Source organism: Micromys minutus (genome assembly GCF_963924665.1).
Source record: "Micromys minutus genome assembly, chromosome: 12".
NCBI lineage: Eukaryota > Metazoa > Chordata > Mammalia > Rodentia > Muridae > Micromys > Micromys minutus.
Window position 1 is genome coordinate 30447932 of NC_137981.1, and position 1066024 is coordinate 31513955.

Below are 1066024 nucleotides of genomic sequence, written 5' to 3' on the forward strand. Positions count from 1 at the left end.
TGGTGGCATTTATATTGATTTCTCTCTCTTTGTGTATGTGGTATGTGTGTGTGTGTGTAGGTGTATGTACATGTATGTGTGTATGTGTGTATAGTATGTGTGCATATGTGTATGTATGTGTGTGATATATGTATATAAGTATGTGTGTATGTATGTATATGTATATGCATGTATGCATGTATATATGTGTACGTGTATATGTGTGTATAAGTGTGTATATGTGTGTATGAGTGTGTGTGTGGTGTGTATATATAGTGTATATGTGTGTATATGTGTGGGGTATGTGTGTATATACGTATGTATGCATTCGTATGTATGTTATATATGTGTGTTGTATATTGCGTGCAGGTGTTATACATATGCATTTATATGTGTATATTTATGTATGAATATGTTAGTATGTGTGTATGAGTATGTGTGTGGTGTGTATATATAGTGAATATGTGTGTATATGTGTGGGGTATGTGTGTATATACGTATGTATGCATTCGTATGTATGTTATATATGTGTGTTGTATATTGCATGCAGGTGTTATACGTATGCATTTATATGTGTATATTTATGTACGAATATGTTAGTATGTGTATATGTATGTATATGGTGTGTTTGTACTGTGTATGTGTGGTGTGTATGCTGTGTGTATGTGTATATGTATGTATATGGTGTGTTTGTACTGTGTATGTGTGGTCTGTATGCTCTGTGTGTGTGTATGTGTATATGTATGTATATGGTGTGTTTGTGCTGTGTATGTGTGGTGTATATGCTGTGTGTGTATGTGTATATGTATGTATATGGTGTGTTTGTACTGTGTATGTGTGGTGTGTATGCTGTGTGTGTGTATACTTATGTGTTCACATAGAGGTAGAAGAGGACACCTGGAGTCTTTTTCCATCACCCTTCATCTTGTCATTTGAGCCGAGTTCCCTCACTAAGCCTGAATCTCACCACTTCTGCTGGGTGAGTTGGTCAATGACCCCCCAAAAATACTCTGTTCTCTGCCATCCCCCAATGCTGGAGTGACAGGCAAACAGGGGCAGGTTTTTAATGTAGATCTTTGGGGATTTGAACTCAGTTTCTCTTGCTTTCACTGAGCTACCTTCCTGGTATCCTCTTCTTAAGGGGTCGGCTCAGGTTGTTTATTGTTGTTGCTTTGTTGTGTTGTTTGTTTATCTTATTTAGCCAAATGGTCGATAAAGGTCTTTGATTCTGCTTTAGCCCATGTATTTCAGGGCTGTGCTGTTGAAAGTGAGCCAAACTCAAATGGAGTGATCGGTGTATAATGTGACAAACAGGAGGATAAAAAACCTGGGGGAGGTCATTGAGAACAGTGGAGGAGCGTACAGGCCAAACTGAAAGAAACGGTTGGAGGTTGTCCTGGAAACCTGTGTGGCAGGAAAAGCATGAAAGGAAGTAATTTCAATGCCAGGCTAAAAAAACAACAATAACAACAATAAAAAAAAGTCCTCTGAACGCTACATATAAGCTACTATACCCACATGGACTGGGTGGCCCGAGTTCATTCTAACCTTTCAGCAAGTCCTTCCCCATCTCATGCCAAAGAGCCAGCCCTGCCCTGCTGTCACCTGTCCTTCCCAAGGTGCCTGCCTCCTTACCTCTTAAACACCTGTAGAGCTCTGGGTTTTCCAGTTCTCGGGGACATGACTTGCTCCACCCCCACAGCAAGTACTTCCTGAGAGCGTGTGGGTCTCACACCTGATCTCTGGCTCTAACTCTTCCCACCGGACTAGTCATTCTGTAGAGGAGAAGGCTGGAATGAGCATGATGGAGATCTGGCTGTTTCCCTGCTGGCTTGGAGGCATCCTTTTTGCTGCCTCTTTGTACATAAGAAGGAACTAGGGACAGTTTGAAGTGGATGGCTATGTTGTCATCTCCACATGAAAGCATGAATAAACCATCACACTCTGTATCTGTTATAGCCTAAGACAGAATGAAATAATAAGGGGGGGGGACAGAATAAGGAGGCACAGGACTCTAAAAACAAACTTACAAATTTGGGGAGGCTCTCAGAGGCCCTACAGGAAACATCTTTGAGTAGCCTGGAATTTCCTTACAGCTGGTTTACCCCAAGCAGCAGCTCTTGGGAACGATGGTTGTTTCCTTGGTGACTAGCAGCAGGCTAGCCTCTCCTTCCATAATGCCTTCTTGGGTTATTTCAGGGATGTAGGAAAGCACACAGACACCCCATTTCCTGGGAAGGTAGTTGTAATGTGCAGACTAATGACATGTAAACAGCCAAGAAGGAGTGGGAGTTGGGAAAGCCTGGCCTTACTACTTGTAAAATGAATTCCATGAGATAAAAACAGCTGTGTTGATAGGAGTGACTTGGAATGCAGCCCTGAGTAAGGAGGTAGTGCCTGGAGACACGGGGTTATTAGAGGTGATGGCACCAGGGGGAATATTTTACCTTATCACACAAAAATAATGTCTTTTAAAATACCAAATTAACAACTTGCTTCACAGCTGTTTCGATTGCTTCGTAAACAAAGGTCCAAAAGCCTGTCATGTACCAAACAAGTACTATGTGGCCAGCAGGCTGTCCAGGACCACAGGCAGATGAGAAGCAATGTGGCAAAAGGACCCAGAGGTAAGCTTCTGATTGGTGGCAGAGACTTCAGTGAGTCCAAAGGATTCCAGATATGGGAGGGAGCCTTGACCTGCAATTCTAGCACTTAGAGAACAGGGCACAAAGACCAAGAGGTCAAGGTGAACCTACACTATCAGAATCTGTCTGAAAACTTCCCTGCTAAATCTGTCTTTCCTTTTAAAATATAAATATATTTTTATAAATATTCTCTTTAAATAACATTTCTTAACTGATGACATGAAAAACATATGAATTGAAGAAGTAAACACTAAGGAATATCTAACCAGACTAGTCAAGTATAGCTACTACTAACTTTTTGGTATTTACCACAGCTGTTAAGTCTTTTTCAATTTAATTTTCTCCTTTCCTTCCTTTGGTAAATACTTGCAACCCACTAGGTGGTACATGATTTTAATACCAGCACTGGGGAGGCAGAGGCAGTTGGATCTATGTGAGTTCAAGACCAATCCAGTATACAGAGAAAGTTCCAGAATAACCAGGGCTACAAAGAGAAATCTTGTCTCAAAAGAACCAATAAGCTTCCAGTTTCCATCTCTGCCCCAGAGCTAGCCCTGTGCCACAGCTCTTTGTATCCAAATCTGAGAGGATCAGAGCTGGTCTCCCAGAGGTGCTGACATATCTAAGACCACAGGCTCGCAGGAAGGACAAACTACAGTCTGAGACAGAAAGACCAGCTAACGCCTAACACCATAGATAATCAGATGGCTAGAGGCAAGCACAAGAACATAAGCAACAGAAACCAAGGCTACTTGGCATCATCATAACCCAGTTCTCTCATCACAGCAACCTCTGGATAACCCAATATACCCCAAAAGTAACATATTGATTTAAAATCAAATCTCATGATGATGATAGAGGACTTTAAGAAGGACATAAATAACTCCCTTAAAGAAATACTAAAGAAGGAGCTGAAGGGGTTTGTAACTCCATACAGAGAACAACAATGTCAACTAACCAACCCCCCATACCTCCCAGGGAATAAAACACCAACCAGTGAGACACATGTAGGAACCCATGGCTTCATGTACCAAAGGATGTCATTGTCTGGCATCAATAGAGGAGAAGCTTTTGGTCCTGTGAACACTTGTTTCCCCAGTGTAGGGGAATGCCAGAGCAATGAAGTGGGAGTAGATGGGTAGGAGTGGGAGCATCTTCATGGACACAGGGGATGGGGAAGGGGAATGGAAGAGTGTGGAGAAGGGGATTACATTTGGAATGTAAATACATGAAATATCCAATAAAAATGAAAAAAATAAAAAAATAAATAAATATAGAAGAACATGGATAAATAGGTAGAAGCACTTAAAGAGGAAGCATATAAATTCCTTTGAGAAATACTAAAAACCCAACCAAACAGGTGAAGGAATTGAACAAAATCATTTGAAATCTAAAAATGAAAATAGAAATAATAAGGAAATCACAAAAATAGACAACTCTGGAGACAGAAAACCTAAGAGAGAGATGAGAAGTCATAGAGGCAAGCATCACCAACAGAATACAAGAGATAAAAGAGAGAATCTCAGGCATAGAAGATACCATAGAAAACATTGACACAATAGTCAAAGAAAATACAAAGAGCAAAAAGCTCCTAACTCAAAACATTCAATAAATCCTGGAAACAGTGAAAATACCAATAGGTATAGAAGACAGTGAAAATTTCCAACTTAAAGAGCCATCATCAATAAAATTATAGAAGAAAGTTTCCCTAATCTCAAAACAGATATGCCCATAAAGGTACAAGAAGCCTACAGAACACCAAACAAATGGGACCATAAAAGAAATTTCTTCTGTCAAATAATAATTAAAACACCAAATGCACAAAACAAAGAATATTAGAAGTGGTAAGGGCAAAAGGTCAAGTAACATGTAAAGTGAGGCCCATCAGAATTACACCAGACTTCTCAACAGTGACTCTAAAGGCCAGAAAATCTTAGGCTGATGTCATACAGGCCCTAAGAAAACAAAAATGCTTCAATACCCAGAAAAACTCTCAATTACCATAGTGGGTAAAACCAAGAGATTCCTTGACAAAACCAAATTTAAACAGTGTCTTTGTACCAATCAAGCCCTACAGAGAATAATAGAAGGAAAAGTCCAACAAAAGTAAGAAAGCTACACCCAAGAAAAAGCAAGAAATTAATCACACAAGAAACCCAAAAGAAGAGAACCACACAAGCATAATTCCACCTCTAACAACAAAAATAACAAGAAACAACAATCACCATTTCTTAATATCTTTTAACATCAATGGACTCAACTGTTCAATAAAAAGACATAGACTAACAGGTTATACATGTAAACAGGACCCAGCATTTTCTGCATACAGTAAACATACCTCAGTGATAAAGACAGACACTATGTCAAAGTAAAAGAGTGGAAAATAATGTTCCAAATAAATGGTCCTGTGAAACAAGCTGGAGTAACAATTCTACTATCCAATAAAATAGTCTTTAAACCAAAAGTTATGGGGAAGGATACTACATACTCATCAAAGGAAAAAAATCCACCAAGAGGAATTCTCAATTCTGAACACATTTGCCACAGATGCAAGAGCACCCACATTTATAATACAAACTCAAGCTCAAGGCATGCATTGAACCCCACAAAATAATGGTAGGAGACTTTAACACTCCACTCTCACCAATGGACAGATTATAGAAATATAAAGTAATCAGAGACACAATAAAACTAACAGAAGTTATGAACCAAATGGACTTAACAAATATCTACAGAACATTTTACCCTAAAACAAAAGAATATACTGTCTTCTCAGCACCTCAAGGCACCTTCTCCAAAATTGACCATATAATCTGTCACAAAACAAGCCTCAACAGATACAAGAAGATTGACATAACCCCATGCATTCTATCAGATCACCACAGATTAAGGCTGTCTTCAATAACAACAAACACAACAGAAAGCCCACATTCACATGGAAGATGAACAAGTATCTACTCAATGACAATTTGGTCGGGGGAAAAAAAATAAAGAAATTAAAGACTTTTTAGAATTTAATGAAAATGAAGGGACAACATACTCAAACTTATGGAACATAATAAAAGCAGTGCTAAGAGAAAAACTCATAGCTCTGAGTGCTTTCATAAAGAAACTGGAAAGAACAAACGCTAGCTGCTTAATAGCACATCTGAAAGCTCTAGAATAAAAAGAAACAAATATAGCCAAGAGGAGTAGATGGGAGTTAATAACCAAACTTGGGTTGAAATCAAACACATAGAAGCAAAGAGAACTATACAAAGAATCAACAAAACCAAGAGTTGATTTTTTTTTTGAGAAAATCTACAAGATAAATAAACTCTTCACCAGACTAACAGAGGAAATAGAGAGAGTATCCAAATTAACAAAATTAGAAATGAAATGGGAGACATAACAATGAAAACTGAAAAAAAAATTTAAATTATCAGATCCTAAAATAAAAGCCTATACTCAACAAACTGGAAAATCTGGATGAAATGGATGATTTTCTAGACAGATACCAAGTACCAAATTTAAATCAGGATGAGATAAACCATCTAAAAAGTCCAATAACTCCTAAAGAAATAGAAACAGTAATTAGAAGTCTCCCAACCAAAAAAATTCCCAAGACCAAATGGTTTTAGTGCAGAATTCTATCCAAGCTTCAAAGAAGACCTAATACCAATACTTCTCAAATTATTTTTTCAAACAGAAACAGAAGGAAAACTACCCAATACATTCTATGTAACCACAGTTATTAACACCTAAACCACACAAAGACCCAGCTAAGAAAGAGAACTTCAGACCAATTTCCCTCATGAATATTGATGCAAAAATACTGAGTAAAATTCTTGCAAACTGAATCTAAGAACACATCAAAATGATTATTCACCATGATCAAGTAAGCTTCTCCCAAGGAATGCAGGAATGGTTCAATGGAAATACAACAATGTAATCCACTATGTAAACACACTCAAAGGAAAAAAAAACACATAATTGTGTCACTAGTTGATGAAAAAGACTTTGACAAAATACACTACCCCTTACTGCTAAAAGTATTAGAGATATCAAGAATTCAAGGTCTATATCTAAATATAATTAAAGCAATATACAACAAGCCAATATCCAACATCAAACTAAATGGAAAAAAACTTCAAGCAATCTCACTAAAATCAGAGACAAGACAAGGCTGTCCACTCTCCCCCAATCTATTCAATATACTATTTGAATTCTTAGCAGGAGCAATTAGACAACAAAAGGAGATCAAAGGGACACAAATTGGAAAGGAGAAAGTCAATATAGCCCTATTTGCAGATGATATGATCATATACAATAAGTGACAAAAAAATCTACCAGAGAACTCCTACAGCTGATAAACAACTTCAGCAAAGTGGCTGGGTATAAAATTAACTCAAACAAATCAGTAGCCTTCCTCTACTATCTACTCAAAGGATGAATAAGCTGGGAAAAGAATTAGGAAAACGATACCCTTTACAATAGTCACAAATAATATGAAATATCTTGGTGTGATTCTAACCATGCAAGTGAAAGATCCGACAAGTACTTTAAGTCTCTGAAGAAAGAAGTTGAAGACCTCAAAAGATGGAAAGATCTCCCAAGCTCATGGAGTAGCAAGATAACATAGTAAAAATAGTCATTTTACCAAAAGCAATATACAGATTCAATGCAATCTCCTTCAAAATTCCAACTCAATTCTTCAAAGATAGAGCAATTCTTAAATTTATCTGGAATAACAAAAAAAAAAAAAAAAAAAAAAAAAACCCAGGACAGCAAAAACTATTCTCAATAATTAAAGAACTTCTGGGGGAATCATCATCCCTGACCTCAAGCAAGCCACACTGCAGAGCAATGATGATAAAAACTATAAGGTATTGGTACAGAGACAGGCAGGTAGATCAATGGAATAGAATTGAAGACCCATAAATGAACCCACATACCTGTAGTCACTTGATCTTTGGCAAAGGAGCCAGAACTATCCAGTGGAAAAAAAAACTATTTTTAACAAATTGTGCTGGTTCAACTGGAAGTCAGCATGTAGAAGAATGCAAATCGACCCATTCTTTATCTCCTACACAAAGCTCAAGTCAAAATGAATCAAGAACCTCCACATAAAACCAGATACATAGAAACTAATAGGAAAGTGGGGACTAGCTTCGAACACATGGGCACAGAGGAAAATTTCCTGAACAGAATACCAATGGCTTATGCTCTAAGATCAACAATCTATAAATGGGACCTCATAAAATGGAAAGGCTTCTGTAAGGCAAAGGACACTGTCAATAGGACAAAATGGCAACCAACAGATTGGGAAAAGATCTTTATCAACCCTATATCCCATAGATGGCTAACATCCAACATAAACAAGAACTCAAGAAGTTAGATTCCAGAGAACCAAATAACCCTATTTTAAAAATGGAATTCATTGCTAAACAGAATTCTCAATTGAGGAATCTCGAATGGCTGAGAAGCACTTAAAGAACTGTTCAAAGTCCTTAGTTATCAGAGAAATGCAAATCAAAACAACCCTGAGATTTAACCTCATACCAGTCAAAATGCCTAAGATCAAAAACTCAGTTGATGACAGAGGCTGGCAAGGATGTGGAGAAAAATGAACACTCCTATATTGCTGGTGGGATTGCAAGCGAGTACAACCACTCTGAAAACCAGTTTGGTAGTTCCTTGGAAAAATAGAAATAGTTTCATGTGAGGACCCAGCTATACACCTCCTGGGCACTACCCAAAAGATGCCCCAACATATAACAATGATACATGTTCTACTATGTTCATAGCAGCTTTGTTTATAACAACCAAAAGCTGAAAATAACACAGATAGTCCTCAACAGAGGAAGTGATACAGAAAATGTGGTACACTTACACAATGGAGTACTGCTCAGCTATTAAAAAATGACTTTATTGAAATTTGCAGGCAAATGGATGAAAGTAGAAAATATCTTGAGTGAGGTAACCCAGTCACAAAAAAAGCCACACATGGTAAGTACTCACTGATAAGTGGATATTACTCAACATGAAGCTTGGAATATCCATGATACAACTCACAGACCATATGAAACCCAAGAAGAAAGAAGGGAACACCACAGTATGAATGCTACAGTCCTACTCAGAAGGGAAAAATTAGATTAGAAAAATGATTTCAGGAAGTAGAGGGAGAAAGGAATCTGGAAGGGAGAGAGGATGGGGGAAAAATGGGTCAGAATCAGATAAGGGAGGAGATGGGGGAGAAGTCCAGAGGGTCAGGAATTTGAAAGGAGGAGTGTAGCAGTGGGGGATGGGGAACTGGGGTAGCCACTAAAGTCTCAGATGCCTGGGACCCAAGAGGTTCCCAGGACCCAACAGGGAGGACATTAGCTAAAATACCCAACAAAGGGGAGAGAGATGCTCTAGAGACCACATCCAGTGGATAGGCACAGCCCCTGGTTGAGGGATGGGACCACCCACCCACCTCAAAAATATTAATCTAGAATTCCTCTTGTTAAAAGGAAGTGCAGGGATAAAATGTGGCACAGAAACTGAAGGAAAGGCCATCCAGAGACTGCCCTACTTAGGGATCCATTCTATTGCTGAGTCAGGGGAGAAGGTAGAGGAGATGGCAGTTTGTGGAGGGGAAACTGGGAAGGGAGATAACATTTGAAATGCCAATTAATTAACTAACCAATAAGAAATGAAAAAAAGAAAAAAAAAACAATAATACTGACAAATAACAATACCTGAAGCCCTGTAGTAAACATAATTTTAAATAGTCCTTTCTTCTGATCATAAAAATATTCAAATTTATTTTTTGTCTACTTTAGAAAAGATTTGAAATGCACTCAGGTATAAAATAAAAGTCACCTGCAACTTTCCACCCCCAGGTCAATACCACCTATATTTTGAAATAAATTCTACCAGAACACTGAAAACTATAAATGCACTGCTTTAGGATTGGGGGTTATAGTAATTATGATTGGAAGAATCAAGAAAATAGCATTCACTTTTTACAGGTTTACTATTATTTATTAGTGTGTGTTGGGGTCTGGGGTCTGGGTTGGATGTATACATGTGACCTTGGAAGCCAGAAGAAGGCCTTGGGGTCCCTGGAACTGGAGTTGCAGTTAGAAGCTGCCTAATATGAGGGTCGGGGACTCAGCTTCCTCCTTCCAAAAAGCAAGTGCCCTTGACCCCTGAGCCATCTTTCCATCCCCACGTTGTTATGGTTGTGAACATGTCACATTCAATTACGAAGTTCTAAACGCTCTTCTTGTTGGTAATTCTTCTACAGGTATGCTTATAGAGCATACCCCGGAGGACATTATTAAATGGTTTTATCCTCTAAATGAATGCTAAAGGTTTATGAATGAGAGGTGTTATTTGTAATTTATAATCTGTTTGTTTAATAATTTTTCACTGGGGGCTCCACCCTATGTTAGGAACTATTGAGGTCCCTGAGTACAGAAGAGAAAGACCTCTAGTTACAGTTTTTCTCTACAGAACTTAAATTAGTTCCTGGAAGTACAAACGCTGGTGCTGGGGCGGGGGAGGGGGCGGCTATTTAAATCATTAAATTCACTATTTATCAGTTTGCTGCACAAGCCAGAAGTCTGAAGTTTAGATCCTTAGCACCCATGCAAATGTCAGGGGCTCCAAAGGCAGAGAGGGGATCCACAGAGCAAGCTAGTTACCCAGACTATTCATATTGAAGATCTCTGGATACCATTAAGAGATCCACCGCCCAAGAAAAATGTTTACAAACATGAGCCTCTTAGCACTACTGCCCAGAGGGTTCTGCAGCAGGTCGGTGAACTATCTCTAAGTTACTTCCAGTAACTTATTTCCTGTAAGATACATGGGATTCCATCTTGCCTAATCTCTGAGTCCCTCGACCCATGATGCTTTGCTTCAGAAATAAACCACCGCATTACTGGTACTATTTAAGCCAACAAGAAATGGAGATTGATCCAGAGACAGTTTCCTGTGCAGAAGTATATGCTGGGTGGGCGGCTATACAGCTGTGTACCTAACTCTATCAAACAAAGAAATGTCATTGTAGCTTTATATAGAGGGGGGGGGGCAGAATAGGTAGGAAGGGGGGGAGAGGAAGCAAGGCTACAATATGAATGATGCTTGCCTTAATGACTAAAGCAGGAAACAATCATGGATGAGTCCTGAGAGCAGCCTCTGCCTTCCATACCGTGCACACTACACATAACCCCTTACAAATTCACATAAACCACACAAACATAAAACCTATGTATAATGTTGCAATTAAGGAGCAGACGGGGTTCATTTTTATTAGGGAAAAATATAGTATAAAGATGACCTTATCCATCACAAATAGTGAGTTTCTAGCAACTTATAAGTTTGAGAGATGAATAAACATTTGTGGGAAAGATAAGTAAAAATGAAGACCTAAGAGATATGCCCTATCAAAACTATCAGAAGTACAGAAAAACCCTCAGAAAAATCAGTTATAGAAGGGAAACCCAGCTGTGTACCCAAGCCCAGAACTACGATGTTTTAATCCTGGGTGTGATTCCCATTAAGGAGAAACTCTGTAAGTTCTACAGCCTTTCCATGTCTCCGTTGCTTTATCTACAAAATGGACATAGTCATCAAACCCACCTCAAAGAGCTGAGGAAGAAAACACACAGCACAGTTAGAATGCCCACTAGAGATTTGACCATACTCCAATGAGTATATGGACAAGATAAAATGAAGTTGGTTTGGTATTGGCTTGTTTGTTTGTTTTCATGGTTTGTGGAGTGATCAAGGAGGAGGGGGACAGACATGGGAAGAACGGGAAATGAGCATGATGTAAGGTTCCCAACTAATAAATAACAAAGAGTAATGTCATCCGTATTTCCTAAGTAGTTGGTAGGTCATTTTTGAGGATAAAGTCTAATTCCTTGTCTCTGTTGACAATTCATAAAGAGAGCAAATCTAAATATCTAAAGTTCAAATAATTTCAATGTGTTGATCTAGAAAAACATCAGGATGGATGGCTGCACACTAGATCCGCAAGCTATGAAGCTTGAGTTGCTTTCTGTTGCTTAGGAGCTTTAGTGTTAGGACAGAACTCAGGGTCTTGCAAATGCTAAACAGCAAGTGCTCTGCCCCTGCGCTCCACCCCACTCCTTCACCTTTGAGTTCTCTCTCTCTCTCTTTCAGGGCTGACTCTACTTAGACCAGTCTTCATGTAGGTTTTAATAGTTCAAGTCCTTCATGGCCTGGGGACCATGGAATGTTCTCTACCCCTCAGTGTGTGACCCACAATGCACAGGACACAGTAGGAGAACTTCTCTGTGTGGGGTGCTTTTCTGAAGAAAGTATCAAAATTCAATTATCTGAAACTCTGGGTGCCATTCACTTGAAGGAAAATGCCGAAATCCAGACAGAATTGGCCTTCTGAGTCTCATGACACACAACACACAGAAGTCGGATTTCAGCTGTGACTGCTGACATCCCTTCATTGGTGATTAATGGCACGGGGAACACAAGCCAGCAGGTCCTGACATTAAGAGAGAAAGCTATTTTAAATACCACCATCCTAATTAAATATTTCTTTTCAGAGCACTTGAAACCTAAAAATAGTTTTGATCTGTCCACTGGGGGCCACATCAAGTCAACATGGAGTTTAATTAGATTGCTTCAAGCAAGAATGTTATTCTCCAAGCTTTTGACAAGAGTGCTAACTCCAGACCTCAGGTTCGGCTTATCTGTGCACAGTGTCTGCTCAAGTAGAGGACTCTGTTTGTTCACTTGGGTTTTTTAATTAATTAATTTAATTCTGACTGCAGAGAAGACAGAGAGAAGCATTTGCAATTGGTTTCATACTTAGGTTTCCATAATTGGTGATGAAGAAGTCTTTAATTATCTAAAATAAAAAGGGTTGGCGTGCTTCCACCCAAACACCACATGGAAGCCATTGGTATGTTCCAAGGGCCTCTGGCCCCATGGAAAACAAACACTAAACACATCGTACAAGGTCCTTCATCAGGGCTTCACTTTGACTATTAGTGTCAATTTTGCCCATCAACTAATGGACGTTCATTAAACGGGTGGTGTGACATCCTGGACTCTTGGTATTTAAGCAGCTTGCTACAGGCGAATGTAGAAAGTGTCCCCAGTGAACCTGCCACTAGGAGCATCCTGACAGTACTTTCTCTATCACAGCTAGTCTTTCAGTCACTCATCTCTTCATTCAGCCATGCAGGTGAGGCACAGCTCGGTGAGTTAGGGTTCTCATGCTAATGGGTTGACCAGAAACTCTTAAACATAGTTCTCAAAGAGAACTAGAGACCCTGGAGCAGTGGTTCTCAACCTTCCTAATGCTGTGATCCTTGAATACAGCTCCTCATGGTATGATGACCTGCAACCATTAAAATTATTTTTGTTGCTACATCACAACTGTAATTTTGCTGCTGTTCTGGATCGTAATATAAATACCTGATAGGCAGGATCTCTGCTAAGTGACTCCCAATGTTGGGATCCACAGGTTGAGTACTACTGTTCTAGATCTACACAGCTTTGTTGGCCTCTTCACATTTAAGCACACTATTCACTATTATTTGTGGGGGTTTTTGTTGTTGTTGGGTTTTTTTGTTTGTTTGTTTTTATCTTTGCCCGTTTGATAGAACATACTTTTCTCGGGATGTTTCATTTGTGGGTTATTGTATTACAAATAAGATTGGACATTCTTTCCAAATATTTGTTAACTAAATGCATTTATTTCTTGAAGAATCTGCCTAGATCTACTAGTATCCATCTGCCCTTTTATATATATATATATATATATATATATATATATATATATATATGTATATGTATATGTATATGTATGTATATATATGTATATGTGTGTGTGTGTGTGTGTGTGTGTGTACAAACATATATAGGCATACATACCACAGATCTTTTACACTTCTTAAGAAGGTTCTCAACCTTCTTAATGCTGAGACCCTTTAAGTTCTTCATGTTTTTGTGACCCCCCCATAACCATAAAATTACTTTCGTTGCTACTTTATAACTGTGATCTTGCTGCTATTATGAATTGTAATGTAAATATTTTTGGAGATAAAGGTTTGCCAAAGTAGTCACAACCCACGGGTTGTGAACCACTATTCCACACAGTTTTTAGCTGGAATTCTCTGCCCTTGGTGATTAGAACATTCTATGTGTTCTCTGATTTGCCAGGAAATAATTCTGCAAAGTTATGGTTCTTGGTAATTTTCCTATTGTGGTGGGAGGTCTGAACTGAAATTTTATTTTAATTATTCCAGATCAGCTCTGTCTTTGTAGTGCTGTCTCAGTTGTGTCTCTGGAGATACTATGGCTTCTAAATTATGTCTTTTAAATGTTCATCAATCTTTTTTTTTCTTCAAGCCTGACTCAGGATAGATTCTGAAATAAGATGAAACATGGGTTCTATTTATATTTTTCCTCGAATTCAATAAGTCGCTAGAGTTTTTCTTAAATCCAAATGATTCCCCTGATGTCCAGAGAGACAACCAACCCAAAAGGAGCCTCACTCAGCAGTCCGCAGAATCAAGTGACGGCCAATGGAATGACCACAAGGCAATAAACAGGCTCCATCATAAATTATGAAGCAGAGAGCCAAATAGTTTCCCTCTGAGAATATTTTTAAGAAAAGCATTTTGTCCCAAATCTCTTGTGGAGGGACAATTGCCATCAGAGAAGAAGAGAGATATTTTCTGAGGGCCACAGTAAGAAGTGGTCTGGGTTAAACCAGATGTAATAAAGGATGAAAATCCAGGGTAGGAATAAAAGGTTGATCTTCACTGTTGAAAGATCAGGAAGAATTTTCCTTGGGAAAGCATTTAAGTGCCAGCAAATTCAGCTTGCAGCTCCCTGAATTTGCACAAGACATCTATGACTTTATCCGGATTGAAGAAGACTCTTTGCTTAGAAGTCTCTGGGCCAAGAAAACAAGGCCCATGGCCAAATAAGGTTGCTGGAGGTCTAGGGACTCTGCTTGGCCTGTCTTTGGATGTCCTATCCCTATTCATGTCTTCCCTTTGTTTCTTGTGCTTGTACTTATTTCTGCTTCTCCAAAACAAGATGGCCTCATATATTCTAGATGTTCAACCATTTGTACAGCTGTTATCCTTTCCTTACCCCTTCAGGTTTGTAAAGGGCTTTTTCCTCTCCAGCAAGAACTCTCATACAAGTGGGATATATTGAAGGACTGTGGATCCCATGGGACTTAGATTCTAAACAGAAGTAGCAAGCCACAGCTTGTAGTCCAAATTGCTCCCACTATAGCAACAAGTGATTCCTACAAGTTAAAGACTTTTGAAGCCAGATGATATTTGTAAGATGTGAAATTTTATATCTCAGGGTTTACAAATAAAGTTTTACTTAAACACAGTCCTGTCCACTCATGTACATAGTGTCTGCTTCCACATTGAGGTAGCAGAGGTAAGCTGAGTGACAGAGCCTGGATTTGTCCTGAAAACACTGAAAAGTTGTACCATTCTAATAGGCACCAGAGTGCATAGGTGAACAAGCCCATGAGGTGGTAGCTAACAATGTGGACCACATGACTGGGATGGAAATATGAGAGAATGTGAATGATGGAGTCAAGGGAGGCATCTCCTGAAATATGAAGGTTGAACTGAGAACCACAAAAGAGCCTCTTGGGAAAATGTTGTCAATGGTGATTGCTAAGACTAGCACTCTAAAGAAACAGCCAGAAAACCACCGAATGCTTGGAAATGATGGGGAGATGTGTGTCTGGCAAGACCTAGTCTGGCACCTGAGATGTTGGTAACAGGTCCTATTGGAGTAAGGTGGAGTCTGGGACAGCTGCCTCATCCAGTGGTCCTGTAACAAAATGAAGGGGGACCAGAATCCTCACAGGCTGGATCTGACTGGGAACATGGAGAATGGTCCTACAAGAGTGGTAATATAAAACATAGACAGGAAATAGAGGCACACTGGGTTCTGGGAGTTAGTTCAGTAAGACGTAGTGCTTGATTGGATACAATGATAAGAAAGTGTCAAAGGGTAAGGCCAGCTTTCCAGTTTAAATGGAGCCACTAATACCTTTGTAGAGCTGAAAGCATTGGGAGTTAGTTTGCTTGGGAGAGGAGAGAACAATTTGTCTTTCAGATGTCTAAGGAAAGATGAACAAAAAAAAAAAAAAAAAAAAAAAAAAAGCATTAGATCTAAGGGCCACGAGCTCTACAGAAAGTCAGTGGAAAACCTGACCATCCTACCTTCTGAGGCCAAGTACTTAAGAGGATGTGTGATGGGCCTAATGGCCTTCTCATGAAGGCTTCTGGATAGCAGCGGCTGCACATACCATTGTTCCCTGACCAGCATCCTCCCATCCCCTAGCCTGGCACACAATCATCTGGCCCTTTGACAAACATTTATTAGCCTCCTTTTAGTCCCATTATTTCAAGTCACACGAGTCAATCAGTGCCTATGGTCTCCAGGCATGGTGCCACGGTATAGACAGGGTTCCTGCGGGTAAGATGAGTTTTCATGACAAGAGGTCACCACACCTCATTATGAAGTGCTTAAGAAAAATGTTTTTCTGCCCAACTTGAAGCAACCTTATGTCTGTGGAAGCTAGTCTATGCTTTCAGGATTACTCAGCTTGTCATTGGCCAGAGAGTAGGGAGATGTGAGTGCTCTAACAATTCCTGTGAGTGGTTTGACTTTTTTGGAGTCACCAGAAGCCTAATACAAAGGTCACTTCTGAAGCAACACTGTCACTGAATCCCTAGCTTTCTACAAGCTCCATCTTGCAATACAAGAGCACAAATGACCCAATTTGTACATCTCTCTACTCTTTCAAGTTTCAAGTACACTGGCCAAGCTCCCACCAAAATCAGTTGTCAGCCATTTCATGACCTGTGTAGAAGCAAAGACACGAAACCTTCACTTCAGTGAGGAACAGTCATAGTAGAGCCTTCATCAGGCCATTGTGAGGAGCAGATTTCACATGCCAGAGAATAACAAACACTGCACAAACATTGCACCTCAGTGTACAATCAACAAGCACCTCTGTATGGCAGACCCAACTCACCTAACTCTGGGGCAGTCAACATTTTTATAATCTCCTGGGGTTGGGGAATCTTAGTAGACTGCTTTTTGAAGGGTAAATTGCAGCTGTTACTGGAAATTACCTGAAAAAACTATAGCAAGACATGGATAGTTCTGGCTCTGGATATCTGAACCTCTCCTTCCCCAGTTCTCCTCTCTGAGAATATAGAGGGAGTGAAACAAAGGCTTTGGGAGAACAAACCTGGAAACGAGGTTCTCTGTTTGCTTATTTGTTTGTTTTGTTTTGTTTTGTTTTTTCTGGGTAGAAAGGATCCTCTCTCAATGGAATAAGATGTATACACACACACACAACACACACACACACACACACACACTTCTTTATGTCAACCCACTGCTGTAGTAGTATTATTGCTATTTTATTTATTTATTATAAATAAAGACATAGAGGTATAGAGGGGCAGAGTAACTTATCCAATGTTGTACAATCAACTGGTAGATGGTGTGGGATCTGAGACAAGACAAAAATCTCTGTTCTTACACAAAACAGTCCAGCTTCTCCATGGTGGTCCAAAATGATGACATAGTTTGCCCACTGCATCCAAAGTGCTGGCTGAGGTTCTGACTATGTCCTTAGTAGTTAACTACACAGTATTTAGCACTTGGGCTTGTTGATCTGGCCTGTGCACCTCATATTTGATGGTACCAAAGATCATCAGGGCTTCTCTTCAGGCCTCTGAAACCTACTGCCCACCAGCCTGGCACAAACACAACACTGCTAAGTTCTAGATGGAGCTCCTGTACTAACCCTTGAGACTAAGCTCAAAAGGCCAGGACATACCTGCTTAGCATGTGCTAGGCCTTGAGTTCAGTTCTGAACACCATAAGAAACAAACATCAACAACAACAAATTCAGCTTAAACAGCCTGTTGACTTGACTTTCCAAATCTGGCTTCTAGAGTTTTCTCTTGACTACTCCAGGGTACTAGGTGCCCCTCACCACTGAGCCTTTGCCCCTGCTTTCATCTAAAGGGTTTTTTGATCCTCTTTTGTTTTCAGCCGTCTGTCCTCAAACCTAGTCTAACTTTCATGCTTCAGGCTTGCATATACCTAAGTGAGGCAGGTAAACACGGGAAATATTTTATCTTGGATCTTTCATATCTGATCCATACACAGGTGTGTGTGAGTGCGTGCGCGCACACACACACACGCACACACACACACACACACACACACACACACACACACACACACACCTTTGTAATAATCCACACTTGGCAGCATAGCTTTTTTGCCTGCACCTGCAATACATGTGCATGCCCTCCCCCCAACTCTGTCTGGAAACTGTGCTAGCAAACCTCAAAATCCCTGCAATTTCCCAACTGCACCAGGATACACGTACTCCCATCTTTGAACAGTGACTTGAGTTTCTCTGCCCCTGAAAACAATCATATCTAGACAGTTTCTATTTAGGTATATTCCAATGCATCTGGGTTTAAAGACAGAAGGGCCAATGCGGCCTGAATTAGTTTTGAGTGCACATGCAGTAAGTCAAAACAGCGTCCTCTAGTAACCTTTTAGGGAGTCCCCTATTTACCATCTTATGCCTATGCATAACTAAGCAAGCATACGATAAAAATCAGATCCCTCGTGGGAAGGGACATGTGCAGTATAGAAATGATTATATAGTCTAAACTGATCCAAATCACAGTAGAGAACCACACAAACAACAGCTCCTTAGAAACTAGCCCTTCCTTTCCTTAGATGCCATAATAGGAGACTCTGAGCTATAGCCTGGGGCTCCTTAGAACCCTCATTCTGGTGGCCCACTGTTTAGCTCCACAGCTGTGCCTCTTTTTAAATATGCCTTATCTGTTTGCTTCACATAAATTTATCTTGTTTCTTCTGCAAATCTTTCTGAACCCTTGTTTTCAATTCTTAGCCTAAGAGGCTAATAACCTGGAAACACACCACCCAGACCCCAACCACCAGTAACAAAGGAAAGGCAAAATGTGCATTTCCTTTGAAATAGCGCTTCCCAAAGTACAATCCCTGAACCTCAGAGAGCCCTACTACCAAGATTTACAGAATCTTAAGAGACCAAAAGCACCATTACATTGCTAAACATTAAGAAAATGCAAGTCAGGTCATGGTGGGTGCTCAGTGGGTGTTCAGAGGCACTGAGGAGATGGCTTAGCAGGAACAATAGTTACTGTAAAATTATTAGGACCTGAGTTCTAGCATCCACATGAAAGTCAATGGAAGTAGTCAGCCTTTAAAACCTCAACACTGTGGGGTGCAGAAGGTGTGGGGGGGCAAGGATGAACCTCAGGGTTACCCCTGGTAAGTCAAGGTTTATTGGAAACACACACTGGTCTTTGGAGTCATCCTTGGGGCTTTGACTCACTCGTTCATAAATATTTACTCTTTCCTTTAATTTTTTTATTTGTGTATAGGATGTGTGTATGTTTGCACCTCTGTATGTGGGTTCCTGCACCTCCACGCACACATATGGATGTCCTATTGTGTTTCTGATTGAGTTGTTATAGAGTGTGAGTTATTATTGATTATGTTTTACTGTGGCTCCTCGTTATTTTTAGAGACAAAAACATCTCACTTAACTATAGATTGGAAGTCTGGCTCCAGGGACCAATGTATACTAAAACATGTGACTTCCCCCAGAGCCCATCATTTCTCCTTTGCACAGGTGCATCCTGGACACATCAGAAGGTGACTTGGAAGGTGTCTCTGGACATGGGCAGTGAAACTCAATTCCTGTGGGAAGATGGCACTTGGGAGAGTCCTTGGTAGCCTGGGAGCTGAAACGGCAGCTTCAGACAAGTGCCAGGCTGCTCCTCCTTGCCCTGTCTCTCAGAGAACTTTGAGTCAACCCTTCGAGACTTGGGTAGGAAGGCCTCCTCCCCACCTCCCTTCCCATGCCAGCCTCTTCCCAGTGCCTGTTCTGACCCAAACCACACACTCGGCCCAGGCTTGCTCTGGAACACCAATGATAAAGGTTACATCAGCAACCACACCCCATGCTATTCCTAATGACTGAGTCCTCAGTTGCAAGACAGGAGCTTTACACATTCTCTCTTCGATGTACCCTAAGCAAACCCTCAAACTGTAATGTTCATGTTCCCACAGCAAAGACAAGGAAATCAAAGGTTAATAGATACCAGACTTCTCCATGGTCATAGAGAAGAAACTCAAACTCAAAATAATACAGTTTGGCTTCCGAAGCCCCCTAGCCTACCAGTACCTGAAAACACCAACCAACCATCTCTAGGCACGAACATCTTTTCTCCCAAACCAACTGCATCTAGAAGCTTGAATTTGGGATGGAGAGGTGAACTCCAGACACAATACCTACTTACGTATGACAACCAGGGGGCTGTGTTTTAAATTCAGTCTCCTCAGCCTGTAGCCATAGCTTCAAATCTAGCTTTCAAATGAAATACCCAACACCACCCTCACAAGTTAACACTATGTAAGCAACCACCATGAGCTTGTCCATGGGCTCATCCACAGCCACCCCTGGAGAACCGGGGTCCTTCCGAGCAGAGGGAACTGCATGGATCTGGGGATTGGTTGCATTTTTTTAAAATCTCCCTCCACTAGGGATATCTCCTCTGAGAAGTCCAGGGTTTCTATTCAGCTTGATCCAAGCTGCAGAAACCAGTCCATGACCTCAGCAAAGTAATGAGCAGAAAGATTAATAGAGTCCCCAACCCATCTCAGTCCAAGGAAGACACAGTTCTCCATGGAACTAGAAATCGGCAAAGGTGTCACAGAGGTCAGTTTGATACAGTGCCTGTAGACATAGGCCACATCATCCAACTCTGTAAGCATCACTCTCATCAGGACTGAGATGAGTTTTGTGACATCCAATCAATCTGGGGGGGGGGAGTGGCAAAATGTGAAATACATTAATAATTCTTTTCATACTAAAGAATGGAAACTTTTTATCTACAGTAGGCTAAATGAAGTTTTTAGGTTAATTTCCTCTGCTCGTTTATTGGAAGGTACAAGGAAAAACTTGAAGTGCATAGATCACTGGCAGAGTACTTGTGAGCAAGAGCACCATCCTGGAAGAAGGGCAGAGTCAGCATTAGAGTTCCACAGACTTTGGATACAGTCACACCTGGATGTTCCTTCCTCCACTCGGAACCCAGCTGCACAGTCACTAGACTGCCCCTCCCTCCACCTAGAGCTTACCAAGGCTCCCTGGTTCAGGTCCCATCAAGCCCAAGACCAGGCAGGCCTCTTTCCCTTCCTGGCCACCCTGGTTGATTCACAGCACTGTCCTGACCTTAACAAGTGACCCCTGGGAGCTGTTTCCGTCTCCTTTCATGCCTTCCGCCTTCCTGGCATGCCAAGGCCCCAGGGAGAGAACTCCGGCTTCTGCCCCCACTCCTCATGGTCTTTCCCTTCAGAAGTCTGTGTGTAATTGTTCTTTGCCCTCCTCTTTAATGAGCTACTGGCTCCTGGGTGCAGGGTACATGGCCCAGACTTGCTCTTGTCTGAAGCTGGTTACTGCCCAGCCACACCCATCTTGCCCTGGCACTAATGCTCAACAGATGTGAGGCCAGAGTCTAGCCTCACACCCAGAGCTGCACACCTGCCAGTCTCTGACCATGGCAGCAAATGCTCCTGGGAGCTCATTTCCGGTGGTATCCTCTCCTGTTTGGTGGTGCATGCTCCGCCTCCTTGTCCTTTCCATCCATCCTCTGTGGCCAATCTCTATCAGATACATTAATAGAGATACAGGAAACCACTGCTCTGAGGGCACTTGATGCTCATAGGAGTGTTAAAGTCACACAACAATCTTAGGGAGCCTTATTGGCTAGAGAAAGGGACTAGAGGCAGTACAGGCTAAGAAGCTTGCTTTGGCTCTGAACCTACAGGGCTTGTTCATCTGGATGCATCTGGACCATAGCATGTCCCAAGAGCACACACAGATGGATGACATTTTGTGTTGCTTCTAGTCTGTGACTTTATACTAAAAAAAATAATAATAATTAGTATTAACTATTAATATTTATTTATATAGCTCAATACATTGCTTATTAGCCTTTGGCTAAGATAAAGTGCTAATTCACATACATGTAGTGTAATGATCAACTCAGAGTAATTAACTTATGTTAAATGCTATCATTTCATTATAGTGACTACATCAAATTCCAGGTTCTACTTTGAGAAATGTAAGACTGTTAGCATACTCACGACACTGTGCCTGAAACACTAAAACATATTCCTCCGATCCAGCTGAAACACAACATCTGTTGCCTGGCCAACAGCCCCTTCCCCATCCTCGACACTGCTCAGACTCTGGCAACCTCCATTCTCCTAATTTCTAAAATAAATGAATAATAGCAAACACACATTTGCTCCTGACTTATTAGACTCGGGTTTGTGCTTTATCACACTAAGCCCAGAGCATATTCTATTGTACGTATCTGTCTCCCACGTTTCTCTTATCCAGCTGCTGTGGGTACATACTTAGGCTGACGCCATGTCCTGACACTTGCAGACACTGCTGCACTCTGCATGGATGCTCAAGTCTTTCTTCAACACTCTGACTTCATTTTAAGCTTCTAGATGTCTCTATGCCTCTCAGTTAACTCACCTGCAAAAACAAATTGTTCTTCGAACTGGGAGAGTTTGGGGGACTGAGGGAGTGCCAGCAGGTACCATGGCATGATCATGCAATCAAAGGTAGCTGGTAAATCCCCTGCTTCACTGTGGACTCTGCAGAGTGTGGGAAGAGGGTCTGGGCCATTCTCTGTCTCCCTGTCTAACTCTCTAGTGATGGTCCATACGGCCACTAAGTGTGTAACAGTGGGACAGGTTTAGGTAGATGGAGGTTTCATGAGTCAGAGGCCAGTGTCCCTCCAAACTGATATGTTAACACACTAACTAACCCTTGGAAATAGAAACATTGGAAATTTTTGTATTCCACAACTTCATCTACAAGTTAGGAAGCCCTCAGCAGAAACAAACTCTGATGGCAGGCTGTCTCAAGCTTCCTGCTTCTTGAACGGGGAAAAAAATACTTCCTCAGTTCCAGGCACTCATTCATGATCTTTTGTTAAGGGAGCCCGAGCTCAGAAAGTGTAGAGGGATGGCAAACCTCAGACTCCTCACAGGGGTCCCCTGCTGCCTCAAGCAGGCCAGCAGCCTTCTGCCACAAGCTTGGGGCCCAATGGTGCTGGACACTGACCATGTGTGATTCTCTACATGATGTTATCATACCACATGGAGCCAGACCATGTCTCACCAAACCACCCCTTTGCTGTCAGAATATTCTGGACTACAAGGGATGGCAGCATTAACAGAACACAGATACTAAGTGCTAAGACGTCGAAGTCGGTGGCAGAGCACATCACATGCCCAGTGGGTACAAGGCTCTTCATCTGTTCCATGCACTGCCAAAAATAACAAAAATAAGGACAATCTGTGCAAATACAGACAACTGAGACCAAAGGAAAGCGATGTTCTGTTGCTGATCCGCCATTATCGAGGGCCAGTCTAAAGAAAGAAACCATCTTAGAGAGGCTGACACAGCTCAGTTCCTGCTGCATTTTCGAGGCTGTGGCCAGTCTCTCCCCTCCAATGTCACATCAGAGCTGTTTTTCCTTGTCATTAAAATTCTTTGTGAACCACAGTTTAAGGGCAGAATAATATTTTACCATTGGGTTGTGCCGTGATTTATTTAACCGTTTCCCTATTGTTAGACATGTAGGCAGTTTCTGGTATCACATGGCCATAAATAATGTTGCCAAAAACACGCTGCTACATAAATTTTTATGTACCCACCTATCCCTGATTGTTTTCTTATGAGGGATTCGGAGCAGTGGGAAGGCTGAGGTAACTGCATGAGTGCTTTTATGGCTCATGCCCCACACTGAGTGGCAGCTGAATGAAAAGAATACCCACCTGCTTGAGCACCTACCAGCATTGGGTCTTATCTCGTTTTAATCTGGGGAAGCGTCATGGTGTGTCTTTGTGCATTACCTTGGCAATAGATACACATGGATGAGTCACAGACGCTTAGGTTTTGGGGGTTATGTGCATTGGTGCTTTGCCTGCGTGTATGTCTATGTGAGGCTGTCAGATCTCAGAGTTACAGACAGTTTATGAGCTGCCATATGGGCACTGGGATTCTAACCTGGGTCCTCTGGAAGAGCAGTCAATACTCTTAACCGCTGAGATAGTTCCAGTTCTGGCAGTTGGGTTTTGATAAAGTGGATTTAGTGGTGGAAAACACACACACTGGGCGGGGGGGATGGGAATAGAGTGGCCAGGATTAGATACTTCATTTTCAAGGACTGTTGTGCTTGATTGTTTAGCTGTGGTTTGTGACAGTGACTCGTAGCTGGCAAAACAGCTGAAGCAGAGATCTGAACAGCATAGCTTCATAGAACAGATCCTTCTACACAGACAAAAGCCACCCCTCTAGGGGCAAGTCCATCTAAGGGCTGGGTCCAAGCATCGCGTTCTTCCCAGAAGGCTTCATAGCCTTCTTTAATACTGTGACACAGCATTGCTCCTACATCTGCAGGCAAACAAACTGAGGCTAGGAGAGGGTTTGGAGCTGACCCCAACCCTGATCCATTCTATTTGGGGTTTCAGCCAGGTAAAACACTATGGCCCCAGTGCAGGACACGTGATGGCAAACAGTAGGTAATGCCGGCTTTTTTTCAAGTGCTTACCACAATAGGGATGGAGCCCAGGCTAGCCAGGTGCTCTATCACAGAGTTATAGCACATTTCAATGTGAACTGTCACACAGGACAGAGAAACCCCATACAATCTGTTTATTTTATTAGGTCCTTAACAAGGTCCTCTATAGCATAGAAAGGGACCTTGTGTGGCTCTTATCTAATAGGGTCTCATGAATAAGCCTGTACATTTGTGTGCAGCAAATTTCTTAAAATACACATAAAAATTAAATATTAAAAAATGCCCAGTAAAGGATACATAAGGGGAGCATCACCTACACAGCTCTAACTTAATGACTCCATATTTTAGGACATAAGTAATGTATGAGCTTCCCAGTTATACTGTCACACAAATAAAATCACTCTCAATATACCAAGACATATTAAACCCTGGCACAGAGAAAAATAAGATTATTTGGTATTGCCACATAGCACTAGACTGGAGGGATTTAAAGTAACATACAATACACTGATTTCTATTCAGACAATATAAATCTTTAATCTTTTTGGATTCCCTTCAGAGGATACAGAAGACGTACCCAGGATAGACTGGACAGAAAGGACTGTTGGCAACAACTTCAGATCGGCTAGAATGGAGGATGAGTAGGACATGGCTGCCATCGGCTTTAGTTGGCTTTTTGTTATGTTTTATTTACCTTCCAGGCAGCTGGATGAAGAGAAAACTCAAGTCAAAGCAATAACATCATCCTCACACTGATACTATCCTCATTATCAGTCAAAAGAGCAAAGACAAACTCCAATACTGAAAACCAAATGCTGAAAACCTGAAGGCACAAAGCAGTTGAATAACAGGACTGGAGGGGATGAATCTCTAGTGGAAGCACTAAGACATATACAGGAGACAGGAAGACAGACTGTGGTAAGTTGCCCTTCAGGAGAAAGATCTCAAGTGAACACGTGTGTAGCAGCTACCTTTACCTTTGTGTCATTTAGAAAACTCATCATAGAAAGGGAACACGTCTTTCCACACCAAGGGGGAAGCATAAACTTGGCTTAAGACACATCAAGCAATCATTCAGTTAGGAGCCCTGGCTGCCCCTTTGCCACCATTGTGGAATACTGTCTACTGTGCACGAAATTATTATCTTGAAATCAGACCATCTGTGCTTGCTGAAAGCCAAATGCCACAAGGCTGAGGCTCATAACTATTCCCTCGAAGGAGGGGAGGGTCATCGGATCCTCACCTGAGATTATAACAACTCACCCATTTCAGCAGCATGTAAGTAATTCTGCCCAATTGTATATAGACTCACGACACTAGCAGGTGTGCCCAATCTATAGCTCAGGGAAACATGTATCCCAGGGCATCTATGAATATGGTCTAACTTCATGTCACCATGGCCAAAGGTGAGAGAACCCTGTCACTGTTTAGCAGGTGGTAGAAGGTTAGATGATAGGGGTCAGTACCTATGCAATTATGGGGATACCATCATCCATGGTCTCTAGGGTAACAGTCTTCAGTGATGTAACTGTCTGGAGAAGGTCACCCATATTCTTCTAAATAATCTTCCATGGTCCTATATGCAAGTCCAATAAAATCACTGGCTCACCGATTTGGAACTGTATGGTTTCATATCTTTGGTCTGTCACTATTGCCTAGTCTTGGGAGAGTGGACATTCACCTGTGTCTCTGCAGGGGGGGCGGGGGGACCACTTAACACTTGGTACCTAAACAGAGACAGGACTTAACCAAGGATGAGTTTTGGAAAAGCAGTCACATTGCCCCTGATGTGGGTAGAAAGGCATGTGACAGAAGCTAAGCCATGAGGATGAAGTGGGCATAGGTACAATCCCAATATAGCCATCCCTTCCTGGGTACGCTGGACCACTGTCCTGATCTGGAAGCTGCCGCATTGCCTCTGCTATGGGTAAAGAAGACATTCACTTGAAGCTGCTTCATATGAGGCTGAAGTGTTTGTGGTAGGAATCCCACGGAAGCCATCTTCTTCCATGGTGTAGAGAATGGCACATCTTGATGAATGTGGACTGCTAGGACAATGTGGCAACATTTTGAGATCCCAAGTCTGAGGACCTGAAAATGTATTGCAATCCCTGGAAGGAGCACAAGAGGAATGGGCTCGTTAGGAGCTGAGGTCCTGCCCCTGCACGGGTGAGAAGAATGCTGATGAAGCTTAGCTGTCTGCCCAGAAGAAGATTGCCCACATCAGGAAGCAATTATGAAAGAAAAAGCCCTGCTGATGCCATCCTCCATATTAGCCGATGATTTGCTAAGTCAATCGGATAAAAGAGAGGGTCAGGTGGAGGTTCTTGTTTGCTGTTTCTCACAGCTTGGGTGTGACAAAGAAAAGGGGCTCCAAATAAAGCTCTGCTAAATAGGCCTCTCGAGGATCCAAAACCTTTGAGTCTATAGAAATCAGTGGGGAAATGGGTAAGAGCAATAATGAGTGAGCTAAGCAGGAGAGAGCCTCTGTACAGTGCCCAGTTAGTTACCCAGGCCAGGAGAGTTAAGAAGGAAGAGAGTCCAACAGAGACTGGTATGGGCTTCTGTGACTTTGCCAAGACCCCTAGTGGGTCATGATCTTCATGAGGTGGGAAAGGCTCTGGTGGATCTGAGTGACTTAGACCAGCATGTAAATCAGGTTTGTAAAATACTAAAGCAATCAAGAGTGGATGAGAAAAAGAAAAAGCAGATGAAGGGGGCTGTCCAGGTCACTTGAAAGCAAATGTGGCAAGATTGGTGTGGAGCCAGGCTTCCTAGGGAAAACCTGACAGAGAGCCAAGCGCTGTATTTGTGAGGTTCTGGAAGGCTTTAAAGGCTGAATAGTTCACCAAAGAAGTGCAGGTGATCCCTGCTGCCAGCTGCTGTGAAGGCAGCAGATCTCATAGGTAGGCACTGGGCCAACTGCTTCCCTAAGAGGGAGGCCAAGGCCGCCTGCAGGCATAACCATTCAGGGTGACCAGAGGCTCCACATTCAGCTGTAGACTTACTGGTTCCTTTCTAATATGTTTGGGTGGATTCAGGGTCCAGGCCCTACTTGGGTCCCAGTGGCCTGGAGAGGCATAAGAAGGCGTGAGCATTAGTAGTGGATGGGTAGACAAGGGATGCAGGTGAAAGGGGAGAGACTGGCCTTGTCCCAGAGGATGTGGAGTTCACATCTCCCCCAAGACAAGTCACATGACGCATGCCAATCATTACTTCATGCATCCTGTCCATTTTTATAGTTTACAAAAACTTTAATTGTACATAAGCAATTCGCAGTCATCAGAAAGATCAATGAGATTAAATAGTTTTGGTTTTTGTTTTTTGTTTTGTTTTGTTTTGTTTTTGCCACTTAGAGATGGGAACTAGAAATACTGTGTACTGATTTTTCTTCATAAATATAGGAGGCAGAATTTGCCTGCTTATTACCATTATAAAGCATGAGATCAATGCAAAAAGAAGATGATACCAGCAAGTCAGATGCCTGACATTACCCTAATTAGCTCATAGTCACAGGATTAACTATAAAGGCTTCATTAAGACACCACACAACCAACCGCACCACAAATGCATAAAGAAAAAGCCTTCAAATGACTCCCTGGAAAAGAAATGAACTAGGAAGCAAAAGACCTTCCTGGTCCCTAGACATCACCAGATAAAGCAAGTAACAGACATTTCCAGTGGAGATAGATTTGCAAATCAATTAAAATTCAGCCAGTTGCCTCACCCCCACTCCCATTTCCTCAGAACTATCAGCAAGTTTTTAAGCACATTATCTAATCATATTGTTCCCTACTGGCAGGTACACAGTGGTTCACCTCCTCCTCTTCATCAGCCCGGGAACTCCTGATGATTCCCCACTAACTACCATTGCTACAAATGTGGCAATTTTAGATACTCTAAGTGAAATTGTATCCAGTATTTGTCTTTCTGCACCTGGCTTTTTTCACTTAGCTCAATTTCCTCTAGACTCATTTACATCCTCTCCCACAGCCAAATGGCCTTCTGCCTCAAGTTTGTCTAATATGAAGTTAGTCTGTACCTACCCCTCCAACATGGTCTGTCCGTCTGCTGCACACTGAGATTGCTTCCATGTCTTCAGTTTTCAGTAGTCTTGACAGCAATATAAATATAAATTGCAGATGAAAGAGTAAGTATTTCTTCAGGGACATGCTCTTAATTCAGTATAAGGATGGATATGTGATAGGATAAGTAAAGGAATTTAGTCCTCAGGAACCACGCTGGAGCCTCCATGTTCCACCCCACCACTGCAACCAACCTCTGCTGATGCGACAACAGGTGCACATGTCAGCCAATCAGGTCCTCTCACTGGGAACTTGTATGTATTCATCTTGAGATCAGAGCACCTGAGCCTATTTACATTCTCTAGTGGAAGGAAGGGAAGGCCCCTCTCCACCTTGACCTAAGAAAATACGGACTCCCTGGGAACCACTATCTGCTCAGTGACTCTGAATAACCAAAGGAGGGTCCTAGAACTGCATTCAATTTCGCTAATGTCTTGTGTTATCCCATGGCGAATTCATGGATGCTTTGCTCTAGGCTCCTCCCTGGAGCCTCGCAGGTTCTTCCTCAGGTTCAGGCATACCTTCTTGTCATCACTTTGTAACTGTGGCCCCACCCCCACCCCACAGCCGGCAGCCTGTAACAACAGCTAACAGGTCCATGATTGAGGCAACCCAAGCTTCAGGTCCCGCTGCTGCAGAATAGTCCAGCCTGTGTAGTCTCTGCAGCCTGTGCCTTAGAACTTAAGCTGCCTCTCAGCCCCTCGAAGAGTCTTCTCTTGTTTCAGTGTTACTAAGGGCTCTCCATGTAGTGGAATTTGAAACCAGCCTGCCTTCCATAAAAAAAAAGCCCGTCTCAAAAAAGAAAGAAAGGAAAAAGAGGAAGGAAGAGGAAAAAACGGAATGCCCAATGCTAAGACTGAGTCATGGTCTAAATTCTGAGCAAAGGGCTCTCGTGTGTGTGTGTGTGTGTGTGTGTGTGTGTGTGAACTCCGCACTGGTCAGAAATGCTTCCTGTGCTCGCGGAAGATGATGGAAGCATCTTCTGGATGCTTATGGAGAATCTCATGCGCAGGCGCACATCGAGACCTGTACTCAGGAACATTCTACACTGACGGGAAATCCTATTGCTAGTCAGCCATTTCGTTTCCGGGCTATGCTGAGCCCCTGCTATACGGCTTGGTGCACTGAAGAATGAAACGCTTTAAACCATCCCAACTGAGCTAGTTCTTCACAGCAGCCGATGGCTCTTGTTGACGCGACTGTTTTAGATACTTTGCCTAATTAATTGTGCAGAGTAGGAAACACCGGCTTAGTTTTAGTAAACCAGGAAATTGATACTCAGAGATGGAAAATGGCATGCCTGAGGTCACAGGATGAGGCAGGGCAGGAATCCAAACGCAAACTGATTCTGTGACACACCATAACTACTCCACACTTACACACATGGGCGTGAAACTTTGATAGGGGATAAAAATAAAATGGGACCGTCCCATCTCTCAGGCATCAGCTCTGTTTTAGTTACAAAGCCAAAACAGAAAGCAAAGCCAGAGGCAGGACCCACACTATCAATTCCGCCTACCCATGTATACTGCTGGCCAGCGGGCTTGGCGAGCAACTCAGGCAGCCCTGGCTCAACACAAGCCTGTGGTCAAGTATGTTTTATTGCATGCTGAAACTCAAAGATCACTCAGCCTCCAAGACCAGAAGTGATTGCAGGGCAACTAGGGAAGGGAGGCTAGAGACTGCCCCTCCTGACTCTGAGGGTGGTGGACACTCTGTCTGGCAAGTTGCCTTCTGCCTTCACAGAACCACGCCGCACCCCACTTCAGGGAGGCCCCATTGCCTGGGAAACATCTCCAGTGCCTAGGCTCCCACGCCCAGGGGAGCCTCCACCTCTAACAGTTAGGGCCAGCCATTCAAATCATATTACACTGTAAGTGGTTCTACAAATTGTCAGCCCTAATGAAATTTGGCAAGAATCGGCAGCAGAGGTGCAAAGAGTTTAGAACTGGTTTCTTGGGTTTTGAGCCCCAAATTCAAGTGGTTGAAGCTTTTTCTAGGAAAAAAAAAGGAAGCAGGGAGCACACATTTCCTGTTATCACTGGGGCACCCTCTTAGTGTTCTTTCTTTCCTCATCCTAAATGTTACCAAGCCAGAATCCTTCCCCAAAAGAGAAATTCTGAGTGATCTGTTTACCCAGCACAAGTTTTGGTTGGTCGAGGCCCTGGGGAAATGTGGAGGGGAAGAAGAAAAGTGGAGAGCTTGGGCCCCCGCCTGGATTGTGGACCTCAGGAAAGGCCCTGGGTGGGAAACCGTATCTGCCTGCCAGGAATCCCTTCAGGAAACCAGGCTGCTAGACTAGACCTGTGTTCTCTGCACTGCGATCAGTCCAGAGATGGCGAGCTGCATCTAGGCTGCGTCGTCCTGCACACAGCACTCAGTCACATCCCCAGATATGTTCTCCATGGCCAACAACTCAGGTGCAGTCCCTGCTTGCAGATTAAGATAGAAGACTTACCACTTATAGTTTATTGAGTGAGTACTACATCCAGGCCAGTCGCCTGCACAAACCACTTCCTAGGGGAATCCCCGGGAGCCTATGCACGATAGATGGGAATTGCCCCTTGCCCAGATCAGACCCAGGAAGACCAAGAAAAGGGCTAATACTCTGTGGACGTTGAATTTCATGATTGATGCAGGAGGTGGGGGAAGCACCTAGAAGGGCAAGGTGAGGGCAAGACACATGGACATATGGACAGAAGGACAGAGAACAAAGGACAAGGACCAACCAATGTAGACCAGGTTCCATTAGCTTCATTTGCCCATGTTCTGTTTCCCACCTCAGAATATGATCAGCTTACTGGGGCACGCCTTGCTGAAGGAGGAGCCCAACACTTTTGACTCTTTCCAAACCACTATGCACATGTTGAAGGAGGTTTCAGAGAAGGCACAGATTTTGCCCAAAGCCACACAGCAAAATAGCAGACCCTGGTGAGCCAGAAAGCAGACCAAATGGTTTGGGTCCAGGGTAGTGATGCACCTTGGTTTGTGCACAGAAGAAAATTCCCAGCTTCCTGCTCATGGCACACTCCAATGGAGGAGGAAGGAGGGACAGCCAGATGACCTCTACTGGACCAGAGTCCTTGTAAAATGTCAGGTGGTGAGAGTGTCTGGACCTCCAGTGTTCTACTAGGACCCTGACACCCTGAGCATAGTGAATGGGAACCTGTGCTTTGGTCCCTGGGCTTACAGATGAGGCGGCTGAAGCCAGGAGAGAGCCAAGAGTCTGTCCAAGGAATACAACAGCTCCCTGCAGCATCTACCTGGGATGCCAGGGTCCTGCCCCTGTTAGTGTTCAGTCCCTGCTACCCTGGTCTCCTATTTCTCAGCCTCCACCCAGCCCTCTGGAGCTGCTGGATTTGGGCCCTGCCCAGTAGCCGTGGTCTCTTCAACGGTGGTGGGGGTTGAGGGGTGGGGGATGGAACCTGGAGGCATTGCTGTGAAGCCCTACTGAGTCATTTGAACGGAGCACCCTGAGCCTGTGGAACCTTGAGGTTCTAGAGTAGCTGAACCCTGGTGCTGAGAAGGGGCTGATTTCATAGATGCCTGTGAGGGCCACAGCAAGAGTACTCAATGGTGTCAGACAGACAGGATCCAAGGGCTCATCTCATCCATAACACTGTCACAGCCTCATAGGTCACCAATGAAAATGTTGAACCTCAGGGAGGTTCCGTAGGTGGCCAAAGGATGCACAGCTAATGAGAAAAGTTACGAGTCAGGGTTGTTTTGGTTTGGTGGGGGGAAAGGGGGGAGACGGTGATTGTTCTTTTCTTTTTTAGTTGAAAGCTTTGTCCTTCCCTCTGAACCACGCTTGTGGTGAGTGTGTGGGAGTAAGCCCTTGAATCTGTGCTGTCCTCAGATCTGCTAATGTAATGAGAATGATAGAGTCTAGGTCTTAGGAGGTCTTGAAGAGCCCAGAGTGCTTTACTGGAGATGGAAGATCCCAGAGAGAAAAACACATTAGGTTCATTACCCCCTTCGGAGTCACAGGGTGCAGGGGGGGGGGGGAAGAGCACTTCTGGGACAGTCATAGCTGTTCTTCAGGACATACAACAGCGCAGGAAAAGCTTCCCTCTCCACCCAAATGCGCATGGATGGAATCGTCCTCAGGTCTGTCCATGCCTCTCCTATCTGGAGTAAGCAGACATTCTTTATGTCTCTCCAGGAAAAGTCACTAAGGGCCCATGTCCCCTGAAGATGGGCTAACAAAGATGTTCCAGGGACTCATCTGGTCTGATTTTCCTTCTGACTAAGAGACCCACATCAAGTCTGGGGACACTGTGATGGCCTTGGGAAGTATCAGAAGAGCCAATGAAGGAGGTGGAGAGAATTACTCATCCCAAACCTCATTTATAAGGAAACAACCCAGAGTATGCCTGGTGGATGTGTGACCCTCTTCCACTGGGTTAGTCAGGGACCCAGGTCTCTCTCCCTGGGGTTCCATCAACTGTTGATGTTCAGAGTCAGTGACAGGAAGACACAGAAAATTCACAGTGGCTTTTCAAAACCTCAGACTCCAACCTCCCAATCTCTCACCCTGAAGTATACGACACTCCCAATCTCCTCAGTGGATAGAACAAGTTCTCAGGTTATATATATGGAGATATATGGAGACTCTGACAATACAGTGTCCCATTAGGTGGCCATCTTCCCATAACAACCCCATACTGATGCAGAAGAGAGACTGGAGTCGATGGATGAATACTTGGGCCAGACTTAAGTTCTTCAAATTGTCCATTCCTTCATCTACAAAGCAGAGTCACACTGCTAACTCAGGTGGTCCTTGAGGGTCTTAAACAAATGAAAGAATGAACCTTTAGTATCCGACAAGAATAAATGTTATCAGGCACAGGCGCACATAACTATAATCCTAGAATTCTACCTTGAGAGGTGGAATTGCAAGTTTGGGGCTAGCCCAGGCTACATACAAATGATAGACTAGTGAGTCAGAGAAAAGAAAGAAAAGGCCAGAGAGAGAGAATGAGGGAGAGAGAGCCAAAACTTACCTTCCAATAGCACTTTAACATTTTCAATTTCCATCTTGAAGAAATGGGTCTGTGCAGGTGCCTCCCTCCTTGCTCAAGCAACCCAGGTTTCCTGGGAGCAGAAGAAACCCATCCCACCAAAGGGATCTCAGCCTTGGCCTCTTTCCTGCCTACACTGAGGCTACTGTGCTACCCTGTCCTACATTAATGCCATTGTGAGTCCTCCAAAGGGCAAGGGTCTTCCCAGGCCAGGAGTGCTTCCTGCTTGGGGTCTGCAGGGTGCCTCACCTCACACACCCAGTTTAGCCAGGTGGGGGAGGGGCAGGCTGGCTAGAACAATACCACTGATGGTTCAAGGTCTTGGTTTTTCAACTAATCCCACCTTTTTTGGTAGGTGGTAGGGCAGCCTTGGGGGTTAGATCACATCATTTAAATATTAGCTCTAAGTGGGTGGCTGCTTTTGTTCCTTGTTCTATGTGAGGGCTGAAATCAAGACTTCAGAGGACATGGCCTTGACTGGCAGAGCCAAACCTGGGGAGGGAAGGCCTCTTTGAACAGCCATGGAGCAGTTAATGAGATCCCATGATACGTGTTTGCACAGGAAGTCTTGCCTTTCATTAATTCTTACTTACACTGCAAGTATCTAAACACACAATAACAACTTCAAGGCTTTCACTGTCCGGTGCCCCCACCCCGCTGGGACATCTAACAGTATCCGGGGACAAAAGTGTGATTGACATACATTGTCATACATGGGAGATTGCTGCTGTCTTCTAGCAGAAACCTGTCTGGAGTGGCACCAAATGTCCTATGATGGGCAAGAGAACCCCTTATAAGAGAAACATCTGAAACAAAAATGTCACCATGCTGAGGCAAAGAGCCCCTGAGGAAGGAGCAGTGGGGGTTGGGGGAAGGGAGAGTACTCTGTTTAAAATGAAACAAACTAAAAGCAAAAGGCAATGGATGGGCCAGACCAGCTACAGTAATGACAGCTGCTTGAACCTGCTATACAAGTGCCCAGCCCCCATTCTTCCTGGCTTTCAAGCCAGAAACCTAAATTTTAATGTGAAACTGTCTCTTTTTAAAGCCCACATCTAATATGCCTTCTTTAGAAATCTCATGCAGGTTAAACAAAACAAATCAGGAGGCACTGAAATCAAGGCATAGTTAGGAGCCAGGGCCACTAGCAAGGAGAAAGGCCACTCCCACAAGGGGCAAGTATTAACAGTACATCTTAGAGGAACCCTCAGGCCTAGGCAGTCCCTTGCCCTACCTACTCCCCTCCCAGGCAACATTTGTTGTGCTAGGAGTCTGTAACAGAATCCTGCTTCTGTGGGTTTTCCTACCCAACAACTCTAGGAGCTAAGCTTCTATTCTCCCGCACCACACCCCTTTTTTTCCAGGTGGCAAAGCAAATGTCACTGTGAGAATCTGAGCCCCACCTGTCAGCTCCGTATCTGCTCTTGGCGAGGAAGCCAGCTTGCTGGATCTCTGGTGTCTGCACTGAAATACAAACAACAAGCTTAGCCTACTCTAGTCCACATACAGTGAGCGGTAAATGTCTGTGGTCTGATCAAGCCACGTTCTCCCAACTGCTCAGAACCTCAGCCCCACATTTAAAGCTGCATTTTCCCATTGGGAGTGAGGTCCTTCTCCGGGTCACCATCAGATCTTTCAACCGCTGGGAGGTGGCCTCGAGTAGGTGGAGGCTGGGAGTATTGGTAGAGCTGCACAGGGCAGATTTCCTCCAGAGAGCCACCCAGCCTGAAATTCCAGTGGTGCTGGGGTGGAAGAACCCCAAGTTAAGAAGCTCATGACAGTCTCTGTGTCATTAAGCAACCGGCAGAACATTCCAGTTGATTCTGTCTGCTCTTCCTCTCAAACATGTTACTTCTCTCTCCAGCTCATTCTTTTGTTCCCTGACCCTGGAATTTTATGGTAATCCCTTCTCTCCACTCCAAATGTCTACAGAGGAGAATTATCTAGCAAGAATCTTTACATCTCAGCTGTAGCAAAGCTAAGAAGGAAAAAGGAACAATTAACTGGAGGGTAATGAAAGACCAGCATTAATCTACAAAAGACATCCTTGAGGTTCAAACATAATGATCTCTCATGCCAGAAATCTTAGTGCCTTTTTAAAATTCTGAGGTCCTCTGCTATTTCCAAGCACATCACAGACTCAGATGAATTCAGCCTCTCTCTGCTAAATACACACAAAGGAGCATGCTAGATTTCATAAAATGATTTTAATAGAAAAGTACAAGATATGAACAAAAATAAATAATCTTTATCTTCTTTCTAGCTCAGCAAAGTGAAAACTGTATAAAAATTGGTCTAAGATGTTTCTCCTTTCTTTGAAAATGCTATCCAAACGTCTAGATTGGCTCACATCGACCTTTATTTGCATCTACTTTATGAAGTTCACTAACAAAGGTATTCCCATAACATAAAACATTATCCAATCATCAGATTTAAGTGTAAATTCTATGTTAACAGGCAAATTGGAAGATCCCTTTTATAAGTTTAAATTCTCGGGTCTCTAAATAGTTCCGCAATAAGAAAAAAAAATCATCTTAAACCTTCACAACATGGCATCTTGTTTACCGCTCCACAAGGAGAGGGAAGACTAGAGAATGCTTTTTAAAACAATAAATATTTTTAAAGTATGCTTTACAATAACAGTGCAGTGCTTTGGCGCTATACCTCCAGGCCTATGTGCATTAAATGTGGACCAGAAGTTACTAGCAACTTTGCCATCCTCACCCTCTACCTATATTTCAGACCGAACAGTTATTTCAGGTTCCTTACACTGGTGACTATTAACTAGTATTAACACTAGTATTAATACTAGTTAATACTAGTTAATACTAGTGATCAAGTCAATACAGCTCTTGTCCACAGGTTGTGCCATCTGGCTCTGGGGCTCTATCTGAAAGGTTCCAGTGGCTTGAGTAAGGTTGCAGAAAAAGACACATTGGAACTGGGTACTGGGGAAATCCTCTGGGGGTGGGGGAGAGTGTGGGCAGGCAGCTGTTGACCTAGGCAGCCCTGGAAGGTCAAGAGCACAAAGAAACAGGACTGGAGCAAGATATAGCCTTACCCTGGAGCCCAATGCTGACCATTTTGGACATGGTTCTGCTTGCCACTGCCTGTATTTAAATGTTTCATTGATGTTCCTCTACTGGGAAGGTCTTGAATGCTCTCCAGGATGGGAAGGGAAAAGATGCTGACATTGCTACATCGAGTATATGTTTTAGCAATAAAGAACACTGGTCAATATACAACTGAAGAAAAACGGAAACAGATGTGTGTCCTAGAGCCACAAGCATTTGAATTTGCCCAGAAATGCTATTTTAAACACTCTATATGTTGGTCTACTCTATTTTTGTGTGTGTGGAATAATACATTCTTGGTTTCCTTTAAAGGTTTCAATATGTTACAAGGTTATCCGGAAAGAAAAGGATTTTTTAAAAAAAAAAAAAGGCAAAGAGGGCTAGCTAATGTATCAGTCTGCAGTCCTGGCCAGATGCTAGTCTACATTTCCAGAAAGCAGAAGGCCTTCTATTAACTGCATGGCACACGAGGAATCTTATGTTCCTGTTCTCTGCAGATCCTTGCTTTCTTTCCATAAAGACTGCTTTCAAATGAGACATAGAGATGCCTGGTCAACCCAAACAGAGAGGCACAAGAGTTGTGGTGGCAAACACAAGGATACACACAGACATGCATGCACACATGTGTATCATACACATGTACAAGCATGTGTGTGTCTAAGCTGAAAAGCTGCTCGTGGATGAAAGCCATGAGCCTTTTTGGTTCATCTCTGAGATGTTACAATAGCAACACACTCTAAAACAATTAAGTCACATGCATAATGCCAAAAGAATGTGAGCAATCCTGTGACCAGCTTTAAGCCATCTGCTTGACTTCTTTCTCTCTTTTTGAAGGAACATATATAGGAGAGGAGAATTCCAATTTTGTTCTAATATATATACAGAGACAGCTCTATTGAGATTTCCTAACAGTTCACTTTTGGTTAAAAAAATTGCTCTTCTGTTATTTGAACACATAGCTGCCCTAGCTGTCTCTTGTGGCTTCAACTAAAAATATTTCTCTACATGAATTAGCTGAAGGACAACTGAAACCTCTTACCCACATACAAGTAACATTTTATTTTATAGTCTATCTTCCATTGGCATAAGCCTTTCGATGTTTTTTTTTTAACCAGTGAAATATACAAATCACACAAGACAGAAATATGTACATTAAAAGTACAGAATAAAGGCCATAGGGGATGTACAAAATATCTGAATGTCGCGTAGAATATCTTACATTAAATAGTTTCTTTTAAAGCTAGGATTGTTAAATTCCACTCTGCTCATAAAAATGAATCACTAAAAAAAAAAAATCTGATTTAACAAATAAGAAAGAGAGAGTACTTCATGGTTTTTGTAGAATAAAAACCAAAAAGTGACATTTTAAACTAAATTAGTGCTTTTCTTTCCATTTCAAGATCTTTTGCTTGCAGTTCACTGTAGCTGAGGGGAAGTGAATATTTTTGGGCAATAAGTTAAAGGCCACAGGACTGAGGTGACCAGAAGGCTACCAAGCCCATGAATGGATACATATATCTTTTCAAACCTTGAAAAAAAGATCAGGCCACAAAAACAACAGAACAGATGTTACTTTTGAAGCAGAGGTGCCCTTCTTTTAAAACATTGTTTAAACTAGCTATCTATGTGGTGAGCTGGTTTGTTTCGGGAACTCAGATCAGTCCTGTCTGACAGGACAGTCACAAGTCCTCCCTGGGAAAGGAGGTAAGCAAACAGAGAAGAGGCTGGTGCTCCTGGGTTCTGGGAGCCTCACAAAGTCCAGGACTGTGACGAACCACAGTGCCCTCCCCACAAAGAACACCAGAGAGAGGGTGGAGAACGGGTGGTAGACAGGAAACAGAAAGGCTACTTTCTAACCAACATACATTCAGGACAGGAGCCCCGAGAGCTTCTTCCCAGTCTTAGCTTGCTTCCTGGTGTTTGTGGTAGGATCGTGTGGAGTCACAGGCCAATGTCAAAACTCAAAAATTTTGGACAAAAAAAAAAATTCCCAATTAGAATGCAATGAAGAACAATGCTCCAGACAGAAAGTCTAGAGCAAACTGTAAATCTAGATCCCAGACTGTACCGAGATATAATAATATCTATATTTATATATGTATATTTATATATATGTTATATACAAAAAAAAACTGAGATATCAGGCACCATTAAACCACATCCCTCCCCCTTATAAATGCAACTGTTCAAGTACACTAGGAACAGTTTTAGGGTACACCTGCAAGATAATAGGAAAAGCACAAAAAGAAAGTCAAAACACAGAAATATAACAACCAAACAGACGCAACCCCTTTGTGGACTCCTTGGGCCAAGTGACATCAGCAAAACATGTCACGTTACCGTATCTCCAAAGAAAAGCCGTAGAGAATAATCCCTAAGTAGCTGGTTTTGAGCATTGCTCCTCGGGTACAGTTTCTGCCCTATCAGCCATAAGCTTTCACCAGAGCTGCCATTTGGAAGCATGGCCAGCAAAGTCCAGAGAGGGCTTGGGGTCATGTAGGAAGATGACTGCCAATATCTCCCCAGAGAGGCGTTCTGCCCTTCTGCGGTGCCCAACTACATGGGATTTTCTTGTTGTCTGTGTAAGGGATTCGTGGGTAACGTTTCATTTTTAAGAAAATAAGATGGCTTTCAAAATAAGATTTTTTTTTTGTCAAAATCCCTTTGTGGACAAAAAGTATGGTATTAAGAATCAGCTGGGCTAACGCCATAAGATTATGGCCTCAGTGTAGAAAATTTCAAGTTTTCTAATTTCTGGGGACTGCCCTCCCCCGACCCACCAGCTCCCCAGGTTGTAAGAACTGTTAGAAAAAGGCACATCAATGAACGGAGTATCTGTAGATGAGATATAGTAACATACATGATATGCCTGATTATGAAAATATGAGATGCTTGCTCGTACCTTCTTAAAGATCATTCTAGAAATACAAAAAAGAAACCCAGAGTGTCTCATATTCTATATTTTTGGCATATATGTATATTTAATATATCTATATTTAAGATCTTTTGTCTTGTACCAGGGCACCTGCAATTCATTTAGGTCACAGGGACTGAGTCATTCATGGGTCTGTACCGCCTCTTTCCCCTGGATACCACCCATCTCATAGGACTCTCTGTTTCAGAAGAAAATAGTTCCTACACCTTCTAGATGTGAACCCCAACTGCACAGATAAGTTCAAATACGTGTTATTTCACCTTTATCCTGTAGCATCAGAAGAAAGAAGTTTCGTACTAACTTTGCAAAGATCCTCAAAATAAATATTTGTCTTAGTTTCCCCCACTATTGCCAAATATTAATTATAATATTAATAATAAACCACAGAGTTCTTAGATGGTAACAGAAGGAAAAAGAGAAAACCAACGCATGGTTCCAGTTGCAATTCTTGGGGGAGAAATAAAAAGAACCAGAAGCACTGTACTTTCTATAAATAAGTGAGTCCTGGGAGTGGGACTGGGTGATAGGCAGGCACACCACTATTTGCACACGAACTGATCCACAATCTCCGTGCACTTTTTGCACTTGACGTAGCAGCACCAGTGAAACTTGCAGTGACAGCGTTCGGTCTGCACCGTCTTAAACTGGTCATAGCCACGCCCACAGCACATGAGCTCGCAGCCGTCCATCCCCTCTGAGGTCTTGTTGCACAGGCGTCCCTGCGTGCCCAGCGAGCCAGTGCTCTCGTTGCGCACACAGTAGTCCGGACTTGGGTCGATGTAGACCAGGTCCTGCGTGGTCGGGGAGTTGAAGCGGCTGTTGACCTGTACCAGCTTGCCCCGGCTGTTCAACCTCATGGCCGCTGCGCTGTCATACTTCTCCTTGAGGGCATCGCCCACCTTTCGGAAGTCTGCCAGCTGCAGCCAGCACGTCTTGAGGCTACACGAGCCAGACACTCCATGGCACTTACAGGCTACATCTGCCAGGTTGTATACTGTCTGTAGGAGGAGGAAAAGGGGAATGTTACTGTACTATTCCCTAGAGGAGCTAAGATGCTGGCAGGAGCCTTTGTAGAGGCAGCCCTAGCCCTTGGCTGAATTAAGGGCTGTGTTACTCCTCCATTCCCCACCGCTATTGCATTGCCTTCTTTGAAATCCTGCAACGCCTTAGTGTCTATAATTTCATCCACAACTATCACATTCAGAGAGCAACAGAGGAAAAAAAAATCCCATTGGCCTCCAGTTTTGTGGGAGGGAAATTTTACCAGTACAATGAAATCTCCATTTCTTGCCTATTCTATCTGAATGCATACCCACATCCAAGCCTCTGAGGGACATGCTACATTATCTGAGGAATGGAGGCCTAGAGAGATGAGTTTCTGCCCAACTACTGGCCAGGATTTGAACCAGACGGTAGGACACAAAGCCCATGTTCAGTGACTTGGTAAGTGCTGAGCTAGAAAGGGGTCCATCCCCAGTGGGGTCAGGGTTTCAATGTTCACCCATTCTACTATTGACTATCTAACTATCTTACCATCTAACATATTACTGTGTTATCTCCACTGTCGGGACACCTGCTGTGACACCTGTGACCTCATCCAGTCATGCTAGCAGCTTCTGGCATGTGCAGAAACAGATAAAATAACACCCACCATAGCGAGAAGGCTCACGTAGGTCACACAGCCAGATTGTAGGAGAACTTGGTCTGGGTTTCATGTCTACCGCTATAGGACCTATAGTTCCTACTCTGTCTTATCCTACCCTAGGTCTCACCCATGGACATAGGATGTCTGACTCTGCCCTTGAACTTAGGCAACTAGCTGCCTCTTTCCAAACCTGTTTGGCAGCTTTGGATGGTACCAACTTCCTACACAGGAGGATAAAATTGAAGGAGTCAAAAAAGCACTTGGCACTCCAAATTCACTCAGTAGACCTGTCTTTCTCTAGGGTGATAGGACCGTGGCCCTGGGTTTTTGCCCAGTCACCTCAGGCCTCCCAGGAGCAGCGCTCATAGGTCTGGCCCCACAGCCGTGTGCCCAGCAGTCTGGGAGGTGGTGGTTGTCTATTTATAGTCCTGACTGCCCACAGTTCCTCATGCCAGTGACCTTCTAGAGTCATCATGGTATGGCAGTGCTGGCCAGGGCCTGTCCAGAACCCAGCGATGCGTCCGCCCAAACCTCCTTCCTCCAAGGAATTATAAGGACTTTCTTTTAACAGGGGCCCACAGCGCTTGCCATAAAGAGTTCCAGACTGTGGAAGGTTTTGCAAATATATTTAACCTTTGCTCCCTTTTTAAGGAAAACCAAAAGCTAATGCCCTAACAAGTGTTAATATCATTTCCTGGCATAGTGTACTGTATAAGGAACCCAATGTCCACTTTAGAGAAGAGCTGGTTTCTGTGCCTCTTACTAACTAAGATCCTTCGGTTCATCATTCCCATGATGGAACAAAGCCAAAGACTCGGCACATCAGAAGATGCAAGTAACAGTATCAAGGGCAACAAAACCAGCAAAGTCACTTTTCAACTTCTCTGGGGGTCCCTCTTGCCACTTGGAAAGACTTGACCCTCTCCTGACAATGGACAAGCCCCTCGGGTTTTTCTCTCTAGGAAAGAAGAGATAAGGAAGTTCCAAAGATGGCTAGGGATAGTTCTGGTTGGATGTGCCAGTTGGATCCTACACAGAGGGGAAGATGCCAAGAGGGTGGGATCTTGGAAATGTGCCCTTAGGGGTTTCCAGAGAATGGAGCTAGAGCCCTCCCCTGCAATCACACATGGGCTTATGACAATGACAATCTAGAGAGAGGAGCAGTCCCTAAGGTGGGAAGCCTGAGCCAATACATGCTGTGCTTTCTCTGTGGCAACTACCTATCCCCTCAGGGAAGCATAAACAAAATCTCATTGACACCCTCAGATATGTAGCTTTCACTTCGACAGGAAGTTAGCCAGAATTATCTCCATGATCTGTGGCTTTCCTAGGGCCTAGTACTCTGCAGTGTTTAATAATTAATGTATCATGTATCAAACACTGACTAAGCTAAAAATCTGAGATCGAACCGAAGGAAGCACTGGTCTAAGTCAGATTTCTAACAGTGTGGCCTTAATGCCTGACCCCACGTCGTCTTCACAATGACTGCAAGTGGGAGTCATCACCACAGCCACTGGAAGGTGTGCAAATGTGGACACCGAGGATCTGATTTTTAAGCATCTCCAGCGGCCACTCCCCGGGTGTTTCGGCCCTAAGCTCTGATGCATCTGTTTAAAGTGTGTCAGCTGAGGCTTCCAGCACTGCTTTCCTTACAAAGCCGGTAAGTAGTTGGCCTCAGTTTCCCAATCTGAGAGACGAGGGCGTGGAGCCAGAGGTTCCTTCCAATCCTCCGTGTTCTACTCTGTGATTATCTTCCTTTTTCCTCACCCCAAAATACAGAAGAGTGAAACCTCTGACCAGAAAGTCCCTGGCACCTACCCTGGGTTCTGTGAAAAACTAATGACCCTGGTTTTCAATGCTGCCAAAGTTAAGAAACATTTTCACCCCCTCATTTTAAAGCGGCCATAAAGCGCCATGTGTTTAACCGCAGGGGGAGAAAGGGGTCTTTTAAAATATCTTGGAGTAGCTTTTCATATCCCTACCAGGGAAAGGAAAGAGGGGGAACCAGAAGGCTCAAGAAGCTGGGGACAGACTGTCAGTTTCTCTTCCTGTAGAGCCATCCTGGATTGGCCTGCTGGTCAGACTTAAGAAATGCCAAACTGCTAGAATGTCTGTCCTTTCCCTAAAAAAAGCCCTTTGGAAAAACTTTCAGCCCATCCGAACTGCCACATAATGCCACAGACAGACAGGAAAAGGAGAGTCCAAGCTAGAATGAGGCCCTGCTCCTGTGCTTTCCTCAAACTGAAACCCAGCCACAATTGGTGACCTCTACTACCCATCAGTGGGACCAGCTAAAAAGATACACAACACACTTCTCAGAAAACAGCTGGATCTCCGGAGTACATTATAGATCATTCTATCCTGAGGCCCATAAATGAGGAAGTGACTTGAGAGAGAAAGAGAGAGAGAGAGAGAGAGAGAGAGAGAGAGAGAGAGAGAGAGAGAGAGAGAGAGAGAGAGAAACCTTTAATCACAGCACTCATCAAAGAGGCAGAGGCAGGTAAATCTCTCAGTCAGAGGCCAACCTAGTCCACAGAGTACCCTGACTTAGGAAGTGGGGGGCAGGAGGAGGAGGAGGAGGAGATGGAGGGAGGGAAAGAAGAAAGGGAGGAAGAGAGAAAAGAAGAGGGAGAAAGAGAGAAAAATAGAAAAGGAAAAAGAAAAAAGCCTGGGAGAAGCAGAGCCGAGGAAGATAGAGGATGCCAAGCATACACAGAAACCCCAGACATGAGTATCCCAAGAGACCTAACCTGAGCTTTAGCGACAGGAAGCCCTGGCCCAGCTCCTTAGTGTGTGGAGAAAGGGTGGGGATAGGGGTGGAGATAAAAGGTAGTGGGGGTTGGTGTGTCTTGGAGAGTATGGCACTCACCCTGCGGCCTGCTTCATTGTTGTGCAAATTCATGAGGTTGCGTGCGCTCTCATAGGAGCCCTTGGCGTGGATTCGCTCCCTTTCTCGTGCGTCCACGAACTCCTTGGCGAAGCGGTAGCCATAATCGATGTTGTCCCCGCAGCCACCCCACAGCCAGTCCCGAGGCAAGTCCTTGGGGCGCGCAGCACGGCTGCAGCCACAGGTCGACAGCTCGCCCTCCCGGCATGCTCGGCTCATGGCATTCACCACCCCAGCAGCGCTCACCGCGTACGTGAAGGCTGTCTCTCGGCTGCCTGCGGATAAGGATGAGGGGTCATTAGATTGCCTGCCCCACACAGAAGTATAGATCCTGCTGGGAAGAGGGGAGAGAAGACGGAGTGCCACTAAAGCCCCTAACACACTGGCCTGTGCAGGCTGGAGAACGCTGAGAGAGCCCCAACATACACCAATCCTTAGAGAGGTAAGGGTCCCAAGCACATCAGGTCTTGGACACAATTGTGCTGGGGAAACCACTGGTCAAAATACCGAGGGCAGGCAAAAACTAGACAGCAACCCCTGGGGAAGCCCCAAGACATAGAAAACCTGGATTATTTGATAAAGGAGAGAGAGCGCCCCAAACATACCTCAGCTGCTATTTAAATAACTGAACAGGCAGAGAAAAACCTCAAGCTGGTGTCCCATACCCGAGCCCCACCCAAATGTACACCCAGACCCTGGGCCCACCTTGAGGCCAGCTCAGAAGGATGGATACAGTCACACACAGCATCAACAAATAACAAAAGAGATAGGGATACCCGTATCTGTTGGGATGTTTTAGAACCTAGGCAGGACCCCCAGCATTGCTGCCTTGGTTTTTCATTAACCCCATTTGAAGATATTCAACATGTCCTATTTCCAAACACATGAAAGAAGTCATTGAAGGAAAGCTCAGAACTGGGCTAGGCTTTTTTGCCCTTGTTCTGATGTTGATATTATTTTTTTGTCTTGAACAGAACACAATTCGCTAGGCTTAGAAACCTCTGTGACTCTCAGGTCCCCATCCTCAGCCAGAAAATTCCCTGGGGAGCCACAGATAGTTTTCTCCTGGCACCCTCTTTGTGTAGCTATAATCTCTTCCCCCGCTGCTGTGGGACCCCCTGAGCTCTCCTCTCATTTCCACTCCATATAACAGTTCTAACCCTGCCCTAAAATTTTCTCATTTGAGAATGAGCAGGTAAGTTTTTTGCTGTTTGCTGTTGTCTGGTTGTTTGGGTTTGTTTTTTTTTTTTTTTTTTTTTTTTTTTTTTGGCTTGGTTTGGTTTGATTTGGTTTCTCAAGACAGGGTTTCTCTGTGTGGCCCTGGCTGTAGGGAACTCACTCTGTAGACCAGGCTGGCCAGACTAAAAGATCTGTCTGCCTCGGCTTTCTGGGTGCCGGGATTAACTTATGTACCACCACCCCCTATACAAGAAGGAGCAGTTAAGTGTAAAACAGCCTCCTCCTTCATCTTGGTTCCATATCTACTACTGCCGTGCACCACTGGACTGTCCTAACCTATGCTGGACCCATGGCCTTTGCCTTAAGTGGTGAGAAAGCAACAGAAAGAAAAAGGGAACAGACTCCAGTTGAGTGGGGGAGCGGAACATGTAAAGGTCATCTTCCCGTAGAACACTCATGGGAGCCTTATCCACAGACACCAGCCTGAGCTCTACTTGCATAGAGAAGTTTCGAATGTAACAAGAAGCAACTTGACAGACAGCTGCACAGTGAGAGAGGGTTAACATTCTGCCACTTGAATGAAACTGGGCCTGCATTTAGGGGAAAGACTGGTATGCCTCATGTTCAAAAACCAACTGTAAAATAAGGGTATTGATATGGATACCCACAAAATAAAGGTCCCTTCTGATGCTAAAACCACCTGTACCAAACTGGGTTCCTCATACAGTTAGAAAGCTTGCAGGCCATCTTTATGAAACAGGGACAGAACAAAGACAGCTGATCTCAGCCAGATTCAGCCAGACCCAAAGAGAAGGTCTAACCAAAATGGTCCTGCTGATTCTCCTGCCTGCCCTCTCCAGGAATAGTTCTGTCACAGAGCTCACTGGGGCCATTTGTGATCCCCAGGAAGTACTGTGGTTTCAAGTCTCACACACACACACACACACACACACACACACACACACACACACTCCCCTGCTGCATTTAACAAATGAATAATTTGAGGAGTATGCTGGCGTTTGGCAGGAAGATCCAACCAGAGAGTTCCAGTGGGGCTTTACATCTGTCTAGTTCAAATTAGACAGCAGAGTGCATACATTGGGGGAGTTGAAAATAAGGAGGAGGGCAGACAGATGGGCGGAGTTATTTGAAGATTAGCACTGATAATACGGAAAGTGTGGCTGGAGCTGCAGAGGGTTACAGAATAAAACTCTTGTGGGTGGAGAAAGAGGAGATAAAAATGATGCTCTGAGGACAGAGGAGGATGAGACAGTGCCCTTTGGATGCACAGAGCCTACTGGAATACAAAACACAAATCACACACAGCTTTTCTCCTCCCAATAGGTCTAGCTCAATCATTTCGATTTTCATCCAGAATACAAAGCCTGGGAGGAGTCTCTAAGCTAATTGTTGACTGTGGAAAAACAGCAGTTTGAAGAGCAGAGCGCTGCTTGGCTGAGGGCAGCCTCTGTGTCTTTATGGTTGCTCTTTTGGTTAAGTCTCCCTCTGCATGAAATCTAGGCTGACTTGGATCCTCACATCCCTTAAAAATGGTGCCTTCCTGACATCTTTTCACAGTTTAGAAACAAAGACAGGAGAGAGACAAAGGCTGGTAGGAAAGGCGGACGTGGTGAAAAATGAGAATGTTTCTAAAATGAAGCTAGGGGCCCTTTAGGAGGCGGCTGTGAGCAGTGCCTCCCGGGCAACTGGCACCTTAGAACAATGAGCCTGCAAAGGGGTCAGAGGTGGCAGCAGGAGCTTCTCAGACACTGGCCCCTCACAGGGTCAGGATCTCACAGGCCAGTCTCACTCTTCACATCCCTGAGACCCTGAGGGTTTTGGAGTGACCTGGGCACACCTTGGGCACCAAAGGTGTTTTCAACTTGTCCCAAAATTCACTGACTTCAAGCAAAGCCTGAGCCAGGAAAAAGAAGGCCAAGACTTCTTTGCATTCTTGGAGTTCAGTCTCTGTTCCTTCTCATACCGAAAATGTATTATAGTTTTCCTACTCTCCTTCCCTCCTTTCCAATATTAAGAAAAAAAAAAAGAAAGCTGCCAGGTGGTTTTCTGCTTTAAGACAACCAGGTACTTGGGAACCTCTGGCCAGTGAAGATGCATCCTGTGCTTCCTGGAGCATCAGATGACCCACCCACACTGGTCACTCACCTCACCAGACTGTGAGAGGGCGCCACACAGGCAAGCCCCACCAGCCAATCCCTACCAGAAAGTATCACACAGCCAAAGGCCAAAGAGGGGACTTACAAGGGACAATTAAATGCAGGCATTTGGCCTTGAGGATGCAAGCACTTTGAATCTTGAACCACGTTTAAAATGAATCTTTCAGCAGAACTTAGATTCACTCAGCAAACGAGAGCTTATTTGGTACACTCTTGCCTGGAGCAGGCCTCTTGTCAAGGATGAGGAGGGGGAGGAGGATGTCAAATCAAAGCTATGTTCAACTGAGTTAGTTCAGTTAGAGCCCTTGCAACTGCCACCTTCCTCTGGCCTTTTTTGACTTCTGTCCCTGTGAGAACACAGTGGTTTTAAAGGCAGCAGAGGTGCTTATAAAGGAAATACCCAACAACACTTGACATTTAGATAGAATTTACAAGGAAGTTTTAACTTTTCTCTTGAACTTTCAGAAGGCAGAAGTCCCTACCATATCCCCTATTTGGCTACCTTACAACAATCTATATCCAGGGACCATTCCTGGTTCCCTAGGCTTTGCTACTCCAATCCGACCCCAGTATATACATTAGCACATTTTAATCATTGACAGAAAGGACAAAGCCCCGTGAACCTTGCAGGCTGGGGCTGCAGGCTGTTCCCCCTCTGGATTAGAGGAGTGGTTTCCAAACCTGTGTTATTTTAGTTTATGAAGTCCCTTGGCTCAAGCATCCACTGACAACTCTTTTTTGTTCTCAATGAATGCACTTTTTAGGGTTTTCTTTCGAAAGTATTTTATCCATCTGTGATGGATATTAAGCCAACTCTTTATCTCCAGTCAGTATAAACAGTTAATTGCCTTGATAAATTGCTTCTTACTTTTGGAGTCACTGCAGTGATATTAATTATAAGGGCTTGTTTGCATAAAACTAAAGAGACCTAAAATATTCACACTAGAAAACACACAGGGCCCATCTGTCAAGAAGGATCTCAGAACCACTGCTCAAAACCACAAGCAAACTGAGTTTTCAATTTCTTTTTTCTTTTGGTCCAATTTAAATGCTATCTCCTCCCCCTGAATGGAACAACAAACTCAACAACATATTTAAAAATTAAAACTCAAGCTGTACGCAAAAACACTTAAAATTGTTACTTCAAAGTTTCTAGGTTAAAAGCCGAAGTGTGTATTTTTCTGCCAGTTGTCAAAGATCACACACACACACACACACACACACACACACAAATTGTATCATTTCTTATTAAAATTCTTTCTTGGAACTAAAAATAAAGCTTTTAACTTTATATATCTCTGTAGCCCCAGGAAATGTCTATATTAGGAAAATTAAAACCTTACTGACTGCATTGCCAGTGTTCTGAAAGATGACAACTTGGGCCATTTGGGTTGTGGCTTGAGACACTTATAACCATCACAAGTGTTTTTAGATTTAAAGGGGTTTAAATGGCTCAGCTTTGCCCTATCTACTTTTGATCAATTGAAGCATGCATCCCGCTTCTACTTTAAACAAGCTGCATTTTACAAAAATGACGTGTCCCAGGGAATGATGGGACCTGAGGTGTCCCCCTCCTGGTCTTGTTCAAGGAGTTAGAAACTACAATCAGAAGTGGGGATCAGAACTAATACCATTCTGGAAAATGACACAGTTCCCCCAAGCCATCACCCAGGCTGTAAAGCAGACAACTCATCAAGCATTCAGGCAACTGTGCCAACAAAATGGATGAGCGTCACAAACGCTGTCCTACCTATTTGCATCACCCTGCCAAAGACAGAAGTGTTGTCCACGGTGCTGCAGTTCCATCTCCGGTGCCTGAACTGGTACTGGCATTCCTTGATGCCCGTCTTCGCGCCTTCTCCAATGTACTGCATGTGGTCCTGATACAAGTGGCAGAGTTTCTTCTGTCCTTGAGAAAGTCCTGCCAGCTGGCTGCAAAGAGGCTGTGCACCTATGATATACACTTCTGACATCTGAACAGGGTTATTCATACCTAGGGACCTGCAAAGGGGAGGGGGAGATGTTCATTCAAGATTTACGTGAACTCTAGAGCTCCCTCCTCCCTGAAAACATGTCAGCCATACAGGGCTTGGAGCAAACAGATGCCTTTTCTCTCCTGTTTGTCCGAATGACAAAGTATGAGAAGGGCTTCATAGAACTCCTCTGTTTAAACTCTGCAGAAAACAGAGGGACTGTGCACTCCCTTCAGTCCGTGTTTTCATTGCCTTTTTCTCCAGTCACCGCATACCTGAACCAGTATTTCTGAGACTCACTAAGAGAAGGGGAGGAAGGGGAGGTTTTCAGAAACCAGCCACGGCTTTAGAGAAAATGACTCCATGCCTACAAACTAGATGAATCCTCCTCAGAAAATTCAGGAATCAAAAGTAGAGATAATTAGGTGGAAGACAGCAGTACCTTCCGAGAAATGGAAGTTCGGATGGAGATGTGTACACAGACTGAAGAAAAGCCCCAGTGTTTTTCAGACGCATTTAAGGGGATTCTTGAGTGAATATAAAGGCTCCAACCTAGGAAATCCAGTGACCAGATGGCACATTTGACAGAAAAAAAAAATTCTACTCTATTACCAGGGAGAAAATATCTAGAATGCCTACACACACAATCCCCACAATATACTGCAGTCCAGAGAGAAACCATCATTTAGGGACATTTGACGATTTCAAGTTCACCCCCCTTTGATCAAATTTCAAGTGCAAATACTCTCTACTTGGGGGTCAGATGTCTCCTAGGGCTCCATCGATTCAGATACTGTGGGTTAATAACCTCAAACGACAGAAAAAAAAATAAAAAGGGAAACTCATTTTTATTTGACCTGGGAGGAGCAGCAAAAGTAAACTTTATAGAGAGGCTTTCGATTATTAAAGACGTGCTTTTCCCTCTCGGTACACGACGTTACTGCAAGCCCACGTCTCAGCAAGGGCCTCTTAGAAAAGGGCTGAGATTTAGATATTCGGGTTCTCCCGTGGAACTGAGTGTATGGTTTTCAAAATGAGGGGGTTACAAGAAAATTCACATTTAAAAGCTCATAGAACATATACCCATCTATAGTAAACGAGTGTACCCATGTACACTCTCCGGCTTTCAATTCTAAAGCATAGTGCAAAGGAAGAATTAACTTACCACCAAGAATTAGCTTCTATTACAACCTGGGCGAAGGAGAAAAATGTGGCCAAAGCCATTAGGATGAACTTGGAAGACATGGCACCTCCAGCGGTCCCCAAAGCCATTCCCGGGCTTAATATTCCAATGGGCTTCTGGAGAGGGAAGAAAGGAGCAGATGTTTATTGCCTTCAGATAATTTTCAAGCATACAAGTTTAAACAACGGAAACATCCGAGGTCTCTTAAGTTTACTGTTGATTGACTGCGCTTCTCCTCAGTGAGGTTTTGATGGCAAGATATAAGCAGTTTCTTTTTCCAAATTAATCCACCCACGCAACCTCACCAGGAAATCTTATTTCGCTAGGATCCTGCGCGCGGGACAAGCCAGCGATTACAAACATGTCTCAATGCTGTTGAGTCAAAGCCGGGGTACCAGGTTTCCTGCGACTTCCAGTCCCGCACCCCCTGGCTTCCCTCTAGTTTCCCCGCTGTGCTCGGTCCCTCCTAGAAAATTCACTCGGGAACTCGCCACCCTCGTCCTCTCCCGGACCTGGGCCGGAGCAACAAGTGGAGCCAGAATTAATTCCATGGGCGAGAGGAGCGCAAAGGCGAGTGGAGCGCACTGCCGGAGGCTGCCGAGGAGGCGGGGTGGCCGGCGCGGGGGTGGGGGTGGGGGCAGGACGCGGGAGGGAAGGGCAGGGGGTGGGGGCGAGGCCCCAGGGACCAGCGCGGCGCGCGAGTGCCCAGCTGGGAAATGCAGCTCCGAATTAACATCGTATGTTTTATAATCAGTTTACGGGGCCGATTTTGGGAAAGCCACTTCCAGATGGGGAAGAGCAGCCTGGATTTCCTTTAGGATCTGCTTCAGCCAGTTTGGGGCGGGGAGTAGATGGAGTTGGGGGTAAGGGATAATGAATGGGAAAACGGTCGGCTCTCCCACCCCAGGGAACCCGGAAAGCCTGCCCCCTCCTGCCAGCGGCCTCCTATCTGTCTGAGAGGTAGAAAGAAGTATCTGGCTTCAGTGCTTTCAGGAGAGGATCTTTCCTCTACCCTTCCCTTCCCTTGGACCCCATTATTCTGACTTTTTACTCTCCCTCTGGCCCCCACGTCCAGCAGCGGCTGGGGGCGGAGCGAAAACCACCGAGAGCCTGTTGTTTCTCTTGGAGCGGTCCCCATGATTTCATCGCACCACCGCGGGCCTGTGTCTTGAAGCACACCGCTACCCTGCCTCCAGTCTAGCCTCCCTGGCCCAAGTTGGGTTCAGTTCATTCAGTTCCAAAAGGTTGGCAAACGGGCCGAGGCGACAGATCCCCAAGCGGAGCCAGCTCCCAAGCATCAGCAGTGCCCCTGGCATCCAGGGCGCGGGGAGCCCGGCGAAGTTTCCTTCCTGAAGATATTCGGGAGCAGAGAGTTCTCAGGCTGCTCCCACTGGTGATTTTTCCACCTGCAGGCGGCGGCGGAGAGAGAAGAGTGTGGGAGTGTGGGTAGGAGGAGCAGCTTTCCAACGTTCCCCTTTACCGTCTCTGATAAGTGTAACTCTGTGATGCCCGAAGCCCCCGAGGGAGCCCCTTCTTTTGGAAAGGCAAAAAAAAAAAAAAAAAAAAAAAAAAGTGAACCTCTTCCAGGCGAAGGCCTTGCCGAGACCAGCTCCGTAAAAGGAATGGAGGGGACCCTGTAGGCAGTAGAAACGCTAAGGGGCCCTGGAGCAGGAGGTAACTTTCCTTTTCGAGCCACCCCTTTGGCTTGGACACCTCCGGGCTTCTGGTAGAGGAGCTTTTGTGCTTCCCGGTGCCAGCTAACCAGTGCTCTGAGCCTAGGCTCGGCGGTCCCCAAAGCAACGCAAAGCTGGGAACGCAACCTGGAGAGAATGGAAATCTGGAGTTTCCCCAGTCTAAGAGAAAGAAGGTTCAGTCTCCTTCCCTACCCCCGCCTGAAGTGTCAAGTTTCCTCCAGGGGAGGGGTGGGCTTCAGGGTCTTTCTTTGCACGCGGCCCAGGCTGCAAAGGCTAGAGTCCCCAGTGGAGGCTAAAACCATGCACTAATGTGTGTGTGTGCGCGCACACACACACGCACCCCACATTCATACACACCCTCGTGCACACTTTTACACACATATGCACAGACACACAGGTTGCAAAGGGCTCCAGCTCTCAAATCGCGGCGGGTCTCTCTAACTTTTGGAGCTTCGCAGCGGGTGGGGCGCGCGGGGCGGGGCGCGGGTGGTGGAGAAATTGATAACAGATTCGGCGGATTACAGGGAATCTCTTTGTTAGAGCCGAAACCACACAAACCGAACCTATCTCGGCCCGACACCCCCGGGGCAAATCCACCAGTTCCCAGAACCCCGGCTAACAGCGAGTGAGCCACCCATTTCACTCAACTCCCGTCTCCTCGGTTACAGAATAGGGGTATCCCAAGGAGATTGAGCGGAGAACCCCGTGAGCTGCATCTGCCTTGGACCCCCTGCACTTGCCTGGAAACTACTCGGTTTTCTTTCCTCTCCAGTCTGTCGCAGCCCCACAAATCTGAGCGATTCAAGGAACTCACAGCGAACTCACTAAGGAACACCTCCACTCTTGAGTGTAAAACATCCGACCGGGTGAGTTTAGGAGAGATCCGAAGCGAAGACGACGATGTGGAAGGAGAACCCCGCAACAGGGTTAAAACAAAAGTTCTGGTCAAAATTATCCAGAAAACGAGCCAAATGTTTTCCAATAGGGGCTCGGGAAAGCCGACCGAGAAGCTGGGGCATCTGTCCTTGCCCTGGCGTACAGTGGAGGGTGCGGGCTTTTAAGAGGTGCAGCGCAGGGGTGAGTGAAGTGAAGGAAAAGCATTTGCGGGTCTTGAAGCCAAGGCAGCTGAGTCTGGATGCTGCTGCTTTCCCACAAAGAAACCCCCAGAGCCTTCAGACTGGATGAAAGGTGCAGGCAGTAGTGCTGAGCTAAGGTACCAACACGAGGGAGAGGGAAGTTGGTGGGAAAAGGCGACTTCCTCAGTCTAGATAGTTACAGGATACACGCAAAAGTGTTCAGCTACCAAGTGCAGAAACAGGCGGTTCCTTAAGGCGAACACCAGAAAGGCTAGGCACAGAGTCTCTTTTGAGGGTCGGGGCGCGGGGCGGGAGGTGGTTCGGGAGGTAGGGGACAGTTGCCCTACTTTACAGTCCGGCCATTTTCTTCTGCTAGACTCTACATTTAGGGGCCACGTCTGGGAGTGAAAATGAGAGATGCCAACTAGGCGGAAGACGAGTGACCCAGGCTCTGGGTGGCGAAAAGGAAGATGGGAAACTCCCAGATCTCCGTTCTTGAAGGGATGGAAATTGAACAGTATTCTCCAGTCTGCTCTTTCTCTGAACCAAGAAGACGAATGGAGAAACGAGGGAGGGAAACTACTCGGTCGCTGGCACAAACTTGGTTCTCCTGCTAGAGAACAGCAGAGAGAAAGAAGACCTTGAAGAAATGACCAGTAGGGTGTCTACTTAAGGGGGAGTAGACAAAGGAAGCATTGCTCCCCATCTTTCTGGCCTGGACCCAGCTGAGCTGTAACTGTCCCACTCCATGAGTACGTGTGGCCAGGGTACAAGCAGCAGGCAGAAATAGCCAGTGAGATAAGCCGGAGGTTGTCTGGAGCTGCAGTCAGGGTAAGAAACCTGAAAAGTTCCCGAGTGACCCAGAATTGCCAGGAGGTCACAGAACAGTAATAGTCCAGAAGATAAACTTCGCCTCCCTTTCCTAAGCCTTGCTGATGTACCCCAGGGCTCTCCAGGGCCCACACACAACTACCTCGCCCAACTCATCACAGAGTCAGCTGTCTAAAACTGAGTTGTGAGAAATTAAAGATCAGTTCAGTCCCCAATCTCTACGGAGAAATTTTTTTTTAACAGACGAAGTTCATAAACGAAGACAAATCAGTTTTTGGTTTTTATGTTTAATAGATGAAGAAGCAGAGGCTGAGAGGGGGGAACAACAAGCTTCCAGGACCAGAGAGCCAGCCAGGGCCACACCCGAGGCCTTCTGCGGTGACACCCCCTCACCACTGACTTAGGGTCCAAATCCTTTGTCTAAATTGCCCAAGGCCTCTTTGGTGGTTTATTCCAATTGTCCTTTTCTATTCGAAGTTCAGGGCAACACAGATTGTCCCCTGGCGGAGATCTTAGAAGGGTCTTGGGAGACTGGGGCTGAGTAGTCGCCGGGGTGCCAGTAGAAGTATTGAATCTCATAGGGACCTTACTTCTAGATGGCCAACAGGGGGCAGCCGGCACCGCGCGGTCGGTCAGAAAGGCCGTGTTAAAGCTCAGTTTTACAGGCACGTAGCGCGCCCCTTGTGCACAGGAGCGCTCTGGAAGGGAAGACTAGGGTGTTGGACTGGGCCTCCTTCGGAGGATCTAGGATCGAACCGCCAACAGGGCTAAGCCGGCTTGTCAAAGACTCATCTCCAGCTCCCCAACCTCCCCCTCAAGCAGAGCAAGGGGTCTCAACATGTCACCCATAACTTACTGTCGCTGGGTACTCACGACATCACGACATTACGACATTGTCTCCCCCACACACATACACACCTCAAAAAAGCCTCGCCTGATGGAAAATGTCTTGAAACCAATTCTGGCTAGGTGTGCTAATATCGTCAAGACAGCGGAGAATAAGGAGGTGCGACCTTGTTGCCGGGCCCAAGTTACTTCCCAAGAGCAAATTGTCCATTTAAAGTACGACCACGAAGCCGTGACTCGGACAGGACATGGAGGGTAAATCAGGGCCTTAGAGGCACCAGAGTTTAAAAAACCCTTTCTTTGAAGAAAGAAGGTTGTTTGCTTTTAGGAAACAGTTTCGTTCCGATTTTCATCTTACTCCCTACTAGAAAGCTGGAAACGCGAGATATGAAGTAGAAATGGAAATTGTTATCGAGACGTGGAGGGCAACCAGAAGAAAAGTTGTTTGGAAAATTGCTAGTTATATCCCAAGACGAAACGTTAACTCTTTTGTAAAAGTGAACTCTCGGTGACCCTCAGAGTGTGTGACTCGGCTTTAACATACAACTGACAATTAAAACAAACACGAGTTCACAAACTAACCCCCGCCCGCTCTCGCAACGCAGAGGCCCTAGACTCTCTAAAGCACTAGGCTGACTCCGCTCAGGGGGTAGGATTAAAGCCACTAGGACCACTACTCCCCGCCCCCAATGCTGCAGTAAAGGACCTGAGCTCACCCAGAGGCCGCTAATAAAGCTAATAGCGCGACCCCGCTCCCCGCGCGGGGTGCGCTCTGGCCCCCCGCCAGGCACTCTTAAAGGCACAGGGGCCGGGAACGCTCCGGTTACTCGACCTGGAGAGCCGGGAACTGGGCCCTGATCGGAGGTTGGGGGTGGGGAGTGCGTTGCTCTAGGATAGGTGGCCCCTAGTTTCCCTCGTCTCTCAGCCTTTCTCCTAACCCAGTCCTCATCCGGCCTCAGATCTCCAGCCACACAATCTCCGCGTGCCGGTGAAATGAGAGTTTAATATATACTCGATGAATCGAATCATTATCCTGTTGCTGAAATACACATAGTAAAACTACACTCCCGGTTCTCGAGGTAAAAAGGAATGCCATCTGGGACCAGAACTATCTTTTCTGCCCTCGCTCTTCTCCATAGTTAAAAGGTTTGAAGAATAGCCTATAGGAAAAGTCTCCAAGGACGCAGAGGCAGTGTCCCCAGAGTAAGGGAGGAAAAGATAGGAGTTCCTGCCAACGATACTGGAGTGTAGCTTTCTCTAGGTAGTTGGAGAAATGGAGGGGATAGAGAGAGAGATTTAAAGAGTTCGGTTAACTTTGAAAAGAAAAAAAAAGAAAATAAGGAGCGTCGGTGCGCACAGAACACTTACCTTCATGGCGAGGGGGAGGGGGCGCGGAGAGGAAGTCGCCACCCGAGCGAAGGAGGCCGAGGAATCCAAGCGAAGCGTCGGGGTTAAGCCTGGGGGGACGATCCAAAGCAGGACTGTGGAGTCCTCCTGGGCGCGTCGGGTGGGCGCAGCGACCCGGAGCGGAAGCTAGCACTGGCACCCGGGCTCGGGCTGCGGAGCTGGTATAGCGTGGAGATGTGCCCAGGAACCGAGAGGGCGCCGGCGCGCGCGGGCGAGCAGCAAACGCAGGGCCGAGCGGGGACACTGTGCAGGAGCCGCGGGTCCGACGAGGGCGCGCAGGCGACTGTTCCGCGGCGAGGCGCTCCCTCTCTAACGTCCATCAGCGACGGCAGTAATTAGGGCTTTCCAACCCCAAATGTGGGCGTGATTGTGCAAAAGACTTTACAACAAATAATAAAAAAAAAAATTCTTCACAAGAAGGTGAAAAAAAATGCCCCACTACTCAACTGTGGCCCGAGGCGGGGAAGGAGGGGGGCAATCCCTGTGCCCAAGATGCCCCCAGTTCATTCACACCACGAATTCTGCAGACTCCTGGCGGCTCACGCCTCCTGATTGTCAGCTCCTCCTCTCCGGGTCTGTGGCCGAAACGTCTGCTTCCAGGGGCTGCTCCTGCAGCGGAGTTAGTTAGTGGACGTCTGTGTACACACAGATACACACCCAAACACACCACACACACACACACGCACACACAGAGAGAGACACAGAGACACACGCGCGCACACAGACACACACATACACAACGGCAACAGCAGCAACAGCAACAGCAGCAACGGGGCCACAGAACAATCAGGCACGCATGTTTTTTTCTCCGGGAGATGCCGCTGAAATCGCACAAGTCGCCATCAGAGCTGCAAGAGTCAGCGCCAAATTTTGTCCTTTCATTTTAGAGTCTGGCAAAAACCAGGCGCGAAGAAAATGGGTTCAAGGCAGCCCTGAACTTTCTGCCACTTGGTGGCTTAAGCCGATGATGGACAGCTAGCCCGTGAGGGAACGTTGGCTTCCCCCGTCTGGTCCCCTTCTTTCTTCTTTCTTTCTTCTGGTTAACCTTCTTCTTTCCACCCCCTCCTTTCCAGGGCGAAGAGAGCGAGAGGACGGAGGGCGCGGAGCTCCGCGGCGGCGACTCAACTCCAGAGGTCCATGGCGGCCAAGGCTGCCCACCTCCTCGGTGGTGGCGGCCAGGGTCGGGGGGTGGGGGGCGGTCCTGGGGCCCGGCTGGAGGCCGCGGAAGGAGCTCGCGATGCAGCGGCCGCACAATCTGGACTCCGGGCGGCGGAGGCGGTTCCTCGGAGCCTGCAGCAACTTTCCACGCGATGCGGTGCCCCACAGACTGACTGCCCCAGCGTAGGGACCGCGTGCCCCCCCACCCCCCGGCCCTTCTGACCAGCTCCCTCACTTTCGCCCTCCCTCTCTCCAGACTCCTCTTTCCCTTGGTGTTCTCAGCGGAAAAAAAATATTTTTAAAGTTGCAGAACCAAACGCGGCTGGAGAGGCAAAGGGGGGTGGGGGGGGGGGAGAAAAAAAGTCAACTTTGCCTATGCGCATGCGTGATGAGGCTGTCCTATGACAAACTTCGCAGGGTTTTAAAGCTGTACTACGGGCCGGGGTGCCGGGAGGCGGGGTACGCTCCCCCTTGGGCCCCCTCCTCAAGGCTCCCCATCCCCCAGGCATCTGTTGAACGAGGTCCATTCTGCTGTTGTTGCCTGCCCGCCTCCTGACTGGCTCAGCTTCTTCCAAAGCCGTCGACCCGTTTGGGAGGCTGAACCCCAACTTTCTGAACTAGTCCCCTTGGCTTAACTATCTCAAACTGCATTTACTGAGGCCTCTACAGAAACGACCTAACTGACATGGATCCTGGTCGGGATGTCTCCTTCTTACGCCATGGGGAAAGTACTTAAAGCCTGGGCTTGGAGTGTGGGGTGGGCTCCTGCATCTTGCAAAGTCCCTGGTGTCCTAGAGGTTTGCTAGACAGGATTGCTCCTCACTCCAACGCGGCCAGGCAAGAGTAGAGGCCGTGCTGCTGATAGGGTTCTAGGTGGCAGCTCTCAGGTGAGAAGACTTCCTTAGGTGAACGGGGCGGAGGGAGGGGGGAGAATCCAGACTCCAGAACTTCTAGACACTTTTGCTAGCTGAAATTGTTAAAACATCGATTGGACAGAGTTGCTGGATATGCACCACCCCATCCTCCAGCATACCATGGGTATCCATGGGTATCCTGCTCAAACAGTGTCTCACAGAATAGTGTGATTCTTTTCTTCATCTTTCCCATCTTCCAATGTTCAAGGGTAAAAGATACACATACATACACACACACACACACACACACACACAAACTCCCCACCCCCACACATACCACATACACACTACAAGTACACACCACATGTACACGCAAAACACACAACACATACATACCACACACACAGGACATATACACACATGTCACACATCACACTCACAAGAGTCAGTTGTCTTCATCTACTGGCTTGCCTTTGACTTAAGCACTTGGTGCTGACAGCTTGGGTTTGCTACCCTGCACCTCACCCTATCCCCAGCAGCCCACCCTAGAACATGCATAAGCCACAAGTTCAGCTCTAGAAATGTGAGCACTCCTCCATTGTCCCAGCCTTATATGTACCCACTGCTTCCCATCACTGCACTCCCTGGTTATTTTGATGACAAAGTGCAAACTGGGAAAGATGGGTAGATTGGGGGCCATTCCCCCACTGGGTTTCTTTTGCTAAGGATGCGTGTAGCCCCAAGGAAGACCAGAGTTCTCCAAACCTTGGGCCTCTTTCCCTCCAGCCCTCTCTAGGCTTACATCCTTTATCGATCTCCAGCATTTCATAATTTTCCATGTAGCTTTAGATCTGCACACTTGAGGGGGGAAAAGTGAGGTGGGTTTTTTTTTTTTTTTTTTTTTTTTTTTCCAATCAGGAGAATTGCTTCCAGGCTCTCTCTCTCCTCTCTTTGCTTCCCTTCCAGCTATTCAGTTCTGTAGCTGCAGCTGCAAAGAAATTCCCATACTCCTCCACCCCCAGCCCAGGTGTCCCCAGGCAGACACCCCAGCTCTGCCCTGGGCAAGCACATCTCCAGGATATAACTCACCAGTGGCTGTTGAAAACAAGCAGGGAGTAGCTGTGAACAGAGGCCCACAAAGAGCAGAGAAGCCACCTGGCTCCCAAGTGCCCTGGATTCCAGAGGCAGGCTACATAATGAACAGGACAGAAGACCAAATCCCTTCCACTTAACGGTCAAAGCAAAAAAACACAGAGCATTTCCGTTATTTTTTTTTTTTTTTTTTTAGCTGTTGCCTACGAGACCTGAATAATTGCTTGCTTCTGTACAGTTGCCTTTTGGGGTTAGATCCAGCCTTGATGGTTCATCCTTGATCTTCCCTCTAGTGGAAGATGGAGCCTGGAGTCCCGGTTTCTCCCCTGCTACTTTGTACATGTGTTCACAAGACCTTTCAGCACTTCCATACTTTCAGAAACACACACACACATACACACACACACACAACCAGACAGAAAGTAGATGGGGTACCCAGGACAGCACTTAGAGTGGAATAGAATGGCTTTTACAACTAGAGACAGGTAAAAGGACACCGAGGTGACCACAGGAACACTGAGTCTGGACTATACACTCTATGTTGCTAGACACCGACTTCTCGGGGGGGGGGGGGGAATCAACTCTGAAAAATTGAGGATTTTTTTTTCAAACCCCCTCCATGGCATGCAAATTTTGACTAGACCAGTCCTTTATTTCACTGCCAGAGAATGTTCATCTTTCCAACTGAAGAAATACAACAGATTTCATTATTAGCTATTTCCCCAGACATCACAATTGCTATTTGAATCATATACTATATTTTATCATTCAGGAAGAAAGTTGGCAAGATTTCCAGCAAGTCTATCTGGTCCCAATGACTTTAGATAAAGGGATGAGAGGTTCAGAGCTGGTGGTTTTAATAATGGTTGCACAGAACTATGCCATTGGAACCCTGAGCTCCAAGAACTAAAGACCTCAGTCTTGTACTTGAGACCTGAACAAATGGGAAATCCCCTTTGAGTCTTTAGTGAGGGGCCAAGCAAGGGTGAGTGCACTGGAAAACTAGACTGGGTTCTAAGAAGCAGTCCCATTTTGGGTGCTGGCTGGTTTAGCTCGGAAACTAAGAGATGGAAATGGAGAAATCAATATCTCTCTACCTGGAAAGGTCCCCAAAGGAGAGCCTCCAGTTTGTGGAAGTCCCTTACCTCCTGGCAAACTATGGCTGCACTGGGGTGTGTGTTCTCTGATTAAGTCATCTGAAGACACACGGGCAGGGCATTGCCATACTTCTCTCATTAAAAATGCTTTGGACTCCGAGGAACAAATAAATCAATATTTTTTTGGCTGCTTTCCCAACAGTGTTTTTTCCCCCAAAGCACAGTGCAAGATAAGGAATTTATGAACGACGGCATCCGTGTGCCGCCTTTCCCAGCGGGAGAAAGCAGGGCCCGGGTTGTCATTCTGGGAAAATCTACCCTCTTTTTATGCCTGGCAAATAATGTTTTATGGCCCTGGGTTTATGGTGGGTGTTTTAATGATCTGCTGTAGAAAGCGGGGGTTTCTCTCCAGTCACTAGAAAAAGGGCCTGGAGGCCATAAAAGAGGGCTGGGCCCTAGGGACAAACAGGCTCCATCTTCTGAAATAAACTAATAAAGCGCCCCCAAGATGTTTACCTCTTTGCTTCAGAGTCAAGAGCAGCAGGACTGTGTGAGGGCCCTGCAGATGGGACACTAGAAAAGGGACAAAGAGGCCGGAAGGGGCTGGAGGGGCTTCCCAGGGCACCACATGGCCACAGTCAAAGTAATCCCATCACATAATACTGACTGCCACTGGCCACTAGCCTGCAGGGGACAAAGGCTCCCTTAAGGTTAGGGGGCATTTGTGATCTTCTGGGTAGAGTCATGGAAACGCCTTAAGAATCTCAGGCAATCTCAAACTCAACTGGGAATGGTGGCCATGGTACACATTCAATCTCAGCATTCCCGAGGCAGAGGCAGAGGCAGGCAGATCTCTGAGCTCCAGGACAGCCAGAGATTCGCAGAGAGACCCTGTCTTGAACAAGAAAACAACCAAACAAAGAACCTCAAACTCTCTTCTTACTCTCCGTGGTACTTTCTGATGATCTCCAGTGGCTATTTTGTTCCTGTATCAACTTTTTTTGTTTGTTAGTCTTTAAAGGCTAGCAGGGTCAGAATGGGGGAGGGGGTGATTTGGGGGTGGGCTGGTTCTGGCTCTTATTGGGTGAGTGAGTACCACAGTAGCCTCATGTTCCTCCCTGGGAGTCTCAGTGTCCTCCCAAGTAAAGGGGAAGTAAGCATAAACAAAGGACTAGAGTAAAACCCTTGTATTCACTAACCATGTACAGAAGAAGGCTTTGGTCCAACAGCTGCCAGTGGTGACTGCTTCAAAACAGCACATGCTGCCATTTCACACGTGGCAGGCAATTTCAGCATCATGTGGCCTGCTACGTGGTGGGGGGATTCTCTAAGGACGGGACAGGTAAGTAAATGCTGGGATAATGGCAAAGAGTGAATGAGAGTTCTCTCAGGGGACATTCCCCAGCTCTTACTACATACTCATTGTCTTACTTCAGTCCCCACCCCCACAGAGCAGATCATATTAGCTGTGGGAGGAGGAGAAAGAAGAAAGCTAAAGGAGGTCACAGAGCCCCAAGGCCTAAGTGTTAGTGTCAGGACTTGGAATCTTAGCAGCTTTGGATTCATGCTACACTGAACAGGGAATATCAAATCAGCTGCCTCAGAAACACCCTGATGCCTGTTGAGTTTTAGCGTGACTTAGAAGCCAGAACTCTCCTTTCTCTCCACTACCAAGAGTAAGTAACACATCCTGATCCAGATCCAGCACCCCAGCACCCTAGTTCTTAACCTTCTTCCTTGCTCTCAGGACACAGCTTGGAATGGGGGGTTTCCCCCCACACAGTCCTGAGTGCTTGCTTTCACCTTGTGGCTTCGGCCATGTCTCTACCTTGCTTAAAGGTCCTTTAGGGTCTCCTCAGACCTTATGGGTCAACTCTAAGCAAGTTTACAAGGCTCATTGGGGTGTGCTCGTTGTGTTTGCTCTTCCGCAGGTGTGAGATACTGCTCCCTTCCTATCTGGATGACCTCCCTGTCTTGCAGTTACCTCCTCCCCGGACACAATGATCTGAAGCAGTCTCTGTCTCTGTCTCCGAGACTCCCCACACCTGGCCCTGCTATGGGGATGATATTCTCCCTCCCTTCAGGCCAACAATGACTTTATTGAGTTCACATGTGTATTTGAACCACTTTTTAGTTGCCTGCACTAGAATGTAAATGCAGGAAGTGGACCCTTCTCCTTAGTTTTCAGACAAAGTGGACCCTTCTTAGTTTTCAGACAGTTAGTTCATCCTAACACAGAAAAGTTGACTCACATACTAGGGTTGAGGAGAGAGGAACCTGGAGGGATGTCCATCAAAGCATACAAAATTTCAATTGTACAGATGTACTGTATAATATGTTGATTACAGTTAATAGTGTATTTTATTCTCGAGAACTGACGATGACAGATTGTGTTAGAGTTCTTTGCCTTGCTCAGAGCTGTGCTTTCCCATGACTGATATGGTAAACATGCTCTGAAATCTGAATGAAGGGCTGTTCTCACCATGGTGTTGGCCTAAGTGTCAAGGAAGTAAACATCACAGTTCATCTACTTGTAGTGCCATAGACAAAGCTATCCTCTAGAAGGTGTCTCCCCAAGTTCCACGTGTTTTCCCAACTTTACTCTCAGCCCCTTTCCCTGAAGTGGAGAGAGTCCAATAAGAAGTAATTTTCTTCTACAGATAGGTGACATTCTACTTTATTGGCTCATCACCATGGCTTATGAATTTGTCCTCTGGGTTGGCATTTGCTTCTGAAAGTCAGACATCATAGCTGGTTCTGGAAGGCCACTCAAAGCTATTAGCTCTGTATTTAACAGGAGCCACCAAGAAGTTACTGACTGGGTTGAGAAAAGCAGAGACTGACCATTTTCAGGGGGAAGGTGACCCTTTTCTTCACTCTAGAGAAAGGCTGGGTTTTTCTTTTGTTCTATTTTATTATTAAGCCGTTTTGCAGTTGTTAGTATTGTGGGTCTAAGTCTGCACAGTAAGACTTTGGAAGTCAGGGTTAGCTTCCTCATCAAGTCCACTGGTTTTCCCACAAACCCAACACACAGATACTCTCAGGGATGTAGTAAGAGGCTGCTCTACCCTTCAGCTAAGATCCTCTCTCTAGAAGGGATATCCAGACACACAGAGTTTATTTCCCATTTATTGGACTTGAACATGCTCTGGTACCTGCTGCAAGAAGCATCAAAATCCTTCAGGGAAGAGCTGGCACAGGGTAGACTTGGTTCTAACTAGAGTTCTGTATGGATCAAATCTGTTCTTTCTAGACTCTGCCTTCTCAGGAGTCTACCTGTCAAGCTGACAGCTGACCTGAAGACAGCCTGCAGTAAATGCCAAAACAGGCTCTGCAATTCTGGGTGCCGATAAAGGTAAGCTATACTTCCCACCCATTCCATTTCTGAGACATTATCTTTAAGTATTAGGCATACATTTCATTCATTTCTAATCTCCTTACCAGTCCCATCCCTGAGACATTATCTTTAAGTATTAGGCACATGTTTCATTCATTTCTAATTGGCCAGATTTTAAGTTGGTATTTCTTTACGGTAAGAGAAAAGAAACTGCATACAAGTTGTGGTGTGCAAATGCATTATGGCTAATTCAAGCTCCTTAGCAGTTGCACAGCTATCCTTCTTGTCTATGCAGAGGATGTCTTTGTTTCCTTTTGTGTCTGCTAGAGATCTAATCCAGGGCTTTGGTCATGCTAGGCAGGTGTTCTCCACTGTGCTATAATCTCAGCCAAAGAACTCTAACACATTCTGTCGTCATCAATTCTCAGGGATAAAATACGCTATTAACTGTAATCAACATATTATAGAGTGCATCTCTTGAATTTTTCTCTTGTACAATTGAAATTTTGTATCCTTTGATAGACACCACCCCCAGGTTCCTCTCTCCTCAACCTGAGTATGTGAATCAATTTTTCTTTGTTAGGGTCAACTGTCTGAAAACTAAGAAGGGTCCACTTTGTTTATTTGGATGGGCGAGTTGCTTTAGGCATGGGGTGAACTAGAACATCCTCGCAGGGAGAGTGTGGCAATGTAAAGCTTCTCCCATGACAGCAGCTGCTGGGGGTTGGGGGGCAGAAGGCTGGTCAAGATACAATAGTCAAAGGCAGACCACCAATGGTCTACTTCCTCTCATAAGGCCCCACTTCTTACAGTTTCTACAACTTCCCTATAGTCCACTCAGCTGTGAACATGAGAGATTAATACACAGCTCCCACAAGCCTACTCACCTCAGAACTCCTCTGCACAGGAGATCATGTCTTCAACTCACAAACCTTTGAAGACATTTCCAGACCCAAATTATAGGACCTTATTACCATTATTCCTACAGCACTTCTAGAAATTTGGTTTAAAAAAAAAAAAAAAAAAAACACAATACAGATGTAATTAAGATCATTGACTGGTTGTCTTTTTGTGACTGGCTTATTTGAGTCCACACAATGTCCTTTAGGCTCATCTTGTACTAAATGACAATATGTCGTAAAGCAGAAAGGTATATCATTGTGTATATGTGTCATATTTTCTTTCTTCTGTATTTATTGCACAATGATGGGAATTAGACCCAGAGCCTCACATATACTAAGCAAGTGCTTTATCACTGAGGTACTTCCCCAGTCTATATGACATTTTCTTTTACAGTTTATTTGTTGGTGACTCATAGATTTATTCTTATATCTTGGTTACTTTGGCTGCTCTGAACATTGAGTTTAGATATATCTTCTAGTCATTGATTTCAATGGACATACAAGTGTGTGTATGTGTGCACGTGCAAATGTGTATGTGATCACTAAATCACACATGTGATGGTTTGAATGAGAATAACTCCCATAGGTTCATAAATTTGGATAGTTCTATGTCAATTGGTGGAACTATTTGGGAAGGACTAGGATGTGTGGCTTTGTTGGAAGAAGTGTGTCACCAGGGGATGGTGTTGAGGTCTTAAAACCCCCACACCATCCCCAGTTAACTCTTTCCTCTTCCTACTTGAAAATGAGAATGTAAGCTTAGTAGAACTACTGCAACTCAATGCCTGACTGCCTGTTGACATGTTCCCACCATGACATTGTCTAATACTCTGAAACCGTAAGCCCCAATAAACCCTGTCTTCTGTAAGTTGTTTCAGTCATAGTCTGCACAGTAATAGAAAAATATTTGTTTCTTCAGGAACATGTTGTCTATCCTGGCCATACCAATTTACATTCCTATCAAGAGATATGAAATTCAATGTTTTTTTAAAAAAGATTATTTTAATTGATGAGTATTTATGTGTACCTGCATGAGTTTATGATCACCATGCATGTAGAGGTGCCTGAGAGACCCAAGGGCATCAGATCCCCTGAAACTAAAGTTATAGGGAGTTAGGAGCTGCCCGATGTGCTGGGAACAGAACCCAGGTCCTCTTCAAGGGTAGTAAGTATTCCTACCACTGAGCTGCCTGGTTTAAGTTGTACAATTCTAAAATGTGTGTGTGGTGTAGTATATGCAGGTCTATTTGTGTATGTGTTGATTTGAGTGCAATCACTCACAGGGGCCAGAGATGATAGGTGTCTTTCTCAATCAATTTTCATCTCAGTGTTTGAGAAAGGGTTTCCCATTGAACCTAGAGCTTGCCTATTAGGCTAGGCTGACTGGCCAGTGAGCCCAGGGCTTGCCTATCTCTATTTCCTCCATGCTAGGATTTCAAGTGTCTGGTGCCTGACTTTAAAATGGGCTTTGGAGACTGAACTCCAGTCCTTATGTTCCCATGAGCATCTCTCCAGACATAATCTTTAATTTTGGTTACCAAATCAACAGTAGGAAAAAAAATGTTAAAAGAGGGCCACATACTAGCAACACTTGGGTCAGATATCTGGTCTTTGTGACCTCACCATTATGCCAAGTACCCAGGAAGTACCCGTATTTTAAAATTTGTCCAGGATGTTATGATTTACCATCTCAGTTGCATATTTAATTGAATTTTAACTTGAATTATTCTATCTTAGTCTATGTGAACTCTTAGTCTATGTAAATATTTCCAGTCACCTTTTGGGGGGAACTTCCTGTAGTTCTAAGTAGCAGACTGTAATTTTGCATAGTTTGCCATTGTGCTACTCAAAAACATGACTGTTATGACTTCCCAAACATATATCGGTAAACAATTGGATTTTGAGTAAAAGCTGCTTTTCTTCACTTAGTTTAACTCCCAATTGCAGTGATCTATACACGTCACTTAAGGTCAAGTGACGATCCATTGATTTGGAGAAGCATGAATAACATTCTCTCCTGCAAAAGATCCCACGTATTTAATGTAAGTGGTTTTGAATTAAGCAAAGATTTCCACTTCACCCAGAAGAAAACCAGTTGCTCCTTGGTAATACCACAGAACTCAAAGAAGTGAAATGAAAAATTGCAAAGGATTAGATTTACCTATCCCAGTGGGTACATATATCTACCAAGTATATACAGGAACTCGATGGCTCCAGTCATGTGTCATCTGTGGACAACCCTCTTCTCCTCAGCCGAGGGGCATGGTCCTACCCCCATGGCCCTTACTCCTTAGTCATATGGATTTGTCATAACAGAGATTAGCTGGTACATAAGCGCCATCCCTCTCTTGTCTTGCCTATTCCATTCAGGGAGGTTTGAAAATATTCCTTAACTATTTGAAAATGGGATTCAAGGCATAGCTTGTCAGCCTCTATTTCAAAAGTGACCAGTAGAACATAAAAGCAAATCATAAATTTAGAGTCAGTTTGTTGGGACTGCATTATGGCTACAGAAAATAAATCAATGGGCAGCTTAAAGCACATGGAAAGAAATGGCCATAGGCGCCACTGATAGTCATTTGCTATTCATTCATGTATTTGGTGTAGGCTAATTCAACACATATTTCATACCTTCACCCACTCACTTACCAAGCACTTATGGGACACCACTCATCCCCTTGTTGGGTTAGGACTAACTTGGCCAAATCCTGATAGTTTGTCCATTTTAGTCTATCAATGAGAGATAGCTCAGCAGTTGAGAGCACTAGCTGCTCTTCCATAGGACCTAGGTTCAATTCCCAGCATCTACACAGGAGTACACAACTGTCTAACTCCTATAACAGGGAATCTGACACCTTCACGCAGATACACATGCAAGCAAAACACCAATGCACATAAAAACACAACTGTGAAGTGATTAGACACAGAAGGTGGAACGAATTGCAGGAGGACATTTCAGATGTATGGGACTAAAGCTCAGCAAAGTTGGCACATGCATACATTCTGAATGTTACTGTGTGTTAGTAAGTCCACCGGCTTGAGGTCCTACCTAAGTAGCAGTGCTGGAAGATACATGGCTAAAAAGGCTTAGAGTGCAAGTCCAACATTGGATGGCTGGGAAATCCTAGAAAATTTCCAAGGAGTCTATCTAGACAGCAGGTCTGACACCCTTAGAAATTCTTTACAGTGGACCTTTTATTGTTGTGGAGGCTTAGAGAAAGAGGCACTTTGGACATTGTGCAAGTAGTCTACATTGAGAGAATAACTTACAGCTAAGCTCTCTCTCTCTCTCTCTCTCTCTCTCTCTCTCTCTCTCTCTCTTTCTCTCTCTCTCTCTCTCTCTCTTCTCTCTCTCTCTCTCTCTCTCTCTCTCTCTCTCTCTCTCTCTCTCTCACACACACACACACACACATATTAAGATTTAGACCCATGTAATAAAAAAAGGTTTGTATCCCACTTTTATCCAGAAACACTTTAACCTGAGAGGAACATTTTACCTACAGAATGTCTTTGACCCCAAACCATTGAAGTTAGCAAGAGGCTTTGTCATTCTGACATTTCAGGGGAGCAAAGCGAAGAAATGAAAGAAATGAGGAAAACAACTTACTTAAGGAGCTGCAAGAGCTGTAACTCAAGAGTCCTGATTCCTTGGGGCTGAAGTAGTGGTCAAAACCGGAAGGAGATGAAGGGGGTGGGTTGGAGAACAGTGAAGGAGGGGGGATGGTTACACCAAGAGGGTCAGAAAAGATAGATGAAAGGGATGAAGGAGGGAGATGGGTATCAAGACATTTATCTGAGAAGAGTAATGGAAAGTCTACCTGATGTCTTCTTTGTGACTATAGATGACAAACACGGATGTCTGGCAAACCAGGGTTGTGTGTGTCTTGCTTACACATGACAATGTATTCCCTGCAATGCATTAGACCATCTTCTTCTGGCAGCAGGTGTGTGGTAGCATCATGGGACACTATTTTTCAGTTTGCTTCTGCTTGCCACATTTCCATGAAATGGGTCACTGCCCATGGTATAGAATCTTCATCTGTATCTATGGTGATGACCAGTGTCACCCAAAATAGGATCTTGATGAGCAGGTTGTTCATCCTTAATCTGCTATGCATGCAGATAACAGTAAACACTGTTGATGCAGAGAAATGGACCAGTGTTCTCCCCTCAAAGGAGAGGGCGCAAAGTAAAGTGACTAGCCAGGCACACATATAATGACAAGGAGAAGAAGATTCTCTAGTGCCACACGATGAGGTATGTGGGTGACAATGGGAAGCTGATTTGCTTCTAACAGGGAATGAGAAGTAACTTCGTGTGGTAGTGGGGAAGACAGATCATCTAGCCTGGACACCTTCACATATCATTTCTCCCTTTCCTGAACGGAAGTCCCTTCTTCTCAGCCAGGTGATTGGGGAAAAGGGTTCCATCAAGCTAAAGGCATTAGCATGTGACTTAAACCTGGCCCATAATTCAAGCCTCAACTTGTGGCTGGTCAGGTCAGCAGAGAGAGAAGGGGGTGTCTCAGGAGTTTGGTGGCCTGCCAATAGTGGGAGGGGAACCACCTCTACTTTGAGGCTTGTAGCCTGGCTAACTGTGGACAAGGAGACCCCGAGTGAGGCACTGAGGAACACTACTAGATGAACGGTAGCTTCAGAGGTGAACACAGTGTGTCTATTCAGATGTGTAGAGAAAATGAGACTCTGCCTTTGACCTGTTACAGCCTATGGATCCAGCTGTGCTAAGACCCCAACACTGGCTTTAACATCTGTAACTGGAAATGTTCTTGCTGTGTTAGTCTGTTTTAGGGACATTACCATAGGCAGAATCAAGTTTATGATTAAATGAAAGCTACCTGTTTCCTCTGAGGGTTCAGACTAGCCTCACAGATAGACACTAAGGGGAATTTTCCTAACATGAGGCTGTCAACACATTATCTTGAGGCAGAACACGGCGTGGGAGAAACTACATCCGGTGAATACTAATGCATACACCAGCAGAGCTAAATGGGAGGAGATGGTACATGTGCCAGGAAGGTCCACAAACTCAAGTAAAAATTAGATACGCTACATGCCCTTCTGGAATTTACACATCTTCTTTGCCTAAGAGGCCTTCTTCCCCTCTGAAAGAGAACATATTCACACATTCATTTATTTGCTCCAAGCATATGTAAATATACATATCATATATTAATAAAGTGAACGCTTGGACCACAGAATGTTTCAGAAATATGCTCTTGTGGGGAAAGCTCTTTGGCAAATCAAAAATCTAAATGTTAAACTTCCAGCACAGACCCGAATGTGCCTTTGGAATTCATTACATTTGCCAAAGTTGCGTTTGGTCCTTACTTTCCTCATGGCTGTGACATGATGCCTTAACTTAAGGGAGACAGGGTCTGCTTTAGTTCCTGGTTTTTGAGGGTTTGGTCCATGTCCCTGGGATCATCACAACAGGAAGAACATGGTGAGAGGAGGGAAATGGAGAGCAGAGAAATACAAGAAGGAGCAGAGTGTGATATAGTCCCCAAAGACACTGTTCAAAGTGACCTCTTTCTTCCAACTAAGCCCCACCTACCACTTTTCCCCATTTCTCCACAATGTCCACCCAGGGTTAATCCATTCATTAAGTCAAAGCCTTCATGAGCCAACTGTCCCTGAACTAAAAGACATAAAACATGATATAAAATACACAGATGATGTGTACTTATTTTTTTTTTTCCTATCAGACAGCAGTATGTATAACAGAACTCTCTAGGGTCAGGTAAGAACTGGAATCCAGGCTCTCCTTGAAATCACTGGGTGACTTCTTTAATCTCACCAAACCTTGGCTCTATAAATGGGATTATTCAAGGTACCTGGCTGGGTTTTTACAATGATGGAACAAGAAAGCACACTCTCAGTGTTTAGCATAACACTTTGCATGCATCTTGTTCATAGTCATTGTGGTAGGGCACCTGGAAAGTCAAGAGACTGGGCTAAATCAGTAATGACAGAAAGATAGACTGTGGAAATTTGCACAAATTCAACACAAAATTTTTGTTTTGCTTTTGATTTGTCTTTTTTTTTTTTTTTTTTTTTTCATAGATTTGAAGGGCTCGAAAAGAAAAGGAGGCTGCTGTTAGTGGATGGCTGCAGGGTAGCCAGGCTCCTGATAAGCACACGTATTGATGGTGGTGGGGATGGGGGTGGGATTGGGGGGGTAAGAATTGGGTGATCATCACACCTGGTAGTGCTAAGAGAAAGATGCAGAGACTGTTACACAGTCCATGACTGCTAACATCTCCTGACAGATTGTCACATGCTCTTGCTGGGTGTCAAGGAGGTAAAGGGAGAACAAGTGATATGCTTGGGATCACCCACCCAGGAAGTAGCAGAGAGAGAGATCTCAGTTCTGGTCTGTGTGATACTCCCTCCTCCACCAGTCAGCCTATGCATTACTAGGGCAGAAAGGCTCTGAGGAATTGTGTGTATTGTTGAAAGAGCGGCGCAAGTGTGGCTTACCACAGCAGTTCCCTCTTGTTGCACCAACAAACACACCAGAATTTTCAGGGTGATGAAAACCCTGCTTTTAGGTATGGAGATGAATATACTACATCCCTCCATGTTAATAGTTCACTGAGCTCAGCTCTACCCAGCCTAGAATATTACCAACTAGAGTTGCCAAGACACATGGACATTTTCTTTCTTGAGAGTTTCCCAGGGCTTTGCAAACATGACCCTATTAATCCACTCAGTACCCGGATGAGATAGGTAGTTGGAAGTTATTCTCACTTTCAAAGTAGAAGATCTGAAGCCAAGAGAGATTAAGCAATTAGTCTGAGGTCAAATGGTGAGCCAGGGACAGACCTGGGAATGAAACAATTATCTTCTGAAATTCCAATCGAATGCACAGACTGACTGGCTTTTCATCAGGACGGCTAAGGTTGCAGCTGCCTGCATTTGTGTGGGTTGCATTAATGCCAACACCCACACGGACATAAGGTTTTCCTAGAGGATCGGCTGAAAACAAAGCAGAGAAGCCGGCAAGTTTCCTACATAATGTCTTTCCCCTAATGGGTACTTTACTTAGATCCGAAGTTTTTTATTTCACCTGCTAATAGTTTTGGAGGGCTAGGGGCCAGGAGGCACAGAGACTTCCTTCCTGTCTGTGGCTTCCACTTTCTAGCCCTCATATCCACCCTTTTGTTTGGAAACAGGGTCTCTTTCCGTTTACCTCACCCCCTTTCTCCCCTCCCTCTCCATTTTAAAATGTTTTTTTTTTGGGGGGGATTTCATAGCATATATTTTGATCAGATGCTTCCCTCTCCCCAACTCCCTTTCAGATTGTCTCCTACACACTAAACTTCATCTTCTTTCCTGCTCTTAAAAATAAAACTAAATCAACTTCCCCCCTCCCCCGACACACATTCACAGAACATGCACACATAAGTTAAAACAAAACACGGGACCTGGTTTGTGTAGACTATCTAACCTTGAGCTTAACTGCCTGCCTCGAGAGACGCTTGAAACACCCAATGAAATCCCACTGAAGAAAACTGAATTTCTATCTCCCAGTGGCTATCGATTGCAAACAGCTTCTTGGTGAGGAGTGGGATTTTATATCTGCTTCCTTTTTTAGTCCTGGGATTGTGTCTGGGTTGATGCATGCTGCATGATGCATGTAAGTTCATTTGTGTTGTCCGTCCTGTTGTGTCTGGGAGATATTGTTTCCTTGGAATCAATCACCAACTCTGGCTCCAAAGTCCTTTCTGCTTCCGTGTAGATGCCTGAGCCTTTGGGGAAGGGGTTTGATATGGGCAGAGTGCTCCAAAGATGCTCATTCTCTGCACATTGTCCAGGGTGACCCTCTATGTTAATGACCATGTCCTACAGAAAGAAGCTCTTTGATGAATATTGGTCAGTTGGATGACATGCCATTCTGGTTGACACTCCAGGCTCAGAGACCAAGCAGTCTCAAGATAGGCTATTTCGAAGGAACCCATACTGGCTTCAACTTGTGATCATCTTGCTTCAGCCTCCTGAGTGGCAGGATTATAGGAATAAACTAGCGCTCCATTTTCTTTTCTTTGGTGTGTGTGCATTTACATGTGAGCATGCATGTGCATGCTCACAAATGCATGAGTGGTATGTATGTACTTGTGTCTGAAGGCCAGAGGTCAACTTAGGGTGTTATTTGTTCTTCATGACCACTTTGATTGTGTGTGTATGTGTGTGTGTGTGTGTGTGTGTGTGTGTGTGTGTTCTAATAGTTGGTTGGTTAGTTAGTTTGTTTGTTTGCTGTTACTGTTACTTTGTTTTGAGAAGCGTCTCTCACTGGGACCTGACGCTAGTTGATTCTTCTCAGCTAGGCAGCAGTGAGTCCCAGGGTTCTTATCTTTATTTCCTAAGGTTATTATGAACCCATTTACTGCCCCTGGCTGTTGGGTGAGATGGGAGGAAAGGACTCAAGTCCTTAGGCTTCTGTGGCAAGCATTTTACTAGCTGAGTTGTCTCTCCAGCCTCATTTGTTCTTTTCTTTAGAGATAATCTGTACCACAGAAAGAGTCAGGAAACATCTTGTGATTTCTCAGATGTTGAGACAGAAAAGATGAATAGAAACTGTTTCAAGCTGTGTGAAATCTAGACTCCATCTACTCAGCTTTGAGCTCCATTTCAGTCTTTAAGTGCTTCTAGTCTTGGGGCTGTACAGTTGTGACAGTAGATGACATTAAATGGCCTAGGTGAGGAGAAGTGAAGACTTCCTGGTACCAGGAGGGAGCCCTGCTTCAAGCAAGCACTTCTAATGGTATATGAACAGCACATCCATCCCTAGCTCTTCAGTTCTGCACAGATCCTGGCACTCCAAATACCTGAAACAATTTTTCCCCCTTTTCTGATTACTTCAATTTTTGTGACTCAATTTCCAATCAACCATTCTGTTTTGATTTTGTCTCATTTGAGTTTATTGAGTTTGTCAATGAGCTCGTATCTATTGGCAGGAAAATATGATCCTATTTGATTCACTCCGTGGGACACTCTCTCTGTATAAGCTGCTATGTGCAATGCTCAAGGATTTGTTTTCAGAATTTCATGGCAGCTGCTCCTGGATCTGTTGAATTTCAGTCTCTGGAAATCCTCATCAGACTTTTGGAGAAGTTCTCCTATGACTTCCACAACTTCTTAAAGTGCTTCTTCAACTTGTCACCCCCTCAAAAAAAATTCTATTTCTATTCATATTACTTTCATACCCTCCTTGGGTCTCTCTCTCTCCCTCTCTCTCTCTCTCTCTCTCTCTCTCTCTCTCTCTCTCTCTCTCTCTCTTTTACACACACACATTACCACCACCACACAAATAAGGCCTGAGCCTGCACAGGAATGCTAGGAAGAAAACAACTTCTAATTTATACGGCATAACCATTGTTCTTCTGTCCAGGAAATGAAACACCGGGGAAGTCCTGAGGCAGGAGGATTCCTTTCCTGTATGCCTAGAATTCCTTTTCTTCTAAACTAACAATACAGTGGTCAGAAGCCAGATCATCCGTCACCAGGCAGGGTTTGGGGCTCAAGTTCAGAATCTTGCCAGGGATGCCCTTGAGCATTTCCACATGGAGCTGAGGTCAAAGTATCACACATGTCTGAACCACTCTCTTGGGCTATTTTCATGGAATACTTGAAAGTAGCTTATGTAAAGGGTATCTCACAGTATAGCAGCATGTGCAAGCAGTTCTGCTTGGGACTTCCTCAGCTTCTAGGCTTAGGTCAACTGTACTATAAAATCAACCAATCACATCTTAAACTGTGGGTACTGGTTGCCAAGCAACCCAGAGCTACTCTTGAAGATGTGTGAACATCTGTGCAGGGAGAAAGGAAGTGTGCAGCACCCAACAATGTGTATAACACCCCAGTGTCAAGTCTGCTACCATTTTTTCCCTAAGCAAGCTGACATTTCTTATCACGTAAGTTGAGCAGATTTCCCTTCCTACTTGTTTCAACCCAGTGTTTTAGCGTCCCAAACCCTTGCTCTTGACTTGAGTTCATGTGCTCTGTGGCAGTACAAGTGGCAATTACACAAGTCTTTCCTTCCCTGTCATTGGCAACAGTCACCAGGGAAATTTACAGCCCCCAATATCCAGATCTGGAAACTGGTTATTAAGCACAGTTGAGGAAAACCCTGACGTGGCAAATGGCATGTGAACAAGGGCCAGTTCCAGCGGCTCTTGGTAGAGAACGGCTGGGAGTGAGCCAGTGACCAGCAGCGTAATTTCACTGCATGCTTATTATTTATGATCTATTACTGCTAATAATAGCTATTATCTCCATCTTTGTTCATAACCTAGCATCGTAGCTGGCATTGCGTGAACTGTTCATTTCACTCTTTTTTTTTTTTATTATTATTATTATTATTATTATTATTATTATTATTATTATTATTAATTTTTTGGTAATAAAACAACTGATAGGTCTGGGTGATAATTTTAGGACAAGAAAAGATCAAATAAATTAAAACCAAAGAAGGAAGGAAGGAAGGAAGGAAGGAAGGAAGGAAGGAAGGAAGGAAGGAAGCGAACCAGCAGCTACTCCTCAGGCCAGTGCTGAATTGTTTGGCATGGAGTACAACGGGAATTCTAAAGAGGGTTGTAAACTCAGGCCAACTCACATGCAAGCAGGCAACACAATGGGTGGGCTTGGCCAGGTGTCAAATTTGAGAGACAGGGAGGACAATGGAGAAATGGACATGGCTTCCCACCCTCCTAGACTAAGAGCCCTCCATAATTACTCTTCCCAAGATTCTTTTTAAAACAGTTTATTTTGAGGCAATGTCAAACTTACTGAAAAGGTGGAAGAGTATAAAAGCAGCATCTATATGTCCCCCTTGAATGTCACTGCTTCAGATCCATACATAGGCTTTCTCTCTTTCATGTGAGTATATAAATCCATTATTATCAATTCCTCTGAGCCATGAAACCACAAGCTACCAAACACTCTAAACTCCCCAGTACACACGTCTCTTAAACAAAACCATCTCTGTATCATAATAATTTTCAAATAAGAAAGCCATCTTGATCCAACACTGTCATCTAACCTCAAGTCCTCTTCAAATTCCAATGCCTGTCTCAATAGGTGGTCCACAATCTCATTGAGAATCATGATGTTGTGGTCATGCCTCTTTAGAGCTGCTTAATATGGGTAATTTCTCAGGTTTTCCAGTACTGGGCACTGAACCTAGAGCCCCATGCTCACCCGTCCAACACTCTACCAAAATATGCAGCCTTAATTCCCAATTCTTCAAGTGTTAAGTTGAGACTCTTAAGGTCAAACAAAAAAATGCTTGATGCAAGATTTACTACCTGCATTTCTGAAGTCTGTGGCATGAAAACTGGTGCACTAGCATTTCTTAGGGCAAACCTTTGAAATGAAGAACATACACAAAAGGTAGATAAGTATGTTGCTTGATGAATTTTTCACAAAATACACCTAACCTTGTAAGTGATTTCCAGGATAAGGATTCAAATCCTTATGCCCACAGGTGGATCTTGTCTTTTTCTGAGTTTTACCTAAGTAGAATTAGGTGGAAGGTTCTTTTCTGTCCAGGATTATATGAGATATTGTCATGTTAGGGCACATGGCAACAGTTTCCTTTGTAGAACATTTATTTGGTCTCAAGTCAACTATTTAGTACAGTCTCTCTGCTGGTGGGTAAACACCTCAGCAGCTCCTTAACAATTAATCAGGGAGATATACCCTACTACTCCAAGCACACCCCTAACACTGTTTAGGATACTCCCTTCATACTTCATGACTGGCAGCTAGGAGTTACATTGTTCCTGTTGGCTCTAACCAGAACTGAGGCCACATTCAGTCATAACGTGACATACTTTCTCCCAAAGCAAAACAAACAAACAAACAATAGCTTCATAGTAGACTCTGAAGCAGCCATCCAGTTTGCCAATCTCATGTTGTTTAATTGAGCTGTGGTTTTCTTTGGAGGTCTCAGTCTAATGCAATGTAGCTTTGCTGGGAACTTTCCTTTTTACTATTTGCATTTGATGTCTGCCTCCCAGCACTCAGTTCTTATTCTTTTGGGGGGTTTATTAGAGCCTTTTCAATACCTTGGGCAGGGGACTCCAACCTTAGCAAGGAGATAATGAAGAATAACGAATAATAAATAATAACACAGTAATAATGATAATGAATCTTCTCCCCTTCACAGAGGTATAAAATGTCTGAGCTCTCACCTGTAGAGTTGAGAGTACCCAGGAAAAAAATTGTGTTATGTGTATGAGTGTGCATATGTGTGTTTGTTTAATTTTGTAGCCCATGCTTGCCTTAGCATCTCGAGCACTTTGGATATAGGTGTGCACCACAATGTTCGATTGTGCATTTACTGTTATTCATGATACTTTTTCTTTCTTTATAGGAGTAGTATAAGAAGAGGAGGAGGAGGAAGAAAGCCCTAGCCGTGATGTTTCTCAACTAGAAATTCTGGCTCTCCTCTGTACTCAGAAAGGGGTCTAGTCCTCTTACACTGGCTGTTTCTGTCATATATACTCACATGATCTAAGTGGAGAGAGGACCGGACGTAGGAGGTGTGCCTTCTCCCCAGAGCAAAAACCTAGCCAAGCAATCAAGCTGTTGGTTGAAAGACTTTGCTCCTAAAACACTGGGATTTAAAACATAATCCACGAGTTACTGTATCTTCCACATTGCCAGCAGAACAATCTAAGGCAGAGAGTTAACCGTTTATCTCTCTGTACCTTGTGCATGTAGTACACGTGTGGATGTTCATAAACCTGTACGGAGGCCATAGGTTGCCCTCAGGCATCTGCCTCTCTACCACTTTTTATTTTATTCTTTTGAGGCAGGGTCTCTCAATGAATGCAGAGATCATAGATGGCTAGAACTTAGTAGCAGCAAGACCCGAGATCCTCTTGTTTCTGCTTCCCAATGCTGGACTACCATAACACCCAGCTTTTTACCTGGTTGTTGGGGATCCAAACTCAGGTCTCCATGATTACCTTGCTGTTTCCCAGGCCCCTAAAGCAATGCTTTAAAAGTCCAATGGAGTGGGAGGACAAAAATGACCTTGGTGGCAAAAAAAAAAAAAAAAATACTGAAAACACTGACCTAGCCAAAAGGGCAAGGCCAGTATCAACTGTGCTAATTCATGTTGCAAGTATGAGCCCTTCTTGATAAGCTGTTCTAAGGATGGCTGTTATCAACTCAGTGGCCTTCCTCCCAGTAGCCCTCAAGTTCTCCAGGCTAACCCTAAACAAGAGAGAGCAACTAAACCCCAACAGAAAGAGCCCTACAATATACCCAACTAGTGACCTCCAAAACAGTCAAGGTCATAAAGAAAGGACAGAGTCAGTGATGGGAACTTAGGTGGCATGACAGTTAAGTTAGCGTGGTGCCCTAGATAGAAAGAGAAAACAGACATGAGGATAACATCAAGGGAATCTGAATAAAGGCTGTACTTCATCTCTAATGTGTAATATGATTGTAAGGAGTGACATGCATCACTAACCTATCATCTTAACAATCACGGAAACCACATATCTGTGGGCATGGGGCCATGTGTAAGCTCTGTGTAATGGGTCCTTTTACAAACTGGTCTCCTACAAATACAGTTTATGCTACACTCGAATACTGTGAGGGCTTCCTAAAGGCCAGAGACCAAAGCAGGTTCTAGAAATGGTTTGTGGGTTGAACTTGTTAAATATTTCATTGGGGGATAATTTAGAAGCCTTCCCAATCAGAACAAGAGAGACCCTAGGTTTAGGTTTAGGACTTCCTGTTGAACACTGTCAGGTTCCCTTTCTGATAGAGATTTGACTTGGGGCTCAATGTGTCCTCTCCTAAGCAGGAACTCTTGCTTGCACTGTGTTCAAGCCTGGGGAACCCCAAGCAATGCACATTAGCTCTGTGGCTTTTTACTGGTCTCTAAAATGAAATCACAGAAGCACCTGCCTTATAGAATTGTGATGAGGGTAAGTTCACACAGGCATAGCATTTAGCATGATGTGGCAGTAAGTAATAAGCAGTCTAAAAGTACTGCACCTGGTCATGTCTGCAGCTCCTCTTCTGTTAGTAATGTGGATCAGGGAAGTACTTACCTCCCAGAGCTATGGCCAGGGTCACGTTCACAGCTCTGATCCAAGCAAATCCTCAGTCTGGTTCAATTATTTCCTACCTATGATTACCATCATCACGAGGACTGCAGTTCCGGATCCAGAGGCTGTCCTCTCTGGTCTTCTGTAAGAGCAGTTCACGGGTGGTAGAGGCAGTCATGGGAAACTCAAAGACCCAACCACAAGTATTCCCAAGTCTAGAGGCCTCCAGGAGCTGGAGATTCAGAGTCCCCTCCAACAACTTGTGGGCTACTGTCATTCTCACCCAGGGCCTGGGTTCATTGGTTAAGATGGAGAAGTTTCTGCTGGCCAACTGGACTGTAAGCAGTCCTGAACAACAGCTGGTTGCTTCAGCAAGTCTATGATGTAAAAATTCCTTTCCAAAAGAAGTTCTCTTTCTACAAAGACAATAAAATGAGAAGAACAAACAGATTCCCAATGAACCTGACTGTAAAAACTCATCAACCCAAAGTGTAGAGGCCAAAAGTATCTCCTATGTTGTAAAGGATCAACTGGAGGAAGACCTTGGTCTCCTTTTCTCTTTCCAAACAGCCTCCCAGGGACACACATTCCTGTCTTGGATGGCTAAAAGGCTACCACATTTGCTTAGATAAATTATTTATGACTCAGCCTCAGTTTCTCCATCTGGTAAAATACAGCTTCTTCTAGCAACCGCCCAAATGATTTCGTTCTTGGGTAAGAACTGGAATTTTCATTGTGAAATTGCAATTCAAAGCTTGAAATGAAGCAGGATCTGGTTCTGCAGGCTTAAAATGGAGATACAGCAAGAACCCACCATTGTGAAGGGGCATGGTCTGTCTATGGTCCAAATCCAGCTGCAAAGGGAACTAACTGTGTTTGCATATGGGTGACTGCATACATCCAAGTGGTAGCAGTGCTGGTCATCATTTTTCCTTTCTGCTTTTTCCATCTCTCTTTCCTATAGTGGAATTCATGTTTTCCCATTAGAAACTTTCTTCCTACCAGCAGTGAGGCTACCACCTGACGTCACCCTCTCAATTCCCACAAAAAGGGAGGATTCAAGATCCAAATAGGGCTAAAGTATCTTTTCCTCTTGGAGACACCTGTACTGAAAAGGTGAAGGTCTCTTCCTTTGAAACCCCAAATACACAGAGACATCTCTGCTACCCAGGGGAGAGTTCAGCAGACATGGAAGCCATCACAATAAGGGATAGAAAGGAGCAGAGGGAATAAAAAGGAGGAAGAGGAAGGAAAGGAAGAGGAGGAGGAAAAAGAGGATAGACAGGGAAAATGGAGGGTGTAGGTAAAAATAAAGGAACCAGATAAGGAAAGAGATGGCTCTTGGTCTAACTTCCCAAACTGAACCTGTATATGACTACCTGTCAATCTTGGCTTTTCCAGTAAAGAAAACAATGAATTTTCTTCTTCCCTCACCCCTCTATCTTCTTCTTTTGGACTGTATGTTCTTCAAATTATAACCAATGCCTCCTCCCCCAACACGAGTTAGAAACAGCTACACTGCGCATTTATGAATGACAAGATGAACTCACTTCAGAAAGAAACAAGGTTTATTTGATGAATATAAATAAGACAATCGGCACAAAGTACTCCTCATACACACAATAACAAAGTTATGAGCTGTACATACCTTGCACATGGTTATTTCTACTAGACACGAGGTTACAATGACTGGCTGATACATGCCCGTTGGTAGTTTCGAGGGTTCCTTAATTGTATTTTTTATTTTATTTTTATTTTTTTTCATACCGATGTCCATAATCACATGGATCAATATCACAACCCACATGCCACTCACTTGAAGAAATATTACAAGAAGCACTATCAAACAAGGGTCTCGGGGAATTAGATACACGGACCCTTGGCAGCATTCAAACAGCGCTCTACACAAAGACAGTGCAGCTAGAGTTTAATGTCAATACGCTTGAGGGCTCATCATAAACACTGTTTAAAAAATAAAATCCACTTCTAAATGAAAGTTGACACGCTGTTAACGTGCATACTCATCACACAAAAAATCATTAAATACAAAATTGAGACTGTATATAGAAATCAAATAGGGTATAAATACAAGCCAGCTTTTGCACAAGGTAAGACTTAGACCAACTTCTCCTAAATGTTAGCCCAAACTGTTTTTGTTTAATCCCAACTACACCATGATTAGAAGGGGACCTGCTAAAGTTTTTTCCCAAAGGAAATATCTTCTGAACAACACAGTGTTTGCTGTAAACCCAGACACTCTTTTCAATGCGTGGAAAGGGATGTTTTTGTTGTAACTCCCAAATATCAGAGAATGTTACACAAAACAAGAAAAGAAGTTTTCTTAGATCTTGATTTTGCAGGGACTGAATGATATGCTTGCATGAAAGTAAAATCGATAAGACTTTCAATCAACAAAAGTGGGGTAAAGAAATGATCCCCAAACATTAGCTATGTCGAAATTGGCACAAATGCAGAGATAGCTAACTACTCAAAATTGACCACCTTGCTGCCACTTTGTTAAGGACCCTGCTTACCATCCTGGTTCCCCTTCTTCCAATTTCAAGTATTTAATTGCAGAGTTCAGGTCAGGACCTGGTGGTAAGAGGGTGTGAGAATTTCTTTGACAACACCCAAAACCATACCTAGGGGACTGGTCTGTGGCTTTCACTGCAACCCTCTGCCAAATGTACCAAATAAACTTGCAAAGAACTCTGCTCCCATCTGTAACAAAAACCTACATCCTTTTGATAGTTAAAGGACAAACTTTCTAAACATGAATGTATTTGGATCATTTATGTAACACATAAGCTTTACACAAGTCACTATTTACTGACAAGAAAGAAGCCCAAAGCAAGAAACCAGCTTGAATAGATTACCCCCAGTGCACCAGGAACAAAGGGTGCAGCCTAGGGACAGTTCCCTTTCCCCAGCAAATCAGGGGTTTGTCTTTTAAATATCTCTATGGCTCATGAGAGAGGTCCAGAGTTAATTGCACCAACATTTTGGAAAGTTAAATGATTAGATTCGATGCAAGATTTCAGCAACTTCTGCTTAGAACCCTTTCCACAGCAGCAAAGAAAGACAATGGTGTTTATTAAGGCCACCCATGCTTAAATTCATTGTCTGTCCTTTAGGAATGCAGGTGGGAGGGCTTCTCCCATTGACAAGAAAATGGGTCAGTACAAGAGCTGCACATTCACCAGGCTCAGTTGTGTGTTTTTACAAAGTTGTAAGGACTAATACTTTTTCATCTTCAGAGGAAGCAGCAGGAGTTGAATTAGTACCTTGTCCCTGTATGCAAAAGACCTTGGAGTTCGGCCTCTTTCCCTGGCATGTGCTTTAGGATAAGGACTGTGTAATCCACACGGGTTGTGTAATGCTATTTACAGACACAAAACTTTTGTGACTGCTCTCATTCATCAGGTGTTTTCATGTTTGATGCTGAAAATGCTTTGGAATCCGTGTTGGAGACATTTTCTTAAAACCAAAACAAAAACGAAACGAGAAATGACCCCTCATTTACAGAAGACCCGAGCTTACGTTGCCTGCACAGCGTTTGGATCATGAGACATGGATGAACCTCAGCTTCATCATGGAGACCTGCATGTATGAGAACGAGAAGAGCCCGAGGGGTTCAAGGAGCATGTGGAGTGGATATGCAGGTGCCTCGGGCTTTTGTCATTCTCTGGTACGTGAGCAGGACAATAAAATTATGAATGACCAATTTAGATGTGCCATGCACTGTCAGAGACACACACCATGTTCTCATAAGGCGATTTCTTGGCAAGTTATTAGTGGTTTAAAAAAACTTGATTTCATTTCCAACCTGGCCCAGAGGTAACTGCTGATAATACCGTTCGATGTGGTTCCTTGACCGACAGACTAAAGAAATGGAGGAGGGTAAAGGCTCTCGATTTTTGGTCTTTTGGTTTCTTTGTCAAACACTCCATGCACTGTGGCGTACAAACACCAGCAGCGGCGCTCGTCCACCCGCAGCGAGCTTAGATTGTCTGATAATCTAGTGTGTTAGGACCACTTAGACTAGCCAGCAGGACACTGAGGGATGGAGCTGGCTGTCCAACAGAAGCTGATCCCACCTTGAGTCCTGTGCAGTGTCCAAGTGGCCAAGCAGCGGGAACAACACACTCGGTATGCAGCTTTCTGCAGAGAAGCTCGCTTTGGAAAGGTCCAAATCCTTGATAGAAGGGGTCGTTGTTTTTCTCCTTCTTCATACTCTTTCTTTCCCTTACACCGAAATCTGGACAATGGGCAATCATCGAGGAGAACAGAATCGAGCAGGAAAGCCAAATCGAATATTCCCCTTCCTTTCGGACCTGCTGCTGCGGCTGCTGGTGGACAGTGAAGAGAGCCAGGCTGCAGTATGTTATCAGGATATTGCTGCAGTGCTGAGCTATCCTTTTAGCCAACCCTTCTGACAGCTGCAACAAGAAAGCACATGATTTAACAGGGAAAGACACTAGTGGTGATATCAGCCATCACAGGGCAGAGGCTCCCCTACCCTCTCCCTACCCCTCCCCCCAGCCCCACACGCACTCCCTGCCAGCCACCATCACTCTGGTTGGGGGTCACGTTTTTTCTACAATGATTATGGTTTTACTTTTTTAAAGACTCAGCTCAGGGAGATTAGAATCCGAAAGGCAGTCAATATGCCAAAAGCTTTAACAGTCACTTATAAACATGTGGCAGCAACAATTTCAAAGACCTGTGAAGCGTGCTGTGACTGTTGGAGCTGGCAGTTCTGTTCACATGTGTACAAGCAAAGGAACCCAAAAATCTGGGCTCAGACCGACTCCCTCGCACAAGCACTCCAAGTGTCACTATTCACAGCAGCCCAACTCGTCTGTCAACAAATGAGTGGATAAGCAAAATGTGGTGGTATATGTCATACGGCCACTAGGACTGCAGCGGTGACATGCTCAACTGTGTCATTACCATTCACACGCCCTTAGGGTCCTGGGTGTTTCCAATATACAGGCATAGGGTGGCCATCTAGAGACTATGGCGGTGGAGAGTGCAAGTGTGTATCAGGCACATGCATGGGCGGCGACACACACACACACACACACACACACACACACTTTTGTCTCATTTTTACTTTTTGAGACAGGTTCTTGCATTATGGCCTGGGCTGACTTGGAATTGCCTCAGCTTCCCAAGCACTGGGACTGTGAGTGTGTCCCATCATGGCTTGCACCACACACCACTTTTTATATCTACCCTGGTATTTCTGACTTGGCAGTTGATGCGCAGGTCCCACCGGCTGATGAGAAAGTCAAAGATCTCTTAGTCGGCTCAGAGAAGCAGACATAAGCAATGTCAATGGAAAATTAGAGCTTGGATGAACTTAGCCAATTCATACTTTGAGGAGTCTGGTGTAATTCTGGTTAAGAAACTTGAATCAGGGCACAGACACACACACACTCACACACACACACACACACACACACACACACAAATGACTTTTGCAGAGCCAAAAATTTAGGGAGTTTCTAGGGCAGATCATATTACTTACTCTGGCACATAAAATCTCTGCAAACTTTGTATGAAAATTGTAAGTCTGAGCACGCTTTCTGTTTCATGAGCTCTGCATAGCTCTCATTCTTTTGTGTGCTAAGCATTCCTTAATCATCCCTTTAAAGGGCTGACCAATATACTAAAAGGGCACACAATGAAAAGAGAAAAGGAAACCTGAGGTAGTATTAAAATGCACAGGTTGCTTTCTTTGCAGATGGGGGGCTAAGTGAATAATGATTATGGGTGATGTCCAATGTCCGTGATACTTTTCCAAGATAAAGTAGCAGAGAACAATTGTTTATTCTGTTGTGCGGTGGGCTTCCAGCTGGGCACCAGGTCACAGAGCAGAACTCAGGCCTTGAAACTACAGAGTTCTGCTTGGGGAAAGGTAATCATTGTTTACAGATAATCACATTGCATTTCAAATGTTGGATTAATATTGATTAGTTATGTGTCGATTCTGTAAACACAGAATATGTCAATTATGTATTAATTATAATAATTAATAATGAAACCATCCCTGGTGGTTTAAATGCTGACTTTAATATGCCAAAAAAAAAAAAAAAAAAAAAAAGATGTAAGCAAGAGAAAGAACAAGCTGCACACCTGCTCACACATTTAGTGAGGGGCACCTCAGAACCCTTATGCCAACTACATCTTTGGCCACATATTTGAGGCTCTGCAATGCTTCTTTTTTTTTTTTCTATTGGAAAGACAACAGAAATAACCAGTCCCATGGTTATAGTCAGAGGACTGTCTTGAACAGTCTACCATGTGAGTCTAGCTTGCAAATGAAATTATTTGTTTTTAAAGTGTTGCCACGCTCTGGCAAAATAACCCCTTCGCCAAGAGGTCTTGACGAGCCTGCAGGAAATAAATCAAACCAAACCCAACCAGACAGGGCATTGCCGGTAGTGACAAGTAAGGATCACCATTCCATGAGACACAAGCGAGAACGTACTTTTAAAACATTCCAGACTGGGAGCCAGCCTTCCAACAATGGCAACCAGGGCCACTATCCACCCACTGTAAGAATATTCTCAACTTGGGTGATCCTCTCTCATATGGATGCACCACGTGGCTGGCCCTAACTTCTTTAGTCATCTCTTGCAAGTCCCAGGTTCATGCTCTGTGGCAGCTGACAGCTCTACTGTCATGGTGATTGCCACTCCAATACGCGGCTGTTTCTGTTGTACCGTCCTTGTCAGTAGCTCTTCACGATCCTGCTTCACTTGGCAAGATGGAGGACCTGTGGACTCTTGCTGCCAAAGTCTCCTCTAGGTTCCGTCTGCCCTGATGCTCTGTCATTTGGTCTGTCCATGCTGTACCCTTTGTCATCACTACGATGCTCTCTTCTCCTGATTGCCCACATACACTTAGATCATTTCTCCAGTGGATTGATCCCTCATTCTCAGCAGAGATGGTGTGCAAGCCAGGAGGTCTCCTGTATGGTCCCTATTGTGAGTTGTCTAGACTTGCCCTTCCCAAGATGGTAGCGGCTGGCCTCATGTGGCCACTGAACACTCAAAACATGTCTAAGTCAAATTGAGACGTGCTTATAAGTGTGAAATGCATACCAGATTTTGAAGATTTAATATGGAATGAAGGAATGTACACTATCTCGGGAACAATTTTAGGTACTGACTTCATCTCAAAATACTTCTGATGTGCTGATGCCAATAAAATCCACTGCCTTAAGCCCTACCTGCTTCTTATCACTTTAAACATGTGACTACTAGGAAACTCAGCGTCACTGTCGCGTGTGGACTGCTGTCTGCCTGGGCTGTCATTTATTTCTATTGGACACCTCCAGCCCAGATGGTGAGTTTGGTGAGGACAAGGACAGGCTGCTCTTGTTCACTTTGCATCCCCTGAGCCCTGTGCAGTGCCTGGATCCGGGTGATCTCCTCTTTTCGTCCACAGATAGAAGATTAGAGTAAGTCCTAAAATGTCCTCCCTATCCAGCCTCCCTGGAAACAAGCCATTCCATCCTAACCCTTAGGTTTTTGAGTGAACTACAGTAGACCATGGTTACATTAACCCAGAAAGCAGAAGAGATCTTCTAGATGGGGAGCTCATTAGCATAGTAAAGCACACTCTGATATCCAGGGTCTCTCAACATCACAAATACCAGTTACAGAGTCCCTGCCCACATCCTGGCTCCTCACCAAGCCCCTTACCCAGAGTTCTCCAACTTGGAGCTTCCCTCCCCCAGCTTCTCAGTCCTATATAAGCCTGCTATTTTGACCATAAGCTGTTCTTTGCTCTGTCTTTGCCTCTCTCTTTCCTCAACTTTGCCTTCTCTCTCCTTACCTGGCCTGCCCCCTACCCACCATGGTCCAGCCCTGATATGCTGGTCATATTCAGCCTACTTCTTTCTCTCTGCTCCAGACTCTCCCACACGCCTCTGTCTGTACTGTGACCTCATCTCTACAATACAAATCTTCCCCTCAACCATACCTTGGATGGTCCTGTCCTCTCTTCCTCTACGGACCTCTCACAGAGGCACGTGGGCAGTGTGCCTGGTGCTGGTGACAGTGATATTAAAGAACACAAAATGTGCTCACTGAACCTGTACTCTCATGGGGAGACAGACATATGCAGACATACAAACTGACACATGAGGGAGATTTTCAATCTTTGTGCCCTGAGGGAACATGCGTCTAAGGTCAGGAAGTATATATACTTTATTCATTGATTATGGACAACCAGGAAACAGATATCTCTGATTTTGGATGGGGGAAGGTACCTAAAATTTCTGATGGAACTGAAGGAAAAAAAAGGCAGACTGACATCTTATTTATATAATTTGACCTCATTTTTTGCACCCAAGCAGAAATAAATACAAATATTTGCAAGTGTATGCACAGCATAATTATTAAGCATCAGTATTATTGATGTTTATCATAGGATGCATTTAAATTTTTCTCTATTAGAATTTTTGCAGTTTTTCGGACATTTTTAACGAAAGAATATGGAACTGGCATCATATTAGACCATAAAGCTAGTTCCTTCTTGGGAAGAAAAATCCCTGTTTGGTGCCACAGCAGCCTTTGGCTTGACTCCAGATAGGGTGCACTAGAGAATGGGACAGTTGGGCACAGCAGGGAGATTGTGGCAAAGGACAGATACCCCCAGGACAGCCAGCTATAAATGTGCCTTCAGACTGTTTTTCTTTGGAATAAAGACACCTGCCTGGTTATAGCTTTCTTCTCCTGCCCTCTCGGTAGTGATTTGCAGAAACAGGCTGGGAGAAGGGGGTCTTTGGTAAACACAGAGGGGTTAAAGGGGAAACTGTTTAATAACAGTAGTAAAATGCAGGCTATTTTTGACATCTGGGTTAATGTCCACTCCGTTCCATGTGTGTCCCAAATGTGTTCAGTGTGCCCCAGGTAAAAAAACAGACACCCATTCACAACAGCCACAGATGCCCTAACGTGTTACACATGGTACCCACATAAAAGGCCAGCTCATGATAGACTAATTAGCCATGGTGAGGAGAGGGTTCCTTCTGGGCCTTGAGCATCCTACAGAATAGCTCCTCTGAGTAACGGTGCACAGGAACGCCCAACACAGTTATTTCTACACACACACACACACACACACACACACACACACATCCCCATAACTACATCTGTGTTATGACTTAACATCTTTTAAAATGGGACGGAATGGGTTTCTCGTTTTCTTCACGAAGATTTATTTATTATTGTTGTGATCAAAGTGGCAACAAATTATGCTAAATCATTTAATTTTCTTGATAGGAGCAAACCACCTTGAAGCCATAACTCAAAAGTATGAGTGGAAAGCAACATTTTACCTTGAGAGTGGCCTCCTCCAGCTCCACAGGGCAATAAAATGTAACACTTCGGAGCCCAGAGGGCTGTCTGGGTGGGGGTAGGGATAGCCTGCCAGCCCCATTTTGAATCTGTTAGGATGAGAGAGCTGCAGGAGGCAACAGCAGAGGGAATCTGCATTTCATCTCTGCCATCTTCCCTGCTGGGTGTGACTCGCCCATATTTTAAATGAAGGGATTCGGATTTGCTATGCGACCTATACCTGGAAATGGCCACATACAGGGCTGCGTCTCCTTAGGATTTATTTTTGTAATTATTATTTTGGTCAGGAGTATGAATGGTTCGAGTTTGGGGCAGGCTGCCTGCTCCAGTATCTCTGAATTAATTATCTCAAACAAGTCCCAGGGTACCACACACTGACTTGCTTGGGTAGCAGCCCCTCCCTGGGAGGAAACAGCAGAGGGGAACTGAGAGTTTGGGTCAGATTCCTTCCTTTGAACCTACATCTATTTTTTTTTTCATTCTTAGGTCAAAATTTCTTAAAAAAAAAAAAAAAAAAAAAAAAAAAACCTTGGTCTTTGTCTCGGATTGATCCGGTTTGTGTAATCTCTCTCTCTCCAACGTTGGTAGCATTTCACTAACATCTTTCTGTTTAAACAATCTCTAAAGACATCTCTATCTATGAATATGTGCACATAAATTACTTCAGAAAGCTGTATTTTAATACTTTAATGGAACCAACTCTTCTCTATTCCACATGTTGATAAATGCCTGGCCCTTGTAACATGAGGCCTTATCCCCAAAATCAGCTTGGCAACGCCATGTGGCAGAGTAGCCTTGCCTTGGGTCTGAGATTCTGAGATCCAGCCTTCTCTCAGGGGCAGCACCTGATACGGCCATGCTGGGTGCTATACTTCACTGGCCACCGGTAAGTTCTGATTCCACTCATTTGGGGTCAGAGTATTGTGGACTGAGTTACCTCCTTCTCAAAAGCACATTGGAGGAGAAAGAAAACACCAAAGTCCCTAGTTCAGTACCAGCAGGAGGTACTCCATCTAATCTTTAACATGCTGGTTGAATAGTAATGAGCTCTGTTGTCATCTTCCCCCCCCCCCTTGAAAAAACAGGGTGAGTCTGCCCACATTTGTGTCTCCAGTCTCAAACCTATGGATATTTGTGGCTGATAAGTTCTTTGATATGGGGCACTGACCTCAATGGAGGACGGCTTGCAGTCTCCCTGGCCTCTCTCAGTTAGAGGGAGACAGCACATCTGCTCGCCCAGTCACAGTGATGAAAAGTCTGAAGATACCACTAACATATCTCAAGGAAAAGCAGTGAGTCCCAGGTGAGAATCCTTGATATTGGCTGACTGTAGATCTTAAGCCTAGAAATACTTTGCTAGAGATATATGTGCATACATGCATTTACCAACCCACCATAGAAGATTATGAAAAATTTTTCAAAAAAAAAAAACAAAAAGATTTATTTCTGAGCGGCTACGTGTTATTTAACATACAGCTGCCTGGGCTTAAAAGTTCCTAGAAGATGCTAAAACCCGAGTACCAAACATAATGAAAACATACAGTGATCTGACATGAAATAGACAGGCTGCTGTGCAGAGATAGAAAGGCACCTAAGACACTTGCTGAGCTAAGTGGAAAGGTAAAATCTAGTTTAAATTTATAGCATTCCTCCAGTGTCCCTCTAGGAGTTTGGCATTTTGCCAGGGTTCCTTGTTAAAAATTTGTTAAACGTGTTTGGCATTAACGCAAACACAAAGTGGTCATTTGTTACAAATTCTATTGGAATGCATTCATTTAAGGCAACGGAGTAGTTACTAGAAAAGAAAAAAAAAAAGTTCATTAAGTACATTTCAAAAATACAATGATGTATGCAGTGTGTAACTGTGGCGCCCCTGTGGCTATATAAATCGCTGACAGAATAACCACACATTGTGTTCAGTTTGAAACTGGAATCTTTTAAACATAACAGATAGAACAAAACCTTGTTTTGTTTGTTGTCAAAACTGATGTGAGCCTTTCTTTTCTGAGCTAGTTTAAATAACCCAGAGTTTGGCATGTATTTATGTATTTTCTAACATCGCCAATCAGGAAAGCACACGGGTCCAAACAATGCTCTGGGAGTCTTTGAGGGGTGCTGCAAATGACACTATAGATGAGGGGCTGATTCAGCAAACAGAACTGTGCCCTGGAGAGAAGGGAACTGTCCCTGGGAATCCTGGAGAAGTCTATTTCTGTGGGGCCATACTTCCACACCCTCCTAGTTGCAGGAAGCTATTATGTTACCCATAGAGGGGAAACCAAATGCTTTCATCAATGAGTATGGAATCCTATGTGCAAATATCCTAAGCCTGTGTACAGAACTGCCATCTTCCCGCCCCACCCGGCCTATTCACAACCAAGGCATTACTGCTGAGCAATAGTTCTTGGCTGGCCAGGAACAGTCTTGAACTTGAGCTTCAGGAGAACATGGTTACAGGTCCTGCTACTACCCATGGGCCTGTGACAAAGCTTGCTGAAGACATTAACATGAAACATGTCTTTTCAGGACTCACTGGAGCTTACTTGTGGGGTCTTAAAATTGAGTTAAAAAGTTAGACTTGGTAGTCTTAAGAAAGTCTGACCCAACTGTTCTTGTTTCTGAATAACAGAACCAGAACTGGAGAGTGCCCCAGGATCCTAAATCCAATAAGACACTGACACATCCTCCCCAGTTCGGTTCTTTTTTTTTTTTTTTTTTTTTTTTTTTGGTTCTCTGACCTTGGTGTAACCTGGGCTGCCCTCAAAGAAGATAAAGCCAGGATCTCCTGGTCCCAAGCCCCTTAAAGCACTCTCCCAGTTCAAGTGTGAATTGAGAAGAAAGCTAGACTTCTGTGTGTGGTCTGGATGAGTCTGTTTTTCCACTTACAAGTGCCAAGTAGGACCAAGAGACAAGACTGAGCAGAGGGCATGTATCTCCAAAAGAGGCAAGAACATGAGATTCAAAATGGACCAAAAGAAACACAAAGCCCACTTTCATTTTTCAAATGAAAATGTGTGTTTCAAAGTTCATGCCATTTGGGAAGACCCCTTTAAAGAACACACACACACACACACACACACACACACACACACACACACACACACGAGGGTTTCAAACTTGACAAATATACACAGCCACAGGAAGTGACATAAGGGCCCCTCTTAAGAGTCTCAGAAGCATCTGTAGACTTAGCAGGTTCTGAAATGGAAGGTTCGCTCTAAATTCTCCATAAAGACTCCATGATAAATCCCCACTTTCTCCAGTACAGGCTTGTTCTTGAGATACAGTTTTTCAAACTAAGATGAGAATAAAGTAAGACATGTTTTTACTCCCTTATAAGGATTCTATGTTAGGATGATCTTGTCATAGGTACAAAAGGGAGACCTTTCCCTAAACTAGACAGAAAGATGGTTGCCATGTTCAGCAAGGAAGTAGGAGGGCTGGATAAGCATTTAAGAGAAATTAAAATATGAAGGAACAGTGTGATGACTTAGGTCTACAGACCAGAATTGGTTCAAATGACAAGTGTTTCCAGCAGGATCTTCATGGAGCCACTCAGGGTAATTAGGTTCTGGGATTTGAAAGCACCCTTCCTACCTTGCTGAGGTGGAATGCCATTTACTCTTGGGCTAGTGACTAATTAGGGGTCTTGTTTGAAGATCAAGGTTTTGCTATTCCTGCTTCTTAATAACATGGTTTGCCTGTCGGCCACCTGGGTCCAAGCAAGACCTCCTTATCCCCCTCCCCAAACTACCAAGCACTGCCTTAGGCCAGAACAAGTGTGGGCAGGAAACTACAGATCCAGCCTTTTGAACAATTTAACCTCTTCATCACCAACATCCTGCAATCCTATACTTACTTGATTGAGCTGTCCTGAGATGAAGAAGTCTGAGCTTGCTTCTAAGACAAGTGAAAGACTTTGCTTCAGTGCAAAGGAACCCCTTGAAGGTGCAAACCCTGTGTAGCATGTTTCCTTGATGGAGGAAAGGGGAGGAGACTCTACTTTTCCAGATGAGCAGGGAATCAAGAGGTTCTTTGCGTTTGCTTGGAGTTAGGTCATTTCCGGAATGCACATTAGAAGTTTCTATCTAAAGCAGGAGATACAGAGGACTGTAGCTACATGGCATACATCTCACCTGGGTCCAGTGGCCATACAAACTGAGCCTGGGAGGGCTGCTACCATCTTTAAGATAGGGGAGGGGAGAGGCCAAAACAGCAGGACAAGTTAGCTGCAAAGCATGAAGCTCTAACAACTCCGGCAAAGCACAAACATCACTGAGGTTGGTTCTTTGACTGTTGACATACTCTGGACTGGGTAGGTTGTGGTCAGTAAGCCCATTAGCGTTCCAATGTGGCAACAGCTAATGCAGCAAGTTCAATCTGGTTCTGTTTAATTTCTAAATGCTCGTGCGCCATCAGTGACGGCCAGCGGAAGGCAGGCAACCCCACCACTATGAACACAGCCGTCATTGTCACCGGTGTGAAATTCATCTTAAAAAAAAAAAAGATTCACTTTTGGCAGCTAGAAGTTTCACATTTGATTAATTGGACTTTGATTTCAATTTACTGCAAATTGCTTTGTGTTTTTAAAGCAACCACCAAGAGCTTCCTCCAACAAAAGGAAGTAGCCTTCCCTGGGGGAGGAGAAACTCTTTGGTAGGTGGGAAGGAAAAGAGAAATAAATACAGGCCAGTAACAAGCGAGGGGCCTGGCTTTAAAGGTATTCTCTAAGCGCTAATAATCTTCACCTTCAACAATTACGGGGACAGGACAAATGCTATCTCCATCTGGTGTGGGGTTGAAAGTGAGGCAGATTCTGGAATGAGCTACAAAAGCAAACTCAAGCTGGATTTTATATTGTCTATTAGCTGTGTTTATGAAAAACACAAAACTTGACCCATGACCTTTTCCCTTCCTTTCCTTCTCTCCCCCTCTCTTCCCTCTTTTTTGTCTGTGGGAGTCCTCCCTTTCCCATATGTGGGGGTCCTCCCATTTTTCTATCCATTTACAGAGCCATGCTAAAACAGTTCCAACATCATGCAATCTGTGTTGAGAGGCATGCCAGCCACTACTTTATGCAAACCATTCTAGGGAGCATGTGATTATGGAGTTAAAGTCATGTGAAGAATCAAGGTTGAGAATGAGCCACTTATTCGCTCTGATTTTTAGCAGCCCTTATACTCTGAAGAGATGGATGTCATTAACCTATTACTTGTCTGGTACTCACTCTCAGCGCAGAAAAAGCAATGCTAACAGGTGGTAGGATGGTGCAGTGAGCTTTGTTTCTAGACATGGCAACCCCATCCCCTGGCATAAAATAATACCCTCAGCTCTGAACTGATCTGCAAATCAGAGGGAAGAGTTTTCAAGGAGAAAGAAAGTCTTTGGTTCTTCCATGCATGAAAGGGAAGCACATGAGTCCTGTCTTCTTATTCCTGAGTTGACCGACAAGTGCTGTGAATTTCTCTGTTTCCAGGGGATGCTGCTTTCAGGCAGATTTCAGTCAGTAAGTAGTCTTAGTGTCATAGGTCACCTAGAGCACCCTTTAAAAGCCTCTGCTGGAGGGGATCGAGATATGTCTCTGCCTTTCCCGTCAGGACTCTGCATTATGGTCTTCTGACCACATGGTATCCTGGATGATTAATCACTTTTAAATATGAAAAAAATGAACATGTCTGAAGTGTTCTTCCAAACTGTCAAATGTTTTACCTTAGCATAGATCCCATCTCTCCCTTTCCCAGAGAGTCCAAAGCAATACATTTTCTGTTGGAAAGTCAACCCTTGAAATCCCATGCAAAAGCCCAGAGCAATATATCTTCACATCTTAATTTCATTTAGGAGGAATGCAACGATTGATCATTTATCATCCCAGGATTGAATGAACTATCTGGAGCATTCCAATCTATTGCCTCTATACAATTGATGGGGTAGCCACATGTCTTCTGGCTGCATGGGGGCTTTGGGGTCCAAGTTCTCTTTGAAGGGGTAGAATGCTAAAAGGATCACTGAGGGAGGGTCTGCCTTTAAAGATGAAGCAGAGCTCCAAGCCTTGACTTGTTCCATTCTCGAACCTTCCTCAGCTATTGCCAGGATGTCTGCTGCTGGGTTACTCCCTCTCTTCTATCTTTTATGCAGAATCCTGTCTTCCTCACTTTATCCCCTCATAGACAACCTAGAAATGCTTAGGGAAAACAAGAAACCCACTGGTATTTGTGGGATTTTTTTTCATCCATTCTTTGTCTGTTTAATGTATAGGTACTTTGTCCAAAAGAATTTTACTACATTAGAAATGGAATGGTGCCTTCCTGGGACACCACGTTGAGGCTACAGTCATTGCAGCTACTATCCAGTTCCTGCACAATGTATCATCACAATGTCTTTATGTTCATAGGCAGAACTCGCCAACACGCTATAGAATGATGCTTTGCAGGCAGGCATGTGCAGTGTCCTGGATCTTGTGCTACGGGCATGAATAGGAGCAAGAATTAATATCCTCAAGTCTCTGAGCTCCACAGTAGTGTTTCTAGCATACCCACTATGTGATTTCCATAGGCATTGTATGAAATGCACAAAGAAACTGGTAGTTTCACACATCTCTGAAAATCCATATATGCACAGACTTTCTTCATAGGGGGACACACTGCCCAGTGGGCCACTGAGAAGGAAAACAATGGTGCCCCACCACACACAGAATAATGAGGAATATGAGGACAAAGTCTGACCTTTGAGGTCTGAACAAGAAGTGCAGGGACCTAGGGCTGTAGCCTTACATCTCCCATCTCTTCTCCAGGTCAGGAATCTAAGTGAACTCTAGAATTGTCCTGGGGTTTCAAGGCTCCAACCATAACGAGGGCATATTAACAATGGGCAATGGGCCTCTTGGATGGGCCTTTTTTCTCATCATTATGGGGCTTCCTGTTATTACAAATGTTTGACACATAGATTTGCAGATTCTCTGAGAGGGAATTTCTACACAGCTTTTGTTGTTGGTCACTTTGAAGAGCAAAGAGAAGGAAGTTGTGCCTTCATAGTGCACAAACTAGCTAGAAGGTTCCTTATTAAGTTCTAATACAGGGCAGGGGCTTGATGCTATTTTTCTATGACAGGCTCAGCATCCAGGATAGGAATTATCCAGAGACTAAGGAGATGAAGCCTTGCAGAGTAATTGCCCGATACCAGCAATTGTTAAGAGCAACCTTACAGCCCTTGCTGTCCAGGGCAGCTGAATGCTGAAGTCCTTCAGCAGCCCCTTCCTTAGAATCCATCCCTGAGAGTGGGAAGTACTTCTATCCCCAACAGATGAATTAATCCTCTGCTTGGGCACCAGTCAATGAACAGGAGGCTCATTGGGTCTTTGCACATAGTTCCTTTGTCTTGAGCACTGTGGCCCTGGTCCTTTACCTGGATACTCTCTGCCTATCCATAGAGGTCAGCTTTAGTGCCATTGTTTCAAAGCCCTTCCTTCACTGTGGCTCCTGGTCTCTGCCAAACCCTTTCCTAGTTCTAAGTAGGGAAAGGCACCACACATCTGCTCTTTTTTGGCGGATGCCTACCTGCCCAAGGTGTTCTTCCTGGAGAAAGTCTGGGTGTGTGTCAATTACTGCAGTGCTTCTAATGTACCTACAAAGAATGGACTAAGGAGAGTTGAGTCCATTGGTGATAACAATTGTTTGCTGACTGCTTGTCCAGGTATTCATAATGCTGAGTGCCATAGCGTTCAATATTCTGGCCTGGAGAGTTTGCTGTTTCTCTGGTCCTGAAATGTAACACAGGGTCCCACTATGTCTGTGTACCTCCTGTTATCTCTTCCCCCTTCTAGTTTGGGTGAGAATATAAATAAATCCTCTAGCATGGCTAATATTGTCCGTCTGACAGAGTCACCATAAACACAAGCTTCTGAGCATGCCTTTGAGGGACTGACTGCCATGGGAAGACATGCTCTTAATGTGGTGAGTCTGTTTTGTGTGGGCTGCAGTCCAGGATTCCATAAAAATGAAGAAGGGGCTGAGCACCAGAGTTCAATGCTCACTGCTTCCAGACTCCAATGCAGTGTGGCCAGTTGCCTCTCACACCTGTCCTACCCTCCATGATGGACTTGTGTTCTTCAAACTGTAAGCCAACACAGCCTTTCTTCCCTTTATGTGCTTACAGTCAGGCGTTTTGTCATAGCAGTGATACAAGCAGTGATAGACCTGCTTAGATATAGCCTCCTGCTGGCATTAGAAGTCCAATTATCAGCAATTCTTATATGTACTAATTTTATGGACCCAGCTTGATCAGAATATAGAAGGAATCAGCCTTGGGTGTTCATACTTAGAATATCTATGGCCTGGTCACTAACCTTGTCACTTTTCTGAAAGTATGTGCAGGATAAAGGGGTCAGGAAGGACAGCAACAGAGAAAGCACAAGCTCTCTCCCAACGGTAAATTATGTGTCTCCCACCTGGAGCCTGCAAGCTGACAGCTCTGTTGGTAGCCTTCTGGTTTTTCTTGGGTTCTTTCTGTTAGCATGGGCCACTTGGCTTCACAAAATTTCAGTGAAGGGTGGGGTCATGGCTCCAGCTATTAGGTAAACTTTCAAAGATATGTTTGTGCCAGGTACATAAAGGATGCCTCAGGAAGAAATCTTAAGTTAATTAATTATACCTAGATAGTTAAGCCACAAGAAGGAGCAGTTGTCCCAAGTTTTTGGAAGGCTGGCCTCCAGTTTTGGCTGTAAACTGGAACACGCTCACTGACTCACTTGGGAAAGGTGTCAACAAAATGATATATTTTATATGATTTCACAGCTTGTTTTGGCTAAACACAGTGAAAAAGGAGATAGGGGATTACAGCTTTTAATTCTTTAGTGGGTAAGGCATTCCATCTCGAGAATCATGCCACACATGCATCAAAGCACAAGGTCTTAGGTGAGGTGGCCCACTTTCTCAGTCTTTAAGAAAGAAAGGGAGCTGAAAACTCAGAAGGAGGCCATGAGCTATGCCTCACAATTCACAGTGTGGCCTGTACTAGACATGTCTGATGACTTAGACAGCAACTGCCTTACTGCTCCTCCCACCTCAATCTCAGCCAAACCCTATTGCCTGGACCATCTAGGAACAGTGTTTCCAGAGTGTGTCACTGGTTGAGCTGGGTGGTAGGGAACTTTAGCAGAGAAGCAGAAAAGCTCCAAGTTTCTACAAGATTTGGACGACAGTTGGGATACTGTTGTTTTTGCTTTCTACTTTCCAAAATGCCCTCTTCCTACCTCCCTTCCCTTTCCATTTAAATACAAGTGATTATTCAGTACAGCAGATATATTTTCCCCTGGCATGAAGCAGGTCTAGGGAGTCAGTAATACTTAGCCTCTACTATTCAATGTTTACAGAAATTGGGTTGAAAAAGCAGTATACAAGAAACTGCCATACTGCATAAACTATGAGCTAACTGGGTGGGTGGGCACAGAGATGATGCCACAGGAAGTGGGTGCTATAGTCAGAGAGTGAAAAAAGACTCTGGCTGAACACCTAGGCCGAGATGGAAGAGTTAAGGAGTTGGAGCCCCAAGGAAGGGAAAGAGAGGCCAGAAGCAACACAGAGTAATGGCAGGACCAGAGACAGCTGGGCTGGGGAGTCTTATCACTGATGTGGTAGACAAGACAAAGAGGCAACCGAAGCAAGTTGGACCTTTTGGCTGCATTATAGAGATGGGATGCTTCTTTTAGGGCAGAGGGATATCACTGAAATGTGGAAAGATGAATGCTTTGGGAAGGTCTACTCAAACCATATGAAGATTGAATCAAAGAGCTAGGAGGCTAGCTAGCTTCTCCCTAGGAGACAAACAACACAGGTCGTCTTTTCAGTATGTTCTAGTGTCCCAGCTTGCCCTCCATTGAGTGATGGCGGTAGACAATCAATCTCTTCTTGTTTTCTGCTGACTTTATCATTCACTGGCTACTGCATCCAGATGATTATCTAATTCAATAGAATCTATGCAGATGACACTGTTTAGAAATAGGGATATATAGACAGAGGTCATTCCCTACTGTCATGATGGATTAGGACAAATCTTAAATAACTAGGGCAGGTAAGAAGGGAACGGGGATATGAACAGAGACACGGGATTCCTGCCGCACCAAGTGGTGAGCCAACTGGAATGAGGCACCGGCAAGGCAGGGAGCACTAAAGAGTTCCAGGAAGGCTCTTCCTCTGGAGCCTTCAAAGAAACCATAACCATGCTTGCACCTCAACATTGGACTCTGGTCCTGGCACAGGCATTTTGTGTGCTAATTAGATTTTGTTAATTGACACAAACCTAGACATACCTAGGAAGAGAGAATCAGACTGGTCTGTGAGCATGTCTAAGGAACATTCTCTTGATTGGTAATTTGTAGGCAGGCCTAGCCCACTGCAAGCTGTGCAGGTAGACCAGAGCTATGTAAAAATGGCAGCCGAGTAAACCAGGAGATCAAGCTAGTAAGCCTCTTCTTGCCTTAGATTCTCTAGATGATGAACTTGTAAACCGCATAACCCTTTTCTCCCCCAAGTTGCTTTTGGTCATGGGATTCATCTTAGCAACAGGAAGGCAACATAGGAAGAGCATGTGGAAGCATGTAGCCTGCGGTATGCTGTTATGGCAGCTCTAGGGAACCTCCACAGAAATCCATGGGATCTTGTTACTCTGGCCCCAACAACACTGAAACTTCAAGGTACTTAGAGGCTGATATTGTTGGAGCTCCTGTGGCTAAAGGTCATCTGGGAATCAAGAGGCCTCTCCTCTTGTTCCACACTCCAGTTACCCAGTTATGCAGCATGTGCTCAGAGGCCTGGGTCAGAGCTCTCTCAAGAGTAGCCATCTGTGAGAGAATTTGTACCCAAAGTCAATATTTGTTACAGGCAGCTGTTGTGTTTGCAATATGGAAGATCCAACAGGTTTTTCTTAAGATATCAGCCCGTGTGGTCTCTAAACCATAAAGTACCCTTGTCCCTAGGAAACCCCTGAAGATAAGCCAACAAGACAGTATCCCACACAGTGGATTCTGGCAAGCAGCAATTCATGAAGCTTGAGGGGACAGCCCAGGACGCGGTCTTCAGGGAAGCTGGGCACACAATTGAGGTACTTGTACTGCTGTGGGGTGCAGTTAGAGCCTCCCTGGCCCCCCTTGGTGTTCATCAGCTGTTCCCAGTTGGAAGCAGTAAGGTCATCCTCTTCCCAGGGACATTAGCTGACACAGCTGAAGTACTTGGGGTCAGCAAGAGCACACATGTCACCATACCTCCCACGAGAAAGAGATTTTGGTCACCATGGTTCAGTCCTGAATGCGGTATCTCTGGGCAGTACTGTTCTGGCTTATTGTGTGAACACTAACTGTCTTTGGGTAGTTTACCACAATAGAGGATGAGCTTTGTCTGGGTCTTGCTGATGGTTAGATTCATAACCTTGAACCAGAATCTGGTCTTTACTGAGCTTCAAGAGCCTTACATGTAAGACAAACAGAAAAATCTAGTTAACACATAAAGCACTTGAAAGCAGCAACAGACGCTGAACATGTTAGTGACTTTCATGGATAGTTTGAGAGTAAGAAAGCCTTAAAAAATATAAGCCTATAATATGTTTGTTTCTACCATGAAGTCATGTGTTACTATCTTGGAATAAAACTTGGGAGTTGGGAAAGAAAAGGGAAGGGGAGGTAAATAAATTCTCATAGGAGTCCTGCTCAAAGACCCCGTTATTTTCCTTGATCTTTATTGGTTATTGTGACAATACTATGCCATCTCCAATTCTGACAAGGGAATCTGGTATTGAAAGCCAGGGAGGGATGCAATGATTAGAAAAAAAAAAAAAAAAAACTTCAGCCAGGAATCTCTCCTTGGCCTCACCACAGAATATAAACCCTTCCCTAAGTGGCTTTAGAACAGATTTAATTGCAAATGTTTGTCAGGCACTGGAGAGAATCTAGAGGGCATTGCTTCCTGGTGGGTTTTGGAAAGCCTTTCTTTGACCCCCATCCCTAAACGGTCCAAAATCTAGGAGGCACATGAGGCACAGCCAGAAGCTTCTGACTCACTCTCTGGAAATTATTTTGCTGAGCCTCAGTTTCCTTATCTGTCAAATGGAGATGATTGCTCACCCACAGACTTCCTGAGGCTTGAGGGTAATATGTACATGAAAGGGTCCCATCAGCACTAGGGATGTTAGAAAGTATGCTGCACAAAATTATGGCAGATTGGGGTGGGGGGAATAACCGGAAGGAAGTTGCCCAGATAAAAATGCATTAATATTAACCAACAGGTTTCTTCAGAACAACAAAGAAATGAAACAATAATTTTTAGAGAAACAAAACCCTGCGGAGAAGTCTGCCAGGGGAAAGGAAATGAAGGCACAAGCAAGTGGCCCTTGGCTTACCTATTTGAAAAACACAAGATGAAACAGATTCTTTGTAAACCAATATTTGTAAAAGCCCCACTGGGCTTTTTGCCTGCACAGACTGCCTATTATCTTGGCAAAGGATGAAAACAAGTGAATTCTTATTTAAAATGAGCATGAAGCAAAGTCAGGTGAATTTCCTGGCATGGCTCTGTTCTCTGAGTCCTACTGTGTGCTTAGCACAGTGCTAGGCACTGGAGATGCATAGTTCATGTGACAAAAGAAATCTTAGTATTTTGTAAAGGAGGGTGTGTAAAATTTAGTTATTCACCTAATCATCATTTATGTGTTATTTGCCCCACAGATGTGTGTTGGGTGCATAACATGTACAGACGTGGTATTCTATATCGCACATATGATGTATGATAATGAACCACAGTCTGGTTCTTGTAGCTAGGTTGGGTTCTCAGCCTCAGCACTTCTGATTTTGAAGAAAGATGAGAGTTCTTTATTTGATAATTCTTTTTAAGTTTTTACATTTAGTGTGTGTGTGTTTATGTGTGTGTGTGTATGTGTGTGTGTGTGTGTGTGTGTGTGTATGTATGTGTGTGTGTAGGGAGAGTGTATAGGCCACCACCAGCTAATGTGAAAGTTAGAGTGAAGGTTAGTGTGAAGGTTGAACCTCTCCTTTCATGGGGTCCCAGGAATTGAACTCTGATCCTCTGGCTTGTCAGTAAACCACCTTATCTGCTGAGCCAACTCACTGGTTCTGCTTTATAATTCTTTGTATAGGAAGAGACCATTCTGTGAATGGTGGGGTATTTAACAATGTCCCCAGCCTCTAACCACATAGATATCACCCTGCTCTAATTACCAAAAATGCCTCCAGATCTTATTACATGTCCCTGGTGGTTGGAGTGGGGATGAGACAGAGCCTGCTGCTTTTGGTTAAGAGATGAGAGAAGTGAATCTTGGAGAGACCGCACTTGCAGTAAGGGAGTTACATGCACGGAGCAGAAGCCAGAGCTCATCTTTGAAGTCTATAAGCCTGGTGTCTGCATGATGAGGTTCAACCAGAAGGTGGGAGTTCCTGGGCCTGAGCCAGCAGGACCCTATCTCCTTTACAATCAAGGCATGTCTACCCTTCAATTATGCATTTGGATTCTCTGGCTTTTTTCCTCTCTTTCTGTCTCTGCCAGATCACATCAGCCACAAACATTTCATTCTTGAAAACAGGAGGAAACTCTAGCTTGCCTGTGTTCTGGACCCCAGATATCCTTGCATCTTGCTACGACATGTGAGTGGACCTCCACTGAGCTGCTAGCTTGCCTTTGTAGCATAATTCATGTTTTGACTCCTGAAACAGTAAGTCAGTTGGGGCTTATGGAAAGTCCTCAAGGAAAAAGAATTGGGCTTATTATATTTTCTCTGCGTAGCCCTGGCTCAAATATCTTAGAACTCTTAAGCCTCAAGGTTGGGTTCCAATTCTAGGAGTGGCCTACCTAACTTCTGCAAAGGTTGCTCAGCAAATACACTGGAGATAAAAGATTCCTCCGTAAAATGTCTGCCAGGCTCTAAGCCTGCATTCATAGCTAATTTATAATCACCCTTTGAAAAACAAAACAGGTTCCTCTTTCAAGGAGATCTTGTTACCCAGGTCTGGTATTGTGCAGGGGAGCGACAGGTGTAATTTTATGTGAATAATCACCCACAATCAGCTGCACTTAAAAACCAACCAGAAACATGCTCTTTAGAGGGCAAAACTGCTGAGTCACATGCTTCCTTGCCTCCCCAACGGGTGCCAAGGCCACCGGCTGCCTATTATGATTCAAGTGCGGTGACCCTGAAGGCCTGAGTTCATGCCAATATGGCTATGAGCTCATTGTGTGGTCTGGGAGGAGAACTTTCTCTTCATTGGGTCTCAGTTTCCTTTTTTCTTTATCTGTATAAAGTCAGGTCTAGGCTATCTTAGATCTTAGACGGGAGGAGTTCTTCTGCTTGACAGGTCAGTGATGATTTGGCAGCAGTAGCATCTTCTCTTCAGGAGTTGCCTGAGCCTATGTGTTCTAGGTGAAGAGACCATCATGGAAAAGACAAAAACACTAACAGTACCATCTTCCTGCAGGTACTTCACTCCAGGAATTCCTGCATTAACAGGAGTGTGTGTTACCTGCAAGGAACACCCTGTTCTGCCTCTGCCATCTAAGTAGATCCAAAGCCAGCTAGTCTGGGATGTAAGAGACTTACAGGTTTAGGCTACAAACCAGAACTCAGCAAGCTGGTGAAGGGCCCGAGAGCCAAGACTCTCGTTTCTGCAGATGTCAGAATCTCTACCACAGCTCTGTTCTGCCATGGCAGCACAAGAGAAGCCATAGCTCTTCTGTGAACAAGCACAGTGTAAGCTTGTAAAGTAGAAGAGGTTGACAACCCAGATTGGGTTGTGGCCTACTGTGTGGTTCTAAACACCCAACCTGGGTCATCTAGGTTTCTGCAAGCTCCAGTACTCTGGACCTGGAGAAAGACCCAGGTGCTTCCTAAGAGTCATGCACATGTTGTAACAGCACCATTTCTCCCTGTGTTTAATCTTCCTTCAGTCAGAGCCTAGGGAAGAAAACCTTCAAGAAATTTGTCTTTATCTGAGGAGGAAAGACCTTCAGGATAATTGGCATAAAAGTCACACCATCCATCTCCCTTTACCAGATGGGGACCCCAACTCCAGGAGAACAAGGAGGAAAAGATCCTGGAAACAGCCCTTCTCACAGGGACTTGGCTCATCCTCTCTGGAAAATCAAATTCAAGTGGGAGGAGAGTTGCTTCCGGTAGCACCTGGAGGTGGCGTGGCCTTTCCTCCCACCAGAACACCTTTCTGGCACACACGTGTGCACGTTTTGGATTAGAAGGGAACACTGAAGGAATAGTTTGATTGTGAGGTCATCACTTGAAGCTCCAGAGCCCGACTGACTGACCTTTTGAAGTCTGAGCGGGGAGCTTCATTATGCTGCGTTTCTATCTGGGATCCTGTCTCTGATTTTTCCCATGTTCCTGACCAGCGTTCCTTTGATGATGAGATTTTTGCCTTGATAGAGAGGCATAAGCAGAGGGAAAAGGGGGAGGGAGGAAGGGAGGGAAAGAGAGAAAGAGAAAGAACATGCAATATGCAGGGAAGCAGGGGGAAAGAGCTGCTTATTTAGTGGATAATGCACACCAGGGCTGCTGGCAACGACGGCTTTAAAGAGGTGCGATTGTCCAGAGAATGGGATTCTCATAGGAATCTAGCACTGCTTCCAGAGAATGGAAGGGAGCATCAGGTCACGTGGGAACCTGGGCCACCTCAAGTGTGCAGTCCTCAAGAGTTTCCAATCTTGTAAAGTTGTAATTGGGAGTCACTTCTAGAGAAGTGAAAGTTGGTCCCTTGTCACCTGCACATTAATATTTGTTCAGCCCACTCTCTTTGCCTGATGTACATTTGAGTACTTTCTGCCATTTTTAATGCCAATTTCCTGCTAACAGAATATCACTGCACAGAGAGCTCTCCATGATGAAAAAGGGCGCTAACACACACACACACACACACACACACACACACACACACACACACACGTCGCCTTTGCTCACCATTGCGTCATGGAAGGAGGAAACTGACTTTGATTATAACTTGTTAATGAAAGGCTCAGCAGGGCTCAAGGTCCCCTTGTATGGCTGCCCTCCCCTGTGCAGTGGCAAACCTGTTCCCAAGCCACCAAGGTAAGGATGAGAGGCACTTCTTCTCTCATTCCATCTTCAACCAACTTGAAGAGTTTCAGGATGTATAACATGGCAGTGAAAGGAGTGTTTCTTGTCGGTTTGAAAGGTTTGGGAACTTCAGTGATCAATCATGATAGTAAAGGGGCTGGGCAGATGTCCGAGGCTTTGCATACCGATAGTCTGCATCCAGGGTAGATTCATGCCCAGATCCCAGGGCCACAGGAGACCTTTGGTTTGTCTTCTATTATCCTATGTATCTCTGGCTTTCCGGAGCTCCTTTGTGATTGAGAGATGATGAGGGTCATTTCAAAGTAACTGACTAGGAGTGTCCTCACATGAAAGGGAAGAACCAGGGGTGATTTCCAGTCCTGCCTGGACCTGTATCCTGTCCTACCTTTCACAGTGACACATACAGTGATTGGAGTGACTTGCTTCACGTTTCAATGCCTTTAGCAGGGCTCTTCCTACTCTACCTCTAAGCTTTGTGACCAGACAATTTGATAGGGAGCTTTCATCCTTCCTCACATTGTCTAAAATAAAGGATCTTAGTGTATGTTAGGCATGGGCCAGTCCTGGCTTACAAAGCCCAGAGCACCCCTCCTGGCCCTGAAACAAGCAAAGAAACCTCTCTATCTAAGGCTATCTCAAGGATGTCATGCTAATGACAATATTAATTGAGCTTAAACTAGGTGTCAAGTGTGGTGGCTGAGGCTTTTTGTATACATGGATTAATTTAGTTCTTCCCAATGCTAAGAACAGACTGCACTCTCTCTATCCTCACTGGAGACATTAGAGCATGTATGGCCTAAAAGATGGTGGTTCAATCACGTGGGAAGCCACTGGTATCCAACTCACATGCAGGGCCCTTGAAAGCTGAGTTCTGCCTCAAGATAAGAAAAGTAGCATCAGGCCCACGTTCATTAACAGATTAATTTCCCCATTTGTTCTAAAACACTTCACTGAACTTCTTGTAGGATCCCTACCCAAAATGAAGTCCTGGGATCCCAAGAGCAGCAGAGGAAGACAGCAACCCTGTTATCTCAGGGCTCCCTACATCACCTTCCTAAATCCTCTCTACCCAGAGCAAAGCCCTGGGAGTCCTTCGGTTAGAATCAGAGCATCCTGCCAGCCATTAAGGTTGGCCGGCCTTCAAAGCCAGGAAGAACTAAGGGTAACCAAAGTGGCCTCCTCTTATTAGAGGAGGGTGTTTTTGAAAAGCCAGTCATCTCTCACAGGGAAAACAGTAGGCTGTGCAAATGCTTTACTGACAGGAGCAGCCAGATTAAAGCTCCTGGCAGTAGAGGATAAGTCTAAGAGGGGCATGTGGTACTGGGTAGTTCTGAAACCTGGGGTCAAGAACTCATCTCTCCAAAGGCTTCAGTGTCCAGCACCAGGCACAGAGAGGAGCTGCCCTCCTGATGTATTCGATGACATCAAATCATCAGCACTGTCCTCTAAGACGGGGTCACTTTGTCCCCATCCCAACCCATGCACCTGCTGTCCTGGCAAGAAGAAGCAAAGGAGCCAGAAAGTAGATGGTTGCAAAAAAAATAATAAAATAAAGAGGGAAAGAGGAGGTGAGCAGAAAAACTAGAGTGGTGAGAAAGTGTGTGGGTACAGTAGAGCCCAGGGGTGGGAGCAGTGTGAGATGCCCACACGTCTTCCACAGAGCCTTTCCCTATTGCCTACCTAAGTTCATAGACCCATGTCCTTCCCCACTAGCCCTCAAACCTACCACCTTGGCACTTCCCTGATGTCGTTATATATGGATTCCCAGCTAGAATGGCTGTGCACTTTGCCAGAACAGGGACCCTTCTTCTCAGGCCACCACTGTGCCCCTGCGCTGTGCCTTAAGCGGTGTGTGTGCACGTAAGAAGTATATGCTAATCTCTTGAACTGAATTGATGTGGGGTCTAGAATCAGACCGAGGTCAGGGTGTGCTGAAGGCGGTTAAGTCATAGGCTGAGAAAGGACACAATATAAAAGCTGCAATTTGCTGCAAGAGCTTGTCAGTACTGAATATGGAGTTCTTGCCAATGAGGAGCCATGCTATACAGAGGGTTATGGGAAATGGCTATGTGGGAGTCCGCTGTCCTCTTGCTCAGATATTAACAGACCCTGTTAGAAGTGGGGGTAGCCCTAAATGTTGAAGGTATGCTGATGGCCCGCCCAGCCCTTCTGCACAACGGGAAGGGGCTATGAAAACTCAAGCTCTTGCCTTGAAACTAGAAGCATCTTAATCCATTGCTTAAGAACTTTTGCCACATATAATTATTGACCTGAAATATTAGTCACTCTCAAGAATTCTATGCTGACAGAGGGCAAAAGAGAAGCGTCTAGAATATCAAAAGGCAAGGATCCAGATTAAAAAGAGAGATGCGAGACGGGCTGTTCCCAAGTCAAACCTTTAATTGAGTCCAGTCTCTACACTGTACCTTGGCCCCTCTGTCCTCATGCTGGGAGGCAGCTGAGCCCTGCTGACGCCATAACTCACTGCAGACCCTGTGGCCAGCCGGTCACATTTCCTGGAGAAATCACTCCTTATTGCCATTTGGAGTGCCATTAACAATCAGTGTCTGGAAGTGACAAGGCCGTTGAAAGAACAGGGGTGGAGGTAGACGGGTGCCCCCTGAAGGGACAGACTCCAGAAAGCATCTAGAATATCAAAAAGCAACACTAGCCTGAGATGAGACCATGTCTGGGTTGGAGATGCTTTCTTTTAGCCAATGGCAATGGATTGAGTAAGTCTCAAAGGAAAGCTAGCTCCTATCTGGGCCCTAGTTTGCCAATCTGAAGGCTTTTAGAAGGTGATGGATATCTCTGTCCCTTGCACCCATTCTAGGGCTGGGTCATGCTTTAAATACAGAGTGGAGTCCTTTTCTTACAAAGTAGAATTTGGGGTAATACGAACAGTCTTGGAGAGCAATCACTAACTCTGGATCATGGTAACGTTGTTCCCTCTCAGATATAAAGAAATCACAGGGTGGCTTGTAAGGAAATTAAACAGAAAGAACAATTTCCACAGAAAGCCTTGGAAACCAAAGTCTGAAGAGAACACAGGCCTTGGGGGCAAATGTCTCAACCCCCTCCCCCCACTCTGCCCACTCTTAGCCTCATTAGCATTTTACTTTTCTGCAAAGAACTCCAAATGCCCAGACCAAAGGGCTTTGAACCACAAATGTAGGTGGGACTGCTGGTCCTTCAGAACATGGCCTCCTCCCACAGTGTACGGAGCCTCCAGGAACCTGCTGGTCCCTTTGGAAGGTTGGGGAAGACAGTGGGAGGACCTGCTCTGTATGGTCAGTATGCCAAGTCCTTTAAGGTTATTTAGGATGTAAAAGGAGCGTCACTCAGGGAATCTAAGCAAGTGGACTGTTGAGCGGCTGTGAGCCATGGCCTCTTCTTCTTTGGGTTTTTGTCTTTAGTCTTTTCTTCCTTTCTGAATTCCCCACCAGCCCAGGAGACTGCTGAGCAAACCTCAGCTCTCGCCCTGTCACCAGGCTGTGCTTATTAAATGTGGGTGAATGTCAATGTCACCCAGCTCATTAATAATTGATTTCCAGCCCTGTCTCTATTTGCAGAGCAGAAGCCACTTACAGAGTCTATTATTCCAACTCTGTGTGGGGGTCATGAGGCCAAAGAGGTTCCACCAGGGGTAACCTTTGTTGACAGCGGTCACCATGACAACACCACACATCTCCAGTCTCAACCCTGCCTGCCTGGAAGGTGCCAGGCCAGCCCCCTCCCCCCCCACACACACTGTGGGCTGGGTTAGTTTGCTGAGCTAACGAGCTGTATATATGAACGATGCAGCTGGCAAAATGGGATTTTTCCGTTTTAATTTTGGTCTTTGTTGAACAGCATTGCATTCTTTAATGAACATTTTTGGAAGCAATCATGGAAAAGAACATTTCCTAATTCAGAAAAATGAGACCCTGTTTTTCTTCCTGCCTTGGGCCAAAAATAAAGGGAAGGTAGTGAGCCCACCCCTGGCTACTTGTGGGTCATTTTAAGTCCATGAAACCTATATAATCCCAGAATATATGTTTGTGTCTCTTCGACCTCAGCAAGGGAGGAAGCTTCGATAAGAACTACTGTTTTGCATTTACCTACTAATGTTTTGTCCTACCAGCCAAGTTTCTTCTATCCCTTCTTTGAAGATCTCCTCAACACTACATTAATGTTTAACAATTAAATGAAGCCAACAGAGTTTTAAAAGATTCACACAGTTACGGACAGACGGAGAGCTGTGAGCAGTCTTTAAGTAGGAAATGTCTCTCAAATTATGGCCCGAGACCTTGGAGCGAACTATGTGATTTTCTGCATCTGGAAAAAAAATCCCAGCATAATCGGAGGTGAAAATACATATGAAGAATCCCACTGATAACAAGAGTGAGAAATCTAGAGGTGGGTCTATCTGCTCTCCTAGGAAATGGACCTACTGAGGTGACACAATCCTTAATGGGAGTCAGCATCTGCCCCATGCTTGATCAGCTGGAAGAGAGCTTCATCAAACAAGGTCCTTGTGGCTAAATGCACTCAGAAAACGGTCTATTTCAACCCCACGCTTGTAGATTTTCCCATGTGTGGTTTTTTTACTTAGGGCTTTCCTAAGCCCTGCAACAAACCAGTATGCTTAATTTTGTTTTGTATAGATTGGACCAGATGTATGTTATTATAGTTTTATTTAGTTGTTGTTGTTTGTTTGTTGGAGTTTTTTTTTTTTTTTTTTTTTTTTTTTTTTTTTTTTTTTTAAGAACAACAAATTCTTGAAGTTTGGGTGTATTTCTGCTTCAGAGCTTGTCTAGCGTGTGCAAAGTCTGAGTTCTATCTCCAGGACTTGAAAATATGTCTTTAAAAAGAGATTAAAAAATAATTTGTAGTTAAGGAATGTTTATTTGGATAATAAAGGTTACTTACTACAAATAACACTGATTTAGCATATCCTGTGCAAATATTTGCTTGTGGGTAAGCTCTTCCTGGTACTGTGGAACCTGTTTTTCCCGGAATATTCTTCTGGAAAGATTGGTTGAATTCTGTTACTTATAAACAAAGGTACAGAAAGAGAAGAAGGTTTGGATCCCTGGATAGTATTGGGGCATCTTAGATAGTTTCCAAGTCTGTGCTCCGTGGGGTACACCCTATTGCGGCCTACCTGAAGTCATGTTCTATCCTAATCAGGGTGTTCTTGGAGCCCAGAGTTGAGTTCTCATGTCTGTGATGATGCTTTTAAAGTACACCACAGAGGGGAAAACACATTTGAGGACTTGGGGTGTGTGGTTCATCGCAGCTGGTACCCACTGAATGAGGCCCCGGGTCAATCAATCATTTTATACTTGGCTGTTGGCTGAGAACTTGATGTGGGGAGAAGGATTCGGATGGGAAGCTAGGGAACTGGACTGATGGAGCCCAAGACAGACAGTGAGATGGGGAAAGAGCCTTTCTGCTTTCAGAAAGTAGCTCAGAGAAAAGCTTGGTCACTGACTCTGTGCATGAGCCCTGAACGTGTTTTCTTAGACTCAACTCCCATCTAGAAAAGCAGGGAGTCTGCTGGAGAGTCCTGAAGGCACCAGCCAGCTTGGCCATTCTTTATCCTTTTCTCCTGGGAGTTACACTCCAAGCTGAACTCACACAATGAATAGATAGCTGATTTAAAATCAAAATCCTCTTCTCTGGGAAAGACATGTCTCTGTTCCTTTAAGAACTGCACCGCCTGGGACTGGCACCCCACAGTCTACTTGCTTATGCAAAGTTCATGCCATTCCTGGGAGATACCCAGGGCAGTACTGGAAGAGTTGACTGCCTCTTTTCCTCCAAGACTGCCAGACCCTCAGCCACCCTAGGCATTGTCTTTGCTATAGGTTTCTACTCCCTATGGAGCAAGCTAGAGCTGCAAGTATGTGCAGAATTTTTCTTTTTCTCTAATCGGAATTTCAGAAACCCTGAAAAATTAATTAGGTTCAGAGTTTGGGTTAAGCTCAGATCTTCCTACTTAATAAAGCGCTCTGCTCCTGAAACAGCACATGCACATGCGTGTGTCCGTACGTGTGTGTGTGTGTGTGTGTGTGTGTGTGTGTGTGTGTGTGAGGGGAGCGGGAGGAAAGGAGAGAGAGAAAATGTATTCAGGACATCAGCTGTGAAATCATCTAGTTTTCAAATATCAACTTCCCAGACCTACCACCCATTATGCAAGCTATGTGCAACTGGCTTTTTTTTTTTTTTTTTTTTTTTGGACAAAGCTTTAAATTCCATGTTTTTAAAAGCAAGATGGCAAATACTTTGCCTTTTCCAGAGGCTTGGAACCAGCCATCAAACAGTCTGGTCATTCTTAGGACCCAGCAACATCACAGCCTTGCACAGTGGAAGTCGTAGTACTGCGGATGCGCGCTCCCACCATGCAGGCTCTCACCAGGAGAGTCTGGTAGGACCTCAGAGGAGAAGCCACTGGCTTCCCATCACGAGTCAAGGCTAGGAATGACCACTCTAATTCTTCGTGCTTATCTCACTGTATATCTGATTATCTTAGGCGGAGAGAGTTCCCGGGACAGTCTAACATTTCATCAAGAGCGGCTTGCACAACTTTTACATTGTTTTCCCCAGCATGAACCTCTCCACTTCTCAGCGCACACCATCCACACGGTCCAAAAACTGGGAGTCTGAGTGTGGACAGAAGACGAGTTGTCTAGAGAGCCAGACGGGGACTGTCGTTAGATTCCATATAACAATCCAAGCAGGAATCCTTTTCTTGCCCTGGTTAGTTTCACAAATGTTGAAAATAGATAAGCCTTTGTGGTCATGTGCCAAGTCAATGTGCTTGTGTTGCTTCAGCCCAAGACATTCGAGGTCGAGTGACCAGACTTGAAAGAATCTTAAGGACGTTTGCAAATTCTGCCAAAATACTCTTTATCAAGCATCTCCTGTGCTCCTGTGAAAATGGATGGAACACACCATCTTTAACCCCTCTGAGCAAACTCTGCCTAGTCAATATTGTAAGAAAAAAAAAAAAACCATTTTAGAATCTGGGAAATTGAGGCTTACAAAAAAAATCTGAGAATTTAATCCAGGATCAAGTTTTAAATAGAGACTTGGATTAAGACCAGGGCTTGTCTGCAGTGGAGCCAAGATGTGAAACCAAATGTGCAAAGCCTGGCTCCTTCCCTGGACCCTGGAGATGTGAGTTTGTTATTCTTTTCTTTAAGGCTGTAGCAAAGGTCACTACTCCTTGAGCTCCAATTCTGAGATCATCCAACAGAAGCTCATTGGAGGCTCTGTGGAGAGAGCTGGGAGGTCAGGGTGCTGGAGTGCAAGAGATCTGCAGCTAGAGTTTCTCAGTCTACCTATAGGACTGCCGAGTCCATCTTGACTTTCAACTTCGTTGTGTCGGTAAATACTTAGACAATTAAAAAAACACTCACTTTTGGAGGTGCATTCGAGGCAGACATCTCTGGATATGTCTGTGAAGGTGGTTTCAGATCGGATTAATGAAAGAGTGGGGGAACTGTTCTTCTTCTCATAGAATGGGTGGGGTCGTGGAATAAAAAACGGAAGGAACAAGTGAGCATTTGCATCCTCTCTCTCCTCCTCTCCCCCTCCCCCCTGTTTCCTGGTTTCCATTAGGTGAGCAGCTCTATTATACCCTCCCCCCCATGCTGGACAAAATCCTCTGAAGCTGTGGGTCAAGACCAACTCTGCCTCCTTTAAAACCGCTTCTATGGTCAAGTTACTGCAATAGAGTGTTTAGTTAGAGATACCAATACTGTAGGGTCCCCAGCTCCCTCTGTTCCTCACATTTGAACGTGCAGCTCTGTAACACCCAGCCCTGAATTCCCTCCAAGGACCTTCACCTGCCCAGAAGGTGGTGCAAATATCCTCCCAAGGGAAAAAAGAAGAACCTAGAAGATTCATTCCTTCCCTGCCCCCTCCGCCCTGATTTCCCCTTTTGATCTTTCTCATTGCCAGACATTTTTGGGTCATCTTTTCCATTAAAGTTTGTGTGTACTTCAAGGAGATCCCCATAGCTGCCCTAGAGTAGACCAGATGTCTCTGTTTGATATGCAAAGAGATGCTATAAGATTCCTCAGCCAAGCTTCTCATAGATCCCACTGTAGCCAGTATCTCCTCTCTCTTCTTTATGACTTGCACCTAGAGAATCATCTAGTCCCCCCACACATACTCAGATTCTGGTCCTCGGAGAAGGAGATTCCTCATAGAGATCCCTCCTGGGTTGGACCATAGAACTGGTTTTCTAGAACATACGTTTGCTCAAAGCTTCTGTTGTTTTTCTACCAACCCAAGAGTCCTGCCTTCTGGCTCTCCTCCCCCTTCCTGTACCCACTGTGTCTAATGAATTCTTGCATATGAGGTCCTTGAGGTCCCCTCTCTGAAGGGAGTGGAAGAGCAAGGCTGAAACAACAGGCCTTGGGGAAGTGGCCTGGAAGGGAGGCAGCAGCAAAAGGCTGGCTGAAATGTCTGAACTGGGAGGGAGCGCTGCAGGCAGACAGGGTTTATATCAGCCAGTGATAGAGAGGGCCAGAGCAGGGATTCATAGGGAGAAATAAAAAATGGGAATGTTCGGCAGGACATCAAGAAAAACATCCTGATGAAGAGAAAAGGCTCCCAAGAGGGGGAATGTTCTCATAAAGATGAGCAGGTGTCCAGGTCACCCCAGCACATCTCCAACGGTACAAACCAGGCCTGGCTGCCCTGGTGGCTATGGGCTGACCTCCCTCCAGGTCTCTTTTCGTGGGGAAGATGATAGAGGTGGGTCGTGTAGTTGATGGAGCAGAGAGGGTGGTTAACTGTCCCCTGTAGGACTCCTTGGTTGTGAAACTGAGACAGTGCCTCCCTCGGCTTTATCACTACAGTGGTGGTCTTGGAGAGCATTTGGCCAGTCCCTTAGGGGTTGGACAAGTGTTAGGAGGTTGGCCAGCAAGAGAGTCCTTGTCCTTGATTGTGATTGTTGGCTCTGTATGCTGTTGGCTTCCCCCTGTGGAGCCTCTTCTGGTTCATGCTTGCTGCTTACTCATGACTTCAGCCTTTGAGTTGTGGCTGCTTGGTTACCCTTCTCAACTCTGAAAGCCCCCCTTTCACAGCCAATCTGCTCTACTCTTGCTCCTCCATTCTAATCTCAAGGACAAGGGCATAGTTTCTCCGGTTCATCTGCTCATGGAGGGGAGGTCACAGGCCCCATCCAGGAGACTGGTTGCCAATTCAGGTACCACCTAATGTAATGGTAGCAGGACCAGACAGGATGAATGACTGCCTGAGCAGCAAGAGTCATAGATGGGAAATTTCATTAGGATGATATGGGCCCTTAAGTCTCACCTTCCTGTCTGAGGCTTTCCCTTTCCCATGTTCTGAGCGCTGAAGGCAGTCTTCCAAATTTCAAGTCTCAGTTTCCCCTTCATCAGTTTTTCTCCCCTCTGAGCTCCAAGGTGGTCCTGCTTGGGTAGGTAACTGCTCACCAGACGGAAGAAAGGCCACCCTCACACTCACGCATGAATGTCCACTGGGTTTATTAGGCCTCAACGACAGTCTTTTATTGGTGACTGATGTGCCGTTTGTCCTTCCCCTCCTGACCCCATGCCAGATTCTACACATTTCCAGCCTTTGCTCTGGTTGTAAAAAGGACAATCCTTCCCCACCTATCATGCCACTTGCTCCCCCACCCCACCCCAGAACCAATGGTGGGGGAGGGACATCCTTCTGTGACTTGTCCCCTGAGATATTATTTATTTCCCTCGTATTTGTCAGAGTCATTTAAGATAAATCTGAATTCTGGTCTACAGATGAATGCTAGCTCCCTGCATTTCTTAAAGAATTCAGTGTAATGTGGAATAGCTTAAATAAAGAAGTCATTTCTGAGGATCATATCAAGGAAGGAAGGAAGGAGGAGGAAGGGAGGGAGAGAGGAAGGAAGGGAGAGAGGGAAAATGGAGAACAAAATGGAGGGAGGAAGGGAGGAAAGAAGAGTATTGGAGGGAAGGATGGAGAGAGGAATGAAGGATGGAAGAAAGGAAGGAGCAAAGAAAGGAAAAGGCAAGAAAGCAAGGAAGGGAAAAAAGGGGAGGAAGGGATATTACCATAGTCATAACATTAGACAAATTAGCATGGTAGTGGACACTGTCTATCATATGTCAGACAACATGCTGAAGGAGGTAATTCACTTTGTTCTCTAGTAACCCTGGGAGCTAGGACTCATTGCCTTCTTCAGTAAAAAAGATGAAGAAACATCACATAAAGTTTTGCTTTCTTATCCAGGGATTTATGGCAGCAAATATCAGATATATCCATCTAAGTCCTAAATCCGTATACTGGTGTTGCTACAGTCTTGTTACTGATATGAGCTCCTGCTCCTCTCGGGTGTAAAATGACACCTTCACCTGTATGGTGGATTGTTTTGTCTTGGCCATCTGAGTGCTTCTGCTTCTTCCAAAGAATCAATAATACTAGGTCCCCTCCTCTACTGTGTGTACTCGTGTGTGTGTGTGTGTGTGTGTGTGTATACATTTGATGTAAATACACGTGTATTAGCAGATGGATACTCATGCCTGTGCTAAGACCAGAAGAGACTGCTGGGTGTCTGCTCTGTCATTCTCTACCTTCTTACTTTAAGACACAGTCTCTCACTGAACCTGAGACTGGGCTGGAAGCCAGTAAACCTTCATAATCCTCGTGTCTCCATTCCTAACGGTGCTGGGGTTACAGACACAGGTACAGTCATGCCCAGCTTTCTAGATAGGTGCCAAGGATTGATTCCATGCTGCACAGCAAGCACTGGTGGCCGCTGAATCATCTCCCCAGTCTGTACGTCTATCTTTAGAGTATCTTTGCAAACCTATGTGGCGCCTGCAGCCTAGCTTCACAGGCACAATGGCAATATCTCTCCTGGGCTCCTTCCAGGGTTCCTAAGCAAGATCCCTTGCATCACAGTTTTCCCTATCCATACTGCACCCAGCCAGAGGGCTTCTTCTAAGAGGCAGACCCAGTTATTCTGTAATAGAAGAATTGGGATGATGAGCAGTGAGACACAGTCCTGCAGTACTAGGGTGCAGTCACAGACGACACTTGGACTGATCAGATGTGGGGCAGAGCAGTATGCCAGACATCCAACCCAAGAAATCTGGTCCCCGAGCATCTCAGAAGTGCTCATCCTCCAGGTGGACTCTGAGAGAACAGTTCTCTGAACGGGCTGCTCAAGAAGCTACTGTTACCTTCCAGGAAGGTGTCACATGGAGCAGAAACAGAGCACAATGCTACAGGGTCCAGGGGAGGGTGAAGCTGTCAAGAGCAGCAGCAAGCAGCACTCAGGTATGCCCCTGGGATGGGCTTCCTGCCAGGATTATAAGAAGTACAGCCTACAGTTCCTCCTGTGATTTGGCCATGGCTTGGTTGGGTACCTGAGAAACCCCTATTGTTGCCAGAAAAGCCCAAAGGACAGAGGAATTAGAGAATCCTTTGAGGGGCCCTAAGACACACCACCCCATTTTTTTGGTACCTTCCTTCGTGTCCTTGAGCATGCACAGGGGCACTCAGTAGGTATCTGAGAAATGAACAGGTAGACAGTCCTGAGGCAGAGGTTTCCTCCTGGCTCAGGTTTACACCTCACTGTGGTTCGTTCTGTTCTTAGACCAGGCTTATTCACAAGCTTCTCTGCTCTCCCTACTCTTCTCCAGGAGTACCCTGCCCTTGATCCTTCTAAGTCCAGCCTTCCAGTCTCCTCCTGGGTCCCCCTGTGGATCCTATTCCTCAGTTTACCCTGCCCTATCCTCTTATTCTGGGCTTAACTTTTCCCACAGCGGGTCACATTTTCCGGAACACCGCGTCATTTCTCTCTCACTTTTGTTTATTATCTGCTTCTTCCAAGGGAATCCAGGGCCTATAAGGGGCAGATTTTGATGTCTGGTTTTCTACCACACTTCTAAGGTTCACTTCAGTACCTGGTGCGTAGAAATTATTCAGAGTGCGTGTCACTTAACCATCACAGTGCGGAGAATCAGCATGGTGTGCAGTGACTCTTTATGTTGCCGAGCTGGGGAAACTGAGGCTCAGCAAAGAACAACTGGGGATAGCGAGTGAAGACTGGGTGGGGAGGCTATGCAGGGATGTAGAACACAGGGAACTAGGTTCTAATCCTGATTAACTTCCAAAGCTCTCTCTCCTGAAGTCTGGGACTCAGTTCAAGTTCATAACAATTTTCTCACAGGAGGTAGAGCTGCAGGTGGTTTGGGGCACTTCCTTCCAAAGGACTTTGGGTAGTTCTTAAGGGTTGGTAACAGCGCCCAGCTTATAAGGAGCTTAGCTGTGAAGGCCATGTGTGTCTGTTGATTGTCCAGGAGAGCTCCCTGATCCTCAGGACTGAGCCTCTGTGGTTGTTCCTCCTGGCCGTGGAGACTCCTGGTCCCTTTATTCCCTTAGCCCAGCTTGTTTCGGACTGTGCAGCCTCTGAGAGGCAGGGCAGGACCTGGTGGGCCATGTTTGCAGCCCAGCAAATGTTCCCGGAGCCTTGTTTTTTGTTCTGTTGCTGGGCCATTTGTTTTTATAGCTTATCATTCCTGCAGGGGGGCTTTGAAAAGCTGCCATTGCTCAATGGATGTTTCCGGTTCGCTTCCATCAAGCCGCATTTAATGAAAACCAGTTTAAGGTCGTCTTTCTCATAAAATGTCTCAGAGCTGCTCCAGCAGCTCCTCTTCAAGAATAATGAAGATGAACGCTCCCTTCCTCCTCTGGCTTCTTCTCCCTGGGGCAGCATACAAAATCCCAGCCATGGGAGGAAAGAAAGCAAACCCACCCTCTAGGAGCAAAGGAGCTAGGCTCCAGAATCTCTAATGCTCCACACCAAGGAGCAATTTGGCTTCTTCAGACGACTTGAGGAGTTAGCAAATCACAAATAAATGTTTTTAAACTCCTCAAAAACCTTTGAGAGTCAGAATATTGAACCCAAGACCTAGGGTCACAGAGCAGGCCTGGCTTCTCTGGAATGAGTTGAAACGGAAGGTAGTTGGCTCACCTAGGCCTCATCCAGAGGTCCCTCTGCTCTGGAGACCCCACAAAGCATCCAGGGACTCCTCCTCAGTGTCTCAGCCAAATAGAGGAGATTCCCGAGGAGAAGTAAGTATGACCTGGAGGAGGGGATGAGGAGGCTCCTAGTGACTGGTTTCATCAGCAGAAAGAGGTCCTTCTGAATCTCCAGGCAATGCCTGGGTGCCAGCAACCCCAGAAAAAACACCTGCACAATAACCCAAGGTTTCCCTTTGCCCTCTGGGTTTGCCAAGCCAATGTGTCTGACTGTACTCACCGGGGTTCTCTCTTCCTGCCTATATCACATACTTTGAATAAGGGCCACTGCTTTTGTCCTAGACACAGTCACTTTTTGATTTTGCTTTGCTATATTAAGATAATTTCTGTGCACTCCTGGAATCTTAGCAGGGAGCAGTTGAGGCAGGAAGATCAAAAGTTTAAGGTCATCCTGTGCTACACAGCTAGTGTGAGGCCTGCCTGGTTACACAAGACCCTGTCTCAGAAAACCAAAGTCAAACCAAATTCCAGATGGTCTCTGAGATACTAAGGCCCTTCTGCATTATACTCCTGGTTGACTGGTTTGGAGTGGCGGTAGGTGGTTAAGTGTGCTGACTGCAGTGGGCCAGTCTGGGTTCTTTGCCTTGGAGCCATGGGTTCTCTTCTTCAACACGTGTCTCCAGAGTCACCCCTAGCTTGCCTGTCACTCTACCCACCCCACATGCTCCTTGCTATACCTTTGGGCCAGGAAATGGAGCCCAAGGAGAGATGGGCACTCTGATGATGCCTTGCTTGTAAACATGATGTTTGGTTGTTCATGGGGAGGAGTGGAGACCTGCTGAGAGTGAGCAAGAGCTGAGCCAGGAAAGAGGCGATCTCAAATCACTGTACCCTACTTCTGGCATTGAAAAGCTATGCATCTTCTGGAAGGCACTGGCATTTTCTGGAACTCATTTCTCCCCCCACTTTAAAACAAGGTAGCTAACCCACATGGGAGGATCTCCATTTTGCCCTGCCTTCTTGGATGGCATACAGAGAGGCAGGCAAGAATCAAGCATGGAGAGGAAGCATAATTGTCATTCTAGAGGGACGATCACCTCTCCCTCCTGCCAACATCGCTTCAAAAAAAAAAAAGTGGCCAAACTCCACATTTTATAGAGAAATGGAAAGTTAATGTGTATATAGACAGGCAAACTCTTAGTGTTTGGCAACAAACTCGGATGTGGAAGATACCCAGCCTGCTGCAGGTCCATCAAAACATGGGTTGATCTCAAAAGTGACAGTAGTTTCAAAACTCTTTAGTAGGAATAACAAGTTGGCCCTGTGACTGAAGGTCCCTTCACACCAAACCTGATGACCTGAGGCTGATCACTAAGATACTTCCCAAGTCGTCTTCCAACCTCTACCGATGTACTATGGTTTGCATGCAGCCAAAATGAAAAATTTAAATGTAGTTAAAAACAAAATAAATATAATTTTAGAGTGTAAATTAAACACATAATTGACATTGCTTATTCAAAGAGTGGGCAAGGTCTAGTTCCAAAGCTAATGGAAGGGAGCTCCATGCTTCTCCCATGGTGCCCTCAGTGTGGATGGGGATCAGATGAGGTCCCTTTGTGAGAGGACTCAATAGAGGACAGAGAACTGTGCCCTGGTTATTCTCATTATCTAAAGATGCTTGTCTGTTCTACTGAGACCCTGAGCCCCAACCTGGAACTCTGCAGCTCTCTGAGGCTGTGCTCCTGAAGCAAGATGCCTGAGACAATATGGAAACCAGATGCGTGCACCGCCTTACCTCCTTTTTTTTTTTTTTCGTCTTCTCTGTGCTTTTGTAACTTTCAAAGCTGTTCCACATTCATAAGCTCTGATATCACTAAGCTCCCAGCTGCCCTGCCAAGCTGCTGGGCCAGTTATTACCTTCCAGATGGGGAAACTGAGGCTCAGCAATTGTAAGAGGTCAAAGAGGGTCAGAGAAAGCAAGTGGCCTGAAACGCAAGGCCTATGACCTCGATGCAGTCCTCTCCAGAACGCTATGACAGACCTACCGTCCTCATGAACTTACACTGTGTATGTGCAGAACGGTCCTCCCAAGACTAAAGGAAACCAAAGCATCCTAGTAAATATTACCATGACAGCAGTAACGAGAATGGAAAAGTAGCAGCTGCTTCTGAGCACTGTCTTCTCCCTCCCACTTTCCCTCCCTTCCCTCCATCCATAGCCCCTTCCCTCCTACTCCCCCCTCTTCTTCTCAAGTGCGATAGAAAACCCGTGCCCATTATTGCTTATGATTTAGACCAGACTTCAACTTGACCTCTAGCCTAGCCCAACCTGGTCTCTGCACCTCTGCCCTCTGCTGTCCTCCCTGGCCTTAGGCATGCTCCTTCCCTCCTTCTTGCTTCTATGGTACCCATTCCCTTGCATCTCTGTGTTCCGGCATCCAGGAGGCCTCTCTGAAATCTCCAATCTTGGTCACAGTCATCATTCGTAGAACCGTGGTCCTTTCTCTCTAGGTCATTATCTGAATGATTTCATTTAGCTTCATCTCTTCCACTGGAATTAAAACTGCTAGAAAGCAGAGGTCTCAGAAGGTCATAGTTCAATAGCAAGGTTAGCATATAACAAATATTCCACAAATCAATTCACAAAGGAATATGGTAGTTAGGGGCCACCTAGGCTATCCCTTTAACTCTCAAGCCTGATGAGACACCCTGTGCTACAGAGAGATCGTCTGTAACAGACTCCTAGAAGGCTATTCATTGCCCAAGATCCCACAGCAAGGTGGAGAGGCTGTCTCAGTCACAAGTCTGCCTGATTTCCAAATGTTCAAACTAATACAATTCAAAAAAAGACTTGAAGATCTTTGTGTCAGAGATCTCCAGAGAAGCAAACTTTGGACATGTTAATGTAGAGAGAAGAACTATTTCAGGAACGTTTGTCCTAAAGAGGACAAGCTAGATGGCTGGAGCCCCAGAAGAGTCTGAATCCTAAGCTGGGGCACCGTGGAAGATGAGTTCAGTCTTGGTTCTGTCAGGGCCTCTGTTAATTGTAAGAGACCCAGTCACATCACAGAAGGCAGGTTTGCTTTGACCAAAGTCCACCAGTTTAAATTTCTAACTCATTCCAAACAGACCCTCAGAGAAACATCTACAAGAATGCTTCAGTAAAAATCCAGGCATAGTGGCCCAGGCAACATAACACAAAATTTAGCAGCACAACCTCTGGATAGTCATTGTTCTAAATCAACCACCGGTAATAAGCCATGACGTTTGCCTCATCTTGCTCTTCTTCTCTTTTTCCTGTTGGTGAGCTATTTGGATATTCCCAAGGCTCACACTTCTATCTGCTTCCTAACTCTAGCTGCCAAGATTCCTACAGCAGCCAGAGATCTGCCTGCAGACAGGGCCTCTCTATGCAGAGTAGGCTTCCTGGCACTTAGGCCTGGCAGTACCATCCGAACTGGGGTAGCAATGCACCTTGGCCACCACAAGTAGGAAGTCAGTTCTCCGGTTTTCCATGGATATCTATTATCTTCATTCCCATGTTGGGGCTGCCTGCGCCCATCTATTTCTTTTCTTCTCCCACCCCTAACCCCATACCCCAGCCATTTCCTGCTCCTCATTCTTCTCTGCCTTTGAGGTGTCTGGACTCATGCACACCAAAGAAAGGGACCTATTTAATCTACCACATTTACAAGCTCTGTAAACAAGATCTAGTGGCTGAATCATGGAAAATGTTCCTTATATGAAAACGGTCATTTATGACTTTGTTCTATTAAAACTGTCTTGTATAACTAACCCCACCCAGCAAATTAGGGAAAAAAAGAAAAAGAAACCTTAGTGTGCCCCACGGTATTCATACGTCTCTTTCAGACAGCCATAGTCATGTCATTTCTAATGATTTAAGTTCCCCTGAATGGAGTTCCCCTCCAGGGGGCAGATAAAGGGTCCGTTTCATGTTGCTTTCGAACAACCTCTTCCTTTAAAAACAAAACTACATTAAAAATTTCTCCAAATGGCCTTAAAATAAGAGGTTGAAAATCTGACCAGCTTAATTCTTTTCTGGAGTAGCTGAATAATTTATTAACATTATTCTCACTGAGACTCATTCTGTTTGGCCTTTGCGAGTTAATAATTGCTTCGGCATTATTACTGTGGGGGCCTCCAGCTTCGACTATTTTCCTTATGCTCACAACAATAAATTATTAAAATGTGCTCAATGTCTTGTATTAATATTGTCTGAACCCTCTAGGAAGCCCCATGAAAAGCCAGAGCTTTGGAGGGTTAAGTTACTGGCCCTAGGTCACAGCTAGGAATTGGTGGCTTGAAACTCAAACCTCATTGTCAGATCTCCACCCTGAATTCCAATTGTCACAGAAAGAGGATGGGATCCTGTGATAATCATAGTCATAAAACTGAGCAGGAGGGGACAGGAATAAAGATGCCCACAGGTTGCTCTTTTAACATGTACTACAATGTCTACATGGTCCATGGGGAAGTGTGGAGCTGTGCTCTTTCGAGAAGTTTCTTGGGAATACCAAGTAGCCTTTCCTAAGTTTATCTAGGGAGGACTGAGTGTCCTCACAAGTATCTGGAGACACAGGAGAGACCCCACTGTGTGTCCTTTCATATTTACTCATTTATACATTCATTTATTGGTTTTGCTGGAGTACAGTGTACTGTGCTGGGGTACAGGACACCAGGAGAGTTTGTCACCCATGAAGCCCAGGGGCCCTTTTCTGTTCCATCTTCTAGATGAGAGTGACAGATTGAAGTAGTTTCAGAGACACACCCCCGCCCCCACCCCGGGCTGGAAACATCAACCTGGTTGAGTTTGCCTGTTAGCAACACAGGCCCGTTTTCAGAGTACACCTAATAGATAACTCTCTCCTGGGATGTTGAGGGTCCCAGGGTGCAGCCATTGGCCCTTTCCTATTATGTGGGGATGGTCTCCAAATCTCCAAACTGTCTGTCCTCACTGATAAGACAAAGCCATCTGGAAGCACCCTGCTGGGACCCTTGCCTACTGCTTGCTAGGTACTGCTTTTCAGGCAAGCCCCTAATGCACATGGGACCTGGTTTCAGGGGCAGTGCCAGCCTTAGTTCTGGGTCAGCAGAGAACCCTCTGCTCAGACTACAGAGACTGTGAGGCTGGATACACAACCTTTGATGCCTTCAGCACACAGGGACTCTGAAAAGGAAGAAAGGAAGCAAGAAGGAGAGAGGTGGATGAGTGGGGCAAGGAAGGAATGAATGGAAGGAGGGGAGGGAGAGTTCTTGGGCTTTAGCTGGTTGAAGCCAGTCCAGAGCACAGGCTCCTAAACAAAAGGATCCCCAGGGATCTAGTGATTCTGTTTGCCATAACCACATCCAGCCACCCTGGGGGAAGTCAACACTAGGTACCATGGTCAAAAAAAAAAAAAAAAAAAATATATATATATATATATATATATATATATATATATATATATATATATATATATATATATATATATATATATATATATATATATATATATATATCAAAACACATTCACTAATAATAGGAGTACTTCTACTAGCAGAGACCTGACACTCCTGCTAACGGGACCGACCATAAAGGGCATTTGTTTCTAATTAAACACCAAACCCCTAAACCTTTCAACTCTGCATCCACAACTACTGTAAATGTTTATGAAAAACGGGAAATTCTCATTTAATTCAAACCATGCCAGAAATGCATTTTCGTTGTCTTAGCCGAGAAGCCCTCTGAGCCCAGCTTGAGGCCAGCTGAGCTTGAAATTGAGAGAGGCACAGACCTGCAGTGAGCTGAATCCCTGCAAGCCTGGGGAGGAAGCGGCAGCCCCCTCTTGCTGCTCTGAAGGAGCAAAATCCAGCTGTCTTCCAGAGAGAGATATGACCAACTGAGAGTTAAAGCTTCGGGGAGGGTCCCAGACATCTAGGAAATGGATTAGGTAGCCCACAAAAATAATTAAGATGAGAAAGTCTAGAATCAGATAAGCCATAGCAACAGTTCACTCCTGGAGGACTGTGACAAAGTAGTTTAACTCTCTGAGTCTTGAATGCCTTAGAGACCGGCGGTGGCCATGGAGGAAATGACGCTCCAGAAAGGGAGTGGTCAGATGAAAGGGGGAGTTAACCAGGTGCCTCATCTCTGCTCTGATAGGCTGCTCATGCCTCGGAGGTGCTGAGCATCTCCTCCCTCAGGAGGCTGGAACTGAGAAGTCTCAGTAAGAGAAGGCAGCTCTTCCAGTATTCCTAACATAGCTATTCAAAAGCCTGTCCCCAGAATCCCAATCACAGGGCTATGACACCTGGGAGCATCACACCTGTAACCAGTGGGCTGTAGAGTTTCCCAGAACCCTGATTCTTACTCAGAGACTGGCCATGCTTCCCGGAGGACAAACATTTCGTTTGGCTGAGACACATGGTGTGGAGAAGAAGCCTTGGGGGGAGGGCAATTGGACATATTTCCTAAGTCTTCATTAAGTCTTCCACAGTGGGGATTTCCTGAGCAGGTCTTTGGAGAAGATTTGAATCTTTGTCACTCTCTCCCCAAGTGAGCATTCCCTAACACTGCTAACAGTGATCCTTCAAAAATAGACAGGCTGGCCTCCCTGTGCCTCAAATTACAGCAGCCAGGAAGGATAGAAGGCATAGCTGTAGCCTGACAGCACCTATTCATCGTACCTACAAGGAGGGTAGCCGGGCTCCTACCTCCTCCAAATCACAGGGAGATCTACAACTCACCAATCACAGTGTCATAGTCCTTGGACCTCTGGGACTCAGTATAATCTTAGGCTCAGAGCTCAGCATTCTGTCAAATTATAGAAAAGAGGTTCCTTCTCAGTACAAGTTGGGCCAAAGCTGAGAGCCATCTTGTGTGGCCTTTCGGTGCCTCAAAGTTTTCATCCTCAATGTTGACATAGCAATAGAGGAGAAGGGCAGTGGTGACAAGAATTTTCCCAGGTAATAAACTGCAGTGAGGATGAGTTATCACCCCATACTTCAGAGAAACTCTTCCTCTCAGAACCTCCTCACAGCTCCAGTTTAATATAGCTGCGTGCCCCTTGGATTGTCATGTACCTTTGCCAACTGCTCTTTGAGGCAGAACAATGTCTGGCTCTGCTTGTCATTTAACTTTTAGCACTGCCTGGCACATAGTAGGTGCTCAGTAAATTACTTGGGCATGAATAAGAAAAACCAGAGGAGTCAAAACAGGGGTCCAGATATTCTCACATTTTGTACAAATCCCTAATCTCCAACTGTTCCTCCAATGAGCTCACGAGTGTGATTGCCAGGTTGCAAATATATGTACTTTCACAGAAAAAGAAATTTCCAGAGATGCTCTGGCCATTGATTTTTTTAGCTACTCATTTTCTCCTTAGAAGTGGAACAAGGCTCAGAGTAAACATGTCGGGCCAAGCAGATGTAACGGTCCTGAATGTGAAGAAGTCAGTCTGACATCCACCACTCCATTCACTCTTCTAGAGCTCTTGACAGTTCCAGAGAAGTGTCTGTGTATGTGACCTTTGGCTCAGATTTTACATAATATTTTGCTTTGCTTGGCAATGCTATTGTCTGAGAGCTAACATGTTTGGGGTATGTTTTTAATATGTGCCTCGTACCATATAATGGGCTAAGGTCTCCTCTGAGATCCACGCTGGCTCTTGGAAGTATGGAATATGTTATAGATCTGGGATAAACAATATTTTCCATGCCAAACTTCCCATCTATCCTAACTCCATGACCCTCCAGAGATCAGGGCTCTGCTTGCAAGTGACCAAAAGGGAAGATGGTTTGTGAAAGACACTACTCATATTTTCTTTCTTTGGAACATTCTGGATGCATTCTTTGAGTCTGCAGAGCAGAGTCCATAGAGGCAGGACAGGCAGATCCTAAAACCCTCATCCCTTACTCACAAAAGCGCATAGCTCTGAGCAGTTCTTAACCACTCAGTGAGCTCAGCCTCTCTCTGTAGGTGTGAACCAGACATTCCTAATTTTTCAGCCCTCTTTAACTTGTTTGTCCTTTGCCTCCTCTAATCCTTCTCACAAAGACAGGCCTCCACTCTGGTTCTGGCTGCATGAGGCACCAGTGGTAGGTAACTCTGCACCACAACTCTTGGTTCCCTATACCTCTGAATGAAGCAGAAAGTGCCAAAGGCTGAAGAGAGTTGCATGTATGGACTCACGAAAGGTCCACATGCTACACGGGGACTGAAGCCAATGACCCCAGGCTCCAGAAAGTCCATCCCACCACCAGCCTGCCACCACTGCCAACCTACCTGGCCAAGTCTCTAGGCCCTATCTCATCACCTCTGTTCAAACCTGTTTGACAGCTAAGTTGTCAGTTTCTTGCATTCTAGAACTCAAATTATCTACATTAGACAACACATGTGTCCTCTGGAGGCCCAGTCTTGGAAATGAAGCTGGAAGGAGTCCCTAGTAAGTAGACCTAAGCCCTAAGGGTTGGCTAAGTTTGAGGTATGGTCTAGATCATTGTCATATTGCTCCTAAAGAGGCCTTGTGGGACAATGCCCTCAGCCTATCCATTATTGTCTTCCTACCTTTGTCTTCTCCCCTTTGGCAATGGTATGAAAAGCATAAGAAGGCTAGTTTCTTTTCGATCCTTCTCTTTAAGCAAGAGCATGACCCTGAGCTTGGACCTGTTTCTGCTTTTTCCTGGGCAAGGCCATAGGCCATAGGCCATATTTCATGTTGAGTCATCTGTTCTGGGGGAACGTAGTACTACTGAGGCATTCAGGAGACCAAGGGTGTCCAGGCATAATCTCATCATCCTATCCCATGACCACAAGAAGGTGGACTGTTATCTCTGAGAAGCCAAAGAAGGAACTTAGTTCAGGGCTCCAAACTTCTTTAGGCCAGGGAAGTACCAGGAGCCACTGCCCTGGTGCCAGGCAAATTTTTGGCAGCTTTCCCTCCTGGGTAGGAAAACCATAGGGTGATGAGGTTCTTTTTGAGCATTGAGTAGCCAGGGACCCGAAAGGCAGCTATGGGTACACAAATGGGCATGGCTATTTGCTATAAATAACTTTGTTTGTTTGTTTATTAAAGAAAGCAGGTAGTTGGTGGCATTTGGCATCCTAACCACCTTTATCTCCTATACACTCAGATGGAAAAAAGACTTCTCACTCTAGAAATCATCTGAAAATGCAAAGTAAGAGCAGAGGTCACCAGCCTCCACTCTCTTGACAGCTAGCCACCGCTAGCCAGGGAAAGGAGGGCTGCCCCATCTGCTGCTCAGCAACATCTGTGGTCTTAATTTTTAGATGGCGGCATATCCTTGATTCAAAAACACTAAGAATGTCTCCAAACCTTGTACGACAGCTCCCAATTAAGCTAAATGGGCTGCAGCAGAGAAATTCTGACATGAGGCCTTCAGTGGTATCCCTGTCTGGTGTTATGCCTGTTTGTACATCTGCTCGCAGAGATGAGTCTCCCTAAGACACTCCTTCCACGTGACAATTCACTGCTCCTCCAAGATGCTTCACGGCAGCTACTTTCTCATTCTTTCCTACAACACGCTTCACCTGTATCACTTCAACAGCCCTCCTAGGAGAGCCACTCATAAACACCATGGCAAAGCTGTGTGGGCCTCAGATCATACAGCCAAGGAGATGGATGGAGGATTTCTTTTCTTTCTTTTTAAAAGAGGTATCGCCATGGGGTGCTGTCTCTTAGGTGTTCACCTTTGTAAAAGACAGGGTCTCTCATTCTGACCGGAGACTCACCGATTAGATGTGGCTGGTTGGCCAAGAAGCCTCAGGGATACCTCTAGGTCTGCTCTTCTACTCTGGGACCTACAAGCACATGCTACCATGTTCTTTTTTGTTGTAGCATTTGTTTTCTGGGGACTGGGCTCAGATCACCCTGCTTGGGGGGTAAGCACTTTACCCACAAACTATCTCCATCACTGGAGATGTGGTGATAGGTGATATTGAAGCTTCTGCTTAGGCACCATCTTCTCACACAGACTCCCCCTCCTACTGCCAGGACTTTGCATTGGAGGACTACCTGTCTTCCCTGTATGCCCCACTTTTTTGCCCATTAACAACAGAATGCAGAGACAAAAGCCAGACCATTCCAGGTCTACTCAGGTCTCTGCCCTGCAGCAAGCAACCCATCCAGGTCTAGTCCTAGATTCTTTGTCAACAAGGCACAGACAGTGTTAGTATTAACCTTCACATGCTGCTGGAAAAAGGAGGGACAATGCAGGTTCAAGGTTTTTGCACCCCTTACAATGCTACTAAAACACTAGTACTCTTTCTGATATTGGAGTCTAAGCTGTCTCTCCAAAGCACCAGTTCTCAACCTTCCTAAAGCTGTGACCCTTTAATGCAACTCTTTATATGGTGTTGACCCCCCACCTATAAAATTATCTTTGTTGCTACTTTATAACTGTACTCTTACTACTGTTATTAAACGTAAATATCTGATATGCAGCATATGAGAACTACCACTCTAAAGGTTCCTATCCTAGACTCCCTGGACCCTTCTCTGGTATCCTCTGGTATATCATTGCTCCCAACAGGAACATCTCAGAATGACTTCTTACTGCTCAGTTTGGGAATTACTTTGTAGACTGGGATGAGTTATGAGAAAAGTCAGAAACTATCGCTCTTGGGCAGTGTTCCCTAAGAGTTCAGCTTGAACCACAAACAGTACCTGGGAAGTTATCGGTTAAGATCTCATGCCATACCAATTGGGCAATGTCCAAAGATCACCCAGAGAAGCATCTCTCTGCCAAGTATGACAGCTCTGCTCTTGGCGTTCCCTGCTACAGGAAAGCACTTTTCAAGGACCTAGGAGGCTGTAGCCTAAAAGCACACAAATGGGACTGACTGTCAGAAGTCTATTCAAAGCTGCCACTAGGAAGCCCTTCAGCTATGGTGACATCATCGCAAACCAAAACAGCACATGTTGTAATGGAGTAGGTTGATTCTCCTCTGTTTCATTGCATGGTTTGAAATGGCTACAAGAAGGGGGTTTGTTGTTCAGCCCCTTGACATTGCTCGGGCTACCATGATTGATGTGTCTAGTAGAAATTGTCTATCTCTGAGAAGAGCAGCTTTTGTCTTAGTCTTCAGAAGCTCAAAGCCAGCATGCAAGGGTCCAGACTACCCAGGGTGGGGAGACCAAAGGAACATCTAGGGGAATGATGTGAAAGAAAAGTCTGGCCTTCAGCATCCCTTCTCCCCTAGGACACTAGATAGCACGGCAATATCTCAGATGCTCCAAAATAGCAACTTATTGTCACCAAGTAAGATCCCTGCATACCTCAGAAACAAACAGCCAGCATAGCTTTGATGGAATTCTTGAACCTAATAAGCCTAAAGACAAGTTTGGGCTTGTTCCTTTTGCAATAAGAGGTAACTAGAAACATTTCAGAGATGACATGTCACAACCCAGCTTAGAGATATGACCAAGGAAGCTGATGAAGGAATATTATATTGTGTGACTCAGTCACTAAGGCCAACTGCTAGCCCATAGAGTCTCTAATATTCTTTTCTAACATCATTAAGCCCCTTTTCCTAGCATGCCTCAGAGTGGCAGGAGAAAACATGACTCTGTGTCTCAAGGCAATCAAGAGGTTGGCTCAGCAATCTTCTCTGCAGCTAAGTGCAATCCTGGTTGCATCTAAATCATTCTGGCATATGCTCAGTAGAAACTGTACCAAGCTATCACCTTGTCTTTTGAAGAGGAGACCAAAGAATTGAGGTCTTCCATGAACTTGGGTGTAGAAGTAGGTAAGACAAAACATGGAGCAAACTAGACTCTGGACTCTTCAGTTCTGTTTCAACCAAACGCATGTATAAACCCTTGGAATAATGTTAAGATTAAAGTGAAAGCTGAAGCCATGTTTGTATGTATCAATCTTCATGTTTTATAAAGAACCTTCTAAAACCTTCATCTCTAAATTCCTTACTTGGAAGGTATTAAAAAGAATCAAGTAGCATTGTATGTATATATGGCACACATTGTTCCTTTTAGGCAAGCAGGCATGATGGGCCACCCTTTCTACATTTTATTCATCCCCCCTCATAATAAGTAACACAGCCAATGTCCTTGGAGGAGATTATCCTTCATCTGGTCTCATTTCATGCCCCACACGAATGTAAACACTTGACTAGATTTGGCCAGCTGTATCAGTCTCTTCATTAAAAAATGCACAGGTATGGGGGTGAGGGGTGGGGCAACAGAACTCAAACCAAACCAGTGCAGGTCTCTCCTGAGTGGTTATTAGAACATCTAAAAGATAGTCAGTCACTTGTTCATGGAGCGAAAAATGCCAGCTTCCAGATGATACCAGCCCATAGCTACTTCAGTGTTAAAACTGGACCAAAATAAACTCAAACCAAATCCAGCCAAGAGATGAAGAGAGCCCAGGGATAGAGAACATGGGCGTTTTGATAGTGTCATATGGATTCCTGGGCTTTCTAGTTATGTAAACTATAAAACTCTAGCTCCTCTCCTTTTGAAATCAAGCCAATTTGACTTGAGTAGTTGTCACTTGAAGCCAAGAGTCTCAGCTAACAGAACAAGTTACATCTTAATTGAGTTTCAGGATATTATCTGGGAGAAGTCTGTGTGTGTGTTCTGCACTGTGTACTCTGCCCACAGAGAGATGAACTTCCCAGGCTAGGGGTGAGCACCATTCTTGCTAGCCAAGTTGCCTCTTCTTTCCAGCTGTACCTTGTTTTTGTTAGTTAGTTTGTTTGTTTTTTAATGGAGCTCATCTTTCTCCAGCTTAGACATCCCAAATGACAAGCCATTGGAAGGCATCTCTCTCTATGCTAATACCTGGGTTTGAGTGGGTTTTTTTTTTTCATTGTTGGTTTTCTTAAAAAATGTTCATGATGTGATAGCAAATGAATGTTGGCGAATTACCAAGTGACAGGCGTAAAATTTTATGAACATGCACATTCCAGAGGAATGTGGAAATAAGCCATCCACTGTCGTCCACTTTGGCAGAACTATTACAAAAATATAAGTTTGGCATATATTGCAATTCATTTAAAGATGCTTAAAAACTCATCCATCAACCATGTACAGAAGGTCAAAGAAACACATGAATCCCAAATTAACAGTATACAAAACAAAGGCCCGAGAATCAACTCTGGCTAACACAGAAGATGCACACTCAAAGAGAACAGTGGTCAGCTTGTTTGAACAAAACAAAGTATCTATAACCTTAAAAAGAAACAATAACCATCCATTAGCAGTAAAAAAAAAAAAAAAAAAAGAAAGAAAGAAAAGAAAAGAAAAGAAAAGAAAAGAAACAACAACAACAAAACATTATCCTGGAATGACCCTCTCAATTTTGTTCCTTGAAGAGGGACTCAGGCTGGTGAGAATATTTCCTAAGAGTCTGCATTATATATTTTTTTACTTCAAGGACCACAGCAATAAAAGGAGCAAAGAGTATAATTGCTTGCTAGTGCCTGTCTAGTACCAAGTCCCACTCTACCCTGCCCTAAGCTTTGAGGAGTCCACTTTTACTTCTTCCCAGCCCCAAGACTTAAACTTTGCTGATCAGATTACTCAATCCTTGGGTTACGGTGATTGGTCCAAAGATGGGCGAATGTCCTGACCAACTCATTCATATGATGTATGATATGTGAACGTTGATCCGGGAATGGAATCATTGCCAGAGGTGGATTCTTCTCTAGGATCCCTGAGCAGGCATTAAGGATGAATGTAGAGAAATGGCTGCTTTCCTTGAGGCCACTGTGTGGAGAGAAGCGAAGAGAGCAATAGAGTGGGGGTGGGAGAGATGAAGAGAGAGAGAGATGGAGGCAAAGGTCTGAGATCCGTCCAGCTGTGCTTGTAAGCAGACCCAAGCCTGCCTGGACTCAGGAGGAACATTAGCTAATAAATATTCTTTTCAGCTTTAGCCAGATGAAGCTGGGCTTTTGCCACTTGGAATGGAACAAAATTTCACTGACATAGTTACCCACCATATTTAAAGCATGACCAGGAACATAAAAGAAGTTGGATAGAGGGGGAGAGGGACACAGTTCTTACTTCCAAGGAGTTTACAGTGTGAGTTCAGAGCAGTATGGTTTACTGGGTACCTACTCAGGTCTAGACAATTCCACGGTGGAGGTGAGACAGCCTTCCCTCTCCAGGCTTTCCCTAATTTCAGCAGAAAGGATGGTGCTCTCCAATAGTTTGAAGAGGGGAGATTTGAGGTTATCAGGAAGTAAAAAGGCACCATTTTGCCCTTAAAGAAGATCAAAGACCAAGGAAAGAGAAAAGGCTTGGGCCTTATGGATGTGGTGATCATTTACTTTAATACGGGAGAAGCAGCAAGAAGAGATCACAAAATGTCCAGTCTTTCTTAATGCCTTTTAGCCCCAGGCTCTACGAAACCCTGTATTTTAACCCTTTAGGACACAGAAGTATTTTTTAATAAGAACTTACACAGGGGCTGGAGAGATAGATCAGTGGTTAAGAATACTGACTGCTCTTCCAGTGGTCCTGGAGTTCAAATCCCGGCAACCACATGGTGGCTCACAACCATCTGTAATGAGCTCTGATGCCCTCTTCTGGTGTGTCTGAAGACAGCTACAGTGTACTTATATAATAAATAAATAAATCTTAAAAAAAAAAAAGAAGTTCCACAGATGCAGAAGATCCAGCTTCAGAGACTGAAAAGGCAGAATGACCATTCCCATCTTAAAGGTTCCTTTTGATAAAAAAAAAAAGAAAGCATAGCTAGTAATATAACCTACTTGTCCTTCCCTGCTTTTAACGATGAGACTTTTAACTCGACTTCTGACTACTAGAGAACTGTCTACATTTCCCAGCTTCCTTTGAAGCCATGTGTGACCATCTAGTTAAATTCTGATGAATTAAACACAAGCAGAAGGATTCTATGGCTCTCCCTTTTACTTGCCTGCATTCTCATGTCCAAGAGTAAGGTCCCAAAGGCCATGCTGAGCAGCCATTGGCATCAGAAGATCATGCGTACATGCAGCGCTCACTCAGTGAGAGCTCAGTATATTGGAGTTTGCTTGCCACTGGCTTTTCATGGTAGTTGCTTAACTCTGCTGTAGAGCAAAAGCCACACACTGCACATGTCTAAGGACGGTTAGTTGCACAGGCAGGTGCTGTGATGTGGCTGTCACTTGTTGGTCCCTTTCCTAGAACCAAAGAACAGCTTGTAGAGGGAGCACATGGTGTCCCACTACCCATCACCCTGATGAGGACTTCATTCACCAGATTTATCTTATATAAGAGGAAAGAAGTGTCCTGGTCAGGCGAGAATTTCTGCCATTCTAGGCAAAACTTAATACTAACTAAAATTCACTAAGAAATAACACAGCTTTAGGAAATGATTCTGTAATGTAACATTATCTTATAACAGACTGTATTTCATGAAATATTTGTTTAGCATAAGCATCGGAAATAAATATTAAAGGAACAAGGAATTTCTTCATGATTAGATCATTATATTAATTCCCCCTCAAACATTTTATCACCTCCAAGATGGGAACTCTGTGGCCAAGGAGCACACCAAGCCAGCTGGGAAGAGAGGGAAGATACGGGCTTCAGGCTGAAGGGGCAATTAACCCTCTCTGCACTGTTGGGTTCCCCTCACTCTAGATAAGGTCTGCATGTCAATCCTTTCTCAGCACACTCTGCCCTCTGTTAGATGGAGCTGGTATGCTTTTCCCATCCACAGGAAAGAGGAGCACTAAGCTTCCCTAAACACCATAAAGAAGATGTGGCTGGTGAGAACCTCACAGGCTGACGTGGCTTTGAGCTCCCAGGCTCAGCCGTAAGTCACACTCTGGCAACCAAAACCACATGAAACACAGTGTTGAAAACTTGCTAAATCATGTGTCACTCAGAGGCTGTTAAAATAAAATACCCTCAGAAATTGTCATTTGATTTCAGACCCTGCACCCCAGGCTGTGATGTGCAGGGTATAAATACTTGCTGTTTGGCAGGCTCGGCACAGGAGTAGCCATGGGGGCTGGGCCGGGGGAAGGGGTCTGCTGCTGTGAAGCCTCCTGTTCCGGGTATTTCTGTTAAATTCCACATCTCTTCATAAGGCTCAAATAAAATCCCTGTATCCAGCGAGGAGCAGAAATCTCTGAGAGCAATGTCCTAGGCCTAAACTTTCTAGCTTTGGAATCAGGTAGGCACTCTTGACTTTGATACTATGATATCCATTCCTAAAGCCTCCACTGTGTGTTAACAGCAAGCACTCTTTTGTGACTGCACGGGCTGAAATCCCAGCCTCACTACATACTAAGTGCATGGCTATGGGGAAACCCAGACGCTCCCAGGGGAAAAGTAGGCTCCAGGAAGGATCAAACTCATTTATTCACTATGAAGAAAAGTTGAAGCACCTACTCAGGGTCAGATTCCATTTGATTTAAGAACAAAATAAGCAGGTATCCTGTATACATTAGAGAGGTGGTAATTAGCTAACTAACATTTCTTGTTACATCAACAATTTCAGGCACGTGTAAATGCACTGTGTGTGTGTGTGTGTGTGTGTGTGTGTGTGTGTGTGTGTGTGGTGAAACATATTCTACATACTGGAAGTCCAAAGAAAAACCAAGTCTCCATTTATATGGTGCTTGTATATTGTGGGAAGAGAGACAATATATAGGTATATAATCAAGACCAGTTTCTACAGTCACCACTGCCACAAAACAAAGGTTCAGGATAATATGATGTGGAGTGCTTACTTGGAGATGGAATTAGCCAACTAGTCGGGCAGGAGAAGGTGACTGGAACTACCAAGTTTGTATCTTGGGAACACAGTCCAAGCTGTGGACTTGTCCCTGCAAAGGCTCAGAGGTGAGAAGAGTGTGGGTGAAGGCTAACCAGTAGTAAGGTGGATCAGCATGGGGCATGGTTGGAGAGGTGGGTCTGCCCCAGTCTGTAGGACTTGAATGCTCTGGCAAATCACTTGGATTTTATCTAAATAAAATGAAGTTCTGTTGGAGAGTTCTCATGGAGAGCTTGATGTGACATTTGTTTCACAGCTTGATCCTTTACCAAGGATCCAGACAGGACAGAGGTAAACTTCGAAGGACCCTGCTGGGGGATGGGTGTAGCAGGAGCTGGTGGGAGGCAGGAGGATAGTAGGAAAGAGACAGTGGTAGGCTGATGGGAGGAGACTGAAGATGTGATGGGGGTCAGAGGTGTTTCAGGGGCGCAGTACATCTGAAAAGAGGATGTGAAGGCAAGCAATGGATGTGGGTCTGGTGCCCTGACTGGGAACCCTAGAGACATCAGTCCTGGATAGGACATGAAGCCATAGGCAGGATGAGGTCACTCGGTGATTAGTGGAATAACAGACAGCAGCCTGGAAAATTTCCTTCCGGCCCTTCCCTCCCTCCTGTTTTATCACTATCTGGTGGGTTTCTCGAATGGTGATGGCTTCCCTTCTCGGGCCTTCTAGTCTGTTTCTTTTTAAAGGTGGCTGGGTTTGGTGCTCTTTTCATTTTTCTCTGGACTAATTTTATTGCTCCTAGCCTGCTCTTCAGCTGCCTTGGCAGGAAGATACCGTATATTAAAATAGTTATTATTTTATTTTATAGCTCAGTCGAATCCATATTCGGCTCACTACACGTACGGAGGCCCCACTGGCCAGGTACATTTTTGCCACGATGAACTCTTACCGGCGGAGAATTGTTCTTTCTCTCCAGATGAAGAACCGCACGTGAGCACAGCTGCCCTGCAGGGTGAGTCAGTGCAGCTGTGCTGCTGTTCTAGACCAGCGAGGTCACATAGCAGGGACCCACGGAGTGGGAAGATACCAAGGTGTGCACAGCAACCAGATGTCAGCCAGCTTCCCGGAATGCAAATGTCTCACTTTGACTCCCTGACTATCCCCAGCCCAGAGTTTCTTGTAAGGGTGTCCTATGGAGATCACTGCAACACCCCTCATGAAACCAGACTGGTCTTGAACTCATAGAACTCCATCAGCATCTTCCTCCTGAGAGATGGGTTAAAAGTGTGCACCACCATCCTGGGTTTTGACTTAGCTTTCTCTCACACAACCTCTCCTTTCAAATTACGAGTTCTCTGCTACAGCTACAGGTCTGTCTACTTCCCCTCTCTGTTACTGCTGTTTGCTGGGCCCCCTCTGGGGTCTGTTTTCTAGATTATTTCAAAAACCTTCCTGTGTGTGTGTGTGTGTGTGTGTGTGTGTGTGTGTGTAGTTCTCCTAACTAGTCTCAAATAAGCCAGAGAAATCTCATCAAAATGATGTTAGTTTGTGGCAAAAATCTGCTTTCTTTCTTAAATGACTTGTACTATGCCACTTGCTTTATCGAGGCCACAGGTGTCTCGTGCTATCTGGCCCTGGCTCCCCCTTAACTCACACAGTATGACCACTCTGCCTGCACTCACTATTATATGGCGAAAATACACAGCAGATACACTTTCTCAGGGCCTTCCGTGGACCGCATCTGGCCGCCAAGAATGTTCTTTCCCAGATACCAGCAAGGCTTGCCTCTACCTCTTGCCTTAGCAACTGGTGGCCAAGAGTCCCTGGTGATAGCTCAGCTGGTGAAAGCTGATGACAGGGTGGGTGAGGCTACAGGCCATTTAGTTGTGTCAGGCAGAATGGCACAGGGTATCCAGCCACAGGGCCAGGACATAGCATCCATTTCTTTAAATGCAAAAGCCTCATAATGGCTAACTAGTCCGTGGCTAACAGATATTCCCTTTTTCCTGATGGCTGCTCTTAACAGGGATGTTGCTGTGTGGGTAATTTTATGAATCTTCGAATCTCCACGTGTCATCTTGACAAACTGTTACCAAGTATCTGCTGTGGGCCAGGTACCTAGAAAATGAGATCTGTGCCCATGAGGGTTGACAGACATGGAAACGAGATAAATGTGTATTCTCTCTGGTGTGTGTGTGTGTGCAAGTGTACAAGTGTGTGCCTGTGTGTGCATATGCCCATGTGTGCCTGTACATGTGTGAAGTGATATGAGAAAGGCAGAGGGACGTTGAGGAGGGGGCTTTGGAGCGTCGGTAGATCTGTCGATACCCAAAGCTGCAGATGATGGGGTAAGCTGTCCATCGCCTGTGGTCCAGGAGGCAGACAGAGATACTGTACTGATCACTGTGAATGCTGCTCATGAAGATGCTGCTCAATGCTTCTCATCCTTTTAGAGTGGTAAACAGAATGTGGGGGTTCCATTTCCCTCACTGTTTGTCCTTTCTCCGGGGAATATGTCTGAGGAGAGGAGCTAACCCTAGCCTCTGGACTTGCTTCCAGGAACTAGCACCTGAACCTCAAATTCATTCTCCTTTTGTGAGAACAGGTGCTCTTGTCTCTGAGTGAAGTGAGCAAGGATGTCCCAACTTACCGGGTCCAGCAGACACTAGCAAAGACCATATTTGGTAGCGACAGAGGATTAAGAATTCTTCCATGAATATCTTGGACTACATCTAAAGAAGGAATTAGAGTTAATGTCCATAGGATGATCAGGTTTGGTGGCTGAAAAAACAGCAGAACGAGCTAGTGGCTGAGTGGAGGGATGGACGGAGCACATGGGGCTCTGCCAACAGGGCGGGGGAGGGGGAGGAAGCCAGGGAGGGGGAGATATGAGCCAGACGTGTGGAAATAGTTCTCTTTGAGGATATTCTTTGTACTAATTACTCTTCAAAGATATCATGTTAGCATTTTTGGCACAACCTGACAATTAAATTAGTTGAATGGTTTTCGATGTTTTTGCATCTGCTATGCCTGAACCTCTCCTTAAGCTAACATTTTCAGCCTGTCACACACACATTAAAAAAAAAAAAACTTTGGCAAATCATATAAACACTGATTTCAATTAGGCAAAGAATTTAAAAACACTTCACTATTCATCTTTTTCAAAAGAAATGACACGACAAGTAATTAATTGGGCTTGATTATCATTCTCTTGTGGTCTCAGTCTGGGGACAGAAAGACACATACAATCAGCAAGCCTCCTGGGAGATGCTTTTTAAATGGTGGCTTCATTTCTCCTACGCAGAGAGCCATCTTTTTCCTCCCGAGGACTAATGCCTTGATGCCAATCTCCCTCCACCAGCCCCACCCCCACTTAATTTACTCCTGACAGAGATGCTTGCTGCTCTGTACCCTGTTCCTATGTGACAACAGGGAAGGCTGGGACAGATCCCACAAGGAACCCAGGGAGAGAGTGGTCAGAAGCAAAGTCCCAGTCTTTTCTCCCAGTTACAGATTCCCCCACTTGCTGATGCTGCAACCAAGCTTGATTTTCATAATGACTTCCAGATGGTTCCCAAATGGTCTGGGACCAGAAGGTGAGCACAGAAGGTGGCACAGGGATGCTGATACTGACAGGGGCAGGGGCAGCCATTATGAAGCCCTGCGTTCAAAGGTTTCAAAGGGTCCTGCCAATACCACACTCTAACTCCAGGGCAGAACAGATGGCCTATGGTCAGATAAGCCACCAGGCCTTGAAGGTGATTAGGAAGTTCAAGGAAAATTCCAGACCTTGGTGCTTCCCTTTTGTCTCTGCCCTTTCTCCATGCTGGCCTTTTCCCCTTGCAACCATTCATTGCTTTGGGTTTCCCTTGTTTTTGACATGTTCCAGCTCTGAATTCAGTCGACTTTAACCAGCATCAGTAAAAGGGTGTTCTGAGCTCCATCCTCACTTAGAGCTGAAGGCTTTTCTCATATCACCAGGAATAACTGTTTCCAGTGTGATCCTTCAGCACAGTTGAAAATGCTCAGCAGTTTGCTGTTTCCTTCCTTGCTGAGAGGAAAGCTTTTTGAGATAGGGAACTGGTGCGTTTTGTGTCCTAGGGACCCAGGACCTAGCTTTACTATATACCTTTCTATTTGGATGATATAGTATCTGAAGCTTTAGTGGCTAGAGAAACTAACTGCCTTAAGGAGTAACCAATTCCTAGAGTCGACTTGATTCAGGTAGCCTATCCACCCACAGCCCATACCTAAGACATTTCTTTTGGGGGAGAAGGAGCTCTGCAGGGCTCTTACACCCAGAGCACAATTTTTCCCTCTCCTAGTGACCTTGGGCCAGGTACTAGATGCCTGAAGAGGCCATGAAACTATTCAAATGAGTTAATCCTTGGCTTAGCTTGCCAGCCCTACAGAAACCACTACAAAGGTTCTTGCCATGTTTTTCCTGGCTCCCTCTGCCTTCTGATCATTGGCCCTTCCCAGGTGGCCCCTGCACCCCATGCTGAGGCTCCTCCTCTTGAGACTTTGAAGAACAAAGTATCTTTTCAGCGGTCCTGGTTGTCTTCGAGTGTGTTGGGCCTCCGCACATCTGAATAATAATAAAATCCACAAACTCAAACACTACCACCACCGCTACACACATAGTAGGGCCTCAGTTAATGACCTCTAAGGCTTGAGAGTTGATAGGCTGATCCCTCAAAACACACAAGTCCACAGTGGCGTCCTGGCTATTGTTTCCCCAGGTCTCTTCCTTTCCCAAGAGATAATGTCAGCAGCTGGCCACCCAGTAGGTGGAAATTCAGGTGGTCCCTCCCTCTAAGCCTGGAGAACTGATCTCCGGGCCATTGGCCAGCGGGGTGTGCAACCCAGGAAGGCGAGACTGACAGAGCTGCTGAAGGGAGGTGGCACAGGGACACTGAAGGGGCTTTTCCTCGCTGCCTGTCACTGTGAGACATTCCAGCTCAGAAGAACAAAGGCTGCAGCCAGGGAGCCTAGCCTTTTATGGCTCCCTCCTGGCAGTGCTTCAGAACTGACTTGGAGGGTGGGGAGGCCAGGCAGGTTTTGTCACCGGTTCACATGGACCTGGGCCTCTGGTCAGCAGTGGGTGAGGTGTTCATCCAGAGCCAGGAAGAGGCTGGGAACCTAAAGTGTAGATTCTATTGCCGAGGGAGCATCGTTCCTGCTAATGGGCTTGCCTCATGTCCGTCCTTCCAACTGCTATGCTGGCATTTAAGCCCATGCTTCAATTACTCCATTGGCTATTTTCTTTTCTTTTCTTTTCTTTTCTTTTTTTTTTTTTTTTTTTTTTTTTTGACACTTGAGTTGGGGTATTTGAAGTTGTCTGGAAAACAATAAGTTGAGCAGTCACTCCACACCAGCTGCCACAGGAAACACCGTGAATGTGACAACCAGTACCAACAGCCCTGTAGAGGGAGGAGTCACTATTCTCATTACTAAGATAGTAACATGGAGTCTGATTGGGGTGAAATGACTGGCCTAAAGTCACTCAGGGGAGGGTGGGTTAGGTTTAAACTTCTGCTTTCTAATGTCAAAGCCCACCCATTATGCCACAAAGTGCCCTGTTTGTGTGGGCCTATGAAAATTCCTTTTATATATAGCAGGCGTGACTTTGATCACGTTGATTAACTTCTCTGAGGCTCAAGAAAGGGAACAAACAGTACCCAAAGCAGGCTGTACTGGCAAACACCAGCTGACTACCCAGCTTCTTGCCACACCGACTTCTCCACCGACTCCCTTGTCTCAAAGTAAAGACCTCTGGGACATTATAGAATCACAGGATATGATTCATGGTGAGGAACAGGTTTGGACATTGGACAGACCTACACTTATCACTATTGCTTGTTACCTATAAGTACTTCCTTTTCTCTGGGCCTCAGTTGGCTCATCTGTCCAATGGGCACGGGTGTTAGTATGGCTGCACAGACAGGACTACCCGAGAGCTGCCTGGGAGGAGGCTTTCTGCACAGAGCTGGGCAGCAGCAGGCACTCAATAAATGTCAGCCATTAAGATGCTCGTCGAACTTTACGATTCACTCAATTCCTCACATGCCTCTGCATCTGGAAGGGCGCAGTGAAGAGCAACAGATGCTGGAGAGTCAGGACACTGGGGGCTGCCGGATGGGCTCAGCGGCAATGTTAGGCCTGCTGGAGGCACGCCATGAATGGGGAGGAAGGGTAGCTGGAAGACTCTGGACCTTCCTAAGCCCTCTGTTTCTGTCTTCCTGTCTACCTAAGTGTCACAGTGGAAGAGGGGAGAGGATGTCTGGTGCACACCACAGTCTAAGTCATGAGTCTGTCAACCAGCTTTTGGCAGTGAGGAAGAAGGCCCATGGTTTCCTTACTCGTGGGTGGTCTGACTTGACTTCCCCGCTCTCTGAAAAGAGAAGGCAGCTAACTTTTGACCTGTGTGTTCAATGTACCATGCGTTGTTGTCACCAGCAGAGGCTGGTTAATTAATACAAGGGGCATATTAGAAATGGGAGGACAGACTCATTTATGTTCTTTCCAGCATTCCGTCCTAGCTCAACACTGCCTCCTTAACAGTTAACAGTTACTGCTGTGATGGGCAGCTCCTTACAATTCTTCGACAGGCCGAGAGCTGTGCATAGATTTCTCCCATCAGTTCAGATATCCCCATCTAACTGATATAGTTTTGTCTGTCAAGCAAAAGCTGGGGCCTCCATAGCTCTATGGTAAGAACACTGGATCTAAACATCCCAATACCTCAAGCTTTATCCACATCCTGTGGCGGCGGCCATTTCTCTCAAGTTCCTGATGTAATCTATCAGAATGTTCCTTTGCCAGAATCATCATGAATACTCCCCTGAATCAGAATTTCATCTGTGAAGAAGTCTCATGGCCTTTGGAAGGGCTGGACCTTTTCCAAGGAGAAGAAATTCCAGTCATAAAACACAGGAGAGGAGGGGGATGACTCCAAACCAGAATGCCAAGGAAGATGCCTGCAGCCTTAGGAGGAACCAGAGCTGTGGTTCGAATCTCCTGTCCTCTTAGTCCTGGGCATAGGAGCAAATCATAGACAGAAGACTTTGCTGGTTCTGGATTCTGTGTATATGCCTTGAGGGTTAGATAAAAGTTGGGGATAGGGGACTGCACGTTCTGTGGGCTCACAGTTTAGAGAAAGGACCTAGAGGAAGCTGCATCACCCCCGAAGTGTAGCAACCTGTGTGGTAGTAGAGATGCTTAGCAAACAGAGTCCAATCTGCCTCGAGTTTCCAGGGGACCTGAACTGTTATACCTAGAACTTTGGACGCTGAAACAACAGTCTGAGTGGTCAATATACAACCATCCTGAGTGGCTTTGCTAGAAGACACTATACGATGCACCTGTACATACCTGGGCTCCTCAGACATGTTACTTCTGTTTCTGTATGTAGGGCATGAGCCCTGGCCCAAGGGTATCCCCACTAGCTCCATCCATCCTCCAGACAGCTTTGACCCAAGGGCCCCTCAGTCTCTACCCAGGGCTCAGCACAAGGGAAGAAAAAGGAGCTTCACGAAAAGCTCGCCTACCCCCAGGAGAATCCAGCTGCAAAGGAAGGTCAGAAGAATAGGAAATGACTGCCTATGGCTGGAGCTGCAAGCCAAGCCTGGGCTGCCTGTCACGTACCAAACTGCTTCATTTCTGACCCCAAGCAGAGGTCTTTTGACAGAGGAATGAACCTGAGGTCTAAAAAACTCTAGGGGTGATTTGAAGACCACACAGCTGTAACTGAACCAGACTCAAACTAAGCTCTTGGAGACGCAAAGGCTTCTTTCACTTACTTTTATATGATCCCCCCTCAAACCCTACCCCTGAAGCCGACAAGTTCATGCCACTCCAACCCTATCCTATAGCATCCTGCATCATCGTTCTATATCGGCATGGTTGAAACCTAGACTCCCCCATGGCAGGGAACTGTGATGCTATGGTACGTATTGAGAGAAGTGAAAGCCAGGCCCCAGGGCAGTGTTCTTTTGGTGATAGAACCTAGACAGCTTGTGAGCTGAACATTGGTATGCCTCTAGTCCCTGGCTTCTTAGTATGATATGGAGACTGAAGTACAAAATCCCCACCTTTCTTTTGGGTTCTGAGCCAAAATGGGAGATGAAGGAGTTGTTAGCAAGCCTCCCACCTACCTGACTATCCAGTTGCCAGTCTAGCTTATGTGCCCACCCCACCCTTCAAGCTCTCTCTGGCCATGGCTTCTGTCTTCCTCCAACTTCTCATCTCTCACTTTCCTGTCTTTGGCACCTTGAACTGGTGACAATGGTTAGTCATACAGCATCTTGCAAGGCTGAGGGAAAGACTCCCAGGAGGGAAAGGTCCCTTTCTGGGTCCCTGGGCCTTTTCCTCAGCTTACTGAGAGCTCTAGGACCATTGTGTCCGTGTGCAGAGGGGAGACATGCCACGCTTCCATCCTAGATAACTCAGGCTGATAGGAGATCAAAAGACAAATCAGGTTCTGGCTGCCAAATAGACTATTTACCGACAGCCACTTCCCAGGCCCCAGAGGCCTCTGAGGTCTCGTAGAGCCACTCTCTGAAGACCACCTTCTCTTTCACAATTGCTCAAAGAAAAAAAAAATCCCCTCCTGCTCTTAATTGCATGCTGTGTGTTCAGATTTCCTGAAGTTCATGAACTGCTGTGAAATTCAAGACAAGCTTGCTTTCCCAATGGTTGCTACTTTTTAATCCTAAAATTCACCCACCCTCACTAAGACACACACACACACACACACACACACACACACACAGAGAGAGAGAGAGGGGGGGGGGTCAGAGAGGGGGAGAGAGAGAGAGAGGGGGGGAGAAAACAATCCAAGTAGAGTCAAAGAAAATTTATGTCAGTTGAAAGGAGAAGGCCAGCACTGAATAATACCTACTAATAAAAGGGCAGGGGGAGGGGCAGCTATAACAGGGCCACATCCTCATAAAGTGCCTGCAGTTTTTGGTTCCCCGGGCACAGGAGGAACTGTTAGCTCATCAGGGCAGAGTCTCAAATGCAGCATGTGCTCCCTGGCCACCTCATCCCTCTGGGTGCTCCATCAACACTGGCACACAGCAGGCTGGCCGCAGCACTGGCCCTTGAAGGTGGGTTGGTGGGAAGCCCAAACCAGAGGAATTTCTCAACAGTGAGAAGGGGAGCCAAGAAGCCCAAAGACTTCCTCTGGGTCACAGGATGAGTCAGAGGATCCTTAAACAGAGCCCAGGCAGGAATTCATCCTGCAGCCTGGGAGAGGAACCCACTGGGCGGTGGCCATGGGCCATTAAGAGAGGATCAGTAACAAAAGCTTCGACCTGCTCCCAGGCCTAGGAAAGAAAGAATGGAGGCAAGCCTTCGAAGTTAGAGCTTTATCAAGGCCAGCTTCTGTTAGTGCTTACTATATGTCGGGCCTTGAAATTGGGAAGATAAGGGAGGTGTCCTCCAGCGTCCCCCTCCAATGGCCTGAAGGTCACCACTAGGTTGATAAGCAGCAGGTGTTAACAGGGATGAATAGGGTTCCCCAGCGGCAGCAGACCGGGAGCTTTGCTCACTCCTGGTCAGATGTATTTGAGTCCCCAGCACCTGTCCTGTGACCTCTGCCAGGGTCCTTCAGATGGGCTTCCCGTATCCACCCTTGCTAGTGCCACTCCCAAGAATTCAAGTCCTAAGTAAAGTAGGCACAGCCCTGGCTTCTTTCCCTTATGGCTTTACTTTCATATAGACAGCCCTCCTGTATTAGTTAGCCAGGATGTGTAACAAGCCTTTCCCACAACTTACTGGATTAAAGGTTTATGCAGTTGTTGTTGATAACGAGTCTTGGTCAGTAGGCTGCTTGGTCTAGTCTTGGCTGGGCTAACTCAGGTTCCCGTGCATGTTGATGAGGTGGCTAATTTTGCCTTGACTATCTCACATGTTTTGGGAGTTGGCTAGCTGGGACAAATTCTCTTATTTGTGCCTAGCCTGGGTTTGCTTTCACACAACAAGACAGGGTTCTGAGAAACGAAGACAGGAGGAGAGATCATGGGGCTCTTGGGGCCCCATGCTTTCATTTCCAGTGCCTTCTCTAGGTCACTGTCTCAAGGAAGTATAGACTCAAGCAGAGGGAAAACTGAGTCCAACCTCTTAATAGAAACAGCTATCAAGTCACGGTGTAAAGAATAGAAGGAGCTAGGAGTGGGGGATAATTTTACAAAAAACAAAAGACAAAACAAAAAAAAAAAGCAAAAATAAAAACAAAACTACATTGTCTCCTCCACAGCAAGTTCTATTACAGAAGGGTCGTCATTGAACACAAAATACATCACATACCACAGAAGTTTTCATCTGCCTCTGTACATAGTATGACTTACAAGCATATGTGCCTGCTTTGTGTGTGTGTGTGTGAGTGCATGTGTATGAGTGTGTGTGTGTCAGGATGTGTACTCGGTGTGGTTTTTAATCTGAAAAAAAAAAAACCCTCAAAAATGCAAATGACAAACCTTTTATCATACTGGTTTCAAGGACAAGGTTGTATTCTGGGTTAGACAAGTTACAGCAGGCATCTGCAGCATGGAGTTCTTCTATGCTGGGAGACATATTTGCCCCGTGGGATATCAAAATCCACGTAATAACAGGTCACGTTATAATGAGGTTTCCCTGCACATGCTTGCTCTCAATTTAGACAGCAGGCCCTGCCGGGTCTTTCTCCAGCTGCTGGCTTCAGACCTCTCTTTCCAGAAGGATAAGAACTACCTGTCAAAACGCAAAGCTCTAACAATGAAATATACAGCGCATGCTGTGGGAAAGCCGATGGTTTACTTCCACAGGCTGCAGCTGGTGTGCGTGGCTGAAATGATTCACTCTTCCAGCTAGCAAAACAAGTACGCGTATAGGGGCTCCTCAACAGAACACGTCCTCCCCCTGTGACATGCTCCGTCGCTGAGCATGACTTAACCTCATTTGCACTGAGGAGCAGCCGGCTGGGGGCTAGCACAGGATGCCTTCTCCTCGGCTGCTCCCTGCTCTCAGGCAATATACTGTTACAGTTCTACGGAGTCGGAATGTCCTTTAAATCCCGCTTCAAGTATCTACACATTCCATGCTAAGCTGCAACTCTTCATTTAGAATCTCCATGGCAGTGGTAAAGGTTCTGAATGAGAGAGTCTCTAGCCTCTCGGGCATAGGAAGAGGACCCAAAACTAATGCTCCAGAGAAAAAGAAGGGCTTTGACACCGAGGTTGGGTATATTCACACCTGCTTCCGAGCAGTGGCCAGGGCAGGTTGTTTTCTAGAGGGATACCTCAGGGCTGTATCCGAGGAACCACAGCACTGCCAGAGGCCCTAAGAATGAAAACTATCATTTTGCTTAAAAAAAAAAAAAAAAAAAAAAAAAAAAAAAAAAAAAATCTGAGAGCAAGAAACCCGTTTTAAGCCACAAACAACAATAATGGCTTTTCAGGGTCAGTGAACCCTCGACCCCCGAGTTCTGGTGACTAGAAGATGTTGAATTCATTTCTTTTGGGAATGACTGGATGAAGGAGCCTCGGATTGCTACCGGGTCCCAGGAGAGCGCTGGAATCATTTCTCTGAATCAAAGGTGCTAATTGCTTTCATAAGGGTGCGGGCCGAAGTGGAATCCAAGAACTTGGCAAATGTGGCGTTCTCATTTCTCTGGGTCTGCGATTTGCTTGTGCTTTGGAAGACAATCTGTTGACTGACTCCATGCATGCAGATGACCCTAGAGGTGCTCTTCTTCGTTAAACTGGAGCACTGCCAGCCCACGATTCATAACATACTGCGTAAGGGCTGGTGAGATGGCTTAGTGTGTAAAGGTCCCCACTGCCAAGCCAGCTGCCCTGTGGTAGATCCCCAAGTCCCACAGGGTGAAAAGGTGTAAGAAGAAACCAACGTCTGCTTGTTGTCCATTGTCCTCTGACCTTCACAAGGTCACCATGGGTCATATGTCTCACCCCTATTTCTCTCTCTCTCTCTCTCTCTCTCTCTCTCACACACACACACACACACACACACACACACACACATATAATAAAATAAATATAATTAAAATTTCTTTAAAAATACTGACTGAATGCCCCAAGTACAGGAATGGAGTACTCTTGTAGGCACAAAGCAGCTCACGTGCTGGACTGTGTAGGGTTTATAAACAAAACCAGGAGTCAAGCACACAGCTTCTGGCTCTTGATAAAGGCAGGTAGCACTTAATCCAAGGGGAGGGGCTAAATAGGGCAGGTAAAAGAGGCCTCACTGAGCAGGTGGTGCTGGAAGGAGGGTTCCGATGAGGTAATGAATAAATACTGGCATTTGTCTGGCAGAAGGGAATTTCTGGCAGAAAGCGGAGCTGTCACAGACAGCCCAGGCAGCAGGCATCTGGGCAGATGAGGAGGATTCTAGGAAGCCACTGACTGTGGGAAGAGGGAGGTGAGGAGGAAAGGGGCACACTGTTCGGATGTTGGGTGATGCCAGGGTTAAGGAGGCAGCTCTGGGGGACTTGTGTGAGTCCCACATTTCCTTTCCAAGTGTGAGTCATACTGTTAGCCCTCAAAGGAATTGGTTTTAGGCTGAATCAGTCAGTGGAGAAATGAGGCATCTCTTTACTGCCTGTCTTTCCCTTTCCTCACAGCCGAGCCCCACTCTTCCCACCGAGACTTCCTCAACAGAGTGAAGTACCTGAGAAAGAGAATCACACATCTAAAAATATACCCAGCCTGTGGAGGAAAGGGGCGGGGCGTATGTCTGTCATCCATCCAGGTGAGTTATGGACTTAACTTCTTTGAGGCAGCGACGCCTCTGGTGGCTGATTAACTTAGGGGAGTCCGAATGCCCAGGAAGAATGCTGGGGTCCCTACAAAGTGAATTTCGTATCTGTGGTCAGCACGATCTCCAAGTGGGAGTCAAGGTGAGGGCGAAACAACCAGAGGTTTTGGACCGTCGGTCCACAAGTTCCGGGACAGGCTCTTGAAGAAATGATTTGTAATACTTCATGCACTAAGTATGCTTTCTTGGAAAAGGGTCCAAAGCCTCTGAGAAGTTTTTGTGAGCTTGAATTCACAAGGAATAGCCTTTGTCCTAACTTTCTGCCAATGACAGGAGAAGAGTCAGCAGATAATGCTTCCTTCCTGCCCCAAGGAGAACTCTGTCATCAGGAAGAAGGCACCCATGCATGAGTCTTCACTAGAGTGAAGAGGCAGGAAACCCATGGAATTCATCTGTCCCCTCGGACACTCCAATTGGCCTGAACACTGTCCAGTCCTGAAACTGCACCAAGGTTCTCTCTAAGCTTCTCTTTTGCCTCTGTCTCTGTCTCTGTCTCTGTCTCTGTCTCTGTCTCTCTCTCTCTCTCTTTCTCTCTCTCTCATTCTCTCTCTCTCTCTCAGCTTGGCCTCCATCATCCAGCTACTTAACCTATGGGTTGCAACCCCACATGGGGCCATACAACTGAACACAGGGAGCTTGAAATATTTTACAGTGGTAGAAGGTTTTTCACTTCTGCAACAACAACAACAACAACAATCAAGTGTATACCTACTCTTCTGGCAGTGTTTATCCCTGCTGTCTCCCGTGACTGCCCTGCCTTTGTTCTGGGTCTTTCCTGATGATGACGACACCCCCAGTTTCTGGAAACACCTTGGCTCAGACCTGAGATTCCTGTATGCTCTGACTACAGTGCTTCTACCGACTGCACAGAGTCTTCTGTTCTTATAGAAAGCTGGCAGCTTAAGAAGGAAAAATCATGGTTTTCCCCACATCCTTCTTTAGACTGTATGACAGTATATCTTTGAACTGTATTGTGGTAGAATGTTTGGTTTTTAAAAAATTGATGTTGGAGTTGCTGATGTAAGTTTAGATTAGAAAAAAAAAAGTCACTAACTGAATTTCCGTTTGAGATTAGGACAGAATTTCCAGCAATTTCTGAAATGGTCCTAAACACCTCTCTGCTATTTTGTGCTGCATATTTATGCAAGGTGGTTGTCTTGAAACTCATGATTATAAAGTCAAATTATAGATTGACTCTGAAAAATGTTGAAGATACTCTGTTTCCTGCAGAATCCGGTGTTCAGCCACAATTTAAGTCTCTTTGTAAAAATACGTCTCATTGGTATGCAAATCTGCTTTCATCTCTAATGAGTAGTGATGTTATTTGTGTATCGCTCTTTTAAAATACATTTTATTGTGATTTATTATCAGCATATATCTGATTTATATACCTATTCCATATATCTATATTCCTGAGATCATATAAACATTTCTCAGGCAAAAAGGTGTGCTGCATGTGGAAGTGTTTTAGAAACCACACTCAGTTACTCCCTATTTGGAGTTAACAGTAAGCTATAGGTTCACAGAAACTTTCCCTGGTACACTGTCTCTGCCCTATGAGGGCAGAAGGCAGATTCTCCCCTGTAAAACAGTGCCCTGAACCTCTAGGCAGTCAAGATGCATCTATAGATGGATATGCCGGTTGATTCTCTTCTTAGAGAAGCAACTCTATCTATCTGAGCACCAACCCACGGCCAGAACAGGAGTGAAAGCTGGTCTATAGCAACTTAGGTTGCGGGTTCTCAAGGACCCAAGGGGTAGGGGGAGAGACGCTATATCCACAAGCGATCCCATGAGGTAGATTCTTTAGGAATGATTGATCTATCTCAATGACTTGATTCTGCAGAGTGGATTGATTCCCAATTCAAAAGTTTTTAAAGTTGGTCCAAACTGCCGACTGCCTTTTTATCATGTGCCTCTTTAGGACTCCGTTCAACAGTTCTGCTGTGCTCCACGCAGGCCTGTCCTTGTCTACAGGAGAACTTGTTGAGCTGGACTTGAAAGAGCTAGTTAAAGCGGGGGACAGGTGTATCCTGAGCACACAGTTTAACTTTGTAACATGTAACAGAGGGGCATGGAAGTCCATTCATCATCTCTGTCTCAATTTCCTAGCATATTGCAACCTAGCATGGGGCTTTGGAGAGGAAGCCCTGATTAGAAAAAAGTGACTAAACACTTGCCAGCCAAGTAGCTCTCTGCAGGTTGTTTCGTCTATGCTTGCCCTACCTGACAAGATAGGAATAATAAAGTTTTATTGATCAAAAATATGGGACTGTTTAGCACAGAGTATGAACATAGTAAGTAACATCAAGTTATTGACTTGGTATCATTATTGTATTGAGTTTACGATTGTTATTATGCTATGGTGACCAAGACCATGAGAGACATCCTTACAGCTAAATCAAAAAGATAGTGGCCAAGGATATACCAGGAAGTATCTGTTTCTCTAATAATCTTCTAGGTACAATTGAATGCTGGTACTGTGCTTGGTACCAGGGTGGTGTTAAAAGCTGGGAAATGTGCTCAGCTCAGGTGAGGTGACGGGAGAGTCCCTGCTCTTCCTAAGCATCCAGGGATAGCCTGTTTCCCTTGTGGCTTTCAAAGGGCAGTAGTATGTTTTAATAGGAGCCCTCACTAGCAAATCCAATCACACCCCACTCCTGCCCCTCCCTAAAGACATAGGGGTCCCTTCTAGGCTCTCAAGACCTCCTGGGCTAGACTCTTGGCTCCTCTACTTTTTAGTAACGCAACTCTCGGAGTGTCACCTAAGCCCTTGCTTTTGTCATTGTAAACCTGTAAGGGGCTCTATACCAACTCCAGAGAGGGGCTCCTGTAACAGCACACTGCTTCAGCACTGGCAGCCTCAGAGAACCCAATGCAGCCTACAGGATAAGAGCTGATGCGCTGGAGACCAGTGACTGCTGCTTCAAGCTGGGCCTGCTACTTAGCTCTGTGGCTCTGCAGACTCATTCCCCATCTGTAAAGTGGAAGTGAAACCAGTACCCACTCCCTGAACTCTGTCTAGAGACACAGTGAATTACCAAGCATGAGTCCCTCAGAGCCATGCCTGGTTTATCCAGGCCATAAAAGCATATCTGATCTTTGTGCTGAAGAACCAGGTATCCTGGGCTTACCTCCCGGCTCCACCCTTGCCTTGCTGGGACTGAGAAAAAAGGCAGACACCTCCTTGCAGAATCCTCATTTAAGGGAGCTTCTATTACCACATTTCTTCCACCTTCCTATTGAATGAGGGGGCTCTAGGGCCTTCAGTTCATTTGCTTCTGCTGTGGTTTTTTTTTTTTTTTTTTTTTTTTTTTTTTTTTTTTGGCATGAGACACTTAGAGCTTGGTAGAGATGGAGTTTAACAAAAGACAGACAGCCACAACTCTTGGGAAGATTGACAAGATATCTCCCCCAAGCAAATTGGAATCACCCGCATAGCACTTGGGCAGTCCAGTCCAGTCCTGAGAGGGAGGGTATTCAGATGAATGGCTTGTCTTAAGCTAAGCAGAGGCCCAGATTTTATCTCAGAGTCAATGGACAACGAGAACCAGACCTTCCTGTAGCACACCCCGGGAGTTACAAATCCAAATATGGCCTTGTCTCGGCTGTTCAGGGAGCCTGATGGATGTCAGTCTGTTTGGTGGGAAGTGAGAGACACTTGGGTGGACGCTGGCTTCTTTCTGGCTGGCTGCTCCTTCAACCCCTGTGGTGCCGGAGAGCCTGCCACCTGCTCTGCCCAGGTTCTCAGCTTTGCTCTAGAAAAAGACCCAGAATGTTCTCTAGTCTGTTTTGTCCCGTCTACTGGGAAGCATTTTGGAAAGATGACTGACCCACTTTAGAAATGACAATTCTAAAAGGAACCTCCATGAGGGTCTCAGCTCCTCCTGCTTTAGGGCTGGTGATTTCAAATTGCCCCCCACCCCTACCCACCATACCCAGTGTCCCAACAGGTTAAAGGGCCGCTTACTACTGCTGAACTGTGACTTCATTCACTTAGATGAGCTCCAAGAAGCTACTTGACAATGTGGCCAAATGCTTAGTAGGTCTTAAGTGTCCAACTAAGGGGTCCAGTTATAAGTTACAAAGAAAAACTCCAATACCTACACTCTTAGTTGTTTGGTTTTTCTGGGGTTCTAGCCTTTAAAGTAAGCTCTTAGGCATGCGGTCTGTTGTGTTTACTCAAAAATCATAGGCAAGACCTAAGAGAAAGCAACAGGGAATGGATGCAACATATTATAACCATGCATGAAAATGTCATAATGAGATCCATTATTACACACAATTAATATTGGCTAATAAGAAATTAGTCATGAAGTTTTTAAAAAAAAAAAATAAAAGATTTCTGTATGAATTCCTTGTGAGGCACAGCAACTTGGAAGGCAATAGACTAGTTGGATGCTGTTATTAGCTGTTAGGGCCAAGGATAAGGCTAGTGAACATGCTACGGCTCTGAGGTCTTTTGGACTCCCAGTCCTTCCTCTGTAGCCCTGGGAGTGACTACCTTCTTGATTATTAAGAACACAGCCTGACCTAGAAAAATCTGCAGGTTTCATGGAAATAAAGGCTCTACAAACAAACCCAGCTGGGTTCAGCTTTGATGCCGATAAACAAAGTGAAGCGGGGCAGAACCACAGAACAAAAATCACAAGGCACACTGGGAGAAAGAAAAGAAAGGCTTTCCCTTCAGCCTGCAGCCCTGGGAGCTGGGCTTCCTGACAGAAGTGTGGGAGCTCAAAGGCACTGCCATGGTTCACTCAGAGGTCTCCACTGTAGGCCTAACCTGGAAACATGCTGGTGTACCCCAAAAAGCCTGGTGGGAGAAGGAGCAGAGGTCAGAGACAGTCAAAGAACAAGTAATCAAGGGGAGGTGGATTAATGCCCCAAAGAGAGAGGACAAAGTGGGAGGGACCAAGGGAAGAGAACAACTTGTTCATACAAGGGGGAAACAGAGGCCTCAACGTTCTTCTAAGATGTAGAAGGAATCCTGGCCTTGGTGTGCTTCCGAGAAGTTCTGGGCAGCCATATGCAGGGCAGCCTATGGACCCATTTCTATGTTTTCTATGTTAGTTTCTTTTTTGTCAAATTTTATGTGTATGTAGGTATGTATATCTGTGTACCATGTGCATGCCTGGTGCCTGCTGAGGCCAGAGAGTGGGGGGGGGGATGTCTTATCTCCTAGAACTGGAGTCATATAGATATATGTTTACTATCATCTGTGTGCTGGGAATTGAATTCAGGTCCTCTGGAAGAGCAGACAGTGCGCTTAACTGCTGCACCATGTCTCCAATACCCAATAATTTCTTTTAAGATTAACATTCATTTATATATTTTGTGTGCAATAATACATACATGTACATGCATATGTTATAATCACATGCATATGAATCATAGTTTTGATGTCAAGTTGTCTCCTTCAACCATATGGAGTCTGAAGATTGAAGTTGGATCATTAGGCTTGGGGCAGGTACCTTTACCCATTGAGCCCAATCTTAAATAATAAATCACCTCTGTCTAAGACCAAAGCAGATTCTAGCCACAGTGTATACAGAAATATTCTTCATAAAACCATAGTGCTAAATGAGTGTATATATGTGCATATGTGTTATATGTGAATATGTATTGTTATATGTGCATGTATGTGTTATATATATTTGTATTATATGTGCAAGTATGTGTATTATATGTGCATGTGTGTTATGTGTGCATTTGTATGTATGTTCTATGTGTATGTATATGTATGTTCCATGTGCATGTGTATTATATATACATGCATGTGTTATATGTCCATGTATATGTGTGACATATGTGCATGTGTATATGTGCATGTACACACATGTGATTGTGTATATGTCTTCTATGTGCCTGTGTGTCTGTGTTATATGTGTATATGTGTATGTATGGTGATGTGTGCATGTAGAGACCAGACAAGGGCATCAGTCAGGTGTCCTGGTTTATCATGCACAATCTTATTCTCTTGATACAGGGTTTCTCCCCTGAATCTGGATCTAAGCAAGCAGTCCCAAAGACTCAGCCATTCTCCTGTCTCTGCCACTTACTCCAATTTTAAAGTAAGTTTTGGGGATTAGAAACCAGGCACTCTGAACCATCTCCCCAGGCCCCAGGAGCTTAGATTATAGTATAAATGTGCATTAATGTCCCAGACTGTCCCAGTACAAATGCCGTTTTTGAGCATACCCCATGGGAAACCTTCACAAGCACAGAAACAAAGCTGAACAGGTGACAAAGCTGGGATCTAGTCTGTCACTGTGAATTTCTTTAGCACACTTGACACAACTCTAAGTTCTATAGCTGTTCTCTTCCACTAAACAGCTTTGCGACTCTGGCAGAGTCCTTATGATCTAAACTTTCTAACTGAGCTCCCTAGCCCTTTCCCTTCTGGAAGAGAAGTGATGTGAGTTTGTTACTTTACCATTTCTTCTCTGTACTAAGCAGCCCAGTTGTATTTATTTAAAGTTTTAATGAAAAATGTTTCAAATATGTTGAATAAAGTGAAAAATAATATCCCAAACACCTATGTTCCCATCATCCAGTAGAATAAAGCTTAACATTTTGTCATAATCCCTTCACATCTGCTCTACTAAAAATAAGAAACAGACTGCACTTTAAGTCTTCCTCCACCATCTTTATTTTCATGCCCTTCCCCTATCCTAAGGGTTACATACACATTACACCAAGGAACATCATGTTTGTGCATGTCTCTAACACAGTCAATATTCTACTAACTCATTCGTGGATGGTTATATTTTGAATCTTTAAATTTAAGCAAGCGTTTTCATAAGGCATGCATCTCTGTATAGCCTGCTTCATTTTCAGAGGAAAGACAGTCTCTTCACCAGATGGAGCTGACAAAACTGGGTCTCTTCCATATAGGTGAGTGAAATTTGATCTGTATCTCTGAGTCTGGACAAAATCAATTAGAACTGGATCAAAGGCCTTAATGCTAAGACCCGAAAATCTGAGAGTGCTGGAGGGAAAGATAGGGAGAGAACTTCAGCAGACAGGTACAGCCAAGGGGAATCCAAAAAACTGACAAACAGGATTACAAGAAATTAAAAGGCTATGCACAGCAAAACAGAGAAGCAACAGCCTCCAGAGATTTTTGTCAACTCTTCATGTGACAGGAGGGTAATTCCTAGATTATAGAAACTCTCAAAATCAAAGACTAAAAAATAAAATACAACAGATCACCCAATCAATCCACAAAGAAATTGAAAATGTGTTGTGTGTGAATATGTATTGTTATATGTGCATGTATGTGTTATATATATTTGTATTATATGTGCAAGTATGTGTATTATATGTGCATGTGTGTTATGTGTGCATTTGTATGTATGTTCTATGTGTATGTATATGTATGTTCCATGTACATGTGTATTATATATACATGCATGTGTTATATGTCCATGTATATGTGTGACATATGTGCATGTGTATATGTGCATGTACACACATGTGATTGTGTATATGTCTTCTATGTGCATGTGTGTCTGTAATGGAAAAATGTAATGGTCAATAAACATTGGAATTTTTTTTTCTTCCAGTGCCTTTAGTGAATAGGATAAGTGAAAATTAAAACTTCATTGAGGTTCAATCCCATTGGATTGGAGAATAGGTTCAGTAGTTAAGGGAAGTTGCTGCTCTTCTAGAGGACTAGAATTTGGTTCCCAGCACCCATGTAGGGCAGCTCAGTACCACCTGAAACTCCATGGGATCTTATGGCCTCTTCCAGCCTCCAGGGGCACCTAAATACACCTTGCATATAACTACACACAACAACAACATACACAACACAAAATAAATCTTAGGAAAAAACATTGAATCTCACTGTAGTCAGGATGTTATCACTAGGGGGATTAATGCAAAGAGATGCTAGCACAGGTACTGGGCAAGAGAACCATTTATGTACTAGTGGGAATTATAAGCCTGTGGAACAACCATGGAAATAAGATTAAGGTTCATAAAGAAAGGCATAAACAAAACTCCTAAAAATAGAACCACCATATAGACCAGCTATGTAACTTCCGAGTATACTACCAAAAGAACCCATTTTAAAAATATCTCTATTCACAATGACTAGGATACGGGGCCTCCCTAGATGTGCATCAATAAATGTAATAAGGGAACATGGCCTATATAACACTGTGACGTTTTGCTCAGCCATACAAAAGAAATCACATCATTTGCAGAAAAAAGAATGAAACCGCAGGTCACATTATGTTAAGTGAAATAAGCCAGGCTCAGGAGATTAAATATTGCACACTTTCTCTCATTTTATAACCTAGACTTATATATATTCATACATGAACATATGCACCTGCATGTTACATAAAAGCAGAAGGTAGGATAAGGAAATAGATCAGTGAAAGGAGAAGGAGAGCATGTGAGCAAATACAATAAATGTAAGGATAAGTCAAAACGAACCCCATAATTTTGTATGCTAACTAAAAATACTAATTAAAAATAGTGGGCTAAAAACATAACTCAGACACTAAAGTGCTTGTCTTCCAAGCAAAGAACCCAAATTCAAACTCCAAAGACCACATAAAAAATTCTAGCTATGTAGGAACACCACCCATAGTTGTTCTCTGCCCTCTGTGCACATGTGCACACATGTGTAGACTGATATGCACACACATGCGCATACATGTGTATGTGGTTGTTTGAATAGGTTTGGTCCTCATAGACTCATATGTTTGAATGCTTGGCCCTTGAGAAGTGGCACTATTAAGAGGTGTGGCCTTGTTAGAGGAAGTATGTCACTGTGGAAATGGGCTTTGAGGTCTCCTCCTATGCACAAGCTTCTAAATCATCAGAAGGCAGACTGTCTCCAGGAAATGGGTGCCAACATTTTCTTCCTTTTCCATATTTGGATAATGTCTAAGGGAAAATTTTCCTAGATAGGTTTTCCTTTTTTTTTTTGTTGTTGTTGTTGTTGATATTGGTGTTTACTTGTTCGTTAAGCAAATATTCTTGGACAGAGCAAATGGAAATTGCTGGAAATCTTTTATTCTTCTCCTCTTCTTTTATGTGGAACTGATTGTCTTGTGTGACCTCCTGTCTACCACTTTCTGAGACCTAGACTTGTGAAAGTGAGGTCTTAAGTGCAGAGAGCTCTGTGCCAGGGCAGAGCCCCAAAGCTGGATCAGATAAATGAAAGTCTGCTGGCATGTTCTGCTTGCCAGATGTGGACAGACACTGAGAGCAGGGCACAGGCAGGGTGTGGAAGATGCCATTACTCATGGAGGCTGGAGTGACTGACAAGCAGCGTGGCCACAGACAAAGCAAGGTCTGCATGGCTCTGGTCAGAGCAGCAGCTGCCAAGGCTGAACCAGACATCTGTAACAAAGATGAACAGTGGTCCCTGGGGGCTCTCCAGAGAGGGTCACCCATCCTTCTTTGCCAGACCCCTTGCCGGCAAATTTATCTTCTTTATTTTCATTCTTATTACACCCCAGGAGACTCAGAACAGCTAATTTGGTTATGGAAATCGCAATGCCTGTGCTTCATAGAAAGAGACTAGAAACTTAGGTATACTTGCCCAGTGCTATGACACATGCTGTTTAAAGACACACACTGATGTCTGTCCCTAAGGCCTTTTCAGAAGAATGTTTATGGAAAAGATGGGTACCTGTAAAGATGTTGTTCTAAAGCTGGTCTGGTGAAGGATAATGTGTCTACTATGCGATGCTGTCTGCCAAGGACCGCTAGGTGAGGCTCCTTAGGTGTGCTCTTTGTGCAGGGAAGGGATGGAACTGGGGTTCAAACAGACACAGGTGATAGGAAGGGTACCAGGCAAGCCTTCCTCGAGGTTCCTGAAGCTCCTGGGTTAAGTCCTGCTGATGTCTCTCCGGGAAAGAGAAGCAAAGCTGTGCCTGTGGAGACAGTGTTCTGAGCACCGTCTCATGTCATCATTCCTGGATATATGACCACCTATTCCATTTTTCTCGGCTGCTGATAAGCATCTTATTAGTAAGCTTTTTGTTTTGAAATAAGTACCTTGTGGGATCTCATAGTCTATGGGCATGCCGGAAAGCTTTTATATGTGCCCCAACTCCCCTGGCTGTACCTTGGGGCAGATGTTTCCTTATTGCTGTCTGGGGATGGTACTGTCAAGAAGGAAGTTAGGGAAGGGTGGGACAGCCAGGAGAGGGACAGTGTGCAGGACACTTTGGACTGCCGACATTCTCCCTTGCCAGCACCTCAATTTCTTGTCTGGAATAATGATGTGCACTTGTTTTCAACAGCTGGAGTGAGAGACAATGAAATGACCTTAGATCAGATCGCTGAAGGCATAAGCACATTGAACTGAAAGGCGAACTCCAGCCGTAGACATTAAGGGGCTTAAAATCGTTAACGTTCTGACCTGTTCCTACTCAGCTCTGCTGAAAGCAGCCCCCTTCACCTGTCTGCCACTGGCAGTTGACACTGGGCCATTAGAGAGTCATTACTTCTTGCTCTGATACTGCGTATGCTAAAATGTATGTGGGAATGATAGTCCCTCCCATTTGAAAGGCTGACAAGCCTCTTGATGGTTTCTCTTTCTCTCTTCCCCATTCACTTTTCAAATAAGATCTACAAGCATCTCATGAATGTCTGGTTTTGGATTAACATGCTGGTTATATAGTGGCAAGTGAGCAAGATATAATGTCATCCTACACTACAGGAAAGCACAGGGATAGGTTGGCCGATTAGGCTTCAGACTACATTCCATGCCCCTGACTCCTGATCCTCTTGCTTCTTCCAAGGACAGAATAAGGTCCTAGTGCCTGGCCACTAGCCACATCTCAGCATATCATCTCTGTGGGTGACTTCTGTTCACTCTCTAAACAAAGGTGGAGATATGAGACAGAGAGACAGAGAGAGAGAGAGACAGACAGAGAGAGAGAGAGAGAGAGAGAGAGAGAGAGAGAGAGAGAGAGAGAGAAGTTGGAATGTAGGAGCACTGAGAGCCAGATGTGGGATGTATCCCAGAACAACAGTAGGAGGAGAATTGGAGGTGGGGATGCAGAAATACAGTTCCCACACAAGGCTCCTGGCAATTTAATTCATGACTGGTTATCTTCCTGTTGTTAAAGGGCTGTTCTTCATGTCTGAGACAGGCTCTGCTGTCTTCTGAACACTTCTTTTTGTAACAAGTGTCAACTGATTTTTAAGAGGGTCAAGACCATCCAAGAAAGACCTCACTTGGTAATAGCCCCGTGTCCTTAGTTTTACCAGACAGGAATGTGGGAACATCGTATGTGCTTTAGACCCAATGACCTCCTTTTCGAGGCCTCTTCTCACATTTGAACATTCGTTCTCAGCTTCCTCTGGTTTTTCCTCTTGGCCCACAGAGAGACACCATTCCCCCTTAGCAAAACAAGTGTTGCTTCTTCACAGTTCCTCGGCTTCTCTCCTCAGTGCCTGTAGCTCCACTACTTAACAGGGTTGGTCTTAGAGTAAGAGCTCAGAGTAAGAGCTTCCCCAGACCTTTTCATCTTCCTCTCTGTACTCAAAGCTTCTTCTCTATGAACTGTCTCCCTGTTTTGTCTCAGTGGCGCTATGTTCTACTCTACCCTTCCTACCTTGATGCTGGCCTTGGCTTCTCAAGTCTCATCTTACCATATATATCCAGATGGCTCTAGAAAAAAAGGATAGGCAAAGACATTACAGGGGTGCGTCTTGAGACACAGAATTCCAAAATGCCCAATAAACAGTCAGGGTTAGGGAGACAAATGTGATAAGGAGAAAATGACACAGACCAACAGATGACTGAGCAGTGTTCCTGTGGCTTGTGCTCTGTGGTAGAATTTTATTTAAGAAGATCTCGTAGGGACCAGAATTGCCCAAGTAGAAGCTTGAAGACTATGGACAAGGTTAGATGGACTCTTTTTCAAACTCTTTTACTGCATGATAATGTCCCAGCATTTCTTCTACATCTTCATCAGGATTACTTCCAACACCATCAACATTCTCATCCCTAGCACCTCCGTCATTGCCATTATTATCCCCTTCATCACCAGTATCCCTACAATGCCAAATTCTTTATCTGACATCCTCCTCCTCCTCCTCCTCTTCCTCCTTCTCCTAATCACCATCATCATCATTATCATCATCACCATCACCACCATCATTATTATCATTATCAGATGATGGCAATGGAAAGACATGTTCTATGAACCAATTTCTGTGTTGTGCACTTTACAGAAATGACCTTACTTAATGACCATGTCAAGTCTAAAATAGTGGTTTCTTATCTTGGTATTAGAGATGAGAAAAACAAAGCATATATTAGTTCATTTGCACATGCACAGGTCCTATACTTCAGAACACACATACTGACCCTGCTGGATAAAGCTGCGCCTCCCTGTCACACAGACTGCCTCAAGTGGATAAAGCAAACACATATTCAACAAACCATCCCAGAGATACTTTGAAAATGAGCAAGCCACCAGTCTTGCCATAAATTGCAGATACGTTGATACCAGGGAAGTTCATATCCAATCCCAATCATATTGAGGCAAGTCTGTCTTTCAGCACATGCACATTCCAGCTTGTTAAACTGAGATGTCTCCACATTTTTTTCATGGAAATTGTTATGTTTTATAGATCTAATGCAATGATTGGAAGATAAAAGGGCTCTCTTTTCTCATTTGCTTAGAAAGACCTGGCAGTTTAAATGCTTTGTCTGGTAACATATACAAGGGGGTTTATTAATGACAATCAAGCTATCTGTTTAAATGTCAGCTGAGCGATTGAGGGAAAAGACAGATATGACTGCTTATCTTCAGCAGGATACACTGAAACCAAATAGAGGTTTAAGAGCATCATTGTCTTCTGCAGATGACTCTGTAGCTTTACTTTAGGCTGAAATGGTTTTTAACTAAAGCTCTTCAAAGACTCAATCCCACTCGCTTTGGAGACAAGGAGAGAAGAGGAGATGAAAAGCTCCCTTATAAATAGTTTCCCCTCAAAAAATCTTTGGCTGAGCAAAGACATGTCCATTTAAGAGCAGGTGACAGAAAGAGTCCCCCCATAGGCAGCACATTAAGACTTTGCTTAGAACTAAACAAATCAGTTCTGATGAAAGCTGGACATTCCTTGTGGCCAGGCTCTAATGAAAATGTCAGTGTTTTATGCTGTTTAAAAACTGACAATTCAACAGCTTCACGGGAGCTATTCAATGTTTATCATCACTTATAAGAGCTCAAATGCAGACAAAGGAAAGGGCAGCAAAAGAAATCAAGTCACTTTTCTTAGAACTGCAAAGGGACCATGATCCAAGACTGTCATTTTCAATGACAAGTGAGTCCCAGGCAACAGAAGGCCTAGGCAAAGGCAGATAAGGATCTATCCTATTTGATACAATCATTGTGATGAGCATGTTTACACTTTCATTTATACTTCACCCTATTGAGGACACAGGCTTAGGGAACCAGAATGCTAGAAAAGATCCTTAAAGATAATTTATGTGAGTGTGTTAAGAGCATCTATGTGGGGTTGCCAAATTCTGCTTTAGATCTTATCTAAGCTACTAAAAAGGACAGTCTATGTAACTTCAAAGTCAATAGAGGGGAAATTAGGAAGCCTCAAAGCCAAGAAAGCACCATCAACTCAAACAGGACAGTAAAGGAGAGAAAAGAAAAGAAAAGTAAAACATGCAAAATTGTGTACAATAAACATGAATAGCTTAAATTCAGCCATTAAAAAACAGACATAGGTAATTTTCCTTTAAAACTATTTATACAAAAGAGACCATTGAAAGACAAAGGCTAGAAAAGCAAAGATGAAAATACATAGACAAACCAAAATGATGTTGCATCAGCAATGTTGTTTGTTAAAGTTCAATGCTAAAGGTATCAATAGGGAGGAAGGGTGATTTAAGGACTAGTCATAAAGTGTGGCAAAAGTAGACAAGAAGATTCCTACTCCTAATGAAGTATATTCTAGAATAGAGAAATTGAAATAGACAGGACTACTAAAAAAAATTGACAACATTCTCAGCCATTTTGAACATTTTCACTTTATGTCTCCCTGAAACTGAGTAGTTAATAATGAAAGCACTAATAGGGATTTGGAAGATTTCAATTACATAATTTAGTAATTTTAATAGAAAAACATGCATTATCTTCACATGCATGTGGAGTGACACTGAACTGTGTCAACACATCCTAAGACACAGAACAACATACTTGATACCTGCACTGTGTTAAATCTGTATTCTGGCTGTTCTAGAACTTGCCTATAATCCCAGTACTCAGGAGAGTGAGGTGGAAGAATTAAGAGTTAAAAGTCAGCCAATGATGAATTCCAGGTCATCCTGGGATACATAGATAGACTTAGTCAAAACAAACAAACAAACAAAAAGAATACTAAACTTCAGAGCTTTACACATTAAGATCAACACACACAGTTATTAGTCTAGAAAGCAAATTTCACTTCCCAAGTCATATTTTTGCATTCTAGCTCTTCATAAAAAACATTTCTGACCAGCTTAGGACCATTTGCTTCTCAGGAACTGCACTATGCTTTCTTCATGTAACTTATCCAAGACAGCACTATGTCATTGACTTCCTCGTTTACTCCACTCAGTCTCATTGAAATGGAAGTGATTTGCAGTACCTATTCCCTGCCTTGAAGTCTTACACATAGATTTACAGTGAACATTTGCAAATGCCCGTCTGCCTCTCTGTGGCCTGTAGTGGATGCGGCTCTTCAAAGACTTGAAAACCTAGATGGTGCAGTAGGATTATCTCTGATGGGTTTTCAAGAAGAAATGGTGAGTGAATCTGTCATCATGCCTGAAGTATGTCGTAGGTGCCAAATAAATGTCTGTTGAGTAAATGATTAAACTATGATTTCCATGTGGCAGTGGCTACCTGATACTGTAAGAAGCCATTTTGCCTGTCTAAAGCTTTAGCATAGTGAAGTAAGTGAGGAGTCTGATTCCTGCCTGTTTCTCCCATGTGGCCTCTATCCCTTCATTGTATCACATCCTGCCTTGCTGGGGGCTTCAAATGTAGACAAAGAAGACAACTTGTAATTTCGTTTTCACTAACCTGTTCTGTTAATACTATCTAGATAGCAGCCTTTGCCAAATCAATTAAAGTTGATGCATTCGTTTCTTAAAACAGCCACACACCAGCATTACTGCACTGCCCAATTAAAAAATGTAAAACCACAGCTTGATAACTCAAAATCAGAAGTGTATTATGATGCCAGACCAATAGGTAAAGGACGAAGAGGAAGAATCACTATGTGGCTTTAGACAAATGCTTGCTGGCCTCTAACTCTACAAAATGGTCATAATGTTGGTACTTACTTCAGAAGCTGCAATAGGGATTAATGAGATTACTCCATTAGTCTACTAAATACAGTATACTCTAACAACCTTCATAAGACTTCTGGATCCGACATAATGAACTCATAGCCACTTTATATTAGTTTCAAAGTTTTCCGAAAGAAATGATTTTTCATCTGGGCATGGTATAATCCACCAGTGACCCCATTACACAGGAGGCTGAGGTGGGAGGATTTCAGTTCTGAGGCCTTATCAGACTGGGTCACATAAGAAAAACCTTGTCTTAAAAGACCTAAGGGTTGTAAGCACTCTTAAGAGTGGAACTCTTGCCTAGCTCAGGCAAGGCCTGCGTACCCATTCATGGCATTGAAAACCAACCATAAAGCCCCAGTCACTCTGTTAAGCTGTTTTCTGAAACTCTTCTGGAGATTCACTACTAAGATGGAATGTATCTAGATGCTCCTTTGAATCTGACTTAATCTGTTCTTTACTAAAGCACAGCTAGATCAATTTCAGACAATGTCACATGTATTTGTTAAGTGGCCTTTTGACTGAAGACTCTAAGAAGACAGAAATGGATGCTGGAAGGGTGGCCAAGATAACAGCATGGATAACAAAGGGACAGATTGTCTGAGACAGTTTTTCTCTAGCTTACCCTCCTTCCTCAGAATCAGGGTAAAATTGTTTTAAAATGCAAACTTTCTATCATAAATGTCTGCTTGTCAGATGTGTTCCAATACCATGACCATAGGTGGGAACCACTGGTCACCAAGGAGTCACCTAGATTGTTGACAATCCAAAGAGTCTGAATAAGCCTTACATTGGTTTCTGAACCCAGAAGCAGAGCACAAACTTTGTGTGTGTGTGTGTGTGTGTGTGTGTGTGTGTGTGTTGTGTCTTTCAAAGGGCTTCAGATTTCAGGTAAGGAAATACTGATATAAAAGGCAGACTATATTCTCTTCAAGCCAGAGTCTTCAAATGCCAGCGCTGGTGACACTTTGGGCTAGATAAATTTGTAAGAAGGTTATTCCCAGTCATGCAATGATGAGCCATGTCTTTCCTTCTTTGGATAATGAGAACGCATGCCTACTCCCCAAACTTTGAATTATGACAAACAAAAATGACTTGTAACATTGCTAATTATAATTATGCCAGAGGTAGGCAAAAGAGTTCCCAGTTTCAAGTTTTCTCTTTGTTATGACACTTCTGATACCATGGTTTATTGAGAAGATCTTCACAACATACAAAGAAAGCAGAAATCAGTCTGAGCTAGGTAAGTCTCAATTACTACATTCATCTTTCCATGTGTGAAGATTTGGTTAGTTTGGCAGTACGGGTGGTTTTTATGTCCTTTGCTCCTCAGGTCTGCTCTTTTTTGCGAGCTATGGGGAGGAAGCCTGGTGCTGTTCCACCCCTACCAAGAGCCAGCAGCATGATACTGATACACCACATCCATCTCTGGGACTCAGTTTCCCTGTTGCTGACAATGCTTTTATGGGGTACTGATTTTGTTGTAGGTCCAAGATGGGAAACAGAAGAGAATTTCTACCATTTACCACCATTAGAAAGCCAGTGATGGGACCACAGCCAGTGTTAAAAGCAATAACCAGTGGAATCAGTAGAAAATATTGAAAAAGAGGTCATCAGTGACAGGAGTTGTAAATTTGTAAATTTATTCTAGAAGATGGAGATGTAATCTAGCTCTCCTAGATGATGGATGAATATAGGAATTAGATACCAAGAACCCGAAGATAAGAGATGTTCCAGCAGACAAGGCCCAAACTGAGCAAAGCAGAGATAAGCGCATATAGATGGAAAACACATGGGTCTAGGGAATAGCAGGCATATGGAAAAGAGACAAGCACTAGAAATAACTTGGCATAAAGAAATAAAGAAAAAGAAAACATCCATAAGGATCTACTCAGCAAATAGCAGGTGGCTTTGAGGAGTACAAACCCATGGTCTTTCAAGGAACAGCAGGTCTGGAAGTGCTACCCATCACATAGAAAGCTATGTGGGCATCTGTTCCCACTACCATTATGGTCCAGCTTTCACCTGCTATGATTTGGGTTCATTTCACTTGGTTACTGGATTATGAAGGTTTGACTGAGAATGTCCTTCCATAGGCTCGCCTATTCGAACATTCAGTTTCTAGTTTAGGTGGTGCTGTTTAGGGGAAGTACAGCCTCGTTGGAGGAAGCATGTCACTGGGGCTGAGCTTTGAGATCAAAAGCCTCATACTACTCCAGGTTCTCTCTGCTTTGGGCTTGCATTATAAGATGTCAGTTCTCAGTTCCTTGCTCCTGTTGCTGTGCCTGCCATGTGCTGATACGCCTTCCTGCTTTGACTGACTCCTATTCTTCTGGACCTGTCAGTTAAAGGAAACCCTTTTTTCTATAAGTTGTCCTGGACACTGTGTCTTATCACAGCAATGGAAAAGCAACCATTACATAGAGGAAGCTGCTCAGCCTCAGCTGGAGTTCTCAGACAGTAGAGTCATGGCATGTCTGCTTTGCCTGTATGGTATTACCACTCAGAGGAGTGGGCTGGCCTTATGTGAGCAATAGTGAGTTTCTCCCTGCCCCCACATAGGATGGTAAGTCTTGGGGTATTGAGGAGATGCTCTTCTCCTTTCCAGGGAGGAAATTCTGAAGGTACTGGAAACCATACTTTCCCTAAGGCCATGGCTCATTCTCCCTCTTTCCAGCTTAAACTGACTCTGGTCTTTTGTAGAAGATCACAAATAAGAAACATCCTGATGAACACATGCTGTGCGAAACCAGGGATGCTGCACTCATAAAGCAATAGCCTGTTACTATGGATACATAGCTGGAGAGACTCAAAACCGAAACAACACCCAAATCCATTGTCCTTATTCTCAGAGCCCAAAGGTCTAGATCTTCAAGAACCCCAGTTCAATTTGAAGCCTGGAATCTAATCTGCCTTCTAAAAGACAAGTCAAATGTTAAGTTTTTCTCCTTCAGAAAGAAAGAATCCTGAGATATGATATTTTTACATCCTATAAAAATCCAACTGGATCCTTTACTCCCAAAATGCATGCTTCCTTAATGCTGTGAAGATCCACATTCATAGTTTTTTAAAAAAGCAAATTCTAAGCAGACGTGGTGGTCATCATTTTTACTAAAGTTAAGTTAAAATGGCAAGAATCCATCATTAGCTCCACCCAGGTGACAGTGTGACACAATGTCCAAGTGGAATCTCCTGCCCATTGATCCAGTTTCTAGTGCTCCTGACTCAATCATGAGATACTCATGAGGCCAAAAAAACTTATACGACTAAGAAGAACTCCACTATGCTTCCTATGTTCTTAATGACTTGACAATTAGCCTCAATGAGGCTAATAAAGCAAACCTTTATACAGTTATATAAATGCATCTCAATATTTGTATATGAATGTATCAGCCAATGGGGACAAGGGGATTGGGCATATTCTACTTCCTGAAAAGAGGTAAAGTCCATTACTGGTGCTTTACTGTTTTCTAATTCCTCCTTCACTTCTATGCTGCTGCTGCTGTACCACACAAAGACACATGCCTGAGGGTCTCATGAAGAAGGCGGGGAGGGTGCTGAGAGCATTGGAAGAGCAAGAAAATGGTGTGAAAACAGATGGGAGAGGCGGAGGAGCATGGCAGGCCCTGAAAGACAAAAGCCTTTATATCCACAAGAACAAAACAAAACCACCCAGATGAGTTTAGAGAGTGAGTCCATAATATAATTTACATTATTTGAAGATCACTCTGACTGATGAATGTATGCTTTATGCACTTGAGGGATCTCAAGCTCCTGGAGAAGAATAATTGGTTATGTTTCTTCAATGTCCTCATAACACACACTGGTAACACACTGGCTTTGATAGTGTTGTGTACACCTGAGCACCAAAGATGCCTCCAAACTCAGGTTGCTGGGCCTCAGCAAGTTTCAGAATCACTAGATCCAGGTGAGTCTAAAGGTTTATATATCTGAAACATTCCTATGTGATACAAGGTCTAGGCATTGCACTTGTGTTAAATCTAGTGAATAAATTGGGCACGGATACTGTGTAAGACAGAGGGTGGAACTAAGCAGTGGTTTGAGTGTGACAGAGACCGGTAACAACTAATTTTAACTACTCCTCTTCTTTCCCAAATTATTCTCTTTGTCAAATCCTATGATGGTAACAGCAAAGGAGTTAATGTGCTCCACACAGAAGTCTTCTGACAGGAAACATCATCGTGATGAAAAAAGACAAAGCACTTCAGACACTGCACTGCCTAGTTTCATTATATATTAAGTGCCATTTATATATATTTTCAAAAGACTATGATTTACATGTGTAGGCATTATTAACTGACTCAATCTAGAGGGGGTATGAGGCGGTGATCCATCCCTTGGGACTATTCAAAAACTAGCAGTCAAATTGGACTTTCCTGAGAACTCGGGAATAAAGGTCATCGTGGCCCATGATATTTGACTCAAAGTGCATGGTGTTTGTGAGTACACAAATTAGACAACAAAGTAGACTGCAAATGCTTTCCTAGAAGGACCATTTAGAATGTCAAACTCGGGAGCTTATTTCGCTGAGAAGTACAATCTCAAGACTGCAAAGTAAATGAGACTTGGAGCATGAGTACATCATAGAGACATAACAAAGGAATGCAGGGGGAAGCCCAGTGCAGCCTGCCACCCAAGAAACCACAGCCAAGGACCTGCGGCCTCTGTGGGTTTACTCTGTTCTGGTGGAGCTGTGATTCCCACATGAAGTGTGGTAGATCTCCCCAGAAATTGGTATTGTAGGCTAATCAAAAATGTACAGTTAACACTCAGGGACAGTTTGGAGTTTAAGAATTCAGTTGGCTGAGGCTTGAAATGTCATGGGTTCATTTTTTTTGTTTGTTTGTTTGTTTTGTTTTCTTCAAGGAAGACGCTGGTTAGACATGTTTCAGGCTTGGGCAAGGCTGCACTTAAACACAGAGGGGTGTTCTTGAGTGAAATGACATCAACTCAGTAGGAACTCAGGATGTCTCTATTATGATGTCATTTTGGCTGGGGGTGGAAGGTTGAAACACAAAAGGCCTTGGCAAGAAAATAGTCAATGTAGCACTGACAAGTGGTTCTCCTTTCTATCAGCATAGCAAGATGCAGAAATGGCGCAGCTACCAAGGGGGCACTACAGTAATTTATAGTGTGTGTTTGCTGGGCTTGGATCCACATTCCAGAATGATGGAAATCATGGAACAGTCTGGCTATACATTAAATATAAAAATAGAGCATAATCCATATACTCCAAGCCAAAAAAAAAAAAAAAAAAAAAAAAAAAAGTACAAATGAGTCCTCAAATCCAAAGTCATTATTTGCTCTCTCTTAATCCTAGCACTCTACATTAGCCACAGTTACCCACCTCCAAAAGGGTAAAAGTGAACACTGGACCCGCTCCAATGTCACAATGCCACCGGATCCTCCCCGCTGTCTCCCTCCTCCTCCTCTTCTTCTTTACAGACAGGTAAAGTTGGATCTCTTGAAGGAACTGGGGGCTCCCACTCTAGGCAAAGGTTGGACAGGTGATCAATGTACAGCATGAGATTTGGCTGTGCCTACACGTGCCTCCGACAGAGCTGGATCATCTAGGGCAATGAAAATTGTAAGCGACAAGAAAGTAGTATTAACAGCACGGGTTGGGAACCAGCAGGCAGCACACGCCACTCCCCAGGATCCCCAGCAAGCATCCTTCCTTTCATTTTTTCACGCCACACACTCAAGCAATGTGCCAGGCTCTGGGAGGAAAGAGAGGTGGGGAATACACACAGAGGCCCTGCCCTTGTGGGGCTTATGGAGTACCGGGGAGACCATGAGACAGGCGATCACAGGACAGCAGAGTTGAGAACCTAGAGTACAAAGGCAGCCAGTCCAGAAACAGAGAGGTATCTAAACAGTCTGGGGAGGTTTCCCAAAAGTGACATTTAGTATCAAACCTGAGACTTAAAAGAATTGGGGTGGGCCAGCATGTGCAGACTTCCTGAGATGAAGATCAGGGAAGCATGGCCAGAGGCCAGAAAGTCTATACCTCATAATTCACAAATCTGGAGCTCCCGGATTTGGCATCTGCTGACCTCACCCTGAGTTGTTCCCCATAAGCCAGTTGCATTTCTACCTGTGGTGGATCTCACCAAAGGAAATGTCTTAGGAAGTCACTGTTCCTATAAGAAGGGAGATGAAACCCATAGTATGGAGTCTGTTAGAAAGGTCACTTAAAGGTGTACGCTTCTTCTGAGGTTGTTAAGTTTAGAGGTCCAACTCAAAGGCACCAAGGGTCCCTCTTCCTGGCTCTCCTACTGGGCACTCTTCTTCCTAAGTCACTGGGAAATGGCAAAAAGAGCATTTCATGCCTCCTAACCTTGGTGTTTCTCATCTCTAAAAGCTCATCACAGGCATAATACCTCCCACTTCCCTGTAGGCAATTAAGAGAAACCAGACAGCTGATGAAGCCAGTGCTCTGAGGAGCCTCCACATGGGGATCAAACCAAACCAAACCAAACCAAACCAAACCAAACCAAACCAATCCAAACCAAACCAAACCAATCCAAACCAAACCAAAGCAAAGCAAACCAAACCAAACCAAACCAAACCAAACCAAACCAAACCAAACCAAACCAAACCAAACCAAACCAAAAGCTTGTTGGCATCCCAGCAGCTTGAATGTTGCCCTATGGTTCTAGTTGCTATGGTTGCTCTAGGGTTTGAGCTGTTTGTACTTCATGAAAGAAACCATTGTAAGGTGTAGTTTAGGAAAAGGCAACCAGCACATGGTCATCATCACAGAAGCAAACAGCCCACAGCGGCTGTCCTTTATGTTCTAATATTATAATAAAACACAGGGCTTGAAAACATCTTTGACTGAACCCGGAAAGAAACAAAACCCTCACTTCTAAGAAGGGGAGCAGGCAGTTACTTTGGAGACAAAGAAAGGATGTCTTTTTAACCCATGACAACACAAATTTGTTTAGGTTTGCCTTCCACTAAGTAAGTAAGCAATTAGTTTTTTTCCAATAAAAATATCCCTGTGCATGTGCAAACACCAGGGGCAATCATATAATTACCCTGCCCAATCAGATTCAATTGCTGACAGTTGAGTTCCCACTGCTCATTAACTTCAGATCGCAAGGTCTTATGGAAGCTCTTGCCGTCTCCTTACAAAGGCTTCTATACACAGGCGCAGAGTTGGCACTACCTCATGCATGATAATCACCCCTGAGCCACCAGTGCCAAGGCAAGCCCACTCTGGCTTTCCTCTGGATAAAGAAAAATCAAAGAACTTTGAAGACCCACAGGTTTAAATGCCCTGGCTTCATTTGGGGGAGCTCGCTGCTAAATATAAGAGTAACCTTTCACCCCCACACTTTAAGTGGCATAATTACATAATTAAAACCAATTATGTCATTTAACAGAGACGTTTTCAAGCCAATTACTGCAATCACTGACCTCAGAAGATTTCCCACACTGACCTGTGACAATGAAGATTGGGATAAATTTAGACACGGGCTTCCGAAAGAAGGCTGGCACAGCTGTTTGGGTGGGTTGGAGTCAGTGGGAATACTTCTCAACTGCAGAAGTTGAATGGAATTGATTTGTCCTCTTGTCACAACCACTGTGTGTATTTGCACAGTCCTTCCAATAGTCTTAGATAGTGAGGTAGTTGATTTTTCATCCCTCCATGACAGGAGCTTCTACATGTCGCTGAGAAGGGAGGTGTAGAGGTTCATAGCAATGTATGAGTTAGGCAGCCAGCTGAGTCCCGTGTTGGGGAGAGACCTACGGTATGTCTGTGGGCTGTAAACTCCATATTTTCTAGCAGTATGGCATATGCGTGTGCATGAGTGTATTCATGTGTGCATATATACATGCGTGCATGCTTGTATCCATGTGCATTAAGCTGTATTTATTATTCTGAACACCCTTTTCTTTCTTTTGAACTGTCTCACCCCAACTACCTTTTGCAGACTCACATCTGCCAGATGTCCAGCTCCAGCTTATAGATATGGCATCCCTAGGTCATAGTGACAGCCCATCCCATTGTCTCCTAGGATTCTTCTACCATCAGCACTGGTTCAAGCCAAGGAAACACATGGAGCCTCTGCTGAGGGTCTCAGGAAGGAGTCTCACTCTTGTTTGCTGTACTTGCAAGTGGAAAGAAGAAAGCATTGGTGCTCAGTAGCCATCTTTGCCCCAATAAGAGAATAAGAAAATGGAGACTGAAGAACTTGGCTTTGTGAAACAGACCCATGAATCCAGACATGCAGACAGCACATTGAGAAAACTGGCCAGTTCTAAAGCACAGGAGAGGAAGGATGAGAGCTATCAAGACCCGCAGTTGAACACACTTGCAAATAAGGATAAGGACAGAATTAACTCAGCATGGCTGTGGGCAACAATCTTGCCCCCGCTCCTCACACCGCGGTTAAATGCAGCCAGTTTCTTAGTTATTTAAAGAACATACCATTTTATGGGCAGGAAGAAAGACTTTAATCTGCAAATTGATTTTTATCACAAACTAAACATCCTTGTAACTTTTTGGTCCTCTGCTTTTGTCAAAGTTGTCTCTCCTTAGAGTTAAGGCAGCTGCTGGAGCCGAGAAGACCTCCCTTGACGTGCACTTTTCTCAACTCAATGGCGCTCCTGTTCTCTCTAATGCCTGGATCCACATGGGATGTAAGAGCTCAGGACACTGAATTCATTAAATGTGCAGCATTTTCTCCCTCTTTTATCTCAGACCTTGAAGACAAGCAAGATGAACAAAAATTCCTTAACTGTCAGCGTATTACCTTAGAATTCTGTAAGTTTGGGACAAGACCATTTTGTGCTATGAGGATTAACTGTGTGCACTGTATCCCTAGCTACACACCAGATGCCAGTCATCTCCCATTTTTCAGCTTGTGGCAACTGGAAATCTTAGGAAACACAGGACCAAATGCTCAAGGATGGGGCCAGCACTGGTTGAGAGCCACTGCTTTAACGCGACATTTGGGGAATGACCAGGACTCACTTGGTGGATCTTGGAAAACCTTGGTGTCTTGTAGTGCTGGGGTCTCAGTGAGAGGGAAAAGCCACTTTCTTTAGTACTTTAGAGAAACCACATCCACTAGCCCTGGGGTGAAGTAACTAAGAAATAACCCAAAACCTAAACGAATGAATGAATGAATGAATACAACAACCAAACAAGAAATAAAACAAAACAAAAACCAAGGTAGTGCTAGTGTTATCTATTACAGGTATGGAGCCCTGAAGACTCAGAACCAGAGCAGAGGGAAAGCATTTCTGGCAGAAATTGTATTGGCTAAACCCAGAGAGGCACACACAAGAAGGGCATCTGAAACCAAGGCCAGGCCTCTGTATGGCGAGCCCCACATAAGCATTTGGCTTCTTCTCCCGGAAAGAAAACAGAACTTTAAGATTACTGCTGTGATCTTTACACTTTTGGTTGGGCTGAAAACATGAAATTGAGGTGGGCGCTACAAACATGGTCACTTCAACAAAGACCTAAAAGTCACCCACTTTATAGGAAAAAAAAAAAACCAAATGTGGGTAGCACTTGCTTATTTGGACACATGTGGAAGAAGACATTTAAAAGCATCAAGTATCAAAATTGATGGTTACGTGGGATTTTTTTTTTTCCCTAAGAAAAGCACCTGGTTGTGTTGTAAGAATAGACTGGACAAGGCGCCTCACAAATGGTCTGAATGGGAAAAGAAGGCAGGACTCACTGAGCCACACAGGGAAGAAGACCTTTGAGTCAGCTTGCCCTCCCTTCAGAGAGGACAACTGATTAGTTTTCTGTTCAGCAGGAAGGTAGCCAAGGGGGCTCCCCAGAGAGATCTTGCTTCTAGGCACAGATTTCTGTGCATCTCAGGGGCCTGAGCTCTGAGCAAGTGAGGAGAAAGACCCATGTTAGGTTATGTGTACAGACTGGGCCTTGCTGGGGCTTCTGGGATTGGAAACAGTTGGGTCTTAACACTATCTAGCTAGGCATTGCCCAACTTGAAGTGCTCCAAGAGTTTGGTCACAGCAGGGATGCCTCAGGGCCCTCAATTCTCAGGCAGCCTTAGCTCCAGCTATCTAGTTGCTCAGTTTTCTCATTCTTCTGGTTCCTCATTGACCAGTTCCCTTCATGTCTCACTGACTGCTAGAAAAAATCTGATTATACAAAGACACATGGCTCAAGTGGACAAAGAACATGAATAAATGGGTCTCTGAAGGCCTTGCTGCCTTTCTTATTGACCACCCTCCACACCCCCTCCACACACACATTGTGTGAAATAACATTTAGACTAGTCAGAGAAAAGTGAAGAGCTTGGCTTTCGGTTTTTGCCACAACAGTTCTCAACCTGTGGGTTGCAAGCCCCGACAGGGGTAGCATATCGGATGTCCTGCACATCAGCTGTCTGTCCTGCACATCAAATGTCCTACACATCGGATATTTACATGCAGCAGCAAAATTACAGTTATTAAGTAGCAATGCAATGATTTTAGGGTTGGCGTGTCCACACAACATGAAGGACCATATTAAGGTGTCACAGCGTGAGAAAGGCTGAGAACCATTGTTCTAGCTAAAGCCATAGCAATCTTCTTGTAAGTCAGATAAGCAACAGTGGCTTTCAGAGGCTGGAGATTAACTCCTCCAAAGGAGTTAGGCTGCTCAAGCTGAGAGTTTAGTAGGCACTGTGGTGTTCTTACAGACTAGTGGTCCACGGGTACTCTGTTCTTGTGAACATGTTTCTATTTTTACTTTTATTTTTTTCTGTATGAGTGTTTGGCCCACAGGCATGTATTTATACCATGTGCATAACTGGTGCCTGGGCAGAACAGGAGGTGTTCAGATCCCTTCAAGCTGGAGTTACAGCTTGCTATTCGTCCCCATGTGGATCTTGAGAAAGAAACCACAATATTTTTGCACATAGAACATGCTCTCCAGCCCCCAAGAAAAATATGCATATACTGGCAGCCAACCCATATCTTCCCAAGGACTCTGACAAAAATTATTTGTTGTTCCTCTGAAATTCAGCGATAACCAGATATCCCATACCTTGGAGTTTTTATTTATTTATTTATTTTGTCATATTTTATGGTGGTGGACATTTTCAGTGTAACTTAGGACCTAGTGTATGCTAGATAATTGCTCTAACACTCCAAAGCCCTACCTATAATTTGTTAAAATTGGGTAAATCCTAATCCAGTACCAAAGCAAAGTTAAGTCAAGAAACGATTGTTCATGGTTCAGAATGAAAGGAAAGAAACCGGAGTTACTTCAATAGATTTGAAGCATCTCAGCTCAAAGATGGTCAGAACCTGGCTCTGGTTAGAATCCAGCTTCAGAGATAACTTAAGGAATTCACAACCCAATTGCTGTTTTACAAGCCAGCCTGGGACCCCAGGCACTCAGAGGATTATATGCCACATTTGCCTCGAAAGGTTAAAGTGGATGTAATTGTTAACCTTGCAGCTCACAATCTGAACTGGAAAAGTGGCTTTTAGGGGCACAAATTATAGGGAAATCATTCTTGACCCTTTTGGGGAGGGGGGTCACACATCTTTGAGAGCATTTGGTAAAAGCTGTGGAACTCATTCCTAGAAAAGTTTGTATATACAAATTTCCAGTCTTTCAGAGTATCCTTTTGGAGGTAGGAAGGTCTTTAATAGATCCAATGATTCATGAGTCATTTAACAGTCTAGGAGACTTAGAATCCTTAGGTTTTCTCTTGGTATTCCCTTGTGTTTGAGAGGGAAGGGAAGAGGCTAGGGTCACAGTAAGAAACTGTAGAGCAGAAAGCCATGGTGTCAGCTATCAGCAGAGCAATGGAACAACTCTCTGGGCTCCTTGGACTCTGGTTTCATTGTTGGGGAATGAATAGTCCAGCCTGACTGTTCGAATAGGTCATGTCCTTCCGACCCAGCAACCAGGTTTCTGGGAAGGGCTCTCAGGTTCTGGAGCACTGCCCAAGATTCTGTATTTGAAAAAAAAAAAAATGTTTTCAAGCACTGGCTATGTGGTGCCCGAAGTCAACAAAGCGCCCTTAGTTCTAAATCATCTGATTATCTGATCCTGGATTCTGTAGCACAGAGGTCAGGAAGAAGTTGGAGAGGTTCTGGGACATTTTTCTTTGAGTCTAAGAGAAGACATTTGGCAGGGGCAGAAGAGAATGGCATCCCAGCCTGACCACTTGCCCATTTCCCTCTTGCCCATGCCTACTGTCCCCTTTCCTACTTAGGGCAAGCCGGCTACTGCTCCAAAGTGCCCGCTGCTCCTCGAAAAACCCACAGAACATTTTCTTTTCGTTTTATGAAGTTTCCTTTTTTTCTGGGTAACCAAGGGATCCAACACAGACTGCTGTGTTAGTTAATAGCCTCAATGGGAAAGAGCAAGTGTGCCCAGCTATGAGCCTCCTAGAGCTCCAAAGCTATCAACAGATTAAACCCTGGTACTTTTTAATCAGAAAAAAAAAAAAAAAAGCTGGGGGCTTGTTGGCAGTTAAATGTCTTATACAACTTTATCCACATAGACAATATATTGAAGAGATGAATCATACAGCCTATAGCTGAAGTTAAACAAGAACTAATGCTTTTGCCCTACTCATTATATTTCTCAAAAACAATCTACCACTTTAAGAAAGTTTTTAATGTCCCCTAACATAAACCATAAACCTAATTTGAATGTTTATTGATACTCACTGACATCTAAGAAGATGTAGTATGTTCATGGTTATCACCTCAAAGGCAAACAAAGAACTCGGTTTTTTGGGTTTTATCTTTATCTTTCCTTGGTTCCTGAAACAGCATGAGAACTGCACACCCTCTGTTCTTACTTGTCAAAGGATACCAGCGGCCTGCTGGGAAGAGCATGCTGGGAAGTAATGTTCTACACTTTGTGTTAAGATTTGAGGGGAAAAAAATAGAGAGCTCGTGTAAATTACAGACAAAGTTGACAAATTTCACGGCTTAGTCATGGTTAACATATCGGATTTCATGGTTTGACAGAGATTAACAAGAAAATCATATTAGAGTTACAACTATTAGTCGATTCTTAGGTATTTGGTAGAGAAACTCCATGTACTTTGAGTTGTCTCTGCCCATTCAGTACCCCCTTTGTCTTTCATGAACGTCCACCCCCTGCCATTCCAGAGGGAGCAAATGGGGTCTCTCCCAAGTTCCTGAGTTACCCACAGTCAAGGCAGGAGTCAGCAGAGCCCAAGGGGGAGCTCTCAGCCTCCAAAGAATACAGCAAAGTTTAACATTTGCAACCCAGTTCATAGAACAGTAGGGATTAAAAAGCAGCCTACTTCCACGCACTGCAAGTGTATGTACTAGGGAGAAAAATGATGAATCACTGTTTTGAACTACGATATTTGAGTTGAAAAGTAAGTTTTCCTATCTTTATGAGGCCATTCAGTTGAAGCCTTGCTGTTAGAAGTCACATGCAGGCCGGGACTTCAAAAAGCCTGCTGCCTGCCTGCCATTTGGCCTCAGGGCTCTGCATATCCTCTTTCTGCTAAAAGGCCTGCTTGCCTGTCAGCTTTGCATAAAAGATGCCAATTTGTCAGCCATTTGCTTTCCTTCTCTCTCGGAGCCTTCCTAAGGAGAAATTCTCTACACCTCCAGTCTTCAACATGCCATGTCCCACTAGCAGCCAGAAATCGACTCTCTCTGTCTCAGACCCATTTCCTTCCCAGGCTGTCCTCCTGGGTCTTATAGGATGTCCTTAATCAGAACCACATTACTCAGCCAGAGGAAGTCCCCCAGCAGAGGCTGGCAAGACTCAATGGCAAATTAGTTTCAGAACGTGGAAGGTCACTTTGGGAATAAAAGGCGCAGTTATCTATTGTGTTTTCTTTAGTTGAGAGAATGGAGGCAGAGTGCCAACTCTGAAGAAACCCTGGGTTTGAATAAGGAGTGGCTGCTCAAGACATGAGTACCATTAACTATGAGCACAGCCCTCCGCCTCGGAAAACCTGCAGACCTTACATTCTAGGTATCTTGGGCGGCAGTAAAGATTTTCTCTCTAAACAGGCAGAATTTCTACACTGCAGTAGTACCTCATGTGGGTAAGATTAAAAAATAAACTGTTTTTCTTTTCTCTTTTTTCCCATTGTAATTATCACATGATTGTATGTTACACACACACTACATGTGTATGTCAGATGAACACATTTATATAATAATAGCAGCTACCACTGATGGTCTCCTGGACCATGATAAGTACTTTGCACATTCAGTTTCTCAAGTCAGTCCTTGTTTTCAAAGACTAAAATTGACTGAACCCACAAAGTTACACAGAGAGCCCAAGATGAAACACAGAAATACCTGACCCCTCAAACAGGGAGGAGGGTAGGGTGTTTGGGGGGGGGGCTTGTGTTGGTTTGTCTTTCTTGGTCTCTTTGTTTTTTTTTTTTTTTTTTAGGTGTATGTGTGTGTGAGAAAGAGAGAGAGAAAGAAAGAGGATGAGAAAGGGAGGGGGAGGAAGAGAGAGGGAAGGAGGGAGAAGGGGGTTCTGTGCATGCACATGTTTGTCAGGCTGTGTATGCACACACGTGTGTAAGTGTACATGGAGACCAGAGGTCCTCATAGGATGCCTTTTTGTTCACCACCGTAATTCTTTAAATTTTGTGTTTATATATGTCAGACCACGGTCATGTGTCTGCCGTCCTGAAAGTGTGGAAGTCTGAGGACAAATCTGCCCTCCTGCCATGCGGGTTCCTAAAATTGAACCCAGGTCGTAATGCTTGGTGGCAAGTGTTAAACAGATGTGTAAGCTTTAGTTGACTGCAAGTCCTTCCTCACAGGAATGTAGGCTACAGCTTATGGGCATGCGGGGAAGAGGGAGAATGGAGTTGTGTAGAATGCCGAGATTCCTTTCATGAATTTTTGCAAGTCCAGCTTGGCTAGAGAGACAATGGGGAGAACCAGAGGGCAGGGGGCTGAGTGGAAATCTACCCCCACCCCAAACTGCTGGCAATCCTCTATCTTCAATGTGTGTTTACTCCAGGGTTGGGGGGGGACATTCCAGGGTGCCCCCACCTTCACTAACACCTTGGGGCATCCAACAATTAGAATGAACCGTTTTCATCAAATGCCCCTCCATAAAACCATTTCCCAGGAAATGGAACACAGCATGGAGCCCGCAGACTGCATTTTCCACCAACAATGAGCATTGTGGGGAACAGGTACTACATTTAAATGATTTTCCTCCCGCTTTCTGCCAAGTCTGTCTTTCAAGGAGACCTTGCTGTACTGAGGCCTCCTTCCCCTCTGGCCATCAAGATTAGAACAGGGAATAGGCCCCTGTCTCTTCAACACCCATGTGTAAAATGCCAATAAACAAACCAGCAAAGACCTACAGGCCTAATTGCCTTTTAACTCCTCTGGAGATGATAAACTCCCAGAGCAAGAAGGAAAGACTCCCAGGGATTTAACAAGTTTATCTGCAGGCCACTTGAACATTTTCTGTCTGCCTACACTTCAGTGAGCTCACTAATAAATGGAAAAGGAGCCTGAGCCTCAAACCCTTCAATGACTAAGAAATGGCAGATTTAAAATGTATGGCCAGAAAAAACAAACAAACAAACAAACAAACAAAAAACAACCCCAAAAACAACAACAACAACAAACAAAAAACCCATTAGCCCAGCTTTACTTTAGGTGTTTGTAAAGGCTGAAGCAAGGATGGAGGGCCAGCTCATTCCTAGCGCTGGTCATTTCCCTTCAGAGAATTACTTGCAAAACAACCAGTCTTCTCACATGGAAACTGCAAATCCTTTACGTTTAAACCAAGGGACTGTAGTGACAGGTGGGAGCAGAGGTCCACAGTGGTGATAGGGGAGGGTCCCCAGGATCTTCTTAACTTCCAAGAGGACATTCTCCTTGAAGGAAGGGATATCTTAGTTTCACTTAGTGGCTGTTTCTGTTCATTTACAACACGCCATGCAGAAAACTAAGTAACTAACTAACTAACTAACTAACTAACTAACTAACTAACTAACTAACTAACTATTCCCAAGCGTTCTGCACTTACAAAAGTTAAACTGAAACAAAGCAAACAGAACTAAAACACTTTCAAGTAAGTAGGAAGACCTGAGACTGAAAGCAGGGGCATGGGAATCTGTTTCGAAATGATTACCTTTTATAAATGTAAAATTTCACTGTATGGGTTTCTAAAGAAATGATAGGATAAATAGAGCTTAATCATAATGAGCTAGAAGAAACTAACAAGCCCTCCGCCCTTCAGGGCTGGAGAGACAATGCCGATGCATTGGAGGCACACATTAGATACAGGCAGGCATACAACATTCTGTGTGAAGTTCTAAGAAAAGTTATAAAAACTTCCATAATATGATCTCATTCCTTTTCGTCAAGCTAGATACAGAAAAACTAAAATCAAACATACACACAAACAAACACTAAACAACAACAACAACAAAAACCAACTAGTTCCCTGAGATCTTAGTATTCCTGTAGGTGGATTTGAAGGGATTTGACTTTCTTACACAGAGACTTGAATTAATTGATAACTGATTAACTTTTGCAGTGCTGGGCTAAACAAGCACTCTGCCACTGAACTTTAAAATTATTTAATATTTCTTATTTTATATGTATTTATTTATGTGTGTGGCATGTAGGGATGGCACATGTACCTGGAGGTTAGAGGACTTTTGGGAGTTGGGTCTTTCTGGCTAACATGTGGGTTGCAATGATCACACAGGTACATCTTTACTTGCTAATCCATCTTTCCAACTCCAATTATTTAAAAACTTTGATGCTAACTATATATACCATGTGCTGGCTAGTTTCATGTTAACTTGAAATATGCTATAGTCATTGGGAGGAGGGAACCTCATTGAGAAAATGCTTCTGTAAGAATAAGCTGTAGGCAAGCCTGTAGGACATTTTCTTAGTGATTGATGTGTAAGGGCTTAGTCCCCAGTAAGTGCTGCCACCCCTAGGCTAGTGGTCCTGCATTCTATAAAAGGCCGAATAAAGCATAGAGAGCAAGTCAGTAAGCAGTACCCCTCCATGGCCTTTGCATCAGCTCCTCCCTCCAGGATCCGGCCCTGTTTGAATACCTATCCAACTTCCCTCAATGATAGACTATGATGTAGACGTGTGGATGGGTAAAATAAACTCTTTCATTCCTAAGTTGCTTTTGGTCACAGTGTTTCATTAGAGCAATAATAACCCTAAGACTTATTGTCTTTAGAATTTAGTTAATATACTGAAACTGATGAGCAAATAAATAAATACATAAATCAATCAATCAATCAATCAAAATACCCCATACCCCCCCAAAAAATCTTACCCCTTATATACCAACACCATTCTCCTGAGCAACAGGAAGAAAACCATATCTGAGATGTCAGGGAAGACCTTGCTTCCTTTCTTCTGAGAGACACGGACACAGGACACATGTGATGACAAAAGACTTCAGTTGGAACATAATCAGTGAACTGAAAACTCAATGGAGACACTAGTCACAGGCTCAACAAACAGCAGTGACCACCATGGGTAGCCCCTGTTTCTCCTTTCCCTTCCATCAAGGGACAAATACCCTGAGCTCTTCTACCACACAGGCTTGCTCCACTTCCTCAAGCCTGAGCAGCCCTGGAGTAGGGAGATTGCCAAGTGAAAAACCTGGGCTGCTATTTTTCTATTAAAATCTTTTCCATGTTTTTCCTATTGGAACCTGGAAACAGGACAAATTCTGAAGAGATCCAAAGGAATTTCTTTAGAAAAGAATTCTGTTAACACCAAAAGCTCTCTGAGCGCCACACAGAGCAAATGCTAGACTTCATTAGGCTGAAATGTGTAAGCAGAGTTCAAACCCACAATGAGCCGTCCTTCGCAGCAGGCTGGGCTGCATCAGGGCTCATTCGTTTGCACACTGATCCTCGCACAGGCCTGTGACTCCCTGCTTCATCGGTTCATAATCAGCTCCAGATTTTCTATTGCTCCCACAGTGTGGGCCGCAGAGCTTCGGATTTGGGAGAGGTACTGTTGAAGAGTATGGAAGTATACAGGAAATCTGAACAAAAATACACTCCCGACTGAAGTGACAGTTCCTACCCTTGAGAAGAAATACATGGAGCACATAACTTGGAAACTAACTGGTCCCAAGAAACTGTTAGAACAGGGACGTGTACAAGGACTGTATGAATAAATAAATGGTTGGGAGGTATTCTGACCAATGAATGGAGGAAGAGGAAGATGAACAGATTCTTCTGAGCAATGATGCTTCTGTGTTTTAGGTGTATCTGCCAGAGACCTAGAAGGCTTAACCAAAGGATCAGATTTATCTGGGGTTAGTTTCATCCCTGAAGTTCAAACACAAATGACCTGTATGGGGATTTGAAGGGCTGCTCTTAAACTCAATAAAGTTTCATTTTATAGATAACAGTATTACATAGCTCTCCATAGCCAAGCAAGTGACAGTCACATTGGAAACCTGCAAATTGGGATTAGACTGTTTCTCATTCACCTTGAAGCCAGCTCTACTCCATGGGTCACTGTATGACTGTTATCAAATGTCTTTAAAATAGTCATTCTTCTCTAGACTGGGTTGGTTTTAATTTCTGTTTTCAAAGTGATAACTCTGCCTGATATCAATGCGTATCTCTTCTAGTAAAATGACTAGGAAGCGAATCAAAATTTAAAATCTAAATGTCATGCTCAACCAATTTGAAGGCTATGCAAACTGTTGGGATGCACACACTCATTTTACAATTCTGCCGTCAATTTCATGGACTCCAGATCCAGAGACAGTGAGGCATTTTCTCACAGCCCACATGAATCTTGGGACTAGCATCTACTTGCTTTTCACAGTGACTCTGCACATTCCAAGGAAGCTGGGGCATAAACACACAGGCTTTCACCCTCTAACCCCACTAGTCTGCTTCCTCCAAAGCCCATCATCTAAAACATCTCTTCTTCACAGGTATATGGTCTTGGATTTGTCACGCTGAATGTGAGACTTTACAAGGCCAATAAAATGACAGCTGGACAGAGGGGACTGGGTGGCTTTTACCAACTATGAAACACCACAGCCTTTAACTCCTGAGGATCAGGAACTTGAAAGCACTGAGATCCACTTAGCTTGGTGTCTGTCATAAAGTTAAGGCTAATCCGATCCCCCCACCTCCCGACTTGCAGCTCTATCTTAAACCCTCAAGCTTCTCCTAGGCACACTTAACTGATGGAAGACTTGATTATGCCTTCTCAGGCCATAAATTCTAGATATTTATAACATAACTGTTGTCATTTGGGTCAATTAAGATGCTTTTACTGGCTTGGAACAACTACCTATGGGGCTTGTCAAATACCCTGACAGTGGTTTATGACCCTTTATGGTGATTTTATCTTGCAGGGATATGAAAGATGGGTGCATAGAAAAATCACCAGGAAGCTTCTACAGCAGGTTTCCCCTACTTTGTGATAACCCACCCCTAGTCTCTACTCTGTCTCCTTTTCTATTCACACAGAAACATAGTTTGGCTTTCAATCTTTTCCTAGAGTTGGGCATCTGTGATCACCTTTTCTCCTCCACAGACCTAAGAGGAAAAGATAAACATCTTGTGAGACACTCTATCATTAAACACAAAACAAAACAAACACCTAAGAGGTGGGCTGGCTGAACACCCAGCTAGGACATGCTGGGCTTCCCAATGTCCAACCTTTCTCTGACAAGTGCTTGCTTTTACTTGAGGGACAAACACCCCCTCATGAAAAGCAGAATAGAAGACAACAAAGAATGGAATTTATTAGGGGATTTCACCCAGACAGGTTGTAGCTTCTGCCTTTGTGGGATATTGCATCCTGCTGTGTCTTCCTTTAATGGAGCCCCTAGGCACCTACTGTTTCCCAGGCACTGGAATAGGCAGGGAGCAGTAAGCTCAAGGAAATCCCAGGTGGGGGTGGCGGAGGTAGGGTGGAGAAGCAGACATATTCATAATTACTATGCTGAGTGTTAAAAGACTCCAGGAGAGTTATGTGCAGGAAGGCTAAAGGCCTTGAGAAGCGATATATATTTCTTTTTAATGGGAGGATTGTTCGAGAAGAAGCATTTCTAGTTTGAACCTTCACAAATGCAAGGAGACAGGTAGGCCCACTGAGTGGGAGAGTACTTCCTGCAGGAAATGCAAAATGCAGAGGACGGATTTGAGGAGACAGGACAGATCCATGGGGATTTCCCACAGGTCTTTAGTTAGCAGTGGAATGAGCTGGGACTGACAGGATCCTACAGGACATTGCATTCATTCCTCTGCCATGAACTTTCTCCATCCTTAGTCAAAGGGCATGAAGCACAATGGCATGCTCTCCCCACAGCCAACTGGATGGATAGGTTGGAACCACTGTTCCATGTCGATGACCTCCATACCCCCAAGCATACCCAGTTACACCCTCCAGGCTAACTTGGCAAGCATCATTCTGACCTGTCACACTTCCTGGGTTAGAGAACAGTTCAATTTTGATTATCAAAATAGAATGCTTTGTAGAAGCCCTGAGGTACATCTACAGCTTCACCTGGTAGACATACCGCACGCCGCCGACACCAGGCGAGACACTGGTGAAGATGAATCAGAAAGGCCCAGGGTCGGGGAGGCATGGCTTCAGAGGGGAACATGATTCTTAGGTACTCAGAGACATATGCTGGATGATCTTTAATGGTCATTAATCTTTCTGATTTCTTCATCCCATAATATTTATGACAATACAGCTTCATTTGAAATGAAACACCAGGAACAAACATCTACCATAAAAGGAAGACAGCATGCAGAAACTACATACATCACAGCGTGCTAATAGTCTACATCCCAGATAATGCTAGCTACTGGCTACCATTAATTTCCCCAGACTTGCTGCTTTAAATGTGTTATGTAAACCCAGGCCCAGAAAGTGACAACATGTCTCACAAGCCACCAGACGACAAAAAAAATTAATTTTCAAAACTATTATGAAGGTCTTTGCTGCTATTACAAATGTAAAATATTCAGCTTTGTCTGTTTATACTCTACTTTGTTCCAAAAAGGATTAAAAAATCTAAAACCAAATAGAAGAGGCTCATGTTTCTAAGGAGGGAGGAGGAAGGGCTGGAGTTACAGCCATTGTGCCTATGCTGGGCTGGTTCTGAATGGGATTCAGACAGCGCTCACATCAACAGAGAAAGCTTTGAAAACCCAACATCAACAGCTCTCTAGCTCTTCAGCATCAAGGGAGGTGCAAGACCCATTCCTGCAGAAACCTGGGAACAAAAGGTTTTAACCTTCTCTCCTTTGTACCCAAGGCTCAGATGCAAGTGTCCTTGGAAGTAGCAGAGGATGGCAAAAAGCCACAGAGCACAGGGGTCACAGTTCTTCTACCTGCTTCATGTTGCAAGGGAGAAGACCCTTCAGCCTCTGCCTCCTGAAGATGAAGCTAACACCAGTCTTTGGGCTCAAAAGTGCTGCAAAGATTCTAGGAAGACATGTAACAGTGCCCATTTCTAGTACCTTTGCACTGTTCAATGAATAGTAGATGTGTTATCATGTAGTCCTCTCCAAAGAAGAGGCAGAAGAATAAGGTACAGAGCATGACCCCATCATAAAATCCCACAAGAGACCGAAGGAGAGATATTTGAATTATAAGAAAGCTCAGATGAATACTGGCTTCTAAACTTTCAGAAAATTGAGCTAGCACTTTGAGAGTTTCAACAGGTCAGGAGAGGGAGATAAGGCCAGCTTGAAAAACTTAGATTAAACTTCTGAGGAAGCACTTCTAAGCTGACTTTGAAGGAAGGATTCATGAATATAATAGGGCATTTTTGGGTAATGGCAAGCCATAATCACAAGGACCTGGAAAAAGCAATGAATACTATTTTTAAGAAGAGGAAAAAAAACATTCTATTATCTGGGAGTGGTGGAGAATTCATAAAAGACTGCAGGGAACCCATCTCAGAGAGAATCTGAGAACCAGGCACTGAAGACTGAAGCTGAGCAACTGGAATCAGAGAATGGACTGGTGGGGTGTTAAACTGGCTGAAGCCTGTGGATTAGACGTGCTCCCAGGGTTGAAGCTGCAGCTATCTGGCTCACGCTAGAACTATGCTAGGACAGACAGGAAGTAGTGGCTGAAAGAGGCACTCTGTGGGAAAAACTGAGTGACTTCCATCAGTGATGACACTTGAAGTCTAGCTACACAGGATCTGGATAGAGACTGCTGGCTCTGAGAGGTCTGTCACCCATCAGCCATGGCTCAGGGCATCTACTCATTGTAAATACAGCTTCCTCCATAGAGAATAGACTAAAGACTTCTGACTTCACATGAACTTTTGCTGGACTCATCCTAAATTGGACCAAACAACAAAAACAGTGACAATTTCGGTGATTTTAATATGACAAGTGGCCAATCCTCAGGTTTATCTTTCAGGCTTATTTTTTGATGACTTTAAAAACTATATAATTATTTATATATCTTATGTATGTGAGTATACTGCCCCTATCTTCAGACACACCAGAAGAGGGCATCAGACCTCATTACAGATGGTTGTGAGCCACCATGTGGTTGCTGAGAATTGAACTCAGGACCTCTGGAAGAGTAGTCAGTACTCTTAACAGCTGAGCCACCTCTCCAGCACTCTTTAAGGCTGACTAACATATAACATCAGACATTCAATGTTCATTCGAGAAGTCACGATGTCAGCACGAATGGAGAGTCAGTTACCGTGTCCCTGTCACCCATCTGGCTTGCTTCCATCTCTTCCTGGCTGTGTCTTTCAGAAAACATAAGGCTCAAGGACAATGGTAATGTTTTGTCTTGGTTTTTTTTCTCATTTAAAAGAAATAATACATTGCTTTAAAAAATTGAAGGCTAGTACTTTTGTCTTATTTCATAAGAGGAAGGAGAGATGATACACTGTACTAGTGATCACCTGCCTCTTTTAAGCCCTGTCAGCAACACAAAGGCTTAAACTGAAGCTTAATCCAGGGCACATTATCCCTCTAAGCCCATGCCTTAACACAGGGGGACCAAAAGGAATGTCTGTGTTTCTGCAAGAGTTTGTTGTCCTTAACTTTTTAAGGAGCACCCTCTTCTCCCAAGGAATCCAAATCTAAACCTAAATTGTTTTCTTCTTTGGCTACCAAAAAGCATTTCTCATCTCTTAGGTTTCCCAAAGTTCATCTTGCACAATACGAGCTGTATAGATGAGTTTGGTCTGACCTGGTAAGTCTGGAATGTACAGCTAAGGATGTGGGTTGCTGGGGAAATTCTTGCTTAGCACACCTTTTTGATCCTGAAAAGCCATCATTGAGGGCCTTGAACGTACATGCCTTTGCTTCTCCTGTAAGCTCATGGTATTTTGAAACAAAGTTTTGAGAAAACCCACATAATCAAAGGAGATCAGGTAAATGACCAACTGCTGACTTCAGTAGCCAACCCTGGGAGCCAATGGACCTAAGGACTTCAGATGGTCCAAGAACACTGCTGGGAGAAGTGGTGAGGCACCTTCTCTAGGTATCTTCTCTGAGGGCCCTGTAACCCACCAGGACCCTGTATGGCTCTTTTTACTAAACCTCTTACTGTGCAACAAATGAACATTACAGTTGAACATTAGCTTTGACTGGCCAGCTTTGCTTCCTTGATGAATCAAACCCAAGGTCAGTGGTTGCTTGGATTATAGAAACAAGTGGTTTACTGAGCTTTTTTTTTTTTTTCTTCTGAGTTTACAGTGCCACTGTGTAACACAGGGAAGGTAACCGCTCAAAGTTGGATATCATCAAAGAACTACTACTGTTCTGGGGGTAGATGGGGAACCCCATCCCTTCCCCCAACACAGAGAAGCTCCATGGTTCTCATGAGTTTCAGTGTATTCAGGATAGCACAGGCTGCAGGGTTTTCTGCAGGAATTCTGTATAACCCATGTGTCCTCAGGGAAGTAGCAACATCTCTGAGTCCCTGTTTTAGTCGTTATAATGAAACCTCCAGATAGGCACTGGGTTTCTGCCTCGGGCACTGGGTTCCTGTCTCTGTGGGAATCAGCCTACAAATATTCTCTACTGTTATTGATAAAAAGTTTCTAAAAATCACATCTTCTATCTTTCTCAAGTGTGGTTACTCAAAACTATGGATAAGTTCTTTGGACTGGAGAAATTTTTTCTTAGCAACACAGAGACAAATAGAGACTTGAGTTCGATTCTATTGTATTACTGGGTCAAATGTTTAAACCAGTGTTCCTCTCCTCCGTATATATGGAACACAGCAGACTGGCCATTTGGGTGAGTGAGCCAGTGCTGTTTCTTTATGAGACGAAAGTTGTAAATCATCTAAATGAGTGAAGAGATACCATCTTAACGTGACAAAGCTACAGGGTCACCAAGCTCCCAGGCTAGTCAAGATTCTAAGTTCAGATATCCCTTCACATTTCAGTAACACCCACCTCAGCATCACCTGGACCTGCTGCCATATTTTGGTGCAAAGAAGAGACGCCAAAGTCATATTATAGCTACTGATCCCATTCTTCTAGTGACTGATAAATTCTTTCTTATTTCTTTCTTAATTTTGTAATTTTCAAGTAAATTTCTCACTGAACCCAAGTTAAAAAACAAAAAACAAAAAAACCGGCCAAACAAAACACAAAACCCCAAGCACTAGCACAACATCTGTATCTTCTTTACTTCCATTTTCTTATAGAAACAAAACAAAGGGCAGACTTATAATTCCAGCAGACCCTTCTTGACAATGAAATTTTCCCTGTTGAGAACAGATAGGACTCACTAGCACTGCCTAATGCTGAAGCACTACCTCCCCGCTTGATGTGGCCACTAAGTCTCCTGGAAAATGACCAATGTGACAGAGAAACTAAACTTTGCTTCCTGTTCAACTGTAGTAGATTCAGATCTAAATAGTCTCTAGTCTTGTGTGGCTTATAAAAGCCTTGAAGATTCACCTTTTAGGCTTGTCAATGACCTCTTCCTGTTTTGTTGTTGATGATTTCTATTTTGTATAAATTTATATCTTTGATTTACATCTTCTTGTCTGTACTTACTCTTACTGTTTTTATGAACACCAGACATTGACCAAGAGACAAGTTACAACAGGATCTGTCCAGCTGAAATCCCTTCTTCCTCACATCTCAGTTCTCAGGTTCAGAATACACACACACACACACACACACACACACACACACACACACACACACACACACACACCATACCACGTATATGTATGACTATGTGTCCATGCATATGTATCTGTATATGTATGTGTATATTTACCTGTGGAAATGTGATTGGAAAGAGAAAATGAGAAGCTTAGGAATCCCACTGGCAAATAGGCCAGACTCTGTCTACTATGATGGTTTCTCTTCCCCAGAATGAACCATCTGAATCCAGTGTGACCATGAGAGGGAGGCAGAAGTGCTGGGTGTGCAGACTGTGAACTTGAACTCCCATGTAACTGGTAACCTCCTGGGAATGGTAGGCTCAGACAGAAGACTTTGCAGAGTATCCCGCTGGCCCTGATGAACTGGGGATACTATGGAGCATTTAGGTGGGAGAATTGTTAATATGGATGGAGCTGAGAATTAAGAGGACAGCTTGTGGGGATTTCTGCCATTTGAGATGGAAACAGCAGAAAAGAATGGGTAGTTGACTGTAAAGAGTCTTTAGTAAGGAAATGCTATTCAGGTTTTCAGATAACATCTCCCCATAAAACAAGCACCCACTACAATCCCAGGCCTTTCTACCTGCTTCATGCCAATGCACAGTCTATACAATGAAGTTGGATATCCATGGGGTAAGGGACAGCAGGGGTGGATGAGACTATCTCCCTGAGTAATGAACTCTAGAGGGCTCAGATTGTTTCATCTTTGATGACTGCACTTGGGTAGTGTTAAAAGACTTTCTCCAAAGGACCTCCAAATCCTTAGAACTGAGAGAGACAACTTAAAGCACAGGACTTAGTGATGTGGGGAATACTTTAGATGATGTAACCTGGGATTTTCCTGGAGTTTTTCATAGTTCCTTATACTATTCTTCACTTCTTACTACTTCTGGATTGATTCTAAATGGACAAAGAATCCTAAGCACACGCATTATGTAACTTTTACACATAGAGCCATTTCTGCCATAAAGCAACTTAGCTGCTCAGCCAGGTACCAGGCTCACAATGGTAAACTCTACAGAGCTACTAAATACTGCTGCCTATGGTGAAAAGTAATAATTCCTATAGAGAGTTTAAAATAGGGGACAGCCACAGATAGGACCTGGGATATCTGGATGGCCCTGGGTTGCTGTTGTCTATGTAGGTCCCTTTAGGAAGCAAGAGCTAGGCTGAACCTACATGATGGGGAAACAGCCAATCATTGAGATAGAGGCTGTGGTGAGCTCAGATGTAGCAGACTGTGAGGTTTTAGGGTGGCAACAAGCTAAGTTCGTTGGCAAGAGGACAGAGAATAAGCTATAAATCTAGGAGTGGATGAATGTAATATATGGTTATGTGACAAGAGGGTTGCATCTTACATGGGTCCAGCTGGAAAGTCCCTAGCAAGCCAGAGTAAGGACTGTGGATTACCAAAATGATAAAGCTCCTGAGATATATGTAGATCACCTTCCTTTAAGTATACTGTGAGCAGAAACGCATTTTCTATTGTCTTTCTCTCTCTCTAAAGAGAATAGACACCAATTCATCAGGAAGAATTTCCTCAAAGAAAGGAAAGATTACGCTAGTACCTTATGTTCACTGAGCTTGGGGAAGGAATTGAGTTCTTCCAAATCCTCACCAAGCATCTGTAACCACTAAAGTCACCACCACAGGGGCTTCACGGAGACCAGGCCCCTCCATGGTAGGCACTTAAAGTCAACTCAGGTAGACCCAACCACCTCAGAGGTCATACCAGCCTCTGGGTTTAATACAAAGAGTTTTCCTGCCACTGAGCAAATCAAAAAAAAAAAAAAAATTACATGTGCCCCTTGAAAACTAGACAGAGAGCAGATATGGAGAGCATCCGTCTGGGATCTAGATAAGGCTGGAGAAGCTAAGGGTGGGAAAATCACGTAAGACAGAATAGAAAGAAGGAACTGCGGCAGTAATGATTGGTTTGGGGGGAACAGCTACATGGAAAGAATTTGGAAGGTAAGAACTTCCAGATGGTCTTGCTGGTGAAGATAGCTATATATAGAGACAGAGGGGCTAATTAGTTCCTGGGCCGAGGCCCTGGTTTCTGTTGAGTGAGTGATTGTCTTGTGGTGGTTTAGTTCAATACATGCCACATCGTGAGTAAATTAAGTATTTGAGGGTTTTTTTTTCCCCAAGCAATGGGAATTGCCCAACCTTAATACAATTAATTAAGAGTCAATGAATGTTTAATTTAGTTCTGGTGCTTGTACCAGCAACACAATGAACTCTTTGTCGTGGCCAAGGCTCCTAAATATTGGGAAAGAAAGAAAGGCTGGAAAAGAGCAAGGGTTAGTCAATAGTTTTCTCCCAAGTCCTCTGATCCACGCATTGCCTCCCCAGTGGAACCCAAGAGTTTACCCCTGAGGGAGGCTGTGGATCCAGGAGGAATGATGTTGCCTCCAAGACTTACAAGTTATGCTTTCCAAGTCCAGTTCAGTCAACTGACCGAACCATCTTACCTGGCACATGCTCAACTCCACTTTCACTTGATGTGCTCTTAGTTTTGAGTCATCAGCAGTTAAAAGATGGTTGAGAAAAGCTAAGATCCTGAGCTAGAAAGAGTCACTGGGACATTCTTTCCCGGGTGCTACAACCAAATGAACAGATTTGGCTAGCCTCTGGCCATTACCCGGCAGATGACGAGACAGGGATGTGTGGATTTTTATCACTGCAGAATTCCCTTTATTGGCTTCAGAGAAAATTCTAATAAAGAAACACCAGGACAAGGTGCTTCTGCTTACTGTGTCCCTCGCATGTCAGCCATGTGGATTGTATTTTATTGACATCACTGCAGTTAGTGCTTGCAGCAATGTGAAGCAGCCAGTGCTCTTCCCAATCCCCATCGAGCACACAGTAGATGAAGCTTGAGGTGCTCTCCTGGTTGGTAAATAGAGAAACTGGAATCACAACACAAGACGCTTGGTCTGGCAGTCTGCATTCACTTGTACTCACACCTGATCCTGTGCCAAGTTATTCTCTAAGTAGACTCTTACTGGGTGCATGAGTTGGAGAGATGACCAAAGAGCTGGGAGGTTCTGTGTACACCAGCAGAGGAAGGCTCAGATTATTTTTATATCCAGGGAAGAAGCACAGGCTTGATGCTATTTCCACACCAACCTGCTTAGCTGGAAAGGAATACAAATGATACCAGGATCTTGGAGCCACTGGCTTCTCATCCATTCAATCTCAAGTCTGATTGAGAACTAACATGGTGGAGAAAAGAAGGAAGGAGACCCAGAGTACAGAGGGATACAAGGTTAGAGTCATTTCCTTTTTGGGACCTTGTTTTAATACACTTCTGGGGAGTGGCGACACTGATGAAATCATGTGAGAGGAGACAGGGAGGTGGGGCCCATTGGTCCACACTCTCACGTCTCTATTTGCCTAGTTTGGTTTAAGTAGAAGCACAAGGACATCAAGCTGGACCCACAGCTAATTAGCCCTCATTCCTACCACATCCTGTAGGACTGCGACCCTTTAATACAGTTCCTTGTGTTGTGGTGACCCCCTAACCATAAAATTATTTTAGTTGTTGCTTCATAACTGTAATTCTGCTACTGTTATGAATTATAATGTAAATCTTTCTGGAGATAGAGCTTTGCCAAAGAGAGTCACAACCCACAGATTGAGAACCATTGCTGTAGGCTATAAACATCTCAAGATGACATCTAATGTGGAACTTTATAGCAATACAATAGAAAATGAAATGCATCTAAATAAACATTGTATCCCAGACTCTAGGGATGGTAAAATTCTTGGAAAATTTGATAAATATAATTCTTACTCACTAATACCAACTTGTAGCTATGATGCCCAATGCAATTATGTACTGGGGGGTTAGTTTCAATTACCCACCAGTTAAAGGATTTCAGAGGGCTCCTGACTTAGTGACCAGGAGAGCCCTCAGCATCCAAGTTCTTGAGGCATCTTCTTCCCATTTTGTATCTCATCAAGAGTTTTTGTGCATAACATTACTGTCTGTCCATATGCTCATCTCTTCATCCAATTCAGATAGAATCCTTATGGCCCCCACCTGCTAGGCACGGAAGAGTTCAATGGAATTCTCCTTTTTAATAGGCTTTAGGATAAATAACCAACAAGGGGTACTTCGCCTGGCTAACAGAAGCACTCAGTAAGTGCTTGCTTAAGATCTTCACAGAGGAATCAAGATAACACAGTCCTGGGAAGGACCTTGGGGACCTGGTAACCCTTTGCCAGTCGTAACCCATAGCACTGATTAAATGAACGCATGGTGAAGTTGTAGACAGCTGTAAATCCAACAAACTCTGTATGGGTGGAGAGGGGGCTTTCTAGGAACACCATGCAATAGTGTCTGACTCCTGGGTAGGGGGTCTTGTCTCAGTTCAGGAGCTGTGATCTCAGGACTCTGGAATGAGAAGAACCCCGATAGGAATCTTGCTCAGCCATCCAATTACCATACATCCTGGAGCAAGAGGGCTATTTGTCTTTCTAAGACAAAAGAAGAATCTTCCTCTCTAAGTTGCTGGGAAGATTAGAAATGGAAAAGCACAATGTCAGGGAGATACAAGCAAATCCTAGGAAGAATTCCTGTTAGGCCTAGAAGCTTCTTTCTACCCAGCACCTATGTACACTCCCCATTCGATAGGCATTAGCTAAGCACTCTAGAAATGTCAACATACTCCTTGCTCACAATAACCCTGTGAGTCAGGTACTGTTATCTCCCATTCTGCAGATAAGGAAAATGGGAGCAAAGAGGATAAGCATGTCAGAGTCACATAGCCAGGAAATGGTCTAGCAGGGATTCCCACACTAGCAACCTGGGCAGTATCTGCGCACTTAACCCCTGTGATGTGCTGTCTGCTGACAGAGGGTGCAGACTCGTTTCTTTCTCCAAAGCAGGGGGAGGGAGGGTATGGGGAGAAAGAAAGAAAAAAAAATACAAAGAGGTTAACCAGTGATAACCAAACGTGCTACAACCCTCAAGGACATTATGTGAGATAATATATTAATTAAAAATAAATAAATGTGATTCTCAAAATGGTCATATTAATATATCTGTCATTCTGACTAGGTATGGCTTGTCAGGGACACTAGTTTCTAGACAACCTTTCCCAAGCTTGAAACTGTTTCTGTGCCATATTGGTGTGACCATTTTTGATGATTACAGTTTTGTTATTGAGCTGGTATGATTAAAAATATATCTATTGGAGGTTTTATATGATAGAAATTAATTTTGTGACCACTTAATAAATTAGGTGTTGCTGTCTATAATTTGAAAACAACATGCAGAGAATTTCCTTCACTTCTCTGCCTAGGCCTCTTCCCAATCCTAACACACTGTGAAGCTCAGTAGAGCCAACACAGAGCCTACCATCTTGGAGATGCATAAACAAATTCTACAAGCAATGGAAGCATGTCATAGGAAGTGTTAGGTTGGACAGAGGAGCCATGGTCTGTGAGAACATGAAGTAAGGAAATCTAATTGTGCCATAAGGGAATTTTTCCCTGAGGAAACAGAGGTAGGCATGATTTGGAGTTAAAGATCCAGACAATGGGAAGAATGCTCCAGAGACCTACTGGGCTCACCCCTATCTTTTCTGTGATCATGTATTCTAGGTACTACTTAGAAGCCCAGTGTGCAGGAAGGCTTTTGGGGACTTCATAAAATAATTCCATGTACCTTACTCCCGAGAACATAAACCACTGGCTAACAAATCTAACTCCCTTTGCTGGTCGGGCACCTTAGGACAGCCCCTACTCTAGTCCTGGCAAAGAACAGGTATTTAATATAATGTGCACTGATGGCCCGGGTGCATACAGGACTCCTCAGGTCTCTGCCATGCAGTCATCAAGTATTAATCAGTGTCTACCATATGCCAGGCACTGTACTAGTCCCTGACGCTAAGGCAGTGGTGGAAACAGGTAGACAGCCTGTCCTGATAGAGCTTACATTTTACTGATTCAGACAAAATTAACACATCTCTTCTCTCACACTTCATTCACGGGCATAACTACCTTTTAAATGGACATCTCCCTGGAGTTTCTTTTAAACATATAGATCCAACATCAATGCCTGATCCTCATGCATGTTTTTTCTTTCTCATCAGGAGTCAAACTATGCTTAGCAGTTAGAGGTTCTGGGTGACAAGGGCCACGTGCTATGCTCACTTCCCACATGGCCTTCCAGTGGCTCCATTTGACTTCTAAGAAATGGGGACTCAATTATGGAGCACGTCAGATGTTGTGAGCATGTCAGCTGAAACCCCCGCAAACCATAGCTTAGCACAAAGCTTCCCTCCTCATTGGTAGTATGTGGCTTTGAAGTGGACTTGAAGATGTGGTTAGGAATTCAGGTGGTGAACTGGGAAAGCCAGTTTATAAGGATCTGTCCATATTATAACAGGCAGAAGCCAGAATAACAAACTGACATTGGTATTACTTACTAATAACAAGTTGCTATCAGTATTACTCATCAGTATTACTCTACATATTAGTATGTTCTTTATCCTTGCATTCTCCTGAGATGTCCAATCCATAGACAACCTTGAGATGACCCAAGTAGCATGTAAATGCCCACACTTCTACTATTCACTGGGACCAGCTGGCTCTACTTCCATGATCTTGCTTGAATTCTACCTACTAAACCCTCTTGGTCCCGGATGTAGCTTGATCCTGACAGAGCTTCCCATATGAGGTATAATCTTGACAAGCCATTTGGGATTCCTTCTGGAAAGAAAAAGAAAAAGTATGAGCTAGCCTTCTTCCAAGGAAATGAATGAGTCTGATAAAAATGTCTATAGGTGAAGTGTGAGAGGCCCATCCTCGAGCCTGCCTGGAGAACCTCTGCTTAGGCCCTAGGATTAGATTATCTTCATAAATGGTCTAGGGAGGAAGCGTGCTTCATTCTGCTAAGGCTCCATCTCCTGTTTCCAGTTAGAAGCACTACCTTGCATTTATTGTGCGGAAATGCTGGCAAAGCTATGTCTAGAAGGAGCATTAAAGGGATCATGAGATTTGACTCTGCAGTAGGCTCTTGCAACCCAGTGAAGCAGTTCTTCTCCCCAGTGCTATAGCAACAAGAGCTCCCTGAGAGACGACCTGCCTGGATTTATTAATTCTTTTTTTTTTCTAAATATCCCTCTTTTGACCCCTTATCCAGATAATCAACCACTGCTTATTTTTAAAGTATGCTAATATTTCAACAAATCCTTCTAGATCTCTCTCAGGTTGGAACAGGAAATGCTTTGTGTCATTTTCATGTTGATCAACATTAGTGGTGAAATCCTATCATACCGAGAGAAAGCATTTTCAGATGGGTTTTAATATGACTTTATCAATTAGGATGTAAGGCCAGGACCAGTCACAGAGAAAAACCACCTAGCTGTTGATTGAGGGTAACTTGGCTCACCCTCTCTTCAGAGCAACTGTTTCTACCATAGATTTTTTTCTTTAAAATCCTTTTTTTAAAAATCCTTTCCCCCATTCTCACACTTACCCATACTAATTGGGGGTGGGAAGAATAACAAAATACAAATGAACACATTATTAGAGGTGAGGTTAGCAGCCCACTATTTGGGGACGAACAAGTCTGGTTGTATTCTTTATTTTGGCCTTTGTTGGCTGATGACCATGGGCAAATCACTTTACCTCCATTTTGCCATTCACAAAATGGATAGTAACATCACCACCCCACATGGCTGGCACAAGGTTGAATGGGCCTCTCCCAGTGTATAGGGCGTTGTAGATGATCCACAGTCATCTAAATGAATGAATGGTTCCACAGATTCATCTGTTCTCACCAAACCAGTAATGTTCTAAATCAGGGTTTGGCAAGCTACTCTTGTGAGAAGCCAGCAAGTAAATACTTTAAGCTTGGCTGGCCATATGGTTTCCATCACAATGACTTAATTCTACGATGCTGCCTGAACCCAACCACGGAAAACAAATTAATGGGAGTGGCTGGTCTCTAATAAAACTTTATTTACAAAAACAGGCAGGCAGTAGACTAGACTTGCCCTGTGGGTCATAGTTCTACAGCCTTTGCTTGGCAAAGTCAAACCCTGGTCTGAACCTACATAACTCAATGATGGCTTATTGGTTCAGTGATGGGCCAAATCCATCAAAGAGAGATGAGGAGGTGAGTCTGTTATACCAGGTTCACTTGCAACACTTGCTGCTTTCTATTATACTTCACAGTGTAGCAATTATGACAGTCACCTGCCTCCCAATCCATCTCCTGGCTATTCACCCACATAGCAAGCTAACCTGTTGTGTACCCAGTTCCTTCCAGAGACCAGGCCTGTTGCTGATGTCTTGGCAGGCCAGAAGCTCTCTCGGAAGGTTCTCTTTCTCTTCTTGTTCAAGTTAGTGATACCCATTCTCTGTCTACATATGCAGAGACGAGTCAGTAACTTTCTTGCCCATGTGCTGGTGTAAAGAAATGCTACTACTTCTTTTCATCTGAGAACGAGGGCTACACTGTGGGGGATGATGGGCATGAACAAAAGCTGCTGGGAGCATTATTGAACTTATAACTCATCTCCATGCTGAACAGCTACCAGGCCCAGGCTCTGCATGGAGCTAGCTCAGTAGAGGGTCAGAGCTCAGAAAGCATGGAGGGCTTTTCCTTGCACAAACACTAGGGACAGAGACGGGTACCCAAGTTGTCCTGACCAACCCCAAAGGCCAACTTATTAAGATCTATATTATGCTCATAGGTGAAACTGCTAGTGCTAATCCACTCCATAGCTCCTGTTCCTGGTAGTCTAACTTAGTACAATCTGCAAGCATTTTACAGATTCATGTGTTTGCTTTTTGGTTGTGTGTATGTGGAGGGAAAACTCTTCTACTAGACCATGAACACAAAAGAAACTGATCTCTATATCCATTATGGGCCCTGCTACACTGGAGGCTTTTCTTGTGTGTCCATAGAAGGAGACTGTTGATAGCAGTAAAGGCACTGGGGGAATGATGTGGCACAACCATCTCTCTGACTTCACAACTTAGCGGTTGTTACTTTCCCCATTTTATGGATGATAAAACTAAGGATCACAAAGGTTAAGCCTTTTAGTCCAAGGTCAGAAAGTTAACCAATGGCAAAAGCAAAAACTGAACTTAGTTCTATGAGGCAGTAACTTGGACTCTTCTTACTCCATTCAGTTTCCCCCACACAGTGATTCGCCTTGTCCCAACCCAGACAGTGACCCCATTGGCCCTGTTTATATGACTAAAAAAAGAAGTCACCATTTTCTTTTCCCCTGACTGTGTTTGTTCCTAGTGCCTAGAAATTACCCTCACCTATAAAGCTAGGATAATTTTCCACTGTCAATAACATCCCAACTTCCTCCAAGAGATTGCTATATGAACTACCTCTGTTTCTAGCATTCATTATGTTGTTAATAGTACAAGTAGCATTTTCTCCTTCTTTCCATGGCTTCCCAAATGGTGAATGCTGAGTTCTTTCTTGGTTCAAACACAAGGAGCTCATAACCTTTCAATGGATTACGAAAGTTATTCCCCCAGGGTTTCAGCAAGGCAGTTGTTGCTAGGCATAGACTTCAAGTTACGTCAGTGATTCAGTTCTTGCTAAGCTAATGATGGTTCTTAATAATATTATTGGAATTATTATTAGCTTCAATTAAAAAGTTGGCCATGAATGACTTACTACTTCAGAGAGACTCCCTAAAGAGTCACGTTAGAATTTGGAATCTTTTCACCAAAGGGTACTGTGAGAGCAGGAACCAGAGTCCCCCCCCCCCCATCTCCCTAGTAAATACATTATTTAATAAATACCCTACTTTTATGTTGCTGGCTGGTTACCAGATTTTTAAATTAGCTTCCTTAAAGGGTAGGTAGAGCTGTTTAATCACTACCACTTTGTTCTACAGCATGCAAGGAAATCAGGAAAAGTTTAAGCATTTGTTCAGTAAGGCCTATGAGGATCATATCAATCATATCACTGTAACCTTCACAGCAGCATCCCCCTGGAGATGGCGGGCAGCACAGCGATGAGTGGTCTGTGATATAATTACTACCCACTTCCTCCCGTTGACCACACCTTGGAAGCCAGGAGAGCACTGCTCGATGGATACAAGTCCTGTGTCTTCTTATTCTGCATGTATGTTTACAACTAGAGGGAGTTTCTAAAGTGAAATTAGGAACACATAGGCAAGCCAAAAGCAGTCTTTGTTGTCCTCAGAATATGATGCTCAGGTGCCATATGAATAGGTTCCCAACCCAGGAAGACAAAGTTCATGGGCTATGAGGAGAATAGTACCTTCAGACCTAATGCAGAGAGAAGAGACTAATCACCTGATGTGAGGATGAATCTTGGGGACCCAGGTCTAGAACTCTAGGAGGAGGGATCTCTGAGGTCAGGAAAGACCAGAGATAGAGAAGTCAAGGGGAAATACAGTCAGGAGAAATGGTGCAGGCTCAGGGCTAGAGATAAAGATGCAAAGACACATTGTTTGACTCATGATGTATATATATATATATATATATCTCAAAAATATGTAAGGAAATATTTATTTAATAAGTGAATGACTATGTGTGCCAGATTTAGCATCCTGCCTGGCCCCAAAGCTCTACCAACTCTACATCAGCAACTACATTCACTTTTATTTTTACTAAAAGACTTTCTCTTCCCACCCCAACCAAGGCCAAGGCACTGGTATGAGCAGATCGTACTCTTATGCCCACGGAGCTTGCGACTGGTTGCATATTTATGCATAAGCATGCACACAGGTTCCATTTGTGTTTTAGTAAGATGACTTGCTTCAAGATACATGTTCTCTTGAGTTCACAGGATGGGAAAAAGAGGGAAGATGGCTGGTACTGCCTAGCAGGCATCACTCTTCCTCGACCTAGAGTGCTGAAGCCCAAGAAAGTATGTCTTATTGGAGGATATAGCTTATGAGAGAGTCTCTGATCAGCCCTGTCTTGCCTAATATAAAGGTTGCTTTAATAGTACAGATCCTGTGGTTACATTTAGCATGCCCAAAAGGAAATTAAGACTGGATGGGAGCAACTTTGTCTTCTTATCCACACTCCAGGTGATTTCCTTGGCTGTACTGGTCTTCAACAGCTTATTCCTGAACTCACTTTTGTCAAGGAATAAGGTACCACAATTATAACAAGGCTTCGACTCTAGAAACAGCCTGGCAGCCTTCTCTGTCAAACTCTTTGTTGTAGACACACACACACACACACACACACACACACACACACACACTCATTGCTCCTGCTATATGCCTTTTGAAGGTCCTGCCTCAAACTCAGCCTTGGAAACAGAACCCACAAGCAGCTTGATCTGCCTTAACTTGTAGACTTGAATGTACAAGTGAGGACTCCGGCTTCAGGCTGGCTGGTGATGTGCCCTTGTGACCCAGTGCTGAGACAACCAAAGAACAGCTTCCGGTCTAAAGACCAAGGGGAAAGAAAAGATCCTAAGACATGAAACCAGTCACTGATCACTGAGGGAGATGTTGGCTTTGGCAAGGGCAGGACAGAGGTACAGAAAGTTAGCTGGGACAGTCTCTGTGTCTATGTCTAGTACAGCTGTGCCATCCAGTTCCTGACCACACACACAGAGCTTTCCACAAGCTCTCTGCAGGGATGTTTTCTCCTTGCTTGCAATTAGCACGGAAGCCTTCTGTGGCCTTGATGGTCTTTTGGAGACTCACTCTGCATTCTCACACTTTACAGATGGAAGGTAGACTCAGACTCTAGGGAAAGGAGGTTATGAAATAAAACAGGCCAAGTAGATGAAAATAGTGCACTTCATACCTCAGTTCACGGAGAGGGAGTGTGACAACGATTCATACAGTGAGGCTCCATGGGCTGGGAGGATGTTGGCTCCATCCATCTGGGTACCTATGCTGATGCCTGGGGTTAGTAGGCGTGGGGAAGGCAACTCTCAGTAACTGTTTACTATCTTATGTAATTTGGTGTGAGTCCCCCAGAGACCAAAGTCCCCTAGGGAGTATAAAGTGGAGTTATCAAAAAGCAGAATGCTAATGAGCTAATGATCTTAAAGCCCTGGATCCAGATATTCATAACATTTTTTAAAAGTTTTTTAAAAAAAATTTTAAATGTTATTTACTTATTTATTATATACGAATACACTGTAGTTGTCTTCAGACACACCAGAAAAAGGCATCAGATCACATTACAGATGATTGTGAGCCACCATGTGGTTGCTGGGACTTGAACTCAGGACCTCTAGAAGAATAGTCAGTGTTCTTAACCACTGGGCCATCATCTCTCCAGCTCCCAAACATCCTTAAAATTATCAGACACTGCTTTTTCAAACTTAAAGCTGATCCGGTTTTCTTTCCCCCTTTTATTCACAATTTAAACAGGTACAAGGGCTCTTCCACATTCAGATGGGTGGGAGAGGCTCCTGTGCTCCGCTTCTCTGCCTCCTCCAGGTTCTTCTGATTAAAAAAACAAAAACAAAAACAAAAACAAAAACAAAAAAGAGGCTATACTAGAAGTTTCTTTTTAACTCACACCCAGTGCAAACAGCGTATTCATCACCGGCCATATTTTCCACCAGCCAGCTAATCTCCAGTCTCAGTTTGACTCAAGTGCCTCTTAAAAGCTGAAATAACAGGTGTTACACACCGGGCCTTGCTGAGAAATAGTGTTGACCAACAGGATGTGGTGCTCAGCACTGATTTTACTCAAATCCTAAGGGCCAGTATATAGCAGAGAAGTAGAAAGTCTCTCTTTCCCAGGCTGGAACACCAGTTCAGGCACATGGACACATTCTGGGGGACTCACACACTTCCTGCCTTGCCGCCCCCAAAGGAGTCACTCAATATCTACTGGATGAGTGAGGAGGAATTTGTAGAGTTGGAGGCCATGTACAATTTGTGCCATTCACTAATAAGTTTCTCTTCTAAATATCTTATTTACATGTGTGTGTGTGTGTGTGTGTGTGTGTGTTTGCGCGTGCGCGCACGTGTTCCTGCATGCATGCATGCATGCACGTGCATGTAGAAGCCACAGAGGGTATCAGATCCCCTGGAACTACAGTCACAGCAGGTTATAAGAAGCCCAGTGTGGCGCTGGGAACTGAACTTCAGTCTTCTGAGAGAGTAAAGGATTTTTAGCTCTGGAGCCATTTCTCCAGCAGATTTCTTTTTGGCTCTCATGCTTTTGGCCCACATGTTGACTTTTCAGAACACACAGTGCAGCTCTTGGCCAACTCCACCCATGCTGAGCATTCCCTTTGGTGGGATGAAAAGAAGAGAGGAGAGAATTGCTTTTATGCACAGATTTATCCATGATTTGCTTTTAAGTAGCTCAAAAAAACCAGACGAAGTACAACCTTTCTTGACAGGAAAACGGAGCTTTGCAACCCCGAAGCCTGGGGGTGCCTTTATGTGCCTGGAGGGAATAATTACACAATCTTGTTACCACTTCAATTACCCAGTCTTACATTTTCATGAACAAATGTGGCTCAGGAAAATAATTCTTATGAGTTTTAGGCTGAGAAGGAGTGGCCTGTTGGCTTAGAAAACCTCCTCCGAGGGACTGGGCTACTTGAACTGACAGATGGGGCTCTGAGACAGGTCTTTCTGACATCCACTTCAGGTTAAGCAAGAAATTGCATCTGTCTCAGAATACACGCCAGGCCTCCATGTAAAAGCTTCCTGCTTTTCCTCTCATTCGTGGGTGTCCCTTTCAGTCTGACATTAAGCCTGGAAGCCTCTTCTTTTGATTTAACACCAATGATTTATGGCTTTTAACAAATTGTCAAGGTGAACCTTGTCCTGTGAATATGAATTTTCAATCCCTCCTTAAGGCTTTATTAGGTCAACATAGGAAATAAAATCAGATGCAAATTTCTACCATAAACTAACTTTTCATCAAGGCCATGGTAATTTGTTTTTTTCTTTCTTTCTTTCTTTCTTTCTTTCTTTCTTTCTTTCTTTCTTCCTTCCTTCTTTCCTTCCTTCCTTCCTTCCTTCCTTCCTTTCTTCCTTCCTTCCTTCCTTTCTTTCTTTCTTTCTTTCTTTCTTTCTTTCTTTCTTTCTTTCTTTCTTTCTTTCTTTTGAAAGGTTAAATTGTAAGTTAAAAATCTGGATTAGCAATCACCAATTTAGAAGGCATATATATAAAAATCAAACAAACAGACAAACAGAAAACTGCCCCTTTGGGTTCTACTTAACATTAATAGCTGTCAAGACTTTTCAAAATCTTCATCTGATGCCTGGAATTCAGGAGTCTCTACACACTGGCTACAAAGAATTTGAAGCTCCTTCTATAACAGACGAGGCTCTTGTTGGAGGAGAACTGGGCTGTGGGTGAGAGCACCTGCTACTTTAACAGAAGCAATTTCATAGTAATGACCATTTTTATAGTAATAAGTGGGAAAGAGATTAGGGATTACATCATTAAAATAAGACATTTGGGGGAACAAACATACATAGATTTTTTTAAAAAATAAAATTTCCCCTATTGGTTAGTTTTATAAAGGGGGAAGAGTGACACAGTTGTTGGCTTATTTGGTCCATCTTTCTTTCCTCAGTCAGATTGTCTGAGGGTGTGAATGGCCATCCTTGTCTTCTGTCAGTCCCGTCATTAAGAAAGTAAAGAACAGTACAGACCATGGTGCCATAGTCTCCCTCCCTCCCTCCTTTCCTCCCTCTGAAGTCCCAGGGTTATCATCAAGCTTATTAAATTTTCCATTTTTAATTGATACCATTTGATATTCCAGTGACATAAAGCAGCCTTCCCACCTCCCCTTTCATCAGCTCCACGAGGCCTCACATCCTCTGAAAACTTCACAGCCTCACTTTGAAAGTATTGTGCAGTCGACTTTCACTGTGCATTTGGGTGTTGAAAATACCCAGATAATCTAGAAAAAGTTGGGCACTGAGAATTCAACATCAGCATGGTGGAAGGCCTAGCATCAAATGGGGAAAAAAGGACTGGGGGGGGGGGTCCTCAATAGATATGTGGTCAATTAGCTCACAGATGTTTTAACATAATGTTGAGTTTGGCTCACTTGCAATCTTTTTAAGCCCCAGCCCTGAGCCCCGAGTTTCTGATATGGAGAACCCAAGGAAATCCTGGTGCAGTTTGTGCTGCAGTGAAATGAGTGTAGGGAGAGGAGGCCGTTCCAGTCAGTCTCCTACAAAAGTGCTGTGGCAGACTGTGGCCCATGAGGGGGAAATAATACATTTCAGGCAAGTGTAGGTTAAATAAGCCCTTGAGGACCAGTCCATGAACTCCACTCTAGTGGAAAATGAGGCCCACATTCCAAAGCAATTTCACAACACACCCATCCCCCCTTTTAATAACAGCCCGTTCTTACGTAGGGGGTTGCCTGTTCTGCAATTCTGCAATAGTGAATTTCTGCTCATTGTGTTTCTGGATCACAAGGTGTGCCTGTTTCTTTCCTGCATATCAGTTTGCAAGAAGTAATTGCCCTGCAATTCTTAATCCCACCGTTCATGCATTCCTTTCTGCATTGTCCCAGTTTGTCATGTCTGACCTGTCATGCAAGTGCTGATCTTCCTCAGCTAAAATCCATTTGAGAGCCATCTTTTCTCTTCAAGATGTCTGGCATGAAGGTGCTCTGTTTTGACTAAAATAGCAAAACATTTACAGAGTGTCTTTCCCAATCCCAGGGGGGGGGGGGGGGGAGACTTGTCTACAAATAAAATGGTAGCACTTGGATTTGGGACTAGAGAGATGATAATGTTGTAAGTATGACCTAATGAAGAACAATCTTGATATTTTCCCCTTTCTGTGCCATACACTATGCTAGGCATTTTACATGCTCCATCTTTTTTTAATCCCCCTGATGATCTTCCCTGTAGGGTTTGCCCCTCCACTGTGCCTGTGGCCCTTGAGTGTCATTAGGACCAAGAACTGTTTCATCCCTTTATCAAGAACAGCATCTGGAACACAGCAGGTACCCCACAAACATCTTCTGAATAGTAAAATACATACACACCACTTTACAGATGCAAAATCTTCATCTGATGCCTGGAATTCAGGAGTCTCTACACATTAGCTACAAAGAATTTGAAGCTCCCTCTTTAACAGACGAGGCTCTTGTTGGAGGAGAACTGGGCCCTGGGTGAAAGCACCTGCTACTTTAACAGGAGCAATTTCACACCACACACACACACACACACACACACACACACACACACACACACACAGAGAGAGAGAGAGAGAGAGAGAGAGAGAGAGAGAGAGAAGCACTCTATTGATTTCTCAGAAGCTGGCCTTGTCTGTTTTCACCTTGGATTACTGGTCAACCACTGAAGGACATATTCATACCCATCTCACCCAACTTGTTCTTACTCTGTTGGTATATTTAACTGTTTTTTTTTGGGGGGGGACATCCCTGCCCCTCCCCTGTGGCATGCCATGCCACTGTGCTCCTGGCCTATGGACTATTAATTACAACCACCACAAGGTCTATAACCAACTAGCTTTGGAGAATAGCTTTTTGGCTGCAGTTTCGAAAGCTGAACAAAGATATTTGGAAATTAATCTGAGGTTGAATGTTGCCTCACCGGTCTGGTTTTGGGGGGAGGGGAAGATGAAAAGAGCCTTTGCTGGGGTATATGTGTAAGCTTATATATATCATCCAGGCACACCCACCAGTCTGCCGACTGAAAGTTAAAGCAAGATTATCAAAGGATAAGAGGGACTTACAACTGTGATGTAAAACATCAAGAAATATGTCCTGGATTTCTGTGTTCTGCAGGGTTACCAAGTATGCTCTGAGCTAAGGAGAGTTAAAAGGGAGAGCTGGGGTGAGCAAATTGAAATATCTTTAGGTAGACTTAAGTATAGCTTCTGAGATTACAATGCAGATCAGGGCTCAAGATCCATTTCAGCATTCCTCATTTGCTAGTCATCTGACAAAGGCCTGCAAATAGGGAGGAGGCAGGCTGCCACTGCCTGGGAAGGGATGCTTATCTGATCTCAGCCCATCTTTCTTCAGGTTCCAATCCCAGCGCAGCTGGCCTCTACTCATGGAGAACTTTGGCAGTACAGTACACACCCCAGCAAGCTGAAGGCTGCTGCCTGTGGTCCTGCAGGATCCCTTCTTTGTGGGATGTGCCTGGCTGTGGAGGTGCTTTGAGATGCAGCAGGGGCTGTTGACTGGCAGGCAAGATAGTCCCAACTTGGACCCTGGTGGTAGGAGACAAAGCCATGGGGGAAGAGTCCACAGGGCCACAAGAATACAATAAATGATGACTCAAAGGTGGCAAGCCCCTCCCTTTCTCTCCAAAGCTAGAAGTGGGAGGGGTTAATGCTTTCATTTAGTGCTCCAGCATTTGCTCATCTACTCATTCAGTGATTAATCCACTCACCATCCTTCAAAGGGTAATGGAGAGTTAGGATTTAAATGGGAAGTGCCCATAGCATGCTCATGCTTTAAGCATTTGGTTCTAAGCTGGTGATACTAGTTTTAGAAGGTCATGAAACTTTTGGGACATGGTCCTAGATGGTCAATGTTGCCCTCTGGGAATGGGTTTAGGACATATTTGGTAGCCATACTTCTTCCTTCTCCACCCCTCAACTCATGACAGTCACCACCATGAAGCTATTGCACCATGGCTTAGTCTTCTTGGTAGTCAGAACTAGAACTAGAAGCCCAGATACATTTTTTTCTTAGAACTATTTCTGTTAGGGGTATCACCATAGTGACGAGAGAAGATAACACATGGGAAAAACCAGAGCTATCATCAAGCACATGCTTGGATATGTCTTTTGTGAAACTTCCAGAGCACCCCTAAAGCTGACCAAACTTCAGCATTTTCATCTATACAGAGGAAACACCAACACAACTCACCACTCCAGGGGATATTGCTCAGAGGCCCCGAGTAATCCCAGAGCCCCTGATGTATTGCCTGATGATGAAGTACTACAAAGAGATGTGGTTAGTAGTTCTGTGGAAGCTGCTGTAATGCAGGTGACTGGTGCTTGTCTCTGAGTGCCAACTGAGAAAGACCTCTGCTTTGTGTAACTGTCATTGGCCCATAAGCAAGATGGTATGTATAAAGTGAAAACAACTATAAAGAAAGGGCCAGAGAAAAGTCTCTCATGAGAAGTGAGGAACCTAGGGTCTTTGTCAGGAGAACATGTCATGCCTGCCTGAAAAACCATGCCTACATGACTTCTGCAGGGGACAGAACATTTTTCCCTTATGGAAGAGAGCTTACCTAGAGCTTCAATTGACTCAAGGAACAGAGAAGTCTAGCTCCTTCTGAGACAGCCTTATGGGTCACTATGAGTAGGAAAGGGAAATGTATTATTAAGAGATGGGGTGTTTGCTATTCTGTCCTTTTGTAGAGTGAGGCTAAAAAAGGACACAGAAGACATTAGTACCTCAGGATTATTCACATGCTCTCTCTTGAGACTGTCCTGAGGAGCACACATTCTGTAAGGTTCCACCCTACCTTCTGTTCAGGGCCATCTGCAGATGCACATCTGTGACCATCTACAGGGACATACAGTATAGGCTGATGTCTATATGCAGTGAGGGCTGACACTAGTTAGGTCAAGGCTATACATAATTAGACGGTAGAAAGTGGGGTGGGGACAAAGTTTTGGTAAGGGGGAAAGAAGGAGAAGGAGGGAGAATCAAGATAGAGCCAAAGGAGGAGGTTCTAGACCCAGGTGGTCTTAATTGGCAATAGGTAGATATGATTATTTCTAAGAGTTTCTATAGGTCAATTTGTTTTATCTAGGTGGGCGGTTTACATCTTTGTCAAATGGTTGTAAGCTTATTGTGTGGATGTATTGTGGCTTGAGAATTTAACATATAAATCTGATTGCTAAATTATTGATTGTTGAGTCATGATTTTACCAGGCTATGGGGAATGTGACCTAAGTTCCCTGCTAGCAGGGAGACAGCTGTGACAGGGCGGCTCGAGGTCCATGTGGGTCTGAGAGTACATGGGGGTGGCATGTAGTCCCCCGAAATAAAGATACCCTGCATTGCCATGTGGCCCTAGCTCGGGATAAAAAGTTACCACATTTTATATTTACTACAACAGAGTATACTTCTGTCCCAGGAGTCTAGCATTGCTCATTTGCATATTTAAAACCCTGAGAAGTTCTACAGAATAAACAACTTTTTTAACTGGTTTAGTTAAAAATTATCTCATTTTAATATACTTGTTATAGTCCTGTATTCTCATGATATACACCAAGAAGTATAGGTCCAGATGTCAGGGCTTAGTCAGGGTCATAGTCAGGGACCAAGCCAACCTGGATTCTTGTACTGGGAAATAGCTCTCAATTGTCTTTCTCATTTTCCCATGGAGCAAAGGTACCCCTCTCATGTGATACTGCTCTGTGGGATCAACGGTGACACTGTTGACATGTCTTTTAAGCAAAAGTCACTCAAAGTGACTGCCCTTTAACAAGCGACTGAAAACAAACTGCAAAGGCACGCTCTTAGATGTCTGATGGGTAACAGAGTTTCAAATCTGAGCTGCCTGCTGAAGGATGGACTGGTGGGTATAGAAGTAGAGGCAAGGGAGAGGATTCAGCACTCCTCATTTGGGCCAACCCTTGCTGGCCTGTGCCTCAGTTTCCTCATGTTAAAATTAGGGAATGTGCCACCTTTCAGCTCTGCCCAGTTGTCACCCTAAGGTGAAAGGCTTTGTGGAATTCACCATGGCCATGTTTCTAGGGAACCCCAAACCAGGACCAAAATGCCCTCCTCCGGCAAAGTGATTGTTATGATCTGCCTTGTCTCTCGGTCATCACTGCATGGCTCCTAGTCTTCATACATTAGTAGTCTTGATTCTAACCCAGAAGCTGGCCCACCTCTCCTCCATCACGGCCACACCTTTCCCTTGACTTTTGGGATTGTACCTCCTTTGTGCCAGCTCTGTCCCAGTCAGGGAGTCTCCTCACAGAATTTTACCCGAGAGAGTATCCTTGTTCTTCTGTTTCTCATCTCTTTCCATTATCCCTTTGGACTCACCACTATCTAAAATAAACTCTGTGTTCATTTATGTGTTAGTGAGTGATTCTGATTTCTCTCAAGAATGGAAGCTTCTCAACTGCTCTATTTACTGCTTATTTGCCTGGCACAAAGACCTGGCCAAAAACAGGTGCTTAGTCAACTTCAATTAGAATAAAGGGGTGATTGATCTCTGTGATGATACAGTTTGCTTGTCCCTTCCAGATCCATGGCAGACAGAGCAGGCTAGAAGTTACCCAGGTAGAATGAAGAACCATACCCCAGCACCCCTTCTTCCAAACTTGTTCCAGATGCTTTTATGGCCCCTCACAGCACAGTGTATGCACCCTCCTTACTAATGGAAAGAGGGGATCTGTCCTTGTATTCTGTGAGTCAAGGGTCTCTACTGGATTCCCCAGGTCCTTCATGGGGGTTAGAATCCAGATTGCTCTTTTGTAACACAAGACTTGCTTCACCATGCCATCAAGGATTTCTTCCCATCTAGCAGGGACTAGCCATTAGGAATTTTAAAGTACACTGAAATGACGGGTGTCTTCTTCTCCATATGCATCACCTGAGAGAAAGACTGTACAGATATGATAAGGCCTAGCAGAAAACATACCCATGGAAGCCTTGAACTCTGGGTTGTAGTTTGAGACAGGGAGACCCTGACCCTAAGTAGGCTTTTTCACCTTTAAAAATGGTGATCTCTCCAGTATATAGAATGAACCTGAAATGCACCATTCCCGTTTCCACTCTGAAGCTCAGGCCTCTGTATGCTCCCTGTAAAGGTCCTTAGGCGTGGGTCTGTTAGGGGTGAATCTAAAAATTATAGCCAAACAAGTGTTTTGCCAAGGAAACCTCGCACTCAGGGAAAAAGGAGAACAGGCAGTACTCTCTAATTGGCATTCCAATTCAGACTCAATCTGCCATGCACAAGCTTGTACCAAATGAGGGGATTTTCATACCTGTTAAAGATTCAAGACTTTCCACAGACTGCAAAAATGTCAAAATTATAGCAGTGCCAACCCTTTTCTGTCTCATCATACCTGCTCCTGTACATTATTAGCTCAAAGCGTGCACAGTCAGCAGACTCTGCTGCTGGCCAACGCGTGCAAAGATCTTCTTCACACAATGCCACAGTCCTGTGGAGGAGACTGGCCATTCCCTCTCCTGCGAACACTCCAGAGCTAGAGGCCCCGCTTTCTTTCAGATCCTGCGGGCCTTCACTAAATTGTGTGACAGCTTCAATGTAAATAGGACACATCTGCATGGGTTAAAAAAAATAGCCACATGCCACAAAGGGCAGTGGACTGTGTTTATTTATCATCCACAACTGGAAATTGGGTTCTGGTCTGGGTCCAGGACAGCCGATGGTTTGTGACAACCTCTAAGACATTTTGAAACAATTTCAGCTGACTATTGACTGCCAAAATTATTCTCCATTTATTTTTTCTTTAAGTATTTTCTCCTACTACCTGTCTGAAAGAAGACAGCCAGCATCTGCAAAGGCGTTTGGTCATCTTGGACCAGGACCTGTCAATATACGTCTGATAAGACCTTTGCTTCACGCTGACGATAATGTATCCTTGCCTGCTTTGGCTTTCTACTCTGTGCCTGGAGACACATAGTGTCAGCTAAGAGGGCTTCTGAGGCATACCTTCCTCCAGTCCTCTTTACCATTCAAGCAACTGGTTGTCATTGCTTTGTATCTAGAAACGAGGAGAGCAGATGTGAAGCTCAGTCTTCATGTGGGTCCTGAACAACTGGAGCAGGGGTAGGAGAGCTCTCCCTAAAGCTGTTGCTCGTCTGTGGGATATGTTCTTCTAGCTGGACCGCCTTGTCTGGCCTCAGTGGGAGAGGATGTAACTATCCCAGCAGAGACTTGATGTGCCAGGGTTGGGGGATACCCAGGAGGGGCATCTACCCTCTCAATGAAGAAGGGGATGGGGGATGAGGAGAGGGACTGTGGGAGGGGTATTGGGAAAGGGGCAGTGAGTGGAATGTAAAGTGAATTCAAGACAGAGAAATAAAGAAATAGAGAGAAGTGGAGAGAGAGAGAGAGAGAGAGAGAGAGAGAGAGAGAGAGAGAGAGAGAGAGAGAGGGAGAGGAGTAAAAGTCATAAAGACATTTAAGCATACTAAAAAAGATCATATCCTGGAAAGTATTAGAATTAGAACCTGATACCACCATGGCCTATTCTTCAGCATTGAGAGTCAAGAAAAACAGACAGACAGAAACATGCGCACATATGCATCCAAACACATACATGTCTACAAAGAAGTCTTGGCGATGGATAAAGAAATTTTTTAGGAAAATTAATCGGTATGAAAGTGGCAACTTATGCTTTCCTTAGACATACCACTTTACTTCCAAATCTCATTATCTTACACACACACACACACACACACACACACACACACACACACACAGAGAGAGAGAGAGAGAGAGAGAGAGAGAGAGAGAGAGATACTGGACATCAAACATGGTCATTTTATACTCTGTTTTTCTCACATTCCTACAGAATTTTTAATTGTATTGAATTAAACAGGTGGATGGTGAAAAAAAAATCTAGCAATAACCCTGACGGTATGAGGCATGGACCTTCTGCCTTGTGGACAGTATATTGGTATTTGGGGGAGTGGCCTTAGAAAACACTTGAAAGATGTCAAGAGATTATGGGTAACCTATCAAACCAGCATTTCAAGCAAAGGACAAGATTGTATTGATGTGAAAAAATACCCATTAATACAGGACCATACAAGAGACACTACAAAAATTTTTATAGCTCAGCTTAAATCTGATAAAAATCAAGTGTTTGTGTGCATGGATGTACATACACTCATTTGTGTGTTTTGAAAATCTGCAGAGTAACATGGTGGGGGAGGGGCTTGGGGCTGTTAGGGGAACTTCCTCGTATATACTCTTTCATCCTGAGCCAATCTAACTGTTAATAGGCTCATCATTTAAAACTCAATAAAGAGAGACATTTGAAGTATTGATGGACAGTTGACACAGGAAAATCCAGTCACCTATGATGAGTGTTGTATGGTGATTTTGTCACCCAGGCTACATCTTCTCTCTTGGATCCCCTGCCTGCTGATTCCCTATGTCCCCCAGTGTCCATATGATTTTAAGGCTGCCTACCTTACTTCCTGGCTTTGAGCCATTCTCATTCCTGATTACATATCCCAATGGTCTTGCCTTCTGTAACCATGAAAATCAAGTCAGTTGAGAACAGCTTATACCCCAGAGAAAGCTACTGAACTAAGTTCTGTTGCTAAAGTAGGCTTACTCCACTCTGGTTGTTCAGAAAGTGGTCAAGGAACTCACAGGTTTTAGGTCCCCAGCAAAGCAATGCCCAAAGCTTCACTTGGCTTTTGAGCCAGGCCGGGCCACCCACACTCAGCATGCACAAGCTCAGTCTTTCAGAAGACAGATGTCCTGACTCATCAGTGGGACACAGAGCAGGTCCTGGGTAGTAGCACCTGCCAATCAAACTGCTTTTCTGGTTGATCCTACTTTCCTGAAACTTTTAGAGTGTAGTTTCCAATCTGACTTTCCTGTTTTAGGCTGAAGTTTCAAGGACGCATCTGGACAAAATATGCTCTCCATATAGGCCAACAATTTATTTATTTATTGCTTATGACATTGTACTTGGCAGCTAAGAAGACATAAAACAATCTGAACCACTATGAAGAAAACGGGTGCAGGGTTGTCCCCAGAGACCCCGATGGAAGATACTGAAGGCCAATGGAACGGTACGGAGCTTTCTGTGATGGACAGACAAAGCTTTGAGAGGCTAGCTCAGCAGTGCCATTCCTGCCGGGAGCTCCCATATCTTTCTGCCCCAGCTCCTGCTTTGGCACAGAAAGAAGACAAGAGACATATGTTGAAAGCCTCATCTGTTGGTTCAAATGGAAACTAGAAAGAGGACCTTTGTCATCTACCTCTGCTGCCACGGTGCAAGGACAGTTTGAAAACACAAATCCAGAGCTACATTTGCTTCCTTCAGACTTTCTCCTGACACCAAAAGGATCAGCCTCCTGGCCTCTCCTCTCCTTGGCAAACAGAGCACATCCAGGGGACAGTTAGGAGTAGGAGAAAATGCGTATCCCATCTCCTCACTCTTCTGATGGAAGATGCTCAGGCCAACATACCACAAGTCCCCTAGAACTTCCTAGCAGGCCTGAGATTTGTCAACTCCCCCTCATTGCTTGCCTTTGCCTTCCTGCCCTGTCCCACGCCATCCTCTTTGTGCTTCTTGGGTCACACTTTGTCATTGCCAACTGCTCGTGTCACATCCCTGTCACCTCTGTTTATGCGAGGCCCCATTCAGATACTTCCTACCACAGTCCTTGTTAGCTTTTAGGGCAGAGGCCCCATGATTATTCCTGGCACAAAGGCACATGGGCCTACACAGTGTTTAAAAGAATCCAAATCAGTGTCCTTTTGTTAAAAAAAATAAAAAAGAAAGTAAGATTTAACAGATAAATTTAAATTCTTGACTTTTATTGAAAAGGCAGTTACAGCTCTCCTGGACCTGCATTTCTTTATGGCACATGGGGTAGGAGCTGGCTTCCAAGCTTCTTTATCTACTTCCTAGAGATGAACCTACAAAACTATGCTTTGCTGAGAGCCCAAGGCACTGCATATGACAATAATGTCTAGATCGTACATAGGAGAATGTGGGCAGAGTGATGCCTTGGTCAGGATGTCAATCATAGGAAACCAGCTCACAGCTATGAAGTATCTGACAGGTGACTGGCCACGCCCTTCCCTTTGGGGTTTGTTCCTAACATACAAAGTAGCTTTTGCTGTTTTGCTTATGTTTTGCATAAAAATAAAGATTAAAAAAAAAAACAACCCCCAAAAGCTGGAAAGCATGTTCGAAGGACTAGTAAAGATGAGTCTGGGACTCTAGTTCAAGGTCTTACAGCTCCACGGTGCTGGTTGTTCTTTCTGCCTGTAAAGTGGCTCTGTTCTTTGATACAGGCCATCTGCGAGTGCAGGGGGGACAACAATGTAAACAGAAGCCATGACATCATCATCCATGCCTGACCCTGAGTCTGAGAGGTTCTAAAGCTAGACTGGCCAAAGCCAAGGGGAAATCCATGGAAAAAGGAACAGCCTTCGAAGTGGTTAGTCTCATCAGTCAACATTGCAAACCAGGGCTCCCTGGGATTGTTTTACTGCAACAGATATATGGACCCAAGTACTTGCCAGCTTCAGACCAACCCAGCCTCTCCTTGTGAGAACAGGCCGGGGAAACTCCGTTACACTGTGAAAGCTAGTTTCATTTACAATGGCTTTGGGCCATGCAGAAGCTGGAATGAGTATGCAGGGCAAGTGCGGTCCTCTCGCTGCTCAAGCACTGGCTTAAATATATGAGCAAAGGCTTAAAACTGGCTTACAAGCACAAGTGGGACAGATGGTGATGAAAAGGAGGGTAGCATGGTCCAAAAATCTGGGGTGTTGGACAAATAAGTCCTTTGACAGTGTCAGAAGAAGGGATTCGTTGCACTGATTCATGGTGGGATGACAGCTTTCCTGGAAGGTGACTACTGCATTCTATGGCCCCATCCCCCACCCACCACCCTGCAGGGAGGGTCTGGCTGTTGGGAAATGCCATTCGATAGTGGTAACACACATGGTGTGCAAAGGGCTAAGGGATATCAAAGTAGGGGAAACGTCTCTCCAATGGATTCATATTTATTGTCATTATCAGTATGGCTATCCCATGCCTTACATTTTCTCTATAGTTCTGAGGTGTAACTCTCCCCATGAACAACAGCAAATAAGCTTACCATGGGGTTATGGTAGAGGGTATCTGATTGGCTTCAGTGAGTAAATCATGGAGAGGTAGGTTGAGTTAGGCTATGAAACTATTCAGGGTCTCAGATGATATCCCTCAAAATCCATGTCTGCCTCTAATTACCCTTGTCTACGTCCCTCTTTTTTTTATGATCAACCTCAGTCAGAGTTCTATTCCTGCTATGGACACTCCATGCTTTTCCATCTTGTCTTCCAATCCCAAAGGCTACTTCAGAATTGAGACTTGGTGGCCAAGCTTTATCATGAGCTCATCATTGATGTAATCACGAAAGACCTAATATCATTCTGGTAGGGAGCAAACCTAGAGAAAGTAGACTACGACTGGCTGATTTGAACCACAGCAGAATAGAATTGGATAAACTCTACAACTGCTGAGGCCACACAGAATCTCTTAACGAAAACCCAGAAGCTGATATCAGAAGAGGGAAGGAAAACTGTCCAGCAGGGGACAGCTGTATAGCGCTCTGGCACATCAAATGGATTTTGTGCACAGACTTGTGAACTGCTCCACCTCCACAATGGGTCACAAGAAGATGGAAACCATCTGAGTACCTGGGAAACCTTAGTTATGGAGTTATAGCAGCCACAGGCATGTAACCAAGCAAGGGTCACCCAAAGCTAGGTGACCTGCTGACTCCAGCTGACTGGTCGCCCTGCTGTGACACATCCAGTAAGAACCAGAACACCTGTCAAGACCTCACCGTGCCTCTGGTCACATAAGACTGCAGCTGGTCTGACCCTACTAGGGGCTCCCAGAGCACCTTGCACCTGCCACCATCTGTGGGCCAGCAACCTTCTCCAAAGAAAACAAGCCCATGGAAAGCCTCCAACATTTGAAACTGTATCTTTCACTGCTTCTGTGAGGATTTCCGCTTTGTTTTCTTGAAAGCTTTTGTTCTTCTGTCATCATATTGAAACCACCTCAGAGGAGTAACCTGCTCTGATCCAGAAGAAGTCAATTATAGGGCTTCCCCTTGCCCTAGAAGGAAGACCTGCTTGCTCTGCTTCCTTATGCCATGGACTTTCTTTTCTCCTTCACCTCATAGCTTCTGAAGCTCACTGGTCCTTTTTGGCAGGTATCTCCGCAGTCTTGCTGTCTTCCTCAGACTAATACAACACACCCTCTATACATCACTCTCAGTGGTCTCTGCGTCTCCGAGTTCTCCAACATCAGCTCTGATTCTCCCCACCAGAGGGCTTGTTCTGAAGCACCGGCTCTAGATTCAGGTGACGCTCAGTGTTCCCCTATTCATTGCCTTACACGGAAACTCATTTCTCTTCTAAACAGGAGGACCCTTTTCTACTATTTATCCTCTGAGGAACTGGGACTATAACATCTTTAGAATTCTTCCTCTTACCCTCTATTGAATGCGTTTAAAAACTGAATCAAAATTCATGTCAACACAACACACACATTATAAGTCTGGCTTCTGTTATTTCTGGAATTGACAGGAGTTTAGCTTGGAGCTTTTTCTAAGTTGTTTGTTTTCTTTGGCCTTGGCCATTCTGTCTCTTTTGCCTTTTTCTACAGTCTAGATACGTTCCTAGACATTTATATGCTTCCATTTTACACACACACACACACACACACACACACACACACACACACACCATGATGACATTCCTTTCTACCTTCTATGTGCCCGGCTAACACTTATGTTCCTTTGACCTTCAGCTTGGGCGTCTACTTCTGGTATTCAGACGCCCTCCAGCACTGATCTGTAACTGTTAGCTTTTCTAACTGTCCTTCACTTGCCCGGACGATCCGTGGATAAGGAGTGCACTTTATTTATCACTGTATATACTCAGCTTCCGGGGCAAACCATGGTATAGTGCAAAAGCCCAGTTCCTACATTTACCCATCTAAATGCATGAATGAATGAACAAGGAGGAGCATGGTGCATGCTCGCACCTTCCCTGGCTCACTGTAAGATCATATTCTAATAAGGACAACTGAGGTTACAATGGCACAGCAACATCCTCCCCATGAGATAAAATGACAGCAGTGCTGGGTATTTGTTACATTGGACATTCCTTTTGGTTCCTGATGCTATGTCCAAGGTATAAACATGTCTTTGTTTCAGCTTTTACCCCTGGACTTGAGTGGTTGGTGTGAGGAAGGCACGATCTTTGAAACTGTCTAGAGTCGAAGGGACCCCCAAGGAATTGAGAAGAAACCTGAGTGTGTACTATCTTCAACTCGAAGACCTGTTGTAGTGGCTATTTCTGGTTGTCAACTTGACTATATCTGGAATGAATCACAATCCAGAATTGGAAGGCTCACCTGTGATCCTGACCTTGTGGCTGGGAGATACAAGTTTCTGACTTGGATCTTGGCATGGAGATCTTGAGGCATAGTGGCTATGAATCCCAGGACTCTAAAGCAAGGAGATCTCTGAGTTCAAGGTCATCTGAGACAAAGCAAGTCCCAGTTCCAGGCATGGTGGTACATACTTTTAATCTGGGACACACCTTCTGTTGGTGACCTATATAAGGGCATTGGAAGAAGGAAGGCTCTCTCTCTTCAACTTCTTGCCTTGTGGGACTGAGCAACTGGGAGATCCTTGGACTTCCATTCACAGCTGCTGTTGACCATTGTTGGGGATTTGGACTACAGACTGTGAGTCACCAACAAACTCCCTTACTATACCCTTACTATACTGAGACTACCCATAAGTTCTGTGACTCTAGAGAACCCTGACTAACACCAGGGGAGGGAAGTGGAAAGTATCGGTTTCTTTGACCATTTCACTTAGAAATGTCTTCCTTCCTTGCTCACAATCTGATGGTATAATATTCCAAGGGCATTAGAACAGGTTCAAAGGCTTTACGTGAAGAAGAAAGGCTTTCTTGATAGTGAATGTTTGCAATACTTCAATATATTTACTGGGGTGGTTCACTGTATTCACATCTGAAGTCTGAGTGTGATGTCTTATAGTTGCAAGCCTGAGACAGTTTTGCTACTTGTTTCATGGACCTAACTCTATACCTCACAGCTCTTACTAGTTAAAATAACAACAACAACAACAACATCAACAGCAAAATAATAGAAAAGCTTCAGCTCTTCTGGGGCTACTGTTAATAAGAAAGTACAGAAAACATGTACTTTAGCCCCTACCATGCTGACCATCCTTAAACATAGTGTTTGTCTTCAAAGCATATCACTAAAGATCCCTGCTTCCGGGACTGGAGAGAAAGAAAAGGTGCCAGCTCATCTCCACACCTGTTTCCGCTCCTCGGAACACGACACGGCGATGCTAGCCCAGTCTTGTGCATTACTTTGCTGTTGCTGTTGTAGAAATGACCACATATTTAAGAGCTTAACACCGCCAGCCCACCATCGATCATTCCCTCCCGAGTTCAGTGGGACAGGAATGTGGCAGAGTATGGCTCAGCTATTTGTTCTGGGTCTCACAAGGCCAAAGGCAGGGTGTCAGCCAGACTGTCATGTTTTCTGGAACTCGGAGAAGGTTTCTACTTCCCAGCTCCTTCAGATCATTGGCAGCAGTCTGCCCCACGTGGTTGCAGAGCTTTTGGGGATTGGTGGTTGGCCGGGAGTCCCTCTCAGCTTCTAGAGGCTACCCAGAGCCTCTGCTTAGGGTCCCTTTCTGGAGGAGCTTTCTATTCCTCGCTTGGAATTCTTTGACCTCTTTTGTCTTCTGTAACTCTCTTCTTTGCTCTTCCATAGTACCTCTTTCTGCTCTCCTGATCCATTTTATTTTCCCCTTTGGTGCTGTGGTTCAAATCCAGGCAGTAGTAATTGTAGAACACGTGCTCCCCCGCTGGGTGTACGCCTCAGTTTCAACTGCCTCCTCCACTTTATAGTGTTAATATCTACTTAAGTGATTCAGAACACTCTGTTTTAAAACAGCCTAGTTTCTTAATTCCTTAATGGTATTCAAATGAATTTTTCATTCTCTCTGTAAAGTCCTTGCACAGCATTAATGGCTGAGGTCATGTTGAGCCAATAACCAGAGGATAGAGGTTATAGGGCAGAATCTTTACATCATGCTGATCACCCTTTACACACTGCATTTCAGAACCGAGTGAAAAGCCAGGCCAGCATAGAACACAGTATCTGCTCTTTTTATTTATTTATTTATTTTTAATTTCTGGATCTGGTTTAGCTTGAAACTTCATTTGAGCCTACCTCCTTTCTTTGTGAGACTGAAACTCAGTTCAATTTGGAGTATTGTTTTGTTTTTAAAAGACATTTATCAGAGAAATCCTCTTTATTCTTCTCTTTTCTACTTTTCTTCAATGAAGTCTATGGCATTTCAATGTTATAAATTTTAAGGTTTTATGTATGGATTTTGACTAGTGTCACAGAGTCTAAATCTAGGGGGTGGGGGTGGATTCTGGCTTGATCCCAGCAGGACAGCACAGGCTAAGAACCTTGAGAATCAGAATGCCTCTTCCCACTGGCAAACAGCCATGTTTTCATCGGTTCACCAGATCCATCTCACAAGCAACATTAGAATCCCAAGTATCCGTTCTGAAGAAATGATTGCAAATACACCTACAATGAGCATACTAAAGTGCTTAGGACAGCCTCAACTGTCACACCAAGAACAACAAAGTAAATATCTAGTAACTGTGGACAGTGAAGCTACCTTTGGTAGGGGATGTCCCTATAATACTGAAAGCACTTACTGTGGCCACTAGAAGACAACAAAGTGGATCCAAGCCCTCTGAAGTAGAAGGGTTACCCAGAGGAGCTGTGAGGAGAAAAAAAATAAAAAATACCAGGGACCTGCATCATATGATGTGGTGAATGCTTTGTGCAGTGCAGAAATGAACCCATGTTGTAGATGCACACTAGGGGCACATGTACTAGTCACCAGGGTCTAGTCCCTGGTAGACAGCCTTGGGGTTGAGTTCTGAACAGAGAGGCAGTGAGAGAAGCCCTTTAGATTCAGCACACAGTAGGTGGTCAACACATACTAAAAGAGTAAAGCAGTCTTTTCAAGACAGGGAAAGCATGTCTCTCCCTACCTGCCCTGCTGCCAATTAAATCAAGTCTACTAAACTTATATATACTCAACCCAGAATATACAAGATTCAGCCCAATCTTTGCCGTGGATGAGCAGGAAGGAAATGCTTTTCATTATAGAGTACAGGCAAGGAAGATTTGGAATGTAGGCAACCTTGTTGTATTTTAAAATAGAGCAAAACAAGAGGGCTCTGAGAAGCCAGATCCTACAAACCAGATCTGAACCACGTGTAGCCCCCTGGGATCTGCCTCTTGTGCTGCACAAGGCAGAAGAGCTGGGGGGGGGGGCTCATTCTCTGTAATGGCTGCCCCCTTTGGCAGAGAAATTCAAGAGCCGGGATAAGTTCAGGCTATGTTCCCTTCCTGCATCGGCCTTCAGGACATCTACAAGTTGCTGTTCTGGTGGCCTGGTATCCTCAAAGGAGCTGGAATATTTCTTCATCTTCAAAAGCAAAGGGTCTTGGCTTTGCCTGTCAAACATCAGTGTAAATGAAGCCCCCTCCAGTCCCCGCAGATCACATGTCAGGAGGCCAGGCTATAAGGAGGCTGTCTGCAGTGGCCTCTTCATCTTAAGAGGAAGGACCAGACCAACTGGCAGATTATGACAGAATGTTGTTAGTATTTAAGTAGTATTTTTGAGTTCTTTAATGATTTTTTACTTTTGGATTTGACAATCCAACATGTGGCTAAGTAAAAGAAAACAGACAGAACCCTCCCCCACCCCCAGTGACTCCCAGGATCAAGAAAGCAAAGAACCTGTTCTGGAAGGATAGATGCTTGTCTGCCCCAGCTGCTGCTGTTTTGTTTCTGTCTGTAGCCAGTTATGGTTTGCAGTGTAACTACCTTGTAACCCATAGCCTGGGTTCTAAATTGTACCAGATGCTCATCTTGGCCTCACTGTTTCATCAGACTTTCATACTTTTCTGATATACGCCCTGGCCATTAAAAGTGTGGTCCTCACGTCAGCATGAACATCACCTGGGAACAGAGATGCCCGAAAAGCAAAGGATGCATGGATCTATCTGGGTATGTTGTCTTTTGACTTTCCTACCTCTTTCATTTTCTCTCTAACTCTGGCGAATCTGCCTGGACAAATGGCAGAAATGCAGACCATCAGGCTCTACCTGAGCCCCAGAGGAATCTGAATCTACATTTCACAAGATTACACATCGTTGTAAAAATCTACTTGGGTCTACTTGATTTCTACAGTGTTAACCTTTTAGGTTCTGCTGCTAAATTCTGACCTCACTTGGCACCAAAGGCCAATGAAAAGACTCATTTGTCAACCACTTGAACTTTATAATATGTTCTATATATAAACCTGTATTTTTTTTTCAACCTGCACACACAGAGTTCCCCCACGTTCAACTCCCATGAGTCAGAACTGGTCCTGCGCTGAGAATCACCATCACTACCAAGGAGCCGCCAGGCTGTGTTAATTGCTTTCTGGGTGGTGAGGAAGGGGGTGGGGACAGCATCTTGCCTTTGATCAGGAGGGAGAAGTAATGGTTTTACTTACATCCTGCTTTGTCTCTGCACAGACCTAGAGCCGGGGATACATTTCAAGCTCCCTCTTTCTTCCTGGTATTCCGTTACTGCGTACATACCTCCACCCAGGGCTTGGTGGTGTAGAAAGCAAATGTGCTTTGTGGTACACCCACATGACAAGCTTCAAAATGGAAACAATATTTAAGTTAAACCTGGAAGATCAAGTTTGCTCAGAGCTCACAACACAGGGATCTTTTGAAAACTTTAGCAGTAGGTCCCTGCTGGATGGAGAGAGGCAATTCTTGATGATGAAACAAGGCCCCCGTGAGCAGATGCCAAGTTCCCACTCAGCCAGCTCCACCCCACTTTATTCTGTATAAATACTGGAGATAATAACAACACACCTAGGCAGATTCTTGATAGTTTTACGGTGATTTTTCTTTTTAGGTATATAAGGAGTCTTTCTGGAGAAGGGTGAAGATCTAGAACATGGGTCCAGGAAGGATTCCATGAGAAGATAAAGGTGGAGAAGAGGAGGGTAGAGTACAAGCTAAAGAACAACAGAGGAGTTTTCCCACAAACTACCAGAAATCTAGGGTGTACAGAACAGAGAGACATCCTCTCAGCACTAGGAGGACACCACTCTGTCTGCATCTTGGTCAAAGTGTTTGGTACTTGACTGTGGTAGCTACGGGAAGGAAAGATGCTAAGGGGAAGCATCATCCTGGTTCAGATGCTAACAAGGTTTCCTGCTGCTCAGCAGTGGGCAGGACGCTCCTAATTATGGCATGGCTCAAAAAGATTAACTCTGGGAGATAGGGCCTAGGAATGAGGACCCAGAGGCTGGAGTCTCTTACAGGCTGAGGTGCTATGTCAGGATCCCACAGAGAGCACATGGCCACACTGGGTTTATACTTGGGCAGTCTAAGTCCAGACTCTATGTTCACAGCCACTTAGTATCAGAGCTTCAGGTCCAGTGGGCAGGGCACATGATGAAAGCCTATGGGATATGTCAGATAATGATGTTAGGAACCCCCACCACTGTACTGTAAAGTAGAAACTAACATTATATTGTTTATGTTGTGTAGGAGAAGAAACAGAGGCCACTTAAGTTAAATACATGGCTAAGGCTCTGAGAACAGCTAGTGGTAGAGTGGGGTTTAAACCAGTGACGTCTAGGGATGCCCCCCAGTCACTGTCTAGAGCAGGAGCTGTGTTCTACTATTTTCTTGTGTAGATTGCTCCCTCTTCAGAATCTCACCCCACTCTCTGCGCCTCTATCAATAACGATACCCTGATTAGTATTCCGTCTACCATGCCCCTGTGTGCACACTGTATCTCAGTGAATTCAGGAAGCTTCCTCACCTTCCTCTGCTCTACACAGGACTATGTTTCCTCTGAACAGTGAAGCAGCTGGCTGTCTGGCTGTAAAGTGTATGAGGTGGCTTCAGCTAGTGGGCCAACGTTCAAGAATGGTCTAAGTGAATTCCTAGAATTCTTCTGGGCCATGCATGTATGTGCTTCTATATACATATATAATGAAAGCCTATAATATGGTATTTTCACTTGGGGGTGACTTTGCTCATAAGGGAACATTCAGCAATCCTTGGAATCGGTTTTTATTGTTACATGGGGTTGGGGGGTCAGGGATGCTACTAGAGTTCCGTATTCAGAAGCTCAATGATGCTCCAATACACCTTATGCAAGACCAAGAAGTATCTAGTCCTGACTGTTAATAGCTCATAGGTCATAACCCTAGAATACTGCATTCCAGGGGCCAACTGCCCATTCAAAGGAGAAACCAGCTCCACTGTTCACTGTAGCTCCTTGGGGACAACTTTCAGGAACTCCATAGGGTTCTAGTTATCTTGAAATTAGAACTGCTAAGAGGGACTGCTTCACGAGTTTGTTTGGGGCTAATAAGTTGGTACATAACAAATGCTAAGCTACGCAGCAGTGTAATGGCTCAGGGAAGTTGCCCCTATTATTTCTGAAGCTGGAAGTTAAGCATCAGACAATGAAGCTTCAAAAGCTATTGTGTGATATGATTTGATCATTTTAGCTAGGGCAAGAAATCTTAGAATTAAGAATGGCTGACCTATGCACTTATGGTGTTTGTACACACAGAGCAGGGTTTAGCATAGAGGAAACTCTTGTTTTAACTGAAAGCAAGCATAACAATTAATTTAGTTGACCCTCTCTAAAATTTTTCAAAGGCTTCAGCAGTTTTCTTTGGAATATTCTCAAAGGTTCCCATTTATCAATGCAGCTAGCATGTTGCTTCATTCACAAAACGACCTCATTAAATGTATATTAGCTTCCCTACCTGTTTTGTTTTCATATTCTTTAATTAAGCTAAATCAGTTCTAAAATATCCGGGCCAGAGAAAAAGAAATCTTTATCCAGTGCTACTGTTGGCCCTACTATACTGCTGGCTCTCATCTTACTTTATATCCTCTATTTGAGCCCTTCCACAAGTAGAGTTTTAATAACATGACATAGGCTTTTATTGGTTTGATGAAGTAATTAGCACAATGCTTAACATATAACATACTATGTGTATTATGTAAGACATATGGTGTATAATTACACACACACACACACACACACACACACATCACTATTTGATTTTCCAGCTGACTCATTATAAGTCAGGTGATGTATAAACTCTTAGACATTAACCTGTGTGGGGACAGACTTTGCATGAGGCTTAGGAGTCAGGTCTTCAGAACACAGTTCCTCTATGATGGCTCCTAGCAGTCACACAAGTTTGAAGATGAGGCAGAAAGTAGGGTGGCAGATGGCATAACTAAGTTCCAAACAGGCTTCCGCACCTCCTTAGAAACCCTAGGTAACCTCTCTTCTTCAACTCAGGGCAAGAAAAGACTTACATGCTAAGACAGAAGACAAGTACAGGCTTCTGTGGACAAAGAGAGCCTTTGACGTAGGCGTCCTTCCACCCAGGACAAGTAACAACATCATTGTTACTCAGGATCCACGACTATGCAGCTCACTGGACTTCAGTGGGGTCTGCCGGTTCCTACTGTCCCACACTCTAACAGGACTGTCATATTCCTGCCTTCCTTTTACTTCCTCTGTACCTTAACCTTTTTTTTCATCCAGTCCTGGTGTCCAGGCCACACCATGCATCTCTCTGTCAACTGCTGGAACTCTTCAAACTGATGTCTAAAAACCCATTGGTGCTAGTTTATTCATTATGAAGTCGCCTGACACTAAGCAGGATGGTTTTGAATTCTTATGGTCACATCCTTACCCAGACATGATTAAGAACATTGATTGTACTCAGCAAGTTAGTACATGCCGATAATTTCAGCACCTGAGAAGTAGGGACAAAAGCTCAAGTTTAGCCTTGGGGCTACATAGACACAAGGGTATCCTAGGCTACCCTTAAGACTTTGTCTCAAAGGAATAAAAGAGAAAGAACAAAAGAAAGAAGGAAGAAACAAACAAAAGAAGAAAAACAAGAAAATTTATTATTTGAGTAACATAGTCAAAAGAAGGGACTTTGTCTAGTTTCTGTTGAATTGCACATAGTAGGTACTTAGCAAATATTGGTTGAACTAGTGATTAAACACATGGGCATTAGTTAAGCCTCATCTACTGTGGTATGTGACTCTTTCCCCTCCCAGTATCCTCTTTCATTTCTTTTCAGATAATCTGAATAATTTGTAGGCAGGCGAACAGGGGCTTAGCCTTTAATCTCATCAACAAAGGACCTTCCAAAGAGGAGACATTCTTTTGGCTGTGGTTGTGGGCATTTCAGATATAATTACATTTTTCACCCTAAAATTTCCCAATGAGATTAAGACTTAAGTACGAAGTCTCCTTAACCCTCTCTCAGAAGTCTGCACTAGGAGCTCTACCCACTTTCACACAGCTCCTGTGGGATGCCAGCTGCTAGCAGCCATGCAGCATGAAGCACAAAGGCCTGTCATCTACCAGACTATACCATGCTTGCACAATTGCTTGAAGCCTCTTGCGAATGCGTCGCCACCAACAAGTGTGCACACGCTTTTCTTCGGGCAAAGAAAATAAGATCCAGCCCTTCACAGTGAGCTGTTTCCAATATTTCCTTTATCTCTTCAGGGTCAGGAGAGATGACAACAGCAGTGTCTAGGAAAATTCTTTAGTATTCATTTTTGTAATCTTGCTGGGTTGCTGGTATGTGGTAGAACCTCTCCTAATTTTAAAACATGGTGGTCTTTCTCAAATACCTGGAAGTTCTAAGCTTCTTCACTAACCTAATTTTAACAGGCCACTGGTGGTGCTAGTTTATTGTGAATGCTTACAGGGTCTGGAACCTGTGAGTATACAATTTTTATTATTTAGACTGCCCCTCCCCCGAATTTGATATGACCCATTCTTAACATGAAAATTGACAGGAAGATGGGTTCCATTTGTCCCTTTGGCAAGATGTGCCATTGTGGAGCAGAGACAACAGGTAGATCAGTGCTCAGTCTCATCACAGCACAGGAGATGGGCAGTAAGATCCTCAGTGCCCAGTATTGCTTAACTAGTGCTCACAGTATCCTGACCCTGCCCTGCCATGCAAGAGAGTATCAGAGGAGGGGATGCTCGAAGCTAAAAACACAGTTATTTTATTGGAGCCTCATAAGAACTTCAGAGAAGAGGAGAGGGAAAGACCAGATCCCCATTTCTAGATCAGAATGTTGAGATTCAAGGTATTAAATAATGTGCCCCAAAGAGCAAGCTCCAGGATGCACAGATTCCATTTTCAATCCCCCTAACTGTCTGTAGGCAGAATGACTATTCTATGCATGAAAAAGGATGAACACAAAGAGGAAAAGGTGTTGGAAGAAGTCATGAGATTAGGGAAATGAAGTGGTTAGTGGCAAACAGTCTGTCTGTGAAGAGGAAGTAGACAGAAACCTTGGTTTACTTCATAGTCTCAGCACAAAAGGCCTGTCTTTCGTTGCTCATGGGAAAGGGGTAGATGGGAAGCCTGAAGTAGAGATCTGGAAAGGTCATGGGAGGGATACAACTCAAGCCAATGCAGCAAGTAAGATACCCACTGAGCAGCTTTGAAGATACATGTGCCTTGTTGCAACCCCGGATCTCAGATTCTGGACTCATGTGCTGAGCAAGGAGCTTCCCTTCTCTGTTTCCACATGGCAGCTACCAGGTGAGGAGGTGAAAGCCTCTGGGATGGTTACAGATAGCAGCATGCTGGGCTAAAGCCAATCATGCTTGGCAACTGATAAGGGGTGGAGCCTTTTAAACAATGGGGGAAGAAGATCAAAAGAACATTTTGTGACTCATAAAATTTATACGACATTCTCTCGAGACACTGTCCACCAATTCAGTTTACATTAGAATCTCACCTTCCTGTCTCTCAGAGTTCTGCTTTGAGAGCACTGGCCCACTCAAGCCCCCCAAAACTGCAATGTAGAAATCTATAGGGTTCTATATAGTTTCATCTTGTCTCAGCTCATTTGGACAGAGTGGACCTTTACTATTATTTTAAGCAACAGCAACTCTTCTTATTCAGAGTATCCTGAGGAAATGACAAGCCACGTGGGAGGAGGATCTGAGCAAGGGTCTCATGTTTAAGGTTCAAAGCTGAACCGTCGACAGCTACGGGGATGGAAACCTGTCTCGTAAGCCCTAGACCAACATTAACTGTCTCGATATCATTTTATTTGCCCACGGAGTAAGTATGGTATGTATACCCTTCTTCCCTCTATCACAGAGAGACTCAGCTAGTGTAGACAAAAATCAGAACATTGGAAATTTTCTCCACAAGAGTGGAGCATATTGCTTTCTCAAAAGATGAGGGTCAAGATGAAGAACTTTGGGGGCCGGCTTGCCTGCCCTCATTCCTCCTAGAGCCTGACCCTGACTCGTACAGGACACTCAACATGGAACAGCAAACATATGTGACCCTGCAGGCTACTGGTGTATGGTGGTGTACCAGAGCCCGTCCCAAGCACATGCACGCCCAAGAAGCAGACCTATAGCTGGCTTAGCAGCCTAGCCACCATTAACCTGTGAACGCATTTATAATTTTTAAGAATAAGAACATGAAAAAGTTGTCTGGGTTGTCTCACACTGCCAACTCCTTATCTGCCTTATAAAATCTCCCCAGCCTAAAGACTTGCATTTGCAGGGGCAAATGCTGCTTCTGGCCTCTGCTGCCCCTTTTCGACTCTCCACTCCAAGGAGGTAAATTCTCTACTGTGCCAGTTGTACCAAGGGCCTGGGAGTCCGAAGAACACTGGAGATTAGCAGTGGAAAGGCTAAAGCCACGCCCTTCCCTTCTCAGAAGAAAGCAGGCTGCTCTCTAGTTTCCCAGCACGTTGCCCATCCTCAGACATACAAGACTGAGAAGGATTTCTTATGACATGTTTTCATCATGCTCCCAAGCTAGGGCCCGGTGCCAAGGAACGAGAACACAGAGAATAAATAAAACCGTAAAACCAACCAGAATCAACAGCCGCCAGAGCCGGGACTAGAAGAATCAGTTTACAGACTGGTTCTAGGAGGCAAAGGAGACCTGCTTTATAGTGGCAGCTGTCCTCAGAAACCACAGTGTATAGACAAGGGAGGAGCTAGGTGCTCGTCGGGTCTACTACGTATACTACAAGCCAATTCAAAGCCACCATAGCCTATCTCTCACCCAGCAGGGACAAGGACCCTTTAGAACATTGCCAGGGATAGATCAGCTGGGCAGTAGTAATCCTCTCTGCTCCTTATATGCCTAGAGGGACCCAAAGTGCCGATATCAGCCTGCATACCAGAGTGTGCCTTGGTTCCCCAGTCTACCTGATAGCTAAGCAGGTGTCAGTGTTAGAAAGAGATGTCAGTTCATCCACAGGGAAAGGGAGGTATGTGGTAGGAGTCTGTGACATAGGCACTAGTATTACTGCCTTCCAAGGCCAAAGAGTGGAAACACAACTTGAACTAAGTCTGCGCTGCATCAGAGCCTCTGCACTTCCCAGTCTCGCTGCTCCTGGGACCATGGAGAGTTGGCCTCCTGGCCCTACCTACCTCAGTATGTTACAAGGCCTTATACAAGGCCTTAGCCCTACCTCAAAAAATTACAAGATTAGAATTTGGAGTTTCTCCACATGACAATTTTTAAAATTTGTTTCTGATTCCTTATTAAACTTTCTGATTTTTCCACTATTTATAAAAAGGTAATGAACGGTAATCGTGAAGGGTGGCCGGAGGGAGCCCACGCTGTCCAGTGTAGGTGGCAACTGGAACTGGTATTCTGGAACTCTGTCCTGGGGTTTCCTCCCGTCACAGTTCACTGAGATGTCTTTATTCACAAGTGACATTCCCTTTTTATTCTGGGCTGAATAAGAGGGAAAATGACATTTCCTTTTTGTTCTGGTTTTACCAGGTTCATTGAGAGACATGACCTTCTCTTCCAACAAGTATAACACTTTTTCTTCTAGATGTTTCTGAGAGAGCAGTCCCTACCACTCTGACAGAGGTCCTAAGATTTTTCTTGGGGACAGGCAGAATCTGAAGTTGCCTATACCCTGTGACCACCAACCAACACACTCACGAGGAGGACCTGATTTATGAGCATGCTCCGTATTGTGCTGATCAAGCCAGAGTGGGGAGGGGTGCCTCCTTCAGGCTCTTTCTAGTGATTTTTTTTTTTTTAAAACCTTGGAATGGTTCTGAGAGCATCAGTAAAGCAACTGTGGTCCAATGGTTGCTGAACAGGATATGCCCAGAGATTGGGCCCTGACTCACCCTGTAAGGATGAACCACTTTGCTTAAGGCCTGGCTCAGTAGAAGCTCTTGGTTGTGATATACTGTTCTTCCTATGAACACTAGCTTCTGGAAAACAAAGGGAAAGGAACAAATATTCCGACTTCAGTGTCTTGTCAGGGCAGAATAAAGTCACAGGAAAGGGGTTGGGAGTACCTCATGTGGGAACCACCAGCAAGGGAGGCTGGGAAGCAGAAGGGAAAATACTGTTCTGGTTGGTGTAGACGGTGGGGCATGGAGCCATTCCTTATTGTGGGTGTTGTCTGGATTCCCCATTTGTTGGAGAACTCATGACCATCTAGAACCCCTGTTCTGTAAACTCTTCATCTTTCTGGGAAATGGGGATCCTCTGAGAAACAATACATACAATGCATAAGGTCCTAATTATAAGGCAAGAGTTATGAGGCAGGGTTGTTACAAGTGACCAAACCTGCTCTTCCAGTATCTACCAGTACAGTAAGGGCTCACTGACCCTGACATTTCTCAGCACTGACTCTGGGACCTCCTCCTGCTCTAGCCTATGGCACACTTACAGGGTGGACTTTCCAATGTGTGCAGTTTTCTCCCCTCTTTTTGGAATTCGGGATTTCAAATTCCACCTACTCATCTCCACTTCATTTGGCCAGATGTGAGCATTTGGATTTCTCCAAGATTTGTACCCTCCTCCACATGCTTACCCTTCTCTGGGCCATTGAAATGATTTTTCTAACCTCACACCAACACCTCCCAAATTAGTGTCATCTGTGGCTTCTCTCACTTGCTCTTCAGGCCCCTTTACAGATCATTAATAAAGGGGTTAAGTAAGACCAGACCACCACACAATGAAGCAAATGACAAGGGAGCCGGGTGGCAGAGTTTCTTATGCACTACCTCTGGCAGAGGAAGGATATAGCATAATGCCACAATACTCTGGTAGCTCTCTCTCAAGTCTAGCCCATGGTCATTTGTCAATACTACTTGTTTATGTGTTATTAGCTAGGCTCCAGGGTCTGAGAGTGTGATCACATCTAAGCCAATATGCATAACCGTGCAGGTACCAGGTCATACTGATGAGTTTCAGAAAATCCACAGCATGAGTGTCTTGTTTCCTCTATCCTACTGGAGATCTACCCCATCCCTAAGCAGCCCAGCACACTGGAGTCCAGGGACAGCTGGCCTGAGACATAATGACCCTTTGCTCCCTTTTAATTCACTGCATCAGAAATGACCATTAAACATTCACTGGCTTTTCATATTACTAGTTAGATTTCTCTCTTATTTGAAAGAAACCTCTGGCTAAAACCATGAACAAGACAAAAATTCTGTAAAATTCAAGTATCAATGACAGAAAATGAAAGGTAATTGGAACCATTTTGTTTTGTTGGGTAAACATACCTGCTAGAAAACATGGAGGTAGCTCAGGTTTATCTGTGTTCACAAGCATTGGTTTTACATTTTGAGTCTCCTTTCTTCTGTCTTTTTTTTCTCACCTCCCCTGTTTACTAGCCCCAAGGTACCAATGACTTTTCCTAGCTGCCAGATAGAGTTACACTTACCTGTAACCAGGAGCAAAAAATACACGTATACTCAACCCAGAGCTGAGCCCCAGGCATAGTGAGGTACCATATCTAGCTCAGCTATTTTGGTCCCTAGCACAGCCTTGTGAGCTGTGTACAACATCCACCAAAAGAGGAAATAGAGATCCAAACCATTAAGGCACCTGCACAGGTCCCCCAGCCTAGCCCAGCAGAGCTGAGTCAAAGCCAAGGCCTGCCCACATTCAGAAATCATAATGGAACCTAGAGGTGAGTGGCTCTTCCCTAGACCTCTGAAAGTCTACAGAGGATCACAGATGCTATTTTGAAGAAACAGGCCCGCATCCACATGGGTTTCTGTGAGTCACAGAATCAGGTCTATAGACTCTGGCAGGATTTAATGACACAAATGTAAAGGCAGAGAATAATCCTAAATCCTTCCAGGACAGCAACTGTACTTTTTCCCCTCTACCTGTTTCCATTACTGAAATGAGGACAAGTTTCCTCCCAATAAAACATGGAATTCAAAGACCATGAATAGGTTCAACCTCTGAATAGCTTTACTATCTACTCATATAGGTGATAAAAATATATAGATGCATTCCAGAGGAATAATTTAAAAAGAGAGAGTAGCCATGGGGAGAGAAATTAAGCTTAAAGCCACTTCACTCTGTTCAGAAACTGATTTCGCAACTGGAAGCAGAGACATCACCATGGCTATTCTATAGCATCTCAAAATTGCTTCTGCGTATTTCCCAGTCTGGGTCTCAAAAAGAAAGTTGAAATCTTCTTCTGCAGAACAATACTGATAGCACTTAAGTTATCATACTTACATGGGAAGCCAAGCACCAGAGACAGTCCCCAAGAGTCATGCTTGAGGACAGACAGCTGGAAGTCTGGTGGCTTTGTTCTTTGCTCTTCAGGGACCTGCTGGTCTCCTACAACCTTGGGACTTTGTTTTTCTGCAGAATACCCTCTCCAAATGCATCTCCCAGTCCCATTATTTATTATTGCTACTATTATTAATGTTTTGTATGGCGCTGAAGAGTACAGGCCTTGTACATAGCAGCGCACACGTTATCACTGAGCTATAACCCTAGTTCTTATTTGTATTTTTAAATTTTGAATAGAGTTGTCACTGAGTCACCCAGGATGACTTTGAACTAGTGATCCTCCTGCCTCAGCATCCCAAGTAGCTGAGATTGGCAGCCTGTGCCACAAGGAGGCACTATTTCTTTGCGATCATTGGTTCTCTCCTTTTCTTCAGAGTCAGAAAAGCTGTAGTCTCAAAATTGGACTCCAGCCATGCTTTAAACTCAGCTTGCATATCACTGCAACAAGAGGCCAAAGATTCCCATGCTGCGACACAGACAAATGGGAAAGCACAGGTCAGAAGCCTCCATGTGCCTTGGCTAGGATGACGGGACATCTGGAGAAAAGAGAGCACTGGATCCCTGTTCAGCATCCCTCCTCCCCCCAAGGCCTCTTTGACACCCATGGAGGCCTCAGTCTCATCCTTTCTCTGACCTCCTCATCCAGTCCTCCTGGCTTCATTCCCTTGTCTTTTCTCCAGCGTGCACACTTGTCTGCATCTGCACTGCTGCTGCCCTGGCTCAGCATCATCAATTCCCTGAGATGCTAGAACGGCCTCTCCTTCTGTGTTCCTGCCATGAGAATGTTGCCTTTACATAGCAGCCAAGGCTGTTCTCCATCCACAGCAAAACTTGAATTATGACATAGCCCTGCTTTAGATCTTCCAGTGTCTACTCATTTTTCTGAGGCTAGAGTCTGAGCTTTTTCTTTGACCTCAAAGGCCTTATGTGGTCTCACCCTTTCCCATCTCCCCACTCTCATCTGGTTTGTCCTCTACTCAAGAGCTATGGTTTGCATACTAGTTTTCTTGCTCCCAGATCTCTGTGAACCTTCCTGTAACTACTTCCTAAGCACATAGTATACCTTGACTCTCCCTTTACAAGACTTGGCTTAAAACCCACTTTCTTATAGGAAACGCACAGAATATCCTTATCCACTTAGTTCCTTCTGCAATCTGTATCATCCTGGTATCTACCCAAGCAACGATCAAAACTTATAAGATGACTACTGGTGTGTTTAATCAAGTATGTTCTATTTTCTTTAATTGCATGGTAAGATTCACGGGGGATCATCACAGCTAGTTTATTCATCATCATTATTCTTGCAGGTAGCCAAGAACTTAACTATTTGATGAGTAAGTAAAAGTGAACTTATGAATGAATGAATAAAGTTCTTAACATCCAGTAGTACAGGGTACAGCAACATCATCCCAATGTCCATAGGAGAGCTAAGTCACACAGAAGCACAAGCAGGCATTTCACAGAAGAGGCCAGAGAAAGAAACACAAAGGAAGAGGAGGGGCAAGAGGCTGCTTGTGAGGCTTGTTTCCAGCCACTCCGTTCTTCCAACTCCAGGTCAGGCACAGGTCTGCTGTATACAAAGAGAAGCAGAAACTGTACAGACTCCACAACTCCAGTGGCCATCTCCCCCTGGGGGTTGATGTGCTGGGAGTTCCACTGGCCTTTCCAGCACTGCTTCCACGTGTAAAAGCCTCTGCCTGTATTTGAGTGTTTGATCTGTGGATCCTGTCACACAACTCCAATTCTTCATTTGCATCAAGATATAGCTGCTAGCTTCAGGGACCCCCCCCCCCCCACAGACCAGAACTTGCCAATGTCACATCTGCATTTGAATCAGTCAGGCCCTAAATTTACATATGCTTTCAATAGAGAAAGGCATTCCTTTCTAAAGATTTGACAAATGAAAATGGTGCTCAGTGCCTGCTCAACTTATAAGAGATCAAGAGCTCAAACGACTCAGAGCAAATGGGGCACTAGATGTCAAGGTATTCTAACTGGTCTCCTACTGTCCCATCTCCCTGAGTGTTCACTGGTAAGGAGTTCTACTTAAGACCCTAAAAAAAAGCACCCTTATCAATGAAGATGAAGAGTTATTTGTTATTTGTTGATCCCCAAAAGGAGGGAGAAGAGGGGTGGTCCCCTATGGAAAGCAATATAGAATGGAACAGCTGCTTTTCCTGTTTTTGTGAAATAAAGAGATGATAGAGTTCAGGCTCCTCACACACATTTGCATATTCAAAAGTGCATTTGTAGAAGGGAATAGTCCAAAGACAATGATGGCAAACACCACAGGAATGGCTGTGAAGACAACTTGCTTGAAAGGCATTTCTGAGGTAGATCCTAGGCATAAGGAAACAGGGATGTTCAACCAACTGATGTGGGGTGGGGAGAGCAAGGGAGAACAGAGCAGCAACCAGTCAGAGGGTGAAGAAATGCATGCTGGGTACAAGCTGCCCTGACTGGAGTTTGTGGAACCCATTGCAAAATGAAAATATAGAGTTCCCTCATTGGGAAATCTTAAGCTTTCACAGTGCTAACATCAGACCTTTAAACTAAGAGTGGAACCAGCCCTTCAAAGTACAAGGCCCTTGGACTGTATGGGCCACAGCCTGATAAAGCCAAGCCTGACCATGAGGATTAAAGGTGGAGCAAGGTTAATTCTAGGGACCATGGAAACTCCTTAGCAAAGCAAACTTCTCCAGTACACTTTGCTCTCATAAAACACCACCCTTGGATGATAGGAACACAAATAAATCAGGCCTGGCCCGGGCCTCCCATTTAGAAGTGGCGATAGAGGGAGGAGCTGGTGGGCTGTTATGCTAATTCCAATTTGTTATAAATTTTAGAGCAATTTGGCCCAAATTATGATTCATTTCAGCACCAGGACTCTAGTTTCAAGCAAAGCCCTCCAACGCTGTTATAAGCATATAACCGATGCATACACAAAGATCATAATATATTTTTATAAGGGTTATAAATCAATACATTCAAAACAGTTCATTTTTAAATGCACCATTATTATCCCTCTTTAGTTATAAATTTAATGCCTCTTTAGACCCGAGAGACAGTACTACAACTAGAAACATGTGATAGTTGTTCAAAAATAGAAGATTCCCCCAGCATCTCATTATTTCAACTCTTAAAGACACAGCTTTCGAAGCCTGAGGATATCGGAGAACACTTGTTTAAAGGAATCTTAAAGAAAGAGAAAAGTTTCCCCCAGAAGTCTATAAAACGCATTACACCATATTGAAGTGGAACAATATATCCACTAATTTTCTGGGATGCCTAGTGTTTAGGGGAACTAAACGAGCAATAAGGGACAGGGACAAAATGCTATTCTCTGCATTTGCTTTGAGTAAAACAAGATGTTCTGTAGATCTTAGAGCTGGTTTTATTCTGAGAGCGACACAGGAAACAGCAGGACAAATGTCCTGAATCCCGTGTAGACCAATTATCCTTCCAGAAGAGATACAAGTACAGCCTGGCACCCTAACATTTGCTTATTGCAAAAAGAGCACTTCACAGAAGAGCCACAAACACCAGGCCCCTTATAATTGTCCCCCAATCTGTGGAGCTGTCCTTTGTCTACACATCCTTAGCACATGTGATAATAAATGTCCCATATTTGATTTTCAATGTTAGAAACCTTTTTCACTTAACACTGCCCCAGGTAAGTGCACCTGTTACTGGATTTCCTATGTCACATTTTTCCAGTGCTATGTTTCTCTTCATGTCTTCCCTGGACAGGCTTTTAAGGTTTTGACTCTCGCTGTTGGTGACATCTTGGTGTCACTACCTCCTCATACTGACAAGCTTTCATCCCGATCTCATCAGCATCTAGAGTGTTCATGCCAGTACTGCCTTACCATTCACTCAGGAAGAAGATAGTGAATTCTGAACCACTTTAACTGGTATGGTGTGGCTGTATGGTGACATCTTTACCATGCCTATAGATGTCCTACCCCCAAACTAGTTCCTGTTATTTCCTGCCACCAGAACCACCAAAGCCAACAGGCACATCCATGAGACTTACTGCAGGTTAAACAAAGAACTGAAACTGGCAGCCAAGGAGGTTAAATTTTCACGAACTGTGCTGCTATGATGTAGGAAGGCAGGCTTTGAGAAAACACGCACATCTCGTTATTCAAAGAGTTGTCTCAATGTCGGTTAGCCGGCACTGTGATATTTCCTGTTTATCCCAGAACAAAGAACTGCATTGGAAATATTTTCTGACCAGAAAAAATCACCCTAGCACAAAGTCTACCACATCCCTTGTTCTGAACAAAATGACATATGCAGTGTCACCAAGTTCAATGGCATACCCATGTCACCAAATCCAGGGAGCTCTGACTCAGTGATAAACATTCATGGTGTATTGGAGAACAGCAATTCCCAGCAGCCCGAGTTCCGTGTTCCATTTCTAACTGTGTGGTATTCATACACACCCCTACTCGATTACAGTACAGAAAACAAAACTTCACTGCTAACTGCGGCTTTTCAAAAAGCAAAAGCCCCCTATAAAATGTGATGCACATCAATAATGCAAATCCTCTTAGAGCACAAGTTTTAATAAAAGCCACAGATTAAATACCACTAAGACCTCCTAGAGCAACATATCCATCCTAATGCCCTGGAAGAGTTACAGTTACCCATTCACCATGATTATGCCTTGATCTTCATGTCTTCTTCAGAACTGCCACAGACAGGACAATACAATCCATCCAACAGGCTTCTTAGAGATGACAGTTTCAGCTCCATGGAGATATATACTTTTATTGTCCTTACTCCTTGCCAGACATTTGACCCGACTGGAAGGACACGAGCATCACACCATACTGGTTTATCTGGTAAAGCAAGCAGTCATCTGCAAGCCGCGACTGGAGAATTATGTCAACTTTTGAGTCTCCAATCATGCCTTAGAAGTGTGTATACAAATCCTAAGGGCATAGTTTCCATTTGAAATGATATAGAAACATTTGGATCGTGCTAAACCCAGCCCCAACAAGGCAGAGCAACAATGTGGTGGTATGGAGGGGTAGGGAGGCAAGGTGGGATGAACTGGGTTCTTGGGAATGGTCAGAGCACGCGGCCATTCTGCGCTCATGGAACACAGTAGCAAACACAGGTCACAATCACAAACATCAGCGAGCACAATTGAGCACGCACACAATGCAACACTAGAATGCAATTTTTTTGCTTTTTTTTTTTAAAGAGAAATGATAGAAAAGATGGTTTCTCACCCCTCAAAACAAAACTGGAACTTTGGTTTACAGGCCCGGCTATGCCCATATGCCCTCCTCGTCATCCTGCGGCCGGCCCGAGGTGGGGAGGAGCCCAGAGAGGAGGAGCACCAGAATGAAAGAAGAGAAGGTTAGTCACACCGACATGCACTGAAAGGCACATGAATCTGCACTTTCTGTTTCATCTTAAAGAGCAAGGGGGAAAAATGTAGTAACGTAAGTTTCACATCGTTGGCTTGTCAAATGCATAACCAAGTTTGTGTCTATGGCAACCCCACACAAAAACATTCCACCCACTCAAGCTGTGACTCTGTCAAGATTGGATTAGGAGATTAAAATTAGTCTACATTAGCAGATGATTATTTTTTTGGAAAGCATGCCATCTGAATGGCATATGCCTAAGAAGTGGATTAAGTCCTTAAAGTAAGCAGAGAAGTAATTATAGTAATCAAATACCCCTAATTTCTCTTAAGCTTAAAGTATCAATAAAAGTTGAAGAAGAATTTTTTAAAAAACCCAAAAAACTATGTGCTTAGGTGAAATATACTCTTTAGCAGGTAATAACTAACATTGGTTATTTTACAATGTTTCCAGTACTCTGCAGTCTTAATTGTCGGGTTCTATTTGGTAATTGGCATATAGAAAGGTAATCAAAAAATTTATTTTTGTAAACGAGTATAAGCTTTCATTTCTGAGGAATGCCTGCAGAAAAGATATTTAATCTAACATTGCGTTCAGCTATTGATAGAGAAAAAATAGTTTGGCTTGTATTCTGATTGAAAATAGTTTTGAAATAGCTCTGGCCAATTTCTTCTCGTAGAGAAGTAACCAGTAAAGCAGGGAAAGCAAATTCTTGAAGATAATAGTGTTCTCTGTGGCAAAGTCTCCACTGTGAACAAGTCTCCTTGTTACAGGGTATATCTGAACAAGCAGGTAAGGCAGAGTGGTCCCCACGCTCTCCCCACACATCATCTGAAAGCAGAGTGCTTTTAACAATACCCCAAAGACAATTGGGATTTGTTGTTCTTATTCTTTGTTTTGTTTTGTGTTGAGAACAGTGACTTGGAATGCTCTTTCACACTTGGGTCTGTACCATTGCAGGTGTTCTGGGGAGTAGTAGGTTGAGTCATATGGAAATGACACTCACTACCTTAGACCTCCAAGACCAGGAACTTCACACAATTCAACTTGTGGTTTCATAATGCATCAGTAAGCAAAGACAATTTTTTAAAATCTACTTGATCTTTGAACTGATTCCCAATACAGCTTTCTTTCTCTTTCTTTTCTCTTATGCTTTTAAAATATTATTTTGAGGAAAGGTCCAGAGACTTCAGACTGCCTAAATAATCAATCAATCAATCAATAAATCAATCAATAAATAAATAAATAAATATCAGTGTTTCACAAATCTTGAGAATCCCCCATGAGACTTGAGTCAATCAAGAGAGTTTGAATTGGATAAGTCAGTCTGACTCTTCACTTGAGAGTTTCCATAGAAATATCCTGACAGAAAACAAGTGTAGTGATCAATCTGGGGGGGGGGGGGGATGGATTGTATGCATTTACTAGCCAGTGTTCTGGCAATAACTTCTTTATTCCTCTTGGACTGAGGGGAGTGTATTGTCACATTCACTGAATTTCCTCTCTATCTCTGGAGAAAAGCAAACTTGATGTTCCTTTTCATGTTAATAATGAGGAAACCTTTCCTGCAGGATACCCCAGGGCAGTATTAAGTAAGCTTTGAGGACCTAGCAACCTGTACAACTTAAGGCATAGGTTTTAAGCACGTGTGTGTGTGTGTGTGTGTGTGTGTGTGTGTGTGTGTTTGTATGTGTAAACATAATGTTTACATATTCTCTGACTTTCATCATAAGGTTCTTGATCCCCAAAGTCACTTCTGTAGAAAAACTGCCAGGCATGGAAAGATGCTACAATCTGCCAGTTACAAAACAAAATTGGTGGTTTTCTGTAAAATGCAGCCCGCAGCCCCTGCTGACCGCTTCCTAAATGACTGTCAAATAACTTGCTTGCAGGGCAATGGATTTCATTTTGCATTTAAAACCCAACAGTACATTTACATGGAGTTTGCTCCAAGTCCATTCGAATAGGATTTCAACTTCAAAAGAAAAAAAAGAAAGAAAGAAAGAAAGAAAAAGAAAGCCAGTGCCACCCAAATCTGCCCCTGCTTTCCTAACAGTGAAGTGTGGTCCAATGCAAATCACTTTTAGCAAATTAAATACATTAAAGAGCAGTAATTAATTATGATTGAAACAGACAGGCGCTGTAGCTTGAAAATATACACTGCCAATATCACTACTGTTCCTCGTCCACCATAGGAATAAGAAGGAGCTCCCAGATGTCGAGAGTTATTAAAAACCAGATGTTGAGATCCACGTCTTGTATGCTAGTGGATAAAGTAAAGAAATATGACAGCCCAATATAAACTCAGCGAACATTTAACATGGTAGAAACGTGGACAAATTCCTCTCATGAACTGAAAATATTATGTATTTTAAAATAGTTCATTTTCAACGTGGAACAAGGTTTTAGAAGAAAGTAGAAAGGTTTATATGGTGGCCATTTCTTGTCTTTCTTGTCTTCAAACATAAACATGAACTGACCCTCATCGCCAAGTGCTTTAGGTCAGAGTGAGTGTCCACTTGAAGAATACAAAACAAAGATGCAGGCGCTAATCCGAGAGGCAGCTCCATGTCTTCCAAACATTTGCAGCTGGCTGACTGCTCCCTGCCTGCCTCTCTCTTTATGCAAATATTAAGCTCTTCAGAAACCTTACCTGACAGGAATGTAAATCCAAAGATCAGAAAAAAAACAAGAACAAACACCAGCAAAACCTATATGGATGCTTGATCGCTAACTTGCTACCACATCATTTAGAGATGCCTGGAGTTTTAAAATGCATTTGTTGAGCCTGTTTCCTCTTCTGGTGATTCTGTTTCCAAAGCGACTCTGCTTTTCTAGATACTGACTGCTGCTCGATCCCTGGTTTGTCCTCTGTGAGCAATCTCTCTGCCGGAAGTTGCCAAGCTATCTGGATGGGAAGAGACTGCTCTGGTCTATCAGGCATCTGTTTGCTTTTGTCTACAGCATCTGAGCCTGGGAACATGCTCTGTGGATTGAAGCCCAGAGAAGAGAGACCACAAAACAGCCAGTTCTGAGGTTTAGGGGAGGTTTAAATGTCAAACAACCCCAGGATGCTTCTAAGGCTTCAAGGACAATCTGAGGGACAAAAGGCCTGGATGGAAACCCTGCAGTCCAGACGCCTGGCTCTAATGGGATTCTCTAAATACTGAGATAAAACAAATTCCTGCCTAGATGGGCTGTTCACTGTGGGTTTGTTGATGACAAGATCTAGAAGCAGAGGAACTAAGCCATTGTTGACAAGTCAAAAAGCTTGCTGTTGTGTATGTGTGTTTTGGGGGTGGCATTTATTAGCTTATCAAGAAAACTCTGAACAGGAACCCAATAGCTTAGCACAGTAAACAACCCAGGCTAAGCCTTTAATTGATCTCTATCTTTAAATGTTAGGTACAGCAGCAGGTAGGCAAAACCAAGCCTATCCGTGGGGATGTTTTCTAAGACATCCATAGTCCTTGAGTTATTAGATTGATTTTTTTTCTCTTAAAACTAGAGGATTAAGTTCCTAATGAAGACTTTATTGTCATACATATCTTAAGTAGAAAGGAGGGTGAAATCAAGGGAAGACACTTTTAATGCATAGCTCATGGCATTTGTGGGAACTCAACTACTACCTGTAAGGAAGTTAGCCTTGCCTCCTGTTCAGATCTTACTGCTTGATATAAGGTCAGTGTGAACCATTTCAAGACTTTCCCTGACCCATTTTTTTTTTATCATAGGTTCTCTGACAGTTCAAGTCACAAAAGCAGGGCTATGGTGTGAGGTTCATAACATGTACTGAGCCTAGGTTCCTAAAAATTGGATCCTCTTGACATTTCTACCTGCAGAATGTATGGGGGCAAAAAGGCTTGCAGAAAGTTTGTTCAAGTCCAAATCTTCCCTCTGAAGACTGCTTAGTCTTTTATCTGTCCTGTTCAGGGACACCATGGATCAGATCTTTACCCAGCTGATGGAATCAAGGATGGCTGTGACCTCATATCTGACTGGCATTTGCAGGACCCACTGGCAGACAAGTTTCCCAAAGGCTAAGAAAGACTCAGCCAGGCTCACATACATGTTCTTGCTGTTGCAGAAATGCTTGCTCATTCATGAGCTGTTTTAAAGCCATCAGTGCCTCCTCTAGGCCAGAGAGAATGCTGACAGCCTTCTACTTTTCTCCACCAAGTTTCAAGGTGGGCCCCAGACACAGGTGTCAGGTAGCTTTTTGTACAGGCATAGGGAGTTGAGCTAAAAGGAAGTCGAGGCCAACCACCAAAGAACACCAGGCACGGTGCTGGGGAGCCAAGGTGAAATCCCAGACTGCTCAAGTGCAAAAGGGTCCTGTTTTGACTCTGCCAGGGCGGAGCCCTCAAGAGCCCATTTGGATGGTGTGGGTTGACTCTGCCTAGCTCAGCTCTAAAGAACCTTGGAATGTGCCCTGCCCTCCTCCCCGGAGGGTGATGATTCTGGCTGCTGTATGATGCTACAACCTTAGTCCTCTGACTCTTGGAAGAAAAAGGTCCTCACGGGCCATGGAACTTGTTCACATGGCCATTAACAGCAGTGCCTCAGCAAAAAATTCAAGGTCCCTGTTGGGAAGGACAGTGTCCCTTTGGCAGGTTCTCAGCCATAGGAGCCAAACAGATATTTTATAAATGAGTAAGGATTGAGGCTGCTGAGAGGGAATGCTGCCTGGCTTCCAGAGTTGCCCAGGTGAGGATTACTACCCATGTCTCCACAGAATGTTCAGGCCTTTCCATCCTTCTCTGATTTACCCTTCTCATCCTTCCTAGCCAGGGAGGACAGTTCCTGGCTGATTGGGAGATGAATGCTGTGGCCCATGTTTGAGAAGGACACTGGGGCACCTCTCAGGGGAGAGAAGTCCATGGAGCCAAGTACACTGGATCTCGAAAAGCCCGGGGCAAGGCCACTAAAGTGTCATTCTTACCAAGCCACCAAGAATATTATAGATGCTTTGGTGGCAGTCCTTCCCCCTCATTTTGAACTTGGCCTCTTTGGGCACTCACTCAAAATCTTCAGTACCATAAAACTTTTTCATATTTCTTTCAAGAGAAAGAAATTCGGAGAAGGCAGTCCCTAGTGAACAGATGCAGTTCTCTGGGCCGAAGAGGAAACTGCTGGAAACCTCTCTATTGGCTGATAATATTGTTTGGGAATGCAAAGTCAACATCTGCTGAGAGCCTAGCCACTGCCAGATAGCCATAAAAAGGGACAGGAGTGAAGACAGCCTTTATTTTTGCTCCTCCATCTAATAGTCATTAACACTTGGCTTTGTTAAACACAGTAAAAATTGTGTTTTGAACATGGCTCTGGTTGGCTTATTTCTTGGCTGGTGGGCTACCAAATCTAGATTTTTTTTTTTTCACTTTTCTTAGTTGCTTACAGAGAAAAAAGTGGGATTCATGCAGTTCCCATAATTCATGGGGTGCTGAGAGATTTACATTGCAGAATGAAAATTTAACCACTTCCAACTTAGCACATTGTTTGTGTTGGGAGTCTTCTGGAGTGTCTCGCTATGAATTAACAAATTGCTTGATGTAACCCTAATAGCATTCTGTATAATGCATGTATAGAAACAAGCTAATACTACAGAGAGCCATGCTTAAGCATTTTAATATCATCTCCAGGCTGCACAAAGCTAGAGTTTTCTCCTCAGATCATTAGTGGATAGATCCAGAATCAGAATGTGTCCGGTGCCAGTATTTTGTGATATATATATATATATATATATATTGGCTTTCAGGCTTTGTGAGTGAGTGCAGTGTACATTAAAAGATGCCTCTAGCTCCTTTTCCTTAGCCGTTCCCTTATCTCTGAAGAGCTACAAGTGCCTGGAGTGTGTAAGTCAAACATGATCCTTATTACATCAGTTAAAGGGGGTTGGGGGAGAGGCAATGGTATTCAGCAATATAAAATGGATTTCCTGGCTTCCCAGCACTTCAAGGTTGGCCACCCCCTTTCAATAGAGAGTTGACATGCTGCCTGTTAGACAAATGTGACTGGATTAAGGCACATTGAAAGAGAACCCAGCCTCTGATGTTGCCAAGCCTGAGTTCCACCTACAGACAAGCTGGGGAGTGTGGGCTGGGCCTGGAAGCCCCACTGACTGGAAAGACAGGGCAACAAATCTCTTAATGAAGCCCTAATACTTCGAACACAATGTAAAACTAAAACAAACCAGTAAAGAGGAAAAAGCCCTGCTTTACCCTAAGCAGAGCAAGAGCAGAATCCTGAATAGGCGCTAGTCTCCTTTGACTGAAACTCTTTTCTGTCCAGAGTCTCAGCACATCAAGCAGCAATGTTCTTTTTCCCACACATTAAGACCATCTCTGCTGGGTTTATCAGGGCTTGCCTCATGTGCTTACACAGGAGGAATTAACATCACACCCAGATTAAAAGAGCTCTGGCAATAATCTACAAAGCCAGTTTCCCAGTGCCTGCTAACCTGCCTATTTTTCTGGGCTTGTAAAGATTGTGTGAGCTTGCATGTGAATACCAGCAGAGGAAAGAGGCCCTTAACTAGTTCTTGCAACAGCAGCATTTGTCCCATGTTCCTCTTTACCTTCGGGCCCCAGAGTGTCACTCCAGAGTGTCTGCTTTTGAAAATAAGCAAAAAATAGACTTCTACCTTTCCTTCCCAATGGCAAGAAGATGGCACAGGCCATTTGACACACATTTTGGGGGCTTCGAGAACTTCTGATCAGCATTGCGAAGATCATGGAAAGGTGATGTTTGTGCTGTCTTTTTAGTTAACATACGCATTTTGTAGTCTGCTGAGTTTCAAATGTATCTTCCCTTCTACCTGTGACCAAAGAAGTGTTGGGAAAGAAGCAAGGGGCTCATAGACCTCAGGTCTATGGACATATGAGGTTATCACTGGCTCCAGCTCAGGGAGGTCTGGCCTGAAAATGGCAGTGGAAGAAATCTCTGAGCCTCTTTCCCATTCAATAACCAGCAGCATCCAGAAGAGAGCTCTTCATGGGCCAATGGCTTTGAGGCCAAAGGTCAAGGCTTCTTTCAGAAAGTAACCATCAAATCATCAAATCAAATTTGCAATCCACGCAACAAACAAACAAAAAGAAAGCTGTCTCTCAGGCAAACATTAGACATACTAGCTAAAGTGTATGGAGAATCAGAAATGATCAGAGTGAGACTAGAGTTTCATCTCTCTTCTCCTCCACTTCCCTCCCTTTTCTCCTCCCCCTCCCACTCTTTCACTCCCCCTCACCCCTGCTGTTCTATAACTACATTTTTTGTAAGTCTGATACACAGTGGTTCAATTTTTCTTCCAGGTAGTAAACATGAAAATATATTTATGCACACACATCTACAGGAGCGAAATTTCTAGTTAGACATGATTGTGTGAGATTCTTCCATATGTGGAGACGTACTCAGTTCATCCTGACACATAGCGATACATACATATATATACACACACAGGACTCTGTGTATACATTTGCCCCACACCCATTTAACCTCAAAACATAAATTCTTTTTTCCTTTCCTAAGCAAAAGCTAAGAATAACAACTTTATGGGTAGAATTCATCTTCTGGGGGCCACAGAGCACACTGAACTCTGTCAGAACTCCAAGGGCTTTGTTCTGGCTACTCTACTATTGAGAGCACGTGGATTCCAACCACAGGCTCCAATCTCACATTTCACAAAGGGCAGAGGGATCTCTGGGGTTCTCCAATGGCTTTGTCAGAAGTCGTAGGGACCAGAAGGCAGACTGGCACTGCTGACTGCATTTGGGGGATGTGGCTCTATCAAATTCACATTGACTGCACAGAAATGTCAAAAGGACACTTGTGGGGTTTGCCAGTCAGAAAGCCTATGGGGTCTGGATATGTCCTCAGAGTGTGGCCAGGACCTTGAAAAGGGACTACTTGTCTAGTTGGCTTTAAATTCCTCTTTTGTGGGAATGCTTTGAGGAGACTGAGAACTCTACCTAAAGCAGGTACTCAAGGCTCAGATGTGAGCTGTATTCGAGGCAGGAGGACAAGAAGGTAATACTTCTCTGATTTCCAAAGTTAAGCGAATTTAGAGATCTTTGGTGTGGGGAAAGAAAGAAATGAGGACACATTTGGGATCTCAAAGTCTGAAAACGAAGGCAGTAAGTGCTGCAGGCCTTGAAGTAGGTCATAGGTCCAGTCCCCTAGGCATCAGGCTCTGAGTTAAAGCACCACAGATCAGAGGCAGGGCATGCTGGGAGCATTCAAAGTAACCAATGGCAGCAGAGAGAGGACTGATGGTCACTGTAGCTGAAGACAGAGTCTGGAGACTTGCCAAATGAAGTGGGCCAAATATTTATGCAATCAATTTTCTGGGGATAGATTTGCAGAGCAAGCCCTCTAAAATCAGAATTTAAAATGAAAAGGGTCATCTGCCGGGACTAGCCACTACCTGAACGTAGCCCAACATCCTAGTTGAATAAAAGATAGGCCTGGACTGATGGAAAAGACCTGTACTTTGCCTTGAAAACCTTGCTTTCTATCGGCTCACATGTGTGCTAAGGTTCAAAGGGGAATCTGCAATGGATTGAGTCCTGGTAGTCATCGACTAAGAGCACTCATGGTCCACGGAATACGCCCTTTCTGGGTCAGTTTTGCTTCTATTTGGGAATCACTATCTGGTGATCCTGTGGCAACAAAGTGACAGCTAGAATAGAGAAGCATAAAGGGGGGTACGGTCCAGGGAAAATGCTGTGGGAGTGGAGCAAGGGGACTAAGAGCACACCACAGAAGATTAGACATGAGGCAGCAAAAATCAGAGCAAGTAGGAAAGAAACTAGCAAAAGTTGGGGCAAAAGGAAAAGAAACTGATGAGATATTTTAATTCATTGTGGGGTGGGGGAAGATCACATTAATAGATAAATATACTGTCTAGTTCATCTGGGAAGGAAACAAAGACATTTGCATTCTAGAAACAGTGGGGCTTATTTGGCCATACAAGCACAGATCTGCAAAGCAAAATCTATAAGGATAGCCAAAGAGTTTGCCACCAATGCACTTAGAGGCATGGACAGTTGCCTTGGGCTGGAAGCTTTTGTGTTTCACGTGTTTGTTAATGATTTTATACATTTATTTATTTATTTATTTATTTATTTATTTATTTATTTATTTATTTAAATCTATGTGTGTCTGTGTATGCACGTCTGTAGGGGGCAGGGTATGTGCATTGAGTGCAGGTACCCATGGAGGCCAAAAGGGGGCATAGGATCCCTACAGCTGGAGTTACAGGTTGTTCTAAGCCACTCGACCCAATGCTGGGCATTGAACTCAGGTCCTCTAGAGGAGCAGCAAGAGCTCTTAATCACTGAGATGTTTCTCTGGTCCAGTTATGTGTCTTTAGAGCATGAATAATCTCTCCAGGTACCACTTTTTAACCTGTTTCACAAGGACACTTTCATCTGACCTTTTTCATAGACATTATGTGAACAGATCACTCAGGAAACATTTATTGAAGGTGTACTCCAGGATCAGACAGATATATACGTGTTTTGCAAGAGGCAAATAGAGCATTAATGAAGAATGCAATCACCCGTTTTTCTATAATTCTAATAAGTACTGTGTCTCCGTTCTTGTGAAATCTATGTCTCTCCTAGAGAAATAGGAATTCTGTATATAAACTTAAAATTTCAAGATTTGGAAATCATTTAGGTAGCATGAAGCACTTAGCCTTCATTTCCTGTGCCTGGGTATTTTCATCCGGTGAACAGGGGCAGGAGACGACAGAGGATTTTTCTCCTGGGCTTCAAAAAGTGGTGCCTAGTCCAGCTCTAAACTGCTCAGGTTCTGCATCCTACCTCCTCACTATAATCAGGCTGTCAGGTCCCTTCCACGTACAGGCATCAGCATTAGGAAGCAGTGACATCTGGGCCTGCAAAGATTCCACTCAGTACCGAGCACAGCGATGTGGGGATGCCTAGGCACACAGGGGCAGGCTGACCTGACATGACTATCCTGCATGTTAAGGTGCTATGCAACTTTCTCAGTGGTGGGGTTAGAATAAACTTTAGGCAATGAAAAAAGTTTACAAAAATATGGCTTTTTTTTTTTTTTTTTTTTTTTGTGCAACAGTAAAAGTTATAAGATGCCCTGCCCCCAAGGCAGAAAGACTTGATATTGCTGATAAGCTTTAAGGCAGAGAAGGACACTATCTAAATTTAATAACAGACAATACTGACGACTGTACATGTAGGGGACATTTAGGGGAAATTGTGCTGCCACTTGGTTTTGCAAAATCAATCTTGGTAATGTCAATAAAAGTTGAATCACTAGTGTTGCCTCTAGCATGTTCATTTACTTTGGTCTTTATTATGGCATGGGAAATATTTGTTCTGTACTTCGTGGCTATTTCTTGGCTTAAGGGGGTTTCTTACATGATCATTGCTACATTATTGGCATGCTCTTTTCTGCTTGGAAATATCTGATGCCTGGAGTCATCCTGAGGTTACTGGTCTCTAGATCTTGACTATTCCATTGTCAGGTAGAAGTTAGATGGCTTGACCCAAACTCGGTCCTAGCTTCTCTGATGTTGTCTTCAAGTCCTCCCATCCCCCTTTACCTGCTTTGTGAGTCACTGAAGGATGGCATGTTTATGACTGTCCTTGATTTCTGTGGCCTCACCATAAATGACCCCACAATTCAGATCTTCACTGCTCTGATTGAGACCACTCACTCCTCAGTAAATGACCAGCAGAGACCCGCTGATGTTAATTTCCATGATGTTAATGTCTAAGGAGAGTGCCGAAAATCTCCTTCCCGAGAAAGAAGACTTCCCATGACTGCTCCAAATTGGATCAGTCTTATTTTAAACTAGGTAGTCTCTTCTTATCACCTCAGAGCCCGAGAATACCATTTCTCAAAGCACAGATGTTGTAAAAACTTCTTTAAAACCATGATCAAATAAGTCTGGGAAATGCAGGATTAAATAAAATTATAGAGCTTTCTCTCTTATATGCCATTTTAGATCTCTTGATCTGCTAATGGCACCAGGATGCTAGGAGACAGAGTTAATATGTGCAGTACTTTTCCGAAATTTTTGGCCTACCTTGTCCAAGACTTTTCTCATGAGACTAATGTCCTAGAAGTTACTTGGGGGAAATGTGAGTTTGGACTTATAGTGCTTAGATTCAGTTTCTTTCAAAGAGAAATTTAAAAAACCACAGTAAAGGGCAAAGGGACAGGAGGGAAATGGAAAAAGAATATAATTTTGCTAGTGCCTGGCAATACTTGTGTTTCCTGAGGGAGGGGGCGAAAATGAGTTTCTTTGGAACTGTAGCAAAATGACTGATTTTTCACAGTTCCTCACGTTCATGTGTTCAGAGATTGTCCTACACTCCAAGAAACAAGGGCAAGGGTTTGTGGCTGCTTGTCTAGAAGACACAGCTGGTTGGCCCTGATGGCTATTGGAAGGCCAGAGCTGGAAGACTTTCAGGAAGACATGCTTTCCCTTTAAGTCAGCTCAGCTGGCTTAGCACAGTGGACATTAAATGGAATCTCACCCAAATTAGCTCCTCGAATAGACTGTCAGGATGGCACATTCAGATATATGTCTCTCACTTTCTGTTAAGAAGTAGCTCTAGCCTCTGGGGCATCGCTGTATATGGCCTACAGAGTCATGCATGGGGGCTGCAATCAGTTGGGAGAGACTTTGTAGGTTTTCATAAGTGCTACACTCCATGGCTGAATTCCTTAATGATGCCCCTGTTGATTTTAGGTTGTTGATACACGTGCAGAGGAGGACACCATTTTCTAAATCTGAGGCCATGATCTAACAGGGAATCAATTCTATTTCTGGTGCCAACCAAATTTCACACCATAGGTCCGTGTTTAAGTCTCCTTTGCCCACTGAAAGAGTGAAACATTCTGTTTCTACCATAAACTGTAAGCTCAGGAACCATGGTCCTAATTAGCTTCAACCTTTAATCTACCTTGTTCTGATTGACATGGACAAGAACAAAAGAATAAGTAGATGGGTTGTTATGCTAGGATTGAAGAGCAAGTAAGTGTGAGGACAGGGTTTTATCTTGCCTTCATGGTACTCTTTATGGTACATGTATAGGTCTGGCAGTGACATTTGCCCCAGGGATTAGCTAGCAGAGCAAACTACTAGTAACAAGCATCTAGCCAAGTAGCCTTTGTTCTGGAGCATGGGATTTTTTCCTAAGGGAGGATGCAGGTTCTACCCCTATGCCCAAGTGTTCAGAGCATTCAGTGACTGTAGTAGTGACAAAGATGTATCCAAGGGCCCTAGGAAATGTCTCAGGTAGACACTGTTCTTGGAATGTTAACTAATTTTGGAGCCCCAAAATTGCAGGACCATTCCTGCCCTGTGGAAACCTTTAATGATGTAGACATGGGAGGGATCATCTGAGCAGGTAAGACACTCCATTGTCAGTCCACGGACACATGTCAGAAGGTCAGATTTTGTGAGACATGTGCTATTCACAAAGCAAACAGATTTGATCTGGTCACCTTTTCCAGTAGGGCATATTAGGGCACATGTCTCTGTTATATCAATAGGTCCATGGGTGACTCACTCCAGTTCTTCATGCTGTCCCTTCCATGATTTCTATTACTATGTCTGGGGGAGGGGGGTGTCCAGGGTGGCCTTCTGGCATTCATGGTTCAGGAGGACAGCCAAAGTGAGGTCTTCAGGCCTCACACCAATGAAGCCTCACACTGACTATTCATGGGAGAGTACCAAGAAACAAAAGGCAGTATGCCAAAGGGTAGTAACCCAGGGCAGTGACCTCAGATATTCAGGGATGTGGTGGTAGAGGCAAAAACTGATACATAAAACCAAACAAAGCCAAGGACATGTAAGGTAATGACATACAGTTAATCCTTCTACTTTCAAGGTTACCAAACAGAGCTGTTTCAGAGGGCTATAGTCCATGCAGGGGAGCCTTTTTGCATGTGGCTTTGGAGATCTGCCAATCCTGTAAGGAAACCTACTGCAGTGCTGGGGTCTCTGAGGGTAAGTTCTTCAGGGTACAAAGGTCACGATTTTCATGATTTGTGCTCTGTATAACTGGCTCCCCCTGGAGTCTTATTTCTGACAAAACGTTCTAAGAACTAGACCTTAACTAACTTCTTTGGGATGCCCATGATGTGAAGGGAGAGAAGGGAGGCCTCTGAAAACAAGCAAAACCCTCCCTAGCCAATTCTGACGTGCTCACTACACACAGTTAATACCACACAGCTTCTTGATGATGTCTGAGATACTCTGTCTTCCACAAACGATTCTGTGCCTTTACCAAATCCCACTCATCTTGTGGAATAACTTATTGTACAAACCATTTTATGATCCTACATTACAAAGGTGCAGTAAAAGGAGAAAAGAAAAAACCTACTAATATTGACCATATTGTTTTGATTAATTTGCACCTAAGTTCATAATTTGCATATGAATCACCTTTGGAGTTTTATTACTAGACAGTATAGTTTTTGATTAATGCATGAGTGTGAACCCAGTTGAAACCTGCAGGTATTTCTCTCTTTTCCTTTTTCTTTTCTTTTTTTCTTTTGGTTTAGTCATTTCGTCTTTTAATTTACTTTACTTAGTCAAGGAAGAAGGTAGGCTCCAAACCAAATAAACCGGACTCCTTGACTTCATGGACACAAAGGGCAGCAAAAGAGAGGCTCCTTTTGGCATTTTACCTCACTACTAACGCACATCACTGAGAGCTTCTGCAGGAGAGAGCTCAGCAGACTCAAGGTTTCTCTGGTTGTCAGGCTCTTGAGAATCGCGTGCTTTCTTTTAAAACTTGGAAAGACGCATTCCAGAGTAACTAGCCATTAGATATGAGCCAGCAATAAGCTGCATATCTAGGAAAGAAGAAAGAAGGGGAGGAAAGAAAATGCATAATATAAACAAGAAAAGACAAAACCTTAAAGAGGAAGGAGAAAGGAAAACATTTAGATTCCCTGAGTGATGGAAATAAATACCGAAGCTATTAGTTTCAGTTCAAAGAACGTATCACTTTATGCTGTTTATTATTTCTTGAGGATTATTTATTTTATCTTAAAATATCCAAAGTGTAAGAGGGGTCCTAGAGGTAAGCAGCAATGAAACTGACCTGGTCCGGAGAGGGCCTGTGGTTGGAATGCTGTGACCTCCCAGGAGACCGGTGGTGGTGGTGATGGTGGTGGTGGTGGTAATGGTGGTGGTCCTCATCATAGTTGTCTGCCATCAGCTTCATTCTATTCTGGGTCTGTGCAGAAGGAAAACCAGGGAAGACTCCATCAGGAGCTAGACGACAAGCTCAGTAGACACAGGGCACAAGGACAGCACCTACAAGGAGTGCTCCATTTACATCACTCCAGAAGTTCTCCTTTTTAGGCACATTTAATGTAATAAAGGAGCTATGCCATTAGCTTTGGTATAGGAAGCTTTGATCATTCCCTTGGAGCTAGCTAGGTAACGCCTGTACATGTCAATGCACTTTTTGAGAGGGAGACGAACACGTCGTAAGGTATAGTCAAAGAGATCCAGAATGGACTTAAAATCACAAGATGCCCACAGTCACTTTGCACTTTACAGAAGGCCCCCAGGAGGCCCTGGAAGGAATGCTGGGAAAGGGATATGTGGAGACACAGAGTGACAATGATCTCACAGAACAAGGCGGGGAAGTGCATGTCCAAACTGCCAAATGCAGGGGCACTGATAGAGCCCGTGCTCGGCTACGATGGAGACTTCTCAGGAAAGGTGTCTACAGGTTTTTTAGCTGCATTGTTCTTTGAGAGAATTGGTATAATGGCGGCAGAAAACCAACTGACCGCTCTAATCCTGTGGTGCTCATCATAGGGGAGTCTCGGAGTCATAGTTTAATACTGAGAGCCATGGGGCAAGAAACAGAGTAAGGATGAACTGGCTGCACAAAGCCATAACATCAACAATGCCCACAGCCCGCGGGAAAGAGCAGAAGAAGGCAGCTGCCCTGGAGAGTCGGAAAGTGTGAGTTTAAGGAAAGGACGTCCTACGTACAAGTGTTGCTCCACCTGACTTTATAGGATGTATTATTGTCCTAAGATGATTAAATGTCCAACCTTCCATACCCTTCCCTCTAAAATGGGCATGATTCCTCTCAGGATTGCTGAGGAGCAAGTGTCAGTCAAATGCCTTTACCACCATTATTGTTGCCATTTTTTTCCTGTAAGAATGTTCTTTTTTGTGTTTGCTGGGTCCTTTGCCTGAGATTCCTGTCCTTGCCCCCCTTTCCATCCTAATTCCTGAGCCTCACTAATTCATAGCACTTTCTCTAGGAGCCTACTTTTGTCCATCTGTGTGTCTATCTCCCTGATCCATCCATCTGTCCATCCATCCATCCATCCATCCATCCATCCATCCATCCATCCATCCATCCATCTATCCATCCATCCATCCGTCCGTCCATCCATCCATCCATCCATCATCTATCTCTATCTATCTATCTATCTATCTATCTATCTATCTATCTATCTATCTATCTATCTATCTATCTATCATCTATCTATCTATCTATCATCTATCTATCATCTATCTATCTATCTATTTATCTATCATCTATCATCTATCTATCATATATCTATCTATCATCTATCTATCCATCTATCATCTATCTATCTATCTATCTATCTATCTATCTATCTATCTATCTATCTATCTAACTATCTATCTATCTATCTATCTATCTATCTATCTATCTATCTATCTATCATCTTTCCATTGAGCAGTGCTGGGGATTGAACCCAGGGCACTGTAATTACCAAGCATATTTTCTATCATGGAGCTACACCTTTTCCAGCAACTTTCTTTATGTCCACCCTTGAATCTCGGGACACAGAAGCAAACAGCAAGCCGATACTGCTGCAGTGACTGGAAGGGCAATGGGTGCTGCGTGTCTTTCTTCAGTAGAAAAGGTCACCAAGAGTTGAGGACATAATGTAGGTTGCCATAGTGGTCCCCTGGTGGTTCAGGATGACACTGACCCATTAGTACTCCCAGAGCCTGAAGTTGGAGGCCATCAGACTTTCCAAGCAGTCAGATTTTTTTTTGTGCAAAATAATAATTATTTAATAATAAAGAGTTTTATGGACCCAAAATAGTGCATGCTCAGTATTTCTCATGTACAACTGTGCTCTCCAAGATTTCCTAAGAGGAATAATCACTATTGCAATTTGGCAGCAGTAAAGGAAGACATAGATTTTAGCCCCAAGAGCCATTGACAAACGGCACGGACATTTCTGCATCTTCTTGTTTTCAATCTCTGAGCCCCCTTTCTTGTTTGGCTGCTAGTAAAGACGGCAAACAGCCGAACAGGTAGGCATAGCTATCCCATAAGTACTCAGGGTCTGTTAAGTTTTGGAAACACCTAATGTTCCAGCTCTACCTGCCAAAGGGATGCCTTGTGATTTATTCATTCCATCTTTTCAAATGTGTACAATATTTGAAAGGTCCCAAAGTGAGCATAAAAATGCATGTATATGATAAAATAATAAAAATATTAAAAAGACCCACTTTAAAAACTAAATTAAAAAAAAAAAGCTCAGGCAAACTTTGGCAGCTGCTAGCATTTCCATTCTTCATGTCCACGTAATGCATCAGAAGACCCAGTGGACAAGTCAGGCCTTCGAGAAAGAACAGGACAGTAGAGCCCTGTGGATAAGAGCCTCCTAAGTGCCCCTGCCATCTCAGACATGAGATGCTGAAGTTCAATGTTCACACCTAAAATCCCAGTCTTGCCGCAGGGGACTGTACTCTTGAACTCATGGATTAATAAATCTGGAACACTCTTCCACATAGAATTGTGGGGAGGGGGCTGAAGTGAGCTATGAGACCCAGGGCAGTGGCAGAGAAGCAGGCTAGCCCGAGAATGAGTGATAGGGGCTAAATGAACACACGAGAACACGATAACACTGCTATTGTAAACACCACAATGCCCTTATCCTTCAGGGGAGCCCCTGTGACTTTATGAGGTCATTTTCTGACCAGCAACAATGCTCAAGCCCCTACCTTTGAACTGTGTCCCATAAAAGAATGCACAAGCTAAACAAGATGCTCTATGCAGCCCTAAATGTGTCTGCCAAAATGAGGTGTTGGAGAGTAGGCATGTCATGAGATGGGGACTGTAAATGAATGATGTCATCTTTCCAATTTGGTGCTGAAATATAAATAAACCACATTGTTCATATGAATACCAGATCTGGGAGAAATGTACACAGAGCAGTTGTGAGCGGAAGGGGCTTCTTTTGATTAGTCTGGGAGGAGAGAAGGGTGTGAAACAGAGGTGAACTCGAGTTTGGTCCCATACTTCAGACTGTTTTTATTTATCTTGCTGGTAACATATCTCTGAAACTGTGGCCGATTTCTTGCAGCCTGGGTGATCATGTTATGTCCCATAAAACAACTGAGCAATCTGGCTCCTTTAATGTAAATGTAATGTAAAGACCTCTTCTCATCGCCCACCCCTGTGATCCACACTGTTTTCTCTCATCCCTGCCCAGTTACATTGTTTCTCTACCACACAAAGAAAACCCTGGGAGCTACAGTAACCAGCATGCCTTAGTGGACAGCAAAAGCAACCCTGGGAAAGTTTTAAGATCTGAACAAGGATGCTATCTGTTCAAACTCCACACAAGTTCAACGATGGCTTTCTTAGGATGGCTCATGTCCCTAACCAAAAGAATACATAAAGGCCCACCACAAGCATGTCTTCTGAATGGACCTAACTGGAAATCCAGAAAAGCTCACAGGGAGTTGGAGAGGCACAGCCTTTCCAGAGCACAGAGCTTAAAACACGGGGACTTGTTTAGTGATTCCCCGGGGCCCATTTTCACTTCACCCATGACATCTCTATCACCCTGAAGCACCCTTTTCTGGCCACCGTGTCAGACTCTCTTTGCTATACACTGAAGCATCCCTGCTGAGACATCATGACTGCATGCTCCCCGCCTTCTTGCTTCTAGAAACTGTCTGTTTCTTTAGGGCCAACACCTCATAACAGTTTTCCTTTTGCATGATTGCCTACCATAGGATGTTTCCTTTAGCCAGTGTGACATAGAATTCCGAGTACTCTCTGAATTTAATGTCCCTAGAGGCTCCCACAGCCCCCAGGACATTTGATTCTTTGATTCTCAACATGCTTGCAGGTTTCTTGTTAGGTGGCTTTTTAAACCTCTGTTCTCTTCTCCTTCTCTTCCACCTTTGGAAGTACCGCTTTCTGTTTCAGCCCTGCCCTTTGTCCTCTATCCCTTTAAGTGAGCTACATCCTTGAATTCTTATGCTCTTAGCTCCAATGCCACCACTTCTAGATATATCTTTCAGAAGGCCACATCATAAGGAACCATGTGTTTTACCATCTCTCCCAGAACCCTTCAGTGGCCCTTTCCCAACCTCCTGCCCAACACAGGGCTTACCCCAAAGAATGGCAAATAAAACTGCATGCTGGCTTGGCTTCCTGAGGTAATTTCTGTGGTAAGAATCTCTTGAAGTATGTACTGTGTCTAGATATTCCTTGTATTCATCACCTACTGAAGAGTCTAGAAATGTGTGCCATCCATGTAAATGAATACGTGCGTGAATGAGGACAACATGGGTTACTTTGGGACACATGAGAGACTTCGAGGACCCAGTTGAACACTTACACTCTCCCTGATGGGCATGTTGTTGTGTTGTTGTTGTTGTATGGTCTTTCTTGAGAGTGGATACAGAAGGATAAATAAACAGCTCCTGATCTACTAGACACATAAACTTGCTCTTCTTTAAGGAATATTCTATTTCTCAGTAAAGTGGGCCTAGAGCCTACCTGCCCAATTATTTAATCATTAATAAGAAGTAACTACATCTTGTGATGTGCATTTTCTAACTGTCCCCTGGCCCTTGAAAGAGCAGGGGACTTTGGAAGGCTTTTTTTTTCTTTCTTTTTCTTCTTCTTCTTCTTCTTCTTTTTTTTTTTTTTTTTTTTTTTTTACCAGTACCAAAAGTCAACCTGGAAAACAAAAACTAAATCACTGAACAACCTGTGCGCAAAGGTGCTAGATGCTCTCTGTATCCCCTCTGACATTTCTGAACACTTTATTTCAAAAATTTCTGAACCAGGAGCTTTCAAACACGATAAAAAAAAAAAATCCTTGATTGACTAGTAGAAGATGTCATAGCTTAATGGCAATATGTAGCTATAAACATGTGAGAGGAGAAACGGGAGGGAAGGGGGAGGTTTGGATAGATAACCAGAGGCAGGAGAGAGTCCCCCACAGCTGAAGGCAGACTTACCATGTTAAGCTTCTTTGCAGCTAGAACTTGAAAGTTGTCTTGGCTACAAGTATAGAAGGAGACAAACACGGCCAGGTGCCACAGCAAACTGGCCTTCTCCTAGCCTTGAACAAGAAATGCCACTTAAGACATGAGGTGTGGATGCTCCTTTCTTTTTCCCGTTATTAAGTAGGGAAATAGCAGGGAAACACCTATCTGAACAAACCACTCACCCTCTCTCTTGGAAGAACTGAAGTTCGGAGTGTAATGGGAAAAGTTTAGGATAGAACCCAAACTGTGTGTTATGTACTGAGACATCTTTGAGGAAACGGGCCAGGGTCTTGGCGTCTGTTTACAATATTGGCTGACCCTCTCTCCCTCCCGTTCTCACTTCCGCATTCTGCTGTCATGCTTCTGTTATCAATTCCCAAAACATGCAACACATCCTATCAGAATTTTGTTTTCAGAAATTCCAGATAAACTCTCTCTAGATCCTCCCAAGCTCATACCTGCCTTCTGTGTAGGATTAATATACCCTAGAGCTTGACTCCTTCCTCCAGATACCACAGACTTCTCACTGAACTATAGAGCTGCTGTATTCTCTGCACACAGGCAGCTTCTTTCTGTCAGATAGTCGTTATAGTGATCGTGAGCCCTACGGGGTCCCTGCCCCTCTAGATTGGGGTGAGCATGAAAATGAGGTCATGAGCGCAGACCAACTATCACAGATCAGTGCTGACACCTCTGTTGGTTTCTCTAGAGAGCAGTCTTGGTAGTTTGCAGTTTTTCTTTCTTTCTTTCTTTTCCCTTCTTTTGCTAGAGCTGTGAAAGGGAGATTATCCTCTCACACAGCATCCCACAGCCGTCTTAGTAGGCTGGGGAATTCTCTGAAAGGTCACTTGACAAGGACGTTATCTCTGTCCCCCTACCAGCTTCGGAGCTTCCAGGAGATGAGGAGGGGATTGATAGAGAGACCCCTATACTCTGTCCACGGTATGTAGGTATGCGCCTTAGAAAGAGCATGGGCATTTTAAGAGGGAGCTATATATTAAAGTTGGTACACGTCACTTTGCTTACGTGGCCCTTGCCGTGTTAGACAACGATGCTGTCCTGTGTCATCTTAGTCACATGGCACAGCAGCCCTGTGACCCAGGCTGGAGTGGAGGGGCTATTTTAACAAGGACAGGATCCTATGAAAATGTGAATTACTAAGTACTAGCCCATAAAGGTGTTTCTTACCCCGGCTTACCTGAGGAGGAAACAGAGACAGAGAGACGCAGTCTAAACCAACTGGGACTGGGGCAGTCTGATGGGATCCCTGGGTACTACCTCTTGAATCTTTGTGGATTGGCTCCCATCATAAAAATGGGGGGAAACAAATCAAGTTTGGTCTGGAAGTGAGTTGGGGCCTCTGGAGAGACTCCAGTCAGAGCATAAAAAGTAAAGCAGTTCACAGGCATTTAAAGTTCCTGGTGAGAAGGATGAAATCCACAAAGCCTCCGCTGAGGTTCAAAGGAGTGGTATGCTGCTGACTAACCCTACTGTAAACTCACAAGTCATCCTCTGCAATCCTCAAGGTTCAAAGGAGTGTGTGCTGTTCACTAGCTCTGGTAGAAATGTACAAGTCACCCTCTACAGTCCTTACTGCCTCTTGATGCTTCCACCCAGCACAGAGGTTTGGATCTGGCTAACTTAAAGTGCTAACAACTACCAAGGAATTCCTAACATCCTGAGCACTGGTCCCTGCAGTGGAGTTTGGGGGAGGGGGAGGCCCTAGACCTTTCCCCCATTAAGCTACCAGGCTGAGCGCAGGTCTGTCGAATTAAGTAGTGGGCAGCAAATGCTATACTTAGCTTTTAAACACTTGTAAAGTCCTCTTCATTCATTTATCTTACTTGTCACTGACAAGCTCCTCAAGGACTGTAACAGTATGCAGAGCCTGGAGAGCCTGGGTAAACAACACATATTTTATGTGGAATCTAAACCGTTTCAACCCAGAGAGTCAATAGAGGGTCTCAGAAAAACCCAGGACTCTTCTACTGAGCTGCGAGGGGTTCTGGGCATGGTCTGTTCTGAGCTTCTCTACAAAGCAGACTGGGAGATCAAATATCCTTAAAAAACAAAACTGCAAAGATTAAAAAAAATAGTTAGAAAAGAAAGGAGGACAGGAAGAGGGAGAGAATGAAAGAGAGACAAAGATGGATGGAGGGAAGATGAGAGAGGAAGAGGAGGAGGAAGAAAGAGGGTACAAAAGCCACCAAGGAAAGAAGGGGAAAACAAGAAAGGAAAGGGATGGGAAAAGGGGAGGTGGTAAGAGGAAGGAGGAAGGAAGAAGGAAGAAAATGATCCTGCTATATGTACATTTTATGATTTAGATTACATTTGTGCTGATGAGGTGGGCTGAGATCTTCACTTAGTGCATAAGCGAACAAATGTTTGCCCACACTGGCTGAGATCTGCCCCACCAGATCATCTCTACCCAGAGATGAGAGCCAAAGGATGCCCAGCCTTAGGGCCCAGCACAACGGAAGGGGTCAAGTCACCAGACAGGCACTGACCACAGGAGCTCTGAGGCTGAGTGATCAGCCACAGGTTAGGAAGGGACCCCAATATTCTTAGATAAATGAGGGAGATCCAGAGAAAGAACAGGAGCCCACAGAGACTTCACAGAAGAGTCACAGAGAGGAAAGGGCCCTCTAAGTTACGTGTTCATTTTAAAGTGCACTATGCTAAGTTATAGCACACACCTCTGAGAAAACATCTAAAGAAAGTACAGTCTTGTGCACTGAAGAAACAGAGAAGGCCATCCTCAGGATGATGGATGCTTGGGAAACTATCATCGGAATGAAAGAGAAAAGCAACAGCATTGGTCTGGGTGACTGAGGGTAGAGACTAGACACTCTTGGCAGCCCAGGGAAAATGAACCACTCTGTGGTAGAGGACATTCTTCCACAGAGGCTCAGACACTTGTGCTGAACAGGGAGATGGTGCCATTTGGACCTGCTCCCAGTTCTGAAATCGGTGGGCAGAAAGGCAAAACCTAAGACCACTTCTGCGCTCCACCCTTCAGAACCAAGTAGTGACAACACAAGGGGAAGGGAGGAGGACATTGTGAGCGAGGCAGGGTACACGTGTAGTAGGGCTACTGGCCATGCCAAGCATAGCCTGAGCCAGGGAGAGGGGCTGACGACTGGGGGGGGGGCAGTTTGGCAGGGCCAAGAGAACCAGGTAGCCAGGAGAGAGAGAGGGAGAGGGGGAGGAAAGGGGGTTACTGACTTGGAGGGAGGCATACATAGCTAGTGCCTTGGACAAGGAACAAATCACTCTCCCAGCTGGTCTCCAACACGGGCAAGAGTAAGAAATGTAAACATGCTCATCCATTTTCCAATCAGTCAGAAAGCAAATGGGAAGAGAGAATTCACAGCAAGTGTCCCAAATCGCAAATCTTCGAAGCCTCCCCTGAGGCATTTATCTTCCCATGGTGGCTAGGAGTCCCTTCTTTCCATTTGAACTGGGATCTTCTGGCTGGCTTTCTACAGCATACTATGAACCCATGCTGACCAGGACCGCTTTAGTCCTAGGTGGAAGGAGAGGCTGAGTCCCCTATTCTATTCAGGATGGGTCTTCACAGGCCCCATACAAATGATCAATCATGACAGCTCATCACTTGCAGGTCTCACAGGCTTCTAGCTGACACATTCCTCTAGGACACAAAAATAATGTCTCATTTGTAAGCTCACATCTCCTCCTCTGTTTTTTTTTTTTTTTTTTTTTTTTTTACCAGCCTACACTAGAGGCCAAGCCGGGGCCGGTGAATTTGATAGCAATCCAATGAAAGGGGCAAAAATGGAAGGGGAATTCTCTCCCTTCCAGCTCACATTCCTCATTAGCATATCAGATTACATCCATCAAATGGGTACCTTAAAAGTATTCTCTTAGTTACCTTTAAACACACACACACACACACACACACACACACACACACACACACACACACAATTCTGGCTTTCTATAGCCCAGCAAATGAAACAGCACTAGCTCAAAGCTTGGACCTGCACACAGAGATTCAAGTACATATGGGATACATGTCTGCTCACAGTCTAGGGAAAGCTGACTGGAGAATGGGAGTGGTCTTCCTGAAGATCCTAGAGCATTTGAAGCTCTCAAATCCTTTCCCTGCCACCAAGGGCTTCCCAGAATACAGGGCTATTAACTGTTAGTGCTTGGTTACATTTCTAAGGAAGAAATTCTAACTTCACTTAGAGGAGGGGCCAGGGCTTCCAGATGGTGGCGAAATTCATCACTGACAGAATCAGGACTGAGCCAAGGACTCTTTTCTGTTGGCAGCACACAGTTTCTGTTTGCCTTGTTACTGCTGCTCACCAAGTAAGGACAAGCCCACCCTGCCTAAAGCCTGTATTACCATCAGCCCACCTGAAGACACAGCAGTGTGTTCTGAGCACAGTGGTATGGATTCTGATTCCAGCCCCACAGTCTGGACAGTATTAAAATATCCAATCACTGTATTTTGGGTGGCTACAGACATGTTAAAGAATTTTTCTTTTTCATTGAAATAGGAGGCTTAGTTCTCTAAGTGCATTATTGATTTGGTTTTATAATTATCTTCTTTTTTGATACCCATAAGTTTTTATACTATGCAAGTCACATAGACAAGTAATAACATGAAGCAGGACTAGAAGCTGATTAAAAGAGAGAAAAGCCCAATATCCTGATACTTCTGAGGCTGAGGTTTCTTAGTAATGTTTCTAGAAATGTTTCGATAACGCAAGCAAACAGATGATGTATCCACGCTATTTAAAATAAAGTATTAAGAAAAAAAGTATTTTGGAGATGGCTCACTTGCTAGATAAGCGGGAGACTCCAAGTTCAGAGTCCAGCATCCATTTACACTGGGCACAGCCTTGTGGGCATCTGCAACACCAGTGTAGGGAGGCAGAAACATGAGGATCCTGGGGGTTTCCCGACCAGCCAGCCTAACTGAGAACAGAGAGCTTTGGTTCAGTAAGAGGGATTGTGTCAAGAGTATAAGGCACAGAGCTATACAGCAGAGCACCTGACATGTTTTCCTGGCCTCTGTATGCATGTATGCCCCCACACACATATGCACAAACATTTCTCCCATACACATTATAAATAGATCAAACAATTGATTGAAGCAAACGTCCACTACATCTTGCTAGTCCTACATCGATCCATTAGTATGGAGACTTGGGAGGCCAGGGATCTTCATTTTATTTAAAGAGATAATTCAAAAAAACCCTACGTTTTTGACTGCTTTATAGTAGACATACAGTAAACACTGACAGAATCAGTCACTTATGGACATTGGGGCCATTTTCAGCTTTTCTTTTGCCAGTAATGCTTTAAGGAATACTTTGGCAAGGGAACAGCTTGCCTTCTGACATGAGTTTGTTCTCAACAAGGATGGATGCTTCAACACACCACAGCTGTTTCCAGACTACGTTAGGAAAAGAGAGATTCAAGTGATAGCCCTGGAATAAAGTATAAACATTTTAAACTTGGAAAGATACCACCAAATTCAACATCCAGGCTGTACCTCTTCCCCTGGACTGTGCTTCCACGGGCTTTCTTCAAACCCTTTCATCTTCAAATGTCCTGTAGGTGAGAAAGTGCCCCACAGCTCTGTTTCCCTAATATCCCCTCAGGTGAGAACCTCCTGATTCATGTGGCATCCCTTACTAGTTTGTTAGCTAGAAGATTCCTTCTCAAGTTCTTTTCCACTTTTGGGTCACTTGGAAGAGACTCTCCTTACTTTCTAATGAGAGGAACTGTACATGCTAAAAACATCTGCAGGGGCAAAGTTCAGGAAGAACAGAGCAGAAGCAAGATGGGAAAGGGCTGGAAGAAGAGCCATTCAGGGGCACGCAAGGGACAGGGGCTCTGAGATGGCAGAGCTCTCCTTACTGGGCTACATTAGTGTCTGACGGGCTCACTTAAGAGGGGCAAGATTAGGAAGGCATCAACTTAGCTGGTGAGCATGATGCAGCCAACCCCCTTTTCTTTCATCAACCACCAGGATGGGTGTTGGTTATCCATAGACTATTAGGAGTTATGGGTACACACACACACACACACACACACACACACACACACACACACACATAAGGAAATGGATTTAATCTACACTGGCAGAACTGTAAACTGGTACAAATGCTCTCAATGCTATTTGGGACTGTTAATCTATAGATTCAAACTATGGACTCCATTCATGACTGTGTGTGTGTCTTTTCATGAAAGGAAACCTGGGCAGGTACTCAAGGTAGGGACAAAAGACAAAGGGGATGTTGGTGAGATGTTAATCACAGTGTCAAAGACTGGTTTTAACATTACTTGATCAGAATTTGTTTTAACAAATTATTGAATATTTATTATTGCTATAATAGAATACTTACCAGCCCTCCAAGAGAGTGGCAAATATTTATATTTATTAAAAGGAAAACATAGCATATTATAGAGTTGAATAGGAAGAAAATAAAACTGGGTTTTAAAATAAGCTGTTCATATCACACAATATATAAGTGTCCGTGTGAGTTTTTTAGTCACATAGGAAGAGGATCCACAATATGAGCAGAAACTACTGATGATCATTGCTAGATACTTAGATTTCAAGATTATGTTTTGTCTTTTAATCTTTTATAAGAAGTAAATATTTATTACACGTCAGGACATGATACATAAAATCACAATGATTTGCTCATACTGTACACCAAAAAAAGAAGAGACGGGAATTGCCCCTTGAATTATGAAATGCCATGTTAAGCATTTTAGTTTTGGAGAAGACAGATTTGGGGGAGAGATGGAGGAGCTTAACTTTTGGGGACTCAGGCTTCTGGTATATTCTGTTTTAGTGATCCCAGACAATCCAGAATCAAATGGAGCCCCCTAACTAGCCCCTGACTAAATGATCACAGTCCCACCCTTTTCTCCTCTCCCAACCCACCTCCAAATGCTGATGTTTCTTAGCAACCAGCATCAACAGTGTTTTTCTAGTTTAGTAAAACAGCAACTTCCTCTAGGAGGTCTCAGAAATACTCAAGAATTCATACTTCAAAACTGTAAGGAGAGGCATGGCTGGAGATATGAACACACAGCTGGCTAGAAAAGAAAATGTCCCCAAGTCCATGTCAGGCTCTGAACCAAGGTTCCAGTGCCAAATTCAAATCCTCCCCCAGGAGCTCGGGGGACCTCAGCTGGATCGACTCACTGCCCATCTGAATTCTGTGGGCCAGAGATTAGGACTCTCTCTTTGCTTCGTCTTTTCAAGTTGAGAATAAAGCTTGGAGCTCAAGAAGTTTTTGAGTACAGAGCTATAGCAATGTATAGGGTAAAGTCATACAAGAAATATTTGTCTCATTCCCACACAGTCAACATGGTAATTATATAGGAGCTTGGACATTAAGGACCCAGACATAAAGGGCTGGGTTAAAAGTGTAATTACAGCTCAGATGCAGCATGTGCCTGGGGACATTATACTACAAAACAACAACAAAGAGAGAACACACAAAGTCAAGTGGTACATTGGGGTCTCCCCTTTACTATTGTTGGAAAAAAAGTCCCATTAAAGAATAATGTACCATAATAACTATTTGGGAGCAGACAGGAGTTGGAAACTGTTAATAAACTAGGTCTTTAGTTCTCCAGCATTTTAAGGTTAATGGACCAAGGTTCTCTCTGACCCTCAAACTTTATGGAACACTTTATTTGACATTTGTGCTACAGAGAAAAATCTTTCTGATACCCACATCTTATAACCGCACAAAAAAAGGAAGCTATTATTTTATTCTTGGGGTCACTGGGTGGAAACGCCTTAAAGCAAGAGCCAAGCCATACCCAACTGACTTTTATAAAGTTTATACACAATGAGGACATGCCCTGGGTGGTGTCTAAGACTCAGCAAGCTCTCATGAGCTGAAATGACCCTCATATCTCAGGAGACATTTTATCATTAGTTGAAAATCCTGGTTCCAAGTTTGCTCTTCGCTGACAGTTTTCACATCACACTTGCTTGAGAGAGCAGAGTGATTCCCTATTGTCTTGTGCATCAGATAGAACTGGCTCAGTTGCTGGGCAGGGCTGACCCCTTTCTCTCTAAACCACTTAGTTCTTTTCAGCGTCCTCCATAGCAATTCTCCTGAAGATGACCTGTCTCTAATTGCAAGTATATACAGAATCTGCTTCACTCTGAGGCTCCTCTGGTCACGAATAGCTCTCTCCACAAAACCAGGCTCCCTGGCTTCACCATCGCTGGACTCAAGATGTGCTCTTTTGAAGGAAATTATTGTGACTTGGAGTATCCTGGTGATTAAGAGATCCAGAAGTGGGATCAGGAGTCCTGAGTTTGTCTGGTAGGTGTGTGGCCAAGCAGAAGTTCCTGAACCTTTGATTCGGTTCTAATTATAGCTAGTCTTTATCTGCCTGTGTATGAGGGACCATATGGTAGTCCCGAGAATCTAAGCTCAAAACCACTGTGCTTAGTATGCCTCTCTCCTCCCCATCAAATTCTCATACTTCCTCCTTAGCAATGTCTCTCAGAGGGCGGGAAGCTTTCTTAATCATAAAGACCTTAGGTCCGAAGACTGGCATGATTTTGTACCGTCTTTGCTCCAAGTCAATCCATGATGCTTTCTGTTTGAATGATCAGTTCAATTCTTTTGCCTTTCACCTGTGTCAAGGAGATGACATCCTCGCATCCCACCAACATCCCAAAAGAATGTTATGTTCTAGCAAAAGGAAGCCTCTGTTGCCCTTTGCTTTCCTTGAGCTTGGGTTTAAATAAAGCACAATAACTGAATATAAAAAGCAAGTGCTAACCAGGTCTCTACTACAATGTATCTAAGTGAGGAGAAAGTTCCACAAACCAATCAGCAGGCCAAGAGATGTTGAGTGGTTTGTTTGCTCTTTTGTTTTGCTTTGTTTTTTTTTAATCTTACCTTGATTCCAGGGAACCTTCAAAAATAATTTGAGTCTGTACATAGTACACAGAAACTGTTTTTGTCTTTGCTAAGTCCCATTTTCATATGGAGACAGAAGATACATTGGGGTTCTTGGGAGAAGCAGGTATAGACAAGGCCTTATATGACTACTCTCCTGACAATCAGGATTGAAGAGTTAGTTATCTGCTTTCTCCTCGTAGATTTGCCTAAAAGGATCCTAACTCATAAAACCTACCAAGCAGCTCTGCTGAAACAAAGAGTAAATTTTAATCATGAATACAACAATCCCACTCAACTGAATGTGCACCTATATAACTCTAAGTGATTCAGTAACCTCAAGTTCAGGCAGAGCCATCCAGTTCAATAGATTCCAATGCATCAAGGGTGACTGACCACCAAACTATGTGAGATGCTGATCAAAGAAAAGGAGAGGAATAATTGCTTCCAACCCAAGCAATTTAAAATATTCAACAGCGGTTTTCAGGATGCAACTGTCTGGAGCTGAAAGAGGAAACCCTATTTCCAAGCTTTTTTTATTTTTTTGATTCAACACCAGAAGTAGTAACAGAATGATAGGATGTGCCTGAGGTGATGCTTAAATGGATGACCAGGTTCAGGAGTGTGGAATGCTGGGCTTCCAGCCAGCATTGGGCCCTTTCATTGGAAGAAGCAAATACCAAGGTCAGTAGGCCACTCCTGCTCCCGGCTGACTTCCTCTGGGTTCATGGAGTTGCCATTAAGTGGAATCATCACACAATCTTCAAACACGTTCCTCAGAGAAGCCGTAGCTTTCTGCTTCCTCCGCTCTTGGTCTTTGGTCAGAACATTAGTTTTCTCAATAGCATGGTCTCATTTTCTTTTCTTTTCTTTTTTTAAAGTGGAAAGAAATTTCAAAACTCAAGATATTCTGTTTCGTTTCAAAGACTATGTTCTCAGCCATAGCCTGATATTTTCCTCCTGTGGGGGTGAGCCATAGTTGGCCGTGATTCATCAGTTTCCACCAGCTAACAATAAAAAATTATGTCCCATTCTAAAGAAACAAAAGAAAAATTATAGTGGAGTTGTGTATTTCCTTTCCTGTCCCTGAGGAGAATCTGAAGAATGGATTCAATATGCCAAATTAAGCCATGAGAACTTATCCATATCTAATAGGAGTTAGCACATGGTCTAGCACTGAACGTGGCTTCAACATAATTTATATTCCAACTTCTAAGGCCCTGGGTTTAGCATGGTCTCATTCCTGTCCTGAGTCAGGAGCTGTTGTCTTTGTGTCCTCTGAGAATCCTTATCATGTATATGACAAGCTGAAGGCTCCTCTTGTGACAAAGAAAGTTTCTTTATACAGCAATAACACCCACAATTCAGAACTGGTAACTGACTTTAAGGAAACAACTATCATAGTGTAAAGAATGGCCAATTCCTTGTAAGTCCCAGCAAATGTCCTAGAAACAGACCGCTTAATGACAGAGCCCTCTTTGTCTCTTGCCAGAGCAATGTGTCCACCTGCATCTTTAATGGCTCTAGAAGAAAGAACCTTCTAAAGCATATATTTAAAGCAGGGAAGATCAAGACTTCTAAACGTTGGGCTTTGGTTGGGTCTGTTCCACTTGATTTCGTATCTACCCTTGCCAGAAGCACAAAGAGACAACTGGGACATTTGCTCATAGTATCTGCTATTAAGATAAATCAGCAACACTTGAGTGTCTCAACTTCATAAAAAACAAACCCTTAGCAAGAGCACTTCACTCTCCAAAACAAGTCTTTGCTCCCTGGCCTCACCAAGGGTTGCATCACTAGAAAGCTTAGGAACTCAAGGCTCTTCCTGCAAGCCAAAACCCAGCTCAAAAAGCCTCAGAAGGCCTTAGCCCAATAGGTCTTTTATTGCCTGGACATGTAAGATCAGTGGTGGGAGAGATGAGCATTCCTTTTCCAGAAGGAAAAGGGCCATACTTATCTAGGTTCACTTTGGCTTCTGTTGAGAGGCTCAGTAGACACCGGGAACGTCATCCTGCAAGCTCATTACATTCTGTAGAAGCCCATGGCAGCTCCACACCTTCACATTTTAGAACTAAATCCAATGCCCCACACAGCTGTAGAGCCCTTACAGCTGCTAAGAATCAAGTCCCTTAGTAAATGTTTCAAATAATGCCTCTCTGTGAGTCAGCAAACAATGGACCCATTCTATAGGAAAGCAAGTCCATCCGCTCACTCCAATTAGCAGGTGGAGATGAGTCCAGATTACATTTGCCAGAGGAGTAAGCTTTGGATCCTTCCCTACTCCCCACTAATCTTTAAAATCTAGACACCTCAAAGGTTGGCAACCGAAAGATGCAATTGAATTCTGGAGGGGAAGAAACAAAGTGAGGAGTGAAGTTCTTTCCAGAGCAGCTGAACCAGCACACCAGCTCCGCAGCGTCATGACTCACTTTACCCATCTGCAAACGGAGCACGGTGAGGATGTCACATCTTCCAATTTCCACGAGGACCCCAGTTTGTTACACAAGAAGATGCCTCTGTGCCTGGCATAGTGTTTGTTTAGGAAATGCTAGCTGGGCTAGTCGTCTGTGGAATGATGTATCCTTCCCACTCAAACGGAAGCGTCATAAAAGCAAACACTGCCCCTTGCTTGGGTACCCTCAAAGTCACAGTCATCCCTCAGGTGCCCCCTGTGTCCTAAGTGTGCCTGTGCTGAATCAATCTCAGACCACCAAAGCTCTGAGGATCTGGGAGCTTGGTGAGCTCTGCGTCTCTGCCTGGAAACAGGCACAGAGCCTCCCAAGAGACAAGTAAAGTGCACTGTCTACGTTTCACAGGAGTCTGGGATCAGAAATGAACCCTGCCTTCTAGGTCCATTTCTAGATCCTGAACTTTCCATGTCTTCCAGGACCTTCCTGGTGAAGTGAACCATCCTGTTTTCTTGAAACAGATTTACTTCTATTATTTTAATGATGTGTATATCTGTGTGGTGGTAGGTAAGTGCCTACAGAGCCCAGAGGTGTGAGGTTTTCCCCTGAAGCTGGGGTTTACAGACAATTGTCAGCCACCTGATAGAGATGCTGAGAAGTGAACTCAGGTTCCTAGGAAGAGCAATATTGGCTCTTAACCACTGAGCCATCCTTCTAGCCCCTCACTGAAACTTTTAGAAAGGTCAGCCACAGGGCCAAAGAGCCCAGGAGGCCTGACCACAGACACTGCCTGGCTTTATGACCTCTGCATCTGCCTCTTACTCCGGCATGCAGAAGGCTGAGTTGATAGCCAGCCAGCAAGCTGTGTTTGTAATTCTAAGAGTGGTTGCCCAAGAGGAAGAGGAAGTAACACAGCCACAAGATGAGCAGTTAATCGGAGGTTTCTGGACACATACACACAGCCCTGCATTTTGGCCTTCTGAGGTGTCATTCTTGTGAGGTCTCATTGTTTTCTGGGATGATAGCTTTTCTTCTTATCTGAACTTGTAACCTTTTCACACAGTTCCATTCCCAGACTGTGCCAAAGATCACTAGGATGCAGACTTGGCTGGTTGTGTACAACAGGCATTTCCTAATGACCATATTAGGACAGAGATAAAGATAGCAGAGTTTAGGTTGTTGTGTGCACTAATCGCCACCCCTCCCCATCTCATTTAAACAGTGGTGTTGTAGGATTCTGGCTCCCCCACCTTGTCAATTTGGTAACTGCATTCTGGGAGAAGACTGAAGAACAGACTTAAGCTTCCTGGCTAAATGTATTCGCTAAGTGCTCCCTTGCTGCACTGTGCTCCCCTGAGTGCTCCCATTCCACACAATGCTCCACATAAAGCACCCTTTACTTAATACAAAATTTCTTTCAATGTATCTCTCTCAGGGTGCCTCCACCCTGAAGTTTTTCAGATAACAGCACTATTATGTTTTTTCTCATACCACACCAATCATTACTCTGCATCTCATGTCTCACATTTATATTTTCTCTCTTTTTCTATCCATCACTAGGAGACAAACTCCCTTGGGTTAGTAGTTTGTTTGTTTTGCTTACTGTAGCATCCTCAGAGTTCAGAGCAGTACTGGGAACATAGTACATGCTCGATTAGTACTTGCTTTCCTACACCCTGCCTGAAAACCTTCCTTCTCTATTGGCTCACTCAATTCTCTGAGCATTGGAGGAACCTGTGGTCCTGTCCTGACCACAGTGGTTAATGGCATGTGTTTAGAATAGAGTCAGTCAGCATTTAGCTGTTGCTGCTCGATTAAGCATTAGCAAATGATGGGAGTATTTGTAGGAGAGAGCTATTTCTCAGTTCTCCAAAATCTTCAATAAACAACCCTGGCCAGTAATTCAATTTTAGGGCAGTAATCTTAAGGAACATAATTTTAAAAGGCTTCATATTCAAGTGTTCATTATAGTATGATTATAAAAGTGAAAACTAGGAACAAAGTAAAATCCCAAGTATAGGGGAATGATGAAAATGCATCTGCTTCTGATGGCCTTCAGGGACTCAGGAAACACACACAATACAAGTGCATAGAGATAAGAGAGCTACATTCTTCAGTGGGTCGTGTACTCACTAAGATGTGCACAGACCGTGGAATGTAGGAAACTATAAATCTTAATGACAGTTACTTCTGAGTGCTGAGGTTATGAGTAATTTGAGATGTTTTTCAATTATATTTTTTGAGGTTTTTCTAATGAGAACATTTTATTTCTATGTCAAAATATTTATTTATATGTTCCATACCGTGGAAAAGTTCATATAGGAACGGCTGCACAAAGAAATAATGATTAAATTTTAACCCAGCCTCTGAGCAATAAAAAAAAAAATCATCAAATATGAGACTGAAAATTTTACACTTGCTTTTCAGCTCATTGTATAAAAGCAAATCAAAACAAGACAATCAATCAATCAATCAATCAAACAAACCAAAACAACCAACAGCACAATCTGTATCTTCTTGAGATGGAATCAAGTTAATAGGAAGGGTATTCAGTTCAGCTCCACCTACAGCTCTCTGTTTTGGTGTCTGTCTGTCTGTCTGAAGCCCAGGAAAGCACAGACTGATTTGCAGGACAAGGCAGGTCCATGGCAGTATGGCAGGGACAGTTATGAGGGGACGAGAAGCACAAACCCAGTGAAAAGAGCTTTTCATCCAGTTTGAAGTTCAGAACCAGGGGACACAAGGGCAGGTAGCTTTTTTTCTCCCCATTCATTTGAAATGATAAGGTGAAGACAGCTTGAAAGGACTTTTAATTATGAGGAGCAGGGAGGGGTGCAGGCAGGGAACAAGGGAGGAAGAGAGAGTGGGGGAAGGGGATGGACAGGGACAGGGAGAGAGATATTGGTCAAGATCAAGAGATGCCTGATATTTAGTTAATTACGCCAAATGATGGAAAAGAAGGGAAACCAACTAGAAAGAAGTTTTCCAAGCAGTCTGAGGATTAAAACCCTGCTGGCCATGGGCAGACAGGCAGGTACCAGCATCTCAGGAAACCCTAAGTCCTCATGGAATGCTTTGGGAAGCGGTCTGGTCATCCAGAAGAAGGGGTGCACCACCCTGGATGGACATCACAGGGGAGCCTCAGATCAATAGGGGCCAGTTGGAGCCAGACAGAGGGACTGGGAGTGAGTGGAAAGATTCTGAACAAAACCTTTCTGTGTTTCTCTTCCTCACTCATCCTCCCCCTTCCTCTTTACCCTCTTCTAAGTCTCTGTGCACCAGCTCCTCTGAAGAGAAGAGCATGCAAGCAGTCGGGTTTGAGACCTGCTTCTTCCCAACCCTATAACTGGCCCTACACATTTCCAGTACTTTGTTTCTGCATCACTAGGGATATTACTTGCACCTGGTTATCAGGGGTTCCATGAGGATTAAATGGGAAAATGTATTCCAAATTCCCGACTCCAGTACTAAGTTGAATATATTCCTTCTCCTCAAAGCACCAGTGCCTCAAGAAACCCAGCACCCTGATGGGGTCTCTTGACTCCTGAGAATTGATCTGGTTATTGGGATCATCTTGGGAAATTTCTCTTAGCTCCGCTCTGCTCTGGTGGCTGATGTGCATTTCATTGGAGGTGGTCATGAAGAGGTTAAAGTTGAGGGGATTTCAAACATGTCTAATCCAATAAGAGGCTTGGTAAAACATGCGTTATCACTTAAAGAATAAATGTTTAAAAATAGAGCACAGATGTGCAATTTGAATAAGAGAGAGAGAGAGAGAGAGAGAGAGAGAGAGAGAGAGAGAGAGAGAGAGAGAGAGAGAGAGAAGGAGAGGGAGGGGGAGAGAGAGAATGAGGAGGAGGAGGAGGAGGAAGAAAAGGAGAGAGTAGGGGAAAGGGAGAAAGGGAGGGAAGGAGAGATAGTGTGCAAGAGATCTTGGTGTTTGCAGGAGGTTCTGGGTTTGGTCCCCTAAGTCAAGTATCCTGTTGTGTGCCAATATGTAGGTATTACTGTCTGGGGCTTCAGATTTCTGAAGTGAAGTTGGCAAATGGCTTGGAGCCAATCCCTATGCACTTATTATTTTTCTTCCTCTGATTCTCCTCTTTCATATTTCATTTGTTATTTTGCTTGTGAAACATATGGCTAGGGCTGTCCTGGAACTCAGGATCCTTCCGGTTCATCCTTCCACAAGTGTCCAGATTAAACAAGTATGCCACCCCCCTCCCCAGATGCTTGCTTTTTCTAAAAGCAGGATAGAGTACTGCTGATGCTGCTTTCTTCGAGTTGGTCTACTGAAAACAACCAAAAGTAAACGCTAAAAGCATATATGTTATTCTATACCTACTATGCTAAACCTTTTGTTGTGACCAATACCAGAAAGAAATGGTCTGGAAGAGGAAATATTAACTTGGCTCACAGTCTCCGTGTGTCTCTTGACTGCACCATTTCTGGCAAAGGGACAAGCAGAACAGAGTCGCTCCCTACGATGCAAACAGGACAGAAAAAGTTTGTATTTTAAGGGCAATCCCCAACTGACATACTTTCTTCAAAGAGGTTCTAGCCCTGCTTCCCTGCACATTGTATTACAAGAAGGCAGAGCTCTTGTATTAAAGTCGACTCTTCACCAAGCTTTCAACACAGGAGCCTTTTAAAAGTGGGGCACCCCAAAGCCAAACATGGGCAACTAGAAATACTTATTCTAGGAAGTCTGAAACATAACAGAGAGCATCCAAGTTAGACAGGCCTTTGTCACAAAACACATGAACTGCCAACAGACAACTCTGAAATTTCTGCTTCTGCAAATATTCTTTGACCCTGTGTCTTCCTGTGTCTTTCAAGAGCCAACATCATCTTTATTGGTGGTAGAAACCATAAACTCGTGATCCGTGCAAAAGGATGAAGTCAACATATCCGGACCTAGAATGCCAGCACTCTCCAGAGGTGTGCTACCCATACTTAGAGGCAGGGTAGCTCAGGTAACTGTTTACAATGTGTCTACCTCAGTCCCTTTCATCATCTGGGAAGATGCCCTCCTACGGAGTAGAGAAAAGCATGGTTTAGCAGAGAAAATGGTTGGCCTCCAGAGACTTGGAACATACTTAGGTTCCTTCTGGTGGGCCAAATGGATGCCTTGAGTATTGGGGTTGAGGCATTGGCCTAGGGGAAGGAAAATATCCAGATTGAGGCAGCACACTGGAATCCTGTCCAAGTACTGTCCAAGTACTGGATATTACAAAACAAGCTTTTTTTTTTTTTTTTTTTTTTTTTTTTTTTTTTGGTAACACCAGGTTTTGCCTCCTTAGAAGAGAGCCTGCCTTTGACCTGAGGAGGAGTACTCTGTTTAATGTTTTAATGGAGTACTCTGAAACATACTTCAGACACACAGGAGGCATCAGAGTCAAAGATAGAGATGTGGCTACGTCCTACCAGGGGACCAGGAACAACTTAACCCAGTAAGAGTCTGCTGAAACAACCCAAGCTTTTTCATGGTGGCAATTCGATCTGGTGTGGGTCTGTGATACATTACAATGCTGGGATCAAATCAAGCTTTTCTGGACCTCGTCCAAGCACAACAAAAGGCTATGGGAACCTTGCTGCATGGAGCTGCTCTGCTGCTGTTTAATTATGCTTACCTCAGGAACCATAATGGTCATCTACATGCAATGCAAGAAAAATGTAAGTGGACAACAGAGTTCCTTGGTCTCAATGGGAGGGGACAGACTGGGGCTGAGCAATGAGTTGATTCTGGCCCTTCCTTCAACATGCTCTACTCCTGCACATATCCAGTTGCGAATAGGGTCGCAGGCTCAAGAGGATCCATCTCTCCTGCACACTTTGCCACTTTGCAGGGTGGCCTCTGCCATTCATGGCCATATCTATTAAGCTAATTCTTGAAGACAGTCCTTCCTTTCAACCCGGGGGAGGCAGGGAGACTGAGTACTCTGGTGATGGACTGGTATAGCCATTCGAATGTTTTCAGAGACACAGGCACTCAGTGCCAACTTTTGGGGAGCCGCAGCGAATGAGTGGACCTGTCTTCTCCTCTAATGCCTTCCTGCTCCCAACTGACCTGTGCATTTCCTGATGGCTCAGAGCGATGCCCAGATCTGGGAGGGAAGGAAAACAAAACCCAAGCTCAATCTATCTCTGATCTCAGAAGGATTCTAACTGGTTCTGAGAAATAAGCTGGTTCTAATTTTCACTAAACAATGGTGTCTGGCCCTCATTTACAAAGGCATTTTCATCAAGGATGTGCCTATTGGTGCTTCAGCAACAAGGAAACATTTGGGAATAAGGCTTAGGGGGTAAGATTTAGATTTAAGCTTTCTTCAAAAACCTTTTAGCAGCAGGCAGATCCAATGGTTTCAGAATTAATCATTTTGAAGTCAGGCCTTTTTTCAAGGGCAAAGGAAAGGAGTTGGGGGTTGGGGCTGGATTCAAGACACCAAAAACCAAAAGATAGTAATTTTCGATAAATTTTAGAACTCCCTAAAGGAATTAAAAAACAAAACAAAACAAAACAAATCCCCCAAAGCAAGAAACAAAACTCATGCCCAATGGAGAGCCACTCCTAAAACTGCACAAATTTGGAAAACAGATTTTTTTTTGAAGGTGGAACATAATATAATATTAGAGGTATATGCTTGGAAAGAAGGTGAAATGGGAAGAAAACTAAAGTTAGGTTGACTCAAATGTCTCCTCTACTACACTATGTCTAATATTTTATCTGCTTTTTAAAAATGCAACAAGAAAGAGAAGGTTAATCTGCATGACTCCCTTACTTCTAGAAATAACCCAATGTTAACACTTGAGAAGCATCATAAAGATGCTTACATTGTCAGGCATAGTTGGAATTTCTGAACTTACTTCATATCACCTCTGGTTTTCCTGACAGCTGTTCAGGAGGAGTTAAGGTATTTCTCAGCAAGTTGATTTATGAGATAGTCAGAGTTGCCACAGATAGAATGGAGGGGTCCCTGAGTAATGAGAATTCTCTGCTACATCTGGAATCTGAATAACATTTTACTCAAGAAGGATCCAAAACACAGGAAGGAGTTAAAGGCAGAATAGGGTAAAGAGATTTTGGATAAAGGCTCAGATTAGCCACTCTTTAGGCATGAAACAAGGTCCCACCAAGGGTCTTATGATGCAGCAGGAAGGAGGATATACCATTGTAAAGCTCTCTACTTTCTCTTGTAGAGCCCAGGATACTAGAGTAAGACTTAGAAGGTAATATATTCTTTGATAAAGATGTGATACCACTAATGTTGTGTTCCTTCTAAAGGTACCTTAGTGGTCCTTTAATTCATTTACCCTATCATCAAGAGTTTGATAAAAGACTATTATAAGCCTGCAACTGTACTGAGTCTGGAGGTAAACAGCCAGCAATAGAAGATCACAAGGTCATCGTTTTTGGTGATTACGAACACAGGGCGAAGGTTCATCCGTTATAAGGGCAAAGAAACAAACATATGCATAGGATAAAGGTACAAACTGGAGGATTGATGCAGTTGAGAAGGTTCTAGAAGTCTTACATGGAGTGATATTGCATTGATGTTGAACAAAAGAGCAGGTAACAACAAGAGGGAAAGTGTTACAGGGAGAAGGAATGGCATACCCAAGGCAGAGAGAACAATGGTCCCAGTTTATCCTGATGTCAGGGAGAGGCAAGCAAAGGTTTCAGAAGTGAAGGCTGGGGGTGGTGAGAACAAAATGAGACATCTTTAGGGGAGATTCTGTTCTTCTCACTGATGCAAAGAATGGCTGGACCACCTACCTACCTGCTATACTTTTACACTTAGACAACACCACCATAGAAGGAGAATACAGCAGTCAGACTGTAGGCATAGTGTATAGAGGAGCCTTTAGCCAGAAGATCTTGTTGTAGCATCAGCTGAAAATCCTTGGAGCTGAGATAGGCTGTCACGAGTCTTTACTGTAGCTTTAATGAAAGTGCCAATGCTTTTACATTCACAAGCTGACCCCTGGGAATCCTTGGAAGCTGCAACACTGGATGCTGAACTATACGTGTGGAGAGATTTAGCTCTGCTCTATGGCTGTTAGTATATTCCACTTCGTGATTACTGAGACTTTCTAGCCCAGAGCAGGTGTCTCTTAGTAGATCCCACACAAGAGTCCTGCATAGCTCACGTCACCGCTCGTGCCTTTCTCCATCCTGCTGTGGCCCACTGTGGCTGACCACTGTCTGATCTGCCACACTTCCGCTCTGGCAGGTCACCCCATTTTTACTCCCAGAAGCCTAGTGGCTTGCCCTCTGCTCCTGAAATCAAATCCTGTCTAAGAGTTGTACAGAGGTTGTTCCTTCCATGTAATGTTCCTGCCTCAGGGTCTGCAAGGATCCCTTTTCTTTTCTTGCTTCACCTAATCTCAAGATTCCCTTTCCTTAGGAAATTCTTCTTGCTTACCGTAATTTCAATTCTCTGACCTCAGTCTTCCTCAACCCACTGTTCTCCTGTTCTTCCTTACACTGGTCTGTATGCCATTTCATTTCCACCCTATAGTTACTAATTTTGCTGTTTACTGCCTTTATCCCATGATTAAAATTAAGTTCTATAAAGAAGGTGTCTTCACTCATTTTAGTTCCTAATTAATATTCCAAAATTGTCTAACACTCTAGACACAGCAGATACTCAGCAAATACTTGCCAAGTCAAATGGGGTATTTCTCAGCATGGAAAACAGGCCCTCTCTCCTTCATAAGCTGTAACTGGCTTCCTTGGATGACATCTGTGAACTGTGGGACCAATGGCCTGTGCAAAGTGAGGAGTAAACTGGTTTGGGATGTCTTCACTTTAATTCCTAGGAGAGTTAAAAAAATAAAAAGCCAAGCATAGTGCAGTGTTCAGCCTAGAAAGAGCTAAGTCATAACATCCACCAGCCTTGGAAGCCAGCAGAGCTGGGTGCTATGACAGTGGTTAAGTCAACTGGCTTCTGGAATATAGGCTTGGTCAATTCGACCCTAAAAACGATGCGGCTGCCTTTCTCATTATGGTAGGAAAACAGATGAATCACCAGTACCTAGCCGAGAGCCTATGTGTGTATGTGTGTTTGTGTGTGTGTGTGTGTGTGTGTGTGTGTGTGTGTATTTGTGCACATGTATACATGTGCATGTATGTCATTTAGGATTGGACAGTGGAGAGACTTTCTGTAAAGATACATTAAGTGTGTATAATGTGGTTTGTACAATATGGTATATAAGTTTGTATAATATGGTTATCTCATGAATCAGAGAGCCTCACTACCTGTTCAGACATAGGCAGCTGGCCCCATATTTTTTCTTTCTTTTCCATCATCCATGCCTCTGAGAGAGCTAGGCTCTCCCCAGCCAGGAAAGAGCTAGAAAACAAGAGAAATCTCAGGCTTATCTTCCCTGGCTGCTCTCTGTCTCCACAGGCTGCACCCACACACCAAGCACATTTAATGAGCATTATGGACTATGACTGGGGTCTAGGGCACTTGACATGTTTGCTTGATGTTGTCCAAATGCTTGAGAGTTAGGAAAAGGGAGCAGGGAAGGCTAGATGCCAGTATCTGTCTTCTCTCTCCACCTCACTTCAAAAGTATGTTCTCAGTGAGCTGTGATTCCCATCTGTGTGCAGGGCAACGGCAGTGTAATAAAGATTAAAGTGTCCCCGAGGACTGGCAGTGATGATAATCAGTTGTCGTGGCAATAGTAAAGGGGATAGATCGGGTGTATGCACAGGACGCTTGTTATGTGACAGGCACGAGCAAGGCACTCTGTATACCCTGCACATCAAGTTTTTGAGTTCGTTTATTAGACTCATTGACAAAGGAGAAGTCTACAACCACCCAAATGCCTGGCCTAGAAAACGGATGCAAAGGAAGCAGTTCAAGCCAGGATATCCTTGGTACAATCTGCTTAAGACTGTGTGGCCTGAGCAATGTGCTTATCCTCTCTGGACATTGTCTTGTCTCTAAGGGAATCTTGTTATGCCCCAGTTATTGGGTTTTAGTGAGTGAATATATGCAAAGACCTTAGATTCATTCCTAGCTCAGGGTGCAAGCTCAAAGCTACTAGACATTACTTATGATGTAATAGAACTAGGTAAGCCTAGGAAATCCAGGCTGGCAGTGTTTTGACATGGGTATCTAAGCGACTACTTCAGGTGTGGAAGGCATAGGGACTTCACCATTTCTAGAAATATCACTTTATTTGTCACCCAGGACTTCTTCCTGCGTGTGGCAGAGTATATGTGTATGGGAGGAGGCAGGTAGACATAAGCCTGAGACATACTACAAGCATTGGGGCTTTGGGCCATATAGTTAAACATTCCTGGGCCCCTACTTTAAAAGGGAAAGAATTCTGGCTCCTCTGTATGGAGCTGCGGTGATGATTAGGGGGAAACATTCTTTGAGGGATCTTGAACACAAAGCCTATACCACAGCAAACACTCAATAAACAGGAGATGGGAGGAACTTTACAAGGAAATTAGCATTTTTCAGACTCATAATCACTTGTAATGAAGATATCTTAATGTGAGATTTTTATCACTGTCTAGTAGGTAGGGCAGGAGGAACGATTTTAAGGCTGACTATATCAGCAGGAGTCTGGTCTTCTCCTTTGCTTTCTCTTTATAAGAACCCTTCTAACTTTGCCCCAGTCTAGGTGGGAGACGAAGTCACACAGCTAGGGTATACAAGTCCCCTCTATCTCCAATCTGAGCCTGTCTCAGAATGAAGCTCTGTACAGTTGCCCTCTTTTTTTGCTGGCATCTGAGAATGCATTTTTATGAGGCTGAGAAAGAAGAACAGCTTAAAAGTTTTGTACTTGACAAAGTAGAGGGTGATATAAAGAAAAAAAAAATGTACCTAAGAGATAGAAAAAAAAAATAAGGCCCATGTGATTGGTAGTAACATTTTGGCCCCTCACTGGCTTCTCAGCATGACCAAGCTATTTGACCCTGAATGGTGACCACCACATTTGAAACCACTGGGAAAAATAAAACATACGAAATGATGCTGAACATCATAAAATGATGCTGTCTTCTCCGGTCCCAGACTTCATGGCCACCAAATCCTAGAAATCTACACAAGAGGTGATGATCAAGATAAGAGGTACATCTTCTGTACACCCACCCCACAATGAGGTGTGTTTCCTTAGCAACTGACTGACCTGAGGCCTTTGGGCCATGTATGCATCGTAGCTGGACCCGTGGTACTTGGCCGTGAAATCTGGGCTGTAGCCAGCATCACAAGTGCACGGAATATTTGAGCACGGGGGCTGTTTCCTAGGTCTATAGACCTGTGGGAGAAAGCTACAATGGTTAGGTGCAGGAGGGGAGGGTGCTAGGTACCTAGGGAAGGACGTGGGGGAAAGCAAAGGATGCTTATCTTGACTTTCTAAGCCCAAGTGATTGGGAAAACCAGTGTAAAAGATGCACAGCCCCAAACAAAGAGGTCAGATGTAAGCGGTTCCTGAGCCTGGGGGCCAGTGATAGCAAGGCATGCCATTCTGTGGAATGACCCCGATGTCTGGTAGCAACCGAGACCCCCCCTCTGCAAGGAGAAGGTGCCCAGGCATGGCAGTGGTCTCTCTCTGTCTTTCAGCAAGGCCATCCTATAGGAAATGGACTCAGGCTCACAACTAAAGAATGTCTTCTCCCTCTTGAGGAAGGGGAGAGTTGGCATTATGTAGGGTGGAGAGGTTTATTCCCAGTACTCTTTCAGCACGGTTCATTTCAGCGGGCAAAGTGCCAGTCCCAGGACCCAAATAAATGTAGACACTACATGGTAACCATGTGCCGTGGAGCCTTTCAGGGCCACAGGTTTTAGTTGAGATGTAGCGACCACCATATCACCTAATGGGGCTGCACACCACTGTGTTGAATAGGCGTTATGAAGTAAGGTTTTGAATAAATATTATTGGCACGGTTTTACCAAAGTCCTCATCATATATGAAAGTGATTTCCCCACCCTCCACGCGTGGTGGGGAGAGAACATAGAAATAGGCAAGTTCTCTCTATCACTGGGCTACACCTTGGTCCTTTCCCAAGTTACATACAGAGAAGAAACAACATCTGTAGATTTTAGGAATGGTTTTCCAGTACTCCTCAGATAAGATTATTTCTACCTAAGCTGCTTCCAGAAACCCCTCCACAAAGTAAAGAGCTTTCTGTAAAAGTTAAAACCCCTTCCATTTCTCTAAGACAAGCAACATGGCCTAGAGAGAAGGAAGTAAAGAATAATGGGGTCAAATGGGTGATTATAAATTAGAATGAATAATGGCAGTCAGGTCTCTAAGCCTAGTCTAGTGGGACTAGAGTTGGGAGATGCTCCTTCCCTGAAAGATCCTAGAGGAAACAGCTGAAGAGCGAATGCTAGAGAAGGAGAGAGCGAGAAAGGAACTTTTGGAAGTAGATTAAGGGAGTTCTTCGCAGAGCCCAGAAAATGAGCGAGATTGAAGGGAAAGATAGTCCCCAGAGTTCAATTAGGCGTTTCTAGGATTTAATTAGAAATGCAAGACAACTGAAAGGAAGAGAGCCGAGAGCTACTTCTGCGGAAGATGATGCTAATACAAAAGAAAGGAAAGCAGTGCCAGTTGCAGGCCACACAAGCCCAGCCACATGCGCATCAACATGGAGAAGCGGGAACATGGTATCTTAGCAACAGCTCAGGCTGTTTGGCTCCTACCTGGTTGTAGCTGCGTGAGCCTGCAGGATGGACATGAGACAATGAAGAATGGCAAACCCCAGGGAAAGCACCGAGGCCCCCAGACCCAGCAAGACACACCTGGCGTGCAGGACGCCCCACCTGCTGCTTTAACTGATGCACCAGTCGGTCTTTCTCCCTCTTCAGAGCCATGACTTCTTCCTGGGTCTTTTTCTTTTTGGAGGCAGATAACTCCAGCAAGGCAATGTTTGCATCTTTTTCACTGATGGCCGCAAGTAGCGCTTCCTGTCTGATAAGACAAAGATGATTGTGATATGTCTTTTGTAGAATGAAAAACAAAACCAAAAACACATCCTTAAATAGTTGGCACTTAGAGTTCAGCTGAGCCACGATGTACCATCTTTACGGAAAGGACCTAGGAAAAGTAATGAAGATGCATTATACTTTGCTCTCAGATGGACAGGATAGCTGGGTCAGAATCACTAAGGCTGGCCCATCGTATCATCCTAGAGAGGGTTTCTTCAAAGGCTTCATGAATACAGCTACAAATTAGAAATGGAAAGGGATCAAGATAAACACCTACTCCTAACACATTTCTATCCATCCATCAGCCCGTCTATCATCTGCCAATTGGCTCCATGTCTCCAAGGCAATGAAATTAGGCTGCAAATTCAGTATCAGGTGAGATTTTACATATGACATTATTCTTCTGATGTCGAGTAGGGATTGTTACAAGATTCTCTCCATTTTCAATTTATTTAGGGAATGTGACCCTCCTTCTCATTTCATAGGCAATGCCTATGACACACACTCCAGGTCTCAGCCCAATGTGTCTTCTGCAGAGAAGTTTCTCCACTGGCCATCATTCGAAATTATGTCCCCACCTACCACCTTGTATCCCCATTTGGATTCTGTCACATCCTACTGTCTAATTTTCCCATGGTACCCTGTGCCACTTGACAGGAGAGTGTATATTTATTACTTGTGATCATACCTCTCAAATTTAAGGCCTCATTTATTTTTCTCAGTTCCAGCTTCAAGGAGCTGTGGGTCATCAAGAGCATCAGTTCTATAGTAGATGTGTTCACTTTTTAATTTTCATAAACTTTGAAAATATAATTCACTATCATCTTCTTCAAAACAAGAAATCTAGAGCCAGCAAGGTAGCTCAGCAGCAGATAAAGGTACTTGAACCACAAACCTGAGGTCCTGAGTCCAGTTTTCTGGAACCCAGATCCACAAAGGTGTCTCCTAGCTTCCATATGTACACTTTGCTACACATGCTGCCTCTATGCCATCATGCATTTAAGGGTATGCATTACATACATGTGTACATGTGTACATACACAGAGACATTAATAATAACATTAAATATTAAACATTTCCCTCTGGGTTTATTTATCACCTCTGATGATTTGGAAGTCTCAAGTTGTTTCTTCCCATCTTTAGATCCTATTTTCAGGAATGAACTTCTTACAAATTGCAGCCTGGGACAATTTTTTTTTTTTTTTTGACAAGCAAATGGCTTTCTTGGCCGTGTTTTATGAATTCCTTCTCTGTCCCTACCACCTGGGGCACTTAGGTTTATTCTAGATGCCTCAGAAGACCTCACAGCTTCAGGGGAGCCTCAATATTAGGAATTTTTCATGCCTTTAAGTCTCAAAACGAAAACTTGGTCATGCACTTGGGCTGCAGTTTCTTATCCCTATCATCAGAATTGGCTTCTTCTAGATGTTTGAATAACGTGGTCACTATTCTCCCAAGCAGCTTTCTTAACGTGAATATGTAGGATCTTTCCGGCCTCTACTGATGCCGGCAGGGTGAGCTTCTGCCAGAGGCTCAGGCTGGAGTCTGTAAGAGTAGAACGTATCAGGAAGTGTCTCCCCTTTTCAAATAAAAGTTGGTAGAGCTCACACTAGAAGCTTCAGGAGGTAATATCTTGAGATGGCAGATCAGCTCATCACTCTGCTACTGCATGTCCCTCTAAGATACTGGCTGGGGAGGTGACGTGGACTCCAACAAGGGAGAGTCCCTGGGCTCAGCTCTATATCCAAGTCTCATCACTCCTGGACTCTTCACAAATACATTTTTTTAAATGGTAACTAAGAACTGTGAATGTTTTCATTTAACTCTTTGAATGGCTGGAGCAAATTTCTGCACATGTGGAGGAAAGCAGAAAGACATTATTTAAACCTCCCATAATCTGCCAACGTTAGTCATTTTCTCTGATGTGCCTAGACACACCACCCAGGTCACCACAGCATTTTCCATAGGTAGGACTTAAGTGAGCAGTTTTAGGAAAGCTTGTGGTAAATTGTGTTCTCTCCTTCTGGGTATCTCTTTACAGCTATGTGAACCATTTAAAATGCTGATAAAAGTTTCAGAGATATGTGAAAACATTTAAGTTTGCTGGGAAGCTGTTCATCGGGAATCTTGTGTTTGGAAGCAACCGTGTTACCTTCTTTTCTGATAAATCTTCCCAGTACAGTTCTCCAGCAATGAGCCTTGAAGGACAAAGGTGGTCTCTCTCTAGGTCAAAGGGTAAAATGTACGTGCTATGCCATAATCTAGTGATTGGTAATGGGCCAGCATACCGTTACCTATTACAAAGTTCAATTATCCTAAGACTGGAGTTGCTCTCCAGTAATACAGACAACTGCATGGATGTGGTCATATGGTCTCTGTGGGAGCAAGGGGAATAGATGCAAACATGCTAACACTGATCCCTGTGTTCTCAGCAATAAAAGCATTTATCTCTGACACAGAAGTCTCTTCTCATCTCTTGCACACATGACTGCTGTGGGGCTGCCTGCCACTAGAGGCAGCTTCAAACGCTCCATAGTTGGAAGTGAATATCCAACAGGATCCCAAACAGAGAAGGGGAGAGTCATGGACTTACCTTTACTCATTTTCTGTTTATTCCCTGCTATGTGGTTCCCTCCTTCCACAAAGCACCATCAGAATAAATGTACTGTAAGTAAATCCTTGAACTCACCAAGAAGCAGCAGGTACCAGCTCCCAAACCTTTGTTGATTTAAACGTTTTCAGCGAAGTTATTTATGTTCTGTCTATCACTCTCAGCCTTGATGTTTGGATAGAGGCACACAGTTTTCACATGTGCAAGCCTGGGACAATCTAGGTTGACTCTCACTTGAAAAATGTCAAGAATCTCCTAACAAGGCTTTCTGAGTCTACGTTTGCCCCCTTTGCCGATTTTCCTCTTCCAAAGTTTGATGTTACACAGCTTTACTAACATTGCTTAAATGTTACCATAACCCAGAGACTGAGCACTCAAAACTTCCCTTCCCCATGAGTCTATAATGCAGGCTGTTCAAGGATTTAATACTTTTTCTTTTTATAATACTATTAAAGGCTCCAAATAATAATGATGATGATGATAATAATAATATGAATTTGTTATTAGTATTATTGCCAGGTATTGAACCAAAGTGTTATGTCTGCCCAGTAAGCATTCTGCCACTGAGCTACAAACCTAGTCCCAATAAATTAATTTTTAACTCTTACTTTAGCATTAAAGAAAAATACAAATTAGTTTCTAATTCTTTATAGATGTTATTATGAAATATAGCTTATAAAATGTTTATAAGATATTTTTCAAAGTCGCTGACCAACATGAATATTCATGAAAATAATCCATTTGGTTCTCCATTCTTGTTTATTTTGGTTGACCAATATGTCTTATATATGTTTGTACTATACAACTATAAAGCTCTCAGTAAAATTCATTTAATGAAGATCATATACATTTTGAAACCCTTGCTTAAATACTGGCCAGAAACTAATATGATTTTCCTGAAATTATAGTGAGATTTACAGTAAATATCTGTAATCATTCCATTAAAGGAGCAGTTATCAGAAGATAAGGAAAATATATGAAGATACAAGAGTGGAACTCATCACCCATCAGGGAACTGGAAGGGTTAAGACTGTCTCTGGCTGCATTTGTTCAGGCGAAGGCTCCAGGGAGGCAGAATCATCTCATTGCAGTTTATTCTACTAGCTTTACAAAATGACCAGCAAGGGGAATTCAAACACTTGCTCTACTATCCACAGGGTTTTCAATCACTATGAGCTAAGCTGCACTCTGTGCACTTACGGGTTTTCACTATCTTTGCTTTACAAGGATCTCTTTCTACAGTGATACAGAGTACTTCAGGGAAGGAGGTGGAAGCTCTGCTTGAGAGAGGAGGTTGGGCAGCTTCAGTTAACAATCTCTGTTCTTCTCACCACGTGGAGAAGTTGGGTTCAGTCACTTGAAAATTAAAAAAAAAAAAAAAAATCTGCAAGTTCCAAACAACCATCTTAAGAAGCCCAGTTTAGAAGACTACCAGGAACAAGACACTTGGCAATAAACAGAAAGGAAATTTCCTATTTTTCTAACAAATACATTGCCTCCGGAATCCAAGGTCTGATTTCCTCTGCTTTAGAAACTGATTCTGTCCCATTAACCAGAAATGTTGCTAGATCTTTAAATCCCTCCCAGCACTCAATCCAACCATTTTCTTACTCAGAGACAACACATCCTTAGCCATTTAGTAGGGTTAAGTATAAGCTGGAAGTTTGCATTATTATCTGTATGACACTGTTATACTTTAGTATACAGTTACTGGGGTGATCTGTCTGTGCACCGAAATATAGCTTAAAATATGAAAAGGAAGCCCAAATATGCTAGCAAAGGAGATAAGATAATGCAAAGAGAAATAAATCTACGAGGTCTGCTGTGTGCCAAGCTAAGATCGTGGAGCATAGACCGCATTTTATCAAAGTGCAGCCTAAACAAATGTCAAAGAGAATAACTTCTTTAACAAATATGGGCAACAATGGAAGGGAGATAGGAGGAGTCCTGTGCCCCTCGTGCATTTAGGAGGGGTTAACAATGGATAAAAATATGCACAGGAACACACTTAATAACCCTAAACTGCCATTCACTTTGTAGGAGGTAGTCAAGACACAGCTAATAAAACACTGAGAAAAAAAATGATTTTAGCCACCCTGCAAAACATCCTCCAGAGACCAGCCTAGAGGAGGGCTAGAGGCTACCTTCCGCTGGGGTAAATGCCTCCTTTTGTGTGTTTGTCCACACAAACCCTCACCAGGAGAGCTTCAGGGCAGCCGAGGGAACCACAGCTAGGATGCGTCAGTTTAAAAGGGCACATTGTAAACATTTCTATTTCACTCTCTGCCACTCTCATTCTGCTAATGATGATTTGAGCTTGAAGATGGGGTCTAAAATTAATTTTAAGAGTTGCAAGTGCAGTAAGCCAATTAAAGACTGTTACAAATCGGATCGGAGCAGAAACATGAACACTTCTTCCCCCCTGTGGGTTCTTGTTTTAGTTAGCTGACCCATCTTTAGGAACACATTCAATTACAAAAGCAGATGCTTGAAAAAAAATGCATTCCATTAAGGAACCTTTAGATAATGACATATGAAGGCAGACCTACATTATGTATGGTGCTCAGCCCCAGGCAGTCATGTTCCAATCAGACTGTGGGAAAAAAAATTCCGCTCAATCAACTTTTCCCAGTTAATTGTTGTTTTCTTTCCCTCATGACCCTGAATCTTCAACCATAAGTTCAGTAGGAGGTGACTTAAGACAGCTGGTGACGAAAGATCTTGTTCCAAACAGCTTCTCTCTCACCCCTTGGTGAGTGCTGTGGGCTCACTTGCCTCAGTTTTAGAGAGAGCTTTTCAGGCTGCAACTGAAGGTAGAGATGGTTAATTAATTCTTGCCCTGACTACAGACACAATGATATGTAAAAGCATAAGAACTTTTTACCAAAAACAAACAAACAAACAAACAAACAAACAAATAAATGAAAGTGAAGTGGCTTACTGGAAGTATGATGTACAAGGTAAGACATATTTGAGTTTCATCAAGAACAAAGAATAGAGCAGATTCATAAAGGCTAGGCTCTGGCAGGCCAGATTCTATAATGTGCTTTGCTCTGTCATTCCCCTAAACCTAACCTCAGGAAACAGCATAGTCCAGTTACCAAGGATTCATTCTTTGAAACTTCATAGCATCTGATGGGAATTTCTTTTAACAGAGGCCAAGGGTTCTTTTGAACGTTCTTTACTCTCTATCGTGGCTTCCGCCTGGATTCTAGTTTAACGTGTGACCCATGGAAGCAGCTGGTCTACCTTGTTGCTGCTTCAAGTGCAAGTGCACTGGCTCTCAGACAGGCACACCCGTGGAACTACGATGGCAAGTGCCAGGATGCTTAGCATTATGTGCCAAAGGGATGTTGTGAATATGAAGCCTAAATATTTCCCTACCTGAACAAGGTTCGAGGCTGGAGAAAGTGCTAGCCCCACTCCGAATCATCCAGATAATTTCTATCCCTTTGATAAGTTGAAAAGGAGGCAATGAAGAAGTGTGGGAGGAGCTGTTGTCTACTTGTCTAAGTCTTGGCAGTGCAGTATGATAGATTACTGTATGCTAGATCCAAAAGTAACTGGGGTAGGGGAGAGCAGGGGAGGGCAGGGAAAGGTAGGGAAGGGCAGGGGAGGGCATGGGAGGGCAGGGAAGGACTGGGTAGGGTTTCTTTTGAGTACCTGATGTTCTTAAGAAAAATGTTATCCTTGGGATGAAATATCACTGGGGTCATTTAGAAAAGCTATACATTCTTAGTGCTTGAGGTTTGATATCAAACCTTCCTGGATCTGCATGCAAGCAATGCTTACTCTTTTTATAACTGGGCAATCATTGAATGTCTCTGAAACTTAAACTTAGTTGTAAATGAACCAAGAAGAATAACTATAAAAATTAATGTGAAATATATGACATAAAATAAAAACTAAACGTGATAATGCACACCGAGGCTTCTGTTTAGTTTCTGATGTTACCACGTGATAAATGCTAGCTACTGCTCTTATAGAACTCAGACACCACCAAGTGTAAAGACTTGAAAGTTTTGTACTATCATATACCAGGCCCCTATTTGTATTAAATATATCTAAACTTGTAATGAGTCTTTTCTTTCAAGACAGAGTTTCAAAGAAACTTCTAAAATTGGTTTCTGTTAAGCAGACATTGACTTTCATGAACTGACATCTGTTTTGAAAACAAACTTAAAGGAGAAAACAGATTCAGAGTGTGGAAAGGGCTCTGTGGACCACAGAGGAGTTGCATCCCAGAAAGCCAAGCCTGAATTGTTTAATAACTGTTCAGTATCACTCTAGCCAAAAGGCCACACAGAAGTAGGAAGGGTGGAATTTTACTCAGCATGAGGAGAAGGATGCTCTGTTGGATCAACATCCACCAAGACCACTCTATGTGAAAAATAACACCAAAGACACTGGGTGGTTACTGATGATCTATAGTGATAAATTTTATATATCTACACTTCCCAGTGAGCAAAGCTTTGCTTAATGTCTACCCCAAAGAAATATATTATCTATCATGATCAGTTACTACCAAGTGATTTATGCAGTAGGTTGACTTTTTGTTTGATACTTGGCAATTGTCAGAGAATAAGTCACTTGACTTCAAGGCTTACCTATTGGGCACTTGCTAATTTGTTTGTTTTATGGTAAGCGGGGATGTGTATGTATACATTTGTGCATGTATAAAATTATCTGAATATGATGGACTTTAATTTCTTTATGTTATACATTTAGAACTATTCATTTATTAGTTTTTACAGGAAGCAACAAAATGCACTCCTGTATCAAACTAGGTATCTCCATTTTAAAAATTCAAAGCTACTTTTTAAATATGTATGTATAGACTGCAAGTGTGTGTGTGTGCTGGTGGAGCACAGGGAAGGGTGTGGAATTTCCTAGAGTTTGAGTTACAGGCAGTTGTAAGCTACCAGATGTGGGTGCTGGGAGCTGAGCGATAGTCCTCTGAGAGAGCAGTTAGTACTCTTAATCACTGAGCATGTCTCCAGTCCTGATAATTCTCTCCTTAATGTATTTTTTGTATTAAATAAAACCTCCTTTGTTTATGGTACATGGATTCCACTATTATCATAAGTAACTTATAATGAAAGAAACAAAATCAATTGTCATTTTATGGTTGTGAGAAGGCACGGTGGAGGGAAAGGGAGTGTAATATAGAATTCTGTTAAAACGTCAGAGGAAAATGGGATTAAGATCCCATGGGGAGGATCTTTGCAGATAAAATAATGTAAAATTTAGTTTCCTGTAAGCATTTTATTTAACGTTTTATTTCTCTCATCTATGAGAGGGAAAAAAAAGACAAATGTAAAGAGAGAGGGGAAGGGAACAGTGTGTCACATCTGTGTGCTATGGGTGAAGATGGTGGCCAGGCAAAGTTCAGGGTGCAAGGAGGGCTAAGAAGATAAATAACTACTAGAAAAGAGGTGGGAAGGGTTGCCTAGAGCTGAAGTCTGTGCTCTTTTGCTGTGCATGCTATGGGTTGGCTCATAATTTAGAATGATCTAGGAAATCTTTTTCTTTGGGAAGTTGATGCTTTGAAGACTTCCTTGTCAAAGATGCAATTGCTCATAAGGTGTCTAGGTTGCTTTGAGAAGTCTAGATTTTACATCTCCCATCTCGTGGCCAGTACAATAAATATTGACATTTATTGCCATCCTGGCTCTACCCAAGTGGCTTCGAGTTTAAAACTTATATTATTCAAAATTATCAAAAGGCTTCATTTTTAAAAAGAAAAGGACATTGTCACAGAAGGGATTCATTTTGAATTCTGATTCAAATGTTTCTGCCAAAATTTTTTCTTTTGATGAAAATATAGATTCAAACGTTTGTCTATCAATTACCAATGTATTCATATCAGATTAGGCCAGATGCTGTATCGGTCACAGGTAATAGACTTCAGTTGACTGTTTTTTGTTTGTTTTTATTGACTTTATTTTAGAAGGAGGTCACTTGGTGGATACAATGTTGGTTCAGCATTTATGTACTTGCCATGACGTTGTTGAAACAACATTCATAATAGAACAGATTATAAGTCTTATAAAGGACTGCCAAAAGAAAGGGCTTTCCTGAAAATTTTATGGGCCAAATGACTGAGATCACACACACACAGACACACACACACACACACACACACACACACACACACACACATTTGAACACTGAGAGTAAAAGAAACAAGACTCTATGTATAATGATCCTTACCAAAGTGAAGAAAAACCACTAAGATGCTACCATGAAGACACAAGGAGCCCATCAGATGCATGATCACTACCATTTGTTGTGTGTGTCAATAGAAGTGAAAAAAAAAACACTCAATAGTTTCTGGTGACATTTTGCCAATACTTTTGTAGCCTTAATCTATACAGTGGAGGAAGAACTTTTCAGGGGCCAAGAATGAATCTCAGAGCCCAAGCTCCAGAGGCAGGAATTGTGCTTCTGCCTCCATCTATTTGCGCTTCTGCCTACATCCACCTTAACATTTAAGATGCTAAGCAACTGATTAAGAGACATCAGTTACGAGGAACTGCAAAAATCAGCCAACAAACCCAGGAAAAAAAAAAGGAGGAAAGTTTACCTGAAGCCTCTAGATTTATGACCATGCTCTATAAGATCCTATTAGAGAGCTCCATGTCAATGGGAAAGGGAATCCAAAACCAGAAAACCATCCCAGAATGAGGGTCTGCTAAACTACCTGAATGTTCCACATCTGGAAAGAATCGTGAGGGAACCAGCCCAAAGCACAATGGTATAGAAACCCTTCTCAGGTTTACAGTATGGGTGGCCCTGTGGCTCATGGAAGTGAAATCTCCATCCTGGAACAAGCAGTCACTACAGGGGGCAGCATCTGTGACACAAAATTATAACGCCCAATCTGACTGAACGTGCTCTGCTGGGGTGGCTGTTTTCTGACTATATATATATGAGCAACACTAACCAGATGGATGACCAGAATGTCTGGGTCTTTGATTCTTTCAATTCATTCAGCATATTTTCATATGGGCTTCTGTGAACCAGGTACTAGGGATAAATGGACAAACAGGATAGGTACTATTCCTACTTCAGTGGAATGTCTGATGTTGCTGACCTCAGAGACCCTCTACACAGACCTGAGGCAGATAGGATGATGCAAACTGCCAAGGAATGGCCCACTATTATGAAGAACAAAAGCAAGACCTTATGGAAGACTAGAAACTTGTACATTCTACTGACTAATCCACTGACTGGGCATAAGAACCCACATGGCATCCCGCTTGCAGGTGCCATATGTTTGAATGAACCACAGCAAAATTCCCTTAAGCCCTATCATCTGTATCCCAAGTATCTAGCATAAAGCCCTGCCTTCCTGGAATTCACTGTGTACAAGTTTGGCCTCAAACTTATAAAGATCTGCCTGCCTCTGCTTCCCAAGTACTGGGATATGTGCCCCCATGCCCAGCCAGGAAGTTCACTTTTTTAAGGGTCAGATTTAGATGAATATTGACTTTTTTTTTTGTTTCAATCTGAAACTTTCTAGAATAAAAGTTTTATCGGCCTCTTTGTTTTTCTATCTGTCTATCTATCTATCCATCCATCCATCCATCCATCCATCCATCCATCCATCCATCCATCCATCCATCCATCTATCTATCTATCTATCTATCTATCTATCTATCTATCTATCTATCTTTGGTTTTTGGGAGACCAGAGTTTCTTCATGTAGCTCTGGCTATCTTAGAACTCACTCTATAGACCAGGCTGGCCTTGAACTCAGAGATCCACCTGCCTTTGCCTCCCTAGTGCTGGAATTAAAGTCACTACCTTTTAAATAGTGTCGATTTAGCTATTTATAACACCTGCCAACAGATTAGGGTTTTTTTTTTAATCCTTGAAGATTTCAAAGATTGAGGCAATTTACTCTCCATCATTTTAGGCAGTTAACCCAGTGTTCAGCAGAGCCTGTACACAAATTGGAGGAGGGGACTAGAAACCCACAGAAGTGATAGAACTCAGCCCAATACAGAAGGGTCCAGATCTGGGAAAACACTTGGTAAGATAACATCCCGGTGACCAGACTCCAACCTGACACTGATTCCCATTCGTTGTGATACTGATCTATTGAGTGTTTGCTTTGAGGCCAAATAATCCATCTCTCTGGACAGCCTTGAGGCTGGCCCGCTCACAAGCAGTACTTCTCTGTAGATCTGAACCTCAAGTCACAAGACATAAGGCAGGTGGCAAAGAAGAATCAGACTGCACAGTTTTTAAGTGGTCTTTCCAGAGTCCCACTGAAGAAAGGTTCAATAAGAATGTGTTTCTTAAAGACAGCTGCATCCTACAGGTGATGTCACCAAAATGCAAGCTAATATTGCCAACAATATCCTAGTGCATTCTATAGTCATAGCAAAATCTGCTAATAAGCACAGAATCCATATTGCATGCTATGAGTGATAAGTAATGCACGAGACTTATAGATTATTCTACTTAACAAAATAAAGGAATGTGAAAACCTAATTAGTAAAAAAGAAACAAAGAACGGTTGACTTTTGACTCTATTAAAATAAAAAGCAATTACTGATAATCTTCATTGTGGTTACTATACTAAAAGGCAAGGCACAAGGGAGCACATTGTTTGATATAGCCCTTTCAAGACAGCCTTTAACAGAGTTAATACTATGGTTAGTTGAATGGTGAGCCTGTGAGGCTCAAATAGAATTCTCTTAAGATATTACTGCCTTTAAAAGAACTAGGATTTGAATCCAGATCTGCTTGTTTCCAGAGCCTGGACTTTTGTACCTATCGCAATATGTTTGGTTATAGAAAGAAAGACGTGCCACTCTGGTTCAGGAGGATGGGGCAGGCTTTGCAGAGGATGCCCATGATGTCTTAGTACAAAGGCAGGAAGGACTGAAAGGATTGGGGAGGAAAATGGAGGTAAGGTGGCGTCCAGATGGTTTGTCCAAGGAAAAGCTAAGAGGAGTCTGACGTTTAAATTGTATCTCTCCTACTGATATGCATGTTTTAAAGATGCATATGAGAGATGCATCACTCTCGGGGTGTTGGGAGATCAGCAAAGGAAAAACGTGGTCAAACTAAGTAATGTATAAGTACTCACGTACACAAGTAATAGGCATTGTAAGACTGCTCTCATCTTTTCTAGAGAGGAAAAGCCTTCTTTCTCTTTTGAAAGTTGGTAATTGCTTTCCTCATTTTTTGTTGCTCCTTTCGTAAATGATGTTGACGGTAGGTAGTTACTATTTGGACAGTCACATTTAACAGCATAATTATATTGTCAAGCATATGTTGTTTTAAAAACTGCTACCCTGTGTTTTGCTCCATGATATCCGAAGTCTAAAAAGCACTCATTCCATTCTTGAATATTTCTATAATTAGGCTGTATCTAGGAAAGCATGTTTGGTCCTCCTCTATCCCACACAGATGAAGGCCAATCTTTCTCTTTAAAAACTGGTATTTTTCTTTTTTAGATGTTAATCTTTTTTTTAACAATTTTATTTTTAAAACAAAGATAAATGTACAAATTTTAAGCATTTTTCCATAAAAGTATATGAATACATTTTTGGCAGTGCTTGGCATCTCACCCCCCCCCCATGGTTGATAGTGTGCATTAAGGTCTTACTAGTTACAATGAGCATAAAGTACATGTAAAACAGGATGTAATCCAGAATTAGTCAAAGTTTTCTTGGTGTGTAAGGATTGAGCATAATGGTCTTTTCTTTTCTTTTCTTTTTCTTTTCTTGAACTTCACACAGTCTGTGAGTTGTTTCTGGGGTGCTCAGAGTTTTCTGGGGTTAGTATCCTATTATCAGTGACTGCATATTATGTCTGTTCTTTTGTGACTGGGTTATCTCACTCAGGATGATATTCTCTAGATGCATCCATTTTCTTAAGAATTTCGTTAAGTCATTGTTTCTGATAGCTGAGTAGTATTTCATTGTGTAAATGTACCACGATTTTTGTATCCATTCATCTACTGAAGGACATCTGGGTTCTTTCCAGCTTCTGGCTATTATAAATAGAGCTGCTATGAACATTGTGGTGCATATTGGAGTGTCTCTGGGGTATATGCCCAAAAGTAGAATAACTAGATCTTCAGGTAGTACTATGTCCAATTTTCTGAGGAATCGCCAGACTGATTTCCAGAATGATTGTACCAGTTTATAACCCCATCAACAGTGGAGAAGTGTTCCTCTTTCTCCACATTCTCGCCAGCATCTGCTGTCATCCGAGTTTTGGATCTTGGCCAATCTGACTGGTGTGAGGTGGAATCTCAGGGTTGTTTTGATTTGCATTTCTCTGATGGCTAAAGATGTCGAGCACTTCCTTAGATGCTTCTAAGCCATTCGATATTTCTCAATTGAGAACTTTTGTTTAGCTCTGTACCCCATTTTTAATAGGGTTGTTTGATTCTCTGGTGTCTAGCTTTTTGAGTTCTTTGTATACCTTGGATATTAGGCCTCTATCTGATGTGGGGTTGGTAAAGATCTTTTCCTACTCTGTTGGCTGCCATTTTGTTTTCTTGACAGCGTCCTTAGCCTTACAGAAACTTTGCAATCTCATTAAGTCCCATTTATCAATCTTTGACCTTTGAGCATGAGCCATTGGTGTTCTGTTCAGGAAATTTTCTCCTGTGCCTATGTGTTCTAAGGTTTTCCTTACTTTCTCATCTAATAGTTTCAGTGTACCTGGTTTAATGTGGAGATCTTTGATCCACTTGCACTTGAGCTTTGTACAAGAAGATAAGAAAGGGTCTATTTTCATTCTTCTGCATACTAAGTGCCAGTTGGACCAACACCATTTGTTGAATAGGCTTTCCTTTTTCCACTGAATGTTTACAGCTCCTTTGTCAAAAATCAGGTGACCATATATGTAAGGGCTCATTTCTGGATCTTCTATTCTATTCCATTGATCCACATGCCTATTTCTGTACCAGTACCATGCAGTAAAAAAACTGGTATTTTTTAAAAAAATAATGATGATGTCAAGTTGGTTCATTTAAAAAAAAACTGTTGAAGGTAAATAGGTTACTTAATGACTATTCCTATGATAATGTCTGCTTCATATATAATATTTTTAGGATATAGATAGACTATCTTTTGGTTTCACAAATAGCCCACATTAGGCATGAGCTTGAGGAACCCTCTGGTTCCCCCAGTAATCACAGAAGAAAGTAAAAGCTGAGTTGGACAGTGTTAACTCTTGGAAAAACCAAACTTGAAGGCAGATGGCAGGTCCAGTGTGAAATGTAATTCTTCCTTTTGGTACAATTGGGCTTTTAGCTCAATGCCACGTATAAATTGCTGGAACTTTTCAACTAGGGGATGGACAGCAACTCTGAAATATAGCAGTCACCTCCTTACCTCTCTGCTGGAGAGGATTTTTGAGACACCTTTCCAAGAATACCCTAGGATTTCAGCTATGTCTCAAGGATAGCAACCAGAGGTAGGGAAGAAGGAAGTGAGCCAAGTTAGTTGCTGAGCTATACTCAACACTAGTGAGTGGTTGTCCCTGAAAGCTTTTCTGTATCAACAAAAGGTCAACTTGGGTGATCCCTAGAGAGAAAGTTCTAGCAAAGAATACACTGTGTAACTCAACATATGTTTTCATGAATTTCTTGGGACTGAAGCTGGTAGTGATTCTGACTAGCTGAGCCACCATGGTAAGGATAAGAAGGGTACATGGAGAGATAAGGGAGAGAGCCAGTGAGGAGCATTTAGAAGGTGGAAGATAATGTTACTCCAGTAGCAGAAAATCCCAAAGCTTTCTAGGAAAGACTGACATTTATATATCATAAGATTGTTATGATCACCAAGCTTAATGAGAAAAAAAGTGATATTTGAAATTTCTAAAAAAAAAAAAAAAGAAAGAAAGAAAGAAAGAAAGAAAGAAAGGAAAAATCCAGTTGATCAGGTACAGGTCATGTGACCTCCATTTCCACCATTGGGAACATACTAGGAATAATAGGGTCACACCAAAAGGAAAGGGGATGTCTATGAGCTAGAGGCCATACAAGTTGGCACATACTGTAGTGATCCTATTACCCACAGGATCTATTTCCCTGTTGTGCTGAAACTGGTTGTTATTAGCTAGTGAGAACTACCCTTGCCATTCTAGAGAAAGAACTGTCATTGACCATGGTAGAAGCATTTCTGCTATAGAATTAATAATCATAACCAAGTAGAGCTTGTTTCTCCATGTATTTGGTTTACAGAAGTCTAGTGGTCAATTTCAAATTAGCTGGACAGTGTTGCCCAGAATTGGTAGCTCTTGTAGATCCTGCAATTGGAATCCAACAGCTAATATACATCAGCCCTGGGTGCTGAGTGCTCTGAGTGTATTAACCCACTCAGTCTGTGCAACAACCTACTAAGGCAGGTGTTATTTTTGCCCCACTTGACAAATTAGAAAGAAAGAAAGAAAGAAAGGATAGAAAGGTGTGAGTCAATTTGACCAAGCTAAAATGTCTAAATTGCAAAGTGAATATTTGAACCAACCCAGGCAGTCTAGAGTTAATATATTTTTAAGAGTTTTAAATGGTTTTCAAGTATGTGTCTTTGTATGCAGGTGCCCTCAGAGGCTAGAAAATGGAGTGGGATATTTTGCAGCCGGAGTTCCTGGCCACCATAAGTTGCCCAGTATTGATTCTAGGAACTAAACTTGTCAGTACAAGCTCTTTAATGCTGAGCTAAATCTCCAACCCAGTTTGACGTCATTTGTTATTGGTTTGACTTGTGATTCCCCTTCCTCAACATAGAAAAAAAAATGCAACATGCTCATTTTAAATCCAGAACAGATCTCAACAGGAGTCTTGTCCTACAGTCACAATGCTACTGTCAGTGGAAAGAGACCAGCACAGCTCTATACTGGAACATGGATTATTACTGCTTGGGTTGCACAAGGAATGAAGCCAAATCTACAAGCTTCTAAATAAATTTCTTGAAAATAGTCTCAGCTTGTGACAAGACTCAGCAGGCACAACTTACCAAAAAATATTCCCAAATAGACCCTGAGGTTTCAAGGCCAATAAGAAGGTAGTGAGAAATCTGAACCTCCAATATACTTCTTTTGTTACTATAAATGTGTGGGTACCTAAAAATTAAGACAAAGGGGTTGTATAGAAAGCCATATGAATTATATGTATAGTTTGGATCAGTCACTTGATTTTAGACATCCTAGATGTCAGGTCTATATAATAAAAATGCTACCTAATACCAAGTCTACTAATAAGGTCACATAAGGTGGCCCACAGAAAGGCATTTGTCAGTCTTGAAGAACCTGTAATGACTGATGGGTATTACTCCAGTATCTCTGCCTACAAAGCTATGTCTTCTAAATTCTAAGTAGGAATGATGATATAGGATCAATCTCAGATAGTATCTGTATTGACATGCTTTGTGGCAGACACTGTTCCATCATTTAAACCAAATTTATCAAGCCACTGGTAAATCAATAAAGAAATGGGATTATAGAAATCTCAACTAGAAATTTATGGAAGGAAAAACAATGGCTGCTTCTAGACAGACATATTATTAACCCTCCATGTCTCATTATACATATGCAAATTTCCAAAACACTGGAAAAAGAACAAAATCCAAACTATTTCAGGTCTCACACTTTTTGGATTTTGGATAGATTCCCAATTTGTACTAATCCTTTCATGGGGTATATATGAGAGAAAACAGATAAACCAGTTAGCATAGTTAGTTTCATTTATAGTAAGGACTTGTTTCTGTTGTAAATATAAACTTAATTATTATAACCATTGTTAATGCACTTCATAAATTTACTACTATCAGCTAAAAGACAGATTTATTAAAATCATCACCCAGGAGAAAAAAATTATCCTAAAGATAGATCAGGAAGATTTTTAAATAATAATATTCTTAACTTATAATATTTCCCTTGACACATTTATTTGTTCCTAATGTTTACCACAATTTCCAAACTTCAGCTCCATATACTGAAGACAGTGTGAGAAAGAGCGGGCAAATTTGTTTGATGAAAAAAAAAATCCTGCTTTATAAAACTAGTGGTATGTCCAAGACAGTGTTTTCATTTTGAACTTTGATTTCATCTTATAATTTCTGAGCAGGACTCTCTTGAATACTTAAGCCCCATTATTTTAGTGAGTGATCATAGCCAAAATACATTCTGGAAAGGGTTTAAAGGGTTGGCAAAATGATATTAGAAATATTTATTTAATTTGCTTTAAAAAGAATAGATGTGGATAAAGAAGTTACTCATTTTTACCTAAGGATCTTTAAAGATCTCTCCACATAAGAGAAGAACTATCAACAGTCTGATATAGTTAAATAAACAAAAGATGTATCTATTTATTTATAGTTTCTCTTAGAACTGCAAGAGGTGCCCACTGACTCTCTGTTGTGATTTAAAAAAAAATCTGAAAATTTTTTACCTTTCAATCCTAAACAACACTTTGTGAGCCATGATCATTCTCAGCTCAAACTGAATGAAGCTGGCCTATACGTTCTCAGATGCTGATGCAGGAGCTACAACAGCAAAATAACTGCATTGCAAAGTCCCAGTGATGCTCTTCTGGTCATTCCCTCATTAGATGAAAGGAGGAAGGCAGCAGGTGGCACTGCAACTTTCCTAGGATGCAGACAAAATTTAACCTCACATGTGTGCTTTATAAAATGTCTTACGAATACGATGCTCATGGTTAATTGGCTGGTATTCATCACTCTCATCTCAGCATTTTGCTCCAGGATCCATCTACACCTCGTTCATTTATCTCCCCGTGAAGACTGCTTACAATTCCCTTATTCCAAACTTGAAATACTGCCCTGTCTGTAAATATAGGAGCCTACAAGAAGTCCTGGTAATTGGTGCTTTTAGCTGCCCACTTAATCTTGCTTAAATTGCCAGCACACATGAAAGGGACTGATGGAGAGGCCCAGGTTAAGTAACCACCCGATGGCTAACACAGGGGATAAAGTTCATAAAGAACATCAGTGATGTTCCAAATCATGGAAAGGAGCAAGTCACAGGTGAAGGGCACTCGCTGGCTGGAAAGAAGGTGACAGCCAGCTGTGGTAGCTAGGACATTATTGCTTCTGTAAAGGCTCAACCCAAGCACAAAGTGGACATGTAATCTCCAACTCCCCAAACACCCCAATTTGGCCACTAAAGATGCTGTTTTACATTTCTAAACATTTTCCCTGTCACTACCTTTTATACTTCAGCTCTCAGGTTGTAAGTATTTGTTACTTGCAAAGCAGCCCCCTTTGAACACTGAATCAGGGAGGCATTTGTAACTAACTGCCAATGGGGCCTGCCAAACAAAAACTCCCTGCTGGTGACATGACCACCTAGTGACCTCTAAAAATGTTGTAACAATGTGAAAAATAGCTCCCTCTTGTAGGAAACAGCAATTTTTTAAATTAAACGTACATCGAATGTTCACTTATATACAGATAAATGGTGTTCAGAGTCACCTTCTCTGTTTCCAATTTCAATCTTTTGAAACCCAGCCCAAACCTAAATAAATAAACGTTGATACTAAGAAGAAACTAAGAACTCAAGAGCCTTGCGATTTCGCAAACAGCTTTTTTCCATTTTCAAAAATCTAAACTCCCGGGCCAGACAGAGAACAGGTAATGAGACAGAACAGGCTTGGCAGTCCCTGTGCGGGTCTAAGCTGGAAAACATGTCAGGCAGCAGTAAGTGGCTATAATTTGGCAGGCTTAATGTCTTTAAAAGTTTGCAGCTTGCATGAGAAAAAAATTTAAAAACACTTATAACATTTACAAATTGAAACACAAACACCAAGCTAAAAAGCCATCCTGGTGAGATCTCTTCTTCCTATGGCTTTTAAAGACCATCTCTAACTACACCTTCCCCTGTGCCTCTGTGACAGGTAGCAGTCAGGATTAATAAAGCTGGGTCGTGGGAAGCTACCGGATGCTGCTGTGTTCTCTGGGACTAACATTAGTGCTTTCTGTTTATGCCCCTGACTTCGGGACACTCAAGACCAGTCTTTAAAAGGTAAGATGTGTGCCCAGTGAGACAGAAGGAAAGGCAAACCCAGTATGACCACTAGTAATTTACAAGGCATTGGAGTGCAGTCTTCCAGCATAGTTTCTCCTTCTAGAGTTCCCAAGTCAGGAGTCCTGGAGCAACAGGGGTTATGGCATGTCAGGGGTGTTTGATTCTCATTTGTCTCTAGTTCATTCTGATGGGTTTGGATGCATTATTTGCAAACACTTGCCCAGGCCATAAAAGTTCAAATCACTTCTGAAAGAATGTGACACCAGCCACTGTTTCCTTTCAAGCACCTGATGGGCCCTGGTCACTCCATCAAAGTTACTTACAGTTCCAACCCTCAAAGAGAAAGAAAGGGAATTGATGTTCTTCTGATTTAATAAATAAGACACAAAAAGAAAAATAAGACATATGCTTATATTAAAACACGCTCATCCTTTTTAAATCTTAGCTTTAAAACTTTATTAATCAGTTGACACGCCAAGTTCAATGGGCTTTAGCTGAACATGACATACACCGAATTAAAAACCAATTCCTCTTGGCACAAGTGTGTGAGGTATACTCAGAAAAGAAGAGCAAACCAGAGCCACATGTAGACACTGGGAGTTACTACCAGTTCAGTGACTTCTTATTTTACAACATAGTTTTCCAGCCTGATTTCGCAAATATTAACATGTAGTTTGTTCCAGGGTGAGAGGCTGACCACTGCAAGAGAATATTGCCACACTACTAGGAACATTGCAAAGATGGAATTTTAAGGGTATTTGAGAAGTAAGGCCGGCCCTACCCTACAGACGGATCTATTTCAGTATTTGAAATGAGGACGTTCTCCTTGATAGTCTAATTAGATCAGTAGTAAATACGAGTCTACCTAATCCCCAATGTCTTATGCTCAAGCCTCAGCAAAGACACTGTCATAAGACTCACCCAATTCGTGTCACAGTGAATTGTTTCTGAGTTGAGCCTCATACTAATTATCTCCCAAGATTGACAGGGAGTCAATGAGAAATTGCATCTGACACGTTTCACACGGTGCTTGGCACGTGCTCCCTGATGAAAGGATGAGAGACAGAAGGAACTGGAGATCTATAAATGTTGTTTCTCTTAGAATTCCGATATTTTACACTTACATAAACTATTTGTCAAATAAGCTGACGATTTAGGAAATGCAATCACCACTCTTAGTGAGGTTTGACTGTGTGTCTACTCTTTTAGATCTTTAAAACTATCTAATGTGAGGGTTAGGTAATAGTTATTTTTTATAAGCAGCAAGTTAAATGAAGATATACATACATACATACATACATACATACATACATACATACATACATGTGTGTGTATAAACAAATGGCTGCACCTTTAAGTTATCTCATTTTCTATTATCAAAAGAGCTGCTTCCCTTGTCTACCTAGAACTGTGTTTCACTTGTTAGATGGAAGAAGATGCTAGTAGTGTTTTAAGTCTCTTAGAAATCTAATATTTCCCAGCAAGTCTCTGAATTAGGCCAAGTGACAGTGATCCTTTGGTGTTCTCCAAAAGGTAACCTGACTTGTTCTAAAAACCAAGAAGGAGAGAATGAATTCATATTTTACTAAAATTTCTTCTGGGCAGAAACTATATCATATTAAGCATTCAGATGGGAAGGATCAATTAAAGGACTAGAGTCTGGACATGAGGTGGTCAGGGACTCTGAACACGGGATGAGTGGAGATCCATGGAATGGATTCCATAACCAGAACACTCAGCATCTACCTTCCATCCCCCAGAAGATCACACTCTGCTTCAGGAAGCTCAACATCCTATAGGATCAATTCTTGGGTATTGTGCAAGGTGAGGAGGAAGAAGTCCCCCTGACCTTCTCAGACCTCTGGTAGCCTGGTGTGACCTTCAGAGATTGTTGGCCTTTTCAAATTCAAAAATCTTGGTTTCCTAGGGCTTGCTTAGCTTGCATTAAGACAAGGTATGCCAGCTCTGTAACCAAAACAAACCAGCCATTTAAGCTGAAGAATTATATACTGGGAACTTTCTACTCTGATTATTATATGCTAAAAGCTGAAGCAACGCCTTTGCAAAAAGGCACATACCATATAGTGTTTTCTAAGAAGATTGCAGTGAGTTTTTAAGATCAGTGAAACTGAATGGGTCAAGTGCCATCTCCAGTAAGTTCTCTACCAAATGAGGCATAAGCATATGATAATAGTTGAAGAATTCAAACTACTAAGATTGCTAAGGTGAGCACTAACCATCAGTTTCCACCAATAAGATGCCTCTTTCCAGTTCTTTTTAGTTAGGCTTTGACTAATGTTTTGATCATTTTAGTCCTTTGTAGTGGAATTTCAACTTGGACCATCTTATACTCCCTAACAATTAAGCCACACAGCAAAAACAGCTGTTTTATAACACTGATGAGTGCCCAGTTTACCTATCTGTGCAATACCTCACTCCACATTCCCAACCGAGTGTAAGTCAAAGCACATTGTGCCCAGTACTTTAAAAGAGACATAAGCCCTAAGTTGAAGCCCTGCTGTGTCATTGATGCCTGTCCCCATGGCAGGACAATCTTACTCCACTTTGACAGAGGCACAAGGATTCCAGAGTTCACTGAAATCTTTCATGCCCGAGCCTTGCAGAGGAAGAAGGGTTACCACTATCCCTGCACTTGCCCCAGGGGCAGACTAGCTAGGGCATTTTAAATCTCTTTTATGTAAAAGCAAAGACTATGGTAAAATACAGTAAACATGGCAGCTTCAATTCTCCATACAAAAGACTAAACAACAGCAACAAAAGTAACATTAAAGTTTGCTAAAGTATGGAGAAGACCATTTTTTTCTTAGCTTATAACATAATCAAGACAGAAAAGAAGGGTTTGGAAAAAATCTAGTCTTCAGTGAATCTAGTAGTTAATTTCACAGCTGCACATTCCTGAAGTTTATGTTTCTAATTATCTGAATGACTGACACTTTTAAGTTTTACAGTTGATTCTGAGGAGCAGTGCACTTAAATTTACACAAAGTCTATTTTTGCTCTTAACGAAAAATAGTAATTAAGACATGCTTGGCTTTAATGAGGTCTTCTTTGTACTTCTGAAGTTTCAGCATGCTGGTTGAAAGTTCTCTAAAAGTAAATTTAAGCATGTTGCCTTTTTATAACGCAATCTGGGCCATCAAGGCTTAACCTTTTTCCTACGGTGTCAGCATCCCTCGCTGACACAAACCCCATACCAAACAGTAGTCCGGGGTCAACGTTATCTGCAAGAACAACACAGGTTCAAACCCATCTTCTAATAGAAGAACAAGGTAAATCACAATCGCAATGCTGACACAGGAGAGCCACAGCATCATAGGTAAATTAATGTGCTTCTCACTGCATAGGGTCAAGGGGCAGGCCGGACTTTCCAGAAAGTTTGTTTTATCTTCCAACCACCATCCTCTTATTGTCTACAAGGAAGCAAGTATTTTGATGAGGCATTGGACATTTGATTAGGGGCTTTAGAGTCCTGTCTCAGTTTTTTTAAATAAGAGTTAAATTTATCAACTTGATATCTTTTGGACAGATGAGTTGAAATAATCTTTAATTCAAACCATAAACAGGGTAAGCAAGTCTTAACTTATGTAGTCCATTGGCAACACAATGAGACACATACCTACACATGCTAAACAGTTTTTTCATACATATCTCAGAGAGACAGACAGATAAAATATAATGGTTGCCCATGACTGGACCATAAGGGTAGACAGTTGGAAAAATGCCCTGAGAACAACACCACTAAATGTGCATTTATGATTGAATTCATCTGTGTCCAGGCTGTCGTATATTATTTATAGGGAAGTAGTATGGTTTGCACAAATAAATACTAAAAGAATGACTCTCAGATAAATAATGCTACAATTACTTGACACATCTAATAAGCATAGACATGTGAGTTAAGCAAAGAGTGACATATAGACCAATGCCCAGATTTGGTTCTGAAATAAAGAGTGCCTAAAGGGTGTGATATAAGCCTGTGAAACAAAGAATCATGATGAGAGACACATTTTAATCCAAAATGAGAATACAAGCCCAAAGCAGGAGGAAGCATGCTGACTGAGAAGGCAGGATTCAGGCTAGAGCATTACCATGGGCCACTGAGTAGAGCAGAGCCTGTGCCAACTTTCAGAGACATGCTGATAGCACCAACATTAATGGCTGCTACTGTCCCTGCTGCTCTTATTTGCTGTCCCATTTACCATGTCTGTTAGTGATACTGCATCAATGTCAGCTAAAATTCTCCATAAGGAACCAAGTAATTGAATGCTAGCTAGGCTTTGTAGGGACCTCTGCCAGATTCAGGCATCTAGTAAAACAGGAACTTCAGATAGACAATAAATACTTATTTTTTAGTGGAATTATGTTCACTTAATCATGGAGATACTTAAATGGGAAATCTATTCATTGTTAATGTGAGTTTGCTTTATCCTCAGCTTCTTACATTTATTTGACAGCTACTTTGATGGCCCTTGGGTCTCTGTTACAATTGCTTGCAGTTGCAGTGTGAAAACAGTCAGAGCAAATGGGAACAAATGATTTTATGCCCTAATAAAACTTTACTTATATAAGAGGACAGCATGGAAGAGTTGCCCATGGGCCATACATAAATCCAAAGCTGAATCCATCCTGAACAAAACACTAGGATTTATCAACAGGATGAACAACTTCAAGCATGGTGGATGTCACATATTTTTGTCAGCAAAATAAACAAAATTAACCTTTGCTACTGCATGCTCACTATTTCTGAGTTTTCATAGTTGCTTCTTTGTCTTAAAAAGATGCTTCTTATTCACCGATAAGTGGATACGAGCCGCAGAAAGCTTTGAATGCCCAAGAAACAATTCACAGACATTATGAAGCTCAAAAAGAAGGAAGGCCAAAATGGGGATGCCTCAGTCCTTATTAGAAGAGAGAACAAAATACTCATGGGAGGAAATGCAAGGTCAAATAGAGGAACAGGGATTGAAGAAATGATCATTCAGAAGCTGCCTTACTTTGGGATCTACCACATATGCAGCCACCAAATCCAAGCACTATAGTTGATCCCAAGAAGTAATTACTGGCAGGAACCAGGTAGAGATGCCTCCTCAGGACTATGTTAGAGTCATATAGATACAGCTGAGTTTGCTTGCAGCTAACCATCAGACTGAACTTGGAGACCCCAATGAGGGTGCTAAAGAAAGGACCTAAGGAGCTGAAAGGGGTTGCAAACTCATGGGAAGAACAACATTATCAACCAAACTAACCCTCCAAAACCCCCACGGACTAAAACACCAACCTTTGTGCGTGCTTTGAAAGACCTATTGATCCAGTTGCATATGTAGCTGAAGATAACAGTGTCTGGCATCAATCTGAGAAGATGCTTTTGGTCCAGCAAAGCATGTTTTCCCAGTGTAGGGGAATGCCAAGGCAATGGGGTGGAGAGGGTGATTAGGAGTGCACCTTTGTGAAGACAAATGGAAGGGGAGCAGGGATGGGGGCGGTGCAGGGGAAAGGGATAACATCTCAAATACAGAGTGTCTAGCAAAAGAAAGAAAGGAAGAGGCTTCTTAACATCACAATGTGCTGATACCATTGCCATACTCTATACTATTGTAGAAAAAAAATCAACATTTTACAGGCATGTACGTTCCTACAACATTGTACCTACAGCAGACAAATAAGTAAATGAGGACCTATCCACGAGGACATATTCATGCCGTCAAGGTCTCAGGGTGTGTGGAGGGGTGGAGAGATGGCTCAATCAGTTAAGTGCTTGTCAGTAGCACCTGACTTCAAGCCCTTCATCCACCTTAAAAGCCAGGCATGATGGAATGTATCTGTAATCCCAGTACTAGGGGCCAGCCTAGCCGAATTGCCAAGTCCAGGTTCCAGGGAGAGACTATGTCTCAACAAGTAAGACTGATGACATGAAAAAGAACAACAGCTCCCAAGGTTGTATCCTGGCCTCCACATGCATGGGCACACACTTGCACATATAAATACGTGCACACCCATATTTGCTCAATCACATGTGTGCATGTCTGAACATAACACACACACACACACACACACATATATATATATATGTATGTATATTATATATATATATATACATATATATATATATATATATATATCGGTATATATAATCCAATGGTAGCTAATATTGTAAACTAGCTTAGCTAAGTAAATTCATGGTCAAGACTGATAAAATGATCTAAAAGATTTTAGTCTCATTTAGCTTATTAAGGCCTGTGGGTGAATCCTGATGACAGGTGATATGAATTGGGAATGAGCCAATAACAGAAAGAAGCAGGAAGGAATGCGTAAATATCTAAAGGGCTGAGAGAGAAGAGACAGTTAATTCATATAGCTTCCAGGGGATGTGAATTAGCTAAAAGATGGATGAAGAACAGTCCATCTCCACTCAACTGAACAATTCTCTACTGAGGACAAAGAGAGTAGGTGCATAAGAGCCTGGCCTGATGGTTGAAATCTCACTAGGAAGGCAAAGGTAAGTGTGTCATCATGCAGACAATCAAGGGAGGGTTTCTAAGAGAATGGCATTATCTGAGACTTGAGCAATGTCCCCGATTTCACCAGACAAAAGGAAGGGAGGCAGATGGGAAAGCCTGGGCAAACGCCGGAGCATAGAAAGGAATAATGAGAAGATTGTTGTGGCTACAAAGTGAGGATAGTGGAGAAAAATAAGGTGTCTCTGGGACCCTGAAGAGAGAACAAATGGAAACCAGTGTCCCAATGAATGGGTGCATAGTGGTTGTAGAGAGGTGGGACACAGCTTTACTCAGGAAGAGGTGTCCAGCATCTCCACAATGAAGCTTTCATCTAATCCTCCAAGGCCTTCAAGGGCCTTTGAGGGAGGCCACAGAGAGAGTTCTGCCATGGAGGAGATTGCGTTTGCAAGAAGACACAAGTACTGTGGTTCAGAGGAGTTCAGCCGCCTGCCAACTGTGTGGCTGTGGGCTTTGGGCCTGCAGGCTTTAAAGGTGACCATTTTACTGTCTCCGGGGAACTCCTGTGAAGGAAGTGAAGGAAAGAGAGTAAAGTAATACAGGGTAAGTTTGGAGAAGTGGGGTGTATTTTTCTGAACAGTACACACAAAGACTTTGTGACTTCCTCAACATTTTCAAACACCCAGAGAGACTGCCTCCCAGAAAGACTGACATCATGAAGCCTAGGAGGCCATCCCCAGACTTCACAATGTACCATGCTTTCTCATCTTGCATATCTGAAATATCTTAAACTTGGATATCAGGATATTATCCTATGGAATACAGCACTTGGAGTTTCTAAAAATTAAGAACTTTCCCCTACATAATAAAATCTAATCAAATAAAAGCACTTTTTAACTTTAGACTTTTTTTTAAAAGAGACACTTGATGCAGTTTCCTGAGGTCAACTTTAGTTCACTCACTAAAGCGCATTTCAGACAAGATTCAAGTCTTAGGAAGTTCCCCAAACAAATTCTCAAGGATTAACATCCTTGGAGCCACGTTTTCCTGTTCGTCTTCGCCCTGCTGTGTCCAGAGCATGCTCTTGGCAATACTTTCCTTTGCCTTTAAAACAGGGGACACGTCTTCTGCAGGCTTCCATTACCAAGGGCCCTGCAATGCTCTCCAAATTTAGAAAAACCATGTACCTCTCCGAAGACAGATCATTTTAACTTAAATCATGTTACCACGATAGCCATAACAGATGAGAAGCACATTTGTAATTATGGTGCCAACTTATAAGCCACTCATTTTCCTTTTTAGACAAGCTTTACTTCCAGGTAAGCACCAGGCACACCGTCCTTTTTAGAATGGACTTCAGCCATATCTGCTATAATGTTCTCCCCGCTGCAAGGGCTTAGGTTCTCTTCTCCCGGAACTATGTAAGCCAGGTTTGTGTTCATCCCAGGCTTTCATCTCTAGCTGGCTGGGGAGAATGCTAAGCCCTTGCTTGGTAAGTGGTTACTAACCAAGGAGAAACCTCACCATTCTGAATAAGCTATTATTTTTTTCTTATATGTAAAAGCGGTGTTCTCTTTATATGTATGCTATGACTATAAATTAACAAATTCTAAACTAGTAAGATTTCTTGATTTTTTTTTCCTTAAATTAGATTGTGTATGCAGATTTTGGCAATGATTTGACTGAATCTTTATAGGTACCTGATCAAATACCTGCTCAAGGATTTACCCACCCACCAACTGGCACCTAGAAGGATTGAATGGCTAAGAACAGAGCAGGAGGTATTCTGTCTCGGCACTTAAATGAGAAGCCTGCATCCACACTGTGTAGAGCTGAATGTGACTTCAAGCAGTGGAACATGTGCCAGTGAGGCCCAATTTTGGTGGGGCTACCCCCCCCCTTTGGCACATGCAGTGTTAGAGGCAGCTGCCAGATTCTACAGCCCTTCAACTCTGTGCCAAACTTTGTCAATTTTGAGAATGACCGATTAAAGTAATTTCTAAAAAATCAGTTTCCGTCCAACCGAAGATAGTCTTAGCAGTTGTCAGTGCGGTACTGTGTTCCCAAGCTCCCTCTGGCTCGGAAAAGTGAGTCATGATCTATTCATCCCAGCCCCCTCTCTCTGAGCTCAATCATCTTTCTTTCTTTCTTTCTTTTCTTTCTTTCTTTCTTTTTTTTTTTTTTTCTGAATGAAGCTAGAATTCCTACACTAGAGATTTCAGATCAGGTACATATTCATTGACTACAGTTTCCCCATAAATCAAATTATGCAAAACACTCCAAATCACACACATTACCAACTTGAAAAAAAGACTTTTTTCCCTTCTTAAGACCCTAAGAATGATCTGAAACACACTTTTCTTGCCAGATTAAGTTGCCCATCCATCTCCAGCTATTGGGACTTGTTCAAGCTGGTGTAATGGTTCTATAAGGGCTGAACCTAAAGGGTCCTGAAATTCTTATTTAATCTAGAGATAAATGCAGCAATCAATCTTTCCCAGGGTCTGAGAGAGCCATTGTATTCTCCCCGCTGACATAGAACATGCAGCCATTGTGATAGTTTTCTGTGTATGACTCACTCCGACTGAACATTTTCAGACAAAGCCAAACAAGCAGAGGCATTCTGGATAGAGGGAAGTCGGCATCAGGGAGTGGGCTGTTACTTAAGGGTCTTCCTCAAGGTTGAGGGAACTGCAGTCACTGGAGAGGTTACCTCCTGCAGACACACTAAATGACTACCCAACACTGCCAGACTGTCTAAAGGCAGAGACTGTGGACTTGACTGAAAGCAAGAGGACCTCTTGCCTTTATGTCTAGCACCTCTAATTAGTGTCTGCTCTTGTGAGCTCAGCTTAAGTGCATTTTGATAAAGAGACCCCAAGTCTGCCTTTCCCTTATCAATCTCAGAAAGAAGATAACGAACAACAGTATCCAACCTTCCAACGGAATGAGAGGCAGAGGTTCAGGATTTTGAAAGGGTTGGCCTACTGCCATGGTAGGGGAAATGAATATGCTCAGGAGCTCCAAGCTCTGGACATAGCTGGGACCCAAGTCCCAGAACACTATACTAGCAGACTATGTGGATCTATGGCCCAGACAGCCAGAAGAGCAGAAGACCCAGATCTCCACAGACCTACTCAGTGCTAGCCTCAGGATGGCTTATTATTTCAGGGCCACCAGCTACTGTGAAAAGGGACATCTGGCCCACTGAAAGGCTAGAACATGCAGGCTGAACACACAGAAAGGGAACAACACCTAGACTCAATGACAGGGAAGCTGTGATGATCAGTCCAAGGCTACGGTTCCAAACTACTACCCCGCTGCTTCGTTGCTGACATGTCTGCAGTGTGGGTTGAAAGGCTGTCAGAGACCCCAGAGTTGACAGTAAGGTAGCTGGCTTAACTTGCCCTTGCTGTCCTAGCTGCAGGAGCCTTGCACCAGTGAGGAAAGAGAGATATGACCTCACATGACAGACACCCATCATTGCTCATGCTCAGTCACCCATCCTTCTGCCTGGCTTCTCTTGGATGCTTCAGCTGCCAAGAAAAAAAGAAGTCTAGAGTCTTTAGCTCTCTAATCAGATTTGCTAATGACACCCACAGTGTCATGAGCCAGCAACAGCAGGGGGACTCACAGGTCTATTCTGATCGTGGATGACCCACTTCAGGAGGCCTGGGGTGAAAGGCATTTTGAGGATGAACAGAGATGTTGCAAGATGTGTGGTGGAGCCATAAAAAAATGGAGCATTCCCTGGGTTTTAGTCAACAACTATTAAGAATCTACACTGTGTTCCAAATGTCCACAGATGGGAAAAAGGCTCATAAGCAAAAGTAGCACACCCCTAAACAGAGACCAACACACACCTGTGTATCTAGAATTTGGTCCTTTGTATAATTTCTCCCATCTCCTGATCACCAGCTCTGCAACCAGTGCTGTGCTCTACCCTGGGAAGACCATTCAAATCCTTTATCTATCTGCTCAGCCCTGGGAGGACTGCTCAGATCTCACCCATGAAGTGTTTTTGTAGCAGTGATGTCAACATTTCAAGACCCCCCTTTGTTATGTTTGGGGTTCCTACTTATCACCATCAAAATGTCATATTGCCAGGTCTAACTACACAAAATTTTTCATTTTTTCCCTTTCTTCTTCTTCTTCTTCTTCTTCTTCTTCTTCTTCTTCTTCTTCTTCTTCTTCTTCTTCTTCTTCTTCTTCTTCTTCTTCTTCTTCTTCTTCTTCTTCTTCTTCTTCTTCCTCCTCCTCCTCCTCCTCCTCCTCCTCCTCCTCCTCCTCCTCCTCCTCCTCCTCCTCCTCCTCCTCCTCCTCCTCCTTCTTCTTCTTCTCTCCTCCTCCTCCTCCTCCTCCTCCTCCTCCTCCTCCTCCTCCTCCTCCTCATCTTTTTTCTTCTTCTTGAGACAGGGTCTCTCTCTGTATAGCCCTGGCTGTCCTGGAACTCACACTGTAGATAAGACTGGCCTCAAACTCACAGGGATATGCCTGCTACTGGGATTAAACACATGCATCACTACCACCCAACTTCATTCTATGCAAGTGGCAATTTCATATATGCCAGCCTAATATTTCCCTTCCTTGCCATGTTCATCTCCCACCCCATCTAGACATCAGCCAACACTGTTAGTTTTGTTTAATATATTCTAACATCTAAAACAGTAGTAGGCATGGACTCCAAACTAACACCTATGCCATGGACAAAGAAGGTGCCTAGGAATTTCTGGTTCGATAATAATAATGGTGGTGATAAAATAAACCAGACTGTTGGCAGGTACTCCCAGGAATGGCGATTTGGGTGAAAAATATTCTGGGATCATTGCACGCACACAAGGGGAAACTTTGAGTTTGTGTTTTGGTTCACTGACCACCAGGGATAGACTCTAAGGAACGAAGATTACAGAGGAAAGAAAGTGCCCTTTGTGTATATTCTTATCCAATTGAGATTCTTGTCATTTCAGTCTCCTCCCTCCAACTCTGTGCTGCTACCCCTGCCTGATGCCCAAATTATTCTAACTAGAAGTCCATAATCATAATCTTTAAAACACACACAAACATCCTTTTGGTTGTAATGCTGAAGCTCGGCACAGTAATTAACCTCCACTGCCTTTTGAGACCCTTATTTAACCCATACTTTCAATATGCTATGTTCGGACTCCAGAAGGGAGGATGAGGTAGGGTCCTTACTTTGAGGAAAGAGGAGGCAAGAGGGCACAACCTCAGAGTAGTTCAAGAATCACTCAGCCTGGTTGAAAGAGTTGTGCATAGGATTTCATGGAGAGGTACTGTCAACCTCAGTTCTTCTAGTAACAGTCCCCCAGTCCACACATTCAGGCAACTAGAGAGAAAATCTTCCTAGAGTGTGGCCTGGAATCGAGCAAAACTGTCCAGAGACTCCTAGACCCCATGGTCTTTCAATGGTTTCATAAGAGTGCTGGTCTCTTGGCTTTCCTGTAACCCTACACTGTCCTTGGGCTCTGTTCTCTGTTACAGTGCTATGCTACTGCCTTGGTTTATGAGCAGGGGGAGGCTGTGTGTGTGTGTGTGTGTGTGTGTGTGTGTGTGTGTGTGTGTGTAAGATTTGTGCTCACTCCACAGGTGTGACTCAAAGATCCTTCTGAGGTGGTGGGGGTTCCCTTTAGACCTTTGGCCCTCAGCATGGGTGGCTGTTACCAGGTAACGGGTACAGTCTGGCCCAGTAGCTGACAGGCAACTTTTGACTTCTCTGGTGAGCCAGGGGAACATAATCTGTTTTTTCAGCTAGCTTCCTTTACTTCCCATTTAAAAAGCAAGCCCTTCGTTAATACTGACTAATTACTAGTATTTGTTTGGAAAGAGTTAGGAGAATGACACATGTTCTCGGTTTTAGGGACATAAAACATAGGTCCATTTCAATTCTTGCCTCATTAAATTTGTTTTAGGTCAATGCTTACCCCAACAGTGATTTTATTCTCAAGTACAGCTAGAGAACACATTGTTTTCTTCACTGTTTTAGGACAGCCAGGAGCCTGGTAAAGCAAACTTCTGCTTTCTCTGAAAGGTCCCCACATGTTCTCCAGCTGCCAGTCTCCCGCTCAGCTTCTAAATTGTCCACTGTCAGGGGATCTCTGTCTTTAATTTACAATTTCCTTCTTCTCCCACTGACTAATGGTAAAAGGAATGGGTGGAGAGGGAAGGAAGGGATGGGGGATCCAGGGAACAAGGAGATAGAATAAAGGAGAGACCAGGGCAGAGAGAACACACTAAGTCTGCCCTAACCAGGCCTGACCAAAATATGTCCAATGGGGAGACCCCTTCCCTTCCTGGCCTCTGCATGAGCTGGGGCAGACCAGAGTCCAGGAGCAACCATAGCCATGGTAACCTGGATGATGCACCTCTGGTTAGAGAAGAGCAGGTAGGTGAGCCTGGGCAGCAGGGATAAGGGGGCAGCAGAGGCAGTCTGGTAGTAGCCTTTGCACTGGTCCATGGAGCTAGGACAGAAACTAGTTCTCCCCTGAAGCTGGGCCAGAGGCGACCTGCCTCTGAGGGTCTGCATATGGCAGAATCTTTTATGTGTCATCTCTTCAGGAAGTATATTGTAAGGCTAATGGTTGTCCAGATAAATTCCAATTACCACAGGCACACAAGCTCGCTAAGCTGGGTTTCCATTCGTGTTGTCCTTTCAGGCCCAGAAACATCAGAGGCAGGTACCCGCATCCAAGATGGAGGAAACATAAATGAGTACAAGTTATCGACAAAAGGGTTAGACAGATGGAGCTGTCACTGCCTCCAAAATCCTCCCCGGGCTAGGAGCTGGACCTAGACCTAGGAACCTGGGTTTTTCATTCAGACTTAACTGTGTCATGTCCTTTTGTATAGGTGGTAGCCATCCCATTAACAAGGAGAAATTGAGAAAGAACACATACACAAAAATAGTATAGTGCCAGACCCACCCAACACACATTCAAAAAAAAAAAACACTGGGTATTAGCACAAAGTTAGAGCCTGCATTGTACCAATTGCAGTCTTTCTGTGACTATGACTCCATTTGGTCAGAGAAGCCTGAGAAAACAGTGGCAACACCGGAACATCCTTATCGCTATCTTTTCATGAACCTTTTGCTTACAAGACAAATGCCTCTCTTTTCTTCTTCCTCGCCTTTTCCCAAGAACCGTTAAGAAAGAAACAGCAGCAGCAGCAACAACTATTAAAGCAACAATACAGCATCTCAGAGAGAAATGTGATTTCCCCTCATGGACAAGGACACTTGGCACCCAGTTTGTACATGATACCAACATGACAAGACATTAGAAAAGAATCTCTGATTAGCAAGGAAAGCTTGGGACTTGAGTGTAGCATCTAAAAGCCACACAAACCAGGTTCTCAGGCCACGCCCTGTTGGACACTGCTATTTCCAGCCAGAACAGGAAACAGATGCAACTCTGTTGTGAAAAATCTAACCTCACAGGGTGCTCATCAAGCAGGACTCAGGAGGCCCCAGCCACACCCAAGGCACACCTGGCGGGCCATCTCTAGAAGGTCAGTCTAGCCACAGAACTGGACACACAGGCACCCACCCAGACCAGGGAGAGAAAGCACAGTACAGCTTTGAGGCTACACTGGCCTTATTTACCGCAGCCTTCCCAGCCTCTGGAAATGTTGTTCATTACCCAGAAAGGTGGATTTACGTGAGTTAATTTACAACTTGAAGATGTGGTGTTATGGAGCAGACTAGACTTTGATTTACAGTGCATTTCCTACTGGCATGAGTTTTTATACACCAGGCTTTAGCTGATCCTCCAAGCGACAAATAATTCTCAGCAGTCATACACCGCTAGGCAACCAGGCTGCAGTGCACACTTTTACCCTTAATCCTGTATATACATTTGACTTGTTACCTTGTGTGGCTCCCCTCCGAACAAGTCTAGGAACACAGTGCTCCTTTGGCATGCTGTTTATCATGATAAAATGTGGCACAATTGACTATTTCTTTGGTGAACCACTTTTTAAAGTTAGTTTTATGAGGTTTCTTAATTTTTATTTTTAAAAGGGAATCAAAGCTTTTAGGGTCTAGAAACATCTTGATAGTTCTTTGAGTAAGAATGTTGGCATTCTTTGCAGTGCAAGGCATGCAAGTGCCTATGGAAAATATAGTTTGAAAAATTACCCAGAAGAGGTTTCTGTAAATTAGTGCCGTATCTGTAAATGCACAGATTACATATAAGTAAAGGTATCTGTGGGCATACACTCACACACAGAGGAACCCAAGATCACATTGTTTCTTAACTCCTGATAATATAAGTGTAGAGATGTCTGCTCTACCAGCTTGATTCCATAATTCTGGATCTTTCCAAGACTCTACTTTTGACATAATTTGAAATGGTGTGATAAAGAAGAAGTGAAGAAAAGAGGAGGAAGGATGAGGCTGAGAAGGAGTATTTTTGTAGACCCCTAGTATAAGCACATCATGGAATTAATGCATAACGCCAAGTTATTTTATTCATCAACATTACTTCCAAAATCGTGGTGTTGGGAAGAAACAACATTCAGACGCTATGAAAGCAATGATTGAGAATAATATAATCTTAAAATTAGAGTAAGTTTTTTTTTAAAGGAAGATTTATTTATTTGTTATATGAGTACACTGTAGCTATCTTCAGACACACCAGAAGAGGGCATCAGATCCCATTACAGATGGTTGTGAGCCACCATGTAGTTCCTGAGAATTGAACTTGGGAACTCTGGAAGAGCAGCCTGTGCTCTTAACCCCTGAGCCATCTCTCCAGTCCCCCATAAGAGAGTAAACTTTATGAGGAGATCTTTTTGTGAGACAAAAGCAACAACGTACAACAGCAACCTGAAACTAACAGTTGGCAAGACGGCACATAAATTGGAGTTCGAGAGAAAAGACACACAGATCAGCAGATTTTAGGTAAAATTTATGTTCAAAATGCAATCTCGTCAATTTAAGAAGAGGGTCTGTAACAGCTAAAATAGGGACGAAAGATATGAACCACTGAGAAGACTTGCAGGTAGTGGATTAATGACAAGACATCCCACAGCAACAACTGGAGAGTGAAAGTCAAACAGGGATCTTGCGTTGAAGGCTAAACTTTGCTACATAACAAGGTGGAGACCAGCCTGGGAAACACAGTAGGACTATCTCAACCACCCACCAACCAGACAGACAAAGAAGTCAGTTGACAAAAGCCCTGCTTCTCATAAAGCTTAGTCAAGTAATAGGAAAAGGAGTAGAGACAGAATTCAAACAATTCTAAAATGTCCAAAGGAAAAGGGACCATGACAGATAAGGTTCTGGAATAATGGCTCTATATGAGTGAAATGGGAAATACATCAGAAACAATGGAATTTTGCTGCAAAAGTTAGAAAACAAAATGGGCATAGAGTGTCATGACCATGAACTTTATGAAATAAATGTAAAAGTATCGTCAAATAATTACCTTAAAAATAACCTTGGTATTGGGTTATTGAACAAGAGAATACCTTTACATTTTCAGGAAGAGAAATACTGTTTTTGTCTGCTTAAAGATTTTCAGAAATATAGGCTGCTCGACAATTTTATTTTTAAAGTTGCAATAGCTTTGATACGTAAAAGAAGAAAGCTCTGGTGAATTCAATTTCAGATACAACATAAATGCTATAAGCCATAATGCCTGCACAGGAAGTCTAGCAACACATTAGAGAAAGAGGGACAGCCAAGTAGAGTGTACTTGAGGAATGGAGGGATGGTTTTATCATCCAAGTTCTACATCCCAACACTCTAATAAGTCAACAGAAGCAAATACTTAGGTGTCCATACAAGCCAATACTTCTCGTGATATATATCAGAAGCATGGGTCCGATTCCTACCATAGAAATTAGCCTCTAGTGTTATCTGCAGTGACTCTTTGTCTGTTTTGTAAGTACCCCTTTAGGAGCCCTTTGATTTTTATTTATTTATTTATTTTGTGTGCATTCATGGTTTACCTGCATGGATGGATGTGTCCCACTTGCATAACTGGTTCCCACAGAAGTCATAGGAATTTGCCTAGAACTGGTGGTACAGACAGCTGTATGCTCTCATGTGGGTGCTGGGATCTTAGTGCTGGTCCTTTGCAAGACACATATCTATGCAGCTCCAAGAACTCAACATACAATTTATTTGAAACTGTGGATTGAGAAGAATATTCAAGAGACTTCTCATAAAAATCTAAAAAGTTGAGACATAAAATCATGGGAAACTGAAAAAAAGCATGCACAGTTCTTTAATAAGTGCTATTTCATCTGAACGATAAACATCGTTGTGGTGAACCACAGGCAGAATCCTTGTCTCCAGAAAGAAGACATAACACAAGAGGTGCACTGTAGCCACTAAAGTTCCAGGGATCTTAACTGAAGCAATATGAAAAATGCCCTGTGATTGTTTACAGATATTATAATTATCTATTTGGAAGTCATATAAGTTTCGTAAAAAGCAATTTGAAAAAAATATATCAGATTAAAAAATATCTTCTAAATTCTTCTTTCATCTGCATCGCTAATTCAAAGAGAGTGGGCAAACTTTCTACTCACAATAACAAGTGTAGGGACATAATAAATATACGTAATAATTAATCACAATGTCTAAGTTTATAAATTCAAAACAAAAAAATGTATCTCAGACTTTAAATCATGCAATAGAGAACATAAAACGTAAAAGAAGGTCTTGACCACAAAATGTATTATTTTGGGGGACTGGAGAGATGATTCAGTGGCCAAGAGCACTTGCTGCTCCACCAGCGGACCTGAGTTCAGTTCCCAGAACTCACATCCAGTGGCTCACAACTGCCTGCAACTAGAGTTCTGGGGATCCACCTCCCTCCTTGTTCTACAGCAGATGAACGCTGTGCACAGGCCCACATAAAATTATGTACAAATTAAAATAAATTTTTATAAAGTGGTAGATTTCCCTTAAATGTATGATTCCTTATTTGTGTTGTGTACAGATAAATATTTTATGTATGTATTTCTTCTCCTACTCTGAAAGCTCTCCTATTTGGTACACACCAGCACTATACCCATTTCTTGATGTCTTTTTTGCCCAATGTCACAAAACTGCTGGGGTTGGGGCTCCTGGAACTGGGTACAAATGGGTCTGCCATGGTCCTCACAATAGCTGTGGTATATTTCTTCTGTGTTGGCATGGTCCTGTTTTATGTCAGAGGTGATATGTCCCCAAAAGGAGCACTGCATGGTGGATAAGACCTTCCTAACTCATATTGGCCCTAACTGGAGAATAGCAACAGGGCCTGTTGTTAGGGGAGTCAGAAGTGACATCCGAGGCCTCTGGTTGTGGTATGTCACCCAAACACATTTCGACATTCTGTCCTGGATGTTGATTTGGGCTTTTGCCCAAAACTTTGTGTGAAACCTTGGACAAGGAGGTCTGTCTCTGCTGTAGCAGAGACTCTGTCAACATTCAAAATAATGCTGAGGCAGCAACAGCATTCTAGAGAGAGATGCTCAGGGCTGTGACATTTTTCAGAGGACACCGCACATCCATCACTGTACTTCAGCTTCAAGCCTGACCTGGGGACCTTTTCCAGGGTTCTGCATATGAGACTGTATGTAGCACTTAGATGCTGGCAGGAGAGGCACTAGGAAAGGAGCTCTGCTCCTGAGCTCCAAACCACAGGTACTTCCTTACAGACCTGCTCTCCAAACTGGGTGTCAGCAAACATTCCAAGACTTATCCCTTTGACCCTAGGGAAGCTTTGAGGGTGGAGCCTCTCGCCTTTGTTCCTTGCTTGATTTTCATCTTTCAGAACGTCTAAAGTCATAAAACTGTCCTTAATTCAAAAAGAAAAAATTTTACTCAAAGGAGAAAGAGATTTAAACACCAAAGCAGTTCAGGGCTTACAAGTCAGTCACTGAAGCAACCTAACAACCAAGGATCTAACAATGGACCAGGGGTTTGTTGGCAACATACAACCACCAATCTCCGAAGCCTGCCTTTCAAACTAGCCTTCAAGCTGTCTTTCTGAGTTCTAATCTCCCCACAGTCATTCCGAAGGCCATTTTCTAAGCATGGGTTCCTAGTAGACGTAATGAGTGGTCTAATTATGAACATTGGCCTGATAGGAAGATGTTGCCATGGCAAAGTCACTATGGCAGTGTGGCAAGAGAGCTGCAGTTAAAATTAGAGCTTCTGAACTTTAGATAAAAGTTCAGTCTCCATGACTCTCACGAAGTCAGGACTCTGCCCCTAATTAGAAGTGCTCCTAGCCCCATTTTATAAAAGAGTAAAGTCACAGAATAGTAAGTGGACACAGCTGCCAGGCACCAAAGCCAGGTTCCAAAAATGTGGCACTTGGCTTGGAGTTGCAACCAGATGTGGTCTGCATCAGAGGGCTTAATCTCCATCCACAGCTGCAAACGTTCCTCCACAAAGAGGCACCTAGAGGGATACTGAGATGACTCACCGCATCCTACCGTGATGGAGTGACAGCCCCCTCCCCAATGCTCTGTTTCACACAGAGAAAGTATACTTAGTAAGATGGGCTCAGAAGGCAGTCTGTATTAGATCCAGTGCTGGCGTGGCCACTTTAGCACAGAACCAGTTTGCACCTCAGTTTTCCCATGATTAAAACAGAGGCAATATTCATAGTACCGAGATGAGAGGCAAAAAGAAGTCAAGAGCGTGGCCCTTGATAAGCATTCTTAGAGTGCCTGGGTAAGCTGGTACTTTCTGAACTATCATGTACTGACAATTTTGATTTCTTCAAAAACCCAGTTAATGCTTTTGTTTTAGAAAGCTGCTTCAGATTGTCCACAGCTGCCATGATTTGTCTCGTGCTCTAGGACGGGTGTGAATTTCACCAGCTGCAGATACTTTATGGTGGGAATTCTGGGAACTCTTAAGAGGGTATAAATGTGAGAACCCCTAGAGGGCCTGGGGTGGCTACTGCTCCCCTGCTGCTGCCCCCATGGCTCCCTCAGCTGCTGGAGGTTCTGCTGCTGCCGCTGCCGATACTGCTGCTGCATTTGCTATTGCTGGGTTGATGTTTGCTGATTTGCTGGACTGCTGTTTGCTGATTTACTGTTGAATTGTTGGTAGGAGAATCCTAACTAAATATTTGACTTTCCTTTAGGAACTTGGTGCCTTTAATCAGCAGGAAGTAGTCTGAAGTGATCTACACCCTCTTTCCCCCTCTAACCTTCTTTCTCTGCTGCCTAGTGTTAGGTGGTTAGAAGGGATTAGGGTAGAATAAGGGTTGGAAGGGAATGAGATATAAGAACCAAGTAAGGTATCCCCAAAGTACAGCTACACCATCACATTAATAAGCATATTTATTCTTATCCTGATGGCTTATCATTGTTAAAAACTCCAGTGTATTTATTTGATCCAGTCTCAAGAAATGACAGATATGGAATTTCCTGTTTGAAATAATGTTCTTTCTCATGGAATGATAGCCCTAGAGAAGATCTCATGTTGATCCTATTCTAAAATATCATTATCTGCAAATTAAAGACAGCCTGGGAGTGTCTTCTCAGTGTGTCCACCATTTGGACCTAAGGGTAGGGAATGCCATCTATGACAGTCTGGGACATCATTTGTCCCTTAGATGACCACACCAGATAGACATTCTTAAGGTCCCTAGGGTGGGGCCCAGACTAAAAGTCAGATGTAGCGATTGTAGAGACTTTAAGGTCTGATGACACATGCCTGCAATCCCAGCACTAGGAGTCTGAGGCAGGAAGGGGATGAGGTGAGGTAGCCTGGGCCTCATCTCAGAATTTTTAAACAAATACTATTTTTTAAAAAGGGAAGGGGAAAAAACCCACAAGTTATAACTGTCACATTCCTGAGGTGCTGGGGGGTTCCACATCTTTCCAACCTTCCTTGAAACCATTGAAGGCACTGCATGTCAGCATTTCACTGTGAACATATCAAAAATAAGTTCACATGATGACAATACTCTGCTAAATGGGGTCATTTTCATTGTAGAGAAGAAAAGAGTAACTTTATAGTAGACACAACTTATCTGAAACTAGGAACTATTTCTTACACATTGTATAAAGGGAAGCAAAATTGTCTGTATTTGAGTTTTTATGTGTGCTTTCTTTTAAATAAATAAAGAAATCTCTCATTTTGTCTTCCCTGCTTTTGTGACCCCACAACCTAGATTTCCTCAGAGCCTGAGAGTGGGGCTGATAGGAAAAATAAATTTCTTTCACAAGAGACTTAAAACTTACAGAAAATGTCACAGAAGTTCATCATTCCTGTGTTCTCCCCAAAGCACGGAGTTCCTATAGAGCTTGTCAAATGTCTTCATTTGGGTTACCAATTTGTGTAACAAAGGCTGCCTGGTGAGGATACAGGAACTCATGTCCACAATAGAACTTGTGAGGCTTAGAAATACTTCCTAGAAACTCTCGTAAATTACTGTAGCAGGAAAAAATTCAAGGCTGTCTGTTAGTTTTCCTACCCTTTCCCCCCTCTTTCATGTTGCTGGAGATCAAATCCAGGGCTTTGCTTATAGGAGGCAAGGGCTTCACCCCTGTGCTATAGCTCAGCCCTGGAGGTGGTCTGTTCACTGTTTCAAGTTCCCTTCATCCTGGGCTATCACAGGAAGCTTTCCTTGTTCTTTATGGTTTAGCATTGGCGATTTCCCTGTTCCTCTCACGTTCTCTAGGTTTTCTGGATGTTATTAGCATAGCATCTCCATGAAGTCCTTTTTTGTCTCTAGGTATATGTAAGGGATTGGCTCTTACAATGGTATAGAATGGTGTGTGCGAATGTGTGTGCGTATGTGCAAACTTGTGTGTGCAAACTTGTGTGTGCACATACCCATGGACATGTATATGGAGCTCAGATATCCTGTGTGTTCCTCAGTTATTCTCTGCCTTATTTTGGACAGTGTTTCACTGACTCTGGGCCTCGGTGACTTGGCCAGGCTGACTGGCAGAAGAACAACAGGGATTATTTTATTTCTTCCTTCCAAGTGCTGGGGTCATAGAAACACAACACCGTGGATGTTGAGGATCAGACCTCAGGTCCTTGGGCTTGCATTACAAGCAATTTACCTAACAGGACATGCCTCCCACTCTACATGCTAGTTCCCTTAACTCAGGTAGTCCCTTCCAAGTACCAAGGAAGGACAGAGCAGCTCTCAGCCCACTGGGCTTCACCATGTGTTGCTTGGCAATGACTATATTTTAACCCCCTGAGAAGAAGGAAGATAAAGACAGGGTGGGAAGCCTGGTACAATGCAGTTGTAGCAAGAACAATTTTAGCTTACAAATAAATAAAACTCAGACTTATGGTTATTTTATTTGGCTTTGACCATTACTGGGGGTCACCCCTAATCTACTTTTCTAACTACAGGCCTGGCTAGCTCCCCAGTGGTGTACCCAGATACTTGCTATTTCTCCTGGCCACATGCTTATGATTCCTCTCCCCTCATGGCAACTTCCTTCTCCTCCTCCTCCTCCTTCTCCTCCTCCTCCTCCCCCTCCCCTTCTCTTACTCCTTCTGGTCTCTCCTCCTGCAACCAGTTCACTCCTCGCCCACCAACCTCTTATCCCTCCAGGAATTGGCTGTAGCCAATTTTATTTAACCAATGGGTTTAAGTTAAGGAACAGGTTTGCACAGCCAAAGCTGGTAAACATGAGAAGTCACTGGTAGGCCTAGACCTTCTGGTCTAGAATTTTGCATTACAATACATAGCCATAGACCAATCCTGAACATGCAGTGAGAGTGAAGTCTTCAGAAAAGACTTCTTGGAAAGGTTGTCACAGATGTAAATGTTGAAAGGAGAGTGAGAAAAGTGGTTCTCAATGGGAGTAATGAAGGAACACATAGAGAGTGATGCTCAGTGTATTAATGAAAACCTCGAATAGTTCCTGATTAGAAAATTTGTTTCCTGCATCTCTGAACTCAGGCATTGAATGTTTAGGTGATACATGAAGCTTTACAAGTTAGCAACCTTCTTTGATTTCTCTCCAAATCTCTCTTCATCTTATTGGAACAAAGGAACTGCCTAACTTGTAGTGTTCCAGGTTATCTGCACTGGCTTTCCTCAACTCTTTCCTTCAGCTGATCTCCACCTTGATCTTGTAAATGTGAACCTCAAATTTCTTACTGTCTTCATGGTTGGACAACAGATAGTCACTATGGCCTGGTATAAATATACTTTCATGTTAGCTACTAGTCACAACTTGTCAAAGTTCTGCACTCATTAACAGCAAATTGCTCCCAACACTGGGGCTTCCTGATGACTCCAGTGGCAAAGAAGGGTAGTCTATAGTGTGCTAATGAAAAGTCAGTTAGTATAACTCCACACTGTCCTATCAGGCCACCTGGGAATGCCTCACACTTTGAAATCTTGTCTCACCTAGGTCAGCAATCTGGACAGAGGCAGCTCTACCTAAAGAGGGACTCTACCTCAGCAGCTCTGTTTTCCCCTGCTTCACTGAGGTCCTTCTGATTGTTTCTGATGACTTCTTTAACCATAGGAAGGTCACAAGGAATTCTAGCTTTCTTACAAGGTGTTACTTCTTTTCCATCGCAGAGATATGAGGACTTAGAAATCAGCCACGTGGTTAAAATATTGAGCAAAGACTTAGATCTTGAAGTGTGCATTTATCCTTTTATTTTCTTCATTTATGAAGTGACTACAGCTGTAGATCTTGCCTGTACATCTGTTTTTAAATGTGGAAAATCTTCAAGTTCATTCATCCCTTGAGCTAAACTCACCATAGTGTCTCACACATGGCCTACGAAGTGCCAACTTACAGTAGGACCATTATCTCATCCGTTGCAGATCTGATGAAAGCCTAAGCTGAGGCTCATCCTGCTGTGGGGTGTGTGTGCATTGCACTGTGATCGCAGGGAGTAGTAAAGGAAGAATAGATTATTCATTTATTTCAGGAGTGATTTCAGAGCCCTCTACACATTGAGCCATGAAAATGATTCAGTTACCCATTTGGTGCCAATGTCCCTGACTACTGAATATAGTCTAAACATACAAAGAGTTTGGCCTCTATTTTAAAATAAGGACGCACAGTTAATTCCATGTGTCTGTGTATAGGAATCAGTGAAAGATGTTCCCTCATTGCCACCACTGAGGGCATATAATCATATCTGTAATTTTCTGATGAACTGGGCACTGTGCTATGCAAATTACATAAATATCTCTTTTAGCCCTGTCAGATCAGGATTTCCCATTTTAAATATGACTAAACAGGGAGCTTGGAAAGGTAAAAACTCATATGGCCTAAATAATAGCTCTTTATTACTTTTATCTAGAACAACGTAAGAGAGAAAAGGTTTATTTTGCCTCATAATTTAAAGAGATATAGCCTGTCACCGGAAGGCCAAGGGAAGGTAGGCAACTAGGGTTCTGACTATGTATCAGGAGCTTGTGGCACAGCTTGTTAGCCCTCAGAGGGTTAGGACCTGGAAGGACAGAAGGGAAGAAAGGCAGCCTATAGTCCTCCAGGCTCACCCCAAAGGACCTATGCCTATTAGCTTGGTTGCATGTCCAAAGGCTTCCACTATTTCCTACACAACATCACTATAAGGATTAAGTAGTCAAATACACGGGCCTGTGATGAAAGAGACATTTCACATTCAAACCTCGGCCACTGACACTGCCATTCTGAGTACATGCGGCCAAGTTTGGGAGTATTGGCAATGGGTTTTCGCTATGGCTAGAATAGAGGATGAGTTGAATAAGCTCCATCCAAATCAGTGGCAATAGTTCCCTCAAGATGAAGAATAATACAAGATGCTACTGGCCTCTATCTAGAAAGAAACATCTCTTCAGTTCATGCTCAACCCTTAGGAAGGTGTGGATTGCTGTCTATATGTAGGTGAGGAGGGCAGGCGAAAGATAAGGCTAGAGCCTGTGATTGGGCAGTGGAAAAGGAAGGTGGGCTCAGAGTTTTAGAGACGGGACAGAGAGAGACAGAGGGAGAAAGAAGAGACAGTGACGAGAAGCTGTATCAGTATCAGTTGAGTTTTGAGTTTGTGGTGTGGGCATTTTAGGGATTGAGAATTTACTGCTATAAATCTGACTGATAAATTACAAGCCTCTAGAGTTTTGATTTTACTGGGGTATAGGGATTTGTGACAGCCCTCTCAGGGGGGTGGGGAGCAGATGGCTGGGAAGATCAGAGGCAGGTGAACCGGATCAGGAAGACTGCTGCTTGTAGCTCCCAATGGGGAGGGGAAACCGCATTACTGGAGTATATCTGGCAATACTGTGTATTGTGTTTTAATTAATACACGAAACAGGAAGGCCACACCTAGCCTCCCCAGTACTTCCAGTACATCACAGGGAAATATGTTATTTCTTCTGCAGCAGGATATTTCCCGATTAACTTTTCACTCATTTTGCCTTGGCTTCTAGTTTTCAACATTTAATCACGTTTTATTTTAAATGCTAAACCCCAACAAGAAAGATAAAGAAATCCCTCTCAATAAATGACCAAGATTTGAACTGAATCTCTGAGCCATCAACATTCTCTGGAATTACTCCTTCCTACCTCAGCACATCAAATCTATAGCAAAAGAGTTGCAAGGTTAAGTCTTGCAAAAACAGATCAGAGCTTAATGCCAAAGAAGTTTCATGGCAGCCTCCAGAAGGCAGGGGCTTTCCATGGTCTAAGATATTTTGGTTCTTTCGGGGGAAGAATATGCATGTTCTAGAAACTGCCCCTCCATCTTCTGGAAGCTGCCTCTCCACCCTGAGACACTTCTGACATGGACCCACCACATAGTCCTTAAGATCAACTGTGTTCTGTTCAGATGACCTATAGTTTCTGTTTTTGAATTGGTTTTAAGTAAACAGTTATTGAATTCTAAGAATTTTCTCACATCATAAGTATATAAAAATCCATGAATTTTCACAGAATAATCATATATGTGGACCAAGTGTATTTGAAGACAAAATACAATTTGACCCTAGAGACTTCTTGTGCCCCTTCTTGTCCCTCCTCAGTTCGGGAAACCACTATCCAGTTCTTTCATAAATTACTTTTTGTGAATTAGTGCTATGAACGGTCCTACACACTTCTCTCTTTCTCCTTAAGGCCTTTTTGACTCAACATACTGGTTGAACGCATCCCTGCAGCAGTACCTTATAACAGTTTGTTCTCATCCAGAATGCTGCACTGCAAGAACATGCCACTAGCTCAAGGCTTACTACTTGTGGTTTTTACCAGATGTCTTCAATTGTATTCTACTTGTGTGGGTGGATCCAGAAGGGGATAGAGAGGGAAGGAGGGGTGAACAGGATTGAAATGCATCCTTTGCATGTAGGAAATTCTCAAAGAATCAATAAAGCATTATATGTGTGTGTGTGTATGTGTGTGTGTGTGTGTGTGTGTGTGTGTGTGTGTGTGTGTGTGTATGTATATATATATTTACCTTGAAGCCAGCATGGTAGCATATGCCCTTGCACAAAGATTTCAGGTTCAAGGGCCAGCTTGGGCTATAGAAGAACTTGTCTAAACAAATGAAGCCTCTAAAGCAAAATACTTGTCTTCATAGCTTAATCAAGACTTGGCCTACTGCCTCTTGAGACCATGGGCATAATGTTTTTATTCTAAATCCTCAGGGCAGCAGAGCATCTTCTAAGCATCTAGAGAAGCTAACAGTAAAAGATCAGCACCATCAGCAAGTTAGTAGGTCTTTTATACCTGATAGCGTTCCACTGGAGCAGTGGTTCTCAACCATCCTAATATATTCCTTATGCCGAGACCCCCAACCATAAAATTATTTTCATTGCTACTTCACAACTGTAGCTTTTCTACTGTTATGAATTGTAATGTAAATATCCCATATGTAAGATATCTGATATGTGACCCATGTGAAATGGTTGTTTGACCCCCAAAGGGGTCATGACCCACAGGTTGAAAGCCATTGAACTACCAGCATACTCTTCAACAGAAAAGGCCAAAAAATGGCCCAGATGCACAAAAACACTACAGACTCAGCCAAGAAACAGCACAAAGTCTAAGATGAAGAAGATACACTGAAGATGATTGAAAGAAAATGTTTTGTTGAGGGTGTGGGGTTATGTGCGAAACACCATCATTACTTCCCCAAACAATACACCTGAGAAGAATTTCTAGGAACACTAGAAAAGAGAAAAGTATTGTTTTATCTTGTGGTAATAACTTGGATAAAATTTCAAAAAAAATTTAGCCTCCTTTTCCCCAAAAATGAACAAAACCATCCCTATATAAGAAACATGGAGGATAAAAGGGGCTTCCGTGTTTGCAGAAAGACAGAAGTCATCATACACATCTCTTGATGAGGCCAGGATGCATGCTGGCATCAACATGATGTGAATTGGCAGCCAGTGTAGACAGCAGTGGGGTGTGCTAGACCAGAGACATTCTCTGGTCATCGGAAAGCAATGCGTGAGCCTAGCTGCTCTGGCTGACTGTAGTACATTCTCAGCTGGGCTTCCTGCCCACAGCTAAGGTTCTCGCTCCATTTCCTCATATGAAGCCACAAGGTTTTTCCCCAAAAGCAAACCTAATCACTATAATGTCCGCACCTAAAATTCATCCCATGATTTCGTATTGCTCATGGGATAATGTCTGGAGTCTTTTGTGGATTTCAGCACTTAGTAGATCTGACTTCTGAGTATGTGGACCTGATCACCCCTCCCACACTCCAGCCCAATGGAAGTTTTTAATGCTTCTCTCTGAGATGCTCCTTCTATTGCAGGCTGCTCTAGCTACTTCTGCTTGCCCCCAGGTCTCAGGCAACTGCCATGTTTCTAGGATAGGCTTCTTGTGGTCTCTCTGTGGTCTGTAGTCTAACACTCAAATCACCAATCAGACTGGATCTCTATCCCAGCTCCCTCGGTCAGCATCTTTGCTTCATACCCTTGGAGATCACTAGTACAACACTGATCAGCACAATCCTCTAGGAGACACCTGTGACTCCACCTAACAATATCCTCTTCACACGCCCTGTCTTGTAAGATTGGCACATTGCTATTAATGGCCCACAGCTCATGGTGGGAGAAAGACAGCATGTGAGTACCTCTGCTTTCTGTCCTTCTCGGTAAGCAACTTGCACTCAGATCCTTAGAGACTGGCTTCTGAGGAAATCCAAGCCAGTCACCAAACCACATCCCAGCTGCACTGTAAGCTTACTAGAGCTAGAAGCTGAGATGGCCCATCTGTCAGCAGACATCACAGCCTGGTGCTGAGCAGAGCCATGCTTACTGGGGAAATGCATATGACCTTCTCTGTGAACATTTGTCTCCCTGCTGCTGCCTATTTAAAAGCAAGGAAGTCCAGGAAGGAGCTCAGGCTGGGTTCCATTCAGAAATGGGGGTCCCCTCCTGCTGACTAGGTAGCCTGGAACAAGAGGACCTGAGGAGCAGGTTAGCCTTAGATGCTCTTAGTGAGGGTTTCATGAGGGGTGAGGAGAAGAATCCTGAATGGTGGCTCACACACCTAAGAATATGCTTGCCTGGGACATGATTCTTTGTGAACAAAGCCAGGAAAAGGGGAGTTGTTTTATTGTTGTTTGTTTTGTTATTTGTTTGTTTTTTTCCCAGAACTCAAAGGCACTGGCGGTGAAAAGGGATTGATGGTAAAAGCAGGAATGTGTAACAGTCTTTACAGGGTCTAAGTTCTGCTTTTATAAAGATAATTTATAAATTCCAGAATGGAAATCAGGAAGACAAATAAGATTAAAAGTTTTCCAGACATAATTACTACATATAAATAGATATAAAAAAATCAGTTGTGAAGTTTCATACTTTTTATCCAAAAGCTAAGGGAGAGATCCTGAGATTGAGGCTAGCCTAGGCTACAGGATTAAGACCCAGTCTCTAAAAATAAATATACAAGCAAATAAATGTACATAAAGGATGTGTATATATCTATATCTCTTACAATATGACAATAAACATTTAATAAGTCATATTATGCATGAATATTTAAAGCTTTTTTAAATTTAAAAATTTTTAACAGCTCCAAACACAAACCTGTGAAGGTTAAAAAAAAATGCTTAAAACATTTTAAGATCACACTAAAATCCACTGCCACCACACTGGCTCAATATTGCCCTTATTTGGAAGACACGTAAAAGCTCCATTAACCCACCAGGTTAAAAGCGTTGACTATGGGACCAATGAAATAAACAGAATAAAAAATTACAATATGGACTGAAACGGTGAGATTTGTATTGGTGGCTGATGATGAATTAACTGAAAGTCTTTTGATACCTTAAGTTTAAGGAGCACACTTAATAGGCAACATGCAGAAACAGGAGGAACCACAATTCATTTCTTTCCCTTTATCTAGCTATTTCATGTGGTAGGGAGGGAAAACTCGGAACTCTGCAAGAATGAAGAGTATGTGAAAGTTTTCACCCCTGGGTTCTCAAAGTTAATGCCGTCAGGGCTGGGCTTTCTCTCTCGACCCTCGCCCACGACTGTGTATCTTACGTATCCATGCACATGGAGGACATAAAATACATGTCAAACAAAATAAAGCAAGTTATTAAGTACCACAAAACCTTAAATCTTAGTGGAAGTCAACAGATAAACAGACTATAACAGCAGAATAGTCTAAATACACAATGCATAATTCATGGCTAAACCAAGGCTAGGCTTGGGCAATATTTCACAGGCTCCCCCTTTCAGTGTTAGAGGTTAAGACTTGGTAAATTGCACTGCTGTTGCTAACTCAGCAAAATATGGACAATTAGAAAGGAAATCTCTAGTCTTTCCAATAATGAAAGTAGGCAGAGAGGCAGAGGCCTGAGATGGAGTTCTTTTGCTCTAAGATTTTATATATATTAAAGCCTCTTCAAATATGAGGCCAACAATTGCTATACTGATAAATCATCTTCCTGTTGACTCATGTACGTGTCCTGCTTAGAGAACTGTGCTTCTAAAATTAAGAGAGCTGAGCAGCCTCCATCCTAGCACATTATACCCACTGGGTTCAGTTCAAGTAGGGCTCTAGTAAGCACTGTGGAATAAATATCCTTTTGATTCCAAGTTCTTGACTACCAGATGCAACAGTGAAATGTGCAGGTGAGTGTATGGCCTCTTTGATGGTTGCTATGGTCACCTCACCAGGACCGAGGATCATACTGAGATTGATCTCTGAGCATGTCTTTGGGAGAGTTTATAGATTTGATTAATTAAGGTAGCAAGGCCTACCCTAAAAATACTTCGCATCCTTCCATGAATTGTGATCCCTGACCACATCAAAAGACAAGGAGAGCCGAGCACAGCTTTGGCTGTGTTTTGCTTCCTAACTCCAGGATACAGTGTGACCAACAATTTCTCAAAGTCATATAGCCATGTCTCCACCACCATGATGGACTTTCCTTTGAACTGAAAGCCAAACAAACACAAACAAACAAAACGTTCCTTACTAAAGCTGCTTTATTTAGTTGTTTTGTCTCAGCAATAAGGAAAATAGCTAAGGCAACATCCAAGAAACAGTGGTAACATGAAGTTGAATAGAAATGAGGATATTTATGCAAACCTAGATCCTGATAAGCTCTCCCACTTATTTCCTAAAACATAGACAAAGCTAACAAAGGCGAAGAAGGCAAAGCAAATCCTTGGCAGATAGCCAATGGCCTCAATGAACCCCAGTGCTGCTAAGAACCAGAGTCTTATAGAGACCAGAAAGCCACATGGGCAACAAGATTCAGAGTAGAAGATTGGCAACTAAGAAATGAGAGCAGGAATGCCAAATCGGTACCCAGAAGCTCATGTATCTCCTGACAAAGGGGAGGAACTATATGTGGTGATGCTCTGGGTCCATGCTTTGGGTCCAGTGAGATGGATTAGTCTGAGTTGAGGTTACTGGGTGCATTTTCATGTCTTCTGGGCACTTTACAAATATTAAAAACAATAAAGTTTACAAGAAGGGCAGAGGCAGAAAAACTCCATTCAGATGGTCAGCATCTTTTGGAAGTGCTAAGGTGGAACCCGAGGGTCAAAACAATCATATGAATACGCTAACTGAACAGTGTTTTTGGTAAGCAGTCACCACTGACTAATGTGGCCTCAGAGTCAGCAGAATATCCTAAGATTTTACCAAATTCCAATGGAGGGCTTCATCCACTAATTCCTAAAGCAGCTGTGAGACACTCGCCAACCTCTAGACACTTGTCCTTTGACATTCTGATGACATAAACCAACAACAGATCATTACTGTTAATATGAATATCAAAACTCAAAACTAATAAGAAAATTAAAATACAGAACCTTCTACTGAGACCTATTAGTTAACAGGGATAGTGCTTCCCTTCCAATGAATGGCCAAGCTTGTAAAAGACTCTGTCTATAGTTAGCCAACTTACCACAGTACATTATTCATGAATCAAAAGAGCAAAGGTGGCAGAAAAACTGTCACTAGCTCTAGAGGATGGTTTAAATGTGGTGGGCACATTTAAAATAGCGGGCTGGGCACACTCTGTGGGGAATTTGCCTACATACATAAATAGTGCTGGGTTTCAGTAGCATAGACACACAAATTAGAATTTCTTTCTAGACCTGTAAAAGACATATTGAAATCAAAACCATAGACTTTTCACGACATGGAAATAACCCCACACATGCTCTCTGTGGGCTTTCTCTGGGTTGCACCTTAATGACATGAGTTCAGCTTGTATTTGGAAGCTATTGCAAAAGACGGCTCTATGAAAACCACATCTGCACTAGCTGGAAAAGGCTGGGGAGAACATTATCCATTATGTGGTTCAATACTCCTATAGAAAACGAGGCATAGGAACCTCCTGACTCTCCAGTGCCAGGAAAATCTCTATCTCCACAAACCAGTCCACTTCCTCCTTTCCAGTAACAAGAATGGTACGGTTTATTCTGTTGCCCTTTTTTGCCCCGGCTGCCAGGGATTCGGGGGCCCAACTGGATGATCAATTGCAATAATTATAATGGACCGAAAGAGCGACTTCCTCCAGGCTTTCAGGGAGTTTGTTTTAGACTGGTAGTTCTGTTGATCATGTTTTGTGTATCAGAGTCCATGGCGTGTACACATAGGAGCACACACGTGATTTAACTGCAATTTTTTAAGTTGTCTTTTCAGAAAATGAGGAATCGAATAGAAATGATAAAGGTTAAAAGCTTAGGGGCCATGTCAAAATAAATATCCATTTTGTGGTACAAATGATGTTGGTAGATCCAAGTACAGGGACAGGTTGCATCTCTTTCTCTAAGTGTAGTTAGTAATGGTTGCACCAGTTATCTGCTGGCTGCCATTATACCTAGACACATTTTATTCTGCCCATGGATTATTACTCTGACAACATAATACTTATTTGGGGTTGGTGCCCTCCAGAGAATTAATGCCATCATTCTGTAGAACTTGGTTAAGCTCATGGTTGTTGTGAGGCCCTGAGAGTTGGCTCCGAAGGTTTGGCCAAGCTTATGAAAATCAAAGCAGACAATTCTTTTCTGTTACATCCTCGGGGTGTTTGAGATGAACCTTCATGTCACTTTGACTTTACTTCCACGTTTCCTCTTCTCTTAAGTAATACATTCAAAATTAATGGCTGATTTGCTTCAAATGGTCTGTTTTCCTGCCGCAAGCCTGTTCTATTAGCTAGCTTACACTTAGATATATTTCAGTCGTATCGATTTTTCCACTGACTAATAAGCAAAACACGGCTTCCCACAATCCTAGGGAAAGTAAGTTAATGTTCTTTCAAATTGTTGTTTGAAAAATTGGAAAAAAAAAAAAAAGTTCCACATTACATTTCCAGGCTTGGGACAAAGCGTAGAGACCCCAGGAGTTTTGAAAGCATATCCATTTCCTTGCACATGGGGGCTCTACATCCTGGATGGCACAATGCACTCAGTCCCCCTGTCAGTTAGAATTTAGGAAGTCATTTCTCTTTAATGGTTGCCAGACCTCCTGGATAAGCTGGGGCACTTTGCTCCGCCCTAGATCTCCACTGAGAATGGAACCTTCCTACTTACTTTCCCTGCACCACACCAGGAACACTGGGACCCTGCTGGCATGAAACTGTTTTGACCCTGGATCACACTGCTGTACCTTAACAGTGGGGTTGTTGCAATTTGGTAACTGATCCTTTCCTGGTGAACTTGAGTCAGCTCATTTGCCTCATTTGATACTAATGCCAGGCTTCTGTAACTCCACCTCGCCATCCCCCCTACCTCTTACTTACATGACCCAGCTCCAAGACTAGCCAGAGAGCCTTGTTCTTCATCTTTGCAGAGGACCAAGAAACCAAGGGGTGCACACAGGAACTGTGCATCTGCAGAGAGATCCACCTCAGACTGAACTTGAAGCTGGCAACTTCTTAGCAGCAAGACTTTGGGGAAGCTATTCAATTTCAGAAGACCTATGTTAGCTGCTCGGGCAGCTGTGCCTTCTCATTCCTGAAGCTGCCTTGGCTATCAGGTATTGTGCTAAGTGCTGGCCTGAGGTGAGACTACGCATCTTTCCTACACTCACGAGCTTTCTTTCCTGTTGGAAGCTGAACAATTAGATACTAAGTGCACATGTGAGAATTACAGTCAAAACCGTTGGGAGCTGATGTAAGCCAAGTGGGCTACGTGAGAAGCAGAAACCCCTAACGTGAGGATGAGTAGACATTTGGTACGCAGAATGACTTTCCCCAGAGTTTAGAAGAGACAGGTCAACAAAGTAGAGTGCATGGACCTACCACCCTGCTCTGTAATAAAAGTTTAATTGGAAGCCGGCCACATCCGTCTGTTTACATCCTGTCTCGCTGCTTTTATACTAACCCAGCAGAGTCCAGTGGCTGTAGCAGATGCACGCATCCCAATGGTCTGGCCCTTTAACAAAATGGTTGTCCTTTCTAAAACAGAGTACTCCCCAATGAATGCTTAAAATAAAAAAAAAAATGTCATTTAGATAGATATTCTACTTAAAACCGATTAAGAGAATAAATGTATATTACATACCAGAACTCATTGAGAATACAGGTTTTAGGTACCATTTTCATACATTCAAAGGAATATTTAGCAAGTAAGGAGCTTTAATTTAAGGAGATTGACCTATGGATTAAATGGAAAATCCCAGAAAAATTGAGAAAACATGACTATTATAAAGATGGCCTTATCTGGCATCAGTGGGAGAAGAGTCCCTTGTTCCAAGGGAAGCTTGACGTCACAGCATAGGGGGATGCTAGAGCTGTGAGGGGGGAGTGGGGGAGTGGATGAAGGAGCACCCTCATAGAGACAAAGGGGAGGGGAGATGGGATGGGGGGATTTCGGCAGGGAAAACAACCTGGAGGGGAATATCATTTGAAATTCAAATGAGTAATAAATGATTAATAAAAAGAGAAAAAGATAGATGGGGGTCAAAATATTTAAAAATTTTTCTGAAGTTATGGTATTACTAGTGGGTATACATTCCATATTTAAAGTCAGCTGCCCATACCTAAGACTGGGTAGCTGCTACAAATGGCCTTCTTTAAACATCTGAGCATGACTGCATTGGCGCGTTCACAGGAAGCCAGAAGACTTTACATAAGACTCCAATAGACAGGAAAACGCCAAAACAAGACTCCAAGTCTGTGCTCAAACCGGAAGTGAAAAGTTACAGGTCAAGGAATACACAGGGTCACACTAGAGCAAGCTCTACCATCATTTGAACAACTGGGGTGCCAGTCCTAGCAAGTTGCAAGAGATTAACCCTGAAATCCCGACAAACAGTATTTCTTGGGAGCAAATGTGAATTGGCTTTGGAGGAAAGCATTTTTATTTTAGTCCCTCGGGGAACCCACCATGATGTGCCAAGTATAAAATGATCCTCATTGATCATCATGGAGCAGATACAGATGGAATGTGAGCAAGTGGACCAGGCAAGTGCTTGTCCTGGGAGAAGACATTAAGATTATTGATTGCAGAATATAGGTACTTTTAAAGTGCTTCAAAGAACTTATGTGTGTAGCATATCAGAAGCCTCTCAAAGAAGTTCATTTTAGGCTCACTTTATGTCCAGATGAAGGAATAAGGAGTGCAAAGAATTAAACAAAAATAAACATGAAACAAATATGACCAAAAAGGGCTAAGCCATTTTAGAATCCCAAAAATGGAGAAAATATCCTTGTTAATATAAAAAGCTCAAGGGAGGTGCTCAGCCGTATTTTAGAGGCAGTTGGGGAGAGAATAAAGGAATTGGAAAACCAACAAGCCATCCAGAATGAAGCTCACAGAGGAGAAAAGAGGGAGAATGAAAGTGGAATGTTAACATGGTACGGAGAATAGAAAGGAACGCTCACACAAGCCATCGGCATCCCTCAAGGAGATGCAGAAATATGGAGGAAGTGCCAGATATTTGAAGGGATGACAGCTAAGAATTGAAACTGGTGAAGGATAGAACATTATGCACATAAGAAGCAGAATAAATAAAACAAAAGTAATACCAATGCAACGTAGCAATGTACAGAGCTTCAAGGAAAGGTATCTTTGAGGCAATCATAGAGGAAACGTCAGCACCATTCAGCTGACAGCAAAGCTGTCTACAGAAACAGCGGAACCAGAAGGCCGTGAGAGGAGAATCAAGACAGCTTTCAAGACACAAAAATTGAACTGTTTATCACTAAACAGGCTATGTAAACGTTCTTCTAAGAGAGTAATGGATTGCATATCTAAAGAGAAGCTTGGCATATAAGTGGAGATGATAAACAAAGAGTGCTTTTTAAGAATATTATTTTTACAAAAGCTAAATATGGTGGCATGGGTCTGTAATTCTAATATTCAGATGGCAGAGACAGGACGATTCCAAGTTCTAGAGCAGTCTTGAATGCATACCAAGACTCAAGACTCTGACTCAAAATGTGCATGCATGCATGAGCGCGCACACACACAAACACACACACACACACACACACACACACACACACACACACACACACACACACACACACAGTCCCTAGAGGAAATAAATGGACAACAATTAGATCAGCTAAGAACATCAGCTGGATTTTGGAGAGGGGAAAGGATTTGCTTTAAGTAGGATAGAAGCAAAAGCCTATGGATTTCCTATCTCTTTCCTCAGCACTTCAGCAGAACCATAATTCTTACATTTCCCAACAGCTTTTCACAGCATGTGGAATCCTGCACAGACAGCATCACTGCCAGTTACAGGAAAAGATATACTGCAATTGGTATTATATAAATGACTCTCTCAGCTGGAAGTGATAGTCTAGTATCAGCTGGGTAACAACACAGGGAGAGGTTAGGCTGCTGCCCCATGGAAATGCAGAGTATGTCCCAAGCCAGAGCATAGTATATGGTATCATCTCCCTATAGTATGAGCTCATAGATAGTTCCCAGGGTAAGGAAAGAGTCCTTCCTTACCAAAACCCCCATAACTCACTGGAAGAATATTGCTTCTTACAGAGAGTAATACTGTGGTTACAACAGATTAGAAGCTGACACTACCCTGTGGTCATTCTGGGCTACTCATTCATTCATTCTACTAACCCAGCAATAGTAAAAGAGATCAACATCATTGCCACCTAATAGGGATGAGGAAGGAGACACGCACAATAGAAGATTCACAATGATGCCTATAAAAAAGTTCATGGTCACTGAAAACAGTAGTTGCAACAACTCCAGCCTATCAATGATTGAGATGCCCTTCACCATCAAGGGGAGACAGAACATGGAAACCAAGTTGACCCAGGAGGACTTACAAACAGCTACAGAAATGGGAGTTGTAGATGTTATGTTTTAAGCAGCGTGTGACAATTACCTTCATTTGTCAACTTGAAGAAAGCTTCAGTAATGCATTGTCAACACTGGGTTTGCTCTTTTGAAAATCTCTGTAGTAGTATCATTTTAATTAAGGTAAATGATGTGGGAAGGCATTGCCTACTGCAGGGAGAACCATCCCCTGAGCAGGGAACTGTGTAAGAGTGGAGGAATAAAACTGAGCACACGCCTTTATTTCTCTCTGCTCTTGAAAGTAGAACTGTTTTGAGTTTCTGGCCCAATGGCTGCTCCACTAGGATGACTATAACCTGAAATTGTTAAATTAAAATAAATCCTTTCTCCTTTCAGTTGGTTTTGTCAGGATATTTAACCACACCAACAGAAATAAAGATAACACACTATTTACCAATTATGTCTTTTCTTCACTTTCTTGTTTATCTAACATCAAAAAGGACAAAATTTTGACCTATTTATGTTGATTTATGGTTAAAATGTCACTGTTTCATGATCACATAGCATTCAAGGTGACTTTACAACTTCCCTGACGCAGGGACACAAAGGATAACAATACATGCTATTTTAGCTTCTTTCTAAGCTTTTGTGATAAAATACTCTGGCCAAAGCAAAAGAGAGTAGATTTCACCTATTTCACAGTTCAAGTATAAAGTCCATTAGAGCATAGATTTGTATGATTTCTATAGAAATCTAGAAAGGGGTCAAAGACTTATCTAGAAACCAAGTAGTTATGGTGAAGAGAAATATTAACATAATCTACTGATACCTTCTCTTGGGACTAATTTTATCTGAATAATATGAGTAGGCTTTACTTTATGATCAAATGAGCAACTAGGTATCTGGGAACAATCTGTAGGTTTCTGGTAGACACAAGTTTTCAAACTGGTTCTCATTTGGCAGGTCCAGGACAAATTAAAAATACAAAAACCATAAGCTCATTGTTATGGGATCTTTACAAGTTCCAAGATGGTCTGTATCTCATATGCATTTCAGGATAGCCATGGATGTGGCCCAGTACACTTGTAGATGTTATTACATTGCAACAGGAAGGTTGGACACCAATTGCACAAAGGCTTGGACATGGATATGTGTACTAGTCACCCACTTATAAGGACTAGTCTACAGAAAGACTTGCTACAGCTCTGTCTGGTGCATCCTCCTCCCAGAGCCTCAGGTTCCACATAGATGGAGTCGGTCTGAGTTCTGTACCCCTAACAGGTTTCTAGGAGATTCTGAGGCTGCAGGTCAGGAACTACAACCAGAGAACCATTGTCCAAGGAAACATAATCACCAGCAGGAAATCTCAAAATAAAATGAATACTTAGCCAAATAATCAATTTAGAGCCCAAATTCTCCATCTGAATAGATTTTTAAAAAACGGAATACCTAGCATATCTACAATTTGAAAACTTTGTAAAAACACCCTTTATAAATTTGTAGGTATAAAGTAATGCGAATTTCAGTATTATTTATGCAATAGTATTATGAAATATTAATGTAATATTTCAGTTTTCCCTTCTTGAGTAAATACTCTCTTGTACACTGTCAGCACACTGAACACACACACATTATATGCAAACAGGTCATAACCAAATAGGATGTGAAGTAGAAACTTCTAGTTTCTTTGGAAAGCTAGTTATGTCAAATGATATTTTGCTGGGGCACACAGGTGAAAGGATGTCTTGCTAAAGCAAACATGTGAAAAATGTTTTTCTGAACCAGACACAGGTGAAAGGATGTTTGGATGTAGTAAACATGTGAAAGGACAATTGATGAAGGAGTAGAAATATGACCGCACAGACAGTGGGAGACAAGCACTGAGTTTTAGGTTGGTATGCTCTGCCTCGCTGTTCTTCACTAAAGACACACATGTATTGGTTCATCTTACATAGTGTTGTTGAGCTCAACATATGGTAACGTAGCCATTGAAAGAGACTCACCAAAGGACTGCTCACAAAGTTCTAGCGGCAGCTTGCTGCTTCCACGGCCTTGCCTCCTGTGGTTTCTTCAAGACTGAACTACAGCTGCTGGTTCGTGCCTGGTGTCCGCCTGCCTAGAGAATTGTCTGCAGCTGCTGAAGACTGAGCTTGCTCCCAAAGAACTATTGCTAAACAGGTCCACTTCCTCCATATCCTAATATCTTTTCTCTTCCACTACCTCTGGGTGATGGGCTAGAGGAGAGGTTGAACTCTTATTAAAAGTAGACTGCAAAAATTGTGTGCCTATAAGGATGCTATTTAGAACAGAGATCTGAAGTTGGAGGAAAAAGGCACAATCTGGGATTTTGAGTGGCCATGCCCAGGTAGAAAAATTAAAACATTAAAAGACCATATCATTTTAAGTCATCTATTAGTGGTCCAGTAGGAAAATACAGATCAACAAAACATTTTTGTTTTAATATAATTTACATGTAAAAATTTAAAAAGCACTGTAAGTGGGTGATTTCTTAAGTATTATAAAATCCTTCTCTTCAAGAATGATGACAAATTAGGTTTTCCTGGTAGCTTGTTTAAAATGTATTGAGAATTATAGAATTTTGTCCTGTTCATACCTAGTCTATGAACACCAAACAAAATATTCAGAAGGTTCATATTATTAACAAGAAATAAACAAACTACTGGCTGGGAAAAATTAGTAAGTTCAAGGTCCGCGGGCTTTTTGTTACTGTTTCTCTATAGGAGTAACACAAAGTTAGAAATCCTTCTATGGAGAGTAAACCATTGCACTGTTGCTGAGGAAGTGTCTCAACACCTCTCAAACTTTATTTGCACAAACATCCTCTGCCTGCAAGAACCATTGCCAACTTCAATGTTGTGGTTTCTTATCCTGAATCTCCAGCGTGATGGACTCGGTGGCACCTACCACTATGATTCTAAAGGTTGAAAAGTGTTCCCATATGGAATGTAGGGACTCTGCACCACTGTTCTGCAAGAAACAGCAAACATAGGCACCGTGGTGGTATTGAACAAATTGGGAATGGTCATATTCAACTTCAAAGAGGAACGGAGACCAGTACAAAAGCAGCTGCCATTTGTACTATACTCTGCCCTTTGAGACCTAACTCCTGGTAATTAACTTCATGCTATTCTGAACTAAGTCCTTTACCTTCCAATTAGTTTGCATTTGGATATGAATGTAATAAATATATGCCCCACATTTTAAAGCTGACTGTGAATAACAGTAATGAAAGAATGCTAAGAAAGTATCCTACTACACTTTGTGTTAAAAGGGGGCACTACACTGAAAATCTTTATGTCAAAGATATTTTAGAAATATAAATATTTTCTGGGATGCCTTGGTAATTTTTATTTTTTCTTTCTGCAAAGCATTATTTTAAAGCAAAAATCAAATAATATTTTATATCTGGTCCCTGTTGATTTATATCAGTTTAAATGCTGATATTTCTTAATTCATGATGAAATTGCACAGAGCTCAATTTATAAATATTTATGCATAAAGCTAACAACTGTGAACTGTAGTAGTGTGTCAAGCCGTAAACACAGTCATGGAATATTGGTTCTTTCTAAGAACAGATGTTGGGCCATCTCCAAGATGGGTCTGATTTTCATAGGAAGCAAAATAATAAAGTATCTTTCTTTTTAGCAACAAGTCAGACATACAAGTTAGTCTGCAGAGAACAAACCTGGCCCCCAAGTCCCTGTTCTCTCTGTTCTTGGTATAGTGGTAGACATAACCAATCAATACAAAGGTAGACATAACCAATCAATGCTAGAAATTTTCTTTTTGGATCTTAGACTGAACTATGTACACTTCTCCACAATAGCCCTGGATTTTACTTCCTACTGATTTTGAGCGATAATAACAATGAACTTATTTTCTATTTAGCACATAACCTATGTTGGCTCTCAAAAATATTCCTGTGGAGCATATTTTCAAATGTCACAAAGGTATAATATAATATAATATAATATAATATAATATAATATAATATAATAAGTAATGAAAGAACTGAAGTGATTAAATAAGTTTCACATGCTGGGGTTATAGTTCCGTGGTAGAGCATGTGCTTAGTATGTGTGAGACTCTAGATTGATCCCTTGCCCTTGGAAATTGGTAGTGGTGACGATAATCATGACTAACCTCTCTCTCCACCTCTCTTTCTTTCTCTTTTTTCTTCTCATTAAACTTGTTTTAATGGGTCTCAAAATTCTGTGACAGATTTTTGGTCAAGTTTTTTTTCCATTAAAAAGTACTAATTTTGAAAACTAATAACTTAAAACTGCCACACACACACACACACACACACACAATAATCCACAAAACATTCTTTCCTTCTGAAGGTTTTACGATGCATTGTTATCAGTAACCAGTCTTTTACTATTAAACATAAATGGCCAATTGAGACAACAGTTCTGAGAACTTTCTTCCACCACTGATTAAGACTATGGTGGCAGGTGTTAGGAATAATATTCATCTAGCTTTCTGAGCTTTCTGGGCAGACTTGGTGACTTTGCTAGCTCCAGCAGCCTTTTTGTCCACAGCTTTGATGACACCCACAGCAACTGTCTGCCTCAAGTCACGAACAGCAAAACGGCCAAGTGGAGGATAGTCAGAGAAGCTCTCAACATGCATGTACTTGCCAGGGACCATATCAACAATGGCAGCATCACCAGACTTCAAGGATTGGGGGGCCACCTTCCAACTTTTTACCAGAACGATGATCAATCTTTTCTTTAAGCTCAGCAAACTTGCAAGCTATGTGGGTTGTGTGACAATCCAGGACAGGAGCATAGCCTGCACTAATTTGTCCTGGATGGTTCAGGACAATCACCTGAACAGTGAAGCCAGCTGCTTCCATTGGTGGGTCATTTTTTGCTGTCACCAGCAACATTGCCACGCCTAACATCTTTGACAGACACGTTCTTTACATTGAGGCCCACATTGTCCCCAGGAAGAGCTTCACTCAAAGCTTCATGGTGCAGTTCAAAAGACTTGACTTCAGTTATTACATTGACTGGAGCAAAGGTAACCACCTTGCCAGGTTTGAGAACACCAGTTTCCACTCCGCCATGGGGACAGTCCCAATACCCCCAATTTTGTAGACATTCCGGGGGGGGGGGGGCAGTCACAGAAGTTTGTCAGTTGGACGAGTTGGTGGAAGGATACAGTCCAAAGTTTCCAGCAGCGTGGTGCCGCTGGCACTGCCATCTTTGCAGGTGACTTTCCATCCCTTGAATCATGGCATATTAGCACTTGGCTCCAGCATGTTGTCACCATCCTAACCGGAAATTGGCACTAATGCTACTGTGTCAGGGTTGCAGCCAATTTTCTTAATGTAGGTGCTGACTTCCTTAACAATTTCCTCCTATCTCTTCTGATTGTATGGTGGCTTGGTGGAATCCATTTTGTTGACACCAACAATTAGCTGTTTCACACCCAGGGTGTAAGCCAGAAGATCATGCTCACGGGTCTGCCAGTTCTTGGAGATACCAGCTTCAAATTCACCAACACCAGCAGCAACAATCAGGACAGCACAGTCAGCCTAAGATGTACCGGTTATCATGTTTTTGATGAAGTCCCTGTGTCCTGGGGCATCAATGGTAGTCACGTAGTGTTTGCTGGTGTCAAATTTCCACAGGGAGATGACAATAGTGATACCACTCTCACGCTCAGCTTTCAGTTTGTCCAAGGTCCAGGCGTACTTGAAGGAGCCTTTTCCCATCTCAGCAGCTTCCTTTACAAACTTTTCAAGCTTTGTTTGTCGACTCCACCACATTTGTAGATCAGGTGGCCAGTTGTGGTGGACTTGCCAAAATCTATGTGTCCAATTGCGACGATGTTGATGTGAGTCTTTTCCTTTCCCATTTTTGCTTTGAATTAGCAGTGGCTTTCACAAAAACTGCGTTCTGATGGCAAACCCGTTGCAGAAAAAGCTCTCCATCTCTTCTTGACTATGATTACATAGTTTATTTCACACCTAGTTTACCCTTTAGGCAGTATACAACTCTTGCACCTTTATGTCTTCATTGTGGTCTAGTGGCAGCCATTCTTTAGATGGAACACTTGTGACCTGAATCTGTGGTCACTCCACCCCAGAGATGGGCCTGTTAGAGTTTACCTGGTTAAACTCTATTGGGAACTTACCAGGTAAACACAACTGATCACCAGCTTAATCTGACTTATTTCCTTCCATGCCTCAAGTTCCATAAGAGAAGGAAGGTTCAGAGTCAGTTCATTTCTACCTCATGACTTCTACAAAGAAGCTATGTCAGACCCAGGACTATAGACAAATTCCTTCAGAATCAGCAATCTTAGGCTCTCAGTGAATGACAGGTCCAGTCACCTCTGCTGCATGCATGGACATTGAAAGCCACAGCCATAATCCCGGGAAAGCATCAGTCTTTCCACATTGCTTCAGGCAGAGGTGGTTTTATTGAGGAAGGGCGAAGAAGGCCTGTTTGGACTGGGTCTCTGTGGGCTTACCCCCTTATGCATCCTTCAGGAAACCCCTCAGAAACCATTGTTCTACTTGGCAAATGATAATTCACAGGAGATAAAGTAAATACCAGAGCTGTGTAAATATTAAGAACCACAGTGATAACAAATGTGAAATTAGCAATATGACTAAAATGTAGCGCTCCCCTCCTCCACTTTCTAATGGGATCAACATTGTTTTTTCTCACTTTTACAGGCAAAGAAGCCAAGAAAAAAGAGGTTCCCTCTTAACCTTTATAAACTCTTACATGCCAGCTCTGCACAGACATGTGACACTCATGATCACATTGAATCTTCACTACCGCCAGTATGAATGTATTGTTATTTTCTCTGGCTAAGTTTGACTGCCATATCATCAACCATATAATTTGCCTACTTCAATTGTTGATTATTGTGCAATTCACCTCCCACTAAACTCACTGTTCATAAACCAGTCGGGATCTTGGTCTGATTTATTTAAATAGTGCATCCCTAACAGTGCACAGGATATAGTAAATGCTTCATAAACACTGGTTGTGTATCTAAACAAAGGGTAATGTAGTAAGCTCTCCAACATCAAATAGCTCAGCACTTAGCTTCATGTTCTACATCCAGTGGCCATAAGGCAGTTCTGGGCTTGGGGCTAGTGGGCTGTGGGCAGTGCGGAGGCTTCTGACATATCTCTTGACAGATAATTTCCAAGGGAAATAGTTGGTAGTTTGACCAGATGCACAATAAAATTATCATCTACTTATAACTTTATTTTTAAAAATGAAAGTTTAATGTTCCTAGATTGGGAAGACCTGAACAAAATACAAATGATCACCATAAGATGGTGCCAGCAAGGGACCTAAGCAAGTCCCAATTCCTTCTTCATACCTCCTTCCCTGTGCTTGGTCCTCACTTGGTTCAGATGGCTTAGTGACTAGTGATGGCCAAACTCTGTCACACACAGGGGGTGCTAGGTAGAGACACCCTCTTTCTCAGGCAGCTCATAAGTAGTAGGAAACTAAAGGAATAGTAAATTAACACAAAGCTCCAGATCACACAACAAGAGCAGCAGCAGCAACTACAACAAGAAGAACAACTAAATGTTTCGAGTTGTTGAGCGGGCCGTAGGCAGATGTGGAGCCCCTTTCACCCCATTTCCTGCTCCTGTTTTCTCCTTCTCCCACTGGCAGGATGGCTTACAATCAGATCTACTACTTGGACAAGTACTTGGACAAGTACTACAAGCACCAGCATGTCATGTTACTCAGAGGTTTCTCTGAACAAGTTCCTCAGACTCATCTGATGTCCGAAGAGGAGTGGAGGAGACTTGGTGAACAACAGAGTCTAGGATGAGTTTATGACATGATTCCTGAGCCAGAACACACACACACACACACACACACACCCTTTGTAACTAAGCCCTGCTTTAATTACCACATGGATTTTCCAAGAATCTTTGGATTTTAGACTCTCCTGGGAACCTAGGAATGGTACCCACATCACAGAGTCTTTTTTAGATGTGACATCAGGGCACCAGGTTATCTGTTTGTACCCAGGAACTGTTGTTTCAGCATGTTGGGTAACAGTTCAATGCTTGACACTTTCTCTCCACAAAACTGAGGGATGCAATCTGAGAAACACAAGCCTTACAGAAAAGGCAAAAGAAGCATTTCTTCTGGATGTCTGGACCAGTCTTCTAAGAATTCATTATCTCAAGCTTGCTCTGTAGCTGTTTTTGCTGAAAAAGTGAAAAGGCAATATTACCCCAGGCAGACTTCTTCTAAGAGTATTGAAACACAGTACCCATAATTTTCTTTACATCCAAAATTTACTGCTACATTTTAGGCAACTTGATCTAATAAGAAATTAATCTAAATTAATCTAAATGCCAAATCTAAATAATTCTGCGACCATGACAAAGCAGAGCTAAGCCAACCTGAGTTAGGGCCAATACACTTGAGCTGAAAGGAATTTAGAAAGTATCTGATTCTCCCATTTCCTAGGTGGGAAAACTAAGAACACAAGAGGTTAAGCAACCCAGAGAAAAAAATTTAGTTAGGCAATAGTTTTAAGAGACAAAGCTATGAATGCTTGTATTTGTAGCCTTTTTCTTAAGTAGGAGAAAATGTCTCTTTTGATTTATTTTCCCCTTTGTCTGAAAAAAACCCACAGTAAAAAAACATCAATCAGAATGTATTTTATTGTGTACATGTCTATGTATGTGTGTGTGTGAGTGCATGTATGCATGTGTCTCTCTGTGTGTATATCTGTATATGTAGTATATGTGTGTAGATTGTGTGCATGTGCGGAGACCAAAAGAGGATGTTGGTATACAGTTCTATCACTCTCCATATTATTCTTTTCAGATGGGTCTCTCCCTGAACTTAGCACCAGGCTGGTACCCTGCAAGCCCCTGGGCTCTTCTCATCTCTGACCCCTAGCTATGGGGATGGGTGGATGGTAAAGGTGCTTTTTGCCACTCCAGACTTTTTTACATGGATATTAAAGATTTAAATTCTGTTCTTAATACTGTGCAGCTGTCTCTCCAGTCCTGCATCTCAACTTTTTAAAATAAATGATCAAATCACAAACTGTAAAGTTGAAGTTAATAACATTTCCAGAAATTTGACCAATTTCTTACATTTACTCAGTTTTTAAAATAAATTATTATGAAAGAGAGTTATATTGGTGCTTGTCAAATAATAGCAGCTGTGTCTTCCCAGGAAATCTTTCCTCACATCTCTAGAAAATCTTACAGCTCTTACAAATATGGAAATGGGGAAGCACTGGTCATATCAACTCAGATATAAAGAGATTTTTATGGGTGAAAAAAATTCTCATCCCTCAAATTTGTACCTGGCTTCCGAATTCTATTATGGCATATTCTGAGTGCAGGGAAAGAGGCAGCATTGCAAGGCAGCTGTCCCCTGCAGCCACTGCACGCAGCCAGCCATCACTGAGGACCTCCTCTGAGCAGTAGACGGCACATAGGGAATTGGGAAGGCCACCTTCCCAAGCTATCATGTCTGAAAAGTAAAAGGCAGGACATGAAACAATTAGGTAATGGGTCCAGAACTTTGGTTGCTCTTAAGCCAAATAGTTTATATAACAAGAAAGAGTATAGATGATCCTCAACTTACCACAAGGACATAAACCTCTCTTAGGTGAAAATATCACCTCAAAAACACATGTAATATTCACAACTTACCTGACGTCATGGCTCAGAGCCACCTACCTTCCCTATACTCACAAACTTACATTAGCTTATAGTTGAGCAAAGCCATGCACCTCTTATCCAAAGCCTACTTATGCTCAAGGGCAGAATGTCATGGGTAACTTATAGGTTGCTGCACAGAAAATGAAACTCAGAGTGGCTGGGTATGCATGCTTTTGGCACCATGTTAAAGAAGAAAATGTGTGAGCTAAATTATCACAAGTTGGATACCACTTTATGTGCCTAATTGCCACAATCTCACAAAGATGAGGTTAGCTAGGAAGTTCTAGAGCCTCAAGGCAACCTCTGGGAGAGCACACCAGGAGCATTTGTCTATTGACACAACAGAAGCAGTGAAAAACCCACTGAGATTTCCTACAAGTTAGTTGATGGCCATGCCTCAAATCATCAGGCTTTGTGGTAAGGAAGCAGCTGGACAACCTAACCACTAGGCACATTTGATCTCCCAAACTGCCAGAAAAGCATCCAACCTTTTCACCACATATTTAGCTCTACCAAAAACCTTGTAGTAAGGGGCATCTCAGGTATAGTAAAAGTGCTTCTGCTCCCCTGAGCCTGGTGTCAAGGGGCTGGAAGGTTTCCTCGGTGAGGACTAAGGCATACCGCACACTGAATAATCCATGATGACAGTATTTTATGGAGATGATAAATCCCTTTCTTCACAAAATAAGCATAACTCCCATGTCTGCAAATCACCAGGCACCTACTGTATGCTCCTAAAAAATGTATCTCAGCTGCTGCTCAGGCAAGCGTTTTCATATCCAGTCATGTGCAAACACTTCTCTCTTGCTCTTTTTTTTTTTTTTTTTTTTTTGGTTACACGAACAATTTGAGTCAGAAGATTCAGAATACAATATAAAGAAGAAAATGTAAAGAACACACTATTTAATCAACTTAAAGTAACTTCCAGGTGCTAGCAAATGTATCACCGCAATGGGTCTGCATCTCTCTTACCCAGTCTTCCTTCCCTCTTCTCTTCCATGTATACAACATGTAGAGATACATTACTAATATCAATCCATTCCTTTACTATGTGGAGAAGATGCTACAATGAAAGTAAACATATTCACATATAGCCACTCTTTAATTTCTGCACTGGATTTCACTATGTGCCCATGTAAATATATGGTATATAAACACAATACTATTAGATCACAAAGGCCCCATTACTGGACAAATAAGTCTTCTTACCCCAATATATTTTTATAAACAATGCCTTAAAAGATATGAATGTCTGTGTACCTGAATTTTTATGTAAGTATTTAATTGTTTCCTTTAGATACACTCCATAAAGTAATGGTCACATCAAAAAATGTGACTGCATAGGTGCTTCAGGCCTACAATCTCTGTATTAGGATAAGTCCCCTTCAGAGCTCTCTGATAAGACACGGTGACAATGTAGACATCAAATATTTGTACAAATACAGTAGCCGGGAACAACCTGTGACTAGTTTTGCATTTGAAATATGAGTAGGACCAGTTAAGCAGGCTGGTTTCTAGTTTTAATTTTAATCTAAATAACTAGACTTGAACACAGGCTATCATATTCTAGATCAACTTCTTTCTTAAGCTTTTAAGAGTACATATCCATTACATCTCTTAATGAGTCCCGTATACAACCTTTCAACCTTGAAATTCAAGGACACTGTCTTTCCTATCAAAGAACGTTATGTCCTGTCCTTGACCAGGTCTTTACAGCTTCTGAAGGGAAAAAGAGGCAAACACCATTGTGCTTTGTTTTCCCCCATTCCATATATGGTAGAAACTAATGTGGGGAAGGAGAAGAGTCTGCCCACAATTAGTCTGAATATGCAAATTAAACATAATCCATGTTTCCTGCTCTTTATCCACTGTTCTTTGTTAATAAAGTTAGTTCATCTTACTGGAGCCTTGGGCAAATGGAGTTCTGTTGAAAATGCATGTCGGATATCCCACACCTCAGCCTTGCCTCTCCTGGGCACACTGGCTGAGTCTTCTATCAGTTTACACATTCTTGTATTCTTCATCTTCTCACGACATCTATGTTGTCTAATTTGCTGGAAACCTTCCCTGCCTGGGGACTAGCTTAAGCGTCTCCCTCACAGGCTCCTTGAGCTCTCACCCTACTCCATGCCTTGTAGCTGCCTTTTTCTTGATCTGACACTCTGCAAGAGCAAGTGCTTTGACCTGCCACTGAAGTTCACTTCCTCAGCAATTAACAAAGCAATTGCTCACACATTCTGGCCCTGGGGAGCACTTGCTGTATCAGTATGGGGAAACAAGATATGTTCTCCTCAGAGCATGTTCATCACTAAAGGCATAAGCATTCTGAGTTTTAAAAAATAGTCCCATATAATTTACCAGTGTAAATATACATATTAGAATAAAATTAAAATACATATAGTCAACTACTCAGATAAATGAATCTTTCTGGAATATTTAATGATATATCCATGTATTATGTGCTATGCATTCTAAACCCTGGGACTTCCGACGGGAATGAAAAAGACAGACTCATTAATATATGATATAACAATCAATAAATAAGGCAGTTGCCAATTTCAAATGGTGGAAAGTGTGAAGAATGAAGCCAATGGGTCTGTCAAGAAGATCTAGAGATGCGTAGAGAGTGCCTCATTAAAGGGCATAAATAGATAATACCTTGCACATGGAATATCAACATTTTATAATACTAGGGAGATAAAAACACAAAATCCAAGTTGTGTTAGGAAAGGGGTAAAATCCAAGCAGACATTAAGCTATAGTTAATGTTCTGGTTCCTGGAGTAAGGGGAAAGTGGCAAGGAAGTGGGTCGTGCATGCTCAATGATGTTTCTGTTTATGGGACTCACGGGCCTGCGCTAATGATGTGTCCTGTATCCAGCAGTCTATCTAAAAACAATTCTATAGTCTAAGGTTCATTAAAATAATGAAAGAATAGCATGTGTGATATTTATATCAATCCTCACAATGGTCCAGTGAAGTGGATGTAATCTTTTTCTTTATTAGGTATATTAAGAAAACTAAGGTATAGAGAAAACACATACCTTATCCTACAGCAAGTGAGGGTCAGGAACTGCACCAAAGCAAGTTGACTCTAGGAACACGAACCTGCTGCCTTCTATTCCACAATCTTCTCAGACTACAGAAGCTACCTATACTTTCCATAACCACCCTGGATGGTCTAAAGTAACTCAGTTATGTACAATTTGAAATTTAGTGCCAGACTCCCAATGACCACATCCTAAGCTCTCAAGATCCATACAGATCAAGTTTCCACTATCCAGGTGAGCTCAGTACGAAAATTTTTCACCACGGAAAGTTCTATCAGGCAGATAAGAACAAGATAACTAAGTCCATTCACGGCTCCAGGATCTTTTAAGTATTCTGCACTGCCTTACAAACTTAGATTCCCCTTATAAACAGCCTTCCAGAAGCTTTGCCTAGGTAGGCCCTTTGAATATTGACCGTACTCTGACAGAATACAGGTGACCCGGTGGTCAGCCATCAGTGCCAACCTTGTGCTTTGTACTGCCACTGCTCCTTACAAGACCCCAGACTGTGGAACACAGAAATGCTCTGCATGTGTAAATAGTTACATGAAAGAAAATAAAAGGCTTGCCACAACATCTTCAAAGAGCCGACCTTAATAGAAACACCAAATTTTTATCATTCCTTCAAAATTATTTCTCCTATTAATGTGAGCCCCTCGATCAAAGCCACACATGCTGGGTTAGTCAAGTGCTCTCCTCGCCTTGGGCAGCACACGCTTCCCCGAGTCTTCTCATGTAACCCTGTTGGCTACTATGAATGCTACAAAACCCACTTCAAAGCTCTGGGAGACAGGAACAGGATCTACAAGGCCAAGGGGGGGAAAAAGACTCCAGGGATGGGCTAAGATACAAAATTTGGAAAAGAAGATGAAAGCATTTATGGACATCTTCACAAGGCTATCTGCATCAGTAAACTGCAGATGAAACAAAATTATCCACAAGGAAAGTGCACATTGGGCATCCTCATCTAACCCCTTGTGTAGGAACTCAAATGTCTTAAGACGCAAGGAGATGCTTTGGGATTGTTAAATGTACGTCAATGGAAGCTTCAGGTCGGGGGTGTGTACATTTTCTCCTTTGGAGTCTCATGATAATCCAGTTAGTATAAACCAAGCTAGTATCATAAGAATATGCTCATTTTGTAAGTGTGAAAACCAAGACAATTTAAGCTCAACGTTGCCAGAGAACCTACACATGATCTGGGATCAAAGCAAGATGTCCTATTGTCTACACTGAAGGGCTCATGACACGCCATGTACCAACTCATGTTACTCTTGAATCTTTAAGCCATTGTCATATTTCATATTCTTTCCTCTCAATTCAGACCTACACCAGTAGGGCTTGGATAAAAATAATACCTTTGAAATTCATAGCTTAAGAATAAAAAAAAAAAACTAAGACAAAAAGAGAAAATCTGGCTGATAGTTATTCTTTTTGTTCAATGAGTTACAAGGCAGATGCCATGCTCTGTGTAACCGTGGGATGGAGAGTGTAGGGTCCTCATTTAGGAACCTGTATATAAGCTGGATAATGGCTCTGACTAATCTTCTTCATGTCCTACATAGTATTTTCAGGACGCCAACCTTCCCACTCAGACTCCCAAGTATAAGAACACATGCTAGAACTCAACTTGGCCCCAAGAGTGACAGTAAAGCCACTTAACATGGTTGATATTTGTTGAAATAACACCAAAGTTTTTATCATTTTTTTCAAAATTATTTCTCCTATTAATGTGAGACCTTCCATCAAAGTCACAAAAGCTGGATTAGTCAAGTGCTAACCCTGCCCCTAGTTTCTTAGACCAGCTAAATGTTTCTCACCGATTAGCTCTGTCTGTCTGAGACATGCTGGGCAGAATTCTCCTTTGACTCCATAGTACTCCAGCAACTTCTAAGTCCACCTCCCCAGGCAGTCCTTGTTAAGGCTGCTTCTATCACTGTTGTATGAACAGTTCAAAGGCAGATGGCTTTGACTCCTGGTAACAGGCATAACAAAGATTAATTACCTATGATATCTGTTGAACCAATGGGCACATGAACAAACAAGAATCTAACCAGTAGTTTCATCTCCATGTAGGGTTAAACTATGGCAAAATACCCCCTTAAGAGAAATCTGTATGGGCATGTGTTCTCTTGGAGGGAAGTAGCCTCCTTCATGTATGGCTTTGTTGCCTGGTATTACATCAGAGAATGTCTAGCAAAAGAGACCTTGCCTATGTAATTAATATCGTGGATGGAATGACTTTAGAATGAACAGAACACTTGGGTTTATTCTGGCGAACCGATGTGATCATCTAACCACTTCAAAGCAGAAGAGGAAGCCACAGATACCCTGCAGGGAAGAGGGCTAAAGAGAGTTGAAAGATAACAACTCTACCTGTCTTCTTGTCTTAAAGATGGAGAGCCCATGTGAAAAATCAGAGGGAAAAAAATCAATTCTTCCAAAACCAGGAGCTTGGAAGAAGTGGCCACACCCAAGGTAAGAAGCATAGACCCCACTTACAGTGAACCCCTGCGTGGACCACGTTGCTCAGCTTGAATTCATTCTGACATGCAGATAGCAAATCAAGGTGCTAAGCTTCTATATTTGTGATAATGTGTCATGTCAGCACTAGAGCACCAGTACAAAGCTCTCCAAGGTGGAGCCGGCCCCAACAGAGGAAACAGTCCAGCCCAAACTGTTAAGACTGAAGTGTGATCTGAAGAACTGGAGATGACACACATAAAGCATGTTAAGGGACAGGCTCCATAGTTCTTCACAGCCCACCGCAGGTGTCTCTGGGAAACACACAGACTCTGCCTTAGCAGTCTCTCCTGAAAGTAGATTCTGCTCCATCAGTTCTTCCGTGGCCAGGCACAGAAAGCCTCAGTACTCCCAGGCTTTCTATATCCCCCTCTGCCTTGCAGCCACTTCTGGGAGAGGAATACACCTGATAAAACAAATGCTCAAAAGACTAGAAACTAAAATTTGACCCCTTGGACTGCTATGCATGTAGACAGTGGCTTATAGAAAGTGGGTAATGTTTAGCTTTCCCAACAGTATATCCCCAGTGAGGGAATTCTTCACATGTATCTGATGGAAGGAGCTTTCCTTGTAAATAGTGGACGTAATAGATGTCATTTCCCACTGCATCTCCCCTCGCCACAGTCTGCTTCTACACATGGCTATGTCTACTGGAGAAGTTCATCTTTTCCTGCAGCTGCTGGCCATTGGAATTTAGTAGTGACATGCCTCTATAAATACAAGCAAGCTCTCTAAACGATGTGCCTGTGTGTAGCCCTTCCCCACAGCGCTGTGCATGACTTTATCCATTCTATGCTTCTCAAGTTAAAGTCATATTACAGACACAAAGCATCTTACTTACAGATGATGTTGGTGGGAACTTCAAGAATAAGAGTGAGACTTGGTACACAGTACCTGGGGAACGTTTCAAGGATACAGGTGACCCTTAGATGGAACCAGTTGGGTTGCAGAGGCATAGCTTTTTGTTCCTACATCATTCGTATTGTTTTGGGAGAATCCAAGCCCTACATGTACTCAGATAAATAATTGTGACTGTAAAACAAGTCGGTTTCCATGGAGAGAATGGATCATTCTATGCAATGACAGAATCTGAAAACAGTACTCCAGGTAAACCCACACAGGAGACATATGATGTCACCATGGGCAGGCAAAGATGGCCACAAGGAATGCTCTACATAAGCTAGAAATGGATTGGAGACATTTTCTGGGATCTAGCGCATGGAACAGTTCATATGCATCATACACCAGACACTTCCATTATGTGTATGACAAGGTTCCTCAGAACATTTCTACACTTCTCAGAGGGGAGGTACGTAAGACAAAAGGGTTTCCACTGCCACCTGATGGCCTCTCTGTACTATTTCTTAGCTCCGGGCAAAGCATTCTTCACAAAGTCCCTCCACTCTCACTAACATTACTTCCCAGTTCGCCTATAGTGAAGCTCCTGAGAGCTCAGGTGAACTGCCCAAGGTCAGGAAGAGCTGAGGTAGGACCTACCAGTCTAGTCTCAGCTGGGAGCATTTCCTGTCTTTTACAGGGTTTGCATTCAGTGTGTGCAATGCTCAGGATCCCATGCCTTGATCTTTGCAGGATCCCATGCCTTGATCTTTGCAGGATCCCATGCCTTGATCTTTGCAAACAGCCTTCTGCATTCTCTCAGCTCTAACCTGTGCCAGGGTACTTGGATACCCTTCTGTGCTCACAGGAGGGATGGGCAGTCCTCAGCTTACCAAATCCTTCCTCAACTGCTTCATTCTAGAAAGCATTTCAGTTGACAAACGTGAGATTTATATTATAATAGTTTTGAATCAAATTTTATATACCTAGAGGGAAAAATAAAACAAAACAAAACCAAACCAAACCTCTGCTGAGGCATTTCTGGGCCCTGGTCATATCCCTGAATGCTGAAACAAAACAAACATATGTGTCCTCCTATTTTATTAGTTTACCTACTTTATTTACTAGTGGTTCTGTGGTTCAGAGGTGTCCTGCCAAAAGTGTGCTGCAAAGTTAATCCCCAAATGCACAAATACTGGTGGATCTGTACCAAGAGTTCTGGATTCTTACTAGACTATGGTAGCTCTCAAAAAGTCTCCTCAGCAGCACTACCTTTGTACCTTTTCCCAGTCCTATATTATTAGTGGCAGACATCCAGCCAATGGAGACACACCAGGCCCAGCTAAGTCAGGATAGCTGCCTTCCAGTTCTCTAACTGGATAACATCTTAGACTTGGCCTCATATATTGACCCTTTGAGCCAGCCATCTGATTGCTTGTCACCGCCTCTTTCAGAGGGCACCAAACTTCTGGGGGATCGCTCCTAAGATTTAAGGTCTGCATGATTAGACTGTCGAGTAGAATTCCTCTTTTCTTTGGCAGAACTGCCAAGACCGTCTACAGCTGCCCTGGAAGAAGACTAAAACCTGAATGTTTCAATTCATTACAATGACTTTGGTGAAATGTACAGTCTGTGTAACAAGCTTCACACTCAGAGCTTGGAACTCAAGAGTCAAGTCGGCCTGATCCCAACTACATAGGAACAAGAAATATGATGTGGAACCTTTCCCCTCACCAGAATAAAGCAGGACATGGGGCGACTAAATAAACCCAACAACCAGAATCCAGAGCAGTTCCTTTCATTTTGAAGATGAACAGTACCAACGTTAAATGATCTCGGGATCAAATATTGCCCAGTTGTTTTTACTGACCAAATGTTATTATATGAACAAGATGTCTATAAAAGCACATAACAAAAGGCTTCAATCGCCTTTCTTCTTCCTGAGGAAAAGGAGGATCATAGAAGCTGACCTCTGGCTTGGATGGATGGACCATGGCTGGCAGATAGCCTAGGTACTTAGTTCTATCCATCTGTAGCTATGGAGACCACCAAAGGCAGAGGGCTGTGTGATCATCACAACAAACCAGCCAATGCACTTAGGACAGCCCCTGGTGTGTAAAACTTGCCAGATATCCCATTGTCTTATTTAAATGCCTCAAAACACACTATATAAATTTGTTCATAATTCAACATAATTCTCCGAGGAATATAGGATTAATGTTCTCTAATGGAAAGTGCTTCAGAGTTGATGCATCCTCAGTTCTGTGAATGTCTGTGTACCTGCTTGGGCCTCTGGGAAGGGCCAGCTTTTGGAAGGATGACAGTACGTGTGCTTAAAGTTGTCACTGTTGTCATCTGAAACTTCCCTATCTCTTTGTCTTTCTCTTCCCTCCCCCTCCTCTCCTCACATTGTTTTTAATGGTCCTTCTCTACTGGGCAATAAGGGCTATGGTTTGAAGTAAATGCCTTCAAATAAACATCTCTTGGTGCCAGAACTGCCTTGGGCACATATTTTTTCTTTCAATGGTCCTGGGAAGTGGTTTGTTAAACTATTATTCTCGATTAAAAACTCATGTGTTTGTTCTGTCCAAAGTGGGTCAGCACTTCGAGTGAAAGGTCCCCTTAACATGGCAAAACCTCTACTTGTGACAAGCCCATGCCAAGTATGCCTTAACCAGATGCAGGCCCCGGGTTTCATTAGCAGCCACTGGATTCCATGTAAAATCAGATAATGATGGTTTTTCTCCTCTCTGCTGAGCAAATATCCTCAGCGTTTAATCAAGTCTCTATATGAGAAACCTCTATGTAAATATCTCCACGCAGCACAATGGTTTTAAAACTATGGTTCATCTCAACTTTCCTGACCTCTGACTGTTTAATCTGAGAGGGACCCGTGCAATGTCAACTAAAAATAAAGGGACTACAATATTTATTTTGGCAGATTCCATACAAATATCATCGGGGGGACATGTGGTGTGTAGAAATTCTCTACCACACACAGAGAGAAGAGAAAGGATAGGCTCTGGAGCCCATTTCTCATTTCCCACTAGTGGGCTAGTATCTATTGGATAATGATGGTCTTAGGCTGCAAGGACACATGCTGCTTTGGAACACTCTGCCATACTCTGTGGCTGGTTACAGGAAACCTCCCGTTCCACCCCTTTGGATGTTCAAAGGGTGCAAAAGAAAAACCTGGGGAATGCAAACCTCTTTGGAGGGGCTGAATCTCAGCCTGGGCTTCCTTTCCTTTCTTGTGGGCACAATTTTGGGCGTCTGAAGTTAATTATTTGCAGGTGCATTTCAGTTGCGTGTAACGGAGTGGGTTCCCAATTAGGTTCTCACAGGTGTAATTAGCAATTTCCACCTCACTTTGAGGGGGCAAGTGGATAATTATGCCCACAAGGTGGTAACCATTCCTTGTGGGGTCTATCAGAATGCCCATTCGAAACTGTTATCTGGCTATCCGGCCTCACAAAATTGGACCCTGGGCATCAGAGGAAAATGTCAGGTGTGCATTAAGGATACAAATGTGGAAATCTACAGGGAGGGGAAGTTGGGCATTTTCTTTCACTTGTTACATCCTTAAAAGAGTGAAGCCAGGAAATTTCATAAAGAAACAAGGACTATGGGATGCACAGAAAAAAGGAAATAAAAGCCTATGCAGATGTCAAGAAGAACTATCTGTGAGGTGGGAGTTAATCAAAACCATGGAGTTAACTTTTGGAGGCACAAGAAAAGTGACCCAGTAAGAAAAAAAAAAAAGAAGCATCTATTGACTCTGCAATGCTTTACAATTAAATCATTTTCACATAAATCATCCCATGTAAGCTCAGATGTTAAAGGCTATAATACTCAAAATTTTAATAACACCAAAGTGTTTACTCTTTTTGTTGGATATCATTCTAAAGTTGTATGTGTACTCAAGTAATGTTCTTAAAACTATAAACAATTACTATAGTATTTTTAAAGATGGGACAGTTGAAGCATATGGTGGTAAAGTGATATGACCACGGTCACATGATTCAAGAAGCCAGATCTCAAAAGGGCTGGCATTCGGGAGCTAGCTAGTTTGCCATACAAGATAAGGCCGTTTTCAAATGAGAAGAGAGAATCAGAAAAAGAAGGGTCTACTCTCCAGGATATGTCTACACGAGGTGATTCACTTGTTTAAACATTCATCCATCCATTTAGTAAACTAAGGGGCAGCCAGCAAGGTTGCTTTAGCCAAGGTACTGGGTACCAATGTAAAGAGAGGTGAAGACATTCTTGCCACAACTGTTAGGTAAATGCTTTATGATCTAGAAGCTTCCAGGGATATGGGGAGGAAGAGAAAAGGGAGTAAGAGAAGAAGGAAGGAAGTGATGTGCAAAAAGGGGAATATAAACAAGAGAAGTCCAGTGAGGTTGTGGGTGAGTAGAGGTGCCTGTTGTCCAGCCCCTTGAGTTGAGTTCAATCCCTGTAAAGCACACGATGGAAAGAGGGGGGCAACTCCTAAAAATTAACTTCTGATCTCTGCAAGCACATCATCATTCACGGGCATAAACATACAGACACACACAGTAAATTAATAAAAATTTAAAAATATTGATGAAGTAAGTGACAGGGAATGACGGGGACCTCAAGAGCAGAAAAGTAATCATTGTGAACTAGTTTGTCTTCTGAAGATGAATCCCTTATTAGTAAGACAGAAAAGGTCACTTTTTGAAGTCTTTAGCCATTGGAAATGGACTGATCGAACTGAGCTGCAGAGTCATTTGGCAATTGTCAACACATATATTCTTGCTTTAATGACAGGAACAGACAACCCTGGCCATTGCAGCCTATGCAGGAGACAGTTGGGAGTGAGTTCTGGACAGTCCATCTGATGCATAGAAATGGGCTTGCTGAGAAAGCCTTGCATAGCACAAGACCAAAGGTTACTGGGACAAGCAAGTTTTATCAGCATAGTTCTACATTTACCTGTTGGTAAGATGAGGGTCTCAGACTGAAGGGTGGCTGTAGAACCATTGTTCTCTTGGGGATGGAGAAAGATTAAGAGAGCCCCAAGACCAAAAGAAATGTAACCATTGTCACCTGATGAGCTGAGAGAGTCAGTAAAGGAAGATATGACCTGGTGTGCAAGTCAAATATTTCAGCTGTTCTGTCACTCAGTTTTTATAGTGGACTTAGGGGTATCCTAAATCTACAACCTTATTAGGAGTACCCTGAATCTACAACCTTATTAAAAGCATGTACACACATGGATACACACACACACAAACAGACACACCACACACACACATACACACACACATACACACACACACACACACACACACACACACACACACACACAGAGCACACTAAGAAGAGTTCTTTATAGGACTTTCTGGGAACAGATGGTCTTATATCTTAGAACTCACAGGAGTTCAATAGATGCTATTGGCTAGGGCTCAGAGAATTCACACATCATGCCCAAGGTGCCCCAGCTGGCAAGTATCTCCACAAAGAGGCATCTGAGCACTCAGCTCTGTTCACTCTTAGCTGCTGGAGTACACATGGAATTGTTTTGAGAGCGATCTTTCCTTTGATGTTTCCTAGGACCGCACTTAAAACTTCAAACATATTTTCTTTCTTTCTTTTTTTTTTTTTTTTTTTCCCGGTGAGGGCGTGAAGGATACGTCCACTGTAGGAGTCCCTTTCCAGGTTTCACGGACTCGCCGGACACATGTTCAGCTGGCTTATGAAAGCCTTGCAGCAAAGTACACCGGAGACTTCCGGAATTTTCAGCCTGGCATGGGCTGCGCACAGAGGACAATTTGAATTCTGCAGACCCAATCTTGGCAGGTTGATAGTTATCTAGAATACGGAGCTTTTAGGATCCTCAGTTATTCCTCAAAGAATTTAAGATCAATCAGCACTTGAGGCTCATTCCTGAAGTGTGTGCTTTTCCAGTGAAATCCTTAAGCCATCCTGAGAGCCAAGACTGTTACATACCTTAGGGCCATGGGAAGTCCAGGACCCTCTCGGGGAGCATGCTCAGTTAGGGCCATGGGAAGTCCAGGACCCTCTCGGGGAGCATGCTCAGTTAGGGCCATGGGAAGTCCAGGACCCTCTCGGGGAGCATGCTCAATTGTGCTTTCTCTGTTTCCTTGTATATTCAGATGTACTATTTGTGACTTAAGGAATTTTGAATGTTTATCATTATGACTTTACATAGCCTCTCCCCCTATTTCACTCTGTCCCTTTGCCTCTTCCTCCCTCCCTCTTCCCTCCCTCCCTCTTTCCTTCATTCTCCAATCAAAATGTTTTTGCCAGGATCATTTTTTTTTTGGCTCAACTTGGAGGTCAGGTACTGTGCAATGTCATTCATTTCCACTTTAAAAGACATGGAGGAATAATCTGGCTTCTTTGTGCTGAGTTAGTGGACCAAGACTGGGTCCATTTTAATGAGACACTTTATGTCCATTGTAGTCATGCTGGCTTTATGAGAAAGCCGGTCATGGGCAGTCACCCATCTGAGTGATTTGAAGTGACCTCAGCAACTTCACCTGCCCCAGAGCCTTAAGTTCCCATCATTCAAGATGAGCCACACGCAATGCTCTTGAAAATTTCCCACATTCTCCCAAAGGGAATTATATTCTTCAGCTTTGTAGAGGGCACTCCTTGTATTTGTTGGCTGAGACCCTTCACACTTTGGCACAAGCCTTCCTCTCATGCCTTGCTGTCTCTGTGAAGATCTTAAGTGCAGGCCCTCAATTCCTCCCTCCTTCGGGTGGGCATTTATCCAGCCCGGGTCATTCACAAATGACTAGTTCAGAGATGCATCTCTAAAGCATGTGAGACTCACACCGAGATGAGAGAAGTTTAGAGTTATAACACAGCTGGACAGAGAAATGCATTCCCAGTGGAAGGGAAGGAAGATGCTATGTAGAAGGAGATGCCCTGAAGGTGGCCTAGAGAGACAAAACAGTGACCACTGAATCCTGAATCTCCTCGGGTCCTCTAAGTGATGGGCATGAATTCCCTTGAGCTATCGTGTATGCAGAGTTTCTCTCCAGCAATATACTGACTAGAATGTTTCATAACTACTTTGGAATCTATTTAACTTAAAACTTAAAATGGGACTAGAGAGATTCCTCAATGGTTGAGACTACTGGCTTCTCTGCCAGGAGACCTGGCCTTGATTTCCAGCACCCTTGTGGCAGCTGCCAACCATCTACAGCTCTGGTTCTAGAGGATCCAATATCATCTTCTGGCCTCGAGAAGTGCTGCATTCGTATGGCACACAGCCTCCTCTGTAGGTAAGACACCCATAGATGGAACATAAAAGAAGTAGTGAAATTTTAAAAAAGACCCAAGTGAACAAGACAGGCAACAAGCAAGTGTTAATGGGAGGTATCCAGTGGGTGTTAAGGGGGCAGCTGGCGCAGGAGTGGTGACAGCTTCCGATCCTGGGGATCAGGGGCCAGGGACAAGTGGTAGGAAGAAGAAAATGGTGCAGCAAAAGAAAAAAAATGGAATTTAAAATAAATATTTAGCATAACCACTTAGGAAAACAGTTTCATGGTATCTACCAAGGCTGTATATACTCTTCTGGCTTATCGAATAAAGAGCAGTGGGATTGTAATGGCTCAAAGTATAATAACAGTCAACTATCTCTCAAGAGGACAATGGATATTTGAACTATGATATAACTGAGCTGATATAAGTGGTCATATAAAATAATAGGAAAAGTTTAAGTACGTGGTGAATTTTATAAATATGCTGAGATAGGGAAAACAAACATACAAGAGTACATAACATATAATCCCAATCTTTTTGAGTTCAACAGGCAAGCTTAATCTATGGAGTCCTAAGTCTGGCAGAGATTAGTGCTGGTGAGTAGCGGCAGTGCGTGAGACAGTCCTACAGTGGGGCTAGTCTTCGGGTTTATAATCTAGATGCTTGATCTGTGGGCCACAGGAATTTTTCCAAAGATCCTCAAGCTCTACACTTGGTTTTGTGTTATATATTTTGTTATATATATTTTCTTTGTTAAATGAAATTAATAAAAAGAGGCTCTGGAAATTACTCAGTGGGTAAGAGACATTTCCCAGAAAGCCTAGAACCTAATTTCAAATCCTCAGCACTGATGTTATAAAACAAAACCGGAATGACTGGGTGCCCCTGCAATCCCAGCATTAGGTGGGAACAGGATGCTCCTAAGAACTCTCTGACTGGCCAGCCACTCCAGCTGAAAGAGCATCTTCTAGTTGAAAGAGAGACCTTGTCTTATGGAAATGAAGCTCCTGCATTCATGCATAAAGGCACATACATTTGCATATTGAAGTACATATAAAACACACACACATACAAAGAAAATAATCTCCACACAACACAACTCCTCAGTGGCTATGTTTTGTTCTTGCCTCCAATTCTGCCTGTGGGACTTTCTTCTTTCTATCTCTCCTTCCTTTCAGCAACCAGGGACTGGGCCACATGGTGTCCCCATTCTGCTGTTCTATCTTCCTTATGTCCTTGATAGTACTCACCCCACTCTCTCCATATACACCTAAGGAAAAGCTCTTATAGAGCTGCAAATGCAATGCCAGGAACTAGTCTACTAGAAGTGAGGCATTTCTATGGCCTGGTAGATGAGTGGCTCAAATACCAAATGATGGGGCAAAGGGTATGCACACACTATTCTACATTAGTCACACAAGCTTATCTTATCTTCCTGGTATCCAGGTCTGTTTTTATTCCAACACAATAGTGCCCTTAGGAAATCATGGGTGGAACTGGGACTTTAGCATCTAGTAGGGAGGGTGCACTGTCTAGCCTATTTGTGATTGTTAAGACTCTTCCACAATCTGAATGTCAACACACACATGTTAGAAGCCATGGATTAAACATGGACATTCCTCACCAGCCTGCACCCAATCATTCTGAGCCTTTGAGTGAACATGGGAGAGTGGGGGCCCCCTCAGAGTCCATCTTTAATGTGAGAAAAACACAAGCTTCTGTGTGGGCAGGAAGAAAACTTCAGAATATCTCACTATTTGTACATTTTGGGTTCCAAGTGTTAAAGCAGTTAGCTGACTTCAGCTGATATAAAGGATAGTACTTTCTTGTTTCTATTTTCCAACATGATCCTGGTAGAGTAATTACTGATGTTGAAGACTGCAAGAGTCTCCACAACATTCTAGCATTTCTACTATCATTGGATGGCTTATATCAATGTTGCGATTATATGTTGTAAAAGTAGATTATTAGGCCTCAACACACACCTGCTAATCAAAACCTCAGTGTATTCGGGAACCTGAATATTTAAAAATCATATATATGTCATTCAGATTCATATTTAACATTTAAGAAGCACTGATCGATTTAGTTTATTCTAATTTGAAGTGAACATCATGTGGGTCCAGCTTGGCTGCTCTCGCCTGATCGTGGTTAGCATTGAAGTCACTGTATCCATTGTTCTCCATGGAATTACACAATATGCCCTCTCACCCGTGTTTCCCCCATTCCACACATACACACACACACACACACACACACACACACACACACACACACACACATATATATATACATATACATATAATTACTAGTGTGTGTGTGTGTGTGTGTGTGTGTGTGTGTGTGCGCGCACGCGCACCTACATTCTAGGGATTAAACCTAAGTTAAGGACCCCACCACTGAGTTGTACCAACAGCCCTGTCTAATAATTCTTATTTTAAGAGTTGTGTCATATTGCTTCTATAAATTGGCAGATTTATTACTGCAAAAATAGTAAATTAGTACCATTTTCCATGTATAACCATTTGCTAATGTCAGTCATATCTCAAGACATTTTTCTCTGTAAAGCTACCAAATGAACTACAGTAGCATCACATCGTCAAACCCATTGGCTGGTGTCAGGACCATTATTGTGTTTGCTGCTTAGTTTAGATTACTGTTATAAAGAGCAGCACTATTTCTACTTCTACCCCTCTGCCACAGTGTTGAGTTCTGAGCATTTCCCTTTCTGGGGACAACTGCTAATGAAACGAAACAAAAATGAGTAGGAGAGAAAGGAGGAAAAAGCAGCTGCAGAAAGCACAGTGCTTCAAAGAGCCTTGGGCACCTCAGAAAAACATGTGTCTCTCCTCAGCCATGAAAGCTACTTAACTGTAGCAATGCTGGCTGCTTGCATGGTGGGAGTGTCCTCGGAACTGTCTGGTACCACCCGGTGCCTTCACTCTGCCACTCTGTCCAGGATTGCCAAGACCAGTCAATCCTGGGCTACTCTGGAGCACACAGCAACCATTGCTTCACAACAACCCAACACAGTTCTCCTGGATGCCACGACCACATGATCAGAGAGATGGCTCCTCCAGTTGACCCAAATGTTACCGAATAATAACAAGATATAGGGTCTGAGGTCAGAATTCACTCACGTCGAGCAAAACTATTGACATCAGCAAATCAGGAAACTTCCTAACTCGGCGTTCTCACTCAGGAACGGCAGCTTGTGACGATGATCCCATCACTGGGGAACTTGAGGCAGGAGAACTGTTACTAGTTTAAGGTCAGCCCAGGCTACCAAGTGAGTTAAGGCAAGCCTGGGCTACATAAAGAGGTGCTGCCTCACGAGGTGGTATGGATTGACACTGCAGTTTGTCGTGAGGTTCAGTAAACTCATCCATTGCAGTGAGTACATCACACAACCACACAACTACTTAATGATTCCCACTCACTGCTGGCTCTGTCAAACACAGTGCCTTCCCCCCAAAGTATGAAACTAGATCCAGAGACCTTCGGGAAGCATGTCAAATTAGCAAGTCTGACGACATTACTCTCTGCATTCATTTTTATCCTTCTGTATTCATTCTGTAGAAAGTTTTTGCTGAACCTGAAAAAAATTCAATAATATATGTTTCTTTATTGATAACTACTTAAATAGCTACCAGAGGGCTTAATATAGCTTGCAGCTAGAAGGGCTGGTGAGACATATTCTGGTCTGGGTTCCAAACTTGTGCCTGTCTCTCCTTGGGGCCAAAGAGCTGGATGGAGTGGGAAGACGCAGAGCAGAACCCAGTCTGCTTCATTTCACCAACAGCCTTCACTTGTTACTGATGATACCCTCCCTTACATTAGCTGTGACACTGCACGCTTGCCTTAAAAATAGGAAGTCACATGCCCTAATTGTTCAGATGCCTCCAAACAAGTCCCTTTTGAGTAAGGAATATCTTTCCCTGGGTTCTTTGTGCAGACCCCTACCCCTGGCCTCTTCCGGTCTGTTCACTCTTTCTTGAAGTGTAAAAACTGGGTGGCTGTGATATTAAGAGACAGAAATGGGGGTCATGCTCTCCCTGGCTTCTGCTCTACTACGTCTAAGTGGTCATAAATACCATGATGCCGTGAGGGTAAAGGCAGTGATGATGGTCACTAAGGTAGTGTTTCTATAACGGGCATCAGGCTGTTGCTTTCATATGCCCGTCTCCCATGAAACGAGCACAGGGCTTCTCTGGAAACATGACATCACCTCTCCCATGGTTGCTGCTCTTTACCACTCTTATTCTCATCGACAAAAACTCCTGTGTTTGAAGCTGTGAAAATGTCAGGAACTAGAACTATACGACTTATGCTTTCACAAAGAAGGACTCTCACATGGAGAAATTTCTAGAATCCACAATAAATGCAGAGCTTTTCAGAAGAGACTGTTGTTGAAGGAGGGGGGGTGGGCAGCACTTACAAACCTATTCTGCTCAGAAGCAATGTAAAGAGTCATAGGACATTGGCTGTATCCAGGACAAGCCATTGCTCTGGCTAAAGTGATTGAAACCAGCTGGGCAGGTGTCAGCCATCTTAAACGCTCTCTAGGGTCACTGCTGAGCTGCCAACTATGGCTGGAAAAATCACTTATGCTCTGAGGGGCACGAACGAGGAAATTCTGGACTGAACTTGTAAGAGGGAGGGTGGGGACAGCTCCAGGATGGCAAACAAAGTTAACCCTTAGGACAGCTGATGTCTTTTAGCCATTACAGCTTAAAACTCGGGAAAATGAAAAAGCGGCTTCCTAAAGACAATGCTGTGCCACCAGCAAGTGATGACGCTGACATTTGTAGAGAAACTTCTTTTTCTTGCCTCCTAAGACAACGAGAAAAAAAACACACAGTCTCTAAAAAACTGTGGCAAAAGTTTTATACGGTATTCAAATGCAAGTAAAGATATAATACGAAAATCTTAATGAAAAAGTTTGTTCTTTGAAAAGATTAATAAATTGTTCTACCTCCAGATATATTGATTGATGGACCGTGTGGCACAGTCTACATATGGGTCCAGTGCTGGGGAGGCTAAGGTAGGAGGATTGCAAGTCTGAAGTTACACAGTGACCCTGTCACATATCTTTTTAATCCACACAAAGTCAACAAAGGAGGGATTAAACAAAACAGGATAAAAGTAACAAAAATAGAAAGATGATACCCTCAAACTAAACTATAACAAAATATCGCATTGAATCAATTGTTCTAACCACCCACAATTAAAAGGTAGGGGTTTTCTTATTGGATAACAAGATTCAAATATATGCTGCATATAAATAAACACACAGGAAAAGGAGAGACATTGTCGAGGGGCACACATGCTAATACTAGTCAGAGGAGAATTAGCACCAATAAACAGAATAAACAGTGTTTGTCAGGACAGAGAGGACCATTTTATAGTTGCTTAAGAAATCCTCTACTATTGAAAGGACATGTTGTGAGAAAGTACTTGCCAGCCAGCTATTTAATAAAGACACAAAATCCAGACTATCCAAAACATTCACAAAATACAAAAACAAGAAAGTAACCTAATGCAAAGTAGACAACGTGTCAGAAAAATTACAGGTGGTAACTACACACACAAGGAGTCAAGCTCACCAGCCATTAGGACAGGCAGATTAAAACTGCTCTACACGTTGCACACCTATTAGAAGGACTATGGTAAAAAGACAGCCACCACTGGCAAGCACTGGAGCTGGAATTCTCATGCGCTGTGGCTGGGGAAAGGTAAAGACATGACTTAAGGAGCCAAGCATACCTTATGTTATCACTCACCCGCTCTACTCTCAGGTATTTATCCACGAGAAAAGGATACACACACATACAGGAAGATATCACACACAGGTAATGGTAACTTTATTAATAATAGTCTCAAACTAGAAACAATTCAGATGTCTAACAAGAGATGAACGGATCGACACTATGCCAATATGGATGGCATATTAGTACTCAGTGAAAGGAATTACCCACTGACTCACATAATGTTCTTGAGTGGAAAAAATAAAGTAAAAAGGGGTTATTATATTCTATCTGATTCTATCCCAGGCTATTAAACATTTTAGAAATGACAAAGTAATCAGTAGCATGGTGATTGAGAATATGGTTCTGTGCTTGGGGTGGAGAGAAGCTTGGCAAGGCCGGGGCGATGGGTTCCAGTGGCATTTCAAAATCCGAAGTAAGGGATGGAGGTATATACATATGCATATGAACATACATACGTACGTATACACATACACACGTATATATGTATGTGATTACAGTGGCATTTCAAAATCCAGAGTAGTAAGGGATGAAGGTATATACATATGCATTTGTACATATGTACATATACACATACACACACACATATATATGTATGTGATTACAGTGGCATTTCAAAATCCAGAGTAGTAAGGGATGGAGATACAGAGAGAGAGAGAGAGAGAGAGAGAGGGAGGGAGGGAGGGAGGGAGGGAGGGAGGGTGGGAGGGAGGGAGGGAGGGAAGGAGGGAGGGGGGGAGAGAGAGAGAGATTGGATTACAGTGGCATTTTGAAATCTGGAGGAGCTAGCGATTTGTTCACCTTGACTATTTTACACATCATCCATGTGTCAAAATGCATCAAGGTGCACAGAATATGTACATGTTGCTTGTTGTAAGCTGTTAAATTCTGTTAATGTGTAAAATCTAGTGGTCATTAACACAATACAGCAGTGGTCTTTTTTTTTTCTACCTCTGCTCCATCGCAAGTGCCATGCTAAGTGCTTCCCGTGTATTCCTCAACGTAGTTGTTTTTGTGAGCAGGTGCCAAGTGATGCCAAAGCCCCTCTGGGAGGGAGAGACCACAAAGTCACATGGCTTGATAAACTCACGGTGGGGGTGAGAGGTGGGAAGTCAGGTGGGAGGGGTATGTCCATCCTAGCTGGAAACTCCTCGTAGATCTAACTTCTGATTACTTCACTGTACTGCATTCCTTGCAGGAAACAAGAATTAACATACAATGCGTATATATGTGTGGATTAAATGCTGTTCTCTTTCATCGGCAGGGCTGAGACTCAGCTTTATCTTTTCTCGGTTTTCGTGCAAACAACCAGATGCAGTGAATTAACTCAAGGCAATATACAGAATTACACTTTCTTTTTTTAAGTGGAGGCAAAGAGCAACTTTCACCATAACTCAGTTACAGAATTGCAACTGGGTTTATCTTCAGTCCCCAAAGGTTGAGGTGACAGAAAATCAGAAAGAGATTAAAAAGTATGTCTAATGCCAGAAAAAATAAAATGAGTATTGTTAAGAGCAGAAGTTAAATTCAGGTTGGCTTTTTTCAAAGCCCAATGACAATTGACTCTTCAAAAAAAAAAAAAAATGTTCAAAATTCTCTTGACCTTAAGACAACCCTGAATGGTTCAGAAGTGTTAAAGGTTTCAGATGAGCAGAGGCATACTCAAAGGAATGTGGCTGTCCAGTCTCAGTAACAGCAATGAATGCCCAGCTCTCCCTGTCCCTGAAGACAATGCATTCCAAGCTTTCAGACCTATTGAACACTAGAAGGGCTCTGCTATTCAGCTGTCCGGCACCCTTGCTATCTCAAGGTTAACTAATCGTTTTCCTTTATAATTCACTGGAGACTGATAACTATTATTTCCCTGTCCAACACATACTGACAAGTACTCTGGTTAAATATAGGTTGCTAGGAATTGGAGTGCAGAATTTTTGTAGCTCAAGTTTATCAAGGATATATAATCTCATGATTCCAGGCCATCTCAGTTATCTTGGTAGGGGACCAGAGAGAGCAGAGGAAGGGAGTGATGAATGAATATAAACACGAATATTCTGTTTTCCCGATTAAGACCCAAGGAAATAAGGAACGGTGTGGGCCTACATGGCTTGCCATCCCCCTGCTTCTTGATTGGCAGAAAACTCCCAGTGATCAAAAAATGTGTGTGTGTGTGTGTGTGTGTGTGCGTGTGTGTGTGTGTAACATAAGGAGGAGACCAAAGAAATGGCTCACTGCAAAAGTGCCTGTCACAAAAGCACAGGGCTTACATTCAGATCCCTAGTGCCCATGTAAATGTGGACTATGAGGCTTACATCTGTAAGCCCTAGTATTGTAGGGCAGAGGCAGAAAGATGCCAGAAACCCACTTGTGAATCATTCTAGCCAGTCTATAAGCTCTGGATGCTCTAAGAGACGCTGTGTGAGAAATCAAGACAGAGTGGTTGAGGATGATACCTGATGCTGACCTTTGTTTTCCATATGTACATGTACCATTCTCCCCCACACACACTCATACATGTATTATACAAACACACAGATACGTGCATGCATGTGCAGGCACACACACACACACACACACACACACACACACACGCGCGCAATGAGGAGACTTAAGAGATGAGTTTTATATATAAGTAAGAAAAATAAGAAAAAAAGAGTAAGAGATGAAGAAAAATTTATAAATAAATATGAATGATAAAAGTGCATAAAATTTAAGGACACATACATGCAGAAGTGCTGGTAGTTCTCCAAGTTTCCCTTTTGAGTTCTCAAAGTTTCACTTGTCTGTGACACTCAACTAAAGACAGCATTTTTCAGCTTCCCTGGAACTAGATGTGGCCCTGTGTCAGAGATAGCATTCAGACTATACTAAAAAAAAAAAAAAAAAAAAAAAAAAAAAATCTGTTTGCCCTCACCCCTTGTTCCAGGGGCAAATACATAGACTACAAAGAGGTGTGACCAGGAACTACATCATGCTGCCGAGGCTGGAGCAGTAATAACATAGGTCTTGGTCCTTTGTGTCTCTCCAAGTCTAAGTCAGTTTTCCCGGCCTATACAGGAGAGAACAAGTTTCCATTTTATGTAAGCTAAGCCTCGAGACTTCAGGGTCTCTTTGTTATAGTGGACTGTTTAACTTCCAAAAGGGCAGAGCAGATTCTATGAAATTGTTCATTTGTATAACATATTGAAAAGACAGAAAATAGACATTCATTGCATTGTGTCAAACTCCTTTAGGACAGCCTACCCCAAGCGATGGTTGACGAGCTAAGTCCAAGAAGACATGAAAGTGCAATGTGTTGTTGCAGATTTAGAACCCACAGAAATATAGGCCAGTGACTGAGATGGTTTGACTTTCCACTGCAGTTTCTTTCTGGGGGGTTGAAATATTTCACCTCTACTGTGGGCTGCATGCAGGGAGGACTTCCTGATGAAAAGCACAAATTCTTCTATTCCCATAATCCCCCTGCAAAGCTGTGTGGCCCCCAGCACTAGCAGTCAGACCTGTTGGCTCCTTCCCTTGTAAGGCTCATTATTACATCAAAATCACACTAGATCATATTAGTTCTCCCTTTCAATTTCCTTTTCTAAAAGCCCGAAGCCTCATCACATCACAATGAACTATTGTAAAAATATACGGTAACAAGTGTTTTCTGCCAGCCTCTACAAATTGGAGTGAGGCAAGTACCATACATTTGCACCAAATTTACTCCAGACCGTATTACCTGTGGAATCACTGGTGAGTTCTCAGATAAAAGCAAATACTGGAAACCGTGCCAAAACAAATGAATAGTTTTCAATTCTTTCAAATATGAAATAATGATATTTTCCTTCATGAAAAAAAAGAAGAATAAGACATAGCAGTGAGTTCCATTTTCATGAAAAATTAGGTATAGACTCTTTCTGTGTCAACACCTTGAACTGACATATTCTACACATGTCTTTTATTCCTGGGTATATGTGCTATAGAAAAAGTGTGTGTATTTTCATCCAAATACAATCAGTGAAAAAGCAGAGAGGCACTCTTTAATAATAGCTCCTGGTTTGATCTGAGAGAGAAATGCCCTCCCTTCTCTTGTGCATTAGAACACTTTGTCCCTGGCTGCTGGCACTGTTTGGGGAGGTTTAGCAGGTGTAGCCTTGCTAAAGAAGCTCATTTCCTGGGGAGGCTTTGGAGCACATAGTCTCGATCTACATTTAGTTTATTCTCTGCTTTGTACCTGTGCTGAGACATAATCTCCCAGCTTCCTGCTGTGGCTGCCATTGGTGCATACCATGGATCAGTTATGTTTGAGGCAAACAATGCCTGGGGTGGGGCAGACTTCTGGAATGCTCAACATACTCTGGTACTTGACTTGTGTGTTAATGTTTTTTACGTAAGTGCACATATGTGTTCATTCCAAGCAAACTTACCAAGCTGAAGTATAACAAGTTGCATATATATTTATTCGATGAAATACATGATTTTAAAAAATTAAAGAATATAGTAATTCCAAAATACAATCATTATAGGCTAAAATCAGAGAAAAATATGAAGTGACTGCTTCTATTTTTCATCTAAAACAGAAGCACAAGTTTGGCAGTGGTGGTTCCTGCCTTTAATTCCAGCAGAGGCAGGTGAATCTCTGAGTTCAAAGCCAGCCTGGTCTACAGAGTAGGTTCCAGGATAGCCAGGGCTACACAGAGAAACCCTGTCTTAAAAAAAAACCCCAACCAAACCAAACAAAAACAACAAAACCATAAGCACTAAGAAATGTTATGAATGTGACTGTAAAATCAGAAACATTACATTGCAGGACTAAAGGAGACACCAGAGAGAAGAGGAGAAACTGAAACTGAAGGGTACTTAGGAAAAGATGCTAAAATGCTAGGATTGGACACTAACAATACAGAATTCCAACACTAACTGCTGTACTGACGAGTTGCAGTTTTTACTCTTAAACTTCTCCCACCGGATGACTTAGAATTCATGTCTGTGCCACATCTCAAAAGAACATCACATCACTTCTCCTCTAGACCATTGGTGGTGAAGCAGAAGCCTTTGGGCTTATATTGCCTAGACCCTTAAAGACAAGAATCTTGTAGTACTGTGATGAGTTGAAATAACTTGGCCACAGAAGCCCAACTTATTTTTTTCCATGTAGTAGCCACTTACACAAAACATTATACAAGCCAGCCAGGCAGGGGCATGCTGTTCAAGGTCAAATGAACTTGACTTTTCAGGGTCAAATGCAAAACACCAACCAACACCAGCTCCATGGATGGAATGGTGTGCCAAATGTCAGGGGGAAGAGCAGCTTCAGAATCTAAGGACTGGAGTTAGAGCATCAGATTCTCTCTGCCTCCTCTTTCCCTGGCCCTGTCTCCTCTGTATTGGTTGTAATGTCAGGTTATGTGTGTATGGTGTGTTTAGTGAGCAGAAAGATGTCAGGGAAATGGGCAGCTTCTGTTCTAAGACAAGGAGTGTTCTTAGTGACATCTCGCAACCAGAAAATTTAACAGAAAACTTAAACCACAGGGTGAATGGCAAGAAGACAACCGAGTAAGTTTCAGATCTTGTGCTCGAGACATTTTTTTTAATCTGTAGTTTTAAAGGAATGTGGTTATCTTTTAAAGTGACAGAAAAATGAGTAGGTTTAAAAATGAATGACTAAATGGGAAACACACACACTGCAAACTCGCACCGTCGATGAGTGAGCATGATGAAGGGAACACACTTCAGTGTTCCACCCATCAAACAAAAGCAGGAAGGGGAAGATAGAGGTGACTCATGAAGAAAGAGAGACACAAATATACAAACTTGAAAAGCATCCCCGTTTACTATAAATTACTCAACCAAACCAGGAGACAGATAGAACCCCCCCCCATTTCTATTAGGAAGGGGGGTTCCAATTAAAAATACATCTTAAAACTTACCAAAAGTTCTGGTTGGCAAGTGTTTAGAAATGGACTGTTTCATATATAATCAGGGCAACACAATCTGGAGACAAACCCAGCATTTATTCACAAGGAATAATTAGGTATGTCATGATGTCATGCATAAAGAAGAATACTCCCCAGCTATTAAAAATAATAGGAAAATCCCTTTTCATCTACAGCACCAAGTTCATATGATGTTGTTAAGAAACCCAGGTCCTGCAGCAGAAGCAAGGAGGGAGGAATGTTGGGAGGGAGGGAGAAGGGCATGGAGAAAACCATTTCAATGGCTGAAACATTAACAGTGACCATCCCCACAGGCTGATGGAGGGGATCCAGCAGAGCTTAGATGCCACCAAATGATTGATGCTGTAATAATAGTGACCCTTTGTTTTTATACCTAGTAAAGAGGATATATTCACTTAGAAAAAAACAAGGATAAACCAAAAATAGCAAAAGGAAAATATCTGAAACACACTTGGAACTCATGTTCGTGACATATTCAGCTGTCTTTCATGTCTTCCTCTTCCCACCCCCAAGGCAATCTATTTCCATATGTTATTCGTTTGACTCTCACTCAGCACGCAGTGTGCTTTTTCTGAGGCCTCTTCTGCTTAGTGCTCCCCTGTCTACCTTTCACTATCACTTTCTCCATGAGGTTCAGCTGAGATCCTTGGCCAAGCCTCTTGACCCGAGCCTGGGTTCCTAACATACTTTCCCTCCCTGGTGTCTTTCACTTTGCAGAGCCACCCTCCTGTCACCTTTCATGGGAACCCCAAAGCTCCCTCGGCTCCAAACTCCTTACTGTGACATTCCATTTGCTGGTCCTATTCTGCACCGCCAACCCAGGCACTTCTCCCTCGGTTCTCAACACCCTGTGACTACTTGCCCCTGACTCCCTCTGTTCACGTTTACAGTCCCATACCATTGGCCATAGTGTCTCCTAAGATCTAATGTCTGGTCCACCTGCCACAGACACTCTAATTATTTTTCAAGATTCCTACTTAATTGAGTCATCCCAATGAAGTCTTCGCTTAATCTCCAATTTAGAAAAAATAGTAAACACAAAGCAATCGTTTTTCTTGGTCGATATCCTATTCTTTTAAAGAGCCCTCCTCTCTTTATTGCAATGCAGACCTTTTGCGGATTTCTTGAAACTTGTTTTTGTATCCCTTGAGGTGCCTTTGGCAGGCATTTCATGTGTGTGTGTGTGTGTGTGTGTGTGTGTGTGTGTGTATGTGTGTGTGTTTGAAATGTATGTATATATATATGTATATACACATGTGTGTGATATGTATTATGTGATGTGGTATATACATATGTGTGTATATATGTGTATATATACATATATATATATATATATATATATATATATATATATATATATATCTTAGACACTTCAAAAGACATGTATATATATATATGGTTAAGGAACTCTGTAGCCTGCTAGGCAAGACTGTATCTGGCTGTTCTCAAAGCACACCCTACTTGTGGGCACTGTCACTCCCATTTTCCATGTGGCTAGAAACAAAGCCGAGAAAGGAAGTGACTTGTCAGAAAGCACTGGCATTTAGTAGATCTAAGATTCTATTCCCAGGCTGCCTTCTGACTCCAGTCAGTCCTCTGATCATGTGATCCATACGAAAATATACAGAACTGGACGGATCTCAACGCACAGAACATGGTAGTCCCGGTTCCAAATATTGTCATTGCATAAAGACTTCAGTTTGCTGTAAGCTGAAAATCCTGTACCCCAAGGTCTGTTATTCCTCTCAGCCTTGTGTCCCTCCAGGAATACCACTACTTCCTAATCAATGTCCACAACTGGGTGTGGTATGTTTCAAACTTCTCTGTGTGAGCTTGATATATATATATATATATATATATATATATATATATATATATATATATATATATATATATATATATATATTACAGAATTCAAATTCCTGCTTTCTCTCACATTTCAGTGCCATCAGTGGTGTCTGCACCAGCTCTGCCTTCATTCTACTGCCAGCCAATGCCTTTCCATCTCACGAGCTGCCTGTTCTTCTCCTTCTCGGTCTGTAATTTAGACTTAGGACCCGGAAAGGCTGTTGAGCTGGAAGACAGAGCAGACGCCCAAACCTGCTTCTCACTACATTGTAGATACAAGCATTCCTGTCCACTGAACCTGTCCTAGAATCTGGGATTCTAGGTGACTTCTAGGATTGCCCAAATTGTGAGATGCCTGGAACTTGGTCCATACAGATAGCAAATTCTACCCATTCCCAGAGCTACCATAGAACTGTCATGGTAGTAACTTCAAGCATCGTAGCTCTGTAGTACAGAGTCAAGGCTTTAACTAGGGTGGCTCCTTTCACAGGCTGCAAAGGTGCAACAAATCCACAGACCTTCAGTTTCCATTGACTCCTGGGAATTCCTGACAGCCTATGATTTATAGGTGCAGCATTCCAGCCTCTGACATCTTCCTATGAACTTCAAGCTCGGTCTCCATGTGTTGCCTCTTAGTCTGATTCGTAAGAACATCCATTGGTGAGTTTTGGAGTCTATCTCAAGCCAGGGTAATCTCATCTTGAGATACTATTCTACTTACCATCCTCAGGTCATATGCTGAGCTTTGTAATGAATGGCAATTCACTAAGGAGCTAGTAGTGATTTCATGACAACATTGGCATAAGGTTTATTGTATAGCAGAGCTCTTGTAAATTATTTGCATCAGCTAATTTTACTCTGACAGTGGGAAAGTAATAACTTCATTTTATAAATGAGGAAGATAAATGCATTGATAGCCCAGCAGTTTTCTCAGGTAACATTACCAGAAACCCATCCTCTTTTACCAGAGTTACCGGTCTGAGAGTTCATCAGGATCTTACCGTCCTATTTAACAGCTGGGACCACTCTTACAAAATCACATTGTTAATCTCAGGGCCCCAAACTAAACCATCATTGGCAAAGCATACCATATATAAGATCACAGCTTCTACCTGACCATGCCCAATATCACTAGTAGATCCTAAAGTCTGTTTCAGTTTTCCTTTCCTGTGTCTGCAATAAAATACCCTGACAAGAGCAACTTGAGGGAGAAAGGGTTTATTTACTTTGGTTTATAGTTCAAGAGTGCAGAAAATCATGGTTGAAAATTCAAAACAAGAGCCTGAGCCACATCCATAGACCAGAAGAGAGAGTAGGGAATGCATGCATGTTTGCACTCAGACCCCAGCTCAAAGATTGATTGGTGCCACTCACAGGTGGCAGGATGCCAATTAAGGTGATCAAGATAATTTTCCACAGTGATGCCAAGCCCCTTCTTCCAGGTGGGTGTAGATTTCATCAAGTGTCAATCTCAGAGTTCTTTCCTACAGAACTCTGTGTTCCATATGTTCACCAACCACCAGCTCCAGGCAGTACTCAGAATAAAGCCTCTTTGTCCTCTTAGTTCTAGAACTTTCTGCACACCTTATTCCTTTAGCAGGGTATTTTTAAGAAGCAAATATGAAGAAAGAAAAGGATTGTGAAGAAAGCAGAAGGGAGGAGTGAGGGAACGATAGGAAGAGTACTGAGGTTTCTTCTTCTGTGTCTTTGGTGGCCAGCTGCCATCTTCTCAGCTTCTAGCTGTCCTCCCCTATGATGTGTATCTGCTGACAGACATGAGCAAGACTGGATCACATCAACACAATGGACAGCCAGACAGAAGCCCGGGCTCAGAATCCAGACCCTACCAGACTTTGTTTGAAATTCAGAGACAGTCTGGGATTCAGGCACATTCTTGGAAAAGCTCTGGTGTTAGGGAGAAGCCCAGTTTCAATTGCTGAGGAAAAAAAAAAAAAAAAAAAAAAAAACCCAAAACCAGATAATGAGTTTATTTCTAAGGCAATGATGGCGGCTGGCAGTGGATTGGGACATGCATGACAAGAAGATGGCAGGTCCTCCTACTGCTGTGGCATCCCCAAGTCCAGGCTTTGCTTTTTGTTAAACGTTTGCTGGTTTGTTTGCTGTCTTTGTTTCACTGTAGCTGGTTTGTTTGCTGCCTTTGTTTGACTGTAGCTATCCTCAGACACACCAGAAGAGGGCATCAGATCTTATTACAAATGGTTGTGAGCCACCATGTGGTTGCTGGGAATTGAACTCAGGACCCCTGGAAGAGCAGTCAGTGCTCTTAACCACTGAGCCATCTCTCCAGCCTCCCCCTTTTCCCCAGACTTTGTTCTTTATAATCCAACTTTTCTCCCATGAAATTTTCCACAGAGAATGGCACTTCTCTACGACTTTTTACAACCAGTCACATAGTCGTAGTTCTTACTTAAACAAGTATACCAACTAGAGAGAAAACACTAGAAAAAGAGATGGTGAATTCCAAGAAGACAACTAAATTGCTATGGGCTGTATGCAAAACCCGAAAACCTGGGGTCACAAGGGACTTGTTCAGTTTGTGTCACACTTTTATTATGTGACAAACATCAGCATCTAGACTTGGGCAGTGTGGCTTAAACAATAGTTTCCCATCTCTTCTTGCAGGTCTAAAAGTAATGGTTTAACCGAATGCATTTTGATTCCTTTTCCCTCCCACCAAACTTTTGAAAGATCTATATATGCCACTGACTTCCATAGTAGAAGTAGACCACAACAAAACTGCATTTTTAAAAAGACCTCACTTAGTCATGCAGTGTTGGCTTTAAGCTCCATTCTTATGAGATATTTCAATTTAGAAAGCCCATAGGTCCAGTTGCCCCATTGTAGAGGGTATTGTGTCTTAGTTGTGAGTCACTCAGCACTGAAACAATACTTATTTTATTATACACTATATATGTACATATCCAATATGATTATATATATACTTATTTAATCAAAATATAAACTATTAAATGTAACATACAATATATTATATGATATAATATAGATATCCTATATTTCACATTATGTGTTATATGATAATATAAATGTATTTATAGTACACTTATTTATTTATATAAATAAAATATAAATTGTGTATATATAATTCACAGAAACAATTGACTATTGACCTGACAGACGTGCTTTATATCACAACTGAAAGCCACTTTTACACAAATACCTTTTCTATTTTATTCACACTGAAGACAGATTCTTACACAGAGTCAGTTCTCTCACGGGTGAGACAAGCTTCCCCTAGAAAGATAACCTGAACCACTGAACACCCCCTGCCTATCAGGGACAGACCAGGAGGGTCAGGAGCATGTTCCCAAGCCCCATCTCTCCCCATTACCGCCTCAGAGACAAACACCACTGCAATAATGAATAACATCGCCCTCGCCGCCGAGTTACTGGGCATAGCTGTATCTGTTCTTTTGACTCTTCCCGGTTCTTCAGCTGGAGTCATTACCTGACTTTATCAAACTCCTCCTGCATATGCTCAGTTCTGTGTCTCCTACACTCACTTTGCTTCACGCAGTAATAACCTGGTGGGAATTCGGTCATTGCTTCAAAACTACTCACTGCAAACATGGTCTGAAATTTCTTCCATAGCCTCTGGCTACAAATGACTGACATGCTCACTAACCTTTGTGAAAAGTCCTTGTATCTGGAATGCTGACATTTGAGCACCATGATCCTTGTTAGGTGGGGTTATCCTAAGCAATGTCCTTGGTTTCTACACCACTGATGCCAACAGTCCCTCTCGATCCTTTCTACTCCCCCTCCCCAGTTATAACAGACTAAAAGAACATCTCCAGTGGTCAAATGTTCCCTTAGGGGACACAATCGCCCCAGGCTGAGAATAACTGATAACCGGAGAGACTATTTCAAAAAGGTTTTGACTTCTTACTGGCTCCCACATCTTAAAAGTTCTACCCCCAGCTGACAGCGCCAGCCAGAGAGATACTCAGCATACAGAATACAGCAACTTAATGCCACTGATCCGATCACTTTAAAATGCTTGAAATGCTAAATTTCATGTCTAGTATATTCAACCCCAGTTTTAAAGCTGATCCCATGCCCCAACTCCTCAAAGTACTCACTCAGTTGTGTTATGAAACATTCCTGCCCTTGTACTTTATTTATTCTGTTGTTGCTTTATTTTACATTATTTTATTTTATGTTGTAAAACACTCTTGCTCTTACACTTTATTTCTTGTGTTGTTGCTTTACTTGTTTGTTGGTTTGTTGGCTTGCTTGCCTTTTTCGACACTGAACCCTGAGCTAAGGATTCCAATGACTACAATCTTCTTTAACATCAAGACTCTACAGCTGCTAGAGAGCATCGTACAGACACACCAGACTTCTGGGGGCTTCTGATTTAAGAGCCTTCTTGTGAAACACATCAAACCCAGATCCCCTAAGGAACTGGCCTGTGGGCCACAGAAGCCCAGAGACCTTCCAAATGCCGTGATGCTCTTGACAAAAGATGGTCTGGCATTGAGCTGTGAGGCCATTATTTTCATTTAAACCATACATGTCATGTCCTGTTTGTGAGAAACACGTTAAACAACTCAGAAACACATTCACAGTGGGCTCTGAAGTGGGATTCACATTCCTATGGGCTGCTGTACTGTAAACTGTGGAAGGCTGCTAGGGAGGGTGGGATGGCTCATCCTCAAAGCTCTATTGACAATTAGGCCTTCCTGTTCTTGTCTGATGTGTGCCTTACAATTTTCTTCTGCTCCAAAATATGGTGACCCCACAGAATCTACAGGAGCTAGAGTTCCTTAGAGATTCTGCCTTGGGGTACATTTTCTCTTCATTACAATGTCAAGACTTGGGCTAAGGAAATACCCAGAAGGAAGAAAACTGTACCATTTCCACATACACTGCAGGAGTTAGTCTGTCCATGGCTGAAAGGCAACTTAAGGAGTGAGCACCATCCAAGTAAAAGCAGACTCTGGACAGTGATCCATCCCATAACAAAAGCACCTCAGATGGCATTGTTCCCTGGACAGTGAGACAAAGCATCATAAAAACACCCCAGACAGCAATGTCCCACTGAAGAGGGTGACATTTGACATGGAAGATAGTGTTATTTGAACTTTGTGATACACTTACCAAAAATGTAGTATGTATATGCAAACCTCTTAGAGTAGTACAGTCGAATATATTAAAATTAGAACCTAAATCTCGGACTGCAGCCAAGTCAAATAATAAACAGTGTGATAACTCTGTCTGCTTGTGTGTCATGACATTTCTTCAGAGGTATCTTCAGATTTATCTTTTTAACCACACATACGACATCCTGTGGATGTTTTTTAAAAATTAAACCATTTCCTTCAAATGCATAACAGCAGATTAACTTATAAAGGAAAACATAATCAACCAGGATAAATGTACTGCAGAACTCATAAAAATATTTTCTAAAGATTCATATAACCCGCTAGGTCAAGGATGGAGCAAGGAGACATCTTGACAGCCAACACTATACCTGTTAGGATTTGTTAGGTATGTGAAGGCAATGTTTGCTTAAGAATACGGCCTCCTTTTCTCCGGGCTGATAGTTCCCTTGTCATCGGGGCTTTAGATTTTGCTTTGGCTTTGCATAGCAGTGTCCTGGTTCTCTTCTGTGGATCCTGCGAGTGACAATATCCATCACTCTGTGTTCTATGCTGCTCTGAATTCCCCTCCAGCCAGTCTGCCAATGAAGGTCACATCCTTCTTGGCACTCTTAGAAGCAGCCCCATCTCTGCCTTTATTTTAGATGCAGGAGAGTGTCCAGCATATCTATTAGTGACAGTAAAGTCAGTTAAGGATTTTGGCTGCATCAAGACACCCCAATTTTGTATCTTTGGACATCATGGCAGGGTGTCTAGTGGAGTCAGTTCAAGTTTTATTGCGATTTTATGTGGTAGTAGTTTCTTTGTAGGGTAAACCTCAGTGAATAGCATATATCACTCAAAGGGTGTTTTAAGTCAGAGAAAGGCTGATAACACACATAGTTCTGGAAGAGCTCTGTGGGATATCCAGTACTAAATCCCATTCCTTCTTCATTGAAGAATTCTTCTAGGAAGTTCTTACTCAGCCTGGTGCTATGGAGAAAGATATGAGAAAGTCTAGGTCCCCCCAGAGCAACCAGTCTCAACAGGGGACAGTGAAAAAGTGAAGCACATAATGGAGACACATAGATATATATGCAGAGATACATGTATATGTATGTGTGTATCATATATACACACATATATGTGCATACTGTGAAAACATTATATACATAAAAATTTTCACATGGATGTTCAGAGAAATATTATTTAAAATCACCGAAGAAGGGAGATGACTCAAATGTTCACTAACTAGTGAACAGACAAGAAACCTTAGTGTGTCTACAATAGATGTGATTTGGCAGTGAAGATAAACAGAATGCTGATACATGCCACAGACTACAGTGACCTTGGGTAACTATGCACATTGCCAACTACAAAGGCTGCCCAGTATATAGTGCTTCCAAGGAGCGTACCAGAAAGACCAGTGCAGAGGCACGGCGAGGGAGGTGCTGCAGAGACTAGCAGTGGGGCGAGGCAGAGGGATGATTAGTCAGCATGAAGTTTGGGTGCAGTAGTGAAGTTTTAGGGGGCTTGTCAGTGAAGACGGTATTACAGAATTGAGAAAATACTGGATATCACTGCATGTGCATTTTAAAGCCGATTAAAATGGTGAACTTGTGGTACACCTTTTATTTCAGGTGCTAATTTATGTTCTGTCCTCTGCCTGCTGACTCATCCCTCAGCACCTTGCTCTCCTTTCCCCTTCCTGCATTTTTGTCTCCTCAAAATGACATTTTATTTTCTATTTGAAACACAAGACTGTTCCTTTACTCATTTTGGCCCTGCAGCTAATTCACTGGCATTCATTGTATTTGTAATATTACTTGCTCAGCCCCATTATCCATTTCTAAAAGTTCTTACCAGCCACAGTAGAAATCTTTTCCTCTTTTAATGCTACAACCATACTGTGTTTGTTGTTTTGTTTTGATTGAGAGAGTGTCTCACTGTACATCCCTGGCCGGCCTTGAATTTGCCGAGTAGGCCAGGCTGGCCTAGATTCATAGATGATGTGCCTGACTCTGCCTCCTGAGTGCTGGAATTACACACTTGCACCACCACATTCATACCGAAAATGAAACGAACAGAAACTGACAAAGTCTTAAAGGGGAGCAGGGGTGTTTGCTTTCATTAGATGTGGGGGTCTATGGTAAGAAAATGATGTGCTGCTATTGGGCAGCAAAGAGGGAAAGCCCACGAGTGGAGAAGGCATGTCTGGCCAGATTAAGCTTCAGGTGTAAAGGTGAGGACACTGCATTGGAATGGAATGGACCGAGGAGTCAGCAAGTACAGATTCACCTCAGGAATGGTTCGTTGACACTCTCCACTACACACTCTATGCAAAGTCAGCCACCAAGCCACTTTGGCTCCAAACTGCCAGGCCTGGCCTCTCCTTTCCATGGGACATTAACTTAAAAAACACTATGCAACTGTTGCTCCATATCTTGGCATCATCCATGAATAGTACACAGGAAGAGCAGCCTATTTTCACTGATACTAACCTAAGAGCATGCATACATACATGCATGTACACACATCCACACAAACACACATACACATACACAGCACAGGACAATTTGAATACTTCTAACAGGGAACGTGCACCACTTAAAGAAAAAAGGAATCCAAAGATAGCAACAGTCTTATTAGTAGAATTAAGTATTGGTTCCCATTGAGCACCATGTCCTCGCTTTATCTTCTCATGTCATTTCTTCTCTAAGCTAAAACATGGTTTATACATTACATGTCTTTGGTCCATGTAAGAAGGAATTTAAATTTACTGTGCTGGCAGGAGAAATGAATTTATAAACTCTACATACTTAAGTGTGCTTAAAACACTAGTGATAATAAGCTGCTCCTGGGCAAATGTGTGATCTAAATGACTCTGAGCAAAAATATTTGTCTCTGCTGCCGATCACAGAAGTGCAAGGCTGCTCACGGTGAACAGAATTGGAGCTGCAGCCCTGCCAAGAAGCCTTCAGGATCAGGCAGAAGGTGCACCGCAGCTCGTAGTCACAACTCACAAGCAAGCAGGAACTGAAAAGCACTCTGTAATACAGCCACATCCAAAATGCAATTCTTGGATGAGTGGCTTTTGCCCCATCATGTGGTTGAGAGGACAAGCAGGGAGAAACCATTCTAAGCATCACATTGCCTTTCGGCCAACTTGGATCCATCCTGTTTCCCTAGCCTGTTGGACCGAAACTTGAACTAAGTCTCTTGAAGAGGTCCGCGGCATCAGCAAATCTTCAGAGAGTGAAACTTCCTGCTCTCTGCCTAGTCCCTGTGCCCTCCTGGTTCTAACCCTGCCTCTTTGATCTTGTACAGACCTAGCCTGCCATAGCCTTCTAAAAGCCATGCTATGTTGTAGGTAGCCCAGAGACTCCGAGTGTACTCTCCTAGCAGGTCCCGACTCACTGATCATTTTAGCCTCCAGCTTTCAAACTTCTCTAGATGGCTATTGTGACTTGTGATTATGAATCCTGGGCATATTGTGTCCCGCAGAGACTGTGAGACTTCTGGAGCCGTGTCCCGTGCTTACTCTCAGGGCTCCCAAGCCATGAAATCATTTCTCGGGAGTTTTCTCTTCCTCTTCTTCCCGCTACCCCATCCCTTTCTAATAGCCTGGAGTAACTCCAGGGTACATGGCCCCGCTTCATTCCCCCGGAGCTTCAAACACTGAAGTCTGGAAGGCTCGCCCTGCCCAGGCTCTCTCAATCACTGTCCATGCCACTGGGCCAGAGGGACGGAATGGCCTGCATCTCTAGCTTACTCTCTCACTGACCTGGCAGAGCTGTACCCAGTGAACACCAAATGGACCTCCTTGATGCTTTGCTGGGCAAGGGCAGCCATTATCATCCCACTTGTTTTCTCAGTGTTGTGGTAACGTATCTTCTGGCTTGGCTGGAGGGTGTCACAGAGGTGACCAAATTCATGTACATGCTGTCCACCCACATCCAGCCCGTCTTCTGGAGGAAGAGAAGCAAGTGTGGGCAAACTACTTAACACTCCTGTTTGGGCCTCCTGAGCCAGCCATACCTGGACCCTGCTGCAGGTCCCCCTCATCTGCTTTAACCTCTCCCTGTGTTGAAGAAGATAAAAGCACAGATAGAAGAAAAGGCACCAGAGCTGCAGAGGATGGTGCTGTGCTTATACAACTCACTGCAGGATGGTACTGGGGTAGAAATGCCCCTTCATCCTAACCTAAAAGAAGTAAATAAAAAAAAAATAACAAAAAATCATACCTCGAATCACAGAGAAAAACTCTTTCCCCAAACCTCTACATTTCACAGATATTTAAAACATGTATTGTGTTGCTATGGACAATTAGCCTTTTATCCAATTTGACTTGAGAGTTTAACTCTCCAACCCGAAGGTTTTAATTATGCCCTCAGCCCAGTACTTAGGCCCTGGTTCCTGCAGCTGGAAATCTGCCCCAGTGATGTTGTAACCTTGTTAATGTAACAAAAGAGGAGTTTACTTAAAACTGGACTCACTATGGACTTAAGCCAAATTTACTTGAAAGAGGAAAGAGTCTGTCAAAAATCCTACAGTAAACACGGCAAAGCAGCTCTTTCAGAGCCTCCCCTTAATTCACAGCGACAAGCAATTTACATGTAAGTGGATTCATATGCTCTACCAAGAGGCCGAGGCTCGATGACGCAGGCGCAATGCACTCACCCTATACACACCTCCCGTTTTCCTTTTCTTTCCTCCCTTTCAGATATTTTTTTTCCCATTTTAGATATATACAGTAAGCTGTTCTCCTGAGCAAAACAGCATAAACCCACAATGTTTTAATCGCTCAAAGCATAATTAGGAGCCTCTAAACATTTACCAAGCAAGTCGCTCTGAATAAAGGCCACCAGAATTTTTGAAAGCTGCTCACAGACCTGAAATGTCGTCCTGTCAAAGACGTACTTTGCATTCTGTCTAAGCTGCCTGTCAAGTTCAAAAGCCTCTCCAGCTCTCGAGGTATAAGTGGGAGGTGCTGGTGAAATACCCGAGCCCGAGTTTGTCATGGTTGCCAAGATCTGGCAGGCTTCTTACCTTCTCTCTTAATTAGATTTACCTTTCTGGTCCACACACTAACAGAAAGCACACATTACACTGAATGTGCTGTGACCACAAGGATGGGATTGAGGGAGACCCTTCTGAAAAAGTGCTAAGGAAAATGACCACTCCTAACACCTCTGGGCACGTGGGAAGGAGGCAATTCCATGGGTGATGTCCTGCTGTAAGGAGCCGGGAATCCCTGGCATCTGAAGCACAACCCAAAAGACATTAACTCCCCCTACCCCAAGTAGGAAGCCAGGCAGGGCCTTGCTTTTACATTCATTATTTTTAACTGTGCTCCTTGACAAAATCCACCCAGAGCAAACACTGGCTGGCGCTCAACTTTCTTTCATGCTCTCTGAAAGCTTAATTGGTTCTAACGAGATCAAAAGTTGTTTTCCCCCTTTGGCATGTATCTGTATTGTTTCTGAGATATTTGGAAGCTGCTAGACACCAAAGGCAGATCCATCATTCTTGGGGCAGCTCCATTCTAGGCCACATTTCCTGCATGCTTCTCAGGGATGTCAGAGAATCTGAGTGTACCCCAAGAACAGCACCAAATTTCTTCTTAGTGCCCCAACAATCCATTCCCCATGGAAATGGTAAGGCCAAACCAGAATGCCCAGGCATAACATTCTAAGCTTGAGATGGTCCAGAACTCAGCCCTGTTTGAGCTTCTCAGCACACCTACCACAATGGAAATCAGTTTAGGTGCCTCCAAATTAGTCTAACAATCCCCCTGTCTCCTTCCACATCTCTTTGGGGGGGGTGGTGGGACGGTGGGGGTGAGTGGGTGGGTGTTTGTTTGTTTTGTTTTTAATTTGTTCATGTATAGAATTTGGTTCCACATTTTGAAAGAGGTGAGGATGTTGCCAAGTCAACCAATCATCTTGGGCCTTTGTAGCTCTAGGAGAAGCTGGAGGGGACAGAACATAAATAACAAAAGGCAAGGTCTAGGAAGCCAGTTCCCATCTCTAGCTGTATCCCTTGGGTAACTGCACTTAGCATCTCTGAACCCTGGCTTCCTGCTCTGTAGCTGTGAAGAGTACAACCTTCTCTGTTGGGCTATTACAAGGAAGCAGTGTGAAGGGGTGCAGTGGGCTACACTGGGTCATATGGGCAGAGCTCCTCTGTGGAAGGAGAGGCAATGGAGCCATGTCTACCTTTCATGGCTAGAGTGTAGCATTTTCAGATCAGCTCTTATCAAAACTGCACTGTATTATTATACACTGCCAAGAATTAACTTAGAAACTGTTGAGTCTAAAAGCATCATATTTCTCTTTGTCACACTGCTAAGCATGGAGGGCTCCAGATTCTGGTTGGCTTTTCACCTGCTGTTTTTTGGGAGTAAGGATATGGCCACTTTCCAACCAATGCTAACACCATATAGAAGTAAATATCCCTTGTCCTGGGTGGACAGGCACTTAACTCTCAATTCTACTGGAACACAGACATAATACCTGAGCTCCAGAAGCCAATTTGAAAAAAATAAAGACAAAACCTGGCTATGACTGAGGATAAAACAAAGATGGCAGCCATAAGATATCCTCCTACATTTTCTCTAGAAATCCACCTTTTCCAGCAGTAGAAGTCACACTTATTGCTTTCTTTATTCTTGGCTATTACAAACCGTGTCTATTACACAGAATTTTTCTTTGGCTCAGAGACTGTGGCTACACAGAAACAGGGACCCTAGGATAAACCGTAGACATAACTGGACTTAAGAAAGGATTAGATCACAACCTGACATCCAGACTGCCTGCTACTCAAAGTGGCTACTCCTCTCCCGGTCCCAGCATACCACAGGGCCACATGGCACAGCGTGGCTTTACATCTGCCTGTGATACTCTGGTTTCCCTTGGGTTCCAAATTACTATGTTTGGAAATCTCCATGCTTGCTCTTGGTCACATTCCAATAACACAAGACTTCACTGGAGAATGTGTGCCTGTCCCAGAGTATGATGAAGGCGACTTGAAGTGGGTATGGTATTGTGTCCTCAAAATTCTCCATTTGCCACTTTCCAATTAGATCCGCCTTTATGTGGCACCCCAGGATTCTCCATAAATTGCCCTCTTTGTAGAGATTAGAGACATGAGAAGAGCCCATGGTACCCCATCCCCAATAATTCAAGCTGTCAGCACCAGTGGTAGACAGTCATACTTTACTACACACTGGTCCTGAAATGCGAGGCTGGTCTCACTTTTTCAGCTGGTCCTTGGACACTTAAGACTCCAAGCTGGAGCTGCATCATCCTTTGACTTGAGTGTCTCCTTGTCTGAGCCTCCTTGTAAGATCCTTACTAGTTGAATACAGTGTTGACAGATGAGCAGGGCAACTCAGAAGCAATAGCAAAGGTGAAGGTTTAGGTGTGGAAAATGGAGAGCAGCAAGAGTGTGTCTTGTATGTGACAGGGAAATAGGATTCCATAGTACATTTCCCCAAATGGGGGGTCAGGGGGCAATTCAGAGGCCAGATCTGATGTCTTCACCTCTTCAAGGAAACTGTAAGAGACTCCAGTTTAGAATATGCAAAGATCACTTGGTAAAGGCTGCTGCAGGTTTTCTCCATCCTGAATCTCCCAGAAACATAAGACTGTGTGTCAGGATCGTCAAGTGATCCAAGAAGCAAGAGCTGGGAAGGCAACTGGAAAGGATGCCAAGTCTCCTTCTCTAACAACACTTTCACATGAGATGCAGCCTAAGTCAGAGCTTCCTGTTGCTATGTCAAAAATGTAAGAAGTAACAGAAAATATTAACAGTCTTGTAAGTAAATGAATACATTCAAAGTATTTGAGCATGTAATCAATATAAATGTATTGCTGAGATAATGAATATTCCTTTTGTTCATGTAAACTGTTGGTACCCTGGTATTCATTTCACAATCACGGCTAGTTCAGCTCAGATGTGCTATGTCCTCAATGTTCAGCAGTGATATGTGGCTCAGCCTAGAGTACTAGGTAGCAGCCCGGCACACCAGTTAGCCTCCCTTCGAACACACATGCATATATACATGGATATATTCATAAATATATGAAATCCACTGGCACAGAGGGCAGGGAACAATATATATCCTTTTCATCCTGTATTACTAAGCTACTATATACATGACACTGCATTAGGTATATCTCAGCATAATCCAGGAACAACTGCTAAAAAATTACCCATGAAAGTGGCACTTTTGTATGGCTAAAATGCAACCTGGGGGTTTCACAAGGGTGGTCACTGTGAGATACAGCATCATTGCTCTACCCTATCACCACTAAAACTATCATCACTACCACACCTCCTGGAATAAGCCCCCTGAACACTTATTTATTTTGTGTAGGTAGAACGGTGCACATGTGGAAGCCAGAGGAAAACCTTGGAGAGTTGGTTTTCTTCTTCCATCATGTGGGTTCCAGGGATCAGACTTAGCGTCACTAAGCTCAGGAGCAAGTATCTTTACCTGCTGAGCTGTCTTATTAAGTAGTTCTGGTAGCTGCTCCCCTGAGAAATTTTACTTCTTTAGCTGTTCTGCTTTTCACTCTTTAGGACCCACTCAAATCCCTCTCCAGACAAATTTCTCTCTCATTTTTATGGATCTGCTAGAAAATACCCTCTGCTGAAACACACTCTTTGTATCTATCTAGCTTAAAATATAATGATGTAATTATGCAAACTTATCTATTTTCAGCTAGTAGAACCACGCTTCATACCTACATGGGACTCAAAATAAATATACGTTGATGGCCGTGAAATGAATGGGTTGAATGTCACTGTTTGCTGACTGCTGGTGCCTTCAAATGCTAGCACCTTCCTCTTGCTTGTGCATTCCTTGGATGCTGACCTAAAACCGACTTTTCAGGTGTTAATTTCATATTTCCAATCATTAATGTATATTTCATCTTCCAGCAGATTATAAGCAAATATAAACAATTAACAGATGTCTTAGCTCAGGCTTTATTGCTGTGAAGAGACACCATGACCAAGGCAAGCATTTAATTGGGGCTGGTTTACAGTTTCTGAAGTTCGGTCCATTTTCATTGTGACAAGAAGCATGGCAACTTTCAGGCAAGTATGGTGTTGAAGAAGCCCAAAGTTCTACATTTTGATCTGAATGTAGGCAAGAGAAGACTTTCTTCTGCACTGGGAAAAGCTTGAGTACTAGAAGCCCCCAAAGCCCACCTATACCATGATGCACTTCCTCCAACAAGGCCACACCTATTCTAACAAGTCTGAATCTCCTAACAATACCACTTCCTGTTGGCCAAGCATAGTCAAACCACCACAACATACTTATCCTTTCGGATTTCACGCTACTGTATAGAAAGCTCTCTGTAAGTTTTACAAATATATGCATATGTCATATGACTCTTCCATTTAAAGTTTACACTCAATGGGGTTTTGTGTGCCACAAAACTATACAGTTTTTAGAAAACTTCATTTACACGCAAAACCAAGTCCTATGCCTGTTGCCCAGTCAGCACTCTGCCTTATCCTCTACTGGCCTTAGCTCCTCAATCTTCCATTTTCTGACTATATCTGCCATATAAATATCTACAATATGAAATTTGGTCCTTTATGACTGACTTTGTCCAGTCAGGATTTAAGGGTTGTCCACGATATAGCCTTGGTAAGTAGCTTGTTCTTTCTTGTCATCATATAACAGGTCATATGGGCATACCATGCCTGATCATCCATAAAACATACATTGCTTTTTTGCATCCTTTCTACTTTTTGGCCATTATACTCAATGTTCTTTGGAACATTAATGTACAATTTACATTGCTGGGGCCACATACTCAAGAGTAGAAATAACACATTGTATGAGAACTCTGTCTTTTGCATCCCAATAAAATACTAAACTGTTTTCCAACAAGGACACAATTTTATTAAAATGCTGGCAAGTGTGTTAGGGCTGTAGGCCCTCACATTCATATTGATGCTTGTAGCTAGCAGTCCTTTACTGCCATTGTAGTGAGTATAAAAATGGGATCACCATGGCTTTGATTTGTATTTCATAAAGTAACAGTTTTGAACCATCTTTTAATATATGCATTGGTTATTTGGATTTGCTCTTTAGTAAAATGGTCTACTTACATCCTTTGCTTGGGCGAGACTGAAGATAGAGGCTGTCTTTATCTGACACGGTAAATGATAAGAGGATGGATGGATACTAAAGAATAGACTTCATTCCAAAGAGAGTAGACATGTGTCAGAAATCACACATGTATGGATGACAGGGTAACTGAAAAGGCAGAGGAACAGAAAGACAGTGCAGTTCAAATGACAAATTTCTCATAGCTCTAGCAGGGTCTGGTACTTCTTGTTGGGAGAAGAAACAGAAGCCTAAATCTAAAATTAGGACAGATCGCACTGGTCAAAAGAGTTCTATCCAGAGGACAAAGTCACAATTCTCAAGAGACTTGAGTCTACTGAAGCATCTATTGAGGTAGGGAATACCTACTAGTCAGTGGTGAATCAGGAGTTTATTTTGCCATACACAGTATCTTGGAGGGCTACAGTCAACTTCCATATAGAGCAGAAACCTACTAAGATTAAACTACTGTGGGCCTGGCAACAAGGACAATAGCAAGTGAGTCTCACAGCATGTTCAGTGACCTGGTCATGTCTTAAGAGTCACAGATGACTACTAAAGACCTGTCACCCAATTGCCTGCTGAGTTTAAATAACCGGTAGCCTGTGACTGATCAGTTTTGTTCTAGATGTCACTGAAGCTAAAGTGAATAGGCCTAAGAGAACTTCTAGGGACAAGGACATCAGTCATGATGTGTCTGGAAACCATTACCTCCTTGCAGTTGCCCAAGCTCTCTGGCTCTTACAGTCTTTCTCCTCTTCAGCATAGTTCCCTAAGCTCTGTGGGGAGGGGGCTTCCTAGCCTTAATATCCCCCTCAAAACCTCTAGGTAAGTTCCTAGCTTTTTAAAAGACCACCCTACCCCCATGTCTGTCTGTGTCTCTCTGCCTCTGTTTTTCTCTGTCTATGCCTGCATCTGTGTCTCTGTCTGTCTGTCTGTCTGTCTCTCTCTGTCTCTCTGTCTCTCTCTCTCTCACACACACACATATCAGGGTTTTTTTTTTTTTTTTTTTTTTTTTTTTTTTGTATATCTCTACCTGTCCTACAACAAGTTCTGTAGACCAAAGCTGTACTCAGATCATGGAGATCCACCTGCCCCTGCCTCCCAAGTACTGGCATTAAAGGTGAGTACCATTGCTATCTGGTATCTTTTCTTATTATAAACATATAAATTTCTAATGCAAAATGCTAAGAATTCTATACCCAGGTACCAAGAAGTAACATGAATGTAAAAAGTCTGCTTGGAATCATGGTGATTAAACCTGTAGTGGCAGCTTGAGAAAGTGACTTGGTTAATAAAGGCAACCTTCCATGTCTATCTGTGAAGAAAACACATCCAGGCAAGGGGGTTCCAACTCTACTTGGAGGGGGCTATTTTTCTTAAGGCATAGACAAGATTAAGAGTCAAGTCAAAAGTGTAGCAGATGATCCCTGTTGCATATTTATGGGGTTGGCATTTTTCTACCTTCTGCCAAAATTCCAGGTGCTGTTTTTCCCCACCAGCACAATGGCAACCATTCAACCACTGAACTGATTGTTTTCATTAACCACTTGAATAGGATATTTGATTGCTGGTCACACCTGAAATACGCCTACTTCCCTTCTTTACCCCAAACATTTCTTTTATCTTTCCAACTCACATGTTGCTCCTTTCTGCAGTTCTAAAAGGGAATTTCCCATAATCCCCATGGAAGCTTCGTACAACCCCCAATGGGAGCCTTCTATAACCTTCATGGAAGAATCCTATAACCCCATGCTTCCTCTCCATCTGGAACATATACTCCAAACTTTCCTGATCAGAGTACTTGGCACACTGCATAGCAATTAGCAGCTTATATTGCCAACTTCTTCATTACATCATGAGCTTCACAAGGCAAGGGTCATGGCACCATGCCCAGCCAGACACTGTGTCCTTCCATAGAAAATACACAGTAGGTAGCTACTTGTGGAACATGCAGAGGAATAATGAAGACCATCATCCAAAGGGGATGGATCCTCAAAACCTGTCTCAGAAAGAGAAGGGGAGCTGAGCACACACATGAAATGGGGTTTATGCTGCAACCTGGAGAGCAGTAGGGAGAACAGGGAGACATAAGAGTAGCTTTGGACACTCAGGGGTGTGAAGGAAATTGCTTCAGTGCCAAATGGAGAAGACACAAAAAATCCGGGTGTAAAACTATGAACGTAGAGTACACCCCCCGAAGGCAAACTTTTAAAAAGGCAGAGTTGGTTTAGTGACTAGAGGATCCATCTCTCTGACTGTTGATACAGACTTCCTAAGACTTATGAAGCAGCAAATTTGGCCTGATACATAGGTGTGTGTCCGTGAATGTCTGCCTGTATGTATGTATATATGTATTTGTATGTATGTCTGTATGTATTTATTGACTTGATCTTAGAACCCTACAGGGGACATGATGTCATCATATGCTCAGCCAAGTTTATACAGTAAGAAGACTAAACACAGGGCCACGACTGAAATCCAGGTTAGCCTTCCCTGTTCCCAAACTCCAGTTACATTATCCTTATCTATGAAACTTTATTACCCCAGGAGCCAGGCAGAAACTAAGTACTCCTTCCAAGAATGGTTAATGAGAATTAAAGAAGGCCACTAGATGAAATAAGCTGGATACCAGGAAGCCCTGTTTCTATGGTGACATCTCATTCTTACTTTGTATGGCCTGGCTCAATCCATCTGGGAACTGGAACTTCCTAGATACCCTGTTTTGAGAAAGACTTCAGCCTTTGCATGCTCCACTCTTCCTGTGATATCTTCTCTTTTCATCGTTTTAAAAAAATAATTTTATCTACCTTTTTGTGCTTAAGTGTTTTGCCTCTATGTATGGCTGTATACCACATGGGAGCCCAGTATCCTCAGAGAACAGAAGAGAACATCAGAGCCCCTGGAACTGAAATTACAGACAGTTGTGAGCTTCCATGTGGATGCTGGATCTTCTGAAAGAGTAGCCAGTGTTCTTAACCACTGAGGCATCTCTCCAGTTACTTTTAACTTCTGCTGAAGCCTCTGGTACAATGCTTCTAAATTCTTGACCCATCTGTAATGTTCTCTGGAGCCATTCTCCTTTACTCCAAACAGTTTTGAAAACCATATATTCCAACCCCCAAGTCTGGATCACCTAAAAGAAACCACATGGTTACCTATATGTGGATTATTTGGATATCAAAGTCACTCCATGACCTCTCTTCAGTCACTGAAGTGCTGCCAAGGTTGTGGACATAAAGTAATCAAGACTAGAGTATAATTTTGACAATCAGAGATGATATTTATCTGGATCAGCATCTAGCATAGTAGGAGGTCTGAGTCATTGCTCCAAAATTGATGAATGACTTACTAGATAGTATGATGTCACTGTTATCATTAATAAGAAACAAGATAAAAAGCTGAGTAGACATATTTGCGTGTTACTTGATTCAGAAGCTTAATATCAGTATGCATGGATGTGATCTTGATCTTGCTCTCCAAAGTAATGGTTCTCTTCAACACTTGGGTGCAAAGCCTATTATTAATCACCAATTAATATTTACAAACTTTCCAAATCCTGTCATCATTTGGTCAAGAGGCAAAAAGTAAAATAAAGTAAGAAATAAACCAGGCATAAATAGAAGACCTTCTCTTCTTCAGGCATGTAGAAAATATCAGTAGCCACTAGGAATAAAGAAGAGGTGAAAATATGTCAATCCCAAGAATAGTATTTAGGTATAAGTCCAGGAGAACAAGGCCATGAATTAAGGAATGAATCCTGTGATATAATTCTTTCCAGTTCCTTCATATGAGATTACCAAATGCTTCATATTCTTAAAAAGTAGAAGCCTTTTACATTAGGCCCCAGGGCTTCCAACATTATGGAGAAAGTCCTTCATTAGACGTCTCCTCCACATTAAGTGTTTGTAATTTGTTGTACAAATGTTTATCGGAAAAATAATGTTTATACTCAAGTATTTATGGATAAAATGATATAATGTCTGGTATTTGCTTCAAAATAATCCACGTAAGGGGTGGAACTTGGCAAGGAGGCAATTTCTGAAGTTGGACAGACGGCATATGGGACTTCTTTTTGCTTTTAGGAATAATTAATATCAGAGGAAAGATTTTGCAGTAATTTATTCAAGCCCAATTGATTTACCAATTGGGAAATAGATGCTTCTCATAGGAACACTCCACTCCATTGCACAGAGGTGTTTTCTACCTTTGACAGAAGAAAAATCCAAGCTCATCAATATGAGATGGATGGCTATGCCTTACCCAGGGGCTTTAGACATACTGTGAAAGGCAAGGTCTTGTGATGCTTTAAAATGTCTGACTTTGTAGAAATTGTTATAACTATATTCTAAATATAAGCATTTTGATAAATTCTACTTTCTAAATAGTCCGTTGATTTAACAGTAACAGAAAGGCCTTCTCAGTAAAGGTCAGTATGCAAGGGTGGGTTATGGGCTGTGCAGGAGATAGTCGCTGCAGAAACAGACTGTGCAAGTAACACTCAAGACCCAGGAGATGGCAGAAGTCTGTTGTGATCAGGCAAGACCTCACCAGGCTGTGAGGGATACTAGAACAAGGGAGCCCATTCTACCATGGATCTCTGCCAAGGTGAGGACTCTCAACTTGAAAGGCAGCCTCCCCCCTCTATCAGCTCTGCCCCTTCATCTGCTTTTCCACTTGACACAGCTCACTGCTAAGTCTCCATGATATTCTTACAGCAGCACCAGCTTCTCCTTTACTATGTGCTGATCCAAGCTATAATCTGGATCGTTCTTTGATTAGACAATCGTTAACCAGATATTTATACATCTCTAGGATGCTCTCTTGCATTACACCTCAAGAACTTCTCCCTTTCATACAATCGACTTAGAGAGGGAGACCCAACCAACCTTCACCTGGGACACTGCAGAGGTGGCTGCTGCTTTCACTGATTGTGACAGATGATGGCTCTCAGACCCTCAGATAGACATCTTTCTAAGGTAGGGGCTGCAGGAATCATTCGTGCCAAAGGGTAATCTGAAAGCTATTCATTTTAAGAAATAGCAGTGTTGTTTTAAAGTTCTGTCTTTAACGTTAAGCAATCTGTTTCTCTTCCCCGATTTATTTAACATATGAAATGTAAGCCTTTTTAAACAATACTTTCTTAAACCGTTGAAACAAATTTCATGTACTTGGCCATGATACCACAGCTTTTCTCACTGTGTCCCTCTGGGTTCTGGAGGAAACAAAACTCATCATACATTTCCAATGAGGAGACATCGATGAAGGAGAGGTGCATAGTGGTAATGAAACAGAGAGAGGTGCTGAAGCACTGAGAGATTAGCGACAGCCGGCAGCCACTGCCAGGCCAGGCTGATGCACAATGTGCTTGCTCTGATGACTAGAAGCATGCAGCCAGAGAGGAAAGCCCTAGGCCAGGCATATGCCACAGGGCAAATTAAGAGTGGCCTTTTCTTTTCTCATCCTTCCATGACCAGCAGAGCCTCTTGGTCTTCCCAGATCCAACAACAAGGAAGCTAAGGGATATTTCCCCACAGGGCTGGCTTCAAGGAGAGCAACAGAGAGAGGGTAAGCAGAGAGCAAGTGGCATCTCCATGTGACCTACAAACACAGCATTAGCTCACGGAAGCCTTGTACAGGAGTCTAAGGGAAAGTTTTGTTGTTGTTGTTGTTGTTGTTGTTTGTTTGTTTTGTTTTGTTTTCTATGAAAACTTCTCAGAGGCAGAGCCAGGAGAAGAACACAACTTCAGACTCAGGAATGAGTAAAAGGAACACAAAACACCAGTTTCATAGCAGCCTTATTTATAATAGCCAGAAGCTGGAAAGAACCCAGATGGCCTTCAATAGAGGAATAGATACTGAAAGTGTGGTACATTTACACAATGGAGTACTACTCAGCTATTAGAAACAATGACTTTACGAAATTCCTAGGCAAATGGATGGGACTAGAAGCAATCATCCTGAGTGAGGTAACCCAGTCACAATAGAACCACATGGTATGTACTCACTGATAAGCGGATACTAGCCCCCCCCCCAAAAAAAAAAACTCTAAATAACCAAGAAACAATTTACAGACCTTATAAGTTTAAAAAGAAAGAAGGCCAGAATGTGGATGCCTCAGAGGGTAGAACAAAGATCTCATGGGAGGAGATAGAGGGACAAATAGAGGAGCAGGAATCGAAGAAAAGATCATTCAGAGACTGCCTCACCTGGGGATCCACACCCCATATGTAGCCACCAAACCCAAGCACTATTGCTGATGCCAAGAAATGCTTACTGGCTGGATCCAGATATGGATACCTCCTTGGAGGCTCTGCCAGAGTCATACAGATACAGTTGAGGATGCTTGCAGCTAACCATCGGACTGAACACGGGGTCCCCAATGAAGGAACTAGAGAAAGGACTGAAGGAGCAGAAAGAGTCTGCAATCCCATGGAAAGAACAACATTATCAACCAACCAAACCCTCCAGAGCTCCCAGGGACTAAAACACCAACCAATGAGCACACGTGGAGAGACCCATGGCTGCAGTTGCATATGTAGCAGAGGACAGCACTGACATCAATAGAAGAGGCCTTTGGTCCAGTGAAGGTGTATTTTCCCACTGTAGGGTAATGCCAAGGTGCCGAGTTGGAGAGGACGGTTGGGAGAGGGAGCACCTTCATGGAAACAAGTGGAGGGCAGGGGAGATGCATGTAGGGGGAAAAGGGATAACATTTGAAATGGAAATGCAGAGAATATCCAATAAAAACAAACAAGAAAAATTAAAATTAAAAAATAAGTAAATGAATAAATATAGATCCTACATTAATTAAAGAGTGAGATGGTTTGTTTATGGAAGGATTTCTCTGGGCTCATGGTTTCAGAATTTCTGTCCATATGGTCAAGAGGGCATGCAGGAAAAAGAGAGAAAAGAGACCCATTGCTCCAGTTGCATATGTAGCAGAGGATAGCACTGTGTGGCATTAGTGGAAGGAGAGGCCTTTGGTCCAGTGACAGCTCATTTTCCCAGTGTAGGGAAACACCAAGACACTGAGGTAGAGAGGGTGATTGGGAGAGGGAGCACCTTCATGAAAGCAAGTGGAGGGGGAGGGCCATGGGAGTGGGTGGAGGAATGAAATAACATTTGAGATGTAATGTAAATAGAGAACATCCAATAACATATTTTTTAAAAATTAAAATTAAAAAATAAGTTAAAAAAGAGGAAAAAAAAAAAAGAAAAGTGAGCAGAAAGAAAATACTTTAAGTGTTATCACAACTTTGTGCTGGCTTCACTGGGCATCCTCTCCAAGTTGCTCAAGAAGGGGAGGCATGTGACTGAATAATAGCTCCTTAAGGTGGGTTCCCACTCAGATCTCAGGAATGGTAACATAAGCTGAAGATCATGCCAAATGCGGCATTTCATTTCACACCCTCTGCTGCTTCCCAAACTCTGACAAACAAACAAACAACAAACAAAACACAATAACAACAACAAAACCCAGAGACTGTGGTTGGACTTGATTGGAGGCTTGGCTTTTCCTTTCTTTTGGGGGAACTAAATGGCAAATACATTTCACTGCCCAGACAAAAGCAACAGGTTCATCTGAACCTCTGTACCTGGCACTCCTCCCACCCAGTCTTTCTCCCCATGAGTTTGGACTACTGGCTGCACAGCCCAATAATCCAACCTGAATCTCACAAGGTATGTTGGGACAATATAGAAAACCTGTGGAATCCTAGCATACTGTTCGGGGACTAAAGAAGAGCTGGCAAAGGAGCAAAGAGGAGGGAGGTCGGGAGAGGTGATGTGAAGAAGAGGAAGAAGAAAAGAGAGGGAAGGGAGAAGACGGAAGGGGAGAGAAGGAAGAAAATGAGGCGGAGTCAAAAAGAACAGGAGACTAAAGAGGCAGTCTCATACCCAGGGGAGTCAGGACACATCGCTGCACCACACCATTCATTTCAGCAAACTTGTTGAATGCCTATCAAAGCCTTCTCCTCCAAGCTGTTCTCTGTAAGCATCTCCACTGGCTAAGAGCCTTTTGTGATGCTCCGTTCCTGTAAGGATGCTCACTCTCTCCATGCCTAGGGTTATGGTTTTTCTGATGGCTGCTCAGGGGCATCCATGTACCCTCAGACCTTCCTCTGGCTTACACTCTAGCCTCGCTGTGGTTTTCACTTTCACTCTGTTCTAAACGAACTTAGATAAAATGTTTCTCTGGGTAAAGACCCTAAGGATATCTCGAGATATTAAAAATGAAAGAGAGGAACAAACGTAGTGGGAAGATGTAGCTAGCATTTGTAGGGTTGGCCTATGTCTTGAGAATTGATCAGTGTCATACTTTAATGCATAGCTGGGGGAATGGAAGCTTAAAGACAGGCACGGATTTAAGAACAATGGAATCCTGGAGCTAGACAAGACTGTGCAATTTATCAAACATAAACGATCAACGGAGTAGTTCTTTCAGATCTCATTGAGAACTTAGGAAGTAAGGGGACCTCAGTCTCTAAAGGCTTGGCTCTGAGTCCTGTACCAGATCCACAGGGGATTATTATGATCTACAATACCAAGATGGCAGGCCAGAATCAGAAGCTCAAGTTCATCCACACAAGCTTTCACACTCCCACACCTTCTGGGCCTAATCATGATCTTCAGTAAGGCAAATGTGCTATGAAGCACCCTTGACTGAAAGTCAAGTTGAATCACATATCAGACCCTATAATGCTTTTTCCTTTTCTTTACATTATGAAACATCAGTCATTAAGGAGAGACTGTTATGGGGTTTCAAGCTTAATATCATGAGTGTCTTGGGTTGGGTGCTATCTCAAGCCTTGTAGGACAAATTCCTGGTCCCTACCTACTAGATACCAGTAAAAACTTCCCTCCATGTGACAACCAAAACTATCTGTAGACCTTGCCATATGTTCCAGAGTGGTAAAGTCATCCAGATTGAAAGCAGTGGTTTTAGAGGATCATAGCCTATCGGTGAGGTGATCTGAGTCTGTGGCAGACATCATAGATGGATACATGGATGAAATGTGCTGGGGCTTTCCCTGCTACCCAAGCACATGACACCCACAGTTCTCATCCCTTGATTGCTGTGTGGTATCCCTGTCCTGTTTTTACCTCGGGGGTATACATCTGAGGGTCTCTCCTGTAAGCTTTAGGTGAGACTGCTCAGATTTCTGCCAATACAATGCTGCTCTCAGTGGGAAGAAATTGCCTTTTCAGGGAGGCTGGAAGACTCACACAAGTCTTTTTCTCATTTTTACTGGATGACCTTTCTTAAGGCCCACAAACTGCTGAATAGCTAGAGATAACATGAAGTAGAGTGCTTGGAACTGCTTACGTTCTACAATTCCCAAGCATTTGGATTATTTAACTGCTGATTATGATTATTTAAGCTGAAAGCCTACACTATTCTAACTCAGAAAATGTTTGTATTTCCACTAAAAACCACCAGGCCAATGGCCTTTTGATTGACACTTTTCACTATTAAAACTATATATGCATGGTGTGTTTTCATCTAAAGTACATGGTGCCCCTTACTTTATTTTAAGATAAGAAGCTGACTTGAAAGGTTTCCTTCAGCCCACTCCTTTCCGGTCCCTTCATTCCTGTTCCTGTAGCTGTTGCCCTGCGTGAAGAAACATCCATCTGAAAACTGGTACCTCCATCCCAGTTAGCAGTGATCTATAGGACATGTACAAAATATCATGCACATGTCTCTTGCTGAGTTTAACTTTACGGCCTAAATCACAGAACAGTACTTTTACCTGGATTTGATTCTCTGAAGGCATTTTAATCATATTGCACATTACCTCATTGTGGAAATGAGGAAAGGCTTTTGATCCTATATGACACACAACTTAATCCATTTCAGTTCTTTGGCCATATTGATTTTAGTATCATTATTTCTGCTTTGTTCATTTATTTCATATCTAAAGGGTGTTGTAGGGTAAAGGCAACACACAAAATACAGGGGAAGTCTACTCTTGCCTTTAAGAGTGGCAAGGTTGAACCAAACTACATTTTTTAGTGTAGTGGATCATAGAAAACACAAAGAAGAGTCTGACAATTTCTAATTGATTCATCTTCTAGGTCATTTTGCAATTTATTAATAATACTGGAAAGAATATTTGAGATCATATTGTATCTGTCTGCTCTGTCTGTCTGTCTGTCTGTCTGTCTGTCTCTCTCTCTCTCTCTCTCTCACATACACACACACACACACACACACACACACACACACACACACACACACTGGGGAGGTCAGAAACAGACAGACAGAAAGGCAGGCAGAGACTGGATGGGTTAGGAATAGTCTGTCTGAGGTGAACTTGCAAAGATGCTGTGGTGTAGTAAGGTGGCTTAGCAGCTGGTCTATTTTTGTTTTCTGTTCTATAAAGAATTCTCAGTTTCCCAAAGCCACTTTCCTATCCCTCCTTAATTTTCTTTCCATGGTGTTAGCTGTTCATCGATCTACTCACACAAAGACTACATCTTCCTGCTTGTAGAGGTGACAAATGTGACCATGTGACTTAAATCTCTGGTCAGGGAATCGGTCCTTCCTGCATCAGATTATGTGGAATATGGGGTCTATGAATAGGACCTTTGTCCAGAGTCTTTTCTATACCTTAAAATAAAACTTAGAGGAGTGCCCAGCATGCGGAACAGCCCTTACTCATTGCAGATGCTCAGTGAGTACTTTTTGAATGAGCTGTTAACTGACTAAGATGTCGGTGGCAGATATGTGTGACCTAGAGACCGGGTAGGTTCCTTTCTTTTTCCTTACTTCTGCTGGCTGGAATGTGGGTTGGACACTTAGAAATGAGGCCAGAGTTCCAGCACTCTAAGGTGGTGGCCAAATGCCGTGAGCGGCAAAGCTTCAAGACAGAAGGAACTACTCATATAGCCTGCTAGAATGTGTTCCTTATATTAGAAGCTCACTAGAACATTCTGCTCTTGTAAGGTTTTTTTTTTTTTTTTTTTTTTTTTTTTTTTTTTTTACAGTTAAATTCTACTTCCACACTTTAAGTTTGATATGCAATGAATGTTTTGTCTTTTGCTATGGGCATTCAGCTACCAATTTCAGAATTAAATTGGGAAACAGAAATCATGCATGGCAACTAATTGTACTTAATATCACCACCTATAGCACAAACAAAAATCGACCCTGAATGAGCTATTCTTCACAACATCTATTCCTGGCTTCTGTGTCTACTATTTCTCATCTCCACATGTGACTCTGGTAGTACTACAAGCCTTCTGAGAGTCCCATTTAATGTGAATGCTGTTCAAAACTGGCAGAAATTCCAGGACATTCCAGCCCATGTGGCCACAATACTTAATATATTTTAAACTGGATTCTAAGTTCTTCTTAATAACTAATTGCTAAAGAAAATGTTTAAATGGATAAAATTAAATTATAATCTGAAGATAAGATTAGTATGTATGTGTTACAAATGAATTAATAGAAAAGCATTGCTTACTTGAGCTTGAAATGACTTTTTCATACATGAGAGTCCCATTCAATCCTCATACCTCTGGGAAATAGTACAGCCCCCTGCAACTGAGTTTATCAATTTTAAGTAATGGTTGCCTTCAAAACTCCTCTCCCAGACTCCATTTATCCTGTGCAAATTGCCAGGCACTTAGAATTCCTCCCTAAAGAAATGTGATTTATCTTTTCTCATGATGGCACGGAGTACAGAATAAATTGATTTTATCATATTCTGCGCGTAGCCTCTGCTTTGAAGGGCACTTACCTAATGAGTGGCTCTCTCAGAGAGGATCTCAGATCAAAGGGGCCAACAAGATGATGTTGTAGCTCGAGCTGCTGCCTTACCCCAAGGGAATGTACTAAAACAACTAAGTGTATACAAAGGCTTGCAAGACTATCTGGAGGAGATGTCAAAAACATAACAGTACCCAGGAAATGAAGATGGAGTCCACAAAAATCACCAGATGGGTTAAAATGAGGTTAACGTAGAACTTCTACACAGGTATAGGAAAACATCAGCAAACCTTCAAAAGGCATACTTCAAATTACGGAACTGTTAGGTACTTATTAAAGCATTTTTGTGACTTAGGATTTTATAAGTGAAAAATATCAGCAGGCTGTCTCTATTAAATTACTATGACAGGCTAACCTGTGTGAGAAAATGCACAAGGAGAGCAGTGCCTCACAATCCTCATTCCCTTTAGCTACAGATATCAAATTTATCTGCCACAAATTAAATAACCAAGCTTACTGGAATGCAAGATTATTAAGCCATGTTTAAGGCAAACTTAGAACATTCTTAATATTCTGTTAATAAAATTCTTTTTAAACAAATGTAAACGTAACAAAGATGAAACATCATAAAATGTCTGAGCCAAAGCTTTTAGACTTTTAAATTAAGTCAATATTCTTATACACGGAGAAAGGGTCTACTGTCTTCTTGAATGGAAATACGTGGTTAGGAAATGTCAGTTCTCTTCAGTATCAAAGTGATGCCTGGCACTTAGGATACAAACCAAGAGAAATCCAACTGAAGGAGGGTTGGGGGAGAACATGATATGAAATAAATCCAGGGCTCTTCCTCCCTTCTAATGATATCCTCACTTCCTGTGATATTCTAGAAAATAAAGTGTACACAGCATTGTTCCTTGTCTCTCTGTGCCCCAAATAATCAACATGTTCTTACATTTGGAAATGGCTTTGTAAGTAAGCTACCAAACAGCTTTAAAGTCACATAATAAACTGCTTTAGTCATTCCTTCCGTCACCCATTTGACTAAGAGTGTAGGGTTGACAAAGTCAGGTGGCATTTCTGTTTCCACCAGGTTAGCACCAGGCTGCCATCCCTGCTTAGTGAGAAGCTGTAGGTTCTGTTTATTTGTAATTTAACCAATATCCTTTGATTCCTCAAATGCTTACTGGTCCCCAGTACACCATCTTAAAAGGAACCCTTACTATAAAATTACAGTGTGAGAAATCTTTCAGTTAGAAGAACCAGACAGCATTTCATCCTTCTGATTCTCATCTAAATCTAAGAGAAGGGTCTCTGCCCCGCAAAGTAGAACATCAGAGGAAAATAGATCAGTGTGAAATGCCTCAAGATGATAGAATACACACACATAAACACACACATACACACACACAAACACTTACACACATACAAATCCACTTAAAAATGAAATAATTGGAAACTGGAGAGGTGAGTGCGACATTAAGAATATTTCTTCCTTTTCCAGAGTTCTGTTTCCCAACACTCAGGCCTGGTGCCTACCAATTGCCAGTAACTCTAGCCCTAGGGAATCCCTCCATACATGTGTGGCATGCCTGCACACACACACACACACACACACACACACACACACACACATACACACACACATACACACACACATACACATACACACACATACACACACACGTACACACACACACATACACACACACATACACATACACACACACATACACACACACAAACACACACACGTGTGCATGCACACACACAGACTTCTACAAAACATAAAGTGGCCAAGAGTAACTGGCTACCAAAGATAGGACCAGAGACCCTCGTGGTAGTGGAAGAAGCATAAATCTTCACCGTGGTAGCTGCTGTAGAGATGTATGCATGGGAGAACATTGCAAAACATGCAACGAAACAGTGCAACTAAAGCTAGATCAGTCTTTGTGAGGATGTCAGGTTGTACGCATGCCCATCTGAATGATGCTATCAGTGACTAAATAATTGAGATGACAAGAAGCCAATCCCTGTTGTTTGTTTCTGTTCCTTATAGCTTCATGTCAATCTTGATTACTCCCCAAAATAAAATAAAAGCAAATGGCAGGACCTTTATCAAAGCTTTCTGTACACTAGCAAAACCTTGGGACGAAAATAAATCAGTAAACCTATATGTTAATACACTAAGTAATTTAAAATAGCATGTTCTATCTTTGTGATATAGAAAGTATTCATATTAAAAAAATAACCAAAAGAAACTTGATTTAAAAACTATAAAGGACAATCTAACTTTCCTGAAAGAGGAGGAAGGCATGTTTGTAGCGTATACAGCAGAGTGGCTTCAGTGACTCTCTCTATTAAGGCCATGGGTGATTCATGGAGCTTCTTTATGCTTTCTTTCATTTTCCTCTAAAATGAACAATATTAGTTAGCAAATACATAAAAGGCCATCTTGTCTATGGTTGACAGTCATACAGTATTACATGGAGACACACACACACACACATACACACACACACACACACACACACACACACACCGAGAGAGAGAGAGAGAGAGAGAGAGAGAGAGAGAGACAGAGACAGAGACAGAGACACAGGTAGAGACAGAGACAGACAGAGAGAGACAGAGACAGAGAGACAGAGAGAGGACATTTAAAACAACAAGCCCAACAACAACAACAAAACATGAATGTGAAGATGAGCTTCTACATGTTCATGCAACATGACCTACTACCTTCTGAGGCCATGGCTAACAAGAATGGCCTGTCCATTCTAGGGCCTGGCCAATTCTTCATTGGAAATCCAGGGCCTGGCATGTTCTTCACTGGCAATTATGTGGACAGGAGTCTGCTTCTGCAAGCTGGGAGAGTGGACCCAGCTCCCTTCCAATTCTAAGACTACATGCCATTTGGTTTTGTAATGAATTTAACAGACACACCTCTCAGTTTTAAAAGCCCAATGTTAGATTTCAAAGTACTTTCACATATGACATTTTATATTAGTCTTCTTCCAGTTACTTTCTTTATATCCTGACCTTAGCACACTTCTATAAAGCAGGCTGGGCAGGCATCCCTACCTCCATGTTAATGAAAAGAAAATGGAGACAGCCAGAAGGTGATCTCCTTTCATCTCCTGATGTGAGAAAAGAATGTCTTCATCTTCTCTCAGTAACCCATCCTTATTCCCTCTAGGGCTGCATGGTGACTCTCTGCCTCCTGGGTTAAATATGAGTACCAGTTGGATGAAAGCCCAAGCCTTAGCATAGCATGAGCAACAAGCATCAACAACAATAATGTATTTGATTGTTCTTGACAACTTAAACAGGGCTCAGTCAATGTTCTGTAGCAATGTATCAATTATCAGCTTAAAAATTATGATAGATAAAACCAGTTGTTTGGCTTGGGCCGCTGTAAAGGCTGATGAATCTAGTTGGGAGCCTCAGTCAGTATGTTTGTCTCATACCCAATATCTCCTTAGTCCCAAGGAAGATATCCATACACTGGTCTTCTTCTGGGTGAGATAAATAATAATTTAAGTTCACATTGGGCTTAATGAAGTAGGACTTTGTTTCTTTTACCAACAGAATCAACAGAAGAATTCTGTCTTTATTATGTAGTGGCAGCAGATTAAACCCTCCAGAAATAATGTGGCAATTCACCAAAAGAGGCCTTATGTAGGTGCTATCTGAAATCATGAAATTCAGTGGGAAAACACACACATGGAAATGGTTTATATGTTTTAGAAAAATAAATCCAATTTTAGATAAATGGTACTCCTCACAAAGTACCTTAAACACATGACATGAGGTCCACTGGCCAACAGAGCCTTTGTTTTTTTTTTTTTTTTTTTTTTAATTGAACAACGTTATTTTAAAAAACAAAGATAAATGTACAGATTTTAAAAGCATTTTTGCGTGAAAGTATATGAATACATTTTTGTCAGTACTTGATTTTTTTAAAGGATTGAGAGTATGCCTTAAAATCTTACTAGTTACAATGAGTATAAAGTACATGTAAAACAAGATGTAACCTGGAAATAGTCAAAGTTTTCTTGATGTATAAAGATTAAGCATAATGATTTTTCATCATTTTTTGGCCTTTGTTTTTCTTGAATGTCATATAGCCTGTGAGTTGTTTCTGGGGGTGTTCAGAGCTTTCTGGGGTTAGTATCCAATTATCAGTGACTGCATATTGTGTCTGTTCCAACAGAGCCTTTGTAGGCATGCACCATTTCTATGTGTGTATGTTCTGCTCACAATTATCCCCTTGTACATTGTTAGATGGGGAAGCAGAAAGGTCAGAAGGTCAAAGTCAGGTCCTTGTCGGTTACCAGGTAGAATAGGATGTGATGATTTCTAAACACTTACTGTCCATTCCTACTCCTTAAAAATTATGGAAGTACATGCTCCTTTTTATTTTTAAACAAAAATCAAAAAGAAGCTCTTATGTTGGCATACTGTATCATTACAGATGTAGAGTTAACATGGAAGCCTTGAGGGAGAAGAATAAGGCTGTCTGAACAAGCATCAGCACACAAGGAGACAGACACCAGTAGGATGTGTCTGTGGCCTGTGGATCAAACGCATTTGTGTGGTTACAACGTTAGCGTGGTCACCACCGTTACTACTGAGCACACGGACAACAGGGATGCCTGAACTGTTTGCCTTCTTGGCTACACAAGACCCCGTCTTTCCCATCTAGTCTGCTCATTTGCCCAACAGTAAGAATGCACCTGCCATACACCCCACTCTGCTGATGGCAACAAGATTTCAGCAGAGACTCAGGCAGACCTGGTAAAATGCATATAAGGCTCCATGGGAGAATGAGGTAGGAGCAAAGGAGCCTGAAATAGAGACTTTGCTTTAATCCTGGCCAGGTGTGGCTTTAAGCAAATTATTTGAATCTCTCTGAGTCTCAGTTCCCTGGCTTCTAAATGGTGCATAATAATATCTGTTTTTATTATATCATTTTTTATTAGACAAAAATGCTAGTTTATATGTGAAAAAAAATCTTACTCGTTCTTTGGTCTTGGAGAAACTGAGGTAGTTGAAGAGACATAAAAGTTTTATTCTCATTTATTAAACCCTTCAAAATATTTCATTCCATATTTTCCATGATCTAAGCTTTCTCGGTTTAATGTTAACCATGTGTAAGACTTGCTGGGTCACCATGAGGTCACTCTTTCATACCTAGCCACCAATTTCAAAGTCTGTGTTACTGGCTTAAGATGCCACAATTATGTACGCTTCCCCTTATTATGGGAGGGAGAGGATTTAAATTATATCTTACTGGCTGTTTAATTTAAGTATTTATAGAGATGCTATTTCTTGACTAGTTTGTTAGGAACAAATCCATTGCAAGGATGATTATTATTTAAATCATTTAATAATTGTCCTTCCTAGTTTCCTTCACAATGATCTTTCATTCATTGATAAAGGAAACAAAGGAGCTGGGTAGTTGTAGGTGGGTGTATCACAGGGCTACAGAAAGACTGCTTCAGAGCACCAAACACCCTTTATTAACTAAAGGAGAGAAAGTAAGGAAACATCTCCTTTTACTTACCGGTTCCTTTCCACCTGAACCAACGTGTGAATGGTGGGAAAGGAAGTCCATCCTTCATTTTATCAACCTACCAAATCTGAGTTCTGTTTCCTTGACACTATGAGAACCAGTACAGGCTAGGCACTGAACAGGACTGAAGGTAACAGTCAGCTAAGTCCTGGTTCCTCTGCAATGCTCCCACTGACAGCAAGCAGCACTCAAATTACCACTGTGCTTAATGAGGCCACAGTTTCTGCTGTCGCAGACCTCGGCGACAGATCTGTGAATACAGTGCCATTCACAGAACACAGACACACTCACTACAATGCTGGGTGTACAATCTCAAGATGTAAGAGATGTTGGAAATCGGTGCACAACGAGCCACCACCTGAGCAATCATTTAAAAAAATATAGCAATATCTCAAAACTCACCCATTTTCTCTGGGTTTTTCTTCTTGTTTCCAGCCCCTTCCTTTTCCTACCACCAAAGTGGAGTTACAGAGGACCACGGAAACAAAAATGGGTACTCACTTCATCTCCAAGATCTCCTCTAGCTGTTTCCTCCTCTCAATCCGGAGGTTGGCCAGGTGCGCTTCTTTTTCAGCCAGAGATTGCTGGGTAGAGGCGAGGCGTGCTTTGGTGGCGTCCAGTTCCTGCCGGGTCTTCTCCAAGGCATTCATCAGCTCCTCAATCTGAAAGGCACATGGAAGGTCATATGTCATCTCTCTCTACTCAGACCCAAGGAACATCTTGTTAGGAAAGACACAGAGGGACAGTGGGACTTCTGAGACTGCACACAAATGGAGCTCCTTTATTCTCTGTCTCTGGTGAAAACACAGCTTTCAAACATTAGAAGATCCTCAATGCCCCCAAGGTCTATTCCACTGGATTGACCAATGAATGATCTTTACAGAAATCATTTAACATGTCTATTGATCCAGTTTCAACCTGTGGTTAATAATCTCAGGTAATCTCCTCACAGGAGGAAAGTAAGACTCAGATATGCTCTGGCTGGCACTACATTCTTTTGTGTGCAGGCCTCAGGGTTCTCTGACAGAAAGCTAATCAAGTGTTTCAGATTCGTTCATGTTTTAACCTATCAAACCCTTGTTTGCCCAAAGATATTTGATGATCACAGAGCCTTGGGAGCCTTCCTCACCTCACTTCCCTGCGTTACAATCAGGAAGCAGGGTTTGGCCAAAGGTAAACAGAATTCTGGCCACAAAGGGTTCAAGTTTGGTTTGCCCCTGAAGTTTGAGAGGGTTCTAAACTTGAAATAAATGACATGTAACTTTTATAGAGTGCTAATACACCATAGAAATAAGTCAGACTATCAAATATCTAGGATTTTCAGCCAGGTATCCCCAAATTGAACCAAGGATCTCTGAAATAAGGCCTAACCCTCTTTAAACCATTGGGGGCTTTTAAATCGAACACACAACAAAGAGGGTTGGTATTTATGGTCATGTTCCAGAGACTTCCATGAAGAAAGCTGGTAAAATGTCATTCCCTGTACAGATATAGTCTACATGCACCCTGCTGATTCAAAATTCAGCTCCAGGAAGTTTCTAGATTCCAGAGCTGATGTGTGGATTTCTAAGACTCTCCCTCCAGCTGAACTTGGCAGCATGTGCCCATCCATCACTAAAGTCAACAGAGAACCCTTCATAATGTGTCAATGACATGTTAGGTCCCAATTCATAAAGACTTTCTACACAATTTCTGCAGTTTTACATGGACTTCATTCAGAACAAGCATTAAAGTTCATGTCCAAGGGAAATTAGATGCTTTTAAGGCTCAGAACACCTTCCATCTTGTCCTGATAAAAAAGGGAAACTTAATGACCTTGTAAATCAAAGCTAAAATTAAAAAAAAAAACACAGAATATCAAGGCAAATCTACAAAACTCATAGATTCATATATATTTAACCATAGGCAAGTATTTGCAAAGGGATAAAACCTAAAGAACAATTAATGAGTTTAGTTTTACAAGAAAATCAACAAATACAACTAGGAGCCCTTTTGAAAAGCAACACATCAAAAGAAGCTTATGCCTTCCTAGATTTATGATTATATAGCAGTATTTGAAAAAGATATCCCATGCTAGAAAGATGGCACAGTAGTTCAGAACACGCACTGCTCTTGCAGAGGACCCCAGTTCAGTTCCCAGCATCCACTGCAGCATCACAACTACCTGTAACTCCATGCACCTCGCCCCCCCCAAGTCAGCATGTGTACTTATGTGCATGTACATGCATGCACACAAACATACACATATTTAATTAAAATAAAAATAAAGCTTTATCGAAACTGCCATAATGCAGTCATTCCAAAGATGAATTCATAGAATGCGTGGCTCTCCATATGGGATAACCTGTGTCCTCTAGAGCCCTATTCCTGGCAGGAATGTTCTTTACATCAAGCATACTACTTATTCCAGGGAAGATGTGATTTGTACTCATTCTGATTAATTGAGGCTGAACTGTCTGAATCTGTAGACCCACCCAGGAATATTAGACTTAACTAGATTTACAAGTTGTTAGTTCGTCTGCTGCTAATCTGATTGTGGCAGATGGCAGCTAACTTAACAACAATCCAACCAAACAAACATTCAACCAGTAGTAGTTGACAGCATTGACTTGCTGTTTTGGCAATGCTGCAAGAAGAACCTGGACACCAGAGAGGTACAATCCAACATTTGAATCGTAGCAATATCATTTGTTCCCAACATCCATCTTTCCTAAGATCTAGTGAGACTGAAGTTCCCAACATGTTGCAAGTAGGGTTTTCGAAATAGGCTATGACAACCCTCCATCCCAATTTATGAGTTCCTAGTCCAAAAGTGCTGCCTGCTGTGGCACTGGCCTCTGACCCACAATTCTTACAGCACCTGCAAGCAATCACTGTCTCAGAGTGTGTTTCTGAGCATTGCCCATAGTTACACTAGGCTTAATGTTTTAGAGTTCTGTGAATGGCTCTCTTTACTCTCCAAACAGGAACACTAAAGAGTTAGAGGTATTCCCCCCCCCCCCCCCCCCCGCTGTAGTGGTTACTAGGTCAGGTTTCAGTATTCCAGCTCTCCACACAATCTGAAGGCTACAGATATGAAAGTGTAAGCTTCCTTTTCCTTTGTAATTAATAACATTAGTTTTAGTTAAGACACCCTCAAGTCCCATCACCTGGAAATAAATATTGCAATATTTTGTTGTTGTAATTTTCTACCTCTATACAAGTATATATATATTTATTTATATACACACATGAATATATATTCTTATAAATAATAAATGCACTTTCTTTTGACATTAAATAATCTTTGAAAATAGTTTATTTTTTAAATTAGTAGTTCTGTAGCCTCTCTCCAGTGTCCTAAATATTATACTTTCCTTAGTGTTAATAGTCTGAGGTTTATGACCCCCATCCCCAATTCACATGCTAAAATCCTAAATCCCAAGGACATGGCATTAGGTAATAGGGGCTTTGGGAAAGAATTAGGTCAAGAGGGCAGACTAATTCATGACTAATCTTTGATTAAAGAAGACCAAGGAAGCTTGTTTCTTCTGCCACCATGTAAGGGCATAGAAAGAACTCAATACAATACCACCTGAAAGTCAGCCCTCTCCTGAACCAGACCATTCTAGTACTCTGGTTGTCAACATCTCAGCCTTAAAAACAGTGAGAAATTAATTTCTGTTGTTTATAAATCACTGTGTTCTAAGTAACTACTCAAGCACACTAAGGCACCTAAGAGCTTATTTTTCAATTTCTTTTGGAAATTCCTCATCACGCTCAACCTCAATCCTTTGCTCTGTGATTCTGAGCCTAGATCTGTCCATCTCTGGGCACAGACACTGAAGGGGAGGACTGAGGATTCACAGCTCTCCGTGCTAATCTGCAGTCTCTTCAGTCCTTGGCTACTTGTGTTCACTCAGCCTCCACACATAGTTAACCACCTGTGGTCACTACCCCATGGAAGTTCTAACAGCACTTTAAATTGGCCAGGCCCTACAACTAACTCTTCATCTATATAACACCTGGCTAAACCAAATCTAGCACACTACCTGATCCAGGTTCAATTTGCCACTCCCTAACACACCTACCATATAGGACCAGTGCTTAACCATTTCCTAATTATACATGTTTAAAACCTCAAAGTCCTATGTGCCTCTTTCTTCTGCTCTCTCTGCCCTCTCTCTAACTCCCCACTCTTCACCAAGTCCAACAGTTCTATTTTGAAAACACATTTTGGATCCATCAGTCCATTATAGCATTGCTTTTGACCCCACTAGCTCAAGTTCCTTCTGCTCTCTTTTGTAGCACAGGACATATATATATATATATATATATATATATATATATATATATATTCATATACATACATAGTATATAAATGAATACAGGCCTAGCCTCTGTCTGTAAGCACACCCTCTGTGAGGACCTGGCTTTATCTGATAATCCAATCCTCACTCCCACAATAGAGCAAGTTTTCAGCTAGGTCTGATAGATTTTGTAAAACATAATTAGAAAGGGGAGGCAAAGAGAAGACTAAAATAAAATCCAGGAAAATATATTAGAGAATAAAAATGGGGAAATGTCTCAGGCTAGGGCTAGAGGGAGGTTTTTTTTGCTTTAAAGAAAGAATATGAGATTGGAGAGAAAGAGGGGACATGAAGAAACAGTTCCTAGCAGACTCCTTAATGTTTTCTATAGGTCTAAGCCAAGGCTGGTCTTTCCTTCTGATTTCCATTTCTAGCCATTTTGAGTGTGTGTCTTTGAACTGACCTCTACTAGTCTGGCACTCAAAGAAGTTCCACAAAGATTATTGTCACAACTAATTTTTCTGTTGCCAGGGAACCATACCTACACCATCAATATCTCTCAAAAAATGTCACTGGCTTATATCTGGTATCTAAGAGGTTCTGATTATCCATAGCAGTGTGTTTCCAACTATGTTCCTTAGGTATTAAGGATTCCACCACAGTACTGAGGGCTCAAAGGTTAGCAGAATTGGAAGATAAGAATCAACATGGGTATCATTCCATCATCCCTACCTCAAAGGTAGTTAAAATCTATTCTTACCTGTCTTACTCATAGTATTTCACTTAAGATTTAACTTAAATTTAAGAAGTAAGGTATCAAAATACTACAAATGGTTAAAACATACATTATGAAGTTATATTAATCTATATATTAATAATTCCTACTTCAACACTTATTAGCTATGGAACTTGGGAAATTGACTGAGTTTTTTTTATCGATAATGATGATAACTCCTGAGCAAGTTATGTATGACTGAAGCAAGGTTTCGCATGCAGGAAACAACTGGAAACATCTGGTACATTCTTCACAAAACAGTTAGCATACCAGGATGCTTATATACAATTCAAGAGCAAGCTGTTACAACTAGATAAGTCTGGAGTGTGGCACTTCTGGGCCTCAGGTTCCTCAACTGTAAAATAGGGCTTATAACAGTGCTTGCTTAGCTCAAAGAGCCTTCTCACGAAATCATTAAGTGAATCTTCTCCTCATTGGGACCAAATACTCCCAAAGAAGCTACTTAAGGGATGAAGCATTTATTTCAGCTCACAATGGCAGGTAAGACTTATGGCTGTGTACCAAGTGAAATGTGAGGCTTGTCCACATTTCTGGAAGCAGAAGGAGGTGGATCTGGTCCATAGCTCACTTTCTCCTTTTCTGTTATACCCTGTTCCCTAGCATATGAGATTGTATCTACCATACCCTTGAAGGCCTTTCTCTTTAGTAAATCTCTGAACACTTTCATATGAATATCCAGAAGTATGACTTAGCCTCTTAGATGGCTCTAAATCAAATCTAGTTATAATAAAGATAGTTCCACCGTGATTCTATAGTAGTGATGGCTCTGATTAACAGTCCCACAGAGTGTCTGACTCATTACATGTTTGCTTATTACTGAATTCAAGGATTTCAGGCCCACTGTTGCCTATCTTCAACCACTTGGGCATATGCACATAAATTTCTGGACAGTCCTTCATTCTTTTCTATTCACCAAAGATGCCCATCTTTCAGGGACTGTCTACACATCAATTTTAATTGGTCAAAAGCTAGAATTCTTCAGAGCTGGATCAAGTAGTACTTTGATCTAAAAGATCACTGATTTTAAATATTTTTTAAAGCTTTTTGTTTCTTGGTTGGTTGTTGTTATTAGGTTTTTTTTTCTTATTTGTTCATTTAGTTTCTGAGACAGGGTTTCTTTGTGTAGCACACACAAACACACACACACACACACACACACACACACATATATGCTTTAGCTTACTACATACTAAAATCATTTATAAAATTAGAAAAACCCCAAATGCTGTGATCACGCACAGAGTTGAAGCCAGTCATCTATAGTTTATTAAGAATCTAGGTGATTTCAAAGTGTGGACAAGTCTGATAACCCTGGAGATTGCTGACCTATCTTTAAACTTTTAGATCCTTCCTCACCAAGTGGGCAGATAGTGCTCTGATGCAGGATTGACATAAGACAACTCTAAGATAGTGCAGATAAAGTACCCAGTCCTCTCTGTCTAACAACCTACAGGGCATTTACTATCCAAGCCACCTCTACCAAACCCAGGGTATCCTTACACAGTTTTTACAGTGTACACTGTTTCTACATGGTATATATGTTTGGTTGCTATCACTAGACTATAATCCCTTCAAAATCAACATGCATCACTGCCCTGGTGTTCATACCTAATAAACTCTGCACAATAGGAAAAATGAGAACACAGACACAGTTCAGAGACACTCACACTGATCCATTTTGTTCAATAATAAATGGAGCATTAAAGCCAACCTTAGTTCTTCCTGCCCTTGAAGACCTTGCCCTCTGATTGTCTAGAGCACCTGTTGCTTGTCATGGAGACAAGGTGTTCAGGCACAGCTCCTGAAAGGATGAAGGTCAGGATTCACTGACATCCTGTCAAGGACAAGGATCCCAGAGTTCCCAGTTCTGTGGTGGAGTAGAGCCCAGACGTTCCTAAGCCTCTTCTATACTCTGTGTGTTTCATCCTAGGACCTGGGAGATCCACATCTCATCCTTGCTTTGTGCTTCACAGGGAAAGTCCTCTTTGCTGACCACTAGCCATAAGCTCATCCTCAGAAGGTCTGGGCTGGCAGGAAGGTTCAGTATCAAAGACAATCATTACAGTTGCAGTTTCAAAGATGACTACAAATGGCAGGTACCAAAGGATACAGAGACTAGAGCAGCAGCGGAGCCAAGCCTCCCAGCTCTTCCTGCTAGCCCTGGGGTTGATGCTGGGACCCTGATTTGTTCCACTTTGTCCTTTGAAGCAGGTTCCCTCAGTGATTTGACTTATCTGGCTGGGCTGGTTGTTCCATGACATTTAAGGATCCTCCTGCCTCAGCCTCAGCTTCCCTAGTGCTGGGATTAAAAGTACAAGCCTGGCTTTTGTTTTTTTCTTCCTTTCTTCCTTCCTTCCTTCTTTCTTTCTTTCTTTCTTTCTTTCTTTTTTCTTTCTTTCTTTCTTTCTTTTTCTTTCTTTCTTTCTTTCTTTCTTTCTTTCTTTCTTTCTTTCTTTCTTTCTTTCTTTCTTTCATTTCGCTAGGGATCCAAACACAGGTCTTCATGCTTGCATGAAAAGTACTTTACCAGCTGAGCTATCTTCCCAGCTTGGGGGGGGGGGTGGATAGGGGAAAGCCCCCAAGCCCTAAACAATTAAGTGGAAGCTTAAACTTTATTTTATTGGTCTTTCTGTGTTGCAGATTATAAAATTGTTACAGTATCAAGAGTTCTTGGTTTCATTTGCATATTTCCTACACTTTAATAATAACAAAGCCTCCAGCAGAGAGATATCTAAAGAATCCTTCTACACAGCTCTGGAGAAACAAGGATCTTGAACCTGAACCACAGAGCAGTGAAGGGAGGCATTTTAAATAACCTTTAAGACATTAGGCTGTTAGCATGTAACAACCCAAACTTGCACACATATGTGTGCTGCAAAACTGAAGCTCCAAGAGCCAATTCCTCTGTTATCTGCCAAGAACACTGCTCTGAGATCCTGGGATATCTTCCCAAGGCATGGTGGCCTCTTGTGCTTAGCAACTAGTTACTTGCCATGATCTGATAGGTAAATATTTTGACAAAACCTTTATTCCTTCATATTATAATGCCAGCTAGAAGTTGGTAAGTAGATTGGGAAAGAAACTACTCCCCCAAACAAATTTTTAAAAAGGGCACTTTTACACAGTCTTATTAAAGCAGAGTGGCTTGTCTATGTCAGACTCTGACATCTCTCTGTGTCCTTTCTTTGTTCCCTTCTTAGTGTTCTGGTGTACACTCAGCTCAAGCATTGAAATCCCCACAACCTGAATTAGAACAAACCTGGACTAAGCACTGACCCGAGAGATTAGCTGGACTCTGCCAGATCTACTGAAAGTCCAGGACCAACATGAATCATAAGGTGACAAACCAGACCAGGGAGGCTAGGAGATAGTTCAGTCAGTGCAACGGGCTTGCTTTGCAAGCTTGAGGACCCTAGATCAACCCTCAGTTTCCAGAACCCACATAAAAAAGCCAGATACAGGGGTACATAGCCCCTGGGGCTTTCTGGCCTGCCAAGCTAGTCAAAGTAGAGAGACACAAACTCCACAGAAAGACTTCACTCAAAAAAAAAAAAAAAAAAAAAAAAAAAAAAAAAAAAAAAAAAATAGAGCAGACAATGCCTGGAGAACAAAACCTAAGGTTTATCTTTGATGTTCACATACACAAGCATGTGCCCCTACCTTGAGCATGCATACACACCCAAACCAATGTAAAAAAAAAAGTGAAGGAGGAAGAGGGAAGGGAGGGACAAAGAGCGGGAGAACATAATGATACAGGCTTAAGTCCCCCCTCCTCAGAGGGAGCAATTGTAAGCCTTCAGATCTGTCAGGAGCAAGGACAACCTATCCATTACCAGCACCTGGTACTTGTAACTCACCCTCCCACCTCCCCACTGCAGCATTAGAGTGACATCTTTTGGAAAATGTTGAAACTGATGGCCAGGCTGCTTGCCACCTGGACCTGACCACTGTCTCAAAATTCTGCATATAATTCACCTTCTCCCTGCTGAATGAAGGCATCTAATAACTCCACTGAACACATTACCTCCCGGCCTTCCTCTACTAACAAAATCCACCTCAAGCACCTCAATTATAACCACATTTAACATTTTTCTCTTACCAGACTAATTAACCAAATTACACAAATTACAAAAGATGGGCAGAAAAGAAATACGCAAAACTGATATGCCTGACTTTACAGATAACATTAAGTCAGTGGATACTAGAGATAGGTACCAACCTCCAAAATGGCCTCAGGCATGCTCCACTCTAGCTGGCACCAGGCACTTGGGGGGTTAGTGGAGAGGCAGGTTTCCAGGTGTGCTTGCTATGGGCACTCTTTGGGACATTTTCTGTATTCTGTGTTACTGCTCTTCAGCAGTATTAGTTTCCTAACACTCTTCAGGAACAGGATGGGAAGGGCTGAGGAGCATAGGTTCCAAGTTGCATAGCTGAGCTCCTAATGAAGAGAGAGCCCCAGCATGTGTGGGCTGTGAACTTTCCCTTTATATGCACCAGTCTCCCCATCTGTTAAATATATCCAATTACTGTATGTGCAGGTCCTGGTGGGAGCCACCTGAGCTATAGCACCTACCTGCACACTCTGAGTGTGCATAGCCTGCAAGGGTTATGAAGGGAGGCAGGCGTCTGTTTAAATGCCAGCATTTAGTTTTCAGTCGATGGAAAGATGACAAAGGGTTGCATTTTCATCCTTTAGCATTTTTCAGAAAGATGCCTCCTCTTCTTCAGTGAAATGTGGAAAGGTTTAAGCTTAACTTATAACAAGCCAAGTCAAACATTTGCAAGATGTTTTACTCTTACTCAGGCAAAATTCCAAACGAGAAGCTGAAGGAATGGAGGGAGGTAATGGAGCACCCTACCCAACAGAGTACCCACAGCAATGGAGGTGCCAGCCAGCCTGTCTAAAGTGCACTTGGCATGGCTCAGTATACCATAGGAGCTGGATTTTCAGTTTTATTTTGATATATTTGAATCTGAATATCCATATGCCCACCTCATCAGAAAGAACAATATCAGGAAAGGCATATTTCACTGCCTTAACCAAAGGTGCTATCCACTCTTTGTGGAAGGCTTATATCTCTGATTATAGGAGAAAGCCTTTGAAATTTATTTTACATTTAATAAAACTTAAGAATCAATAACTTTTCTAGCTTTTCCACTGTAGTTATTTATCCTAAAGATAGAATAAGGGTTGTTGCCACAGTGCACACACTAACATTTATGACTACAAGTTTAGTTACAATATAGCTTGTAAGTATCATAATAAAATTAAACGTATGTATATATATTATACACACCTATAAAAACACCCATGGACTTCCAAGGCAGTAAGATTAGCAAACTATGTACTTATACTTATGACCACATTGCAAAGAATCTAGATTAACAAAATATCACAGACACCCAACTGTTAAAATGTCAGCTATTAGACACCGAATTAAAGGATTTAATATAAAGAAAAGACACAAAAATGTAGGCAAGACATGCAGGTTAATAAATAACAATTACACTGAAGTTATAACTATGTGGGGGATATTTTGATGCATATTCATAAGAGAAAAAGACCAGAAGAAAATGTATCAAACTATTCTTATATGTTGGATGGTATCTAGATGAGGGGATAATATATCATATTCTTTCTTGTGCCCATTGCTATAAATACACATGGTTAAAGAAATGAGTCATTTTAAGTCATTTCAACCAAGGAACATCTGCATAAAGGTAGGCATATCCATGGAGGGGGTGTATAGGTTGTAGACAGACTATAGAGTAGGAGGATCCAGGATTGTGGAGCAGGACAGGGCCCAGTAGCAGTAGCAGCTATGGTGGTAACTGATTTGGCCAAAATGACCTCAAAGTTGCTCTGCTTCTGAGCAAGAGTGCCTGGGTCTGACAGCCCTTAGATTTAGCATGATTCCAACATGGTTCACCAGGGAATGTCCCTGTGCTAGTGACTCCAGAGCTGGCAGCAGGAGTTCCCACCACCTCTACCCTGCCATCCAGTGCGCATGCACCTTGGTCCTTTCTCCATCTTCCCAGCTAAAGACTGGCCGGGTTTTCACCAACCAGTCTGATAATGTGCTTTAGTGTTTCCATTTGTGTAGATACAGTGTTGTTTGATTTTGATATTGTTTTGTTTCTGAAGCCCTCAAAATTCATGGTCAGGACATTTGTCCACGTCATCTGGCCGCTTTCAATAGCATGCTCTGCTCACTCCCAGTCAGCAAATGAGAGCGCTGGTGGTAGGCACCCCTGCTTCCTTAAGATCCAAGGGAAGTGCTATGTATGTTCCAAGGGGGAAGAATAAGATGGATGCCCTGTAGAGCAGGCTTGGGGGAAAAAAAACCTGTTAATGCTGACAAATGTCAATCAGCTCAAAACAAGCTTGAATCCAAGCCCGGCCCCTTGTTCTCAGGCCCCGTGTCTATCTACTCTGAACAATAATAGTGGCTTCTCTCTACATCTCCTTATACCTTGAACACAGAAAATTCAATGCACGCTTTCATTCTCCAGTTTGCTACAGCGTATTCTCACATGATCCATCCCTACACCACTGCGAGAGATAAACTGAGAGGGGGAAGAGGGAAGGAGTCATGTGGAACAAAATACTTATTGCCTCTGACCTCAAATAGTAGAGAGTTTCAGATGCCACCAGATCCTCACATATTCCCAAAGAAGCTGATAAATAATTAATGCTGAGAGAAAGCAAAAATTATACTTGTGAATTGCATGGGGCCTATCTTCACCAGAATATGAGTTTTCTGAGTACACTTATCACTGGGGAGTTGTTAGAAGGTAATAAAATTCTGGGAAGAAACCCTAGGCCCCTCAAGAGCAAAGAAAGAGCTCAGCCTATTTTGGTTAGTGCCTGTACACCTGAACACAACTCCTAACACACAACTGGTATACACAAACACATACATGAATACATTAGTAGACAGGCTTATATCCATTCTTGTGAACTCTGTCCTTTGACCCCAGCTCTTTTCTAAATATCTTAACTGAATACCTCCATAAACTTGATAGCACAGAATTCTGTAGTCAGGAGCCTGGATAGAGTATGACTGAGTTATCTACTCAGGATACTGGCAGGTTGCATCTGGAGCCTGGGGTCCTTTTCAGGATCATAAAGGTAAAGCAAAATTCACTTTTTTTTGCAGAAGGAGGCATGTGGTCACTATTTCCTTGCCGTTCAAGCTCATAGAGACCGAGTGCGTTCCTCATCACATGTCCTCCTAGATCTTTACAGAGGGCAATGAAGACTTCCCCTCACATCAGACTCATCTCATCTTTTGACTTCATTTATTCAGAAAGTTCCTGGTTCCTTTTCAAGACTTGCATGCTAAGGACAGGTCCACCAAGGACGATGCTATGTCTTAAAGTCAGCTGAGCTATGGGACCCACCTGATAAGTGCAAGTGTCCTGTTTCATATGGGACACACACCCCAGGGAGAGGGACTCTCAAAGATCATCTTAGAATTCTGCCAGTTAAGGCTTTCCTAGTAATACTGATCAAACAGAACCAACAGAACCTGTTGCCAAGACACTGATCACTGTTCATTTCTCTTCCCTCTAAAGACATAACACTGTGTTTCAAACCATTGAGGAAAATAGAAGAAAGCATTTTTCTAAGAGCGAGATCTTGTAAAAAAAAGTTTAGTTACTGTACTTCATAGAAAGTGTTTTTTCCACAAGAACAAGGCTAGAAGGTCAATAGTATCTCACATTTCTTTTCCAATTCAATACTTGCAGTTCTGGCCTCTGTGATGTGGCAGGAAAAAATTATAAAAAAAGAAAAAGAGATAAAGTTGTTCATACATTCATATGACACAGTTGCCTAGAAAATCCCAAATCTCCCAGTTTCCCAGAATCCCTTAGTGAATTCAGGAGGATTTCAAAGATCCAGGAGCAACACAAAAAGCCAGTTGTACTTCTATATGCTAACAAAAATATGTGAAAAACAATATGTAGAAGTGGAAACCATTTATAACTGATAAAAATAAATAAATATTACAGGATCTATGCACAAAAAATCACAAAACTCTGATGAAACAAATCAATATAATTTAAATAAAGGCAGAAATCTAGTGTCCCTGTGAATTTAAAAACTAAATACAATAAAGATGTCATTTCCTCCAGACTTTTCTATAGATTTTATGTAACTCGTATCAAACTATTGGCAAGTTTTATTATAGGCATAGGCAAGCTTCTTGTAAAGCTGCTATGAAAAGACCAGGAAAGAAGCCCAAGTAAGCTAGACAAAGAAAAATAAAGAAAGGAATGGCTCTACTTTCAATATAATTCTAGTAAACAAGATAGTATGATACTTGCATAGGGATAGAGCTGTGGATTGATGGAACAGAATAGAGAATGCAGTAATATGTTCACACAAATGTGAGTTCACTGCCTGAGTGATGTTTGACTAAAGCAATCATTAAAGGTAGCTTTTTCAACAGTGTTAGAGCAACTAGACAAACAGGCAGAAAAGACCAAAGAAAACTACCCCATAGATTCCCACAAAGGGGAAGGGAAATGCTCTAAGCAGTGATATTCTTACTATCCATAAGCTGAGAAAGAAGTCTGTGCTTTAAGATGGAGATCAGTCAAACTGTACCGCATCCACAGATGGCTGATCGATGAATGATGGCAAGGAAGGCACCTTCATATACACACCTCAGGTGGCTCTCAGCCAGATCAGGTTCATGTTTTAAGAAATCAAATCTCAAAATATCACCCACAATCCTATTAGTAGAACATCTGCAAAAAGGTGAAATTACATATATGAGTAACTGACACGGTAGATGAAGTTATAAAGGGAGAGGCGGAGAACCCGAAGGTCACCGAATTTTGCTTCCTCGCTGTGTCAGTAGCAGAGCCCTGCCTGTGGTACTGCACTGCCAGAGTTTAGAAGGAGTGACTATGGGATGTATTTGAATAAAGGATTCATGAGCTCTGTCCCTACTGTTTCTTATGACTACATGAGAGTCTGCAGTTACATGAGAACAAAATATTTAATCTTCAAAGTGTGTGCCACATCGTAGGAATTGTGTTCAAAGTAAACAGCGTGTACCGATGTTTGGCTAGAAGAAAACACCGTCACGGCTACACAATTAAACTATGCTATGCTGGCAAGGACAAGTCTTTCCTGAAAATGTCATAGCTAAGAAGACCTAAGTGTAGAGTTGGCATGTTGTAAATGCCGTCTGTTCTTGAGGCAGACTACATTCAAATCAGTGCCTTGACACCTACTGAACCAATACATGAAGCCCTAAGAACCATGGGACAAAATGCCCTCATTGTATCCTGTTGTCATAAAAACAAGCAGTCATGCACAAATGTTTATGCATGTTAAATGCAGTAGGAGGTATGGGTTACAGGATACTACATATAAATGCCACAGCAGATACTGATTTCCTTGTAATTCTCACCCAGCTAAGTGAGAAAATTACATACTTCTTTATACTCACATTTAATCTATTCTCCAAACTATTGATGTGAGGAATGGTTAGTTCCTCTGTGGGAGAAAAGTAAAACCTAGGCATCTTCCACTTCAGTACCTCCCTTATTTATTTTTTATAGAGGCTTTCTGTTGACCCCATTGCTTTAGAAGGAAATCCACCCAAATGGGTCTCTGGGGCCCAATATCTCCCTCTGTGACTTGGCTCCTTCCTCTCATAGCTGTTGCTGCTACATGGAAAAATACTCTTAATTGGTTAACTTCAGGGGAGATTGCATCATAAAGAGAAAGTTTAGGATAAAGATGCCGGCCCCAACAGTTCTTCCCACATAGAAAAGGATGGGTATAGGAGATGCCACACAGTAAGACCAAGCCTCTCTCATTCTGAAGTAAATCACAACAGCAGACCTTTGGGCCTTAGTCCATCTTCCACCTTAGTAGCCACCAATATTCTGGCCAACATCTTCCCAAGACCCCAGGGGGTGACTTTTCCTTCTTTCTCTCCATCTTCACTAATGATAATAGAATTCTGATCCTAGGTTCTCAGAACTAGGTACTCTGGTTCTCCTTGGCTCTGCTCATGAGCTATCCCACAACCCCTACTAGGTGCTATGGTTTGGTCCCTTGCGAGTCCAGCACAGACTGAGAGACCTGGTCATGCTCAGACCCTTCCAGTAAACTGACCACCATATACATCTTGTTTCCTCCGTGTTCATGCTTCAGAGGAAAAACTGGCATTTCCTGATGACACGTATGCACAGGATGAAGTCTTTGTTCATCTAGGCAGAAACAAAGTCCCCAGGTCTTCATGGATGACAGTCTGTTCTTTAAAAATACAACTGTGTAGAAAGGTTCTACTGGACAGCATAGTTTGTATGCACACATTCAGCTCTGGCTTCACCAAATACTGCACTGTGGTTTGTAAACAACTACATTTTCCCAAAAGGATTCTCTGGGATTTGTGCCTTTGCATTTGGTCTTCGAAATAAGTGTTTTTTTTTCTTCCCAGTGGCTCTCCAGATTAAAAATACATTCAGTGTTTTGATTACCAATACAAGATTATAGTCTCGTCCCATATAAAGTGATTAAACCTAATCCCGCATCAAATATCACTCCAGTATTAAGTGGTCTCTAGACAAGTATAAGAAAGAGTTCAGCTTCTTGCCTCAATGCCAAATATTCACTCAAGACCTGATTGCTTCAGCTGGGACCTTTTCTCTTTTTTATAGCTTCTCAAATAAATGGCTTTGTTTAAAAGTATTCCTCTTTCTGTTTCCTGTCCCTTCTTCAAGAATGTTCACTGTTCCACGTAACTATAGCCAGTCATGATATCCAGAGTTCAACTTGAGAAACAGCCCTGGTATTTAATATATGTAACATCGATGCATGTATTTATTATACAAATACCACCTTTGGTAGGTCACACTCAGGAACCTCAAAGACCCTCTAAGTAATAGTTCCTTTTGGACTACCAACAAATAGGGTATGTAACTGACCTGGTGTTCAGTTCTTTCAGATAAATCTCGTACGCCCGGCTGAGCCACTCTCCCGCTGGCGCTGGGGCCCGCCTGTCAGGCCTACTCCTCTGGTTAATGTCAGTAGCACTATGTATAAAAGGTGACTCCAGTGTGTACAAATGTTGATCTTTCACGAAGTCATGCCTAGGCTCACACACACATCCACTCTTTCCTCTACCAGGTCACCGGCAGGAGCAGAGGACGGTCCAGGAAGGACTTGCCAAGAGCCTGCTCTGACTCGTTAGGTTATACAGCGCTTGGGACTTCCCTGCCTGAGATTAATCCATAATCCTGTTTTGTGTTTAAAGAACACAGGTTCTAAAGGCCTTGCCTATGTGACAGTTTCAGAGGTGACAGGGACATGTTCTAATGCAGGGTAACAAATTAAGTGCTGGCATAAGTGGGCCCTGGGAGCAAGGCGCAGTCAGAGGTGGCACAAGTTGCTTGTTCCCTCCAGCCACTTATTAAGGTTCCCGAGACAGATACTAGCATCATATTTTAATAGCCACAGTGTCTACAGGCAAGACGATAAAATAAACACACACACACACACACACACACACACACACACACACAAGTAGAACCTGACTATAGCTTTACTGGTGGCCATGCAAGCTAAATGAAATCAAAATGCCATTGATGGGAAACACAGCCGGAGCTCAAAAGAAACTTAATACTTGGTGATGTGACTTCCAAACAGCATTTCATCTGAATACCAAGTAGGAGAAATGCTCTCATCTCAGCTCTGAACAATCCCAGTTTTATTACATCCAAATTGTTTCTTCCCTTGCCAGCTTCATTCTACCCCTTTCTACTACAAAGCCATTACCCAGAGAGCTCCGTTTCCTCAACTCTAGCAGACCTGATCAAAAAAGCAGGAATTCCCACTGCTGTAGAAGCCATCACCCATCTACTTTCATCTGGATGCTTCTACTAATGTAAAACTCTCCACTGCACAGTGAGGAAAGGGAAGACCCAGGGGATGACGCAGCTGGAGGGAATGGTCGTGTAAACCCTGAAGATGTGTTGACCACCACAGTGTGGACAGAGCCAGCTGGGCTGGCAGCATCTTTTGCTCCAGATTAGAGGGACCAGTGACCCACACTCCAGCTTCAATCTGTGACGCGGTTAGAGCTAAGATATCACTTACAGTGGTTGGCTACATCACTGACTTTTAAAAAGGCAAAGGTGAACAGAGAGCACAGATCCCGTTTCCAGGTATGGAGTGGAAGGTGGAGCAATAAAACTGTTGTTTGTGATTTGATGTGCTCAAGCTCACCTTTCCCTATTTCCTAGTGGGAGTGGGAAGGAGATGTGACCTTGCTTCCACGGAGACCTCCTTCTTTGCAAAGGGTCCGTGTGGATTCTGTACATGCTTGCTCTTCACACCATGCCCCTGAAATCCACTCTAGCCCTGTGAGGATTCGGAAGGGAAGCTCTCAGCTCCCAGTTTTGTATCGTATCTGAATCAGACCCTACAACTAAGGAGAGACGTTTACAACCCATAATCACCAACCTCCAAAATCGAAACCTAACTTGAAGAGTCAATATGGTTTCTACCAACCTGAAAATAAAATACAAAGCCCTTCCTGCAGCTAAGAGTGGCCCTGTTCATGGACCCCTGGGCCTTTGCCCAGTGACTCAAATGACTCCTGGGTCACTTTTGTCATTCCCCAAAGCCCTCACCCCTGACGCTGGGCCTTATGGAATCTACTTTTTTACTATGCTTTCCTTCCAACCTCCTCCTCCCATGTTCTTCAGGTACCTGGCATATTCTCATATTGCAGTAAACCCCATCACTTCCAAAGACTCCTTTGCATCTCTTTGGATAAACCAGCTGTCCACCTCATGTATATCTTCTTCGTATTGTGCACATTACTCTTTTGTCAGCTCACATTTTGTTCCCTTGGTAGCATGTGTCATTGTTGTAAATGGCTTAGGGATTTCTTTGCATGTATCTTCCCTTCTTCCCCCAACAAACCCTTTTTTCCAAGTCTGTTATACCAACTCTGCCCTTCGAAACGCATGTCCTTAGGCCTGGTACCCATAGTTAGCACATAACCAGAATTAACAGAAACAACATGGTTTTGCATATATTTTGGTGACTGAAACCATCACCACCCTGTGGTCTGCCAGGGTGCACACGCTCATGCCATCTCTGCCCCCCTCTGGTATTTAGTCCAGAATCTGAAACTCTGGGGGTGCAGCTCGACAAATTGCATTCAAATTCATTCTGAACCTCATGCTTGTTCAATTTTGCATCCTGCTAGTTCACATTCATTTCCCAAAGGGCTTTCCTTCTAAAGACAGAGATATCAAAACCTGCCCTAAGTGGAGAATGCATTTTTACAGAGTAATTACCCTTCAACACAGAGGGTCTGTGGTCTTTCAGCCCAGGGGAGGCTCCAGATTCACAGGTACTTCTGTGTTTGTGGAAGGAGGGGATGTTAAAAGAAGCCAATATTTGCCTCATCCTAAGAAGCCAATCTTTGCCTTATCCTCAGCAGGTGACAGATAGGGCTGAATGTGACAGTGCTGCAGGCCAACACTGCCTGTGGCAATCCTGCTCAGCTCACAGTAACAGTCCAGATTACAGTAAGGACTCTGACCTCCCTGTCTTCACCTTGGTGGAAGGTTTCCTAAGGATACAAGCATGGCTTTGTAACTGTTGCTACCCAGGTTGCACCCAGGATTTGACCCAACACCTAGAGGAGTAGCCCCTCATAGGCAGATGTGGAAGATTTGGTGGCTGAAGTCATTCTCAGATTCATCCAATAGGTATTCTCCACTAGGTTTACCAATGAACTAACAGCTTGTATGGGGGAGAATATACAAGGCTTCTGTGCATAAGGAGACCAATAACAGTATTAAAAAGAGCTCAGTTCGGTCCCGATCACCTGTACATGTCTGTATATGTACATCACCTGTATATGTCTGCCTAGGGTGCCTGGTCTTGCTAGTTGAGAGAATACAGAGTGTCAGCCATCCACAGGCTGCTGTAGTAATTAAGGTGCTAGAATTCTTCCTTGACTTGAGGTAAGGTGATCACCAGAGGTCTGTGCCTTTGGTGTCAAGTGTATTCTGTAAGCACTTATAAAGAGTTAGGAAATTTCACTGCTGCCTGAGCCATAGCAATGAATGTGATGGAGCCATACAACAGTATGAAACACGAGGAAACATAGGCTCTAAGACAGGAGTGATGAAGGCTCAAATCCTTGCTCCACCACTTACCAGCTGTGTGACCTTGAGCAAAACACTTGGACTCTCTGGGCTCCTGCTTTTGTGGATTGGAGATAGTAATACACTTCACTCAGGGGTCATAGCGAGGCCTGGAGATTAAAATATCCACAAAACACTCAGCCCTGTGCCCTGCCCTTAGTAAGCACTTGAAAAATGATAAGTATTATTTGCTAAAACTAACAAGATGTCACCCAGGGTTCCTGCTTGCCCACGAGGAGGAGGCCTTGGCATAAGTTTGTTAGGGGCATACGATCAGAAGCAAGGCAAAGGGGCTGAAGCTTCGTGGCAGCAACAGTATTGTAAGGGTGTCGTGAAGCAGGGGCCACAAAGTCAAATGCTGGCAGGCAAAAGAGTGACTAGTGAGGCCCTGCAGAAAGTGACAGGCTCCTTTGCTGCCACTCATTCCAAAGTAAGAGGGAAACGTCTGCATGGCTAGATTCTATTGCTAACGGAAGTTCATCAAACGTTGTAAAACTTCCGGCTTGACTGTCCTGTGATATCAGTAGAGAGGTACTCCCGTTACAGAGAACAAAAATAGATCTAGACTCAGAAAAAAAATTGGGGGGCTACATCTGGATCATGGGCAGCCAGTACTGACACCTAGTTCTAAAAGAGGAACAGGATGCTGTCCAGAGGGAAGGCTGAAGCCTCTGTGGTATGGAACAGGATGACTGGACCACCGAGGGGTATGCTGAAAGCTGGCTATGCGGATATGGGGCAGGGTGCTGTGATGGAAACAAGGAGAGGGAGTGGCTGGTAGTGGCTAGGAGCAAGGAATGGTGGGAACTAGAATTGTGTGATGGTAGGGCAGGCAGGGCTACTGATGTGGAGAAAGAAGTTCAAGTCTAAAGGAACAGAGAACTGGATCTGTCGCTCTCCACCCCTCTCGCTCTTGCTGGACCCCTGTTTTCTCCTCTGTAAAATGGTGTCACTAGTTAGAGAAGTGTGAAGCTCTTCTCCAGCACTGCGCATGCTATTGAGAATGCCTTCAGCCTTTTTCTCTGCTGTTTCTATATCCTGTTATATGGCTGTGGCTACGGCTCGATGACAGGTGGAAGGAGCTTCTTTTCCTGCTTCCTGTTACTTGTCCTTTATCTGTACAGTCCCAGGGGACAAGATGCCTGAAGTACTACCAAGTACAATCCCAGACGAGCAACAGATTTAAGACTACAAAGTCACTACTGAATCCCCACTTGGGCCAGATTCTGGTCCATTTACCAGACAGTCTTTGCCTGGAAGGAAGGGAAGGAGGCCTGTCCTGCTAGCATTTCCACATGATAGCTCAGGAATAAGTTGGTTTTACTGCCCAGTGTCAAACAGCCAACTAAAGGGTTAGCAGTTGAGCAAGTAGCCAGTCTAATGCAGTGTTTCCATTTTAGTCACTTTGTTAAACTGTCTTCCTGCTAACGCCATTAAAATTGGTGTCCTTTTTAAAATGGTGCCCAAATCTCCATGGCTGGGCCATGTGCACCTCAGAGGAAGTCACTGGGACCAAAGATCACACAGACTGTGGTCCAGCTCCCAAGCACTCTAGGTAAAAAGTTTTGGAGTTCTTTGTCTTTCAAGGCTGAGAGGGACCCTCATAATATCTGAGGTTTAATTTTTTTTTCACCAATCATGGAATATGAGAAGATAGTTATATGTCAATATTTAATTTGTTTTTTAAAATTACATATGCTTTTGCTTCTGTGTGTAAGGAATAAATGTGGTAGAGTACAATTATTGACATGAAAATACATATCAAGAAGGCTTCTTGTGTTAGAGGAATTTTGTCTGATTATGTTGACCTTCCCTCCCTTATATACATACAAACTATACGCCTAGGTTGTTTCCTTCTTATATAAACTATTTTTAGGTTGATCCAATGATTGTTTTATTAAAAAAAGGCAAATAAATACTATTTTAAAAGTGATGAAACAACTTATATGTTGAAACATAAATATTTGGTTCCATCTCTGTTTTACATGGGATACAATGTATTCTAGAGTTTTCCCAAGTTCTAACAGCAATGTTCCCAAACTAATCACTGATTAAAAATTAACAGTTGTACGTGTTTGCTCTATACAAGCATTGATACAACAGTTAAGAGGGAGACTGACAGGAAGTAAAGGGATGGCTCAGCCCTTAGGAGCATTTGCTGTTCTCACAGAGGATCCTGGTTTGGTTCCCAGCAGACAGAGGGTGGCTCATAACCATCTGCAACTACAATGTCAGGCACTCAGTGATTTCCTCCACAGCCAGCAGGCATGACCTCAGCTACTTACATATACTCCAAACACTCATACACATAAACATGAATAACTATATATAAGCCCACTTGTTCCTCATACCTCTTTTTTTTTTTTTTTTTTTTGTTAGCCCCATTTTACATTGAAAAAATAACACAGGGCAATCACTTCCCATTGACACACAGCTAACAAACAACTGGGATTTGAACTTAGGCTATGAGGTTCCAGAGTCTGATGATCTCTAAGAAACTTTGCTTTGTAACATTTGTTGTGTGAGCTAAATATAGGGGACTTGTCGTTTTCTCAAGCTCCCTAGAAATCTATACACTAACAACCAAAGCTTGTTGTCACACAATGCAAGGCATGAGGATCTCGGTCTCTGTGCTCCCATTTCCTCCCCTCCTTTATTCCTCCTGCCCCACTCTATCCCAAGATGAGTCATGTGAACAGATTCCACTTTTCAACTGTACTCTCTCGCTCATCTGCACAAACCCTGGTGATATAAACTTAGTGTCCAAAAGAAACCTGGGGCTAGAGCTATACAGTTCAGTGGTAAAGAGTCCTCACCTAGCATAGGTGAACCCTGGGTTCAATTACCAATATAACACACAGAGAAAACTATATTTACAAATTTTCAAAACAGAAGTCACTAACGTAACTGAAAACAAACCCAAACTGCTAAGACTTATGGCACCCAGCATGAAAATCTGGACGGCTAGAAAGATAACGTTCACCACCACTAAGAAATTTAGTTTGCTCTAAAGTCCACAAACAATGTGGCTCGCACAGGTCCTGGGGTCAGAGGGCCTGCTAAATGCAATCGTCAAGTAAGGGAGAGAGCATCAACTTCATGGCTAGCCAGCCGGCTGATAGCCAACCAAGACTGGAATGTGTAGATAATTATCTCCCAGGCCAGCCACGGCTGGGTTTCTCCTATGGTATCACCTTTAAGACTGAGCCAAGACATTCCAGCCTGAATGAAGGTTTATTTATGAAAGGATTTAACACTTTTAGATCTCATTCTGCTTGTAGGTCCACCAATTTCCATTCCCAAAGATCCAATTTCTTCAATTTCACAGGGCATGAATGAGAGTTGAGGTCCTTGTACAGGAGGGGAACTTTAAGAAACTAAAAATTGTTTTCTTCAATGAGGTGAAATTCTCTGCTAACACACCCACCAAGTAAAATCACAGAAGGAGCTAAGCATTAAAAAAAAAAGACAGAAGTCATAAAAGCACATTCAGGTGGATACAAATAATTCCAGCCATATGGTCTGCTTTGTTCAATTCCAAGTTCAAAGGTTACTGGAGCAATATGACTGTAGCTTCTCTACGTTAGAGAAAGGACTGAAGAAGCTGAAAGGGTTTGCAACCCCATAGGAAGAACAACAATATCAACCAACCAAACCCCCTAGAGCTCCCAGGGACTAAACCACCTAACAAAGAGCACACATGGAGAGACCCATGGCTCCAGCTGCATATGTAGCACAGGACAACCATGTCAGACATCAATGGGAGGAGAGGCCTTTAGTCCTGTAGAGGGTCAATGCCCCAGTGTAGAGGAATGCCAGGGCAGGGAGGCCAGAGTAGGTGGGTGGGTGAACACCCTCATAGACAAAGAGGGAAGGGGGATGGGATGGGTTTCCAGGGGAGAAACAGGGAAGGGGGATAACATTTAAAATGTAAATAAATAAAATATCCAATTTAAAACAAAAGAAAAGAAAGAAAGAGGGGAAACATTTTTTTCTTGAGCCAGGAGGTAGGGTTTAAGGCAAAAGAGTCCCATGGAGTCCCCACCTGCTGATGGCCAGAAAGAAGCAATGAATCAAGAAGGTTGGGTAATGCTCTTCCTGAATGTCACTGGCTGAACTGACATTCTTTCTGAAGAATTGGGCAATGGACCAGTCAGGGTGATGTGTGATGGAACAGGATAAGACCTACTACTGAGAGATTTAAGAGGCCAACAGGAGCTCTCAGTGTGACTTCTGACATGTCAATACTACGATACAAAAAAATGATGAGCTTGAAGTATAATGTCCGAAGTATAATTTATAGAATTTATAAGATAGGTATCATTTGATGCAGTAGTATGCCGAAAAGAGTTTACAAAATAGGCACAAAGAATGAGAGAGCTTCCTGTTGGATGGTCACTCTATTATATAATTCCTGACTGTATAGCTATTCATCCATGTGTGTTTCTAATGCTTTGGATAGTCATTGCTGTCATACTAAATGAACCGCCAAAATGACATTCCTATGTGTAAAGTCCATTCTCACCACAAAGGAGTCCATTTGGAAAAACACGTCTCGGGTAATTAAAGGTAAATTTCCTTAAGGACAGGCATCTGTAATCCTGCCACTCAGAAGGCTGAGGCCAGCCTGGACTACACAGTTCTATTTTTCTTAAACTAACCAAACAATAAAAAAAAAGTAGGTTAGCTTTATTGATGCTATGATACCAATATTTAAGTAATATACAGTTATAATATTTTCAGTTTTTGAAGCTTCAAGGGAGTGAGAGAATTATAATATTCTATTTTGAAAATATGAGATAGTGAAAGGGGAGCAAGGAGAATGACTTGTCTGAATATGTCATCCTTGGCTAATGATCCCATCAAGACTTACAACAAATACTGCCAAAAGTACTTATTGTATCAAAGAGCATACATCTCCTCAATATCTAGAAAAATACCCAAAAGAAGAAAGCACCCTCCAAAATGACCATATGGTTGCAAGAATGTAAGGAAGAGAGAATTTTCTTTGTATTTTCTTTACTTTATGTGCCTCACATTGTTACTGAAATTTTGCTTAAAATTATTTTACAAAAGGAAAAGATAAATATTTTTATAGAAAAGTAAGAAGTTGAGAGAGAGAGAGAGAGAGAGAGAGAGAGAGAGAGAGAGAGAGAGGAGAAGAGGGAGAGGGAGGGGAAGGGAAAAGAGGAGAGGGAGGGGGAGGGGGAGGGGGAGGGGGAGGGGGAGGGGAAGGAGAGAGAGAGAGAGAACTGGAAAGTTACTCTTTCCAAATGAAGACTTCTGACTATGGAACAAGCCTTGCCTTGTAAAAGTGAGGCTCCAACTGTCTCTTAAGTTCCTCTATGACCCCAGTCACTGGGAGGACATGTGATCAAGGCTTGTAGCCAACCTTTACACAGATGTAGAATCTCAGTTTCAGAGACAGGTCATTTGGTATTTCAGAAAACAATTTTTCTGCCCTTCAAGGAAAAAATAAAATCTAAACAATCCACTTCAGGTGAATAGAGGCTTTTCAATCCCCTGATCTGACCCTGAAGCCAGTGCAGTGTTTCTAGTCTCTTCCCAGTCCACTGAAAGATTTGTTGCTGTTGTTTAGAGACAACCCAGGCTATTGAACCAGAGGGGAGAAAGCAAGTAGACTGATGGCTCGTGTTGTGCAGAGCCTCCAAAGCTTTCAAAACTACACTCAGTATTGTCTTCTCAAGTTTCCTAATTCTATGATAGAGAATTGTAGCGTGAGAAAAAAAATCTCATGATAGGGCCAAAATCAGATAGCTGCCACTTTTTTTATGAACTGGCTTCCCACCTATCAGAGTCATGGTGTTACACAGCCCCGTCTTAGTGTTGCCCCTTTACAGTCAACCCTCATAAGGCTGAAGGTTAGAACTTGGACTTTTCCTTTTAAACATTCAGTTCTTATAACAACATCTATTGGCTAAGAATAAAATAGAAGCCTAGTGCAGAGAGGCTGCTTCCCCTTTAACATCTAAGAACAGGGCTAAGATTTTCCTTTTCCCTGGCAACCTGCTCCTGCCCAGATCCTTACATTGTTGAGACACATGCATTTCCATTCTCAGTCTTCCAGAACACCATCGCCCTATGGGTCTTCCTGCTCTTGATGACATCACTCTTGAACTTTATCTCAGAAAACTGGGAACCCACACCTGGAACCAGATCTGTGATTTTTCCTCAGACAGAGTCTCTTCTGTTTACCAGTCATGCCTGCAGCATGATGACATAAACCATTTTTAATGGAGTCATATGAATAACATTGAATAAGGTAGAACCAAAGACATTTGAAATAGCTAATTAAACCTCACCCTCTGGACCGACGCTAACAAAGCAGATAGTTGTCTCCTATGCCATGCCTGTCTTTCTATGTGTATGCACATACATGCACATGTGTATACATGCATGTGTGTACACTTGAGGGTGACTCTTGTACTTGATTTCTTGAGATGCCTCTCACTGAACCTGGAGCTGGACAGCAAGCAGAAGGGGTCCTCTCCTTCTGCCACTGCTTCCTCAGAGCAGGTTGGGGTCAGCCTGGATGGCAGAGTGAGACCCGTTTTCAACACAAGAGTTTTTGAAAGTTCAGATGATTACATAATCCCTGCTGTACTAATGAAGATTAGGATCTGGGTTGGCTTACCAAAGACGGTTGCAAAGAACAGGCACTACAGGGTCATTTTAACTGACTTCAAGGGTCTGAATGTGATACAGTATTTAAAAGATGGCTCTGCACAGATGTAAGACATAAAGCCAAGGTCACAAAAAACACCAACCATTTATATTAAGTTATAACATACATTGGTTTGAAAATTTTTAATGGCAATGTTTTATTCATAATCTGGGCCTTTTGTGGAATTCTATCATTTGACTCCAAGAGTATGCTGGATTGGCTTGGATTAAGGAGGGAGACACTACTAGCAGCATCATGTAGTCAAATCCAAGAAGTCTGCACCGCTGCTGTCTACAATAGCATCTCTTCTTCAAGTGAGCAAAGTAAGCAAGGTAAGCATGGGCTCTTTGGAACTGCATGATGCACAGAGACAGGGGACACAGTAAAGTGGATATACTGACTTTTAGTACCAGTAAGGCTTGCTGTTCATCTGGAATTCACTGTCGTATTCCCAACAGTGAGAACGCTGCACGGGTGAGTTCCAGATAATCAGGGGTCGGGGATTGTTAACACAGTTATTTGAGGACTAGGGAGACAGTTCTGTGGCAGAGGGCTCAAGTTTCAAGCACATGCACTTGCGCTGAATTCCTGCTGCCTACGTTAAAGAACAAAAATCTGGGCATAAGGATATGTGGTTATAATCCTAATTCTGGGGAAGCAGAGACACATAGATCACTGGGGCTCCGTGCTCAGGGAGCCTCGCCTATGTGATGAGTTCTAGGCCATATTTCAAATAGACAATACCTGAGGAATGATGTTGAGGCTGTCCTCTACCTTCTGCTCCTGGTTCACATATTCACAGGGCATGTGAACCCACAGATGCATGTACACATATACAGCCTACAGCAAAAATTAAAACACAAATATACATACAACAAAATAAAATCACTAAATTCCCAAGCTGGTGTCAAAGGCCTGTAAATCCAAGTACCAAGGAGGCAGATACAGGAGGATCAAAGGTTCAAGGCCTGCCTGGGCTACAAAGTGAGTTCAAAGCCAGCTTGGCTAATTTAGTAGAAACATGTCTCATAACAAAATGTAAAAAGATGGATAGGAATGTATCTCAGTGGTAAAATTCTTGCTTAGCATTCTTTAGATCCCTGGTTTAATCCCCACAACAGAGGGAGGGAAAGAGAAAAGAAGGGAGAGAGGGATGGAGGGAGGGAGAGAGAGAGAAAGAAAGGAATGAAAGGAGGAAAGGAGTGAGCAAAGAGAGAAAGATATCTGAAGTCACAGCTCAGTGGTCAAGTGCAGGATAACTTTGTAGTAGGATGCCTGGGAGACCTCGGAGTACTGGGGATGGGCATGGATTACTAGACTAACTTATAAACCATGACACTTTAATTGCACAACAAAAATAAAGTAATACTGAAAGTCTTCCTGGGAGTAAACACCTCCCATGTAAGACATAGACACCCACAGTCTTTGCAGAAGGCCGACCCACCCACACAGAGTAGGAACTCAAGGGAAGAAAGGACAGGTGGCAGAGAACTGCTAAACTCTGCATTTCCTGCAGACCCACTGTGCTCCCTGGGGAAGGAGTCTGGTACAGGTCTGAGGGGTGATCTGGTCCTAGAGACCTATAGTGTGAGCGTGAGTCACCCAGTTTATTCCCTAAATTGTGAGCTACGATGACTGACTTCAGGCGCCCTTAACTCAAAAGTGCATGGCTTCGGAAAGATTTACTCTTGGGTTTCCAAACATTTATTGCCTTGCTGACAGATTTTAGACTGGTGCTTATAGCAGGTAATTTTTCATAGGACCACAAATCCAGAATGGGATTCTAGACCAACGGGGTAATAGGACTCAGTCTCTAATTGCCTTCAAATCACACAGATCGCAGAAACCATGCAACATTAAATAATTCACAATCACCTGTGAGCAAGAGCAGCATCATTAAAGGTCACACACCGTGCAAGACCTGCTTCCTGGGGTTTTTCTGTTGCCCTTCAAATTCACTGAGCCTGTTCTCACCCCATAGAGCATACATCTGTGGTTCCAGGTTTACCTCTGGCTTATCTTATGGCTTGGCAAGCCAGCCTCCTGGATTCTCAGGAGACACTAGGTGTAGTGGCCATGATGAATTGTGCATCACAACAGTATACAAGCTCTAGTTTCCTTGTACAGAAGAATATTATTTCACATTAGTAAGGGCACAGTTCCCCCTCCATTCTTTCGAGTCTCATCCCTGGTGCTAGAACAGTATCGATGAGAGGCAAGGCATTCAATTAACCCATGCCAAACTGTAGGACAGTGTTTAAACCAAAGTTCTACAACCAGACAAATATTATCTAGTAGGATGTAAAGTAAATAAATAAAATAATAATAATTAATATGATAAAAAGAAATTAACTGTATTGTAAATATTTTGTTCTTATAGAAATATGAGAGATATAAGATCAGGTCCTAATATGCACACTGAAGTAAATATCATCAGCTATAAAATCCCATCATGGTTTCCACCTGGAGGGCCTGTGTGTGTGGACAAAATACTCAGGCCATCTGCCACCTGGAACAGCAGACATCCAGGGACACAGGCCTGGTGAGACTGCGCTTCGAGTAGCCAGGGCACAGAGAGGTCTGGACCAAGTGCACGGAAAGCACGACCACCTCCCCCGCATTGGTTCAGGGGAGCAAAAACTCTGCCGTAGGAACTAGGTTTCCACCCGGAGGGCCAGTGCATTTGGACCAAATGCTCAGGCCATCTGCCACCAGGAACATCAGGTATCCAGAGACACAGGCCAGGTACACCGGAGAGATGGGAACCAATCACTGACAACAAGAACAAATATAATCACAGACAACAAGATGGCAAGAGGGAAGCAAAAGAACTTAGCCAATGGAAACCAAGACAACCTAGCAACACCAAAACCCAGCTCTACCATCACAGCAAACAGCTGAATACCGAACACTCCAGAAAAAGAAGACTCAGACCTGAAATCATACCTCAAGACGATAATAAAGATCCTTAAACAAGAATGGGAGGAAAAGCATAAAGAAATAGAAGCTTTTAAAGAGGAAACAAGAAAAACACTCAAAGAAATCAAAGAACTAGAGGAAAACAGAACCAAAGAGATGAAGGAATTTAAGAAGGAAATGAAAATGGAAATGGAAACAATAAAGAAAACACTAAAAGAGACAATCCTGGAGGTAGAAAACCTAAAAAAGAAATCAGGAGTCACAGTTGCAAGCATTTCCAACAGACTATAAGACATGAAAGAGAGAATCTCAGGGGCCAAAGCCAACATTGAAAACAGACAAAACAGTCAGAGAAGTTGCAAAAGCCAAAAAGCTCCTAACCCAAAATATTCAAGAGATCCGGGACACAATGAGAAGACCAAACCTAAGGATAATAGGACTAGAAGAGGGCAAAGAATATCAACTAAGAGGCACAGTAAATACCTTCGACAAAATTGTAGAAGAAAACTTCCCTACCCTTAAGACTGAGATGACCATGAGCATAAAAGAAGCCTACAGAACTCCAAATAGAGTAGACCATAAAAGAAATTCCTCCTGACACATAATAGTCAAAATGCCAAGTCCCCAAAGCAAAGAAATAATATTAAAAGCAATAAGGGAAAAAGGTCATGTAACATATAAAGGCAGACCAATCAGAATTACACCTGACTTCTCAACAGAGACTATGAAAGCTAAAAGATCCTGGACAGACATCATGCAGACCCTAAGAGAACACAAGTGTCAGCCCAAGTTGCTATACCCTGCAAAACTCTCAATCACTATAGATGGAGATACATTCCAGGACAAAACTAAATTTACACAATATCTGACCACAAACTCAGCACTACAACGAATTATAGGTGGAAAATACAATGCAAGGAGGGAAACTACATCCTAGTAAAAACAAGAAAATACCTAAGCAAGGAAACCAAAAGAAGAAAGACACACAGACACAATTCTACCTCTAAAAGCAAAAATAGCAGGAAACAGCAACCACTATTCCTTAATATCTGTTAACATAAATGGACTCAATTCCCCAATAAAAAGACATAGGCTATCAAACTCTATACGTAAACAGAATCCAGCATTTTGCTGCATACAGGAAACAAAAGTTATCAAAAAAAAAAAGATTAGGAAAGACACTTTTTACTCATTACAAGGAAAATTTGTCAGGAGGAACTCTCAATCCTTAACATGTATACTCCAAATACAAGAGCACCCAAATTCTTTAAAGATCCTACTAAAGCTCAAAAAATATATTGCACCCCACACAATATTAGTAGGAGACCTCAACACCCCACTCTTATCAATGGACAGATCATGGAAACAGAAACTGAACAAGAACCCAGTGAAACTAGCAGAGGTTACAAACCAATTGGAATTAAGAAACATCTACTGAACATCTCATCCTAAAACAAAAGAAAACACCTTCTCAGCACCTCAGAACCTTCTCCAAAAATGACCATATAATCGGTCACAAAACAAGCCTCAATAGATATAAGAAGATTGAAATACTCCCATGCATCCTATCAGATCCTATCAGATCACTATGGTCTAAGGCTGGTCTTTAATAACAACAAAGACTACAAAAAGCCCATATACACATGGAAACTAAACAATGCTCTATTAAATGATAGCTTGGTCAAAGAAGAAATAAGGAAAGAAATTAAGGATTTTCAAGAATTTAATGAAAATGAAAACACAACATACCCAAACCTATGGGAAGCGATGAAAGCAGCACTGATAGGAAAACTCATAGTTCTGAAAATAGACCCTTTCCTATATCCCTGTACAAAGCTCAAGTACAAGTGTATCAAAGATCTCCACATTAAACCAGGTACACTGAAACTATTAGAAGATAAATTAGGGAAACCCTTAGAACACATAGGCACAGGAGAAAATTTCCTGAATAGAACACTAATGGCTCGTGCTCTAAGGTCAAATATCAACAAATGGACCTTAATGAGATTGCAAAGTTTCTATAAGGCTAAGGACACTGTCAAGAAAACAAAACGACAGCCAAGAGATTGAGAAAAGATCTTTACCAACCCCACATCTGATAGAGGCCTAATATCCAAGGTATACAAAGAACTCAACAAGTTAGACACCAGAGAATCAAACAATCCTATTAAAAATGGGGTACAGATCTAAACAAAAAGTTCTCAATTGAGGACTACTGAATGGCTGAGAAGCATCTAAGGAAGTGCTGGACATCCTTAGCCATCAGGGAAATGCAAATCAAAACATCCCTGAGATTCCACCTCACACCAGTCAGAATGGCTAAGATCAAAAATTCTGATGACAGCAGATGCTGTTGAGGATGTGGAGAAAGAGGAACACTTCTCCACTCACTCGTGGTCATGTTGTAAGGTGGTACAACCACTCTGGAAATCAGTCTGGCTATTCCTCAGAAAATTGGACATAGTACTACTACCTGAAGACCCAGTTATTCCACTTCTGGGCATATACCCCAGAGATGCTCCAACATACAACAAAGATACATGCACTACAATATTCATAGCAGCCATATTTATAATAGCCAGAAGCCGGAAAGAACCCATGGATGAATGGATACAAAAATTGTGGTATATTTATACAATGGAGTACTACTCAGCTATCAGAAACAATGACTTTACAAAATTCTTAAGAAAATGGATGCATCTAGAGAATGTCATCCTGAGTGAGGCAACCCAGTCTCAAAAGAACAGACATAATATGCAGTCACTGATAATTGAATACTAACCCCAGAAAGCTCTGAACACCCCAGAAACAAATTACAGTCTATATGAAGTTCAAGAAAAACAAAGGCCAAAAAAAAAAAAAAATCATTATGCTTAATCTTTATACACCAAGAAAACTTTGACTATTCCCAGGTTACATCTTGTTTTACATGTAATTTATGCTCATTGTAACTAGTAAGATTTTAATGCATACTATAAAACATTTAAAAAAAATCAAGTACTGACAAAATTGTATTTATATACTTTTATGCAAAAATGCTTTTTAAAATCTGTACATTTATCTTTGGTCCTTAAAATAACATTGTTCGATTAAAAAAAAGTCACAAAAGTTGAAAAAATATCCCATCATAAATACATCTTGCATGCTATCTTTCATGATATAAAAGTAATTTTAAAATAGTTTATTTATCAAGATAATAATTTATTTCTACTAAATTGGTTTATGTGCTTTTTTACATTTCCTTCCATGATATTTGAAAGACTACAAAGAGGTGAGTTGGAGGAAAATACATGTATGGATGTTTACAGCAATACTGTTCATAACATGCTCAAATCAGGAAGAGCGCAGTGGAGGATGAGATGTGACAAGTCCATATTCCACATTAATTCCCAAAAGCAAGTAATGGAACATGATAAAACATAGATTATACTAGAAAATATTATTCTAGGTTAAAAAAGCCGGAGAGAAGAGCTAATGTACTGTGTCTCCACTGACATGAAGTGTCCAAGATAAGCAACCCATGGAGACAGAAAGCATTGCCATGGTTTGTGGAAGGCAGAAGTGACAGAGAACAAGGAAGGATGTGAGGTTCTTGTTATTCTACAATAAGCTGCAATAGTGTTTATATAACTCTGTGACTATACTAAACACCAGTGAGTTTTATACTTTACATGAGTAGATAGAGTTTATGTAAATTTTATTTCAGTAAAGCTGCCATGCAGTTTTAAATCATATGTTGTATTTTTTAATATCAAGCAGGATAATCAATCATCACTTTGATGTTGTGGTGGTTTGAATATGTTTAGCCCAGGGAGTGGTAGCACTATTAGGAGGTGTGACATTATTGGAGGAAGTGTGAGCATAGACTTAGAAACCCTCCTCCTAGCCACTTGTGAGCCAGTCTTCTGGATGCCTTCTGATCAAAATGTAGAACTCTTGGCTTCTCCAGCATCATGACTGCCTAGATATAGACATGGTTCCAGTCTTGGTGAGAATGGATTGAATCTCTGAACCTGTAAGCCAACCCCAATTAAATGTTGTCCTATTTAAGACTTGCTTTGGTCATGGTGTCTCTTTAAGCAATAGAAACCCTAACTGAGACAGAAGTAGTCAAAAAATAAGGATACTATATTCTCACTGAGAACAATGGGCTTGAGGATAGATGCATGCCATTTACAGGTAGTTAGAAATCCCAGGGGTTTGTCATTATTTTATGATTAAAACATGCATTTCAGGAGTGATGCTTATTCTAAACAATCACTTGAGCTCTAAACAATCATAGCTAAGTCCTCTTCTACTATATGATGCAGAGTCCTAGGTTGATAAAGTCCAAGGCAAATCACACTACAATATACCCATCTGTCTCCCCTCTGCTACAGGAGAGTCTGGGCAATGTGCCTCTAATGTGTGCACTGAAGAAACGTACCAGGTTTTGTTGAATGCATAGCAAATACTTCCTTGGGGAATACTATTGTAAAAATGGGGTGGGTAAAGACATGAGGGAAGCTATGAACATCTACTTCACGTCGTCGATGCTCCAAAAATGCTATTTTGAGAACTCTCTTCTTCAGAAAGCTGACTTGCTTTACTGTGGTGAAGATCTGAGGTACAACAAAATACAGCAGCATCAGCCAGATGTGTAAGTACAGCCGTGTCTGAGAACTCACTCCGATTGCAATTAAATGACGAACCCTGGGAAAGAGCCACAGTGCTAGAATACAGAGATGTGTGATTAATTATTTTAAATCACTAAGTTGAGTGTTTGTTGCACAGTAACTGATAACTGATACAAACAGGAATTTCATCTCTAAGTATATGCTAAAGATAAATGCTCACATTTTTATCTCAAGAGAAATGCTTAGGAATGTCTACCAAGTTTGTAAAAAGAAAAATATGGAAACAAAGATGTCAACTATTACAAAATGACTACATAAGTTATTGTATATTTATACAAGGAACATGTTGAAACAGACAAAATAAGATAGATATGCAGAGACCAACTTATATAAAGTTTAAAATAATACTTTATGAAAAAATTTAGTTCCACCTCACCTGATCCCATCTTTTTTATGTAAAAAAAATTATATACTAAAAATAAACATTTATTCTATCAGAAAAGAGGGATTGACAAGATGTGGGCTTTGGGAAAGTAGATCATTAGGTCAGACCAAAACCCATGGCCTTATCTTCAGAGAACATGAATTCTGGTGATGGGAGACAGCTGACGGTAAAGGAAATAAGTAGCAATAATAGTAACTCAGAAGAAGAAAAGTACCAGAGAGGAGTATGTCCTTGAAGGGAAAAGGTGAGTGCTGGTGGGGTCTGTATGTCCCAGGAAGACTCGGGGCACACTGGGGACATGAACTACAGAAACCTAGCCAGGAGACTAGGGGAAGGAGTTTTACCTGAAATTCAGAGGTCAAAGGACCTCTAGCGTTTTCAAGGACAGAGAGAGGGCCAGGGAAGAGCGGAGGAAACACTGAGTAATTTATGTTGTATTTAAGAATGCATAAAATGGGAGTGCATATTTCTTATAAAATTCTTGTTTAATAAAATTGTAGAAATAGTCTATACTGGCTAGAAAGACATACATCTGTCATACAATAATGAGAGAAGCTATCTACAGATAGGTAAATGGATAGATAAAAAGAATTCCCATTGAGGGGATCAAGGATTAGGACTGGGAGGCATATTTCATCTCTTTAAAATATGAAACAGATACCAAATTCATTATTTCTATATTTTTGTGTATTTATCAAATAAAACGTATTTAGAATAAAGTTCAGGGAAATTGATTTTCATTATATTATTTTATGTATTTTGAAAATGTACTAAAAATGGTTCTGACAGTAAATAGTGATCAGTAATGAGCAGCTACTGTTTAATGAGAAGAGAGTTGGACACACACACACACACACACACACACACACACACACACATTGTCATCTGCTCTCTAGGCATCTCAGGATAAACACCACTTGGGGGGGGGAACCCAGCATCTTTCACACAGCTGCTTCATATCCATGTACATTTGATGTCAATCCACTCATGGGGACCCACTTTAACACATCAGTGCTTCTTGCCTGCTGCAAAACTACACCTGATCAGGAGGCTGCTGTAAGAAGAGCAGACAGGAAGAGGGATGCAGTACAGTGAGGACCAAGGCAGTAACAAAGAAAGCATTTACCCAGTGCTTTGTACCTGTAAGCACCTTCCCCAAATCTCTATCTCCCTTGGCCCAACTTCAGCTTCCTCACTTCTGGATGGTGTTGTCTCCACACTGAGGAGCAGTGGCAGGGAAAGGGTAGGCAGCATCAGGTCCTGCTGAGATGTGGCTCAGTGGGGAGGGGTGAGGAGAGGAGACAGGCAGCCTGCCTGACAGCAGGGGTGGAACCCTCACATCTAAGCTCTGCAGGGAAGTCAACAACCTCCCAGCATGCCCCAAACTGTTCCCACCACATGTTGCTCACACGCTGCAGTGGAAAAAAAAAAAAAAAACAACACGAATGTGTTTGTGTGACTGGGCAATAAATTATTAGCTAAACGGTTCACATTTGCTTTGGCTGATAGGATTAGAGGTTTGGGCCGAATCTATGTAAACCATAATTGCCCACCAATGTGAATCTGAACCTTTGAGGAATCTTGTAATAAAAATAAGGCAATTAAATAGCATCTAAATAGTTATGATCCTTTAAGCCTTTGAACTCTTATGAACATTAGCATTCTTGGGATGGCATTGGCTTTGGGGAAGGGAGAAAAAAAATGGGTGGGGCAGAGTCTTGTGTAGCTTTGAAAAGGCAATTCTCACTGGGTTCCACATTCGTCTACTGAAGAAGACATTTTCATGTGTGTAAGCCCTATAAAGTCTATTAGGAAAGGTTGGTGATTACCGGAATCCTCAGCGAGGCAGTCCACAGTTCTGCCATTGCAAACTTGAGTGTCGTAGAATTGGGGGCAGGGATATGGAAAATGAGAAATACAACCCAGTGCATTGCGAAGTTGGTCACAAACTAAGAAGAAACCATACTTTATCATATTTTTTACTGTTAATGGGAATTAACACACACACACACACACACACACACACACACACATACCACCTGTATATTGGAAGGACTAAAGGAAAGTAACCAGAAAATCTTGTTTTTAGGAATTATGAGCAACTTCTAAAGGCTATTTGATGAGACATCTGAAAAACAAAGTCAGGCCTGGTAGATGCTGGAAAAGCGCTTGTCACATATACCTGGTGACCCTAGTTCAACTTGAGGAACCCACACAAAGGAAGGAGAGGGCTGTCTCCACAAAGTTGTCTTCTGATGTCCATTTGGGGGTCCTGGAACATGTACATGCCCACAAACAACATATATACACACAATAAATAAAATTCACTGGGGTTAATTAGGGGCATGATTTCTCTCATAAATATAATTAACTGATGACTTTCCTTATTGAAGGGAAGCTTTGTCTGTCCCCTAGAGCTGTGAATGCTGAAAACTATACAGAGTGATCCAGAAAGGCTGTTTTACCCTTCATACTAGTGCACACAGCAACACACACTCACAGACTTTCCCAAACACACCCCAAAGTCATCCTGTCTTCAAATTAAATAGCTGAACTAGAATTTTCTATCAACTCTTCCAGAATGCTCCTTATCTACAGTTTCAAATTGCTTACTTTAAGTATATTAAAATTTAATTTAAATTATTTTCTTACTGGAATCAAAGTAAATCCAATGCTCCCAGAGGGACATTTCTAGCAAAGTCAACTCAAATTTTGCTTCACTTAAATATAGCCAACAGCAGGGAAACACCACACACATAGCAATTATGGTGAGATAATCAAAGAACTCCACAGAGGAAAAATATAAAAACAAAATAAGAAAAAAAATACCCTAAAATGTCACTTATGGAATTTGGGGCTTTGGAACCTTGAGAGAGACCTATTTTAAGTAGAAATCCAGTTGAAGGAGCATGTCTCCTTGTCTTCCCTCCTCTTTCTCTCACTCCTGGGAAGGTCAGGAAGAAGAGAGAAGACACAAAGCACCACACTTCACCCTCCCGCTTCCTCTGCCTCACTCTGTGACTGTCTCAGAGCAAACCCATCTCACTGAGAACTGAACTCCCTCATTCTTGGCTCACAGTTACAATCACAGGGAGCTCCAGAGTGATTGCCACCTCTCAGGCCTGGGCAGAAACTCTCTCTTGCTTTGAGGAACCCTGTAGTATAAGAAAATTAGGGGTAAAACTTAGTTCAATTTAAACAGACATACAGATCCTCAAAGAAGATATAGACAGGTTCAGTTTAATTAGACACCGTGAGATGCTTAGACACTGTGAAATACCACTTCACACACACACATGTACAAATAGACACACACACACACACACACACACACACACACAGAGCGCTACCATCAAAGCAAATTGGCTAGATAGAACATGGAGAAATGAAAGTCCCTGCCCACTACTGGCAGGAATACAGAATAGTGCATCTGCAGTAAAGAAGGCAATGTGGCTCATCATAAGCCTCAACACAGAATTATCATATAGCTCCACTTCTGGTTGTGTGCCCTCAGAATTAGACACAGGGACATCAAAAGAAAGGTGCACACTGCTGTTCAAGGATTGTTTCAACAGGAAAAAAATCCACATGATGAATGAGTGGGGGCTAGACACTAAATTGTCATGGTACTAAAATATTTATACCACTCACCCTCAAAATAATTGAGATCTAGATGTGTGAGAGGACCATGAAGACAGTGTAAGAAGTGAAATAAATAAAAAATAAGAAGACAAATAAGGTATACTTCCATTTCCCTGTGATACATTGATAAAATGAATTTGTAGAAACAGAAAATAGAACTATGATTTGCAGGAGTGGGATGAGTGGAAGAAAGGGCAAATTGTTGGGCTGGTAGTATATTTTGATAAGTAAAAAAGAACTTGGAAGATGAAAAGATCTCCCATACTCATGGATTGGCAGGATTAATGTAGTTAAAAAAAAAAAAAAAAAAAAAAAAAGAATGAATGACCATCATACTGAAAGCAATCTACTGATTCAATGCAATTCCCACCAAAATTCCAACTCAATTCTTTATAGAGCTAAACAGAGCAATTGTCAAATACATTTGGAATAACAAAAAACCCAGGATAGCAAAAACTATTCTCAACAACAAAAGAATGTCTGGGGGAATCACAATCTCTGACCTCAAGTTGTACTATAGAGCAATTGTAATAAAAACTGAATGATGTTGGTACAGAGACAGGCAGGTAGAGCAATGGACTTGATTTGAAGATCCAGAAATGAACCCACACACCTATGGTCACTTGGTCATTGACAAAGAAGCTAACACCATCAGATAGGAAAAAAAAAAAAAAAAAAAGACAGCCTTTTCAACAAATGGTGCTGGTTCAACTGGAGGCCAGCATGTAGAAAAATACAAATTAATCCATTTTTATTTTCTTGTACAAAGCACAAGTTCAAGGGGATCAATGACCTTCACATAAAACCAGAGACGCTAAATCTAATAGAAGAGAAAGTGGAGAAGAGCCTTGAACACATGGGCACAAGGGAAAATTTTCTGAACAAAACACCAGTGGTTTATGCTCTAAGCTGAAGAAGAGACAAATGGGACCTTATAAAATTGAAAGGCTTCTGTAAAGCAAAGGACACTGTTTTTATTTTCTTGTACAAAGCACAAGTTCAAGGGGATCAATGACCTTCACATAAAACCAGAGACGCTAAATCTAATAGAAGAGAAAGTGGAGAAGAGCCTTGAACACATGGGCACAAGGGAAAATTTTCTGAACAAAACACCAGTGGTTTATGCTCTAAGCTGAAGAAGAGACAAATGGGACCTTATAAAATTGAAAGGCTTCTGTAAAGCAAAGGACACTGTCAATAAGATAAATTGGCAACCTATAGATTGGGAAAAGATCTTTACCAACCATACATCCAATACAGGGCTAATATCTAAGATACACAAAGAACTCAAGAAGTTAAACTCCAGAGAACCAAATAACCCTATTTAAAAATGGAGTACAGAGCTAAATAGAAAATTCTCAGCTGAGGAATCTTGAATGGCTGAAAAGAACTTAAAGAAATGTTCAACATTCTTAGTCATCAAAACCACCCTGAGATTCCACCTCACATCAGTCAGAATGGCTAAGATCAAAAAGTCAGGCGACAGCAGATGCTGGTGAGGATGCGGAGAAAGAGGAACAATCCTCCATTGTTGGTGAGACTTCAAGCTGGTAAAACCACTTTAGAAATCAATCTGGTGGTTCCTGAGAAAACTGAAAATAGTTCTACCTGAAGACTCAGCTATACCACTACTGGGCATATACTTAAAAGATGTTCCAACACAAAAGAAGGACACATGCTCCACTATGTTCATAGGAGCCTTATTTATAATAGCCAGAAACTAGAAACAATCCAGATGTCCCTCAACAGAAGAATGGATACAGAAAATGTGGTACATTTACACAATGGAGTATTACTCAGCTATTAGAAGCAAATGACTTCATGAAATTCCAAGGCAAAGGAATAGAACTAGAAAGTATCATCCCGAGTGAGATAACCCAGACACAAAAAACACATATGGTATATACTCACTGATAAGTAGATATTAGCCCAAAAGCTCACAATGCTCATGATACAACCCATAGACCATATGGAGCTTAGGAGAAAGGAAGACCAGGGTGTGGATGCTTCAGTCCTACCTTAAGGGGAGAACAGGATGATTACAGGAGGTGGAGGGAGAGAGGGAGGACCTGGGAGGGAGAAGGAAATAAGGAGGCAGTATTAAGTACTGGAGGGGATGGGAGAGAGGTACAGAATGTCAGGAAACCAAATAAAAATATGTAGCAATAGGGGATAAGGAAATGAGGATAACCACTGGAGAATCCCAGACACCAGGGAAACGAGAGGCTCCCAGGACCCAACAGAGATGACTTTAGCTGAAATGAACAGAGAAAGGGAGATAGAACCTGTACAGACCACCTTCAGTAGATAGGCAGTGCCCCTGGTGGATGGGGCCCCTGATGGATGGGGCTACCCACCCTTCTCAGTTTTTAACCCAGAAATATTCCTGTGCCAAGGAAGAACAGGGACAAAAAAAAAAAAAAAAAAAAAAAAAAAAAAAAAAAAAGGAGCAGAGACTGAAGGAAGGGCCAGCAGGGGTCTTCAGTACCTGGTGACCCATCCTGACAGCAGACAACACACAGGACCCTGTTGCCCTTGCCAAGAGGTGCTTGCTGATAAGAACTTGTTGTGGCAGTTCCTTGGGAGGTTTGGCCAGCAACTGACCAATGCAGATGTGGATGCTTGGAGTAAACCGCCAGGTTGAACCGAGGGACCCCGGTGGGGGAGCTGGCAGAGGGACTGGAGGAGCAGAGGGGGATTGCAACCCCATAGGAAGAACAATATAGGCTGGCTGGACCATCAACCAAGGAGTGCACAGGGAGGGGACCCATGTAGCAGAGGATGGCCTTGCCTGACATCGATGGGGGGATGCCCTTGGTCCTTTAGAGGTTTGATGTTTCATCGTAGGGGGATGCAGAAGCAGTAAGGAAGGAAATGGTAGGTGTGGGAGTACCTTCATAGTGAGGAGAAGAGGGCAGATGTGGGGTTAGGGGTTTGTGGAGGGGTAACAGGGAAGTGGGTATCATTTGAAATGTAAACGAACGGAATGATTAATTTAAAAATTTTTTGAGTGTCTGGAGTTGATAGATGACGAAGTTCTTACTACCACTGAGCATCAAACATGGCTAAAATTACAGCAAGATGTATGTTCTACATGTCTTACCAAATAGTGACTGAAGATACAATCACAAACAGCATTATTCTCAACTACTGTTTATACAGACAACCTACTGGTTGGCCTGAACTTCCATGACAGCTTAGAACCATGCTAATGCTGGTTACGAAGGCCCACTGGTTAGTGCTCACCAGAGGAGAGGCTACACTGTAGTGAACAGAACCATCGCCATCCATGGCTTTAAGCCTCCTCCTGCCTTCAAAGTATCACGAGCATGCACAGGCCCTACAGACACCACATGTCAGTTACAGCACCGAGTCTTCCAGGGCTTCATATTCCTCTCAATGGAAGGGGTAGTCTCTAATTAATTAGAATTGCCTGTCAAGACAAATTTATCAGCTATGGTGATTTAGCTGAGTGTTATTTTACTCCATGTAAAATCTTACATGTTAAAAACCCAGCTCTCCTCAAGTTGACAATGCCAGATACAGATGTAAGGGGCAGGTTCACCCTGTTCTCTGTCTGTGACTTTTTGCTGACCAGAATCTGACTCATTCCTTGGAAAGCTGGCTTCAGTGACAATACAAGTATCCATCCAGGGAGACAGAGGCTCATATAAGCCTTCTAATAAAGAGGGGTTAGGCAGGTAGAAGGTCTTTACAAAAGACACCATTGTCTTCTGGGCTAGGGCTTGAGGATCTTTTTTTTTTCCTGCAAAAAGATCAGATAGTAAATATGCCAGGCTGGTACGCTATGTCTCCATGACAACCACTCAGCTCTGCCTCATGACATCACACAAAAGAAGGGTAAGGCTGAAGTCCCCAATCTTACTCACCTCTACTTGTGGCAAGATGGATGTGGCCTGTGGCTGTAGTAAGCCAGGCAGCGTTCTAGACAGCTCGGCTTTAGTCTAGATGTCTGTGAGGATTCTTCTTTCCCTTCCTTTCACTACCCTCAGAGTAAACAAACCATCTCCATTCTCAGCTGAGTCCCTACACACAGTGCACCTGGAAGACCATTGGCCCAGAAAGCATCCCTAATCAGGAAAAGAGAAGGCAGATAGAAAAGATCCAAGAAGGCAAAACCTTGTGTGGTGCGGTGTTTGGAGAGCAGGCATAAGGAGGAGGTAGTGGTGAAGTAGACAAATTAAGAGTCCAGTCCCTCCGTGGCTGGAAGCTAGGAAGCAAAGTGGATGAACTGTTCCCTAATTTGACCTCATGACACCAAAGCTGATACTTTAAATTAAGAGAGTCAGTTACACACCCTGATAAGTTCTGGATAAGTTTCTGGGGTCCATGAGTAAACCTGACAAGTCTAAGGCCATTTTTTTTTAAAGAATGTGTCCTCTGGCTAAAGATAGTGCAAATCACTCTGAAGACAGGCACAAACCACAGTGAAGTGCAGCAGGGGCAGTGTGGCTGGAGCAAGACAAGGGAGAAACTTGGTTGATCTGTGTGTGAATCAAACAGACCTGCTCAGAGTTGCCACATCCTAAAGCTGGAGGCAGGTACTGGGGCAAAGCAATCCAAGAGAAGAACAGACAAGACTATAGGGCCCTACATATCCTGATATAGAGTGCTTGCCTGTTCGTCCTGTGAGAAGTGGCGGTGAGGAGGGGTGGGGAGAGAATCAGGATAGAACCATGTCCTCAAGCGATGGTTCAGCTGAGAAGCCTTGTCATGATCCAAACTGGAGAAGATCATAGTGAGACCAAAAGTGGGGACAGAAGACACAGGATAAGGGGAGCTGATTCAAGATGATTTAGAGAGCCAAAATCAGCAGAACCCAGGGAGCTGGGATATGAAAAGGAAGTAACATATAGGGGGAACTTAATGTATACCAACATCGTGGCTTGAGACAGCGAGGTATATGCCTCATCTGTGTCTCAGTGAGGTCAGACCACATGAGTCTCCAGGTTGATCTTTCTAGTTACAGAGAGAACCACTCACCCAACAAGGAGACAAGCTGGAGAAATTTCCAACCTGGAAAGTTATCAAGACAATACAAAGTTTAGAAATACCCGGTAACAAGTAATGAAATCATAATTACACACATATAAAACAAAAAGCAGGCAGATACCCAGGCTGTCCCTTGTCACTGTTAAAGTTGACTTCACTGTACACGGTAGTATTTCTACCCTGTTTTAGTGTTTTGTCTGTAAAATATACAAAGCTATAAAATGTATATCACATGGGTGTCTGTGTGTTTTACAGCCTTGCCATGTCTTAGATGAACACTTCCTGTCCAGTAATATTTCATTAGACACAGCCTTTTAAACAATGGAAGAAATTTTAGTAAATATATCTTTCAATTGCCCACCAGGAAAAAAAGATCAGAGTGTAGTGATATTGATTTACTGTTTAAGTTTCTAAATTATTGTCTTTTTTTCATTTTTATAACTGTCTAAAATAATGCACATGCCACTAAATGTTCAGCAAATTAATGTGGGGGGAGTGGATGGCAGAGGGCCTGTCAATACTCTAAAATTTCACTAGCATTGAGAAACTAAAATCAGAAATGCATGTCGGAGACAGAAACAGGAGAGCTGGTAGGAAGAGGTCCAGGGCCTCAGCAAAATATCCCCAGAACTACAGGTGATACCTAAATACTGACCAGGAACCAGGATGCCAAAGCCTCTACCCCAAATTCCACCCAAACAGAACAGTCAATAAAAACTAGAATGTGTTTGTGTTCTGCACCACCCGTCAGAGAGTGTGATAAATAAGGCCACAAGAACTTCCCGGTCCAGATTCAGGCTGTGAAACATGTAGTGAGACCCCTAAACTCAGGTCAGACTCAAGGGTACATCTTTATGTTCTTGCTTTTGGCATGTTGGCAGTTCATTGGGAACGATGTCAGAGCTGGGATCCAGACTCCCTGCTTTAGAGTGGAGGGAGACGTCGCTTAGGTCAGATTTCCGATTTCTCCCCTACCTTACAGAATTGCTCTTCGCTCACTAGCCTATGCTCATTCGAACCTCCAGCCCTTTGTGCAGGCTCTTCACTGGAGTGTTCATCCTTCCTGTATTCACATGAGTGGCCACTGCTCCTTCTTTAACTGGAATACTACACAGTCTTCATTTCCCAGCTATTCTTCCTTGTTCCCTTCCAACATTTCTTCCTAATGCACTCAGAATCCAGAAGAGTATTCATTCTTGCTTAGAACTGTGGTTAAAACCGTTCAAAGGACAGAGGAGCCTGAGGACTGCCCCGTGATAGAATCCATTCCTACTCATTCTTACACACCTGGCTCTCTGGAGATTTAAGTCCAAAGCCTTGGACACACTAAGCAAGCACTCAATATCTGAACTACATTTCCGGCCCCTATTCTGGAATTCTCTTCTTCTGGAAATGGGGTAGCCTGTCTTTAGATAGCTGGATGGGGGGTAGTTCTTTTATTTGTATTTGCGCTGGTAAAAATTTTAGTGATGTGATAAAATATGACTAGAGCAACTTATAGAAGAGTTTGTTTTGGCTCATGTTCCAGAAGAATAAAAGCCTATTATAGTGGAGATGCCTGGAAGCGGGAGTAAGAAGCTGAGAGACCAAACCTTCAGTGGCACACAGGAATTAAAGAGAGTAAAGTAGAACTAGAAAGAAGCTATGAATTCCCAAAGCCTACCTCCAGTGACACACTACTCCCAGCAAGGCCATGCTTTACAAAACTCCCCAAACACCACCATCATCTTGGGACTGATTTTTCAAATGCCCAAGCCTATTAGATACATTTCTCCCTTAAACCACTGTGCTATTTTCAAACTATTCTTGTAGAGCAGTTAATTAAATCCAGGGTGTTATGTACGCTAGACATGCATACTACAAGCAGAGTGCTGCAACCTCGGCTTTATCATGAGGTGTCTTTTGACAAGGAACCACAGAAAACAAAAGCCATCAATACATTACTTAGGCTAGCAAAACTGTTCTCATTAATTACAATGAAGAATCAAAAAAGAAAGAGATCCAAATCTCAAAGGCCAGCCTTCAGGTTGGGAGAGGAGAAAGCTTTCATCTTCATACAGAGATGAAGCCAGGGTAAAATATCTTAATTTCTTAGCAAAAATGGCTCTAAGTAGGCTTGAATTTGCTCCAGCCTGAATTGGGAACCCTGAGCAACAATTGAGATCGACGATAGAGAAACAAAAACCATGCAGCCACGGGAGGCAAGGATAACAAACAGTTGTGTGTTTATACTCCAACAGGCAAGTTCACAAAGCACTTCGAAAATTTATTTCACAGTCGAAATGTGTGTTTAGCTTCATTTTGTGGCCGCCTTTGCAGGTCTGCAGGCTATGTGTACAGGGTGTTATAAATACTTTTCAGGGGGTCCTTCCTCCCAACCATGTACCCCAAACTATCAATCAAATTGACCAAGTAGCTGTCAGAGTCTGTTCCGAGGGCCCTCTGTGGCCCAGACCAACTGTGTGCAAACCGCATGGCCACAGGAGCCATGCTGTTTGCTTCACAGCCTCGTCTTTCCTGTGGCCTCCGGCCTGAAGGCTGCATCAAGCTCCTTAACTTACGGGAACTGCTTACCCGCCTCCATGCATGGGCATACAAGACCATATTTAGTTCAACCCACCCATAGTTTACTTCACCAAACCAGGTGAGGCCAGACATCGAATGAGCACAAAGAAGAAAGAGCTTTCTGTCCCCAGGATCTGTCTATACAAATTCAGTGGCTTTTAAATGGCTACCACTTTGGTGCCTAAGTGTCAGATTATTCTGGTGTTTAATTTAGAAGTAGAAAACACAGCCAAGGAATGCCACCAAGTGAATTAAGAAAGCTATGATGTCTCAAGGCAAGAGAATAAAATAGAGAGCTGCTATCCATGGATGCACATATATCCATATGTATACATATATACCATATGTGCATGTGTGCTCAAACAATGAGGATAGGCTTGCTGCCAAGCATTAAGAAAAGTTTTAAAAATTTATGATGCTGGGAAAAAGTATACAGAGCCATAAATCTTAGACTTGCCTTGCAATCAATGCTGAACTACCAGACCAGGCATGCAAATCTTTAATACAATGTAACTGGAGAAATGGAGGGTTTGACTACAGGCATAAAATTAGCAGTAACTCTAACAAGACTTATCAGTAAAGAGCTGAACATCAGATGAACACTAGCTCTAGCAATGAGGATGGTGACAGGGGTAACCACTCACATCCTTCTCTGGGTATGTCCTGTGTATAAAAATTTGTGGCAACAGCTTACCACGGAGATGCCAGTGACAAACAGGAACTGCTGAGGACAATGAGGACTGACCACTGAGGTCATTTTATCCGCATCTTAAAAAGGAGTCAACTGGGGAAAAGCAAGTCTAAGGACCTTCAACGGTATCCAGTGCAGAGTGATAGAAAGAAGAATAGGTTCCAGGCCTGTCTGACCCCAGATTGAAAAATGAAACGTGAGATTGCCCTTCTACAGTGGGACAAGAAAGAAGAACAAAAACCAGATCCAGACAAAGAAAGGGAACCAGCACAAACTCTCAGAGTTTCTGGAAAATTCTGGCCTCCATGGAGTTATCATTGCCTGTGATGTTGACATACTTTTGGCAATGTACGGTTTTCATGTGGTTATAAATGACTTTGGATTTTTCACAGTATAGAAGCAGGAATTTGAAGACTTGGAAATCCAATCAGTGTATTATTTATATGATGCTCAGAAACTAGATGTACTTCATTTCCAAATAAAATCATGTGGTCTGAGGGGGAAAGAGAGATAAGTTTACAAAATATGCCAGAACATTCTTATCTCTCCACACATCGTCTCCATTCCAAGGAGCCATGGTAGAGGTAGAGGTTGTTACTTTACAACATGCACAGCCTTTACTCCTTGTGGCCTTTTCAGAAATGCCTTTGGAGCCTCCTCCAGAATCTGGCACAATGCCCCAATATAAAGCCAGCCATATAACCTTACAGACATGATTCTTGGAGCTGACCTGTGGACCCAATTTGGAGATGCTGGGTTTTGGAAGGAATAAGCCACAATGACAAGGGAGTTCTTTCATAGGTCCAGAAAGCTTTAGAGTGACAACTGTCATGCTGAGGAATGAAGACAGATTAAAGAGGTGACAGGTGGCAGGAGAGAGTGCTTATTGAGGGACCTGAGAGATCAGTACGAGTCTCCTGAGGATAAGGCCTGGGTGTGGTGGTGGCACTTACATGGGCTCAAGAATGACCTGAATTTACCAGCACACTGCTGGTGCCCACCACAAATTTATGAAATGACTGTGACCTTTATATCAATTAATCTCTACTCAGGTAGTGCAAAAGTTGATGCCCATGTAATAGTTTTCGGTCCAAGGCCCAAACATGGACAGAATCGAGCACAGCTGACAGAGAGGTAGATCACCACAGGCATGCTCAAAGCACTGACAAGCTCATCTCTGGCAGCAAATTTCTTCAAACCATACTCATGACAAAAATTTAGACAATGCATGTCTGACACTCAACCATCCATATATATATTCTACCATTAAAACAACTAGTGATGTATATTTGTTACCAACAGGGTACTGAAAAAGACACTGATTGAAAAAAAAAAAAAACTCTCTTCTCACGGGGAGATCAGCACTTGGGGTCTCTGTCAGAACCCATGCTCTGCCCTTTCCCTCTATTTCTTGCTACCACACAGCATCTTAGTTCTTTCTCGCGGGGCAGGCAGCACGGCCAATGCTTGGAACTGCTAGGGGAGCTTCCTCACGATTGGACTGTGTGTACTCTGTTAGTCACAGATTGCTTGCAAGCCTACCATAGGCTAAAGCTGTTCGGGAGGCAGGTAACAGAGCCCTTCCTTCTAGAGGACAGAAGATGGAGTGTCCTCAGTCATCTTCTCATGGGAGGGGAGGCTAAATGTGCAAATGGCTGCACGCAGTAGGTGTAGAAATGACCACAATTACAACCCTGCACAGTAGAGGTGATGCAACTAGCTATGCAGAAACGGTAAAGGGTGTTCTGCTGAGGTGGACAGTGGTTACCTACAGCTTCAGGAAAGACACAGAATGGATCACACAGGAGTCCCCCAAGTACTGAAGTCAAGATTTTAGTAGAGAAGTTCACATTCGCAGAAGACTCGCCACACCAGCTGATAATCACGTACTTCAAAGGATAGAAAATAAGCATGAAGTCCAGGCCATTCTGTTCCATGATGTCATGGCATGGCAAAGGATGTATATTATGTAATAGGTGATTTTAAATGCAATTATTACATTGCCCACACCAGTATCATATGTAGGTGCTTGACTATTTTATTTAAATTTTTATATATTTAAACTTAAACATAATGAAGGTTTCTCATTGGGAAATAGAAAATGGCTTTATAGTCAGGGTGCCATGTGTCTGGGTACAAATGCTTTTAACCAATCCATATGGAAGGAATTGGCCACCAGAAGAGAAAGGCCTCCAGGGGGAAATATTTTCAGGTGCTCTTCTCCAAAAGCTGTTGAAGCTGCAGTGGGTAGGAGATAATAAGCCCGCCTCCCTTAGAATGTGCCCTGTGGAGCTCATTCAAGTGCTCTGTCCCTCTGGACCCTCTTTTGTTTGTACTCTGTTATGTTGCTTAATGGTGACCGTGGTGGTTTCAATAGGATTGGCACCTATAGACTCATGTGTGAATGCTTGGCCCACTGGAGATGACACTATTCATAGGTGTATCCTTGTTGGAGTAGGTTTAGCCTTGTTGGAAGAAGTATGTCAGTTACTGTAGAGGGTGGGCTTTGAGGTCTGATGCTCAGGCTCTGCCCATTGTGGAGGAGAGTCTTCTACCTGCCTCGTGATCAAGATATAGAACTCTCAGTTTCTCCTCCAGCTCCCTGCTTGCCTGGGCACTGCCATGATTCCCACCATGGTGATAACAGACTAGACCTTTCAAACTGTAAGCCAGTTCCAATTAAATGCTGTCCTTTATAAAAAGTTGCCTTGCTCATGGTATCTCTTTACAGCAATAAACCCCTAAGACAATGTCTATCTGTATACTACTGAGCCCGAGAGAGAGAGAGAAGAACACATGAAGTCGTGGAGGGAACTTCTACTTCTCAAGCAACGAAAACATGCACAGCCAACTTATTTTGCTTTGTGGAAAATAAGATTTGAGAAAGAAAATGTTCATAGAATCTGTAATACTTGTTATATATTCTCCAGTTTCCAGAGTTCCTGAATCTATGAGTTTCAACCTTAGACTCTAATGTATGCAAGGTAATTCTGGGGAGGGGGCACTTGATTCAGGAAAAACAAGACCTACAGTCAGGTATAGCTTTAATTCCCACTTAAAGGGAGGAGAAAAATGAACTCTTAAAATGAGTAAAGAACAAAGCTGTCATCAAGCCAGGTTAAACGAGGTACCACTCATTCACAAATTATAGCTCATTCATGAGAAGATGAGCCACCATGTAACAGCCCTCCACACAAACACTGCTCAGTGGTTCATATGTTAGGGTTTACCACTTCCTAATTTGCATAAGGATTCTTCATGGCCGAGAGAGTACAACCAGACTCAACACAAGTGTGTTGGTAATGCTGGCATCTCTCCATGCTTTATTTTCAGCCTGTAAGACTGACAGACAGCCTAATGTGAGCCCAGCATGGTACTTCATAGAGCCAGGGAATGATTCCAACCAAGTGAGAGCTAACACTGGGCACAGAAAGGTCATCGGAATCTTTGAAAATATTTTTGTCAACTCTTTAGAAATTTCACACATGCTTACAACATATTTGCTCATGCTCACCCTCCCTACCTCTGCATGAGTCCTCTTGAAACCCAGCTCCCCAGGCCTCCTCCCAACTTCATGTCCTCTTATTTTTTTAATGTTCATAACCCACAGAATCCAACTGTGCCTCCCATATACTTATGGGTGTGCGGCCATCTACTATGCTCCAATGAATGACTTCATGGACTAGGGGCCATACCCTTAAAAAAAGCTGACTTCCCTACCCCAGAAGCCACCAACAGTCAGTAACTCCACAGTTAGTGGTGTAGCTTATGAGCTGCTCGCCATTCTTGTTGGAATGTTGACTGGATTGCTCTTGTGCAGGAAACCACAACTGTTGTGGGATCATGACAGTGACCATCTTGTCATATTCAGAAGACAAAGCTTCACTCTAGGTCCCACTGTCCCCAATTGCTAGCTCATAGAATCTTCCCACAGCTATTTCTGCATTGGCCCTAAGAACCTTGGGGAGAGGGTGTTTGATACAAATGCTCCATTATAGCTGAACAGCTGACAGTCCCTTCCTCTCTGCATTTGACTAGGTGTAAGAATCTGTGTTAACCGCTATCTACCGTACTGAATATTTTAAAACTGAAATAATTTGCACATATTCTTCTAAAGCCTTCTTCATCAGATCTGGATTTTTCAGTGTTGCCTAATGGGCACTCAAAACTAAGAGCCAAAAGTGGACGTTAAAGGTGAGAAGTGACCAGGAGGAATGTGGCCTGCTCGTTGCAAACATTTTCCACGCACCTTCCACATCAGCTTTAGTCATGAAGTTCAGTTTGTTAAGAAGTATGTCAGATGTAAAACTGTCAATCATTCTAACAGAATGTTTCTAGTCAATAAGGAGGAACCTGAGCAAATTCTCCTTCAGCCAAGACGATACTCTACTTCATAAAACACCAAAACAGCGTCCACTCCATCTCAAATTAACCTCACAGAACGTGTTCAATATCTGTGATCAGCGTTGGGATTGCCTAGAGCAGCACTGATTGAGTTTAAAAAAAAAAAAAAAAACCCTAAATTTCTGCAATGTTAATAGACATTCTAGGGAGAAAACAAAGGCCTCTTTTCAAGCAACTTGAAAAAAATGTAGGATTAAAAAACATTAAATAGTTCTACTGTCTTCTGGACTCCTCACAACCTTCAATAGAGGATAGAAGAGGAAATTTTTTTCCTAATTGTTCGACAAATGGAACCATTCTGATATTACTGTATACCATACAACTATCACTTCCATAAACATATTTTGAAAAATGCAAAGCTAGATCATATCAACCTGGTATTTGTCTTGTTAGTTCACTCTCTGTTTTCCCACAGTTCACTGTGGCCTACACTGTTGAGGGGAACTAGTCCCTGTTGACATAAAGGCTTATTAAAATAATAGTCTACTTCACAAACAATTACATTTGAAAGCCACATAGATCCTGCCTTGAGAAATAAGTCACTAACCCTCATTTGCAGCACAGCACTAAGACATCCCCACATTGTGTATCTTGTGTCCAGACTGTCACTGTTCTAATCCATCTTATGCCAAAAAGTAACAATTAAAGTCTTATTATAACCCATTGCTTGAGGGAAGAAAACATACTATATCCATGCATGTGATAGAGGCCTCTTCAGTGTGGCAGAGCCTGCCCTCCAAGAGGAAAGCTAACAGTGCACTCAGACTCATAGCACACATCCCAAAGCTAGTAAGACCTTCCCAGATGTCCCCTTCCGGGCTTCTCTGATCTATTTGGTCATATCCCTCCAGGTGGCCCAGGAGAAACTTTTACAGAAAGTGTCATTTGGTTATGACATATGGTCATTCTTCAATAGTCCTGAGACCTGAGAATTTCAAAGATGAAAGGGACTGTACCCCACTACAAGCCTCTCTTTCTAAAGACGAGAAAACAGAAGTTATAAATGACAAAACTTATTTGTTTAAGCCCACCTGGATCATTTCAAATGATGGTTAGACCAGAATCTATCCCCAAAGCCTGCTTGGATTCACATTCCGCACTTACAGGATAGTCCAAGTCTCAAGGAATTGGAACAATAGCTATTCCATTAACCGCACTCGCAGAGTCTCAATTTGCTCATCTGTAAATGGCTTCGAAGATAATAAAAACCTCATGAAGTCTGTTGATAATACCAAACAAGTCAGTGTGGTTTTGATCAACTGGAATGATCACTGAATGCCTCTTTGTACTAAAAATAATGAAGCTGGATTGTCAAGCCTAGAGATCAACCATGGGTATCAGACATACTTGTCAAACGAGAGTGCAGCATGTGCGTAGGCTGGTTGCTATGTATCTGCTGGAGAACAGAACAGTTACCCACTTAGTACTACAGAGCTCACTCCCCAACTGCCCTTAGTGTACCTTCCCAAAAGCTTTCTGGCCCAGTATCACAGCTACCAAGACCCAAAGACCCATCAATAGGATACAAAGAGCAGGCAGTCTCCAACTTCAGACAGGATCAATTCCCTCCTAATAACTTTTCCAGCTCCAGGCAGTGACAGAGGTCTCTGTTGTGACCGTGCTGCAGCCTGAATTCTCCCTGTGCTCCATCCTGTGCCCGGTTCTCTAGCACATCCCAGCAAAGTTCCCATATGTTACTCTTGGCATTAGTCTTTAGCCTACCCTACTTCCTCAGCAAACTGTAGCGTTTGTCATCTTTTTTGCTGAATGTGCCTGACAGTCCGTACTCATTTGCTACGAAAAGAAACACCATGAGTTTCCTTATGGGTGACATTCTTTATGGATGAAGGAAACCGGCAGAGGTTAAAAGAACTGCAATCAGTTTTCATTGTCATTTAGAGAATCCTAAACTTTGTGGGCTAAACTGACAACAGTTTTCTCCAGCACCAACTTACCACTTCTTGAGTTACTCTACCTTTAATGACAAACAAGAGGCATACAGATCAATAGCAGATCCTGGTTTTAAGGTATCAATAAACGTTTCTGAATTACATGCATATAATTTCAACACGCAGAAGGCTGAAGCAGGAGAACTGGGTGTTCAGGGCCAATCTTGGCTACATAGCAAGACCTTGTCCCAAAACAAAAAGAAAAAAAAAAGATTAAATAAATAAAATTTTTAAAAGGGATAAAATTTGGTTTACTAAGAAGGGATATTTCTTGTCATCCTAGGCTACCACTGTAAAAGCCAGTGCTGAGGGATAGATGTTTCTAGGGTTTTGATCAGTTATAGCCTACCTAACATAGATTTACCTGCAGAGTCAGTGAGGGTCACACACAGCTTTTAAGGATGCCAAAGCACCTAGGATGAGGTCCCCTCTCTCCAAATAACTCCCTCGAGGCTCTTGAGCAGGTTCCAGATTTTTGCTGGACCCTACTTCTCTCACCAGCAAAATAAGCTTACATTTAAAAAAGAAGAAAGGAGTCTAAGGTCTTTCCTAGTAAGGAAAGCGTATGCTTGCTTAACCTTGCAGGCTTTTTCCCCAGGCAACATAAATAAGAAAGATGTGGAGGTAGAGCATAACAGCAGAGAAAATGTTAAAGGTGTCGTAAATTCAAGTTACCCAATCCGCAAACATGAATTACAGGAGAGACTATTAAATGAATGGGAACAGATTTTATAGCTATATTTTCCTTTTGCAAGGTTTTCAGATAAATCATTGCCTATGGCACAGACTGTCATTTCCTCAACCTGGAGTGTTTGAATGCATAGTTTAGCAGGGCCTTGGACAAGCCGTAAGTCAAAGGTAACATTTTTAGAAATTAACCATGTCTAGGTCTCTGCCTTGGGTCATGACATGCTGACATAACAGCATCTGTTAGGAAGTGGGTGTGGCATCTGGGTGACACATACTGTGATTTGCAGGTCCCACTCCACCCCCTACCCTCACTCCATCCGCCTCCAAATTTTGGTAGCAAGAAACATCTTAGGACAAAGCTGCCATAATCACGCTGGCCAGGAGAGCAGGTTTAAGTAGACTGGTGATTTTTAAGCATGCTGAATTCGACTGCCCCCTAGAGGCAGCATGAATAGTATACATGTGAGTTACACAAATCCTGTCTAGGAGATAATACAATTATTCCTTGCTTTTGAAGTATGGGTTCTTCAGCAATGCCTCCACTTATCCTACTGCAGAAGCACTTGGGTCTATGCAGAACTCACATCCATGGAGATGATCCCAACACACACCTTCAATTTGTGTGTTCTCAAATGATCTGTTTTGAGACAGGATCTCACCATGTAATCCTGGGAGGCCTCTGCTCCCTTCATGCTGAGGTGTGTGCCACCTTCTCTGGCTTGCAAGTATATGTCATTACTGCCCAATAGCTCGGTGAATTTTGGAGTACAATTTCTAGTTCAGGTGTTTTACCTAAGATGACATTGTCTGCAGCATCTTAGAGTCTGGACCCGACCATGGCAAGGAAAGCACTAAGGCTTTGTCTTCAGTGGGATCTACAATTGTTAGAGAAGCCAGGGCACATCACTTATAAAGTGAAAATAGTCACACTTGCTCCCAACCCTCAAAACACTAGAAGAAAAGTGGGTTGCTGCTCTGCTACTAACAACATGGAAGACCAGCATTGACGTTAACACATGTGAAAAATATAAAGAAATTAAAAGATAGTCCCAACTCTAGGATCTGGGTTTTAGAGTAAACCTACCAGGTCAAAGTTTGAATTAGCCAACAGCAAGGCAGTCTCTATAGAGCCTGGTGTCTTCCTAATGCCAGAGAGGAGCATACCTTGCTCTCTGCTTTTTCACACTCTCCAGAACTCTGGGAGGGTGGCTGCCTTTCTCTTAGACACTATAATTTAGGAATCAAAAGATACACAAATGCAATAACATCTAAAAGGGAATCCCATCCTCCCTGGTAGCTGCCTCTGGGATGAACAAGAGATTATTACATCATTGGAGCAAGTGTCTTCTTACCCCACTCCAAGCCTTTCCATTCTACCAGACTCTACCCTCATGATAACGATGATTTCATTTGACAAATCCATTGGATTTCATTCTGCGTGATCCTCAGCTTTTGGCAAACAAATGTTCTCCTTACCGAGGACTGCCAAAGAACCACTCACAAAATGAAAACCAAAAACCCTGCAGGAAGAAGTGAGCCCCAGTGTCTCCAGGGGGTAATTTAGTAGGTAGATTAGGCGATACTTGATTAAGAGTAAACCTCCCTTTCCTATGGATATATACAGTGTTAGGACAGAGGGCCTGAATGAAGTGGAGGATTAGGTCACAAATCCACAGGAAAAAGCCGAGGACTTTGCTCAGAAGAAATACGCAAGTTACTCCACGTTTGGAAAAACAGTCATACTTTACTGGGAGAAAAAAAGAGAAAGTAAAGAAGTCCACACATGGTATGCATGGGACTCATTTGGCCGAGGACTGGTAGTCCAAGGGCCCTGAGCAAGGCATGTGACATCCAACAGCCTAGTTTAAAAAGAACCATGGTTTTCATTCATGGTGCCAGAAATTGTCAAATTAAAATTTTCAAGACTGCTATAAGGACCTGCTAACAACAAAAGTCATTTGGAACTCCTGGAGATTGTAGTGTGAACAGAAAACCGTGTCAAAATAAATCTCAGAGAGATAGGGAGAGATGGGGTGGGAGGAGAGATTTCTGTGGAAACCCTCAGTCCTCCCATGCCCGCACCACCAAGCTGGCTGCCCATGTTTTCTGCAGACACACAAGAACTTGAACACTTCCCATCATGTGGAATCATTAACAACCCAGGTCATGGTGCATCAATGTAAGATTTCCCCACAAGCCAAGGGGACACCCCAAGTTCTATGCACCTCTAAGCACTGAGACAGAAAAGTGCAAATCAGGCTGAACCCCTCTAACAGGAAGGACAATGATGTCAAATTCCGATGAAAGTTGGAACAGATGTGGATTCTCTTTTCAAGCAGAGTTGGGATGACCTTTGTCATCTTTCCACATGTTGAAAAAGATGGCTGAAACGAAACCTCCCTAAATCAACTTGTGCCATGCCTACCAAACAGCCATGAGAAACTAGGAACTCAATAAATGCATTTTGACAATGATGAATCTCTAAACACGGGCTGGTCGGGTCTCTTCTAATGGTTGTGCTTGGGTAAGTATGCCATAATGTGGGAACACAGATCATGGTTAGAGTAACAATTTTAAGCTTGGAGAATTGAAAGGGAAATTAATTTAAGTCAATGACTTGGAGAGATGAACATAAAGATGTAGGGCTTATAATCATTGCTTAATATCTGCATAACACTCTGAAGAAACAGCTGATCAGGGCTGGGAATGCCATAATGAACTGTATGTTCAACAAAAGCTATGCATCTGGGGGTTTATGTTTGCTACCCTTCCTCTGCTTGAAGATTCCAACTCTAATTGGAAGAACAAAGTTAAATAAACTCCCTTGAGGGGTAGAATATGGATATGAAAGTTTACATAAATTGAAAACCGAAATTATTTCTAGTTGTTTTGTAATCTATTGGGTTTGTTGGTTGGTTTTAGTTTTTAGAATTGTACTAGAAGAACAAGAGTAAATGGGAACAGTGACTTGCTTTTTAAACGAATCACTGTGGGGTTTAATCACTGGTAAAAGAAAAAACTTTACAGTTCCCTGGGAACCTATAATTTGGAAACGGAAGCACACAAGAACAGACTTTAGTTTTCAGGCAATAAATTGAAGAGAACTCTGCAGACATACAGCAGAAAAGGAGCATAAAATATTGGCGTGTGTGTTTCTTAGAATGTTCGTTCATTAACTCGATATGCTGCACGGGAAAAAAACGTAGCCAAAACCTACAAAGATGTCCACTGGGACTTCAAATTGGCATGTTTGTTCAGCAAGAAATGAGAGGTGGGGTGGGGGAAGCATCCTATTCTGGTAAGGACAATTTAGTGTGAATCTCAAGAAAGATGCCTTGTTGAAAAGTCTCCATATGGGCTCTGACGAGACACACGGAAGCCTAAAGCCCCAAGGCCCAACATAAATACTATGCTTCCATAATCTGTGTCCTGGGGAAAATTCTAGAGAATTATACAATCATAGTTACTCACATATACCTTCACACAGCTTAACATTAACTTGAAAAATGTGTCAATATTTCATCCTTGTTGTTCTAGAGGTGCTTTATTAGAAATGTTCATTGACTGTAGACCATTGAATGTAGGCCACACTCTACATACGTGTGGCTCATCGAGGTGCAACAGCCACCAAGTATCTGCTGATGACTCCCCATAGCCACCATCTCCCCTGGCTAAAGACTCATTATCAGCCTCTCTGGAAAGAAGTGCTAGTTACCGAACTCCACAAGAGTGGGAACCATACTGGGTTCTTTCCTAAGCCTAATCTTGTTGTATGCATCAGGGGTGGAGGGGCTCACTCACAATCTTCATTTAGAGATAGAAGGAACAAGGACTGGAGAGATTATTTGTTTTACTCCAGGCCACAAAGGACCAGTACTTGAATATAGCTTCTTCCTTGCTCCATACCCTTCCCTTTCCACTCTTTTTGTCTGTGAACCTGCACACACATATGTAATGTCAAATCAAGAATGTTCTTTTCCTGATCTTCTTTGAGAAACAAAGTATTCCCAGACCAAAAGAACACCTCCAGATGGATACTACACTATCATCCTCCTCAATGGACACCATGATGTACGTAGGGTCCATTCTAATTATTACTTAACACCAAGAAAGTCCAGTGGGATAAGGTATAGGCAAGGAAGTAGACCAAAGCAATGAATAATTCACACACAGATGTGAAAACGCCCACGTTTCACACAAGCATTCATACTGATGACTTCCCTGGGACAATCAGAATGTCCCATGACTCAGTTGAGAGAGATGACGCATGGGTTCCTTACAGTTGCCCTCCCTGCCCATTATATACATGCACAAAGGCCAAGCACAGCTGAGATCTTTCATCATGTTGACTCTTGTTTTTCTTATAATTTAGAAATATTTCTTCCAAACTTATTTGTTAACATAGCAATGGCTAGCCTCTGTTCTTTAATCTTCCTGGTATCTGCCCCTCATCAGAGTGAGTTCTCTAATCTATGAGTCAGCCATATGCCTTGCTTTGACCAATGAAATGCAGTAGAACAAACACCACCAGGTCAAGAAGAGGCCTATGACCTCTGTACATTTGCTTACTCTCTTCTGTCTCTGCTGTTGCCAAAAAAAGACCTTTGTAGATCACTGGTGCCTCTTAGCATGAGTCTCAGAATAAACACTCATAGGACAGTTGCCCCTAAATTGTGCACTGAGTGGTGCAGAAGCCTGGCAAAGCTATCCTGGAGCAGCAAAGCCTCGTAGTCAGCATGCAAATATAGAGCAATAAACTTCAACTCTAAAGCCCCAAGTTAGGAAATGATTGTTACGAGGCAGTTACTAACTCTTTTCTACCAGAAATACAAAAAAAAAAAAAAAAAAAAAAAAAAAAAAAAAAAAAAAAAAACTGAAGGAAGCAAGCATCACTATTTCCCCCAACATGAAAACCCATTTCTTGCTTGTGTTACTGAGACAGACCCTGAGGGCACTTGCTATTCCTGCCATGAAATTGTAAGAAGAAACAAAGAAAGGTACATGTACCATCTAACTTTGACCTAGAGGCTCCAATTGGTGCCTATTACCATTGCATCCTTTAGAGAACAGAGGAAACCCTGCATGACTGAGGTCTAGAAAGCACCTATTCGCTGACATAGGCACAACCATGTCCAGGAGCCCATGACCTCGGGCTCAGAGGCACGGCAAAGCCTTCCCTTGGAGACCAAGTGTGGGTGTTGACAGAAAATGTTACCCAAAGTCTTCTCCTTCTGAATATTTATGGCCTGGAGACTGCTCCCCTACAGAGACTGCTCTTGCCAAAATTAACTAAGCCTGTCTCTTCCATTCAACTGTGGACCATAGGCCCCCCTTTCTGTTTATCTGTATTTAATAACCCTGCCTCCTTGTCCAGCTGTATGCAATAATCCTGCCACCCTGTGCAACTCTCCATAATAAACACACTGAGTTCCCAAGCTGCCGCAGCTTCACCAACAGAGAGCCCAGGTCACCCAATCCCAGCTGTCTGTCCATGTGTTCATCTGTCCATCTTCATTCCTTGGATACCCTAGTCAAATTCATCCCTGGAGCCATTCTGGACACAGTGGTGTCCTTGTTTAAATAATAAACAAAATGGCAACTCTTTAACTTTGTCATTAATTTTTATATACCTCTCTCTTCTCATCATATTCTCTCTCTATCTCTCTCCCTGCTGCCCCCAAACTGTTTAACTGTTTTTTTTTTTAAACCTCCTCTCCACTTCTTCCTTTCTTCCTTTTAACAGAGTGTCACTATGTAGACCAGGCTGGAGACGTCTCATTCTCTTGCCTCAGTGCTCTACTGCCAGGGTTACAGTCATAACCCTTCCACTCCACCCCACAGAAGCTATTACTATTGCAACAACATTCTCCTAATATATTTCTACATGCCACATCTATTTGGTTGGGTAAAAGCAAGAACTCAAGTCACCAAATCACAAAACACAGTGCAAAACAGCCAGATTAGCGGGTGCCACGTTTTCAACTACCCCCTATCCAACCAACCAAACCAAATCCTAGCTGAAATGTAAAGGGTTTAACAAACTAGCATACCAACAGAAAGTACGTAAAAGAATGCTAATATGAAAAATGAAGAGCATCTAGAAAATGTTGTTCTCAGAAGGCAGCAATTACTGCATCTTAGCACATCTGCTGAAAACTCAGGCAAGTGGGAGACTCACTCCCTATTAACCTTAACCAGAGACATTTCCATCTAAATTAATTGTGACTACTTTTTATTGCATTTTGAATGTTATCCTTTATTTGGGGTGGTCAGGAATGCAACTGAGCAATTCCAGATCATGTTATCTTTTATGAACTGGTCTACGAGGTAGTTATCAAGGCCCCTTAAGAAAATACTGCTATACAAAAGTTCATGGGCCAAAATAAGACATTAATTTCCATAACTAGACATGTCCTAAAAAAGAGAAGGAAGAAAAACTGCTGTACAGAGAAAAGACAAAAATGTTGATGTTCAATGCATATCAGAGCACAGCTATGAGATTACTCTGCACACACCACACAACTCTTTATTCTAAGTGTGCTTGTGTGTGCTTCTTCATGTGTATATGGTACACATGAGCACATCGGCCTGCAGGGGTTAGTCATTTCCTTTCACCATGTGGGTCTCAGGAACCAACCTCTGGTTGCCAGGCTCAGCAGCGAGTGCCTGTAGCCTCTGAACCATCTTCCTGACCCCAGACAAATGATTTTTCAACTCTTCTAGTTATCCAAACACAGTCAATTATCACCATTTATTACGAGCACAGCCTGTGCCGAGAGTGACACAAAGCTCTTTGTGAGCACCAACTGGTCCCTAACAGAACTTTCAAGTAGAAGTAATCATTTCTGCTTTTCAGATGAGAAGACTGAGGTTTGGGGAAGTTAAGCAATCCTTTCAGGAATTCTCAGTTCATATATTTTGAAGCATGGAGTGAAATCCAACTGAGTAATAACTACAACCATTCCCTCAATGGGAACTTTTACTCCGAACACACGATGATTTATGGTTTATGCTCAGACCATACCTTGTCCTGTCAACCTGTCAGCTTCTCTGATGGTTCTTAGGCCTGGAGGGAGAGGGGCTCTCTCTCTTGTTTACTTCTCCAACCTCAAGTGCATGGAGGCCAAAGACCATGTAACCCACGAAGATTCTACCATGCCATCTCAATTCTCCAGAATTCTCATCTAAGGAGAGTTAGACTTAACATAAGTTTAGACTCTGCCAACTATGAAGCACACTGTTTTCTTCCTTGCATACATAAAAGGCTTATACTCATTCATCCATCACATAGAAAAATAAAACCCTCTGCTCTTTATTGTCCCTAAACCCCTCCAGTCAGCAGGATTTATTTCTATCCCGTATGTTGTCACCTGCTCCCCTTTTAGTTGAGGGATCTAGGTGACACTCAGCATTTCTCCTGGGCTCCAGGTTGACCAACAGCCTGATCATGGCCTGCCAACATGCACATCCTATCCTCACGTGATTGCTACTACCTACAAGATAGACATTCTCCTCCTCCTGAGGGACTGTGTTCCATGAAGGCAGACTGGTCTCTGGCCATCCCCCGTACAGGGAATTCCTAAGCACTTTAAGCCAAAGGATTTGGGTGGATGGAAGAAGGGAGCAAAGTTTCTCTGCAGTAAACAAAGGTAGAGGTAAAGCATTCTTTCAGGAGAAAGAAAACAGAGGGGAAATTCCCCTGATGATAGAAATAGGGTGTGAAATATCCCTTTTGGAAAATGGAAACAGAAAGAAGGGCTTCCCTGTGTAGGGTGAGGGGCGGAAGGGGAAATCAGAGCAGTCCAGGAAGATTACAGAGAACAGAGCATCCATGCCCAGGGATAGGAATGAAAGCAAAGGCTGCCACTGTTGTTGGGATGTCTGAATCCAATCAGGCTGTAGTTGCATGAAGCCTTTGCAGTTAATTTAATCAAAAGACTTGTGCTTTTCTTACTTCAAATGAAGCTGTGCTCTCTTGATCCCCATGAAAGAGCCCCATAGGTCAGGGAGCACACAGTGTAAACGGGATAACAGCTAATATACAGGAGGCAGCATAGCCTGAAATACTGAAGCAGTTAGTGAAGGGTGCCCACCACTGCCACCTTCCTCTACATTTGTGGTAGACAGGAGGACCAGGAGCCATTCAGAATCTTTCTGTTACATCCAGGGAAAAATCACCAACAATTTCGTGAGAAATAACCGTGAGAAAAAATATGACATCCAAAAGAAAAAAGAAACAAAGAAAGAAAAGAAACAAATCAAGGTATTCTTCACCTTGGTTTTATCTTAGTTTTAGTTACTATCTCATTCTTTAGATGTTAATCTAACATCAGATAAAGAATTAAAATCCCAAACCTTTGACAAGACCTGCCAAGAGTACTGAAGAAGTCATGGGCACAGTTCAACCATCACCCACACTAAAGTGGGACCAGAAGTGGAAAGAAAATCTATTCCTAGATGTTCTGTGGAGTGTAGATTAAGCATCTAGGCAAAGAACAGTTAACTTAGAACCACCAAAGCCTGCGTGGGACACAGATGAAGTTACTAACATGAACTAAGAAACCTCCATCTGTGATGTGATACAGCTTTCCCTTGTATTCCTTCTTCAGAATAATTTCTCATTTGGTCAATTAAAAGGACGAACTATGAGTACACGCCAGAATTATCTACTTCTATCTCCAAGGAGGAAACTAATATATAACTGCAGAAAAACACTAACTAATAAGCAGAATTCAACATGAACTCAGGCCAAGTTGAACTCAAATTGCTCTGTTTAAAGACAGGGCTGAAGTAAATAAAAGCACTTCAAAGCCAATGTCCTGTTTCAGCTTGAATGTTTTATTGAGCGCACAGGGAGAGCTCTGGTCCAAAGCAGGGATGGTTAATGAGGAGAAACTGGAATTTTGGTCCATCGGTTGCTTTCTGGAGTAAGAATATCACTAAGAGATAACTATATCCACTATATTCACCCAGAAGACAGAATGATGGTCTATTTTGGAGCCTTGGTTTCTGTAAACTGAGACGAAAGGAAGGCATCCAAATGCCTTTTGTGATAACGACATGCATCCCTTCCACCGAACCCACCCAACTTAAACACAATTCCAGATGCTATTTGCCAACCCTGCTGTTGCAGCTCTTACCTTAAGGGGAGATACAGGAAGGAAGAACCTCTGGAGCATTTCCAGGATTTTTCACATTCAACTCTTCTTGAACATCACTTCGGGAAGGATGCTTTCTACTAAGAAAGACTTACTGAATTTCCTGATAATAAGTGTCAGACTCAGGGCAAAGTCAAGCCCACCATTCCTGGGCATAAATTCCTGCAGAGCTGGTTATAGCAAAGAGTTCATCTATAAACATATAGGGACTGAGAAGCTAAACCTGGGCTCACCTGCAAATGCTGTGAGTTGTCAACCATGCTATCTTCCCGCCGGCGCACTTCTTCTAATAACTGGGCATTCTTCTTCTTCTCCAGCTGTTGGTTGTGCTTGAGGTTGGCCACCTTCTTATTCTGATCTTTCATATGCCTGAGAAAAGACAGCACAGTCTGATTAAAGCATAGTGAAGGCATGTATTGTCACAACAAACTCAAGAAATACAAAGCACAGGACATCCTGGCACAGGCTCAGGAAAACAGGGGTTTCTGAGAATCCTACATGAATTGAACCACAATATCGTGACTGCTGAGCACCCACAAGTGGCAGGTGTCAGGATGACACTTGCTTGTCCATGATGAGTGAGACAGGGGTAGTTTTCCTTATCATAGACTGGTAAGCTCAGTGGCAAGACAAACATGCTAAAGAGATGCAGTTTGGGTTTCCTAAAGTTGAAGGTAGTCAACAGCATGCCACGAGAGATGCTGGCATGATACATGGACAGACTGTGAATGGAAGAAGATAAATTTAGACAGTGTGACTAGAGAAATGTTTCCAGAGCAGATCAAAGGACTTAACAGGAGAAATACCTGAGGGAGAGGCTCCCTGACAGAGGCGCTCCCCAGGTAGAAAAGTGGCTGGAATACAAGACAGAAGAAACTGGAAGGGCTATAACGATACTCCCTAGAGTGGAAGGGGCTCGAGTAAAGAGATCCCATTCCAAAAGGCACATAATACCCCGTGGTCTATGGCATGGTGTTTATTTTCTTTTAAGTAGCTGCTGTTCTTATTATTATTGCTCTTTTGGATCATGTACTTTTCCTGAGATCATAATCCACCACTTTGACTTTTAAAATAACAACCTGAAGTCTCTAATAAAATACATTGTTAACACATATCTCAAGGTAATAGTTTGGCTAAATACAATGTTGCACAAGGCCCTGGTACTTAGAGCAAAAGTTCCAGGGATGCCAAATCCTTTTAGCATAAAGGGTCAAGATGGTAAAAGACAAAGGAAAAAAGGTGGGTTAAATCAAGAATGGAAATTACAAGCTTAATGTAATTTAATGTAGACCTTTTCTCCAGAAACCTTCAGTGAAACATTCCATAGATGTGGCAGCCATTATACATCAGATAAGGAGGCAGGAGAACAGCATCCTTGTCTGGGGATCAAGGGCACAAAGAGGAGGCTAGAGAGTGAACCCTTGGCATCCTTTCTAACCCCTTCACCCTGTCCTCAGCAACCACTGTAACTGAGCCCTGGCTCCCAAGACCAGCAGACTGAAGACTATACTCAAAAAGAGAGCCAGATGATACACAGCAAAATACATCAGACTGAAACATTACAGAAGCCGACGCTTTCACAAGCCTCACGGAATGGTGCACTTCCCTCCTCCCTCCACTCCAGGAAAGTGACATTCGAGAGCAACGGACCTGTGGTTTACAAATCTGACTAGACTAGCTGACCAGCAAGCCCCAAGGACCCTACTATCTCTGCATCTACACCTTGTGGCATGTAGGTATATGTCACTACAATTGCTTTTTGGAAAAGAAAAAAAAAAAAAAAACAGATGCTGGAGATCTGAACTCAGGTTCCCATGCTTGCCAAGCCAGTACTCTGACAAGAGAGCCCCCTTCAACGCCTGGGATTGCTTATCTAGAGGACATTGTCAAAGGAAAACACATTTTATACTAGTGCATTCCATTAAATAGAACTAACTGCTAAATGCCCCCTACCAAGTACTTCCATATAAAATGGAGAACTGTTGGAAATGTTTGCATGAAGAGCTCATACAGCATGTCCTGAGTCATCCAAACACAAAGAACTCATTTCTGTGGGGTCAACAATGGCTGTTTAGTAAAAACACAATGAAACGCCAGATTCCAAGTCCAAGTGTCATTGAGAGCCTTGCTGCACTCAGAGTGAACGGACGGCCAAGGAAAATGAAGATCTGAAGTTGTGGTGAGGGGCTGTCTTCTCCATGTCCAGCCACTTCTTCCAATGCTGCTTTATTGACAGTGCAGAAGTTTTCTGCTGTACAGTTGTGAAGACTGGGGTTGGATCCCAGCACTCACTTAGTAAGCTAAGCATCCCACGCAAGCCTAAATTCTAACTCCACAGGTGTGGTGAGGACAGAAGGATTGGCCTGGGCTTGATGGCTTCCTGCCTAGTCAAGAACATGCAGGTAGTGGGCTCAGAAAGACAATAGTGAGAAAGTGGCACAGGAGGGCACTTAACCTCTCTTCTAGCCTCTGGGTTCCCCAAGATACACACACAAATAGATAATGCTACAGTCAGTTTTCAATACTGAAATTAAACTGGTCTCATAAAGGGTTATAGGTATTAAGGATTACATATTTGAATTAAATATTCCCAACGGGTCTAGAGGTTATCAATGGCTGTGACATTTGAAAGAGTGTCAGAGAAAATGAAAACCTGCTCTTTCTACTGGAACAGTCTGTAAAAGCAGAATCAGATGAAATTCTTTAAGTCCTAGTAAGATCTTGTGAGACTGAGACCTCCAGACATACACTGGAGAATTCTGGGCAGGAAGAATATATGTTCCTACAAAAGAAGAGATGTGCGCCTTTGTATGGAGGAAGAACTCAAAAGTTTTTCTGAAGTCTTAGCAGAAGCACCGAGGTGAGACTTGTTTACCTACTCACTCTTTACAATGCCTTTAAAAACGGACACTGTTCATTTGGAGGAAGGTGCAGAACTCCTGTGTGCTTGGGGGAGGCTCAATTCACAAACACACTTCAGAATTAATTTTTGGCAATATCCAAAGTACATATACCTGTTGTCCAAGTCAACCCTACTTCTAGGAAAGAAGCTCACAAAAGCAGTTGCATACAAACACAGTATGGTCACAAAACCATTTCCACCAGACCATAGTAAATGGAAACTCAAAAACTTTCACTTGTCCATTAGAAGGAAACCTACTGAAGAACTGAATGCATGTCAGGAACTGAGCAAGCTAAATGAGTAAAGCCAGAAGAAAAACTCTCAAGACGTCATAAGCAAGCAAAGCAGAGAGCAGGATGGTATGCACAGTCTTGATTATAATATATGGGAAATATAAAACCCAATTGGATACACACACAAACATAAATGGGAACTTCTGGAAATCTCACACCAGGCTACTGGGAAAGAGAAATCAAAACACAACTTTAGAATGGGACTGGGAAAAGGTAACTTCAATTCTCTCTGTATCTCTCTGTCTCTCTCTGTCTCTGTCTGTCTGTGTCTCTGTCTCTTTCTCTGTCTCTCTCTCTCTCTCTCTGTGTGTGTGTGTGTGTGTGTAAATACATACAAGAAATGCACTAACACAATAGATAGTAAAGGCACAAATTAGTGACTTCTGACCAATGAAAACATGAAGCACTGCCATCCCCAGCTGAGAAGTAGTCACTATCCTAACTTCAACATGTGTGGAGTCATTTCACCGCTTCTTGAACTTCATAGTTACCACACTGTGTACAGTCTTTGGTGGCTGACATTTTCACTGAGTACAGAACTATCAGAATCACCCACACCTTTTGGCATATGGCTGTGGACATGGGGTGAACCTGCATGTATAATTGTTTACACATGGGTCTGTGTGTATATGTGCACATGTACAAGAATGTAAATGCATGTAGAGACCCGAGATTGATTTCAGGATTCTTCCCCAGTTGCCTTCAACTGAACCCAAACTTGCTCACACAGAGAAAATAGGCAGCCATCTTGCTCTGAGTCATCCCTTGTTTCTGCCTTCCTAGTTCTGAAATTACAGGTTGGGTGCCATGCCCATCCAGTGTTTATGGGAATTCTGGGGATCCAAACCCAGATTTCTATACTTACATCTCAAGTGCTTCAGCCTCTGAGCCAGCTGCTAAGTGTGCACACACATTTGTGTATTTGTGCATGTTCATTCCTCTTTACGTGAAGTAGTTCTCTGTTTTGTGAATACTATTATAGTTCAATTGGTCTTTCCATATCCATGACTAATTAGACTATGTAAATTATTTTACTGTTATGAATGAGTAAGGAGAATAAGTATCCATAAACTGTCTCATGCCAGACTTTTGTGGAAATTCCCATGGATAAATAACCCAGTGCATATGAACTAGGAATGAAAAAGGCACAAGCCCTGTGCCCATGTGGAGAGCTCATGAATCTGTGTTTTTAGTATATATGCATTACAGTCGTTTAAAACATCATCTTCAGAACAAGATTTTCTGGGCTGTCATCAGAACTTTCCCACTTTCTAGATGAATCAAACACGTAAAGGCTTTGTGTCCTCAGCTTCTTCACACATGAAACGGGTCTCATAATTGTATCTAGCTTGAACGTGACTGTGAAGGGCTGATGAGTTAGTCCAGGTAAAATGCTTAAAACAGATGCTACCGGGTTCATTCTCTGCATAACTTTCAGCTTAATAAGAGTGTAATCGCATCTTGTGAGACACTGCACACGCATACTTAGTGTCTTAGTTCTCAAAGTACTGAGACTGCCTCACACAGTGCACTGTAGAATACATCAGTAGATGCTTTTGTTCTATGCTGAGCTTCACTGGTAGTTTCTTTCTAATGAGTTACACTCCTGGAAGCTTATCCTGACAGCAGCACTGTAAAAAAAGGTCACTACAAGCCTGAGCAAATAAGAGAAGACACTGAAATGATTGCACATGTAGATGGCCACACACACACACACACACACACACAGACAATGGACACCAACCGTCTACATTATATACAGAACTTCCAATAATAAAAGCTTTTACTTTTAACCACTGAGATGATCTCACTTTGGGGGGAGGGGCTTGTAAATACCACTGAGTAATTTAGCACAGCTATAAATTTGCAAGCGCTACCACAAATATTCTAAGGATAGTCTTACAGCGATTACAAAGGTGCTATATGTTGCAGGCAGGAGCATCTCTATGGCAGCCACTTAAATCCCCTTGTCCTCCCAGCAAAAATTCATGAGACAAGCCAAGATCTGAGGATTGGGCTGGAGATGAAGACAGAACTTTTGTCCTCTGCACACCTGGCAGCCTCACATGAAAAGTGTTTGGTCATAGTTTGGTAATAGTACATTGCTTAAGTCTTTGTCAAAGCCCATGAACAGATACCCAAGCCATCTCTCTGAACTTCCTGACTTGGCTTCTTCCTCATCCTTCTACTTCCTGTCTCCTCCATGGTGTTCAGGGATACCTAAGAACCCAGGTAGAAAGCCACTGCACAAAATGCCAACATGTTTTTAGAAGGCAGCTCATGTCCCTTGACAGGCCAGCATGCCATCTCTAGAACCAGATAACATAACCAGAGAGAGAAGGCATTATGGGGAAGGAGGCTCAGATTTGAAAGCTTGAGAAGTGAAGCTTTACAGAGGCAAAGCAGACCTCAGCTTTCCACGGGTTAGCATTAAGTGCATCTAGAAACACTTCCATAGATAAGGTGGTACTAACAGGCAATGCCTAACTCAGATCTGGAGACACTTGATTCATTCCAGGCCAAGAAGATCAAATGTAGTATCCAAAATGCCCTGCCTACAAGAAGTACAGGGGAATAATCAGAGTAGAAACTGAGGAAATGGCCAGCCAATGTCTGGCCCAATTGAGACCCATCCCTTGGGCAAGAATCAATCCCTGACACTATTAATGGTACTCGGTTACAATTATGGATAGGAGGTTCTACCAAGCAGTTGACAAAAACAGAGACCCACAGCCGAACATTAAACCGAGCTCAGAGAACAGTATGGAAGGCTTGAAGGAATGATTGAGGGCCCAGAGGAAGATAGGAACTCCACAAGTTGACCAACAGAGTCCACTAACCTAGACCCTAGGAGTCTCCCAGAGTTTGAACCACCAACAAAAGAATATACAGGGGCTGGATCCAAACCTCCCACATATATGTAGCAGATGTACAGCTAGATCTTCTTGCAGGTCCCCCAAAAACTGGAGCAGGGACCATCCCTGGCTGACGCTGGTGCCTGCCTGTAGATCCTGCTCCCCTAACTGGTCTGCCTTGTCTGGCCTGGGGGGGGGGATGTGCCTGGTCCTGCAGAGACTTGATGTGCCAGGGTGGGTCTGCACACAAGGGAGTCCTACCCCATTATCAGAGAAGGAGGGGATAGAGAAAGGGGCTATGTGTGGGAGACTGGGGAGAAAATGGGTGCCGTGATTAATTAATTAATTAATGGAAAAATTAGTACAGTAAGAAGCCCGAGACCAAATTTCTCACCATTTTCACATCAAAGCACCTCTTAAGAGGCTGATGACCTTGTCCAAGTTATTTTTACCTGAGAATGGGGAGTATTCAATTTCCTAAGACTAGGGTTCTTAAGACAGCAACTTGCACTCAGTGAGTGCTCCATGAACACCAACCAGATGACTGTGCTTAGGCTCTTCCGCAGATCATACTCACCCAGTAGCCCTTGACCTTCCTACCTAAGCCAAGCCTGGCAGAGATTACACAGCAGGGGGTAGTAATGACTCATGAGCCGAAAGAAAGACCTAGTTCCTCTAGGCATTCCACTCTAAGCAGAATTCTGAAGGGCAGTCTTCCTTCAAGTATAAGCATTCTCCTTCATTCTAACCCTGCAGAACACCACGCCACCAAAATGTAGTAGAATACCACATCACACAGGGCAGAATGTTAAAGAAAGGTGCCAAGTGGAGGTGTGAGTGTGCTGGAGATGGAGGGGAGCATATCAGATAATAGCCTCTAGTTCCCTCCTCTAGAAACATCATGGAGTTAGTATGCCACCATAGGAGGTACTATGGTACTATACTCTCTCTCTCTCTTTCTCTCTCTCTCTCTCTCTCTGTGTGTGTGTGTGTGTGTGTGTGTGTGTGTGTGTATGTATGTGTGTGTATGATTTCCTACTGAGTTTGATTATAGTTGCTTTTATAAGTATAAACCAGAGACTACTCATTGGAGTATGGGAACTTTTCAGTGTCTATACTACTAAATAAAATATTTCCTTCCCAGCACACATTATCTCTTCACAGGGAAGACTGGGGCATAACAAGGTACTTTCTCGTCCATAATTAAATACTGACAGAGACAGGAAGAAGGGAGGAGGGGGAGATATGGATACACCTTGCTTTCTCCTTTTCTTCCCTTTCATTCATCAGGACCCTTAACTTGAAGAATGGGCAGGTCTTTCAACCTTATCTTCTCTGGAAATTTTCCTGGAGATACCCTGAGGGCAAGGTAGTGCTTTGCTGATCACCAAGAGACCTTTTAATCTACTCAAACTGACAAGATTAGCTATCACTACACTAGATACTTAGCCAAAAATTGTTTTAAAATCCTAAACTAAAGAAGACTACAAATGAGAATTGGTGTCAGCTACTGACCCAAAAGCAGCATAAGATGCTCCTTGTAATAAAGATCACTTTAAAAATTAGTCTAAAATTCCAAGAGTGTGTGGGAAAACAAAATAACCTGGGTATTGCTTCTGTAATTAAATTTATATTCAATCAATCAGTCCAGCAGCAAGGACTCAGATCACTGAGATATCATGCAATGTGCTGGGATTCAGGGCATAAGACACCCACTTAACCTTCCTATAGTCTTATTAGGAAGGTCTGATGTACTTGCTCCTTTCACAGAGAAGTAAGTTGCCTCAAAGTTGTGGAATTAATTATGTCAGAGGCTCAGTTGGTCCAAACACTTCTTCCCACTTTTGTCCTTCACATCTACTTTGTGTCAACCAAGAAGAGACAGAATTGTAGCATTGCTTCCTATTGTGTTCTGTACTCTAAGCCAACTGGAACAAGGTCTAGGAAGAAGCCAAAGGGGATCTTAAGACAAGGCCTCGGTGGTCCAGCCTCTTTAAGCATCATTGAACTGAACAAGAGGACCTCGGGCATCAACTTGATGGAGTGTTAGAGAATTAGACACAAAGGAAATAGTCATCCCAGAAGGTAAGTTATCCATGAGGGAGTGTCAGGATTCAAGAGAGAGAGCCTAATAGTGTGTACTTCACTATTCCAACAGTGTGGTGAACCAAGGAACAAGCTGGTTCTTAAACATCACATTCTGAAATGTCACTATCCTAAAGACTTTGGTTCCTGTTGCACATACTGATTCAGAGACAAGTATGAGAATGACAAAAAGGAGTGACAATAAACAACAACAACAACAACAAATAGATGATCAGGTGAAGAAGCAAGAGTAATGCTGATGGTATTTAATAGCTCCTCTGTAGGTAGATCTCCAGGAAGCAAAAGGCGAACTCAAAACAAGAAAGATAAAACTCTTGCCATATTCCTACTTCATATCTCCTTTGGCACACCATCTGCTTTTCAAATAACAACAAAAACATGGAATCTGAATACTTGAAAATCAAGCATTCACATAATTGCCACAATTCTACGGAGCATTATATTCTTCTAGAAGCCCATTCCTCTGCTGTTAGACACAGGCACATTAGGGCCAATTTGGTGGAGTGTCAGCTGTATTTACAGTTTGGGGTAATATAAAAACATATGGAAACTGTGAAAATTGACTCCCAGGAGGCTAATGTTAGAGGAAACCAACATTCCACAGTCTGGCCGAAGGTTGGGGCAATTTGCCCAAACAATATACAAGTAGAGCAAGCCTCCAAGCGTAAGGGCACTTGGTGTGAGCAAGACCTATTTTTACTGCGTCCAATCTGGGACTAGGCTATGGGTAACTCAGACATAAAATAGAGGTAAAAGCAGGTAACAATCTTACATGATGATTTTTCAAATGAGAGCAGAGAAATAATGTGCTGGAGTTTTGATTCTTTGCTATGAGAAATCAATTGGAAAAGGCTGGTAAATAATAAAACTTCTCTCTGTTTTCGGAAGTCAGAGTGCATATGAAGTGCTGTGCTAAAGGCTGTAAAACTATCTCTGCTGAATGAAATAACATTCTGACATGGAGAAATGTTTTATTCCCACTCTACACATGAATAAATGGAAGCTTACAGAGGTAATTTGCAGCACGTTGTACAGTTTCTAAGTAGGGGACACAGAATACCATTGTTTCTCAAATGCCAGAGACCACAGTCTTATCTGGAATACTACAGAAACAGTAAAATACATAGGATGCCTTGGCCACAAAACTATGCAGAGCTTAATAACCAGCCTAGACACTCACTGGAGAATGTTGACCATCCTTTCCTCTATGGAGAAAGTAAAGCCCAGCCTCAACACAGCCAGTTGTTCTGTGCATTCTTTGGAGCCTTTTGTCCCACTGAGGTGTGGCTTCTTAGACTATCCCAAAAATAATGTAGACTGGTACTAAATTTGATATACTGAGGCACGAAAATTGCTATGAGCCTACCATCATCAAACAGCACTCAGCTATGCCATTACAGCTTCTGTGGTTTGGTAGCACAGGCATGGTCTGACCAGGCTGAAATCAGGGTACCATCCTGATGACATACTCCTCTTAGCTTTAATACGGAGAGAACAGAATTCTAAGTTCATCCCATTTCCTGGCAGCTGCAGGCTGCTCTCAGTCCTGAATGATGTGACAAGTTCCTTCGCTTGTGGTCCTCTATTCAAACAGTCTACAATATGACTGTTATGCTTTTTTGTTTTGTTTTGTTTTTAAACTAGTAGGAGCATCACTCTCTCCAGTCTACTAATATGGAGTCTCATATAACAATGGGAATGACACTCCAACACCCATGTCACATAGCATATCTATACAAGAGAGTAGATTTTGTCCCCTTGACCTTATTCTGTCCTCTGGATGCAAGCCATAGACACTGTCCATGTGCAAGTGGAGGGGGTTATACAAGGATGGGTATGAACACCAGGGGATAGAAACCATGGAAACCCTGTTAGAATTCTGTCTCCCTGAACACTACTCAACTGAGTTATGTACTACCATGGGTATGGCCTACTTCTATGCTTTAGTCAAGCAGCCAAAATCTCTACATGGCTAATAAGTATATAAAAATCACTACTGGATCCATAGAACTACTTCTTAAATATCACTTGATATTTTAAATGTAAACAGTCACAGGGTGCTAGTGACTGCCACACTGAATGGCAGACTTGGACATTAATTACTGGGAAAACTACCTGCTCATTTTGAATCTTGGCTTTTGTTCTATTCTGTCAAAAGTTCTGTAATCTTTTTACTGTTAATTTCAAACAATTTTAGGAACTACTTTCCTCAGTATCTACTCAACAGAATTACTACTGCACCGTATTCCATTGGTCCAAACATCTTCTAACCACTTTTCATCAGTTCAACCTAAAGAATCTTAAAGGCCTAAGTGGTTGCTAAAAAGGAATTACAGCAATTTATGCATCCTTAGGCCTTCCCAAATATTCATCCCCATGGCAACACACTACAAAATAAATGTCTGTTCTTTCTGTTCTTCTCCATATAACTCAAACGTCTTTGCTTACTCTGATGTGACTGAGTACAACTCACTCCACTTCCTCAGAGACAACCTCAGCACAGCCAAGCACCTCCAATGCCACCATAGCGTCGTGGTCTCAATGTGCTGTGTTCTTCCTAACTCATGGTTTGCAGGTGGGCATCTAGGATTACTAGTTCAAGATCTGTTCCTAACTACAATCAAAAGTATTAAAAAGAGAGGAAAAAGAAGGCCTGAAATCCTATGAGACCTGAGATTACAGGCAGGGCATAATGCAATAGCATTCCTCAGAATGTTTAATATCATAGACTGCCTTCGAGCTCCAAAAAGGAGACAGAGCATAGTGCTTACCACTCACTTGACCAAAACTGATTTTTCTTCCGGAGTTGTCTGAGATATCACATCTGAGAAGTAGATATTTGGTTGGCTTCCTAAACTTGCCAGTGTTTCCACTCCATGGGCTTGCCTCATCCACCATCAAGAAAGCTGTCTAGTTAAACTTTGTTTTAAACATTTGTGCCTAAGTAAGTTCTCTGTTTTAACTGAGCAAGATTCCAGGAGATCACATTTCATCTGCAGATTATGACTTTCTATTAGAAACACAGTATGTGATAAAAAAAGTGCTCATCAAAGGTATTCTTGGATTGCCAATACAGCTCAGGTTCGCTTACTGCAAAAGCTTTAAGAATGGAGCGCCATCCCTGGAATCCAGATAAAGGCAGATGGAAAAGACATCCTCCAGAAAGTTGCCCTCTTGCTTCCATAAACACTATGACTCATCTACATACACAGCAATAAATACATAAATAAATTTAAAGAATACTCTTAAGCAACAACAACAACAAAATGTCAACATGAATTTCACAACTAGGACTTAGTTAGGTCCTGGGTGGCTACATATAAAGAAACAAGTGTGTGCAGCTTCTCCGTGCACCAGAGGACGATAGCTACTCAGATGAACCCACTAACCTGCACACTTTTGTTTGGCTGCTACAATGAAGATCCTCAGGCCTTCAGGGATCTGCCAAGAAAGCTGGGGGGGAATCAGTTTCCAGGGTTGAACAGTTGAAAATACCCCAAATCTATTCCCTTTGTTCAAGACCCAAGTAAGCAAGCAGCCCCATCTTGTTGTGGTCCAGTAACGTTCATACTAATCAAGTGATGGTTAGTTCTGGCTGTTAGCTCGACTAGATTAAAGAATGCCTGGGGCATTGGAAACCACACATGAGAAGACATTTCCACACAGGACTGACTGAAAAGAGATCTGCTCTGAATGTGGATGGTACTACTCCGTGGGCTGAGCTAGATCCCAGATGAATAAAAGGGAAAAAGAGAAAGCAAGCTGGATGTTAGCACATTCTCTCTCTACTTCCTTTCTGCCAAGCTATGAGATGAAGAATCCCAACAGCACTGTGATTCCCCACCCCCATCCTGCCTCTTCCACTAAGATGGACTACATTCCCTGAAACCACAAGCTAAAATAAATCCTCCTTATCTTAAGTTGCTCTTGTCCTGTATGCGGTCATAATAGTGAAGGGTCATAATAGTGAAGGGTACAATTAATAGTGAAGGGTACAATTAATAGTGAAGGGTACAACTAATAGTAAAGGGTACAATTAATACTCTAAGAATTTGGGCACAGTTAACTTCCAGCCTCTCCTTAAGAAAGTACAGCACTCACCAAGACAGATTCACTTGGATCCAGCATCGGCCATGCTTTTGCTAGGATGAAACTGTAGGGTCTGCATGGACTCCAAGAGCCTCTGAGATAGGACAAGTGGACAGTGAGGGGACAGTGACTTGGAACCTGAGAATGTGTGGTCACACCTCAGATAAGGGACTTCTTCATTGGAGAACCTGGGGCAAGCAAACTATTTCCTCCTTTATAAATATGCTAGCTGTGAGAAGGATATGGGCAGTCACACAGTGTTTAATCAAGGGAGAAATGAAGGAGCTCATACATGAAAAGTGTGATTCGGTGGGGTTTATAAGTGCTACCTTACAGTAATTTTAACAATAAAGAAAAGAATAACAATATCTTCTGCTCTCCTCACAGCTGGGCTGGTTTACTTTGGGGTGGTGGATTGCTCTCCTTGAACACTGGTACCTGTTAGTCAAAGCTGCTGGAAAAGAGGTTCCTATCCTCTCAGTCCTGCACCCCAAGACTAACATTATACTAGGAACATGGCTCGTTGGAAGTCTTAGAATATCTCATAGCCAAGTTCAGTATCTGTAGTCACAGAGTGAGTGAAGACTTCCAACAGAGACAATGTGGCTCGAAAATGCTGGGAATGCAATATCAGCATGGAAGGCAACACTTTCTATTTTCTTACATTCATGGAACAGGCTTCTGTTCTGCAATGTAAGTGAGAACCACTCACTGCCCAGTCCTAAGATACACTCAGTCTACCTGTCCCTCCTGTGAACTGTACCAAATGCTTCTCAATCATGATTTCTCTATCAAACCACTGAAATCAACCAAATTGGGCAAAAACAACCAAAAAACTCCAAAGGCTGGTTTTGACAACCATTTGTTTAAATGAAGATTCTAAAGAAAAGAGAACATAGATTTCCTGCCTTTCTGGGAACCCATCTGTGTCTCTGATGAGCATACATAGCAGACATCACCCCCTAACATGCTTTACTTTTCCAAACAAGACCATCATTTTCCATAATAGAGCCAGCCAACACTCTCCTCTCTCTCTGTCTCTCTGTCTCTCTCTGTCTTTCTCTGTCTCTCTCTGTCTCTCTCTCTCCCCCCGTTTCTCTCTCTCTTTGTCTCTCTCTGTCTCTCTGTCTCTCTCTTCGTCTCTCTCTGTCTCTGTCACACACACACACACAACACATTAAATTTTCACAATTTCCCATGTTCTTTCCAGATGGCAGGGATTCTAGAGCCCACAAGCATAAGGTGGCCCAATCTATGAGAATGTCATTATCTAAAATCCATAGAGCAGCCCATAGGAACCCCAACGCAGGTTGATAAGATGCCATGTACAATTTGTACTCATATGCTTTAGGATTAGGCAATGTTCATTATCACATATAATATACTATTTGATCGTCACAACCATCTTATGGCCTGGATATTACAGTTGGGCATTGCTGAATGGGGGAGAAATGTCCTGGGAAATGTGCTACTAGGCAATCTTGTTATTCTGCACACACCATAGACTACATCTGAAAACCCCTTTTAACAGTCTGCTGTACTATACAGGCAACTGTATGATAAGCTACAGAGGATATCACATCAAATGTGAAGTCCAGAACTATCCAACATGCCATTATGTGATGTGTAACTGTGGAGGTGAATGAGGCTGAGAAGCAACGCCTTTAGGTGCTGATTCTGGATAAAATCCATGCCAGCGTCTACGCTCCAAAGCTCATGTGCTTTTCCTTGCTGGCTTTGCTATCCTCAGTTCTATCACTTGCTACTTTCCTACTGTCATGGCTTGCCAGAATAGCTGCCTCCACCAAGAATGGGTAGTTGTAATGGTGTTCCTCTGTAACTGCCACTGCCACCCTCCAGGACCTGCTTTAAGTGCATGCTCCTCTCACCATGTTCCCAGCCGCCTGCCTGTGGATTCTGTAGCTTCTTTCAAGTTTATCTCTCTCACATGCCCCTAAGCAATGCTTGTGGAAGCACTTGCTCCTAAGGCAAAGTCTCTGTCTGTTCCAAATGGACAAAAGCCATCTGAGGCTCTGAAGATGAGCATAGTAGACCCAACATCTAAAGGACCCTTTATCCCATGAGTGCCTGGAGACTGGAGATGATTTAAGTTGGGTGGCATTCCTATAGAAAATTGGTTATTAACTGTTACTATAGCCTCATATGAAATGAGAAACAAGAAACAACTAGAAGACAGATTGTATCTACTGCTTGTGCTGTGCCAGTAACAATAAGTTATGTTTAAATTTACTCTTGGAAAAGTATTCTCGATATTAATTATTAAAAGAATATAATTACCTAAGATTTAAGATAAAGCAGCAAAGAGGAATTCCTATGCCGAAGCCTGGTCTCTTGCTCTCATAAGAGCTCAGTCTCAGATGTCCCGCTGCAGATCTACTTCCTGATGCAAATCCCATTCCTTCTTGAACATTACAAAATCAAAACTCATGCCTCCAATTAGAAACAAGAAAGGTTTTCCTGTTTCTCAACTGACAAATGATAAACCTCCACAAAATCAACATAACTGAAACCCAGGCTGTGAGCGAAGTAGCAGTCTATGGGCCGTGGTTTGCATATGGCCCCAGTGTCCACATGTTAACATTCCATCTCTGGTGTGGAGGACTTGAGATATGGAGAGGATAGTCGTGCCCATAGGTACCATCCATCTGAGTGGGCAGATGCTATTAGCTTTGCAGAGGATCTGACATAAAAGGATTCTTGTTCTGTCTCTTGACTTTCTGCCTTTAGCCATCAATAACACTTTGAGAAGGCCTTCATCATAATAGATGTCGATACTTTGACCTCTCAATCATGAAAAACAAATTTCTTTTCATTGCAAATGACCAGTTTATGACACTCCGTCACAGTAGCAGTGAAAACACTAAATCTTGAAAAACAAGGTATGATGTCCCTAAAGCTTTTAGAACCCAAGTTCTACATTGCTTTTATTTTTAATGAGATCATTTGAATGTCTACTTAAAAATGCATATTATGTTTATAAATGTTTTGCCTCCCTGTGTGTCTATGTGCCATGTGTGTGCCTGGTACACAAGGAGGGAGTAAAGGGCATCGGATCCCTTGAAGCAGAAGTTACAGGTAGTTATTGGCTCTCATGTTGATGCTGGGACTTGATCCCAGGTCCTCTGGGAAAACAGCTAGGGCTCTCAAACACCAAGCCATGTCTCCAGCCATGAATGCTTACTTTCAAAATATTATATCTGAATATAAATGTTTTACAAAGATAAGGCCTCTCTCTCTTTCCAACATGGAAGTGAAATGAGAAGGGTTATGATTTCCTGACTACCGGCTGCTAGTTTCTTCCTGGCTGTGTGGATAAAACAGATTAAAGGAAAATGCTGGCCACACCTAAGAAGATAATGACCCAATAATAACAATCATCATCATCTGGGCAAATGACCTGTTGGGAGTGGAATATTCTACTACAAATGTTTATGAACAAGGAGCATCTCCTGAGCAATTTAATGAATGGAACTTTTCCATGAAAATATACCTTGATGGAACTATTCATATGTGAGCCCATAAATGGCAACAACTGATTACAAGCTTCAGACCTGCGTAGTTCACTGAACTACTTCTCCTCTGACCACTAAAATCATCCAGACAAATTCAGCCAGAAGAATAAAGTAACTAAAGAAAGTCACAATCACAAGAAGTTGGCGGTCAAAGTGCATGACCTGCACATCAGAATGATGCATGCTTATTTGACACTATAGACTCTCCTCTACTTCCCCCTTTGATGGGCCAGTGTGATTCCCACTGACAATAATGAGAGATATGTGCTAAAAATGAATAGCTGCTAACCCCAGCCATCTGTGCATTCCTGGTACAAATAAAAATGAATGTCATCACCACCCTATTGGATTTCTTGGTAATGCTCTTTGCTGATAAGAACTTTGAAGGAAAAAAAAAGCTTTCTTTTTCTTGCTCATACAAAGCATGCCCATTGCCCTTGCTACATAAAGAAATCCATTCTATTCTGAATCCAGGCAGACCCTAAGACATGGGGTGAGATAAATCCATGCTTATCAAGATAACTGTTTCCCCACTCACTATAAATTGAGACAAAGTATACCCAGACTCAAATGATTAAAACGTCCAAATTCTTAGCAGGTTAACTCATTACTTTTTGTCCTTCTCTTGCCAGTCTTGAAAGCTAAGTAGCTGTCCTGTCCTAAGAGCCTACAGCTATCACTTTTGAACAACTCTCTTGCCCTAGGACTAAGCTAAAATGGACTTAATTTGTTTTCCCTTTATGAATCACTGGCTGTCAAGATTTTGAGAAAGGTCTTAGGCTTTAATGGAAACCTTTAAAAAGAAAGATCATGTGCTAGTGAACCCATGAAGGAATGCATGAAAGCCAGAAAAGCTGGATGACAGAGAAGCCAGAAGTCAGAAATTGGAGAAATATAGATCTTTCCTCAGTGTTTACATATGGAAAGAGAGGCTGGTGTGACGCCATCTCAGCCAGTGTCTGCAGAAGAGAGGGTATATGCCATTCCGGGGCCTGGAAGTTCTGTTCTTAGTTCTCCTAGCTCATCTGCAGTGTGCCACATTTCCAAGGGTCCCATCACCTGCCCCTTGGGGAGGGGACTTAAGCTCTGCTTCTGAAAAGTCCAAGGATTAATCATCAGGTAGATAGATCACCCTTCCTTCAGGGGCCAACACAGAAGGCAGTGGCACTTGGGATCCTCCCTTAGGTGTGATCATTAGATCTAATTTTATATGACATTTGATGACAGAACTGCTAAAAATATTTATTAGCTTGGCTAACAACTAAAGAAAAATGGTAATCACAGCTCCCTGGAGAGGCTCTTTAAATTTCATTTTATAGCACTATAAAATGAGGCCATACCCTGCACATTTAAATGGGCAAATTATCTGGCTGGAAGTGGCTCAGAGTCTGAAGTTCAACTGTAGTCAGTAGACAAAAAAAACTGCTAAGGGAACATTCAAGGTCAGGGTCCATTTTAAAGACATTGATGGTACCACCAAAAGATAGCAAGAAATTACTTCATACATGTAACTACCTGTATGAGTGCCTATATTTAAGGACTTAGTATTTTTGGTAGGCAGCTTATAATAAATCATTATACCCACAAAAAGCAGTGCCAATATAAAGCCATTAACTGATCATTTATAAGTAATACATTTAATTATAATTAAATAAAAATCCCCCAAGAACATCATTCTTAACCTTTTTGAACTTTCACTAAAAATATTATTAGGTATGTGTACTGGTTGGTTTTATGTCAACTTGACACAAGCTAGAGTTATCCCAATGAAAGGAACCTCAGTTGGGGAAATGCCTCCATGAGATTCAGCTATAAGGCATTTTCTCAACTAGTGATCAAGGGGAAGGGCCCAGTCCATTGTGAGTAGAGCCATCCCTGGGCTGGTAGACCTGGGTTCTATAAGAAAGCAATCTGAGCAAGCCAGGGATATAAGCCAGTAAGTAACATCACTCCATGGCCTCTGCATCAGCTCTTGCTTCCTGACCTGCTTGAGTTCCAGTCCTGACTTTCTTTTGTGATAGACAGAAATGTGGAAGTACAAGCTGAATAAACCCTTTCCTCTCCCACTTGCTTCTTGGTCATGATGTTTGTGAAGGAATAGAAACCCTGACTAAGACAAATTGGTACCATGCGTGGGGTATTCCTGTGGAAACCTGACCATGTTTTGGGGCGGACTGTGGAAGGACTTTGGAACTTTGAGCTAAAAGAGTCATTGGCATATTAAGAGATCTATGGGAAGTTTTGCAGGAGCTTGGCAGATAATGTTGAGAACAGTGCAGAAGATAGATGCCTGGCTTGTGAGTTTTCAGAGAAAAGATTAAAGACTATTATCAGGGATGTTGCTGTTTTGATTGTGAAGATTCTATGGTTTTGGTTAGCTGGGGCTGATGAATCACCTATGATTAACAAGGTACCAGAACTACTAAAGCAAAAACTTTTGCATAACTGGGACCATAGATGCTGATCAGCTGGAGCTGAGAAATTAGTGGTGATTAAGAAAAGACCAGTATCACTGATGTGAAATCTGGAAAATGTTTCCTAGGAGCACAAAGAAACTGTGCTCCAGAGATAGCCAAGGTTGTACCTCGGGCTGTGGCTGGCCTTGGTAATTTGTAAGAGTCACCCAGGTGCTTCTGGTTTTGAAGGAATGAAGGGGTCATGAAGAGCAGCTGAGGCTTGGATCTATGAGAGGCCATGAAAGGTCATTGGTGAAAGTGCAGGTTCAGTTGCAATTAGCACCCCAGGATTGACAGGCACATGCCAGTGCCATGAAATGACTACCAAAAACAGGCAGCTGGAGCCTAGAAGACAAGGTGTGTGCTACAAGCGGCAGAGCTGGAGATGTGACCCAAGCCCTTAAAGGAGCCCAGAAGTTTGTGAGTGGTTTCCAGACATTGGATGCTTAGAGTTGGATTTTGCTTTTGACTGTGACTGTGCCGTGATATTTTTCCCTCTTGAAGGAGGAAGTGGAGACCACAGTTAAGAGACTTGGAACTGTAAAAGACTGATTTTTAAGAGACTGACTTATTTTAAAAGAATTTCAATTTTAAATGTTAGAATTTGTAAAAACTGTGGCACTGTTAAGGTTATTTAGATCTTGGGATGAATAAGAAAGTAAGGGGTGAGGCTTGATGTATTTGTGTGTCAAGTTGACAAGAGGTCAATTGTACTGGTTGGTTTTGTGTCAACTTGACATAATCTGGAGTCACAGAGAAAGCAGCCTAAGTTGGGGAAATGCCTCCATGAGATCCAGCTGTAAGGCATTTTCTCAACTAGTGATCAAGGGGTAAGGGCCCAACCCACGGTGGACTGGTAGACCTGGATTCTATAAGAAAGCAGGCTGAGCAAGCCAGGGGAAGCAACCCAGTAAGTAACATCCCTCCATGGCCTCTGCTTCAGCTCCTGCTTCCTGACATGCTTGGGTTCCAGTCCTGACTTCCTTTAGTGATGAACAGCAATATGAAAGTGTAAACTGAATAAACCTTTTTCTCCCCAACTTGCTTCTTGGTCATGTTGTTTGTGCAGGAATAGAAACCCTGACAAAGACAGTATGAGACAGAATTATTTAGCAGAACACATTAAAGACAAGTGTAAAATTGTCAGTATGCAGGAGAAAGTAAAATATGAAAGAAGGATTAGTATCCATAACATATAAAGAGCACAACTCAACAAAAAGAAAAGTAATCCAATTAAACAAGAATGAAGAAGTTTAGAATACTTTTGTTTTCTTTTTAAAGAAGATATTCAAATGGCCAGTGAGACTATGTAATACTCCACATCCTTAATCATCAGAGAAAGCAGATCAAATCAATTGCATACTCACTGAGATGAATAGAATCCAAAAGATGGAGGACAACATATGTGGGTGGAACTGGGGTGGACCCAGAATTATATGTTGCTGGTGCAAACAGAGAATTGAAAAGATACTTTGGAAAAAGAATTTGCTGTTCCTGGAGAGTTAGTAAGAATCACCACAGAATCATTCCTCCATCCCAATTGTCATGGTAAAACAAGCTACTGTTTTCATAACTAAAAAGAGACAAACCAAAGGCTGATCAAATAGATCTACAAAATGTGGTGTATCAGCAACGTAACATTATTCAAGAAAGAGGAGGGAAGGACTAACACATGCTATGATATGGATTAAACTCAAACAAGGCATACTGAAAATATAAAGGGCCATCAAGAAATATTGTGTAATATGTAATTCGGAGTATATGAAATGTCCCAAATACACAAGGCCAGACAGACAGAGAGCAGATCAGCTGGCAGAGGTTGGGAACAAGAGGAATGGCTAAGGAATGGGTGAGACTTGGGGGGCAAGGTAAGGGGACTGCTACTGTATATGCTGTGGTTCTTTTCTTGTTGATAAAATTTTAATTCCAGGATTAGATAATAGTGACAGTTGTATAACTTTTTAAACATACAGCCACTCTCAAACAGTTTTATGTTCTAGGCACTGGAACTTTTAAAAACCACACATGCTAACACTGAAACATTAAATAGGACAAAAGAGTCCATAAGAAATTGGCTAACCTCTCGAGGTATCCCAGGGGCCACTCCCACTGCTAAGAAGGTTCCAGTAATCTTTCTAGAAACATTTTTTAGGCATAGGGCAAATATAAACACCTCTAAATTTACAGAACCCGATGCTGTAAGATTTGTATGCCTTGGGTGTTGTACATGTCAGGGACAGGCATGGCATGCAAGAGACTGCCAGGGGATGCTGATGTTGAGAGAGAAGTTGCCTCTGTGAACCTGATATCACCTTCTGGAGAACTGAGGATCTATACAGTTCTGGAATATTCAAACACTTGTTGAATAACTCTGCCTGGAGATCCCATGCACAGTTTTGTATATTCCAAACTAAATCTCCCCTGCCGTATCTCCAGAGCCCAAACCACATCCTCCTTCTACACCCTACCTCCATCAGTCAACCCAGATTAGAGAACCTAAAGCCCTTCTTCCTAACACATCACACAGGGAGGATCACCATTTTCTGCTCTGTCATTAAAAAAAATGTCTACCCATGTTGACCTTTTCTTTCTTTTCCTTTTTCCCTACCATCTTATGCTTTGACAATGAAGTAGCTCCCATCTGGTTTCTTGATGCTAATCAAAGTACTTAGCCTTCCAGATTTATGTATCAACAAATTACAGAGCAATGACCATGAGCTATACACTGAGAACCCAAAGCTGAAGAAGGTACTGCTTCATTAGCAAATTCATTGTTGATTGAAAGGAAAGAGGCATAGAAGCAGAAAATGTAATAAGGTGACTTCTACAGGAACCTCAAGTACATCAGAATGCAAGAGGAACCCCTCCCTACCCTTATTCTACTTGAAAGTAATATATAAAGAGGGAAATCATGATGAACAGTCAATAAGAAGATAAAGGAACATTTAGGTCATGTTTGAAAAAGTATATTCTGATGTAAATGGACAAGAAATGACTGGCTGGTGTAGAAAATGGAAAGAAAAATCAGTACAGACAAACACCAAGTGGGAAAAGAACTAAGGAAGATATGATGGCCATTGGCTGTGTCCTCAATGCTCAACAGAAAGACAGAGGCAAAGAGGTCATGATTTTTAGACCACTCAGAGATACACAGTAAGTTCTAGGCTATTCTGGGAAACATAGTGAGACCCAGTCTTCACAAATAAACAGTAAACAAGTAAAGAAATGAGAAACAGCCTGAAGAGATATTTCAGTGGGTAAGAGTACAAAAACATGGAATCCGATTTGAGGTTCCAGCATCCACATAAAAAGATAACCTAACAACATGTCCCTGTAAGTCCAAGGCAAGGTCGGGTCTAGATAGAAGGATCACTGGACTGGCTGGTTACAAGTATAGCTTGGGTCCAGTGAGAGACTATTTCAAAGGTGGTATTTCCAAGAATGATAGCAGGAAACCTGATGTTCTTCTCTAGTCTCCTAATGTATGCACATAGCTGGATACATTGGGGAACACACACACATACACACACACAAACTTTTTAATTTAAACTAACTTAAAAATAAGGGCATACAATGAATCAACCCAGACCCAAAGTAGGACTGGAGTGTGAAGAGCCTCGTATGCCTGGTAGGGTAGTTGTATATAGTCTATCCATGGAATGGAACAGAAGAGGAGGGCCACGGGAACTTCTATTCACTGAGCACTCACATTGACTTTATACAGACTAGAGATAGACTATCACTCTAGCCCAGTGGTTCTCACCCTTCCTAATGTTGTGACCCTTTAATGTAGTTCCTCAAGTGATTCCCCAACCATAAAACTATTCTGTTGCTACTTCATAACTAAAATTCTGCCACCCTTATGAATCATAATATAAATATCTGTATTTCCTGATGGTCTTAGGCTGCCCCCAAAGAGGTCATGACTCACATGTGGAGAATTACTGTTCTAGAAGTTCCTCTCCGTGATGGTAGGCAGGACTTGCTAAGGCAGGGCAGCTCACAACACAGCAGCTAGAAGGCAGTAATAGGTATACCTGTGGTGATGTTGATCCTGGGAACTCTGGAGGGTTCATGGGATGGTAGCACTCACATTTGGGACAAGTACTCCAGGACATGCTTTAATAACCTCTCGGATGCATTCTGTTCCAGCCTAGCTCACATTCAGGACCATGACGGCACACAGAAAGCAATCTAGAGTACCTGGATGCTCATGCCTCTTCCTCTTAGACAGCCTGGGTTCAAATTCAGAGCAACCTTGACTAGATTATCAATAACCTCAGGAAGCCTGTTTATTCATTTATCCATGCTAATCAAGACTTCCTATGGGGTTGGCATGGTGATTGTAAAATTAACACTTTACATAGAGATGGCGAAGTTTTCCAAGAAGAGAACTTAAAACTATCTTTTTTACAAAATTACATCTGAAAATGGGGTCTAATTATTTCTGAAGATAAGGGCATGACACATTGCAAAAGTTCGTCTCCTGGCTCCTGAAAACAGCCTACAAAACAGCACCTAACACTAAGGCAACTGAGCAGAGTGAACTTAATTTGCTTTGCCTCGAACATCTTCAAAGTCTGCAGGAGAGCCAAGGGTCCCTGGGAGAGAAGAGCCAGCTAGCAGCCCACTGACACACAGCAGGCAGCAGGGACCTCCCACTCTCCCTAGCAGCCCAGATGGGAGAAGCCAGCACAGACTCCTTCCATCAGGAAACAGACAAAGCCATTAAAGCTTCAAAGTTTAAAGTTTAAAAGTTTAAAAACAAAACAAAACAAAAGGCCCAAGCTTCATAAGAAAAAAAGAGTACACATCTCAATGGCAGGATACCTACCCTCTGACCTAAGACAAAGACAGCTCAAGGGCCTGCCCTGGGAGTGGGCCCTCCATTCTGTACTGCCAGCCCTCCCACTTGTCTCGGGCAAGATCAAGGCAGAGGCAACCCCCCCCTCGCTGCCGAGGGGCGGGGCCAGCCTCCCCACAAAGTTGTTTTGTTTTTACTTTGTTTCGTTTCCCCAAAGGACAGTCATCATACATCACACCAGAGGCCTTATTGTTCAGCGCTTTATGCTGCAGGGATTCTCTGATCACACTGTGTGGGGCCATGTAGAACTGTCCCCCCCCCCAAAAAAAAAGATTCCTGGAAGAAGCAGAAAAACCCCTCCTAGAAATACATCTTCTCTCTTGGCTGCTGCCCCAGAATCCCCGCCGGGAACCATCTTAAGCAAGCAGGAGGATGGATGGCCCAAGGTCTTCCCCCATCTCTGCCTTTCATGAATCTTGAAGTAGCTCCAAGGCTGATGACTGTCTTACACAAAGACCCTGCCTCCATGGAGGCTGCTGGCCAGGTCCATTCACACTCACTTCAGAAAGAGGAATTTCACATTCCTGCTCCAGAGAGGGTGAGGACCAGACCCGCAGACCTGAAGAAGGCTGCTGGAAGTGCCAACACAAACAGCTTCTCCCATTATGAGGCGCTTTCATCAATGCTCAGCATCCTTTGTGTTACAGAAACAGATTTCTACCCCAAAAGAAGCACATTAGAGAAGTCCCTAAGGTTCCCAGGGTGCTCGGGCCAAACCAATTCATACAAATGCAAAAATGGAGTAGGACACAGCAGCGGTTGGTTAGAGGCAGGCTGGGGATCAGGCTGTGTGGGAAGGCTGCTACCCTCTTGGTAGCTGTGTGAGAGTGAGACCTTTACTTCTAATCCTGAGCCTTGGTTCCCTCCTTGCAAAACACCCTTCATCTCTCATGAGGGAAGTGTGTCTTATAGAATACAGAGCACTGTTTCCAACATACAATAAGCACTCAGTAAAGTCATTCCTAAAGTCTGTGACTGACAACTATAGGCTGCTGAAGAAGTGTGTCCCCCGCGCCCCCACACTGCCCCCATCAGCACACAGGGCTGCTCCAGGCTGATTTCTGTCTCCCACATCACAGTTGATGTTCTTCCAACATGACTTGTTCTTCCAGAAACACAGAAAGTATAAAACAAAATTCTGTGTCTTTGCTGTTGTTTTCTTGCGGGGGGGGGGGGTTGTCTGTTTATTTGTTTGTTTGTCTTTTAAAAAGGAGTAGATATTTCAGGGCTGGAGTGATGGTTCAGGAATCAGGAGCATGGGCCACTCTTCCAGAGGTCCCCGGGTTCAGTTCCCAGCACTCACATATGAAAGTAAAAGTACATACTTTCTGTCTTCAAAAGTATGTCCTCATTATCACTATGGCTCCTGTCATTCCCTCCTGGGCACATCCTGTTTGTCCATCCCTAGGCCTTTCCATCTTTAGTTTCTTCTCCCTGCCCTCCATCTTGGAGAAGACACAGAGCTTACGGCCCTCAGAAGACTCCCGTAGCTTCTATACTCAGAACGTTCATAATATCTCCACTGAGTATGCAAGGTATCCACTGTCTTGGCTGATCTTTCTTGCCCATTTTTTTTTCCGCCTGCTATAGGGCCCCAGTGGCAGACCTGCTTTCTCTTCTGAGCATGCTTTGGCTATTCCCACATCCTTGCTTTCGCTCAGGCTCCTTTCCTACTATCCCATCTAGTAAAATCACTTTCATATTGCTAGTCCAGAGCAAATGCCATCATATTCTTTGAAACTTTTCTGAGCAACCCCCTCGTTTGGATGCTCAAACGCTCATGGGTACTGCCACCTTGTGCTACCTGTAAGGTCTAGTTTCAGTCTGTCTTTACAACCTGCCTCCTAGGTGAGGTTGCTTCCCCAGTGCATTAGAAAGCAGTTGGGCTAAAACCTCAGTGGCTTCCTGCCATGCTTGCTATTCTGGAAACAGCCAGGCAGGAACTGTCTGCAGGTAGGTCTTATTGAAGTCACAGGAAGTTGGGAAACTAGGATTCTCAAGGGAAAGGAGGACATTAAGTTGTGGCTGGATGTACGAGAAGAGAATGGAGAAGTCAGACAGCATCCAAGGTCCCTGTCTACACTGCTCTATATAGGAAGAAGTATAGAACCCTCCACACTATCCCTTCTATTGCTGCCTGGTGTCTCACATGGCACTGTGTGCCTTTCCTAAGACTTCTAATAACAGACTTTCTGTCTCCATAACTTAAGTTCTTCACAAAAACATAGAATTCGTTCTTCAATACTCATGGAACATCCACTGTTTGCAGGCACTGCTCAGAGAAGAGAAGGCCTTCCAGATATCGTGGACAGACATTAACCAAGCAGCTCAGTGCATGTTCTGTGTTCCAAGGGGGAAGCTCTGAGAATGTATTGTACAGCCCTAACCTAGACTGGTTGAGCTCCAGTGAACAGCCAATGGAGGAAGTGACATTTAAACTTCACTTGACCTAGGGAAAAAAAATGAAGTTATATCCATACTTCAAGCCTTACACTAAGATAAATTCCAGATGGTTCAAAGGCTTAAATTCAGAAAGTCAAACCATAAAAATACTAAAGGAATGTTCGTATCCTCTCAAAAATGTATATGCTGAAATCCAAACCCACAAGGTGATATTATTATGAGGTGGGGCCTTTTGGAAGTGATGAATGGGGTTAATACCCTTGTACAGGAGACCTAAGGAGACTAGTTTGCCCTTTCTTCATTGTGAAGGCATAGTAAAAATGTTCTGTATATGAGTTAAAAGCAGGCCCCCAGGACAGGGACAATCTATGGTACTTTGACCTTGGATTTACCACTTTCTGGAGCTGTTAACCAATAACTTTCTGTTATTTATAAGCTAATCTGTGGGTGGTGTTTTGTGATAGGAGCTGGAACAGACCGAGAAAGATATTAAAACATTGAAACAGACCATAGGACAACTGTCTTTACGGTCTTATACTATAGCATAGAATTCTAGTAAAACAAGATTTAGACACCATTAGAAAGACTTAAGATGACAAATTGAGAACAGTTTTAATTTTTTTTCTTCATAAGTAAAGCCAGCAATGGTTACACAGATGAAAAGGCAGGAAGGGATATTTCAAAGTTAGACCAAGGATGAATTTCTGTAACATGTAAAGAGCTCCTACAAATCTGTATGGAAAGGATCAAGGGGTTCTGTGGGATTACATGTGCACACACTTGAGTAAGGCTATCTGCACTTGTACTTAGACCGAAAGAAACTGGCATTGAAGGTTAATGCCACTGTCACTTGCCTGGTGACAAACACAGAGGAGTTAGAAACATACACTCCCAGTCATATGACAGACAAATGCCAAGGGGGCATCAAGGATTTAGTCCCTGTAGAGGGCAACTGGAAAAGTCCCACAAAACTAGAAGTGTATCCTCTCAGCAAGTTCACATTCAAGAACTTCACCTACAGATCCATCCGTTCATAGACATACCTTTCGTCAGTCATAATTATGGCAGGAAAAGAAAGGACCTGATATGCCTGAAAGGCTTTCAAGAGATACCTGGCACAGCATAATAGTATGCAAAAAAAAAATATATATATATAGTATTCAAATGGAGAAGATCTCAAAGATATTTATGAAGGGAAAATGGCAAGTTTCAGATCAGTGAATATTAAATCATTTTCATAAATGTTACATATAGACTATCTGTCATATATATTCATTATAATTATTTGTTATATAAAATCATATCACTCTATTTCTGTGTCTTAGGACACTATTTCTATGGGCAGACTTGGTCACATCAAAGTGCCTGCCTCAAGGCTGATATTTAGTTGCTCTCTGATAAATATTTATTATATAATTACAGGAAATACATGAATGAAGGAATACTCTGGATCTGGGATTATTCCTTTAAAAAAAATATCAAACCTTTTTCTTATTAAATGCAGAAAGACCGTAGCTAAATTCTATCTAAGGAATTCTGGAAAAGTCTAAAATGTATCCTTATATAAGACAAAGAAATACTGAAAGAATTCTTTCATGTACTCATATAAGAATATCTTCTCTAAGCAGAAAATGAATTTTCTATCTTCACTGGCATTTGCTAGACAATGCTTTCAATATTCCTGCTAAAACGTGGACCTCTCGACTAGTGAGGAGCCTGAAGACTTTTTTTGTAGACATTCAGTTTTCTGACTAGGGGAACAATGACAACCATCTGGACAGACTTCTCTCGTAAACACAATGCCCTCATCTGTTCCTCTTGGCATACAAACCTTTATCATAGCCAAACCATAACAACTAAAATCACTGCCATTTACACATGTCTGTCTGAGGCTGGAATATGCTCCATGTTCAGTGAGAATCATAGCCCCGAGCCTCTGAGTGGTAAGCAGTAACATAGATGTCTCCATTTTACACGTAAGAGACTTAGACATGATATACCTTGTCACATAGGCTAACTGTATTAATGATGACACTAACTTTTGGAATGTAGTCTATGTTCCTACATTACTGTTCTAACAATAGATAGTAACTTGGAACAACTTGACTAGGGGTGACATATTAATATAACATAATGCCTGTTCTAGGACAGACAGCCACAAAACCACAGCTCCATGATTCTTTATCTGGTCAGGGATCCCTAAAGAGTCTCTACTTTGAATGCTTAGAGGATGCAGGAGTGCCCACACTTAGCAGAGTGATAGGATACCTATCTGCCAATTACCCAGTGTTTCTCACCGAGGCCCATTCATTTCAGGTTATCAGGAGATTCTCTGGCTGACAATTTACCATAGACCACTCATTCACTCCACAGTAATTATCTGTGAGCAACACGGCAGGCTGTCCTTGGAACCATCAAACTGACAAATGGTTAAATAGCAGAGTGCTCTGAAGTTAAATTTAAAACCACTCTCTTACACCTCAGCTCACACATCCCAGTTCAGCCACAAGAATATACCAGTTGACCAATGCCAAAGGCCAGGAGGGCCTATCCCATGGGGAGTGTTCCCATCTGAACAAGGTGGAGTTTGCCTTGTCCATGCCTTCTAACGGGGTCTTCCAAAGACCTGAAGTGCCGATGTACAAAGCAGTTCTCCAGAAGATTCTGCCCCACCCCACATCAAACTATGCACCATTGTGCCTTCTTAGTTACAGACTAGGGCCTCAGGCAAGCAACTTGCTACTTCAAAGCACTGAGGCAGTCGCTCCTTCCCCTGGCCTTGAGAACAGTCTTTAAACAAAAGCAACTGTGCATACAGCCTTTTAGTCACCAGAAGGAGCAATGCTTCAGTCAATCAGGTTGCCAGCTCAAAAAAAAAAAAAAAAAAAAAAAAAAAACCAGGAAAGTAATGTTAGAGCATAGGGTCATGCCACTGTTGGCCTGAAAATTAAAAAAAAAAAAAAAAAATTAATTAATTAATTAAATAAATGAAATAATAATCATCAAAATAAGGCAACCACAGACTATTCAAGGGAAACTCACTTTCATTTCCAAGCCTCCGCTATAGTTTCTAAAATTCAAGTTTTACTGTGAAAATAATTCCCCAGAAGGCACTGCATGTCCAGGGTCTGGGAATTATAGAAAACACAATATTTTCTACCTCTAGCAAAACAGTTGTCTCCAATGCAAAGCCTGCTGGGTCCTGGCTTCCCCATCCAGCTTACTTATTTTAAATTATCGTCCCTCTCATCTATGGAATATTGGAAAATAGTTAAACCATCATTGTCTTGCCCCAAAGAACACGTCTAAAACCTTAGTCAGATGTAAAAATGGTAGACTATTTTCTCCGGAGGCAGATGCACAACTTCCTCTCTCTTTTAAACTGGTTCCCAATACCAGTGGCTTCACGGAGCCTCTGACAGGACCCAGGACGGAAATTCCAAGCCTCTCACTGAATCAGAAGAACTGTCCAGTTACTAGGTCTTCAGGTTTCCCTGTGACTTGAGCCAGCACTATGGGTAATGAGGTGATAGAATTCACATTTCATAAGGGAGGCTGTATAAAGGAAATATGATATTATTTTTTCTAGAAAGTGATTTATAATAATACCAAGAAACCAATTTTTAAAATTCCTTCCCCATCTCAACGTTTATAGAAAAGGCTAACGTATCTTGAGAGATTTACTATTTGCTGATATTTATCCATATGGTGGCAACAACCAAATGCTGAGAGGGGGAGAAAGGCTGGGGAAACGATTTTGGAACGGGACAATAAGGAAGAGCTCTGACGATTTGGTATCTCTTGTTGTGGGCTAGTCCTGCGAAGGAGGTCCCCAGAACTACCTCTTACCATTGCTGTTGTCCCAACACATCTGTACCTGGAGAATGGCTTCCCTCGCTCCCAGAAACAAAAGGAACAGTAGAACATCTCAACTGCAACGTCGGCTGCATACCTGCATCCTCACTGTGTTTGAAATTACAGAATAGCAGCTCTGGCAAAAGCTAAAACATGAACATGCTAGAGAGCCAAAGTCCTGCTTCCATAAATCAGAGCCAGCTTAGAGAACATTCACCATGGCAAGTCCCACCGCGGCCAGCCTGGGAAGGTACAAGCACCTACCCCTGGCTACACCTCAAAGGTTCAAAAATCATTTCTAAATATAGATCCTATTTTATGTCTGCAGAGGCTGTAAATCAGGGAAAACAACTTTCTTCCATCCCCAATAAAATATTTGCACCCAAGGAAAACTCGGAGGATTTCTGGCTTTCTACCAGCTTTGCTTGGGCATAAAATTTTCTGACACTTCACCAGAGACGTCAGCATCAGTACAAGGCGGCTTTAAAGAGGGAAATGATTTTCTGACCTGTGGATAACCCCTCTAGCCTCAATGGGAAGGGGGGTAATAGAGACCCAAAGCCGGGTTTTTCCAGTTATTAGCATCTGAATACATTGTTTTTCTTGGGGACCAAATCCTTCCTTATAGGAAGTGCTGCTCTTTGAATCAGTGAGCTGCAGGGTCAAGTCTGTTTTGTTGCCATATTCCCATCAAAAAAAGGACTGCCAAGAATAGTCTTGGAAAAAGCAAAAGTGGAAAGGGCAGAAGGAATAGGGGAGGAAGGAGGGGAGGGAGACCAAGGGAGGGATGCAGAAGCAGAGAGGGAGGGAGGGGAGGAAATTAGAAACAGGAAGTGAGGGGAGAAACTAAGTGGCTTGCATGGAGATTCCCATCTACCTTCTGTCTTTTCATTTGTCGTGAATTTTCAAATATCTGGCTTGATGAAACGTCAATTCTTTCTCTTCTTCAGTCTATCTAGTGCTGCATATATCTCTAGTGCAGGCACCAGAGGACTCATGGGGATGAGAACAGGGACCAAGAAAGGGAAAGAAAACTACCAGGAGGCCCTTTTCCCTCAAGAACACACATTCAGGAACAACTCCGGTGTGGAGCACCACACCCCTAGAGTGGGACATCACACTGCAGTCCTGGAGAAAACACCACCAGGGCTCAGACGAGAGCCACGGAAGAAGTGATGCCAGGGTAGGCAGCATCCATACTGGGCCAGGGATGGTAGGACCAAGATAATCCTCTTGAGCTCCACACGAAAGCAGAGGCCGATTGCATAGCAGACAGGACCATTCCCCAAAACCCCTCCTGGGATATACTCTCTAAACACTGTGCCAGGGAACCAGCACACAGAAGGGGGCCGCCCAGATGTCCTAACTGCAGGACTTCTTGGAACTGTTACAAAGGTAACTCTGGCCGGAGTAGTGAAAGATCTCATTTGTAAGTCAGAAAGGATAGAGGCTGGGGAGGAAAACTGACACCTTCCCTCTCTGGCTATGTTAGCAAAGGCAAATACTCTACTTTTATGAACTTTAGGTTTCTTTTTTTTTTTTCTTTCTAACATGGAAGAGATTATTTCCCCAACTTTAGAAGTGGTAATAACAAGAGGCTACAATGTCCAGTGTGAGCATTTCGGCATGGCCTGTGATGTTGCCTGTGTCTCTCTGTAGCTACCAATCCTCTTTTTTTCCATATCTGACATTATTGTTCCAACGGTAATTATCAATCTACATGACGAGCATTAAGACGAGTAGCATCATTCTCCTACATCAGGTGACTTTCATTGCTCTTCTCTGAGATGCCAGCACATACAGCATCGTCCATCATAACCGTAGGCACTCACCAGGCTGACAAGGAGGCAATGGGACAAAGAGTTGACCCCAGCAAATCACAGCCTGGTAACAAATGGCTGGGTGGCCTTGTTATATGTGAGCAATGGGCTTCTGAGGCCCAGGTGGTATGACTTTATCATCGGACAGAAGAGCGAGGAATTGAGAGAGGTTGCTCAGTTGGGAGAAACATCACAAATGATTTCTTCTCACAGAGATGTAGGAAGGAATCCTTTAAGGACTTACAGCATCAGCTGACACCCACTCACGGGGAGGTGCATGAGGTGCGTTGCTCACGACACCTCCATAGAACACATGATGCCCAATAGGACCTGCTCCAAAAGAAAGTCCTTCCTCTCTATGAGGGGCATTAATGTCCAAACGCAGTACACCTGAGGAAGGATCCAAAGGAAGCTGGCGGCTGGGAGAACCTTCCGGTTGGATTTGGTTGATGCTTTGGCAGGAGTTTGAACTGCATCCCAAAGGATTTTTTTTTTCCTTTTTAGTCAATTCCTGCATGCATTTATCACAATAACCCCATCTGTCATAAGTCACATGTTAGAAATGAGCAAATCTTACATAAACCCGCCCCTGAGTACAATACAAGGACCCTACTAAATCTCTGCTGTTCCTGCTGCTTTGTGTGCAAAGGAATTCTTCACAGAAGATGCATTTACTGAGGGGAGAAGCAAACAGTTTTGAACAGGACACGTGCACCACAGTGAACTCAAATCTCCTACCTGTCCGCCCGGGTTTAAGCGTCGGCGTTTAGAAAGGAAATGAGGTAATCTGCAAAAGCTTTTGCAGAGAAGACTTTCTCTTGGATACAGGGCACGTAGAAGAGCCCCAGTGTTATTAACATTTCAAACCTCAGATTGAGAGGTACAAACCTGCATGTAAGCTCAGAGGGATCAGACTTGATAGTTCTAAAATCCATGGTGTATATAAACATCCATGTATGTGTGTGGACACACATTCTCTCTTCCTCCCCCCTCTCCCTCTTCCTTCCCCCTCTTTCTTTCTCTCTCCCTTCCTTGCTCCCTCCCTTCCTCCCCCTCTCCCTCTCCCTTCTTCCCCCACCCTCTTTGGAGTAGGCCATAAAAAGGCACTATACAGGCCAAAATCCTGTAATCAATTCTATTGTTACATTCTATTTTATTTTGACTGGTAAGCCTGGAGTAGTTGCTAGAGGAGCACAGTTAATTTTACAAGATTGCCAGACCTTAAGAAAGATTTCCAAGACTCTACAGACTTTTTCCTTTCCATATGCTCAGGACTGTCCAATTCTTTCTATACTAAAGACGATCTGAGGTTTTTCCCAATGACAGCCCATATTCTTCTTCAGGCTCATTTGAAGCCATCTGTTTGATAGTATTGGAATGATCTGAACCTTGATTCAGACTGTACAGTTTATCTACTAGACTGGGCAGGTATATTTTTATCAAAGAAATCAGCACACATTACCCTTTATCCAGAGACTGACTAGTTACTCCAAGTTCCTATCAATCTTGGCCTTGTACAATAGTGGAAATAATAGTCTAGGCTCATGTACTGTGCACAAGGGGAAAACTAAGTACATTCCATCGCAGTTAGTGATAAAAAAAGAAGAGGGGAAAATGGAGGCTCAGGCAAGTGGACTGAGGCATGTGAGCAAGAGGAGCCCTTGTTACAAAGGCTTTAATATCTAAAAGAGCAGGTCAAGGGAAGCAGATTGCAAGGGGAGGGGAAAGAAAGGGGGAAAGCTGCAACCTTCATTGAATGAGTGAATCCAAATCCTGGAATATGGGTTTGGATGCCAAGTGGCTGAGCCTTCTGCCCATATGCCATTGTGAAATTTGTAATTCAGCAAATAGAAAGGTCTGTCTGGTCCACTGCAGTGTATCTCTGCATTAGATATTTGGTGAGTGCACTGTTGTACCTCTGTGCTGTGAACACGGACCAGACCTCTGAAGTGAAGCTTTTAAGAGTAGATTTTCCTTCAGTCTGAGATGTTCAAGAGGGTTCTGAGGCATCCACAGTGTGGTACCTTTGAACCACAGAGACTGCTCAGGGCCTGGGAGCCTTGAAGACACTAGAGCTGGGAGCTGGTGGTGAAGCAAAGCTGGCATGTAAGCAGGAGGCTTCGTTTTGAAAATATTTGCTATTGGTGTGAAGGCACTAACCTGGTGGCTTAGGGGACAGAACAGATAGAGAGTAGAGAGCCTCCATCAAGAGATAAAGTAAAGAAAGCTTGTCTCTCAAAAGAATAACTGTACCAACTTCAAACTGAAGGCTGGCCTTTTTATCACATTTTATGTTTTTGACATCTATATAGCCCCAAAACACACAAGGAGTTTTCTTTATTAAAATCATCATCTGAATGATAAACAAATTGCTGTTAGATTAAATATTCCATTATGTTAAATATGAATTCGTAAAAATTCTGAACTTAAGAAAGGGAAAATTATTGACTTAGACCTCCAACAGTAGAATTCAAAGCTGGGAGAGATATCTCAACCAAAATGTCCACTTTTCTTATTAATCTTCAGGGAACAGTCAGTTGTAAATCCAGGTTGACACCTGTTTCTACACCCTTAGCCCCGAATAATTAAAGTATAATGTACAGTTAGTAGAAAGGAAACTAACAACTCCAAACTGAAACCATTATAGAAAGTTACATGTATATATGTACTGTATGTGTGTGCACGAACTGTATGTGTATGTGCAATGTATGTTTGTGCATTGTATGCATGAGTGCAATGTATGTGTGTGCACTATATGTGTGTGCACTGTATGAGTGTGTGTGCACTATGCAGTTAACATATCAATCATTTTCAAAAGTGAAAGCAAGCCCTATAAGTCCTTCAAAGCACATTTTGAATTTGAATTTCAAAACACAGTTGACTTGATTCCTTAGACAAAAGGTCTAAATGTTTTGGTTTGTAATGTCACCTGTCCCAGGGAGGAGTGCTTGCTCTGTAAGCTGCACTTAGCCTCCTGCATTGTGTATTTCCTCTGCTCCACATAGTGTCATCATGCAGTCTATTTGAGGGAAATAGCACAATGAATTCTCTTGAAACAAATGCAAGCAGTAAGGTGAGCTCAGGAGGGAGACGGGGAGAGGGAAACCGGAAAGTACTAACCTGAGAGTCAAGCTGGTTGAAGCAAGGGTGAGAGCAGCGGTTTGGAGACAAGCAGAAAGGAAGGGGTAGCAAAAGAGAACAAAAGGAGGGAGAGCCATTAGTTTTAAACGTACAGCCAACAGATGGTACATTAGCAGGTTCTATACCAAATGAAGGATAATAAAGCAACTCCTATCTGATATATACCCCGAAGCCCTGGGCACACACCATAAGCTTATAGATCATGCATAAGAAACCCATATCTGCTGGCACGCACATAATCACACAGGCACTTGTGCAAACCAGAGAGCTGTCCTGCCTCAGTACGATGACCACATTTGAATTTTTTTAAAGGAACGTTGACAGAGGAAGTTCCTAGCTACCTGCGTGCACATTATTTTATTTGTCATTTGACAAGACAAAACTGAAATCACTAAGTTCAAGCTATAAGCTGTGATGTCGAAAAACCTTCCATTTGAATGAGTGATTAGGGTGGTTACAGCCTAAGAGATGGTTTTTCCTTCATTCTTAAAAACAGAGGAACCTAGCAATTTGGATTCTGGCTTAAAGATTCACAGTTAATTATCACAGGGCACTGTAACTAGCAGTGAGCAAAAGCCCTATGAGGAGGGCTGTTGGTGAGGTCCCACCTGCCTGTTAGCCTCCCCATAAGAGCAACATCCAAAGCAGACAGTAGTTCCTGTCCTTTGATAGAAACAAGGTTCCAGCTTTGCCTCTAAGAATGCCCACAGGTTTGTTAACTTATTTGCCTAAGAACTTCCAACCAGGCAAAACGGTAGTCTGTAACGGAAAGGCAAGCCTAGGGAGGAGGCCATGATTATGTTCCAAGCTATGCAAGGAACATGTAGTAGATGTTCATTTTTGTTAACCTGTAAAATACCCTTCCCAAAAGGGTAGATACACAAAACATCTGTCCAAACATCTGCTCACAGGATCCCTCCTTTCGTGTTATAATGGGGTTTTATGAATGCTGCATAAATGAAAGAACAAATTCTTAAGATAAAGTCTAACCTAGAACATTTCAAATGAAAATAATGTTTGACTACAGTGATAAAAGTCAAAGAGAAAAGTTTCAAGCGCACACGTGGTGCACTTCATAGTCTAGACCGGGCACCTCTCTGTTATAAACTGATCCAAGTCAGATCATGGCTGTCATGGCAACTGTTTCTAATCCTTCTTTTCTACCAAGGATCTTGACCCTTGGTAGAAAAATGCAGAGCTAGAACAGCTAGCTCACACTTCAGATGGCACGGCCTTCCCCAAGGGACCCTGCCTCTGAAGTCTTTCCAAGGGGTCACTATGGAGTTCTAGTCCCTTATGACTTTATTCTAAAGAAAGTTCTTGGGCTCTGTGGTTAAGAGCACTGTACTGGCTATTCTTCCAGAGAATGAGTTCAATTTCCTGCACCTCCTTCACAGTTCAAAACCATCAGTTATTCCAATTCCAGGGACTCTGACACCCTCTTCTGGTCTCCTTGGTACCAGGCACACATGTGGTACATAACATGCAAGCAGGCAAAATTCCCATACACATAAAATAAGAACAAATAAATTCCCCAAATAATTTTTAAAACATTTCTTCAAATTCAGTAGTAGGCAAAATTACTCAGAGGAAAGGAGTATATATAAAAAGGAATAGAACTCACACCAGATTTCTCCCCTGTACCGTGAGACTTTTAGAATATATTATCACACTCTAGAAATAATAAGAAAGTTTAAGTTTGCTTTTCAAAAAGAGCCCTGAAAGGCATCAAGGAAATTATGTCAGCACGTTATTGAGAAAATCAGAGAGGAAAATAATAGTTTCTTTCTCAACATTAGATAAGGTTCTGTTAGGCACCGAAAATCATTTTTCAATGTCTAAATGTCTGATGGCATTAACCCTTAGTCCAGATAATTAAGTGGTAACTTGCCTTCTGCTCTGATATTAGCCCTGGGACCCCTATTTCCCTCCACCATCTAGAGGAATGGATATGGCTGAGAACTCAATTTGCGTTCTGGACAAACATCAGGAAAAGCCCTAACAGATTTAAGATAATTACACTAAAGTTCGCCCAACTGACTCCTTCCCCTGAGTGGGATACAAGCAAACCAGTAGCAGAAAGTCTTGCTTGACAGACCCTTTATCCCTTTTCTTCTCTGGGCACCACAGATTTGTCTGGAACCTAAATAAACCCTGGAGACTGTGATAGAACCAATGGAGTGGAGCAATGTGCTCCACTACCTCCAAGATTTAGTCAGCGGCTGACTTGTGTGGTCTACATGACAGTTTACGGAACAACAGAGCAAGGGAAGCAGCCTGCTTCCGATTCACTCTTGGGTTTGCTCTTTAGGCCACTGCCCCTGTGAGCAGCTCCTCCAGAGCAGCCCCTGGTTGAGGCAAGAGCTTCCAGCTAGAACACCAGCATCCAGGACGTGTGCCTCAAGTGAAGCATACCATATACCTTAAAAAGCTAAGTATCACTGAAGGAACAGCATCATTGGAAATGGCAGCTGTGTGCTACACAGAACATGTTAGTGATGGAGACAGTCTTTGAGATAAAAAAAGATGAACAGAATGAGAAGATAAACTGGCCTCTCAGAGAGAAGCTGGCCCCTGCCAGGGTATCAGAGTCAGTCCTGACCTCAAATGTTTTGTTGCGTGTGACAGAAGTTCTGGAACATTTTAGAACACGAGCCGCTTCAAAAAAGAGGGCTTTTTGCTCTGGTAGGCCACGTTACAAGCCAGAGACCACAAATTCATTTCAAGTTCAATATTTTGGTTTTCGAAGTTACAAACTTAATTTCAAGCACTCTCTACGACTCTGAAATGGAGATATATGTCAGGATGCTAAGAAATCTTTAGTTCTAAACATTATGAGGTATGAATTTTGTAGTTTTGGCCAGCAGAGATACTGACGCATGTGAACAGGGCTGACTGGCAAAGTCGAGGAAGATCCTTTAGTGGGAATGAATGCACACGCAACCCAGCAGATAAAGCTTCAGAAAGGGAGGCCAAGGTTGGGCTCTCTTTTTCCCAGGAGATTTCTCCTCTGGACCTTCACCCCGCCTCCTTAGGGGCCTGGGCTGGGCTGGGGCTCAGACATTTCCCAGACTGTGTTCTGTTGCTGGACCTAAGATGCAGTCAGGCAGAGACCTGGGACAGAGTCAGGCCCTAGCACATGTTTTATGAATTACAGTGCCTGGGAGGCATCAGCTTTAAGGAGAGGCAAATGCAGAGATAAAGAAAATGTGCAGAAAGTACATAAAGATAAATGCCTGTAAAATCACTGCTGCTTTAATGCTTTCCATATTGAAGAAATAAAACTGTGAATATTCTTGATGATTTAATGGCTACACAGCCCAGCTAAGACCTGTTTTCCCAACTAGATAATTAAGCCATTTATATGTAAATGTTTGTAGTAGCCGGTCATATTTTCAATTCCAGTTCTCAGTAACTGCTTTAGTACAGACAAATGCCCTGCTAAACACCCAGAGCTTCACTTTCCCTCAGGAAACTAGTAAAGGAGAGGCAGGGCTCTAGTGGCTTCAGGGCCTGTAAAGAGAGAACCCTCGGGCTCCCTGCATTACTTCAGCTGTAAGAGGAGTTTGTCTGCATGGCCCCTTGGTAGAAGGCATTGTACTCAGACACTCCTAGATTTGAATTCTAGTTTTGATTCTTCTGAGCTCTATAATCTTTAGGAAATCACTAAATGTGTATAACTCATGCTTCCTCATATATTACTGGGGGCGGGAGGCTTGATAGCTTTTGTGGGTAAGATTAAGTCAAATACAAGTCTCCAAGTCAAGTGTTCAACAGTATCTGGCACACAGTAATGGTAAAATACAAAGACTTCATTCTTATGGTTATATTTGGAATTATTAATAATTCTGGTGTTATATTTGGTATTATTAATAATGCTGGTGTTGCTGTCTACATTATCCACTGAGATAACTGCTTCCCAAAGAGGTGGACTAGAAGTTCATAGACCTACACACTACAGCTGTTGGTCTCTGATGGTCATTGGGAATAAATGAATGATTGAGTGATCACAGAAAGTCATTCAACTTTCAGTGTCTAGTTTTGAAACAATGAAACAGAGTCATAAGTTCTTTGTGATCCTATACCAACTTCTTTTTCTTCTTCTTTAGAAAAACTGGTCATGAAATGTAATTCCAGAGTCATGGTCAAGTTAGAATTTTAAGAACCAGCATGCTTTCCCACACTTTAAAATTAAAAGCGTTTGAAGATTGTTTATTATGTCTTATTATGCCTTAAATGCTTCTTTTGCATATATGTGTTTGTGTGTATATAGGGAGAGGCATACATGTGCCATAGCATATGTCTGAAGGCTATAGGGCGAGGCTCCCTCTTTTCACTATGTGGGTTCTAGAAATCCGGCTCTGGCTTAGTGACAGGCACCTTTGTCTGTTATGCTATCTTGCCAGCCTGCCCTTAAAGAATTGAATTTGCACAGTTACCTCAATAGAAAAGAAGCACTAAAATTAGTTGCACTGAATCAAACTTAGTCACAATGTCAACCAAAAAGGGCTATGGTTATTAAAAAAACTATCCATAAATTTGGTGTTCAGATGATTAAATACAATATTGAAAACATTGCTGAAATTTCACTGTGAATAATCTGACTATCCAATTCAGGCAGTTGATACTGAGAACTGATTTGTTTTGGCATTCTGTTCTTCATAAAGAAGTTAGTGCCCTACCTTATATGAAAACTGAGTAGATAAAAAAAAAAACAAAATACATTTTAATAGGATGTTAGACAAGATTCATGGCCACGGTGCTGGCACATAGTAGATGCAAAATTAGAACCCAGGTCTTTCTTTAGCAAAAGCCCATTATCATCCCTGTAAGGCCAAAGAGCCGTGCTCTGCACAAGTCTTCAAGTCCTTCAGAACCTCACAAGTGTCTCGGTCCAAGTTGGCAAGTGTTCACTGACTTATTCAAAATTGGCTGATCTCTTCCATATGGACTGAATCTAGAAAAACAAATTCTGCCTATTGCAAAACCAATGAGAAATACTCAGAGGCTTTATAGAGCTATGTAAGACTATTTAGAAAGTCCTTTCCTTATAGAAGTATAGAAAAAAAGTGGTTTTTTTCTGACCATGCCATTTATTAATATAATAAAGGTATAGTTTATCTTGAAATGTAAAGATACTAGAAGTCTGTTTTAGACTCATTCTTTTAGACTGAATGTGTGATCATGTAGACTCTACCCAACATATTTAATCACATTTATTTTCCAAGCAGTCTAAGATCCTCTGAGAAGATAATTTTTAAGGAAGAATTTGTTACAGTGTGCCAAAAGAAATCCAAGAAGACATGAGCCTCCCTTTCTCTTATCTGAATGAAGAAATTCCAACTATATTTCTCCATATTCTCTGTTGCTTGTGACAAAGCAAAACCACAAATGTTCATCTTTAGTGGAAAGGAACTGAGGTTTTAGATAGTCAAATCCCAAAGTTTTGTATACTTCACTGGTATAAGTACTGGATCCAAGATACCCCTCAAGGAAGCCAGGCTCTGTTTTCCTAGATGCTGAAAGGCTCTTAGTTCTGCAGAAGAAAAACCTGCACCTCTGTAGCATTCCACAGAAACACATCATTCCTACCTGGAAGGCTACATTTCTTGCTATTAACTTCCTTTTACTTTGTGATATGAGTGTGTGCAGGCAGGTGTTTCAAACGTGCCACAAGTCAGAGTGCACACCAAGCCATCTGTGTTTGCTTACCTTGGACAACCCTCAGGGTGCAGAACTCACCTCTCAAGTTCCGCAATCTTCTTGTCTTTATCATTTTTCTCGTTCTCCACCTCCTTGAGGATCTCCAGCAACCTGTCAACTTCTGCTTGAGCCTTGCCACACTCATCACGGTAGTAAGATGCTTCCTTGTCCAGCTGTTTCAGTCGGTCTGCAAACTCAGGGTTCATCCTGGAGTCATCTTCAATATTATGTGCCTTCAACATTACATTTTTAAAGAATGCAGTTAAGACAATGGTTCAGAACAACAGACAGTGTAGTCACTAATGGCCCAGAATGTAACTTTGGAGAGAAAATAACCAACAAGAATTATGGGTATTCTGTCAGTGAGAAGGCAAACTTGGAGGGAAAAAATCATATATTTCAGTTACCTTAAATACTGCTGACTGTGTGATAGTGTCCCACAAGGGATGGTGTTCTTCTGCTACTGATATTTTGTTATGCTAAGTTTTTTTACTTTTGACTTTTTCATTCTGCCAAAAAACCGGTGTCTTAGTTCCTGTTCATTTAGTAAAAAGGACGGAGACTGCAACTCTTCACAAGGCAATTTCCACCAAATGCTTCCATTTCCAAAGCACAGAATGAACGGGATTGGAGTAAATTGTTTTCCGGGGCCTGGGAAGGGCATATGGAGAGCCAGATAGACTCCAGAGACTGGTTGACCGAGTACATCACCCTACTGAAGAAATGCCAACCAAAGTAGTTTGGAATGAAGACCTCTTAAAGTTAGGAAGGGCTTTCTAACAAACAGTCATACCCATAAATTCTTATTCACTTGAATAGGTTTAACCTGAGCAATGAGAAAATGAGCTAGATCATGAACAAGCACACAGACAAAAATCTGCAAACACATGCATGGGTGTACAGCAGCTGTACACACCAGAACAGACAGCCAACAACAAGCAACATCACTGTAGAATAATTTGCAGCCAAAGGATTTGTGGTTTTGTGTGCATGGGTATGTGTGTGTGGTGGCATTATAGTTTATTTTTTCCCAAAATAAACCTTTGGCTGAAACATTCCCAGACAGATGCAGGAACACCACACCGCAATGTTTTGCCTACCCCTTGTTTCCCTTCATTCCTAATTGGCTTCTTCAAAGAGCAGGCGGGAAGAAAGCAAGTGGTTTAACGGTGGTACACATTTAACATAGAAAGTTTAAAGAAGTCATACATGTATGGTTCTCCAAAAAAAAAAAAGTCCATGTGTACAGTAATAAAACATCAACAATCCATTAGGCTTGAGGCTTTCTGACTTCCCATTTTGTGGAGTACATGTCCACTGTGCTTTTATACAGTTGTTTTTTTTTTTTTTTTTTTTTTTTTTTTTTTTGGTTTGGTTGGTTGTTTTTTTTTTTTTTATTTGTTTTTTTTTTTTTTTCTTTTGGGTTTCTTTTTTTTTTGTCTTTAAGGGAAAAAACAAGGCAAGCAAGCTCTAGCTACTGTGGGGTTAAATGGTTCATGCATGGCTAGAGAAATTAATACTAATGCTACTGTTAGAAGGTTGACAGTCTTTGCAATGGTTTAGTCGAAAAAAAATTCAAAAATTAGTATAAATAAAATAAATTTCTTACTCATGACAAAATTCATTTAAATAATATTTTGCATGTAACATATTATTTAAGCATGAGGATAAAAGGGGCATAATCTTTCACATTATTTACATTTTTCTTACTTGAGAAATAAACACAGCAATAAAAAAGAATTTGGAAAAACCCATTAATCCAACTTACTATTGAAACCTTGTTACTCTCTTTTACCGACAAATCTCAAAAGTATTTTATATATATATATATATATATATATTTTAGTGTGCGCTCTAGGCCTCTTCATAACAGACTAGCGCATGTTTTCAGTATTTATAAAAATAAAACTAATCACTATGCTTTTGGGAGTTTGTTCCTGCATTAATCATATTTTTATACACTGTGACCAATATTGAAATAGCTGTACTTCTACGCTGATAATTTAGAGGAGAGAGTTTACACTTTAAAATGAACTAACTATAACTCCTATCTGTGGATAAACATAAATTCAATACTTTTGTGCCAGAAAATACAATTACTTTTAAATATTTAAAATATATTTTATTTCTTTCTTTCTATTGTTAACCTGACCACTATTCTATGACAACTTAAAAATAAATTTTTGGGATCATTCTCAAACTTTCCAATCAATACCATTAATATCTTAAAAAACAATTAATGAACTAATCAATGAGTAATTAGAAACAACCAAAACTCACAAATAAACATATTTTATTGTTAAAACTCCTTTCTCATCTCATATGTTTAAGGTTACAAAAAGGTTAAAAGTTATGCATGATAATCTATCTTGTTTTATTTCAAATTCTTTGGATTATTATTATCATTTTAATGAGCAAATAAATGACTAATAGCCATGAGGTATTAGTTTTAAATCTAAATTTCCTCTATGTCCTATGTCAAGAGGCAAATCAAAAGAATTTCTTAAGACAGTGAAAACATACAAAATGACAAACATCTGGAAGAAAATGTTTGTACTCTATTATGACTATCATTTTATAATAATCCCAGACATGAGAATTGTGCACAGCTAGTTTAATGGGTTTGTTTAGTTTTTATCAGCATACTCTTTAGAGAAGACTGAGAAGTTTGGGAAGAAAGGACTGGCTGTTCCTGGCAGATATGCATGTCCTTTGTGTAATCCTGAGGATGGTAATCCAAGGCCAGTCTTGGATTACCAAGATTTAACAATGGGTGAATTAGATAAGGCTATATGCTCTTTTTATCCCAATAAGTGAGTGCATATAAAGGACTTGTGTTATGTGTAGACAAGCAGAAATATAAAGGGGAAAATGCTTGAATCGTGAAGGTACTACTGATGTTTTAATGTAACAATGATGGTAGAAGGGTAGGTCATGTCATTAAATCCCATTGGCAAGTTCACAGCTGTCCTATGTCTGATAGATAAAACTTGAAGTGTTAACAATCCTTTCTTTTTAAATAACTGTACATCCTCATTAAAAACTATTAAAATATCTTTCTCTGTCTCTCCCTCTCTTTCTGTCTCTGGCTTTCTCTGTGTCTCTGTGTCTGTCTTTTTCTGTCTCTGTCTTTCTTTGTGTCTCTTTGTCTATCTCTGTCCCTTTTTGTCTCTGTCTTTCTCTGTATCTCTGTGTCTGTCTCTCTGTTGTTATCTATCTATCTATCTATCTATCTATCTATCTATCTATCTATCTACCTATCTATCTACATACCTACCTAACTCTTCCTCTCCTCAACATAATACCTACTTATTTCGGAAAAAATAATTTATGCTAGACTATCTTCAAGCCTGAGGAAGAATTCTTACAGGGACTTTTTAATAGACATGAAAATATATAGCATTATAAAATGCTCACATCAATAGACATCTTTTAGAATAATTCATATAAGGACATGAAGAAACTCTTTCTTGGATCATTTCTTAAAGTTCATGTAATGACAATGACAGGTCCCCATGACTGGGAAGATATGTGAGCCCCTTGTCCATCCTAAATTCTAATGTAAAAGTCTATATAAATTTCCTCGGAGTTATCAGAGTTAAGTACCACAACTCAACATGAATTGCAACTGTTCAGAGGGCCCCTTCAGTCAAAGGAGAATGAGTGTGCAGTATTGAGACCCACCGCCATGGAGTCAGTGTTTCACACCAATAGCTATGGGAGGAAACTGAACTTATAGATCCAATGCTTCCATCAGAGTTTTAAGGCACGGAGCACCTCTAACACTGGGGATAGGCAGACTGTTGCTTTTCAACAATTGTGATAGAAGTTGCTTCATCTACACTAGCAGCCTCTGACCTGGATCTTAGCAGGTAACAAATGCAGCCTAACATATGCCAGACAGTGTAGGCAAAACATAAAAGGACTTGTGTTTCAATATATCACTACTGAAACTTACTCCTACTGTGGCATCATTCTTCAGTATTCAAGGTTTAAATGAACATGAGCAGTAATTATTCCCTCTTAAGAACCTGATGGTTCAAAAGCTTATCCAGCTGACAACTGGCCCATCCCTCCCACTTTTTCTAAGGGATATGAGCTTTGTTTCTACTTTTAAGTTATCAGAAACCTAATTCTTGACAATATAAACTGGTATTGTCTTTTTTCAGAATTTATTCATCACAAATAAGAATAAGAACATTCTTCCACTTACTAAATATTTATTCTTTTGTTACAAGACATATTAAACTCTTAAGGTCATTAAAAAATCTGGGTATCAAGTTCTATCTCAAAATATTTCTTGAAACTCGGGGAGCTACTCACAAGTATACTGCAGAACAACAGAAAATCAGTAAAGACCATCACAAAATGTCTGTCTTACTTAGGGTCTGTAAGTTTGGGGCTCTCTAAACTATGTCTCTTGTATTTCTAAATATACAGCAATTCCCCTGTACATGATAATAGAAACCAAAGCTGGGACTCTCACTGATGTGGCTCAGACTCAGCATTTTGATGTGAACTGAATTTGAAAGCCTAGATGAAGAGCAAGGGGATGAGCAGGACATTATCCTAATGAAAGTTATTAGAACTGCATCAGAAATGAAGCAGGACTTTAGATGACCGATATATGTCAATCAAGAAAAAGGGTGGTTAGCCCCAATGTTGGGAACTAACAAGTATTACATTACATATCTCAAACTTATTTGTTCTTAGACTTATAAAGGTTGAACACTGGTTATTCTCACTGAGGTGTTGGTCTACACTTCCAGAGGGCTAAGAAGAAAAGCACTGACTTCAGTCCAGAACCATGCTGTGACACAAGGCAGGGGACATTTATTTAATAAAAAATGATTTCCCTCAAAACAAATGATTAGTTGTAACCTAAAGTACAAGCCAACTCTTAGGTAATGAAGCTGCTGATGTCTTATTCTTGCTGCCTCTAGGCTTCAGCAGTAATTTGTTAAACTTGTGCACTGTGAAAATATGACTCTCAGTTACAGATCTTTGCTGTCTTGGCATCCACAGAGAGTGATTCAACATTCCTTTCATATCTTAATAGCAAGATAGGGTGTAAACTATTTTAGACAGTGATATAATTCTAAGTTATGAACAAAATAGACTCATTAAATTTTCTGGCTATAATTCCAGAACTATAACATACTACTAAAAATTCTTTCAATTAAAAATGAACAAATACCAGACATAATTATTGGCCCTAAGTAATATATTTTGAAAGTAAGGACATACCTTGGAATCTTGTGTTTCAACACTTTGAAGGAAATTATACTTTTCAAAATTTAAACTAACTAAATTCAGAACATTCACAGTCTGCATTTTAAACCTGCCAAAGTATATTTTCATAGATAAAACAAATATGATACATATAAATAAATATAAACAAATACACACAAAAATAAAAATTTATATACTTAGCACCATTATAAAACCCTTCATATAAAAATGTAGTTATTAACACAATTCCCCCTGGATTTTCTGACATTGAGAAATTAAAACAAAATTAGCAACATTGAGAACTAAAGGTATTATCTAGACATTCTGAAATAAAACGTGTAATGTGACATTATGTCATTTAGCATATTACTTGAGTTCTTTTGACACTGAATGCCTATATCAACTGTTAGATATTGGTTTGTATTCATGTATGTGTTTGCATGTACCATCTCTTATCCCCCCCGAAGTAGATCTTAACTAGTTATAACTTGTTGCAAATTTTTGTCTAGAAAATACCTTTAGTTCTCGATGTTGCTAATTTTCACAAATTTCAGGGAAATTATGTTAATAATAACATTTTTATTTGAAAGATTTTAAAATGTGCTAAGCATATAGAATTTTATTTTATTTTTTTGCCACAGGATGCTGGTTTAAGAGTGAATGAAATAGTTTTCAGAAACAGACTCTTTTTTAAAAAAAAAAATAAGGAAATAGCTAAGACTAAACAATAGTTATGAAGGCATTTATAATCAGCACACTATGTCCCTAGGAATGCATAGTTCTGAAATGACATATTATACAGGGAAGTCTCCCTGAACATTAAGAAGATTGTTTTTTCCCCCTCTGTGTAGAATGGGAAAAAAAATGCCTGAGATTTTGTGTTTGTTTTGATTTTTGTTTTGTAAACCCTTAAACTAAATGTAAGTCCTGCACAAAGTATGTTTACAAGAAGCAGAATTTTAAATGGATAGTGACTGTCTGGGGGGGGGAGCTTACAGGAGCACATCAGAGGGGCTTCAAATGCACCTGTACCAGGAATGAGCCCTTTTTCAAAGCACCCAATTAATGTGTCCGAAAGCAAAATATTCTTTTAAAATATAGGAACACCATCTCTAAGCATACTAGGGCTAAAACCAAGACATTTGTTGCATTTTAAAGCAACAATAAACTGAATTATCTGTCTAAAACTAAGGGAAGAAACAAAATGAGTGCACGTTGACCTATATATCTTTACCGTGACAACACAAAAGTCCTCCAGGATTTGATGCTGGCAGGAAAGTGAAGAAAGGTCATTGGGTGAAATAATTAGGATTCAAAGGCCAAAGTTTAAGTTCCTACAAAATGGCATCAGTACATTGTTTAGCAGAATGGAGTATTGACAGCCAAAGAATAGAAAGTAAGTGCTTAATTTGTACTGTAGGCAGACATCAGAGGCTTGTTTACTCTGTGTAGACACATGGACATTGGACTGACAGTAACATTCTCTCATGCATTCAAAATAATTATAGTAAATTCACCAGAAACATGAAGATAGCCATGTTCAAAATAAACACACAAGAGCAAAAACTTCCTGGGTACCAATAAGTGGTTAGGAAATAAGAAGTGGGGGTTAGAAAGATGGCTCAGTGGTTCAGAGCACTGACTGCACTTCAAGAGGACCCATGTTCAATTCCCAGCACCCACGTGGCAGTTCACAAGTGTCTGCAACTCTAGTTCCAGAGGATCTGACACCTTCACACAGACATACATGCAGGCAAAACACTGATGCACATGTAATTAAAATAAATAAATTATTTAAAAAGAAAATAAAAGGAAAAATGTATCAATTGCTGTAACAGCTTAAAAGTTAAATGTGTGCATATGCTTTACAATAGCTTTAAAAATAAATAGCCTCAAATAAATAAATAAATAAATAAATAAATAAATAAATAAATAGCCTCCAAATAAATACTCCATCCCTGTAAGAGAAAAATATCAAAACTTCACTGTTAAAAAAAATAACTTTAAAAAAAGTTAGATTGTGTTTATAAATGGTAAGACATTATATTAGAAATGAATCAATGACTCCTAAAATTATCATATAGGATGAATAAAACTCAAATTAAATCACCAGAAATTGTAATTTTTTTAATTGATAAAAGTGACTCCTAAATTCACCTGGAAAGTTAAAAAAAAAAATGACAGCTAAGAGATCCCAAACAAGACAGAAGCAAAAGCAAAGAGAATCCAGCCAGAACATGATCCACTAGATGCTTAAACATCACCAAGTCACAGAGCTCAGATTCTGACCCAACAGCAAAACACAGCTAAAACTGAATTGCAGGAGCTGAGACCTCTGTTCCTAGGAGAGTAAAATCCTCAAAACTGTGACTTCAAGGTCAGGAAACATTTGACAAACAACGAAAATTAGCTGATGATTTTTTAAAATATATACTAGACCTCCTGATATTAAACAAAATACAGATAAGAATCATGTTAGTATAAAAATGTTAATGCATGTGAGGGTAACAAAGAATGACTTCAAAGAATAGAGAAAATAAGAAAATTCTAAAAAAAGAAACAAAGAGGGAAACAAAGAAAGAAATCCCACTGGTCAAAATCCTCAACGAGTTCTCTGTGTTAAAACTTAAATAAAATTGTCACAATATAAGAAAGAGTTGTTTATGAGCATAAAGCAACTCATAAGACCCAATGAGCAAACTAGTAAATTAAAGGCAAGAGTTTAAGTATATTTTTAAACCTAAAACTCGTTAGTAATTAAAGAGAAGAAGACAGATGAGCTAAGAATTTTTCAAAGTAATGTAACATGAGAGTCCTCAGTGTGGGCCAGGGTGTGGTCAGAAAGGTCACATTTAATCAGTGCTGGGAGAAGGCTCTGGGTAAAAGTTCTCCGGGATTCAACATTAGCAGAACTATTGAGATAACTTTAAAAACCAGGATTTCTGGTTCAGAAAATCATTCTATGAAGAAGGAAGAAGGTAGGAGAGGGGAAGGTGGACAAGTGTGGAGGTGGAGGAGGGGGCGGGGAGGAAAAAAGACAAGAGGACTGGGGGGCTGGGAGGTTGTGCAGCTTGTTACAGCTAAAAAACGGGTACATGTGATCAAAGTCTGTAATAAATAGACTAGATCGCATATCAGTTAAGAGTTACTCTGAGGAAATAATCACACGAGGGAATGAATTCTAATATTCGATTTCCCCCCCCCCAAAAAAAAATGTAAAATATAAAAATTAAATAAACATTTTGGTACAACTTGGTGAAAAGAAATAGAGAAGTGCATAGGAAAAAAAAATAAGGAAGGACAAAAGGAAGGAAGGACAGACCGACAGGGAGACAGAAAAAAGAAAGGAGAGAAAGAAGTGCAGCATTTTCTACTCAAGGGTCCCTGATGCAGAAACATGAGCATGCACATTCCTCCTGGCTACGTCTGTGTCTGTGTCTGCGGTGAGCTGTCCTCTCGCTCTATTATCTGTTAGGGCCTTCTTTACTTTTTCAATACCATGGCCATATATTATTTTTATAACTAGGAAAAATGTGGTCATTTTTTAAGGCTCTTAAGGGTAGAAAACCCATCAAACTGCATCCCTATCAGAACCCTCCCCCCAACTCCCAAAAACCCTCTGAATCTAGAAAATATCTGCAGATGCAGACTGGGAGTTAAAGAAGGGGAGTTGGCATTATTCCTAGGAGGCCAAGCCATTTGGTTAGCTCAATTAACATGGGGAAGAATGTCAGCCTGAGACCTTGAATTAGTCACTACAAAGATTGCCTAGTTTGCTTTGACTTGCAGAGGCCAGGCTAGGGAAGAGAAAGGGAAAGTAGGAACCAGCATGCCACTGAGCCGCTTCTTTGACCCTATCTGAGAGAAGGGCTGGGAGACCCCACCGACTGTCCTGAGGATTCTCTGCAGCCATAGAACATGGCCACCCCTCTGTGTTTCACATGCACAAAGCACTACAAATTTAGATTCTCTCCTGTCCCTAACCTGTAACTATGGAGAAAAAAAAAGTTATGCAATCTTGTTCTAGAAACATTCACCAAAAAACAAAAAACAAAAAAAATGTATTAAAAAAAAAGAGTGGCTTTTCAAGTCTCAAGATATTCTGAATTATTATCATCATTATTATTATTTATTATTATTCTTATTACTATTTGTGTTTCTTAACCTATCACTGTCTTGAGCCTACCTATTACTACTTTCATTCAAATGTTAAGGGAATGAAAACTTAAGCAGTTTGTTTGTTTTGTTTGTTTGGTTGACTAGTTGGTTGGTTGGTTGGTTTGTTTGTTTGGTTGGTTGGTTTGGTTAGTTGGTTTGGTTAGTTGGTTTGGTTGGTTGGTTGGTTTGGTTGGTTGGTTGCTTGGTTGGTTGTTTGGTTGGTTGGTTGGTTTTGTTGGTTAGTTGGTTGGTTGGTTGGTTGGTTGGTTGGTTGGTTGGTTTTTTTGTTTGGTTGGCTGGTTGGTTTGGTACTCTGCTAAGATCCATGTGGAGGACACGCCAGAAAAGCAGTAGAGATTATGTTTGTAAGTGTATTTGTTGGGTAAAATAAAGGGTCCAGGCAGAATCTACTAAGTACATCAAGCATCTTGCACATCCACCTGTACACAGGGGAGCTTGGCTTAAAAAGTAACACTGTGTTGACTGAATTGCTTCCTTTACACCTATCTTTTTTTTCTGTGATATGAATTTATAAATAGAAGACAATTAGAGTGCATGATATATCACCACCCTTGTCCAGTGACACATTCTAGTGACTATCACTTACTATACCTCCCAGTGAGCCAGTCCATTGACAAAACATAAATATTTCCCTTTTCTTTTTAAAACTAAACTAAACAAACAAACAAACAAGTGTCTGATATAAATGCACATGTCATTAGGATAAGAGCAAGTGGGGACATTTAAACTGTTTTATTCACTTTTGAACTAGTTACCTGCTTTTCGGACTTTATTAAACTAAGGTTAGAATTGCTACCTTTTGTTGTCAGTAGACTTTGTTATGATCTGCCCTCGGGCCTGTGAGATATTTTGAACTTTTACAAACCCTACTTTGCTGTTAGGAGTTTATCAATCTCCAAGAGCACAGCTCAGATATTAAAGCTAAACCCAGCTTTACGTGGAGTCCAGATATACAGCACACACGTGAGTGCCGACTGCTCTGCAAATGCTTTCCCTGTGGCGCTGAAGGATCTCACTCAGACCGGAAGCCTAGACCTGCAGCGGCTCTGCTCTGCTTTGTTTTGTAGCCTGAGAGTTGGAGTTGGGAAGAAGGTAATGTCAGAGCTGGCCACATTATTTTTGGCCTCTCCATTTTGAAAATTTGAAGGAAACAGTATCGGCTTTGTGCCAGGAAGAGACTGGCAGGCATTTTGGAAACTCCCCCCAGTGTGGCAGGCACCCCGTGATACGGGCTCAGGGGATCCTCATGCTTTGATATGTTACAGCGGGAGCTTTCAGACATGACTTACTGGGTTGTACATCTGATTGAACAACTGTTCAGCTTGCTACATTGCAAAGGTGGGGAGGCATTGCCGCACAGACAGGGAAAGAAGGAAAGATCCAGAAATAAACAGCATTAGCTCAGCAAATCCAGTGCATGTGCACAGAGGAGCTGCTCTTCAAAACAAACAAAAGCAAAAAACAACAGGAAAAAGAAATTTCAGATTTTAAACATTCTACAGTGGAAGTGAAAGGCTCAGGGTGGGGGGGGGGGACACAAATGTTGACTTTGGCTCCTAAGAGGAATAGCTGGAATAAGAAATTTAAGGTTTGTGTTACTTCCCCTTCCTCAAGTTAAATAGCCCATGAAATAAAGAAAACTGTCCACGTTCGATGACACATGGAGTGCTGGCCTCCAGCAGTGAATCAGAAGAAGTACTTTTGGCCAAGCCCACAATTTAGTACCTGAACTTCAAAGATGGAAATAATAAAAAAATTAATTAAATCATATCATTGAATTTATAGCTCTTCTTTAGTAGTAAGAGAAGATTAAATTTTCTACTTGGTGTCTAACTTAAATGGAGACCAGGAAGCATCAGGTTAGTGAAAGCGAAGGATCAGTACTCATGGCACTGTACTGACTCAAATGGGGGGAAAAAATGACAGCCTGCAGATAGAGGAAAGAAAACTGGAGCACAGTATTGTCCATAAGCGGTTTCCACTGTTTCAATTTGGAAGTTTTCAAAGGTATCCTGTTATGTTCCACGGGCTTTAGTATCCATAAGGGGCACCTACCAACTCCGTGCACAGTCAAAGATGCTGAATATTACTTATAAATAGTGTTTCCAAGTTATATTTATTAACTGCTGACACATTAATTTGAGGCTCAAGTTTAACGCATAGTAGGTAAAATACTACAGTAACTGTTATTTGCCATTAGGCTGAGGCAGGATGCCAGTTTGCTCAACTGGACTATAGCAAATGATGATTTTAACATGCTTTTTAAAATAGCTTTTTAACGAAAAGCATGATGTTGATCGGAAAACAGACGAGAAGTCATGACTGTTTGGATCCTGTGGCTTCTCAGCAAATTCCTAAAGGTACAGGTCAGTTAACCTCTACGGTTTGAGCCTTTAGAAAACATCATCCGATAGACAGTGTGTCCATACATCAACAACCAGGTCTTCACAATCCCCAGATAACTGACATTAGTGAATAGACTTAGTTATTATGACCACTGACAATTAGGAGTTATGTCTTACCTGGTTAGCATTGTTTAATTAACTTAATCAACAGTTTCCTCACACATGACTATTTGACTGACATTTCTAAGAGGTTATGATAGAACACACAGGATCCCTTTTCTGTTTATCAGAAGATGTTTAAAATGGCTTATGTATCCAAATTTGTCTACAAATTTTTGTGTAAAAAAAAAATTAGCTCACTTTAGTTAGGCATTGTTAATGGGATGACAAGTTAAAATTTCCATTGTCACTGGCAGATAAATTCTGGTCAACAAAATGCTATTAATTTACACCCTCATGTGGATTTCAAAGGGAAAACAAATACCTAGACTGTCACAAATCTTGAGTAAGATGCCACTGGGAAAACTCATAGTGTATTTATGACATGAAATTATTATATTTTTAGTTCTTAGTTAGTCAATCTATTTTACTCACAAGTCACAGGTCATTCCATTTAAAGGGGGTAAAGGCACCCCTATAAGCTTTCAGTGTTACTTAGTTTTCCTTAAATGGTGTATTTATACATATGGTCATATGCTGTTGCCCTGTGCTTTGAAATATCTAATGGAGATCTAATTTCTAAGGTAAGGCTTTAATGGAACTAGAGCAGGAATTAGAGACCATGGGGGGGGGGGAGGAGAAAACTACCTCATACCTAAATTTAGTCAATACTAGAGACCCAGATGCAACAATGTAGCATCTATAGGTATAAAATATTTCAATTATCATTTACTTTGGAAGTTCACTGCACTATGTGCTTAGACGATAGTATAAATAAAGTCTATGTAAATACTTAGGAATTAGTATTTAATTCCAGTTATCATTTCATGAATTAAACAATTCCCTGACAGTGACAACTATGTGTGTCACTTCAGTGCTGGTGACATTGTAGAGTACTAGAATGCCGGTAAATCCTGTGCTAAAATGTTGTAGGACTTGGTCTGTGAGTTTCAGTAAATGCTGTTGACTGGGAGTCTGAGGAAAAGGCAAGCTGCAAGTGATCTGCTGGACAAACCAAGCTGAACCGAGACAGAGTAGGCCGAGCCATATGGATGTAGCTTCAGTAAACAAATTGAATCATAAACATGGAGACTAGAGCATCACCATGTGAACTCTTCCATTTGTTACTATGGGATTTCAGGCCAACACTGAGCAATACTGACAAAGGGCTTATGTTCCCCACACATGTATATAAATCCTACATGTAGGGCTTTGATCTCCATGACATGGACGGTGTTTTTCAGGTGTGGGTATGTTTGAGGTTCTCCTACCACATCTAAAAGTGAGGGAAGATCATGCAAAGACCATTTCCCTTTGCAATAATGTTACATTTGAACATCACTAAGTTATCATATTAAGTAAAGGTTGGTATATTATAGAGCACAATACAAGTATGTTAAGAAAATATCCCATGTCCCAAACACTGACATGGCCAACTCAGTGTCCATTTTAATAGCCTCAAATGGGCAATTTAAACTCTTACTTCCTAGTCCAGATTCCTGCTTTACTAAATAGTATTACTTAAAGAAGGGGAGATGTTGAGACAACTCTGACACTTTTTTTTTTTTCAAATTTTCTCAGCATGTTGCTAAAAGAGATATACTAGGCATAGTTTACTTTACTTTCCCAAGTGCCTATGTGTGTGTGCTTATGTGTAATCTGTGCCTATGTACATGACTGTGTTTGCCCCTGTACAGACATGAATCAGCCAGAGGTAAGCATGAAGTTTCTTCCTTGGTTGCTTCTCTACCTTACATTCTTATACTTTGACAAACTGTCTCTTATTAACCTTAATTTACTCAATTAAGTAAACCGAGAGGCCAAAGACTCCGGAGGCCTACTTATCTCTACTTTCCAGAATAGGGTTACAGGAATATGCCATACTGCCTGGTATTTCCATGGGTCTCCTGGGGATAGGAGCTAAGCATTTTACCCAGAAGACATCTCCACAGCCACTCCTTCTGTATCTTATTGAGTAGACTCTCTTAGTGTAAAATTCCTCATGATGATTTTCCAAAAATTCCTGTGTGGTGAAACAATTACATTTCGATTTATTGTATTGTATAAGCTCATCAGAACTAGAATATTCAAATGTTAGACATTCAAAATAATTCTTGTATTGAGGTGTTGCTGCTCATATCTCTGACCGTCTGTGTCATTTCATTTTCATAACTTTGGTTGATAAATCCTGTTCTAGTGTGCTGCTGATAACAGTCTGATCTTGTTATATGCTTTGTTTGAATGTTAAGATTCTTATCCCTTCTTGTTAAGTTTATACATTGTCAAGAAGAACAAAAGACTTAAATTAATAACGTTATGAGTTTTATATGAACATAGAGTGCAGACAAACCAAACAACGTGGGAAAGAGGCGAAGGGACAAGGCGTGACTTGGGATGTACTCCACAACAGCGCAGGTCGGAGAGGACAGTGAAGGCTACAGGGAAAGAGCCTGCTTCCTTTCCCAAAGACTTCTGCCTGTGATGAGCTTCCTTAGACAGCAGGCCATTATCAGTTCACTAGAAATCCTCATTCTACAGACGCACTGGGGACTTGGCTACTTCAGTGAACATCTAGAAATTGAGAGCTGCCAGGAACATTCTCGCCAAGTTGCATTACAAAAATTGCCCTACTTCTGAAGGCTGTGGAAATTTGTCAAACTATAAGGAGACCTCTGGATTCTCTCCTCTGTTGGAAATACTCTCGTGTACCCTTTGCAGACAGTTTAGATTTTCCCAGAGAGCTGTGGCTATTTGTTATTCCCTTCATTTCTGCTATTTTGTCTTTTTCAAGTTTTCTTTCAACAGGAAACCAGATAGGTTTTTTTTTTTTAATTCAGATTTACTGAGAGAGATGTGATGCAGACTCCCCAGGAATCAACTTGAGTGTTTAATTAAAATTTTTTTATCAGCAGACAGCAAATGATACAAAGTTTGTTTATTTTGAAAAAAAAAAAAAAAACATGCTTGTTCCTTGACCACATTATAAATCCATTCTAAAATCAGCACGTCTCTTCTCAGACACCCCTTACCTTTTTCAACTGCGCTTCCAGTTTGTTGCATTCCTCCTTCTTTTGTTCAATGGCTATTTCCAGAGACTTCAGTTTGGAGTCTCTCTTCAGTCCTGCGGACGCTAATGACGATGCATGTTCTTTGAGGTCGATTAAACTAGACTGAAAGCAGAAGAATACTAGTAAGGGAAACATCTTGATTTCTCCTGGCAAGGTCAGCAACACAAATCCACTGATTCTACACAATGCAATAAAGTGTGCGTTTAACAGCAGGGGCACACCTTACTACGGTAGACTTATGGACTCTAACCTGGAAACTCAAGTCAGCCGGCTTACAGAACAGAGCGGGGTCTCGTGGCAATAGAATCAAATGGGACCAAGGGGAGCAGTCAGCACATGCAGTTTGTGTATCGGAACTCCTAAAAGTCCTGAGGTGATCTTTTAGCATCATCTCTCCAACCGGACACCTAAGCTCTCCGTTGGTGTTTACTGTAATTGAGCTGTGCAGCCTCTGAGACAGACCTGAAGCAAACTACTGACTTTGATGTGTCTTTCCAAGAATAACTCAAATACAATGGAAACATCCTATTAAACTCTATCAAATCCCCTTTCTTTAACAGAAACACAACGGTCACATTTTTCAAATATCTCCTGGTAAATCAAAGATAAAGTTCTAAACCTTTGTAGTCCAGAGTCAATAAATATGATTAATCTCCCATTCAGATACAGGGCTGCCTGTATTGCTCAGTTGTCATCCATGTCCAGAATTCTAAGCTTCCTTAGATAGCTTGAATTCTAAAAATCCAAAGAAATAAATACTTGAAGACATATCTCTGAACACAGTTTTTGCTATTAGGGCAATGTTAATCACCAAATATGAAAATGCTAAGAACCCCTACTGACAAAAACGGACCCTTTGGTCCTTTCTATCAACATTGTAATGGTAAGAAAGATAGTGTTCTCTCGGGAACAATGCTGTGCCCTAAAGCTTCATACAAGACCCTTTTCTGACAGAGCACGGGATGTCCTTAATGATGGAGGGAACTCATTGCCCAGCAGACAGCTCCTATACACATGACTCATTTTTCAAGACAACAAGCCAAAGCTTACATTCACTGTCTTGTCCAAGATCACCTAGCCAGTCATTATAAAGTTCCAAGTCTCAAACTAAAGTCTACAACTCTATTTTCATTTCTATGGGGTTGGGGCGAGGTAGGGCATGAAGGACCTTATAATCCAGTCATTTGTCACAGTGAAGACATAGGATCACCCAAACTAAATCATGAGTTCCCGAAGAACTGCAATTCTACGTTGCTTTTTTTTTTTTTAAATAGTAAATTGCCAGTTGGGATGGCCAGCTTTATTTTGGTTACTCTGTAGCTCCAAGTTATTAATCTAAGTGTTGCGAAGAGACTTTTCAGACATGAATAACACCTATAATCAATTGATGTTAAGTTTTAGGATTATCCTCTGTACTCTGGGTGGGCCTGGTCCTATCCCTTTGGGTGGGTGGAAGCTGAGGCCTTAGGAGCCTATGGATTTCAGCAGCAATCTGTGTCTGAGTTTTCTGTCTGTCCTTCCTGGTAGTCATGATGCCTGCTGGGCTGTCCCTTGGAGTATAAACCAATTCCTTTCAGAGAGTCCCTTAATTTAGTTAAATTTATTAATCTGGGTCTGCTTCTCTGACTAACCCCAAATGTCAATGCCAAGTGAATCTGACCTGAGCTGGAGATATTTCCAGAGCTGCCCATATGATGCTCACTTGTGGCTTGCATGGCTTATGGAGCTGTATCTGTCTGAAGCTTCAGCTTTGCCATCTCACCAGCGTCTCCTTTTTTATTAGGAGTGAAGTTTAAGATACAAACCCTCAAATGGCACTTCCGAATCAAAGTAGTAAAGGAGGTTATCAATGAGAGCAAAGCAAATGGTAGATCCATCCGGTCAGATTCAGCAGGACAAAATGTGTTGAAAAGAAGAATTACATTCCCCATTGCCATGGCAAAGAGACAAGCTCCTCTCTAAAAATCCAGTGAGCATCGATGTTAGGGATAAGAAGCTGTCTCTGGGCTCCCTTGGGACTCCCCTTGCATGAAAGCAGCATTTCCTTATTTAGAAAGGGCAGTGATTTGTGTAGAGTTGTCAGCATACAGGGGATGGGTAACAACGGAGGCCTGAGAGTGGTAGCTATGGATGAGAAAGATCAAGCATGACAAAGAAGCCATCCATGGAGGTTGGACATTTCTGGGAGACAGAAATCACTGTGGCAGGGACAGCTTGAAATAATGATACTGGAAAAATCAGGAACACAATGGTTTCACCCACATCTCTGCCCAAGTATACTCAGGAGCCCTGAAGTGTTTGGCATGCATCCCCTGGAACATGGAGACCGCGCCCCAAACAACTGCTCCAGAACCCCCAAGCAGAGAGCTCCTTAAGATACACCGTCTTACTGTAAAAATCACAGGGGCACTGATGCGCTATACTCATCTTTGCTATGGTGTGACATGGTGGAATGGCTTTAAATAACATGAAATAAAAAAGCCTAGGATTTTGTGCTCAGTGCCATGTTCTTTACCTGACACTGGGTGGTGCTGGGTGATGCTGGGTGATCCATTTGAGAATTGCAGGTAAATTCGAAATGACCCCCAAAGCATTAGTAAGTGAAGTGGAGTCGTTATTGCTTTTGTTGCTATGGTAACTGGTGTTCAAGCAACTGGTGTCCTAAGATTTTTTTTTCTCTAAGCCACACAAGTGTGGTTAATAAGGTAAAACATAAGGGGAAAAAAAGTTTCTAGGGACCACATTGCAGTCAGCTGAATAGTAAAGATGCCCAGATGTGTCATGGATGAAGGAAGATGCTGGAACTGTTTTCCTTACAATTCAGGCAGCCTTGTTCCCCGAGTCTTCACAGGAAACTGTGTTCCCTAAGACCATCAGTGAAATAGACATCAACAGAAGGTTTTGAGGACTGCAGATATGACACGTTTGTTTTTCCAGACTCACCTCTTTCTCTGTCAGCTCAGCCTGCAAGGCATTGACCTTCTCTTTGAGGTCTTTGTTCTCCTTTCGGAAGGATTCTATCTCTTCTAGTCTCTCCCGATCATCTCTCTCCCTTTGCTCCTTCAAGCGCTCTATTATTCTCTCCTGCAAGGCACAAAGAACACAAGGGTTAATTATTAATTCATCAGTGTATATCCCTAAGCCTATTCCATAAGAAAATTAGGGACAATTCAGCTAAAAATTTCTCTGTGGTGATCAACATGGAAACCTCAACATTGCATATATAAAGAAACATATGTATGTATATTTGTACCTGCATTTGTAAAATCAAATACGATTTGACTTGTTAATACAATTAAACATCACAGGGTGACGAAGTGTCATGTTTGTGCATGTGTGTGTATTTATATGTGTGTGCATGTATATGCATGTGCATATATATATATGCATGTGCATGTGTATGTGCACGTGTATTTATGTATGTGCATATGTGTGTGGATGTTTATGTGTCTGTACATTGTAGTGTGTGCATGTGTGCATTTATGTATGTGTATATGTGTGTGCATGTGTATGTGTATGCCTGTGTGTACATGTGCATGTGCATGTACATGGTACATGGTGTTTATGTGTGTATGTGTGTGTGGATAAAGATATGTGTAGGCTGGTGCATGTGCAGAGAGATCCTGACACCTCTTATGTTCTTAAATCTCTCTCTACCTTATTTTTTTTTTTTTTTAAAGATTTATTTATTTATTGTATATGAGTACACTATAGCTGTCTTCAGACACACCAGAAGAGGGCATCAGATCCCATTACAGATGGTTGTGAGCCCCCATGTGGTTGCTGGGAATTGAACTCAGGACCTTCTGGAAGAACAGTCAGTGCTCTTAACCGCTGAGCCACCTCTCCAGCCCCTCTACCTTATTTTTTGTGGTAGGGTTTCTCATTGATCTTGAAGCTCATTGACACGGCAGGTCTGCTTGGCCAGTGGGCTACATTAATTCTCCTTTCTCTGTCTCCCAAGTGCTAGAATTACAGGTACAAGCCCCATGACCATTTTTTTAACAAGGACACTGGGCACTGAAGTCAAGTTTGTACCATTTTGTAGGATGCACTTTATTTGCTCAGGAACCTCTGTTCTTGGAACATGCTGACCTCCAGGTAACCCAACACCATTTGTTGAAAATGCTGTCCTTTTTTCATCGGATGGTTTTAGCTCCTTTGTCAAAGATCAAGTTACCATAGTGTGTGGGTTCATTTCTGGGTATTCAATTCTATTCCATTGATCTACCTTCCTGTCTCTGTACCAATACCTTGTAGTTTTTATCACAATTTCTTTGTAATACAGCTTGAGGTCAGGGATAGAGACTCCCCCAGAAGTCCTTTTAATGTTGTGAATAGTTTTTGCTATCTTGGGTTTTGTTTTTTTTTTTTTTTTTTTTTTTTTTTTTTGTTATTCCAAATGAATTTGCAAATTGCTCTTTCTAACTCTATGAAAAATTGAGCTGGAATTTTGATGGGGATTGCATTGAATCCATAGATTGCTTTTGGCAAGATGGCCATTTTTACCATATCAATCCTGCCCATCCATGAGCATGGCAGATCTTTCCATCTTCTGATGTCATTTTTGAGATATATTCCTTCGATGGCTCCTTCACAACTTTTGGGGACTCCAAAACTCATTTTAACTGAAATATATATATTTCTTGCAGAGTGAGATCTCATTACTGTGTGCCAAGGACTGTCATATGCACTTATCAGTCATGATCATAACCTCAAGGGAACAACTGTGACTAGTGACAGGGCAGAGGTGAGGCCTCTGAGATCCAAGAGGTTATGGTCTCATCCAAGGTGATCCCACGATCATGATACAGACTGAACTAACAAGGAGCACGTGAGGCAAGGACAGACCTATCTCGAGTGTGGCTTTCCAGTGTGTCAGGAGGCAGTTTGTTGCTGCTGTTGCTGTTGTTGTCTGTTTTTCCCAATGGCCTCTTGACAACGGCTGGGCACTCCAGATTTTGGGTTTAATTTGAGCAAATGCAGGTATCTCCTACACTGAGAAGTTATTTTATACCAGGGGCTGTCACATGTGTTTGAGGAAGAGGAAAGCTAGTTTGACTCTTAGCCTGTGATTTAACTAAGGGGGCAACCATGCTGTCAATTATAATGATGTATACACCTGATGATATGAGGAGAAAAAAGTGACTACTGTTATCTTCCACTTTTAAAGCATTTTACATATAGTACATTATTAGGACAGTGGGTGGCACAGAGAAAATGGGTCTATTGATTATTTTTTCTTGATCCTGGTTATGGTTCTCTTTTACTCTGCAAATGAAATGCCAACTAACTAGATCCTGTGTAACACACAAAGGAAGAAGTGGGCACAGTGAACTATAAACCTCTAAGGACTTTAAGCAGCTTCAGACTCCCAGGCCTTCTGATCTTTGCCTGTACAACTGTCAGTCTACCACCTGGACTCCTCTGTCCCATCTGCTAAACCACATAGATGCTGCCGTGACATTTCTCAAGCCCCAAGGAAACCGTGTCACCCGACTGGAAACCTCCCAGAAGCCCTGTGGTCAGATTATGTCACACTTACTGCCCTTCCAAACCCTTTACATAGTTTCAACTTAAATTCTCCCTCCCAGGTTTGTCTTGCAAAGAGCAGCCCTTGAGACCCAAGGCTGGACAATCTTCCTAGCACACCACAGGGCACTCTAAAATGCTGATAAAAGGAAGAACTCAAATTAGGGATCCTCTTGGTTTCAATGCAAGGGTCATAACATGAAGAATTGTGTTAACATCCAGAAGGTGTCAAGATCATTTGGAAAGTAGATCAATTTGCTTTAGGCACTGGGTACTACTGTCTAGGCACTGAGAGAGAAGGAAGGAGAGAAGGACAATGGGAAGAGGGAGGGAGATGGAGACAGAGAAATAGAAGCAAAGCAAACATCATATTATGCTTTAAAGGTTATTGATGATTCAGTACAATAAAATACTCCTCCACTGATCACAGAACTAATTTAACTGTCATATGTAGAAGACCTGATGTCAGAAGCACATGTTAAAAGGCTCTAATAACTCAAGGACCCACTGTAGCTGCAGAAATCCCAACAGCACATTTCTGTTTGCTCCCTGTTTGCATTAGCAAGCTCCGAAGGCTCTGGCTCTGCACAACTCTCTTCACAAGGTACCTTATCATGGCATAGGAACTGCATTTGAGTGGCCTGGGGCTGTACTGTCGAGCTTTCCCAACCACTTTTCTGGGAGGTGGCTATAGCAAGGCTTGGCCAGACTGGCTTTATAAACACAGTGGGTTCAAGCTCTCCAGCTTCTGTGTGACATACTCAATCTTAGTTTCCACTGCTGCTGGGTCTCATGCCCAAGTCAGTCTTATGGGTGCTAAACAAATACACTACTACCATGCTTTGTCACTACCTAAATAACAGAATTTAGACTTGGTGACCTACATCATTTTTTTATGCGTTCTACAACTGAATGAGTTTCTAGAAATTAAACTTAAAAAACACTCCCCTGGTGCCATAAGAAAAGGAAAACAATAAAGCAGAGTTTGACATATTCAACACACCAGCCAAAGACAGCAAGCCATTACTTATTAAGGACTGGGGACATCATTCAACATAACAGCACATGCTAGAGTATGTAAGACCCTGAGTTAGATTAGCAATACTGAAAAAGCAAAATAATTAATAATAAACACACAAAATTTGACTAAGCATTATTTTTTAATTTACTGGGTTTATTTTCATACCATGCCTTATTCTAGAGTAGTGGCTCTCAATCTACAGGTGTAGTCCCTTCAGCAACCCTCTATCTCTATAAATATTTATAATTCTCTTTTTGCATTCACCATTTTATTTTTTATTAGATATTTTCTTTACTTACATTTCAAATGTTATCCCCTTTCCCAGTTTCTCCTCTGGAATACCCCTATCCTATTCCTCCTTCCCTTGCCTCTATGGGAGTGCTCCCCCACCCACAAACTCCCTCCCATCTCCCCACCTGGCATTCCCCTATACTAGCCTTCACAGGGCCAAGGACCTCTCCTCTTCTTGATGCCTGATAAGGCCATCCTCTGCTACATATATTGCTGGAACCATGAGTCTTTCCATGTATATTATTTGGTAGGTGGTTTGGTCTCTGGGAGCTCTGTTGGGGGGTCTTGTTATCCTTCCTGTGGGGGTTGCAAACTCCTTCAGCTCCTTCAGTCCTTTTTCTAATTCCTTCATTGGGGGGTCCCATTCTCAGTACAATGTTTGGTTGAGAGCATCCGACTCTATTTCTCAGGCTCTGACAGAGCCTCTCAGGAGACAGCTATATTAGGCACCTGTCAGCATGCACTTCTTGGCACCCACATTATTGTCTGGGTTTGGTGACAGTGCATAGGATGGATCCCCACAGTCTCTGGATGGCCCGTCCTTCAGTCTCTGCCCCAAATTTCATCTTTGTATTTCCTCCTGTGGACATTTTGTTCCCTCTTTTAAGAAGGATGAAGGTATCCTCTCTTTTGTCTTCCAATTTCTTGAGCTTCATGTGGTCTGTGAATTGTATATTGAGTATTCCAAAATTTTGGGATAATATCCATTTATCAATGAGTACATGCTCTTTTGTGATTGGATTACCTTACTCATGGTGATATTCTCTAGTTCTATCCATTTGCCTAGGAATTTCATAAAGTCATTGTTTCTAATAGCTGAGTAGTATCCCATTGTGCAAATGTACCACATTTTCTGTATCCATTCCTCTGTCGAAGGACATCTGGGTTCTTTCCAGCTTCTGGTTATTACAAACAAGGCTGCTAAGAACATAGTGAGCTTGTGTCTCTGTTATACATTGGAGCATCTTTTAGATATATTCCCAGGAGTGGTATAGCTGAGTCCTCAGGCAGTACTATGCTCAATTTTCTGAGGAGCCACCAGACTGATTTCCAGAGTGTTTGTACCAGCTTGAAGTCCCACCAACAACGGAGATGTGTTCCTCTTTCTCTACATCCTTGCCAGCATCTGCTGTCACCTGAGTTTTTGATCTTAGGTGTTCTAACTGGTGTCCAATCCTGTATTACCTTAACATAAATCTCCATCATTGGAACTCAAATGATTACTTTATATGCCCCAGATGCCAGGCATGGAGAAGCAGCAGGATTTGGTCCTTTCTCTGTTGGGTGTGGGAGTGGTCTATTGTTGTTGCTTTTGTTTTGGTTTTCACTGTTGTTATTTTGTTTTTTTGTTTAAGTGTAACTGTTTCTTGTTTTTTCCATTTGGAATAAGAGTGATATTTACTCTGTACCATTATCCCTGAAAGTATGTAACTTGTTCTTTATTTTAGAAAAGCCTATGGGCATACATTTGAAAGATTTTTATCTTGGTTATATTAGTTGAGAAAAAGTTATTTTTTGTAGCTATGAATAATCTCTTGGTAGTACAACCTGAATTATATAGAAAGTTAATTGTATGTATGCATTCCGTGTCCTTTTCTTCTGACTGAACATAATATGACAAGCTGCTTCTAACTCCTCCTGTCTGGATTTCCTTGCCATGAAGAACTGAACCTTGAACTGTGAGCTAAAATAATTCTTTTCTCCTTTACATTTCTTTTGTCAAAGTACTTTATTTTTCCACAGCAACAGGATAAGAACTGTGGGAAGTTAGTGTTTCCCCCTTGCATTAGAATCTTCATTCATGTTTAAAAACTACAGGTCACTGGGGTTCACAGCAGTAGCTAAGAAAACTGTCTTTTTAAAAGCTCCCAGGTGATAAGACTATTTGGATGCAATCAAATGGTTCTGACCTATGGGAAGAAGTAGTTAAATATTCTATTATTCACCTTTACCTGCCCCTCTTCAGTGGGCTTTCCTGTGCTTCTGAAATACACTAGCATTCTATCTTGGGAACCCTTAGAAAATCCACTCCAAATAAAGTCTCCTGAGTTAGTTTGTGTGTCATCGTAGGGAAACCCCTCAAACCAATAGGAGACAGAGTTTGAAAATGAGGAAGCTCAGACGCCAAAGCTTTCCACACAGTGATTTTATTGGATTTTAGCATCCGAATTTTTAGGGTCAGGTCTTGAATTTTTGAGCATGTCAAGGAGTTTATAGCTTTCTGCAATCACCATCCCTGCTCCTTTCAGTCCTCCCTTGAGTCTTCCCTGTGGTCCTTTCTGCAGTCTGCAGTCCTCCCTGAAATCCTCTCTGCAGTCCTTCCTGCAGTCCTCCCTGCAGCCATCCCTGCAGTCCTCCTGGAAGTTCTCCCTGCAGTTCTCCCTGCATTCCACTCAACTATCTGACTCATGTTTATGTCTCACCTGGTCTTGGTTCTCTGAGTTCCCAAGCCATCCCATCATCAAGGCTCTGCTCAGATGCTATGACCCTGGGTTACAAACCTGCGGTCTGAGCAATCCCCTGCCCGGATGCTTCCAAAAGAGACAAGAATTGGAGATCAGGACACTCAAAGATGCATTTGGGTGACTCAGTGAGTGAGGCTGTGGAGAAAAGACTGGCTCCAGGGAGTGACTGCAAAGTCATGAAGGCAAGAGAGAAATGGCCACACTCAAGTTAGCCTTGGCTCTTTCTCTGATGCCCCCTTAAGCCTCAAAGGAAGAACTTCACAAAAGGATGTCTTACAATTGGGAATGAAATGAAATAGGGTCCAGAAAAAAAATTCTAACAAAGATCCATGTCTTAGAATGTATAGGGTATCTGTTTAAGTCTATGAATTTTAAGAAAGAAATCAAGAGGAAGGGGCTGACACATTCCCCCAAATATACAACAAGAACCCATAATTTAAATCTTCTTTGAATCATTTTCATTTTTAAAAACCAAATTACTACAAAAAACTCTGGAAACAAATTTTCCAGGTTGAAAGTATATCTTTCCCTAAAATATTATTGTATTCTTCTAGATCCTTCAGTCTAAATTTAGAATCTAATAAATTAATCTCAAATTTATAAATTCATAACTTTAATATGAACTTGAAGACTACCTAATCTAGAGCCACAGCTCTTTTCGTTACCTTCTATTTATCTATTGTTTGCCACAAAGGCCCGGGAAGCTGGGTCAAGCACATTTGACCTTATTCTGGATTTGATGTCTGCGGCGTTGATGGCTCTCACACCTCCCACTTATTCTGCAGTACAAGTCATAACTGAGACTACAGTGGCCTGGGAAAATCACTTGTCAGGGTTACCTAATTAGAACAGGGGTGGGCTGGCTCCCAGAAATTGTTACAGCGTTTATTTTTTCTCTTTTCATTTTCATTATTTAAATTAGATATATTTTACTTATATTTCAAATGTCATCTGCTTTTCCGGTTTCCCTTCCATACCCCGATCCCATTCCCCCTCCCCTGCTTCTATGAAGGTGTTCACCCATCCTCTCCTGCCTCTCCACTCTGACATTTTCCTACACTGGGGCATCAAGCCTGGTAGGACCAAAAGCTTCTCTTCCCATTGATGCCCAACAAGGCCATTCTCTGCTAGTTGTGTGGCTGGAGCCATGGGTCTGTCCATTGTACTCTTTGGATAGTGGTTTAGTCCCTGAGAGCTTCGGTTGGTTGGTATTGTTGTTCTTATGGGGTTGAAATCCCCTTCATCTCCCTCAATTCTTTCTCTAACTCCTCCATTGGGGACCCCATTCTCAGTTCAATGGTTGGCTGTGAGCATCCGCCTCTGTATTTGTCAGGCTCTGGCAGAGCCTCTCAGGAGACAGCTATATCAGGCTCCTGTCAGCATGCACTTTTTGGCATCAGCAATAATGTCTGGGTTTGGTGGCTGTATATGGGCTGGATCCACAGGTGGGGCAATCTCTGGATGATCTTCCCTTCAGTCTCTGCTCCAAACTTTGTCTCTGTATTTCCTTCTGAGAATATTTTTGTTTCCCCCTCTAAGAAGGACTGAGGCATCTACACTTTGGTCATCCTTTTTGAGCTTCATGTGGCCTGTGAATTGTACCTTGGGTATTTCTATTCTTTATATAATCATGCTATTGCTATTGTATGATAGTCCCAAGAGAAAACTCCATATCCCACCAAACACTGTGGCCATGTTATATAAAGTGCTACATAACTGAAAATGATAACAGAGATGGAAAAAAAATCTACACAAGTTTACTTTCACATTTAAGCTTTTTAACGTTGTCTCCATTTCAAGCTGAATCTGAAAATAATGTCAATAATGGGCCTAGAATCTGAACTGACACACTATAAGCCCAAGTCCCGCATAAGCTCTCTTTTAGGATTCTCACGAGAGCAGGGATTTCACCCATTCCCCACCTCTGTTCCCTGACCCCAAGTGTGCGGTAGGGGGGAACTTTTTCTACAGCACAATATGAAGATCAAAGGGCAATGGCAACCTTAGGTCTCAGTGCTTGCCTTCCATCTTCTTTGAGACAGAGTCTCTCCTTGGAGACCTATAAGCCTGGGGGTGCTCTGCCTCTGCTGCCCATCTTGCCTCAGAAGCGATGGGATTGCAGACTACTCGGTTCAGCTTGATGTGTGCTTTGAGGATGCACACGGGTCTTCGTGCTTGAACAGCACCGTCTGCCCACTGAGCTATCTCCCCAGTCCTTTACCTCACAGTCACTAAAGGACTTCACCTGCACCCCTGCAGGCACTGGCTCTGGCACAGGGAAGAGTCGAGAGGAAGTATACATACCTGCAAGAGCTGCTCAGGGTGGGATGGGTGAACGGGGGAGTGATTCAGCCAGGACAAAGGAACTAGAGATCATGTTAATGGTTAACAGCAGAGATCAGAACAGTCTATTTGGGGCTGGAGAGATGGCTCAGCGGTTAAGGACACTGACTTGTCTTCCAGAGGTCTTAAATTCAATTCCCAGCAACGACATGGTGGCTCACAACCTATGCCCTCTCCTGGTGTGTCTGAAGACAGCGACAGTGTCCTCACATACATAAAATAAGTAATTTTTTAAAAAAAGAATAGTCTATTTGTCTAAGGGATTTCATTCTTTAATTCCTTCTCTTATCCATGGGAACCCTTTAAGTGTCTGTCAGAATAGAAGCTTTAGAAAGGCTTTCTATTCCAAAAATAGTAATTAAAAATGCAAATTCTTAATATGGCCCTGAGAGATGTTATTACCGGGTTCTTCCCAGACTCCTTACAATTGTTCTCCCTCTGCCTGCAACTTATGGGCCTTGCAGAAGGACTCATGGCCCACCTCCTTCAAGTTTTTCCTTAAACATGCCTTTCCTGTCTCAAACCTAAAACCTGTCTCTAGGCAATGGAACCTCAGTAGTACTACACCTCTCTGATTTCTTTCTCTTCAGCAAATAACCTCCCTGCCCCCCCCCCTTGAAAACTGTCCTATGGTACTGATTCATTGCCTTCTCTTTCTCTTTCTCCCTCATCAGAATGAGAACACCGTAAGGGGTAAGAGCTGGGGCCTTCACCATTCACACGAGAGTGGGTAAGTCAACCAATATCCAGCACCGACTGAATAAACCATGAGGTGCTATGCTAAGCCCCAAAAAGGGCAAAATAAAACACACACAGTATGTTGTCTCCACTTAGAGTCCAGGATAAAAAGGCAGCTAATTCCTTTCCAACAGACATAAAGGGAGTTACAATTACAGCAAGAACCTGGAAGTTTGTTATGCAGCATGAGGACACCAGCACAGTGTCTCTATGGAAATGGATCATAAAACAATGAGAATTATAATCCCTTTTGCTGTTCTAAACACATTCTCTCCTAAACATGACAAAATCCACTAGGTGGGGAATTTTATCACCCCAATTTCACAGGTGAAGAAACTAAGGAACTCAGAGGCTAGGTGCCTTACTCCCAAATAGTGAATACAGGACCTAGGATTCGAACTCACACAAACTTTCTGCCAAGATCACATTCTCAGAAGAATTAAATGTGCACATAGAAAAATCACACCCTGAGCAAAGAGGAAAAAAATGCCAAATGACAGAGGCAGGAGAGAACATGACACATTTGAAATCTAAAAGTCCAACAAAGCTACAGCCCAGAGATGTAAGGAAGAGAAAAGACACGGCAGTGGTCCTGGCCAGAAAAAGGCCTTATCAGGAAGGATGAGCGACCCTATGGAGAAGGCTTCATGTGTTATCATCCACAATTTAATGAAAAGGTTAGTGGATATTTTATCAGACAGCCAAGGGTGATGCTTTTCAGTTCCACGAAGATGCCTGTGGTGTGCCCAGTCTCCTGGCTAACACAGAAGTGTGAGGAAAAGCTGGGCAGAGTAGGAACAGGGAAATAAGGTGTATCTGCATGTGTTTGGATCCACTCCTCCCCACTAAAGTCTGAGTCCCTGCGTTGGATATGAAGCTCACCTTTTCCGACAAGGCCTCCTCCAGCGTGGCCAGAGCAGTGTCTGTGTTGCTGGAGTCTGTCTGCAGGGACTTCACTCTGTCTTTCAGGTTGGTCAGCTGTTTGTCCTTGTCCCTAAGTTGTTCTTGCAAGTTTTCAATCTAAAAATAAAGATCAACACATTTAATACACGTTTTCTATGTAACCAGAATCAAGATTTGTGAAGACGTCTCTTCTTTATTTTGTTTTCAATGACCTGATATATGGACATCTTCACGTCAGTATTCTTGAGAATACATTAGAAGACTTGGAATTAAGAAAAACTGTAAGATATTAATCTGTTTATTGCTGGTTTCTATTTATGAGCTGAATGCTGTCTATGCAAATGCAAGACCCTAGACATTTAAATAGTATTATTTCTCTGTTTCTACCCTTTAACCACACATTTATGGTTCAAGTCCATAGACCTGGCCATAGGGAAACAGAAGGCTTAGTTCATTCACTGGGCAGACACTGAGTGGGTGCCCATTCTTCACCCCACCCCAGTACATCCACTCAATCCTTTTATCCAGCAAGAAACTGTGATATACCAAATGTTGTCAAGTGGCTGTTTCAAAGTGACTGCATGGAAGCCAAGTGGGTTATCACCAGCAGACTGTTAATGGGAAGAACTTGTGATATAAGTCATATGCAACAAGGACTAAACACTCCATTTGGCAACTAAGTCAGATGCTGGCAGCCAACCAGCCACTTTATCCAGTATCTGCATCCCGAAATAAACACAGAAAACAGCCGATTGTAAGGTCTGCCTGGCAGCAGCAGCAAGGGCCGTCTCCTAGGCATTACGTCTACTATCATTCATGTTTTTATTCTCTGCTTTCAAACCATGTATTTCTTATCTAAGGTTTGCTTAAGCCCGCTATGCAAACAATTTATTCATATTAAGGGTTTTTAAATGACAAGGAAATAAAGCAGTACAATTCCAAGATAAGTCCATTCAAAATATTTGTATTCTGCACCCAGCTTTCTCATGGACTTATTCCAAATATACGCTTCACATTGGGCTGCTCGAGCAACTTGGGGGATGACTTGACTCCTTTCACTGGAATCAGGAATGGCCATGTAAATGCCGTTGGCAGTAGTCATGATGGAGAGATGGCAGATAAGGGACCACTATAGCATCTTTGAAGAATCCAGGTATGGTGACTTGTGCTATGATTCTGAGAGTTAGGAGGCTTGGAGCAGGAAGGCTCTCAGAGTTTGGGGATACCCTGGACCATACAGTGAGTTTCAGATCAGCCCCATGCTACAGAGTGAACACCATTCCAAAGCAAAACATAAGGTAGTTTTAACAAGAAAGGCACGAAGCATCTACACCTAAAGTGATGGGACCTAGACTGGACTGATGAACTTTCTCAGTGTCCCAATGCATCTGAGATAATAAAGGTAATGCTACTTTGAGCAAAAGTAACTGACAGATTTAGAATAGGGTGAACATTCATATCCAAGAACACAGCACTTTTAAAATGTTGTGCAAAAATCTCAAGAAGGGTCCTGGACTGAAGAGATGGTTTACTCTCAAAAAGTGATTGCTGCCTACATGTAAGGATTTGAAGCCAGACTCCCAGAGCTCACATAAAGGCAGATGTGGTACATGCCCATAATCCTAATGTACCTATAGCAAGATGGGAAGCAGAGACAAGAGAATTCCCAGACACTTCTGGGTAAGATAGCCTGATATTCACAGTGGCCAACAACAGAGGCCAGACTCAAGGTAGAAGGCAAAGAGACACTCCGCATTCATGCCATTGCATGTTTATACATACAGATACACATACATACACAATTTTTATAAAAGGAAACTTAAGAGGCACAGAATAGAATACAGAAGAGTCTCTTACATAACTTTTATTTAAAAAAAATAACAACAAACAAAGAAGAACTCTATAAATAGATATAGGCACCAGAAAGTAAAAGTCACAGGAGAGACATGGTCTTAGAGGCAGGTGGCAAGAACAGAACTTCTGGTTTTCACGTTGGAAATTTCAACCGTCTCCTGTGTACCGACTGGCTTTGTGTGTCAACTTGACCCAAGCTGGAGCTATCACAGAGAAAGGAGACAGGTGGATATAGATAGATATAGATACTGATATATAGATGAGAGAGAGAGAGAGATATCAGAGATGATGAGATTGATTAGGGCATAAAGGCTTATGTCACTAAATCTGATGACCTGAGCTCAATTCCAAGGGCCCACATGGTAGAAGAAGAGAATCAACTCCCACAGGTTTTCCATTTATGTCCACACATGTTCTGTGTGACACAGGCATGTCCACATACATACACTAACACATAAATAATTGCAATAAAATAATATAGAATACCAAATACAAAAATAATAATGAACAAACTATAAATGACTAGCAAAAAAAAATTGTCTGTGTGCTACAGTTTGGGCACACAGTCTGTCCCCAGAAAGGCCTTTCTGGATGCTGGGTCCTCAGTGCACTGATGCTGAGGTGGTGATACCATGAAGCTCCACCCTCATGAGTAGATTGTGCCTGTCCTCACTGGGTAGGATTCATCTCGTTGGACTCAATTCTTTCTACCAAGAGTGGTTTGCTATCACATAGCAAGCCTGCTTCCCTTCCAGTCACCTGTCACTACGTGACCTCACAGGGTCAGATTGGCCCCATCACAGTGACACCTGTCATGCCGTGCTGCATCCATTAGGCCACCAAGAAGCTGGCACTACTGCAACACTGTTAAGCATCCAGAACTAAAACTGTTTTCTCCATTGTACAGAAGGAGCCATCGTTGGCATTTTATAGAATAACAAAATAGACAAGTCATATCAAGTTACATGCAATGAAATTGATATGAAGGTATTTAAAAATCCGAATTTCACCAATTGCAAATTAAGTGGAAACTTTAGAATCTGAAGAGGAGAAAGCATAATTATAAAATAATGCAACATTAGCCTGGTAAAAATGAAGTTCTTCCATATATGTGTGTAGATATAGCATACTATATACACATAAAGTATACGGCTAAGAATACTTTGACAGTAAAGTGAATTTTATTTTCTCTCATGTTTTTCTGTATCTTCTGGCCTTTTTTCCTTGAAGCTAATACACAAAATAAAGATACTTTCAACTCAACTACAAAACAATGTTATTAAAATGAGTTTTGAAGTAAGTTTTACTTCTTAAAGGGGCTTATTACATGAAGAAATATTTCTTTTACCTCCAAAAAAAAGGTTCCTTCTAAAAATTAATTTTTAGGAAGCTGGCAAATGTAATCTTTTTATGTACTAGAAAATTATTATACACTTTCTCTTGTTCTCAGACTATCATGACACTTGTGAAAAACATGATTGGGATCTATTTGTTGAGAGTGTGAAGCTCCACAAGGTTCAAATACTTATTGAGCAAAATGAAAACCAAGGCTGGAACTGGGAATCCCAGAGACAGTTTCTCTGAAACTTCACCTTCTACAAAGATTCAGTTCACCTTGAAACATAGAAAAGTCACAGGTCACTGTGACTCTTGGAGTGAGAGACAGGTCTATGCACCCCAAGGCTGAGAGACAGGTCTGTGTACCCCAAGGCTGAGAGACAGGTCTATGCACCCCAAGGCTGAGAGACAGGTCTATGTACCCCAAGGCTGAGAGACAGGTCTGTGTACCCCAAGGCTGAGAGACAGGTCTGTGTACCCCAAGGCTGAGAGACAGGTCTGTGTACCCCAAGGCTGCGAGACAGGTCTTTGTACCCCAGAACCGAGAAATATTACAGTTGCCATCAAAAAGAAGATGTTTCTGGTCCCCATCCAAACCAGTCACAATACTGTATCTGACGCAAGAGCTTCACGTTCAGAGAAGATCCTTAGAGAGCACACAAGGAATGGCAGCATCCAGACCCTGCAGATCACATGGCAACCCTAATCGCATTGGTTTAAGCTAACCCTTAGTGAGCCAGGCAAGATTCAGAGAGATGGGACTTCACTCTGAGGATCCTTCATCGTTCCCACACTACTTAAGGGCATACATGAGGCTCTTGAAAAGATGGACCAAGAGCCGGAGCTAGGACACAGCACAGTCTAGCAGGAGTGATATTCCAGGTTCAATGCCCAGTACTGCCAGAAGAAACAAACAAAAGGCAATTCACTTGCTCTCCTACCAATCCCTACTCTGGCTTCTATTTTAGCAAGCCATGCTGCCAGAAACAGACTGTACATCTTCCCGCCTTTGTCTGCTTCTTGTACTTGGAGAGTTCTTCCCATTCCAACTCTCACCTCTGACTCAGACCTTTAGATGCCAATACATACCCTTTATCCTTCAGAAAACTGCCCCTGCCCTGCGAGCTCTGCCCCTTCCCTGCCCCTCTGAACTTACTACCCATTATTAGGATTTCCTTGTCAAAGGCTGGAGAGGCAGCTGAGGGCTCGAACTGTCTTTTTGTACAATCAGCTCTGCAACTCTGCTGTAAGGTCAGCTAAGACAAGTGTTCTCACTTGAACACCTCGGCCATTAATTTCTTGAATAAAATGAGGAAGAGAAAAGGGGTGTGGCTATTAAAGAGACTGCCTTATAAGGAGATCAGAACGGGGAATTCTGAGTTCATTTGACTCTGGGATTCTAGAAAGAAGAGATTAAAACGTGACAGGCAAGATCTTTGTGGAGACTCATGATAGAGCATGCTATGTTTGTAACGCTTACCTAAAGGTGTCTTTCTGTCTTACTTTATGAGATTCTGAAACCCAATGAATAAAACGTCTCTTTTTATCTTAAAACATATTTCTGGAATTTTGTCATCCTTACCTTAGATATTAGTTTAAAGTTAATAAACTGAAGCTACAGAGACAACCAGAACAATCTAAACAAAAGAAATAATTAATAATAATAATAACAACAACAACAACAACAATAATAATAATAGTAACAGGTAAATTTCCAAAATTACCAGAAAGGCAAAGATTGCATGAAAAGGCCAGAATTCTATGCCTAAAGTTTTGACACAGGTGGCCCAGGGGAGATGCTACTGCTGAGCAACAGACAGCAGATATCTGGACTTTGGGACAAACCACAATATTACAACACAACCCATGACCATGTGACCTGACAACCACCACAGTGGAAACTCGCCATCAAATTTCCAGCAGCCCAACAACTTTGACAGGTGCATTTCACTAAATAAAAGCAGAGACATTAAGCCAATAGTCTAAGAGCCAGAGAGGCTGAGAATGCAAATACTAGGTTTTTCCACCTTCTGGAATGAGTTGCTCTTCATAAGTCAGCAGGAAAGCTAGACTCTGGTGGTCAAAACAACCAACTCATATCTATAAAATCTATGGAAAACTTCACTGTTCCATTTTCAGGAGACCCAGCAGACATAATGCTTTAGAAAAGCACAGATGTTTTTCTCATTTATCTCCTCCCTTCCTTTCTTCTGCCATTTCATACGATATCATCCATGCTGACCTCATAAATATTTAGTAGTCAGTACTTTCCCTCATTTCTATAATTTCATGACTCTGAAAATGGAACATAAACATAAGCATGAAGTCTGTGACCTTCAGACTGGCTCCTTGTGCTGTGCATAACTGTCGAAAGATTCATCCAAATTCTCAAGCTGTTTAATAATTCATTATTATTTGTTTCTGAGGAGGGCTCCCTTGTGTCACTGTGGCAGCTTCTCTAACTGTGTACCATTTAAAGACATTTAGGTCGTTTCCAGTTTGGGCTCTTACAGGTATTTTAACTACAAACATCCACATACAGGTGTGTGGTCTTTTACCTTTGAAAGAAGTCCCCACTACTCTGGTATAAATGTTGCCCTAGGATGATTTCTAGATCCTATGGAAGTTGTTTTTTAATTGTGGCAAACACTACTGAAGCTCTCTCTAATGCAGTGGTTCTTGGCCTTCATAATGCTAGACCCTTTAATACAATTCCTTATGTTTTGGTGATTCCCCCAACCATTAAAACATTTCACTGCTACTTAAAAAGTGTAATTTTTGTGACTGTAATAAACTGTAATGTACATATCTGACATGAGGAATATTTGATACGCCATCCCCAAAGGGGTCTCTCACCACAGGTTAAGAGCCACTGCTCTAACGTTTAAACATTTCACATCTTACCTCTTCGCTGTCGCTACTTGTGATTTTAGTGACTCTGATAGATGGCCTTTTACTCTGATTTCCCCAGTGGCTAGTGATTTAAATGTGTTTCCATACATGCTCCTCTTCAATGAATTGTCACTTTGTGCCTCTAACCCATTTTCTTAATAGATTGTTTGTGACAATTTTGTCTCACCATTGACTTTTAAGGACCCTCTATATTCTGCATTTCTGTTCTCTGTTAGCTTGAGTGCTATACAGTGACTTGTTCAAAGTCTGTGGCTTATCTTTTAGTCTTCTTGACAGGAGCCTGACTTCTACTGCCAGGAGAGAGGCTCTCTAGTGGCAGGTGCCTGGGAGTCAGGGCTCTTTGGGCAAAGCTGGCACAGGCGTCCTGGTCCTGAGCTCAGCACTTAGAGCAGGTGATGCATGCCAGTAGAGGGGCTGGCCTGCTGGGATGTGCTGATGACATTTTATGGGATGACTGAAGCCTTAATAAATGTCCTGAACATCCCTTCCCTTCTTTCTTCTCTCCTTATCCCCTTTCTTCCTTCTGTTGCCTCCCCCTGTTGGAAGAGTTTCTGTTGCAGGGTTCTGGGAAAGTAGCCTGGAACAGGATTTGTTCAGGAAGTTCCCACCGAGCTCTTTTCTGCCTGCCTTCAGAGTCTTTTATAATTACAAAAATAGTTCGAAGCTAATAGGACTTAGGGAACTTATGGCATCTTGTGTTAGAACTGAGAGCCACTAAAAGCCTTCTGTTAAAATGGAATATTTCATTGACTCCCAGAGATCTCACCATTGAGATCAATCTAAGAAGCTGGTAGAGTGAAGGTCATGTCCGCTCTGGGTAGGGAGCCCTAACTCCTGCTTCACCTTACCTTACAGAACCAGGGCTCTCAGCCCTCTTCCTGCACCAACACAGCTGAGGACCCGTTGCCACCAGAGGGTAGAAGGAAGGGAGTCAGGGTCTAACTGGGGAACAAAGACAAGGTTTGCAAAAGATGCTCTCTCTGTGATTCACTCTCAGGAAGGAATCTCCATGGGAAATACTTTCAAACAAGCTCACTGTAAGAGGAACTCCTAGGCTGGCCAAGATGACAGAATAAAGACTTACATCACACTACTAAAATCTGTATTTTCAATCATGGGTTGGCACACAGTAGGTCTAAAGTAAATATTCTTTGACTGAAGCCAAAAAAAAAAAAGTGACCATTTAAATACTGGGTTAAACTTGGCTCAAATTACTTCCTCCCGGACAATTTTCTAGAGAACAACCACATCGTGACACCCTGTGGAACACTTGAGATACTGCACAATTGCAGCTCTGCCAAGACTAGAGCTGGTGCAGAGACACCACAAAGGAAACTGCCTCCCAAGGCTCATCTCCAGTAGTCACAGGTCTCCAAAGTTATCACGCGCAGCCTGACCCCGTGGTAAGTAAGGTATTTGAAAACAAGGGGGGGGGGGGGGCAACTGCTTCCCTTGCTTGGCACTTCACTGGATTCCAGAGCATTCCTGATTTCCTTCTTCTTAAGACCAATTTTAAAATGTTAACCAAGGCAGTGTGTTCTCAAGTAGTATGGAATTTTGTGTAATTTTTCCTTTAGACATAAAACGAAATAAGCAGTAAATTTAAAACATCCCCACGTTGTTCTAAAACAGGACGTCCGTTTAAAATCCAGTGATAAAATGGCCAAGTCCAGGGCAGCCTGCAGAGGTTCTCCTAGAGTGTGAGCCTCAAAGGCTCACATTGCAGACAAGCTCACTGGTACTCTGACAGTGGCTAACATCCCTGCAGAAAGCACAGGAGAGGTCTTGAGGCCTCCACAGCAAAAAGAAGCCCTGATGTTACAAAATCCATTTTTTTCTGAATGGATTGATAAAAAGATTTATTTTTTCCCCACATAAAATTCTGATAGTCCATTAAATTTAATGGGTAAAATGCTATTTTTTTCATATTTTGTCTGCCCTCAAATAAAAGGCAAAGTTTATGCAAGGGAACACTGCATACAGCAAAAGTATATTTGCATACACATTTAACAAGAAATGACCAAAATGATTTTATGACACTAATTTTATCTGAAAGCCTACAGCTTAAATGTGTCTTATAAATTGGGAGTGAATTCCAACCTTTTTTATACTCTTCCTTGTTTATTCTAATAGTGTCTGACACCAGTAAGTATTCTGCTTATTAGAATATGCAAAGCTCTTCGAGTAAAAGAAAAATTAAAAGGAAAATAACGGGATACACAGAAAAAGTATCAAACAAACCCTTTAAAATCTCACCCAAGTCATAGACAAGTCCGACTCTATTCACAATGTGTTGCTTCTCCTCAGACTTTCGCAGGTGCACTCCCTTTTAACCCTTATGCATTTGCTTCTAACTCTATTTGAAACTTGAAATTTAGTTGACAAGCTCCTGCATGCCTCCTGTGCCTTGTTTTATTGTTAGTTAATCCCTACACTAAAATGCAATTGCAACAAACTTTACAACGGGAGTGTGCCTGCTAATCTTTGACTGTTTAAATAATGTGCATTTTAGTAACTAAAAAAATTAACATTAAGGTCACTTAAAGAAATCATTAAACTCTGAATAAAAAGGTCATTTCTTGTCCCCACGCTGTCAATAAGCAACATGACAATCTTGTCACATTTTTGGCCACTGTCTCAGGAATGCATCTTAAGTACTCAAAGGATTAAATTAAATCTCACCTGCAGACAGGCTTTCCAGGGGAAACCTTAGTTCTCAAAGGAAAATTACTTTCATTATCTAACGTTAAAACCAAATATTCTGTCCTCAGGAATTTGCAGGGAAATAGCAGAATCCAAGAAAACAGCTTGAGAAAACTTCAAGAGAGTTTTAAGTCCCTGTCTGAACGATTTAAGAGAAAACTCCTTTTAGGAAATATTTTCTCAAGGTCATGCTAAGACAGCTATAAAACTGTGTCTTCTAAATTACTTCAAATTGATGCCTTTTGCCAATTTTGATTCTATTCTTGGGGGTTGAAGACTTTGGGTTTTCTATGAGAATTATTTTATTCCTGCTTACTATTTTGAGTGTGGATTGTCTATGGGCTTTTGCTTTTTAAAGAAATGGTATAATCTTAAGAGCCTAACATTTAAAAAGGCACATGAAGAATAAAAGTATAAGATATATCACCTTATTTAAACTTAAAACTAAGAAAAGGGATGGGTGTGAAATTAAAAGTATATGCGCGTGCAAATGAAAATGGTGGCACCACACTATTTATGAAAGTGTTTTTCCAACTGAAAGTACACTACGTCCTCTAACAAAAGTTCATTGGGATGACTCCTCACATGGTAGAAACTGCCCCATTAAGAAAGCATTTTGAAAGCCCTCGCACACGCATGTACACACTCGGGAACGTGCATGTACACGTGCCCATACACACAGAGTCGACCATATTATTGTAAGAGTAAATGGGGCAGGCAGACTTCCTAAATAAACAAAATTCTGAATCTTTTCCCCCAAATCCAATACAACTCCAGAGAAAGAACAGGAACTATCTGACTGAAAAATAAAAATGAATGCTTTGTCAAGGAACCTAGATCATTATTTGCAGAAAATTTACTTTGTTATTGGTTCGGATTATAAATAAATGTTCTGTCCCCTACAGCAAATGTTCTGTACAATAACAGGTACAAGAAATTGAAACCACCATGGCAATAGTCCTGAGGCTGTAGGATGTAGTTTGTGGTAGACTGGAGAAAACAAACCAAAACAAACAAAAAGAACAATCACACAATGTGACTACAAATGAGTCTGCATGAACTTCGCTGTGGACAGCCTGTGAAGACAGCCTGTCTCATATGACAACTCACATTTAACTTACGGGCCAAGCTCTGTGACACAGGGATTGAAGCGTGTTTTATGCTACACCTTCTTTAAAAGAAGGTAACTGGCATTTAAGAACTGAAGGCACTACATACAAAGGAACTTTATTTCCATCTTAGATGAAGAGTGAGTGTGAGCAGTAGCAGCTCCCCACTTAGATATTCGGGCAGAATCCATTCTTTTACTTACTTTTATTGTCTTATGATTTATACATTTTAATTTTTTTTTTTACCTATTCTTAGTAAGTCTGGACCCAGCCTTAAACTGAGGAACCCCGTTCTTAAAGGTCTTCAAAAGCCTGGAAGATGGTTGGCTCCTGAGCACCCAAAACCTTTCACTTTAGTTGAATTTCTTTCTTCCATATGCATTGGCCCGCGTGGAGTTCTGAATAAAATCCCTTCTCTCTCTCTCTCTCTCTCTCTCTCTCTCTCTCTCTCTCTCTCTCTCTCTCTCTCTCTCTCTCTCTCTCTCACACACACACACACACACACACACACACACACACAGACACACACTCTGCCCAGTAACCACGACAATCTTTAACATTTATCCTATGGAAAAAATTAATGTGAAATAATTACTAGAAATGACTTTGGGGGGGCATGGAGCTAAGATTAAACCAATAATATTTGCAGATATATGTTGATCATGCATAAGAATGGGTTTCATTTCGAAATGTACATGAACAGAATGCAGTTTGATGATACTCGCTCCCAGGCCCCTCCCTTGTTCCCCTACTCTTCCCCCTGCTCACCTTCCGATTCTCACCTAGCCTCCCCTCTACTCCCATGTCTTTTTGGTTTGGTTTTTAGGTGTTGTCTGTTTGCATGGGGCACCAAATGTGTTTCACTCAGGTTGCTGGGCAGGATCATCAATGAGACGCTGTTTGCAAAGGCATAGGCACCTTACCAATGACTGCATTGCTTTAGGCACCTTACCAATGACTGCATTGCTTTCTAAAACACACTGTGTGAGATTCTTCACTGAAATAATGAAAGGAGCATTCAGAAAGATCACAGGACAGTAATCCAGAATCCTCTAAGAGGAAGCAACCTGCAAATGTTTACACAACTGGAAACAGCTAGAGACCCCAGCAGGGTCTCCTATTCCAATCATCCATTTTGTTGTGATGAATCATGCGTTTGTATTCAACTATTAAAGTATTAAAATATCCATAATGCTGTAGCTCCCAGTTTACTGGCATATGAGAACTATTTAGATAGTTGGTTCTAAGATTCTTGGGCCCAGGATCAGAGTCACTTATGGTACATGGAAGAGTTCAGCTGCAATCTACCTGGTAAATTAGTTGGACTTGTGATTTAATCTAATAGATTTTCTCAAGCATTGGAATCAAAGCATCCATACTACAAATGAAGAGGAAAATAATGACAACTTATTTCTCCCCAAATTCTTACCTTCTTCAAAACATCGAAGAAACAATATTCTCCCGAGACTCTAGAAATTGAACTTATTTTTTTTAAGGTCTAAGGATGTAAAAGTATTTATTATTCCATAAGTTTTAGTCAAGACCCATCCCAGCTCCTACATACACGTTTACCACATATAGGGATCCAGGCCAGGCCCGGGGGGCATGAGGGAGGAAATAGGTCTCTCTACCTCCAGGCCCTCTCTAAAACAGCACAGACAATTGGGGATGTTTGCATTGATTATGTGCACATTCTGAGATGCCTGTGGTCTGAGCAGAACTCATCTCCTTAAAGAATACTTCCATGGGAAGTCAACCAGTTACTCAGAATTACTTTAAATACAGCTGACCTCTGCTTGGAACACAATGAAAATAAGGAGACTGAAGACGTAACAGATCTGGTAAATTCTAGACGCTTCAGTGTAAAACAAACTGTTTCATATCTCTGCATCTTAAGTTCCCATTACAAGGGTCTGGGGGGTCTAGCCAGATGAGCTGAAATGGTTAAGAAAGGCTTGTACTTTCTTCCTTTCAAATGTGACGTCTCTCACTTTTTCCAGCAGCCACCAGCTGCATTGGAGAGGTCTGATTACAGCACAGGCCGAACTTACAAAGTCAAATAATGAAGCAGGCCCTACGTTCATTTGGCTAATGGAAAGGAGTCTGTCTTCTGCAAAGTGTCAAGACTCCAATCTCATGCGCTGGACTGACAACTGAAGAAAACACAAACCCAGCTTCATTTCCCAATTAAAGACAGGCTCCTTATGCCTCCCTGGGAGAACAGTCCTGTTGTGCAATTGGATATTTAAAGAAGCAGTCTGCTCTTGTTTATGCACTGTTGTTTCCTATTAAGAGTCAGAATGTGTTTTGTTCTTTTAATGTCCAAGGTGGCTTCCCCATGTATAATTTCTGAATCCCAGGGATAGATGGTTGAGGATGGCAATCAGCAGCTTGATTCGTTAGCAGATGCTCAAGTCCCCTAATACCACAGGATGCTGTCTTAATCAGAGGCCACACCGAAGGTAAATGATTCAAATCCATACGGATTCAAAGGTGCTACATGGCAGGTCACTACATCACATTCTGCAAAAGCCCGAAATGTGGGAAGTTGCTGCTGCAAGGCACGGAAGGCTTTTTCTAGAGAAGAGATCAGGGTCTGTAGACATTTGCTAAACATGTAGCATGAGTGAGCTGTGAAGCCAAATGCAGCATTCAAACAAAACACACACAGCATATTAGAATAAAACTGAGGAGGAAATGGCCAGTGGCCAAGGTACTGAAACCCTGAAAAGAGTGCCCAGCTCTTCGATGGCATACTTTCAAATCCACTTTGTGTGTGTGTGTGTGTATATGTGTATGTATGTATGTGTGTGTATATGTGGTTATATGTATGTATGTATGTATGTGTATGTGTAAGCATGTTGTATGTATGTATGCCTGTGTGTATATGTGGTTATATGTATGTATGTGTATGTGTGTGTGTGAATAAAAGAAAAAAGATTAGCTGTAACTTTCTAAAACTAAAATCCTGCTCTGATGCTTAACTTTCCACACTCTCCCACTAGGCTTCTTCTTTTACTTGGCTCAGTAATTGCTGGCAAGAGGGGCCACTTACACCCTCACCAAAAGGGGCAAGTGGCTAATTATTTCTGTCCGAACCCATGTGCAGGCAAAATCAGTTGCAGATGTAGAACTGTACCCACCAAAGGAGAAGCTGCTTCTGCAGCATGGGCCTGAGATCCATCTGAATACCAAGAAAGCCAAGCTACAGTCCTCCAACTGGGGGGGGGGGGGGTGGGAAGGTGTGGTCCTGTTTGGTCCTGTAAATGTACTGTCATGGTAATTTTCTTTGAAAAAAAAAGTTAAGAACAGTCAGCAAAAATGCAGATGGGTAGAAGGAAGAAAGGGAAAACAGAAGAGGGGGAGGGTAGAAAGAATGACTTTAAGGGGATTCAGATAAGCAGGTTAAAACTGTTCTCCACACTTATCTTAATCTGAATGCTGGGCCCAGCTCCTTCTCTGAAATCCCCACTCACCCTTAGTCTCCTTTGATCATGGAAGATAGGGGAAGGGAAACTGAAGTGCAAGGAGCACTAATGTATTCTGAGAGGGTTTTTCCATGGTAAGCTCTGTTTGCTGACTTAATCTTAGTAAGGGACCTCTCATTTGATGATGTGATCTGTTTCGCACACGGGAGTTGCCAATGCCGGGTGGGAAAGGGAGACTTGAATCCGCATCTGTTGGAGACTAAACATGGTGCAGTTTAGTGCCAGTGAACTCACTGAGTACCAAGTGTTATGGAAAAACCAACCAGGCCAGGGAAATGCTGGGGTTTGGAGCTGAGCTGTGTAACTGGTGCTCAACAAGGAAGGGGATGACTGAGCAGAGAGGTGGATAAAACATCAGCAGGAAAAACTGCAACATGCAGTGCCCTCCCACCTGCAGAGGATAAAGGACAGAGCATCCAGACCAGTGGCTCTCAACAGTCTTAATGCTGTGACCCTTTAATGTACGTCCTCATGTGGCGGTGACCCCAACCATAAAACTATATCATTGTTATTTTGTAACTGTAATTTTGCGACTGTTATGAATTGTTGTGTATTCTATGCTATGCAGAATATCTGATATGTAACACCTGTGAAAGGGTCATTCAGCCCCCAAACTGTTACTACTCACATGTTGAGGAGAACCACTGAGCTGGAGGCTTCACAGGCACAGAGGGGAAAGCTGTCCATCTCTTGGGGGCAAGACTTTTGGTTTCTAATACCATGACTGAGATCTTAGCAATGCTGAAGTGTTTGTGTATTCTGACCTTACTTCCTTGTTCATTTAGCTCACTGTTGAGTGTCTACAGAATGTGTGTGGCACGTTTTACAGACATGTTCTTGATTATAGATCCAAGCAGAACCTGCCCCAAAAGATGCTCTCAGTACTGAACCAAATTCTGAGAGCTATGGGGCAACAAGCATTTACCAGAGCTTCTGAAAAGCTGGGGATCTCTCTATAGAGAACCTATAAGATTTCTGACAAGGCTAAGCAGGGGAACACTTGAGACATTATATGATGAAGAAAACCAATAGCCTCCCAGCACCCAGGTTACACCTTATGTGACCATGTACATCAGTCCAAGTGAGAGTAGGACTCCTCTGGACAAACAAGAACACTAAGTTACTTATTCATTGACCATTGCATGCCTTACTTTGTCACCCAGAAGGCTGATGGTGATGTCCCTCCAGCCAGTCTTATTTAATTGACAGGTCTCAGCTGAGGGCTGTACACAGTTAGTAACTGCAACTCGGCAGTAAGCCACATAGCGTGATTGAAAGAAACTTACCTAGAAGTAGTGTCTTAGTTACACTTTCCATTGTGATAAAACACCTTGACAAAAACTATAGAAGGAAGAAGGCATCTGTTGCAGAGTTTAAAAGTACAGTACAGTCCACTGTGACAATGAAGTCACAGCTTAGAAAGCTTAGAACAGCTGGTTCCATTGTCTCTACCCCTCACAGGCACTCCTAGAGACCCATCAAGCAGGTGATTATTTATCATGTCAAATGGACAACTACGCTCAACCATCACAAATAACAAGGGGTTTAAGATGCAGTGTGATGTTACATACAAATACAGAGCTATCATTCTTGATTCAGGAAAGATTTCTGCAGAAAATGACAACTACAATCAGACACAGGGCATGGCTCACCCATGGTAAGGCTGCTGGGAGACAATTATGACAGAGACAAAGTAAAAACCACCAATAGCCTGTAGGAAGGCTGCAGAACCACACAGGCAAGATAACTGGCAAGGGGTGTGCCACATGACATTGACTATATTAACACAGGAAAGGGCAAGCAACTGCAGTTCATCTATGCTACAAATGTCTGGTCAGAAATGAAAAACAGCAGACCACCAGTTTCTACATTAGCATGATGAACCTCAGATACCCTATGCCATATAAAGGAAGCTAGACCCAAAAGACTAAGTGTGTATGTTAAAGACAGTCTATAAAAGGCACAACTGTGAGGTTGAAGCAACAGATCAACAGTTGTCAAGGTACTTTGGTGATCAGACAGCAATAATAGGGTGATGAGATTAAAAACCTGGACTACTGGTTGATCCCAACATTGTAAACATTTGTTTAAATGTGTAGAATGTACTGTAACAGGGTGCACTTTACTGTAAACTGTGTCTTGGTTTGTTAAATGTCTAGAGTTGTTCAAAAAGTACTTAAAGGAGTGTCTTAGTTAGGGTTTTACTATTGTGAAGAGATACCATGACCAAGGCAAGTCTTATGAAGAACAAGATTTAACTGGGGCTGGCTTACAGGTTCAGAGGTTCAGTCCATTGTCATAAACAAGAGAACATGGCAGCATCTAGGCAGGAGGCATGGTGCAGGAGGAGCTGAGAATTCTACATCTTTATCTGAAGACTGCTAGTGGATGACTAACTTTCAGGTAGCTAAGATAAAGGTCTTAAAGCCCATTGCCACAGAGACACACCTCTAACAAGACCATACTGCCCAACAGTGCCACTCCTAGGGCCAAACATACACAAACCACCACAAGTTGTAAAAGTAGCCTGGATCAGACTTAGGGGGATGGGGAGGTAGAGCCCATGGCTTCAGGAGCTTCCCTGAGTGGCTCCATCAGTCTTATTTACTCTCCAGGTAAACAATGGCTCACCAGATACTAAGTGAAAAGCCTGCAGAGGTTGCCTTGTCTCAGCTCAATATGCAGCAAGAGTGTGCAAGTTTTCAGGGTCAAATACAGACTCTGTGCATATCCTATATGCCCCTCACCAGCCCTGTAAAGTCCTCTTCTCCCCACCCCTTTACCCAAGTATACTTGAGTCTTTGACTTGATAAGCTCTCCCATCTTCACCCTCTGATATTTGACAGAGTTCTCTCCATTTTCCTGGACATGTTATGTCCTCAAGGAAACTTTCTTGTTTCTCACAGGAATTCCCTCCACATATTCTCAGCACCTACACTGCTTTTAGATACAACCTTCACCTGTAGTTAGTCCATCAGCTCCAGCATTTCTGCTTTAAATTCATTTGTTGACTGTCATTTTCCACTGATCCAAAAATTCCATGGAGTTTTCTCCATCTCACCCTAAGTCATAGTCCTGGCACCTAGCACAGTATCCTCAATATATGGTCACCAAATCAATGTCAGGAAATATCAGGTCTGCAGAAAATGGTCTTAAACATCTTAATTCTTCTAACAGCTCATGATGTCTATGTATACAACTATGGCCAACTTGGCATAATAATTCCAAGGGTGTTAAAGTATCATGTGTCCTTTATTGCTGGCCAACAGCTCTCTATCTGGACTTAAAACCTACTCAACGAGAAAATAAAAACAAATACCCAGGGTTAGTGAGGTCATGGATCTTAAAGGAAACCCTACTTTCAACGCTTTACTAAGCCAGTATGATTCTTAACTGCATTCTACATATTTAGTGCTACATCCACAGTTTAAGTATAGCTTTCATCCTTTATCAAAGAAACTTTTTTGTCACCAAAAGAGACCATTAGAGAAAATTATAGCAATCAAAGTGTAGAGAACATGTGATCCTGGGATGCCTAGGCCCAAATGATGCATCTACATCATAACTCACATATCAAAGGCTCATAGAGTTTTATAGAAGAGGGAGTTAGAAATGTTTTAAGAGCCAAAAGGAACAATTAGTCAACAGTGAGAGGGCACCTTCTAGAAACGACAGAAAAGCTATACCCATGATGTTTCACCAACATAGCTGCCTAAGTAAGACCCAAACAAGAAGGCATCGAAAGTCATGCTAATGTGTGAGGGAGAGGAAAGTCTCCTGGGATACACCCTACATAAAAGGACTACATGTAACTGAGAAATACAAAGAGCAGGAGAAATAGCCTTCCATAGGAAAGAGACACCTGGCTGGTTATCCAATACTAAGTGGTCATCCCTGAAATTTATATATATATAACAGTACATGAACTAAATGGTTGAATTTAGATATTTAGGAATATAGATATTAGACAGATAATAAAAAGAGGCCACAAATCTGGAATCAAGAGCAAAGAAGCATGTGGAAGGAACTTGGAAGGAAAAAATGAAGAAGAGGGAAATTATGAATAATTATATTTTAATTTCAAAAGATTATGATGAACCTTAATTCTTCTAAAGCAGTTGGGAAAGTGAGACACTTTGGTGAGACTAGAAGACTGAAGCAAGCTTGCATTCTTTCCCTGATGCAGAAAGCTACCCCAGTGAGGATGCTTTCTAGCTCAAGAGCCTGTCAAGTTGAGTATGTTCCCAGTTCAACACAAGATGTTTCTCTGGGCCTAGTGCTTAATGGAAAACTCTACCCTGCTGGTTGCAGAAAGAACATGACTGGCACTTGAGACACTCAATAAGAGTAGCAAAGGTAGTTTGCCAAGGCTTTTCCTGAACTCAGGAGCTAGAATAAAAAGTCCCACCACCAGATTAAGATGGTTTCTACATTTTCATTAAAAGCCCCCATTTTCAGGGGCATATCTGATAATCCACCGGGAAAATTTAATCTTTGCCTGACACTTGGCAAAGGGCAGTGCTTTGTTTGTACAGGAAACAAAAGAAATGACTTAGTGTTTTTTAAATCCTCCTTATAGACAGAAAGTGTCTTTCACATTCATCTTCAGAATCAGTGCATACATGAAGCCACTCATAAAAAGAGGAATCACAAAGATGCGGATGTGGTTAAGACAGAATGGTGTCCATCAGTACCACACACTAGGCAGCCATCAGCAAAACACACCAAAGTAGCTTGGTCTCATTCATTCATTATTAGTGTCGCAGGATACAGGGAACAGCAGGAGGTGCTGCTCCCCAGACATAGTAAATTGAGCATCAATTATGCTGTCTGAGGTTGCATACAGAGAGAGAACTAGACCTTAAGAAATGTGGGCAGTGTATGTACTGTCCCTTTTATTACTTCTAGCCAGAAAAAAGAAAAAAAGAGAAGAAAAAGGAAGCTGTAAATAGTGTGGTCATGAAGAGTCAGCTTTGGACTCTAGCTTTAACTTACTTTAGGTCATGGTTAAATGAATAGGACCAGCACCTCAAAGGGGCAGCTGTGTGGTAGAGCATAATATCTACACAGAGCAGTTCACAGCTCCCCACCTGGTTGTGTAAAAAAAAAAAAAAAAAAAAAAAAAATATATATATATATATATATATATATATATATATATATATATATATACACACACACACACACACATCTTCTCACAGATGTAATAGCTATAAATGTTTTAGTGCTATGAATGGCAGGGTACCTGGAACTTGAAGAAAACATCCGACAGCCCCTGTGCAGTAGATGTGAGAAAAGATTTCTATGCGCTCATAGGAAGGTTAGTTAACTTCGATGAGCCTCAGGTTTATGTAGTGTAAGATGGAATGGCAGTAGTAAGCTATTCCACAGGGACACAGCTGTACTATTTACACATTTGCAGCAAGCTGGGGAAATAGAACTTTAAGAGCCTATGATCACAGACATAGTGAGAAATGCTATTCTTAATATGTTCATATGGACTGATAGTCATAGAGCCCCTTTTCTTGGGAGACATGAGAGGCTATAGGTAAGCCCTAAAGGAAAGAAGCAAGAGACATTAGCTCCACTATGCTTTGCTTAGGGATGAAGATTGGACTGAGAGAGGCATATGAGCCAGGAGAAGACATGAGTAAAGAGGAGTCCAGACGCTGTTGAGCTGAGTAGGCAGAAGTCTAACAGAGACCATACATGGGAAAATCACTCATGGCTAGAAACACAGTCTATTTTCTCATGTTGGTCCTGTTATGATGGAACATGATATAATCCCTGCTGCCTTCCACCCTAAAGTCTGAAAGAGGCTGCTGCTCTCTTACATGTATCTCTTGTAATTAAAAAAGCAGAATTTTAAAGAAAGGTGCTATGTTCTACCGCTGGATAAGAAAATCATCAGATGCCCTATGGGAAGCCAGTAGATATGCATTATGGTAGAAAAGAAATGAAAATCCATCTGAAGGTCCTAAAAAGAAGACGACTGAGGAAAGATTATGCAGGGGAATAGGTATGGGAGGGGCTTGTACTGAAAGTGAAGGTATTCTTAGACACACAAGACATACAGGTGACCTGGTCACACACAAGAACTAGGCATAAGAGCCAAAACAACAAGCTTCCTCCATGGTGCATGGCTCCTTGCCTCTGGAATTCTTGTTACCATAGACACAGCCACAGGAGTCTACTTCACTGCTGTCTTAATCAAATCTTTGACTGTTTCTAGGACTCATTTTCTCATCATGGCATGGGTGTAATTCTCACTGGCCTAATGATGTCACAGGATGTAGACAAGATTAAGTGGAATAACATATATCTATAAAGGAATAAAGTGCTATCTCAACACATGGTGGTAGCAAAACGTTACTCATTAAAATTCTTTAAAACAATGCTTCGAAGATATCAAAGTGGTTTATACTCCTCCCTTCTGAATCTCAGGCAATAAGGAGGCTATCCCTTCAAAGCTGCCTTGGGAAATGTCAGCATGTGACTACAGTTCACATTTTCTCTCTGATCAGCTGAGACCTTGGGAATCACCTGGATACTCTTACTTTAGCTTCCTGGAAAGATAAATGTCCTACTGGCTATTGATTATAGGTAAGATAAATGTCCTAATGGCTATTGATTATAGGGCAATAACTATGTTTTAGGATTACAGTTATACTTTTTGGAAAAAGAGAATAAATGAAAAAATACAAATTTATCCTTTTAATACTATTGGATACAGTGTCTAAATTCCAGGTTGTTTTCTGTGGGATAATGGGTAGTGTTCGAAAAGAAATTTCAGATCTGTACTTACTCATGGCCCAGGGCGACAGGTCTGCTCTGAGGGGAATGAGAACACAGAAAGAGGAGCCTGGAGGTGGCTTTGTGGTTAGAAGCACAGGCTACTCTTCTAGATGAGCCAGGTTCAATCCCTAACACCCACATAGAGGCTCCCAACTCTCTGGAACTCCCATCCAGTTGTCTCTTCTGGACGCTGTTGGCACCAGGCATGCACATGGTGCACAGTTAGATACTTGGATAAAATGCCTATACATGTTAGAACATATTATAAAAACAGGGGAAATTTAGATACTTGGATAAAATGCCTATACAAGTTAGAACATATTATAAAAACAGGGGAAATTTAGATACTTGGATAAAATGCCTATACATGTTAGAACATATTATAAAAACGGGAAATTTAGATACTTGGATAAAATGCCTATACACGTTAGAACATATTATAAAAACAGGGGAAATTGGTTCAGTAATTTCAAAAAATTTTAAAGCCATTCTGATTCAAATGACAACACCCAACATTATTTAGAGATAATCAGGTAAAGCTTTCTTTGTATGGGAGATAGAATCGGATAGATTGCTGAGGATTAAATGTTTATTATGGTCAATGTTCTCTGCTAGGTACTCCTTCCTGTCAGATGTTTTCAACATTTACTAGGCCATTTCCCACTCTTAACAATCCTGTGAAAATGATAGTCTGTGTTCTTACTCTATTCATTAGGAAACTAAGGCTTACCACAATAAAACAACTAGAATTATTTTACACAACTTGTGAGACACCGGCTTGAGATACTGTTTGGTTATTTAGGGGTTAGCTCTCTCTTAAATAGCCATTTTTAATAAAATATTTTTTTTCAATATTCAAGTCAGCAAGAAAACTGCTCTAGCAACAACCCAAAGCCTTGTATTCAGGATATGTCAATTTTAATCAAGTGGGGTGCCTCACACCTATAAGCCTAACACTCGGGAAGCTGATGCAGGTGGATGGCCATGAGCACATTAGTGAGTTCTGGGCAGTCTCTATCTGTTTCTACTCAAACATTCAAAATGGCTCTCCCGTTGTATGCATGTACTTTTGTGGGAAAAACAACTGAGATTTCATAGGAAGCATTGTGCCTCAGTGTTGCAGCAGAGGCTGACATGGGGCTACACTATTCATAACCTTGGCAGGGACACAGGGCTTTTGTGCTACCAGAGCCCCACTAAACTTAACTTGAAACAACAGTCCCAGTGAGTAAGCCTCATCAAATAACAACTGCTAAACAGATTGCATCTTTCTACCAACCAGCCAAGGGATGTCAAGAACTACAATACTGCCTCCAGACTGTGAACCTGGTTACTGTGTCCTCCATGGGATGTCACGTCGTCCTGCTGAAGAGCACAGCAGGAAGGAAGAGACAGGCATCCTTACCCAGATTTCAGGGATTTTTCTCTTCAAACAGAAGAGGCACGTGACACAAGTAATGGTCTTCCCTCCCAACGGGTAACCGTCAAGTACATGGAAAATGAAATGGTTTGATTATCTTTAGCATCAGTAAATTTTATTGTAATCCAAGGCCAAATAAAAGCATGTCTGGTTCTGATATACAAGCACAGCTTCTATGTTCAGAGGAAATTTGACTACAGTCATCAAGGCTGCCCCTACGAGCTCAGGCAGTACTTTTTATACTATAATGTCCAGGGAGGCAGGTGACAGAGACAAAATACAGAGGTGACACAGTTGGCTTCTAGAGCTGCCACTCTCGGGAGGCCCATGTTCCCAGCAGTAGCAGTCTAGTTGCAGGAAGCCTCCTCTCTGCAGTGGCTTCATTCTATTTCTTCTTTGCCTCCAGGACTTGAGTCTCCCCTCTCTTCAGCTGTCCTTGTACCCACTAGTGTGAGAGCTATAACAATGTTATGCTTGGTTCTGACTGCCCACACTTCCACACCACTAGTGACAGGAGTAGAGCCCGATTACAAACTGGCCACTAGGGTGTCCTCACTCAAGAAATGCAGGGGTATTTATTGTTATAAAATTCACAATGTAAGCATGATCAGGACTTTGGAGGAGACTCAGGCCAGGTAAGGATCAGTGAGAACAAAGACTTGACTGTCATTTTCCCAGAAAATTTATCTCCAAGGTAATAATGGACATTTATTGAGCAATGTTTCTAAGACCCCTCAGACCCCTGCCTTCCCAGGACAGGGACTTAGCCTTTGTCATGTGGTAACCCTTTTTCTTTCATGTTGACAACAAATTCATTGGAAAACCCGTCCCTACTAGGGCTCAAGATTTAATGTGATCAAGACTTAGAAATACCTCTGATGATCCTCATAAGAGGACAGACAGAAAACATGCGATGTCATTTTGTCTTCAAAGTTTTCTTTACGTTGAAAGAATGCTTGTACAATTCAGCAACAAGAGAAGGCCAATTTGCCATGCTCCAAATTGAAAGGAAGTGTCACAACCCAGCATTAATGTCAGATGGGGAAAGGGGAAGGCAAATTAACAACACAGACCAGGTCATGAGCTTGAGGTTGACCTGCAATAAATCTGTTTCTACTCTAGGCTTTGTAACTAGGAGAGCTGGAGTCGCCTAGTGTCACGCAGACATAGAATAAGTATGAAAAGGTATTACCTTTCAAGAGGTGAGAATAAAGAATAGCAATCACTGGGCCCTCCTCAGCATGTCTGATTAAAAGATGGATGGATGTTGTGGTGCACACTCTCTCACAGGCTTCATGAAAGGAGGCTCTAAATCCTCTATCCACTGCTTCATAAGATGAAATAAGGAATGTGTTAAGGGTTTATCAAGGAAGTGGTTCCTCCGTGGTCATCTGATTAGGGATATAGTAATAGCCATCCCTCTTTACTCACTGATGAATCTCCACAGTTTCTTTATAGGGTGGGTACTATGGTAGAGCTTCTAGAGAATCCCACAGACAGGGAGGGAAAGAGGGCTTTCAGGGCTAAAGAATTGGGGTAAGCCACAGGTGTGAAAGAAAGAAGACAAATTTTGGCTCAAGTTGTTTCCTTCCTTCAACTGCCCTGAAACAGTTCCTGGTTTTTCTTCTCCCTTTTCTCCCACACATACACCTTAAACAATGCCAACTAAACCCTAATATGTTTTAGCTTTTATTTTATTTACTTACATTCCAATTGCACCACAATATAAGTGTTAACGGATTTACCATCTAAACTTAAAGTGTTCGTTTCAGAAGCCTCGAGTCCATTCCACTGTACCCGTCGACAGGCAGCTATCCATGGAGACTTCATCTTGCAGAAAGAAGCTCAGCGCCTGTCCAGTAGCTCTTCCCATAACACCCTTCCCCTGTTCTTCCTCCTTCCCTTTAATCTGTCAACATTGACTCCCTGGGCCACTCCTTCACCATGGACTTTCCTTTACTTTGAACTGTTATATTTTCAGAACTATTGGGTCTATGGTAACAGCAAAGCTCCAAACCTTTTTTACTCTGTAGATATATAAAAAAAAAGAACTCACTCTGTCAACAGGAAGATGGTATAAGGATAAAACTGAGCCATTCATTCCATGAGTCGCTGGCACTCCTGGTACATGGTAGGTGCTGATGTGGACATCTGGAACATCAGCACACAAAACATACAAAGATTCCCATCCCAGTGGAACTAGATGACATTGTAGAAAAGGCACAATGTTTGGTGCAAAACCAAACACCCAAATAGAACAAAGGGTGAGTAGGATGAAGGGGCAGTGAGTAAAAGGCAGGCGAAGGACTTCATTGAGAGGTTACAACAGAGCAAAGACCTGCAGGAGATGAGGTAACCACCTACAGAGATGAAAAGTCCCCACAGAGCACATCCCACACAGGAGCCACCCATTGAATAGCCTATAAATAACTCAGAAATAAAAGAACAATCATGGCAGTGAGGACAGTCATACACGTCTTCCCCATCTTCTCTCGGAATGCCTGGTACAGAAAGAGAACTAACATGTACTGGTTCACTCAATAAACATTTATTGTTGTGACAGCCATGGCCAAGTGCTCCCATCAGCTGGGACACTCAGGGGTAGAAAGTACCAATAGCTCTGCATTTTCAGCCAACCCTAGATGGAAGGGGTCAGGTGGGGCTGTAAAGACCGGTTCTGGAGTTTTGGGGTCTGGAAAGGCATTAAGGAAGTGCCTTAAAAGATAGTATGTACTACCAAGTGACTCTTCTCACTAAGACATGTTATGAAGCCACCATCCTGGAACAAATAAATATCAGGCAAATGTCTGGCAGGGCGCACATCTTAGTGTGGAGGTAAGATCATAGGTGTGGTGATGTGTTGCATAAAAGAAATAGAAATTGAAACTGAAAAAGTAAAAATGACCCAATTCTTTAGTTCATTTAAAATATTCAAATAAGGAAATTTTTAAACTATATGTATTATTCTGCATTATGAAAATGTCCACTAAAACCATATCTAAATTACTGGGTGTCTCAAAGAGATGTTATCAATTTTATTTTCTGTAAAGCACTGGCTTAACAAATTATTAATTCATGTGACAAATCCCAACACCAAGGTATCCTAGTCTTGATAATCTGATGGCCTCCAGTTATCAACTTCATTATGGAAAAACCCTCTCACATGGTGGGGCTCCATGAACCCCTTCAGTAGCCACTCCTTCTCTTCACACTTATGGAGACACAGATGGTGACAAGGCAGGTGTACAAAGACGTTTGTCTCCTTGGTGATGGTGGCATGTGAACTTAACCCCAACAGCAGCTTGTCCTAGGGAAAGTCCTGAGGTTGGAAATTTCAGCTACATATCCATGATTCACCGTACTACGCTCCAGATTAGGGTCAGTACATCCCCAGACACCCTGCTATCCTCAATCACTTCTACAGTTAGGGAATGTCCCCAAGCCTTCTCACGTGGTGTGATGCTTAATTTTATGTATCAACTTGACTAGATCACAATAGGCGTTTTAGTCAAATATTGTTCAAGATGTGTCATTAGGATGTTGTGGAAGTAGAATATACATTTAAGTCTGTGGCCTTTAAGTAAAACAGGTTAATTACTACCATGTGAGTAGGCCCTATTCAATCAAGCAAAGGCTAGACTGAATACAGGTAAATAGCTCACCTTCCCCAACTAAACTAAAAATCAATTCTCTAGGAGCCAGCCTTCAGATCTAACCTGCAGTATCTCTCCCAGTTCTCCCCTGTTCTCTAACAGACTTACTGGATCTACAATTTACCCTTAGATCTTTAACATGTCAACATCCCCATCATATTTTGGACTCATCAAGCCTCCAGAATCATATGCCAATTTGTTAAATTAAATCCCTGTGTGAACACATGTAACAGGACCTGTTTCTCCAGATAAACTTAATTGGCATACCTGGTCCTTCTTTTCCAACATAGACATTTTAGTCTGGGACTGAAATACTACCCTAAAGCCCAGGGTCAAGGAATGGATCCTAAAAATCTTTGAGATAAAGACATAAGTGACTTTTGGCAACTTTACTGGGGCTCTGGCTTAAGTTTCCCTATATTAAAAAAAAAGACTTATGGTGCAAAAATTATTTGAATTTCTACTATGGCTCAACAGTCACCACTGAGGCATTTAAGAAAGCATCTTAGAAATTTTTTCATGGGTACAACAATATACTCCAAATATTTAAGAAAGGAAAGGTTTTATTGGATCACCATTTGAGGAAACAGTCCTTCATGATACAGAAGTAAAGGGAGCAGGAGCTTACAGAAGCATCCATGATCAGGAAGAAGAAAGTCATGAATCGTCATGCTCAGTTGGCTTTCTCCTTTTTATGCAAGTTAAAATTAAGTCTCTTTAGGATGGGTCTTCCCATTTCAGTCTCCTCACCACAGATAATCCCTAAAGGCTATTCTAATCTAAACAACTCTTCACAGGTGTGCCTACAGGCGTGCCTTCTAAGTGATTCCAGATGCTGCCAAGCTGACAATCAACGCTGACCTTCATACCTTTACACTCCGTTAATCTGACACCTAAACTTTTAAGCCATAACCTTCTACCACTTTAGGGAAAAAACACAGTCACCCCAACCTTCAAAACTCCCATAGTCTTTAACAGGTTTGATGATATCTAAAGTACAATGTCCATGTCTCCTCAGAGATGCAAAGAAACCACTTAATTGTAATTTCCTATAAAACAGAAGTAAACTATATGTTTCTAATATACAGTGTCCAAAAATAAAAAAACCATGATAATAAACATTCTCATTCCAAAATGGGCTGTCAAGGCAGATCAGCGCAAAGCAAGACTGCTAACCAACAGAAGAACATCAGAAAACAAACAAGCGAAAACCCAAACAAACAAACAAACAACAACTACAAATATGGCAGTTCCATGTCTGATATCTTCTGCTCATAATGGACATTTCTGGGTTCCAAAAGGACTGAATAACCCTACTTCGTAGTTCATCATTTTTAGGCAGGCTACTCCATGATGGTATAAGACTAAATGACCCCAACACTCATCCATCTTTCATGCTTGCAAAACCCGTACCACATGGATGACACTACCAGTTCCTGCTGTCATCTTGGGTTGGGATCAGTTGCCTAAAAAACACAGATGCATTAGTGCTGTATTCTGTCTCTAGGGAAACACTTCTATAGGCAGATGCTTTTCAGGAGCCAGGCACCCCTTTAGTGGCAGTATCTGTTTCTGTTTAGGTTCATTCTCTTCAAACAAGTTTGCATTTTCACAGTTGGTACTTTTGATGGATGAGGTCTCACTCTCGGAGCCCTTGTCCTATCTTCCCAGTGCAGAGCAAGATGTTTAACAGTTACAGATCTTTTTTCACTGTGTGCCTTGGCTAAAAGTTTGATTTGTTCAATCTCTTTTCCTCCTCAATAACAAACTGGTGTTTGTGTGTGTGTGTGTGTGTGTGTGTGTGTGTGTGTGTGTGTGTGCTTTATACACTCATTAACCCAAGATTTTTCTTTTTTTCACAGTAGCACTGACTAATGGCAGTAAAAAGTAGCCAGAAAACAGACTGATAATCTTGTGTCTTTAAATTTTCTATGTCAAAAATTAGAATATTCTCATCAAATGCAATTTTACTCATTTTCTCAGTATATGGACAGAGCGAAGACAGAATATTGGGCAAAATATCACACAGATGGCCCTTAACCTGGATTCTGACAGAGTTCTGATTCTGCACTTCATCAGTGAAGCATCTGCTGCTCAAGTTTCTTTCACCATTCCTTCCTCCCAGTCACACTTAAGGCTGGGCTAATCAGCACTGGCTAAAAGCATCCAAAGGCTTTTCTATTGCAAAGTCCCAACCTCTTCTGCAACTCTCTTTAAAACTAGTTCTAACTTGAGAGAACCATATAGCCAGCTTTTGCCCAGAAATAACCCCATTTCTGGTACCCATTTTAGTTACTTTTCCTGTAGCTGTAACAAAATATTCTGACAGGACAATTTAAGTATATAAGGATTTACTTTGTTCCCATTGCTGTGGAAACGCCAGGGCTGCAGGGTCTTGAGGCATCTGGCCATATCACATTAAAAACATAAAACAGAGAACAATGAATTCTCACGCTCAACTATTTTTATCTTTTTTATGTAATCCAAGACCCAAAGCTAGGGAATGGACCCAACTTCCTTTAGGGTGGGTCTTATGGCTCAGTTAACCTACTCAAGATTGTCTTTCAAAGGAATATCCATAGACAAGCCTGGAAGCTTGTCTCCTAGTTTATTCCAGACCATCACTCCCAACCACTGCAGAGAGATAGGCATAGTCTCTGTAGCTCTTTTTCTAAATCAAATTCTATGGAGCTACTTCACAGTTCTCTCATTGGAGTAGGACTTTAGAAGAAAGTTATTGCTGTGATCACATTCTCTTAGGCTAACTGATTCTAGTCTCCCGTTATCTTTGAGTGACTGTACAGCTTAGTAAATTATAATTGTTATAGTGGTGAAACAAATTCTTACCTAACACATGTGAAGATTCTGAACTGCCCAATGGAGTTACTCACTCTCCCTCCATACTATGGGGAAACAAACTCTACTTCCATATATACATTCATTTTCATTTTCCTAACTCTATTAATGTTTGCCAGACTCATTAAGCATCTTCATTTCTCTCTGTTCCCTCACAGATTAGTGAGTTAAGTAAAAGTTGTACCATGTGGTTATTTTATTACTGTATCAACAGAGGCAAGGTCTTACCATTTCTTTAAATTGTTATAGATAATCTACTGCTTGGATCATCCGAATAGAATTGTCAAGTGAATAGCAAACACATGAACACAGTCTCTAAGAGCACAGACTTATCCATGCACAGAGTTTGAGAGTGAAATTGAGACTACGGCTGGTCATAACCAACAGCAGTGCCCCCTCTAAGGGCTGCCATTGGGATTGAAAGAAACAGTCTGCGAAAATGGCAACATGCTATGCAGGGAAGAACTCTATATGTTATAGACTCATGGTTATCGTTATTAAACAGATTGAGTGCTCAGACTATTGTCTGTACCTTTATGTCGTACCTTTATATAGCAACCCTATGGTTCCACATACCTAAAAGGTGCTTCATAAGACAGATGGCACAGGCAGTGTACCACAACAGTTCCAAAACCTCCTGGCCTGCCAAGCTTAATAAAGTGTGTTATCCATTCTTCCAGACCACTGCTGGAGATGTTACAGCCTGACCTTCTATTGATCCCAACATCATCCCAATGGACCTTGTTCCATTGTAATTTATTACAACAGCTAAATTGAATCCACATGACAGTGTTCAGAGCCAATTCTCACTGTGATTCTCCATCTCCCCTTCCCCCACCCCGCTGCCCCCAAAGATTTGTGGAGACACAGAATTAGATGATTTACTCAATTCCAGATATTACCGCTATTGAATTCCTTTCTTTAATCTTGCACATCCACCTAGAAAACGATAAAGATGGTTTGGCATGATTTGTTCTACAGTCCCGTAAATTTATTATTAATGCCGAGTCAGTAATCTGCACTTGCCTGCTCAATGCTTCCCAGCCATGGTCTTTATCTTGAGGAATTTGAGTTGCTTGTTGCTACTGACATCTTCTATATTCCTCAAGCCCTTATTTCCAGTTAGGAAGAGGCAGGTCCGGAAAGCTATCTCAGGAGCTGCAGGCACTACTGCATATAAACAACAATTGGAACCAGCAGATGCTACACAGGAGTGTGCCAAAAGATGTCTGAGCAAATTTCAATTGCTACAATCGATGTTCATGATGTCCCTGCAGCTCAGTACTGGGATGGTGCCTTGGGTGTTTTCCTTATCTGGAATTATTAATTTTGTAAGCACTGTGGACGGTATTTTTCTGGCTCCTTCTCACTCTGCACTAATCTGTGCTGACACTCTAAATAGGCGACTTATCTAACAACAAACTAGTTTGTCAACTACCATAACATCTAGCTCAGGCTGCTTGGTTCCCACATCCTTGATTATAGACTATAAAAGCATCAAAAGATGGATTAAAAGATGAGTTATTCAAAGAAAAAATGTTTAGCTTAAAATTCTAAATCAAGGTCTTGCGGTATAGAAATGGGAAAAAAAAAAGTTTATAAACCACAGAGAAATGTACAACAAATGTCTGACTTACGAACGGAAATGACATTCCAAGCCAGAAGCTCAATTACAATTCCTCAATAATAACACTTTCTAAGAGTTTAGATTTGAACATGACAAATAACTTGTATTTCCTTGTGACAAGTGCCATGTTTACTAGAGAATTAAGTTAAAATTTCTGTAAACAGACAAATACATTTATTACCGTGAGTGTTTAAGTTCTGTATCTGTGACATTTAGTCAGCATCTATATGCATATTTTGAGAGGGAGGTTTAAAATAATACAGACTACAATTAGCTGATATATGAATGAGTAAAATAAGTCACTACTATGACCAACTTAAATAAAAAAATAAATGTTTCATTCTCTTTCCCTAAATTTTCCATCATAAACCATAAATATCAATTTTCTTGTTAAGGTTAAATATTTACTTTGCTCAGTGCCTAAATAAATAAATAAATAAATAAATAAATGTCATATGAATTCATAAGATTCTATTTTAATGACCTAATCTGATTTTTTAATGAGTAAAGTTAATTTTTTTTGCTCAAAAAGGTTTAATACATACTTACCAGTAAATTACTTTAAATAAAGCATTTTATTTCTCAAGAAATAAAAGATAAGACACAAAGAATGAAAAAGCTCAGGTTTCAGGGAAAACCCAGTACCTCCATTCTTAACATGTCAAGTTCACACCTCCAAAGTTCTGGCAAGTTCCATGTAACCAATCCCAGGAGAAAACAGTGTCTGCCCCCAGGTACTCTCCAGATACCCTTTACTGTAAAATCTAGAAAATGGAGAGGAACACAAACACACACACACACACACACACACACACACACACACACACACATGAATGTACAAATGGTAATAACAGTGAACAGATGCCCTTCACATTTTAAAAATAAAACAAGCACTGGCTTCTTTTCAGCCTCAAATCTCTGTTTCATGATTTTTCAACACATACAATTCACATGTACACACACACACAAGCATCTCTCATCTTTCCCTTTGACGACTTTTTAGTTAGCCTCCCACCCATCTCACTTCCAGAATAACTTGGCAAGTTTAGCATCAAAGGCTCTGAATTCTCCCCATATTTTTTTCCTGTGTGTTGGACAAAACATTGGTTTTCTGGTTCTCAGACTCCTCACCTCTTCAGCTTCTTCAGTGTCAATATACTACACAATGTCACCTAGGGCCTCAGGGCAACTTCAAGGGTCAATGGCCTGCATGACAAGGAAAGATGCTCACACAGTGAGGTCATCCACAACACTACCTTTAAAAGTGGTAGCTGTAGAATAAACTATTCATACCTCTAGGATTAAAGAACCACACATGCACTGTGCTAAGTGGGAGAAGCTAGACACAAGAGATGCATACTACACTGCCTGACTCTAGCTTCGTGATGTTTTAGAGAAGGTTAAAAAAAAAAAAAAAAATCACGGGATGAGGGGATAAATGAACACTTGCCAGAGGTAGGAGTGGGGGTTGCCTAGGAAGGGCAGCACAGTGGAAGTTTCTGAGGTAACAGAGCTGTCTTGTAGCACAGTGATGGAGCACACAGTTGCCAGCTTTGGTGAAAATCTGTGAAAACTACAGAGAGCAGACGTTGCTATGTATAAATTTGGATATAGATTCAATGATATGAGAACCTGCTCCCCAAGTTATTTGCTGTAGATTTAAAAGAATTGATAGTTTTATGGTTTAGAGTCTTATTTTCAGTCTTAAATAATATTTTTCCCCATGGGTAAACCATGATGAGTATTTCACTCAACACACTAGTGTTGAGAAATCTGAAAGCAAACATGAGCTATGAACTTGTATTCATTTTGAAGACGAGGAAATCGAGCCAAATGTAATGTAATTAGCCTGGCTTTTACAGTCTGACCCTAAAATGTCTACCAAAGAGTAGCTACCAAAGGCATGGCTTCCATTAGTCTGCATTACCACTGAAGTGATGTACCTTTTGGAGGCCGGACCCTGTTGAAGCCACTGAAAAGATCTATTGTTCCAAGCCCTTTGCGTCCTCCCATGACTTCTCCATCGAGCTTTGCTTCTATCTGTCTGTCTGTCTGGGGTACATAGTGACTTCTACCACACTCCCATCACAATGGAACCCTGTCACATAACACAGGCCTAAAAGCAATGGAGCCCACTGACAATGGCCTAAAAACCCCGCAAACATTAACAAAATAATAAATAAACAACCAAATAAGTAAAGAAATAAATCCTCCTTTAAGGTGATTCTCTCAGGCATTTCACCATAGCAACAATAAAAAGTTAACTGACATAGACATGATTGGAGTTTTAAAATCTTATAAGCAGCAGCATTGAGGTTCACAGACAATGATAGAGATGCGCACATGTGTGCGCACACACACACACACACATTTTGCTACATTTCTTTATATATACATTGTAGTTTATTTCAATTAACAAAATAACCTGAGTATATTTCTTTTATACATAGTCTTTTATACCATTTCTACTGACTAATTTCCATGCACAACTGTGTCATCACTCATTTGGATAATTCATTACTCTGGAGTATTTTCACTGATCAGAAAAATAAATTTTTTTCTTAAATAAATCACAAGCTTATGGCTAAATCAATGCCTACATCTTAATTTAAAAAAAAAAAAGGAGAAGAAAAATTCCTATGGGGAAGAGTCAGTGATTTAAGTGTCCCTGGTCAAACAATTCCACGCTCAGTTCCCCCAATGTGTAAAATTTTACATGCCATCACAAGGTCCCCCAGACCTTTCAGGAGCCTTATCGCTAAGAAAGTGTAAACATGGAAGAATGGTAAGGACTCTCTGTCCCTCCTTTCCTACCTTGTCTCCTGACTGCCGTGTCTCCAGCTGTTCTAAAGTTCATAAACATTCATAATTTGAAGAGCTGTGGCATATGCCCACCCCTTAGAGGCTCTTACAAGTTAGTGTATCATATGGAACCCCAAGAGTTTAGCTTGATATTTTAGCAATACAGAAAGAACTATCCCCACCTGGTGTCAATAGGTGCTATTCATTCCTACAGCCTCCTGTTTGCTTAGTTTTTCTTCATTCAGAGTCACTCACAAAAAAGCTATAGAATAGAACAGGAAGTAGGGAAGACCTCACCCCTGGGAACAAATGACTTCCCAATTCACTAGGAAGACTCTCTGAGTCAAATATCACATGTGTTCTAAAAAAGAAGTATACCTTGTTCACCTCTGTTAAATATTTAGAATGCATTAAGAAAACTTTCATATGTTCCATGAAGGTGGTTATAAGATGAAATTGCCTAAAGGCTATAATAACTTTTGACCTTCACCAAAATTCAGCAAACTACAGCCCATGGGCCAATTGGGCCATTTGTAAAATAAAGTTTTATTGGAACGCCGCCATTCCTACTTGTTTATTTGCTTTGAATGTAACCAGAACTTTGGATAGATTGTTCAATCAGTCCATTCCATTTCAATTTTCTATTTAACATTTTTAATTACTTATAACATGCCCAAAACTGTGCTGGTTACATGAATAAATGTATGAATAAGACCGGTTGTTTCTTTTACTGAACACCAGATTCCCTAGTGAAATGGACATAAACATGTAATATCACATTCTCGAAATTTTCAACTACTTGATCTGAAATAACATAATATAAACAGTGTGATAACAGTTTACTCTTAAGCAAACATTTTAAAATAATAAAAAATTATAAAATTTCCAAAGATTCCCAACCTGAGAAGTCAAGGCTTTAGAAATGGTTTTGTTGAGAGTGTTCCTTCTGTGGACTATAATCTTCCTTGTCTGCATGCTCTGAATCCCAGTCCTGTTTAATTGCAACTGAATTTTTGATCTGTTACTCTAATGTACACTTAAATCTATTTCCTACAGCCGTGTAACAAAGCACATCCAGTTTAGTAACTTAAAACAACAACCACTTATCAAACATGGTTGTGTAGGTCAGAAATCCCTACACGGACATCTGGAGTTTATGCTCCAGGGTGGAATCAAGGTGTCAGCCAGAATGAATACTTTTCTAGAGGTTCTAGTGGAAAATGCACTTCTAAGCATCCTCTTCCTGCTAGCCAAATTTGGGGTCTGGGAATTATAATTTTCTTCTTTGCTGCTGTACATGACAAACAGCTACCAGGCACAGGGACCCTGCAGCCTTTGCCACATGTCCACTTCAGTCTCAGGGAAACGGGAGAAAATTTAGGATACACTGAAACTCCCTGGTCCTGCCATCTCTCTAACTTCATGAGCCAAGCTCAGAGTGCTGGTGTCATTAGGTCACATATATGCAGACCATCTTTATTTCTTGAAGTCAACTGTACTGTGTAATCTAACCCAACCATCAATACCCAATACATCACAGTCCCACTCATAGGCGACACCAAGGTGATGAGGAATCTTGGGATCCTCAACTTAGGAACCTATTGCAGCATTTTGGTTAAAATTATAAGCTCTTTATGAAGAACTATAACTACATTAACCAAGGACAGGTTACTAGTTACATGTTTGTATTATTGCTTGTTTTTTTTTTAAAAAACCATCAGCCTAAACATGAGACTTAATACAGATATTATTACAAGGTCCCAAACTGACAGATATATTCTATGCCATTAATTCCAAATTAAGTTTCTATGAAAATTGTCTGTTTAAAGTAGTTATATATTTTGGTTTATATAAGCTGTAAAATCTGGTAAGGGAAAGGAAAAGGAAATACTGAAAAAAATACTGAGATATCAGACGGTAGGAAGATGCTGTGGCATTATAGACCAAGGAACATGCAACCCTGACAACAACTGTTTGTAGGGGAAACTTACACAAGTATTATATAAGCTTTGAATTAAGGGCTTCCCTCTCCATATACATTGAAAAGTGCTAATATAGATATGCATTAACTTACTTCACAGTAAAGCAGGATCCATTGCCAAACACAGGATAAGTGAAAAAGACAGACAGAAAAATTTCCTTCCCACATAAATAAGACTGATTCAAATCAAATGGCCTGGGGAGTATGTGGGAAGACAAACAGAATCATCTCCAGACTGAAAAATGTAAAGGCTCAACCACTTCTAATTCCTATCCCAAAACTGCAGGCAACAGCTGGCAACCAAGACAGACAGATGTCAAGATGCCTTTGCCCGATAGGTTAGCATCAGGGTCATGCACTCCTGATTGTTTAATTTAAGTCTGTTGGGGGGAGTTTTACACCTTTTTAAAGAACCTTTTTATAAAGCTACCATGATGAAACTGAATACAGAATATGAGGTCTTAACCTGGAAGCCAGTATTTATTTAAAGGGGAACTTGCATCTCTTGGTTTGGCTCAGCTCTCTCAGTGTGTGAGCATCCGTTCTCAGCATGAGATCTGGCCATGAACTGCATTTTGAAATAACACAGACAATCGCTATTGCCACTTGTAAGTCATAAGGGACTGAGGGAGAACATTTACAGTATGAAAGTCAAAATGCCACTCAATGTTTAACAACGTAATATATTTGATTGAAGACAATAAAGAAATTTGATAGAAGACATAAAAGCTCCTTGCTGTGAAATTGGTATCGTGAATGGAGCAAGAAGTGTGGTCCAGCTATATTAAATTAATTTTCATCCATCAGACACACAGTGCTGCCGCTTCCTGCCAAGCCTTGGAAATGTTACTCTTGGTGCCTGGAATAGACAGCGATTCCAAGTCCCCGAGCACCAGATTTAGTTGTCAGCAGTTCCAGAAACTACTCCATGCTTATCTCATTCCTCCTGAGATGGGAGATGCTCCTCCTGTGGACAGACTCGCCACTATTATAACTACAGTGGCCAGATCAACTTAAATACTAATCATTTTAATAATCGAAAAAAAGAATAATATACACTCTTCATAAGTTTGGGGAATTGCATATAAAAATTATAAAACACAGAATAATAACAAGTGTTCAATCATCGCTGTCCTGGCTTGTATGGCCTGGTTCTGATGCTTTGCTCGGGAATCTGCATATGGAGGCTAGAGGTCCTGTTCCTCAATTGGTTTTTCATCAAACAATAAAGATGCTAGCAGCCAATGGATAGGTAGAAGAGGTGGGACTTCAGGTTCCCACAGGTAGGCTAAAAGATGCAGGAGGAGAAAGAGGGATTCACCAGGTTTTAGGGGGAGAGAGAGCTACCAGCTATGTGAGATCTCGGGTGGAGTGGCCATTGGCCACTTCCCCAACTGGGCTTGGGGTAGCAGGCAGGAAATTAGAAACTCAACTAAACTGAGGGCAGTTTTAGGGTGCTGAGCAAGGAGAAATTAACCAAGCAACTAAATGAGGACATAATTGGTAGTGTTGAGCTGAGAGTAAAGGTAAGGTCACATTAGCCGCGTGAGTCTTAGAAGCAAGCGCGCGAGTGCGTGAGTGCGTGCGTGCGTGCGTGCGTGCGTGCCTGTGTGTGCATGCGTGCGTGCCTGCCTGCGTGCGTGCGTGGGCGTGGGCCTGTGTGTGTGTGTGTGTGTGTGTGTGTGTGTGTGTGTGTGTGCATGTTTCATCCGTGGATCCTAGGGTAGCCCGCCTGGAGCTTAAAACCGGGTAGTAAAAACTGTATGCTACACTGGTTTCATTAATTTCTCTTGCTGTGAGCAGAATTTGGGATAGAAAGGAGTTTAGTTTTACAATTCCAGGTTACTGTTTATCATTGAAGGAATTAAAGGTAGAAACACAAGATGGGGACCTCATCTCCAACCAAGAGTTGAATTTGTAGCCAATGAAATGAGAAAGGAGCCATAGAAAATGGTGGCAGGCGGCATCAGGAGGCAGGCAGAGAGTAGACAGGAAGCAGGCAGGAAGCAAGCAGGCAGGCCGAGTGACAGGCTTATACTGAGTTTTTTTTTCTTTCATAAACTACATAAGAATAGTGCCACCCACAGTGGACTGGACCCTCCTACATCAGTCAACAATTAAGACAATGCTCCACTTTCAGCCATGGAACCCATCTCCTAAGAACTCACCAAAATGCCCGACACAGAGGGAAGGAAGGAGATACCACAATATGTCCTCCAAGCTTTTTAGGAAAACATGGAGGTGATCCATTGGCCCCATTCATGTGAGTCCACAAGAAGGGTGGTATTGTAGACATCAAGGGAATGGGGACTATTCATAAATGCCCCATAAGTGTTACCACAGAAAAACAGGAAGAGTCTATAGTATCACCTGCTATGCAACGGGCCTTAGTGCAAACAAGTAAGTTAGGGGCAGGATTGCTGCCAAAGGATTCAGTGTGTGGACTGAGCACACAAAGCACTCTAAGAGCAGAGACATCTCCTTGAAGTGGGTGAAGGAGAAAGATCAGAAGAAAAGGGAAACCAAAGAGCATCTGGGTTCAGCTAAAGCACCAGCCTGCTCCATCCAGAGAATCACACATTGTAAGGTCTAGCAGGAGCCTGAGCTGCTAGAGCTCTTTCCCTCTGGGGTCCTGGCTTAACATACAAAAAGAAATAAAGGACAGAGAATGTAAAGAGGTTTTAAAAACAGAGACAATACGCACAGCCCACTCTAATGTGCAACCTCCACTGAGACTTTTTTTCTAAGGGATAAAGAGATTGCCTTAGGTTGACATTTAAATTAACTTAACCAGCATCATTGTCGATACTCACACGCACACATACACATCAACAACACAATCATCACTGTAAACCACCTCGAAAGTCCTATAGCAGATGCATGGGAAAATACTACACAATGGCTGAGGTATTCACAGTGCAGAGGTATTGAGCTAACCTGAGTATAATGCATTTAAGAAAACGCTGTCTCCAGGTAGGGAGATAGATTGTCATGAGGAGTAGGTAGGCCACATATAAAGGAAAAGACTCCTGTGAACAGCTTTCTCTGTATAAGTATCAATGTGGGTGTGATCTGCCTAACATAGACTGATTAGCATCACTGGATTGGGCTCTACAGCACAGATGTGTCTAGCTATCTCTCAGCTGTGGCAAACAAAAATGCAAATGCTCACCAGAAAGCAGGAAAGGGAGTTAAGAATATACTGCCTTAAACCTAAGACCACTACTGTGGTTGCAGATCCAGCTCCTGGTCCATCAGCTGTTTGCCTGCCTTCAGATGTAGAGCAAACTTGCATGCACAAGGTCCTACTTTAGATGCACATGTCACTGCAGCGAACAGAGCCATGGCTGGGGGTGGGAAGTGTGGGAAGAGCCACAGTCATCTCCTCCTCCGAGCATTCTTATTCATGGATGGTTCCCTCCTGCAGCCTACACAGAACGTACCATACCCGGAACAGTGAGTGGGTTTGACATTTCACTGGGGGGCAGATGACTCTTCTCACGGAGGACACCATTCTGAAGACAGAAGTAGATGTCAGGGAAATGTCTCCTTTCCCAAGTTCTCATTCATCAAGAGCCCAGTATATTTTGATTGAAGGCGGGTCAACATGTGGTAAGAATTTTGCAAAGAGATGAAGTTATCTTCTTTATGAGCTCAAAAAAATCTCTTCCAGACTCCAGTATCAGCCAAAAAAAAAAAAAAATCTAAAGGACGTGACATAAAAATGAGCTCAAAACTCAAGGGTGAAGTTGGAGCCGTTTGGAGGAAAGGACTTGGATACATCCTGTCCAGGAGGCACAGGTGAACAAAATTCGAGGCAGTCATAAAAGTCTGAATCCCTACTGAGCTGGCAATGTGAGGGCAGAGGAGGGTGTAGGGCTCCTGGCACTGGAGGTGACACCTGACTGCCCATCTATGTATGCATATGAGCCCCAGCGACGCTTGCCTCCTCCCTTTGGCCTCCTAGTGCTGACACAGTTCTTAATTATAAATAATCTTGTCCTAAAACCAATGCTTGTGGTTTGAGATATTTTTCCTGTGGAGTTTTATGACTTAACGTGGTCAGAGGTAGTTCTGCTATACAGACTACCAAGCAGTGGGTTTTCAATAGCTCACCACATGCAGTTCCATAAAGGGTTGTTAGGCATGAATACTTCCCTACCAGGATATCAGCTTCCCGAGAACAAGGGGATCTCTTTCCCTCTCTTCCTCCCTTCTCCCCCTCACTCCCCTCCCCAGTTTGTATGTGTGTGATGGACCTTCAGAACTGGAGAAGTTACTGATACATGGGGAGTGTGGTGGTATTAATAGGAATAGTCCCCACAGACCTGAGTGGTTGAATACTTGGCCCATTATGAGCAGCTCTATTAGGAGGTATGGTCTTGGCCAGTGTGTCTCAGTCTTCCTTCTCCTGTCTCTAGATCAAGATGTAGATCTCTCAGCTTCTTCTCTGGCACCATGTCTGCCTGCATGCCACCAAGTTTCCTGCCATAATGATAATGAACTAAACCTCCAAACCGTAAGCCAGCCCCAATGAAATATTTTCCATTATAAGAGTTGTTGTGGCCATAGTATCTCTTCACAGCAGTAAAACCCCTAAAACAGACATTTCAGTGAAAGAGTACACCTTTACCCCTGAGTTTATTGTCTGTCAGTAATTTCAACCCCAGTAATCCCAAACATTGAAAATAAAGGTGCTGAGGTCAGCAGGTTCATATACACCACGCACAGGAGCCAAGCCCACTCGCCCCCCTTCCATTTTCTACGTCAGAAGACAATCTATGTATCTGCTGCTTGTTCTTCCCCTGCTACAGAAAGTATCCCTGCCTAGTACATCTGCAGTGCTCATATAACTGAGGTCTGGAGTGAAAATGGATATTGAAAATTGATAGCAAACACTTGGGTAGCAAGTTCACGCTCTAAGCATCCATGGGTATTATAGATGCTCCAAATGTACAACATCATCAATGTCTTATAGCATCTTCTACAAAAACTAAATAGTCAAGTAACACTTCATCCACTAAATGCTATATCCAGGTGTGAGAGCCAAAGGCTGTGGTTTTAAAACAAAACTAGTATTTCCTACCTTTGGTAGAACATCAAGTGGATAGCCCAGTGAACACTTGCTCACAAGCACAGTTTTGCTGCCTAGTAAAATATTCTGTACCTTGGCAAACTATGACATCAGTGTCAAAAGTCCATCTTGAGTATTCTGTCTTTCTGTAAAAGGTTGCTCAGAGGCCACCCCCACTTGAGCTTCTCTCCTTATTCAGCTCCAGTTAGAAGAATATAGCTAGTTCTTCTAGCACCAAAACATAGCACAGGTTGCCAATGGCATAGGATTGCAGTTTTGATGTTGACACGAGTTTATTTTTACTCCATACCAACACACCCTAATCCAAAGCTTATGCTGCTCAACCCAGGCCTGCTCTGAAGTAGATGTTTACGTTGACTGTAGACAAAACTCTTAAGTCTCCAGACCCAAAGACAATGCATCATTGGCTTCTATATTATTCCCACATTTGAAAAGCAATTCTTGGAGAATTAGATACATTGTCCTTTGCTCATAATCATTTCTCACCCCCAACTTCTTTCAGATTCAATTCCCAATCCATATCCACTCAATACTGTGTTCTTATTTTAACCCACAAAGTCCAATTAGTCCTGCTTATACACATCTAGTAGATGTGGCCATCTCCTAGAGGGTGTGTGGACCACCAGGTACCACACCCATAAAGGAAAGTGACCCTCCCTCTCCAAGGAGCTGTCAATATCAATAGCTCCTAAGCTCAGGGTAAAACTTTGCATGCACCTCTGGACTCTATACAGGGGCTTTGCCTAGCTTAAGCTTACCCAGGTCTAAATCAGGTTCTGAATTGTATCTATCACTTCTTTGTAGATAATTTCTTGGTCACTATTAAGTTATAATAGATCATGCCCCTTCAATATACTTCAGGGCTCTCATTGCCGCTCCAAATATACCGGGAAACACAGTTGAAAAGAAACATGGGCTAGCGGTGTATTTTTGTGGACACAGTGCTTGCCATACAAATATGAGAAGGAGAAATTGGATCTCCAGAATCCATATAAAAACCATGCTTGTTGGGCAGAGAACCCAGGCAAAGTCCAGAACACTGTGGCAGCTCAACTGAAAACCCAGAGCATGGGAGTTCAAGACATGGAATCCCTGGAGCATATAAGCTAGCCAGTGGTTGCATGGTGAGCTACAGTAAGATTTCCTGCTACAGTGTTTAAAATGGAGATCTATCAAGAAAGAAGCTTGATGCTAGCCTTACACTTCCACATACATGTGCACATATAAGCACACATGTATCTACACCTTTCCATACATGTGACTATATATTTTCACATGCACATGTACTACACATATATTATTACCAAAAATAATAAAAAGAAAAAAATAATGTGAAGCTGATAAACTTCTTCATATTTCCAAACCCAATAAGTTCATGATTTAAATATGTTGCCTAAAGAAGATAATACTACATAAACAGTGCTGTTCTAAAATTTAAAACTCCCAAACCTGTATTCAGACTGTTGCTTCGGGCTATTAGGGGACAGTTTAAAGTTCTACAAAATATGTACATCAGTTTAGAAGGCCACATGTTACTTTGATATTAATTCTCACCCCAATGTCTTACCAACGACTATTACCCTTACTACTCAAGAATGAGAACTTAGAGCCTCCATTCCTGACAAACAATGAGCTGAGAGCTTCCTCCTCCTCACACTCCCGACAACTGGTGCTATCATGGTACAAATGTGGGTCAAAAAAGTGAAGTTTATTCACCCAATTTGCATTATCCAGTTTATTCCATCTTCTCAAGCACAAAAAGTAAAACCTTGTATCTAGGTAACATGACCTTGGACAGACTTATTATAAGCCAAACTGTTCCTTAGTTTTTTGAGGTAAATTCTTGGACATAGACTATTAGGTAACAGTCAAAAGTAACTGAAACAGTGCATGGGACAGAGAACCCAATACTCAGTATTCAGTATGTGCACTCAGCGGATGCCAGTTTTATTTTCAGTCACTGCTAAAAATTTAAATGAAACCCTTCTTGCATGGCTCAGATCTAAAATGTTTCTGAAGGCCATATGCTAAATAAAGGCCTAGGCTCTAGTGGTTGTGTTTAAGAAAGTGGTAGGAGCTTAAGGAGATGGCACCTGGCTAGTCGAAGAAAGTGGTCACCGTGAGCAAGTGAGTAGGAGGAGGGTCTACTAGTTCCCCGGCTCCTCAGCCCTTCCTCTCTCTGCTGCTTAGCTGTCATGAGATGAATAGCTTTGTCTGGCACACTGTCTGGCCACCATAATGTTCAGTTTCACCTCAAGACCCAAGCAGTAGAACCAGCCAAGCTTGGAATGAACCCTGTGAAACCATGGGCCAAAGCCAATCTTGCTTCCCTTTGCTTGATTTTTTGAGGGAGTTTGTCACAGCAGTGGAAAAGAACACAAACCTCTTTTGAATCTTTAGAATACATTCTTGCTCCTGCTGCTGTAATAATCTCTGCCGGTCCCACCTGACCTGATCAGCCCTAACCTCTTCAAGGATGCTTGGATGTCTCTGCCCAAGTCTCTTTTAATCATCTTCATCAATTACCTAGTACTTAGTTTAGGAATCTACTTTAAAAACCCTTGTTCATAAATGAATTAGCAATGCAATTAATTAAATAACCCTTATCCCGAGAGAGCTAGACAAAAGCTTGTTTCAAAAATTGATGTAACTTTAATTTGTTTGTGAAACAAACCATTGCACTACTGAGGTTTCTGGTAAAGCGTAATAGAACAGGATACATCAGAAAGAGGCTTTCCTGTCCTCTGAGAGGAAAGGTAGAGAATTCATTCATGGAGTAACAGAGGCAGAAGACGGTGAGGGGGTCTAGGCACTAGGAATTCATCAATAATCCCGCCACAGACTACAGAAACACGTGTCACCTCTTCTCTTCTTTGTACATCTCAGTCTCCAGTCAAGCTGACAGGCAGAGGTTTCCTGACAATCGGTGATAATGCTAGACCTGAACCTTAACTAAGAAAATGCTCTTCTCAGTATTTTAAACTCTGGAGTAAGTTCATTTGCCCATTTATGAAATGTTTATTGAGCAAATGACCCCACTATGTTCTAAAAATACAACCATGGAAAAAATAGTAAAGCCTTACATTCTTGAATCTGATAATATCAATGGAAAACTTTTATAAGGTGATGTGTGTGTATGTGTGTGTGTGTGTGTATCCAGATGGTGATAAGTTCTATTTAGAAAAATGAAATTGTATTTTTTTTTTTTGTGAGATGGAAGGATTAAGGTCTATGATAAAGAGCCTTTTGAACAGAAGCATGGGCTGTGTGAATGTTTATAGATATTCTGTCTGGTAAAAACACAATGACATTAATATGTGCAACTTTACACTTTGTAATAGTCTCTCTCAGTAGACAGTAAGTAAGTAATCTTAGAAGTATATTTTCTATAACAGATACACCAAAAACATTTTTATAAAGTAATACAGAAATTTTTAAGTGCTCTTAGATATGCTTACCTTGAAAAAAATCTTTAAATTATAATATGTTTGCCATAGTTACAGCTAATTTTGACTGAGGAATTTGCAGTGGACAGATAGCACAGTGGGTCTAGAACCAGTGTCCTATGAAAACTGAAATCCTATAAAATGTCAACACTATGAGAGAGCATGTATATCTCTTCAGAAGAATGCACAGTCCTTAGTGACTAATATAGCATAGAAAAACAAAGAGGATGTGAGGTCAGGAGTCAAATTAACTAGGGATCTGTGATCTTTGTAAGAACATCTACCTCTTAGTATTAGTGAAAGTTGACCACTTGGATGGGGCAGTATCGTGGACTTGTGGCTTGAACAGCTGTGCTGGTCATCCTTCTTGACTTAATGATCTACTATTACTATATTAACATTCCTAATTTGGGAGAAAAGGGTTCCATGTTTTTATTTATACTGAGACCTATAAATTATAGAAGTGGTTGAAATGGGAAAGTTCTGATTAGAGAGTGATTTAAATTTTTTTCCATCTAAATGGTAACTTCTAGTTTCCAAGTTAAGAACAGGGTGTAGGAACCACAAGTGTAGATGCATGTAAGAAAACATCTAGGGTAATGATGATATAGTTCAGGTGAAGATGGTGACAAATGACACCAAAAGGAGAAGCCAGTTATTCCTATGTGTTTGCATCAGCAGCATCACAGGGCCTGCTGGCTACAGTGGCTTCCTGGCACTGAACAGTTTCCATAATAGCTACCAGTAGACAGAAAGTCCTGTGTATTTCTAGCATTTTGGATTTCAGAGGAAGCAGGGTTATGAAACAACCCTTCCTCTTACTTACCTTTTAAAGATAACAATAATAAGGAAAATGCTATGTACCAAAAATTGTATAATATAGACAAATGAGAATTCTCCAGAGTAAAACTATGGTGATGTCACAGAATCGAGGTCCCAATGGGAATGAAACAGACCACTTAAAGAAGGAAGAGGAGGGGGCCCTGATGAAGCTGAGCATCTTACTCGATCCTTGTACATTCTCTCCACTGATTCCAACTAAGTAAAAGTTAGTTTCACATAAGAAGTGACCAAAGCACTCCAAATAGTCCACATGGATTTGGTCATTGCTATGGTCTAGGTATAGTACCCAACATTTTATAATATATATATTAGAAACAAATCATCAGTGTATTAACAAGTGAAGCTTTTAAGAAATGATGGTCAAGAGAGCCATGACCTTCTGTATGGGAATAAGGACCTTATAAAAGGGCAAAATGGAACTAGTTCAGCCTTTATGCCTTCTGTCATCATATGTGAATTAAGCACATAGCCCTGCAGGAGCTTGTAATGAGAAGGCGCCATTTTGAAAGCAAAAAGACCTTTATGAAACACTAAGCCAGATACACTTTGATCCAAGGCTCTTAGTCTCCAGAACTGTGAGAAACCAAATGTCATTCTTTATAAATTCCTCAGTTTTAGATGTTTTTCTATAGCAGTAGAAATGGATAAATGCAACAAGATGTGACCAAGCAAAGTCGATATAACTACAGAGTATACCTAAAATATGTCATTAAGACACACCCCCTAAAAATATTTGTCAACTTTCATAATGAAAAAAATTAAATTACCACTCTGTGATTTTTTAATTTTTCATCGACTTATCTTTCCTGAGTTCCTTAGCCTGAACTCAGGGTCCAGCACATGAACTTTTACAACTGAGCTACAATCCCAGCTCTTAGCCTCACAGGCTTTTAAGTTTTAGATTTGTGTATAAATTGGTATAATTACTCGGTGATTAAAATTGCAAATTTTTAAAAAAGTTTCCATTTGGTTGTTGGGTAATCAAATTGAAAATACAGAGGTAGGGAGAGGGATAACATTTAAAATGAAAATACAGAGAATATCCAATAAAATACAAAAAAATACACCGGTCATGCTAAAAATGATACAACTATTAGTAATTGAAATATCAGTAAGAAAAAATAATCCTAATTTAAGTTTTCCAAAAAATACTTTATCTTCCACAGCCCTAAATCTCTCTGCAATATCGGACATATATGTGTTAATAAGTCTCTGCATGAAGGGCTTGTATCAGCTACTCACTTTTTTCTGAAGAACATTGATCTTTCTTTCCTTTACTTCTAACATATCTTTCATGTCTCGGATCTCTCCAGCTAGGGTCCCCTTCTCCTCGGTGAGGTCTTGGAGCTGTTTCGTTTTCTTATTAAGAAAAGATTCTTTCTCTTCCAGACGTAATCTCAGCGCATCTACCTGAAATGAGGACAAAGACAGAAGGTTTTGGTTTTACAAAGAGGTCACCAATAATCAGCACAGTCCTGCGTATGGGGTGGCAGCAGACAGTGCCTGAGAACAGTCAAGGTGGCGGGGGCTGGAGAAGTGGCCCAATGGTTATGAGCGCAGTTGGGTCTTCTTTCAGAGGACCCAAGTTCAATTCTGGTACCCACATGGTGATTAACAGCTATCTCTGAGGTTGTGAACTCTGAGGGATCCAATTACATTTTCTGGCCTCCAGATACACTACATGGTACACAGACATGCACGAAGGAAAAACATCCTTACACATAAATAAGAATATGATCTATTTTAAAATCACTTCAATGCATTGTGACAACCTAAAACAAAGTCCTGTTGTTCAAATAGCTGAACAGGAATAAAAATAAATTATTCTATAGAGTTTTCATGAAATAAGGCATTGCAAAGTAGCAGCATGTTCGCCAGTTTGTTTCCATACTTATGGGAAACCACATGTTTGCTTAGGGTAGTGAACAAGGCACACGGATTCTCCCACATGAGATCCCAGGGAGGAAAACATTGCTCATGCTTTGCAGGATCGTCCAAGAACACGGAGAACACAAAGAGCATCTGGATGAACAAGACAGACACGCAGGGAGGCTGCTGAATTAGAAAAATGCATGAGGCCATGAGGAAGCCGTGCTGCCGAGGACTGAAGCTGCCATTCTCAACATGGATGACGACTTCTTTCCTCACACCTTTTAAAAACACAAAAGCAAAGAACACCAAAGAATCCCCATTTTTACCTGGGCTTAAACATAAAATCAAGACTCACGTTTTTCAAATGTTATTAATTAAAGAAAAAAAAACATAAGCTTTATGTATTTTTATTTATGTATATTTATATGTGGTGTACATTACATGTTCATGTGATTGTGTACACATGTATGTGAGGATGCATGTGCACATATGTGTTTGAGCATGTGGAGTCTACAAGCTGATAAGTGACTCTTTTAACTGTTCTCCACCCTGGTTTATTATTTTTTTCAGACATATTACTTTGCTAAATCTGCAGCTGACCAAGTCAGTTATAGTGACTTGCCAAGAAGCTCCAGGGCTTCTCTTGTCTCTGCCTCCCCAGAAGTGTGATTCCAAATGCATGCTGTCACATCTGGCTTTTCCCTGGGTGCTGGAGTTCCAAATGTGGGTCTTCATGTTGCATGGCAATTATCTTACTGACAGAATCATTTCCCAAGCCCCTAGCCTTATGGGTAATTTACCATTCAGGATACCATCCAAAAGTAAGCTTTATTTCTAGACAAGACAGCTCAGATCAGGTCGTAGGAGAAAATCACCAAAGTCTCAAAAGTACAAATATCGATAATACAAAGAATATGAAAATCACTTTAAATTAATTCTGACTCTTCAGATTCTCCTTTATCAATTTCCACCCACATTCTCATCATCTTTACAAATGCGTACCGTGCCAGTCTCAAAGAACAACCATCAAACACCATATGAAGGCTTATGTCTCTAATCATTATTAGCAACCACCTACAAGTTTCCAAGGAGATTCTGTACTAAACAATGATATCAAATATGTTACTTCCAAAGCATTTGTTTTCTCCATTGAATGTTAAGAAAAGACTAGAACTATTTGCAAAAACGATTGTACTGCCGTGTCAGTAGGCAAAAATGACAGCATCTGAATGTTTCTGCCTGTCTTAGATACTGTTTTTATTGCTGTGAGGCAATACTGTGACCAAGGCAACTCTTATAAAAGAAATATTTAATTGGGGACCACACCTCCCCCAACAAGGACACACAGCCTAATCATTCCAGAGTGTCTACCAGCTGGGAACCAAGCATTCAAATCTATGGGTCTATGAGGAGCATTCTTATTCAAATCACCACACTGTCACTCCACAATTCTTACATTTAAGTCAATTCCCCAATAAAATAATATTAAAGGGGGGATGGAGGAAGCCTTGAGAGAATGTGTAAAGAGCAGAAGACCTAAGTAAATATGGATTATTTGACATGGGCATGACCACGGCATGCCATGTTTCCTGAAGGAGGGACAGCAAATTTGGCTAGTTGGGAGGAAATGGGAGAAGAACCAAAAGATAACAGGCATGCAGGTATATTCCTCTTTTCACTTTTGGTTTGTAAAGTCTTGTATATGATTCCATGGAAAGTACACTTTTGATCTATCTACATATTGATTGAGAGCAGATACATAATGCAGAGAATTATCAAAGCTCACCAAGCCCTATAGTTCCATAATTTATACTTCAGTATATTTAAATTTGGTATTTCAACCAAATTGAAAAATGTGAGTATTTAAACTAAGAATTGACAAGTATCCCATTCTCTTTCACGACGAAGAGACCAAACAATAGCAAAACAAAGTCCAGAAATTAGAATACTTTATAAGTGTCCTGAGGGAACAAAGGATTATGGGACAATGGGTTACTTATATATTACAGAATGCTGTGGTGATGGAGGTCTGATACTGGCTCTCCACAACTGAAAATCAAGCAGCAACAGCAGCAACCACTAGAAGTAAAATGGCTAAAATAGCCTGGTGAGAAAGGGTGATAAGTGACTATCTTGGGGGGAAGAGACACAGATGATTACTGTGTTTCTATCAACTTCGTAGAGAATTTTGTTTCTGTATAGAACAATATAGATTTAAAAGTTAAAAAGTGCAAACTACTAGGATACCATAATAATATAACATAAAAAGACTTGTGATCATGATGAGGATACGGTAAAGAGAAAACTTGGAACATTCCAAGGACAGATGTTGGGGCCAGGTCTTCTACATAGCTGTGAAGATCAAGGCAAGTAAGCTTTCCTCCCCAATCTTCTGCCACAGCTTGTACACAATAATGTATGATACCCTGTGGTAGTAAAGGCAGGAATTGCCTTGGGTAGACTATGTTAAAGGAGGATAATATTAAAGACCAAAATGACTAAAATCTTCTTTTCTTAACCCATTCCAAAAGTGGTGTTCATGAGTGTGTGTGTGTGTGTGTGTGTGTGTGTGTGTGTGTTGGACCATGAGGCAAGCAATTCTGACTGAACCAGAGAGCTGATTCTGTGATCAGAGACTGAGAACTGCAGGTTCTCTAATATAGCAGCCATGTATCCTAGCTATCAAAGCAGGATGCTCAATCTGTGGACCAAAAAGAAATTCCTACCATCAAAACTGACATGTGAGACCAAAGAATGGCAGAGGAGAGCATTTGGATGATGAAGCTGCACAAAATGGATAATCTACATAGTGTTTGTGGCACTTTGTTGCCACTTGTGATTCAGCAGTGAACTTCCCTGAGGCCAGAAGAGATTGAAGGCAAGTCCCTCTATGAGAATATTTTTTCCTGGACTAAAACAGACAGCATGGATGGATGTGATCTACATGCTTCTCAAAAGACCCAAACTCAACCTGGCAGGAAGATGCCAGTGCCAGCTGAGTTCTTCTGCATGGAAGCTTATTTTCCATGACCATAAGGCGTGAACTGAACTTCAAAGGAATCAGGACCATGCCCCTCAATCACCTTCCTTCCATCTTTAAAGCTTTGTACAGTCTCTTAGAATCAAGAAAGAGAGAAAAAAATAACTTTAGGGTCTTTTTTATTTTTTAATAAAAAAACTTTGACCTGAACTGCATCCAATTCTCAACCAACATTAGCTCAGCTTGCAGTAAGCAAGTATGACATCATTTCTAAAGTCAAACTCAAACTTCCAGATGGTGCAAAACCACAAGCAAGTGTGCAGGACTCCTGATGCACGGAAGTATAAAGAGCGAAGAGCGGGCCAGAAAAAGTATACTCCGTGAAAAATTAGAATGTGTAGTCCTAAAATGGGTATCAATGTGTAGAATAAAGTTGCCCTTACTAATATCTGCTGATATCTGCCAACAGTCCATGCTACTTTAAAAAAGAGAAATGAAGAAGGCCTTCCTGTCTAAGTTACAGCCTAACAGCAGGTAGAAAGATAAAAGTTGAACTGTTTGGGAATGTGGAATACCTTTCTTTGTCCCTTCACTCAACACCAAATAATTTTAAGAGCCTTTGACACTCTCTCTTAAACTTTGGCAGTTGACTCAATAATAACACTTGGCAAAGCAAAGAGGGCTATCATTTCCACGAAAAAAAAGAAGAAGAAAAGAAAACGAGAACTGTATGATATAATCAATGCACAAAGAACCATAAGGTTGAACTCCCATATCATTTAACCACATGAGACCGAGTCACCTAGTACTCAAACTACTAACAGCTTTCAATTCAAAGAGAACGTCTCATCTCCTTTTGATCCAGTTGTATGCCAGTGTGTCGGTGTCCATGTGTGTGTCCGTGTATAAAAACATGTAACATGTGAAAATTTAACTTTGTATCTGGAAGTATAAAACAAAACATTTGTTATCACTTAGGTCCCAGGTAATAACTTGAAAGGGAAGGACTGTGGCAATGAAATTGCCAAAATCAGAGGTAAGCATTATTAATCTTCATGTCAGCACCCAGGAATTAAAGCCAGTTACAATAGTGAGGTGTGCTTCTAAAAATTCTATAGAAATGGCTCCCGACTTCCCTGCCATATTTTATGTGGGTCTTCAGAAACAGTGTCAAGATTGTGACAGAACACCAAGTGTCATTTGATGTGCCAGAAATAATTTTGAGAATCAAGTGGTTTGTGTCAATCTTAGAATGGCAACAATGCTCCAGAGACAAGCACACAATGAGGAAGGAAACCACTGCTTGCAAGCTACTTGACAACTCTTCAGGAATAAAACAAACAGGCCTTCACAAAGAGCAATTTCAAAAAGGAAGAAAACCAGAATGCTCACAAAAGTTTCCAAGATGGTTTATTCCACATCCAAAGTCCTTCCATTTGTTTGTTTCCCCTAATAGCAGACTTGGGTTAAGGGTCTATTTGAATTTCATTCAACTCACAACCATTCAAATGAGAAGACAGCTTCAAAGTTGGAAGGATACATAACACATAAAGCTTTGAAAGACACAAACAACAAAATAACCTCAAACCCCAAACTTGCTGTGGTAAAGATCACTTGTTCTCACTCACGGCCAATGCTCTGCCCCCCCCCCCACGAATGGTGAAAAGAGATGGGGAGTCTCGTCAGCCCCCTTGCAGAAAGATGACATCTGGTATTTTTGTCATGTTCCCAAATGTAGCACATCCTGTTGGCTTACCAACATTTTGCCATTCCTTAGAAACCCAAAGGCTATATTTGGTAGATGGTTGTACTGGCTGGTTTTGTGTCAACTTGACATGAGCTAGAGTTATCACAGAGAAAGGAGCCTCAGTTGAGGAAATGCCTCCATGAGACCCAGCTATAAGGCATTTTCTCAACTAGTGATCAAGGGGGAGGGCCCAGCTCATTGTGAGTGGTGCCATCCCTGGGCTGGTAGACCTGGGTTCTATAAGAAATCAAGCTTAGAAAGCCAGGGGAAGCAAGGCAGTAAACAACATCCCTCCATAGCCTCTGTATCAGCTCCTGCTTCCTGGCCTGCTTGAGTTCCAGTCCTGACTTCCTGTTGTAATAAACAGCAATGTGGAAGTTTAAGCTGAATAAACCATTTCCTCCACAACTTGCTTCTTGTTCATGATGTTTGTGCAGAAATAGAAACCCTGACTAAAGACAATGGTGGAGCTGCAAGATGCCAGATCCTCTGAAAGTCTACATCTTCAAGGGACTGTGAGAGGTAGAAACTTCCCCTCCAACCCCAAGTTTCTGCGGGGATTGAAGGAAGAGCATGATACCTTAAACCACTCAGAAACAGCTACCATAACGTCTGGATTTGATAAGATGTAAGCATCTTAAAAGTATATTTTTACACAGTACCATGAACCTAGGGGAAATGAAAAGTCTTTGTTCTCCTTTGCTCTTTCTACATGCAGGACCTCAAATCGTACTCCAGTTTGTCTACTCCATATTCAAAGAAGGTTTAAAAAGAAAAATAAAGACAAAACTCAAAAGAAGCTAAATCTTTGGGAATGAATATGTGAGTATTCAATATCATAGACTCAGAAGGATAAAGATTGAAAATGAAGCCCCTGGCATTGAGTTTAATGGACAAATTAGCAGGCACTCAAGTCAACAGTTCTTCACAAACAGACTGCAATGCACATACATAGCCAACCAACTCACAGCAATGACCGTGAACCCACCCATAGAATGTAAGCATGAATAAAGAATGATACGAGAAATAAAAATAATAACAGTACTTCCTTCATTCAGTTGTTTTTAGGATTAAATAATAACAGAAGAAAGAAACTTAGCACAGTGCCTGGCACCCAGAAACAATATTTGCTATTGTATGTTGTTGCATCCTCTTCATTCGAATAGGCCTGTGCAATGAAAACACAACTCAGTAAATATGAATACAAGCTGTGTGCCTAGATTGGGCAGATCTACCACTTATACTACCCTATTCACAAACTATGATATCCCTTATAACTTGAGGTTTCTCCAGGCCACGTGTTTCAGCTCCATCTTTTTCTTCCTCCTCCTCTTCCTCTTCCTCCTCCTCCCCAGACCCTCTCTCTTCACCTTCCCTTTCCTTGTCCAATCACTGGCTCTCACCTTTATTTTACAAATTAAAATGGGAATAAGATTCTGATGAAGTCACCTCAGTAAGTGACTAGGCAGCCCTTCTTGAGGAAGTGGAATAGGCATCAAAATACAAACACCTGCAGGACAATCCACAATCCACAACATTTTCTCCTTTTTGTCCAGTTAAATGCTCTTTTTCCTCAACTATTATCATTCTACAATTTATGAAGTATAAGAAAGAGTTAACACCCAGTCTAACAATTTTGTCTATTAAGTAAAACACTTTGCCATCTATCCTAAAAGACTGTAATTCTACACCTGATTTATATTTTAGTTTTAGGTTGTATGTCATCTGAAAACCACCCTTTAGATCTATATTATCTTTATCAATGCTAAACAGTTGGGTTGGCTATGAGACAACCAGTCTCCAACCACATCAGAAACCCAAAAACAACTAATATTACCTGATATATGAGAAGTGCAAAACATAGCTTCCAAAACTTAGTCAAATTATAGAGACCACTAATCACATGGGCAGTCCCTCATTTCTCAAAATATAGGAGCATCAGTCTTCAGCCTTCTGGCCCAGAACCATATCTGACAGACCTTTGTAATGTAGAATTTTGAAGGGCTGATAATTCTGGCTCAGCAAAGATTATCAGTCAACTATTCTGCATAATGTGTCCCCTTTTGGACAGTATTTGTCTCTAGATGAATTATGAAAATTTTTGCCTAGTGGCTGTCTCACCACAAAGGGAGCAAATCTATTAATGATTAATTTCTTCTTAGAATCTAAGAAGGGGTGTTGTCAGGAGCAGACAGGTCTCTAGTCAAATGATCTTTAATAATAATTTTTAAAATGTCCATAAATGTCATATTCTGTCGACTTCTGACACCTTTGAAGATTATCTATCTACACAAAGCATCTCTGAACTGATAAGCCTGTGATTTCTGAAGCATCTAATCCAATGATTTATATACTATAGAAATGTAATGAATGATGGCTGACCAATGGCTCTCAGGAAGGGTAAGGTTTTGTGCTCCGATACATAATACTGGAATATTGTATGTCATCTAACATTGATTTTAAAATATTTCGGTATGCAGTGCATATGTGTGTGGATGCTGGGAGGTGTTTGGGTGGGTGGATACATGAGTTTCACACCCAGAAATAAATTATCCAGGGCAGTTAATTAATTTATGATAGATTTTAAATTAAAAGGTAACATTCCAGAGTCATGCAAAAAGTATCTTGATAGTCTCTACAGTTGATGAACATCTGAAAATTGGTCAATTAACATAATTGAGTTTACAAGTGATTTTCCTTGGAGAGGTGAATGATATGTGGTATATGTAGATTGTCTATAGAAGGCATGTCCACTACTCCAGGAAAAAATAATCTAAGCCAATGTATACATAGTAAATATGATGATGTAAGACACATTGAAACTTTACAAATTTTAAGGCTACACTATTAAAAAGAACAATGAGATTATTTTAACAATATGTAACATAACTCATTATATCTAGAATATCACTATTCAGCATATAATCAATATAAAAATTATGAGATATTTTACCTTTACAGATTTTCAAAACCTAGTACTTACTCTGAACTTCCTATGCATCTTATTAAGACTAGCTATGCCTCAGGAGCTCAACAGTCCTGTATGACCATTGCTTACCATACAGTAATAACAGGTTGGTGGTTCTATTAAGGCTCCAAGTTCTAGCCCATGGAACATGAAACTACAATTAGGATTTTAGTTTCTTTTTTATTTGAATGTTTCTGGCAGGATTTTTGTCCAGCAACAAACAAGGATAGAAATGTCATCACACTGACTTAGGCTGGTGCTTGCGTGTTTCCGGAAGGACAGAATGAAGACTTCAAGGGTTGCTTGAAGAGACCACAGACTGGACCAAAACTAATATAGTGATAAGGCAATATAGTGCTGAGTCCTGCATGGCCTAGAAGGAATGGTGTGACAAGGTTTTCCACCCCTGGAGCAAAGCCAGCAGGATGTGTTGACAATTGCTAAGTGTGAGGTTTGTGTGTATGTGTTTGTGTGTGTGTATGTGTAAATAAGCATATATATATATATATACACATATATTAATTTACACACATATATATGTATAGAAATATACATATTTTAATTTATATGCATATGTAACTTCATGTTCCTCCTTTGAAAATATCCTCCCTGATAAGGTTATCAAGGCATGGTTTCTCTACCAAGATTAATGACTCCATGATAATCAAAGACAGAACAAGTCTAGGACACAAGGGTGTGTCTATGTCTTTAACAAAAATGGTAAATGTTGTGACCTTCAGGACAGCCCTTAAGGCTATGGGAAAGAACTCTGAAAACCCGAGTTTAAAAATATTTTTTCAATTATGCAAAATATAAGGACACAATATGAATTATATGAAGGGCTTCATAGACCTAAAAAATCAGAGGCAGCTGAGCTATGAGCCAACTTGTCAGAAAGATACAAAGGCAGGCAGATTCCCAAGTTCAAGATTGGCCTGGGACAGTGAATTTAGGTTAAGGACCAAATGTGGTCAAAATAGAAATTTCAGGATGGGATCCCACCTAGGTAAGTTTATTGTTTGTGCTTACAAAGGCAGACAGATCTCTGAATACATTTACAGTGTTAAACAAAAGCAATATTCTTGCTGCCTTTATTTAAGAATCAGGGAGTTGAAGTACTGATTAACGGAATAATCAAAAGGGAAATTGTAGTAAATGACTGAATTAATATGTAAATAAAAATGGGCCCTTGGTCTGTGAAAGCTGAGCTATCTGTAGAAGCTGTCTAGAGACATACAGAAAAAGCTATCTTGAGCAGAACACAGGCTATGAGCTTGTACCACACAATTGATTTCAAGTCTTTTTTTTTCCACCACTCTGAAACACCCCCCTTTTTTTCAGAATCCTTTCTCCAAGCCAAGGCTAAATCTCACTTGGCACAGGAGATTTATATAGGCTTCTTTTCTATGACCATCAGAAGCTACTGACCTCTATGAGAGAATGGAGCAATGACCTATGAGCACATGGGCTTCCTGGTTTCATTGGCGTCTCACTGAAGTCTAGCTTTTCTGTTTTGAGAAGAACTCAGAATGATCACTGTTTTTTAAAACTTTAATATAAATCTTTAATTATATCTAAAGCTAACTTTTAAAGGAAAAAACCTATTCACTGGCAGTTATACTACCAAAAAAAAAAAAAAAAAAAAAAAAAAAAAACTGGCTGTATTGATGAGAGCATATCTGTCTCGTACTGAGGGCTCAGTTGTTACTCTGCCAACCCTTGAAGTCTGTCCTTCTGGAAACACACAAGCACCAGCCTAAGTCAGTCTAGGGTATGAGAGCAGGAGAGTTGAGCCTGCCTCTACCAATGGCAGCATTGGGTGACCTAACTGGAGTACTGCTAGAACGTTCCAGTGATGCAGAAAGGAGAGCTGGTACACTGACCAGCTCAGTTACCACTTAGGTCAAGATCCAGGGCTCTGAGTTGACTCACCCCCAAAATCTATAACATCTCCTAATGATTAGGATGTGTGAAAGAGCCAGTCTTGCTGATCCAAAACTGCAGAATCTCTATGACACAGGGCAATAACAAGATAATCAGAAGGAGTTCTGATGAGGATCCAGTACTGATAGTGTCACAAAAGTCAGAGAGACCTAGAACTAGACCATTAACTCATTGCAATGAACATTGTAAGCGAAAATTTATGGATAGAGGGACAAACTATAACATACTACAGCTTTTACAATGAGATGTTTTCCATGATGTGTGTGTGTGTGTGTGTGTGTGTGTGTGTGTGTGTGTGTGTTTATTTGGAGGTGAAGTTGCAAGAATGAAAGACAGATATGAGGGAACAGGGAGTTGAGTGGGATTGGAGTGCCTGGTATGAAACTCAAAGAATCAATTAAAAGTTTTAGAGTTGTTTGTTTGTTTTTTTAAAAAGTTAGGATTGGACACCAACAGTATGTGATGACTGAAAACACCCAGAAGTCAAAGGACTATATGACCTACAATTATTGATGTGAAGAACCTAGCCTGAGGTGAAGATCTGCGTCAAGGAGGAGCAGGCTAAGAATTGTAGAAATGCTTCTCTAGAAAACTGATTAGGGGTGCTGGAGAGATAGCTCAGTGGTTAAGAGCACTGACTGCTCTTCCAGAGGTCCTGAGTTCAAATCCCAGTAACCACATCATGGATCACAACCATCTGTAATTGGATCCGATGTCCTCTTCTGGTGTGTCTGAAAACATCAACAGCGTACTCATATAAATAAAACAAATTAAAAAGAAAAAAAGAAAGAAAGTTGATTAAGGCAACTTCTGCATGTTTACAGACCCACACCATTTTAATGCAGCCACCAAAACCAAGTTCAGCAGAGGAACAGCACTTGAGCTGGAAACCAACAGAAGCCCCTTTCTCCCAAGAGCTCCCTGTAGTCAGACTTTTATTGTAATGCCTCTCGTGGTCACAGATGACAAGAGATTGAGTCATCTCAGTTAGGATTTTCAGGCCTGCTGGGTGATATCAGTGAGATGTGTATCTTCCTCCTGGCCACTGAAGTCACCACCAGTGCAGCATGAAGGACAAGGATATATAATTCCCTTCCCACGTTCAGCGTTCAGGGACATCAGAGGCTTACAGAGATAAGTGGAAAATCCCGTACCACATTTAAAAACCTGCAAGCAATACACAGAGAGACAGCAGTGGCTATATCAGAGAGTGCTTTGTAATGCACAGTATACCTTTCTCTCATAACCTATTCTCTTAAATAATATTAAAAAATCTAGAGTTTGGGGATATTTAGTATTTATAGACCCAAATGCTATGCTTATAAATGTTGCAACCATCAACTTATTAATGGCACATGCCATATTCTCATATTATAAAGATGTATTTGTCTTATCTACCTGTCAAAAAATTATACCTGAGTCCTTCATGTCACGTACTGTAAGTGAAGATAACAGTGTTGGGCTATGAGAGTTTCACATCACCAGTGCAGAATTCCTATCATATGTGGTAAATAAGCCAGCCAATTCCTTATAAAGGCTGTTTTCTTACTTAGGTTTTTGGCTACTTCTTACACGAAAATTAAATGGTTTTAAGTGACTAGTCCAAAGTTCAAAATTTAATGTTCGGTTTAGTTCCAGAAAATTTCTGAAAACACATGGGAATGGCAAGTCATGTGTTAATACTTAAAATTTTGTTAATAAAACTTCCAACACTAACCTTACCTCGTTGAAGTCACCTCGCTGGCTCTTAAGCTCACTCACTATAAAACCAGAGCTGCCATAGTTTTGAGTTACTACGAGAGAAAGGGAGCCGTTCCAAAATCAATGTTATTTTGCAACATGATGATAGTTATAAATTCAAATACTTAAAGCCAATTTGCAGAACTATCAATCTTAGTATCTCCTGACATTTCAAAGCCTCTTCCAGGCTTTTATCCTGACTAAGAACTAAGTTAAAGACAATGTAGGTATCATTCATTCATATCCGTTTTCCTTCAAAGAAGCACATCCAATTTAAAGACAAAATTATTTTTCCATGAGTATTTGAAGTATTGGATCTATTTAGATATGCCACGGAAATTCTGATCTCTTATCACGCTCTCATGCCTGGGTTTAACACCAGCACTGAAAAGAATTAGTGCCATGGCTGAAGCCCTGAGGGTGTAAACCACTGATTATATGCAACTCTGAAATTGAATGATAATTTTGTGATTCCTCACATCATCTTTTTAAATGAATGAGTACCTTCCTGTTGTATATTTGAAGTGTTTATAAATGGATAACAATCCAGACACTGTCCTTGTTTAAGCCCCATACCTTAAGATTTGTGTCTATGACATAACCCTGGAAAATGGGACCCCTGTTTAATTTTGCACAAGCTTTTAAAACAACTTATTTTTTTTTTTTTTACTTTGGGGCATCATTTCTCTAATTCTCACAAAAGTCAGGAAAGAAACCTGTTCTGCTTCATGTAAACAATGCTCTCTAGTCAACAACCACTTACAATGGTTCAAATTTTGTCTCAAGTTTCACGACGGTGTCAAAAATACATGTTGGGTTAAAAACCAAACAAATAATAACAACAACGACAACAACAATAAAAGCATGCATGGAACTTTGGTCTTTTCTCAGGATAGCAGCCGAGAAATATACTGTGCTGGCTAGTTTTCTGTCAGCTTGACACAAGCTAGAGTCATTAGAGAGGGAGACTTAATTGAGAAAATGCTTTTAAAAGATCCGGCTGTAGGAGAGCCTGTACGGCATTTTCTTAAGTAGTGTTAGACCGTGGAAGGTTCAGTCTATTATGAGTGGTTCTATCCCTGGGCTGCACTTTATAAACTAGCAAGCTAAGCAAGCCATGAGGGGCAAGCCAGTAAGCAGCGTTCCTCTATGGCCTCTGCCTCAGCTCCTGCCTCCATGTTCCTACCCTGTTTGAGTTCCTGTCTTGACTTTCTTTGATGATGAAGTATGTGGTGGAGGCAGAAGCTGACTAAGCCCTTTCCTTCCCACATTGCTTTGGTCATGGTGCTTCATCTCAGCAACAGTTAACTCCAAGGCACATACCATGTACTTTACTAATATTGACCTCTGTAGTAACCCTTTGCCCACCCCCCTTTTATCCTTCCACATCCGTCACAAAACCCTATTGCTTTCCTGTTCTTTTTTTCTCCCTTGGATTCCATATACAAGAAAAACATTTTAATCCTAGGATAGGGTTTATAGGAATGTAGCCCTATCATAGCTCAGGAGCATCGGTACATGTCTGTGTTTGCACTTAAGATGGTGAAGTGAAGAAAAAAAAACACAAAAGGATTTATTCATTTGATATCTTCACTCCAAGTGGCGGCAATGGGACATAATGGAAAACACAATGAGCTTAGCAGCACTACAGTGACAGAGGGACCTGAGATGACACAGAGCACCAATCCACAGACTGCCAGCACAGAGCACCAGTCTACGAACCTCTGATACTAAGAACCAATCCACAGACCCCCAACACAGCGAGCCAATCCACAGACCCCCGACACAGCGAGCCAATCCACAGACCCCCGACACAGCGAGCCAATCCACAGACCCCCGACACAGAGAGCCAACCCACAGACCCCCGACACAGCGAGCCAATCCACAGACCCCTGACACAGAGAGCCAATCCACAGACCCCCGACACAGCGAGCCAATCCACAGACCCCCGACACAGCGAGCCAATCCACAGACCCCCGACACAGAGAGCCAACCCACAGACCCCCGACACAGCGAGCCAATCCACAGACCCCCGACACAGAGAGCCAATCCACAGACCCCTGACACAGCGAGCCAATCCACAGACCCCCGACACAGCGAGCCAATCCACAGACCCCCGACACAGAGAGCCAACCCACAGACCCCTGACACAGCGAGCCAATCCACAGACCCCCGACACAGAGAGCCAACCCACAGACCCCCGACACAGCGAGCCAATCCACAGACCCCCGACACAGCGAGCCAATCCACAGACCCCCGGCACAGCGAGCCAATCCACAGACCCCCAACACAGCGAGCCAATCCACAGACCCCCAACACAGCGAGCCAATCCACAGACCCCCGGCACAGTGAGAGAATCCACAGACCCCCAACACAGCGAGCCAATCCACAGACCCCCGACACAGTGAGAGAATCCACAGACCTCCAGTGCAGTTAGGATCATAATCATAACAAGTATGAATTTAGGTCTACCAAACACTATCCATATCCGTATTCAGTTAACTTTAATTTAAATGTTAATTTTGACAATGTATTTTCAACTAATAAATACTTTTTATTCAGTTCCACAGATCAGTAAGAGCTAATACATACTTAGTAGTTAAGTGTGTCTCTGTCCCTAAGCTATCACAAGCAATCAGTATTATATAGCATAATTCTTGGCTGACTACAGGCTTGGTTTTTTCTTTGAAACAAATACTTCTCTAAGGTATAAAACATTTGTTTTATAAAATAATCCACAGTGCTGTAGGTGTTCATGCTCCATTGTCAAAAATTACCATTAAAATGTAGTACATAGAGAATTATAAGTTTGAAAAAAAGCTATAGAAGTGCTAAAAGAAAATATGGGCACTCCCTTTATAGATATAAGAGATCTATTAACTTATATAGCATAAAAGAGAAGACTGATAAGAATAAAACATGAACTTCAAATACCTTTGTGAAAAATTGCATAAAGTTTTCTTAAAGAAAATAAAATCCATTCTAGCATGTAGGGCATCATTTCTAATGAGAATAGGAGAAAGGACCTTTTCTTACACAGACTATTTCAAAATGAGGGCAGATTAATATGAATTTATTGAATGCCTACTTTATTCTCAGTTGTACAAGTTAAAAATCCTCAAGAATTAAATTAAGACATTCAATTTCTCCTAGTGAACTAAGACATCTACCAACTGCTATGGGGAGCTAAGAGTAAGGAATACAAGCAGGCTGGGAGCCATCAAGAGAGCACTTAGCCATTTAATTCCATGCTTGCCCCCTAGAAAAAGATGCTAATGATGAAGTAAAGAGGAGGCGGTCTGTCTAGGAAGAACCGTCCATATTGGTGTAGACGGCTGCAGTAACACTGGGTTTTAATACATTGCCAGAAGACAGGAAAGAGTAATGGTTAGAGGTCAATGCTGTCAACCTAGGCTCCAGTGCAAGTGTTAACCCGCTCCCTCTAATCTCACAAAACTCCAGTGTCTTCATCTATAAAATGAGGATAATGATATAGAAACACAAGGTGTAATTGAAACACAACCTACCAGCTGTTATATTATGATGTACTAGAAAGTAAAGCAGAAATACTCGATGGGTAGCCGTAGCTGTTTGATAGGAAATAGTAATATAGATTATGAGATTATAGGATATTATGTAGCCATCATGTCTATAAGACTAGTAAATTAAATCATCACAGTGTTACATGGTGGGTACCCTTAAAAGCTAATCACACTGATGATGGTGATAACATTAGCTGATACTTGCAATGCAGTTTTAAGGGGCTCATGGGCCCAGAGACATATGGTCTGTGTCTGTCCTACAGCCTTTCTTCAAACTGAAACATTCACTCCTGGGTGAAGAAGAGAGGCTCATACAACTGACCAGGTTCAGGAAGCTTATAAAATTGCAGGATTTTGCAAGGCCCCTCCCCAAAGTTATATACACAGTAGCAAGTGACGGTTGGAAAGAGGCTCTCCACCAGTTCTACCATTCAAGCTGCTGGCAAGCAATGCGGGGAACTCCAGGGATGAAGTGTCCAGGAGGTGATACTGGTGCTGGGGTAGGCTTTTCAGTGATGCTCATTGTAAGTGTCCCTGTTAATCTACTGTTTCACCACACTACACTTTGTGGAATCATTTCTTTTATCAGGCATTGGTACCGTCTCTGAGGTAAACGACTGCTCACCTCTCCCAAGGAAAAGTCACCCACTAAGGGGTCACACCTGAGACTTATCCATGTGTCTATCAGTTTGATGATCATCACACACAAGGGAGACAGCACATACAACAAACACAGAGGTGAAGAGGAATGTGGTCTGAAGAGAAAAGTAGGTAAAGATATCAAAATTACAATATGCACAGTATCCTTTTGACTGGTAGCTGACAGAAATATACATAGATGATACATAAATCTACATAAATCAGGTTGGTATTTGTAAGAGAAAGCAATAAGGCTTTGAAGGTTTCTAAGCTATAAAAATACAATTATAACATATATGTGCATACATTCTGTAGTATGTAATTTATATACTGTGTGTTAGTATCTGTTGTTGTATCCAATAGATATATAAGTGCATACACATAGGCACATAAGTACTCACATACATAGAAAGACAATAGACTAAAGGATATATATATATATATATATATATATATACATACATATATATATATATATATATATATATATATATATGTATATATATATAATACAAAATGGTGTCCTCACTCTTCATCCAGTAGGGAATTCCCCAAACTGTTATCAATTAGGGAATCCTCCACAATGGCACCCACACATATGCAAACTTATTTGTGTGTATTTTGACACAGTAACTTTTTGAGTTTAGTCAAATATTTAATCCTGAAGTCACTCTCAGATTTATTTTTCAAAATTATACAAGCATTTACCCTGGCCTCGGGTGTTCAGAAACATCTTTCAGATACAAATATAACCAAAGGAAATGTTTCTTAACTGGCCCCAATTGCTATACATTCTATGGGGATACATGGGGGACTTGGAAACATGCCCTTACAATTAAGACAAGCTGGAGTGTCCCTTGAGCAATGCCCTTTGGGAAGGGCAGATGTGATTTTTAAATAGACAGTTATATGTAACCCTATGAAAATTTACCTTGGCCACAGCAAATAATTCTTTCCCTTGTGAAACATGAAAGCACCCTCTAACTAACAGAGAACTAAGAAAACAAAACATAAAGACCCACAAGGGAGAAAAGCAGTCACTATAAAAACCAGGAACTTCCATGATGTGTAACAAATGTAAAGTCATAATACTTACTCTCTCTGCTCATTCAAGATATCATCATCATCATCATCCTCATCATCATTTCTTATGTATGTGTGAGAAAGAGATAGACCGAGAAAGACGGGAGGGGGGAGGAGGGGGGTACTAGACCTTAGTGGCCCCCAGACTTTATCACATGATATTAATATGGAAGTACCACTCAGGCCATAAAGCTGAGCACACAGACAGCACCTCTTGTCAAAATGAAAACCAACAACTACTCCGCCTAAGTCCATAGTTCTAAGAAAGTCCGTAAATTATCTGATCTTGCTTTTTTGGCTTCTGTATTTCTGCTTCTATCTAACTGTTCATGATAACAAGGTTAGTTGATCCTGGGTTTTGAGTTTGTGCTCAAAAGCTCACCATGAGAAAGTCTTGGGGCTACACTGGGGCTCTGAACAGACATTGTGGTCTCTGTCTGGCACATAAACACTTTCTATTGAACTATGTCTGGGTATTTTCCTCTGGTGTATATCCCACAAAAGTATGTGCACCATGGTATGAGTGTGAAGATCAGAGAGCAGCCTTGTGGAGTTGGTTCTTTCTTTAGAACTTTATGCTGGATCCTGGAATTTGTCAGTCTTGGCAGAACACACCTGTATCTGCTGTGCCATCTTACTTGTCCTCTGTCATTTTAGAAGAGAAACCAAGGGTGATCCCTTTCTGCTGCCGAAACATTTGTATGATCACACCGTGAAGACACTGAATATTCTACTATGGAAAATACGTTACCCTGTCTCCTCTCTCTCTCTCTCTCTCTCTCTCTCTCATTACAATGTGAATATTGATTATGCCATGTTCTATTACTCTGATAGCTGTGTCTTCTATAGAAACAGCCCACAATTTGATTGAAGACAACAAAACTGAGCAGCCCAAAGAGTTAAAGCCGGGAGTGGGGAGTCACGCTGTTCACGCTGCCTTCTCTCGTGGAGAGGGTGAAGCACTAAGTCAGTTCCAGTGTGATCGCCTGTGATTTTAACACTCCATTCTATTGATGCATCAGTGCATGCTCCGTGTGATGCAAGGACCATTAAGCCACCCACAAACTGAGGGACGGTTGCTTCTAAACCGCTTTCGGTCCTGTCCGCACTGCTGGCCTTAAGCATCTAAGGGACCAGCATTTTCAGTGTAGTCTAAGGGCAGCTCTTGGCAGCGCTTTGCATCCACTGAGACACTTAAGCAGAGCATCTTAGACAGAAAACTAAAATGTGTGGCTCTACCTTTAACAATTACCAATTGTATCTAGGGGGGAACGTGTGCTGGCAGCATCCTATATAGCTGAAACACAAGAAATGCCCAGAAATGAGAGCAGTAATCTAAAGGAAGCAGTGTCTGAGACAGAGGGAGAAAGTATGTCTAGAAACTACATCTTCTCATGATGTATAAACCAAATGCACCACACTGAGCCCGCAATTCTCCCGAATGTCAGATACAGAGACAAGATGAATAACGACACCGCAGGGGAAACCATACTGCCAGACAACTTAACTCCCATCTAGGATGCAGAATCCTTAAGATGCATTCACCTTAACAATGGTGGTCCTGATACAAACTGTGGGGACAAGTTACAGCCTAGGGGGAGGAGCCCTCGGTTTTCCTCTAGAAATTCTTTTCATTGGATATGTCACTTCTGTAGGGGAACTGAAATAACCTGAAACACAGGCAATCACATTATTCTACCCTTAAAGCCCCTCCCTATGATGAAGACATTTTACTGAATTAAATATATTGGTGAGCCAGGTCTCTTAAGCTTAAACTTTGTGAGCTCTTACAGAAATCTTACAAGGAAACTGTGTGTTCTTGCCTCTTAGAGATTCTGTTCTATTTATCTTCTCTCACCAGACCACGCCAGTCAGTTGGAAGCAGCTTCAGAGACCCTTTCAGGAAGAGAGAAGCACATAACTGAGGCATGGAAGAGAAGACAAGGCAGAGAGAAGAGACTGGTACTTCGGAGGCCACGCCCAGCCTTTACGGAAAGTTCAGAGGATGAAGCAGTGTTGCTCCCAAAATACAATGGCCCCTGGGTCTAGAATATGCAGCCCTAAATCTTCATGCTCCTAGGCACAGCTGCTACCTGCTCATACGTTTGGCCTCCACATGCAGTTACACACATGTACATACACAGGTACGTGCATTATATACGAGGGTGGGGGACAGACATGGGAGAAGAAAAAAACGAGCGGCGATTAAAGAAGAGATCAAGAGATCGGAGTTATGCAATACAAGTCAAGGACTACCTGAGTCTCCGGAAGCTAAGCGAGGAAAGGAGGACTCCCCCTTGTGGTCTCTAGAGGGAAAGGACCATTGCAGGTTCTGCACCCGTGTTTCTGGACCTCCTAAAGGTTTAAGCAACCAAGTTTATGGTCATCTTATCTGTTATGGAAGCCCTAGAAAACTGCGGGGCAGAGAAATGGCTGAGGCACGAGGACCTGAGTTCAGTCATCAGCATGCGTGTAAGAGATATGCGCAGCTGCACTTGCCTATACTCTCGATGCTGAGGGGTGCGGGAGAGGCAGACCCCTGGAGCTTGCTGGTCAGCCAGTCTAGCCAAACAAGTGAACTCCAGGTTTGATGAGAGGCCCTGACTCCAGAATAAAGTGAAGAAGTGGCATGAAACACTGTCCTCTGTCTCTGTCCCCGACTGTCCCTCTGTGTTTCTCTCACACACAGAGAGTAAGATAAAAATGAGACATTGTCCTCTTTCATCCAACATTTATCACCAAATATTCAGTTTTTATAAGGATATAGAGATAAATGAAATACCATCCTTGCTTCAAGAGGCTCTTATCTAAAGGGAGTGCTCCCTTCTTTGTAATATCTAAATAATATTCTGGGCCACAACTTGGAGAAAAGGCTTACTCTTCAGTGCTAAGGTCTCCACACTGATTCTATATTCCAGTAGGTCTTGAGGGTTTTTACAGGCTGAACATATGGTCTAAATGTTTTTCCATTCGCTGCTCAGAAAACCACACCTTTATCAAAGAGCATAAACCTTACCAAATGTCTTCAGATGATCAGAGAACAAGCATGGAGCGAGGCCCAAGCCCACAGCACAACAGGATTCTCTGAGAAAATAAATCTGGAGCAGTGGTCCTGATCCGCAGAGGCTTACGTGGCATATTTTACACAGTATTACCAATGGCAGAACAGAGACCATACTGGAAATGTGAGAGCAATCCTTCTAGAAGATTCTACATTTTGACTGCTAACAGTGCTAAGAGATGTTTACATTAATGGTAAAATAGCTTCCAAAACTTACCTTTTAAAAATGCTAATAAGTTTTGTCATATTTGTAAGAAACTTTAAGAATTTATGAGGGCAAGAATTACTAAAGGTGTCTCCTCAGAAGATCAAAAACTAGGATGATTTCATGTGAAGCCTTTGTATAGATCCCTTTCCCCTGCTAGCCACTTTCATTAACATTAATTGCAATATATTTAAACTTGTACCAAGGTAAAGTACAAACATTAAAAAAAAACTTTTGGTTATTTCAGGATTACACATGCTATCCAAATTATTCAGAAGACAGTGCTACAAGAGAAGGGACCTAAAAATTATGTTCATATCTTTAACAACTGCCTTTAACATATCAATTTGGGGTAATCAAATAAGAAAGAAGAGGGGAAAAAAAGATTCTTCCTCTGTTTTTTTCTTTTTGGCAAAGTGCTCAGAGCAGAGTTATTTTCCAGGCAAAGATGGATGAAATTCTGTTCTCTGTAATCCCTGCAAAGATTATGAAAATACAGTTCCATTTCATGGAACAGGATGATGTCCCCGCTGAGAATCGGTCACATCCCCATGAGGTCAGTGTTGGCAGTCAGGACCTGCCTGCTCTCTGAATCTCTGCTGTGGCCATGAGGACCTCCGTATGACCCTCAAATTCCTTCTCCACCTCAGAGAGATAGACACCACAAAAGCTACTTTTGTCACCGAGGAAGATAAGAGGGCAGGACAACAGCATATTACGAACGTGAAAGATTGCTTTCCTTCAGAGATTCTCACATTCATGGGCCTGCTTTAGAACCCCCCAACCTCCCCCCCCCCCCCGTGAGAGTATCTAAGGGGTCTCATTTCAGTTTCTATTTAAAACAATAGTGTAACCATAACAAAACACCACTGTGTACTGAAAGCCTTAAGAGCATCACGTCATCGCTGATAGTGAGATAGGCAGCATCATTTCTCCTATTTTAGGGATGGAAAGTGGAAGACTCAACTGAGACCTCACACCCACTCAGGAGCAGAATCACGTCCCAATGGCCTAGCACAGGACCTGGGGATGGGATGAGAAAACATTAGTTCTTCCAACACCTAAGCTTCTCTGCCTCCTAAATCAGGGCCCGAGAAAGCCATTAGAGCACCGTGTCCCCAATAGAGGGCAGGAAGTCATTCATTAGGGATGAAAATGTTCCAGCAGGAAGAAATTGGGTTTCGCTGAGCCACAGAGCAAGCATGAGAGTTCTGCACTCAGCCCTGCATTTCTCTTGGCCAAGAAGCATGCTAAAACTTCAGCCCTCTACAACCAGTGTTGGTGTGGAGAACAAAAAATAGATCTTAGTCGGCTTCTTTGTAGAATTAAACTTTGGAGCCATAAAAATGGGACACTTTGAATACCAGTTGTCACAGGATCCTTGTCACCTGGATGTTCTTACTCTCATGGTTTATTCATCCCCAGACTGGCTAGCCTTTCCCTCTCTTTACCTCGTGACTCAGACTAAACAGTACAGTTGAAACTGCCTGGCTGTGGAGATCCCGAGTAAAGAATAACCTGGGCTGTGTGCTTCCTGAATTGGCTGCAGAGCCGGCTCTTACCCTGAGGGGGGGGTAGGGGGTGAGGGGGGCAGTCAGATGCCCCTCAGCTCCAGTCTGAGGCAGCTAAGAGGAAGGCAGGCTTTCTACAGAGCTGTTCATAAGAAAGCAGAAAGCTGTGCTATTACACAGAATGTTTTCATTATATTTTTCGTTTTCACTTATTTGATTTGAAAACAAAAACAAAGCAAACAAACAAAAAAAAAAAAAACAAGTAATGAAGTCCAAACAAAGAACAGAACATGAGAGAGTCTATAATGAGTTCTGTGGACAGGATTCACTCAGTGTCTTGACCAGCTCCCACACCTTCTGGGTGATATATCAGAATTATGTTTTTAAAAAAATAAAGAAGATGAGTACACTAAGATATTAAAGGGACACAGGAGTATGACAGCCTCGGTGTTTTTCTAAGAAAAGGTTCACTTTGAATAGAAAAATGAGACAGAAACTGCTGTGCTGAGTCCTTTTGACATCCTAAACTTCCAAAATAGACAAAAACCAGAATTTCTTCTTGAAATTCAAGGACTTTTTCTCCAAAAAACCCAGCTAGCTCCTCGAACTCATTAATATGAATAAGTGAGGGGGGGTTTAAATTGAAACCTACTTTGAAAAAAGCATAAACACAGCTGGGAACATAGCCCACTAGTAGCACTTTGCTAAGCTAGCATGTTCAAGGTCGGTGGTCTTTTTTCAGCACCACATTAAAGGTGGTGGGTGGCATTATTCACAAAATTTGTGTTAATAATACTTTGAAATACTAGGCAATTTCTTGTTTTATAAACACCAGGATCTGTGTTAGTTCTGAGAAAAGGGGCAACAATAAGAGAGAAATCTACCTTCAACAGTGGGCTGATAACCTCTTCAAAAAGATAGACCAACAAGCCAACCAGACAAAGGTTGGTTGCCTTTTACCATGAGAGTAGTAGAGGATAGAGTGGGGTCACCTAAGTTCATCTAAGATGAATAAGTGACATCTGCCTGTAGGAGGAGCTATCAAAGCTTTGGCCCAAGGGACAGAGGACAGTAAGCTAAAAGGGTGACCAGAGACAGAGAAGATCTCAACTCCAAATCCTGGAGATAGCATGACTGGTTTAAGACCCTTAAGACAGTTTGTTCTGACTGTAGAGTTCTACTCATCTGCAGTGTGGGGGACAGCTAAAGTCAAACTGAAGACTCTGGATTTTGCCCTGACAGCAGATAGAAGTGGCTTGAACAGATTTGTCCTTGAGGAGAAGAACCTTGAAAATTTGTCCTGGCTTCGAAAAATCATTATTGTGTATGTGGGCAAAGCCTTCCTACTTTTACGAGAGGGAAAAGTTACCATCTGCTGAGTTATCTCTGTCTTCCTTTTCTTATAAACCTTAAGCCATAGAACAAGTTGATGGCAGGCTCTTTCCCAAACCTATCCTGCCCCCAGACACATTTGGTACATTTGGTAGTGTCTAGAGACCAGCAGATACCTGACCAACTGAAGACCAACTCCTAACCTTAAGACTAAGTAGAAGCAAATTCAATCTCTAGGGAGGCCCATTCATCCATCCTGAAATTACTCCTTGCCCATGTCTTTTTCAGCAGCAGGTTTCTTGACCTTTCAACCTCTTTAGGATATTTGTGGAAACAGAGATCTTCCCTGAACTCTCTTAGTCCATCAAGGAGATGGACCCATGCATCTATAGAATGTTCTGGTCCAGCCTCCATCTCATCAGAAATACCAGAGGAGGTTTCTTGTTGTCACATATGCTAGGGATACCCCAGTACTATAAATGGGAATTTATTACAGAGACAATAGCAGGCAAGTTATGATGAGATGCCGCTGAAAGTGGCTAGTAGCCAGCCCTGGGATTGCTTGTCACCCAAAGCTGGCAGGGAGCTGGTTAGGGAGGGTTTCATAACAATGAGCATGACATCAAGCTTCATCATAGCTTATTAGTCAATGTTTCTGGAGAGCAGGGCCATCATCATCATCTCCAATGGCAACAGTGACAAGAGGGACCAATGGAAGCTCTTCCCAGTTCCCGTTCAGATTTATAGTGAAGACGTTGGGATAGTTAATCTTCAGTTTTAACTGACCTTGGAATCACCATGAAAACAAGTATCTGAGTATGCCCAAGAGGGCAGTTCCAGAATAGTTTAACTGAGGGGCTAAGACTCACCCTGGATGTACACAACACCATGGACTGGATTTGTGTTCCAGGTTGGATACAAGGGAAAAAGCAAGCCCAAACCAGCACTCGTCTCTGTTTCCTAATTACAGATACAATGTGATCAGTAGCCATAAGGTCAGACTCCCCTGCCATGTTGGACATGTTCCACTGCTTAGTTTTGGGTCACAGTGACAAGCTGAGTGACTAATCCAGTACATGTCATTGGGTTCCTTTACATCAGTAAATTAAGGTTAAAAACACCCAAATGGGCTCGCACTGTAAGGAATTTAAAACATCATCTTCCATTTTCAGAAAGTCCAGGGCTCAAGACCCTGTGACATTTCCCCTTTAGAACAGTGCTGTGCGGACCCTTCTCTGGGTGGCTCAGAGAGCAGGAGACATGATGTTCACAGCTGGTGGGTAACAGGATGGGACACATCTGGAAGATAAAATTCAGGACACATAGCAAAACAAAGCTAGTGTATATATAACAATTTCAGAGAAAAAACGAGGAGCTCGTGGGAGTCCCAGAAGCTGCAGTATTCGTTAGATACTGTAATATAAGGAAGAATTTCGAGAGATCAAAATAAATTTAAAAATATACAAAATAGCTGAATACTAAACACAAAAGACCTATCTTAAACCACTGGAGATCAAATCCAAAACTACTATACATACTCACTGTGTGTCCCTGTAAGGAACCAATGAGGCTCTGTAAGGTGTGATGCTACCTCACAGGGATCACATATTCTATAACATACCTAGTGATGATTGGGAAACCCAGCAAATACAACCACTTTTTAACTTCAGTTATTAGGTTGTGTGTCTATGATGCATGAAAAGATTAGGTTACCAGGAATAATAAAAACTTTGGGCATTACATTTTAGGAAGTACCGAAGAATTTGAATCAAAGCCAACATATCCCAACTATGTCATGGCTTAAAACATTGCATCAGAACCCCATTCATATGCTTATTAACATCTACAGGGTACTTGCTGTGTCCCAGTGAGCATTCTACATGTGGGTATTATTGGTGAATAAAATAGCCTTTATTCCAGTGTGAGAAGCACACACAGAAAGAAAAAGAAATAAATGTTGTGAAAACTTTAGGTATGATACCAGACAGTGCCAACAGCAGGGAGAGGAGAGATGGCCAGTTGGAAGGTCTGCAGGGGTAAAGGGATCACCAGAGCACAGTGGGAAATGACATCTGAAGGATTCAGGTTAGTCATATGGCAGGCAGGAGTGAAAGTATTCAGGGTAGAGGGAAGGGTCAGGATGGGACACTATCTGCCAGCAATAAACCATGGTATTGTGACTAAAGAAACTTGCAGGAATTCTTACACAAAATTGTGTAGAAACAGATTTCAGGTTTAATGTTGTCTGTAAGCTGGAGAAGTACATAAATTTGTGCATATGTGTGCACACACACACATTCATACACAGACAGATGTTCAAAGCTTGAACAGTAACAACAAAGGGGAAAATGTTACTCAGCATACAACAACAGATTTGAAATCACTGATAAATTTTCACACACACACACATACACACATAGAGTAAGGCTGCTCTGAATACATATACATATATTTATACATATATATGTACAAATGCACAATTCATAAACATACAAATACTTGAAAATGATATCTTCAAAGAGAAAACACTTGGGAATAACCTTAATAAGCATCCTTTAGGAAAAAAACAGTACAAGTGGGGAAATACCTTGTAATATAGAATTAACTTGAATTAACCTACTCTCCCTAAGATCACTCAAGAGATTCATTGCACTTCAGACTGACGTTTTATTAAATTAAAAACATTCTGAAGATTAAATGAGGAAAGGAATCAAGCAAGCATAACAAATATTCTGAAAATATAATTGCATATGAAAAACGGTACTGTGCCTACCCCAAGAAGAAAGTAGGGGAGCCTGAGAGAAGGCAGAGTTCTAGTGCTCAGGCTGGTAGGAGAGTCCAAAGAGAGAAGGTGCTAGAGACAGGTAATAATTTTCAAAAGTAAGTAAAGGAAGTTGTTAAATACATTATGTTAGGATAGAGTCATAAAAATTGACAAATTATTTTAGATTTATGCCTTATCTTTCATGCTACTAAAAATATCTTGGTAAGTCCTAAATACAAGTTTGTTTTACCATATAAATTGAAACTGGGTATAGAAACTACAGCCCATGCTTGTGGTAAAATAATAATAATAATAATTAATAATAATAATAATAATAATAATAATAATAATATACAAGAGAAAAGCAAGAGGCCACTGTCTCCTTGGGCTGGGGTCAGCTCTGCGCACACAGCTAAAGGAGAAGTGAGCTGCGTCCAGCTGCAATTGTTCTGACCTTGTACCTGCATTTTGTTTTCAAAAATAATGAATGAACCCTTTTTTAAAAAGATTAAAACTGTAGCATGGAAAGACAGAAAATAAATACCAAGGAGAGAAGAACACTTCTGGTCGCTAGAAACTCTAAAACGTGTGTGATTGATGCTGCTACATTTAGAGCAAATACACACAACAGGATTTGGAAATGCATTTAACCCTTTGTGGCAACTACAGTGGAAACAAAGTGGCCTTAATCCAAGTCTATGCCTCCAAAGCCTACTTGAGTAAAACATCACACTGTACTTCATAAATATGTAGAGTATGCCAATCAAAAGGAGCTTGGTTTTAAAATGGCAGTTTACAAGTCTATACAACACGCCATAGAGGTAGCCTGGGGATCCAGCAGTCCAGACGGTCAGGACCCTCTACTACATCAGAGGAAGACTTCCACAATGACCAGCTGGGTTGAGCATGCCGAGTAATGAGATTAAAAACAAGCTAAGTATCTGGGTGTCGTATTGGACACTGGAGAGGCAGGAGAAGCAGGAGTTCATCATCAGCTGCACAAGGAGTTGGGAACCAGCCTGTGTTACAGGAGATCCTGTTTCTAAAATACCAAATTAACTAATCAATTAAATTAAATTACAGTGAGGGGGTCTAAAACCACATGGACACAGTTTTAATAACATTAAGCTAACTTCAAAAGCAAAACTTCTAAATTTTAGGTAAATTTCTGAAATAATTGTGTCAAAAGTAATGTATATATATATATTTGGAAGAGAACTTGAAAACATTTTTCTAAAGTCTGTCATAGGTTCACTTAAACAATAATATAATTGTAATATATATTTTTCATAGTAGGAGAATTATTTTTGGAAAACTGGTTTGTAGCAAGAGTAAAACAGGTGTTGTTGTTTTTTAATTTCTGAGAATACAATTATACATCAAATACTTGAAAAATTTATTATATAGACGTAAAAGCAATGTAGACATCTATCACTGACTTATCTGCACAGAAATACTAATGGAGAAAAGCCTTGGAACGCTTAATCCCACATCTCTGAATCCTAAGGCACAAGCATTTATAGGGTTTTCACTTACCCATCCGGGTGACTGCTTCCTGTTTTGCTTCCTTATCTAAGCACTGCCCTACCATGCTTTCATGGGAACAGGTGACTCTGCAAACCAAGTTCTCTTCAATTCAAAGGTTAGGGCCCGGTGTTCCCATTCCAGAACTGGGAGCTCCCTCAGCTGAATAAAGGTGGACAGATGTCATTCTTACACCCGAAGCTTGTAAAGTGCCTGATCAGGACACACGGGTTTGTTTTCAGGCATGCGCTGTAGCTGATAACCAGTACAGCTCGCTCTTTGAACTCATGTCCTGCACTGAGTGCTAGGACCAGCAAGGGATTCTATCCAGGAAGCTAGATAAACCACTTTGGGCAAAAACAAAAATGACAGAAAGTCAGTGCTACTTCTAACTTTCCCCCCCCTCCCTTTCAGCTCAGAGAAGCCACCTTCTTCTGACTTGCTTGGGACAATCTGCCATGTGAGAGGAAATGATAAAAAGCATCAGCCCAGGCACCCGGACCACCTTGCAGAGCTGGCCACTCTCACCGCACCAGCACAAGAGGGTGTTAGTGACCCTTATCTGGTCAGCATACCCCTGAAGCCAGGGAGGAAACCAAGAAGGCAGGCAAAGGATGGGCTGAACTTCATTCATGGGATTCAGGACAAAGTGGGCTTCACCTAATGTTATAACAGCTAGTTCCCATTGAACCGTGTCAACAGCTCCTCACGAAAAGCCAAATGGCTTATTATGTGAAAAGTCCCAAGGACTGTTTCTTAATGTTTAGCAGCAATTGCTTGGCTTGGTCACTGCAACAAATATTGCTGAACTGTTTAACTTATAAGAGACATTTAAAAGAAAAAAAAGCCCAAATTCTAAATATGTAATTCATAAAACAGCATATTTTCTTTAATTCATTTTCTCAAAGTTTACAATATCTGTACTAATTCTCTGTAACTAGATATGTTCTGGATACATTCTTAGAGAAGCTGTGCAGAATAAAAATTTGAAACATCTTAAAACTAACTAAAAACATCTTTCTAGTATGCTGCAAGGCAAATGCTTTTTAGATGTTTTGCATTTTTATGCTAAACAGCACAGCTGTGATTGATAAAAAGCAATCAAGCTAATTTAAGTCAATCAACTCCAGGAGGTTCTCATCGCTTGGATAAAAATGCTCTCTCACTCCTTAGAAAATAAATAAAGATTTAACAGGGTGGCTGGATTTTCTTGACTCTGCTTTCTTGCCATTCCAAAGGCAGTATATAACCAAGAAATCATGTTAAACAATTTCTGTCACTACTTTAAAGGAGAATTCAAACTTTTTAAGTCATGTTTAATTAAATCGTCCTGAGCAATAGTATATTCTCAGAGAGTAATAAATGCTGAGAAAAGTGACATATATCCACACACATACAAACACAAATATTCACACACACACACACATACACACGTGCACATATACATGCACAGAACTCCTTTGAAAGGTTCAAAATCTCTGATAGAAAGGCTACTGGTTACTTCTCAGTCTCTAAGGAGACTGCCATGCTAAGCAATTTAGTTGTCATTATTAAGATGATTCTGGACTTCTAAGATCACTATCTAAATAATGTAAGTTCAAGATCGAGCTGGAAAAGCATGCCTTTAGCCAGCTTCAGACAGTATGAGAAAACCAGGAGGGCTGTTACCATGGTACTTTCCCATCACAAGGATGGGGAAGGAAGATGAAATAGTCTCAGTTTTCCAATCCCACCAGCAGGTTACCACCCTGGACCTTGGATGCTGCAAACATAACCTAGTGAACTAGAAGAGTATCAACAGATGCTCTCAACAAAGATCCGAGCTACACGGGTGGGAGAGCACACCCCAACCATTTAATCTTCCGGGTACAGTTTCTCCAAAAGGCAATCTGAAAACCCTAAGCCCTTGTCCTACAGATCTCGGGACGACAGTGGGAACTCGGATATGCACATCTCTGTCTGACAGATGGGTTCATTAATGTCCGTTTACAGAGTTAAACAGTGTGAGGGAGCACGGCCCATGCTAGTTTATACACATCAGATGCTTAGATGCTTACAGCCTTCTTAGGTCACAAATTCTGTCTTTTATTTTCTTAAACATGGGAAAAAGTACATTAAGGAAAAGACCATGATAAACAAATGACCGAGATTGGAAATCTCAGTCTGAAGAGCTTCAGTGGAATATGTGGAAGTATTGAAAAGATGAACTTTTTGTTGTTCTGGTTGTTTTGTTTTTCAGGTTCTCTCAGAGAATAAACAAGGAGCACCAGTCTTCAAAATGCCTCACAGTGGCCACTGGCAATTATGGGGGGGGGGGTGCCTACAATATAGAAGCCAGCTGCCATCCACACACAGATTTCTACTCTGTGCATTCATCCGGTTTTCTGTGGCTACCAAATGTGTGCCCGTATTCGAACTCACTTTCAATTGATGCTATCTATCTAGGGATAGAAGAAGTTCCATGGGTTAACAACTTGTCTCGATAGACTACCTAGACAGTCTGCTATTTCCAATTCTGCTACCAGTGATGGATGCATCCTCTTCCTCAGCAATTTACCAGAACAACTGACAGAACTCAGGGAGATATTTTACATGTGGGTAGCAGTTTGTTCTAAAGAATACAATTTAAAAACAGGCAGACAAAAGAAATGCATGTAGGAGGGCACTAGAAAGAGTCAGGGAACATCCATTATCTGAAGGTGTCCACCAGCCTGAAAGCTTTCTGCGTTGCACCTTTATAGGGTCTTGCATGGGTTCCACTGGGCGTGCCCAACTGACTCAGTCATTAATGCAACAGCATCTAAATTCCTGGAGACCACAATCCCTTGTGTTACCAAGAACACAGAACTATTACTTGGGCTCTTTCTGTTTTCAGTATTTTCGTTGTTCTGCCATCTAGAGCCTGGCTGATCATAGAGAACCTATCCCACTCCTAGAGATGATAAAGGACTGACATTACTGAGCCTCACCTCTGCACACTGCCCACCTCAGTCCCACTCCCTCCAGGGGCTCAGATGGCTGGCATCAGGAGAGGCACATTCATTCCAACAACTCCATCCGTACAGCCATGTGCTCTAGAATGTGTCCTTCAACCCTCATTACATCCGGGCTTTCACCCTCCCCTTCCCATCCACAAACACCATGAGGAATTCTTGACAATGCCCCTATTCTTGCTCATCTATCCCTGGCTTGGAATGCCATCCCTTTTCCTAGCCATTTCCCCTACTGTTGTGTCTCAATTCTCTTTGAACCCCAGTTTATCTCAACAGCAGAGTCTTCCCACATGCCACCCAGCTTGGATTCATGAGTTCTTGAGTTCTTCCCTCACCTATTAGGCCACCTCCCTGTTTCTTTCTGTTGTTTTGGGGCCTCTTGGGAACCAGTTTTACCTCCAAATAGCATCAACTGGTAGTGAGGAGCTTATTGAGAGTTAGGCATATGGCAGGCTTTGTTCAAGCACCCTTGATTCAGCTGTATGCAATGACCACATACCCCCGGTTTCAATTGTGTATGATAAACACACTGGCTTTCAGAGTGCTGCAGCTTCTCCCTCAGAAAGCCCAGTCTACCCAGTGCCAGTTTTTCTGTCTATGCAGCTATGTGTGTTTGTTTTTCCTTCATTCCCTCACTGCTCTGCTCTGGTCAAGTCCCTGGGGGCAACACTAAGATTCAGCATAGCATGTTCTCTGAAGCAGGAGGAGGGAAAACAAAATATTAGATACACTTCACTGGATATACATAGAAACTCACAGTGAGCTCCTACCTGTAAAGACTCTTGTTCAAACTATACTGACAGTTTAGCAAGGCAAGGGCTCACCCATGCTGGAGGAAAAGTGCGCATGGTGACTTTAAAACCAGCTCCAAGCTTTTCCAAAGCATGGAGTTGCGCATGCACAGAGGTGGGCATAGATAGTGGAAGGATTGCTGTAAACGAGTCATTGCTGAGCAGAAGCAATACAGCAAAGCAAATACCGCAGACTCAGACAAGCTGGGCTACACAAGTAGCTACAGCGATCCTTTTAACTGTTCTTCCCTAATTAACCATGTGACATGGGCCAGCCCAGTGACAGGTGAGGTACATTTGAGGCTGTGGAGTTAGAATTTTGGCTAAGCAAATTCTGAGCATCAGGCCCACAACCCCCGGTGTCAGCTTCCTTGTCATCTGAATATGAGCATCCAAATGGCAAAGGAGTTAAAGTGAAGCAAATGGTGGTGTCTGTTACTAATACTAACATGAGCTGTGCCTATAAATGTAGATACTTCCACTTCATAGGACCACTGCCAGCATTCCAGGACACTTGAAGCTCCTGGAACAGTATCTAAGCACCACAGGTGGATAATGACCATGAGGTCCATTAGTATTTATCAGTTATATTGATAGCAACATATTCCATATTTAGCAATTAGATGAAAAGGTTTCCAAGAAATAAAGAAAAACTAATATAATAATAATAATAATAATAATAATAATAATAATACCATAGCAGCACAATATCATGCACAAGATACCAAAGTGGGTGTTTTCACACACCAATTCTTTATGCAGCCCATACAGAGACACACATACATAGTATAATTTTACTTTTCCAAGGGAATTTCCATCAATAGATAAAAGCAGTTATCAGTGGGTTTTGGTTTTGTTTGTTTCTAGGAGAGAGTCTAAGGCCATATAGTAAATATTTTTTTAATTCTGTAGACTGTGTAGTCTCTATAACAATTAATCAGCTTTATGGTAATGAGAAGCAGCCACAGATAATACACTCTAAATGGTCATGGGTGTGTTCCAATGAAGCTTTCTTTACAGTAGCAAACAGCAACTAGACCTGGGCATCCAGTGGCTGCCCAGATTGCTTTACCCCGTGTGTTATGCCACTGTTATTCTCAAGTTTGTACTGCAGCACACCCTCAACCACACTATCACTCAAGCTGTAACTACAGTGACAAAGAGGGTCTTGTGAGACCCAGAGGAGAGGGAATGTGGCTTTGCTGTTGCCCCATGAGAAGATCCATTAAGCCCAGACCAGGTGAGGTTCACTGGGCTTAGGTCATTACTTGATCTGGTCATAACCATGTGCTCAGTGCCTTACAAAGGAAACACACAGCAGCAAACCTGAGGCCGGAACATGTGGCTCTGATCTCCTTTCACCTAGTGTACTACTTCACCTTCAGAGCTTAAATCAGACAGATCTCTCCCCAGAGAGCCCACCTTTAACCATGCAGGCAATCTAATGGCTCCATTTCATTGATAACACTTGACTACTATCTTTCTCTTCCAATAAACAGTAATCTTCAGGGACATAATGTAAATACTTGTCTGGTTATTCACGGTGATATCTCCAACACCTACACTGCTGTTTAGATAGAACAGACAGTTGGAAGGAAAAAAATAGTTATTAGGTAATTAAGCACTTCAGGTAAGTCATTACTAGTCCCATTTTACAGGTGGTGTGTAGTATATAACCTACATACTACAGCAACTCATTATGTGAGAGGCACACTTCCCCTCAGGCCTCCTGATATCGGAACCCTACTGAACACCCAAGTGACTCTCAGGAACTTAGGGATAATCTTCATTGGAAACACAGACACCAAAGAAATAGGCAACCAAAACGTAGAGATGTATGGAGAGAGCCAAGCTGAACAATCACCTTCAAAATCAGAAAAGGTTTTGTTGGATTACGAAGAGCCTGAGTAATGTTTAACAGATGTGTTTTGTTTTATAGGCACACTATTATAGAATAATCTAGTTGTTTGCCAGTAGATTTTTTTTAGAAGCTGTGGAATGGATGAATGGATGTGTGAATGAGTCAATAAAAACAAACCCCACAAGTCTTCACTTCCTGCCACTCTTAAAAGACAGAGGATCTACCAGTACTGAGCCTCTAACTCCTGAAAGTAAGAACCATTCATGGGGCAGGGGCTCTGCCTCCAAGTTCTCACTGTTCCAGCTGACCCCAGTCTGCTGAGTTATGAAGTATGGCTGGACCTTATAATGTTGGTTCAGAAGTCCATGGGTCATGAGAAGAAACAACAGAAGCAGTTTAGAAGACAGGACCTATAAGCCAAGATGGATGACCAGAGAAAAATGATTGATTTTCTTAGAAAAGCTATCATAAGAGAAGAAAGAAGAAATGGGGGAAAGAGAAAGAGTGATTGTAGTATTGTTATTGGACCACAGTAAACACAGTGAGGAGAAGAGATTTTTCACTGCAGGCATCATTGAGTAGACACACAAAGAAATAATAGGAAGAAAGCATTTGGGACACCCATAGTGCTAATGGAGGCCATTCCTACTGGGATGCTCTAACCTAGCATCAGGGGACATAGCAGACATAGCAGACATACTTAAGAGAAGTTGTCTCAGTGCAAAAATCTCACAGATTATTTGATTAGACCATAGACAATTCAAGAGACCACAGAGAGCAAGTCAGAAAACTGTAAAAACTGAATTCAGGTCACAGTGCTGTACATCATGGGTACAGAAAGGGTAACTGGTTCAGCTCCTAGGAGTTAAAGTTCTGTTAAACCCAAAGGCAAAAACAAACAAACAAACAAAAAACAGCTTCATAACTGTGCACCGGAGAGAGCAGTTAAGCCAGAGAAGTCAGGGGTTAAAGTTGACACAACTGCATTTAACTCTCAGGGTTAGGCCAAGGTATATGTATGGAGATCAGAGGAAAACCTGTTGCAGTTGGTTCTATTCCACCATGTGGATCCCAGAGATGGAACTTAAGGTACAAGCTTGGTGCTCAGTGATGCTACCCACAGAGCCACCTTGCTGAAACTACACTTGTCTCCAACATCAGGACTTGGATCTGAACTGAGGTCCTCCTGCTTCAGCAGCAAGAACTTCTACTTGCTAAGCCATTTCTCCATTTCCAGGTTATTTAAATTTTTTATTAATTTAAGAAAATACCAAAATTCTAATGTTAGAAGATTCCAAAACATCACCATTTAGTGCAGTTAACAATCCCCTCCTTAAGCATGTTATTTCATCTTGAGGCTAAACTTTGAAGTTAGTATTTATCCTTTGCATGTATAATTAAACTCTTTAACTCAGAATTACTCATGAAACATATCCTTAGCGGACTGCTTTAGAAAAGCTAATATATGTATTCAAAAAATATATATGCATAGATAGGCATATATACATATATTTTCTAAAAACCAGTTGTTAAGAGTGGAGGGAAGATTTGAAGACTGTCTGAAGGAAACAGCAGTGGTTGAGTTCCCCTGCCAAGGACTTGTAATTCCTCCCTAAAGCAACATAAAACATAAAAGTTCTCACCACACATGCTGACTGTAATCTGCACCAGCTCCACAGACCCATGCACGCACAACTCAGATGTACTCCAGTGCCAGCACATGGCCTTGCATAGCCACCAGTGTCAACAGACCTCTCTACGATTATTTTGGCTTTGTCAAAATGGATGAAAGTTCACACAGTAACACAGCCCTTAACTCTATAAGAAACACTAAAAATAAGCTGCATCTGCATGCGAGTGAATGATTTACTACAGCCCTGTGTGTTGAGTTCTATTTGGATATGGGCAACCATGTGACAGCTCCATGTGTACTGACCAGAAATACCTGGAAGACCCAGTCGAGAGAAGGGGAAGTCTTTATGATCACACTGGTAAGTTCTCTTTCTATGCAATGAACTGTAGGCTACATCTCTAATGTAATCATGAGTCCTGGCACAAAATATAGTTTGTGACAAATCTATGAGGAAACATTTCTAATAAAGACCCTGGGGAAGGATACAGCTTCGGTGTGTTTAAGAAGAATTAAGGGTGTGTGTGGGGTGTGCTCAATGGTTAAGGTACTTACCACCAAGTCTACTGACCTGAGTTTGATCCCAGCACTTGGAAAGCAGAGGTAGGCAGATATTGAAGTTTGAGACCAGCCTGATCTACATAGTGAGTTCCAGGACAACCAGAACTACACTTTAAAAAAAAAAAAAAGAGTTGAGGGGAATCTAGTTCAATGTTTGTTGGAAGTATTTTGTTCTTTAAAAAATCTATTCTTAACAATGCAAATATATTTTCATGACTTTATAATTAAAGATAAATAAAATCTATTGTTGGCATAAAGATGTGTACTCTCTAATATAAAGAATGTAGCCTGGTTGTCTTGTTGGGCTCATTTAGTTTATAATGAATAAAGACAGATTATTGTTTTACCAAACAAAGAGAGACAATGGGACAGGGAAGCCCACAACACAGTGGGAAACCATGCACTAACACAGAACCCTTCTGATTCCCAGGGGCACTGAGTGATCCAGAACCTGCTGCCTCCTGCCCACTACTATGGCTGCTTTATGGTGTCCTCTAATGCTCTGCTGCCTTGTGGCTTCTGCTAAGAGGCTCCTCTTTGGCACACCTTGACTTCTCTCCTAACCTACGGGCTTTTGGCCATCATAAGTACAGATACTGTGAAAACACACACACACACACACACACACACACATATACACACACACACAGGAAGGGAGAGGAGGGGAGGGGGAGGGAGGAACGGAGGGAGAGAGAGAGAGAGAGAGAGAGAGAGAGAGAGAGAGAGAGAGAGAGAGAGAGAGAGAGCAAGAGCACATATTGATTAGTTCACCACCCCAGAAATACATCTAATCTCACTTAACCCATGCAAAAGTTCTCTGATATTTTAAGGAGATACCTAACTTGACCACACACTTATTCTAACCAAATACCTGAGAACCTAGCCTTAAGCCTCTTCCAAATCTCATCTTCAATTCTTCAGCACATCCTGATAATCAGCTGCTGTGGTCTGAACGTTGGTTCAGCTGTGACCCACTTTTGAGTATGCTACCTTCCAGGGTGATGATATGTGGGGAGTCATTCATGAGCAGGAACCTTGCAGCCTGTGATTAGAATTTTGTGTGTGTGTGTATAGATACACACACACAAACTTTATATATATAAAGACCCACAGAGCTGGTTAGACCCTTCTGCCATGTAAAACAACACAGAGAATGTCACTCTTAGGACCATAAAATTAGTTTTCAAGAGACATTAGCTCTACTGCCACTTTGACATCGAACCTCTCAGCTTCCAAAACTTTAAGAAGTGTGCCACTAAGAAATTTTATGACAAAAGTTATCTGAATGAATGCTCAAGAAACTACCCTTCCAAAATGGAGGGCAAAGCATTCTCTTCTCTCATTTCCACATTATCACTGGGTCTAGGTCACTAACTCACCAAACCACAATATTTGCTGTGGCCTCAAAGTCACTGGCTCACACACAGCAAAGCAGACTTTTATGACTGAAAAATGGGACTATCTACTGCCTTCTCCCCCACAGTGACTTCGCTGCTTTCCTGCTGGGTCTGGAACCTCCAGATACACACACACAAGCTGACACCCAAACTTTTCTCACAGGACTTGGGACACACTGTTTTTCATGCCGGGTGGCACTCAAGCCCACCCATTCCTGACACTTCAGTACTTTCACCCTTGATACTAGAATCACTGTGGAGTAGGTCAAAAGTACCACTTAAGGGGATCATTCATTTTTGTTTCTCTCCTTGACCCCATCCATGAAATACAACTCTAACACTGCAGAACAGAACAGAGTCTCCTTTAAACACAAACTCTGCCCGTTTTGTCCACTTACTTTCCCCACCATAGAGGAATGTGTCGAGCTTATAGAAGACATCAATTAAGTCTGTTGACGTGAGAAGTGGATGAACACATTCGCATTAGACCTAGAGCTGGAGTCTAGGAGAAGCAGTGTCTGTTGACAAACCTCATGATCCCGACTGTTATACTACATACCTTATGCGGTCCCCACCTGGAGACACATGCTTCATTTCAGACAGGAGACTACATTACTTTGATAGGCTACATCCCTGCTCCTCCCGCTCCCTCTCTCTTTCCCTCTCCCCCACCCCCATCTCCATCTGCTATTACTGCTGAGCCCTCACCTCTGTGCTGTTTTGTCTTCTGATATTGTTTTTCTTTTTTCCTATACCTCCCTCACCCTAGAAAAGACTTCATTTGTCAGGGTCTACATCAAGTCCGCCCTCCTCTATGAAGTCTCTCTTGAGACTTCCCTATAGGCACATTAATGCCCAGAGTTTTACACCTCCTTTTCTCTGCCTACATTGTGGAATTTATTCTATAGTGCTCTTTTTAGTTCTAGAACTATACATGGAGGGAGACTAGAAATAAGTGAGTTTCACATAATTTATCCTAGACCACACACACACACACACACACATACACACACACATAATATTTATGTATATACATATACATTTATTTATTGCAGAGCAATCTGAAGACCTCTGTGCCAACGACCAGTCACCATCAGGACCAACATAAGCCAGCCAGAACTAAAAGTACACGAGCAATAAAGATGAACAGTCCAACACTAAGGGAAAATGGGATTCTGCTTTGGCATGTACATAGTCCTATAGCTGAGCAGAAAGACATTCAAGGCACTTTTATCTCTCCCCTCAGGTCTCACATGGGTTAAAGGGCATCTTTCTCTGCCTTGCCTACTGAGCTACTTGATGACACCATATGACATTGTAGCCCTGATCTTAGCAGCACTGTATCTCACCTAATGCATGGCATTGGTTTGAAATTTTTCCTTTAGAGGAAAAAGTACACACAACAGGGCTTACTTCTTCTGGACTGGTATTTTCTTTCTCAACATCCATAATTATTTTAAATGAGGTCATGAATGTTACTTTATTTCCACTATAAGCATGTTCAGATAAAGATTTCTTATCAAAAATAAAACCATTATTACAACATAAGAAAATTTGCCAATTGTTCCTTCACATATTATCTGTCAAACCTTTAAACTTCTCCATTTTATTTACTTAGCTAGGATCATAACAAGGTCTGTACACTGTAATGGGTGATGTGTTGCCAAGTCTTTTCAATCTATAGGTCCCTCCCCTGCCTCTCTCTATTCAGAAATATATAACCTGACTTACACAATGGGAAGTTTTCCACATATGGAGCTTGTTTGCTGTGCCTACTGAAGGTTTTCTTTGCTGGCTTCCTCCTAGACTTTGTTACTTACAGTAAGATTCAACTTTTTTCCAGAATGACTGTTTCATCAGCATATATATATATAAGACAGAGTCTAGGCTAGCCTCAGACTCATGCCCCCCCTGCCTCTACCTATGGAATACTGGGGTTACAGGCATGAGCCACCACAGCCATCTGCAGCCTTGTATTTGCCTCAGCTCCTTCCCAGTGCCACCAGTGATTGGCATCACCCCTCCCCCACTTTGCCAGGGTGATGAGCTGTTCTAGGCAGCATTTCTTGCCCTGGCTCTGGACTCATCCACTTTCACAAAAGCCTTAATTAAGAAAATAATGAAGCGTGACAGGGGGAGTACCTACTGTCTCTAGACTGCCCTTATTTCTAGAGCTTTCAGAGGCATGGCTACAATATGCGTTAGTATACAGCTATTTATACTTAGCATATGTCATCCCATGTACCATTTATAAAAGATGCTTGTTTCTAAGCAGGAAGCTTACCCCAAGTTCACCTGAGGGTGTGAACTGAGATGCTTCAATCCAATATGAACCGTGGTGATGATTAGACTAGTCTGTGCACTTCCTCTGTCCTATGCTGAAAACTCTAATTCTCAGTGGCAAAAAGAGAAGTGATCACTTGATCCAGCACTTCAAATCCATCTATTTAGACAGTGATATTGCCACACTACAACAAATAGTGCAATTACTGAAAGAGTCTTAAGGAATTTTACATTTCTGTTGGTCTTTGAGTAAATCCACTAGAGATGGACACACAGGGAACTGTATAAGAAATTGAAGTTGGGGTTTGTGGTTTTGTTGGAGACTCTGTTGTATTATGTGGTATTTTTCTGGAAACTGCCTTATGAGAGAATGTTTTGCTAAGAACAGACACACGGTGTTTTTCTGGAAGTTGCCTGGTGAAAAGGCATGTGATGTTTTGCTGGAGTGACCACTTGAAAGGCATGTGCTGTTTGGAAGGAGGATAAGAATAACCCAACAGACAGCTCTTGTGTTGGTTTGCCTTGCAACTCTGCTGCTCCTCATTGGGCTGTCCTGAGGCTATTCTTCTCTTACAACACTCTTGCATTAGTCCACCTTGCTTTCTTCACTGATTTTCACTCGTGACTTTGTAGAGAGAAACACACCAAAGAACTTCTGGTGGTATTCCAGCTGTTTCTTGCCACTTCCCTGGGACTTGTGCTGATCAGGGGAACCTCAAGGTTTCTTCTGGATTGAGCTGCTGCTACTGATTAATGTTTGGTGTTTTGTTAGTGAACTAGACTGCTGACAATGACAACTGGAATCACCCCGAAGAAATATTTTGAAACATGTCCACAGCCCTCATTTCCTACTTAATTTTCTTCCTACCATTGGTAGGTGCTGAACTAGAATTAAAGTTAAAGCAAAAAAGAACAATATTTAAAGTACGTTTTGAAAAATCTAAGCCTACATTAAAGGTATATGCAAAGGTACTGGGTCCCTGGTCCAGACATTGTTCAAACTGCACATAGATGAATGCTTCATTTTTTAACTACTTAAGGATTATGTTTCAAGATTTGATTTGGCTTTATAATTATATTAACTATTCTCACAGTTCCAAGACAGATCTATAACACAAGACTCATTGAATCATGTAGGCTGTGTGACTGTCACCTCCAGTATTTCTTATTAATTTTATGGTTTGCTGCATTCATGCCTATAAGGCCATTGCACTCAATCTATACATTAACAAGCATGCCAACCTCTTCCTGCACTTGACAATGTCATCTAGAGATGACCCCATCATGGACCGGGACCTAGTTTGTGTTTTGCATAACTGTATAGCATTCTATCTTATATATCACCATGATTTATCAAATCAGTCTGATCCTGGAAGATGTATGAACTATTCCCAGTATTTGCAGATAACAATCACAACTGTTGAGTAGTTTATATTTTTGCCAGTGTACCTTTGATATCTATTTCTAGAACTGAGATTCCAAGACAAAGGTAAACATAAAAAATTTGGGAACTTTTGCCAAATTCTCCCAAGAAAATAACAATTCTGCTTTAAAACCATCACCATTAGAGGTTTAGTTTTCCTTTTGTCTTGCCAACAGAAAGTATTTTAAACTTTTGGACTTTTGCCCATCAGGTGAAAATTATTTTCAATGTAGTTTTAATATGCAATCATCTCCTCAGATTAAGCATAATACATTGGGTACATTTACATTCATTTCTCTATATGCTGACTGAAGACTGGGCCTACTGTTTTACAGGGCTCTTAGTTCTTTGGTTATCTATTTTCAAAAGTTCCATTCATTAGAAATTGTGGTAGATTCATTATCTACCACAAATATCTCTAAGTTGATTTTTTATGTTCAATAATGTTCATGTTCAAGACCTGTTTGCCACCAAATTTATCAGTTTTACACGCTATTCCTATAAAATTATTTGTAGATGCCTGTGAAGATGACTCAGTCGGTAAAGGACTGCTGTGCAACTATGAAGACTTCAGTTTAGTCAATATCCACATTAAAAAAAGAAAACCCTCTGGGCACAGCACTAAGGTTCTGTAATCCTGGAGCTGAGGAGATAGAGACAGAAGGAACTCTAGGCTTGCCTGGCCAACGTTGCCAAATTAATAAATTCAAGTTTCAATGAGAAAGTTCACCTTAAAAGTAGAGGAAATTTTAGGAACACACTTATCATTGACTTTTCACTTCTTTAGGCACATACACAAACACACACACACACACACACACACACACACACACACACACTAGACAGATACACACATAGGAGAGAAAGAGTTTTCTGTAATCTATGTAGAATTAACATATATCTTCTGATACTAACATAAAACATTGCCTAAGACCAGGTATCTCTGAGATATGAGAGAATAGCAGTGTGTTGGCTCTATCACGTATTTTTATGTGTTTTAATTGAAATAGAATGCCATCACTTCCCCTCCCTTTCCTTCCTCCAACCCCTCTTAGCTAATCCCATGTTCATCCAACTCTCAAGTCCATAGCCTCTTTTTATTTGATTATTATTTTGCTTCATAAACATATGTACAAATATCTGTAAGTATAACCCAATGAATCTAATTGTGTTGTTTGTGAGGATATGGTTCCAAGTTTGCATTATCAGTACTAGACAACCAACCATGGACTTGTCTTTGGGAGAGGCTAATTCTCCTTTCAGGATCTTTGTCTAGGTATAGGACTCTATAAAATCTTCCCACCTCCACATTAATGGGTTCATTAATATTGGTCATTTCTTGGGTCTTATTTGTACAAACTTTTCTAAGAGAGTCTGTTCAACAACAGACTTCTTGGTTATTCTGGCTCTTACAAAATCTCTGCCCTGGCACCATGCCTAACACACAGTAGGTACCTTAGAAATAACTTACGGGGATAGATCAAATTAGGTTATCAAAAATGATTTTGCATGACTATCTTATATTGAAGTGCTTTCTTTTAGAAATACATTTGTGCATGCATGTACATTATAGGAGGTACAAATGTAGTTTGTTTTCCAAATAGTTAAAACTGATGTTATTGATGTGCTCCCTGGCTGTCAATGGGAGAGGTTGGGAAGCTGAGGCAGCCTCACCAATGCCCTCAGAGACAGATGGGTCAACCCCACCCGTCTTCCCCTCTTGAATGAATACAAAGGCATTTACCCCTGGATGTCATTGCTATGGGGAGATTTTCTAACAGCTATTATGGCTGGTCCCCCAATCAAAGAGTCACCTTCAGAACATCCTCTCACACTTGGGAAGATGTTATAACTCCGAATTATAGTCTTTTTAATTTCAAAGGAATAACTACCAAGTAATGTTATAAGGAAAATGTTGCATCTCAAAGCACAAGGTAAAGCTTGCCAAACAAGCCCAAGGACACAAGTAAAATCCTAGGATCTCACAGAGAAAGGAAAGAACCAAGAATGGGACTCTGACCTTCACAGTGAACCCATGTTCTCTCTCCTGTTCACATATGGCATACACATACACACGGATAACAATAAATACAACTTTAAATTTTAACTTAAATGCCAAGACTTTTGTAGACTTCAATATATTTTATTAAACTAAACCAATTTCCTAGGGTTAAATCCATACAACTTACTACCTTGACTATATTGCCTTAGAACAATAAGATAAAAGCAGAGAACAAAATATCTGTAATATATATATATTCAACTTAAAGAATAAAAACTACATTTAAATGGAATGGCATCTTTGTTCACAGGCCCTGCCATGCAATTTAACTGGGCATTTTGGGGTTGCTGTGAAAATATACAGCAAAGAAACCTAATTGTAACATTCGGTGTCTTCTTCAAGGAAGACAGGAAGTAGACACCAGCCTGTGTCAGAGAGAAAAGTCACTTTCTAAGCCACTTTCCAAATACAGGGCACATAAAAGAGGGAAAGTGGATAAAAATACTCAATACATCCTGTTATCAATAGCACTTTTAAAAAGAAAGCATGTAAACTTGCAGGTTCTGCTAGAGTTCTCTTCTGGATACTGTTACCCCCTTCAAATGGTGGGGCAGTGATTCACAAACATGGCTTTTTCCAAGAGTCAGCTTACCAGGGGACATGGGTGTTCCCATAGGTGACTGGTTAATTGGGGACTGTCACTTCTAGTCACAACTTGTAGAAGTACAACCAGCAAAAGCACTAACAATCCTTTTAGTTTCTTTGAGAGAAGAATAAAAGAACTCTTCCTATCTCTCTCCTCCAAAACAATGGCCTCGGATGATGAAAGGACTTAATGCAGAAATTAAAATGATTCAGTTATCTTAATTACATGTTTGGTCATCAGGGTCAAATAACATCCCCCAGCAGTTCAAAAGGGAGGCGCCAAATTCTTTTGTTCCAGTAGAAAAGTAAGGTTGCTCAAAAGAAATGCCTACAATGGCTGGGCTTGGAAAGTTTTTGATTAAAAAGGGATTTTTGTTGGAACACTCATAATGAGATTTTAGTTGCAGTAACAATATAAAATTGAAAGCAGAGTTACACACAAAAAGAGTAGTGTAAAATAGCACTGTTCGGACAATGGAAAAGAAGGTGTTTGTGGTTTTGCTCTATAAATTCTGTGTTGTCTGCTCATATGTATTCCTTCTTGGCCTTTCTCTGAATAGTCATTCTGATTTTCAAGCTGTCCTGTACCAGATTCGTTAGTGGTGGGGAACCCCCACAATCAACATCTCCTAAGCTCGGCTTTCTTCCTCTGGTTTATTGGCTTTTCAGGACTAATTCAGGGGCACGCATCACACTGGTGTTCAGTTACAGGGCAGACAATGAATTTTCCTAATCCATTTAGTGTGCTGACAGAGCCCTGTTCACAATTTATAGAATTTCCTTTTAGACATCTACCTATTTCACAGTTCATTAGGATTCAAACCGAACACCTGTGTTTATAAAGTCAGAACCAATTTCATCCTAACAAGGTGTTAAATAAGGCGTTTTTCTGAGAACTCAGAACAACTGTACTAGACTCTTGACCTATGGAAGCGACCGATGTTAGTAGTTACCACGCCATCTTCTAATAATCCCCAAATGGCCAGGCAGTGGCCACAGAACATTTTCACCACAGCTCAGGAGGATCCTTGCATTCCATTTTCTTTTGCCACAGGTTATTCCTGTTTGTATCACAGAGAAGCAAGAGGCCAGCTGCCTAATTCATTGGGATCACTAAAATCTGCAAAGTAGCTAAACAGTAACGTAGACAGCCAAGTCAGCCAGGTCCTTCCCTGGCTAGATACAGGGACACATTCACCACTCTGAGTCTCACAAAGCCCGACCTTGGCTCATTTTTATATGACCCCAAACTTTTCACATCATTAATAAAGGAAAAAATCAAAACAAAGCCTGTAGATGTTAGGGGAAGGCAAGTGTGGAGCTTGGTCCTGCCGTCATTCTGCTCTCAAAACAGGAATGGGATGCACATAACAGAGGTGCTGACCCCTGTAATGACTGTGGTTCCCAACATTTTTTTCCCTATTGGTAATAAAGCATTTTTCAGACCTCCCAACTGTGGCCACCGTGATAGTTACTGCTCTGTGGGTTTATGTCTTTTTCTTGCAGTTAAAAATGTTATCAATAAAAGTTTCAAATGGTGCCTTTTCCCCCACTGAATAAAAACATTTAAAACCATGAAGCCAATAAGGGGACTGGACTGGAAAAAATATAAATGACAGAAGAACTTTCCTTGTATGCTTTTTTTTTCCACTGAGTCCCTTAATTTATTAATTCTGAAGACATTCCTTGCTAGGCTTGAAAGCAGAACACTGTACCCACAGTGCCAAAAGGGTAAGAGCAGCAGGCAAAGCTGGCTTGGGTGTGTGCTACTGAGTGCTTGAAAAGCACCTGCGTGCAACACTGCACTAATTATTCAGGACAATCAACAAACGTCTATCTGAAGAAAGACAGTAACTATCACCTCTTGAAGTTTCAACCAAGGTGAGCAGAAAGTCACTTCTCAGTAACCAGGGCAGGAGGTGAGACAGGAAGCAAAAGTCCTTCCCTGGACTGTGTGTGTGTGTGTGTGTGTGTGTGTGTGTGTGTATGAATGACAATAAAAGTAAGCAATAAAAGACAACTACTGTCTTGTGCCAAGCTTATGGGTCTTAAAGACTAAATAGTTCTTGAGTGTGTGAAATTGCTTGCAAGGTAACACAAGAGGAATTTTTCTGGAGAGAAGGGCTATAGATTGTACAATGATCTGTAATTGATTATATATAATATCTATACTATGACATTTCCAAAAGAAAAACTATGAACCTTTGCTATGGAACTCACCACCCTAAACAACATATGTTGTTCCTTGCTTGCCAGAGCATGAAACCCATGTACTCCTTGTTAGCGAAGAAGTTCTTAGACATATAGGTCATCTCTGTGACCTATCTGCAACACACGTTAGTATAAAACAAGCAAAGCTTTAACATTGTGCAGACTATAACACATCGTCTAGAAAGTGTGCATAAGGATTACCATGACTAGTGGTTTGGCAATTGCACTGAGGAGGAAAGAAGTATGCTCTCCAAATCAGCAGAAACAAAAGTCTTCATTTGAGAAAAGAACCAATTGATAGTACTCACAAAAGAACCAATAGGTAATACTCTTATTTCTCTGTTTCACATAAGAAGGTGCCTGGATTGAACTGTGAAAAGCTGGGCTCTATATACGCATAGTGTACAGTTTCAAAACAAACTCACAAAGCTAGAGTAGAATAGGTGAGAAAAATTTAACTTGCTTAAACACCCTAACAATGAACAGCAACAACACTAACAACAACAGCAATACAGGAAACTCAACTTGTAGTTAGAACAAGTTACTACAAACAAGGAAAACATCTTCCTGAACTCTGGATCCTGACCTTCCCCCCTACACACTAATGTTAACGGGGAGATTCATGCATGTCCACATACTTCCCAGTTCTAAACACTGTTCATTCCTTCATTTTTAAAAACATTTTAATTCCAACTTAAACAAATGGTAGGACTTTATCCTTCCTATTTTCTGTTCATATGGACAATTACTCAAAAGTAAGAAAGAATGTACGCCAGTTCACTAGTACCCCAACTGCTGAACAGGATGTGACCTGCTGAATGGGGTAAGATGGTGTGTAGAAAATATTAAAGAAAATAGCAAAGTAGGAAACGTGGCTGTGGGGTCCTTTGAAGCTATTTTAAAAAGGAAAATGTTATGTTAAAAGCCATGTGGTGTATCTCTGAACGTGTATAATTATTATTCCACTGATTGACTGCACACATGTCAAAAAGCGCCTGGGTATTCGTCTAAGTTAAAACAAACCAACCAAAGAGCCCAAGCCACATAGCCACAGACCCAGACGACTTGCCTTCCACCTCTCACCCCCCCCCCTTCATTCTACCACCTCCCAAACACGAAGGCCCTGCTTGCAGGACCTCCCTTACAGAGAGGAACTATTGTGCTAGCTCAGCTGTCATTTCTATGTTCTATGATATAGCGATGGCTGTATCATGTCTGTGGTGTTCAGTTCTATGTCTAAAGCCAGCTGGCAGCCGAGATGCTCCAGAGAAACCAGAGAGACTCTTCCTGCCCTCTCCCGTTCTGGCAAGAGCTTTTTGGCATGAGTCAGAAATCAACTGTCTCATGTCACCACTTCTGAGAACAAACTCCATGTCCCTCAGGTATATTTTAACTCCCATCTCTCAATGAAGGACATAATGAGATGTAGCATATCTGATTCAGCAACCACCTTCCCACTAAACAAGCACATAGGAGATAGGGAGACTGTGGTTTTCCTGTTGAGGCAAAGAGGAGATATAACTTTTTCTTTCTTAGTTACCTTTCCTTTCGTTTATTAATTAATTTATTCACTCACTTTACATTCTAATCACAACCCCATTCCCTCTCCTCCCAGTCCCACCCTCACAAACCCTTTCCCTCATTACCTCCTCCCTGTCTCCCCAGGGAAAAGGAAGACCTCCCCCATGGATTCCAACCTGCCCTGGCACATTAAGTCATGGTAGGGCTAAGAGCACCCTCTCCTACTGAGGCCAGACAAGGCACCCTCAGCTACAGGAAGAGGTTCCAACGGCAGGTAACAGAGTCAGAGATAGCTTCAACTACAGTTGTTAGGGGACCCACATGAAGACCAAGACTCATCTGCGACCATTGTGTAGGTGGCCTAGGTTCAGCCCATGAATGCTCTTCAGTTGGTGGTTTGGTCTGAGAGTGCCCCCTGTGCCCAGGTCAGTTAACTCTGTAGTCCTCTTGAGATATAGTGTGATGTTGTTGACCCCTAAGGCTCCTTCAATTCCTACCCCTAGCCCTTTAATATATTCTACCCTGCTGCCAGAATCCTTTCCTCGGGATTCAGCAATTAAAGCTAATTTCAACTCAATTGCTTTCTTCCAGAGATGGACATCATCAGGCAACTGGAGATCTTAATAGAAGAAAAAAAGGCAAAAGAAAATTTCTTGGCTGTTTCAGCCAATGCACTTATTAAAGTCTCACCCTCAACTTCAAAGCAGAAGTGTAGAAATACCACCTCATTGTCCTCACAGGGTGACTTCATTTCTACTTCAAAATGCCATCTCTCCATTGGGCCATTTAATCACTGAACATGGGACAGAAGCTGTCCAATTAACATCACCTCTGTCTTCCTTATGAGATACGTATGGGTCTGACTTAAACTGTGCTAATTTGAGAGAAGTGAAACAGGACGGGCAGGCAGACGACTGCAGGCACCGGTGTAAGCCAGCGACAGCAGAGGCCTCCTGAGCTGGATCTCTTAACCCTTCCTTCTGGAGAAGAGCTGTCAGGGAACCAGGGGGCCTGTTTGGGCAAGCAGAGTGCATAGTTCATCATATTGCCTCTCAGCCAACTCACAGTAACACAATTACAGTAACTTTAAGATGGAAATGCAGGTATAAAAAGGAGCCTTGTAAAGTAAGCACGCTTTTGGATAGGACTCAGCAAACTACCTGGCCTGTGCCTGATTAGGAATCAAGGAGTCCTTGATGGACATTCCAAGGCCTGCTCATCACACTGAGAGTGCCAGCAATTTCCTTTTTATGAAAGACGGGACAGTAAATACCTTCAGCACCGTAGCACACACCAGCTCTGTAACAATTGCTCAGCTCTGCTGTTACAACAAGAAAGCATGTAGATGAATGAATGTGGTGGCTTCTAATAACAGTTCATAAAATCAGCCAAAGGGCCAGAGTTGATCCCAAGTAAATCCCTGTTCTAGAAAACTGTTAGCAGGCATTACCAGAGTGACACTACTAAATGTGTAGAACATAGCTAAAGTGACTAAAGCACTATATTTAAAATGTTTTCTAAATTAAGTAAAGTCCAATAGCCTTGTGAGGCTAATAGCTCACTACTGAGCAGGAGAGTACTGGACACTCTGTGTTGCTGCCCCTTCAAATGAGATGGAAGTCAACTTTCAACTTATGCCATAAGTCTGTGTTAAAAAAGAAAATGCTCACATAATATTCACTGAGGGCATAGATCTGCTCAGCAAACCATCTCGCTCCCAAGTCGAATGTGTATGTCCTTATACATCTTCAATACATACCAATTATGTTGCCTTCTCCCAAAGTAACACACAAGGTGCAACACACAAATCAGCCTGGCTCACCACCTTCTTTGCTGTATTGACCATTGCTTTTATTACCTGTTCTATTTACACAACAACTAGGGTGTGTTTTGTATTTCTTATAAGACAGAATCCAAGGTGTGATCCACCCAGAAGAAGCAAGAAAAGAGAATGATAACATGTGTGGAGTTTGAGGTGGTTTTTATTTTCCTCTAAATATGAATCAGAATTAACAAAGCAGCATTTCCTTTAAGAAACACACAATACTAAGTTTCTTCATTGGGAAAATTAATAAGAATTCACCTATATAATGGTTGTCAAGTAAGTATGAGCTAGTCTAATCATATTATGATTTTGATCAAATAATTCCAGATTCAATTCCTTATGATTCTCAAATCAAAGAACAACAAAAACACTATATAGCCAGGCATGGTGGCCCTAACCAGCACTGTGGAAGCAAATGCAGATCTATGTGAATCAGAGGCCATCCTGGTCTACAAAGTGAGTTCCAAGACATACAGGGCTGTTGTATAGAGAAACCCTGTCTTGAAAAAATAAAATGAAATGCTCTAAATAATGAAAAAATGTAATAAAAAAAATCTAAATGTGAAACAAACTCCTTGGGTGTACAACATGACACGAGTCCAGTCTTCATCTTTGTCTATCCCACTTCAGTGTGAAACTGTCTTCCCTGAAGAGAGTCTCATGTCTTAGGTATTGCTGAAACCTCAGTAGGAGAGTCCAAAAAACCTGTGATATACACAACAGGTTTCACTTCAAAACCAAAAAAAGTCTGTGAATCCCCAAACACATCTGGTCCCAACAGTTCTGGGAGTGGGCTCTTTATAGGATGCCTCTCAAGAAGAACATTGCATATGGCTAAGTGTCCCTGCTCTCCAGAGCCAGAGCCAATGCCTTACCTCAGTCTGAAGGATGGCAGCCCTCTGTTCTTTGGCAGTAAGTGACTCTTTAAGCACTTCAATATGTTGCTTGCAATCTGAATTTTGATTGCTAAGGGTTTCAAGCTTTGTTTGTAAGGCAAGAAGTTCCGACTCCTTCTTGGAAAGTTCCTGTTTCAGCTGATCAATCTGTAAAACAAGAAGACAATCACAAAATCTGAGAAGATTCTGTTCAAACACGTTATACTTGACAGCTAGTCCTTTGTCTGTTTTTAATGATTGGAGATTATAAAACCAGCAGAAAATGCTATGGATCTGCTGAAAGAGATGGCCCTGGTCTGGAAGAGGCTCTACAGAGACAAGCAAGTAGGCAAATGCCTTCCACCTCACTGAGACCCTAGGTCTGCAATACCATAAACACTTCCTGCCCAAATGTACTTGTCTCTGATACCCCAAAGTCTACTGTCAACAGGAAGACCATTGAAGAATGAGGTAATAGTTAATTAATAAAAGAAACAAGTTCACAGTATGAGCAATGACTCAAGAGTCAATCTTCAAAAGAAAAATATTTAAGCATAAGTAAGACAAAAGAATATGAAATATAGATGAGGTATAAGAAAAAGTGAAATGCACATCATTCAAGTCACCAAGACTAAAAATAATAATTAGAATCAATCTCGCCCCATCTCCCATCCATCTCACTCTAGCCTTCTGGGAAATGTCACTGAATTTTAAGATTGTTTCTTAGTTCTATCATTAACTTCTATACTCATACAAAATACATTATTAGTTAATTCATATTTTAAAATTTTGTGTTGCATATGCCTTAAGTGTTCATGTCTTAGAGATTAAAGCATGCCCTTATAAACCCATGTACAAAGAACTTAATTCTTTCTTACTGAAGAAGAGTATTCCACTGCAAGTGTTCACTTAATTTATTCATCAACTCTATGATTGGCCTTGTGATTTTTCTAGGTTTTTAATCTTTACAACAGTGCTACTCTGAAAATATATAAAACTTGATCATAAAACCATCTCATGTTTCCATCCAGGTGGAGAGTTGCTCAACCACGTAGCATGTGCATGAATCATTGTCACTGCTCTGCTACTGTGAAGAGCCATCATGGCCACAGAAACTCTTATAATAGAAAGTATTCTGTAACCAAGCACTTACGGTTTCACGGGCCCATTATTGTCCATTATCCTTCACTTTAAAGACAGAACATGTGGCTAAAGCTGCCAAGTTTGGCTGCTTGCTGGGGCTGTACAGTGACCCCTTGTTTGAGTACATCTGCACCTACTTTCTGTTGTTGATGGTTTCCTTCACTACTTAATCTTTTCTTTAAATCCTTTTCACAAGTTGGAAGCTTAGCTAGGTGTGACATCATCACTCCCTTTATTCAACTGAGCATCAGGTCCTTCTTTAAACTGTATCTTATTGAGTACTGGACTTAGCTCCATTCCATCATTCTGATGCTCCTCTTCTCCTCAAACTGTACATTTTGCATTTTTCCATGCTCAGCTTTCATATTTTCATTACAGATCTACAAAAGAGTGACCACTGATAACCATGCGACAGAGTTAATACCAGGCTGTCTTGAAATTTCTTCTGCCAACACAATTTACTCTCAGGCAGACATTTTTGGACAGAGGCAGAAAGCAGGCCTATTCTTCTCCTAAAATATCACAAGAACAGTCCCTTAGTCACTTGTTAATATTCTTTCCCTCTGAAACTTCTTGAGTTGGGTTCCCACAGTTCAAATTGCCCTCAGAACTGTCTTCCATGCTCCTGTGCCTATTATCTCCTACTTAAAGGCTCCAACCACTTTTTTAGTGAAAAGCCCCAAAGTCTTCCCTATTCCTCCAACAAACATCATGGTCTGGCCTGTCACAATACTCCACTCCTGATACCAGCTTCTGTCTTAGGCACTGTTCTACTTCTGTGAAAAGATACCATGACCAAGGCAACTCTTATAAAATAATGAGTTGGGAATTTCTTACATTTTCAGAGGTTTAGTTTATTGTCTTCATTACAGGGAGCATATCAGCACATAGGCAAACATGGTGCTAGATAAGGAGCTAAGAGTTCCACATCCGGATATTTAGGCAGCTGGAAGACAGTGACACTGGGCTTGGCTTGGGCTTTTGAAACTTCAAGGCCACACCTAATCCTTCTCAAGTCATGCCACTTGTATTCAAATGTATTGGCCTATGGGGTCATTCTTATTCAAACTACCCCTACATCTTAATACACATAAGACCAAAATATTTTACAAAGCAGTTATATTGATTTGCATGGCTACAAGCAGCTTGCTAATGTGTCATCACCCCACATTGTTTTCCCAGTTACCAGCTCACTACATTTTTGTCCAGTGATCACAGTTATGGGAGATGACCTTCAGAGATAACTTGCACCAGTACCTTCACCTAGATCCATCACAAATGTCACTTTCCCAAACCAGAGTTGGGTCTGTTTTTCTATTCCTGAAATGGCACTGAGCAATGATTCTGATTCTGAATGGAACAAAGTATCAGAACCTCTGTTCCTGCCCTAACCTAGATGATATTTGGTAGATTCTGTCCCCATGCTCAAAGCCAACCAGCATGGTAAGAGTCCAGTCACCTTATGCTAATCCCAACTGTGAGCTTCTGTCCCATACTGGAGACCAGCTAACATGGTACAACTAACATCCCTGTGACAATTCCACTAGGTATAAGTGCACACCACCCACATGAAAATACCACTCAGGAAAAGGGGTCTAAGAGGGAAATTTTTCAACATGTCACCATTTAGTTTTGACATCTGTTTTTTACATGTAGAAAAGTAATGTTATTCACTAACAAATATAGTAATTAGATCTTTGAAGATGTACTCTTAGGTTTGAGAAAGTTCTCTCTTATTACAGCCAATTCAAGGGTTTCTTTAAATCATTAAAGATGCTTAATATTATCCAACATCCTGCCTCTACTCCATGTTTCTCTCTTTACTATGTTATTGTAATGAGTAACATCAATGGAATATATGTGGTATATGATGTTTTTCAATGTCAATGGGTTCAGCTTGTGGATATTCTTTCAGGATTTTTCATCTATGCATTTGGGTAGATTTCTCTGTTCTGTTCCCATCTATTCTGTTGTTCTTGGGTTTTGGTGTACGCTTATCTATGGGAGCTTCCTTTAATGTACACTGAGAACTTTTCTGGAAAAAATTAATTACTTTTTACTTGGACATTCATTAGGAAACATGAACAAAACCATATAAAGCCAGAATTTTTTCCTACTAAGAACTCCACATTGCAACTAAATTTTCATATTGATTTGCAGGAAAATTTAATAAAGCCTAATTATATCTTCTACTAATGGTGTCTATAGCTTTGTTTTCTTTCTCATATATTTATCTTTAGTGTTTACTTGCTTGACTTCATCAGAAGAATGCCAAGCTAAACCAACAAATCAGAGATCCAATTGTGGAAGTGCTGACCAGACAAGTTTGTTTGTTTGTTTGTTTGGAGGTATTTTTGCTTTATTAATTTTGCTCTTATTTTTACAGTACTTTATTCCTTGTACTTTTTTGAATTATTCTACTTGCTTTTGCTAAATTTATAAATTGAGAATTTATCTCACCAATTCTCAGCACATGCATGTGGAGGATGTCACTTCCCTGTTGCTCCCCCACCCAATTCTCCTGCTATGGGGCTCTCACTAAAACTGGAGCTGATCATTTTTTGTGCGTTTTTTCCCCTCAACTCTCAGTTAGGTCAGCAAGCCAGCAAGCCCCAACAAACCTTCTATCTCTGCCAACCCTTTAGCCCTAGCACTGAGATGGCAGCTGCTCACAGCCACACCAGCTTTTGACATAAATAAGGAGGTTGCAAACTCAGGTGCTCCTGCTTGCTTAGTGAAGGTTCTTACCCAGTGAGCTGATTCCCTAGCACCCATTAGTTCTGATCTAAGACTTAAAACTACTAAATTCTTTGTTAGAACATCTTGGCTTGATGTCACTACTTCAATTTGCAGTACAGACATTAATCGGTCCTATTTTTAATCCCCATTATTTCCCTTTAATTCATGAATATCTTACAAGTCTACTTTTCAATATATTTTCAGATGTATAGAGGGGCATATGAGTGTGTGTGAATGTGTGTGTGTGTGTGTGTGTGTGTGTGTGTGTGTGTGTGTGTGTGTGTGTTTAACCCACATGGGATGGAAGGAAATAATGATGTCCACCAAAGCTATATGTTACCAGTGGAAAGTCCACTGGTACACTGTCAGATGTGCACTAGAAACCACCAAAATGATACAAACCACTACATTTGCTCTTTGGCACTCATCATAGTGCTGAAGATACCATACTCTGGACACAGGACATAAGAAATAAAGTTGGTATTAAACATAAATCTTCCTTTCTACTGGCTAGCTTTCATAGTACTAGAAGGGTCTATGTAAGCTGCTTAGGGAGAAAAAGCACCAGCAATACTACCTAGCTGTGAATCCCCTAAGCTCTAATAATAACCAGTATGTCAAGATATGCCCATGGGTCCATGAATGCTATGGAGTCATTAACTGCTTTTCTGGTTGGATTTGAGACCCATTCCACACTAGAAAATACATATCTGCTATTAGAATTATTGCTAAGAATCCACGGTTGAGAAGCTCAAAGACTTCAGGGGTAAAATCAGGACTCATATTTTGCCAATAGTATTAAAATGTCCTCTATCCTCATCTCTATAAGCACAGACTAGTTCTCGGACCCTAACAGAAATTCCCTTTATACAGTGGATAAAGTTTAACACTGGTGCTCACAGCTTGTCAAAGTACAAAGAAAACGTAACTACAGAGTGCTCAGACACAAACAAGAAAAATGATATCACACTCCCTTCCCACAAGCCTCGGGTACTGTCTGAGTTAAGGTTTCATTGCTGTGAAGAGATTCCATGACCATGGCAACTCTTAGAAAGTCATTTGATTGGGCCTGCTAAAACTGTTGTTTTAGAGGTGGAGTTCATACCAGAAAGCATGACAGCATGAAGGCAGACATACATGGTGTTAGAGAAGGAGCTAAGAGTTCTCCATCATGATCTGCATACAGAAGAGGGCTGCCTGTCTCACTGAGTATAACGCAAGCACATATAGCCTCAAAACCCGCCTCCACAGTAACATAATTCCTCAAACAAAACTAAACCTATTCCAACAAGGCAACAGCTCCTAATGGTGACACTTCCTATGGGCCAAGATTTCAAATGCATGAGTCTATGGGGCCATTCCTATCCAACCCACCACAGGGACCATCTGAGGAAGGTATGTGAGAAAACTACAAAAGTCAGAGGTCAGAGAAACACTAAGTAAAACTGTATTCTGCACACAGCAAGATCACTGCACCCACAAACTCAAAGCAGCTGTGGTTATCTACCAAGATCTGTGCAAGATCATGACAGTGACTATTTCAGCATGACACAGAGAGGAGGACAATGATCCCCTATCTATCTGAGGAGCTATTGACAGTTGATGGGTTTTAGGAGAGGACGAGTCAATTTGTTTAAAGCAAACAAATGAAACCAATGCAAGGTTGTGAGGATGGTGGATCTGGATCTTGGCAGAATTGGGGAGAATAAATATGATAAAAAAAACTGTCAAAATTCCAAAACAGTCAACCAAAATATTACACTAAAAAGAGAATTATAAAATATTTAGCAACTGCTATGTGCATCATCCAATAGTGTGCCTGGTATTAAATCACTCATAAAGAAAAAATGTACACTTCTAATATGTTTCACTTTTAAAAGTCTACTTCATCTGTTTATCGATTAAAGGATGTGTTAAAACCACTGTATGATAAAATAATCAACTGCTTACACTTTTCTCCATTATTCTCACTTCACTGTAGAAAGTATTTCCTTGCCTTAAAGTCTAGAGCAACTTTTTATGGCTAGGATTTGGCTGGCTTTTCCTGTTTCATTTTCAATGTATCTTTATGTAGTAGTATGGCATGGTGTGGGGTGGTTTGGTGTGTGTGTGTGTGTGTGTGTGTGTGTGTGTGTGTGTGTGTGTGTGTGTGTGTGCTAGATGTTGGATGTTTTGCTCTAACACTCCACCTTCCTCTCTCACAGGGTCTCTCACTGAACCTAGCGATAAGCTGACAGCCAACAAGTCCCAGTGATCCTCATGTCTCCACTCCACAGTACTGGGGTACATGTCTCCAATCCGCAGTACTGGGGTACATGTCTCCACTCCACAGTACTGGGGTACATGTCTCCACTCCGCAGTAATGGGGTACATGTCTCCACTCCACAGTACTGGGGTACACGCACGAACATATGCCTTTTACATATTGTGGGAATCCTAATTCAGGTAAGTGTGCTCACACAGCAAACACTCTTGTCCACAGAGACGTCTCTCCAACCCTTCCATGTCTCTTCAGCCCTGTGTGGTTTGTTCATGCCCCTTGTAAAACAACAAAAACAAAACTAAAAACCTGGAAATCTTCACATTCCTTTATCCTGTCTAGGAAGATTAAGCAGGATATTTATTATAGAGTGCCACCTGGGATTTCTCTCCTCACTACACTTTCTTTTTTGGCTATTTTTTTTTTTCTGCCTCATTTGGAATGACTTTTTTCCCCTCATTATTATTTTTGCCGATAATTTGAAAGTTATACATAAATTTAAATTTGGTTTACATTATTTATTTTCAGCTTTAGGCTGCTGCTCCAGAAATTATAAAATTTATCTTTTTAACATATCATCTTCAATACTACATTTATCTTCTTCCTGAATAACACAGGTTTTTGAGCCCAGATTCAATTACCAGCCTCTTAGACAGGTAGTGGTGGCTCAAGCCTTTAAACCCAGCACTAGAAAGCCAAAAAAGAAAGTGTAGTGAGGAGAGAAAAACCAGGTGGCACTCTATAATAACTGAACAAATTTATTTTAAAAAACAGAGATAAATGTACAGATTTTAAAAGCACTTTTGAATAAAAGTATATAAATACATTTTTCTAAGTACTTGATTTTTTAAAGATTTAATAGTATGTATTAAAATCTTATTAGTTATAATGAGCATAAAGTACATGTAAAACAAGATGTAACCTGTAAATAGTCAAAGTTTTCTTGGTGTGTAAAGATTAAGCATAACGATTTTTCTCGTTCTTTCTTTTTTGTTTTGGCCTTTGTTTTTCTTGAACTTCATATAGTCTGTGAGTCATTTCTGGGGTGTTCAGAGCTTTCTGGGGTCAGTATCCAATTATCAGTGACTGCATATTATGTCTGTTCTTTGTGACTGGGTTACCTTACTCAGTATGATATTCTCTAGATGCATCCATTTTCTTAAGAATTTCATTAAGTCATTGTTTCTGATAGCTGAGTAGTACTCCATTGTGTAAATATAACACAATTTTGGTATCCATTCATCTACTGAAGGACATCTGGGTTCTTTCCAGCTTCTGGCTATTATAAATAGTTGCTATGAACATAGTGGTGCATGTGTCTTTGTTGTATGTTAGAGCATCTCTGGGGTATATGCACAGAGGTGGAATAACTGGGTCTGCAGGTAGTACTATGTCCAATTTTTTGAGGAACCGCCAGACTGATTTCGAGAGTGGTTGTACCAGCTTACAACCCCACCAAGAGTGGAGAAGTGTTCCTCTTTCTCTGCATCCTTGCCAGCATCTGCTGTCATCTGAATTTTTGATCTTAGCCATTCTGATTGGTGTGAGATGGAATGTCAGAGTTGTTTTGATTTGCATTTCCTTGAAGATTAAGGATGTCCAGCACTTCCTAAGATGCTTCTCAGCCATTCAATATTCCTCTATTGAGAACTTTTTGTTTAGCTCTGTACCCCATTTTTTAATAGGGTTGTTTGATTCTCTGGTGTCTAACTTGTTGAGTTCTTTGTATACCTTGGATATTAGGCCTCTATCAGATGTGGGGTTGGTAAAGATCTTATTGCAATCTGTTGGCTGTCGTTTTGTTTTCTTGACAGTGTCCTTAGCCTTACAGAAACTTTGCAGTCTCATTAAGACCCATTTGTCAATATTGGAATTAGAGCATGAGCCATTGGTATTCTGTTCAGGAAATTTTCTCCTGTGCCTATGTGTTCTAAGGTTTTCCCTACTTTCTCTTCTAATAGTTTCAGTGTACCTGGTTTAATGTGGAGATCTTTGATCCACAGGCACTTGAGCTTTGTACAAGGAGATAAGAAAGGGTCTATTTTCATTCTTCTGCATGCTGAGTGCCAGTTGGACCAACACCATTTGTTGAAGAAGCTGTCCTTTTTCCATTGAATGTTTACAGCTCCTTTGTCAAAAATCAGGTGACCATATACATGAGGGCTCCTTTCTGGATCTTCTATTCTATTCCATTGATCCACATGCCTATTTCTGTACCAGCACCATGCAGTTTTTAACACAATTGCCTTGTAATATAGCTTGAGGTCAGGGATAGTGATTCCCGCAGATGTTTTCTTGTTGTTGAGAATGGATTTGGCTCTTCTAGATCTTTTGTTATTCCAGATGAAATTGCACATTGCTTTTTCCAACTCTTTCAAGAATTAGGTTGGAATTTTGATGGGGATTGCATTGAATCTGTAGATAGATTTTGGTAAGATGGGTATTTTTACAATGTTGATGCTTCTGATCCATGAGCATGGGAGATCTTTCCAATTTCTGAGATCTTCTTTGATTTCCTTTTTTAGAGATTTGAAGTTCTTGTCATACAGGTCCTTCACTTGCTTAGTTAGAGTAACAAGAAAGTATTTCATATTGTTTGTGACTATTGTGAAGGGTATCTTTTCCCTAATTTCTTTATCTGCATATTTGTCCTTTGAGTAGAGGAAGGCTACTGATTTGTTTGAGTTAAATTTATATAAAGCCACTTTGTTGAACTTGTTTATCAGTTGTAGAAGTTCTCTGGTGGAATTTTTGGGGTCAGTTAAGTACACTATCATGTCATCTGCAAATAGTGATGTTTTTACTTCTTCCTTTCCGATTTGTATCCCTATGGTTTCCTTTTGCTGTCTAATGTCTCCGGCCAGGACTTCCAGTACTATGTTGAATAGGTAGGGGGAGAGTGGGCAGCCTTGTCTAGACCCTGATTTTAGAGGGATTACTTCAAGTTTCTCACCATTAAGTTTGATGTTGGCTATTGGTTTGCTGTATATTGCTTTTATTATGTTTAGTAATGGGCCTTGGATTCCATTTTTTTCCAAGACTTTTAACATGAAGGGGTGTTGAATTTTGTTAAATGTTTTCTCAGCATCTAGTGAGATGACCATGTGGTTTTTTTCTTTGAGTTTGTTTATATGGTGGATTACATTGATGGATTTCCATATATTAAACCATCCCTGCATTCCAGGGATGAAGCCTACTTGGTCATGTGAATAATCGTTTTGAAGTGTTCTTGGATATGGTTTGGAAGGATTTTGTTGAGTATTTTTGCATCAATGTTCATACATGAGATTGGTCTGAAGTTCTCTTTCCTTGCAGGGTCTTTGTGTGGTTTAGGAACAAGGGTTCTTGTGTCCTCGAAAAATGAGTTAGGTAGTGTTTCATCTGACTCTTTGTGGAATAGTTTGGAGAATATTGGTATTAGGTCATCAATAAATGTCTGATAGAATTCTGCACTGAACCCATCTGGACCTGGGCTTTTTTTGGTTGGGAGGCTTTTGATGACTGCTTCTATTTCTTTAGGGGTTATGGGATTATTTAGATGGTTTACCTAGTCCTGGTTTAACTTTAGTATCTGGTATCTATCTAGGAATTCATCCATTTCCTCCAGATTTTCCAGCTTTGTTGAGTATAGGCTTTTGTAGTAGGATCTGATGATTTCTTAAATTTCCTCAGTTTCAATTGTTATGTCCCCACTTTCCTTTCTGATTTTGTTAATTTAGATACTCTCTTTTTGCCCTCTAGGTAATCTTGCTAAGGGTTTATCAATTTTGTTAATTTTATCAAAGAACCAGCTGTTGGGTTTGTTGATTCTTTGAGTGGTTCTTTATGTTTCTACTTGGTCAATTTCTGCTCTGAGTTTGATTATTTCTTGCCATCCACTGCTCTTGGGTGTATCTCATTCCTTTTGTTCTAGGCCTTTCAACTGTGTGGTCAAGTTTCTAGTGTATGCTCTCTCCAGTTTCTTTTTGGAAGCACTCATAGCTATGAATTTTCCTCTCAGTGCTGTTTTCATTGCAACCCATAGGTTTGGGTATGTTGTGTTTTCATTGGCAGCTTGACACATCATAGAATCACCTAAGATTAGACTCCCAGTGAGGAACTGTCTAGCCCAGGTTGGCCTGCTGACACGACTGTAAAGGATTTTCTTAATTGGGCTTACTGAAATAGGAAGACTAACCCACAGTGGGTAGCACCATTCCCTATGAAGGTAGTTCTGAGCAGTAGGAGACTAGGACCCAAGCACCTATGCATCTTTCTTTCTGTTCTTCACTGAGGATGATTTGACCTCCTTGTAATGATAGTGAAATCAAGAGCCAAATATGCCTTTCTCTACTTAGCTGATTTTGTTACAGTACATTTATCACAACAACCAGAAAAAAAAAAAAAACTAGAGCAGAATGTATGGATGGAAAAACTAAGAACTGAAGGAAAGCCACTAGGAAGAAGTCTCATGACATCAGCAAACAAACACACTTCACTGAGCTTACCAAACCATAAGAACTGGTAGAGCACTGAAGAGACAATGGGTTTGAGGGAGATTCTGAAAGGCTCTGGGACCAGGGGAACAGGGGGAGCATCCCAGTTAGGGACTGATGGAAACGTGAGTAAAGCAATCACTGCTCAGGTGAGCTCTTGCACCAACAACACAGCACCTAAGTTTAGTAGTCCTGAGTCCATGCCCACTTCCTTATAGAAAAGAGCTAAGAGTTCCCTCTCCCGACAGGAACAGAACCTAGAGAGAGCTGGTCAGAATTATGATTCCCTTAAAGGGTAATTAAAACAAAATATGCTCCCTTTTGACCCACAGGACTGGACCTGTGGACCCCAAATCACAGACTGCTCAGCTGAAGTCTAGCATACAGCTGGTGCCCATAGAAAACCCGTACCACTGAATGCGGCTCTAGGCCAGCTCAGTGTGCTTCAAACAAATAAATGCAATGCTGTAGCACAAATCCTCACAAATACCCAAGGAGAAAGTTGCCATGGGACTGTGGTATGGAGAAAGGAATGTAAAGGAAAGCGCCTAATCCACAGAAGAGGACGAATGGGAAGGAAAAATGTGGCAGGTCTACATACACCTACTTCCTTCCACAGAAATGGGCTGATGGTGATAAAACTGCCTCAGTCTATAAATATTAAACAGGCAGTCTCTTCAGAATAGCTTTCAGACTATTATTGCCATGAGCTAAATTTCAAATAAATATTTATGCAGACAATAACTAAAAAAAAAAAAAAAAGGCTTTTCTGAAGGGAAAACATTTTATGGGGGGGGGGTGAGAATCACATATTTCCAAAAATATGCCTTTTGGTTCTTTTACAGCCATAAACTTAATAAAAATGGAAAGTGATGCAATTGAACATCCATGAGGACCGAAGCCAGGGCAGGCTTCTCTGCGATGGGAGGAGGACGCCGACTGGAATTACATCACCTGCTCCATATGAAGTCCACGTGGATATCAGCCACACCTCATTCTGTCTGAGAATTATTCCCCCACTTATAACTGTGACACAACCAACTTCCCAAAACCCCCACTCAGCCAAAGAAAACAGCCTTTTCCTCTCCCTGCAGATACTTCCCTCGGCGTCGAGAAAGTGATATGCTTATTGTCATGTGGCAGGTTGTGAGGTTTGTCATCTGTCAGGGGCTTGTAAGGACCGTGTGAAGTGGGGTCCATAGTAGCACTTTAGACAAACGGTGAAGACAGAGGGAACAGCCAGCGGAAACACTGTGGTGGGTAAACAAACTGCATTAGGATAGGAACGTGGAGAAAGGGGATGCTGTCGACTTTTACATCCTCAGAGGTTTAATGATGAACCTGACAGTAAATGGTGCCTGCCACAGCCTCTTAGACTTGGGTTCCGCAGTCCAAACGCTCTACCTTTTGTAGGAAGAGTAGAAACTTGTGTCTCCATCTAGGAAGCACTGCACAGGACAGGAAGTCTTTCAGGGAGCTTTAGCACTTGCAGTCAGTGGTTATTGGTCAAAGGACTTGCTAGGTGCAAGGATTTCCACCATCTCAGCATACCCGATACATATACCTCTGTACCAGTTCCAACTCTAAGACTCTGCTATTGTGTGTTTACAGCAGATCTTCCAAAATATGATGTCCTGGTTTGGCTATGAAGCCATGTTTATAAAAACAATTTAATAAAAAACAAACAAACAAACAAACAAACAAAAACCGCAGGTCTTCAGTGCTACTTATTTTAAATCACAGATATCTTCAGAATCTCACCCATCCATCTACCCACTCCAGTGCTAGTCCCCAGGTCAACATCAAATTGAGGGTGCATGGTCTCCTCCACAGCTAGTTCAAATATTTCCCTGCCAACCGACTACAGCCAGCATCCCCAGACTTAAATAAGCCATTGGTATTTGCATCCCAAAAGGAAAGTCCATTCAAATCCACCAGACATTCTCCTTCCGACATCTCCAATCTTCTAACAACATTTCTGTCATATTGCAATGCCTATTTCAGAATAAGGCATTGTGTCTGATTTAACTCCTTAAAGAAGCATCCATGTATATACACATATACACATGCAAATAAAGGTTTGGTATATTATTTCTTCATATAAATTGTAAGTACATATAGAATATAAATGTGTTTCAGATGTGAGAAAATTGCTTTATTTTTCTTCCTTCTCCACCACTGCTTTCTCTAATTCTGCTGAATGTTATAACTGAAGAGCAAAGACTATTAAAATACAAGACTTAAAATATTTAAAAATTTAAAAAGAGGACACAAAAGTAGAAAAATGCAAGAAATTTAAGTTAGTGGGGATTACTTTCAGGAACAAAATAGCTTAATAGGAGAATAGGAAAAGCATCCCAAAGACTCAAAAGGCCTATTTGTGGCTTTCAATTGATCAGCATAATGGTTGTGTAGAAGTAAAACTGATTATTTCAGATCCTCCATCTACATATAGCCCAAAGTTAAATTTTAACAGATAGAATCGAGCTCTTTGAACTGGCAGTAGTAATGTAAACTAATGCAGCAGGTTATTCTAATAAAACTTACTAAATATTGAGGAGTAACCAAGAGAGAAACAAGAACACATCAGTACTGGGAGCTTTCTGGAGACCAGACAAAGCTGACTGGCTGCTTTAATGAACTTATCTCTGGGAATTCCCAAAGCAGCTCAAAGATGGATCTACTTTTGTGATCTCTATTTCACAAATAAAGAAACAGCAGACTAGCAAAACTAAACAATTCAACTCAATGGAAGCACTGAAGCTCAAAATTATGTCTTATGCTAAAGCCAGAATATCTTAATAGCATTGAGATGTGCTGGAAGGCTTATGAGAGCAAGGCCTTCTGACCCAGCACTGTCTAGGGATAGACAAGAAGCCAGGTAGGACCTCAATTCAAAAAGAAAGAGTAAAGGTAGCTGGAAATGTGGGAGGGAAAAGACTAAAACTCTGCTAACTCTAGAGAGAGAAACACAAAGGAGCTCACCCCTGAACCTCAGAGAGTAAAACCCCACTGAAGATTCCCTAGGACTCTCTTCTGGATTAAATTTTCTTGTGTTCTTTATTATGTGTGTATTTCATTTCGCATTGGGCAGAAGCAAGCAGGTAAACCATAACTTTCTTCTTGCAATGAGAACATGAAAGATTGAGCCTCTGGGACCTACCTTGGTCTTCATAAACTTGGAGTGGCTTTTGTACACCTCAATTTGTTTGATCTCCTCCTCACGGTCCTCTGTATTGAGCACACCATTGGCTTTTAGCATCTGGATTTCATCCTCCAGGTCCCGGATGTTCCGCTCCAATGAAGCAATTTTTGTGTCCTGTGGATAAAAGGCAAAGACAGTTGGAGGGATTTTGTTTTGATTTTATTTAAAATTTCATCAGTCCCCAAATAGAATTTGAGAAAGCAACTTTGGTAGTGCAAGATTAACCATGCTTTGGAGCTAGCCTGGGGTTCAGAAGGGGATTATGATTTCAGGTTTGCAGGATTACTTGTCAGGTAACTTTTGAATGTTCAGTGAACATTGTGTGTCCATAGTACAGGATACAGTGGGGAACCTAGGTGTGTTTCACTAATGTCCAGGAACAAAATTTCTTAGCAACAGTGGCAAAAATAATCATGTGTGTGTGTGTGTGTGTGTGTGTGTGTGTGTGTGTGTGTGAGTGTGTATGCATACATATATATGAGATGTAGTCTCACATTTGTGTGTATGTGTGTATAATATAAATCATATATGTATACACACACACACACACACACACACGAACAAAAAACATTTTGGTGAAAAATGTAATTTTGGATACAGTTAACCGTGGTACAGGTTTTAGTTCACTTGTATACGCAAAAGCAGTTTGTTCCTGTTTATTTCTTGGTATGTTCTGTGGCTGCCTTAGTAGGCATGCTTGGAAATAGACTCTACAAGAGAAGGAAATTCCAACTTACTAATGGATAGAAGAATTCACATTTCAAATACAGATAGAAGAGGAATTAAACAACTAAATCCTGACTTTGTATAAATGCCTCAATAAATATTGAAAATTTACAACAACTGGAAATAATATATCACAACATCATGATTTATTTGGCAAGCAGTCAGGTCCCTGCGTGACCAAAAAACCTGACTACCTTGCAAGCCACTTCTAACCTACTGATTTACAGACTAGAGAAACTAGAAATATTACATTCAGATGTGGGATTAATTGAGAAAAAACACCCAGTGACAAACTCTATACACAAGAGAATGCATAATAAGAAATGATGCTTGGGGAAGTACTGAAGAGAGGGTACCTACAGGGAAAGCCAGCAAGCACAAGAGAGCACAGCACTAACTTCCAGAAGGAGAGGTGTCTGAAGACGCCGCTGGCATTTCCACTGTCTCCATTTGCCTGCATTACACTACAAAGATGCGATGAGTCTGCACCGATTTTGTCATTAAATATTAACGAAAATGAGGCAATTCTCTAATTAACTTCTTTAGAACTTGAAAGATTAATTTCATAGTAAGTACATGTGTTTATTAACTCAGTTTTAAAATGCTACAACAAATGTGCCTGTCTTTCCTGTGGCTACTGCCGACTTTCTTTGTCTGTGCTACATGCCCACTGTAACTCACATGTCAGTGTAGCAGAAATTTATATGCTAGGTACAATGTAACTGTACTGAAAGAGGAAGAAATAGAGGAAGGGTGATAACTATTTATTGGGTTTATTGTAGTTCGGAAGCCAATGCTTACTGCGGTAGCTACTTTCATTCATTCTCAGGAAAAAGTCCTACGAAAACAAAATTTAAATCTGAAGATTTCAAGACTATTGCAAAACCCTACAGTCTGTAGTTTTATTTTCCTTTAAATATAATAAGGTTGTGCTTTTCCAACTATAAGAACAACATTCTTTCAGTTAATTAAGAATCAAGAAAAAATCTCCTTTAATCCTATTATCCAAAGATAACCACATTTGTGTTCTATACCTAGTCTAACTGTATTTCTCAAGTTTTGATGCAATTTCAAGTGTCAGTGAGGGACGTGTTATTTATTAAATTTATATGATGCTCTACCCTCTAATGTGACAGTATCTGAACATGGGATCTGAGGACAGGATTGGACACAGGCACGAGGATAGGGCCCTTGGGCTGATAGTCTTTGTCTCATCAGGAAAGACACTAGAATGTTCTGTTTCTCCCTCCCTCTCTCTCCTATATATGAGCACAGAAAGAAGGTAGCCATCTGTGGCTCTTGAAAAAACTCATCACCAGAGCCCACAGACCAGTGTCCTGATCTCACACTGTCAGCCCCCAAAGTCCTAAGGTGACATCTCCCATGGGGCTTGTGCAATCGGTATGCTCTAGGAGGCAGACACGGGCACCCCATGTAGAGACGTGTTTCAGTTTTGAACTAAAGGAAAAAAAGAAAAAGAGAGGAGAAAAAGCAGCAGCAACAATAATTAAAAGGCTATAAAAATTCTAAAATTCATAATGCTCTTCAAAGTAAGCCATTTTACATTAACAAATTGTCCTAACTATAAAAGTGGCAAATGCTCGAGGTTACTAAAAGCTTGAAAAGTTGCAGGACAAGTATGATCAGCATATTAATGGATCATCGCCATGACAGCCTTAAGACTGTATTTATACCAGAAAACTTGTGAAAAGAGTTCAGTTAAGGCAGTAATCAACACAGGCTGGGGAGATGGCTCACTGGAAACTGATAGTCTTGCAAGCAAAAGGAGCTAAGTATGACCCTCAGAGTCTACATTTTAAAAAAAAAAGAGAGAGAAAAGTTGGGCGTGTTGGTGGGGCCACAATGGGCTCCTGTGGCTTACTGGCTGGTCAGCCTAATCTGTGTGGTTAGCTCAGGCCATTGAGAGATCTGTCTCAAAAATCAAAGCAGAGTAGCATCCAAAGAATTCCTGAGTATGTCCTCAGGCCTTCATATGTAAGCACACACAGGTGTTTGCCCATTGTACACATGCATAGACACACACACACACAACCATGCTCTCTTTCCCTCTGTTGAAATACAAATTGGCACTGCTGAGATTTACACGCATATAACTAGAACTAATAAAAGCTTACACGGGCTAAATGAAATCATTGTAAGAGCTTTGCTATGTTAAATGTGAAGAGAAGATTCATCTTCCTTGCTTTTTCTCATGTTGAAAAAAATCTCCTGAGTTTTTTCAAGGTCCCTGCTGAAGTGATCGTAATTGTGTGTGTGTGTGTGTATGTGTGTGTGCTATAATAATAAAACCCGCAGTTCTCATATATTTGACACAATTTTTCTGATATGCACTGGAAAGACTTCAGGTCTCCAGCATATGGCAAAAAGAAAAGAACCTGCCTTCAGTTTTGTTCTTAGTCTATCCCTGAGGCACTAGTTGTCAATAACCACAACTAGCAGATAAGAAGACACCTCTCCCCAGATGTTAAACAATTGCATCCTGCTGAGAAAAATCAGAATGGATCAAGGAAGTTTATTCCTAGAACCAAGCTTCTAAATCTACATACATATGAGTTAAAAGTTCAGTAAGCTATATAACAGAACAAATTTCTCACTTCAATAACTTCCTCAAGCTAACAATATTTTTTCCTCCTTTCTTCATAAACTTGTCTTTCTTTATCCACAGGAATCACAAAAATGCAAAGGGAAAAGGTAGGATGAGAAAGAGAACTGGGTACTCTGGAAGGATCTATTTACTCTGCCCTCATATGGTTCCTATATTACTATAGTATAATATAGGTACATATTACACATGGTACCTATATTATAATATTCCTATATTATAAGGCTACTTCAAGGGCAACAAAATGCATTCCCCAAACTCATAAGCTCAGAAAAAGCCAAGACAAACTTAAACCTACAGCAAAGGACAGATATGAAGCTCCAAGGTAGAACTGGGGTTTGGGCTGCATACAGGATATTCAAAATCAGGCCAGTGAGAGAAAGAACTAAGCTTGAAAATCAGACAAGGACCACCATATTCATTTCCTATTGCAATACCTCCACTCCAAGAACCCAGGGAGAAGAAATTTTATCTTTCATTTTCAATAAAGTTTGTAAGGCTATGGCACATGTGTGACAGCCTAAGCAAAGGACCATAGGAGTCCACACTGGCCTGGGATGGCTACAAGCAGCTCACTGACATCCTCATTTGAAAGGAGATGCTAAAAGAACAGGCACAGTAGCTCTTAGCCACGGTCTGCAATGAAGATGTAAAATCCCTTCAATGACAGCATGTTATGATATCCCCAGAGTTCTGGAAGGCAGAGATGCATTTATGCTAGTAGTCTGAACACTGTCACAGTTGCTAACGGCTCACATTTTAAACAATCTGTTATCGTTTTCAAACACACATAGGTTGTTTCACAAGTAAGCATCCGCCAGAAACAAAATTTAGGGGGTGCCTTTGACAGAAAGAGAGAAATAAAATACAATATAGAACAAGTCAGTACCCAAAAGCTCAGTGACGGGTCCTGGTGAGTCTGGGAAATGCCTGCTGGGGATGCTCAGTGCACATCAATGTCGGCAACTCTGAGAAATCCTACAGCAAAGTGCTCTGCTCAGATTTCTCCACGTTTATCGCCTTTAGTTGTCAGTTCCTGTTATGACTTGGGCTATAGAGGGTGGTTTAGTTGGTAATGTGCTTTCCACATTAGCAGGAGGACCTGATTTTGGATCAGCAAACACGGTGGCACACACCTGTAATCCCAGTGCTGGGGACGCCCAACCTCATTGGTAAGTTCTAGGTTCAGAAAGAGACCCTGACTCAAAAAATAAAGTGGAGAACAATCAAGAAAAACAACACATGTTGTCTTCTGACATCAATATATGCACATAAGGGCACACACGCACACAAACACACAATTATGTGACTTAATAAAATAACAAAGCAATGATTTGAATTTATCAAGGGAAAATATTCTTCCCTTCTACCTGAGAAAATATATCTCAATTTAAAATAAGGAGGATTAAATATTCATATTGCCCTAGCAGCTTCTGTGACTCTTACACAGCCACCAACTAAGCTTGGCTGCACTTGCCTATAACTCTTAAAACAATAAATAGCCCTCTGGATGCTGAGGCAGGAGGATTCAAAGCTAGCTTATGCTGTATAGACAGATATAGGAGAAGGGAAGTAGTGGGGAAATGAGGAAAAGAGAAAGAGGAGGAGAAGAGGGTACATGGAGGGAGGAGGGAGAACCTGAAATGACGCGGCCGATACAAAAATAAAATAGAGCCTCGTCATCCTGGATACCCATGGAGCCATAGCTGACACCTTCCAACAGCCATGAAATATGACACCCTCAAAGTTGTTTTGTTTTTATGCAAAATTTTGGCTATAAACTATAGTACTATTTTAAATTACTAAGAGGGGAAAAAAACTAAAACATGCTTGTTTCAGGGGAAATGTCCAATCTTCCATAAGTGATTTCTTCTTGTACATGCATAAAATAATGCTTGTAAAATTTTATACCAAGTGTAGTTCATAGTTTCCATGTAAAGATTTGAAGGAAAGACCATTTTATATCCATCAATCAAAATAAACGCCTGGTGTCCAAATAAAAATTAAGCCACAGAACTATACTCTTCACAGCCATTTACCCATAGGCTTACTAGGCTAATTCTAAACCAAACCATAAATATTAGCAATGGCCACTGAAAATCACTAGAGCAACAGTGATGGTAGCTGAGCAGGAACACTCAATGTGCTTCTTTTTCAAAAGAATCTGGAGTTGTCTAAAATAGATGCATTTCAGATTGATATGAAACTTAGACCCAGGGAGTTCTCACACACCTACCCATTCGTTCAATACCAGGTAAATCTAAACAAGACTCATGGGCATCATCTTTCTCTCTTAGAGAAGTGCTATAGGGCTTTGTTACCCATAAAAGATCCTCCAACGAGCAGCAAGGGAGTCACCTGCAGTCTTTTCAGACATCCAAAACCTTTGGCTCCAACTCAAAATTATGAAATCATAATTTGCCTTTTCCCAAGATCCTAAGGTCATGGCAGTGCCCTAAATTGCTGCAAAGGTTGACCAGGTAGGACAGACGAGAGTTACCAATGCAAGCCCAGAGCAACTTACTGGATGAACATACATAGATAAATACAAGCCTACTTTCAAAGGCTGTTCAACTTGGCACACAGGAGTAGCAATCCTGTGAGTAGTCTGCCTGGAGCAGCTATACCAGTCAGAATGCCATTGTAACTTTCTGTGTTTGTCAAACATCATGTTCCCTTTAAGCAGCAAGAAACAGATTTCAATTCCTCTCTAGGAACTGAGGGCTGAAATGGTGAGTGGGTAGAACATTTAAAAAAGAAATATCAGTTAGTCACAAGAAGCAACAATTATGTGATTTCTCAGCATAGCAATGTACTTTCCTTTGAATACAGTGGGAATGACACATTTCATTTTAGTATCACGATAACAGAGAATTTATAAATGGTTCTCATACAGCACAGAACTCACCATGGTCACATATCAGTATATAGACATTAATCAACAAACAAATGGCCAAACTGGCTTAAAGAAGACCTAAAGCTTGGGAAACAGACCTATGTAATTGTATTATGTTTTGTCCACATTTTATTTCTAAACTCTTATTACTGGATACCACAGAGGCTTAAGACCGTTCCACCTTTTAAAAGTCATCTACTTGTAAATGCAAACACACCACATCAGCTTTGAGTCTTAAGCTAACTAAGTCTCATCCAACCTTCGAAATGACCTACAGTATGACCACGGTCATCTAAACCCCAGCCAAGTCCTCTAGAAAGAATTTGATTTGGGCCCACTGCATATTTGGAGGGAAAAAAATGTGTACAGAGAAACCAAGAATTTATTTTCTTGGTCCTTATCAAATTATGAACAGATGGTATCTATATTAGAAGATAACAAAGGACAGGCCAGGCTTTAGATGACACTCGTGTGTTTATCTGTTTATATTGGTATCTACTTCTTCATGGAAAAATGTACAAGCACATAGTCAGATTAGATCAGAGCCAATCAAAGGCAATGTAGCTGTGTATCACAGTCTCCTTTGTCTACATCGACTCATTCCTAGGAAACCAGTGCTCTGCACCGAGTTCTTCCTGCCTCCATGACTCTGATATACACAGTACTGATTTCCGACCATCCCTTGTGTTACTAATTAGATACCATGCGGTTTTTGAAAGAATTGCCTCTGTATATGAATTTGTTATTGCTCGTAACTGACTTAAGTGTAACAAAACATGCCAGTGGGGTTTAGGGAGATGGCTCATCTATTAAGAGTATTTGTTGTTTTGTAGAGAACCTGGGTTAGATTCCCAACACCCACACTCAGGCTCACCATCTGTCCTTCCCACAGGTATGCATATGGTGTATATACATAATGCAGGCAAAATACTCATAACCATAAAATAAATAAATCTTTATAAAGGAGAGAGAGGGAGGGAGGGAGGGAGGGAGGGAGGGAGGGAGGAAGAGAGAGAGAGAGAGAGAGAGAGAGAGAGAGAGAGAGAGAGAGAATGTAAAAATCCAGATAATCTGCATAAGAAGGTAAAAACTTAGCCTTCAGGAGCCACAAAAGTAAGTGTAGATCTCAGCTCTGGTTTTTAAATTTTGAGGTGACATACTCAGCCTCTCTGAACTTAGAATGTGATAAGAAAATTGTAAATGTCTATAATGCTTGGGAAATATTTTCCATACATAACTACCTACCACCACATATAAACAGACACCACAGTTGTCAGGCCACACCAATGTTGTTCCTGTTAACTCTAGTTCAACAGGAACACAAGCCAAGATGGCAGCTTCTATTCCTCCTGCACCTTGTCAGACTTGGTGGACATACTCCTAACCTTGCCATGAGAAGGAAGGAAGGACAACATGAAAAACTTCTAGAACAGTAACTACAATGGAAGCATCGTCTGCTTAGCTTCTGCTTGGGGCTTTGTTTCTCTTGCTGGGGGCTACTGTTGTTTTAGATTTTTGTCTGATCAACTTCTTTTCCTTTGAGGAATTATATTTGCCTAGATTGCTGTGTTAGAGTGGGGTTTTAATTGTTTGGCCCTGCCCAGAGGCAAGAACTCTGTATCTCAATGCTCAGCAACAAACCCAGGGGTGAACTTGTAACTCTAGCGAGGCCGATCAGGATCTTTTAAGGAAACGACATAAACAGATTTAAAATGCAAACATCCTCTCCCTTTCTGAGCATAAAGAAATGTGGGTGTGTGTATGACATTGACAATAGGCAATGAAAACCTGCCAATGACAGATCTTACAACACATTGAACAACTAGACTGGCTGGATCCCCAAAATGTGTAACTAAGTTTTCTGGGACCCTACTGCTTCCAGACCAACTTAAAGACTGGCTTCAAAGAAGGAGTTCCACTTATTCATGGTCTTCCTTCCACACAGCACTGTTTGTCTTAAAATCAGAGTAAATTCGAAAGAAAACAGTAAAGATGTAAAGGAGAAATTTAAGGGATGGGAAGATTTCAGAAACTATTTTCAAATGAGTACACATGTAACACACACACACACACACACACACACACACACACACACACACTAATACAAAGAGCATTTGGATTCTAGATACCCATGCTTTGTGAAAAGCAATAACAAAATGTGTCTTGAGAATGCAGCAAATGCATTGCAAGGACAATAAAAGCCATGGGTACCTCACCCTCTAATTCTTTTCCAAGCCTCAGAAAAAAGACTGGGTGTAGATGTTCTATGGCCATGTAGCCAAGCTGGACTTACTCTTCATGTTCCTTTTAGCCCTAGCCATGGCCTTGGCTGGGGCAGAGGCATCCACAGAATCTCTAAAACACACGAAAAATCCTCCTGTGTTCGAGCAGCTTGTTTCGTGGTAGAATGCAAAGGCAGCAGAGGACTCAGCCCACACCATCATCAGCCTGATGGATGTGGAAAGGGAACTGTGCCTTAGAGATGAGGCCTATGACTGTCGTCGGTACACTACCATTACCACAGCTTGAAAGGGGAAGTTCACATGAGGCCTGTGGCTGACTTTTCAACCCTACTGGTAGGGTTGTGTGCCAGGAAGGAAACTGCAGCCCCTAAATAAACAATAGGCTAGGCACTGTGCAACAGCAATGGAGCAGGCCGTGGTTGGTGGTCTGCACTGTGCTGACCAAGACACAAGACAAAAAGCTAAGGTTTCAATACTACAGGAATGTCACCTCAACTCAGACACAACAGAGACATCTTTTGAGAATCCAAATTACCAGCATGAAGCCTCCAAACTTTGGTGGAACTTTTAAAGCAGGACACTTATCTCCCATCTTCTCAATTCTCAGATGAGACCAGCCAGAGGCAGAACAGGGTCTTGCCAGATGTTTGAAAGCAAGGGATGGGAGTCACTGGCCATTTATTATAAACCTTTATACTCTGATGGTCTGATTTGCTTGGTTTTTTATCCACCGGTTTCTCCTTTCAAAGACATGTGAAAGTCTCTTAAGCATGGAGAACATTACTGTGTCTCTGCCTAGAGAAAACGTGTTTAACTCTGATTCTCTGAAAGTCTGTCCTCAAATGTAGCATCTTGGTTTTGTACAGGCAAAATACAGTTTCCAGATGAAAATGGAACGGGTTAAGAGAATGTGATTCCTATTCATGGAACCAATTAAATACCAGGATCTTTCCACTGGGATTTTCATGGCCCAGTCAATGAAAACACTGATAGTATTTTAAGGTCCTATAATGCCTGTTCTTGACAATAGGTATCTGTTGGGGAATGGTTGTTGTTTTGTTTTGCTTTAGACAGGTTCTCAAGAATTTAGAAGCATGTGTTGTACTCACGAGTAACAGTTTTTCTTTTAACTAACTTATTCTTGTGTTCCTAAATGAGAATTATAATTAATCCCTACATAATAAATGCAACGCAATTGGAAGCATGACCATTTAGAGGGGAAACAGTGTTTGTACCTATTTTACATGTCATCTCCTTGGTATATTTTCCCCAAAATCTTTGCTCAGCATTGGTAAGTACAGCTTCTTTACATGTTACAGTTGTAGCACCTGGTAATCCAGGACACTGAGGCACAAAGTCTACTTGAGTCTAGTTCAAAATCTGTTTGGGAATCACACTGAGATACCTTCTCTAAGAGAGGAGCAATACATCTCTACCCCTTACATTATAAAGTTATTATTTAAAGGAAACATTAACAGTTATCCTACTGACCATTCCACTGTGACATTCTTCTTTAAACTTAATAACAACTGAGAGATATGTAATACACAGAAATTAAAATTCACCCGTTTAATTCAGTGCTCTGTGTAAGCACTGTTACTCTCTAATTCTAGACCTTTTCAGGTCTCTAAAACACAGTAGCCCTTAGCAGCAGCTTGTCTGTCTCTTTGCCCTACAGCTACTTAGTAGCAGTCACTCATCTTCTGCCCCTAATCTCTCCATATGGGGCACTTCCCATGGTTAGAATCAGGTAACAGATGATCTTTTGTGACTTGACTTCCTTTATTCACAGTAATATCTCCACAGTTCTCTGGGTTGCTGTATGCACCAGTAATTCATTATGTCTTCTTGCTGAATAACAGGTAGCCATGTGGATACCTCCAACTGGATTTCCTCACCATGCACACTTTGGTGATTTTACTTTTGCAAATATGAGGAATGACAGTGACAGTGACGCTTGTTTTAAATTTTGTCGAGTGTGCCTAGATATGGAATTTCTGGGCCATGTTTAGAGTTTTGGGGGTACTGCCATTTTTACATCCATGTGCAAATAGCTGACCCTTCCAAATTTTCCACATCTTTTTCAGCACGCCTTATTTGATTTTTGTTTGTTTGTTTGTTTTAGCCATCCTACGGGGGGGGGGGAGTTCATCTAAATGTAATTTATTTACATTTGATGTTCATAGTGGCTACGTGATGACTTTTTCTAGAGGTCTGTTTAAGTCCTTTGTCCTTTCCATGGTTGAGCTTTTTCTCCTTTTTTATTCATTTTATTTATTGTATTTTTATTGAGTATTTTATATAAAGGTAACATATATTTGAAGTAACCCAGCTTGTGTGATTTGCCTCGCTTATGGTGAATTATCACCAAGTGAACACTCACTGGGCATATGCCAACCAGCTCACACATCGCGGCATGAGCACCGGTGCCAAGGTATTCTTCCCTGACTCCTGGTCACCTACACTAAATTAGCCACCATCTGGGTTCACACCATTAATTTCACACCATTAATTTCACACCATTAATTAGTCTTGACTGACACAAAGAACATCATGTTGTTCATGCTCTTTAGAATCTGGATTCTTTCAAATTGTTTCGTGGATGTTAACTGTGTTGTTGCATGGAGCAATAGATTTCGGCTTGTTAATGTCATGATAACTGACATTCTTCTATAAATTTTATTTCATAACTGTTAATAGAAGATTTACTTTTAAATACGAATCAGACATTTGGCTAAATTTTAACATTTTAAAATAAATGTACACACACATTAGAAATTTCCTGTACTTACAATTGTATTACCTCTAATAAAGAAAGTCCTTTATTTGTTTATTTATTTATTTCTAATTCTTAGACTTATAATGTTGGATTCCCGGACAATAGACACTCCTACCTGCTCCGGGTACCAGGGGGAACATGACCAACAGTTGGTGTGAAATATGCTTGCTATAGCTTTCTTGTAGCTCCTGGATTAAGATGGCTCTCCACTTGTAACCTCAAGATGTTTTCGAAGGTGTGACATGCACCAAAGTCCTTCTCTGTGTCTACTTAAGCCACCTACAATTTTTCTTTATATTTTGCTATGGAGAATAGCACTGATCTCCAAATATTAGTACAATTGTTAGAGTTTCTCTTGCCATCTATCAGGACATTTATTTAACTTAGACATTTCCTCGTGGGCCTTATTCAGATAATTACTTGCAGTGCTTTGGTAGGGCCAGGCAGAAGCATGGAGCTTAAGTAGAACGCATAGTGAACAGGCAGTTCAGCCTCTGTTCCATTTAGAAATACTTTGCCTATGATCCATCTAACTCCTTCCACAAACATTTGGTACAATTTTCTGAAGATGACATCTGGACCTACAAAATTTGCGTTTGGGTTCTGAAGGGTTTTGTTGGCTGGGTGGTGACTTTTTAAATCGTGTCATCATTGTCTTTAGACTCTAGGACTCTTGCATGGCCTATTTCTACTCACACAGTTTTGGCATGCTGTATTTTTAACAGAATTTAGTTGTTGACCTGATTTTTCAATTTTGCTATCGTGAATCATTCATTAAATATCCCTGTGTTTCCTTTTTAAGGTTTAGAGTGATGTCCCCATTTCTCCTGCTTTGGTTAGTTGATCCATCTCTCCTGTTGCTGAGGCTTCGAAGCAGGGCCTGTCATTCTTGTGACTCTCTTTGGAGAGTTGGAATGTGGCTGTGGTACTCCTAACTAAAGAAGGCTGACATCTTGGTTCACTAATGTTGACTCTTTTCTTCCCTTCTACTTCCTCTTGGTATCTTTTCCTTTGTTTCTAGGCTTTAAAAGTCTCCTCTCAAGCACCTGTCTACCTGCTCTTCCCCAGACACTCCCTCCACAAATCGGCCTCCTTATCTTCACTCTCGCTGTCCTCTCTGCTCACAACCCAGCTCATCCACTTTCCACAATCCTGCCAGTTTTCCAAGGCCAATCTCTAAATGCCACTTTCTCCCAGAAGAATCCCCTCCCCACCCCCACCTCATTTGATATCCTCTGGGTTCCCATAGCACACTTCTGTCTTTCTTACCTAAATTTGTAACCTGGGTGTCCACTCCCTTCCAGCACCTGACTGACTTACAGTTCAGGTTGTTGTTGTTTTGGCTTTGTTTTGATTTTAAGATCCACCATATGGTACTGTTCTCAATAAATACTGCTATATGTGATTCAAATTCAGGCATGATATTTTTCACAACTAACAAAGTGAAAAGCAATAATTATCAATTCTCACCATGGTCAGATAATTTAGACTCAAGTACATCATGGGAGTTCCAGCAAGGAAGGGAAAATGCTGTATTTTGTTAAAGCTTATTTGTTCTAAAAAACAATTAAGTGGCACTCATAGCTACATTTAACTGGACATTTTGCTTTTTGCTTTTTTGGATGTCATTTACGACCCACAATTTCCTCCTTATTTAAGAAAAATAGTTAAACGGGACAGAAAAGGTTTCAAGCTGTAAGAAGACAAAATGAAGAAATTTCCCATGTAGGGAGAGGGGGTGGGATCTAAGCTACAGGATAATTCTAGCATCATAAAAAAAAGGGGGGAGCACATGTTTTCAAAGGCTTTTCTGATTGGATTTAAGACCCACTGCACAGGAGGAAACACATACCTGACACAGTAAATCTAACCAAGAACCCATACTGGAAGCTCATAGGTACCAGGGGTGACCCAACAATTATTATTCTGCTAATTGGAACACTATCAAACTGTCCTCTGCCTGTATCTTTCTTCCTGTAGATCAGTGTAGCTCTCAGCCCTTCTCAGAGAAGCCTCTCTGTGTAGATGGAGGCCAACACAAACCCAGCACTGGCCAAAGTACATGGAACATGTGTGGACAGAGTGTTAACCCACATATGAGAAATCTAGGCCATCCAGTAAGGCCAGAACAATTTTAAGAGCTAGAGGTCAGGGGAGCCCAGAGCAAAATGGGCTCCCTGTCTTCACGGTAACAGAGCTGCTACACTCATAAACTGACAGCAGTTGTGGTTGCTTGCATAAGCCCCCCCCCCAAATAAAAGAGATGAAACCACTCAACATCTCAGTACGGAGGGGTCAGAATTCACATGCCTTTACCCTAACTGAGGAATCTTAGAAAGTGATGGTGTCTGAGGGAGGAAGGATTAGGTTTCTTTAAGGGTGTGGCCCCTGCTAGGTCAACAATGCATCAGTGGATGGGCATGCATCAAGGAATAGCTGGGCAAGACAAAATGGACTGGGCTAATGAGAAACATAAAAGACATAAAGTTGGCTGTGGTGGGGAGATGGGGAAATCTGGGAGGAACTAGGGGGAGCAGTGGGGAGAGAGTACATATGATCAAAATGTATAAAATCCTAAAAAATAATTAGAAAAATATGTTTGCAGATTTATTTTATTGAAAATGAAAACAGGGCTTTGCAAGCCTGAACCAGTCATGCCCCAGTGTTTAAAAAAAAAAAAAAAAGAAAGAAAAACTCAACGATAAATAAGACTCAGAACTCAGAGTGGGAATCAGGATCCATGCTGACCACGGGAGACATAACCGAAGGCCAGATAATACATATGTGGAATGAATTACCCCTGCCTCACACCACCAAACCTTTGTGAACACACACTGGGCTTCTCCAACACCCAAAGCTGACTCTGCCCTTCTTAGATGCAAGTCTCTGCACACTTCCCAAATAAGTGCTGAGAGAAAAGCCACTTGACCCGTGAGCTAGTAAAACTGCAGAGAGCACAAAACTGGTGCTCAGTGAACAGCAGTGTGACTCAGGGGAGCACTTATCCAAATCCTAGCTGCCCATCTGTTAGCTGCAGGCTTATGAGCCAGTTGCTTATTTTCCCTAAACCTCAGCTGTATTATCTGGTATGGCATCATTGTGTCTCTTCCCAGGTTTACAGAGACCAACCAACTTCGGTACGTGGAAGGAGAGTTTGCTGTTGGCATAGGGATGCTCTGCTTAGTGATGCTACTGTTTCACTCTTGTTTATTATCCATCAAAAGGGCAGAAAATGTCTGTTGTACATTTACTTTACTTGCATACAACTCTGGGGATCAAAGTGAGGGTGTTACACAAGTCCTCTACCACAAAGCCACAACCCTGGGGAGTCATATACAAGCCTAGAAACCTGTACAGAGTGCAAACTTCTTGAGAATGCAGCATCCTGGGGGGAAGAAATTCCTTTAATTAAGATCTTCAACTGTCCCAAAGATGAATGAAATAAACCTGTATAGAGTTTGGAGTAAAAAAAAAAAAAAACTACACAAAACAAAAAAACAGTAACAACAACAACAAAACCTGACTTGGTTCGTGAGGGTTATTGGGCTATGGTTGAATCAGGTGTGGATTCAAAGGTTTCCCCATACACCACTGACCAAAATGAAATAAATTTGATCAAGTGTTAAGATTCCTCGTAGGAGAACCTGAAACCACCTTCAGGACAGCATCACAGAAAAGAGCCGGGCCTGGGACAAGGTACAGTGTTCCATTTTAGTAAGAAAAGCCAGCATCTGCCCCCACAGCAGGTATATCCTTCTGTGAGGCAAGGGAGGCACTGCAGCATTTTAAAAAGCGTGTTCTTGTGCTGCTTCTTGCTTAGTTCCAACTGTTCAAAACAGCCTTCAGGTATGAACCACACTCAAGAGGAACGGCCCATGGGACAGAGGCCTCTGCTGGCCGCATGGCTACAGAACTGAAGGCCCGTGCTCCAACAGGAATTCTATATCATGGAGACACCGTGCCGCTAGTTTCTTGACCTTCTGTAGTTGACAAGGTCCTAAGATCAAGTGTGGTTTCTGAGATTTTGATTAAAGCTTGTACGGCATCCGGGAATATTCATTTGGTAAAATCTGGTGAAGAACAACGGATCATTGCTGCTGTAGTAGCAAGAAGGTGGTTTTCTTTCCTTCTGTTGTATATGTGTGTACATGCATATGGGGGGTGGGATGGCTGTGAACACATCTGGGGGTATGCTCATGCAAGGTATGTATACACTGAGGCCAGAGACCCATATCAGGCATCTTGCTGTAGTGCCTTCCCTGGCTCACAGAATGATGTACCTGTGTTTAGTTGTAACTCAAGGCAGGGCCTGGCTTCTCTGGCTAATTTCATGCTTTGAGACAGTTTCCTCACTGAATCTGGAGTTCATCAACTGCCTAGGTGGGCTGACCGGCAGGCCTAGAGAGCCACCTGCCTCATATGTCCAGTGCTGAGATTTTAGGGTTGCATCACCATGCCTGAATTTATATGTTGGTGCTGAGCTGAGGATCTGAACTCAGGTTCCTGTGCTTAGCTATAATATTTATATGGGAAACTCATTATTGGCCAGGACATCTTCCCATCTCTTGTTGACCTTCAGGTTTACTATGTTAAGTAAGGGAGGGAACCTCTGGCCTTTTTCAGTCATGAAGTTTTCTATCTCATCTCAGGAATCTTCATTTCTCCAACACTGGTTTATTTTCTGAAAAGCAAAACAAACAAGCAAAGACCTAAGCTTCTCCCTTCCCTTGCTTCTGTGAATTTTGGGACTGTTGCAGCCATTCTCCTCAGACAGGCAAGCTGCCCAAAAACTGCTCACAAAGAAGAACAAGACCAAAACAAGAATGAGACAAAAAATAAAATAAAATAAAATAAAGCATGTGATGAATACTTCTTGAGTATCAAGCTGTGCCTGGAACAGTACTCTGTTTTGGTTTGGTTTGATTTTCATTGTTTTATTGTTTTGTTTTGTTTTTCAATTAAGTATGCCAATAAATTTTCTTTTGACTTCAGCAACTCCGAAGCAGATTCCCATTGGCTGAAAAGTCCTAACGAAAAATGTTTTGCAAAGAGAGTTGACAAGTATTGCCATTCACGTGGTTCATTTTCTTCTCACTTAAGAACTGGCTAAAGTGTATCAATGAACTCAAGAAAGTGAAAGCTTTGGGCAGCATGCTCATGTGTTGTCAGGCTAATACTGAAATCAGTTAAGAGTGTGTTTTATCAAAGGCATTATCATGATAGAGAGAAATGAAAGCTTGGCTTTGGACTGTCCTTGTAGGCAGTTCGCCAACAGAGGAGAAAGGAGCAGAAAAAAGAATCTTTGGCCGTAGAATCAGAAAAGAAGCTCCATGAGAAAGGAATTTCTCAGAGAAAAGCACACACTTTCCCACATACAAATGTGGGACGTACCTGCCAGACCAAGTCGGGGCCAAATTTAAAACGTGGAGATTCCTGCAAGAAGACAAATCATCAGTGGTGTCATTCTCTTCTTTTCACTCAGAAGACTTTAGCCCAGGCTCAACTAGGTGCTGGGAGGAGTGTCTGGAGAGGACCAACCCCTATTGGGATACAGATCCTTTCTCCAGGACTTGACCTGCAGAGACTTTGTGGTCATCCTTGGTTACATAGTAAGTATGAGGCCAATATGAGAGATACATGAGACATGAGGCTGCCTCTAAAAACACATACTATCTCTTTATTTACCTTTAGATTTGGCAAATCACTAATTAACAGTGATGATGTTCAGCCAAAGCCAAGACAAAAAGCAATCTCAAATTCCAAGCTCTGAGCTTAACTTCTGTTCAGTGGTCCTCCCTAAGGCTTTGTCCTGTCTGGGTTCCCAACACTCCCTTCTAATTTTTAATGTACAAAATTAGATGAGATCAAAGCCTCTGTCACAGGTACACACTGATGGAGGAGATGACTCTGCACTAAGACCCTCTCTAACTCAGTTGAGGTGTGTGGAGTCTAGATGCTAATTGGACCAGACTTCTCTATGAATAAAATACAAGACAATGCTCCTGTAAGCTAGCAGGGGTGCCCAAAAGGAGAACAGAACTTGGGCTCTGTTTCCCGGGGCATACACTGATCTTTATTTATCCTTAAAAATATGATTCTATACCTGCAATCAGCATCCCTGACATCCACTGAAGAAAACGTTTAGGCTCAGTTTATAGAGAATATGCTTCTTGTAATCTCCCTCTCGTGCTCGATGTTTTCCCACCTAGCTGGACAAAATGAAAGCTCTTTCCTTACTTTTTTGTCGTATAATAAGATACAAAGCTACAACATTAAATAGAATAAGACAGAATTTCTACTTTACACAGTCACCAGAAATTCCTCTGTATTTGAATGGTGACATTTAATAAGGAAACATTGGCCATACTTAGGAAGACGACTCTCAAGAGATTTCATGAATTCCCTTTTTCTTTATTTAAAGGAGTGGAAATTTAGAAATAGTTTATATACATCCTCTTCCTTGTTACTTTTTGCGTTGACAGCTGAGGCAGTCAGTGTAACGGTAGGTATGTGGGAGGCTGAGGCTGAGCCACACTTACAAAATTAAAAACAACTCATTTCAGTTGGTCTCTGTCTCTCTGTCTCTGTTTTTTCTCTATCTTTTCTTATGTGTGTGTGTGTGTGTGTGTGTGTGTGTGTGTGTGTGTGTGTTCATTTCTCTGTGTGTGTTTGTTTCTGGGTGTGTGTGTGTGTGTGTGTGTGTGTGTGTGTGTGTGTGTGTGTGTGTGATGTTTTGGTTTGGTTTGGGTTTTGTTTTATTTTTTTACTTTTTCCCTTCAATCTAGTTCCAGGTTTGGCTACAATGTGAAGAGAAGTTGAAATCCAGCAATAAACCACTGCCTTCTAAGTACGGAGTAAGTTTCCTTTCAAAATAAATTAAAGTTACATGAATTAACAACCCTTAGGCTAGTATTCATCATTACTACCTAATCTTATTAGTAGTTCATTCAAATGATACTTTTCAAACCAGCCTGTTCAAGTATCCCATTTAGGTGAGTGACCTGGAGACACAGAGCTGTAAAGTCATTGTTTTAGACTGCTGCCACCAAACACAGTCCTCTGATAAAAGCACTGTCATTGACTAGTTAAGAACAAAATCTCAAGTCACAATTATATATGCAAGAACTCAACAGTTCCCTTAAGTTTTTCTCTAGGGTTCAGGAATTTTAGCAGACGATTTAGAGTCATGTACTGTGTGTAACACAGGAAGATGTGTGCTCTGTAGGCAAGCCTCAGTCCAGAAATCTCTGAGTATGGCCTCAAGTGTGGATCTTACAGCAAAAATATTGTCTCCCTTAGATAATTTGTTAATAGAACAATTTAACAATTATTTATTCATTTTACCATTTGTTCCCTTCAGTCGAAAAGAAAAAGAAAATTGGAAACAGAGGAGTCCAAATGTCTAGACTTTAACAAATCAAACTTGTTACATTTACCTTTATTTCTTGATCATATGTCCATCCCCACTGATTTCGTTAGTCCTCATGTACCGTAAACTCAGAGGGATTATACATACATAAAACATATATTCCTAAAGTAGTTTCTATATCTCTCAACAGTACTACTATACTTTGCTAGCGTTTAATAAATTATTCTTCCAGACTGGCTAAGGAGAGACTATCGAAGTTAAAAGAAAGCATCGTTTTTTGAAAAGTACTGAGAACAGTGGGGTTCCCAGATTAATGTCTCCAGTGCATCACCATGTCAAATCGTAGTTTTTCAAAGATCTCTCTCCATTAAAGGAAGAGACGGAGCAGGATTACTTGATTTAGAAATAAACATTTGTAATGCTCAAACAAAAGAGCCCTTAAAGGCATCAGTCACTTTGTGGAAAGGAGCCCAGCTCCTTTTGAACAAGGGCTACTTGAGACCTTTATTCTTTTGCCTGGAAAAGCTCTTTAATTAAAGGACCAATAAAAGAAATTCACAAAGACAAGCAAAGAGACCCAGAGGCAGAGCACCCTGTATAGTGTCTAGGGACAAACACTGGATTCGTGCAGAAGTTTGTCAGTCACTACCCAGTCACAACAAACTCCCAGGCACAGCTGCTTTAGACAAACGAGCTTAGTTCCTACCTTCATCTCGATGACAGTCTGGAGAGCCTTCGTCTTGGCCGGCTCTGGCTGAAGTTGGCTTCTTCGGTGCAATTCCTGGGGAGGAACACGATAGAAGTGAGCCTGACGGTTCATCCTTCTGTTACACAGACCTTTACACAGCTACCACACAGCCCACCCGGCCCAGGTTCCCCGTGTGGAGACATAAACAAGCCACAGGTGCCTCTTCCCCCACACTCCTCAGCATCCCTCCTGCCTGCCGCCTGTGTTCCGGCGAAAGGCTCCTGGCACATGCGCTATTTCTGAAACTTCCATCAATAATTAATGTCAACTGTGACAAAGCCCGAAAGTGATCATAGTCCAAACACTGCTCAACGCGGGCTGGTGCTGCCCAGCCTTCGGCTCATAATTTACAAAATTGTATTACGCTGTGCTCCCAGCACAAACACAGCGAGGAGACGGAGCAACGAGAATGACTAACGTGGCTGCAAATCTGCTGCTCGCACGGCATTCTGCTACAGAAGCAGGTCTGCACTGAGCGATCCAAAGCCATTTCAGTACGACGGCGACACTTTGGGAGTGCTCCGGTGAGTCCCTGTGAATCTCTCGCTTTATGATTTCCCACTTCGGGTTCTTACTCAAAAATCACATCCGTGGGTGATATGCTTGCAGATCATGATGCCAAGAAATTAAAATTGGCATCAAATTCAATTCTGTCCAAGGAGAGACAAAACTAGCCAAACCCAAAACTCCTAGAAGGAGGAGATCCTCTTAGCTAAAGAGCAAATGCCACCATTAGGACTTTAAGCTTGAAGCCTCCCTGCTGCCCGAGAGCATCTCTTCAAAAGAACCATTTGCCCAGACTCTAAAAGGTCACCTCAGGAGAGAAAACCAAGGTTTGTTCATGCTATACTTTGGTTCCTTGATGAATATCAACTGTTTGGTGATAGTTACCAGGAGGGTAAATACAGGACTCATATATGCTGGCTGATGATTCCTGTCATTTATAAAGATTACGGTAAGATTTATTTCTGGTCACAGAAAAGCCAATTGAGAATCAATATGGAGTACCTCTAGGCTTTTGAACTACTGGACTATAAATGTTAATGTTATATATTAAAAAAAAACTGCAGAGGAGCAATCTAATTTCTAGCTTTGCTCATGAGGGCATTAAACATGAACTACTTTTCAGCATTTCTGTTTACTGACACCACCATTCCATAAAGACAGGACACACTAATGTAAAAACTGTTAGGAAAACACATCCCTCACTAAAAGACAGCCCTATCCAGGACAAGGTAATAAACAGGCAAATTTAATCACTATCCTCCTTTGGTAATCTTTTATACCAGTGACCAAGAAATCCTGACTGTACCAAAAGACCGGCTGGATACTGACCAGCACCACCAACCCGAGCTTGGAGTCCTGAGACTTGTAACCTACTCTAAATGCTCTGAGCAACATAAGCCCCCAGTCTTATGTAATAATGTTTCTTGAACTCGGATTTCGAAGCCTTCCCTAATTATTAAAGATGCTCACACATAGGTTGCCACATTTCTTCTGGTAACACAGCCCTGAAGGAAGAGCGTCTAGAGCTGCTGATCCTACTATATGAAGAGGGGAACAGAAAGATATCCTCTGTCCTTCCAGAGGCTTGTGGTTGAAGGATCTGGTAATGTTCAGCTCCCTGGAGACAGCAAGGGCTTTTGAAGGACCGACCTTACAGACAGTTGTCTTTTAGTGAGCATCTACTGTGTGGTACTGCTTGTTTCTTCAATGGCTCAGCACTGCCAAATGAGGAAGATGGCCTAGATAGAAAGTAAATCCAAGGTGCTTCTGGCAAACTCTTAAGCACCAGCACCCACCATGACCCACTTTAAGCCACCTAACTGGTGTCATTTACTGGAAGCTGGGAAATACTATGGCTGAGACACTGTCTAACTGGATCTCCAGTGTGCATTAGATCTTGGTTCTGAGTAGTGTGGCAGTGTGAGAGATGGCAGAACTTTAAATTGTGCAGCTGAGTGAAGACCGCTGGCAACTAGGAACACTGTGTTCAGACAGGAGCAAGTTCTCCTCATGGGGTCTTGTTTTGGCATGTTTTCCAAAGAGGTCACTTCAAGACTAGGCCTGTCCATCAAGTTCTCTGTCTCTGCATATGACCTTGTCCCTCTCACATGCCCCCTCATCATGAGACCAGTCCTCAAGACATAATGCAGGCAGAACCCTCCTGGGGCCCACACCATGTTGTATGGACTTTGAACTTTCAGAACTGTATGTTCAGGACATCACTTGTGTTAGAAGTTGCCTAGTACAGGTATTTTGTCTTCAAGTAGAAAAGGCAGAAAGTGTCAAATAGCATAAAATGTTTTATAAGACACTGAAATTTAAAAAAAAAAATGTAATGACCTAATAGAAATGAGGAAATTATTAGTTTATTATAATTTACTTATTTATTTATTTAATTGTAATGATTTCAACATCCAGATTTCATGTATCACAACCAACCTAGTTTTATATACCATGGGGTGATCTCACAAAAACTTCAACCTCTATAGAAAGCAACTTAATCCTTACAACTGCCTCCAACATTGCTGCAGTTCACCAGACCAATCAAATCTCACAGATAAGAAAACAGTCACTCCTCAGAGCTGGTCCATATAGTTATTGGTCTTTCCAGGTCAGCATCTCTGACACCAAGTAGTGTCAAAACGATCTTTAAAGAGGGGGAGAGGTGGCTAAGAGCACTGGCTGATTCTCCGTAATGTTCAGGTTCAATTCCCAGCATCCACAGGGTGGCTAACAATCCTCTGCAACTCCTGCTCTGAGGAATCCAATGCCCTCTTCTGGCCTCTATTGGCACTGCATGTATACTGTGCATGCAAACACAGGAGCACAGCATCCATATATAATAAGATAAAAATAAATGTGAACATTATAATCTTTGATAAAAGGCAAATGTCCAGGCAAACTGCAGTGCACCCCTGTGATCCCCAACACTTAGGAGACTGGGGCACCCTGGGATGACAGAGCAAGACCCACCTCTTCAGAAAAAGAAAAGCAGAGAAATGATGGTTTCATTCCCTAATCAATGCTATCCTAGAATAAAAACTCTTAAGATGACTTGAGGAAAACAGGTCAAAACAATCAAGAAACAACCAATCAGTGGGGCCGATTTTAAAACTGTGGGGTAATGTGCTGCTCGGGTTTCTGCAGAACAGGAGAATATTAGGATAGACGTGCAATACGGAAAGCTAAAGATATGGAATAATCTCACAGAAACAAAAACATTTCTCTTTCTAGTCAGTGTACCTCTGACACTGGGAACAGCAGCTCGGACTCCAGACATGCCTTCCATACCCCTCCCTGAAAAAAGACTACACCTGGGAACTGTAATTCTTACCCTCACTGTAGTTTGTCCATCATGGCTTTAGTCTGAAAGACCACCTCGATCTCTAGGTGTCCGGTAAGAAACTATTAAAACCTGTGTGTAATTCATTCATCTCTGAGATTCTGGAAATGCTCACTGTGCCTTGGCAGAAAGAACCAATGATCCCTAAGACTTCAGCTCCTCTTCTGTAGTACAGAATTGTCAGGAAGCTCCTGATCACCGAACTGTATCTAAACTGACTCTTCTGACCAATGGAACTTGAACGGAACTAAGAAAGCTCCTCCCAGACAAACTTCTAAGCTACTCCTAGGCCTCCCTCCTTACCTACCTGTTAATCCAGAGCTAAAGGACTTAAAAAGGCCAGGAAGATGGCAAGGCCTTAATATAAAAGAAGCCTGGGTCCCTAAAACATGATTTGAACATTGATTGAATTTTGAAATTCAATCAAAAATTGAAAAATGATACTGAACAGCTACAGGAAAAGAATGCGTGAGTTAACAATGCACTCCTGTGAAGGTAAGCCTTGGAGTTGCAGGCTTTACCTGGAGAAGCCGGAGCTCTCTGCCTCCGCCCCTACAATGGCTGCAAGAAAAAAACAAAACAAAAACAAAAAACGAAAAACAAAAAAAACACCTTATCAGCTGTGAGCTGTCTGCTGCTTGGGAATTGCTCAAAACATTAGTGTGTGATTATGTGCCCAAGCTTTTCCGAATAGACAGTAGATGGATTTCTCCCTGGATGCTGGAAACTAGCCCTAGCCATCTGCACGATGAACCCACCAAGCATCTGAAATAGCAAAGGGCTTTCCCTAGGAGAATTTGATGTTTTCACCAGGTGGGAAAAAGTACAAAGTTTAGCTTCAACTCGACTCCAGGCTTTTCTGAGTCAAAGATCTCTACGCAAATTGAATTTTTAAAAGTGTGAATTCTGTCTTAGAATGAACACACACACACACACACACACACACGTATAGTGCTTTGTTTATTCACAGGGCCTGGATCAGAATTTTACTTTTCAACCAGGATTTGGGGCTAAAAGCATTAAACTTTTAGCTCAAAGAGCATGCCATTGAGAGCTGAGCACCATGACCTTAGCACTGGAGGAACTGGATGTATCCTTTCTCTGCCCCTTCTCCAAACCAACAAAGAAGCTGTTTTCTAGAGGTGAGGAGAAGACGGAAGGACAGTGCTTTCTACCCTGACTTAATAGGCTGCTGACTCTGAAATGCTAATCTCTGGCCCGTGTTTCTAGTCACACCAAGTCTCAGCTTTAAAAACAGAAGAAAAAGAGAAGGAAAAGAGAGTCCTGGCAGTGCAGGTCCAACTGCCAACCTTTTTAGGTGATCAGTCTGGAAATATACCGAGATTCTACAATTCTCGGCTTGAAGTCTCAAGTGGCCCCCTGACGTGACATCTCTTGGAACATATTGAGCACAGACTGGAAAACTACTTGTTTCAAAAACATGGGGACCAAACCAATTCCAGCTTCCCAGCATACACATAAAACATGTGTGTGACAGTAGACATCTATGACCCCAGCAACTGTGAACACACACACACACACACACACACACACACACACACACACACACGTGAGCGAGGAGAATACCAGGGGCGCTCTGGTCCACCAGCCCAGCTGAAGCAGTGAGCTCCAGGTTGAATGAGAGGCCCTGTGTCCCAAAAATAAGGTGGAGAATGGAAGAGAAAGACCCTCAGTATTAACTTCACTAGCTTCCAAGATAAGCCTGGCAAAACAGTATCCATAGAAACTGAATACGTTTTCCTCAGGAAACAAGGAAGGAAAGAAATTCAAAACTTAACTTCCTTCCCAAAGGTAATTACGATTTTTATCTGGTTCTAGCTTACCTTGTTTCTGGAAGTCTATGCTATCAACAAGCCGACACAGTGCAGTGCTATTGCATGCTATTTTACTATGTTCATGAATATACACAATATACACAAGGTCAGCAATATACACAAGTATGAGATGGGGATGATTTGTCTCTATGGAAAGATGCCTGGAGCTTGGAACAGGAAGGCTTGGAACCATTCTCAAGATGGCTTCTTTCTATGGTTGTCTCTGTATGTACCTGGAAAACAATTTGAAGGCTGCTCTTGGCTAGAGTTGTCTCTCTGAATACCAACATATAGCCTCACACTGTGGCTTGGGTTTTCCAAAGCATGGCAAACTCAAGGTAATAATAGGGCTTCTTATACTTAGGTAAAAGCCTCTGAGAGCAAGAGTTATAGAGGATAAGCAGGTGACTGCTCTGTCTTTGAGGATCTAAACCTAGAACACCACTTTGCTGTGCTATAGTTCAAGGCAGTAATGACTCTTCTCCAATTGCAGGGTAGGAAGCAAAAGAATATATAGCCACATTTCATGGCTGCTATTCTTGAGGCTGAGAATGTAGTTCAGGTGCAAGGTGCTTGCTGGAGTGGGTGAGGCTCTGAATTCGGACCCTAGCATTAATAGGGGAAGACCCCTGAAAACTGAAATCACCTGGGAAAATGATTAAGAAAGTAACAATATAGTTTTAATACCAGCCCATATCAGTCTTAAATATTGAAGCCCGAAATTTGTCATTCATTGGGGAGACATTGATTTTTCCATTAGAAAAATAAGGCTGGAAGATCTAAGCAAAGGCAACTCATGTTATGAGACATTCACATAAGAATATTCATTTAACTAGGAGCTCAGTACAATTTAACTTATCATTGATCAAAACTTAACTTTATATTTGTACAGTCAAATTCAGTGTCGCAATAATCAAGTGTCTCAGTAACACAGTAGCACAATAACCAAGAGGTAGAAACAATTCACCCGTCTATCCATGGATAAACAGACAATCGTAGAAAAAAAATTCATACTTATTACAACACAGCTTGAACCTTGAAGGCACCATGTTAAGTGCAAAAGGCCCGTTACAAATACAGAAATAAAGACTCCACAAAGTCGGGGTGTTGCAGTTTAACAAAATAACAAGGAAAGTTGCAGAGACAGGATGTACTGCACAACAATATGGCTAACAACACTACTGATCCGTGCACTAAAAATGACCAAAGTTCTAGGTTTTATATCATGTATATTTTTACCACAACTACAACCTTTTCACAAATATCAGCATAATAGCAAGTATTAAAATTCTGCAACCTGCCTCATTTCTACCTGTGCAGAAAGTGTCCCGTTGGCAGTTCCTTGCCATTAATGTCCTTGGGCTTATTACCCAGACAGTATAAAGCTACCCACAAGCAAGACCGCCTTTTAAGTTACAGATATACAAGATGTGCATACTGAAGTTTGATTTTTATGAAATAATAGAGACTTTGGGAATGTATCTGTATAAGTGTTTTCTATTCTTTGTGTTTTTCCATTACACATAATATTTCAAGAAATTAAGCAGTAGTTGGGACTAAAGCCCAACTCTGTCCCACATATCTGAAATGCATAGCAATTATATTCTTAAACAGTCTGTTCTTTTTTCTCAGATTAATTTCCCTCTCATTTTTCAAATATAATGTCGATCAACTTGTAGATCGTAGGCCCAACAGAGTTCGAAATATTTGTTGATAAATAAAATTTTATTGGAGCACTGCTTATGGTTGCTCCTATTTTGTAGTGGCATTGCTTGATAGCACTAACAGAGACCAGACAATCACAATGAACTAAAAGTATTTGCTATCTGGCCCTTTACAAATGTTTCAGTGTCTTATCTAAGATTTCTTTGACATCCACCCTAGCAGTCTCAGAAGAACACGTCTATTTCTTAGTGGTGGTTTAAAGTATGTTCACATCCTGTGCATTCTCTTTTAAACTCCCTTCCCTGTCACTTCCATGGACTGGACTCAGCAACGTACTGTAATCAAACAGAGGATGGCAGACATGGTGTACGACTGCAGGGGCTTGTCTGTAAAAGACTGTATGGCTTCCTTCTTGTTCTTTTTCTTGGATCACTATCTGTACTGAAACCATATTCTACACCATGAAGACACTAAACCATTCTATGGAGAAGACCGTGAAATGAGACAGGGGCCACTGGACAGCAGCTACATGAATGAGTCATCACAAAGTTCCAGACAAGCTTCAAATGGAAACAGCTCTGTCTAGGCAAAACCTTTTGTATTGCCTTCCAGTTATGACTCCTAAGCTAAGCAATTCTTTAGCTCCTGACATACAGACCCTGTGAGATAATTAATGATCAGCATTTTAAGCCATGGATATTTTGGAGTGATATGTTCATAGATTATAAACCTATCACAGAAAGATTGTTAGGACACCTTCCCAATGAATGTGAGATTCAGACCTTCCCATATTCTCTCATGGTTTTGTACCGCTGAATATAGCTTCAATTTTAAACTAACCTATAAAATTAGGTATATCTGATTAACATCTGTGTCTACAACCAAACAGTGTGAACCAAGTCATGAACACAAGGATTTTCTGTTTCTACTATATTCCCAGAGAATACTAGTGTATCATCTAAGAGTAGCTGCTCAACACTGACCACTGAAAAAGAACAAATGATATTGTACTTGGGAGCCTGGATGTTATACAGTGATTTCAACCAGAAACAGTGAGCTGTGAGGATAATCGCTAGTACTTACTTAAGCATGGCTATGTGCTAAGCAATCTTCTGAGCACTCGATGAATATTAATGTGTCTAATTCTCAAAATAACCTCCTCAGGCAGGTGCTATTATTATCCTCACTCTTCACTTAAAACAGAAGCAGAGAAACTAGGAACTTGCCCAAGAAAAACTGATAAACTGCAGGGATTTGTTGCAGACAGCCTGACTCCAGAGCCTGGGCTGCTAATCAAAACACATGCTTGCCATGACATTGGAAGGTGGCATCCCGATTATCTTCTCTCACTGTTGTAATCTCCCTGTGTCTCCTTTGATTTGCCCTTCCATTTCCCATTGCTTCCTTCGGTGCTCAAAAACAGAAGGAAATGCATCTAAATAACAATAGTTCTGACATGCATATTAAATATTTAACCTTACAAAATGAGCATTACTAGGCACACAAAAGTGGGGGAAGAACAATTCTGTTCCAATAAAGCCAGTCCTCTTTGTCTGTGAGTTTCTCGTCTCTAAATTTAATCATTGGGACCAAAACTATTAGAGACTCCAACATGGACAGGAAAGAGACTACCAAGGCCCTACTCAAAGCTGAGGAGCTGTTGGCTGCAGGTAGCTGTTGGAAGACAGGGAATTTTCTTTTGGAGATGTGTCCAGATCATTGGTAGGTTGTCATGCCTTAGAGGATGGACACAAACCCATGTGTGGATGGGCAATACTAACTAGACTCACTTAGTTATTGAAGGGGGATGGTATTAGGAGCTCCAGGAGAATTTAAAATGGGGTAGAGCTGGAAAGGATCAAGACACGTTGTATATATGTATGAAGTTTTCCATGAATAAATAAAAATACTATTTAAAACAAGTATTAAGAAAACTGTGTCTGTACCTGGCAAGAAGATCTTTTTCCCTGCCATTATTCTATCAGTAGTTGAGTGTAACAGTGGTTTATACAGCATTTATATCATGGTAATCTAGAGATCCTTTAAACATGCAGAAGGATGAGTATTGGTTATATAAAAATTTTCTGTGCCATTATATAATGATAATAATAATAATAACAATAAAAGTAAGTATAACAAACAGACTAATCTACCTCATTTTTTTATTGTATATATATATATTATTTACTTTGCAAATGTTATCCCCTTTCCTGGTTTCCCTCCATAAGCCCCCTATCCTATCCCCTCTCCTCCTTCTTCTATGAGGATGCTCCCCCACCCTCTCCTGCCTCCCCACCCTTACATTCCCCTATACTGGAGTATCCAGCCTTGGCAGAACCAAGAACTTCTCCTCCCACTGATGCCCAACAAGGTCATTTTCTGCTACATATGCAGCTGGAGCCATGAGTCCATCCATGTGTACTCTTTGAATAGTGGATTAGTCCCTGTGGGCTCTGGTTGGTATTGTTGTTTTTATGGGGTTGTAAATCTCTTCAGCTCCTTTAATACTTTCTCTAGCTCCTCCATTTGGGACCCCATTCTCAGTTCAAGGGGTGGCTGCCTCTGTATTTGTCACATTCTGGCACAGCTTCTCGGGAGAGACAGCTATATCAGGCTCCTGTCAGCAAGCACTTCTTGGCATCAGCAATATTGTCTGGGTTTGGTGGCTGTATGTGGGCTGGATCCCAGGTTGGGGCAGTCTCTGGATGGCCTTTCCTTCAGTTTCTACTCCAAACTCTGTCTCTGGATTTCCTCCTGTGAATATTTTGTTCCCCCTGAAGCATCCATCTACCTCCTATTTTGAGACTCCACTCTATTAACAACTGTGGCTGTTTGAATAAGTATGGCCACCATAGATTCATATGTTTAAATGCTTAGCCCACAGGGAGTGTCACAATTAGGAGGTATGGCCTTGCTGAAGGAGGGGTGTCACTGTGGGGGTGGGCTTTGTGGTCTCATAAGCTCAAGCTAGGCCTCATGTAGTACACAGTTGCTTCTGATACCTGAAGATCAAAATGTAGAACTCTCAGCTCCTTCTCCAGCACCATGCCTGCCTGTTGCCATGCTTTCTGCCATGATGATAATGGTCTAAACTCTGAACTGTAAGCCAGCCCCAATTAAATGTCTTCCTTTAGAAGAATTTCCATGAACATGGAAAATCTTCACAGCAATAGAAACTCTAACTAAGACAACAATCTTGGCAATCTTTGACAGATGAAGTATTTTAAAATAACATAACATAGTTAAGTAGTAAAAATCAACAAGGCTGAATCAATGGGTAACTATCCTGAAATTTGGATCCTGCAGACCTCCTTTATCAAGACACCCATGGAATATTGAAGGACTAATTACATAGCCAGCCACTAAGGAACACTTCAAATGTATTATAAAAGGCAGAAATGACATAGACTGCATCCTTTACTATACATCATTAAGCAAGAAACTGATAACCCGATCTCGGAGACGGTTAGAAATGTGATCTTGGTCAAGTTGCTAGATCTTCTCTGACCTTAGGTTTCTTCTCATGTATCAAGTGTATCTCCTGGGGTGGTGGGGCTGAAAGAAGCTTGTGCCACACGTGGTGAGGCTTCCACCCCAGACATACTGAACAAATGAAATGTGCTGTTACTATTGTTGCTCTTGAAGCTTTATTAGTGTTCCTGGAAGGCTACTGGAAGTAGCACTTGGCAGGATGTTTCCCTTGTCCTGATACTACTGACCGTACGCACACTACTCTCAGATTTGAATGAGGAATTAAGGAAGTGCTTGCTGTGGAACCAGTGCCTGCCATTTAAGACACACAGAGAACCTCTGCCTTCAATAGCTCACGTTCAAGTATAATATGCATTCTTGTTGGAGTTCATGTCCTACCTCAGGCATTCAGGAAATGCTGCACATGGTAATCAATAGAATACTGGGAGATGAGAGCCAAGAGCAGGAAGATTGTATAAGGTCATGATGATCTTCATAAAGGTTTGACACATGCACACACACACACACACACACACACACACACACACACACACACACACTAGTTCTTGTTTCAAAGGGAAGAACCCAAGACCAGAAATAACATAGCTTGGTTGCCCAGGTTCCATGTTTTCACATGGAAGTAGTTCCTTGGAGTTGTATATCAACACAACAAAGAAAGCCATAACTCATGCCAAATTTTAAATGCACTGGTAAATACATCAGAGAGGCGGTCCCAGTAAGATGGGGGATCTCTGTTGTTATGGGTCTCAGATGATAACTGATGACACTTTTAGCTTTTGGTATGTTGGATGCTAGTGATCTGCGAAGTTAATGTATTCCAAGAGGTCTTTAATCTATTAGTCACAGGGTGATAGCTCTGGCACAGATGTAAACAAGGAATGGCTAGTGCAAGGTAAACTGTAATTAGACTCTGGACCTGCAGCACCCAACCACTCTCAGCCCACAGCACTCAGCAGTCAGTCTTTGCAGACGACGTGTCTTCTTTCCAGGAATTCTTGTTTATAGGAATTTATAGGAAACTTAAAAATTCTACAGACTGTGAAACTGTTTCCATGGAGATATTAAATGTGACATAAACTGACCAGTGATCTAAATTTTGTTTTCATTCTCTCTCTCCCCCTCTCCTCCCCCTCTCCCTCTCCCCTTCCCTCCCCTTCTCCTTCCCCCTCCCCCTCTCCCTCTCTCCTGCTCTCCCTTTCTCTCCCTCTCTCTCACACACACTCACACACACACAATGATTATTTGGAAGCACAACACCACACTGCCACTGACTCTGTTCAAATGCATTTCCCATCATTTGTTTTAATGCAGAACTTGTCCATTTTACAAAAGCCCCATTAAAGATTTTCTCCTTATAGATTTTTCTCAGTCCTTTATATGCTGTAACCCTGAGCGCCAATTCACAGAATTCAGATACATCAAATTGTTATTGAATTGTGTTAAGGGTATCTCAGAAGAAATAGTGTCACTCTCATTTCAATAATTAACAGAGATGTAATACAGATTAGACAAAGTAAACATAACAAACAAATGGAACACTGGCCAGACATCAGGGAGCTCACTGTCCGGATGCAAAGGAAAGGCTGCGCTAGAAGATGGAGCCACACCACAAATGTTAATTTCACCAATTAATAACAGGCACCTCTTACCTTGCACCAGGCCCATTGGAAAGGCATACATACCTATAGGAACTGCAGATAATCACACTCTGGGAGTTAAATAGGATGCCCAAGATTAGAGTTAGTAACACTTGTAAGTGTGATCAAGGTCTGTCTGACACTTAAACTCACACCTTTAGGTATTAGCACTTAGTTTAGAATGCTACTTGTAGGCTATTTGTGCTGTGCAAACATGGGATCAAGTGTAGATAACCTGGTTCCTAGTTTGTTTCTTGGATCCTTAGTAAAATTCCACTAGTTCTGAACCACAGACCATGAGAGAGAAGGAGAAGTTAACAACTAGACCCTGATGAGCCACGGCTGTACTTCTGCACTAGACACCCCCCTTATGAAGCAGAAACAGACCCCTCGGGAACACTTCAATCTGGTATGCACTGGCTTGTACTAATCCCCAAGGGACAAAAATAGAGCATCAGAACCCTGCTCCCAGGAAGAGAACGTCCCAATTATCTTTCTCTCTAAAGAGTCATCACTGTCTTCCTGATTTCCCATAGGACCCTGTCAGCCTTTGCATGTGTTCTCACCTGGGCTCAGAGATAAAGCTAGGCCTGGCTGGAACTTAGAGGGGACAGTACTTGGGAGCATGGAGTGCTGTAGGCAGTCAGGGAAGAGTAAGGGACCAAAGATAATTTCCCCAGGCCCTGGAATTTAATAGGTTTCCCAGCTAGATCTCAGTACTGCATGAGAGTGGTGACTCTATCTTACCTTCTACTGTTCCCAAGTAACTGGAATGTCTGCTACTGTGGTCTTCTTCCTGCCCCACTCCCATCTGCTGATAGCAGATACCGTAATTTACAGACTCGTTGATGGAGAGGAACTGTACACACAGGGGCTGTGCCTGTGGATGACACCCAGAACCTAGTTCATACACAGTGTATATGTAGAAGGACTTCTAAACTGACAAGAATTACATGAAATAATGCTTCAAGCTAGTGGTGTAGAAGACTGACCTTAGGTGATCTTAGAATTAAGCCGAATTGTACTGTATACTAAAGAGGAAAGTGAATCTTTGGGAGTCAGAGTAGAGATTGTAATAAGTAGAATAACACCACTTACCAGAGATATCCCCCTTTCCTACATCTAAAACTGTGAAGGCAGTACATTATATGGCAAAGATATTTTATAGCTACATTATGGATATTAAGATAAGAGATTATACTGCCATTTAGTAAGAGATTATATGCCCTTAAAATCTGAGAACTCTGATTTGGAAGCCAAAAGAACTGCCACAGTTGGGAAAGTCAGGGAGATCTTAAACTCTAGAAAAGGTCTATGCTATGGCCAAACCTAAGGACCATAGAGGATAATGGGCTAAATGAGCTTGGAACCCACTGATAACTGAAGGGAACACAGCCTAGACAATGCTCTTATTTTGCCCTGATAAGCTCAAAACAGATGCTCCAGCTGAGCCACCCTAAACTTACATTTTACAAACTGTTCAATGTGCAGTTTTATGTTATGTTGGGATTCCCTTGCTGGTCAGTTTTTTCTACACTGAACTGAAACACATTGCTCTGTAACCTCCATACACTGGGTTTTGTCATATTTACTAAAAACTATGAGAGCAAAGCCCATAATGTCAGCTTCTGACTCAGATCCTTTCTTAATAAAGAATCCTATTTTATCCATCCCTGGTGAAGTCAGGTGCTCTCAGTAATACTGAAATAGGTTAGGTCTAAGTCCACTTTCCCACCTTGGGTTTAGAGCTCAGAGGTAGGGCCCAAACCAAGGTTGATTATAGGGGGCATGAAAGGAAAACCCTACAGAAGAAAGAAAGGCCACACAGAAAAGAGAGACAATTCAAATAAGTGTTGTGCACAGGCATTGACTTTGAGGCTGAGAAAAATAAGAGCTGCAAAATAAAAAAAAACCTGTATAGCCTATGCCACTCTGAGGTAAGAGCTGCAGGCTCCCCGTTGCCTCTGTTCCTGCCAACTACTACCTACAGTCTGCTGGATGCTTCTAAGCAATAAGAACTCTCATGGTAGTCACCAAAGGCACCTCTCTGGCAAGTGTTCCAAATCTGAGTCATGGCTATCTCCTACAGGCTGTGTAAACAGCTACCTATCCAGTAAAAACATTGCCAAGGGCCCTGAGTCAGGCAAAATCGGCACCCATTGCATTTCATGACTCAGAGGTTGTAAGAACCAGGTTTTATCTGAGCTGGAAAGGAATGATTAGGGTAAATTGCATTCCCTTTGTTCTATTTAGTGGCTAGGAAGCTTTTGTTTTAGCAGTTTAGCTCTTCAGATTTGTATTTATTTTCTCTCCAAACAAAAATCAAACATGAAACATAAATGGACTCCTATTCTCTCCCCTCCCTCTCCTTCAGTTCCTCTGCTCCCCTCTGTGATGGTTTGAATGAAAATGTCCCCATAGGCTCTTACCCCCAAATGTTTGGTCTCAAGTTAGTAGAACTGTCCTGGAAGGATTAGAAGGTGTGGTCTTGTTGGAGGAGGTGTGTCACTGAGGGTTAGGGGGAATGAGGTTTCAAAAGTTTCAGTACTATGCCTACCTGCCTATTGCCATGTTTCCTGACAAGATGGCCATGGACTCTAATTCTCTAGAAGCATGAGCCCCAAATTAAACACGCATCTTCTGTAAGTTGCTTTGGTTTTAGCGGTTTATTACAGAAGATGAAAATTAACTAAGATACCCTCTCATATAAATGGACTGCCTACTATGTATAAGATTCTGTGACATGACATAGGGATAAGGGGGAATTAAGGAGCCCCTGCCATAATCGAGGCTTCCTGCTTAGTAAAGAAAATAGCAAATAGTAAAACAGGTTAAAGCTACAAATATGCAGAGACACAGTAAGTATCCTAAATGCAAGAAAATGCTGAGATGCGAATGACAAGAGATATCAGGCATGTGGGTCAGGAGGCATGGTGATCCCAGAAATTGGGCCACTAAAGCAGGATTACAAACTGGAAGTCAGCGTGAGCTGCACAGTAAGTTCCAGGCCAGTCTATCTGTCTATCTGTCTGTCTGTCTGCCTGTCTATTTGTTTATCAATCTATTGATTAATCAATATTGATGACAGACAGGCACACACACACACACACACACACACACACACACACACACACACACACACATACCACTGTCTAAACACAATTCCATATCTCACTGCATCCACAAAGTGAAAAAGAAAATAATGATATTGGGAACCATTTAATCCATGTACAATCTACTTCCTGGATATACTATCAATTAAGTACCTTATTTATTGTTGTTGTTATTCTCTTGTAAATTTAATCTTGCAATCCGGAAAGGTCTACAAGAGAAGGCAACATTCAAACTAAAACCTAAAGGATGACAGCAGTCAATATGGAATGAACTATGGGAAGCAAGCTCTCTGTAGAGGAAAGAAGCAAATGGAATTGTGGTAGTGCTGAGAATAGTGTGGCAAGTAGAAGCCAGGGACCAGAGACCTGACACAGTCTACTGTATCCCTGGGGTATTCCTTGGCATCCCAGGTCTCCACATATACCATCGAAGAGCACCTTTCTTGGTACCATACTTAGGAGCACACATTCTAAACCACAGATTTCAAGTTTTGAGTCATTCCTAAGGCAGCCCCATTTTCATGCCACCTGCCTACATCTTTACCAGCTTTCTCTCATGGTCTGTTCTCTATACAGTACTTGAAAAGGTATAAAAGAGAGGTGGGGGGAGGCAGGCCTGGCTGCTTACCAGCTCTAGCCATAGGGCCCATTTTAGAGATGCCAGAAGGGGGTGGCAACTGAATCAACAGCGTGTTCCCTGCACACCCCCACAGTCCAGATGGTAGCAGATCACAGAGCACAGGGCAGATCCTACACAGATAACATCACTGGCTAGAGACATACTCCACATTTTAGACCATAGGAGGAAACAGGGAAGGAGGTGGTGACAATAACATTTGTACAAAAAGGACATGATCCTTCTTTGGCTAGAGACTGTCATTTAAACACTCATCTGCAACTTACAGTGTAAGGATTCACAGAAGCAGAAGGCACCATGGTAACCAGCAGGTCCAGTTTCTCAACTCTCATCGAGCTCTGCTGTGTCAGTGATGAGTCACCGAGCTGAAGCTTGAAAGAGTTCAGAGCTGAGTGGTCATACCTTCACAGCCTATCTCCGCTAACTAGAACCTTCTCGCCTTTGCTGCGTTAAGTCACACCCACTCCTTCTGATTTTCCTTCCCTTGATCATATTCTTCAATACCTCTGGCCATGTCTAAGCATTTGCCAGTTTCTTGACAATGAACTATTACATAGAATCCATATCCAAGCTCAGGAGGTAAGTGCTCATCTCAGACATGGTTCTCAAGCAGGGCTTTCAGAGTTCAGGGTCCAAGATCTCTGCTAATAAGTACCACTGAGGTCTACACTGTTCAGTTTCCACAGAGCACTATATCTAATTGTTCTTCTACAATAGAAATCTAGCCATTTCTTTCTCCCAGGGACTTTTCTTATAAAATACCACCCTTCCACCATTCTCGATGGAATCTATGCTGTTCTACATCTAACGAACATGCTCCTGAATCAGAAATGCTTTGCATATACATGCATTATCAATGACTCTCACCTGTACAAGCAGGGATCACCCACCTCTCTAGAGCAGGCCCTGACACACAGCTGGTTTTAAGCATCCCTTGTAGAATTCAATCATTGGACTCATGCTGTCCCACAGATTAAGCCTTTAAACCATCATATCGTAGGGTAGAGATGGTGAACACACATGGCCTGCCGGGATTATCTACCAGCCAGCTCCACACCTGCTCCAAGCCTTGCCATCTGGTTTTTGCAGCAAGTTCTGTGAAACCCTGGACTACTTTTTGTGTTTCTAATAGTGGTGCCCAGGGACTGCCTTAATGATGAGCACAAGCAAACTGAGCAAGTATCCCCTTCGAGTTTTTCAGCTTCAGATGACTCCTCTTTGGCATGAACCCGATGGCTTGGCCAGCGGGGATAAAACTCCTTTTCTAATAGGAGAGGGGTAAAAACATTGTCCCCATGCACAGAAAGAGAATTCTGAAGACTGTACAATACATATAGCACTTGGGAACTCTTTCTTCCCACATCTTTGGAAACGGTAAGTGGGTCCTTCCTCTTTAACTGCGGGTTTTGGGACTTCTATCCCCTTCCTGGGTGTGCCATAAATCTGTGTGCTGCCTGGAGCAAGGTACTGCATCTCCCTGTTGTTCTCGGCCTTAGGTGTGACCAGACAATAGCTCAACCTTCTGGGTTGAGTCCTGAGAACAAAATCGTTGCTGGGTGGCAAGGCAGGTGCAGCTGCATCTAAAAGAGTATCTGAAACACAGTTAAGTAAGTGCTGGCTACTTAACAACTTACTTAACAGTATGACCCAAGTGAAAAGCTAATATCCTCCTGACAGTCTGGAGTTAGGGGAGATTGAGATCAGCAAGCACAGAAGGGCGGCTGAAAAAGAGGCCCATTCTCTGAAAGGAGGTCAGAAGAAGATGCCACAGAACAGCAGAGGGGCCCTTTGTCCAAGTACAGTATGCAGGAGGCAGCAAGGATGGAAGAGCACTAATGGGGCCCAGGTGAAGGTCAGACAGAGGCAGGGCCGACACAGGGGAATCCCTGGTAGACCTTACATTGCACCAGCTGCTATAAAAGGCAGCTTGGTAGGAAGCAGAAAAAAAAAAAACATGAGCAAACTGTGGTACTTAGGGGTTCAGGTCCCTATACAGGATCAAAAGAACTAATGTTTGAGCTTCAGTAACTGTCTGTACCTGGAAGTGCTTCCCCATAGTTGTGGGAGCACAGGTTCATCAGGCTGCTGACATCAGCATGGTATAGACACCCAGAGTATGCAGCTAAACACACCTGCCAATGATAACTCTCTAAGCCTAAGCCAGTTCAGAGGCCCCTCCTGCTGACTCCAGCCCACAACCCCATGAGGTCCCGGGAGTATCTTTCTTTGCAGATGAGGAGGTTAACACCAAAAAGACAGGAAGAGTGAGGCCCAGAGATCAGATTGATAACTATAAGAATGGATGGGTGGGATAAGTCAGGAACAATTCCTCTGTAGAACCCAAGGCAGAGCTGAGTGGTTGGACTTCACACAATACCTCTGCTAACTAGAAAACTTCTCTCTTTAGCTGCATTAAGTCAAACCCACTTCCTCTGATTTTCCTTCCTTGATTGCATTCTTCAGTACCTCTGACCTAAAATGACACTGAAAATTCCCTATGATCGTGTCTCCATACCATAACTGACCTAAGATAGAACAAGCAAAATAGAGCATCCAGATCCTACAGCCCCATAACAGCCAAAAATGCTATGTCGTTCTCCACTATTCACCCCCACTGTGTGTGTGTGTGTGTGTGTGTGTGTGCATAAGTGTATGTGTGTGTGTACATACATACATACAAGCATGTGCATATGTGCTATAAGAATGTATACCTGTGTGTGTGCACATAGGTATGCTTGCCTGTGTAGGCACATGGGAAGGCTAAAAGCTTACATGAGGATGTCTTCCTCAGTTGCTTTCCACTCTATTTTTGAGCCAGGTTCTCCCCCTGAATCTCGCCATTTTGGGTAGAATGTCTATCTGGCTAGCTCCCAGATTCTGCCTGTCTCTACCCAAAAGGACGAGGATTACAAGTACACCCAACCACACCAAACTTTCATGTGGGAACTGGTGAGCTGAAATCTGGTCTTTATTCTTTCATAAACACCACCCACTGAACCATCTTCCCAACCCGAGGACCACTATCTTTATCTCCATTATATATGCCAACAAATTGAAATTCATAGCGGTAATCTCTTTAGGGAGAAAATGTAGTAAGGTAGTCATTAGATATTGCCCAAGTTTTTCATTACTTCAGTTTCTACATTTTTCACCAAGCCACAAGGTCCCTAAAAGAAAACCAAGCATCTGTCTTGGACACCACAGCTTCTGTGGTCCAATACAGCCTAAGTACTCATGGAGAGTTCTTTTGAGGAACTCTCAGTTCAGGTATGGGGGGCACAGTGTAGGTGTGTGATGCAGCCACAGTGCTGAACAGCATCCTTCTCCACACCTCATCCAAATGATGTAATTTGTCAGAACCTGCCAGTGTGATTTCACCTGAAGAATGCCTTTGTAGATAGTTTTTATATTAAAGATCTCAAAATGAGACAATGAAGGATTGTTCAGGTAGTCCAAAAATCCAGAGATGGCCGATGTCTTCGAAGGAGAAAAAGACAGGGTGGGGCTGAAATGGGCAGAAGACACATGAATCAAAGGAGGGGATGATGGTGAGACTAGAGAAATACAGTTACAGCCAGAAAGATAGAGAGAAGGCTGTGTGGGGGTGGGGACGAGGACAGGAGGGAGTGCAGCTGTCAGCCAAGGGTGGCAAGGAACACTGAAAGTCATCAGAACTGGGAGAGGCAAGAGTGACTCTCTCCTAGAAACTCTGGAGGCAGAGGGCCCCGTCAACATTCGAATTTCAGACTTCTGTCTCAGAGTTATAAGCAACTGAATTTCTTGTCTTTGAAACTATAGCTTATGAGTATGTGCAGGGGTATGTGGGTAGACATGTATTATTCTCTTTAAATAAAATATATTATGTGGATAAGTCTACCGTAAGTTGTCCCTTGAATAAACCAAAGGGGCAGTTGTGGGCCTGGAGAATGGTGGGGTAGTAGTCATTGTTTGAACTGTTACAGCAAGGAGAAATATTCTGTCATTGTCCTAGTTTAAAGTATCAAAAGAGCACTGGGCTACCTTGTGTGCACAAGGCTTCAGGCAGCTTTTACTGTTGCCAGTGCCCCTTGTGGCTGCCTATGCCTGAATTCTCTGCTGCCACCTGACAGCTCCTACCAGTGAAGATGGTGGCTTCAGTGGGAGCTGAGGATGGAGACAGTTCTCAGAAAAGAGGTTTAGTTCACTAGGCATGTGGCATGGCAGAAGACACATCATACTGTCCTCAGACAGAGAAAGCAAACTTCCCAACTTTCCCCTTGCAGAGATCCTGAGAAAATCCAGGAAGCAATATTCACTATGCTAATTAAAGAAAATCCCCTAATAAGAAAATACAGAATACATTAAAATATAGCCCACCTCAGACTGGGTCGTTACAGCAGTGGTATCCAGGACCAGGCAGATTGCTCTCAATTCATACCCAAGGAACAGAACAGACTTTCTTCCACTTATACATACACATGTATGTGTAATACACACAACCAAAACTTCTTGAGATGAATTATTGAGAAGATATAGGGGAAAATGAATTAACCACTTTAAAAACACTCAAGCTGTCTACTGGAGTTTAGCTTCTAACTACAATGGCATCATTTTCCTGTTAGCCAACCCCTTAAAATAATAATTGAACTGGCAAGTCCGTTCCTCATAAACACTTTCATCATCTGGGTCCGACGAGGCCTAGCTACTGAGTCACAGATAAATGTTTCTTCAAGTTAGTAAATCAGGAGCCATATGTTAGAAATTACTCTCACACCCCTGTAAATGGGACTATCCCTCCGTATGTCCTTTCCAAATCAGTGGAAGAGATTTTTGGCAGCCAGAACTCACATGAGAAACTCTGGGGATAACAGGGCTAATCCTCAGCATGACACTTTGAAGCCTTCGGGGTCATATTTCACAACAGTGTTTCCAGAGTCTGGAGAGACCATGTTTGTAAAACAGACACCATACAATAGACAACAACTTGAAAGGGAGCACCAGTCACCTCAGATGGATCACACAGGCTAGTGGTGTGCCTGTGATGTGACAAATCCTCATCCTAGAAAGCAAAAGGTCTGCAGCCTGAGTCTCTACTCCCTTTTCTCTGTGTGACTCTGAACAAGAGACTTAAGTACTCCCTGCCTGAGCTTCAGGACCTGTAAAATGGACATAGTGACATTACAGGCTTTGTAAGGTCATGAACACCCAGTGTGATGATATAATGTGTCCACAGTTTCCTGTCACAGTTTTCTAAACAAAGCTTTAAAAGAGGTCTACTACTGCAGCAAAGAACTCAAATGACAAGTGAACTCAAGGGCTCTATAGGCCAGGCAGGAAAGTGCCCTGCTTACTTTTGCTCACATTCCATTGGCCTAAATGTAGTCATGTGGTCATACATGCAAGGACATCTGGGAAATGCAGTCCAACTGTGCCCAGAACAAGAGTAAACAAGACGTTGGTGAGCAACAGAAATGTATGCACATGCATTCAAACTGCTGCATGAAGTGCTATACTTTCAGTAAGTAAACCAGTTACTAGGTCTTCGTCTTCAGACTTGTTCCTTGGAAGTTGGACACTGCCCAGGCATAAAGTAGTACAAAGTCCTTCCCTGACTATCACAAGGCACTAAAAACTTTGACTTCTTTCTGACAGTAATAGGGAGGGTGGGGGCTAGCACACAGCATGGGCAGAAGCATTCAGGCATTTTAAACGGATTCGAGGGGATATCAGAGTCGACCCAACGCTAAACAGAAAGCTCTTCAGTGGGAGGAAAAACAAGACTATAGTCTGAGCTGAGCAGAGATGGCAAAAGGGGATAAAGGTCCTAAAGCAGAGAGCACACAGAAATGCCAACTGACAGGTCTGTGCAACTTATCTGAAGATAGGGAACAGCCCTCATGGAGATTGTATAGGTTTCTGAATTAGACAAGTAAGTACAGGAAAGTACGGTTTCTCACTACAGAGTGCGAAACTTTGGGGAAAGTAAATCTAGTAAATTCAGTCTTGGTACCATTCATGACTGAGACACCTGGAGCTCAGTCAAAAGATGCCTAGCTGGTACTGAACATGTGAACTGAAGGTGAGGTAAAAAAGCTGTGGAGAGTTATACTGGGGAATTATCAAATGAATGAGAGAACCAAATGACAAAGGCATTAAATCCACCGCCACTCCTGTATCTAGTACCACCGTCTAACAGTGGCTTCAGATAAGGAAACAGAGTGAACTTAGATACCCAAGACATAAGAGAACGAAAGTATAATGTTCAGGTGACTCTGGACTACAGCCCAATTCTTTATTTATGCAATGGACTCACTAAGTATCTTCTATACAACAAACACTATGCCAAATACTGAAGAAGCAATGGTAAATAAGAAAGATATGGCATTCCTAGTGGTCTACTGAGCAAGGCAGATGAAAAGGGGGGAAATTAAATTGAATAAGAATCTACAAGGAAAATCAACCAGGCACAGGGAAGAAGATACATCCAGATCACAGGTCTGGGATGGCTTTTTCTAACTGACAGCTCACACACAGACTCAGGAGACAGATCTCAGATGGACAGAAATGGCAAAGGGACCAGAATGGAAGTTGAAAAAGCTTCTGCCTCTTAAATAGGATGGGGGTGAGCAGTAGAGAAAACACAGGTTAGATAATGAAGAATCCTGATCTAACTCTAAAGGCAACAGAACCACCAGTCATTCAAACACAGGAGCTGAGTGGTACTGCATACACCTATCCTACAGAGAATGAGTGTTAAACTGGGGACCTCAGCATCGGGTGGGATGATGGGTGTCTACACAAGGTTAGAAGCAGAGATGCCTATGAAATGGCATTTGTTGTGGTTTGGATCTGAAATGCTTCCTAGGTTTCTGTGTCCCAGGTTCCCTCTCCAATACAATGTCCAGAAATACTAATCCACTGATAGGCTCATACCTGGATACGTTTTTGGAAGGTGGAGGGTGGAAGACACTTGAGAGGTGGAACCTTTGCAAAGCTAGTTAATCTTTTGGAGTATGTCCATGGAGACCACACCTTGCGCTCTGCCCATGTCCTAGCCCGCTGCTTCCTATCTACTATGAGGTTAGCAACTTTGCTCACCTCAGTAGAATACCACAGCCTCAACTGCAGGGATATTCTGCTTCACCATAAGCCCAAAGCAACAATGCCAAGCCACCCACAACAAAATCATGAATGGAATAAATCTCTGCTCCTGAAGCTGATGTACTATTATGTCACAGTCAAAGAAAACTAACACAGAACTATCATTATTTGGCCTCAGTTATATATCAGATATGGTCTTACAAGGAAGATTCAGAATGAGCCCTCTGTTTTCAAATTGAGCAACCAGGTGGATGGCCTAGCACCTGGGCTAGCATAGTAGACAACAGCTGTATACAAGTCTTCCCTTCTTGGTTCTTTCGCTAAGAGCCACCTCCTGTCTATAGGTTGAACAGCAACTTTGTCCTCATTTCTGCTCTCCTCCACCCCATGGAATCCTGGACCATTCTCAACTTCTTTCCCACACACTTTTGCCTACTCAAACTCTCCAGGAGGTTGGGAGGAGAAAAAGAACGAGAAAAAAGAAAGACTAAAAACTACCTAGTTTCTTTTTGCTAACAAAAATATCCTTTCCCAGATCTAACAGTTACTCATGTTCCTCAGTTCCTCCCACAAGGGCCACCCTCACCCAGCAGTGATTCAACACGTATCCCTAGCCTCGTGTCTCATATTCCAAGTGGCTGCCAGCTACAGATTCAAGTCTAGAAATTCCCCAGAGCAAAACCAATGTCCCAGGGCCTGATAATATCCCAGAGCCTATACTAAGTGGCTTCTGTGCTCCAGTCTTTCTAGTAACCTAAATCAGGACAACGATATTGCCAAAGCAGCCGTCAGTCTACTGCCTAACTCTGACTCTCCCCATTACTTCTGACCTTCTTCCTCTTTCATATGAAAATTCCCAGTCGCTTCCCTAATATATGGCCTGTTGCTCCTTACCAAGCCAACACTGGGTTCTTCGAGAATGACATTTGAAAACCATCCACAGTACATTGAGCAAGAGAATTCTATATCTTTATTATTCTTTCTGTACCTGCTACAGACTTGTTTCACAGAGCTTTGCTCTTTGAATGAGCTAGATAAAAATACTCATATTCAAAAAAAATGTTTGAGACGAGTTCCCTCTATGTAGCTATGGATGTCCTGGGACTCATTATGTAGAGCAGGCTGACCAGGAACAAACAGAGGTCCGCCTGCTCCTGCTTCCTGAGTGTTGGGATCAAAGGCACATATATCGCCATGCCCAGCATATAAAAACTTATAAAACACGGGCTAGTCATTTTGAAATCACTGTACTATGAGAGGACCGTTTTCATGCTTCTGAAAGCCTGCTTCCTGGGTCTACTCCAGAAAGAGTATTTTCCAAACATGTTCAATCACACAAGAAGCAAATGGCTACCTGAACCTGGAGATAAAGAAAGAGCTTCTTTCAATGCCTACATCCAGCTACTTCGCCATGGGTTTGGGGAATCTCAATACGGCAACATTAAGCAGATGCCACTGGCCAGCTGAGTGGACAAGGTTTTAGTTACTGGAACTCCCAAAGGCAGCAAGCAGTTTCCCTGTTTAGCATTTAAAACCAACAATGTCCTCAGGACCAAACTCCATCTGGGTATTGAAAGTCTCTAGTTTAACTTAACACATGCGATTAGGGGATTTTAGCAGGACACAATAATGACTTGTGTTAAGGATGAAATACAGTTCCTCTTAATTATCCAAACCATATTATATGTATATAAATAGTACCCGTAAAAGCAAATTAAAATTTCAAAATAGCATTCTGATGGCTTTGTGTTTGTAGAAAGTCCCCAAAAATTCCCTAACCAAGGAGCTCATTGCACGTGTGTGTGCCTCAGTCTAAAGCAATGGGCAGCTGGCAACCAAACAAGAAGGTTGAGCATCTATAAATTATAGCTCATCACTTTTCTTATTTGTGTGGGCATTTTATCACAAGCCTATCTGAAATATAAATGACAAATTAAAATTACACTAATTTAAGCTGTACATGGGATGCCTGACACAGATACACATTGTGAAATCATTAAAAGAATCAAAGAAATCTGAGTATCTACAACAATATAGTAAATCCAGAGGACATTATTCTAAACAAAATAGGAAAAATATAAAATGTAAATATTGTACTAATCAGTTACATGGGAAACCTAAGAACCTTGATCACATAGAAACAAGGAATGGTGTTGTTTATGGGGCAAAGTCAATGTATATAAATGTTCCTTACAAAGTGATTGTGTTCTAAAAAATTTGTACTACTCAGATATTAGAAACAATGACTTTATGAAATTCCTAGAAAAATGCATGTATCTAGAGAATATCATCTCAAGTGAGTTAACCCAGTCACAAAAGAACAGACACAATATGCAGTCACTGATAATTGGATACTATCCTCAGAAATCTCTGAATACCCAAGAAGCAACTCACAGACCATATGAAACTCAAAGAAAGAAAGAAAGGAAGAAAGGAAGGAAGGAAGGAAGGAAGGAAGGAAGGAAGAAAGAAAGAAAGAAAGAAAGGCCAAAAAGTAGAAGCCTCAGTCCTTCTTAGAAAAAAAAAATAAGTGTATAGCACCCTCTCAGAGTGGGGTACACCTAGACCTTAAATCATTAATAACTCAAGAGCTAAGAAGATAGCCTTGTGGCAATTTTTGATAGTTAAAAATCATTATGTTTAATCTTTACACACCAAAAAAAATGTGACTATATCCATGTTACATTTTATTTTACATATACTTTATGATCTTTGTAAATAGTAAGATTTCAATGCATACTATCAAACCCTTAAGAAAATCAAGTACTGACCAAAATATATTCATATATATTTACACTAAAATGCTTTTAATAATCTGTGCATGTATCTCTGTTTTTTTAAGTAAAGTTGTAAGAAAAAAAGTTTGTGAGTACTGTGTTACATATAATTAATATACTACATACTTAAAATCTGCCAAAAGAAAAGATCTTAAATGTTCTCACCATATTCTCAAAAATGGGTTGACTAGCATGGAGATCATCTTTCTTAGGTCCAAATACTCTTGGGCCTTCAGGCTAAAAAAGTTCTTTAGAAAAGTCAAGTTAGCATGTTGCCCAGGCTTGGATTCTCTGAAAAGCAGTAGACAATGACCTATGTGCAGTTGAAACCAAAACTACTCAGGGAAATGTTCTACAGAGTACCAGCTTATCAGAAACTGTCAAGATTACCCAGTATCTCCTTCCTGATCAAGTATCTGACCTGAAAGTTGCTCTAAGGGTCATTTGTGGAAGCTAGAGAAGGCTCTGTTTTTAGCCACTTTTGTCTTTCTTGAGTAAAGAAGCTATAGTCTAATCATATTCATCCTAATTAGGACAGAAGGAAAACTATTTATTTCAGAAGAATGCAATTATCAATTGATGAAACACTATCAACTTACATATGAGTTTACAACAATCTCATTAAAATCTGCATCATCATTTTTAATGGCTTATTGAAGCATTCACTGAAATGTTTCAGATATTCAGATAGCTTATTTCTTTATTTATACTGAGATATCAGAGATGCGGATTTGAGTAACCATCTGAATCATTCCATGGTTTTCTGGTCATTCTCCAGGGGGGAAAAAGTATATAAAAAACAAAACAAAAAAATTGAAAGCTTTCAAATTGGAGTCACAATACTTATTTAACTGCATATCAGAGGACCTTATAGACAATAAAGAAGGCACTGTGGTTAGATCTATATAAATGCTATCCCCAAATAGTCTTGTTCTCACAGACTAAGTCACAGAGCAGCCTTAAGCGGAGGACTTGCTTTGAGTTCATTTCTGCTGCCATAATACAACCTTGTGGGAATCTACCCACACAGTTGCTCATATTCTGTTGGAGGCAGGAATGTGTGTCTTGCTCATATCAGACTCTCTCCAGCTCTCTAAGATGCCCCACACACAGAGTTGGCATTCAAAGGCATGTTTTTGTACTAGATGCATTGTTTTATTTTAGTTTGTGCCTTACTAACAATGTGAAAGATCTTGTTTTATTATATGCAAATATTTGTAATTAGATCCTTTAAAATTTAGTGACTTTTAAAAAAATTAATATTTATTAGTTTAGTGTGTGTGAAAGTGACAGAAAGAGACAAAAACAGAGCACACATATGTGTGAAAGTCAGAGGACAACTTATGTAATTCTATCTGGAACAAATATCTGGTGCCAGGGATTTCATTCAGGCCACAGCAGCAAGAGTCTTCTTGCCCCCTGAGCCATGCCACTGGCCTCCTTTGAATTTTGAATAAATTATATACATTCTATTAGATACATATTTAGTAAACATTAAAAAGTCTTGACAGATCCATGCTTTTAAAAATGTATATTGTTCCCCAAAGCAGTATTTATACTAAGTGAAGAGGTAGGTTTAAAAAAAGGAGGGGAAGAAAGAGAGGCAAAAGATGGAAAGGAGAAGAAGGGGAAGAGGGGAGGACTGGGGAGAAAAAAAGGGGGATGAAGGAAAGAAAACTGGAGACATGGAGGGAAGGAGAGAAGGGAATGGGAGTGCGGGAGAGAGTTGCTCATGATGCCACAAACATGGACTCAAGTGGTCTTTATATTCTGTTTCTTAGTGTCTTCTGGACATAACAGGACAACAGGACCAAGGTTCTCCTGAACTGATAACATCTGCAATTGCCCACCAGAGACCTGCACCAGCTCAAGTGTCTCCAATATTCTAACATAGACTGGGAAGGCGTTTATGAGCTGCCACCCCTAACGGAGAAACTATGGACCAGCAATGGCTTCAGGGAGAAGAAGGGTTGGTTTTCTTTTAAGGTGACCATGGTCCGTTGGCCACCCTCTAGTGGATAGCCCCACACTCGGAGGTATTTAGACAGTACAACTCCGCACAGTCGCTGGGATGTAGGGAGGTGAGGGTGCATCTGGCAAGGACTGGGGAAAGAGTGGAAAGTGAATATGATAAAAATGCATTATATAAAATTCTCAAAGAATAAAAGGAGATCTGTTTCGTCAAATGTGTCTTTGCATAAACATATTAACACCCCACAGAATTCTGTCAAACCTAACTGCCTGCCGCTTGTAGGAAATTTTCATTTCTTTGAACAAAAAGCAGATGCAACCCTTACTGCCATGCAAGCATCAACATCTTTTTCAACAAATAATCTATAAAGGAATATAGTAACCATTTTTCAGTTGTCTTCAGATTTTTATTTTTCAGGCCATGCTCTATTAAAGCCCTGATCAGAAGACGCAGGAGACTGTATTCCATAGTTGTGGCTAATAATGGTTACAATGACATGGAAATTTCCTCATTGAGCTTGTCTGTAAATATGTGCCCTCAAGCCCAGTGCTTCTCTTAAAAGGGAAGGTTTTGTTCTTTGGGTCACTGGAATACATTGCATTCTTAGAAGGACCCCCTTTACTCCACTGTCGGATTAATGTCTGCCCAAACTGTAAAAAAAACCATCTGCAACTCAGCTAACCTCCTAACAACACACATCACCAGGACCTATTATCTTTTATAATGTTGACTCATGGTATCCAAGGCCTGTGGTTCAGACAGACTATTTAAAGGCATTACAATAACAACAGGGTTGCCAGCTGTGGGCATAGCCACCAAGACTCCCATCAGGTTAGAAGGCCAAAAGGAACAGATGCCAGAAACAAGACTGAAAAAGCAGAGAGAAGATTAATTTAGGCAGAAATTTTGAACTTTACTAGACAGGAAAAGCCAGGATATTGAGAGAACTGAGAGCCAACACAGTGTGAACTGTAACACATTGGTACCGTAATAGATTGTACTATGCCAAGGGCCCTGCCCACATGTTCGGTTGACCCTTTGCATTTTATTTCTTTTCTTGTCAAATCAGATCTAGAAAAAGGTTAAAATTTTCAGCGCTAACTCTTTTTTACACTTAATCTTGGCCAAAAGGCCGAGAAGTGATCAGTGTAACTTTTTCTAAGCACAATACTGAGGCTGGAGAGATGCCTCAGCAGTAAAAGCTCTTGTACTTGCAGAGAAGCCAAGTTCAATTCTAAGGATAAAACATACTTATGCACGCATATGCAGAGACTGTGAGGCAGACACGCTACCCCTTAGATGCCAGATGCTCAAATACTGATGCTTTAAGTGGCTCCTCAGCACTTGTGAGCAGGTGGTACCAGCTACCTCCAAACGCACGTGCAACAGGCACCAGACTTCTACATTCTGCCCATTCTTACTCCTCTTATCATTTCATTTACTTTTTATTAATCATTCCATTAATTTACATCCCAAATGATATCTCCCTTCCTGATACCTCTCCACAACTCTCCATCCCAAATCTGCCCTCCCTCCCTCCTCTTTACCTCCAGGAGGGTGCTCCTACACACACCCTCATTCTCCCACCCCACCACTCCAGCATCCCTGTATGCTGCTGCACCAAACTTCCACAGGACCAAGGGCCTCCCCTCCCGTTGATGTCAGACAAGACCATCCTCTGCTACACATGTATCTGGAGCCATGGGTTCCTCCCTGTGCACTCCTTGGTTGTTGTTCTAGTTCCTGGGAGCACTGGCTGATCCAGCCAGACTACATTGTTCTTCCTATGTGGTTCCAACCCCCCTCTGCTCCTCCAGTCCTTACACAGGTTCCCCCACCAGGGTCTGTCCCCAAGCTCAGTTTGATGGTTGGCTCTAAGCACCCACATCTGCATTGGCCAGATGTTGGCAGAACCTCCCAAGGAACAGCCATATACTAGATTCCTGTCAGCAAGTGCCTCTTAGCAACAGCAACAGTGTCAGGGTTGGTGTCTGCAGACAGGATGGATCCCCGGGTGAGGCAGTTCCTGAATGGGCCTTCCTTCAGCCTCTGCTCCATTTTTTGTCCCTGTCTTTCCTATGGACAAGAACATTTCTTAGTTTAAAATTTGGAGGTGGGTGGGTGGCTCCATCCCTCAAATGGGGGCCACACCTATCTATTGGAGGTGGTCTCTGCAGGTTTTATCTCCCCTTTGCTGCTCATTTCAGCTAACATCATCCCTATTGGGTCCTGGGAGCCTCTAGCTTCCATGGCATCTGGGACCCTTCAGTGGCTACCACCAGTTCCTCATCCCCCACTGCTACATATTTTTATTTGATTTCCTGACCCTTTGTACCTCTCTCCTGTCCCCTCCAGTAGCTGATACTAACCTCCTCATTTACCCCCTCCTCTCTCCCTTCCAGTTCCTCTCTTCCTCTACCCTCCACGATCATCCTGTTCCCCCTCAGTGCAGGACTGAAGTATGCATCCTTGTCTTCCTTCCTCCTAAGCTCCAAAGTAATCTACAGATTCAATGCAATTCCCATCAAAATTTCAACTTAATTCTTCGTAAAGTTAGAAAGAGCAGTTCTCAAATACATTTGAAATAACAAAAATCCCAGGATAACAAAAACTATTCTCAACAATAAAAGAACTTCTGGGGCAATCACCCTGACCTCAAGCTATACTATAGATCAATAGTAATAAAAAACTGCATGGTACTGGTACAGAGACAGGCTGGTAGATCAATGGACTAAAACTGAAGATACAGACATGAACTCACACACATATGGTCACTTGATCTTTGACAAAGAAGCTAAAACCATCCAGTAGAAAAAAAATAGTATTTTCAACAAATGGTGGTGGTTCAACAGGCAGTCAGCATTTAGAAGAATACAGATTGATCCATTCTTATCTCCTTGTACAAAGCTCAAGTCTAAGTGGATCAAGGGCCTCCATTTAAACCAGATATAATGAATCTAATAGAAGAGAAAGTGGGAAGAGCCTCACACACGTGGGCACAAAGGAAAATTTCCTAAACAGAACACCAATGGCTTATGCTCTAAGATCAACAATCTATAAATGGAACCTCATAAAACTGCAAAGCTTTGGTAAGGGAAAGGACACTGTCATTAGGACAAAACGGCAACCCACAGATTGGGAAAAGACCTTTACCAACCCTACATCCCACAGAGGGCTAACATCCAAAATATACAAGAACTTAAGAAGTTAGATTCCAGAGAGCCAAATACCCTATTAAAAATAGGGGTACAAATCTAAACAGATAATTCTCAACTGAGGAATCTCAAATGGCTGAGAAGCACTTAAAGAAATGTTCAACATCCTTAGTCATCAGGGAAAGGCAAATCAAAACAACCCTGAGAGTCCACCTCACACCAGTCATAATGGCTAAGATTAAATAAATAAATAAATAAATAAATAATACATACATACATACATACATACATACATACATAATTTAAAACCCCTTAGGTGACAGCAGATGCTGTCAAGAATGTGAAGAAAGAGGAATACTCCTCAATTGCTGGTGGGACTGCAAGCTCCACTTTAGAAATCAATCTGGTGGTTCCTCAGAAAAATTGGACATAGTTCTACCTGAAGACCCAGCCATACTACTACTAGGAATATACTCAAGAAATGCTCCAACATATAAAAAGGACACATGCTCCACTATGTTAATAGCAGCCTTATATAAATAGTCAGAATCTGGAAACAATCCAAATGTCCCTCAAAAAGAATGGATACAGAAAATTTGGTACATTTACACAATGAAGTACTACTCAGCTATTATAAACGATGACTTCATTAAATTTTCAGGCAAATTGACTGAATTAGAGAATATCATCCTGAGTGAGGTAACCCAGACACAAAAGAACACACATGATATGTACTCACTAATAAGTAAGTGGCTATTAACCCAAAAGCTCAGAATGCTCACAATCTTGTCATTTTTAAATATTTAAGTTCTCACCTAGCAGGAATTTGAGTCAATACCACACAGTTATGCAAAGGTCTGAAACAAAATGGTTCTTCTTGTTTGGCTGTATTTCAATTTAACTGCACTAAAAGTAAGAAAACTGAAGGAGACTTCAGGAGAAAAGGTTTAAAAATAATGGCCAGGGGCATTGCTCAGAGGTTGAGAGCACTGGCCGCTCTTTGAGAGCAACCACATGGTGGCTCACAACCATCTTTAATGAGATCTGATGCCCTCTTCTGGTGTGTCTGAGGGCAGCTACAGTTCACTCATTCACTCACAAACAAATGAACAAATTTTTTTAAAAGTAAAATCTGGGCCTTCTGTATATGCCTGCAAAATCCTATACTCAAGAGTGTAGGGGAGCAGGCAATAGAGAAGCTACATCAAGACTGACATATGAAAAAAGCCAGTTGGCAGAAAAAGTCCTTGCAGAATGATCTACACATGTGGGAGAGGTGAGTGCTATGTGAATGACTGGTACAGGGTATCAGTCTCACACACAGCAATTAGTACATGCTTCTCCCTCAGCTCTCTCATTAGCTGAATCTCCTTCTGGTGTGTGCTTTCCTTTTCTTAATAAATGGATGCCATTCCTATTTGTTAAGCGTGTGACCCCAGAGCAGAATACCCTGGAAACCTTAGCAGGCATCCTGGAATGCTATCTGTCCTTATAGCAGAGTCATCAGAAAGAAGGTATGATCTGTGCTGTTTCTGATTTTTTCACTTCCTAATATGCCAATGCGGCCACTTTCATTTTTCCAGAGCACTTGAAGATCTTGTTAGGATAGGGAGCCCCTCTATCTCTCCTGTCTCCTTTCTGCCCTTTCTTTCTTCCTGAGCTCACCGTGACCTACAACCACAACTGAGGACCCAAAATATTCTAGGACCGTTTCTGTTGTTTTATAGGGATATTAGCTGAATCTATGCTGGGATAAAAGAGTGGTGTTAACATCAGTGGTCTGGGCCCACCTGTCTTACATATGAAACTGTCTCAAAAGGAAGAGAGAGAGACAGTGTAGATAGTTAAAACAGAATCTTAGAAATGGAGACGTGCAGAACTGTTGGGCGTTTGAATGAAAGTCTCTAACTCTCTCGTGACTGTGTTCTAGAGGACAAGAGAAAGACGGCTGGGTGCCTAAGAGAGCTGGCTGAGTGAGCCCTGAGGATCGAGTAAGTAGAGTTCTCCCATGGCCTCTGCTTCAGTTCCTGTCTCCATATGATTGCCTTGGGCTCCAAACCTGAGGTCCTTGGGGAGTGCTCTACAAGCTGTCAGATGAAACGAACCCTTTCTTTCCCACGTTGATTTTGGTCATGGCATTTCATCACAGCAATAGAAACTGCAAGTCCTGTACTTTCTTCATAGACCTTCAAGAGCCTCTACTGGGATAAGGAGCGACACAGAGGGAGGGAACTGAGTGCTCAGGGGCAACAAGGAGCAAGACTTCTCCGTGGTCTTCTCCTATGTCTCCAGCATGGCCCTTTAGGAAATTCCTGGGCTCCCAGGGATAATTAGTGCACATGTTTATTCTCAGTAGCATCCCTAAGGATACCCAAAACATCACTGCACACCCATCCAGTACATACTGGCCACACCTAAATATGTTTCCTATCTTGGTTTTCTCGGCTACCTGGGACTTCCAGAAACATAACCCCACCCCACCCCCATCAAAAATGACTCTTGCTTTCCAGTGATTCCCAAATACAAAGACTTTCTCTTCCTGCCAGCCCTGCTTCTTTGCTTTTACTGCCCAAAGACTCACTAGCCAAAGTAACCACTGTCAACAAAAGAAACAGTTCCCACCTCACAGGAACAAAAGATACTTAATTCTGGAGCCAGATCCATGTGACCAAAGATTAGGGAACATAGACTCAGGCTTTCCCCCAAATACCAGATTCCAGTCAGGCAGCAATTTCATGATGTTTTTATAGTAACAAAATAAAGTCCTAAGATGGCACACTTTTAAAATATATGGGTGGGTACATCAGGAAGTATGGTTATAGCAAAGAAGAGAACTTAGCTCTAGGCCTTGGATGCTAACATTCTTAGTCATGTGCTCTTTTCCAAAGATTTGTTTAGTGACCAAAAAGGTACTAAGTTCCTACCAGTGAGCACAGCAAATGACTGGGAAGTGAACTAAAGATGCTTCAGGATAATTTTTCCCTAGGTTTGTAACATTCCAACCTGTCTGTACCACTGAAATTCTAATCTGTCCATGAGCCGTTGTTATGGCCGCCTTCCCAGAATTCTCCTTCATCCTGTGTTAGCCCAGCTCATTCCCATAGCAACCCAGGCCCCACTCACTCAGTCAACTCTGCTTCAATGTTGTACAACCAAGGCCTGAAAAGAGACAACCAGACAAGATTAGCACTATGGCACCAAAGGGACCGGATGAGATAGACGGACAGGAAAACAGAAGGCATCTTAACCAAAGATAAAGGAATACAACCTTTTGTGTCATGTAGTCACACTGTTTGTTTTCATGTAACTGATTATAAGGGTTCCCTTTGCCCTAAAGATGGCCACTTCCACCTTAAGTCTCCAGAAGCCCTTCAGATGGCTCCTGCCTTCATAATCAGCCCTGGACTTAGCAGGTGCTATATTTTGCTTCATGATAGATATTGCTTGGTATCTGTGGGATTTTTTTTTTTTTTTTTTTTTTTTTTTTTTTTTTTTTTTGGAGAGGGTGAGGGAGGTGTGTTCTTGCTGGTTGTTTGCTTGCTTGTTTGTCTTTTAACCATACATCCCCTGCCTACCTGAGCTGCTGTTTAGGGAGTTTAGGGAGACATATCTAATGGCTCCTTCTACAAAGTGTACCTGAACAGCCAGCTGGTCAGCTGCTCACTGCCACCACCTGGGCACATGAAGGTGTCTAAGCAGCTCTACTGGGACACAGGATTCCAGCAGAGGGCACAACAGAGCCAAGGAGGGAAGAGAGACCATAAAGAAGACAAGGCTCTTTTTGTCTCTGGAATCCTGAGAGAACTGAAAGACAAAATCCTGGGAACCCTTAACATATTCTGTTTTTCACTGCATGCTGAAGCTACTGCATTTCTTACTTCTGGGTGCAACTGCCTTTAGGATATTCATGTGCATGTGTGTGAAAAGGGGGGGCCTGATAAGCACATTCCTGTGAACTAAGATATTCTTAACATCTGGAAACCCATAAAAATGGTACCTTTGGATATATAGATATATAAATATAGATATAGAAGATGATATAGATGATGATGATATAGATTATAGATATATATATAGGTATAGGTATAGATATAGATATAAATATTGGTAGGTAGAGGTAGAGATAGAGATATTGTATATCTGTATTTGCTGAAGATGTGACCCATTCCTGGCACTAAAGGTTTTCCTTGGTGGCATGAGACATCTAGCTGGGGCAGGGTTTACTCCTGTTAGGTGGTGATTCCATTTAAATTCCCTTCATTCATGTTTGATTTTTGGAAGTCTTAAAAGTAGTGGATTTCCATAAGGTTTGACTTCAAGGAAGTCATATTTTTAAATGGTACCAAATTGGCCTAAGTAAATGGTCATAGAAATACAAACCATTAAGTCAACCCAAATTACTTTCACCTCATATTATAACCATAAATATTTTTGAACAACTTTATTTTAAAAAACAAAGACAATGAACAAATTTTAAGCATTTTTGCATAAAAGTATATAAATACATTTTTGTCAGTGCTTGGCTTTTTTTCAAAGGTTTGATAGTGTGCATTAAGGTCTCACTAGTTACAATGAGCATAAAGTACATGTAAAACAGGATGTAACCCCGAATTAGTAAAACTTTTCTTGTTGTGTAAGGATTGAGCATAATGGTTTTTTCTTTTCTTTTTTATTTTCTTGAACCTCACACAGTCTGTGAGTTGTTTCTGGGGTGTTCAGAGCTTTCTGGGGTTAGTATCCCACTATCAGTGACTGCATATTATGTCTGTTCTTTTGTGACTGGGTTATCTCACTCAGGATGATACTCTCTAGATGCCTCCATTTTCTTAAGAATTTGGTTAAGTCATTGTTTCTGATAGCTGAGTAGTACTCCATTGTGTAAATGTACCACAATTTTTGTATCCATTCATCTACTGAAGGACATCTGGGTTCTTTCCAGCTTCCGGCTATTATAAATAGAGCTGCTATGAACATTATGGTGCATGCGCCTTTGTCGTATCTTGGAGTATCTCTAAGGTATATGCCCAGAAGTGGAATAGCTGGATCTTCAGGTAGTACTATGTCCAATTTTCTGAGGAATCGTCAGACTTATTTCCAGAGTGGTTGTGTCAGTTTACAACCCCACCAACAGTGGAGAAGTGCTCCTCTTTCTCCACAACCTCACCAGCATCTGCTGTCATCTGAGTTTTGGATCTTGGCCAATCTGACTGGTGTGAGATGGAATCTCAGGGTTGTTTTGATTTGCATTTCCCTGATGGCTAAGGATGTCCAGCACTTCCTTAGATGTTTCTCAGCCATTTGATATTCCTCAATTGAGAACGTTTTGTTTAGCTCTGTACTCCATTTTTTAATAGGGTTGTTTGATTCTCTGGTGTCTCGCGTTTTGAGTTCTTTGTATACCTTGGATATTAGGCCTCTATCAGATGTGGGGTTGGTAAAGATCTTTTCCCACTCTGTTGGGTCCGTTTTGTTTTCTTGACAGTGTCCTTAGCCTTACAGAAACTGCAATCTCATTAAGTCCCATTTGTCAATCTTTGACCTTAGAGCACAAGCCATTGGTGTTTTGTTCAGGAAATTTTCTCCTATGCCTATGTGTTCTAAGGTTTTCCCTACTTTCTCTTCTAATAGTTTCAGTGTACCTAGTTTAATGTGGAGATCTTTGATCCACTTACACTTGAGCTTTGTACAAGGAGATAAGAAAGGGTCTATTTTCATTCTTCTGCATGCTGAGTGCCAGTTGGACCAACACCATTTGTTGAATAGGCTGTCTTTTTCCATTGAATGTTTACAGCTCCTTTGTCAAAAATCAGGTGACCATATACGTGAGGGCTCATTTCTGGATCCTCTATTCTATTCCACTGATCCACATGCCTATTTCTGTACCAGTACCATGAAGTTTTCAGCACAATTGCCTTGTAATATAGCTTGAGGTCAGGGATAGTGATTCCCATAGATGTTTTCTTGTTGTTGATATAACCACAATTTTAATGCAAAGCACTAGAACTATAATCTAAGCTAGGTATCACTTGGTTAATAATTATATCAGCTGCTTTTCTGTAAGTGCTCTGAAAAGTTTCTATTGCTTGGGAAAATAAAATGGCTCTTGGGACATGAAGGTTCCTGATCCTGTACAGTCCAATCTTCATGAAGAACTGCCATGAAGTCAGATAGATGGTCCTCACTTCCAATAGTCCTAAATCAAGAGACTGATACCTTGGTTTAATATATATGCATACAGATTTCTATTAGTTAATATGCTTTTTATAAAAAGTTTCATCAAAATAAGTTCTTACTTTCACAGTACCAGAAAGTACTTCTCAAGCTGCCAAAGGGAATGAATAGCCCTATCCTGCTGTGATACCTATGAATCACAAAATTGGCCAACAATACAAGAAATCCCTTAAAACTCAGCAGTGGTATCTGTATCTTGGTTGTAACTAGCAGCTGTTTAGTTGGATTCAGAGCCTGCTCAGCATGTCAGAGATCATGTCTGGTGTTGGTGACATGGCCAACTATCCAGGGCTTCTGACGTCATGGATCTTAGAGTAGAACCTTCTATCACTTCTTAATTACACCAGAATAATACTCTAATGCATTCTATTTATTGTCATATTCTCACCTCTCATCAGAAAACTTCTGTCAAAAGCAACAAAGACAACCACAACTGGTTGAAATGTAGGAAACAAATGATTATTGCATGTCCAGCCACAGTGGCGACACCTCCAACAGAATTCCTTTGCCTGACGTTCAGAGAGAATCGTGGGAGATGGGGTGGAAAGACTGTAAGAGCTAGAAAGCCAGAAAATCTTCTGTGAGACTGTACCTTCTAGAAATGACAGAAAAGCTAGACCCAGGATACTTCAACAATATGGCTGCCTTTTTCTCACCAACCAATAGATGATGTATGGAATAGAAGTGACTGTCAGCATGGAAACAGAGATTGACTGAATGATGATCTTCTGCTTCTCAAAAACGATGTTTGTGAACAATCTCTGGGGGAGGGAGACTTGCTGGTGTGGGACAGTAGGGGCAGAGAAAGCTACATTAATATTTACATTATAAGAGAAGCCAGTTGGCAGAAAAAGTCTAGAAGTACTTTCCCACCTGGATTATGTACCACAAACAGAGCATGCCATGCCCCCAAAATATATGCTACACAAATGCAAGAAAGGTGGATTCTGTGTAAATGAGCTATAAAGGGTCATGAATCTGATGACCCTGGCAGAGCCTTTGAGAGCATACCTTTTTCTCAGCCCACTGTGACCTCCAGGAACACTTTCACTTTCTTAGTACACTTTCTCTATTTCTGTCTCTAGCTATGTGTCCCTAGTCCAATTCTCTCTCCAGGGTGCACAAAAGCCCAAAAACGCCAGCTGGTACTCTAGGGCTTGCTTACACACATTTCCACCTACAAGTTCATAACCAGTTCCAGGTCAGCCAGAACTACCCAGCAAGACCATGTCTCCAAAGATCCAAAGATCAAAAAGTAGAAGAAGAAAACATCTGGAATATTGGTTTCTGCTCTTCCCTGCTACAAAACTACAATCTATTGAGTGAGTGTATCTTTATGTAAATATATGTTTCAATTCAACATCACACCTTTCCATGAGAATATAAAGGAATATGTGATTTAAAAATAGAAAAAACAGAATGGTTGGGGGGTGATCATAATACCTCCCTTCACAGACAGCATTAGCTGTGCTTTTAGATTCTCACCTATGAAGTTCTTTTGTTTCCTATCTAGAGATTTATGTTTATGCAGCTACTCATAAACTAAACTGGGATGGTATGATACATAAAGTTTGTATTCTGCTTTTTTCATTTAGAGAAAAATAAAACATTTTTAATATATTGAGAAATTGCCCATTAGGTACTGTTTAAAAAATGCATATAATCATTAAAATGCATCCAATGGTATGGGAATACTACATCTTACATATGTACAAGCTTATCATTAGCAGTTAGAAATATGAACATAAAATTGGAGAAGCTAAGCTTTCTCAATAAGGAAAAAAATGCTTAAAAATAATTGTTTAGGGCTGGCAAGATAGCTCAATGACTTAAGGTCCTTACCATGTGCCGAGCAACCTGACTTTGATCCCCAGAAACCACATTGTAGATGGACTGAAGTGATTCTAAGTTGTCATCTAACCTCTATGCTTGCTGTGGAAAGCCTACACACACACACCAAAAATAAAATAAAACTTTAAATTATTTTCTACTGTTAAACTGTTTGGAAAGGCTTTGCTGCTGTATATATTTATTTAAAGGGAGAACGCAGGTAAATTGGTCCTGGAGTTTGTAGACCATACTTAAACCATACTTAAGGAACCGTATACTTTGAGAGTCTAGAAAACTGCATTCCCCAACCATTGGGTTGCTTCAGGAGTAAATGGAGATCAAGAAAAAAAGGGAATCACACGCATAATTATGTCTTACTATTTCGTAGATGGCATTTTTACTATGTGTAAACTGCTTCCACTTTGCAACATGCAAACTAGTTGGCAACACAGCAAAGTCAATTGTGGTCATCTGATCCCCAAATGCATGAAGAGTTTATCAGATCCAGACAATGTGGGCATAAACTGATGCATCCTCAAGCAGATTTTCCAGTCTCTCTCTTTGGAGACTTAAGCCGGGAAAGGGTAGAATTTCCATGACTCATCCTATCAAATCATAAAGATGTCATGGGGACTGCCACAAATGGACTATTAATTGTTGCCAGAAATTCTAAGTTCATTTTTTTTCCTGAGTAAAAAAAAAGATGGCAATTCAAATCTCATAGAGAGAGTCTGAACAAATATTTAAAAATAAGCTTTTGCCCCTCTATTTAGACACAGTTCGTTCTGCTTTGTCTTAGCTTTGTGTTCGGTCAGGTTCTGCTTGAGTCGAGGGGCTGGGAATGTAGGACACATGCTTTGCTTTAGTGATACTTGTCTCACAATGACGTTTTTTCAAGCCCTGCTTTGCATAGCTCATCGCCTTGCAGATGTGACAGCAAACAGCACTAGGAGTTATTAATGTCCCTGTGTTCAGTGCAGCTGGAGAGCGACAGAGAGGAAAGGGGCATCTGTGCTGTCCTTCACACTTAAAGACTCTGTCTCTGAGTTGTATTCAGGACTCAACAGCTTCAGAAGTCAACTTGATGGCAAAAGACACCTTAGTGGCTCCTTAGAAACAGGCAAAGAGCAGATGCTAAGCTCACCCGTAGAAGATGCTCAGCTGGAAGCAGATGCCACAGCCACACGGCAAGAGCCTATGTTCTACATGAAACAGGGATTAGAGGTTGAGAAGCATTCTTGAGACAGCTCTGAGAAAACTGACATTACCACCAGGCCAGGGAGTAAGCCTAGAATCCAGTATGGGTACCTGTGGACTGGGTAGAGACTCAGCTTCTAGTCCCTTGAGGAACTCAGGCTCAGACAAAGTGGGTGTCCAGGGTTGTAGCTGAGGCCCAGAGAAGACTTTTGCCCATCACCCGCTTTTCTAAGTGCAGCCAGGGAGTCAAAGCTAAGCCTCAGCTTCTCTACTGAAGCAATTCAAAGGCTCACAATGAGCCTTTGATTGAGTCTGGGCATCACTAAAAAACTTCACGCCTTACCCCCTTCCACACCATTCTTTCCCCACCCCTTCCTTTCTCTCTCCCACTTGCTTTCCAATCCATAGATTTTTAGCTCCCAAAGAGTTTCATTTACTTTCTTCAGGGTCTGCACCAATATCTTGCCTCCTGTTCCACACATGCTTATCCCCAGCTCGTCCCTTCAAACCTCTGGTCCATGGGCAAGTATTCACATGCTTTATTTAACCTCTGTGTCTAGGTTAGAGCCTCCTGGTGCATTCTTTTATTCTCATTCTGAAAATCTCCTTTGAGATTCACCTCATCCTTTAGACTCTTAAGTCCCATGTGGGTTCAGTGCTCCATTTCCAGAGCCTACCAGAGTGTGCACATTACACATAGCCAGTGCTCAGCAAACATACACCAGGTCATCAGAAAAATCAGCTGGCCTTGTTCCAGAGGGGCTTAAAAGAAAGACCCAGTGTTGGGTTTCGCCACACTGTTCCTTAACGGGGTCTCTCTGGGAATCCAGGTCTATCTTAACTGCTGACTTTTGCACTGGCAAGTAATATCAGTAGGCTCCAGCCCTACTCATATCTAATCAATAAATCATCCATTCCAGGCTATAGTTTAATTCTCAACCATTTTTTCCATTAAAAAAAAACACACAATCGAAATTCTCATGGAGTAATGGCAGGCAACCCCTGTTGCTCCGGAGACTTATGATAACGGTACATGTGCATGTACTTCCCTCCTTGCCTCGCCCCAACATTCTATCATAGCATAAAAATATATACTTCAGGCACAAACCTTAACAGTGCTTTTTAACCAGTAATGTCATCAGCAGGGCATATGTAAAACATATTTTGCAAATTAAACTGCAACTGAAATTTCTCCCCTTTTTTCTGTCTCTAAATTAACTGACAATAATTCTCTTTTATGCAAGAATGGACTACCTAGGGGCTGATCAGTCAGATCTGTGAGAAAAAGGGGATTTGATCTAATTACTACAAGATGCTCTTGGTGATGTTTCCTTTAATATAAATTATTATCCATAAGAAAAGCAATTAGTCGAGCATGACAGAAGAGAAAAAGACATGCCAGGAATGGCATATCTTAAGATTAATAACTCTATCTGTCTAAGCTTAGAGAATTCATGTAGAATATGGATAAACTGTCTTACACAACTTGGTGATTGCCTGATGGAATGTTTTCAAGAGAGTCAAGGGAGGTGCCCTTCATACTAACATCCCACATTGTAGGCTCTCAAGGAAGCGAAGCTTTGGGTAACACTCTAGGTGTGGCCTTTTATTCTATGCCTAAATTCCACTATCAGACATTCCCCAGAAAAGTCCACAAAGACCCCAGATTGAATTAAGCTGAGTAAACTTGTAAAGCCCCAAATCTCCATTAAATGCAGAAGTCTTGGACAAACCTCTGTGCCTCTTCAGCAGACATTGTTTTGTTTACGTCTCATCTTTCAGATCCACATGCTTTAAGGACTGCAGCGCAGTGTGACGTGACTTCCAGTCACGCCTGATATTCGGTGAACAGAGGGTACCTTGTTCTCAAGCTTGAGCTTCTACAATATGGTAGGAACATTCCCTCCTGTAGAATTTACAGCAACCGTACACATGTACCCAGCCCTGCTATACAGGACTTGAAGCTCACAAACTCTGAACGCACTCACTCTCAGTATGGGTGGTGTGACACACTCAAGGGGCTGGGAAGGGTGCTAAACTACCCACAGAGACTTCAGTGGCTGAAAGGTAAGCCTTAGCTCCTCACACCAAATCCCTTAATGTCTAATGTCTAATATCTCTTCTTAAAAAGAATTTCAATTCACTTGTTCTTCTTTAGTGAGGCAATCATGAGAAAAGATGAGAAAACTGGACTTCCCGCCAGTACGTGATAGAGATCTTTACCTGCTTAAGTAGACATTTGCTGACTGTGGGGAAGGTGCTGTACAACGGTGGAAAAAATTCCTAAGCTTTTCAGTCACCAGATTTATACACCAGGAGACATGAATGTAAGCAACCAACCAGGTACAGAAAGATCCCACTGCACATCATGAAAACCAGGGCGGTGCACACTTAACTGCAATGACAGACCTTCCTCTTATAAATGATCATAGGCTGAGACCATCAGTTAAAGAAGGTTCCAACAAGACACAGAGCACTGAGGAGTGGCCCACTCAGAATCCGTCCAGAGAGACCACACAGCCTTAAGAATTAGGAAGAGAAAAGGGTTATTGTCCCCTCATGATAATGAGCTTCCAGTTCAAATCACAGATCTCACCGCCGTCACACCAGGACTAATGCACCCGACTGGCTAAGCTAAGATGCATCAGGTATTTAATATATAACAGAAGGGAAGCATCCTTCTGGAAGACATACCTAAACAAATACCTGGGGCCAGAGAGATCTGAGTCAGTAAAGTGATTGTCTGCAATGAGGGAGGTCCTGATTTTGAATCCTCTGAGCCCAGGTTTTAAAGTCAAGGGCAGTGGCCCAGCACTGGTAAGGCAGAGACAGGAGGGTCCCTGGGGGTCCCTCACTAACCAACCAGCCTAACCCAAACTACAAGCCACAAACCAATGAGAAATGTTCTCTAAAGATGATGATGGTGATGATGATGATGATGATGATGATGATGATGATGATGATGATGATGATGATGATGATGATGATGATGATGATGTGAAAGACTCCTGAGAGATGAAACCAGAAGTTGATCTCTCTAGTTTCCATACTGAGGCAAATGCATGTACACACCTGCACACCCACACATACACAAATGAACACACTCATATACTCACCAAAAAACAGGAGAAAAAAAAGAAAACAATGAAAGCACAGAGCAGAGACAGCTCGATCAGTAAGGTATTTGCCACAGAAACTGGAAAGCCCTGGCTCAGTAACCCTGAAACCCACACAGAAAAGCAGAAGTGGTGATGTGTGCCTATGATCCCAGTGCTGGGAGGAAAGAACAGAAAGGTCTGTAGGACTTGCTGCTCAACCAAACTAGCAGAATTGGCAGGTTCCCTATTCAGTGAGAGAATCTGTCCTTTAAAAAAGTGGAGAGTGACAAAGTCACCTACCATTGACTTCTGACCTTCACACGTGCACACACAGGCATGCACACATGCACACACACGCACACACAAATATGTTAGGCACATGTGCACACACATGTGCACACAAAAATTCACATGTACACAAATGTCTGTTAGGCACAAAATGAGGTAAAAAAAAAAACTTCAAAGTCTTTAATTTCCTTGGATAATTTGGCAGCTGCTACTGAGATTCTCTGCTTTTTGTCAGGCTTATAAGACACTGAGCATCAGCAAGCTTCGGTAACATAGAAACCACCCACGTTCAAGCATTACTCTGGCAGCTTTGGCTATAGAAATCAAGGGGCATGCCTCAGCTGGAAGAAACCAGAGACCCAAAAAAGCAGGAAAAGGCAATGAGACAGAACAAAACACAATGAAGAAAACTGATGAGCCCCAAAGCTGAGTTTTGCTTTATATGAAAATTTGAATGATGCAAACCTCTAAAACAACAAAAAAGAAAGGAGGATGTTATTTCAGAGCCTACAAAAACTGATCTGCTTGTTTGATTCTTGCATGTTGAGAGATTTCTCATACTGCACACCTCATAGAATAGAAATAATAACACTTTAGGGAGTTCTGCATAGGAGTTTTTCCACCTTCTATAGAAGAAAAAACTGGAGCTAAATTTGCACAGAACCACACTAAACTAATCTTAAAGCACGGTATCCACCTCTCTGCAGATATTCTGTGACTTACACAAGATCTGAGCATCTTTAAAACTCTTAAAACAATCCACACAATAGATGATGAGAGGTTGCGTGAGGTAGAGAAGCTCCTTGGCGCCGTTTACTGACAAAGGTATATGGAAATGTTTTCAGTAATCAAAGACAATAGTGCTAGCAACCATTCTCAACCTCAAGATGGTAAAATCGATTCAGAGCACTGATCCAAACTCCAGGAATGGTGGGCAATACCAAAGGCACCTTAAGTGGACAAAACACATCATGTCTTTTGTTTTCATGTTTGAGAGAAATGCTCACAATGCATAGTTTGAACCCTAATTCCAAAGTTCTCCAATCTCTGACCATACTATATTCCTCTTAGTTTCCCACTCAAATCATGTCTGCCTCTCTCTGATCTTCAGTGGATGAAGCCATCCTACACAAAATGCTTTGGATACACACATACATGCATGTGCATCACAACTGCCTCCTTGTGACCTCACTGTCCATTGGTCAGTTGCTATGCAACCTCACTATCCATTAGTCAATTGCTACTCCTCCCTCAGTCTCCAACAGAGACATAAGGCAGCTTTGCTGGATCACTCAAAATAACTCTAAGCTGCCTGTAGTTGTGAGCTTCGCATGTCTAACAAAGGACTTGGCTACTTCTGAGATAAAGGTAGGTTTATTTCAGTTAAATTCAAGAAAAGCAAGATCAGAGGTCTGAGTCTCTGGAGAAGGTTACACAGTGCAGCAAACACACTGAGCCAGGATGTAAAAAGAGAAAAAGAAATTTTGATCCTTGGGGTGAAAGAGGGTGGGACAAATATATGTCCCTTTGGGGAATGCACCCCCAACAACCTACGAATATCCCATTAGGTTTCATCTCTCAGAGCTGTTTCTCACTGCCAACTCTGTCACCTTGGCAGCTTAACTACACAAGGAACACCATCGTTTTCATGATACTGCCCAGTTTAACAGTCCTCAGATGCTGTCCTTTCCCTTTCTGAACCATCCCCACATTTCAAATGCTTCTCTAGTTTGGGCTTCTTCATAGAATGCACAGCCAGAAAACTGAGCATTCTGGTCTGGTCAGCAATATCCTCTGTGCCTTACCTACAGTAGATGCCCCCCAAAAAAGATTGATAGATGAATAGAATGGCAGAATGACTATGGCTGCCACAGCTACATGAAATATACAGCACATCTGTATTAATTCTATGATTCTCACAGTCACAGAGAAGACCCTGGCCATGAAATGTCAAATGGGAGAAAGAATAGGTCTAGATGAGACCCCTTGTCCCTGAGAAAGCTTGAAACACTGCCTAGATCTTTTCTATGTCCTGAGAACAAGCAGTACTCAGAACAACGTGGCTTCTGATTGAATCCATCACAGTGGTTGTTCTCATCTTCTCTCTTCTAGCATCCCTGTCAGCTGACTTCCCAGCAGGGTGCTCTATGCCTTAGAGGAATACAGAGATACTGTGTGTGCCACCACAGCCTGAGCTCCGTTCCCTCCCAGGCAGAAGGCAGCCAACCAGACCCGCTGACAAATGGGATTCTGTGGAATTTGGGCTGTCATCACATCTGCCCTCCTCACTTTTCAAAGGAAGCTCGGGGTCCAGAATGAACACTTTGGAAACCAGAAATAGAGCATCCAACTAGGTCAAAATGAATGGTCCCATTTGAGAAGATTCCTTCAGTGGGAGGGCAAGGCTTGGTGGCACTGTGGTGGGACCTGCACTAACCACTGTCCCCATTTCACACTTTCCCAATTGAATCATGACTCTAAGGTGGAGAAATATTTTCTTTCATACCAAGATGGCATGCAAATTGGAGGGCAGGAAGTAAAAGCCACATTCATCTACTGCAGATGATTCAAATAAAGAAAGGGGGTTAAGAACTCCAAGGACTACCAGAGAAAAAGCAGCCCTTCAGATGATAATAGCTGACAGGAAGGGAAAGCCACAGTATGCCTGCTCACACTTTGGCCTTAAGACTTAGGCACTGCTTCTTGACAACTTCATCTTAGCCATTAAAGCTCTTTTTGCATCTCTCTGCAATAATTACCCATGCTGCAACCCTGGTGATAAAAGAGATGATTCCTGTGATCTTGAAGAGTCTGTATCCCTGAATGAATACAAATGCACAAAGTATCCTCACTGACCGAAAGTTGCCAAAAAATGTTAATTTTCTCATGTCATTCTACATTTATTTAAGACTCTTAAGTCAACAACGTATAAAAATATACCAGAAGCCACGTAGGAGAAATCAAAAATGGTAAGTACGTTTACAGTCTTATATGTTTACCATAGGTCAATTGGATGTATTAACTAACAGGTACAAGCAAACAAGAAGTATGGGGGAAAAAATCACATCTTTACATTTAGATCAGGAAAAAAACATACTCAGCTTTTGCTGTGACTGACAGGAAAGTGGATAAAAGTAAGCCTCTTCCAAGTTTTTTGGTAGATGTCTGAAATAACACACTTATTTATAATTGAAGATATTTAAACTGGCTGACCCACCAAATCCACTGCTAAATATATACCAATTGAGTTTATTCAACAAAGTCTACACTACTTGTGTAAAATTATGTTAACAGTAGCATTATTTATGAAAATGAAAAAACAATCAATTTCCAAATCACAAATAAGTAGAAAATAAAGATTTCTTAGAAATATAGCTTGGAAGAGGGTTGATGGGGTTTTTGAAGGGAACAGAAGAAAAGTGAGAAGTGTGCCCTATTCAATTGTAAGCACATATTTCCATGGACTAGCCGACCCTCCTCGTGGCATTTAAGTACTTTAACAATAGAACTTTCAGCTACTTTGAAATTATTGCTTAGGGTTCTCCCACTAAGACTAAGTGAGTAGAAATCACCTAATCTTCGGCTCTGCTTCCATGATTACCCACCCCCTCGTGCTGTTTTGGCGTTGATGCTGTGGCCCTTAGTTATTGCAAGGTTTGGTTTTGTTTGTTTGTTTGTGTGTTTGTGTGTTTGTTTGTTTCATTTGAAGGGACAGTCACTGGTCCTACTGTGTCCAGTTATAATTAAGTAGCCTTGAGGGTCAGGCAGATGTGGGTCTAAATCTGGCTGTTTGAGCTCTGCCGTTCCTTGAGTTCATCTAATCAATAGTTAATGAAGATCCGCTGTGTGGAAATCTTCCCCTAGGCCCTGGGATTCTGTGATAACACCATGGAAGGTAGCTCTGGATGGTCTCACTCTGCACATGCGGTGGCCTACCATAAAAGTGACACAAGTCACTCTCATAATGCATGCCTAGGCTAGGAGGAGGGAGGAAGTGGCCGTGGCAACATTAAAAGTGTAAACTGCACAAAGATCCTATGAGGAAAGAGAACTTCAGACCCATCTCACTTATGAACATTGATGCAAAAATACTCAACAAAATCCTTGCAAACCGAATCCAAGAACACATCAAAACGATCATTCACTATGACCAAGTAGGCTTCATCCCTGGCATGCAGGGATGGTTTAATATACAGAAATCCATCAACATAATCCACGATATAAACAAACTCAAAGAAAAAAAAACCACATGGTCATCTCACTAGATGCTGAGAAAGCATTTGACAATGTTCAACACCCCTTCATGTTAAAAGTCTTGGAAAGAACATGAATGCAAGACATAATAAATATAATACCTAAACATAATAAAAGCAATATACAGCAATCCAATAGCCAACATCAAACTTAATGGTGAGAAACTTGAAGCAATCCCACTAAAATCAGGGACTAGACAAGGCTGCCCACTCTCCCCCTACCTATTCAACATAGTACTGGAAGTCCTGGCTGGAGCAATTAAACAGCAAAAGGAAATCAAAGGGATAAAAATCAGAAAGGAAGAAGTAAAAATATCACTATTTGCAGATGACCTGAAAGTATACTTAAGTGACCCCCAAAATTCCACCAGAGAACTTTTACAGCTGATAAACAACTTCAACAAAGTGGCTGGATATAAAATTAACTCAAACAAATCAGTAGCCTTCTTCTACTCAAAGGACAAACATGCTGAGAAAGAAATTAGGGAAAAGATACCCTTCACAATAGTCACAGACACTATGAAATACCTTGCTGTGACTCTAACTAAGCAAGTGAAGGACCTGTTTGACAAAAACTTCAAATCTCTGAAGAAGGAAATTGAAGAAGATGTCAGAAAATGGAAAGATCTCCCATGCTCATGGATTGGAAGGATCAACATTGTAAAACTTACCATCTTACCAAAAGCAATCTACAGATTCAGTGCAATACCCATCAAAATTCCAACTCAATTCTTCATAGAGTTGGAAAGAGCAATTTGCAAATTCATCTGAAATAACAAAAAACCTAGAATATCAAAATCCATCCTCAATAAGAAAACATCAGTGGGAATCACCATCCCTGACCTCAAACTATATTACAAGGCAAGTGTGTTAAAAACTGCGTGGTACTGATACAGAGATAGGTAGGTTGATCAATGGAACAGAATAGAAGATCGAGAAATGAACTCTCTCACATATAGTCACTTGACTTTTGACAAAGGAGCTGAAAACATTCAATGCAAAAAGGACAGCCTCTTCAACAAATGGTGTTGGCTCAACTGGCACTCAGCATGCAGAAAAATGAAAATAGGCCCTTTCTTATTTCCTGGTACAAAGCTGAAGTGCAAGTGGATCAAAGATCTCCACATTAAACCAGGTACACTGAAACTATTAGAAGAGAAAGTAGAGAAAACCTTAGAACACATAGGCACAGGGGAAATATTCCTGAACAGAACACCAATGGTCTGTGCTCTAAGACCATTTTTGAATCGAGTAAAGGGCCTTAATGAGATTGCAAAGTTTCTGTAAGGCTAAGGACACTGTCAAGAAAACAAAACGGCAGCCAAAAGATTGGGAAAAAATCTTTACCAACCCCACATCTGATTGAGGTCTCATATCCAATATATACAAAGAATTCAAGAAGTTAGACATAGACACCAGAGAATAAAACAATTCTATTAAAAAATGGAGTACAGAGCTGAACAAAAATTTCTCAATTGAGGAATATCGAATGGCTGAGAAGCATCTTAGGAAGTACTCGACATCCCTAGTCATCAGGGAAATGCAAATCAAAACAACCCTGAGATTCCACCTCACACCAGTCAGAATGGCTAAGATCAAAAACTCAGATGACAGCAGATGCGGGCAAGGATGCGAAGAAAGAGGAATACTCTTCCACTGTTGGTGGGGTTGTAAGCTGGTACAACCACTCTGGAAATCAGTCTGGCAGTTCCTCAGAAAACTGGACATAATCCTACCTGAAGACCCAGTTATTGCACTTCTGGGCATATACCCCAGAGAAGCTCCAGCATACAATAAGGGCACATGCACCACAATGTTTATAGCAGCCCTATTTATAATAGCAAGAAACTGGAAAGAACCCAGATGTCCTTCAGTAGATGAATGGACACAAAAATTGTGGTATATTTTCACAATGGAGTACTACTCAGCTATTAGAAACAATGGCTTTATGAAATTCCTAGGAAAATGGATACATCTAGAGAATATCATCTTGAGTGAGGTAACCCAGTCACAAAAGAACAGACATAGTATGCAGTCACTGATAATTGGATACAAGCCCTAGAAATCTCTTAATACCCCCAGAACCAACTCACAGGCCATATGATGCTAAAAAAAAATAAAAAATAAAAAATAAACCCAAAGGCCAACAAGTGAAAGCCTCAGTCCTTCTTAGGAAAAAACATAAGTGTATAGCACCCTCTCAGAGTGTGGTACACCTGGACCTGAGATCATTAATACTTCAAGAACTAAGAATATAGCCTTCTGGCAATTTTTTGGTATTCAAAAATCATTATGTCTAATCTATATACACCAAGAAAACTCTGTTTCCATGTCACGTTCTGTTCTACATGTACTTTATGCTTATGATAACTAGTAAGATTTCAATGCATACTATCAAACCTCTAAAAGAATTAAGTACAAACAAAAATATATTCATATAGGGTTATGCCGAAATGCTTTTAAAAATCTGTACATGTATCTCTCTTTTTTAAATAAAGTTGTAAGAAAAAGATACACAATAATTCTTGTAATGATTAAATTTTTTAAAAAAGAAATCATTGCTATGGCTAACAAAAATACTATACAAAGATTGGTCCATGTGAATCAGGACTCCAGAATACAGGGGGATGGGGAAAGAAGAATGGAGTGGGAGGGAGGAAGGGAGGAGGCAAGAGGGAGAAAGGAAGAGACGGATTCTTAGTATCTAGAAGACAAAGGTTACAAACCATTTCTCACTCTACAAACATAGTGTTCAATAGAAATACAATTGGGAGAAACCCATGGCCCATCATTCTTCTCCCTCTTCCTGCTCAGTGATGCTAATAAAAGCAAAAGGGACTGGAACTCTAGCTTCTCTCAGATGCTGCATTTACCGGTCTGATGTTACAGTCTTAAAATTTGACACTTGGCTTTAAAGCTGTGTGCCCTTAGAAAACTGAACCTACTACTCTTGACCTTCAATTTTCTCATCCAAAACAGATAAAATAGTGCCTGACACATGGTGTCAGTGAAATATAGCTGTCACTATAATCATTTGACTACTACAGTCCAAGAGAAAAAAAATAAATATTTAAAAAAAATATCTGTCTATAAGTAGGCTGCCAAAAGAACATTTTGCAACAATGCAATTGTTCTGTGTCTCCATTTCCAATGGAGCAGCCTGGCCACATGGAACTGTAGAACACTGAGGCGTGGACAGTGCTCTCTTTAATTCTATTTAGCCTTAATTAATTTAAATGTCAATGGCCACATGTGGTTAATGGCTACCATATCAGATAACATGGGTTTAGAATAACCAAAATACCATATTCCTTTGAAGGGAGGAAGACCTAGCCCCAGGCAGTGAAATCCCAGCTGGTGGGCCAGCACCAATCTGCTATCAAGTTTTTGCCAGCCCACAAAAGAACAGACACAGAAATCTTCAATGTTATGAATCTTTCATAAGGTTAAATGTGTTCCTTTTAAAGACCATTGCTTCTGCAGAGGGTGGGTGTTCACTACACTCTTTTTCTTCAATCTAGTCTATTCATTCAACAAGCACTTCTTTCAACTCTACACTATGTAGCCTTGTCCCGAAGACGCACAGTCAATAAAACAAATACCCACAGCATGGAACTTACTTTCTGTGGAAGGAGAAAGAAAAATGTACTCACAAACACATTAAATTAACCAACCTTAACCAACATAAGGTGATAGAGAGGAATGAAAAGGAAGGTAAAAGATTGGAGAAGCTTCTTCACATCCTGTGATAGTTGATCAAATCTATAAAAGAGGCTAAGGCTTTATTTATGCCCCCCACCATGAGTTTTCCACATGTAAGACCCAAAGGCCTAAAAACAAAACCAAATTTGACATAAGCAAGAAAGAGGTCAGTGCCACTGAAGCAAGGTGCTTACAGAAGTCAAGTCAGAGCATCCTTTGGGCCCAGATTATGCAAACCCTTAAAGGCTATTGTACAATTTTTTTTCCAAATACATTTCAATTTTAGAATAATTTTGAATTTGTAGAATAGCTAAATAGTTCTGCAAATCTATCTCTCACCTTATTGTCTAATATTTAATATCACATACTTTATGGTACATTTATGTCAACTAAGAAAATATCATCTCAATAGTATAATTAAAAATAACAAAAGTACAACACCATTAAACTGTAGTCTTTATTCAAGCTCTACCAGTTTTTTCTCTGATGCCCTTTTTCTGTTCCAGGGCCCAATATTCCAGAATACTGGAATTCGTATCTTTTATATTTACTTTAAGTTGGTTAATTTTCTTAACACGTGTGTGAGTATATTTTTTCACCTTCTACTTAAAGTAAGTTCCAAGATATGTATATTTGCTTTATCTACTGTGTGTCTTCACTACACACATACACACACACACACACACACACACACACACACACACACACAGTATTCCAGAATACTAGAGTTTGAATCAGTCATTTAAATCCCTTCCAATTTCTTAGTCCTTCTTTGTCTTACATTGCAATTTTAAAGATTACTGCCCATCTATCCATCTATTTGGATCTCTCATTTTGTTTTTCTCTAACATTTGTCTTGTATTTGGCCAAGAGTTTAAGAAACAAAAATATCCCAAGGCAAAGTACCTTTGTCATCTCATCACATGAAATCAACATGGCTTCTTTTGCTGGTGAGGATCTCTCCTCATTCTCCTGAGGCTGTTGCGAGCAATAGAGTTTTGAGCAGAAGAATACGGTCTTACTTTTAAAGATAGTCACGGTCTGTGGGAAACAGCCTATAGGAGGCAAGAAATGAAAAGCAGCCATGGAGGGGCAAGTTGGTGGGAGTGGGGTGAGGTGGGTTATAGCAGCAGTGAAGATGACAGAAAATGTAAGTGCTCTACAAGTGCTACTGAGAGAACACATGGGACTCATTGTGACGTAGGTGTGAAAGACACGGAGGCTAAAAGACATGCTCAGGCTTCTGCCTGTGTGTTACATGGAAACTGCTGGAAGACTGCAATGCCTATGAAGCCTGTGAGCAGGGAGTGAAGCAGAAGTGAACAGATAATTCAAGAATTCAGAGGTGATGTTGAGGTCAGTGACATAAATCTCTGAATCACTGGCAAGCAGATGGTATTTACATCCATACCCGGAATAAGATGACCCAGAAATTGAGTCTTGAGAAAAGGAGGAAAAGTGGTCTAAAATGTAAAATGATGGTGGTATTTGAAGATAAATGCCCCTTTTATTTCAGTTATTCTATTAGAAAAACTAAAAGCCCCAATCATCAAAGGCTTAGTGAGATAGATAGATAGATAGATAGATAGATAGATAGATAGATAGATAGATAGATAGATAGATGATAGATAGATGTATAGATAGGTAGATAGATATATAGACAGATATATTAGAAAATTGATAGATAGGTAGGTAGATAGATTAAATAGATAGAATGATAGATAGATAGATAGATAGATAGATAGATAGATAGATAGATAATGATGAATAATGATAGATACATCTTATGGATGTAAAAGGTGCAGATAGATGATACAGAAACAGAAAGGTAGAATTTTATTTCTGTAACTCTAACATCCAACATAAAATCTCCAGGTCATTTATAATCCTAAATTTTTTCTATAATTTTTTTGAACTATAAGGACTGTGGAGTTTGTAGGGGTCTGGTGATAACAGTTCCTCTGATGGTAGAGAGCAGCAACTGCTTGAAAGTGCAGTGAGGCAGACTGTGTTGTAGTCAAAAGCAGAGGGTCTGGAGCCAGACATGAGTATGCCCCAACTTGGCCACCCATGAGCAACAGAACTTTAAATTAGTGGCTTTCAGCTGGGCACACAGACCACACTGTAACGGTGTGACACTCAACTTTGCAGTGAATGGTAGTTGATGCATACTCAAGGCTGATCATAGCCCCAATACTGTTGGATGTGTAGTCCTAATTAGGACAGCTGTATCATCTCCTCCAAAGCTCGGACAGCAGTGTGGAAGAGACAGTCAGAAAGAATGCAAGAACTAGATTGCTGGGAAGCGGCCCATGAAATGCTAATGTCTGAACATGATATGGCTACAGCAATCACAAATCGTGGCAGCTGAGATGTCCTGCAGTAGGTCTACACAAGACTCAACATACAACAATGCCAACATACAGGCACCGATGAAGGAAGGGATCATGGTGTTCTTCCTCTCCCTGGAAACTATCACCTGTTGAAGGCTGCCAAACATGAGGTCATTAGAGTCACCAGTACAGCCAGTGGTGGCCTGTCCTTGCTCCAGTGGATAGTTTCATACTTACATTCTGGCAGGCAGAATGTAAGTCATGAAGTAGGCATGGAAATTGTTGATAGAAAATAGGTTGGAGGGGATGAGAGAAGGATAAGGAAAGAGTAAAGGGTGATTTTTACATCAGATACATTAGACAGCAGATAAACAGATATAAAAATTAATTAAACCAAAATAAATGAGTGTCCCCGACTTCTTCTCAGCTTGCTTACCAATACAACAAGCTCCTCTCCTAACGGGCCATTTGCCATAAGCATGGCATTCTGACTAAAATTTTTTGTCTACTAGCAATGTATTTAAAAAAGGTTTTTTTTAATTATATGTGTGGTAAGTACATGCATTCATGTGTGTATGATTGTATGTACAGTTGACTGTGTGCATGTGCATATGTAGTGTTTGTGTATGTGTGTGTGTGTTTGTGGTATGTGTGTGATACATTGTGTGGTGTGTGTGTGTGTGTGTGTGTGTGTGTGTAGTGTGCATGTGTGGTATATGCATGGGGTGTGTGTGTGGTATGTGTGTGTGGTGTGTGTGTGTGAGTGTTTGTGGTGTCTTTGTGTTTGTAGTGTGTGGGTATATGTATATGTCTGAGAAGCAGACAATTTTTGATTAGAATGAGATGTGATAGAAGTAATTAGTGTCACAAGTAATCACTTATAGTATTTTGCTTAATGCCTGTATCTCTACTAGCTGGCTCTTTAATAATAATAATAACAACAACAACAATAGCATAAGATTTTTTTCTCCAGATACTGAATTGAGACTTGCAAACCTTACACTCAAAATAGATTAGTAAGTAATAGTTCAAAGAGAGAAAGCTTAGGAAAGAACAACAAGCTCATTCCAGATCTTACTCATCCACACATGCAATGCAATGTTCTTAGGGTGACATTATCAAACTTCATTGTGTAAGAAAATCACATAGGATTTTTTAAAGTAGACATTGCTGGTCCTGAGATGTTAGACTGAAAGAAAAAAAAAAACCAAAAAAACCAAAAAACTTCAAAATGATGCTGATACTGTCATCCAAAGCCCATCGTGGCCCAGAGGAGAGCCACTTCTGTCAAGCCCACAAGGAGAAGATTTGTGTGGGCACTGTTTTCTTTTAGATACTTCCAGAAGGGAAACAAGTGATGGGTAAGGATGCCTGATAGATTTCAACCACAAGATTTGCAAATGCAGTCCTAGCCATTTACTGTGTGAATCACCCTGCCACCGTCCGCAACTTCCAGGAGTTCATGGACACCAAGCCTCACTCTTCTGAAAGCTTCCCCTAAAAGGAAAGCTTAAAGAATGCCCCAGGGATGTGAACTGAAGGCATCTGAAGACCAAGAGCCACAAGGTTCAACTGATGGAACTAAAGGCTATGCACGGTACACCAGAATCCGACTCCAAAGAGGCCTCAGAACTCATGCAAAAGACGGGCAGCCCAGGCAAACTGAAGAATGCGTAGGACTGGGTTTGTTTGTTTGCTTGCTTGCTTGTTTGTTTGGACAAAAAGATTTATACCTCTTTATAAGGTATACTTTCTTTACCTTCATAAGGTATAAATTCGTGTACTTCCTTTTATGCTATATTACAATTGAAGATGAATGGGGGAGGGGTCGAAGAGTTTTCTGCTAAGATTGGTCTTCTATAAAGTATAAATTAGGAAATCAACATTATATGCAAAAGTTTCCATTCGTGATTCAACACTGATTTGCAACATACCCTGAGCACGTTTGGATAGAATATACCTTTCCCCTTTTCCCCATCTTCAATGATGCCTGTAAGTGCACAGCTATGGGGCCAACAGCTAACAGCACTGCACACAGGTAAAAGCATAGCATTACTCTGGGGAGACGGTCCTGAGGTGTGCTGTAATAAAGCAAGCGCATCCCCAGTGCAAACATACCAGGAGATTCTAGAGAAGCCAACATCCCATGGAAGGCTGTAGGATCTGCCAAAAATGCAGGCCGCCCTGGGACGGCAGGACAAGGCTGAGGCTGTGAAGCAGGAGGAAGCACGGTCATGAGCGCCACACCCTCTGACTCGCTGCAGACCCTGGTCTTATGCCTCACATTCAACAGACACTAAATAAATAACCCTTCAAGCACACAAACAGAAAACAGAATGGTGAAGAGAAGAGGTGGATGGTAAAGGACATAGAATACAGATGTGGGATAGACAGGTTTACAGCTGGAAAGCTGATATTAATAAAATTAGAGGGCATTTGGGACTTAAGATACTTTTCTATTCTCTCTCTCTTCCTCCCTCCCCCCTCCAAGTTCCAGACAGAAGTGACTAGAAGAAGGAAGGACTTGTTTTGTCCCATCACAGCAGGCATGTCAGCCTGCCCCACCATAGTTACCACATTACTGTCTGTGCGAGGCCCATAACAAACATCACATTATAAAGTCTAAAGATATAAAACAAGCACATTAAACAATTAAAAGTCAGTGCATAGAATACGTAGAAGTTTTACCATACACAAAAAGAGTAGTTTCTCCGGCATAGCACAGAACTTAAGGACGATGACAGTGAGAGGCTCACACAAAATAGTAAGAGAACAAGAGGTGATAATCACATATCTGATGGAGGTTTCTCTCATTCCTTCCCCCAAAGCAGGCACTATGCCAGAGTGGGAGGCCTCCAGGGGCGGGATCCTCTGGGCTGCCTTCCAGGTGATGCTGATACATCTGGGAATGACTGCCAGGAACCAGGAGGCTGAGCTGGAGATGTTTGATGGCAGGCTGTATACTTCCTATCAGTAGGGATAGCCATGAGCACCTTAGCAGAGGATGGGAGGAAGCCCAGCTGAAGCTACATGGCCCTATGCTGAATACTGAGGTTCAGCACCAAAGACAAGTATGACCTGACAAATACTAGGAAGCTGAAACTAAAACAAACATAGAATAACACATGACATGAGAAACCGTGGATCTGAAAATTCAAAATCTTCTGCAGAAGTGACCAGAAAGCTAGGATCTAAAAGATGTGACATTAGTTGACTAACGGTTGTTGGAAGAAGAATGTCCCAGGCAACAAGAATAACGTGTAATGAAATGCAGGGTAAGAGTTTTGATCACCAAATCTTTCTTAATAATTTCATCCCATTTTATATCTACTTCCAAAAGGAGAACATCCTTTGTTACCCCATATCCAAGTAGGAAAGGTCTAGAAACCTGGACATCAAAAGAGCCTGCCGTCCCTCTCATGTTTGGAGCTGTCGGCATCTAATGCACACACACAGAAAACCTCCCTTCCTTCCTCTTCATTTAAGGATGGCAGTTTCTGGAGGAAAAAAAAAACCCTAAATGTGGAGGCCATCTGCTTAGCAGACTGTCTAACTCCCCAGGAACAGCAAATGTCCTTCTTGGTGCAGTGTCTCCTATCTAAAGGACAATGACATCTTGGTAGAAGAGAGCAATGTTAGTCGCTTCTGAGTTTTCCCTTTGGTAGAAATGGCATGCCTGGGGATTTGTCCCAGATCCTTTCCTGCTGGAGATCATGCATCTGCAGAGAGTTTCTCAAGAGCCTAGGTGTGTTCATAGGGTATTTATGGGCCTGTGGTACAATAATGAGACAGGTCCGATATTTATTTTTAGATTTATTTTGATTTTACCTACATATTCATGTGTATGTCCAATGATGGTATATAACATATGTGAGGGTACCCAGGGAAGGCCAGGATAAAAGGTTGGATTCCCCTGAAACTGGAATGACATCCAATTATGAACTGTTAGTCATGAGTGCTGTGACTTGGACTCAAGTTCTCTGGAAGGACAAGTGTTCTTAACCACTGAGCTGTCTCCCCAGTCCAGTCTACTGGAAGTCACCTTGCTTCTCTGGTTCCATGCAACCAACCTCTATCACACAGCAGTTGTGCAAGCTTCATCGCTTCTTTGGGGAACAAAAAAAATGGATGACTAAATAGTCTTCTAAAACATACACAACCTACAGGCAAGCAAAGCCAATGTAAACAACCCCACTCTGTCTAGCCAATGCACAAAGAAATATATATGTAAAAAGCATTGCATGAGCAACCAAGAAACACTGGTCAAACAACGTGGACAGTCAACACTTAGAGCCTACGGGGGCACATCTTTCATTTAGTTCTCCTACATATTTCTCCCAGAACATCCACATACGATGTTTGAGAAAAAACATACCCAACCCATCGATTCTCACCTTGAGCTCTTCTGTCTTCTCTTTTTGCTCAAATCCTTAAAGCTAAGGTGATTTAAGGTCTTATTCCCATCAACACACTTACCAACCCACAAATGTACCTGAGGCTGCATTTTCTACTTCATCGGGCTGGTGTTTTTCCAGCGTCAGTGGGAGTCTCCATCGCACCCCCAGATGAGGGCATCGAGCCGCCCCAGACTCCACACATGTTTATTGCAAGAACAAACATAAGCTTGTGCACACTCAGGCCCTTTCCATTTGGCCTGTCGAACACTTGTTCTACTTTCATCTTCACTGTGAAGCAATCCTGTTAAAAAATTTATTTTTCAGGTGCCACCTTGGATAAGTGCACCTTTTGATCAGGAAAAAGCAGACGTGAAATGGAGAAAGGAAGCATTTTCCTCTTCCTGGGAAGGTCTTGAGGATGTCAGTCACTGTAAAAATCTTTTCCTTGGGCACGCTATCCACATGTGCAAACTGTTCCTGTAGATTCTGCACAGAAACCCACTTAGGAACATAGCCTCTCTCCAGGGTAAGCTGTCTTCCCTGAAAAACACCAATCAGGCCTCCACAGCTGGACTACAAAGCCATGTTGGTTTTGCTTTAGTTTGGTTGTTATATATTTTTTTCTATGACAGGACAAAAGGAAGTGATTCATAGACCTGAATTCCATAAGAAATGGAAATTTTCACACAAGAGGGTGTTTTGAGTCCCTTTCTTTGGAAGTCACAATGTACATGAGTGTTTTAACGGCTCTTTATCCAGTAGAAGGCCTAAGATGGCAGGAGCTATGAATAGCACATCATGCAAATGACTCTAGCAGAGGTGTGCTTGTCAGTCGCAGTGGAGAAGGGACAAATACAGAGTTACTGAAGGAATTATCACCCTGCTGGTGGGATTTGTCCAACCCTCCCAGGTTGCCACCCAGGCTAAAAAGACAGGGGCAAGCACTTGAGTCTGAGCTTCTAACCTGCTGTATCCGATAAGGCCTCAAATGCATTTTTTTTTCTATTCAATTTTCAAGGCAATTTTGTTTGTTTTCTTAACTGGGAGTAAACTAAGCCAACGAGAGCTCATTAGCTAACCTCGAACCCCCGGCCAGACAGACACACTGAGCCGAGAACCTACGACAGAATGAAGCACATTGTCTTGAGAACCACAGAGAGAATGAGAGGCCTGGATAACTCTGCTGCCTCCGTTTCCCTTCCTCTGAGTATGGAGTCTGAGATGCATGTCCTGGAAGGCCCGAGCCAAAAAAAGCCAGGCTCACAGGTAAAGAACTGGTCTGACCTGCCTCTGGGTGTGGGGAACCCAAAAGTTCCGGCCTGGGTTTTGCTTCAACAGGCTCCTGCTCCTCAAAGGTTCACAGGCTACATGGCTGGTCCTACAGCGACAAAGTGCTACAGGATCCAGATGGGAAACAGAGCATCTTTTATAGATATTTATCCTCTACAGTACTTGCCTAGAGCAACCCCAGTTAGAAATGGCCTCTGATTCCTTAACTTAACAAGAAAGAAATCAATTAAATTGCTCTAAAATTCAGACCTGAACTAAAATGTTGTTATATTTTCTCTTGAGTATCTTCAAGATAAGGTAGCATAAAACTTGCAGTTCTGGACTCTCCAGTCCCGAAAGCCTGATGGTGGGAGACACCTCAGGTAGACCAGAGTTCAGTCCCCCGAAGTCATGCCAGAGAGTTTATAAGAATCTATGAGTCTACTAGGAGATCGTAAGTCCTCTTCTAACTGTGGGCACTACACTCACACACACACCAACCTATGTGAGACACGAGCACGTATACATAATTGTAAAGTAAAAATTAAGATAGAGACTTTTTAAAACGCCCTTCCAGATGCCAAAAGAAAGCTCGTTCCTCCAGAGTTGTTACAAGAAGAAATTGTGGGTGAATTGTGGCTTCTGGCTTGCCCTCTCTAGCCTCTCAGGTTTCATGTCATATTAAAAAAAAAAAATCAGTAAGTAAAATTGACTTGAATTGCATTAAGGTTCTATGTCCATAAATACACAAATCCTGAACTACACAATTGTCTATGTGGGTGAGAATCATGGTTTGTTACTCTAAAATGATCAATTAGCAATTAATATTGAACCACTTTCTTGGACTTAGCGCCTTTTATAGATAGTGGGAAAATCACACAGAGACTTTCTTTAGAACTGAGCATCCAAATAACAAATAAAAAGAGAAAATGCCAGTGAGAGCACCCCAAAGGCTTCCAGTGACCACAGACACTGGGGCATATCTACTCTTATTAACTAGGACTGGTTACACTGTTTAGGGACGTCAGCCGTGAAGTACTAATGAGTTCTAAATTTTGTGAGTTTCTATGCTAATCACAAGGGCAGATGTGCTTTTCTACTACCACTGCTCAGACTCTAAGCACAGTGTAAGACATAATTTCCCCTTCTCATCAGAGGCATAAATAATGTCTCTATAGTCTGCTCTAGTCCCATATATCACCAGGCTGGTTGAAATGTATCTCTGGCTTCCGTAAATCATACACATGGCTTAGCAGAACATCCTCCTAGAATGCAGGAAGTGAGCACATGGCAGTGAGCTCTAGAGTTACACGCTGTTTGAGTGTGAGTTCCTTCATCGTCCATTTTAATTGATTTGCACAGACAGGAAAGAGGGGGAACACAAACCCTTACAAACCTTCGCAGCCTCAGCTAATTAGGCCAGACCTGCATAAAGCACCTCGAGGTTTCAGAAAAATCTGAAAGCCGGGAATAAAATGAGAGCAGCCTGGGGAGGCCCATGTATCCATCCATCCTGCTCTCAGCCCCTGTGCTTGTGACAACTTAAAAGTGAGCAGGCCAAGCTACAGGGAACGCAGATGCAGACCGGCTTCTTCCATGCATCACAGACCTCCGACTACTTGGTCCATAGTGTGACTTTCTTCCTAAAGGAAGTGTGTGTGCAACAAAGCCAAAGCTTCCAGAAGAGTGCAGGAGAAGCCACTTCTGACATGAGGGGTTCACGTAGAACATTCACTGAAACGTGTACAGTGACTGATCCCCGTCAGGCTCGAAGACATAAGCTGCTTCAAGAAAGAGAGCAAGCATTCCTGATCTTCGTCTGGAAGGTTCTCAGAGTGCTTGTGTCGAGTTAGCCGCTGAGTAAATGCAAAGATTGAAACTAGACTGTCTGAAGTAAGTAGTTTAATTTCAGAGACTATTGAAGTGCTGCCCTAAGGCACTGCAAAGGCATCGAGCACCGACTGACAGAGGCACCTTCACTTGCGGCCAGAAAGGGAGGCCGTCTCTGTTTTACTTTTCACTTTATTGTTTTTCCTGCTGTTTTTCCATATCCTTCACATTGTTTTCAGAAATGTAAAATGAACTCTGGCTGTTTTTACTCCTGTCACTTTGTCTCCCACAGGCCTCTTCTCTTTCCAACAAGTCCCTCACATACTTTCCTGTCTCTTGTCTGTGACGTGCTGTGTTTAGTTACAGTTGCTCTATGGGCACGGGTGGGAGGTGCTTACCGGAGCGGAGCATCTTATCAGTAGTGTCTACACCTCTGAAAAAAATGAGATCCCACCCCCTGCACAGCCATCAGCTGTCAGCCCCTCCTATATGAAATCAAATGATGATGCTTCCAGTCTTCTCCCACACAGGTAATGACAGTGGCAGTGACGATGAACGTAATGTCCTTGTCATATTCAGAACATATCAACTCACAGAACTCCTGCCCATCTCCCAACTCTGCCTCTTCTGTGATGTCCCCATGAGCCTTAGACGCTGTAATAAAGATGTCCCACTTTGGGCCAGTCTTGAGTCTCTGAATTAACTGCCACCCACTGCAAAAAGGAGCACCTCTGAAGCAGCACTCGTCTATGGGTACAAACATAAGCATTTAGAAGATGCTTTGGCATCATGTCCAATAACAAAACAAAAGTACCACACACACACAGACACACACACACACACACACACACACACACACACACACACACCAGATCTTATAATAATGCCATTAACCATGAGATGCTCCCCAGACCCGTTTCAGAAACAGTGAGTGTGCAAAATGAGTCATCACAATATGGAAGCATCTATTCATCAAACGTGAGAAAGAAAGAATGGGTGTCTGTGTATGCCCACTTAGAAAATAATGCACAGAAAGCTCAGTGACTTTACAGATGTTTCAATGGGAAAACTAGACTAGGGGAAATTTCTGAATACATATAAGCATACAGATAAGTAAACAGCCCATCTCCTCAAGCCTTTCCCTTATGATACTGGTTCATATTTCTCTCCTAGTTAATACTTCCCACAGTAATGACAAAGAAAGGGACCCAATCCAAGACTAGTTATCTATGCATATGCAAATACATATGTATACCCTCTACAAACATATCTACTCTTGAAACCAGAGGCCAGAAAATCACGACATGCCGACAAATATCCAGTGACTGGTTTTCTAAATAAAGCTCTATTTGAACACAGTCCCGTTTCTTTTATTTGTGAACTGCACATGATCGCTGTCACCTCCATGCTACAAAAGCACCACTGGACAGTGACAAGACCAAGTGGTTCACAGAGCTGGAAAGATTGATCATCTATTCCTTTAGGGAAAGTCTGCCAAGCTGTATACTAAGGCACTGTAAAGGCAGGGGCCATGTTGTCTTACTTCCCCAGGATCAGCTGACACCAAGTCAAGAGCAGTCACTGCCCATTGGCCATTTTGGTTATCTAAGGGTAGCAAGCCTCTTTGTCAGTCTGAAAGACCTTTTGGTACACATACATTTCTGTAATTGTCCCCATTCCGGCTAATTTTCATTTCCAAAAGCTCTTTATTCTCCATTTTACCCTTCTCTTGACAAGTTTCATGTACAAATCAAATACACCTGAGCTGTATGATGTAGAATAATTCCATCGAGTTTCTCCAATAATTGCACTGGGCAGATTATTTGAAGACTGTAGACTGCCTTTCACACTACAAACACATAACACTTAAACATTAACCAACTCACAGCAACTTCAAAGCCTCATCATTTCCCATGTATCTACAGGGCATGTGCTCTCTGCAACTCTACCAAATAGCATGACACAAACTCACTTCAAGAGACTGCCTTGGATTATTTTAGTGAACCTACAGTGAGTATCATGGTGGCGAACAGAGCTTCCAGTTAGCCAAAAGGGAAAGACCCACCAGATTATGCCATCTTGATTTGGATATATACTGTGTGCAAGTTCCTGGTGCAATAAAGGGGTTTACAGTATGGCTCCTTACCTGGGGCTGTCCACATGACAAGGACACTGTTAAAACCAGGTAATAAAAGCAAGAAGCAGGGCACAGTTTTTCAGATGACTAAAGATGAAGGAAATAATATGGACAGATTGAAAGTAAAGAAGAGAGAAGGGAAGGCGTTATGGAGCAATATTATTTTTTCAGGGTGAGTGTTAAATGAGTTGAGTTTAAAAGACAGAATGCCTTGGGCTAAAGAGAAAAAGAGGACACAATGAGGAAGTGGTCCAGAGCCTGATGCAACCATGAATCCTTTGCTGGGAGTTGTTATTACGTATTCACCAAATGTTTATGGGGAAACTGCTCTTAGAGAATCTGAGCACAAGATAAGCTCTCTCCAAGGCTGAAAACTGCCTTTAAAGCTGAATTCACATTGCCACCACTCTGTAGAATGGAAAGTGAGCATGGGGGAAGACGGTGCTGGGGAACAGGGCACAACGGGCAGGTAGAGACCTGGTGGCAAATACTGGGGACAGGACTCAAAGAGTTTACATCCCAGCACAATGGGCGGGTAGAGACCTGGTGGCAAACACCAGGGACAGGCTAAAAGAGCTTACACTCCTTACACATGTGTTTGGTTTTTAAAGGTGATATGCTAAATATGCATGCTGTAAATTGAATCATTTAATATCTTTAATACAAGTTCTGCTAGTATCCCAGGGCATTAGAAGTCATTCTAGTACTAGTCTTCAAAAACAGTAGCATTACAGATTTTTTTTCCTCTTTTCTTTTATTGGACATTTTATTTTATTTACATTTCAAATGCTATCCCCATTCCCAGTTTCCCCTCTGGAAACCCCCTATCATGTTCCCCCTACCACTATTCCTATAAGGATGTTCCCACTCTCTCCCGCCTCCCCTCCCTGGCATTCTCCTATACTGGAGTATTGAGCCTTCACACGACCAAGGGCCTCCCCTCCCATTGATGCCCGACAAGGCCATCCTCTGCTGCATACTTGGCTGGAGCCATGGGTCCCTCCATGTGTGCTCTTTAGTTGGTGGTTTAGATCCTGGAAGCTCTAGAAGATCTGGTTGGTTGATGTTGTTGTTCTTATGAGGTTGCAAACCTTTACAGCTCCTTTGGTCCTTTCTCTAACTCCTCCATTGGGGTCCCTATGCGCAGTTGGATGGTTGGTTTCGAGCATTACAGATATCAATTGTGGATTCAGGTCTTTATCAAAGTGTACTGCTACTCAGGCTTAAATGTGTGAAGTTTGTCATATTGACAAATTCGGGAGGGACCCAGAGTTCATTTGCCAACCGGTCAATACCCTTGCTACACACTGATTATATAGGTTAAAGGTTATTTCTAAATGACCTCAATTTTACTGTCTCCTCAATTTGCCAAACACATGTACGTTTTAGTAAAAATACTACTTGAATTACATTTTTAAAGTAACGAGAGTTTCTTTACTGACTAAACTTTTTTTAATAGACAGTTGGAGAGGTGGCAGAAACGACAGCCTTTAGGAACCTGCTCCCCAAATGGCAGACTCAACTTTCACTGCTAATGTTGGCTAACTCCTATCATCCAATCCTCCTCCCTTCCACCAGCAATACCGCTTCTCGGCTGTCATATGATGTCATTGTCACCCCTCCAGATTCCTCGCTAAAATATTTACCCTTTTGAACTGGTTTCTCATGTTATCCCAGAGCAATTTGAGATTTTTAACTTCTCTTGGCTATTTGATGTTACTTACATGTTTCTTAGCCACTGAAATCAATCTCCGTTGACCTTTGACAAGCTTTACCACATGGTTCTCTGTATATGTGTGGGGGTTGGGGTCCTGTATATTGGAGGATGGTGATGACATTCTTGGTCTGTCTCTATTAGATGTCGGTAACACATTCCTCTAAAGCAGTGGTTGTCCGCTTTCTTAATGCTGTGGTGCTTTCATACAGTCCCTCATGTGGTAGTGTACCCAACCGTGAGATTATATCATTGCTACTTCACAACTATAATTTTGCTACTGCTGTGAATTGTAATGTAAATATCAGATATGCAGGCTATGTGATATGCACCTCCCAGATTGAGAACCACCACTCTAAAACCTGACCATGTAACAATCAAGAGTACCCACCCCCTTGCAATTGTTGGCAAATGTCTTCTCAGAATAAAATCTTCTGCTGAAAACCAGTGATCTGCGATAAGGTTCACATACAATGTGACTAGATGACAAATACCAAAGTTTATGGTTGGCCATCAGCCACTCCAAGCCTGTGTCTGTGTCAACTCAGTCCTTATCATCTTCCATTTTAAAGATGAAGAGATGCCGAAAGAAGTTAAGTGACTTGTCAAAGCCACACTGTTATAAAGCAGGACGGTGACCTGGGTTCATCAATATCCAGCCCTCAGCTCATAATGCCTGGGCCATCGATGCCCAGTCTTCAGCTCATAATGCCTGAGCCATTGATGCCTAGCCTTCAACTCATAATGCCTGAGCCATCGATGCCCAGTCTTCAGCTCATAATGCCTGAGCCCTCGATGCCCAGCCTTCATCTCATAATGCCTGAGCCATCGATGCCCAGCTTACATACTTACATCCTAAGTATGTAAGCTGGATCACGGGGAAGACCAGCCCACAGTTAAGTTATCCTGCTGCTACAGCAGCTTTTGCACCCTCCTGGAGGTAAAAATGTATATTTAACAATCAGTGTGGCTTGGATATAAATGGAGTCCATAGACATGAGTAACAACCCATATGAGAATGACCAGCCAGTCATGTCTTCAGACTGTTTTCTTCAACCGAAGTTCCATTTTGTACAAACATGCCCTGTCTTCATGGAGCACCTTCAGGGAGTCAAGGACCAAAAACTGGTCCTGCGAGTCTCGTGATTAGGTTTTTGCTTTTCAGATATCTGAAACCTCTTTCATGAAACAAAGCACCCAGGCAAAAATTGACAAGATGACTTAGACAGCAAACACTGATTTTAGCTAAATGTGGAGAAAAATCCAAGCTGACTGCATCTTGAGTTAGAACTATAAGCCATTTTCCCGTAAGATTTAAAGTAATGAACAGAGCTCATGACATTCTGTAGACTGACAGTGTTGGGATTCTGTAAACCCCACTCCTCAGTTACCTGGCAACAGCCAGGCATACACCACCCCACAGTTACCTGACAATAGCCAGGTATGCTCTGCCCCAGTGACCTGACACTATAAAAGGGGCTGCTTGCTCCTTCCTCTGTCTCTTACACTCTCTTACTCTCTCTTGTTCTCTCCACCTTTTCCCCTCTCACCCCATTCCCCCCTCTCTCTCCAAGTGCACATGGCCAGCCTCTACTTCTCTACTTCCCTCTTCTCTCTCTCTCTGCCCATACTACCCTCTTAATTCCCCCATAACCTGAATAAACTCTATTCTGTACTCTACTGTCATGTGGCTGGTCCCTCAGGGGGAAGAGATTCACAACATGGATCCCCTAGAGGCATCTCCCTCACCCCCAGGCCTCGCTGCACCTCCATGGGCCATACCCCCCCCCCATTCTCTTCATCCTTTTCCTAACACTGGTGCTGAAACTCAGGACATCATCTTCTCTTTTTTATATACACATTATTGGTGCCCCTGGGTGTGCAAGTGACCTGAAATTCATCTATCCGTTTGCTTATTATGAATTTCCCATTGTGTCTGAAATCTATTTGAGCTCTTTAACTGGATAAACACCTCACTTAGACTTCAATATGATCGTTTTTAATCTGCTTTTAAAACTGTCAGCAAAGACAAACCTTTGCCAGGTCCATACAAACTGCGGCCTGATTTAAATATGTTTATTATTAATGAGTAAAGCTTTCATGAGAGAAACAATCAACCTTAACTACTCAAACTTCTTGAGATACAGTGGAAGGGGCATAGAGGTCGTCTCAATGGCCCTCAGAACTTGGCACATTGAGGCCAAGGAAACCTACGTGCTGATGGGAACCCAGGACTGGTTGGGGGCGGTGTGGTGCCAACTACAGGCTCTTGTGCCGCTGAGTGAATCTCTTCTTCCTCCAACTCCTGCTCCATGAGACTAGGCAGTTTGTTTCCTCCCACTGATCTGTACATTCATCTGCAAAATGGAAATGCTTCCTGGGACAAAAGAAACCTCTTATAAAGAGCATCGAATTCCTCCTGAGAAAGAGGGTTTGCTCAATGCATTTTATATCCATTTGTTTTCAATACCTACTTACAATTACTGCAGGCTTTCCATATGAGATGACTGTTGAGTTTTGGTTTCTAGAGTAAATACGTTCTTTAGGTTGATTATATTAGTAATTCTTTCATTCCATCAAACTAATGTTTAAAAAAGTAATAAGGTGGGATTCACCTATAGAATTTATGGTATTCTGTGCATTCTTCCTGTTTGCAGTCAATAACCAAGATCAAATCTTCTACTTGCTCTGTTGACTTCCTAAATCCAACTGTTGTGTTTGCCTCTGCCGCCTGAATCTTTAAGGCCCTTGCCATACTTTTAACAACCCAGGTACCCGGTTCAACAAGGCGCAAACATCCGCATCTCCTTCCAGCGCCAAGATGCGCTGGAGCCTATAAGCTTCCTCGGGATCTTGTAATAACTCCCACTAACACAATAACGTTAAGTTTCAGGCAGTCCTGAGCTTTTTACAGTATTCGTTATGTGCCTCTAAAATAATTTATAATGGAAATTCTGAGATGTCCTTTACTACCGAGGATATTGGTCCTAGGCCCAGCAACAGAACACATGTTCATAGGCACGCACAACTGTGTGTCTGCAATACACACGTACACAGAAAAGGGTTCTGTTCACTTAACTCAAATTTATTCAGAACAGTTTTATGTTATTTATTTTCTTGAGTTTTAGACAAGATCTTTTTTAGCACATTACAGAGGCCTGGAGGGGCTTTCTGCATAAAAGACAAAGCCAAGCACTGTTAATGCAAAGTATAGTAACTCAGTGTTTTGAGAAACATGCCCAAACATATTTGACTATGAAGCCATCGGGCCAAGAAATCTTAGTGTCTAGAGCTGAGGGCAAAATTGGCAGTGGGGTTCTCATTATCAGGAGACTTGGTGCTACCTGGTGGCTGCAAGGTCCAGCCTGCCTCAGTCTAACAAAGATTCATAGGTATGATGCCAACACTTTTAATATGCAAATATACCATATCATTTGCATGTCTGTAAAATATGAAGTGTGAAAGACCCACTTCTCAGTTCTTGCTGAGCCTATTACAAAGTAACATTAATAAGTTACTTAATGCTTCTGACCTTCAGTGTCCCCATATGGACATGTCAGGAAAATGGCATGCATCTTCTTCCTACAGATTGCTATGAGAACTTATTTTTTAAGACATTTAAAATGACTGATAAAGCATCAGGAACCTCAGGAGTGCAATGCATATCAGCCAAGATTATCTCTTTCATCTAAGGTCCCTGTTTTAAACCTCATCAAAACAAAAACAAAAACAGAAAAGAAAAAGCAAAAACTAGCACAAAACTTCATTAAATACCTTAAACAGATAATCTTACCAAACAAGAGAACAACATACAAATAGTTTTACACCACCCCGTAGAAATTTCTAAAGCTCAAGATAGGTGAAAAGCTAGAGAGAACATCACAGGGGAAAACAAGAGAACGCACAATACAACGAAAAAGCAGAGAGAAACCTGCTCACACTAAGAAAATAGCACTTACCTTCAGCAAGCTTGAGAAACTCTACAACCCAGGGGAGCTATTTAGTGTTCCAAAATATTTTTTTTTTTTACTGGAACATGCTCTAAGAAGTCTTACCAAGATTTTACCTTCAAAACTAAGGTAGCTGAGGCTCTCCTCAGAGTTTAAACTCCCTCCCTACAAAATGGTAGATGGCAGGTAATTCAGGGAGCTGTTCTGGAAGCCTCCTCATTCTGTTTTTACAGCTCCCTTCCCATCATTAAAAAGAGGCACATTTCTAGAGGGTAAACATCCTTCAGTTGAACAAACTCGAAGCAAGACTATTCCTGAGTAAAGTTGCCTTTGTTTTTAAAACTCCTAGGCATACTTAAACTGATGTGTGAAATTCCGTGAACTCCAAGCAGGGGGTGTTTCTCAAGAGCTGAAGCTTACACTAAGGCTAAGTAAAACACAGACTTACTCACCCACAAACCAGCAAAGTCTTTATGCCTAACAAAGTCACTTAGAATAAAACGCCAATCAAGAATTCACTAGGACATGAAAAGGGATTTAAGTGGATATTTAGCACAGGCTACCTAGAGAGACCTTCTCCACAGGTCTCCACCATCTTCATACGTGATAACATCACAGAGATCCCAAAGTCTAATTTAGTGGCAGAATATTCATCTTACACATCACAGAAATGAACTACCATTTCCAACCGCCACCAGCTTTAGCACAGCCTCACAAAACAATGTCTATTTGATCAACATCCCAAATGGCCATCTAAATTCTGTCTGGCTGAAACATAATTGAAAACTGTCCTGGCTTTATTTAAATAGTACCTAAGATCCGTTTTTAAAGATTGGGTAGAGAAAAATCCACACAATATTTTGGTCCTGGCTGGTAGCTACCTCGAAAAATGATACTGTTCTGCTTTAAATGACTCATAAAATGTTATCAGAAGGGCCTTATGATCAGTTTTACAACTGATCCATACTCTCTCACACCACAGGAAAAAGCAAAATTCCAAAACTTCCAGAGACGCTAGAAAGAAAAATATAGCTCATTCACGAGCACCATCTAGTGGCAGACATGAGGCACGTCTCAGGCTGCCCCTGCAACGTCTGGATGGTCTGTTTTAAACCCATAATTTTGGAAGAAACTTAGTTCAGTGTTTCCCAAAATACATTTCTTGATAACAGGATTCTGTCATCAAATGCACTTGAGACTCACTGGGTGAAGATCTGTGGAAAAAGACAACTTTATTTCAGGCTATCCTATGCCCTACATGTGCCAAGGCACACTGGAAATCTCTAACGGGCATTTGAATTTGATCAAGCAAACTTTTTACGTATGGATACCTCAGAACTCCTCAAAGCGTGCTGGAATTTCATACAACAATGTTTTGGAAATGCTGATCTAATCTAGCGCCTGACTCAACATTTTACACACGAAGGCTCCAGCAACAAAAGTAGTGTGTCCGGGTTCTCAGGACTGTGTTACTGCCTGCCGGTGAGGTGTAGCTAAAGAACTTCTTCCTCCCACGCCCTATCATGGATACTTTGTTCATTTAGAAGGATCTCCTATTACAGACAGATTAAATATTTATTTTAAAATAATACTTTCCTCACAAGTTCTGATCATTACTGTATTTTAATCTGGATATAGATTATCCTTAATGCTATATGCCAGCATGGGGGTGGCACACCTCTATATATTTTATCATTATTGCTGTATTTGAAGAAACACAATTGAAGAATGTATGAAAATTACTTTCTATTACTCCCATACGCATTCCACTTAACTGTAAACCTGAAAAATAGTCACAATGCTCATAGTGACTTTTGGATTTCAAATTCAAGGAATTATATCCCAAAATAATTAGCTCCGAGGGAAGCAAGACCATAATTTCCCCAATAGAAAAAATGTTATGTGGGATGAAAATGTCAGAAACACAAAGGATAATGCTGCAAACACAAAGAAAAATGGGATCTTTTTTCATTCAGAATCAACGCAAAGGGAGCAAAGGCAATAATAGCTCGGTTGGTAAAATCTCTGCCACACACATGATGGTCTGTGCTTAATGCCCAGGACTCACAGGGCTGTGCTGTTGTTTTGTGTTTGTTTAAAGCATGTAGTGGTACAGAATGCTTGTAATCAACAATGGGATTCACTGGCCAGCCAGTCTAGCCTATTAGATGAGTGACTTATCTCAAAATACAAAATGATTGTTCCTGAGGAATGGCACTGAAGTTGAGCTGTGGTACACACACACACACACACACACACAAACACACACACACATAGAGAGAGAGACAGACAGACACACACACACACATACATAGAGACAGGCAGACAGATAGACAGACAGACACACACACACACACACACACACACACACACACACACAAGAAATGCAATGTACAAAGCTAAAACCAAAAACCTAAAAGCATATCCTTGCTTACATGCATCCCAGGACCCTATCAGAAATCAATCACTACTTTCAGGAGCAGTCCCAAGAGCCACAGCTTCCCAGGAGGCACCAGCTGAGCAGTACTCTCTGGTACAGGCCCCTGCACCTGCATCCCGCATCCTTCCCTGCTCTATGTTACCCACTGCTAATGTCAAAGTAGCCATTAAGATTCAAAAATTATTTGACAATGACTTAAATATTAAGAGTTAACAAAAGAAAGACTCTGGAGTTTTGTATTTTTTTTTTTCAGTTGGTTTGGGTTAATGTTTTTGGAAAGGGTGCGAGGGTCTTTTTTGAGATAGTGTCTTGATATGTTTCCCCAGTTTGTCTTTGAACTTGTAATCTTTCTCTCTTTGCCTCCTAAGTATTAGCATGATAAATATACACCACCATATCCAGCACTTCCCTGGTAGCCTCTTGAACCACTTTGATAGCTGTGCAATACTTCTGCTAGACTCTTATTTAAATTTCTCCTATGAATAATCTCTCTCATAAGAATATTTAAAAGGCTAGAGATGTGGCTGAGCAGTTAAAAGCACTCACTGTTCTTCCAGGGGTTCCCAGGACTCACATTAGGCAACAATCTGTAACTGCAGATCCAGAGAGAGGGTCTGACCCTCTTCTGTCCTCTGCAGGCCCTGGACACACTCCCATATAGGCAGGATATATACCCATGCATAACTTAAAATGGTCTAAGACAATATTTTTAAGTTGTTAAAGAAAAATTATTTAAAACAATGAATCTGGACGTGATAGCTCACACCTATGATCCCTACACTAATGAGGCTGAGGCCTGGGACTGTAGAGAATTCAAGGCACACGGTTAGTTCCAGCTCATCCGGGCCAGAGAAAGAGAAAAAAATATGTTTGTTTATTTATTTATTCACTTGTCTTAATGGACATGGTTTATTCCAATACCTCTAGGCAGGAACATTTTTCTGTTCTGAAACTTAGGCCGAAGGATGTGTCCCATAAGTGGAGCGGCAGAATCCACACATTTACGCTGACGATATTTTCTTCCTGAAACAGTTATCCTACTTTACCCAAGGCTGGAGTCCTCAGTTAGGAACGGCAAACTCCCGAGGTGACTGCAGGCGGTAAGCACACTCCTTCTTCAGCCCACTTCAAACACAGCAGACATGTGTCACAGCTGAAAGGCTTTGGAAAGACCCGCGTGTTTGCCCACAAGCCCGAGACTTCAATGGAAAGAACCTGTACTCGAGATTCAAATTCTAAAGATTCCCTAAGCTCTAAAACCATATATTTTCAACAAGACTTGTACTGCTGGTAGGTGAAGAAAATCCCTTAATTAGGAACTCAACCTCAAAGCCTGAACAGGAAACTTAATACCTATGTGTGGAATTGGTGTTCTAATCGGATTAACAGGGACCCAAATGCAAAGTGGAAGCCAGACAAAGGCCTTGTCAGTTAGGCTGGACATGTTGGGGAGAAGGCAGGCGCCCGGGTTTGAAGTTGGCACAACTCAGAGCTAGCTGTGACTTCTCTGTGTCTGCCCTGGAAGCCTGTCTGCCTTTATCCTGCCTGTGGGCTGCAATCGCATGGTGGGATGGAGTAAAGTAACTCTGAGGGGCATGAACTCCCCTGAAATATGCTTGGCCTCTCTTTCGAAGGCCCCTCTTCTGAAACCCCACCCTATACCCAGCCCAAGAGTAAACAACATTCTTTAAAAGCCCACTAACCACAAATGTTTTCAGTTTATAGATTTCCCTTTGCTGTTCATGTCTGTGCACATGTGTCTCCTGAGGTGCAGCTCTGGGCTATGATGCACACACACTAGGCACAACTCATTCTTTGAGAAGAAGGTACATCTAATTCATTTTTCTTTCCTATCTTGCTCAGAACTGGATTCCCATGTAACAGTTGGTCATCTGACACATGCACACATGCACACACACATACATACATACATACATACATACATACATACATACATACATACATTCATAGTGACTCTATTCTCCTTATGTGTCAAGTCAGATGCTGAGTGGTAATTCCAGTCTCATTCCCTTTTCTCAGGTGTTAACATGGAAGGTGGTAACCTGTCTCCCAACATTAAATTAAGTAACATACAAAGTGATGTTTTGCTGCATGTTGAATATTCCAAAAGTGTGGTTTAGCCACACACGTGATTTTAAAAATAATAATTTAGGGCCACTGAAATGGCTTCATAGGTGACAGCACTTGCCACTGAGACTGAGGACTTGGACTTAATTCCTGGTCATGCACACGCATGCACGCATGTACACAGACTAAGTTGTTTTAATTTAAAAGAAAATATTTTATCTTGGCTATGGTTTTAAATTGTTTCAGCCAACCATTACAAGAAAACTACAAAATATTGCTTTACATTGGATGTACAGAACATAACTTTCTCTAGAACTGATTTTTCAATGAAGCCTGTAAATTCTACCCCCTAGTGGAAGATCGATGAAACGACTTCATCTTGGCTTACTAAACCAATTTCTTAAGATCCTCACCCGCCTTCAGCTTCTCATCTATCTCTACCTTGGTGGCACATGGAAGGTGGCTTGGAGGGCGTGCTTGTCCTCTATAGATCATGTTTCAGTAGCTAGTGCCACGATATTTGGCTGTTGGCCTCTGGTTATGTATTGATGGCTAGAGTATTCCCACATGCTTAGAGGCTTGGGATGCTTGGCTGCGTCCTGTCTACAACCAGCTCCTGCCATCCTCTCTACTGAAGTAGAACTTACTAAAGATGCCCTTCTCCCTAAGCTTCTCTAGAATATGTATGTATATGTTTATGTATATATACATACATATATATGTATGTATTCACAAAGAATATGTTCTAGACATTTCTGGAGCTCAGAAAATATGTTACCTCCCTCACATAAAACAGGGACAAGTAGAGGGAATCTATTCTGCTCAGGCAGCCCTCCACCCCTGACTCCAACCACTTCCCTTCTTTGACCCACCTCTTCTGCAGTAGGATACACTCTTCCTTTTGGAGAGGAAGCTCCCCTCCTGTCACTAGTTCAAATTTCAAAAATAACCTGCTACATGATTGTTAACATCAGGTGAAGTCAATCAACCCGAAATAAACTTCATTGTCAATAAAAGAAAAAGTAAATTAACATGGGCTTCAGGGTTAATAGTTCCTAGTAAAAAATGGTCCTAAATGTCTAGACAGTGGAGACATACATTTTGCCTTACTAATATGTTAAGAAAGCCAAATCAAGATCTGCACAAGATCAAGCCAGCCAACACTCCAGCAGGAAGAGGGGAGTGGTCCTGAGCCCTGATGGCCTAGTGGAGCCATTGGCAGTTTATGGCCACTGGGTGAGGGAGTCAGTTTTATTCAGGGCTGTGGCTCACAGGAGGCCACCATTGTCCAGTTGATGCCACCCTATACCACATGCATAGGAGGAACACTGACTGACTCTGACTTAGAAGAAAAAGAAGAAAATGGTGACGTTTGGATGGGAATAGTAGAGAGTGGTCCAGGGAGAGCGGGAGGGGAAGATGGGGTGTTTTGGGGCAGGTATAATCTAAACAAGCTGTTATCATGTATGAAATTATCAAAGAATGAATAATTTTTACACTTAACAGAATTAAAATACAGCCAAGAGAATTTTCTCAGTATCTGTGGGAAATTTTTACAGCTTTCCTTCCATTGATATTGTAGTCTGTGACTTAATTTTTAACATTTTTTTAATGGGAAATGGCCTGGCACAGAACAAAACACTGGACGATATGCTTAAGTCATCGTGTGTGGCCTGAGACCTGAGGAGGTACTTAGCTGGCGAGCTTTCCTGGTTGTGAAATGGGAGTACTATCACCTGTCTCAAAGACTCATATGAGGATCAGATAGTTAAATGAAACTTCTAGAATGAGACAAGCCCCGGCCCACCGCCATTTAGACATCCCTTTAAGGTAGACACAGCATCTACATGTGCAAGCTGTGCCTGTCTCATGGTGGATCCCTTTTTCTCAAATACAAAGCACTAAAAATGCCTTCCCAAATGTACGTCTCAAGTTGCTGGTCACACTCGCAAAAGCTCTTGTCTGTTTGCTGTTTTAGCTTAATGAATCATGGCTTTAAGCTTCATTAGGCATGGCTATGGTGAGGACCACTCATAGCTTAAAGGATGTCAAAGCCTCATCTCAGCCTTACTAATCCTGTACTCCACTTCCACCTGGAGCCCTTCGCAACTCACGTTTAAGTTATTTAAAAATATTTGAGGAGACTATTCAACTAGAATGTCAGTTTCCATGGTCTGAGGCTTAAAGCCCGATGAATGTTGCTGATGCTTCAAGAATTAGAATAAGAGGTAAATCTAGAAACAAGAGTTAACCAGGATCAGATACATCCATAAAAGTGGAGCTCTGGTGATTCCTTAATCATACATAATAAGGAAGAGAGACCCAAGCTCACTCTGTCTCTCCCCCTTGATGTCATGTTATGAAGCTGCAAGAAGGCACCTACCAGATGCCATGCAGATATTGAACCAGCATCTAGGACTATGAGCAAAAAACAAAACGTTCTTTTTTGTAAGTATCTGGCCTAAGGTGTTTTGTTGCAACAACAAAAATAAAGAGTAAGCAACCCTGTGAGTATGCATATATAACTATAGCCATATCTTCTTAGGTGTTGTTTAGTCTAGGTTTTTGGTGTTTTGTTTTTTGAGATAGAATCTCACTTCTACTCACTTTGGAGCTTTAGCTAGAATGCAACACATTTTGTAGACCAGACTGGCTTCAAGTGCACAGAGATTCACCTGCCTGTGTCCCCAGGTGCTGGGATTAAACACATGTCTCACTATACCCAGCATAACTTTTTGTTTTGTTTTTTTAACAGTGATTATAGCACAGGATTTATCATCTTTGCCTATTCAAAGACAAAATAAGAAATGGGCTGCTGGAGACTTAACAGCCATTTCTAGTAGGCCAATACTTCATGGAGGTTTATCCCAGTTTCCAAATTCTCATTGAGAATTTTGTTTCCCTTGATTGGATACTTCCTGTTTGCTTTCCAATCTCAATTTACAATCAAGTAGGTAAAGCTCTCTGTGTGAAAGGATTGCTCCTGCTTTCAGAGCAGCAAATCTAACATTATTTTTATACAAGACAATAATTTCTTCCTATCAAGTCACACCCAGAAGACTAACAGGGCAGCCAAAGTATGGATGAAACAGGTCATTGGGCTGTATACCCAACCCTGCTAAATCTTACCCCAGAGAAGATGCTGGTCTACCCTCAGAACTTTTGGATTCCCTCAGTACAGTTCATAACCCTACTGCCTCGGATGATCAAAACCAGGGGTTGGTTGGGAGGCTTCCCTGAAAAGGGACAGATTACAAACATTTCAGGTTTGCAGGTGAATTGTCTTTGTTAGAAAGACCCAAATCTGTTATTGTAGTTCAAAAGCAGCCAAGGGCAGCAAAGAAATAAATGAGTATGCCAAGTCTCCAAAGGACTTCACCTACCAAAACAAATACCATCTTGAGTTGGCCCAAAGACCATAGCTGGTCAATTGTGGTCTACAGACACCACTTTATCATGAGATGCCACATGATAGGAAGAAGTTGACACAGAGAAAATGATCCGAAGTGTCTAAAACTCCACTTGAACAATTTTGATTTAGTTTCTCTTTACACACAATATTTACCAGAGTGGATTAGACATGAAAACCAGCTCTTACTCACTAACCAGGTGGCTGCTTAGGAACTCAACACTATGTCTTACTCTATAAATCATCATCCCAAATACAATCTTTCGTACACAGTGAGTTTTAAATCTTGGAAGATGCATGTTCATTGCAATTCTACAGGACAATTCACCTCAAAAAGACATGCCTCATTTATAATGCATAAAATTTGGTGTTCCCTTTCTTTTTTGTGGCTAAAGAATGATTATACAGAAAAATAGATACAATTAAGAATATTCTTAAGGCAAGCACTGAATCTAGGTTCTTAGAACCAGTAAATACTAGAAATGGAGAGAAACGGGGTTGATGGTAAGTTTTAAAAGGTTTTAGATATGTACTAGGATATTACCTTAGTATTCAGTTATTGTATGAAGTTGTACCCCTGCACTGTGGATTCATGAAAAATTGTATCAAGAAGCCAAAAAAATGTCATGTGGAATGAGAACAGGTACAAAATAAACTCAAACTAGACCTCCCCCCCCCCCAAGTTCCAGCTAGATCCATAAATAGTAAATTCAAAAGCTATGGCTTTTCAGATTATACCATGGGTGTGGAGATACAGAAAAACTATGTGAGGCTGTGCTCAGAGGAGACCCAAGGCATGTGGGGGCCCTCAAGATCCAACCCCAGTTCATTCTTACAGCCAGCAGCATCCTCACCTGGACTTTACATGGTGCCTTCTTCAGGGAAAACTCCACCCTGGCTGTATTCACTAATTTCTTGCAACCATGGTGCTTAAATGTCTATACATATCATACAACCATAGAGCTTATGTCTACACACATCATACAACCATAGAGCTTATGTCTATACACATCATACAACCACAGAGCTTATGTCTATACACAACATACAACCACAGAGCTTATGTCTACATACATCATACAACCATAGAGCTTATGTCTACACACATCATACAAACAGAACTTATGTCTATACATATCATACAACCATAGAGCTTATGTCTACACACATCATACAACCATAGAGCTTATGTCTACACACATCATCCAACCATAGAGCTTATGTCTACATACATCATACAACCATAGAGCTTATGTCTACACACATCATACAACCATAGAGCTTATGTCTACATACATCATACAACCATAGAGCTTATGTCTACATACATCATACAACCATAGAGCTTATGTCTACACACATCATCCAACCATAGAGCTTATGTCTACACACATCATACAACCATAGAGCTTATGTCTACATACATCATCCAACCATACAGCTTATGTCTACATACATCATACAACCATAGAGCTTATGTCTACATCATACAACCATCGAGTTTATGTCTACACACATCATACAAGCAGAGCTTATGTCTATACACATCATACAACCACAGAGCTTATGTCTATACACAACATACAACCACAGAGCTTATGTCTACATACATCATATAACCACATACATCATACAAGCATGGCCCATTTTTTCATCCCACTTTTCCAGCCATGCTGCTGAGCCTGCTCCAGAGAGAAAATAAACATGCTCTGTCAGTTCATGAGGTCTACAATTCCAAAAATACCTGATTCCATGACAGTTCTGAGAGGAGCCCATCGGAAATCACCCTCCACGCTAAAGAAGACATTACTATCCTACATACATATGCATCAAACTCTGATAAGTCCAATTTCATAGAAAATGTAGTTCTGGTTTTAAAGACAGGTTGCTATCAGCCCATTAATAATAGGTTGTTTCGATAATCCATTCTCTCCAATACATAGACCATCTAGAGTAAAAAAATAAAGAAACATCAAAATTAGTTGACATCATATATCAAATGGACTTAGTAGAACTACTGGATGTCCACCCAAACACCAAAGAATATACATTTTACTTAATATCACTCAAAGGTTTCTCTGAAATAGACCACATCCTAGGACAGAAAATAAATCTTAAGAAATTCAAAGAGATTAAAATAACTCTGTGTGTCCAATCTGACCACGGCTCGATAAAACTTAACATTGACAGCAAAAAAATCTCTGGTAAGTTCACAAACTCACAGAGATTAAACAACTCATTACTGAATGATGAACAGGTCAGAGAAAATATTCAAGAAAGAAAATTTTTAAATCCTGGAACTAAAATGCAAATGTCAAGTCAGCATAGCCAAACCGAAGGCTGTCTTACAGGAGAAACAGAGCTCTAAGTTCCTGCACTAAAAACATCAGAAAGAGCACAAATAACTGACCTAATGATGGAGCTCAAAGTTGGAGAAACAAGAACAAACAAAACCCAAACCCAACCAGCAGCAAGAAATCATAAAGATCAGAGCAGATATTAATGAGCTAGAAACAAAGAGAACAAGACAAAGAATCAATAAGTACAAGAATATTTATCTTCTCTGAGAAGAAAAGTAAGATAGGCAGACCCTTGATCCAGCCAACTTGAAGGAAGAAAGGCATGACCTAAATTAGTAGAATCAGAAACATTATAACAGACACCACAAGAAAGACATCAAAATATTATAATGGAATTCCAAAACAAAACAACAAAATAGCCTCTTCTCCATTAAACTAGAAAACCTAAAAGAAATGAATGAATTTCTAGATCCAACCAAACCACCAAAATTAAGCCAAGAAGTCAACAACTTAAACAGACTTATAGCAAAAGGAAGCTTGGAACAGTATTTAAAAAAAAAAAAAAAAAAAGGCCCCAAGGGGGAAGAGGTATTGGGGAAGGGGGTTAGAAACAGTCCTGAGCCAAGGGAGTCACAGCAGAATCCATCTACCAGACTTTCAAAGAAAATATACCCAATCCTTCTAAACATATTCAAAGAGGAAAGAAAAGAGAGAAAAAAAGAAAGGAAGGTAGGAAGGAAGGAAGGAAGGAAGGAAGAGGGAAGTAACAAGGCATATTTCTAAACACTTTCTTTGAAGCCAATATCACTCTAATACCAAAACCGGGTAGAGTCACAGCAGAAAAGAAAACTACAGGCTAATAGTCCTGATGAGAATAGATTTTTTTTTTAAAAAAAAAGAATACTCAATAAACTACTTACAAACAGAATGCACATACATACACACACACACACACACATTACCCGCCATGACCAAATTGGCTTTATCCCTGAAATGTAGGGATGGGATGACTCAACAGGCACAAGTCAGTAAATGTAATAACCACATAGTTGGACTTAAACACAGACATCCCATGCTCACCTCGGTGACTACAGAAAAAGACTAGAACAAGGTCCAAAAATGGCTTTACAATAAAAGTCCTAGAGAATATATAATTAGAGGGTGCATATCTCAACATAATAAAAGCTGTATGTGTGGAATGCATAGTCAACGCCAACCTAAATGAAGAAAACTTGAACCAATCCAACTGAAGTCAGAAGCAACGCTGGAGTTGTCCACTACATACACCCCTTTTCAGTACTGTGACTGAGCACCAGCTGGAGGCTGGGAAGGAAATCAATGGTGTGCACATAGGAAAATAAGCCAAACCATCACCATTTGCAATACCATGATAGTACACATTGGAGGTGCCAAAATCATGCCAGAAAACTTCTAGAAACAATAAACAAATTCTACAGCGCGGTGGGATACATAGTTAACTTACACATATTAATAGTTTTCATATACACCACCAACAAACATACAGAGAAAGAGATCATGGACACACACACTTCCATTCACAACAACCTCAAACAAAACACAATACTTAGAAATAAAACTTACTAAAGATGTGAAGGACCTTTACAATAAAAACTTTAAACGTACATTTAAACCTTCATTTAAAACTTTAAATGAAGAGAGAAAGACACTAGACAACAGAGAGCTATCCCATGCTCATGGGTTGGTAGAATTAATATTGTTTAAAAAAAAAACAATCATTTTACCAGAAGCTATGTACAGATTTAATGAAATACCAATCAAAATTCCATCTCATTTTTCAGAGAAATAGAAAAAATATATATACTAAAATTCATATGGAACCACAAAATATCCCAGAGAAACAAAACAATCCTGAGCAGAAAGAACAAAGCTGGAGCGATTCTCTTTCCAAATCTTAAGATGTATCACAGAACCACAGTTATAATAACAGTAATTCGCACAGAAACAGACATGTGGACCAATGACTGAGGGATCAAAAACCCAAACACGAGTGCATGAGTACTTAAGCCCTTCAAATATTTGATAAGGATGTCAGAAATCATGTGCTGGAAAAACAAAGACTTCAACAGACGGTTCCAGAAAATGAAATGTTCACGTGCATAAAAATAAATGCAGACCTGTATCTCCCACTTTGCACAAAATGAAGTCCAAATGAATTAAAGGCCTAAGTATGAAGCCAGAAACATTGGGACTGTGAGAAGCAAAAATGGCCGTGCACTACTGATACTGTCATAGGAAAGAGCTTCCCGAACAGCTCTCCAGTTGCCCAAGAAGTAAAACCAAACTGCTGACAAGCAGTGCTTCATGGAATTACAAAAGCTACTGCACAGCTAAAAAAGTAACCAGCTGAGTAAAAAGGAAATCCATAGAATGGGAGAGAATCTTTGCCAGCTCTGCATCTGACAGTAGATCCAGATACAGGATATATATATATACATACAGAATAATATATATACAGAATTATATAGAGAGAGAATAATATATACAGAATAGTATATATATACAGAATAATATATATGGAATTATACACACACATTATATATATATATATATATTCAAGGAAACCTCAAAATGCAAACAGTCAGGGAACAATGACCCACTTTAAAAATAGACATAGAATCTGAGGAGATAGTTCTCAAGAAAGAAAAAAAAAATGGCTAAGAAATATCTCAAACTCTGGTCATCATACCTAGCAACTAGGCAGATGCAAATCAAAATAACTTTGAGATTTATGTCACCCCAGTCAGAATGACAGAGGTCAACTAAACACCAAGACCAGACTCTGGAGAGGACATGGGGAAAGGAAGCCTCATTCTCTGTTAGTGGGATTGCAAACTGTATAACCACTAGGAAATCAATGTGGAAAATTGTCAAAATCCAAAAATCAGTCTCCCATATGACCCAGCTATATGACTCCTTGACATATATTCAAAGGGCTAGGCTTTCTACCCACAGACACTTGCCCTACGATGTTCACTGATGCCTTACTTACAGTCGCTGGGAAATACAACCTGAATGCCCTTCAGCTGATGAGTGAGTGCATAAAGAAAATGTGGTACACATACGCTATAAAGTACTATTCAGCAGTAAGCAAAAGGAAATCATGAACTTTGCAGGAAAATGGGTAGAATTAGACAACCCCAAGGGAACTGATCCAGACCCAGAAAGACAAACATCACGTTTTCTCTCATCCAAGGTTCCTAGTTCCAAATCTTCAGATATAAGTACGTGCCTTGGAATACCTGCAGGAACCAGGAAAGTAAAAAGGGACATTTTCTGGGATGGGAGGTTAGGTAAGAAGCAGTACAAAGGGAATACCAGGGTACAGGTGATTTGTGGGGAGAGCAGAGGGTGTTCCAACAGGGTAAGAAGGAGAATGAATGCAGAATAAGGAGGGTAAAATAACACCAAAAAATGTCTGAAAAGCCATTAAAAAAAACCACACAATTGTCTACTTAAAATGGCTATAATATTCATATGTTTGTATAAAAATTACAAATATATTTAAATGAAATTTTTATTTTTTGGCCAACATGGATCCCTCCATTGACAAAGTCCATGTAACAAAAACTTCCACAACAAGCACAAAAACCCCCTTTCAAGTTGTTAGTCGGGCTTGTCCAAGAGACTCCCCAAACATTATATGCTATTCCTGGTGCCTTTTGTTGCTCCCCAGTGTCAGAAGGTACGTGCGCATTGCTGATGGCACCGTGCATATCAGGCACAGAGCCCAGAGCCCCCTGTGCTGGAACTGACCTGAGAGTTTCCTTCCTAACAACTAGCTTTCATGGTACAAGAAGGTGCCTTGAAAGCTTCCAGGGGAGGGGTAAAAATAGTTCTACCCAGCTATGAACCACCACCACAACAACCAGAAGCCAATGATAACCCTTAGAGTGTAATTGTGGTGCACGCACCTTGGCAGTAACCAACAGCTCTGTAATTGAACCTAAACCTGGCCTTAACAAGAAGGAAATTATGCCTAGTACTGAAAACATAGAGCCAACTATCCAGGGCTAGTAAAGTCTTGGATCTTAGGTGTGGGGGGGGGGGTCTACAAACATCACTTTATTAAACCAGCACAACCCCTAACTACATTCTAAATATTTCCCCTTATACCCACACATAAGTGCAGTCCTCGTGCCTCATCGAGAAAACTTCTCTTTGCAACAGAGAGAGACCATTACAGAAAACCACACCCAAGCAAAGTGCAGAGCTGTGGAGCCCAGCTCCAGCCTATGCAGATGTAGAAGTATGTGACGACCCCTATTCCTAAAGCTCAGGGACCACTGTGGAAGAAGGCACAGAAAGATTGTAAGAGCCTGGGGAACGGGGGTTTGCTGTGACATATCTGTCCTGGGAATGTCAGATGCTGCACCCATAAGGTTTCACAAACATGACTGCCTGAGCATAAGCTGGACAAGACAGCAATAGACACACTAAGTGGACTGGGGAAAGCCCACAAAGCCTCAGCCCTACACAAGGAACAACGGGCAATCAAGTAATGCTGAGAGTGAGAGAAACAGGCTTGTGGGAGAAAAGCATGCCCTCAGTTATCCGGTGACAATGGTAAGCAGTGGAAACATATGCATATAAGCTAATGTTGCATACACTGAGAACGTCGTGTTTAGATACTTAGAAATACCTCCTTACGCTACGCCTCAGCCAATCTCTTCATAGTACTAAGGAATATGAATTTTAATATACTGTGGGACTTGTTCCAATGTGGCTACCTACGTGAGGCTGTCCCTGTTTCTAGTAGCACCATGAGAAGTCAAGATTAAAGTGATAGAACCACTTACCTGACTTAGTGGTTAAAGATGTTGACTGCCAGGCCTGATAACCTGAGTTTGGTCCCCAGGACCCATATGGTGGAAGGAGATTCCCATTACTATCTTCTGGTCTCCACAATCTTGTGTATGTGCTCACTCATACACAAACAGACATACAATTATCCCACAATCAATGAATGTAAAAAGGGAATAACTTAATAATTTAAGTTAACATTAAAAATAAATGTTAGTCCTATTGCATTTGGTTGCTCCTCAGAGATAAGTCTCTATTGCTGATGGCATACACATCAGACCAGAGCCTCCTGTGCTGGAACTAACTTGAAGATTTCCTCCCTACTAGCTTTCATGACACCCGAAGGTACTCTGCAAGCTTCCACAGGAGGGAGAAAAATAGTCCTACCCAGCTATACACCACAACAACAACCAGAATCAAATGATAACCCTTGGAGTGGGGGGCCGTGAGTGATCCTTAGAGTGAATTGGTACCGGTTTGCGGTTGGGAGGTGGAGGGTTATTCTTATGCAGGAAGTACACTTACTGTGAGCTATCCTCCAGGCTTTCTGGGGGTGAGGGTTGCTTACCTAGCTTTAGCATTGGCCATGTGAGCAGCTTTGCCGGTTCATTGCTAGTTCACACTGCCTCGATTAAAGGGGGTGTGATTACAAAGAAAACAAAGGAAAGATAAATACCAGCACTTTGACTTAAATATAAATACTCAAGACTCCAAGCATCTGAGTAAAATGCTGCTACACATCCAAGTGTAATTAATTTCATGTCTACAAAAAAAATAAAAATAAAAAAATCAAGGGCTCTAAGCTTCCTGTTGAAGTCAAGTTATCATCGGCATCTGAAATACAGTTTGTTGTGGGCTTTATTTCACCAGGACCAAAACTCACAAGGAACCATTTAGGCACAAGGACACCACAATTACCTGCAAAGTCCTATCTTAAACGTTCTAGTCTTCACTTCAGTCAGTAGTGCATTTGTTCAAACTCTAGTTGCTATGACCATCCTAACCAGCTTAGAAACAATTCCAAATCCAGTCTGTAGCAGGTCAAGTAACAAACATCCAAATATGAGAAAATCTCCAAAGACACAAATAATGTCGACCGTGAGAAGTGACCTTTGGAAGCATAGAAAGAACCAGAAAAAAACAAAAACAAAAACAAAAAACAAAAAAAGAAACCAAAAACAAACCACCAAAAAATACAGGGCTAGGAATGGCTGACAGAGAATTGCTGCCTAGGCATCTAAGTTTACATCCTCAGAACCCATGGGAAAGCCAGGTGCAGGGGCATATCTGTGGGGTCTGAGTCAGATGTACTCCACGGTTTGTCTGCTAGCTAGTCTGTCTTTCTGGCTGAAACAGCAAGCTTCAGATTCAGCTAGACACACTAAATAAAGCCAAAAGAGAGACAAAATAGGGTTGAGAGATGCTCAACTGGGATGATGAGATGGCTTAATCTGTACAATGCTTGCCACATGAGCACGAGGTTCTGAGCTCACCCATGGCCAATGGTGGCACTTGGGAGGGAGAGACTGGTGGTTGCCCAGAACTTACATGCCAGCCAGTCAAACGGGTTCAGTAATCCATGCCACAAATATGGCATTGAGGAACAACTGAGGAAGACACCCCAACATTGACCTCTGGTCTCTGCACACATGAACACACACATAACTATACACACTGGCACATACTTAACATGTGTGCACACTCTCGAGCATACACACATGCACATACACACACACACATGCACACACATGTTTTTAAATAAAAGCGTCATCTGGGACCTGTAAGATAGAGGCATGTAGCCCTGCATTCCTAAAACTACTTAAAGATATCGCTGTTTAATAGATAATAATAATAACAAATGCTGTTAATCTTGGCTTTGTGCTAGAAGGAAAGTTTCCAGCCAGCTGAGGCCACTTTCTGTGAACAACCGCCAGGGACATTCAAACAGCTGTCACTTTTAAGGATTCCCTCAGAGTGTTTCGTCATTTTTTAGAGTGTTAATATGTAAAGGGCGAGGCTGGTCAACCATGAGGAGTTGTCTTCTGAGGAAGGGATCCTCTACTATCCCTGCCTAATGAATAGTACGTGAATACTCCATACTGAGAGCCATTCCAGAGACAGCACCCGGGGGTCAGTTATCACGGCAAACAGCAGGAGCTCCCATCTGCTGTATCCAAACCATGTAAGGCCAAAACGGATTGCAAAACAGAGTGGCCAAATCTGCAAAGTAGTCTCTTGGTTAAAAAAAAACAAATGTTCAGGTCCAACGAGAGCACAAAATCAGTTTTGAAGGTATTTACTCTGACTTTTACAAATCTAATCAAATAAGCTGCCTCTTGTCAGTGGCCAGGCCTCCAGGCAGATCATCCAACAGGGGGTGATGAGGCCTAACGGGGGTCCCCCAAAGAAGCAGAAGCTTTCCAATAGCAAAGTTTTCTTCTAAACTAGGCACATTTATCACTAAGTTTTCTGCTTCCAAGGATGCAGATAAACACTGAATTCAAGTTTCTGACATCTTGTAGTGGGAGAGAAACAGCTCACATTCAGGGTCACATGAGGGATGAAAGCTCCCCGCTCAATACTAAACTCTACCAAGGTAAAGCCAAGGTGAAAACATCTGGCTGAAAGCTGGGCTGTGGCCCAGACTGAGCTGCAGTCGTCTGGCTCCTGCCAGCTCATGGGGTATATAAATATCTGTGCATTTATCTATAATTCATTTCCATCTCTTAAAAGGGCTGTGAGGACAATCACGGATGGAGACAGAGACTCATCTCTGCCTCTGCACTGTCTTCTCGTATTTTTATTCCCCCCGACAGGAAAACTACACCACAATTTAACCCTCTGGAATGTAGGAACACTGCGAATGACAAAGAGGCAGTCTGGTCATCTCCATGTTATGCTTAACTACCTAGCCTCCGCCAGAGTATGCGAGAGGACAGTGGCCATCTTCTTTCATGCCCTGCCAAGGGTTTTCTGGCATTAATAATCCCAACATCCTAGGAAAACCCTCACTCCCAAGCAGCTGAGGTGGCTGGCCACTGTGACGGTGCTCATTGTCAAGCTGAAAGCAGCCAGAGGTCCATGGGAAATGTGCCTCTGGCCATGCTGTGGGTAGCAACTTGACTGTGTAAACTGCTTATAATTGTGAGAGGAGCCATTCCCTGTTTGTGGACTGCAGGTGCAATGTGACCAGCTCCTGACTCTGAATTTCCAACCTGATGATTGTGAACCAGTAAAGTCCTTCTCCCTTTTGTCTCTTTGGTCAGGACATTTTATTACAACGATGGGAAAGGAAACCAAGACAGAGAGTCTACGGAAAAGCAGCGACATTCAAATATCCTCAAGGGACAAATGCAGAAATGTGATTATTATACACAAGTGCTTGAGGATGCGACCGGCCAGATCCAACCCCTCCTGCTTCCCAGAAATGTGAACTTAAGCATACTCAGCCTCATGGTCCACATCTATAAAACCGAAAACAATGTGACCTTCATCGCTAAGCTATGTCAGTCCTAACTGGATGTTCTCTGTGGGCCCCAACTAAATGGTCTGCTAGGTAATGTGCTGTAATACGCATGCATTTATATATCTATATATAGACAAATAAATTCTCTTGCTAATATGTCACTATGACACTGCAATCACATCATTGAGTTTTAGCATATTATTTGCATATTTCATGATCAAATTGTTTTCCCCTTAAATCACAACTTAACGCCCAATTGAAAATCTTGCTATAGACACAGCTACAAAAATGGCATTACCAAAATAAATAAATAAGTAAACCCTGTAGGTAAGTGCTTCTAGGCAAGCCACTGAGAATTACTAGCTGGGGCACATGCAAATATACAAAGTGAAGAACCCAAGAGTTTACCAGCTGAACATAAAAGACGAACTTCCTCCACCCCCTCCCCGTTGGCAGTTGAATTCTCTCCTTCTCTGCTCATTCAGAAGGGCCCTCTGCCAGCTGCAGCTCCGACCCCGCCACATCGAAAAGGGCCAAGGAGAAAATGCCGTGCCCTCTACTCAGTGACTATCCAGATGCAGCTCCGTGCGAAGCTATAGACCCTCTAGACAACAAAATGGAAGTAACCAAGGCAAACTGCAAGAACAGGTGTGAACCGTCTTGACTTAAGACCTAACGTTGAGCCAGCAAAGCTGCTCATGTGACCAGTGATAAGCGACGTGAACAGCCCTCGCCTCCAGACAATTTCTGGGGAGAGCACACACTAAGTGCATCCTGATGCCTAAGAATAGAAATCCACCTCCCAGCCCCAAACCAGTACCAGCTGGTCTTCCACCACATCCAGCCAACTGGATCCTTCTGCACATTCTAATTGCTGCCTGCTGGACCCACGTTGGCAAGCTTCTTCTTCCTCCTCAGTGATTTCTCCACCTGAGAAGGATGGCAGCAGACACACAGCACCTGGCAGTAGCTTCAAGATGAGAAGGGTATTCAAGAGCATCCCTTTCATGGAGGATTCTTTTTCCATATTCATGAATTATGAAATATACCATATTTTCTCTTGGCTTTTTATCCCCATCCTTTCTTTTGGGATAATGAGATATATGATTTTTCATAGCAAAGTAGAACTCCCACAGAAAGCTGAATTGGCAGGACTTCTGCTAGCTTACATTGCCTCTGTAAAAATTAGAAGGAAAAAAAAAAACCCTCCCCGTGTTCAGTACCTTACTTCCGCCTACCAGAGCATCCCTGCCAAACACTGGTTCTGTTAGAATAGAGGAATGTGTTGACATCTTTTGACACACTGCCCTAATACACATGTGCAAATCTCTGATTGCCACAATAAAAACAATATCCCTTAGAGCTGTTCGGGGCCGCCCATCTCCAGCTCCACACCCATGGCTCCGAATTATGCCCCATCACAATTAGCATCAGAGCACTTTAGATAAACCATACACGAACATTACTCAGCTAGGGACATGCTCTGAGGAATGCCATGCTAGGTGATCTTATCACAGGGTGAACACACCAGTGACTGTGCTTATGCAGATGTAGGCAGTATACCCTGCTATGCAGCTCAGTTCTCTGACAGTACAGTAAAATCTAGGCCTCAAACAAGCACAGCATTATTGCAGGCAAAACAACGGTTTGGCAGTCTATGAGTCTAACCATTTGACAGCTGTGACATCACTGATTAATAGAAGTATTTCAACTGCTATACTTTATTCAACTGCTGCCATATGTGTGGTCTCTCACTGGCCATTATTCAAATGTGTTATGTGACTATCCCTGGGCTCTGCATATCTGTTCTGATAAGCCAGATTCAAATACTGTATGTATGTGTATAGATATATGTCTGTTGCCTGTATTGTATGTTGATTTCATTATTCTTTTACTTTTGAGATTATAATATATCATTTCTTCCTTACATTTTTCCCCTAATCCCTCCCATATAACGCTTTATGCACTCTTCCAAATTCATGTTCTCTGTTTTTATTAACTATTGTTACACATACATACACACCACATATGTATGTATGTATATTACATATAAACACACATGTATATACACACATATAGATAACACATACAAATATATATCTCTATACATGTATGTACACACACATACATATAATACACACACACCCTACCTGCTCAGTCTATATAATGTTACTTGTAAGACCCTATTGGTAAAGACACCATGCATCTCAGACAGGAACGAGAAGCCCCTGAGATAGAAACTACCTGAAAGCCTTCTTCCTGAGGACTAGCCATCATAGACCGGAATGAAAACAACAAAGAGTCTTGTCCAGCTATGAACCACAATAACAACCAGACTCAAATGATAACCCTTAGACTGAAATAGTGGTCCACATGCCTTGGCAGCAACAAAGAGCTCTGTAATTGAACCTGAACCTAAACCTGGCCTCCACAAGAGGGAAGTTATGCCTAATACTGGAAGCATAGCCAACTATCCAGGGCTAGTGAAGTCACATATCTTGGGGGGGGGGGGGGGTCGGACCTACAAACATCACTTTACTAAACCAGCACAACCCTTAACTACATTCTAAATATTTCCCCTTATACCCACACATAAGTGCAGTCCTCGTGCCTCATCAAGAAAACTTCTCTTTGCAACAGAGAGAGACCATTACAGAAAGCCACACCCAAGCAAAGTGCAGAGCTGTGGAGCCCAGCTCCAGCATATGCACATGTAGAAGTACATAACAGATTCTATACCTAAAGCTCAGGGAGCACTATGGAAGAGGACACAGAAAGAGCCTGAAGAACAGAGGGTTTGCTGTGAGGCTCCATCTCCTAGGAATGTCAGAAGCTGCACTCATAAGGCCTCACAAATATGAATGCCTATGCAAAGCTAGACATAAACAACAATAGACACACTGTCGATACACTAAAGTGGATGGGGCCCAAGCGAAAGGGGGTGAGCCCAACAGGCCTCAACAGTAGGAAAAGAACTACAGGCAACAAAGGGATGCTAAGAGTGGGAAAAATAGTGTTCTCCAGGAAAGAGAACACCTCAATTGGCTATTGTGTTGATCTGAATAGGAATGCCCCCCCCAGACTCATGTGTTTGAATGTATGGCCATAGGGGGTGGCACAACTGGGAGATGTGGCCTTGTTGGAAGGAAAGTGTTACAGTGGAGGAAAGGTTTGCCACACCCAGAGCCAGTCTCCTTCTGCTGCCCGTGGATCAAGATACAGAACGTTTAGCTCCTCCCACACCATGTCTGTCTGCACACTGCCATCTTCCCCACCATGAAGATAATAAACTGAACAAGCTCCAATTAAGTGCCTTCCTGTATAGAGTTGCCTTTACAACTATAAAACCCAAACTAAAACCCAATAAAAACCTAAACTAAGGTACCCAATACCTAATAGAGATCCCTAAAAAAGAAAGCGTGTTATTTTTAAATAAACTTCTTTTTAAAAAAGGATCAATGTCTATGTCATGTGAGGTTATTCCCTGATGTTTTAAAAGCTATACTTGATAAATCAGGAAAAGAAGGGATGTTTTATATCTATGCCATTCTAATGACATGGTGAAAGGAAAAGGGAGAGAACACAGTTCTAAAAAACCAACTTATTTCCAGTACAGAAATGTTCATCTTATCATATAATCAAACATTTTTCTAATGGTTTTAAAAATAACTGCTCATTTTGAAAACCAGTTGCAGAGACACAGGAATGGTTCACTACATAGCTACTTCTTCCCTAAATACATTTATCCGCTGTCAGCTTCACCTTTCCCATCCCTAGAGGCTGGCTTTTAAACTAGATCGTGAAGAGTTCATAAAGCCCAAGATAAGGAATTCCCCAGATCCAGGACCACAGTTTCCAAAGCAATCGGAGGGCCAGACCAGGAGAGCCACAACTTGAAGAAAGGAGATGATTCAAAAAATAAAAACGTGTAAACAAGCAGACGTCTGACCTGCTGTCCTGGAGCACTAACTTGGACACAGTCATGTCCCTATCCCCAAGCCCCGCCCAATACCTCATCAATCTGAGTAGCAGCAAATGCACTCCCCTGGGGAAACCCAGAACCTAGCCCAGCGGAGACTAACGAGGAACGATGAGTGGGCTGAACAAGGCATCGCCTCCATCCATGCTTTATTCTTACAACACAGCGTTCTCAATCCCATCTTATGGAAGCTGGTCGAAGCCTTCTTGGAGAGGTTAACCAATGTTTTCAAGGCCATTACACCGAGAAGAGTAAGTCAGACTCCAAAGCTCGCCCCTTCTCACCCCCATGCGGCCTGATACAGAGCTTGACATTGCTCCGTCTCTTACAGTCCTTGCTCCAGGGTAGATTCCACTTGCAGAGACCTGGGATAAATTGTACATTTCCAGAAAACTCCAGGTGACTACATGTCTGTTGCATGTTGGACTTTGGTTAGCAAGGCTTTGGAGTAATGTTTCTCAACACGGGGTAGCTGTTGTCACCTGGGGAACTTCTCAAAATCTACAAAGACATGTTTTATTGACACAGCATGTAAAGGAAGGAGTGGCCTCTCTAGGCACAGTCAAAGGTGTTGCTGAACATCCCACAAGGCACAGGGCATCCCAGAATGCTGCAGAGCTGCAGAGGAGCTCACTTACAACATTTTCAAAGATCAAAGGTGACTCTGTATTTCAAAGTTTCTTTCCCAAAGCCTGACAGAAGTATTGATATCATGTAACCAATGTCTAGAACATCATGGAATTTAATTTCCTCACAAATATGCTTTCAATATATGAAGACAATCATCAAATCAGCAGATTACAAACAAGGGCTTCAGCAACGGCCTAGCATTTCTGCCTCAGCCTCTGTTTTCCGGCACTGAAGGTGATTTGGAAAAGCGAAAGATAAGATGTTTTTCGATATTTTTTTTTAATTTCCTGTTTGAGCAGCTCAGAGTTTACCCAACTCTGATTATGTGGCGCTAGCTGCCAGCACCCAGCATCCTGCTAGGATATTGCCACATCTGCATCCTTAGCCATGCGGTTTCTAAACCCAATATGGAAACTATTCATCTGGATCTTTTAAGTTCATAGCATCAAAAGGCAGTTCAGGTTTAATACTTTGGGCTAAAATGCAGAGTCTTTAAGTGTTCTCTTGTTTGAACTACAGCATGCTGTAAGAAAACGAGTTATAATGTGAGTAAACCAGGGTCTGGTTCAAACCTCCCATTGTTTTCTAGGACGGAGGATAAAAATAAATGCCAGGAGGGCTAGTGAGAAAGCACAAGGAGTTTTCTGTCTTAGTACCTGTAACTGAACTTCTCAACAGTGGGGACACACAGCCCGAAGGCCCCATCTCATGCAAAGCCCCTCCTAGACGAGGTCTCTGTCACTACAGTACCCCACTCTAGACATGCTTACCCCCAATAAACTACGTCCTTGCAAACTTGGCTTTCTAGTTTCTCACCCTCTCACCCACTTCCTTCCTTCCCTCTTACCTCAACCCCATGAAATCCCAGAGATTCCTAACTGATAGGCACAGGATTGAAGAGGTTGGCATGGGAACCAGCTGTGGAGGAAATCTGGGTTGAAGGACCTAGATCTGAAAAACCAAGCTAAACACCTCCTCTCCCACCTGAGCACACCCGCATGCACACAAGAGACAATATAACCCGACAGCTGACAATGGGGCCTTGATACAACCCTGACTGAGACTCCTCTGGGGAGAGTAGTCCGCCTCCCTATGAGTCAGATTCTTTGTCAGAAACAAGGTAATAATAATAGGTGTATCTTCATTTGGGGCTACAGTAAAGATTAAGTTCACGTTACTACATACTGACAACTTAAAATAGTACCAGGAATACATTGATTGAAAAAGCTCTAGCTACATTAATGACAGTGACAATAATCTTCTCCACATAGAGGAAAAGGAGCCGCAGGAGAAGCTTTCCAGCACAGACATAGAGACTGAAGGTTCACTGTTCCAATGAGCCTGTGTCTGGAATTACTAGGAAACAGGGAGGGGGAAGGGAGCAAAAATGTTAGGAAAAGCCCTGTATTCCCTTTCGGGGGTGGGGGAGTGTATACCAATCTCCAGTCAACGGGAGCTACTCAGAGAACAGATTAATGTTTCTCTCAGATGATCCTGATAGCAGTATGAGAATTCATCACAAGAGGTACAAAACTGGGAAGAACTGACCAAGGAAAGGAAGAACAATGGCAATGGAAACCCAGAGACTCTTCTACAAGTGCGTAGAAGACAGTTTCCCCTCTCTCGGTACCCATTAATTGCCCATAGTTCTGCATCTAAGTATAGGGCCCAACTGCTATCCAATCCCAAGGAGTCTTTCGAAAGCATATACACATATGAACAATATTAAATGGACTCAACAGGCTGCATTTACACATGTGTACACATGTGTGTATGTCTGCATGTATTTCACAATATTTGTGCAACAATAATTAAAGAAGATATCTTGAACTTTAAAGAGAGTGGACAAGGCTTAAAGGAGTTGGAGGGAGAGAGACTGTGTTGGAAATAATGTAAAAACTATTTATGTATGAAATTCTCAAAAAATTAAAGATTTAAATGAAAAATTGTATAGTGAGATTGTAGAATAAACAAGGTTCAGTGATATGTAGAGGTAGTTCAGCATTGGCTTAAATGAGTGGACCATGAGCGAAGCCATGTCACTGGCCTCAAGAGGCTAAGAAAAGCCAGGGAGTACCTACCTGTGAGTCTGTCTGTCTGTCTGTCTGTCTGTCTGTCTGTCTCTCTCTCTCTCTCTCTCTCTCTCTCTCTCTCTCTCTCTCTCTCTCTCTCCTCCCTCCCTCCCTCCCTCCCTCCCTCTTTCTCTGTCTCTCTGTCTCTCTCTGTCTCTGTCTCTCTCTGTGTGACTCTCTCTCCCACTCTCTCCTACTCTCTCTCCCACTCTCTCTCTCTCTACCTCCCTCTCTCCCTCCTTCCCTTCCTCCCCCTCTGTGTGTGTGGTTGTGTGTGTGTGTGTGTGTGTGTGTGTGTGTGTGTGTGTGTGTGTGTTTAGTCACAGACAGCTGTGAGCTGCCATGTGGGTGCTGCTGAGAACTAAGCTCAGGTCCTCTAGAAGAGCACTCAGTGCTCTTAACCACTAAGCCATCTCTCCAGCCCCTCTCTGTGTTTTTAAAATAGGTGATCACTTAATGTCTGACATGGTGTATAAGATTTATCTCTGTTCATAAGTTGTACAGAGTGTTTCTAGAAGGCAGATACATATCAATAATGATAAGGAGCCATAATCAGGGTGTTGGATATTTTTAAAATCAGTAAAATGTGATTCCTATTACTAGGAAATTGTCTTGAGAGGAAGTAGGTGTATGTATGCTAAGGAACTATAAGCCAGCTCTTTGCAGGGTGCCAACTATAAGGTATAGACAATGCATGGAGTAAACGTGTCATATCTGAGTTAGTTTATCGAGCCCTAGAAATCAGATGTTTATCAAACAATATAATACTGTTTATAAGCAAATACAAAGTAAGACCAAGATGACAGAGAAGTCACCCTAGAGTTTTCACAGATATGTTAAAACACCTGGACCCCAATATGTGATCTATAAAATGCCAACAAGATTTGAGCCTGACAAGAAAGGGAAGTGGTTTGGAAAGGGGGAACAGCCTAGCTTTACAAAAGCAGCTGATGCCCTTCCTTACCTTTCTTCAAGGCAACAGAAATGACATTTGCAGAGGCAAACCCTGTTCTACTCTTTTATAGGAGTAGAGAAGCGTGGTGATTCAAAGTATGCTACCTATGAAGTCATACATTTCAGATTGCTAGTGAAAGTGCTGAACAGCTACATGGGACGTGACAGCAAAGTCAACCCCTAAAAAAATCCAGAGGAAACACAAAGGCAAGGAAATGGTTAAGGTTAAAATGAGAGGAAGAAAATCAAAATGCAGGAAGATGTATAATTTTAAATGATATTATAGCAGAGACCAGATGAGAAATCTAATAATAAATAAAAACTCAGACAAGCCAGGGGAAGAACTGTGTAGAAAGAACAGACTAGAAGTTATTTTGACTCCTGCACAACAGGGGATGGTACAATTTGTCACTTCATGGGTCAAGTCCCCTGTGACGTACTGGGGAAGTTACTCAGCTGCCCTGCTAACACAATAAGGAAATGTCAGCATCTACACCTCATAATATTGTTCTGTGGAGAAACCGAGCACAGCACTGAGCTAGCTACCTGTCTGCACCTAGAGCACTTCTTCATTCAGAGGTGGTGCTAGCGATGATGACAGGTACTGTTAGCAGCACCCAGCAGGGATCTCCAAAGTAAGATTCCATGAGCCTTCCTTAGTTAGCCACTGAGCCCAGTAAAGCCTCAGGAATACACCGCTGTGCAGTATCCTCAGGAGACCGCATATTGAGAAATGGCACCACTAAGAATCACACTCAAGTCTTTTGTGTAAAACACAATTGTCTGATGGATGGCAAAGCAAGGGGTGGTGGGTGTGCAAAGATGACCACAGTTCCCTCTAGTGTGACATGACAAATGTCAACACTCTCAATTCATCACCTTTAAGTCTACACCAAGCTCCCACTACCATTTTACGAATCCACACTGCTGAAGAGGAATCTTACTGTTTCCCACTGAGGCTTGTGCAACTAGCTGAGCCACATAGCATTCTGCTTTTCAAAACAACTAAGACCTGGGTCTTTAAAATCATCTAAAGATTGGCATCATTATGAAAGAACTTCAGTAGAGACCATCCACCTGTAGGAAAATGGCTAGGAACATAGATACAATACCAACATCTAGAGTCACCTCTAGTAAGGCATAATTGGGTTTTAACTCTCTTTGTGTGCCCTCTACTAGGATGAAAAACCTCTTCCTCCCTTCAGAGAAAATCATCTTACAATGTATTCCAGTTTAGATGTCAATACAGCAAAGATCATTGCTGAAGCCAGGAGTGATCCCCAGAACATTGACCAAGTGTACAGAGTTGAGACAGAGCTCCGGATGCCAGGCTCCAACAGTTGAAAAACTGCAGAGGTGTGGATGAAGGTATGACTTAGTGGATAAGAGCACATATATGGCTCTTGCAGAAGTGGGATTTGTTCCTAGCACCCACATTGGGCAGCTCAGAACCACCCTCATGGGCACTGTATACACACACACACACACACACACACACACACACACACACTTTAACTTAAAAAGTAAATAGTTACAGAGAGTGGGCACAGAACTCTTGAGAGCAGCAGTTTCGGATCTGTGGGTTGTGACCCCTTGGCAAACCTCTGTCTCCAAAAATAGTAATATTACAGCTCATAAAAGTAGAAAAATTACAGTTATGAAATAGCAGGGGGGGGGTCATCACAACTTGAGGAACTGTGTTAAAGAGTCACAGCAGTTACAAAGGTTGGAAGCCACTGATCTAGAGAAATATGTCTAAGGCTGCCCAAGAGATATAAAAAAATAGCAATAATACATAATAAGAAAGTCAAAGCAAACTGAACGCTGGGTGCTAGCTGATCCCCGCAACCCAGCACTAGGTTAAGTACTGAGGCATTTCCTAGAACAGGGGCTCTGCTCAATACTGAAGCATGCCCTTGACAGTGACCACCGGGCAGAGGAAGGGCACTTGAATACGGACAAGCTTCTACAAATGTATGAGATTCTCCGCACGAAAATTACTCTGCTTCATTAGTAGCTGTTAAAATCATGCACTAGCAAGTTCATGTTGGGAGATCAGTTCCTTGCCAACCTCAGTATGTGGCCAGGCAGAATTCAAAGATAGATACAGAAAACAGGAAAAAAAAAAAAAAAAACTGCAGTCTTGACAAAAGTAATGTGTTTATCCAGGAAGGGGGAGACTGAATTAGACCATAGATAGTTTTAGAGTGAGGGAAAGGAAAAAAGTTTTCTACAAGAGAACCTGGTCAAATGGGTCAAAAAACCATACATGAGTTCAGATGTTAATGTAACTTGGTTACATACTTACTGTTATTTCGATACATAGCTTTACTTAAGCTGTAGTGAGGCTCTGCCCAAGGCACACTTTTTAATAGCAGTAATAAAAAATACTTAATAGTATTTAGGGCAAAGCATGTGTGGTCATAATATTTTAAAGCAGAGAAAGAAAAGGTAATTTGGAACGTCTGCACCACATTTCCACGTGATAAAACCACTATACTAAAGAAAGACTCTGAGGCTTGGTGGTACTGGGGATGGAGCAGTCCGTGTAGAGAAATATTATTTAAAAGGCAGAAAGGGAGACTCAAAGTCAATTTGAGTAAAGCAAAGACAACAATTCTCAATTTAAAATAAAACTGCCAAATAATGGTGAATCTGGTGATCAGAAATTAAGGTTTATGTGTCTTGGACATGGGGATACCTCCTGAGAGTCAAATGACCTTCATTTTCATTAAATCCACTTTTTTTCCACTTGCTATTTCCAAATAGGATGTCATGTCCACCCCCTCCATTAGACTTTTCTGAGACACAGTCCTGTATTTCCTGACAGGGAGGGAAGGACAGATGTAGGAGTGGGGTGCTCACAGCAACATCTCTCAACCCAGAGCCTCCTCTCGTCCTCCTCCAAGCCTGCCTGTTTTCCCCCCCCTTTTCTCCCTCCTGTTACTTTCCATGTTCAAGCCCCAATGGCCCTCCACTCAGCACATCTGTTTCCTACTTCAGTCTCTGCTCTTACAGTATAGTGTTTGCGGTTGGCCCTTTCTCGAAGTTTCCAGAATATGGGACTGGGAAATTATGTTCTTTCCACTGGCCTAGTCCAGCCAACGGGAGGAAATATCAGTTCACAACTGATCTTGTCTTCTAGGGTACTTCAAAATGTCGAAAGCCACGATTTGTTTATAGTTTTGACTTCTTAATTTGAAGGTGAGGATGTGTTATGTAATCTAGTAGGTAAAGTACCTGCCACCCTCATCCCCACCACCACCCCTAACCCCCACCAACACCCCTAACCCCCACCACCACCCCTAACCCCCACCACCACCCCTAACCCCCACCAACACCCCTAACCCCCACCACCACCCCTAACCCCCACCAACACCCCTAACCCCCACCAACACCCCTAACCCTCACATGCAGCTAAACACAGCCCCCACTGCAAGAAACTTTCCTGGCCCAAATGTTATGAGACTGAACAACTCTGGGTTATATAAAGAAAGCAACTTTCCAACGATATGCAGTGCCTTCCCCTAACACTGACAGTGCTGATGTGAGAACCCTACCAGACATCTGGCTGCCCCAGGGGCACAGCCAGCTGGGGAGGTTCTCTTGCTGATGAATATTTTCAGTGGGAAAACTTATAGCAACTTATAACAACTGGCCCGAACACAGAGGACCTTTCCCAAGTAAATGCCTTCAAGCAGCTATGGGTATTTAAAGCACTCATTACATGGACCTGATGTATCAATAAGCACAGGTCCTTATGAAAGAGTTAAAATTTCAAGTTGGCCCCACTGACCCTGCTTTGAGGACAAGTATGCTTCAAGGCTAAGAACAAAATAACTTGTTTAAAAAAATGGCCCAAACCCAGACCGGCTAGACTCGAAAAGGTCTGGGCTGGCCTTGCAGTCCTGAGAGAAACAAAGTATAAAGGTCAGTGTGCCCCAAAAGTGAGTGGCCTAGAGTTGAATTGTGTCCAAAATGGACAGTGTGCCAATTTGAAAAAAAATTAATAAAATCCCTATGTGCCCATTGCTAAATGTCTATGTAATTTTCCCTATAAATATGTCCCCCCAATTGAGTTCAGGGTCAACTCCTCTATCTCCTTTGTGAGATACATGTCGTCCCCAGAGTTCTGGAAATAAACCTCTTGCCTGATTGCAGCAATATAGGCTCTCTGTGAGTTCTTGGGTTCGAGTATCCTGGTACTTGAGTGAGGGGTTTCCCCAGTCCGGGGGTCTTTCACTTATACTAAATAAACAAAATCTTAATAAAACAAAAACAAAAAGAAAGAAGATAGTCTGATATATAAAACAAAACATTTCATGTATTTTTTAAAAAATGGCTCATTTGTTACTTTTCTGCTGCTATGGAAAACTCCTTGGCCATGCTGACTTGTGGAAGAATGGTTTTATTTAGGATTACAGTTCCAAAGAGAGACAAACCCATCCCCTTCACAGTGAGGAGGTGTAGCAGTCAGCAGGCATGGCAATGGGACTAGCAAGCTGAGAACTCACATCTTCACCCCAAGGACGGAGGAGACAGAGCAGATTGGGAATAGCACATGGCTCTGAAGCCCCAAAGTCTGTCCCCAGTGACATACTTTCTCCAATAAAGCCACACGTACTAAACCACATATCCAAACATCTGAACCTGTGGGGTTCTCATTCAAATCACCACAGCAGGGTTAAGTGATACAGGTTACGTGTGCAGGTCAGAGAACAAATTCTCCTCTACGGTATTCACTATGTAGGTCCTGAGGATCAGACTCAGGTAGGTAGTCAGGCTCGGTGGAAAATGCCTCTACCTGCTGAGCCATCAGCCCAAGTATGTATGAGAAGTCCTAATTGGCTCAGAATTTTCATGATAGATTTCTCATATGCATCATAAAATTAGGGAATACTTCCACATGGTTCCTTGTAATCCACCTAAGTTGCTTTCCACTACCCACGATCCCTTGAATGAATTGCAGCCTTCTGTTATAACTGCCAATGTTTAATGCAATGTTTAATGTACTAAGAACCTAGGAACCAAGATTACAGGTCTAATAATTGTAAGAAGAAAAAAAAACAGGCAGAACATATGTCTTCTAACTAGAAAAACAGTTCAAAGGCTAGGGAAATAAAATGTAGCTAATTGCAGACAGCTTTTTAACCAAATGTTTGATTTATTTATTTACTTCTCTCTTAAGGGGTCAAGTTGTAAATATTTTAGGCTTTGTAAGATAAGAGGCAATATAGAGAACATTACACATTTGGATATTATAATAATTTCATAGCTAATCATTTAAAAGAGTTTAAAAAAAAACAGTCAGATGTGACTCATACCTGTAATTCCAGCACACAGAAGAGTGAGGGGGAAAATCACCTTAAGTTGTGGGCCAGCCTGGGCTACAGAACAGGAAAATGCCAAAAAAATCTAAGCACCAAAATAAATAATTTGATTAATCAATAACACTATTGTCTGTTAATAGAAGGTCAGGGTTTAGGAAACAGGCATAACATTTTGTATATAGGCTATTTATAGTCTGTCAACTCCTAGCTATGTTAGTAAATATAATTTTCAATATGACATTTCAACATGTCTTTCTCCTTTTTCTACAAACTGCTCATGTGTGTGTGCTTTCTCTTTAGAGAGTAGATCATCACCGCTTCCTGGGGAAACCTACCAGTGATGCACCCTTCACATGCACCATTCCTGCTCAGTGACTTCAGCGATCTAGGGTATCTTATCTGATAGGTCCTGTGCAAGATGTGACCAGAAGCCAGCTATGGTGGTGTATGCCTACAATACGAGCACTCAAGAGCTAGAAGCAGGAAACTGCATGACTTTCATGGGTTCGAGGCTATTTTAAGCCGTAAAGGACCTTGCCTTGATTTTTTAAAATTAAAAACAGAGATATAACAATGAATAAAGATCAGAACATTTTTTGAATTCTTGAAAAGCGTTTTGCAGTATCAAGTTTTTTTTTTTTTTTTTTCTGTTCTAGTTTGCTTTCTATTGCTATGATAAAACACTACCAAACTTCAGCTTGGGGAGGAAAGGGTTTCTTTTATCTTACAGGCCAAAGTCCATCGTTAAAGGAAACCAAGGCAGGATCTCAGGCAAGAGCAGAGGCAGACACCATGAAGAAGAAGGCTCACATTCAGCATCTCTCTTACACTTTTCTTACATCTCTATACCTAAAGATGGTACCTTCTGCAGTGGGCTGGAGCCTCCTCCATCAATTAACAGTCAAGAAAATGTCTCACAGTCAAACACACAGGTTGAGGGAAATTCCTCAATTGAGGTTCCATCTTCTCAAGTGTGTCAAGTTGACAATATTAGCCTTCACAATGATCTGGAACAAGTAGTCAGAAGACAATAATCCTAGTGTGTGGTCTACTCTTGATCAGACTGAAATACTCAAGTGTGGTTAGGAGTGGTTTTCAATAAGTTACCTATAATAGACAAGCCTCAAGTTGAATCTACAACCCATCCCTACTTCTGAGAAACTGGAACAGTCACATAATCTTTCTAAACTTTAACTACCTCATTTAAGAGGAGAAAAAAACCACTCCCACCTCACTGGTAAATGGAAATTCTTAGGAAATGGCAGATCAGAGTGTGTGTTTAGTAAATGTTACACACCATCAAAGCTAAGTCTCCTGGGACCTCAGCACCCTTCCAGGGTTGTGGGGAGCATTGAACAATACTACCAAGCCTCTCCACCAGTAAGGAACAGGAGGACCTTGACACAGCCAACCTCAGTCCCCATGTCCACTGCTAATAAAAAAACATTGACATAGTCACTTAGAAGTGCTCGTGACTGAGGTTTTACTTGGGATGTGTGTTTTAGTAAATAATGATTGTAACTGAAATAATGTCTGCTACCAAAGGGAGAGTGCTAACAGGACCATTGCTCCCTGGGTGATAAGAACAGTCTCTCCTAGTACAACTTCCTGACATTTTCTGCCCTCCCATCGTCTCTTACTCTACAGTCATCTGCTGCTTGCTTCCTTCCTCGGCAGCTGGAATTGCCTTATGTCTAATGGCCTCCTGGGGCTCCAGCAGTCTGATACTGTAAAAAGCAGCCAATTACACTCATTAAAATCACTATGGGGTAAGACCTGACCCATTTCAAATTAGCAAATTTCTAAAAAGCATGCCAACTTTAAAATATATATCAGGATCTGAAGACAAGGCAAAAAATCCAAAGAGAAATGAATTATTGGTCCACATTCCCTGTCGTTTGAAATGGGAGTGGAAAACTATGAGATCCTCATGTGTATGTGTTGTGTTGTTAATTTGTGTATAGAAGGGGTGCTTTTCTGAAATATCTCATTGGCATTCATTCTTCAGGAAGTGTTTGGAGAAGGTGGAACTTATTCAGAACGAAGAGAATCTACCGAATTGATATCTGTCAGTGAAAACCTCAAATAATCTCAAGAGATACTACAGTCAAAATTAAATGTTTCCACAGAAAAGAGGCACAACGAAGAAGTAAGACATGCTAGCATGTGAGAAAAGGCAGGTCACAGAATGATCATGTATACTGAAGGCTTGGTGGCCACAAATTATCATGTTTGCATAAAAAAAATGAAAGTGACCAATCATGAGAAATACTCTGTGCACTTGGGCAGAACTTCATAATCATCTCTTTTTCTATATTCAGAACCTTGGCTGCAGGATGTCAACAAAGCCACAGCATCCAAAGTCTTTCCTCAACCTTTGCAACCTGCTGGGAATTCGCACCCCCCCCCCCACTGTTCTACCATCTGCCCACATAGAGACTCACAGTAGATAGGTATTCCTCCTTGAAGCTCCCAGCATGCACTTAGTGAGCAATGTCTTAGATACAAGGAGACCTTAACTGTTCCTTCATCCTCCATGCTCATCACACAGATCCAGACAATCAGCCACCAAAGTAGCCATAAGATCCTTCTAACATAATTCCCTCACTTTGTCCTTTTCTAAATTCACTATCAATTGGTCATATTGTATGTCACACTCCCAGGGACAAGGAAAAGCCTTGCTGAAGTCTGAGAAGTAAAAGCCAGGCTTTTGTGGCTAATATTCAATGATCTAATCCCAAGTCTGTTGAGCTGGTTCTTCACCTTTTGGGTATCAGCTGCTACAAACTCAGTTTTCTAAAACCTAGCATAATTCTCATACCTGCGGCTTGACCTGATGATCTTTTCTCTAGGTGTGCTTCTTTACCATCAGTTTCTTCTGTTACAGTAGCAGCAAAGGCCCATAAAGGGAAAACTATTTCCTTCTGGTCAAGAGAGTGGCATTTGGCCTGTGTAGAGAACAGCATTCCCACTGGGCAAACCAATCACCTAACCAGAGGACTACCCTTTTGGTAAATGAATCCATCTTAAGTCATGATAGAGAGACTGGAAAGATGGCTCAGCCATTCAGAACAATTGCTGCTCTTCCAGAGGACTTGAGTTCAGTTCCCTGCACCCATTCTGAGAGAGGGACAACTGCCTGCAACTCCAACTCCAGGGGTTCCAACATCCTCTATGGGCTCCTGTACTCTTATACTTTCATATAGGCACACATAGAGAGACACATAAATAAAGATAAAGATGTTTAAAGAAATAGGATGGATAACTATCCCTTAATGAAAGAGTATATGTTTTCTTCCCAGAATTCCCACTCCCTAGTACAGTAACTATGGAGCCACTGTAAGACTCTGTTAGGTCTGCCTGGTTTTCTGAGTCTTGATTCAGTGTGGTGGTTTCAATGTGACTGGCCCATGAGAAGTGGCACTATTAAGAGGTCTGACCTTGTTAGAGCAAGTGTGGCCTTGTTGGAGGAAGTATATCGCAGGCTTTGAAATCCTATGCTTAAGCTCTGCCCAGGGTAGAAAAGACCCTCCCCCTGGCTGCCTGCAGAAGACAGCATCCTTCTGGATAGCTACCAATCAAGCTATAGAATTCTCCACTCTGTGAGCAACATGATTCCTCACATAGTACCATGCTTCCCACCATGATGATAATGGACTGAACCTCTGAACCTGTAAGCCAGCCCCAATTAAATGTTGTCCTTTATAAAACTTGCCTTGGTCATGGTGTCTCTTCACAACAATAAAATCCTAACTAAGACACTCAGAAACATGTAACTTTTCTTTTTCTTCTTTTTATCTCTTTCAGATACTGGCCAGAGCCTAAGTATGCTTTCTCTAGTACTTTGCACTTTTTCACAACGTCTCTGATGCTCTCTTCTCCTTCAAGTGGCTGCTTATGCACCACGAAGCCACTTACAAGTGGCATCAATGGCTCCTTTCCTCTTTTCTCATCCTTCTCAGGAAGTTGCCAAGAGTCCAGCTTGTCTAGCCTGGAGTTTTCTTTTAAATTCTAATAAAATTGTTCTCTGTGAATCAGTTCTTACATTCTTCTATCAACAAGACTGAGAACCCCAGGAGAGGACCCCAGTTCCCCAGTGACAGGAAATGACTTAGGTGGGATAACCCAAACTCTCTGCTAAGACTTGCTGCCCTTGAGGAGCAGCCATGGCAGGAGGGAAGCCAACCGCCAACTCTACTCCCTTTAAATTGTGTGACATCTAAGTGTCACTTGGTGTGCTCTGAGTGAACAACCCCATGCTGTGGTGCAAGTCTAGAGCCAGACTGAGCGGCAACCGCTCCAACATTTGTTCCATGTCATTTGAGGACAATAACTCACTGCTTTTTGTCTCAGTTTCTTTATAGAATAAGGGTGATTACAACATTCACTTAGTATATAGCACAGGGCTCACAAAGTCAGCATTAGGAAGCATGATCTGTTTGAAATCACAAAATAGACATGGATACTCTCAGTATCTTGCATATTTAGATTCAATATGCAAAAAAATAAACTACTGAGAGATTCTCTAAGTATTTCAAATCATTGTCACTCATTAAAATAATTGCTGAGCAGCTACAGACAATATTTGAGATATGAGAATACTCACAGAGTACTGATTGGGTTTATTTTGAAGGTACTATATGAACATAAGAAATAATTATTCATTTTTATAATATACAGGGAAAGGAGATATTATAAAAGACCCTATCCATAAAATGCTAAGTGTGTGTGTATGTGTGTGTTTGGAATATTTCCTGTGATAAACCTTGTGAGTGGAAATAGAATGTACTGAATCTCTGGAGTCAGAGTTATATACGCCTATATAAGCAGAACTGAGGACAAACATGTTAGAAATTGAGGCCACATGGTTTTGATGGGGGTTGGGGTGACTGGAGTGTCATGTAGAAAGTTTGAGCAGAAGTTACATGAGAGAGGTTTGAGTTATCAGTAAAAGACTTAAAGCTCAAAAATACCAAGGTGACAATCTTGGTCCTGGTGATTCTTCCACTGGCCTGGGGACATCCTAGATAGATTAAACACATTGGCCAGGAATTTATATGATAGCTTCCCACTACCTCCCCCTAGCACAGAAGGCAAACTCAGATCCAGTGTCCTGAGTCTTGCTAGCCTTGGGCCATTAGAAACACTGGCCCCAACAACTTGAGTGTTCTGCATCTTCTAGCAAAGAAAGGCTAGCAGCCCCCAAGAAATTAGCACAAAACATCAACAGCCATACAGCACAAGATAGGTCTTTCCCATTAAGCAGCTTAGAGTATGCCAGTCTGAAGAGTCCTGACTCTACACTAAGAAGCCCTAACAAATATAACAAACATAAGAACATTGTACATATTTTTCTCTCTTTGGTGAGGTCAGCCGCATTTTGAGTAGCTTAGGTGGAGCAGTGTGTGCACAGAAAAAGATACGGTCCAAAGTAAGCCATTACCACATCGTACATTGTCTTAACAAATCAACCTGTAAGGAAACGCATAGGGGACATAGTGGGTAATGCTGAGTCTTAGCCAACCCTTCGCATGTCAGTTGTAGTTCCTGGCAATGATTTCAGTGTTCCAAATAAGTGGAGATCATCACAATTATGTTGTTGTTGCTGCTGTTTCCTGCTACACAAAGGAGTGGTTTCACCCTTGGTCTTTTCCAGACTGTAGAAAAACAAGAGGACACTAAAGCAAGACACTCTGCCACATGTAGCATCCCTGCCAACTCCAGAGGGCCTGGAACAATGGACTGCAGAAGGCCTAGAGATGGGATGTATGTGAGGTCCAGCCTCTGCGTGAGGATTAGTAATAAAAGCACTAGCCTTCTAACTCTCAGCATTATACCACAGCTCCAACCTGAACAGACTGCACATGGTTAAAAAAAATCAGGAACACACTGAAGGTTAAAACCTCAAATGCATTTTAAGTCCTGGTTTAAATTCATTTCAATTATCGGGGGGTCAGGCAGTTTCTACATTCATGCTGAGTTATTCTTACTGGTTTAATAACAAAAGCAGTCAGACATATTGTTCTACTAAAAAACAAAATTCTGCCATAGAAGTATGTTCTCAGCCTCCACAAGAGAGCTTAGAAACAGCTTCCAAAGGAATTTGCCTCAAAGGATAATCACTGAAGGAAATAACGCAGACTTACAGCAATGTGAAGAGTGTTTGTGTGCTGTATGTTTTATAGGTCAGAAGTAACAGATCAGAAGCCGGATTTTTATTCTCTGGCTCAGCCCTGATGTCTTACAGTGAACGCCAGGGCAACCAGAGAAAAGTAAGTCACATCTTTCTAAATGATCTCCCTTATTTCCCTCCTTCCACAATGTCTGCTTTGCCCAGAACACTGTAGCAAAGATGTTCCTAAAAGGGGGATTTACTGAAATGATTGAAGAGCTGAGACTAAGGCAACTCTACCATTTACTACCTCGTGATACTGGCAAGCTTCTTGCTATTCTTGGTCCTTCTGTTCCCCCAGGTAAGATGGACAAATAGGAGCACCTACCTCATAGCACTTGGGCCTTTCCATCTGAGCAAAACAGCCCTCTGAGGTCCTCACCTGGCCAATTACCCATCAAGATCTCAGGTCAGGATCACAACCCTGCAAGACACCTTTCCCAACCAACACACTGGAGACTGGCGTCACCAGTGCAAGACACTTCACTGTCTTTTTCATAACTCTTCTCTATTTTCCCATCTATTTCTCACAAAAGAAATCACAATAGAAATGTGGGATTATAGCTATTGGTTATAATTCCATACTTTCAAATAGATAATTGACAAAAATGTACATAATGAGTACCACACATAATGCCACATGCTTCCAGAGGCTAAGGCAGGAAGATGACAAGCTTGAGGCCAGCTAAGGCTATATAGAATATGCATACACATACATACATACACACACATACATACATACACACATATACATACATACATACATACATACATACATACACACACATACATACATACATATACACACATACATACATACATACACACATACATACATATGCACACACATACATGCATACATATATACATATACACACACATACATACACATACATACATACACACATACATACATACATATACACACATACATACATACATACACATACATACATACATACATAACATACATACAATCAAATCCATCTGGAATAGTAAGTATTCCCTGTCTCAAACACACAAATGATTAACTAATGAATAAGTGAATTGCTGAATAAGTGAAGTAGCTCCAAGAATTCAGCGGGTCAACATAGAGTATCTACACAATGCCAATCACTCAGCTGCTTCTAAAGATGTTTGAACTATGAATGATTAATGAACTTAAAGTCATAGTTCTTCCAATTTTTGACTTTTAGACTCTGAAATGCCCCTTCTTGCTAACATCATTGACAAACAACTCCTGTGCTTTATTCAGCACTGTGCTGGTAAATAGGCTTTAGCAGTGGCTCTTGGGGATGGAGTGAGTCCTACTTACTAGTCCTCACCATATGTTGGCTGGAGGTTTCATTCTGCCAACATCCACAGTCACTGCTTCACAGATCAGCCTGCTCCATCAGTGTATGAAAGCTGAAGAGGCAACAGAGTCTACTGGGAAGATAGGAGTTACAGTCTCGAGTAACCTAAAAGTAGCATTTGTCAGTTTTTACATGTAAAACTACTCTAACCATGACCACTTTCAAGTTATCAATGGCTCAACAACAGCCTCCCCAAATTCCTAAAACTTTAACAAAAGGCCTCACATAGCTACTACTATCTTCTCTTGGGGAAGGAGGTTCTCTTAAACCTCTAAACTGTTTGTTGCAGACATGGTTTTTATGGACTGTCTGTGTTTGGTAAGCCAAGATCAGGGGAGTCCACTGACTGGTTTGATGACCAGGGAAACTAGCTGCGTGTGCAGGCTGCACTTTCTGAAACTCTCAAAGTGACACCAAGACTCTAGCCATGCTCCGCTTCCACTGCAGACCTCTGCGAGAGCCAGTCAATTAAGAAAAGCATGGATTGCATTTCTATTCTTCTGCACGGAACTGGGTGCACAGATAAAGCAAGGCGGCATCTATTAAGTGCTGCATGGAAGCAGAATCTAAAGCGGGAGGGCAGAGGCTCCTCCCTGACCACAAGAACCCATGGGGGCAGGGGATGCTACAGCTGGTGGTTTCTCCGGCATCCCGCTCTGGCTACATATATAACATCAGACCTTGGCCTTAAAACAAAGCAGCAGCTTTTCCTATACTATAGAGATGCTACCACAATTTTGAAATAACACGAGTAAGGTTTCAACATCTAACCAGTCTTTATGCAAATCGTGATTCACATTGCTCTTCTGTAAACTGGCTTGGAGGCTCACAAAGAGAAACAAGGGTTTGCTTTCGCCCCGTTGTATTAGCCACACACTGATAGTGTTAATCCCAAATCAATCAACTCAAAAGACATATATGTTCATTATGTTTTCCCGATGGAAGGAAGAGACCAGGCACAGCTTAGCTGGGTCCTTTGCTTCAGGGTGTCTCACAAGGCTGTAACCAAGGCACCAGCCTAGCACACGTCTCATCTGAAGGCAACGGTGGCTGTCGGCAGGTCTCGTTAACATCCATGCTGAGCACCTCTTCTCCTCACTGGATGTCAGCTCAGAGCTGCCCTCACATCCTTACCATCTGGCCTTTCCATACAGCTGCTGGCTTTATCAAAGTACTGTGAAGGCAAGAGGATTTGCTTTCAAGGTAGAAGCTTCAGTCTTTTGTAACCCTGTCTCTGCCATACAAGATCGAAGTTTCTAGAATGAGCCAGTCCTCAAGAGGAGGTAATCACACATAGGTGTGAACTCCAGGTGGCAGGGACCGTGGTTGATCATCTTGGAAATCTGCCTGTCACGTTTACACTCTCAGAATCCAGATGAAACGAGCAGACACAACAAAGCACCTCTAAGTATTTCAACACAAACCAAGCCACGTGGTTTCCAAACTATGTGGCTAAGTCCTCGTGAAAATAAAACAAGGGAGATTCAGAACAGAACTTTAGGTTTGAAAATACCAAAGTCCACTAAAATCTCCCAAGCAAATACGAACAATGCCACAGACACCTTATGGGAGCAAGGTAGCCATGTTCTCTTAACACTGCACAAGAGACTCTCCGGGTAGCTGCCCATCTAAACAGATGTTCACTCCCAAAAGTTCCAGACTCCTCTGGAATCTGCCTTTAATGCTGCCGGGGTTTCGAAGACATATTGTCATACAATTGCAATCTGCCATGTGGTACATGTCTCTCTTTAGCAGTTTAACCTGCAAGATGCTCTTAGAGCCATTTTTACCACAGTAGCAAGAAAACTGTGGTAACAATTTCAAACCCTGGCTGACACACGCATTTTTTTCCTAAGCTTTAACTAACCATAAATTCTCGGATATCTTTGAGTATTTCAGCATTCAGTGATGGTGGCCAGACAGAAAAACTGCCTGCGGAGGACTTCAAATGATTTAATACACTATGGGTGAGGCATTCAGAACCCCTGGAACAGAACGTTCTAGAAAAATGTAAAGGCAGACAAGAATTACCTTAAACCTGAAAACACAAATGTTCAGCATTGGCCTGTACATTAGACCATTATATTCCCTCCCCACCCCCATCTCTCTCTCTCTCTCTCTCTCTCTCTCTCTCTCTCTCTCTCTCTCTCTCTCACACACACACACACACACATACACACACACACACACACGTGTTTGGCTTTCCACAAACTCTGTCCCTAATTCAGTTATAAAAACGCTTGTGGTCAACTATATTAATCATCTATTTGTTTTGTTTCTTTAGCGATATCTTTGACAGTCAAACTTAAACAGACCTGAACCTAAAAGCCCCCCCAAACCATAGCCATCCATGGAAAAGTGACCATAAAGCACCTTAGAGTTACCATGTGCTACACAGGCTTGATCAATAATCGAAGAGTGCTATGAGCTCAGCAGACCGCTCACAGGAAGTTCTACCAAAACAGCCGCGGGCAGAGACCGGGGAGCTGATAGCAAGGGGAATGGGGTTGTGACTGAAGACACTTTCCAACCTGTGAAACAGTAGTCACGTATTTCAGTGTCTAAAGCGAGGTTCTTACCTCTCTCAGGTGGATGTTTTCCTTCTCCTTCTGGTCTAAAATCACTTCCAAGTGGCTGACCTGAGACTCAGCCTCCACCATCCGCCGTGTGCGCTCGTTGTCATCCTCCAGGCTTTTCGATGGCAAGCCTTTACTCTGCAGCATCTCCAGGAGCTTTTTAATGGACTCGTCTCGGGCACTGAGAGTCTGTTTCTGTGTTTCGATCCTTAGCTCCATCTCTTCCAATGTCTTCCGCAGAAGGAACAGCTCCTTGGCCTGCCTGTCGTGTTCGGCTTGGAGCCTGCGGAAGTTTTCCTCTGTCAGCTCAATGGTGAAGTGCTCGGCTCCTCTGCTGCCACTCTCTTGCTGCAGGAGGTGGTTGAGGTCTCTCTGGGTCCGCAGCTCATCCTGAAGGGCCTGGATGGTCAATTGCAGGTGCTACAGGGAGAAAGATGGAGGGGGGAGGGAGAAGGGAGAAACAGTTAGTGAGAAGGCCAAGTGCTGCCAGCTGCCACCGCCACACCATGAAGATGGAATGTTAATCATGAGGTCCAGGGGCCAGCCATGAAGTCCTCCACGGTGACTTCAGAAGCATGGGACAGCACATGAAGAGGGGGATTAATTCAGTGATGTTTTCTCAATGTCTTAGAAGAGAAATGTACACACACACACAAAAACGGTATATTAGTGTCAACCACAAGGGAATTGTACATCTATGGTGCTTAGTTTAGGAAGGGAAAAGGTTAGAGGGAAACTTTCATGAAACACACCTTCTTAGGCCCACAAACACTCCAGACTCAGTATTCCTTGTTTCCTAAGGTGTTCTTTGTCCATTATTTTCCATGATAAATGCATATCCATTTTTAAAATGAAAATAATAGCATCCACTACAAGCAGACACAAACAAAGACTTTATTTTTTTTTTTTTTTACAAATAAAGCTGTGAACATGTTTAGTAAACAGGATTACTGCCTCTGCAAGCAAAAGGGAATAAATGGAGACATGGACAAGCACGTTCAAACACACGGGGGAGGAGGAAGGCTGTGCAGAGCAAAACAAACAAGCAGCAAAGAGCGGACAAACCTTGGTTCTTCTGGCATCCAGTAACTGAACAGCATGGGAAATGAAAAAAAAAAAAAAAAAACGAAGCAAAAAATCAACATAAAGAAAAGTCCAGTGCAAGCAGATATTCAACAGAAAGAACTTAACACAGAGTACCTCCACAGAAGAAAAAGAAAAGAAAAAAAGAAATCCCATTAAGCCAAAACCCAAAAGCTGCACACAATTCAGAGCTTTGATGCTGGATCAACACAAAAAGAAAGGGGGGGAGGGCAAAGGAAAGAAAGAGAAAGAAAAAAAAAGCCAATCTAGGCTTAGTTCAATAGCCTTTTGTTTCCCTGTCTCTGACCCAACCGCAATTTTTTTTTTTTTTTTTTTTTTTTTTTTTTTTTTTTTGGATATCTTACCAGAGAGGAAATCACAACACTCTAGAGTACTCAAACATTGTTTCCAGTCACCATAGTGGAAAACACCAGAGAAAGTAGTTAACAGTTGCCAAAAAAGAAACCCATGAAGGAAGTCAGTTGGTGAATTCATGTCTTCCTTTTTAGACCAACCTCAGGCTGTTTCAGAGGCTGCAACCACAAGCCTGAAGATGATTTTTGCCCAGGGACATACCAAGAGGCTTCAAAAATAGCAGTTACTCATTCATTCACAGATGCATAATCCTGCCTGTGAACCAGACCACAGCATTAAGCAGAGGAATCCAGGCTGGACGTAAGACAGGACTCCTGCCCACAGGGAATCACCGTGTTGTAAGGCACAGATAATACCATGTCTTAGTTATATAAATATTGGAATAGACGACATCTGAAATCTGTCTGGAGTCCTATGGCTAATACCCAGAGGCTGAGATCTTTCTAATCGCGGCCTCCACCCAGAAGCTAGCACAATTGTGGTGCACTGCATTATTCTCAAGGAGTTCCATTTCACCTTCACACTTAAGGAGAAGGTACTAGAGCACACAGAGGGAGGGTGTTCTCCTTTCTGGCTGTGTGCCACAGTGCCTCACAGGGTTCCCAGAATTCTGTGTTGACATAGACTACTGATTACTTAGTGATACAACACTATCTTGTAAATAATACGTTTACGTTTCAGAGTCTTTAGTCACAAGGCTGTTTAACCATTAACAGTTTTCATCATGTTTCTCAGCACAGTAAGAAGCCCATGTACCCTTTAGCAACCCACTTTCATTTCCTTCCCAGGACCAAAGCTCTAGGAGCCAAGAATTCTCCTTCTGTCTCTATAAATTTGCCTGTGAAAGACATTCCTTATCAATGAAATCATAACATAAGTGGTTTCTTTGGTTTCATATGCATTCAAAATTTAATACCTGCTTTAGCATCAGAATTTCATTCCTTTCTATAACAAAATTTTATTCCATGATAAAAAATATGCTCTTGTTTATCCAATTACCAACTGATTGAGACCAGATATTCATAGCAGCATTGTATACATTGGCCAAAAAGGGCAAGTAATCTATATGTCAATCAATTAATCAGTACATAAGAATGATATATCCGGTCAATAAAATCTTGTTTGGCCACAAAAATTTGGTGATTTAACTTAAGAATGACTCTGAAAATATTATGTCCACACAAAAGAAGTCAATCGCAAAGGTCCACAAATAGTGCAATTCCACTTACACCATGTCCAGATAAGCAAAGTCATAGATGGAGGTAAATTAAGGATTACCAGGAAATGAAAAAGGTGTAACTACTGCCCACTATGCTGTTTCCTTCTGCTGTGAGAAACATAATCTCAAGCTAGAGAGTGGTGTTAGTTGCAGAGCTCTGCGAACATATGAAAACTGGCAAACTGTACTTACAGGGGCAAACTGTAAGTTAAGCAGTTGTTACGTTAATACAACTGTCACAGGAAATAGGAACAATGCCCACAGGTCCGTATGATCTTTTTCTACCAGGTCTCTATCTTTAAGCCAATCAGGACAGACTGCGTTGAAGCATGTAAACTTTCTGCCCTGTGCTTGGTGAGGCTGGGGGGGGGGCAGCTTTAGCTATAGTCTTCTATACACTTTATGTTAGCATGGCTTTGTCCCCTCATGATGGTATGGGTTCCTGAGTTGATCTAAGTTAATTTAGAGACAAATATAATGAATCAGGGTGATAATAATGGAAACTGGATAGGTGATGAGAATTCTTGAGAGCAGCCAAGAATAATGTTTGTTTTGTGTTTGTTTGTTTGTTTGTTTGGTGTTTTCTTGTGGCCCATTATAACCCAGAAGAAGTTTTCAAACTAAATCTGTAGACATGCTCTGATCACAGGTATCAACAATGGCAAGCTGACGGTAAAAGTTCTATTTCTGGGTGGGCAAGCTGTCTACAACCCAGCTCCCTTGTTTTCATATCTACGAAGTAGGGCTCACTCTAATGCTGATCTTATTCCTGAGTGGAATAACAAAGACAGTCCATCAGGTGCCATGTTTAAGGTAAGAAAATAAAGTCCATTTATCCATTCAGTATAATTTACCTTCAGTCTCTCAGTCTCATAAAATATAAAACAAGAGGAAGAAGAAATAGTTCACTGTAGGAGCAGTGCTGGAGCTAAGGTCCTTTTTCCCAATTGGTTCTTGATCTGTCAGTAAAGAAGCTATGGGCCAATTGCAGGGTGGAAGAAATAGACGGGACTTCCGGGTCCCTGGAGAAAAAGAGACAGATGCAAGGGAGGAGAGAAATTCTTTAGAGAGAGAAAAGCCAACCATTCATGAAAGGAGCCATGGCCTACAGCCATAGGCAAGTGGTTGGGGTGTTTAGCAGGGACTAGATGTATCTTAGCAACTAATGTTTAGGGTAGGTGAAAGGTGCAGAGATAAGAATATTGTTAAGGAAGATAGTAGCACCCAGCAATTATGTTCAAAGACAAGTTGAAATTGAGTAACCTGTGTGTGTGTGTTTTATCCATGCATTTAAGAGAAGCTGGGTGGGAGCTACTAGCGCAGCCCATTCCCAGAGCTAAGACAGGGTAGCAAAAACTACACACAACATCCCATTCTGTAGGCAAACAAAGTTCTTTAGGCAAACAAAACCACGGAAGAAATGCTATACCCTGAGAGTCATGACTGGAAACCATATCTGGGTGGCTAGACACAGAGAGAAGCTTTGTACCAGGTGAAAGTGACATACTGCCTACCACTGAATGGAGTCTTTAAGGACTGAGAGTCTGTCCCTAGCATGAAGCTGTGAAAGGAAGAACCCATGGAAATATCCAGAGCCAAAGAGAAAACAAACCTACTGAGGAATACTTACAGAGAAAATCTGTACAGCACTTAACATCCACCACACATGATTCCAACTCTAGTCAACCTTCCTAGCAACCCAGAAAGGTGTCCACTATTACAATCTCCTCTTAAGGGATGAGAAAATAGACACAAATAAATAAAACAAGTTGTTCCAGACCCCTCAGCTCAGTAAAGAACCCTATGTAGGTAACCTGACCTCCAGGGCCCTGTCTGAACCACTACACCACGTGGGTGCTGATATGACACAAGTCCTTCAAAACGTGCCAAAGAAGAATGGGGGAGGGTGGTTACAGCAGACAGGTGGACAGTTGTAACAGTTACAGCAATTTTCACAATTAAGAAATTAGCCATCCTTTCTAGATCATACAAGTGAGATCCCTGTCAAAGCCATAGTACCTTCTCTAAGAACTAAAAGTCAGAAAAACAATGACCAGTTTGAATTCCCCGGTATTCACATTATCCAGCCTTTCTGGTTGAAATATTCTGCTCTTCAACCATGGTGAGTCATGCTTTTAGGTCAGTCACTCAAATCTCACTGGCTGAGTCATTGTAAACCTAGGAAACAGCAATTTACAAGGCTGTATTGCAGAACCATCTCTTTGGAATCTCATGGTTATCGCAATCAAAGTCTTCATCTGTATTGCTCATTAGAGGGAAGAGACCATTTAGTGCCCTCCTATATCAGGACAGGTAAGCTCTCTGGCTTTTAACCTTGGGCCTGGGTACCAAACTGCTAGCATCTTAGCTAACCTCCTTCAAGTACAAAAGTGCATGTGTTGGAATCTTTTACTTACCATCCTGATGCTAGGCATGTTCTCCAGTTGGCTGTGGAGAATCAAAGCTCAAAAGGAAAGCTCCTTTCTCTGTGGCCTCTGGGAAACTTGGAAACAGCAGCAGAGCAGCTATAACAATGGAGGTCTAGACTACGGGCTGCAATCATTTACAAGAAGTACAGTAGACTCCACCTTATGTACCTTGACGTGTGTCCTACAACCAGTTCTTTTAACCTTTCTTCCTACTTATTTATAATCCTTAAACCGCCCTGCATAAACCAGTATCACCTCAGTCCATAAAAGAGGAGTGTTTTAAAGAACACTTCTTATATCACACTGTCAATGGCATGGGAGCTAACTAACGTGGTAGGTCTAGGTCTAGTTTATTTCTAATCTAGGGCACACAGAAGTTCAATGACAGCATCCTAAGACAATGAGGTTAGTCATATCCTGACACATCTTCCCATTACACTGTAGCTAAATGAAAGTAAATCCTCCTTCTAAGCATAGTTAGGCATATTTTTAAAAAGAGAAAAAAAGAAACAGAATACAGGGATAAAAAAACTGGAGTAGAGACTGAAGGAAAGGCCATCCAAAGACTGCCTCACCTTGGGATTCATCACATCCACAGACACTACTGCTGATGCCAGGATGTGCTTACAGACAGAAGACTGGCATGGCTTCCCTCTGAGAGGCTCTGACAGCACCTGAATGAGACAGATTCAGATACTCACAGCCAACCATTGGACTAAAGTTGAGGACCAATATGGAAGAGTTAGGGGAAGGACTGAAGAACAGTGGATTGCAACCCCATGGGAAGAATAACAGTATCAACTAACTGGACCCTCAGAGCTCCCAAGGACAAAGACAACAACCAAAGAGCATGCATAGGTGGGTCCCTGGGTCCTGCTACATATGTAGCAGAGGATTGCCTTGTCTGGCCTCGGTGGGAGGAGAGGCACTTTTTCTTGTGGAGATTTGATGCCCCCAGAGAAGGGAGATGCTAGAGTGGTGTTATGGGAGTGGGTGGGTATGTGAGGGAGCACCTTCTTAGGGACAATGGGGAGGGAAGATAGGGGCTCATAGAGGGGAGACCAGGAAGGGGACAGCATTTAAAGTGTAAATAAATGGAACAATTAATGAGATAGAGACAGACAGACACATGGGGGGGAGGGAGAGGAGAGGAAGAAGAAGGGAGGGAGATAGATAGATAGAGAGAGAGAGAGAGAGAGAGAGAGAGAGAGAGAGAGAGAGAGAGAGAGCAAATACTGAGCTGGACAAGGTAAGTGGATAGAATGGTGTTAGCCCTCCCTAAGCTCTGAAAAAAACCCAAAATCTCCAGGGGTACAGAAAACAGAGAGCAAAGCTCCTGTCAGGGGCAGAAGTGCTCCACAGTGTGAACAAATTGGAGACCAGCAGTCATGCACAGAACAGGCAATGTTTTCGAAATCTTAAAGTGTACAAATGAAGATTTTTAAAAGAAATTATTAAGAACAAAAAGTGTAAAAATAACACTCTAAAATGAACTAGCAGATATGAAAAAGAATAAAATCCTGAGTCGTAATAAAAAAGCCCGGTATTACAAAGGAACTCTGCACAGACAGGTTAAGACAAAGCAGGGACTAGTGGACAGCATCCAAAGAGCTGCTGGTTCTTTGGAGAATCAAATAAACATTTGGAAAATCACAACACATGGGGATTTAAAAGACAGCACACAAACTTTTGTTGTTGTTGTTGTTTTGCCTCTGCTTTGCTTTGCTGAGATCAGTCTCACGAACTCTACATCCCCGGCTGGCCTACAGTTCACTATGTTGCATAGGCTGGTGTTGAACTCACAGAGATCCATCTTCCAAAATCACAAATGTTGATGAAGGGGACAAATGACTAGAAAAGCACTTTCCATAGTGTCATTCTAGAAGAAGTGGGGGGCGGGGGGCTGATGAGTTCTGTAGCTATTAATAGTGGTTTGAAATTCTCTCCCTTAAATAAGGCCCGGATGACTCCGATTATGCAGTGTCTCAGAGAAGCCTCGCCACTTATTACCTGACACTCGACTAACCTGCCACGAAAAACATAACGTATAGCCCAACCTCGCCCAGGACCGTGAGTACTGCTCACCAAAAAATCCAGATTTATAAAAGAAGCACAGAACATATACATAACCTAGCTGTACTTCTTTTGGGAAAAAAAAAATAGAACAGTGATTCAGTCACAGACAAACTTTTAATGTAAAACACCATGACAGAGAGAAGAAGAAAAAATCATCTGCTCAAAATAGTCATTCATGTTTTTTTTTTTTTTTTTTTTTTTTTTTTTTGTAAATCTAAGCAGAGTAAGGTATAAAGAGAACCACTTCTAAAGTGTGCTCCACTGTATACAGGGAATGGATACCGAGTATAAGTAAAAGAATTTTCATTTAAATGAAAGGAAGCCATGCCCATGATCAGCAACACCTAGAAACATTGTCCTGGAGGCTTGAGTCAAAATAGTATGACCAGAAACTGAGTATCAGACAACTGAAAAGGGAATAATTCTAACATTATCAATTGTATTATATGGCTATACACTTGGAAACATCAAAGGAGTCTATAAATTATAGGAAGTAAGAAAAATACATTCACACTAACAGGGAATGACAACAGGAGAAGAGGAAGGGGAAGGAGAAAGGAAGGGGGGAGGGAAGAGAAGAAGACAGCCAAAAAAATAAAAGACAGGTAAATTTGACAATATTAAATCAGAAATTTCTGTTACACAAAAGACACTATAGAGTGCAAAAGAACAGGCCATAAAAATAAAAAAGATTGTTGTTCATAAAATGCCAAAAGTATTGCCTGCAATATATAATCCCACAACAGAAAAATGCTAGAAAAGTCAAGCCTGGCCAGCTCATGGCTTTAATCCCAGCATTTTAGAAGTGTGGAAGACAGATCCATGAGAGTCTAAGGATGCCTGATCTACACAGCAAGGTACCAGAGCAGCCAAAGCTATAAGGTGAGACATTGTCTCAGGAGAAAAGAGAAGGGAGAGGGGAGGAAAAGAGAGGAGAGGGGAGGGGAGGGGAAGAAGGCAGAAGGGGAGAAGGCTCAGTGGTTAGGAGCACATATTGCTCTTCCAGAGTCCCTAAGCTCTATCTCCAGCAGCAGCATCTGTCAGTTCACCCACAACTGTCTGTAACTCCATTTCCAAGAGATTTATCACTCTCTTCTGGCCTTTACAGACACTCACTCACAGAGAGGGAGGAAGGTAATATCATGTGTAGCAGCCTAGATTCTAGAACAGTCTGTCTGGTTCTAATCCTGTCCCAACAGTTTGAGGTAGAATGTGTTTCTTAGCAGGTCTGATTCCTCCACCTTGCATTAGGGGCTTAACTTATGTCATTGAGTTCAGGTAAAATGTTCCCTGCACAGAAAGAAGGTTTGAACTAGGCCATGCTCTTTGTATACCAGCAAGGCACCAGCAAGGCCTATCTCCATATCCTCCCATGCCTCTCCATAGTTGAGTTAGAGGCCAGGGGTCAAGCCACTTGGCTATATGTAGGCCCTGGGAGAGAAGCACATTGATGCCCAGCATTCAGACACGAAGCTGGCCTACAAAGGATGTGGTAAGATAAGACCTCATAAGAGTGCCATTTGCCTGGGAAATCTTGCCTTTCTTCTTGAGGTAACTTCACTGTCCAAGAAGAAAGGTGTGTGGGCTTTAAGATGTGACTGAGATTTCACCATTAGCCATGGCTTTCCCCAAGCCAACATGGACCTTTCCTAAGCCATAGTTTGGCCAACTGTAAAATGGCAAATACTTGTGTGAACCTCACAGTATTTAATATTCAAAAAGATTCAATGAGAATCTTGTTTTCTTCCAGACAGGCCCTGAGTGAAAAGTAATCCTGCTCTTCCAATACTGATGACATTACAGGCAGAAAGCAAAGAGCAGTAACCTGTTAGACCTCACTCCCAAGACATCAAGTGCACTTGTGTTTTTAGCTGATTGTGCTGCCTCCTGTTCCCCAATGTGCTTTCCCGAGAATAACATTCCACAGGATGCTGATATGTTTACTTTGAGGCTGTGCTGTGAGGAATGGTTACATTATCAATAAAATGTGCTCATTATCTTTCTTTCAGGGTCAGAGTACACACAAAACACCTTCCCAAGGACAGGGTGAATTTCCCTCTCCTGAGAAGTACAACACTGTAGCAGAGTCTTTATGGTAGTGAACGAGATACAGAAAGGATGGGAGGACGTTGTCTCAGCACTTAGCACAGGGTCGCAGATGGGGGAGGCCAGGCCTCCAGTCCTCTCTGCGGTTAGTACTCAGAATGGTGACCTTGAAGTGAGCCCACTCTGTCCAGTTCTCTCCCACAAGATTCAAATGCCTCGAGCTGGCCAGCTCATTCATCTGACACACTGATGGGAAGCTGCCAACCCTGTGTCCGCTCCATGACAGGATGAGCCGGGGCGGCTTACATAGAGGTTTCACTGGATTTCCCAGCAGATATGGGCCAGAGTCTAAAACCGATGTGTCCTCCAGCCAACTCTAAAGTCTCCCAATCCCCCTCAAAAATCACAGAACTTCATTTCACACAACTCACATAAGCTCTCGTATTCACTTCTTTAGGGAAAAAAACAAAGACAAATGAAAATACAAGAAACTAAGTTACATGGAGAAAGGAGGGAAGGAGACATGTGCTTTCCCTGGACTTCCAACAGCTACTGGAGTCAGAATCTAATCCAGATTTCAGAATGTCTAAAACACAAAAAGGTAAATAGAACGAAAATATAATTATATATGTATGATGTGCATGAAACACACAATTATTTAAATGGGGACTAGCCAGATGTTTAGAATCTACTGTGTCTTATCCCCAAACATGGAAAATATGAGTTCCTGGCAGATTTTTTAAGAATTTGTGACCTTAAGCTCTTTTCCACACTGAGGGGGGAAAAACAAAAAAAAAATGATAAAGTTTTTGCACTGTAAAGCAGTTTGGAGCTCCATTGCTATGAAAACTGTCTCCAAGATATATAAAAAAACTGGCTTATACCCAGAAGTCTTGAAGTTTCTTCTTTTTCTTTTTTAAAAATAAATCCACACTCCTTCTCAGGCAAGGACTTAGCATAACTCTTTCAAAGAAAGCAGAGACTCTCTGCAGACCACTTGGCCTGCTCTACTTCTCCTGTGACTTTGCTTATTAATCATTTTCCAGTTTGCCTCTAATCAAAATTTCAGGGCAGGTTCTCTGATCCTCCTGTCTGCAATCCCGTGTACAGGATGCAAAACACGTACTGTGGCTCCAACCCTTCCCCGGGCTAAGCCATGTGTATAAGAAGACAAACAACAGGCCAACTAGAAACATGAGCACTAGCTGGTGGAAGGGTTGGAGTGCTGAGAAGGATATGAAGAAAAGCATACTCCCATATATGGGCCCAGGGCCTCTGTCTTCATTTGGAAAACTCTAAGGAAACGAAAAGGTAGCTGAACAACACACAGGATGGTGAATTCACAAGCAGTGGGACCCTGGGCGCCTCACTCGGACATGGTGCAACTGTAGACTGTAAAACTAATGTTAGAGGATACGTGACATTTGACCAAGATTTATAACACTAAGAACAGAATATATGGAAAAGTCTGCCTTTGTAAGCAAGACTGGGTTTTATTACACACTAATGCTCCAAGGTGACACACTACTGGAATATTACATTTAGCTTAGATTTAAGAACTCCTGTTCTAAATATAGTTTTGCATCCAACTAGTTAGTCAGAACAATCACTAATCTTGTCTCTGGAGAGAAATGAGGTAGAACAAAATTATGATTTTGAAGCTACCTACCTGTTACAGCCCCTGTTGCTCAGAAAAAAAAAATCACTGGAACACTCTTTAGTATCAACTCTTCATCCATAAGTGAAAAGCAATAATTTTAACCAACTGAGTTCATGCAAAGACTACATGAGATGCTTGTTGAGTAAGCAAGCACAGTGGTTCCCATAAAGCACGAAGTATGGGGTCTGGCACATGAGGCATGGTATCATTATTTGGGGATAGTGATGGCTAGAGGCCCAGAATTTGAAATTCTTTTTCTTTCCTCTATTTAAGCAAGAAGCAGAGACGGGCCTACTGAACATAAATTTTCAATCATCAAACAAATGCAACAGTGGAAACAATATACTAAGCACTTTGGCATTTTCTTAAATAAGGGAAAACAGGAAACAGTTGTTTTAAGACCAACTCAAAGAATGGGTGTAATTGATTTCCCATTAACTGGCTTGCATATAATTCTACAAGGGATTTTCAAGAATACCAACCATTCCTGTTTGGAAGGTCAAGTTATTTTTTTTAGTGTTGTACATAATGTATAAGCAACTATAGGACAATAGCATCCCCTACTGTCAACACTTCTCAACCTGACATTAGTTTAAAACCCTGAAGTGTAAGATATTGGGAATTGGGTACAGCAGTAGATGAACAATACAAAACTAACTGGGTGGTGATTTTGGAGGGTTTTTGCACCATAATGCTTTGTCTAGGTTTTTTTTCTCCATACGGGTCTTTTGCTTATATATTATGTTTATATGTAATTTCTCTGTGCATGAGTGTGTTTGTGTGTGTGTGTGTGTGTGTGTGTGTGTGTGTGTGTGTGTGTTTCTTGAGCTTTTCTTTGGCTCTTTTATTTTGTCTTTTATGTATTTTATGCCTGTTTGTTTTATAATGAGAGAGAAGGGTGGATTTGAGTAAGTGGGGAGGTGGGAAAGATCAAGGTGGAGCTGGAGGAGAGGAAACCATAATCAGAATATACTGTATGGGGAAAAAATCTATTTTCAATTTTAAAAAAAGAAGTTGGTATTTTTAGTGAGTTTGAAGAAAAAACCACAAATGTGTAACCTAGCCCTAATAGCTTAAAACTGTTACAACATTAAGTCACACTCACATACTGTCAGTCACAGGATAGCACCTTTGTTTAATTGCTTGGCAAATCTTTTCAGATAGCACTTAAAATTTTTTATTGTCCATTTTTCCTGTTATCTTCTCTTTACCACCTCACACCATGTTTGTTTAACAAACTGCCAAATACCTAAGCACTTTTAGAATAAGTAAAAATGTTTACCTAGATTAATTTCAAATGTCTGAATAGATAATAATACTACCTTCCCTGAGCCACATGGCTACCCTAACTAAACTCTAGTTCCTTCCACTCAAAATTTCAATGAGGAGAGACTCTCCTTGAGTACCACCCGATTCTCACTGCTTCTCTTCTTGGGACACTCCACTCTGGGAGAGGAGAGGAAAGGCATCCACACCACTTAGTGTCCCAGCAGCATTAACCGGTAGGCTCCTGTCTCATGCCCTGTGTGCCGAATCAGGATCTGCAATTATGGCATGGCTCCTAGGATATCTGTAGGCACTCGAAGTTCTGAGAAGCAGCATCTTCAACCTTACTACTTCTTTAAACAACACGCGTTTGCCAATAAAGATGGAAAAGGAAGACACACTGAGCACAGCAATGAGGGGTGTGGCTCATTGAGCCTGAGTGAGTGGCGTCCCCAATGGGATCACAAGACAAAGTACCTGAGCTGTGTTGTCTGTACTTTTACTCAACCACTGCTGAGCTATCTGTTATTTCATAGATGCATGTCCCCAGATTTCTTTCCCAGTCAAAGAGGGGATCGTACAGCTTAACTTATGTATGTGAACATAGAATCACACAATGTGTTTATGTAAGACATGCTTGTACACACTCATCATTTATTTATAACATATGTAGAAATATGTTAAAGTTAATTCTTCACTGTTATTTGTTGTCCTTATTATCTAAAAGGTAATCTGAGGTGAGATTTTAAACAAGCGTCCAAAATGTCAATACTGCATCTAATATCTGCTCTTTTATTCATCTCTTTCTGCCTTTAAACAGCATTTCTGAGTGCCTATCTGTTGTTCTGGTGAAATTTTAAGTGACTGGGAAGAGCATGAAGAGTCAATGTTGAAACTTCTTCAAATTATAACTTGAACAATGTACTAGGCAAACAGAAATATACTGGTGCATAAGTAGCCTAAGAACACAAACTCTCTAAGAGTTTTCTATTTTATTAATGCATTAGAATTGAAGGCCAGTATCCTTTTCTCGGGTATGAAGGTAAGGTACTTGCCAATGTTTCCCCAAAAGATCTAAACATTTAATGTGTAAACACTTAATAAATATGCATGTAGATATATACATGTGTATAGAGAAAAAGAAAATTAATATGTGAATGAATAAAATAAAATAAACGAGCCATACTCCATGTGATCTTTAATGTTGATTGTCTACTTGAAGGGACCTAGAATCGCCAAGGAGACAAACCTCTTGGCATCTTACTAGAGAGGCTTGACTGAGGTCTACATTGGTGGCCCCATTCCATGACCAGATATCTAGACAGAAAAAGAAAAGGAGGTGGAGGAGGGAAGAAAGAGGAGGAAGAAGAAGAAGAAGAAGAAGAAGAAGAAGAAGAAGAAGAAGAAGAAGAAGAAGAAGAAGAAGAAGAAGAAGAAGAAGAAGAAGAAATAGCTGAACACCAGTATTCACCTCTCTCTGCATCCTGACCCAGATGTGACCAGCAGCGTTACATTTCTCTGCCACACCCTTTCCAACACAATAGGCTGAATGACCTCTTTAACTCTGAGCCAAACAGACCTTTTTTTCCATAAATCACTCTTGCAGATATTTTTGTCTTAGCAATGAGAAAATAAATTTATATGTCCCATAAAAAAAAAGAGAAGGGAAGAAGCGAAGGAGGGAGGGAGGGAAGGAGGGAAGGAGTAAAGGAAAGCTGAGAGACAGACACATTACTGAAGCTTTCCTATGTCCAACCTTCATTTGGCAAACTGTTTTCCCAAAAATAATGTACGTACTTGAAGCTGTACTTTAGTTAATATTCTTCAGGTTGAAAGAAAAGCAATCAGTTTAGCCTGTCTTGTACTTTAGTTAATATTCTTCAGGTTGAAAGAAAAGCAATCAGTTTGGCTTGTCTTAAGTCAAAAAGGAGAGCCCAGGAAAGAGATAGCAGATTGTGTCATACACTTGGGGAGGGGGGTTCAAAGAAAGGGGGAAATAAGGATCTCTGGGGAAAGCATGTGACTCTGTTTGCAACAACTTTTTCTTCCCAAGGGAAGCACCCGGGGAAAGGCATAGCCGAGACATGTGACTTAAGGCAGCTGTCCACTGTGGGTCAATCAATCATGGCAGCTGGTATCCACCATCAGCAGCCACTCCAAGAGTGAAGTCAGTAGAGAGCCCAAGAGGAGGATATAACAACTTCTGTCAAAATCGTGAGCTCTTACAAAGAAGAGCTATGAGTGTTATTGAATAATACAATAGTGCTACACGTATCTCTGAGTCATACGCAAATTAAGGAATTCCTAGAGCAATACATACAAAACTTTGACCAACGACATATAAACATACAACCACTTCACTTTCTAACCTTCTAGAGGCCGTAAAGGAATAATTCAACAGCAAAGGTTGTAAAGACTTGATTAGGAATAATACATTACCAGTGGCAAGAATCATAAGGAAAAGCCACCTTGCTTACCTGTACAGGAGAATGAACTAACCAATGCTTGGACAAAGTCACTGCCTAGACAGGGGTATACCTAGTTGTAAGCCACAGGCACCAAGCATGCAGGGCCCTGCTCTTCCCTGTTCTTCTAGTTCTTCGAACCCATCTTGTTTGGCACTGAAAGCCAGAGGGATTCTATTACCACATAATTAGTATCAGGAGCATGTGCAACAGCCAGATTTCCACACTAGAGTTAAACATCTTTGATCCAGATGCCTCCCCTCCACTGCATACCCCGGATGGCACAGCTGCCACAACCACACTGGGAACCCCTCGCTGTTTGCTGGAGGCTCTGAGGTTTGGGGACTTGGAAAAGAAGACTCATTCCAACCAGGATGAAGTCACTTCTCTGTTTATGACTTCTCAAAATACACCTTTAGGAAGTTTTGAAGGGTTCATGTTCTTCCTCCTAGGTGCTTAATGACTTTGTAGTGGGTTTAGAGGAAAACTGGGAACTAAATGTCATGAATTAAGGGGCTACTTTGGAACCTGGAAAAGAAAAGCAGCACCTCTGAAGATCCCTGTCATAACCGATGGATCCAGGGAGAGAAAGACAGGGAAACAGTTCCTTTACAAAGCCATGGCCAAAGAAACATGGCTAAGAAATGAAAAACTCTTGATAGGAATCTTACGTGACTTGCTTGCTTATCTTATCTGGATAATTCTGTACCTACTGTTTATGACAAAATAAAATATCCTGAGTGAAGAGTCAGTAGCCGTGACCATACGCACGTGTGGACACACACAGATGTCATATGCTTACAGAGTCTCTTTCAAATCTTTAAACTAGTAAGAGAGGATAAAAAAAATTTTTCTCCAAAATATAGTTTTAAAAAAGGACTTTTAAACAAGGTCCTGAAAGTGTTTCTTTCATCTATCGGTGCTCCTCTAGTTTTACAGTTCATTTGAGACTATTAAAGCAAAGGAGACGGGAGAATGGCTTTCCACTCCAAGTCTGGAACAGAGCTAACCTGGCAAAGTCCAGGAGGGATATAAAGGATCTAAGCGCAGCCTTGGCCGGAGCCGGAAGCAGAGTTGCTGAACTGAAGACAAGTTGGAACTGAAGCAAGCCCTGACGTGCTCCAGGTCTTACAGGCATTGTTCCTAATAAGATGAACTATTGGTCCTGGGTTACATAAATTTCAATATACCAGAGCCCTTCCCAAGTTACAGTGAGGCCAAAGGCCCCCTGAATCCACACATCTGCACCCCATTTAAACTGGATCACTGTCCCTCCTTGTTCAGGACTTTAGCTGGGAACGAAGAGAAGCTTGCTGCACAAACCCTCAGAGACCAGGGTCTGCAAAATCAGTAAGTTTTGTTTTCACTGCAACTTTGAACATTTTATTTCTTCAACTCAAAAGTCTAGAGGGAAATAAGTAAGAACGTGAAGAATTGCAGGTTTTATGGTTATAAAAGGGAGAAAATAAACATGCACGCACCGCGTCTGCAGAGCACACATCACGTATCCCTCTTAGAAAGCTTTTAAATGACGTCGTGTTTTTGAAATCACGTTTTTAAAAGGCTGGAGATATAGTTCAGTTGATCGAGTACTAGCCTAGCCTGTGTGAAGCCCTGGATTCATCTCCAGCACCCCATAAACAGGGAGTGGTGCTGTGCACCTGTAATCCCAAGAGACGGGAGGATCAGAAGTTCAAGGTAATCTAAAGTACACGGGCCAGCCTGGAACTCATGAGACCCTGTCTTGGTGGAGGGGTCAGCATGAGGCAGGTGCTCTAAACTGAACTATATCCCTAGCCTCTTTACGTTCTTTAACGTCTCAGTTTGGGGCTGTCTCTTTAAGTTCCCCCAGCTGACTTTAAACTTGCCTCAGTCTCCTGAGTTACTGGGATTGCAAGCCTGTACCACCAGACTGAACTGGAATCGTCTTTGTTCTAACTTAATGATGATCTACAAATTAAAACTGTGTGGAAATTAAGACATGGCTTTTCTTTGTAACTTACTTCAATCACCTGGTCAAAAAAAATTCACATACCATGGGAATACATCTTTACTCCTAGCACTTGGGAGGCAGAAATAGGCAGGGTAAGCTAGAGGCCAGGCTGGTCTACACAGCAAATTCCAGGACAGCCAGGGCTACATGATGAGACCCCTGTCTCATCTACTATGAGTAGGTACAATACTACAACAGTGGCAGGGTGGGGGTAGGGAGATACACTGAACATTCTGAATGTATAAGTAGCTTTGCAACTAATAAACAATGATAACACAGCATATCAAGAAATGATAAATGCAGGAATAAAGAAAACGTGAACATGGCAGGAAGTAATGAAGCAAGACAGAAAGCATTAGTTTTATGTCGTGCAGTAAGCATTTGGTCAGTAATGATACACTTATCTCAGCAAAGACTTGAAGGGAGGAAGATCTTCCACCCAGAGAATAACTTATCTGCCTCTATTTGTCACAAAGTTTGTTAAGGGCTTAAAAGAATATTTTGATTTTATTTTAATGATCTATATACTACCTAAAATGTTTAAACGCCACAGAAGTGATTTAACACTTCATATACTATTCAAATTGGAAAAAAAATTCAGGGGCACTGCATTAGTCATTTTTTTCCTGTCTCTGTGACAAAATACCATGACCAACAGTAACTTTCAGAAGAAAGAACTTGGGGATGGGAAAACTGACCGTTCTAGAGGGGGACACAGTGGTTGGGAAAACTGGTCACCAGGCGGCAGAAGTAGGAAGCTGTGAGATTACATCTCAGGTACACACAGGAATGAGGGGAAGGAGAGAGGAAGAGTGAGAGAGGAGTGCAGCAAAGCTATCAACTCCCAAAGCCTGCTCTCAGTGATTTACTTCAACCAGCAAGGCTTCACATCTAACATTCCCATAGCATCCCCAAATAGTGCCATGAATTGAGGTCAAGTGTTCAAATGCTTGAGCCCACGGGGGACATAACCCTGCTTTAGAACGGAGGGCAACCTGCAAGAATGGGAGAATGCTGGCAAAGAAACCAGTAAAGAAGGTCTGGACAATCTAAGATAAAGAGCAGTCAGGGCCTAGGTGGCAGATGACTCTCCAGGCTCTAGGACTCAGGCAGAGAAGATGACCAACACCAACTGGGAAAGGCAGGGCAACTGCAAAAGCTCCCCTGTGAGTATAGGAAGAGAAGATCAGGGAAAAAACCCAAGAGGAATAAAAACCAGAGTGGTGAGTGAAGCCCAGGGTTTCTTCTACAAATAAAGGTAAAAGTTAAGAATACAAAAGTCAGTCCGAAGTAAAAGGATAACTTCAGGGAGCCATAGAATCACAGGGTGTCCTGGGGCCAAACCTTTACTTCCTGAGAAGCAGTAGTTTCCTCATAAAACCAGCTAACAACTATACTCACAACTTTAGATTTGATGTATTCTCCTGACAAGCTTCAGATCCTGTAACAAGCTATTTGAGAAAGGATGGCCATTGTATTAAGATTACCCCTGCCAGTCCCTCCTAACATGTGGAATGATGGTGTTTTGAAGGCTATAAACATTCATCTTATCACCACCCATCTCGCCCCTTTGCAATGACCTCGCCACCAATCCTATTAAGAGGTCCAGGCTATCCCTCCTTACCCCATATCTCTTGATCCTGTGCTAATCTTGGGCTGGCTTTGGTTAGTAGAATTCAGAGTTGATGTTTCCCTAACTTTGAACTTGAGAGAATTTGCTAGTTTCACCTAGAGACCATTGGCAAAGAAGCAATTACAGAGATTAAATAACTCCTTCCCTGAATAGCTGAAGTGTGTGTGTGTGTGTGTGTGTGTGTGTAGAAAGAAAGAGAGAGAGAAGAAGGAATGAAAGGAGGGAGGGAGGGAGGGGCAGTGATTCTTCCATGGGAAGCAAATGAGTCCTAAGCATGACCTCCCTGGCCTGGTGACAGAGTCTTCTCTGCAGTACATCAAGCACATAAAGCATAAACCTATGATCCCCTGGATCCAGAAGGTGAAGCTAGGAGTCTGAGAAGATGAACAAAAGAAAGAAAAACTACAGAGACATAACACACACACCCCAACCTGAGTATTTAATTGTGGATCAACAGATTGTTGAACTGTAAGGACTGCCTGAGGCTAGGAAAAGAGCCACCCCAAAAGAGAAAGGGGAAGTAGTAGTTGAAAACTCTTGCTTTGAAGATGCCAAAGCTATGTTCTTTGACATGAGCAACCCTGAGGAAGGAAGGCCAGCCAAAGGGCAATGCCAAAAACTAGGTAGGTGACAGAAGGCACCCCTGACATATAACCAGATGACTTCAGTCTCATGAGGAACGTAGAGGCAATGAAAAAAACTGACAACTGAATCCAACCATGCCCAATGTGATCTAATGGACCCTAGAGTCATGAGAAAATTAAAGAGTCATGCCACTAAGTTTAGGATTGACTGACAGGCATCAGTGCGCAAGTGGCACAGAGGATGTTTAAAACATAGTTGCTGTGACCCAAAAGGTATTGGTGGTTTGTTTGGGTTTATTAAGAAGCTAGCTCTAGAACCAACTGCCCTTCCTATTTGGGACCTGTCCTATAAAGTTATTCTCTGAGCATAGCAGCTGTCATCTTCACTTGCAAAGCTGTGGCCACTCACAAGAAACCCCTGAGCTCATGCTATCAACTGTTGATGTTCCCTCATAGAAGGAGAACTAGGCCCCTGATCCAAGACTCCAGCACCCCCCTTCTGCACCTCGAAGCATACCTGCTCATGGCCTTATGGTGTCAAGAGATGTCAGGGTGTGCAGATTGTAGAAGATTAACTGAAGAAGTCACTCCATCTATGTAGCTATGGGGAAGTCATCATCCATGCTGAGGTGAAACTTTCCAGTGGAGGAGCTGCTTTGAGGGTTCTCCCCCCCCCCCAACTCTTAGAAGCAAGCCCTCATCCATGCTCTGTAACGAAGACCAATAAACTCCCTGATTGCCACAAACTGGACTTCAGTGGATCATATTTTGGTTCATTGGTGGTGCTCTGTAAGAAGGGAATCAGTGTTTGGTTACATGTCACCAGAGTGAGACTTCTTGCTAAAAGGTCCAAGCATGCTTGTCTCAAAGTGTCCTCCAAAGCCCCTTGTCTAGAATCAGGCTGGTCCCTAGCTCTGTGCCTGACAGAAGTGAGGACAACCAAATAGTCCAAGAGTAAAAATACACTGCTCTTGAGAAGAGAGGAGGGTGGGATTGAGTAAAACATGCCCTTGAAAGCAGCTATAAGGTAAACAACTTCCAACAGAAATTACTGCTGTTAACTGCATGGATCAAAACCCAAAACGACTCGTCTGAAGAGGAGTCACTGCCCCCAGGACTCTCACAATCAAGACTCTAGCATTATTGTTTCAGTGGGGCTTTTCCGGTCATTTCTGCCAAATATTTAAGTGCCAGATTTAATGATGTTACTTTTGTTTGTTATCTCAATTGAAGAGCCACTTCAATCATTTCCACTGAATGTTTAAAGAGCCTGATTTGCTGGTATTTCGCTGTCTGCTGCTTCTCTGTATGTGCTAACTGATACTTAGTCCTTGCCTGCTATATGCTTAATAAACTCACTCATTTTAAACTGAAAGCATTACCATAGATCATTCTCAATACAGGACAGTTACAAAACAGAAGAAAAACACGGTCATCACTGAACCGTGGTCCTCTGCTAGCTAACAACCCAAAGAAGTACTAATGACAGGTAGCCCTTAATGGAGTTAGAAATCATCTTGTTTGGGGGAAATTAAAAGCACTGTGGAAAAATATAGATCACAGAATTTTGAAATATCAAGATTCATCTGTCACCTTTGCTCTGACGCTCTGATGCTTCTGCTGACTAAAAAAAAAAAAACCTGCCTTCCTCCCATTTCCATGAAGGATAATGCTTTGGAATCAATAATTATGCAGGTTTCCTATCCTCAGAAGCTGCCTGTCCTAGACTCAACTAATCAGCCATCCCATCCCACCCCACCGCATGTGTGGTGAGTCACTCTGCATAGTTCCTGTCCTTAAACAATTGGGCACTGGGTACTGCATGCTGGGCTATTTTAATCCTGGAGAAAGAGGTCAGAAAGCAGAAGCAGTGTAAAAGGATGACTAATGGAGCAGCTCAGGGGTGGTGGTGACAGAGCACGCTGGTTTGAAGACTATCAGGACCTCTGTGACTCATCCTACTCTAGTGAGAAGAAAGACAAGAGCAGTGTAGTCTCAAGAGTCAGTAGACCACAGTCATGCTCAGACTCAGTGGTCTTGCAAGGGTCTCCTCAAATCAGCCTACCTCAAAACAAGCATGTGTCTACCCAATGTTTCCACAGAAAGTATCAAGGCATGAGTTGAAGAACCCAGATGAGCCACAGCATTCACCTTCACTTTCCAGCCACCTTGCTGCTCCTGGAGCCTGCTGAGCAAACTCCTGCCTAACCACTGGGGCCTTTATCCTTCCTTCTACCTGAAATGCCCTTCTCCTAGACGATAAGCTTTATCCAGTTCTTTGCTCAAATGTTACCTCCCCAGGGATGTCTTCCTAGACCCTTCCTCCTCATCTTATCCATCTTTAATGTATATGTCTATATTCCAACATGGGCTCTAGGAATGCAAAGAGTTGACTATTTGCCCAAAGCAGCATATCCAATACTTATAACATTGTAGCATACCTAACTGATGCTCAATGAATTGGAACCTGGTAACAGAAATCTCACACAGCTCTCTGGCAATAGATAGGGCAGCCTCTGCCATCTCCACTGCTGGGTCTGGCTGGTAAGTGTAAGCTCAGGTGAACAGGGAGATAACCCAGCTCAGCTGCAGCTTTGCTGCTGCGTCCAAGAGACCAGCTTCACTGCTTCCACTGCTGGGCTTGGGAGCCCGCATTTCTGCCACAGCCATGGGGCACCAGGCCAGGCTGAACCAAGCCAGCAAGAGGCTTTGGTGCGAGATGGAAGAAGCTTCAGGAGAGAAAATCTCTTCCCAATTGGCAGTGTTATCAGCTCTTTAAAATGAAGGATCTCAGGCAGAGGAATGATTCTTACATGCATCTCTTTACTTTCGACCTAAGCTACCTTATATATGCAATTTTGAAATGGTTAGGAATTTGACAACCAATACTTCCTATTGGCTTGGCCTGAGGGCTTGGGAAGACCTTGTCTACACATTTGGGGGTGGTCCTACTTCTGCCTATAGCTTCTGCCTAGCTTACATGACCTGTGGCCACGCCTACCTGCCAGGGAGGGACTTGAGGTGTAACCAATGCCCAAAGGGGTAGTGTGGGGCCTATAGCAAGGGTCCCTGATTCACAGGAATCCAGGAAGATATCTGCTGTCTCACTTACTGTTCTCAAGGCTTCTGCCATCTCAACCAAGAATCAGGGTCCCCATTATGGCCTGAGTCCCTGTCTAACCCAGCAGGATGGCCTGAGTCTCACATTTGCCCAATTAATAAACACCTCCACTTTAAAATGTGTTCTGTACATTGCCTGTATATCACCAATAATAGTCTATGTGAGCATTCATTAAAATTATTTCCTCGGTAAACTACAAATTCTACAAAGACACGTGCTATATCTGTCCTGTTTACATGTAAAAATACTAACATTTGCAAGGTGTTTGCCCTGCTACACTAAACCCCATGCTTAAGCTCTTTTATGCACTTCACACGCTCTTCTCAGCAACTCTATTGAGCGGGGATGATTACTATTTCCTTTCTAAAGAAGTGAGGCTCAGAGGGGGAGAGGAGGTCATTGTTCAAGGTAAGCAAGACCCTGACTGTGGAACTCGAGCTCATACCCCTCATATGACTCTGTTGGATAAGCATTTCAATATGTGTATGCATTAATGAATTGTATTACAAAATAAAGATGTCATATTATGACTGGCTCTTCTGGTGTGCTCCTCTTAAGAACTCTGTTCATCCACAGCCAAGCTTCATGACAAATGGTCTCATTCTTCACTCCAGTTTAGCAGCTCTGTGGGTCAGGAGTAAGAGTCTTACCCATTGTCAAATTAGGCAATCACCTGCCTCACTGAGACTAATGCCCTGCAAAAGCCACACACTTCAACCCCAACCCTGACAGTGCTCTGACTTCAGCTCCAATGAACTCTCTTAACTCACCTTACTAACTACTAAAATAAGCCAATTAACTAGAACAGATCAGGTACAAGGAGTAGCTTTTTGCACAGCTGAACTCTCTCTGGATCTGTTTTCTAAAACCACCTTGAATTGTGTTTGAATCAGGTACATGCAAATGTGAGAGTAAGAATAGGACTGAATTTCACATTTCTTTCTGTTTATCTGTGCTAAACTCAAGGTCACCAATTTCTAATGGTTTTAGCCATTTCTGGCTAGAGGGACACCATCTGTAATTCTACATGACCAGTTCTTTCAAAGCATTTCCATTGGTAGAAATGGCAGCCCAATAGTGACCCACTGCCCTTTGTTCCACAACAATTTGCTTCCGAGGAAGCAGTAGGCTAGGAGCTGTGTCAGATCACACTCTGATACTCACTGTATCTCTCCTTCACTCTTTTCCTCTGTGTGAATTCTTCTTACCTGAGCTGATTTCTCAAGACTTTCATTCATGATCTCTTTCTCTGCATTCTGGCTTTCTTTCGGAATATTTAGTCTGTCAAACTTATGGCTAATATAGGTGGATTCTTTTATATTAAGAGCTAAAGTTCTTTCTTATAAATATCCCACAATGCTTATCTCAGAGCCTGAAGGGCACACAAAGAAGGTACCATTGTAGAACTCTACCACCTGACCAGACAACCAAAACATAGAAAAAACAGCAGGGGACAGTGTACTCATATATCCGTGTCACAACTACATACCCCACTCACACTGCTGCCTATACAACTCACATCTGTCTCCAGACTGGAGGGAGTCACAGAAACCCTAGGCAGAGAGACCCTAACTCAAGCCTTCCCATTTGCAAATGACAGAACTGAGCCACCATCAGGCAAGAAGAAAAGCTTGGCTCAAATGAGTCAAGCACAGTAAGGAGAATACCCTTGGAAAATGTATTCTCACTCAGAGATGTACTTAGCTCAAAAAGGGGGGAGCAAAGCAAAGGAACAAACAAACCAACTCACTGCAAGCTGATCTGAACAGTGTCCCGCAGGAATCTCCGATCAAGCAAAGATAAAGTCTCCATCTTCATCTTCCAGGAAGCTGAAATTCAATAGGAAAGGGGCAGGCCTACATAGCTCTGTGACTGGACGGGCATCTGGGCAGGCTAGGCCTGAAGCAGAAACAATAATGTAATTTAGATGATGGGTTGAGAAGGATGAAGATGACTAGGAGGAGCACCACAGAGAAGATGGAAGTGGGTTGCATGTTTAAGGTCCTCCTCATGCTTTGGCTTGAGAGTGCCCCTCCAGGACACTCCCATGTTCTTGTGGGATGGGTCTGAGCCCTGGCTGTCTCACCCCACACCCTGTCAGTCTTCCACTTTAATGGCTAATTCTCTATCTGCTAGATGCAGGCCCTGTGAAACCAAGCATCTCACCTCAGTACCTACCAGAAGCTGTGCACACCACAGGTAATAAAGGTGTGTGAGGTATGTGTGCACCCCAAAACTGAGCTGGAACTGGGAGAATATTCCATACCCAGGCTAGAGAACAATATGAGTTTAGAAGGAATTTTTGGAAGGGTCTCTGTGGAAGCATAAAAATAAGGATGGAAAAGAATGTGGGGTTAGAGGAGATGGTAACAGCCACACTTCACGCTTACCAAGCCCTGCTCTAGAGTCCTCCCATTTATTTCTCCCATCCAATCTAAGAAGTATATATTATATTTTTATTAAATTATTATTACTCCCATTTCATAGACAAAAAAAATAGGGCAGAGAGAGGTCAAATAATCACTCAAGAGTAAGAGGCAGAATTGGAGCCCAGCATGTAGAGAAAATCTCTTATAAACACCACCTGTCAATTAAAAACGCAATGGCCAATGAACTGAGGCAGGAAATAGGAGGCGGGACACTGGCAGGAAGAGATAGGATTCTGCGAAATAGTACCGGAATAAAAGAGAGACCGAAAGAGAGCCTCTGGGAACTAGAGAGGACACGAGATGGGAGACTGACCAAGGAAACCGACATAAACCAGGTGGAGAAACTCAGAGCGACCCTGAGAAGATGCTGAGAAGACGAGAAGAAAGAAGCAGGCTGGGACTGAACAGAGGTAACTAACCAAGTGGTAGACACGGAATACTCAAATGGGTTAAATAAGTTAGGAGCTAGTCAGGGAAAATGCCAAAGCTATGGCCTAGGCATTTAATAACTAATTAGTCTCAGACTCAACATTCCAAGAGCAGGGACTAGGAAGGGAAAACAAATTTAAAAAATTATTTTAACATCAAGCCCAATTTCAGAAGCTGAGATCTTTGTTACCACAAGGCATTTAACTGAAAGACAGAGAGAAGATGTGTGAGTAGGGGGGAAGAAACCTAAATGTGAAGTCTGGAAATGCACAGGAAAATCTCCTCTGCGGACCTCCTCCAGATGGAGTCAGCCCCAGCCACAGGCATCTGAAACGGGCAGGACAGATCAAGAGACACCAGCGTCCAGCTGTGCCCCATTCTTCCCACTGCCCCCCTCCCCAGACATTTGTTTATTTTCCAACTCAAGGTAACTTTAGATCCTAACACAATTAAAAGAAATATCTTTGTGAGACAAACTTCTGATGTTTAAAATATTTTGTGATGAACAGTTTAATGTACAATTTTGCTGTGGTGATTTTGAGTGCATTCGCCAGACATTCATTTTATTTTATTTCATTTCATTTCATTTCATTTGCTTAGCTGTTTTCCCCACACTGGGAAGGGAACACAAGACTCTGAGAATGCTGAGCAAGTATTTGACCATGGTGTCACAAATATCCCAACCCTATTCTTTATTGTTTTAAACCAACTTCGTTTGGAATTTAAATCAGAAACAAATCGAGTTACACTTAAATGCTTAACAATTGCAATCACTTAACACAGTGCTTTATTCTTTTCAAAATAGTTTCCCAAAATGGTCTATATAAGTAATTATCAAATATTCAACACATGTCAATAATTTACTTGACTTTATGGCTTCCAGAAGATGTTGAAGCTCTGATTCTGAGGTGGACTACACTGTTTTCTGTTTTGTGATATAGCACCCATTACTACCTAGTTTCCTCCAAAGGAGCTAAAGAAAGGTGGTGTGTTCTCCTTGGTTCTTTTTGCAGATACGCTTGTGTCAGAGCCTCTGGCTGTTACCACAACAGTCAAACTCCTGCAGCCCCGATCTTATCATCATTTTAAGTGATATTCTTTTTAGCCATTCATCTGGAAATAAGTGGTCTGAATAAACTATTGCTTACCTCCTCCCTGGGTCCAGTCTACAGATGATAAGGATAAAGCAGAAAATTATTACTATTGTGCTTCTTGATTTTTAAAGAAACAACATTTAAAATGTCCAGAGGTGCCCCATCTTTGGAGTCCTCACACTTTGTGAATCTTAACTCCAGGATCCCTAGCAGGTTCTCCTTGTGAAACACCAGAGAAGACCCTAGCTTCTTCCTGTAGTGGCTTGACAGAAATCTGCCATGTAAAAATGTGCTGAGGGTGGTCTCTTTTTGCCTCTCACAAAGGAAATTACTCCACCAGAGCCTACTGCCTGGAAAAGAAAAACCTCCAACCTGGGAGGGGTGGCGTGTTGAAGACTGAGAACACGGAGTTCACATCCCTGACACATATAGTCTGCCAGCCAGCCAGAGGCCTAATTACAAGACTATTAAGAAAGAACTTTAGATACACTTTTATTCGTATATCAGCCCCATGCATGACTAGTGAAACTTTTCTAACCTGTGAGTATACAGCGGAAGAGGTGGCATACACCTTTAATCCCAACACTCAGGAAGCAGAGGCAGGTGGATTTCTGTTAGTTCAAGGTCAGCCTGGTCTATGGAGTAAGTTCCAGGACAACCAGGGCTACACAAAGAAACACTGTCTCAAAACAAACAAACAAAGAAACAAAAGCCCCAGTAGACAAAAGGAAAGAAATACTGCGTAAAACCTCAGCTGAAATGAGTCCAGGTAAGGGAACCCAGAGAGGCCGGGACACACAGCACAGTGAATAGCAAGAACATGGAAGCCAGAGACACTGGGTGTGTGTTTGAGCTTGAGCCCCTTTTCTTACTAACAAGTAACCAAGCCTCTCTGTTTTCTATATGAAATGGGGATTGTAATTTCCATCCAATGTGATTACAGACCAGTATGCAGCACATAGAAAAGCACTGTGGTTGAGCACAGAGGAAGAGACACTGCAGTCTGTATCACACCAGACCTGGGTAAAAAGACAGATGGAATCTTCTTAAACAATGCCCTTAGCTGCCATGACTAGCGAGAGGTGGGGTTAAACGTAGATAATTCCAGCTGGCTGAGAAAGAAGGAGGTGTCCCTGTAGATAGAACTGAGGCCCTTGGAAAGTTAAAGTATTTTATGGATTTTACCTTTTTTACAATAAAAAAGAAATCAGGAGAAAGATGCTGACAAATACCTTTTGTTGCCCTAACTCCTTTTAGAAAATCACATGGGGCTAGAGAGATGACTCGATTGCTAACAGTACTGCATGAAAGCAAGGGCCGGAGTTTGCATTCCCAAACCTGTGTGAAAAATCTCGATAGGGTGACACATGTCTATCTCCCCCTTCTTGGGCTGGGAACAGAATCAAGCAAACCCCTGGACCTGGCCAGCTAGCCTAGCCAAGTCAATGAGCTCTAAGTATCTCAAAATATAGATGATAGATAGATAGATAGATAGATAGATAGATAGATAGATAGATAGATAGATAGATAGATAGAAAGACACCTGGTATCAGTGCTAGACTTACACACAGACACAGACACACAAAGACACACACACACACACACACATAGATAACATTTTCAATGAAGAGTTAAGAGCTGTTGTCTTGGCGGCTGTACTGGATGCTCTTCCTGATGTGATAAAACACTGTCACACTGGTATCACACTTCCTAAGGTAAGTTCCTTCCTAATCCTTGGGGGCCTTCCTCAGAAACATTGCAGAGAGCAATTCACCTGATTCTGATGCTTGGCCACACCAATGCCCTGTTGTGCTATCAATAAAGCATCCTACATTGTAAAGGGCAGTTAAGAGCCCTAGCTGCTCTTATAAAAGGTCTGAGTTCACAATGTCACATGGCTCACAACTGCCTATAACTCCAGCACCAGAACGAAAAGCAGCTGTGGATTTGATTCATCTTTGGTCTCCAGTATTTGACAAAACTGGGGGTTAGATGAGGGAGGCATACTGCTAGTAAATTGGTTACCTGTTTTTACAAATGGTTGACATTTTAACTAATGGTGAGGATACACTTACAACGTGCCCAAGGGTTGCTACTCCAAGATATATAATTCATGTGCTCCAAAGCGTAAGAACTGGGGAACTAGAAGAGACATCGTCTGTGATGGTCAGAACCTGCAGCCGAGCCAGATGTTCACTCACAGCATGTGGCAGAGGTTGACCATGAGATGAGTCTATTCATGTGACAGGACAGTAAACATAAGCAGCAGAGCCATGCATAAGTCATGGCTACACACAACAGTGCTGTATGAAGTGGACCATACTCCAGCCAGCTTTGTGGAAATAACAAGGTTGTCAAGGGGGGAGGAGATTGAGGGTCTAGCGTCATCTGTGGACTTGGAGGATGGTCATGCATATGTATGTAATGTATGTATGTAATTCTGACTCACCAAGCTGTGCATTCACATTGTATCTACTTCATGTTCCCATGGGTAGTCAGAATACAATTGCTAACAACTCAGTCATTCTAGCCTTCCCCACAAAAGTTAGGCCTTTTAAAGAGGATTGGAGGACCATGGTCTATGTGTTCGGAAGTCAGGAAGATGGAGAACAGGTATGGAGGAAGCCCTACGAAAGTAAATCTATTTTTGTGTCAGAACAGTTGGACGTTTACAGCCATTTCGTGTCTTGAGAGAGCCTCCTGGGTCAGTCTCTGTCTTGTATGAAAATATTTTTATGATAAGAAAACAAAAACAACTAAGAGAACTATGATAAACACAGACAAGAAAAGGGCCACACAGACCAGCCACGCAACATGTACAAAGTGCCAGGACAGCAACTGTTCAAGAGCCACACAGTCAAGATCACTCCCTAAAACCTTCTATGAGACTGAGGAGAAGCCCTCTGGGCCTCTGTCTGTGATGCTGCCGTACAATGGTCAGGGAGCTTCACCACATGGAAGGAGTGTGTGTGCACAGACTCAAAATAAGGCTGATGGGAGAAGGCTGCGGGTAGTGCCTCGTTCCCAGAAAACAGACACCAGAGATGTCATGGGGAGGATTAGAAGCCTGTGTCCTCATTTATCCCACTGATCCCTCCATCTTCTGAAATGGCCTCAATTCAGGCCTTCTCAGTTATGGTAGGATCAGATATAGATCAAATCCTTTATAGAATTCTACCAACAAAAGGAAAACTAGCATGCAGGACTCCCTCTCCTGGATGTTGTGTTTAATAAGGAACACTGAGGCATTCGGACCATCACGGGCATCGTGGGTGTATGCAGTGCGCACACCCCGTGGGGCTAGAGGAGGACAGGAAGGAAGCATCAAGTAGCATGTTGGAGGTAATCTCTCCTAAACTGAGACCTATAAAAAAAACTTTGGACTCTGAGGAAGAGGGTAAACAAGGCACAGCTTGTACTACAGCAGAGCAACTTGGTGTTGCTGGCATGATTTATGCTTGACCGGGGAAGGCACAGAGCCAGGTCCTCAAGGATCAGAAAGCCACTTAAATGTGTTTGGACTTTGCCATGTGTGTAAAACAAACCACCTTTAGAAAGGTTTCATCAGGGAGATAATTTTCCAGGGTTCAATTTATCTCTCAGAAAGAGTTAAAAGAGATTTTCCTTTGTCTGCTGTACCGTCTGGCTGCACGGTAGCTCTCTTTTTTTCTCTCCATGCTCAGCTCCGGTCTCCACCCTCTATCAGCACACCAAGTCTCTAAGGCTCCCATCAGCCTAAGAAGTTCATGTCCTACACTGTCCTTCTGTAAAAGCTGGGTTCTCAATATTCTAGGATACCATCAGACCTGGGCCTGAGCAAGCCTCTAACCTATTCTTTCCTAGGGCAAAATGAGCACAGTTAAGCCAGGCGGAGATTCAGCAAGCAAAACTCTGTGTCCTGTAAGCCTGACAACCCATGTTTGGTTCCTGAAACCCCAAGTGGAAGGAGAGACCCAATTCCCAAAAGCTGTCTTCTGACCTCCACATATATGTGCCAACACACACTCACACAAACAACCATAAATAGACTTAAACAATTAAAAGCTCATTCTCTATGCCTTAGAGGCTGTTACCAAAGTCGTAGCTTTGGGCTGAGGTGTAGCTCAGCAGTGGAGCACTTGCCTGGTGTTTGCACGGCCCCGTGTTCTGGCCCCTACTGATGCAGCCACAACATACCCTCACCTAAGGCTTAAAGGACAATGCAGAAGAAGGGGAGAAAATACTGTAAGAGCCAAAGGTCCTGGAACTTTGAGATGAGACAGTGTGGCTTCCATATGTGATTTTGCTCAGAAGCTACATATCAAAGATATGGTATTCCAAATAAGGCCTATCCAACAACAACAGCAGCTGAGGTGCCAGTGTAGAAGAAGAGACCATACAAGGTCCTAGACCTCCATGAAGAGCTACAGGCAACTGACAGCAGCTGAAAGAGGAAGAGACAGTGTCCTGCAGGGACAAGCCCCTAGAGGCTACGCCGTCCAAAGAGGTCGGCCCTAATCAAATATACATGAGCACCACTAAACGGACTCAGCGGCGTCTGTGTGTGTGTGTGTGTGTGTGTGTGTGTGTGTGTGTGTGTGTGACATGTAGAAGAGACATGAGTTAGAAGGGAAAAGGGTGCAGTAATATACTACTCCCTGTGAACTTCTCAAACCTACTTTTGAAATACTTAAACAATTAAGCTTTTGCCTCATCATCTTACTAATCCAAAGTATAAAAGGCATAATTCATATGATATCTATATTTTAGCCAAGCTATTTCCCAAGGCTTCCTTCTTTTATATGTCTACTATTCTCATAAAGGAAACATTAAGTACTAACACTAAAAAGATACATCCTGGGGCTGAGAAGATGGATCGATGGGCAAAGATGTTTGCCACACAAGCCTAGTGTTGATCTAAGTTCAACTCCCACAGCCTATGCCAGAACAAAGCTGCCTGCACAAGGATGTGCTCTGACTGCCACACTCATGTCAGGTCATGCACAACTGCACACAAGGACACACACCAACACATAATTATGTAAAAGATATATATTGACAGACTTTGCTCAAAATAATGGTGTGATAGTATGTTGTGGAGAGAAACCCTCAGTCATTCTCCACTGGATACATTCAGCTCTATAATTTTGGGAAATAAATGGCCTTATCTTACTGTGGACACAAGCACCCACAGTTTTGCACAGTGACATTTTCCTGCTCCTCCTCCCCCTACCCCTCCTCCTCTCCCTCCTTCGCCTTTCCCCAACTCCTCCTCCTAATCTAATTTGCAGGGCATATTTTTAGTATTATTAGTTGCCTTAAGGTGTGGTTTCTTTTAACACTGTGTCTGATCTGACAATTGGCCACAAGGTGGCACCAAACTCACACCTACATGACAATTAAGGCACTTGTGCTGGGCAGTTTTGGTTTTGTGCTCTTAATCATAAAAGCTTAAAACATCTTCTATGGGATCCTTCATAGCTTATTATGAACAATAACATGGATTTTCAGATAGAACCATGTGTGTATGTATTCAGAAACTTCAAAAGTAGACAGACCTCTTCTCAAGACAAACCTAGGTCACATCTGTACAGATTTCAATAGGTGGAGGGATGCATATACATCCTAAAATTAAATGTCCCTTTCTTAGAACACAATCCAAGAACAGAGTTATGTGAGGAGAACTGTACGTGCTTGTGAGAAAACGCAAAGAAAAGAAGACAAGGACTTGCGACCTCCGTTTCTTGAAAACAAGGAATTGTTCTCAGAATGTGCTGTTGTGCCCCTCCTAGGTGTCGACAGGGATGAGCTTACTTTAGATTACTCATTACAACTGGCTGTAGTTATTTGTTTATGTGCGTCTATGAAAAACAAACATGTTTTGCCACATGTACCTTGCCCTTGTGGTTGTACCTTTTACCCATGCGATTCTTCTGAACCTTCAGAGTATAAAATGTCTGATGCTCTGAAGAAAGCCATCTACTGCATGAGACTGTGGTCCACATCCTTTTTAGGCTCCATTCTCCCGGGTCTCGCTGCCAAGGAGAGCAGTGAACATCTCTGTTCTTATGGCAAAAATTCTGACAAATTTAGCACCCTAAATGGTACCCAGAAATTTCTTGCTCATCCTCTGTTTCCAGTTGCATCTGACTGAGCTTAGATTAGCTGACATAAATCTCTTAAAACTGCATGTTACTTACAAGTTGAAACACATTTGCAATTAATACTTAATGCAGTAGGTTATGGTTATTTTAAAGATATAAGAATTATTTTGGGAGAATTCTATTCTCTGTTTCCTTAGAATTCTTCATCCTATGAAGCCTGTTCCTGGGTGATTTAGAGTCTGGTTTGGAGCCCTAAGAACTCATAATGAAAGCCCTCTGGAAACAGACACCACACATCACTACAAGTTAGAGGATGTTTCTGCCAATTAAAACGGTAGCTCACTGTGCCCTGGCCTCTGGGAGCCAAGCCTTCTATTTTTGGGGGAAAAAAGAGGTTTGAAGAGTAATAGTGTCTTCAAAGTGTCCAACCTCCTTCCAGCATGGAAAGGAAGAGCTACCTGCCAAGACTAGAAGTTTATTTCTACCCATTCCCAGCTTCACTACAGAACAGAGTGACCACTCAGGAAAGCTTTATAGGCTCAGCAACCTTTCAGGGAGGAAAGAAACAAACTAAAAGAATGGTGAGGCTGGGAATATAGCTCAGTGGTGGGGTGTTTGTAAAGCATGCACAAGGCCTGGAGTTTGGAGCAAAAGCAAAGAAAGAAGAAACAAAGAAACTATGTAACACAGAAAGAAGAAACCAAGATAGTAAGTCTCCCTCTGAGATCACCAAGCCTACTGGTCTCACTGTGCCCAAAAAGGCATTTTCAATCCTGTTAGCAATTCCTGTGTCACCTGACTATTCTTCAGAACACTAGTTAAACAAGGAAATGCCTTCACTGTGACCTTTTGGCTTCTAATTATTTCTGACTCTCGGAAACACAAGGTAAACTTTGCGGGTCATTTACTCCTGTTTCCTACGCCTGCAGGTGGTTTGAGACTTCAGGTGTAAGCCAGTATACAGAAAAGCTTGGAAGATCTTTCCTATGCAACGGGCAAAGGAAGGCAGGTTGTGGTCATACTAGTTCAGATCTCAGAGCCTACTCATTGATCATTCCCGATTCTACAATGTGCAGGGCAACCCTTCCACCCAGCTGCTCCCTCCAGAAAGGGAACACAGTAGGCTTCCAAGACCACCTTCTTAGCCTTGCTGACGAAGAATCAGCTCTCCATGGAAGGGGCATTTACAAAGAAGTTCAAGTTCTTCAGCCTGCCTAAACATCCACCTACCCCAGCTTAAGCCAGGACTGACCACATCGTTTGTCTTCCAACTTCATGACACGTAACACCTTGCCAGACCATGCTAAGCTTCCAGACTGAATGTTTTCTCTCCCTTACACAGGCTCATTCAGAATTGAGCCTAAGTCACTGCTGCTTTGGGCAATGCTGCAGTTCAGGTGTGGTCACAGCGTAACCCAAAATGGTCATATGCTAGAAGTTTGGATTCAAGTATGGGGGCCAGGGTCAAGTGATTACATCACTGGAATCCATGTTCTTATAAGGGATAAATGTCATTTTTGTAGTACCCCAGGGAGTTCCACAAGACTAAGCCTGACCTCAGAATCTCTTGCTGTAAATCCTACCATATGAATATTTGTTCCTTTTTCTGTATGACCCCAACATGATGGCTGCCATCTACCGTGTTGTTGATGTAGCCAGAGGAGACCTCACCAAGACAACAGCATCTTATATTCAGACTTTCTAGCCATTGTAATGGAGAGCCTAATAAAATCAATCTCTCTCTCTCTCTCTCTCTCTCTCTCTCTCTCTCTCTCTCTCTCTCTCTCTCTCTCCCAATTGTAAACTTGACAAGAGCAGGGACTTTGTCCTGTTAATCACAGGATGCGGATACCTGCAGTATAGTAAGTTCTAAGCAGTTAACAAATTACAGTATTTTAATTTTAGGAAATTTGATTTCCTCCCCTTAAGGGCTACAGAGACACAGAAAGGGTTTGGATTCCAGCAAATACACAGAAATGTTCACTAAATCAGAAAGTTTTAGACTATAACAAAGTTGCCAAAGATTTTGTTTCAAATCATGAAGTTCGGATATTTTTATGGTAAATTTCTTTCCATCATAAAATCTTGCATCCTCTTTAGCTTTGCAAATTCTGTTGTTTGCATACAGAAGCCATGGTATAACACTAGACAGAGAATTCAACTACAGCAACAAAGAAAGGATTGCTTCTTTCAATAATCCTTTCTTTTGAAATTTACATTTCTTTGTCCCCTGAGAACACAACTCCTGATCTCTAGCTGCTCACCCAGAGAGGCCTGTGTTCCTAGGGCTTAACAGAATAAACTGACAGACAGACACAGATGGGTATTTTAAATACCACATTAAACAAAATATTCTTTTACATTTGCAAAATAAACAGGATTTCATTATTCATGCATTCCGGATAAAGTAGGAAAAGTAAAAATAAAATAAAATAAAATAAAGGAAAGAAAAGAAATGCAAGAAAAGGACCCAAGGCATCTGAGGCTGCCTAAGGACCAGGCTAAGCTGGCTGCATGGGGCTCCATTGCCCTGGCAAACCCTCCCCTCCCATTCAGAGAGCCTGATAACAGTGTGCTCTATGGAGCATGAAGCTTTCAGTTACAGTAATTAAGTACCCTAAAACCGTGTCTCCAATTAATACCTGCAGCATCTTTCAGAAAAGTCAGGGGGAGCTCTGCACTCCAACTCAGCACTTCGACCTCAATGAGTGACAAATGAAACATGCCATCTTTTAATAAAAGGTGGACTCTGACCCCAGCGTTCCTGAGTACATTTGTAGTTACGGTTACTATGGAAATAGATTTCACTTCTGCCTCTCTCCTGAGCTTCTGCTGTCTTGTCACTCATAAGCCACACCCTCATACCATTAATTCCCAGCCAATAAAAACCCCAAATTGGGTTATTCCCACTGGTGGACTGTCATGGCTTCCATCATGACAGCAGGTCACTTGTTCCACCATGATGGGTGCCCTCTGTGTCCCATTTCACTATTTAGCATTCACCAATCAGGTGTTCTTGTTGGCTGAGCTGATGGAGGCAGGAGGACAAGATGCTAATCTGTGTGCTTATCCTCTCCAAGGCCACTGGCACCACTATGCCACACCCACAAAACACAGTGTTCATTCTTTGAAAATGACAGTGTCTGAATATAGGTGGGCACACATTCAATCATTTTCAACAGCTTTTATTGGACATCTATCTCCCTTACGGGTGCCCCTGTAAACAGAATACTAAAGAAGAGAGGTACCAGCTGTGTAGTCTATCCAGATAGACAAGCATCTGTTCTCTTAAATACCTACTGTACGCATATCTATAAGAGGTGACTGTGTGTTATTTTTGGAAATTAGAATATAATCACATCATTTTAGCCTTTTTTTCCCTCCCATCAACCCTTCTTATGCACTCTACCCATGTGCCCTCTACACTTTCCAATATTCATGACTTCCTTTTCTGTTAACTGCTGTTACACACACACACACACACACACACACACACACACAGGGTGGGGTTAGGGACATTACCAAATCCATTCTCTTAGCTTCTCCTCTGGTTCCTTCATTTTCTAAACTGTGCCTTTGTTTGTTCCTCACAGAAGCCACCATTAAAAAACTAACGCTGTGTACGTGGTTCGAGGGTTATCATAGCTACTTTCAGTAGGTAGGGGGTCAGTCTCAGAAGAGCTCCTGCCTCTTCCATCATGCCAGAGTTAGCTCCTCTTGGAAATAAACGCCCATCAAGGAACTAGAGAGCCTATTATTTGTGCCTTGGAGACAGGCTTTTGCTGTAGCCCATGCTGGCCTTAAACTCTATGTCCTCCTTCAGACCCTCCTGCCTCAGCTTCCTGAGCCTAGCTAGGCTCCTATCGCCTTTGAAGCTGCTCCAAATAACATCAAGAAAGGAGGAAAGTGCTGAGTGAATGACAGGAGATGCTGCTAGACCTAAACTCTCCAGAACTCTGGGACTCGACTCTTAAACATTTTGAACTGAAGAAAATAGCTCTCTAAGGCAGAGCTCTCAAAGTTTATTTTCGAAGAAAGGGGAAGTACTGCATTAGTTTTTAAAGCAATATTTGCAGAACAGTTTGTTCTGGGGCTCCAGTGACATAAATAGAGTAGGCCTGGTGTACACACTGAATGGGTGACAATGAAATTAGGGCCTGGTGTGGTAGCAAATTACCCTCTGCTCATCTCACCAACACCTAAGGTTCAGAAACAGGGAAGGCATCATTTGAGTGAGTAGACAAACCCATTTGCCTTACCCTATTCCCCTTATGCAATTACCCAGTAGTCTGCTCGAGCAAGATATATTGGCCCTATAATTACCAGATATGAACTAAAAAACTATGCCTTTTAAAGCTTAAATGCATCTCCCAGCCACACTTCATTAGCATCAGAACAAACGTGTTGACTGTCCAACAGCCCCAGTGACAGATCTGCCTGCTGTGGGACACAGCCACATACGCCGTGGATGAGCTCCTTCGCCAGCATGTTCTGCAGTGCTAAATCTTGAAAAGCCAAAAAATACAGAAATGGATAGCGCAGAAAAAGCAGAAACAGGTTGCATACTCAACTAAATAAAGAACCAATGGGAACAGCCCAAAGCTTCAAGCTTACAATGTTTCTCATGGTGTTAGAGGACTAGTTGATGGTTACAGTGGGTGTGGGCAGGTCCACTGCAATGCTTTTCTGTTTTGTCTCATCAACCTCCCCAGCAGCCCTACAAGATGGACATTAATCAGTTTTACAGATAAGGCTACAAAGGTTTATAAAATCCAAACCCAATTGATGGAAAGAGCTATATTCCAGAACAACTTAACTCCAGGCCTACTCTGTAAGGAGAGAAAGAAACAAAGAAAAACAAAGTGATCCTGGACCTAGGGACTGATTCTTGAAAGAAATGAGAGCAAAAACATACCGTACATCTCAACCTTTTGAATAAGGCTTAACCCAAATAACAGAAGAGATGTTGGCTCTAGAATCACCAGATGTTAACTAAAAGCCAATATATACTCCTTCTCCATTTAACTTTATACATGGTCCGGTAGCAGTCTTCTGAGACTCAGGAAGACATCCAAATTTACTTTCTATTGCTGTGACAAACACTATGACCAAAGCCAACTTGTAGAGGAGAGGATTTATTTGGTTTACACATCCTGATCACAGCTCATGACTGAAGGATTCCAAGGCCGGAACTCCCACGACAGGAAAGTAGAGTCAGGAAGTCACACAGGGGCATAGAAAAATGTGTCTTACTGGCTTTCTTCTCCTGCTCTTCTCAGCTTGCTTTCTTATACCTGCTCAGGAGAGGCGCTGCCCATAGGAAGTTCCTAAAGGTCAATCTGATGGAGGCATTTTTCCAATTGAAGTTCCCTCTGTCCAGATGCTCCTGGTTTCTGACAAGCCGATAAAAAGCTAACCAGGACAGAAGATGCTCATGAGACACAGATCTGCCAGCGCACTGGTCCCAGCCTCCCCAGATGCCAGAGCTATGATAAACTAATTATTTAGTTTATCTGTCACTTAAACCACGGAGTCCACACACAGTATTCTGTCACAGAAGCATGAGCAGGCCTGACGTGTCCTTTTCAATGTGTGGAGAAACAGCAGTTCTTCCGAAGCATTCATTTAAAAGAATAAGAAAAATAAACTTTCTTGGTGGAAGGTAAAACTCAGAGGTTATTTTAACAGACCAAGTAAAAATCACCAGAACATCAGAGAGGGGGAAGAAAGGGGAAAAAGCAGAATGTGAGACAACAGTACTGTTCTTTCTCTCTCCTTCGAGGTCTGAGACAGCAAGGCTTACGGTAAGTTCAGCACAGAGTGGGCTGGGGAGATGCTCAGCAGCTAAGGATACTTGACCATGCAGAAGATTCAGGTTTTGCCCCCAGCAGCCACAGGTAGTTCACAACTATCCTTAATTTTAGTTCCAGGGAACCAATGCCCTCTTCTGACCTCTAAGGGCATGGGCATCAGATATATACAGAGTGCACATAAAATAAACCTAAAATAATTATTTTAAAGATCAGCTAGAGGAAAAGTTCACTGTCTAACAAAATTACATTTGTAGACTAGAGTCCTAGAAAGTTTACTTATAACTGTGGCGCCATTGGAAGGAAAGAGGGTGGAGAGCAGGAATGGGAAACAGAGAAAAAAAAGAAATAGCCAAACAACCCAGAAATATGAGACAGCTTAGTGCACGATCGCCTCCAGATTCTGCAGAATCACACTTGAAGTGGCAAGTGTGAACAGGAAGGAAGATCCCACCCAGGAAAGCAGGAGAACTATTCTGGGGAGGTTTGCTAGAGCAGGTTGTCTGGAGAACCAGTACTCAGATGCAGGCAGCTCTGGCATGTGTGCCCATTCAGTCACACACGCATGCATACATGCATGCACACATGTAACAAATGTTGCCCAAACCGGTACTCAAACCACTGCTCTAGCTGACAGCAGAAGCCAGAGAGACTGTGGGGAACCAGACAGGATGACCATTTGAAGAAAGTCATAAGCCATCAAGAAATGACAAAGACACACCAAGCTGACCAGCACTCCTCTTCATGGAATACATCTCAGGGACTCTTGAGTGCTCTACTGGGGGATGGGACTGAAGAAGGTGATCCGAGTACTGCAGAGGAAGATGCAAAAGGAAGAAGGGGTAGTGGGAATGCTGTAAAAAATCTTTGTAAAATTTGGGGGTGGCATGAATGACATATTTGAAAGAGGTTTAGTTAGACTACAGGAAAGAAATAGGCAAAGAGACCCCTAAAACTGTCCAGGATGGGAGTCATAGTCTACACTAAAGCAGGTACGGAAAGAATAGAAGGAGAGAACCAACCCAGGAGAGAAGAAAAACATTCCAATTTCAACTGGAATGAAAAACCAGTTTGGATACAGGCTATAAAAATATAGAAACAAAGAAATAAATAAAGAAAGAAAGAAACAAAGAAACAAAGAAAGAAAGAAAGAAAAAAAGAACAAAAGAAACAAAGAAAGAAAGAAACAAAGAAAGAAACAAAGAAAGAAAGAAACAAAGAAAGAAACAAAGAAAGAAACAAAGAAAAAAACAAAGAAAGAAACAAAGAAAGAAACAAAAAAAGAAAGAAAAGAAGTCCAGGACAGTCTCAAACATGTAGTTGGTCCAAAGAAATGGACACAGGACAAGATGAAGGTCAAGTTCAGACAGGCATGTTGAATTGTGAGTACTTTTGCTACTGAAAGTTCCTAGGTGTCTGTGTGCAGTATCTATGCATTATTCATTATTATATAAAAGTGTACCACAAACTTAGCAGCTTAAAATGGTGTGCTTGGGGACTAGAGAGATGGGTGGGTTCAGTGGTTAAGACCACTGACTACTCTTCCAAAAGACTCAGGTTCAATTCCTAGCACCCACATGGTGGCTCACAACCAACTGTAGTGCCAAGTCTGGGCGATCTGATGCCCTCCTTCTGGTCTCTTCAGGCACTCATGTGGTACATGCAGGAAAAATACCCAGACACATAAAATAAATAAAATGTAAATATTTAAATGCATGTTTGATATCTCACTGTCTATGTGCTTAACAGTCCCGACTGAGAGAGTAGCCTGTCCTGCCACCCGGAGCCATGGTGATGTTCCAGGTCCACGATGCTGCCAAGAAACGTGTTTGGGCCCATGGTCCTACAGTAGCAGGGTCTGTGTTGATTTCTGTGGACTGTGTTACCACCAGTGATAATATGTTGAACTATGGCTCCCTATGACTGATGGTTTCTGGCAGGGATGTAGATGAAGAAGGACTCCATTTTCTTTAAGGGGTTGACCACTGGGTGTTTGACCATGCTCCAGTGAGTATGTGGCCAATGCAATTTGAACTTGGTTTCTGTTTGTTTGTCTATCTGTACGTATATTACAGCTGGGGATGGTATGCAACTTGCATGTAGTGGGTAGAGGCCAAGGATGTGATTGTATCTTAGTCAGGGTTTTTATTCCTATACAAAACATCATGACTAAGAAGAAGGTTGGGGAGGAAAGGGTTTATTCAGCTTACACTTCCACATTGCTGTTCATCACCAAAGGAAGTCAGGACTGGAACTCAAGCAGGTCAGGAAGCAGGAGCTGATGCAGAGGCCACAGAGGGATGTTACTTACTGGCTTGCTTCCCCTGGCTTGCTCAGCCTGCTTTCTTATAGAACCCAGGTCTACCAACCCAGGGATGGCACCACCCACAATGGGCTGGGCCCTCCCCCTTGATCACTAGTTGAGAAAATGCCTTACAGCTGGATCTCATGGAGGCATTTCCTCAACTGAGGCTTCTTTCTCTGTGATAACTTCAACTTGTATCAGACTGTATCTCTCTGAGTGCTCACAGCCCGCCCCCCCAACACCAAGCATCAGTGGTTGAGCTGGAGTGTTGTGCAGCTCTCTAAATTCTCCACCTGCTTCATCTTGAGTCTGTCCTAGCCCTCCAAGGTCAGCAATCATAGCAGGCATCTCATGGTGTCCTTGTCATTTTCTTCATAAGCACCTAAATTTCAAGCATTGGGAATAAATGAGAGATGCTTTGTATATTAAAAGTCATGACAAATACATAGTAGACTTTCCTTCTAGGAGCTATTTATTAATACTGGACACAGTGGATCCCCTCTGTAACTCGAGAACTCAAGAGGCTGAGGCAGGAGGATCACTGCAAGTTCGAGACCGGGGTAAGCTACAGAAGACCCTAACCCTCCCCCAACCAAAAGAGCTATTTGTTAAACAATTTTGTATATTCTTTCCAAAGTAAGAGTTTCTACCACAGCCCCGGCTAGCAGTTCTTGGTGCTTGGATGTTTACATTATAAAATAAATCTCCGGTTTAGAAGAGTTTTGTGATGAAACAGTGGGTAATAAGCAGACACAGCATCAAATGCAAGGGCTGGAAGGTGTTTATTTTCTTCTGTTAATGATTCATCTCGAAATGTACAGAAGGCAAGGACAGGCAGATAGATGGCAACCAGAACTGATTCCTCTTTGAACACTGCACATCACTGGGAGCAAGAGGAACACTGCTCTAGAGCTAGTCAGATGCACTGCTAAGCATCAAACCCTGGACCATGTATTAGCACAAGTAGGAGTTGTAAGTATGTTAAAGAGAGAACACTATGTGATTCTAGGAAGGAGATGGACCTATCATTTCATTTTTCCCTGTACAAAGATTTAAATCTATTCTCTAAATGATGTGCCAAATGATCCACCATTCCAATGAATACAGCACCAAGTAGGGAAATGTCAAGTTGTGTATTTCTACTCCCCCATCACCCAGTCTCAGGGTACAGTCTAGCTCCTCTTTCCCTCTCATATAAACAAAAACAAATCCACAGAATCCCAAAATAACTTCAAACTTTTGGGCCCCACCCACACTTCTGAGAAGATTCCAAATTGTTCAGTCTGCTGCTGCATTGTACTTTCAACGGGAAGCTGATGAATCAGACTGGACAGGACCACATGCTCTCAGAAATTCCTCAGGAGCACCTTGATTGCTCCCAATTAGTAAGGCTCTCCACAGAAGCCCAGTGAACCAGACAGCTGCACAGTCCAACAAAGGCCGTTAGCTCCTGCTGGTTCCTGCCCCTCAGAGGACCAAATCAGAACGGGCTGTGAAGTACAAAAGCTGCCCTGGACGATCAGCCACAAATTACTCCTAATGAGGGCACGAGAGAAGAAGAGCAGCGGGGAAGCCCCAAATCACCAACAGTCACATTTAGAATGGGCAGAAAGTTGTTTTCGAAACACTGATCTAATTTCTTCAATATCCTTTTCTAAGCTAACGTGAGCACATCCCAGACACAATATAAGGACATACCTGGGCATGGCTTTAACAGCCTGCAGTTAGATGTGCCTGAGCCTGGCTCCACAGTAGACTGAGTCCTTGGCTGGACTCAGTTTAGAGTTTGAACTGATGTGTATGTGGATATCACCTGCCTATATCCTTTATCTATTCATTCACACGTACTCTAGAGCCCAAACACCAGAATCTCACAGAAATAAAACCAAGCTCTACTTCCTCCTTAGTGCCACGTTGTTCTTTCAACAGTGAGTGTCAAGATGGCTGCTATTCATTGAGCACCTCTGGTACCCTAGCACGGTAACTCAGCATTTTATGTAACTGATTGGGTTTAGCTTCATGTACTTCCCTTTAAAATACTAGGACTTGGGTATAAGACTCACACATGGCCAGTGCTAGAGCTGGCTCTCTTCATTCTTTGCATTTTGAGGCCAGGTCTAGCCTTACCACATGTTGTAGCCTAGATGGGCTTTGTGGTTCTCCTGCCCCAGCATCTCAAATAACTGGATAGGTCAGTACCACCAGGCCTGCCTTGACTTGTTCTCTGCTAGGGAAATTACCTTTAAGAATGAAAAAACTGAACCTCAGAAATGAAAAGTAAGCCCCTGTGTGATTTCAGGTCTCATGGGCTGACCTACATTAGTACAGAGCAGTCACCCACTACTCTACACAGGCAGGAAAACTACTTCAACCATGTAAAGATCAAGGTCATGTGTGAAGGTCCAGAGTTAGACTCTGATGAGACATTAGAGTCTGTGAGATGAATAAGCATGCTAACATAAGGTAATTTTTAAAATCTAAATAAATATTGCAAGCATCAAGAAACTAGCTTTTCAGAGCCCCATCCACTTACAACCTCTGTTGCACACACACCTGATTGTATTTAGAGATGCCAACTCATCCAACAATGGTACACCATTTACCCCTTTCCTCTTCCCTAAGATTTCTACCCCAATTTTTATTTTTTTAGTACATATTCTTCAACTTATTTAACAAGCAGATAGCCGTATTGTTTATGATGTATTTTCACATGTAGTAATATCCAGCATTTTTATAGAAGGTATATATGACCTGTGATTCATGCAATCATGCCTATAATCAAGATACAGCACAGCTCCACCCCCCTCCAGACTTCTCTTCCCACCCCTTTGTAGTTTAACCTGTCCCGTTTCATCGTTGTTGGAAATGATTAGGTTTCTGTTCCTATCATTTGAACCCCCTCCCTTTTCTTCTCTCCCATGCTGGGGATTGAACACTACCCCAATTTTTAAAATAAATGGATAAAGGTAAACTCTGCTGCAGACTATACGGAGGAGAGGAGAGGGCAGCAGATCCTGACCACAGAATACATACTGTTCTCCCTCTGAGTTGGCATCATGTGGATGAGGTTTGGTGCCATTTAGTATGATGTTGGAGTGAACTTGAACTTCTCTAATCCTCAAGTTCCTCTCTAGAACAAGTCTGATAGCCCCTAGGTTCTTGATTAAAGAAAATGATATTTCTAAAGTGATCCACCTAATAGCACCCCTCAGCCTCCTCCTTCTCTCACCTATTTTAATAATTGACAAAACACAATGGATTAACTGGGCGCTTGTTTGTTGTTTTACTTTGCATGAAGATTCTTTTAACTTCTAAATAAGTATCATAACGTAAGAGAGACACTGCCACACAACTTACAGGAACTGCCTGCAGTGTTGCTTTCTTGACATGAGGTATTGGATAGAAGACAAGCATTATTTTAACCTAGTTTGCATATCTAGTGTAATTAGCATATTACAACTATCAGGTTGGTCATGTGGAGCTTAGATTTCAAAGGGCAACTACATCCAAAAAAAAAAAAATACTACTTAGTTTAAACTATGAGATTTCAAGTCAGACTCTTTGTTTGAATCGTCAATGTTCCCACCTAGTAAACAGATATAAGCAAGTCCCTCTAAGGCCTGATTTCCTTGGTAATTTAGAAGTATGGCACTTTTTCCCTGACTTTACCATTAGAGTGAAATAATACACAGTATGATTCCTCACGGAGACTCAATACCTATTGAGTATTATTGAGTATTATTAGTGCCATTGTTATTGATGTCAACCCTTAAGCAGATGCTGAAGACCATTTGGTTCTTAATGAAGAGCTCAACAGAAAAGCTAAATAGTAAAATTACTAGAAACAGCAAATGATCTAAAGTGTCATTTTTGACCAGTGGCTAACTTATTTGGTAGAAATTTATTTCAACATGGGTGCATGAATTTGCAAGAGTGTACACACATGCAAAATCTGGTTTATTTTGCTTAAAAACTCCACCAATTCATTCCCAGGACTGGTGCCTGGAGCCAGACAGGGGAGTCTATCACAGAACAACTGCCGAGCTAAAATTAGAGCCTGGCTACCCAGTGAAGGCATTTTCTCAATTTCCTTTCTCCTTTTCCACTTTTTGTCACCCTCCTACACCAAACCTTCCTACATCAGGCCTTCCTACCCATGCCAAGAATATACAGTCTAGAAAAGAGATAGGGGGAAGAAAAGCAATATTCAGAAAAATACTTAGGAGACTAGGGTTTCGGGGAAAATAATCAGACACCTGAACTACCTGTTCACACACACTGCCCTGCTGTTCTGTAGAGACGCTCTATTAACTGTTCAATGCAGTTTAATATCTGGAACCATAGGTAAACTATATATTCTTACTTCTACTTCACAGATCAAGAACTTATAGGGAGAAATGATTTGTTCAAGCCCATAGAACAGGTAAATAAGTCTGAATCTGACACCTACCCTCATGGTAACAAGTCTTGTTCATCATCTCCACCACATCTCCAAGCTCTACGGCAGATGTGGAGTCTTGTACCTAAAGACCAGGGTTGGCACATCGATTGAGGACCATGTAGCTTCATGGGAAAGGGGGGCAGGAGCCATAGTGATAAAATGGGAAGCCGTATTCTCCAAAGCTGACATCAATGTGGTGGAAATACCAAAGGGGAAGGTGTGGGAGAAAATGGGTCACGGAAGAGGTGATGTAAATTGTCAATGTAAATGCAAGGATAAAATGGGCGAGAGAGAGGGAAATGGACAGATGGACACTTGAGGATAGGAAAGATCCTCCTGAGCTGAGGGAGGAAGGTGGGCTGTATACAGTTGAATCATGAGACAAATAGAGCAGATCTACAGAGAACATGGAGCTGGTCAGGGAAAGTATCATCAAGCATGCTATGCAGCATGCCAGGGATTCTACAGGCAAACTGTGGGCTGAAAGAGACCATGAAGGCAGCCGATGCCTCAGGACAGTCTAGAAAAGAAAGGTAAGTAAGAAGGTCTACCAGATGGTCTGAAAATCATATGGGGGCGGGGAGTCTAAGAAGACAGATAACCATGACAATTATGTAAATTATAAAGTATAACACAAAGTTAACATCCAGTCCATCATATTCGTCAATTAGATAAAGTATTCTAGCATTTATTTATCCTGACTTAAAGAGTTTACTATTCTATACCTGAAGTATGTTTATACCTTAACACCTTTATAACTGTGAAGGTCATTCTTATAGGGAAAATTTTGTGAACTTTTCATAAAAAGATGCATCACAAGTAATGTATGAAGGATGTAGAAGCCAAAGTACAACCCAGGGAACAATTAGGCCTGCAGTAAGAGCACACTTGTCTTGTTATCCTCAGAATTACTCCCATGGTAGACTGCAGAGCCAATATCAAAGTTTTTCCCTGAAACTCTAAGGATGTTATACATACCACCTGTGCAGGAAGAAAGATGCCTTTCCACTAGCACAGGAAGAGCTGGAAATCCCAGCTATCTAGAGGACTCAGGAAAGTTCTCTGTAAGTTGAGATCCACACTGAACACTCTGTATCCTCCTGGAGAGAAAAGAGGAAATGAGGAAAGGAAAAGGAAAATCAAAAGAAGGAAAGGAAGAGATAGAAGCAATGGTGTGAGAGGTGGGAAGGAGGGAAGAAGGAAAGGGGAGAAGGGAGAAAGGAAGAAAGTTTACTATTCTTGCTGCCTACACAATAAAATCTAAATGCTTTAGCATGACTTACAAAAGTTGGCCAACTGGTTGTGCATACCATTCATCCCAGCACTCAGGAAGCAGAGTTAGGGTGATCTCTGTGAGTTCAAGGCCAGCCTGGTCTACAAAGCAAGTCCAGGACAGCTAGGGCTACAAGAAGAAGTCCTGTCTCAAAACAAACAAACACACAAAAAGTGGCATTTTCCACTTTCCAGGCTTTTCCTATGCAGAAACATCCTTAACCTATGCTATTAAATGGCATCATAGATGGGAAAGCAGTGTGCACACCTTATACTAAGCAAATAGACTAGAGAAAGAATAGTTACTATATGAGTCTTCTCTAATGGAATGATCAGAATGTTCAAAACCATAGTATAAAAGGAGATTTTCAGTTACCAGGGACTGAAGGGAGGAGAAAAGGATAGGAAGTTATTAGCTAAAACGTTTCCATGGGGTGATTAAAATCTTTTTAAATGTTGGCAAATCTGGTACAAATATAAGTATATGGAAAATTTACAAAAAAAATGAATAGTGTATACCAAAACCCGTCAAGCTATTTGGAATAGCTGAGTTGTATTACGTGTAAATTATATCTCAGTAAAAGTGCTAAAAATATAAGCAACATATACAAAAATTACTGGTGAAATTCAGGGAATCAGGCACCTGACTGCTAAGGGAGATGAACTGTGCATGGCCAGCATGCATCTGTTCTCTTTCCTGAGCTTTTCCAATGGTCCCCAGATCCTTTCATAATAAGCTTTATGATGTTGCCTTTGTAGCCAACATTAGTGTTGTAGGTGAGCATGCTCGCTGCAGCCTTTCTCACTGGGTGAACCTCAGCCACTGTAGTCTGGGTGCTGATGGGGTTGTGCTTAATGACCCAAATGAGATGAATGATGCCGCTAGGGACTCTGGAGGAAGACTGCTTGGGATCCTGCTCTCATAAAGGGCCTCTTAGGGCTTTCCTCATCCTCACAGTGCGGATGGTAATGGTACCCATTACATGGAGTTACTAAGATACCAAGGAAGATAACTTACACAAAGAGCTTAAAACAATATCTGACATCCAGTTTGACCTAAATGGTTAGTCACGTACCAGCTGCTATTATTTTTACTGCTAATGTCAGAATACTACTCATGGGAGAATCTCTCCCTATCTATAATCCTCCATTAAAGCAGGAACTGGAAAACTAAGCTACATGAGCGAAATATAACATGTTGTTCATTAGTGTGTGGACCCCAAGCTAAAAAAATGCTTGTAGTATTTTTTATTTAGAGAGAATGCTGTCATCAGAAATCAACATAGTTACACAGTATTCATTGATGTTGGTCATAGGTACCACAGTAGAGAGAGAAGCTCACCAAGATGCTAAGCCTTCGTTTTCAAAGAAGAGAGGTTCAGCCTTCTTGGAAAAGACTGAATGTAGGTAGCTCACTCTAGTTATTTTATTCAAACATTGTACAAGGTTAATTGGGGCTAAGAAAAGTTTCAGCTACCGAAGTTATCTTGCCCTTGCTGCCCATGAGAGCAGACAACCCACACAAACAGAAGTCTCTTTTGACCACGGATAGCCATAACCAAAAGTAAGAGTCCCAGCTTTGCCAGAAATGTCTTAGGATCAAGGTTGGTGCAGCTGCACTTTTCGCGTAGCAACAAGTACAGATTCTCTTGAGAGACAACATTTCTTCAAGGTTCAGTCTCAAAACAATGTCTCAGCCTCTACTGACCCAAACATAGCAAAGGCTTTGCTGAAACATTTCACTTAAAACCAGACACAAAGCCTTTGCTATACATTTCCCTTAAAGCCAGACATAAAGCCTTTACTATACACATCACTATAGCTTGGACTGCTCAAGGACAAGCCAAGCTGAAAAGGAAAGCAGGGGCTGAGGCATAGTCTTAAGTGTCATCCATGGGAGAATCACTCAGTGGGCTGAGGATGGGAGAGAGCAAGAAGCAAGTCTTGTCACCATCTTAGAGCAGGAGGTTATGCTGGACAGACCAGATCTGTCAGTGCACATGGGCATGTACTTGAAACCCAGAGAGGGACAGGATAGTCAGTCTTGACCTTCCTTTTTGCTGAAGCTCCTTCATCCTGATAAGAGCACTGCCCAGGCAGAACCACTGAATCTGAGTCAAAGTCCAATGGGGAAGCTCATCCGCACCTGCAATCTCCAGCTTGAAATTCTTGTCATCCTTGCCTGTCAGTAAGTCCATTTCTGGGTTGAACTTAATGTCACCCAGGGCCGTGACAATTTCTCATGTTATTGCAACCTATGAAGATCCTGTTGTAGGAGGTGATGATTATATTCTACCCCCCTACCCCCTTCTTAATGCCTTTCCTATCCCACTGGCCAATGTAAGGACCACAGGTATTGCCCAAAACAGAGCCTCTCACATCTCACCATCCTGCTCAGTGGTGGCATGAATCTGCTCAGAGCCTGGTCTGATGGTCCATTTGGACTTGCACTTGAGTCTATAGGCCAGTGCCTGTAAGTCATAGCTGTTGACTGTCCCGTGTCTCCAGAGCTTGAATTGATGCAGCTGCTAATCAAACCCACTCTGATGCCCAGAGGCCAGCCTTTCTTCTCCACTGCAATGACTATTTCTGTCACCACATGAGCCAAGTCAAGGGTAAAAGGCCCATTGGCATACAGCTTTAGCTCACTGAGGTTAACTTTAATCACTTGATCACACTGGCAGCCAAGGTCAGCCACTAAATGATCCTTGAATTCTTCAGCTAGATTGGCAATGTCTTCTTGGCCTATCTTGCTCAAGTACTTCTCCCTGTGGTTGTATGGGAACACAGATATGGTTGCACTAATTTCTGCACCCTCATGGCAAATTGTTGGCATGCCAATACAGGAGATGAAGTTGACACCAGGCCCTTGGTATTCCACAATAGTACCTATGCCATCTGTGAGGATGCCTGCTACTTTTAGGATCACATCTTTAGGTGAGACCAACTAGAAAGAGATCCCATCAGCTTCATACCAATCACCCTGGAACACTTCAGCCCCCAGGGTTTCCCAGTCACGACATCATGGCATCAGCGCCCTCTACTCCAATGCAAATGCCTCCCAGGCCACCATCACTGGGACGTGGGAGTCAGTGGCAAACAGAAGAACCCCAAAGTATTCATAGTTTTCTAGAATAAAATCTGGTGAATAATGCCAGAAGACCACATCACACTTGGCACCCGAAGTTGCCAGAAATAATACACTTCCTGGTTTATGTCTTTGGCCCGGCACAGGTCTTTCTCACACTTCAAGGTGGGCCTCAGTCAGATGGTCACAGTGTAGATGTTTGAAGGAACATCCAGTGGTCTGAAGCCCAGCAGTCTGGGCTGCTGCATCATACATGGCCACCTGATCAGGGCACAGATGCAGTTATGTCTTTCTCTACCCAGTTTCTCAGTTGGCTGGGTCATTTAAGTATCCTTCTCTAGATGGAACATGACCTTCTCTGAGAGAGACAGGCTAGTTCAGCTCTCTGTGGACAATGTTAATGTTCTCTAGCAGATTATAGCAGATGCACTCTTTGGGCTCAAAGTGGTTCATGGTTACATTGGCTTGTTGGCACAGCACAGAGGCCACGTGGGTCTGTCACATACCCAGAGCCTTCTGCAGCTGGATCACTGGTAGGTTGTGCCATTTTGTGCACTGACAAAGATGAGGTGCATTACTTTTAACATTTTTAGTAGAAGAAAATGATATTTCATGACATGAAAACTGTTTTAGTCATGTGAAAACCACCAAGGAATTAGGCTTCCATTGATTCTTATTGAGAGACTAAAACCGACATCTCTAACCCACTATCTCCACAGCAACCAGCGTGGGGAACCAGGCTACAACCTCTGTAGTAACTGCCCAGGGAAGTCAGGCCTTGGTCAGCGCCCACACACTTCCTTATCTTTGCCTCTGCTTCCAAATAAATATTCTACTCTCTCCCAAACTTAATCATATGAGATGCCTCATTTCTAGTGAGCTAACTTACCTCCTCCTCCTTCATGACAGCACGACTCACCTCCAATCAGAACGAGGACCTGAACCCTTCTAACATGTACAGCTTCCCCACTGTGCTGCCTGCTCTTCAGTCTCTGGCAAACACTAGAGATGGCGGTATGGCGGTAGGTTCTCGTTCTACAGCACATCCTGTATAAACACCATCTGCTTGTTTTCCTTTGGGTAGTCTTTGTTTCCTTTCAGTTGACCTGGAAATCTCTTCATCCCCAGAGATACATCTGCACTGTCTTGTTACCATGGACTCCCTTGTTCCTTGCCGTTCAGAGTGTCAAATCTGCAGTGAAATGGTAAAATTACATATGGGTGGATTCTACTCTTCTGTCGAGCTCCTGGATGTATATTCTTCATTTCCTAGGACTGGGCTTTGTTATTAGCCTCCATTTGTTTGGAGAAATCAACCTATTTCTTTTCATACTTCTGTTTGTCTTTGTCCTGTGTTATGTTATCTCAAAGTGCTGTTTCCTATAAAGAGAACCATGGGATGCAGCCCCTGAGTTAGTTGAGAATGTTATTTAACCCAGAATCACAGACTGGGAGTTATGTGGTTCTTACCAAATTAGCACTCACATGGGAAAACTTTATGTGGGTCATAAAAAAAATGATATTCTCTTCCTTCCATCTTCTCTGTCCTAAGATACTGGCTTTAATCCAGAGAGGACAATTCTCTCTGGTTTTCCTGCAGGAAGAAAGGAAGGCCAAAGACTGTCAGATTGCCATTTGCAGGCAACAAGCCAAAGGTTTGGAGGTATGACACAGGACATTATTCTCAACCAACTGTGGCCATCACACTGCTTACATAAGTATATTCTTCTCTTTCTATAGAAGAAAGAAAAAGAGCCCTGCTTCTTATGAATACTTTCACTATAACCCTGATGAATTCATAAAAACTATCTTAAACAGACACTATTAGAATCATCTAGCTTCAAGGGAAAAAAAATGTTTATTTGCAACACACCTTGGTGGGGCCAAGGGGAGGAACACAAATCCTCAGACCCAATTTTATTCACATGGGGAGGCCCCAAAACAAAATTCTGATTTAAAATTGATTTCCTAAAAAGTAACTTGGCCCAATCTAATGAACAATTCTGGAATCTTAATACAATCTCATTTCTCCAGGAAATCCTCCTCTTCCCTTTCCTGCTGTTGCTTCCTGGTACAGTGCCCTCTCTGCCTTCCGTATTCTCTAATCTCTCCCCTGTGGGCTTCTAGCCTTCTTCCTTTCCTTGTGCAAACACCCTCATCTTCCCATCAACATTTCTACACCTCTAAAGTGCCAGATGCTACCCAAAGATCCATCCCATTCTTAGGGTTCTTATCACTGTGATAAAACATTGTGACTAAAAGCAACTTGGAGAAAAGGGGTTTATTTCCCCTTTACGGCTTTGAAGTCCATCACTGAGAGAAGTCAGGGTAGGAACTGCAGGCAGCAGTGTGAAGCAGGAACTGAAGCAGAACCACAGGGAAGTACTGCTTACTGGCTTGCTCATCTTAGACCACGCAGGAGCCTCTGCCCAGGGCAGCACTGCACACAATGAGCTGGTCCTTCTGAGTCAACTACTAGTCAGCAAAGTGTTCTACAGGCTTGCCCACAGGCACAGCTGGTGGGGGCATTTTCTCAACTGATCTTTTCAAATGACCCTAGCTTGTGTCAAGTTGACTAAAAGACAAATAAGTAAATAAGTAAATAAATAAATAAATAAATAAAAACTCACCAGGACACCATTCATGAGCCAGATATTTAGAAAACTATAGAATTGAAACTGTAGACTTTAGTTGAGTGCAAAGCTGTTATCAAGGATTTTCTAAATGCAGACAAGACTTCCATTTCTAGAATTTGGGATTATTTTGAGTGCATATGACCTGGGTTACCAAACTTTACCAACTTGTACACAAGTTCAATGAAATGTAAATCTTCAACAGTTCTGCTCCACAAAAAACACATATAAGATCTGTCTATCCAGCCAGAAGCTGGAAAGAACCCAGATGTCCTTCAACAGAGGAATGGATACAGAAAGTGTGGTACATATACACAATGGAGTACTACTCAGCTATTAAAAACAATGACTTCATGAAATTCCTAGGCAGATGAATGGAACTAGAAGCTATCATCCTGAGTAACCCAGTCACAACAGAACACTCATGGTATGTATGTACTCACTTATAAGCGGATACTAGACCAAAAGGCTCGGAATACCTAAGAAACAATTCACAGAAATTATGAAGCTCAAAGAGAAGGAAGACCAAAAGGTGGATGCCTCAGTCTTTTATAGAAGGGAGAACAAAACACTCAGGTGAGGAGATAAATGGATAAATAGAGGAACAGGGATTGGAGAAAAGATCATCTGGAGACTGCCTCACCTGGGGATACGCCTCATACGCAGTCACTAAACCCAAGCACTACTGCTGATGCCAAGTAGTGCTTACTGACAGGAATCTGATATGGATGCCTCCTCAGACGCTCTGCCAGAACCATACTGATACAGAGGAGGATGACTGCAGCTAATCATCATACTGAACATGAGGACCCTAATGAAGGAGCTAGAGAAAGGACTGAAAGAGCTGAAAGGGTCTGCAACCCCAAGGGAAGAAAAAAATTATCAACTAACCAAATCCACCACAGCTTCCAGGGACTAAAACATCAAATAATGAGTTTGCATGGAGAGACCCACGGCTCCGGGTGCATATGCAGCAGAGGACGGCATTCTCTGGCATCAATGGGAGGAGAGACTTTGGTCCAGAGAAGGATAGTTTCCCCAGTGTAGGGAACACCAAGGCACTGAGTGGGGAGAGAGTGGCTGGGAGAGGGAGCATCTTCATGGAGGCAGTGGGAGGCAGAGGGGGATTGGGGGAAAGGGAATAACATCTGAAATGTAAATGTAGAGAATATCCAATAAAAAAGAAATCAACAACAACAGAAAATAAACATATCACTAACTCTGGCAGGAGTTACTAATGGCTCCCCCATCTCAGAAGGACTCCGGGTCAACCTCAACTCCTTGGCGTAGGGGTACAAGTTTTCTGCTCTCAGCTTCCTCTTGGCTAGCCGCAGGGGGAGGTCAGTTCTATCATTCTGTTCCTGTTGAAAGAAATAAACTGAATATCGTTTTATAGAAACACTTCACTTTCTAAAGTTTATCCCGGTGACCTGTAAAATTTGTTCCCTTGGCCTCCGCCAAGCAATTGATGTCTCTGGCTCCGAAGTAACTTACAGAGAACTATTAATTATTCCCATTTTCATCACTAAGAGCATGGTTTCAGTCACTGTGTTCCATGCAGGGTCACAAGTGCTTTATGCACAGCTAGCCTCCCATTAAATGACTCCACAGTAACACAACAATAAAAAGGTCAAAAAGGCCGTACAATACAGTGGACCCTGGACACAACTGGGTAGAATGTCTAAGAGGTGGACCTTTAGCCCTTCCTGGGTGATAAAAAAGAGGAGCACACATATGAATATGCAAAGAAACCGAGTCAGACAGATCCCTGACCCATGCCACAATAGTCAGGATTTTGCTAGTAGCTACCAACTTTTCCCTATTTTCTATCTGTATCTCCAACTCAGAAAATAAAAGAAACCAAAGAAAGCCAAACATTCTCTGCAAACCAATTCCGAGATGGGCTTCACTTTTAGTTAATTCTGAAGCATCCTCCATGGAGTCGAGGTACAAAGCTCCCCCTTTGTCCCTGTGAAGCTTTCTCACTCCACACCGGACCTGGAGATCTCTACACATACACGACAGTGGCTGCTGCTCTAGTTAAAGGGAGCTCTGAATAAATATAACCTCCTTTCTCAAGTGGTAAATAGTCACCTGTTTTCATATTACACATAACACACGTGGACACATACATAGACACACACGTAAAAGTAGCAGAGCTGCATACAAAAGTCTAAAAGTCGCTACAGCCACATGTCGGTGAGACAGAATATTCTCACCTGTCTGCCCACCTCCCAAAGGCTCAGGTTCAGCTTCCTGCATTAATAAACACCGCCTTCCCACACAGGCACGCCCGCTGTCCGTAGATCACTTCCCAGCATTTCACCAGTAGCACCGAGACGCTGCTCAGGCCAGGAGCTGACGCACCTGATATGCCAGCGCAGAATGACAAATGGGTCGCCAGTGTAGACAGGAATCACTGATCCCAATACCACCCTCCAGCCAGGCATGTCCAGCCAAGGGAATCTCACCCAGACTGACATACAAAAAGTGTCCCTTTCTCTACATGTCATGTCTTGAGAAAGCTGAGGAGGCAGGAGGAACCTCTCTCTGTGCCCCACTAATGAGTTTAGACCAACCCCAGACACAAACTGTCAAGTTCATCACATCTTTTTGTTTTTTCAATTAATTCTCACCAAAGCCCTATGGTGCAAGCAGTATTAGTGAAGCCTCGGTATGCTGGGGGAAACCAGACCTAAGGAAATTCAAGTCCAGGGTCTCTTACACCATACATGAGCCTGTGTGCTATGAGAAGAGACTTGTGTGTTCTAACGGGCTTCAGCAAGAGGTTCCACCCGAGAGGAAAGTAAACACAGTGGGCAAGGGAGTTGCATCCCCAGAAAATGAGCTCAAGATTTCTGTAATAGGATGTGTTCTGTGCTTTCAAATCTAAGGACTGTGTAAATGACAGTGCGCACCATGCTTTCGAAATTGTGGGGGAAGCTCATGATATGCTCGCACCCCTGTTAAGGATAGGACATCTAGACTAGATTAATTAACAATGGAGACATGAAATAATATTGCTAGTCCTCATCACAATGGGTCGCTGAGCACAATAACCTCACACCGATTCCAGACACAATACTCACAACAGACCAGGAAATGGCAGCTAAGGACTCTGGAAAAGGCCCCACAGCAGAGCAGCAGCCAGAGTCCCGCGTTACCTCACAGACTCCAGATCTGTGCTATTACTACTACCTTCACGACTCTACGCACAACCCTACTTGGCTCACACACATGTTACAGCTCAAGCATGACAGCTTAAGATGAAGAATAGCAATTATATACAGGGAGAGGAAATCCATCATTATTCAAGAACAGAAGATTTAATTCTAATGTCTGCTTGGTCCAATATCAATATTGCCAGTTCTAGTTAGAGTCGTGTATTGAGCTTTAATAAATAGAGAACATAAATTCTTCTTGGCGTCTCGATTAATTGTAGTTTTTAAATTAACCTGGCATTAGCGATTGTCTCCCTAATTATTTAAAATAAGCAGCAATTTCACATAATAGCCTATTTTCATATCGAACCAGCATTTCAGCAGCAGCATTTCACAATCTAACATCCAGTACATTGTAGTCGACAATCCCATAGAGTTACAAACAGTGAGGCTAAAACGGGTGAAAACATCAGGAAATCAAATACGTGAGGTTCTTTTAAAAACTAGGTTCGGTAACTTGCAACTTGAATACATAGTCAATTTTTATCAACGAAGAGGGAAATTTTGGAATAGTGCATGGGAATCCCATGGAATACAAATGTCCATAAATGTATTTAGTTTTCTCATCACTGCTATGTATAACTTCATAAATTTGAATATAGATATACACAATCTGGAATATTAACATGTTACAAAAGCCTACTTCAGAACCAACACGGGGTGCTACATAGATGGATCTGTGGTTAAGAGGAGTGACTGCTTGTGCATAGGACTCAGGTTTGATTCCCAGCATCCATGTGTAACTGATTTACAACATCCATCTATAACTGTAGTTTTAGGGGATCTGATACCATCTGGCTTCTTCAGGCACCAGGCATGCCAGTGGTGATACCTGTCATACTCAGTCATACATGCTGGCAAAATACTCACCAAATAAAAAAATTATAATAATAAAAAAACCCAGAAGCAACAGGAGATTAGCTAGAGAGTTTCTGGCTTCCTCTATCTCTACCCCTCCAGAGTCCATGCCTAAAATGTACAATGGCATACTGGTCAAAAGTGATAAATGATGTTTTTCTGTCAAACACACGGTCAATGTCCCAGTCTTTGCCAACCCCCCACACAGACAAAGGCTTCTTACTGGTGGGAATTTGCTCAGTGCCCTACAGCTAGTGGGTTTAGGAGTTAAGACAGAATGCCAGGCCTAGCTACCAAAGTCCCTCATCTTTCCCAAGCATTGTATTGCTTGAAAAAGAACCAAGACTCTTCTGCCTTTTGTCTGACTGGCTATGGGAACTCTGACACAGCAGCACAGACCCAGCCACAGAAAACACAGACTGAACAGGAGCAACCACGGTGTAAACCTTAAAGTTTTGCTTATTCATTTGTTTAAAATCACTTATGAGCTTTAGTTATGGACAAGGATGTTTGTATTTTGTGTAACTTCTGTGTGGTATGAAATACTGTTCTTTTGATTTCTAACCATTTAAAAACGTAAAAATGTAAAAAATGTATTCTTTTGTACTTGTTATATAAAAGCAAAATGACACAAGAGAAAACAAGAAGCAGACCTGCCTTCTAACTTGGCCTCGGGTTCTAGTTCACTGATCCCCAGTCTACAGGTTCCTTCTCAAAGGTTTTCACCATCTCAACCTCAGTTAAGTCCACATTTCACTTCTTCCTCCATACATATAAGACATGCCAGGCCACACATAAAGTATATATTATTTGTCACCGTGACGGAAAGTAACTTAGGAAGGAACAAGTTTGTTTCGTCCTTCAGCTTGTGGCTCTAAGGGGAGTCAATTCAGGAACTCAAGGCAGAACCCCAGAGGCAGGGACTCAAGCAAAGGCCATGGAGGAGTGCTGCTTACTGGCTTGCTCCTCATGGTTTGCTCAGCCTCCTTTCTTACAGCATGCAGGACCACCTACCCTGGGGGGTGGTCCTGCCCTCTGTGCGATGAGCCCACCCACATCAATTAATAATCAAGAAGATGCCCTGCTACCTTGCCTCTTCCCATGTGACTCCAGACCGTATCGGCTGACGTAAAAACTAGTCCGCGTGGTGTGAGCATCAACTCATTCATGTTCCTCTCGGCCCTAGAGGTCAGTCCTGTTGCTACTTCTGGTTTACAGATGAGAGAGCTACAGCTTCAGGAAGCAAGTGGAGCAGTAAGTGAAGCAGTGTGACAGGCCAGCTCTCAGTGTCCCCTTATTCTGCCTATCAAGACCTGTGGGGCACAAGGTAAGAGAGAACTATAGAGACCCAGGCAGGACTGACAAAGTAAGGGTGTTTGCCTCAAAAGCTGACAACCTGAGCTCATTCCCCAGGGACCCACATGGTGAAGGAGAGAAGTAACCCCCAAAAGTTGCCCTTTGACCTCCACTCACTCACCACGGCGTGCACACTCACTCATTTACATTCACTCACAGACAAATAAACAAATATTGTTTAAAAATTATGTTGTAAACGGTAATACTAAAAATTACGGTAGCAGAGCCCAGGTCACAACTGTCAATGCAATAAGGAAGAGCCATATTCTCATACTTCTTTCAAAGGGTCTAGCCCTGGATCTCCTTTGTTTAATGGTGGCCATGGTCATTTTCAATGCAACAATAGTTACCCTCAAGTGTGAGAGAGTTAAGTCTCTGAAAATTTGACAAAACATTTATTCAGTGTCCAGGAAGGTCACCTCTGCACTGACATCTTTCTGGGATGGATAAGAGCAGGGACCCCTGTATGCTCTTCCTTGAGACTCGCATCAAGAAATGGGACCCAGGAAATGGGGACCCAGGAAGCCCCCAATGATCATCTCTGTCCATAACAGCAGACATTTTCATAGAATGTAACCCTACATGTGAAAGAGGGAGGGAGGAGGGAAGGGAAAGATGGAGAGAGGGAGGGAAGCAAGTGGGGAGGTAAATAGAAATGGTATCCAGAGACTTGGTGTGGAGATCTCTGGGCCAGTCTGAGTGTGGGGAAAGCCAAATGCTGGTTCTAATATGAATTGACCCAGGGAGGGGTTGGGCAACTGGGGCAGGTTCAAGAGCTCTAACAGGAGGGGGAAGCTGGCACTAGTTAGCAAAGAACGAGAAATTTTTGTTGGGTCTATGGCTTTATGCACTCCTTCTAAAAATATGTATTGAATATCACTTTTATACCACATGCATGGGCCCTGTAGACATAGCAGCAAACAAGACAGGCATGGCTTCTGCCATTGCTAGGCTTATAGGTTTTTCAATGGAAGAAATACAAAGAAGAAATGCTGACTCTTCCAGAACTATCCACTGAGAGACATTCATCACAGGGGCAGTGCTAACTACAGTGTTACCTACAGCAGCTTCTTAAAATGGGCTTCTAAGGACCACTACCTAATGCTACACACACTTCATGAACTGCCTCCCCATGAGCACGGGCTACATCTAATGACTCCTTTTTGCTGAGCAACACTTTGCATATTATTCAAACCTGTGGCTTCTATGTTGCTCACACTCCCTATTTCTTTCTTGCTCAAAAGCAGCTGTTCTCAACCTGTGTCACATCCCAGATATTTACGTTATAATGTATAGCAGTGGAAAAAGTACAGCTATGAAGTAAACAAAATCATTTTATGGCTAGGGGTCACCACAACATGAGGAACTGTATCATAGGGTCATGGCGTGAGGAAGGTTAGAACCACTGGGTTAAGTCTACCATGCTTTAAATGGACCCGACAGAGAGACCTAAAAGCAAGGACTAAAAGAAATATAAAGACCTCCGGCCAAAAGCCTTCCAGGAACAGAGTCCTGCCAATGACCTCACGGACAAGCTGGGCCACTTTTAAGCCTTCAGAAGCCACTAAAACTTTAGGTGGCATAACTACATGTTAGAAACACTGAACTTCAGGAGCCAGATTCCTGATCCACAAGTCCTGTGAAGCAATAAGTATCATTGTTTGAAGCCCCCGAGTTCAAGATAACTTCCGTATTCACAATAGATAATTCGGATAAACTAAGTTGCTCAGAAAACACCCACTTAACAGCCCCAAGCTTCTACAAAGTCTCACTAGAGAAACAGTGTGAGGAACATTTACTAACAGGCCTAGATGTTCTGCTAACAGGAGCCCTGATACAAGGCATGGAAGCAACCACTCCTAACAGGCAAAGCTGGACTAGTAACAACCATGCAACAGAATACACATCAGTGGAACAAAAGAAGTTCATCTCTTAGCAATGTGTTGAAAGTAGGGCAGAAGGCCTGGAGAGATGGCTCAGTGATTAAGAAGAGTACATACTGTTCTTGCAGAGGACTACCACATATGCAGCCACCAAATTCAACCACTATTGCTGATGTCAAGAAGTATTTACTGGCAGGAACCAGATAGAGATGCCTCCTCAGGGGCTCTGTCAGAGTCATATAGACACAGCTGGGCACGCTTGCAGCTAACCATCGGACTGAACATGGGGACCCCAATGAAGGTGCTAAAGAAAGGACTGAAAAAGCTGAAAGGGGTTGCAACCTCATGGGAAGAAAAATATTATCAACCAACCAAACCCTCCACAACTCCCATGGACTAAAACACCAACCTTTGAGCACACATTGAGAGAACTATTGATTCAGTTGTATATGTAGTTGATGATAGCAATGTCTGGCATCAATGTGGGAAGAGACCTTTGGTCCAGGGAGGGCATGTTTTCCCAATGTAGGGGAATGCCAAGGCAATGGGCTGGAGAGGGTGATTAGGAGGGAGTGCATCTTTGTGAGGGCAAATGGAGGGGAAGGGGGAAATGGGAGCAGGGCAGGGAAGGGGATGACATCTCAAAATACAGAGTATCTAAAAAAAAAAAGAAAGAAAAAAGCACATACTGTTCTTGTAGAGGACCCAAGTTCAATTCCCAACACCTATATCAGGCAGCTCAAAATGGCTATAACTGCACACACACACACACACACACACACACACACACACACACATTCACACACTCTCTCACACACAAATAAGTGATAATTTAAAAGGAAAATGGTTTTGAATCATGGTTTTTGGAAAGAGAGTGGGACAGAATAGAGCAGTCTAACAGAGATTGGATGGCGAACTGGTATAATAAAGAAATCACAATGAACATGAAGCTATTTCTACATTACAGTTGAGGAGAATAGGCTGGGTTTCCTATCCTGTTTCAGTAGCTCTGATGTGCTTGCCCAAATTCTCTAGCATTTGGACTCTAGCTGAACTTTTCACTGCATAATTTCTACCATTAGAGTTCTGGGTCAAGGTTGATTGGCAATGTCCACCCAGTAGCTGTACTGGTTACTGGATCCTTTCTGTCTAGTATAATGGCTTCTTCACACAGCATGGATTATATATATATATATATATATATATATATATATATATATATATATATATATAACAAGCTATTTAACAACCCTCGGTTTTATGATAGAAATATGCACAAAGAATAAAACATTCAAGCATGAGTAAAAACAGGATCAATGACCGTCACCAGGTAGAATACTATGATCCATCAGATTTCTTTTGTGCATTCATCAACACGTAGACATGTCTACACGTCTCCACAATGCAAAGCAAGAAATACCAGAGATCTTCCACTCCAAGACAGATCTTTTGGGGCCTGTACAGATTACTTCTGTAATTATGTAATTATGTAATCTTGAGGTATCTGCTGTAAGCATCCACATCCAGTCTTATTTACAATACATACTAGCTCACTTACCAATTTGTAAACTTGGCAACTGTGGAAACTTTGAAGTACAAATTAAAAGATCAACACCTACAGTGAAGAATTATACAAACAGTCTCAATCAGCTTTTATCTTTAAATAGAATTAATCACTTCACACACCAGATCTCAAAAAAAAAAAAAAAAAAAAAAAAAGGCATCAAGCAAAAGAAAATATTGTATTAGAAGAAGCACATGATGTTCTTCAGTCTGCCACAGTGGCTCTAACCAGTTTTTAGAAAACATTAGGAAAGCCAAAGCAAATGGAAAGAGGTTTTCGAGAGAGTGTGAGCACCTCACAAACCGGTTAAGTTCGACTAGGTAACAAAGGCAGCAAAGACCACCCATGCCAAGAAGCTGACACTTCCCTGCAGGAACAGCAGCTGCGTGAAATGAGATCTCCAAGGGGGGCTGTGGTTTCACAAAGAAACGCCACTTCCTCCACAAAAATCCAAGTTCCAAAGAGAGGTCAAAGTCATGGGCATGCCATTTTCATCACTGTATTGCATTAGCATCTTGACCATCAGCTTGATGTGATATGGGATAACACATTGCCTCTGAGTCTAGCTGGGAGGGTCTTTCTGGGTTTGAACAAAGAGGGATGCCCCCACTGAATATGATAAGGGTCTTTTGTTTGTTTGTTTGTTTTTTGTCTGTTTTGTTTTTTTTCCAGACTTTGGGCCTCAGGCTGAATAAAAAGGAGAAAGTGATGGAGCACAAGCATTCATATCTCTCTCCCTCCCCCTCCCTCCCTCCCCCTTTCTCCCTCCCTCCCCCTCCCTCCTCCCTCCCTCCCTCTCTCTCTCTCTCTGCCCCCCTCCTGCTCTTCGCACTCTGGCCACAGAGCTACAGGTGGTTCTAGCCCCTGCCCCCATGCCTTATCCACTATGCTCAAATGCACTCCTAACTGTGAGCTAAAATAAACCTTCCCTAAATGACTCCTATTGGATACTTTGTCACAGCAGTAGAATAAAGTAACTAACAGTTACCAAGCAAGCCAGACAAATTGGGCCCAAGAGACAGACCACCCCCCCATCCTACCTTGTTGAGAGTGTGCCAGAAACCATTCAGGGATACTGATTCAGACAGATGAGCCTCCACTGTAGGAGTTTTGCCTTGAGCAAGTACAACAGAAATAAATGCAAACCACACATGAAACTCCATATTCTAGCAGCCACATTTAACAAACATAAAAACAATATATGTTAAAGCCAGCTCCACTAATATATTAACCCAACATAGCAAAAATAATTTATCTCAAGACAAAAATCAACAGTAAATTTGTTTGAGACATCTTATAATCATTTTGTTGTGCCCAATCTGTTAAATGTTCATATTCTATTCAAGCGATCTCAATCCAGACAGCCCATACTTTCAATGCCGAAGAACCTCAGGTGGCTGTGGTTATAGTCTGGACAAGGCTTAGCTAATAAAAGAAGGATCTGTGCACTTTCTTAGTAACCAAGACAGCTTATCTTTCATGGATTTAAGCCAAAGCCTAACTAGATGACTATTTTAAAAGAGGAAAATAACCCACAATGACATCTATTTATTTATGGAAATAATATGTACTGAGCACCTCTTTGGTCTCAGCATTAAGCCGAGAGTTTCACGCAGCTCATTTATTTTCCTGCTCACTGCAGCTCTGTGGAAGGCACATTCATAATCTCCATTTTACACCAGAAAATAGAAACTTAGGAAAATAAATTAAGGTGCTTAAGGTCACAAACTTCAAGAAGGTAGTGTTATGTGGACTTCAGGCCCAACATTCTGGCTCTAGAAAGAACACTGATTTAACAACAAGGGGGGAAAAGTTAAAGTACAAGAAACAGTAGGCCAAGAAATCTTGGTCTGATATAATGGGGGGGGGGGGTTGATTGAAAGACTAGAATAGAAGTCTAATTTTGAGGTACAGAGATAAATTCACCTAAGAAGAGAAGAGATGCGGTACAGATTCAAAGAGAAACCAAGATGCAATGAACACAGTTCGATATCAGCAGCTGGTGATCAAGATGATAAAGACGATGACGACAAAAACTAATTTTTTTAATGAGTGTTTACTTTGGGCTACATATTGCCCTAAAGTCTAACACTATTGACATCCACGTTCAAGCAGTATTTATGGAAGCTGTCCTGTGAACTGTGGGATGCTTGGCATCTAACCAGCACCTGGGACCAAGCCCAGCATCAGCTCTCCACCCACAGTAAGCACGGCCGTAAAAAAAGAAAAGTGCCTCTAGATGGCTGGCTGCAGCTCAGCGGTGGAATATTTGCTAGCACTTCTGAGGCCATGGGTTCAACCTCTAACACTGAAGAGGGGGGAAAAAAAAGAAACAAGATGCCAACGAATGTCTTCCTGAATGGCAAAGTCACCTCCTTTAGTAAATGGTTCACAAATATTCTTGCAGGCAGTCTCAAGGGGCAGTGTTAAGTGTCTTTACAGTTAAAAGAAAACAAAAACTAAAAACCAAAGTCAGGTTGGGTGCAGCCAAGTGCCATAATCCAGGGCTTTCCTACTCAGCTGTGTCATTCCTAGCTAAAGTCAACACCCCACTCCCACCCCCAGCCACTGTGGATTCATCCCCTGGTTTTGCTCATGTTAGCCCAGATCCATGTTTTTGTGGCTGACTGCCTAGTGTGAATGAAGAAATAAAGTCTGAGACTGTGCTCGTGGAGAATGAAACCTGGTCTGACACCAACATCCAGATGACTGCAGTTAACAGTGACACTGTGCCTTGTAAGGGATTCAACCATACATCTGACACCTTTCATCTAAGATGGGAGTGACCAGGAATGGAACCTCACAAATACAGCAGCATCTCCACCTGCTTCAAGTAATAGATTTGATCTCGAGGTATTAAACGCAGGGGAAACAGAAGCTAATTATTATGTCCTATTTTTGTATGTGAAAATTACTTATGATCTATCTGTCTGATAAACAGTTCAAAATGATCTTAAATGATAATTGACTATGGGACTAGGCCAATTTACACCTACAATCCCCCAGAAACCGCCTGAGAAGTGAGTATCAGTTTCTTTGTTTCTCAGCCATCAGCTCCCAAGTCAAAATCAGGAAAGGTGCATTTGACTAAACACAACTGAGAGTGAGGGACCTCCTCGGTTTAGACTATGCAGAGGAGACCCTGTGCGCCTCACACTGCAGAACAGCAAGTACTGTAATGAGCACACACAGCATATCATTGGATGTGAAATGAGGAATGTCTTCTAGCCGACTCGTTGCCAATATTATTTAAAGTTTGGTATGATTTGTTTAACATTTTTATTCCATCCCGATGAGGAAAGGTATTCTAGTGCTCAGACCAACTTACCTTTTAAAAAAATGTATTAACCCATTGCAGCAAATACACTCAGAAGCACATTCTTCTTAATGTCTTAGTGTCTCATAGGAAAGGAAGGGAGGGAGAAAAGGAAGAAGGGAGGGAGGGAGGGAGGGAGGGAAGGAGGGAAGGAGGGAGGGAGGGAGGGAGAGAGGGAGAAAAGGAAGGAGGGAGGGAGGGAGGGAAGGAAGGAGGGAGGGAGGGAGGGAAGGAAGGAGGGAGGGAGAGAGGGAGAAAAGGAAGAAGGGAGTGAGGGAGGGAAGGAAGGAGGGAGGGAGGGAGGGAGGGAGGGAAGGAAGGAGGAAAGGAAGTTCAATAGTTACTTTTGTTATTGCTGTGGCAAAACACCCAAGAGAAGCAACTTGAGGAAGGGAGGCCTTACTATGATCAGTTTGAGGCTAGAGCCCATGATGCTGGAGAAAGATGACAGGAACAGTGACCTTACAGAAAGGTTGAGGACACCAGGACACGGCCCAGGGAATCAACTAACCAGGGCTCACGGGGGCTCAGAGACTGTAGCCACAGTCACGGAGCCTGCAAGGGTCTGCTGGGTCCTCTGCATATGTGTTGTGGTTCTACAGCTTGGGGACTCCTAACAGTGGGAGGGGGTGTTCCATGACTCTTTTGCCTGCTCCTGGCATCCTCCCATCCCACTGGCTTGCCCTGTCCAGCCTTGAACTGAGGGGTTGTGCCTAGTGTTACTCTATCTTGTTATGCTCTGTGCAGTTGAAAGCCCTGGGAGGTCTGCTCTTCTCTGAATTAAAACAGAGGAAGAGTGGGTGGGGGAAGAGGGGAGGATGGAGAAGAGGGGCTGGGGGGGGAGAGGAGGGAGAAAAAACTGTGGTCAGGATGTATTTTATGAGAGAAGAATGAATTTTTTTTTAAAAAATGTTTTTAAAGAAACAGTGGCTATAACTGTTGGGCCAGGAGCATGAGGCAGCTGCACTTCACCGGCAGAGTTTGGAAGCAGAGAGAGATGAATATACAGCTCAGGACAAAAAAAGCTTCCTTGGTAGGTAAATAAATAAATAAGGCAGTCCCAGGAGCTGGAGGGGTGGCTCAGCAGTTTAGAGCACTTGGTACTTTTGCAAAGGGCCTAGGTTCACTTCCCAGAGTCCACATGGTAGCGCACAACTGTCTGGATCCCCTGTTCTAGGGGCTTCAATACTCTCCTCTGGCCTGCCTGGGCACCAGGCATGCATAGAGTACACATACATTCAGCCCTATTTGTTACATGTATTTGAGTCTTCTAGACTCTCATGCCCCAAGTCGCTTGGTAGAAGTCAGTACAAAAAGACTAGAACTTCAACAACAGCAACAAATAAGACTGTTTTATTCGGGTTGACCTGCATGGAATTAAATTACAGGAACAATTAAAAGCCAAGCAAAATATCCAAACTATCTGAAACCACTTTGCTTATTCCTAATGGGATGGTAATGGAGTGACTCTGGTTACACTCTTCTGTCACCCAGATGCAAAGAGTGGGGCCATGGCTTACTCTGAGCTCCCCAACTCTGACAATATCCCAAACCCTCAGGAGATCTCGAAAATCAGTACCTCTAGCATTAGGTTTTTGATGTTTCTGTTTTATATTGTTTTATATTTTCTCTTAAGTTTCTGCTACTATTCCTGATTTTAAACAGGGCTTGGAACTGCTTGGTCCAGACCTCACAGCTTGAATGGTTGTCTGCGCTGTAAGACAGCACTTGTGTAGCTTCTTAAAACAAGGAGACTTCAAAGAGAAGTGCGTGCAGCCTAACGGTAGTTAGAAAGCACGTGCTGGTACCACTCTGCCGAGTGATTTTGAACATGTTAAAACACGCTTAAGTGCAACAGAAGTGCTTTCTCCGACACAAGCAGAGTCTGGGCCTTTTTGTTGATACGGAGGAGCTGTCTGGAACCGCCTATCAGAGGGACTCAGGTTTCTCCTGTCTCAGATTTATGTGCATCAGATCCAGGCCCAGTGCTTTGCCAGTCACATCAAGCTAAAGCCATATCACACAATGGTCTTGTCCAACTAGACCCTAATTATCAAGACAAGATGATGAGGCTAGTCCACAACCATGAGCGTTGAGGCATATTAGGATATAGGAAAATATGCTATTTAAAGTTTGTCAAAAGTCTGCTATAGTAAAATAACAACCATATGAGTCACTAAATATACAAGGATTTTCTATGTGTCTTAAAGTTACATTCAGATTTTACATGTAGTATGAATAGAGTATAAATATCTGACAAGTTGAGCTAACTTTGACTATTCAAACAATGCCATGAACTAAAATTGATTATAGTTGTTGTTACGAGAGATCTAACCATTTGGTTTATTATAAAGCTTGTATATGTGTGTGTGTGTGTGTGTGTGTGTGTGTGTGTGTGTGTGTGTGTGTGTATTCAGCCCAATTGTCTTAGGTTTCTATTGTTATGAGCAGATGCCACAATCAAGACAAGTCTACACTTAATTAGGACTGGCTTACAGGTTCAGAGGTTCAGTCCATTATCATCAAGGTGGGAACATGGCAGCATCCAGGTAGGTATGATGCAGGAAGAGCTGAGAGTTCTACATCTTCATCTGAAGACCACTATGAGAACACTGGCTTCCGGGCACCTAGGATGAGGGTCTTAAAGCCACGCCCATGGTGGCATACTTTCTTCAATAAGGCCACATCTACTCCAACAATACCACACCTCCAAATAGTGCCACTCCCTGGGTAAAGCATATTCAAGCCACCACACCAACCACACCACCACCAACAGCAACAACCACCACAATCACTCATAAAATGCAGCAGTTTGATCCCGGTATAAGATGTCACAGGATCTTTCAAACCTTCTAAAGGGACTATACCAGTACAGATAGTAGACTGTCCTGCACACGCCATTCCTGCTGCTCCTCCTTGTTTAGTTTACTATTCAGATTATCTGCTGTTTTCATCCATGAAGCCTAGACCAGGTAAGGCAGGTGTTAGATAATATTCCTTCACCATGACAACACTGTCACCTTTGTTAATGCATCCCAGCCCCCAAGTTTCTTAAATCTGAGCCCTTCTCACCACCTTAACAGAAGGCCACCAAACTCCATTTCAATGAGGAATACAGCTGCCCCTTGTCACCACTGTCTTTTCCAAGAGAATCCTAGTGGGAAGAGTATGGCCCATACATCAACACTAGTGATGGACAGGACTGTGTAAGAGGACAAAGCAAGTCACATGCGACAACCTCTCTTACTTTAAACAATGCGACTAAAACAAGTTAATATGTTGGGGAGAGTAGGAACTAGTGTCTTCTCACTCTATGGTGGAGTCCCATTCTCACACTTAATTCTTATTTATTTTCCACCATGTTCCCTTCTGCTGTGGTCTGAGTAACTGAGAAATGTCCCCCACAGTCTTGGGTATTTAAACACTTGGTCCTTAGTTGGTAGTTATGTTAGGAGAAATTTAGGTGGTGCAGCCATGTTGGGAGATATCCTCACTGGGGAAAACCTAGTGAGTTTCATTAACTTCCAAGTTGCTCTCTTCCCTTTGGGATTGAGGTTAAGGATGAGAGCTTTCAGTTCCTGCCACCATGTCTTCACTTTCTACCCCCTTCTTCATGAGGGACCCTCATCACTCAGGAACCATAAGAGAACTCTCTCTTCCTTGGGTTGCCTTTGTCGTAATATTCTATCACAGCCTCAGAAAAGTAACTAACATGCCCTGTGTGGTCAGACTTTTCCTTTCAGACCTGATGCCACTCTTTCAGATACAAATCATAGCCTGTTGTTTTCATACTGAATGTCTACAGAACACCATGTGGACAGAGGACTATACTTAATACTGCATCAGACAACCGTGGGAATCCACAGATCCTGACTTCTCAGAGCTTAAAGTAGAAATTTCCCAAAGCCAATGCAAATGCCATCTTTTCTAAGAGACCTTCTAAAATTCATTTCTTTATTATTCTCACGAGAACTCATTCTTGTAGGGATAGACAAATGCCCTACTCTGTCTCCTGACCACACTATAAAAAAAAATTAGGGAATGCAAGAAAATGTAAGCCAGTTAAGCAGCCGTTATCAGGTGGAAGATATTCATTACAGAAGGAATCTGTCCGCTGAAGGAAAGTTTGGCTTCAGCTAACAAATGCAGAAGAAACTGTTCTTGTCAACCAGCAGCAATAAGAGACACCTCCGGGGCTTTAAGACTACTATTGTTGGATCCATGGCAACAGCATGTGAATGAGAAAAGCCACTGAAAGGTACAGGAAGCTATCCTTAATGCAGCAGTAAGTGGGGCACATATGTGATCGTATTAGCCCCTGCCTATGGTTATGCCACAGAATGAACATCTCAGCTTGGAGACTAAGCATTGGATTGATATCAAATGTATGTTCTTGGGAGAGCCTGACTATTGCTTCTCTGCTAACTTCAGCTAGAGTTGCTGGTGGTACTAACTAACTGAGGTTCTTGTCTGATTCACTGTTTCACCTCATATATCCTCTGGTTCTCATGCATCCCCTTGGGCTGAAGAGATGGCTCAGCAGTCAAGAGCACAGGCTGCCCTTCCAGGGACCCCAGTTCAGTTCCCAGCACCCACAACAGACAGCTTACAACCCCCTGTAACACCAGCACCAGGTGATCCAATGCCCTCTTTTGGCCTCCATGAGTACCTAGATACACGTAGCGTATCCTCACACAGACACACACAGACACAGAGAGGTGAAGGGCAGAGTTAAATAAATAAATAAATCTTTTAAAAACTGACAGAAATTCACAAAATTATGAAACAAATGGCTAAAATAAATAGATGTCATTCTCCCTAAATCTTTAGCTTTCCTTTAAGAAATAAGTGGAAATCCGTTGCTGCTTTAGAAAGACAAGATTCACCCTTTGAGGAACAAAAGAGGAAATTCACAATAGTAGCTAGCAACAACTGTCTAAGCTCAGCTTCACAAAAGTTGTCTAATTTGGCTGGTTAGATACACAGCTGGCTGAAAAAAAGCCCAAAATATGGCTGATATTTTAATAGTAAAAAATTATTTCAGTTAATGGTAAAAATTATCTCAGGTTACAGTTCTTTTCCCACTCTAAACCCTGACAGCTACACCAAAGAAATGGCCATATTAAATGCAAATATAGAACAGTGTATCCTTACAACAAAAGCACAATACTTTGCTCATGACTTCTCTCCAGAGGACAGACACCATGATGAACAGCCACATTTATTTAGCTTTTTCCTTCAACTTTTCTGTCAAGTATATTTCACCCTGCACAAAAGGCCTACCACTCAATTTCCTGAAAATCCTCCCACTGGATTTGGGGGGGGGGGATTACAATCAACTCAATACTAGGTCTAGTAATGCTCTTATCTCTATGCCAAAATAGAACTCTATAGCTTTCTTTTCATAGTTTGCCTTTAAAACTAAATTAGCTGGGCCATTCCCTACCACTTTCCTCAGTGACTGATGAGGAGCACGTTATAAGGTTCTCAAAGAGCAAAGAGTAACAAAGGGTGACAAATGATGCCCATGGGCTGCCTGGTTCTTTGAGTTAACAAGGATGCTATAGACAAAACTAGGTTTAGTGGGAACATCACATGATTAGCTAGTGGGGTCTGCATCAGAACCAAAACAGGAAATGATGCTATGCTAATTTTCTTGGAGGCAATCTTTCAATATATCAGTTGAAAGTAAGAGTCAAGAGCAGAGATACATGTTTACAAGCATGAAGATTTGTAGGTTCCTTTTGTTTGGTTAAGAGTAATTAGTTCGTGGAACTGGAGAGATAACTCAAGCACCCAAACTAGGTGGCTCACAACCACCTGTAACTCCAACTCCAGGGTACTGGCACCTTTGGGTTCCACAGGTACCTGCACATGTATGTAAAAATCCATATAAAGGCATTCACATGCACATAGTTTTAAATTAAATATATCTAAAAGAATAATCTAGTTCGCCGATCACAAAACCAAGAGTTTAGTCATCTGGCAGATAAAGAACGTGGATTATCTGATTATTTGGGACAGAGGCATATTCAAAGTCAGCCAGAAGCAGTAAAGGTAGAGGACATTCACATCTTTACGGTTGCATTCTAACAGCCAATGGAGCTGCTGGCAATGTGCTCTGGAGAAGAGGCCCTGACCTAAAACATCTGCTTCTGTTTCCAAACGTGACTCAGCCTCTATCAGGATGACCCCTGAGCTTTCATTTTTCTCATCAGTGAAACAAGGATAATGGCTCCCGTGCTCATCTTGAAGGAGGCTGGGAGGATTAGAATGGGAACACAGGTGAAGTACTCAGAGTATAACATAGCTCAGACAACTTCAATCTCACACATGGGAGTCATTCCAAAAATAGATCCTGAAAAAGTTCACTCGGGCCAGCACTGTGAATTATTCTCCACTGAAAGACAGTTGTAATGAGCAGGAGCCAGAGCTTCCCACTGTGCCCTGGACAGAGGCCAGTGCCACTCCAGCTGAGTAGCTTAGACACGGCATCAATAAGAACCACTGAGCATACCCACCCCTCAGTGGCAAACACTGCAGCGAGACAATGGCACAGGTGGTAGCGGCTGCAGAGCCCACACTAACAACAGGGAGGCCTGGAGGTCTGAGCTCCTGCACCGGCACAGCCCCTCACTTGTTCTGTTCTTCCTCACCTTGTTTACACCACGGCTCAGCAGCTAACTAAAGAATACACGGCCCGATTCAAGGAAACTTCCTTTCTGTGTGTTAAAGATGGGGATGGCACCATTTACACCAAAGGAACTTGGACCTGTCAGGAGGTCACTGGGTCAAAACCCAGTGGAAGTTAAATTGTAGGAAATGCTCAGCAAAATGGAAGCTGATGGGAACTGGACCATTGACCTCACAGAATCTTTTACTATGATGAGCAGGAAAAAAAAAAAACTCAAAGATGCAGATATCAAAGAAAGAATCCATGAGATATTCTGAGGCATTGACAGGGAAAGAAATGGTCCAAAAAGCAAAGAACTACATCACATCAGGACTGAGGAGGCATAGGTCAAATGATCAGAGGAGCAGATACTGATGAAGACAAGAGACACAGAAACCATGAAGAATTAGTACATGTAATGAGTACAAAATGAAGACCTCTTGTGGTTGTTTAAATGAGAATGGCCATCATAGGTTTGTTACTTGAATGCTCAGTCCCATGTTAACGAAATTATTCATGAATAATTAGGTGAGGCCTTGTTGGAGGAGGTGTGTCACTGGGCGTAGGCTATGAGGTTTCAAAAGTCCAAGCCAGGCCCAGCACCTCTCTCTCTCTCTCTCTCTCTCTCTCACACACACACACACACACACACACACACACACACACACACACACATTGCCTGCTGCCCATGAAATTGGACGTAAAGCTTTCAGCTACTGCTTCATTGCTATGCCTGCCTACCCACGACAATGGTGGAGGGCTAACTCTTTGAAACTGTAAGCAAGCCCTCAATTAATTGCTTTTCTTTGTGAGAGGTCCTTGGTTTCTTCACAGCAATAAAACTAAGACACACATGTTCTACAACTTTCTCCCACTTTAAATCAGATCAAAGAGAATTTGTTATTTAAATCTTTCACACACACACACACACACAAAAGAAATATGAAAGAAGAATTTTGACTAATTCACCCTGTTTCGAAAGAAAAAATGTCAAAAAATCTAAATATATTAGTTGATGGTCCTGTCTCCACAGATCAAGCTACATGCCGGTTTTACAATGTAAACAATTATACTATGTTGGTGATGAGAAAGTGCTCAGTGGATTCCTTAAAGTTCCAGTCGCTAGGGATTGGTACTAGCAATTTCTATGCCTGCAGCTTGACAACCAACAAAAGTCAGACATTTGTATTAAAACTGAAAAAAACAAAGAAGCGAACTCAAGGCCTGACCAAATGGGTTCTTGTTCAAACTGTTAGTATCAAGTGCCATAACTGGTTTACTGAAAACAAACATCAGGATAGTGCACAGAAAAGAGATGATAGCTAAACTTGAGACACAGCATCAGTAATTTGGGGGGGGGTCCTTTTGCACTTTAACATACACCATCCTGTGGTGGCACTGGCAGAGACCAGTTGTGTGCTTGAGCATGTTGGCTTAGTGCTGTGTTCGTCTAACTAGACTCAAATGATGTCAGGCCACTAACTACCAACACTTTTAGTAAGAAATCTTTACCCAGGAAGCATCTTCGGACTCTGATTTTTACACCTTCTAAATCAAGACTTGGAGCCAGCAAATTACACTGTGTCCATGTACTTTAGAATAACCATCAACATGGCTGTTAAGAGAGAATAGTTTGTGCCCATTGAAAATTGTTATGCAAGTCTTTAATTCTTTCCTAATTAACAGGTCCCCAACTTAAAGAAAATAAAGCTGGTGATTAACTTTGTCTAGAATTTTATACTTGATCAACCATTCACTTAGAAAATACCTTCATGTCAACTATTTTCTGCCACCATTTTCTGTTTGGGAACAAAGAACATGGACATGGAAGCAAAGGGAATAGGAAATGAAGGGCAGGGAGAAAGTTTCAGCTCCATTCTAAGCTCTATGACTGATGGTCAAGGTGTCAAGGTATCAACTCAACTAAGCAGATCAACCAGAGACAACTAGATGATGATCAGGTGATCTATGCCATCACCAGGAAAGGGGAGGGGCTCAGAATATGAATCTGTTTCAGAGGTAGGAATGGAAGTTTGTACGAAGGAGTGTGAAGGCAACCACGTTCAGCAATAGGTTGCTAATGACATTGTGGAGAACAGCTCTCCAACTGGAAACTGTACTGAAAAAGTACATAATTGTTTTCTATGACAAATTAATTCAACTCTAGTAGGTTTTATGAAAAGTATTGAAAACAACTTTCCCTATCTCCTGGGCATCATAATGTCTCAAGTCATATCTGGTGCAAAATTAATTTTCCAGTTTATGGGTGTTATTCATTTCTCATCCATTCAAATACGTACCTTTGAGTCACTCACAAAGCATGATGAAACATGTAACATGCTGTGTATTATACTCAGGTAAACATATTAGCCAGTAGTACTGGTTCTTGTTGGTGGTATATGCTGAAGAGGCAGACACAGAAGAGTGTGGATTCAAGTGAACATATAGTCCAATGGCCAAGATGCTATACTCTGCTAGACAAAGATGCACTTGAAAGAGATGAATTAAGCACATGCACATGTGGAGGCCAGAGGAAATCAAGGCTCTTCCTCTCAGGCTCTTGGCCTCATCGCCTTGAGACAGGTTCTCTCACTTACCAGTGTCCAGCGAGCTCTTGGTGTTCATCTTTTTATCCCCCAGTTCTGAGACACATACAGCCATGCACAGCCTTTTATACCAGTGCTAAGGACCCACAGGTTCTCATGCTTTAGAGCCCCTTACTCAGTGAGCTAGCTCCTTGGCCTCTAAAGGAATAGTCTTAACAAAATGTTTCAAATATCAAGATTATCAAGGTGAAAGTTAGTTTCTATAAGCAAGGATGTATATATGTAAGTCCATGACTGCCCTTGGAACATTAAGCATCAGAACGATTGCTTTCCTCTGTGGTATTCTCTAGCCCTTTGCAATGAAAGCATCTGCTGTGTCTTTGGTTTTCCATGATGCATAAACTCAACTTCATGGACTATTTACATTCAATATGATGTTTTCTCACAACTAATGCAGATTCTGTTTATCTTCTGGAGCTGTGAGCAGGACGTTTAAGAAAGGAAGCAGTGTGGTTATACACAATGACTCAAACACCCACACTTTTGTAGAAAGGTGAAGACAACCCACACTAACTCCCAGACTGAGATGCATTTTGCCCACACATACTAAGGATTCGTCGACTTCTTCCAACTCTGTTTCTCTACCCTAGCTAGTGAACTTAGTCAGACTTTATGTTACAAATCGGTCATTCCCTTCAGAAGATCCTCCGACACAGGAAGGTTCTGATATATTCCAAACATATCTGTATTATCAGATAAAGATGAACATATCTGAATCACCAACAAAGTTATAATTTCTCATATATATATGCACATGTAAAGATATACGTGTATATGTATATGTATTTATGCCTGTGTAGAAATTATCATGCTAGACTACTCTATACTACCTATTTCTCTGGAAGTTGAAATTTCTATAGACAAGCAAATAGGAAAAAGGACTTTAAAAGAATTATTCTTTCCCTTTGTTGGCTCAGTAGAGGGGGAGGGGAAGGGGGAGGGAGAGTAGGAGGGGGAGGGGGAGAGGGAATGAGCACAGCACACAATCTAGGGTTGCTCTGAGACTCTACACCAGACGCCTATGTGCTGCCATCTTGCTGTTCCACCACACATCAGCTGGCCCCATGGCGCAAGCATGTCCGCTCCAACCCAAGACACAATGTCCACATTCCAGCCTATGGGAGAACAAAAGAAGAAAGCCGTGCCCTTTCCTGCATGCTTCCCAGAGCTGGAATTAAGATCTGCACTGAGGACCCATTAGTTATATCTTAGTAACGTGGTCATAATTTCACACACAGAAGATTGGGAATTTTAATTTTTACGCTGTGTGGTTATATGCCCATCATAAACTAGGAGCAGATTTGTGCTACTGTAGTATATGGAATAAACAAAGTTGGAAAGGATACAGTCTCACGAAGCAAAGCTGAAAGGAGCAGCCTTCTGCAACTACCTTTGCCTTTGCTTGGGAAAATCTGAGTTACTCTAAGAGGAACAGAAGCAGCTGACAAGTCCTATTTTAACTCCCATGCCTTACAGGGGCCGCTCAAGACCACAGGGAAGCGAAACTACTCCCCAAAACTCACAAAACAGCTTCCAGTAGTGGAGAAACATCAAACAAAATAAGAAAGGGAAAAAAAAACCAAACAAATGTTGAAATTCAGAATTACAAAAGCAGACTGTTCTGTGTCACTAAGTGGCCGACAGGCAGACAGTCTACACAGCATGGATCCACTGAACCAAGGGGGTGGAATTCAAATTCCATCCAGGCCAAGAGGTGATTCTGTCATATTTCTCGGGACAGCGTGCAACTTAAAACGTGTATGCTGTTTGTCTATGGAAATTCCTTCCTAATATTGTTTGCCCATGCTTGACTGAGGGTAACAGTTCTTGGAGAAAAGAAAAACATAGCTAAGGGGAACCAATAAATTTACATTAAAATATATCCCTTACATATCTGAAATTCAAATTAAACTGGGCATCGTGTATTCATGTTTTCTTTTAAAATCTGCCCTTTCTACAGCAGATTTAGAGTTTATATCTCCTCACTCTCAATCTAAGTTTTATGCCTTCCAATATGGCCATGTCAAGTGTGTTAGCATTTCTTCTAGGCTCTGCCCACCAGTTACATAGCAACAGCAAGGTAGAGCCTGGATTGCTATAAAAGGACTGTCCCCTTAACCCATCTCTCTCTGTGTGTCCTTCTCTGCGCCCTTTCTTTCTCTGCCTCTACTCCCTTCACACCCCACTTCTCTTGACCCAAATAAGCGTCATTTTATACTAGACCCATCACATGGCTGGTCCCTCAGGGAGAGATGCCTCAGCATGGCCCCACTAAGGTACCCCTCTCGTTGTATCACGCCACCGCGTTACAAAATATATCAAAGTGGATACTCAGTCAGTAAATAAGGTAACACCCATAATCCACAGGCAGACAAAAATGCCTTCTCAACGGAGTTTTACAAGGGCTTCAATATAGCACTATTTATGCCAGACGTTGAAATTAACTGAATTTTTCAATGTCACAAATATATAGGTGGCAGGCGAACATCGCCACACAGGTTACACTCTTGAGAGTCTGTGCACTCCCACATGACCCACAGAGCCATGCAGATTCACACAAGCCAAGAATACACAAATCCTGACAAAGCTGTGATTCACTGCGCATAGACAGAAGAACACAAGCTTAGAAAGTGAGCGATATACTAATGTCCTGAGAACATCTTTGCAGTTCTGAGACATTTACTACACGGGGAATGACAAAGGCTGGGGTGGAGAATCAAGCTGAAAAATTCTCAATTACACTGGCAAATTACTTCATCATCTTCTCTATCTATGGCTTTTAAAAGTTAAAATTTAACAAATTAGAACATTCTCATAAACTCTCTCGCTGACTATGAATATACTTTTCTAATTATGAATTATCTGTTTCCACCATATGCTGTGGAAGCACTACAGAATTTTTCATATAAAACAATCCTATAGCTCCACAGATTCTATAACAAGGAGATCAGAACCTTAGCTCAGCCCGCATTTCTTTCCTTTCAAGGAAAGTATGTTATTAGCCTGAAAGAGAACTGTCACAGAATTAGCTTTCTAAAGTGTAAAACACTGGCCACATCACCACCCCACCTCAGAGGAGCTCGATTCTAATCAAGCTTCTAATTTCAGCAACCAATTTCCAGAAACACAAAGTACAGAGAAAGATTTCCAACTCTCTGTAGGGATGTAATCAACAAAATCTAAGCTGCTGGAAATGCTACAGGACAAACAACCCAGTTCTTTCATAACTAAGTAACAAATGGAGGGCAGCAGATACAGTGTAAAACACCCAATCACAGCAGAAAGTCCTAGTATGGATCTGAATTACACTATTTTTTAATGAAATTTTAAAAATATATCACGTTTTACACTTAGACAATGGAAAATTTGGGTACTGCCTGAATTAAAGTTTGGGGACTTTTTTAATGTCACTAATTTTCCATTTATGTGATAACTGCATTATAGTCAGAACTTTCTTAAAGGTTCTTATCTGTGTACAAACTCATCAGTAGGGGATCTTAGATAGGCGGAGAAGGTAGAGGTGACTTAATAAACTAGGAAAGGGTGATGATGCCATTGCCTCTGTTTATACTTTTGTGTGTTCAAGTCCTCTATACAAATTTTTAGCACATAAAAAATTGAACTAAAATGCTATACACTAAGGTGATTTCAAACACATTTAATTTTTCTACAAACCAGCAATATCAAGACCTCTCTTCTAAAAACAAATTTATTTTCTGCCAACAAGCTGTAAATAAACTAATAAACAACTTTGCTAATACCAGTTTCTATAATGTTAATTACTCTGTGGACAAACTTTAGTCTGCTAAATAATATAATTGGAACCTCAATTATAAATAATTTAGTCTTATTTTAAGTTAAGTTTAAAAATAAACCGTCACCACCACCAACTAAACTATGCTATAAAGTCTTTCTTTTAAGGCTACTAAGAAGAAACCTCAAGTCATTTTCAAAACATGTTTATTATCAATATTAACCATTTTTGCTTGTGCTTTCTCTCTCTCCCTCTCTCTCTCTCTCGTGCACACGTGCATGCACACTTGCATGTACATACACACACAAACACACACACACACACACACACACACACACACACACTTCCTTTCTTGCATCTTTTTTTTAATTTTTTTTTCTCTCTGGCAACTACAACAAGAAAAAGCAAATAAGTTCCAAGACTGGTTCCAAGGACGTAGAGGTAAAACAGACCCTGGGAAATGAAACTTTTCAGCTCTGCTTGAAATTATGCATCCCAACAGCCCAGCTAATCTTAAACTATGCCACTGCCAACTTTGTTTGGTCTAGCCAGTTTATAAAGGGAGGGACTATGCAGAAGTTACCCTAACTTCACAAATTAAGACTCTAAGACTTGTTGTGCCCCAAATTAACCTGTAACCAGGAAGCAGGTATCTTCCTGGAAGGTTGGGAATTGTAGTTCTTGAAAAATAACAAAGCCTCATGGGAAAGCACATGGCCTATATAGGTTTGTTCTTATAAGCCTCTGCAACATGTGGCTTGAGGCCATTACAGCTTGGAAATTCCAGGGAATGGTCCTGAATAAAGTCATCTCTTGGCCAATATTTAATACTTAATAAAGTTTGCCTAAATTTTGCCTAAAATAGTAAAGTGAGTTTCCTCTGGCAAATTTAACAGACTGACTGAACCAACAGATTTGCACAATGAGAAAGAGTCAAATTACAAGTGACTTATATCCAAATTTTCTATCTGCTTGACCAAATATTTGCCTCCCATAACATAAACACATGGTCATGCACAAGTCATTTTCAGTATAAATTAATATTCTGTAACCTAGTCGATACTTATCTTTCCTTCAACCCCCTTCCTTGTAGACCATCTCCATCATTACAGTGCTCCAATGAACATAGCTGCCTCTGTGCCTTGTCATCCCAAGTGTTGTCTATAGACAGCAGCATCAGCTGGACCCAAAGACTTGTTATACATACAGAATCATGAGCCCATCCCAACTCCACTAAATTATATTCTTCAGCTTAAGAAGACTATAGATGACCCGTGTACTCTGAAGTTGTGAAGTATCTCTTGGAAAAACTCAAGGAAACATGGTTAGTCATTTCATAAGTCCGTTCGTCTCCAAGCACAGCAGAGTAGATGCTCATGCAAATTCACAGTGATTATGGCAAGACTACAAGCATAGAAGGGTACAGTAAGGTGGACATGAAATCCCGTCACTAGCTGAAGCGCTATTGGCATTTTATGGCTTCTGGGAAAAAGTCAGTTTTTCTTTAATGATGCGTGAATTCAGGAAATCAGATGCATCTACAAAGACTCATTGAAAACACAGTGATATAGTAATATGGGAAGCTACAAGTCAGCAGGCCCATTATTTTATATCCTTGAATAGCCATTCCTTGCCCATCTCTGTGTCAAAACTAATATCCCAGTGACCAGCAGATAAAGAAACCTCTGAACTCTATTAAATTAGCAGACTACTAGCTTCCACCAACCCAGAGCTAACAATGTCCTCAGATAGCATCTGAGACCTGTAGAAAAGCTTCTCCCACTTACTGTAGTTTGAAATACACGAATGTATTTCAAACTTGTCTTGATGTATGACTTCTTTGTTTTTATAACTACAGAACTTGGTAAATATATTTCCATGTTGGAACATGGAATTGGAGGTAACCCAAATTCTCAGGCCATAGTCACTCAAAATGGCTCCAGAATGAACTACTTCTTACTCCCTTTTAGGTGAGAGCTGTGTTTTCTCAATCAACAGATATGACACCAGGTAAGCCAACCACAGCACAAGGGCAAGTGCAACACAAACTGGACTAGATGGGGAAAGAAAGAAAAAGACCCCATGTTGAGTAGGAAGAGATGGGGAAGTGGAAAGAGATGTAATGGGAGCAATTGGGACTATGGAGTGAATATATCTAGAATACATTGTATAGAGTTCTCAAAGGGTTAATAAAAATATGGGTGGCACAGTTTACACATTCTCTTAAAAAAAGAATATAAGGGGTTGATGTTTCAAGAGAGGTTGAAATGAGGTTGACACACTCTGTGAACTGAAAGCCCACCCTTTCAGCACAGCCTTAGCATGGATTTGTTTAACAATTATGTAATCATTTCCTGCCAGCTACATCACAGCAAAGGTCCATTACAAACCTGGTCAGGGGGGTTCTTAAGCTTTCTTCATTTAACTGTGGCTAATTCATACATGCCACAGACCTGGGTGGGTGGCAGGAGTAGTTACTTAAAGCTATATTCTAAAATATACAAGCTGAGCATCCCTAAATCCTCAAACCTAAAACTGCCCAAGTGTTTTGTTGACACTCAAATGTTTCCAATTTTGGAGGCTTTGAGGTTTCAAATTTTTGAGATTGGAGATGATCAACTTGGTAAATTCTTTGCAAATATTCCAAGCTCCTTTGGAAAATATTGAAATCTAATTTCCTTTGGTCCCAAGCACTCTGGATAAGGGATACTCCCCCCATGTATGTTAAACTTAATCTTGATGGCATCTGCCTTTAGTGTCGTCTAGTTCTCAGTGTTTTCTAATTCTTCTATCCAACCTTGACAGCATCACAAACAAGCCCCTCTTCCTCCTAACCGCCCAAGATACTAAGCAGAAGGAAAGCCAAGAGAGACACTCAGAGACCTAAAGAAATGACTTCCTCCCACCTGACATGAACCCCTTCCTATTGGTGAGTATGCTCTAGTGTGGCTATCAATTCTCCTAAATGGCATTGGTGTGTAAAACTGCCCTATAATTCCAAATGCAATGCAGCAACCAACAGACATTTCCCAGCAAAACCTGGGACATGACCTTTATACTGCCTCAAAGATTGAAAAACAGCCATTTTTCCCCTACACCTTCCCTCTATACTAATTATTTGTGATAAGAAGAAAATATGTTCTTCTTTATAGTCCACATCTTAATTAACCAAAAAAAAGATGCCTTTACATTAAGATACATATTTTTATCTACACTGAAGCAAACAGACAAAAAAAAATGAACACTTGCTTCTAGAAAATCAATTCTCCCATGAGCAAAAGTCCCCTCTCATAAGATCTTACTACTTACACTCAATGGTTTAGTGTCTCAAAGTATCTTCCTCTTTATGTTTCAAATATATTCCACATAAATGTGTAGCCTGATCAGTAAAGAAAATCATTGCACGACCCATGTGTGGAAGCTGTATATTTTGTAAATGAGTTCACTTTTATATTTCACTAAATGAGTTTTATAAATCTACAGCGTATAGGTAAAATAGCTCATTCCTATAATCTCAGTGCTCTGGAGGCTGAAGCAACAAACTGTTATAAGTTTGAAGGCCACTCTGGGTAATAGGATGAGATGCTGCCTGTCTCAAAAACAAACAAACAAAGCACCCAGGCCTTTCTTAGTTTTACTACTCCATCATAAAAATACGTATCAAATGATTCTCAAGGCAACCCAATTGATTTAAAGGTATGCAACATAAGGTTGTCCCCTGGTGGGACAATGGGAAAAGAGAAGAGTTGCATATTATTGTTGCAACTAATTATGATGGACTACAATACAAAAAGCACACAATATAACTTATACCATAAATGTGCTACAAAGAGGGGGAAGTGATTTCTAGCTGAGATAATTAGAATGGAAAATGATTATCAAAGGCAATATTATTTACTCTGGTTTAATAGATGGATAGATTTCAGCGTGTGGGTGAGAGATCTGAAGACTACTCCTGACAGGAAACAGAAAGGTTGAGAGCATGTAAGCTACACATGCAAGTGGTCTTCTCTAACAAACACAAAGAAATGGGGCATGAGGGCCGAAGAGACGGTTCAGCTGTTCAGAAAACTGACTCCTCTTCTAGAGTACCTGAGAAATTCAATTCCCAATATCAACAAGCAGCTCACAGCCATCTATAACTCCAGTTCCAGAGAACCTGATGCCCTCTTTTGACCTCTGAAGGTACCAGACATGCACATGGTATACAGACATACATGCAAGCAAAACGCCAATATAAGTAAATAATCACATAATAAAATGAAGGCATAGGACACTAGGCAGGGAGGTCCCGAAAGTGAGAGGTGGGCACACTGGATGAAGAAGAGAGGTGGGCACACTGGATGATGATGAAGAGAGGTGGGCACACTGGATGATGAAGAAGAGAGGTGGGCACACTGGATGAAGAAGAGAGGTGGGCACACTGGATGAAGAAGAGAGGTGGGCACACTGGATGATGAAGAAGAGAGGTGGGCACACTGGATGAAGAGGAGAGGTGGGCACACTGGATGATGAAGAAGAGAGGTGGGCACACTGGATGAAGAGGAGAGGTGGGCACACTGGATGAAGAGGAGAGGTGGGCACACTGGATGAAGAGGAGAGGTGGGCACACTGGATGATGAAGAAGAGAGGTGGGCACACTGGATGAAGAGGAGAGGTGGGCACGCTGGATGGAAATAACTGAAGAATGACAGCCCCAGCATGGGCTGTGGCCCTGAGCAAAGTCAGTAACCACACAGCTAAGGAGGACTATTGTGTTGACCAAAAGGAAAGGATCAAAGATAATCAATAATACATAAATACCAATAGGTAGGTAGGTAGCTAGGTAAGTAGGTAGGTGGATGGATGGATGGATGGATGGATGGATGGATGGATGGATGGATAGATAGATAGATAGATAGATAGATAGATAGATAGATAGATAGATAGATACAGACAGACAAACAGACAGACAGATAGATTGACCCCATGTCATTATTTATTCTTCAAATCTAAAGGTCTGGGTAGCCTTTCATTATAACCCTCTACTGTTATGTATTTATGCTAGGTTTTGTCAACTTGTTTTATAGGTATTTGTTTGTTTGAGAGAGGGTCTCACTGTGTAATTGGCTGGCATGTAGATTGGGTTGGCCTTGAATTCAGGGAGATCTATCTGCCTCTGTCTCTGCCTCTCTCTACCTCTTTATGCCTCTCTCTCTCTCTCTCTCTCTCTCTCTCTCTCTCTCTCTCTCTCTCTCTATTTCTCTCTCTGCCTCTCTGACTCAAGTGCTGGGCTTTTGTCAGTTTTCAATATAGAACAATTTTGATGAAAATCATTCCACTTTGTGTGCATATAATTCCTAGAAGAATAGTCACTGGTTCAGAATATCATGAATATTTTAAACCTCTTGATAGCAATTTGCCAGTTTCATTCCAAGAACAAGGTGCCTATTTATGCCTCCAAGATCGTTAAGTTCATCTGTGTGGCTGTTTCCTTCTCAATCAAAAGAACATGAACTTCTAGACACTCTTACCTCTACCATAGCAGGAGAGAAACTGGAACAAAAATGAGAGGAAATGAAGAAAAGAAAAGTACAGTCATGTCCTCTTATTGTGGCTCCTCACAAGCTTCAGCAAATTTCAGACAGAGTGGCTTCATCAGTAGGACCTATGAAGCTCCAAAGGCAGAGCTTACAAGAACCCCATGCTTGATTAATTCTCTGCCGGGCCATCTTAAAGTTTGCAATAAGCATTATACAAGTCAAGCCAATCCTGTTCATCACATGAAGTGCACATCAGACATTGTCAAAACTTCCACTGACTAGAACCATATTATTGTGTTTCTAATAGGGAAAAAAAGAGGAAAAAAGTCAGACTAAGTAATCAATGTTTGCTCTCAAAGTACAAATTTTCCAAAAAGCCATTATCAAGTTATGTCTTAACGTCCTTATACAAATCAAGAGGACAATTCAAACAAATGGAAGTCAGAAAGATACAGAAAAGTCATAAAAAGAAAAAAGTAAACAGAATTTTTAAAACCTAGAGATACAATAATTTAGAAAGACGCCAAGTTCAAAGTCAGTGAGAACTTGGCTTTTCCTGTGACTATATATCTTCCCCGTGGGCTCTTGAACAGAATAAATTTAATTTCTACTTGGAAATTTTCCTGGAGGCCATCTGGAAAATTAAAATGGAGAGGATAACTGTTGTTTTATTTTCTGAGCCACATGAAACAATTGGTTTCTGGGGTCAATAAAGACAAGTCCAGAGGGACACATGCTGGTAATCCTTCTACTTCCAATGATTTTCACCCATTGACTAGTATTCCTAGCATGAACACTGTCTTTGCTCCAGGTTTTATTTAAAGCTTAAAAAAAATCAAGCTGTACAAACATTCCACAGGTGGACCCAGGAAGGGGCAGGCTAAAGTGCAAGCCCACCGCCTCTTATCCTGATCCACCTCAGTGTCTCACCACACCCTCTTAAATCTTGTCTCAAGCCAATGCTGTCAGAACCTCACAGGTGTTTCTCGGTCATGATGAAGCTAGACCTCCCAACTCAGTGTTCCCTGAGGCAGAACTTTGAATCTCCTTTGGGTGAGTTTATACATACACCAGAGCTTCTCAAACACTGTGTATACAAATCACCTGTGGATCTTGCTAAAATACATATCCTGATTCACTGAGTGTGGGTCCTGGAACCTGAGAGTTTACACTTCTAACAGTTCAAGAGCATTAGTTTCCACTTTAGCTATATATTGGTGTCATGTGGGAAACCAAAAAAACAAACAAAAAAAAACAAAACAAAGGAGACATACACTCAGGCCATACCTCAACAATTGTATCAGAATCCCTAGTGATGCCCTAGCATGTGACTGTAGGTATACTCTGAGTTCGTTTGTCTCTGTTCCCACACACGCTCTCTGTGCACGACCAGCCTCCGTGTTTTTCTTCTTACCCTTTAAGCCCTTTCTGCCATCACATGGAAGCTTAAGTCCCACTTCTGCAGGGCAGCCTTCCTAACCGTGTTCCCTACAGAAACCCACAGGAGGCTTTGCACTGTTTACAGTGCTCATGCCGTACCTTCAGAGCATCGCATATAAAGATGCTCCGTTGTTATGAATACTGGAATTACGCTCACTTCACCCTGTGTGCCTCCGAAACCCCCTTCAAAGGGCAGCTTCAGCCTACTGCCTGTGCCTCTGAAACCCCCTACTGCCACAATTCTAGCCGTTTTCATGTTTCAAACTGCCTTATTAAAAGAGTAAAACTACAAATATTTACATGTGTTTGATTGCCCCCACTCCGTGGTCGTCTCAGCTCACAGCATTTTACAAGTTTTGATTAATTTAATCCTCAAACACTCCCATGAGGTAGGCACCGGCATTACCCTTATTTTAGAGCTAAGAAATGTTAGAAGCTCAAGGACACAGACTGAAAGCTACTTCTGGAGAAGCAGGGCTGGAAAAAGACATCTCTATTCCAGCCACACACCAATGCCCCCTACGTACTCCACACATACACGCTCTGTAATGGTCACACCGCCAAGACGGCAGCACATTCCCTCAACATCTATCTATTGATGGTCACTGTTTTTGCGGAAACATTTTAGAAATCTGTAAGTAATGATGTTTACTGGACAAATGTACACGGGACAGGGCGGGGCGGAGAGGATGGTGGGAGGAGGAGGATGAAGAGGAAAAAGAGGATAAGAGGGAGGAGGAAGAGAAGGAAGAGGAGGACTGAGAGGGTCCCACACGTCAACGGGGAGACTGACAATGCCTGCGGAAGCCACTTAATGAAGGCCAAGGCACATGCACCAAGCCCTCCGCTTGCACACCTGAGACCTAAGGCCGGGCCTAGGAAGAGCTGGGCTGAAACAACTTATGCCTCCATGACTATAACATTCCTTTTTGCTACTAAATTGGTTTCCAAACTACCTACCGCAAACTTCCTAAGCTTGAGGGGCAGAGGAGGCAGCCGGGAGCCGAGAGACCCCGCCTCCTTTTACTCATTGGGCCAGACCTAGCACGTGACCTCGGCCTGTTCCTTGGCCTGGACTTTATTTGTTGTTTTTTTCTTCTGGCTAAATTCGCCACACTGTGCCTGTTGCGGTTTTTGTTACACCTGGAGGGAAAGGAGCTCTGGTGAAAAATTAAAAGGCTAGGTGATATTTAATTTTCTATAGTAATTTAACCTGGAATATACAAAGAATAAACTAGTTGGAGATAGGAAGAAAGACACAGCTATTCAAACGAGAACCCGAGTAAAAACTTAAACTTCCTACTGCCTTTGCACCCCTAGTCTCTAGGTCTCCTAAACTCCTTGTGCCCCGGATATACCTCCAAGCCTGTTTCCAAATCTATGGAAGATAATGTCACTTTTAGTGCTACCTCAGTCTTCAGCAGGGATTCCACACCCCAGAAAGCAGATCGGAGGACGCAAGGAGCAGACTCAGGTGATCACTGTCAGCCCTACACCCACCTAAGGACTGTGCTGTCCGCCACTGTGGCTAACCTCTTCTCTTTACTTTTGGGGAGGCGGGGCGGGGGCGGGGCCTCACTGCCTGCCATCCAGGATCTTTCAACCTCCTGAGGGAATTGCAGGCCCACGGGTTTTTTAGTTTCTCAAAACAGAGCCTCTAAAATACTGGAGTTGACTCCTTACAGCCCGAAACACAGTATCTTTTTCAGCAACTGTGAGCACATGAAATTATAGAGAGATGGTTTTATTAAAAAAAAAATAATACATGCAAAACTCTATCCAAAAGATTAAATTTCTGAATATACAGAGAGCAAACTGATCTTAATTTATGTCCCTGTGATCCAGAATGTAAATTTAGTAAATGAACTTTGATGAAAGATTTAAAGACAAGGAATAAAGTATGTAGTCACTAAACATACCCTGTACTGTGATAGGTAGGCATCAAGCCATAGGAATAACTTAACACCATCACGCTATAGAGAACACACCCTGCGGTACTCTATCCCTACATTAATGACTAATATTTACTGAGCATTTACTATGCCCTAGTACTCTGGGTGGATTGTCACTGACACCTTAGTACAGGAGAAACAGTTGTCTTGTTTTCCTGGTTTGCAGATGTTGATTGGGAATTTGAAGAGTTCAATGGCTGATTAGTGATAACAGAGACAGGTGGTCAGTTGGCTTGGGTCTGCTGAGCTATGCAGAGGCAGCATTTAAAGCCAGGTATATCTGCCTAAGCCAGGGCTGTCTACCTCCAGAGGCCTTCCTATGAACTGCCCCGCACATCTCTACAAGAACAGTTAATACACTGTGCTGTGATTATTTACTTGGAAGGTCAGCCTTAAACCTTGTTGCCGGTTTTAAGAATCAATGCAATACGGCTCACCTCTGTTTCCTCATAGCCCAGGATAGATAAGGAATACAATATTAATACCAAACTATTAGCTGAGCAATTTCTCACATAAGACCAAAGCCAAAACTTGACCCTGCTGAGTCCACGCTGCTGAGTGAATTTTGCAAGATGACAAATTACCTCAGGAAAGAAAAGTCAGAATCTAGAAAGCTAAGCCTCGTTTTTTGTTACAATACTGGAACTCGGTCAATTCCATCTGAGGACTGCTAAGTTCTTTAGCTTAATAAATTGACTTGTGACAGTTTTGTGTCACTCAGAGGAGGAGAAAAAAACTGAGCATCTCTGAAGAATCTCTCATAAAATTTATCTGCAAATAACGAGAAAGATGTTGAAATATTAACGCCTCCTCCGCACGCACATCGGGACGCTCCCTTACCACCTTCCATCTGCTTGTCTTTCTCCTCCAATGTGAGCTCAGCTCCATGTCTAAAAAGATGTGGCCAAAAATTGTCTCGGCACACCGGAAGGTATAATCCTCACATCTCAGACACATTTGGACATCCCAATTTAAAACAGGATAGAAAAAAAATAGCCTTCTTGTGGGGTTGTTTCTTGCCGTGTTTGACACACCTCTCTTCAAAGCTCCCCTCTCTATGAAAATCATAGGCATGAACTTGCATTCCAAATGGAAGGGATGGAGATCACAGCCAGCACACAGCCTTGTCCTGAAGACTAACACAGTAGCTCACTTAGTAACCCTATGTCATCATTCTTGGTCCATTTTACAAAGGAGGAAACTGGAGCCCAGTAATGTTCATCTGCGTTATAGACCCAGGGCTTGCTACCAGAGCTTGGGAATGGGTTGTTTGGAGGGAGAGTTCTTACTGTCAACTGTTGTGTTTTTACATCTCCTATGGTGTGACATCTAAGGGACAGGTTACAGGATCCATAGCTTCTCTGTGTGGAGGAGGCAGCATTGCAGTTGAACCTTAGATCCTTTCTCGTTGGCTTCCTTCTTTTTCTGATCATCTTCCTTCAGGACTGCTTCTCAGACATCTGGCCAAGATCAAGTACATTTCCCTTCAGCGATTTCAAGAAGCTTTCCCAGCTCTGAGTGCTTACTGTGCTCAATACGCACATTGAGTCTCTTGGCAAGGATCTCTGCACTCAACTTGCTTGTTTATAACAATGCCAACGGCACCCTGGGTAACATCTTTCCAATTTCACCATGGTAATATTCATGGGCATTCCTGAAGCAGTACATTTCCCTAGATGTCTACAGTATTACCCTTCCTATAGATTTGTCTGTGTGTGGCTGCAAGAGCAAGTCTGGCTTCTAAAAGGCCTGGAAAACATGCTTTGGGTACCACTCCTCTTTCCATTTTATGTTGTCTTAGTTACTTTTCTGTTGGTGTGACAAAATACCATGACCAAGGCAACTTATAACAGAAAGGATTTCGTGGGAATTCAAGGTTCCAGCGGGTTAGAGTCCATGGCCACCATGGCAGAAAGACAGAATGGTGCTGGAACAGTATCAAAGAGATTGCCTGTGGAGACAACAATCTTGAGGCAGTCAAAGAGCTAATTGGGAATATGATGGGCTTTTAAAGTCTCTCGCCTCTTGCCAGTGACATACCTCCTCTTGCAAGGCCTCAACTCCTAGTATTCCCTCAGTGGTCCACCATTTCCCAGCTACCTATATGGCACATTTGGATTTTTCATCTACAAAAGAGGGAACCAAAACAACATCTATCTTGTGATACCATCACAAGTGAAAAATGAGTCCATATATATGTCTGGCATGTAGTAAGTTATCAGTAAGTGTTAGGTCTTACTATTATTCTCTTCATATACCTATTTAGCTATTAAGAAATGGTGTTATGAAATCAGGACCCTGGCCTTGCTTAGGAAAAAGTGGCAGGCATGTTAGTAGGACTTAGCTGTACAATGAGTGACAGATCCTATTTCTCAATTTCTTGTGAGGCTCTAGTGAGCCCCTTGTCCCCCTTAATCACTCATTGGTGCTGCCCCAAAAGGAGTATCTAGTATTACTTTCCAACTACAGAGACATTTATCAGGATATGCTGTGTTAAGGGACAAGGTCACCATGGTACAGATGGCTCCCAGCTGTTCTCTACATCCCCATCCTTTGGTGTGGAGCCCCAACAGGACAAGCCAGCCCCAAGCTTCCATCTTCCTTCGCTCCAGTGGCAACAGCACTTATACAGGAAACACACCCATAAGTCCACTTCTTAGCTTCAGAGGACAGGCCCTACCAACCCTCCTCTACCCGCACACTCCTGGGGTCTATATGATCAGACACCAAAGCCACCTTCCCACTCTAGCCCCCAAGTTCTCCCTGAGTGTGGAGACCACATAAGCAGCCTGGGATCAGGGTAAATGAAGGAAGCAATTTCTCACACCTAGCTGGAGAATCTTGCATGGAGGTGTAAACACGGGCTATTCCACATACACCAACACAGTCACATCCCATCTCCCTTTGACCTCTTTAGGTGTACATTCTCCTGCTTAGGCCCCGAGGAAGGAAGAAGGGAACAATAGAATTCAGACACCAACAACCTACATGAACTCCTAACAATGGCAGATTACTTTCTGATGAATATGTGTACAATAAATTAATGCTCATTCCGAAGTAAGCAAGCACCTTCTGTTACAGACTTTTCTAACAGACTTCTTCTAAATGCTATCCAGACTTGAGAACAGCAAGGAACTTCCTTGGGAAATTCCTCCTCCAAGACAAATAACCATCACTTACAGTGGTTATTCCTCTCAAGTCGAAACAATGGGCTTAAACACGCAGAGAAGTGGATGCGCGCGTGTAAAAACGGCATGATCCCGTGAACCCAATATGGAACTGATAGTAGCTGCTGGGATGAAGTACAATTGAGATGAGCAATGTTCTTGATGGCTGAGCGGTTAAGAGCACTGACTGCTCTTCCAGAGGTCCTGAGTTCAATTCCCAGCAACCACATGGTGGCTCACAACCATCTGGAATGGGATCTGATGTCCTCTTCTGGTGTGTCAGAAGACAGCTACAGTGTAGTCATGTAAATAAATAAGTAAATCTTTTTAAAGAAGAAGAAGAACTAGGCCTGGGATGTTGAGTTCATCTCAGCTGGATCTGCCTGTGCTTTGCCAGGAGGCTCAAGAACCACAAACATCTGTACAGACTCCAGTCATCAGTGAAACAAAGGCAGGTACCACCCTCTCGCCAAGAGAGCTCCTGCACAGGGCATTCTGCATCTGCCTTCTTAGCATAAGGAGGTGGCACCTTTGTCTACACTGAACTCTTAGTAAGAGCTCTCTCTTCCCTGGCTTTCCTGCCTTTCATCTAGGAAACTTAATCCTTCTCACTCCCAGCCAGGCACCAGCCAGGCTCCAGCCAGCCTCCACCATCCAGGATCCGGTCTCAGCTTCTGAATTAACCAATGCCTGCTATGCCTTCCTCATCTCTCCTTCCACTCTTCAGACCTGCATGAGTGGCTCCTAAACTCCGGGAGACCAAAAGGTCATGAAACTGCTCTTGCACACACATACATGTGGAGTCAGGGTTCTTACTCAGGACTGTGGGAGAGCATCATTGTCTACATTTTACTAACACTCTGGATTCAGAAATGTTCTTCTTCCACCTTAAATCTAAGACTATGTATATCAACCAAGGATAAACTACAGAACCCCAGAGAGATTATGTACTACCTAAGAGAGATCCAGCCCACTGGACTCAAAACTACAATATCTTGTCCATATTCAGGAAAATACAGGTGGTTAGAGATGACTCAGTGTTTAAGAGCACTGACTGCTCTTAGAGAAGACCTGGGTTCAGTTCCCAGTACTTGCATGGCAGCTCACAACTATCTGTAAGTCTATTTTCAGGGAACCAAAGGCCCTTTCTGGCCTCCACCGGGACCAGACACATACATACATGCAGACAAAACACTCATACATTAAAAATAAACAAATCTTCTTTTCAAAAGAAATAAAGGGAAACACAAAACCTTGGTTTTTTACATGGCATTCACCTTTCAAACTTGGGAACTAACTTCCAGTGATGTGTTAGCCAGCTTGTAGCAAAGCCAGAATTAGATCTAGGCCTCCCAGTCTAATGAAATTATAGAGGCATTAGCACCATACATAGTTTTGTATTTCATTAAATAGCTATTTACTAGGCAAATACTATACTCAGAATTGTTATTTTAATAAAGGGATGGATAGATGGTGGATGAAAGGAGGGAGGGAGGGAAAGGAGAAGGGATATCAGGAAAGGACAGCCAGACACATAATAAAGTACTGAGGGAGAAAGCAAAACAGAATCCACAAATTAACAAAATACTTTTTTAGAAAAAACTGAGAGACAGCAGTTAAGCCATCAATACAACTGTCATTTGCCTTGCTAAGATCATTTGTTTGCAGGTGACACTAAGAGGGAGTGTCTCACAGAATCTACAAGTTGACAAGGAGGCAGAGAGGGACATTCTATCAAAGCCAAGGATGTCTGCCCTTTCAGAAAGTCATGAGAAGGGAAGCATGCAGGTCTGGAGTCCTCAGTAAAAACCTATTCTGGGTTACTTAAGAACAACCTTTTCCTCCCCTGCTCTCTTGGGAACACGGAATATATTTCTGTGCATTTCTATTAGGAGGCTAATCAGTATAGCTGAGAAATGCCATCAACAGCGAAAGTAAAATTAGCCTTTACTTGTAAAGTTTCTCCTGAGGGAAATGCTGGTGGCTCCTATCTCCAGCAAGCAAGGCAATGGGAGTGCCTCGTCAGCACAGGGCAAGCAGACTGCCTCCTCAGCAGCACCTGAATGCACACACCTCACATCCACAGGAACACCGGAATCCCTGCCCCGCCCGCCTCTCTGTATCACACGTCACATCTCAGCCCTGTGCCCCATACAAATTGCACATGTAAGTCATAACAACACTGACTTTCAGGTGCTCTGAGAACACTTTTAGTTACTTTCACAAATGGTGTGCACTCAAATGTGTGTGTGTGTGGTGTGTGTATGTGCGTGTGCGCTTGTGAACATGTAGGCATGTGCAGGCCAAGAGGACAATGATCCACCTTATTTTTTTAGACAAGTTCTCCCACTGCCCAGAAGGGTGGTCCAGCTGGCCAGGGAGCCTCAGGGGTTCAGTTGCTTCCCTAAGTGTAGAGGTTCTCACTCTACACCCAGCTCTTTTGTGTTGATTGTAGGATCTTTATGCAAGCACTTTGTTGATTCTAGGGTCTTTATGCAAGCACTTTACCTACTCTCCTCGAGCTATCTCCAACAATCTTGACAACTTTTGAATAGTGAAGAGTTAAGGAATAGTTCGATGCATTTTCCCTTTTGAGATAATTGTACTGAGTATGATGCCACAGCAGGTGAAGCAGAAGTCATTGACAGTTATATTAACACGCCATGGCTAGTATCAGATCTAAGGTTAATTCATTCCAGGTTTGAGGTTTCCTGTCTTATTGTGAAACCAAGAAACCTCCTTGGGTTAAAGTTCCCTCTGCTTCACAGGTAAAAATGTCTTATTTTCTGAACATTTTCTGAACATTTCTTCCCTGGGTCTGAGGAAGAAACACTTTGGATTGTCCAAGGCTGAATTTTAATTCTTTCTATTCTCCAGGATTTCGGCTCACTGGCATCACACTCCCTTTACTGGCTCATTTGCATCCTTCTGTGGCCTCAGTGGAGCTCACAGAGCTAAGAACACCCAGAAAGACTCACTGTAGCAAAACATAGCTCATCTTTACACAGGTTATTCATGCTATATTAGGCACAGTATTAGCTCCTACTGATTCGGAGGAGGAAAATCCTCTAAGAAAATATAACCTTTATGATCCAATTTGTCTTTCTCCTCTTTAAATCTAAGAGCACAAATTCCTCCATGTGTTTGTCTCTGAACTTCATGAAGTCCATCTCTAGGCATGCATTTCCTAGCAGATGCTCCTTCCACAGGGAATGGGACTCTCTCTGGTCCTAATCTCTGCATCTATCTTCTGAACAGTGTCCCCAGGGCCTTGGTCTTTGCATGATTTCCTTCATCCCTTCTTTCTCTGGGCTTCTGAAACATTTTAACTGTATATTTTAACAGGAGATGCAACTCACCTCCCCTCTTTTTTTAATGAGACTTTGCGTATAACACATCCCCTCCTGATTCACAAGGCAAAAGCAGGACCATTGTTTTCCTTTCCTAACCACAAAGCTTCTAACATGATTGCTCTGACTAGTCAAGGCTAGCTGGATATATTCAGATACATGGTCTGTCGGTAACAGAGAGTGTATTTGCATTGGCTCTTATGAACCATGGCAGGGGATAGAGGCTTCAAACACAAAGCCATCAAGGTTCCAGTTCAATGCCTCTGCTATCACCTCTTCCACTCTGCCCTTCTGCATCTCTTCCCTGTCATCATCATCATCATCATCATCATCATCATCATTATCTTCGACTTAGATGTTTGCTCACGATAGCATGATGCTAACTAACTTTACAACGAACTTTTCCCTCTACCCAATTACACTGACATCCTATAAAAATGTATACGCCAGGTAGGCACTCTTACTACATCTTCTTTCCAGTGAGGAAAAAACTTCAAACTGAAGTCCCATGACTAGGGATGGAAGCCAAGCAATTAAGCATTAAAGATGTTACTCCCAGTTGCCATCGGAGACAAGCAGAAGAGGAAGACGAAGGCCCTGCTAACAGCACACTGCCAGTTCTGCTGACAGATAGTCTTTGAACACTGAGTGCATCAAATGTAAAAGGAAAATCTGAGATTGACAGAGTTACCATGGAGAAGCGGCATCTTACAGCTGGCATACAGTGAGGGTAGGGAAAGCCTAGTGAGCAAGCATTAAGGATGTGTTCAGGAATGGCACACAGGTTCATCAGAAGTTCTGAGTGAAACAATCACAGGACGCGACTCCCACGGGCCCTATCGTCACTTCACACCCATCCTAAGACTCCCCCATGTATGCCAGCTCTAGCCAGCATATACCATAGTCAACTCTTGTTCTGAGCACTCTTTAGAGTAGGTCAGCCTGGGCTCAGCTCCAGCTTGATTATTTGTTATCTGTAACCGGGTGACGTCCTCCCCCTTAGCTTTGCCTCAGTTGCATTAAGACCTGGGGCTAATGACTAGCAGTGCCTCCTCCTCCATGAGACCATCACAGAGGTTAAAAGTCACATATGAAACCTTGGCACAGTATTTAGCACACACTGTTCCCTGTTAATGACCATCATTCATTTCAAGTGAATATGGGTGATGCGGGACCAGCTAAAGTAATCTTTTCATTTCGTATTTATCAAGCAATCACAGGACAGCCAGAAAGGTACACTGGATGGTTCTTTACTTCTAACACGCCAGGTGCTTGTCTGAAAAATACAAGTGCCCAGACCTTTTCCCGCCCCAGCTTCACGCCATCCCTTTCTAGAAACTCTACGGGAGCTGAATAGTGGGTGCACGCTGTGTCCATTCTCCTGGCCTCTTCTGCAGAACAGGGAGAAAGATCACACCAATATCAGCAAGTCTTCTAAAAAACTTAGCAAGAAGTTTCCTTCTCTGGACTAATCTGAGTCCCTGGTAAAGAGTGAAGTAGTCAGTTGTTCATCTCAAACTACATATGCCCCTGCTGTGTTTCTCTGTCTGCACAGAAAAAGAAACTGGTTTCTACCACTACTCATGAAATGGTAGAGGGGCAGAAGGCTTTCTAGAAACAATGGGTGCCCAAATAACTCTTACTTGATAAGCCACCAAAATCCTGGGTTGCACTAACACAAGTGTATATGGCATAAATGAATTTAGCACTAGATTTGACCTGCAGTTACTGAAAGAAAGAGAAGGAAGGAAAGAAAGAAAGAAAGACAGATAGACAGACAGACAGACAGACGGAGAGGGAGAGGGAGCAAGCAAGCAAAATTGGAAATTTTTGAATCGAGAACATAAACATAATGAAATAAATGTCCTTAGTGAGAATATTTAATATGTTTTACTATGATAGTCAGTACTATTTAAATACTTTCAAGTAACTTATTCTTGAAAATGCACTGAAGCCCCCCCCCAATGCATTTTGTGAATGCATAGATCCCCTCAGCACGGTTCCACCTTACATAAATCCTCTGACCAAAGTCCTCCCTAAGGTTCCTGACACCCCCCCCACACACACACACGTCCTTGATGTACACATTGGTAGATGCTCTTAGAAATAAGAAAGTGAAATATACATAGTTCTGATTACACATGTTTTCTCCCTAAGGAAAATTATTTTTCCACTGGCCCCTCAAAAAGTGTGTGATTTTCCAATGGCAAAAAAAGCATAGAATTTTACATTTTTAAGAAGGCCATTTTTATTTGGTATTTCCTCTCTTTCTAAATGCGGGAGGTCTCTGAATCTGGTCCTCACATGCCCTCCCTGGCTCTCCATCACAGACACATTCGCACTGCAGCTGCTGTTGGGGTTCTTGGAGGGAGCACTAGCCCCACGTGGCTCTCTCTCAAAAGTTCTTCCAAAGAACACATCAGTGAATTTTAACATCCTTATTCAGATAATATGCACTCAGGAACATCATCTTAGGATAGTTTTTAGAACTCAAGCTGTTACTACCTTAAAATAGAAAACAGTAAATTTTAACATACCTACTTCTAAAAGTTTCTAGATCCTATCTGGCACCAAAATCCCATCCACAACTCAATTTTCCCATGGGAACTAAGGTAGTATACCAAAAAATGGACAGTGTCTTTAAACTTCCCACAAAGACCGAATATTTACGGTAAGGTAAAGGAACCATGATGGCATGAATTGATTCTATTATCACTCAAAAGAACTTCAGCAATTTCTCCAGTGGGCATATGGAAGAGATTGCTAAGCTACGTGTAAAGGTCAAGAGAGACCAGGGGGCTAAAGTTGCTGTTGAGATTGCTGCCCAAGAGAGAGACAATAGTTATTAAATTTCCAAACCACCAAAGCCTCACTTGATCTGGGTCTTTGTAATTACTGAAATAGACAAGCTTCGGATTACATATGACACAAACATGTTTCCCAGCAATGGCTGTCAATCCCCCAACACCTTACCCATATATGAGCTCTTAGAAAATCTACCCGTTCTGCCCGTTTCCCAGAGATGGTTGCACAGGTTTGTTGGGCTCGGTGGCTCTTTAAACATTAAGAATAGGCTTTGGACCCGAGCTCTGGGCTTGAAATTACAACAGAGCTTTCCTGGTTGAGCACTTTATAGACAATAAACACAGGCTTCAAGCTGACACTTTCTCAACAAAGGGAAACAGAAACCAATATCCAGAAAGAACAGGGGGAAAGGAAGACTTTGTATTGCTGATCACCTTCATTCCCTCTGATCCCATTCCCTCGGGGCACCTGGCTGCCTTGTCCACCCTTTCTTCCCAGGGGGCACCCCCTTTGACCCCCTCTTGTCCACTTGAATGGATGTCTGCTACTTTCAGTTCCATCCTTCCTTAAACATGAGATAACAATAAACTGAGTAGTAAACTGTCTGAATTCTACAAGAACAAACAGAGGTTTTATAAGGGGGCAGGGAGAGTGCTTAGAGAAGAAATCAGAAAAACTGAGGCCCAAGAGGAAAACCCACGTTGGATATGAAACCTCCCAAAAAAAAAAAAAAAAAAAAAAAAAAACCTAAGTAGGGTCAGAGAAAAATTAACTTGGGAGGAAGCTGAGAGAAGGCAGCAGAGGAACTCCTGGGCCAGGGAGATTACAAACTATATGAGAAGAAAGACAAGCTCAGGAACTCTAGCCAAATTAATGAGACCGTCAGCCTTAGAGCCCAGCTGTACAGAATAAAAGCTTCCTGTCCCTGAAGGGCCACTCTTGTTCATTCAGGGAAAGGGCTCTTGGGGTCCTGAATGACTGTCCTGAGAGATGGTCTGTCATCCCTTACTGCCTGTAGATTGATCATCCTAGAGTAGCTTCTCCCATCCTTTGTGATAAGTACCCAAAGCAACCAAGCTCCTCAGCCATCCTCTGATCTTTTACTTAACAAGAATGCATTTGGTATTTCTTGCTGGCCCTGCCTTCTCTGCCACACACCCCACCACTGATCCTTCTTCAATCATGTTTCTCTGCCCTTCCTTCCTTCCTTCCTCATTGATAGTATCACCGTCCTCCAATTTGTACCAGACACTTCCAAATGTCTTCTGGGGGACAAAACTTACCCCCAGTTACACCAAGCTAACTTGATCAACAAATGTTGCCAAACCAGTAGGTAATTAATTCCCAGTCAGACAAGGAAGTGGAAATAAGAAATTGCTGCTTTGGTCTTCGATTCTTCCTTTCCTAGGAAAAGACAACATGGCCACAGGTCTCTTCCAAGATGCAGCCAAATGCTAGCTTCACAGAGACAAAGAGAAGAAATGGCCCATGCCAGAATTCTGTTTGTCAGGCTGCCCCAGTTCGTGGCTAAAAGCCTACACTCTGTCAAAACCCCCACTTCCCAAACTTTAGAAAATGTTCTCCACAGCTTTCAAAGCCTGACCTTTAAAGCAGATTTATCTGGGGGTGTGTATGTGTGTGAGAGGGAGATTTATAATTTTCTATATTCCTGCAAAGTCAAACTATTTATTGAGTCCACCTGGTAGTGGTGGGAATGTGCACACAGATGCCAACAGACCCAAAAAACATCACAAGAGCTCCACCTGCAACTAGTTATAGAAATTGAAATTGAACTCTGGCCAGAAGACAGCCCACCCCTTCTGTGTTGGCCAATAAAATCACCCTGTTGCTTTTCCCTGTCAATGTACACATGGTTCTCAAAACCCTCTGAGAATGTTGTCCATGGGAAGTGTTGTTGGACTGTGAATGTTCTGAGGATGATTACTATTCCCACCCTCTATCCCACCTTCCCCTCTATATGTGTGGTTTCAACAAGAGCCTTTGGCATAGTGGAAATGAGAGAATCTGCACATTGAAGCAGCCCAATGTGTTTTCTGTTTTTGTACTCGCACTACAGAAATCCCATTACCCAACTAACACTATCCAGAGAGAAAAAGAAAGTCAGGGATCATTTAGATCTGCTAAGGTCCACCATATACATTTTCTTGTCATCAGATGAACCAAATCTTCCCAAAGAGAACCTGGAAATGAAAGTCAGTGAGTCTACTCATGTGGTAACCATGTGCAACTCTGGGGCTGACAGCTAGAGACTACTGAGGCAGGAAAGAGCTGATCTGTGACGAGGATGTAGAGCTCACTTCAAATTGTTCTCTTACATCCTAACAAAGACACTGCACCATCTCATCAATCTCGTGAGCCAAAGAAATTCTCACCTATCCATAGGAGACATTAAGACTGCATTTTTGTCTAAGCAGATCACCTAAGATTGGAGAAAAGATCCTCTGGCTTTCCAGAAAACTGGGGGGAGGAGGAAGAAAGAAACTATGTAGCTTCCAGATAGATGAGACATAAAACAAGTTTGCCTTTGTAAGTTCTGGCATTCTGTGATGTATGTGGTATTAAACTAGATTATCCAGTGCTCAACCCATGTGCCTGTGTAACTTTGGGAAAAACACACACAAACATATATGGAGAAAAAAGTAAAAAACCTTACACAGAGAAGCTGCATGTTATTGAGTGGAACGCCCAGTCAACAGTGACTTACACACTCAGGGCTTCACTTTTCCAGGGTCCCGAGAAATCTGGAGGCAGGCCACATGGAGGGCCTGTTTCTCAGCACTTTCGTTGCTCTTTATTCCATGAGTGAAAGATGGCAGACCCGTCCCAGGCATCTCAGCGGTGCTCACGACAAGAAATGAAGAACTGGGGCTGGAGAGATGGCTCAGCGGTTAAGAGCACTGGCTGCTCTTCCAGAGGTCCTCAGTTCAATTCCCAGCACCCACATGGTGGCTCACAACCATCTGTAATGGGATCCGATGCCCTCTTCTGGTGTGTCTGAAGAGAACAACAGTGTGTACTCAAACAAAATTAATAAATAAATCTTTAAAAAATGAAGCGAAGAACTGCCTTGCTTGTGACAGGGGTTTGGGGGACTGGGGGTATTGCAGCAACAGCAGCTCCCTGAGGCATTTAAAGATATAAAGTCAAGAAAGATTGGGAAATTGGTAGGTTAAAATTTTTTTTTAAAGTGCTGTTTAATTTTGAGAGTCAGAGCGTTACATGTCATGATAATATAGCATCCCTTAGTTGGGACCATCCTAAGACAGTACCACAAACCCAGCGCACACTTTCATTCTCTCTCACATCTGGAGGCTGAGACAGAGGTGTCAATCCGGCTGCTTCCTTCTCAGGGCCTCCAGAAAAAACATGTTCCAGGGCTCTCTCCTTTGCCTGACTTCAAGGTCACCCTCTCACTGTGTATGTTCATCTGTGTACAAATTTACCTTCTCATGAAGACAACAGGCAAGCTGGTGTGGGGCCCATGCTAAAGACTTCATTTTGAGTTGATTACCTATAGCAAAGGCTTTCTTCCAAATGAGGTCACACAGGAGTTAGGAATCCAACCTACCTTTAAGGGGGGAGACAAAATTCAACCTAGAACATATGCACCATGAATTTCTATGACAATGTTTCTAACATGTATCTCAAATGTATTTGACCAGAGAATTCTCTTTGGAAAATAACATTCTCCTGGCCACACTGAGAATCCTGTCTATGTGGACTCAGATTTCTATCAGTAGAAAGAAGGGAGCCCTGAAGAAGGTACAGAGGTAAGACAAATCTATTGGAGTAGTGAATTTAGCATATTTTCTGTTTCTATAACAAAGCACCAGAGACTGAATATAATGTTAAAAAAAAAAAAAAAAAAAAAAAAAAAAAAAAAAAACAAGAAAAGAAAGAAAGAAAGGAAGGAAGGAAGAAAAACTAGGTTTATTTAGTCCACAGTTCTTAAGATCAAAAAGGATGGTGACAGCAACTTCTTGGCTCCTAGACAGTGTTCCATTGCAGCTGGCATAACATGGCCAAGGCATCAAGGCATGTGCCAGAGTCATGAAGGAGTACATGCAGAAAAGATCAAAAGACTGAGGTAGTCTTGCTGTAAACAGTCTGCTCTCACAGTAACTACTGCAGTCCAATCACTGCAGAGCCAATCACTCCCATGAGAACAAATCCAGTCTCTAGAAACCTAACCCAGTCCTTGAGAAAGACATTAATCCATTCATGAGGCAGGAAATCCCCATGACCTGCTTACTTGTCAGAGGTCTCAGCACCTTCCAACACAATTACCTTCTGAAGCAAGCTTCCAGCACGTTACCATCTAGGAGACAAATCATATCTAAGTTACAGCAGCATCTCATCCCATCTGCAAACCTGAGGAGACCCAGCACTTCTGAGCCAAGGCTTCACTGTACAAAGTGGTGACGGTTGAGTTCCACTGTTATCAGACTATCCCAATGCCTTGCTGCCTTCTCATTAGGATAAATTATATCTCTATTACTCACTCCCAGCTGGTACAGATCATCAACCTGAATACTCACAGTCAAATGAGAATTTCAGAACAGGGTCAAATGACTCCTGTTAAAAGGAACCCATACAATTCACAGATCTTATGAAGCTCAAAAAGAAAGAAGGCCAGAATGTGGATGTTCTCAGTCCTTAATAGAAGGGAGAACAAAACACTCATAGGAGAAAATACAGGGACAAATAGAGGAACAGGGATTGGAAAAGGGTCATTCAGAGACTGCCTCACCTGGGGATCCACCCCATATGTAGCCACCAAACCCAATCACTATTGCTGATGCCAAGAAGTGCTTACTGGCAGAAGCCAAATATGGATGCCTCCTCAGAGGCTTTGCCAGAGTCATACAGATACAGTTGATACAGATATAGCAGCTAACCATCGGACTGAACACAGGAACCCCAATGAAAGAGCTAGAGGAAGTACTGAAGAAGCTGAAAGGGTCTGCAACCCCATGGAAAGAACAACATTATCAACCAACCAAACCCTCCAGAACTCCCAGAGACTAAAACACTAACCAATGAGCACACATGGAGAGACCCATGGCTCCTGTTGCATATTTAGCAGAAGATAGCATTGTCTGGCATCAATGGGAGAAGAGGCCTTTGGTCAATGAAGGCTTGTTTTTCCAGTGTAGAGGAATGTCAAGGCACTGAGGTGGAGAGGGAGCACCTTCATGAAAGCAAGTGGAGGGGGAGGGGGTATGGGAGGGGGAAAGGAGGATAACATTTGAAATGCAAATACAGAGAAGATCATATATATATATATATATATATATATATATATATATATATATATATATCATCTAGGGATTGGAAAAACGGGTATACACAAGATAGACCTAGGTCCCACACACATATGTTGCAGATGTATAGCTCAGTCTTCACGTGGGTCACCCAACACCTTGAGCAGAGGCTGTCGCTAATGCTGTTACCTGTCTTTGGAATATATTCCCCTAACTGGGCTGTTTTATCTGCCTTCGATGAAGAGGATGCACCTAGCCCTGCAGAGATTGATGTGCTGGGGTGGAGGATACCCACAGTGGTCTTCCCAGAGAAGGGGATGGGAACATGGGAGGAGTGATTGTGTGGGGGGGGGACTGAAAGTTTGGCAGAAATCAAGATGTAAGTTGAACGAATGAATAAACAAAATAAACATGAAAGAAAAAAAAAAGGACCCATAGTTCCACAAATAAAATAATAATAATAACGAGGAGGAGGAGGGCTAGAGCAGGTGGCTTATAGCATGCTTGGTTAGCATGCACAAGGCCGTGGGGTTACTCAAGGTAAAGCAGAAGGAAGAGAGCTTCACAGTCATCCTTAATTACATGGTGATTGCTGGGCTAGCCTGGGATAGATAAAACCTGCCTCTAAAAGAAGAGGAAGGAAGGAAGGAAGGAAGGAAGGAAGGAAGGAAGGAAGGAAGGAAGGAAGGAAGGAAGGAAGGAAAGGAGAGAAAGCAAGCTAACAGAAATTATACTTTATCTCATCTTTTCCAGTTCTAGATTCCAAATAAGAATTAATAAGTGATATGTTGAACTTGGATCAAAAGTACTTATTAATATTGATTTAGAGTCTTCTCTTTTCTGTAGTGTTAAATCAGAAATAGAAACGATCACATAACCATTGCTTAAAAGCTGTACCATTCCCCAGACAGGTTTACTTACACTTCTTGGGTTACAGTTCCCAATGACCTTGTCCCACTTCTTCTCGAGATGAGTAAATATTAAATCTAGTACAGTCTCCTAGTGTGTGATGCTATTTCTATTCATGCAGAACCCCGGCTAGCTACACACAACCTAGGGAGCATCTAAAAATTGCCTTTCATATATCTAATTTGGAAAAGAGGTCATTAAAGGTACAACGTTAATAGTTGTACAAAATTCCCAGGAATATGAAAAGCCAGTAACATCTGTGCACAAAATTGCAAGATCTAAATCCTTATAAAATTTCCACTTCTAAGGGCTACAAGACAGGGTCTTGCTCTATTGCCGCAAGTGGCCTTGATCCCAGATTCAACCTATCCTCCCATATCAGCAGCCCTAGTCACTGGGGCAAGAAGTGTGTGTTTCTCCACCTAGCTTCTTACAAGGTTTCCAAAAACACACTATCTACCATATCCTCTCCCTTGATCACCACTATACTGGTAAACAGGGTGAAGGTGCAAAGACCAGAGAGACTAACTAGGTGTTGCAGTGTGTGCCTGTAATTCAAGCTCCCAGAAGGCAGAGGCTGGGAGATCATTGCAAGTTTGAAGACAATTTGGTCTAAATGCCAAGTCTCAGGCCAGTTAGGGCTACATAGCAAGGCTTTGTCTCAAAGGAAGGAAGGAAAAAAGGAATGAGAGAGAGAAAGAGAGATGGGGAAGAGAAGAGAAAAAATTATATTATAGTAATTATATTTTAGAAATTGAGCCACTTGGTCTCCTTATAATAACATCCACCACCACCCCACCAACACCCAAAAAACCCCTACCTAACCCCCATCAATATCTAGCACAAAAGACAGGCCATAAAAGACAAAGGGGTTGTCTTGAGTAACAACAGAACATTAATTAACAATATTTCTAAAGATTCTATTTTTATATTTAGAAGTGTTTTGCTTGAATGTATGTATGTGCATCATGTGAATGTCTGGTGCCCATGGAGGCCAAAAGAGGGTGTTAGGTCCTCTGGAACTGTAACTAAAGACAGTGTGAACCATGTGGTTGCTTGAGAACCAAACCCAGATCCTCTGCAAGAGCAGCCAGTACTCTTAACCACTGAGCCACATCTCCAGTGTCTCATCATCAATATTTTAAACCCATCCTTCCCCAGATCAGTCTACTACTATAATGTTGAGAATATGAGCTGTGGATCCAGCCACCCCAAAGAATAGATTTCCCAGAATGTAGGCACTCTGGCTTTTATAAATAAAGCTAGCCCTGTACTTATGTATTCTTGATTTTAGCTAACACCTATGAAGCTCGCCCTGCACACATGCACTGTGGGTTACACACATTAAGCTAGCCCTGCACATATGCACTATGAGTTGGACACATTAAGCTAGCCCCACACACATGCACTCCAGGTTACACACATGACCCCAAACTTCAGGACTGCAACTCTGAGCAGCAAAAAATGTATTTATGCCCATTGTCTTAGTTAGGGTTTTACTGCTCTGAATAGACACCATGACCAAGGCACATCTTATAAAAGACAACATTTAATTGGGGCATTATCATCAAGACAGGAACATGGAAGCATCTAGGTAGGCATGGTACAGGAGGAGCTGAGAGTTCTACATCTTCATCAAGACTGAATTCCAAGCAACTAGGGTAAGGGTCTTAAAACCCACACCCACAGTGACACACCTACTCTAACGGGCCACACCTCCTAATAGTGCAACTCCCTGGGGCAACCATATACAAAGCATCACAGCCATGTCTCCAGGAACCTGATCATCAATACTTTGCACCTAATAAATCTGAGGCCACCTACCCACTGGCCCCTGAACTTTCTCTAATGTGCAGAAGGCGTATGGCTCTCCTGAAATCCAGAGATGGAGTCAGCTCCCATGGACAGAATTAAGAAGATATCAAGATCAATTTAATCTCCTCTATAGATATCAAAATCAATCTCCTCTATAAACTGCACCTGAGAGCACATGTCTGTGCTGATTGGAGGCAACATTATACAACTAGGAATGTCATAGAGAAGAGCACATGAGTTTCTTTATCTCCCATCTATAATAGGTCCGCCTCCCATGTCTCTTTACACAGCACAGTTCACATTGTTTTAGATTCTACCATCCCTAGAAGAATGACATTTGCAACTGCAGTTTCTAGTAGTTGGGCTTTAAGAGTTTTATGTCCCTTTCTTCCATATAGAAAATGGGTCTTATACTATAAAAGGAAGGTGAAGTTAGGTTAGAATAAGTAGTGCTGATATTGTTTAAGTAAATGCTCCTCCCAAATGTTAAAGGCTTTGTCCCAAGGGTGATGCTGCTGGGAGATGATAGGACCTTGTAGCAGGTCCTCGGGCCATTGAAGCCAGGCCCTTGAAGAGGATCGTGAAACCCCGGCTGAGCAGTCTGCCTGTCCACACACTACACTACTGCCATCTCCTGTGCCATCGGAGACCCACATCGACAACTCTACCCAATCTGAGACTGAACTTTTCAACATAAACCTTTCGCCTCCCAAGTGAAGGAGAAAACAGCATCAAAATGGCTTCCAGAGAAAATAAATGCCTAATTAAGAAAACTAAACCCAATTCTTAATCATTACATTGAAACTTGTCATAATGTCATCAAACATGACCCGCATCTCAATCTGTGGGTTGTGACCCCTTTGGCAAACCTCTATCTCCAAAACTATTTACATGATGATTCATAACAGTAGCAAAACATCACAAGCTAATGAGGTGGCAAGGAGAATAATTTTAGGGTTGGGGTCACCACACCATGAAGAACTGTACTGAAGGGTCACAGCATTAGGAAGGTTGGGAATCACCGTGTTAGACTAACTACACTCTCAACCACAAAGTTAGGAGCCTGACCAAACCCACGTCCAGCTCTGCCACTTTCCAGCTTAGTAATTATCGTCCATTCTCTCTGTATTTACATTTATCTGTAAGGTAAGAAAACCTCTAGTCCTGGCCTCAGAAGACTGACTCAAGTAACCAAACGATGATGATGATGATGATGATGATGATGATGATGATGATGATGATGATGATGATGATGATGATATATACATACATATACATATACACCCCCAAGAGATGGTACTGGCTACTGCGGCAGTAAAATGGGGCTGGCAACATATTATTCCCCAAACTGTATTTCCTCTACATTCACATTTCTCAGTCTTTGTTTGCCCTTTGTGGTTTCTTTGACACCTGTAGCAGAGGCTAGCCTTGAACTTACTCCATGGCCAAGGGTAACTATTAACTCTTGAGCCTCCTGCCTCCACCTCCCAAATGCTAAGAACTGAGGCATATGCCACCATGCCTGACCAGCCCAACTTTTATGACAACCCTAAAAACCTACAGATGCAGTTACTAACCCATGCCTAGGTCTTCTCTCTCTCAGAGGAAAACATGACACACACACCACCACAACCACCACCACCACCACCACTACCACCACCTTCACCACCACCCCCTTCCTTCAGCTGTGTCAACCCCAGTCTGGAGAATTAAGAAGTCAATGTGCCATCTTCAGGACTGTCTTACCCTGATAGCAATTCTCAGAGCCAGGCACCCAGATGCCAAAAGCCTAGGCCCTGCATCACTACATAGAAAAGAATCACTTGACTTACTTCATACTTTAGGGAACAAGAAAAAAAAATCAGGGGCCAGGTATGATGGCACACACCATTAATCCCAGAACTCAGAAATCAGAGTTCAAAGCCAGTCTGGTCTGTCTGGTTGACATGGCAAATTCTAGGCCAGCCAAGGATAGAAAATGAGATGCTGGAAGGAACGGAAGAAAGCTGGGGAGGGAGGATCTAGGTGTTAAGCAACTGAGAGTTGAGGTCTACTGTCACTCCAGAAGAGCCTACTCTGTCCTGAGCAAGAGGGGTACATAGACCTGTAAATATACTTCTGAGTGGGTTTCCACTTTAAAAAGTTAATGTTTCATTCTTTACCCTGGAATAGTACAGATCAGGAGCTTTAAAAATGCTTCTTACTAAAAAAAAAAAAAAAAAAAAAAAAAAAAAAGAATGCCATTAAGATTTACGTCCCTTCATTTATTTTACTTTGCCCCATCCATGTGTTTTTGTGGCTATCAAAGAAGACACTAAGCACAGTTACACTGTGGCGTGATATGACTCACACATGAATAAATGTGCATGCATAAGTGTGGATTGGTCCTTGAACGTAAATTCAGCGACAGAAGCGGAGGGAGAGCGGACAGAGCCCAGGCTGCCCTTCAAGTTTTCTGCCATTCCTGTTGCCCACCACTGCCAAACTGCTCTGGCTACTTAAAGAGAAAGCTGCAGAGAGGAGAAAAAACAAGACAGAGAGGGAGAACGTCAGAGTAACAAGTTCAGGAGGAGTTCACCAGCAGGCAAATCAGAACCCGTCAGGAACACTGGTGGAGAACGTTAATTTGATTTAAGGGTAACGAGCTTTCTGTTTCAAATGAAAACAATCCCATTCTCCACATCTGAGAAGCAGCGCAGGCTCTTCCAGATAGAGATAAGGCGACTGCTCGTAACTCAAGAAAGCCGAGGACAGATCTTTGTCCTGAGTGTGATCACAGGGGCTTAGCTCCAAAGCACTTGTAGTCAGAGACTCCAGTGGGAGGGTCGCCTCACAGAAAGGTAGGGTGTGACATAGGCTGACAGTAAGAACAGCTGTCAAAGAGTCATCCACTCAGCCAAGCAGGAATTATCTCAGACTCCTAACAGAGTGACAGGCTTCCTGGGAGTTCATGAGCCAAATGGCACAGCAGCCTCCACAACCCCTTAGCTCTCTCTCACCTCCAGGAGACTCAAGCATTGATTCGAGAGCACTTGGGAAACAATGCTGTGTGAGGTGGGCCTCATGTCATTGAGGACAGGGAAAGTGGGCGCTGGCTGGGCCAAGAGAGAAATGAGTGTTGGGGGAGCTAACGGTGAGGAGGAAGGAACATTGCAAGAGAAGCCAGGTGCGTAGAGACCAAGGGTGGAGAAGGTCGCTCAGATGTGAAAGGAGGTGGTACAAGACAAAGCTGGCCCGTGTCTTCCAGTAGAAGGTGCTGTAGGCTCACTCAGTCAAGGATGTATGCACGCTGCCTTCTGGAGATAATAGGGATTATGAAGGGAACAGGGGGCTGAAAACAGTCATATTCAGGAGGACTCTGAGAAGCTAATCTCACTAATTTTTCTATACTAAAGAAGGTAGGTCAAAGATGATGAAGGCACTCTGCACACAGTAGATTAATACTGAATGGATAAAAGCTGAAGACCAAGTTAGGAGGAGCTGGGTTTCCCTTGCCTGGCCTGAAACCCATTTATCCCGGTCCTGGTCCTTCCTGTTGAGTTTGCCACTTAGAGAACAACTGCTTGCTCTAAGAAACAATGATGCTGGTTCAACAGCACGGAAAATAAGCAGACAATAAAAATTCACCACTCAAAGTTTTAACGTGAAGTGTTTACTCTTGCAGAGGTTAGCATTTTCGTCTTCTATTCTGAGGGAGGAACATCTGAACTGCTGTTGCAAATGCTGAAAAAGAGAACAAAATTAACCACATACAAAAGCTGACAATGAGGACGGATCTCCTCCCCAAGTCTGCAACTAGGTGGAAAGGCTACCGGAACAAGGAAATCAATCGATAAGGCATAGCACTTCCTGAGTTCTGCTGTGGCATCCAAGCGAGACATATTAAGGTTTAACCTTCTTTGTGGTGCCCAACCTCCTTGGTACATACAGTAAGTCTGGAGCCATCTGCAAAGCCTGAAAACACGGGGGCAGGTCAGAACCTACCTGGTTTTCTTCATGAGAAACCCTCATCTGCTCCTTGAGGACAGACATGCGGGCCGCCTCCTCTTTCCTCAAGACCCTCTCCTTCTTAAGCTCAGGACTCCAGAAAGTCTTGATGCTGTTCATGGAAGAGCCCAGTTTGCTGTCCTTAATGTCAAGCTCCTTGCGTAGGAGGTCATTCTCTCTCTGCAGTTCTTTGAGCTGGGCTTGAAGATCCAACATTGTGCTGTCTCTTACCTGCCTCAGCATGGAGGGCACCTGGTGGTGGTGGTGGTGGGAAGAGCTGCTCAGCCCTCCATGTTGATCCGTATATGAAAGGACATCCGTGTGGGAAAGTCCAGCGGAAGCAATATTGGGACTACTCCCCATGGCTGTGACCCGGCCTCCATACACAGCTCGATTTGTGGCCCTGCCTAGAGTCATGGTGCCCTTCGGGTAAGTTGTCGATGCTACCCCTTCGTGGTCACTCAAGTACATGGGTCCAGACGTGGCGTAGGCCGCATTAAGGGACTGGATATTCTCCATGGACAGGGTCTTGCCTGTCCCTCCCCCTCCTCCACTGCTGGTTCTTCGGTGGCCCAAACGAGGAGACCTTGGCAGACGTGGTGATCTGGAAGGGCTGCCTTCCAGATTGCTGATGGTTCTTGCACTCCCGTACATTTTTCTGCCGTGATGTGGTGCTACTGAAGAGAAGAAGTGGTAGACAATGTGAGGGCTTGAGCCGATGTTTCCTTCACTGACTAGAGTTTTCACCACATTCTTTGTATAGTCTGTACCAGGAAATGGCTCCACTCAGAGATCTGAAAAATGATAGAAAGGACAATTAAAAAAAAAAAAAAAAAAACTTCTTTAGAATTCCAACTACGATTGCATTGCATATTAAATATACATTAATAGAATTAGTAAAATGTCCTCTTAGAAAACACAAGGTGCTGGGTTCAAATCCCCGAATTGGGAAAAAAAAAAAAAAAAAAAAAGTCTAGATAGAATGAAAGGTATATAAAAAGGAATGATGATAAGTGAGTAACAAAATGGTAAGTGATAGATGACAGACAGACAAATGAAAGACAGACAGATGGACAAATGATAGATGTTAGACAGATTGAGAGATAGAGATATAGATGATACACAGACAGACAGATGATAGACGATAGATAGATAATAGGGAGACAGACAGACAGGTGAAATGTCACCCATATATTTATAATAATACTGAAACAGTTATTACTGCAAGTAAACATTTAACATAAATCTTCCCACCCTGCCCTCACCCCAAAGTCAAAAGTTATCAAAGGCGAAATTCTTTTTTTTCCTTAGGAAAATGAGGTTCTTCTTCTTGATATGTACTAAGTAGGGTTAGGAAATCTAAAATTTCACCATCTAGACAATAAAAATAAAATAAAATAACCCATATGTAGAGACATGGTCCTCAAATACGAATGCTTCGCAAGGACTCTGAGAAACCAAGAAACTGCTGCCTCACTGAATGTCTGGTATCGGCCATGTGGCTGTTCTTTCTCCCCCTGTGCCCTTTAGAAATCAGTATTTACCACAGACCTCCTTTCTGCTGCACCCAGCACCCTCTAGATAGATTTCTACCATCCAGCTGGCACTGACACACTGTTTGGAACCCACTGGCCATCTCAAAGCTGGAATCAAGAGGTGTTTCAACCAGCCTGAGAACCGCAGATTCTCAAAATGGCTGGATCCTCAAAGCTACTGCCAGAGAAAACAACAGTCCTCCCTGTCTCTTCCCCAGCCATACATCTTCCAGGCTAATCATTCGAGAGTTCTTTTCCATATTAGTTGACCTTAATCTTCACACGAACCTCTTCCCACACATACAGAAATGGCACTGGGGACAGTACAGTAGATTAGAGCTCTTAGTCCCCTAACTCCCAAGAAAACAGAGGCTCCCTATCGTGCTGAACCAAGTGCATGAGGACATCTTTTGGTGTAGCTTGGGTCACAGAGTCACAATTATTACTTCAACATCGGGACTCAAATGGTCCTAACGGGCCCCTCGTGACCTCCTGCCCTCAGGAGATCTCCCGTGTGCTTAGCAAGCTAAGGGGGCTGCAGCTTAGCAACAGGGGCCAGAGTCTGGAGAGTGGCAAACTGACGTGAGATCTCCACTCTGGTAGAGAGTAGAGGGCCTTAGGCAAATACTAAAACCCGTCATGAGCTTTGACTTTTCAACAGATAAAATAAGCACCATCTAACAGACTGTACTCTAAACAAGATGCCATCTATAAAATACCCTACTGCTGCCTGGCATAGAATAGTCAATGAAGAAATTTTGTAAAAAAAAGCAAATGAATAGATTGCTTTTGTTCAGTATCCCAATGAGATTAAAACATTCAAAGTATTGACACATGCTAAAGGTGCCTTTTATTTTCATCCACCTATCATTTCTCTCTCCTCTCATTCCTACACACGCTTTCTAGAGATGCAGTCTTCATTTGCTTTAAACAAACTGTTTCTGAATGCATACTTGCAGGTCACAGGACTAGATGAGGCTGGCTTCCACTACTCCATCCTGGATGGGATCCTGATGAGCACATAACCCAAGTCTGCCCAATCACTCTACTCTATTCCAGACATGATTCCAGGTCACAGAACAGGACGTGACTCTTACTCGTCCAAAAAGACTTTATCCCATGACTTTAGGTGGAACAAATAGAGGGGGAAAAAATGAGATCATCTTCAGTCAGAGTTATTTGTTTTCAGGATGGAGGAACTCTGAAAGTGATAGTTGAATGCTCAGCCCCAGAAGGGGGCATCAGCATCATGCCCTTAAGGCTCTGGGAGCATTACAAAAGAAGAGGCAGAAAGAATGGAGAGATCAGAGGACAGGTGGGGGTGGCACAGAACACTGACTTCCAAGTACTCCAGAACTCACGGTGACCAACCGAGATCACCTTTCAACATCTGTACAAGGCTGGGCCTGTCCACATTCTATAATGAAGTGGGACAGGGCCTAATGAGGTCCCACACCTCCCTGAAAGACAATACGTAGTTTATGGTTAATGGGGAGAGTATTTTTTATCAGTGATGTAGCTATTTACAGTAAGGTATGCATGCTCCTATAAACCCTCCCTCCCCAAGTCTTGACCTCTTTCTTCCTTCCTTTTTCTCTTCCATCCTTCCATTCTCCCTTCTTTCCTTTCTTGCTTGCTTTTTTTTCAAATATTTATGTATTATGTGTGAGCATGTTTGTGAAAATCAGAGGTCAACTTTTTGGGAGCTGGTTCTCTCCTTCTACCATGTCATTTCCCGGGGAGAACTCAGAATGGCAGCAGGTCCCTTTGCCCACCGAGCCCTCTCACTAGTTCACACCCCCTTCACAGTGCCCTCCTAACCCGACTCTAGGTTCAGTCCTGTGATTTGCTTTGGCTGACGAAATAAAAACGTGAATGAAGTGGAGGCCGTGGGAATAGCACCTGCACGTTTTTTTTTTTCTCTCTCTCTCTCATTCCCTTTGCCATACCAAGAAGAGCACATGTTACCTAGGCAAAAAAAAAAAAAAAAAAAAAAAAAGAGGACACAGCCAAGTTGTCCCTGCCCGCAGCCCACCAACCCCAAGCCATGAAAACAAGCCCGGCCCAGCTGCCTCCTCAGCAGCTGCCCACAGATGCATGAGCAACCAGGATGAGGGGCTGAGCAGCCTGCACACGCCATTGATACTCCTTAGAATGTCACACAAGTTTTGTGGTTGGTTGGCTTGCAACACTGTGGGAGGATGCATGACCGACGCCTTTGCCCATACATTTCTGTATGACTCGCTGTTCCTACCTCTTACACCCTAAGGAGTCTTTACGTGTGATGTTTCCCATTCTATAAAGAGACAGTCTTTAAAAGAGTTATAACATAATTCCTTTGTGTTATATAATATATATATAAGTACATATATATGTGTATATAAGTACATAAAATAATAAAATATGCTATAGCTAAGATTTTTGTATGAATAATCTCTTGTAAAAAGGGAGAATCAACACATATAATAATCATTTAATTCTGTTATATAAATGCTCAATGACACAGACAAGACACTGGAACATGAATATTTAATGAGACAGAAAGATGTTACATACTGGTAGTAGATAAGAACAGAGTAAAAACCAGTGTGAGTGTGTGGGTGCGAGTGTGGGTGCGGGTGGGATTTCCTCCTCACACTTCTGGAAATCACAGATACATGCACACACTAGCAGGGAGACTATGAACTGTCACCAGAATTACCATTCTAAAAGGTATTCATTTTTCCCTTTCTTATTTACAAGATCTGAACGTTTCTCATAATAAAGACATACCTTTATAACAGGAATTTCCTGGGGCTTTTGCCTCTCACTTCCACAGTTAAATTATTTTTCTGTTTTTACTACACTTAGGATCTTGGGATTGGGGTCCTGGCCAGACCACCCTTAGAGCTGCACCTCCCTAGAAAGGACTCAGTGGGACTTGTCCTCCTGTCTTCTCCCCTTCTCATGTGGAGATAGAAGCGCCTCAAGCTCTCACAGATACTACAAAATGTACACCTGTTCGGATTTAAGCTCAGTGAGTCTGCAAGGCTGGCTGGCCAGCCAAGGCTTTGGAGCTTTACAGAAGCCAGTTAAAAATAAATCTGTACCTTTTGGAAACTCACATACAATATACCTAACATGTAACATGAAGAAACACTCTCTGGTTTAAAAATCACACATCCAGAAACTGGGTGGAGTCCGTAGGTCAGAGCACCTGCTGTGCGGGCAGGGAATTCAAACACCAGGCGCCCATGTAAAACTCCAGGCATGCCTACCAGCTTGCTGGCCACCAACTTAGCTGCAGGTTCAGGGGAGACACTTTCTCAAAGAACTAAGGCAGAGAATGACAGAGCAGACACCTCACATCCTCGCCCATGTGCATACTGGTCGGTGTGCCCACATATAATACATACATGCAACACACACATACACACCATAGTCACACATGTAGTAAAATAATGACTGTGCCTCCTCACTTAAAAAGCAAAATATTCTGGCACTGGCTACCAGTTCCTCGGGGCCCTCTTTGATCCAAGGTTAGTATTAGATTTAATGCTAGTATCAAGGAATGAAAGCTTTTCTTTTCACTATGTTCCAAAGCAGTGAACAACACACAAAGCCATTCCTATCATGAAGTGTTTGGTAACATAAACCCATGAACCAGGGTAAACTTGGCTGTTGATAATCTCACTTTTTACCAAGTTGGACAGCATATTTTCATCCGTTATCGATTTTGTGTCACTCTTATTTTTCTTCTTCAAGCACAGTCTGATCCATATGGGCATGTATACCTTCTCCTTAATTAAAACGCACACTTCAAGTTACAGCCCTGTCTCATGTTTAATGTTTGTGTTTTCGCGTCTCTCCCACCAGTAATGTGATTTCAAAGGAGCACAGCATTTTATTTGGCTCCTGTACTGCTTTCACCTGCATCTCTTCATCCCTAACATCTCTACTGCCTATGTGTCTACCCTTGCCGTTTTACTTTAAGTGTTCATTTGTCTTCATTCACATTTCCAAATAAGTACATACATAGCAGCATATTCCAGGGCTCTGTGTATATATATTTCTTAGGGCCCTTTGTGACTAGCAATGGGCTAATCACAGATTAATGTCTGCTGGACAACCTGAGTGCTTGCTGGCTCAGTATGCATGTTGAATAACCCGAATCCACCTCCCGAAACCCATGTAAAGGTTGAAAGAGAGAAGTCACTCCACAAAGGTGTCTCTTCTGACCTGTGCACATGTGTCACGGTGCACACATGAGCACATAAGTATAATAATAAATAATTTCTTTACAAATCGATTTCCCATTAATCATTCAGGATATGCAAAAAGCTTTCTAGCTCAGCTTTTTTAAGGAATTAGAGTCTGAGACAATAACCTGTGTTTTTTGCTAAATTGACTTCTAGATAGGGTCTCACTAGCCCTGGCTGGCCTTAGGACTATACTGGCTGGGCTGACCTTGAACTCCCAGAAATGCACCTGCCTCAGCCTCTGGAACACAGGGATTAAGGCTGTGCACCACCAACCTCAAGCCTTGCCTCTGATCTTTTAACACTGGTCCTAGACCTAAATGCTTACCTACATTGTTAAAATAACCGATTACTATAGACAATTCAGGTGTTAAAGAGTTACTCGAAAGCACTCAATCACATCGTTCAGCAATGAAGTTTTTTTTAAGAAAACGGTGCTTTCTCCTTGAGTGTCTGTGTGTGTGTGTGTGTGTGTGTGTGTGTGTGTCATTTTGGATGAATCAGCATGAAACTCTACATAGAGTCCCATCACTTCCTTTTTCCTCGGTGTGTTATTCCTGACTTTGTCTCCTTTCCCCACTATGCTTGAATGCCAGAAAATGTTTTGTAAGACTTGATTATTAACGGCTACCATAAGAATCCAAAGGATGGATTAGGTTATCATGGCTGTCGATTTGATTGGGGTAAGAAATGCTTGGATTGTTGGCACACACCTCTGGGTGTCTTTCCAGAGGCAAGTACCTCATGAGGAGTCTGACCTAATGGATGGTTTACCCACCTATAGATTTAAACTCAAATGAACTCTTCTGAGGAAATGAACTGTGGAAGGCAGAGCCTTGTTGGAGGAAGCCATTCATAAGGGTATGTCACTCAAAGATTGCATCTCACCCTACCTCTTTCTTCTGTCTCCTGGCACTATGACATAACCTTCTGTATCTTACCCTCCCCAAAACCATGCGCCAGAATAAATTCCTCCCTTAAAGGTGTTTTCTCAAAGAGTTTGGTCAGACATGTTGGTCACAATGAAGACAGGGAAAGAGGACCCCACAAAGAATCTCTGGAGACGAGACACCACACAGAAACAGTGCTGATACAAAGGAACAAAGCATCTCAGCCAGCAGCTGACACTAAGACAGACCAATGGAATAAGTCTTCTTGCACTGCTGACCAGTCTCAGATGCAAGAGTGGCATTCTAACACTACAGCCAATATCAGGACCATCAGCCAAGCTGCAGAGCTGTGGGAAAGAGTGAGCTATCGCTTAAAGTGCCTAGACTGGAAGGCTTTGTTATTCAGCAAGACCTAAGCCAATCGCTTAAAGCTTTATTGAATGGTTATCTAATCATTTATTGAACTAAAGATATGACACGGGTTATTTGTTGAATGAAAATGTGATAATATTGTGATGGAAAACATTTCACAATATTTTGATTGAAAAAGTTCTGGCTGACTAATATTTTGATTGATGATACACTGGTTATCTCCGGAGGATCATGTTCTAGAAGAAATGCAAGACGGAACAATTTATACTCCCATCTTTTCCTTGACTATTTCCCTTCACAGACAATGTTCTTTACTGTCTGCATTCCTGGAAGCTACCATCTCTTCTTGAGGCTACCAAAAATCCCCAAATCAACTAAGACTTCAATATTGCATATTCAATAAATACACCTTAAGGTTAATGTTCCCCTACTCTACCTGTCTTGTCCAGTACTTCCTGAACAGCTTAGTAAATGGCTGGATTAGTATAGCTGACGAGATTTGGCTTTATACCAAGAGAACTCAGAAATGTTAGAATGCTAGAGTGGCCTGGTGATGATCCCAAAACTGAGTGTGTGATAAAATTATTTATTATGTAAATGATAAGTTATTTGGTAAGTGAACTCCTTTTCCCTTCGAGATACCCAAATATTTTTCTTAAAACTTTCTGATTTCCTCATATAAGAAATGTTTTTAAAAACAGATTAATTCCTGATACTGAATACTAGGGTGAAAGGGGTTGAGTTAGGACAGAACTTCTGCCTACAGGAAATGTACTCCCTAGAATGGACTTTCTCAAGCAATTCTCTTGAGCTCAGATCCAGCAGGGTTTGAAGGACGTTATGAAGGTTATAAGAATGACATACTACAAAACTGACCTCTAATGGGGAAAGGCAAACCATAAAAGAATTGGCTAGAACTGTGCTCAGTTGCCCACACTGTAGTCACAAGACTTAGAAGGTAGAAACAGAAGAATCAACAATTTGTGGCAAGCCTCGGCTATACAGACAGTTGGAGACCAGCCTGGGCTACATATGATGTTGTCAGGGGAAAAAATCATTACTAGATATGGTCAAAGTCTGAAATTATCTGAAACCCATTATTTTGTGGAGTAAATATAAGCTAACATTAAAAAATTGAAAAAAGACTGGAGTTTTTGACCTCAAAAGCCCCAAGGAAAAGAATAATTTCTTATTTATTGTCATGCCTCAATGATGAAGCCCAAGTGTGAGAAAGAACACAAGTTATCCATCAGCAGTTATCCACGCAGCTGAGGAAAACACCAGTATTTGCACCACCAAGATCACACTAGACAAAGGTGTTCAAGCAAGTCCACAGAAACCTAGTCAAATAGGCAATTCGGAGACCATCAGAATGGAATGGCACAATGTCTTCATGACTACATATCTGCTTCTTTAAAAAAAAGTTTTTATGTGATAATTGACAATACACTCCCTTTTCTCACAACAGAAGAGCTAAAAACTAAAAACAGTTCCAGTTCTTGCCTCTGGAAGATTTACAGAAGCAAATGGGTCTGCTGAAACCGGATATGGAAATGTGAAAGTCAATCTGACATTCCTGTGTAAATTCTTCTTATCTCTTCTTGGCCGTGACCAGTTCCCAGGTATTTAAGTCACTGAACTCCATCAAGATGTGACAAAACCTCCTGGGAGGAAACTGTATTGTCCCTTCTGTGAGACTGCCTGATTAGACATTCAGTGATTATAGATTATCTTATTAGAAGTTCAGTGATGACAGAGGTTGGATTGCTGAAGGGCACAGTCTAATACAATATAAAATATAAGTTGGGTTCTCTCCAGTGCTGTTAATAGCCTTTTTTTTTTTTTTTTTTTTTTTTTGCCCACTTCTATATGTGACAGGTAAAACCTCTTGGAATGTCTTAACTTGGCAAATCACTAGCTTCTCCCAACTGTAAAACTGAGGATGTCATCAGACAGAAGTGTCTCCGTCCCCCCTTTGATGTGTCACATCATGTTCCAACCAATGTGTCTGAAAAGTGTACTACTGTATGGTTTTCTTTGTTCTGTCACTATAGAAACTCTACGAACCTGTTACCACTCTGGAATATGGAATTTGTGAAATTTGTGTTCCTTGGCCACAGAAACAAACTCTTGAGTCTACAATAAGCTATCTCTTATCCCTAAAAAAAAAAAATCAATGATATAAACATTTGCGTATACCTGTGTGTGCATGTTCATGTGTGTACAATGCTCATGTGGAGATCAAAAAAAAAAAAACTCCTCAGCAAAGCCTTCCTTCTACTCTTCTTTTTCCTCTTCTTTTCTTCTTCCTCCTCCTCATCTTCTTTTTTTTCCGTTTTTTTGTTTTTGTTTTTGTTTTTGTTTTTGAGGCAGGGTTTCTCTGTGTGGCCCTGGTTACCCTGGAGTTCACTGTATAAACCAGGCTATCCTTGAACTCAAAGATTTGCCTGCCTCTGCTGGGATTAAAATGCTGCACCACCACCTCTGACCCTTTTAAATTTTTAGACTTAAATATATATGTATATATAGTGTATATATATATAGAGAGAGTGTGTGTGTATATATATATGTATAATGTGTGTGTACATGCATTAGTGCATACATGCATACAGCACATTATAAATGTCAGCACGTGATGAAGGTCAGAGAACAATTTTAGGAAGTTGGTTCTCCTTCCACCATGGGTTCCGGCGATTGAGCTCAGGTTGTCAGACTCACAAAAGCACTTTTACTACAGGCCACCTCACTGCGCCAACCATCCACCTCCCTCATTGGTCTGGAGTTCCCTGATTAGATGAGGCAGGCGGATCAGAAAGCCTGATCAGAAAGACTGACCTCTCCTTCCACCATACACCTGTCTTCTTCATATGGCTTTGGGAATTAAATCCAGGCCCTCATGCTTACAGCCCCAGCACCTTATCAAATGAGCTAACACCCCAGCCTACATGTCTACCTCTTAAAATTATTTTTAATTTAGCAACCTAACCCAAATGAATTGTTTGGAAATGAGTTTTTTTCTACCAGATATATAAAAGATCAGGCAGGCATGGTTTTTCTGGGACCAGACCACCCCTAAGGCTGCTCCACACATAATTAGGTCAAGCTTGATCAAGAGGTGCAGACTCAGATAATAAAGCCAGAGGCAGGCTCCCCAGCTGCCACATTTTCTACACCACCTCGTGATTCCTACCTGTTCTAATGAGTCAGTCACACCCTCCGCCCTCTGCCCAGCTGTGTTTAAGTTTCCTGGGGTATTTTCAGACACTTGCTCTGACACTCGGGCTTTTTTGGGTTGTTGTCTCCTTGTTTCTCATCTGCCCTGGTAGTTTTTTTTTTTTTTTTTTTTTTTTTTGGTTTTTTTTTTTTTTTTTTTTTTTTTTTTTTTTTTTTGAATTCTCTAAAATGAATTTTTGAGAAAATAAAGATCAGCTTCATTCAGTAATCAATAATGCAATAATGTCTATTTACCATTACTGATCTCAAGAAGACTGGTTTTTGTCCTTTTCTATTTACCTATAAGTGTCTTCAGGAAATAAGGTAGTGATAAGCTCTTCTTGTTTTAAATACTCTTACAGAGCGGGGTGGGGGAGGCAGTCCTTCAGTGGAGTTCCTAATAAGTTTTTTAAAATATGTGCCTGTGTATATCTGTAATATACAACACTAAGAAGGGTTCATTATTCATACCCTAAAGCTGCACAAAAACAGATGTTGCTGACGTTAGATAAACTATGACCCCCAAAGTGATAAGCTGACCAACACCTTCCACTTTAAAAGCATCTCATGAATAAAATTGGAAGTCCGTGGGTAAATTCTGCTTAAAACTCAGGTGAAATAACAGATGCCCGCACAGACCTATGAGGATGTTGTCTCTAATTGCATATGGATTCATAAATAAAATATGCCCTCATCCACTCACCCTCTTAAAAAGGCTTAAGGACTCTCCAACTAGAAGCTCAGGGGAACATGGCTGAGAAGAACCTTAATTCTTGTCTCCCTCAAGTGTCTCAGACTATCATAGTCTAGAATGCTCTATTTTAAGACAAAAGCACTTCCTGCTATCTGTTCTAAATTAGGTTAAGTTTATTTCCACAGATTTTAGCCCCGGCCCGTCACCTGAGCCCTGCTGACAGACCGTGTGAGCTGAGATCATCAGTATCTCTCCCAAGACTTCAACAATTGAAAATATCTCTGCCTGCCCCCCACCCCCAGACCAGCCTCTTCAACTTTTTAAAACTCTGGGTCACAGATGACATTTAGCTCCAAAATGAAATCTTTCTACAGAGAAACGTGGTATAGACCAGGTCTCAAGTACGGAATGACTGCCCATCATGTTAAGGCTGCTACAGATGTGTTGAACACGGCAAGTTCAAGGCTCTTTAGAACTTTCTTCTAGTTGCCAACACGGAAAGATACAAACAGGTCACATTGAAGTCCAGATTCCAGCATCCTTTTGGAAATAAATAAATAAATAAATAAATAAATAAATAAATAAATAAAAGTAAAAGCGGAAAGTCTGGCAGTACTTGCTCACTTTCCTCCATGACAACAACACACTGGCGCTGAGGAGCACCTGCAGGAGCGCTCACACCTCTGCTTTCCTACCCTTCCACGCCCCACAGCCTCCCCTTCTGCCTGACTCCCTTTCTGTGTTCGGTCTACAGGTAGTAAAACACTGCTCATTTCTTCAAGACCTTAGGAATTCGTTCCCTCTCACCACGTCCATTCGACCTTCTTTCTAAGAAGCTCCCTTAAGTCTATCTCCTTGTCCCCTTGAACTAGCGCCAGCCCATTACACTAGCATAACTCTTGTTTAAGCTAGCCCATACTCTCCCAAACCACCTCTCATTTTGACACCCTCTGTTCTATTTCCAAAACATCAGCCAAACTGTGTCAAGTTACAATTATGATCACAAAAATATCTTCACCGCCCACTTAGAACCCTTCAAAGCTTCCCAATGCTGCACAGATAAGCCCTGTAGGATTTCTTTTCCACTCGCTCTCTGGAGACTCTCTCCTTTACCAGCTCTGAAAGGGTCTTTTTATTACTCAGATGCATCAAGTTCCTTCCTGCCTCTCTGCATCACATAGACCTTTCATGGGACTTGTTCCTAATCATCATTAGATCATATCAACCGATAGCTTACCTTCTACAAGGTCAATCCATTTGAGTCATATTGCCAGACCCTATGAATGTGAGATTTAGGGCCATGTCCCCTTTACTTTGCAACAGAAGTCTGGGAGAGGTAAAGGCAGAGGTAGATATACTGGGGTGGGGTGGGGGTTAGCCTGGTGAATAGACCTGGAATGTCTAGCTAAGCTGGCAGATAGGTTCCAGCACTGAACATTTCATTTGGACAAACAACAAGAGGATGGGCATTTTAGTGGGAATTTCTTCTCTTTTAATACACTTGGTCAGTCTTATTTGCTTTTATAAGCCTAAGGGATAACACATGTGATAAAGGTAAATCATTCTCCTTTTTGAGGTAGCTAACCATGTAGCCAAGTCTGGCCTGGGACTTGCTTGGGCTGGCATCAGCTTCCCACATGATGATATTTTAGGTGTGTGCTACTGCAGGCTTTTTATAAAGGGTAAATATTGATTGCACAGATTAATTTTATAGTGCCCAGCTGTACCACCTCTGCCACTATCAGGATTTTGAACATGGTCCAGGTCACACCCAGTCGTCCACAAATGGCCCAAAGCACTCCACTCCTTGAGATCACATAATGTATTCTCATTTTGGAGGGTTTCTCTTCCTTCCTACCATAAGCTCCAACTGTGCACCCCAGATATTTTCCCACTTGGACATGAGTTTTGTGCAAGGTGACAATTACGGGTCTGCTTTCATTGCACCCCATATTTTAACACTCAGTTTAACATTGGAAGACTCCAGAGGGTAACACAGACCCAAGGATCACATCTCTATATGTTTCAAATGTATACACTGAGCTGGTAAACTGGCAAATACAGCATTTGCATCCTCCTACCTGGACAAATGCAAAGATTAGAAAGGCATTGCTTGGATCCTCAATTAGAACATTAACGCTAAACAAAATCCAATAGCAAAGGCAAGGCCTACCTACCCCCAAAACCCCTCTGTCCTCATTACTGGTTCAAATACATTCCAGGGGTCTCATGACTATGAATTCTCTGAGCCAGCACAATCGGCTCTTTCTAGAATAATCCAAGGTAAAGGACCAAATGGCAATCTACTTCAGGTTTCATGGGCCACTTGGTCTCTGTCACAAGTGTCTGACAGCCATTTCAGCAAAACAGCAACTACAGATGATTTATAATCAGTGGGCAAGGCTACATTCCAATAAAGCCCGATTTTTAAAAAATATGACAGCAGTTGGATGTGATCCATGGGCAGTAGCCTGTTGATGTCTTGTCTATAACCTTACAAACATGGGTCCCTTGGCAACCCTAAGTGCTGGGATGGGCTTACCGTAGCAGGATTTGGAGGCAAATCAGGATTGTTTGTCTAGGCAGGTCACAAGCCTCCAGATACAAGAGCAGCCTCTGAAATACCACGCTCTGTAGACGCCTATACTGGTCCCCATGGAGAAGCCACAGTCACACAAGGGCCAGAGTGGCCCTAGAGGTGCTTCTCACAGATGTCTAAGGACACAGGAGCTGTGCAAAACAGTCCTTGACGGTCTGAAAGACTGAAACTGGAACTTCAGTCTCAGGACTTTTCTCACAGCACTGAAGTCACTTCCAAGGACATTATGTGACAATTTTATAGTGCTATAAAGCAGGGAGAGAGACATTGTGTTTTCAAAATCAGATCTGGCTGGACCCATTCATATATCCATCATACTTCCTGACATGCAGTACTGTCCTGCCCTTCAGTGGCAAAGCTGGGGGTGACAGCAGCTCTTCTTATGGGGACGTGGGGGTGTCATTAAATGAAGCAATACAAGAAAGATCCTTAGCAGAATACCCGGCACCAGATAATATCCAAAAACAGTCATCCTGGATAACCATGATATGCCTAAGGCCACTCGAAACCTCAAAACTATCTTGGAATTCACTCAACTCATTAAGTTTAGCCCTGACTGACTAGCTTGGGTCAAACTGTTTGCTATTTAAAAATGCTTCAGGCATCATCATTTCTGTTTTTTAGGGGTAAGTTCTCCTTCCTTCCTCTTAGAGAGATAAGAAACAATGGGCTTACCAGTAATACTTTTAGTAGTTTTGTTTAAATTAACTTCATACAATGTAACTCCTCCCAGAACCTCATTTCCCTACCCACCCAGTTCCCTCCCCCTCTCCCTCTCTCTCCCTCTATCTCCCCCTCCTCTTCTCTCTTTCCCTCCTCCCTCCCTGAGCACAAAACAAGAATCAAAACAAACAAGCAAATGACTAAAAATAGTGTCAGAACAAAAATAAACAACACACACACACACACACACACACACACACACACACAAAAACAAAAAAAACAGAGTTCATTTTGTGTTGGCCTGCCCTAAACTGAGATTATTAAACTCAATGAGACTCGGATTTTCCTTTTGCCAGTGGGTATCAATTATGAACTGCTTCCTGATTAGGAGTCTATTATTTTTTAAAAATTGCAAGCTGCAATATTATATATCTGTAGATATTAAGGAATCTCGATGGTAAATGATTTAATATTAAATATTACAAAAATATGAGTTAAGAATAAAAAAAATCCCACTTGCTATAGTTGAAATTGTCGAAAATGCTTTCCTAATCATTTGCCCAAAAATCTCTATAAAACTAAAGCATAGGTGTGCACACCTCACCTCTCTCTCTCTCTCTCTATGTGTGTGTGTGTGTGTGCACACCTCACTGCTCTCTGTGGGTGCACACCTCACTGCTCTCTGTGTGTGCACACCTCACTGCTCTCTGTGTGTGCACACCTCACCACTCTCTCTGTGTGTGCACACCTCACTGTTCTCTCTGTGTGCACACCTCACTGCTCTCTATGTGTGTGCACACCTCACTGCTCTCTGTGTGTGCACACCTCACCACTCTCTCTGTGTGTGCACACCTCACTGCTCTCTCTGTGTGCACACCTCACTGCTCTCTATGTGTGTGCACACCTCACTGCTCTCTGTGTGTGCACACCTCACTGCTCTCTCTGTGTGCACACCTCACTGCTCTCTATGTGTGTGCACACCTCACCGCTCTCTGGGTGTGCACACCTCACCACTCTCTGGGTGTGCACACCTCACCACTCTCTCTGTGTGTGTGCACATCTCACCACTCTCTGTGTGTGCACACCTCACCACTCTCTCTCTGTGTGCACATCTCACCACTCTCTGGGTGTGCACACCTCACCACTCTCTGTGTGTGCACACCTCACCACTCTCTGTGTGTGCACACCTCACCACTCTCTCTGTGTGTGTGCACATCTCACCACTCTCTGGGTGTGCACACCTCCCTCACCACTCTCTGTGTGTGCACACCTCACTGCTCTCTGTGTGTGCACACCTCACTGCTCTCTGTGTGTGCACACCTCACCACTCTCTGTGTGTGCACACCTCACTGCTCTCTGTGTGTGCACACCTCACTGCTCTCTGTGTGTGCACACCTCACCACTCTCTCTGTGTGTGCACACCTCACTGCTCTCTGTGTGTGCACACCTCACCACTCTCTGTGTGTGCACACCTCACCACTCTCTGGGTGTGCACACCTCACCACTCTCTGTGTGTGCACACCTCACCACTCTCTCTGTGTGCACCTCACTGCTCTCTCTGTGTGTGCACCTCACCGCTCTCTCTGTGTGTACACCTCACTGCTCTCTGTGTGTGCACACCTCACCACTCTCTGTGTGTGCACACCTCACCACTCTCTGTGTGTGCACACCTCACCACTCTCTGTGTGTGCACACCTCACCACTCTCTGTGTGTGCACACCTCACCACTCTCTGTGTGTGTGCACACCTCACCACTCTCTCTGTGTGTGCACCTCACTGCTCTCTCCGTTAGCTCTCTCCCATGCTCGTTTTATAATTCCTGTTTCCCATGTGCAGACTTAGCATGATTGCATGTTCAGCTGCCTTGTGTTTTATAGCCATGTACTTGATTGGGGAGACTGACTACACTCCATACCGCAGGTGAGCTGGAGCTCCCCGGACCCCAGGGTTACATACTCTGCCCATCAGCCACTGCCCCTGTGTACATTTTAAACCCTATCCAACGATTCCAAAGCACAAACTTAAAGTGTAAAATACCTAAAAGCTTTCTAAAGAATGATGATATTAAAGTATATCGCTAAATCCACAAGTTAAAAGCAGAACAAAAATCAAGATTAAAAGGTCAAAGTAATGAGATATTAAATAAAATTAAAGTAATGGTTGTAGCAGGCACAATATCCTGAGTGTAGCATTAGCCATGGCCTCACATGATGGAACAAAAAACTGGTGCACTGAAGAAAGAACTAACATTGCTAAATTTGGTTTTAAAACATCTGTGCACCTCCTTTAATCTGCAAACGTGAAATGTCAATTGGCAACGCTTTAGCTATAATACATTTACCAAAACACAGAGCAGGGGATTATTGGGTCTTACATTAAAAATCCTCAGTCTGTCCACCAACAGGTGCTCCAGAGGAAATGACAGAAAAGGTAGAAGAAATACAGCTCCATGACCTTAACTCCAGGCACTCAATTATACAAAATGCTCCTTCATTGGCAACAGTATTGTGTAAAAAGGTTCTTGCTAGGGGGGAAAAAAGTATATATATACAAAATCACATATACTAGAAAAATTTTGGCAACAAAAAGAACTCAAGAACATGAGGTGTAAAAAAAATAGTTTAAATGTGCACATTTCAGAGCAGAGCATTCATGTGTACCTCATGTATACATACACTTAGGTACACATACCTCTACACATTCCATCTACAAAGAAGACAACAGTGCTTCAGTAGTGTGGCTAATGCTCATGAAGGAATTACATCTGAGCCTTTAAAGAGAACCAAGAGTACAATGCTGAATTGGATTCAGAAACCTCTTGAAAACCTGAACTTTCTGTGCCTAAGAGTTCACACATTCCGCCATCAGAAGGAGATCTCTTGCTCATGAATTCTAATAAAAAAAAATGAAAAGGGAAAGTAAGAGACATGGCTGGAATCTACTCACTCGATGTTTCTAAAGAACAAATCCAGAATGTAGCATCTAATGTGCCAGAGGCATGCATGAGAAATGGGGTCACATCCCCGTTGTTTGTATCTATATTAACAACTCTAATTATGATACAAGACTTTCAGCTACTTAAAACCCTATCATCAGATGAAGGCCTCCTGGGAGTGATAGATGTGTACTCTAAGGGAACTCAATGAGAAGGAAGTACAATCACAGATGGGGAAAATCTAGGTTTTCAACTAGGTAGACTCCGACATGAGGGACAGATCTATAATCACGTTTGTTAAGGAATTTGCAAAGCTTGTGAGAATTCAAGAGTTGTCTTTATTTCAGTAATCTGAAGACAAATACTATGAGAATGTTCTTGACCACCACAATAGACATGCCCATTGAATTGGAGCATCTCCCTACAGCCTATGGAATCACTGTGAGTCAATGAGAAAGGGAAGAAGATGCACTAAGGAATTTAAAGCACATGTTCCCATTAGGTAAAAGGTAAAGTGTGCCATGCTCCTCGGCATGAGTCAAAGTTTCACAGAAGTTAGATTTGTGAGAGAATTGAGTCATCAGCCAGTGCACAGCAGGGTAGACCAGTTGACTGCCAAAGAACCCGCCTACAATAAACAGTCAGCATCATATTCCAGTTACAAGCAGCAATTTAGTTAATACAGTTAAGTTAATGATGTTAATTTAAATTATTAATATGAAGAGTACTCAATTTCTAAATTGATTTGGGCTTTATCAAAGTATAAGACTTTTTAAAATGATCTCACCAACCTTATGTTTATATAATTAAAGTATCATTATAGTAATTTTATTCCAAAGAGAGCCTATCCAAGTTTGTGAAACCTTAAGAGATTTAGCATGTATCAGATGTGAGTCCGTGACCTCGTACTTATTATCTATTTAACTCTGAGCATGTTAGTGAACTTCACTAAGCTTTGCCCAGTAGAGAGGCCTCAGCAGTAATGATGGCTACATTATCAAATTAAGTGAGGGATTATCAGATCAAAAATCATAGAGATGCTTGTCATCACCACCATCATCAATTTTCATCAACAGATACATTGGGATCTTTTCTTCAACCCTTTAATATGATATTTCTTCCTTGTGAGTAAAATAGAAAGTTAAAAATCTTGCCATAATATAACTGGTCAAAAAAAGAGGTGTCAAAAGTGTATACACAAAAACAAAATTCCAGCCAGCTGTAGCAATTGTTCACATGCCGAAGATTTCCCTCTGGTAGGACAAGAAACTTTCTTGCTCCACTAAAATCTGGCTTGACCAATATGACTTATTTTAGTCAATGGCATGTGAGTAGGTGAGACACCAGCCAAATCCAGGAGCTACCATATGGGTAAATCGTTGTGTTATCCTGTGTTTCCTCCTCACTGTGAGGATAACTATGCAAGGGTGAGCCCTCTAGCCTAGAGACTGCCCACCAGAGCTAGACCAGTACAAGACCAAATCTTAACATTTAGGTTAGAACACAGAACAGCACTCTCTCACTTCTCCCTTCCCTTTATTACCTATCCAAGCCAGGTAATATCATCCTTCAGAATAGAATACTTCATGTTAGGTCTCTAGACAGATGCAAATGTCTGTAAATTATGTCTTTTTCAGATATCAATGAACATACCTAGGCATTGTAACTGCCTCCATGTGTGTTTTCTTTATTACTATATATTAGTATGTATAATATATATATGTGTGTGTGTGTGTATGTGTGTGTGTGTGTGTGTGTGTGTGTGTATACTTTTTCCCTGATGCTTGGACATAAAATGAAGACAAAATAAAGCTCAAAGGGGCTGCATCTTGGCGCTCTGTGAGAGAGTTGTGCAAACAGAGCAGAAGGGGATGTCAGCTGGAGCCATAGAACTTGGAATTTGAATGATCCGCACATGTCTGAGTGTGTGTCTCCATAGTAAGTCTAATGGTTCTTGTCCCAGGCATGCCCTCACTGCAGAAAGGCAAGAGAACGGGACTCCAGGCAATGCTATCTGTGAGCCTATCTTACAACAGAGTTTCCATTTCCGTGAGCCTCTCAAAGGATAGGTAATTCAGTCCTCGCAGCTCACTGAAGACAGCAGTCATACCTCTTTCATCTTCCTAACCACTGCACTGTTATAATTAAAACCAGTTCCATGTAGAATGAAGCATGGCCTTTGAGGCCAAGAATACAAGATTCAGATCCGAGTTGCTCCACATATTCGGGTCAGGAGCCTGTGAGCAGATGCTACAATCATCGCTCTGAAATGAACATTTTAGAGGGCCCCAAGGGACTTCCCACTGCCAGGAGCAGCATCTCCGCCCGAGGGCTCCTTTTGAGCCTCGGGAAGCTAATCTTCCCCTGTAGGAGACAGAGCAGAAGTATCAGGGAATTAAGTATCCTCAAAAATATCCAACACCATAGCTTACAGCAGAATTAGTTGTATTAGCCAAAAGGAGGAAACAACCCAGAAGCCAGAAAGCATCAAATGGGGAAACTCAAACACGGCACACACAGACAATGTAATGCTAACCAGCCTGCAAATGGGTGCTACAACACAGAGGCAGGAAGCAGTAGAAGGCACTGATGCTTCATGGCCAACTCAGTCATTTGCCTAAAGGGTAATCACACAAAAGCTAGAGGAACTCCCCACAGAGCACACAGAATGCCCAGGACAAAAAGACCACCAACATGATTTAGGGAATCAGAGGCTGAGGGTCGACTGTGCCATTCTCTCTCTAGCTCTGACTCGCCATCTTAGCAATAGGCAAGGTATAGTCTTTTTCTAGCTCCATACTGCACCATTCTCACAAATGAACCCAGAACCATGATGTGGCATCTGGGTACATCCTGTGCCAAGTACCACCTGTTTGCCAGAACACACTGAGAATGCTGTTACTGCAACTTTCACCTATGCCATCTGGCAAGCCTAAACAACAGATTACAACTCAGGCCTACTCTATTTTAAAAAAGACAGCAAGGGTTGAATATTTATATACCTTAGCAGTAGAGGTTATTAATACATGCGAGACTCTGCTTTCAATCTTCACCATAAAACACACACAAATAAACAAATTAATGAATAATCTAATGTCTAGGGACAGACTCATCTCTCGCAGGCTGGCCTTGAACTCCATATGAGGCTGAGGATAATCTTGAACTTTTAATCCTCCTGCCTCCTACTCCTGTGTGGTGTGATGCTAGGCATTCACAACTGTGCCTGATTTATGCTGTGATTTATGCTGTGCTCAGAATCAGTCGCAGGTCCTCACACGTGCTAACAAGCACTCGGCTGACTGAGCTACATCCCATCTCCTAGGAAATACATTTCTGAATATGTATTTTTCTAAAACCCGAGACAAATGCTAACTAAACATACATGCTCAAAGGGAAGAAGACTATTTACATGTCGCTCTTTAGCATAACTCTCAACACTTTTTCCCCTGACATTTCATACAGTCAGACTTTTCACATTTTCTTATTCCAGTCAACCACCTAGAGTTGATCATACTGAAGCATTTGAGTAAACACTGTATGTTCTGGGCATATCTAATGGCTTCTGTCTTTGCTCAGTTACATTATGAGAGTCACTCTTCTCCCCTTTATTGCTCCCTATATTTCTTCCTTTACCTCTCTAAAATAGAGGCAGCATTCATGAGACAGTCAGATGACAGTACAAATACTCTGGGTGACTCTACTGAAATACAAGCACTCTCTGCAGACAAAGTTAGGACACAGTGGCTCAAAACATCAGTTCCAAAATGGAGGCGCAGAGGTTAGGAACAAGGCAGTCTATCAGTGTTGCCTTTTAAACAGGGAAAGTGGAAGGCAGGTAGGACACATGCAACAGAGTTCTCTCCTCTAACTCCCAACCGGAGGCATGTCGAGGATACCTAAACCACCTCCTTACCTAAACTTTCTCAGGCCACCCTCCATGTAACTCATTCCCACAGTTCCACCTTATTCTTCTAACGGGTGGCTTAATTCTGTCCACTTCCAGCAAATACTGACCTTTGTGTTCTTAAAGCGAGGTCCGCCTTCTACTCTCTACTTAAACCTCACTGAAAAGATTTTGGCCCTCGATGACATTTAGAGAGAATCTCAACACCCCCCCCCCGGGGGGGACGTGTGAAGTTCCACTGCAGGTCATTGGTGAGGAGTATCCTCACCTGGGAAATGGTCTTTGAACGTTAGCAAGGCTACACATAAAGTATGTTCAGTCAGTGAAGTTGCAGCGGCCATTGCAAGGGTGTCTAAGGCCAAATCCAATCTTCCCGTCCCCATCCAACCATCTCTCTCCCAGATACAGGCTCCTTGACCCAAACCAAGCCCCAAATCCAAAACCAAGCCACAAGTACAAGGTCCCAGGTTCAATTCCTAGTACAGAAAAATTAATTAATTAATTAATTAATTAATTAATTAATTAATTTTAAGATGAGGAAAAAAATACCCACATTCAGAGTCTCTGTGTCAACCCTCTCCCTGGGATCTGGAAAGCCAAGCCCCAGCTGTAGCTTCATCTACTGGATCCTTCCTTGTGCCCAGTCACCCTCTCGGGCCTCTCTCACCACACTACTCCCTCAGCCAAAGCACTGGCTCCGCAGGCCCACCTATGTTCACCTCACCAAGCTCTGAATCTCCTCCCACTTTCTCATCTTGCGCCCATACTACTTGCCTGCTATTGTACCACCCAAACCGGCGCCCTTTCTGCTCTAGTCACTTATGTGTCCTCCGTGACTCAGTGGGTATCATCTTACTCAGGAGCCCTTCCTGCAGCATTCTTCATGAACCTCTGAAGCTCTCTGTGGCAGGCTAGTTGCTCCCCAGAAGAGAACCACTGCTCCTGATAGACACTCTAGCCTTCAAGCCTCCAAATCGCCTGCTCTGGTTATAGTCCTCCTCATACCTAGAAGAGACCTGTCATGGCGTAAGCCCATGAACAGATGGCAGCTATATAATATAATGGATTATGTCCTTATTAATAAAAATCTGTCATAAGAGCACACATGCTGGTTTTGCTCCCGAGGTTGACATTACAATGTCCTTTATTTGATTGAAAGTTATTTCATTGCAAGTCTGAATGCATGAACAGATATCTGTGTGTGAGTCTGTATGTGTGTGTGTGTGTGTGTGCGCATGTGTGTGTGTGTGTGTGTTTTACAGATACACATGAAACAAGCTGGCCTAAGTGATGAGAAACAGAGCTTCCCAAATAGGACAACCAGTAGCAAACAGACAAAGGGAACTCAGGCCGGTGTTACATTTCTGTAGCTAAAAGAATCTGCTTGAAGTTATTCCAAGCAACTATTCATGTTGTGAATTCAAGGTGGGTCATCAGTGTATTTGAGGTCTATATATAAAAATAACGGTTCCTTTTCATCCTTAACAAAAATGGCAAAGAATTCCCCTTGTGTGTCAGCCCCTGCTAACTGTTCCAAGTGCCCAGACATGATGAGCAGTCCCTGGAATCCTGTTGCCTTTGTGTCCACCCAGCATCAAACAGAATTTGTCCTCAGAGAGCTCACAAAAATGCAAAGCCACCATTCCATACACTACCCAACCTTAATCTTCCCTAGGGAGAGGCCCGGGATCAAGCAGGAGGATTGCCAGATTGGGAAAGAAAGAAAGAAGAGGTAGAGGAGAGTTTCACAGCCTGGAGGGGAAGAAAATACACATCATCAGAAAAGATCAGAAACCATCTTCTGAGAGACACATGTAAGAAAGAGTCAAGAGCTCTGCTTCAAGTATATACTGCCCCTTGTTCTTCAAGGTTATGACAGTTACATGTTACAAAGTTACATGGCAAGCCTGCCTTCAACCAGGCAACAAACACCATCAGGACCAGAGTGGGATGTCTTCCAGTTCCACTGAGGAAACAATCAGGGTCACAGGCCCCGCCTGCCCACACATCTTACAGAGACACCACCCAGCTCTGCAACTCCAGGGAATGGGTTTCCACCATCAGAGCAGCTCCAGGATGGCAAAGACCCTTCAATCAATGCCGGTGCACAGAGGATGAACTCCCACCCTGATGGCATCCCCCATGTCACAGTGAGATTCGGGGCATAAGAACTTAGAGCTGCAGAGCACAGCCAGGTTTAGTTTCTCATGAAACCCCGCTCTTTCTTGCTATAATTAGTCATGCCATTTTAGCAGAAATGTCTCTTCCTAGTTTGCATAAGGAGATGAGAGGATTCTGACAAAACAGTCAAACTGCTCGATTCCCATTCAAGCTCTTGTCTTCTGACCCACTAAGAAGTTATCTTGAATTAATAGTTTGTTCCTCAAGTATTTGAGGGGAATGTGCTTTGCTCTCTGCAGTTCATTCATACTCAGAACTGTGTAGGGGTGGAAAGCAGAAAGGCAAGAAAAGAGGTAATTTTAGACACACACACACACACATACACACACACACACACACACACACACACACACACACACACACACACACAAAAGTCCAATGAGTCCTGGAGAAATGGCTCATCAGTTAAAGTGTTTCTCACGTAAGAGCAAAGAGTTCATACTCCCAGAAATCCACATAAATACAAGGTAGTCACAGATGCCTGCCTGTGATTCTGGCCAAAGAAGTCAGAGCCAGGGATCCCCAGAGGGAGATGCCTAGCAAGACTAGCAATATCCTGGATCTCTAGGCTTAACACAGAAAACCTGCTTCGATGAATAAGGTAAAAGAAAAATGGAGAATGATTTTCAACATTTTTGTTTCACTGCAAGCATACACATGTACACTCACACAGATGTGTGCCTATGCACATGGAAAAGCATATGCATACACACACATACACACACACATGCTTGTGCAGAAGAAAAGGGAAGGAAGGAGTTAATGAACAAGGTGCTGTTGAGAGTATTGTCACTGTTTGCCCATCTCCAAATGTATCCAAGAGGCAGCTTTTTATCCTGTATTCATGCAGTGGGGCTGTAACCTCATCACCGACTTCCAGGAAAAGTAATCAGTCCTTTCCTGAAAGGGCTGGCTCCCTTCCTCTCTCTCTCCTTCCCCTTTCTCTCCCCTTTTTTAATTTCAGAGAGTGCCCATGAAGTGCCAGCCAGCAAGTACAGATTTCCTGGGCTCTGACCAAGATGAACTCTCCCTGGCAAAGGCAATGCATGTTCAAGAGCAGAGGGTAGACCTTGGAGGCAACAAATCTGAGAGGCAAGGGAAGAAGAGATGCCCAAGACACCGAGGTCACAGTCTTGGGAATCAGGCAGTGAAGTATGGAGGGAATTCAACTGGTGGGTAAACTGAGACAGCCCAGGAGAAGGGTGCCCAGTTATATGTCAGTTAGCCTTGGGCTTCTCCCACTGAGAATGAGTGAGTAGAAATCACCCAAGCTTCGCCTCTGCTTCCATGATTACCCACCCCCTCGTGCTGTTTTGGCGTTGATGCTGTGGCCCTTTGTTATTGCAGGATTTGGTTTTTGTTATTGTTCTTGTTTGTTTGTTTGTTTGTTTGTTTCATTTGAAGGGACAGTCACTGGTCCTACTGTGTCCAGTTATAATTAAGTAGCCTTGAGGGTCAGGCAGATGTGGGTCTAAATCTGGCTGTTTGAGCTCTGCCGTTCCTTGAGTTCATCTAATCAATAGTTAATGAAGATACGCTGTGTGGAAATCTTCCCCTAGGCCCTGGGATTCTGTGATAACACCATGGAAGGTAGCTCTGGATGGTCTCACTCTGCACATGCGGTGGCCTACCATAAAAGTGACACAAGTCACTCTCATAATGCATGCCTAGGCTAGGAGGAGGGAGGAAGTGGCCGTGGCAACATTAAAAGTGTAAACTACAGGTGTCAAGACACAAGATATCTAATATAACATGGGCCTATTAAAGAATATGCAAATAAGACAATTGGACAGCTACTTGGTTCACACCACCCTGCTCCTAGGAGAGTATGCAGCCATCATTTGAGAGAAATTACTTTGCCATAAAGACACCTCAGGCCACATAAACCTGAAATCTTGAGTTTTTAGGGAATTTTTCTTTCTTTCTTTCTTTCTTTCTTTCTTTCTTTTTTTTTTTTTTAATGAATTCCTCAGTGAGATCCAGCTAAATTTTCCTTCAGAGGAAAAACACATATGGAACTGAAAAACATTGGAACCTCTAAGCAGAAAACAAATTTGTGTACAGATTCAAAAAGGGGAGGAAAGGCAGAGGCCAAGACCCGGAAAGTCCAAGTAGCCCCTCCCATGAAAGCTCCTGAATGTCCAAGAGGTGACAGCCAGAAGGAAGCTGACTGACAGCCTCTGAAGGCCCTCTGCAGCTCCCTCTAACTTCGGTCTTCACCACGCTGTAGGCAGAACAAGAGCACAATCATGTCAGAGGAGGTCATCAAGGGCTCCATACATGGTTCCGACAATGCGCAGGACCCGAGCCCGCCAGCTCTGAATCATGACACACAGCTCATCAGTAATTCTCTACATTACTCATCCCTTACTTCCTGGATAATGCGAGGCCATCGATAGAGGCTAATGCTAACCTTCAGAAAGCGTTTGCTTTGTTCTCAGAAGATTACAGTCTAACAGAAAACCCAATCACATTCTTATCCCTCTCTCCTGCGGTCAGCTGGATCCCCAGACTCCCCTCTGCCTTCATTCCCACTAACACTGGATGTCACATACCCAAACCCTGATGCCCAACTTCCAGTCTTTAACCCATGAAATCAAACTCCGTGTCTTTAATCTGGGACTAAGCTGCCTACTCAATGTTATTTGAACATACTTCTCCAAAATGATTTCTACTCTTTCTCCTGTCCAGCCGAAGGTAAATCTAAAAGTCAAAGTGATGCTGTTTTGAATTCTGATCCTTCTACTTACTAGTTCTGTGATCCTGGGCAAGTTCTTTAATGTCTCAGGGCTTTAATGCTGCCATCTGCATTAAATAAGTAGGCTAGCCTCTGCTTTGAGGAATTCTGAAGAAAATACACATCAAAGAGGATTATATTTGGCTGCAATAACGTCTTGTAGATAATGCTGTGCTTTGCTTCATTCACTAAGATTCTGCAGGAAGCAGGTGTGGTGGCACTCAGCATTCAGGAGTCAGAGACAGGTTATCAAGGATGCAAGGCCACACCCTTTCTCAGAACAAAGTATAGTAGTGAAAAACAGGGCAAGTTGGTACCACAAAGGAGAAGGGCCATCAAGGCTGAGGTCTGTACAGACTCCAGCTTTGTTCGTAGTTATATAATGTTGTTCTATTTTGTTTTGCTGAGCTAAAACTTAAACACAGGACTAACACACCTCAGCTTTGCCATGCAGAAGACACAGTCTTGCCTTCATTGCTGTAATTATTACTGCCTATCCAGGCATTATACCTATGTTATCAGCAGCAAGAACAATGTGTCAAAAGTTATTGGCATGTACCAACTAAGCGTGCCCTCTTCTTAAAGCTTTCTGGAAAACCCCCACCCAATCATTTCTACCCCCGTCATTACCAGACCTCCATCTCATGACTTCTCTATGATGCCAAGGCGTCTGGAAGGATAAGAAAGGTATATCTACATGTCAAAATAGACTTACTTTAGTTAAAAGAGTGGGTGGAGATGAAGGTTGGGGAGGCAACCAACCAGGTCTACTCTAATATCAAATTAGCTGTTTTACCAAGAGTGCTCTGGGCAGGGCCTCACACAGAGTTACTTTAAAGTTACACTGTAGACAGATGTGCTGACACACACCTATAATCCCAGCATTTCGGAAGCTGAAGAAGGAGAATTGCCAGGTTCCAGGCCAACCTGGGCTACATAGTAAGGATGTATTTCAAAAATGAAAGGGTTAGACTATAGAACCCATTGCTAATAGGTGTCGTGGCTTTTCGCTTTACTTGCTTTCTGGATAAAAAGGAGTGACTTGGTTATAACCACATGTGCCCCTCACATGCCTACAAAATCATCTTAGCTATTTTCTTATTGCTGTAACAAAATCTCACAAGCAAGGCAGCTTATAAAACACAGCATTTAATTTGGAGACTCGCAGTTCTAGAGGGTAAGTCCATGATCATCAGGGTAGGGGACATGTCATCAGGCAGCCAGGCATGGTGCTAAAGAAGTAATTAAGAGGTTACATCCCAATCCACAGGTTGGAGGCACATAGAGAGCTCAACTAGAAATGGCTTTTCAGTTAAGGCTTTTGAAGCCTTAACATACTCCCTCCAATGACACGTTCCCCAACAAGGCAAACCTCCTAATCCTTCCCAGGCATTTTCACCAACTTTAGAGCAGCCATGCAAATAGACAAGCCTATGGAAAGGAAGTTCTCATTCAAAACCACCACAATAATCTACTGCTCTTGCTGTAGCTTTCTCCCTGAAAGTCTAAGAAAATAACATCTCATCCAAGAATACTTTCCCCACCACCTACTTGTAACAGGAGGTTCCAAAATGCCAGGTCCTCCACACTGGCCCACAACACTGCGTTAACAGTTATGCCACAGAATACTGACAGGTCCTAAAACACAAATAGTACCCGGATAATTAAAGTTATACATGTGTAAACATACCTGCTATGACCATCAGCCTGCTAGAGTCAAATACAGCATACTCTAAAATGCAGTGTGTGTGTGTGTGTGTGTGTGTGAGAGAGAGAGAGAGAGAGAGAGAGAGAGAGAGAGAGAGAGAGAGAGAGAGAGAGAAAGAGAGAGAGAGAGAGAGAGAGAGAGAGAGAGAGAGAGAGAGAGACAGAGAGACAGAGAGAGAGTGGGAGGGAGGGAGTAAGGGAGGGAGGGAGAGAGAGGGGAGATGGAGGGAGGGAGGGAAGGAGGGAGGGAGGGGGAGAGAAAGAGAATACATAGAGATGTCAAATGTCAAGATAAGGTGATAAAGATTCCATTCTCCAAGCATGGAGAGAGGAGTTAGGGAGATGGCTCAATGGGTAAAAAGTCATAAACATCAGAACTAGATTTCAGATTCCAAGCACCCATTTAAAAGCTGGGAATGGACATGGGCCTTTACCTCCAGCACACACTATGATGAGAAGCAACAGTGAGGAATCTATCTATCTATCTATCTATCTATCTATCTATCTATCTATCTATTTATCTATCTATCTATCTATATATCTCTATCTCTCTCAAGGGAATAATAGTATAGAACAACCAACATTCTCCTTTTCTTATGCACGCATGGCCACATATGGGTACACATTCATAGAACACACACACATACACACATATCAAAAGAAAAAAGAAAATGGTTGAATAAAAGAACGATAAAAATAAGTAATGATTGTTGCCAAGCCTCATGATGGTGAATGCCTTTAATCCCAGCACTTGGGAGGCAGAGCCTAGCAGATCTCTGTGAGTTGAAAGCCAGCCTGGTCTATAATGTGAGTGCTAGAACAGTCAGAACTACACAAGGAGATGCTATTTGAAAATAACGAAGGAGGAGGAGGAGGAGAAATAGAGGAGGAGGAGGAGGAGGAAAAAGAAGCAGAAGTAATAACAATAATAACTGTAAAATTCTATAACTACACCATACTTTGAACCCACATGAAAGTATAGACTGTAGTTCATTGAGCCTTCCTTACCCTACTTTGGGCAGAACCTACTACTTTCCCATGTAACTTCCTTTCGCCAAGAAAGGGTGTCAGTGGAAGTAACATCTGCTTGCATGGTTTGCCTAGACGCTTGACAGCATCTGTCATAACATGGGCAGACCACAGGAGACCCAGAAGACCTGTGGAACACATTCGAACTCAACCTGTGGCTTACAGTCGGAATACTCCCAGAAGCTGAGCCTGCACTCACCTGCGGATTTCTAAGTGTGACAGCGAATACCTGTTGCTTTGGAAGAGAGAGGAAACTCCATTTCATTGCCACAGTTGAGTGACACAATGTTACTATTTGGTATATGCTCACTTACTTTGTCCCTTTTCTTCATCTCAAAGAGAACACTGGCTTCAGCCAGAGACTCCCAGCTTGGACCCACTGCCACAAACTTACAAAAGCCACATCATTAGTACCGGTGCTCCCCTGCTTTCTGTTTGCTCTACTATCTTATAAATTAAATAATCCTGAAATAAACTATCAAGGAACCATATAAATATTGCTGGAATTGAACAGGTAGCTGGCAAGAGCTACCCCATGTGATGGGCAGTGGTAACAGGTTGTGTGTTAAACAGGTGAGACATCAACCTAAGGAGAGGCGTGGGCTGTGCACCCAGGTGAACTTGAGGACAGCAGGGCTTACCCCACTCATCCTCTGTAATACGCAGAACTGAAGACTGTGGCTTCTTACAACATAGTAAAAGAGAGACCGTGTGTCGAGCTATTTTAGAAGAACAATTCAAAATGTAAGTATACTGAAGCAGTAGTGAAAAGGGATTTCTTTTTTTTTTTTTCTTTTTTTCTTTTTCTTTCTTTTTTTTTTTTACAAGTAAAAGTCTAATCCCTTAGGGTGCAGGAAATCAACTGACTGATGTTAAAAGCATTTACTCAACCAGCATGTGCCTAAATTGGAAATCTGAAGTATCAAGAAGAATAGAAGAGTGTGAGTTTTGTTTTATCTTCTTTTAAACTGTCATCAAGCCTAGAACTGATTAATGGGCCAAAAACGCCTTATTACAAACACACAATACACCAAGTTGTTAAATTTGCCTGTGGGCAGAAACAAGAGCCTTTGGACGAACAGGCAAGCAGGCAGTCAAAGGATCATCAGCAAAGACGGGCTCTGGGTATGCTGGGGAGTCCACATTTCACACTAGACTTGTGCAGACCACACCATCAAAATCTTAACTGAAGGCCATGGCAAGGTCATGAGCTTTGGGTCAAACAACAGTAGTCACCATCACAGTGTAGTGTGGCAATGGACCGAATTTCTTCCAGCCTTTCACAATTAGAATTTAGAGGAGGTAGCAGTACCTACACCTCCTATGGGCTCTGCTAAGTTTAGAGTAAGGTAAGGGAATGTGTGTGTGCAAGAACGGCAGTGGCAACACCAATAGTGCCCCTTGACACACCTGGCATCTATGTCTTAACCAGTATGGTCCAGTTCACAATTTGCTCACACAAAGTTGAAACCCACGGCACTATGGTCCCATCCAGATCCAACTCCCCTAAGGTGACAGGTCTCTTTTCTAATGAAGTCAAGGAGAAAGGTGCTGAAAATCAGCTTTTCACAAAGTTAAAACCTGTCCTCCATCCCTGGTTTACCCACCCAAGAAAGTCTCGCCAACCATACCTCCTTCCCCCGAAATTATCGAAGGCTTCGATTACTGTTCAGAAGCAAACCATCTAGATTTCTCTCGTGAGAAGGTAAAGTCCTCTACCCCACTGCCACCTCCATCCTGACATCGTTGGAAGGAGAAGCAGGCAGCCCTCCCTTCCACGAGCGGAACTAGACTGCCAAATCTAAAAGAATCCTTTCTATTCATGTGAACACTAGTAAAGCACATTTCCCTGTTTCAGAAAGCATCTTATAAACCTACCAAATCTGATATCAGTGCCAAACTACATACTCAGAAACCGTGTGAGTTCACAAGGACAAGGGTAGGGTGACCACAGGAGACGGTACCACACCCTTCTCTCAGATAGCTCAACAGTAAGCGCGTCTCTTATAAAGACTGCAATTCTGAAGGAAAGGGAGATCATTCCAACCTGCCGTCCCAGCAGCCCATGCCCCCTTCGCTCTTTACACAGACTCATTTCAGTTTAAGCCAACGACCTCAGCATCCACAGCAACAACTAGTGACGGACAGGGAAGACAGGAGAACACAGAATTTACTTGCTTCTAAGCCCATTTCCGAGGAGTTGGCTTCCCGCTTCTCTACTTCTCGTGGCTGGAGTCCTACCTGGTGGAAACCAATGGTTAAGTAAAACCACTGATTTAAAGAGCCAACCAGGAAACTAACCATGACAAGTGGGAGCAGCCCTCCTCTCCCAAGCATTGATTGGCTCTTGGGGTTCCACCGGTCCGGTTCTACCCACATAAGTGGCAGGTGTGGCTGTCAGTCAAGGAGAGAGCTGACAATTCACCGCTCTGGGAGTAAATTGTCTTTCATCCAGCAAAGGCAGGTAGCCGCCTAAAATCGATTTTCTCCTAACGGAGTGGACCCTCCCTCTGGCGAAGAGGAGAAAGACCCCTAACTACAAAATAAATTATATAGGGCTAAACAAGGAGAGTTTACGGGTACTATTTGATTCTCACACATCGAAGGAGTCCTTATTCTTCACTGTCCTAAAATATGATCTTTCAAAGGCTCGGACAGTAATAATAAGAAGAATAAGAATAATAATTTTAAAAAGGTACCTCCTTGTAAGTGCCCCTTGTATAATTAGGAGGTGGGAAGAGACTCGGTAGGAATGCGGTTTAATTTCACATCGTATCCTTTTTCATACACCACCTCCTACCCCTCCCCAGTAAATCATCTTCATTTTCCCAAGGCATGAATTTTTCTTTTTATAACCTGCGTCCCTTCCCCGCCCCCACTTTCCCCTGGAGCCCACCCAGACAGCGGGGCTCATAACCCCGAGGCTGGGGGTCCTGTCTTCTCCACTTTATTCAGCTTGCAGTTCTGCGAGACCCCCGGCCTCGCAAGCATCCCGCCCCTCCCGGCAAGAAGGCAGCCGGGCAAAAGGGGGAGTCTGCAGAAAAGAAAGGCGAGGACAGTAAGGGTGGCTACGGAAAAGGGACTGCGGGAGGTGGCTCGGGGCGGGCGCCAGAGGAACTGTGCACTTGTTCCAATCCGGGGGTTTAGACAGCGAGGCAAATCCGCCCTTAGGCCGCCCCATCCCTTCCCCCGCCCGAGAGAGCCCCGAGAAAAGCGGCTGCGTCTCCCCGTCTCCCCTCGGCTCCCCCGATAACGCATTGCAGCTGCCCACGAGCACCGGGGACCCGCGCGAGGGAGCCGGGGGACCCAGCGTCGGTGTCTCACCTTAGCGATGCTCGCCCCGGCGCGGTCCCACATGGATTTTTACAACCTCTCGTGGCCGCGGCACCGAGCGGCCGGGAGGAGCTGGAGCGATCAGGAGCGCGAGGCAGCGGAGCGCGGGCAGCGCGGGGAGGTGGCGGGGAGCGCGGGGAGGTGGCGGGGAGCGCGGCCAGCGCCGAGCGCCGGGGCCGGGCCGGGCGGGGCCGAGGGGGCGGCGCCCGCCGCAGTCCCGACAGGCGCGCTCTCGCCGCTCGCCCAGGCCCTGACTCACATTCCCAGCATTCCCGAGGAGCCTGGAGGGGCCGCGGCTGGGACCCGGGCACCTCCGCGGGGGGCAGCAGAGAGTCAGTGCGCTCCCGCTCCGCAGCGCCTCCTGGTCTCCTTCTGCCCGAAGCACCTGACCTCCCAATCCTCCCCCCAGAAGCCCCTCCAAAGCTGCCAGACACTTCTGGGGAACAAGAACAGCACTTGTCTTGTAAGTTAACCTATAGAACTGGGGCGGGGGGTTCCTACGCCCTGGTACCATACATCTTGGCAGTACACAAGACATCTACTTTATTGCCACCTCCCTGTCCCCCCCCAAGGAAAAAGGCAGATAGAAAAGTGAAAAGGAGAGCAATTAAGGCTCCTGTTCATCATATTCATTAGATGTCTCGTCTGATTCCCTTTTAAGTTAGAAAGATGGGCCCTGGGTTCACGCAAGCGTACATAGGTCCAGGTAAAGCGTGTGAGAAGGTGGACAACGGTTTCACAGGCAAAAGCTTCCACTCAACAAGAAGTCTTGAACCCCTGCTGCTGCTGCCACTTGGCATTAGGGAGGGAAATGGAAACGTCAGAGCTAAGTAGTCAATTCCAGAACAGCAGTGATTTCCTTTATGCCCTGATGAGTGTGCTTCCAGCAACTTCGGTGGCCAGATAAGAGTGTCTCCTGCTGGGAAGCTCACAATAAAGTAGATCCAGATCCAGCGGTGGGGTGAGCAGAGGAAGGAATATTAGCACAGTGACTAGGGACAATCCTTCCTCCCACTCTGAAGGGGAAGGACTCAGAGAAGAGGAAGATGCCTTCCTAGGGCAGCCTAAATGTCTCTACCTTTTATAGCCATGCCATTTAAGGTTTTCCATAGCCTCCGGGTGCATACTTCTCTTTCCATCCCCAACCAACAGGGCTCATTCTCCTAACCCTGGTACTTGAAGGACAAAACCAAACTGCTTTGTGTTCTGTGTCCCACAAGGATCCTTGGCAACCTGGTGTGTTACACTCCCATTTGAGATTCTTGACATACCTCATACTGAGTATTTTCTGAAATGTGACGGTCCGAATTTGCTGTGATAAAAACAATGGCCACAACCAATTTAGGAGAGGAAGGGGTTGGCTTACTTTTCCACAGCACAGTCTATCATCGGGCAAAGCCAGGGCAGGAGTGCAGGCAGACAGCTGGTGGCTGGAGGGGAAGGGAAGGCCATGGAGGATCAAAGGATCGGAGGATCGCCATTTACTGGCTTACTCCCCATGGCTGACTCAGCTTGCTGTATTACTTAACCCAGCCAGGACCATGAGCCCAGCTATGGTACCACCTTGGGCTGGACCCTCCCACATCAGTCATCAATCAGGGAAACAATGCCCCCCACACAAGCCAATAGGATGGAAGCTGGTCCTCAGCTGAGGTTTCCTCTTCCCAGGTGACTCTAGTTCACATCAAGTTGACAGTATTAACCAGCACATTGACAGCATGCTTTAAGTGTGTGTGTGTGTGTGTGTGTGTGTGTGTGCAGGCACTTACACTTTCTCAATCACTCTCACAAAAGCTGTAAGATGAGTAATGCCTTTCCTCTGCTCACCCTTTATTGTGTGAGCTTCCCAGCAGGAGACATTCTTATCTAGACACTGAAGTTGCTGGAAGCACACTCATCAGGGCATAAAGGAAATCACTACTGTTCTGGAATTGACTACTTAGCTCTGACGTTTCCATTTCCCTCCCTAAAATCCAGGTGGCATATCCAACATGACACAACTGTAAAATTTTTAAAATACAGTGTTGATGGGGGCTGGAGAGATGCTCAGAGGTTAAGAGCACTGACTGCTCTTCCAGAGGTCCTGAGTTCAATTCCCAGCAACCACATGGTGGCTCACAACCATCTGTAATGAGATCTGATGCCCTCTTCTGGTGTGTCTGAAGACAGTGATGATGTACTCACATAAATGAAATAAATAAATTGTTTTTAAAAAATAGAATGTTGAACGTTCACAATTAAATGCCTCATTCTGTCACATCTACCTATACATTCTAAATAAGAATCTTGGGTATTTAAAAGATAATATGTTATATGGATATAGACCCAAGAATAGTTTCACACACACATGTGCTTACACTCGTGCGCACACGCACACACACACACACACACACTGACTCGTGGTTTTCAACAGATTTTTTTTTTTTTTTTGCAATGTAGGTCCTTGATTCAGGGAAAAAATGGAGAAAATAAATGTTATATATAGAAAGCAAAGGGCTGAAGATTTTAGAGTACGTAGGAATGTCATCTTCGTCCTCTCTGGGCCTTAGTTTCCCTTCTGAAGATTTTAAAAGCTGAACTAAAGGAACTCAAGATGCCATTCAGCTAACCTTCTCTAACTTAATACTAAATACATGTCTGTACATATGTACCAGACACACTACCCCACATGCCAAGTGCTAACAGATACCCCTACTCACTGGACAGGAAAGTACAATACAGTCTTGTCCATACTGAAGACACGGCTCTTGCTACTCAGAGAATAAGGAACAGTTTATTCTGACGCCAAATATGAGCAGCCATAACCCAGAAACACGGATTTAGGTTATCCCAAACCCCCTGTTCCAATGCAGTAACACCTGAGTGATGTTTTTTATGGTTACAGAACAAAGAAAGTTGCAAGTTAAAACACCTTTCAAAAAGCATCAGAAGGAACCTTGGGTAGGAAGGTCACAGCCAAGCACAGAAATCTCTGCTGTAAATCTCGATATTACTTGATGCCATTCTTGACTTTTGGATTTGTGGAAGCCCGGCATCTGCACACAAGAGGATTTTCTCAAATAGTCACAAGGATGTCGGGTCATACACAGAGGTGAGCAGTTAAGTGGCTATTTAGGATGCCAAGACAACCCAAAATAATTTGACTCTGGGTCTACAACATTTCAACTCTGCACAATCACTGAAGTTCTGATCAGTCAATTAGCCCTGTAGAGTACATAACTCACCACTGCTATTGTGTAGAAGCTTCAGGTCAGTCTGTTCCCTCTGGCCCCCATAGTCTTGTTTGTTTTGTTCTATTTTCTTGATTTCTCAGATCTTCATCAGAGCCTCTCCTCCGACAGAGTCAGAGAACACTTTTCTGTGGCAGATATTTTTTTTTCTCACAAATGTATTCATTTCTTTAAGAAATATATATTTCGCATCTACTCTTGGCCTGGGGGCCGTGTAGAGCCTGTCCCCTCAAAAACCAAACAATTTAGTGAAGGCAACTGATAAAAAGCAGGTAACTCCAACCACCTGAGAAGAGACAAAGTACTGGGAGCTGTGGAAAGGCAGCCAACCGTCCTGAAAAAGATCCCAAGACGAAGCTTGCCAACCCCTATGCCACCTGTCCTGTGTGAGACCTGGAGTGGCACCACACATATGTCAGGATCCGTGATGGACACCTGTGTTGGAGTGGTCCATAATGGGCGCTCCTCGGTACTTGAAACTGAACTTTGAATGGGTCCACTGGCCAGCAGTGAATGGTAACCTCTGAACCATGGTATGCAGAGGTGTTATGCATGCCTGTGATCCCAGCACTTGGGCGGTAGAAGCAGGAAGATCAGGGGTTCAAGGTTAGACTAGACTATATGCAACCCTGTTGCCAAAATGACAACAACAGGACCCCTGCGATAGTGGAAAAGACACCCGGGAGCAAAGTCTAAAACTGCTTGCTCCAGGAAGCTGGCATACAGAGAGAAAAGCAGTTAGTCCTAGATACAAAAACAAGATTCCTTAAGACAAAGCATTTGGTTATGCAAGAGCTTACTAGATCTCTCTACCGTGTAGCTCGCCTATATCTCAAACTTACGGTGCCTTAAACATAGCTCAAGGTTTTTATGCACTAATCCTTATCTTTTCCAAGATTGCCCATCAAGTTACCAACCTCATCATTTGCCCTGTTAGACAAGCCCAACCCTAAGGAGGCCATCACGCAGCCTCTTGCTTAATGGGCCCATCCAGACCGTCAGCCACTCCGGCCAGCTTGACCTTGGCCTGAGCCAAACCTTCTCAGTTTCTGAAACAAAAGAGAAAAAGTGTGCCCTGGTAGGAAAGGTCCAGAGTTCTAAAATTTTTAAAATAAAAAGTTTTAAAATAAAACTGCAACCAGGTATGACAATGCATGCCTCCAGTCTTAATGCTTGAGAGGACAGGGGACACCAGGAGTTTAAGGTCATCCTTGCCCAGACAGTGAGTTTGAGGCCAGCCTGAGCTGTCTCAAAAAAAAATGTATATGTATATGTATATGTATATGTATATGTATATGTATATATATATATATATATATATATATGAATTGTTACCCAAACATTATTTTATTGTCACGAATTGTCATAAGCCAGCCAGTGTAGATATGATGCTCACTGAGTAGAGGCTACATGAAAACAATTATCTTAGTTACACAATGACAATCTCCTCTCTCTCTCTCTCTCTCTCTCTCTCTCTCTCTCTCTCTCTCTCTCTTTTCCCTTCCTCCCTTTAATCTTACATTCATTATGAAAATGAATGTTATGCCAATAACTGGTTCTGAAGTCGACAATAAGAAAAACAACCGCACAGACCCGCATAGCTGTGCGATATGCTGGGCCTCTCTTTTTGTAGTTTGTAGTCTTGTACTTTCTCCTAAGACAGTTACATTTAAATGCCATACCTGTTTTTCTTCCAAAACTAAAAACAGCACAGAGAGCTAAGCTATTCTGGAAATCCACGAAGAGCTCTTAATCAGAGTCTTATCTGGATCTAAATCAGATAAACACTGAGATGACCTGACAATGAATTTAAACGAGCTACTAATAGAATGTGTGTATCAAATTGTTTTACTCTTGTGTCTGTGATAAAATGCCCAGCAGAACAGCCTAAGGAAGGAAGCACTTGTTTGCACTTGGTTTGAGAGGCCTCAGTCCTTATGGTAGGGAAGACATGCTGAAGAAGCCTAGTTCACATCATGGTAGACCAGGAAGTAGAAAAGGAAGGTATACCACCATCCAACAGCCTTGAGTTTCCTGGAGGACCTCCAACCTATAAGATTACTTCACCCACATTCAGACTGACCCACCCGCAAGGCAAGTGATACTCTATAAACACGCTCACAGACACACCCAGTGGGACAAGGACTGGGTCTCCCAAATCCAGTCAAGGTGATAATGAAAAATAGCTATCACGATTTATTTCATCTTAAGGAGAGAAAATGGAGCATAAGGTATCAGAATATAACAGGTACTTTAAATGCTAATTACAACTGTCTTAGTTAGGGTTTCTCTTACTGCAATAAAACACCATGACCAGAAAAGCAAGCTGGGGAGGAAAGGGTTTATTCAGCTAACGCTTCCATATCATGGTTAATCACCAAAGGAAATCAGGACAGGAACTCAGACAAGGCAGGAACCTAGAGGCAGAAACTGATACCGGAGTCATGAAGGAGTGCTGCTAACTGGCTTGCTCCTCATGACTTCATCAGCCTGCTTTTTTATAGAACCCAAGACCACCAGGCCAGGAAGGCACCACCCACCATGAGCTGGACCCTCCCCCACTGATCATTGATTGAGAAAATGCCTTCTATCTGGATCTCATGAGGGCTTTTCCTCAACAGAGGCTCCTTCTTCTCTGATGACTCTAGCTTATGTCAAGTTGACACACAAAACCAGCCACTGCACATACAAAGTTAGACTTTCTTCTGTTCCCCTCTATAGTGGAAAAACTCCTGCCCTTAATCATTAATTATTTTTCATTTATGAAAATGGAAGGGTAACTAATTGGGAAATGGAAAGGATCAGCAGGTAGAGGGAACAAGAGAAAGTGATGGGGATTAATATGATTGAATGTATTATACCCAGGAACAAAAAATGTCAGAATGAAGTCCATCATGTATAATAATACATGTTAATCAAAACACAAAAGCAATTATATGTATTCAGACAAACTACCTATTTTGAAAATCCTTATCTATAAAACAATTGTTTTTCATTTCTTTTTAATATGCTTGTGATATGGAGATATAGACAGACAGACAGACATAGATATATGTTGTCATAGCTTGGGTCTTATTGCTTCGGAAAGACATCATGAGACAACTCTTATAAAACAAAACATTTCATTGGAGCTGGCTTACACTTTCAGAGGTCTAGTCCATAACATCATGGCAGGAAGCATGGCATCAGACAGGACAACATGGTGCTAGAGATGGAGCTAAGAGTTCTGCATCTCGATCGGAGGGCAATAAGGAATCCCTGGATTCAGTATACATCCCTGGGCACAGTTTGAGAATAAGAGACCTCAAAGCCTGGCCCCAGAGTAACACACTTCCTCCAACAAGGCCACACCTCCTAATAGTGCCACCCCCTGTGAGACAATCGTTCAAACATGAGTCTATGGGAGCCATTCCTATTCAAACCACCACATAACTATTCTCTCAGGAAACAGTGGCTCTGGACCTGTAACAACAACAACAGTCTCAAGCATTTGCAACTAATTTGTAAAGCCTATGCTAAATGTTCTAGGCTGGACCCAGGCCCTGGGTGCAAACTTGGTTACAATATATTTGGTTACAGAGAGTAAAATCATCCCAGTAACCGAATGTGTTGTGTTTTGATTGTTACAATAGCCAGGAGTGGTGGCACACATCATTTCTTCCAGCATTCGGAAGGCAGGTGAATCTCAATGAGTTCGAAACCAGCCTGCTCTACACAGCAAGTTCCAGGACAGTGAGAGTTGCATATTGAGACTCCATCTTTAAAAGAAAATTATTTGTAGTTGTTTGTTACAATGATTTATTTGTTTGTATAGATGAACTAATGTCATGGCACGTAAGTAGGGGTCAGAGGACAGTGTGTGGGGGGTTAGTTCTCTCCTTCTATCATGTGGGTACCAGCGTCAAACTCAAGTGCTTAAATGCCTTTCACTCACCGAGCCTTCTCTCTGGCCCTTAACATTTTTTTTTAAACCAGCAAACTACATTCTGTATTTGGCTGTTTGGTTGTATATGATATTAATGGTATTATTAAGAATGTGTGTATGCTGTAAGTAAAGTTCACTGGGAGCTGTTGAGAAAGAAAACAAGAAGAAGAAAAAAAGGACAGGAGCTGCCAGGGTCAAGTTTTCCTTGCTGGGTTCTTATGCTAGAGCTGTTAGGTAACAGGCTTTCTGTGCCACCCAGAAGGCCAGCATTTGCCTCTGCAGCCTGGAACCTTTCTAGGTAGAGGGAAAGCACCTGCCGAAAGAATGGGGTCTCCTTGTAAGAGTAGCACAAGCCACCTAGAAATGTTTCTTAGTGGGTGTTAAGGCTGTAGTTCAGTTGGTGGGATGTTTGGCTAGCATGTTAAAACAAATAAAAAACAAAACAACAACAACAAAACCTGGGTTCTCTCCCCAACACTGCATGAACCAGCGGCCCGAGTCCATAATCCCAGAACTCAGGAAGTGGAAGCAGGGGGGATGAATCCAAAGTCATCACAGCAGCAGAGCCAAGGTCAGCAGGGGACACATGAAACCCTTCTTCAAAACAAAAACTTCCTTGGAACTAAGATGGGCTTGATTCCTCCTTTTAACCAAGAACCCAAAGTCTACAAAATACCTCCTTTAGGCTACATATTTGGAAAGCCAATGAGATAAATGAATAAAACATCCAAGGACCAGATAAGTGTGCGCCATTGTTTAGTAACAAGAGAATCATTAATGTAATGTGAAGAGTAGAACCCGCAATTGTGCTGCAGATGTAAGTGATGGGTTCATTAATCAACCTGCCTCGGGACAGGGGTCAGTGCTGGATAGAGGCCAAGTGGGGAGAGGGGACTGAGTGCTGATTTGCTGGCCAAGCGGTAGGTGTCTGTCCTACCACATCATTACAGACAGGACAAAGCTTCTAAACCTACGTTGCCAAAAACTCATCCATTTCTTGGCACGGGTTTTGGATCGGCTCTGAGAAACTGTTCTTCACCAAACAAAAGCCTTAACTGCACGCTTAAATGAAAGGGAACTCATTTGCTCAAAGGAGAATAATGAAAGAAAAGTTCTTTTAAGTGGAAAAAAAAATGTTTACAAATTGGCTACAGCTTTCAAATGATTGCTTCTGGGTTTGATTAATGGGACACATGATCAGTTGAACAAAGAGAAATCAGTTAAGAACATCGTTTATCTAAACTTTTAATGAATTTTTGTTTTTTTGAAAAACAGGAAGAATGGTTTTAAAATAAAACTAAAGGAGCTGGAGAGATGCATCCGAAGATAAGAGCTCTTCTTGCTCCTGCAGAGATCCCACAGGGAAGTTTGCATACACCTATAACTCCAGTTCCAGGGATCTGGTTCGCAGATAGTGCCTGACTTCCAGGGCTGCACATGGTGCAAATGCATGAGGGGCACATGCATCTCATGCAGGCAAAACACTCATACACATAATTTTTTAATTTCAATAAATCTTTTAAAAGTTTTACTCAAGCCCTCTGACCACTTTTAGTAGCCTTGTATGTATCCCTTGGATCCCCTACCCCTCATTCTGGAAATAAACTCAGGCTTTGCATAGAATGGGCAAGGGTTGGACTATATCTCCAACCTGCTTGGATATATATATTCCAATGGGTTTCTGTCTGCAAGTGTCCCTACGTCCTGGTTCCAGCATTAGGCCTAATTCTGGAGTCAGGATTTCTCACTTTGCCCTTTTTGGGGGGGGGGGGCAAAAGCGACTACTTTGAGAGCTAGAGACACTGCCATAGCATACCAAAGTCCAAGCCTGGTGTGAAAGCTCAGTTGGCAAAGTTCTTACCATGCTAGCATGAGGACCAGAGTTCAGGTCTCACAATCCACATTAAAAAAAAAAAAAAAAAAAAAGAAGAAGAAGAAGAAGTCATGCATGAACTAGTCATGGTAGTATATACATTTAATCCCAGAGACAGGGATCTCTGCATGTTCAAGGCCAGACTGTTCTACATAGCAAATCCTGCCAAAGCTACACAGTGACAAGAACAAAAGTTATGAATGTGAGGTGCTTGGACCAAGGGCTAGAGAAGTCGGGAAAAGAAGAATGTCTGGGGTTCACTGGCCAGCCAACTTAGCCTAATCACTGAGTTCCGGGCTACTCATAGACACACACCCCTCAAAAAAAAAAAAAAAAATCTCAGAATCCAAAGTGTACAGTTCTTTAGGAACAACACTCAAGATTGACCTCAGCTTAAATGTACACACACACGGGGGGGGGGGGGGGGAGTTCTCTCCAGGGATCTTGAACTACTGGATTTCCATACTTCAGCAGCCAAGAAGCTGTAAGGATGTCCTAACAAACTGGTGACATCTGTAATCTACTCTCGTGGAAAACCTGCGCATGGTGAGAAGCAGACATGGTTTTCAGTCCCTGAATCACACCAGGATCCCTGTAACAAGTGTAGTTTCTCATGGAGGTGTTTTTCATTTTTATCTCCCATGGGACAAAATGGAGGAACCCCAATATACACACTCCTCTGTGGTTTGATTTCTCTCATTTAAAATTGTATTCATTGCCGACAATGTCCACACCACTGATCATCTCCTGATTCCTATCAATGGTTAATTGTTCCCTGTCTGGATGGAATGTTTATGGCCTTTTCCTAGAGCCAGGAGCACAAAAGCTTTTAAACGTGATAGAAAATCCATCACAAAGGGCTATGGCCACATCAGGGTGGATGATTGGTGTGCAAATGAGAGGTTGGCACTGATAAAGTTCAAGTGACACTAAATTTCCCAGCCACCCCACACAATATTCATTACACCTGTCTTACAGCATTTGTTACCTCTGTCACCTACACAATGGACCAAATACTACGCCTCACACACTCCAGTTTTCTTAGCACATTGAACACAGTGACCTTGAACTCATCCAAATGGTCTTTAACAGTCTGAAACATTTTGGGTGTAATCAAGTGGAGATTATACTTGTGCTAGATGTTGAAACCTGGACCCATCGGTACAATTAGTCCTGAAGCTAAATTTGTCTAAAAAGCCAATACGCGATATTTCCACCCCATGATTTCTGAAACAAGGGGCAACAGGTCAGATTTGAGTTCTGTCACCGAGTCTCAGTTCATCCACTTACAAGTTATATAATCTTGGGTAGTTCAGCTCGTGTAAGACTCATAATCATGAGGAAGGTGTGCAGAGAGATGGTCAGGTGTGATGGCCCACACTGTTTGCAATCACAGCACCCACAAGGCTAAGGCAGAGGATGACACATTTGAGGACAGCTTACAGTACAGAGCATGATCCTATCTCAAAAAAAAAAAAAAAAAAAAAAAAAAAAGTAGAAAAATAATTAATAATATTTGCCTCATGCATAACTTGAAGCAAGTAGATAAGAAATCGCTCAGAAAGTTTCTTTGGTTGTGGCAGACCTATAGTAAATGCTCAATACGTGAAGATTAGCATCGTCTCAATCCGCAGTTAACTCAGCTGTCGGGGCTGTATTGTGTGTCTGCTTTGTGATTTCCTCAACTACCAATGTTACTTTCAGAAACTGTTCTTTCTGAAGTTTCAGGAACACACATAAAAAGCTGGGCGCCGGCCAGAAAACACTTGGAAGCAAAACCGTCCTAAAAATAAGGAGAGGAGACGTGCCTTTTCTAAATGCTGGGTTTCTCTTTAAGAGCAAAATTGTAACCGTGAGTGAAGACCAAAACGCATTCTGTCTGTGACCTTGTTCCAAAGTGAAGCTTATTGGAGCATGATGCACGTCAGATGTTGTTCAGAGTGGCATATGCCCTTCCCAAGGCGTGTTGAACAGACACTGCAGGCTCGGGACGGGGGTGGAGTGGGGGTGGGGGTTCTAGCAGGTGTTTCAGGGCTAAAGAGGAAAGGGTATCCTACCTGCAGTACATCCGGCTCTCAAAACTGCCTTGCGCTATGAACTGCAGAATGTAAATAGGGACAAAAAATACCCTAGATCTTTAAGGCAAATACTTTTTTTGGTTTTGAGGCTTGGAAATTTAGACTAATTATTCATAGAAAACACACAAGAGGAAATCTTGCAACTCGAGCTGAACTGCAATTTTGAGATCTTCCAGGAACTACTTCCTTCTCACCATATCCAGAGCTTATCCCTGCGTCCACCGCCACTCTGCCTAGTGAATATCCCTGCAGTCTTGACTTGGTAGCACATCTCCCAGGAGTTCTTGTTATAGACTCCCTTGCTGGGAACTTTTCCCAGGCCGGTATGCATCTCCTTCATAACTCCATCCAGTGGAGGAGCTGGAAGGATGTCTCGGTGGGTAAGAAAGTGCACCTGTCGCTCTTGCAAATGACCTGAGTTTAGTTCCAACACCCATGTCAGGTAGCTTACAACCACTTGTGACTCCAGATCCTAGAGATCCAACATTCTGTTCTGGCCCTGAGACCACTGCACTCACAGAACACACACACACACACACAGAGAGAGAGAGAGAGAGAGAGAGAGAGAGAGAGACAGAGAGACAGAGAGACAGAGAGACAGAGAGAGAGAGAGAGAAAGAGAGAGAGAGAGAGAGAGAGAGAGAGAGAGAGAGAGAGAGAGAGACATAACTAAAAAATACAATAGATCTTAACAAGTTAACAGTGGAAACCGGGAACATGCCTGTAATTTAACACCCAAAAGAAGGATTTCAAGTTCAAGGTCCAACCTGGGGCTACATAGAAGGATACTGTCTAAAAGAAAAACCAGGTATTAGAGAAATGGCTCCCCAGTTAAAAAGAGTGCAGCTGCTCTTGCAGAGGACCAGAAAGCCCCAGCTGAATTAACAGCACTTACATGGTGATTCATAACCTTTTGCAACTGCAGTCCAGGTGATCTAACGCTCTCTTCTGGCCATATTGGGTGCCAGGCAAATACATATTACATATACACATACATGTAGGCAAAGGCACATACCTACATAAAAATAAATAAATGTCTTTCAAAAAATAAAGAAAAAAACAAAGAAACAAAGAAAGACAGGTGGGTTAGACTAGACTAACAGACCTAAAGACTCACTGCTTTCTTGCCATACACACCTATCTGTTCTGATTTTGACAGAAATGGGGCCATTACATTATGTTTACCCCAAGGCCAAGATCAAGGGCAATATACAACAACTATTTGGAAATTTTAAGGAAAAGTCTATTTATTCAATAAAATTTAACCATAGCTTTTGGAAACTCAGCAAATAGATTTGCTAAGAAACTTACCTTGCAAAGGTCAAAAATGTCTTTAATTCCACATAACCAAAAAGCATGCTGATGTCTTGTAACTTATATCCTATAAAATGACTTGGTTATCAGTTTAGGAAAGAAAGTAAAAATTATAATAATTAGCACTAATTGGTTATATAATTGGTTAAACCTAAATAGGAATTGAAAGAGACAAAGAATAGACAGGTCTTGAAAGCTAAATCATACCCTGACAGCCATAGTACACCAAAGGGGTTCTGATTGAGGCTATTCACCTTCTCAAAGCAGCTTGTTTTAGTTTACCTTTCTATTGCTGTGAAGAAAAACCATGACCGAGGCCACATATAGGAGAGTTTATTGGAGCTCATAGTTGCAGAGGGTTGGTAGAGACTATAATCATCATGGTAGGCAATATCACAGCAAGTAGACCAGCATGTTGTTGGAACAGTAGTTGAGCCTTTACATTCTTATCAAAATTATGAAACAGAGAAAGATAACCAGGAATGGCATGGGCTTTAGAAACCTCTAAGGGTCATATTTTCTCCAGCAAGGCCACACCTCCTAATCCTTCCAAAATAGTTCCACTACATGAAAACCAAGTATTCAAATATATGAGCCCATGAAAGTTATTCATATTTAAACCACCACACACCTACAGCATGGAGTTCTTCAAAGTGCTCACTGACAAAAAGTCTATGACAGCCTTTATTCTAGAGTAAGTTAGCTTCAGCAGGGGATCCTGTGACACAGGGCACACTTTCAACACAAAACAGTGCATTTAATTACTAAATGGTTCAAATAAATATGTTTAATTTAGCTACAGTTTTACTGCTGTGCACACACACCATGGCCAAGGCAATTTTATAAGAACAACATTTAATTGGGGCTGGCTTACAGGTTCAGAGGTTCAGTCCAGTATCATCAAGGCAAGAACATGGCAGCATCCAGGCAGGCATGGTGCAGGAGGAGCTGAGAGTTCTATGTCTTCGTCTGCAGGATGCTAGAAGACTGGCTCTTGTGTGGTCAGGAGGAGGGTCTCATTGCCCACCCCCACAGTGACACACTTCCTCCAACAAGGCCATACTTCCTAATAGTGCCACTCCCTGGGCCAAATGTATTCAAACCACCACAATGTTTTTATCCTATATTAAGTCCTAACATATAGGACTCTAGTTCCACCTGTCAAAAGCATACTGCTCCTCTATATGTGCCCCAAAGGTAACCATTCCAGTCTGGGAGTAAGACAGTTTCATAGTTGAGTTCGTTAGCTAAGATAATCACGGGCAAATTGCTTCATTCTTCTCACCAGTTTCCAAAACTAAGACACTCAATCTTATTTTTTAATATATATGGAATTTTGCCTATATGTATGTCTGTGCACCACTTTCATACTACTATTAACTATGCTGGAACTGGAGTTATAAACGGTTATGAGCCACCATGTGGGTACTGTAAAACAAACCTGGGTCCTTTAGAAGAGCATCCAGTGCTCTTAACCTTAGACCCATCTCTCTAGCTAGCTGCTTAATCTTAATATGCGGTCAAGATTGAAAGACCTTTGGCTGGGCATAGTGGCTTAATCTGAGGTAGATGGATTGCCACCATGTCAAAACTGGCTGGGCCACATAGTGATTTTCAAACTAGTTTGACCTACAATATGAGAAAAATCAAAAGATACACACATACCAAGCTCAGAACACCATCTATTAAAAGATACTGGTGACCTCTTCATATCCAACCACTAGAAGTTAATGAATGATCCCATCTAGCCTTTTCTGAATGAAGGCCCCAGATTCTTCAGTCATTTCTTCTACAAGGAAGAAGTAACATTCCCATGACAGACAGTGGGTTAGTGTCACAATCAACACCCAGAATTTAACACGCTCTGCAGGAGATAGTCCTCAATAGCACAACTACTACAGTGGCAAACCCAAGTAAACCAGAAGAAAAGCCTCAATCTCTGCAGGTGCACAAGAAGTGTGTGGTGGTCATGTCTGCACCCTGGAACAGAAGTGAAGAATTTAAAACTCATTATGCTGGTGAGTTAAGCTCAACTGGAATTCATCTAAGGTAAAGGTCATTCTTCCTGTGTTCCAGTTTATAAAAGCACTATATATTTAAGAAATATACAACATCTTGAAAAGGCAAAAAACAATCTTTCATGATTCTACTACTCAAGGGCAAATTTCCATTAGTATTCAGTGTATCTCCTCCCATGTTTAATTTACAACTAGATTGACTTCAAACAACTTCCACTCATATCTTACGTGTTTATGATACCACTTCTAGCTGCAAGGGAAGCTTGAAAATACTATTTTGTTTATCTGCATGCTTTTTTTCTTTGATTGAAACTCAGGTTTTTTAAATCAGGAATGTGGAATAAAGGCATTAATATTTATTTCTATATTCTCTCTCTCTCTCTCTCTCTCTCTCTCTCTCTCTCTCTCTCTCTCTCTCTCTCTCTCCTTCTGACCATCATAATACTGGCTGTGCATCATGCTCTCCCTGCCATGCCAAAACCATGAGCCAAACTACATTCTCCTCCTTTAACTTGGTTATGTGAGACATTTGTCACAGCAGCAGCAACAACAAAATCTAACTGATACTATGTATCAGGCTCCAGAGGGTTGATTATTCCACTCTAGTTATTTGTAGAACCCTGTGTGCTAATGCTCAAACCTTTACCAAGTAAACTATAGAGCCAGTGAGGTAGCTCAGCAGGTAAAGGCCCTTGATATGCAAGCCTCAGAATCTGAGTACAATTTCCAGTGCTCTGACAAAGACAGAATAAAAGAGAACCAATCTCACAAAGCTGTGATCTGACTTTCACATGCTACTGCAGCACACACACACACACACACACACTCACCTACAACACACACACACCAAACACACATACATCATAAACACAAATATATCATATATATACACAAACATATGTACCGTACACACACTCATACCATACACACATGCATTATACATATGTACATCATACATATATCATAAACACATATATCATACTCACATACATCATATACATACATACACCATGCATGTATATACACAATAATAATACAATTTTTAAAAGTTTAAAAATTTTAAGTAAAATGTCAGTTTAATTATAGCCTGAAGTCACAAACCACCTTCAAAGTAAAATAAAGATGGAAAACAATTTAATATTTTGCCTCTTTTCCCAAAACTCAAAATCTTTCTTCTCTGGGTACTTAAATACTTCCACTATGAGGACTAATATCTAATTGCTTCTAATTAGATTAAATGCCCAACTCATCCTGGTTGTCTGGGAACATGACTAACAGCTGCCTCACCTCAAGTGACTGCAGATGTTGCATGGGTGGGGGTGTGAGGCGAGAAGATGACACCTCTCCACTACCGTCTGTAACCTGACAGCTGAAACCCGGTACCCACCTGTGTCAGTGGCCCCAAGTCTCTTCCCAGAATGTGCAAAGATGCAGGAAAGCCCAGCTATTGAGTCCTCCTGAAGACAGATCGGAGAGAAAACAGCTCAGTGATCAGCGGTCAGGAGACCTCTGGGCTCTGCAGATATGACACTTGTAACGAAAGCAGGGAATCCTGGGTAGCATCCTCAGCTGCCAAGAAGAATGGGGGTGAGAGTAACTCATACGGTCCTAAGGAGGACTCCATGAGCTCATTTATAGAAAGCTCAAACATATGCCCTGAAAAACAATCAAAAGTGTTAGTGGCAGCCCACTCCGTGGACAGACTAAATGCCTGAGCAAACCTAGTTCACTTTTGAACCAAATACCAAAGACTGGAAAGGGACGCCTGCTATCTTTGACTGAGCTGAGTAGGCTTTCTCAGGAGAAGAAGACGATTCACTCAAGGCGAGAAGAGCCGAGAAGAGGACAAGAGGCTCCCGGAATCGTGGGCTGAGGTGCAGATGGTGAGGGCACCTAAGGCTGTTTCTGAGCGAGGTCCCCTCACCCTGCCCTGGAACTTGTATCTGCACCACACAAAGAGAAAACTCCTAAAAGGGAGGTGATGGAACCAGTTCTATTGGGAGGGAACGCGTGGGACCGGGGAAGAGAGACGGTGGTGATTTAGCGGCCAGATAACACAAGCAATTAATGTGATAACAGCATCTGCCCTGAGTGTTTCTATTTCTATACATGTCAGTAACAAGCTGGTGCTCTCTGAGAGCCTTACAGAAAATACTAATGCATGTAACTTTAGACTCAATCTCACTCAACCTCCAGCACCACGCCCTGAAATCGCTCTCATCGGAACCACACTAAAAGGACACTGGGCTAGCAATGGTGGCTTGTCTAAAAACGGCTAGTAGTAAGTTCAGGCTCCTTGGACACAATTCCCAGAACTCATCCAAAAGTGGAAGAGAACCAACCTCTCAGAGCTGTCCTCTGTCTCCTAAATCCAAGGTCTTAACCACCGCTAGATGCCTGAACTTCCTAGCGTGTTGTCAACAGGCTTGTCAGTGCCCACCCTAGCCTTCAAACCAGCAGCTGGCTCTTCAGACTGCGCTGCCCACACAGCCACAGGATATAAATTTGCACCAGCCTCCTCGGAGTGGGCTGCTGTTGGGTGTTCCAATTTTAATCGTCGGCAGCAGTGGAGTCTGGCCATTTAATCCATCTTGCGAGAGAAAAGGCAGACACATTCTGACAAAGCAATGCTGCAAACTCGTGGACAGTGGGGTAGGGTGGGGTGAAGTGAGGTGGGGTGGGGTGGGGAGCTGATGTACTCCTGGCTGGTCGCACCTCTTCCATGACACCAGCTTCGAAAACATAATGTGACCTCAGCTTCTATGTAGTAGAAATCTTTTTTCAGTTGTCAACAACTGTTGCAAATTACTACTGTGTTCTGAGTGTCTCCTTGCGTCTCCCTCGCCTGGACCCACACGTCTGAGAAAGAGCATTGAAAGTAGCCATGTTTCTAGCATCTTCACTCCACGCAATGAAGAGTTTTTGTGTCGTAAATAAACCAATGAGATTTCTGGTTGGCTGCTGCCTTTAGGATTTGACTTTTGGCTTTAGAGAAGTAATTGAACCACCAGGAGTTCAGGAAAGAAGATGGAGAACAAAATGCGGAGCTGGCCCTCCACAAGGGAAGTGCCAAAGGCAAACAGGAGAGGTTTCCCCTGCTTCTTGGCTTCACTGTGGTCTGAGCTGTTCTCCGCTGGGGAACGAGACCTTCTGCAGCATCTACAGGATCACAGAAAGCTGGCATTAAAGGTGGCATTCTAGTTTTCCTTTTTCAAAAAAAAAAAAAAAAAAAAAAAAAAAAACATTTCTTTCATCCTCCTAACAAGCTTTGAAGAAACGAGTGCTAATATTATTCCCACTTGACAAACAAGGAAACTGAGGCAGAGAGTTTGCCTGGTTTATAAGGCTGGAACTAGAACTGAGATCTCTGAGCTCTCCAACAAATTCATAGCTGGCTGTGCATGTGTGTAAGATGGTATAAGGCTTCAGCTGTCTACTCTTTTTTAAATTAATTTATCTTTATTTTTATGTATATTGGTGTTTTGACTACATATACATATGTGTGAGGGTCTTGGGTTCCCTAGAACAGGAGTTACAGACAGTTGTGGGATGCCATGTTGATACTGGGAATTGAACCGGGGTTCTCAACAAGAGCAGCCAGTCTGTTAACCTCTGAGCCATCTCTTCACACACACCCCTGTCCCCCTTAGGCTCTTTCGGAAAGTATTATGACAGGGCCTTTAGCTAACTGGAAGTACACGTGAAAGCTACGGAAACAGACAGGAAGAAACTTGAGCTGAACTTAAAGGCCTCCCATAATAATAATAAAGCCAGCTTCCACTCACAAACATTTACTGGCAGCAGACAGTGAGGACATGCATGTATGTACAGATCTGCCTTCTCGGTAACCATACTGGGTGGCAGGACATAATATTCCCCATTTGCTAGTTGTCAGCAATGATTGTAATGTAAGACATTCCCTGCAGAAATTATGTTGGGGCACCCATAAAATGGCATCCAAATGTCTACATTTGGGAGGTGGCTTTCTTGTTTAATTAAGACAAGGGACCAGACCATATCCCATGGTTCCTCTTCCCAAATCTGGGCATTCCAGTCCTTAAAGCCATTACTACTCACCACAATGCCATAACTGGTAGTTCTTAGACCTGGGGAAAGAAGGGCATTTCTTTGTTTGCTTGTTTCTTTGAGGTAGCATCTCATGTAACCCAGGATGGAGTTCTACTCACTTAGACTTTTGATGCTTTGGCCTCCTGGGATAACAGGCATGCAAAAGACAGGCATGTATTAAAAGAATAATTCAGTATTCTGAACCTTGAATTTTTTTCGATGTTGCAACAAATAAAAATTTTAAGGAACATTTTAGTTACTTCTTACACTACGTTCACATTGCGGTTTACGGGATGGCAGACTGGTTAAGCAGCTGGCTGGCTTTGAATTCTGATGCCCAGTTTCCACATGCATGAAACGGGCATAACATACATAAAGCACAGTCTTGTTATGCAACAGGCACTTGAAAGAAGACGAGTGTCACCCAGCATAGCAACATGATGCCATTTCTGATGATAAATAGGGAAGATGTTATCATAAGCAAAATGTTTTAAATTCATATCCTAACTTTTCTGTCTCCTCTGGGATAATAACTTTTCATTGTGCTTTGATGGTGATTTATTCCTAAAAACTTACTTTAGACCTTTTTTTTTTTTTTTTTTTGCTGAAGAATGTTCTGGAGCCTTTCCACAGTGACGATCATTTCTCCTGGCTAAACACAAAGCCCGAAGAGCACCACCAGCAGGGTAAAAGCCTGTGATTTATTAGCTCTCCTTCTATTTGTTAAGTCAGCCTGGGAAATGCAGATGTGCCAGATGAGGACCAGGCAGGAGGTGCCAGCCTGGTTTCCCTTCAAAACTTGTACAGGAACATGCGTCAAATGGTATCCAAATGCTCACCAACACAGATGGCTTCCTGATTGAGGATGAAGAACGTGGGAAGGACAGGTCAGGAACCATCTGATTTCTTAGCATCCCAAGTATGTGGGAAGAAACAGCAGCTAAAGTGTGTTAGCCCACCATTGGGGCAATGCTTTTGGAAATGTGTGGATCCCCCAGACTTGTCAATACCCATCAAGAACCCAAACAGGAGAACAGTCTACCCACACCAATGTCTTGGTAAATGACCACCAGTAGCCAGGTGTCTTATAAGTTTAAATGCTCACATGCACCCCTGTGGCATTGCTTTGCTAGTCTGTAAATTGGAGATAACAGAAAACCATATCAGAGGTGAACCCCTCCAATGAGATTATTTTTTTTAAGTCACACCATGAGGTGATGACTTGGACCTGGAAGTTCTCTGAAGCCTTGATTAGCTAGAAAGTTGTCCCTTAGGAGATAATTCTCCTGTGCCGTTTTCTCCGTGTGTGTGTGTGTGTGTGTGTGTGTGTGTGTGTGTGTGTGTGTGCGCGCGCGCGAGCACTGCCCCTCTTCCATTTAGAGCCACGTTTTCCCAGGAGCCAAAATGTATTCCATAAAATGCTAATTCCATGAGGTACTCCTGGAAGGGAAACTGAACACCATCAAATTCCCTCAGAGCTTCCTCGGGCACAGGAGCAAATTAAAGCTTCTGAGAAGGTGACATTCCTCAGGACAGGAAACTATCTGGGTGATAGCTCAGTAACCCGGTCCTTGGTTTCTTGGGCTTCTCAGGTAAAGCCCCTGTCCTTTACCATTCATTTACCTCCATGAAGCTGTTGCTCCTGCAGACACACTGTAGGACAATGGTTCGCCAAGAACACACTATCATCAGACTCACTTAGAAAGCTTAGCCAGACAGAGTTCTTGGTCCTAGGTCAGCAAGTCTTCTAACATGCCCTTAAACATTGCCTTCAAGAATGGCTCCTCTTACCTTAATGAGGACCCTGAAAATTCAGCAGAGTTTAAGTCATTATAATCTAAAATTGTCTTTTATACAATATTAGATAACTAACAGGCCAAGAGTGGGTCCTTTAGAACATCTGCCTACCCTTTCAAAGCTTCCAAACTCATGAAACGGGAAGAGTACATTCAACATGCATATTTCAAAGATAAAAGAAACTGTTTCTGACCAACCTGTCCTGTAGTGTTTTTGTTGATGTCATCCACAGGCTCAGAAGCCTGAGTGAGACTCCTGTCTGCTTCCTGTTGTTGTGATGTAATGCTCCCACCAAGGCTGCTTAAGAAAGAGCTCGTTTCAGCCAAGCGGTGAAGGCCGGTCATGGTAGCAAAGCAAGGAGCAGCTTGAGGCCACTGGCTACAACCAATCCATAACCAGAAAGAGACGAGGGATGAAGATGTGCACGCTAATGCTCAGCCTGCTTTGTCCACGCTGCTCAATCAAGGATAAGCTGCCCAGGAACCTCCCTCCAACAAGTAAGGTGCATCTTTGGAGGCGGGAAAATGCACAGCAGGTAAAAGGCAACCTCCACTCAGACCTCAGGGCTTGAACTTGGTCCCTGGAGCCCACATAAAGATGGAAGGAGAGAACTGGCTCCCAAAAACTGTTGTTTGACAGCCCCCCCACAAGTGCACACCAACACACACACACACACACACACACACCAAAAAAGGTTTTATTTTTTAAAAAGATATTAGAGCAATATTGATGTTTTCCCCCTTCAGAATATTAAGCAGAAATCTCATCCTTGATTTTCTTAACTTCTCTTGCCAAGTTGCCTATAAGCAAGTGATTATGCTTTGAAATGCTATGTTAGTTGCCATTAAGTGGGGGTACTTGTGAAGCATTCACACAGTAGACAAGCATGCCAAGTACCTCCAGGACACCTACCCAGCAAGCATTCCCCATGTGTAAATTTCTTTTTCTGTTTCTGTGATAAAATACCCTGACAAAAGCATCCTAAGGCAGGGATGATTTATTTTGGCTCATAGTTTAAAGGTGCAGTCTCTCACGGCAGGAAAGTTCTGATGGTAGGAGCCTGAGACAGAGGATCCTGTTGCACACACGGGAAGCAGGGAATGTACTTCCTGGAACTCAGGCCCAGGGAATGGGGCAGCTAGCTCTCCATCTTTCTACCTCAAGTAATGGAATCATGACAGTCCCTCACAGACAAACCCAGAAACTATGTTAATCTAAATAAAACCCTCAGAGGTGCGCTTGGAGCCTTGTCTCCTTAGTGAGGACACCGTCAGTCTGACACAAACCACCACACATCACTACCCAGTTACCCCCCATTTGACAACAAAAGGAAACTGGGGGAGGCCTAGAGCAAGGAAGCACTGTGGCTGAAGACTTAGCTGCAGCCTCTGCTGCCAAGCTCTTCACAGCACGGTACAGCCTCCCACCGGAAATAATCCTTCCAACTCTGCCCTCAACTAGGCAAATCCTTTTTTTTTTTTTTTTTTTTTTTTTTTTAATTGCCTACAGTAAAAACCACATCTGGATATGCTCACCCAATAACGGTGTGGTTTATCATCCTTTAGAAGTGAGTCCTTGCAAGGGTTTCTCTATCAATAATATGAATTGCAGGCTGACACTGAGTCAGCGTGTTGAGTCTTACTGGTATCCGGCTTCTGCATGTGCTGAGTAAGAGCTCTGGCCTTGCTTTAATTCCCTCCTCGAGAACTGGCTGACTCCACTGCTGTGGGCTGATATGCCAGCACAACACGGCAGCCTTCTTGGTTGAAGGACTCCAATTTTTCAGTACCTTATGGTCTCTTTTTTGCCCTTGAGCTGTAACTTCGGCTTTTTACTTCAATGCACATTAGCTTAAGAAATGCAAGGCCAAAGGGAGTTAGTTCTTCCTCAAGGTCTGTCTCTGTGAAAAGTGGGGTAGGGTAGAAAACAGAAGAGGTGTTCCTGAGAGCTGCTTGCCCTCAGCCGTCCAGCCCCCCTTGCAGACCCACGGGTGGAATGGGGAGATGCTTATTTAGGGAAGAGGCAATGCAATTTTTTTTTAAATCTGAAATTAAAAAATATATATAAAATAAAACAATTCTGACCTGACTGGTGCACACCTTTAATTCTGGCATCCAGGAGGCAGAGGTGAAAAGAGTATGTCTGACTAGTCTACATAACAAGTTCTAGGCTGACCAGGGCTATAGATTAAGGATCTGTCTGAATCAATCAATCATCAGTCAAACAATTTGATGTTTGCCAGGTATGATGGGACATGTCTGTGTGGGTCACAAGTTCAAGGCCAGCCTGAGCTGAATAGCAAGAACAGATCTCAGAAAAGGAACGGACCGACAAACCTGCTGTTTACCAAGCAGAGGACTCATCCGTTCTGTTCTTCATGTCAAGTAAACAGGAAGTCTATTGGAAGAGACTGTTGTCTTGATACAGGTTATTAAACACGTGGTAAGTACATATCAGCTTGCTAAACACCATTTATCTTGCGTCTCGTTGTTTCTTTCTTTTTCTTTTCTTCTTCTTTTCTGACACAGGCTTTCTCTGTGTAACCCTGGCTATCCAGGAACTCACTTTGGGTAGACGTGACTGGCCTCTGCTTCCTGAGTGCAGGGACTAAAGGTGTGCATCACCAAGCTTGTCTTTCATTGTTCTCCTGATTGGAGTTAGATGCCCTTCTAAAGAAAGTATAAATATTCTAATACAAGAACCGAATTTGCCATAGAGCACCGGGGAAGCAGTGCAGCTTCTGTGCAACACTACCTGTCAAAGCGGGGATGATGGGTTCAGTATCATCGGTCCACTCTACAGCATCAACAGTGTCTGTCACATTCGATTCATCCTGGAAAACTTCTGTCTGCTGGAGAATTCGCAAGTGCACAGAGCCTTATACTTGAACAGGCTCGTGAATGTCCTGATATCGAATTCCCTGGCAAAATGGTTACTCTGAACGCCTCCCTCCTAATCCAAACTTCCCTGCCCCTGCTCAGACAGCTGGCTGTACCACTGAGTTTCTGTAAAGTAAACTGAAGCACATATATCCCTCAGTATTCATATGGTAAAGTCTTGGGCCTGATGTGTCTGTGTTTGGAGGCAAAGCCTTTAAAGAGCTAATTCAAACTAAGAAGAAACCTAAATCCAACTGACTGGTATCTTAAATAGAGAAAAAGTTGTCTGCACACAGTGGCACCCCTGTACTTCCTATACCCAGAACACGGAGGCTAGAGGAGACTGGAAGTCAAGGCCAGTCTGGGATGCAGATAGAAAAAGAGGCAGACCAAAAAAAAGAAAGAAAAAGAAAAAAAAGAAAAGAAAAAGTCAAATAAGGACACAGCAAGAAGCCAGCCATCTGCAAATCCGGGAGAGGACTCAGAAGAAACCAACCCTGCCTGTACTTTGCTTTTGGAATTTCAGCTCCTAAGGTTGAGAGAACTGAGATGCAATCCTGTTGTTCAAACCACCCAAACTTGGGTATTTTCTTCTAGGTGCTCAAGTTATTATGATACCTCCGTTTAAGTTTTAAAACTCCTCCTCTGCTAGCCTCTTCAGTAGTTAATACTGTTCTATTTTAGTTTTTGAGACAGGCTGTTGTTCTGTACCCCAGGCTGTCCTCACACTGTGACTCACTAGATTCTGCCCTCTACCACTGGAGTCTTCACCCTACACCACCATGTCCTGCTCTTATTTTTTTAATTTTTTATTAGATACTCTCTGTATTTACATGTGTTATCCCCTTTGCCCACCCCACTCCCATCGCCCCTCCCCCTGCCCTTATTCTTAATCTTTGTACTAGATCCAGTTATTTTCCAACTTAATAGGCCCATCACACATGACTTATCAATGTATCTTATTCCCCCAAATCACAGCCCTAACTCCTGCGTTGTGGCTTAAATCTGGAATGTCCCTGAAGAGCCACACTAAGGCTTGGTTCCCAGGGCATCAGAACTGAGAGGGAAAGAGGCAGGGCTTAAATGGGAATTTACTACGATTGCTTAAGTAGTTAACAGGGTGTCAATTTGCCTTCTGAATGTATACATTTGTATCCATAGATAAAAGCTATTCTCAGTCTTGATCAGAGAAGCCTTTCCTTACAGTGAGTGGTAGAGGGTGTAGAGGCTAATCTGGGGCTATAGAGGGACCAGTTTGTAACAACACATTTATATCACTCCTGACTTTTATGAGCACCTGCACCTACATGTGCATACATTGATGCAAACACACACACACACACACACACACACACACACAAATGATAAAAATAAGTCCTTGAAACATGTTACATGACCGTCTTTCATTCTTAAATGTCTAGAGGGAGATTGTATAAACTCTGGGCATCTAAAGACTAGAATCACTTAAACAGGTTAATTGAACTCCTACTAGTTACCAGTTTGAATCAATTGATCTTTGATTATCTTATCTATGAACAGGAAATAAATTCTAAATTCTATCTAAACAGTTTATCTAATGCGGCTATAGTGAGGATTAAATATGATAACACATGGTAAAGATCTATTATTATGGGGACAGTAGCACATATTTATAATCCCAGCACAAAGAAGGCTCAAGCAAGAGGATCTCTACATATTTGAGATCACGCTGCGCTACATATTGTGAAGAAAAGTCTGTATTATAACAAAGGACTATTATTATCATCAGCACTGTTTTATTCTACAGCTAAGTCTGGAAAATAATTATTTACCTAAAAGACACAAATTACCATAGATTCAGTTCTCAGTATGCTGTGTCTCCATCTTCCATTGTCTGGGTTTGAGATGAGCTGTACACACTAGAAAAGATAAACAACAGAGCTTTTGTTTCTTCACTGTCATTTCAGAGAGAACTGGCTTTGTCTTGGTCATGCCTTCTGGTTCTGTTAGTTCTATTTCATCTTAAGTAGCAATATGACACAGACAAGCCTCCTCTACAGTCTGCTTTCTCCATCAGACCTGTTAAAGACTCAACACAGATGAGGAAGCGCTAAAAGATGGACTTGCCAATTCTCCACTACAAAGACCCTGGTTTTCGCTTTGTTCTAACTTTAAAAATAAAAATCAATATCTGAAACATGATTCTGAACATGTTGTACAGAAAGACGAGTTAAGAGCATCAACATCTTTTTGGAAAGACTCCCACTGCCCACATTGCAGACTGGTGTAAAATCTGCTGAAGGATCTCAGCCCTTTTTGCGATGCTTTCCCTCGGCACACTAACACGTGTTGGGGACATCATCTCGTGAGCTCTGTGTGAACTTCAGTAGACAGTGCCCAGATCTTAGCCACAAAGGTCTACTGTGAAGCTCATTATTTAATCTGCAATCTTCACAGAGGACTTCTGTGGCAGCCCAGGGAGCTTTCCGATGGATGCTAACCAGATTTCTTGCTCCCCCAAATTCCACCTTCCTCTTCCAAAGTCAAGAGTTTCAGCAATACTGATTGAACTTGCAAGCAGCAGCTTAAAGCTGATCCTTGTGACTGAGCCTAAACACACAATCTACATTTTCTCAGACCCACAGATCCAGTACTCTGGCCTCCAAAACTTCACAGCCGAGGATCTCTAAAAAGTAGTTCATCAAGCTAAGACTCCGGAGGCAGAGGCAGGAGGATCTCTGAGTTTGAGGTCAGCCCAGTTTGCAGAGCGAGTTCCAGGACAGCTAGAGTAGTGACACAGAGAAACTTAAACTGGGGGAGGGGGAATGTAAAAAGAAAAGTGGCTTATCAATCCCAGCGGCTAACTGCAGCAGGAGGGACAGGTAAAGTGGCCTATTCAGCTGACAAAGGGCTTTTGTGATTCAATCCTGGATGAATTTTTTTTCTCTGGTGATACATGTCTTACATTAAAAAGAGAGAGAAAGAAGTCTTTGTATAAAATCTTTTCTGATGACCAAAGGGGGAGAAATAATGGAATTTCATAGGGACATTTAAAACTAGAAAGAATAAAAGTTTTAAAAGATACAAACAGTGGGAATTGCACATATCTATCTCAGTGTTCTGGTTTATGCTATTTCTTTTTATCTTTTAAAGGAGATAAAATGCTACCTGCTCATGCAGTATGGCTAGTAATGAAAATGTATACTCAACTTGGTAATGTACATCAAAAAGACTTTTTTAAAAGTCCCTCTCATTTTCCTTGGCATCTGTTTAAAATAAAACCTCTGTTAACATTTCATTTCACAGTCTCCTAGGATCTTCTCTGTGTATGGGGCACGTATGCAAGTGTACTTACCTGAGCATACTGTATATATTATTCTTCAACCTTTTTTTTCAATCCCAAAATGTTAAGACTGTGTTCATTTATTCATATAAATCAATTTTCTCAGTAACTATGTGTCTATTAAGAAGCCCCAGCTTAGCCTACCTATTATGAATAACATTTAAGTTGATTCCAATATTTTATCATGACAGTACCACATCTGCTGTGTAATTGCCCCAGAAATATATTGCATAGTTATCCATATTTCCCTGGAAAATGTTAATCAAATCCCTAATACAGAATTGCTGAGTTCAAAAGAATATCCACTAATATTTTGATATATAATAATAAAATTTATTCTGAATGGTTGCAACACTTTAAATGCTCATGAAAAATATACAACCATAGTAATCCAATCCATCCCCATTTTTGAGTACCATATACAGTTCATCTTATAAGTGTATTTTTCATGTTGGCATTTGTGGTCTCTTACCAAACACTGAACATAGGGTTTGGAGGGTGGCTCAGCAGGTAAGACCACTCACTGTGCAAGCTTAAGGACCTGAGTTCAAATCTCCTGCAACCACATAAAAAAAATCTGGGCACAACTGGGCATAGTGGGGTAGAGAGACAGAAAGGTCACTGGGGATTACTGACTGCCAGCCTAGCTCCAGCCTCAGTGAGAGACCCTGTCTCAAGAGAATAAATGTGGAGAGTAATAGAACAGGACCCATAGATCCTCCTCCGTCCTCCACATGTGCACAGACAAGCACACTCACACCCACACATGCAAATACATACATGCATACCACACACAATCAAATAAAAAATAAAATTAGAACATGCCAATTATTTACAAATGATATGAAAATAGGTTTAATTTTTTGATTCTTTAGTTAGTAAAATTGTTAAAATGACAGCCTTATTGTCTTTTCCTAAGATGTATCCTCTCCCAAAAATTTGAAAGCTAGGTGAAAATTCCTGATCCATACTGCTGGCCTGTGCCTTGAGTCTCTGTGCTTACAATCACACCCTCCTACCCCTGCTTCTTGATGGTGGTGTCTTCTCTTTCCAGAGAGAAAAGCATGCTGATACACTATCATCAATTGCTTTTCCTTCCCTTACAGGCTGCAACTGATCAGGCTGGAGTGACAGAGGATGAGAGAATTCAGTGCAGTCCTATACTCTGGATTAGCAGTCAACACCAGGGCATTCTCAGCCACAGAGCTTGAGGTGTCTTTCTATATATCTCCACAGTCCCTGCAGAGTTACAGAAGCCACACGCTTCAGCACCTGGACAGCTCCCCACCAGCGCCTCTAGAGAGTGAGTACGGGCAGCTTACTGAGCCCCCTAGCGGTAGCTTTACTTGTTGCACAATTATCCTTAAATTGCTCCGGGGGTGGGGGGGGGGGGGAGGTGGCGGGCGGGGGAGGAATCTCCGATGTTGTTAGAAAGAATCTTTTAAGAATATAGAAAATATTTTGGTTGTGAGTCTAGCCTTTAAAGTAGGCAGGGGTACTGAAGATAGAGTACTGGGAGAGACGGCTAGAATTGGAGGATGGGGTGCTTTACAGAAGTGATATACAAACCCAGTGCTGTGGAAACTCCCTGGAATCTATGAGTGACCCTAGCGAATACTCTCAGTAATAGAGAATACAGATCCTGAACTAGGCAAGGCTTCCAGTGGTGGGACTGGAACATCAACCCAGCCACAAAACTTTCGACCTACAATTTGTCCTGCCTGAGCTGGGGCAAAGATGGCACAGAACTTGTGAGAGTGGTCAACCAACAAGTGGTCCAACTTGAGGCTCAGTGCAAGGGGGAGCACATTCTGGCCGGAGACAGAAGCTGGATAGCCCAGAGACCTAGGATAGAGCCAAACACAACTGGCCACAAATAGTCAATGAAATTATTCCTAATGATATTCTGCTATACTCGTAGATTGGTGACTGGTCAAGTCATCATCTGAGAGGCTTCATCCAGCAACTGATGGGAGCTGATGCAGAGACCCGCAGTCAAACATTATTCAAAGCGTGGGAAACCTTGCAGAAGAGGAAGAAGAAGGATTGAAGACACTATGAGAACACAGCCCACAGAAACAATTGAGAAAGGCTGGGGTGGGGGTCACAGAGACTGAAGCCACAATCATGGAGTCTGCTTGCATCTGACCTAGGTCCTCTGAATGTATGCTATGTTTGTGCAGCCTGGTGCTCTTGTGGGACTCTTAACAGTGGGAGTGGGAGGTGTCTGGCTCTTTCGCCTGCACTTGGGACCCTTTTCTTCTTACTGGTTTGCCTTGCCCAGCTGTGATATGGGGTTTTTTTTCTAGACTCATTAGTCCTTTTTTTTTTCTAGGAGACTTTTCATAACTGCCTCACGTGTATATCCTCACACTCCAGCATGACAAGAGGGATGAGTGTGTGCTGATATTGTGCTGGTCATGAATCCTGATTGTGCCATTCCTTAATTATATTATCTTAGCAAAATCGCCAAGCCTTGTGATTTGTGAATGCTTCATCTCTGAAGAAGGGATTATAAAAATGTGTGACTCTTGAAAGATAACCAGTTTTATTTAGGGTTGTCATAGGCTCCATCTGTTCTAATGCCTGGCTCTACACCCAAGGATAGATGGGCAGCACTGATTGTACTCAAGAATTATTAGTTTAGAAAAGAGAAAGGGGACATTAAGTTGGAAGCGGGATGGAGGTGTTCACGAGTTAGAGAGAGGCGATGGGATGGATGTGATATAGACACACTGTCTATATGTATGAAATTATCAAAGAATAAAATGTATTTAAAAGTATATGCTTCTGGGAAGAACAGCATTGTCGTCCAACCAAATCCTCCACAGCTCCCATGGACTAGAACACCAACCATCGAGCACTCGTTGAGAGGCCCATGGCTCCAGTTGCATATGCAGTAGAGGATAGCAGTGTCGGGCATCAATGTGAGAAGAGGCCTTTGGTCCAGTGAGGACACGTTTTCCCAATGTAGGGGAAGCCAAGGCACTGAGGCGGAGAGGGGATTGGGAGCTAGTGCACCTTCGTGAAGTCAAATAGCAGGGGGATAGGAGCGGGGTGGGTGAAGGGGATAACATTTTAAATGTAAATACAAAGAGCATCTAATAAAAAATGTTTAAGCATATGCTTCAGAAGAAATGACAAAGTATAGTTCTATCACTCAGTAATCCATCACTGATATTATTGTTGTGGATAATATAATTCGCTGATAGTATTCTGCAGGGTTATGAGTAAAAGTGTTGCTCTGTATTCTTCCATTGAAACCCAATCCCCAAGTTGACAGTGTTAGAGATGGGGTTGCAGGAAGTTGTTAGATCATGAATGTGAACAGCTCTGGGGCTGTGTTAGTCAGGGTTCTCTAGAGTCACAGAGCTTATTGAAACCTCCAGCCTCAAGATCCAGACCGCTGGTATGGCCATTTTTGGATTGTAGTTCATTCCAGATGTAGTCAAGTTGACAACCAGGAATAGCCATCCCAGGGCTCTAAGTTAAGAAACCCCAGAGTTCACTGGTCCCCTTCTCAATGCAAAGACACATCGAGGGGAACTAGGGATCAGGAAAGGGGCCTCATGGGCCTCCAAATCTGCCAATGTCTGTATATTGCAGTTGTCAGCCTCTGTAACAGAAACACAAGCCCTTGTGTGTTCGGTAAAGCTGCCTGAACAGACCAAGACACAGATAATGAGTATGCCATGGATCTTATTCTATGGGTTTCAATTACAGTTTCAGCAGCTTCAGACTACCGCACTGTATGTGTCTACTATTTTTGTTATTATTTTTGAGGTGCTAATCATTGAACCCAGGATCTTATGCGTGCTAGACAAGAGGTGAGCTGCCTTCTCAGTTGAGTTTTCTGGACTAATGAGATATTAGCTCTTAGGGGTGTCTTAGTTACTTTTCCTGTCATTTTAATAAAACCTACACCAAATCAATTTAGAAGACAGAGGGTTTATTTGGGGGCTTACAGTTACAGGTTCCTGTCCATGAAGGCAAGAAAATCAGGAAGTCAGGAACTTAAGGCAGCTGGTCACAGTGCATCTCCAGTCAGAAAACAGAGCAATGAATGCCTGTGCTCAGCTAATGTCCTCCTCTTTATGCAATCCAGAACCCAACTCATGAAATGGTGCCACTCCCCTCCGTCAGGGTTGTCTCCCTGTTTAAGGTAACCTAATCAAGGTAATTAATCACAGTAAGGCCAGAGTCTCACCTAATAGACTTAATACCTCACAGGTGTGTTGCAGTAACCACCCCAACCCAAATAAGCCTGTGCAAAGAAAACACAACTCAGTAAATATGAATACAAGCTGCACGCTTAGATTGGGCAGATCTACAACTACACTACTCTGTTCCCCAGCTATGAGATTCCTTAGAGCTTACGGTTTCTCCAGGCCGCGTGCTTCAGTTCCATCTTCCTTCCACCCCCTCTTCCTGCCCTCGATTCCCTCTTCTCTCCTCTTGCCTTCCCCTAAAACCTTTATAGCTCCACCTTCCCTTCCCCTACCCAATAAAGGTTCTAGCATTTATTTTACAAGTTAAAATGGGGAGAAGGTTCCAGTGAAGTCGCCTGAGTACTTGACTAGGCAGCCTTTTGGGGGGAAGCAGAATTAGCATCAAAATACAAACAGCACCAGGGCATTCCACGACACGGGTGTGTCTGGGGGTTTGCCTCCGAGGGAAATCCAGGTTCCATCAAGCTGACAGGAAGCACTGGCCATCATAGGAAGCTTACACTTGGTATAAGTCGACCAGTAGACATCTTCCTAGTAAGACCATCTCTATCATATCTACAGAATTTGGGGAATTATTTTTTGTTTTGTTTGTTTGCTTGTTTGTTTGTTTGTTTTGAGACAGGGTTTCTCTACCTAGGCCCAGTTGTCCTTAAACTTACAGATATCTGCCTACCTCTGCCTCCTGAGTGCTGGGATGAAAGACATATACCATACTGTTCAGCAAATTAAATCCTTAGATGTGCAAATTATCAGCTACATCTTTCTAGGGTGATGAGTTATGAAGACCCCAACCTTTCAGTCACGTAACTCTGGTCCTAAAAGGCCCAATGAGGCCACCTCACTACTCCACAGAATCCTTTTAGTCCTCACAGTGTAAGAGGTCTCTCATCTGCTCTTCCTTCCAGGTCTCTAGCTTCTCTCCCCTCAGAGCTGACCCTGTCATGGCTAGCCTGTCCCATGGCTTCCATTACTGCATCTAGAAGCACTGTGTGACAAACCAGTCTTGGGGATTACTGGGGCTACTTTACAATCTCAGCTGTTCCCACAGAGCAGCAAACAGCTGCTGCTATGTCATTCTGAAATAATCAAAATGATATGTGTCTTCTGAGATTCATTTAGGAGCACTAGAAGGTAGACAGCAAAGCTTTGGCTCCGAACTGTAAGACCCAAATTGAGTCTTATCTATTTGAGACTCCCATGAATGAGACGAGAGATTAGGGATCGATGCAAAAGCAAGAGGTTTACTCATCCAGTGCACTGGGGTGGCCTACATCCAGAGGAGAGGTGACCCCGAAAGGCTGTTACAAGCAGTTTTTATACTTTTCAGGGGTACAGGTTACATCAGCAAGGTTATAATTTAAATTCATTGGCTAAGCATATTGACCTTTAAACCTATTGGTTAGTGACCATGTGTGTCAGGACCCTAACTAGAACCCTTCAGAGGGTCAGATGGCTATCTGTCAGCACATTTTACAATTCTCCTGAGAATTGTTTACTCAGGGAAGTCCCTTAGGTCAAGGCAGGGTGGGCGCTGGGCCATTGTTTCCACATAGGTGGGAGGTAGAGAATTCCTCACTTCGTTCAGTACCAATGCAGTAGCCAACGGGGACACCTGGCAGTCCCTTTTCCCCTGATGTCAATAATGTTCTGAATCTCTGTGATGGAGGTCTGCTGACAAGAGGATAAGCTTAGCATGCCATCCCCCGTGTGTTTATTAGGGTGTGGGAAAGCATGTGCACATATATGTCCATACTTATAGGAGTAGAGAACAACTTCAGGTGTTGTTCCCAGGAGCTATCCGATTTTACTGTGGCACAGTGTCTCATACTGAATCACCAAGTGGGCTGTGCTGGCTGAACAGCAAGCCCCAGAGAGCCATTTGTCTCTACTTCCCAGTTGTGATATCACAAACACATGTAACTACACTAGCTTTTTTTTTTTAATGTGCATTCTATGGGTCAGATTCAGGTCCTTGACTTTTCAAGACAAGGACTTTACCGACTGAGGTGTGTCTCCAGCCTTAATAACGTGGTTCTGTTTGGACAGTTAAAACAAGCATATACAGAATGATGCCGAAGCCATCAGATAACACATACTCTTAGGCGCTAAGTGGTATGCACAAAAGCTTGTCCTCTCAATCTGGCTGCATAGGACTAAGGAGGCAAACCTTGGAGAGGCTAAACTGTTTGCCTGTGTCTCTCAGAGCCAGTGGCCGAGTGTCAACACCTCGCCCACATTTGTCTGGCTCATTCACTTAGTGGCTAGACTTCCCTGCTTCCAAAGGAAAAGGACCTGGACAAAGACAAAGAAGTCAGGAAACAGGAAGAAATGGAGGCGTGCAGTAATGAAGGATGCAGCTGCCCAGAGGACCTGGGTTCAAATCTCAGCACCCACAGGATGGCTCAAAACAATTTGTAACTCCGGTGCCAGAGGATCTGATGCCTCTTCTGGCCTCCAGGGGCACCAAGCCCACCTGTGGCACACAAGAATAAATGCAAGCAAAACCACCTAAACACATAAAAATAAATCAAGACAAGCAGAAAAGAACTACAATATACCCTAACCTGCAGGAAAGCACGCACGGGTGATGATAATCCTCATATGTGACGAGAGAAAAGGAGGTGAGTCAGACCGACAGCGGGAAGAAGGGGGAATTTAGTAGGATTTAGGAGCCAATGACACTGGCCTTGAAGTCATCAGGAGGTTTGGAAAGCCTAAACAGACTGTGATGAGCAACAAGGTACCCCGGGAGGCTTGGGACAGGCAAGTTAAACAAGAAGTCACTGTTTAACACCAGAATGAAGAGTATATCCCTATATCTAGCTCTCAGGAGGCGAGACAGGAAGATCTCTGGTTTAAGGCCAGTCTGTGGTACATTGTGAATTTGAGGTCAGGTCAGACTGTACTGTGATGATCCACAGTGAACAGAACAAGTCACATTTTATTGCTAGGGGCATGTAACTAAATGGTAGAGTATGTGCTAGTATTCAAAAGGCCTAACTCCTAGCACCAAAAACAAAGTAAGTCACTGTAGGGATGGAGAGCTGCTCTTCAGTGGTCAAGAGCACAAAATGCTCTTTCAGGGGACCCAAGTTTGGTCCCCAACACCCATGGCAGGCAGTTCACAATAATAGATGACTCACTGTGTATATTTATGTGTACTGAGTGTACATATGTGGATAGTATATGTGTATGTGTCCTTGAGTGTGCAGATGTGCATCTATAAGTCTGTTGGGGGTGAGCCAAGAACCTGCTTCCACCCATACTAGAGAAACGGAAGCCAGCTGCTACGTTCAGCTTGTTTCTCTAGTGTGTGCTAGAACTCTAAACTCAGTCGCCATGTTTGCCCTGTAGGTAAGCATCTTCCCTGCCCCCTCCAAATGGGGTTTCTAAACCAAAAATCACTGTTATTCCTTTTGACCCAACTAGAGCATCCTTTATGTTTAAATATCTCTGTGCATGCTGTAAGCTACACCTGCTTCCTGACTTCCTCCATGTGGAGCCAGACATAGACATTTAGATCACTTTCCTACATTTAAATAAATACAGTGAAGTCCCTTTGGAGACAGACCATTTTGATAAGAATCTTTTCCTCCATGAATTTCCATCTTGGAAATTCTAAAGGGATCTAGAAAACAGTTCTGTTCAATCAGCAATGCTTGCCTGGTTCCCTTTGCTATGTTTACTCTGGAGTATAAGTCAAAGCACAAATTGGATTTTTTTTTTTTTAGTTCATAAATTGGATTTTAAAAGCAACATCTGTGGCTGGAGAGATGGCTCAGCAGTTAAGAGCACTTTCAGAGGTCCCGGGTTCAGTCTCGGCACCCACATAGCAGCTCACAACTGCCTATAACTCCAGAGCGGTTTTGGTTCCTTTTGTTTTGTTTTTTAAGTCAGCAGTAAAGATTCTTCTGGATCCCACATGGTGCAAGGTAGCAACTGACTTCTGCCAGTTGTCTTCTGACTTCCACAGACTTGACATGCCCCCACCTTGGTAGGTAGGTAGGTAGGTAGGTAGGTAGGTAGATAGATAGATAGATAGATAGATAGATAGATAGATAGATAGATAGATAGAAGACAGCAGATAGATGATAGATAGACAGACAGACAGACAGATAGATAGGTAGGTAGATAGATGGACTGGAGAAACAGCTCAGTAGTTAAGAGTGAGTGTTCTTCTTCCAGACCTAAATTGAATCCCCAGCACACACCCTGAGTAGCTCAGTACCAGCTATAACTCCAGTTCCAGGGGATCTAATGCCCTCTTCTGGCCCTACAGACACTACACCTACCTGCAGGAGCTTGTGCGCATGCACCATTTGAAACAACAGCAAACACCTTCCAACAAAAGAGATGTTTTTCCTAAGATCAACACAAAATTACAGGATGCTGTAGACAGCATGCTGAGACCGCACCCCACACCCTCTTTCCCTGAGCCCAAACACTGTGTGTTTTCTGATACAATTTTTTGTGTGTTCCTGTCTTACCATGACTGCTGAGTAGTGATAGAGATTTGAACGTGGCAATGCAAGCAGCAACAGAAAGATTTCAGCAGGTCTAAAGGGAGAAGAGAGTTTATGTCCTGACTTCTTCTCACACAGGATTGCCAGGTAAAAATGCCAACTAGCATTGCAGGAGAAATACGTTACTTTACTAAAGTAATCATAAAGTCAGCCTTAGCTGACACCACCTTCCAGAACCCAAGTTCCCAAAAGCATATTTGAAGCATAAACTAATTTTTTTTAAATGTTCAGAGAATTCAGACATTTGCACTCCTATAGAAAAATGTCTATTGCTGGTTTGTACATAGGCAAGTGGGTTATAAATATGTTATCAACAAATAAATTGGTATTAGTATCTGTTTCTTAGATTATAAGAAAAAAGTCCGAGGGAGAGAGATATTACTGATAACAGATTGCCAAACCATGGTTTGTTTGGGTTTTGGCTTGGCTTGGTTTTTTAGAACCAAGCCCTGGGCTGTTTTGCCCCATTAGGCTCCTTTCTTATCTTGGGGATTGAACCTGACGCCTTGCGTGTGTGAGGCTAGCGCTCTCCCCTTGAGCTACAGCCACAGCTACTGCCAGGCTTCTTCATCTTCTTTCCAGGCTCAACAAATTGAGCAGTGACTTTATGAACTGCAGGACGTGTTCTCTTTCTAGGAAAGAACCAGACTCCTCGATAATTTCTTTTCAGCCATTTGCCAGACAGACTAACCGAGGACTATCCCTCAGGATGGAGTTAATGAGACCACAGATTGCCCCAGGTTGGGAGACCTCAGCAGCATTTAGTCTTTGCCTAGAAAAGAGGCACTTCCGGTCTTACCTTATAGTTTAGGAAATCAGGGGTAGAAACTATGAGAGTGTGTGGCCCCCACCTGCCTCTATCAACCAAGAAGGCACTAATGATGTATCATGCTTGTAGTCTTTCCCACAGAGTTCAGGCTCAGGCTCAAGCTCCATCTCAATGTGCTCTACCAGGAGAGCCCTGAGCTGAAATTGACAAGTGAGCTAGATCTGATGGGGTCCGCCTACAATCCCCGCCCTCAGGGAAGAGGATTTGAGGGCGAATGGTCTCAACTTCCAGGCCACACTAGGTGCATATCAAGATCCTGGTTCCAATAGTCAAGCAACAAACAAATGTGGGGTGAAATCCATTTACCATCACTGGTCCGGGAAAACAGCCTTTGAGCTTACTCAACATGGAAGCCTTTCTTAATTAGCAAAATGTCTGATATGCTGAAATTTTTCCTAAAATAATAGCTTCCAAGTATACCCAGCTGGAATTCAAATAGTCTTATGTAAGTCGAGATCGAAGTCATAATCAAGAAGAATTTGTAATTAAGCCAGAGTGTTGGCTAAATAGGTACTTGTGTTTGCTTTGCATGTAACCATGGAAGCATCTAAGGCTACTTATAAGAAATGGAATTATCTGAAAACTCAAATTGTTGCCTCCTTTTATTGCACCTTGGGTCTTTAGTATACCAAAGGCAATCCAGAATCATCCAATTAACCAGAGGAGCTATTAAAATCATCTGATTACAGATCTAAAAAGATTACATTTTCTCCTGTTCCAAGGAGAATATATATATGTACATATATATATGTATATATATATGTACATATATATGTATATATATATGTATACACACACACACACACACACACACACACACACACACACTGGTTCTCCAAATACAGAGCCTCACAACTGGACAGAGTGCAGAGAATGAGAGACCTTAGAACCCTCCGTCCTAAATGGGATGTGTGCATGAAACCCCTCCCCTCAGGGCTCAGAGAACTCTGCAGAAGAGGAAGCAGAAAGATAAGAGCAGGAACCATTGGGGAAGAACGCCATCATGGAAACAAGGTCTTCTACACACAACAGGACTGGCACACATATGAACTCAGAAACTGGGGCAGCATACACAGGACCTGCACAGAGGAGAAGTGAATTCGAGCCTCCATCCTTAACTCAGGCTATCAACATTGATAACTGATCATGAAGGAAAAATTATTTTTCTCTGAAGAAGTCTCATAGCACACTTAAGGGCAGGCCCTCTACCCAGCAGTAGATGACCAATGTAAAAGGAACTCAGTGGTACTGGGGGCAGAGTGGGGGGTGTCATAATGCTTTGTCAGAGCATTTTTTTAACCTTACAGGTCTTTTGCTTACATATTATGTTCTCTGATTTTGTGTCTTTATGGGGTTTCTGCATCTTTGTACTTTACATGTGTTTCCTGTGCTTTTCCATTAGCTCTTTTTTTCTGTTTGTTTTTGCCCCATTCATGTTTGTTTGTTTTTAATTTAATTTTATCATTTTTAGATGTCTGTTTGTTTTCTAATGGGAGAGAGAAAGAGAGAAAGAGAGAGAGAAAGAGAGAGAGAGGATGTGGATTTGGGTGGGAATGGAGGTAAGAAGGATCCAGGAGGTGTTAAGGGAGGGGAAACTATAATAAGAATATATTGCATGAAAAAGAAATATCTATTTTTAATTTTAAAAAGAGAAAGACAGGCTCTCACGCAATCTAGGCTGGCCTCGAACTTGCTATGTAGCTGAAGATGCCCTTGAACTTCTGATCCCCCTGCCTCCACCTCTCCAGAGCTAGAACTGCATGCATGAGTAAGCATGCCTGATTTATGTGGTGCTGGGGATTGAATGACAAGCCTTATTCATGCTAGGCACATACACGCTACCAACTGAGCTGCTTCCTTCTCCCCACCAACACTTTAAATTTTGTTTTCCTCACGGACTGCCAACTTTTTGAATTCCTGCTCTCTGCAGTCACACTGTTCTGTACTAGAGAGCAATGGTGACCCTGCAGAAAGGATCTCAAATGTTCCAGTGATCCATAGCCAAGGATGGCAAAAAGAGGATCACGTATTTCCACACTCACTTGTAGATGCTGCTGAAAATAGTTCCAGAAACTTCCTACTCTGACTTTTGAACCACATGGAACATTTAACAGCAAGTCTGCTATAATTAAAAAAAAATAATTAATTCTTTTAATTAATTCCATGAATGTCATGTAATTCCTTGAAAGCATTTTTATTATAGTTGAGGGTAGCGGATTATTGAGGTTTAGATATGAAGTAGAGGCCCCCAGCAAAGGCTCGTGGTTTTGAGGCTTCATTCCCAGGTGGTGAATCCAATCACTGAGACATAATTGAATCGAGAGAACTCTGACTTAAACAGTGAATTAATGTACTTGATGAAACTGTATGATTGATGAAATTAGAAGGCAATAGATACTTCGGGACCACAGCACTGGGCAGGCTGAAACCTCCGTATCCATGAGCCAAAAATCAATCTTTCCTTAGGTAAGGCTAAATCCGTCATTTTATTATTGCAGCAAAAGGTTGATAATACACAGACGCATACCCACATACTTGAAAATGTATCCTCCATTTACTGTAAAATGAAAATATACAAACATGGAAGGGACAGAAATATATGTTTAAATGGGGAAGGGATAAGGAAGTGAGAACTGTACATCACCAGAACACAGCAGAGCGCACAGCACAAAGCAGGCTTCGGATGAACATTTGAAGAATAAATACATGAGTGACTATGTAACTAATGACAAGATCCGACTTTCTGTATTTATCGTTCCCATTTTACTTCCTCGTCTGATTTAAGATCGCACGCTTCTGTGCGTTTTATAACCTTTTCAGTGTTTGTACCAATTTCTCTAGGGGTTCCCGGGCTTAGGTGATTTCCTTTTTGACATTTCCACGCTGTGACTGGGAGAAAGCCTTTTCTGTAGCTTTGAAGACAGATATAACCCTGACCGCGCATTTCTACATTTCCATTCCACAGCGTGGCCCTATGAGAAGTAAAAGAGGAAACTACCAAATGTAAGTGTCGAGGAGCACTGGGCTTTTCCCTGAAAGGTCCATAGATGTCAGTCACCCTCTCCAGACACACTGCCCTTCTGATCGGGAAGCTGCTCCATAAAAAAAAATACTGTCCTTAACTCCCAGGCTCACTCAACCATTGTGTGCAGCTCCTCCTGGGAAGAAAAGAACTACTACTGACTGAATGCACCTCCTCAGGTTCATGCACAGATTCCTAACCACCTGGGTGGCAGCATTTGGAATGGACCCATAGGGAGGTAGTTAGGCAATGAGAATGGAGCCCCAATCAGTGTGACCCATGCCTTTATAAGAAGAAGTCAGAAAGCTAATTATCGCTTGTTCATCCACATAAGGGTATTACAAAATGGGAGTCTGAAACCATAAAGAGGATCATGTCCAGATCTCAATGGTGTGACCACTGTCATCTTGGACTTACAGATATTGATAAACGCATCTGATGTGGATCTCTGGCCTTCACCACATGTGTGTGCTTGCATGGGTACCTGCCAACAAGTGTGCATTTACACACACTTAGAGAAAGCAAGACAGAGACAGGTGCAGGAGGAAAAGGTATTTTGTTAAACAAGGCAATCCCAGTCAAGTCGTGTTGGCACGTGCCTTTAACCCCAGCACTTTGAACATAGAGGCAGGCGGATCACTGTGAGTTCAAGGTCAGCCTGGTCTACAAAGTGAGTTCCAGGATAACCAGGGCTATACAGAGAAATCTTGTCACAAAAAGGCAAGGCAAAACAACAAATAATTTCCTTTCAACATGCTGGCCATGGTGATACATTCCTATAATCCCAGAACTCTGGAAGGAAAAGGAGGATCAGGTTCTTTTTATTTTTTTAAGATTTGTTTATTTATTATACATGAGTACACTGTAGCTGTCTTCAGACACACCAGAAGAGGGCATCAGATCTCATTACAGACGGTTGTGATCCACGATGTGGTTACTGGGATTTGAACTCAGGATCTCTGAAAGAGCGGTCGGTGTTCTTAACCACTGAGCCATCTCTCCAGTCCCAGGATTAGGTTCTTAAAGCTTTGGCTATGTAGCAAATTAGAGATCAGCCTGGACTACATGAAGCAATGTCTCAACAACCAAAATCCTTCCAATTCTGAAATTATATTCCAAGAACTATCTAGCTGGGTCCTCAAGCCTTTCTCTGCTGGTTGGCTACTCACTTTGTTTACATGTAAAAATAACCACGCCTTTTCCAGTCTTGTTCATGGCACATAAAATAAAAATTCAAAGAAGCGCCCATTGCTGTGTATGATGAAAACCAACATGTAGCTGTCTTCGTGTCGGCGAGGAGCCAACAGTTAAGTAAGAAAACTCGTTAGAATTAAATACTACTGTGGTTCTGCTTGAGTCTGAGTTTGGTGAATTCTGAAGGTATCAGGTTTAAGGCTGATAATCTGAGAAGAAAGAAGTAGGGTTCAAGTTATCAGGGTTTGTTGGAAGTACGTGAACATCATCCAAGGGCTCCACATATTGTCTCAAGGCTGACAAGGTGAGGGGGTTCCTATCTCATGGTGCAGTGAAGAGTCTATATGGTGAGTAACCCACACATATTGCCAGGACTCTTGCCTGTGTTTTGAACACTCAGACTATGTGTGTAAAAAGTCAATGTGTGTAAATTAAAAAAAAACAAAAACAAAAAAAAAAAAAACAAAAATAAAGACCAACTCTTCCAACTAAGTCAGAAAGAAAGTCAAACAAAGACTTTTGCTTTTAAATACTGAGTAGAGAAATGTTGGATTAGTTACTAGTTACCTTCTTCTTTGTGTCCAGTTTAAACACCTGAAAAACAGATTCAAACTAGATAAAAACCAAGATGCCTTTGGCTTCCCCAGTAGAGAAGGAAGCTTGTATAGGTATTTATCTATGCCAGAAAGATTTATTTATCTTCATTTTATAAGTATGGATGCTTTGTCTGTGTATGTATCTGTTAAGACCTAGGTAGCCACTGTCTTCTGACATTACTGCAGCCATTCTGTTTTCTTCATATAGCCAGCCAACCTGGGAAACAGTCAGGGTCCCAATCTTGAGTCTGACCTACATCCCCAACTAATTGGTCCCAGGGTGTGTGTTCAATAAATTATCCCTGTTTGACTGAGATCGGTGTCTGAGTGTTTTCTGGGGTGATTCCTAGACCCTAACATATCTATGTGCCATGGAACTGGATTATAAATTGTTGTTATCACATAGTGCTGAGAACTGAACCTAATCAGTAGATTGTCCTGAAGCTGTTTGCATTTTAATGTTAATTCCACTTCCCCAAGAAGGGCTAGCTAGTCTTATGACTCCAACTGAACCTTCCCATTTTAATTAGTAAAATAAAGAAAGTCAACTGGGAGAGGAGTTTAAGCAAGAAAAGCTGAGTTGACCCAGCCAGAGTTCAGAAAACACTAGGAAAGGATGATCTTATTCAGCAGGAAGTCTCAGGGGCAGAAAACTTTCTAGGCCTAGATTAGATTATATGGAGGCTAAAGAAGTTTCCATGACCAGGCCTAGGTTATCAGATGAAGGCAGCAACCCTCCCAGACAACCATTCCAACAGGGGAATAAAAAAGTTGTACTTGCATGAGATTAAATCAGTGAACATTCTAGCATGAATGTAGGAAGAGGCTCATGAGCCCTCAATGATTCTAAGGAGTTATTGACAGTCAATGGCTTCAGGGGACGCCAGATTGTTTTTCAGCATGTGGTCTCTGGTAGTTCAGCCTCCAGTGGAGATGCCCCAGTAGGTGGCTTATAACTTTGAGTGTATGAGAAGCAAGTTGGACCCCATGGATTTTATTTTCTTTAAAAAGGAGAAGGTTGGGAGTGAAATGATCAAAATATGTTATATACATGTATGAGATTCTCAAAGAATAAAAATATTATATGTTTTTAAAAGAAAGAGATGTTCAGAGTAGGTATACTAAAGCTCCCAAATGGAGGGCACCTGTGGGGGATTTTTGCTTAATTCAAAGTAGAAAGATCCACTTCTAATTGGATCTTTGAGGTAGAAGGACACACCTTTAATCCAGATCTGTTGATCAGGGAAAACCAACCTCTAATCTGGGCTGCACCTTCTGCTGGAAACCTGTGTAAGGACATGAAAGAAGGCAGATAATCCTCTTTGCCTGCTTGTCCATTCCTTCATTAGAAGCTACTTCTTCAGATTCCAGTATCTACTGAAGACCAGCAAAGACATCCAGTCTCATAGACCGAACAAATACTGGATTACTGGACTTTTTGTTCATAGCCATCCATTGTTGAATTAGCTGGACCACAGCCTGTAAATCAGACAGATAGATAGATGATAGATTAGATAGACAGACAGACAGACATAGAAGGAATCATTCTATAATTTCTATTACTCTAGAGGACCCTGAAAAACACAGCCCCTTTTTATGAACCTTTTATTCTTGCTAACAAGGGCTGAATAAGATTAAACACATAATGTTCTTGGTCCAGGCCTTCACCAAAAGCCAAAGCCCAACAAATGTTACCTATTACTGCAATGTCATTATTGTAACTCCAATACAACACAAGATGACAGAGGGAGATTACTAAAAGACTTGGGGGGGGGAACAATGTCATTAGAAAAGAAAATAGTCCGAATACTGTAGAAAATATGTCTTAGATATCACTTACATAGCTCTCATTAGAAGTTAAGTTAAGGTATAAATAATTTTTGAGGCAGGGTTTCACTGTGCAGACCAGTAAAACTCATACAGAGAATTGGAGAGAATGCATAGTTAGAACTCAACAGCACACAGGAAAGTGCTAGAACAAGAACCAACCACACCAAATGAGTAGGTGAGAAGAAACAACCAACCCCAAAGCTGAACCAATAAAATAGAAACAACATCAATACAAAGAAACAATGAAAAAAAATGACGCTTGAGGGATGGCTCAGTTGATAAGAGCACTGACTGTTCTTCCAGAGGTTCTGAGTTCAATTCCTAGCAACCACATGGTGGCCCACAACCATCTGTAATGGGATCTGATGCCCTCTTCCAGTGTGTCTGAAGACAGCTACTGAGTACTTACATATAATAAATAAATCTTTCAAAAAAAAAAAAAAAACAGTTGGTTCTTTGAAAAAAATTATGATTGGCAAACTCTTATTCAAATTAGCTAAAAGGCAAAGAGATAATATTCAAATTAACAAAAAGAAATGCAAATGGGAACAGAACAACAGACACAAAGGAAATCCAGAAAATCTTATGTACATACTTTAAAAACCTGTATTGCACCAAATTGAAAAATCTAAAAGAAATTAATAATTTTCTTCATACATACCACTTACCAAAGTTAAATCTAAATCAAATAAGTTATTTAAACAAACCTGCTAATCACTAGTGAAATAGAAACTGTCATTTACGTTTCTGTCTTAGTTGGGGTTTCTCTTACTATAACAAAATGCCATGACCAAAAAGCCACCTTAGGCTTACACTTCCATGTGTTCACCACTGAAGGAAGTCAGGACAGAAACTCAAGCAGAATAGGAACCGAGAGGCAGGAGCTGATGCAGAGGCCACGGAAGAATGCTATTTACTAGATTGCTTCCCATGGCTTACTCAGCCTGCTTTTTTATAAAAACCTAAAACAACCAGCCCAGGAATGGCACCACGTACCATGGACTGGGCCCTTCCTCATCAATTACTAATTAAGAAAATGCCTTACAGCTGGATCTTATGGAATCATGTTCTCAACTGAGGTTCCATTCTTTCAGATAACTCTAGCATCTGCCAAGTTGACATAAAACTAGCCAGCACATCTCTCAACCAAAAAGCTCAGGGCCAGATGGTTTTGGTGAAAAATTCTACTAGACTTACAAAGAAGAATTCATACCAATTCTCTTCCAATCATTCCACAAAACAAAAATAGAAAACATTGCCCAATTCACTTTATGAGGCCACAGTTACCCTGATACCCAAATTATATAAAGACACAACAAAGAAAGAGAATTACAGACCAATTTTCCTCATGAACATAGATGCAAAAAAACTCAATAAAACCTTGCAAACCAAATCCAAGAACACATCAAAAAGATCATCATTATGATCTAGTAGCCTTCATCTCAAAAATGTAGGAATGATTCAACACACATAAATGCAATCTACCATATAAACGAACTGAAAGTCAAAACCACATGATTATCTCATTAGATGAAAAAAGGGTCTGTGGCAAACATCTAACACTCTTTCATGATAAAGTTCTGGAGAGATTATGAGTACCCATACACCTATGGACACCTATTTTTTGGTTGAAAAAAAGATAGAAATGCACACTGGAAAAAATACACCATCTTCAACCAATGGTGATGGTTGAACTGGATGACCACACGGAGGAGAATGCAAATAGATCCAAATAGATCCACACTTACCACCCTGCAAATAGGTCAAGTCCAAGTGGATCAAAGACCTCAACATAAAACCAGATGCTTTCAACATGATAGAAAAAGAAGTGGGTGATAGCCTAGAAGTCATTGGCACAGGAAAGGACAGTCTGAACGTTAGCACAGGACTAAGATTAGCAGTTAATAAATTGGACCTCGCGACACTAAAAAGTTTCTGCACTGCAAAAGACAATGCCATTTAGACAAAGCAGTAGCCGACAGAATGGGAAAAGATTTTTACCAACTACCAAAGTATATAAAGAACTCAAAAAGAAACTAGATCTCAAGAAAAAAAAAAATAACCTAACTAAAAATGGGTTAAAACAGATCTAGACAGAGAATCGGCAACAGAGGAAATTCACATGGCTGAGAAGCACTTAAAGGAATGTTCATCCACATCCTCAACCATCAGGAAAAACACAAATCAAAACTTCTTGGAGATTTCATCTTGTACCCATCAGAATGGATAAGATCAATAAAACAATGGCAGCTCATACTGGGGAGACTGTGAAGTAAGAGAAGCACTCATCCATTGCTGGTGGGAGTGCAAAGCTCGTTCATCCACTATGAAAATCAGTGTGGCAGGAAGATGAGAATTGAGCCACCTCAAGATCTAGCTATAACACTCTTGGGCATATACCCAAACGATACTTCACCTTACCAAAAATTGGAAGTAACCTAGTTGCCCTGAAGAGATGATGTGTGTGTATGTGTGTGTGTGTGTGTGTGTGTGTGTGTGTGTATACCAAACAATATCTGATTTGACTTAAGACCTACTCCTCCTGATGGGACGATACTTAGACACTGGGTGACTAGGAATCTGAGACTATATATCCCAGGGACCTAGTGTTAAACCAAATAATGCTGGTCTAAAAGAAAAGAATGAGTGATAAAATATGAGTCCTAATGATATATATTCTTGTATACTTATAGATTAGTCATCTTTAATGGAGCTTCTGCTTGCAGTGCATGGGAGCAATTACAGAGACCCACGTCCAGACACTACACAGAGAATGTGAGACCTTGGAGCACTGAGCCCTAAATCAGATGCTTTCATCAGATCCCTCCCCTTAGAGCTCAGGGCATCCTGAGGAACAGGAGGCAGAAAGAGTGTAAGAGCCAGAGGAAACTTAGGACACCAAGAAAATAAGGTGCTCTAAATGAAGATGAGCAAAGTTCACATGAACTCACAAAGACTAAGACAGCATGCCCCAGGGCCTCTGCATGAATATTGTGTCTTCCAGTGTAGTGTTTCTATGGGATTCCTGAGAACATGAATAAATGAATTAATGAAATTCTACCCACTAGAAAGGTAAAGGTTAACAACTGAACTGCCATTTATATATGCTCCAGGTGGATAAATCAGTTTTCTCCAATGGAGTAACTCTGGATTATCAACCAATACCTGGTTTGATTTCGGGCCCATTCCACAAGATGGAACCCATATAAAATACTTCTTGGGCGACAAATAATTACAGACTAGATAGCCCAGGGACCTAGGATAAATCCAAATACTGCTGTTCTAAAACCAGCAAAACCAAACAAAAACCCATAGCAATAAAATGATTCCTACAGACCCGCTGATTCCTCAGACCAGTGCCTTGCCCGGCCACCATCAGAGTAGCTTCCTCCTGCAGCAGACGGGAACAAATACAAAGACCCACAGCCAGACATTACACGGGGAGCGAGAGACCTTGGAACACTCAGCCCTAAATGGGATGTAATAATCCCTCCCCTGAGAGCTCAGAGAACACCAGAGAAGAGGGGGCAGAAAGAGTGTGAAGGCTGGAGTGGAAGGGGAACACCAAGAAAACAAGCTTCTCTGAACCAGCACCATCAAAGCTCTTGTGAACTCGCAGACTTGAAGCATCATGGACAGATCTGCACCTAAATCATGGCCCCAGCTTAGTGTTTTAGTGGTTGCCCTGGGTGTGGGAATGAGTGGGTCTCTGATTCTTGTGCTTTCTCCTGGGCTCTTTTTCCTTCTGTTTATTTGTCTTGTCCAACACTGCAGTGATAGTTCTTGTTTCATCTTGTGTTTTATTCTTATCCCTTAGAAGCCTGTTTTCTAATGAGAGACAGAAAAGAAATAGGTCTGGATGGGAAAGTGGGGGAGGAATCAGGAGGAGCAGAGGGAGGGGAAACCATAAAAGAAGAGAGTGGGGGTCTATTTTTTCAGTATAAGAGAAAAGATGTATCAAGAAACTGTGGCAGGTACACGCAGTGGAACACTATTCCATCAAATCGGACCCAAGTACTAGTAGATATTGTAACACGAATAAATCCTGAAAATAGTGTGTTGAGGACTGAGGCTGTTGTTGCCAGAGGACAAGTTGTTCACATGAAGTATTCAGGTGAATCTGTGGAGACAGAACAGAGATTGGTTGGTGCTGGGACCCAAAGGAAGACAGCAGTGGGCAGGAACTGCTGCATGGCTAAGGCTTTTACTTGGGAGATATACAAATGTTTCGTAATTAGATTGAGGTATTGACTGCACGGTATTGTGAATGTAATTAATGCTACTGAGCTGTTCACCCTAAACCAGCTAATTTATGTTACAAGAATTTCACATTAAAAAAATAAACAAAAACAAAAACAAAACCTCAAGGAAACCTTCCTAGGAATTTGATGTTTCAAGAAATACTTTATTAAACATTTATACAAGTGCAAAAAATGTATCCCAAATTAAATAATTCTTTTTGGAAAAGGGCCCAGAAAAGAATATAGAACAGTTTATAATGTATTAACTCCCAAACACATGGAATCTATGCCGGGCTTCTGCATAATACAATTCCACTGAATGTTTGGTTCATCTGGGGCTGTTTGTTCAGGCTAGTGAATGCTGTTCACAAACTGACTTTTAGGGTATATATTTAAATGTCTATCATTGTTTTTCAGTTCCTGTGAAGACCCCTTCCTGAAAGCCTCAATTTGTGGCTTATAAAATGGACGGAGCCTCGGGATGCTTCTCACTGATGCTTGCCGGTTTGCCTCCTTGGCCTGAGGGTTTATCTCCTCCACCTGACAGTTTAACTCCTCAGCCTAACCATTTTCTGGGGCTTTCATCACAATATGTCAGGGATCCGGTGGCAGAAGTTTAAAACCTTCTTGGGACCACATGCCCAGGTCTAGGTGTAGGCAGCTTTGCTTCTCGTGAGGCAAATGCTCCTGTCAATCAAACACAGTAACATTCTGAGGTACTGGCTAGGTAGAGCTTCAACATGTGAGCTTTTGGGGAACACAGTTCAGCCTGTTACAACCAATTTCTAGGGAGACTAGAAGAGAGAAATGCCTCACAGGTTTGGAATGAAAGGAAAGGAGGGCTTGTACTTCAGGGGAGGAAAGATACCAGCAAGCAGTGGGGGAAAGGAGGGGTGGGGAGGAATGGATGTGAACCAAGAGCAAGGTACAGCAAACACAGGCTTTGTGTGCTAACTTAAAATTACTGTCAGTGTTTTTCAAATCAGTGAAAAGCCGAGCAATTTCTAAAACCAATTTGATGGTCTATAAAAATTCAGTAATAGTCCAGTAGTGACGTGCGCTCAATCCATCCTTGGAAAAGAACATGCATACAGTTCCAAATCATATTACTCATTTTGCTTCTGTGGCCAAGAGAGGGGAAAAAAGAATAGTAAATAGGCCAATTAAGTTAGTGCAGGGCTTTTATCTCAGCCCTGAGTAAGCAGAGGCAGGTGGGGCTATGAGTTTGTGGCCAGCCTGGTCTACAGAGCAAGTTCCAAGATAGCCAAGACTATGCGGGAAAAAACCCTGTCTCAAAACAAACAAACAGCTGTGGATGTAGCTCACTGTAGAACAGTTTGTTTGATGTGTGAGAGGCCCTGGGTTCTATCCCCAACTTCACTCTCATACAGAAGGCTGCTTTTCTTTCCCTGTTGCTGAGACAAAATGCCTTGACAAAAGGCACTTGAGGAAGGAAGGGGCTAGTTTGGCTCACAGTTCTAGGGTGCAGTCCATGGTGGTGTGGGTGGAATGGTGGTAGAAGATTCAGGCAGCTGCAGACACCGAACTCAGGGAGCACAGAAAAACAAATGTGCTCAACCCCCTTCTTCCTTTTTATGCAGACCTGGACCCAAGCCTCTAGAATGTAGTGGCCTTTCTTAGGTTACATCTCCACATCTTGATTAGTCGAATTGACACTCTCTCTCATGGGCATGCCCAGAGGCTAACCTAATCTGAAAGAGTTCTCAGGAGTAAGCCCGGGGCCTTGTCGCCCAGGTGATGCTGAGCCCTGTGAAGACCCCAACCAACACTAACCTCCACACTAGGCAAGTCCTAATTATCGGCGAACATTCCTATAACAGAGGTCTATAATCTAGGGGCTGTACTTTTAAGTATGGGTATACTTTATTTTTAATTAGATGGTTAATAATCAATTAGTTTTGGGAAAGCATGATTGCTCTCGGGCAATTCCTATTTGTAACAGGAGACTGAAACTTCCGTCGCCTGACTTCCTGGAAAGATACAGAATAGTGTAAAATAACAGTGGTTCTTCTAAGCTGATGCTCAGTGAATCAGCAAATGATGTCATGCAGCGCAACTAAGGTGATATCGTTACATGAGAAATCAATTAAAACAGAAAAGCTTCTTACTTTGCCCGCTCGGTTTAATTTGAAAGACCTAAGAATGGGTGGCTGAACGTACGTAGGTGCCAGTAGCAAACTGCTCCTCTCATTGGCTGATGTACATAGGCGCCAGTCAGAAGCCACTCCTCTCATTGGCTAGAAGGCTCTGAGGAGAGAGATTAGGAAGGGAAGAAACTCACACTCTAATTTTGGTTTTCCTTTTATGTATACATTTTTTTCGTGAATGTGTTTGCTCTCAATCAACACTCCTTTTGTGAAATGTGTGAAGGGGAGGGAATTTGGGTCCTAGCGTGTGTCTATGGAAACACTCGCTTCTAAGGAGGTTAAAGAGCATCAGTCAGCTACGGATGCCTCCCGGAGAGAGGAGGTAATCAGCTCCCGTTTGTCTTCCTACAGAAGGATTGTCTTTCTTTCAATGGAGGTTTGGAGTTTTTTAATTTTTGCCATTTGCTATCTGCACAAGCAGAGCTGGGTCTCACAATTCATAATTACTTTCTTTTCTCTCTCGTTAGCTACACATTGTGAACACTGCGGGAAAGCAAAATTGTTGATGCTAATTATTTTCATCCTGATTTATTATTCAGCTTTGGAACTGTCAGCCCCGCCATGCCTCTGCCTCTATACTCTACTTTAGAGGTTATAGGTAAAATGAAGATACACGTATCAAAAATTTTTCCATAAACAACTAATTTTAATTTTTTATATCGTCTTTTAGAGACTTTTTAAAGGGAAAAGTAAGGGCTCTGTGCTGGCTAATTGTTCATCAGCTTGACACAAACCAAGGTCATTTAGACACAACTGGAGAATTACCTCCAGCACATTGGTCTACAGGAAAGTCTGTGGGGTATTTTATTGGTTAGTGATTGATGTGGGAGAGGCCAGGCCACTGTGGGTGGTGTCACCCTGCCGCCCTGGGTGGGTAGGAAGCATACTTAGCAAAACAGTCAAGCACCTTCTGCCACGGTCTCTGCTTTAGTTCCTGCTTCTGTGTTCCTGCCTGAGTTCTGCCTTAGCTTTCCTCAGTGGTGAATATGACCAGGATGTGTGAGGCAAATAAACCCTTTCCTCTCCAAGCTGTTTTTGGTCTGGTGTTTATCACAGCAGTACAAACAAATTAGGGCAGGCTCAAGTCATTTTATAAAATTTGCATAACCTCGGTATGAAGACAAGGAGTCTAAAAGAACACAAGAAAGGAAAATCCAAGCCAATTCTCATTGTGTGTACAAAAAGAAGAAAAGGCCTAGGTAGGGTTGGTGGTATACTCCTGACATCATACATATTCATTATGACCAATATGTTTATGTAAAAATATATGTTTATCTAATGTTAGAAAAATGCATTAGTATAGTTATGTTATTTATAGATTAAAATAAGAAAAATAGATGATTAGCCCAAGAGATTGAGGAAAAGGTTGAGAAAAATAACGTAACAAAAATCTTCATCAGTGTCTAAGGAAAATGAGCTTGTTTTTTAGACTCAATGGGGTAAGTACGTCTCTGGCAAATGTTCGCCACAACAGCAAAATGCTGAGCATTCCTGTGAAGACAGAATAAAGAAGAAAAACCACACCCTAGGAAAAGCAAGAAACCCAACTTCTTGCAACAAACCCAAAAGAAGATACCCACACAAATATAATTCCACCTAAAAGAACAAAAATAACAGAAAACAATGATCACTGCTCCTTATTATCTCTTAACATCAATGGACTCAATTGCCCAAAAAAGAGACATAGACTATCAGACTTGATACAGAAACAGGACCCAGCATTTTGCTGCATACAGAAAACTCATCTCAGTGAATATGAGTGTCTGTTTGACAAAGACAGACACTACCTCAGAGTAAAAGGCTGGGAAAATTTTTTTTCCAAGTAAATGGTTCTAAGCTGGAGTAGCCATTCTAATATCAAATAAAATCAATTTTCAACCAAAAGTTTGAGGGACATGGTGCCAGAAGCTCTTTGACTGGGAAAAGGTAGCCTCTGCTACCTCCACCACTAGGTACAGCCGGTGTGCCGTTAATATGATAGTATACTTAAGTGGCCCCAGAAATTCCACCAGAGAACTTCTAAACCTGATAAACAACTGCAGCAAAATGGCTGGATATAAAATTAACTCAAACAAATCAGTGGCCTTCCTCTACTCAAAGGATAAAGAGGCTAAGAAAAAAAATTAGAGAAACAACACCCCTTCACAATAGTCACAAATAATATAAAATATCTTGGTGTGACCCTAACTAAACAAGTGAAAGTGTAAGACAAAAGCTTCAAGTCTCTGAAGAGAGAAATCAAACAAGATCTCAGAAGATGGAAAGATCTCCCATGCTCATGGATTGGCAGAATTTATACAGTAATGATGGCCATCTTGCCAAAATCTAAGATTCAATATAATCCCCATCAAAATTTCAACTCAATTCTTCATAGAGTTAGAAAGAGAAGTTTTAAAATTCATCTGGAGTAACAAAAAACCCAGAATAGCAAAAACTATTCTCAACAATAAGAGAATTTCTGGGGGAATTACAATCCCTGACGTCGAGCTGTAATAGATCAATCGTGATAAAAATTGCATGGTATTGATACAGAGAAAGGCAGGTAGATCAATGAAATAGAATGAAAGACTCCTGGGCATATTCCCAAGAGATGCTCCAACATATAACAAGGACACATGTTCCACCACATTTATAACAGCCTTAATTATAATAGCCAGAAGCTAGAAAGAACTCAACAGAGGACTGGATATAGAAAATGTGGAACATATACACAATGGAGTACAACCCAGCTATTAAAAACAATGACTACATGAAATTCTTAGGCAAGTGGATGGAACTAGAAAATATTATCCTGAGTGAGGTAACCCAATCACAAAAGAACACACATGGTATGCTCTTGCTGATAAGTGGATACTATCCCATAAACTCGGAATACCCAAGAAACAATTCACAGACCACATGAAGCTCAAGAAAAAGGAAGACCAATATGTGGATGTTTCAGTCCTCCTTGAGAAAAACAAAAACTGGACTTGCCGTTTCTGTGAATGCTATGCCAAATCTAGGAGTGAACAACATGTTAAAGAACATGGCAGAAGCATGTTATAAAGACAGAACTAGTCATTAGCCTTACTAGACTGACATGCTGTTGGAAGTGGTTAAGAACTTAAACCTGTTCAGCCTTTTTATAAACAAAACAGAAACCCTACTCTTTCAGAGATATTAAACTGTTTCAGTGAAAAAGTAGACTAAAATTCCAATATAATTTTAAAATGAAACTTTCCTTCCCCCTTCCTTTTTCTTGTTGTTTTGTGATGTGGTCACACTATGTAGTCCTAGCTGGACTGGAATTTGCTATACAGAGTAAGCTGACCTTGAGCTTTTGGGCATCCTCCTGCCTCTGCTTCCTAAGGGCTGCAGTTACAGGTGTGCACCACTACACCTGTTAGCTTCAACTTCACCATCAGTCACTTGTATCAGCATCGAGATGCGACACTTTTCTGTCACAGCTCTGACTTACCACTAAGCTTTGGCTAGGGCATAGATAAAGGTGAGTGAGTGGGGGAGGGGCGGCAAGCGGCTAAAATGGGTAAAGGTGCTGGCTGCTAATGTCAAGCCAGATGCCCTGAGTTCCGGTCTCAATACTCAGACAGTGAAAGAGAGAACTAAGTACTCAGGTTGTCTTCAGACCTCCGCTCAGGTGTGGTAGGTAGTGCCTGTGCACTTATGTGCGTGTCTCACGTACACTAAATGTATATAAATGAATAAATGATGCCCACTAACTAGACATGGTTAAAAAAATTTAGAATAGAGTGCTTGAGAAATGTATGTTCTGTAACAGCTTCAGCCAATCAGTCACACCATTTATTTCAGCCTGTATTCTATGGTGAGGCACATTTGGAAACCACATGTGAAATTTCTTAAAGGGGGAACAAAATATTCATGGGAGGAAATACAGGGACAAAGAGTGGAGTAGAGACTGAAGAAAATGTCATCCAGAGACTGCTTCACCTGAGGATCCATCCCATATGCAGCCACCAAACCCAAGCACTATTGCTGATGCCAAGAAGTGCTTGCTGACAGGAGCCTGATATGAATTTATCCTGAGAAGCTCAGCCAGAGCCTTACTGATATAGATGGGGATGGTTGCAGCTAACCATCGACTGAGCATGGGCACCCCAATGGAGGAATTAGAGAAAGGACTGAAGGAGCTGAAGGGGTTTGCAACTCTATAGGAAAAACAAAACTATCAACCAACCAAATCCCCCAGAGCTCCCAGGGACTAAAATATCAACCAAAGAGTCCACATGAAGGGACCCATGGCTCTTGCTGCATATATAGCAGAGGATGGCATTGTCTGGCACCAATAGGAAGAGAAGCCCTTGGTTCTGTGAAGGCTCATTTCCCCAGTATAGTGGAATACCAGAGCATAGAATCAGGGAGAGGGAGGGGCATGGGAGAGTGGAGAAAGGGGATAACATTTGAAATGTAAACTTATAAAATATCCAATAAAAAACAAAAGAATGACACTTTTCTTTCAAGTATCATTAATACATCATTACACCTGTGATCCTTCCTAGAAAGTTAGCTAAAGCCTTTAAAGGGAAGACACTAAGGGAGGTGAGGATGGTAATATATAAATAAAATGAAAGCAGAGTTAGAGAATAAAGGCAGACATACTCAAGCAGGGAGTAGGGTAGGAGTAGGGAGAGGAGGAGACCACAAAAGGGTTAACCAAAACAAAATATGTGTGGTAAAGCTATGTGGAAACTGCAACCTTGTCAGCCATGTGAAAAAGCAAAACTAGAGTGGATAATAGGCCATCCGGGGCATGACAGAGCAGGGTGAGGAATACAGGAGGTTGAGGGTTTAAGTGGAGATGGAGACACAAAAATGGGAAAATGAGGGGAACAGAGGGTTAGTCCAAACCAGAGATGTATATAGAAGCTGTATGAAGTCCCACTAATCTGTAAAAACAGGAGTTTGAACAGAGGTCCCATGCATGGGTAGCCAATGCTTGCCCAGAAGACATGAATTTTTTCAATGAAACCTTCAGTGCAGCCATAGGTTGTATCCCTCTGAGTTCTTATTGGTCATAGAGGTTCCAGAAGAACAACTATTGCTCTTGTTCTTGGTTTCCTGTCATAACTAGATGAGGAACCCCCCCCATACTGTTGAAGATATCATGCATCTGGTTGCAAAAGAGAGATGTTAGTATTGAACTGACCGGAAAACACCCTCCTTGCTGGCTAGATTTCACTGGGCAAGAAGATGCTATGCAGAACACTAGGGGGAGAAATTATCTTACCCAGTGCTGGGTCACTAATGTTAAAATATTAACATGCTAGGTAAGATGTGCCCACTGGTGCAATACTGGCATGTAAGCTATTGGAGTAACCAACTTTCTGATTCTTTCATAGGAAAGAATGTGTGCCTTATACTGGAAGGAGGGCATGGAATGTTAGTTTGAATTAATAGTTGGTATCCAGCTGGTGGACCTGTTTGGACAAGCTTAAGAGGTATACTCTTGGAGGAGGAAGTATATCACTGGAGTGGGGAGTTGTTTTAAGAATTTAAAGAGTTGTGTAATTTCAAGTTTGCTGACTCTGCTTCCTGCTTTTTGTTTGAGATGTGAGCTCTCATCTGTTTCCCCCTCCAGAACTGGTGTTTGCTGCACTTCCCCACCATCATGGTGATAGGTTCTCTCTTAGTTAGAGCTTCTATTCCTGTGATAAGACACCATGGCCAAAACCAAACCATAGAAGAAAAGATTTGTTTGGTTTACACCACCATATCACTGTTCATCATTAAATGAAGTCAGGACAGGAACTCAAACAGGAAAAGAAGTTGGTGGCAAGAGCTGATGCAGAGGCCATGGATGGGTGCTGCTTACTACCTTCCTTCTCATAGTTTGCTTTCTTATAGAACACAGGACCTCCAGCCCAGGGGTGGCACCATACAAGATAAACTGGGCTCTCCCTCATCAACTTAAATAATGGGCTCTCCCCCATTACTTAAGAAAATGTCTGATATCCTGGTCTTATGGAAGCATTTTTTCAGTTTTGGTTTTATTCTTTCAGACAACTCTGGATTGTGTCAAGTTGACAAAAAACAAAAACCCAAACAAACTACCCAGCATAGACTCTTATCTCTCTAGAGCCATAAACTCATGGTAAACCATTTCTCTAATAGGTTGTTTCTGCCCTGAAGTTCTATCATAGCAATACAAAGGTAATGAATACATATGGCACGATGGTTTGAATGAGAATGGCTCCCATAGGTTCATATGTTTAAATACATGGTCCCAGTTGATAGAACTATTTAGGAAGGATTAGGAGCTGTGGCCCTGCTGAAGGGTGTATGTCAAAAGCAAACATTTTTGAGGTTTTAAAAGGCGCGACATATTTTCTGTGTACCTCTCGCTGCTCTCTTGCTTGTGGAATAGTTGAGACATGAGATCTGAACTATTGCTGTCACCATGGTTGCTATGCCATCATGGACTCTAACCCTCTCAAACTGTAAGTTCCAATTTAACACTTCCTTTCATGAGTTGCCTTGGTCACGATGTCTTCTCACAATAAAAAAGTAACTAAGACACACAGCTAGGGAAGTCGTAGGACCTAAGATGGATTGTATTGTTATTTTGTTAAAGGCTGTATTGTCCAACTGCATTCTAAATATGTGTATTTATACCCATAGATTTATGCTTCTTTCAACCTTAGATAAACTTCTTTCTGTAGTAGTCAGTGCTTAATGTAGAAATCTGCTCAAAGTGATGATAGTAAGTGACTTTACGTGTTTATCCGTACATGGAACATCTGCATCACCTCTCCACCAAGGATCAGGGAATGTCCTAGGAGAGAGAACAAAGAATATAAAAGCTACAGGGTGGTAGGTAGGCTGGAGAGATGGCTTAGCAGTTAAGAGCACTAACTGTTCTTCCAGAGGTCCTGAGTAGCAATTCAATTCCCAGCAACCACATGGTGGCTCACAACCATCTGGTATGAAATTCAATGTCCTCCTCTGGTATGTTTGAAGATAAAATAAATAATTTTTTAAAAGCTGGAGGATGAGAGGTATGCTGTGGAATGCTGTCTACTGAACATGACTAAACTCACCGCACCTGTGGTTACCTGCACAAGATGAAGCCAGAATCTGTTGATGAGTCATTGAAATTAACAGGATTATAATATATAACTTATAAGTCTAGTAACCAGTAATCTAACATTGTTTTAAGGATGATAACATAGAAGTAAAAGCAACTGGAAAAATACCATCTGTAAAGCCAAAACCCATGAGACACATAAAGATGCAAATGTGTGCGTCTTTATGATCAAAAAATATTCAAGACATTTGTAAAAAGATTCAAATGAAACTATATTCACCGTTCATAGACAGAAAGACTCTCCGCCATAAAGGTTTCAGATCATCAGCATGATTTCAATTAAAGACTTTGATGAGTGGATATTACAATATAGAGAGAAGAGAAAAAAGACCTCTCAAGACATAAAGACTCAACTGAACATCAAGATTTGCTTGAAAACTTAAATTATACATCATCAAGACAATGAGGCACTGCATAGAATGTGCAGAAAATAGCCCACTTTATGGGGGCAAACTGTGCTCCACGTATATCAACTCTCGATGCTTTGACGTTCACTAAAATTCAGAGTCATACTATACTTCAAAAATGAAAAAACAACTGGATCAAAGATTCTCATATGAAACCCTAACTTGGAAACTTCCTACAAGATGAGACACTATATGCAAACAATAAAAGAAATATGCATGCCTTTTACTGTACTAAAAGTATGAACCTGTACTGATAAATATATGAAGAAGATGAAAAGAAACCCAGATCTAGTGGTGAATGCCTGCACTCCCAGCACTTGGAAGATGAATCAGTTTAAGGTTATTTTCAGCTAAATATTAAGTTCAAGGTCAACCTGGGTACATGAGATCCTGTCTGGAAAGAAGAAGAGGAGGAGAAGGAGGAGGAGGAGGAGGAGGAGGAGGAGGAGAAAAGGAGGAAGAAGAAGAAAAAGAAGAAGAAGAAGAAGAAGAAGAAGAAGAAGAAGAAGAAGAAGAAGAAGAAGAAGAAGAAGAAGAAGAAGAAGAAAAAGAAAAAGAAAGAAGAGGAGGAGGAGGAGAAGGAGGAGGAGGAGGATGAAGAAGAAGAGGAGGAGGAGGAGGAGGGGGAGGAGGAGGAGGAGGAGGAGGAGGAGAAGAAGAAGAAGAAGAAGAAGAAGAAGAAGAAGAAGAAGAAGAAGAGGATAAGAAGGAGGAAAAAAACAACAATAACAACAAGAAGGAGGAGAGGAAGAGGAGGAGAAGAAGAAGAACAAGAAGAAAAAGAGGGAAGAGGAGAAGAACGAGAACAAGAAGAGGAGGAGGAGGAGGAAACAGATAGGTATGTTACCACATGCTTGCAATCCTAACACTTAGTAGACTGAGCTAAGAAGACTGCCTGGCAGAAACCTAGTCTACACAGCAAGACCCCGTCTCAAGAAACAAAAACATACCAGGATGTTGGAGGTGCCAATACCATGGGATATTTGCCAAGAAAAGCTGCAGGTGTGGAGATGAACAGGCCTAAGATAGGATCAAGAATTACCTAAGATACAAATCTCTGAGTATGACTGTGAGGGTGTTTTTAGATAAGATGATTTGAGTAGTGTTGAGTTGAGTAGATAAGGTGGATGGCCCAACTAAGTACCATTTCATGGGATCTGGGTCTTATTAAAAAGGAGAAAGGGAACAAACACTAGCCCCTGTGCCACTGTATGCTAAAAATATATAACTTGGTTATATATATATATATATATATATATATATATAATTTGTATATATATACAAGAATTCAGCATAAGAGGTCATCTGAGTCTTAGAAAAGAGTCATACTTTCACATTTTAAAAACTTTTAAAAATAGTTTTTGTTATATCTTATTTTGTTATTTATTTGAGCATGGGCAAATTCGTGCATGGTGGCATATGCATACTGTATAGTGGACAGTTTGCAGGAGTTAGTTCTCTCCTGCCAACATGTAGATCCCCGAAATTGAACTCAGATCACCAGGTTTGGTAGAAATCACCTTTATCCACTGAGCCAGCTTGCTGACCCTTGAACCTGGAATGGAATGCAGTGTCCGGTATCCTCTCAGAAGCCTGAGAGCAGACATGCTTACTAGCCTGGTGACCTTTGCACTACCTGTGGCTATAAACCAGGTCTTCCCCCCAGACTCTTATCATAATTTTTTTTCTCAGACAGTCTATAGAGCCTGTCTTTGTGGATTTTACAATTAATTTTGATATAGTCACATCGACTGTGACTAAAAAACTAAATACAGATTTAATCTGAATTTAGCTTATTTTGTTCCTCAAGGAGATTTATAGTCTGTTCTTTTGTGCACATGGGATTGAGTTAATTATCGCCAAAATAGTTTTCACCAAACTGTGCTGTGCTTAAAATATGCCTAAAATAAAGCAAGTTACTTGGAGTCGAACTTCAGAAGTTTGGACTGATACCAGCTACTGGGCTGTGCTGATCAGACCTACCCTCTTGCCTCCCCATCTCATCATTCTGCCCCTAATCAAGTAATACGTTAGAGGGTCAAGTTGGCAAGGGGTGGATTTGGGATGCTTTTATTATCAACATGACAGGGACTAAAATCATCTAAGAGACAAAGCTCTAGGCATGTCTATGAGGGGAATCCTAAACTGAGTGCATTGGGATGGTAGCCCCACATCAGTGTGTGCGACATTGTTCCAGTCTCAGTCCGAGAGTCCTGGACTGCATACAAAGAGAAAGTGTGCTGAGCAACCCTGCTCCCGAACCCCTGAGTATGCACTCTCTCCTTCTCCTGTGCTCTCCCGCTCGCTCTCTCTGACTCCTGACTAAAAACATAATGTAAAACCTCAATCACCTGCCACCAGGATGCCACCACCATAAGGGACTGTATTCTTGAACTGTGAGCCAGAATAAATCCTCCCTTCCTTGCACTGTGTTTGTCAGAAATTTTGGCATCAAAGCAAGAAAAAATGACCAATGGGTGTGATTAATTCACATCAGACAATTTTCACTGTGAGGAAAATTGGTAAATGATAGTAGAGTTTTTAAATTTCTGGACTACTTTGAAAGGTCCATAGTTTGAAACTGTCAGCTGTATCCAGAAAAGATGGCAGAGCATCTCCATGGTGAGGAGCTGGGGTGCTGACGAAGAGGTAAGCTCTCTCTGCGGTGCAACATAGCAGGACGCTTGAGCCGGGTCAGGCTCGCCACCTCAGCATCTGTGACGTCCGAGAAGAGCCAAAGCATCAGAGAACTGCTTTATACAGATGGCACCACATGGGCAGCTAGGTGAGAAAGTGTCAGCACAGTGTTTACCAGGAATGCTTGCGAAAGTAAGCCAGCAACAGAATTAAACAGTAGGTAAATTCGACAGAAGGAGCCAACCCTGATGAAGACCCTTAGCTTCTTAGAGGAGCTGCTCCTAGGGCAATTAAGACCTATGAAGTGCTTGCTTTATTCAATGTCTATGTATGCCTTTAGAGGGAAAAATCAGCTGTTATGCAAATCAAAAGGAAAACTCGAAGAAACTGAAATTCCTCAACATGTGTTAATTGTGAAAGTCTATACTGGGTCATCTTTTAAAAATTTGTGTTCTGCCACAATTAGACAAGTCCTAAAATTAACATGAGACATCTTTCATATCAGGCACATATAGACTCATCACAGGCCACAAGAGGACATTGGATCCCCAGGACTGGAGGTACTGACCATTGTGAGCCACCATGTGGGTGGTAGGAATTAAACCAGGTTCCTCTGTAAGGCTTCTTTCACTCATAAGACATCTATAACACAGAGAGAATGGTAACTATATAAATGGCTAAATGGTAAATGAGGTACTCTTGAATTGGAAATCTAATAAATCTCAAAGTAAATGGCAGGCTGGCAAGATGGCTGACTCAGTGAGTAAGGTTGTGTAGTGTTTGGAATAGGTATGGTCCCCATAGATTCATGTGTTTGAATGCTTGGCCCATAGCAGTCAATAGTAGCACAATTAGGAGGTGTGGCCTTGTTGGAGGAAACGTGTCACTGTGAGTAAGGGCTTTGAGGTCTCATATGTTCAAGCTATGCCCAGTGTGGCAAACAGTCTCCCTCTGCTGCCTGCAGTCAAGATACAGAACTCTCCAATCCTTCTCCAGCACCATGTCTGCCTGCACGGTGCCATGCTTCCCTCTATGATAACAATGGACTGAACCTCTGAAACTGGAGGCCAGCCCCGGTTAAATGTTTCCCTTTTAAGAGTTGTGTTGGTCATGGTATCTCTTCCCAGCAACAGAAACCCTAGCTAAGGTAAGGGAGCATGCCACCAAGCCCGGTGACTTGAGTTCCATCCCAGAACCCATGAAGTGGAAAGAAAGAACCAACTTCTTCAAGATGTTCTCTAACCACATGTGTCCCTGGCATGTGCCCCCACATCCCCACACCCAAGTAAGTAAAAATGTTTAAAATACAAATGGGAGTTGGAAAGATGGTTCAGCATTTAAGAGGACAGATCCTGGTTTAGTTGCTAATGCCCACATGGTGGCTCACAATAGTCAATACCCCCAATCCCGGGGGATCCAAATCTTCTGGCCTGTGGTAAGTCTATACATGCCTGGTATACATACATATAGATAAAACATTCATACACATAAAACAAATAACTCTAAAAAACAAAGTTTTAAACAGTGAATAGCATCAAATTCTTAAGTATTTGATTAATTGGGATACATTAAAATGTGTATCCCAATTGAGAGGATATTTAAGCCAGGCTTGGTGGTTCATACCTATAGTCCCAGCATTTGAAAGGCTGAGGCAGGAGGACCACTCTGAGTCTAGTGCCAGCTTGGTCTACATGGAGAGTGCCAGGCAAACCTAAATGGTCTTGTGAAATTTGGAGACAGCTCCAGGATTTTCTGCTTCATGGAGCCGATGGTGTTTGAGCCACAGAAAAGATGGCTGCTGCAAAGGCCGTGTAGAAGGGTTCTTGCTTGTGATGGAAGAACTACGTAAAATTTAAACAAGGTGTTTGGAAGATCAGAAGTAGAATTTTCTATTTCCCTTTACAACCTGTGAGGGTACGGTAATGTCCAGGCCGACTCAGGAAGAGAGGGAAAGTTCCAAAGGCATTATGATGTATTTATCCACTCTTTCTAACTAGTATCAACTAGGGATTACTTTCATGGAGCATCTGCCATGAGCCAGGAATAAATGTGGGCCCACAGCAGATGAAAGTCCTCCCACATTTTGCTTTTGTATAGTTGAATTAAGTAAGATCAAGTCCTTCTTTGTGGAGACAGAGATCAGAGGTTGTCTGGGACTGTGAATTGTGAGTGGATTATTCATTATTTACTATTTTTAACTTCATGTGTTAGACTGAGACTGACTGGGGCTATAGGAAAAGAAAAGAAAGAGGATCTTGGCTGTAGAGAGAGTATTCTGTGTCTGTATGGATGTGACACCTGTCAGTAATCTGATGGCCCATGGCTTAGGCAGGAGGTAGGAGGTAGGACATCCTGGAGGCAGAAAGGATTCTGGGATAGTACCAGGTATGGGAAATTCACCTGGGAAAATGTGATGAGACAGATGCATGGTACCTAAGCACAGGTAACCAACCTCACAGCAGAATATAGATTAGAATAAACGATTTACATTATGATCTAGTCAGAGAAGAACCTAGTTATATGGCTGAGGGAGGTATTTATAAACATATTTTGATTCTGAGTCTCATTTCTGAGAACATAGGGCTGGGAGAAAGAACCATCTAACTTCTACACTTGACCTCTACAGGTCTTCTAAAGTAAAGAAGGGCAGTGTTCTCTCTGTGCAGTGGAGGCTGTGTGCCCAGGTCTTTCTGTTGTTAGCCCTGTAGTGTGAATATCTCTAGCAGGTCGCGAGTGTGAATATCTCTAGCAGTTAGCTACAGGCATTAGGTCTCCTGGAACTGGATTTACAGGACATTGTAAGCGCCCTGATGTGGGTGCTGGGAATTGAACTCAGGTCCTTTGCAATAACAGTAGGCACTCTTGACTATTGAACCATCCTTTTAGCCCTCCCTTTTTATTGACAAACAACAAGGTGTCCAGATCTCACAAGGAACAGCCCCAACTAGTCCGAAACTCACTGAGTCAATCAGGCTAACCTTGGATTCATAGAGATCCATCTATCTCTGTCTCCTGAGTGCTAAGGATAAAAAGCGTGTGCCACCAAGTCCCATTACCACCAACAAGCATTCTAGTGTAGTCATTTGTACATAATTACTCTTTGTTTTCCAGGCTATGATCGTGCCAAAAGCAAATCACATAAAGATTAAAGGGACATCTCTCTTTCTCCCATCCTCCCTTCCTCTCCTTTCCTCCCTCCCTTTGTTTCTTTCTCTCCCCTTTCCTCTTTGACTTCCTCCATTCCAGTCAGTCACGGGATCAAAGCTAGAGCAAGGCAAGGACGTGCTGTGCCCCTGAATGGCATCCCTAGACCAGGACATTTTGAATTCATAAAAAGGGCTTTAAAAGTGGGCAATGTGGAAGATTCTTCCCCAAATCCTATATGGTTACAATTAAGGCCCAATGTAATATTTATTTTACTTTCTTAGGATGTGTTTTTATTTTTAATCGTGTCTATACTTGTGAATGTGTGAGGGTGTGGCTGTAGATGGGAGCCAGAAGGCAGCATCTGATCCTCTTTGATAGCTGTAAACACTCTTAACCACTGAGCCATCTCCCAGCCCCCAATGTGATATTTAGTTTTGCACGACTATTACAAATGCTTATCTGTATCAACTTTTATATAATTTTGACATTTGGTCATGAAAAATGTTTCTTGTTTTTATTATTTATTTATTCCTTTTGAGACAGTATTGCTAAGTAACCCCAAGTTGGCCTCAAACAAGCAACAATTCTCCTGCCTCAACTTCCAAAGTGAGGTTACAGGTATAGGCCACCACACCCAGGTGAGAAATGCTTCCAAACCACACTAGCATGTGAACAGTAAAGCACCCAAGCAGATTTGGGGGAAGTGGTAAACCTCCAGGTAGAAATGAAGATACACAGGTTGAGATACACTTATGCCCCTCCCTTCAGTTATCAAACTTAAAACAATGAGCCCCACAAAACTGGAATCTCTGGCTGGGAGAAAGAAAAGGCTGAAGTCTACAGCAAGCCACAAAGGAAGCTTGCCTCCGGAAAACAGCTTTCACAGCTCAGACTGCATTCGTACCTCTTCTATTAAACTGAACCTCATTTCTGAACCACAAAAATGGGCCTCAGGCAGGATGGGGGTTGTCAATAGGCCTTGGTGACAACCAGGCCTGATTTGTTAGGGCTCAGACTCTGCCTCTAAGGACTCTGGTAAAAGAAGGGTACCAGAGAGGGAAAGAGCAAGGGAAGGGAAGAGGGAAGGGCATATGCTAAAAAGTATGATATACCTGTTTGAAAATGTCACAGGGAATGCCATTATTTTGAACATTGACAAGGAAACAAATAAGCAGTAATGGGTGAGATCCAGTACAGTGAAGGGCAGTTGGCTTAGCATACACCCAGCCAGGGGTTCAATCCCAAACAACACACGAACACACACACACACACACACACACACACACACACATATTTTGATTGATGTTTCCCCAACTATTCTCCCTTACAGTTAATAATACAGAATTTTAAAGACTCAAGTAAAATTATTATGTGTAAGATAAATATTTAATTCTACATTGTAGATAGTTTTCAAGGTGTCATATTTAATTAATGATTGCACATAAAGAGTTGCAAACATCTACCTTGACTCTTCCGATTTATGCTAATTCCATGTAATTATTCTCCACAGAGAGTAGTCCATTTAAAAGGAATTCTTCAGACCTGCTTTGAATTATTGTTTTCTGTCTGCAAGTCATGATTCACCATGGTGTGGACTGAATTTCTCAGAATAAGCTGTGCCTATGGTAAACATTTCCCTAAGCTGCTTCACTGATTGTAGAGAACCGGAAAGTTAGTTGGGAACCAAATTCATTTGGGGCTATTTTGGCTCCCTAAATAGCCCACCTCCCCATGTGACCTTTTGATCATTAAGTGCTTTCAGTCTCTTCTTGCTAACATGGAGAGAAGCCCATAAAGCTAAAGATGTGCTTTCTGTTCATAGCCAGAGACAATAGCATCACCACAGCAGCCTGGGGAGCCCCCTTAATAGTTTATGGAGTAACACTAACGTAAATCCAGACCTTTCGCTTCAGTGCAAGAATTTAAGGATGGACCGGGCAGTGTGCAACAGAGTTGGTGTTTACTAAAGGAAATTTTCAACTGGTTTCCAGATGGATTAATGGGAAGAGGAGCCATTCGGGATATCCGTGAGACCTACCCCTGCATGTGACTGTGGGCTTTTCTGAGAGGGGCTCACACTACATTGTCTTTGTAAAATTCATACACAAACTTTTAATGGACCTTGAATTTATTACCTTCAATGGGTTTCCAAGAACCCTAAAGGAGATTGAAGGTGGTTTCCCTGAGAGACACCTACCTCATGGGCTGAAATAACAGGAGTTTAATGTAGTATGGTAGCATAACTACCCTGTAAACGACGTTAAGTCTCGTTGGTGAGAGTCCCAGAATATGTCCAGAAAAGAAATGAACCCAGAATTGCAGGTCTTAGAATCTTGGGTCTTTAGCATGGCTCTGGAAGAGGAATACTATTGGATGTCAGCAACATTCATGACACATATTGTTAGCTGGGCTGGAATTCTTGATTCTTAGCAGGTGAGAGGCATCTGCCAGACTCTGTAGTGAGCATTACTTTTCCCTTTCCAGGGATCTATAGTTTATCCTGTCCTTCTGTTGGGTTTTATATTACAGAGTGGAGGGAGGTTGAGAACACTGAACTGGATTTCCCGGACTGAGGAGTTTATAAGAAGGGTCATTAGTGTCATAGCCGGAGACAGGCAACAGCATGGCGGGGGATCTGAGGAGGATTTATGCCCCAGCACCATGAATCGACAGAATGACAGAGTCTCTGAGGAGAGAGATCAGAGGCCAAATGGAAGAAGTACAGTGGTGGGGGAGGCTGATCTTATAGCTTTCTGAGGATGGAAGAGTCTCACAGCAAGAGCCCACAGCTGAGCCTTCTGACTCCCAGGCAGGGAGCAGGGAAGGAGTAGGGAGCTGGATAAGGCACTGTCTTAGTTAGGTTTTTATTGCTGTGAACAGACACCATGACCAAGGCAACTCTTATAAAAGACAACATTTAATTGGGGCTGGCTTACAGGTTCAGAAGTCGAGTCCTATATCATCAAGGCAGGGACATGACAGCATCCAGGCAGACACGGTACAGGTGGTGCTGGGAGTTCTACATCTTCATCTGATGAACTACGAAGAGGAGACTCACTTCCAGGCAGCTAGGATGAGGGTGTTAAAGCCCACACCCACAGTGACACACCTACTCCAACAAGGCCACACCTCCTAATAGTGCCACTCTCTGGGCTGAGCGCGTATAAACCGTCACAGGCACTGAGACCTCCTTTGTTGTAAATTCATTTCTCAGGTGAGAAATCCTGGCCTTGGGATGCCTTGTAGTTAAGGACTCCCAGTCTCAGTTGAGTACCTGCAGGTATCTGTGAGTGGACTGCTGCAGAAACTCTGGTCTGAGCAGGGACTGGAGTCTAACATTACAACCCTTCACTATATCTTTATTTTTGCATACCCAGGCTGTGCCCACCTGATCTCTATTTATTGAGCACTTCATGTGTACCAGGCACTGTTCTAGGCCCCGGATATGGATGTTTTTGCCCAATGGGGTTCACAAGACAATGAAAGAAGCTATTGATAAGCCTAGAAAGTCCAGCCTGCTTACTGAACAGTTGTCACATACAGGACAGGGATGACAACTTGGAACAAGGTTAGGGAGGAGCAAACAGCAAGAGTGGAGCCACTTGAGACACAGAGGGTAAAGCCAGTTGGATTGAATGGTTTTTTTTTTTTTTTTTTTTTTTTTTGGTTTTTTTTTTTTTTGGTTTTTTTTTTTTTTTTGTTTTTTTGTTTTTTTGTTTTTTTGGCAGTGAGAAGAGAAAATAAAAGAATTAAAGATGTGTTGTTTCTTCATTTTATGTGTGCGGGTGTTTTGCCTGCATGTATGTCTGTATCATGTGTACCCAATGCCCTCTGAGGGTACTGCTACATGTAGTGAACCTATGGATTTGAGACAGCATCTAGCCCAGTGGTTCTCGCCTTCCTAAGTCTGTGACCCCTTAATACAGTTTAATACAGTTTCAATACAGTGACCCCAACCATGGAATGATTTTTGTTGCTACTTCATAAGTGTAATTTTGCTACCGTTATGAATCATAATGCAAATGTCTGTGGTTTCTGACAGTCTTGGGTGACCTCTGTGAAAGGGTCCCGACCCACAAGTTGAGAATCACTCATCTAATGCATCAAATTTTACAGGAACGTTTCTCTGTGCTGGCTAGAGTCCATAAGACATATTGGTTATTTTCTATTCTGCTTCTGCTCAGAACACTGAGTTATCTTTTGAAAGACTGGATGGAACTGCAGAACTTGAAAGAGTTAATTTTTTTAAAAAGACGTAATTATTCATTTTCTATATGTGCATGCACTGTAGCTGTCTTCAGACACACCAGAAGAGGGCAACGGAATCCACTTTTAGGCTAGCTGAAAAGTTTGGTCTGCAAAGCTTTCCGTAGGCAGCATTTTCTTGCAGGAAGCTGGGCCTATACTGCCCTCTGCCGTGTTGTGTGGAGATCGGGTTCAGAATCCACCACATCAGTGACTCTGGAGGAATGAGAAGTGACCAGAGAAGCCTCTGTGGCTTTGCTTCGTGCAATACTCTGAAGAAACATGTCTGCAGCCATGTATTCCAACACGTAGGAGAAGTGCGGGAAAGGCTTATGTGTAGTGTTCAATGTATGACACATGTGAAGAACATGAGAAGAAGATAATGTAACGAGGCTTATGCCTTCACCGTCTTTAAAAAACAGTGGATTCCGCTGACACTTCTGGATTTTTCTCTCCGTTCTTATTGTCACCATCCCCCACCCCAAGGATTTTCCCCTCCTGGGTTTCACATTAATCACTCACTTCAGTAGCACCAAAATCACACTGTCTTGATACCACAGGGTTATGGAAGTGAGGTTAATTAACCACTTAACCTTGTTTTCTTTCTATATGGCATCGGCTGTCCTTCTATCGCAGTGGTTCTCCGCCTTCGTAATGCTGTCACCCATTAATACAGATCCTCATGTGGTGGTGGCGCCAACTATAAAATTATTTTCATTGATACTTCATAACTGTCATTTTGCCACTGTTAGGAATTGTAATGTAAGTATCTGTGCTCTCTAGCAGTCTTAGGTGACCACTGTGGAAGGGTGGTTCAGTCCCCACACCACCCAAGAGGTTGTGACCCACAGGTTGAGAACCACTGTGAAATAGTAGGTTTTTATATATGTGAATATATCAGTGGCTTTTGATGACAGGCCGTTATAGTTGCTGCTGGGTTGCTGTTGCTGGTTTGTTTGGTGGTGGGAGAACAGGATGGCCTTAACCTAGAAATTCTCGTGAATTGGTGCAAGGGCTGAGGTTATAGGCATGAGAAGGTTTTAGCAGGCGATATATGAGCCTGCTTTTCCCTCAGACAACTTTATGTCTGGATCACCCCAAGAAGATGCTTCCCACACATGGGGAGGGCCTCCCCCTCTCAATCAATCCTTCCAGAAAATACAGATCAGCTCAAAACAGTGTCATTTATCTTTTCCTTCTCCTCCCCACAACCCTGTGAACCAGTGAGTTTTATCAGGGATGCTTACAGGTATATGGGTAAGGCTACTGCAGTGGGAGCAGAAAAGACTCAAAGACAGCTGCGCCACCCCCTTACCCCAAAGCTCGCAAAAGCAGCTCAAAGCTTTGAGCGTGTCCTTTCTAGGTAACTAGTAGGTCTTAGCCTCTTTCTTAGCCAGCCTTTTAGCTGGCCTTTGTTCCATCTGTGCATCTGGCCTCTGCTTCTTCCAGGCTGCTTGTCCGGTCTCTGATTCTTCCTGGGCTTGCCTGAGAGTGATTCTCAGCAGTTTACTATTCACACACTCATGAGAGAGGAGGTGGCTAGTGATCTTGGTCAGTTTCAGGAACTTCCTGAAGCCCTTTTGAATTGCTTATTTCCTATCTCAAGAAGCTTCCTTGAAGAATGAAGTGTTTCTCCTCCTCTTAGAGTTTTCTGTTGTTTTAAATTCTTGTAAACATTTCACCTTAAAATCTTCTACTGTTTTCCTTTTAAAAAAACCTTTTATCAATTCTTTGTGATTTTTACATCACTCACCCCAATCTCATTTGTAACTTTAACTTTATTGTTGTTGTCGTTCATTACATAGATGGCATTCTTCTCTGTAGTCCCTCTCTAAAAAGCTGACACGTCTGCTCTTCTGAATTTCCTTTCCAGCTGAGACAGCTAGAGCTGTAGCCCTTAGGGGCCTAGATTTGTCTCGCCTTTCCCAGCACATTCTTACACTGCAACCCTTATCCCCACCCTCACTCCCTGACACTCGCCAAACTCTGCCCTATCTTTACCAACTCTTTCATCCTAAGAGCTGAGCGTTGTCCTATTTTGCTAAGACCCACCTACAGCCTACTCCGAGTACTTAACTTCCTTAAAATCTATCACTGCCCCTTGCAAAATCTGTCAGATGTCAGACTCCAACTCTAGGTATTGGAACACCCCTTTACTGTCCATCGGGCCAGAGGTTCCCTTTTGGAACTGACTGGCAACTTGACTTTACCCACATGCCCACTGTCAAATGTGCCAAGTACCTCCTGGTCTTGGTTAGACACCCTCTTGGTTAGTTACCACAACTAACAAAAGGGCTCAGACATTCTTTGATCTCCTCCTCCAAGAGAACATCCCCTGATTTAGTGTCCCAGCTTCCCTGCAGGCAGACAATAGTCCTGAATTCACTTCCCAAATTTCTCAAACTCTACCTAAAGTCCTAGACATCCCCTGGCATTTTCATATTCCCTCCCACCACGGTCTTCAGGGAAGGTAGAAAGAACCAACCAACCGCTCTCTAAAAACCACTCTTGTCAAACTGTCACAGGAACTTCTCCTTGATTGGGCAAAACCCCTACCTCTGTCTCTTTTCCGGCTACGAGCTCTCTCCAAGTGACCTCTCTTGTCTCACTTTTCAGACTCAGGTATGGCTGTCCATTCCTAACTCCTGGCCTCTCACCTAAATGCTCTCCCCTTCCTGATCATCTACTTACCCCATTACTTTGCTACCTCCACTCTCTCCTATGGAACTTTGCCACACACTGTCCCCTGTCCACTGCCTGTCAACACTGGTGACCAAGTTCTTCTGTCCCCTCCAGACCATCGGCCCTCACCTCTCTCTCCTAAATGGCAGGGCCCTTTCAAGGTGATTCTCGTGACTCTTACATCTGTTAAACACAAAGGATTCTCTCATTGGTCCACCTGTCTCACCTTAAACCTTTCACCCCTCTACCTCAAAATGACTCTTCTTCCCAACACCGACCCTAACAAGGACATGCTCTCTTAAACTCCAGAAGACGTCAAGACCTCTCACCTTGTCCCCAATCCCAGAAAATGGGACTCCACTCCAGTAGCTACAGTCAAGCCCACTGGACATGGGCTCCTCATCCTCCCCCTGCTGTTCATTTCTATTCAGGGGAGCCCTTAGACCTGGAGATTTGAGGTTCAAGAAGCCCCGACTGGTAACAAGCAGTCTTTCCAAATAGGGCCAGGGAACTGCTCCGTAACCAGATGTCAGGAACCGATTCAAATCGCTGTCATCCCTGTGTCGGTTTTCCCATCCAAGTACTATGATCTCTTTACCTGCTTTCTCTTTGACCAGACAAAAGATGATTGTAAAAAATGGCCAGACGAATACGGGGGCTGCCCACATTGGTCTTGTCAGATACATACACTAGGGTCACATACCAATTACTTCTTCTGTCAGCAATATAAGACACTCTTCTTCTACATACAGGGCTCATGGAATCCCAGGTGGGAGATAAGAGTTGCTAGTAAGCTCTACCATAAAAATCAAGCCAGGTCCCCAGTGAGCACTACCCACATTCAGAGAAAATATGTTTTAATTGCCCAGCCTCTAGATATCAGAAAAGTGGGGGAAGCAATCAAACACTCCTCCAAGGCCCTTCCTTTCTTGACATCCCCCCTCATAAATGACACTAGCTTGTCAATTCACCTTTTGCTTCAGATCTTGACCTTGGCATATCAACTCCTAATGTCACCCGACCTGGTTGTTTTAAAGATTGCTGGCTGTGTGTACCCCTTGGAACTAATTCACAATTGCCACTTATAGCCTCTCCAGTGATACTGCCAAATGTCACCTCACCTTGTATCAGCTGCCCTGACTCCAATGTTGCCATAAGGCCATACCTTTTCTCTATCCCTCTTTTTGGTGTGGCACATTCTGTAGGAATGCTGAGCTCCCTGGACTGCAGTAGAACCACAACCCTTGATACCTCGTCTCTGCCACAGTGCCCTGCAGTCTAAAACACAAAAATGCTATGTGGCACTCAGGTATGTCATCGCCTACCTGCCAGATGGTCAGCAGTTTGCACGTTGGGGCTCCTTTTCCCTGAACTATGGGTAACCTAGGGAAACGAGCCCCTGCCAGTCCCAGCATAGATATGATGGCTGCCCAACCTAAGCCAGCAGTTCAGGTCGTGCCGCTCCTGATCGCTTCGGGAATAGCCACAGGTGCTGGTACTGGATTGCAGGGATAACTACTTCCATGACCCAATAAGTTCACTTCCGAGCTTAGCACTAGTTTTCAAGAACTGTCTGAGATCATGCTGACCATCCAGAAACAGATTAACTCTGACAGCAGTGGCACTTCAGAACGAACGGGGTCTAGATGTCCTGACAGCTAAAGAAGGTGGTCTGTTGCCTGTTCCTCCAAAAAGAGTGCTGTTTCTACGTGAACCAATCTGGGAGAGTGAGAAATAAAGTCCAGCAGCTACAATTGGACATGCAGAATTTCAGTTAACGTGAGGCCTCTGGTTCCTGGATTTTTGAAAACCCTATGTGGAAGTGGATACTCCCTTTCATAACGCCTTTTCTAGTCATATTCCTAATGGTATTGTTTGTTCCCTACCTCATTAATTCTTCTTTCTACATTCCTTCAACAATGCTATAACCAAACAACCAGTTTCTGTTACAAGGTTATCAGCTGCTGTCCATATAGGAGCCTGATGTGAACATTCACCAAGTGGACCCTGATGGTGAAAGTCAGCTACACCCTGAAATTGATGACACCCCTAGACACCCCTACTCCCCTTTCACTATCAGCTTGCCTCCCCACTTTTAGTCTTCTCTTGATGATAAGAAAAGGGGAGGTATGGTGAAATCAGAAGTGACTTATCACCAGAAAACTTTTTCAAAACAAAAGTAACAACAAAATAATTGTACTGTGCTTCAATGTCTAAAATAAACCACCCGGAGTCAGACTCTCAAAGTTGGAACCAACACTGGCTACTGAGTTGCGTTGAACTGAGTTTCCTCCTTGTCTCATGCAGAAGGGCACTCTGCTGGCCTTGGTGTTTTCAGAGGCACCCCCCTCCCCACACACACACAGTAGTAGGGAAAGCGGGCTAGATAGACCAACTAGCTGTTAGAAAACTCTATCGTTTTAGAATTTTATTGTTTAAGAGACACTTCTTTAATATACAAAGGGAGATAAATTGAAAGAAAAACAAACAAACAAACAAAAACCAAACCACTCTATAGCTACTTCTGTCCTCACACATGTGCATGTGCACCCTCTTGAGCACACATGGGAACTCACACCTTGCATGTATACATATCACACAAGCTCAGAGAAAAAAGTAATACTTTCAAATTCATACCATTCCACCTCCCAGAAAATAACTACTATTAACCTGCTGATGTTAGCCCTTTTATGCATAAGTGAAAATTTTTTTTAGGACACAGGCTTTTTATGTAGCTCTTGTTGACCTGGAATTCACTATTTAGACCAATTACCCCTGCCTTAGCCTCCTGAGCGCTGGGGTTAAAGACATGCACCACCACAGACAGCTAAATGTAAACAACATGGTCAAATGGATAAGTGTATTCTTTCTCCTTTCTTTGTTGTTTCTTCCTTTCTTTTTCTCTAGATCCTTTTTGAAGTAGGGTCTAATGAAGAAACTAGCCTTGAACTCTTCAGTCTTCTTAGACTTCGAAGTCTATAAAAAGAAGTCACATATGTGTTTCCAAGTCTGCCTGTTTGGTTTTCTAAAGAAATAGTGCCCTGTTGTATTAGTAAGGGTTCTCTAGACCCTCTAAAACTTATGGAATGTCTCTATATTATGGGAATTTATTGTAATGACCTACAGTCTATGGTCCAACCAACCCAGCAATAGGCAGCTGTGAATGGGAAGTCCAAGAATCTAGTAGTTGCCTAGTCCCATGAGGTTATTTGTTTCACCTGGCCTTCTGTATAAGCTGGAATCCTGAAAAAGTAGGTTCCACCTGATGTGCTGGCTAATGTGCTGGCCAGTAAGTGCAAGCAGGCAAAGAAGGGTGAAGCTTCCTTCCTCCAATGTCCTTACTCAGGTCTCCAGCAGAAGGTGTGGCCCAGATTAAAGGTGTGTACCACCACACCTGGATTTGGAGCTTTCTCTGTCCCAGGCTGGCCTTGAACTCAGGGATCTTGCCTCCATCTCCTGGGATTAAAAGCATGTACTACCTTGCCTGGGTCTAAGCTTTTCATGGACACTATGCCTCAAGATCTGGATCAAAAGTATGTGTCATCCCAAGTCAAGATCTGAACTCAGAAGCCTGTGTCTTCCAGCCTCAAGATCTGAATCACAGGTGTGCCCTCCATATCTGAACTGTACTTCATTCCAGAGAAGTTGACAACCAGGAATAGCTACCATACCTGCGTGGCCTAGGCTGGCCTCACACCATAGCAGACCTCCTGCCTCTGTGTCCTAAGTGGCAGCAGCTGTGGCTATGGAAGTGTACAAGACATTGACTGTTTCTCTGAAGCTCACTTTGGTACAGGATTGCAAATGCTTGTGGGACATGATAAGAAACCCCCAATCTTTCATAAGTGCATCTGTTGCAGAAGACTATCCTCCTTCAAGACCAATTACCACCATCTTCAGGATGCTTAGATGGGTCTGTTTGCATAAGATAGCAGCACTCCCTCACTGAAGGACTGGGTAGGGAGTGGGACCCTTTCTCAGCCAACTATACGCAATGCTGCTGTAATTACACGTGGGCTCAAGGGGAGAAGGTGCCCAAGTATGAACAACCATGAGGATGTCATCATCCTTACTGGATGCAGACCTTCCCATGTAGTTACTTTTGGAATACCCAAGCTCCAGCCTGAAAACCCTTACCCGTGCTCTGTAAGTGACCCTAATGTTTTGTTATTGGGATCCTAGGAGGAGGGAGGATCACCTCCCTCTTTACCCCCTACATCACCTACTTACTCTTTACCCCCAGCAGCTTCTTTGTGGAAGTGACATTTGTTTGTATTTATCTGGGGGTTGGGGGGGTGGAGGTTGAGGGATTGGGGTAGGGGTGGTGGTGGTGATTTTGAAACGGGGTTTCTCTGTAGTACTGGAACTCACTCTGTAAAACAGGCTGGCTTCAAACTCACAGTTGATTTTATATTTAAAGATGTGTGTGAGTGCGCTCCCCCACTCCAGTCTTACACCAGGGTTGACATTACAGGTGGCTTAATGGGTGCTGCGATCCTCTGGAAGAGCAACAAGTGACAATTTGGACTGAGTCTCACATTAGACAGAGACTGTAGTTGGTTCAATGGTCAGTGACCCAGATAAGTCCGTTTGCCTCCTCGTGCCCCAGAGATAGCACTGCTAACAACAGATATACAAGTTTGGTCCACACTGTGATTATTGCTGCAGTATTTAAAGAACTTCAGTATGCAAGGTAAGGGTCACACGAAGAGACTGACACATACTGTGTCTTAGGCGGCACGAGTCCTTCAAAACTAAATAAATCTCTCCTCCAAATATAAAATAGGACGGTTACATCTATTGCTTCTGCCTCTTTGGAACCTCCATTTAGAGCCAAGGGAGCTAGCTCTGCGAAGCAGGCGGTGATCACGAAGAAACCTCAGACGCCCCTGAGGGGCGCCCAGAATCCGGGGGAAGCCGGCACCAGCGGACGCACCCGCCAGCATGTGCCACTCTGATTGGCTCGGCTGGACCCCGGCATCCAATCGGCGTAGCGTTTGTTGAGCAGCGGCTGCAAGCTGGGTACACAAGTGGCCTGAGCGAGCTGCGGGTGGGCGGCGGGGCCATGAACCTGGGGTAAGCCGGCGGGGACTCGCTGGGCTGCGGGGCTGGCCTTCAGCCGGCGCGTGGCGGCGGGCGGGGTTCCGGGTCCAGCGTGGACCGTGGTGTCCGAGCGCCCCGGAGGGAAGACGGCGCCCCAGAGGGCGAGATGCTCGGGGAGCTACGGCTGCCCGGCACCGGGCTGGAGCATCCCGAGCTGGGGCTGGACCGAGTCTGGGGTGCGGTCTTCATTTTCAGAAGTTCATCGTTTTAGGAAGACCAGACCTAGACGTAACCCAGCACCCAGCAGCTGAATGTTAGATTCTCTTCTGGGAGTTTGGGAAAAAAAAATGAGGCAGCCTGCCCCGTGAGCTTGCGGTACGGTAGAATAGAGATTTGGCAACTTCAGATTCATTCAAGATGTTGCCTTCCAAGTAACCATGAGCTGTTCGTAGTCCTGCAACGCAGAAGCCTCTGATAACCTGTGTCACCCAGATTGTTAACTTCAGCAAACGCAGGCACTTTGATTTCCTCTACCAAAGCAACCCTGTGAGTTTAGCGTTGCTAGTCAACCTGCTCGCCCTTAATTTCTTGGTTTGGTATTTTCTCTTTAACGGCGACATTGCAGTTCATTGACACATAACGCCCACCCGACCCTCAACTCCTGTAAAACAGTGAAACACTGTGTGGAATCCCATCAGAGTTTTGTTGACCTTAATAGACAACATAAGTTTTGCTCGTAGTGTTTACCGTTGCTTTAGGCTGGCAGTTTTAACATATTAACCAAAGTTTACTGTGCACTTACTATATTACTAAAGAGTCACCAAAGCAAGCATGTGTTGTGTGAAATATTCCAAGCTGTGTGGAATTTTGTACTTAAGCAGTTGGTGACCATTTTTCGGTTGCTTCTATCCTTGGAATGTGTCAGTCATGAAAGCTAATAAATGACAAAGCTATGTCTTGTACCTTGCTGAGGAGTTCTAGTAGCAGCATGGAATTTTTAGTATAGAGCTGCAAGTTAAAGGATGCTATAATACCCGGGTTCTTTATTTCTTACCAGTAACAAAAACCAGGTTTCAGGTTAAATGTGACACATGCTTGCCTCACTGAAGAGTTATAAGAAAGTCTTTTGTATATTTTTTTCCTCTTGGGTTAAAAGTATATGTATGTGTATGTGTGTGTATATATACATATATATGTATATATACGTACGTTTTAAATATAAATTTTTATATTTTAATATTTTAACCTTATGCGTATGGATGTCATGCCACTTGTGTGCCTGTTACCCTTGGCGACCAGAGGGGGCTTTGCAGACACTTGTGAGCTGTACTGTTGGCTCTGTTCTCCAAGAACAGACAGTGCTCTTCGCTGCTGAGCTTGAAAAAGATATTTTAAAACGTGAAGACTACTTTGAGGGTGGTTCAGGCAGGTGGATCAGGAATTTAGAGCCAGCCTGGTCTACATAGTGAGTCTGAAGGCAGCCTGGTTATATGAGTTTAAAGAAACAACCAACCAAAACCCCTGCTTTGATGGCCATGTGATTCCTGTATAGATTCAAAGGTATAGGTTTACTTTCAAGGTTCATATAAATATTCCTGGCTGCTATTTAGTGGAAGCTGTTTAATTCAAATTGTAAAAACAATTTTCTTTTATATTGCAGAGATGGTTTAAAGCTTGAAACGGAACTATTGGATGGGAAAACCAAGCTAATACTGTCTCCATATGGTATGCTGTTATTGGAAATCTAAAATGTTTAAGTTTGTACCCAGAATATGTGGTCGTTTAATAGACATTTGTTTTGCTTGTAGTACAGTTAAATGGCACTTGGAAAAAGCCTTTTCCCTTGATATCTACAAATTGATATCTATCCAATTTATCCAACTATACAGTCACATTGTGACAGTGATCACTACTGTCTAAGTTGGTTCATAAAATGTATTTCATGTAAAATATGTCTTGGCATTACCATACCATGTTGCCTAATATGTAATGCAGGTAGGGTCCAGATAATTATGTACTTTGTATGTAAGCAAACTATCACGTGAGAAAGTTAAATTTATACAGTATAACCATAGTTGCTGAAGTTTTTTTTTTTTAAGTTATTTATTAGTTTTTAAACTCAGTATAGTTTTTTTAGTTTTCTCCGTCAGGTAACTTGTCTGATCCTCACCACCATCTGTTTATAGTCTAACCTTGGAAAGAATATTAAAATAAAAATGAAATGGGAGTGAATACTTGAACCACCACATTGTAAAAGCTGGACTATTTGGGTGGGATTTGCAGTTAATGCTTTTGGGATAGTATTTTTATTCCTGACATCTTAATCCGTACTCAACATTTTCCTTTGTCACTGCCTTAATATGTCTTGAGTTTATAGTTTAGTAATTTTATTTTCTTTTGTAGAGCATAAATCAAAAGTTTCTGTAAAGGTAAGCCAAGTGATTTTGACTCTACCTGTTTCCACATGAAAAATGCATATTTCCATTGGTTTTATTTACTGAGTCATGGCCTGTCAGTTGGACCTGGAACTTGCCAGTGTAATAGTCAAGCTAGGCAGCTTTCTCTGGAGGATTTCCTGTCTCTGCTTTTTACTTCTAGAATTACAGATGGGCCTTTATATGTACCCAGCATTTATGTGTGCTCTAAGCATCCAGATACTGGTCCTCACAATTTCATGGCAAGCACTTTAACCACCGTGCTGGCTCCCTAACCCAAACTTTGTCTTTATAGTGTAAGACATATTAATGAGCTTGGTAAAGGAGTAGACTATTGACAAGGTGTTTTATGACATAATCTCATCCGCTTAGCTCCTGGAGTGATTTGGACCTTGGTTGCTTTTCTTGCTCAGTAGTCTGGACATAGCTGAATCTTTATAGGGAAGTCTGACCCCCCTTCCCTCTCTCCCTGCCTGCTTTCATTATTCCTCCCTAGCATTGAACTGTAGGTGGTATGCAGAATTGGCCTACTTGTCTCTTAACATGGCCTGCTCACTGAATGTTTGGTTTTTTTAAGAAGACCCTTTTCTGCATATGTCTTCTGGCACAACTGGACTGTGGCAAGATAATCCTAGCTATTTGACTCTGGTTGGTAGGTTTGTGTCCAGTAGCAGAGATGTCCAGCAACCGTGAAAGCTCTGGCCTGGCACAGAGAGAGCCCCATTGGCTGTCTTTGTCCTCTTCAGGAGAGGGAACAGTTAGAAAGAGCCACCCTTGTTTTATAGAGGGGTGTGGCCCAGGTATGACTGTGCTGAAAAGTCAGATGGGCAGTAGAGACGCCTAGAAAAGAGAAAACACTGGGGAGCAGCTCCTGTCAGTGTCGGGGACTCTGTAATTAGAAGCTTAGAGATGTGACTGTTGGAAATGGTGTAGCTCAGGGACGTGGGGAGGTGGAGAGTTCCAACCGATGCTCAAGGACCTTGAAACCGCTGTGATTTACTGTCGGGAATCCTTTAAAGACTTTATACAAAACAAGATTGACTTTCAGTGTGTAACTCAGGCTGGCATGGGACTCTGTTGTCTCCCTTCCTTACAGGGTATACCTCAGCTCAGTATCGGGTTCGTGAGAAGGGAAGTTCTATAATCTCATTTCTCCTCTGGAGAAAGCACAACAGGTAGCTAGAGGTGTGTTTGGAAAGTGGCAGAAAGAAACCTGAGCTTATCAAAAGAGAAGGAAAGACAGATGGAGGACTCAAACATCCAATCCTCTCTCTCTCTCTCTCTCTCTCTCTCTCTCTCTCATTTTAAAGATTTATTTATTTTATGTAAGTAGTAAGTACACTTGCACTGTCTTCAGACACACCAGAGAAAGGCATCAGATCCCATTACAGATGGTTTCGAGCCACCATGTGGTTGTTGATATTTGAACTCGTGACCTCTGAAAGAGCAGTCAGTGATCCTAACCCCTGAGCCATCTCCCCAGCCCACAAGGATCCTTTCTTCATCGTACTCTTGTATTCCCAGCACTTTTCATGGTGCTAAGCACATAAAAAGCACATGGTGCTTGAGGGATTACAAGGAGAGTTGAGATAGAAAGATGTAATGCAGTAATGAAAACCTGAACTTAGGCTTGTCATCATATGAACAGTGAAGACGTTTCCAAACAAGAAGCCATCAATATATGCTAGTTAGCTAGGGGAAACCCTGACGGAAGGAGGTCAGATGTGATCCCACAGTTACTGGGGGCATTTTTGAGAAGGGGGCTAATTTGGAAACAAGGATAAAAGATTCGGTGGCATCCAAGGTGCAGTTAAGGATGTTTAACTAAAGTTTAACACCGACACTGCTGCACTCACGTTGTAGGTCCAGGGGACAGAGAGGTGACAAACAAAACAAAAATCTGTCCTATGGAGTTTACACTAGGATGGAAGGGACAAGAACTAGGGCAATAAACTAATAGAAGACAAATGGGGAAGGCGGGGTCAGAGGAGCCCGGTGGCAGTGGGGAGGGGTAAGCAGTGCCAGCGAGGGAGAGCAGGAGCTTAGGGGAGGCGCTCTAGGTGATGGGGGCAGTGAAGTTAGAGCCACTGACTAGTGCTGCAGCCTTGGTGAGATCAAGGAACATCTAAGAAGCTCTTGTGGTTGGAGACTAAGATAGAAAATGAGGCCGGGCTGGCAAGGTGGTTCAGCTGGTAAAAGTGTTTGTCTCCAAGTCTGATCCTCAGAGCCCATAGGGTGGAGGGAAAGAAATAACTACCGTCTGCCCCTCCTAGTAAAGAAATAGTAGAGAAGAAGGCCGGCTATAAATAGGTAATGGAGACAAAAGAGGCAAGAGTAGGTGATGGTGAGAAATTCAGCTCCGCCTCCACCAGGGGAGGCCTCTAAAGATAAGAGCATGATCTGGTTTACAGGTGTGAATTGCTTTTGAGAAGAGACTGGGAAGCAAGGGTGGAAGCGGGGTAGCAGTTCAGGTAGGGGCTAGTATCTCAGGTGGAGGATTAGGGAGCAAGCTAGCCAACAGCATTTGACCCATGGTATCTATAAGGTTGGAGACATGGCTCAGCAGTTAAGAGCACTTAAAATGTGTTTAAAATGTAAATATGGGATATGCAAGCAGAGTCAGATATAACTGTAAAATTTTTGGCGTGGATAACTGAAATGGGGGTGTTATTCTGAGTAAAAGGGAGACATGCTTACTTTGAAATGTCTATTGGAAATCCATTGGAGTGCTAGGAAGGCAGCTTAATATCCAAGGGACAGTGCTGGCGAGGCAGAAGCCATTAGACCCCTGGTGTTCACTGATCATCCAACATGGCCTACCTACTTGGAAGTTCCAGGTCAGTGAGAGATCCGGTTTAAAAACAAGGTGGAAGTTAGGCATGCTAGTGTGCACTTAATTTCAGAACTCAGGAGGCAGAGGCAGGCAAATCTCTGTGGTGTTGAGACTGCTTTGGTCCACAAAATCAGTTCTGGGGCAACCAGGGCTACATACTGAGACCAGATGAAGATGATGGTGTTGTTTGGTGTTGTTTTGGTGTTGGGGACTGAACTCAAGGCCCAGTGCTTGCTAGGCAAGTCTCTAATACTGAGCTATACCCAGAACCCTCTCTTTTTTTTTTAATTTTAGTTTTTATGACGATAGAATGTTACTAAGTTGCCCCCTCAAATGAAATTTATGGTGCTGGAGAGATGGCTTAGTAGTTAGGAGCACTGGATACTCTTCCAGAGGACCTGGGTTCAATTCCCAGCACCCACATGGTGGCTCACAGCCACCTGTAACTCCAGTCTCGGATCCCATGCACTCCTTAGGCCTCCTTGAGCACTTCCCACGTGGTAGACATACATGCAGGCAAAACACCTATACATATAAAAGAAAAGGAAAAATGAGACATGGGTTGTCCGTGGGTGGAAAGGACAGGAAGTTTGAGCACAGAAGTTGGTAGAGATTTGATGATGGACTTCTTTTAAAGATCATTTTCAGTTGGTTGTGTGCATGTGTTTCTGTGTGTGTGGGTCTGAGTATGTGAACCTTCAGAGGTCAGAGGCATCTGAAGCTGCAGTTGCAGAAAGTTGTGAACTGCCTGACCCTGAGTCCTGGGAACAAACTGGGGTCTTTGGTTTTCTCTAAGAGCATGACATGTCCAGCCCCAGTAATGGAATCTTAAAAGTCAGCTTCTAAATACTTAGGTGTGTGATTTTCGGTGAAATTGCTAAATCTTCAGCTGAGGAGAGACTAGCAGTGCCATGTGTCCAGACAAGACTGTCATGTCAGTGTCCGTGCGCTGTCACAAGGAATCCACTTGTGTTTTAACAGATGGGAAATAAGATCAAGATTGCAAAATGTCCTTTAAGAACAAAACAGACTGGACATACTTTAAAATCAACACAAAACACTTGGATTGGGAGTGGAAACCTTTCTCAAAAGAGGATCTCGACTTCAGACACTTCACAAGCAAACCCTGAGAACAGCAGACTGACATTTTCCCCCAGTACGGATTTATGTAAGCCGTATCCAGAAAAAGACGGTCTCCGCATTCAGAAGGAAATTTCACCTACAGCCGCCAATATACGGAAGATTATAAACACGACAGGAACTTGTCCAGTGGCTAAACAGAAGCCTTGCAGGAAACACACCCCGGCGGAAACCATGAGCAGCAGTTTGGTGTGTCTCACACAAGACCAGCTTCGGCAGATTTTGATGCTGAGTGTGAACCAAGGAGACGGACCTGTGCCCCTCACTGAGGACGGGGAGGAGGAAGCAAGTGAGGTTTTCCTTTTTCTTAGATTTATTATTTATTTTATATAAGTCCACTGCAGCTGTCTTCAGACACACCAGAAGAGGGCATCAGATCTCATTACAGATGGTTGTGAGCCGCCATGTGGTTGCTGGGAATTGAACTCAGGACCTCTGGAAGAGCAGTCAGTGCTCTAACCCCTGAGCCATCTCTCCAGCCCCCAAGGTTTTTCTTAAACTGAACTTCTTCCCCCCAGTATACTTTTGAATTTCAGATTCATTGGCTTCGCTTTGTAACTGTGTCTCTTAAAATCTGATTTAACATGCAGCAATCTAAGTTATTATTCACATTAGTCTTTTTCTTATTCATAAAATTTGTAAAATTGCTTATAGTTTTGTCACATTTTCAAATTAGCTGGTTTTGTTTGTTTGATTTTTTTGAGACAGGATCTCTCTGTGGCGCTATGGCTGTTCTGAAACTCTGTGTGTAGACCAAGCTGCCCCAAACTCACAGAGAGCCACCTACCTTTACTTCCTGAGTGCTGGGATTAAAAATGTGTGCCACTACTTTAGGCCTCAAAATATTCTTAGGATATCTGGTTTGGGGGCTGGAAAGATAGCTCAGCAGTTAAAATATTTATATAAGTCACATATGGCCTTCAACCCTGGAGTCCCTGCACTCAGCCAACTGGCAGAAGTCCCACAAACCCAAGGCAGGCTTGGGTTACACACTGGGACTTCATTTCAAAAACAAACGAAAAATTACAGGCAAGGGTTTAAAAAGATACGTGTCTGACATCTGAAGTGAGTCTTCAGAAAACCTTTCTGTAAAGACTGGAATTACTGAAATCCATTGTTCTGGCTGCCGTTTGTCCACCCACGCAAGGTTGGCTGTAGTTTTCTCTCACAGTGTAGTTCAGATGTATCCATGGAAGCAGTGGACTATTGTAGGCTTTCTGTGTCACCAGTCAAGGTTATGTTTTAGAAACCTAATTTTGGCTTTGAGCTAAAGAGTCATGACTATGTAAGTACTTGAGATACTAAATTACAATAAATAAAGTGAAATGAAAGCCACTGGCCATGACCATGGAAGGGCCCGGCTCCCGGTCCATGGTCTTTGTAAAATAAGGGAAGTTGGCTTTCTGTAGGCTAGTTGTTGCTCAGACAATTGGTTGTTCTCATTGGTGGGTATACTGAGAACTAGGAGCAATAGTGAAGGCATTTTACTTAATCCTGAGGTAACTTGATTTTATAGGCTCCCTCTTCTTTGCGGAGGAATCCCAGCTCTGTTCATGCTAGAGTATGAACCTTCTGTAAAAGCCTTGGTTTAGTTGTGGTAGCTGGGACATACTGACCACGGTTCCCAGAAAACGGGCACAGGTAAATATGGAAAATGAGGCCATGGGTTTTTATTAAACAATTTGTGTTTGCCTCTTTTTCTATTGTGCTTTATATCCTAATATAGTTATTTACATAATTACAGAGTATGCATAATTTTAAATTATATAAATGAAACCATAAATATACATTATTTTGGCAAGAGTGAATGAAGGTTTTTGTTTTACCCAACATGTAACCAGACTGGCTTACTCGGTGTGTAGCGGGAACTGAGCTTGTGTCTCCTGTCCTCACCTGAGTACAGCTGTGCACTACCCTCCTGGTGTACGCAGGGCCAGAGTGGGGGTACAGGCTGGGTGGAGTAGGCAAGCCCTGGCTGTCCCGACCATTCTATAGACCAGGTTGGCCTTGAACTCACAGATCCACCTTCCTCTGCTGGAATTAAAGTCACCCCCACTGCCCAGCACTCGAAGTTGTTTTATTTGATGTAAAATTGCATGCCTATGGCCATGAGTCAGCTGTGTATCTCTGGGTCCAACTTCTTTCTCTTCTCTTGATCTACTTACCTATTTAGGGTAAGGTGTCATATAAGCCAGACTGGCCTCAGTACCCAGTCTCAGTTTGTTGTTGCTGCTGCCATGGTTTCTGGGGTGGTCTTCAACTCCTCCTGCTCCCGATTCTCCTGTCCTTGCTTCCCAAATGCCTTTGAGACTGCCGGTTTGCACTCCGTGCTGGCTCTTGTACTGGAGTCAGACCCAGGGCTCTGTTCCTGCAAGACCAGTGCTCTGCTGACTGAGCTACACTCCGGCCTGCTGGGGTTTGGCTTTTGAGATGCCCTCATGTAGCCTAGGCTGCCCTTTAACCCGGGCTTCTCCTGCCTCTCCCTGCTCAGTGCCAGGAGTGCAGGTCTGTGCCATCTCGTCCACGGCTGTTGCTGCTGCTGCTGCTGCTGCTTTTGGTTGTTTGATTTTGTTTTTTTTAGTAGATACTTAAAGGATTGTTTTGCAAGTTTGTTGTTGTTTGAGACAGGGTCTTACTGTGTAGCCCAAGCTGGCCTGAATGAAGACCGGACAGCTTCTGCTTCCTGACTTCTGAGCCTAAAAGGCCTGCGCCTCCCTCCACCGTTGCGTATTTGTATTTCTTTTCTTGTGACAAGGTCTCACTCTGCATCCTAGACTGGCCTAGGACTTGGTGTGCTGGCCAGACTGGCCTGCGACTCAGAGTGTGATCTTCTTGTCCCAGCTTCCTGAGTTTTACCTGAGGACTATAGGTGAGCGCCCTCGTGCCGCAGATGTATAGGAGTATGTTAGGATAAAGTATTTCAGTAGGTGTGATTTTAAAACATGCATTTTGTTTCCTAGGTCAAGATGGTTTACATTTAATCAATATTCCTACTCAGTCAAAGGATGTGGATGTCACAGGATTACTGCAAACCACAGAGGCCGTTTCCCCCACCTCGAGTGAAAATGAGCACGTCCACCGGAGAGCTCAAGAGGCCTCTCAGCAGTGCGAGCAGAAAGCTGCCATGTAGGTGACGGCCAGCCGTCTCTGGGGTATCTGTACACTACACATCCGCTTTGGACATACTCCGAAAATGTTGCTACTTAAAAGCTATTGCTTAATATTTATGCAGTCTCTCAGGTAGACACGATAAGGTTCCTGGCTTTTTATATGTATGTTTTATCTTAGAGAGCATGAATGGAAACCAGCTGACATATTCAGTACTCTGGGGGAAAGGGAACGAGATAGAAGTTTGTTGGAAGCAAGGAGAGCCCAGTGGAAAAAAGAGCTAGGTAAGTTTGGTGCCTTTCCTTACAGTTCTGTTGGTTGTGGAATATTGGCACCTCTCGGTTTATTAATGTCATTTGATGGCATTTGACATCTGTAGTTCTTTGCGTACTCCTAAGAAGCACTGGAGTCTCACAGTGCCCTGTGGTCTTGGTACTATGCCGTGTACACACCAAAAGCAGTGCCACTGGTCTCCTGGAGTCCTGCAAGTACTGCAAAACCCTTTCCTAGTTATGCTTTTTAACATAGAGATCCTGTGGCTTGAGGTACAGCTTTATTAAAAGATGTTCACTTCAGGGGTATGTGTGTGTGTGTGTGTGTGTGTGTGTGTGTGTGTGTGTGTGTGTGTGTGTGTTTATGGCACTGGGAGATTTATTTGTAGATTGTGGGGGTTGGGGGGGCTTAGAGAACAGTCTGTACAGGGTCAGTTCTCTTCCAAGTACCTTTACCCAATGAGCCATCTCACGAGCTTTAGCTCCTGTCTCCCTTCCAGCTGTTGGTGAGAAGGGACTGCCATCCCCACTTGGTGCTAGCCTTGTCCTGAAATGGGAATACTGTTACTCCACTGTACAGAAGAAACCAAAGTTTAGCTGGCAAAATAGTTTGTCTGTTCCAGGGATAGGAGGTGGTGGAGCTTGCAATTGACCCTGAAGTTTGGCTACGTACTTTCTAAGCCTGTCAGGAATAATAACACAGGAAGGTCAAACTGTAGAGTGGGTGGTAAAGCCGGGTACTCTGAGAAACTGTTCCACACTGTTGATAGCTGTAGTAAAAGCATTCTTGTATCTGTTGGGGCTACACTTCAGTTTGATTCTGATTCAGTGTTTTCTGTGATACCATGTCCTTCACAGTTCCTCTCTGACTTGTCAGGCGTCTCACTCCCATCATGATTTGTTTACATGATTCTTTTTCTTTACAGTTTTTGAATTTTTTTTTAAAAAAACACATTATTTACAGATGAACAGGTTGCTTTAAAGAAGAAAGAAAAAGAAGCTTCTGAGAAATGGAATAATCCTTGGAAACCATCTGAAATAGCATATGAGAGGCTTCAAGTCCTTGAACAATCTAAGGTAAGTAAGTATATCAAGTCTGATCAAGCATTCTGCTGGGGCCTTTGTGAGCATTAGCGAAAGACATTATTACATTTCTTCCTCCTCCTTCCTCCCTCCTCCTCTTCTTCTTTTTCCTCCCCTCCTCTTCCTCCTCCCCTCTTCTTTCTCCTCCCCTCCTCTTCTTCCTCTTCCTCCTCTTCTTCCTCCTCCTCCTCTTCTTCCTTCTCCCTCTTCTTCCTCCTCCTCTTCTTCCTCCCCTCCTCCCCTCTTCTTCCTCCTCCTCCTCTTCTTCCTCCTCCCCTCCTCCTTCCTCCTTTTTCTCTTCCTTCCCCCTCCTCTTCTTCCTCCTTCTCCTTTTCTGACTCAGGATCTCTAGGTAGCTCTGGCTGCCCTGGAACTCACTTTGTAGACTTGTCTCAAATTCACAGAGATCTGCCTCTGCCTCCCAAGTGCTGGTGTTAAAAATGTGTGCCACCATGTCTGGCCTTTATTACAACTTTTTTTTTTTTTTTTAAGATTTATTTATTTATTTGTATGAGTATACTGTAGCTGTCTTCAGACACACCAGCAGAGGGCATCAGGTCTCATTACAGATGGTTGTGAACCACCATGTGGTTGCTGGCAACTGAACTCAGGACCTCTGGAAGAGCAGTCAGTGCTCTTAACCATTGAGCCATCTCTCCAGCCCTACAACTTTTAAAATATAAAATTATGTTCAAATTATACAATTTACTTTGGCAATTTGTTTGTTTTGTTTTTGAGGCAGGAATTTGCTATATATAGGCCTCAAAATTGTAATCCTCCTGCCTCAGCTACTTTGTGCTAGTATTTCAGGCATTTGTTATCATAAATTTTGCACCATAAATTTTATTTTTATTGCTTATTGATTAAAAATGAAAACCTTTACTTTTCTTAGGTTTGACATGGTATTTAATCATGATCCAAACTAGTTGTCTAAATTTCCGTTTGCAGTTTATAAGTAGCTTTGCTGTATTATTAGGTTAAGTGTTGAGACCATAGCCACCTCCTCTAATCTCCTATAAAAATGATTTATTTCTACATTTATCACTCATTGGTATGTGCTAAGTGCATGTGGGCATACGCACACCACTCTGAGTGGAGGTGTTAGAGAACTTCTGCTGTCGGTTCTCTCCATCCACCATTTGGAGCCTAGGCACTAAGCTCAGGTCTTCGGGTTTGGTCGCAGGTGCCTCTTGCTGGGCCATCTGCCCAGCTCTGTCAGCTGTTCTCAGAAAGCTCACTGAAAGAGCCAAATTAATACTGAAAGCAGAAAAGAAGATTCAGTGGTGCCACACTGGGAAGTGGGACAGAGCAACCCGTCGTGTTCCCAGATCCATCTGGAGGGTCTTAACTTGATAGAAAAGTGCAGATTAAGGTGAGGTGCATCACCAGGCATCCAGCCAGGCTGTCCCCCACTACTGTGTCAATCTTCATTTCTCTAGGAGACAGGTTCTTCCTCTGGCTGCCCCTGGGCTTCAACTTCCTCTAGCAGAAGATTCATTTTGGGAGGAGTCAATGTTTGAATAGTCAGAGAGTCAAAAAGAGGGTCCTGAGTGTCAGGGCATACCTCCATCATACAGCTAGGTTTTAACTAGCACAGAAATCCACTGCTGACTCTTGATTCCCATCACAGGCTTATCAGATCGTGCAAAATGTTTACATCCCAGCATCCTTTAGGTAGGAGTGTTTCTGGACTTATCTTCACTGGTGTTTAATTTTAGATGAAAACATACTTTGGCTTTCCTTCCCTCCCTACCTTTCTGTCTATATCCCTCTCATGCTGTTGCTTCAGACATTCTGTCACAAGTCCCTTGTCAGTAATGGCCATCCAGGCTGATGAATGGCCATTACTTAGAGGTAGCCAGTCATTGGAGGTTAAGTCCTAAGTATTCGTACTTTGGATGTTTAAATCCATTAGTTTTTGATTTCTATATAACTCATTTGCTTCAAAGAAATGATTCTGAGTATTTTTTTTAATTGCCAATGAATAGTTTGGTTTTTCATTTTGGCTTTTTAACGTTTTTGCATGTGTGTGCATGCATGTGTGCGTGCGTGTTGCTTGCACATCTAAATGTATATTTTTAAGTATGTAGTTGTACATATAGAGGCCTGAGAGTGACTTCTGGTGTCTCCCTAGATCACTCTCCACCTTATGTGCTGAGGCAGAGTTCTCACTTGGACCTGGAACTCCCTATTCAGCAAGTCTGGGGACTGAGCTCACGTGCTTGGATTGTGGGCAGCCCTTCAACTGGCCTGCATTTATATGGGAGTGTCCAGACTTCCTCACATTTACTGCCAAGGGGTTTTGTCTGTAGTGAACACCTGAAAACTACAACACACAAACTCCAAAACTGGAGAAGCAAGAAGAAAAGTGTGACGAGATGCTTGTCCACTTGGGTAGGAGAGCGGCCATGCGCTCTGCGAATGTGGCAGGCTGCTGGCAAAAGCATTGCTGTAGTCTTTTTCTTCTTTGCACATGCTAGGCAAGAGGTACATCTTCAGCTCCTGGAGAAATATTATTTTATTGAGGACAAAGAGATTCGAGCTGTGTAAGAGGACATTTAGAGCAACTGGTGCTGGAGCGAGCCCGGGGTTGAGAGCACATGCTGCTCTTATACAGCACTAAGCTGGGTTCCCAGCATCCACGTAGTTCACGACTGTCAGCTCCAGGGCATCTGCCACTCTCGTGGGTTCTGTGAGCACCTGCACCAATACAGATAGCTGCACATACACATAATTAAAGGTAATAAAGGTTGGGGCCGGAAACATGGCTCATTGATTAAGAGCACTGACTTTTCTTCCAGAGGACCCAGGTTCTGTTCCCAGCACCCACATGGCAGCTCACCACTGTCTGTGAGTCTAAGATCTGACACCCTCACCCAGACAGGCATGCAGGCAAAACACCAATGCACATAAAGTAAAAGATAAACAACAAACAAAAAATGATAAAAATCTTAAAATCTTATGCCAACATATTAGAGAATTATGATTAAAAATGGGCAAAAGAAGTGACCAAATTGTACTGTGTTCCAGAAGAAATCGAATCACCGTTAAAGTGTCTACACTCAGTTAGCTGAGGCTGGGGGACCCTAAGTTTGAGGCTAGTCTGGGGTATGATGTAGTGAGACTTTATCTCACACCAAAGATGAAGCAGGGAAAGAAGAGGACCCAGGCCCAGATGTATTACAATAGGAGGGTTTTTCAGTGTGATGTTTAGAGGAGTGAGCTTGATAACCAAGATTAACAAAACAGTTTTGATATTAAGACTTGACTAAAAAGAAGGCTGGAGAGATGGCTCAGTGGTTAAGAACACTGACTGCTCTTCCAGAGGTCCTGAGTTCAATTACCAGCAACCACATGGTGCCTCACAACCATCTGTAATGGGACCTGATGCCCTCTTCTGGTGTGTCTGAAGACAGCTACAGTGTACTCCATACATACAATAAATCTAAAAAAAGACTTGACTAAAAACATTCAAAAATTATAAAGTGGAGAGTTGGATTTATTCAAGGAATGCAAGCTACCATTAATATTCACAAACTAATGATACCCATAGATAAGCTTAATCAAAAAGGCTAGATTAAGCTGGGTGGTGGTGGTGGTGGTGCATGCCTTTAATTCCAGCACTTAGGCAAAGACAAGTTCAAGGCCAGCCTGGTCTTCAGTACAAGTTCCAGGACAGCCAGGGCTACAGAGAGAAACCCTGTCTTAGAAACAACAAAGGGCTAGATTAAGATTTTAAAAGTCCCTAGCTCAGCATTAAAAGGATCATCTACAAAAACAAAATGATAGGACTGGGAAGGTAGCAGAGTCGGGACTGAATGGTGTTGCAGGTTTGTGATCAGTGCTGCAGGAGTTGGGGCGAGCAGATTCTGGGGCTTGCTGCTCATCCAGTCTAGCCTGCTTGGGTTCTGGTGAAAAAACACTGTACAAAGCAAGGTGAATGGCTCCTTCGGAATAAATGACACTTCTGGATGACCTGTGCTGTCTACATCACACACACACACACACACAAATACACACACATACACACAGAACAAGTGAGGACTTGATAAAAAGTTAAGTGTGTGTGTGTGTGTGTGTGTGTCTGAGTAGAGACAGCTCCAAGAATGCTAAGTAAGCATGTGAAAAACTAAGACTGTGAACTGTATTGCTAAACTTGTATGAGTCATATGGTTTCAGAGAGGTTTTATGTAATTTTAAATTGAAAGTAATTTATAAGAATTTAATTAAACCCAGAAAGCTCTGAACACCCCAGAAACAACTCACAGACTGTGTGAAGTTCAAAAAAAAAAAGAAAAGAACCATTATGCTCAACCTTACACACCAAGAAAACTTTGACTAATTCCGGGTTACATCCTGTTTTACATGTACTTTATGCTCATTGTAACTAGTAAGACCTTAATGCACACTATCAAACCTTTGGGGGAAAAAAAAAAGCCAAGCACTGACAAAAATGTTTTCGTATACTTTTATGCAAGATGCTTAAAATTTGTACATTTATCTTTGTTTTTTAAAATAAAGTTGTTCAAAAAAAAGAATTAAGCATTTCATAATAACCTTTTAAAAATAAGATAGGCACATAATTTACATATGGAAATATGAATACAAAATTTATAGAAAATTGTGATTACATTTGAATAATGTTTTATTGCCTATGGATTTATTAAATTTATAGTTAATAAATTATATTTTAAAACTACTTAAAATATATCATGTATTAATAAGTGCATACACATTCTGTATGTCATTTAAATACGTTCTGCTTGTTTATAAACATTACATTTAAAAAAAAAATTTAATTAAACTGACTGCATCATTCCCCTCTCCTCTGCTGCTCCCCTACCATGTTTACAGCTTTCTCTTTAACCACTGTTGGTACACACATAACACAGCCTTCTGAGTCAGTTTAGTGTTTCCTGCATGTACATGTTTCCAGGACTGACCACTTGATAATGAATAACAACTAGAGGCTCATCTCTGCGGATGACTACTTTTCTCCATCTCTGTGTGGGGCCTAGAGATTTCCCCATCTTCGTTGGGATGTCAGCTGGTGTTGGAATTGTGTTTTCTTTAGGCAGCCATGTTGAGATTTCATGGGTGTAGCTTCCCTGTCATAGCTAGAAGACACACTTATGGCAGTCTTTTTCCTACTCCTCTGACTCTTAAAATTTTTCCTCCACCACCCCTTCTGTGATGTTCCCTGAGCCTTAGCTGTAGATTGTATTGCATTGTAGATCTTGGTGTTGTATTCTAGATATATCAGACGGTTGACAAGTTATGTCTTTCTGTAATGCTTTTTGCTGTTTCACTGACTAGAGGCGAGAACCTTACCTGTGGGTACAAGGATAAGTATTTAGCGTACAATTAGGAACTGCATTGGTTTAGGCAAATGATAGTTGTAGATTCTCTAAGATCCATGATCTTGTTGGCTATATGTAGCTGACTCAGTTTACAGTAGCAGGCATGATTTCCCTCCTGTTAAATGGGTCTTGAGTCCAATTAGACAGCTATTGGTTACTTCCAAGATACAAGTGCTACTGTTGAGCCTTTAGGAATATGTTGCTGTGGTGGCCATTGTTGCAGCATCAAACTGGGCAGGACTATTGGTTGCTTCCTCCTTTAGCAGCTCATATATTGCCCTCCTGTATTAGGAAAGCTAGTCTCCAGGGAGAATACTTTCAAGTCTGTTCCAGCTCACATCATCCAAGAATATGGTGCCTTCAGCAATACAGACTTACCTTCAACTTCTGGGACACAACCCTGTATTGTTTTGGGAGTCTTTTGGACTCTCTTGATCAGCAACTTGAAAGGAGGATTCTCGTGTTTGGAATTAAAGTTTTTGTTAGATAATCTAAGATTAGTGAGGGTACTATGACCCTAGTGTTGTAACATCATTTAAACTAAATACGCTTGTATACACATACACTTAGATGTAATTTTAGATAAATATGATACTTGTAATACTTATTAAATAATTCCCCTTCATTCTCCATCTGTATTTCTCCCCGTCTCTCCAGTTGAAGCCCCCTTTCCCATTTTCCTGTATTACCTGCCATTTTTCTCAGTACCCCTCACCCCCCCCCAGACCTGTTCACTTTCCTAGTTTCTGTAGGTCAGTGGTTCTCAACCTTCCTAACACTGTGACCCTTTAATGCAGCTCCTCATGCCTTGGTGACCCCCAACCATGAAATTATTTTGTTGCTACTTCATGACTGGAATTTTTCTAGTGTTGTGAATCGTAATGTATATGTATGATATGCACAATATTTGACATGTGACCGTGGGACTCACAAGTCACAGGCAGAGAACAGCTGCTCTAGGTTATAGGTTCACGTCTAAAGATTTGGAGCTAGAAACCACAGTGAGAACATTCAGCATTTGTCTTTCCATGTCTGGGTTACCCCACATAAAATATTTTCTAGTTCTTCCATTTACCTGCATATTTCATGACTCAAGATTCCAGTCCCTGCCTCCTTTCCCTCCTTCTTTACAGCCGAGGAGTATTTCATTGTGTATACACAGCACATTTCACTCTGTCTGTCAGAGGCCACTTCCCAACTATTGTGAACATTGGTGAGCAAGAACCTGTGAAGCTGGGTGTGATTTGATTTGTTTTGCTGTTTTTATTCTTGAAAGATCTATGCAGTCACCAGAATAGTCTTTCCCCAAATTGTATTTTTATAGACTGCTTTATGTGAAGAATCAAAGAAAACGTTCCCTTTTAGTGTACTGAAGCACCGTACACTGTGTATCAGTGTTTAGAACACAATTCTGAGGCTCAGAGCTTGTCTCCTTAGTAGTGTGGTCAGTCTTTGCTTGACCGTATTGCTTCTCCTAGGAAGAGCCACCTTCCTGGGTTAGATCTGTGTGGGTAACTTGGTAAAGTTTACATTGTTGGTCAATGACTTGATTAGGAAGCAGGATTGCTGGAGTCTCCTTGCAGTGCCATTAAACAGGAGCAACAGAAAAAATGGATTGAAGAATTGAATAAACAAGTAGAAGATGACCAGCAAAGAAAAGCAGAAGAAAAAATGAGATACTCGAAGGTAACTCGGGACCTAGAGTTCCAAGTCTTTACTCACACGAACTTAGATTGTAAAATTATTTGGCAAATGATACATCTGTCTTTAGGAAAGTGCTTTCTCTGAATGCACTTAGTGTGGTTTTGAATAGCTTTTAAAACTTTAGAGATGCATTAAAAACCACTTTCTAAGGCATTTACTAATTACACAAGGAATCAAAACAAAACAATTTAGTTTTAATGATGCATGTACTACTGGATTTTTCAAATATTTTTCTAGACTTTATCCCTTTTTATTTATCTTGGTATTTTGCCTGCAAATATGTCTGCACCACATGCATACAGTGCCCAGGAGGCCTGAAGAGGGTGCAGACTCCCTTAGAAGCAGAGAAACAGGTGATTTCTGGCTGCCATGTTGGTGGGTGCTAAGAACTGACCCCATTCTCTTCCTTAAGGAGCAGCTGGGTCACTTAATCTCTGAACCACCTCCAGCTCATCAGTGGTACTTTGAGATTGTGTTTGTTGTTTATGATTTTGTGTGGGAATATTGACAAAGTTCTGAGCATTTCCTGTTTGTCACTGTTAGGGTGAAGAACATGACAGATGGGCAATGCATTTTGATTCATTAAAGAGTCATCCTGGTTCTCAGTCTCGACTGTCCTCTCAGTTAACACACCAACATGTGGAGTCGCTTTGTGTGTCTCCTGACACTCAGGAACTGGCTGATGTCAATGGTGCTTACACACCTCCACCTGGAGTCCAGGTGGAGCCCTCAGAGAAAGATCAGAGAGCCAGGCCTGTTATGGATATGGCTGTGTCACATGGTCAGAAAACAAAGTAAGTTGACTTTTCAGTATTGATTCCTTTAAGACTGTGACTATGTCCAGTTAGTTTCAGCTTGGCAGTCTTCTTTGAAATAGAAATGCTTAGCAGATGTAGCTTAAGCAGAAACTGGTCAGCCCTTCTAGTGTTCCGAGTAACTAATGTTTCTTCCCAGCTTTCTTCGCTCCATGACTGCACTCCTGGATCCAGCACAGATTGAGGAGCGGGAAAGACGCCGACAAAAACAATTAGAACATCAGGTATTATGTTGTAAAATGTCTAGTGTTTACATAGTGTGCCTCACATTGTAAAATGTTGCTCTCTTAGTAAGTCATAATCATGGCCTGCACACACCCAAGTAAATGAAAATTTAATTTTCTTTTCCTGAGATAAGCTTTAATGTAGTGTAGGCTGGTCTTGCTATGTAGCCAAGGCTGACCTTTAATTCTTGATTTTCCTGCTCCATCTTCCAAACCTCAGGATTACAAGCAGATACTACCACAGCCAGCTGGAAATCATGATAGGTATTTTCAACATGGGTCCAGTTATATCATGCTATAAATCTAGTCTCTTGACACAACTGGCATCATGTTAGAATTAAGCTAACCAGACAGTATTATTACCGTGCTGTCTGCCTTCAGGTGGAACCTTTGAATGAGTGTGTGGTATACATGACTATGTACTATCATTAAATATCAGCTACTTCCTCAGAGGTTTTCTAAGGTCTCTTAAAAAAAAATTAAGAAATCAAAGTAGACTTCTGACTATTCAATCTAGTAGTAATATAAGGCTAAGATTAAAAACTCATTTCAGGCTGACATTTAGAAGGCCTTAATAGTCTGAATGACTTTGATGGTTCTCTTTCTCTGAAGACAGAGGGGAGGGGGAGGGAGGGAGAGGGAGAATGTGTGTTTTTAAATGAGCTCTCACCATGTTGCTCAGATGTAGCTCAAACATTTTCTTGCTTAAGTCTTGTAGCAGGAGCCACATTCAGCAAGTATTCAACCTAGATAAGCACTCGGCATGCAATGCTGTGCCCAGCACAGATAGGCACTCAGCATGCAGCCTGTGTTCAGTAATTCATCTTAAACATTTTTTATGAGTAATCTGGGCCAGTTAATTTTCTTTCTTGAACTCTGTGAAAACCTGAGAGCTTCTCCCATCTATCGGGTTGCGTGCTGTGTATTGAGGTTATTTCTTTAGTTGACTCTTCTGTGATATACAGGCTAAGTAAGCACAATTCTCTCCCAACACCGCTGGGTGCAGAACTGATAAGTTGTACTCTCATCATCAAAGCCAGTGCTGCGTGCATTTTTACTTGTGACAGTAACTTGTAATCATTTCGGACTAGAAAGCAATCACGGCTCAGGTAGAAGAGAACCGCAGGAAGAAGCGGCTGGAGGAAGAACAAAGAAAGAAAGAGGAGCAAGAAGAGGAACTTCGCTTGGCAAGGGAACGGGAGCAGATGCAGAGGCAGTATGAAGAGGACATTCTTAGGCAGAAACAGAAAGAAGTAGGTGCTCATAGAACCAATTAAGGAAGAGGCCGAAAGTCCATGTTTGAATTGTGCTGCTACATTTAGACGTTACAGCTGAGGGAGGGAGGGAGGGAGGGAGGTGTGGCAAGGTCGTACTCCCCACATGGTCCAGATCTCAGATGCCGCATGACTGGCCTGTTAAGGGGAGGTGGTCAGGGTGAATGCAGCACCAAACTTCACTGTGATCTGGATAGTAGATACATATAACCTACTAATAATTTTGGTATTGGGCCTACAAGTATTGCTCAATAGGTAAGGGCTCTCATGCGCCAGGAGAGGACTCTAAAAGTTGTCATCTGACCTGCATAGACACATTGATACAACCATTACCACTTTCCTATACCCCTAAATAAATCTAAAGTAAAATGATTTTAGATGTTAAAAAGAGTAATGACTGGCTGGGATTGCTGATGGAATTCCTCCCTGTTAGAGGCCTCTTTTGGGCTCAGTAATAGCCTTTTCAAGTTGATGTCTCACTGTCTAGCAAAACCTTCCATTACTAATTCAGATAGGGTAGGCAGGGTGGTCCAGGGGCTGTGTCTGAGCTGACCTAACAGACAGCAGATCATCCCGTGATAATTCAGTTGTCAGCTTTAAAAACACAAAGTCTGCACTTCCCTTGCCAGTTGGAGAGGGGGCATATGGCCTGCACTTCAGTTTCATTGAAGGCTGACACAGCCTGGTGTACACAGTCCTGTTAATTGCCAGAACAAAGAAAAGCATGTTAGAACTGTAATCTCTCAAGGGCAAGCACTTTGCTCTGTTGGCCTCTCCGACTGGAATCCAGACCGCGTCCGATATGGAAGCAGAGCATGAGTGCTTGCACTGAACAGTCATCACTGGATGCACTGCTGTTTTCCTGTTTGTGGCTCTTGACAGGAAATCATGACTCTAAAGACAAATGAGCTCTTCCACTCAATGCAACGAGCTCAGGAGTTGGCGCAGAGGCTCAAACAGGAGCAGAGGATCCGAGAACTGACTCAGAAGGGACATGATACATCCAGGCTGATTCAAAATCTTGGTGGTAAGGGACTAATCAGAATTTTACTTATAGTTTTGATTTAAAGATCATTTTAAAATACTTGTCTATTTTATACATTAACTAAATATTTTAAAGGAACTTAGTCTCTTCACCTAAGCCATCTGTAATAATTTAGAAAGCTGTCCTGAAACATTAGACTTTGTAGTATTTTCTGTAGAAATTTTCAGTCATCCTGAAATAACATATGGACTTTAATTTGCATTCTTAGATTTTTAAACTCATCAAGTGCTAAGAATACTGGTAACATTTCATAGTAAGTTTAGACAACAATCTTAAAGTCTCACCTTCCAAAAATTTTACTAGTTTATGGTGATTAAGTCAAAAAGTCTTTAGCTGACTTTTATCTTTCAGTAGAAGGGCTCGAACCCAGAGCCATGTGTGCTACACTGTCACTCCACTCCATATCCCTAGCCACCACATGGTTAGTACTTTAGATGTCATTTTCAGGTCTGTTTCTCATTGCTATTTGACACAGCACAAGGGGGTTATAAGGCATCCATCTCCAGTTCACGCGGTGACACTGAGGAGGCAGCTACCACTCCAACAGCCTCTCCCAGGAAGGACACTGGTGTGCAGACAGGTATTCATGTAAACTGTTCTGAGTTCTCTTGCATGCTTAAAATGAAGACATCTGATGGGTTTTTATTTTGCCTTTGTGAAAAGGTCTCTTGTAGCAAAGGATGACCTAAAACCAATCTTCCTGTCTCCGTCTGTTGAACACTGGGATTAAAGGCATGTAGCACCGTGCCCCTTTTATGTGGTATTGGGGGACTGAACCCAAGATGCAGCGTGCTAGGCAGGTGCTTTGTCTCTAGCTTAGAAATCTGAGGGTTTTAACAAAGTAAAGGGGTCTTTGCTTTTTAGTTTTGGGTTTATTGAGATCTAACTCATGAATTTTATATCTTCATGAGTTAGATCTCAAGTTCTCTCCCATCTTTTTTTTTTTTTTTTTTTTTGTAGCTCAGGGAATTAGGGAATTTGAGCCTAAAACATTCTATCCAAGCACTGTAGGGGTAAGCCAAACATACAGACTAACCAAACCTTATCCATTTGGTACACTATTTGGGATATAGGACTCACTGTGTACACTAGACTGGCCTGAGGCTCCAGGACATTTCCCTGCCTGTGCCTTCCAAATTCTACAAGTAAAAGCACACACCACCATACCATTTTTTTTGTGTGTGTTCTTTAACATGCTCATACATGTGTAGTTATCACAATTTTATAACCCTTTCAGCTATCCAAATTTATTTCCTATGGAAATGTTGTTTTAAAATACGGAACATTTAACAAATTTGCATGTTATCCTTGCAGTGGCCATGCTAATTTCATTCCAGTTTTTGTGTGTGTATGTGTGTGTGTGTGCATGTTGGAACCGAGCACAGTACTTAAATAATTCAGAGTTACTCTCTAGTTGATTTTGCCTTAGAATATTTGCATGTTTTGTACTTTTTAAAGATTTATATATTTTATGTATGTGAGTACACTGTTGCTGTCTTCAGACACACCAGAAGAGGGCATCAGATCCCATTATAGATGGTTGTGAGCCACCATGTGGTTGCTGGCAACTGAACTCAGGACTTCTGGAAGAGCAGTCAGTGCTCTTAACTACTGAGCCATCTCTCCAGCCCCAACTAATTTCTAATACTAAGTCAAGAGATCATATTGTCTAAACCACTCAAGTTAGATAGGTTCAAACTCAGAATATCCACCTAACATGATACCCAGACTTTTCCTGGGGAAATACAATGTATCTCACCCCAAAAGGAAGCCCAAGAGACCAGAGTAACAATTGCACCAATGTTCTGTTGATGAACTAATGTGATTTTTATTGGGGTTACTAACAGAATTTTATGAGTAAGGAGTTACTATTGAGGATTAGATATAACTCAAAAGCAACTGTATTACCAAAAAGCCCACCCCCAAAACTGGTGTCCATCTTGAAAGCTGCAACCTAGAACTCTGCACAGCTCCACAGTAGAATTCCCTGTAGATCGGTTGGTCAGTTTCCTCCTCCGGCAGGTGTTCCTTGTTTTTATATGGAAGGGTCCCTCAAGAATCTTCCAAGATATTTCTCTTAGACATGTGTCTTTTTTTTTTTTTTTTTTTAAATCTCCTGAAACTCAAGAGCCTCTCTCCTGGAGGAAACAGCCATAAATACATCACTATTTTCTGCCAGTTACTTGAGATTTTAGTACACCAAATTAGCCACAGTTCACATGAAGAGATGGTTTAATGTGGTACTTGTGGTGCCATTTGCCAATGGCAATGTAAAATGTTGAACCTGTTGTAGATTTTACAGTTGCTCAAAATCACATCTAAAATAAAAACCAAAAGGCCTAGGTCTTCCAGAAATAATACATACTTAGGTTCACAGCAGCATTACTTAGGTTGCTTCTAACTTCTGTCTATAAAGATCAACAAAATTAGACATACCTTATATAGTGGAATTAGCATAAGGAAATTCTGACAAGTGTCTAACCTGATATAAACTTTGAGAGCTTTGTTAGTTAAATAAGCCAATTTATCACTTTTAAAAGTTTTCAATTATTGATATGGTATCTGGCCTTGACTGGAAATTGCTTCCTGGAACTTTGTAGATCAGGTTGGCGTTGAACGAGTTTCAGTTCTTTTGCTTCCACTTCATAACTGCTGGGTGTGTTGCACTGGGCTGTTTATATGGGCTATTTGGAGTAGTCATTTCTAGAATGTCAAAGTAGAATAGTGGTTACAAGCTTCTTTTAAAGGGCATGATTAGCAGTTAATGGGTATAGCTTCATTGAGGATTAAATTCCTAAGCATGGAAAGTTAGCACAGCAGGTAAAAGTTATTGCCCCACCAAGGCCAAGGACCTGAATTCCATCCTTGTTTCTCACATGGCAGAAGGAAACCAACCTTCACAAGTTGTCCTTTGACTCCCTTGTGCATGGTGTGGCATGCCCCACCACCTCAAAGACATAAATGCAACTGATAGTCATTAAAAAACTGAGAAAAGTGATTAGAGATTATATATTTTACCATGCTTCTTAATTAGTCATTTGTAATTTTTATTTAGATGACGTAAACTTAGGAATTTTCAATGATGGGCTACCACAATGTGGATCGGTAACAGGAAGGGGAATTAGAAACTTTTCTTCTCCAGAGATTTCTGCAGAATTCAGTGGACAAATTGGCATTAGAAAAGAGAAACAAGAATTAAGTGTGGATAAAGGAACCAGTTTAGATAAAGAAAACAGCTGGTATAATGGCCAGTGTAATCAGTATAGAAGAACAGAGAAACAAACAAAGCTCATGAAGAAATGTCCTAAGAAGCCTGCTTGGAATATAAATAAGCCTCTCAAAAGGTATGTTCCTGCATCAGCAAAGTACCCTGTACATCTCCAGAAGGAGAAAGAAGAAAAAAAAGTAAGAAGGCAGATGGAGCTGCTTCACTTAGTGGAGAGAAACAGTCCTGAGAATCTCTCCCAAAATAGAGGCACTTCACCAGAAATGCTTGCTTCATCTCATCAAGAAACTGAGTCAGACAACAGGTTGCATCTTATCAAAAAGGTAAGGCTCTTTATTTCAGTGTTTCTGAATTCAAAGTAGTTACCCAAATCCATATATCCAGAAGGCCATGGTTCATCTGAAGTAGGTTATAGAGAATGTCAGAGGAAGACAGCCACGCTTGTTGTATGAACTGTGTGTGCTGTACAGTCTATGCTGTAGCTAGCTGCAGAGGCTGAACAGTCCCAAAAGCCAAAAGCCAAAAAAAAAAAAGAAGAAAAAAAAAAAAGAAAAAACAAAAACTTTATGCAAGAGTGTTTTCTTTACTTAAGTGCATATGAAAACATAAATAGAAAAACTACTTAGATGTAAAGAAAAAATGAAAATGAAATCAACTGTCTCTCAGACAACAACAAAAATGAAATCATCAAATCTGTAGGGAAATTGGTGGATCTGGAAAGTATGTTGAGGTAACCAAAACTCAGAAAGGGGGAAAAAAACAAACAAAACAAAACAACAAAAGATGAGATTCTCACTTACATAAGCAAGGATAAGGTGATGTAGGCAGAAACATACATGAATCCTCAAAGAAGATTAAAGCGTTTTTCAGGAGGTGGGGGTTGATGGAAAAATAAAAATGTCAAAGTGTTAAACCCTAAACAAAGTTAGGTGTGCTAGGGGCGAGTCTTTAATCCCAACACTTGGGAGGTAGCTACAGAGTTCGAAGCCAGCCTGTTCTACATAGAAGTTCTAGAGACCTAGTCTTGGAAACAACAAAACAAAAATCCAGATTGGTCATCCTAACAGATGTAGCTCTAATGTAGTGTTGGGCTGGTCAAGAGTTTTTGAGTACCTACCTTAAAGTAACTGTATCAAGTTTTGTGAGTTAATACTCATGTATCATTAGAAAAAATAAAGCGTTATTGGCCTGGCCCTGCAACTATACTTTATTTCATACAATACCTCTTAGAGAAGTTGGTGAGATGCCAGTGAAGGTGCCTACCAGATGACCTGAGTCACAGGACAGAAACAATTCCTGTGTCTTCTGACTTCCATGCACACACTGTACAAATAATGGTTTAGAAGTATTTGGGGGCATGTGAAAATGTTCCTTACTCCCTTTTTGCTTGTCCTATCCATCTTTAAGGTAGAAGAACCTCTGAAAATTCCTTCAGCTAGTAAAGAAAGGTATGTGTATTACTTCCTTTGCTATTTAGAGCTGCTTTGTGGGAAACAAAGTATCCATTCAAAGTCTGGGTGACAGCTTTCATATGCAGATGAAAGCAGTAACAGCAAAGAGGTATGGCTCTCATTGGTTGGGTGAAGGTTTACTATAGAGTGGCCTTTAGCTGGACTGGGCCTGAACAGGGTTGAGCTTTTCATATCTATTAACAGTGGATAGGCATTCAGCTTGGATAAAGCAGACAGGGAAATAGATTGGTGAAAATGGTATATAAAAAAAACCCCAGTTAATTTGGTGGGAAGTTTAGACCAGTAGCACAGGCATCAGATACATTTAAAACATGCAGTTTCTAGAGGCCGAAGACGTGGCTTAGCAGTTAAGAGCACTGGCTGTTCCTCCAAAGGACCTGAGTTCAGTTGCCAATACCCACATGGTGGCTCACAACCATCTGACTCCAGTTTTAAACATGCAATTTCTTATTAAAGTTTGTTTTTTTAAAATAGGTTTCAGACATCACCAGCAGTAAAAAGCAGAACTCAACAAACTCAAAGTAATGTATTACACTCACCACTAAAAAACAGTGACTATGAAAAAGAGACTCTGACCTTAGGAGATGGTGATACTAAATCATCAGATGAGAGGTCTGAGCCGTCCAATTTTATTCCCTACGTTCGAACAAATGAGATCTATTACCTTGATCCAGATGCACCCTTGTCTAGGCCTTCAACCCAGAACAACCAATACCAAAAATCTCATGGTAAGCAAGCAAACAAACCTGACTGACCTCCCAACCCTAAATTTGCTTCATTATTTGTCTATGCTTTAACTCCTAGTAATTTATTTAACTGTTGTAAAAACTTATCTGTACTTCAGATTGTGACCGAGAACAAGAGCTATTTGACTATGACTGTATCAGGGATCCACTTCTTAATCCTAAATTGGTGAAAAACAGGGACCGACAGCAAGCTATCCTTAAGGGGCTTTCAGAACTAAGACAGGTATGCACTCTTCACCAAATAACTGTTTTTAGATGTTGGTTCTCTAGTGGCAGTGTTTGAATCCCAGTTTATACCAGTTTTTTTTTTTTCTTCAATTCCTGTATTAACCTTGAACAGAAGTCAAAAAAACCTTTTTCCTTGAATTTGCTTTCAGATTACCATTTATTACCTATATAACCAATATTTAGGAAGCAGGAGAATCCATTCTAGGCTACATACAGTAGTCCTGAGAATCAAAGTCCTGAGCCAGTTTGCATATTAAGACAACTTTTATTTAAAAATATGTACATTTAAACATCAAAACACAATAAAGTGCTAAAACCAAGAAACAAATATACAATTATGCTTTAATGAATTTTAACCAATATGGTCCATTTTTTAAAGTTAAGAACAGAATAGCTCTGTTCAAAGAATGAATTTATACACATGACTTCCCTCCTAGACTCACTCATTCCTGTGATTTTTGCATAAGCTTTCACTACCTTTAACACAGGCAAAAATAAAACTTGGTAATGTGCTGAGAAATCCTGGGGGAATCTGGCCTGTGTGCTGCTTACCCTTTATTGCTAGAAAACCACCCCAGCTCAGACACCGTATACTTGGCGACCTCTACTTACATATATATAGCTTGCTTGAGCCCAGGACTCAACCTGGGTAAACTCGTACAAAGGAGCAAGAGAAAGGAATGTGATGTTCACGTAACCCTTATGCTGTTCAGCAGAGCCAAGATAAACACTGGGAATGTTAAAGACGCTTACTGTGTCTTCTCATGATCTTAAGAGCACTTGAGAGTAGATTTTACTTTAGGGGGAAAAAAAAAAAGTATCCCTGTTGTCTTCACAGTAGAAACACCCAAATGAGAAGGTCCATTACAAGAATTACTAAAAAAAAAAAAAAAAAAAAAAAGAAAGAAAAGAAAAAAGAAAACAAGAAACTTAAGCTATGTCTAATAATTCTACCCTGAATTCGGTAATATTTTGTATCATGGATTAAGATGAATATGGAAGAAAAATATTTAAGTTGGTTATATACCTTCACTAAAATATCAATGTGATTGCAGGGTCTTCTTCAGAAACAAAAGGAGTTGGAAACGAACCTCATACCCTTAACTGCAAACCAAGAAGATAATTTTAGTTCTTCGTTTTAAATATGCTCACCATGCAACTGCATTTTTCAAGCACCCAATGAAAAACCTCACATTATGTAGTGAAATGATGTATTTTCTAAATACAATAAAAAGCTTATAGTTAAAAAAAAAAAAAATCTCTGTCATATGTAAAAGCATTTTCTACTTACCACAGTAGAATCTGGAGATTCCTGACCTGTTAACAGCATTCCTTTAGAATTAACTATGTTGCTCATTTGTTCTGTTAAAAGTTTTTTTAGGGCATGAAAAGTACTATTAACACAAAGATAGACTTTATTGATACAAATTCATTTTACTTTGTTTTTTTCCTCTGTGAATTTGGTTTTCATCATATTCAAGTGGAGATTCTAGTTTTCACAATTTTGAAGATAACATTAGTAACAGTAGGCAAGATATATTAGAGGGTTTAAAAATTTATCTCCACCATATACTTTTTGTATACATTTAGTATAGCACTAAAGTACCACCTAACTTCAAGATCTGTTCCGAAATCCCAATACTATTGAAAACATCAGCCCCAATTTTTAACAGTTCATTTAACTAAAGGATCACACAAAATAGTATTTATCAAAGATCTCAAAAAGTTGATCAAAATTTAACTGAAGCAAATTTTTTCATAGCTAAACCTAAAGATTGAGAAAACGTTACTTGGTATTATGTGCATAGGTTTTACTACCTAAAATGCAACTGTACTGTTAGGTATAGCTTGAGGTACTGAGCCAAAATCCTATAAATATTTACACTGCTGGCTTATACCTGTGTAAAAACACTATACAAAAGTTTTAATCAAAATAAATAGTTGACATTTCAGCAAAATTATCATCTGACATTAAAGAAAGTCATTACTATTTACCATTTTTTATAAACATCAAATTTTACATTTAAAACAGACTTCAATTTGAAGCCCAAGTACAGGTAACAAATGTAAAACTGAAAGGTGCAAACATGAGATAATCTGATTACAATATGTCAAAAAATATGTTTCAGTTTTCAGATGCTTCAAATGTAATAGGGCCGTCATGATTTAATTAAATAGGAAAGAAAAAAGTTTCAAAAAGGGCAAGAAACTTGTTTATAAATCATCAATTCACTTTTAAAAAACTGAAAAGTCCACAACAACCTATTTTTTTTAATTACTATAATTTCTTTTTGAACACATCCTTAACTTAATGGAGATTTCTCTTTATCCAATTTTTTGTAAGCAGATAAAAAGTAACTTTCATTTTCTTGAGACTGAGTTGATGAAAGGCCATATGGTATCCCCAGAAACGTCTGATGCGTGAGAACATTAAAATGACTAAACTGATGGGACATTTTTAATTGATTTTGGTAAGCCTGAAAGTCGCTATAGGAATCTTGTTCTGCTGAATTGCTGTTCTCTCCTTCAGAGCATACTCTATCAATAGGAGCTCTCTCTTCACAATCAATTAAATAAGTCTTATCTTCTAATAAACTGTTTTGCACATCGAGAGATGACTGCAATTCAATTTGAATATTCTTTTTTTGATCTGTTCCACTTGATCCTTTGGTCTCTCTCGTCAATATTTCTGAGTGAACATTGCTGAATACTTCTATATGTGAGATTTCATCACCTGAATCCAGAGACATATCCTCTTCATCCTTTTCATCGTTTTCTAAAAGAGCTACATTTAAAAAAACAAAAAGCCCTTCTCTATTGTAATACACAATTTGTTTAGTTTTTAATTATACACTACTCACACAATATAGTGCGTCAGGATCTGCAAAGTCCACAATCCCTTAAAGCTTGGTCTTCTGCCACAAGGTCACTTAGTCACAACACTCACACTAGGTGTGAGTGTCCAGATAATCCGATGCTAAAAGCTTCTGCGAAATGTGTTCACGTTTAATGTTGGGAAATCCCAACTCCCAGCTCCAAAGGGGTTAATGTCAAAACAGCATCTAAAGTTATACGGTAATTCAGTATTTCATAAGACAAATATAAAATAAAACTTCTGACATGTAGCTGCACTGAATTACTAAACTGGTTAGCTCTACTGAATGCTTAGCAATCTCTGCTTATCACCAAAAATAATTTAAGAACAGCTTTTATTTTAAAGTCTGGAACCAAGCAGAGGCCATCTCACAGAAGACTGGGGGTAAGATATTCTCATTACTTAAGATATTAAACTAGCACATACATCTAAGGACCTTTGTAGCCCAACAATCCCTCTATCTGGCTTAAGAAAAAGTGACATCAAACAGCAGGCAATAAAGCTTAATATACCTCAAAGGGAAAAACAGTCCTCCGTGCTGTCCATAGTATAGACTAATGAATATATAGCCTACACAGTAACACACAACTTGTACTAACTATGGTATAATAAATGAGCAGATCTTGTACATACTAAGTCTACAGTGATGTCTATTGTTGACACTGAGGTAAATGGTTTCAAATAAACATTTAATTATTGGATAAACAAAAACCATTCTCATTCTGCCTCACCTAAAGAAAATAAAAATTACTGAAAAGTTACCTGACTTTGTCTCAAGATTCTCATTAGCACCGAGCATCGGCGGAAGATGTTCTTCTGTGACTGAGTTGTGATAGCCCACAAGACTTGTAAAGTTTTGCATAAAGTCTTCAGCAGTTGCAACTACAATTCCATTATCTGTATAATTGGAAACCATCTTGATATTCTTCTCTAAATTAAAAAAATAAAATGTACATAAACTGATGCTTGCTCAACAGAATCCTTTCTACCATATGTTCAAAGTTGGGACTCAATACCCACTCCAGCCCCTTTCCTATATCAACAAGAACATGCTCCTACCTGTTAAAAAGATTATGTGTCGCTGCTGTATGTTCTGAGCCTGAAGCCTAATAAGGCATTCCATTTCTGGAGCATTTCGAGTTTGTGAATCACAACTATGATAAGACAAAATCTCAACCAGATGCTTCTTCTGATACACATTCAGAAGAGTCAGCAGACTCAGAGCTTTTGTGTTCATTCTGTGAGAGTAAGCAGAGTTCAGAACCTCAATACTGGGATTGACTTACTGTTGGTTAGGAGAGAAGGAAAATGGGAATTGTGTACCTGACAAGCAATTTTTGAGTAAAGTCTTGCAATTCAGGCTAAAACCTGAACCAGTCATTCCATTTACAAAATAAATTACTTTTAGCTTTATTAATTTTAAGCTTTAAGGATATAAAAGAACAACAACAACAACAACAAAAAAGTTGCACACTGGCATAGGTCTATAATTATATGACTTCAGATTAACTAAGACAGCCTAGGTTACAGTCTCCGGTACAAACTCTTCCTAACAAAACACACGGCTTTTAAGCTATTTGTAATAATACTTAAAGGTAAAATCTGGTATAGTCTATTGTACAAAAAGAAAGATGGGGGTCACATTACTAAGTCTACAGAAAATATAAACATTTGGGTCTCAGTGTTATGTTCAATACTATATATGAAGTCAAGATTTGCCCTTTCCTTGTTTCATAGGATGTAAAAGACTACGTCTAAAAATGTACAGTATTATTAGGTAGGTATGGTAGTGTGACTTTTTAATTCTAGCATTCTAAAGGCTGAGAGACTTTATAGTAAGACTGAAAAAGATGACAATGTAACTACTGTACATAACTGAACCCTGGAATTATTTAATTCTAAATTTCCTGAAGACTGTTACAGTATGTCAACAGGTGTTAATAGCAATGACCTAGAACCAATTTTGTTGGCATATGTCTATCCAGCACTTTGGAAGCAGAGGCAGGATTGCTCGTGACTCTGAGGGTAGCTTGGTCTACAAAGTGGATAGCAGCTGGCTAGAATTATACAACAAAATGGTCTATCTCATTGGAAAAAAAATAACTTATAAAAAGAAACTGGGGACTAAAAAATGGTTCAGTGAGTAAAAGCACTTGCTCTTCAAGTATAAGAACCTGATTCACATCCCTAGCACTCTCACAGCTACAATCCCAGCCAGGGGCAAGATGGACAGTTCATGAGAATTCCCTGGCCAACTTGCCAGTGTAGCTTTTGTTTCAGGGACAGGCCCTATCTCAAGTCAGTTACTGTGGAAAGAAAGAGCATGGTGCCCTGCTCTGGCCTCTGCATACACAGTTGAGTGTATTCCACATATACATACTCCACACACAAAAAGAAAATCCTATGACTCAGAAAATTCTAGCTGATAAGAATCTAATATAGTTAATTACATTATTAAGACACCCCTACTAACCAGATATAGCATGCCAAACTTCCCATACTGTTTGTGGAACTTTGTAACTAGTACTCCAAGGAAGCAATTTCCACACATATTAGAAATCACTCAAACATATATACATATAAATCACAGTTCTAATTAAATCTCATCAGGTTGACATCAATCCTTGACTATTTGGTAAGTTACCTAAAGTCCTGAATTGGTCTAATTTGGATGACAGATACAGAATATAGTTTTTAAAGGAATGGCTTTAAATGTCATCTATATCACAATCCTTCTCCACAAGACTCAGACAACTATGTAAAACAGGGAGAAGAAATATCCTAAGAGCCAGATGTTGTGCAATGCTGTGGGAAAACTGTATTTTAGACTTTAACTGGTCTGCTGTACTCAAGAATGTACAACAGCTAGAGTTGCTTACCCAAAACTTGCACAAAATCAAGTCAGTAAAAAATGACAGCATAGGTGGGAAAGATACTTATGAGTATTCCCAGGTAAGGAACAACTGGCAGCTGATAAGGGTCTGGTACGGAAGTGTCAATTTTCTTGAATTAAATGTTAGCCCTGGTAGGATGCCTATGTTCCAGTAGGCTTAAAAAAAAAAAAAAAATAAGGACATGAACATGGATATGGTAGAGGGAGAAGGCCCTAGGAAGAGTTGGTTGACTAAAATGCACTGAGTATCTATATGTTATTATCGAAGAGTCAATTGATATATATTTTTAAAGGCTTAGAATGCAGCTCACAGTGCGTGTTTCCAGTCTAGCACACTAAAAAAATTAAGTAGAAAAATTTCTAATCCTTGTGATTATGAAGATCACAAGCAATTCTAACTATCTGAGAACTTCACCAAATTGAGTATGTCAACAAGAATACCACTTCTTCCTTAAAGAGAATGGAATAATTCAGTATCTACACCCATTTATTCATACATATGAATAATGAAAACTTCCTAATCCACAAATTCAGGAAAAGGAAAAAAAGTTGTGTGAACACAATGTTAAAACTCAACAATTATTCATTACTTTCTTACCTGCCCAGTTCCTTTAATTTCTTCTGGAATTTACAGTGGATTTTCCATTGCCATTTCCCCTCTGGAGTACTAAGTTCTTCAAGGAATGTCAAAAATATTTTAAGGCTCTCTGTTAGAGGCAATAAAATTCAGTTTTTAAAGTTAGTATTAAATATTTTTTGAAAAAGTGCTCGTATTTATATAGACTTATCTATTTTCCTATTTACCCTACTCTTGTCTTGCTCTGAAGAAAACTTAAAACTGTAATATAACAGCTACAAACAACCCAGTGACAATCCCACTACCAGAGAAATCCAAGTGCCACGGGAGGCAGTACAGAGCAGACTGACAGGAAACATTTATATACAAGATAGAAAAGACAAGAATTGTGAGGTAGCAAAGGCTCAGGAAAATACAAAAATAAGCCAGTACCCCATGAATGGCACAATTAATATATTTTTTAATCTCATAATTTAAATTTTCCATGAAAGCCGAGGGCAACCACACCCCAGGAATCACATGCTGAAAAGAATGCACTCATTCTTACCAATTGTGACAACCTCTAGATTGAGAATTGAGTCATCAGACACAATAAAGCCACCAGACACAAATAATTCATTGTATGTATGATTTTTAACATCATCCAGGCTATCAACACCAGCAAAACTAACACATGGGAGTTTCTTTAAAGTCACCAAGCCAGGTACCTGTTAAATACCAAACAAAACCAGAAATAAGCTGGATAAATGAACTAATAAATATATTTAAATATAGACTTACCTAAGAATAAATACTATTGCTCAGTATTGGAAAGTCACACGATATTTTAATTATTATTTCACAGTAGTATAAACTAACATTTCTGAACATGGAGTTTACATTATGCTGAAAACAGAAAATGGATAATATGCTAATATATTTCTAACCCATAATTCAAACCTAGGAGCCAGATGTGGTGACACACATCTGTCATCATACCACTTGAGATACAGAGGAAGGATAATCAGGAGGTCAGCCTAGGCTACACAGTTGGAATCTTCTAGGCTACACAGGATACTGTCTCAAAAAGGTGGGGTAGGAAGAGATAGATCCTAGAGTGCAAGAATAATAGTGAGAGGCCGATCGGAGGTCAGGATAACATACCCCTAAATCCAAAAGGTTTGTCTGCACATTCAAATATAGCTAACAGTATGACAAGTTAGCAGAACACTTCTCACCTCTACATTTAAGAATCCAGCACATCTTAACTAATTTAAATATTCCTAACATACAGCAACTTAAAAGTTTTGCAAACATACAATTCTCACAAACCAGTTCCTGGACAGGTACTTAAGAATTTATCTTTATCTTAAAAAAAAAAAAAAAAAAAAAAAAACAACTTTGTTCTCAGAATAAGACTTAACAATGAATGAGATAGTTATAGAATACAAAATAATGAAACCAACTTTTTATACCTTGTGGATGAAACCAGCAATGTCTTCATTTTGAATAATAATCAATAGTTTATCCAAGTTTGATCTTCTCTCCAAAAACTGATCTGGATGACATTCTGTATTGCCTAATTTGGTAAGATACTCCTATCAAAGAAAAACAACTAAGTCAACATTAACCAACTTTCTAGTAAACAATGAAAAATGCAACATAAGCGGATAAGTTTTACCTAGGACACTATGAACTTTTACTTTAAAAGACCATAGAAACCATCATATCCACTCTTACAGTTTTAACAGACATTTTCACTATGTTAGAAAGCATAATTAATAAAGCTTAACTGATGTTAGAACAATGGGTTAGTCCAGACTCTTGACCCATGTACCTCCACTATTATAGTAAACCCAGGACACCCCCATTGACCTCCAGTATGATAAACCGAGGTAATAGCTCTTCCCTTGTTTCCTATTTTCTTTCCTTAGGCTGGCTTAGGTATTTTGGGGTACTATTACCAGAAATATTTCCTTCCAGAGCACATGTATGACCACTAAAGATCATTTAATCCAAAAGTGACATTTTCAGTATGAGCAATGGTATTCACAACTAATTTTGCCATTTCTGCCAAATTTACACCTTCAAACACAGCATCCTCAACCGCCTTTCACAGGACGTGGAGAGTAAACCCTTGAGTTCCCTTCTATTTTGCTTCCTGGTGGAACCCTTAGCCCTAAAGCAAACTTTATGATCCTGGAGGAGATATTTGCATTCCACAGACATAATAGATAAAATTCTCTCAACTGTAGCTGAGCTTGTCAGATAGCATAATCAAAACCCAGGTTGCCTGACTAGTGGTCTACCACTCAAGACAACATTTTTGCACACTACAAAGCTCCACTTGCCACAATGATTTCTACCTTCAACTTTGAAATTTTTAGGAATATCTCAGCTTACTTTAGTTTATTAATGAAAAGGTAAAATATTTGACTGGTGACTGATTTTACATTTTAAAAACTTTAAAATTTAAATTATTCTGAATACTACTGTTTAGCTGATATAGTAACAATAGTCTTAAGAACTATTTAGAAGTTTAAATTGTTATTAATAATCTTTTACCTAAACAGTTTTGCAAAAAGTATTTCCAGTGGATACTGACTGAAAGAATTAAAGTGCCTGCTAGGAGCACCCCTGAGGCAGGGTCAGGTAGATCTCTTGAGTTTGAAGCCAACCTGGTCTATATATGAGTTCCAGGATAGCCAGGGTGAAACCCTCTTTAAAAGAACAAACAAAAAATAATGTTCTAATCTAGTTTTTTACACGATTTATATGAGATAATCTCTTACTCTATGTAAGTAATGATAACATTCTATATAATTCAAAACACAATCCATAGAAAAGCCTATTTCCTATCTCTTTAATATAGATGTCACTTGGGTGTTCAACAATCCATTTTTTAAAAGGGAGAATTACATTGAACACATTTGTACAGTGTTCAGCTTAACTACTGCCTAGCACTACACCACCATACAGCTATGGGCTATCAGATTTCTGTGTCAGAAGTTTCTAGAGTGTTGGGGAAGTTAAGAAGGTCTACATTCAGTCACACAGGACAAAGTCTCTGTTCATCTTCCTAACAAAACACAAGGAAAACACTACAGTGCATCCTTCTGCATTTCAAAGCTCTTTGTGTACTACGTGGAGTACCACATCAAACAAGCTAACAGAAGATACCCTTATAAAAGATAAAAGGATTAAGCATTTGTTATCAATACTGAGTTTCTGAACTATTTTGTGTTTTAAGTCATGTTTAATCCCTCTGCTTCCTCTAACAAAACAAGCAGAAACTTGTCACAGAAAATAAATTTCATAAATAGAAACAAGCAGTTACTTCAAAACCCAAAGATCAAATACCTAAAATGGTATTCTATAGTTCTGGGAATCTTTTGGGACCACTACACTTTTTGATCTTTAGAAGCTCTGACATGGTCAAGATATCAAGAAATGACAAATAAATCTATCATTCTGCCATTTCTAGACAGGTGTTTCCATTGAACTGATACAACCCCATATGAGATGAACACTAGAACTTAATTACCTCTCTGTAATTTTCCTCCTCATTCATAAAAAAGAAACAAGTAAACATGGTCTTATTTAAAATCTCTAAGCCAAAGGCTAACAAGATGGTTCAGCAGTTAAAAGTACTTGCTACCAAGCCTAACTACATGAGTTAATCAATCCCTAGGGCCCACATAGTGGTGAGAACTAATTCTCACAAATTATCCTAGGACTTCCATACATGCACTATATGGTACCCTCCAATAATAATAATAATAATAATAATAATAACAATAATGATGATGATGATGATGATAATAACTTTAAAATTTTTAAATCAAATCTCAGAATCAAGTTCTAAGTAAATCTACAGTATAATCAGAGGTCTCTTCCTTATCTCCGTAATAGTGAAAATCAAACTTACTTAGCTACACCCGTAGGAGGCACTCATATTTATATATCCAATCTAAAATTGAACAACAACAACAAAAGAGTCTGACACCCACCACAACACTGAGATCATAGGTTCTATGTTTTATTCAATGCCAGAAATTCAGAAAATATTTTATGGTTACCTTAAAATCCAATTTTGTAGAGTTCAGACTACTGAGTATATATAGCACTACGATTACCTTCTCATTAGTTACCTTTATTTCTTTGCAAAGCACACTCTCCTCTTCTTCATGAATGTAAAATTTCACAGTATTTTTCTGGACATCTTTCATGATTTTAACCAAACTATTAAATACTTCAGGTTCTAACTGGCTTATAAAATTTGAAAGTGCTGGTTGTGCAGAAATGGCTATATCACTGGGTGATTTTGTTATTTCTTTTTCTGTGGGTTCCAAGACAGTATCACCAGGTACAGTGTGATCAGAGGTCAACATTAACTCTTTGCAGTGGTGCGGTTGATTCATTTCTACTTCCATTGAAGAGGAATACTGTTCATTAGAACTGTCATCTCTTAAATGTCCAGAACAGAGTGGTTCAAAAAGGTCTTTACTGTTGAAGTCACTTGAGGAAATTGATACAACATGCCTTCCCAGAGAGTTCAATGCTGTTGCAGCATGAGAATGATTAGGGCTCACTATTGGAGGCAAATTCACACCCTTAGCTGATGCTTTAATAATAATAGTATTTAGTTTCTCATGCAAACCATCTACAAATTCCTGAACACCAGCTTTAGAAGTCTTAGAATATATGAACTCAGAAAGGCGATTCATCTTCTCTTGTGCTGAAAAGAGAGGTGTGGAAATTGTACTAACATATGTAACATTCTTCTGCTTCAAAATCTCTTCTATCTTTCTTGAGAAGAGATGGAACTCTCCTAACACTGTACTCTCTGTAGTCTCGCTCACTGTAGGAAGTTCTGCTGCTGGTACACACTGTTCTTCCACTGTCATTGCCTGACCTGCTACAGTGTCCTCCTCAGTGGTGCCTTTTACACTGTCTGTAGCCGGAGAGGATGGAAACTGGTAATCACAGCTTCTTTCTCTACTGAGGACCCGAGGATCATTAGGAAAGGCCTCCACTGGTGGTGGACACACCAGCTGTTCTCTTGGTGATTTCATTCCTATATAAGAAGAATTTATAATAAGAGCAATCCAAATGGTATTTAAAAACATTTAATTAAATGTATCATTAAAAAACAAATGAACAAAAACTCAGTTAAAAACACATCAGCTCAGGTATATATTTAAAATTATCCACTGCAAAGTAAATTTAAAACCTCAATAAACTGTGTAAATCCCATGTCCTATCTGCTCTACTTATAGGATAGGCTTTGATTTCAGTATACAGAGTAACAAGACTGAAAGTTTCTTTCCAAGTGTTCAAAAGTACCCCTTGACAAATATTTAAAAACAACAACAAAAACCAAAACCCACCAGTGCCTGACTGGCATAAACAAATGTTAAATCACTTCTACTCTTGTTTTCCTACCATTCTACCCACCTGATGTTAGCAGACTGTTAAACTGCTGTATCCACGGCCGAGTAAAAGACAATGTGCTGTGTTCGTGTAAGAATGTAGTCTAGGCCAACTGGAAGAAGGCCCAATAGAAAGAAATACTGCAGTGTTTAAGATCTTAGAAAATTAGCTTCCTATTTTTAGGCTGACCCCCCACATGTAGGTTGGCTAACAGATGACCTACAGCCTACCAGACTCATTCTGTCAGGAAAGAAAGGTTCAACAAAGTAGGAATTAAACATATTTTATAGCTGTCTTTGATAATGCCCTCAAGTATTTTTATTTAATTTGTAAATAATTCCATAACAAATAGGATAGCTACTCTGAATTTTGGATTACAAAGTCTTTGTGTAATCCAATAGTAATGAGACTTCAACTTTTGACTTGTTGTAAGTGGCTCAGTCTGAGATCATACTGTTGTTTTCCCCCACATATCTTAAGTTCAAATATAATAAGTTTTTAAAACTACTTTTCAAAACAAGCACCCTAAGTCTAGTTTTAAATATAAGAGGAAAATATATTTAACATCAACTTATCATAATATAGTTTTAAAAATAAGTCAAGATCTTTGCCTAAAAATTTATCACACAATTTTAAGATTGAAAAAAAAATTGCTTAGCTAACATGATTTCCTAATATATTACTACTGTAGTATAGAAAATGGTGAACTCTAAATCAGAAAGTACATTGTCAAACTTATGGTACCTACAGTGGATTTACAATCCAAGTTTATGTTCAGATGTAACTGTGCATTCTTTCTACAAAAAAACTCCGCTTTTATTATCCCCATACTCGCACTTTTTCAATGCCATGACCACTGCATGCAGTTACTGCAGAAACACTTCCAGAGCAAACAGCAGGCACAGAGGTCAAAACATCCAATTTGTCAACAATTAAAACTGTATGAAACATAAAGCTCAAGTTCTTTTAAGACTGAGGAATACTGAATGTTCTACACTTAAATTTACAACATTAGAAATGTAGTTTAAAATACATATAGAACATATAGACAAATATATATAAGAAGTTGGTAACCAATGATTGACCTATTGAGGACAAAGCAAACATACTTAATACTTTTTTTTAACCCCCTCATTCCCTTTTGTTTTTATGAGGTGGGGTCAGGGTAGTTCTGAACTCATAAATCTTCCTGCTCTGGCATCCTGAGTACTAGATAAATTAAGAGCAAATATTTTGATTAAAATAATGTAAGTTTTAAAAATATAGGTAGTTTTCAATACATTTATTTTATGACAATATAGTCTTTAACATATGTTTGAAATCAGAGCTAGGCTTGAGCTGTCATACCACCAGGATGGGGGAACCATCAAGATATGAATTTTAAGCATCTTTTTTTTTAAAAAAAAAAATTAAATGCTAACTTGAAATTCCTATGTAGAGTATTCCATATTAAAAATTTCTAGAAGCAAGCCAAGAGTGGAGCACACACCTTTAATCCTAGCACTTGGGAGGCAGAGGCAGGCAAATCTGTGAATTCAAGGCCAGCCTCATCTACACACCTAGTTCAAAGACAGCCAGGGCTACACCTGGGAACCCTGCCTAATACAGGGTTTCAATAATAGTAAAAATAACAACAACCATAATAATTTTAGAGGGATAGTCAGTGGGTAAAAGCACTTGCTGTGCAAACATTAGGACCACAGTTAAAATCTCCACAATACATGAAAAAACCCAGGCATGGATGCACATGCCTGTTACATTGTAGGGTAAGAGAGGTAAACCTTAGGGGCTTCCTAGCAAAACAGCCTAACTCAAAGGGCGAGCTTCTAATTCAGTGAAGACCCTGTCTCAAAGCACTAAGGACAACAGCAATAAAGGAAGAAACCAAAGTTTTCCTCTGGGGTGTGTGTGTGTGTGTGTGTGTGTGTGTGTGTGTGTGTGTGTGTGTGTATGTGTGTATGTGTGTATGTATGTATGTATGTATGTATGTATTCACATCTATATTGTCAAATGTACTCCTCATACCCAATATACGCCCACAAGTCACTTTATCAAATAACTAAATAAAGCAAAATAAATTTATTTAAATTATATATAAACACCACTCAATTTTGTATAAATTAATCCAAATGATTTTAAGATCAAAATGTTCTAAAATGTTCATCTTCATCAATAAAAAAGCACATCTTCACCAATAAATGATTTAATAGATGTCAATGACTATAATGCATGTTATTTTACTGATTGTTGACAAAGTACCAGTCATTTGACTTTTAACATGTGAAGAGAATGCATTATTTCTCATACAGCAATATCACTTAGATCTACTTTCAATTACAAAATATAAATACAGTGTCTCAAGGAAAAGTGTATGTCTATAGAACATTATGAAGTTCAAACAAGGTAACTGTTTCTCCTACAAAGAATTACTGACAATACACAGCATAGATGAAACTTTGACAGAAAGTTGAATGAAAGAGCCAAACAGGCACAAGTGGATTCAATTTATCAAGACAAAATTTAAAATACGGTAAAGAAAGTGATATTAGTGGCCACCTGTTTTAAATGGAGAGATCACAACACAAGATAATGCAGAAGGTTCCTGGGACTGCTGTATATCTTGACTTAGGTAGCAGCTACACAGTTTATACCTATATGAACATTACTGAGCTATACACTAAAAATTTATATACTTTATTACATCAGGTATTTTCAAAAATAAGTCATCTTTCCTAGGAGATAAAGATCTTGAAGAAAACTATGAGAAGGGTTAGTGTATAAAGAAAGCCATCTAGCTTTACTTACAAATTAAAAAACCTTCAGACTTCTCCCAAGAATACTAAAGAAGTCATGTAACTTCCTTCCTATATTAATAACAAAAGACCCATATGATTTCTTAAAGAGTAAGGTATTAAAACAAATGGAAACATTTAAATAGATCACTATCAAACTCAGGCAAGAAAATGCCACAAACACACACAGTGAGGGGAAACTATTAGTATTACTTTTCTTTCTGAAAATAGTTTCCAATCTCTTAAACCATCTGCAGAAGTTAGCTTTATACTTAAAAAGTAGGCCAAAAAAATTTCAAGATTGTGAACAGAGTATGAAAAGAAAAAAAAGTTTTTGACATTCTGTTATTTTAAAGTAAAGATTGATTCTTATAAACTATCTGAAGAAACACACTAAGAAAACATTTTCATTTTCCTACTAAGTCACCTTATCAGATAGACAACACAGATTATATAACAAAACTATCTGATACAATTAAACTAGTAAGTTAAAAATGATAGTTAAGAGATCTTGCCTATGCTTTTCTGTATGGAGCACAAAGTAAATCCATGCCCTACTTGAAGAACCAGAATGCAATTAGCAATTCTGAAGAAGGGCACATTGGGAAGAAAAGCAAAGTGAGCCTTCTCACCTGGTGTTTGTTTCTCACCATGTTTCCCATGCTGGTCTTCTGGGCTTCCTGCATTCCCTCCTGAGGAAAGCATCCATTAGATTTGTAGACTCTCTTCAGATATCAGTGACACCCATTAGGCACCTTTCGGATAACCACAAATGCTAACAAAGGAATAGTCCTTCTTTTGCCTAAATATTTTTTGATAGGTTATTTGGAAATGGGAAGTTGTTTCCCTTTCCATTCAGTTGACGTGGAAGATCAACACCTGTATTACTTCTTTAAACAACTCAAAAGCAATTATGAAGGTGCTTAAATGAAGAAAGGTTAAGATAACCACCACCTACAAACTACTTTCTATTTGATTTCCAAGTATCACTATGCCTCCAATTTCATAAGAGTATCAATTCCCTCTCTAGCATCAGGTCTAGGGTCTCTTGCCTTCTTCAGTAAAGTATGAAGTAGAGAACAGTGCTGAAGCCCACGGAAACTCATCAAGTTTTAGAAATTCTTCTCAGACTCCCTATAGGTCTCATAGATTGTAGGTCACAAGCCATCTACTTTTCAGCCAAGTCATTCTTCCTTCGATTTCTTTCCAAAGGCTAAATAAAGGTACAGGAATAGAAAAGATGTGCCCAGAAAACAATTCCAAACATATTGAACTAGCAAACATGAATATCAAGTGGGAATATTAAGAGCATGTAGTGTGTGCATGGATAAGTAAAACTATTACAAATGACAATCTTTCAACAACTGTCAAACACCAGTGGTTCAATAAGCTTTCATTAGGTATTTGCATTTGGTCTTTTCAGGATGTGCTCCAGAATGAATCATTAGGAAATCAAATTTCCTTCACACCGATGAGCCTCAACCACATTCTAGCTTGTTGTAGTGAAGTTTAGGTTAGTAAGTTGAAAAGTAATGGCTACCCAAACAGCAACACTTCATTCCAACACCTACTTCTCCAAGTTGCTGTCTGTAGTTTTCAATTGATAATATCCACACTAAATAAACTCCATAAGAGTAACTATGCCCTGCATCCCTGTATTAATAGGCCCTTTTGCAGATATTTGCTGTCAATGAAGAATAGTGATAAGCAATATATTGCTCAAAATAAAGACTCATGGCAGAGCCAAAATAAGATAAGTAGAGTGGAATCTAGAAAAGATGGAACTCTCCAAGAAAGTGGTCCTTAAGTAAAAGGAAGCAAACCTATTACCGAATGAGTTACTACTCCTTACCTGTAATTGGAATCAATTTCCAATGTATTTCTGTCTCTTCATCATCATTTGACGTAGAATGTTGTCTAAGGAATCCATGCTCAATGGCAACAGTGGGACAGAGACTGCACTCTTCAAAATTATTGACAATTAAATTCGGATTCTAAAAATGAAAGTACATGCATTCAATAGTATCCTTTTAATTTTAATGTCAAGACTATACTACTTCCTCACAGCAGATGCACAAACAGTCTACAAATGAATAAAAGCTACATGGTAACAGTGTAATACTCTAGCTTCTAATTAAAAAATATTTTGCCAAGGCAAGGAATAGAAGCACTTGCCTATAATCAGGATGAAAAGGCAGAGTAGGAAAATCAAAAGTATGAGGCCAATCAGTTTTATATAATGAGTTACAGGCCAGCCACAAGTTCAGAGTAAAACCCTGTCATAAACAAACACACACCTCCACCCAATAAATAAACAATATATTATCCTTAAAAGTTATCTGGAGACTGGAAAGGTGGCTCAGTAGATAAAGGCACTTGCCAGCATGTCTGATGACCTGAAGTAGCTTTCTTCAGGATCCACACAATGAAAAGAGAGCATGAACTTTCAAAAGTTATCCTCTGAACTTCACACATATACACAAAATTAAAATACAGTAAAAAAAAATTTTAAGGTATTTGGAGATGGAGAGATGGCTTAGCAATAAAGGACAATAACTTTCCTTGCAAAAGTCAAGGGTTCAATTCCCAGCACCCACATGGCAGCTCACAACATCTTAAATCTACTTCATCCAAAAGATCTGACAGCTCTACTGTTCTCAGAGGGCACCAGGGGGGCATATGGTACATACAGACATATAGGCAAAATACTCATATGAATAAAGTAAATAAATAAATAAATCTTTAAAGTAATACACACCACATGTAAAACTGGTGTTGACTTAAAGCAGTAACAGGTAAACTAATATGCAATACATTTATTATTGTAATTTAAAAATGATAACAGGCAATACTTTAAATAAGTAAGAATAAAACCCTACAGTTACAAAAACAGGAAGCAGGTGATGCTCAGCCCACACTCTCGATAAACATACTGAGAAATACTAACAGTATAACTTAGTATTTCAATGCCTACCACATAAACCTCCTACCACCATCTTCTCAAAATAAGTATCCACAAACTACATATAGAAAGGCTTAGACATGCATACGTGACTTTTATTCAAAGGTACAAGAATAAATTAACTATGAACTCTTAAAAATACAGTGCCATCTGTATTATTCCTCAATGATATAGCTCCTCATTTAGGAAACTACCTAATGCAGGAAATGACTTGTCTACTAAGCACAAACCATACATAAACGAACTGGATTCCTTAATAAGCAAAACTAAGGATTACCTCAAAAGATAATTCCAAAGGCTACTCATTTGTATTTGCACAATATACAACACCTAATTTATGACACTATGTTACTAGGTTCAGTTGCTTCATCTACTTCACCTTGATTCTGTTAAAGCATAAAACAGCCAGGGTTTTTAGAACTCGTTTCTTTATAAAACAGTATGAAATTAACTCCTGCCATACTAATCTGACAAACAGGGAAACTTTAGATTATATAAAGCACACAAACATATAGGAAACAATTACTTCAGTATTTACCTTTTTTCAACAAGTAGCTTAGAATCACCCTCCTGGACAAACACTTTTACTTAGTTCTTTTAGAAAGGAAAAGCCACTCTCTGAAATATACCTATACTCTCTAGAGGACACACAATAATTAAAAGAGTATATTTACTCCTTTAAATATAGCTTATGGTTAATGCCTACCTCACTGCTGGATAGAAGAGGAGGATACTTTACAGATGCTGTATCAACTTCTAGCAATGGGCTCTGAGCATCCTTAAAATGCACATTTTCAATTTTTGTACAAGCAGGCTGCTCACATTCTTTTTTATCTAAAGTAGGGTTCAACTCATAATCACACTTTTGCTTTAGCTCTTCATAGGTTCCACTGCTACTCAATCCTAAGGCCTTGTTGACTGTATCTGTCAGGAATGCATCTGAGTGTCGTGCATTTGCTAGTGCTTCCGATAGCCAATTATAAAGCTTGTGGATTTCTCCAGTGTTGCATGCATCTTCTTGCTGCAGTCTCAAGTTAGGATCATGTCCAAGTAAGCCAATGGACTGTGGAGATTCTAAGGAAAAGAAAGAAAATTCTTTTTTTTTTTCCTTTTTGGTATTTTAAGTCAGTATACTCATCAAATGGCAGGATGACAAAATGTAATATATTGTAAAAATCAAATGTATCTTAAAAGTCACTTTTAAGACATTTATGTATAGGGACTAAATGTGTTTATGTATTTTACTATAACTGTTTCTGAAAACTTAAAGAACGCATGGAAGAGCAACAAGCATGGCCATACTTTATTAATCTAAAACAGTCTTGAAAAGCAAATACTGAAAATAAAACTTAACAAAACAACACAGAGAGGTTTTGAAATGATTAAGGAAATCTAAAAAACAAGGACGACACAAATGAGCTAAGACACAGACACTGAAAAAAAAAAAAAAACCTAAATCAAATTTTAAAAAAGCCTTAAAAGTTACATAAAACAACACCACAGTCAAATAGACCTTTCTGAGATGGTTAAGTGTTCCTTTCAGTATGTTCTAATACAGTTCTACAACTGGTGAAGTGTATTTTTATTTCACCCTAATTTAAAAGTTAAAAAATAATCAAAAATTAAAAATAAAGGTTCGAGGTCTGGTGAAATACACCTGTCCCAAATACTTGGGAAGCCAAGGCAAGAGGACAAGTTTACTCGTCCTTTGCCCAAAGCAATCTAGTTATTTTAGTGTCAGATTGCTTCAAAAAGAGAAGAGATTTAGAGCGCACTTATATAGCATGAGCAAGGCTTTTGGTTCAATCAGAGCATAAAAGTAAATAATAAAGCCACCAACCCAGTAAGAGACCAACACATTTGAAAAGCAGACAAGTAAAATTGTTCAACAAACAATGGAAGAATGGGAATTACTACAGCAAAAATTCCTGGGCACAAAACAAAAACTCAAACTTCACATTTCATACTTCTGTACTAGCCAGTATAGAAATGCTAACACTATATAAATATTTAACTTACTTAGAATTCTTAAACACACTATGACAAAAATCTCATTTCTATCAACTTAAAAGGACACTACAAAGCAACAACAGGATTTATATGCCTGAATATAAAAAATTTAATTTAATTTTTAATTCAGAAGGATGCATTCATTAAGCAATAGCCTAAAATAAACAAACATCTCTCACCAAATAACCATAATTTAAAGTGCAGGAACTAACTTCAAGCTCTGAGTGACAGCGTTAGCAAATTAGCTCAAGCTATGCCATTGAGAAGTGTGACATACAAGAGTAAATGTTTTCCATACAGGACCAGACTGTACATATTCGAAACATCATAGGCCACACAGTCTTTGCTGTAATTCTGCCACCTCAGTGTGAAAGTAGCTATATATACACAAATGAATGGCCACGACTGTATTTTATCATAAGTTTCGTTATGAAACCAGGAGACATCACTTTTATTCTTTAGCTGCCTGGGGATCCATCTTCATTACAAATAACACAGTAATTAACTGGACCAGAAGTTCATTAACAACCAAATACTTCATCAAAGGAAATAAATGATTATCAAGTCTGTCACTCTGGGGAGGCAATAGAAGAAATTCGGGAAACATGAAATTGTCAAAGCCATACCAGAGCCCCGTATTTGGATTCAGAACTCATTTTGGTAGTGGGAAGATAACTAACTGAATTCAGGATATCTTATATTTTCTTGAATTGTACAAAGAAAAACTGAGCCCTAACACACACTTGAAAAACACAACTTGTTGAAAACAAAAAGGACCACAAACAGCAAGAGGCACATCTGAATGAAAAGAAAATGGAAGCTGGCAGACTGCAAAGGCTACTGTTAGTACTAGCAACAGAGTAAGCTGGGAGTGGGTAACAGGGCAAAGTGGAAACCCACTGCAATGACTTCCCTACTGTGACAATGTAATATTCCTAAGAATAGGATTAATAAACTGTAAAAACTTCAAAAGTCAACCAACCAATCTTGAACAAGCCAGGTAGGCACACTCACACCTTAACTGTGCATTCTGGGAAGCTGAGGAAGAAAAACTGGTGAGAATCCCAGGCCAGCTAGAGCTCCAGTGTGAAACCGTGCATCAACAGAGATGGGGGGAAAAACATAAAACCTGAACCTAACCAAATACCCAGGACATTTTGTATTTGGCTCTCAGGCTTAGTACTTTGAGTATCTCTAACATGGGAAGAACAGAACCAAGGTCATGTGTTTTGGCTTTGATCATAAAAAAGGATGTTATTTTACCTTCATCTAGATGGTAACTTTCAGATGAATTGCTTGTCTTGGCAAACTTTCTCATATTTTCAGGTAGATCTTCAAGCTTCCTCTTCAAGACATTTTTGTTTTTTGCATCTTCTGTATCTGGATCCCCACCCACATTTTTTTTCGTACACTGAATTAAATTAATCAATTCTTTGACTCTATCCTTATCATAATCCAATGAGTGAGATGACTTCTGCTGTTCAGGTTCAGTAATCTCACTCCTTGAGTTATTCCGTTTTCCAAACTTCATTTTTGAACCATTCAGTTCTTCTTCTTGACCTTCATAATCTGAAAGTGGACTAAATTGTTGACGTCTTCGATTTTCTTCAAATAACTCTTTTAATTTAAAAATAGGTAACTGATACATTTCTGGCTGATAAATGTAGGTATGTAAGCAGTCATCAATATGGGATTTATTTCTTGGTGCTGCGTATAGGAATTTTCTATCATCTAACCGTGAATCATATGAAAACATAAAAAATTCTCGTTTACCCGAACCAAAACCTCGCTTAAAAAAATCACTTACATACTTTTCAACAACGGAATGAAAATTTATAGTGTTTATAGTTTTGAATTCTTTTCTACATTGAATCAAAGAAAACTGTAAAAACTGAGTTATTTTCAATATATCTGATAAGTTCTCATGCCTCTCCAGTGGGGTTGTATTATTTACACTTTTTTGTGCTGCAAATAAACAAAAGAATAAGCTATATTAGCAATAAGGAAACTAATAAAATACAAATATGCCTATTACTGAAGTATAACCACATTGAACTTTAATGCTGAGCCAGCATCTGCTTCTGATACACAAAATAGTACACAAACTGATAAGCAACGTGCTTCTGCTTAAAGTAGGCTAGGAACCAAAACAAGTGAAAAGGACAACAAATTCTTAATGGAAAAAAAATCCATTCACTAATGGAGGCAAGCAAATTGCAAAGGGTTAGGGGAAAAAAAGCAAGATGTAAGATTCTAAGCAGTATCAGTTCACAAATAACAATATCATTACTTTTTCTTATAAAGTAACAGCTTTAACTTTATATAAATGCATTTTCTCATAAGTGCATATCCATGAACTGAGTAGCCACAACTGAAAAAAAAAAAAAATATCTAGGCTTAATTCAGAAGTAAACTCATTAGTGAAATTCCTTAATATAGCATTCAAGTTTATCGTTAAAAGGCAACCAGCCAAATCTTCTCTAATATAAATATCCTAAATTCTAATTAACTCTGAAAGGTCTCAGTTTAATATGGCATATACTTTAAAATCACAAATACTTGAATACACATATGAATAAAAGAAAACTGGGTCATATAAAACTCTTAATGAGCTGCAGTACTGAAAAAAACATAATAAAAAAATCATTAATGAAAGCACTGGAAAAAAAAAAAACAAAAAACAAAAAACAAAAACCCAAAGTTTTACCACTGTTAAAAAAATTTCAAGGCCAGAAGTAATAGCATACCAAAAAAAAAAAAAAAAAAGGAGAAAGGGAACATGTCAAAGTCATGTCTTATATTGCTAATTCCACAAAGAGATAGAATGTAGCTTTATTGAAAAGATTTCAATAATTGTCTACCAGCAAGCATATTTGGACATTAAGAAACAACTTACTGATAATTAGGCATCTAGGTTCTTGAAACAGAAACAAAGCATGTAGGATTCGAGACTTGACAGTTTGATGTTCTAAAAAGAAAAAAAGCCAAACTCATCAAAGTATTTTAGCTTTTTTTTTTTAACTGTAAAATTAAATAAGGCCAGACTACCTACCATATGGAGAAACCATCTGGAAAGGAGAAAGAAGAAAAAGGTACCCTCGGTCTCCTAAAGGTTTAACAAGAACCTGTAGTTTGGGGAGACAAAAGTTATACATACACCTTTATTACTACTACTTTTAAAGAGACATTTTCTACTAAGTATAAAGAACTATAATCATTGTTTTAAGAAACTAATAATACTAGATTAGGTTAAAACTCTTCACTATGGCAAAACATTAAACATTTAATAACATTAAAGCTAAACTAACTGCTAAAGATTCCAATCAAGTAAGAACTTATTATTTATAATATACTGAGAATGTTCTTGAAATAATTGTAATTATCTGTGAAATATATTGATGTTAAATAATACAGACTTCTATTATTTCTCATTAGTGCAAAAGACATGAATTGCTAGGTAGTATGCTGGACATTGGTTATAAAGCAGGCTTTGAAATAACTGCCTATGAAAATTCAAGATAAATGTTCCATGAAATATGTTGTAAGTATCATTCGTGTTACATAATTTTACCTTCCAGAGATGACAAACAGTACAAGAGCCTTTTAACTACGTGGAGAAAGTGACACACAAAATACCAGTAATTACAAAAAACAGAAACATTCCCCCAGAAGATTTACAAAGCAGGAACAGGAGAGATGGTTCAACGGTTAAGGGTACTTGCTGTTTGCTTGCTTGTTTGTTTTTCCAGTCAGGGTTTTCCTGTGTAGTTCTGGTCATACTGAATTCACTCTGTAGACCAGGCTTCCCTTGAACTCAAGAGATCCACCTGCCTCTGCCTTCAGAGGGCTGGGATCAAAGGCATGTACCACCACTGCTTAATAAGGGTATGTGCTTCTTTTGCAGAGAAGCAAGGTTTGGTTCCTAATACTCACAAATGGGGCCTCACAGCCAGTTCTTGGGGTTCCAATGCATTTTTTTCTGGCCTCATGAGCATCAGACATGTGTACACATATATACACAGGCCTATAATCTCAGCTACTTGGGAGGCTGAAATAAGAGGATCACAAGCTGAAGGATAGCCCTGGAATTTCCAACAGTTCTTTTCAAAATATAAAAGGAAATACCTGGGAATTATAGCTTTGTGGGAAAAAATGGTCTAGCACACATGAAGTCCTAGATTCCGTGTTTAATACTCCATGTTCAACAACAAGGAGTTAGGAGTCAAACTAACAACAAAAACTACTGAAGACTCAGAGCTGATCCTGAAAGGCAAGAATATCACACTTGTACCCATATTAAAAACCTTCTCTTGGAGTAGATGAGGTACCCTACTGATCACAGCCTTTGGTAATCAGAAGCAGGAAGAGATCACCACTGAGTTCAAGGCTAGCCTGGGTCTACATAATGAGCTCCAGGCTAGCCAGGGTTACATAGCAAGACCATGTCTCAAAACAAAACAAATTGCTTAGTAAACGGTTTTCTTTTCCTAAATAAATAAAATTTGTCAAGTTAGAATGATATAGCTAGCATTCAACAATTATGGAATATATACTTATAAAAAGATGCATTTAAAAACTATTTAGATTACAATGCTATTAAATTAGAAATAAGAAAGAAAAAGTATATCATACATTTATAAAATACACAATTCTGTTATCAAAGTAAAAAAAAAAAAAAAAAAAAATCCAAACCAGTGAACACTAAATCCATAGGCAGGAGTGGTTATGCAGTTATGCACTTAAGCAGTCAAGGCGGAGTTTTAAGAATAGTTCAGGGAACTCAGGGTTTCAAGATTAGTTTCAGTTATGTGGTGGCTCACACCGTTAATACCAGGACTCAGAGAGCAGAGAAATTTCCAAACATAGAAGAAGAAATTGTACTGAGAAATGTGCCTACAGATATAGCTCAAAGCCTAGGATTCAACAACCACTTACACTTACACAGAGAACAACAACAGCACATGCACATTTACACACAGAAAATAAAAAATAGGGATTATTCAATAAATTATTCAGGGAGTTTTCTACATAGTTTGGGGAATGAAGTTTGAGCCCTATATTACACAATGAAAGAATAAAGTCAAAGTTTAAATTAGCAAGAAAATACAAGCCTCTCAAGAAAAGTATAGGAAAAAGAGTAATGTGTGCTGGGCTTTTACTAAATGTATTTTTTTGTTTGTGGTGGCTTGAATATGCTTGGCCCAGGGAGTGTGCCTCTTAGGAGGTGTGGCCTTGTTGAATGGAGTGTGGCACTTGGGGGTGGGCAATGAGACTCTCCTCCTAACCATGTGGGAGCCAGTCTTCTAGTAGCTTTCAGATGAAGATGGAGAACTCTCAGCTCTTCCTGAACTATATCTGTTCCCCACTCCCACCTTGATGATGAGCTGACCCTCTGACCCTGTAAGCCAGCCCCAATTCAATGTTGTCCTTATAAGACATTCCCTTGATCATAGAGTCTGCTCACAGCAGAAAAACCCTGGCTAAAACATTATTTTTGTGAGGCTGTTTTGCTTTGTTTTATTTTTAGATGGAGTTTCTCTGTGTGGCCCTGGCTGTCCTAGAACTCCCTCTATAGACCACGCTAAACTAGACCTCTTGAGATCTTCCTGCCTCTTTTAATGGCATACAACACCACCACCACCACCGCTTTATTTTTTAATTTCAAATAATCATGGGAGTGAGTATGGTATTGCATACCTTTAATAAAAGCACTCAGGAGGCACAGGCACATCTCTGAGAGTTTATTGTTTTACACAGTAAGTTCCAGGAAAGCCAAGGTTATATAAGAGAAACTGTCTCAAAAAACAAAACAAAAACCCCACAAGCTAAAAGAAAAAGAAAAAAGAAAATCACAGTAAAATACTATTTATACCTACAAGCTTGGATAAATGACTTCAAAAGCCTGACTTTCAGAATACAGTAATCAATCAATGATAGCATGTTCTTGAGGGTTGCCAATGTCCCTTTAAGATCTACCATGCTACAAAGACCCTTCTTTCAAATCTAACTCACTTGTTTAGGTGAAGCCCAAAATGTCATCTTTCCTATCCTGACTTGTATTTTTTTAAATGAAATAACAGATACCATAACCTCTTACTGTACAAACTCTCAATAGTTAGCTTCTAGAACATAGTATCTCTATATACCCAAACCTACTATTTAAAATTTCACTTTCTCAACTTAGGAACATAACAGAATTTTCATTATGAAGAATAATTACATTGGGCATTCAGAGGCAAGTAAGAGATCTAAACATAAAGGCATATTCACAATAAAAAGTAATGGTGATAGTGGTTGGATACTGCAATTCCAGCACTGAGGAAATATAGGCAAGAGGGTCAGAATTTCAAGGCTATCCTTAATAGTAGCCCAAGTTATATAAGACCCTGCCTCAGAAAACAAAACCAACCAAAACCAAACATAAAAAGTGTTTTTACCAGAAAAAAAAAAAAAAAGACTGAGATTACTACAGGACACCTATGCCAAGTATTTCTATACTCAGGACAAAATTGTTTAATACTGTACATATAGGCTTTATATATAATCTCAGATATAATTATACCAGAGACTGATTAAATCCATATGTATGCACCTGATGAAACGCTATATACCCATTTTAAATGTAGTTGAAACCTCTGAAAATTACTGATATCAATCTCCATTTGATGACCTAGAAACCAAGGCTCAATGTAAGGAATAAAAAAAATCACTGTTGAAAACTTGTATTAAAATTTTAACACACTATTAAAAAAAAGTTTTACAACTCTTTAGAAACTTGAATGCTGATCACATTCATTTCTCATGAAAAAAAATAATTCTCTCCTCTGAAACTACTTCTCTTTTAGCTAATCCATACATACTGGCTATATATATGCATTCTCCAATCACAATCTGACATCTAACCTGACTCTACCAAAACTAGGTATTCTCTCTCTACTACACTGGATAGTACCTAGTCAATATCACTATTATTGATTTCTCATCAAATCTACCAATACCCTTTAATGGACTATTACCCAACTTATCTTTGATTTACTAAGTAACCTAGGTAAATTAAAAAAAAAAAAAAAGATAATATATACATATTCAGGCCTGATCCCTACTCTATTTCCTCCAAAATCTACAGTTCTCCAGTCAAAAGTCCAAATTCCCACACCAATACTGGCTCAAAAGCACTGAATGAAACAGCTTCCTAATACTTCCTTCCCAGATAGTTCAATGTTATTGTTGTATCTTCTCTTAAACATTCTTCAAATGTCTTGTTCTTTTGAATCTGTACTTAATTCTCTCTATGGCAGACAGAGATGGCTCAGCAGTTAGGAAGCCCTGTTCTTGCAGAGGACCTGTGTTTGATTTCCAGCATCCACATGGAGGTTCACAATCACCTATAACTCTAGTTCCACAGGATCTGACACACTTTCTGGCATCTACAGGCTTCAATTACATATACAGGGCACATAAATACAAGTGTGCATACACACACACAAAATACATTTTTCAAAACTACTGTCTCTCCTCAACCAAACTATATTTAAATAACTTTGTTCAAAAGTCTGTTTCATTCAGTATTTCATAAATATTTTTGATAATCATAAAACAGTTATAATCACAAACAAGTCTACTGTCCTGGATAAAAAGAAAAATAATCTGTTTTACATAGCAAACTCCAGGTCAGATAAGACTACATAAATGAGCCCATCTCCAAAGTAAAAAAGCACTACTGCTACTGACAGTAAAATACTACTGATTGAAAGGGCATCCAATAGACTGCCGGATTTCCAAAAGCAAAAATAAGTTAAAGCATTAATAACATTTTCAAGGGATAATGGAAATACTTGAAACTTTTCACTCACAAGTTTTTCTTTCTCCAGTTTTTGCAGTAAACACTCCATGTTACTTCCAATTCTTGTCTTTTCTACAACTTCATAAAGGCTACAATACATCCCATTCTTTAAAACTGAGACAAAAAAAAAAATACACAGTAAAATATACAATCAGGTCTGCTTTTTACATATTTCAATAAAATGAAATTTAATTACTTTACCTTCATTAGGACCAACGTATGTGTCTTTATAAAAAAATGAAGGAGGAATTTTCTGTTTCAAACAATCAATACTCATAACTGTCTCAACATCTAACTTCTCAGGACTGAAAGAAAATATAAGAGCATGTTTGGCATTCCTGTATCTTTAGCAATTGTATCAGACATACTGCCACACTGCCAACCTTAGATTATGTCAGATGTTACTCCTACATGTCAATTTTACTAACAGAAAGAGTAAATAGTTGTCATTTACAGTTAAAGTATGAGCTGGTATAGGTTATCTTTTGGAGATGAGGATTATGAAACCCAAGGGTTATATGGTAGGTAAGCATTCTACCGCTGACCTACATCTTTAATCATTTATATAATTTTCTGTGATATTAATGATAAATTTTCTTAAGATTTATTTATTTTATATATGTGAATATACTCTCTTCAGACACACCGGAAGAAGCCAACAGATCTCATTACAGATGGATGTGAACCACCATGTGGTTGCTGGGAATTGAATTCAGGACCTCTGAAAGACTAGTCCGTGTCCTTAGCTCTGAAGCTGGTCTCTCCAGCCTCAATAATAAACTTTTAGTTATTATGTTACATAATTAGTGCATATACATTAATTTACCACATCGAAGCTCTTTCCAACAAAGCAATATTTAGCCACCCCCTTTTTTTGGTGGTGTTGTTTTAAAGCAGGATTTCACTAAGGACTGCAAAACAGAGGTCTAGACATCTCTATGAAGCCAAGACTGTCCTTGAGCTCAAGATCCTCTGCCTGCGTCTAAGTAGTAGGATTACAAAGTATGTGCCACCATACATAGATAAGACTGGCCAACTTTGAGTCTATTATATATAAACTTCTAACTAAATCTAAATAGAATAAAATTTTAAACTCATCTTTCAGACTTAAAACCACTCAGAATATAATATACATCTGACCAGCCACCTTCAAAGTAGAGAACCAGAGTTTGTTTGCAAAATAACTTTCTGAAGTTACAAAATCAACTATTTATAAATACACTTAACATTTATATTTAAGTTTTTAACAGACCACAGTAAAATTTAAAATTGATAAGAGATAAACAGCAAGCAAGCCAGGAATAGTGGCGCACACTTAAAATCTTATCACACATAAGGCAAGCAGACTACCTGGGTAATAGAGTTCCAAGCCAGAATGATAATCTCAAACAAAAATTTTTAAAAAGAAACAATCAAACAAACAAAAACTAAAGAAACTGAGAGTCCCCTTCACTGTCAATTACTATTTTCTTTTTGAAATTAACTTCTTAGATTAACATATGAAATACATATGAAGTATACACACACACACACACACACACACACACACACACACACACACACACACACATGCATAACACGCATACACACATATATGCAATTATGCTCTGCTCTCATTTACTCCCCTTCCCTGGGATCCTCCCTCTGCCTTCCACTTTTTTCTTTTAGAGAAACATACTTACAGCTTGATAGGTAAGAAGGCATGATTGGCCGACTGCAAAGAAATATAACACAGAAGCTTTCCTTTATTTAAAAGTTGTCCTTTCCACAAGGTATAGTTAAACTTATCTAAACAAAAGAAACAAGAGTCCAGTTGCTTGATAGCCCATAATGAAAAGTAACTAGAAATAAGGTTTTAAGTACAAAATAACCACAGAAGTGACATGCCCTTCAGGGAAAGGTTTATATGTTAGGTTTCTAGTTGCAGGTATATTTTCCCTCTAACAAAAACAAACAAACAAACAAAAAAATCCAACTTCAAGGAAGAGCCAATCTGTCAAGTGCTCTCTTTAGAAAGCAGAACAAACAATACAGTCAATATTCCAGAGGAGACGATATTAAAAACCTGATTAATGTCTCCTGTCTTCTCATTTTTGTGATAAACAAAAAATACCATTTAAAATTTTTTTTATCAAAACCAAAAACCTCTGGTTCAAATGTAAAACCCAATTTATTTTTTTCCCCCCAATTCAAGGCCAGAAATTCTGGTCCATCTTCTAAAAAGAGCCCTTATATTTCAATGATCAAGTACTTCTGTTACATTTCAACATGACCTCACCTGCTTTATGTTTCATATTTTCATTATGAAAATAAAACAAAACACTTAACTTAATCTTTCACTGTTTATACTTTCAACTTATAAAAGTAAAAACAAAAAATATAAGACTCTTACCTATGTTTCTATCTGCATTAAAGCTGTTACATCTACAAATAATTTTTTAAAAAGAAAGGAAGATTATTACTGATTGGAAACAACATGACAGTTAACACTTAGGACCTGACACACTATCTGCTTTGTTCTACTTTCTAGGGATGGAGCCCATCACCTCACACATGCACAGCAAGAATTTAAACTGAACTGAAATGAAGCACCAACCTCTAAGAAAAACTTACTCTTTACAAAATTTGGTAAACCTAATTCTTAGAAACTTACTCTTATTACCATATTTTCCCAAACTTATGAGAGCTATTTCATACTTCAAAAAGTTACATACCCATTAACAGATATAAGACTTATTAATATCTGTTGACTATATCTTGGAAATAAGATTAGAAAAAAAGTCTATATACATTTGTCCATAGCCATTTAACTTGAAGCTCTTATTATTTACCAAGCACAATTCTAGGCAATAGAATTCTAAATATAAACAGAAAACTGTTCCTCATATTTCAAAGGATTTATAATCTAATGATGAAGAAAGGTAATTATCAACAAGTACAGTTTAATAGATGATGATGATTTCAAGAGCTATACAGAAAAAAAAACAAGTACAAGAGTTTAAGGGGGAAAAAAAAAAAATCAGAGGACACTCAATAAGTTAATATATGAAACAGCTATGACTTGAGGCCCCCTCTTGGAGATGGGGTGAGGGTAGGGTAAGGAACTGTAGGCGGTGGACAGGGAGGGAGATAATGGCTACACTGTTTAAAAAAAAAGACTAAATAATAATAATAATAATAATAATAATAATAAAAAGAAAGAAAGAGCTATGCAGTAACAGGTGAAGAGAAGATCCAGTAAACGCGGGGTCCCGAGGCAAGAGTCCTCATGGTAAACTCACAGTATAGGATGAATGTTTGTCAATGTTTGTTTGAAACAATCTGGGGGTCGACAGAAGGGATTCAAAAAAGTAAGAAAGGAGCAAAGGAAGGTAATCTCTGTGAGTCTGAGACCAGTTTGGTATATACACTGAGCTCTAAGATAGCCATATTTACATAAGAGACTATGTACCAAAAGAGACAAAGAGACAAGACAGATCATTTATGAAAAACTGAATGAATGTCAGCATTCATAAACATGAAGCAAAAGTGAGAAACACACTCATCTCTGCGTTATAGGAATTGGTACTGGAAAACTTATTAATTAATATTTAAAAAAAAGGGCTGTACCATTAGGGCTTATCATATCAGCACTCAGAAGGCTAAAGTAAGATTTTCTCAAGTTGAAGCCTGGACTAAGCTACAGGCCAGCCAAAACAACTTTATCCACAAAGCTAAAAACACAATTAAAGTACCTTTATCAAGCACATTTGATTTAAAAACCAATAGAAATCACCCTAGGAAATATGCATTATTAAAGATAAGTGGCTTTTTTAAGCAGTAACTTGAAAAATTAATTTAAGTATGTTTATAAATTTTAAAAGAAACTGAATATCACCTGACTCTTAAAACTAAGAGTGTCTTGGCATTCAACTAAATATTTCATTGGCTTGGGATAAGAGTTTTATAGAAACTCAATTTTTAAGAGAGCTAAAACCAAAAATTTTCTGTTTGGGTAAGTTAAGAGACTCACGGGGTAAAGATGACTTCAAACTCACTACATAGCCAAAGCTGTCCTCTTATGTCCCAAGTGCTGGGAGTTCAAGCATATACCACAACCAGTTAAAACTTAAAACCTGCTATTTATTAAAGTACATATAAATGTTGAAAAAGAAAAAAAGGTTCCACAACTTAGCTAGGTAAATCAAAGTAAACTTTACTTCTTATTTTCACAGTAATAATTTATCCTACTTATCATGAATATGAAAAAACATCTAGTTTATATCAACAAAAGCTGAAGAGGGCAATGGTCACTTCTGAACTATTTCTTTGTATTTAAAAAAAAACTGACTTACCTCAGTGAAGGCATAAACTTTGGAATTTGAACATCATCTTTGTAAGTAAAAGACACAACTGCATAGGGACAAACATGTCTTGGTCTTCGTCTTACTTCATCAAACCCATACTCGTAAAAATAGTACTAAAAATAAAATAGTACAAAATTATCACTTTAGGCAAGTAGTAGAGAAAATATATTATTTTACTGATAACACAGAACCATTTAAGCAGCTTTGGCAGAAAAAAAAAATTTCCTTGAGCTTGTCCACTTAGACAAAAAAAAGAAAGAAAGAAAAAGGTGTACTCTGTTGTGTATCTTCTGTACCAGATACCAAGGTATCCCAGAAGTTTAGTTCAGGAGAGTTGACAGCAGGAATGTGCAATTAACTTCCTAATGAAAATACCATACAATAGAGCCTAAGCTAAATTACCCCAGAAAAGCCAACTTGATAAAAAAGTAAAGAACTAAAAACAAAACTTCAACCAATATCAAATATCATTTTCTGTGCTAGTGTAAAAGACAAAACAAAACTGGAACTCAACTGAGAATAATGAAGCAAAGGAGGCGTGCAAAAGACTGTAAGTGTAAATGTTCAAGTAGATTATTACTCACAATCCTCTTCCCTTCTCCTGTTCATGAGTCATCACTGATTTCTATTTTAGTTCTGCTTTTGTTCTTTTGTTAAGAATTATTTTATGTATAGGAGTAACACTGTCTTCAGACACACCAGAAGAGGGAATGGGATTCTATTACAGATGCTTGTGAGCCACCTGTGGTAGCTGGGAATTGAACTCAGAACCTCTTGAAGAGCAGTGAGTGCTTTTAACTGCTGAACCATTTCTCCAGCCCCCTGATTTCTATTTTAAAAGAATGTCTGAGTCTATAAACTAATAAACTAAGTCCTTTTCCCTGGGAAATTACTGGTTTTAATGTTGTTTCTCTCAAACTACTTCTAAAACATTTTTTGAAATATAAAGCTCTAGTTTACAAGTTCTAGAGAACCCAGTAACTACTATATTTCAAGTCTACCAATAACACTAGTATCTAAAAGTAGTGAACTGACGAAGCCCCTGATGTCTTACATAATACAGTTTTTCTTAAAAATACCCAGTCATATGTCTTCTCCACTAAGATACCTTAACAAGAAGCCAAACTATTTCCCACAAGTACTGCAGAAAGTTTTTGTTATTATTTTAAGAACATTTGCCTACATATATGTCTGTCTGGAGAAAGAGGGCATCTGATCCCTTGGAATTGGAATTAAGACATTTGTGAATTGCCATGTGATACTGACAAATTCAGGTCCTCTGGAAGAGCAGGCAATGCTCTTCACTGGTTTGCCATCTGTCCAGCCCCAACAAAAATGTTTTGATGACTACTTACTTCTAGGTTCACCATACAATGGAAGAGGACAATGCCCACAATTAGACATCTTATGATGCCAAGTAAAACCCCCAATGCCAAGAATGGATTTCATTTTGTTGAATCATTGGCCAAGGGGTCCCACATCCAAGTATCACAGGCTACTACCATGATTACTGCTTCCCCTGTACAACCTGACTGACTGTAAGGCCCTACCGCTGAAGACATTATGTCATCAGAAATGGAGCTGGTGCCCAACTAAGAGATTTAGCTCACAGAGCTAAAAGGTAGTATGCACACTAATAAAAAAGTAATAATCAGTACTGACCAGCTATACTCTTTGACCAACAGCAACCTGCCTGCAAGATATGCTAGTACAACAGTAGCACAAATGTTATAATTGAAAATGGAGTAACCAAACACTTTTCAATTCGATTTAAGGTACACTCCATAAAATGATTCCCTATCACTGCTAAAGTGGCCAAGAATCTGATTCTAAATAGGTCATGAGCCCTAGTGGAAAACCTAGTACTATTATTCTGCTAACTGAACAATTAATAAAATCCCTCGTCGTGACCTAGGGCCATGCCCAAAGACCAGTGCATCACTCGACCCTCCCAAGAGAAGATTCTTACAGTACGTGACAGTTCAATTAACAGAGACCCACAACTGGACAATGTCTAGAGAGTGACTTCGTGGCACTCAGTCCTAAATGGGATGTCTTTATCATAGCCCTCCTTCCTCAAGGCTCAAGGATCTACGGGAAGAAATGAAGAACAATTTTAAGAACTAGAGAGGTAGAAGATTCCAAGGAAACAGCATTATCTAGCTACAACAGGATTGATACACATGTGAACTCAAGAGATTGGTGGCATATAAAAGAGACTGGCAGCATATAAAATACCCACACAAATCAACAGACAGTATACCAGTACCAAGAAAGGGAAGTAGACACAAAAGTCCACCACTAACTAAGAAACTATTTGCAAATGATACCTGTCAGAAAAGGGAAAATCAATTATAATTATAATAACCATACTCCATGACAGGTCCCATGCCTAGGAGTAGCTGTCCAACACAAAACAGTCTGTGTTTTTTGTATTCACTTTATTTGGGTTTGGTACTTTCTGACTTACTTGGCTTTTTGTTGTTGTTGTTGTTTATTTTATCTTATTTTATTTTATTTTATTTATTTTTGAGAAAAAAAAATGGAGTTGGGTGGGTAGGGAAGAGAAAAAGATCTGGAAGGAATTGGGAAAACAAAAAGAATGATTAAAATATGATGCATGAAAATTTTAAAATAACATTATTTTAATATAAAGTAGGTTAACAACACTAATGTTAGCATGTATCTTTTACATACTTGTTATGGGAGAAAGCTCATAAGGCCTCAACCCTAGATAAAACTACAAGCAACTAAGAAATGCAGAGAGCAAGAGAAATAGTCTTTCCTAGCACTCAGGATTTCCCCAAGACTCAGGAGGTTGATACAAGAGGATGATTATTTTGAGGTCAGCCTAAGCTATAACAATACCCAGTATTTCTTTTTTAAAAAAAGCCAGACAAGGAAAAAAAAGAGTATCAGGAAAGAGCCCCAAGACTAGCCTATAGTATATAGCAAGTTTGAGACCAGGATGGACCTACATAAGACCTAGTAGGGTTGTGGCACACACCTTTAATCCCACCATTTGGGAAGCTGAGCCAAGAGAGATGTCTCAGTGAATTCAAAACCAGTCCAGCATACACAGTGAGTTTCAAGCCAGCCAAGATGACAAGTGAGAACTTGTCTCAAAAACAACAGAAACAAACATCATTAACAAAATGCTACTAAGCATGTCAGTACTCTCCTTTAATACCAGCACTAAGAAGGCAGAGGCAGGCAGAACTTTCTGAGTTCAAAGTCAGCCTGATCTACATAAGAGTTCTAAGATACATACTAAGATGTCTTTAAAAAATTTTTTTAGAAAAGAGAATAAAACTACATATAGTTTTCTGAATATTCATTAAGACTTAAAAAAAACACTAAGTCTGCATTCTAATAAATCAGTAGAACATAGAGTTGTGAATTAAAATAATCAAGGGGCTTGACCTTTACTTTGAAAACCAAATGGTATTTTATTCACCAATGAGGTATTTCTACGGCCCTGAAAGGCAGACAATTCAAGAGGTGATGCCATGAGATGGTTCAGCAGTTAAAAATGCTTGCTTGTTTGACCACGAAGACTATAGTTTGGGTCCCAGTACCTTCTTAACAAGCCAGGTGAGTATCCTATACCTCCAACTCTGATCTGATCCCCTTTTCTTTTAGCCTACAAGCCCACAAGTGCAAGCATCTGTATGCACACACAGAAAGACAGACACACATAAATACATCTTTCACATTAAATAGATCCAAGTACATACCTGAGTAAGCTCATAAGCTCTATATGCCAAAAGGGATGTAATTCTACTAGCATTTTTAGACATATGACATTCATGCTTTGGTGTAGGGTCCAAAGCATTTTTACTTAACATGGATTCCAAGTTTTTTACACTCAGAGGATCATAAATGCTCTTTATTTTACCCTAAAAAAATAAAAATAAAACATTTTAAGTGTCTGCTTAACCTGATTTTTACTATATGCTACAATACTTTATACTAAAGGAGAAATACAAGTGCTAAACTGTTAACTACTTACATCACCAACATGTTACTCTCTCTTTTTTTTATTCTTTCCTTTGGAAAATGGGGGTGGAGGGGTGGGGAATACTGGCAGTGACATAGTTCAGCAGGTAAAAACAACCCTAACCCTGATGACCTGAGTTTGAGTCTCAATTATCCACAGGCTGAAGGAAGAACACCCCTGATGTTAGTCTTTCTCTGATCTTCACACGAATCCTGTGGCATGTGTACCACAACATAGACATTAATAAATTAACATAATCTAAAAGACAACAAATCAATCACTAAGGTAGTCTTTTAAGATAGCAACTCCTCATATACTACCAAATATAGCCTTTTAACTCAAACTCCTGAAGTCATGAGATCACTTAAAATTTAAGTCCAAGTTAAATGTTGCTTTTGATATGTACAAATACAAGTTAAAATTACCTTCATTATTTTAAAAATAACAACATCGCCTACTGCCCCTGCTTCCAAAGGATTAGCCTGTAAGAGATCTGCATACCTACAAAGATAGATACCTAACAGAAAGAGAAAAATAATTTGAATGTAAACAATCAATTTTAAATTAAAAAATCAATTATTTAACAAATGATAAAAGGAATAGAAGGCATGACAATCTTTTAAAAACAATACTAAAGTCAGTAAAACATAAATCAAATTTTTCAAAATCATTTTGACCAGAATAAAACATTCTAAACAGTAACATTTGATCAATTTAAGTATATAAAAATCAGAAACAAAGAAATAAAACCAGTGTTATATTTCAGAACTTAATACTAGTCTCCTTATTTAAAAATATGAAAAGCATACCAATTTAACTACTCACTACAGGAAGACTACATTTAAGATTTTAAATGGCAACTTAATAGATAAGTACAAATGAGAAACAAGAAAACATTACCCATAGAAGGACTGCCAAGAACTGTTATTTTGGATTGGCCCACCTGCAATCCTTTCTCACATATGCTCTGAACCTATGTAAACAAAACATTTCAGTTTAAAATCAAATTAACAAGAAAAGTTAATTTGTAAAATTTCAAAATGTCATTTTCTAAACTATAATTAAAATTTTCACACATAGATTTCAGCTAACTTGTAAGTGTCAATGTAAAACTAGCTTAAATTCTGAAGTTTATCCTATCAGAAATTCATCTTTATTTATGTTACTTGTCACAGATACTCTCGCCAACAAAAGAGAATTAAGACCAGCAAAATATTTACATATCCTTTTTCAAGATTTTTTTTTTTTTGTATTTTTAGTTATGTGAATTATGCATTTGTGTGTGGCAGTGTCCTCAAACACTGGCAATATATTCTCTGGAGCTGAACTTAGAGATGCTTTGTGAACTAACCAATATAGTTGCTAGGAATTGAACTCAAGTCCTCTTGAAGAGTAGCAAGTGCTCTTAACCTCTGAACCACCTCTCTAGCCTCAGGCAAAATATTTAAAGAAAACATTAATTAAGGGGGGAAATGGCTTTAAAAACACAGAATCAGCATTATATAAGACAATCTTGTTTTCATAAAAAATGTTTAATCAAGCATATTCTAGGGAAAAGAAACAGAAGTGATCAAAGAAACAATGATTACATTTGAAAAAGAAATTACAAAACATTATTTTGCCCTTCTGAATTACTTCTTCTACTTATATGTTAGTAAAAACGTTAGGTTACAGTGAATGTCTGTAACCCCAAATGACTGGCAGCAAGATGCCTCTAAGTTCAAGGAAAGACAACCTGAGATATATAGCAAGATACCCCCTCAGTCCCCCAAAAAGCAAACAAACAATACTGGAGAGACAGGTCAGTGGTTAAGAGCTCATACTGCTTGTTCTTCTGGAAAACTCGTATGAATTCCCAGCATTCATGTCAACATTGCCTATAACTCTAGCTTCAGTAAATTCAATACCTACCCGAACTAATATGCACACACCACATACTTTAATAAAAATATATACAAGGGAATATAAAGTGAATAAAGAAATTAAATAACTAGTAAGACTCTCAGTAGGTAAAGGCACCTACCACCAAGACTGACAACTTGAATTCCACATTCTCACTCTTCTCCCCACCTCCATAGAAAAACAGAAAAAAAAAAGTTCTTAACTTTATCAAATGAATAATGGAGAAACAAGTAACTATCAATGGATACAATTATCTTACCTGGTACCTATCAACCATGAGAAATGCATAAGATTCTGAAAGCTCCTTATCTAAACGACCATCAAATTTCAATTCTCTTCTCTTTTCTGTAAACTTAAAAAAAAAAAAAATTAAATCTGTAACTACTTAGCATGATTGTTTCATTAAGGTTAGAATTAAAGAAGTTTTTTTAAGAAATCACAAATCTATCAAAATAAAAATCTCTATGCTTTCTGCTCTTCAATCTTCAATTTTATTTCTTCCCATTTTAACTCCCAACACAATAGTCAAAAGTATCTAGGTATTCACTAATGTTAGCTAATTTTCTATTAAAAATTAACTATATTCCCAATCTCCTCAAGAATTTTGTTTAATCTTTGCATCTCCCACTTTACATGGCATACTGAATGTAATAGGTAGTTTAATGCATTTAAGCCAGATATAGTGGCACTTAAAACTAGCAGTCCCTGAGTTCAAGAACAGCCTCTGTTACAGAACAGAATGCTGACTAAACTGTGTGCTGCATACTAGTCAAGTAATCTAAACTGTTGGATTTACTTTGAGATTCAAACCTCTATCTATTTAAACTACAACCTAACTAGCATTTTTGTATCTGTATTCAGGCTATCTCAATTATATAACTTCAGATAAAATTTCCATACACAATTCCTACCATACCATGAAACTACATTAAACTATCACATTTTTATTTTTATTTTTTTTAGGAACTTTAACAGTGCCCTTCAGAAAGTTTTCAGTTGAAATTTGGTAGTACATCATTAATCAATTGGTATAAAACCAAACTCTGTAATATTTCACATCCATTAAAAATCAGTAAATAGTAAAAATTCTAAAGTTCCATTTGTGTTACCTCAAAATCATACATGCTGGCTTTTCCTATATTAAATTCAAAGAGGGGCTGGAGAGATGGCTCAGCGGTTAAGAGCACTGACTGTTCTTCTAAAGGTCCTGAGTTCAATTCCCAGCAACCACATGGGGGCTCACAATCATCTGTAACAGAATCTGATGCCCTCTTCTGGTGTGTCTGAAGACAGCTATAGTGTACTCATATACAATAAATAAATAAATCTTTAAAAAAAAAATTCAAAGAACATATAATTTGAATATGAAATGAGTATTCATTGTCAACTGATGCCCTTTGTACATACTTTTTTCCAGTAAAAATTTCTATGGGGAAGGGGGTGCCACAACAATTTACCCCTACAAGTATAACTCTTGGAAAGCTGAGACAGGAGGATCACTTTTATGTTCAAAGTCAATCTGACCGCTCAATGAGTTCTAAGCCACTCTGGACTAGGATAAGACCCCTGACTTTAAAAAAAAAAAAAAAAACTTTTATAAATCCGAAAGGGGGGAAAAAAGGAAAAAATCTTAATTGTAAATTTACAACTAAATACTCTATAGTAAAGTATCCTTATGTGGATGACTTATTTCAGGATTCTGGTTAACTACACATCAGTAACAATTTAACCCAGTAGCTAAAAAAAGTATATCGATCAATAAGACATAATTTAGGAGTGTGGGTGTATCTCAGAGGTAGAACATTTCTTTAGTCTTAAGTTAATTCCTAGTACCAAGAAGAAATCATTTAAAATATTTTCATCTGTCTTTTATGTAACCTTTCCTTATAAAAAGGAAAAAAAGCACTTCTTAAAAAAAAGGATTTTTCCCCAGGCTAAATACATACCTCTTTTTCCAAAAGTTCATTATGTATCAAGCAAGCTCGTCTATAATTAAAATTTGTTGCTGAGGATGGTTCAAGGTAAGATGAATGGAGAATATTTAAAACATCTTCAAATTCTCGAGAGCTTGGAGTTAATGGCTGGAAAAGAGCTATTTAAAAAAAAAAAAAAACATTGTAAGATTATTCTATCATAAATGTACTTTTTCTGTTACTGTAGTTTTTTAAATTTAACTTCAAATGAACAAAAGGCACCAACAGCTACTTTATTTTATAACATACAAAAGTTATTAGAACTCACTGAAGATAACCACCTACATGGCTCAACAGGTAAACAGCTTGCTGCATATACCTGACCAGAACTGGATCCCTAAAATCCCTGCAAAAAGTTGTCCTCTGTCCTCCACTTGTATAACCAGGTGTAGATGTGCATGCACACACATACACACAAATTGTTTTTTAACTAGTTCTTTTAAACAATGATGACCTGGTCTCATATATAAAAATGGTTACAGTTTTATAAAACTAAAGGATATAAAACCATAAAGCAATCTAAATTGCTTAAACTCTCACAAGAACCTATGCATGCACTCAACTTGTCTCAATCCCTATTTACACTGCAATGAAAAAAAGCATGTTTTAGACTATGGCAGTTGAGCAACTAACTATAAAGCTTTACAATAAAAGCATAAACCCAATATAGTAGCTCATGTCAATAATCCTTACATTTAAGGGGCAGAGATAAGAAGATAATCAGAAAACAAGAGGATAATCAAAACTTTGAGGCAGCCTGGTCTATAGAATAAAGTAATATACAATATTCAAATAGCTTTATTATCAATATAAAATAAAACATTTAAGTACCAAATGCTAAGATGAAGGGGCTTTGAGAACAGTCAGAATCTTCTGTTGTGTTTTTGAAAACAGGGTTTCTTTGTGTAGTCCTGAAACTCAAGTCTGTAGAACAGGCTAGCCTTGAACTCAGAGATCTGGGTGCCTCTTCCTCTCAAATGCCAGGATTAAGGGTGTGCACCACCTTATCCTAGCTACTTGATAGCTAAGTACAGAGCAAGTTCAATGACGGCCTGAAAACTTAGTGAGACTTGTCTTCAAAATAAAAAGTAAAACGCAATAGAACATTTTTTTCTAGCATGCTTCAAAAACTAGGTGCAATGCCCAGTACTAGCAAACAGCAAGAGTTGCAGAGTTTGAATAAAAACTGAAATATCAGATTTGTCCTGGCTTTGTAGTAGATCATATGTAACTTAATCAAAAACCCAGTTTATTGTGAACTGGAAAACTGCAGTTCTCCTAATAACTATTGTATGTCAAATACTTTACGTAAGGCAGTACACAAGAGAAAAGTGGGAAGGCAATAAGAGAACCAGAGGGCTAAGCCAGGCAGATGCCATGACAGGCTCCAAACTGACAGTCTAAGTACTAGACTAGTTTCTGTTTCCTAATACTGGACAAATCCAAAACAAGCCAAATTCCAAGAACCACCTCTAGGGGGCAGCCAAGCTGCTCCAACACCTGGCCTGAGCCAATTGAATTAGCCAAGGTTTCAGAAAAACTCCCAAATTCCCCAGAACCAAACCCATGACCAAACCCAAGGACATACCCATATCCTGAATAATAGTGCCAACCAATCGAGGTAGAGAAAGGGAAAGGTCACTCACTCCCCCCTGGAATTCCCCTCAAAGGTTTTAAAAGTGAGCCTGTAAGCTCACTCAACATGTCCATTTTGGTAGATGGAGACCCCTGCATGCTGTAATTTCTGCAGAATAAACACTCTTTGTCCTTGCACACTATTTGAGTCTGAGTATCATTTTTCGGTGAGTCATAGGCCCTTATGAAAGCACAAAACAGAATAGAGCACCTGTGCACAGTTAACACAGTTAACAATTAAGTTTTCAGTAGTCTATAGTCCACTTAATGTTCTTTTCCATCTCTGATAAAAGTTCTCACTGGGCAGCCAAGTCTAACCTCAAATCCTTTCAAAGTCTCCCACATCCTGAAAATACAAACATTTGACTCAAAGTGGGTGTACATAAATGAGCATGGGTACACTCATGCCAAGATATGCATGTAGAGGTCAGATAACAATTTTCAGATGGTTCTCCCATCAACTGTGGTTCTAGGAATCAAAATCAAATTGCATGAGACAGCTCTCTGGCAATGGAGTTTTTATAACACATCAGAAAACAGAGGTAGGCAGATCTCTCTAAGTTTGAGACCAGTTTGATCTAGACTCAGTTCCAGGCCAGCCAGGGCCACATAGTGAGATCCCATCTCAAAACAAACAAAAAAAGCCAGCAAACAAAAATAATTTATCCTAACAACCTGAAGTTTCTAATGTATACATGAAAATTTTCATTTAATAAATTTTGAAAACCACATCAGTATATATAAACTTCCCCTAAATTTAAAAAGAAAAACCTGTATTTTTCAAGACATTTCAAGGTCAATAACTATTAAAAGTAACTCTTGGGTTCCACTGAAAATACTGCTGTGCATACATTTATATTTTGACACAAGGTCCTACAAAAGTTTGTAATAGTCTGAGATTCACTATGTATCCTGGGCTGACCTCAAAAAAATCTTCCAGTCTCAGCGTCCCAAATACTAGAATTGTAAGCATGTACCACCATCACTCAACTTCATATATACTCTTAGAAGTATGCCACTTAAAAGATAACTATAAATAAGCTGTTTTACTATACTTTCAATTAATCTTTATTAGACTATAAAGGATACAATGCCAAATGACATATCCATGGGGGGGAAGGGGAACAGGTTCAAGTTAGGGTTTCTCCATGTAGCCCTGGCTATTCTGGAATTCTAAACCAGGCTAGCCTCAAACTAGAGACCCCTCTACATTGGTCTCTGCCTCCTGAGTGCTGGGATTAAAGGCATGGGTTACCATCACCCCCTGGTGACATACCTGATTCTTTAACCAATAGGTATGTATCACAATAGTAGCTCTAAAAATGAAAAGTCGTTTTGATTACATGTTATCATAACAATGTGTGCTAGATAAAAGCAAGTGTGTACCTACTTTAAGACTAAACATGTACAAGCATCCTGAGGAATAAAGCCAACATAGTTACTATAATACAACTGAAAAAATAAAGTTGGTTGGTAAGAGGGCTGTGTAAGCCTGATGACCTGAATGTGGATCCCTGGAAGCTACATAAAAAACCAGATGCTGGAGTTCAAGGACAGCCAGGGATATACAGAGAAACCCCAATTTGGAGTAGGGGGGTAGGGTTGTAGATGGGAGTGGGGAGTGAAAAGATAGCTAGTGATAGAAGTCAATGGTTGAGTGCTGGCCAAGCATAGAAGCCCTGGTCCTATCCCTTTAGCCATACCCACATAATACACACAAAAAAAAGAACATACATTTAAGCAATTGGCAATAGGTCCAAAAAATAGCATCTTTGTTCTTTAATCAAAAGAACATTTTCCTCCATTATCTTTGACCAATTTGTGTCAGCACAGATATTCCTGTACTGTATATACATGATATGTTAAGCTTTAGAAAACAAGGCATACTACTATCAAAACATGTAAACAATAAGAAGGTAAAGTTTTGGATCTAAAATTATAACTACCCAATGGATGAAACTCGATATTTCTCACTAGTAGAGCGTTGACCTGACAAGCAAGAAGTCTAAGTTCCATCCCCAGAACCACAAGATCACCACAAAGAATACCAGCTGAATGAGGTAGCATATATATCCATAATTGCAGCACTTAGGGAGCCAAGACAGGAGCATCAGAAATTCAAGGCAAGCTCACAGAATAGTGCTGCTGTCAGCTCCAATGAGAGAAGCTTCATTTTGCAGAGGTGATTGTTAAAGCAGAGAATAACTGCTGAATGCTAATCATAAATGGAACATCTGTCACTCCCTCTAACATTTAGCAACAGTAAGAATGGATTGGATACTTAGAATGTATAAGTTGGTAAAAGGGTATGCACGTATGTGTAACTTCCAGACAAAGCATGGCTAACTCAAGTTGTGACTGCCTATTTATGATCTATACAAGACTGAGAAGGAATGATAGACCTCCATCCCTCTCTGAAGATTTATGCCACTAATGGTTGATGCAAGGGGAAGATTCTCTGGTATAGACTGGGGTGCCCATGCTGTAAACAACCCTAAACACCAACACCCCCAAAAAAATTTGGGAAAGGAAATAGTTGGGATTAGTAAATGGAAGGGTTAGAAAGATGGCTCAAGGGATGAGTACTGGCAGTTCTTCCAGAAGACATTGGCTTAAGTCCCCAGCACCCACATGGCAGCTCACAACTCTAACTCCAGTTCCAGAGGATCTGACGGCAGGCTTGTGGTAACAGACATGCAGACAAAATACCCATATTTATTTTTTAAATATTAAAGTGTTTGGAGAAGCACAAAAGCAGGTTAATGAGGTTATGATGACATCATGTACATGAATGAAGATGTCATAATGAAACCCATAACACATTACTGTATATATGTTAATAATTTTTTTAAAAAAAGTACAAAGCTAGCATGAGCTACATGAGAAAATTAAATAATTAGTGAAGGAGCTAGTGACCAAACTTGGTCTGTAATTCTGAATCCAAGGCTGGTATCTACTGGCCTTAATTATCATTATACAATGTGACTCCATCTGTTCATAACTGAATTTTAAATGATTTTTCTATCTAAAAAATTACTACCTATGTTTTAAGAATGTGTTTTTATCTCTACATCAATGCTGAATGAACACAGCACTATCAGTAACAAATACACTGGCATAAGTCAACATGCACCAGTACGAATGAAAAATTTCCTGTCCAAGTTTTTGTCTATATAGAGAAAAATCAGTTTTCAAAATCCAGTTATCTATATCCAACTAAAACACCATGACTCAAAAAGACAACTGCAGAACCAGGTCCAATCTCAGCAACTAAGAAGTTGAAGGCAGGAAGTAAATCCATCCCTCCATCCCTGGTTACATTAAGAGCTGGTCTTTAAAAAAAAAAAAAAAAAAAGACAATTTTTGTTAGAACATCTTTTAAGAAACTGTATCATTAGTCTATCCCAAGAACTTTGGAGTTACTGTCAAATTCCACTATTAATTTTACTTTTGATGACATACTAGATGTAGAATAAAACATGGCAATCCATCTACAAGCCAATGCAACTTTTCTGACTCTCTATACACAAAAAATAGCTCAACCAATAAATATTACAACACACAACAATCAGAAAATAAGGTTATTTATCCCTTGGCCTCCCTCCCACTCTTGGGAGTTCTATCTATAAATAAATCTGTATTTGCTCTGAAAAAAAATTTAAAATACAAAATCTTTTAAAACATATAATCTGTCATTATTTACAGGGAACATAATCCTTCCATCTCAAAATTCTCCCCAAGGTTGAATATATGCTAAACTTTCCAATTTCACAACTGGTCAAATCCAAAGCTAACTTAAATTCTAGATTATAAAGCCATATATGGTGGTATTAGAAAGCTAAAGTAGTAGTATCCAAGTTTTGAGTTTGAGGCCAGCTTGGAATACATAGAGAAACTCCTGCCTCGAGGGAGGGTGGGGGTGGAGGGGGCATTCATCTTTCTCTGCTTCCTGATTACAGATGCATTGTCATGTGATTAACCACCAGGTTTGTACTGTTATGACTTTTCAGCATGATCAACTATACCCTGAAACTGTGAGCCAAAATAAACCCTGCCTCCCTAAATAAAAATTAGGAATAACCTTGCTCCAGGTGAATAGTTCAGAGTAGTCAATATATATTCAAATTCCATCTCTACCATCACCACTAATTAAGTGACAATTTACTTCTCAGTACTTCAGTTTTTCTGTAAAATGGACGAATACCAACCACAAAGAATTGTGATTTAATTATATACAAAGAGCAATGTCTACAACCAATCAATTACAATACTGCTTGCCAGTATTATTATGCCACTAAAATGTATTTAGATGTCATACTATTATCAAGTAAACTGTCAAGAGTTGGACAAGTTCCTATAGGTATGAAACTATAGCACTTAGGAAACCTGAGACAAGAGGATTGCTGTATGTTTGATGGTAGCATGGGCTATGTAGTAAGACCTATCTCAAATATAACTTTGAAATATTTTAAGAAATAGTTTAAAAATTAACATCCTAACTTTAAATTTCACCAGAAAGTAGTTAAGACTACTACAATATGAATACAACAAAACTTCTGATGCGAAAAATTCAAGACCTATCTATAAAACATTTCATATGCTCGTACGTCAGATGACGATTAGTACCAAACCAAATCCTCAACATACTTTTCAAACCTTCTAAGCAATGATGTTAGGACACTAACAGTCACTATAGTGTTTTATTTTCCTTCCAACCAACTGTACAGTATAGCATACTACCAGCTTATTAAGTGTTAAAAAGAGAAGGGGAAAAAAAAGAGACAGACAGACAGACACAGACTGCTCATGGTGTTCAATTTTAATCCCAGCACTCTGAAGGCAGAGGTAGGTGGATTTCTATGAGTTCCAAGGACTATGTAAGGCTGTAAGACTGTCTCCCAAAACAAAACAAAAACTCAAAGAAACATTCTTGCAACTGTTCTAAAGTGATAAAGTATGTTTTTATAGTAAAAAGTTGAAATCCAAAAACTAACTTCTCCCAATTTAAGTTAAAATCTGAGATAGTTAAAATATTACTTGAAAGCAATGTATTAACAGAAAGATCATAACATTTGTAATTGCACCTAGCAGGAAGGCTGAGACAGGAGCATTTCAGTTTCAAAGGCTTAGCGATGTAAGGAGATTTTTTTTTTTTTTAAGTTTTGGTTTATGTACTATTTGAACAAGTGCTGCCTAGTGTACAGCTAGATATTAACAATTATTTTCAGTAGTTTTTTTTAATCTACCATGCTTTGCTAATTACAACCTACTTTACAGAGTAAAAATCGTATCCCTAGGCAAAATGGAAAATGTAAGCACTCCCCCAAAGGAATACATCAGAGTCCATGGAGAAAGCAGCTGAGGTTTACACTCCCTAATTCCCTGTGCCACTTTCAGTATGTTCAAGGGCAGTCATTTTAGGGCAACTTCTGGATCTGGCTTGTGAAATTTAAGAAGTACATATCACCTTACTATATTTCAAACAAAATCCTAAAGGACTCTGTACCAGTTCTCTGGTCCCTTGCCAAAACCAAAACAAAACAAACAAAGAAAAAAATGTCTTGTTTTAAAGGTGATTTGTTCAGTCTCGGTCATTTAAATGCTAAAATAGAATGTCAAAAAGACTTGATACTGCTTGAAAATGTTAAGCCCCTGCTATCATTATGAGGTCCTGGTTAAAAGTACTTCCAACTTTTTCTATGAACTGGCCATTGGGGATGAGTAACTTTTCTTGTATCAACACAGCCACACACACCTGAACTACCTCAAGTGAACTCACTGTCTTGCCGTACATCCTGAAGTATTTTAAGTATTACATGAACTCATTTAAAGAGTATTTCTAGAAACATTCACTTCAGTCGGCAAAGATCAACTTCATCCTTCTCTGGATGGTTTCTCATGCTATTTCCTTGGCTGTGTCATCCTAGAAAGGAACTTTCTTTGTATTTCCATAATCTCAGTTGTGCTAAGAGAGTTGGTTACCCAGATGCATCGTTTCAATCAAGATCCTAAATCTTCAGATTCAAATGACAAAAAGAAAAAAAAGAAAAAAAAAGAAAGCTTTGGGAAATAATCTAAAAACAAGAAGTAAGAAAAATTTTAAGTCAAGTTCAGAAAATTCCAAATTACCAATCAATCAAAACCTACTCTAAGGGGGATAAAAACAATGTTGTACGTTTTACAATATGGTACTAAGACCTCAAAAAGTAAGCAATTAACCCAACTGTTCCGATAATCGATTTAGGAACTAAGAGTAGACTTTAAAAGTCAGACTAGGCTTGGAGTGATACAGAAGAAACCTATGTAAGCTAATGCTTTTCCAAAAAAAAAAAAAAAAAACTACATGGAAATGAAGTGTGATGGAAAACTTCATGGAGCGCATATACTAATGGAGATTTTTCTAAATAAGAGAAGACGCTGACATCGAGCACATTTCAAGTAGACACACAGAGCTGAGCTGAAGAATTTCCACAGCGAGGAAACACTTGTCCTTAGAACGCAATGGCCTTGGAGAAAGCCTCAGAATCCATGGCCACAGGCTATTTCCACAAGCCGACTTCTCAGAAGCATCTTTAGGAGGCCACCATCAGCTTCTCTGCCTTCAGGGCTTGGGGAAAAGAGGGGCACCAAGCACCATCTTTCCTCTCGGGGAGCTGCAGCCTTATGGAAACGCTTCAAACCTGAGCTACTTCCAACTTCCACGGGGAGAGAGGGGAGCGGCGGAGCGTGGTTCCGCCCTATCCTCTCGCACCAAGGGCGGCTGGGCGGCCGTGGCAGTGAGGGGGGAGAGGCGGCTGGCGCTTGCGTGCGTGTTTACGTGTCTCGGATGGGTGTGGGAAGAGGAGACAGAGAGGTCCGAATGAAAAGATGGAGGGGGAGGGAAGAGAGAGAGGGGTTGGGAGGAAGGGGAGGCACCACCTTTCTTTTCTCTGCTCTTCCTGGGAATCTGAAAACTCCGCCTAAAAGGCCTTTCCGGCTCTTCGGCGCCTTTGGGCAGAGCGGCCGCGGCCGCCTCGGAGGTGTGCTGAGGCGCCTCATGGCCGTGGTTCTCCTCAGGCCCGGCGCCGCCGCCGAGCTCCGCGGAGAAGCCGCCGCCGCCATTTTGTAGCGAGGACTCAAGCTCCGGAAGCGCTGGCTTCATCCCGTCGTCTCGGCCGCCGCCGCCGCCGTTTTCCCAGCTCGCGTCCGTCGAAGAGGCCTCCGTCTCCGCAGCAGTCGCCATCGCGCGGGCGTGAGGCGCTCCAGGAAGCTTCCGCCCACAAGGTCGACGGGGGGTTGGGGGGAAGGGCGGCGGGCTAGGCCGCCGAGTTCTTCTCGACCCACCCGGCCCCTCCGCCCCCGTGGGCCGCACTCCAGCCACAGAGACGCCTCTTAACCGCCACCGCGGCTCTAAGCGTGCCTCTCGCCCCAGGAGCCGCTCCGGACTCGGGCGGCTTTTTAACCGGCCCCGGCTACCTAACGTGCTCGCGTCGGGCCCGGGAGGGGGCGGAGCCTCGGCTGACCCGCTCTACCAATAGGAATGCAGCGCCCGCCTCCGCGAATGCAGATAGACCGTTCCAGGGGGCGGAGCCTCGCGATGCCGAGCCCGCCAAAAGAGGAGAGAGCCACTCGCGGGGAAAGCGTCGACGCCATCGCTCCAACGTGAGGGCCTGGGCTTGGCCGCATTCTGCAGATTCCTGGGCCCTGCCCTGTCCTTATTGCGTTTGATGGAGGCAAGCCCAGAAGGGTCTGACATTACTTTTGCAAGCGAGCGCCTTCTCGCCTCCCGTATTCCGGGGAACCAAACCTGGCAGATAACTGGCTGATTCTGGTTTTGTGACGTATTAATCAGTCCGCTCTGAGGTGCTCTTCCAAAGGATCAGGGTTCTATTCCCAGCATACGTACTACAACTCAACAAGTCGTTAGTCACCTAGGTGGATCCACTTCCTTTTCTGGCCTCAATGGGCACTAGGCATGCATGTTGTGCTCTATCATAAATAACAGGCAAAACGCTTACACACATGAAGCCTATAAACACACAATAAGTTACGAAGTGAGAAGAGAAAAGAAAATGGCCTCCAGTGATAAGCAGGGTGATGACATCCTATTCCCTTCATACTTTCTGCCTTTCTAATAGATCCTGTGCACTGGTCGTCCTTTTAGTTTGCAGTACAACCTAAGCAAACGTTCAGTATTTGGGATTCTTCCACATAATTTACAACCTAATGATGAGGGGAAGCACACATGCTCACACATGCTAGAACACCCATGCAGCCACCTAGAAGAAAGCAACTTGGTTACAAAATGAAGGAAGGGCCTTTCAATAGTTTCTTCCTAGGTTAGGGGTCCTGAGTTACCATCAATACAGACACATTCTCACAACAGATACCAAGGAGATACTGTTGCACAATTTAAAGGTTGAAAGTTAGACAAATTCAGATGACATAAAAGCGAGGTCTAATTCCAGTCAAACTATTTACACTACCTAAGGCCTAATTTTCAAGCAGCTCTGCCCTAATTCATTCGATGAAGAAACATGAAATACATTTTAATCAAGATCTCTTAAGCAGCAGAAGGATGCTCAGATCTTTGTGCCCCAACACATAAATATTGCTGAAGAAACTTTAGGCCAAGATAATAAACTGCAATAGAGCCACGACCTCTGACGAGTGATTGGTACTTACAGAACTCTCCAAGACCAGCAGAGGACCTAAGATAAGCATCCCTTGACTGAAGTCTCCGAGAGGTGGGGCCCAGGGTATAGGGTCAACCCTGCACCTCTATGAACCAAATCAAGGAAAGGTGTGCGTAAATGAGTTATTAGTACCCAGTTAAGGTAGGTGCTGGGGGATTTAGCTGAGTTAATTGCAATTGTCTACCATACACAAAGTCCTGGTTTTAATTCCCTAGTACCAAATGAACTGAGGGCATGGTGGCACACCCCTGGAGAAGTAAGAACAAGAGAGAAATTCAAGGTTATCCTGGGCTACCTGGGGATAGGAGGCTAAAGTAAAAAGCACATTTTAAAACTTTCTATGGTGAAAGAAAGGGGTGAGGTTTGAAAAACGCATACATTATTTTAAAGTAACTTTTTAAAATTGGGGAGATGAGCCTGATGGCACATACCTATTCCCAGCACTCAGGACACAGAGGTGAGAGGATCTATGCATGTTCCAGGTCAGCCTGAGCTACACAGAGCCCTGTATCAAAATAAAACACAAGAGGGCTGAGAACATAGCCCAACGGTAGAGACTTTGAGTTTGCCACTAGAATTCTGGTAGTACCACAAAAAAATAGGTAGGTAGATAGACAGACAGATGGTAGAATTAGGAAAAGGTACATGCTTTACCTGATGTGAAAGAAATCAAAAACTAAACACTTTGCTCCCTCACTACCTTCCTCTGCTTCTCCACTTCTTCTGAGTTCTCTTTCTTCCTTCTGTAAGACAGTCTTTCCTGCTTTCATGTGTTTCTGTCCTTCCTCACCTTCTCATATTCTATGTGTCTACATACACATATAGATCAGACAAATGTTCTATATTTTACTTATGTAGATTTATTACATCACCATATCTAGTTTATGCAGTACTGGGGATTGAATCAGACCCTGTTACCCATTGCTTGGGATGGCATCCAGGGCTTCTTTCCTATTAGGCAAGCAGTCTACCAATTGAGCTCACTTTGTAGTCCATGATGGAACTCATACAGTCTGGCCTTGAGCTAATAAAACGCCTTCCTCAGCCTCCCCTGTGGGGACTTTTAAAGTTAGACTAAATGTACTTTGCATTATGCTATGGCTAGGTGTTATGGTTTGTATATGCTCAGCCCAGGGAATGGCACTATTAGGAGGTGTGGCCCTGTTGGAATATGTGTGGCTTTTTTGGAGTAGGGGTGTCACTGTGGACATTGGCTTTAAAACCCTTATCCTAGCTGCCTGGAAGTCAGTTTTCCACTAGCAGCCTTCAGCTCTGCCTGCATCATGCCTGCCTGAATGTTGCCTTGCTCCCACCTTGATGATGATGAAAGCCTATAAGCCAGCACAAATAAATGTCCTTTATAAGACTTGCCTTGGTTATGGTGTCTGTTCACAACAGTAAAACCCTAAGACACTAGGTATGGCTCCCATAGACTCATGTGTTTGAACAAGGCTCTGGGACCCAGGGAGTGGAATGTGGTGGTTTAAATACGCTTTGCCCATGAGAAGATGGCACTATTAGGTGTGGAGAAAGTATAGCCTTGTAGAGGAAGTGTGTCACTGTGGAGACAGAGCTTTGAGGACTCATATATATGCTCAAGTCTAGCCAGTGTGTTACTGACCCTCCTTCTAGCTGCCTCTGGAAGACAGTCTCCTGGCTCTCTGTGGATCAAGATGTAGAACCCTCTGCTCCTTCTCCAGCACCATGCCTGCCTTGCCATGCTTTCTGCCATGATGATAATGGACTGAACCTCTGAAACTGTAAGCCAGCCCCAATTAAATGTCTTCCTTTATAAGAGTTGCCTTAGTCATGGTGTCTGTTCAAAACAATGGAAACCCTAAGACACAGGAATAAATAGGTTCTCTCCTTCTACCATGTGTCAAGTTGAGGCTTGGTGGCCAGAGACTTTACCCTCTGAGCTCTCCCTTCCTCATGCTCTGTTTTGGATTGTGTGGGTTATTTTGATACAGGGCCTCACTCTATCATAGCCCAACTTGAAGCAATCTTCCTGCCTCTGCCTCTCTGTCTCTCTGTCTCTCTCCCTCCTAAATGCTGAATCTGGTTTTCTTTGGCAGCAAAACACTTGATATCTCATGTAATGTGATTTAGGTTCATTCCCAGTAATTTCTTCCTGGTGCATATCTAACTGAAGTAAACCGGACCTAATGTATGTGAAATCTAGGTTCAACCCCCCCCCCCAATAAAAGTTAGAATGTATCTATTCAAATGTTTTTACATGATTCACACAGATTCATAATGCCCTTTACTTCAACCGAGAAGAGAGATGGAATTGTTTGCTAATAAATCCAAGGCTCACTGAAACCAAAAGGATCTGATATCCGGTGAGGAGAGATGGAGTCATGGCAGCCAGCTGTCAGAGGAGCGCTCCCTGCAGTCATTTGCATCACTGCCGGTTCCATCTGAAGAAAGACCCACATTTGGTAGATTTCTGTAAATACAGAGCCTGGTGCCAAGTCAAGAGTGTTGGGGGAGGGACTGCTCAAGGCAAGGCAGTGTATACAAAGGCTCCAAACTGGCAGGACGAAAAAGGGTGCCCAGTTTTCGTGTTAAGAGACTCATACGTTTTTACAACAAAGGAGGGCAAAAGAAACTTGTGTGGTGCTCCATATTTAGGAACAGGTACCTTGTCTCACCACTCAGCTTAGTGAAGGGCGGGGAAGCAGGAGAAACGGGAAGAAGGTCATACCACTTACTCTCTGAACAAATGTGTCCTGGAACCTGCCTGCTGCCAAACCCCAAGCTGGCTGGCGGAGGACACTCCTGCCTGGTGGTGTTGTCCATGGCTTTCATAACCACCACCTCACTTCATTGTCACAGCACTTGCCAGACAAGCATTTGGGGCAGACGGCAAAGTGGCCTCGTAGCTGCTTTGCTTAGGTAAATACTTACTGTAAGTGGAGGGGCAGGGCTCATGCTGCCCGTCCTGATGCTCTGAGGGAATTGGGGGACTTTCTGGAACCATTGCTGATTCTTGGCTCAGGCCAGATGTTGGAGCAGCTTCAGGGAGCTCCTGGTTGGATGCCCTAGAGAGGTGTTTTTCCCTGGCATTTGACCTGTTTTGGACTTGTCCAATATTAGGAACCAGAAATTTAGGCCTAGTCCTTAAACTGTCAGTGTGGAGCCTGTCATGGCGTCTGCCTAGCTTAGCCCCTGGCATGGCCCTCTCACTGTTCTCTCAGTAGTACCTTTACCATAGTCTGCTTTTCTTGGTTATCACATATTGATGCTTTGTACTAAAGTTATTAATATTAACCTTCTTTCAAAAAGTCTACAGTTCAGCTGAGCATGATAGTGCATGCCTTTAATCCCAACACTCACAAGGCAGAGGCCAAGCTCCTCTACATAATGAGTTCTAGGACAGCCACGGATATACAAAGAAACTCTGTCTCAAAAGAAACAAAACAAAAACAAAAAAGTCTATGAGCCAGGCATGGTAGTTTGTGCCTGCAATGTCAGCTCTCAAACAGCTAAGGCAAAAGGATGACTGTGAGTAGGCCAGTTTAAGCTATAGAATGAGACGCTGCTTCAAAAAACACCTAAGTAAGTACATGGTATGGAACATAAAGTCCAGTGAGTTAATAATCTAAAACATTCTAGATTTTTTTTTCTGCCAAAATACTTCCATTTAAGCTTTTTAAAACAAATTGTAGCTGGCATGCTTTTTCTGAAATAGACTGTCAAAGTTGCTATGTATCCAAGAATGATTTTAAACTTCTGATGTTCCTGCTGCCTCTACCTACCCTTGAGTGCTGT

The 1066024-nt window shown here is 42.0% G+C and overlaps 4 protein-coding genes and 1 pseudogene across 10 annotated transcripts; 1 reads left to right on the forward strand and 4 right to left on the reverse strand.

Moving 5' to 3' along the window:
- Nucleotides 1–37594: 37594 nt before the first annotated feature.
- On the reverse strand, nucleotides 37595–57477 carry WNT5A (Wnt family member 5A). Its single transcript, XM_080926213.1, has 5 exons — nucleotides 56309–57477; nucleotides 50476–50609; nucleotides 49088–49338; nucleotides 43964–44256; nucleotides 37595–40447 (listed from the first exon to the last, which is right to left on the reverse strand). Exons 1-5 carry the CDS (start codon nucleotides 56312–56314, stop codon nucleotides 39989–39991), a joined length of 1143 nt encoding a protein of 380 aa, XP_080782339.1. The 5' UTR covers nucleotides 56315–57477; the 3' UTR covers nucleotides 37595–39988.
- A 25797-nt stretch (nucleotides 57478–83274) lies between these two features.
- ERC2 (ELKS/RAB6-interacting/CAST family member 2) lies at nucleotides 83275–879615 on the reverse strand (the record flags this gene model as incomplete). Its single annotated transcript, XM_080926404.1, has 18 exons — nucleotides 83275–83315; nucleotides 111755–111845; nucleotides 249290–249424; nucleotides 278611–278758; nucleotides 403502–403662; nucleotides 465289–465424; nucleotides 505115–505308; nucleotides 515776–515811; nucleotides 520020–520160; nucleotides 523002–523142; nucleotides 533331–533468; nucleotides 578517–578684; nucleotides 628205–628372; nucleotides 641985–642140; nucleotides 661369–661443; nucleotides 771968–772384; nucleotides 773030–773053; nucleotides 878959–879615. 18 exons carry the CDS (start codon nucleotides 879613–879615, stop codon nucleotides 83296–83298), a joined length of 3006 nt encoding a protein of 1001 aa, XP_080782530.1. The 3' UTR covers nucleotides 83275–83295.
- On the reverse strand, nucleotides 338022–339416 carry LOC308427987 (elongation factor 1-alpha 1-like; annotated as a pseudogene). The gene has a single exon. The product of its transcript is annotated as an elongation factor 1-alpha 1-like (transcript).
- A 105797-nt stretch (nucleotides 879616–985412) lies between the features above and the next one.
- Nucleotides 985413–1014301, forward strand: CCDC66 (coiled-coil domain containing 66; the record flags this gene model as incomplete). Of its 4 annotated transcripts, none has more annotated exons than XM_080926563.1 (18): nucleotides 985413–985423; nucleotides 987051–987115; nucleotides 987794–987819; nucleotides 991640–992087; nucleotides 994759–994924; nucleotides 995087–995190; nucleotides 996143–996255; nucleotides 1003176–1003307; nucleotides 1003869–1004119; nucleotides 1004280–1004364; nucleotides 1005456–1005617; nucleotides 1006521–1006665; nucleotides 1007159–1007263; nucleotides 1009739–1010232; nucleotides 1011317–1011357; nucleotides 1011856–1012109; nucleotides 1012226–1012350; nucleotides 1013411–1014301. In XM_080926563.1, the coding sequence occupies 18 exons, from the start codon at nucleotides 985413–985415 to the stop codon at nucleotides 1013495–1013497; spliced, it is 2814 nt and encodes a 937-aa protein (XP_080782689.1). In that variant the 3' UTR covers nucleotides 1013498–1014301. The 4 variants fall into 4 exon arrangements, with proteins under 4 accessions (XP_080782689.1, XP_080782692.1, XP_080782691.1 ...); XM_080926565.1 differs by lacking the exon at nucleotides 985413–985423 and adding an exon at nucleotides 985912–985936; XM_080926566.1 differs by lacking the exons at nucleotides 1012226–1012350; nucleotides 1013411–1014301 and having other exon boundaries at nucleotides 1011321–1011357; nucleotides 1011856–1011921.
- Nucleotides 1014302–1014497: 196 nt separating this feature from the next.
- On the reverse strand, nucleotides 1014498–1060926 carry TASOR (transcription activation suppressor). 3 transcript variants are annotated; one of them, XM_080926560.1, is made up of 24 exons: nucleotides 1060494–1060926; nucleotides 1051914–1052059; nucleotides 1050227–1050319; nucleotides 1048966–1049038; nucleotides 1048491–1048582; nucleotides 1047803–1047964; nucleotides 1044054–1044178; nucleotides 1042112–1042143; nucleotides 1041402–1041507; nucleotides 1039921–1040024; nucleotides 1039730–1039833; nucleotides 1034929–1035001; nucleotides 1034773–1034844; nucleotides 1033140–1033841; nucleotides 1030573–1030940; nucleotides 1028757–1028898; nucleotides 1027537–1027596; nucleotides 1022831–1023756; nucleotides 1020155–1020277; nucleotides 1019248–1019407; nucleotides 1018722–1018830; nucleotides 1016290–1016468; nucleotides 1015993–1016160; nucleotides 1014498–1015140 (listed from the first exon to the last, which is right to left on the reverse strand). In XM_080926560.1, exons 1-24 carry the CDS (start codon nucleotides 1060795–1060797, stop codon nucleotides 1014659–1014661), a joined length of 4905 nt encoding a protein of 1634 aa, XP_080782686.1. In that variant the 5' UTR covers nucleotides 1060798–1060926; the 3' UTR covers nucleotides 1014498–1014658. The 3 variants fall into 3 exon arrangements, with proteins under 3 accessions (XP_080782686.1, XP_080782687.1, XP_080782688.1); XM_080926561.1 differs by having other exon boundaries at nucleotides 1015130–1015417; XM_080926562.1 differs by lacking the exon at nucleotides 1027537–1027596 and having other exon boundaries at nucleotides 1015130–1015417.
- Between the last annotated feature and the right edge of the window lie 5098 nt (nucleotides 1060927–1066024).

Coding starts and splice junctions, on each gene's coding strand:
- WNT5A (XM_080926213.1), bottom strand. Junction 49,339..50,475: donor ATAGAAGCTAATTCTTGGTG/GTAAGTTAATTC, acceptor TCCCCTTTGCAG/GTCCCTAGGTATGAATAACC. Junction 44,257..49,087: donor TGGCAGGGTGATGCAAATAG/GTAGGACAGCGT, acceptor CCTTATCCGCAG/GCAGCCGAGAGACAGCCTTC.
- TASOR (XM_080926560.1), bottom strand. CDS start 1,060,797: ATGGCGACTGCTGCGGAGACGGAGGCCTCTTCGACGGACGCGAGCTGG. Junction 1,044,179..1,047,802: donor GAGCTTATGAGCTTACTCAG/GTATGTACTTGG, acceptor TTTTATTTTTAG/TACTATTTTTACGAGTATGG. Junction 1,041,508..1,042,111: donor TAATGCAGATAGAAACATAG/GTAAGAGTCTTA, acceptor TCTTTTGTTTAG/ATAAGTTTAACTATACCTTG.